The sequence below is a fragment of the Chiloscyllium punctatum genome, chromosome 10 (genome assembly GCF_047496795.1).
Source record: "Chiloscyllium punctatum isolate Juve2018m chromosome 10, sChiPun1.3, whole genome shotgun sequence".
Classification (NCBI taxonomy): Eukaryota; Metazoa; Chordata; class Chondrichthyes; order Orectolobiformes; family Hemiscylliidae; genus Chiloscyllium; species Chiloscyllium punctatum.
In genome coordinates this window covers 89,894,191-91,047,623 of record NC_092748.1, presented here as the reverse complement: position 1 = coordinate 91,047,623, position 1,153,433 = coordinate 89,894,191, and the positions used below count along the sequence as shown (strand labels likewise).

Below are 1,153,433 nucleotides of genomic sequence, written 5' to 3'. Positions count from 1 at the left end.
AAACTATTAGTCCAGCATCACAGACAGCCACCTTCACAATGTTGCTAAAATGGTAAGACTCGGGTGAGGGTGCCAGGTGTTCAGGATGATAGGAGCTAACGGTGCCGAGTAGGGTGCAAGATGGCAAGGAAGCCAGGTCACCGATGAAGTGTTTAGGGTAGATTGATGTGATTGCAAAATATCTGATCCAGCGGGGAGCAAGAGATGATCGGGTCCTCCAGTGGGATTGGAAAGTTGGGACCTGGTGGAGGGTGGGCAGGAAATGCAGGGAAGGAGAAGTCCTAGGTTCAGCAGTAGGGCAAGAGAGTTACTTCCCAAGTATGGAGGGAACATGTCATGGGATGGGGGTTTGGGGGGAGGGAGAGTGCAGGTCCCAGGTGATGAGGACGTGACAGGCAGGGTCTGAGGTGTTAGGTATTTGAGAAAGTGTAGTTAAAGGAATGTAGAGTAAACTGAGGTCAGTTGAAATGTTACCCACCGTCTAGATTAGGTTTCAATATCCTTAACTTTTTCTGAGTAACTGTGTACTTAGCTGCAAATGAACCCTTCAAAATTCTCTGGTTTAAATGGATTCCTTTGGAGGGTTCCAAGCATGGGGGAGCTGTTCAGCAGGATTTTAAATTTCCCAGCAAGTCCGTTGTATACTACAATGGGGATTCCTTAGTGTCCCCAAGCGCAACTTCCATCTATGCTTCAGAAGGGAGTTTCTGGGTATCGGAAAATCCAGACCATTATTGTCCACAATTTAACTTTCAAACTGCTTCTGACTGTAATTTTCAGTGGTTTACTTCAAAAATGTACAATTTGTACTAATGCACAACAATATCTGCAATTTTATGATAAATGTTTTTATTTTGAAATTAATTTGAAATTACTTTAATGCAAACCATGACCACAGTCCCTATTTGAAAGAGCTCCTATTTTCTTGGTTAGGTTTTGTATACCAAGATAGCCACATTATTGCTGAGGAACAATTGGTTTACTACCAATAGCTGACCACTTCCCTGTAAACAAAAAAGAAAAGTGGAGGTTTCTTTTTATATCATGTACCTCAACCCAATCAATATCCAGTTACGGTACAGCTATGTTAGAAACTTTAGAATAGTGTCAATCCAGAGCAGGAAAGTGAAGATAATAATTGTGCCAAGAATTCTGCACTGCAAGATGGTTCCTAGTTGCTGCAATATAGTTAGTCATGCTAATAAGGACTAACTGATCACTTTATATATTGTTGGAATTTTAAGACTTGGTAGCATATAGTATTCCTTGTGATGTGTAATTTTATGAGTATATTTTTGCTGATATCACACCTATTGTAATTCTTCAAATAACTTGTTGAATGCTTTAATTTGTTAGGTTGGAAGCAGTTCACTGTGGGTGCTATCCATTGTGTCCTAAAGCCTTAGTTTATCCAGAGATCTTTCCAGGTAATTTCCTCGTGTGAACAAATATTATTGATGAGCTTGAAAGTCACTATTATTCTGTCAAGGTGGCTGTGTACCTTGATGGCTGGAGCACTATGATCAAACAGTTCTTCATTCCCCTCCTTCCATGCACTCCACTCCTTAACCTCACAGCAATGTAACCTTCTGGGAGAGGCAACAAATCAGAGGATAAACTATGACTGCCTGCAACAAAAACTTGCATTTATATCATACTGTTAGCCCACTAAATTATAATAGAGACAACTCACAGGAACAATTATTCTGTAAATTTGACACCAAGCCATAAGAAGCAGTAAGATTACCATCAAGTTTGTATAAAGAGGCAGGTTTTAATGAATTACATGAAGCAGGAGAGAGCAGTAGAAAAATGACGAGGTGTAGGTTAATTGCAGAGTTAAGTCCTAGACAGCTGAAAACATTGCCACCAGTGAAGTAATGGCTAAAATCAGGGGTGCACAAGAGACCTGGAGCAAAATGTTGAGAACTTTGAGAATTGTAGCCTTAATGAGGTTGGAGGTGGAAAATTGAAATCCAAAGATTTGGAATCAAGGAAAATTTTGGGAGGCAATGTAAGTCAGCAGGTGCATTAACGTGTGACAGGGAAAAGAGCCTTGAAAATCCTCTACTATTCCTTCTAGTAATCAAAACTAGTTTAAGAAATAACATCGATCATGTGTTATCTGTGAAGGCATTTACCTTTTCAATGACGATATCTCTGTCCCAGTCAAATTCTAGGCCCCTTGAGGGTATGCAGAGTCATCACCAAATCCCCCTGCCTCTCAAAAGATTTTAAATAGAAATTGTGACTATAAAGTATGTTTCACAAAACTTAGGCAAATGTATTAAATTTACTTCAGAAAAATATTGTCAGTAACAAATGTGAAAAGAATATGAAGCAAGCATAAAAGTTGAAAAGTTGGAACTTAAAATCCTGGTTCAGTGAAGTTAATACCATTGACTAAATTAAGCTAGCAAAAAAAAAGGCCTTTCAGTGGGAAAACTTTGTTCATTTGGACAACATGTAGAACCCAAAGAATCTTCCAGTTCTTCATTTCACATCTTAAGTTTATGTAATCAGAAAATTGTCAATACCTATCAGTAATTAAATTTTAAAATGTAATATTTTTCAAATTTTCTTATGCATAATTACAATATTAAATGCATCCCTTCTTCAAAGGAAGTGAGCAATAGCAATGTTTGATCTACAAAATTAATGGTATATGAATAAAATAATTTAGAATTGCATTGGATCTATGACATAGAAAAGTCCCTTTCAGCCCAACAGTTTGTGTTGTTGTTTATCCTCCACATAAAATCTAACCATACTTTACCTAAGTCATCTTTGCATGTCCCTTTTTGTGTCATACCTGACTTCCTTTTGTATCAATCTGTGCCATTTTCCTAGACTTCATGGGGTATCAAGTTCCACATTCTAACTACTCTCTGGTTAAGAAGCTTGGCTAGTTTCTTAATTGGATTTATTAAATACTTGATTATATGTTTTGAATTTTTTGCTGAATTTATAGTTTACAAAGAATTTTATTGTGTATTAGACTGTTTGTTATTTGCAATGTAGAGAACACTAAAATTCCCCTCTTCCTTTATACAAGAGGTTTCTCTTAGAAAAATGCACCATTTTATCAGTTGGTTATGGATTACCAGAGTCTTTTACCCAGCTTATACAAGCAAGTTAGTGCCGGGTTTACTGTACTGCTACACTGCCAATTGTGCACTCCAGTCTCCACCACAAAACTTTCATTTCTTTAAGCACCAAGTTTAAAGCCAGCGTGAAATCAGAACCACAAGTGCAAACTATGGTCAAACTCCAGGCCAAGATATACATTTTTCTATCCCCGGGATACTTGTCTGTCTGGCATTTTGAAGTGCCAGTGAGTTGAAGTCTATTTTGAAGATGTCTCTTTAATAAGACCTGCCCAATAAACACACCTATTTTGCTATTTGAAGATACAGGCCACAAAATTTATTACAGCTGTTCCTGCTCCACCAGCATCATGTTATATGAAGTGAAATAATCACGATTGAGCGAGAGTGATTCCAGGGAATTGCTTACCCTTGACTTTAACACAGCATTTGGTGTGATGAGGTTCATTTCTATCCACATTGAAAATGACACAAATAAAAACTAAAATATTTCAATATGAAGTACCAATTAAACCTGTACTATCTGTTGTACAAAGTTTCAATTCTGGCAGGAGTGTAGGTTGTCATCAAAGAGTTAGCATTTGAAGGTCAATTATATCCAATATCAATTTCTCTCCCAGCCACTCACATTCTGACTTTGAACTATATCACTGTTCCATCATTTTTACTGGGAGAGTATCTTTCAATGCCCACCCTCCCCCCTAAAAAAAAAGCATCATGAAATGCATTGGTTTAAGAAGGCAATTCTTCGCCACCACCTCGAGGACAATTAGCAATCATTAGTTGATGCTGGCCTAGCCAGTGGCACCCACTTCCTTCAACAATGAAACAAGCATAACGTATTTCCGAACATCCATTCTACTGGACCTAATACCTTGGCAATGTTCTATCTGTGTTAGATCTCCGTAGAGAACTAAACACAGTTTGAATCAATAAAGTATCTTGATTTTTACATACTTGGATGATTGTTTCACAAAAACTTCTAATTTACTTACAGATGTGTATCTATATTCTACACCGCAACAATTATTTAAGAGGCTTCAGACTTTCTGCAAAAGACCTTATCTTGCAAGAAGGAATGCTATTAAGGTAATTTATTTAATTAATTATCAGGAGGAAAAGATACCTGGGCAACCTTGTGATTTTCTACAAGTTTCATTTACAAGTTCCTGCCTATGACATTACATTATAAAGTACTGAATTGAAGAACATCTGAACTTTTTCTTTTTTCTTGGTTTTGCAATCGCATAATTAGAACACAGCCAAACATTTTCAACACTAGACAAAAATTGCAATTGTTCAAAAAAGTTCACTTTGATTTGCTAACTGAATTCAAAAATTTTGAGAGAAGAGTGTTAGATTCTATGATTTCTCTTTATTTAGATTAGGATGAACAGGAATTGACTGGTTCCACTGTGGTACATTAGTGACAACAAATGTTGAGACAGTGAGTTAATTTGAGATGGTTTGGCCTTCCATGGTATGTGAAATGAAAACTCAATTTGTCTTTTTTGATAGTTCTCAAGTCCATTAAATATTTTCAATTTTTTTAAATGGTTACAAATATGTCCACAGAAATTGCTGGAAAAGCTCAGCAGATCCAGCAGCATCTGTAGAGAGAAATCACAATCAACATTTTGGGTCAAGTGATCCTTAGAACAGACCTGCTGAGCTTTTCCAGCAATTTCTGGTTTTGTTTCTGATTTACAGCATCTGCAGCTTTTTTTCATTGAGAATACATCCTTCTTACTTCAGTTGTTTAGCTAATCTTCATGTTGATTACAAGCAGAAAGCGGTTTTCCAGTGTATTTCATTGTCAGCCATTTTGAAACTTAGGTTCAGTTAAAAACAACTTATCACGGCAAGCCCAATGGTAAATATGAAAAAGTTTGAAGGGTATCCCATTAATTCATTCTCTCTTCATTTTTGTTTGAAATGTCTGGATGATTTGTTCAAGTCATGGTCTCTTTCAGTTTTTAACATGTTAATGCACAGGTAGTATCTTAAAGGGAACGTTTTCTGTAGCACAGCTTACAAGGAACTTTGTGTTTCTGGAAAGTTCAGAAAATGATATTTATGTTCAATAATGATTTGTTTTATCAGATTAGATTCCCTATAGTGTGGAAACAGGCACTTCAGCCCAACCAGTCCACACCGACCCTCCAAAGAGTAACCCACCCAGACCCATTTCCCTCTGACTAATGCATCTAACACTATGGGCAATTTAGCATAGCCAATTCACCTGACCTGCACATCTTTGGACTGTGGGAGGAAACTGGAGCACCCGGAGGAAACCCACACCAACACGGGGAGAATGTGCAAACTCCACACAGACAGTCGTCCGAGGTTGGAATCAAACCTGAGACCCTGGTGCTGTGAGGAAGCAGTGCTAACCACTGAGCCACCGTGCCGCCTAAATTCTTGAAAATAACTGGCTACTACCAATTGAACTGAAGTCATCAACAAAACTACATCTTGTGTACTTTATAATATTCAGAGAAAACTAAGAGACTAAATCTGTGATGTAGATTTTCTGAAAGTAAACTCTTTTCCTCCTAAAGTAATTATATCAACTAGGTAAGCAATGAACAAACAAATTAAAAAGCAAAACTTCATTCAGTTGGCAAGTTTTCATTTGATGATATGGAGAGCCTTTATATTCTGCAATTGTTGACATGCTTTTGGGATTGCAGTTCTATTAGAATTGTTTTGATAAGGAATATGATGACATTGAATACATGTAGTAGAATATTGTTATATGCAGTCAACTAATGTTGGTATTAAACAGATGCCTACAAGCAATAAGACAAACCTTTCAAGGATTACATAACTTATGCCTACAACTTGGGATTCAGCTATCAACTTCAAATAAATGTGAATTTACAGTATTATAGTTGCTCCTGTTAGAGACAGCTGTATTACTGCATACATTGTTGCCATTATTCTTTAGAATCATATGGGATGTTTTGTTATTCTTTCCTGTGATGTGGGCATTTTTTGGCAAGACTAGCAAGGCCAGCTCAATGCAGATTTTCAGCATATATTCATATTGCTTTTCAGGCAGGAATGGATAATAAAAAAAATGATAAAAGCTATATTATTTGGTCAGACTTTTTTCCCAAAATTCCAAAACAATGCAACAGCTTAAAAATCAGTAATTACTGCTCCAAGAAATCAAGGAAATTACTTCCAACACCTTAAAACCCTTAAAAAAGGACCAGCTCTATAGCCATAAATTTCGCCCATCCTTGATCAAAATGACTTGGTGAAAGTCTAGATTAGAGTGGTGCTGGAATGGCACAGCAAGTCAGGCAGTGTCCGAGGAGCAGGAAAATCAACTTTTCGGGCAAAAGTCCTTCATCAGGAATGACTTGGTGGACCACTTCAGAGGGGTATTAAGAGTCATGTGACTGTGCATCTAGAGTCACATCTAGGGCAGATAGGTAAGGATGACAGATTTTCTTTCCTAAAGAATATTAGTAAACCAGATTTATTTTTATGACGATCAATATGCTGGACATGCACATGGACAACAGTGAATTGAGGGGTGCATAGGTTAGGTTATTTTATTTTACATTAGGATTAATCCTTGGCACAACATCATAGGCCAAAGGTAAAAACAATGACTGCAGATGCTGGAAACCAGATTCTGGATTAGTGGTGCTGGAAGAGCACAGCAGTTCAGGCAGCATCCAAGGAGCTTCAAAATCGACGTTTCGGGCAAAAGCCCTTCATCAGGAATAAAGGCAGTGAGCCTGAAGTGTGGAGAGATAAGCTAGAGGAGGATGGAGGTGGGGAGAAAGTAGCATAGAGTACAGAGGGGATGAAGGTGATAGGTCAGGGAGGAGAGGGTGGAGTGGATAGGTGGAAAAGGAGATAGGCAGGTAAGACAAGTCCAGACAAGTCATGGGGACAGTGCTGAGCTGAAGTTTAGAACTAGGGTGAGGTGGGGGAAGGGGAAATGAGGAAACTGTTGAAGTCCACATTGATGCCCTGGGGTTGAAGTGTTCCGGGGCCAAAGGGCCTGTTCTGTGCTGTATTTTTCTATGTTCTATGTTCTAATAGTATAGTCACCATTCAAGTAGATTTCGGGTCCATGGCTTATTGATTCAGTTTAATGATGTGGAAGAACATACTTCTGCAATGCTAGCCCACCGATATTATCACCAAGATTAAATTCTAAAAAGAACCTCTGGCTAAAATCATACTGTAACTTGAAACTTCAAAGAAATTACACACTTAATTGTTTAAACTGCAGTGGTTTCCTGAATTTAGCATTTTATTAGCTGAAACAGCATATTAATTCATTGACAGCCTTTCTTTTACTAAGCTAGCTTACCATCACTCAACTTCAGTAGCTATTTAAATGAAACTTTACCATATGTAAAAAAGTCCCATTAGTTTAACCATGCAAAATGGTAACCCCTGTCAATTACGTTAAAAATGTGCAAAACAAAAACTCAATTTAACACATAATTTCAAAGTAATTATCTCTCAATGTCTATTAACTTGACAATGGTTCAGATGCCAGCTCATAATACTTCAGAATGCTGAGTGCACACTTCTTCTGTTCCTCATCATTCCTGCACACTGCATACTGCACATTCTTCTGGTTAGGCCCAAGCTTTAAAGGGAAACTGTTGCCAACTCTCCAGCTGCATCCAGTATTTGAACTTTTTCTAATTCAATATGTATGCTGTTACATTTTTGCAATTGTTACTTCCCTGACTGAATGATGAGGTCAATTGTCTTTTACAATATTTCCAAGAATAGCTGCCTCTTTCAAAACTCCTTTCAAGAGATCATTTTAGTGTGTCTTAAGTTCTGTTGATGAAATGGTAAAAGTAATTGACAATAATGTTGAACATACAGTATTTATTGTGGCCCAGAAACACTTTTAAGCAGTTAATGACTAGAGGTTAATCACATGGGGATTGGGTGGTGCAGTGGGTTAGCGCATTGTTTCTTCATTTTTGGAACCTTGATTTGAATCAACTCCATATTGATGGAATGGAAGTTCCTTGATATGATTTCTATGTAAATTTAGTACATGCAGTTTTAGTACAAATCTCAGTGAACATTAGCTAATGCAGAAAACTACAATAAGTTTGACATGAACAAAGCAAAAGATCATGCGGCTGGGTCATTACAGAGAGGGTAGGCGGTGTTATGTTCTGTTTGCAATTGATGTCACTACATAACAGTGGTAACTATTTTATATATAGTGGGAAACTCACTGTCTAGATTCATGCTAGAGGAGCAGCCACATGAAGTTTAGGAAAGAAGTGATAGAGAGTGCAGGAGGAAAAGAAAATAAACTGACATGTCGCAAACACCCTTTTAGTAATGGCTGTGGGATGGATATATCTCCGAAAATTCCATCTAGACTTTTAGGTCATTTATTTGTACTGTCAAGTTTCCAATGTATCTCAATCCACCAATAAAAATGAGGAAATACTTAAAACTTTTAACTCTGTAAATCATCGTCTGTTAAATACGGATTTTCACCATATATTTATGTTGTTTTTCAGGCAGGAATAGTGAATTTTTTTTTAAAAATGGAAATATACATGACAAAAGCTATGTTATTTGGTCATACATTTTTTTCTCAAAGTTCCAAAGCAATGCAACAGCTTATAAAACAGTAATTACTGCTCCAAGAAATCGAGAAAATCAGTCCCAACACTTAAAAAATTCTCAAAAATGGAGTAGCTCTTAAAGCCACAATTTTCTCCCATCCTCCATCTTGGATTGCCCAGAATCCTTCTGGTTGCTTAACAAGGTTAGATCACATGCAATACAGGGAGAACTAGCCATTTGGATGCAAAGTTGGCTCATAGGTAGGATAGGTTGGAGGGCTGCTTTTCAGACTGGAGGCCTGTTCTGTGCTGGGTCTACTGCTTTTGTAACTGTTATAAATTATTTGGATGTGAATAAAGGAGGTGTAGTTCATAAGTTTCCAGATGACACCAAAACTGGTGGTGTAGTGAACAGTGAAAAAGGTTACCTCAGAGTACAACGGGAACTTGATCAAATGGGCCAGTGGGCTGAGGAGTGGCAGATGGAGTTTAATCTAGATAAATGAGAGGTGCTACGTTTTAGGCAAATCAGGATAGAACTTACACACTTAATGGTAAGGACCTGGGGAGTGTTGCCAAACAAAGAGACCGAGGAGGGCAGGTTTATAGTTCCTTGAAAGTTGAGTCACAGGACGGCAGAGTAGCGAAGAAGACGTTTGGTACGCTTGCCTTTATTGTTCATTTTATTGAGCATAGGAGTTTTGAAGTCATGTTGCGGCTATACAAGATATTGGTTTGGCCACTTCTGGAATACTGCTTTCAACTTGGTCTCCTTGATATAGGAAAGATGTTGTGAAACTTGAAGCTGGAGCTATTTTCCCTGGAGCTTTAGAGGCTGAGAGGTGATCTTATTGGAGTTTGTAAAATTAAGTGTTGCTGAACAAAGAGACCTTGGAGTGCAGGTTCTTAGCTCCTTGAAAGTATAATTGCAGGTAGATAGGATAGTGAAGAAGGCATTTGGTATGCTTTCCTTTATTGTTCAGAGTACTGAGTATAGGAGTTAGGAGGCCGTGTTGCAGCTGTACAGGACGTTGGTTAAGCTATTTTTGGAATTTTGCATGCTGTTCCGGTCTCCTTCCTTTCGGAGGGATGTTGTGAAACTTGAAAGGGTTCAGAAAAGATTTACAAGGATGTTGCCAGGGTTGGAGGATTTGCGCTATAGGGAGATGCTGATTAGGCTGGAGCTATTTTCCTTGGAGCGTCGAAGGCTGAGGGGTGACCACATAGAGGTTTATAAGATCATGAGAGGCATAGATAGGGTAGCTAGATAAAGCCTTTTTCCTGGGGTGGGAGAGTCCAGAACTAGAGGGCATAGGTTTCGGGTGAGAGGGGAAAGATATAAAAGGGACCTAAGGGGCAATGTTTTCACACAGAGGGTGGTGCATGTATGGAATGAGCTGCTAGCAGAAATGGTGAAGGCTGGTACAATTGCAACATTTAAAAGGCATCTGGATGGGTATATGAATAAGAAGGATTGAGAGGGATATGGGCCAAGTGCTGGTAAATTGGACGAGATTAGGTTGGGATATCTGGTCAGCATGGACAAGTTGGACCAAAAGGTCTGTTTCCATGCTGTACATTTCTATGACTGTATCAGAGGTATGGTTCGGGTAAATAAACAAGGCCTTTTCCATAGGGTAGGGGAGTATCAAACTAGAGGACGTAGGTTTAAAGTGAGAGGGGAAAGATTTAAAAGGGACCTAAAGGGCAACGTTTTCACTCAAGCTGGTGCATGTATGGGATGAACTGCCAGAGGAAGTGGTGGAGGCTGGTACAGTTACAACATTTAAAAGGCATGTGGTGGTTATATAAATCGGAAGGGTTAGAGAGATATGGGCCAAATGCTGGCAAATAGGACTAGATTAATTTAAGATATCTCGTCTGCATGGACAAGTTGGGCTGAAGGGTCTGTTTCCACACTGTATATCTCTATGATTCCATGACTTGTAACCATATGTCTGTCCTCTATGATGGATAATGCAAATGGTTGCTGAAATGCAAAAAATCAATTTGGTCAACATCTAGTATTTTTCAAAAATTCATATTTCTTAGGTTGATATAAATATTATCATTTTGGGAAAACTAAAATCATGTCTAAATCCATGCAATGTAGTATCCTTGAGTGAAAGACGTTTTCCTGACTATCTTAGAACAGAAAGCTTTTGAAACCTGAGTGCTACAATAATTAGGGCAACTTGATCTACTTGTCTCTCCTCTGGATTAATGGGTTTTGGCCTCATTCTGTGGGCAGAATTTTAATTTTTGGACCTGCCTGCAGCAAAGGATACCAGTATCATGTTGGAAACCTGAAATATCATGAAGCAAATTTCATAGTAGCTGTTAATAGCCTAACCATGCTGTTAACATCCAATATCTAGAGGACTGTGGAGGTTTAATTGTTGAGTATATTCAAGACAGATATCTGTAGATTTTTGGAGACAAGTGACATCAGGAGGTACAGGGACAGTGACATTGAGGTATGATCAGCCATGATGTAACTGGCCATCCCCATTCCTATGTTCGTACAAGTTTCCTGACCAATCAGAGCAGGATACAAAGCAGTCTGCACGTGACTGTTCAAGATTTGGGATTTAAAGGGGCCCTGACAAAGAATAGACTGGATAATTTCTGCAATATCCAGTGGAGAGACAACTGCATCATACTCGAGAGTTTCAATCTAGGAAGCTACCCTCACCCCCATCCCTCAGCTCTCAGACACATCCCGAGAGATCACGCTGTGGAGCTGTAACATTCATCATCAAACAGTGTCTTCAGAGAGAGAAGGAATAACAATGGCTCTGAAGTAAAGTGACTGTGGCTGTATGTCACTGAGGAGGTAACAGTAGAAGTTGCTTCCATCTTCATTGGCATTTGATTATTTGAACTAATCAAAGTAATAAATGTGAGTAGAATGTTGTATTCAAGTTCCAAATCCTTCTTTCTGTCATCTATCAGCACCATTCAGATCTTACAACTTCACTTATGCTTTCTTTCAAGGCACTTCCTCACAATCTCATCAGAGCAGGTATCACTGACTCTCACCCTCATTGTCACTAACATCAGATTATCGATACATGATTATTTTAAATCCTTTCACCGTTTCACTTCTAATTTAAATCTTTCATTAATGACACAACTACTTCAAGCACCCCATAGGAATTAGTGTAAAAGGTGGACAAAAGACTCCTCCAAGAAGGTCTGAGCAAATTCACATCTTCCACTAGCTCAAGTACAGACATCTTTGAGGGGATTCCAGGGCAGTTAGTTGGTTTGTCACACATTGTACCTCATATCTCAAATAAACGTGCATAGATTTTGGAAGGTGCAAGATCTGTTCAGCTGAATGCAATGCTGAATTTGGAAATTATTGATGAAGTGGGCTAGACCAGAACAATAGCAGGTTCTATCTGTGGGAGCTGATGTGAACTAGTAGGGAGAGGTTGGAGGAAGCTGTCTCTGGTGTGAGTGCTATGATGTGTCCAGCCTTTGCACTGATGCCCATCTCCGTGCATACTCAGTTTGTCAGATTAAATAAGATGGATGAGAAGCCCTCAAATAAAAGCAAAATAATGTGGATGCTGGAAATCAGAAATAAAAACAGAAAATACTGGAGCAGGGTCATATTGGAATTGAGATGTTAACTCTCTTTCTCTCCACAAATGCTTCCAGACCTATTGAGCTTCTTCACCATTTTATTATATGTGAAGCTCTCACTCTGTTCATTCAGGATTTGTTGAAATGCAACAAATTACTTATCTGTTCTTGTGTTCTTGGACAATGCAGATAGGACGGTGAAGAAAGGGCTCATAGAATGTACTCAGCATTCCCAGTTACTACTTCATGCCCTCCCATCCTCAGTTAAAGCTCCATATACTGGCCCTTGTCCCTATGACCAAGTTTTTTAAAAAGCTCCAAAACCTAGAGAGTGACAGTCACAGTCAACTAAGGAACTAACAGCCACCTCTTGCTCAGCTGGAGCTAGTTGGATAGTAACGTGAAAGAGTGGTGGCAAGAGGAAGAGAAAGATTTTGTTGTTTCTCAAGGGAAATTATTTCAGTGCATCATAAGCTTCATTTCAAATCATCATTCATCTTTATCACAACCTCTTGGCCTTGAGGTAAATGGTATGACAAGAGTGAAAGACAGACGTATATATCAATGAGATGGAAGGATCATTGACTATGAGAATGTTTTGTGTTGTTGGAAAGTTCAGTGGCCAATGGGTACAGCAATGATATTTCAAATAGCTGCAATGCTTCAGGTTAGCTGAATCATGCTTGTATTGTTCCATCCTAGAAATCATTGGTAATTTATCCTCACCCACATCCAGTTCCTTCTCATGTTGTCCTTCCCCTTCTATTCTCAATTCTCCAATGATGAATAGTGGTTGTTACTTCTTTGCTCCTGCAACTCCAGTCATGACTATGTTGTGCAAGGTTTAGCAGACTACTAGATACCTTTGATGCATATTGAACGGGCAGCCCCCATCTATCCAAGTACCTGAATTCAAAAACCTAATAATAACTTACTCAGTGACTACTCTTGTGCTCACGTGGCTTCAGTTGTATCTTTCCTGTCTAACAATAGTAGGAATCCCCACTTGTATGATCAGCTGCATCTTCAAAGAGTAGCCCTTTTTTTCCAAAACAGTGATGACTGCATCTACTTGGAGGTGCAAAGATCTGTTGTAGAGTTTGCAGGTATAACGTAAGCATCTTGGCAGCATCCTGGTTATCTTATATTGATGTATGCGATAATCTCCTCATGGTTATATACCATAGGACATTAATGTCCTTCACTGGTGAACTTTATATGAATGTTCTTCATGGAAGGAAATCTGCCATCCTGACCTTGTCGAGCCTAGAGGTGACTGCAGACCCATAGCAATATGGTTGATTCTCAGTTGCCTTCTGAAATGGCCAGGTAAAAACAATGACTGCAGATGCTGGAAACCAGATTCTGGATTAGTGGTGCTGGAAGAGCACAGCAGTTCAGGCAGCATCCAAGGAGCAGCGTAATCGACATTTCGGGCAAAAGCCCTTCATCAGGAATATAGGCAGAGAGCCTGAAGCGTGGAGAGATAAACTAGACGAGGGTGGGGGTGGGGAGAAAGTAGCATAGAGTACAATAGGTGAGTGGGGCAGGGGATGAAGGTGATAGGTCAGGGAGGAGAGGGTGGAGTGGATAGGTAGAAAAGGAGATAGGCAGGTAGGACAAGTCCGGACAAGTCGTGGGGACAGTGCTGAGCTGGAAGTTTGGAATTAGGGTGAGGTGGGGGAAGGGGAAATGAGGAAACTGTTGAAGTCCACATTGATGCACTGGGGTTCAAGTGTTCCGAGGCGGAAGATGAGGTGTTCTTCCTCCAGGCGTCTGGTGGTGAGGGACCGGCGGTGAAGGAGGCCCAGAACCTCCATGTCCTCGGCAGAGTGGGAGGGGGAGTTGAAATGTTGGGCCACAGGGCGGTTTGGTTGATTGGTGCGGGTGTCCCGGAGATGTTCCCTAAAGCGCTCTGCTAGGAGGCGTCCAGTCTCCCCAATGTAGAGGAGACTGCATCGGGAGCAACGGATACAATAAATGATATTAGTAGATGTGCAGGTAAAACTTTGATGGATGTGGAAGGCTCCTTTAGGGCCTTGGATATAGGTGAGGGAGGAGGTGTGGGCGCAGGTTTTACAGTTCCTGCGGTGGCAGGGGAAGGTGCCAGGTTGGGAGGGTGGGTTGTAGGGGGGCGTGGACCTGACCAGATAGTCACGGAGGGAACAGTCTTTGCGGAAGGCAGAAAGGGGTGGTGGGGTCTTTTTGGAGGTGGCGGAAATGTCGGCAGGCCATTCATATGCACCTATTGCTGCAAAGTTTCAAAGGCACCATGAAAGGCAACAGCTGAAACAGCCCTGTTGCCTCAGCAAAATCCTCCTTCCTAAAATCTGGGGCTAATGCTAAAATTTGGAGAGCTGCTCACAGACTCATCAAGCAACTTTCTGACGTAATCATATTCGTGGAATCATAACTTATACACCATGTCTCAGACACAACTATCACCAACTCTGGATATGTCCTGTCCCACCTGCAGTTCAAACCCAGCAGAGATGTGGCACAGTGGTATACAATTGAGAGGGAGTTGCCCAGGGGGTCCTCAACATTGACACTGGACCCCATGAAGTCTGTGGCATCAGGTTAAATACAGCAAGGCAACTTCTTTCTGATTACCACATACCAGCCTCCCTTGGCTGATGAATCGGTATTCCTCCATGTTGAACAACACTTGGAAAAAGCACTGAGAATGACAAGGGCACAAAATGTTCTCTGGCTGGGGGATTTCAGTGTCATCTGGAGTGGCTCAGTAGCAGTACTACTGATCAAGCTGGTTGAGCCCTAAAGAACATAACTGCTAAACTGGGGTCTGCGGCAGGTGATGAGGGAAAAACAAACTTGACCTCATCCTTACCAATCTGCTAGCTGCAGATGCGTCTGTCAATGACAGTATCAGTAAGAGTGACCATCGCACAGTGCTTGTGCAGATGATATCCTGCCCTCACATTGAAAATAACCTCTATCGTGTTTTATGGCACTATCACTGAGCTGAATGGGACAGAATTCCAACAGATTGAGCAACTCAGGACTGGGCATTCATGAGATACTGTGGGCCTTCAACAGCAGCAGAATTGTACTCCAGCACAATCTATAACCTCATGGCCCACATATTCCCAGTTCAATCATTACTACCAAGCCAGGGGATCAACCCTGATTCAATGGGGAGTGCAAGAGGGCTTGCCAGAAGCAGCCAGGAGCAGCATTAGACATACCTGAAAATGATGAGTCAACTTGCTGAAGGTATCAAACCGGACTAGTTTGCAGGACTACCCCACCCCTGCAACAACAACAAGGATAGAGCCTCCCTCGGTCCTCACCTTCTACCCCATTAATCTTTCAATACAGCGCATTATCCTCTGTCATTTCTGTCACCTACAATCAGACGGTTGATATATTTCCCTCTGCACCCCTATCTTCATTCTGCAGAGACCATTCCCTCTGTGACTCCCTCCTTATGTCCACGCCACCCCCCACCAACCCACCCTTCACACCTGACACCTTGCTTTGCTACTGCAAGTGGAATAACCTACGTCCATACTTCCACACCGCTCGCCTCAATACACAGCCCGAAAGGATGTTTTCACATTTGGCAGAAGTATTCCTGCACATCCACTCACCTCCTTTATTGTGTCCTTTGCTCTCGTTGTGGTCTGCTCTACATCAGGGAGAAAGAACGCCAATGCATGGAGCGTTTCAGGGAACATCTCTGGGACACACGCACCAAACAACCCCACTGTGCTGCAGCTGACCACTTCAACGCTGGGTCACACTCCCCTAAGGACATGCGAGTCCACGGCGGCCTCCGCCACCAAATCCAAGCTACCCGACACCTGGGGGAAGGGTGTCTCATTGGTCACCTTGAAATTCTTCAACTCCATGGCATCATAGAGTCATAGAGATGTACAGCGTGGAAACAGACCCTTCGGTCCAACCTGTCCATGCTGACCAGATATCCCAACCCAGTCTAGTCCCACCTGCCAGCACCCGGCCCATATCCCTCCAAATTCTTCCTATTCATACATCCATCCAAATGCCATTTAAATATTGCAATTGTACCAGCCTCCACCACTTCCTCTGGCAGTTCATTCCATACAAGTACCACCCTCTGTGTGAAAAAGTTGCCCCTTAGGTCTCTTTTATATCTTTCCCCTCTCACCCTAAACCTATGCCCTCCAGGTCTGGACTCCCTGACCCCAGGGAAAAGACTTTGCCTATTTACCCTATCCATGCCCCTCATAATTTTGTAAACCTCTATAAGGTCACCCCTCAGCCTCCGTCGCTCCAGGGAAAACAGCCCCAGCCTGTTCAGCCTCTCCCTATAGCTCAAATCCTCCAGCCCTGGCAACATCCTTGTAAATCTTTTCTGAACCCTTTCAAGTTTCACAACATCTTTCCAATAGGAAGGAGACCCAAATTGCACACAATATTCCAACAGTGGCCTAACCAATCGCCTGTACAGCTGCAACATGACCTCCCAACTCCTGTACTCAATACTCTGACTGATAAAGGAAATCATACCAAATACCTTCATTATCCTATCTACCTGTGACTCCACTTTCAAGGAGCTATGAATCTGCACTCCAAGATCTCTTTGTTCAGCAACACTCCCTAGGTCCTTACCTTTAAGTGTACAAGTCCTGCTAAGATTTTCTTTCCCAAAATGCAGCACCTCGCATTTATCTGAATTAAACTCCATCTACCACTTCCCAGCCCATTGGCCCATCTGGTCCAGATCCTGTTGTAATCTGAGGTAACCCTCTTCGCTTAATGGTTGGGCCCTGAGGAATGTTGCCAAATAAAGAGACCTATGGGGTCAGGTGCATATTTCCTTGAAGGTGGAGTTGCAGGTAGATAGGGTGGTGCCTTTGGTGTTCAGAACATTGAGTGTAGGAGTTTGGACATCACTGTAGCTCTACAAAAAAATTGGTGCGCCCACTGGTCATATTTATATACGATTGAGAGTGAAAAGCACAGCAGGTCAGACAGCATCTGAGGGGCAGGAAAATTGACATTTTGGGCCAGAGCCCTTCTTCATGCTCAGTCCCGAAACGTTGATTTTCCTGCTTCTCGGATGCTGCCTGATCTGCTGTACTTTTCCAGCCACACACTCAACTTTGATCTCCAGCATCTGCAGACCTCACTGTCTCCTAGCATTTCTATAGGAAGGATATTGTTAAACTTGAGAAGGGTGCAGAAAATATTTGAGTTGTAAGGAGAGGGTGTATGGCATTTTTCCTGCAGTGCTGGACGCTAAGGGGTGACCCTATGGAGGTTTATAAAATCACGAGGAACATGGATGGGTGAAAAGCCAAGGTGTTTTTCCAAGGTAGGGAAGCCTGAAGCTAGAGGCATAGGTTTATGGTTAGAGGAGAAAGATTTAAAAAGGAGGGGTAGCTATTTCATGCAGAGGGTGATGGAGCATGTATGGAATGATGTAGAATGATAGTTGAGTATCATTAAATGAAAGTTTCACTTTTTCTTTGGAAGTACATACTCTAAAGGCATTGCCTTTGCTTAAGGGTACCTTAGTAAGCTTGTAACATGTACATATCAAAACGAGGCTGCAAAATATTGGAAGCAGTGGTTGCTGAATTGTAGCCTATTTTCAGAGACCACAAAGTTTGGGATTCCATGTGTGTGGTCACACAGATTATAATGGTGTCTGAGCTGAATCAATTTTGCTTTTGGTCGTCTTGAATGTGTAGATGTCAATGCAAAGGCATTCCCACAACTAATTAGAAAGGAGTAAGGCAGAAGAGGTCATTTCTCCTCCTGTCTACGGATGGCACAGGTAGCATCGCTAGAGAACATCCTGTCGAGAGAATGATAAATATCCAACCATGGATTGCTGCAGCATGGCCTGTCATTTGGAAATATCACGATGTCCTCAATAAATTTTCTGGATGATGTCCCAACAGAGAGCTCATTGGGCTATCAACCTCTCCAGAGGGAAAAAGGCATAAGAAAAGTAAGCTACTTGGACCATCAAATCAACTTCACCATTGAATGAGATCATTGCTGATCTAATAATCATTCCGCTTTCCTGACTTTTCCCTAAAATCTTTGATTCTCTTTCTGATTAACAATATGTCAGCTTAATGATCCAGCCTGGACAACCTCTGTGGTAAAGAATTTCGCAAATTCCGGACCTCAGAGAGAAGAAATTTCTCCTAATTTCTGTCTTAAACAGTAACCCCTTAATCTGAGGTTATGCCCTCTGGTCCTAGATTCTCCCACAAGCCAGAAACAATCTCTCAGTATCTGCTCTGTTAAGGCACTAAAGAATCTTATATTTTTCAACATGGTTGTGTCTCATTCTTCGAAACGATAATGAGTATAGGTCCAAGCTACTCAATGTTTCCTCATAAGAAAATAATTCCATTCCTGGGAGCAACTGAGTGAACTTTCTCTGACTCTTTACAAAGCCAGTATATCTTTCTTTTGATAAAGGGACCAAAAATATTTATAGGATTCGAGATGTGGTCTAACTAGTGCCTTGCAAGACTTAACTGTCGTATTTATTCCATTCCATTTGAAATAAAGGCTATCATACTGTTTGCCTTCCCTATTACCTGCAGAACTTGTATGCTAGTTCTTTTTTTGTGATTTATGCATGAAAGCTCCTAACTCCCCTTGAGATGCTGCTTTCTGCAATCTTTCTCCACTTCATAATAAACTAGAGGTTCTCAATAATGTTTGTGATGATGTTAAAAGTGCTGTAGCCATGACAGGTTGCTGGGATCATAAAAATAAAATAACAAACTGTGAATGCTGGGGTTTTGAAATAAACAAAAACAGAAATTAGTGGAGAAACTCAGCAGGTTGGCAGCATCTGTGAACCAAACAAAAGTTAATTTTTGAGTCCAAAGGTCCTTCTTAGAACTAGAAGAGAAAATGTTTCTTGTTAAAATATCAAATGAGTCAAAGAATGAATTGAAACTGAGGGGCACAACTGCTTTGAGATAACAAGACAAGGTATTGATGCAAAGAGAGATCAAGACACATGGCACTGAGGGTGGCCATACCTACTGTATGAGGAACATTGTACATCATCAAAGTACCTGTGCTGCTGGGTGGATTTGAAACACAAATGATGAAACTTCCATTGGGAATCCATGTATGGTATGTCAGAGCTGGAGACAGTCGCCGAGAAGTGAGATGTGGCTATGAAGTGAGTTTTGGCGAGTACCTTGTCAAAATGAAAATAATGATTGTGAACAACAGGGAAACCTAGAAAATATATGTAGGAGTAGGCCATTCAGCCCTTCAAGCCTGCACCACTATTCAATATGCTCATAACTAATCATGCAATCTCAGTATCCCATCCTGCCATCTCCCCATACCTCTTGATCCCTTTAGCCACAAGGGTCACATCCAACTCCCTCTTGAATATATCTAATGAACTGGTTCCAACAGCTTCCTATGGAAGATTTAAATGGAAATCCTGACAAAGGAAGGAGCAGAAATTCTTCAAGATGGGCATACCTGGAAGAGATGTGACAGGAATTAAACAGTAAAATAAAACAAATAACAATGATTGTTGGAGATCTGAAAAAAAGGAAAACTGAAATTGCTGGTGAAACTCAGCAGGTCTGACAGAGAGAAAACATATTCTGTGTTGCATAATCCAGTGACACTTATAAATGTTTTCTCACCACAGAAGCTGACAGACCTGCTGATGTGATGGTCTCCAGCAATTTCTCTTTTTCTTTGTTCCTGGGGACATGTTCTGACCACTCATCAAGGCAGTATGTCCAAATCGGCGTGCATTTTACATCACACAGTAGAGTCTCTCAGAACTCTTACATTGTCCTTGGTGTGTCTGGAAATATTGGGTGCTTAAAGCTGCGAAGACTTCAACTTATTGGACAAATTTTTCTTCTTATTTTCTTGGTAGTCTTGATAGATTGTCAGCGGTAATCTGGTATTTTCCTTTTGCATTTCATAAGACCCTCACTCTGACACAGCTTCCAACAAAATCTCTATTCTGGGTGTCATCTTTGTAAATCTTTTTTGTGTTCAGTAGTTACCAGCAACTTGTGATCTGTTTCAATCAAGTATGATAGGCCGAGGACATTCACAAACCTATGTACTTCTTTCTCTATAACTGCATGTCATTATTCAGTTACAGTAAAAATCCTTGAAGTGTAATAGACAGGTCATCTAATCCCATAATGCAGAATCTACCCATACTGAGAGAAGACTGCCTCCAATGATATGAGCGCTTTTTGATTGTGTCAAATGATTGCTGTTGATGCTCAACCCACAGGTGACCTAGCTTCAAAAGTTGCCTGAAAGGTTAATTTACCTCAGCTGAGTGGGATAATAATTTTCCCACTTGGTTCATCATACCCACATATCCATAAAACATTTTATTATGTGAAGGACCCTGTATGACTATAATCTCTCAATGAATGAACATGTAAAATGGGCGCAGCCGTTGAAACATAACTCTTAGTAAATAAAATTGACCATTATTTTGTATATTTCATTATTCTCAGTTTTGGTCAGAGAGTGCAAAAAGATAGTGAAGGAAATAGCAGTGCCACAGTGTGATGGTACGATCTCTGCTACTTGGTTTAATTTGGTTGAAATTAACCATGGTGTACCTGCCAAGAGATTCCTGTACTTCTTCATTCTAACACAAAAGTAGAAAAATATTCCACTCTCCAGTATTGACAGAAAAAGATTCACAGTGTTTATTGCCCATCAAAGTATTTACTGAAGTTGAAGTTCTGGTAAGTATTTGAAGCCAAAGGGCAAGAGTAAAAGAGTTATTGACTATAATTCTTTGTATATAAGAGCTAAAGTTCTTTTATACCTTGGCATTGAAGTTAGTGAATTTGATGATGTAATGATACCCTTTGGCTTTGAGCATTATTATTTATAAATCGGTCAATATTTTAACACTGTCACTCTCCAAAATGTTCACATTTGTGTACCGTTAGACTTTGAAACACTGAATAGTATGAAATGTTATTAAAGAACTGATACTTAAACTGTAGCTAAAGGGTAAAATAAATACTGACTGACAATTGCTAGATAGAAATGTTTAAGTGTTGTCCCTTGGAGATTAAGTAACCTGTGCATGCAATAATACATCCTGAATGACCTTTACAGTCCTTCTGGCAATATTTGAAACTCCCATTGAAAGCTGAGCTTTGTCTTTTCCTCACCAACTTGCTTTTGCTCTTCCATATATTTCTTCTCTTCCTTCTCAAGACGTATCCTTCCTGATTCATTCTTGTGAATTAGAATAGGATAATCTTAATTGTCACAGGTACTCCAGTTTAGGAGTAAGTGAAAAGTTTTTACTATGGCTGCCTCTAATGGCATCAAGTACCTAGGTACAAATCTTGGATGCAAAAGAGGATTAAAAAGACAGTTGGTGACATTATCTACAGTGTCTAAAGAAGTAATTAGGAAATAAGATAGTTATAAAAGTGTTAAAAGATTTTCATTACAGTCTAGTAAAGAATTTCAGATAGCAGCTCAGCATGTGGTCTGACCGCCAATGCCAGGCACAAGTCCAACAACTGTCCCACTCAGCTCCAGCCTCCAGTCTGCTCCTCACTGGCACTCAGCTGCAACAAAGTAAGTCGCACTGTACTGGGACTCACTTCTTGCGCTGCACCAGTACTCTGGCTTCCCTTCACGCTGTACCAATATTCAGGCCTCACCTTGCACTGCACCAGTACTTGGCTTCCCTTCGCACTGTACCAGTATTCAGGCTTCCCTTCATGCTGCACCAGTACTCTGACTTCCCTTCGCACTGTACCAGTATTCGTGCCTCACCTCGCACTGCACCAGTACTCGGGCTTCCCTTCGTGCTGTACCAGTACTCAGGCTTCCCTTCGCACTGTACTGGTATTCGGGCTTCCCTTCACGCTGCACCAGTACTCTGGCTTCCCTTCATATGGCACCAGTACTCAAGTATCCTCTGGCACTACACCAGTACTCTGGTTTCCCCTTGCACTGCCCCGGTACTCAGGCTTCCCCTGGCATTGCACCGGTACCCGGGCTTCCCCTGGTGCTGCACCGGTACTCTGGCTTTCCCTGGTGCTGCACCGAGACTCGGGCTTCCCCTGGTACTGCACCGATACTCTGGATTCCCCTGGCGCTGCACTGATACTCAGGCTTCCCCTGATGCTGCACCAGTACTCGGGCTTCCCCTGGCGCTGCACCGGAACTCGGGCTTCCCCTGGCGCTGCACCGGTACTTGGGCATCACCCTGGCGCTGCACTGGTACTCTGACTTCCCCTGGCACTGCACCAGTACTCTGGCTGCCTCTGATGCTGCCCCGGTACTTGGGTTTCCCTTCACGCTGCCCCTGATGCTGCCCTGGTGCTTGGGTTTCCCTTCGTGCTGCACCAGTACTCAGGTTTTCCCTCGCCTTGCCGGTAATCAGGTTTCCTCTCGCTTCGCCTGTACTCTGGTTTCCCCTGGCACTGCACTGGTACCCGGCCTTCCCTTCACACTGCGCCAGTACCCGTGCTTCCCCTGGCGCTGCACCAGTACTCAGGTTTCCCCTCACCTTGCCAATATTCTGGTTTCTCCTCGAGCTGCGCCAGTACTTGGGCTTCCCCTGGTGCTGCCCCGGTACTTGGGCTTCTCTTCACACTGCATGAGTACTCGGGTTTCCCCTCATGCTGTGCCAGTACTCGAGTTTCCCTTTGCGCTGCACGGTACTCTGGTTTCCCCACACAATGCACAGGTACTCTGGTTTCCCCTCGCACTATACTGGTACTCAGGTTTCCACACGCAACGCTCCAGTACACTGGTTTCCCCACGCGCTGCTCCAGGAATGCTGAAAAGAAAGAAACAAAAAAGAAAAGAAACAAAAACAACAGGCAAAGCAGAGGAGCTTCAGCTGGAGCGTCCTATCCTGCCATCATCTTGCCAGAAGGCAAGAGTTACCCAAAGGTTTCTAAAATGGGTCAAATTTTGCCTGCACAGAATCCAATTTGATTTTTTTAAAGTAGCATTTGGCTCAATGAAATTAAATGTAAAAGTGTGTTTTTTTTTTCTTCTGAGATCCCTCTGCATGTTGATGCTACTAAGGATTCTGCTCTTTGCAGTATACTTCCTTCCTGCATTAGATTTTCCCAAATGCATTGCCTTGCATTTGACTGAATTAAACTCCATCTGTGCCACTTCTTCAAACAAGTTTCTAGCCTATCTGCATCCTTCTCTGTCCTCTGCCTATCCTCCTCACTATTTGCTGCTCTCCCAATCTTTGTGCTGTCTGCAAATTTACTAATCAGACAACTTACATTCTCCTTCAAATCATTTATATGTAATACAAGCAACAGGCATCCCAGCATAGTTCCCTGCAGAACACCTCTGATCACAGTCAAAACATACCCTTCCACCGCTACTCTCTGTTTTGGTACATAAGCCACTTCTGTATCCATCTCACTAGCAATATCACAGATCCCATGTGATGTACCTTTTGTATCAATCATCCATGAAGGACCTTGTCAAAGACCTGCTAAAGTCCATTTCGACAACATCTACCTCTCTGTCCTCATCAATCATCATTTTCTGTAATTGTTGAGGGTGTACTGTTCATAACAATTAGAACAGAAATATACCAAACTTTTGGTACCGTTTTTTTATTTGCATGTTTTCTTCTTTATCACATAACTCTAGTAATAATTAAGTTCTGATTTTAACTCTGGTAGGAGGTGATGAGACAGGTTTCAGGCAGGCCAAGGGGTCTTACAAGTTTCAGAGTTTAGAAATTTTAATCGCTGGACCTTGTTAGCTGGTCAGAAGGGAGAATGGCAATTTTAAGGGTTAGGTGACTGAGTACCAAAGAAATTGTCCCTGAAATGCAAAATCAGTCAATTACTGATTCAAAGGTGTCACTGGACCCACAATGTTAACTTTGCTTTCTCTCCACAGATGCTGCCAGACTTACTGTATTATCCGAGCAATTTCTGTTTTGTTTCTGATTTCCATCATCTGCTACTCTTTATTTTCTTTAAATTTAACATTGTCCTTTACTGTATTTAAGGAGACTCTTGTGTTTAAAGCATTGTGAAGTTAGGAACCTTACTTGCAGACTCATTACCCATCAACATGAGTAGTCACTTTGTATTGTAGGCATTAATGAAAGGAATGCATCTGATGAAAGGATTTTGAACATTTACAGAATATAGCGATACCACTTTTAAAATTTTGGTTTTGTTTGAACTTTAATTTGTCCCACATGAAATGCACTGTAAACGACCCTTTGAAAGACTTGTAAGCTTCACTATTCAGTGAAAACTATTTCTTTATTTTAAATTTTAGTAAATTTCCATTACTTGACCAGATTAATAGAAGACAGACTGTACACAGCATGCTTAGACTCTTTCTGAAACATTAGTCTTGCTATCCTTAGTTTGATTCGTTCAGTTGGCTGGATAGCTGTTTTGTAATGCAGTGTGATGCTAACAACATAGGTTCAATTCCAAAACAGGCTGATGTTGCCATGAGGTTATCCTTTACCTCTCCTCTTGACTGAGGCAGGATGACCGTCCGATTAAAGCCCCTCCAATTTTCTCACTCTAATGGTGCTGTAGGACTGTGGTGACTTTACATTTACTTGTGTATAGCTCTAGAAAGACACTCTGTGAAATTTAATTATTAATTTTCAATTCTATTTTGATTTGCCCATATTAGGTTACAGGTTTGATTTTGAACTTAAGAAATGCCAGTTATAAAGGCAATAATGGTTGGTAGAATTTTGAAATGTCATAAAAGTTTGTTGAATTTCATATTTGGGTTCTATGACTGCATTTGCTACAATACGAATTGTTGAAGGGGAGGTGATGGTATTATTGCTAGACTGTTAATCCAGAGACCTAAGTAATGTTTTGGGGAAGTGAAATCATGGCAGATTATAGAATTTGAATTCAATGTAAATCTGGACTTAAGAATTTAATGATGACCATTGACAATGTTGGGAAAAACCAACATCCTGTTCATTGATGCCCTTTCAGGAAGGAAACTGTAATCCTCACCTGGTTGGCCGACATGTAACTCCAGTCCCTCAGGAATGAGGTTGGTTCTTAGATACTCTATGGGCAATTAGAGATGGCAATAAGTGCTGGCCAGCCAGTGATGACCACCACCTGTGAATAATTTTTATAAAGCGTGTTCTATACATTATTGTTTCAAAAAGTATGTCGCAAGAGTGTAATGCTAAAGGGTGATACAAAAAGTGTTTCAACTGAGCATCACATTGACATCAAGATAGATTGCTTGATTAGGGGTTTACATCAGGATTTGAAAATTGGTTTCCTGTCATAAACATGCTCTTGATTGAGAAAATTGATTTTGGTGAATCTGGTGATTTTGCTGATCAGGTCGAAATTTTTGAAGGCATTGATGCATGGTTCCCAGTGAATTGGTTGCATTATACAAAAAAAATCCTTATTATATTGTTTTATATTTAGCCATTTGCATGGCTGTACAAATTGAGGTGAATGCTTAGTAGGTTATGATATAAACAAGAAACGAACTGCTTCAGAAATAATTTAACTGTTTTTGTTTTGCTGAGAAATATGTAGTGAGTAATAGGATTTTAATTAGTGACCTGATCTAAGAACATCGGATTAAAATTTGAGCAGTTTATGAATTCATCCAACTTTTACAATGCATTAAGCTCTTGATGTTTGTGTATGGAATGAGCTGCCACAGGAAATGGTAGAAACTAGTACAGTTGCAATATTTAAGCGGCATTTGGATGGGTATATAATAGGACTAGATTGGGTTGAGATATCTGGTCGCCATGGACGAGTTGGACCGAAGGGTCTGTTTCCATGCTGCACAGCTCTCTGACTGTATGAACAATTTCTGCTTTTTTTAATGCAGTACAGTCCTCCATGTATTTTCTGAATCAAAGCATTTATTTTGGAGCTCATATGTGCCATCACCACAGGCAGTTTTTCTTTCTAAAATTATGGGCATTAGGGCTCAGCATCATGTGACAGGAAGAGCGTAGCTTTACAAGATTATATCACTGACAAGGGAATTCTACTGGGAAATAATATTTGTGGTCCATTTGAAAGACAGGAAGAACGTTTTAGTGAGAAATATTGGACTGCCTTTCATGAGGTTATGTCTTTCCTTTATATGTAGCATATTGGATAATAGATGGCTGGCAGTCCATTACAAGGCAGCAATTCAATCAGGTGAATCTCAAAACATCATAAGCTGTATGATTGAAATACTGTCTTCAACTAATTGCTACTTATTATTTGTTATTTGTGATTTATTGTGTATAGATTAATCCTTGACTGTTCTTTATGCCTATATGGAGTAATGACAGTGCAGACTATGATACAAATGGAAATTTAACAGAAATGTCAAGAAAGTGAGGAAACTAGAGGTTTCATATTGATACGATTCGCACATCATTGTTTTGAGTTGAAAGTTAAGTAAAACTAAGAAGCAGTATCTTATCCTTTATCTTAAAAGAGCAATGCCTGTTTTTACTACATCTAATTTGTTTGCAACTTGAAGAATAAGAATAGCTGTTCTTTTTATACCAGTTCTCCATGTTGGATATGATCTTGATATCATCGACAGAGATTTGAAAAGCAATAATCTTTAAAGATAATTTCTCATATCAGAGCTTTAATGTGACCTTTCATGTACATTAATAATGGTCCCTCTATAGAAATCATCAATAAGTTTGACATGTTTCTGATTTCATCCACATTTGTCAAGAAATTGCAACAGTTGTCTCAATTGCTTTTGTTGCTGAGTTTATCATTAAGATGTCAAAAGCCTGGTATGAAAGTTCAGCTCTGGGTCCTAACAACATAGGCTGAATATTCACGTTGATGGTCATTTCTATGACATTGATCCTTAGCAGACACTGATAGTTAGCAGGGATACTTCTTAAAATTTTATATTTTAAAAAACTTCATGAACAGGATGTGGGCATTCCTGGCTAAAGCAGCATTTATCCAGTCCTACTTGTGCAGAGGACAGTTAAGAGTCAAACATATCGTTTTGAGTCTGGACTCCCATATAGGCCAGACCAGGTAAGAATAGAAACTTCCTTTCCTAAAAGGCATTAATGAACCTTGAATAATGATGTTCAGAACTATGGCCATAGCAGTCTCAATGCGAGCAGATAATCTGTGGGAAATGTCAGGAAGATAACACACGTTTAATTGAAGCATTTCCTCAGCCCTTGCATCCACCCCAGGGAAGTCTTTGCTCTGTCTCAGTGTGATATGGACCCTTCCAAAGAGGAGGCCATTATCATGCCTATATAAGGAGTTCTGTGGTATGTGACATTTTCTAGATATATAATTCAAGTGTTACTGCTACATTAAAAGTAGAATGGTGTTTCAATGGTTAGCTGCCTTCTGGCACCAGAGACCTGGGTTTGAATCCAGCCTTGGGTGACTGTCTGTGTAGAGTTTGCATGTTCTCTCTGTGTTTGCATGGGTTTCCTCCACTTGCTCCAATTTCCTCCCACCACCCAAAGATATGCAGATTAGGTGGATTGGCCATGTTTAATTGTCCATAGTATCCAAGGATATGTAAGTTATGTGAATTAGTCATGGGAAATGCAGGGTTACGGGGATAGAGTGGGGTGCTGTGTCTGGGTGAGATGTTCTTTGGAGGGTCACTGTGGGCTTGATAGGCCGAATGACCTGCTTCCACACTGTAGGGATTCTACGATTCTGTGATATTAATCCTATATTACAGTGTATAAACTGAAAACGTTCATGACGGAATATGTGGAGGAGATTGAACAAATGCCTGTTCTTAAAGTATCGACCATGAAACAATGGATCCAGAGGACATATGAGACAACCGTTTTAGAGACATAACATCTTAACAAACCATTGCCACCTCCACAAATTTCATCACTCTCCTCCCTGCCCTTTATGAACTACTATCCTATGATATTCAGAGTGATTGTGATAAGTAATGGGTTTTATTTATTGTGTGCCACTTCCTTCCTGGCACAAAACCATCTGCTCAAGGTTGTTTTCTGATTATTTGGGATTTAAATTTGCAACTAGAAGCTAAGACTGGCATATATTGTATACAACATTGCTAGATCTAGTGACACAAAATATAAATCATCTTGCTGGTTGAAGATAGGAATGCAATGTGAGTGCTTCTAAATAGTAAGTCATATTTTGTACCCTATGTTAGTGACATCTTTTTCACATTCTTTTTGCTTTTGGGATAATTCAGAAATAATCTTAGTTTTATTCTTCACAGACAGGAAGGTAGTGAAATTCAGGATAACAACATTCTCCTAAACTGTAAATACAGTTGATTATCTACCTCTTGGATTATTATTTCTAAACAAACAAATTAGTGTTTGTACTCATATTTTATAATGTTAAGTAACTGAAAAATCACTCCTAGATATCAGTATGACATTAACCCTCTTGCTTACCTTACCACTTTGCTTTAAATTAGCTATAATTTTCTGGGTATTCTTTTATATGCATTTCAGCTGTACATGAGCAAGAAAGATAATTTACTTCAGGGGATGAAGTTTGGTGCTGAAACCTTTGGTAAGAGGCAAGGTCAACACAGAAGCAGGTCCTGTGATGTACACAGTTCAGGTAGGCGAGGTGGCCTGAACAAGCATGTGGACCACGTGAAACCTGCAAGTGGGTCAGGAGCAAAATGTAGCTAGCCCCTCAGAACATCCAAAAGGCTGAGATGGACATGGCAGTCATTGTAGCCTTGACGCCATTACCACCTGAAGAATAGGATGCATTTCTTCAGAAAATGCTGCAGATGCAAGAGCCAGCTTTGGTCTGGAACACACCGCCCACATCTGAGGCTGAACTGGAGGAATTGGACCAGGTACAAAAATGTCCTGGAGTGAGAAATGCTTTTACTGCTACCACTAGGTCTTGGAGGTGCCACTGTTGTACTGGAGTGGACAAAGTTAAAAATCACACAACACCAGGTTATCGTCCAATAAGTTTATTTGGAAGCACTAGCTTTTGAAGCACTTCTTCTCCCTCAGGTGGTCTACAGGTTCCAAATAAATCTGTTGGACGATAACCTGGTGTTGTGTGATTTTTAACTTTGCTGTAACTAGAGAGGATATTTCTGAAAAATCGTCCAGTGAAAATATATGGGTAGAAGTTACAAATAAGAAAAGAAAGATCACTTTGTTGGGATTGTACTATAGGCCCCCCATAAGTAAGAGAGAAATTGAGAAACAAACATGTGAGGAGATCTCAGATATATGTAAGCAGAATAAGGTTGTAATAATGGGGGATTTTAATTTTCCATATATTGACTAGGGCTACCATAGTATTATAGGTTTGAATGGTGAAGAATTTGTCAAATGTGTTCAAGAAAATTTTCCTTATCAATATGTGGGTGCTGTTTCTAGAGAAGGAACAAAACTAGACCTTTTAGGCAATAAGGCAGGACAGGTGACTCAAGTAAAATTGGTGGAACATTTTGGGTCTAGCAATCATAATTGTAATAGTTTTAAAATGGTTATGGAAAAAGATATATCTTCCATAAAAGTTTTTTAAAAATTAATTGAAGTAAAGCAAAATTTTTTATGGTATGAGACAAGAACTTACAAAAGTTGATTGGAGTAGACTGTTCACAGTTAAAAGGACATCTGATAAATGGGAGGCATTCAAGAATGTGATAATGAGAGTTCAGTGGCATTATGTTCCTGTTAGAGTGAAGGGTAAGGTTGGTAAGATTAAGGACCAATGGAAGAATAAAGATATTGTGGTTCTGGTTGTGAATAAAAGAGAGAGTGAGGACTGCAGATAACAGAGAGTTAAAGTCAAAAAGTGTAGTGCTGGAAAAGCACAGCAGGTTAGGAGCAAGAGAGTTGATATTTCGGGCATAAACCCTTCAGAATGTGAAGGGGGATGGGGGCTGAGACATAAATTGGGGTGGGGCTGGGAGCAAGATGATAGGTGGATGCAGGTGGGATGTGGAAGGAAGATGGATAAGTCAAGAGGGTGGTGCTGAATTGGAGGGTTTTGGGAGGAGGTGGGAGGTGGGGGGTGGGGTGATTTGGAAATTGGTGAAGTCAGTGTTGATGCTGTGTAGTTGGAGGGTCCTGAGGCGGAAGATGAGGCATTCTTCACCCAGTTGACGGGTGGATTTGCTTTGGTGGTGGACGAGGCCCAAGGCTTGCATATCCTTGGAGGAATAGGAGGGGGAGTTGAAGTGATTGGCCACAGGGTGGTGGGGTTCTTTGGTGGGTACAACCCAAAGATTTTCCCTGAACCGTTTCAGGAGTTGGCATCCTGTCCTTCTGATGTCGAGGAGACCACATCGAGAGCAAAGGACACAGTAGATTAGGTGAATACAAGAGAATCTTATTTTAGATATAGCCAGTTTGGTTCAATTGAATCTCCTATTCAATAGAAAGAGTGTATGGACATTCTTCGAAAAGAAATCAGGAAGGCAAAGAGGATATATGAGTTAGCATTGGCGGACAAGGTTAAGGATAATCCAAACAGATTCAACAAATACCTTAAGGACCAGGGGTTAACTAGAAAGAGGGTAGGGCCTCATAAGGATCAAGAGGGTCGTCTCTGTGTTGGACACCAGGAGATGGGAGAGATACTAAATGAATATGACGTGTCAGTTTTTACTGTGGAGAAAGAAATTGAGTCTAGAGAATGCAGAGAAATAAACTTTGACATTTTAGGAACAGTTCACATTACATAAGAGGAAATTCAGGAGGTTTTAGAGAAAATAAAGGTGGATAAATCTCTGGGACCTGATCTGACGTATCCCAGAATGTTGTGGGAAGTAAGGGAGGAAATTGCGAGAGCCCTTGCAGAAATATTTCCATCAGCTATAACTATGAGTGAGGTGCCTGAAGACTGGAGGGTTGCTAATGTACCTTAGTTTAAAAAAGGTTGTTAGGAGAAACTGGGAAACTATAGACCTGTGCGTCTGACTTTGGTTGTGGGTAAATTGTTGGACGTGATTATAAAAGATAAGATTTATGGACACTTAGAGAGGCAAAAGTTGATTAGGGATAGTTAGCATAGTTTTGTGCGAGGAAATTTACATCTCATAGACTTGATTGAGTTTTTTGAGGAGGTTACCAACAAGATTATTGACAAAGCAGTAGACATTGTTTATTTTGATTTTAGTACAACCTTTGACAAGGTTCCATATGGTAGATTAATTAGTAAAGTTAGGTCACATGGGATTCAGGGTGAGCTTGCCAATTGATACATAATTGGCTTAACATGCAGGAGATGTTGGAAGGAGGCCTGTCACTAATGGTGTTCCACAGGGATCAGTCCTGGGTCCTCTTATGTTTGTCATTTATATAAATGATTTGGATGAAAACATATAGAAGGCACAGTTAGTAAGTTTGGGGATGACACCAAAATTGGTGTCATTGTAGACAGTAAAGAAGATTTTCTAAGATTAAAAAGGAATCTTAATCAAATGGTCAATAGGCTGAAAAATGGCAATAGAGTTCAATCTGGATAAATGAGAAGTATTGCATTTTGGTACAACAAACAAGGATACGGCTTATACGACTAATGGCAGAGCCGTGGGTACTGTAGTGGAATAGAGGGACCAGGAGTGCAGGTACAAAATTCTTTGAAGTTTTCATCAATATAGACAGGGTGGTTAAAAAGGCATTTGACACGCTTGCCTTCATTGCTCAGTCCTTTGAGTAGTGGAGTTGCAAAGTCATGTTGAGGTTGTACACGACATTGGTGACGCCTCTTCTGGAATACTGTGCCCAGTTCTGGTTGCCTGTTATATGAAGGATATTATTAAGTTGGAGAGGATTCCAAATAAATTTACCAGGATGTTGCCAGGTTTGGAAGGTTTGAGGTACAAAGAAAGGCTGGGACATTTTTTCACTTGAATATAGAGGTTGAGAGGTGACCTTATAGAAGCTTATAAAATCATGAGGGATATAGTTGGGTTAATGGTAGTTTTTTTTTCCCCTAGAATGGGGGATTTCAAGACCTGGGGCATATTTTTAAGGTTTAGAAGAGAGAGATTTAAAAACTAGAGGCAAATATTTTACGCACAGGATAGTTCGCATGTGGAATGAATTTCTTGAAGACGTGGTGGATGCGGGTACAATTACAACGTTTAAAAGACATTTGGATAGGTACATGAATAGGAAAGGTTTGGACAGATATGGGCTAGGAGCAGGCAAGTGGGACTAGTTTAAGTTGGGAGTGCATTCAGTATGGTCTGGTTGGACCGAAGGGTCTATTTCTATGCTGTATGACTATAGCTCTATAAAAAGAAGAGGTCTACGTCTCTGGAATTGGGGGGATGTAGTGATTGAAACAAGGTCAGCAAGGTGGACCTCATAGAATATGAGTTTCCTGATTGGGGCTGATAATTTGGCCCAAACAGGGAGCCCTGGCGGCAGATATAAACAGGAGTGGCAGAGGTTCTGTTCACCCTGACAGCTGGCTCTGAGGAAACTGGACCAATGTCAAGTACTATGCACATGTAAATTAAGAGTGACTTGGGGATGGTATACTGACCTCTCTGTCCAGCAACTCATTGCTGTATCCAAAAGTGACTTGCATCACTCAAAGAGAACCAACTTAGACAAACATCTCAAAGAATACTAGTAAACTTGGTCAGGCAAGATAGATAAGTCTTTGATCACAAAGGTAGAGGGGGCACACTTGTTGGTAAAGAACCATTGGTTCATACTATGTACAGGAGCAACAAGGTCTTTAGGATTCAGGATGTATGTGCACATTATTTAGCGTTTAGTATATCTCTGTTCCAGCAGCTCCTGTTCTCGTTGATCTTCTGTATTTTAACTACTGTTGAAAAGTTACTGTTACTTGCTTATGATACCTAGATTTAGAATGGCAGGGTAACCATCCTGATCTATGTTACCATTTTTATGTTACCATTGTACAGTACACCAGTCAGTAATGGCTGACACTCTGTGTTATCTTCCAAACAAATAAATATTGTTTAGTACTTCTATTTTTAATTTTTTTCAGTCAAGTGTCTTGTTGACCAGACATATGTGACATTAGATTTTTGTTTTTACCTCATGATATATTCCTGATGTGAATTTATCATTGTAAATCATAAGGGCCAATAATGTGAAACCTACTACTTTGGAAGAGGACTGGACAGTAAATCACTAAATGTAAGAATAACAATTTGCTAACTTGAGCACAGGTGAGAATCCTTTATTGTGTACACTCTACCTTACCTGTGTCATTCAGATTATGAGATAAAGTCACCACATTTTGAGAGGACCATAGGGCTGGTCTCTCATCGGCAGTTTCACCTAAGAGTCACCATACCTTAGAGGGGCAAGGTTGAATGGTCGGACCTTCATGGTGACCTCAGTTGGTCCAAGGATTGAACTGACGCTGTTGATGACCCTCCACATCACAAACCAGCCATCTAGCCAACTGATCTAACTGATGCCCTTAAGATTATTAGCGTGGGAGTCTATCCTACTCCATATATTAGGCATCAGGATTCAATATTTAATGAAAAATGCTTAGGCCAAAGGGATGGTATGAATTTTGTAATACATATAGTATAAAAACAACACCATCGCTTTAAAGTACTGAAACACATGAGAGAATTCCTTTCTCATTTCATTCATAGGTTCGACTTAACTGTTTCTTTTAATTTTCGACTTTGAGAATTTGATAATCTTCCTTGATTATTCATACAACCGAGCCTAGACTTTCTCAGCTTTAAATAACCCCTTCAGGATTCCAACTAAACAGTTTTGGTCTGGTATTTTCAAACTAAATCCTTACTCTAAAGTCACCTACTTCTTAACTGTTGTGACTTATCTCCATTCTTCAGGAATTGCATTTTAACTCCAACCTGTCACTGAAAATGTAACTGAAAACAATAGCTTTCCAAGCTATGAGTTTTTCCCCGAACAAAAGAAGTACATGATCTTCTAGTAGAAAGCAAGCTAATGCTCTTCTGTGTTTACTCTGACTACCCAAAAAATGCCACAAATTCAAAGCAAATTCTCATTCATCACTCCAAGGACTTTCTCATACTAGTCCAAAAGAAATCTAGAAATACTGACAAGTTAATCATTAATTTATAGTTCTTTTTATTGACTGGTTAACCTGACATGGGTAGTATGAAAATGCTGGAGTCCATTGTAAAAGATTTCATAGCAGAGTATTTGGAAAACAGATATAGAATTAGACAGAGTCAGCATAGATTTATAAAAGTGAAATCATGCTCGACAAATCTACTGTAATTCTTTTAAAGATGTAACTTGTAGAGTTAGTAGCAAATGGTTGTGGCTTGCATGGATATCAGAGGCTTTCAATAAGATCCCGGATTAAAGATTAACTTGTAAAATTGAAGTGCATTGAATAGGGTACTATGCTGATCTGGATGACAGACAAAACACAAACAGTAGGAATAAATGGGTCATTTTCCAATTGGCAGACAGTGACTAGTGACTGCGAGCAGAAGTGCTTTGACCCCAGCTATTCATAATGCATATATAATGGTTTAGATGTGGGAGAACTAAATGTAATATCTCCAAATTTGCAGACGATATAAAGCTTAGCTGAAGGGTGAACTGTGAGGAGGATGCAAGGATGCCTCAGTGTGATTTGAACAAGTTAAGTGGGAAATGCATGGCAGATTAAGTATAAGTGAATAAATGAGAGGTTATCCACTTTGGTAGTAAAAATAGGAAGGCAGATTATTATTTGAATGGTGATAGTTTGGGAAAGGGGAACATGGATGTTCTTGTACGCAGATTGCTGAAAGTAAGCATGCAGATGCAGAAGCAGTGAAGAAGGCAACTGGTATGCTGACCTTCATAGCAGGAGGATTCACGACAGAAGCAGAGATGTCCTGTTGCAATTATACAGAGCCCTGGTGAGATAACATCTCTAGTATTGCATGAAGTTTTGGTCTCCTTGTCTGAGGAAAGATGTTCTGGATGTGGTAGGAGTGCAACAAAGGTTTACCAGATTGATCCCTGGGATGGCAGGACTAACATACAAAGAGAGACCTGATTAGTTGGAACTATATTCACTGGAATTTACAAGAGAGGGATCTCATAGAACGTATTAACATTCTAACAAGAATAGACAGGTAAATGCAAGAAAGATGTTCTCGATGACTGGGAGACCAGAACCAGAGGTACAGTCTAAGGATATGCAGGAGGCCATTTTGGGCTGAGATGAGGAGAGATTTATTTTCCCAGAATGGTGAAAGTGTGGAATTCTCTATCGCAGAAAGCATTTAAGGCCAAAACATTGAATGTTTTCAAGAAGAAATTAAGCATGGTTCTTGGGGCTGAAGGTTTCAAAGAGAATGGGGAGAAGGCGGGAACAGGGTACTTTGTTGGATGATCAGCTTTGATCATATTATATGAAGTCAAAAATCACACCGCCAGAATATAGTCCAACAGGTTTATCTGAAACTGCAAGCTTTCAGAGCCCTCACTCCTCCGAAAGCTTTGTCCATCCCAGTCCAATACCGGCACCTCCACATCATATTAAATGACAAATGACAGGCTCCAAGAGCTGAATGGACTACTCCTGCTCCTATTTCCTGTCTTTGTATAGATCACCTTACATACAAGGCCAATGGCAATGGTAATCAATCTTAAGAGACCCTATTTCAAGTGGAATGTTTGTCAATTATCAAATCATATATATTAGGTTTTGCTGTTTTAATTGTCAATGTGGTGAGCTGAACATGATTGCATTTAAGGTGTTCAGTATCTGAAATGAGGAGAGATCTTTAGAGACGACAAATTTAAACCAAGGTAACTAATGTATTTTTTGTCACACTATCCCAAAACCAACATAAGACCCATTGTTGTCAAACTGTGATACTTTCTGTGTTCAAATCTGACTATTAGAAACCATTTTAACTATAAGTCCCGCATTCAAGAAAAAAGTGTAAATTTTTCACTCTATCATTTGGACTAGATTTATATGAAAAAGCCTGCTACCCATGACTCCTCCCCAAACCACAAATATCTGTAGGGTCAGGGGTGGAGGCTGTGAGTGGGCTCATTTGAAAAGAGCAGTGTGTTAACATTACGCACAGGGATCCAAGATGGCGGCATTCTGATAGGATCATGTTTGCAGGGCTCCGCACTGCAACACCGACCTGACAGAGCCAGAACCCATCCAAAACACTTTACTGTGTGTAAAAACACAGTAAAGGAGCTGGATACCTGAAAAATCTTACTTCCCTTTGTCCTTGCAGCTGGAGAATGCCGAAGAAAGGAAGAAGCTCGCCCAAGGCCGGGGCCACAGCCTAGCCCTCTGAGGCAGCGGGCTTGCTTACTCACCAGACCCTGTTTGAGGAGCTGACCAAATCTCACGAGGTCTCAGGGAGGCAGATCCAGGAAAAAACATTGAAGAGAAAAGATGACTCTTGAATCTGCTATGCTGCAAGACCTGGGAAAAGAACCGAAGAGCTTGAGCGCTGGACTGCAGGGGTAGAGGCATAGACTGACTCCTCCAAGAATCGGATTGAAGCCCTGGAAACAGGTCCAGGGTCTGTTGGATCTGGTAGACAATCTCGAAAACGGCAGCAGAAGAAAGAACATGCTCATTGTTGGCACGCTGGAGGGGACAGAAGGTAAACGTCCAGTGGATTTCTTCGAGAAGTGGTTCCCAGAGTCCCTTGGTCTGGAGGAAAGAGCCTACCGGATCGTGGCACGAAAGGCAGGTGCAGATCAGCACCCACGCCCTGTTCTGGTAAGATTCCATCATTATAAAGACAAGCAGAGGGTCATGGAAGCCTCTAAAACCCAGGGGAGAGACCTTATGGCGTTGGTATGTAGCGACTCCAGGGTCATGTTTTTTTCAAGTACTCTCGGCGGCAGTGGTCCAGAAAAGAAAATCCTATGATGACGTCAAGAGGAGATTGAGAGAGCTTGGGATCCAGTATGCCTTAAGATATCCAGCAGTGCTTTGGATCAATCATAATGGATCCATACATTTATTTGACTTGTCAGAGAAAACGAAGAACTTTGTGGCCACGTTGACATCAGTCGAATGGCCGAATAGACATAGAGGACAGAACTGTTCGGGTTTGCTCTTTAAAAAGGACTTGGTGGAGTCTCCTTTCTAGTAATCAGTTGCGTGAAATGATGTCTGTGATGGATAGAGTATTTATTTTTAATTTCTAAGTTATGTTAAGGGATGGGTGACATTTATTTTTAATTTACTTGTCTATAGTATTAGATATTAGATTAGATTACTTACAGTGTGGAAACAGGCCCTTCGGCCCAACAAGTCCACACCGACCCGCCGAAGCGCAACCCACCCAGACCCATTCCTCTACATTTCACCCCTTCACCTAACACCAAGGGCAATTTAGTATGGCCGATTCACCTAACCTTTACATTTTTTGGACTGTGGGAGGAAACCGGAGCACCCGGAGGAAACCCACGAAGACACAGGGAGAATGTGCAAACTCCACACAGTCAGTTGCCTGAGGAGGGAATTGAACCCATGTCTTTGGCACTGTGAGGCAACAGTGCTAACCACTGTGCCACCATGCTGCCCACAAAATAACTTTGCTCTTGGGATTTTTCTTTTCTCTCTACCGGGTGGTCGGTGGATGTGGTACAATCCTTTGCTGGTAGCAGCTGAGAGGGCAATTGGGATGGTTACTAGGGTTGTAGGATGTCTTGGTAACCCTTTGAATGGGGAGGGGGGGGTGTAAATTCCTCCAATCAGTGCCTTTGGTGATTTTTGTTTGTTTTTCTGTTTTTGCTGTATATAGTTTTTATGAGTTTTGTAGATCTGTTAGATGTAGTTTTTTTAGTCTTGTGTGGGTTTTGTAGATTCTTTTGCACTAAATCTCAGTGATCCGTAGTTTGGGTTCCTCCTCTCTGGAGTCTAGGTGGTGCTGTGGAAGGTTATAGCTAAGGATTTGTTTAAGTGGTGCGCTTGGAATATTAAGGGGAGTCATTTGCCTGTCAAGAGGAAGAAGGTACTTTCCAGCCTTAAAAGGGAGAGAGTGGATGTGCTTTATTACAAGAACCACACTTGGATGATGCAGAGCATTTGAAGTTGCAACAAAAAGGGTATGACAGTTTATTTCTCAACTTTCAATAAGAGGAGTAGACGGGTGGCCATTTTGGTTGGAAAGAATCTCCCATTTAAGTTATTAGAGTGCATGAAAGATACTCATGGGAGATTTGTAATCCTCAAAGCTTTGAAACATAGAGAAAAATATGGGATATTAAATGCTTACTGTCCCCTGGCCTACCCCCTTAAATTCTTGACAAATGCACTTTCTAGACTGGTAAACCTTGCATCTCAACATATTATTGTAGGAGGGGATTTCAACTGTCTCATAGATCCTACGGTAGACAGATTGCTCAACGGTCTGCCGATATCTTCTTTGCAATCTAAACAATTATGGGATTTATGTGCTGAATTGGAGTTGGTCGATGTTTGGAAGTTCCTTCACCCTATTAGCAGGGACTTCACGTTCTTCTCAAACCCACATAAATGCCATACCAGGATTGATCTTTCTCTGACCCCCGCAGCACATCTGGGTTCGGTTGCATCATGTACAATTGGCAATATCACTATTTCCGATCACACCCCAGTGTATTTAATGGTTAAGAGTAAGGATACAGTGGTAGGCCCGAGTCACTCGTGACTGGACCCCTTCATCCTTAAGGATAGAATGTTTATTGAATTTTTTTTAACTGACTTCAGGCTTTCTTAGATATTAATTCAGGCTCGGCCACTAGCCCATCCATTCTTTGGGAAACAGCTAAAGCCAATGCTAGGGGTGAATCTCCTATTCACCCAATAAGAAGTGACAGACTGGTGAGCAGCAACGCTTGCTCAGTGTCTGAAAGTAGCTGAAAAGGCATACTTTGACAGGCCCTCACTAGTTAAACTGCAGAGGATCACCGTGCTCTTGTCTACACTGAACTCCAGGCTCACACGGACAGCCAAGAGGGAGCTTACATTTGCATGACAAAGGCTGTTTGAGCATGGGGATAAGCCAGGCAAGTACCTAGCATATCTTGCTAGGAAAAGGAGTGCCCCCCCAAGCCATTACCTCGATCAGAGAAGACACTGGAAATTTGATTTGCGATTCTAAAAGGATTAATGCAGCATTCTGGAAATTTTACGCTGAATAATACCATTCTGAAAGCTGTGAGAGTGGGTGGGCTAGGATGGAGTCCTTTATTAAGAATTTGGTCCTTCCAGCAGTGACGCCTGAACAAGAGTTGTCAGAGCAAGAAGTGCAGGAGGCTGTCAGACAGCTCTAGAATGGGAAGGCTCCTGGTCCTGACAGGCTCCCCAGTGAGATCAATAAAGAATTTGTAGGTATATTGTCAGAGCCGATGCTTAGTATGTTTAACGACTCACATAGTCGTGGCCTCCTCCCACCATCTCTAATAGAGGCAAACATCTCTCTCTCATCTCTCTCATTCTTAAAAAAAAGGGCAGGCCCCAGAGGATTATGCTTCCAATAGACTCATTTCACTTCTGAATGTTGACTTCAAAATTCTATCCAAGACTCTGGCATTAAGACTAGAAACTATACTGCCCTCCATCATTAAGGAGGACCAGATGGGTTCATAAAAGGTCGCAGATCGATTGGTAATGTCAGGAGGTTACTTAACATGATCCAAGTATGTCAAAAGCAATCGATACAGGGATTGGTGATCTCCTTAGATGCGGAAAGGTCATTTGACAGGGTCGGGTGGCCATATCTTTTTCATGCTTTCAAGCGGTTTGACCTGGGAGAGACTTTCATTAAGTAAGTGGAAGTTTTGTATAGTGATCCTCTTGCTGTGGTCCTCGCCAATGGTGTACGGTCAAGCAATTTTAATATTTGTAGGGGCAGTCGACAGGGCTGTCCCTTGTCACCACTGCTTTTCACATTGGTGATCGAACGGCTGGTGAAGGCAATATGCAGGGATCCCAGTATAACCGCTCCAGAAGTGGGGACGAAGTCACACAAGATCACACTGCATGCGGATGATGTTCTTATTGTATTATCAAAACTCAACAGTTTCAGTGCCACGTCTGATACAATGCATCAATCTGTTTGGTGGCTTCTCGGGTTATAAGATCAATTTTGCGAAGTCAGAGACCATGCCCATAGGTTGTCTCCTGAAAGTGCCTGTTCCTGAGGGTAGATCTCAGTTCCCCTTTAGATGGTCGCAGGAGGGCTTTCTCTACTTAGGTATATTTATTACTCCCATTTTTGATCAGCTATTTAAAACCAATTTTGCCCATTTATTTGACAGAATCAAGCAGGACCTTTGTAGATGGGAGGTGCTTCTGATCTCTTGGATGTTGAGATCGCTTCTGAAATATGGGAGGATATCTGGGAAAATACAAGAAAGATCTCGCTATGCAGCAGGACCCACAACGTGCAATTGAAGATTCTCCTCAGGGTCCATCTGGCCCCTGACTGCCTTGCTAAATTTAAAGTGGGAGCATCTTCAATGTGTCCTAAATGTAAAGTGAGCATGGGTACACTTACTCATTCTTTGGTCCTGCCACAGACTGCGGGCATACTGGAGTGTTGTGGTAAGTGAAATAGAGAAGGCCTTGGGGACGGAGGTGGAGATGGACCCAGTATCTCTTCTTCCTGGCTTTATTCATTCTCTTTCATTAGATGCACACAAGAAAAGCCTTTTCAGCATCCTCACTTTTTGTGCCAGAAGGAATTTTCTATTAGGGTGGGACAATCCCCCGGGGTTGGCTGGTTGGCGTAAGCTAGTCATGGAGCACATCCCCTTGGACTTTCTGACGAGTTTGGTGCACCATAAAACTGAGAATTTCTATAAGACATGGAGGCCCTTTTAGAACTATCTGGGTACAGGTTTGTCCGCCGTACTAATAAGAGCCTTTATATAGCCATGGCAATTCTATGTAATGTATTTGGTATCCAGAGGGGAGGAACTACGAACGTATGAATATGTATAAACTTATGCGCTTGATGATCGAGGGCTACTGATTTGCTTTGCTGAGCTGTGTTATGGTTGTTATCATTATTATTATTAAGATTTTCCTTTTTTGCTTAGTTATTAGTACTTATTTATGTAATTAGCAGTTTTTTAAAAAAAATTGGTTTGAATTGTTTGGTTTTGTATTTGTAATATTCAAAAGAAAAAAGTTTCTTCTTTTTAATAAAAATACATTTTTTTAAAATTATGTGCAATCCTATCGATTGAAAAGAGCCTAAATTTTTTGATTTGATGGCATTGTTAACTTGATTTTTCCCAATCTTTTACAGCAGTGATTTAAGACAAATTTTATCTATCTGCAGTTAAGATGTAAGCGGCATAATAAATCAAAACTAATTCTCCATTGGTAGCTATTTGGACTATCTACTTATCAAATTTGGTAGCTCATGTAACCTTTTTATATCCAAAGACTATTCAGTCATGCTGTTCTCCTTGGCAGTACATCTGAGCACTGTAATGAACTCCACATGGTAAACACATGAACTAGTTCAGCTTAAGTTTAATTACTGCAATAGCAGAATTATGCTTCAACTTTTGCTCTGAACCCCATGTCTTCCATATGAGTGAACATGTAGCCAAATGGGCTTCTAAATTTTAGAATGTTATTGTCTTGAGATTACTGTCATAATGAAAATGTTAACAGCTGATAAAGGCCTTTGATGAAGTAAATAAAAAGAAAAAAAGAAAACTCCACGTTTATAGGATTTTTCAGGACCACCAGATGTCTCAAAGCATTATATGCCGAATGAAGTACCTTTCAAGTGTAGTCACTGTTGAAATGTGGGAAAGCAGTTCAATTTGCATACAACAAACTGCATTGTGATAATGACTGGACAGTTTTTTTGTGTGATGTTGATTGAAGGGTAAATGTTGGCTAGCAGAACAGGGATTGCACCGTCCCTTGTTCTTTTTTAATGGGATCTTTAAACTCCACCTGAGCAGGCAAATGCCTTGGTTTAACACCTTATCAATGGAAATTACAACAGTCCCTGGTGCTGCACTGGAGTATCATTATTTTTAAAGGAAAGTACAAATAGTAGTCTTATCTACTGCAATTCTGGGACTCCTGGTTCTGTCCACATTTGCTCCTATCTCCTTATTTAAAAGCCTGACAAACTGTTATCACGTGCCCTTTTGCATCCTCCTTCTTAACCATCTGTTTTTCCCTTTTCTCCAATTCAGTGTTCTTTCTGTTCCAAATGTGAAGTGCTTTGAGGTATCTTGATGTACACAAACAATGTTGGAGGAGTAAAGTTGTTATAATAAATAGGTAATTACATATAGAAGTTGGACCTGTTAAATCACAAGTTATTGCTTATGATAAAATGACTTAAATTGAAACTTTCACATTCCTGGACATTCGAAAATACTTCACGGTGAATAAGGTACTTTTGAAGTACTTTCATTATGTGGAGAAGTACTGCCACCGGAGATGCACCAGTTAAATTGTTGCAATGATGGTTGAGGGATAAACAATAGCCAGAACACCAAAATGACTACCCTATTTCTCTTTGACTGTTGCCATAGTATAGTTTATGTCTCCTTTAGAAAGCCAGATGGGGCCTCATCTAAAACACTATACATTTCACAATGCATTCCTCCTTGAAGTGTCAGCATAGATTATCTGCTTTAGCCTCAGGAGTGGAATCCACACATTTCTGATTAGCATGAATGTTACCACTGAACTAAGTCTGACACTTTCAAACCTTGATTGGTCTATTGTAATTGGGGCTGGCACTCAGAGATGTCTTCACAATCATGGACAGTGTACAAATAAGGCTAACAACCAAAATGGGGGATTACTGATGTGAGCTGAAAATGTGTTGCTGGAAAAGCGCAGCAGGTCAGGCAGCATCCAAGGAACAGGAGAATCGACATTTCGGGCATGAGCCCTTCTTCAGGAATGAGGGCCTTCCTGAAGAAGGGCTTATGCCCGAAACGTCGATTCTCCTGTTCCTTGGATGCTGCCTGACCTCCTGCGCTTTTCCAGCAACACATTTTCAGCTCGAATCTCCAGCATCTGCAGAGCTCACTTTCTCCTTGATTATTGATGTGAGGAAAGGTTAAAAAAAAGTGCTCAACAGTGAGTTCTTCATTTTCTTGGTGCTAATATACATTTTGAAGTATTTTAAAATGAGTTAGAAAAGAATTATGGAAATTGATTTAGAACCAGTGAAGGTTGATAAACAATGGAATGACACCACCTAGCCATTCCTGATGAAGAGACAAATGTTGTATCTCTTGCATTTGCATGAAAGAGGGCTTGGTAAAGAGAGAGTGGACATAGATAGCTCCTCTTCTCATTTAAAATTGGGCCACAGAATCTTTTATATTCATCTTCAAGGCTGTGCAGAGATTCAGCTTATTGTCTCCACAAGATGACACTTCTAGTAGTGCAGTACTCCCTCACTGCTGCATTGGAGTGTCAGCTTTGATATTTATGCTCAAGACCTGGAGTAGGATTCTTTGTTGACTTGAGCACACAAACTTATGGCTCAGAGCAAAGTGCTGCCAACTTAGTCAAGGTTGACAATTGTTCAGAAATTTTAAAAGCAGCAAAGAGAGTCAATGTTCGCTGTCATTATTTGAATAACATGCCTTTTTTAAACAAATCATGTGCCACAAGATCATATTCAGTTTGTTTTTTTTTAATTCAGGAGGTGGCTGTGTTTTCTTCTGTCCCTAAATGTTTAGTGCAACCTCAAATGAGTAAAAGGGTTGCCAGATTATCCCACCCACCACTGAGAAAAGATGACAAATAAAAAGAATCTCTTTATTGTACTCTTCCAGTTTCAGCTGTCCAGATCCAGGTGGAAATGCACAGAGACATCTCCATTGTCACTGCCTCTGCTATTCCAATGCAAACTTGCCATTGAAAAGCAATCTGTTGTAAAATCTTCTTTACCTCTATTTTACCTCATGAATAACCACAAGGCACAAAACATGAACCTAATGTTATAAATGACCCGTGTACAATGAATGGTTTAGCTTCTTGAAGAACCACGGATGAATACGAGCAGAAGTTCTAATCTGAGCTCCTGTCTCTAACTAGAGCAATACTGCAGTATTTTGTGTATTTGTGTAGATATTTCCTTTTCTTTAAAAGTTTATTCCTAAAACACCAGTGTTGTTACCCTGCTGTAGAACTAAGAAAATTTTTACCAAAGGCTTTTATACAACTGTAGTCAGTACCATTATGCTTGCACCAACAGGAATTCATTTTGTAGGGTAGAGTAAATCCATTGTTTTCCTTTCCTAAATTGATGTACAATATTACCAATAGGCAATAAAAAAAACAAACAAACTGCGGATGCTGTAATCAGAAGCAAATTCAAATTGCTGGAAAAGCTCAGCGGGTCTGGCAGCATCTGTGGAGACAAATCAAAGTTAATATTTCGGATCAAGTAGCCCTTCCTCACATGGGAAGGGTTGCTCGACCTGAAACTTTAACTCTGATTTCTCTCCACAGATGCTGCCAGACCTGCTGAGCTTTTCCAGTAACTTTGATTATTTCCAATAAGCTACTGTTTTGAATAGAGTTTAGATTAGAGTGGTTCTGGAAAAGCACAGCAGGTCAGGCAGAATCTGAGGAACAGGAAAATTCATTCCTGAAGAAGAGCTTTTTCCCAAAACGTCGATTTTCCTGCTCCTCGGATGCTGTCTGACCTGCTGTGCTTTTCCAGAACCACTCTAATCTAGGCTCTGATTTCCAGCATCTGCAGTCCTCACTTTTGCCTACTGTTTTGAACAGTTCTGGCAAAATTAGCCAAAACTTGGGTCACATCCTCAGAATCTGTGCACAAAACAGAGCAGTCGTGCTGTTTCTCTACAAGTGCAGCAGAATTCAAGCCAGGTACACTCAGCTAGTTGAGTTAGTCGGAAGAACCGGTGACCATAATAGTTTGAAGTCAACAATTTGTAACCATGCCACTGAGTTCTAGTATTGTGTGCATTTAAGTTTGAGGCTTTTCATTTTCATTAAATTGTCTTTATGTAAAAGAGCAGCATTGATGGAAAGGTGCAATGTAGTAAGTGCAGGTTTATTTTGTCTAAGCACACTGTTGAGTATTTTATTATATGGAGATGTAAAAGGAAATTTCTTTGTCCTTTAAAAAAGTTTCTGTTCTTTCATATAGGTTGACTTGGCCCGCTTTTCCTGGGTAGTTCTTCGTGGCAAAATCAGGTCTCTGCTCGCAGCAGAAGCTGGAGAAGATTTGTGACAGATGGGTTTAAGTCACAAACTTGCAGCCTTAGGCAGAATCTGTGGAAGTTTCCAGAGTGTGCCCATATTTACCTGATCAGAGAGAAAGAAAATCTGCAGAGGAAGCTGAGCCTGGCTGCTTGTCATAGCTGACACAGAGCCATCTGCCACAAACCTGTGGCGGCTTTAGATCTCCGATCCCTGCCACCACCCAACCCAAATTAAATACAGATTCATAGCAAAGTTACGATGGTTACACATGTCCCTGTTTCACATGCAGGAGACTATCTGTTCAAAAATATGTGGCCTGTTGTGTAACCACACTCATGTATCCCATATGTGGTGCCACATTGAATTTCCGGTCGAATCTGTTTTTATCCTTTGTACTGTATGACATGGTGCCTAAATACTTTTTTCTTGTGGACTTGATGGCAGCCAAGCTGCAGCTTCAAAAGCTCACACTTGGCTGTGTTTATACCTAGGTTGCCAGGTTATCGCTCGAGTCCTGTCATGTCCTCAAAGGGCCACAGGGTCTGAAAGGAGGATCAGAGTGCTAGCGGACTAATCGGGCAACCATCCATGAATTGTTTTCAGGCAAAGATTGCTTCTGTCTTTTTTTTATTGTGAATTAATCAGTGTGCTGCAAGGATTCTTTAGCAAAGGTATTAATAAGAAGTCTGGCAGGTATTCCCTTGATTCACAGTGTTGCATTTGCAATTAATTAATTTTAGGGAATGCTAAAAGATAAACAGCTGCAATTCAAACTAGCATTGAGAATATGTTGTGTGGTGCCATCTATTTGATGCACTGTAAACAGGGATGTTTTCTTCCCTCTCCGTGTGCAGACAGCAGGCACTATCAAAATCTACCTCCAACAAACTGTTTCCTAACTGATTATAGCTGTAAGCAGATGCAAATTTGAGTATTTGAATGAAAAGCACAATTAAAGAGTAACATTTGCTGGCATAAATACTAAATAAATGTCCAGAAATATTCAGCATTGGTATTGCAGTATTAATTAACACTTGCCCAAAAGATTGGCAAATTGAGCCCTTTTACTTCTTGAATACCTCACAGCTATGTCACGATGCAAAGGATTTTTTTTTAAATCATGCAGTAGTGCTGTTTGGGGTCATAGCTTTCTTCTCAGCATCTCTTCAGTGATACTGTATCTCTGTCGCTTACAGCAATGTTTTTTTGGCTTTTTAGATCGACTTGGCTTTTTACTCTGGAACGCTGATGGTATGACACCAGGCCAGGAAAATATAAGCAGCAGTAAAAAAAAACTTGGCGAGATAGGACACAATGAATCTCTAGTTTATGTACTTAATTTTAAGAAAAATGTTTCATGAGTAATGTTGTTTGTTAGGAGCAGAATGTGCTTAACTGTGGCATTAATAGACTTTGCAGAGGTTACTCAGGCCCCTGGGTACATCACAAAACTGTCCTCCTACACGATAGAGCGTGCAGCTGCAATTTAGCCCCAGGCACACCTACCCACAGTCACTATCTAATGCATTTTACATTTGTGCAGATGAAAAAGAGGAGGACTTTGCACTCTTTGTTCCTTTGTACCTCACATCAGCTGCCACATGGAAACTGTAGTGTAGGTTTTTCTTTGTCTTTAATCTGTAATTAGGAATTCTGTGTATAGTCTCTTCATTGTGGTTGGTGTCGGAGTTGACAAATATTACTAAGGCATCATGGTAGTCAAGTATAAGGAAAAGAATAATACATTATACCGGTGCTGGGAAGTTTTGGGAGGAGCATTCATTGTTCCCAAATTCGATTCTCACTTGAATGAATCCGCATGTCTGCAAGAATATAAACATGGAAAGGATACACATGTTCAAGACAAGTAAAGAAGAACAAGGAATATAGGAAATAATCTTCAGGAATAATTTATTTCACCTGGTTATGACATCAAAACAAGAAGACATTAATGCAATTTTTTCATCATGACTGAAAGTGTCAGACTGATTCAGATGTGCATGTTTGCAGTGCGAAGAATGCACACCCCAAATCACAGTGGCAAGCTTTGTAAATAAAAAAAAACCTATGGTGGTGACTGCTTCTAAGTCAATAGTGATGAGTTTGATATAATTAACTCTTGATGGGCTGTCAAGTAATTGTGGAGTGAATGTAGAAAATGTTAAATAGCTACTCAAGTTAATAGGATTTGTTCTCTTTAATAAAATGTTCCATGCTAGCCTGAAGTTTAAGACCTGCTGCAAATATTTACATTATATCTGTTGATATAGTTATTGCTCTTTTAACACAATTAGTGCGATTGTTTTAATTTTCAATGTGAAATTAGTTGGCTTGCAAGATTAAATTCTTTGAAATAAAAACCTTTGAAAACCTGTCAATGAATGTTGTATTTTTAAAAGTTCAATACAGTTTACACTGTGTTCAATGTATTACAACACACCACTTTCTGAAACTGTTTACAGAATAATTGTATTTCTGGTTAGAAATACATCTTTGGATTACTATAGCATTTGCAAGAAACTCCACAACTTAAATTCTGTGATTGAAAAGTATTAATCAGATCATATGATTGAGCCAGCACACTACTTCCATCAATCAAATCAGTTTTGTTGCACCCTTTGTTCTCTGTGTAACAGGCCTCAATCTAGGGATCCTTTGTGTTTGGTTTATAAAGTTACATTACAAAAGGGTTTTAAGATTTCCCTGCCGTCTTTTCTTTAACGGGACCTTTTGATCCTAAACCTGCTGTGGCTAGTGAAATCCTCACCCATTCTTTAGTGTCGCACATCATTGGAATTTGAATAGACCTACCTGAAAGTCTTAACTTTCCACACAGCGTTAGTTGTTCTCCAGTTCAGTCTATTGTTCCTGTGGACAGAAGGGGGTCTCGGGGCACTTTTTGTCCATCTTTTGAGTGGCCAAAGGTGCTTTCTATGTGAGTTATATTCCCCTGGAAATAAATAACCAGGAAGAAAGAAATCCATATACCTCATTTCCTGCTTTCCATGTTTAGAGCTGAGGAGCAGGAGGTCATCTTAACACACCAGTATACCTTAATACCTTTAGACATTGGATGCATAGAAACCCGCTGAATGACTCCTAAACTTTCATTGTGTGCACCAACCCCTACTGTGCTGTGTTACAAATCACATTGACAAAGGAGCGTTCACTCCATTCCCTATACCTTGATTGAATTTTTTTAAATTTACAGAAGAATTCCTTTATTTCCATACCAGTAATTCTTTTTGGATCTTACCCATAAAGATCCAATATAAAAGTTCAACAACATTTAGAATTTGCTATACGCAAACTGCAACTTTTTGAATCAATGAGCAAAATTAGAACAATAACAATATATGCAAATTGCCTAGGTTGAGATAAAGCAGAGAGAACAATAAAGTGTTAGTTCATTGGATTATAATCTGTGAATTGGTTTATACTTTAAAATGCCCCTTGCAAAGTTATTTTACAGCTGTGCTCCATAACTCTACAGTATAATAATTATGCCATTTGTTTTTGAGGTTTAGTGTTCTTAGTTTGGCTTTCAGTGCTTGAAATGGCAAGAGACAAGCTTGCTATTAGAGTGAATATTTTTTGATAGCGACTGTGATAGTAGAGGTCCTTGGACAGCAGAGAATTCCACCTGATAAGCAGAAAAAGTTGATAAAGGTCAATCACTGTTCTATAAGAACTGCTTCTATCAACTAGTAACTGAATAATATGCATACCCAGTTTTCATTAAGTATACTGAAAATTATTATGTTCTCATAATTAAAGGATGTGGAAAATGAGTAAAATATAATGAGGAATAGGAAATGATACATGTTTTGGAAAAATACATGATCCCTCACCTTTCCTGTGCTCAAATACCACCAATTCATATTTCAATGGGATCTTGTTGGCTTTCTTAAAACATAGAATAAGACAATTATTAAGACTTTCTTTATCACTGTAAAAGTATACAAACATTAAATGCAAAGACAAAGGAAGAATTACACTTTGACCATCTATAAGTGGAAGTCCAATTTTCACCTTCCATAAATCTGTGGAAGGACTTATTATTCCTGAAATAGGTCTGTTGTTACTATGCTTTTTTTCTCTTTTTTTTGGAATAATTGTGTTTATATGAGGGCTGATGACATTTTCGGTGGAAATATTTAAAAGATTGATATTAAAAATAATCCTTGAAAATTAAGCTACTACAAACTTTACTAACCTTATGTTCTGTCTACCCTATTATTGACTTTTCAACAGAGGGAATAAAAGTGGTCAACAGTAAACCTAACAGTAGATTATCTGGATTTCCAAAAGATACTTAATAAGTTACCCCAGTATCAACTAATGAGTAATGCCAGAGAATGTGGATCTGTGGGACAAGTAACAGCACGGATTGTTAGTTGACTTCAAGATGGAAAGCAGAGTGGGAGTAAACAGTATTTATTCAGAGTGGCAGAATGTGGGGGAGTGATGCTCCAGAAAGATCTGTTCATCAATGACTGATGTTTGCAATTTATATTTACAGTTTAGACCTTAGAATCAAAAACACAATTTACAAATTTACAGGTGATAGCAAATTGGAGGAAATCAGTTCCTTCAAGAACTGCAATAAATGACAGAAAGAATAAACATTCAGAATGGATGAATAATTGGCAAACTGTTCAATACAAAATTGTTGCACACAGGAGCTCATTTGGCCTGTTGAATCTGCACTGATCCTGTAAATGAGTGATTCACTTAGTAGAACTCCCCTGTCTTTTCCATGTAACTCTGCACATTCTTCTTATAGCATGAGTTTGAGCCATACATTGGTAGGAAGAATAAGGAGATCTCATACTACTTACAAAGTTAGGAGTCTAAATGAGTAATGGAACAAAAGGATCTTAAAACATAAATATGTCAATCATTATCAGTTATGCCTAAGCATAAAAGGCCTTTTAAAAAAAAGCAAACCAATCACAAAGCTTTATTTTTTGACTTGTGATGATAAAGGCCTTCTCTATCAGAGCTTCCAACATACTCAGGGTCTCACTACCTTCACACATGGTCCTCAAGATAAGTGCAGTTGGACAGAGGGCATTAAACACATCGTTGTGGCATTTGCAAAGCTGGTTTGGAAAGAAACACAATTTTTTGTTGAGGTTCATCCCAAGCAGCTCCATGATGCAAGAGTCTGAATGCATACAAACAAGAAAAGTATCAGTTCTTGCTGGAGGAACATCAATTTGGCAAAAGATTTTCTTTGGTCTACATGAAACCAGCTAGTCTTCTCTTGAGCAGTTTGCACCAGAGAATGTATAACATGAAATATAAAGGCACATTGTAAATATGACTTGCAATGGAAAATGTAACGAAGCATCCCAAATTATTTTGAAAGAAACTGATATGGATTGCACTTTATGTATTGTAAAATATGAGTTTTGTGTGTACTCTTACAAATTTTATAAATGAAATATATCTTTGAAAAAAAAGTTTCATTTCTAGAGGAGTAGAGTTTAAAAAGAAGTTATGATAATTCTGTTTCAAACTTTTGTTGGACTACACTTAGAGTAGCACATGCAGTTCTGGTTACTGTATTAAGAAAAGGATATAGACAGGATACAGAAAAGATTTACAAAGATGATTCCAAAAATGCTTGGTGAATATACTGATAAAAAGCATTACAGATTGAGTCTTTTTTTTCTAGGGCCAACCTAATAGATGTCTATAAATAATGAAAAGTTTTGCTAGAATGGATACAAGAGAGAATATCTCTGCTTGTGGGGAAGGATGTAATTGGAATGCATTCAACATAATATAAACACCAAGAAATTCAGAAAGTGTGTGTTTACCCAAAGAGTGATTAGATTGTGAAAGTTGAGACCACACGGAGTGGTTGAAATGAATAGTATATGCACATTTAAGTGGAAGCTAGAATGCACAGTCACGATGTTAGATTTTGATAAGGGAAGATGGGAAGAAGCTTGAGTGGTGCATAAATACCTTATTTATTAACATGATAAATATTGCAACTGGGTGGGTCAAAATACTTGTTTCTGTGCATTATATGTGTGTCAGGGTGGCAAATAATGACTTTCAAATTTAATAAAAACCTTGAACAGAAGAGTAGATAGTCTCATAGGGACCATGTGACCACAGTCAGTTGTGAAAATCCCATCTGGTTCACTAATGTCCTCTCAGAAAGGAAATCTGCCATCCTTACCTGCTTGGTCTGTTTGTGAATCCAGACCCACAACAATGTGGACTCAACTGTCCTCTTAAATAAATGCTGGCAATACTTTTTTAAAAAACTCCGACGTAATGAATGCTGGTGACATCATCATTGGACTTATATTGATGTAGCTAAACTACACCTGCCAGTCTCAAATCGGTGTCTGAATAATATGAGTTGCAGACTGTTGATCTGAAGGATACAGTTCTCGGAAAAGTAACTTTTAACGTTTTAAAAGCACTTTTGATGTTTTAGGAACTAGCATTAGAAATATTGAAAACTCATTTTAGTTAGGTTGATAGGTGACAGATAGAATTCGCAGCACAGATTTGGACATTCAGCCCAACTGATTTTTGCTACACAAACTTGCTCTTTGTTCCTGTTCATCTCTTAAGATATATCCTCTTTATGATTGTCGCTAAGGATTCGAAAGGGCCTAGATCTATAATGTCACAGTTCTGCTGGTTTTAGTTTTGTCAATGAAGCACTCAGTGGAGATGAGTTGCTTTCCCACAGGATTAACAGTATGGGCTGGAAATAGATTCACCTCTCCTCATCTCTACATCCCTCCCAGCCTCAGTTTAATGAACTTAGAAAAAGAAGAAAATATTTCCGCAGACAAGAAAAGTAAATTAATTGTGGCATAATCTTTACTGTGGACACAGGTAGAAAGCTGGTGTTTATGGTTGAGTTACCGGTGATAGAACCTGAACCATTTTATTTCCCACTGAAGTTAATGGAACAGCATTTTGGACAGGATGTTTGTTGGATTGCTGGTTTACAATTGTTCATTCTTGTAAAAACCTGAAACTGAAAAGTCTCATCTCCCAAAACTCTTCCTTGTAACTGTTTTAAAAGCAAGTACTGTGCTAAGACCCCACCTTTACAGGAATGTGCATGTTTTAGCTGCCGAGCACTTCAGCTGCTTCCATCATCTGACTGTTTACTACTTGAGGCGTGTGGAGCATTAAATCATTCTGACTCACATCCCACAAAACAGTTGGCCTAATCCAACTAGTTGGTCGTCAGTGTTTGTTAAAAATTAAATTACCCTAAATTACAGATGATTTGATCCCCAAATGACTGAGGTTCAGGTGTACCTTTAAAGATTTGTACCTCTAATATGATTTCAGACTTCCAGTGGCTGATGATTTCTTACTGAATTTTTCTACAAAACATTTGCCTCCATATTGACATCATTAGATTACTTACAAGCATCATTGTTCAGTCATTGCAAGGCTATGGGAAATACTTAGGGAAGTAGACATGAGCAATGTTGGATCAGCCATGATCACATTGAATGGCAAGCAGGCTTGAGTAGCGTAATGGTCTACTCTTGATCTTATTTCTTACGGTCTTATGTTTCAAGTTGTATCTTTTTTCCATTGTGAGATTATTGTTTGTTATGAAAAAAAAACAATGTTTTTTTCTGCTTTTGTACAAATGTGTTTTAGCCTGTTCCTTTGTTAGGCTGGAAACTGTTTTGGATCACAAAATCCTTAAGTGTCCCTTGCTCAGACGTGTGAAGCAAGAAATTCCTGTTGATGAACATTGCTGTGGGTAAGGTACTCTGTGCTTTTAGAGCAATGTTTCTGATATCATGGAACTTAAAATGTTAGTACACTTAAATCTTCCTCTTTCCACTTTGTGATGCTAAGTGTTGTCTTGCATGTCCAGGGGAGACCTTAAGGCACAGGAGCATGCAGCAAGATCTTTGTTGTTTGCAAGCAAAAAAAAGTCATGGCTTTCAGTGCTGTAATGCACAAGCAATAAAATTTGCCACATTTTGTAAATGAAGCACAGATGAAATCTGCATTTCATTTTTTAAACTCACTTAACTAGCACATTAAAATGAACTTTAGGCCCATGTTTGTGAAACTCATGTTTTAGCAGCTTTTCTGTAAAGATAATCTCACAGTTAACGCTTTGCAGTATGACTTTAAATGTTCAAGATATGTATGTTTTAATGTGATTGTTATGAAGGACAATGTTAAACATTATAGAACATGTCACAATTAATAGTTTCAAAACTATTCCTTTGGTTCGACTGGACTTTCAAAGCTCTCTCAAAGTGAAATAGCTCTCAAATTCTAAAATGGGTCAATAGTACCAACAGATACTGTCAAGCCTATATATATTGATAGTGTTAATCTTGTTCTATTTACTGCTCACATCTGAATTGACTCGCCATCAGCCTCAGGGTTACTGTTGCATTTTCCACTTTGAGCAAACAGTTGAAAAATGAAAAAGAAAAACTCATTCAAAATGTTTTTAGAAAAGCATTGTGTGAGTTATACAAAGCAACTGACGACAATTTCATTGCTATTGTGCCCACACCCTCTATAAAGACTCATACACGCACCAAACTTTGTGCTTCTTAACCTCTGTATTGAATCCCTCTTGCTAGTAAAAATGACGAGGTTAAACATTAAACGCTTCTAGTGAAAGGACACCTGTATTTGCTGGTCACATTATGCACAAACTGAAAACGCTTTACAGCTGGCCAAATTAGCATAATTAAATTCACATCAATTAGAAAAGCTCAATCAGCCCATTCTAGCCTTCTCATGCAGATACTGGCATTTGTCTAAGGTGATAAATAACAAAGACTTTCAGAGTTGAAGACTTCATAGCTGAAAGGAAGAGTAATAGGATTTGTATATTGTCCTGATGTTTCACCTTAAAGCTAGTGGAAGTGATTAGCACTAAACATGCCATTGAACGAGGTACTGTTGCATTTTGCATTCCAATTACACTAGAACACAGGAGTCAGCATTGCAGATGTGCATTTTACAACATGCCACTGTTGCAATTACTCTTTTATCCACAAATAATGAGGGTAAACAAAGCCTGGCTTTGTGACTTTGGCCCTGCTTTGCACAGGGAAGCCCTGATGACCCTGCGATCGTAACAAGACTTCACTGTGTGATGCTTGCAAGTAAATTCCTCCAGATGAGAAGTGACATGGGGTTCAAGGGTTAATTTGTGTAACAGGCAAATTTGCATACAAATGAAAAATGATGAAATTTCTGTTCTCCTAAATTTTCAATGTCAGTGACATCAAACAGCAGACTGCACTCCCTTGCTGTTCATGGAATATTCATTACTTGTGAAACAGAAGCATCTTGTTAGGTTTTAATCTAAAACTTCAAATCACTAGCTTAATTTGTTAAACTTTATCACTTGTAACACTTGCCTTCCTGTTTTAGCTGTTCTTTGTCTTAACGTCATGTGTACTTTATGCTTCACTATATACAGCTAATAAATTAGACAAATGGAAGCCTCATTGCTAAGGAATCTTCATTCATTTCACAAAATCATCTATGTCTGTTCTCCACTACCAGAATTAAGGCCTCATTTTATTTTCCCAGGATCTGGAGCCAAAGCTAGAAAAATAGTAACAATGTTAATAAAACTAAATTGTGGATGTCATATTGCTTTTATTGATTTAAATATATCTTAGAATGTCATTGGATGTTATAGAAACAAACAATTCCCCTTTGCCTGTCAATTTATATGAATGTGAAGATGTGGGTTCAAAGAAAAATGTGTAGTAAACATACTCCTTTAGCAAGTTCTGAATTTACACTTTCAATTCATATAAGGCTAATCTGAACATATTTGTTACATTGGCATTCAGATGTAACAGTTGCTACCTTAAATTTGTTTGCTGAACTGGATGATTTTTCTAAAATGTGTGCATTTATTGTTTAGAATCTTCAATGTGCTACTCACATTTAGACATTGGACCTCATTAAGTTCACAGATCAATGTCCACAGACAATGTATAGATATAGTGATACCCGATTAGTGTAGGGTATTGTATAGTCCCCAGCCCAATGTAGGGTATAATATAGTCCCCAGCTCAACTTCAGGATATTGATAGCATGTTATTCAGCAATGATAAGGTAATGCTAAGTGGCAGTGGTTAGATTCTCTCCTGTCAGAGCTAGCCAATTTGTAGCACTAATATTAGTCATCACTTATCTGGCCTCATCTGACTCTATCCAGATCTTACAGCAATGCAGACATTGGTTATTCCAATGTCTGAGGAGCTTCAGATTGTACTAAACATTGTGCAACCATCAGCAAAGATCTTCACTTCTGACATAATGATGGAAGGATGGTTATTATTGAAACAGAAAAAGTTTAGTCCCAGGATATTGCTACACAAATTCCTAAGGGTGATGTCCCAGAGTGAAGATCATTGTGATTTGTTGAAGGTCACCATGGTTGACGACGCCACTGTTGTAGGTTGGATCTCAAACAAGGATGAGATAAAATACAGGACAGATTCAGTGCCTAGTGGCATGGTGTAAGACAACAATCTCTCCATCAATGTCAGCAAAACAAAGGAACTGGTCATTGACTTCAGGAAATGAAATGGAAGGCATGTCCCTGTCTGATTCAGCGGTGCTGAGGTGGAGGTGTTTGAGACAGTCAACCTCCTGGGAGTGACAATCACCAACAATCTGTCCTGATTCACCATGTCAAAACTAGAATCAAGAAAACAACAATGTCTCTACTTCTTCAGGAGGCTAAGGAAATTCAATATGCCCACAAGGACTGTTTCCAGTTTTTATACATGCATCATGGAAACACGCGAGCATTTTATGTGAATTTTATCCCGAACAATGTTCAAAGCTTGCTTGCAAAGTAACAAAACTGAAACTATTGTTATCAAAGTATAAAGGTCCCAAAAAGCAGTGATAACACTTAAAGAAGTATTGTTAAACAGACAAAAGTAAAGCCAACTTAACAAAAATATCTCTGAACATTATATGACATCCCTGATTTGGATGTACCACAGTGTGGTATGAACTACTATTCCCAAAAACCACAAGAAACTATAAAGTGTCATGAACACAGCCTAGTTCATCACGCAAACCAGCCTCCCATCCATTGACTCCATCTACACTTCCCCACTGCCTTGGGAAAGCAGCCAACATAATCAGTGACCCCTCCCACCCCAGTTATACTCTCTTCCACCCCCTTCCATCAGGCAGAAGAGATAAAAGTTTGAATCGATGAACAAACAGATTCAAGAACAGCCTTATGAATGGACCTCTCACGTTAATTCTGACCTTTCTCTCTGCACCTTCTCTACTGGTATAACACTGTATTCTGTACTCTGTTTTGCTACCCTGATGCATTAAGTATGGTATGATCTATCTGTATAGCACACAAAACAACACTTTTCACTGTGTCTTGGTATATGCAACAAAATAAATTAAACTGATAAATCAAGCTCATCATCTTCCTTTGTGTTTGGTGTATCTAATGTGGATAAATCTTTCAAAATTCCCATTGGCATATATTTGCTCAGGCTGCTTGATGTCACATGTTGTCAAATACTGCATAAAGCAATAGGGCAATAAATGGCCAGGTTGGGTCTGTCCTGCTGGTTATGGACAAGTCATAACAGAACCATTCTCCAGTTGACTGAAAGATACTAGTGTTGTGGTTGCACAGCTTAATTTGGGGTATGAATAATCCTGAAGGATAATTCTTCAGCTCCATAGCCACAATATTGAAAGGGCCTATGGCTGTTACTGTTTTCAGGGCATTCAGCGCTTTCATATTGTATGGAGAAAAATGAATTGACGGAGGACTGGTTCAAGGCTGATGGGAACCTTAGGAAGAAGCTGAAATGGAGGATTCACACAGCACTTCTGCTGAAGATGTTTCTCAATGGTTTTTACACTGGCAACCTGAATTTTACCATCACTATATGTTCATGGATCCTCCTCCCCATACTCATTAGTTAATCATCCACTAACATTCACAACTGCATGAGCAGAATAGCAGAACATTCACCTGAACTAACGGCTGTGAAATCCTTCGTTCAGTCCATGTCTATCACAGAAGGCACGTGTGCAGTTTGGAGTATCACAATGCCACAGAAACATGGGTGAAGAGAGTGTACAGGGTTAAAGACAGTCTTGTTTTCTCCTGGATTGCTGTGTAACAGGGGTTCCTGCGAGATACTTGTCAATTCCAGGAAGCTCCCAAACAATCCGGGAAGACAAGCAACTGAAAGTGCCATTTATATTCATATGCGGAATGTCATCAATCAATATATATCTTGAATGTCGAGCACGACCAGTAGCACATTTCCCTTCGTATACAGGTTCCTTACATAATAATATGCTGAGGGAAACTCCTAGCATTTCTACCCATCATCTTTCATATGTGAATACCACTAAGTTCCCAGACTAGAAAAGGAATATCAGTTTTCTTGAGATAAACATTGAATGAGGATTTGACTTTGTTAGTGATTACACCTGTCTAATCTGATCTGAATCAGATTGATGCACAGATGGCTTTAGACTGGCATCAGGCACTGAAATTTTGTAATCCCAGCTTTTGATGGAAGAAGATCAGACAGTGCCATTCAGGTTGAGAGCTACACAGTGTTCATCTGAATGTTAACAACAGATTTCTTTTTACTGCAGTGTTAGCCAAATATGAGACATTGTTATATAATGTTCAGAGATGTTTTTGTTAATTTGGCTTTACTTTTGTCTGTTTAATAATATTTCTTTAAGTGTTATCATTGCTTTTGGGGACTTTTGTACTTTGACAGTAATAGTTTCAGTTTTGTTACTTTGCAAGCAAGGTTTGAACCTTGTTCAGAATAAAATTCACATAAAATGCTCCAGTATTACCAGTTATTCTGTCTATTTCTGCTGTTTGAGATTAGCAAGGCCTCTGTCCACGATACTGTGAAATCAGCTGGTGGCAGGGGGAGAAAGCCTAAATTGCAATCCAGTGATTAATCCTTCCTAATATTCTTGTCTTGTTTCTGTCAGATAGGTCTTACTCCTGCTTGGTACTCTGACTAACTACCCAACTTGAGAGTTGTAATCTGCTGTCTGGAAGAGATTTTTGAGTGTAACTATTCAACTAAGGGATTTCCAAAATTAAGCTTTAAATTTCCCAAAATTGTGCACTTCTGAATAACTCATTGTGCATTGGGGTTCCAATCTTATCACCAAGAAAGGTTCACCTTAGATTACATTTAAATCAGAAATCCTGAGCATCGGGTACAACGACAGGCATTTCAGATACTAATCCATGGTTTTCCATCTCTGTAATATGAATGCACAGCATGATTTCATACTCTATTGTGGAATGCAGAACATGAAAATGGAGAAATTGTTCTGCTCTGAAGCACTGAGGAAACCAGAAAAATTAATCCCTGTTGTCACAGATTCTGGTAATAAGACAGGTGATTGAGTGATTAAGTAATTCAGCTGGCATCTTCATTAGTGTACCCAAATCTTGCAATCAGTTTTATTAAAGAAAGCACGATGCATGCAAAAATCCTGATTTACATAAGTTTATATTGCATAATGTGGAAGAATATTATTTTTAATAGGTTAAACTGCAGGATACTGTACAATGTGCTTAAGTTAGAATTTCTCTCATCAGCTATAGATATGTTGTAAATCTGCAGTAATAAAGTCCTATGTTTTTTTTAAATTCCCTTCTGTGATTGTCGTGCTTCACTATTCTTGGCATTTTTTTACCACAGAAACTTGCAAGGGAATTAAAATAAAACAGTGCCTCATGAAGTCTAGCACAATAAAATATCACCATAGTGTCTGTCATGATCTGCTTTATCATGTTTGCTGACAGCTCAGAAATGTCTGTATCCATCAGTCGCAAAATTGTAGCTCACACTGGAAAGAAAAAGTCAAAATAGAAACAAAGCTGTTGCTGAGATGAAACTTCTCTTTGACTTCATTGCGTCATATAGCTTGCAGAAGCAGCGCCATAGCTGATAATGGTAAAATTCAATGACTTAAGATATAAGATAAAATGTATCTTATAAATATAGTTGTTTCAAAGCAATAGTTCAGTTTGGTATGGGCTGGAGGCTTGTTGATCAGGGAGCTTGCACAACCTGAATTTTCCCTCTCACAAAATCATTTTCTCTTTGTACTTTTTCCTAGATGTTTGACTTAGCCATCTCTAGAAATTAATGTAATAAACATAATTTTATATGTCTATTTCATGGCTAAACTAAATTATACATTATTGCAAAAGAGCAATAAGTGTTAGCCATTAGTTTGCACAGAGTTTCCCAACCTGAGAGTTAGGACACAAGGTAGAGTTTTGAGCTGAAATCCTGAGGTTGCAAGCACCAAATGGGCATTGGCTGACCACTGACACAATCATCCACCATCACCCCTGCGCTCCGTCACTCTCCACAGGGTCGAAACAGTTCTCCAGCCTGAAAACAGGCTCACGGTGAGAAGATGTTTGGAAAGCACTGGTTTAGTTTGATATCACTGTTGTCTGTAATTCAGAACGTTTTGGGTTTTACAGCCACTTCAGGACTTGAGTGCAAAAAGGTCAAGACTTGACATTGCACCGCAGGGCTGAGGAAGCATGCAATGTCAGTGATGCTGTCTTTCAGATGATACAAAGCCTGTCTGCTCTCCCAGGTGGAGAGGGTCTCATTCCACTATTCTGAAGAGGAGCAAGGGGAGTTATCCCCAATGTCTTGGCCAAAATTTATCACCAAATCAGCATAAAAGAAAGAACCACCCCGTCATCATCATCTTGCTCCCTGTGGGAGCTTCCTGTTTATACATTGGCTACCATATCACCAACATTTCAATAGCAACTACACCATAAAAGTACTTGATTAGCTGTAAAGTGCTTTGGGATGTCCTTAGATTATGACAGGTACTATATAAATGAAAATAATTCTTTTAAGGCTGCAATTAGTTTATATAACCAGTAATTAAATACTGCAATTGTAACAAATAAAACAAGTTTGGCAGATTGGCTCACAAATCTCAGAACATTTGATATGGTTTATTAGTTGGTAGATGATTTTGAGTTTTTTACATTTGTAGTTCATATTTGAATGTGGGGATATTTGTTTTTATCTATGTTAGTTTATGAAGATCTAACACCTTTTAGTGTAGAGGAGGCAAGATATATTTTTGACAACATGGCAAGCATTGTTTGCTGCACTTCCTCCTGTCTACAATATTTTAATTTTGATATCTTGAAGGGGTGGGCAACTAAAGTAGTTTTACTATAGTTCAGTAATCTTGTTCATACAGACTCTACCAGAATGAAATACTGAAATACAGAAAGTTACATTTCTGGTTTTGTATGGACATGATTAAGTGATTCTCGTTAAATCACAGATTTTATTTTTAAAATAACAACTCCCTGAAATGTAAATCAGTTTAAGAAATATAATAAATAGAGTGAGATGCTATATAATTTCTCCTTTTCATTTAAAGATTTCCATATGTTATACATCATTTCAATCCAAGGAAATTGACATTTTCCCAGGGCTATCAGTCATCTCTCCTTTGGTTTGACTCCTGGTAGTTACCTAAGAATATACTGGGACTGATTTCCTCTCTGTTTCCTTCTGTAAAGCGTTTATGTTCTTTGCCTCTTCCTTAAAGCCTCAGCATAATGTATGTAACTGTCTGAGGATGGGGTGATGCGTGAGTGGGGATGAAGGCAGAAAAATTGTCACGATAGTGTGCTGCTGTTCAAATTAACAGTGCCAAGTTGAAGTGCCATCCTTCACTGCTATTCCATTCAACTGTTTTGCTTTGTGAAAACCCAAAAACCCATTTGTGCTGTTTGCCTTCATCAGTGTACTCCTTGAAGTGAAATACTTGGAATTCAGTGCTTGTGCGTGAGTACAAGGGGAAAATAAAAAATAACCTGCACTGCTGCTTTATGATTTTCATTTTATCTGACGTAAGAATAGAAGTTGTTATTGAGGATTCTGTGTCTGAAACATTTACCTTTTCTCAATCCGATCCTGTCTGACCTATTGGTCATTCTCAGTATTCAGAATTCGTGGTAACTTGTTTCTCGAGGAAAGAGGAAATATTGATAGTTAAACTCTCCTTTTTAAAACACCAAACTCTGCAAATACTTTGTTAAAGCACAACAGTTTCTGTTGGAGGAGGAGGCACACTCCCATAAGGCACTGTGCCATTGAACAGGTCTCATCTCTGAGTTAAACAGATTTCAATGCAAGCCTTCAACTCAGAGAACACATTTTGATGTACAAATCTAAATAGCTTCTCAGTTACAATGGCTTCTGAAATGACTTTGTGCAACTAGTGTGCACAGATAAACTGATTCATATCTATTTGAACCCGATTTGAACTCCAAAGCATTATATTCCAAATGAATTGTGTGATTTGCACACTTTAAAATTCCATGGTTCTAAACATTTTAGGCAATGTTTTAAACTCTTAGCTTTCTTTTTTTCTAGGATTGCTTGCTACATTGCCTTTGTTTGGAACGTTCTTCTTTTTCCCCCTCGTATTTTGTTTTAAGAGGCTTTCTGTACTAATTGAAATAAATCCCCAATCAGTGTGACCTTTTAGAGGTAACTATAGAGCTATTGCTTTATTCCTAATGCACTTTATTGAGGTCCTTTATGTTTTGTGTAGTTCTACCACCTAAAACGCAATTAATTGACTTCTGCCAGCTGTCAGTTACCATTTATTATCAATTAGTTCATCAAATTGATTAGCTGGCTTGGCCAAAATACGTAAAATGCACTTCTTTTCATTATAACTCTGTTTACATGGGAGGAAGAACCGTGATTAATTGATGTGATGGTAAAAAAAAAGCTTATGTGAACATTTAAAAAGAAGGTTTTCTAAGTAGACATACTGTGCTCTTACAGTGATTGGGGTGGTGCAGGATATGTTGAAAGGCCTCCCCCTGTTGATGTGTGCGATATCTTTAGGTACTGCACATCTGGCTTAACATGTTCAATTTAGGTCCTGAGACCTTAATGATCACTTACTTTATCTTGATGAGGTTTACTGTTAGTTAAGGATTAATTTCTATTTAGATACATTTTGCATTAATTCTCTTGATGCTGTTAATATTACTTGCAGTTTTAATGTTACTTATCATGTGTACTAAATATGTTTACTGTACACAGAGTAAATATGCAACATACTTGGGTTGATTGCCATTTAATCTTATGCCATATTCTTTGAAGCATGCTCAAACAAATACAACCATAACCCGGGATGGTTTAAAAGTTATATTTATGTAAATGCTGTGCGGTACTAATCTCTTTAGTACAATTTATTGCCTATCTCAATCTGTTGAGTGTTTTCAAATATGTTTTCCATGCTGTTAAATTTCTTATAGCACAAATCCTATGTGACACTAATTTTGTTTCCATGTTTTACCTTGTTGTCTTCCACTGGATGTTTCCCGCCATCCACTCCTTGTCCCTGTCATTGTTGGAAACCCATGGGAAAAAGCCAGTAGCGTCAATGCATGAGACAAGTGAATACATGGCCCTGAAAATCTGGAAGTTTAACATCTTCAGCATTTGGCATTCAAGCAATTTATTGGTCCCGGTGAACTGAACATAGACGTACAAGTGGAGGAAGAACAGTTTCGCAAAGAGTTGAGAGACGTCAACACACCTTTGCTCTATTTCCACTACTCCACAGGTTGCAATATGAAATAAAAATACTTTTTTTCTAGTTTCCAAGGAGACCAGTTCAATGCCTCAGTTGACTTTATGGCTGATTTGCAATGCAGTGTGATACCAGAAGTTTCAATTCCCACACTGGCTGAGGTTACCATGATAGACTCTCCTTCACAACCTTTCCCTTTGCCTGAGGTGTGATGACCGTTAGGTTAAATGACCACCAGTTGTCTCTCTCTCTTGAATGAAAGAGCAGCCTTATGATCTGGTAGGTGACTTTACATTTAGGTTCATATTAGTTTTTGAACGAAAGATCTATCAACCAGGTTCATTAATAATTTGTTTTCAAAACAAAGTTTACTCAATATTTGGTTGACATGCACAGTCAATAATATAGAAGTATAAACTCTTATCCCTATATCTCGAAGAATGAAGCAAGCAGAGATTATGTGCAGCTGTACAAAACCCTGGTTAGACCCCACTTGGAATACTGTGAGCAAACCTGGCTTCCAATCCTCCAAACCTTAGGAAAGATACATTGGCCTTGGAGGGTATACAACATAGGTTTACAAGAATGATATCTGGGACTTCAGGGGATACATTATGAGGAGACATTATGCAAATTAGGCTTGTTTTCTCTAGAATTTTGAAGATTAAAGAGTGACTGATTGACGTCTTTGAGATATTAACAGGAAACAACAGGATAGATAAAGATAAACTATTTCCACTCATTGGGAATTCTAGAACTAGGGGGTATAGTTTGAGAATTAGGGCCAGAATGCTCAGGAGAGATCTTAAGAAGCACTTCTATACACAAAGCACCTCTCTTCCTCAAAGGGCAGTTGATGTGAGAACAGTTGTTAGTTTTAAATCTGACATTTTTATTTGCTGTGTAGGGGTATTAAGAGATATGGGTAAAATACAGTTAGACCACAGATCAGCCATGATCTCATTTAATGACAGAACTGGCTCAAGGGACTGAATAGCCTACTCCTGTTTCTACCTTTATAAATGTACTGTATTCTTAAAACACATACACAGAATCACACCTTCTTAAAGAAAAGAGTGTAAAAAAATCATATTTCTTTGGAATATTCTTGAGGGATCAAAGATAAAGTTCAGAATGTTCCTGAGAGTGATGCTGTCATGTTCTTGTATCTGTGTCAAGTCACTAATTACATATTCAATGTTAGTTCGGCACACAGATGATATTGAGTTTCTTTTTATTCATTCACAGGATGTGACCATGCCAGAGCACAGTTGAGAGTCAACCATATTGCAATGGGTCTGGAGTCACATGTAGGTCAGACTGGGTAATGATGGCAAGTTTCCTTCTCTGAAGGACATTAGTAAACCAGTTTTTTTTTCTATGACAATCAGCAATGGTTTCATGCTCTTCATTAGACTCTTAATCCCAGGTTTTTAAATGTCATTCTAGAGTGCTATTCTAGACACTTATGTGTACATACACGTGAGTATATAGTTCATAAATCACATGGAATAAAATAACAATTATCCACACAAAGTGTGAATTATGCCATGAAGCTTCATGTTTGCTTTGTAAAAGAGTTTTATTGCAGTGTTTGATTCTACATGAAGTAATTAGCAAGATTTACTGTCTGATCAGGTTGCAGAAAATCTGGAAAGAATGTTTCAGAACTGTCACCAAGTATGAAAGCTTCAACACTGAATAACACAAGATTGTAATGAGAGTAAAAATATAGTTAAGGATGGTTTTAATTACTTTCTAAACCACATGCTAACCTGCAATCCTTGATGCCCTTGATTCTAGTAATACATTTACTGTAACTCATCCTGATTTATTTTCCCTCGTGCTCCCACCTTCATTCCCTTAAGTTCATGGGATACAGATTTAAATCTTCATGGCACTTCACAGAAGCATTATAAAACAAAATATGATATAAATCTACCTAATGAGAAAAGCACAGCAGATCAGGCATCATCCGAGGAGCAGAAGAGTGGGCGTTTTGGGCATATTCATCATTCCTAATGAAGGGCTTATCCCCAAAATGTCGACTCTCCTGCTCCTCGGATGATGCCTGACCTGCTGTGCTTTTTCCAGCGCCACACTTTTTGACAACAAATATACCTAAGGAAATGTTAGTTCAGATGACTGAAAGCTTGGTCAAAGAGGTAATGTTTAAGGAAGTGAAGAGAAAAGAAAAGCAAAGAAAAGAAGAGAAGAAAGAAGAGGCAGAAAAGTGAAGAGGTGTAATGAAGACATTTCAGAGTTTAAGACTTGGGTATCTGAAGACGCAATCTCCAGTGCTGTAATAATTTAAACCAGGGATGTCAAAGAAGCCAGAATTGGAGAAGTGTATGTTTCCCAAAAGGGTTAGCTGCTGGAGGAGAGAATAGGATTTGGACAGATTTGAAAACAAGGATAAGAATATTAAAATTAAGACATTTTGAAACTAAATCAATTTTAAGACAGCAAGCATAAGGTGATAAGTGAACAGGATTTGCTGCGAGCTAAGATATGGATGACATATGGTTTGACACAATGTGGGAAACCAGCCAAACTATTGGAGTTGTCAAGTATTAGGGGAACAAAGATTAGTATGAGGGTTTCAGCCAAGACAGAATTGATATCAAATGACTTACATGGAGAAAGACTGCAGAAAGCTACTGCGTAGGTGGATTTGGAAGTTCTTGTCCATAAAACATAACAAAGCCAGCATACAATACAGCAGGTAAAAGGGAAGGCAAATGAAATGTTGGCCTTAATTTCAAAGGGAATCAAGTTTTAATGCTACAACATTATTGGTAAGACAGATGAGCTAAGGGTTGACATGTGGACTTGTGATGTCATTGCAGAAATGTGATTGATGGACGGGCCAGAAGAGCAACTCAACATTCTGGGGTAAAGGATCTCCAAACAAGAGTGTGGTGCTGGAAAAGCACAGCAGGTCAGGCAGTATCTGAGGAGCAAGGGAATCAACATTTCGGGCATAGGCCCTTCACCAAGAACGGGCTTATGCCCGAATCGTCGATACTTCTGCTCCTCAGATGCTGCCTGACCTACTGTGCTTTTCCAGCACCACACTCTTGACTCTGATCTCCAGCATCTGCAGTTCTCACTTTCTCCGAGTATAGGATCTCCAGGCAAGACATGAGAGGGTGTAAAAGTGGAGGTGGTGACACATTATTAATTAAACAATCAGTTACTGTTGGACAGAAGGACAAAATCACGGAAGAGTCTTCAAATGAGGCTTTGTGGATAGAGCTTAGGAATAAAAAGAGGAGTCACAGTGCTAGGAGGGTGTTATATTTCTCCAAGTGGTTAGCAGGCAATAAAGGAGCAGATATATGGACAGTTCACTAAGGTGTATAAAAATGCTTCTAGGGCAGTAAAATGAGGGGATTTTAAATTCTCCAACATTAATTGAGTAAAGTATTTCGATGGGGCAGATTTCTTGAAAATGTATTCAGGAGGGGTTTTTAATTCAACAAGTAGAAGCTCCAACAAGAAACACTCCAGTGCCGCATCTAATTCTGGGGAATCAAGCTGGACAGATATTTGAGGTGACAGTGGGAGAGCATTCTGCTGATAGAGACCATAACATTGTACATTTAGAGAATGGTTTTGAGAAACGTATCAACCATGATTAAATGGCGGAGCAGACACGATGGGCCAAATGGCCTAATTCTGCTCCTTATGGTCTTACGTTTTAAGTTTGTTATAGAAAAGGGAAAAGATAGTTTGCAAATAAAAGGTTTTGGATTGGGGAATATCAGGTTTTATTAAAATAAAGCAGTATCTGGCCAAAGTGGACTGGGAACAGATACTTCTGGGTAATTCTATAGCAGAAGAGTGGGAGGAGGTGTTCCAAATGGAATTGGTGGGAATGCAGGCCCAATTTTTTGTGTGAAATATAGCAGCAACAAGCCCAGAGAACCCTGGACATTAAGGAATATTCAGGATTGAATAGAAAGGGGAGGAAAAAAAAGGTACAAATCAACACAGCCCTTCTGGTGTAGAGAAAGTGCAGGGGATAATCTTAAAACAGTTAAGAGTATAAAGAAGGGGCATGAAAAAAAAATTCTGGTTGGTAAGATTAGAGAGAATCCCAAGATACTTTCTAAGTATATCAAGGGGAGTTAAGTAATTAGGAAAAGAGTGGAGACCATTAAGGACCTAAGGGGAAATCTGTACGTAGAGCCAGAGCATATTGATATGGTGTTAAATGAGTGTTTCATCTCTGTCAAGTTTGGAGAAGGAGGGCGTTGATACAGAATTTTGGAAGAGAGACTGTGAGTTTCTTGAGCAGGCTGACATAGGGAATAAGGAGGTATTGGAGAGCTTAACAGTGTACAAATCCCCAGGTCCTGATGAGTTGTATCCCAGGCTACTGTGAGTGACATGGAAGAAAATTGTATGTGCTCTGACCCAAATTTTTAATTCTTCTCAGGCTTCTAGGTACAAGAGGGCTGGAGGATAGCTAATGTGGTTCCCCTTTTCTGGGAGCTAGTAGGTATAAATCGAGGAATTTCAGATCAGTGATTCTCATATTAATGGTAGAGAAACTATTGGAAAAAATTCTGAAACTGAGAACAAATCTCCATTTGGAGAGGAAGATTTGATCAGGGACAGTCAGTATGGCTTTGTTAGAGGAATGTCACACCTAACAAATTTGATTGAATTTTTCAAGGAGATGACCAGGTGTGTAGATAAGGGTGGTAGTGTATTTGGATTTTGACAAAGCCTTTGGCAAGGTTTCCCCACATGGGAGCCTGATAAAGAAGGTAAAGGCACATGGGATCCCATAACTTGGCAAGTTGGATCCAAAGCTGGCTGTGTGGTAGGAGACAGAGGCGGTGGTAGAAGGCTGGAATCTGGTGTTCAGTGATATACCACAGGGATCAGTGCTGGGCCCCTTATTGTTTGTGATATACATAAATGGTACAGAAGAAAATATGGGGGAAGATGGTAGGTAAATTAATGAATAACATGAAGATTGGCCAGATGGTTGACAGTGAGGAAAAAGGTCTTAGGTTTCTGGATATTGATGGATTGGCCAGATGGGCAGATAAAATTTAATCCTGATAAGTGTAATATACACTGTTATGCACTTTGGAAAGGAATAACAAGCCAAGGGATGACTCAATGAATGGCAGGACACTAGCAAGGTCAAAGAAAACAGAGGCATCTTGGGATACTTGTCCCCAGATCCCTGAACATTGCAGGACAGATTAATAGGATAGTTATGAAGGCACTAGGACACTTCCCTTTGTAAGTGGTTACACAGATTATAAGAGCAGTGAGGCTATGTTGGTGTTATTCAGGACTTTGTTGAGAGCACAGCTGGAGTACTGTGTACAGTTCTGGTCACCACACTATAGGAAGGATGTAAATGCATTTGGGTGTGAAGGGGAAGATGTAGGGAGATTCACCAAGATGTTCATTTGTTCATTGACAGCTGAAAGATTCTAAATTCACTTGTTCTTGTTTTACATAACATGTCAGATAGTTAGATTAATGTCCTTGGATGAAATTTCAGATACCAATTGTTTTTATTGACAGGGATTAAACATAATCAAATGTGTATGCAAACAGAAATGATATCAACTTGTTTGACTATTGACTGGAAATACAAATAAAATTTGCCTTTACATACTACCTTCAATGTAGAAAATATCTCAAGGCAATTCACTAAAGCACAACCAGGCAAAAGTGAATAGCTAAAAGGTGATGTTCAAGGGTGACTTAGAGTTTTGTGAAAAGTCTGGCCATGAGAGCAATCAAATGCCAGGGGAGATGCTCTGGTAAGAATTAATAAGTAAAAGTGGAGCCATGCAACACAATCCTATTAAGCCACACAATGCAAATGAAACTTTGGAAGAGAATGGTGGATTTGAAGAAATCACAGTCAAAGTCAAAGAGCATGTCACTTGTTACTTTGAATAAAGTTGCTGCTCTGCTGTGGCTGAGGCAGAACCTGCCAAGAGATTCAAACATAAAGTCATGAGAAAGCTGGACATGGATTAGGGAGGTGCAAACACATTCAGGACTCTGGAGTGGAAGTAGAGGTCGGAGTACAGAATCTTCCATTGGGAGGAAACTAAATTCAGAGTGAGGTTTTTGCAGAGGGGTCATGACACCGGTTCATAAAAAGTAGAAGTATGTTGGGTGGCGAGGGGCACAAGGAAGGTGTCAAAAGTGGACTTATTGGTGATCAAGGCATTGAAAGCAGAACAGAGATAATGGACAAGAGTGTGTCGGTGAGCTTATATGGATGGTGGATAGGAAGGCAGGAACCAGTGTCAGATAAGCTAAGGTAGTGATTGAAATAATGAAGGATTAGGAGTCCCTCAGTGCAGGCATTGGCAGAGGAGAAGAGGAAGGATGTCTCAGGCACAATCTTGGAGCAGCGTTTGGGGGGATTGCAGAGAATAAAGATTTTAAATGAAGTAAACAGAGGATGAGGTTCTGGAAGAAATAGCAGAGGAAATATTGAGGTGAGATTTAATGACAAGCTCACCACTACCACAAAAGTGATTTGAACAGGCAAATGTTACCAAACACAACCAAGCTGAGGGGCTCCAGTATGAGACAAGATGTCACTCCTCCACATTGTGTCTAGTTCCTTTCAAAGATCTGATGTTACTGCATTCACTCACAATAAGGATATGGTGAAACTGGCCTTATTTATGAGTGAAAGCACTCTTTAGGGAAGTGCAGTGATGGATGATTTTTACTCTTTATAAGGCAGAGCTCAGGAAGCAGTGACATGAATGGATCAAAAGGGAGCATCGTGAGATCACATCTCCTCAAGCCAGCCCGTGAGCGTGATAGTCAGTAACTCTTGCAGAAGATAGTCAGGACAATGTGTGTTTACAGCTGATAAGGAGTCAGAGGATTGGAACCTCAATTTGCCTTATGGATCATTCCAAGACTAGCATGGCGGGGAACAGAGGGCTTGTTCGAAGTCAAGCTCTGCGATGCCAGCAGGAGAGCAGAAAGGTAGATGAGTAGTGATATGTTAAGGTAAGAATTTAGAGAGGCAAATTATCCAATGTGGGAGAAATAAAAGAGGTCTAATTGTCAGATAGGAAGGAAAGGAAACGGGACAAAATCTAACAGAGACAAAGAACACACAAAATGAAGATTGAAAATGAATAGACACGGAGATTTGAAAATGAGTTGCCAACTGGTTGGGGTTGTCTTTGCACAACGAATATACAAATGAATACAATAGGAATACAGATTGGATTGATATGGCAGAGGAACAGCTCACAAAAGACAACAATAAGCAGTAAAAATAAGAGTCAGGGTCTTACTGGGATAAAGTGATCTTGTAATGAGTCAGGTTGGAGCATTGATGAACAAGAGTTTAAATTTGGAGGTGACTTTGGAGAGGGAGTGAGTCTATGAGGTGACAGATACAATGTTGCCAGTGGATACAATGTTGGAAAGTATTCATGATGCAAGGAAATCATTGGCTATATTATGTTACATGAACTCTGACCTATTAACTGTCACCCAGTCCAGGTCCCATGTGTTATGTTAGTTTAACAAGATTAACTCACAACGCGCTATTGCCTGACCTGAAATGACATTCCTACACCTCCTTGCTAAAGTTCCTCCAAAACGTATGCCCTTTTATTTGGACAAGCTCGCGTAAAAACTCCTAACCTTTATGAGGTTTCAACTGCTTTAGATTTCTTTGTATTATGTGAACTGAATATCTCACATTATTTTGTCTGTAATCATCAGGTAAATGTTTATTACTCAAACTGAACAAATCGTGATTGGTTAAAGTAATGTTTTAGAGAGTTAAACAGTAAACAACCAACCTCACACATTACATGTCATTGTGGTAAATGGTTCCTTTGCAACACCTGAGAGGAAACTATTTTTTCATTTTATTTACATAGCCAGGAGCATGGCGAGGACAGCCATTTGGGAGCCATGTACTTCCATATCATTTAATCAGCAAGATGCCCTGAACTGACAACTTGGAGTATCAAATCCCCACACCACAGATTTAAGGGGCTGACAAGATATCTTTCACTCTCATGCTCCTGCCTCTCTGCCCTATCTTAGCCTCTGAGGGTGTTCCACGCTGTAGCAGACAATGACAGAAGGTTCCAGAGTAAACTGGATGCAAAAGTGAGCCTACATCCAGACAGAAGGATGATCAGATGATATCTTTACCATTTTTCAATAAGCAATGAGTTTAGGAAATCAGATGTTCATATTTGGCATGCTGCAAACTGTTCACTGACATAGATATATGAAATAAACCACATCTCAAGTGGCACCTCATTCCTGTAGAACATATCTCAATTGACCTTCTAATGAGAGAAGAATGACACATGCTACTTTAGGCAGCTGAAACATGGGGCAATTTTCTTTGCTGCAATTTTCATCATTTAATTACACATCAAGCATTGGAAGGTACAGTGAGAAATATAATGTCTGAAAGGCCAATGTGAAGTGATGAGCTGAATATTGGGCTTCGATCTCCAGGTAATAATTTGACAGAATAAATAGCCACTCATTGTGGAACCCACCCAATTATTATTCCATTGATCACGGGATGTCTTCTGCAAGAGTTAAACAATCTGTTCAACCACCTTGCCACCCAAGTCACGCAGACAAAATTTCACCCTAATATATCTGGTAAAACCTAGAACAGGTAGCAGTGAGTTTAAGCTAACTATGATTTATTTTCTGTCTCTTTAGCAGAGGCCAAACAGGTTCCATTTTGTACATTGTATGAGCTAAGATCTATTCCACCTACACTCCATACATCATTCACCTATGCAGTGTGCAAACTGGTAGAGGAAATATGCCAAATAAAAACTGCCTTCCCAGATAACGCCGTGGAAGTTACAATATGAGGAAAGGGAATTAAGCTCTGTCAACTAAAATGGTAACAATACCAGGCAAAGAGTCTAACAAGCATGAATACAGTCATTCAGCAGGTCACTAAGGTATTAAAACTGATAATAATTGGAAAGATTAACAGAAGAAAATGTATGATTTTGAAGGAAATTATTAAGATAAACAAGAAGGTGCAATGTTGATTACACTGCTATGTGACTGACTGTCAATCGTTTTGCATTACAATCTTGAGTATGAATGCAAATATCTTACATTGGTACAAATATCTATTCAAGGAGGTTGCAGGTGCCAGCTGCCTTTGAATTGATTTGCAGATTATTGTCAACTTGTACTTAGCTAGTAGCCTGCTGTAAATGGATCATAAAAGCGAGGTAATGAGGATATTTTATAACTATTATGATAGGCTATAAAAGGCAATCACTCTTAAGAGCGGTTGAGAAACATTATTTGTACATAGGTGGAAATGAATGCTTTTCTATCTTTATCTCGATATATTCCACATATCGTTGTTACAGACCAAGCAAGATAAGCAGTATTGTGCAGCCTTCACGATATTGCAAAATTATGCTTTCCTCTGATAAAACACAAAGTCTTCACCAGACATGACACACATGACCATTGCCTGGCAGGATAGGTGTTGGTCAATAGTAAGTAAAACTGTTTATCTGTACAAAGATGCCATTATGTATAATGGTCTGTGAAATAATATGGAGTTGGGGTTCCAGTGGGATACTGAGCTGTGGAGCCACACCCAACAGTTTGTATAATAACTGCAATTTTCACTTTGGTAAAAGCAAGAAATATGCACTGAAGAAGAAATAAATGAATTTTCAGTGCGGACAGGTTAATAGAAAACGCAATTCACTATTATGAAGTGTGCTGCTGGTTCACTTTATTAAGAAAATTAGGGAGGTTAAATCCCTTAGAAGGTAACAACCCAAATAGAGTGGAGGAACAAATGGATCTGGCATACATTCAGGTAATAAAGAGTACAAACATAATGCTGGGCTTACTTTCTAAAAGAACAGAATACAAAAGCAACCGATAACAGGGAGATAAGTGCTCACCTTTTCTGAAAGAAGCATCATTGAAATACTGTAACAGCAAAGGAACAAAACCTTGAAAGGAAAATTAATTAATCAAATTCAAATGACCTTCCTGAGGTTGATAACATGCTCCAATGACCCCACAATCCCCAGCGAAGTGGAAGGCCTGAGCTCTCAGGGTTACTCAGGCACGAGCATAGTTGTGGAAGAAAGGAAGGCAGCCAGGACAAATCGACTATGTACTCCCTGGACCTTTAAACAGCCGCCAAGGCTAGTCTCAACAGCAATGCCATGAGGATGCTATAAATGTAGTCAGGTTCACAAAGCTATACAAAGATACTGAATCAGGAAGGAAAAATAAAATCAAATGAAATCTTCAAGACGGTTCACAGAACTGAGAGGATGTAATAATTAGGGAATACTGAGCAGTTTCAGGCAAATTTCCCTGGAAAAGAGAAGACCAAATGGAAAGCTTTAAACTTAACTCAGGATTTAAGGGAAGTGGATGTAAGGAATTTATTTTCTCTTAACTACAAGTGCAGAAAAAAAGGATGATCATAAATATAAAGTAACAACTCCAGAAGTACATGTGGACTTTTGAACTCTCTGTCTCTCTTTCCCCTTCCCTTCTTCCTTTCCATATTGTTTCTCTAGGACAACGAGAGATCCAATGCCTTTGGGAAATAATCATTAACTGAAAATTCAAGAAATGTACAGATTCTGCTATTGCTGCAATATGAAACAATGAATGATCAAATCTCAGTTTAAAATCTAACACTGAAAAAAAACTCTAATGGCTTCTATACTGCGTAGTTTTATCTATTTGCCTATGCCAGTCACTTTCCCTGTTAAAGTGTTAGTGTATATTTTCTTTATATTTTTCCTAGGGTTAGTCAGTAAGAAAATTCCTTTCTTTCACTCATGAGAGCCTTTTTAATTGGCTCCTTTATTTTCTAATGAACCCCACCATCTTCAAGTTCCCCTCCAAGCCACTCACCATCCCGACTTGGAAATATATCCCTCTTCCTTTACTGTTGCTGGGTGAAAAACCTGGACTATCTTCCCTCAAGACACAGTGGGTGAACCCACAGCAGATGGACTGTAATGGTCCAAGAAGACAGCTCACTACCACCTTCTCAAGGGCAACTGAGGATGGGCAATGAATGTTGGCAGTCAGCGATGCCCACATCCCACAAATGAATATATTTTAAAAAAATGAAACTATATTTCAATTGAAGTGTGACAGTGCATGTTAAAAAGAAATAAAAATACTTGTTGCAGCAGTAGTGAGATTCTGGCAAGCACTGCCTTATAGAGTGGTTGAAGCACATAGCTTTGATGCATTTCTTCAGTGACATAGAACATAGAAAAGTACAGCGCAGAACAGGTCCTTAGGCCCACAATGTTGTGCCGAGACTTAATCCTAATGTAAAATATAGTAACTTAACGTACGTACTCCTTAACTCACTGCCATCATGTGCATGTCCAGCAGTTGCTTAAATGTCCCCAATGACTTCGCTTCCACCACCTCAGCTGGCAACGCATTCCATGCTTTCACCGTCTGAAGAGATTAGAGCCTAAGATAAAGGCAAGGATCAACAGGGGTCCAGAAAAGTAAAAGCTGTGGCACATCAGAATCAGTCCTTTGGACATGACTGATAACACTTTCGTAGCCACTGTATTAGTAGGGACAAGAAGTAATCATATCCAATTTGCTGATGTCCAATTGAACACTGTAATCAGTGGTGTATCACTGGAACACTCAAGTTGACACCAATCGTTGATTTTTTTTTCTATTCTTTCTCAGTATGAAGGCATCACTGGCTAGGCCAGCATTTATTGCCTGGGGGATTAAGAGTCAACCACATTGCTGTGGGGCTGGAGTCACGTGTAGGCTAGACCAAGTAAAGATGCCAGTTGTCTTGCCTAAAGAACATTAGTGAACTAGATGGGTTTTTCCAACAGTCGGCCATTGAATTCATATTCCAACAGCTGCCTTGGTGGGATTTGAACCCGGGTCCTCAGAACATTACCAGGGTCTCTGGATTAACAGTCCAGCAATAATATTACTAGGCCATTACCTCCTCATGTAGGGACCCATATAGGCTACGTTATTACCTCTCCATTCATTGTGATACAAATGCCATATTTTGCATTGCCATGGAGATGGGCTTTAGAAACAAAACTGTTTTTTCAAATAACCCCAACACTCACAGCTGCAGGTAGTCTGCCAGCATCCAGGAGAGAGGGCACAATTAGATGTTGAAATTATGTGTAGCTCCCAATGTAGGAGTGTAGGTGAAGCTCATGTTGAAATTTAAAAGTTTTATGAAGGTTTGAAATGAGATTGGAAGACTTGTTTAGCTTTTGCCAGAAGGAAAATAGTCATGAAGAACCCTGATCATAAAAAGTAATTGTTCGGTTAAAAATTATTAGGCTTGGGAAAAGAAATAACAGAATTAAACTGTTGGAAGCTGGGAGTCGCTCTGGTTCCGGGAAAATTTAATTCTTACTTAAGGGACAGTGCAAAGTAATCTGTGATGTGAGTTTTATGGCTGTGCTAAAAGTGAAGGGGTAGGTGCTGTTTGGCAGATGCCTATGAACACAGTATTTAGTCAATTATGCTTTCAGTCTTTGTTATAATAAAAATCTTAAAACATGTATTGTGACATTCTTTAACCTATCAACCGAGATTTTGAATTTTGTTTTGTTTTAAATTGGCAATGTCTGGAGAGAGAAAATCCTGAGCTATGTAGATTTAACCATTTTGTTCTTGCATCACATCATGCAGAAGTCCCAGCGGTGGCTGCAATGTCTGTTAACATCCATCTACATGTACCTGGATACTGACATCTGGAACATTTCACTTCTTATACGTTTTACCTTTAAGAACTGACAATTATTGGCCAAAGAGATTTTCCTCAAAGTAAGCCTCTGTCGAGAAAATTAGTGTCTTTTTCCCATTACCGTGCACACGTGTGTTTTTGTGAGCATGTGTGGTAGACATTTGTGCTTTCATAATTCAAACTGTTTTAATCTGATTTAATCTTGTTTTATGAAGTCAGTAATTTAGTTGTTTGTTAAATAAGTCTGATTGATGTATCCTTTTCTTCAAAATGCAATATGGATAAATTATATACTTGGCCATATCAGTAACTGTATGAAGTATTTACAATTATGTTGTGACCAGTGAGGTGGTGGGATTAGACAATGACAGTGCGCTCCTCCAATTCAGCTTGGAAGATATAAAGAGAGCGCGGGGAAAGTGGATGCACTTATGATGTCACATGAAATAAAGAAATGCATGTGTAGATTGGTAAGGGGTGATTCAAGTGGAAGGAAGTTTATGTAATGTATATCGTGGACTAGTAGAGCAGAATGTCCTGATTCATTGCTGTAGATTAATGATACATGATAGAATGATTTCTACTTTTAGATAATTTAAGTTTTCTATTCCAACACAAAACATACCAATTAATACAAGAAATATCCAATACAGTGCAACGATAATAATCACCTCAGCACATTATATTATTCACATCACTTAAAGCATGAACTAGACTTAACGTAAGAAATTTGGAAAGTTTTACTTAAGTTTAACAGAACAGTGCAGGCTGAATCAATGTTAATGTGAGTAAGAGATAGGAGTGCATAATAGTTGTTTTGTGATTCTGACCTCATGTGCAGCAATGGAACTAGGAATCCTCGTCAAACAGAAACCTTTGAGCATGCCACTTTAGTCAACACAAAGGATGATAAAAGCTAGTTTGAATGGAGCTGCTCTTTATTTCATTCACTGTCCTGCAGATTGACAAGTGGCATTTCTACAGATACCTCATGCAATGTCAGTACAGTAAAATTTATAGTTGGAACTTCTCTCAAGAATGTTGGTATTGATGAAAGTGAGATTTATAATGGAAAATGAAAGCTTATTGGAATGGGGGTAACATAATTGGCATGAATAAATGATTAGCTAGCAAGTTGTCATGCAGAGGTCAGTGCTGGGGTCTCAACTCTTACAGTGGGAATACAAAGTGTATGGGGTTGACAAGAGGGCTATCAGGATAGAAGTGTTTACATTTTGTGGTTCACTAAGCGACAGAAGTAAGGGCTGAGACTCTCAATTTGAGGAGGCTTCTATCTTGCTGTAAGTAACAAGTGCCCCATAGAGATGAAAATGGCAGCAACCACACCAGAGTAAGTGTTTTTTCTGTGAGGGAGGGGAGCTTCAAATTTGAGGAATGTGTGGCCCTTCACAACCGTTACACAGATATGCATACGCTGAAACTCAAAACCACCTGAGAGCATTACATGCTTTTTGAACCATAGGCATTAGTTGATTGTGTGCAGTTCATTTCCTTGTCCCAAGCACTCCTAACTGTATCATTGCAAGATAATGAATGAATACCACCAATGCCAGTAATGCGATAACAATGTTAGTCTCTCTGGAAAGGTGCACAGTTGTGAAGCTAGCAACCTCCAACAATTTAACCATTGTCAACACATGGTACAGGAGTAACTCACTTCATGTCTTTTTTTAATTCACTCATGGGATGTGGGCGCTGCTGGCTTGCCCAGTATTTATTTCCCAACCTAATTGCCCTTGAGAAGGTGGTGATGAGCTGCGTCCCTGAACTGCTGGAGTCTATGTTCCATAGGTACACCCACAAATTAATTGTGAACGGGGGGTGGGGGTCTAGGATTTTGACCCAGCAACAGTGACATGTCCCCTGACCCACCCATTTGGCCTCAGAAGGTCTCTTTCTTTTTTACGTCATAGTACACTCCTGAGTATTGGGGGGGGGGGGGGTGGGGGGGGAAGGCTGCCCTACAGTGGAGCCCATTGGTTTTGGACATTTGACTACCTTTTTGTTCATTTAGCCAATACTGAGTGTATCTTGCCCAGAGGCAAGCGCACTCTCTTTGGCTTGACCTCCCACAGGTTGAGTGTGGCAGGCAAGTTGGAAATGGAATGCCCATGCACCTCTGTAGTTTCCTGACAGGAGACTTTTGGGGGAGCTGGTATGTGGTTCCTCCTCCAGCTGGGTACCCACCCTGAATCTCCTAATGAGGAAGGGACACTTGGAGTGAGGTCAAGATTTCTTGTCCCCTGTTGCCATTAGCCTTAATAGTTAGAGCAATAGAGTGCAGGGTGTGCACATATCCAGCAGACAATAACTGTCTATGGCAGATGCTAGCCTGTTGATGGAGGCAGCCAGATGCTTGCATATGTGAGACAACATAGTCCATAGCCTTCATATTAGATTAGTTGTCCCTCACAGACCTGCCTGTTCCTCCTGTGTCTGTATGGGCATTTTGATGAAGTTTCTAACTGTTCTCACCGGGGGTTCCTCTCCTGCCTGGGGCTGGTCACTGACAGTCCTCTGAGTTCCAGTGATCTGGAGCACTTTGTCCTTAGCCAACTGTGGACACATGGCACTGAGATGCTCACCAGAACTGTGTGGAGTGTTGGTCGCCTTGTTATAGGAAGGATATTATTAAACTGGAGAGGGTCTAGAAAAGATTTACCAAGATATTGCTGGGACTGGAGCATTTGAGCTAAAGAGATAGGCTGGATAGGCTGGGATGTTTTTCACTGGAGCGTAGGAGGCTGAGGGGAAACCTGATAGAGGTTTATAAAGTGATAAGGGGCATGGGTAAGGTGAATAGCAAAGGGCTTTTCCCTCAGGTGGGGGATTTCCAGATGAGAGGGCAAATTTTTTAAGGAGCAGAGAAAGATTTTAAAAGACATGAGGGGCAGCGTTTTTACACAGAGAGTGGTTCAATTGTGGAATCAACTGTCAGAGAAAAGGGTGGATGCAGGTACAGTTACAACATTGAAAAGATATTTGGATAATTCCATGAATAGGAAAGGTTTGGAGGGATATGGCCCAAGCACAGGTATGTGAGATTAGTTTAAATTTGGAACATGGTCTGCGAGAATGAGTTGGACCGACGGCTGTGTTTCCATGCTGTATGACATAGCGACTGTACAACACGAGTTCTCAACTCTAATCTGAAAGAGATACCCAGAAAGGTGTCAGTATCTGAGCTGTTAGCAGGGCTTCAGGAATTAGCTTCCTCTCAGGTATGCGGATGAGCCTCTTGAAGGAAGAGTTTCTGTCCCCTTAGGAAGGAAAGATATAAATGTAAGGTCACCACAGTCCCAGAGGACCTTAGGGCTGCTTTCTCATCTCCAGCATCTGCAGTCCTCACTTTCTCCTTCTCATAGAGAGAGACAACTCATCATGAGTTTAATCTAAGAGATACCACAACTCAAATAAGGGGTGAGATCGGGAAGTTGGGATCTTCATGGACACCTCAGTTGATGTGGATATTGAACCCACACTGTTGGCATTGCAAAGTTATACTGGCATTGGAGGAAGTCCAGAGACAGTTCCCCAGGCTGATCACAGATATGGGTGGGCTGTCTTATGAGGAGAGGTGAAAGGGTGGGCCAATACTTGTTGGAGTTTAAAAGAATGAACGATGACCTTAATGAAATATATCGGATTGTTAGGGGTCGAAGTTGGGAGGTCATATTGTGGCTGTACAGGATATTTGTTAAGCCACTATTGGAATACTGCATGCAGTTCTGATCTCCCTCCTATAGGAACGATATTGTGAAAGTTGAAGGGATTCAGAAAAGATTTACAAAGATGTTGCCAGGGGTGGAGAGTTTGAGCTACAAGGAGAGGCTGATTAGGCTGGGGCTATTTTCCTGGAGTGTCAGAGCTGAGGGGTGACCTTATAGAGGTTTATAAAATTGTTTCATGCAGTGGGTGGTGCGTGTGTGGAATGAGCTGCCAGAGGAAATGGTGGAGGCTGTTACAATTACAACATTTAAATAGCATCTGGATGGGTATATGATAAGGAACAGTTTAGAAGGAGAATGGCCAAGTGCTGGCAATAGGGACTAGATTTGCATAGGATATCTGGTCAGCATGGACATGTTGAACTGGAGAGTCTGTTTCCATGCTGTATGTCTCTACGGCTCTATGACTTGATAGGATAAATGTAGAAAAGTTGATTACCTTTTTTGGGAGAATCGGGGACCACAGGATGTAATCTCAGAGTATGGGATCACCCATTTAAAAACAGAGATGAGGAGGGATTTCTTCTCTCAGAGGGTAACAAATTAGTGCAATTCTTTATTACAGGGAGTCATCGAGTCATACAGCATGTAACTAGACCTTTCAGTCCAACTCATCCATGCAAACTAGGTTTCCTAAACTAAGTTAGTTCAACTTGCCCAAGTGTATTCAAGGTTGAAATAGACAGACTTTTAATCTGTAAAGGAATTTGGTGTTATAGGGAAAAAGCTGGAAATTGGAGTTAAGGATTAGCAGACCAGCTGTGATCTCATTGAATGGCAGAGCATATTGAATATCCTGAATGGCCTATTTCTGCTCTTTCATTTTATGGTTGTATGGGCATCCCACTGCTGCCTGCAGGTGAGAAAATAGAGAATGTCTTCACTAAGCTTTCATTAGTATTCAATGCACACTGGGGTAACTGGAGAGTAGGACATAAAATGAGCAATGCCCGTTCTTTGGCTGCGGAACAGAGAAGTTTCTGCATTTCCACAGGGATGGTCCAAGTCTTCTCTAGCCAGCACCAAGACACTCTCCACACTGAGATGAATATCCAACACCCCATCAGATCGAAAGGTTGAAGTTCTAAATTGGAGAAAGACCAATTTTGATGGTATTAGGCAAGAACTTTTGAAAGCTGATTGGGGGCTGATGTTCGCTGGTAAAGGGATGGCTGGAAAATGGGAATCCTTCAGAAATGAGATAACAAGAATCCAGAGAAAGTATATTCCTGTTAGGGTGAAAGGAAAGGCTGGTAGGTATAGGGATTACTGGATGACTAAAGAAATTGAGGGTTTGGTTAAGAAAAAGAAGGAAGCATATGTAAGGTATAGACAGGATAGATCGAGTGAATCCTTAGAAGAGTATAAAGGAAGTACTTAAGAGGGATATCAGGAGGGCAAAAAAGGGACATGAGATAGCTTTGGCAAATACAATTAAGGAGAATACAAAGGGTTTTTACAAATACATTAAGGACAAACGGGTAACTAGAGAGAGAATAGGGCCCCTCAAAGATCAGCAAGACGGCCTTTGTGTGGAGCCACAGAAAATGGGGGAGATACTAAATGAGTATTTTGCATCAGTATTTACTGTGGAAAAGGATATGGAAGATACAGAATGAAGGAAAATAGATGGTGACTTCTTGCAAAATGCCTCAATTACAGAGGAGGAAGTGCTGGATGTCTTGATATGGGTAAAGGTGGATAAATCCCCAGGACCTGATCAGGTGTACCCTAGAACTCTGTGGGAAGTGAGAGAAGTGATCGCTGGGCGTCTTGCTGAGATATGTGTATCATTGATAGTCAAAGGTGAGGTGCTGGAAGACTGAAGGTTGGCTAACGTGGTGCCACTGTTTAAGAAGGGTGGTAAGGACAAGGCAGGGAACTATAGACCAGTGAGCCTGAACTCAATGGTGGGCAAGTTGTTGGTGGGAAACCTGAGGGACAGGATGTACATGTATTTGGAAAGGCAAGGACTGATTAGGGATAGTCAACATGGCTTTGTGCATGGAAAATCATGTCTCACAAACTTAATTGAGTTTTTTGAGGAAGTAACAAAAAGGATTGATGAGGGCGGAGTGGTTGATGTGATCCATATGGACTTCAGTAAGGCATTCGACAAGGTTCCCCATGGGAGACTGATTAGCAAGGTTAGATCTCACGGTATACAGGAAGAACTAGCCATTTGGACACAGAACTAGCTCAAAGGTAGAAGACAGAGGGTGGTGGTGGAGGGTTGTTTTTCAGACTGGAGTCCTGTGACCAGTGGAGTGCCACAAGGATCGGTGCTGGGTCCTCTACTTTTTTGTCATTTACATAAATGATTTGGATGTGAGTATAAGAGGTACAGTTAGTAAGTTTGTAAATGACACCAAAATTGGAGGTATAGTGGGCAGCGAAGAGGGTTACCTCAGATCACAACAGGATCTTGACCAGATGGGCCATGGGCTGAGAAGTGGCAGATGGAGTTTAATTCAGATAAATGCGAGGTGATGCATTTTGGGCAAGCAAATCTTAGCAGGACTTATACACTTAATGGTAAGGTCCTAGGGAGTGTTGCTGAACAAAGAGACCTTGGAGTGCAGGTTCATAGCTCCTTGAAAGTGGAGTCGCAGGTAGATAGGATAGTGAAGGCGGCGTTTGATATGCATTCTTTTATTGGTCAGAGTATTGAGTACAGGAGTTGAGAGGTCATGTTGCGGCTGTACAGGACATTGGTAAGGCCACTGTTGGAATATTGCATGCAACTCTGGTCTCCTTCCTACTGAAAAGATGTTGTGAAACTTGAAAGGATTCAGAAAAGATTTACAAGGATGTTGCCAGGGTTGGAGGATTAGATACAGGGAGAAGCTGAACAGGCTGGGACTGTTTTCCTTGGAGCGTCGGAGGCTGAGGGGTGACCTTACAGAGTTTACAAAATTATGAGGGGCATGGATAGGGTAAATAGTCAAAGTCTTTTCCCTGGGATTGGGGAGTCCAGAACCAGAGGGCATAGATTTAGAGTGAGAGGGGAAATATATAAAAGACACCTATAGGGCAACGTTTTCACACAGAGTGGTACGTGTATGGAATGAGCTGCCAGAGGAAGTGGTTTAGGCTGGTATAATTGCAACATTTAAGGGACATTTGGATGTGTATATGAATACAAAGTGTTTGGAGGGATATGGGCCGGGTGCTGACAGGTGGAACTAGATTGGGTTGGTATATTTGGTCAGCATGGATGGGTTGGACTGAAGAGTCTGTTTCCATGCTGTACATCTCTATGTCTCTATGACCTGTCCTGGCTCTTCCTGCTCAATTTGGGCCATTTCCTCCTGTAATGTGAGAAAGGGAGGATTGAGTCAGATGAAACTGGGTGGCACAGTTGTTAGTACTGCTGCAGGTTGGAGAAATGTGATGAGATGGTTCGAGTGAGTAAGGAGGTGGTGAGGTGGCTCAAGTGAGTAAGGTGGTGATGCAGAGGGCAAGCAGAATTAATAATTTGGAGTGGATGAGGGGTGGGGCTGGTGGGGGGATGGTTCAGGATGTGCAGGAGTGAATGTGGAAGGATGTTGCATGTAGTGATGAGAGTGGTAGAGCAAGAGACTGGTGGCAAGCGGGTGCAAAAGCAGAGATAGAGTGTCTGAAGCAGCAGGGAGAAATAAGGTGGTGGCTCTTAGTCTGGCCAAGCAGAGAAAGTCATTGACTTTCTTGCTGTGTTGCTGTGCATTTCTCTGGACTTCTGTGGATGATACTGAGTGACCTCAGACCGGGCTGGCAGTGTTGGGTGCCATGGGTCTCCTTTGCTGGTCCTCTGCATCACATCATCCAACAGGGCCTTCATGTCCCTGTTTGCAATGTAAAGAGCCAATTTCCCCTTCTCAGTCACACCCCGGCCAAATGTCTGCAAACATACAGGGCAGCTATGAAATTCCCACACTTGATTTGATTTATTATTTTTGCATGTGCCTAGGCACAGTTGTTTTGCGTGCAGTACAGCCAGACCATATCACACAAAGTGCATAGAGTAATAGAACAGGGCAAAGAATGCAATGTTATTGTTGCAGAGAAGGTGCACAGACAGCAAGATCAATATGAAATTTAAAATTTGAGAGGTCCATTCAGAAGTCTAATAACAGCAGGAAGGAAGCTGTTCATGAACCTGTTTGTACATTCATGCAAACTTTTATATCTCCTGTCTGACAGAGGAGGGTGGATGAGAGTATAATGGGATGGGAGGGTCTTTGATATGATGGTTGCTTTCCTGCGGCAGTGGGTAGTATAGAAGGAGTCAATTGATGGAAGGCTGGTTTGCATCGGGCTGTGTTCACAACTCTTTGTAGTTTCTTGCTGTCTTGGAAGAGCAGTTGCCAAACCACAGTGATATAGTCAGATAGAATGCTTTCAATTATGCATCTATAATAATTGGTAAGAGTCCTTGTGTACATGCTGAATCTCCTTAGCCTTCTGAAGAAGTAGAGATGTTGTTGTTCTTTCTTGACCATTGCGTCAACATGCTTTAAATATGGCACAGGTGCCAGGAATGCAGGTATACCCTGAAATAACCTGGCAGTATCAAGTTCTTCTAGCTACAGTGAGTAGGAGAATCAGACAAGAGGGCGCCATTACTACAGGTGGGTAGTTAATGGGGTACGTTTGGGACAATAATGTGAGAAAGATCATTCGGCTTTATGAAGAGAAGCTCTCCAAAAAACTCGATCAATGTGATTCCTTGTCAAAATATGGTGATAGGGTCTGCACTCAGCTTCCATTTGCAATGTATGTGGAAGCCCACGAAAAGGTGGACAACTCTCAAGTTGCCTTTGGACGTGTAATAGTTGAAGCATTTCAGAGCATGCAGACACCCATATTAGAGTCTCTACAGTGTGGAAAGAAGCCATTTGGCCCACCAAGTCTGTACTGACCCGCCAAAGAGCATCACAACTTATCCTCATGACCCTGATTTACCATGGATAACCCAACTAACCTGCATACAACAGGACAATTTACCATGGCCAATCCATTTTAGACACTGGGAGAAAACAGGAACACCTATGTCGGGACAGGGAGAATGTGTAAGCTCGACACTTCATCCAAGGCAAGAATTGAACCCAGGTCCTGGGAGTTGTGAGGCAGCTTTGCTAACCACTGAGTCATTACACCACGATGACTGCCATTATAGTTAGAAAGGTTGTTCTTGATGAATAGATATGATTATCTGGATGGAGAAACCTATTACATTAATTTTAATACTGGCTGCCTGTTGAAACCATATATTGTCTAGTTTACATCCATCTTTTGGTGCTTTTAAACAGTGCTTTAAGAACTATTGGAACAAATCTCCCCAATTGTTCAACAGTATTATAGAGACCTAAAAAGTTGAAAGGCCCCTTGCCTTTTGAGTTCATTTCAATCTGGACAATTTTAGGGACACAAAAACAAAAATTGCTGGAAAAGCTCACCAGATCTGGCAGCATCTGTGGGGAGAACTCAGAGTTGATGTTTCGGGTTGAGTGACCCTTCCTCAGAACATTTAGGGGAACCCAGTTTTGCCTCATGCACTGCCCTCTTGTGACCACTATTTACTGAGCACCTGGAAAATATCTAAGTGTAGAGGTTGGTCAAAAACAGCTGTGATGCCCACCATTGAACATGGCTCCTGGTCTGAACTGTTCTCAAGAGAAAGGGAGGACTGCAGATGCTGGAGGTCAGAGTCGAAGAGTGTGGTGCTGGAAAAGCACAGCCGGTCAGGCAGCATCCGAGGACATTGACATTTTGAGCATAAGCCCTTCATCAGGAATGAGGCTTGTGGCTCAAGGGAACTGAGAAATAAATGGGAGGGGGGAGATTGGGGCTGGGGGAAAGGTATCTGGGAGTGCGATAGGTAGATGAAGGTGGGGGTGAACATGATAGTTTGGAGAGAAGGCCGGAACAGATAGGTGGGAAGGAAGATGGGCAGTTCAAGATAGTTCAAGACGGCGATGTCGAGGTGGAAGGTTGGATTTGGGATAAGGTGGGGGGGGGGTGGGGGAATGCGGAACTTGGTGAAATCCACATTGAACCCGTGTGGTTGCAGGGTCCCAAGGAAGATGAGACGTTCTTCCTCCAGACATCGGATGGTTACGGTTTGGCGTGGAGGAGGCCCAGGACTTGTATGTCCTTGGCAGTATTGAGGGGGGAGTTAAAGTGATTGGCCACAGGGCGGTGAGGTTGTTTAGTGTCTGCGTCCCAGAGATGTTCTCTGAAATGTTCTGCAAATTGGCATCCTGTCTCTCCAGTGTAGAGGAGACCACATCACGAGCAACAGACACTAGATGATATGTGTGGAGGTACAGGTAAATCTCTGTCAGATGTGGAAGGATCCTTTGGGGCCTTGGTTGGAGGTGAGGGGGGAGGTGTGGGTGTAGGTTTTACACTTCTTGCAGTGGACAAGGAAGGTGCCAGGAGGGGAAGGTGGGTTGTGGTTGGTGTAGACCTAGCCAGAGAGTCGCAGAGGGAACGGTCTCTCTGGAATGGAGATAGGGGTAGAGAGGGAAATACATCCCTGATGATGGGGTCTGTTTGTACATGATGAAAATGGCAGAGGATGATGCAATGTATTCGAAGGTTAATGGGATGGAAGGTAAGTGGGGGGTTCTGTCCTTGTTGTGGTTGGAGGGGTGGAGTTCAAGGGCGGAGGTGTGGGAAGTGGAGGAGATATGCTGGAGGATATCATCGACCATGTGAGAGGGGAAACTGCGGTCTTTGAAGAAGGAGGCTATCTGGGATGTTCTGTGGTGAAATTGGTTCTTCTGGGAACAGATGCAGCAGAGGCAGAAGAATTGGGAATAAGAGATCACATTTTTACAAGAGGCAGGGTGGGAAGAGCTGTCATCCAGACAGCTGTGGGAGTCAGTGAATTTATAGTAGATGTCCCTGTTGAGTCGATCACCAGAAGTGGAGATGAAGAGGTCCAGGAAGGGGAGGAAGGTGTCCGAGATGGTCCAGGTGAACTTGAGGTCGAGGTGGAAGGTATGAGTGAAGTTGATGAACTGTTCAACCTCCTCGTGGGAGCACGAGGTGGCACCGATACAGTCATAGATGTAGCGTAGGAAAAGGTGGGGAATGGTGCCAGTGTAGTTGCAGAAGATGGACTGTTCCACGTACTTGATGAAGATACAGGCATAGCTGGAGCCCATGCGGGTGCCCATGGCTACCACTTTGGTCTGGAGGAAGTGGAAGTATTCAAAAGAGAAATTGTTAAGGGTGAGGACCAGTTCAGCCAATCGAATGAGTATGTCAGTGGAAGGGTACTGGTGTGTTGGTGTGAGAGGAGGAAATGAAGGGCTTGGATCCCTTCGTCATGGCAGATGGATGTGTATAGGGAATGGATGTCCATGGTAAAGATGAGACATTGGGGGCCAGGGAAACGAAAGTCCTGGAGGAGGTGAAAGGTGTGGGTGGTGTCCCGAACGTAGGTGGGGAGTTCCTGGATCAGGGGAGAAAGTACGGTGTCAAGGTATGTAGAGATTAGTTCGGTGGGGCAGGAGCAGGCCGAGATGATGTGTCAACCGGAGCAGTCAGGTTTGTGAATTTTGGGTAGGAAGTAGAACCGGGCAGTGCAGGGTTCCTAGATTATGAGGATGGAGGCTGTGGATGGGAGATCCCCTGAGGTGATGGGGTTGTGGATGGTCTGGGAGATGATGGTTTGGTGATGGGAGGTGAGTCGTGGTCAAGGGGGCAGTAGGAGGAGTTGTCCGCGAGTTGGTGCCTGGCTTAACCTTAAAGCAAGTTTGATGGTGACGTTGGGATTGGAGTGGAGGAGCGGAGGGCTGTACATTGCGAGGATGAGAATTTGGATGAGGGGGGTAGACAGGTTGACGTGGCCAATGTCACGGCAACAATTGAAAATGAAGAGATCAAAGACCAGCGTGAGGTGTTCAGGTGGATGGGGTGTGTTGGAAGTGGGAGAATGGGTCTTCGGAGGGTGGGTGGGAGTTCTGATGGAAATGGGATTAATGTGGATTTCACTAGTTTCCTCATTTCCCCTCCCCCCACCCTATCCCAGATCCAACCTTCCAACTCAGCACTGCCCTCATGACCTGTCCTACCTGCTAATCTTCCTTCCCACCTATCCACTCCACCCTCCTCTCCGATCTATCACCTTCCGCCCAGCCCCATCTTCCTCCCATTTATCTCTCAGCCCCCTTGGGCCACAAACTTCATTCCTGATGAAGTGCTTATGCTCAAAACGTGGATTGAACTGCTATCAGATTAACCTCATCATCTCAAGGGTATTGTTATCAAACATGCTTTCAACTACGCTGATGTAGAGTTATATTGGATTTAAAACATTGACACTGGCTCACTCTCCAGAGATGCTGCCAGACCTGATGAGTCTTTCCAGTGCCTTTTTGTTTTCATTTCAGCTCTCCAGCAACCGCTCCACAGTACTTTACTTTTATCTCATTATCTCAACCACTCACTAGTTACAATTCAATCAAATCACTGGGCCTGCCTCCTGACCAGCCGAGTTTTCTATTTTTAATTTCGCTTCCAGGCTTCAATGTGCTGCAGTGAGTTGACATTCAGATTGTCATCATCAATTACTAATCTCTTCATGGTCACCCCACATTACCTCGGTGACTGTCCACAAATCTGCTTCTTTAATTCTGAATTCCTTTCCTGCTTTTCCTTAACTCCTGGAGGCCAATTATTCCAAATGTACTTCCACCTAGCTACCTCCCTCTTTGTAACTGCAACTTACTTTTGCTGTATCGCGCCCACTGTTTAATCCTCATCAACATAAAGAGCTTACAGAAATGTTCCTGCCTGCAAGCAGTACTTTAGAAATTGAACATCTTGCACATGTGAGAGTGTAACATTCCATAGAAAGCCACTTGATCATTAGACACTTGGATGAGGTTGTGTGTTATGCTGCACAAGAGGGAAGAAAATTAAGAAAATAAATAAATGAAAAACGCAAAAGTGCATCTGGTCATAGGTGAGGTGAACTTCGTGGAAAAAGAATATTGGATGTGTTGGAGGTACACAGTATGAGACAATGTAAGAACAATGGGTTTACTGCAATGCCAGTTTATTTCATAAAAAAGGCAATTAAATACCTTGTACAGTTTAATGAACTATGTGTTATGGGGTACTGTTTACTGGAGTTGGGGGAAACAACAGCTGTTCTCATAAATGCTGGTTAGTTACTTTGACAGTTACAGAGTGTTCTTGTTAATTACAGCCATGCGTTTGATAACCATGTGAATGGTTAACCGCCAGAATGCTGCAGGTGAATGTGATGGTTGTGACATGTTTATAAATTTTTTAGACCTCTAATCGGTTGAAATAAAAGCGGTTTTGGCAGCCATTGTTCATCCAATCAGGGTTTTGTTCTGATGTGGGTTATACTTCAAAAGAAAAGAACCCACGTAGATAAACCGATCAAGCAGGTAACACATCTTAAGGTTACCATTTGGGTCCATGCAAGTAGTTTTCCTGTGATCATCTGCCTGCCCTGTATCTTGTGCTTGCAAAAATAGCAGTGATACAAACGGCAAAACATGGAAGAATAGGTAATTGTGCTGAATAAAATGATAGCATAACTATTCATTTCAGTTAGTTTAAACACCACAGCAAGTGTCAAATAGGCTTTGTACCAAACTGTGATGAAAAGAGAATGACTGAATATATTGGCTGTTTATTTATCATATGATAATGAAAGAAAGATTGCATTTATATAACCCTTTTCATGATCTCAGGAGGTTGCAAACTACTGTAAAACCAATGGTGATTTTTTTTAGGTTTCAGCAGTGAAGCAATGTAGGAAATGTGGCAGCTTATTATCACATTATGTCCCCAAAACAACAGTGAGATAATGACCATGTTATCTGTTTTGTGATGTTTAACACTGTCCTGTACACCAGTGTTCACTCCCATGCTATTTCAAAACATTGTTACAACATCTTTATGCCTACGTGAGAGTAGTAGTAATTATCGTTCAGTAAGGGGAGGTGATAAAATTATGATGTCAGCATCAACATCAGATATTATATACAACAATCCCACAGTTCATTCCAAGATATTTTTAAATAGATGTACCATTGGACATCCTTTGCAGAAACAATTCTTCAGAAATTTCACAACAGACACCAAGAAAGCATGTGCTAATTTTTGCACTTAGCTTTGAAAATGTAGCACAATAAATCTAAAGCTGTCAATGCTGTAATTAATTTACTCATACTAAAATTCTATATTAAATTGGAATTAAAATGTTTTTTTTTAAATCGATTGCTTATGATCCTGTACATTTCTTTACTACCCTATCTGCGCTGGAGATACATTGAAATTGCATGCCGTTGCAATCAGGATAGCCAAGAGTATAAATGATTTCCTGTTCAGTTGGTAATGCCATGGTATTAAATATTTGCTTAAATTCGCTGTCCAAGTTTTCCACAACACATTGTCTGTAGAACATGACAACAGAGAAACCCTTTATTAAAACGCTCATCAGTTTTGTGATGATTCTCCCTCTCCTTCTCATCCCAGCTCTTACCAGCTTACCTCATTGTCAAGTTGTGTTTGTCTCAAGCAGCCCTGCAAACCCTTCTCAATGCAATAACAATTCTGTTTTATGTTTTAATACAATCACGTTTGAAATAATTTTCCTTAATGTCAGTGTGATCGGGCTAATCATTAGACCCCATCTTCGAAGAAAGGTGTTTTACTTAATTCAGAGCTCTTAGACAATGAAATAAAAACAGAAGTTGCTAGCAGACCTCAGCAGATCTGGCAGCATCTGTGGGGAGAAAGCTGATTGAATGTTTTGAGTCTGGTGACTCGTCATCAGAACTCTGAGTTTTTCCAGCAAACTTTCTGTTTGTTTCAGGTTGTCAGCATCCACAGTCCTTTGTTTTATTTCTCTTAGAATATGTATTTAGGGAAATAGTAATGGGCAATTAGGAAACAGGAGAGAATTTGAATAAATACTTTGTGTCAGTTTTCAAAGTAGAAGACACTAATAGCCTGTCAAAATTACTAAAGAGTCAAGGGGTCAAAGGAAAAGAGGAAATGAATACAGTAACAACCACTGGAGAAAAAGCACCAGTGAAACTAATGGGGATAAAGGAAAATTGATAGGTCCCCGGAGCTGATTGGATGCATCCCAGGATACTAAAGGAAGGCGACACAGAGATAGTAGGTGCAGAGTCGTGCTCTTTCAAGAATCCTTGGATTCTGGAAATGTTCAAGAGGAATGGAACTGCCAGTGTAACACCTTTAGTTAAAACAGAAAGCAGACAAAAAAAAACAACTAACTATTGGCCAGTTAGTTCATGTTTGTTATTGTTACAGTCTATTGAATTGAATTCGTAGAATAGGTTGAATTCCTACAGTGTGTAAACAGGCCATTTGGCCCAACAGGTTCACACTGAACAGCATTCTACCCAGACCCATTCCCCTACCCCTGCATTTCTCATGGCTAACCCACCTAGCCTGCTCATCTCTGAACACTATAGGCAACTTAGCATGGCTAATCTGCCTAACTTGCAAATCTTTGGACTGTGGGGGAAAACCAGACCACCCGACAGAAACCCATGCATACACAGGGAGAATGTGCAAACTCCATACAGTCACCTGAGGGTGGAATCAAATCCAGGTCCCTGGCACTGTGAGGCAGCAGTGCTAACCACTGAGCCACCGTGCTGCAGTGACAGTAATTTATTGTCACTTGCATTTTACAGTGAATAATGCAGTAAATTACAGTGAAAAGCTTATACCTTCACCACAATCTGGCACTATTTTGAATAGTTTAAGAATAAAAAGAGTAAAAAGACATGACTGAAAGCAAGTCCACCTTCAGTCTGCTGCCTACGCCATGAGTCCTGAGCCAGCTCACCAATGACACCTGTGCCTCCATCCCTCCTTCACCACTTCGCCTGTTCCAGACACACCAACGGAGGAGTCATCACTCTTCGGGCACCATCTCTTCACTGCTCAGCCCATCTCACTGACGCTGTTACCGGGTCCAATGCTGAACATCAGAAGATGTTTGATAAGGTACCACACATTAGGCTATGAATAAAATAAGAGCTCATGGTGTTGGCAATATTATATCAATGTGGACAGAAGATTGACAATCTAATGACAGGCAAAACGTTGGGATAATGGCATTTTTGAGATGGCAACCTACAACAGAGGTCAATGCTGTGGCCACAATTATTTACAGTATTTTTTAATAACTTAGATGAGGAAAGCGAATGTACTATAGCCAAGTTCCTGAATGGCATAAAAGTAGGCAGGAAGGCAAGAGGGAAAGATGACACAAAGAGTCTGATGATGGACATAAACTGGCTAAGTGAATGGGCAAAGACTTGGCAGATGGAATATTATATGGGAAAATGTGAGATTGTGCACTTTGTCAGGAAGAATAGAGGCATTGAATCATATTCAAATAGAGAAATAGCGACTGAACAGAGAGATTTGGAAGTCCTTGTGAATGAATAAAGAAATCCAGCAACCAAATTGGTTATAGGAAAGATAATGGAATATTGGCCATTATTTCAAAGGGGGTGGAGTATAAAAGTAGGAAAGTTATGCTAAAACTATACAAGATACTCATGAAGGCACTCTGAACGGTTTTGTACCCCTTATTCAAGGAAAGATTAAGTCATAGATCACAGATATTTACAACACAGGAAGAGGTCCTTTGGCCCATTGCATCCATGCTGGTCAAAAACAAACACCTAACTATTTTAATCCCACCTTCTAGCACTTAGCCCATTGCCCTGTATGCCTTCCATCGTAAAGTGCATTTAAATACTTCTTAAATGTTTTGAAGGTTTCTGCCTTTTCCACCCTATAAGTTTCAGATTCCCTCCAAAATCTGTGTGAAAATGTTTTCCCTCACATCTCCGTTAAACCTTTTGCCCCTGTATTAAATCTTCCCCCGGGTCATTGATCCCTCTCTACCCTATCTCTGCCCCTCATAGTTTTATACATCTCAATTATGTCTCCTCTCAATCTCCCATGATCAAAAGAAAATAACCCCAGTCAAATGCAGTGCAACCTTGATTCGCTGAACACCAATTATCCGAGTTTTGGATTATCCGAACAGGATCTCAAGGTCCTGTCGCTTGGGTAAGCTGTGATATCCGAGCATTCAATTACCTGAACAAAATACTCCCTGCCTGTGTCAAAATTATGCTGTATTGCCCAGTTTAGAATGCAGCTCAGACACGATTTACGAGGTGGATACCAGGGATGGTGGGACTGTCTTATGAGGAAAGGTTACATAGGCTGGGTCTGTATTTGTTGGAGTTCAGAAGAATAATAAACATATCCGATTATTAGGGGCTAGACACAGTAGATATGGAAAGGTTGTTCCCACTTGTAAGAGATTCTAAGAACAGAAGACTAATTGAGAATAAGAATTTATACATGTAAGACAGAGATGAGAAGGGATTTCTCTCAGAGAGTAGTGAATCTGTGCAATTCTTTACTATAGAGGGCTGTTGAGTCATTAAGTATATTCAAGGCTGAGACAGATCCTTAATCAAGAAGGGTATCAAGGGTTATAGGGAAAAGATAGGAAACTGGAGTTGAGGATTGGTTCTACTTTGCTAAATTACATTTTTGCCATATGGAGACATTACAATGTCAATTCATGTAAATAAAATCTTAAACATTTTTAAATTATAAAGGTACATTTTTCTCAATTTCTTTTCAAATTTTCTTAAATTTTCAATTATAGATTATCATTAGAATATGAATGAACCAAACATATTCTTTATACCATTTAATAATTGTGTCAATTATAAACTCAACTATTTCCATTGGTGCGAGAAATTCTATTACTGAAGGTATTCATGCTGTATAAATGTTATTCTCTGGGTCCTTCTCACTAATTCACAATCCAGACCCTCCTTCCATTCTAAGCTCCTGTCAAATTTCTACTTTACATTAGTTAGCTTATTCTTTATTCAAAACACTTTATAATAGCAGCAATTGCATTAAGCTAACAGACTAAAAGTCTAGTTTATATGAAGATTTTAAGAAGATGAAAGGTCTGGATTTTAATACTATTTTTACAATGTGTCAACTTCCTTTTAATATAGAATCATGCAGCTCAGAAGGAGGCCATTCAGTCATGATGCCTGTGTCTGCTGTTTGAAAGAGCTGCCAAATTAAACCAATTCCACTGTAGTCCTGCACATTTTTGCTATACCAAATATAATCTAATCCCGATTAATTGCTTCTACTTTTGCAATCTCCTGTCACCAGCCTTTCAAGCAGTACCTTCCAAATTATAGCATTATGTAGAATGTATTCTTAAACAAGAGAAGAAAGGTGCAGTGTATTTAAGAGAAATTTCAGACTTTAAAGGGCAAGGCAACTGAAAACATGATTGGCATGCAGTGCAATGAAAAGTGGGACTGAGTGAACAGAATAACTAATTGCTAGAATCTCATAGGGGCATGAGTGAAATGGGGAATTGTGAGGTGGGTGGCAGTTGAAATGAGAATTGGCTAAGTTGGCTTTTGGGACTGTCGGCTGCAGGGAGTGTCTGGGGAAGGGAAGATTATGATTATGAAGGGGAACAACAGTGTCTGTAAGAAGGGGCAATGGAGCAGATCATAGCTGGGAAAAAGATAATGGTGGGGGGGAGCAATCTGTGGTTAGCAGCATAGAGTCATAGAGTCATACAGCATGGAAACAGACCTATTGGTCCAACTTGTCTGTGCCAACCAAGTTTCCCATACTAAACTAGTCCCATCTGCCTCTGTTTGGCTCCTATTCCTCTCAACCTTTTCTACTATGATGATACTATGGTTTTAAGAGGTATATTTTGTCCTCTGTGTGTTTTTAAAGATGAAAAGTTCAGAGAGAGGTAATGAGCAATCTACCCAGAGCCACTAGAGTTAACAGTTTGTGAGGTATTTTTTTCCCCACAAGTTGGAACAATAGAAGCAGCCTGAATGAGTGGGGCCAAGCTCCCACGGATCTAGGATTCTCACTTTGAGTTTTTCAGTAGCAATGGCCAGAGTCTTGCAGTTCAGTTTGGAAGCTGCAGTGCATTTTTCCCTGCTACTGTCTCTGTCCCAGGGTTTTCTCTTGATGTTTTTCCTTCTGGACTGGAGAATTCCATGTGAGACAATCTATTTTACTGAATTTGCCTTTCCATTAATGTGTTTAAGGGATGTTATTATGTTGGAAGAGTTACTATTTAGTGGTTCAATAATCTTTTATCCTGTTAGGTTTTCCAATAGAGTTCAGTTATTACAATTCCTTCTTTCTTTTGTTGTATTTTAATGACAATGTATGAACAAAGTGTGTTTTGCTCCAAAGTTCGTAGTTTGACCAATCTAATTGCATCTGGAGTGCAATGCATGGCACTTGGCTTTAAAATAAGAAAGAGTTAAGTTCTAGGCTGTCTTCTTAATCTGGTCTCCCTGCTATAGGAAGGATGTTGTTAAACCTGAAAGGGTTCAAAAGTTATTTACAAGGATGTTGCCAGGGTTGGATGATTTGAGCTATAGAGAGAAGCTGAATAGGCAGGGGCTGTGTTCCCTGCAGCGTCAGAGCTGAGGGGTGACCTTATAGAGGTTTTTAAAATCATGAGGGACACAGATAGGGTAAAAGACAAGGTATTTTCCCTTGGTTTGGAGAGTCTAGAACTACAGGGCATAGACTTAGGGTGAGAGGGGAAAGATATAAAAGAGACCCAAGGGGCAACATTTTCAGGCAGGACATGGTGCATGTATGGAATGAGCTACCAGAGGAAGTGGTGAAGGTTGGTACAATTACAACATTTAAAAGACATCTGGATGCAGACATGAGTAGGAAGGGTTTAGAGGGATATGGGCCAAGTGCTGGCAAATGGGATTCAATTAATTTAGGATATCTGGTCGGCATGGACAGATTGGACCAAAAGGTTTGTTTCCATGCTGTACATCTCTGTGACTCTATTTTGAAGGGATTTTGTTCAGTCCATAACATTATTCATGTGCCTGTCCAAATGTCTTTTAAATTTTGTAACATTTATTATCTGTTGTAAATGTTGTAACTGTACCTGTTTATGGTGTGGTGTCAGAAAAGCACAGCAGTTCAGGCAGCATCCAAGGAGCAGAAGAATTGATATTTCTGGCATAAGCCCTTCAACAGGAATGTTGAGGGGGGCACACAAGGGAGCTAAGAGATAAATGGGAGGGAGTGGGACTGGGGCAAAGTAGCTAGGAATGCGATAAGTAGATGTAGGTGGGTGTGATGGTGATAGTTCAGAGTTGACAGTGGAACAGATTGGTGGGAAGGAAGGCAGACAAGTAGGACAGTTCAAGAAGGCGGTGCTGAGTTGGAGGATTGGATCTGGGATAAGGTGGGGGGAGGTGCAATGAGGAAACTAGTGAAATTTTGATGCCATATGGTAGGAGGTGCCCAAGGCAGAAGATGAGGCATTCTTCCTCCAGGCGTCGGATGCTGCCTGCTGTGCTTTTCCAGTGCCATACTTTTTGACTCTGTTCATGGTGTCAGTGAGTTACCACATCTGGCATGGTCACCTCGTATTCTCGAGTCTGTTTGGAATGGTGGGCAGGTGCAGGCACATGTAGATGGTGTGGGTGGGATCCTGGGGGAAGAGAGGAGCCTGTAGATTTACAGGAGGGGCTCTCAGAAAGGCTATTTATATGCATGGATGCTCACAGACAGAGGCGGGAAGCCATCGGCTATGGAACGCTTATCATCCCCTTCCATCGTGCTGGAAATGTCAAGTATCCAATGGGGATAAACATGGCTGAACACACATCTAGAGTAAGTTAACCTCCTATTCAGGAGATGCCTGCAGAACCCATCGATAGTTTAAACATTATTACACAGGTATCTGCACAGGATATAGACCTATGGGGTCCCTATCATTAGTAGAATCCTAAAGTATTGCACTCTTTGTCACACATGGTGTTGGCCAATGTATTGACAGCTCCATTTTCAGGCACAGAGGCAACAAAATAAAAGGGTTGTTACACAAGGAGGGCCAACGTTGTCAGTGTGACTCCCAGATCACGTACACACATTGTTTGTCTTGCTTCCACATGATACAGTAAGCTTTCAGCACATTCTTCAATCCATGAAAAGTGATGTTGGATGCTGTAGCAATGCATTTTTGCCATACACAGAGAGACTGACAACCAGATGTGTGGTCAAAGTACTTAAAATTAAATACAAGAAAAAAGTCAATATTTACAACCATTCTTACCTGATCCACCAAAGTTTCCTCAAAATGTCATCTTCCTACTCTGTGTCCCTTTATATCTAATTGTAGTCCTTGGTTCCAGAGCTGGCTAGAGGAAGATTGCTTGCCAGTGGGGCTTTTTGGCCCTGAAGGTTTGGTCAGACCTGCGAGGATCTTTTTGCCAGAGACAGGTTGACTCCACTCGTGTTGGATTTTGAAAGATGGAGGGAGGACAGGCAGAGTAGAAGTGGAGGAACAGCCCCCTCTGCAGTGTCCCAAGTGGAGACTTGTGTGTGTGCTTTGTCCTGCAGGTGGAGGCCTCACGGCACTGTCCTGACTCCTTGTGAGGATGGAGCATCTGCAGTGTCTGCCAAGCTCACCATCACTAATTGTTGTGTCATCAGTCCTGAGGGCCAATGCCTGGAGCAGTGTAGTCCAGTGTGTGCTCCTCTCCAGATGATGCTGAAGTTGTTGGACCTTATTCACCAATGCCAACTGCCAACCTATCCGTGTAGGCAGATACATAGTCACATGATTTGCTGTACTGATACAGCTTCTGGGCAATTAGGGCCATTAGGACAACACATCTATCCTGGAACAGGCTAAGCAAAGACATGCCAGAGAATTCCTAGAGGCCTGGCACTCCAACCACAATGCCATAAACATACACATAGATCTAGATGCCATCTGTCAACCCCTCAGAAATGAACAGGAAATGATATCATCACAAACCCCAGGAACCCCATCCAGGACAAACATATAAATAGAAAGCAGGAGACAACAGCTTCGCTTCACTTGGACGTTGCCACTGATGATGTTACCGAGTCAGGTAATGAAACGTCTGGATATCAAACCTACAGCTCAGCGAGCAAACCTACACCCTAGGGCCATTGTATCTCACATACTTATCCACTGCTCCTCTTCCTCCTTGTAGATGTGAATGAGGTCTCTGGGAGTGATTGTAACAAGGTCAGCCAGCTGGATATCATAGAATATGAGTTCTCTGGTTGGGGCTGTTAATCTGGTACAGCCAGGAAGCCCTGGCTGACAGATTAAAAAGAAGTGTCAGAGATTCCGTGAATCTGAGAGCTGATTCTGAAGAGGCAGTATTACAGTCAAGTGAAAACCAAGGGTGACTTGGTGATGGGATACATCTATGGAGCTATCTCAGTGGTGACGAGAGTAAAGAATGTTCGTAAAGAAACTTGCTCACAATTGTCATCTTTGAGTCGGAGTGAATATTTCTATGTCATGCCTTTGTTTGGGAGGTTTGACTAATTTAACCCGACCATCACAGACTGTGCCAATTATATGGAAAGAATATTACTTTTTCCGAGCAAATGGCATTGTGGCTAAAGAATAGCAGAGTGATTCTCCTGACAACCTATGGAACCACAGCTTTTTCTATTATTAGGAGTGTAATATTCCCTGAGACATCAGATACTACTACCTTTCAAGAATTGACAGACATGATTAAGGAATGTTACAATCTCAAGCTGCCTCTACTTCTGAAATGCAATCATCTTTACTTAGCAATTTGAGAAGGTGGAGAATTTGTATTAGGATTTTTGACCAAGTTAAGATGGCTGGCAGATGTATGTGACTTTGTTTTAACACTTAATGAGATGCTTAGAGACCATTTGGTATGTGGGATTAATGATGTGATCACGTAAAAGTGCCTACTAGCTGAAATCCAACTGGACTTCAAACAGGCACTACAACTGGCTGTATTATTATAAAATGAGGCAAATGGAACTTATGAGTTGCAAAGTTTTCTGATGGAAGTGGATATCCTTTCCAGTCCAATTGAGCTTGAGGAACACCACTTGAGTGCAGGCGATTGTGTAACTTCACTCAGAACATATCCTGGACAGACGGTCTTTAGGTTGGTCCACAGCAAAACACTAAAACAAAGCCAAGTCTTGGCGAAATGTTTAAAATTGTCTTCAAGATTCTGACTGGCAAGCCGTTGTAGTTGCTGTTGCTATGCGGACTTGAGGCAGCAAAACAGTCCCACTAGGTCAGAACTCAGTAAGATAACTCAAAGGCTGGGACCCAGGTGAGTTCATAACCTGGAAAGTCCTTCAATAGCTGGTGTTACCTCCCAGTCAGACACCACTTCAGTGATCAGGGACATTCTGCCTTGGATCTTCAAGTGACCATTCTCCAAGGCAGACTTCGAGATATGAAGAGTGGCTGAGCATAAGCTGATAGCCAAGTTCAGTACCCATGAGGATGGCTTCCACTGGGACCTTGGGTTCATGTCACACTACAGATGACTCCATTGCACTATACACACACTCTCTCTCTCTCACACACACACACACACACACACACAAATCACACATACGCACTCAGGCAGACTCTCAAATGCACGTTGTCGCTCATATACACACACACAAAATATTCACACTCTCACACACATGCACATACCTTCTCACAGGCTTATACTCCATCAGACCCACACACACACACTTTACCAAGCTTGCACACAGTCAAACACACACTCACAAGCACACACTCCCTCTCTCTCTCTGTCTCTCTCTTGCACGTGCAAACATATGTAAGTCTATGGGGTGAATTTGTATTTGCAGAATTATATTTGTAGATACATTCTATTTTGCTCAAAAAATGCACAATCTGCATGCAGTCAATGCAGGCAGTCAATCTATGTAATATTGTGTAAATTCTACTTTAGAAATAGAACCAGTCTAACTCAAGACTGGGATACAGACAGACTCTAACCTTACACCCTTAATGCATTGTCTGACCTGAGATGTCACCTTTTTTTAAAAAAAGACCTTAACTTATCTCGAGAATGTGACTTAAAATAAATTCTGGGATTTACATATTAATGAACTGAAACCTGCAACCCATTGTAAAAGATGAAAGACTTAACAACAATCTAGGTTTGTTCAATATATCATTTCAGTTGCATGACACTGCAATCTTTTGCTATAAATTCTGTGTCTTGTGGTCCTGCTCCACAACTACCTGATGAAGGAGCAGTGCTCTGAAAACTAGTGCTTCCAAATAAACCTGTTGGATTATAACCTGTGTTGTGTGATTTTTAACTCATAAAGAGTCCTAATAAAGGGTCAACCTTGAAACTGGTCACATAGACAAGCCCTAGCAAAGAAGGAGATATCCTGAAAAGTGTTGGCATACTATCATGGTATTGACATGCGATGTCTATCTATATGGCATTAGGGTGGTATTGGTTCATAGGTGAGGAACCAATGGTGAGGAATGCCCAATGGTGAGGAATGCCCAATTGCATATGCATTGGTTAATGCAGCGTCCAAATATGCCCAGATAGAGAAAGAAGGTGGTCATATTTGGAGTAAGGAAGTTCTTCAATACCTTTATGAATGAAAAGTTGTGATAATAACACACAACAAACCCCTACTTGGTCTGCTTAAAGAGGAAAAAGTAGTGTTGCCCATGGCTTTGGGTTGCATTCAATAGTGGTGTGTAATATTAAGTGCTTACAATTACAGTTAGAACACTGTCCAGGAGGCCGAGTAGTGAATGCAGAAGCATTGAGCTGCCTCCCACTAATGGATACACCACCAGTGGTACCCCTAATTTAAGAGTCTATAATGGTATTACATTTTCTAGACACACTCCCAATCACAGCTGATGATATCAGACTTTGGATGCAGAAAGATTCAGTCCTATCAAAACTGAAACAACAGGTGGTGATGAGTAAATCAAGAGGCCATCTCGATAGACTTGAAACTTTTTTGGACCTGGTGAGATGAGCTCAAAGTAAAAGATGGCATACTGTTATGGGGCAATGAATAATTGTCCCGAGCAAAGGTTACCATCAAATACTGGCTGAACTCCATCAGAGCCATGGGCCTTCAAAATGAAGCTGTTGATGAGATGTTATGTCTAGTGGCCAGGCCTGGATGCAGATGTAGCTCTGTTGGTGGGCAGTGCCCAGAGTGAGAATGACATGGGAATAGTTGGGTAAACCTTGAATTTGGTTGCATGCCAGCACTGCAGGTCCTTTCATGGGCTCAATGTGCTTTGTTATTGTAGATGCTCACTCAAAGTGGCTGGTCATGCACAGAGTCCATTCATCAAAAATGGGGATGACAATAGGAAAACTGTGCATCATTTGCGAAACACAGACTCCTGGTCATAGATAACGAGCCATTTTTGACAGCAGGAAATTTTGGAATTTGTTAAAGTCACATGGCATTTGATATATAAGGGCAGGTCCACACCATGTATTAACTAATGGCCTGGCAGAAAGAATAGTGCAAACTTTGAAGGCTAGCTTGAAGAAAGAGCCTACAGCCTCTCAAGCTGTCACAGTTCTTATTTGCTTATAGCATCATCCCACATGCAACCAAAAGGATAGCTAATGGGTAGAAGACACTTCACCAGGTTAAGTCTGATATTCCCAGATTAGATTACTTACAGTGTGGAAACGGGCCCTTTGGCCCAACAAGTCCACACTGACTCACCGAAATGCAACACACCCAGACCCATTCCCCTACATTTACCCCTTCACCTAACACTACGGGCAATTTAGCATGGCCAATTCACCTAACCTGCACATGTTTGGACTGTGGGAGGAATCTGGAGCACCCGGAGGAAACCCACACAGATCTTCGGGAGAGGGTGAAACGGCATTCAGGAACTCCAATGCCGTACACAAGACTCCGCCAAGTGTGAGAGACAGTTTGATATAGAGGATGATGATTGGTGTAAGAATCATAGAAATAGCCCAGCATAGGTAAGAGCAATGGTCAACATGAGGTCAGGATCAGTGATGTCTCAAGTTCAAGTAGGTGCGACAGTCCTGATCAAGCATGTGGACGATATGCAAACCGTAAGTTCACAAATGTTACAGGAGCAAACTGTAATCTGCCTCTCAGAGGATTCGGAAAGCCACCTGGTATGTATGGGTTCACCCTCTCTGTCAAATGTTAATGTGTCATAGAATCATAAAGATGTACAGCACAGAAACAGACTCTTCAGTTCAACTTGTCCATACGACCAGATATCTACCGGTCCTATTCATATACCCATCCAGATTCCTTTTAAATATCGCAATTGTACCAGCCTCTACCACTTCCTCTGGCAACTCATTCCATACATGTACCACCCTCTGTGTGAAAAGGTAGCCCTTAGGTCTCTTTTATATCTTTCCCCTCTCACCCTAAACCTAGCCCTCTAGTTCTGGACTCCCCCACCCCAGGAAAAAGATTGTCTATTTATCCTATCCATGCCCTTCATGATTTTATAAACCTCTATAAGGTCACCCCTCAGTTTCTAATACTCCAGGGAAAACAAGCAGAGCCTATTCAACCTCTTCCTTACACTCAAATCCTCTATCATCCTTGTAAATTTTTTCTGAACCCTTTCAAGTTTCACAGCATCCTTCCATTAGGAAGGAGACCAGAATTGCATGCAATATTCCTAAAGTGGCCTAATCTATGTCCTGTACGGCCGCAATATGACCTCTCAATTCCTGTATTCAGTACTCTGACCAATTAAGGAAAGCATACCAAATGCCTTCTTCACTATCCTATCCGCCTGCAACTCAACTTTCATGGAGCTATAAACCTGCACTTCAAGGTCTCTTTGTTCAGCAACACACCCCAGGACCTTACCATTAAGTGTATAAGTCCTGCTAAGATTTGCTTTCCCAAAATGCAGCACCTCGCATTTATCTGAATCAAACTCTATCTGCCATTGGCCCATCTGATCAAGATCCCATTGTAATCTGAGGTAACCTTCTTCACTGTCCACTACACCTCCAATTTTGGTGTAATCTGCAAACTTACTAACTATACCTGTTATGCTCACATCCAAATCATTTATGTAAATGACAAAAAGTAGAGGACCCAGCACCGATCCTTGTGGCACTCCACTGGTCATAGGACTCCAGTCTGAAAAACACCCCTCCACTACCATCCTCTGTCTTCTACTTTTGAGCCAGTTCTGTATCCAAATGGCTAGTTCTCCCTGTATTCCATGATGTCTAACCTTGCTTACCAGTCTCCCATGGGGAATCTTGTCAAACGTCTTCCTGAGGTCCGTATAGATCACATCTACCACTCTGCCTTCATCAGCCCTCTTTGTCCTTGATTCAAAGATGGACATGACACATCTGGCCTCCTCAAGGCCTTTGCTGCTGGAAGAAGAGAGTGAACTTCTGCCGAGGCACACCGGCGCAAGAGATGAGCTGCTGTGCATTACCTGCTGACCGTGTCGGGCACCTATTTGGAGGAATCTGATCCTGTGCTAAAACGCCAAAGGGGCTTTGCAGGAAAAAGGACAGATCCATGTCCTCGGGCACAGAGGGGAAGGAATGTAATGATTGTAACATGGCCAGCCAGCTAAACCTTATGGAATATGACTTCCCTTACTGGAGCTGTTAATCTGGTCCAATCAGGGTGCCCTGGCTGACAGATAAAAAGAAGAGTGTCAGGGATTCTGGCACTCTGACAGCTAGCTCTGAAGAGGCGATATGAGAGTCAAGGACTCTTTGTGTGTAAATAAAGGGTGACTTGGTGATGGGATACTGTCCTCTGTAAAATTATTTCTTTCTCATTGTCTTCACCTGAGGTCCCTCTACTATCTTGGGACAGAGCAGATGCTCGGTCTCAACAATTTGACGAGATATGGAGAGAATATTCACTAGGATTCACGGCAATAAACCATTCAGAAAAATAAATGCAACTTGGACTTATCCAAAAAAAAGTAAGATTCAGCCCAGTGACTTTTAAGAGAAGTTGACCAATCTTGTCATGATTCTCAAATCCTTGCCTGCTCTTTGTTTAGAGAGGAAAGAATTCTCAGATCAATATGGAATATTGCATTTTCAGTAGTTATTGCATTCCTTTGTACCGACTCCTACTTCAAAATGAAAATTATTATGGCTGTATGAGTTTGCTCTGGAACAGATGACTGGCAACTAACTATATTTCATAAACAAATTGCTCACATAATTAACATGTCCAGTTTCTTTGTAACTTAATGATTAGCACTGGTAGACCTATTCCTATTTATATATGATTTAGATCCACCATCTGGACCCACTTGGTGAGATAATATAGAATGCTTAGAAATAAACAGACCTCTATCACTCTGTATTCACTATTAAAAGTAAATCTTATCCTTTTACAGTTCAATGAAAAACCACAGTAAGTTAGGTATGTATGCAGAAAATTCTTGATGCAGTTCCACAAAAAAATGTAAAATCAGGAAAATATAATTACGAAGATTAGTGAAAATGGACATTTACTTTCTTTCATAAATGTCTGGACTCAGTTTTAATTTTTAATTGCCATCTTGGCTGCGATCAGCAAAACCAGCAAAGTCCATGAGCTGGAATTTTATGGCACTGTCCATGTTGGGTGAGATACAGAAGGATTTCAAAGTTGCAGGCACATCCAAATTCTGGGATTCCTGCCTTATTCCCAATGTGCCATTTTTATGGGTGTGTGATAAGAGTGTGGGCCCACATGCCTTACTCCATTTATATCTCTCGCTATTCCCATGCAGTTGTGCCCATTCTGGTAGCAAATGTGGTTCACAGTACTTCAGAGGAATTGTGAATTATGGAGGAGCTGTAATTTGGCGTTGGCATACAATTAGCAGATATGTATTGTGAACTTCACAATGAAGGTGAAATCTTCCCAGATCCGGAACGACATGAGCAATGTCAAGTCTACTGGGAAAATATTGCGAGATTAGAAAAATGAAGTTCTCCACATCAAGAAAAAGTCAATTTTTCCATTCGAGGTTTTAACTTTTAAGCAATAAAATAAGAATCTTGATTGAGCTGTGAGGGGCCTATTTGCATGCATTAACATCTAATTGTTTCCTAATCTCACCTCATTTATATGCCATTTGCAATTTAACCAGGCTGTGAAGTGAAACTAGAGGATGACAATTCCCAATATGAAAATCTAAACAGGTACTTGTCTTCAGCTCACTGCTTGGAAATTTGGATTTCCATCATAGCCAGAAATCCCCAATATCTCAGGGTACACTCCATGGGTAGCAACTATCTGCATATCTCTGTCCATTCAGGTTGGCATTGGACAAGGACCAGCATCTTATGGATGTCCTTGTCAGAGTCCTCCACTTCCCACCGAATCAAAGACTATTTGCATGTGATGTGAGAAGAAAACCTCAAAAACTCATTCTAGAGTTATGCAGACAATGGTTGAATCTGCCATATTGCTTCAAGGTAATCAATTAATTACATAGAATCCCCCAATGTGAAAAAGGCCATTTAGCTCAATAAGTTCACACCAACCCTCCAAAGACCATCTCACTCAGACCCATCTCCTTACCCTAACCCTGTAACCCTGCACTTCACATGGCTAATGCACCGAACCTACACATTTCTGAATGCCATGGGTAATTTAGCATGTCCAATCCACCGAATTTGCACATCTTTGGACTGAGAGATAAAACTGGAGCACCTAGAATAAACCCATGTTTAAGGGTAGACAAGGACTAGAAACTAAAGCTAGTTAAAAGTCAGAAAGGACAAATGTCGTGAAAAGTTTCAATCAGTATTTGAAATGGTTGTTAGAATTAGAGTTATTCAAGTTCCAGTTGAAAGATGTGATGGAGAGACCTTTTCTTCTGAATATGTCAAATAGTTTTTGACTTGCTATTTATCTGGTAAGCTTGTGATGAGCAGCCTTCACTTTAAACTGTAAATAATTTATTCAATCACAGATCTCTAATTAGAAAACCTCATTAAATTGTAACCTGTATGGTAGGTTATTACCGTTGTTGGAATTGATTGTCTCAGTAAATCTATAATTCTTTTTGAGAAAGACATTCTGTCCCTCCTCTTCTGACAGCACAAACACTTCCTGTGATATAGTTTCATAGGTGCCAGCATCTCTCCAACATTTTATCCAAAGGAACACAGAGAATAGGAGCAAGAATAGGCCATTTGGAGCTTCAAGCTTGCTCAAGCATTCAAGATGATCATGGTTGATGATCTCATTCAATACAGTTTCTCCCTAAACCCTTCAATCTCTTTCGCCCCAAGAACTTTATCCAACTCCTTTCTGAAAACATTTAATGTTTGGCCTTAAGTACTATCTCTGGCAGGGCAATCCATAGAAACACCACTATCTGATGAACAAATGTTGCCTCATCTCAGACCTAAATGGCCTATCCTACCTTAGACTGTGACCTCTGGCTCAGGACTTTCCAATCATTGGGAATATCTTATCAATGTTTCCCCTGTTTAGCCCTGTTAGAACTTTATAGGTTTCTGGGAGATGTCCCCTCATTCTTATAGAGCCATAGAGTCATAGAGATGTACAGTATGGAAACAGACCCTTCGGTCCAACCCGTCCAAGCCAACCAGACATCCCAACCCAATCTAGTTCCACCTGCCAGCACCCGGCCCATATCCCTCCAAACCCTTCCTATTCATATACCCATCCAAATGCCTCTTAAATGTTGCAATTGTACCAGCCTCCACCACTTCCTCTGGCAGCTCATTCTATACACATATCACCCTCTATGTGAAAAAGCTGCCCCTCAGGTCTCTTTTATATCTTTCCCCTCTCACCCTAAACCTATGCCCTCTAGTTCTGGACTCCCCAACCCCAGGGAAAAGACTTTGTCTATTTACCCTATCCATGCCCCTCATAATTTTCTAAACTCTATAAGGTCGCCCCTCAGCCTCCAACACTCCAGGGAAAACAGCCCCAGCCCGTTCAGCCTCTCCCTATAGCTCAAATCCTCCAACCCTGGCAACATCCTTGTAAACCTTTACTGAACCCTTTCAAGTTTCACATCTTTCCGATAGGAAGGAGACCAGAAATTGCACACAATATTCCAACAGTGGCCTAACTAATCGCCTGTACAGCTGCCGCAACATGACCTCCGAACTCCTGTACTTAATACTCTGACCAATAAAGGAAAGCACACCAAATGCCTTCTTCACTATCCTATCTACCTGCGACTCCACTTTCAAGAATCTATGAACTTGCACTCCAAGGTCTCTTTGTTCAGCAATACTCCCTTGAATGCTCACTTTAACAAGAGACATTTTGTTCTGATATTTCCTGCATAGGTTTAATGGAATCAAGACCAACGACCCATTCACAGCAGAGACTCTTGTTGTTGTGACTGTTGCAGAATAAAGGAACAGAGAAATTGAGGAGGAACAAATGTATCAGCAAGCCCAGGACCAGCCGTCACATCCAGCACTTGATACCATCTCCTCCTGCTGAGAAGACACAGTGTCGAAGTTGATTCAGGATGTCCCATGTTACTATAACAGAACTGTGACGTTCGCTGGAATAGGACTTGTGAACTGAAGAGTTGGGTGGCCATTCTATTCCAGTGCCCACCAAGATGGCAGCTGCACTACACTTATGTGCAATTAATTGTTTCCGTGGATCCTCGGCAGATCTGTCCCAAAAATACGACAAAGCTTTTACTGAAGATGTTTGTAATTTCTGTCCACAAATTAGGTTTCAGCAACCTCACCTCTCCTCCCGGACTGCTGGAACATAAACTAATGAGCTTTCAAAGACTCAGTTGTCTAAAATATTCCACTATCCACACAGCTTGGATCTGTTAACTGCAAGTTGCATTCTGATTGCAGCATGTTCTGTAACGAACTGGGAAAGGTTTTCTGACCAGGTTAATAAATGGATGTGATGAACAGCAGACAGGGAAGTGTTCTAGGTCCTCGGATGAAGCTCCAGATATCTTAGTGCTGGAAGCAGAAAGAAGAATAGAGATAAAGAAGAATAGAGGACCTCAGGCATAAACTCATTAAAGGAGTGAAAGCAAATAAACTTGGAGGTCAGCACCATTATACTAGCCCTTAAAACCTGGATACAGTGCCAGAAAAAATCAGTGGTCTAAAGTGAGTGGTTAAGATCAGGGAATGCATCCTCAAATGTCATTGCCTACTAACTGCACCATCGACCTTACACACAGTTCAATGTGCCCCACTGCCACCACTCAACAGTCTGCAATTTTCAACAATCAAGACTCATCTTTGACATTCACTCACATGACTCTTGCCTACACCTTGCAACTTTATCAAACTTTAAGCTATAAAGATAGTCCGTCATATCGCTGAAGTTTGGGCATATACTTTCTTTCTGCTGTAGGCTCCATCACCACTTGCATAGTGAACTGCAATATCAATGCTATGAAAAATCGAATGCAGTCCTGGAGTTACAAATGTTGATGTTGGACATAGTCCATTGATTTTGTGACACCGTTCCAGTTCAATATTAAAAATACTTAAGATCATATTCAGGATTCAAAAAATTATTTATGCCCAATTGTGTTATTTAACATAAAATAAAACTAAAACATCTTTATACAAATATTATGGCACAAAATGTTCCATGGAGGACATCCCAAGCTTTATGAAGCTTTAATGGAATAATTGCCAGGGAAGCCCGAAGTTGAATGAAAAATTCTAATTATTAACCATTCCACATCATCTAGACAATAAGACTGCTTCATTTTACTTTCAGTCTGAATACTGCTTGGAATTCCAATGATATGCTTAACGCAGCTGGATAACAGAAGGATGCACTGTTCTTATTCACAGGTCATCATGGACTGTATATGTCAAAATAATACCAAATTACATTTCTACAACATGCACGTTACACCAAAAAAGATCTGAATAGGGAAAATAATGTCTTTTGTTCAACTGTAGCATTTTTTTTAACCTTATCATCCATTAGAAAAATCACATATCAAAATATTTTGATATACTAATATCATATACAGTATTAAATTCCCAAAGAGCTTTTGGTAGTATTGTAGAAATATTGCAGCCAACAATTTATATCTTAATATGACTACTGGATTTAAAATGAAAGCATTGCAAAGCAAAAGAAGGACCTGGGAAAAAGGTGTAGGCCATTTAGAGTTCATTCTACCATTCAGTTAGATTATGGCTCTATTCCTCAATTCCTCTAACCTGCATTTTAGGTAAACTCTTAATTTTGAAGAATATTGTTGGGGAAAGGCGATGAGAGGTATCCTTAAGCCTACCAGACAGAATGAGTGTGTTGAGCTGAAATGAAAAGATCGTGACCTAATGTTTCTCATGTAAATTCACAAACCCCCGTTCCCTCCCCTTAATATTCTTCAGTTCTCTTCAATTTTTTTTCTGAGGTGTTAAGAGAATGATACTTTCAGAAAAGTGGAAAACTTGGCAAATGCATTTCAGAATGTAAATGTTTTTGTTTCATTTTTATTTGCAAAGAATGTAATGGTAACATTTTTATTGGATGCCCATTGATTGTGTCCTGACAAATCTAGTGAATCGATGGATTAAAAAGAAACTTACACTGTTAAAATATCATTTTAACATTGCATAAACTCCCTTTACTACCAGTTCTCATTTCCCCGAGAAATGGTCACACTTCTCTCTCATCCCCCAACAGTGTCCACAACTTCTGACCCCCAGCAGTATTCACTGTTCCTCAGCCTCCATAACCCGTGACAATTCCAACTCTTCTGACATTCATCAGGTAGGGGTCAAAAATTTTTTGTAGGTGAGTTGAGTGAGGGGGACAGAGGTTGAGGCAGAAAGTGAGTAACAGGGTCAAAGTTATGGAAAGGGATGGCTGAACTTTGCCAGGAGAGAACGGATCATCATGCTGAACAGTGTCGGGACCAGGGAAAATGTTGACATTGCTCCTTTTATGATTTGATATTCCAGCTGATTTACTTATTGCTTGGCTTGTTTTATGCCTACTATGAAAATCTCTAAGTAAATCTGTGTAAAAGCCAGCAAAAGTCTAGGGAAAACAGCCCATATCTGTGTTGTTCCATCTCACTGATCCCACCATCATAAGTAAGCATACAGCAATCTGGACAGGTTGAAACCAGAAATCAAAATTTCAAACTTCCAATGTACACGGACATATGCCAGAAATTATTCAATGTTCCAAGATGCATCAGTGACTTAAATGGAATCATTTGCCACTCTGCATATGGGAAGAATTGGGCTCATACCTTTTTTATTGATCTCGACTGAAATGATGACAAAAGTATGGTTGATTCAAATTTAGCATTACTTCTTCACTCATCACTTTTAACCTTTCAGTAATAAACCCACAACTTTGTTTACTTTTGTTTTGATGTTTTTTGGGAACCTATTAATTTTAGTAACTTGTGCACTTGAACTCCCAGATTCTTTTGCTGTATAACACAATCTTATTTTTCAAGTAATATGTGACTCATTTATTTTTCTTGCCAAAATGTCTTACTTCACATTTACCTGTTGAAATTTATTTGCCAAATATAAGATGATTCTGCAATTTATTACTGTCTTTGTACATTTTTTGAGAATCCTCTGTTTTGACAATGATTCCAGTTTAGTACCATCTACAAATTCAGAAATACTGGATGGATTTCTTGGGCGTGCAGAGTGTTGGGTACCTCATGTCCACCTCTTCTGGAATGAGAATGGTTGCAGCTGTCCCACTTAAAAGAAGCTTTTCCCACTGGCATAACTGTGCTGCTGGTTGGTTAAATGAGGAGAAGGTGGGATTCCAGCCCCTGAGTGGGAAGATAGCTTTGCCTCAAGATGCTGGATAAGCTGATTGGCTAGCAGCACCAGAACTTGGCAACAAGTACTGCTGTGGCTGCAAAGATATTCAGCTTGAAGAGAAGATGGACGCCAGAGTCAGGTAAATCAAATAGTTTTTGGGATGGTAAAGATTGGGCAGTTTAGCGATGGGTTGATAATGTGGGCAGAGAATGGAGTGCTGCTTTGGCGACCAGGTGTGAGGGTGCAAAGGATGAGGTAAAAATGTGTAAAAATAATTGACTTCCCACTCGTATCCATGTCATCCACATGGTAGTGAAGGCGTATCTTATCCAGGTCATATGGCTCAGTAAAAAACTCAATTTACCCTTAATTATTTACTGAAAATTCAGGGAGAAGTTGGCTGTCCACTCACCGACCATGTTACAGATGACAGCTTGATGCTGTCTGGCAAAAGTCAGAAGTCATATGACAGCAGTTTATAATCCAACAGGTTTTTTTGGAAATCGCAAGCTTTCGTAGCGCTGCTCCTTCGTCAGATCTACTTCACCTAATGACGGAGCAGCGCCTTGAAAGCTTTCAATTTCAAATAAACCTATTGGATTATAACCTGGTGTAGTGTGATTTCTGATTTTGCCACGTCAGTCCAACACCAGCACCTCCGCATCATGGTGCCTGCAAAGCACCTCCCATTTTAATTGCTGATCTGTTGAAAATACATTTGACGTGGATTTGTAAGATCCAGCCCATTTGATTCTAAATTTGAAGTCATTAATATAAATTCTAAACAACACAGTAAGCAGTGAAGATTTTTGTATCCCACTTTTTGTTATTCCAATAAACAATCCTATAATTTGTCCTGAACATAATTAGTTATCCAAACTGCAGCAGCTCCCATAACACCATCATCTCTGACCTTATTCATTAATCTATTGCACTTCATCAAGGAACTTTGAAAATCTAGATAAATTACATTTACTGCATAATCCTTGTTTATCTGCATTTTACCTCTTCAAAGAATTAAATGTGATTGGTCTAGCAAGACTCCCCTTTTGCCTGATTTCCAATCAAGCATAACTAGAGTCTCGAAACCAATTGGGGAAGTTCACAAGGTAGAACTTCTCCTCAGTTATTATCGTTAGGTCATTTAGACTGATTGAATGGTTGAAGAGTAAACTATATCACCAATCTCAGCCAGACTCTTCACCTTTCATCTTGAATCATCTTGGTATCTCTACAGCAAAGTGTTCTACATTATTAGATTAATTAGCATTTAATAAAGGAAATATATCAAAATTATCTGGACATAGTACAAAATACTCTTTTGAAAAGTGTTGTATTTAATTAAAAAGAGTATGATGTGACATTGATGAGAGAAGTGATAAATATTGATTGACCTATTACCACTCATGCAAACTTTGCTCTGAAGTCTCAGCTACAATAGCTCCCCTCTCTGACTCCCAAGCCATAATGTCTTTTTTCCCTGGAGTCCTGAGATAGGTTAGTCCAAAAACTGTATACTAGTTCTTCAATGTAGTTTCAATCATACAGCACATTGGTTCTGCTTTAGGCCTGTTATTTTTGTGAATAAGATTGATAAAGTAAACTTTTGTTTATAAACTTGGATCTCTTTGAATTAGGCTATGCAATCCATGACGTGTCTATGGTTATAACATCAAGTTTGAACTATTCCATTTGCAGAAGGTCATGATAAGGTCACAATCAATAATTTCCACTGACTCATCAATAAGGACGCACACTAAATGGATATATGTGGATGTAATTTATTTCCAACTCAAGCGTACCATATCATATACTTAGACATTAAATGAAATGAGGAAATTGAATTCAACATTTTCTGTTGGGGTCATCTTTGTTGATAACCTGGTAATCACCTGTGTTCTCTATGCAAAAATCTATTCATCAAACACTTTCTATAGCTTCAGGCTATAATGTCCAGCTCTAAGCAATTCACATGTTGTATTTTTTTAGCCACATAAAGGTCATAACTTTTGGCTAAGCAATGAAAGTTCACAAATCATTTTATCGAGTTTACTTTTTTTGGTTGATACATCTACTCTGTGTGATGAAAATGCAAAGTGATCATACCCATTTGCAGTTATAAATAGGTTGATATGTTGACTCCAAAATGATAAAGCTGAAAATGTGTTGCTGGAAAAGCGCAGCAGGTCAGGCAGCATCCAAGGAGCAGGAGAATCGACGTTTCGGGCATGAGCCCTTCTTCGGTTTCAGGCTCTTGCCTGAAACGTCGATTCTCCTGCTCCTTGGATGCTGCCTGACTTGCTGCACTTTTCCAGCAACACATTTTCAGCTCTGATCTCCAGCATCTGCAGTCCTCACTTTCTCCTCCAAAATGATAAATCACAGCAACTCTTATAAAAATTCCAATTTAACTTGTGATTTAAAAAATACACCTACCAAGCAAGGTTTATGACATGCAGAACAGCTACAGATTAGAAAAATGTTCTTTAAAGTAATATTACTAAACACAAAATGTTTGTTTGTCCAAGCCACTGAGTAAATAAACTGCTCTCTAATCTTAAAAATTGACTTTGATTTAGATTTCATTATAATCAGTTTTGATTAAATTGCTACCATCTAGACTGTCAAGGACAGCTGTCTCATGGAACACCAACACTTGCAAATTACCTTTGAAACCATTCACTATCCAGACTTATAAATATTTTAATGTTGCTTCACTGTCCTTGGGTATACCTGCACCAGACTGACTGCAGTGGTTCAAGTTCTCAAAGGCCTGTTAGGGATGGGTAACAAAGCCTGGTCTTGCCAGCGATGCTCATTCACCAAATAGATTGCAGCAGGTGAAAGCAGCAACTCACTGTGACCTTGTCAAGGGCAGTTAAAGATGACAATACATACTGGCCCAGCCAGCAACACTGATATCCCATGAATGAATTAAAAAATAGCAGTAGGTGGAAACGGAAGTTAATAATTTAGTGGCAGACTTTAGACAACTTAAAGTATAAATGCAGAAACCTTTGAAAAGCTTGCACAATTTCATGAAGAGTAATGTTTTTCTGAACAAAAATACATACTCCTTTTTGATGATTGACTTCAGAAACTAACAAGTGAATCTGATAGGAGGAAACAGTGCAAGTTGTAAATTCCTGTTGACTCAGATTTTCAGATTGCCTCCAAGGTTAATTTAAAACAATATCATTCATACAGTCAGAAAGAGCGACTTTGGAGAAATGATCTTATAATGATATATAAATTGAATTTAGTTATTCTAATTATGGATGAATTTTGGATTGATATTTTAAAGCTCTTTTTTACATCGGAAGTAGTCTAAGAAAGAAAGATGTCCATTTATTCAGACTTCCCCTGGTCTTCTTTCAAAAATGCAATGGATTTTTGCATCCATCTGGAGAGGACAAATATGATGATTCAATGACTCATCTTAAAGATGGCACGTCCAAGTTAGAATAGATTTTCACACACAAAACATGTGAAAACCCAAGGTTTATTTAGAAGTGAATTAAATAGAAAACTCACCATTACTAGGCTTTTGGGTGACTGAACAGAAGATTCACAAAATATTGATACCCAGAATGCTCCTGTGTTCTGAAAAGTGAATAAATAAGCCCATCATTGGGCATTTCACTGGTGTTCAATGGATTATTGATGTCAGACATTGCCAGTCAGCAGCAAGGCATTGCTATTTTTCTTTCCTCTAAATCATGTGCGATAATGAACTGAAGTTAAAAAGAGCCGGAAATTAGGGCAGTTTCCCAAATACCAGCGGCAAACCATGAAAAAAAGAGTGGGAAATCAGAGATCTTCAAATAAAGCCAGTGGCAGCCAATAAAATTAGCTGGAAACTGGAGAAGGTTAAAAAAAAGTGGCATCCATTAAAAATAGCTGGAAATCAGAGAGGTTTAAAAAAGACCTGTGGCAGCTGTGAAAAAGAAAAGGTAAAGCCTAAGAGAGACAAGTTGTGTTTAAAGAATCCAGAGAGGATTCTTACAGATGGCAAAAATGAGCAGTAGGAGATCTCAAGGAAATTAAGCAAAATATTCAATTTGTAATGCACACTTCTCTTTAAAATTACATTATGATGATTCAGATTAGTTAATAATTATTGTAAAATCAAACTAAAACCCATCTTTTAAATATAATCTGGACTTCAAGTGTTTCTATTAATGACTATCAAAAGCAAATGTTAAAAAAATTAATAAATGAAAACTCCAACTTCCAACAGGAAGTTTAGACACTGCAAAATTGAACTGGATTGCTAAAACTGCAGGTAATGTCACTAGTTTGAGATTCTCCAGCTTGGAGTCCTCAAGCTGGAATACAAATTAATGATACTCAGACACATGAGGCAGGGGGAAAGGAATACTGGATCAAATTTCTTCTGAGTAAAGTCATAGCTTAGAGGGAAGCATAGGGTTAGAAAGCAGAAAGTGTGGTTGCGAGTCAAAAGGTGGTAGAAATCAATGAGAAACCAAGGAGAAGATTATGAAGACACTAGGTCTGACCATCTGTTACAAAGTAGTTGATAGCTGCAAGGATAAGGAGAAAGATTACAAGAAGGACCGCCAGGATGCAACTCCCTGAAGCAGAAGGCAATCCAAACAGGGAAGGAGCAGAATAGAAGTTACACTGCATTCAATAGAGATTAATGACATATTTTGCAGTCACTACTCTGATTCTGGATGTATTGAGGATATTTCAAAATATCTGGAGAGGAATTTGAAAGGGAGGGGATGAAATAAAAATATAAAATGCTGGAGAAACTCAGCATCTTTGCACCACGAAATAGAGTTAGGGTTTCGAGTAGTCCAATATGACTTCTTTGTAAGGGAGTTGCCACAGTCCATGTTGGAAACAATGACAGGAAAAAAAATAGAGAAATTCCTACTAATTAAAAAAACTACGTCATACGTTATAATCAAAGGTACACAATAATTTCATAGGAAAAGAGATATCACGGATGCTCAAGTAAAAGACTGGTGTGAAAATGAGAGATTCCTTTTCAGGTGGCATTGACACCACTCAATTCAAGAAGGAGTCATATTGGTGGCTTCCTGAATTAGAATAAGCCCAACATTCCAGCCGAAAAGATAATCGTGGTTTTGGTAGAAGTTTAAATTAGCAAGATGCAGATGATGGAGTTAATGTAATGAAAATAGGTCATCTGAAGACAGACATTTTTAAGTTGTGCTTAAAGGCCAAACCAGTTTAAGGAATCAAGCAATGCAATCAATTAAGGAACAAATACAGTAAGCAAACTTACATATGAAATAGTTGTTAAAACAAAAGTGACAGGATTTATTAATCAGAATGAAATAGATTTTTTGCAAAGCAATAAGTACAGCATCGAAAACAGAACTCAGAAACAAAAGTCAATGATCCATAACAAGTAGCCAGATATTTTATGGATAACTGAAATATAAAGGATAAGATTTGGTTGTTAAATATTGTAAGACATAACATGTAAAGAAAGGGTATGGAAGGAAAAAAAGGTTGGGGTAGCTGCATTAATTGATGACAATATAATGGTAATAAAAACAAAGGTAAAGTCACCATATTCTTACCAGTCAATAGAGCTGTTCTCTCATTAGAGAGGGTGAGCCCATTAGCGGTGGTTTAACCTGAGAGCTACCATGTCTCAAGCAAGGGGAGAGGTTAAGAAGGAGAGTCCTTCATGGTAACCTCAGTTGGTGCAGGAATTGAACACATGTCTCACTCTACATCACAAACCAGTCATGCAGCCAACTGATCTAACAATCCCAAAGTAAAACAAAAATAACTAATATTAAGATGGAAACAGATTGAGTCAACAGATAAAAAGGGATTGATCATGTTCATATGCTCTTCTGTAGACTATTATAGTTGAAGGAAGTAATTATCCCAAACTACAGGGTAGGCATTCAATTATTTGAAAAGAAAATTCAATGATCATTTGAGGGAAATAAGTTTGCAGAAGGATGGGGTTAAGTAGAGATCAGACATGGATGATAGATCAAATAGCATCCTTCTGTCCCATAATGATTCAAGGACCTATGGCACTGATGACAAAGTCAGCATTTCAGTGTCAGCCTAGTTACTCTTCAGCCTTACTGCTTCCTAACCCTACTTGTACCTAATAGATCATTGAGAAGCTCTGGGGAGTAAGGAGTTAAGTCACTTTGATCAAAATATATAGCCTTTGACCTACATCAGTAATTTTGCAATTCATATGACTGCTTTTTTTAAGATTCCCTACAGTGTGGAAACAGGCCCTTCGACCCACCAAGTCCACACCGACCCTCCGAAAAGCAACCTACACAGAACCATTCCCCTACCTAATACTACGGGCAATTTAGCATGGCCAATTCACCTAACCTGCACATCTTTGGACTGTGGAAGGAAACCGGAGCACCCGGAGGAAACCCACGCAGACACAGGAAGAATGTGCAAACTCCACACAGATAGTTTGCCCGAGACAGGAATTGAACCCGGGTCACCTGGCGCAGTAAGGCTGCAGTGCTAACCACTGAGCCACCGTGCCACCCTATTTAGTTTCTATTTAGTTTTTGGTTACAGGTGAACCCTAGGATATAGAATCAGCAGGACTTAACTATTATAATAACTCTAAAAACACAGGGGTGAGATTAGGCTCTCACTTCATGGAGGTGGTTGTTGTGTGGCCTGTGTGTAATATGTATGTTATTTTCTCTTTATCAAAAGATGCTTAGTTGTGTCCAGGTCTTGCTCTGGGCATGAACTGTTGGTTTTAAGCTGAGGGATTGCAAACTCAATGGAATACTGTTGAGAGTGTGGTGGTGGAAAAGCATGGCAGGTCAGGCAACATCTGAGAAACAGGAAAATCTTATAGCACCACACTCTCGACTCTGATCTCCAGCATCTGCAATTCTCACTTTCTCCACAGTGGAATACTGTACAATCATGACAGAATATCCCTACTTCTGGCCGTTATGGTGTGCAGTGATGCGGGGAAAGCCTAGGAGATTAGAACTAGGTAATAGAATTGGTGCAGGCATGAAATACCTGCACAGAGGTCGATATCCTTTCACCAAATAATCCTTTATTTACATGTACAAGTACATAGGATCTGACCAACCAGCTCAAAGCCAGTCCCTAGACTGAGGAGACCTTCAGAATCTCCTGCCTTTACTTTTTTTTTAACAAGCAATGCCCTTATCTCCTGATTTTGTTTTTTAAATAAGGAAATCCAAACAAAAAAGAAACAAATATCTTCCCTAAACAAGAGGGGGTAAAAAGACAAAGAAATTCTCCTCCTCTTTAACAGCAGGAACACACTGACTATGGCCCAGCCAGCACAGAGTCAGTTCCCTAAGCTGAGGAAGTTCTAAATCTCCTAGTTATAATACCCCCACCCCCAATAGCGGTAGTGCTATTTCCTGGTTATGTTTTTTTTCCTCCTTCTGTTTCCCCAGCATTTCCTGTCTCTATCTGTCAGCTTGATTGGCCCACGTTAACAAACCCAATCAAAGAATTCTTAGTCAATGTTATCCATCTGGCCGTGGTTCCAATCACTACAGGCTGAATGGTCTCCTTTGGCATTGTAGCAATTCTGTGATTCTGCTATGATGGAGGGAATGTTCTTGAAAGACAGATCGCAAATAGCTGGGCCAAGGATATTGCCTTGAGAAGCTCCTATAAGCAACCATGGTCATCTTCCTTTCTCTCAAGTAGGACTTCAGCCATTGGAGAGTCCTGATCTCCATTGCCTTCAGTTTTATTAGGACTCCTTGGTGCCAAAAATCAGTCCCTTTCTGCAGCAAAGTTGTCATATCCATATTTGAACCACTGAGATCTGGAGTGAAATGTACGAAAGGTATTTGGAGTATGTAATCATTTATAATTCCCAAAAATATGAAAGTGTTACAGTTGGCTTTTGACACTACTTGAAGTATTATGAAGGCAGAAACCATTCTTTAAAACAAAATTAAATTGAATGCACAATTAAATAAAGTTTTGTGCAAATTCAACTTGAGTAACACACCATTAAACCTACCTGCTGTACTTACTTAATTGTTTCTTACATTTAAAAAAACTTTCTGCTCTAATCTGTCTTTGTTAATTAAACAAACAGTTAGTTGGATCAATATTAAGGGAAAGAAATACAGGATCAGAGCTTCTTTGAAAATTGAGCAATTCATTTGATTAGAATTGTATTCTTTACTTAAATTCAAAATCCTCCTGCATGATAGTTAATTGCTGTGGTCACTCTGTTCTTCAGATACCTGTAGCTTTAAAGGGGATGCAGGATTCAAAAATTCTGCAGTAAGCATTGGTTCATTGCAACCTTCCTCACAGCAATTATTCTTTGACAAGCCCTGTTAGCCAATATCGGATTCAAATCCAATTAGCTAGAGTTTCACGCTTCACCAATTACTATGGTTAGTGTTTCTATGCATAATCAATAAGTAATTCATGAAAGGAATATTGATATTCACCTATTTAGTCCTATTTAATATTGGTTATTATAACATAAGTTTTATTTCTCATCTTTTCATTGTCAAAAAGAAACAAATCTTCAAGGTACAGCTCAATGATATGATGTTATGGATCTTTGGAGACCTACACTACTATCAGCTTCATTACCCTTTATTACTCTTCACCTACACAACAACGTCTGTTGCAGTCAATGTGTCTTCCACATAATAGTGACGACTAGAAAATTAGCTTTGTTTAACTCTATATCTCATACATTATATGTTATATTTATGGCAGTATTCCACCTTAGATTTCTGCTGATATTCTGCAAACTGCTTCAGCTTTGCTCTGGCAATTTATGTAGTTACCTTAGCTGATGCAAAGAAAGACTGCTTAGAATCTAGCTGCCAACCATCTATTGGTGCTGTTTGCAATTGACAAGGTGTCCACCAGGGAAACATAATGATTACCCTAGTTAGAATCTTGGATGATGTTCATACAAATTTGTTGCTCACATTATTTAAGTTGAGAATGTCGGTAGTGATGCAATTGTCCCAATTTAAATGTTTCTATTTAAGTCTGGATTTCCTTTTATTCATTCCTGCTTGCCAGACCTTCATTTGTTGCCCAACCTTAATTGCTCGTGAAAAAGGCATTGGTGAGCTGCCTTCCTGAACCAGTGCAGGACAGTCAGAGGTAGTAATGCAGTGTTTGGTAGGGAGTTCCATAAATTTTGGAGGCACAATGGTATAATTGCGGAAGGGAACTTGGAGGTGGTGTAATGGCCATGTGTCTGGTGCTTTTATTCTTCTGTGTGTTGGATGTCCTGAGTTTGGAATTAAAAGAAATCCAAAGACGATTTATTTTTCAAAACTCTTCCAAACTGACAGGGGATATCCAAAAGCATTGCAAAACTGCACAGTACTGAGCACTGAAATTTATTCATCACAATGAGAGACACAAAATATAATCAGAACAAAAACATGGGATTGAGTCTTTTGAAGTGGTGTTAATTATAAATCAAAATAAATTTATGAACAAGAAGCCTGCATTATGAAACATTGATGGAAAATATACCCTCTCTTTCTCAGCGCACCATTTTTTTCTTTTTTTTAGTTACTGCTAGGCTGCAGGCAATGCAATCTGGTCTGTCACTGAGATGCAGCATTTGTGTTCCTATGTGCTATTTCACAGAAGAAAAGAAAGCACAAACTGCCATTAATCTTGCAGAGTCACTTTGAGCAACAAGGCATTGGCTGGTGAGGGAAATAAATTGGTATTGTAGGGATGCAGTAAGGGTTACTCACTGAGGTTGGAGTTGAGGTGCATCATTGTTTGGAGGTAGAGGTAGGTTCAAACATGTCACTGCACTCACCAGCTAACGTTCTTAATGCTGTCATGAGGATTCTAGAATTTTCCTCATCATTACATTAAGACAAATGTGAGTAGCAAAGTCATGGAAAATAATGGTAAGCACCAATCAATCATCAGGTCTGTGGCTGCTCTTAGGATTACTATATCTCAAAGAAAGGGAATTCATAAAAAAGCAAACTGTCATTAACTTCAAACTTGTGCATCTCCTACTGTTGTAGTATCACATCGAAAAATGGATAGTATTACTCTAAATGAGATGCAGAATTATTGAAAGAAGAAGAAGTTAATGACACAGAAGAGTTTTCAATCTTAGAGCATGAATTTTGTGGATGTTGCTAGGAAGGTATAGGTAAAGCAAGAATTGGAAAGGAAACCTGGGAATGCAATGGCACAGAGGCACAGGTGAGTACCACCTTGGCAGTAGATTATTGTAATAGAATTGTAATAGTTTTCCCTGGAGCATCAGAGGCTGAGGGGTGACCTTATAGAGGTTTACAAAATTATGAGGGGCATGGATAGGGTAAACAGGCAAAGTCTTTTCCCTGGGTTTGGGGAGTCCAGACCTAGAGGGTATAGGTTTAGGGTGAGAGGGGAAAGATATAAATGAGACCTATGGAGCAACTTTTTCACACAGAGGGTGGTACGTGTATGGAATGAGCTGCCAGAGGAAGTGGTGGAGGCTGGTACAATTGCAACATTTAAGAGGCATTTGGATGGGTATATGAATAGGAAGGGTTTGGAGGGACATTGGCCGGTTACTGGCAGGTGGTATTATGACTCTATAATTGGTTATTGCACATGACAGAGAAGTAATGGAAGCTTAGAATTACTAGACAAATTACGTGTGTAGTGTGCTAGCTGGCAATGAAGAACGAGTGGAAACATTAACAAGTTATAATGTGCTACCAATTGCATTGGAAGTCACTTCTTCCCTATTTATGCCATAAGAACCTTCTAAGCACCCAAATGTAGGTTTCTAATTTACATATATTAAGGACCCCCCCCCTGCTCTTCCTGTCTCTGGCAGGCTTACTGATTACTTAATCAACTGTGTAGTCAAAATGGTGGGCTGTGAGAACAGCTGTGGCAACAGTGGCTCAGTAGTTAGCACTGCTGCCTCACAGTGCCAGGGACCTGGTTCAATTCCACCCTCAGGTGACTGTATGGAGTTTGCAAGTTCCCACTGTGTCTCAATCGGTTTCCTCCGGTGCTCGATTCCTCCCACAGTCCAAAGGTGTGCAGGTCAGGTGAGTTGATCATGGTAAAGTGCCCCATGGTGTCCAGGGAACGCAAAGTACATGGCGGCCTTTGTGTGGAATCACATAAAATCTAAATGAATATTTTGCATCAGTATTTACAATGGAAAAGGATATGGAAGATATAGACTGTAGGGAAATAGATGGTGACATCTTGCAAAATGTCCAGATTACAGAGGAGGAAGTTCTGGATGTCTTGAAACAGTTAAAAGTGGATAAATCCCCAGGACCTGATCAGGTGTACCTGAGAACTCTGTGATTGCTGGGCCTCTTGCTGAGATATTTGTATCATCGATAGTCACAGGTGAGGTGCCGGAAGACTGGAGGTTGGCAAACGTGGTGCCACTGTTTAAGAAGGGCAGTAAAGACAAGCCAGGGAACTATAGACTGGTGAGCCTGACCTCGGTGGTGGGCAAGTTGTTGGAGGGAATCCTGAGGGACAGGATGTACATGTATTTGGAAAGGCAAGGACTGATTCGGGATAGTCAACATGGCTTTGTGTGTGGGAAATCATGTCTCACAAACTTGATTGAGTTTTTTGAAGAAGTAACAAAGAAGATTGATGAGGGAAGAGCAGTAGATATGATCTATATTGACTTCAGTAAGGCGTTCAACAAGGTTCCCCGTGGGAGACCGATTAGCAAGGGTAGATCTCATGGAATACAGGGAGAACAAGCCATTTGGCCACAGAACTGTCTCAAAGGTAGAAGACAGAGGGTGGTGGTGGAGGGTTGTTTTTCAGACTGGAGTCCAGTGACCAGTGAAGTGCCACAAGGATCAATGCTGGGCCCTCTACTTTTTGTCATTTATATAAATTATCTGGATGCGAGCATAAGAGGTACAGTTAGTAAGTTTGCAGATTACACCAAAATTGGAGGTGTAGCGGACAGCGAAGAAGGTCACCTCAGCTTACAACAGGATCTAGACCAGATGGGCCAATGGGCCAGTGGGCCGAGAAATGGCTGATGGAGTTTAATTCAGATAAATGCGAGGTGCTGCATTTTGGGAAAGCAAATCTTAGCAGGACTTATACACTTAAGGTCCTAGGGAGTGTTGCTGAACAAAGAGACCTTGGAGTGCAGGTTCATAGCTCCTTGAAAGTGGAATCGCTGGTCGATAGGATAGTGAAGAAGGCGTTTGGTATGCTTTCCTTTATTGGTCAGAGTATTGAGTATAGGAGTTGGGAGGTCATGTTGTGGCTGTACAGGACATTGGTTAGGCACTGTTGGAATATTGCGTGCAATGCTGGTCTCCTTCCTATCGGAAAGATGTTGTGAAACTTGAAAGGGTTCAGAAAAGATTTACAAGGATGTTGCCGGGGTTGGAGGATTTGAGCTATAAGGAGAGGCTGAACAGGCTGGGGCAGTTTTCCCTAGAGCATCGGATGCTGAGGGGTGACCTTATATAGGTTTACAAAATTATGAGGGACATGGATAGGATAAATAGACATAGTATTTTCCCTGGGGTCGGGGAGTCCAGAACTAGAGGGCATAGGTTTAATGTGAGAGGGGAAAGATATAAAAGAGACCTAAGGGGCAACTTTTTCACGCAGAGGGTGGTACATGTATGGAATGAGCTGCCACAGGAAGTGGTGGAGGCTGATATAATTGCAACATTTAAGAGGCATTTGGATGGGTATATGAATAGGAAGGGTTTGGAAGGATATGGGCCGGGTGCTGGCAGGTGGGACTAGATTGGGTTGGGATGTCTGGTTGGTGTGGACAGGTTAGACCGAAGGGTCTGTTTCCATGCTGTACATCTCTCTGACTCTATGGCTCTATGATTAGCCATGGGAAATGCAGGGTTTCAGGGATTGGTTGGGTAGGTGTGGATGAGATACTCTTCAGAGGGGTCGGTGTGGACCTGAAACACTGATTGGCCTGCTTCCACACTGTAAGGACTCTATGATTAAGAACCAGGAGCAGGAGAAGGCAATTCAACCCCCAATCTCATCTCAGCCTCAACTCCACATTCCAGCCTGCTCTCCAAAACCCTTCAATCCACTACTACTTAAAAATTAATCTATTTTCTCCTTAAATTTACTCAGGGTCCGGGAATCCATTGCAATCTGGAATCGTGAATTCACAGATTCACAATACTTTGCGTGAAGTAATTACTGTTAATCTCTGTTTTAAATGCGTCATCCCTTATCCAAGCTACAGCCTCTTTCTAAGTTACCCCACGAAGGGAAACATCTACTCCACGTCGACCTCTATACAAGGTGAATTGAGTTATGACTATTCAGCAGCTTAATTGTCTCACCTCTACTTTTCTTACTGAGAGGAATTTTAAACATTCGGATCACAAAATAGAAAACTATAAACTCATCAGTGTTAAGATCTTACCGATGAGTGGGAAGAAGCAATGCAGGTGACATCCCATGATAATAAAAGATAAAAGGTAAGCAGTAGCGAAGTTTGGAAAATCATTTGAAAATGTTTGAACAAAGAAGAATCTAACAGTCCTGATCTGTTCTTCTGGTCCTGTTACAATTAGTAACTATAAATACATCGTGATCTAACCGATAAAAAGATTGAACCATATTGTTTATTCCCTCTTTGGAATTTTTAAACCAGGAGCCAATCAATATATTTTGTTATGATTTGTTCCTCATTGCTTTTCCATCTGTTCTGTTTTTTTAAATTAATGCTAACCCTGGTAAGACACTAAAACCTATTTGTTCAATGTACACACTCAATAGAATTTACATCCCAGTCAGTAAAAATAAGTTACTAAAATCCAGCAAAAGAACATTTCGAAAGTGAAATATTTTCATTCACAAAGATTGTGTCTGTAAGTGTTTGTTCTCTAATGAGCTCCCTGCAGAGCTGAGTTCATGCTACTCTTTAACTATCCTGAAGGTGTTTCTTATGGGAACATGATAAAAGGAAATTATTGAGGGTTTCTGTGGAAATATTGGAAGGTAAAATAATTGAATTGAATTAATTTAAATTGTCAAAAATTTAAATAAAACTATGAGGAAAAGATTAATCTTGTTACTTATTCCTTCACATATAGCTCAGATTGAAAATTTACAAAGAGAATCCACAGAAAAATGAATTTAACACTTTCCAACATGAAGCAGTTTTGAATTAATAAGGTTCCCAGTTATTTTTCCTATTCATATTCAAGTCCTACAAACATGATGGTATATTTTGGGTGGTAATGTTTTATCAAATTAATGTGAGTATACCTCTAGTACAAAAAGGGGATCCAGGAGTGTTAAAGCATACTTTGCTTTAACGATATGCGGGATGATTTTCCAGGGTTTGTGTGGGTGTGAATGGTACTGTGGAAGACCGTCCTTGGTGTTAAGCAGGAGGAAGAGCATTTAACCAGAAGGTGCTGAGACATTGCTGGGATGGGACTTTGCAGCCAACACGGGTGTGAAGAGTATCATGGAAGAACTTGCTTTGAGGAACAGTTAACTTCAAACATTACGTTACTGTAGGGTTTCCATCCATCCTTCCTCCTCTAACCACTAAAAAAATTAGAGCCTAGGTTCAGAGGAGAAGAGGTAGAATGTCGTGAGAGGAAGGTTGGCAGTGAGAGTTTAACAGGAAACAAAGTAAATATTGAGATGTACAGATTGTACTAAGGAAGGGAGAATACCTACCACCCAGTGGCTTTGACATCCATCATTATGAATTGCTTTGAGAGGTTAGAAATGTTGCACATCAAATCCAGCTTCCATCTGCTACAATTGACCTACCGCCTGAATAGGTCCATGACAGATGCAATCTCCCTGGTCCTACACTCATCCCTGGAACATCTGGATAACAAGGACACCTATATCAGACTCATTTATTGAATTTAACTCCATCTTCAACACCATAATTCTAAAAAGATCTCATCTCTAAACTTCGAGATCTAGGACTCTGCTCCACCCTCTGAATTCCTGACCTGGAAACCACAATCAGTAAGGATAGGTGACAACACCTCCTCCACAATAATCCTCAACATTGGTGTGCCGCAAGGCTGCGTACTCAGCCCCTTATTCTACTCCTTATACACTCACTGCAGTGTGGCAAAATTCAACTCTAACTTCAGTTACAAATTTGCAGATGACTGAATGGCTTAATTTCTCCTCCTATGTCTTATGGTCTTATGATACCACAGCAGTGGGTCAGATCTCAAACAATGATAAGACAGAGTTGAGGAAGGAGATAGCTCAGTGACAAGGTGTAAAGATAACAATCTCTCCCTCAATGTCAGCAAAACAAAGGAGCATATCTTCAACTTCAGGAAGTGGAGTGGAGGACATGCCCCTATCTGTATCAATGGTGCTGAAGTGGAGCTTCAAGTTCCTAGGAGTAAATAACAACAATAATCAGTCCTGGTCCATCCGCTTCAATGCTAAAGTCAAGAAAGCACATCAACACCTTTACTTCCTCAGGAAGCTAAGGAAATTCAGCACGTCCACAATGACTCTTCCCATTTTATAGATGCACCTTAGAAAACATCCCAACTGGATGCATCACAGCTTGGAAAAACAACTGCTGTGCCCAAAACCTTAAGAAATTACAGAGAGTTGTGAACCCATCCCAGTCCATCACAAAAACCAGTCTTCCCTCCGTTGACTCCACCTGCACTTCCCACTACCTCGGGAAAGCAACCAACATGATCAAAGACAACTCCCACCCCAAATATACTCCCTTTCACCTTCTTTCATTGGGCAAAAGATACAAAAATTTGAAAACACATTCCCCATGGTTTTAAGAACAGCTTCTTCCCCACTGAACAGATCTTTCCTATACTAGAGTTGATCTTTCTCTGCACCTTCTCTATCGCTGTAACATGGTATTCTGCATTCTGTTGTATTTTACTGCTGTACTCATTTAAGATATGATTGTATGGTTAGGACACAAAATAATACTGTTTATTTCTTTTAGAAATTTGGAGCATTAATTTTGTTATGAGGAAATAAGACTCCACATTTGTCAAAGAAATTTTTCAGGCCCAGAGATGTTGCTCAGCAGTTTTAAAAAATCAATTATTATACACTTCAAAACTCAAACTCGTGATTCATTAGTCTTAAGAAATTCCAGGTGTTTTTAAAGTGATTGTAATACTAATTATCCTAAAGCCACACCATGTCTCTGTCTTCAGTGAGGAGTTCAGTGTGCAGCAAAGGCTGCAGCCATACACCCTATGAAGGGGCATGATATCCCTGCTGGAATGGTTTGAAATTCTACATTCAGCTTAGCATAGAAAAAATAGAATAGTATGTAAGTTAGCTTGCTGAGCTTGAAGATTTGTTTTCAGACATTTTGTCACCACACTAGGTAACATCATCAGCGAGAGTCTCCGGCGAAGTGCGTTGGTATGTCCGCCTTTCTATTGAAAGGTGACAAAAAGTCAGAAAACAAACCTTCAAACTCAGCAAGCTAACTTACATACTTATTATCAACCTGAATTACCAATCTTCTCAAAAATCACTGAAACAGAATAGTTTTTAACCTTAATTTTGTCAACAGTGAGTGCAGGTGGCATTGACTTTCTTATTACTACAAAATCCAGACCAATAAGTCTCCACAAGATTACGATAAAGTTCATTCTGAAAGGACTTCATCTACTAATGTGATATTTACTGAGAATGCTACTTACTTGGCAGGTTGAGAACAACTTACTAAGTGTCACACATAAAGGACTTTTCGATGATGTTTCTCATTTAGTGGCGACTGAAATGCCTAACCACAAAGCTGATTGATGTCATCTCTGTGTAGGGCTCACAACAATTGCCAAAAAAACTCACTTGAAAGAATTTTTCTTACAGAAAACAGCTGTAGAAGTTTGCCATTCCTACAACTTCAGATCATATCATGCCATCTTTGAGGAGACAGGCACACGTCAGGCAGAGAGAAAAGCAGTCCCATTTTAATTAGTTTTATATTTCATTTTAAAAATGTGCTGCTTTTATAACATTGTAAATTATATTAATTGAAAACACTTTCTCCTAGCACTGGTTCCAATAGATCATGAATAGTGTTTCAAATGAACTTAATTTCCAAAATGGTTGGGATTGAAAGCTTCACCCTTTCCCATAGATTCCTCTGTACGTTTGTGGTGATTGTGACACTTTTGTGATTAACACATGATTTAATTTTGTTTTTGCTAGTTCATCGCAAATTGAAATACAGAGAATGGAAAGCTGATTGTAATTACCTGCAGATTTCCTTATCCTCATTTAACTGTGTAAACAGAATATTAAAATAAAAATAGAAAAGCTCTAAAAACATTTTTATTCTGTTCTTAAATAAAAAAAACAGAAAACTCTGGAAATGTTCAGTAGGTCTTGCAGTATTTATAAGGAAAGAATCAAGTTAATGTTTTCGGAAACAATCCAAGAAATGATAAATCTGTTTGTTTGCTTCACAGATGCTGCAAGAACTGTTGAGCATTTGCAGTATTTTCTGTGTAGAAAAAGGTTTAATGAATATGTAATTGGACTTATGAGGTATGCAACGTTATAACTATGGCCTCAGTGGTTATGTAATAGAATTCTGCTGGAAGGTTTGAACGGGAGCAGCTCGGACATGGAACTCTGCTGCCTTGCAATAATGTGCATATTATTAATAAATATTGTTGAAAATAGTCTGGCCCAAGCTTATATGCAGAACAGAGAAACCAATGCTAAAACAGTCTGTTTTTATTTCAGGTGATCAGAAATTGCAGTGTTTTGCTTTCATTCAGTTCTGATTTGATTATTACTCAGTTAGGGATACTAGTGTGAGATAATTTAGATAACCAGTAAGAAATATTAAATATTAAATGACTAAATATGATGCAACCAAAAGTAAACTAAACTCCTCCTGTTCTATTACAGTATCAGCAGAGCATACTGACTAAGTGCTGAATTCTACTTTTTTTGAGTCAGGTTCTGGAGGGTTTGGTCCACAAGGCCCAAGAAATACACTTGCCATACCTTACCAAACTTACCTCATTAATTACCTGTCTCACCCCTATGCCATCTCTCATGTCTGATTTCTGCTCCATTGTATCAGGTGCTGTTCCCGGAACAACCTGACACTCAGCAATTATTCGGGAACTCTTGTGTCCATGCCATCTTTAGAAGCCCATTGTGTACCCAGGCAAGCACAGTCAGTCCAGAGCTACTCTTCCTGTTTGCTGACATTTGCCTTGGATGTGGCTGACTGTGCTCTAATTTGCAGATAGGGTCCTGGAGGTCCTGCTGGAAGGGATGATGATAACACGGGGCTTCCCTGGACTGGCGGTGGACACTGTGGCATCAGACCATTCCATCTTAGTCTGAAGTTGCCTCATGGGGCAGTACTTAGTTGTCTGGAGGAATGCCTTGCTCTGGAAGAAGGGGTCAGTGTCCTTCTCCAATCAATCAAGATGTGTTCTACACTCTTCTTTCTGATACCTCATGCACACTCCATCTCTGCCGCTGTATCCACCTCCCACCAAAGCTCATGCTCCACTACTGCAACATCTTCCCCTCATTCTCAACCATCCCACACTTCAACACCACTAACTCTGCATGCAATTGCACTGCCTATGCACTCATTCAGGATACTTCCCCGTCAGCACTAACATGTAACTCTGCTAACACTTTCATCTCCTGCCACACATGCCTGTCCCTGATTCCATGAGGAAAACAACCCGCAGTAGGGCAGAAAAAGTCAAAGCGGGAGGTTTGCCATCAGTCATTCAGCTTCTTAACACCATTTGAGGAGAGGATTCTGATTCTGATTGCCCCATGCAGTGCCTGGACTAGTATTGAAAGTTAAAACTGTAAGTACAACATCAATTCCATCTCAAACATCAAAAACTGTAAGTACAACAAACTTTTATCCACCCACCTCCATAACCAGCGCTCCTCAAACATTCCAGAAGATTCCCCTGGCCTCGGAAACGCCATTAGCCATGTGGCTGACGCAGCTACCACCCCCACGCTGAGTGATGATGTCACATCCGCCCACATCATGGCCACTCCCACAGCCACTTCCGGCCCTCACATCATCGCTGATGCCACATGCTCAGTGACCTCCACCACCCCTACTGCCATGATCACCACCACTTCCACCCCCACCAGCGCCACTCACCTGCATTCTGCTGACACGGCCCCCCAGACCCCCCTGTCACTATACCCACACCCCAGAACCCCAAGGGCAACATTACCCCTGCTCATGACTCCACCCCCATTCCCCCCACCATCACACCCACTCCAGGTACTGGCTCCGACCCCACTCCCAGCTCCACACCCACACCAGATCCCAGCTCCCGGCCCTGCCGAGTTTTCACCATCCCTCCAGACCTCCCACTCACTGAGGACGAACGATCAGTCCTCAGCAAAGGACTCACCTTCATCCCCCTCCGTCCACACATCAATGAATTTAATACACGACGTGACATCGAACAATTCTTCCGTCGCCTCCGCCTCCGAGCTTACTTTCACAATCAGGACCCCCGCCCACCTTCCGAGGACCCCTTCGCCCACCTCCAACACACTGCATCCACCTGGACACCCCGCGCTGGCCTATTACCTGCCCTCGACCTCTTCATTTCCAACTGCCGCCGGGACATTAACCGCCTCAACCTGTCGTCCCCCCTCCCCCACTCCAACCTCTCACCCTCACAACGCGCAGCCCTCCAATCCCTCTGCTCCAATCCCAACCTCACCATCAAGCCAGCGGATAAAGGGGGCGCAGTGGTAGTCTGGCGCACTGACCTCTACACCGCTGAAGCCAAACGCCAACTCGAGGACACCTCTTCCTATTGCTCCCTCGACCATGACCCCACCCCCCATCACCAAACCATCATCTCCCAGACCATACAGAACCTCATCACCTCAGGAGATCTCCCACCCACAGCTTCCAACCTCATAGTCCGGGAACCCCGCACTGCCCGGTTCTACCTCCTTCCCAAGATCCACAAGCCTGACCACCCTGGCCGACCCATTGTCTCAGCATGCTCCTGCCCCACTGAACTCATCTCTACCTACCTTGACACTGTCCTATCCCCCCCCTAGTCCAGGAACTCCCCACATACGTTCGAGACACCATCCACGCCCTCCACCTCCTCCAAGACTTCCGTTTCCCTGGCCCCCAATGCCTTATCTTCACCATGGATATCCAATCCCTCTACACCTCCATTCGCCATGACCAGGGCCTCCAAGCACTCCGTTTTTTCCTCTCCAGACGTCCCCAACAGTACCCTTCCACTGACACTCTCATTCGTTTGGCCGAACTGGTCCTCACCCTTAACAATTTCTCCTTTGAATCCTCCCACTTCCTCCAGACCAAAGGTGTAGCCATGGGCACACGTATGGGCCCCAGCTATGCCTGTCTCTTTGTTGGCTATGTAGAACAGTTGATCTTCCGTAATTACACCGGCACCAATCCCCACCTCTTCCTCCGCTACATTGATGACTGCATTGGCGCCACCTCGTGCTCCCGTGAGGAGGTTGAGCAATTCATCAACTTCACCAACACATTCCACCCTGACCTTAAATTTACCTGGACTATCTCTGACACCTCGCTCCCCTTCCTGGACCTCTCCATCTCCATTAGTGACGACCGACTTGACACTGACATTTTTTACAAACCCACTGACTCCCATAGCTACCTGGATTACACCTCTTCCCACCCTATCTCTTGCAAAAATGCCATCCCGTATTCCCAATTTCTCCGCCTCCGCCGTATCTGCTCCCAGGAGGACAAGTTCCACCATAGGACACACCAGATGGCCTCCTTCTTTAGAGACCACAATTTCCCTTCCCACGTGGTTAAAGATGCCCTCCAATGCATCTCGTCCACATCCCGCACCTCCGCCCTCAGACCCCACCCCTCCAACCGTAACAAGGACAGAACGCCCCTGGTGCTCACCTTCCACCCTACAAACCTTCGCATCAACCAAATCATCCGCCGACATTTCCGCCACCTCCAAAAAGACCCCACCACCAGGGATATATTTCCCTCCCCACCCCTTTCCGCCTAACGCAAAGACCATTCCCTCCGTGACTACCTGGTCAGGTCCACACCCCCCTACGACCCACCCTCCCATTCTGGCACTTTCCCCTGCCACCGCAGGAACTGTAAAACCTGTGCCCACACCTCCTCCCTCACCTCTATCCAAGGCCCTAAAGGAGCCTTCCACATCCATCAAAGTTTCACCTGCACATCCACCAATATCATTTATTGTATCCGTTGCTCCCGATGTGGTCTTCTCTACATTGGGGAGACTGGGCGCCTCCTAGCAGAGCGCTTCAGGGAACATCTCCGAGACACCCGCACCAATCAACCAAACCGCCCCGTGGCCCAACATTTCAACTCCCCCTCCCACTCTGCCGAGGACATGGAGGTCCTGGGCCTCCTTCACCGCCGCTCCCTCACCACCCGACGCCTGGAGGAAGAACGCCTCATCTTCCGCCTCGGAACACTTCAACCCCAGGGCATCAATGTGGACTTCAACAGCTTCCTCATTTCTCCTTCCCCCACCTCATCCTAGTTTCAAACTTGCAGCTCAGTTACTGTCTCCTTGACTTGTCCGACCTGCCTATCTTCTTTTCCACCTATTCACTCCACCCTCTCCTCCTTGACCTATCACCTTCATCTCCTCCCCCACTCACCCATTGTACTCTATGCTACTCTCTCCCCACCCCCACCCTCCTCTAGCTTATCTCTCCATGCTTCAGGCTCACTGCCTTTATTCCTGATGAAGGGCTTTTGCCCGAAACGTTGATTTCACTGCTCGTTGGATGCTGCCTGAACTGCTGTGCTCTTCCAGCACCACTAATCCAATATTTGATTTTCAGCATCTGCAGTCATTGTTTTTACCTAGTATTGAAAGTTGACCGTTGAATTGCCAGTTGTGCCCCTTGACTTGACTGAGGCCTATTGACAACTTTGACAATATTTCTGCAGTTATATCTGCATTAAATGGCATGGCAAGACAATTGTAAGGGATCAAAGCCTCGTATCTGTGGCTGAGAGGGCAATGTGTAAAAAAGCAAGGCAGGGATACTGTGGGCATCCAGATAAACTCAGAATGTTTGAGCACTCTGAGACCAAGTAAAGAGCCTGGAGATGCAACCTGGGTCAATTCATGAACTGGGCCCACGTCCCTGAGAGCACTGTATCTTTGCTGCAGCATTTCAATGAGAGTTGCTGGTGCAGAACAAGGTGCAGCACTGAAGTGCAGAAGCATCTAGTCAGTGGTTTGGAACTATTCCATAAGATCCATTAGAGGCTGCCAATGTTAGCTACCAATGTTTGTGGATGTGGGGTGCATGTGGCCTGGTAAGACATTGGTGCCTTGTATTCAACATAGAGGTTGCTGTGAACAAGTAGCAAACCAAATCTGCCACATGGTTACTTTGGTTTCCTTGATGAGTTTTCCTGAAATCACGCCAGGTTGGTGAGTTTGGGATAAGTGAGGTGAGCTGGGGCTAATAATATGTTCAACAACCACCATTGCCTCGTGAGAATCTCACTTCATTGCTGTGCAAGCATAAAAGATTGTGTGAATTGCTCCTGACGTGAAGACAGATATTTCATTCTACAATACATTTTGCCATAGCCCACCTTGTTCAGACCCCTGTAATATTCCACCTTATGTGAGAAGGACTTTTGTCCATTCTTCTGTTCTCTTGGAAGTGATGATACCATTCAGGTGATATACCTGTTAACAAATAGAATAGCTTTGTCTCTTATTTTCCATTGGAGAATTACAGTAAAAAAGAACAATATTTCATCGAGGTTGACCAGATTTACGTTCAGGTCAGCGTACCTTACTAGGAAAATTTCACCATGAAGCACTTTCAGTTGAATTCAGCACATCTATTCTTTTATGGGCTGTTGTCAGAAAAATGAGCTGAAGGTTACTGAATTACTTTGAAAATTCAGACAAAGGACCTGCAACCCCCTAACTAGCATTGTTTGACTGGGATTCCAGTCCCACACAGTGTCATTGACTCTAAATGCACTCAGAAGTAGTCTAATAAGCCATTCAGTTGTAAAAGTAATTGATTTCCACTAGATAGCAAATGTAACATTGCAAGTCGTGCCCATATAAAAGAACAAAGATTGCAGTTTCTCAGAAGTGAAAATCAGTGGTCTTAAAATTGCCTTGTTAAATGATTTTAGCCTCAAATAAATAGATTGACACTTAAATTTCGATAGTAGCAAATGAAATGGACAGAAATGCCTTAAGCAATTGTGTGTTCATGGCTTATGTTAGCCTGTTGTCTCATAGTTTCAAGTTAAAAGCAAAATATGTTTCCAGTGAGGTGTACATGAACATTCCCGAGCTGCTGCACCTGTCACAAAATCATTATAGAGTCATAGAGATGTACAGCATGGAAACAGACCCTTCTGTCCAACCCGTCCATACCAACCAGATATCCCAACCCAATCTAGTCCCACCTGCCAGCACCTGGCCCAATTCCCTCCAAACCATTCCTATTCATTTACCCATCCAAATGCCTTTTAAATGTTGCAATTATACCAGCCTCCACCACTTCTGCTGGCAACTAATTCCATACACGTACCTCTGTGTGAAAACGTTGCCCCTTAGGTGTCTTTTATATCTTTCCCCTCTCACCCTAAACCTATGCCCTCTAGTTCTGGACTGCCCAACCCCAAGGAAAAGACTTTGTCTATTTATCCTATCCATGCCCCTCATGATTTTGTAAACCCCTATAAGGTCACCCCTCAGCCTCCGATGCTCCAGGGAAGACAGCTCCTGCCTGTTCACCTCTCCCTATAGCTGAAATCCTCCAACCCTGGCAACATCCTTGTAAATCTTTTCTGAATCCTTTCAAGTTTCACAACGTCTCTCTAATAGGAAGGAGACCAGAATTGCACGCAATATCCCAACAGTGGCTTAACCAATTTCCTGTACAGCTGCAACACGACCTCCCAACTCCTGTACTCAATACTCTGACCAATAAAGGAAAGCATACCAAACGCCTTCTTCACTATCCTATCTACCTGCGACTCTACTTTCAAGGAGCTATGAACCTGCACTCCAAGGTCTCTTTGTTCAGCAACACTTCCTAGGACCTCACCATTAAGTGTATAAGTCCTGTTAAGATTTGCTTTCCCAAAATGCAGCACCTCGCATTTATCTGAATTAAACTCCATCTGCCACTTCTCAGCCCATTGGCCCATCTAGTCAAGATCCTGTTGTAATCCGAGATAGCCTTCTTCGCTGCCCACTACACCTCCAATTTTGGTGCCATCTGCAAACTTACTAACTGTACCTCTTATGCTCACATCCAAATCAGTTATGTAAATGACAATTACTTTTTTAAAATAAATGACTAGAGGCAGACTGAAGTGGAAGGTACCAGAAAACTATTATTTGAGCTACCAGAATTTGGAAGAAGCTAAACTTTCATTAATTTTATTTATATGTTTAATATTGGTTCTGCTTGCATGTACACAACTTTAAGTATATTCCCACAAATTAAGTGGCTGTGAATCCCAAATCTGTACCAGGCTGAACATCAACAATTTTAAATGATATGGTAAGAATAATAAGCTTTGTTCAGATATTGACATTGTAGAAAGCTGAGCACATTAGAATTGTGTTTTACTGTCATATGTACCCAAGTACAGGCATGCAGGAGTACAATGAAAAGTTTATAAGTCACCACTCATGGCATCATCTTAGCTACAAGGTATCAAGGTAAAAGTTCAACATTTTGTGTCTTGCCAGCATGAAGTAGTAAATAAGAAATAAAGTTAAAAGTTCCAAATTTCAACCCTTCTTGAGCTATAGGCCTGTAGTTTCTCCATACTGGGCTTTCTCCATGACGGCTTGATCTCTTTCCTGCATTGGGCTGGATCTCTGTATCCCCATGTCTCCACTCCATTGTCTCATCATCAACCGCCATCCTCTCTCTCCCACGCTGGGCTAAATCTCCCTGTTCCTGTGCCTCCATCTTGCTGACCATCAGCGTCCTGCTTGGTTGCCGATCTAGGCCCCTTACCATTTCTACGATTCCACCAACCACCAGAGTTCTGCCTGAGCACATTAACCTCCTTGTGGCCAATCGGCAAAGACCCCGCTCTGGGTCCCCAGCCCCTGTCTTGCCACTGCTGCCTCTACAACCAAACTCCCACCAGAAGGTGGTAAAGATAAAAAGAACAAAGAGAACTAAAAAAAAGAAGGCATGGAAAGAAGAAAGAAAAGTGGTCAGAGCAGACAAGCTCTGTCTCAGGAACATAACTCTGCTGCCACCTTGGAGCTGTGAGCTTCAAAATCATTTACAGTGCAGGCATGAAGCTAGAAAGGAAATTAGAAAATGAATATTCACATTATTTATAAAATTCCATATGGCAGTCTTGGTATGGAAAATAAAAGGCCATGTAATCCATGGAAAAGTGGCAAGTTTGACTCTAAATTAATTCAGCAGAATCAAGTAAAGGGTAATGGTCGAGGAGTATTTTTGTTTTTGGAAACATGTTTCCAGTGGTGTTCTACAGGGCTCTAAACTGGATCCCTTGTACATTGCAGTATATATCGATGATTTGAACTTTAATGTAGGTGGCACATTTAAAGGATTTTGCAAATGATATAATGATTGGCTGTGTGATTGATCACGAGAAAGAAAGATATAAATTGCAGAATAGAGTGGACAAGCGAGCAGAAAGTGGCAAATGTAATTCAATCTACAAAAGTCTGAGGTTTAATGTATTTCACAAGGGCAGTCAAAGTACTGGAGCAAATGATAAATGGTAGGATACAGAGAGTTTAAAGGAGTGGGGAACCTGAGGGTGGATGTCCATAGACATCTGGCAGTTACATAATAGGTAATAGAAGAACAGGGAGCTTATAAGGAACAACTCAATAAAGTGCTGGTTTGGTATGGCTAAAGTTCTTATTATTAGAGTTCTGGTCATCAGATGACAAATTTGATCATACTTATGAGGATACAAAAGAGGTTTATGAAAATATTGCCAGAATAGATCGTCTTAGCTTTGAGGCAATATTCAATATGCTGAATCCTCTGGATATTCTTTGCAACAATTTAATTGAGTTCTTTAACATTATAAATAGGGTGAATGGAAAGTATCTCTTTGACCAGGCCACATAAACTTAAAGTAATTGGCAGAAATATTAATGCTATTGGTGTGTTTTATTTTCACCAAGAGAGTGGTGTGGTTGAGCACTCAATGCCTGAAAGGTGTGGGGGCAGAAACCATCATTTTTCAAAAATAGTAGGATATGATCAGGCTGTGTGCCCATACGTCCCACTCACCTGACTGGCTGCATTATTCTTTGTTCTTTGCCTTCGTTTTGTTTCTACATTTCTCTTTTCTTCTTTGCTCCGGCTGCGGGTGAGGAAGGTGATTGCGAGGTCTGCTCGGCAGCAATGTTGTGGACCCAGATGTCTGTTCTGCGTGGCCATTGTGGCTGTGATTTTGTCAAAGGCTTCACCATCGGTGGGTCTGGCCTGTTTCTCCTGGTGGCGGTGCGGTGGTTTCAGCGGTAAATGCACAGTGGTTCCGATTCGTTCCTCATGGCTATGGTGGCAACTAAAGTGGTGATGGCTACAGTGGTGGTGATTCCGGGGGTCCAGTCTCTTCCTCCTTGCTATGCCAGTGATTAGGTGGCTTTGGTGCAGCAGCATGGTGGATCCAGTCTGGAAATCCTTCCTTTGGCGGCCTCAGGGGTGGCTTCATCGGTGGCTTCACAGATTGCCACAAAGGGAACAAAAGATGAACTTTGCCCTGACTTTAGGCAAAAGTGAAGACTGCAGATGCTGGAAACCAGAGTTTAGATTAGAGTGGTGCTGGAAAAGCACAGCAGTTCAGGCAGGATCCGAGGAGCAGGAAAATCGACGTTTCGGGCAAAAGCCCTTCATCAGGAATGGAGCCCTGACTTTGTCTCAATTATTCCTTTTTAAAATTTCTGTAATTGAAATGGCAGAAGTGGAATCATGACAACTTATACGCATCTCACTGTATTTTCATAAATACAAATGAAAATAAATTGCTGCCCTATTCTATATGCTTTTGAAGTGTCGTACCCTGCAGGCCCAAGAGTTTATAGGGGTTAGGCTGAATACTCTTTGTTGAGGTCATCATGGCTAGATGGGTTGGATAATTTCATGTCAATGTTAATGTTTTGAAAATGTTTCCTTGTTGATAGAAATGTGAAACACCAAACACCTTCTTCGGAGCTGAAATTCCTCTTTAACTAAAAATGGGAGAAAGCTGTTTTTCTCCATAATTAACAAACTACTAATGATATCTCGTTCTCGGAAATTACACTTTTCAAAGCCATGTAATTTCATTAGGAAGGTGTTAATTATAAAAAAACAAGTCTGATATTCTTGTGTTTTTAGTTAAAGCAGGAATATTGGGCTCTAAATTCAGACCTTTAATATTAACAACAATATACAGCAACATGGATTTATTTACACCTTAGCTAACGTGTGCAATTAATCCATAAATAGTTACAGTTTGACTTAAAATCAATGTTTAATTAACTTTACATATTTTGAAACAGCAAACTCGAATTGCTGCCTTCTTTTTCTTCTCAAAACATTTGTGGCAAAATAAGAGAATGTATTTGAAAGCAATTGGGATTTCCTAGCTAGAAATGTCAGTGTCTTTCATTTAAAACCTTAAAAAATTAATGTGACTGGATGTTGGAAACAATCAAGTTTGAGTTTTACATGATATTGCCCTTCATTTATTTTCCTCTGGCTCGGTGATTACACAGTAAAACTTATGACCTTCTTAAGACATTCTATGCCTGCAGGAGGAAACAGCAGCTCATTAACTGGAGATCGTTTTTAATACTAAATCCAAAAAGAAAAGTTTAGGAGTAATTTGAAGTACAGTGCAATCGCACTTGGATATTTCAGAATTATATGCATAGGTTGAAACATATAATTTAGGTATATGGTAAATGGTTACTTCACATCACCACCAAGGAAAAACGACATGATGTAGCTGTCTTCCATATTGATGAATTTTGAGGATGTGAGAGACCTACAAACATGAAATTTCTGTGGTCTGTCTGAACGTGCTTTTGCTTATAGTATATGGAACTTAACTATTTTAAACCCACTGAAGACTTTGCCACTTTCTAAAAATAATGGGAAATTTCATTTCATCCCAGTATTTCAGTCCATAAAATAACACTAGCTATCCATGAAATGTTGGAACAAATTCTAATGTCTTGCAGTGCTACGTTGTAGAGGCCCTCAATGTACTGTCCACCAAACTTCAAGAGTGCCATTTTATATCATGTGATTTTAGTCAGTTTATAGATCGAAGTATAATTTCCCTAATGAAACACAGAAGTGTTATTTGTGACTCCAGGCAAAGAAGCAATTTTCACTACTAAACATATTTGGCTAATAGAATTGTTTTAATGTATAATTGTTTACAACATTTTGTCAGGAAATTAAAATGCCCTTCGGGCCCAAAGGTCAAGGTCAATTAAAGTGTCCTGAATAGAATGGGACAACTCACTAGGTTTAAGTCGCTGTAGTGATCATTGACCATTGACCCTCATAGGGCATTCTATCACAGGTAGTATCGTGGCTATCAGAACGACAGGTATCATGAATGATCTGACTTCTTTGATGAGAGACAGCTATTTATAATTAGATTGGAAAGAAGCCAATTTCCACATCATTAAAGTGTGCAATCAATACAAAATCAGTGCATTTTGTGTGATTTTTTTTTACATTTGCTTGCTCTTAGTTTCCATAGTGTAGTAGCACAGGGGATCGGTCAAGCAGTTATGGAATTGTCTTGGGTCAGATGTCAGTGATTCCTGTGGATAAGAAAAATGCTTGAATGCAAATGAAATGTTTTATGTGGCACAATAGACCTATGACATGCTTTGGCAGAATGTTGTGCAAAATATTGAATTTTTATTTTCAGGGTTAATGAAAGGTTTTATTTCAAATGGGATCTATATTATTTTCTAGAGGCCTTAATATGGAGTACCATAATAAGGGTTGTAATAGATTTTGGACAAGAAAGCCTGCTTTAAACTTCAGGTGCAAAAAGTTCAGAATTCTTCTGGCATTTTTGACTTTACCACCTAATGTTTGTTTAAATGTGAAGCTTTAACCATTGGTGACCAATCCTTTAGCACAACAAAAATAAACATTAAAAATATGAATATAAAATGAAAATTCTGCAAATGAGGGAAATTGGAATTAAGAGCAGAAAATTCTGGAAATTCTGAGCAGATCAAGCAACATTTGTGGAGAGAGAAACAGAGTTGACATTTGTGACCTTTCATCAGAATCTATATGAGAAGATTTGTTTTTGTAGTGTATGTACAGTCTTAGCAAATACCATTACAAATCTTTGCAACAACAATGATGTGCATTTATATAGTGTCAGTAATGTTATAACACATGTCACCATGCTCCACAGAAGTATATCAAATAAAAATCTGGTACAGAGCCACATAAGACATTATTAGGACAGATGACCAAAGCTTGGTCATACATGTATAGCACTTAAGAAATATGTTTAAATGAGGAGACACATGTAGAGATGCTTACAGTGGGAATTCCAGTGTTTACAGCTCAGACTGCTGAAGCTATAGAGTCATACAGCATAGAACAGACCCTTCAGTCCAACCAGTCCATGCTGAACATAATCCCAAACTAAACTAGTCCCTTCTGCCTGCTCCTGACCCATATCCCTCCAAACCTTTCCTGTCCTGTACTTATCCAAATACCTCATAAACGTTGTAATTGTATCCATATCCACCAACTCCTCAGGACGTTCATGCCACATACAAACCATCCTCTGTGTAAAAAACTGTCCCAATGTCTTTTTAAAAGTTTTCTCCTCTCACTCTAGTCTTGAAATTCCCCCAACCTAGGGTAAAGGCAGCTATCATTAACTCTATCTATACCCCTCATTATTTTACAAACTTCTATAAGGTCACCTCTCAACCTCCTATACTCCAATGAAAAAGGTACCAGTCTATCCAGCCTTTCTTTATAACTCAAACCATCCATATCTGGCAACATCCTGCTAAATCGCTTCTGAACCCTCTCCAGCGTAATAATATGGTTGATAATTGTGGACGATTATGATTAATGAAGCATGATGGGTTGGAATTGTTGCAGCATGGAGCTTTGGAAGGGGTGTATGGCTGGTGGATGTTAAAGAAGTTGGCAAACCTTTCATTGTGGGGAGATTTGAAAACAAAAGTGAGAATTTTAAAAGTGAAGTGTTGCTGGATTAGGAGCCATTATTAGTCAATGAGTGTAGGTGAATGGGACTTGGGTCAAGTCAGGAAATAGGCAGTAGCATTTTTGATTAACTCAAGTTTGGATTCAATGAGGGTTTCAGCTTTGGGTGAGCTAACATGGGGGTTGAATTTGCCTCGAGCAATGGAGCAATTATACATCTGGAGGATAATCTCAGAGTCAGATAAAATGGCAATGTTATGAAAGGTATGATTCAAATCCAGGCAATAACCAAAGAAAGGAATGGTGCTGTTAGCTAGGAGGAGAGCTTGTGCAGAGTTGAACAAAAGAAAATGATTTTTGTCTTCCCAATATTTAATTGAAGGAAATTTCTACTCATCCAGGACAGCAAGCAGTTTGACAAATCAGAGAGAGATTGAGAGAGGTTGTGCTGTGGTCACCCTAGATATTGTCAACATACATGTGAACTTCAACGTTATGCTTTTGGACAATGGTTCCCAGAGGTCGTATGTGAATGAGAAATGGGAAGAGGCCAAACATAAATACGTGGGGTCTCTAGAGTTAATGATGCAGGATTGGGAAGAGAAACAATTCCTAATATGGAATGATTCTCAATGCCAAACTTAATAAGCAGTTGCACCTAACATCCAGCTGCACAGTAACAGGGAGAATGTGAAAACAAAACTGAGAGAGGTTAGAACCCTCAAATGTACTCTCAGTCTTAAAAGATTCTTAATTGTTTTATGACTAACATTCTGACAGATATTCTTATATGACCCAAAGGTAATTGTAAAATGAAATCAATCCATTAAAATCTTTGGGCTATTATGTTGCTCACCAAACAAGATTTTGTGAAGATTGCTGAATAAAGCCACTTTACCAGCCTGGTAGTATAATGGTTAAGTCATTCTGTTGTGTGACAATCCCTGGACCTGGGTCCTAGTCCCCGGGCTGCCTGACAATTGAATCTGTCAGTCACACTTGGGATAAGTTTTGTCAGTTGTCATTTGAGTCACTAGGTAGTCACCATGAGTCACTCATGGTGGCAAACCACTTCCCCTCGGGGAGGTAAAATCTGACACACTGCTTTTTACCCTGCAGCAAGCATATTTCCTGTTGGCTGTAAACAGAATGACATTGGCATCAAAGTGCTGCCAACACCCTCACTAGCTAAAGGGAGCAAGCAAAAGGGAGCAAGCAGTGTAGAGGTCTGAAGGAGAAAAAGGGAAACATTAATAATTATTGGAAGCAGTTTCAGCAAGAATCCTGGGAAAGCAATGATCGGAGTGCAGATGCACAATTTACAAAGGCGGAGACACACCCAATCTACTTTTGGAGAAATTTTCAGCTTCAGTATGACAAATTCTCAAAAAGAAACTCAATCCTGTTTAAAAGATAGCAGATTTGCACAGGTTGTGGAGAGATTTATCGAGCATTTTAAATCTAATCATAATGTTTCATGGAGAAAACCATCTCGTAACTTTTATTTCAACTTTAACTGAAGCATTCCAAGTAATCAAAGGATATATAAAGCAAGGCAAAAGAAAATGGCAATTTTCATAGTATTTGCACTTAATGCTGATTTTTCTCCATCTCTTTAATGTTTTGAATAACGACTTTCTGGAAATAATTAAATGCTTTAGTTGTCATTCTGTGATTCCCTGTCAGGAATTCTTCTTATCTATTTTTAGAGGGATGATTTGCTTCTGAGATGCTAACATAATAGAAGGTGTTTTGGGACTTTCATTATTAAAGAACAAAGAACAAAGAAAATTTACAACCCAGGAACAGGCCCTTCAGCCCTCCAAGCCTGAGTCGATCCAAATATACTGTCTAAACCTGTCAGTCAATTCCTAAGCATCTGTATCCCTCTGCTCCCCACCTACTCATGCATCTGTCCAGACGCATCTTAAATGAATCTACCGTGCCTACCTCTATCATCTCTGCTGGCAACGCGTTCCAGATGCCCACCACCCTCTGTGTGAAGTACTTGCCGCGTGTATCCCCCTTAAGCTTTCCACCTCTCACCTTGAAAGCATGACCTCTCGTTATTGAATCCTTCACCCTGAGAAGAAGCTTGTCTCTATCCACCCTGTCTATACCCTTCATGATTTTGTAAACCTCAATCAGGTCCCCCCTCAATCTCCTTTTTTCTAATGAAAATAAACCTAACCTACTCAACCTCTCTTCATAGACCCTCTCTGCACCCTCTCCAAAGCATCCACATCCTTTTGGTAATGTGGCGACCAGAACTGTACACAATATTCTAAATGCAGCCGAACCAATGTCTTGTACAATTTTAACATGACTTGGCAGCTCTTATACTCAATATCCCCGTCCAATGAAGGCAAGCATGCTATATGCCTTTCATGACCACTCTACCCATGTGTGTAGCAACCTTCAGGGTACATGAACCTGCACTCCCAGATCTCTCTGCTCATCAACTTTTCCCAAGGCTCTTCCATTCATTGTATAATTCGGTCTAGAATTAGACTTGCCTAAATGCATCACCTCACATTTGTCTGGATTGAAAGCCATCTGCCACTTTTCTGCCCAACTCTCCAGTCTATCTATATCCTCCTGTATTCTCTGAGAGTCCCTTATGCTTTCTGCTCCTCCACCAATCTTTGTGTCATCTGCAAACTTACTGATCATACCAACAGTGCCCTCTTCTAGATCATTCATGTATATTACAAACAACAGTGGCCCCAATACTGACCCCTGTGGAACACCATTGGTCACCTTTCTCCATTTTGAGAAACTCCCTTCAACTACTACTCTCTGTCTCCTGTTCCTCAACCAGTTCTTTATCCACCTAGCTAGAACACCCTGCACACCATGTGACTTCATTTTCTCCATTAGTCTACAATGGAGAACCTTATCAAATACCTTACTAAAGTCCATGTATATGACATCAACAGCCCTTCCTTCATCTAACAACTTGGTCACTTCCTCGAAGAACTCTATTAAGTTGGTAAGTCACGATTTCCCCCGCACAAAACCATGTTGCCTATCACTGATAAGCTCATTCTTTTCTAAATATAAATAGACCCTATCTCTCAGTACCCTCTCCAGCAACTTCCCCACCACTGACGTCAGGCTCACTGGTCTGTAGTTACCTGGAATATCCCTACTACCCTTCTTGTACGGGGGGACAACTTGAGCAACCTTCCAGTCCTCCGGCACCTCACCTGTACTTAAGGATGCCACAAAGATATCTGTTAGGGCCCCAGCTATTTCCTCTCTCACCTCCCTCAGCAACCTGGGATAGATCCCATCCGGTCCTGGGGATTTGTCCACTTTAATAACCTCTAGCATACCTAACACATATTCCCTACATATGCCAACGTGATCCAGACTAATCAAGCTTCTATCTCTAATCTCAAGATTCATCATGTTCCTCTCCTCAGTGAACACTGATGCAAAGTAATCATTCAGAATCTCACCCATTCTCTCAGGTTTGACACACAGCCTTCCTTCATTATCTTTTAGTGGTCCAATCCTTTCTCTAGTTTCCTGCTTGCTTCTTATTTAAGAATAAAATGCTTTGGGATTTTCCTTAATTCTGCTAGCTAAAGCTATTTTATGACCCCTTTTAGCCCGCTTGATTCCTTGGTTAAGACTTGTCCTACTCTTCCGATATTCCTCCAGGGCCCGTTCTGTTCTTAGCTGCCTAGACCTTATGTACACTTCCCCTTTCCTCATGGCTAGTTGTACAATTTCTCCTGTCATCCACGGTTCATGAATCTTGCCCTTCCTATCCTTTGTCTTCAATGGGACATGCCTATCCTGCACTATCTTTAACCTATCTTTGAAAGCCTCCCACATATCAAATGTGGACTTCCCTTCAAATATCTGTGTCCAATCCACATTTCCCAGCTCCTGCCTAATTTTGATATAATTGGCCTTGGCCCAGTTTAGCACTCTTCCCTCAGGACCACTCTCTTCTTTATCTACGAGTATTCTAAAACTTACAGAATTGTGGTCACTGTTCCCAAAGGAATCCTCTACCGCAACTTCTACCACTTGTCCTGGCTTGTTCCCCAGTACCAGGTCCAATATGGCCCCTTCCTTGTCAGACTATTGACATACTACTCTAGAAAACTCTCCTGGACGCTTCGTACAAATTCTACTCCATCCAGACCTCTGATGCTAAGTGTATCCCAGTCAATGTTGGGAAAATTAAAATCTCCCATCACCACTATCCTATTGCCTCTGCATCTATTCACAATCTGTTTACCTATTTGTTCTTCTACCTCACGCTCATTGTTGGGAGGCCTGTAATACAGCCCCAACAATGTAACTGCACCCTTCTTATTTCTCAGCTCCACCCATAATGCCTCACTACCCAAGACCTCCATAGTGTCCTCCTTTAGCACAGCCGTGATTTCGTCCCTGACCATCAATGCAACTCCACCCCCTCTTTTACTTCCCTCCCTGTCCAGTCTGAAACATCTATATCCTGGAACATTTAATTGCCAATCATCATGCCCTTCCTTCAACCAAGTCTCTGTGATGGAAATAATGTCATATTCCCAGGCACCAATCCAAGCCCTAAGTTCATCTGCCTTACTCACTATACACCTTGCATTAAAATAGATGCATTTCAGGCCATCAGTTCTTTTGTGCTCACCTGCTCTCTGCCTATTCTTCCCTTTATTAATGCTATCTTCATAATTCTTACAGTCTCCCGTCTCCACCTCACTGCCTACTTGTTTTCTCTTCTGGTTCTCAGTTCCCTGCCACATTAGTTTAAAACCTCCCCAACAGCAGTAGCAAAAATTCCCCCAAGGACATTGGGTCCAGTCTGGTTCAGATGTAGACTGTCCCTTTTGTAATAGTCCCACCTTCCCCAGAACCGGTCCCAATGTCCAACAAATCTGAACCCCTCCCTCCTACACCATCTATCAAGCCACGTGTTCATCCTGCCTTTTTTTTAATTTCTATACTGGCTAGCACGTGGGACTGGTAATAATCCTGAGATCACTACCTTTGAGGTCCTCCCCTTTAATTTTTCTCCTAGCTCCCTGAATTCGTCTTTCAGGACCTCATCTCGCTTTCTACTTAAATCGTTGGTGCCTAAATGCACCAAGACAACTGGCTGTTCAGCCTTCCCTTTTAGAATGCTCTGCAGCTGATCAGTGACATCCCTAACCCGAGCACCTGGGAGGCAACATACCATTCGGGTATGTATTGGGCACTAAATATAAGGAATTCCTATACCCACCAAGTAAGTCTAATTGATAAAGTAATTACTTTAATATATATATTTTTTTAAAAATATCAATTTATCTGAAGGACTGAATGACATTGCCGGTTCTAAAAAGAGATAATGCAAGATAACAGACAATGACACATCCCTCCCAAATCATCTCAACGCCTTCTATGCTCGCCTTGAGCAGAATTTTGGTGGAGAGGTAACACCTATTTCAACAAGTCCGAACGGACCTATCCCAACAGTCACTGCATCAGAGGTCAGATCAGTTTTCCTTTGTGTGAATCCAAGGAAAGCGATGGGACCAGACAGAGTACCAGGCAAAGCACTCAGAGCATGTGCAGATCAACTGGCAGGGTCTTCTCAGACATCTTCAACCTCTCCCTGCAGCAGGCCACTGTCTCTGCCTGTTTCAAGAGGCCCAAATCATCCCTGTGCCTATGAAAACTAATGTAGCATGTCTCAATGAATACCGCCCAATGGCCCTAACGTTGGTGATCATGAAGTGCTTTGAAAGGCTGGTCATGGCATTAATCAACTCCAGCCTCCCCACTACTCTTGACCCACTCCAATTTGTCTGTCAGACCAACAGATCCACATCAGATGCCATATCACTTGCCCTTCAATCCTCCCTAGAACATTTTGACGCCAAGAACACCTATGTAAGAATCCTACTCATTGACTATAGCTCAGCCTTCACCACTATTATCCCCTTGAGACTGATTACTAAACTGAGTGATCTCAAACAAAGCCCCACTCTCTGCAACTGGATCCTCGGTTTGCTGACCCACAGGCCACAATCAGTGAAGATTGCGGACAATGTTTCATCCTCACTAAAACTCAACATTGGAGCCCTCTGGGGTGTGTACTCAGCCCCCTACTGTACTCACTGTATACCCATGACTGCGTCACCAAATACCAGACTAATGCCATTTACAAGTTCGCTGATGACACCACCATAGTCGGTCAAATCTCAGATGGCGACAAAACAGACTACAGACGGGAAGTGGAAGACCTGGAAAAATGGTGCACTGGAAACAACCTAGATCTCAATGCCGGCAAAACCAAGAAACTCATTATTGACTTTCAGTGGGATGTTACTCATTCCCCCTGACACATCAACAACAGAGAGGTGGAATTAGTGGAGAATGTCAAGCTCCTGGGAGTGGTCATCAACAACAAGCTTTCTTGGACTCTTCAGGTAGATGCCCTGGTTACAAAGGCCCAATAATGTCTCTTCTTCCTCAGGCAGCTGAGGAAATTTGGCATGATGGTGAATACCCTTGCCAACTTTTATAAGTACGCCGTCGAGAACATTCTGTCTGGATATATCACTACCTGGTATGGCAACTGTCAGACGGTTACAGAGAGTGGTGAACTCAGCCCAGACAATCACAGAAGCCAACCTCCCATATATAGAATCCATCTACCAAGCCCGCTGTCAAGGAAAGACCACCAGCCTTCTCAAAGATCCAATCCCCCCGGTAATGGTTTTCTACAACCTCTACCATCAGGGAGAAAGTACAGAAGCCTGAATACATGCACCAGCCAGTTTTGAAACAGTTTCTACCCTACTGTTGTTAGAATACTGAATGGACTCACAAATTCTGAATATTTGCCTGTAACTGTGTTTTTTGTTATTGCAGCTGTTTTACCTATTATTTACTTCTCTATGCAACTTAACTCTGTGATCTGCCTGTACTGCTCGCTAGACAAAGCTTTTCACTGTGATTTAGTACACGTGACAATAAACTCAATTCAATTCAATTTATCAGAAATCACAACTATTTTATGGCACTGGTTGTAAGAGAAAATTTAATGGGAAGAAATTCAACATGATTTCAGCCATTCTGTTTTTCCTTTGGAACTATGCTGGCCTTAGTGCAGAATTAAACAACATTTAGGGTGACATAGTAGCTCAGTGGTTAGCATGCTGCCTTATTGTATCAGGGATCCAGGTTTGACTCCAGCCTCAGGTGACTGTCTCTGTGGAGTTTGTGTGTTCTCCCTGTGTCTGCGTGGGTTTCCTTTGGGTGCTTTGGTTTCCTCCCACAGTCCAAAGATGTGCAGGTCTGAATTGGCTGTGCTAAATTGCCCATAGTGTTCAGGGATGTGTAGATTAGGTGCATTAGTCAGGGAAATGTGAAATAAAAGGGTAGGGGAATGGGTCTGGGTGGGATACTTATCGCAGGTTTGGTGTGGACTTGTCGACCTGTTTCCACACTGTAGGAATTCTATGATTTAGGAAGAAATCTGCATTGCACAACTAAAGGAAGTTTAATTAAATAATAAAACAAGATCTTCCATCCATTGATGGTTACTTTCCCGAATTGAACGCTCTCACTATTGCATGCAACAACTTCCCTCACTCACGCGCACACCCCAACTGTCCACACGGCTAACTTTGCATGGCTTCTGTACAGCCTACTCACTTGCCTGGGACACCACAACAGCATTTCACTACCAGCACTAACAGCTGTTCCAACCACTTTGATCTCACTCAATTCCTCACTTTCTGTCATTCCAGGAGAAGAGAGCCCAGAATAGTGCTGTAAGGGCCTGGGGAGGTGGAGGAGGTCCTGACATCAGACTCCATAGGCCCTGTACGAAGAGAATCCTGTCTCTCTCAGGAAAAGACTGGCATTACTGCAGTGCGGATGCTGAAGCACCAATTGAGTAAGTGACTTTTTTCATTCCACTGCAACTCTCACAGTAGCCCTGCTGGCAACGATAGCCCCAACTGAGGACAGCAGAGCCTCTGGACTGATGTTTTCTCATCACTCTGATTGACCTACTTATAATAACCAGTCTATTGTATTTCATCAGCAGAATTGACTAAAACTAATTGCTGGACTATAAATACATGGGTCATTGGACTGTAATAGGACCAAGTGCTTACCAACCATGGCCAAACCCCTGGACTGGAATCAGACAAGCTCAACAAGGCCTTCTTAGAACATAGAACATAGAACATAGAAGAATACAGCGCAGTACAGGCCCTTCGGCCCTCGATGTTGCGCCGATCAAAGCCCACCTAACCTACACTAGCCCACTATCCTCCATATACCTATCCAATGCCCGCTTAAATACCCATAAAGAGGGAGAGTCCACTACTGCTACTGGCAGGGCATTCCATGTGTTTTGACTTACACACGGTCAGTTATTGAAGCAATGCGACGTGTATTCTGTTTAAACAGTTGGCATATGCTGCAGGTGTGACATTGATGAGGCATAGTGCCATGCAGCTATATGTTAAGCCCCTTGTCTATTGAGTGTTCCCCATTGTGACAAGCTGCTTGCCACCCTCTGCATTCAAAAGCAATGAAAGCTGAGGCTGGTAGCCTTAAGTAAGTGCAAAGTCAGCATGTGCTAAGGAAGCTTGCAATGAGTCATATAATGCATCCTGTGCTGCTGTATGAAATGCACATATGTTCTCATGTGAAAGGTCATCTGGCAGAAGTACATAGTCATGGAAGTCTCTGAGCTCCAGTGCTGAAGAGCTGAAATAATGTGTGTTCTGAGAACAGGCATGAACTCGTGCAGAGGATGGTGTTTTGCTCCTAATGATTTCTGTGGGCACAGGGTCACGTAGGATGATGTCCATGAAGCATGTAAGTTCATTGTGATGAAGAAATAAATGGATGTCGACCAGGATAGGTAATCAGAAATCCTCCAGGTACACCTTTAATTTATATCGGGACATTGTGCCATTTAGTTTTTTGGGGAAATAGAGGAGAATTGGAAATCGCATAGAGATAGGCATTTTAGGCTAATAATAAGATGCAAATGTATGGAAAAAGATAATTACCATTCTTAGCAAATTTGTGAAGTCACCATTTAAAGCTCAAAGGGAAATTTGGAAAAATGTTTCTTTGTTTTTATTCTTGCCATATTTTCACAACTTTTCCATCACTGTCCATGGCACATTAGGAAGCAGAAAATTCCACCTAAAGATGCAATTTTTGGTCTGCCATTGGGTCTGGAAGATTCGGCAGAGAAATAGCAAGAAGCAAAAAAGAAGAGAACTGCATCCAACAGCCAATGATGTTCTCAAAATGCAGGATAAATTCAACATGGTCAATTACTGCCTCATTTGTTTACTCTCAATTATTAACAGAGTGATGAAAGCCATTATCCTCTGTGCTTTCAATTGGCACTTGCTTAGTGATAATCTGCGCACCATTGTTAGTGTATGTGCTGCCAGGCCATTCATTTCTTCACCTTATTATAGATATTTTCTAATCAACCTGTTCAGGGACATTATTATCTACATTTGAAGCATGTTGAATTTGAATTCAGGCCTCTTGACCCACTACAAGAACCCTTCACTTGCCTCATTATAGCCTTTGCCAAAGCATGAGCTAAAGAGCTGAACTCAAGAAGTGAGATGAGAGTGAGCGTTCTTAGCAGCAACTCAGCACTTGACTGATTAAGGCATCAAGGAACACTGGCAAAACGAAGTCACTGGGAATCAGGGGACAGCTTGCCACTGGTTGAGTCATAACTTGCACAATAGAAGATGTTTGTTGTTGTCAGAGGTGAATTATCTCAGTCCCACAGGTTCACTGGAGGAGTTCCTCAGGGTAGTGTCTGAGGCCCAACCAATCTTTATTTGCTTCCTCAATGCCCTTCCTTTCTTCATAAGGTTAGATGTGAGGATGTCCACTGAACTATCTTCTACATCATTTGCAATTCCTCAGATATAGCTTGTGTCCACAGGCAGCATGACCTGGACAATATCCAGCCTTGAGCTGTTAAGAGGCAAGTAACATGCATGCAATATAAATGACAGGGAATGCTATCTCCAACAAGAGAGAATCCAACCATTTTGCCTAGTCTTGAGTACAGGAGTTCGGAGGTCATGTTGCAGCTGTACAGGAGATTGATTAGGCCACTATTGAAATATTACATGCAATTCTGGTCTCCTTCCTATTGGAAAGATGTTGTGAAACTTGAAAGGGTTCAGAAAAGATTTACAAGGATGTTGCCAGGGTTGGAGGATTTGAGCTATAGGGAGAAGCTGAACAGGCTGGTGCTGTTTTCCCTGGAGCGTCGAAGGCTGAGGGGAGATCTTATCGGGGTTTACAAAATCATGAGGGGCATGGATAGGATAAATTGACAAAGTCTTTTCCTTGGGGTCGGGGTGTCCAGAATTAGAGGACATAGGTTTAAGGTGAGAGGGGAAAGATATAAAAGAGACTTATGGGGCAACGGTTTCACACAGAGGGTGGTACATGTATGGATTGAGCTGCCAGAGGAAGTGGTGGAGGCTGGTACAATTGCAACATTTAAGAGTCATTTGGATGGGTATATGAATAGGAAGTGTTTGGAGGGATATGGGCCAGGTGCCAGCAAGTGGGACTAGATTGGGTTGGTCAGCATGGACGAGTTGGACCAAAGGGTCTGTTTCCATGCTGTACATCTCTATGACTCTGTTTTATGGCATTCATTGCTGAATCCCTCACTATCAACATCCTGGGAGCTTAGTATTGTCCAAAAACTGAACTGCACCAGCCATATAAATACAATGGCTACAAGAGCAAATCTGAAGCTAGAACTTCTGCCACAAATAATTCACCTCCTGTCTACCTACCATACATAATTTAGAGGTGTGATGGAATAATCTCCCCTTGTCTGGATTAGCATTCAAGAAACGTGACACCAATCAAGGCAAAGCCAACTTATCCATTAGTATCTATTCCAGCACTGATTCACGTTGGCAGCATTTTGTAACCTCTTTCAACACCACCCTCTAAACCTGCAACCACTACCACCTCAAAGGATAAGGACTTCAAATACTGGGATCATCACTACTTGTGGGTTCCTATCCAAGACATGCATCTTTCTGACTTGGAACTATATCACCATTCCTTCATGGTTGCTGGATCAAAATCCTGGAACTTCAATCCTAACAGCACTGTGGATGTATCCAACCTTCATGCACTGCAGCAGTTGCAGAAGGCAGCTCAATACTATCTTTTCAAGAGCAACTAGCAAAGGGCAATAAATGCTGGCCTAGATTGGGATGTCCTAATCTTATGAATGAATGAAAATAAAGGGGAAAAAGAAGAAATAGCCATAGGAGATCTTGCACCTTCTGGATCTTCCTCAATAGAACAACCACCACAACTTATCTGTGAAACATATTGTTTGGTAGCTTCACTAGGGAAGCTGTCGGTGATCTATGTGTTTTCTTGCAGAATCAGACCATGAACATCATTGCCTGTGGCTATAAACATCATTTTGGTATGGAATATTTTAACATTTGAGGTTATATATGAATGATATAATCAATATATGCCAGGTAGTAGCACATTGCTCCATCAACTATTTTGTTAGTGTTCCAATGGATTGAGCTAAGAAAAGAGCTTAGATTAAGAAAGAGCTTTTTTTTTGCCAGAACACTAGGTATCTTTTAGCTTTACAACATCATTGATTGTTATATTTTGCTCTGGGTGCTTCATGTGAAGACTCTGGAATATTCGTCACCTGGAGGAGCTTTCACTCCCTGAATGTGCATTGGGTGCAACCACAAACTTTGGATCACGCACCTCTGTTTCTGGTTTCCTGGTAGTGTTTATGATGCAATTATCCTTTGTCAGTCCTTATTTCCCTTCTTTTTCCCCCAGACAATGGAGTGTGAGGCTGGCTGCATGTAGAATGGGTATCCCTAACCATCATCCTCACAATAGGCTCATAAACCTATAGAACAAATGCTGAGGAGTACTGAAGTGGAGGCCATATCGCAATTAGAACTCATTCAAAAGGGGAGCTTTCATTGCCTATATAGATCTAAAGGGGTTCATCAGTCTATACAGCCCAGTGAGCAAGTTCCAATTTGTCATTGTATCCTCACATCTTGATCAATTTTCTTTTACATTGATTTCAATGTGGAATGAGCATGGGTCATTTTGCACAACTGCCAAAGACGGATTTCCCCTCACTACTCACTATTCTAGATCAGGATATCATGTAACGTGTATTTGAGAGGGCTTTCATATCCTGAAGAGATCCCAAATGCATCATAGTTGGGGCACAATCATTGATAAATCATGAGCAAACAATCTGTTTTCTTGATGCTTGTTGATTAAAACTTAGGTTGGGGAATTCTCATGCTCTTTCTCCTAATGGAAGGACCTCGATGAGGGCACATCGCTTCATATCTCATCCAAAAGATGCACCGCCAATAATGCAATGGACTGTCAATACTAAACTCCATTGTCTGTATCAATTGGGCACTCAAGTTTCTGAAGTGAAGCTTAAATCTTGACCTTCTGACTCAAATGCAAGACTTGATGCTAAGGTTGACACTGAATTAGTAATATTTAATGTTATATTATTTTCAACTTCTATCCAAAACTGATGAACACTTGTCAGAAATCATCCTGCTTATCTCTATAAATAATCATTTTGGTTGCTGGTTCCCAAAAAAAATTGTATGTTTTTGCAAAATTGTGTTAACTACAAATGTGTTATTTAGTCATGTCAGGTATGTTTGGAGTTAATATGTATTATTTCTTCACAGAACGACATTTCTAGAATTAATATTCTAAAAAAAATGCATAGACTGCAGTATAAGATAATACTGCAGAATATATTTTCTTCCAACATGCATTTGGCAAGATTTGGCCTACTCCCCCAATTATTTAGTGACCCTACAGCTTCCACCAGAGAACATTGTTCATTACCCTTTACTGATAGTAATTTATTTTGAAGATCACACTCGGTATGTATATGTATAACCTTTAATCTATTCACTGTTAGCACTTCTGCATACTGAAACATTTTTTGTAAGGTTTTTGAGATCAACAATTGGGGCTGAGTCCTTTGTTATGAGAGCATGACTTGTTTGAGGCTGAAGAGATGGTCAGTTTTGTCATCTGACCATCAACTTGCAACTTGGTCACGTCAGGATTTTTCAAAGGTTCATAAATGAATTCTGATCATTACTCACTTCGTCAGCAAACAAATAATAAGTCCTAAATGTGCCTCTGAGAAAAATGTATGCATCATCTTAATGTTAGTGATAATAATAATTGAATTTCAAATTTTTATCCATATATTATTATCCTCATAATCATTTACTGAATTAATCATTTTTAAGCAAGCTTGGAAAGGAACTTTCTTTCAAATGATCTTATAGTTCTTTTTGGAAACAGGACGAGTGTCAGAAGACTGGAGGGTAGCATATGTTGTCCCCTTGTTCAAGAAGGGGTGTAGAGACGACCCGGGGAATTATAGACCAGTGAGCCTCACATCAGTTGCGGGGAAAGTGTTGGAAAAGGTTATAAGAGATAGGATTTATAATCATCTAGAAAGGAATAAATTGATTAGGGATAGTTTTTTGAAGGGTAGATAGTACCTCACAAACCTTATTGAGTTCTATGAGAAGGTGACCAAACAGGTGGATGAAGGTAAAGCGGTTGATTTGGTTGTGTATGGACTTCAGTAAGGCATTTGATAAGGTTCCCAACAGTGGGCTATTGTGCAAGAAATGGAGGCATCGGATGAAGATGATTTAGTGATTTGGATCACAAATTGGCGAGCTAAAAGAAGACAGAGGATGATGGTTGATGGGTAATGTTCATCCTAGAGTTCACTTACTAGTGGTGTACTGACAGGATCTGTTCGGGACCACTGCTATTTGTAATTATTATAAATGACCTGGATGAAGGCGTAGGATGGGTTAGTAAATTTGCGGATGACACTAAGGTCGGTGGAGTTGTGGATATTGCCGAAGGATGTAGAAGGTTACAGAGGGACATAGATAAGCTGGAGAGCTGGGCTGAAAGATGGCAAATGGAGTTTAATGCAGAGAAGTGTGAGGTGATTCACTTTGGAAGGAGCAACAGGAATAAAGAGTACTGGGCTAACGGTATGATCATTGATAGTGCAGATGGGCAGAGAGATTTCAGTGTCCATGTACATAGATCCCTGAAAGTTTCCACCCAGGTTGGTAGGGTTATAAATAAGGCATTATGTATGTTAGCTTTTGTTGGTAGAGGGATTAAGTTTCAGAGCCATGGGGTCATGTTGCAACTGCACAAAACTCTGGTGCATCTGCACTTGGAGTATTGTGTACAGTTCTGTTCACCGCATTATAGGAAGGATGTAGAAGCTTTGGAAAGGGTTCAAAGGAGATTTACAAGGATGTTGCCTGGTATGGAGGTAAGGTCTTATGAGGAAAGACTGAGGAACTTGAGGCTGTTTTCATTAAAGAGTAGAAGGTTGAGAGGTGACTTAGTTGAAACATATAACATAATCAGAGGGTTAGATAGGGCGGACAGTGAGAGTCTTTTTCCTTGGATGGTGATGGCGAGCACAAGGGGACATAGCTTTAGTTTGAGGAGTGATAGATGTAGGACAGATGTCAGAGATAGTTTCTTTACTTAGAGAGTAGTAGGGATGTGGAATGAACTGCATGTAACAGTAGTGGACCTGCCAGCTTTAAGATCATTTAAATAGTTATTGGATAAACATATGGATGAAAATAGAATAGTGTGGGTTAGATGGGCTTCAGATTGGTTTCACAGGTTGGTGCAACATCAAGGGCAGAAGGGCCTGTACTGTGCTGTAATGGTCTATGTAAATAACTTTACTGGAATTACCTCTCTATCCTGTCAATAGATAAGTCATGTTTTATCTCAACTTAGTTGAACCGTGTAAGTAAGTTTGTTCTCCAGATACTGTATTTTGTTTGAAATCAGTCATGCAAAATCACCCATGTGTATCAACTTCTCAAATCAGGTAGGGACATATGTCAAAAGGCACCAATGCTTAAACATTTCTTCAGCTCCATGATTTTGGTTAAAAGCCTATAAAACCATTGAAGCATTTTACAGCTTGATTGTAATCCTCTAACACAGACAGAGTTCTCCTCAGGCACACAAAGTAACTTGACACAGATACTTACAGCTGACATGGTGTGACATATGGAGTGGAGAAGCACTTGTTTCAACTAATAGTGGGCAGAATTTGAGTTGAACTAAGTCAATTTTTGTGGTTGTCCACTGATTTGTTCCATTTGTCTAAACTCACTGATGCTATTTATTTAAAAACGCTGCACACATTTTGAAGTAACAATGTACTATTAGATTTTCAGTTTATGTCAGTACATATCTGCATGTGCCTATCTTTTAATCATATTTGGACTACTCTTCCATAACACTTTTGGTTAGCAATATTATTGTTGACAGGTAAAAGGGGAGATTAGACCATATGTGAGCATTGCCTTATTTACTCCTGCCATTCTTTGCATGCCGATTAATGATTATCTTGAGCTGAGTTGCCCATTATGCAAAACATTGGGAATAAAATTTATGTCTTTCTTGTATACAAATAAAGGGAACTCAAAATCTTTTTTTGTGTGTGTGATTTTGGTCCTATTACTAAACTGTGAAATTGCTACGCAGCAGAGTATTATCTTATAATGATGTAATTCTGTGGCCACATCAAGCCAGGCTATATATATTTTATGCTTTAAAAAATGGAGGTGTGTCTGGCTGTATGAAAATGTAATGCAAATAAGCCTTCACCCCTGTGGTACTTGAACTGTTTTCTCTTTGATAACCCAATTATTGTCTCAAGAGCTGTGTCAATTGCTCAAGCGATCTCTTCTTGAACAAATCACTCCTGTAACCTCGAGCACTTTATATTTGATTCTGCCATTTTTTGACAGTTCAAAGCAATCAGAGCCATCCTCACAAGGATGGGGATTGATTTTGTGTTCTCGCTTATCATGCTAATTCCTCTAAAATCGGTCTTTTCATCCCCTGCATGATTACTGCTGTTTCCAAAGGCTGTGTGCTGCGCAGAATCAGACCTGCCTCAACTGCCCATTGCATTAATGCTTCAGAGTAGCGTAACTGCATTGTAATGTGTGCCTCTCCCATTACCCCGCTGGTACTATTAAAACTATGAAAAAAGCAACAAAAATGTTATCAGTCACCAATAACAATGTGAGAGGGAGCAAGCTGATCAATATTTTTTGAGGGCCAATTACACACACGTCACCATTGATTACATTAGAATCCCTTTGAGCCAGTGAGAGAAGACATTTTGTTCAATTATTAATTTTTAGGGGAATGTCTTTATATATTTTCATTCTTTTTAAATTTCACCAGCTCAAATCTGCTTCTGAATTGATTAAAATGTTCACTTCTCACACAGGACAATTAAAAAAAACTGTGTTGAAATAACATAATATTAATATCAATGAGAGGTTCAGATAAGATCAAAGGGGTGACGTTTGTATGACATATGAAAATTGTTTAAACACCTCCCTTCTGTTACTGCTTTCACCTTCCATCTACTTACCTACAATTTTTGCACAAGATAACATATATTGATAATATCTACTTCCTATTAATCAATTGCTGATTATTTCTCAATCAATTTGTGTAATAATATCACAATTGTTGGTCTCTGTTGTTGAAGTGTCACCATGCATCAATGACATAGAATACACTGACAGTTGCCATTGGCACTGACAGTTGCTGTCAGCACAAGAACAGTCCCAAATGGAATAAAATTTCCACATAAATTAAAACAGTAATAAAAGATAGTAGAGAAGCAATACGTGGTTATAATATGATTGAAAAGTTCTGCTGACAGTTTATGATGACACCTGAACATCCCAATTAGATTACCACCTTGGAATCGCTCCTCCAAGTTCGAATTTCGAGACAAATATTAGAAATACAGGTATGATATTACAAGGAATAAAGCTTTGACTTGTTTAGCACAATTAAACTGGCATATGTACTAATCTGCTAAACTAGATTGGTAAACATTTATCTATTTTTTAACATTTGTAACAATTCCAATTAGAAGGAATCAGTTGAACGCCTTTGTGCCTTTATTTAATAAAAGCTATAAGGAGAGGACTGAGAACTATAGACCTGTGAGTCTAACCTCAGTGGTGGGTCGGTTGTTGAAGGCAAATCTGAAAGATAGGATTTAAATGCATTTGGAAAGGTAAGGACTGAAAGGATAGTCAGCATGGCTTTGTGCAAGGGAAATCGTGTCTCACAAACTTGATTGAATTTTCTTGAGGAAGTAACCAAAAAAATTGATGAGAGCAGAACAAAAGATATTGTTTACATGAATTTTAGTAAAGCCTTTGACAAGGCTCCTTATGGTAGACTAATTAGTAAAGTTAGATCACATGGGATTCAGGGAGAGGTTGCAATTGGATACAGTAGGAGAAAGAGAGTGGTGGTGGAGGTTTGTTTTATGGACTGGAGGCCTGTGATCACTAGTTTTCCACAGGAATCGGCACCGGGTCCACTTTTGTTAGTCATTTATATAAATGATTTGGAGGGGAATTTAGAAGACATGGTTAGTAAGTTTGTGGATGACACCAAAATTTTTGGTATATAATTCTTTGAAATCTGTATCACGTGTAGATGGGATGATTAAGAAAACATTTAACTTGCCTTCATTGATCAGTTAGACAGATTTTTATGAGCTGCATTGAACTCAGGCCCTGAGTTTATGGATCTCACTGATTCTACCTTCTGGAATCAACCTGAAATTGGTCTTCATTCCCATGTTTACTTCATTCTGCAAATGGCGCCCAGTTATCTTGAGTGAAAGTGCCCAGTTTTTGGACAAATCCAGTTTTTTGGAAAGCCATATTTTGGATAATGAAGCTATATTTCTTTTTGTATTTTAACAAAAATCCAAAGGACATACAGTTTTTCTATTCTGCCTAATGTGCATTTTCCACTGCTAATTAAAAATAAATGGACTGAAAGTGTTTGCAATCTATTGTGAGAAAAAGGCTAGTGCTGTAAGTGGAAAATTGAACCTGCAAAATGCTATGGTTATTGGTTTTTTGTGAAACCATTCACTTTTACAAGACACCAGTGTGTAATATCTCCTTAGACAGCTCAGCAGAGCAATCTCTGAAAATCAAATGGAGCAACAAACTGACAGTTAATTTTAGATTTTAATACTTTGGTTCATACCTTCAGGAAGTCACCTGACTTTCTTTATTGAAATTTCCAAGTCACAGTTTATCTGAGTGGCAAACCAAAACAATTATAGATGCTGGAAATCAGAACCAAAATCATGAATTGCTGGAAAAACTCAGCTAGTATGACAGCTTCTGTGGAGAGAAATCAAACTTCACATTTCAGGTGCCATGGCCCTTCTTCAGGACAGATGGCAACTTGGAAAAGATTGATATTTGTGCGGAAGATGGGTTGGGGGAAGGAGGTACGGCATAAATGATAGGTGGAGATAGAATCCAAAGAGAGAGAAAAACAGTTGGACAGACAAAGAAGTGCATTAAAGTCAGTCTTGGGGAATGAATAGCTGCTAATGAGGTTGTATGTGGTAGCAACCCATTTAATGGTAACACCATTGAATATAAGGGGCAGTGATTAGATCGTCTCTTTTTGGAGGAGGTCATTGCTTGGCATTTGTGTGGTGTGAATGTTATTTGCCCCTTGTCAGCCCAATATCCAGATATTGTTGCATTTGAACATGGACTGCTTCAGTATCTGAGGAATCACTAATGGTGCTGGGCATTGTGCAATCTTCAGCAAACATCACCACTTCTGATCTTATGATGGAGGGAATGTCATTGATAAAGCAGCTGAAGATGGTCAGGCCTAGAACACTACCCTTAAGAGCTCCTGCATAAATGTCCTGAGCTGAATTGACTGATCTCCTACAATCATGACCATCTTCCTATATGTCAGGTATGACTCTAACCACTGGAGAGTTTGCTCCCAGATTCCCATTAATTCCAGTTTTACCAGGGCTTCTTGATCCCACATTTGATCAAATGCAGCCTTGATGTCAAGGGCTATCACTCTCACCTCACCTCTGAAATTCAGTGCTTTTGTCATTATTTGAAACAAGGCTCTGGATGTAGGTTTGCTTGCTGAGCCAGGAGGTTTATTTCCAGACGCTTCATCTGCAGGTAACATCTTCAGTGGGCCTCAGGTGAAGCAGTGTACATGATTCCTGCTTTCTATTTATATGTTTGGGTTTCTTTGGGTTGGTGGTGTCATTTCCTGTGGTGATGTCATTTCCTGTGATGATGTCATTTTCTGTGGTGATGTCATTTCCCGTTCTTTTTCTCAGGGGGTGGTAGATGGGGTCTAACTCAATGTGTTTGTCGATAGAGTTCCGGTTGGAATGCCATGCTTCTAGGAATTCTCATATGTGTCTCTGTTTGGCTTGTCCTAAGACGGATGTGTTGTCCCAGTCGAAGTGGTGTCCTTCCTTATCTGTATGTAAGGATACTGGTGAGAGAGGGTCATGTCGTTTTGTGGCTAGTTGGTGTTCATGTATCCTCATGGCTAGTTTTCTGCCTGTTTGTTCAATATGGTGTTTGTTACAGTTCTTGCATGGTATTTTGTAAATGACATTAGTTTTGCTTGTTGTCTGTATAGGATCTTTCAAGTTCATTAGCTGCTGTTTCAGTGTGTTGATGGGTTTGTGGGCTACCATGATGCCAAGGGGTCTGACTAGTCTGGCAGTTGTTTCCGAGATGTCTTTGATGTAGGGGAGAGTGGCAAGGGTTTCTGCACGTGTTTTGTCTGCTTGTTTGGGTTTGTTGCTGAGAAATCGGTGGACTGTGTTCATTGGGTACCCATTCTTTTTGAATACATGGTATAGGTGAAACAGGGCTGTAATGAGGTCAGGAGCTGAGTGGTCTGGCTGAAATCCAAACTGGGTGTCACTGAGCAGATTATTGCTGAGCAGATACTGCTTAATAGCGTTGTTGATGACCTGTTGCATCACTATACGTATAATTGAAAATAGACTGACGGAACGGTAATTGGTTGGATTGGATTTGCCCACTTTTGTAAGAATGAACCTGGGCAATTTGCTTATTTTCATTAGATGCCAGTCTTGTAATTGTACTGGAAGAGCTTAGTTAGTAGAGTGGCAAGTTCTGGAGCACAAATCTTCAGTACTATTGCTGGAATTTTGTCAGGGCCTATAGCCTTTGCAATATTCAGACTCTCCAACTGTTTCTTGATATCATGTCGAATGAATCAAATTGGCTTAGTCTAGTATCTGTGATGCTGGGGACCACTGGAGAAGATGGTCCAGTGAAATGTATCAACTGCTTGGCACATCTAGCTGAAGATTGCTGCAAATGCTTCGAATGGCAGTCTGGTACAAAATGTGAAGTCACATGGTATTACGGATGAGCTGGCAAGATGGATACAGAACTGGCTTAGCCATAGGAGGCAGTGGGTAGCAATGGAAGGATGTTTGTTTGAATGGAGGGTTGTGACTAGTGTTGTTCCACAAGAATCAGTGCTGGGACCTCTGCTGTATGTGATCTACATCAATGGCTTGGAGGAAAACGTAGCTGGGCTGATTAATAATTTTGCGGGTGATACAAAGATTGTTAAGAGTTGCAGATAGTAAGGAGGATTGTCACAGGATACAGCAAGATATAGAGGCATGGGTTAAAAGATGGCAAATGGAGTATTATCTGGACAGATGTGAGGTGATGTATTTTGGAAGGTCAGGTACAGGTGGAAATTATACAGTGAATGGCAGAACACTTAGCATAATTGATATGCTGGGGGATGTAGGTCCACAGATCACTGAAGGTGGCAGCACAGGTAGTCAAGCTCAAAAAAGGCCTATGGCATGCTTGCCTTCATTGGAAATGGCATTGAGTATAAGGATAGACAAGTTGTGCTGCAGAGGTAAAAACAATGACTGCAGATGCTGGAAACCAGATTCTGGATTAGTGGTGCTGGAAGAGCACAGCAGTTCAGGCAGCATCCAAGGAGCAGTGAAATCGACATTTTGCCCGAAATGTCGATTTCGCTGCTCCTTGGATGCTGCCTGAACTGCTGTGCTCTTCCAGCACCACTAATCCAGAAGTTGTGCTGCAGCTTTATAGAACTTTAGTTTGGACACACTTGGACTATTCATACACTTCTGTTCATCACACTGCCAGAAGGATGTGTATACTTTGGGGATGGTACAGAAAAGGTTTACTGAGATGTTGCCTGATAAGAGGGATTTTAGCTATGAAGACAGGTTGGCTGGACTGGGTTTGTTTTCACTGGAATGCAGGAGATTGAGGGATGTCAGATAAGATTGTGAATGGCATGGATAGAGTGGAAAGTATAAGGTTTTTTTTCCCTGGGTGGAGTGGTCAATTCCCCCCAGGGTGCAAGGGGGGAAGTTTAAAAGAGAAATGCGAGGCATGTTTTTTATACAAAGGGTGGTGGTGCGTGGAATGCGTTGCCAGAGGAGGTGGTGGAAGCAGACTCAATAACAGCATTCAAGAAACACCTAGATGAATACATGAAAAGAAAGGGAATAGAGGGATATGGGTCCTGTAAGTGAAGACAGTTTTAGTTTGGAAGGGCAAAATGTGTCAGCATAGGTTTGGAGGGCTGGAGGGCCTGTTCCTGTGCTGTATTGTTCTTCGTTCTTTGTTCTTTTTTGTTCTTTGTTCTGGGTTATGTCTTGTTGACTTTACTGTCAGTAGAATGGACCCATTATCTCATTTTAATACCTTCATTTACACCAATTTAAAATTGGTATTTTCTACTTTATCATCATCAGGACTGCTTTTATTCTTTGCTCTGGGTACCCGCAATATCAGTTCCACTCACTCCTTTTCCTATTCCATCAACAATATAAAAACTACCAATTTTCAGTGGTTTTCAGTTCTAAAGATGAGTCATGTCAGGCTTGAAATGTTAACTCTCTTTCTCGGCCAGTATGTTCTGTTTTCTTTTCAGATTTCCTGGAATTACATTATTTAATTTGAGTAGCTTTTTCAACTTGCATTTCATTGTAGTTTTCTTTGAGGGAGGGAGAAAAATCTTTCTAAAACTTGCTAATATAGCTGATAAGCTCAGAACATTCTCTGTGAGTTGCCTGGGCTTGTCAGCTGATCATAGCAGCCATTTTAGATCAGTAGTACCCTTTCATTCACAAAAACTATATTGTCCAAGAAGGTCTCATTTATCTAAGTCAAATGATGAAGATTGAATATTGATAGTTCATTTTCACTTTAATGGTAACACTTTGTGTCCTCTGGCATATCCAATATAAGCATTGCTTCTTCCAACAACATTTTTTAACAAGTATCAAAGTGTTACAGGTCTTAGATGGTCAAATTATTAAAACAGATTGCATAAACCTGACTTGTATTCTCTTGTGTATAGAATTATCTATTTGATGTATTTAAAATGTTTTAAAAATTCTGTACAGTTGATATAAAGAATCAATTTCTGAGAGAAAATTGACTTTGAAAATAAATGGCAAGAAATATAAAAACAAATTGCAAGAGCTTCTACATGTATATAAAAAAGTAAGAACAGCTAAAGGAGGATGTGACTGGGAAATTGACAATGAGAATGACAGGAAATGGCAGATAATTTAATTTATTATTTTGCATTGGTTTTCATGGTGTAGGACACTATAAACATCATGAAGAAAACAGAATAGCAAAGTGCTAATGGGAGGGAAGATCTTGTAACAGTTTCTAAGATGAGGGACAAATTATTTGTCAAGCTAATGGGACTAAAGATAGTCAAATCACCAGGCTGCAAAAGCTTGCATCCAAAAATTTTAAAGGAAGTAACTGCAAGGATAATGTAAGTATTGGTTGCAATATTGCAGAGTTCACTGAATTTTAGGAACGTTCCTGCAGTTTGGAAAACTGCTAATACCATTTCCCTATTCAAGACAGAAGGGAGACAGTAAGCAGGAAATTATAGAATCACTTAACATCTATCAGAAACGAAATGCCAGGTTCCATTATTAAGGAATAAATAACAAGTTAATTTAAAAAAAACTTAACGCAATCAAACAGAGTCAACATGATTTTATGAAAGGGAAATCACGTTTACAAATTTATGAGCATTCTTTAAGGAAATAACAAGCAGAGTTAACAAAGAGAAACCAGTAGATGTAATGTATTTGGAATTCCAGAAGACATTTGATAAGGTGCTACGTAAAAGGATATTACATAAGGTAGGAGTTCACAGGATTGGGGACAACATATTAATATGAATGCTGATTTGATAGCACACTATAAGGCCACAAGATAAAGGAGCAAAATCGGGCTATTCAGCCCATCCAAACAAGGACCAGACTTTTATAATTAATGGTAGGCTCTGGGTAGGGCTGTCGAACAGAGACACCGAGGGGTTCAAATGCATAATTCTTTGAAATTTGCATCATAGGTAGACAGGGTGGTTAGGAAAGCATTTAGCACCCTTATCTTCATTGCTCAGATCTTTGAGTATAGGAGTTGAGACGTCATGTTGAGATTGTACAGAATATTGGTGAGGCTGTGTGCTGTAGTTGTCACTCTGGTATTGGAAAAATATTATTAAATTGGAGAGGATTCGGAAAAGAATTACCAGGATGTTGTCAGGAATGTGGGGTTTGATATGTAAAAATAAACTGGAAAGGCTGGGACTTTTTTCACTGGAGTGTAGGAGGTTGAGGGGTTGATTTTATAAACCTTATAGAGGTTTATAAAATCATGAGGCGCATAGACAAGGTGAATGACAAGAGTCTTTTCCATAGGGTTCAAAACTAGGAGGCATATCTTTAAGGTGAGCAACTTTTTTATACAGAGTGGTTAGTGTGTGGATGTAGTTGTGATGTTTAAAGGACATTTGGGTAAGTTCATTAATAGGAAAGGTTTGAAAGGATTTCGGTAAAGTGCAGACAAGTGGGGCGAGATTAGTTTGAGAACATGGTCGGCATGGACTGGTTGGAGCATTGTTTCTAAGCTGTATGACTCTATGACTCCAAGTCTGCTCCACCATTCGATCATGGCCTATATGTTTCTCAACCCCATTCTCCTCCCTCCTCCCCATAACCTTTGATTCACTGATTATTTAAGAAACTATCCAATCCTTAAATGCAATTAAACACTTGACCTTCACAGCCATAGAGTCATAGAATCATAGAGATGTACAGCATAGAAACAGACCCTTCAGTCCAACTCATCTATACTGACCAGATATCCTAAATTAATCTAGTCCAATTTGCATGACCCATATCCCTCTAAATTCTTCCTATTCATAGATCCATCCAGATGCCTTTTAAATATTGTAATTGTAACAGCCTCTACCACTTCGTCTGGCAATTCTGTGGCAATGCGTTCCTTGGATTCACCACTCTCTGGCTGACGAAATTCTTCCTTATGTCACTTCTAAAAGGTCTTCCTTTCACTCTGAGGCCGTGTCCTTGGGTCCTCGTCTCTTTGACTAGTGGAAACATCTTGTCCCCAGCCACTGTATCCAGGCCTCTCAGTTTTCTGTAAGTTTTAATGAGATCCCCCCCCCCCCACCTTAGATTTCTAAACTCTACTGAGCACAGGTCCAGAGTCCTCAACTACTCTTCATATGACAAGCCCTTCATCCCCGTTATCATTCTTGTAAGCCTTCTATGGATCCCCTCCATTGCCAGCACATCTTTCCTTAGACATGGAGTCCAAAGCTGTTCACAATATATCAAATACAGCATGACCATAGCCTTATACAGCTCAGCAGTGCATCCCTGCTCTTGTATTCTTGCTCTCTTGTAATGAGTGCTAACATTGCATTCACCTTCCAATTGCCAACTGAACCTGCATGATACCTTAAGAAAATTGTGAACCAGGATTCCACAGTCCTTTGTGTTTCTGATTTCTGAAGTCTTCCTCCACTTAAAAAAATAGTCTGTGCTTCTACTTTTCCTGTCAAAGTGCACAATGTTGCACATTCCCATATTGTATTCCATCTGCCATATCTGTGCCCACTCTCCTAGGCTGTCCTTCTGTAGCATCTATGCTTCCACCATCCATCTTTATGTCATCTGAAAACTTAGCAACAAAGGTATCAGTTCCTATGTCCAGATTATTAATGTATAAAGTGAATAGTTGTGGTCCTAACACTGACCCATGCGGAACTTCACAATTCATTGGTTGCCATCCGAAAAAGTCCTCTTTATCCCTGCTGTCTGCCTTCTGTCAGTCAGCCAATCCTTAATCCATGCCAATGCCTTGCACCTGACACAATGGGCTCTTATCTTATTGAGTAGCTTCTTTGTGGTACCTTGTCAAAGACCTTCTGCAAATCCAAATCAATCACGTCCAATGGCGCTCCTTTGTCTGACATGCATACCCCCTCAAAGAATTCTAACAGATTTGACTGGCATGACCTTTCCTTGATGAAGCTGTGCCGACTCAGCCTTATTTTACCCTGCACTTCAAGCACTCTGTAATCTTATCCTTAATAATGAACTCTAAGATCTTAATTGGAGGTCAGGCTAATTGGCCTACAGTTTCTTATTTTCTGCCTCCCTCCCTTCTTAAACAGAGGTGTTACATTAGCCAATTTCTAGTCCTCTGGGATCCTCCCTGACTCCAGTAATTTTGGAAAAAGATCACTACCACACCACCAAAGCCTAGACAATCTCCTTAGCTATCTCCTTCAGAACTCTGAGCATAGTCTATCTGGTCTGGGAGATATATCACCTTCAGACCTTTCAGCTTCTCCAGTACCTTCTCGTTAATGATGGCCACTAACTTACCTCTGAGCCTGACTCTCAAAGTTCTGGTATGCTATTGGTTCTCTCACTGTGAATACTGATGCAAAGTACCTATTCAGTTCCTCTGCCATTTCTTTGTTCCTCATACCTATTTCTCCGGCCTGAATTTCCAACTGTCCACCCTTGCCTCTCTCTTATTTTTTATGTATCTAAAAAAATCTTCACTTATATTACTCGCTGGCTTAACCTTGTATTTCATCTTCTCCCCACTTTTTGTTTTTTAAGTTGTCCTTTGCTGGTTTTTAAATGTTTCCCAATCCTCCAGCTTCCCATTAATCTTCACCACCTTGTATGCTTTCTCTTTTGCTTTCATGCTGTCGCTGACTTCCCTTGTCAGCCATAGATGTCTCGTCCTCCTCTTAGTTTGGGTTTTACCAGGCCACTTTTCACTTGACAACATTGTGGTATAGTCTACATGTGGGCTAAAGAGCTCACACCATATGAGGAGTGCAACACTTTACATGTGTGAGCCAGTATAGATCAAGGCGGAACATCCTCATCAGAGACTCTACCTTCAAAATCATCTGTCATCTCAACTCTTCCTCCTTGCCTTGACCCTGGACTAACACAATCCTCTCACCTAACTCATCTCCCTGAGATCACCAACCTGGATTTACCTCAAACAATGCCCATTGCTCCAGACTGGCACTGTTGGGATTATCGAACCATCAACCAATCTCATCTGCACAATGAGATGGGACTTGCTGCTGAGAAAGTGGCGCAAATGCCACCTTAACACCATCAGCATTACTGACTCAAATAGTACATAGCAACATTCAAGGCACAGAAGTTAAGAGTTGCTGACAAGACTGGCATTTGTCCCCATTCCTTAATTTCTCTTTAGAAGGTGGTACTGAGCCACTTTCTTGAACAGCCATATCTAGTGTAGATACACCCATAGCAATTCTGGAAAACAGTTCAAGATTTTTCAAAACAACAACCAAAAGAACTGCAGATGCTGTAATTCAGAAACAAAACAGAAATTGCTGGGAAAGCTCAGCAGGTCTGGCAGCATCTGTGGATGGAGATCGCAGTTAATGCTTAGAGTCGAGTGACCCTTCCTCAGAACTCAACCCGAAACGTTAACTCTGATTTCTCTCCACAGATGTTGCCAGAGTTGCTGAGCTTTTCCAGCAATTTCTGTCTATGTTTTTCATGGTCTGAATCTCTTCCATTTCGCTGGTATCACACAACATGATGGAAGGTGCACTCAGTATGAAGATGAGTGTTGTCTTTATAACTGAGCTGAAAATGTGTTGCTGGAAAAACGCAGCAGGTCAGGCAGCATCCAAGGAGCAGGAGAATTGACGTTTTGGGCATGAGCCCTTCTTCAGGAATCTTCAGCAACACATTTTCAGCTCTGATCTCCAGGATCTGCTGTCCTCACTTTCTCCTGTTGTCTTTATAAGATTATTTTCAACAATATCGTCAGGGATTGATATATCTGCAGGAGGTAAGACTACCAAGGAAGAAATCAAGTAGGTTCTACCACAGCCCCCATCTCCATCTTGTAGCTTTGTTTTAGAAATGCATATTGTTACATTATTCTACCTTCTGTGCAGCTGTTGTGTCAATTCGCTTCAAGATTTTCTGGCAACATGATAGCTGTTAACATAGCATCAGGAGACTAAGAACTTGAATTGAGTGGTATCTTTTCTGTCCTTAGGGTTTTCCAAAGCATGGCATCAGCCACCAATGTAATACTTTGAACAGAAGCTTACCGGTGAGGGTGTGTGGTGTTTGATGAGATGGTTCAATCCTGTTGGAAAGAAAATCAGTTTGGAATCAATGCATTCCATACAAGCTCATCCCCACAGCCTTAACATGAAGTGGGTGGGCCACTTTGGTTAATTGTGGAACAGGTTCCTCTCACTCAAGAGCAATTCCTGCCCTCAGGATCTGTCAGCTGATCTGATTGAGTGGCAGCTCCATTGCTTTTGGCAGTGCCAGGGTTCATTAGTGGCTGCTACCAGTAGTGCAGGGAGAGATCCAAAGGCTGCTTCAAGAAGGTATTAGAGGGACCCTAGGTTCAGGGTGGGTGGAATGGGAATGAGAGGGGGCATGTCCAGCAGGCGGATGGAAGTAAGTGTGACGATATATTGGGGTGGTTGACCCATTACATGCAGGGCACCCCCTGAATGAGATGCACCCTCTCTATCTCACCTTTGTTCATAACAACCATAACTGTCTGACTGCCAACACCAACTGTATTCTGGAATGGGCAGCATGGGCATTCTTATATAATTATTCGTGGTGGGCAGGCTTTCAGCTCTCTCCTGTGCCTTCATATTTTGGGTGTGGGCACATAGATAGTGGAAAGATGATGGGCTAGGCACTAGCAGTGCATGGTGGCTCAGCAGTTAACGCTGCTGCCTCACAGTGCCAGAGATCTGGGTTTGATTCCACCCTCAGGTGACTGTCTGTATGGAGCTTGCACATTCTCCCTGTGTCTGTGTGAGTTTCCTCCAGGTGGTCGGCTTTTCTCCCACAATCCAAAGATATGCAGGTTAGGTGGATTGGCTATGCTAAATTGCCCAGTAGTGTCCAGGAATGTGCAAACTAGGTGGATGAGCCATGAGAAATGTGGAGTTAAAAGGTTAGGGTAGAAAGGGTTGGTCTTTGGGTGGTTGGTGTGACTTGATAGGCTGAATGGCCTGCTTCCACACTTGATTGTATGATTCTAGATTTATTTTACATGACCCCCTCATGGAAACATATCTAGGGAATGCAAGAATTATCCAGCTCTCAAGATTTTTAATGTTCTGTTGTTGTCACTTGATAGGTTAATGCACAAATATTAGTGAGATGAATGATCAAATGATCTGATTTTCATTTATGTTAATTAGGTGCCCACAGAATTCTGTTTTTTTTGATAACAATGAAATTTGTTAGATCCATCAGATAGATAATTCTTGGTTTACCATTCATGCAAGAAACAGCAACACAGAAAGCGTAACTCTCTGAGTACTGCACTAAACTGCCACGATTTTGGTCAAGTCTCTGAAATAGGGCTTGAGCCCACAATTCTCTGACTAAGACATAACTAAGTACTATCACTATGTGTTGGATTCTCATTTCTGTTGTGGATTTATGGGTAACTAAAACAACTTGAATTTACAGTGCACCTTCACAATAGAATAATGTTTCAAGGCACAGATCTTTGGACTTCATGCCAAAGGCCAAACTAAAACCAGATGAAGCAATCATTAAAGGAGGCAGTTAGATTGATGTAAACACACCCTTGGTCACTGCTAACTGAAAAGAAGTATACATTTTCCAACTTTTGGACTGATGCTGATCATTGATTTTTGAACAGAACTTGGGTATGGTAAAATTCTCTGTAGAATGAAAAAAAAATCAATGCCTCAGTTGACTTAACATCTAACTGAATGGACTAACAATCCTATTAAAATCAAATTACTTCTCTGTTATGATGAAAGTATGAATGCTAATCTTTTATTATTTAGCTTGTAAGAAGCAGCAAAATGAACCCTAGTGCTAAATGGAAGTTGCTGTCTCCTTTCACAAATCACTTATACCAATAAATTATGTAATGTATATTTTATTTAAAATATAAATCTTCAGTAACATCTTATATTCCAATTCAGCATATAATTCATACATAGTATTTAGATTCCAAATGGGTAGAGTGGATTTTCCCATGTAAACTCTGTACATTCTGCCTTCCTTTACATTGTTGTTACATGTATCCAAGATCACTTGTATAGTGAAATTGAAGGGATGGCAATGTTAAAATAACTGTAGTGTGTTGCATTTGGAAGCCTGGCAATGAATGGACGAAGGATATTTATTGGTTATACCAGTGATGCTATTCAGCCCCAAGTTGATTGTCAGGATATTCATCTACATTGGCCTCTTGGGTTTTACCAACTTTGAATCCAACCTCCAAAGTGCTATATAACATTGATTATGTTTCTTAAAAGTTTTCATTGTTGGGAGAAAGTTCGAAAGATCCGGAATTGTGCAAATTTTGTTAAATGTGTTCTTGGGTTTTAAGTCAAGGATACAAAATAATGTAACATATATTTGCATTTGAGAACCTTTGAAACAGATAATTCAGTAACTTGAACTGCTTGCTCCATTCTATCAAAACCTAAGCTAGATAATAACATAGTAAATCTTTTCATGTAATGAAAATTTGTCAAGCCAAATGTTACTTAATAATTAAAAACTGGTGCTGTATGTTCATTTGACAAAGTCAGAATTACTGCACACGCAACATGGAACATGTGAAATTCCACATTCATTTTTTAATTGCTATTTTGTGTGAAAGAGTCCTAAACAAAATTAATTGCAGACTAACTCCTTGAGATTAATTTAAGTGTGTTCTGTGTATGTGTGCAGGACCTGCATCCATAGTAACTTTAATTTAAAGTTACCAAAGTATACGCAAATAATCTATCTTGTTCACTGCTGGCAAGTTTGGAATTCCGCATCAACCCACATGAAATTGACACCAAATGTAAGAAACAGCTCCCCAAACATTAGTACAAAAATAGCAATTTTCATACATTTCTAAATTACTGTGTTTTTTAAGGTTTTACTAGTCTTGATGTGTAATCAATCCTTTGGGTTACTGCTTGTCTGTTTATAATTATAACTTATTGCATTCCTCCTTGAACGTGATTGCAGAATTATATCTAAATAAACAAATAAATATAATTCAATGCAAAACCTTGAACTCAAATTAACATGGAATCTAATGAAGTGAGGTTGAGCATGCTTAGCCTGTTCCTATTGGTTACAGACCCAGTGCAAAAGCCTTACTTCGCATTAATGTTGATATCATTGAGAGAAAATATTAGAAATAGCAAGTGTAGTAAATAGTTATATTTATAATGGAACAGAAGGGTTCCGCTTTGGGGATTGAATTCTGTGTTTCAGCTGTGATGTTCCTGATTTGGGAGAGCTTACTGCTGACACAGAATGCACAAAGTAGGAAGTGTTCTATTTGCTAACATTGAAATTGTCATGAAATAACATGGAGGACTGGATTTTCATAAAATTAAGACTACTCTATTTTATATGGTGGGCAGAATCCGATGCAAAAGCTGATTTCCCATTTTTGTCAAACATGGAGAATGGGTCAAAGTGCAAATCACAAAGACAGGATCCCACTCTCAGCAAAGTAACTTCAAAATAGTTGCAAGTAAATGCAAAAGGATGCCACACTGAAGTGTGGGTGTCATAAATTTTTGGAACCAATGTAAATGCTCTTTGAAAGATGGATAATATCTGTTTATGTGTCATGAACTGAAGGTATTTAAATCCTCAGTCCATCAAAATTAGAAAGAAAACAAATCTGAAACTGACAGAGTTAAGCAAAAAGGAACAAATATCCAATATTGAAATGCATTGATGGAAAGGCTGCATGATGCAGCTCAGCTAAATGCATTAACACATGTTCTTGCAATTTCAATCGACTTCATTGGTGACATTTTCAAAGGGCTGTTATTATAGCTTAGTCTATTATGAATGCTTAGTTGTGTTCCAAAAGGTCCAAAGCTACTTATCTGAGCAAGGGGCCTGAGTTTACATTTTGATTGTTAGTTTTGAGAAGGTATTTCAGGATTAATTTTATTTGATGTGGTCAGTAATGAAAGATTTGATATTTTAAATAACCTTTAGTTTGTAGTTTTGTCATTTATAATTTATAATTTTGTTTTTAATTAACTACTAGAGGAAATCCAAAATTGTCATTTTGATTTCCTAAATGAGAGTTTTTTTTTCAATATAAGTGAAAATAGGTGAAAGGTCTCTTTGAGGCTATTCTTTTCCATCAGCACATGACCCCTGATGCCTACCAATAGTCAATACAGGGTGAACAAGTATGAAGATATAATTGGTGTTATAAAGTGCCTATAAGGAGGAGGCATCAGTGTCTGATGTTTCATGGAAGCGGCATAGAAGTGTTATGAACCAGGCTAGACCCCCTCAAAATATTTCAGGAAGGTAGCCTGTACCCTAACTTTCTAGTTGTTTTAAGCAAGTGTAGGGTGGATAGAGAGTGAATCAGCTGGCCCAACTACTTAGTTTTAAACAAAACAGAATCTATTTACAAAATTACTGAATTAAACACAAACAAAAGAGAGCAGAATACCAAATAATCTAACCTATCTGAAAACCCAACAGACTATCCCAACTTAATGATGCTGATCCAAATACTTGCAACAATTCCCATCAACAGCTCTTCACAAAAAGGTAAAATCAAAAAAAGGTTGTACAGGGCGTGATATCAGCAAGGACCTGCTTCTTTAGGTCCAGCAGCTTCAAAACTGACTTTCCGCTTTCAGTGAACAGCTGAAAGCCAAAACAAACCAGAGAAAACCTGAGCTGGAACAACTGGCCAATCCCCTTTCATTGTACAAGTGTTTCTTTTAAAAACTTGAAAATCTTTTGTCTGTGGCAGTATCTGGAATCAAATTGGCTGGAATCAAATTGGCCCTAAAACCCATCCAAGGCAGACTACTCGGAATCCCTGCTTTAACGACCACTCTGAAAAAAAGCCAAGGACAGAATAACCTTATTAAAGGAACAGCATCATCACAGAGGTATGGCAAGAACTGAGAGGGCGATAAATGTCTTCACCCAGACAGTGGTGAGCCTGAAGAATTATTTGCCACAGTTTAGGCCAAAACTTTGAATGTTTTCAATGAAAATTGTTCTGAGAGCTAAAAAGATCAAAAAAATTGGGGAGAAATCATGAACAAGGTACTCAGTTGGAAGTTGGATGATCATTGTATTCAATGACTTGAAGAGCAGAATGGCCTACTCCTACTCTTATTTTCTATGTTTCTAAGTCATGAGCCAGTGTGTGGGGGGGGGGGGTGGGGGAGGGGGATGGTGGGGAAGGGGAGGGGTTAGTGGGACAGGGCTTTACAAACATTTTTAAACCTGGGCGAGGCTGAAGTCTTATAGAAATAAAGTGAGTCTTCTCTTCAGTCCACCTCAACACTCACCCATTTTCCTAACAGACTTCAAAGTGTCTCAGGAGGGAGCAGGCTCAACTGAATCATGGCTCCACCACCTCCCCAAGCAAAATTGTGTGTGTGTCGGAAATGTTACCATGGAGATGATCTGCCACGTTTGTTGCATTCCTAACTCAAGCTTCCCTTCTCAATGGTGAAAATATAATCCAAAGTATCATCCAACTCATCATCGATATATTGTCAATCAGAATTTCCAACAATTTCCATTACTGTTTGACAAATTTTAGAAATTTGAAAAGGACTAGGAAAAGAGATGCTGACTCAACAGTTGTGAAAACTGTGGCCGGTATTAATAATAATGGAACAGTGCAGTGTGTTTGAGACAAATAAACTATTGGAAGAATTGAGTTTTGGCTTCGTGCTTGATATGATTACCACAGGCAAACACAGATGGTTATCCTTTATTACTTAAAACAACAAGAAAAAATCTACGAGAATTACTTCAAATTTAGGGTACACCACCTTCTTCCCTTTTAGCTATAAGTATATTGATGTAGAAAAACATAAAACATCTAAGAGCAAGAATTAATTTTACTGGGGAGCACTGTCTATGTCATTTGTATTGATTCCAAGACAATGAACTTTTCAATCAGATAAACAGGAAGAGAAGATACTGATCATGGCAAACACATGAAAAGTAATTTAAGAATTGCTGTAAAGGGAAAATGAACAAGGTAAACCTCAATTAATAGAACCCATTTCCAGCAATATTTCTAGTCTGTCTTTAAAAACTATTTTTGGTGATTAAAGAAACCCTTTTAAATTGGCTGTACCTGCCACTATTGTAATGAATCATTTTGTTTCTCTAAAGGAATAAGGTTTCACAAGACATGATGCAGTCAATAAGTATAAGAAAGTGGAATATTTTCCTTGCCATTATAAGACAATGGCCTTCTGCCCGGTGTTGACAACTGAGGGCCCTTTAAAACTAAAGTTTTCTAGTATTTCCTCTTTAGCTTGAGATCCCAAGAAATGGCTGCAAGAGTAGCTACTTCCTTTCCCCAAAGGTAAAAGATTTCTAATAAATAAGGACAAAAGGAAAGCGGCACTAAAGAGCAACAGGACTATGTTCCATAAGATGAAAACAAAGAATTATCTGGCATCATATGTACCCTATTATACGTGCAACTTTCAAAATAGATTAGATTCTGTACAGTGTGGAAACAGGCCACTTGGCCCAACAAGTCCACACCGACCCTCCGAAGAGTAACTCACCCATACCCATTTCCCTTTGACTAATGCACCTAACATTATGGGCAATTCACCTAACCTGCACATCTTTGGACTGGGAGGAAACCAGAGCACCTGGAGGAAACCCAGGCAGCCACATGGAAAATGTGCAAATGCCATTCAGACAGTCACCTGAGGCTGGTAGCGAACCCAGGTCCCTGGTGCTGTGAGGCAGCAGTGCTAACCACTCAGCCACCATACAGGAAAATGAATGTTTTATTCCCAAGAAGAATGAAAACTTACCTTCAGATGAACGTGGGAAAGAGGACAATGGTTATTCTTATGTTGTGAATAGTTGTCGTGTGTTCAAGGATTCAGACAAGTGATTGACACATTGTAAATGTTCCACCCCCAAACTAGTATACATCCACAAGACCATGTCAGCGGGTATTCCTCATCGGGTGACAGTATTTGACATCCAACTCCTTCAGCTGGAAGCTTGGTCAGGAGAGGAAGACAAAGACTCAGAGCTAGGTAAAAATAATGACTGCAAATGTTGGAAACCAGAGTCTAGATTAGAGTGGTGCTGAAAAAGCACAGCAGTTCAGGCAGCATCCAAGGAGCAGTATCAGAGCTCTTCAGCTGAAGACAAGGAGGTTTTCTCCTTTGTTTCAATCTGTTATGGTTATATATTTTCCTGCCTAATTAACTGATATATCATGTTTAAACTTAATAAACTATCAGAGAGTTCCTTATGAATGGTTGACTCTGGTATTCAGTAACTGTAGTAATGAATCCCTAAAACCGAACACAAAACAAGTTCAAATTAAATGTAATTTTTCATAACATTTATAACCCTGAAATTCATGGGCATGTTCTTTCAATTTATAAAGCTAGAAGATTTGATAATTAACAACATAAACTGGAATCCTAAGCATGACAGACTCGCAAGTTGTGGCAAAATACTACATGGGTTGCACTAAACTTACACTGTAATTAGTAGCAGCCCAATAGACCCTATTCAGGAAAACAGGGATTTGATTTCACTGGATATTGGGACTCTGGCTGGACTTGTAAAGCATGGAACCTCCGCTCTCCCTATGTGGGAAAATGCTGCCAAGCGGGTGATCAGATTAGCAGAGCTAGGGCAGGCAGCTTTCCAGCTTCATTCATGTTTGTCACGGTGGCTCAGTGGTTAGCACTGCTGCCTTACAGTGCTGGGGACCTGGATTTGATTTCACTCAAAAGTGACTGTTTGGGTGGTGTTTGCACATTTTTCCTGTGTCTGTCTTATTTTCCTCCAGATGCTTGGTTTCCTCCCACAGTTCAAAATGCGCAGGTTTGGTGGATTAGCCATAGGGAATGCAGAGTTACAGGGATAGGATAGGGGGATGGGTCTAGGTGCGAGCTCTTCAGAGGGTTGGTGTGGACTTGATGGACCAAATGGCCTGCTTCCTCACTGTAGGGATTCTATTCTATGATTCTATTACCTGTCGGACTAGAAGGAGGTGTAACAAGTGAGATAAGGCATTTCAGTTTTCAAATGATAAATTTCATCTGTATTGTCCAGGTCAACAAAGGAGTCTTGCAGAATATCCGTTATTCTGTTGAATAAAAAGTAAGATTAAGTCTTTACACTTGGAGTCTAAGGAAGACTTTTTTTTCCTCTACCCAACTTTGATTCCTAGAATAGGACAATACTGAATGTATTTCCCATCCCCGAGAAGCTGATGGTAAGTGAGTTTTAAGAAACCGTGTAGTTTATATGATGAAGAAACTTAGGTAAGGCATGCCAATCTGTTGTCTGAGCAATGCTGAAGGGATAGTGGTTTATCCCCATATCTGCACGGTGTATCTGACAGGGAAGGCAATTTGGCAATGATAACACTCTCATCATGATTGTATCTTCAAGGAATAAGGCGCTAATGAAATAACCTTGGCATTCCACATTAGGCCCTGTGAATTGTATTTATGATGACAAATGCAGTGCTGATAGAGAGGTGGGCATTAAATTCCATGGCATAGGCACATCCAAGCAAACTAGTATAGCTTGAATTATGCTCAATCTCTTGAATGAATTTATAATGGATCATCCAGTTAAACAATGAGCATTCTATTAAACTCCCAGTTCTAGAAGGGCAATGTTGATTGTGGGAGAATTCACAATGGTGGTGGACAAGGAGGATTATCTAACTTTTCTTTTGGAGTAATTATGGGTTCACACTTCAAGTGCTGAAAACATTATTTTCCACTTGTCAGCCCAGGATGTTATCTAGATCCTGTTGTAAATTTACATGGATTAATTGGTGAGTTATGAGTACAATTGAACACTATAGAATTGTCAGAAAATGTTTAAGAAAAGCCCCACTCTTGACCTTGGGATGAAGGAAAAGTCAATCACTTTTTAATGTCATGAATTGGCTACATATTTGCATGGGGATGGGGATCCACTTAGTGACTCAAGTAGGATCATCAACTCGTGTTACATGGACAATATCATCCACTCCCAAGTATGTACTGTTTAAAAGAAAATGAAACTGACTCTACACACATAAAGCACAGCACGTTTAAAGTGAAAATGTTGCTGCTTTTCACAAAGTTTCACAAGATGTGCTGGCATAGTCTATACATCTAATCAAAGTAATCATTGTACCAAGCCAGTGAGACTCTAGCAGAGTGTATTGTGACATAATTCCAGATGGAAAAGCAACTTGTTCCAAACAGAGAAGCAACTTGCACAAAAGCATTGGATAAGCAATAGTTTATCACTGTAACTGAGAGTCTGTTGAGACTTTTCATGTAGCTGCTCTTCATGCAGGATTACCCATGATATGTTGCACTTACATGCAGTCAGATCCATATGTGTGATCCTGATATGCATCCTTCTCCTGTGCCACTACATAAAGAGATCGATGGACCAACAAGAGGGAATTCTACAATTAGGTGATAGATTCTGCAGCATTGGGAATTCACTTGTAAATTAAAAATGATGAATACTGTGTATATTATGTATAGTCTCATCAGTTTTGTGATTTACAATTTGTGACACTACTGATTAGTATTCCTGATTTTATTACTCCCCTTGTGGTCTAAATAGTTGTCAGAATCTCATAATTGTGTTGCAAGCTATTCAGACTACAACAATACTGTTAACGATACAATATTGTAGCATTGCATATGATTAGTCTCAAATTGGGAGCTTGGTTTTGAAGCTTTTGCTGATCTGGAATGTTAAGTCCACTGCTTCCGTACAATACATAATTGTACCTGAGATAATTTAAAGATCAAAGTATTGCTCTTAAGATTCAAATCTCTAGTTGATAGCTGCTTTTCCTCGCAGATTATTATACATTTGTAACAAAATAAAGAACATCTATGCTATCAAATCTTAAAAGCCAATGCTCATGCTAATCATTGGTTCAAGAACAATTAATATATTAGTTGCTAACCTTGCTTGTACCTCTAGGGTCAGCCATTGCTCTAACAATTTCTACTGCCATATTTAGAAATTATACATTTTTAGTCTCAGTTTAGTTAGTCTTTCTTTCTCTTGTCACAGAATCACAGAAGTCCGGTTCTCGTTAGGCCTCATGTCATAGCTGCAAAGGGAACACGTGAATTCGTCACATTGATGCTAATAGCCGTCGCAGAGCTCACAATGCCAACAGCAGGACACGCCCTTCACATTTTCTTATGGTCTCCAGATTTGCACGGCAAGCTGCAGACTGAGGTAGGGAGCTCATGGCTTCCTCATGGCCAGAACATGTCTTCTACCTGTGAAAAGGCAAACAGAAGATCAGCACAGTGTGAGGTCCTTGGACACATTCTACTCAGATGGAGTGATTGAACTAACCATACTGATGTGACCAGATTCACTGTGTTTGACCTAATACTCATACCAGACCCACTTTTAATAGAAGTGATTTGAGAAATCACCTCTTCACATGCTTCTTGTCATCATCCCTGAAATGTAAAACAGTAGAGAGAAAAATGTCAGAAATGTCAAACATTGAACACAGGTCCAACAAGTTGAGATGTACACTTCCAACACATTAGGGCGATATAGTGGCTCAGTGGCTAGCACTGCTACCTCACAGCGCCAGGGACCCAGGTTTGATTCCAGTCTCAGGCAACTGTCTCTGTGGAGTTTGCACATTCTCCCTGTGTCTGTGTGGGTTTCCTCCGGGTGCTCCGGTTCCCTCCCATAGTGCTGGTTAGGTGAATTGACCATGCTGAATTACCCATAGTGTTCAGTGATGTGTAGATTAGGCGCATTAGCCATGGGAAATGTAGGGGAATGGATCTGAGTGGGATACTCTTCGGAGACTTGTTGAGCTGAATGGCCTGTTTCCACACTGTGTGGATTCTATGAAGTCTAATGTCATAGAAGGAAGCCATTTGGCTCATTTTGTCTGTACTAGCGCTTCAGATGAGCATGATTACCTCTGTCAATCTCCTTCCTTTTTCACCTTATTATCTTTATCCAAATAATCACCTAATTCCCTCTTCAATTATTCAATTAAATCTCTCTTCACCATAATTCCAGGTAGAGTATTCCAGTTCCTAACGACTTATTGCGTGAAAGATTTTTCTCACCTTATGTTTTTTGCAAGTAACTTTAAATCTGTGTCCTCTGGTGCTTGATTTTTTTACGAGTGGGAACGGTTTGTCTCCACCCATTCTATTCAGACCTCTCATGATTTTGAAAACTTATATCAGATCTCCTCAAAACCTTCAACTCTCCAACAAGCACAGACCCACTTTCTTCAATCTCTTCTCATAACTGAAATTTCTCATCCCTGATACCATTCTTGTCAATTGCATCTGTGGTCAGCTGACACATGACCTCCAGGATTCTTACAGAAATATTGACATTTTTTTCATGAGCAGGGATAAAAAAACCAAAACATCAAAGACAAGTTTATCCTGAAGTCACATGACACCAGGTTGTAATCCCAACAGGTTTATTTGAAATCACAAGCTTCTGGAGTGCAGCTCAAGTCACTTGACAAAAGATTAGTGCTCTGAAAGGTTGTGATTTCAAATAAACCTGTTGGACTAGAACCTGGTGTTGTGACTTCTGACTTTGTCCACCCTAGTCCAACACCGGCACCTCCACATCAGGTTCAAACCTAAGTGGACTCTGCAATTTGCCAATTGCAGAGACAGACAGTATTCATGCAGTCAGGCCTCAGACAATAAACTTTCCATCAAATCCAGACAGGCCTGGAACTGCCTGGCCAGTTGCTAACAGCTACATTGCTTCAGAATGAACCATTGTTTACATCTCCTTTGTTAGAAAAATGCTATTATCAAGATGGTGGCAGAACAGCAGGGCTGTGTGCAGACTCTTGCCTGGGGCTCATCTGCTCCCATCTGTTTTCTTTCTTTTCTTTCCGTTTTGCTTCTCTTTCTCTTCCATTTTCTCTTTTGTTTTTCTTTTCTTTGGTGAGTTAGTTGACAGCATTGGTGTGGCATGTGCACGGAGTGGCGGCAGTGTCCTGATGATTGGAGGCAATGACTGTGGTAAGGACATCTTCCTGGTGTTTAGGGCCAGCAGTAGTGGTGGCAGAACTCCTCCAGAGATCAGAGGCAGCAGCAGCAGACTCTTCAAGATGGCAACGTCGGCAAGGCAACATCTACGGCCAGAATGGGACTCTTGGCTAGGTGACACCTGGCCTGGCAGCGGAGTTAGGAACTCCTGGTTACAATAGGCCAAGAGTGGGGCCTCCTGGCATCAGTTAGTCAGCAGCAGAGCCAGGGGCACCTGGTCACAGTCACATTAGACCCAGAGCAGGGACACCTGGTTATTGGTGAGATGACAATGGAGCTGGGACTCCTAGGTGTAGGGTGGGTGTAGGTTCAGCATGGTACTCTGTGGCAGTGAGGTGGGCTCAGTGGCAAGAGCTTGCACTTGAAAAGTGGAGACTCCTACATTGGTGAGTCTGGAGCAGGCAGCAGCGAGGCAGTGGAGGACATTCTTTCAGTTAGATCGCTTTACTCTTTTTATTCTTAAACTATTCAAAATAGTGCCAGATTGCAGTGACAGTTGAAGATTTCCACACCATTTTATGGTGTTATTCACTGTAAAATGCAAGTGAGATAATACATCATTCATTGATTGACTGGCTTGATGGGATTTACCTCCGTAAGAGGCCAGAGGCATAGTATGACAAGGACAGAATTTGACAAGTGAAGGTTGAAAATCATGTTCTGCAACCTCAAATATGGATCTCTCTCTCTCTTTCCAGTGTGTCATATTCTTTCTATGTGGTGCCCATAACTGTACACATTACTCCAACAGAAGTCTAACAAATGCCTTATTCAACATCATCTCCTTGCTCTTGAATTTAAATGAATTGGCTTTATTGTCACGTACTCAAATGAGTACAGTGAAAAGTTACACTTCAACATCTTAGGTACAAAAGCACCAAGGTATACCTTCTTTAGTCACAAGATCTTAGAAAATAGAGAAATATAAAGTCCAGCATTGTGGAAATACAAGTCCAGAACAGTGGTGTTCCACCCAGACCACGCTGGCACTTAGACTCCGGTACATACCAGGCTTCACATTGAGAATGATGAGGCTGGGCGATTGTTCTGGAATTGCCTCAAGACCAGGAGACCATGCTGAGGATATGGCAGACCTGAGACCGTCACACCAGCTAAGAGGATGCCATACCATGAGGCTACCACATCACTCTGAGTGGTGCCACGCCAGGCTGTGAAGTTGCTCCTTGTTAAGTCTGTGCTGAGGTCGGGTTGTTGGATGCTGGGAGTTGACCAGAGGCTGGGAGTTGTCAGAGGCCAGGAGTCAAACCCAGAGGATGGGAGTTGACCAGGAGTCGAGCTGGTGGCCAGGAGTCATCAGAAGCCAGGAGAGAAGAAGAAAAGAAAGGGCGGCACGGTGGCACAGTGGTTAGCACTGCTGCCTCACAGCGCCTGAGACCCGGGTTCAATTCCCGCCTCAGGCGACTGACTGTGTGGAGTTTGCACGTTCTCGCCGTGTCTGCGTGGGTTTCCTCCGGGTGCTCCGGTTTCCTCCCACAGTCCAAAGATGTGCAGGCCAAGTGAATTGGACATGCTAAGTTGCCCATAGTGTTAGGTAAGGGGTAAATGTAGATGTAGGGGTATGGGTGGGTTACGCTTCGGCAGGGCGGTGTGGACTTGTTGGGCCGAAGGGCCTGTTTCCACACTGTAAGTAATCTAATCTAATCTAAAAAAAAATACAAAGAGGAAATAAATAGACAAGAGAAAGAAGAAGAGGCCTACTCCACCGCCATCTTGGATTGTTCCACTCTATGCCACTATTAATAAATTCGAGGATACTGTATCCTTTTTTAATCGTTCTCTCTACCTTTCCTGTCACCTTCAGTGATCCATGTGTACGTGTATCCAAGTTCCCATGCTCTTGCACAATCTTTCGAATTTATATTCTCTTCTAATGTTCTTCCACCAAAGTGCATCACTTCATACTTCTTTACATTGACGCCTAATTATTTGCCAACCTGTCCAGATCCTTTTGTAGTTCTACACTGTCCTCTTCACAATTTACAATTCTTCCAAGTTTCAAGGCATCTGAAAACTTTGAAATTATCCCTTGCACACCAAGGTCTAGATCATTAATATGTATGAGGAAAAGCAAGGGGAACTCCATTACAAAACATGCCTCCAGCCCGAAAAATAACCACTGACCACTACACTCTGTTTTCTATCACTCAGCCAATTTTGTATCCACATTATTACTTCCCATTTTATTTCATTACATATGAGTTTCCTCATAAGTTTACTGTGTCAGTGAACGTTCATTTGAACAACTAAGGACCAATTTTCAAATGGGGAGCTTACACCAGCAGAATGGGAAATTCCTATTTCCATTCGTAATTGTAATGTAGATATAAGAGTGAGTCAGGTTGTGGGAAAGGAAGCAGCAGACCAAGTAAACATAAACATCATTGTGTAGAAGTCATGGTCTGAGGAAGTTTAATTACCTCATCAATTGTGGAAAGGTACAGCATCCACTAGAGCTTGATAGAAAATTGGTGCTATTGTCTACGATGGCAAGAATACTTCCATCCCACTTATAGTCATACAATACTTTGAAAGTATTGCAAGACTACCTGCAAATATTACTATTTCAACTGGAAAATCCTTCCTTCTGCTGCACTTGCATTCTTGATAAACATTCTTGTCATAACCCCTTCTTATTAGCGATACTTAGGCACAGGGTTTTCTGTGCAGGTGACACTGCCGAAGTGACTTTGTCTATTTCTTCCATTGCTTTACCTGGTGCTGAAGATGCATCGAACCAGAGAAGAGAAATTGCTTGAGAGAAAACAACTTTCCATCTATGTTTTCTTTGATGAGCAGCGCAGCTGATCTAGGAAATATAGATTATCTAAGATGCGAAAATAAAGTTTCATGGCTGGACTATGCTCAGGGTGAGGAAAAGTAGATGGTGACTGAAGCTCCACAGCCAACTTAAGTTAACATTGTTGCCTGGTATGGAAGGTTTGAATTATAAAAAATGCTGGATAGGCTGGGACTTATTTTACAGGAGCATGGGAGGTTGAGAGGTGACCCGATAGAAACTTACAAAACGGGGGGTAGACAGAGTTGACGTTTGTTATCTTTTCCCTAAAATGGGGATTTTCAAGACAAAGGGCATATTTTTAAGGTGAGAGGAGAGAGGTTTAAAAAACACATGAGAAAATCTTTTTACACAGAGGGTGGTTCGCATATGGAATGAAGTTTCTGAAGAAGTGATGGATGTGGGTACAATTACAACATGTAAAAGACATTTAGATAGATATATGAATAGGAAAGGTTTGGTGGGATATGGGCCAGAAGCAGGCAGATGGGGTTAGTTTAGTTTGGGATTATGTTCGGCAGGGACTGGTTGGACTGAAAGGTCTGTTTCCATGCAGTATGACTCGTTGACTCTATTTACGTTTAGAAATGGAGTATGAATTACAGATGCAACCTTGAAGAGTGCAAAATGACTGAAACTTTCAGCAATAAGTTTAGGTACAGCCAATAATTAGAAAATGCTTTTTTCAGATGAAGTAACTGTCCAACACGTGTAACTGAGGACTAAAGTGACCTTTGGTAGTGCTTTTAATCATATTGAGGACCTTGCAGAAGCACTAAAGAACAAAACAGACCACTGAAAGGATGCAAAAAGTATTTTGACCTTGGAACCTTCCTGAACCAAATAGAACAAAGAAGAGAACACTAGCTGGGTGGGAACTACCAAAATGTCTCATATATGTGGAAGAAAGTGGCCATAACACTGTTATTTCTCTCACCCAATATGTAGAGTACCAGCAACACTTTTATGATCCAACGAGAATAAATGAGACACTACACTGAAAATTTGACCAATTTTTGATTGGGTGTCAAGACTGCCAGCATACTGCACACTGTCTGGAAATATGATATCTGTATGCAACTCTTTACACTGACATATGGTCAAGAAATTTGCTAATTCTTGATGCACTATCCAATCTCCTGAAATTATTTTCACATAAAAACATAAATAGTTTTTGTCCACTTTATCAAGTCATTACGAGTATATCTGTAACATTAGCTACCTAATGGCATTTTGGAGATATCCTTCACTTGCTTACATTCACATATGCATTCAATCTTGTTCCAGGTAAAACCAACGTGCAATGTTGTACAAGATAGAGCAGCGTTGGAGACATTCTGGATATAAAGAGTTCAACCCATACAAGGACCATGCCAGTGAGCTTCTGGCCAGGCTGTTAAGATTAGCTTTCAGGTAGTAGATTTTTGAATGCACATCTAGAATCTCTGTGAAGTAGCACAGAGAAGATACTTTTACACTTGTTCTGTCTTCATAAATCTGTCACAGCAGTGATGAAATATGGACTATGAATTTTCAAACTGATTTTTTCAATTTGCAGCAAACCTATCAAAAGCTTCTTTGTAGTTTGTCAAAAGCAACATGGACAATCAGTGATTGATATCCTTTTCTATTAAGAAATTTTAGACATTGACAGTACCTGTGCTTTGAGAAGCCAAAGAAAAACTACTGGATGGACTGAACATGCTGTCATCTTACTATCATTTAATACTGGATGAATTCCCTAAAATTTTTAAACTCTAATGTTAATGATCTGACAACGATGTTACTTAATAACATACTGAGTGATTTTGTTGTGGCAGAAAGATTGAATACAGTTGTCATTTATTCAGCCACTGTTTAAGAAGGGTGGTAAGGACAAGCCAGGGAACTATAGACCGGTGAGTCTGACCTCAGTGGTGGGCAAGTTGTTGGAGGGAATCCTGAGGGACAGGATGTACGTGTATTTGGAAAGGTAAGGAATAATTAGGGATAGTCAACATGGCTTTGTGCGTGGGAAATCATGTCTCACAAACTTGATTGGATTTTTTGAGGAAATAACAAAGAGGATTGATGAGGGCAGAGCAGTAGGCATGATCTAAATAGATTTCAGTAAGGAATTCGACAAGGTTCCCCATGGAAGATTGACTAGCAAGGTTAGATCTCACAGAATACAGGGAGAACGAGCCATTTGGATACAGAACTGGCTCAAAGGTGGAAGGGTGGTGGTGGAGGGTAGTTTTTCAGACTGGAGGCCTGTGACCAGTGGAGTGCCACAAGGATCAGTGCTGGGTCCTCTACTTTTTGTCATTTATATAAATGATTTGGATGCGAGCATAAGAGGTACAGTTAGTAAGTTTGCAAATGATACCAAAATTGGAGGTGTAGTGGACAGCAAAGAGGGTTACCTCAGATTACAACAGGATCTTGACCAGATGGGCCAATGAGCTGAGAAGTGGCAGATGGAGTTTAATTCAGATAAATGCGAGGTGCTGCATTTTGGGAAAGCAAACCTTAGCAGGACGTATACGCTTAATGGTAAGGTCCTAGGGAGTGTTGCTGAACAAAGAGACCATGGAGTGCAGGTTTATAGCTCCTTGAAAGTGGATTCGCAGGTAGATAGGATAGTGAAGAAGGTGTTTGGTATGCTTTCCTTTATTGGTCAGAGTATTGAGTACAGGAGTTGGGAAGTCATGTTGTGGCTATACAGGACATTGGTTAGGCTACTGTTGGAATATTGTATGCAGTTCTGGTCTCCTTCCTATTGGAAAGATGTTGTGAAACTTGAAAGGATTCAGAAAAGATTTACAAGGATGTTGCCAGGATTTGAGGATTTGAGCTATAGGGAGAGGCTGAACAGGCTGGAGCTGTTTTCCCTGGATCATCGGAGGCTGAGGGGTGACCTTATAGAGTTTACAAAATTATGAGGGGCATGGATAGAATAAATAGATAAAGTCTTTTCCCTGGGTTGGGGGAGTCCAGAACTAGAGGTTTAGTGTGAGAGGGGCAAGTTATAAACAAGATACTAAGGGGCAACGTTTTCATACAGATGGTGTTACGTGTCTGGAATGAGCTGCCAGAGGATGTGGTGGAGGCTGGTACAATTGCAACATTGAAGAGGCATTTGGATGGGTATATGAATAGGAAGGGTTTGGAGGGATATTGGCCGGGTGCTGGCAGGTGGGACTAGATTGGGTTGGGATATCTGGTCGGCATGGACAGGTTGGACCGTAAGATCAGTTTCTGTGCTGTACATCTCTATGACGATGACTCTATGACGAGGTAAAGTTGTCTGAGGAGATCACCTTGGTCACAGGTCTTCACTTAGCAAACAGCATAATTCTCCTGTTACCTCTTTGGTGAAGCACAGTCTTTTGCACAAGACTCCCTCTCTATTTACATTGTGATTCTGTGCTTGAAATCGGGGAAGGGGTTTTACTTTTAGCATTCTCCTCAGACCTTCCTTACCTCATACTGGTACTCCATTTGCAAAACATGCAGCTGCTTGTTCGAAATCTATACATTGTATTCAGAAACTCTTACTGTAGAGAAGAGCATTGCTATCTTGACGGACTCACAGACTTGATGGAAACAAATTGTCTTCTACTCTGTTTTAATGCAGCAAAACAAAAACAATTTGGCAATGTCAAAGATCTGTCAAGCATTGGAGAGTTTGCTCTACCTGTGAGCTCAGTAAGATGGCACTCACAGCTCGTTAGTCCTGAAAGGTATACACAATTGACATGCAGGGATGATGTATTAAGTTTCACTTGGATCCAATGTTATGAGTCTCTTCCAAGTCAAAACCTAAGAGGATTGACCTGGAATAAGAACATCTATATTGCTACTAGAGAAAAACTAAGAACCATTAAAATATTGTCGAATTTTGTAATTTGACTAGATATAATTTTAATGAATGACTTTTTGACAGCTATGTCAAAAATATACACTAAAACAGAATATTGCCACTGAGAGATTTCTATATTTTGATCATGATGTATTTTTGATTAAATTGGGCAGGTCAAAGGTAACCAATGTTGATTGATTTTATATTATAAAAACCAAAATATTGGAGTGAATATCTGGTTTCTTATCTTTAGGGGATCTGTTTTCAGAAGATGGCTACTATACTGAGTAGGTGTAGGAAGCATTCTGAAAGAAGGATGCCTTGTGACCATTTTACAGACTTGCAATTTGCAGCATAACCCACCAGGTAAGAAATAGCAAGACCAATCAGTGAGATTCTCAAAAACACATAGACCACTTTCACAAAAGCAACAACATTTTGGAGGAAACCAGCTAACTCATGAGGATCCATTAAGCTTGAGGTTATAGTGAGACAGAGCAAAAGATCAAAAGGGTGTCATTAACTCTGCTGCCAAAATGATCAGAGACAAAACTGGAATGGACATTGCTAATATTATTTCTCAAGATGACAGCACATCATGATTCTGCTGTTACCTCTTACAATGGCTGGGTGTGTCAGAAAGGCATTCAGAAAAGGTTGTCCACCAACAAACATAAAAGCTGTTTAAAAACTGTTTTTAAAAACTGTTTTCTCACCAATCTTTGATGATCTTTTCATATGATTGGATAAGGAAAACACCAATATCCTAACCACAGCATTAAGAAACGGCATCAAGAACACATTAAAACCTCATGAGAAGCTTGTTTAAATATACAGGCTATCAAACCGCCAGAAGAAAATGCCAAGCGAAATTTGCAAAGAATACTGAATTGTGGAAGTGCCATTGTTGTTCTTTACCCTAAATTTCAACATGTTTTAAAGTAATTTATGCCTATTCTTTTGAACAAAATTGATTCAAACTTTTAGTCTGTAACAGAAGTAAATCAGCCAATTTTGAAATATTCCCAATCACCTAAATACACTTAAACAGCTTTAACCAGTCTTCCTCTAAGTGTAAAATTGGCAATTTCTGACCATTATTATTATTCATCAAACATTTTGCAGTTTTTTTAAGGTTATACATGAATGGTATGTCCAAAATGAGCACTACGTATAAAAGTCGATGATCAATGACAATTAATCTATGTTTTCTGTACAAGGTAAGCAAACCTCAGGCATTTTGAAATGACTTTATGTGTCTTGCCTTTTTAATCTACGTAAAATCAATAAGTTAATAGCATAACCTGTGAAATGTTTCCTGCAATTATAATCTGTTAATAGAACTTTTAACCAAATGCTTTGTAATTGTTTTTCTTCAAGCAAATGTTTACAGTTTTTATTTTATCTGTGCATTATTAATGCATACTGTGGACCTATATTTTTTGACTGTTACCCAGGTTCATGCTTCTATACCAAACTGAAATGAAATTTTATCAGACAATCACAAGCCTACATTTAGATTTTCCGCTGACTATAAGAAGCTACGTCAACATTGCATTAGCTGGCTTTGGAGTATCATTAACCCTAACAGAGCTGAATAAACAGAATTTTTTTTACCATTGCATTGTTTAAAGGATTAATAATCTAGATGTCAATGGAATTCAAGCAATATTATAAGGCAGGCTATCAATTACAAATAATTCAATGCCAAAGAATAAGTTGTTGGGTGAAATTGGTACATGCCAGTAGTTTGAATGGACTAATAGAAAATTGGCAACCATGCATCATGGATGATTTTCTAATAATAAGATTGATTCTGATGTAAAATGGGCTGCCAGTTCTCTATCAGTTAATTGTGTGGTGTTGGCAATGACTAGTGATATCTGCCAAACTACTTATTAAGATCATTGATAACTTTTTAATCCTTATTGCCAACACAACCATGAATATAGATTAATAATGCACGCAAGTATCAGGTAAAGTGTTATGAAGTTGAAGTCAGGTACTGTACCTTTAAGTAGGGTGAATGTTGTTCCGAATAGCGAGTTTGCAAGCACCTATGATATGACTGATAGCAGTCTCAGAGTGGACTGGAAAATTGAAAATATGTAACATTTGGCTGTGAAATGGATACCTGAGTTGGTTGCTGTTTTGACAACACTGTGTATTTAACCAATCAGTTTAAATTGTGCTCCAGGATACTAAAACTGAATCAAGTTTGAATTTATTGTTTTGCTAACATCGAACCAATGAGATGATCCAATGTTGGGGATATAAAAATGCAGACATTTTGAAAATTAGAGAGAGAGCAACTGCCATCGAGGGAGAACCAAGAAACTAGGAAACACTCTGTATCAAAGGTACCTTTTCATATGAAACATATTTGCAGTTAAAAACAAAGACAACTCAGGGAGATCTTCAGCCAGAAGAAGAGATACACAGAATATGACAGCGGCCAAATGGTTTTGAAATTAAGTTGATGTAATTTTAATAAGTGTCTTATTGGTAATAAGCAGTTAAGAGAAATGGGGCCTTAGAGTTGTGAATAGTTGTTGTTTAATGTTCAATTTTAGAGTTAAAAAATAAATTGACGTTATTTTCTGTAAATAGTGGAATTTGGGAGTTCTCTGTCACTCATATTTTAACAAATTACGAGACAAGATGAGCTTTTCTAGGTGTTTGATTTAGTTTACAGAGGGGTTCACCACCGTGTCACAACAGAAAGCTTTCCAAATTGAGAAATTTGCTTTCTTTGTAGTTACTGATTAGATTGTCAAGAGTCCAAAAGAATGAAAGGTAGTCTCATTTAAGAATTCAAAATTCTGACAGTACATGACAGCGTAGATGCAGAAGGGCTATTTCCCTTAAATAAGTTTTGACTAGAACAAGGGGACACAGTTTCAGAATAAGAGGAAGTCCATGTAATAATAAGAGGGAGGAATTTCTTTACTTTGACGGTGGTAAATTTTAATGAATTTCTATCCCAGAGGCCAAGAAGCCTTAGTCATCAATATATTCAAGAAAGAAACTGAGAAATTTCTAGATATTAAAAATATTAAATGATGTAGGATAGTGTGAGAAATTGGCATTGAGTTCGAAGATCAGCCATAATCTAGTTAAATGGTGGGGTAGAATTGATGAGCCAAATAGACTTCACTTCCTTCTATTTTCCATCTCTTATGTTAACATGTCTACTTCATTCTTCGTTTTACAACAAGCTGTACTAAAGGTGTATTTCAATCCATCCATCATAAATCTTTAGCATTAAGTGCCCATTCATTGGCTGTCAAAACCAGGCTTGGAATTTTATCAATTTCACAGAATTAAAATGCTTAGCAATTGAGAATTTATTGTTGAAAACTTAAATTTTTGTAAGACTGTAAGATAAAGTAAAATAATAGGCTGTTTAGACCTTTGTACCTGCTCCACCATTCAATAGGCTCATGGCTGATCCAACATTTGTCACATTCATTTTCTTGTCCTTTCCCCATTGCCCTTCATTCCTTTACTGACCAAGAATCTCTATCTCAGCCTTAAATATACACATGAAAGACTCTTAAGCCTCAGGGGAAAAAAAAATCCTCCTTGTCTCAATCTTAAATTGGTAACCAAAGATGATGACCTCTGGTCCTTGATTTTCCCACAGGGGGAAACATCCTCTCAGCCTTTACCCTGTTAAGCCCTGTAAGAATCTTATATATTTCAATACGATCATCTCTCATTCTCAACATCAGTGACTAGAGGTCACAACCTGTTTAGCCCTTACTCATAAGGCAATCCTCTATATCAGGGATAATCCTCATGAACCTTCTCTTAACTGCCTCCATTGAAATGATATATTTTTTAAAATAAGAGTACCAAACTGCCAAAATGTGGTCTTACCAATACCTTGTACATTTATAATACTACTCTTACACTCCAACTCCTTTAAAATAAGGGCAACATTCCATTAGCCTTCCTGATTACCTGTTGCACCTTTGTGCTAGCTTTCTCTGCTTTGTGCACAAGTAACATCAAGTTAATTTGTGCTGCAGCTTTCTGTAGCTTTTCTACATTTAAATAATAATCTGTTCCTTTGTTCTCCCTTCCAAAATTAACAACTTTACAAAGCACATGGAATGAATACATGAATAGTACAGAAATAGAGGGATATAGAGCCTGTAATTGAAGACAGTTTGAGTATGGAAGGGCAAAATGTGCCAGTGTGAGCTTGGAAGGCTGAGGGGTCTGTTCCTGTGCTGAGGGGTTCTCTTTGTTTAATATTCCATTTCCTGACTTTTTTGCCCATTTATTTGACCAATCAACATCTCCGTAAAGTATTCGTATCCCCCTTGCAACATACCTTTCCACCTATGTACTAAATTCCACATGAAGAAAGTTAACAATTAAACCGAAAGCTCACAAACATCAATGGAAATTCTGAGAAAAACTTCAAGTCTGGATTTTAAAAAATTTGAAAGTTGGGGAATAACAAGTATTGTTTTAAGTTGGAGTGCATTTGGAGGGGTGAGTACTTAAACGGTTGCTACTTGACTGTGCTGTTCCACTATATCCAGTTTACATCAATAATTTGGATTCAGAAACCCATCGGAAATTAATCAAATTTGCGAATATTACCAATTTTGGAATGGCAGGGGAATCAAAGGAGTCAGTCCAGAGGCTCCAAACAAAGGAGGTATTCAAATGCAGTAGGCATCTTAGGAAAAAAAAATCACAAGGTCAACACATGGTGTCAGACATGTGAGTTATGAATTTATTGGAGAGATTTCAATTTTTCAGTCTTGGAAGGAGACATGTGAGATGTGAGCTTATATAGGGGACAGACATTTACTACTTTAACTTGTGACTGTGAAAGTAGTACAAGCTAACAATTGTTTAAACTAAGGTAAATTTCTTCGTAAAACAAGAGATTTGAAAACTTGCCTTAGCAGAATGGTGGAGAAGAAAAACGGGGACTCATTTACAAAATAGTTAAATTCTGAAATAAGGCGGGTGTAAGAATAAGATGAATGGATGAACTAAAATGGATTGAATTGGCTTCCTCGGCAGTAAGTAACTCGTGATCTTGGAAGTGGAAAGAAAAGTTAACTAATGGACAACCTTGTGAGACATCCAACAAAAGTCTTTGCAACATCTTGTCTGGGTACATTTGCTCACGATGCTGTGTGAGCTGCTGTTTATGATGAAGGTTGCTGCCACCATGCGCATTAAATGTAGGAAATGCAGAGCACATTTAATTTTGTGTGCCAGAGGAAGATCATTTCCTGGTCTGACTAGAAGTTTGTCTTGTAACTAATAAGAGATGGTAGCACAGTGGCTCAGTGGTTAGCAACTGCTGCCTCACAGCTCCAGGGTCCCAGGCTCGATTCCAGCCTTGGGCGACTATCTGTGTGCAGTTTGCACATTCTCCCCGTGTCTGCGTGGGTTTCCTCCGGGTGCTCTGGTTTCCTCCCACAATCCAAAGATGTGCAGGTCAGGTGAATTGGCCATGCTAAATTGCCCATAGTGTTAGGTGCATTAGTCAGAGGGAAATGGATCTGGGTGGGTTACTCTTCGGAGGATCGGTGTGGACTGGTTGGGCCAAAGGGCCTGTTTCCACACTGTAGGGAATCTAATATAATGTTGCAAGATGTTTTATCGCATGTTAGTAACTAGTTACGGATTACATTGATATGATAAACACTCTCACAGAGACTTTGAGGACAGCCATATTTGAGAGTCCAAGGTGTTCTCCCCAAAAGTTGAAATGTCATTCCCATCATGGATGGTACTTATGGCAATCTTCAGTATTAACTCTTTCAGAGCTTTTCAGATCTTTGATCAACATCTCCCAACCTCCTCTCACCTCACCCCCTCCCCCCCACCCCCACCCACCACCAAGCTTGGTTCTCATTCTCTACACTATCTGATTATATTTCCCATTAGTGCAACTGTCAGAAATTTGCAAGTTCAGGTCACTTGGAAGTTTGACTATTTTCCTGTCATTCTTTACATTGTCTTCTGACTTGGAAGGCTGATAGTTACTAATAGTTCTGAACAAGGGTACTGGACCCAAAATACAACTCATGTTTTCTCTCCACGATGCTACCAGACCTGCTGAATTTCTCTAGCTCTTTCTATTTTTGTTTAAGACTGATAGTTTGTTGGCTGAATACTATCGGTTTTGATTCTCTTCCTGACAGCCTAGAGTCTATAAATACGCTTATACAGCAGGCTTTTCAAACTCTTGGATTTTATTTGTGGAAGGTGTCTTCCCTGCTGAAACAGGGAATGTACTTCTGAAATTCTGAAATAGGCAACTCTAACTTACAAAATCTCAAATTGTTGGACATTGGTTATTCCTTCTCAGTGGTGGCTTCCATGATGTTGTTTGCCTCATATCTTCGATCTATGTCTGCAGATTTTCATTCTCAATGTGGTTGTAGATTTATACTGAGGTATGTAAACCTTTTACTTCAACATGTCAGTTGGTTTGGGATCTCTTCTTCATCTTCAGCAGCTGCAGTATTGGGTGAAAACACTTTCTCACTTCTGTTATTTAAGGATTGCTTCTTGCTTCACATGATCTCAAGTCACACTTACTGAAGATTATTGAAGACTAATAAAACTGTTTTGTCCCCAAGTCCATATAACATCGTTAGTAGATGGTACTTACAACATTGTTCAATGTTAACCCTTTCAGAGCTATATATAACACAACTGACCTGTGAAAGATATTAGCTCGAAGTAATTATGGTGCACTTTAAAACCCAACCTGGTATCTGGTGGATCTACCCCAGGCTTCACCATTTAAAAATGTAACATAGGAAGTATCATTTTAAGAAAAAGACTTCATCTGTGGGTTGGATGGAAAATCTTTGGGAATGAACAGCTGATTCCAGAAATGTTCTTCTTTGGGTGAGACTCCTCCCTGGGAGCATTCTTTTATCAAATTATTCCAATAGTGCAAAAAATATGCAAAATTAATTTTAAGCCAAATTAATCTTACTTAAACAGAACCAAAAACAAAAACAAATGAAAAAAACAAAGTTAACCTTGTATTCACGAATAAAACAAAATACACTGGAAATACATATCAAATCTGTCAACATCTGAATAAAGAAAAGGTCGACTAGAATTGCAAATGTTGACTTTTGCTCAGATTTTCAAGTATAGATTGTGTTCTCTCCCAAATCATTACAAATAGTCACTGCACTACAACAAATCAAAGTATGTTATTTGCACATAGTTTCTGAAGTCGGCTTATTATGGTTAGATGGAAAATCTTGTATAATTAAAACTAATAGGATGAAATAAAAGAAAGGGACATTTTACTGTTGGAAATTTGTTTCATTCTAAATTCTTGAGTTCTTCCATTTAGTGACATCAATCAATGCTTATACACATATCTATGAACCTCCTCCGACTCCTCTTCATCTAATCAACTCAATATATCCTTCTATTCTTTTCTTCCTCATGTGGGACATGAGAATCACTGGCTAGGCCATTGATTGTCTATCCCTAAATACCCTTGACAAGGTTCTTGACGACCTTCCCTGAAACAAAATCAATGCTGTTCATATCATAGTAATGAATACTACATTCAAAACATTTGCATGTCAAGGTATAACTTATGAAATTCTTATCAGGTTTATTGGTGACTATCTTATATTTATGTCTGCTCATTTACATTGAATAATAATATAACCTATAGAATGTAAAAATACTACTTGCTGTAAGCCAAAAATGGAACATCTTTTTGTTTTGCGAGTTCACATTTTTGAACACCCTGACATTTGACTGTGTGAACACTTAATTCTTGAATGTTTTGTCATCTTTTAAGTCTGTGCCCTTTTTTTCTAACGATACTGTTGCATTCCATTCATAGCATTGACACAAACATAAAGAAAAGAAAATCAGGGACAAGATTTCATGGAGACATTCAGTTTCTGAAGAAGAGTTATGCTTGTCTTGCAACATTAATTCTGTTTCTTCCTTCATGAACAATGCCAGACCTGTTGAGGATTTAATTCTGCTCCCATCCTCATAATATCACTGCAGTTGGTCTTCATACTTTAAATGCCATGATTGCATTTAACAGCAGAACAGGTATGAAGGGATGAAAGGCTTACTTTTTCTCCTATTTTCTATGTTTTTATATTTACCAAATGTTGTCTTTTCAAACTCACAAACATGATGTCTGTCTCCAAGAGAATACTAATGACACTCTGCCTTTCCTCTCCAAAATCTCCTTTGCCCCCTACACTGCTGTTTCTTCAACGTCTAATTTTGCATGAGCCACCCATTCCTTCAGCACTCATGTGGGGAAGACTGAAGAATTACCTGTGTGCCTGCCAGAAACTTCAATTTGCTTTTCTATTGATGTATGATTAAAAGATTTTAAATTGTGACTGGTCAGACTACAAAAATTCAAGAAGTTGTTATAAAGATATATAATCAAGTCCGTCCCTCTCTTTTTGATCATCAGTTAGGAGTAGGCCAGATTCTTTATTGCCTCAGTACCTTCAATGAGCTGAACTGAACTTTAGATACCAAATACTCTTAAGTCTCTGTGACATTGTTTCCCTTGTTTTCTAACTTAGCCTATCTGCCACTGATACCAACATCCATATCTTTGTCTCTGCAGACTGCAATACTCTGATGTCTCTGGCTTGTCTCCCATCCTCTATAAATTCAGTATATCCAAGGCTCTGCTGTCTCCATCTCGTGTCGCCATTTATTCCTGTTTTCCATGAACTATTATGTCTTTTCTGGTAATTCTATAGTTACATACTTATCAGTAGTGCTACCAGCCTTTTATTCATTCTAGATTATTTCATTCACTTCTTAAAAAGTCATTTATGGGATGTGAGCATTGCTAGCCTGCCAGCATATATTGTCCATCCCGATGTGCTCTTAAAAAACTGATGGTAAACTGCCTTCTTGAACTACTGAGTTCCACAATGACCCACAATGCTATCAGGGAAGGAATTCCAGGACTTTCATCCAGCAACAATGAAGGAATGACGATATATTTCCAAGTCAAGATTGTGAATGGTTTGGAGGGAAATATGAAGGTGATAGTGTTCCAATATATCTGCAGCCCTTGTCCTTCAGATGGAAGAGTTTGGAAGTTGCTGTCTGAGGATCTTTGGTGAATTTCTCCAGTGTATCTTGTAGATAGTACATACTGCTGCAACTGAGCTTCAGAAATGGAGGGATAGGATGTTTGTGGATGCAATGCCAATCAAGCAGGCTGCTTTGTCCTGGATGGAGTCCAGATTCTTGAGTGTTGTTGGAGCTGCACCCATCCAGGCAAGAGGGGAGTATTCCATCACATTCCTGACTTGTGCCATGTAGATGATGAACAGGCTCTGGGGCATCAGGAAGTGAATTACTTGCTGCAGCATTTCTAGCCACTGACCTGCCCTCGTAGCTGCTGTGTTTATGTGGCGAATCCAGTTGAGTTTGTGGAATCATTCACAGTCACCTGGTAGGATAGCTGGGGCCTTGGTTTAATGTTGCATTTGAAATACTGAACGCTTCTTACAATGCAGCAGTCCTGGACTGCAGTGTCAGTTTAGGTTGTGTGTTTAGCTCTTTGGAGAGGGGTTCATATCTACAAATTACTATCTTTCAAATGAGGATGCTACTCTAAAGTTACAGCAGATAAGTTATGCCTGATGTCTGCAGCACCTATTACAGTCACAGAGTCATAGAGATCTACAGCACAGAAATAGACCCTTTGATCCAACTTGTCCATGTTGACCAGATATCTTAAATAAATCTAGTCCCATTTGCCAGTATTTGGCTCATATCTCTCAAAACCCTTCCTGTTCACGTACCCATCCAGGTGCTTTTTTAATGTTGCAATTTTACCAGCCTCCACCATTTCCTCTGGCAGCTCATTCCATACATGTACCATCTTCTGTGGGAAAAAAATTGTCCCTTAGGTCCCTTTTAACTCTTTACCCTCTCACCTTAAATCTATGCCCTCTAGTTTTGGACTCCCCCACCTTGGGGAAAAGATCTTGTCCATATACCCTGTCCATGCCCCTCATGATTTTAAAAGGTCAGCCCTCAGCCTCTGATGCTCCAGAGAAAATGGCCCCAGCCTATTCACCCTCTCCCTATAGCTCAAACCCTCCAATCCTGGCAGTGTCCTTGTTAAAGCAGGAAGACCAGAACCGCATGCAGTATTGCAATAGTGGCCTAACCAATGTCCTGTATAGCTGCAACATGACCTCCCACCTCCTATATTCAATGCACTGACCAGTACAAGCAAGCATACCAAGCATCTTTTTCACTATCCTATCTACCTGTGACTCCACTTTCAAGAAACTATGAACCTGCACTCCAAAGTCTCTTTGTTCAGCAATATTCCCCAGTACCTTACCATTAAGTGTATAAGTCCTACCATGGTTAGCCTTTCCAAAATGCAGCACTTCACATTTATCTAAATTAAACTCTATTGTTACTTTTTGTTTCAGATTTCAATTGTGATGTGGTTGATTTTAGATTCAAACCACTTGTCAAACACCAGGCTTTAAGTATCTGCTTCCTCCATTTTAAAAAATCATTGTCCCTGAATCATAAGGTCATTTCTCAAAGTCTGTCTTTTCCTTTCTGAAAGGAGGGAGCTGTCTTTTTGACATTCGGTGGTGAGGTTACATTCCCTTCTGAGATAAATGGAAAATGAGAACATAAGAGAATGTTGAAAAATGGAACATTTCATAAAAGTTAGCTTTTAATTATGATTAAATGTTAGAATTTTCAATACGTTAAATGAGCATTCGAGTCTCTGCTTGAAACACACCAGAAACCCCTGGATTTGCATTTGCAGCTGACAGCAAGGAATAGGGTCAACAACTACACCAGATCATCTCCTGAAAGCAATTAGTGTCTTTTACCAACTAAGTGGAAAATCTGTCCTTTGAAGTTTTATTAAATTAATCAATTACCGTTGTGATCTAGATAACCACTGTCTATATATAGCTAGAAATAATTTGAAGTCTGGAGTTTTCCATTGACCATTGTTTTTGTTGAATCCAAAGTTTTCTGCAGTTTTTTTTAACCCTCTAAACATTTTCTCAATCAATGTCTATGGAATATCCAGTCATAACATAATTTTATACAGGTAATGAATCTTGTCATAGTTTTTTTACCTCAAGCAGGATTGGATGTATTTAATATTCTCAAACAACTCGAGTAAATTTATCAATCATCATATCCTTTTCCTGAAAGTGTATTATTAAAACTTCCTAATGAATAGATTCCTGAATTTTCCTGAATTTTGATGTTAAGCTAAGTGGTCCATTGTTCCCTGTTTTCCCTTAACTTCCTTGAATGGCAATATTACATTTGCTTCATTCCAATCTGCAGGAACCATTCTCGAATCTAAGGAATTTTGGAAAATTTTAACAGCTGTCTTTGCAGCTATTTATTTTAGTACCAGGTATGTATTGCATTCTAGACCCTTAAGTTTCTCCAATACTTGACTTTTTTTAGATTACTCAGTGTGGAAACAGGCTCTTCGGCCCAACAAGTCCACACTAACCCTCCGAAGAGCAACCCACCCAGACCCATCCCCCTACATTTACTCCTTCACCTAATCCAAAGGCAACTTAGCACGTCCAATTCACCTAACCTGCACATTTTTGGACAGTGGGAGGAAACTGGAGCACCCGGAGGAAACCCACACAGACACAGGGCGAATGTGCAAACTCTACACAGACAGTTGCCTGAGGCAAGAATTGAACCCGGGTCTCTGGCGCTGTGAGGCAGCAGTGCTAACCACTGTGCCACCGTGCTGCCCCGTTCTCGGCTGATAATAACTGCCTTAAATTTGGCATTCTTACGAGCCACTTGGTTCCCCTCTGTTAATAGTGTTTAATCTTTGTCATCTATTGTGATAGTGCACAAAGGACCAGATTTTCAATAAGTGGTAAGAAATCTGACAAAGACACAGGGGAATTCTGTGTCCTGACACTGACACCAAGACAAGCCACAATTGTGACCCTTTTTAAGATGTAAATGGCCAATTTGGCTAGGAGGTAACTTTGGCACCCAATTTGAGGTACCAAGTGTCTTAAGAAAAAGGCAGAGGTGGCCTATTTGGCACTAGTGGCAAAGGCAGGTGGCAACCATGTTGGGGAGTGCCACTTCATTGTCAATTAGAGTAGGCAGCACCTCAGAAGGTCAGAAGGTGAAAGCAGTGACGAAAAAGAGGTTTTGGTGTAGCACTCTTCCTACAACTATTTAGCTCCTCAGATTTCAATCAAAATGACAGAGAGGAAATTACCAGGTCCCAGTGTTGAAACTGACATGTACATGACTATTTGGCCTGATCAGAAAAAGCATGCTTAAATCCCCAAAACAAATGGACAGGTCTCTTAATAGGTTTCTTAAAGAGTTTCTGCTTGCTTATTTGGTGATAGGAATGTTCTCTATTCCCTTTGCTCTTCCAACTTGCTTTTAAAATTCAAAATTGACTCCGGACATGTTCGAATTTTGATATGATATTCAAGGCCATGATTGTCAAAGTTTATCCACTCCAAGATTCTGTATGCCTTGAAATGCCTTTGGGGCGGCACGGTGGCTCAGCGGTTAGCCATGCTGCCTCACAGTGCTCGGGACCTGGGTTTGATTCCCGCCTCAGGCGACTGTCTGTGTGGAGTTTGCACATTGTCCCTGTGTCTGTGTGGGTTTTCTCTGGGTGTTCCGGTTCCCTCCCACAATCCATAGATGTGCAGGCTAGGTCAATTGGCCATGCTAAATTGCTCATAGTGATAGGTGCATTAGTCAGGTTAAATGTAGGGAAATGGGTCTCGGTGGGTTGCTCTTCGGAGTGGACTTGTTGGGCCGAAGGGTCTGTTTCCATACTGTAGATAATCTAATCTAATCTAAAAAAAATCCTGGCAAACAAACATTATCTGATCTTGTTGTTATTTCCTCATTTGTCATGGCAATTTCTTCTTTCTCTCCCACCGTGACCAACATTTACTTGAGCAACTTACCTTTTCATGTACTTGTAAAAACTGTTACAGACTGTTTTAAATAAGAGACTCTAGTTTTTTTTCCCTTTTTGTCAACTTTATGGAAGCTCTTTGCTGGTTTCTGAAAAACTCCCAGTGCTTAGGCTTATTCATATTCTTTGAAATATTATTAGCTTCTTTCAAATGAACAAAATCCTTCAGGGACAGATCTTTCTTGATGAGTTTTTGCTTTTTCAAGCCACTTTTGTTGAACATTTTGAAGTGATTCTTGAAATGTTTTCCACTTTTTATTATAATCATCCCTGTTTCTCTATTTACTCAATCAACCTTAGTTAGCTGTTTCTCTCACACTGATGTAAGTGGCTTTATTTAAATTGAAGATTCTTTCTTTAGAACCAGATTGGCAGTGTCACTTTCAAACTTAATGTGGAATTTGATTTAATGATAATCACTATTGCTGTGGATATTTTACTATGGGATTACTTATTAATTTTGCCGCATTGCATAATAGTAAATCTAAAATAGCTTTATCCCTAATTGCTTCCCAAATTATGTTCTAGAAGTGTCACAAATGCAGTTTACAGACTCATATTGCCCCCGAATACCTTTGTGAATTTGATTGGCACAGTTTATACTAAAATTAAAATACTTCAATTATTACATTTTCTGTGTTATAAGCACCAATTATTTCTTGCTTGATGCTCTGGACAATGTTATAATTACTATTATGGAGCATAAAAAAACTACTGCTCACCTGCATTTTCTGATCCTTTCTCACAGATCAGTCATACAACAATCTGACATCGCCATACTTTCAATGATATATATCTTTCAACCAACATCCCAGACTTCTCCATCATTATTGCTATTATGCCATGCTCCACCAGGAGCATAAAACCATCTGAGCTGACAGTACAGCAACGTACAGTCAGATCTCAGTACTCCTGGGAATGCATAAGTTTGATTCAGAAGGTCACTGAGGTGAAAGCAGTGATGAAAAAGAGGTTTTGGTGTAGCACTCTTCTTGTACCTATTTGGCTCCTCAGATTTCAATCAAAGTGACAGAGAGGAGATTACCAGGTCCCAGTGTTGAAACTGACATGTACGTGACTATTCGGCCTGATCAGAAAAAACATGTTTAAATCCCCAAAACAAATGGAAGAGTCTCTTCATGGATGAGGAAGCTGATTTGTGATTTCCACCATTCTTCCTTGCACGAAGAATCAATGCACTTCTATATTGAATAGCTACTGGAAGAAATGCTGGTGGCAGGACAGTGCAGCCATGTACTCTAGAATACTGATTTAGAGCACTCCTACTGACTCAACTGACTGAGATTTGAAGAATCTATCTGCTAGATTGAACCAGCATAGTACTTACATTAGTACTTATTTACATTAGTGGCCCACTTGACCTCAAGCGATGTAGCAGCTCAAGTCTGGGCAAAAAGAGGCTCTGAAGATCATTGAAAGTGGCAGAATTGTTCAATACCACAATATGTAATCTCATAGCCTTGCAAGCTTTTCCACTGTCACCACCATCAATGAGGACCATAAAGGAGTATAGTAGGAGCAGCACCAGGCTGCAAACCTTGTGAAGGGACAATGCAGACTGTCTGCATTTTAAACAGTGAAAGCAGCATGCATAAGGTAAATAGATTCTATGTGTGAGTCTCTACAATTAGCTATGTCTAGGATAAAAGGCTAGGTGATCCCACAACTGATGGATCTAATCAAATTCTTGCACAATTCAGTTGTGAACGTTGATGAGCAACTGGGGAGCTAATGGGGGAGAGGTACCTGAGTATCTCATCACAATGATCAGGGAGTAAAAGCAGATCTACACGGTCTGGAATATTACTCATGTTCAACTAGTTATGGTTGAACATATCTACATACAAGGGATGATTAGAAAGGATATCTCCAGAACCCTTCGGACCCGGTCCCAATCCAATATAATCTGACATCACTAAGACACATTTCCTTATGGTCAGTAGCTATTCCTAGTATCAAAGTATAGTCAACCCTTTACTTCAAGAACCCAGCATGTAAGTGCAATAGATAAGGTTGAAGCTTTTACAATCAACTTTAGCCAAAACTGCTGAATAGATGATTCATCTTGGCTTCCTTTTGGAGGTGCCTACCATAGCAGAAACCAGCCGTTAACCAATCTGATTTCCTCATTGTTTACCAAATGGCTGAGCCCACTTAATGCAGGAAAGGTTCCAGGCTTTGAAAACAATTAAGTTAACAATGTTCACATGCCACGAAAACAAAAATCAATCTATAGGTTGTTTTTTTTAACCTTTTCTCGAAACTGCACCTTTTGAGAAAATATTATGCTGTTACATTTAATTATCATTCCTGGCTTGCTCTACCAAAAGCAAACCATAAATATGCTCAGTATACAATGGCTTTTTTTGAACTAGATAATATCATAATGTCATAATATTGGGCAATGCCATTTATTCATTCCTTTTTAATACAATGGCTAAAAAGATACAATCTGCAGATCCTGCAATATTGTGGCATGGCCAACACTAAACCTGTTTTACAAGGTGATTGGTATAATCTAGAGCAACTTTTCCTGTGTGCATGTGTAAACTCAAAGATGTTTTGACAACAAGATTGAATGATCTTGCATTCCCACCAAGAAGCAGCATTCACAAGGAATGCATCTCGGGCATAGTACAGACAAGTGAATGGGAACTTTTGGCTGCACAATAATGATTTACCAAAATGTGCTCTCAGTCTTCATTATGATCACCAGATTGCAAAATTACACTTAAAGTATATCCAGCAATTTTACAGTGACATTTTGCAATCTACAATCTTTTCATTTTTGCAGCCAGAGTTGTATGCTGATTCTTGTACAGTGTTGGCTTTAGGATTTTTGTCTCGTCTTTGGTGCTAATTTCTGGTCTGCTGATATTCATCTCAAAAATGTCCCTTTTTGCGCAAAGAATTGAACGTATTTCAATGAATTTATCTGAAACTTGGATAGCAGGTTTGAGATAGAAACCGTCTATGTGATGGCAAGTTCCCTGGCACTATCTTTAATAGGGATGGGATCCTATATTCTTTACTTTTGATCAATGCTGAATCTATCCTCTTTCATTTTAAATTATGGTGTCTTTTGCATGTCTAATCCCATAGTTTGACATATAATATGAAAATAAACACTTCAGTATGACTTTAGTTTGCATTTTTTACCTAAAATCAATATCCATAGCGTGTAAATTGCACTAAAGCAGGCATGCCATTGAAAATTGATAAGAAGTATGAAGATTGCTATCAATTAAGTTGGCTGCATTTTTTGACCAACAATTAAAGAAAACATAGTCGAAGTCATTCTCCAAAGTATAGAGATCCACTATATTTGTATTTTAGCAGTAATAATGTGTGGTCTTTGTTGTTGCATCAAGATCTCTAGATTTGTTTTGAACTTCTGGTGCTTTAATTTTGTGACAGCCTATTCCTTAATATCTTTGCTTGGGTCACAGGCAATTAAAGTACAGTCTGGTATTTATAGATTAGTCTTGTGAAATGATTACATTAAAAAGTAATGTGTTATTGTAGCTCATATTTCTGTAGCGACCTCAGTGAACTCACTAATTACTTACTCCTTCCTGCCACCTTTTGATAGTGTGCATGTTTTGATACATTTTAAGAACAGGATTTTTGTTGGCAGTCATTCAATACCAAATTGGCAACTTTAAAAATTAAGGTAAAACAGGGCAAAGAATTCAAAGCAACAGATTAAAAATTATAATACAGTTGATAATGCTGGTTTGCAGCAAAGACAGTCTCTAAATCCTGCTTTGTGGTGATAGATCCAGCAGTCTCTCGACTGGAGGATTGAAAAGGGATGTAAATCTAGATGAGTTCAGAAGATGGATCAGGACCCCTTGAAACAAGAATGCTTCATATTTAAAGTCAAAAAGAAAATATGAACAAGGAGTTTTCTGGAATGAAAACAGCTTCCCTTCACACCTGAGTGCTTCATACAGACTGAGCATTCTTGCCTCCAAATTCTGAAATAAATAGCCAGATCAAAATACTAATCACAGCCTCCCTGAATAATGAATGCACTAAAAGCACAGCCCCTCGATCACCAGAGGAACAGAGAGAGATAGATTAGATCAGATGAAAATAGAGAGATTGTGACATTGCATCCAAAGCTGAGCAGGTTAGGTGAATTGGCCATGCGAAATTGCCCATAATGTTCAGGGATGTGTAGGCTTAGGTACATTGGTCAGAGGTAAATATAGGATAACAGGGTAGGGGAATGGGTCTGGTGAGTTACTCTTCAGCGGGTTTGTATGGACTTGTTGGGTCGCAAGGCCTGTTCTCAGACTAAAGGGATTCTATCACTGTTCTATGATTCTATCATTACTGAACTATCCAGAGGCCCAGGCTGATATGCGTTCATATTCAATTATGGGAGTTGGTTGTATTTAAATTCAATTATTAAAGCTGAAATACAAAGACTGTGTTAGCAATGGTGACCATGTCAGCCGTATTGATTGTTGTAAAAGCTCAACTGATTAACTAATGTCCTTTAGAAAAGGAAATCTCTCATCTTTACTAATCTGACCTACAGATGGCTCCAGAACAATTGCCCTCTGAAATGGTCTAACAAGCTACATAGTTCAGGGGCAAGTAGGAATGGGCAAGAAATGCTGACCTGACCAGTGATATCCACATCTCAGATACCAGTATTCTAAGGGCATTGTAGGTCAACCTATTGTACGTAGATTACAACGGTTCAAGAAGGCAGTTCACAACCATCTTCTCAACCAGATATAAGTGCTGGGCAGCCAGCAATGCCCACATTTCATGAGTGAATTAAAAAAATGCAAAAGTCAACTAATCAGGCTTGTACAGTCACTGTCTTCTATCTGCCTTTGCCTGACCAAATGCTTCAAAGCAGTTCCGTCTCTGTGCCTGAAACATGAAATGTTGCTGACATTCAGTGAAGAAGACTGAAAATTATCTTGGAACACAAACTTTCAACAGTTCTGAAGCTGGAGAGCCAGTGTGTGACTGACACAAATTTGACAGGCAGGGCAGCATTCTGTGTTATCTGGGGAGCAGGCATGAAAATTGGGGGAAGGACTCTGGAGGGAAGTTAAATGCTGTTTGTGGAGGGAGGACAGCAGATTCCTGCTGTACTGAACCACTGCTAATTCCTTGAGGTACTGCACAGCAATCTTAATAAAAAGGCAGATGCTGAAATTCTCTACGCACACCAAGAAGACAGCCATGAAAGCAGCAGCTTGAGGGTTGCACGATAACATTCTGTCCTTACGTGTCAGGATATGAACTTCTGCTGCAGCATGTGGACACTGGGGTAGGGGTGTGGTGCTACTTGTGCTACAATGGAAGCTGAGACCACCAGAATTGGTATTGTGGTTGGATCAACAGTTATGGATCCACTACTTTCACATGACAAAAGGATGGGCTGTAATCTCTGCACTTATCTTCAGCCAAGTTAGTGCCAGACCCCTCCATTTTGGATTCCTCTAGGTTTTGACCCATATTCTGCTGAGTTCAAAGTCATATTTCCAAAATTTGTAATTTATCGATTGAGAGATGTACATGATACCATCATCAAATCAAGAACTGGTGTGAAACTCTTCCAGACCAAATGGTCAAAAAATTGAATCAGTGATAATAACAAAGAGATTCTTAATACAACCATACTTTGAAATCTGTTTTATCATAATTATATAGTAAAATCATTTTAAATGGATTTAATTCCTCTAAAATATTAACAGATGAAGTCTATATTTATTTTAGAGGTTTGTCTTATACTCTGTACCGCCATCAATGTTTCTTTCTTGGCTCCAGATTTTGCAACCTTCGTGAATATTAGGAATTTCCATCTTGTCTTCTTCTTTGTTTTCAATCTGTCCTTGAGAATCTTTCTAAGAGCTGGATAAGAATTTAGGGTAAAATCACAGATTTGTTTCAACAGTGCTGGTATTTCTCAAGATTACTAATTTAACTACTCATTTTGGTTGCTGATTGCTTTCTGTCAAGTATTTTGTCTGAAGAGCATTATCATGCTAATTTAAAATCTTCTCTTGTACAGCAACGAACTCTTTGAAAGAGGATTATCACCTCCACCACTGTAGGTGCTGGTTTTGCCTGATGTGCACTTGTGCAAATGAATACTGTTCCAGCGTTTTGACATTTATGTTAGTGAACTGCATTGCACCCCCACTCCCCCTTATTGAATTAACCTTTTGAGGACTAGACCTTCCCTACGTAACACTCATTTTAAAATGTCTTATTTGCATAGGATTTCTCTGAATGCTGCTCTGTTCAGTTTAAGTCTCCCAGTGTGCTGTAATTCTCTACTCTTGTTCAGCAGTGAGAATTTTTTGGGTTAAAGCAAATAAGGAATATTCAGATGGAAATCCTATTGTTTTCTGTCTTCCTTTGTCAAAAGTGCTAGACAATAAATGAATATCTTAACGGGTAAAGGGATTCCAAAACAAATGGATATGTTTAGGCTCAGAAGCAAACCTTTCGTCTTAAACATGTTTTACTTTACAATGTACTTGATCAGTTTCAAAAATTCACAATCAACCAAGCAGCACTCTTTGACTGATACAGCAATAAAATCATTAATTAAATCGGACAGAATGGAAATAAGTTCTGAAGAGAAAATGATTTGGTGCTTATAATGAATAAAATTCACAGCCCTGTGATGCTGGTTTTCTGATAGAGAGCTGTCAAAGTTCCAACAGAATAAGCATAGCTCTTTAAAAATTGGAACTTTGCAGATTCTGTAGTTACAACTGTGAACACTATTTCTTCTCTGCAAAATCTCACAAAAGATCAGTATTTTTCAGTATAAACTAGATAACGCGAGGTTGAAATTCCACCCTGTTTCATTGATGATACAGAATTACAAGATTATATATTAGATTACTTGTTTGCATGATTGCAAGCAACCACTTGTACCATGAATGTGCACCACTGCTCATCAACTTGTATAAGCTATCTGGAATATTTGCTGCAGCCATTTTCATTGCTGGGAGAAATCTAGAGGGTCTGTTTGATTGACTGTGGAAGAGGAAAACTACCTCATAATTTAATGGCAAAAAGCCCTTATCTGAACTTGATGCAACTATATACAAGTTAGAGTAGCATGATAAAACTTGTTACAGAGACTATGAGGAAGACCCGTTGATATCCTTCGCTATTCTTTCCCATTCCCATGTACAGTCATAGAATTGTACAGCATGGAAACAGTCTCTTCAAGCGACTCATCCATGCTGACCAGATATCCTCAATTAATATAGCCCCATTTGCCAGCATTTTGCCCGAATCCCTCTAAACCCTTCCTATTCATATACCCATCCAGCTGCCTTTTAAATGTTGCAATTGTATCAGCCTCCACCACTTCCTCTGGCAGCTCAGTCCATGCATGTACCATCCACTGTACAAAATAGTTGTCCCTTAGGTCCCTTTTATATCTTTCTTCTCTCACTTTAAACCTATGCCCTCGAGTTTTGGACTCCCCAATGCTGGGAAAAAGACCTTCGCTGTTCACCCTGTCTATGCTCCTCATGATTTTATAAACATCAATAAGGTCACCCCTCAACTTCCGATGCTCCAAGGAAGAAAGCCCAGTCTATTCAGCCTCTCCCTATACCTCAAATCCTCTAATCCTGGTAATATCATTTTAAATATTTTCTGCAAACTTTCAAGTTTAACAAAACATTTCCTATAGCGGGGAGACCAGAATTGAATGCAATGTCCTGTACAGTTGCAACATGATATCCCAACTCCTATACTCAATGCACTAACCAATAAAGGCCAATGTGCCAACAACCTTCTTCAATAACTTATTTACCTGTGACTCCACCTTCAAGGAACTATGAACCTGTGCCCCAAGGCCACTTTGTTCAGCAACTCTCCTCAGGACCCTAATTTTAAGTGTGTTAGTCCTGCACTGATCTGCCTTTCTAAATTGCAGTACCTGGCATTTATCTAAGTTAAACTTCATCTGCCATTCCTCAGCCCATCAGCCCACCTGTACTCTGAGATAACCTTCTTCACTGTCCACTATATCACCAGACTATGACACTCTTCAGCAATAGCCTTTCAGACACTTAGACATTTTTCCTTCACCTCCCCTCAGCTTTTTACACTTGGCTATTTATACATTTGTGTATGTAATTACATTTATCTTGAAGCTTCAGATTTCATAAATTCAGGCATACTGGAAGTTCTACTATTCTCCAGAACTTGTTATCATTGGACTTGTAGATTTGTTGGTCTCTGGGTTTAAGACTCTGGTTCTTTTCATGACAGTATGAGATGAAACAGTGCTTTTGAACTGGAGAGCATTTATCTCTTGGGGTTTCCTTTACTGAGGACATCTTCCTTGCTTAAACAGCCAATTACTCCATAGTAATATCTGGAGGGATTTTAATCTCATGAATTTGAGGGTGCTGGCCACCTTTTGCAACAGGCACTTTCTCTTTTACAAAACCCTGGATCTTTCTGACCAGGCAAGCTTTCTCTTTTTGACATTATCCCTTAACCAAATAATTTATGCCTGATTGTGTCCCAAATCTAAATTCATTAGTTGGTTTGTCTCAGTGATGGCTTTCATCAAGTTGTGTGTATCACATCTTCAATCTCTAGGAGCTGCATTCCATTCTCAATCTGCCATTAAAACTGTGCTGAAGGGTATAAACCCTTCACTGGATTTACTTGGATGTTTTTATTTACTGTCTATGATAGTAGTGCAGGTGAGACCAGGATGTCAACTTCTCAGGTTCTGCCCAAGAAGGTTGCTTCTTGCTTGGTGAAATGTCTGTGCCCGATACCAAGGATTCCTCCTGGGAGGATAAAGAAATGAATTGTTTAAATCTGTGTCCCTTTAGTATTTAATATCAGATTTAAATCATTAATACTATCTGTTCAAGAAGATGTGTTGCATTTTAAGTGACATCAGTCCTCAATTTGTTAGCTCACTCAATCCTCCATTGGGATTGCTTGTCTCACATACTTTGCTGAGTCTTGCAATATGAACACTTTTCAGTGTTGACTGCAGTAGAAAAACGTTTCTACCAAGTTGTTATAGTCACAGTTTCATCTTGCTAACTGTACATTGCAAATTTCTTTGCCAACATAGCTAACTTTGATAAATTCTGTCCTCTGTTTGGTTCCATCATGAACTTAAAGACCCCTATCAAATCTTTTCCTTATTGTCCTTTGGTTGTTCTATGAACAGATAGTCAAATAACCAAATGTTCTTTGGCTTGTTGTTCTATGACTGGCACTTACTTGATCAGTGCTTTCTTGACTAATTTGACTCCTTCTGCCATATGAGGAAGATTCAGGTCAAAAATGCACTCATGCTCAAAAGTCGGCGTTCTTGTTTGTATTCGTATGTTCTCTGTTAACTGACAGCCCATGTTCTAGAATTGCTTGTAACTAACCTTTGATCTCAAGAAACAAATCTTTGGATCATGTTGCATTGCTGTCATTGTAAATAGCATTTCTTGAACCAGGGTAAACGAGCTGATAACCTCATGACATGCCTCCTGTAGTAAGTTTAAAATTAGAAAGACGCCAATTACAACAATGTCCTTTTGCCAAAAATACTAAGTTTCATACTTTCTTCCCTAGATATACCTTTGGCTTTTCTTCTGTTGTAGCCATTTCTACCTCATGAACATCTTTGTCTAACTATTTGATTGCATTTTGCTCTGTGACTGTGCTCCTACTTCAGCACATTTCAGGAAGTAATCTATTATTTTACAGATAAGGAAATATGCTTTAATAGGCTGGGCACTGCTTGTGTCTGAAAAGTTTCCCTACAGCACTGAAATTAATGGTTAATATCTGGTTTCTGTCCTACTTCTTGAATTTACTTCTCATGCACGTTTTTAAGGTTTTTGTGCCTTAAGAACCGACTGGATTCTGTTGATCATCTGTGATAAGATTGTTCTTTGCTTCTTAGGATTGATTTGTGTTGCTTCCAGATCTCTGCTCCATTCACCATCTGGATGACTTTTTTTATCATAAATCTGATAAAGACTCATCAGTAATTCCAACCACAGTTCTATCTCTAATGACTTCCTGATTTGAAAGCTCCAGAGTGGGCAGCATGGTGGCACACTGCTGCCTCACAGTGCCAGCAACCTGGGTTCAATTCCCGCCTCAGGTGACTGACTGTGTGGAGTTTGCACATTCTCCCCGTGTCTGCATGGGTTTCCTCCGGGTGCTCCGGTTTCCTCGCACGGTCCAAAGATGTGCAGGTCATGTGAATTAGCCATGCTAAATTGCCTGTAGTGTTAGGTGAAGGGGTAAATGTATGGGTGGGTTGCGGGTCGGTGTGGACTTGTTGGGCCAAAGGGCCTGTTTCCACACTGTAAGTAATCTAAGTCACATTTTTCCAACCATCTAGAGAGTTATTAACCAAATGCTTAATTGATTCTGTTGCATGCTCCAGTCTTGATATTCAAGAATTTCATTTTTTTTATTCATTCATGGGATAAATGGCTAGGCCAGCATTCATTGTCCATCCCTAAATGCCCAGAAGGCAGTTGAGAGTCAACCACATTGCCACCTGCCTCGAGTCACATGTAGGCCTAAACGGAGAAGGATTACAGTTTCTTTCCCTAAAAGACATTAATTAACCAAATGTATTTTTCCTGACAATGATGATGGTCATTATTAGACTTTTATTGAATTCACATTCCATCATGTGCCATCATCAGATTTGAATCCATGCCTTCAGGACATTACTTATGTCTCCAGCTTAATAGTTCAGCAATAATACCTCTTAATAGGCCATCACTTCCCCTCATTTTTTGTGAGGTTAAAGTCCTTGTTCAAGAATACTAAAACTTCATCAAAAGCATTGGTTGCTTCTTTTATACATTGTTGAGCTGCGCTTATGAGCCATGCTCCCAATTGTTTAAATAGTACATTTATTCATTCAGATTCTGATTAATTTTAGAGGAAACTTTGTAACTTAAGAATTATTTTCTCCAAGATGTCTAGCTCTACATTTTTTTGACTCTATTGAATGTTAAATCTTTGCAGCAATATTATGTATACTGCTGTGTCATCTCTAATGTGATTAATTATTTTCTTTGCTTCAAAGACTTTCATTCTGAACATAACAATGCTGCTACTGTGTACTATTGTGTTTAAAGCTTTTCCCATACTTTAATAACCCAGATTAAGGATTCTGAGGTTTTGCAAATAAAATAGATGATTCTTGCCTTCTGCAAGTCAAAGGAATGAATCCTACATTTTTTATAACTTGCTGAGATAAACCCCACTAATTGTGGCCTGAAGCCCTTTTCCTGTAGCTTTAATAACAAATCTCATTGTCTTCACAGCCTTACAAACATATGAACATCTGTAATAGGAGTGGATCTGGCCACTCAGCCCCTTAAGCCAGCTCTGCTATTCAATGAGTTTATGCTTAATCTACTTATTTTCAATTCTGCATTCCCATCTATCACATAGCTTCAAATTCATTACCTAAAAGGACTTATCCACTTCTGCTCTGCTTCGAATGTATTCAATATCCCCACTTCCACTGCTTTCTGCGGCAGCAAATTTCAAAGTTGCACAACTCTCTGACCAAACAAGATCCTCCTTTTCATTTGAAAAGAGCAACTGCTAATTATAAAACCACACCCTTTAGTTCTGGACTCACCCATAAAAGAAAACATCATTTTCATATTTATCTTATGAAGACCTTTCAGAATTTTATACACTTCAATCAAGTTGCTCCTCACTCTTCTTTTCCTGGGTATATAAGATGAATTCCATTCCTTTAATGATTTTTCCTGGATAATTCCCATTGTCTGCATCTCCAACTGATAATCCCTATTATTTTCCCAGTTTTTCTGTTGAAAAACTGGTTAACTAAACTGGTTAACTAAATACTTCTTACCTGTACTGTGGTTTAAGTGATGGATCTCCTGCCTTGTATGCTTGGGTTTCTAAATTGCCTCTTTGTCACTTTAATTCTGATGCTGTGTGTTTTCGTGTCTGTGACCTTGTTTAAATTGCTTCTGTGGTCCTTGGTTTCCTCTACTGTTAACTGTGTCTAGTTCTGACAGTAATGCTGCATATGATCTTGTAAGTAATCTGTTTACTTTTTGTTTTTCCAGCCTATAAATATGCAACATATTTTTGAAGATTTCCTTTTGCTCATTGATGTTGTTGGCTTCATTCGGACAGCCTCTGACGTCTGTTCGTTTTCTGGCTCAACTTAGAACTGTTCCAACAAATCATCGGCACCCAATCTAATCTATAACTGCCTTGGTCTGTCTAGTACTCCAGCTCAATGGCATTTTGACCTCACTCTTGCCGCTGCTGAAGCGTGTATCTTATTGGGTCCAAAACTTTTGTTCATCATTGGCTATAGATTCAACCCTGTTAAATCTTGCCATGAGGTTGCTTTCTGTAGGATTCTCAAATGTCCAGCTACTGACTGTACATATAAACAACATTCTTAAAATTTTGTATGAAGGGTGGTAAAGGAAAAATACTGGTAGTCTAATGAAAGAAACCTTTTGCTTTAAATATATCCACTGAGTGATAAGCATTGTGTACAGGTTACATCAAGGTGATAGGCATCATTACAGAGCCCCAGGACCTGATCAGGTGTAACTGAGAATTCTGTGGGAAGCTAGGGAAGTGATTGCTGGGCCCCTTGCTGAGATGTTTGTATCATCAATAGTCACAGGTGAGGTGCTGGAAGACTGGAGGTTGGCTCACGTAGCACCACTATTTAAGAAAGGTGGTAAGGAAAAGTCAGGAAACTAGACCGGTGACCCTGATGTCAATGGTGGGCAAATTGTTGGAGGGAATCTTGAGGCACAAACTGTATACATATTTGGAAAGGCAAGGACTGATTAGGGATAGTCAACATGGCTTTATGTGTGGGAAATCATGTCTCAAAAATTTGATTGAGTTTTTTGAAGAAGTAACAAAGAGGATTAATGAGGGCAGGGTGGTTGACGTGATCTATGTGGACTTCAGTAAGGCATTCAACAAGGTTACTCATGGGAGACTGGTTAGCAAGGTTAGATCCCATGGAATACAAGGAGAACTAGCCATTTGGATAGAGAACTGTCTTGAAGGTGGAAGACAGAGGGAGATGAAGGAGGGTTGCTTTTCAGATCGGAGGCCTGTCACCAGCAGTGTGCCACAAGGATCAGTGCTGGATCCACTGCTTTTCATCATTTATATAAATGATTTGGATATGAACATAGGAGGTATAGATGGTAAGTTTTCAGATGACACCAAAATTGGAGGTGTAGTGGACAGCGAAGAAGGTTACCTCAGAGTACATCAGGACCTTGATCAGATGGGCCAATGGGCAGAGGAGTGGCAGATGAAGTTTAATTTCGATAAATGTGAGGTGCTGCATTTTGGAAAGGCAAATCAGAGCAAGACTTATACACTAATGGTAAGGTCCTAGGGAGTTTTGCTGAGCGAAGAGACCTTGGAGTGCAGGTTCATAGTTTCTTGAAAGTGGAGTCGCAGGTAGCTAGGGTGGTGAAGAAGACATTTAGTATGCTTTCCTTTATTAGTCAGAGCATTGAGTACAGGAGTTGAGAGGTCATATTGCGGCTGTACAGGTTAGGTCACTTTTGGAATATTGTGTGCAGTTCTGTTCTCACTCCTATTGGAAGGATGTTGTGAAACTTGAAAGGGTTCTGAAAGGATTTGGAAGGATGTTGCCAAGGTTGGAGGATTTGAGCTGGAGGGAGTGGCTGAATAGGCAAAGGCTGTTTTCCCTAGAACATCAGAGGCTGAGGGGTGACAGTATAGAGGTTTATAAAATCATGAGAGGCATGGATAGGGTAAATTGGCAAGGTCTTTTCCCTTTAGTGGGGAAGCCCAGAACTGGAGGACATAGGTTTAGGGTGAGAATAGGAAGCTTTATAAGGGACATGAAGGGCAATGTTTTCATGCAGAGGATGGTGCGTGACTGGAATGAGCTGCCAGAGGAAGTGGTGGAGGCTGATACAATTACAACATTTAAATGGCATCTGGATGGGTCTACGAATAGGAAGAATTTATAGCGATATGGGCCAAATGCTGGCAAATGGGATTAGATTAGGTTCAGATGTCTGGTCGGCATGGATGAGTTGGACCCAAGGATCTGTTTCCGTGCTGTACATCTCTATCATTCTGTGAGAGTGAACTTTCTATTCAGTACTTATCCTTCAAAGTGTAAAGAGAAAATTATTAGATACCTATAATTTATGTTGTAGTGACTGGGAGAGACAGTTAGCACTAAAACAGAGATTAGTGAGGTAATAGCTTGTGTTGGAAAAAAGGAGAAATTATAATGTATTAAATCAACGTTACCGAGCATATGCGAACACATAGAAGACAGTAAATAATTGTGCAGATTGCCGTGTGCAATTATGATTTTGTGGCTATGACAGATACCTGACTCAAGGAAGTGCAGAACAAGGTTTTAAATATCCTGGATAAAGATGTTCAGTGAAGATGAGAAATAAGAAAATGAAAAGGGAAGGTGGTATTGGTTAACGGGAGCATTGCAGTGCTGGAGAAAGTGAATGTCCTGATGGGTTCGAGGATGGAATGAATTTAATTGGAATGAGAAACAAAATGCAGTTTTTTTTAAAAATCATTCATGGGATGTGGGTATCACTGGCTGGACCAGCATTTTTTGCCCATCTCTAATTGCCCTTGAAAAGTTTGCCTTCTTGAACCAATGCAGTTCATGCACAGGAGGTTGACCCACAATGCCCTTCAAGAGGGAATTCCAGGATTTTAATCCAGCACCAGTGAAGGAACAGGAATATATTTCCAAGTCAAGATGATGAGTGACTTGGAAGGGAAATTGCAGGTGATGATGCTCCCATGTTTATGCTGCTCTTGCCCTTCTAAATGGAAGTGGTTATGTGTTTGGAAAGTTCTGTCTAAGGATATTTGGTGTCTTTCTGAGTGCATATTGTAGCTGCTACTGAGCATGAAGGCAATGGATGCTTGTGGATGTGGTGCTAATCAAATTGACTGTCTTGTCCTGGATGGTGTCAAGCTTCTTGAGTGTCATTGTAGCTGTGCTCATTCAGGCAAGTGGGAATTATTACATCCCATTCCTGACTTGTGCCTTGCAGACAGTGGACAGGCTATGGGCAGTCAGTGTGTTACTCACTATGGTATTAGAACAAAGAACAAAGGAAATTACAGCACAGGAACAGGCCCTTCGGCCCTCAAAGCCTGTACCAATCCACATCCTCTATCTAAACCTGTCCACCTATTTTCTCAGGATCTATATCCCTCTGCTCCATGCCCATTCATGTATCTGTCTAGATACATCTTAAATGACGCTATCGTGCTCGCCTATACCACCTCCGCTTGCAATGCATTCCAGGCACCCACCATCCTCTGTGTAAAGAACTTTCTAAGCAACTCTCCCTTAAACTTTTCCCTTCTCACCTTGAACTCATGATCCTTGGTAATTGAGTCCCCCACTCTAGGAAAAAGCGTCTTGCTATCCACCCTGTCTATATCTCTCATGATTTTGTAGACCTCAATCAGGTCCCTCCTCAACCTTCATCATTTTGATGAAAGTAATCCTAATCTACTTAACTTCTCTTTATAGTTAGTGCCCTCCATACCAGGCAACATCCCGGTGAACCTCCTCTGCACGGTCTCCAAAACATCCACTTCCTTTTGATAATGTGGCAGCCAGAACTGTACGCAGCATTCTAAATGTGACCGAACCAAAGTCTTATACAACTGTAACATTGCCTACCAACTCTTGTACTCAATACCCAATCTGATGAAGGAAAGCATGCTGTATGCCTTCTTGACCACGCTATCTACCTGCATTGCTACCTTCAAGGTACAATGGATCTGAACACCCTGACCTCTCTGTATATCAATTTTCCCCAGGACCTTTCCATTTACCATATAGTTCGCTCCTGAATTGGATCTTATAGAATGCATCACCTCGCATTTGCCCAGATTGAACTCCATCTGCCATTTCTCCACCCAACTCTCAAATCTGTATTCTGCTATATTCTCTGACAGTCCCCTTCACTTTCTGCTACTCCACCAGTCTTCGTCATCTGCAAACTTGCTAATCAGACCACCTATACCTTCCACCAGATCATTTATATAGTGGTTCTAGCACAGATCCCTATGGAACACCAAAGGTCACAGTTCTCCATTTTGAGAAACTCCCTTCCACTACCACTCTCTGTATCCTGTTGCCCAGTCAGTTATCTATCCATCTAGTTCGTACACCCTGGACCCATGCAGCTTCACTTTCTCCATCAGCTTACAATGGGGAACCTTATCAAACGCCTTACTGACGTCAATTTATATGACATCTACAGCCCTTCCCTCATCAATCAACCTTGTCACTTGCTCAAATAATTCTATCAAGTTGGTAAAGCATGACTTTCCCTGTACAAAACCATGTTGCCTATCACTGATAAGCCCATTTTCTTCCAAATGGGAATAGATCCTATCCCTCAGTATCTTCTCCAGCAGCTTCCCTACCACTGACATCAGACTCGCCGGTCTATAATTACCTGGATTATCCCTGCTACTCTTCTTAAACAAGGGAACAACATTAGCAATTCTCAAGTCCTTTGGAACTTCACCCGTGTTCAAGGATGTTGCAAAGATATTTGTTAAGACCCCAGCTATTTCGTCTCTCATTTCCCTCAGTAATCCGGGATAGATCCTATGCAGACCTGGGGACCTGTCTACCTTAATGACTTTTACAGTACCCAACAGCACCTCCCTCCTTATGCCAACTTGACCAAAAGTATTCAAACAGCTGTCCCTAACATCAACATCCATCATGTCCCTCTCCCCAGTGAATACTGACGCAAAGTACTCATCCATTTTCTCTGACGCCACCATAACTTTCCTCCTTTGTCCTGGAGTAGGCCAACCCTTTCTCTAGTTACCCTCTTGCTTCTTATATATGAATTAAAGTCTTTGGGACTTTCCTTAACCCTGTTTGCTAAAAATATTTCATGACCCCTTTGAACACTCTTAATTCCTCGTTTCAGATTGGTCCCATTTTCCCGATATTCTTCCAGTGCTTCATCTACCGAGACCTTATGAATGTTTCCTTTTTCCTCTTAGCTAGTTTGACAATTTCACCTGTTATCCATGGTTCCCTAATGTTGCCATTTTTATCCCTCATTTTCACAGGGACATGACTGTCCTGCACTCTAATCAACCCCTCTTTAAAAGTCTCCCACATACCAAATGTGGATTTACCTTCAAACAGCTGCTTGCTGAATTTTGCTACAGTTGGTCTTTCCCCAGTTTAGCACACTTCCTTTCAGAGCACTTTCGTCTTTGTCCATGAGTATTCTCAAGCTTACAGAATTGTGATCACTATTCACAAAGCAATCTATTACTGAAACTTCAACTACCTTGCTAGGCTCATTCCCCAACATTAGGTCCAGTATAGTCCCAAGTTGGACTATTTACATACTGCTCTAGAAAACCCACCTGGATGCTCCTTACGAATTCTGCTCCATCAAGACGCCGAACATGAAGTGAATCCCCGGCAATGTTGGGAAAATTGAAATCTTCTATCATCACCACCCTGTTGCTCTTACAGTTTTCCATTATCTGTTCACATATTTGTACCTCTACCTCACTAAACTATAGGAACGTATACACATTGTATCTCTACCTCCATTCCTAATCTCTGACCTGCTCTTGTAGCTACTGTGTTTATGTGGCAAATCCAGTTGAGTTTCTGGTCAATGGTAACTCCCATGAATTTGTTATTTGGGGATTCAATGATGGTAACACCACTGAATACCAAGTGGCAAGGATTAGGTTGTCTCTGATTGATGATGACCATTGCCTGGCATTTGAATGGCGCAAATATTACTTGCCACTTGTCAGCCCTGATGAAGAGATATCTGGACTTGAAATGTTAGCTTGCTTTCTCTCCATGGATCCTCCCTGACCTACTGTGATCTCCATCATTTGTTGTTTTCAGTATAGATTCCAGAACCTGCAGTAATTTACTCCTACATTGTCCTGATCTTGTTGCAATTGAACATGGACTCCTTTGTATCTGAGGTGCTGCAAATGGTGTTGAACATTGTTCAATCATTGATGAACATCTCCACTTCTGACCTTTTGATGGTAGGAAGGTAATTGATGAGGCAGCTGAAGCTAGGGCCTAGGACCCCACCTTGACAGCAATTGTGTTGTTCACTGTAATCTATAGATCACCAACTAATTGGAGAGGTGTGAAGGAACAAACTTGGAAGAAAATACAGAGAAGTGCAAACATTATCAAGTAGTTAGATAGGAACAACAAAGTAGGATGAAGAGATTAAGAGGTGGAAATAAACTATGAGAACATATACATATTGTAAAAGCTTTTAGAAGTATGTGAAGAGAAAAATATTAGCAAAGACAAATATAAGTTTCTTTCTGTCAGAAACCAAGGAACAAAGAGATGGAAGAACAATTAAATACATATTTTGGCTGTCTTGACAAAGAGTGACACAAATAACCCCAAAATATTGGGGAACATGGAGCCTAGTAATTGGGAGGAACTGCAAGAAATTAGTATTAGTATGGAAATACTGTTGGAGAAATTGATGTGATTAAAGGCTGACAAATCCCCAGGCCAATAATCTATACCCAGGGTACTTACGGAAGTGGACCTAGAAATAATGGATGCATTGGCGGTCATTTTTCAAGATTCTATTGTCTCTGAGAATACAGGGAATTATAGATCATAGAATCCCTAAAGTGTGAAAGCAGGCCATTCAGCCCATCGAGTCCACACTGACCCTCTGAAGATCATCCCACCCAGACCCATCCCCCTACCCTATCCCTGTAACCCTACATTTCCCAGGGCTAATCCATTTAACCTACACATCGCTGGACACTATGGTCAATTTAGCTTGGCCAATCCACCTAACCTGCACCTCCTTGGACTGTGGGAGTAAACCAGAGCACACAAAGGAAACCCACACAGACACGGAGAGAATGTGCAAACTCCACATAGCCAGTTACCTGAGGTTGAAATCGAGCCCTGGTCCCTGGCACTGTGAGGCACTAGAGTTAGCCATTGAGCCACTGTGCCACTTGATTCATTGAAGTATCTCTGGAATATACCCAGTGACTAAACCTCCACAGCATCTAGGGTACAGAATTCCAAACATTCACTGTTCCTTTCTGACTTGTCCTACAGTGAGTATAGAAAATTATGTGGCATAGGCATAACATCCCTAGCTCCAGGATTGCTTTCACTCTGGTTTGATTGATATGTCTAATTCATGATTTGCAGATTTTGCCAGATGTGTGGTAGTTAGTTCTTGAAGGTTGAGGATCCATGAGATGTTTGATTGGAGGTTTGTGTGCAATCACACACCTCAACCACATTGTCTCTTTAAGAACCAACCTTGTAGTTATGTGATGGGCAACAACTACAGGACATTTTTCTGTGTGAAATCTCTGGGCATGTAGTACTAGGAAATACTACTGAAATGTTCTGAATCCTCACTTTTACTTCTTCCTAATGTTCACTTTGTTCTGGCCAGAGAAATCTGCCATGCAAAGGATTTCACACACATTTTTACCCTGTCCTGAAAAGCAAGAGTTAAATCCAAACTTAAACCAAATGAAGAAGATTCGATACCTTTATGTAGTAGACTGGTTGAAAGCATCAAATCAGACTAAACAGTGTCATGTTAATAAGGTTTATCATATCACTATGAATCTTAAATCATGTTCAGCAGTGCCTATTTTAATTGCATTAAACTAACAATATGCTCTTTCCACTAATTAGGCCCTTTAGGAATGTCTACATTAAAGTATCTTTAATTTTCATATGCACTGATCATGAAACAAATTACAGATTCTCCCTATATGCTCACACGATTCAACCAAAGGCTTTTGAAAATATGCAAAATTGAAAAGATCTCTATTTAGGTGTTATTAATTTATGAGGTTTCGGTTCATAAGAAGAAAGAGAAGATTAGTTTGTACCTAGTGAGATTACAAAGCTGTAATGTGTCAGAATTGATATTCTTTACTGTCATAGTCAGGTGGTGTAACATAGCTTGTGAGAACAATCTGTAGAACCCAAGCTGAAATGAGCAAAGTAAATATCGAGCAACAGATTGGGGAGGGGATTACAAAGCTGCTAAAATGACACTGCAAACTGCATAAAAAAAGCTCAAGTTGTTTATCTGTGCAACCTGAACCTTGAGCTTGTATTACTTCCTGCTGCCTGATGCCACTTTCTGTAATAGATATTGCAATGATTTGTAATCCTTGGATGGTGCAAATTCTCAGAGGTTTAGCAAAATTCAGCTTTAGCTGTGGCATTGATGTCAATGAGAGCTGTAGTTGTTAAGGTGCAAATAAATGTGAGATTTTGGCTACCTGACAGTGAAGTGTTTTACCAATAAACACTTTACAGCCATAAAAGTCAATAGAAATTTTTTTTAACAGTGATGCAGCATGATATTTCCTATTTTCTTATACTGCTTAGTCCCAAAAATCCATTGCAGTTTCACCAGAGTTCAGTTGTTATTTTGGTAGTACTGATCAAAGGGCATGGTTCAAGTGGCTCGGATTACAGAATTGCATAAAAAGCACCCTCAAACATTCACAATTATAAGAGGGTGGATATGAGGTTAAGACAGGGACTACTAACATCATGAATTCCCACATCCAAGACATTGCTGCAAAGTTGACTGCAAAGTGGAGGTGCACTTGCTCAGGCACCCAAAACACTCAGGTGACTGGCAGTACTACTCTGATTGGGGACTCAAGGCAGGATTGTGATCTGCCCCAAATAAAAAATAATAATTGCACATGTACAAGATACCCCAGATGGAATTTAATGACTTTTTTGACTTCTTAAGTTAACTGTACAAAACCTATGAATGTCACTTCAATGACCCGAATTTTCAAGGAGATAGAATCTGAGCGAAAATAGTGCAGATGCATGTGTCTGGATGTTCTGTTGCTGAACCCGGCCCCTTCCATTTTCACAGACATGTTGGATAAAGATGTATTATAATGTGAATGCTCATGTTTCATATAGGCTGCCTCAGACAGATCTGATATTTGCTCATGGAATGTCCAAACATGATGTGCACTTTAGACCTAGCAGGAGAATGTCAAGAGCTGCTTAGGTTCTTGGGGATTTAGGGTACTTTTTTGAAGAGGTAAAGTGTCAATATAAATAAGGTCTTGAATACCCTTGGGACAAATAGTGACGTAGTGATAGTGTCACTGGAATAGACATCTGAAACACCAAGATAATGTTTTGGGGACATGTATTTGAATTGCACGATGGCAGATGGTGAAACTTGGGATTAAAAAGCTTGTCTAATGGTGACTGTGTAACCATTATTGTTTGATGTGAAAAATGTCCTTTGGGTTTACAAATCCCTTAGCAAAAGAAATCAGCCATCTTTACCTGGCCTGGCCTACATGTGACTCCAAATCCATAGCAATGTGCATGAATCTTAATTGACCTCTGGGAAATTAAGAATGGGCAAAAAATGCTGTCCTCGCCAGTAATGCTCATATGCTGTGACTGAATGAGAAAAGTGTAAATTACCCTTTAGCACTGTTAAATATGGACATTAATATGTGTAGAATTCCTTGGAACAATTAAGAAATCTGTCAAGGCATAAATTCCCTTCTTTGTAAATATTTGAAATAAACCCTGTCCTGTTAAGAATAAACCAGTACTTGTGAGTTCACCCTGTCAGTTGACATAAGCCTTCAGGTTGTCACTATATGGATTAGTGCTTTCATGAGCTGAAAATGTGTTGCTGGAAAAGCGCAGCAGGTCAGGCAGCATCCAAGGAGCAGGAGAATCGACGTTTCGGGCATGAGCCCTTCTTCAGGAATGAGTGTGTCAAGCAGGCTAAGATAAAAGGTAGGGAGGAGGGACTTGGGGGAGGGGCATTGGAAATGCAATAGGTGGAAGGAGGTTAAGGTGAGGGTGATAGGCCGGAGTAGGGGTAGGGGCAGAGAGGTCAGGAAGAAGATTGCAGGTTAGGAAGGTGATGCTGAGTTCGAGGGTTGTGACTGAGACAAGGTGGGGCGAGGGGAAATGAGGAAACTGGAGAAATCTGAGTTCATCCCTTGTGGTTGGAGGGTTCCTAGGCGGAAGATGAGGCGCTCTTCCTCCAGCCATCGTGTTGCTATGGTCTGGCGATGGAGGAGTCCAAAGACCTGCATGTCCTTGGTGGAGTGGGAGGGGAAGTTGAAGTGTTGAGCCACGGGGTGGTTGGGTTGGTTGGTCCAGGTGTCCCAGAGGTGTTCTCTGAAACGTTCCGCAAGTAGGCGGCCTGTCTCCCCAATATAGAGGAGGCCACATTGGGTGCTTTCATGATCATAGCAGGGTTTCTGAGTGTTCGGTTTGATTCACAGCTCTAAATGGTCTTTGAAGTGGGATTATGAACACATATTATTGTTTTTTACAAGAAATTAAAGGAAGTTAAACGTAGAGAATGCATTTCTATCGGAGTGTCTTTCTTTAAAATTAGTGAATTCATCAGTAAACAATCAAGAGGTCTTTTAAATCTCATCATAGTTCCTGAGGTCAGCTCATCATGGACACCTGGTGGGTTTGCATTCTAGGTATAAGGGAAAAGTGGTTGACCAGTGGATGATTTACCATATGTACTCATGTAAAAGCCGATCTCATGTAAAAGTCAACTCCTTATTCTTGGCCGAAAAATCCTGCATTTTTCACATACCTCATGCAAAAGTTGACACTACTATGTTGCATTACAAACCTCATACAAAGGAAACTACATGTTTCCATTAACCCACTTAAACAAAGTCGCATTCATTCATTTATACCGGTAACTCTACTCATCACCCTTTGTTTACTATTCATTCACTCATTCATTCATAACTCTACTTAGCCCACTTGGTTTACTACAGCACGTTTTGATTCATTCATTCATTCATTCATTCAGACCAGTACGAAATCTATCGGTACTTATCACACTTTTGTTCACTATACATCCAAAAGTTAATATTGTTAAAAAGTTAATCATTTTTATTGTGCCATTATATCTGAAGAAAAGTGAGATATATTAGCTACATAATGATATATCTTTAATAAATTTGTTAATGTTGCTAAGGCTTATAACATATGAAAGTAAATGGGAGGGAAATGGAAGTATTTTGTGGGAAAGTTCAAGACACTTACACATTTAGAATTTAATAAATGTTTCGTTTTAAGTCTGTCATTATATCAGGCCATGACGATGTTAAACAGTCTGATTTTGCATGATTTCAATGAATCTTTGACATGTTCAATTTTCATACCGGCATGTATAAATTAAATTTTCTACCAGTAATTCATTCTTGTTTCTCTTGCTTTTATCCAGTAATTACCTTTACTGTAATTCATTGTGTTTTTCTTGTTTACCTGGGATTAGTTGTGCGATCAAATTGACTTCTCTAATAATACAGTATTTCGAACTGCAGCATGAATTTCAGCCCCTCAAAACTCGTACCCATGTATTAGTCGACCCTATAAATTGAACCTTTAAAAATAGTCTAAAAAATTCGACTTTTACATGAGTATATATGGTAGTTAGCTTGATTGGTCACTAAATAGGGATAAAGAACCATAGAAAATTAGTAGAGGAGTGTAATTTGGCACGGAGACTATGAGAGGTTTGGATAGGTTATAGATAGGAGGTGGCATGGGTTGCCATATATAGGGCATGGGTATTTTATGTGAGGACTGAGGAATGAAGGCCAAGGACTGATTTTATTCTTCCTTAATGCATTTGACAAAGTGTCTGTGTACTACAGCAGTCTTCAATCCAGCCTGCTTCTGCTCCTGGTAGCCTCTGAAATCTCTGCAGGGTCACAGACTATGACCCCATTTTCAATGGCTCCCTGGAACATAGATCCAAATATTTTCCTGGGCAGGGTGTATGAACGTGCAACTTTCTCTGACTCTGCACTGAAGACTTGGAAAGAAAAATTCAGCCTATCTATTCAATTCCTTGAATATATATATATATATCTTTACTTGGCAACCTATGACCATATCTACATTGTAATTAAAACTTACCTTTAAATGCCTTTATGTTCATTCAAGACTAATTCCCTGGCCCTGCTTTAAATTTTATTGAATGGAAGAAGTGTTTCTCCAAAGCTGGGAAGAGATGGGAATAAGAGGTCATGTCCTCACTTCCTCTTAACTTGTACACTTCCAAATGATCATTTCAAATCCATTCTCTTATTTGAAAGAGGATTGTTCTGTGAAGTGATTGATGTTGTTAGGACTTTAAGGTACTAGATATAGTGGACCATAGATTAGAGAGGATTATTTCCAGTAGTGAGAAACTAAGGAGGACGTGGCCTGTGCTTGAATGTGGTTAAACTCCAAATTAATCTGCTGAACTGGTAGTGAGCAAGGGGCATTCTATGGCACAAACTCTTTCAGGAGACAGTGGGAGAAATTAACATTGATTCATTCAAATGTAAATTGGATAGATTTGCAGAAAACAATATTTCTGTTTACAAGATATGAGTAATTTAAATCATGACTAATGCTCAGTGTAATCAGCTTTAGCAGGAAAATGGTGAAGAAGGATATATAGTTCCCAAAGTTTCCTACCTTTGGGGTTTTCCTTGAATCTTGGTGTCTGGTGCAGTCAGGTTAATTGCCATTATTAGTCAATTACTCCATTATTAATCTATTAAATGAGTCTGGTGTAAAGTAAACTAGATGGACCCTTTATAAAACAAATCTTGATTCTTTTATCATTTAGCAATTTCAATGATCCTATGTAACATTTGTAGAAACTAAGTGACAGGTGTTGGGCTAAATATTTTATTGGGTTAAAAATAATACCTGGAGTGAGAGAGCAAGAGATTAGGAATAAGATATCTTAATTTACAAAACATAAACAAAATATCAGACTGTATTAATGGCTTAAGCAGCTAAGCTTTTATTTTTGCTATCAAAACAAAGATAACATGGTGAAAAACATGGCAAAGCTTGGACTGTAATGTTTTTTACTGGACAGCAAAACGGGTTTGAGAATTAAAGAACTTATTTCTGCAATTGAAACAATAAACATGGGTTGCATGCAAGATAACAAATTTCGATGAAGACTGAATCTTTTTTTTGATAAAGTCCACATTATGTTGAGTTTTTTTGGAATGTCTGTCACCATGAGGCTTTGCGAGTTATTTTGCTTTTTCTTATCAAATCTGCCTCATTATCTACCATATTCCTGTGGTGTCTCTCCTGTCTGATTCACAACACATCTTACTACAGGCCATTCCCACAACAGGTTGACACTTATCTGATATCCCAGAATTCACCAGCATTCCTTGCAGCTGCACCATATTTAAAAGCCCAATGTGTGCCCAGACAAGCACTGTCAGTCTGAAGCTGTCCTGTAAAGTTGCTGACTTTTACCTGGACCCAACAGGTGGGGAAAATTGATGACCCATTTTGTGGGCAAAGTCCTGGAGGCTCTGTTGGATGGGGTGCAAATGTAAAACTCCCTCCTTCTCCAAGAGTAGCAATGAAGGCCATGACACCAGAACATGCCAACTTGATCTGAGGTTTCCACCCGGTTGGTGCACTCTCAGCCATCAGGTGGAATGCCTAGCAATGTAAGAAGAATGTCAATGTTGTTCTCCACTGCACAGGATTGGTTCCACCATCTTTTCTCTGATTCCTCATACTCAATCTGTCTCAATGTGTCTGCGCTACTCTACCCCCTTTCCATGAAGTCACATGCTCTATGACTCTCATTATTACCTGCAACATTTTCTGCACTTGTTCTCACACAAGCCAACCCCTGATAGCACGAACCATGCATGTCCTCTGCGCTGACTGTTCAATCGTTTTGCATAAATAGTAATGTCTTTGCCACCCACTTTCACCGCCTGCAATACTTGGCCCTCTCTCATTACAAGAGGAAGACAGCCTACAATAGGCAGCAAGAGTCAAGATCCTGTCATTCAGCTCCTTGCCTTTAATGAAGTAAAGATCCAACACTGATTGCCCTGAGCAGGGCCTGAACTGGTACGGAGACTGCCCTTGACTTACTGTGTCAAGATCCCCTGACTGAAGACTATCCCCCTTGACTTGATTGAGACCTGCTGTCGACTATGGCAAGCTTCCTGGCTTTGTGGTTATGCTAAATGGCAAGGCAAGTCTGCAGTATTATGAGACTAGTATGACTGATTGGCAAAGTGCAAAACAACACATCAAGGCAGTACAAAGAATGGATGCAGTGAGCATGCTCTCTAATATCATGTGAAGAGCCCATAGTTGCAGCCTAGTCCATTCCAAGATCTGGCTGTGTGTCTCTGAGCACAGTGTCCTTGCAACAACATTACAATGATAGCTGCAGGTGCAGCTTGAGGTGCAGCATTGAAATGCAGGACCATTTTATAAGTACATTAATGAGAGTACTTACAGATTGACACATGTTGAATGTCAATGTCCATGGATGTGGTGTGTGTATATGTGTTCATGTGCATGTATATGTTTTACTGGTGGCCGTGGAGATGCTTTGGGATGTTGGTGCTTGGTGTCATCCAAATCAGAGCAAGCGGTGAGCCAAATCTACCAGGTGCCAACTCTGGTTTCCTTGTCAAGTTTTTCCAACATCTGGCCTATTTGGTGAGTTTGCCAAGGTGGGAGTGTGCATATTAATGAGGTGTTTCAGGTCTTTAATAAAGGTGTTTAACAAGCAATAATGACCATCATTTGGAATCTAGTGGGAATCTCAGCTGGCCGCTTGTGAAAAGCCTAATAGATGGTGCTAGATGATCTTTATATCGGGCCTCATCGCATTCATTGTTTGATTCTGCTATAAATCTCTGCATAGCCCATGTTGCTTAGACCCCTAAAAGATTGCACCCATTTATAATCATTACATAAAATCAAAAATCAGCTAAAATAAGTCAGGCACAATTCTAGAGCATATATTTTCAGTAAAAAAGCCTTTGTCTCCATTTTTCATTGAATTTTAAAATTGAACTGGATCTCAGAAGTCTCAATTTAGTATTAAAAACCAAACCAATAATTCTGCATCCATTCTCCTTCTCGTAACTATCCTTTGCAGAATCAAGTTTGATTATAATCAATAACAAAATTGTCAGTTTGACTGAACAGTGTACTATCAGTGCTGAAAGACCATGGGAAGTATACCTGGAATCTTATAAACAGTTTCCCTCACTGTGTTTACATTTCTATGTAACCGAACAAATGAATACAAGGCTGAAAAATACATTCATATGTACAACTGGTTCATAAAGGAACAACATGCAACAACATTTCTTTCTCATCCTGAGGTTTGATTATTCCAGGAAAAAGGCAAATACTGAACGCAAACAATGTATCTTTTCTTCTGTGACCAATCATGATCCAACCAGTTTTGCTCAATCAAACTGATGATTTGAAAGCTCAAAAAGGTGTGAGGAATGAGAGATGACCGTACTTTTATTTTAAAATGGAATGAGATTTTATGTGTTGAATTCTAATTATATTCTAATTCAGTTGTAATTCAGGTATATTAATTAATGTATCAACAACATTATTGATTTTACAATACTTCACAGATATTGTTGACTTGCTGATGCAATCAGGCCTGGTCTGAGCTATGCAAATTGGTGTTTGTAAGGTTTGTAAGGTATAATTTTACTTAGTAATTTTAGTACTTTGAAAATAACTTAGCCTCAGTATTCTCTTATTAGGAGATAGGGCAGGAAAGTTGTCCATTGTTGAAGCTTGGAGACTAAAACAAAAGCCAGTGGGTTCCAATTTCCCATCACCTATCAGGTAGGTACCTGCCTCTTAAGTCACCTCTCCACAGCAAACATTTGAAAGTCAAATAACTTTATTGCTGTTCTAAAGATCCGTACTTCTGTGCTACCACGAGCATTTTAGACTTGCCATCCATTAATTATAGCTGACAGTGGAAAGTTATTGAACTGTATCAAGCATAACAATGAACTGGAAATGCTTCATTGATACTAAATGTTACTAGTAACTGCAACACTTAATTCACACCCTATCACGAGTGGTTTATTGACAAGAACATCAGCGCTGGCTGAGAATTAGACCTGTTTGCCTCACACCTTTAATTCCACAACCTATGCAGAGTAAGTGTTAGCAGTTCAAAGCCAGATTAGTAGGTAGGAATCAACTTCTAACAGTAGTGAGGAGAAACAGCCAGAATTTGGTCTGACACAAAGCAAACTGTCTGGCACGAGCTGAATGCCTCCCACCAGCTGCATGTGACAGTTTGTGAAAGTGAAAAGTCAACCTGACAAGGGCGAGAAGCAAAGTAGGAAATTAAACATCCAAATTCCAAAATTTATGCATAGTACCTTTTCTGTTTGTGAAATTACTCCCATTACTCAAATAGCAAAACTCTATCCATAAAGGTATCGACCCAAGAATATTTCAATATACTTGGATGTTTGGGGTTGGAGAAAAGAAATACATTAAATATACTGAATTAACTTAAGTCATAGAAATAAGTTAATTTAGCAAATACTGGGCTATTATCAATTTCACGCTGAACATCATGTGATATTTATAAAGTGACTAATTCAGTATGTCTAATCACAGGTAGTGAGTGTTAAGGGGCTACTTACCCTTGTGGGATATACTAGACAGTTTGATCCAATCATTGTCTTCAGTCAATACAATCTTAGATATAAAAATATACATATATTCATGCAGCACCCTTGATTTTGGTCCTTGAACCTCATTTCCAGGAAGTAGATGATCTCTGGAGGGAAGAAACAGTGTGTTGTGCATTCGGCCACAGTTACGATAGGTGTGTAAATGAAGAAGTGGCCAGCGAGATTGCAGTGGCTAGATTTGGGATAATATGAGATCAACAACTAAAGCAAGGTGTTCTGTAGCCATGGGGAGTCGGAGTCTTAAGAATAGAATTAAGGTTATTCAGTCCCTCAAGTTTGTTCCATCTTTCATGGTTGCTATAGATTCTAGTCTGCCCTAAACTCCATATGAGTTTACACATTGGTAGCTAAATTCTATTGACCTTTGATTTAAAATTATAGCTCATGGGAGAGTGTTCCACACTCCTACAATCATTGCTTGAAGTACTGTTCCCAACCTTTCTGCTGAACAGACTGGGAGAGAGATGGATGGAAGGATGAGAAAATTGCTTGTCTGAATGGTGGCTCACTCGTTCTTTTAAAATGGGAGTTTGGCAAGTTGCATTCTGGTCTTACATTCAATAAAGTACATTTGAAATAGATTGAGATTTTATACTACAGGTTTTGTTGATACCAGGAGCCAATACAGACCAGTGAGGACAGGGGTGATGAGTGAGTGGGTCGTGGTGCATGCTTGCATAAAAGCTGCAGAGTTTTGGATATGTTGTAACCATTTAGAACCAAATGCCAATTCAATGGGCAGCTCTTTTATGTTTTAGATGTCCTGAACAATCAAAAACAAGAACTTGCTGATAGACCAATGTGTTTCTAAAAAGGAATAATGCCAATTTTAGCAAATGCCTCAGTCGGTATTAACAGTGAACAGCTTGGAAATGAAAACCTAAAATGACTTTATAATTTAAGTTTGATTCTTCTAAAAAACCATAATTTTGCTAATATAATTAATGTGAGTTTTTCACCTGACTTTTGCTAAAATGGCTTATAACTTTTTTTTGATTATTAGGATGCAGAGTTTTGTTGTATTTTCATCTTGTTTTGTTAATTAACCATGCAGCTATGATTCTGACTACATTCTGGCTGACCAATAGATACAATAAAAATCAGAAGATTTCAGTAACTCCATGAAAATGGAGGCTGTTTTGTCCCAGTTGGAGTTTGATTGAGGAAAGCAATTTCAAATTCAGTTGTCAGTTGTCCGTTGATTTGAGAATGACTTAAGTAGTGATCAATCAGTGATTGTATAGTGGACTAAAAAAAAACCTAGCCTCAGGTATATGTCAACTATATAGGTTAATACAAATGAAAACACATTGAGGGAGGATACAAAAAATAAACAAGCAGCAGAACCACACACTGTCTTATCCAAAAATTCACCAAACACAAGTCCTTGGAGTACACTATTATCCCGCTGAACAAGAGGCATCTTCATTTTCCCTATGGGTCGAAGATCTCAGTATGCTCTGTGAGGATCAGATCAATTATCTGGTTCTGGTATGTCATGAACACTGCCATGTTCGAGCTTTCATTTTCAGGCCACATAAGAGTTGGTCCAAATACGATGCCTAAACTTTGCGATGACATGAGATTCACCAGTGCTTTCGCTATAATCCTGGAATTTTAAAAAAAAGGGATAGAGAAGTTAACATGATTAAGACAGTAGCTTGCTTTAGTCAACAAAGAGAATGAAATGTATTTCAGAGTTTAGTTGAAACTTGAGCTCATAAAAATGAAGCATTGCAATGATTAGGAATAATACAATTTTAACCATTCATTAGTATCAGCTTAGTTTAAATTCTGAATAATCTAACACAGTTACATACTTCCATATGTAATTTAACAATGTTGTTCAAGAAAAGCTGGAAACTCACTTAATGTGGGTGAATACATGTTGAAAAATGCATGTTAGAGACAGAGATGAGATTTATGTTAATAAATTTGATTATGTTCATATTTAAAACTCAGAACTTGAAGATCAGTGTGAAAATCTGGCACTGTTTGTTCCAGTTAACCTTATCCAGGCCCAGTACAGTCTTTGGAAACTTGACTTTAATGAACATGTATAAAATAAAGCTTTACATCAAATGCAGAAATAGTTCAAAGTGTTACTTTTCAAAGATGTGAACAGTGTTTTGTAGGAAAATATATCACCCATTTTATACATAGCAAGCTCATATAGCAGCACCAAATTCAATTATAACAATAATCTATTTTTGGATTGTTGGAAGAGGATGGTTGATTAGGTTGTGAAGCAAGCTTTAATTTTCTCTAAGATTGTCAAAATATCTTTCATATTTGAAAATGGCAGATAGACTTAATGCTTAATCTGAGGAAAAACATTCTAATGCCATGCCATCTTAGGGCTATGTTGGAGTTACGTCTTGGATGATACAGTTAAAGCAATGAACTGGGTTTAGACCCATATTATTTTGACCTAGAAATAAGAATGCTACCAACTAAGCCAAGGTGACACACTGGGAAAAAAACCCCCACCAAACAATATATCTCTAAAATACAGATTTATTCCTCTAGACTTAGAGTCATAGAGATGTACAGCATGGAAACAGACCCTTCGGTCCAACCCGTCCATGCCGACTAGATATCCCAACCCAATCTAGTCCCACCTGCCAGCACCCGGCCCATATCCCTCCAAACCCTTATCAATTCATATCTGGCAGCAATCAAATAATAATGTTATAAACTCTCTTATAGTCAAATTTAGCTTAAGAAAATGCCTTTCTTCCTCTAGCAAACTGAAGTGAAAGGTGATTTAAGACTTCAAGCATTGTGGCAATTGTAGGATTGTTCCTGCAACATATTACTTAGGATATATATGCTTCAGTACATCTGCTAGATTGTAACACTGCAAAAAGCGATTAACTTTATGAACACCTGCTTTTGTGATGCATCTTGAGTTGGGTATAAGTATTTATAATTACAAGTTGCTGTTGTTTTCTAAGAGACGTTGTGTAACATTAGCTTCTGTAAATCCCAAACCAGTCAAAGCATGATTAATTTAAGCTAATTTTATTCAAAGAACATGATAATAGCATTCCGGTTATCATGCTAGAATGGCATTTTATTATTTTTGTTTATTTTTAATTGTGAACTGAAAAGGAAAAGAATTGTTTTAAAAAGACAAGGATCATTTAAAGATTGCTGCACTTTTTAAAAGCAAGTCACCCGGCACTCATTGCAAGTACTGTTTACACAGCTGCTTGTTGAAGCAAAAGTGGAAGCCTAGTTTGCGGATGAGCTGAAGCCAAGGGGTGTGCATAAATGGAGCTTTTGCTGGTCGCTGATTGGCCTCTGGACTAGTGATCAAAGGCTTTTTACCTGCCAACAACTATGTTTTTGGCTCCCTGGTAGCTGAACAACTTGGGGTGTGAATGTTTTAGGAGAAACCATTGGACCTTTGAAGGAAAAAGAGCTGTGCTTTTACCCTGCAGTAAAAAGCAACTCAAGCCTGAAGATTGCTAGATATTTCACCTTTCCATTTGCTGTATGTTGTGATTTTTAATTGATAACTCAAAAATTGTTACAAGTAGGAACCTGTTACTCGTTGTCACTTGTGAACACTTGGATGTATCTGGAGAAGGAGTTTCAAGTACATCCCTGCAAGTCTATGAATCTAAGCAGCAGCATTTTGGCACAAGAAACATCTCAATAAACCCTGTCGACAAGGAGTACTGAACAATCTTCCCAGTATTTCCTGCCCGCCATGACATTTTCTTCCTGTCCATGTTTTGTGTGTATAGATGAGTTGAGTTTATAAAGAGGTCAGAATTTCAACTAATAGAATTCATACTGTAGTTAGAATCTATTTATTTTAAATGATTACTCATTCTTGTTAACTACAGAAGCCAGATTTCTGCTTTCTATCAATCTGGGTCAAAAAGACAGATGAATTAGGGAATCCTGAATACTTTTAAAAATCTGTAACTTCTGTGATGACTTCAGGTTTAGTGGGACTTGATTTCCAGCATGAGGTGTAACAATAATCAGACAACATTTACACTCCTATATGTCTTTTTTAAATCAATAGTACCAGAGGATGGTGCACAATTTCTCTTGGAATATTCAAAAAACATTTTTAGATTAGCTTATAACAATGTGACAGAATTGGGAAAATTAAGAAAACCAACCTCTCATATAATGCATGCAAATATGACAATAAAACAGGCCAAGTTTATTAGTCACTAATATGCTTTTTAAGAATGACCATTAATTACAATACCAGGGAAATAATTAAAACACGGGGAATGCTTTTTTAAAAAGACTGATACTTGGAATTTTAAGATATGGCTTAATCTAGCATTGTGTGAACCAGCCTGAGAAGTTGAAAGATCAGTTAAATTATTTAGATTCCCCTTTATATTTAAATAATTGCTTATTCTGTAGTGCTCCACCCCACAAGTTCACTCTTTTGTATGCAGGAAATATTTTGTTTGCAAAGCTGGACGTTCTTACTCTTCACTTGGATTTATGCTCTGGGGCAAGACAACGGGTGAAGTAACATGAATTAAGCAATGTACAATCTCAATCTGGTTCCTGGTGGGTTTGAATCTATGGCAGCAACTGCCTGTAATTCAATGTTAATTGGTACTAAATTGGCAGTCTTAATCAAAGAGACCTCAAGGATGGTGAGTGCAAATGCCACATTAAAGCACAAAAATACTGTTACTCTTCTGAAATCATTTATATGTTGGTGGGAAATTCTGACTATAAGTGCAAAAAATGAGAAAATTATTATGTCTTCTGGCTTGCAGAAGTTTGAAAGTATCAAATGGGATGGCACAGTGGCTCGGTGGTTCACATTGCTACCTCATGGTGTCAGAGACCTGGGTTCAATTCCACCCTAGGGCGACTGTGTGAAGTTTACACATTCTCCCCATGCCTGTGTGGGTTTCCTCTATGTACTCCAGTTTCCTCCCTCAGTCCAAGGATGTGCAGGTTAGGTGGATGGGCATTCTAAATTGCTCATAGCGTCCATGGATGTGCAGGCTAGGAGGATTATCCATTGTCAATGTATGATTACAGCAGTAGGGTACGGGGTTGGATCTCGGTGGGATGCTCTTCAGTGGGTTGATGTGGACTCAATGGGCCATATAGCCTGCTTCCATACTGTAAAGATTCTATGAGAGGAAAAAAGATTTAAGAAGAACCTGAGGGGCCACATTTTTACACAGAGTGTGTTTACTGCATGGAATGAACTGCCAAAGGGATTGGTGGATGCAGGTGCAGTTATAACGATTAAAATACATTTGGATAAGTACATGAATAGGAAAGGTTTAGAGGGACATGGGTCAGTAATAAGATAGGGAGGTGGGTCTGGTGAGTTGCCGTTTTGAGATTCTGGGTGAAACATAGAAACATAGAAAAAAGATGCAGGAGTAGGTCATTTGACTCTTTGAGACTGCACCGTCATTCAATACGATCATGGCTGAACATGCAATTTCAGTCTCTCATTCCCACCCTCTCCCCATGATCCCTTTAGCTGCAAGTGCCATGTCCAGCTTCCTCTAATGAACTGGCCCCAAAGCGTCTTGTGGGAGAGAATTCCACGGGTTCACAACTCTCTGAGTGAACAAACTTCTTCTTCATCTCACACCTGAATGGCTTATCCCTTATTCTTAGACTGTGACCTCTTGTTCCGGACTTCCCCAACATTTGGAACATTTTTCTCATGTCTAGCCTGTCCACTCCCATCAGGATTTTATATGTTTCTATGAGATCTCCCCTCATTCTTCTAAATTCCAGCAAATACTAGCCCAGTCAACTCAGTCTTTCCTCATATGTCAGTCCTGTCATCCTGAGAATCAGTCAGGTGAACCTTTGCTGGATTCCCTCAATAGCAAGAATGTCCTTCCTCAGACTAGGAGATCAAAACTGCACACAATACTCAAGGTCTGGCTTCACCAAGGCTCTGTATAACTGCAACCACACATCCTTACTTCGATACTCAAATTCTTTTGTTATGTGGGAGAGCAGGACATTAGGTTTCCTCACTGCCTTCTGCACCTGCATGCCAACCTTCAACGACTGTTCCACCATGACACCCACGTCTCATCGCATCTCACATTTTCCGAAACTGCCACCACCATTCAAATATTAATCTGCCTTCCTGTTTTTGTGACCTAAGTGGATAATCTCACATTTATCCAAATTAGATTGCATTTTCCAAGTGTTTGCCCACTCAGCCAGTCTTTCCAAGTCACCCTGCAGCTTATTAGCATTCTCCTCACAGCACACACTGCCACTCAGTTATTGTCATCTGCAAACCTGGAGATATGGCATTCAATTCCTTCATCCAAATCATTAATGTGTATCCTGAGCAGCTGAGGTCCCAGCACTGAAATCTGCAGCATCACATTACACCACCATTTATTTCAAATCTCTGCTTCCTGTCTGCCAACCAGTTGTCCATCCATGTCAATACATTCCCTCTGATACCATGAGCTTTAATTTTCCTTACTAATCTTTTGTGTGAAATCTTGTAAAAAGCCTTTTGGAAGCCCTGATTCACCATTGCCTACCTTACTGATCACATCCTCAAAAAAATTCCATAAGATCTATAAAGCATGGAGTTGGGATATCTGGTTGGCATGGACAAGTTGGACCCAAAGGTCTGTTTCCGTGCTGTACATCTCTATGACTTTCCTTTAGTGAATCCACGCTGAGTTCTGTCACCACTTTCCAAATGCTCAGTTATTACATCCTTAATGATTATCCCCAGTACTGATGTCAGGCTAACCGGCCTATAATTCCCCATTTTCTCTTTCCCTCCTTTCCTAAACAGGAGGTTGATATTGGTTATCCTCCAGTCCATTGGAACTCTTCCAGAGTCTACAGAATGCAGAAAAATGATCACCAATACATCCTCTATTTTCAGGGCCCCTTCCTTAAGTACTCTTGGAAGCAGAGCATCAGGGTCTGAAGAAGTATTGGGTTTTAATCCCATCAATTTCCCAATACCATTTCCTTCAGTTCCTCCTTCATGCTTGACTCTCTGTCCCCTTGCATTTCCTGGAGATTATTTGTGTCCTCCTTAGTGAAGACAGATCCAAAGTGTTTGTTCAACTGGTCTGCCATCTCTTTGATGTCCATTATGTGGATTCAATGGGCAGAACAGCCTGTAAGGATTCTATGCTTCTATGATCAGACTTGAAAGCTGAATCTTATTTTTGGCGAAGTGCACTTCTGTTGAGCTTTATTGTGTTTTTTTTTGCTACAAGTCCTAGTGAGCATCTTATCAAAATGCCTCATTAACTATCCATCCTGCTCCTGTAGCATCCCTCACCTCCAATTCCATCTCCGATTTTCCATATCTTCCTGGAACAAGTCCCACTGCTAGGATATTCTAGAATTGACTGTCACCATGGTATTGGCATCACTTTTAACAGACTGTTGTGTACTTGGACAAGCTCTGATGGTCTCATGTACTTCCAGGCATTTGCACTGGACATGACAAAGGAAATTTTACACCCTGTGGGCAAGGCCCTGCAGGTCTTGCTGTATAGGTTGGTACACAGGCAGAACACCCTCTTCCCCCAGGACAACCAGAGGTGCCCTTACTCTAACAGCCTGACATTGACATCTGGCTCACTGCAGTCTCAGGTGCCTGGAAGGGGATAATGGCCTAGTGGTATTATCATTTTACTGTTAATCCAGAGACCCAAGTAATGTTCAAGGAACCCAGGTTTGAATCCTGCCATGGCAGATTGTAGAATTTGAGTTCAATAAAACAGTCTAGAATCCATTCTTGAGTGTCGGTGAAAAACCCATCTGGTTTACTAATATCCTTGAGGGAAGGAAACTGCCATCTTTCCCTACATGTGGCTCCAAACCCACAGCAATATGGTCGATTCTTAACTGCCCTCTTGGCAATTAGAGCTGGGCAATAAATGTTGAGTTAGCCAGTGACGCCCATATCCCATGAATGAAAAAAAAGGAATACACTGCATTTTGGGAAGAAAGCCAGCATAAGTACCACCATCATCTCTGAAAACTCAAATTTATCTTCTGACAATGGTTTCAAACTAAATTCTCAGAATATTAGCCTGGGGCTCTGGGTTACTAATCCAATGACCTTGCTAACACACAACCATATTTTGAGTTTGTCTTTTACAATGATAAAGTTTGCACTCAGAGTGCAAAGCCCCCCCAAAAGACCCTAAACTATCAACTTTTAATCTGGTTTCCTGAATTTTTTGATTATGTTTTTCAATCTTGTTGAAAAAGTTCCAACAGGTTCACCTAATTCTTGCCTTAAGCTTTGAAATTCATGTTGGTGGGTCCAATAAAGTGCCTTTGGCTAGAGATGCAGATTATGTTTACAAAATTGTGGCTGGGTCATGCCCCCTCACCCCTCAGCAATTAAACAGATTTCTCTCCTGTTCACAATAGGATACAATTAATTCAGTATGAAGTGCATTTAAAATGTTATAGCCTTATTCACAAACACTTATTGTGACCACATTATGCCTCCTAATCCTCAGAAATTTGAAATAAGCATGTTTTTAGATACAAAATGCTGGAACTTCATTCACTGTATCTTTTTATGGGTGTGCATGTTGACAGATGCATTACTGTTTAGCATCTGAATGTAGTGCAGATGTAAATGTGTTTTTTTGGGTGTATATTCTGATTGCAATTAGTTTCTGGTTCTTGATGAGTAAAATATAAAGATAACAAAAAAAACTTTTGATTCTCATTCATTCTGTTGAACCTAAGAATCTCCTTGCTTTTCATTTTTCCCAGGTTTAATGATCAATTAGTCTTTATAGTCAACATGTTTATTGGGGCAGAATCCACTGCCATCAAGAATATATTCAATTTCCATTTATTTGATATTTTTAAGGATATTTGACATATTAAAATTGCATGCATTGTATGCTCGAGCTTTATTTTAAACGTAAAGATAATTAACTGTACAAAGTAAAAGTCAAATTAGTTTTAGCAGTGGCAATAGTGGTTTGGCTAAATTGTAAATATTATTAAATTACTCCATCTTGAATTGAAGGAATATGTCATGATGGTCTGTTGACAGTGCTGATAGAGACACATCCAACCAGTATCATCCTGGTTATAAAGGAGGATAGTAAAAGTTTTTTAGGTATGTGAAAGGCAAAAAAATGGTTAAGACTAAAATTGGGCCCTTGAAGACAGAAACAGGGGAATATATTACAGGGAACAAAGAAATGGCAGAAGATTTGTGTTCACTGGGGAAGACACAAGCAATTTCCCTGAAGTAACAGTGGCTGAAGGACCTGAACTGAAGGGAATTTATATTTGCCAGGAATTGGTGTTGGAGAGCCTGTTAGGTCTGAAAGTTGATAAGTCCCTGGGGCCTGATGATCTACATCCCAGGGTACTGAAGGAGGTGGTTCGAGAAATCATGGATGCATTGGCGATTATTTTCTAGAGTTCGATAGATTCGGGATCAGTTCCTGCGGATTGGAGGGTTGCTAATGTTATACCACTTTTTAAGAAAGGTGGAAGAGAGAAAGCAGGAAATTATAGACCAGTTAGTCCGACCTCAGTGGCGGGAAAGATGCTGGAGTCTATTATAAAGGATGAAATTATGACACATCTGGATAGTAGTAACAGGATAGGTCAGAGTCAGCATGGATTTATGAAGGGGAAATCATGCTTGACTAATCTTCTGAAATTTTTTGAGGATGTAACTTTAAAGATGGACGAGGGAGATCCAGTTGATGTAGTGTACCTGGACTTTCAGAAAGCCTTTGATAAAGTCCCACATAGGAGGCTAGTGAGCAAAATTAGGGCGCATGGTACTGGGGGCAAAGTACTAACTTGGATTGAAAGTTGGTTGGCTGATAGGAAACAAAGAGTAGTGATAAACGGCTCCATTTCGGAATGGCAGGCAGTGACCAGTGGGGTACCGCATGGATCAGTGCTTGGACCGCAGCTTTTTACAATATATGTTAAGGATATAGAAGATGGTATTAGTAATAACATTAGCAAATTTGCTGATGATACAAAGCTGGGTGGCAGGGTGAAATGTGATGAGGATGTTAGGAGATTACCGGGTGACCTGGACAAGTTAGGTGAGTGGTCAGATGCATGGCAGATGCAGTTTAATGTGGATAAATGTATGGTTATCCACTTTGGTGGCAAGATCAGGAAGGAAGAGTACTACCCCAATGGAATCCATTTAGGTAAAGGGGCAGTACAGAGAGATCTGGGTGTTCTTGTACACCAGTCAATGAAGGTGAGCTTGCAGGTACAGCAGGTAGTGGAGAAGGCTAATAGCATGCTGGCCTTCATAACAAGAGGGGTTGAGTACAGAAGCAAAGAGGTTCTTCTGCAGCTGTACAGGGCTCTGGTGAGACCACACCTGGAGTACTGTGTGCAGTTCTGGTCTCCAAATTTGAGGAAAGACATTCTGGCTATTGAAGGAGTGCAGCGTAGGTTCACGAGGTCAATTCCTGGAATGGCAGGATTACCTTACACTGAAAGACTGGAGTGACTGGGCTTGTATACCCTTGAGTTTAGAAGACTGAGAGGGGATATCTTATATGAGACATATAAGATTATTAAAGGATTGGACACTCTGGAGGCAGGAAATATGTTTCCACTGATGGGTGAGTGCCGAACCAGAGGACACAGCTTAAAAATATGGGGTAGACCATTTAGGACAGAGATGAGGAGAAATGTCTTCACCCAGAGAGTGGTGGCTGTGTGGAATGCTCTGCCCCAGAGGGCGGTGGAGGCCCAGTCTCTGGATTCATTTAAGAAAGAGTTGGATAGAGCTCTCAAGGATAGTGGAATCGAGGGTTATGGAGATAAGGCAGGAACAGGATACTGATTAAGGATAATCAGCCATGATCATATTGAATGGTGGTGCAGGCTCGAAGGTCATAATGGCTTACTCCTGCACCTATTGTCTATTGTCTATCCTTACCTCAAACGGAAGAACATACAGCAATACAGGAAGAAAATGAGATGTAAATAAAACATTGTGACATCCGTATCCTCTTTATTATAAAGAATATAAAAGAATGCATTAGTTGAGGACATTATAATAAACATTTATAAAAGAAAACAAAACATTAATAAAGAAAACACGTTATATATTTTGAGTTATAAACAAGTTTGAAAGGGACCAGATGTGCTTTTCAAACAATAGAATAATAAGCTATTCGCTGCACAAAATGTTCCATGTGGCATTTATTGGCAAATGATAATGAAAACAAGGCTTCAGAACTCTGAAAATAATGAAACAATACTTGAGTAAACATGAAAGAGGAAAATCTAAACTCGACTAATCCAGAAAGTGTATCAATGTCAAACATGGAGTATGAGAATAAAGTTAGTTAAAATCTTGTTGCGTTTGGTAACTGCACTGAATAGTGCAGTGTTACAGATTGTAATACCTTTATACTTATAGATGACCAAACTCATTGAAAGGCAAACTTCTTAGTTATACTATTATAAGTCTGCATGCCACTATTATAAGATCCAGTAGATGTAGTGTACCTGGACTTTCAGAAAGCTTTTGATAAAGTTCCACACAGGAGGTTAATGAGTAAAATTAGGGCGCATAGTATTGGGGACAAAGTACTAGATTGAATTGAAAATTGGTTGGCTGATAGGAAACAAAGGGTAGTGATAAATGGCTCCATTTCGGAATGGCAGGCAGTGACCAGTGGAGTACCGTAGGGATCAGTGCTGGGACCGCAGCTTTTTACAATATATGTTAATGATATAGAAGATGGTATCAGCACTAACATTAGCAAATTTGCTGATGATACAAAGCTGGGTGGCAGGGTGAAATGCGATGAGGATGTTAGGAGATTACAGGGTGACCTGGACAAGTTAGGTGAGTGGGCAGATGCATGGCAGATGCAGTTTAATGTGGATAAATGTATGGTTATCCACTTTGGTGGCAAGAATAGGAAGGCAGATTACTACCTCAATGGAATCCATTTAGGTAAAGGGGCAGTGCAGAGAGATCTGGGTGTTCTTGTACACCAGTCAATGAAGGTGAGCATGCAGGTCCAGCAGGTAGTGAAGAAGGCTAATAGCATGCTGGCCTTCATAACAAGAGGAATTGAGTATAGAAGCAAAGAGTTGCTTCTGCAGCTGTACGGGGCCCTGGTGAGACCACACCTGGAGTACTATGTGCAGTTCTGGTCTCCAAATTTGAGGAAAGACATCCTGGCTATTGAGGGAGTGCAGCGTAGGTTCACGAGGTTAATTCCTGGAATGGCGGGATTACCTTACACTGAAAGACTGGAGTGACTGGGCTTGTATACCCTTGAGTTTAGAAAACTGAGAGGGGATCTGATTGAGACATAGAAGATTATGAAAAGATTGGACACTCTGGCAGCAGGAAACATGTTTCCGCTGATGGGTGAGTGCCGAACCAGAGGACACAGCTTAAAAATATGGGGTAGACCATTTAGGACAGAGTTGAGGAGAAACGTCTTAACCCAGAGAGTGGTGGCTGTGTGGAATGCTCTGCCCCAGAGGGCAGTGGCAGCCCAGTCTCTGGATTCATTTAAGAAAGAGTTGGATAGAGCTCTTAAAGATAGTGGAATCAAGGGTTATGGAGATAAGGTAGGAAGAGGATACTGATTAGGAATGATCATCCATGATCATATTGAATGGCGGTGCAGGCTCGAAGGGCTGAATGGCAACTATTGTTTATTGTCTATTGTCTATAAGTCTTTTAAACAATCAAATGAGTCGTTCCCACATTGTAGATCATATCCTTTTCCATTCGGGGCAGCGAGGGCAGCTGATTTTTTTAACCTAGATTACAGATAATGGGGTTTATTACAGTGTTCAGTGCTATTGGTAAGTATTTGTTCAGGAAACAGGATTAATTGGAAATTGGTGACTCTACCAATATCTCATATCTATTTGTCTGCTACTTAGTAAAGCAGAATTTTACTTCCATTTATAATGCTTCTAAAGTTATAAGTAAGGTGAAGGTGGAAGTGTATTAAGCTCTGTAAGGACAACTATTTTAAAATATCTATCAGTATGCTTGGCAATGAACAGCAGTTGTTCATTTTAGTGATTCTAGCATCTTAGACACACAATAGCAAAGAAATTTTTTTTAAAAGGAATTAATGTTGTTGGCCTCAACTAATATTTGGGAGACATGCATTGTAAATCTGTCCTACATGTAAAAGAAAGAACAACATGCATTTATCTGACACCTTTTATGACCTCAGGATGTTCCAGAGTACTTTACAGCGAATTAAATATTTTTGAATGTAGTCAACCAGGAGTCAAATTATGCACAAGAAACATTCACAAATACCAACGTGAGACTGATCAGATGATTTATGTTTTTATAGTAATGCCCCTTGGTCAGGTGACTACAAATAACTCCCCTGTCTTTCTTTGAAATACTGCCACAAGACTTTTAATCAGCTTGATGGGGTAAACAGGGCGTTGTTTTAACAGTTCATTTACAGACAAGCGGACTCTGAACTCTGTGCATGGTAACAGCTTCTGGAATGGAAAGCCAATATGTTAACACACTGATTGGTGTGCATGGACCCTCTGAACAACTATTCATCTGCACAGCTTAGAAGGAACATTGCATGTGATAGATGACACCTCTGACATACAACACACTGTCTGTACTGGACCACTTGGATTTTTGTACTTATGTCTCTGAAATGGGACCTGAAGCATCTGAATCAAAAGTGAGAGTGCTTCCAAATGAGCCCAGAGATGCACATTGTAAAGTGAAAAACTGCAATTTTAGATCATCATCATTGCAATCAAGAATTATAATTTTATCAGAAATTACCCATCTTTAGCTTACAGTAAAAGCTATTTGTTATAAAGAAGAAATCCAAATCAGTGTTGAAAACATCAGTCTTAGTCCCTTTACCCTCGACAGAAGCCTTGCTGATCTTTCAATTTTGTTGGCACTGACTATCCTCTGGTATATCAGTGAATTATTATTCATATAATAAGTTATTTGATACAAGTTAATGATAACTTAGCTTGATTACATTCTTATTAACTGAAAGAATGGCTAATTTTCAACTACTGAACCCCCGCCCATTACATTCACAGAGCTCATCTGATTTTGCAACAAAAAGCAGTCAGATAAGCAAACCTTGCTGGTTCATATGGTTTGGTTACTTGCGGCCTTTCACCAGGTGAACCATTACAGGAGCTAAAATTCATTTGAAGTTTGATTTGTTTACCTTCTGTTTAAATTAAATAAATAAACATAATTTTCTTTTGTTCTTACTTTGAAAGTTAAGTTTGTTCCTACGAATCCTCCTCCACTGTAAAACATGATTGCTATCTGACACTTTACTCTCTTGGTATTGTCTGAATCTAAACATTGATTCTTGCAGAACATTTGACATTAAGAGACGTTAAAGCTGAGCCCTCACCAATCAGCTTTTGTTATTCATTCATGGGATGTGGGCTTTGCTAACTCAGCCTGCATTTATTGTCCATGCCTTCTTGTGCTTGAGAAAGTGGTGGTGAGCTGCCATTGTTAGTCATCTTCCAAGAATCCTTACACTCTGGAAAGTCTTAGACAACTGGAAAACTGCCAATGTAACAGCTTTATTTAAAAAGGGAATGGGACAAAAAAAAACAGGTAACTGAAGGTCAATTTCAGATTATCCGAACAAGATCACAAGGTCATGATGCTTGGCAAACTGTTATCTGGCATTCAATTATCTGGCATTTGGTTATCCAAACAAAACTTTCCCTGCCCATGTTGTTCAGATAATCGCGGTTCCTCTGTACGGGAATTGGAGGCAATCCAGGGTAGGTTGACTAGGTTGAACCTGGGTATGGAGCGATTGTCTTATGAGGAAAGATTTGTAGGTTGGGGTTCCATTCATTGGAGTTCAGAAGAATGAGAGGTACCTTTATTGAAATGTACTAAGTCCTTCATAAGGTAGATACACAAAGGTTATATTTCTCTCGAGGAAGAGTCTCAGATCAGAGGCTGTAATTTCAAAGTAAGGGGTCACCCATTTAAGACAGATGAGGAGGAATTTCTTCTCTCACAGGGTAGTGAACCTGTGGAACCCTTCACTGCCCAGTGCAATAGATGCCATTAAGTATATTCAAGGCTAAGATAGACAGATTTGTAATCTGTAAGAAAATTAAGGGTTATTGGAGCAAGACAGAAAAATGGATTTGAAGATGATCACATCAGCCCTGATCTCATTGAATGGCAGAGCAGATTCAATGGATTGAATAGTCTACTTTTGCTCCTACATCTTATAATCTGGCACATATATGAATGAATTAGAAAAGAATATAGACAAGCACAGTCTTGCAGGAATCTTTGAAACTTGAAACTAAATTCCAGCAACATTAATGATAAAATATGACAAATGCCTTGGTGCAGGAAGTGGGCAGGAGGAGTGGATGAATGGATGGATGGATGGATGGATGGATAGGTTCTCTATCCACAGTGGACCAGGAGATGCTCCAGATGGAAGCCTGCAAAGGCAGTTAAGTTTCCTGGTCAACATTAGCAAGGCAAACTTAAAAAGTTGGATGTAATTTTGCAAGAATTTCAGTGACCTCACTAGAGTTGTCAAAGTCAGTGATGCATTTTTAGATACTATGCCCTACCGTGTGCCTCTCACACTGCTCAGTTCAACAACCTTTCATCACTCAACTACAAACAATCTTATTAACCGTAACTCATAAACTCCATTCATAGCTTCATCTCACCTATGTACACCTGGCACTACTGGAAACCTCAAATTGAAATCCCACACATCATCAGATATTCAGTTATGACAGGGACAACATGTAAATATATTGCATCACACTCACTGACACATTCCCCTCTCTGCTCCAGGACCAGTTAGTGCACAACTGCTGGTAGCTGCAAGTATACAGGAGAATCACACTTATAGTCACATACCACCTCCTATTTTAATAGAATAGCCATAACAGGCAACATGATCAGAGGCAGGGCTAAAACTATCAAAGATAACAGTACAATCACACCCAATCTTCCTTTCCACTTCCCCTCACTCTACACTGCCTTTGAATTTATAAGCTACAGATGATTGAAATATGCATCTCTTATTTTTGCCCCAACTCCCATTCACAACTTGTCTCCCAATCATTAGATGCTCGGTTGCAGGCAAGACTAGCATTTGTTGCCGGTCCTTTGATGGCCTTAGAAATGTGACAGCTTGTCAACCTCTTGTACTGTCTGTTGTCAGATAGTAAGGAAGGGCTTTAACAGAGGTGATAGCTGATCAGAAGGCAAAATTTCACACAAGCTCTGCTGCACAGGATTAAGGTGGGGATATTGATGGGGAAAAAGACAATTCTGGTTGTCCCGCAATAGGAAGGATGTTTTCAAACTGGAAAGGATGCAACAAAAGGATTCACAAGGATGTTACCCAAGACTGGAAGTTTTGAGTTATAAGGAGAGGTTGGATCGGCTAGCACTTTTTTCCCTGGAGCGTATGAGGCTGAGGGGTGACTTTATAGAAGTTTATAATCATGAGGGGCATGGATAAGGTGAATAGCCAAATTCTTTACCCCAGGGTAGGGGAGTCCAAAACTAGAGGTTTAAGACGAGAGGGGAAAGATTTAAAAGGGACCTGAGGGGCAACTTTTTCAGACAGAGGGTGGTGTGCATATGGATAGAGCTGCCAGAGGAAGTGGTAGACGTGGGTACAATTGCAACATTTAAAAAACATTTGGACAGGTACATGGATAGGAAAGGTTTAGAAATATATGGGCCAAACACAGGCAAATGGGACCAGCTCAGTTTAGGAAACCTGGTTGGCATGGAAGTGTTGGGCCGAAGGGTCTGTTTCCATGTTGTATGACTCTATGACTATCTGACAGCTGATGTCTCTGCTTTTACAAAAGGACAAGCAGAACCATCCAGTGTCTGAGAGCTGCAGTCAAAGCTCAGAAATCGGTGTATATTCAGCAGTGTGAGTTTGGGACTGAGTGATAACTGGAGACTGCAAATACCATCACTTGAGTCAAATCAGTGTTGGAAGTGAACTGATGTCTTGATCTGCATACTTTGTACACATGCGGCAAATGCTCACAATGTCCCACACAAGTGACCTACCCCAAAGAGCATTCAATGTGACACCCTTCTGACATGCTGTATGTGGCACACATGCCATTTTGTGCCTGAAGCAGCATCCAAAGAACCAGAAAATACACAAACAAATTTTGCAGCCACAGAATCTAATTGAACATTTGGTAAGCATTAGCTCCATATTTTATTGACAACAGTAATTAAAGAGTTAAAAAAAACAAGAAATAAACTAACTGGAGCTTCAGTATGCTTTCAAATAAAAGGTAAGTGAAAAAAGCTTGCACAAATCAATTGGATTACATTACTGGCATCCTTGCAGGGAGATAAATATACAAAGCAGAAACAAAATAATTTGTCAAAGATAAAATATGTGGGGTGTTCTGTTATGAACTGTATATGAATCCCAAAAATACATGCCAAATTAAACACAAACAGGATACTACTTCTTAAAAATTATAGCCTAATAGCACTAAGCAAGAATTCATCTTTACAGAGAAAGGCTTTGTACACCCATTAGTCTTTTGGCAACAGACAGAAAAGTAATATAAATTTAATAACATAAAAGAGGGGAAAGGAAATGCCAAAGCTATTCCTTGTCAAGCACAACTGGAAAAAGCAGTGATCCATCAATTTAAGATTATTATAGAGACAATCTATAATCCTAGGCTAACGATGCTGGAACATAGAATCATGGACCATGGTTTCTTGCTATGTGTAATATTTTCCAAAGGCTAGCTGAAAAACTGTTGCTAATTCAGCAAAGCCATTGCAAGCATAAGCTATGCACTCACCTTGCAGTGAATTGGAAACCCTGCTGCCTAATTAAAGGCTGTTGCTTTTAGATGTACATCACTAATTGGTGGGATGGGTATTTTTTTTAAAAGCTGATCCACAGGTTAAACAAAAATGGTTTCCTGTTGAGCCGCAGCAACCCCACATAATCCTGTGATGTAAAACTTTGAACATTGTGCTATGCACATCCAGCATGCATTGTAATTTGTATCAAGTGTTCCAATTAAACTTTGCTGAAAGCATCAACAACAACATACTTACATAATAGTTTTTGGCTAAGAGAGCATCTCAACAACAAAACACTATGGACATAAAATCATCAATTGAAACTTACATATTACTCCAAATTACTTTATAACCAGAAAGGCATTTTGAACTACCATCACTATTGTATGGGTATAGCTTGTAGATAATATATGCACAAGGCATCATAAAAAAACAAATTACTGAATAACCAATTGGTCTGATCTTGGTGATATTGTTTGAGGAACTTTGGGAGAGTTTCATGTGTTTTGAGTGTGGGGCTTTACAGGAAATTTACCAGTAAAATGTTTATTTTAAATTAGGGTGAAACAGGTGCAGCACGATGGCTCAGTGGTTAGCGCTGCTGCCTCACAGCACCAGGAACCCAGGTTTGCTTCCAACTTTAGGCGACTGTCTGTGGAGTTTGCATGTTCCCCTCATGTCTGCAAGGGTTTCCTCCTACAATCCAAAAATGTGCAGGTTAGGTGAATTGGCCGTGTTAAATTGTCTTTAGTGTTCAGGGATGTGTAGGTTAGGTGTATTTGTAGGGGTAAAATGTAGAGTAATAGGGAGATGGGTCTGGATGGGATACTCTCTGGAGGTCAGTGTGGACTTGCTGGGCTGAAGGTACTATTCCCACACTATAGGGATTCTGTGATGATATTGAAAATTAACTGGATCATAGGGAATCTTGCCTTGAGACAGGACAATGTTATCCATTTGTCATGACGATAAGGAACGCAAACTGAAACCTATTGAAATTCAAGTGACATTTTTCACATCTTGGCAAAGATAATGTGTGCTGCTGTTTTATAAAACACAGACCCTGGAAGACATTGCTGCATGGAAGCAAGATGTTGGTAGGAATCTTTTATTTGTGTTCATGAAGAGGAACAGAGCAGATGGGGATTTTGGAGATTTAAGGAACAAACAGGTACTGAATGGGCCTTTGTAACGGAAGTCAAATCTGCAAGGCACGGGTTGAATGAACTGACTTCCAAAGGACACTGAAAATTAGAGCGTGGTGTAACATTGAGAAGTGGAAACTGATTCCTGTATATCTATATATCTGCCAGAAATGCGGTGTGCAGAGAAAAGAATTGAAAGTCACTTCACCATTGCTTAAACCTGTTAAAAAAAATACCATTTCTTTTGCTTGATTTATTTGATGCCTAATAAATAGTGCTTGATGTGTGTCAATTTTAGCTTGTTTGCTTAATAAGAGTCTTAAAATGTCCTTTTGTTAATTTTCAGTGGTCCAGCTAGTCCTCCATTACGGGAGGCATGAGGAGAGGTTGTGCTGCTATCGAAGCCAAATGAAACAACATCATTTGTTTAATTTCAGTTAAAGTTTAAAAAAAAGTTAGTGGAAATTAATTAGGGTCTATAGACGTTCAGATCTGCAATGGGTAAGTGCCACTCTTGCTGAAAGTGCCCAACTGTGGAATTGTCCCCATTTTGTACTGACCTCTTGGGCCCAGATTTTGTGGTCAGTGGCAAGCCAGCATTCTCTGTAAAAAGGCTGTTCAAAACAATGTATGCTGTTAAAAATCCAGGGGCACCTCATTACAAAGGCACACTTTGTCCAGGGATTTTAACAGCACTCAAGGGGAAGCTTATTTAGTTGGGTGACTTTAAAATGCTTGCAGTATTCAGCAACTTCAACAGTGCATCTTACTGAAGAGAACAAGCTCACCGCAAGAAACATATGGATTTCAGAGTTATTTTGAATTTGAATGTGTGTGGACTCCTGAACTTGCCGTCATCTTCAGAGAAATAATTGTGCCATCATTTAATACTGCAAAATTTGGGCCAGAGCTCAGCAACCTGAAAAACTGGTGCAGCTAAATTCGTATTCAACCTTTAAAGCCAAAAATTATCTCTGCAATGTGGAAATGATAGGTTGATTGGAAAGTTTGGGTTTGGCATACATATTTCTGATGTGTCTTTCTCGGTCTCACAATAACTTTGTCAGCACTGAGATTATATCTAGTTAGATAATCATAACATTTAAATGAATTTTACCAGAAAGGTTAGACAAACACATCTTGTTTTTTAATCTCTATTTATCTATGAAACACAATAATTGCTTTGGTCTATGAACCCTTCACCCTCTCAGGCCAACTTTTAAGCTTTTCTCATAATTATACAGATTGAGGAGTGCCTGCACATTTGAGTGAAGTAACTATTCACGGATAATTTTTGAAAATACTTTATGTCCAGTTTTAAAAGCAGCATGACACATAAGAGGCTCTCCAAAAAGTTATGAAGTAAATATCATTTCCCACATTGAAATATTCCTCTATGATCTGAACTTTTGATATAATATCCAAAGGACAGCAGGAACCATGAAATGTTATGGCAGAAAACACCGGACTATACTTATGACTGTAATAAGGATCACTACATTTACATTAATTTTGAAATCATGCAGTTGAAATGCTCCACTGCTGTGCAGTGCTGCTTGACACTAGCCCACCACAGTATCCATGTGAGTAACTCATGCTTCTATGCAGAAGGTCATCCAGTTTGAACTAGATATCTGCAGCTCCATGGAAAATTTACAGTGTCATTGTTTAGTCAACTTCCTACTGTTAATAGTTAATAGTGAGCTCAGATGCATGTAATTTACTGTCCAGAAGCATACTGCCTCACAAACAAATAACAGATAGGGTCAGAAGGAGAAAGAACTCAGGATCTGATGTTGCTAGTGAACTGAATCTAGAATATAAAGTTTTGCACAAAGTTTTCAAATACTCATAGGAACATAAGAACAAAAGCTGACCATTTAGTCTATCAAACCTGTTGCTTCACTAAATAAGATCATGGCTGATCTGAAACCTTATTTCATAAAACCATCTTTCTCCCCAGATCCTCTTATTCTGTTGGATTACAAAAATTTATCAACCTTGGATTAAAAATTAACATTGATCTCTCCTCAGTTGCCATCTACTGAAGGCTGTTCTCCTTTATAACTTCAACCATCTTTATAACTTTAACCATCGTCCTTGGGTGGCACAGTCACTCAGCGGTTAGCACTACTATCTCACAGCACCAGGAACCTGGGTTCGATTCCAACCTCGGGCAACTGTCTATTTGTAATTTGCATATTCTCCCCATGTCTGCGTGGGTTTCCTCCCACAATCCAAAGATGTGCAGGTTAGGTGAATTGGCTATGTTAAATTGCCCATAGTTTTCAGGGTGGTATAGGTTAGGTGCATTAGTCAGGGGAAAATGTAGATAATAGGGTAGAGAATGGGTCTGGGTGAGTTATTGTTTGGAGGGTCAATGTGGACTTGTTGGGCTGAAGGGTCTGTTTCCACACTGTTGGGATTCTATGATGATTCAAAAACATAGTGCCTAGAACTGCCTGCAGGACACCAGGGATGGTTCAATCAGGACTTTTCTTTCAAATAGTTAAAGCATAACTCTGACTCCTTTGCCTTCTAATTCACTTAATTTAAATGTCATACCAAAAGGAAAAAAAAGTTAAGTTAAACATATTTGTGTAATGTGGAAAATGTTAAGTTGTTCCACCAGATTTGTGAACAGAGAAAGTCTTGAAATACAATTTCTGGAAATGTGAATTTAGATCATATGAATTACATGCACAAATAAAGAGAGATCTGAATGTCTTATGCTTTACTTGCTTGGTATATGCAATACAAGCTATATATGTAAACCAATGTGATTTTCCGAATAGATTTCAATGGTTTACAGTAAATTTATGAAATATTGCAAAAAGGCATTGTGGAGAGACTATAGACTCAGTCAAAGTTGTAAAGTGACAATTGTTAGAGAAAGAGATTTCAAGCTGACTTGGTTAAAGACATCCATGTTGGGATAAACAGCTTTTCCAGTTGCTAATATTGAGGTTGGTTTTCTTGCACTGACAAGAGTCATATAGTTAAACTCACATTTTCAAACAACAGTACAGAATAACTGTTTAAATATTTGATTTGACAATTTTAATTCAATTTAATTTATGTTTAGTGATCCCGAGGTAAAATGTAAGCTTATTTCTATGCATTCTTAAATAATTAATGCACTTTGCCATCCTAACTGGCTGCTTTGAATACAGACCCTGCAAGAGTCATTGACTATAATAGTACAGAAGGAGGCTATTTGTCCCAAACACAAATAGAAAGCACTGGAGAAATTCAGCAGGTCTGGCAGAGAGAAACAGAGTTAATATTTCACGTCCAGCGTCCATTTGTCAGAATGCATTTGGGCCAATCTGCTTGTCTCAACACTTTGAAAGAATTTTACAATTCAGTCTCATGCTCCCAGCTTTTTCACCTGAAACCTGTAAATTAGTTCTCTTCAAATAAATGTCTAATAGCCAAGTGGACTTCCTATAGATTCTGCTTTCACCACCTTTCCAAATCTTTCAGGTGGTGTGTTCCAAATTTTAATAGCTTTCTGTGAAAGAGTGTCTCTTCATTTCCTCTCCAGTTCAATTGCCATTTATATTAAATCTTGGTTCAGTAACCATTTTGCAGAAGAGACAGTTTCTCCTTACTTAAAGTCCCAGCTTAAAGTTATCGGAATCCCACAGCACTGAAACAGATCATTCATTCCAATGAGCCGTCATCAGCTCTTTCAAACAGCAATCTGATTAATCTCATTACCCTCATTTTTTCCATTACCCTGCAATATTTTTCCTATTAGGTGAGTATTTAGAATTCGAATTGCACTACTTGAGGAAATTATGGAGCTATGTACAATCATGGCCTTCAAAGGAGAATCTGATAAGCACCGAAAAGAAAAGGTTTTCAGAGAAAAGATAAGGGTTTTGAGTAGGACTAGCTTAACTATCTTTGCTGAGTACTGGCACAGACTTGACCTGGGTCTCATTCTATGCTGTGACTATTCTAGAACTTTATGTAGGTGCAAATTCATCTATTGCATGTTGTGGGCTATAGAGGCTCCCCAGTCAGCTACTTTTTTATTTCCATTATTAGAAAAGGTTACTCATAAAATCTCAACATTTCAGTTCTAATAAATCACTCGTTTTGATAATTAAAACTGATGGCCACCAAAAGGAAGAGCAGTACCTGTGGTTCAAGTTATTCCTGAGGTCATCTTGCTTAGCTAAGTAACAGCTTCTTTGAGAAACCGATGCAGCACAGGCAAGTCTTTTGATGACATGTGATTGTGGTGAGTTCTGGGTAATGACAGGTGTGGACATTATACCTCAAATTCTTAAAGTCATTAGTGGAGAAATGATGTTTCAGAAACCATCCAGACCTACATAGAATGTTTCGACAAACTTGTATTTGCAATGTTTTCTATGATATTGCAAAACTTTTGCTAGTTTGATAAGCATAGCCATTCTATTGATTGATTTCTACTGAGACCATATTCTTACAAAAGCTTAAGCACTTTCTGATAAACTGAAGTTGACCTTGAGAATCTCTTGCTGTTATTTAATCACTGCCAACTATCCTCTGTTCAATGAACGAAAGATCTACATTCCCTGAAATCCGACCAATTGAGGAACAATGATAATAATGATGATTTGATGCTGTTAAAGCAGCTAATAAGCCACCATTATAAATATTGAAAGTTATTTTCCCAACTCTTGGAGTTAGCAAATTTTTTCATCATGGTTTTAATAAAAATTGATGCAATCTTATTTTAGCCCAAATTCCATGCATATGCTAAGGCACATGCTTACTCTTATGACTTTCCTGTGGAAGATTTGTTTTGAAGAAATATTAGTCATTGTTATTTGTCTTTATTAGTCAAATCCTAGATATAATAAAATAGGCTTATTGGTCAAAAATTTATCTTCTAAGTTTTAACCAATAGTGTGCTATTATTTCCTCCATCATGTTTAATAAATGCATCTTGGCTCCACACTGGCATTTTTGTTCGAGCTTTGAATGTTTTTTTTTAATTCGTGCTTGCCTTTTACAATGTAGTGTATACTTCTTGATGTTTATGTGATAGGTTATATCCTAAATCAGGGATTTAATTAACCTCACATCTGAAAGAAAGATCAAGTTAATATATTTCTTATAAAATTATGATGTCGACTTTTAGTTTAAGTGAAACAAAATAAACATGTCGTTTTAGCTGGTAATTCCTTCCAAATGTTGCCACATGATGTCAACTTAAAATGATTATTTTGCAAAACTTGTTAATTAAAAAAACCTAAAGGATACTTTTGATTCCAACTCATAAAATTAGATTCAAAAGGAATATGGAATTGTTATACAGTATTACAATACCAAAGGCAGACAGTGATGTCTCTGAGCAGGAAAGAAAAAAAAATAGTTTCATGGTGGCAATGTAACCACTGTCATTTTTTGTAAACACCCATCTAGTTCACTAATGTCCCTTTTGGAAGGAAATCTGCTATCCACATTTGATCTGACCTGCATGTGATTCCAGACCCACAATAATGTAATTGACTTTTCACCTCTCTGTGGCAAGATAACTTAAGGTTTTATAAAACCTTTTTTTTTTGTAAAACCTTAAATTACCTCAAGAATGTGACTTAAAACAAGTTCTAGGATTTACATATTAATGAACTGAATCCTGCAACCCATTCTAAAAGTTGAAAGACTTAATAGCAATTTAGGTTTGTTCAATATATCATTTTAATTGCATGACACTGTGATCTTTTGCTATACATGCTGTGTCTTATGATCCTGCCCTACTATTTATCTGATGAAGGAGCAGCACTCTGAAAACTAGTGCTTCAAGTAAACCTGTTGAACTATAACCTGGTGTTAAATGATTTTTAAGTTTGTCCACCCAGTCCAACACTGGCACCTCCACATTATGCTTATCTGAACTGGCCTACATATAAGTCTAAACCCTCTAAAATATGGTTGACTCTTAACCATTCTCAAGGGCAATTAAGGATGGGCAACAAATGTTGTCTTTACCAGTAGTGTCCACATCCAACTGAAGACTAACATAACAATCGTACAGAACATGTCTCTTTCCAACATGTTCGTGTTTGCTTCTACTCAAAAGAAATTACCTGCCACTGGACTAGCTGAAATTATTTGACCCAAGATATCTTATCATTATTGGGAGCTATTTGTGTCCTGATGTGGGGAAGTTGGTTCTTTTTTTGAGCAGTTGAGCATAAAATAATTAGTTAGTAATTAGTCAAAGTAAATTTGTTCTGCATCTTTCAGAGTTGTTGCTGTGCTGCTGATGCTTTGAATCATTGGTTAGACACAGTAATGCCACAACTAACTGGAAACAAAACATTCACATTATAATTTGACTCATCAGTTCAGAAGTTGCACAAGTACTGCTTCAATAAGTTTTACAATCATGAATCATTATATTTTTCTCATTTTCTAATTTTCATAAAAGCTATTAGAGATAAGTGCTAAATACTAAGGAATAATATAAAGATATTATCCTCTTTACAAAGATCAGAGGTAACGCTAAGGATTGTTATGAGGTCAGCTAGATGGATGTTATAGAATATGAGTTCCCTCATTGGGGCTATTAATCTGGTCCAAATAGGGAGCCCTGGCTGACAGATAAGAACAGGGGTCAGATGTCCTGTTCACTCTGACAGCAGGCACTGAGGGAGCTGGATAAGTGTTAAGGATTCTCCACATTTAAATAAAGGGTGATTTAGTGACAGGGTATTGGTCTCTGTGGAGTTATTTCAGTAACAATAATCGCAAGTTTAGAACCTAATTAAAAGTTTTGCAACTTTCAGGCACAAATTTATATAAGAAACGAACAATCATACTAGCTGCATGTATCCCACCTACAATTTATCTGAAGAGCCACTAGGGCCAGGCAATAAATGCTAGCCAGCTAGTGATGTTAATGTCCCATGAATGAATAAAATAAATTCAGAAATTTGAACATTTCAATAGCATTTTGAATATAAATCATCTGACCATGAGTTATGGCTTACACTCCTGCATTCATTTTAAGAGAAAAAAATTATTGGCTGACAATTGCAAAGTCAGAAAATTTTAACCACATACCCTATTCTAATGCACATATTGTTCTAATTTTTTTCTCTTTCAGCTCCCTTTGCATGTTTGCTTGTCCAAAAATGAGAGAGAATCTACTGAAAATGCAATGAAACAGTTCTGTTTCCTTTTGTCATTCTGCTGTTGAATTAGTTCCCTCCTTCTGTTCATCTAGTTTTCGTTCAGTCTTTGCTTCCTCGTCTTCTACTGTCTCTCTTTTCATTTGTTCTTACAAAATGGCTGCCATTATTATTTCCAATTTCTGAGACTTTTTTTTGAGTTACTGGGCAGGTTAACTGCAGGTAGCCTTGTAGAACAATGACTTAGCTGTGCACCTGGCCTTCTGCTAACCCCAAAACTGTAATGGCAGTACCCCTTGAAGTAGGTGCCAATGCTTACAGATCTGCTGAGTTGCATTGTGTGATCTTGGCCAATCAATTTATGCTGCCAGTTGATTGCCCTGACATATCTGCACATTGATTGGTATTATTTAGCATGTGGCATACTGTGTTTGAGATTCTTTCAGTAACTTGATTGTGTCATTTGCCATCAAAGCCTTCTTCGAGTATTCAATTCTCTGTCTGTACCAATTTGCTGCCAAAATGAAACATGCATACAAACGCACAGTGGTTATGTTACTGGATTAGTAACTGAGAGGCTTGCACTAATGATTCAGAGGCTGGGGTTCCAATCTCAACATAGGAAATTCCAGCTGGGAAGTTCAACTTTAGTGAATTAAATAAATCTGGAATAAGAAGCCATGATGACCACGAAGCTGTAGACTCACCTGACTCCGGCAGTGATGTCCTTTCCCTCCCTGGGACTGTTGCAATCTCAGTAATGTACACACCACTGAGTTCTGATGCTGCTGGGAGCTAGACCTGGCAGACAGTCAGGCTATCTTGCCCATCTACATAGAAGGACATGTTTTTTAATCATTCACAGGGTGAGGGCATTGTTGGCTGGGTCAGCACTTATTGCCCATCCCTAATTGTCCAGGGAGCACTTAAGAGTCAACCACATTGTTGTAGGTATGGAGCAATAGGTAAGCCAGACAAGGTAAGGATGATGGCCTCCCTCCCAAAAGGGGTCTGCCTGACAATGGTTTTGTGGTCATCATTAAAGTCTTAATTCCCAATTTTTATTGAATTCAAATTTCACCATGTGTCGTGATAGGATTCGAATCAAGGTCCCCAGGACATTACCTGGGTCTCTGGATTAACTGTCAAATGATGACAACACGAGGCCATCACCTCCCCCTCCCAAATGATGTGATAGTCCAATCCTAATCTTGTTAAAGCTGGAGTGGAGCGGACTGGAGGCATGGAGAGTGTGGAGCAGCTGAGAGCCAGAATGGGCTGGGGACATGGAGCAGAGTTGGTTGTAGGATTGGGGTCTGACCCAGACAGTCAGCGGCTTGCAAGGCTGGTCAGACCATGTTTGGAAGCCCCCGCGCTAATCTTCTGCAATCTGTTTATCTGTAATCTGTTTATCTGACTGTAATGTTTATCCTTTTGACTATGTCTTATTTCTAACTTATACAATGAATCACTGTAAGGTAATGCAACTATTTTCTTTATTCCTCTTTTTGAATCTAAGGCTGTACTGAGGTACTTTGTACTCAAGTTGATGCAATATCAGGTGACATTGTAAACTTTTCACTGTACTCCTCTGCCTCTGTACTTGAGTACGTGCCACAATAAAACCTAATTCTGATTCTAAAGTTGACCAAAGCACGCGATGAGTGGCCATGTTTGGAATTGATTTTGAATGACTTTTCTTTTCTTTTGGGTTTTTTTGTGGGAGTTAGGTGGAGGAGTAGTGGGTTGTAGGGTCAGTGTTGGTTAAAGTGGTGCTGGAAAAGCACAGTAGGTCAGGCAGCATCTGACAAGCAGGAAAATCGACGTTTTGGGCAAAAGCCCTTCATCAGGCACTTCCTGATGAAGGGCCTTTGCCCGAAACGTTGACCTTCCTGCTCCTTGGATGTTGCCTGACCAACTGTACTTTTCCAGCACCACTCTAACCTCGACTCTAATCTCCAGCATCTGCAGTACCCACATCCGCCCTGTGGGATCAGTGGGGCATGGGGAGGAATATACCCTCCCTCCCCACCTTGAAAAATTCAGTCTGTAAAGCTAGAATAACCACGTGTTACCCCAACCTGCTTTACAGCTCATGAAGTACTTTGCAATGTAGTTTCTGCTGTAATGAAGGAAACTTAGCAGCAAATTTGCATAAAGCCAACTCTCACAACAGCAATGTAAAAATGACCAGATAGAGTCATATAGTCATAGAGATGTACAGCAGGGAAACAGACCCTTCGATCCAACTTGTCCATGCCGACCAGATATCCCACCCCAATCTAGTCCCACCTGCCAGCACCTAGCCCATAGTCCTCCAAACCTGTCCTATTCATACACCCATCAAGATGCCTTTTAAATGTTGCAATTGTACTAGCCTCCATCACTTCCTCTGGCAGCACATTCCACACATGCACCACCTCTGCATGAAAGAAATTGCCCCTTGGGTCACTTTTATATCTTGCTCCTCTCATCCTAAGCCTATGCCCTCCAGTTCTGGACTCCCTCACCTCAGGGAAAAGACCTTGTCAATTTACCCTATCGATGCCCCTCATGATTTTATAAACCTCTAAAAGGTCACCCCTCAGCCTCCAATGCTCCAGGGAAAACAGCCCCAATCTATTCAAACTCTCCCTGTAGCTCTAATCCTCCAACCCTGGCAACATTGTTGTAAATCTTTTCTGAACCCTTTCAAGTTTCACAACATCATTCCAATAGGAAGGAGACCAGAATTGCATGCAATATTCCAAAACTGGCATAACCAACGTCCTGTACAGCCATAACATGACCTCCCAACTCATGTACTCAATACTCTGACCAATAAAGGAAAGCATATCAAACACCTTCTTCACTATCATATCCACCTGCGATTCTACTTTCAAGGAGCTATGACACTGCATTCCAAGGTCTCTTTGTTTAGCAACACACCCCAAGACCTACCATTCATGGTACAAGTCCTGCCTTGATTTGCCTTTCCAAAATGTAGCACCTCACATTTATCTAAATTAAACTCCATCTGCCATCTCTCAGCCCATTGGCTCATCTGATCAAGATCCCGTTGTAATCTGAGATAACCTTCTTCGCTGTCCACTACACCTCCAGTTTTGGTGTCATCTGCAAACTTACTAACTATACCTCTTATGCTCACATCCAAATCATTTATGTTAATGAGGAAAAGTAGTGGACCCAGCACTGATCCTTGTGGCACTCCACTGGTCATGTGCCTCCAGTCCGAAAAACAACCCTCCAACACCCCCCTCTGTCTTCTACCTTTTAGCCTGTTCTGTATCCAAATGGCTAGTTCTCCCTGTATTCCGTGAGATCTAACCTTATTAACCAGTCTCCCACGGGGAACCTTGTCAAACACGTTACTGAAGTCCATATGTTGATTGAGGAATAAGAATTGGCCAAAACACCAGATAGTTCTTCTGCGGTTTTCAAATAAATACCACGGCGTATTTTAAAACCATCAGATAGGGTGGATTGTGCTTTTTTTTATCTCATCCAAAACACAGCAAAACACAGCGCCTAGTGGGTGGCACGGTGGCACAGTGGTTAGCACTGCTGCCTCACAGCGTCAGAGACCCGGGTTCAGTTCCCGCCTCAGGCGACTGACTGTGTGGAGTTTGCACGTTCTCCCCGTGTCTGCGTGGGTTTCCTCCGGGTGCTCCGGTTTCCTCCCACAGTCCAAAGATGTGCAGGGTCAGGTGAATTGGCCATGCTAAATTGCCCGTAATGTTAGTTAAGGGGTAAATGTAAGGGTATGGGTGGGCTGCGCTTCGGTGGGTCGGTGTGGACTTGTTGGGCCGAAGGGCCTGTTTCCACACTGTAAGTAATCTAATCTAATCTAATCTACATCAGTAAAATGATGGAAAGTGTCATCAACAATGCTATTAAGCAGGTCAGTGACATCCAGTTTGGGTTCCGCCAGAGCCACGCAACTCCTGTCCTCACTAGAGCCTTGGTTCAAACATGGACATAAGAACTGAATTCCAGAGGTGAGATGAGAGTGACAGCCCTTGGCATCAAGGCTGCATTCAACCAAGTGTAGCATCAAGGAGCTCTGGCAAAACTGGAATCAATGGTGTTGGGGCAAACTCTCCAGTGGTTGGAGTCATTCCCACCACATCGGAAGATGTTAATGATTGTTAGAGGTCAGTCTTCTCAGCTCCAAGGACATCTCTGCAGGATTTCCTCAGGCTTAACCATCTTCAGCTGCTTCATCAATGACTTTCCCTTCATCATAAGGTCAGAAGTGGGAATGTTCACTGATAATTGCAGTGTTCAGCACCATTCATGACTCAGATACTGAAGCAATCCATGTTCAAATTCAAAAAGATCTGAACAATATCCAGGCTTGGGCTAACAAGTGGCAAGTAACATTTGTGCCACACAGATGCCAGGCTATGACCACCATCAGTAAGAGACAATCTTACCATTGCTTCTTGATATTCAATAATGTTAGCATCACTGAATTTCCCATGAATTTACAAGATGATTAGGGGGTTAGATAGGGTTGACAGTGAGAACCTTTTTCCACGTATGGAGTCAGCTATTACAAGGGGGCATAGCTTTAAATTAAGGGGGGGTAGATATAGGACTGATGTTAGGGGTAGGTTCTTCACTCAGCGAGTCGTAAGTTCATGGAATGCCCTGCCAGTAGCAGTGGTGGACTCTCCCTCTTTATGGGTATTTGAGCGGGCATTGGATAGGTATATGGAGGATAGTGGGTTAGTGTAGGTTAGGTGGGCTTTGATCGGCGCAACATCGAGGGCCGAAGGGCCTGTACTGCGCTGTATTCTTCTATGTTCTATCAACAACTATTATTGACCAGAAACAGAATTGGAATCACCACATAAATACAGAGGATACAACAGCAGGTCATAGGCTAATTATACTGCGACGACTAACTCATCTCCTGACTCCCCAAAGCTTGTCCACCATCGACAAGGCACAAGTCAGGAGTGTGATGGAATACTCTCTACTTGCTTGGTTGGGTGAAGCTCCAACAACATTCACAAATCTTGACACCATCCAGGACAAAGCAGCCTGCTTGATTGACCCCACATCCACAAACATCCACTCCCTCCACCACTGATGCTCCGGAGCAGCAGCTTATACGATCCTCAAGATGCACTGCAGAAATTCACCAAAGGTCCTCAGAAAGCACCTTTCAAACCCATGACCACGTCCATCTAGAAGGACAAGGTCAGCAGATATATGGGAACACTACCACGTTCAAGTTCCCCTCCAAGGCACTCATCACCCTGGCTTGGAAATATATAGCCATTCCTTCACTGTTATTGGGTCAAAATCCTGGAATTCCTGGCCAATGGCATTATGGGTCAACCCACAACAGGTGGACTGCAGCGGTTGAAGCAGTCAGCTCACCACTACCTTCTCAAGGGCAACGAGGGACAGTCAATAAATGCCTGGCAGCCAGCGATGCCCACATTCCACAAAAGAATAATAAAAACAGAACTCTTGCCATGTAGTACACTGTCATTACTGCACTGAAGTATTATCCTTCATGTTTGTGCTTAAATCCCAAAGTGGGATTTTGGAATTTAACTTGGAGTACTGTGACTTGGAGGTGAGAGCACGACTCATTGAGCGATAGCTGACATTGATTAATAATTTCACACAGGGGTTCCAAACTGAAGTAATTCCTGTGCAGCCATTTTAATGAAGACTGATGTGTCTGGTAATGCTGGCCCTACTTTGATGGCTGTAATGTCTCTGCCTCTGCCACTCTATATGCCACCATGGCATGACAACTGTTCTTTCTGATATTGCCCACACTGCACAGAAGATAACTTCATGGCTGAGTTGGATTGCAGCCACTGGCATTAATTCGTTGGTAATCGCAAGGTGCCCACCCTATGTCCTGTCATTTGCTCTTCTCAGCTCCTGGCCTGGAACTCATCCGGACAGCTTGACCAGTACACTATGTTTGAAGATGACTGGGCTCACAAAAATAATAACTCAAAAACTCTGGTCAAATAGTTCTTATAATGAGCAATATATAAAAAGTAAGCATTTTTATGGTGGCAGGGGACCAGGACAGTATGTTTTAAAAGCTTTTTGAGTACATTACTATTATTTTGCTAAATTCAAATTTTCTGCATGGATCTTTGTTGTAAAAATCACTTTCTTTGGTTAAATAATTCCTGGTGATAAACTATTACTACTTGTGTAAACTGAACAGCAGTATTTCACCTCTCTTAAATATGTCAAGGAATATATGCTATTGAAGAAATATCTAAACACTGACAACTGTTCTTGTCTGTGGCAGCATTTATGGTCAGTGATAAGCAAATGAGTCTGAACAAAAACTTTTCATAAGACTGGACCACTCTCCAACTCAAATAGTTGGCAATTAAATGGCCTAACCTTTATGGACAGTATTTGGTCAGATGCTTTTACCCAATTTTTAGACAAGCTGGTGGCTGGAAGAACACAGCAAGCCAGGCAGAATCAGGAGGTGAAGTCAACATTTTGGGGTGACACCGAGAGCTGCCTGGCTTGCTGTGTCCTTCAAACTTCCTGCTTGTCTACCTTGGATTGTAGCATCTTCAATTTTCTTTTGTCTCTTTTCTCCATTTCTAGCAGCTAGCTGGCTCACATGCAGATGAACTACCTTAATGAATCACTGCAATGGATTCATGGTGCTGTTCGGATGGGATTTCTATGATTTTAACCCAGTCATAGCGAAGGAACATTGATTTAGTTCCACATAATATGGTTTGTACCTTGGAGGGGAATTTTCAGGCAGTGCCGATTCCATTCATCTGCTGCTCTTTTCCTTCTAGTTGATTGTGCTATCAAAGGAGGATAACAAGTTGTTATGGTGCATATTACATATGGAGTACTGGACACTGCTGCTAATGTGCATTTGTGATGGAGGGTATGAGCTGCTTTATCCTGGATAGTGCTGATGATTCAAATTGCTATTGGAGCTGCAGTCATCCAAGTAAGTCGAAAAATATCCTATCACACTCCTGATCTATGGCCTGTCGATGGAATGGAAGCTTTACAGTCATCAAGGTGACCTGGGACCTCTCAAAGATAACAAACCAGAAAGGAAAGAAACACTGAATATCCTCTGTTTTAATCATTTTACCGTCGGTGAGCTAAAGGGTGGGATAGTTTAAGCTACAAGATAAAATATCATAAAATTTGACAAAAAAATTGTTTTCAAAAATTTGTGTAGTTTCAAAAGGTTGACATTGGAGACATCTGGCATTCTGAAATTATTCATTTCTTTGACAGCCCCAAAAGTTGTTCAACAGTAGTTATGAATTTAGTATGTTATTGACACCCAGTCACACATAATTCAACTGGTCCTACACTTTTTCAAAGTTCTTGTAGGGAGACTAATATCATAAAATGTTAATGACAATTCAAGTAGTTTCACAAGATTTACAACTGAGTGGACATCAATGAAACTGCCATTGGAGGGCAGAATTATTGACAGCAAAGTCCACATTCCCAAAGTAACTGCACAGGTGCTAACCAGAAGTTGTCAATTTTATCATTGCAACAGTGACCAACCATGATTGTTTCTTCACCATGACAACTGTACAATCAGGTCTGCTTGATGGAGCCAAGCAGTTTTCACCTGCTTTCTCCTTGTCAGCAACAAACTCCTAATTCATTTGGTGCAACAGATCAGAAGATTCCTGTGCATTCCTCCAGTATACAACGAGCAATGCAGGTCAGAATGTGCAAACCTAAATTGTGACTATGACATCTCTTTTGTGCAAGGTAATACCACAAAAAGCCAGTGTATCTCAGAAAACATTTTTTACTGAAATCACATGGAACAAATTAGTGATTTTTGAAACATACATATTCACTAAGTGACCAATTTGAGCCGAGTCATGTGGATCGGTAAATTTGCAATTTCAGGTGACATTACAAAGTTGACGCAATAATGAATGTGACTCTTTGTGTAATGTCCTCTTAGTCCAGGAAAGTAATTCTCTTAACATTTGCATGACAGACCTGATTCAGAGGAGTATTAAGAGCTACACAAGTGCCAAACCTAACTAGTCATTACTGAATTAGTACATATGATATCACTTCCAGTGGTCTAAAGTCAAATACCAGCCTTTGATGCTCTTCTGTGCTACATCTGTGCACATTAGGTCTTCATGTTTAGTCAGCTTTGGTTCAACTACATCAGCCAAAATTGATGAAATTTAGTGTCCAACCCAGTTATTTTCACATACCTCATTCTAAACCACAGTCAAGAAGTGAACTTGTATCAGCACAAAATATAATCACCATCCCAGATGTTAGCTACGTAAAGCCACACATGAGTTTGTGTTATCGGCAGGTTAAAATGTCAGGGTGCAGTTCAATTTTAATCAATATAGATAGCCCATTTTCTGTAAATTAAGTCTACATTGATCTTTAATCTTTAATTGATTTACATTTCAATGGGCTGCCTTCTTCAGAAGAACAAGGTATTCTGCAGAATTTGAGCCTGCATATTCTGTCACATTTCTACAGACAGCAGGAAAGTCCATGGTCTCTCGTGGGCCTCTGTTGACTTTTCTGTTATGAAAGCTACTTAAAAATGAGATTCTCCTGTACACAGAAAATAGGGCCTTTCTTGAAATGTTCAACCTTAGTGGAGAAATCAGGCAGGTTGTTTAATGGCAAACAATTCACAATTGACAGTTTCCTGACATGAAGTTGAAAACGACCTCTCTTGTCTATTTTTCAGATCATTGTTTCAAAGTTTCCATGCATGTGATCTTACTCACAATTAAGCTCCTAATCTGTGCGTCATTCTACAGAGATGCTAAATATCTAAACTAATGATGCTCTACAGCATATAGGATAAAGACATTAAAGCTGTATAGTCATCCTGGACAATATATCCAGGTTTTACCATCTCAGTCCCACTGTAAAAGTTATATTTATGAACACTAAAGAGTAGCAATAAATTCTGAGTTTTACCATCCATTTTTGATGTTACCTGAGCAATAATCTGTTTGATCACCTCTGCCATGATCTACCTGTTTACAACTTTTCCATTTGAGGCCAAAATATGGCTTAACTAGTTTAATGATCCATATGGTTTTCCTCCTTCTTGATATTTCAAAGACTCAGCATTTCATGGTAAAAATGAAGTTTACTCATGGCATCTCTCTTTAATTGCACTGTCGCATGACAGAGTACCTTGCTGTTGAAAGTACAATATGTGTCACAAGTTATTATATTGCAGTTTGCTACATGTGCTGTATTAAGCCTGGTTTGCAAGTCCAGTGGTTAGTTGAATCAAGCCTTTTGATGAGTCTGAGTTGAGTCATTTTGATTCCTGGTTAGGATTAAGACCAGTAGTGCAACATTGTTACTTTATGAAAAAAGCTGCATAATCACATTTAGTCTATTTACATGATGCCATTTGGTACGAACCAGCAATAAACATCTGCACAAAGCTAACTACATAGTTGTGATGCTGACAGAATCACCAATATCAATCCTGAGTGATGTCTGCATCATACTGGCCAAGCCACAAAGCAGTGCTATTTTAATTGGTACCTTTCATGTTCAGTTTTAGTGACCAACTCACCTGGCTGTTCAATAATATGGAAAAGGAATTGAAATTAGTAGAAATGGACAATAAAACATAAATGACAAAGTATTTGCTTTTTGTAATTCCTACCATCGATTAGTGTTTGCATGATTAGAATTCAGTGGTCTTCTTGGATGCCTGGAATTTGTTGCATCTAATGCATAAGTTGTTTCAAAGGGATGTTAAACTATTAACTGGGAGAGAATCATTACTGTTTGCTTCTCCAGCATTTCAGATGACAGTTGCAACTTCCTAGATATATTTTATTTTGTTATAAATTTTGGGCTTGCCTTAAAAACCCTACTTGATTCAGTGGGACTTTATCCCTGTCATATGTGATGCCTGTGCCTTATTTTAAGGAGTGTGCTCATAATGTCCAATATCTAATCATCCGCAATACAGTGTCCCAAGGGAATAACGATAGTACCCCCTTGTGGTTTGAATTGGGCATTGTGACTTTCACATGTGCCATTTCGTGTACCACACCAACCTGTCAGTAGCTGGACTGAAACTGCTTAAGTGAGAATAGGCCACATACAAATTGTTAAACTGACATATAGTAAGCATTTGTACAGAGGAATAGTGACAATAAAGAGGCACTTCTCTTAACATCAAGCCCTGCTCATGAATAAGTAAAATAAAAAACTATGTCACATTGTCTGAAAATGTAACTTTTCCTGGTCAGCCATTTGTATTGGCAGACACAAAAATGCCAAACTTGAAAGCAAAAGTCATACTATAAGAGAAAAGGGTACAAACTTATTGGTAAGTTGACTCTGATTGGTTGTAAAAACAATGACTGCAGATGCTGGTTGCTGCCTGGACTGCTGTGCTCTTCCAGTACCACTAATCCAGAATCTGATTGGTTGTGGTGTTTCCATGGAGAATGCATCAAGGAACTATTGACCCTCTTGTGCGTGTTTAATTCAAGCTTTTAGTTAGCCTTTTGGTTTGGTCTTGCTTAGTGATTAAGAGATGAGTGAGCTTTTCATCACAGTGCTGGACTTCCTTCTTAAAGATAACCAGATGGACTAACCATCAGTGTGAATATTTCTCTTCTGTCTGTATTTCTGACCACAGAATGTGGGTGGGATATCCTTCTGACCTTATTGTATTCAGTGATTCACCACTAAACTTAATGGCAACTTCCGACCAAAGGAGTTTCTTAACAAAATTCCTATTATGGGGATGAATGAGTAAGTCTTCCCAATGATAATGAGAGTGGAAGCTTGGAGAATAAATTAACTTTTGCCCTTGATCACTGTGAAAATGCATCATCATCTTATTGCTATCTTAGTTAAGAAAGCACACAAATGTCAGAAGCAGTTCAGAGAAGGTTTACCAGGCTAATACCTGGAATAAGTGGTTGTCATTGGAGGAAAGATTGGATGGGCCAGACTTGTATCTGCTGGATTTTAGAGGACTGCCTGAAAGTTTATGGGAGAATCCAGAACTAACTGACACTGTTAACTATTCGTTTTGGAATGAAAAGATAATGGAGGTAGAGTCCTCGAACAGTAACCAGGTTCCTATTAATCAGGGAGATGAAAGTTAGCGGGGTGCAGGTTGCGGCTTTGAGGTTACAGTCAGATCATCCTTAAACTTACTGAACAGTATATCTTTGCTTGTATGTCCAATCAGTGTCTGGCACATTTTTTGCTGGCAAAACTGGCATTTATTGTCTTTCCATGGTTAGGCTATGTGAGGTACATAACACAGCCTTAGTACACTGGTGGTGGATGTTTAAACTGGTAGATAAAGTGGTCACTGCTTTGATCTGGAAGGTGTAGACCTACTTGAGTGTTCTTCAACCCAGGCAAATGGAAAATATCCATCACTCTCTTGTCTTTACCTTTATGTAGAGAAAATCTCTGAGACACTGGAGGTGATTCCATTGCCAGAGGATATCCAGACTCTGGCCTGTTTTATTGTCCATGGTATGTGGCTGGGCAGCAGAGTATTTTCTGGCAATGGCAATGCAATTCAATATCAATGGAAATGATAAGCTCTCTTTGTTGGCAGTGACAATTCCTGCCACTAATGTGGTGTTAATGTTTATGTTAATGCAAGGACTCTGATTTTTGTGTTGTAATGAAACTCCCACTTGAATGTAATGAAAGGTTCTGTAGATATGGTGGTTTAGTGCTAATGGAGCGGTAACTGGTACATAGGGATTTTCGTATTACTACTGTCCCATTAGCTGAGTTAAAATGGAGTCTGATTTCTTCATAGTGATTTAAAATCAGGGAGTTCTAGGATCGCAAATATTCAGATCTTTGAAAATTGGAACTGGATTGGAAAAGCCATTAATAGCATACAAGAGAGTTCTGATTTTAGATGTAGAGTTAAAAATACAAAAGGAACAAGATGATGATGAATCTGTACAGCATGATAATTGGCTTTAGTTGGAGAATCTTATGTGATCCAGGGAACTGCCAATATCATTCTTCATTAGGTGCCAAGAAGGGAAGTATTAATGGGCTGTATTGCAGCTTCATTTATTTTCAGTAGTTGTTAATTGTACATTAGGGGTAGATGTACAAGTACATGCAGCTGACACACACCCTCACCTGCTGGCAGCACAAGTCAGAACGTAAAGATTTCACAGACCATGATTTTCCAACCAATGATTAGTAGGTTGTCTTGGGTAATTAATTTGCACTGATGGTAGCTAAAGTTCCCCACTGGTAACTTTGAATTGTAGAATTCCCATCCGTTTTTGGTGAATGAGGTTCCACATTCTTTAGCGGAGTGAAACAGACAGAACTGCCAATACCCAACATTTTGAAAATATGTATAATTCTGATCACAAATGCATTGTGGGACAGTCACTCTATTGTTATTTAGAGGTTGCAATTACATTTGTGGGCAGCACAGTGGCACAGTAGTTAGCACTGCTGCCTCCCAGTGCCAGAAACCCAGGTTCAATTTCCGCCTCAGGCGACTGACTGTGTGGAGTTTGCACGTTCTCCCAGTGTCTGCATGGGTTTCCTTCGGGTGCTCCGGTTTCCTCCCACAGTCCAAAAATGTGCAGGTTAGGTGAATTGGCCATGTTAAATTGCCCGTAGTGTTAGGTGCAGGGGTAAAATTAGGGGAATGGGTCTGGGTAGTTGCGCTTCGGCGGGTCGGTGTGGACTTGTTGGGCCGAAGGGCCTGTTTCCACACTGTAAGTATCTAATCCAACTAGAAAGTAATCAAACAGGCCTTGGCTCAATGGAGCATTTTTACATCTGAGTCAGATGATTGTTTTGAAGCACCATCCTAGTGATATACGCATATAATATAAACTGCAACCTTAGTGCAGTTAATGATGGATTTCTTTCAAATGAAATTTTAAATCCTGAAAACCTGACTTCTTCAGATGGATGCAAGATATTCCATATCACTATTCAAAACAGAGCAAGTGTGTTGTCCAGGTCAACATTTATCACTCAAGCCAAATACGTTAAAAGGAACACACATATTTCATTCATTCTGGATTAGTGGTGCTGGAAGAGCACAGCGGTTCAGGCAGCATCCAAGGTTTTACCTTATATTTCATTTGTTGTCTTTTGTAGACCTTTTGTACAATTTTGGTAACTGTATCTTTTCTATGTTGCAATAGTGACTCCACTTCAAATATTGGCTGTGAAGTGTTTTGGGATACCCTGAGATTTTGAAAGGTGATACATAAATTCTCTCATTTTCTTTCATATTAAATTACATTCCAAAATGGTGTTGGTACAGTTCTTATCAGAAAATGGGTGTTTTCACTTATTGGGGAATAATTATTGCTGACTTTTCAAAACTGAAATTGTTTCAATATATCAAATGACTTTTGATTTCAATACATTTCATGGTAGGATGACAGCTTTTAGAATATTCAAAAATGTCTTTTTCTAAACTTAAAAGAGAAAGCATTGCTTCTAGTAAAAAAAAAATCACAATTGCTAAAATTAGCATCAATGAACTTTGACCTTGCTTCCAAGATCTTAGCAGAATAAATCACTTTGCACAGACTAATTGATTCCATGCACCACCATGGAGCAATTGTAGGTGGAGACCAAAAAGCAGGATGTTTATTAATGAAGGTTCATTAATCAAGATTGACAATCATTAGAAAAGACAAACATGGAACCCATAATGTGAAACAAGATAGATATTGAGAGCGAGGAAGCTTTATGCAGGGAACAAGCAAAATTAGTAGCCCAGCAAAGAGCACTGACACAGTATAGAAACCAAGTGAAATGGGCAATAATCCAATATATGTGAACAGGCACCACTGAAGATTCTGTGAGTAATTAATTACTATCTAATCTGAACCATTGTACAACAGGATACTGATGCTTTTTTCCCCTTAGGCACATCTCATTAGGGTCAGACGTATAGCATCTACCGGTATGTTAAAGGTCAGTAGATAAATTTGAGATCATTTTGACACACTTTTTTTCATGGAGGATCTCGCTTCCTCTTTTCAGTGCCTCTAGTACTGTTGATGATAGGATACTATCGCTGCTGCATTGTAGACAATGTAGCCTTTTCTGCATCGACTTAGTGCCCCACCAGCCTTTGATTAAAATAGGCACATTTACAAAGTGAAAGCAATATTCAGTTTTGAACACATTCTACAAGTTACCTTCTGCCCAAATCAATTAAACTTCAGGATTGATCAAGTACTTTCAATGCTTTGTTAACATTATCCACATCACATAAAATAAGTTGGCACTCATATATTTATGTTAAAGATGAATTACATCACTTATAATTGCACAACCCTTCAAATGGCTTTGATTACATCAAAGTAAAGAGATTCCTCATTAATCATAATGTTAATATTGTTTCTTGAGAGTTTGGTACTTTGAGATTTGAAACAAGGATGAAGTTTAAACTAATTAAATGATGCTGATAAGTACAGGATAAGACTTTCCTGTACATAAAGCCAATTTCCTAGAGGTCTCCGTAAGTGTGGTCACATGAACATGTGCCTGTCAGAGTTGGTTCTATTTCTACTAGACATAGGAAACAAACATTTCACATTTATACAGATGCTTTTAATTTTGCGTGGTTTTCAATGCAATTTAGATCAAACATATCCAGTCAGAGTTGCTTAATTTCATGCCTCTCCAGGGTAAAATTGAACCACATCAGTAGTTGTGGGTGTGACGCCCACAATACTGGAGACACTCCCAATAAAGTATCCCAGAGTCATTTGGGGCAGACACACATCTGTCCTTATAAAGTCAAAGAGTGGTTATGAAGAATGTGCAGTCTCAGATGGTCTATTTTTATTTTAAAGGTACACAGCATAATGTAAATGCATTAGTTTGAAAGCCAAACAGACCTCTAAGACTCTTGTGTTGTTTCTGTGTCTGCCTGATAAAGTTGGTGGATAAGATAGAGAAGGTACAGTGCTTATCAGCTGTCTTGTGGCATATGTCTGTGCATCTCAAAGTATTTTCTGTTAAGTCCAGGCTTTCAATGACGTGACCATATTCACAAATGTCAGTGCAATTCATGCTTAGTTTTACCAAGGTGGAATCTTCCTAGCTCCTGAACAACCTAGCCAATGCTGAGTCATTTGGGAAAAAATGGCATGATTAGCAAAATGAGATTGTTAAAGTTGAGGTAACAAAGTTTTAGATGGGGAGATGGGAATCTTGCTAGTGAATGGGGCATGCCTGGCAAAGCCAGCATGACACAGGCAGCGTTGGTGGACTTCTCCGATTTTGATCCAGTTTCCAGAGTGTCTCCTACAAATCTATCTGCTGCTCTTTTGTCTGTTTGTGGACTTGAATGACATTACAAATTCCCAATGCCACACGATTGAGGGTTTTAATGAGGAAGTCTCGCTAGCAAATTAAAAAATGGGTTGATCCTCAGGTCTTTTGCTTTGGCTATGTACTTCTCATGATATTAAAAGATGACACGTGAAAGCAAGACTAAGCAAGTCTACAAAAAAAAACTATGTGCACTAGCTACAGTAAATAATGAGTTGCTATTTTGCTCATGTAAATGTTTAGGCAAGGTCAGACGTTTTGTTGTCTGTTTTGCATAATAGATCGAAGAACCGATTTGAATCATCACTGAACTGACTGGATTAGTGAAAGAAATGGATATCGAAATGAGTATGATGTTATCTTGAAACCTCTGTCCTCTAAGACCATTTAACCTGTATTCTCCCCACCTACATGCTGGGTAGGATAACTATGACACACTACATTATCAGAGAAGGAAATGAAACAAAGTCCAGAAATTGCTCGGTATATGGCTTTGATAATGTCAGTTTGATGGTTTTCCCAGATTATCAAGAAATACTATCGAATGTATCAGCAGTAAGTCTGTACTATGCTTTATTGTAATGCTAGGTTAGAAAAATGACCTTCATATTTGAATACATTGCTTAGGTTTAGTTACATTTCATTGCACATTCTGTAACATTCTACATAGTCCTTTGATAATAGAATTCAATTTATTTTGCATTTTCTTACAAATATAAATACATGATTGTATTGTATTGGGCTGCATCTTTACTTGAGGGTAAATGGAGGAATCAAGGTGACTCATTTTGAATGTTGCCCAACAAGCTTGGTGCCTCAATGTGGAAATAGGCTATTTAGCCCCACAAGTGTATACTGACTCTCCAAAGAGTTTGGCGCACCCGCACCGATCTTTACATTGCTGAGGCTAAACGCCAGCTCGCGGACACCTCCTCCTACTGCCCCCTTGACCATGACTCCACCTCCCACCACCAAACCATCATCTCCCAGACCATCCATAACCTCATCACCTCAGGGGATCTCCCATTCACCGCCTCCAACCTCAGTTCCACAACCCCGCACTGCCTGCTTCTACCTCCTGCACAAAATCCACAAACCTGACTGTCCCGGCCAACCCATTGTCTCAGCCTGGTCCTGCCCCACCGAACTCATCTCTCATACCTCAACACGGTCCTGTCCCCTTTAGTCAAGAACTCCCCACCTACATTCGGGACACCATCCACGCCCTCCATCTCCTCCATGATTTTCGCTTCCCCGGCCCCCAACGTGTTATCTTCACCATGGACATCCAGTCCCTGTACACCTCCATCCCCCATCACGAAGGCCTCAAAGCCCTCCGCTTCTTCCTTTCCCGCCGACTCAACCAGTACCCTTCCACTGACACCCCTCCTTCGACTGACTGAACTGGTCCTCATTCTGAACATCTTCTCTTTCCAATCCTCCCACTTCCTCCAAACCAAAGGAGTAGCCATGGGCACCCGCATGGGCCCCAGCTATGCCTGCCTCTTCATCGGATATGTGGAACAGTCCATCTTCTGCAGCTACATTGGCACCACCCCTCACCTTTTCCTCCGCTACATCGATGACTGTATCGGCGCTACCTCGTGCTCCCATGAGGCGGTTGAACAGTTCATCCACTTTACTAACACCTTCCACCCTGAACTCAAATTTACCTGGACTGTCTCAGACTCCTCCGTCCCCTTCCTAGACCTCTCCATTTCTATCTCGGCGACTGACTCAACACGGACATTTACTATAAACCGACCAACTCCCACAGCTACCTAGCTTACACCTCCTCCCACCCTGCCCCCTGTAAAAACGCCATCTCATATTCCCAATTCCTTCGTCTCCACTGCATCTGCTCCCAGGAGGACCAATTCCAGTACTGAACAACCCAGATGGCCTCCTTCTTCAAAGACCACAATTTCCCCTCAGACGTGGTCAACGATGCCCTCCACCGCATTTCCTCCACTTCCCGCTCCTCCGCCCTTGAACCCCGCCCCTCCAATCGCCACCAGGACAGAACCCCACTGGTCCTCACCTACCACCCCACCAACCTTCAGATACATTGTATCATCCTTCGTCATTTCTGCCATCTCCAAACAGACCCCACCACCAAGGATATATTTCCCTCCCCTCCCCTATCATCATTCCGGAAAGACCACTCCCTCCGCGACTCCCTTGTCAGGTCCACACCCCCCACCAACCCAACTTCCACTCGCGGCACCTTCCCCTGCAACCGCAAGAAATGCAAAACTTGCGCCCATGCCTTCCCCCTCACTTCCTTCCAAGGCCCCAAGGGATCCTTCAATATCCATCAGAAATTCACCTGCACCTCCACACACATCATTTACTGCATCCGCTGCACCCGATGTGGCCTCCTCTATATTGGGGAGACAGGCCGCCTACTTGCAGAATGTTTCAGAGAACACCTCTGGGACACCCGCACCAACCAACCCAACCAGCCCGTGGCTGAACACTTTATCTCCCCCTCCCACTCCGCCAAGGACATGCAGGTCCTTGGCCTCCTCCATAACCAGACCATGGCAACAGACGCCTGGAGGATGAGTGCCTCATCTTCTGCCTTGGTACCCTCTAACCACAAGGGATGAATGCAGATTTCTCCAGCTTCCTCATTTCCCCTCCCCCCACCTTATCTCAGTCCCAACCCTCGGACTCAGCACCGCCTTCTTGACCTGCAATCTTCTTCCCGACCTCTCTGCCCCCACCCCCTCCGGCCTATCACCCTCACCTTAACCTCCTTCCACCTATTGCATTTCAAACGCCCCTCCCCCAAGTCCCTCCTCCCTACCTTTTATCTTAGCCTGCTTGGCACACCTTCCTCATTCCTGAAGAAGGGCTTATGCCCGAAACATCGATTCTCCTGCTCCTTGGATGCTGCCAGACCTGCTGCGCTTTTCCAACCACACATTTTTCAGCTCTGATCTCCAGCATCTGCAGTCCTCACTTTCTCCAAAGAGTAACCCAACTAGACCCATTCCCCTACCCTATTACTCCACCTTTACCCCTAACTAATACACCTAACCTACACATTGTTGAACACCATGGACAATTCATTTAATTTGCACATTTTTTGGATTTGGGAGGAAACCAGAGCAACTGGAAGAAACCCATGCAGTCATAGGGAGAATGTACAAACTCCACACAGACAGACAGTCACTCAAGGAATGCCCTGCCAGTAGCAGTGGTGGACTCACCCTCTTAATGGGCATTTAAACGGGCATTGGATAGGCATATGGAGGATCGTGGGCTAATGTAGTTTAGGTGGGCTTGGATCGGCGCAACATCGAGGGCCAAAGGGCCTGTACTGCGCTGTATTTTTCTATGTTCTATGTTCTAAGGCTGGAATTGAACCCGGGTCCCTGATGCTGTGAGGCAGCAGTGCTAACCAGTTAGCCATGGTGCTGCAATATCCAGGGCAATTGTGTTGATGTTTGATATGCTGTGAGTCTTCAACTCACAGGGTGTAGTCAGGAATATCAGGTCATGTAAATGTTTTTAAAACTGTCATTTAACCCCAAAATAGAATGGAATTGGAGTTCTCAAAAATACCTAATCAACATTTCTACCTGGATATCAAGTCCATGTTATCCATATTATTGTGAAATAGAATTGGCTTTGACAGGAAAAAAGTGCACATCTGTCAGTTCCGCTGAGGCTTAGCAGGGAGATTTAAAGTTATCTACACACTTTATTCTCGGACACGGCCACACATTTTGAGATAGGGTCTTCTGGGATGGTCAATAGTCAGGGACAGGAGGATGTGAAGCAAGTAAAGCAGGAAAGGGTACTCAGAGGGCAGGAAATCAGGGGTCTTAACTTTGCAGTTGTCCAACATGTTTGAGTTTTTCTCCAGTTGTTTAGATGACAGTGAGGGCTGCAAGATGGTTTAGCTAAATGACTAAGGTACAAAGGTACAGGAAGCCATTAAAGTCAGGTGAGTAAGAATGACTACAATGCTATTAGGGAATAGTATAGTGAAGGGAATCAACATTCTTCTCTGCAACAAAAAGTTTGGGATGTCTGTACTAAACTGGAGAAGAATTTGAGAAGGGACTGAGGTAAAACTACAAAAGAGCTTCTGCTGAGGGTGTAAAAGTAGTTATGTGCTAAATCTTTGAGATGATAATCTTTGGATTACAAGCTAAGCCATGTATGAACTTGCATTGGATGGATAAGATTGGAGAAGTAAATGCATGCCTTAAAAACTGATATGGGGGGATGTGGGTTACAGTTCAAGATATAACACCAATAGTGGGGAAAGAAGGGGTGGCACAGTGGTTAGCACTGCTATGTCACAGTGCTAGGGACCTGGGTTCGATCCCAGCCTTGGGCGACTGTCTGTGTGGAGTTTGCATGTTTTTCCTGTGTCTGTATGGGTTTCTGCCGGGTGCTTCGGTTTCCTCCCTTAGTCCAAACATCCGCAGGTTAGGTGGAATGGCCATGCTAAATTACCCATAGTGTCCAGGGATGTGTAGGTTAGGTTAGAAGTGTTAGCCATAGAAAATGCAGGGTTACAGGAAAAAGAAAGGGTGATGTGTCTGGATGGATTGGTGTGGACTTGTTGGGTCAAATGGCCTGTTTCCACATTGTGGGGATTCTATTTAAAAATCTGTACCTGTAGGATTGTCTGCAGTTGAACTGTGGTAGGACTGGTGTTCTTGCAATCATGTAACAAGAGATGTAGAGGGCTTTGAATTAAATAAGTAGAGGGGTGAACTTGGGTAAATGTAACAAGTCAAGGGATGCAGGAGAGCAAAACACTAATATAGAAACTAAGGATCAGAAAATAGCAGGAAGGGACAGAGGGGGAAAAACCCTAAAAACATAATAGCGCATAAAGGCTTTGTCCCTGAATGCATGTAGCATTGCAACAAATTAACTGAACAGATAGTGTACATTGAAGTGAATAAATATGATCTGAAAGCCAACACTGAGATGTGGCTCCTGATTGACAAGGGCTGGGCTCTGAAAACTGATGCATATGTGGCACTCAAGATGAACAGGAAACTAGGTAAAACCAGAGTAGCAACATTTGTGATCAAAAATGGCACTGGTGCAATTGTTAGAGAAGACAGATGGGACTGTGAAACCTTTAACATAAACAGATCATCATGATCTTATTGGATTGCTGAGTAGTCTTGAAGTGCCAGCGGGTCACTTAGCTCAGTTGGCTGGATGGCTGACATGTGATGCCGAGACACACCAACAACAGCATGGGTTCAATTTAGGGCTGCGTGGTGTTTCAGTGGTTAGCACTGCTGTCTCACAGTACCAGGGACACAGATTTGATTCCAGCCTTGGGACGACTGTATGTGTGGAGCTTGCATATTCGCACTGTATCTGCTTGGGTTTCTTCCAGGTGCTCTGGTTTCCTCCCACAATACAAAGATGTGCAGGTTAGGTGAACTGGCCATGCTAAATTGCCCATAGTGTTCAGGGATATGTAGGTTAGGGGCATTAGTCAGGAGTAAATGCAGAGTTATAGGGTAGGGGAATGGATCTGGGTGGGATAATCATCGGAGGGTGAGTGTGGACATGTTGGGCCAAATGACCTGTTTCCACACTGTCGGGATTCTATGATTCTATGAGTTCTCACACCAGCTGAGGTTATCATTAAGGACCCTCCTTCTCAACCTGCCCACTTCTCTATGAATGGTGATCCTCAGACTAAACCACCACCAGTTTTCTCTCTTTAATGAGAGAGTAGCCCTATGTTCTGATAAGTTTATGGTGACCTTGACCCTGAACTGCCAAATGACCTACACTGCTTCTAATTTGTGTAACTCCATATTCTCACTGTGAAATCTGGCATTTGTTCCTGGAGAATGAAGTTCCCCATAAAGGATAAAGTATAACACAAAGGGAAATTATCTGTCACATTAAAAGTTAAGTGGGGGAATCTTTTCTGAGGCTTAGAAAATAATTTGCCCACTGAACACTACTTCCACAATGTTGTTTTGAGTTTGCTTATTACTGGAAATTCTTAAAATATGAAATATTGTCATGTGATCCTTCCAGTTAGCCACTGAAAATTCAAATATCAATCTAAAGATTATTAGTCACCACAGTGAACACAAGTTACTAATATATCCAAACTTCATTGATGACTATTTGCAGTTTGTTTTAAAATTTTAAATTGTTTATGTATAGGTTGAAAATTACGGGTATAAAGGTGTAATAAACATCACTTTGAGTCCTCAGAGGATGCTACAGCACCACCAGTGGCAGAAGAGGAGAATAAAAATGTTTTTTTTTCTACAGAGGAACCTTCCAATATAAACATTGACTTATGAATTGATAGTAATATAAAAGTGTAAACAAGACTGCAGCACAAAGATGGAAACTAATTATGTCTGCATGGCCTGGCCAAAATATTCCTACTCTCTAACCCTGCTTCCCCTAAAGGTTGTACTTGATCCTGACTATCTGCCAACTCTATAGGAGACTGATTACTACATTAGGAAGTATCCAAATGCATACTCTTTGAGTCAATTTCTTTCTTTATAAATGTGTCCATTCAGATCTATAATGGAAATGGCCTTTGTAAGTTTTTAATGGAGTGCCAGCACAAATAAAAGTTGCCACAGTCCTCCAGGACTGTATTTAGATAGCTTATTAATGAGACACAACTGGTGGTGATTTAACTTCAAGGTCACCACAACTCAGGCAAAGGGAGAGGTTGTAGTTGAGAGTGTGGTGCTGGAAAAGCACAGCAGGTCAGGCAACATCTGAGGACAAGGAGAATAGACATTTTGGACATAAGTCCTTCATCAGGAATCCTCGACTCTGATCTCCAGCATCTGCAGTTCCCACTTTCTCCAAAGGGAGAGGTTGAAAAGGAGACTCCTTATGATAATCTCAGCTGATGCAGGAATTGAACGTGCTGGATGGCTGGATGGTATCACTGTATTGCAGCTGGTATCACTTAGTTGCAAACCAGCCATCCAGCCAACTGCTGGATAGTGACACCTGATCTCAACTACTCTCTTTTAATGGAGTAGGTGGGTGGCACAGTGGCACAGTGGTTAGCACTGCTGCCTCACAGTGCCAGAGACCCGGGTTCAATTCCCACCTCCAGCGACTCTCTGTGTGGAGTTTGCACATTCTCCCCGTGTCTGCGTGGGTTTCTTCCGGGTGCTCCGGTTTCCTCCCACAGTTCAAAAATGTGCAGGTTAGGTGAATTGGCCAAGTCAAATTGCCCGTAGTGTTAGGTGAAGGGGGGAATGTAGGGGTGGGTTGTGCTTCGGCGGCTCGATGTGGACTTGTTGGGCCGAAGGGCCTGTTTCCACACTGTAAAGTAATCTAATCTAATCTAATCAGAGTCGAAGAGTGTGGTGCTGGAAAAGCACAGCAGGTCAGGCTGCATCTGAAGAGCAGGAGGATCAACGTTTCGGGCATAAGTCCTTCATCAGGCTTATGACCAAAATGTCGATTCTCTTGTTCCTTGGACGCTGCCTAATCGGTTGTGCTTTTCCAGCGCCATACTTTTCAACTCTTCTCTGATAATGTTGACTTGGTATGATAGCGTTAAATATGCAAAGGTGAATTAAAAGGAGAAATTAAAATTGTCTCTGCCATTTGCAATGCCTTTTGCAATCCATTAGTATTTCTGATTTTTCATCCATTTTTCTTTTTTCTCTGTGTACAGAATAAAGCATCAATGATGTTAAAGTTAAACTTGTGTGAACAAGGAGATTAGTAACTGATATTAAACCCTATATTCCTGACTCCTATCCAATTTTGGGATATATCCACAGTAACAACAATGGATCTTACATACTTCGTCCAAATGGTTTTTTCTCCACATGTGAGTTGAGAGAACAGGCACCATCAAGTGGTTTGACTAATTTGCCCTTTACTGTTTTCATTTGTCATCTACACATATTTCCTGCTCACTGCTGCTTCTGTTTCTTAGCCCAGAAACACTTAAGCCAATTGGCGCAATCCTGCAGCTACCATCATGATGATCAAAATCAATACAGACCAGTGATCTAATCTAGGGACTTTTGGCCTGTGTGTCTCATCACAACACATTTGCCAACACTGCTATCGTATGTGCCACTAGTTCTGCACAACCATAGTGATTTTCTGCATGTGCAGGTCCATCACATGAGGCTGCCAGTCACTACACAATCAGATACAGCTAATTCTGGTTATCTGCTGTTTCTATTTTGGTTCACACATTAGTTTTATTTTAATTTTCATGCCACTCTAGTCAGATTAAAAAGTAAATCCCTGCACACCTCAAAAACATGCAGTAATATACAAACAATGAAAATTTAGCAATCATCAACTTACAGAATTCATCAAATAAGTAGACCTATTGATACAAATTTACTGATTATTATAGCCTAGATATTTAATGAAACAATTAGCATTAAGTGAAAAATTCTATAAAATATTCTGTTGAAAGGTTGTTGATCTTGAATATTTCTCCAAATAAGACTACATCGTATTAATATAAAATGTAGTTTTGTCACTTCCTGATTATTTGTTTGGTTAACTAAATCCATTCTAAATCTTAACTGCCTTATGTAATATATGCCAGTGGAGCAAAATCCTGAGAAAAAGAAAAAGAGCTGAAACTTAATGCCTATCCTGAGAAAATGCTTGACATCTGCTCCAGCTAATGGTATCCTTATTAGTTTCAGTATTTGGAATTTGTTCCTTAAATGTTATTGTTTCAGTAATGATGCATTCCTTTTTCTGTATGCACTGTTCCATTGGACAATGCCATGTGTTGAACAGATAATGCTAACAGCACAGCTGAATCCAGATCTTGTCTGAAACAATCCATTGAGAGTGGGAGGGGCAATATAAATTTGCCAATTTGAAAATATGCCTGTATTCCACTCATGGAATTTTTATAAGTTATTATTTTTAATAAGGAATCAGAATAGCAATATGTAATAGTGTTATCATTCTTTTTAGTGGTTGATTAAGTGTGGCTCAACTTTTAACAAAATAATCCAATATTTTTGGATGGGTAAAACAATAAACTAAGTCTTATCAGATCATGAGGCAATATTTGACAAAGAGCTGGGAAATTGTCGCAATGTCCTGGCCATCATTTATCCTTCAAACAAAACCAGCAAACAACAATCTGATAATTTCTCCCATTTGTGGGAATGTGCTATATCTGACTTGATTGCTGTATTGACCTCCATTACAAAATGGTTGCATTACAAATGTTCTTCATTGGTTGTGAGTTATTTTGGAAAATCCTGAGCATGTGAAAAATTGCCATCGGCTGGCAAGGTCTGTCTTTTTTGAAAGCGACTGAAGAATATTTCTTTTCGGATTTTAATGTTAGTTTCTCAGTCTTCGATAATTAATAAACTTAGTTTCAGAGACAGAATTTCTGAATTTCTGAAAGTTACATTCATGACTTTATCTACTCCAGACTTGATTACTCTCATTCTCGATGGCTTCGGCCTCTGTCCATCATACAATGTAGCTCTGTCTGCATCCTATTCCATACTTGCTCACCCATCAACCCCACGATTTCCATAATTTTCTAAAGCCTTACTTTACAATCCTCACCTTTGCATTTAAATGCAGCTATCACCTCACTCTTCCTTATCTGTTTAATCCCTCATACCCTAAAACGAAATCCTAAACTATCTGTTATGTTGGTTTATTGTTCATTTCCTCATCACTTGCATCATCAACTGTATTCAAGCATTCATCAAGTGTGTTCATGCTCTGAAATTCCTTTCCTCAGTCTCTCTGCCTGTCTCCACTTTGTTATCCTTCTTCTAGCATCTCCTGAATGCATCCATTTGACCATTCCTCCTAAAAACTATTTTTTTGCCTTGGCATTCATTTGTTCTTCCTATTCACCAACATATTAGAACAGTTGTTTTGTACTAACTGGGTTGTGTAAACTCAAGTTGTTATTTGTTGTCATCACTGTTGTTCAGTCACTATCACCTAAGTATCTTTCCATGCCAATTTGTAATTGATTACAGTAATTGGAATGAAGACTTCCCCTTGTTACTCAGTATTAACTAATCATAACAATAACAGGGACATTTTCTGTGTTCGCTACTTAGTCATAGAGTCATACAGCACAGAAACCGAGACTTTGGTCCACCCAGTCCATGCCAAACGTAATCCCAAACAAAAATTATCCCACTTGCCTGCTCCTGGCCCCTATCGCTCCAAACCTTTCCTTTTCATCTACTTATCTTTTAAGTGTTGTAACTGTGCCCACATCCACCACTTCCTCAGGAAGTTCATTCTATACATGAAACACATGCTGCATTAAAAATATTTTCCCTCTTGTCTTTTTAAAATTTCTCTCCTCTCACCTTAGAAATATGCTCCCTCATCTTGAACACCCCCATCTGAGAGAAAAGATACCTACCATTATCCCTATCTATACCCCTTATGATTTTATAAATCTCTATGAGGTCACCTCTCAACCTCTTTTGCTCCGGTGAAAAAAAGTGTGACTAGAATATTGGTGATAGATAATGAGACAATGAAATCTTCTTCTGTTGTTCAAAGAGACTCAAAATACATGAATTTTACAATTAATGTAATATAATTTAAGTTTGTTGAAAGCATCTTGCATGTTAGGATACATAGACATGAAAGAAATATTTAATTGCTTACTTTTGTAAGTGTTTAACGAGAACTCTCAAGGTATCATGGTTAGGTTTAGGAAGCTTTTTCACCAATTCCTTCACACACTGAACACGTTGACTGTAATTGTGATATTCTGTTGGAGAAAAATGACCACAGTTAGATACTGGATGAATACTGTTATCTCTCTTCAGCTGGTCCCCTGCGACACATTTATTGCATTCTGAGACATATGCAGCAGTGACAGCTGAGTAAAGATACTACCGTAACAGAGAAACGGAATGCACTCCTAGTTCTTTTAACTAAACAATTGTTCACTTAATATCAGACATTCATGACAGTGATAGAAGGCATGCATGACCCAGATTACCATCTGAGTTTTCCACAGTTATGTTTCTGAATCTTTAAAATCAAAACACTGAGTCTATTGTAACACTTCAAAATAAAAGAAAAATCTAAAACACAGACTTTTGGAGAACATGGTCAACAGGAATCATTCATTTTAATTTGTTTATTGGATGCAAGATTTGATAAGACTTTAACCTGTTAGTCACAGTCTGAGTCTTAAAAAGAACTGAATGGGAGAAGTGACTGCCAACTACATTACTGTAAATAGACTTAACACATAAAAACTTGAGTGCATCTGTCTATTACCTTAAAGAAGAGTTTAACTGCTTAGTACAGGTTGATACTAAAAATAACAAAATTGGGTCCCCATGTGCTCAGCATTTTTGTGATGTGCCTGGCATTTCCTGGTACTATCTGGCATAGTTACACTGTAAGACTATTCTAACACCTTTTCTGTTAGGAAATTTGTGTATAACTGATTTTGATAGATTTGTCTACATGTGTGTGAAATATTTCAGACCCATGCCTTTCCTGTCCCCCTCCCTGGTCTCGTTGTGTGCACCCTACCCCCACCCCAACGTATCCAAAGGGCTAAGGAAGTAAAATTACCTTCTTAAAGGAAATATCCCCTTTTGCAAAAATAAGAGGAACAAAGGAAAGAGACGATGAGAGTGAAACATCATAGTGAAGAGAAATAATAGCATATTAACTATTAACCCATAGCTCGTGCTGAATTCAAGATGGTTTTTATATTGCAATGTCGCAACATGGGCTGCACAGGATATGTGGACAGAAACTACAATCAGTACAGAAGCTGATATAAATTTAATTGTAATGTCAGCCTCATTATGATAAAAAAAATTAAGATTAGCATAAATCAGACAAACCAGAATAAGTACTAATTCTGATTCAGTTAGCTGATGGAAAAATATGCGTCACACCCCACAAAACCCTTCTCCCCCAAATTCAAAGTATTGTGTTACAGGAGAATAAAAGCAATGCTGTTATCTTAGAAATTCTGCCAAATTACGTGGAGTATTACACATTACTGAAGCAATACTTGTAGGAATAAAAGAAAAGTTATCTTCATATTCTGACAGACTAGGAAGTGGTTATGTTCACTGGCTTTTAAAGTCCACAAATTTTGAGACGAACAACTCTCACTGAAGCAACTTGAAAAACCTTTTTCTCAGCAATGTAGTTAAGAAAGGAATTTGCAAGCTATCTTTCAGCTATGTCAAACAGAAAAGTCGTTTTCTTCTTTATAGTGAAGCTTTTACCAAGAGTTCACAATGCTCATATGTCCATATAATTGAGGTAGCAATAGTGCAAGAAGATGATGAAATGATAGCAGTAAACAGGACAATGCCAAACCAAAGGAGAAGACAAATGATGCAGAGGTACTCTTCTCCAGAGTATACAGGCTGCAGGGCTTTCTCGATAATATCTCAGTTGTGTTTATGGAAGTGATTATTCAATAGAAATGTTATCCATTCATTCTTGTGTACAGTAGGTGCAAGAAACATATTGATTTGTTTTTCATTTAGATGGGACCCAGCCTTTTATCTTTCTTTGCTGTTTCCTCTCTTCCCCTTGCCAGTAGCCAAATATCCACCCTAGTCTAAAACTCCAATTGCTCCAATTACTCCACCAAACCTCCATTTTCCACCTTGAGCTCATTTGTTGTTTATATGCAATCCTATTGCTTCAGCTCATTCCAATTAAAACTTAACCTTCCAACTTCATCTCCAGCTGCCATGCCCTCAGGAATTGTAAATCATTTATTTTCATCAGGCCCATTCAAAACTAGTATCAGCACATCCTCCTCAAACAATCCTTGACCTGTCTGTTTGTCTGATGAGACTTCTCTCCCATCTCCAACCAAAGTTTTATCTCCAAAGTCATTTAAATAAAAAAAATGATATCTACGATAAATAAAAGTGAATAATGGGCCATACCTCAGAAAATGGGACATTAAAGGTCTTCAGTACCTTTTCGACCCCTTAATTAGGATGTTCATTTTTAATTCACTCCTTTATCCCATTAAATTGTTATTTTATTATCTTTCACATTTCAATCAGAGTGAAAAGAACCATATTACATGTATTCTCAGTAGCTGTTTGATGCTAACATTACTGGCAACTTAGTAGCTTCAATAGGAAGGGTTATATATTACTCACTCCACTCCCACAAAACTAACGTAGAAATTTCAATACTAGCCTGGGATTTCTCTTAATTGGTTTCCAGCTGAATTGTCAGCCAACTTAATGCATTTACACTAAAATTACTCTGGGAATCTGATGGAATGACCTTCAAGACCTTTTAAGTCACTTTTACATTTGGCCTCTTCCTGATATAGAGGCTTGGTGGGGATAAAACTGGTGTTAATAACTTTGACAAAATTGAAAGTTTCCATGCTTATGACCATCATAATGACCGTCACAAACATACAAAATGCTGTTAATGTGTGAATGGGTGGTGATGTCATAATGGTATTATTGCTGGAGTGTTAATCCAGAGACCTAGACAATGCTCCAGGGACGTGGGTTTGAATCCTGCCATGGCAGAGAGTGGAATTTGAATCCAATAAAAATCTGGAATTGAGCATCTAATGATAACAATGAATTCATTGCTGATTGTTGGAAAAACCCATCTGGATCACTGGTATCCTTCAGGGAAGGGAGCTGCTATTCTAACCTCGTCTGGCCTACATGTGACTCCAGACCCACAGCAACCTTGTTGACTCTTAACCACCCTGTGGGCAATTAGGAATGGGGCAATAAATTCTGCCTAGCCAGTGTTGCCCTCATTCCGTACATGAATAAAAAAATTTGGAAGATTTAGTTGCTGAAAGCCTGTTTCTCTCTGCAAGCAGCAGTCGTATTTTGAGTGTAAATAACCAAGGATTCTCTCCTAACAGCTCCACCTGAGGTCAGCAGTCTATACATTGACAAGGAGGTTGTAGAGCTTAAATGTAGTCATGGAAAGTGATTTACCATTCATCCCCCAGTAAGCCTAGTTGATCTCAGTTGTTTGTAAAGCAGTTACCTGTTATGTACAGGCATTCATCAAAATCATTTAACCACACAGGTCATTCACGGAAAAGGTACTTTATCTTGATAAGAGATCAGTATGAATTATGGTTTGCAGCTAGGTAGAAAATTCCACTTACTATATACCTTTCTTTGTTATAAATCACCCAGTCACATCATTTTGTTCTTTTACACAAACTTGCTGAGGCTAGTTTTTTAGATAGCATTTTCATGCTTCCTGTAGAACTTCCAACTACTGCATCTAATGGTAAGTACACAATTATTTCTAAAGATGTTACCTCAGCGGGTCACCACTGAGTATTATGAAGTGTTAGTATTACCAAAAGAGAGCATTTTCAGCTTCCTTTTCAGAATGAGAAGAAAGAAGTTTTCACTGTTTAAAGCAACATCATTTCCTTCAAGCAGATTATTCTTTTCTCAGTTTTTAACGGCATCTTTTGAAGTATAAGAAATGAAAGAACAGTATACTACAGTATTCTAATTTCTTGAATTTTCAATCTTTGTTTTCTTTCCAGCGCAGTTAACTGGCAACTCTATTGGCTACCTGACTGGCTGTGCTTTTCCAGCACCACATGTTTTGAATCTGATCTCCAGCATCTGCAGTCCTCACTTTCTCCTGGCAATTATATGTCAACATTAGTAGAAAGAAATAGTTACTTGAGTGATTGTAATGATGTTAACATTGGACTGAAATTGACAGGCTGGTTGGAATTGTAAGCTTCTTTTTTACTGTGAGGCTTTCAAAGAACAATTGTCCTGCTTCCCTCTTTTTGTTTAATTGCTTCATGTGACACTGTTACAACTGAGAGATTAGCACATGATTTACACCAAGATGAATGACCCAGGGATAACCTATCAAAGGATGCAAAGGGTTTACCACTTGTGATTCTGTGCTCTCCTTATCCTTCTAAATGAGAGACTTTGGAACCTCCACTTCCAGTTCTGCATGGTTTGGATAAGGTACCTGAGCTGAGTATGCATTACTGAGTCAAACAGCATGGAAACAGACCCTTTGGTCCAATCTGATCCATGCCAACCAAATTTCCCGCATTAAACACAGCCCACTTGCCTGCGGTTGGCTCATATCCCTCTAAACTTTTTCTAAATATGCATGTATCCAAATGTCTTTTAAATGTTGTATCTGTACTTGCATCTACCACTTTCTCTGGCAGTTCATTCCACATATGAATTACCTTCTGTGTGAAAATGTTGCCCCTTAGTTGCCCTTTAAATTTTTCTCCTCTCATCTTAAAAATATGCCCCCCTGGTTTGAAATTGCTATTCACCTCTCAATGCCCCTCATGATTTTATAAAACTCTGTAAGGTCACTTCTCAACTTCCTATGATCTCGTGAAAAAGGTCCCAGCCTATCCAGCCTCTCCTTATAACTCAAACCCTCCATTCCTGACATCATTCTGGTAAATCTTTTTGAATCATCTCCAATTTAATAATATCTTGCTTAAAGTGGGGTGACCAGAACTGCACACAATACTCCCCCAAACTACTGCACAACCTCATCACAACATCTCAACTTCTGTACTCAATAGTCTGAGCAATGAGGGCAAGCATGCTAAATGCCTTTTTACCCATTATGTCTACCTGTGATACAACTGCCAGAGAACTAGGTACCTGAACTCCTCAGTCTCTCTGTTCAACAACACTCCCCAAGGCCCTACTATTAACTGTATAAATCCTGCTCTTCTTTGTTTTACAAAATGCAAGGAATTGCATTTATCCAAATTAAACTCCAACTGCCACTTCTCAGCCCATTGACCCAATTGATCAAGATACCTTTGTAATCTTAGATAACCTTATTCACTATTAATTATACCACCAATTTTGGTGTCACTCATTAACTTACTAACCATGCCTCCTAAATTCTCATCCAAATCATTGATATAAATGACAAATGCAAGTGGACCCAGCACCAATCCCTGCTAAACACAGCTTGTCAAAGGCCTCCAGTCCAAATATCAACCCTCTACCACCACCCTCTGTCTCCTACTTTCAAGCCAATTTTGTATCCAGTTGGCAAGCTTACCCAGATCCCATGTGATCTAACTTTACTAATTATTCTAGTGTGCAGAACGTTGTCAAAGGCTTTATTAAAGTCCATATAGACAATGCCTATCCCTGTGCTCTCATCAATCTTTTTGGTCACAACCTAAAAAATCTCAATCAAGTTTGTGAGACATAATTCCTCATTCACAAAGCCATGTTGACGATCCCTATTCAATCTTTGCCTTTCTATATGCTTGTAATCTTATCTCTTAGAATCCCCTCCAACAATTCACCCACCACTGATGTCAGACTCACCGGTTTATAGTTCCCAGATGTCTCCTTACAGCCTCTCTTAAATAAAGGCACAACATTAGCCACCCTTCAGTCCTCTGGCACCTATGATCCTATGAACTAATCCTGTTTAATCCAGCAGTTCTGGTTTAAAGAGCTCACACTCTATTGCAGAAAGCTGTACAAATATCAATGTTTTGAAATGTCACACTTTGTCACCTCATGAAAAATCTGTCATATTTTGATGAATTTCTTAATCAACCATTTGTCTCTAACTAACCTTAAAATGTGCCTACTTATAACCATTGCACCCTATGACCTTAAGGGGACAATCCAAGTTATATTTGGTTCCAACTCTGCTGAAGAATATTAGATTATCTGTTTTATCATGGACTATTGACTTCTTTTGAAACAAATGCTGAGACTTACTATGAACAATGTTTATGGGATATCTGCTGTAAACTTTATAAATGGTCTTGTGGATGTAACTGTATTGGGAAGTGGACTAATACCATCAATCCTTGAACACATTGACAGCTTTTAGAAAGATTAATTTTTTGACCTCTTGTAAGACCTGAGCTGAACTAGAACCCAAAAGGTCTGAAGTATTAAGTCTCAGGCTTATAAAGTTATGTGTGTGACATCCAGTAGCACTGAGGTCATATTTGTAAGAAATTTCATAATGATAGGCTTGTTATAGCAGTAACATATTATTCAAAGTTTGGGAGAAGATTTGTAGCTCGGGTGCTCGTTGTTGTGGTTCTGTTCGCCTCCCCTGTCTAGGTGACATCCTCAGTGCTTGGGAGCCTCCTGTGAAGCACTTCTGTGATGTTTCCTCCGACATTTATAGTGATTTGTACCTGCCACTCCGGTTGTCAGTTCCAGCTGTCCGCTGCATGGGCGGTATATTGTGACCAACTAGCCACGAAACGACATGACCACCTATCCTTAGTAGCCACACATGCAGATGACAAGCAACATGAATTCGACTGGGACAACACTACTATTATAGGACAAGCCAAACAAAGAACAGCCACGGAATTCCTAGAGGCATGGCACTCATCCACAGATTCAATCAATAAGCACATCGACCTGGACCCAATATACCGGCCACTGCAGCGGACAGCTGGAACTGACAACCAAAAGCGGCAGAGACAAATCACTATAAATACCAGAGGAAACGTCACAGAAGCGCTTCACAGGAGGCTCCCAAGCACTGAGGATGTCACCTAGACAGGGGACGAAACGTCTGCAACACAAATTTCCAGCTTGGCGAACAGAACCACAACAAGTAACATATTATGTTACTGTGATAAAGATTCATAACAGGTATAATTTTTTGACAATTTGGATTCTAATGTGGAGGAAAGATGAGCTTTGAGTTTTACTTTGAGTTGACTTTTTAGCTTTGAGTTCTATGAATTTCTGACAGCCTCTTATCAATATGTTCAGTGATTGACCACTATAATAAACAAAAAGAAAAATAAACAATATTGTCTATAAAGTCAGATTTCACTCTGGAATCTAACTTGTAGCTTTACAATCAGCTGGGATCATAACAGTACTATATTTGTTGTGTAGTAAAGAGCTTGTATTATGTAAAGCCTTCCATAACCCAGGACATCCCAAAATACTTCACAGACAGTGGAGTAACTTTGAATTGTAGTCACTGTCATATAACACAGGAAACAGTAGCCAACTTACACAATAGGTTCTCACAAGCAGAATTGTAATTATAGTGAGATCATATTCTCTTCATGGTGTTGGTGGAAGGATAAACATTGACTAGAATGCCAGGGAGCACTCCCTTGCTCCACTTCAAAGTGATAGTGTTGTGGAATCTTTTAGATTTACCTGAGAAAACAGATGTTGTCTTGACCTAACACATCTTCCAAAAGATGAGACTGCAGCAATGTCAGCCTGAGTTTTGTGCTTGAGTATCTGAAGTGAAACTTAAACCTACAAACTTATGACTCTTGAGACTAGGACGCTACCACATGGACCAAGTCTAAAACCTTGCATTATACACAATTTACTATGTATTTTTAACAGAACTGACTCTTTATTTTTAACGCAGAATATTTAATTTTATCAGTTAAATGACCCAAGTGAATATAATTGCCCATGGGCAGAATGTAATGATCATGGGTGGCTCAGTGGTTAGCACTACTGCCTCACAGCGCCTGGGATCTGGCTTCGATTCCAGCCTCCGGCGACTGTCTACGTGGAGTTTGCACTTTCTCCCCGTGTCTGCGTGGGTTTCCTCCGGGTGCTCCGGTTTCCTCCCACAGTCCAAAGATGTGCGGGTCAGGTGAATTGGCCATGCTAAATTGCCCGTAGTGTTAGGTGCATTAGAAGGGAGTAGGTGAATGGATTAGTGTGGACGTATTGGGCCGAAGGGCCTGTTTCCGCACTGTAGGTAATCTAACCTAATCATGTGCTCACAATTAAGAATTTGTATTTGACAGTCCTTACAAGAAGGCAACAAAGGAGCTTGTGATGCAGTGGTTAGCATTTCTCCATCTGAGCCAGAAGCTTTGGGTTCAAGTCCTATCCTAGAACTTGATGGCATGGAGAAAGTGCATTCATAATGTGGCCAAACAAGTTGACTCATTCCAACAGATATCAATGGCAGACAGTATGAGTGGGAGAGATTTCTGGACCACTAAAGAATGTTGAAAAGTCTCCATAAACACCTATAGTTCAGACTATAACGTGGCAAACTGCATATTGCCGTAATACTTCAGATTGTCTTTATGGCTTAGTAGATCAACAAAAACAACTGCGATACTTTCATCCATGGTGCTGAACTAACAATTCCACAACGAAAAGATGGTGGCAAAATTCAGCAGATCTAGCAACATATGTGGGAAGAAAGCAGAATTAATGTATCAAGTCCAGTGACTCTTCATCAGAACTATCAGCAGCATGGAAAAAGTGATATTTATGTTGAAGATGAGGTTGGGGGAAGGGTGAGAAAGGGAACAGCTAAGTGGATAGGTGGAGCCAGAACCCAGAGAGAAAGATATGAAAAGGGTGGGTAAACAAGGCTAGGAGAGAAAAGCTGAATACATGATAATGAGAGCTAAGGAGAGAATGGATGAGCTGCATTAAAAGCAACCCACATAATCTGATAATCGGCCTAGGAGTTGGTGAGAATCGATGTCTATGCTAAAAGTAACCTATGTCATAACAGGACTGGGTGTGGGGTGGTTGAAAAATATGAAAGACAGAATTAGGCTCCAAAGCCATTGAACTCAACATTGACTCCTTGTGGTGACACGGTCCCCAAGTGGAAAATGAAATGCTGTTCTTTGAGTTTATGATGAGGCTTGCTGGAACACTGCAGCAGTTCTGCGACAGGAATGTTGGCATGGGAACCTGGTAGTATGTGCTACTGGACGCTTGGGGTCATTTTTGTGGGCAGAATACAGTGGTTCTGCAAAGCAGTCTCACAGTCTACAAGCAGCTAAGATTGATTGAAGTACAGATAAATCACTGCTTCACCAGGAAGGTATGTCTGGGGCCTTGGATAGTGAGAAGGGAGCAGATAAACGGGTTGCTATTCTACCTTCTGTGATTGCGTGGGAAAGTGGTGTGGGAGTGTGAGGTGGTGTTTGGAATGGAGGAGGCGTGTACTAGAATGTTCCGGAGGGAACAGTCTCTGCAGAATAAGAGAGAGTAAGGAAATGTATGTCTGGTTGTGGCATCCTACTGGAGGTGACAAAAATGGTGGCTTATAATCCTTTGTATGCAGACCCTGATGGAATGGAAATTGAGGGGCACATTATCATTGTGGTGAGATGGAAGGGAAGTGGTGAGGGCAAATTATAGAAGATGGGTCAAACATGGCTAAGGGCTCTGTCAACCAAGCAGTGGTTAATCCTCAGTTGAGGAAAAAGATGGACATTTCTGAGCCCCTGCAGAAGGTGGCATCATACAGTGGCAGAAATTCATCTTGTGCTGTAACAGAAAACATGCAGTATTCGATTGGCTGCATGTTGCATGTAGCACCCAATATTTGGTTCGAATATAGTCAAGAGAAGCAAATATCAGGTGATGGGTATAACGGCAAACCTGTCTGATGATTCTCAGTTTGAACCAAATCAATACATATTTTAACGTTTCATCCTCTTCATTGGACCTGGGTTTAAATTCCTTTACTGCAGTCTCATGACTTAATTACTATTTTTAGTTTCTCACTTGCTAGTCAATCAGTTCACAATGAGTGCATGGCATCTTTGTCCACATGTAGTGGAAATAATTATATTGGGATTTTCTAGGAATTAGAAAAGTACGCATTGACATCTTGATGTCTGAAGTACATGCTCTAAATACACAATAAAAAAACACAAACTGAGATGCCAACATCCAAACAAATGAGGAGTAAGATATTGGTTAGAACACAGACAGGAAGTCGGAGGGATAGACACATGGAATTAGAAATTACAAAACTCAGATAAGCTAAGGCTCAGATAAGCTGCTTTTGATTAAAAAAAATTGTGAAATGCATTATCATGTTGAAACACTACAAAGCACCTTACACAATTATTTTTGAGCTATTGCAATGGTTATATTGGCAGACACAGGGTCATTAACTGCTCACAAGATCTAACAAACAACAGTGAGATAAATGATCAGTTATTTATGTTTTATTTTTGGTGGTATATGTTTATGGAGCAATGTTGAAGAACACCAAAGGACAGCTCCCTGATCATCTTTAACTGTGGCTTCCATCACCATAACATCTCCTCTCTCTCCACTGGTTGAGCTCATCTGCTACTAAAAACCTCATTGTTCATATTATAACCATTAGACATAACTTCTCCAATGCTCTACTGGCTGGGCATTCGCATGCACTTCAAAAACCTGAACTCAGTTAAACTTCTGCCACCTTTATCTCTATTTCCAAAATTTCCCAAGTATATCCTGTACATAAAAAGCAGGACAAATCCAACCTGGCCAATTACCGCCCCATCAGTCTTCTCCTGATCATCAATAAAGTGATGGAAGGTGTCATCAACAGTGCTATCAAGCAACATCTGCTTAGGAATAATCTACTCAATGATGTCCAGTCTGGGTTCCACCAGGACCACTCGGCTCCTAACCTCATCACAGCCTTGGCTCAAACATAGACAAAACAGCTGAAATTCGGAGGTGAGGTGAGAGTGATAACCCTTGACATCAAGGCTGCATTCGATCAAGCCTGGGATCCAGAAACCCTGGCAAAACTGGAATCAATGGGAATCTGGGGGCAGACTCTCCGGTGGTTAGAGTCATACCTGACATACAGGATAATGTTAGTGATTGTAGGAGATCAGTCATCTCAGCTTCAGGACATCTCTGCAGGAGTTCCTCAGGGTAATGTCCTAGGCCTGACCATCTTCAGCTGCTTCAGCAATGATCTTCCCTCCATCATAAGGTCAGAAGTAGAAATATTCACTGATGATTGTACAATGTTCAGCACTCTTTGTGACTCCTCAGATACTGAAGCAGTCCATGTCCAAATGCAACAAGATCTGGACAATATCCAGGCATGGGCAGACAAGTGACAAGTAACATTCGCGTTACACTAATATTAATAAGAGACAATTTAACCATCATCCCTTGACATTCAATAGTGTTACCATCACTGAATCCCTCACTATCAACATCCGAGGAGTTATCATTGACCAGAAACTCAACTGACTCAGCACACATACACAGTGGCTACAACAGCAGGTCAGAGGCTAGGAATACTGCAGCAAATAACATACCTCCTGACACCCTGAAGCCTGTTCACCATTTATTACGCACAAGTCAGGAGTAGTGCTGGAATGCTCCCCACTTACCTGGATGAGTGCAGCCCCATCAACACTCAGGAAGCTTCACACCATTCAGGACAAAGCAGCCTGCTTGATTAGCACTACATCAAGAGGAATCTACTTCCTCCACCACCAATGCTCAATAGCAGCCGTGTGTACTATCTACTAAATGCAGTGCAGAAATTCACCAAAGATCCTCACACTGGATATTCCAAACCCATTGTGACTTCCATCTAGAAGGACAAGGGCAGCAGATATATGAGAACATCACCACCTTTGAGTTCCTCTCCAAGCCACTCAGCTTCCTGACTTGGAAATATATCACCGTTACGTCACTGTTGTTTGGTCAAAATCCTGGAATTCTCTCCCTTGGTCAACCCACAGAAGGTGGACTGCAGCGCTTCAGGGAGCAGCTCACTATCACCTTCTCAAGGGCAACTGGGAATGGGCAATAAATGCTGGCCAGCAAGTGATGCCCACATTCCACAAATGAATACCTTTTTAAAAATGTCAATAACCTTGTATACTTGTTACCTATGTTCTCCCTGACCCACTTTTAGCCAACTGTACATCCAGTATTTTCACTGCTCCAGCATTGATAGCCTAAGCCCTAAACTCTGAACTTTCCTCTATAAGCATTGCGAACTCTTTCGCCTCCTTTAAGACATTGCATGAACCGTACCTGCTGAATTGAGTTTCTGATCACCTGAACTAATAACTGCTCATTCAACATGTCTAACTTTGTTTGATAATGCACCTTCAAAAAATTTACTATTCCAAGGATTATGAAATGCAAATTTTTAGTAGTACTTCTACAACACCTACAAGGATAGCCTTTCCCAGCCTATCACTGAAGAATGGGCAGCCATTGAATAAATTGAGGAAAGATATTGTTTGTTGGGTCTCGATCCCACTATACTAATCTGAGATGCACCTGAAACAGGCAGAGCCCCAACATAGCTATTTGAAGTGACATGACCTGCGGGGGTGCTCATTAATTGCTGGTATGATCTCTGGACTTCTGCCAATGAAATAATTGCTAGGCTCATAGGGCAGCCAGAATACGTAAAGTCAAGTCAGATTTTTTTGTGATGGGACTGGTCTAATTAAGATTAGATCCATAACTCATCACTAGAAGTTGACATATAAGCTAAAACATAAGAAACTATGAGATCAGGATACAAACGCTGCCACTTTAGTATCATAAGCCAGGCTGATAGTGGCAGAAGGTCACCTTGTAGGACAGTATTGAATCCATTGCCTGTTATATTTCTGTTTCATTGTAGTCAAGTCTTTTATATTTGTTCTACCACTGTCACAGTTGACTAGAACATAGAACATAGAGAACATAGAACAATACAGCACAGAACAGGCCCTTCGGCCCACGATGTTGTGCCGAACTTCTATCCTAGATTAAGCACCCATCCATGTACCTATCCAAATGCTGCTTAAAGGTCGCCAATGATTCTGACTCTACCACTCCCACGGGCAGCGCATTCCATGCCCCCATCACTCTCTGGGTAAAGAACCCACCCCTGACATCTCCCCTGTACCTTCCACCCTTCACCTTAAATTTATGTCCCCTTGTAACACTCTGTTGTACCCGGGGAAAAAGTTTCTGACTGTCTACTCTATCTATTCCCCTGATTATCTTATAAACCTCTATCAAGTCACCCCCCATCCTTCACCGTTCTAACGAGAAAAGGCCGAGAACTCTCAACCTATCCTCGTACGACCTATTCTCCATTCCAGGCAACATCCTGGTAAATCTTCTCTGCACCCTCTCCAAAGCTTCCACATCTTTCCTAAAGTGAGGCGACCAGAACTGCACACAGTACTCCAAATGTGGCCTAACCAAAGTCCTGTACTGCTGCAACATCACTTCACGACTCTTGAATTCAATCCCTCTGCTAATGAACGATAATACACCATAGGCCTTCTTACAAACTCTATCCACCTGAGTGGCAACTTTCAAAGATCTATGTACATAGACCCCAAGATCCCTCTGTTCCTCCACCTGACTAAGAACCCTACCATTAACCTGTATTCTGCATTCTTATTTGTTCTTCCAAAATGGACAACCTCACACTTAGCAGTGTTGAACTCCATCTGCCACTCCTCAGCCCAGCTCTGCATCATATCTAAGTCCCTTTGCAAACGACAAATGCCCTCCTCACTGTCCACAACTCCACCTATCTTCGTATCATCTGCAAATTTACTGACCCACCCTTCGACTCCCTCATCCAAGTCATTAATAAAAATTACAAACAGCAGAGGACCCAGAACTGATCCCTGCGGAACTCCACTTGTAACTGGGCTCCAGGCTGAATATTTACCATCTACCACCACTCTCTGACTTCGACCGGTTAGCCAGTTTTCTATCCAATTGGCCAAATTTCCCTCTATCCCATGCCTCCTGACTTTCCGCATAAGCCTACCATGGGGAACCTTATCAAATGCCTTACTAAAATCCATGTACACTACATCCACTGCTCTACCCTCATCCACATGCTTGGTCACCTCCTCGAAGAATTCAATAAGACTTGTAAGGCAAGACCTACCCTTCACAAATCCGTGCTGGCTGTCCCTAATCAAGCGGTGTCTTTCCAGATACTCATAAATCCTATCCCTCAGTACCCTTTCCATTACTTTGCCTACCACAGAAGTAGGACTAACTGGCCTGTAATTCCCGGGGTTATCCCTATTTCCTTTTTTGAACAGGGGCACAACATTCGCTACTCTCCAGTCCCCTGGTACCACCCCCGTTGACAGTGAAGACGAGAAGATCATTGCCAACGGTACTGCAATTTCCTCTCTTGCTTCCTGCATAATCCTAGGATATATCCCGTCAGGCCCGGGGGACTTGTCTATCCTCAAGTTGTTCAAAATGTCCAACACATCTTCCTTCCTAACAAGTATCTCTTCTAGCTTACCAGTCCATTTCACACTCTCCTCTTCAACAATACGGTCCCTCTCGTTCGTAAATACTGAAGAGAAGTACTTGTTCAAGACTTCTCCTATCTCTTCCGACTCAATACACAATCTCCCACTACTGTCCTTGATCGGACCTACCCTCGTTCTCGTCATTCTCAGGTTTCTCACATACGCATAAAATGCCTTGGGGTTATCCTTGATCCTATCCGCCAAGGATTTTTCATGCCCTCTCTTAGCTCTCCTAATTCCTTTCTTCAGGTCCCTTCTGGCTATCCTGTATCCCTCCACTGCTCTGTCTGAACCCTGTTTCCTCAACCTTATGTAAGCCTCCTTCTTCCTCTTTACTAGACATTCAACCTCCCTCGTCAACCAAGGCTCCCTCACACGACCATTTCTTTCCTGCCTGATAGGTACATACATATCAAGGACACGTCGTATCTGCTCCTTGAAAAAGTTCCACATTTCCACCACATCCTTCCCTGACAGCCTATGCTCCCAACTTATGCTCCTCAAATCCTGTCTTACAGCATCGTAATTTCCCTTCCCCCAATTGTAAAATCTATCTTGTTGTGCGCACCTATCTCTCTCCATAACCAAGGTGAAAGTCACAGAATTGTGGTCACCATCACCAAAATGTTCACCCACTAACAAGCCCACCACTTGTCCCGGTTCGTTACCGAGTACCAAATCCAATATGGCCTCCCCTCTGGTTGGACAATCTACATACTGAGTTAGAAAAGCTTCCTGGACACACTGCACAAACACCGCCCCATCCAATCTACTTGATCTAAAGAGCTTTCAATCAATATTTGGGAAGTTGAAGTCGCCAATGACTACGACCCTGTGGCTTCTGCACCTTTCCAAAATCTGTTTCCCAATCTGTTTCTCCACATCTCTGCTGCTATTGGGGGGGCTATAGTAAACACCCAACAAGGTGACTGCACCTTCCCTATTTCTGACTTCAGCCCATACTACCTCCACAGGCAGATCCCCCTCAAACTTCCTTTCTGCAGCCATTCTACCATTTCTAATTAGCAATGCCACCCCCCCTCCTTTTTTACCACCCTCCCTAATCTTACTGAAACATCTGTAACCAGGAACCTCCAACAGCCATTCCTGTCCCTCATCTATCCACGTTTCCGTGATGGCCACAACATCGTAGTCCCAGGTACCGATCCACGCCTTAAGTTCACCCACCTTATTTCTGATACTCCTTGTGTTGAAGTATACACACTTGAGCCCATCTCTGTGTCTGCAAGTATTCCCTGTCAGTGCTACCTTCTCCACAGCCTCCCTACAGTCTTGGACATCCTGACACACAGCTAGCTTACTTGCTGGACTATAAGTCCAGATCCCATCCCCCTGCCAAATTAGTTTAAACCCCCCCGAAGAGTGCTAGTAAACCTACCCCCCAGGATATTAGTGCCCTTCTGGTTCAGGTATAACCTGTCCTGTTTGTACAGGTCCCACCTTCCCCAGAATGCAGTCCAATTGTCCAAATACCTGAAGCCCTCCCTCCTACACCATCCTTGCAGCCACTTGTTCAACTGCACTCTCTCCCTATTCCTTGCCTCACTGTCACGTGGCACCGGCAACAACCCAGAGATGATGACTCTGTCTGTCCTAGCTTTTAGCTTCCAGCCTAACTCCCTGAGCTCTTGAATGACCTCCCCACCCCTCTTCCTACCTATGTCGTTGGTGCCAATGTGTACCACGACTTCTGGCTGCACACCCTCCCCCTTAAGGATTCTGAAGACACGGTCCGAGACGTCTCAGACCCTGGCACCCGGGAGGCAACAAACCATCCGAGAGTCTCGCCCATGTCCACAGAACCGCCTGTCCGTTCCTCTAACTAGAGAGTCTCCTATAACTAGCGCTCTCCTCCTCTCCCCCTTTCCCTTCTGAGTCTCAGAGCCAGACCTCACGCCACAGACCCCTTCACTGCAGCTTACACCTGCAAGGCTGTCCCCCCCAACAGTTTCCAAAGCTATATACTTATTATTTAGGGGAACGACCACAGGGGAACACTGCACTGCCTGCTTCTTCCCCTTCCTATCTCTAACTGTTACCCAGCTACCTCTGTTCTCCGGCGTAACTATGTCCCTGTAGCTTCTATCAATCACCCCCTCAGCCTCTCGAATAATCCTCAGTTCGTCCAACTCCAGTTCCAGTTCCCTAACTCGTTCGGTGAGGAGCAGGATCTGACTGCATTTCCTGCAGACGAAGTCGGCAGGAGTATCGGTGGTCACCCCTACCTCAAACATACTGCAGGAGGAACATTCCACCGCCTGCGCTGCCATGACTATTGTTCAAAAGAGACGTTCTGAGATCTTGGTAAGCATTACATAAATATAGGTCTTTATTTCTTCTTTCCAACATTGTAATGAGTATTAGGTAGGACACATTGAAGGAGAATTTCAATTTTTATATTGCTTTTGGCTGTTGATAAGGGTGAATTGCTTGCCCATGTTTCATTAGTTGATCACCAGTGATCAGTTACATATGCTCCATCAAGGAATTACCAGAGATTGGGAACAGTATCTCTCAATAAACAGAATTCAGCACAAACTACATCACTAGACTGAACACCTATTTCGTTATTAGATTGTCAACTTACATCATTGCACATCCCGAGATTGGACACAAGCTTTACCATAAGAATTCCACCAACAAAACAAAGTGCTGGGGAACAAATACATTCAGTACCAGCACAGCGTCAGAGATTAGAGCCCTGATTTTAACTCAGGATGAGTACCAAACTTTAAAAATGCTCCAGTTCACTGTGACCTGCAGTATCATAATTAATGGAATCTATTTAACAGTCCAGGCCTGACACTCATTTGATGATCTTGATGTCAGTGACACTGGGCTAACAGCTTGGAGTGAGGTGAGCACAGCAGGAGTTTCAGCCCTAGACTGAATTGGGAATAGGAAATGAGCAAGGGAAGGACAAACTAGAAATCCAAGGAATATCCTTTATAATTAAGTTACACTATTGGCCTCCTGCAGCTCAGCAGCTCAATGGCAGTGGGTTTCCCAGTGAGACCGTAAGAAACAGGAGCAGAATTAGGCCATTCAGACCATCAAGTCTCCCTGTTTTTCAATCATGGCTGGTATGTTTCTCAACACAATCTCTCTTCTTCCTCTCTGTAACCCTTGATTCCCTTATCAGTCAAGAACCTACCTATCTCTGTCCTAAAGACATTCAATGACTTGGTCTCCACAGATTAACCATCCTCTGGCTGATGAAATTCCTCATCTCAATTCTAAAGCGTTGACCCTTCACCCTAAGACTGTGTCCTAGGAACATAGTCTTTGCTATGAGTGGAAACATCTACTCCACATTCATCTATTGAGGCCTCTCAGTATTCTGTAAGTTTCATCAGAACTCCCTTCATCCTTCTAAATTCCATCGAGTGCTTTAGATTTTCAAAGCCTCTCCCCATTTAAATAATAGTCTGCGGCTCTATTCTTTCCACGAAAGTGCATAACCTCACACTTTCCCACATCGTATTCCATCTGCCACTTCTTTGCCTATTCTCCAAGCCCGTGCAAGTCCTTCTGCAGCCTCCCAGTTTTCTTAACACTACCTGCCCCTTCTCCTATCTCTTTGTCTTCTACAAACTTAGCATCAATGTCCTCTGTTTCTTTGTCCAGATCGTTAAGTTATAACATGAATAGTTGTGGTCCCACTGATCTCTGTGGAACTCTGCTAGTCACAGACTGACATCGGTGAAAAAGGCCCCTTTATCCCTACTCTCTGCCTTTTTCCAGTCAAAAATCACACAAAACTAGGTTATAGTCCAACAGGTTTAATTGAAAGCACACTAACTTTCAGAGTGTCGTGCCTTCATCAGGTGATTGTCACCCCCTGATGAAGAAGCAGTGCTCTGAAGGTAGTGTGCTTCCAATTAAACCTGTTGGACTATAACCTGACGTTGTGTGATTTTTAACTTTGTACACCCCAGTCCAACACCGGCATCTCCAAATCACGACTACTATTTTTCCAGTCAGCCAGTCCTTTATCCATGCCAGTACCTTGCCCTGAAAACCATGGTCTTTTATATTATTTAGCAGTCTCCCGTGTGGCATTCTGGAAATCCAAATAGATCACATCCACTGGATTGTCTTTGTCTAAGTTGCTCATTACCTCCTCAAAGAATTCTAACAGATTTGTCAAGTATGACCTGCTAGTTCAGCTTGGAAGCAGGCACGAATCATACTGGTTAGTGACACATACATGTTATGGATTAAAAACTGGTTGGGTTTGGGGACTAATAACCCTATTAAACTACTTTTTTTAACTTTTAGTGAGACATCTGCTTCGAGTGGGGTTGAGGGGAGGTGGTGGGTGTGCATGTGGGAAAAAGGGTTGAGTGGTGAGGACCTCACAGGCTGCCTAAATCATGCTAGTTAAAAAGCATAGGCAGTTTCAGTGAGTGCCACACAGCCAATATTTCAACACTGCTTGTGCTCCATTCCAAGTGGACATGGGGAATTCAAACTAAGGCATATATCCTGCAACATCAGAATATTCAGGAGAATCTCAATTTTAAGAACAGTAAAAATCAGATCAGACTGCCAAGCATCAGACTTCCTGAGCATTTTATAACAATACAGACAACTCCTGATTGAATAGATTTAAAGTGATTTTCTTTTCTTCAAAGAAAAGCAATGTAAAATGATGGCTTCACTTATGATTTTGAAAGTTAACAACGTACAACATCCTTTGTGAAGGCAATATCCTCCAGGAGGTATGTGAGAAACATCAGTACAAATGCACGGAAGTCCATTATGGCCTTTCTTTGGCCTTTTTTAATAAAGGCGAACTTATCTAATTTGAATCAAATACAGATATGATTAAGCAGTTCAGGTTATTTTCGATTACAAATTCAGGTCAGTGCTTATCGACTGGAAATTTTTTAGTTTAATTTTTCTGATCAGTTATACCTGTTTGGAGTATGATGTGAGCGTAACTGAAACAGGAAAAGCAGTGGAAACATGTAATGTTAGATAGTGGTTTATTTAAAACATTCCATGAATTTCCAATGAAGTATTTGATAAGTACAGGCAAGAACTACAAGTGATATTCTGCTATTAGGTGTACATGCAATTTCCTAACATACATTTATTCCTGACATGATTCAACTATATTTCAATATAAAATGGAGTCCCAGGTTCACTCAGACTGAGCTATGTAAGGAGGTTCATTGAAAATGCATATATCAGGATTGCACAATTTTCAGTTTTATTTTTCATCTACCATGTTTTTTAAACAACTGATATTTTTCAGATATTTAGAGACGACTGTGGCCTTCATTGTGCTGCTGCCATTTTCCGTCCATGACCACAATAAGACTGCATAAGGTTTGATTATGGGAATTTCCCCAGGACCTGTGCTTTTGAAAAATGTTGAAGATACAAGGCAGGTCAGGTTGTACAAGACCTGCAGTACACCTTCTGCTATTATTCTTATATTTTTGTTAACAGAATGAGATGCATAAAAAGATAACCATGGGAAGAATGACACTTGTGAAGACTCTCATTCATAAGGGAGTGTGTGGTTTAGTTGTGTTACACACTGCAAAGTGATTTTCAGGCAAACTCCATCCACAACTCACCACCATCTTCTCAAGGGCATGTGGGGATGGTGATGAAGTAAAAATATCACTGGACTAGCAATGTAGAAACTCAGGCAGCTGGCAGCATCGAGGGTAAATTAATCGAGATTTGGAATTGAGAGTTTGTTTCAGTAATAGCAACCATGAAGCCACCATTAATTGTCGTAAGAATGCATCTCGTTCACTAATGTACTAATGTCCTTTAGGGAAGGAAATAGGCTATCTCTACCTGGTCTGGCTTAATGGGACTCCACAGCAATGTGGTGTCTGAAATGACCTTGTTCAAGACCAATTAGAGATGCACAACAAATGCAGGCCTTGTCAGAGATGCCCACATCCAATGTAAAAATAAACAGGAAAAGCATTCAAGGATGGGTAATAAATGCTTTCCTAGTATCACATCACATCCTATCACTGGTCAAAAAACATAAAGAACTGGCAATGATTATGAAGATCACATTGGCTCTTAGCTGAAATGTCGATTGATGATTTCAATGCACCAATGGCACCAATGCATAAATCAGACAAACTGTTGTCTGAAGGCATATTAAAAAAAATGAAATTGATACAACTTTAGCAAACGTCAGTAATTCTGAAGGCCAGCAGTTAGAGGCTCCAGCTAGATAATCTAGGTGCAGTAGTGCACAAGGAAGAAATTTATAGAAATGAAAGGTGATTATGGTTGACAATATTTAGCTCATTGGCAATGACTAACAATAGATTATGCATGACAATGCTTGGTGTCCAGGAAGTTGTCACATGTCTTTACCATCCATTGACGCACCAATATCTGACTCATGGAAACAAATGTTAGCTTCATTTCTGGGTGATCAAGGCTATCATCTGAAGCTGTGACTCATGTCATTTGGTGAATTTCACCTGCAACAGTTTATATAGTTGCTGCTTTTGTACCATCCCACTTCCAAATTGCCTTATAACTGATTGGAATGTCTATATTTATATGTTTTGGCAATATTCTTTGAATAAACACCCAGTATAACTCCCACCATTAGTTAATTTTTTTATAACTAAAATAAGAATACTAAAAGTAAGGCTATGATCCATAAACAAATCTGATTTATAATCTGGATTTCATGGTATTTCCTTTGATACATTTTTAATTCCAAACATTGACTGCTAACAACTGGAAATAATAATAACTTGGTTACCACCACTGAACATAACTGTTGCCAAGCTATTTTCCCAGTTGTAAGAAATGATTTTTTTATGTGATTGCTGCATTCCAACTCCAGAGGAGAGATATTGAACAATGTCAGCATTTACAACAATGTAAAATGGCATCTGCTATTAAGGTGAGGCAGGTATTATTTGCTTTATTCTTGTTGAATGTGAAATTAACTTGTCCACAAGAAGCACATTGACCAGGTAATCTCAAGTTAAATACTCTAAACAGGAAATGATCTCTTTTTCACTAAATGCCAAGGGCTACATGTGGTAAACTGTTTCTTCCACAGATTTAACATCCAGCAGATCATGCTGAAGGTTATTTATGCAACAAAGATCCTTTATGACATGAGGAATTGAATAGACAAGTACCAGCATCTTGCCAGGAGAAATGGTTAACTGTGATGGGAAGGGGATAGCGGGAGTAATGTAGCTCTTACTTTAATCATTTTAAGGATGACACTGAATATCAACACAGTATTTTGTGGGTGGGAATTCACGTCTCTATTCTGAAGTTGGCCTTGAACAGACAACCTGCTAACTCAGAAATGAGATTGCAGGCAGTATGCCAAGGTTCACTCTACCCTGAGCAACAATATCATGTTATTGCCAGGATATCAGGGCACAGAAAGAGTTACACTGACTTTAGCACATTAGTGATTACTAATCTGAAAGTCAATTGTGAAAGACAGGATTGACTGGATTCACAAGGCTGCTTGATGAAAACAGAAAATGACACGAATATTGTGCAAAATTTTGTTGGGTGACAAAATGACTGGCCAAGGTCATGGCAGCAAGTTACCATTGCTCATTAATATTTTCTCAAGGAAGCAGCTTGTTAACCTTTCAGCTGATGCACTGGAAAAGAATAACAAAGTTCATTAATAGATCTATATTTACATATTGTAAAATAACTTTTCTGAAATTTACGTGTGAGGTGACCCCATGTAATCATTTATATCAGTAGCACATTAATAGATAATTGTTATAGGACTGCGAAAATCCCCGCAGTATATTGTTGCAAATAATAATGAATTGATAGTAATGATTATATGGTGGAAACCTATTGAAGGGCTTAGAGATGCAGTGCAATGCAAGAGGCAAAACTAACATTAATCCTATGTATGTGACAAGGAGAGTATGGGATGATAAAGTGATATGAAACATTATATTGAAAAGTATTTTACCAGGTCCTGGATTATGCAAATTTTGGCCAGAATGCTAACATTTGCTGAATGGCAGAAATAGAGGTGAAATGTCAGTAAAGTGGCAGGAAGTTGCATCAGGAAAGCTCCTCAATGAAGTTGCATCCCGAGTTTTCCAGGAGTGAGCAGCTGGTGGACCAGGGTGCAAATGGGCTGCCTACTACACAGAGTTGGGCAGTCGATCTTCATTAGCAAGGTCCCCATTAGATTATTGGCTTTTCAGAAGAATTCCTCTATCAGCTGATGAATATCAGCAGAGCCTATAGCTGAGGGGGCAGATGGGAGGAATTCCAATGATCTCCCAGGAAGGTCTACTCCTCCAATCAGCAGAACTATCTGTTCTTCACCACCTAGCATTTTAAAATAATATTTATCTCTCTAAGGTCTCCTGGCTAACTTAGCAGTGCTCACCTTTCCTGGTTGGTTGACGGCATCAGAAGCCCATTTATCCTAATCGGACAGCAGGCCCAGAAACAGCCTGCTTCTAGCAAAATTGCTGAGCTAATCCTATTTCTAGTCAAGTGTGGTCAGGACCCATTTTGTCATTCATTAAGGTTCTGAAGGCCACAGTGAAATTCAATCCATTTTTATCCATACTTTGTGGACTTCTGCATTTTTGTGCGTGAGAGGAGAGAAACAGGAAATGATGGTCTGACTGAACACATCTCTTCAAAATAATGAACTTGTCATTATCTCATCATTCACCATTTTCCTTAATGAGTTATAACCTGGCTTGGGCAGATAGATACAGCAATACTTGTCGGCTAGTCTGTTTAACTATATTTTCCACCACTACATCCCTTTATCAAACAAATTTTCAAAAAAATGACAACCTTTTAGGCTGACATGATTAGTTAACTGCTCATCATATTCAGTTAAAGGATAAATGATTGTTCCAGTTGAAAACCAATGTTCAAGTAGGTAATTTTTGAGTTTGAATCTAAAGTATATGCAATTGCAATCTAATTAATTCATCTTTTCATCGCAGTTACCTATTCTCTGAAAATGGTTAACCAAAAAATTGTGGGAATAAAAATCTCCATTATTTTATTGGAGGGTATGGCCTCAATATGTCAAATCTGTGAGAAATATAACTCCAACTCTGACCAAACAATCTGGATTCAAACATCTTAGAATTGATTTCAGAGTCTGAAATCAGCGGGCTAACATTGTATTGATAGCCCTACAAGTGCTTAATTTGGCAAAGTTTACCTGGACAGCCAATTTTCCACATTGCAGAACAACTGCAGGTGCATGTCATGGCAGTATGCTCACAAGAAGTATGAAACTGTACATACTACTGAAAATCTTCAAAGCTACCAAACTCTTTAAGAGACACTGAAATGTATTTTGCCAAAGTAAATTACAAGTTTATAATCTAATTGTCGTTTGTACAGGTTAGTATGTGAGGAACAGGGTTTTATAGATGGACCATGTGGCAAATACATTTTGGTCCATATTTTAGAATAAAAGCAGGAAAGGAGGGAAATATTCACAGATGCTATACTTAATAAGTAGAAATAGTCACCAGGAGATTGAAAACCATGTCAATACCAGTACTATTATACTAATGGCATATCTATGGTGCAGGGAAACTTTCCATTTTGTGTATCAGGGATAATGATACATGTCTTTTCCCTAAGATGGGGGATTTCAAGACTGGGGGGCACATTTTTTTAAAAGAAGAGAAATTTTTAAAAAGACACGAGCGACAAACTTTGTACTCAGAGGCTGGTTCACATGTGGAATGAACTCCCTGAGGAAGTGATGGATGTGGTCACAGTTACAAAGTTTAAAAGGTTCTTTGATAGGTACATGAATAAGAAAGGTTTTGAGGGATATGAGCCAGGAGGAGGCAGATGGGACTAGTTTAGTTTGGGATTATGTTCAACATGGAGTGGTTGGATTGAAGGGTCTGTTTCCGTGTTCAATAACTCTATGGCTTAATTGCATTCCTATTTTGTATTCATGCTTCCTTTTCTGATATCATGAACTGTTGTTCCTCCTGAAAGCCTGTTATATCTACATAACAGCCTGATTGTGCTATTGTGCCTGAGTTCCCTATTGCCAAGAGCCATTTTTAACCCTTTTTCACTTCACTCAAAAGAGATTACCTATTGCCAAGAGGGAATAAAGCAGGAAAAGAGGAGGACAAGACAAGTTCCATCCTCTAACACATGTTAAGGAGTTGTGTGATACAATTGTATGTCATTTTGTGTTATACAAGCTTGCTATTGGAGGTAGTTACCTGCTTTATTTTTGTTTTCTTTCTTAACAAAAATATAAATAGAATTGGGGTTCAGTGATAACTTGAAGGACAGCACCAAATAAGAATTTCTTTTCTTGCCCACAATGCACCCATTCTCTCCCGGTTTATTGATATTCATCCTGAAGAATATATACAGTTGACTTTGTGGGGAGTACATTAAAAAATACAAAATAGGTAAATGAGCAGGAAAGGTGATGGGGATATAAATATTAAAGGAATAAAATGGCTTCTTCTGTCTGCAGGGGAGACTATGCAATCAGCATTCAGGCTTCATTAGTTTTGGAAGAAGGACGCTTTATATGCAAAAAATGCTGAAATCATTCAAATGTTCGTTGAAGAGGTTTTTTTTACACACAGTAGTTAATATGGAGAATGTTATAACTCACATATGCATGGTTCTGATGCAAAGGGATCAAAACATTTGTTAATCACAATGGAGTGGCACCAACTCTAGAGCAATCTTTAGTTAAAGCACTTGCAGTAAAGCCTATGCCAGAATTACAGGGAAACATATATTATACCTTGCATGTCTCCAGCTCTACTGTCTCCTCCTTCTTAAAAATGATGATAATGATGATGAGTTATTGTCATTTGTACTCCACAATGAACAACACAGTAAAATACAATGAAAAGCTTCAACTGTTGCCATAGTCCTGCGCCGTTTGAATATTTTAAGAATAAAAAGAATAGAAAGATAAAGCTGAAAGAGAGTCCATCTTTGTTCCACCACGAGTCCTGAGCTTTGAGCCGGCCACCCCTCCACTGGACCCACCAAAGTCGGTGTCACCACTCTTCATCACTGGACCCAACTCACCGACAGACCGCCAATGCCAGTTCCCGTGCTGGACCCACACTGGCCCCACAACCTGGACCTGCCAGCTCTGTCACCACCTCACCAATAATTAGGAAACACTGGCTGCGGAGATTAACAGGATATTGAATTGAGAGTGGTTAGCACTGCTGCCTCACAGCGCCAGAGACCCAGGTTCAATTCCCGCCTCAGGTGACTGTGTGGAGTTTGCACATTCTCTCTGTGTCTGCGTGGGTTTCCTTCGGGTGCTCCGGTTTCCTCCCACAATCCAAAAATGTGCAGGTCAGGTGAATTGGCCATGCTAAATTGCCCATAGTGTTAGGTGAAGGGGTAAGTGTACGGGAATAGGTTTGGGTGGGTTGCGCTTTGACGGGTTGGTGTGGACTTGTTGGGCCAAAGGGCCTGTTTCCACACTGTGAGTAATCTAATCTAATCTAAAAGGGGCTTCATGAGTTTCAGTGCTTTTGTTGGGTCTGCTCTTATGCAGGTCAGTGTACGTTGAGTTATAGAGCAGTCTGTGGACAGTGAAGGATTGTATTCCTGTTTCTCCAGATGACAACAGATTGGAACCTTTTGCCTCATTCAGTAAGTGCATACATACCACAGGACATCTGAGTTCCTGTAGCCCTGTAGCAACAAATGTGGTGCATTATCAAGTCATATCACATCAGGACCCTGAAGTTGATAGCCACCACTGTTTCAACAGCCCTTGGCTGAAACAAATGAGTAAACCATCCCTTAAATGCAGGCCAATAGAGGAACACATTGAAGAATGACTAAATTAGGAAGTAAATTCAAAATATGAAAGATTGGCACCATTCCATAGGGTGATAATTTAATACTCCATTGCAATTTATTTTCAGGGTTCAGGCGTAATAGAGGTTATGATCGTCCTCACACAGTTAATCAGACTCACTTAACCTAGTATACAATATTACTGTGAAATTTTCAATGACTTGGTTCTTTGGATATTTGCCCACTACATAGTAATTTAACACTGAATCTTGTACACCATCTGACCCATACTCCTGGAGCAGTGTTCCAATGGGCATTGAAAATGATTGAGTATCAGTTTGGATTCATTTGAAGAAATAAGCTCCAAGGAGTGTCATTGCTGGGCTCTGGCAGGGGTCCTCTGCCACCACGTATGAGCATCTGGGCACATGCTGTTATATGCCACAAAAGTAACGGCATCTATCCATTAAGTTGCTTGTTGCTGTCTTCCATGTTACCAAGATAATAGTCACTTGTCTGCATGGAATCCAGCCGTCTCACATGAACCTGAACTTGACCCTGAATGCAGTTTCAGCATGATGTAGCAAAACTCTGTCATCTTGTGAATGACAACAGCTACTCAGGAGGGTTTTTGTTTGCCTTCCATTTAGTCACCCTGGGCTGGTTTCAATCCAGATCTTAGTCAACTGCGCCACCTAGCTAACTATTTCCACTTATTGTGATTCGTCACAATAATAGAAAAAATAAGAGGAGGAATAATTATCGAATAATGAATTATTTAAACTGAATGTTAAGGTACTTTTTGTTGTAGTGCATTATTAATTAAATATTTTAATATTCTGCCTATAAATGAGACAGTAGTCACATTTTGTAAAATTACAGTTGTCAATTTGTGTTTTTGCCAGCAGTTACTGAAGCTCTCTGTCAGTGGTTTAATACAGAATTTATTCAGAATCATTAGCAGAAGCACTACTGAGGCCAGCATCAGCACATCAAACTCTAGATGCCAGCATTACAACAGAATGACCGATAAAATACATTTTTTTTTCGTATTTGGTGTGACCAATCATGTGATGCATAAAGTCTAAATAGCTTACTGAATGTTGTAGCACGGTTCCATTCCATTGGCTGCAGTAGGGGTGCATGCAGATGGATGACAGTGACAAGGGGGAAGAAGTGCTTTTGCTTATCCGTGCGTTAAGATGCCATCCAGAGGCTCTATGCTACAGACACTTCATTAGAATGCCAAGATAATGGCAAACTACCACCAGGAGTGACACCCCATTTCCTGCTTACTGATCTCTCCCACCTCAGCAGATGTCAACAATCTCACACAGCCCTTGCACAGCCCTGACTTTCAAACACTTTGACTTCATGTTCTACTGTCCCTCTGACTTGAAAAATGCTACAAAATTGCAGGCAGAGAGGAAATTGTTCCACATTTCCTGACAAATTGAGTTAAACGGACATTAAGTGAGTTTAAGAAAACAAATGGCTTCCTTTATCACAGGTGGACACTGAGGCTCTGAATGGGTCTGTGCTGATTGTATCATTGCTAATGGTTTGACGGGAAGCATTAGAATTTTTCATGAAAAAAAACTGGCAGAGCACATCTTGCTAACACAGACCTGTCAAGCGCACTCTGTCCCTTTTGTGCAGGGAAGCAGATGTTTCTAAGTATACTATAGACTGGCATTAGATCGAGTGGCAGATGCCTGTGAGGATGCCAGGTTTTTAGATTTTATGAAATGAGCATGTGGCGTTCTGGGCAGAGACTTCTCTGCTCAAACTTTGCTGCTTCTCAAAAGGCATTTCTCCTGTTTGAATGAGAACACAGTTTTTCATTATAAGTGCTTTAATACACCTAGGCATATACCTAAGGCAATTACTGAAAGCTTGATTATATGTCACCCCACTCCGTTCACTTTATGCTTTAATCCACTACTCCCTCCTGCCTTTGTTCTCATCCTGCATTGGACCATTGCATTTTTACAAGGTTTGACAAGTTCTAGATAAATTCAAACACAGTTCAATTTGATTTGTTTTATATCTGACAAGTTTTTTTTGTTAAATTAGATTAAACTGTTGCCAGAACATGCTGAAAATGCTGCAAGGTTTACTCTGTAAACTTTTTAATATCACTGAGGAACTTACTGTAAACAACAACAAATTGCCTGTGTTCAAGGTAAAACAATTCCACTAAACGCTGCAGAGTATGAAAAATTAACATTGTATCACATTGCATCCAACACTTAGCCAAAAGATTTCAGAATCAGTAAAGATCTATTGTAACATCAAATAACAATGTAATTTTGAAGCATTTGCTGCTTAAATAAAGCTAGAATAACGAATGCAACAAGGAAAACATACATGTGCTTTCCAGAATTTGCTGAAGTCATGTATACACTAGCAGGAGCAGTCAATCTGTTGACAAATTAAATGACTTATCTATTGACTAGTTTTTAAAAACCTACTGACAATTTCCCACTATCTTGATGACTAAGGCAATGATTAAATCTGCCTCTGCCATCATGCAACACCATCCAGTGAACTAGTTATTTAAACAAAATATTTAAACAAAAATTTCCTTTTTTTTATAGCCTCTAAGAATGTAGAATCATCAGTAAATGCAGCTAGTAATTCAAGTAAGTCCAAAAGATTGTATAAGTTTTATAAATGCTTAACTCTTATGTTGTCAGAAGATCCAGGGTAACAACAGTCTCTCTATGACAGGAAAAGTCACAACTCTTATAGCAGCACAGTGAAATACATTGGTGTAGATATTCTGATGGCCAGATAATTCTTTGAGCAGCACAGACTGGACTTGCACTTTGGGACCATATGGAATCCCTGCCACATCAAATGTAGTGGGAACTGATCAAAAAATTGAATATTTCAATGGGTAGTTTCCCTGTAGCCAGAACCCTCTGAAATGCTTCTGAACATTGGAAACTTTGAGGGTTCCACTTGCCTTAAGCTAATAGTTACTGAGGAAAGCTTGAATAACTAAAACCTAGTCTAACTGCTGTGAGCTATTAAGCTGACCCTAACTTCATGTCGCCCAACCTCTTACACTCCTGAACAACACAACTTCTGACCAGATTCCTCAACCCAACATGACTTTTGACCGACCAACCAGGTCCTGATATACCCCTCCATCACCTTGGCTGGGTCCATCGAACCATACCTGCTAGCTCTGATTTTCCACCCTTTGACATCCTACCTCTTGTGCTGGCCATGACATCCTTTCCCTCTAGCCACGATTTCTTTTTCTTCATTCATTGGGTGAGTATGTCGCTGACTAGGCCATCCCAGAAGGCAGTTATGTACTGTGGTCTAGAGTCACATGTACGCCAAACCAGGTAAGGATGGCAGTTTCCTTCACCACATGACATTAGTGAACCAGATGACTTTTTCCCAACAATTGGCAATGGGTTCAAGAGGCATCATTAGAAACTCAATTCCAGATTTTTTTTCTTGAATTCAAATTCTACCATCTGCCATGGTGGGATTTGAACACAAGTCCCCAGAACATAACCTGGATGTCTAGATTAATGATCCAGTGGTCATACCACCAGGCTATCGCCTCCCCAGCTGGTAGCCCTGACACACCCACCTACTCTCAGTCCCCATCACACAAGCTAAGCACGCTATCATCTTCCAAGAACTCTAGCAATATAGCAACATCTTATCCACCTACCTAAAACCTAGGTGACATGGTGCCTCAGTGGTTAGCACTGCTGCCTCACAGCACCAGGGACCTGGGTTCAATTCCAGCCCCAGGCAACTGTCTGTGTGGAGTTTGCATATTCTTCCCGTGTCTACGTGGGCTTTCTCCGGATGCTCCGGTTCCTGAAGAAGGGCTTATGCCCGAAACGTCGATTCTCCTTCTCCTTGGATGCTGCCTGACCTGCTGCGCTTTTCCAGCAACACATTTTTAAGCTCTGATCTCCAGCATCTGTAGTCCTCACTTTTTCCTCCCACAGTCCAAAGATGTGCAGGTTAAGTGAATTGGCCATACTAAATTGCCTACAGTGTTTAGGGATGTGTTAGCTGGGTGCATTAGTCAGGGGAAATGTAAAATAATAGAGCAGGGGATTGGGTCTGGGTGGGATACTCTTCAGAGGATGGGTGTGCACTTGTTGGACCAAATGGCCTGTTCCCACACAGTAGGGATTCTATGATACCCACTTCGCACCCTATTTAACTTACATAGAAATCCTACCCACCTAGCAGACCAGCCTTATATTTACCTTACAAGCTTACCCTTTCACAGCAGGTCTCAAAGTGTCTGGCTGTACTGCTGCACATTTAAATCTCAGACATCAATTGCTGAAAAAAGGAGACATGGTTTGACTCTCCCAATGATCTTGCACTACTGGGGACTAAATTTTGATTTCAGCTATGCTCTACATTTTTGGAGGAACTGGGATCAGAATTCCTAGGTAGAAATGCAGAGCTTAGTACTGACATTAAAAAAAAGGTAAAAACAATGACTGCAGATGCTGAAAATCAAATACTGGATTAGTGGTGCTGGAAGAGCACAGCAGTTCAGGCAGCATCCAACGAGCAGTGAAATTGACGTTTTGGGCAAAAGCCCTTCGGAATTGAAATACTGTTTGTTGAGAGTATGAATTCTCCTGAGGATGTAGTACAGAGTGGGCTTTTGCCCGAAACGTCGATTTCACTGCTCGTTGGATGCTGCCTGAACTGCTGTGCTCTTCCAGCACCACTAATCCAGTATTAAAAAAAAAAGAGCAGAGTGGCAATCCAATTGCCACCCCTTGGGATATCTTTGGGCCATAATGTTTTCAAAAAAGTTAATCAACTTTTAAAAGTGGCTTTATACCTTAATATTTTCCCTAAGAGCTGTGTGGAAGAAATTGATTTATGGGGTAGATAGATTTTTGCTTATAAATGCACTAACACCACAATGACAGTCTACATAAACGGAAAAATAAACTTTCAAAGCTCCTCACTTTTAGGGTGGCATGGTGGCTCAGTGGTTAGCACTGCTGCCTCACAGTGTCAGGGACCCGGGTTCCATTCCCGCCTCGGGCGACTGTCTGTTTGCACATGCTCCCAATGTCTGTGTGGATTTTCTCTGGCCGCTCCGGTTTCCTCCCACAATCCAAAGATGTGCAGGTCAAGTGAACTGGCCATGCTAAATTGCCCACTAAATCCGGTGCATTAGTCAGGGGTAAATGTAGGGTAGGGTAGGGGAATGGGTCTGGGTGGGTAACTCTTCGGAGAGTCGTTGTGGACTTGTTGGGCCAAAGTGCCTGTTTCCATATTGTAGGGAATCTAAAGGATATCAACATATATAGTACTTGAAACAGGAAGTGACCCAGGAGAAGTTCCTGAGAACATCTTGAAGGCAGGACAGATAATTAGATAAAAGCAAATTACTGCGGATGCTGGAATCTGAAACCAAAAGAGAAAATGCTGGAAAATCTCAGTAGGTCTGGCACATCTGTAAGGAGAGAAAAGAGCTGATATTTCAATTCTAACTGACCCTTTGTCAAAGCTCCTGATGAAGGAGCGTCGCTCCGAAAGCTAATGTGCTTCCAATTAAACCTGTTGGACTATAACCTGGTGTTGTGTGATTTTTAACTTTTTACACCCCAGTCGAACACTGGCATCTCCAAATCATGACTACTTTTGGTCCAAGTGTTGCTTTGGATATGTTCTTTCGCCTGGGCATTTGTATGTTGACCTATTTTACCATTGTGTGTATTTGGCACTTTGAGACAAAATATGTGTGTTCACAAAATTCTGTGCTAGAGTTTTTGCATTATGCTTTATCCGCAACATCAGACTTTACCTTTACTTTTCTGCAATTAATGAAAGATGGAATACAGTATAAAATGGCTGTTAATTACATTGTTATTGTAGATTTCAAATAATTGAGTTATTTTATGTGCACATACTAGAATTCAGTAAAGTAGTACACCCTTTGATGTTTAGGGATGTGCCACTGATTCACTATAATGATGGGACAGACTTATGATTATTAAACAAAACTCTGACCTCTGAAGACATTAAAATAGATTAGGAATGTCAGACTCACATCAGATTTACTGTCAGTGCCAGTGAAGGCGTCTACTGCATTTACCTTCTGTGCCACTGGCACCTTTCAGACCCCTGCCATAGCAACCATCGGCATCACTCAGTCAGAAATGTCTGAAACAATTTCTCAATGCACTGTTGCTACACTGAGGATGAAAAATTGTTAACTTAGCTTCCAAATGAGCCTGAAGAACTAACAAAAAAAAGAATTGTTTGCTATTATCGACTTCCCTAATGACTTTGTAGTGATGAGAATGTGCAAGTATACATTGACAGCAGAGATTTCTAGCCTATGAATTTACAGGTGGAACTTGATGCCAAGTGGGTCATTATGGACGAGTTTACCAGTTAACCTGATGGCACTCATGACTCATTTATCTGTGTTAATTTAGCACAATAGGACCATTTCCTAACTTAACTGAATGGTCACCGACCTGAAGTGTTAGCTCTGTTTCTTTCTCTGCAAATACTGGCTGATTTGCTAAGCAATTCCAGTTTGACTGGCTGGAAGAAATTCTATTCTTCTTCCTGATGGGAATTTCCCTTGCCTCACGTACCTGTTCATGTCACTTGCTTAAAGAATGCATATCTCTACCATCTTTCAGTTCTGAACAAAGATCCTTGACCCGAAAAGTAAATTCTGTTTTCACCATTACAATAGTGGCTGTAATGTTAGAAAAGCACTTGGGACTTCCAGAAGCTGGACGAAGTGCTATATAAATATGTGACTCTTACTTTCTTTTTTTTCCAAATATGCTTCTGCTTTGTTGATATTTCCAGAATATTCTGTTTTTATTTCAGTACTCCAGCATTGCAGTGATAGCGTCACAGAGGAACACTTCAGTAAATTTGTGGAAGATAGTGCAAACAAGGGCAGAAACAAAATAGAAACTCAGTTATGGCTTTTGTAGGAAATGAACAAATCTTTAATTCAACAGGGACTAGAGGGGTGAAGTTTTACACTGAGTGGAGAGGGAAATAAAAACAGTTCATATGAGATCATAGCATGGACTTAAATGATAAAGATGCTGGAATAGATGAGAGAACCTATCTTATTCTTGCATTCGGTTATTTTGACATTGTTACTTTGAAAAATGCTAGCTATTTTTTGCATACAATTGTACCTAGTTATGCTGCCACTTCCAGGCACCATCTCAAACAATGTACAATTAAAATTGACAAAAATAGCAAAAAAGGCAGCTTAATGTAGAATAATAACAGCTGATGATAGCAGCTGTTCAGATTGTCAATGAATTTGTTCAGCTTGCTGGCAGAATGTGCAGATCAGGGATGCAGTTTATAATAATGCATGTTGATGTGGCAAACATTTGTTATTAAACGGAACTTCTGGAAAATGATGTGAAACACAGTACACCTTAAAATGACATGAAACTTCAAAGGACATTAATGGCATACCTACCAGCTTTGGTTTCCTATTTTCTCTAGCAGTGACAGCAGGACTCATGACTGTCTGCTGCCAGCTTTGGGTGCAGCTGTTGTGCCTACTGACTCAATCCCACATGGGCATAAAGAGCCACTGCACTGGCAACACCTCCCATACAGCACTGCTGTTATGGTCTTTTCAAGTGAAATTTCATGTCAAAACCTGCAGCTCCCTACAGCATAATTTCCTAGTTAACAAATTGTAAACAAGACCTATTCTCAAAGCTTTAAAAGGCATTTGATTCGCAACAATTTCTTTTGTACACCAAGAGCAGTGAGTTTAGTTAATCTGTAATTGATCCCATGGTTAATCAATTATGGGGAGTTTCACTGAGAGCTTCTCTTTGTGAGCTCCAATGAGTTTTCTCATGCATTTGTCCGCTCTTCTCCTCATCACCTGTGGACCATTCCCCCATAGTGCTGCTCTTATGTAGTCACCCATAATGGAAGTGCTTGTTGCTGCCTGCACCTTATGGATTTCTAGTCATTGGTGCTCTATTTAAAGTCCAGGGATGCATCAGGTTAAATGCTACAATCCAGGAAATGCCTTTCTCAGTTCCAATGTAAGAAAGTTTGCCCTTGAGATGACCAACAGAAGCAAGCTTACACTCTGATTTGTGGACAGGAACCCTGGGGGAGTTGGTGATGGGCAGCACCCATCTATTTCCTCAGGACTGACAGAGGAAACAACTCCAAGACCCTTCTAGCCTGGTCTGCAATTGCCATCAAAGTTAATGTGGAGTCTATGGTCCAGAGGAATGCACAGCAATGTTGCACGAATGCTTCTGTACTCCGCAACGGTAAGTGCCAATTTATTCTCTGCCCAGTAATAGTTATAATGACGAAGTGGGACAGGAAGGGACAGGAAGTACACAGATACAAGTACAGTAGCAAGTAGGGTCAAAGAGGATAAAAATGAACAAAAGGAAATATGAATGGCTCTGAAATGCATGGAATAAGAATGGAAGATGTAGAAAGTATATGGAGGTCAGATATTAACAACAGGAAGAAAATAACAGTGTGAATATTTTAGAGAACCCCTAGCAGTAGCCATTACTGGGCAGAGAATAAATGAATCGATTATAAGATATAAAATAGTCAGTGCTTTAATTATGGGTGACTTCGAACTTCATGTAGATCGGAAACATCTAAACTAGCAAAGATAACCACAAGGAGGTGTTCATAGTTATTTGGGATAGTTTCACAGAAAAAGTTACTTTGGATATAGTACTGTGTAATGAAATAGGGTTTAACAAATTATCTCAGAGTAAAAGATCCCCTAGGAAACAGTGACCATAATATGGAAGAATTTAACATTCAGTTTGAATGAGAAACTTGTGTCAGGAACAACAATGCCAATGTTAAATAAGGTTAATTCCAAAGGAATGAGGTTAGCGTTAACTTGGAATGTTCATGGACTTGCAAAGGAGTTTAGCAGAAATGTTGGTTGAGGATTAATGACAGATGTTTAATAAAGTAGTTAATGGATCCCAGCAAAAATATATCTCAATGAGGAAGAGGATTCTAGAAAGGGGATAAACCAACCATGGTTTACTGAGGAGTTTAACGATAGCACTGGATGGAAAGAAAAAAAAAACTTAAAATGTGGCGCAGATCAATGGATAGTCAAAGGATTGGCAAAGTTTTAAAAACCTGCAAAGGATGAGATTTACAAAAAGAGGGAGGAAACAGACTATGAGGGTAAACTAGAAAGTGAAATTAAAATAGAAAACAAAAGCTCCTTTCAATATATATAAACCAAGAGAGAGGCTCAAGTGAACTCAGCTACCTGCGAGAATAAGACTTTGCGAATAATAAGTGGATCAAAGAATTGCCAGAGGAGTTGAATGAATGTTTTACATCACAATTCATTGTGGAATACACTAATTGTCTTACGTCACTCTTCACTACGGAAGACACTAATCTGAAGATACAAAATTATCAAGGGACAAAAGAGGGCAGGGGCACATCATTCCAATAATTATCACCAGAGAAAAAGTAGGGAAACTCTTGGGGCTAAGGTGAAGAAGTCCACCAGACCTTATAGGTTGCATCCTAGGAGATGAAAGGAAGTAGCTACAGAGATAGAGAATGCATTGGTAGTAATCTTCCATAAGTCTTTCAATTCTGTAAAAGTCCCAGAGGATTGGAAATCTGTCAATATAATAACACCTTTATTCAAAAAGGAAAACAGCCAAAAAATAAGTAATTGTAGAAAATTTAGCTGAATGGCTATCATTGGGAAAACGTTACAGTGGATTATAAAAGGATGTAATAACAGTTGTACAGAGGAACGCAATTATCCGAATTTCGGATTATCCGAACTAGATCGCAAGGTCCCGATGCTTGGCTAAACTGTGATATCCGGCATTCAATTATCCGAACATTCTATTATCCGAACAAAATACTCTCCACCTGTGTCGTTCGGATAATTGAGGTTCCTCTGTATTTACAAATACATAATATAATCAGGCAGAGCTAATATGACTTCGTAAAGGGGAAATTATGCCTGACAAATTTATTAGAATTTTTTGTGGAGGTAAAAGATAGATAGATAAAGGGGAACTAGTAGATAAATTTCTAAAGGCATTTTAAAGGTACCACATCTAATGTTACTTAAAAAGACAACAGCTCATGGTGTTGGAGAAAATATTTCAGCATGGACAGAAGATCAGCTAACAAAGAAAAGGTAATGAGTTGGGTTAAGTGGGGACAGTGGTATTTTTGGGGCGGGGTAGGTAGGTTGCATGGAAGTGCACTTTCATGCAGCATTGCTGGTATATCAATACTAAACAGACTGCAGCAGTTCAAAAGGTGGTTTGCCTTTCAAGAGCAACTCGGAATGGGCAATGAACATCCCCACATCCTGTGAATGCATTAAAAAAAATCACCGCTTCAAGACTACACTGCTGTCATGCTGCTGCTAGGTGACAATGCCCGCAATTCAGGCACCCATCTCCTGCATCAGAACAGGGAGGTGAAGTGTTAGATGGGGAGAACAGACCCAATGGAACTGAATATTGTACAGGTATTTTTGCATTTGGATATGGACTGCTTTGTTATCTGACGAATCATAAATGTTGCTGAATATTGCAAACATCAGCGTACATTTCTATTTGACTTTATGATGAAGGGAAGGCCACTGATGAAGCAGCTGCAGATGGTTCAGCCAATGACACTACCTTGAGAAACTCCGATACAGATGTTCTGGAGCTGGGAAGGCTGACCTCCAACAACCACAACCAGCTTTTGGCCAGCTATGATTCCAAGCAATGGAGACTTGTCTCTGATTTCCACAGACTCTAATTTTGTCAGAGTTCCTTATGCCACTCTCACTCAAGTGCTATTTTGATGTCAAGGGCAGGAGTTGTCATCTCACCTTTGAAATTCAGTTCTGTTGTCCCTGTTTGAACCAAGGCTGTAATGAAGTCAGGAGCCGAGTGGTCTGGTGGAACCCAAACTGGATATCAGAGAACAATTTACTGCTAAGCAAGTGCTGCTTGTTAGCATTTTTGATGACAACTTCCATCACTTTAGGTGATTGAAAGTAGACTAATTGGACAGTGATCGGTCAAGTTGGATTTGTCCTGATTTTTGAGTACAGGATATGCCTGGTCACTTTTTCCCATTGTCGAGTAGATACTTGGAACTATTATAAATGAGTCAAAGGTATGACATGGTTCTATAGTTAGGCTATAGCTTGGCTGATGTCAACAGTACGGATGAAAGAATAAATGGAGTGTGCCCTGAAGCACAGGGGTCACTGGCCAAGTTGGATATCTGAAGAAGATGCTAGAGACTTGTAGCTGCCAAAAAAACACTCTGAGTTTCATGTTGGTAATAGTCACTATCTAAGTTCTTTCCTATTCCTGGGAAATTACAAACACAGCTAAATGAGGTAAGACCAGGTACTGAAGAAATGAAAGTGCATGCAAATAGGCTCCACAACACTCACTAATGAGATTATTATTTAGCCATTAAAACTTCATGCACAAAGCTGGGCATTTTTTTTTCTGATGTTGAGAATCTTATTTCTTTTTCATTCTTGCCATTTTCCCCCTAACAGATCTGATTTGTCCACTTCTTTCAGACCCTGGGAGATTTCCACCTAAAGTAATATATACGCTACACTTTCATGTCATGAGTTCAAGTTACGAAGGTTCTTTATCTTTGGAATTCACTTAAGAACAAATGAATTTATTAATGAGGAGCAGAAGGTAGTCACTTGATCCCTTATGTCTGCAGTGCCATTCAATAAGCTTATGATTGACCTCCACAGTCCCACCCAGCCCCAATATCCTGTCATCCCATTGCTTGTCAACAGTCCTTTGTTTTGCCTTAAAAATATTAAGGACTCCGCCTGTTGATGAAGAGTTCAAAGACTACCTTAAATTTTCTTTCTCAAAGCTACATAAAACATCACCAATAAGCTATCATTGTTCAATGTATTGTATTTGCAATAAATATTGGCTGATGATCATTGACAACAGATGTGTATCTGAGGCATAGTTCCTTCAGAGTAAATGGGATTATATGGGACAGGCTGTGCAAACTGAAGGCTCAAATGTAGGAACCAATTCATAATTTAATTTTTAAAAGATCTCAAAAGCATGTTGTAGCTTTAAACATCGAGTACAGATTGGAATTAATTTAGTGACATATTTACAAATAAAGCAAAGTCGTGGAATATACTATTTTAATCTCTAATACAAGAAAGCAGAAGCAGATAGGTTTATTGCATAGATTTATTTTAAAGTATGATTTGCCTGTAAACCATGTAAAACAGCGCTTTTCATTGTACCTCGGTACATGTGATAATAATAAACAAAATCAAATGAAATCATCCATGGCTTACTTTTCTTCATGATATTTTTCATCACATCCTTAAGATTGGTTCCTACAAATATACCTATAATGTTGAATTGTATGTAGGATATTAGGGAAATATAAATACAATATGAGATGGGGGACCTTGCTGTCAAACATCTGATTTTTATTTTATTTTAAGTTTTGCTTCCTGTGGCTTGTAATCTTGATATAAATGGAATCAAACCTGAGAATCAGTCTTGCCAGATAACATGCAGGTCTTGAGAGTAGTGGAAAACATTACTATTCCAAATGAATTTACAAAAAAAAAATTAATGCACATTCTCTTTTTGCCATTGAGAGTCAAACAAAGAGCTTATTCTTCTCTTCCTCAGATCTATAAGGGCTGCCAACAAGCTTCAGAAACATCCTTTCCCAGTTTGTCATTTCCATGTTAAATAAGCAGGTACTAAAACAAAATATTTTTTAGCTCTGCCTATTTTTGATATTCTGCCTTGAATAATAAATATAAATCTGTCTATCAACTCACATAATGGTAAAGATATGTTTGATAAAATCTATATAATTAATAATAAGCTATGTGCAGAAGTGTCTTGTGATATACATGCAATATATTGTGATATGTGCACAACTCCACTTTGTAACAGTGCAGCATAAAGAACATCTGAAATGATCAAAATCTGTGTCCATTTGATATTTGAATCAAATGCCATAATCACTTTTTTGCCTGTTTATCATTTCAACATAATTATTAAAACAATCTGGAAGAGCAAAGACTGGTCAATTGGCAAAGGGGTCTGTGTGATTTTTCATTCAGTACCAGGAAGTTATTTGCACAATTTCTCCTCTCAGAGTTGGCCAAATGCAAAATGACAGGATGACATCAACCATCAGCAATGACATCACCAAAAGTTATTGCTACAGGATCTTTAAATGACATCTTGGCAAAGGTGCAATTTAAAATTGAGCAGAAACCATGTTTTCCTCTAATATGGTGCAGCCTTCAAACAAGTCCAGTAATAAAAGAAACTGACTAAATACAGTTCAGACACTAATTCCAGCCCATTTTTCAACACGTGGCTCATTCCAGCTCAGACTGACATAAAACAACCCTACCCGTCTGCCCAAGAGGTTAGTATGCTCTCTAGGCGCACAGCCACACTATGGCCTCATAAACCTGGGTGCATTGGGACTTGCTGAACATGCTCAAGGGCTGGATGACATCTCCCTTCAGTGTGCCAACTATTGGTCCCTCAGCACAGTGTAGACTACAGTGTGCTGACTACGGACTGCAAGCTGCAGATGATTTAATATACACAAACATCAAAGTACTTTCTTTCATAATTACATTTTTTCTGACAAATTTAATGCCAACCATTTCATGAATAATCAGACTCACAAAAATTACTGATATTGTTAAAAAGAAAGGTAGGTCAGAGTGTATTAAACAGATACAGTACTTCGAACTTTTACTTGTCATTTTATTTGGCGTTGAAAAATGACCGGTAGTTGGATTATAACATAATTTGTCTTGTCTTTATTACTAGTACAAAGGACACCATTCATTAATTATTCTGCCGTTGTAGCTTAACACTGCCTGGAAAGGTCCCTCTTTGGACAGATGGCTGCAAAGATGTTATTTATATCAATCAGTTCAAAATGCTCAGCAAGGATTACTGTTTCTGTGACTACAATGATTTATTTCTTGTTACCTCACACACGGTACACCTCATGGCTATTGTAGGAACTGCGCAAAGAATGCTGCATGTACAATATTCTACCAACATAACAAAAATTATGAAGAAAAGCAGATTAAATTGTTTATTGTTCCAATTTTAAAAATCGCAATTTGTGAAAGCTTAAGGCAAACAATATGTTGTAACCTCGATGTTAATTTTTATCCTAAATACGAATATTTTTCACAGAATATCAAGATATTTCTTAGCACCCTGGTCATTCTATGCATTTTGCTGTTATGAGGTTTTGTAAAGATACAGAAACATAATATTTTCTAGAGTAACTCCCCCTTTCAAAGAGTTTGATTTAATCTGTGGTGGCACATTGTAGATAAATAGATTAAACAATTTGCACCAAGACAATTGTGTATCAGTCCTGTCGGTGTCCTGAAAAGAAACAAGCAGATCTCTAGCTTTTTGAAAGATATCTTGAGTGCTGATTGTTTTTTGTAGCCTAATCTACTCTTGTTGATACACAATACTTGTCACATTTTATGGAAATATGTTTTGTTCATGCAGAAATATTTTCAGAAATACAATTGGGATAGTACCTCATTCTTTGCTCTTTAACCAATACTGTTGGCAATTTGAAAACCTGTTAACATGCTGAGTATTACACTTAAAGTTATTATACTGTGTTTCCAACCAAGAGTAAATCAGAATATTTTGTCCAAATAGGAGCATAAGTGCAAATGTACAATAAAGTTACTCTTTTTTTCAGGCAATTTAAATTATATCCTTGCTATGAGAATCAGCTTGCTGGAATTAAGCCTCATGTAGCAAAGTATCAGCAACATGCAAATAACCTTGCAGGTTCTGATTTAGATTTTAACCATATCCTTTTGCTTTTAGTTAGGGAAAAACAAAGTCTTTGTGGATCTAAGTTGTAATTTATTAAACATGAAAGACCCCTTGATGAAATATAGAAATGAGATACATTTTGCATTTCAAAGATTTAAGCTGACAACTTACTTGCATGCAAATGAGGGAGAGATTTGTAAAAATATTTGAAAAGAAATTATTCTTGAATGTACTTATTACAATAATGCGGCATGTAGATAAGTGTAACACGCTGCACAAAAAGGCATTCATTTCTCCAAAGTGTTGAAATTAGCTTCATTCTGCCATTATGAATTAATGTTCATCTGCCAGAAAGCTGAATACGTAAGGAAGTGCAAAGAATTTGTAATAAATTTGTTAATTACATATTTAAGTAATACAACTCTGTTGTTTTCTCAGTATATTTTCAAACGTAGTCTTAGTAATACAACTTTTGATCATTTACATTTAGCGCAATGCAGTCTATCTTAAAATTCCTTCAGCTTAAGAGTCAAGAGCTCCTTATTTGCTAGCAAAATCAGATATGCTATATTACATATATTTTATCATTTTGCTCATCACATTCCCATTTGTCGAATGCAAATAAGACCAATTTAAGTGCTTTTAAACTGCAATTTAAATGAAGTATGTGACTGGCTCTATCAAAATCTGTTTAAGGTTGCCATGGTTGACATATCAGTCGGGTCAGAAACATGAGCAACAAAGGTCACCTATCTAAATTGATTTACAACCTTTCAACCTTTTGTTACTTGATTACACCAATGTTTATAATAAAACAAGAAATTCAATGGTGCTGGATAGTTCAAATCCATTTTAAATGGCTCCACTTTAGGTTTTGTGTTTTCTGAATCGTTTATGTCTTTTTTAAAATCAGACACTATCCTCTTCACTGCTGATATTTAAAGAAATTACAAATTATATAAAACGTTGTTTTAAGTGAGCATTGTATGAGATATAAGTCCTAAGTACAACTGCTGTTGTATTTGTATATCAATAACATAAATCCAGATCCTTGCCTATCTTATTATAAGCACTTAAAAATATATTGCCCTTTAGGATTTTCAGAGTACTTTAAATTCTAAAGGCTTGAATCAAATGTACTGGTTAAATAGTTAACTTTAAAATTATTGGAAAAACATCCCATAAATAGTGTAATTTCACCAAATATTATAATTTTTTTTACATATTAAACCCTATTTCATATGTTTCAAGTATCTTATTACAGTTTTGATAATTGAGAAAAATATAACAATGCAACAAACATTTTTACATCCATCTCCAAAAGAGTTCAACATAGTTCCCACAGTTTCAAATTAACTTTTCTTTATTTTGTTCTCAGAAAAACACCTGGTTGGTGTTTTTCAAATCCACAACTCTATCTTCAATTAAAATGCTTCATGATCTTTATGCTTACAATTTGAAGTGAGTCTCATTAAGATTAGACTTTAGTTTGAATTTTCATGCTGATCATTGCATGTTCTAAAGATGAATAACATTTATTCACTCATTAGTTTTATGCAAACTAAGATGAACATGAAAGAAAAATTGTAATAAATTATGGATGGATTGTTAAAACCTATCTCTATGCACATTATAGTATTCCTGTTTAAAATGGCACACTCACTCACTTTCGACAATTGGGCATATTTAGTATTCTTTTGGTAACCAACACCAAAAAAAATCAAAAGTCCAGTTGTATTGATGCAAAAAGTATATTTTGGGTAATATTCTTGTAAGGTTAGGTATAAAGATGTAAAAGTAAATGACCGTCACAAGAATTGAATGTAGGAAACAACTTATTAAAGTTGGAAATGTACAAAGCCATGTTGCAAATTGTATATTTTTAAATGCCTATAATTTTGCTTTTCAAAACATTTTCTTATTGGAAAATAATGCTAAGATTAGTTTATATGCTAAATGTGCATCAGTATAATTAAGCATAATTGTTATTAGGTTCAAGGAATGGTATTGTTGTATTAATGTAAACAGATACACTCAACAGATCCAAAGTCAAAAAACTCAATTTATCTGTGATCCTGAATCATTCATTAAAACAACCTTATGAAGATTAGTGTTCACATGTGCCTTTAATATAGCAGACCTTTATTGCTGAGATATAATCGACTTTTTAGATTCATGATATTTTTTAACATTTGGAACTATGTAATAACTATGAAGAGAAGCTGATCAAAAGTTTCTATGCAACCAGTTTCATTGAAAATTCTGGAGGTACAAGAAATGTGTTGGAGGTCCAATGTTTGAATTCAATCTTATATCTGTTTCTTCTGATTTAGGATTATGTGGTACAGAACAGCATGAAATGCCAATTTATAATACATTTCTGTCAAGAATCCACAGAACACATGAAAGGCCAAGACATGAGTAAGTTATCGGGAGTTTCCCTCAGCATTTGGAATGAATTGTTGTTATTTGTTATCGCCACGCTACACTATCCTCATATTAAACACTTTTTCTTTATTTAGAATGTCACGCAGGACTCACCATGGTCAATCATGTAGACCACATTGGACTGGGGAGAAAAGGATATAATAATTATTTGAAACATCACTATTCCTAAAGGAATAGATATATGTTTGTAAAGAGCTTTCAAATTGAATGAATTTCTAGTATCACTATAATCAAACCACAATAACAGTGTGGGGAAGATGAGTAAATTATCCTTTATAGATCATGTGACAGAATGGGAGCACTGAGTTACGTAAGGATCCAAAGTTTGATGTTTGAAATATTATTTCCTCACAATTCTTCTCTCTTCCTTGTGGAAAACACTCTGTTGAGGAAGCAATTCTACAGCAGACTTATGGTTAAGTGTTCTCTGTTCTATGTTTGATTATGCGACTTTCATGTTACATTAATACATTTTATATACATTTTACTATATCTCTATACGTAGCATAACCAAGGATAATAAAAAAGATATGGTTCCCATATAAATGGATGTTTCATGTTGTGATTGTTTTAAGACATAGCTAATACAACCTTCAAAAAAAATTGTCTTGTTGTTGGAAAACAAATTTTTACAGATGAACAATGTGTAAGTAATAGCAAACTGTACCAGATTAGGATACCTGTCATTAGTTAGGGAACAGCTGTTTCTCAATTTAAATGCCAAATTTGTATAAATGTATCCCTCTGGGAGCATTGAAGAGTCACTTTTTCAGCAAATAAAGTAAATATGAATATACAGAATTAAGACACATGAACTACATTATTATCAGAATCAGGTCGATGGCATCCTGGTGTTGTACACTTCCTCCTTTAATAAGCCTTACACATTATTTCCTACATTTTATTCTTGTGATGGTCATTTGCTTTTATATCCCAGAATAGTTTATATTTTTTGTGGAAACATAAATGGTATCAATATATTTGCATAAGATACATTGTAATTTAGAAAATGTTTGAGAATTGTAAAAATAATCTGAAGCTCTGAGAAAACTCAGAAGTGGTTCATGGTATCTATAGATTTTGGGAAAGTTTATAACAACTACAATTTTTGATCATTTCTGTCGATTCTTACAAAACATTTGCACTATTATCACTATACCTAAAAATGACCAAAGCATTTCAAAAAAGTGGTATGAAACATGAATTTTTTTATCATAGCAAAGTTCAAACCTATGAGGTAGAAATAAATTCACAAGAGAATCACCTCAGCTATTTCCATCTTCCCTTGCCTTCTTTATTTTGTCCACATAAACATGTCTATCTAATTTTCCCCGATACGTACAGATGGTCAACCCTTACACATTACCATCTCTCATAGCCTTTGTAGAGCTATGGGGGTGGTAAAGCGAAGGCACAGTGGCTCAGTGGTTAGCACTGGTGCCTCACAGCTCCAGGGACCCAGGTTCAATTCCTACCTTGGGTGAGTGTCTGTGTGGAGTTTGCACATTCTCCCCATGTCTGTGTGGGTTACCTCCCCACCTATGTTCAGGACACCACTCACGCCCTCCACCTCCTCCATGATTTTTGCTTCCCCGGCCCCTAATGCCTTATCTTCACCATGGACATCTAGTTCCTATACACCTCGATCCCCCATCACGAAGGCCTCAAAGCCCTCCACTTCTTCCTTTCTCGCCGACCCAACCAGTACCCTTCCACTGACACCTTCCTTCGACTGACTGAACTGGTCCTCACTCTGAACAACTTATTTTTCCAATCCTCCCGCTTCCTCCAAACCAAAGGAGCAGCCATGGGCACCTGCATGGGCCCCAGCTATGCCTGCCTCTTCGTCGGACATGTGGAACAGTCCATCTTCCGCAGCTACACTGGCACCACCCCCCACCTTTTCCTCCGCTACATCGATGACTGTATCGGCACTACCTCGTGCTCCCATGAGGAGGTTGAACAGTTCATCCACTTTACTAACACCTTCCACCCCGACCTCAAATTTACCTGGACCATCTCAGACTCCTCCCTCCCCTTCCTAGACCTCTCCATTTCTATCTTGGGCGACCGATTCAACGCAGACATTTACTATAAACCGACCAACTCCCACAGCTACCTAGATTACACCTCCTCCCACCCTGCCCGCTGTAAAAATGCCATCCCTTATTCCCAATTCCTTCGCCTCCACTGCATCTGCTCCCAGGAGGACCAATTCCAATACTGAACAACCCAGATGGTCTCCTTTTTCAAAGACTGCAATTTCCCCTCAGACATGGTTGACGATGCTCTCCACCGCATCTCCTCCACTTTCTGCTCCTCTGCCCTTGAACCCCGCCCCTCCAACCGCCACCAGGACAGAACCCCACTAGTCCTCACCTTCCACCCCACCAACCTCCAGATACATTGTATCATCCTTCGTAGCATTTCCGCCACCTCCAAACAGACCCCACTACCAGGGATATATTTCCCTCCCCTCCCTTATCAGCATTCCGGAAAGACCACTCCCTCCGCGACTCACTCGTCAGGTCCACAACCCCCACCAACCCAACCTCCACTCCTGGCACCTTCCCCTGCAACCGCAAGAAATGCAAAACTTGCGCCCACACCTCCCCCCTCACTTCCCTTCAAGGCCCCAAGGGATCCTTCCATAGCTATCACAAAAATTCACCTGCATCTTCACACACATCATTTACTGCATCCGCTGCACCCGATGTGGCCTCCTCTATATTGGGGAGACAGGCTGCCTACTTGTGGAACGTTTCAGAGAACACCTCTGGGATACCCGGACCAACCAACTCAACCTCCCTGTGGCTGAACACTTTAACTCCCCCTGCCACTCCTCCAAGGAAATGCAGGTCCTTGGCCTCCTCCATTGCCAGACCATGGCAACACGACGCCTGGAGGAAGAGCGCCTCATCTTCCGCCTAGGAACCCTCCGACCACAAGGGATGAATGCAGATTTCTCCAGCTTCCTCATTTCCCCTCCCTCCACCTTATCTCAGTCCCAACCCTCAGACTCAGCACTGCCTTCTTGACCTGCTATCTTCTTCCCAACCTCTCCGGCCCCAACCCCACTCCGGCCTATCACCCTCACCTTAACCTCCTTCCACCTATCGCATTCCCAACGCCCCTCCCCCAAATCCCTCCTCCCTACATTTTACCTTAGCCTGCTTGGCACACCTTTCTCATTCCTGAAGAAGGGCTTATGCCCGAAATGTCGATTCTCCTGCTCCTTGGATGCTGCCTGACCTGCTGTGCTTTTCCAGCAACACATTTTTCAGCTCTGATCTCCAGCATCTGCAGTCCTCACTTTCTCCTAACTCCTCAAGCATCAGGTTGGTTGTGGGTAAGGAAGATTGTGTGCAGGATGAGTAGCTATGGCATATATCAGACCATGTATTGACTTTCCAGTGCTAATCTTTCACCTCCAAAATAATCCATGGCTCTGGCATCATCCAGGAATGACAGTCCCAAGTATCTTTTCACTGCAAACAATAGCTTCATGAAATCTTCCTCCTCTTGCCTCTAATCTGAAGATTCTTAGGTTTGTCATTAAGAAAAGGACTGTCTGGTCAATTTCCTCCTTTTCTCTCTACTTCCACCAAGCATAGCTTTCCACATGGTCCTTTATCTTCTTCTTTTCACACTATCAATTCAAAACTAAAGTCTCATCTTCCATTTCCCCCTCCAGTATATCTCATTCATATAAATACTTTGCAGTCTTCACAGTAGAAGAAACTAAAAGCATTCCAAAATTATTAAATAATCAAGGGGCGAAGGAAGAAGAGCAAATAAAGTCACAACTATCACTCGAGAAAATGCTAGAGAAACAAATAGGGCTAAAGACTGATAGGTCTGAGATTCTTAGAATCCCTGGATTCTGGAAAAATTCCAGAGAATTGCAAAACTGGCAAAGTAACACCTATATTTAAAAAGGAATGGGGTAATAAATAGATAACTCTTGGCCAGTTAGCTTAATGTTAATTACTGAGAAAACATTCGACTGTTTTATCAAAGAATGTAATGCAGAACATTTAAAACTACATAACATGATCAAGGGTCAGCATAACTTCATGAAGGGGAAATTATGCCTAACAAATCTACTAGGAATCCTTGAGGAGGTAACAAGAAGGATAAATGGGAAAGACTGAATGTAATAAACTTGAATTTTCAGAAGGCATTTGGTATGGTACCACATATGAAGTTACTTAATAATATAAGAGTCCATGGTGTTGGAGGTTATATATTCGCATGGCTAACAAAGTGAAGACAGAGTTGGGATGAAGGAGGCATTTTCAGGATGACAACCTGTAACCCATGGCCTGCCACAGAGGTCAATGTTGGACCCACAATTACTGACAATATATATTAATGACTTGCATGAGAAAAGTGAAAGCCAAGTTTGGAGATGACTCAAACAATAGGTGTAAAGGCAAGTGATGAGTATGCAAAGGAATATAGACTGGTTAAGTGAGAGGGGAAAAAAACGTAAGATGGAATATAATGTGGGAAAATTTGACGTTAAGCAGATTGGCAGGAAGAACAGAGGAGCTGAATATTATTTAAATGAAGGAATACTGCAGCAAAACAACACAGCAGGATTTAGGAATCCTTGTGCATGAATCACAAAAAGTTAACATCCAAGTTCAGTGAGTACACAGACAAGGCAAGTGGAATTGGCAACAAAAACAGAAATTGCAAGAAAAGCTCAGCAGGTCTGGCAGCATCTGTTAATGTTGCAGGTCCAGGAACCCTTCCTGAGAAATGGAATATTGGTCTTTATTTCAAAAGGAATGGAATATAGAAGAAGGAAGGTTTTGTCAAAACTATACAAGGCATGAGTAAAAACACAGCTGAAATACTGTGAGCAATTTTTGACCTCTTATGTATGGAAACATACATAGCATTGGAAGCAGTTCAGAAAAGGTTCACAAGGCTGATACTGTTATGGAGGGATGTCTTATGAGGTGAGGTAGAGTAGAATATCTGTGTTCATTGGAGTTTAGAAGAATGAGAAGTGATCTTATTGAAAAATACAAGATTCTGATGAATGACTTGAAATGTTAACTGTTTTTTATCCTGAACTGATACTGCCAGATCTGTGATGTTTCTCCAGCACAGTCTGTTTTTGTTTCAGATTTCCAGTATCTGCAGTTCTTTATATTTGTTTAAGAACATTAGAGGGCTTGACAGGGTGAATGCAGAAAGATTGTTTCCGTTGTGGGAGAGTTGAGGACCAGAGGGTATAATCTCAGAATAAGACGACATCCATTTTAAAAAGAGATGAGGTGGAATATCTTTTCTTAGAGGGTACTGAATCCATATGATTCTTTACTGCAGACAGCTATACAGGCTAGATCATACCAACTGCATCATATTCAAAGCTGAGATAGACAGATTTTAAGTTAGTAAGGTAATCAGGAAAAGACAGGAAAATGGAATTGATGATTATTAGATTAGCCATGATTTCTTGAATGATGGAGCAGACCTGGGGGCTGAATGGTCTACTTCTGTTTTTACATCTTATGGTCTTATGCAATTCACTTTCTGCTTCCTTTACACTATTTCAATCTGTCTATCACTTCAGACCTGTGTCTGAAATTTTAAGTAAGACAAACAGTAATTTCCTTTGTCTGAGCATAGATTTGACGAGAAAAAATATCTTTCCCCTGTCACAATCTCAGTCTCATAGTCAGTCAATGCTGGCCTTTCTATCAGACTGAAGAAATTGTTTAAACCCTCAGGATCCTATTTATCTGTCTTTTTCCACCTCCATATTATTTGCCACCTAGACCTCAGATGGGATGTCACAGAACCCTTCATCCAAACTTTCCTCTTTTCCAATCTTGACCATTACTATGCTGTTTAGATTAGGTTCCCATGGTCCACTCTCTGTGAACTTATTGCTCATATTCTGTACTGTGCAAAGTCCTGTTCAATCACTATTCACATCGTTGCTTCTAGTTCTCAAGCAAATAAATTCTAATTTCATGTCATTGTGTCTAAATTATTTTATGGTTTAATAATCTCTATATCTGTAACCTTCTGTAGTACTAAAACCTATTTTCAAACCTTCTGTACTTCTGGTTCTGATCACTTTTAAAAATCCTCCCTCGTTTCATCCCACCATTGGTAACGCTGTCTTCAGTCTCCTAGACCTCATCCTCAAGAGTTATTTGAGCTGCCCAACATCTCTAACATTCTCTCCTCTTTTAATATCCTCTTTAACATAGTTCCTTTTCTGGCTAAATTTTTGATTTTCTTCGCTATGTTGATATTAAGCATCTTGGGAAAGCTTTTCAACATAAAGGTGCTATGTAAATGCATGTTTTTGTTATTCCCACCGACACCTGGGGAATGTAATGAAAAACAATTATATGTTATTTAATACTTAACAACAGAAATAAATCCCTTTGGCTGAAGAGTTTATGAGGTTGAATATGCTTAAGAAAATCATGATCAAAGTATATGGGGAAATTCAGCCAGATATTCCGTAGGGCCATAATAGCTTGTGATTTGACTTAAAAACATTTCTGAATGATAAAGCAATGTGGAGCTGCAACACACGAATCTTGAAGCAGTGATTACATGGTATGCTGAACCTTCTTTCCTAGCAAACTGAAGATAGACTGAAAAATTGAAAATTTGTTTTTATCTTTTAAATTTCTGGCCAATCTTCAATTTTACAATGTGGTTCAAATGCCTTTTGACAATTGCTTCTGTATCATATACTACAAAGTGGGTGAGTAGAGAGAACAATCTAGCAAAACACCTATTCCTCTTTCCTCTCTGGCAGTCAGATCTGTACCAGGAGCAACAAGAAATGATGGGAATGAACCAGACTAGTTAGTAAAATGGACAGATCTGTATGCACCAGTTTTCCAAGAATATGTTATGCCATTCCTAAGTAGTTTCACCTGGCAAGGGTTAATAAAAATAAAGCTTGTGCTCCACTTGATATATTTCCAAGGGTGACGGTCAGAATACACATATTCTACTTTTGAAAAACTGATTCATTGGTGAAAGCACTGCATCATGATAGTTCCTTTATGGGTATATCTTTTAGCAAAGCTCATAAAACCTTAATTCATCAACATGAATTGTTGACTTTATTGCATGATGTCATTAACAACGAGCTCACAATAGGGTGAATTTGTCACATAGGCAGGTGGTTTGAGATCTCTCAGTGATACCGAATGATATAAATTCTAGTTTTTTTGTAAATTTATGCCAAGTTCCAGGCAGTAAACACAGCTGCCTTGATTCTCTTCCAGAATAACAGCTTGGAAAGACATGGAGGAGTTCTCTAAATCCACCTGAGGACCCGGCCTATAAACAAAATAATGGCAGCTTGTTGACGGCTAGATAATTTGGTGGACTAAGACTTTGGTCAAAGACCCAGTTCTTCACTTAGAAAAAAACATGTTTTCAATCCAACTGTGGGATGAATAGCATTTTCTTTTTGCTGACAGTCATCAGCGACTGTAAATAAAATGAATTTTGGCAATCAAAAATAGTCTTTCAGAAATGTGAATCTTTAGAATAATATCCTGTGAGTTTGGCAACACTAGATTAGTGATAAACATCTGGAAAATGAAAAAGATTGCTTGATGCGATGGGACATGCTCCACTTAAAGTGTGGCTTTGAAAATATTCCTGCACTAAATACTCCAGTGCTGCCATCCAAAATGAACAGAACTACTATTCAATAAATGTGTTGTCCCACTACAATACAATGCAACAATCCTACATAAGGGATTGAAGCTGTGCAAGCAAAATTTAAATTGATCAAATAATATTCTTTATGGGTTTTTCCTGGTTTGAACGGGCGACAGTAAAGACGCAAAAGGCATCTGAAGGTTGAACCTTTGAATTGGTTCAAAGTATGTTTGCTACTTTGTGTATTGTTTTTGTCTTAAAGGATCTAAATGTACTGGCCATCAACCTGGTGCTTTGATTCTTTGGTTCCGTATCCTGACATCATCGAAAGGAGATCAACAGCATAGATCGGTGAGGTATTTTCAATACTGATTGCTAGCAATGCTATACCTGCAGCAAGAAATTAGCATGTAACAAAGAGGATTTTTTAACTTCCACTGTGCAGTAAATTGTTATGTGCATGAAGAATATAGGAAATGATTAAAATGCACAGTTAACATTTGTTAAGCAACTACATAAGGAAAACCAATTAAAATGTGGTATCCACAAACTGTGATACATCCATAAACTGTGAATTCAAAAGATAATTTTCACCTGAGTTGAAATACATCTACTGAATTAAAGAACACAAGTCAATAAAATATCTGTTTAAAATTACTTACGTTAATTAGATATCCTTTTAAAGAGAGTTTTTAACTGAAACCAGAGTTATATTTTGCCATAGATATTTAACCCTTCAAAACCCATTTTACCAGATAACTCCAATGGCTTTGTTTTTTTTCTAGCACATCGCTTAACACATTTTTGTAAAGCTCCTTTGTGAACCATTTTAATAGATTTGCCAGTCTATTTATTTCAAGTTGGCAAACAACTACATTACAATGGCATACAGAGCAATGTTATACAACAAAAGACAACTAAGCATATGAAGCAGTCAACAAAAGAGGAAATTAAACCTTAAACTCTTCTGATTTTTGACATTATACAAATTAATCACTGCAGTCTACAGAATAATTTGAGATGAAACGGCTTCCGAATGTCAGAATCATTTGTTGTTGCTGCTTTACAGATGAAATGTTCTTATTTTAAATTCAAACCTAAACTATTTGAAAAAAAGATAGCATTTGAAAGAAGTGTTATATTGGATTTGGAAAATTTGATATTGTTGTCTTCACAAAAGCTGCCAGACCTACTGAGTTTCTCTAGTACTTCCTGTTTTCATTTCAGACCAACAGATTTTTCAGATATTACCACCACCTTGGATCCTGCTATGTAACAGTTGCTAAACTCCCTCAGGTGGGATGTTATGTAATGCAATCTTTACTAAATGGTTGACATTAATGAATACTTTTCTGTCTAATGATCACACTGTTTCACCACTATGCTTAAAAGTCAAACGTACTCTTTAATGGAGAAAGATAAATTATGTAAGGTCATTATTTGGAATGGGATGTAGAAATTGTTTTTTTACATTTATATTAATTGTGGAGGACACCTATTCTTATTTCCAAATAGTTTCAGTTAATGTTGTAGTTACGGTTCTTGTTATGACATTTTGTGACTTCAATGACCCAAGTTCAGTTCTTTAACATATTATAAAATATTGTGATCTGAAATTTGTTGGTTGGGTGGTCAGACTATAAAAGACATGTTGTGGCATCACAGATGGCTGGCAGCACAGCAGCACCAGGACAGGCGGTGAATTTTCAGACAGCCAGGGGTCCTACAGCCTTCAGCAAATACTTAAAAAAAGTTTTAAAAACATTTCAGCTGAGTACTGAAGGAGAAACCCCTCTCGGGAGGTCATTGGCTTCCCCAACCATCCTACACTCCTCCGTCCACCCCATGGCTGAATATATTCTTTCTCTTAGTTTGCATCAAATTGTGCTAAGGTATGTATCATATGTCTGAAGTAGAGGAAACGTATCCATATTTTGGACTTGGAAAATTTGGCACTTCTCTCTTCACGAAAGCTACCCAGCTTAATGAAGTTCTCCAGCTTCTTGCCATGAGAAACTGCCTCCACTTAGCTAGCAACTTCTTCGCATGGCAGTGGTCAATCAGCCATTACAAAATGCTGATGGCCTGTTAAAGTAGTCCTTAATAGTACCTCTGCAATATTGTCTCAATTCCAATACCATTGTCCATAAAATCCTCCAGTGATGGAACATGGTCCGAGAGTCGATCCACCATCTTTTTCCCCCTTTATCTCCATTATCACCTTCAGGAGTTGGTAAAATTACATCCTAATAGCTTGGGATGATTTCTTAGAATAGTTTGTAAATTATTCTGCAGTTCTATCTGATAAGGAGTATTATAATTTCTAAGTAAGCATGTCTTTTGGCATTGTTTATCAGGTAAGAATGATTCTTTTTTCAAAGCATTAGTTAAAATGGCACCATGATAATCATTCCTGAAGAAGGGCGTATGCCCAGAATGTTGATTCACCTGCTCCTTTGATGCTGCCTGACCTGCTGCGCTTTTCCAGCAACACATTTTTCAACCATGATAATTGAGACAAAGTGTAATGTAAAGTATACCCAGAGGAAATAACATTGAAAAAGCAATTTTTGCTTTCTTTTTGCTCAATATTGGATTTGAAATCATAAATGTTTTCCTACAGATTCATTTACAAATGTTCCAAATAAAATGCAAAGGAAACTGCTCCGATTGTGTCCAATGTTCATTGGATTCTCAGAAAAAAACATTTCTTTCCTAAACAGTGGACTGGTCAATTAAAACAAAATGCAATAATTCTCAGAATTACAATCAGAATGTTACAACCATTTGAACTTTTGGTACAAAACTGCTTACCAGACATTGGCATAGAGTGGTGTAAGAAACAATAATTCAACATACCAGGAGCAACAGATGGTCTAGTGGACAAAATTAAAGATAGACAATTAAGTGACCAATGCTCATTTCCTTTCTGCCAGAAGCACATTGTACATTAAATATGGGAATAGGCAATACCATGCAGGCAAAACTGGTCAGCAATTGCATTCCTGGACCTAGTCACTTCACATACTAAGCTGTCAGAATTATAGTCAATTAAAACCAGAAGCTCAATAGGTTCTCAATCCAGTCTAGCATCCAGTCACCATTTGCAATACTTGCACCAAATTGTACTAAGGTTTGTCTTATATATCTGAAGTAAAGGAAATGTATCCATATTTTAATAATGTTAAACCAAGTTAGAAGCAGATAAAATAAATGTCTCACACTTAACTTGAACTTTGTGCTTATTGTTTATCTGTTTGTGTTATCTGGTAGGAAGGTCTCAACATCAGATGCCAATTGGTAAGAACTGAGTTCAACAGGGACAACAGGGTTAGTTTAGCTAGGTACACTTGACAGATTGTGATTGTTCAGGTAAAATATTTTGTACATGTTGCATATGGAAATGTTGACTGGCACACCAGTCTTCCTCCCTATACTGCTGATTTGCTATTGACATTATCTCCTCCCTATTTTTTTCATGTCTTGGCTATCCCAGTCATGAGAACATGCAGGCTGACCCTCTTTACAAAGTGAAAGTTGTGGAGCATACTGCAGATAACAATTATTTTGAAAACCTTAGATGTGGAGAGAAATTTAAACCATAAACTTTTCTCTGATAGACACTGCCACAAAACGTCAAATGCATTATTGATAATTCAGCATTATCACAACAGTTGATCCTTCGCCTTGACTGGTGAATGAGAGTCCCAAGTACATGGGTGGCACGATGGCTCAGTGCTTAACACTTCTGCCTCACAGTGCCAGGGACCTGGTTCAATTCCTGCCTTGGGGTGACAGTTTGTGTGGAGTTTGCACATTCTCCCTGTATCTAATGGGGGTTTCCTCCAGGTGCTCTGGTTTCCTCCCACAGTCCAAAGATGTACAGGTAAGGTGAGTTAGCCATGCTAAATTGCCTATAGTGTTTGGTGCATTAGTCAGGGGTAAATGCTGGAAAACGGGTCTGGGTGGGTTACTCTTCGGACTTGTTGGGCCAAATGGCCTGTTTCCACAGTGTTGGGAATCTACAGGCAGTTCTGTTATAATGGGGATTTCTTCAACGCGAATTGGCGATAACATGGTTGATGACTTTCGATCTGTATTTGTAAAACATGAACTTACCTTACCTATATTGGCTGTAATGTAATTCTGGTCTCATTGGTTTAAATGGTGCTGCTATTATGTGATTTTCTTATGACGTAAGATTGCACAGGAACTGAACTATCATGCTATATCAGAATAGACTGTAATGATTGAATTGAGTAGGTTATGTTTCCTTGTTATCACCTCAAATTTTTGCATTTCAATATCTGACAAATAGGTCTATTACGTCAAAGGCTTGATGTAGACCTCATTATTCTGCATGATTTAAATTGGCAGTTTTATACCATCTCCATCCTGACATTTAAAATTTCTTTTAAGTCAAAAAGGACCACAATGACAACAGAAGTGCTGACCAACAGCATCTCAAGTGCCATGTTTGCAAAAGGAAGTAGCCAAATTACATTTGGTTAAAAATTTATGAAGGAGTAGAAATGTTCCACTTGATTCCAGCCTGCTGTTGGACACCGCCTTCTTGTGCCTTACACCTACAGAACATAGAACATAGAACATTACAGCGCAGTATCAGCCCTTTCAGCCCTCGATGTTGCGCCGACCTGTGAAACCAATCTGAAGCCCATCAAACCTACATTATTCCATTTTTGTCCATATGTCTATCCAACGACCATTTAAATGTCCTTAAAGTTGGCGAGTCTACTACTGTTGCAGGCAGTGTGTTCCATGCCCCTACTCCTCTCTGAAACTCACTGCCTGCAACAGTAGTAGACCTGTGCCTAGGTTTCTGTGAACTGACCTTTGTCTTTTAATATGATTATCATAGTATCTGTATGGTATCCTGATCAATTTTATGTTTCTTAACATGTTTTGTGCAAAAATGCCCGATCAATTTTACGTTTCTTAACATATCTGTTTGGTATGCCTCATGTCTCCAACAAACCCATCACAGTTGTGTCCTGATGAGGGCAGAGGACATATCCACGCATGGGATGTACGTGTTGCTGGCTGGACCATCTGAAATCACTTTTGAATATAACTAGCCATTTCAGAGATCAGTTCAGAGTCAACCACATTTCTGTGTGTCTAGAGTCACTTGTAGCCAACCTAGGTGACAACATTATATTCTAATGAAGAGTCACTGGACTCAAAGCATTAACTCTTCTTTCTTTCCATAGATGCTGCCAGATCTGCTGAGTTCCAACAGCAATTTCTATTTTTGTTTCAGGTCTCCAGTATCCGCAGTTCTTTGTTTTATTTTAAGGACAGCAGTTTCCTGCCCTAAAGGACATTAGTGAACCAGATGGGCTTTTACAACAATTCACTTTCAATTTCAAATTAAAAAAATTGAACTTCCAGCATCTGCCATGGTGGATTTGAAACTGAGTCCCTGGGATCTCTTGAATTCGGGTCTCGCAAAAATACCACTTGGCTTTTTTCTCCCCTATTTTTGCACAATTGTCTTGCTCAGTGTAGTGGTTTGCAGTTGTAGCTTCATAAAGTCACTGACATCTACAGCATAGAGAAAGGCCCTTTGGTCCATTCTGTCCATGTGTATCAAAATAAGCACCTAACTATTTTGAGGACTAAGAACCAGTTCTGAGGAATGGTCACCAGACCCGAAACATTAACTATGGTTTCTCTTCACAGATGCTGCCAGACTTGCTCAGCTTTTCCAGCACCTTCTGCTTTTGTTTCTGTTTTAGGGCATCTGGTTCATACCGAACTATTCTGAAAGGATTTTCCAGCACTTGATTTATTTGGGTGCCATGGCATCTCAAGTGTACATCTAAATAATCTGGAGTTGCTGATTGGTCTCAGAATGCTTAATTGATTGTGTTTAAAGACATGAAGACGGATTTAAGAAGCAGAATAGCCAAGATAAGTAAGCAGACGTTATGAATGATGATGCAGAGAATATAGTCCTCGATTTACACAAGAGCTCAGGACAACCACACCCACTCACTCTTGTGCCTTGTGAAATATATATCTAACATGTGAATGATTTTGCTTGGAAGTTTTGTCTTTTCAGAAAGTGTTCCAGTTGGCAGTGCATTCTGCTAACTGCATTTGAGTATTTGAGGAGTAGGGGTGTAAAGGTTGGCCAGTTAGAAGGCCCACATCAAATATCCAATACAGTAGCCAATTTTCTAACTGTTTAAAATTCTTCTAAACTTCAACGCTTAACTCTCTCACTCATCCCAATGCGACCTCCATGCTCCTCACCTTCTACTCACTCCATATTACCCTATAACCCCTCAAGTGACTCAAGCCACATGATCTCTCCTCAGATCCTACGTACACCTCATGCCACATCCATGTGCCCCTGCATCCTACGTGATTGTTCACCCAGTATCCACTATGTCCAGCCTTCAGCAGCCAGGCAACAGCATTGGCATTAGATTAAAATCATTGAAAACATAATCATTTCATGACCTATTAAATCCCTGAATTTAAATAGTGATCACAGATACCAGAAAGGAGAAAAATAAAAACTCTAATTTATAAAAAATGTAATTATTTGAATGCTTAATAGATTTATAAACAAACAAGACCCCATCATCAAAGGCATAATCTGTTAGTTTTAGCCTCTTAGAACTGTCAAACAATCTTGGATCAATTGTCCACCTGCTGAGCTGAATTCACTGTTAATTATTCATTATTTTTGAAGCACATAAATCACTCATAATAGCCAATACTGCCATACCAAAAGCATCCAATGACATTGTCTGAAATTCACAGGACTAAAGGTGTCTAATTTCCATTTTGAAAGAGGGTATCTGTGAATCAATTGCGATGAGTAGGTGTTGGAATTTTCTTTTCCAATGAACCAGTTGAAAACATAAGTATTGACCAACATGATACATAAAGGAGAGGTGCTAAAAGGCTGGCAGCACTCCAGGTCAAGAAGTCACCAGACCCAGATGGGATACATATTAGATTGCTCAGAGTGGTAAGGGAGCAAATTTTGAAAGCATTGACAGAAATTTTCTAGGGCTCTCTGAATACAAAATTAGTGCAGGGAGACTGGAGGATTGCAAGTATGATGCCATTGTTTAAGAAAGGGGCAAAGGATAACTCAGAAAACTACAGACCTGTCAGCTTGACAAAAAAAAGTGGGAAAACCGATGGAGGCCATAATATAGATAAGATAAATATACACTTAGAGTAAAAAAGTTAATACTAGACAGTCAAAACGACTGTCAAGGGCAGGTTATGTATGACAAATTTAATTGAGTTCTTTGACGAGTTGACTCAGGCAATGCATGAGGATAGTGCTATATGTAGATGTACATTTGGACTTGCAGAAAGTATTTGATATGGTGCGACATGACAGGTTAGTTATCAAATTCAAAATGTTTTGGATTGATGGGTTCTTGGCAGCATTGATGAGACGTTGGCTAAAAGGTAGGAAACAGAGGGCATAGAGATAGACACTACTCAGACAAGACAAGAGATAAAAGTGGTGGTCCCCAGGGATTGGTGTTGTGACCCTTGCTTTTTCTGATTTATAAAAATAATTTGGAGATGGATTTTAAGGGTAAAATCTCTATATTTGCAGATGATATTAAACTAGGTCAATATTGAATCAGGAGGATGATGTTGAGTGGTTTCAGAGAGACATTGAGTAATTGGCCAAATAGGCAGACACCTGCCAGATGAATTCAACTGCTGAGAAATGTGGAGAATGCATTTTGGTAGAAGAGACATGGAGAGACAACAGAGGCTCAATAGAACAACTTTGAGGAGAGTATGAAAGCAGAGGGACCTTGAGGTTCAAGTGTATAATTCTCTGAAGGTCGCCAGACAAGTTGAAACAATTGTTAAGAAGGCTTACAGCATCTTTGGGTTTATGCATAAAGGCACAGAGAATAAAAGCAAGCAAATCATTAGTCAGACCACATTTGGAGTATTGTGTTCAGTTCTGGGCATCTTATTTAAGGAAGGATGTTAAAATCTTGGACAGAGTGCAGAGGAGATTTATTAGAATAGTACCAGAAATAAATGATTTTAAATGCAAGGAAGCATTAGAGAAATTGAACTTATTCTCCTTGGGGCAGAAAAGTTTCAAAGGTTATCTTACTCAATTTTTACAGAGAAGAGAAGGATATTCTGTTTCCAATAGTTGGTCTGCCAATACTGATGAGTCACAATTTTAAAATTGTCAACAAGACAGCTAGAAGTCTGGGGTGGCACAGTGGCACAGTAGTTAGCACTGCTGCCTCACAGTGCCAGAGACCCAGGTTCTAATTCCCGCCTCAGGCAACTGACTGTGTGGAGTTTGCACAATCTCTCCGTGTCTGCGTGGGTTTCCTCTGAGTGCTCCGGTTTCCTCCCACAGTCCAAAAAAAAAGTGTTAGGTGTAGGGGAATGTGTCTGGGTGGGTTGCACTTCAGAGGGTCGGTGTGGACTTGTTAGGTCGAAGGGCCTGTTTCCACACTGTAAGTAATCTAATCTAAAGTGAGATCAGGAGAAACTTCTTTGCTCAGAGTTGTTTGGACTTGCTGCCTAAGAGAGTGGTGGGTGGATTCCATAGGACATCATAAAAGGGAGCTTGATATGTTTCAAAGTGATGAATTTAGAAGGCTGTGGAGATCTAGCTGAAGAATGAGCTAGCTGGGTAGCTAGTATAGATATGATGGGCTGAATGGCCTTCTTCTGTAATATAGAACTCAATGTTTCTACAATTACTAATTGCCTCTGCCCTGAAAAACAAAACAAAGTGTCATGTTTGCACCCTCATTCCCATCTCCGTTTGAAGATACAAATCTAGCCCATAGTGCCACAAACCCATCTCAGGGTCAAGCAGGGCTTAAATATTATAACAACATTAATTTACTAATATTTAACATGAAAAAAAATCTGGCTTATCCAAATGTGGACATTTCAGTTGATAGTACTGAGTCATTTGAAGTACGCATAGAGTTGATGGAACATTGTTGCTAATTATGGTGAAGGCTATGAATGACAGAAAATGTTCAGTGCAGGGAAACACAGATTCCAGATCTTAGCACCTGTAGCTATCAAGATCAACTAAAATTGGTAGCGTATTATTGTTCATATTCTAATAGGAGATACAATTGAGGTTTTAAAGCTAAAGTGATTGGAGATAATATAGTTATATTACTTACTTGAAATATTAGCAATGGAAGGACTAATGTTCATGTCTTTAAAATCCATAGACAAAATTAGATGTCAGGAAGTATTTACTTTCACTCAGAGCCATTGCCATCTGGAACAGATGGCTGTGACATGTGTCGAGTATGGAGTCACTATAACCCTTAATAGGAGAGCTTGACAAGTTCTCGATAGAAAAAGGTATTTTCAGTCATAGAAGATGTGCTGTTAGTTAGTAATGATTGTGATGAGTCATTTTTTTTACAGTTTCTTTGGTCATGTTAGATTGCCTGAGGAAGTCAGTGAACCATTTTCTCAAGTGTTTTCTGAATAAGCCACAAAGCATTTGTTTTTCCTCTTTTCAAGAGATGGCATAGTGAATATTGTCACAAGGTTGCATCATTAAATGGTTGGGAAGTGCAGTTGGTTCTGATTGTCTTTTCTCTCATGCAAACACTATACTTTGTTTATTTTTCATTTGCTTTCTTTTGTAAGTTAGCAGAAGTGTGTATTCTATTTTTGGTTCAGATACATCATTAGGAAAATATACAACACAATACACAACATTGGCAATCTATCTGACAATGTGGAAAATTGTCCAGGTGTGTCCTGTCCACAAAAAGTATAGGATCAATCCAGAACTTGGTCAATTACTGCCCCGTCAGTATTCACCTGATCATCCATAAAATGGTGGAAGGTGTCACTCACAGTGCTGTCAAGCAGAACTCGATCAGCAATATCCTACTGGCTGATGCTGAAACTGGGTTCTGCCATAACCACTCAGCTACTGACATCATTGCAGCTTTGGTTTAAGAATGGACAAGAGAGCTGGATTACAGGGGTGCGGTGATGTCATGTTTGCATTTTACCAAGTATGGCATTAAGGAACCTAGCAAATCTACAGTCAACTGGAATCAGGAAAAATAACCCTCCACTAGTTGGAATCAATGATAACACAAGGGAATCGGTTGCAATTTTTGGAGGCCACCTAAGCTCCATGACTTGTTTGAATGATTTCTCAGGTTAGTGTTCAAGGCTCAAACATCTAATGCTGTTCCCTTCATCATACCTTGGGGATGTTTACTAATTAATGCATAATGTTCAGCACCATTCACAACTGCTTAGAGACTGAAGCAGCCCTTGTTCAAATACAGCAAAACCTGATCAATATCCAGGTTTGGGCTGAAAAGTATGTGACAATGGACAATCCCAAGTATGGATGGTCTTTTGTTTTTACTTTTTATTCCAAAATACCTTATTTTTAAAGGAAGAGCTGCATCAGAAAAACTATCAATTTAAATTTAGTAACTGTGCAAGTCCTAAATGGAAGCTTTGGAACGTCAGACATGCAAATTGTTACAGAATCTTCAAACAAGGAAACACTTAACACAAGACAATGAGCGAGCAGACGATTTCTACTGTCATGTGAAAATGATATCTTGTAGCCTTTGTGGTGCAGTGGGAGAGTCTCTATGTCAGTGAGGCAAGGGTTCAAGTCCTACCTGCTCCATGGCTGTGTGATAATACCTCTGATGAGAGTGATTAGAAAATGGCCGGACACTTCTGTTTTTCCCTCTTGCAATATCCAAAAAAAGATTTCAAAAAGCCAGTTGCAATTCTACTGTGCTGAGACTAATGGAACTAAACATTCACATGTGAACTTACTTGGATTCGAGCATTAGCAGGTTGTGAAGGTCACAGTTGAAGAACATTTCACTAGTTAGCCCTGTATTGTAAGCAAAGACCTTCTTTAACTGTGAGTGCTGCAAAGTAAAAGAATCAGCCTACAAAACCAAGAGTTTCGAAAGAATGACTTATTTCATTTTCTCAAGTCAATGCTACCAATCACCTTCACTTCAATGGCCACAATGTTCAATTATCGACTCTTCATGAACATTTCAGAGACTGATCCATATGCATATTATTCTTCAACTTTTAACTTTTTGGACTCATCTAATTTGTAATCTGTGTGTAAGTGCACTTAATTATTTTTGTATTTAGTAATTAATAAATTATTTCTTTATATTGATTAAAGACAGCCTAGTTAAATTGACTTCTTTTAAAATTTAAGTTAATTTGGGCCTGGGAGAAAGGTAATCCCAAGTAATCTTTTCTAAATTAACCTTGTTACAACCAATTGAGGATGCAGGTGAATAAAAAGGGGCACCAATTCATCCATTCTCATCGAGGAAATTAACAGTTAGGTTATCCTGACCGGAATCTTCACAAAATGAGGACCATAAGTCACAAATAACATCTGTACCATACAAGTGCCAGGCAATGATCATCTCCAACAAGAGATAATCTAATTATCATCCCTTGACATTCAATGGCATTACCATCATTGAAACTCCATTATCTATATTCTGGGGTCTTTACTATTGATGGGAAACTGAACTATGCTAGCAATATAAGTATTGTGGATACAAGAGCAGATCAGAGCTTAGAAAAACACACTTCCTGATGTTACAAGGTTTATCCACCATCTACACAGAAAAGTCAAGAGTAGCACATATTATCTGCTTCCCTAACTGAATGCAGTTTCAGCAAAATTCAACAATCTTGACATCATCCATGATAAACCAGCCGGTTTGATGGCTATGATCTATAAAGTCACTCCCTCAAACTACCAATGCTCAGTAGCAGCAGCATGTATCATCTTCAAGATATATTGCAGAAATTCACCAAGACTCCTGAGGACCTTCTGAACCCATGACCAATACCATTCAGAAGATCAAAGGTAACAGAAATATGGGAACACCACCACTTGCAAGTTCTTCTTTAAGGCACTCATCATCCTGATTTGGAACTATACTGGTTTTCCTTGTGTGTCATTGGATCAGAATCCTTGAGTTTCCTCCCTAACAACATTGTGGGTGTATACACTCCAAATAGACTACAGCCATTCAAGAAGGCTGTTCACCATCACTTTCTCAAGGGCAGTTAGGCATGGGCAATCATGCTGTTCGGCCAGTGACCCCTACACTCTGACTGAATGAAAAAAGATCCTGATCAATATGCAAACCAATGGTGAATACTCCAGTTAGTTTGAAAGAGGTTGATTTTGCATGCAGCACAGGAATAAAAAAAAATCATTTTTGTGTTGCGTTATTCAGTTGGTTGTAGGACTGCGTTGTGCCATAGGAAGAAGGATTTAGTTGCATGCATTAGAGCAAATCAGCAAAAAATTTCATTAATAATTTTATGCTATATGTACTTCAGTTATTTCAATGATATTCAGGCAGTCCCTGGGCTGTAAACAGGCTCTGTTCTTGAGCCTGTTTGCAAGTCAATTTGTAAACGAGTCAGAAACCATTGCTGGACAATATATAGGAGCCATTCATGAGTACAAACAATGTTCTGTGTCAGGTTTTTAAAATTACACCTCTTTATGAGATTGTGCTTGTAAGTACAAGCATTTGTAAGTTGAACATTCATAAATCAGGGACCCTTGCAATTGAACTATTTTTATATAATCTACTGTTGCTATGAAGCAGATGCATTGCAGAACAATCTAAAATGTTCCTGAAGTGATGGAATTAAAAGATGAGGTCTTCCAAAAAAATACTGGTTTGAAAAGGATCAAGGTCCATGTGGTAAAGGTTAACCCACAATGTTGTTAGGTAGGAAGATCAAGGATTGTGATCCAGTGACACACAAGGAAAGCCAGTAGAGGTTTGAGTCAGGACAATGAGTGCCTTGAAGAAGAGCATACAGGTGTTGGGTGACACAGTGGCTCAGAAGTTAGCACTACTGCTTCACAGCATCAGGGACCGAGGTTCAATTCCAGCCTTGTGTGACAGTCTGTGTGGAGTTTGCATATTGTCCCTGTGTGGGATTCCTTCAGGTGTTCCAGTTGCCTCACACCATCCAAATATGTGCTGAATAGATGGATTGGCCATACTAAATTGTCATGTTGTTGGCTAGCTATGGTAAACAAAGGGTTACATGTAGAGGGTAGCAGTCCAGATCTGGGTAGGATGCTGTTCAGAGGGTCAGTACAGACCAATGGTCCAAATGGCCTCTTTCAGCATTGTAGGGATTCTGGCTATAATTATCGTACTCTTTGCAGAGCACACTTGGAATGTAATGCAATAGAACTCAGATGAACTCTGTCTCCATTTTTACTTTTTTCTTCTTATCTATGATTTTTGTCATTAATATAGACCCCATGATATGGTTTAAGAGTTTGATGCTGGAAAAGCACAGCAGGTCAGGCAGTATCCGAGGAGCAGGAGAACCATTGATTTGGGCATAAGCCCTTAATATGGTTATAGTATAAATGGGTGTTCTGTTTTGACCAGATCTAGTGCAGTGGGATGAGCATGACACAAGGACATAAACAGGTTAGGTATACGGACAAAAACTTAGTAAATAAAATGTGTGGTTGTGAGGTTGTACATTTTGCCAGGAAGAACATAAGAGCTGAATATTAAATAAATAGAAAAGGACTACAGAAATCTGTGGAACAGAGTGAGAGACAATAGACAATAGGTGCAGGAGTAGGCCGTTCTGCCCTTCGAGTCAGCACCATCATTCATTATGATCATGGCTGATCATCCTCAATCAGTATCCTGTGCCTGCCTTATCCCCATAACCCTTGATTCCACTATCCTTAAGAGCTCTATCCAACTCTTTCTTGAAAGTATCCAGAGACTTGGCCTCCACAGCCTTCTGGGGCAGAGCATTACATACACCCACCACTCTCTGGGTGAAGAAGTTTCTCCTCAGCTCTGTTCTAAGTGGCCTACCCCTTATTTTTAAACTGTGTCCTCTGGTTCGGGACTCACCCATCAGCGGAAACATGCTTCCTGCCTCCAGAATGTCCAATCCTTTAATAATCTTATACGTCTCAATCAGATCCCCTCTCAGCCTTCTGAACTCAAGCGTATACAATCCCAGTCGCTCCAATCTTTCAGCATAAGATAGTCCCACCATTCCGGGAATTGACCTTGTGAACCTACGCTGCACTCCCTCAATAGCCAGAATGTCTTTCCTCAAATTTGGAGACCAAAACTGCACACAGTACTCCAGGGCCCTGTACAGCTGCAGAAGGACCTCTTTGCTTCTATACTCAACTCTTCTTGTTATGAAGATCAGCATGCCATTAGCATCCTTCACTGCCTGCTGTACCTGCATGCTTGCTTTCATTGACTGATGTACAAGAACACCTAGATCTCGTTGTACTACCCCTTTATCTAACTTGACTCCATTTAGGTAGTAATCTGCCTTCCTGTTCTTGCCACCAAAGTAGATAACCACACATTTATCCACATTAAACTGTATCTACAATACATCCTGTCCAGGTCACACTGTGTTTTCCTAACATCCTCCTCACATTTCACCCTGCCACCCAGCTTTGTGTCATCAGCAAATTTGCTAATATTATTTTTAATACCTTTATCTATATCATTAATGTACATTGTAAAAAGCTGCGGTCCCAGCACTGATCCCTGTGGCACACCACTGGTCACCGCCTGCCATTCCGAAAGGGAGCCGTTTATCACTACTCTTTGTTTCCTGTCAGCCAACCAATTTTCAGTCCATGTCAGTATTTTGCCCCTAATACCATGTGCCCTAATTTTGCTCACTAACCTCCTATGTGGGACTTTATCAAAAGCTTTCTGTAAGTCCAGGTATACTACATCCACTGGATCTCCCTTGTCCATCTTTTGAGTTACATCCTCAAATAATTCCAGAAGATTAGTCAAGCATGATTTCCCCTTCATAAATCCACGCTGACTCTGACCTATCCTGTTACTGTTATCCAGATGTGTTGTAATTTCGTCCTTTATAATTGACTCCAGCATTTTTCCCCACCACTGAGGTCAGACTAACTGGTCTATCCCTCCTTTCTTAAAAAGTGGGACAACATTAGTCACCCTCCAATCTGCAGGAACTGATCCTGAATCTATAGAAAATTGGAAAATGATCACCAATGCATCCACGATTTCTAGAGCCACCTCCTTCAGTACCCTGGGATGCAGACCATCAGGTCCCGGGGACTGATCAGCCTTTAGACCTAACAATCTCTCCAACACCATTTCCTGCCTAATATCAATTCCCTTCAGTTCAGGTCCTTCAGCAACTATTACATCTGGGAGATTGCTCGTGTCTTCCCCAGTGAAGACAGATCTAAAGTACCAATTCAACTCTTTGCCATTTCTTTGTTCCCCGTAATAAATCCACCCATTTCTGTCTTCAAGGGCCCAATTTTAGTCTTAACAATTTTTTTTCTTTTCACATACCTAAAAAAGCCTTTATTATTCTCCTTTATATTTTTGGCCAGTTTACCTTCGTACCTTTTTTTCTTTGCATATTTCATTTTTAGTTATCCTCTGTTGTTATTTAAAAGCTTCCCAATCCTCCGATTTCCCACTCATCTTTGCTATGTTATCCTTTTTCTCTTTGGTCTTTATATGGTCCTTAACTTCCCTTATACGCCACGGCCACCCCTGCCTCCCCTTAGGATCTTTCTTCCTTTTTGGAATGAACTGATCCTGCATCTTCTGCATTATACCCAGAAATACCTGCCATTGTTGTTCCACTGCCATCCCTGCTAGGGTATTGCACCATTGAACTTTGGCCAGCTCCTCCTTCATAGCTCCATAGCTCCCCTTATACAACTGAAATATTGTCACTTCTGATTCTACCCTCTCCCTTTCAAACTGCAGATTAAAGCTTATTGTACTGTGGTCACTACCTCCTAATGGCTCCTTTACTTCGAGGTCCCTGATCAAATCCTGAACAACACCAGATCCAGAATTGCCTTCTTCCTGGTAGGCTCCAGCACAGGCTGTTCTAAAAATCCATCTTGGAGGCACTCCACAAACTCCCTTTCTTGGTGTACAGTACCATCCTGATTCTCCCAGTCTACCTGCATGTTGAAATCCCCCATAACAACTATAGTAATATCTTTGCGACAGGCCAATTTCAGCTCCTCATTCAACACTACATCCAGGCTACTGTTTGGGGCCTGTAGATAACTCCCATTAGGGTCTTTCTACCCTTAGAATTTCTTAGCTCTATCCATACTGACTCTACATCCCCTGATTCTAGGTCCCCCCGCGCAAGGAATTGAACATCATTCCTTACCACCGCACCCCCTCTGCCAGTCAGTCTGTCCTTACGATAGCACGTATAGCCTTGAATATTCATTTCCCAGGCCCTGTCCACTTGAAGCCATGTCTCAGTTATACCCACAACATCGTAACTGCCAATTTCCAAATGAGCCTCAAGCTCATCTACCTTATTTCTAACTTCGTGCATTCATATATAATATTTTTAATTTGTTACGCCGCTCACCCTTCCTATCAAACCCTACTTCACTTGACCTTACGGCATGATCCTATTTTGATTTGGAAGTACTTATCCATGAATAGTGAAAAGCTGGCATCCAAGTTCACTGGATAATAGGAAAGGAAATTGAAATGATGGCCTTTATTTTGAAAGAAATGGAATATAAAAGAAAGGTAGTTAAGCTAAAAATGTACAAGTCACCAGTCACACCACAGTTGGAATGCTGTGAACAGTTTTGTCTCAGAAGGTTCACTGGGCTGATACTAGGTATGGAGAGATTATGTTGCAGGAGAGGTTTCATATATTAGAGCTGTACTTCTTGGGAATTTTAAAGAGTGAGAGGGGTCCTTGTTGAAACATATAAGATCCTGAGGGGGCTTGACAAGGTAGATGCAGAGATGTTGTTTCTCTTCATGGAGAATCAGACCAAAGGCCATAAACTCAGAATAAGGCGTCACACATTTAAGAGAGAGATGGGGAGGAATTTCTTCTGTTAGAGGATAGAGATTCTGTGGAATTCTTTTCTGCAGAGAACAGTCAAGGCTGGGTATTTGCATATATTCAAGGCTGAGGGAGGCAGATTTTTAATCAGTAAGGAAATCAAGAGGTATGGGGAAATGCAGGAAAGTGGAGTAGAAGATTATCAGACTAGCCATGATCTCACTGAATGTCAGAGCAAACTCAATGGGTTAAATGCCCTATTTCTGCTCCTACTCCTTGTGGTCACTGTGAGGTGTGGCTACAGGTTGATGGACATTTTTGAAATTCCAGTGGTGCTTTCTTTTTGACACATAAGAGGAAGTGAGCCACAAACAAGGACTACTGAATGTCAAATGCATTAGGAAATTCGGAAGAGCTGCAATATCTGAACAATGAAAAAAAAAATCGCATTGTAGAAGATCACTGTAGGAAACTGCTATAACCATTCAGGAGAAATTCCTCATTATCCAAACAGCACCCACAATTTGCCATTGTGTAATAGTCAATTCGCGTTGATGAGACAAGTTATATTCGAACAAAATGTATTGACAAATATTCTCACCGCTGACAATATGATGGAAGAAAGGTCATTGAAGAAGGAGCTAAATTGGCTGGGTCTGGAACACTACCCTGAAGAACTAACGACCCTGTGGCTTTGTGGTGGTGTCTCTACTTCTGAGTCAGGAGGTCTGGCTTCAAGTCTCAACTATTCCAGAGGTGTGCATTTACATCTCTGAACAGGTTGATTAGAAAACATAAATACCCTCAAGAACTCCGTTAAAAATCACACAACACCAGGTTATAGTCCAACAGGTTTAAATGGAAGCACACTGGCATTCGGAGCGACGCTCCTTCATCAGATAGTTGTGGCATCTCCAAATCATGACGAAAGAACTCGTGCAGTCATGACCTGTGGTTGAGATGATTGATCTTCCAACAACCAGAAACATCTTTCTTTTGTGATAGGTATGACTCCAATTAATGGGATATTTTCCTCCAGATTCCTATGACTCAAGTTTTGTGAACTCAACTGAACACAACACTTGGTCAAAAGGTGCCTTGATTTAAAGGACAGTCACCCTCACTTCCCCATATTAGTTCAGCTCTTTTGTGAAAGTTTGGACTAAGGCTTCAATGAGGTGAGGAGCCGAAGGACCTTGCAGAACACAAACTGAGCATCAGTGAGAAGATTATTGTTCAATAGGTTTTGCTGGAGACACCCTAACTCACTTTGCTGATGACTGAGAATAGACCGGTAGGGCAGTTATTGCCTGATTTGGATTTGTTTTGCTTTTTGAGGATAGGACAAAGGTGGACAATTTTCCACATTTCCAGAGATATAGAAAACAGGAACAGGAGTAGGCCATTCAGTGCTTTGAATCTGCTCCTCCATTCATTATGATCATGGTGGATCATCCAACTCTATGGCTCATTTCTGCTTCTTCCCCCATATCATTTGATCCCTTTAGCACAAAATTCCATAAATATCCAGCACCTTCTTGAAATTGTACAAAGTTTTGGTCTCAAATGCTTTCCATCGTGATGAATTCTACAGGCTCACCACTGTCAGAGTAAAGACATTTCTCCTCATCTCATTCTAAATGGTCTACCTGCATTCCTACACTGTGATCCCTGCTTCTGTACTCTGCGATCACCAGGAATATCCTTTTTGCAATCGCCTTGTCTGTGCTGTTAGAATTTTCTAGGTTTTTATGAGATCTCCCCTTATTCTTCTGAAATGCAGTGAATATAATCCGAATTGATTTAACCACTTCTCATACATCAACCCTGCCATCTCAGGAGTTAGTTTGGTGAACTTTTACTGTACTCCCTCGATAGCAAGAGCGTCTTCAGATAAGGAGACCAAAACTATGTACAATATTCCAGGTATGGAGGTCTCACGAAAGCCCTGTACAATTACAGCAAGTCATCTCTGCTCCTGGAATCAATTCTTCTTGCAATGATGGTAATATACCATTTGCCTACTTGATCGCATGTTGTACTTGCACGCTGTTGTAGCTGTATTGGAACAGCATGGCTAGGGGGCACAATTAGTTCTGATCTGCATTCAACATAAACACTGGAAAGAAACTAGGCAAAAGTGAGGACTGCAGATGCTGGAGATTAGAGTCGAGAGTGTAGTGCTGGAAAAGCACAATAGGTCAGGCAGCATCGGAGGAGCAGGAAAATCAATGTTTCGGGTGTCATTCGTGATGAAGGGCTTTTGCCTGAAACGTCGATTTTCCTGCTCCTCGGATGCTGCCTGATCTTCTATGCTTTTCCAGCACCACATTCTCAACTGGAAAGAAGCTACCTGCTCCTGTGGTAGCAGCCCTTGAGTTCGGGATGAGGATGTGGAAATTTGAACTGAGATGTATTGAATGCAGGACATTGATATGTTCCTGCACTCTGAAGATTTTTCTGGTAGCAAGTTTCACGTGGTATTTGAAAGGGTAGATAGCATTTAATTATGCATGGTAAGAATGTGTGCAGGTCTTACTTTGTGACAGGAATGCAGAAAGTCACACAGAGATGGCCTCAGCTCAGTACACCAGAGGAGCATTGGAGCTTGTTGACCATGGTACTGTGAAGAAGCTACAATGCCAAAACAGGCAATTGCCCATCTATGCTGATAGTCCCAATAGCTCTGGACCTTACTTTTATCTTAATTCTCTGAAGTCTAGTGACACTTCCTCAATTTTATGGCATTTTCACACTTTATATCTAACTATACAGCACCTCACAGTGGGTTTGCTAACAGATTATTCCTGTGCGTCTTGCAAATGGGCTTTTCATTCATCTCCCTCTTGCTGACCTTAATTGAATGGTTCTCTATGATTATGCCACAAGGAACACCTATGTCACAAATGCAATTGGGCCTGCAAATCGTCCCCATGCCTGAAAGATATAAAGTGAAGAAAATCCCACACATTGTAGGTAGGCCTCAGTTCATTTATTTCTTTTACTTCTTCTACTATCCTACACGAAACAGCTTAAATGTGCAGCTGTTGATTTTTGTAACTATATCACACTGAAAAATCAAAGAGAAATAGGTGAGTTTTTTTTAATAACTGGCAATCCCTGTTTTTCTAGTTCGGCCTCTTTATGATGATGAATTCTGAACAGCATCAAGGGAGGCATTTTCCCTCCCCACCCCTTTCCGCCTTCCGCAAAGACTGTTCCCTCCGTGACTACCTGGTCAGGTCCACACCCCCCTACGACCCACCCTCTCATTCTGGCACTTTCCCTGCCACCGCAGGAACTGTAAAACCTGTGCCCACACCTCCTCCCTCACCTCCATCCAAGGCCCTAAAGGAGCCTTCCACATCCATTAAAGTTTTACCTACACATCCACTAATATCATTTATTGTATCCGTTGCTCCCGATGTGGTCTCCTCTACATTGGGGAGACTGGGCGCCTCCTAGCAGAGCGCTTTAGGGAACATCTCCGAGACACCCGCACCAATCAACCAAACCGCCCCGTGGCCCAACATTTCAACTCCCCCTCCCACTCTGCCGAGGACATGGAGGTCCTGGGCCTCCTTCACTGCCGCTCCCTCACCACCAGACGCCTGGAGGAAGAATGCCTCATCTTCCGCCTCGGAACACTTCAACCCCAGGGCATCAATGTGGACTTCAACAGCTTCCTCATTTTCCCTTCCCCCACCTCATCCTAGTTTCAAACTTCCAGCTCAGCACTGTCTCCTTGACTTGTCCGGACTTGTCCGACCTGCCGATCTCCTTTTCCACCTATCCACTCCACCCTCTCCTCCCTGACCTATCACCTTCATCTCCTCCCCCATTCACCCATTGTACTCTGTGCTGCTCTCTCCCCACCCCCACCCTCCTCTAGTTTGTCTCTCCACGCTTCAGGCTCACTGCCTTTGTTCCTGATGAAGGGCTTTTGCCCGAAACGTCGATTTTGCTGCTCGTTGGATGCTGCCTGAACTGCTGTGCTCTTCCAGCACCACTAATCCAGTATAGCAGACATTTGCCAGAGTAACAACAGCGATGAGATACTGCACTTTCACAAAGGGACTAAAGACACTATATTGTTAATGTTAAGAATACAAAGGATTAAGAGGAAAATTGACAGAGTTGGATTTATGAGTGTGTTAAATAAATTATAAGGAGAAACTGTTTCACTGTCTGGTAGAGATGACGTGGGAAGTAATACAATAAGGATAGACCTTTAAAAAGTTGATGCAGGCTTTTTGACATTCAGATTGTAAGATAATGCATCTCTCATATTATGCAAGAAATTGGACCAATGTGAAAATTGCACTGCAATATATAATGAAGATTGTTGTAACATAGTGAGAGGAAACACGGGATGATATTTTTTCTTGCAGTTTGTGACATAACAGGTGGATATTATTGGAATATAAATTCAATAAACTGTGATTCACAGAATCCTAAAAATGGTCAATACTGCAAAAGTATAAACAAAATAGAGAGAATACTCGATGCAATAAATAATGTCCTTGCATATTGTAAAATTAATTAAGTAAAACAGCAAAGAATTATGTTATTCCAATTGAGTGCTCAAGATTACTTTCAGATTCTTGGAATCAATATCATTGTATATAATAAATTTAGTTTTTATACCAAATAGTTTGTTATAAAGTTTTTATCAGCAGGATTTAAAAATAATTTCATGAATAAACACAAATCAGACTGATCTCAACTTCATCAGAAGTTTTAGAAACTGCTCCTAGGTTTTCAATTCAGCATTTTATATCCTTCCAAACTTGACATGTAGTTAACAATTTCAGATCACAATTACAGATCCCATTTTCAGTTGGACACCAGGTCTATGTAATAATTCTGTCATTGCTTATTGCGTACAGTTCTGGTCACTGCATTATAGGAAGGATGTGAAAGCTTTGGAGAGGGTTCAGAGGAGATTTACTAGGATGTTGCCTGGTATGGAAAGAAGGTCCTATGAGGAAAGGCTGAGGGACTTGAGGCTGTTTTCGTTAGAGAGAAGAAGGTTGAGAAGTGACTTAATTGAGACATATAAGATAATCAGAGGGTTAGATAGGGTGGACAGGGAGAGCCTTTTTCCTCGGATTGTGATGGCCAGCACAAGAGGACATAGCTTTAAATTGAGGGGTGATAGATATAGGACAGATGTCAGCGGTAGTTTCTTTACTCAGAGAATAGGAGGGATGTGGAACGGCCTGCCTGCAACAGTAGTAGACTCGCCAACTTTAAGGCATGTGAATGGTCATTGGATAGACATATGGATGAAAATGGAATAGTATAGGTTAGATGGGCTTCAGATTGGTTTCACAGGTTGGCGCGACATTGAAGGCCGAAGGGCTTCTGCTGCGCTGTAATAGTCTATGTTCTCTGTTTACATTTCTCCTAACCCCATCATTCTTTTTCTACACTTGTCCTTTTACCATCTGCTTTGCTTTAGATAACTATCCTTTTTGTCATTTGATCATTCCTTATGTCCACTCTATCATCGGCCTTCCCATTAATTCTTTATTCCCTTCCCATATTTCCCTGCCATTATTTTGGCATCAACTGACTGGCTTGCTGACAATGTCAGGGGGCGGGGCACAGCCAAACATATTGCTGTGCATCTGGAGACACATGTAGTCAAATCTGTGTAAGGATGGCAGATTTCCTTCTCTAAGGGACATTAAGTGAACCAGAAGGGTTCTTTTAATAATCAATGATTGTGGTTGTCTGTATCTATATGAATATCTATATTAGCTTTTAATTTCAGGTTTTTATTATTTGAAACTAAATTTCACTAGCTGCATGGTGTTATTTGATCCCACATCCCTACAGCATTAGCCTAGGCTTCTGGATTACCAGTCCAATGATACCGCTTCTGCACTTGCTTAAAAGCTGTTACATGTTTAAAGATTCTCATTTCTGATGAATAGTCATGAACTTGAAACTCCACAGATGCTACCTAAACCTACAAGCCTCCCCAGCATCTCTGCTTTTACTAGTGAAGCTATATCATTTCACACTAAAGATCATACTACACAAAGTAGGATTAATTTGTCCTATTGCTTGAGTTTAATGTATTAATAACAAGGAAGGCTTTCTCTCTCTCTCTCTCTCTTTCTCTCTCTCTCTCTCTCTTTGCTATTATTCATTCCAAGTGTTTACTTTCAAAGAATTGAAAACAACATGCTTCAATAACAAACAAAACATGTTAGAACAGCGTCAGATCTGTGCCAGTGAGACTTTTTAAGTAATAAAGTCCAACATGCAATTGAAGAATGAAGCTTGGGAATGTGTAGTAATTAAACCAATAGTTTATAATTCATCGAAACCTTCTGCTTGGAAATCTGCTTACAGACGTTGTGACAAACACTCAGGTTGAACTAAATATTGGTTGTAAATTAAAGTGGGACAGCTTGTATTTTTCAATGTTACAACCTTGCATGAAGTAAGTATAAAAGTGTACTATCAAAAATAAATTGCTGTCATGAATATTAAGAAACTGGAATTGAATAAATACAACTACATTCAAGGCACTGATTTATGAATGCCTTTCAGCTAGCTAATAAAAAAAAATTAACCTCATCTTACTAAATGGTTGAATGCAGAATAGAGAATTGCTCCTTTAGTGCTTTGAGGGTTAAATTAACATTGTATTGTACTTACTTATGGCATCTACAAATTGATCAAAAAAACTGTATGGAAAAAGTGGCTCAGGCAGCTCTCTGAAAAACATCTTTAGTGCTCCGGTGACGACGTGGATGTCCTCCCACTGGCTGTCATCCAAATTCAGCTTCTCTTCTGGGAAAACATGAGGAGAAATGGAACAACTGGTTTTAATGAAACAATTACAAGACACTAATTATTATGTTAATGTTTGCCTACTATCATCAGCAACTGTTAACAGCCTCCTGCACCTAGAGGTTTAGAACTGTGCAATTTTCCACAGAAGGACATATTCAGTAGAACACCATCTGCAGGAATGTAACATGTGCTTGTGCATACACACACACAAACACACACACAAAGACTTGTGCTCATTGACTGGAGGTGTCAGGTACACTTATACCCATAATGCTTTTGCTGGAAAATTAACATCACCATTGAACATGATTCAAAGCTATTAGCATTCAAGGCTAAGGGGGTGGGTGGGGGGGGGGGGGGGATTGCTGTGTAGTGGCAGCAACTGCTGGCTGAGCTGAACTCATGGGACCGGCCTGCAGGCCTTGCAGAGCCAACATGAGACATATGCTAAACATGGCAATTGAAAATGAGCTATTACTTTACATGTGTCAACTCTGCCACGTACAAGGGAATTAAAGCTAACTCCCTTTTTTTGCTTGAAATTGGTGCCAGTGAAGAATGTATGGGAGGAAGACAAGCTATTTCAACACTCATGTGTTCCTAACAAAATGTTGTTTCCTTGTAATTATTCTTTCCTGACTTTTAAAAAAAGGTAAGTACTGTACTTCAACTCAAATAACATTAGTACTAATGTCAAGACACATAACTAAATTACTCTAAATTCCAGATCATTCATGGCCTAATGTTTGTGCACGTAATTATTTCTATTAAAAGTAAATGTAGTTATGCCCAGCACTATGAGAAAAAATATTGCTGACTGATTTACTTAGAACAGAATTTCACTGCTACGGTTGGTGTAAAAGTGCATTAAATGGCAACGATTGGCACAGAATATCAGTATCTAGACTGTCAACTGAATGATCCAAAAAAAAACTACTGAAAATGGAAGATGGCTTTTCAACAGTAGTTGATAGGTTGAGAGAATACTGCATACATGAAGAAACATATGTTAAAACAAAAATACAAAACATGCATAAGATTATTAAGCTAATGATATGAAAATCATTAACAGGGATTGGTCCTCTGGCTTTGAAAATTTCAGATCAACAGTCACCCTCTGGAAGCCATCCATTCAATAATAAAAACCTGAATGAGAAATGCAGCTACATAGTGTATAGGCAGCAGAATAATAATGCCCTTCTTCACTATCAAGACTGTATTGTCTGATCTACCAAATTATCACTACCAGCAGTTCTGAAGTAAGAGGTTATTTGTGTTAGCATCCAAATTGAGGTGTTTGTCACTATATTGATATAATTATGTTTGCACAATATTTTAAATTCAATTATTACATAAATAACCTGACCATCACTCTTAAATATTCCAATGTACAATATACACACTTAATTAATTTGACGTGCAGGGATGGTTATTACATACTCAAACATGGCAGCTATTTTACCCAACAGGATTAATGACCCGTTAAATCTCTTTGTTGCTTTTGGTTGAGAAAAGAATGCCACAAGAGTGCCAAGAGAACTATCTACACTGTTTTTAAAAGTATACAGGATCTGTGATGTCTCATCAGAAGTACTACATCTCCAGCAATGCAATACTCCAAAGGTATTGTACCAGAGTATCAGTCCAGATGTGAGATCTACAACATGGACAAAGGTCAACTCAGTCAAGCTGAGAAATAACCAGAGATATCCTGGATTTACTCAATGGCATAGAGTCTTTCTTTCATTATGAAAAGAGGAGGAATAGGTGAAGTCCCCATATATAGTACTTAGAACTTTTCTGGGGACAGGTTGCATTCCTTGCATGTGTTATGCAGTGGCAGCTGCCTATATCACTTTTCTCTGAATTTGATGTCTAAAATGTAATGTGCACCAGACTAGACCTGGCAGGAGCAAGTATGAACTCTATTGATTTATTTGAGTAACCAGAGTACTCTTTTGGACAGGTAAAGCACCCCTTTTTGATATGATCTTGGAACACCTTTGGGGAAGAGCTAGTGACTTCTTGAAGAAACAAGGTGCACTTTGGGATGATTAAAATTAGGCATGAATGTGTGCAAAAACATATCATCCCATTGTAACTGTTATGTTCATTCGAACAATCAAAAGGAACTGTCAAAAACACCTGTCAAAATTTTCAACAAGAATCATCAGAATAAATTTAACAAAAACAAGAGGAATTGTCAAAAAACATCTTTTGTAGGTGCCTAGAAGATCTGTCAAAACACTATCAAGCTATCTAGATATTTAACATTCCTTCTACTTATATGTAAAAAACATTATTTGGCATGTTGAAATATCATCACTTGATATTTCACTCTGTTGACATAAGACTGAGGGTTTTCATTACTAGATTAGTGCTCCATGTCTGATTTCACTGTATGTCACAATCTCTATGTGGTCCATAGCACTTCACAATTTGATTGATGGCTACTTGACATAAGACTATGACTTCAAAAGCTTGTTTTATAAAGTGTTATAAAATTAATGAAGTGCATATTCTTGTACTTAAAGGAAGTTTAACATTGTAAATTACCTTTCATGACAGAGTGATTCCTTTAAATAAAGATTGCAGTAGACTTTTAAAACTGTATCACATTTCATCTCAACATTGATCCTGACATCTGCCCAGATTGTTTATTAGGTTAGTTGGACCAATAAGTATAAGGGAAAAGGATGTTGTGTGAGGATCATGGGTTGAAACTAGTTGTCACCTTACAGCCACTTTGCAAACTGAGTGACATGAGAGTGTGAAGAGGTTAGCATGAGATATACGAGAGATTTTGACGGAAGGTGGAGGGGCTTAGATTGACACAGAGGCTATAAGAGGAAATGGACATGGGGAGGAGTAGAGATTGGCATGGACATTATGATGAGTTATAGGGGCATTAGTGAGGAGCATAAGTTGGTATGGCTGAGGTATGGAGGAATAGGTGAGTGGTAAGGGTTATAAGGCTGTCTTATGCTTCATTGGTTAAGATTAAAATAGTGCTGGGACACCAAAATAAGCCTTCCACCCAGCCTGTCTCTGCATTCATTTAGGGTCACCTGGCCTAACTCACACAAGAACTTGTCACCATAGGCTGACAACTCCACATTCTGGGGTATTTTCTCCCGGGTTGTGTTTGTGCAGGAGGGAGATGGCCTGACTCTGCGTTCCCAAACAGGAAGCAAAAATTCAGGCCTCAGTTTTTCATCCAGATGCTCACTACCATCTAGGTGTTCCAATATAGAAGTGGGATTTATGCCCTACTTCTGTGTAGAGTGAGGCAAAAGGGGAATAGCACTGGAAAGACTTGAGTTGCTTTGGAGCTGTTTTGTTTATTCATTCATGAGATGTGGGCATCACTGCTTAGGCCAGCATTTATTGCCCATCCTTAGTTGTCAAGTTAAAAATCAACTACATTTCTATGGGTCTGGAGTCACATGTTGGCCTGACCATGGAAGAATAGCAGATTTCCTTCCCTAAAGGGCATCAGTGTACTAGGTGAGTTTTTTCCGACAATCTGCAATGGTTTCATGATCATCACAAGACCCTTCTTTATTGCAGTCTAATTCCGCCATTTGCCACGGTGGGATTATGAACCTGGATGCCAGTGACATTAGCTGAGTTTCTGAATTAATAATCTAGCCATAATACCATTAGGCTATTCCCTCTGCGATATGTTACTTTTGTGTTACTTTATTTGTGCAGTCAAAAGTATCTCTGTTTATTACTGTGCAAATTGCCATTATTCAATAAAATCATTAGATTTCAAACAACTTCACCAGATTATGTAGTTTGAGGTAAAAAGGATTGTAATATTGTGTCAAATTATTCCTGTGATCTTTTAAGCGATCAAAAACACAAAGCTTTTAAATTCTTTTAATATGTTTTAAATTATATGAGGATTTTTGAGTCAATTTGAAAAATAAACATATTTATATAAACATATAACAGGACAAAAAGGTTGCAGAGTTTCAGTACAATTTATATTTGGTGGAGTGCTCGGATTGAAACATGGAGGCATCATGCTGCCTGCTCGTTTAAGTGATTGTACTATGTTGCCCATCGTTGATTATGCCACTGACAGGCTGCAAGTTCAGCCTAGACCAAGGACTCTCTGTTTGACCATTATGATATGCAGACTGATATGCAGACTGCAAGTGTTAAAGGTAACTTAGCTCTCTTAAAGGGGAGGCAAATTCTGCTTCAGCATGCAACAATTGGTGGAAACGTTTTGTGTGTATGATTAAAGTCTCTTTAGATACAGTGTCTTTTTACTTCTAGATTTTGGTAAACAGTACATTGTGATGGTCCACAAAATAGGAATGAAATGCAGCAACCTACGAGGGATTACAACTATAGGCTATTAACGATATTAGGTTTCCTCCTGAGATGCCTTCAGACTGCCCTTGTTAAGATGCAGCGTCACTCCCTTTTGGTTCCTTACAACTTTTCGGAATCCTCCCCCATTGATTAGTTTTTTTTAGATTTCCTATGGTGTGGAAACAGGCCCTTCGGCCCAACCAGTCCACACTGATCCTCTGAAGAGTAGCCCACCCAGACCCATTTCCCTCTGACTAATGCACCTAACATTATGGGCAATTTAACATGGCCAATTCATTTGACCTGCACTTCGTTTGGACTGTGGGAGGAAACTAGAGCACCCGGATGAAACTCACGCAGACACGAGGAGAATGTGCAAACTCCACACAGACAGACATCTGAGGCTGGAATCTAACATGGGACCCTGGTACTGTGAGGCAGCAGTGCTTACCACTGTGCCATCGTACTGCCCTAACACAATGTAATACAATGTGATGTAATGCACAACACTGCCACTCAGTCTACAACAGCAAAAGAAAGCACAAAGCATCTTGTTTAAAAACCCCACACTTATGTCTTTAAGCAGTAATTGTGGAAGAAAGCGCAAAGCATCTTGCTTAAAAGTCACATGCTTATGTCTTTAAATAGTAATTGTGGCTGGAGCGTGTGTAGGGTGGAGGTTTGGGGGGACGGTAGTGGGTTTATAGTAGATGAGGTGGATTCCATTTTGCTGATCAACACATTCATCTGACTAACGTTTAAGAGAAAGTTGTTTTGATGCATAGCTTCCCCAGAAGCTAGTGTGCTTTGTCTCAAATTAATGTATTCATGGATCTTCTAGTCCACCTCTTGAAGATATGGAAAAATAGAACATTGTTGAAATTAAGAATATTGAATACGCTTTAAGTAACTAAACTTCACTTAGTTAAATCATATGATCAAATCGTTGCACAAATGCAAACCATGTGTCTTGATCTTATGTTTCATCGAACCCAATTTTTTTTTCCCAGGGACGAAAATATTATTTAATTTCTTCACTTAATCTTAAACCATTAAAACAGAACTGTTTTATTTCTTTTGATCTATTCTAAAGTCTCAACTGATTATGAATAAATAAAACAGTTTTCTCTCTTCAGGTTATTGCAGATCCAAGTGCTGGATTTTGCCATGGGCTTCAGGATCCTGAGATGAGACCAAATGAGGTCCCTGAGCCCACACTTTCTGTGACTGAGACATGTTGCACAAGGATGTTTCTGGAGGCAGCCTCTTAATTGGCCATCTTCTTGCTTACCATTCAGTTAAGGCCGATGGGCAGACTCTTGATGTTGCCAGGCCAATCAGAGGATTGGCAGCTTTGGACTGTCAGCAGATTCATCAAGAGAGTGGGTATTGCTTGTGGAGTAAAGGGTTGGTTATATTTTTACTCTAAAAATAGCCCATTTCAAATACACTCAGCAGCTATGTCATTGTCATGCTAGATTGTATTAAATTGGAATCTGAGTTTGACAGATTCCATATGAAGTCTTCTCTTATCAGCCCTTTTACCATCACATTCAGTCACTAGATATTAGACATTGGTTTGCTGTGGGTCGGTCAGACGTCCAAAGGGGACTCAACATGGAGGAACTTTCGCTGACCTGCATGAGCCGTTAAATTCATTCAATCCAGCCTGATGTGCAGATGGAAAAAGGAATTGGATTAGTATGGGCCCCAATTGTGGCCCCTTGCTCCTTCAGACCCGTCCCTGGGGTGTCTTAACAATGCAAATTGGCTCTGATAGAAACAGTACTGCAAATTAGCTGTGCCAACTGAGTGTCAAAAGACGATGGCTTGTTGAAGATTGTCATTGTCTGACATTTGCATGCTGCAAATGTTACTTACCACTTGTCAGCCCAAGCCTGAATATTGTCCAGGTTTTGCTCCCTTTGGACACAGACTGCTTCTGTATCTAAGGAGTCCTAAATGGTACTGGACATGATGCAATCATTCGCAAACATCTTCATTTCTGACCCTATGATAGAGGGAAGCCCATTGGTAAAGCAGCCAAAACTGGTTGAGCCTAGAGCACTCCCCTGAGGAACATCTGCAGAGATGTCCTGGAGCTGAGGTGAATGACTTCACATAGCCTCCATATTCAGACCTATGATTGTGAGTTTGTGCTTATAATATTATTACCTAATTATCTTCAATAATCGGTTTATTTCCTTTATTGATGGGATTATAAAATCAAAAGTAATGTTGAATCATCAAACATTGGAATGATTTTAACTTTCTAACCAACTACCTTTACAAAACCAATTGTCTTTATCTTATAAATTAAATGATGTGCATTATAGTTTATGAGTATAACATTACAGGCGAAAGTGTAAATCACTTTACAAAATTGTTCCACAGGTTGGAGTTTTTAACATTATGCAGAAGTTGGAACGAATAGTAACTTTGGAAACTGCAGGACCTTAACATATCCTTTTTTGAATTTAGCTTTTAATCATCAAACCAGCCCATTCACATCTTGGCCTTCTCCAGATCCCCATCTGTTTGATTGAAAACACTTCAGGAGTATCCTTTTATTACATTACATGGTTTTAATTTAAATTGACTATAGCCTAGTGGGTCTGTTCAGAACAGTCAGTGCTGAACAATGACATCAAGAGCCTAAGGCCTAATGTGGCGTACAGTCACTTTAAAGAACAGAGGTTTTCAGTTTGTTGAAGTCTGTCAACTACTTTGAGTGTTAATTCTCACCAGGGTGTCACACCCCCTACATGTCTCTTTTGATACAATCTGTTTCATTTGTCTTCAGTTAATTCAAATCTTACCACCTTCACCCCACTACCCCAACTCACTTTCCATATTGTCTAGGCTTATTCAAATTAATTGATTCCTTCCCATAACTCCTGCCAACCTTTCACATTATAATCCAGTACTTTAACTTCATTTTTTAAAGAAAAATTATTAAATAAGATGTATGAGATCATTTATAGCATTCTCTCTAAATGAGCTGCAAATTACTTCATCTGATAATAAAGAGTGTTATTATTTTTGTGATTAATTATTTTCTTTACCATTAGTTTAGCATCACTGAATAGTTGCTGCATAAGATTTTTTTTTTAACCAGGGTCAATGGAAGGATTATTGCTCATTTAGAACATTTCATTTAATAGTTTCATAGTCCACACAGTGATACAAGATTTTTGAACTCTATACAAGCAGTGACAATCTCAAAACTGAGTTACCTCATAACTGACTAAAAAGACAAACATGACATTGTTACCTAACATAACTTCAAAATCTTCTGACCATTACAAGTTCATGTCGGCTACTTCAATGTAAACTAAGGGCCTGCTTTTTTAAAGATTTCTTTTATACCAAAGGAAACAATTTATTAGCTGGATGCCTAGAGAAATGTCAATGAATTCTTATCTGCGAGGCATTTTTAGAAGTTTGAAAGTTTAGTTTGCAGTATTTTACGTTTGATACAGATATTGTAGTTTGTGGAGTTAAGTTACTGCTACTGCAGATGTATAACCAGCTAAAATACTTTTGGATGTTGTTGCTATTATCATCAGAAGATAGATCTTTAATTAATTACATATGAACAAAATACTGATTTAATTACTGAAATGCATTATTTAGCTGCTGGTGTTTGTTTATACAATAAAATAAATCAGAAAGGTCAGCAAGTTAACATTTTCTGAATAATAAAGGGATGAGAATTTCAGACAACTAGATTTGGTTACAACAATCAGCATAGGCACGATAATTGCTTCCTACTTTTTGTAATGTGGCACATCTATTGCAGAGTATTTTCCAGAAGCACTCAGCAAAGTCACAGAAAAGTAGTGGTTCAATAACCACATGTCTATCAGTAGTTCAATAAGATCCTGCATTGAATACTGTTAGAAATTATGTTCTGATTGCCTATGTAAATGTAACAGTAACATTAATTTGCTTTACATCGGATTCACTTTTAAACAATAGCTAGGGATTTTCATGACCTCATCCAGCCATGTTATGTATCTCAGGTGACAGATATTCTTGTCAGGTGAGTATCTTTTGATATCTGGTTTCTTGGGTCAATGCAACAGCATTAGAAAGTCAAATACCTTTCCATCAAATAACAGGCTTTTCAAATATCCTCAGTCCAATTACACACATACAGTTCCCTGTCCAACTGCTCAAAATGAGGACATCTTTTGGAAGGTTGTGCTTTGCCAGCAATACATATGGTCTATGATTCTCTTGTACAAAGTCAGTCTTCAAACTTTATAGATGAAGGAGTAAGCCCCATAACCACAGATCTTCTCTTGGGGAAATGATCCACAGAAGATGTTTCTCCTTTTGGCATGTGTGTAGTGCTTCAGATCATTTCAAATTTACTTGACCTTTAGGCAGATCATTTTTTAAATTTTGGAGTTTGTACTTCAGCAAGTGGAAGGTGCAGTGACTTTAACAAAGTTTGTCAGCATCGTACATCATTTTATTTTTTCTTAAAAAAAAGAAAAATCTTCAAGTCATTTTAACCAATGTTTAAAACTACATAACTAATATTAATGATGCTTTTGGAATAAAAGATAGGGCTCATTGTTTGCTATTTTCAGATTACTTTATAATGTTGGGTCTTATTAATATTTTTGATTGATGATCTAGTTTGCTTTGTTGTAGGTACTGTTGCCTCTAACTTCTAATTCATTTCTTTCACTGGTTTTCAGGGTCTCCCCACTTATGTACCATCTAAGCTTCAAGCGAAGATATTGGAGGTAGGTGGATAGAAATCAGTCATCTGCCCAGAAACCATTATCATTATGTCGAAACAAGTCCCTAGAGAAACTAAAGGGTTTTGGTATTGGGTTTGCCAACAAAATTGCAACTTCCTTTGGATAACCTCAGGGTCTTTTCAATTTCCTTTCACAAATGTAACAGCTAAGATGGGTAAATTAACATGTGGAATGTTTGTGAAAAAAATTTAATATACTTTTATTGAAAAAATAGATCTTTTAAAATATTACAACAAACACAAAACAATACAAATATATATGAAAACACCCAATAACTATTTAACTAAATAAATAATAACCAACAACAAACTAGTAGATATTAATAACTCAACTCAACTCAACAATACGCTCATACGTTCACAGTTTCTCCTCCCTGGATATTGGACTCGTAAAACACAATTGTTACAGCTATATAAAAGTGTGGCAGATAGATCTGTGTACAGGTACTCCAAAAAGGGCTGCCATGTCTTATAGAAATTCTCAGCTTTGTGATGTACCATACTTGTGAGAAATTCCAAGGGGATATGCTGCATAACAAATCTTCCGCCAACCTGACAGGCCCAGGGCTTTTTTTTCGGATATCCAGCCTAGCTAGATATTCTTGCTTGCGCAGAAAGTGAGGAGGTTGAAAAGTTTTTTCTTATGCGCTTCTGCAGGGAACACACTGGACAGGCCAAGAAGAGAGATTGAGTACTTCTCCACCCTTACACCCAAAATCCTCTCCATTGCACTTGCCACAGTGCTCCAGCATGTTTGAAACCTACCATAGGACCAGAGACAATGGATAAGAGTGCCTGTAGAAATCTTGCACTTGGGACATGTTGAAGATACCCCTGGTTTAACCTTTGACAAATGGTGAAAATAATGGTGAGTGAATGTTTAAGACTGGTGTGAGGCCAAACAATTTTGGAGATAGAATTTTGTATGTGTTTTACTAACAAAAAATTATTATTGATTCAAACAGCTCAAAATGTGGCCATTCAGCCAATCAAACTTGCATTGCTGCTTTAGCAAAGATATCTAATTAATTTCAGATTGCTGTTCATTCCCTATAGCCTTGCAATTTTTTTCATTTATTCATCAAATTCATTTTTTAAGATTGCCATTGGATATGTTCCCACCACTCTTTTAAGCAACATGTTCCTTATCATGCTAACTTGCTTTACTGGAGGCCTCATAGCCCCATTGTACCTCATTAGAGGGATTTCTAAATTCCTCTGGGATTTGTGGGTATTGGAAGCTGTTCTAACAGTGATGCTAAACAGGTTGATGGTCAACACACAATTCCTTCCAATAGGCCTATAACAAGCTTTCGGAGCAGGAGGGTCACTGGTCAGCTAGAGCCCTGCATGTGACAACCAGAGCACTATCGCCTCTCCACATTCAAAGTTTCTTATCATGGGCTGTACTCTGTAGCATACTGTGAGAGTTGCTGTGAGAGACTGCCAGAAGAAGGAAAGAACTCAGTACATAAAGAAAATGTTTCATCATCCTGTACTGATTAGATTAGATTAGATTACTTACAGTGTGGAAACAGGCCCTTCGGCCCAACAAGTGCACACTGTCCCTCCGAAGAGCAACCCACCCAGACCCATTCCCCTAACACTATGGGCAATTTGGCATGGCCAATTCACCTGACCTGCACATCTTTGGACTGTGGGAGGAAACTGGAGCACCCGGAGGAAACCCATGCAGACACGGGGAGAATGTGCAAACTCCACACTGTTGCCTGAGGCGGGGGTTGAACCCGGGTCTCCGGCGCTGTGAGGCAGCAGTACTAACCACTGTGCCACCGTGCTGGCCCTTAATTTTTGTTGCCAATCACCTTGAATCACCCTGCTGCCATTAGTTTCTCCTTAGTTAGTCAGCCAAAACAATTCATTATCTTTAGAGAAACCTTATTCTGAGTGCAACCCCCCATTTCAACATATACTCTTGTCCTCATGATGACCAACTTTGGTCGAGAAACAGGAAGGGTCATTTTGGTGTGGTTGGTTATGATGGACTCTTGAGACAGGGCCCAGTGGATCAAGTGGTGTACTTAAGATAGAGGGGTCAGAGGATGTGCAGGCTTAAGGACCTTGTGGCCAAAGGGTGGGTGGTGTGGTGTCACTGGTGACTGATTTTGAGCCAGGACGGATCTGGGGAAACATGCACAACTGCACTAAGAATGGTGCTGCTGTCTTCTGGAATGGATTTCAAATGCATGAGAACACCGACAGTCAACTTTGTAGCAAGCAACAGCTGCACCTGGTCTATGCACATACAAAAAGCCAATCAATACTGTGAAAAAGGAAGGAAGACCTGACCCAGGACATGGGACAAAACAATGGAACTGCCCTGGAAAATCAGGGATGACTGTTATCCTTTCCACAGCTGGAACCATTCCAGTAAATTGATCTTGTTGTGTCCAAATCCTTGTCATCATTTCTAAAATGTGGCCAGGATGTGCTCAGAACTGAACTTATCCACTGGGGTTTTCACCATGGCTTTATCAAGGATTTGCATAACTTCATTGCTTTGTACTCTATTACACTAATCAGCCAAGGATACAAACATTAGATGAAGAGCCTTCTGAACTTGTATTTCTAATCATTTATGGGATGTAGGCTTTGTTGGCTAGGCCAGTATCTATTACTAATTTCTAACTGACATTGCAAAGGAACTTGAACCACAGCAGTCCATGTGGTGTAAGTGCATCATGGTGCTGGGGAGAGTTCCAGAATTTTAACCTAACAATCACCAAGGAACAATTGTAATGTTTCCAATTTAGAGTAGTGCGTGGCTTGAAGGGGCACATACTGACATTCGGTGTTGCCATGTATCCATTGTCCTTGTCTTTTTAGGTGATAGAGGTCACTGGTTTGGAAGGTAGTGCCCACAGAGCCTGGGTGAACTTCTGAAGCACATTTCTGAAGTTCTAAAGATGGTACACACTGTTGATGGTGGAGGGAGTGGATGCAGTGACAGTCAAGTGAGCTACTTTGTCCTTGATGGTGTCAAGCTTCTTGAGTATTGTTGGAGCTGCACTCATCCAGACAAGTGGTGAGTATTCCATCACAGCCCTGCCTTGTGCCTTGCAGATTTTGCACAGACTTCAGGGAGTTAGGGGGCGAATTACTGGTCACAGAATTTCCAACATGTTGATCTGCTTTTGTAACCAAAGTATTTATATGCCAGGTACAATTCAGATTATATACAATAACAATCTCCAGGATGTTGATAGTAGGTTTTGTGATGGTTAATGCCATTAAATGTCAAGGGTGCTGGTTATATTCTCTCTTGTTTGAGATGATTATTGCCTAGCATTTGCGTGGCATGAATCTTACGTATCACATGGTAGTCCAAGCTTGATTTTGATTAATTCCTGTTACATTTGAATATGGATTGCATCAGTATCTACAATATTATTGGGTCAAAAACATGGATCTGCCTCCCTAACAGCATTATGGGTTACCTACACCAAATGGACAACAGCGGTTCAAGTAAGAAGCTCACCATAACTTGGTCAAGGGAATCAAAGGTTGGGCAATAAATGCTGGCCCAGCCAGCAATGCTTACATCATCAAATGAATTTTTAAAAATCAGCAAAAATTCTCACCACTGATGTAACAATGAAAGGAAAGTCATTGATGAATCAGTTGAAGATGGTGGGGCCTTGAACACTGCCTTCAGGAACTTTTGCTGTCATTCCTGCATCCTCAAAGATTGCTATACCTATATCCCAAGGGTCCTCTGCTCCTGCACCTCTTTAACATTGTCCCATATTTTTCAATTTGCCTATTCTTATCCTTCCTAACAAAATCCATCACTTTACAGTTCTCAATTTTAAATTGGCTTTGCTTATTTCACCAGTTAGAACATGTCTTCCTGAATCTTGTTGCTATTCTTGTCTTTAGTTCGTGCATTTCTGAGTTTAGTGAAATCATGCTAAATTGTGAAATAAAGCAAAATTAAAGCACTGAAGTGCATCTTATCAAATGTTTATTCTCAGCTATAGATGGTTATATGCAATTTTTGAAATTACAATGTGTATCGGTAATATAAGGTTCTGAAGCAGTTAGTGTTCTTGTCACATTAAGCTACTCCCCTTTGATGATCTCACACAGAGCATTAGTTGGACACAAAGAATTCTACACTAACCTCCATAAGGTACAGACATGTCAGGTACATCTTTAGTAACCAGGGTAATTGTGACTGACTTGTAACTACAATAAACCATATTGGTAACTAAGGACAGTAACCCTTCTGTAAAAACTCAGTGATGATTGATCCTCCACCATGGACCATTAGGTAGGTCCTCGGTGAATTATAGACAATGGAGCAATACTGGTAGCGAACAAACAAAGCTAACCTTTTAATCAACCACATAATGGCAGAGGTGGCAGCTGCCACAAGTTACCAGTGTGGCCATCAGGGTAATACCATATGGTGTGCAACAGCATGATTTGAGTTTCTTACAGACAGGCAAACCACTGGAAGATGATCATTCAGAAGAAAATAACATCTTGAAGACAGGTGAGTTGATCACTTTAAGAACATTATCACTTTAAGAATTTAGTCAGTCAGTTCAGATGAAACACAAGTAATGACAGAGAGAGAAGTTGCAGCAGTTGGAGAAGCTGCACAGGTAAGCTTGAATCCAACGCCAAATCTTTACCAAGAAGCTAGTAAGAGGTGCAGATGGATTCAGAAAAGAGAGAAAATCCAGCCACACTTAGAAAAAAGACATATCGCTGAGTGAAGGATGATCTGTAGGAATTAAGAGAGGCTCTGGGGGTAGGATTGGATGTACCTCAAAGAAAATGGCACAAAAGTGAGAACAGAAAGGCAAGAGAGTGAAAAAAGAAAGTTCTTATCTCTTTAAGTTATAAAGATATTGGTTTATAGAAATCCAGGGTACTGCAAGGAAGAAAGTTTCAGCAAAACAGCTGTCTTCCTTGGTGAACATGAATAAAAATACCCTGGATGCCATGATGGAGTAAATAATTGAATAAGCAAAGAAAGAAGATTCTGGAGATTGATGGTGCTCTGACCAACAACAACACCTACAAGGAATTATATCCTCCATGAAAGGTAATCAAGAGATAAAATATTATCTACTAATTATGCAGAAAGCAAATCAATGTCACCAGTCCTCAAGTGAAGAGCTATAATTCCTTCAAGTCTGAAGAGAATGTATTCTGCAAAAATTGGAAACATGCAGGCTTCCTGCATTTGTGAAGGCAGAGACTCAGAAGTGAACATATGGTAGGGAAAAAAAAGTAACATAGTTCTATACATATTGTATAATGGTTTACGATGGGAAAATAGCTTGGGAACATGTTGGATATGGTAATATTTCTGAAAGAGTTAATATTCTTGGTGCATTGAGCTCCATCCCTTCTGATGATGATACACCCACAGCATTCTATGTGACCCTGTGTAGGGAGCAGTGCATTCTGTAAAGCTCTTGCGAGTCCAAGTAATTGTGCCCAACTTGTACCCTGGTTGTACTTAATGCTATTACCCAATAAGTCATCTTGTTAAATAAGAAGAGTGCCTCTTCTGTAAAGAACCTGCAGTGGTGTATCCTTTACCATAATCATTTGATAAACCTTGGAAAAGTACAAACAAAGGAAGATTGGTGTCAGCAAACTACCTCAAAAATTCTTTCTCGAACCACAAACCCGCAGAGGTAGTGGATACCATGAAGAGCCAGCAATGGTCAATCATAGTAATAGGACTGATGTATGTTCATGTACCATTGATTGATATAGTCTACCAATCCATGAGGTGAGAATAGACAGCTCCTGTCATCAATAGACAAGGACTTTTCTGATTTTTGATTTTAAACTCTTGAAATACAATGGATTTGTTTAAGATCAGATTTTTAGATTTTCTTTCTGGTACGTTTGCTCTAATATATTCAAAAAATTGCTTATTTGATAATATATTCAAAAGATTGCTTATTTGATGGGCTGGGTATGTGATAAATGAAACCATTTATAATGCACTCGTAAAACTGAGTTTTCAATAAATTTCTGCAAATATGTGTCAAACCATAAGATTAAGGGAAACGTACAGACTCTACAAACAGGCCCGATGGTCTGGGCCTCAAACTTCTCTGCTTTGGTTTAGATTAGTATTGATGCATAATATTACAGTAAAGAAAATCAGCTTCATTTCTGGCTTAAATTTTGGTTTTGAAATACTACTGGCCTTCTTGGAGGGTCACACAGTTCTCCAAATAGACATTTATGTGTTACTGTTCTGTTTTACAACATAAGAGGTACTTGTTTTTCACAGCCTTTTGAAAATACAGAGGTCTTAGCTTTCTTTCACGGTCCTTTAAATTCTTCATTATTTCCTGCTACACAATTGACAACAGAAAGCACAGGGTAATCAAGGGATAAAATAATCATTCTATTCAATATAAGAGGGAACCAGCAAATCAATTAGTAAGCGATTATAATCCTGGCTATTTGAATACAGATTACAATAATGCTGGCACCTTGAGTTACTGTCGCTTTGTATAATTCATCATTTTTCATGAACAACAAAAAAAGATGTCAGGCGCAGGGCAAATTGCCCAATTCAGAATGTTCCAAACAGCTACAGGTTTTTTTTGAAAGGGAGATGTTACCATACACATCACTATAAAAAAAAGTTATCATTCAGTGACTAAATAGAAATCCAGCGCATGACCTACTGTATCACAGCTTTCCAGTGCATTACCTCGAGCAGTAAATGAAATGAACAGGGTTTAGTACTATCGGATAGCAAAACAGGATTCTATTTTACTGCATGCATAATGGAAATAGCACGTATTGGGCCTTTCATGTTAATTTAGCATTGCATGAAATTCAGCGCCACGGGTCTGAGGTCAAGCATCATTCATCATTAGCTAAAGTGGCATTTTCTCCACTTCATAAAGCAGCTGCTTGGAAGAAAAAAGGTATTATTTAACAGTACAAGGCAAGGAATACAATTCGCTCTCTATGAGGAATGAACCACAAAAAAACAAGGTGCCCCGATGTCAGAATTCGAGTGCGTGCAAAGTTGGTGATGTCAGCTGCCATAACCCAAAGAATCACAAGACCACTGCATTCCTAAGCTCATAAAATGAGTGGATAAGTCATATCCATCTGGTTGTAAATGAATTACTGCTTGACTGAAAGCAGGTTTTTGTGCTCCTTAATCATGATTTATGTTGCCCTGTTATCTTGTTTGCTGCAACTTTCCAGTGCTACTATTGTCAACAAGAGCACCACTCATTCACATGGTAACCTCAAGGCAACAGAGGGACCATATCAGATAATTTGTCTGGAATAAATGGAAAGAAGTGTATTCCAAGTTTCCTGAAAAACATATTACTGAACTCACATGTGGATGCTTAAATGTAATTTCTTTCTCAATGGCAATTCTGACATTATATTAAAGGAACAGCATAAAAGGATAATATATTTTTGGAAGTCATGATAACTTAATGCTTGGTAAAGACCAGTCATAATCAGGGTATTTTCAAAGTGAAATATTGATAGGTTAATTATAAATTTGAAATGAATTCTAATAATTGAATAGAACTGGTGCATGTTTAACACTGAAATGTTCAGAATGTACTGCCACATTTCAGAAATAATATGTTGAAGCAAGAAGGAAAGAGTCAAATGTATTGTGTCAAAATAACAGTATCTTTTTATGTAATATTGAACTGACACAAAAAGCAATGTACAGCAGTTTTTAAAAATTAAAGACAGAATGAATCATTATACATGTGTCACCATCACATCAAGAAATTATACTTTCACATTGTTATTTTATCTGCTGCAGCTTTTGTAGTGAATCACCTGGTTTGATTTAATAATTTGCTCAACTAATTGTAAGTTATTGATGTTCAACATAACAAAAATGAGACAGAAACTCACAGAAAACATTTGGCTCAAACTCAGTCCTTGAAATTATGCTTTGTGATATTAGCATCTCAAAGTTTAATGCCTTGTATTAAAATTCTTTTGCAAGTTCTTGAAAGGGGACATTATTAAATATCCAATTCTGAGATGATCATACTCAAAGCTGTGTGGTGTTCTGATTGGGCTATACTTTGAATACTGTTTTGTTTGTCAATGCAGACAGAAAACTGATTCAGGAAGAAGTACAGAAATGGTCATGAGTCTGATTAATGCCTTGGTTATTGCAAAGGACAAATTAGCTATTGTTTATATGTTAAACATTGTATCATATAATTTCAAGATTATGAATATTACACAAAAATGCATAGACTTCTAAATTGCACTGCAGTCTCAAGCCAACACTTAGCAGGGAATTGACAACATTTAGTGGGCTCAGCAATTAAAAAAATTCACGGGATTGTGAGAAAATTTCATGCTTGGAGGGAAGGGCATCCAGTTCATTCTGCTGGGATTATTTGCTTTAGGTCAGGCATCAACTTAGAATTGACTGTCACCTAACTGTGGCAATAAAACTGATACTGCACATGAATGCAGGAAGGTATTACTTTGCTGTTGTTACACGAAAGAACAGTTGGAGTGTTGATTTCTACCAGTGACACAGACAATTAGAATATATTGAATGAACAGAGGGGCAGAATTGATACTACTGGCCAAAATCATCCTGCATCTGCTGCCATGTAAACTCACATACAAGCCACACAAATTGAATCTAGCAACTTGGAAGAAATAATGAGAGGTATGTTTAAATTCTACCTGAACCATGCCAAGTGAATGTTTAGCAGCAATCAATGGAACAAATAGAACATGAAGCAATATCACTGAATCAGAAAAGCTCTAACTCTGACATTAATATACTGAAGCTTTGCTGAGCCTATACTCAGAATATGATCTAGTCTGACAAAGCAGAAGGAAAATATATTCAGGTAGAAGTGCAGAAATAATCATGAGTCTGATTGTATAGGCTGAATTTTCCTGTAGATTTTGGAACCTGAATATGGCTGGGTTGAGACCAGCACAGAGATATTCCTGGAAATGTCTTTCAAATTGACAATCTCCTTCCTTGACATCCAGCAAAGCCTTTTGGGAAGATTTTCAATGCTGCTAACCGGATTAGAAGGCCGACAGCTTAGAAGCCTCGGTAGCTTCAAAAGGAGAGATGAAAACTGCTGAGGTGTGTAGGAGATGGAGACGGTGCCTCAAATTGGAGGTGCCCTGAGGTGCACACAAATGTTTAAAGATTTTAGATGGACCAAACCAATGTTCCCCTCCAAGCAAAGATGAAGTGCCTCTTGCGACAGGGTTTGGGCTGTGGGTGCAATGATTCCTTTCTTTTAAGGGATGAAGAGATGGATCTGATGTTTTGCTGAAGTGGTCCAAGGTAAACACCATTAATTTGACAAACTCACTCTTAAGTAAGGCCTTGTCCTCCTGTGGGAAACATCCCTGGTAGTGGAAGTGCATTAGGGTGGCACCCTGGCCCGCTCCCTATTATTACCCTGGTTAGAGCCAAAAAACTGCAAATTCTAGAATCCAAAATAGACAAGCAGGAGACTGGGAGGACACAGCAAGCCAGGCAGCATCAGGAGGTGGAGATGTATAAAGTCTGAAGAAAGTTTACACACAAAATGTTGACTTCTCCACCTCCTGATGCTGCCTGGCTTGCTGTATTCTTCTAGCCTCCTGCTTGTCCCCATTATTACCCTGTCTCCCATGTCCTAGCCATCATGCTGGAGCTAGAAATATCCAACCCCTAGTATCAGCATATTGAGCTATTAAAATAAAAAGAGTAATGTAATAGAAAAAGTTAAGAACAGTACATTTATTTTAAACAAGACTGTAGTACTCAGGGGATACTGTTACAAACAGCCAAATACAAGTTCAGAAATGATGCTGCAAAACAAAACGATTAAAAACTGAAATAACCTTCCAGGATGGCCGGTCACAACTCTTCCTTTCAATTCTGATGAGCTGTCGTCAACCAGAAACTCCTCTTACTCTCACTATTGATGCTATTATATCTGTTCAATATTTCCAGCATTTTCAGGTTGTGTTTTTTTTTTAACTATGGAATTATTCAAGGGAACAGGTCCTGCGATGGTCAATCGGCTTCTATTCAGTGATGGACCAGAAGGACTGAATGGCTTTCTTCAACTCTAAATCTCTCAATAAGTCATTACTGAAAGCAAGGACTGACAATAAGGTGGTATATTTCAAAACCTATGGGAATTCCTCTGGGTCTTACAGCCAATGACATACCTTTGAAGAGTAGTCGCTGTTGGAAGACTGATAGCCGTTTTCTGTGTAGCTAGGTCCTAAAAACATAAATGTGATAATGCCAAGCTCATTTTAATGACATTGATTAAAGGAAAAATATTGACCAGGACATGATTTAAAACTCCCTTGTTCTTCTTTGAAAATGTCCATCTCTAGTGGTTTAACATCTCATGTGAAAGATGGTACCTTTGATAAAGCAGTAATCTCTATCAGTTGAGATTGTGTGCTGATGGTCTCTGAGATGGAACTTGCAACCAATTCATGCTACCTCTAAGTCACAGTTGAAAAGGATCACTTGTGTTCCAAACTTAATTTCAAATTGAAATGTGAAAATTATGATTAAACATTAATACATTCACATTTGTGCAAAAGATATTCATAACAGAGCTTCTCATTCCCCTAAAAGGACTCAAAGCATCATAAATAATATGTGAGAACTATTAGAACAGATTTCTGGAAAGAATTAAATCCTTTCTTATAATGATGGCATTTAGCTTCTTTCAGGCCGAAAAGGAAGAACTACTTTATGAATGATGCTGCTTCACTTAAACCAAAGACTAGACTTTCCTTTCAAATTAGCAAACCCACACATAAGCCTAGATATTTTTTTTGCCTAATTTTATTATTAACCCCAGTGGAGCATCAGATAAAACAATATCTACTGTACAGCAGACAGAAAACCTCGGATTTGCTTTCTTTGCTGATTTCTTGAATGTGTTCAGCTTCAAACATGGAGAGGTGTGAGTGGCTGTAAAAATCTATCAACCTGAGCATTCTTTTGGCTTTCTTACACGTAGCGAAATCAGGCAGAGTAATGCACCCTCAAACTCCCCTGCAGCCAACAAAGATACAAAGAGGAAGGGGAAAAAAGTCAAAGAACAATGCAAAATGAATTAGTGCCAGAACAGCAGGACTTCTCTCTAATTTGACTTTCCCTACAGGTGGCATGCAGCTGCATCAGAGCAGGTTATTTCACTGATGGTCACTTGTGCTATAACAAAGTGTTGCCTGTTTTCAACAGAATATATTTAGTGATGCGCAACGAGTTAGGTCTATAATAAGAAAAGCATTTTTTGGCATTGCCCAAGGAGACTCCCTATGCTGGCCATGGACAGTAATGCTCTTGTTTCAGTGTCTGCGTACAGAGATAAAGGTTGTCAGGAAATGCTGGTGCACATGACCCAATGAAAATTTTTTTTTGTGTGACTAGCCTATGACTGGTTGGCAAGCAACTCTTATCTAATTGAAAATGAATAAAGTGACTGAGGAACTGAGAGTGAAGCAGCACTGCCTCAGAGGCGGCCATGGAAATTAAAAAGAAAACCTCCCTTTTTAATCATTCTACCATAGAGAGGTGTCTCAGTCGGCGCCGTGAACTCATTGCTAGGGACAAGAAATAAGCCAACTGCGTTTTCCTAAACATCACGAGGCTCCTCTGAATTACATTAAGCATCAGAGTTTAAATTAGATTTGATGTGGTCACATATAATAAGTGCACCTTCATTGAATTTTGGACAATTATGGTATAAGAATCCTTCACTGTGTGCTTTGGGGGAGCTTGCCTTATTCAAGATTTAGGTTACTACTGTGAAACAAATGTGTAAAAATCTACTTAAATAATCATGTCATTGAACATTTTAAACACTTACATAAGTCTGTTTACTAGAGAACTGAAGTCCCATTCCAAAGTCCTGTTAATTTGGTATGGTTATTTCTGTTCTCCTCATACATTTTCTTCTGTATGTAATGGGAGCTATGGCTGCGAGAGGATGGGGAATAGAACTGTGATAGGGGCTGTTACTGTCTGACATTTTTGTTCACTACCCTGCCTGATTAGTACAGATGGAATCTTATTCACATGGAATGTATTATTGGAAATGGTGAGTTAGCAAAGCTGCCATTCAATAGGAAGCTGGAAAGCTACCTCAAAGAGCTAATATGCAAAAACACAATGAGATTGCCCAGGGAGCCAATGCTTTGACCTCCCACTAGAGGTTACGGGAACAGCTGAGAAAGAAATGTTCTGCGCTCAAAAAAAGAGCATCCGGTTGAAGTTGTCTGTAGTTTAACAACTTAAATTAATATTCATAACAAGCAAGCAATAAGAAGAGCCTCTCATATAATTAGGCATTTGTACATCAGTTTGGAGGGTATGAAACATCAAATCTTTAATTCCCAAATAACCAGCTTGAACACTATGGCTAGAAAAGTGAAAGATTCTAATGACATACCTCAGTATTGCTTGGTTAGTTACCAAATCTAAGTACATCCCCAAACAATTTGAATGCACCATACTGGAGTTCTCCCTTCTCAAAGGGTGGAATACAAGCTGAATGCGTCTCAGTCGCAGCCAAATGTAGGCACTGCAATTAGATATTGTGCTTAATAAAAGTTTTTTATCATGTCAATGTGCTGTATCAAAGAATTCTTCTGTTATTTGCTTGATGAATTGGTTCATGAAAGTATGACTCATCTGGCAAATGTTTCTAGTTTCCAAAAATTACTTGCAGTGATAAGGTTCAAAGAAACAATCAGCTTTGCCTCTGTTTTCTTTCAGTAATTCATGTAATGTGAGCATGGGCCTCAAGGTGAATTGTTGAGTCCATCCCTAATTGCCCATAGTAATGGTGAGCTGTTTATTGTAGTCCATGAGTTGCAGTTACACCCATAATGCCATTAAGGAGGTTCCCAGGGTTTTGACTCAGAAATATTAATGGAATAATTTGTGACTTGGAGCGTAACTTGCCGGTGATGAGGCTTCCATGCAACTGTCACCCTTATTCTTCCAGGCATTAGAGGTGCAGACTTGGAATAAGCTATCAAATGCACATTGGTGAGTTGCTGTAGTGCATTTTGCAGATGATATATTCTGCTGTTACTGCGTGTTGATCATTGAGGTTTAAGTTGCAAGATGGAATGCTAATCAGAACGGCTGCTTTGTCTAAATGGTTTGTAGGTGCCGGTGTTGGACATGGGTGTACAAAGTTCCAGTTAACTTTTAGCAAAGTTAAATTTTTAACTTTGTCCAAATGATGTAGACTATGGATTGTTTAGTGTTGAAGTTGCATGCATTCAGGGAAGTGATGAACATTCCAGTACATTCTTGACTTGTGACTTGTAGATGCTGGCTAGTCTTTAGATGTTAGGAAGTGAGTTAATGCAGAATTCCAAATCTTTGATCTGCTTTAGTAGCCACATAATTATTTGGCTGATTCAGTTCAGTTTTTGGTCAATGACAAGTCCCAGGATGTTGATGAAGGGAATGCATTGAAAGCCATTGAATGTCAAAGAAAGATGATTAGATTTTCTCTATTATTGAAAATGGTAATTGTCTAGGAGTAGGTGAGGACTGCAGATGCTGGAGATCAGAGTCAAGAATGTGGTGCTGGAAGAGTAGAGCAGGTCAGGCAGCATCCAAGGAGTAAGAGAATTAATGTTTCGGGCATAAGGCATTCATCAGGAATGACCATACATGGTCATTGTCTGGCACTTGTGTAACACTTGCCACTTATCAGTTTCCCCTGAATGTTATACAGATCTTGTGGGTTGTCGACAAGGTCCACTTCAATATTTGAGGAATTGCCAGTGGTACTGAACATTGTTATCATCAGTGAAGACCCCTTTTTTCTTAATGATGGAGGGATGGTTATTGATAAAACAGCTGAAGGTTGTTTGGCCTTGGCCACTACCCAAGGAACTTCTGCAGAGATGCCCGAGAGCTAAATAATGGGCTACCAACAATTGAAACTATCTTCCTTTGTGTTAGCTATGACTCTGACCAGTGCCTTTTTCCCCTGAATAACACTGACTTCAACCTTAATCCCACACTCGCCAAATATTGCTTTGATGTCAAGTGCAGTCAGATTAGATTACTTTAGGTTAGATTACATTTCAGTGTGGAAACAGGCCCTTCGGCCCAACAAGTCCACACTGCCCCGCCGAAGCACAACCCACCCATACCCCTACATTTACCCCTTACCTAACACTACGGGCAATTTAGCATGGCCAATTCACCTGACCTGCACATCTTTGGACTGTGGGAGGAAACCGGAGCACCTGGAGGAAACCCACGCAGATACGGGGAGAATGTGCAAACTCCACACAGTCAGTCACCTGAGGCGGGAATTGAACCCGGGTCTCAGGCGCAGTGACCTCACTCTCACCTCACTTTCAGAATTCATTTATTATTCCATGTCTACACCAAAGCTGCTACCAAAGTCAAGAGCTGAATGTCCCGGTGAAATACATGCATTTGTATCAGAATTGAACCCTGAGTCTGCTTTAGACACTTAGTTCCCTGTTCACTCTCCTGTGCTTCCTTTTAAATTCTCTAGCTCAGTTGGCTAGATGATTAGCATATGGATTAAATTAATGCCCTCCCTATAATTTAGACGAAGTGGATCTGGGAATACCTGCTTCATCCTTCCTGTGATTAAAACAAAATCGCAGCGTTTAGCAGCGATTCAACAAATATTCACTCAGGCAATACTTTCAAATAGACAACTCAAGAAAGGTAAAAGAAATGCTAACTTTGCCAGTCATGGCAAAATCAATGAACTTTTGTTTACAAAATGATGTGGTGGTGAATTTATTGACGTTTTGATTCTTAATCTTCTCAACATGGACCTTCTTCTTACAGGCAGGCTTCATCGTTACTTCTAAACTGATTTGAAGAAAGTGATGCTTTGCATTTTTACCAGTAACGTGTGGCCACATTAAAAGTTTTTCTGCCCTCTCCAGTCTTTGGTTTCAGCATAAGCTAGGCTTTAGCAGGACAGGCACCTTTCATTGACATTTTCTCTGAGTTTGTACATAACCTTAATGATTATTACAACCTTTGTTTTTACAAAATTTCACAAAGATGCAGGTCTAAAATTGGGACCAGTGCAGTAGGAAGAATTTGTTGTATAGAATCTACCCTACCGCACTGACTGCATATAGACAATATATGTGGATAATGTACACACAACCTGAGAGCTTTGTCTTCTAGAACACTTCTAATCGAGCTGTTCAGAGATGTTACCACACACTTAGCAGGTGGGACTTGAACCTGAGCCTCCTACCTTGCAGGTAGGGACACTCCACTGCACCACAAGAGCTCTTAGCATGTTGTTGATGCCATTCCTGCATTTAAGGTCCTAGTTACTGAAATTGGAGCTTGTTAAATAATACTATTAAATCTGGTAGAGTAAATACTCTAATTTTTGAATCCTGAGTTTCCGAACATTAATACAGATATTGAGATTCCTGCATCAGATTGCCTTTCTCAACGAGCTGACTAATTGAATTCAATGAAAGAAAAGCTTTACAAAAATAAAGCATGCTTCACAGCCCATAAATTATTCCTGAAGGATGTTTGATGTTGTAATTTAGGACAACACAGTAGAGAGTTTGCTCTTAGCACAACAGCACAATAAACGGCAATAATACAAGCAATAACTAGCTTTTATGTAGCATTTTTAACACAATCTTTCTCATAACCACATAGTCATGGAGTTGTACAGCATGAAAACAGACCATTCAATCCAACTCGTCCATGCTGACTAGATATCCTAAATTAATGTATTCCCATTTGCCAGCACTTGGCCCATATCCCTCTAAACCCTTCCCATTCATGTACCCCAGCAGATGCCGTTCAAATATTGTAATTGTACCAACCTCCGCCACTTCTTCTAGCAGCTCATTTCATGCACTCATCACCCTCTGCATGAAAGATTTGCCCCTTAGGTCCCTTTTATATCTTTTCCCTCTCACCTTAAACCTGTGGCCTCTAGTTTTGGACTCCCGTAACCTGGGGAAAAGACCTAGGCTATTAACCCTATCCATACCCCTCATAATTTTATAAACCTGTATAAGGTCATCCCTCAACCTCTGACTTTCCAGGGAAAGTAGCCCTAGTCTATTCAGTCTCTCCCTATAGCTCAAACCCTCCAATCCTGGCAACATCCTTGTTAAGTTTTTCTGGACTTTTTTTTTTAGTTTAACACCACCTTTCCTATGGGAAGCAGACCAAAATTGCACGCAGTATTCCAAATGTGGCCTAACAAATGTCCTCTACAGCCGCAATGTGACATCCCAACTCCAATACTCAATGCACTGACCAATAAAGGCAAGTGTACCAAGCACCTTTTTTCACTACCCTGTCCACCTGAGACTCTCCAACTTCAAAGAACTATGAACCTGCAGCACAAGGTCTTTTTGTTTAGCAGTTCTCCCCATGACCCTACAATTAAGGGCATAAGTCCTGCTTAATTTGCATTATGAAATGCAACACCTCATGTTTATCTAAGTTAAACTCCATCTGCCAATTCTCAGCTCATCGGCTCATCACGTCAAGGTCCCCTTGAACTCTAAAGTAACCTTCTTCACTGTCCACTACACCATCAATTTTGGTTCATCTGCAAACTTACTAACCATTCCTCCTATATTCACACCCAAATCATTTAAACAAATGACAAAAAGCAGTGGATCCATCAACAATTCTTGCTGCACACCATTGGTCACAGGCCGCCATCCAATAAAACAACCCTCCACTATCACTGTCTGTCTCCTATCTTCAAACCAATTTTGTTCCAAATGGCTAGCTCTCCCTGGATTCCAATATGTCCAGTATGTGGAATCTTGTTGAATGCCTTATTGAAGTTCAGGTAAACAATGTCCACTACTCTGCCTTCATCAATCTGCTTTGTCACTATTTCAAAAAACTCAGTCAAGTTAGTGAGACATGATTTCCCACTCATTAAGACATGTTGACTATCCCTATTCAGTCCTTGCCTTTCCAAATGCCTTGCCTTTCCAAATACTGTCCCTCAGAATCCTCCCCAACAACTTACCCACCACTGGCTTACCAGCCTGCAGTTCCTTGGCTTTTACTCACCACCTTTCTTAAATAATGGTACTATATTAGCCACCTTCCAGTCTTCCAGCACCTCACCCAGAGCTATCAATGATACAAATATCTCAGCAAGGTGCCCAACAGTTAAAGTTGTGGTATACACATAATTAGGTCCCATTTAATAAAGGATTGGACACTCTGGAGGCAGGAAGCATGTTTCTGCTGATGGGTGAGTCCCGAACCTGAGGACACAGTTTAATAATAAGTGGTAGGCCACTTAGAACAGAGTTGAGGAGAAACTTCTTCACCCAGAGAATGGTGGGTGTATGGAATGCTCTGCCCCAGAAGGCTGTGGAGACTAAATCTCTGGATACTTTCAAGAAAGAGTTGGATAGAGCTCTTAAGGATAGTGGAATCAAGGGTTATGGGGATAAGGCAGGAACAGGATACTGATTGAGGATAATCAGCCATGATCATAATGAATGGTGGTGCTGACTCAAAGGGCAGAATGGCCTACTCCTGCACTATTGTCTATTGTTTATTTATCCACCTTTATTCGCTTTAAGACGTTCAGCATATCCTCTTCTGTGATGTGGAGGTGCCAATGTTGGACTGGTGTGGACAAAGTCAGAAGTCACGTGACAGTAGGTTGTAGTCCAACAGGTTCATTTGAAATCATAAGCTTTTAGGCTTGCTGCTCCTTCATCAGGTGAAGTCAACCTGACAAAATCTCCAGCAGCACTCCAAAATCTTGTGATTTCAAATAAATATGTTAGACTATAACCTGGTGTCATTCTTTTCTGTAATATGGACCCTCTTACAGATATTACTATTTATCACATGGAATGATTTTTAGATCAGATGATCAAAAACTTGCTGAAAAGATAGGTTTTAAGGAACGTCTTAAAGGGAGATTGTGAGCTACACAGAGACAGAGGGATTTAGGAAAAGAAGTCCAGAGGTTAAGGCAGCTGAAGATAAAGTGAAGTGTGGAGTAGAGACCAGAATTAAAGGACCATAGAGATGTTGCAGGCTTTTAGAACTAAAGAGGGTTATTGAGATAGGGAGGATAAGGCAATGAGAGAATTAAACACAAGTACAACAATTTAGAAATTTATGTGTTGTTGAACTAAAAACAACTGGAAGATGATGAGCAACAAGTGAATGAGACTCTGTGAAAGTCAGGAACTGGGCACAGTTTTTCTGGCTTCAAGACAGTCTTGTTAAAATACTGTCCCTATGTCTTCTCTAATTCCATTCTATTTCGAGCTTCTAAAAGTTTGACGGTTCTCTGGTTTCTGATCAATCAATTCTTGAAATTGTGAATCCATTTTTGGAAAAAAAAGATACTGGCTTATGTATTCTAGTGGATTATAGAGTCATAGAGATGTACAGCAAGGAAACAGACCTTTCGGTCTGACCTGTCCGTGCCGACCAGATATCCCAAGCCAACCTAGTCCCACCTGCCAGCACCCAGCCCATATCTCTCCAAACCTTTCCTATTCATATACCTATCCAAATGCCACTTAAATGTCACAATTGTATCAGCCTCTACCACTTCCTCTGGCAGCTCATTCCATACATGTATCACCCTCTGCGTGAAAAAGTTACCCCTTAGATCACTTTAATCTTTCCACTCTCACCCTAAACCTATGCCCTCTAGTTCTGGACTCACCGAAATAGACTTTGTCTATTTATCCTAACCATGCCCCTCATAATTTTGTAAACCTCTATAAGGTCACCCCTCAGCCCCTGACAGTCCAGGGAAAAAAGCCCCAGCCTGTTCAGCATCTCCCTATAGCTCAAATCCTCCAACCCTGGCAACATCCTTGTAGATCTTTTCTGAACAGTTTCAAGTTTCACAACATCTTTCCGACAGGAAGGAGACCAGAATTGCATGAAATATTCCAACAGTGGCCTAACCAATGTCCTGTACAGCCACAACATGACCTCCCAACTCCTGTACTCAATACCCTGACCAATAAAAGATTGCATTTCAAATGTCTTCTTCACTATCCTATCAACCTGCGCCTCCACTTTCAAGGAGCTATGAACCTGCACTCCATGGTCTCTTTGTTCAGCAACACTCCCTAGGACCTTACTATTAAGTGTACAAGTCTTGCTAAGATTTGCTTTCCCAAAATGCAGCATCTCACATTTATCTGAATTAAACTCCATCTGCTACTTCTCAGCCCATTGGCCCATCTGGTCAAGATCCTGTTGCAATATGAGATAACCTTCTTCGCTGTCCACTACACCTCCAATTTGGTGTCATCTGCAAACTTACTAACTGTACCTCTTATGCTCACATCCAAATCATTTATGTAAATGACAATTAGTAGAGGACCCAGCACCAATCCTTGTGGCACTCCACTGGTCACAGGCCTCCAGTCTGAAAAACAACCCTTCACCACCATCCTCTGTCTTCCACCTTGAAATGTTAGTTCTTAGAGAAACATCATGGTTGAGAAGTTTTTGGCGACGGCATGATTTGTTTTTTTAACAATGAATTAAGTGGTTCTTTTAAGGTGAACACGATAAAACGGATGGCAGACCATCATCACATAAGTTGAGTGATTGGCAAATACATGGCAGATACAATAAAATGTGGATAAACATGAGGTTATCTACTTTGGGAACAAAAACAGGAAGGTGGATTATTTTCTGATTGGCTATAACTGAAGACAGGGAAATATGTAATACAATCTGGATGTCCTCACCGACTAGTTACTGGAGATAAGTGTGCAGATGCAGCAGGTGGTCAAGAAGGTAAATGGTTTGTTGGCCTTTATAGTGAGAGGAATTGAGTGCAGGCACAGGGATGTCTTGCTGCAATTGTACAGGGCCTTGATGAGACCACACCAATTAGAATATTGTGTGTAGTTTTTATCCCCTTATCCGAGGAAAGATGTTCTTGCTATTGAGGGTGTGCAGCTAAGATTTCCAAAATGATTCCTGCAATGGTAATATTGATGTGTAAGGAGTGGTTGAATCAGTTAGGACTTTTGCTGGAGTTCTGAAGAATGAGGGAAGATTATGCAGAAGCCTATAAATTTCTCACAGGACCAGACAGAGTAGATGCAGGAAGAACATTCCTGATGACAGAGGAGTCCAGAACCAGGAGTCACTGTACGGATACAGGGTAGACAGTTTAGGACTCAGATAACTAGAAATCTCTTCCCTCAGAGAGTGGTGAGCTTGTAAAATTCACGACCATGGAAAGCAGTCAAAACCAGATTACTGTGTGATTTTAAGAACAAGTTGATATTTATATCACTTAGTTCTAAATGGATCAATGGATATGGGGGAAAAATGGGAATAGGTTATTAAGTTGAATGATCTGAAATGATCCTCATGAATGGCAAAGCAAGCTGGGGACCTAATGGTTTACTCCTACTCTGATTTTCTATACTTCTACATTCGATGACTGGCAGTTCAACAGTCTCAGCTGTATCATGACTATGACAGTTACTGGTGAAGCTAGGTCTGGAGGAAGAGAACACGTCATTGTCCTTATCCTGACAGAGAGGTATATGTGGCTTGGATGCATCAGGGCCAGTCAGTAAGACTAAGGTAGCAATGGTGAAGAGCAATGAGTGCAGGTGTCATCAATACCACAAGGATAGCCATTGGTCTGGAGTGCCTATTAAAGGTATTCCTCTCTCTCAAAGGTGCTGACCATCTCACCCCACCATTCCTTTCTCTCTTAATGCCATTACACTGCAATTGGTAAAATGCAACAGAGATGGAAAAAGGTCCTTAGTTATTTAAGTGGCTCTGTTAGGTTTCAGCCTGGCAGGCTGTCTGCCACTCTTCCTGCTACTAACAACATGGCTTGTGGAAAATGGAATGAATTTGTCTCTAATGGCCTAGCAAAATTCAAGCCTGAGATTTAGTAACCCTGAAGTGGACAATTTGTATATGAATCAAATAATACAACAGGAAGCTATGTAGTCCGATGTGTCATGTTGGATCTTTGAATGAACAATCCAAGTTGTCCCACTTCCATATGATTTCCCCATTATCTTCCAGGTTTCTCCTTTCCAAGTAATTACCTAACTCCCTTTTGAATGTTATTGCTGAATACATTTCCACCAGCCTCACGGGCAGAGAATTCCAGATGATAAGAACTCTTAAATTAGCAATAAATTCCCCTCATCTGAAATGAAAACATGTAATGCTAGAAGCACTCATTAGGTCAGGCAACATCTGTCCAGAAAAACAAAGTTAACATTTCAGGTCAACAATCCTTCATCAGGATCCTTCTGACAATCATCTTCAATTTGTGAAAGTGAGGACTGCAGATGCTGGAGACCAGAGTTGAAAAATGTGGTACTGGAAAAACACAGCAGGCCAGGCAGCATCTGAAGAGCAGGAGAATTGACGTTTCAGGCATAAGCCCTTCTTCAGGAATCCTGAAGAAGGACATATGCCCGAAACCTCGATTCTCCTGCTCCTCGGATGCTGCCTGGCCTGCTGTGCTTTTCCAGCATCACATTTTTCAACATCTTCAATTTGTGTCCCATTTACCTTCTTGCAGCGGAACCAGTTTCTACCAAAGACCTTTGTGAGTTTGATTGCCTGTGTTAAAATGCGACTTTAATCTATCTCCATTGGTCAATCGAGAGCAACACAAGTTTCTTCATTCTCTTATGATTTGCTCCATAAGAATAAGAAGTTGTCCATTCCCTAAACTAGTTCCTGGGAATAAATATTATTTGCATTCAACAAGTGAAGTGAGCACCTATAGCAAACTCTCATTTCACCAGACTGAATTATTGTAATCTGATGGTGTGTGACACTCTCACTGCCACCTTCTATCAATGAGATTATTTAGTAGTCATGTTTAACATCTCTGCTGATACACCTCGGGTCTTATGAAAGATTCTTGTGTCAACCACCTGCAGGACTTTGTGTACATACAACTAAATATGTTTTTAACCAATTTTATTTCCCCACTTTAAGTGATCCAAATTCCATCAAAGGTGAAAGTGAGGACTGCAGATGTTGGAGGTTAGAGTCAAGATTAGAGTGGTGCTGGAAATGTACAGCAGATCAGGCAGCATCCAAGGAGCAGGAAGGGTTCCTGCCCACAATGTCGATTTTCCTGCTTCTCGGATGCTGCCTGACCTGCTGTGCATTTAAAGCACACTCTAATCCAAATTCTAACAAAGTCCAGTTTCATTCATTCTTTGATGCAATTTTCAAAACTATCCTGTCAGGAAGGATATGGAAGGAAATAATTACAATAAAATTTAGGAAAATATTGGCAGCCTTAGGTTGTTCTGGATGATGACATTCCACTAAATGTGTGGAATTCTTCAGCAGTTCAGACACTTTCTAAACTAGTGAAGCTCTAAATTTTTGCAATAATATCACAAAAGGAACTGTGTTGACAGCACAGAAACCATTCTCATTTTGAAAAAAATTGATCGGTGCATTTGAACACAATGAATTTGTATGAAATTCTTTGTCTGTTTACCTTAAAGGTTAACATCTCTGTCTTAGAGTACAATGCAATGTTATAAACATGTTAAGCATTCACACACTAATATTGCACAAACTGATTTCATCATTTTAAGGGTTTAGTGGGATTGTGCAGTATACTCAGTCTAAATATTGACCTTTCAAGTCAGCTGCACGAGATTCCCACAGTGATGGGATGAAAATTTTCTAATTCTGCGGGATTGTATTCTCTGCTGGCTATTTGTGGTGAAGCTTCAAAAGCATTTTATCAAAGGTTTTCCATTTTTGCTGCAAATGGGGAGCTGGGGCAGTATTACCAATGGGTTTATGATTTTCCCACATGTGATTAATAAGAGAAATTGGCACTCCTTTCATTCTCATTCCCAGACAATTGTTGATATCACTAAATAGAACCCAGAGTGACATGTGTAATAGAGGACTTTGTTAACAATATTGTTCAAAGAGGCAACGAAGATGGTAGGTATTGGAGATAGGGATATAGACATATAGAATGGTTCCATTATTGAAGCTTAGAAAAATGTCCAATCAAGGGACCACTAAATTTCCAGGAAATATGGTACTTAGCATATGACATTGAGTAGGAAACATTTTCACTCAACAAAGTGATTCATGAAAAAGTTCTCTTTGAGCTGAAAAGAGGAGGTTGATCTTAAAATATTAATAAATACAAAGACAAAGAAAATAATAAAGTATTGTCTAATAGGGCTTTGGATCTCTTTGCATGTGCACATTCTCCGATCTCTGGACTGCTAATCCACTCCAGAAACTTACACACTCCTTTTGCAAAAACGAAACAGTGAGTTACTTGTTTAGATCTGACATATCCTGTCAAAGGGGAGGTCCCACTTCATGCATTTTTTGATAATTTTCACTGATTTGTCACCCTGTTGTTTAACCTGCTCAAATTTTCCTATAATTATTCATTTCTTCACATGAAGGGGAGTCTACCCTCTGTGAAGAAGGAAACAAATCTGATGAAAATCAAGGTCCTGAAAATCAAGGGCATTTAGTCACAAGTTTCGGTTGTGTAAAGCTGCATATTTTTGGTGCTACAGGTGATGTTTAGGGTCCAAAATAGCATCTCTGACACAGGTGCATGTGTCTGAATCTGGTTGCATGTTTGCCATTATGGTACAAGCATTTACATGGGTGCAGGCAGTGTTCATTGGACGTATGCAGCATAAGCAGGTAAGCAATGTTCATGTGTAATGCTGACATGATGCCACAAGTTTCTGGATTAGTGGTGCTGGAAAAGCACAGCAGTTCAGGCAGCATCCGAGGAGCAGTAAAATCGATGTTTCGGGCAAAAGCCCTTCATCAGGAATACACCACAAGTGCCAATTATAATCTGAAAACTGCAGTTAATATACTTTCTTAACTGTGCATGGCTAAATATGAATTCAGCAGCAGGAAGGATACTGCACAAGTGATATTTGAAGGGATTATTTTTCATTTGTTTGTTGATTGATTTCTAGTGGATTTTTCTGAGTGATGAGGTATTTGTAAGTTTGCTGAAAGCAGTGAAGCGCTTCAGGATTATGCTTAGATCATTTGTTGCCTATGTATACACTTGTAATAGTTTCCATCCACTTTGTTCTGCTCCATGACAGGAAGAATGGGCAAAGGCATCACAAGGAGAAAATGTTCCTTGAGGAGGAAGGAAAAGGTGGATGAGGAGAGCTCTCCACAGGTCACTATGTCTGCCCTGAATAATCTTCAGGAATCAGTTCTACTATTTGAACATTTATTGCCAGAGGAAGCATGCTGAGTAAGAATGCACTGTTTTCAAAATTGCAGATTTTCCTATGGTACATTACCATTGACTGAATGCATATCACTTTGTCAGCACTATGTCTGAAACTGGACAGATCCCACAACTAGTAGAGATTCAACTCTCTCAATGCCCATACACAGCCCATCATACAGGCTAGTGCTCAGTATCCTGGCAATGCCTAACAATTCTGTGATAGTCCATTGAACAACAGCATTTGAGACACAAAAAGAAATCAAAAGCTGCTTCCTGGGCATTTGCTGACTGGCTTATAATGTACATATTAATAGAATGAATAAATCAAGAGCCTTACTAACACATGAAATATCCTTGAGGAGACCATTGGGTGCCTATGTAAGCAAGCCTAATCCTAGGAAAAGCTGTGGGAACTGTGGATGTTCCCAGGAAGCTATACGCCATTAACAGTTCAGTGCAGCTGAGGATGAAAGTGAAGGAAGCTCACAGACAGTATTTGCTTTCTGTAGCTGAGAAATCATAGCTCCAGAGAAATACATGGGCAATACTAGCTTGGTCAAGCAGGCTGTCTGCATAAAAGCTGAACTTATGACTGCAGCTTGGTGTTATGGTGTGGATTCAAAAATCCAGGAAGGTGTAATGCCATGAAAAGAGGGTGAAGTAATAGAATGTGCGCACTTGCTGAGGAAGTCAGTAAATACTTTTGGTACAATTCTGAAGCTAGGTCTTTGAAAGAAAAGAAATGAGATTTTTGTAGAATTGAGCAAAGGTTGATTGACAGTGTCATGGGTTGAAGGGAATGCTGAGAAATATGTGGCATATGTCTTAACCACATTTGTGATGTGATGTTCTCTTAGGACTATTTGATTATAATTTGTTTGTTACCCTTATTTACCTCATAATTGGACCAATTGCAGATAAATAGGACTAGTTTAATTGTGAAAACTGGGCAGCATGAGTGAGTTGGGCCAAAAGGCAAATTTCCATGATGTAGACCTATACAATTCTATGACTCCATAGTTTCCCATGGCTAGTAGGGCAGGCACTGACCGGCAGGAGAAAGGGATCTATTAAGGAAACCAGCTATGGGTACCAGATGCTCGATTAAGTGGGCTGTCCTCCCACAAACTAGCAGGGATGTCTCCCTGTTTTACTGAGCTGCCTTACCATGTAGCTTTTTGCCAGTAATGATGGAATGCGAACTTTGGTGGCACTTTAAGGCTTCAAGTAGTTATGGGAAGAAGGCCATCCTTGATTTTTCCCAACCCCTGACTGAATTAGAGGAAGTTCAGCTTTACCTTTGTCGAGTTTACAGATTCACCTTTGTTTCCAATTGTGAAATTCTAACCTTCCCCAGCCTGCTTCTGATGACAGGTTGTTGAGAGGTAAGTGATGCAGATTTGGTGATCTGAGCAGGTTTGAGTCACATGGTGCAATTGGTGATGTATGGCATTTTGAGATGCCTTCAGAGATGTTGACTATTCATATGATGTTATTGAACTTCTTATGCCATCCTCATGAAGTACTCAGGACTGAATGCCTGGCATTAGCCACACAGCTATCTACTCCCATTCTCTTCTGACAATTTGTCTGTGAGGCCTGCTGGTGGATAACATCTCACTTTGTCTAGATCACCAAGGCCTCCAGTGCAGCACCAGTAGATCTTGGAGTCTGCTGTCTATTTTACTGTATCATGATTCCTGATGAATGGCTCCTGCCCGAAATATCGATTCTCCTGCTCCTTGGATGCTGAAAAACCTGCTGTGCTTTCCAGTACCACACACTCTTGATTCTGTATCATAATTCAGTTTTCTTCTTTCTCACATTCCACTCTGCAACCAGTTTTGTATCTGCACATCCTAGAATATACTTCACTTTTAGAGATGCAGACTTACCTAAAGTAGTGAAAGCTTGTTTTTGTGGTGATAGTAAATGGTAATGGTTTTGAAGGATCCCTTAAGCCTGTATTGTAGCTGCTTTTATCTTGGCTTCAACTCCACTTGCCTGCCCTTGTAACATTTTAACCTATTACTAATGAAAAATCCGTCCATCTCCGCAAATTTATTCACTATTCTCACACCACCACATGCTGAGGTAGGAAATTCCACAGATTCATGACCTTTTATGAGAATTCCTTCCCATCTCTGTTTTAAATCTTAGTTTAAAACTATGACCTCTCATTTTAGATTGCCCACGAGGGGAAATATCCACTCTATGTCTACTTTGTCAATCCTCATTAGCACCTTATATACCTCAATTAGAACTTCTCTTATTCTTTGAAACTCTGACGAGTATAGGCCTAAACTGCTTAATCTTGCATTATAACTCAAGCCTTGCATTTCTGGAATTAATCCAGTGAACCTTCTCTGAACTGCCTTCAATGCAATTCCATCTTTCCTCAGGTACGAGAACCAAAACTGTACACAGATGCAACACTACAGCATTCTACGTTAGTGTATCTTCAATTACTGATCATTTGATAGACCCGCGATAAAATATTGGCAAAGGAGGATGGTTGGCAGCGAAGAATCCTTACTCTGAACCAGGGATAACAGATACCATGAGGCAATCGGCATCTTAAAACATTAATCTGTCATAATTTTATGCCCTTGATTAGCTGTACAGCCACTCAATTGCTGCTGAGTACTGGTGGCATTGCTACAATCAATTCAATGTTCTGGCAGCACCAAATGTTAGCCCTGACTTCCGAAATGAGCTTGGGATACAATTGTGAATTGAGAACTGCACCCTTGAGTGGGACATTCCTGTTCAGGTTGCATCAGCAATGCTTCAGTGCTACTTCCATAGAGCAATGTCAGAGAGGTCAGATCCAATTTTATTAAGTCATCAGTTTTTAAAGGTCTGAAGGATTTTAGTAGAGTTAGGGAGTGTATGGGTAAATGAGTGACTGGTGGTTCAGTATTCAGAGTGAGAGGTTAGGCAGTCAGATCAGGAGGTTGGTAGCTTGGTGGGAGAATGGTTGTCTGGTGAGTGGTGTGGTTAGTCGGATCAGGAATGGAGGTTGTGGCTATTGGTGGTCAGATCTGGATATGGAGAATCAGGTTGGGAGGTGGTTGCAGGTGTGCTGTGTCAGGTTTAGAGTTGGGTAGCTGGGTTGGGTGTGTAGATTGAGTGGATTAGTAGTCAACTTAAAACAGGGGAAGTTGGATTGAAGTTAATCACTGAGCTGCATAAGAACTGAAACAGTGTGACAGTACTGGGACATGTAATGGGTAGCTACACCAAGTTTGGTCCAAAATCCTGATGCTGAACTCATTGTCAGAGACATGTTCTGGGCAGAGGAGAACAAACCATCAATACTTCCCATGCAAGCACTGTGCACATGTGCTGGTCAGTATTTCCAAACCTCAAGTTATATAGCAGTGGACAGCTCAACATTTGTCATGGTTGTCATTGGAAGACCTGACCCAATGGGTGCAGGTTAATTGATTCCAACCATTTTCTGGCCTCATCAAATTTTGTGACCAATGAATGAAAACAGCTGAGAGTGAAAGAGAGCATATTGAAAGCTTATATCAAATTCACTTGCTTTTATGGTTCAGGTTTTTTAACACCAAGTAAAATTATTATGCCTCAGTAGTAACTGAATTAATGTCTATTTTATTAATATTGTAATGATACTTCTTCATCCTGAAACTGAATAGAGGTCCCATGAGTAAGAGATGCCATAGCTTTAATGATAGTAGATATTCTGAGCATTGTGGTTATGCATTTGTTGCCAATCAGACTGTAAAAGCAAATGAGCCTGACATCTGCTTCTGAAATATTATTGAAGAGCTGAGTCAAAATGTTTTGGAGCAGGTTTGATTATTTTAGACGCCCATTCCAGTGATTACCCTTAAACTGAAAAAAAAAAGATTGTCAATCATTTTACAATGCATTTAGGCTGGAATTCTGGTGCTAATCGTGTCAAACAAGAATGTGAAGCAACACCCTGCACTGTGTGTAACATACTTCATTCTTGAATCAGCTATAGCTGCAACTATGGATTGAAACAATAACTTTAACAGCAATGCCAAATGGATTGTTAAAGTTGTATTGGTATCATATGTGGGATATTACATACCTCTGTTAGGTCAGGTGACAAGACCATCATCTTCACACCCATATCCAAACTCATTCTCATAAAACAAAGTGTGCATTGATGGCAAAATTGGCATTCCACTCATCTTATGTAAAAAAAAAAGATTAAGGCTGTAATCAACTCCAATAGTTGGCCGGTGAGGGGAGTTGGATAGGAGTCGATGAGCAATTTTTAAAGAATTCCATCAAGGCCGGAAGAAAGGAGTGGCGGGGGTATCCAATCTGTGTCAAAAATGTGTTGGGTCACCCCTCGAAGATATATCTCACCATTCCTTTCCCATAGCCAGTCCAATGGAATGTGGTCCCCAAGACCCCTCCCCTGTCCTTCACCTTTAAAATCCCTCTCCACCCCAAAACTCCTTGGATGTACCTCTTGGGGCAATTATGGTCCTCAAAAGGCTTCCTCCTGAAGTCCCAACAGTGCCCCATGCTGGACTTTGGCCTGACTGACCAGCAGTTTCTGAGTGTTGGACTTCCAAGTAAGTGAGGTGTAAAGATTCCACAATGAGGAACTGCAGCCATCTTATGGTGTGGGCCAGGCTTTATTCTGGTCTATCAGCTTGCCACCCACTTTCCATCTAGGGGTAGGTTGGTGGACGGAGTGGCAAGTGGTCGGCTTTACCTATAATTTTCCACTCTGTGTAGTGGTAGAACTTCTTATGAACACAGTCATATATTCAGTAGGATGACAGATCTAATTTCCCTAATACCTAGCTCTGATTTTATAAATTCCATCTTAAGCTTTTGAGAGAATCTAAATGCTCAGGTACAAGTAAAATCAATTGGCTTTTTCACATTACGTACTTTCCATCCATCAGTGTCTAATCCACTGACACCAATAGATGCTAAAGGGTTTGTTTCAAATCTGAAGTTGATGTTAACATGGACAGCAAATTTGTGCAGTGTGGAGGAGCCCAGAACGCTGGAGTTGAGTTTTGTACCTAGGTACCTTGCACCTAGGATAGCACCGTAAGTGGCAACTTGTAAACTTTTCACTGCACTCATTTGAGTACATGACAATAAACCTTATTCTAATTCTGGTTTCTCTCTGCAGATGCTGCCAGACTTGCTGAGTTTCTCCAATAATTTCTGTTTTTGTTTCAGATTTTCAGCATCCACAGTTCTTTGTTTTATGTAATGTCATATTTTTCTCATACTTTGGCAGCTTAAGCCTTGGACAGTATTCAAGACGGGATCTGACCGATATAATTTAAAACCACTCATGCTAGCTATTGTACAGAAGGCAGATTTTTCTAGTCTTTCTGTACTTCAATCCTATTTTCCTGCAACTTCAGCAGGTAGGATAAGCTGGCTTGACTGATCATCAAGAGATGTACAATCATAGAAGCATCAATAGTGTCACAAGCCTTTCTTATATCTGCTCATCTCAGTTCAGAATATCAGAGTAAAAATTGCCTTTTCTCGGTTAACGAAGAGTTGGCAAATCTTGCTTATTGTATTCTGTAACTTAATGTTTGAACAACAAAGACTGCAGCGACTGCATTTTCATGATTCTACCATCTTTCATGCCTCACTGCAATTGGCATCTTGTTGGATACACTGTCAATAATGTTTAAAAGGATATTGTGGTAACAGGTCACTATGGGAATTTTAATTGACGTTAAGTAGTTTTGACAAACAATCTGAAAAGCAAGTCACAAACAAGAAGGAAAACTATTCAATGAAAGGACTGATGGTTGTGTGAGGCTGTTGGACTTTAAAAATTGTTCTATCTTATACTCTCACATATTTCCAATATTTCACTTCACTTTTTATAACATCAAAAATAATCTGCTGCCTTGATATATCATGTTGCTTCCCGCCATTGCAATACATAACAAATAGCAAAAATTACATTTTTTTGACAAACCTAATGTCAAGTTTTGGTGGAGAGATTCTTGGCTTGAGGCTCAATGAGTTTTCTCACCATATCTTACCAAGTGTGTCATATTAATTGGTGTTGCAGCCTACTGTTGAGTATGTTGCTTGATTACAATGTTATCACTTAGTGTTCCGAGAGATAAGAAGGAATTTCTTCAGCCAGAGGGTGTTTAATCTGTGGAATTCATTGCCACAGCAGGCTGTGGAGGCCAAGGCATTGCATGTATTTTATACAAAAATAAATAGATTCTTGATTGTTAAGAGATTCAAGGGTTTTGAGCAAAAGGCAAGAGAATGAGGTTGACAAACTTATCAGCCATGATTGCATGGCAGAGCAGACTTGACAGGCCAAATGATCTAATTTTGCTCCTGTGTCTTATGATTTTACTGATCCCATGAACAAAGTTTCACCTCTTGGTTGGTTCAAGTCCTGCTGACAATCATGGCAAGCTCACTGATTTTGTGTCCGTGTTTTTTGGCATGGCAAAGCAGTAGCAACATAAGCCTGGTATTTCTGGCTGAGGGAGCAATGCTCAATAAGGCAAGACTCAGTGACTGTTCAGGTAGTCTCAGAGAGAGTGAACATTATGACTATATGCTTAGATTCCGGAGATGCAGCTTGAGCCCATCCATGAAGTATGTGTGTAGTCCTGAGTGAAAAGTGTCGCTACGACAGCATTACAGTGATAATTGATGGTGCAGCCAAGGTACACCACTGAAGTCTAGAAGTGTTTTGTAAATGGATTGGAATTGTGCCATAAAAGTTGTTAAAGACTGGCAAATGTCACACGTCAGTGAACTTGGACATGAAGTATATGTGGCTAGTACCCAAAAATGTTGTTGCCCGGTGTTCAACATGGAGATCTTTTGAAGTGAGTGGTGAGTCGAACTTGCTGAGAACCTGCTCTGTTCCAAGCTGAATTTTTACAATGGTGAGTTTGGCAGTTCCCTCCCAAAATACGTTTTCCTGAAGTAGTAACATCTTATTGATGAAGTAATTTCTTGTCCAAATCAGTAAACAATGTAATTTATCTTGTGTTCCTTTGTTTCTCAGAAAATTGAGATTCCATAGTGCCCTTATTTCATTGGATGGGGTTATTGCTGGCAAGGCCAACATTTGTTGCTCATCACTAATTTACCTTGAATGGAGTAGCTTGCTAGGCCATTTCAGAGTCAGCACATTGCTTTGAGTCTGGAGTCATGTGTAGTCTATAGACCATTAATCAATGGGACAGATATAGAGGAACAAACCCACAATGACATGCAAGGATCATAGAATAGTTATAATGGGGGGGGGGGGGGCTTTGATTGTTTGAATATATGTTAAAATATAAAGGGAGAGGGGTGAAGAGTTTATTGAGTATTTGTAGGAGTATGCTTTCAGTATAATGAGAAAGGGAAGACTGCTAGACCTTGTTCTTGGAAATAGTCTGGCACAATCTATTAAATGCCAGAATGGAACATTTAGTCAACATTGAATACTATATGAGCGGTACAGAGGCTCAGTAGGTAGCACTGATGGCTTATAGCACCAGATTCTCTCTGTGTCTGCGCAGGTTTCCTCTGGGTGCTCTGGTTTCCTCCCACTGTACAAAGATGTGCAGATTAGGTTGATTGGCCATACTAAATTGCTGACTGTGTCCAGGGATGTGCAAAGTAGTTGGGTTAGCCATGGAAAATGTAGGGTTACAGCGATAGGGTTGGGGTGTGGGTGGCATGCTCTTTGGAGGGTTGCTGTGGACTTGATGGACTGAATGGCCTGCTTCCATTCTGTAGGGATTCTATGTATGATGAGATTTAGGTTGATTATGGACAAGAAATAAGAATAATTAATTGGGAGACAGTCAAGTTCAGTAAATGAATAAATCTGACTCAGATAAATTAAAATCAAAGTTTTATATGCCAGACTGCAGCTGAACAATGGACTGCATTTAAGGAAAATATAGTCTGGACAGTCAAAGTATATTCCTGTGAAGGGGAAAGGTCACACAATCACATCTGGAATTCTTGCGTTGACAAATTAGATAAGTAACAAGATGAAAAGAAAAGTGTTCTTAAGATAAATGTCAGATAGACAATATGCTGGGCAACCTAGCTGAAGATGGAAAGTTAGAGGGAAAGTGAAGATACATTTAAGGAATTCAGACAGTGCATGACATCAGATAAGCAGATATCACCATGAGGAATCCAACAGTTTTCTATAAGCACATAAATTGTGAAATAAAAGGTTTTGTGGTACCGTGGCAGTGTCTCTATCTCCAGACCAGGAAGCCTGGGTTCAAGTCCCACCAGGAGAAACTGAGGACTGCAGATGCTGGAGATCCGAGATGAAAATGTGTTGCTGGAAAAGCGGAGCAGGTCAGGCAGCATCCAAGGAGAAGAATCTATGTTTCGGGCACGAGCCCTTCTTCAGGAATGACCCACCAACTCCACCAGAGATGTAATAACTTCTTTGAACAGATTGATTCAAAAATGTTAAATATTTAAAAATATTAAAAGGGTAGTTAAGAAAGGAGTAAAACGTTAAGGCTCAAAAAGATGATTTGCACATGGATGTAAGGGGTAAAGCTAAATTATTTAGTGAGTACTTGTATTTGGCTGTATCAAAGAAGAAAGTGCAATACAGGTCATGGTGATGAGGAGGTATGTCAGATATTTCAAAAGTTTCAAGTTGTTAAGGTGGAGGTATTAGATAGTTTATCTGAAGATAATCTTCGTAGGGCACTAGGATCAGCGAGATGTGTCCGAGGAGACTGAGGCAATTAAGTGTGGAAATTGCAGACATACTAGTACTAATTTCCTAGTTCTCCTTATTCCCAGGAAGGTACCAAGAGACTGAAGAATTACAAATGTAGTAAATTTGTTCAAGTCCAGCAATGACATGCCAGTGGATTTTCTGCAAATTATAATGTGGAACAAGATCAATAGTCACTTCGGTAAATGCAGAGTAGACCTTACGACCATAAGAAATATGAACAGGAGTAAGCTGTTTGGGCCCTTGAGCCTGCTCTGCCATTGGATTGTGGCTGATCCGACATTCCTCATGTCAATTTTCCCTCATTTTCCCTATAGCCCTTGATTTCTTTACTGATCAAGAATTTATTACCTCAGCCATAAATGTACACACGGACTTTGCCTCACATCTCTCTATGGCATGGAGTTGCAAAGATTCTCAAGAAGTAAGTTTATTTTATTATTTTCTTTAAAGCCATGGATTAGCAAATCTTGGATTTACATGAGTAAAACACCAAGTGGTAAATTTCATATAGAAAAGTAAAATCTGTAAACAATTGTTCGTAAACACTCAGATACTGGACTCATGGTGGGAAATGCTCCTTCCGAGCCAAAGTCTAATCAAATTAAAATATCCATCTGCTCCAAGCCATTACCAGATTTGGGTGATTGGTCAGTTGAAGATTGCTTGCAAGTGCTTATATTTTAAGATGAGAGGAGAATGATTCAAAAAATGACATGAGGAGCAATTTCTTTCACACAAAGAGTGGTTCATGTGTGGAATGAATTTCCAGAGGAAATGGTGGATGTGGGTAGTTACAGTGGACCAAAGGGTCTATTTCCGTGCCAATAGACTCTATGACATGTGAAAAAGTTATTGTTGCCACTTGGAACTACATCTAACTGGAGAAGTACCGTCATGACATGCTAAGCTCTTCTATCTGGTGCATTCCTCAAACATCCACTGCAGCTAATCTGCAGCCAATCTATGACATCTGTCATCCAACAAGGCCTAAGTCAACCCCTCTTTATGCTTCCATCCACTTTGATTTCAAGATGAGACTTCTGTATCTAGTTAGCTCTGATCAAATGGCCAAAATACTGCCATTTTGTTTTCCATTATAATTTCAAGCACTTCATCTGATTTATGGTTTGTACATGGAATTTTTAGAATGCATCTGGCATTCATGTTTCAAATGCTTTCTTTTTGCAGAACTGTAATGGTTGATCAAGTTTCTGAGACTCATGGAATGTGGACAGAATGTAACATTATGAGTGTTTATTTCCTGGTTATAAGCTTGAAACGTCTTGTTAGCACATGCCTCATCTTCCCAAAATTACTTCTAACTATCTAGAATCTGCTTCTAAATTTGGCATTACTTCTGCCATCTACTGTTATTATTGGTTCCTCTCTTTATGGTGTTCATACTCAATCCAATTTATAAACTACTGCATTCAGGGGTGGCACGGTGGCTCAGTGGTTAGCACTGCTGCCTCACAGCACCAGGGTCCCAGGTTAAATTCCAGCTTTGGGCAACTGTCTGTGTGGAGTTTGCACATTCTCCCCGTGTTTGTGCGGATTTCCTCCCGCAGTCCAAAGATGTGCAGGTCAGTTGAATTGACCATGCTAAATTGCCCGTAGTGTTAGGTGCATCAGAGGGAAATGGGTCTGGGTGGAGGGTCGACTCTTCAGAGGGTCGGTGTGGACTGGTTGGGCAGTAGGGCCTGTTTCTACACTGTAGGTAATCTAATCTAATCTACTTGATTTATGATATTTTGTAAGGACTCTTATGATTCTGCAAGTAGCACTATATCACCATTGTTTGTTATGTTCTTGCCTGCAATTGTTACTCCTGGAAGTATGTCTAATTCTCTGAAAACTTTTCTGTGTGCAATCAATTATTTTGTTGCTTTTTATTTATTCCTCTATGCACTGAAATATGTCTGGTTGTACCTCTTCTAGCCTGTTCACTATTTTCTCCACTTGTTAAGCCTCACATCTTTACCGTCATATTTCAGTCACTCATTCATTATCTTTTGATACTAAAGATGACTTTATTATCAATGAAGAAAATGTAAATGTTCTTATTTACTTTTAGATACTTATCAAAGCTTCTCTTAAATTGATTGTTCTATCTTGTTCCTACGAAACGTCAAAATCTAGACTATTTGTACCAATTTTTACTTCACATGTGCTAATATTTCTTTCTGTTATGATTCTCAAGATTACTTTAATGAGATGATTCATTAAGCTTATAGCTCTAAAATGATTAGATTCCATTTCTTTCAGCTTCTCAGTTATAACAAATGATGAATGTCTCCAGTCACTTGGAATATACCCTTTGGTATATATTTATTCACAAAGTTTGGATATCACTTCTAATTTTGATCCTTCAAGGGACTTCTAAATGTTCTGTTACTATTTCATTTAAGCTTGGAGCATCAATTTCAAAGCATGTAATATTGTGAAAGTTTTTAAACATGTTTTATTAGACTGGTTAAGTACAATAATTACTATCTCTTTACAAAAGCTTACAAGGAAAGCTGTCTGTGTGTATCTTTTATAGTTAAAATGTGCAAACCGTTAAATACTTTTTTTAAACTCTATTCACTGTTCACAATGCGATCTACTCCACACGGAGGAGACAGAACACAGATTAGGTGACCACTTTGCAGAACACCTACTTTCTGTCCACAAAATTGGACCTGAGCTTCCTATTGGCTGCCACATCAACACATGACTGTGTTCCCAGGCCAATAAACGAGCACAAGCTGGAAAAAAAGACCTTATTTTCTGCATATTTTTATTCACTTACAGTATGTAGGGATCTCTGACTAAGACAGCATTTATTGCCTATCTTTAATTGGCTAGAGGGTAGTTAACTGTCAACCACATTGCTGTGGGTCTGGAGTTGTATGTAGCCAGACCAGGGAGAATATTGGGCTTGCGATGACAGGGGAATGGTGTTCGTTGAGTTTGCTTCTTCAGAGAGCTAGCACTATCACATTGGGCAGAATGGCCTCCTTCTATAGTGTTACCTTTCTGTGATTTTGTGAATCAAAGTAGGGCTCCCAATTCTTAGAAATAGAAAGGCTTAAAAAGCAAATGCTGAACCACGAATTTCGGATGCAGCTTATTACATCTATTGTCATTGCACTGTTGACTTTTAAATGCTGGTATACAGGAAATAATGGGTTAATTTTCTCCCTATTGCCTCCATGCCTTGATATTTGTGGAATATAAATTGAATGATTTGATGTTTTATTTGCTTCAATGGCAGCAGAGGTACCAATAGATATTTGGAATCGGTTTAAACACAGAAGATCTGTGAATAGAGGAATTTATTGTGATTCTATTTGTATGGACATCAACCTGAAACGTTAACTCCATTTCTCTCTATCTAGATACTGGCTGACTGCTGAGTTTTTTCAACATCTTCTGTTTTAATTCAGATTTCCAATGACCACCGTATTTTGCTTTTGTGTTTGGGATGTAGTTTTCGCCTTTAACCTAAGGCAGACCAAATGCTTAAGGGTTGTAGGATCCAGACATGAAGGATTAAACTAGAGAACAAAAAGTTCCTGCATTTATGGGGAATGTCCCAAAACACTTTACAGTTAATTAAATAACTTTTCAAAGTATAGTCACTATTCTATGTTGAGAAACATAGCAACTAATTTATACACAGCAAGTTTCCACAAACAACGAGTTCATTTAATTTCTGCAGCCAGAATCCTGTGCTGTTGTATACAAACATTGACTGCAGTTGAAAACCATAGAGGTAAGCTAATGATCCAAGAGTTACAGAAGTGATTAAGGATGCGCAAAGAAATTATTGATCTGCAATAAAATTTATTGTACATTAAAGACCATTTCTCGCAACCCAAAGGACAATAATTTATTCAGTATGTAATGATAAATATCTGTTTTATAGCATTCCTGGAATTAAAACCCAGTAATGCTCTTCCTTACTTGGCACAAGCAATCTGTTTTTTCTGATGTCAGACATCATTTACTGAGACATGCAGTGATACCAATTAGGAAACTCATGGTAGAAATAATTTTCCATTTTGAGTTTTGCTTTGTAAATCTATTTTTCCACCTGTAAACTTTCATGTTATGCTACTCACCCATTGTGAGCTGAACGGTTGCTTGGCAACCTGCTATGAAACCTTTCTGAATGCCATTTTTGAACAATGATATTTGTGACACTGGCCTAACCTGTTTAATATAATCCTTCCTTACACTCAAGTGGGAGGAAATCAGTTGTAGCTCATTTACAGTTCATAATAAATATCGTGGGGTAAAACCACAAACCTGTGGGTTATCCCAAAATTGATCCCATGGCCTTCCTATCATTATTTGTGTGTACTGAATATATATCTGTCACTCATCCATAGGCAGCTAATACCTTGTTACGTGATGACTGTTGGATAGCTTTTCTTTTGGCATCAACCGAGAAACCCAGAGACATATCCTGGGAAGGAAATTGATACATAGGTGGGAGGAGCAGGAGGGCGGAGCTGTTTTGGGATGGAATTGTGGTGACTGGACAATATTTGTCACTGTTGGGCATGGGGACTGCTGATGAATCCTGAGGCTGACCAACCTCAGCATCTACTCCATCCATCAATAACCAGTGCCAGAAGAGGGACCTAAAACACAAGTTGGATCCCTTATTTAAATGTGTAATGCAGTTGCCAAAACTGCTTGTTAAATGGGCCTGAGGAATCCTGGTACCCTGAACGCATATGAAGATTAAGTGTGGATCATCACTCTGCTTTTTAGTCATTTGTTTCACATGCTATACTTTCTGAAAAAAAGAGAGACAACACATATCCGTTCTGACCTCAGTGCCTTCACAATGATAATGACTGAGATTGGAAACTTCAACCTTGTAGACAAAAGACAAATATCATTAGATGATTGATTGTCTTTCATTATCGACATTTCAGTTCAAGATTGCAAAAAATATCTTACAGCAATTACAGAGAATAATTTGTTGTTCTAGTAATTTCTCCAGGACATAATTGCAAAATATCCAATATTATTCCCATTTTTAAATAAAAAAAAACATTATATATGCCTATTAATAAAGTAGGATTAAAAGTATTCATTTGTTTGATTGCAACATCTGACTGATAAACTTTGCAATGTTAATTGCTATCTGGTTGAACAAATAGATGTGATACCTGCTGTGTTTAATGATGTTTTTTGCAAATATATGTTTAATATAATCCTTCCTTACATACCATAAAATTTATATCAACTTTGAAAATACGCTTAGGTAGCATTAAATCTCTCAGAATCTCTCAGGCTGAAAGACGACATTGTGAAATAAATTGGTGTGAAGGAAATGACATAAGAACTTAAAAGCTTGAAGCTGGCATCTCTTTCAACTTCAAATTCAAATGTCAGTATATAATATATAATAGGCTGGATAAAAATGTTTGAACAAGTGCAGCTACTCTATTGTGTAAATTCACTTTCTATGTCAGAAGAAATAAAAAGGATGGGAAGGCCTATGATTAAAGTGATGAATGATACAGCTCTTTACAATCTATGGTACTTGTAGCAATTTGGAATATCATATTTCTGAAGCTGAAATATGGCTAAAAGGTGTCACATGTATGTTTAAACCAACTTTACATATTAACATTTGAAGTTTTTTTTTGTTAAACAAATTCATTGGCATACACTATGTCTATAGACTTTAAACAAAACCTCAATACTCCTCATGTAAAGATATTACTCACAAAAGTGGGGTTCTCACAACTGAGCTGTGTGGCTCAAGTTGTCCACATCCATTTAAAGAGCCCTGTTATTTAAATGTTGACTTTGGGGAGAAGGCAACTGGATTGAACTGGGCTTGCTAGTGCAGGAAGTAGATTCTGGGTGGCCAAGGGGTAGACAGTTGCTAAGCCAGGCTAGTTAAAAATCTGGTTAGATTTTGTGTCAGTTGTAATTACAATCCTTCTACTCCTTGCCCTCATATATCTTACCCTCATGTCATGTCTCTTGGTCCCTCCATGTAAACTCATACCCACAACAGATCACTCATGTACCCATGTCCCCTCATGCCAACAGATGTACTCAGCCAGCTCTGTACTTCCTCTAAGAGTACTCCATGTCAACTACAACCATAACAATGCCCCCATGTCTTAATTCCACATCCACTATTAGCAGAACTCATAGCTTATTTGGAGACAAAGAAAAAGCTTTTAATGATCTGAAACAGATGCCACCCATACACAGCCAAGCATGAAAAAAGGACTCTTATTCATGATAATGATTCAGTTGTTTTAAAACTCAAGTGGTTAGTCTCTTATAAGATCAAATTGAATTCTATTCAGACCACACAAGCACAACATCTGATCTTTCACTGGTATCTTTAAATTGTAGATCAAAATTGTGTGCTCAGAATTTCTCATGAGCTTATTATGGTTTTTGAAACTCAGCCAAGCATTCACAACAGCACAATATTAATCCTTTATAAATGTCAACAACAACCACAGATGATTTGTAAATTAAAGCTGAGGTTGAGCTGACAATATTAGCTTGTTTTTCTTTCTTGTTTAATGAGTAAACAAAAACTTCAGATCATGATATTTAAACAGAACATATCCATCCTTTGAAATTGATTATGGTTACTCCACTAACGTCTGATTCCCACACTTTAAATTATGGCCTTTGGAACTGCCATAATCAGATCTGTTTAAGCTCAGCATTAAATTTGGGAGATTGGGTTTCACTCCTGTTTGATTTGCAACTTGGTCTCTTCCCCCAGCCAACAAAAATGGGATCTGTTTGAAATGGACCTGGGACGTGCATCCAGTTCCCGTCCATGATTTTTAAATGTTTACTGAGTCCTACTGGCTCTAGGAAGATATGTCACCAGAATCTGAAACCACGGTAGCATCATACAGTCAGGTCCATGTTCACTGTAGATCAGGTCACTGTCAATATTAACCAATGGGATAGCTATTCCAGAGATGTTCAAAGCAATGAAAAAAAAAACAGATTCAGTATTATAAGAGTTAAAAGTGCACACGGGAATAAGTCTTTTTTAAAAAAATGTCTGAGAAGTTTTCGGTAAATGTTTCTATCTGTCAAAAAAATGACTGCAAATCCTTTCAACTCAGCTCCGAACATTAAATCCATCAGCAGACGTGCAGTAAAATAAATTTCTCAGATACATTCATAAACAAAAATCTTATTTCCATAATTCATACAGCTGGCTGACATTTATTGTCACATCAGGTGCAATGGGGACATTTCAAGAACATTAACATGTACAGCATCATTTGTCAACAAAGCAACAATGTAAGCAAATCGTTCTGCACTCATACAGATTTACAGTGCACACTGCCAATTGCTAATTATGGTGTGTTGCTTATTTGCAGGAGACCATTCTACTGAATTATGATAAAGATAGGATCTCATCCTCCAGTATAGGAGCAATGCTAAATTCGCAAGCTAAACTGAGGCGAAGTCTAACAAACACACTTTCTTGGAAACAAATAAAGGAGATGGTCTTAAGGGAGAGTTGAATAGGCAGAAATGCACAGGCAACTCTTTTCCTCCTCTCTTCATCTTGGCACCTTCCTTTTGGAAACAAATAGTGTCCGTCAGTTGTCACAGCTTTTTTTTGTAATAGTAACTGAAAAACTATTAAAACTACCAGTGGGAACAGGCAGAATAAACAAATGCCAGAGTGATGGTCTCAATTGCAGCTGTGCTTTTATAGTAAAAAATGGGAATTAGTTCTACAGCAAAATTAATATATCTTGCTCATAAGATTCATTTTGACAGTTAGCATATGAATTCAGTTTTACCAATGTGATTAGATTACAAAAAACAATTATATTTATATGATAATAAATGCCTATTTTTAAGGTGACAGTTCGGCAGTTACAGCTTGATTTTATATAGTACCAGCTAAGCTTTACACTGTAAAGTATCTTTCATTGACATTTTTTATTGCCTTTATGAATGGCTATTCTTTTCTCATTTGCCTTGAGAGGCAATGAGCTTAGAAACAGCAGAAAGAATAGGTCACCAAAAAGGCAGTGAGAGTGATTCCTGGATATTTTAAGGAAATGATTGACACGAGAAAGGATTTGTTTTTTTTTTCACTCTTGCACTTGATTTCATTTTGTTCGACATTGATTTTTAAAACTTTTGTTGGAAGCACTCCACTTGAAAAAGATATTCCATTTGTAACAATTCCCATCTTACAACTTCCATGACCTTTCTTGAAGAATACATTCTGGAACACGTTAATGAAGTTAAGTGAGTACAAATATTGAAAAGCATATTTTTCAGTAAAACACATAAAGCCATACCAATGAATGTCCTAAAAGGTCCAGGTACAGAAATCATTAAAATGTCATGAACAGGTACAGAAAATAATCAAAAAGACTAATGGAATGCTGGCCTTTATATCTAGAGAAGAAAAATAGAATGGGATAAAAGTCATACTGCAGTTATACAAAGCCTTGATTAAACTATGATTTGGAGATGCCAGTGATGGACTGGGGTGTACAAAGTTAAAAATCACACAACACCAGATTATAGCCCAACAGGTTTAATTGGAAGCATACTAGCTTTTGGAATGGCATTCAATTCATTAGATGGTTGTGGACACAACCACCTGAGGAAGGAGCAGCGCTCCGAAAACTAGTGTGTTTCCAATTAAAGCTGTTGGACTATAACCTGGTGTTGTGTGATTTTTAACTTTGATTAAACTGTGCCTGGAGTATCAGGAGCAGTTCTGGATAAGACACTTTTTAAACGAAGTCTTACCAGAAGGGTGGTGTCCATTTGCTGATTGATATCTGAATTCGAAGAACAAAATGATGAGGCAAGACTACAAAGGTACATTAACTCCTTCTATTTCCACTGTTGCTGTCAAACCTGAGTTCCTTCAGCACTTGCTCATTTTATTGCACAAAGTAAGATTCCATTTCTTGGATATCATAAGCTTAAGCGGTGATTTGACTAAAGTCTTCAAGATACTAAATGGAATAGATGGGTTGACAGATACTAATTCCATTAGTTGGGAAGACTAGTTTGAGTGAACATGTCTAGGCATTGAAGCCAGGCATTTCAGGATTGAAATTAGGCAATAATTTTACACAAAAAGGGCATAGATGCTTGGAAATCTGCCAATGACAATTGATAACCAAACAAATTGTTTATTTTAAATCTGATATTAATAGATTTCACTAACCAAATAAATTAGTGATATTGAGAAATAGTAGGTGCATGAAGTTTGATCACAGGTCTGTCTAAATCACATTGAACAGACTAAAGGAGCCAACTTCCATTCCAAGTTCCTTTGTTGGCTTTCATCCTGGATAGCCACGATAATGCTCCACAACATGTAAACAGCTTCATCTTATTGATAAAGCATGAACGGTGGAAGCCATAGCTGTGTCTTGAATATCTACACAGTATCATGTAAAGTTACCAATTATACCTGGTAGAGATGACAGTGGGATTTCTCTGTGCATGTGCTTGGATACGTGTATAGTACTTTCCTCCTTCAGTATCTAATTGTTAAAGTTATGAGAGTACGCATAAATCCATTTTCTCTTTGCATTATAATCATGATATGAAGGTGCCAGTGTTGGACTGGGTTGGACAAAGATAAAAATCACACAGCACCAGGTTATAGAAGAACAAGGTCATTTGGAAATACAAGCTTTCGGAGCACTGCTCCTTTGTCAGCGGCTTCTAGTCATGTTTGTCAAGTTCACAGGGTGTTCAACACGCTTCAGGTTGGAGAAATATTGCATTTGGCCTGAGCACCAAATTGCGTGAGACTATGTTGCAAATTTTGCCATAATGTGCTCGAGCATTTGTTTCCGATTCCTAATTGTCCTAAATGGAGTAGTTTGCTGAATTCTGAAGGCAGTTAAGAGTCAACAACAGTATTGTGAGACTGCAGTTGACCAAGGAAGAATGGTAGACTTCCTCCTGTAAGGACATTAGTGAATCTAAACATATTTTTACAATTATCGATGCCAGTTGTCATGGTCACCATTACTGAGAACAATTTTAATCCCAGATGTATTTATTGAATCCAAATTCCACCAGCTACTGTAGTCCTCAGGGTATTATGAATTACTAGTCCAGCATCATACATCACCATCACTCATTTTTGTCTCAACATAAAACTGGTAATGTATCCATAGTCAAACTAGATTTTCAGTTGGATTTTGTGACAGACTAATTCTCCCAGTAGAACAGCTAGCTTGTTAAAAAGGAATAAGTGTTGAAAATAAAGTAATATAAAGGAAGACTGTAAGAGTTTCTTTAGAGATATAAGGGGCAAAAGGGAGCATAAATGAACATTGGACCACTGGAAATAATGCTGGAAAGATAGTAGTTGACAACAAAGAAATGGCTGAGGAACTGAATAATTACTTGGTGTCAATCTTCACAGTGGAAGATACAAGTAATTTTCCAAAAAATTCAACAGAGTTAGGGGGCAGAGCTGAGCACGGTGGCCAGCACGAAGGAGAAGGTGCTAGAAAAACTGAGTGGTCTGAAGGTGGATAAATCACTGGACCAGATGGACTACACAGCAGAGTTCTAAGGGAGCTAATTGAAAAGACAGTGGAGGCATTAGTAGTAACCTTGCAGGAATCACTAGAATCAGACAGGGTCCCTGAGGACTGGAAAATCACTAACGTAACACCCCTGTTTAAGTCAGGAGTAAGGCAGAAGATGGAAAATTACAGACCAATTAGTCTAACCTCAGTCATGGATAAGATCTTGGAATCCATCATAAGGATGAGATTTTTGAATACTTGGAAGTGTATGGTAAAATAGGACAGAGTCAGCATGGTTTCATCAAGGGGAGGTCATGCTTGACAAATCCACTAGAACTTTTTGAGGAAGTGACAAGCAGATTAAACCAAGGAGAACCAATGGATGTTACCTACCTGGACTTCAAGAAGGCCTTTGACAAGGTGCCACACTGGAGGCTACTGAGCAAGATAAGGACCCATGGTCTCAGAGGCAAAGTGCTGCCATTGATAAAAGCTTGGCTGTCTGGCAGAAAGCAGAGAATGGGGATAAAAGGGTTTTTCTCAGGGTGGCAGCCAGTGACAAATGGTGTTCTGCAAGACTCAGTGTTGGGACCACAACTTTTCATTTAATACATTTAGGATCTGGATGAAGGAACTGAGGGCATTCTGGCTACGTTTGCAGATGATACAAAGATAGGTAGAGGGACAGGTAGTGTTGAGGAGACAGAGAGATTGCAGCAGGATTTGGACAGGTTGGGAGAGTGGACAAAGATGTGGCAGATAGAGTACAATGTGAAAAAATGTGAGATCATACACCGCTGATCATCCCTGCAGAGGGATGGACTATTTTCTAAATGGGCAGAAAATTCAAAAGTCTGAAGTGCAAAGAGACTTGGGGGTTCTAGTCCAGGATTCGCTCAAGGTAAACTTGGAGGTTGAGTCAGTAGTTAGGAAGGCAAATGCAATGTTGTCATGTATTTCAAGAGGATTTGAATACAAAAGCAGGAATGTACTCCTGAGGGTCTCAAAGGTTATGGTCAGGCCACATTTGGAGTATTGCGTGCAGTTTTGGACTCCATATCTTAGGAAGGAAGTATGGCCCTGGAGCATGTTCAGAGGAGATTCATGAGAATGGTCCCAGGAATGAACAGCTTAACATATGAGGAACATTTGAGGACTCTGGGTTTAAACTTGATGGAAGTTAGAAGGATGAGGGGAGATTCTAATTGAAGTGTACAAAATACTGAATAGCCTGTACTGAGTGGATGTTGGGAAGATGTTTCCATTGGTAGGAGAGACTAGGACTTGAGGACACATCCTTTGAGTAAAGGGAAGACCTTTTAGAACAGAGAGAAGGAGAAACTTCTTCAGTCTGTGGAATCCATGACTACAGAATACTGTGGAGGCTAGGACATTGAGTATATTTAGGGTGGAGATACATAGGTTCTTGATTGTAAAGGGGATCAAGGGTTACAGGGAGAAAATGGGTGAATGGGATTGAGAAACTTATCAGCCATGATTGAATGGCAGAGCAGACTTGGTGGGCTGAATGGCCTAATTTATGCTCTTATGTTGGCCCTGTAAGTATGTCATAAGATCATAATAAATGCTGCAGAGCAGGACAGCATTCGATTCTTCACCTTTCTGTTGGTATGAGGTTTAGATTAGACCTATGGTTAATTTTCATTGCTCACTCTCTGCAATCTTCAATATTTCTCTTCAAGTTTTTAACTAGTCCACATTAATTGGCCCAATTGACTCATTTTGGGGAATATATTCCATATCAGAATAATATTTACACAAAAAAGTCAAATTATTTCCTTTCTCTGCTTCCAGTACTAATCCTGAATTGACCCTCCTTTATTCACAATTCACTGATTAATGGAATTCATCTTTTATTTTGTTTTATGCTGTTGAATACTTGCTTAGTTTTTGATTTTCAACCTTTCTATCCCAAGGAATATGGTTTAGTTTTTGAGCAGTTTATTATGACATCAGACTACTTTAGGCAGGAAAATGAAAAGATCTAATTGAAAAATTGTATAAACAAACCTTACTCTATGACAGTTTTGTGTCTCATGACCTGTAATGCAATTTTGCTTGAGCTCTGTTGTGAGACCATGTTGTGTAGCATTGCAAAGTGTTGAATGTGTTTGCACAAAATACCTTTCTCCTATTATTTTAATTAAAATAGTAACCCATTAAAAGGTGAGTGCATTCATTAAGATAATGGCTGGAGGAATTTCACATGATGAGTTTTTCTGCAAATATAACTTAATGCAATTTCATCTGTTGATTATTACAGAAACTGTAGCTGGTCACAAAGTCTGCAAATAGTGTGATGACACCTATTCTCCTTTTCTGTAATGTTTGGAGAAATTATTTCAAATCAGTGGTTGGATGATTTAGCAATTTTCAATCACTGCTGCAAATTATGAATTTGAATTCATAATAATCTGCTACTTTATTATTATACCAATCAAAATACAAACATCATTTACAGATCATATCTTATGGATGCATTCAAGCCTTTGAGTCAATGCACAGTCATAATTTTGACATGAGGTGATATCAGTACAATGCCCATGGCTCAGTGACATTTCAAAGCCTCTACTGCTGTTTACTTTAGCAAGATTTGAGATGATTCACATCTCAATCTGCAATTATAAGCAGGCTTCTAAAATTGCTGACAGCAGAATCTAGAAAGTTAATGAATAAGTAACTATAGGAAAAGGTTTCTTTCATGACCATTCACTTCCATCCGACTCTCTTCACTTGTGAAATTGGACAAGTATACCATGGACTCCAATGATTCTGGCACAAATGCTTGATGGGTGAGCTACACATCTGAATAGGATAAAAATAACACTAGATAGAATGTTCTGGAAAAAAAATCCTAAAACGTAGACTTTGAAAAATACTTGAAAAAGCAAAGGACAAGGTAAAGTAATACATCAAAACTGATTTTTGATCATGAGAATAATTTTCTCATATTTTCAGGGAAAGGCATGTTGAACATACAGGAATTCACATCTCTACTTGAATCATTTGTGAAATTGCAAAAGTATCCAGGCATGTCACTAATGATAAGGAAACAGAAAACATGAACTGACGGATTCAGGAGAAGTTCTGCGATTACATACGAAACTCAGCACAGGTACCAAAAATAAATTGGGCAGAAAGTAGTGACACCAGGGGCTAAAGATGAGAAGATGTAGGCTCCATAGAGAATTGAAAAAAAGAAACTGATAGATGGAGATGCAGCATGAAAGAATTCAGGAAAGATGTCGTGGAATTTAGATGGCAAGGCAAAGAAAATTGTTGTTTAGATATGCGGAGAAATATAGCTATTCACACACTGATATTAAGAAGAGGGAACATTGAAGAGATGGTCCAAATTCACAAATCTTCCAACAAAATAATTAAGAAATTACAGAGCTACTATTCTTTGATTACTAGTTTTACTATTATGAACTGACCAGAATAATCCTTTTTAAAAAGGCAATGGGCCACAAATATGGGAATAAAGGAGATTATGTGGATTTCATCAAAATCATAGCTATGAATGTAGCACCAATTTTAACCGATGCTGTAAATCAAAACTTGCGACAAAAGTATGCCAATGAATGTATATCACAAGTAAAACAGATGGCAGAAGTCTGAAAAAAGGTCTGAATACCACCAATTTAATTTGGATATAGCTTTCTGCATTTATGCTTTGCATGGCAGGCATTTCATGATAGTTACTTTCAGCTTCTTGTAGTTTAACAAGGCATGGCTTTGGAAGGATCAATTCGATGAAGAAATCATCTTTTGTTAGAATTCTGTCTCTTTTTAAATCAAAAAGTGTATGTTTGCACCCCAGTGGAATATTTTTTTGCATTTAATATCATGATGTTTTCTCTCCAGATCTGTAAAACTGCAAGACATGAATTGAGCAACTTCAAATATGCAAGGAGGAGCTGAGTTAAGGTACTGTTCAAATGTAAGATGTTCCTAAGAGTGGTAAGAGATTGTTGTAAAATACTTAAATGGATATGAATAAGTATAATCTTTCATTTGTGTAAAATGCATTTCAAGACAACAAATGATAATAATATCTTCCACGATCTTAGTTCCCAAGCCTTCTTTTATAAAATCACAAATCATTTCTATTCTTGCTGATTGCCATTGAATCACAGTCTGACTATGCATCTATATTAAACTTCTTATTCCTGTTTTTAAATCACACCATGGCTTTAAAGTTTTCCATCTCTGTAAACTTCTGAAAGTTCACCCTTCAAGGTCTCTATGTTCCTCTTACTTATGGTGGCATCATGGCTCAGTGGTTAACACAGTGCCAGGGATCTGGGTTCGATTCTAGCCTTGCGTGATTGTTTTTGTGGAGTTTGTATGTTCTCCCTGTGTCTGTGTGGGTTTCTGTTGGGTGCCTCAGTTTCCTCCCACAATCCAAAGATGCTCAATTGCCCCTTGGTGTCCAGGGACATGCACACTAGGTGGATTAGTCATGGTCAGTGTGGGGTTGCAGGGAAAGGATGGGAGGCTAGGTCTGGGTAGGATACACTTTGGAGGGTCAGGGCTAGTTGGCGTCTTTCCACACTTAAGGGATTCTATGTCATATTTGACTCTGAAATGAGCTTCCAACAACATGTCCACACAATTATTAAGACAACCAATTTTCAACTCTCCAATTTTGCCTGGCTGTACCATGATCGCAGACGTTCTACGACTGACATCCTCATTTAAGCATTTGTTATCTCCAGACTTGGCTATTGTAACAAGTATTTGGCTGGCCTCCTATATTCTGACCTTGGTAAACTTGAGGTGATCCAAAGATCTCGAGCCATGACCTATCTCACAACAAACTATATTCAAGTTCTGGATTAGTGGTGCTGGAAGAGCACAGCAATTCAGGCAGCATCCAAGTAGCTTCGATGCTGCCTGAACTGCTGTGCTCTTCCAGCACCACTAATCCAGAATTTGGTTTCCAGCATCTGCAGTCATTGTTTTTACTGCCTAAACTATATTCAAGCTCTGTTCTCACTGATCCACTTTTGCTCATGGTTAAACTGCACTGGGATTTTAAATTCTCATCAAGTTTTAAAATTTCTCCATCACCCACATCTCCTTAGTTTCCTACAATCCCACAGTTATTTTGTGATGTCTGTCTTCAGCATCCTTGATTTTGATCTTTCCAATGGTCGCGGCAATGTTTAGCTGCCTAAACTATAGTTCCCTCCATAAACTTTTCTTTCCTGCTTTAAGACACTCATCAGTGTAATATTGGAAAACCTGTTTATATTTAGAACATCCTGAGCTAAATTGCCAATTCTAGCCTGACGGGAGCATTTGCGGCTCCCACCATTGTTGTATTGACTCAGACACCTTTCTCAACTTTAAAAAGGCATTCAGTTGTGACGATATTTTATGTTTTTGCTGTCCAATTAAGGAAGATAAAAGGGTCTTGAAGTCAGAGGGCAAAGAAGGGATCCTCAAAAATCACAGAATTGCTACAGCATGGAAAAGGCCAATTGGCCCATCATGTCTGCAGTGTTTCTTCAAATGAGCATCATTGCTGACTGAAAATCTCCTGCTTTGTCCCCAAAACCTTGCACATTATTTCTATCCAAGTAATAATCAATTACCCTCTTGAATGCTTCATTTAAACCTGCCCTCACTTTACTTCCAGACAGCACATTTCATACTGTAACTACACTGTGTGAAAAGTATTTTTTCTCACTTGGCATTTGCTACTTTTGCAAATCATTTTAAATCTGTGCTCTCTACTTGACTAGGAGGGAGAGGGAATGCTTCTTAACATGGAAGTGACCCCTGAGGAGCTTTTTAAACTTAAAAAAGGCTACAATGGTCGTGACAAATCTGCGCTGGGGTGTCTTGTAGTTGAATGGAACAAATGTCTGCACAGGAATGGCTAGTGCTGCAAGTCTGGCAGCAAATAGTGAGCAGGGTCAACGGTGTCAGCAAACACAAATAGAACTTAATCCAAACTGCATCATTATGAACAAGATGCCAGGCAATGAACAACATCATGAATAATGCAAACACAACAATCTAGCATCTTGCTATGCTGTGCTAAATGCATTTCAGAATATGCTTTCTTAGGCCCTGCTCAAGGTTGTACCTCCCTAACCTGGCACACTCTGGTCTGCGAACACGTGTGGCCTGACATGTTCTGTCAGCATGAGCCCACACTACTTCTGGTTTGCAGAAGAACCTGTAGTGCTTTTGCTTTGCTGGAATAGTATTGACTACCTTCTAAAGAGATTGTTTACCTTCTCTAACCAAATGTCTTTTATGTAGCACCATGTTACCTCTTGTGGTTTGGCAAGTTCTATGGCTCGGCAAAGTCTGGTCTCTCCAGATTATGGAGTTACAACCATTATTTTTCAACTGCTTCTCCACAGAAAATATGAATTACAGGAGTTTGAGTGCTTACTCTGTAAGGCTATAAATCTTTACTCTGTAAAAAGATTCAAATATGAGCTGCATCCTGTTTCTGATATTGATGTTGCATTGGAACCTTATCAAAATTCACAGACAAGTTGAAAGACCATTCATAATAACTGTAATCTCTTAGTTCTGTGACTATCTTTTTACACTTCTGTGTGTTAATGATCTTTTTATAGCAATGGAGACCAGAGTTTTGCTCAGTATTCTAAGAGCTGCTAGACCATGCTGTAATAAAAGATTAAGCATAAGTTCACCACCTTTGAATTCTAAACCACAAGAAATAAATCCTAGTACTGTATTAGTATATTTAATTGTTAATATGTGATACTGCTGTTGATGATTTGTTCAACAGTATCTGCGCATTGCTTTGCTCTTAGATAGTTTCTTCCTTTCTAAGGTGTCAGTAATATTCTATTCTCCCTGCCAAAGAACATTGCCATATATTTTTCTATGTTAAAATTCATTTGACACTTGACTGCCCACTGTGTGTTCTGTTTTCTTGTATTATGCTGTTTCCTTCCTCAGTATTTGCTACAACCCCTGGTTTGGTCTCATTTGTTATTGAGCTATTCTTCCTAACTCCAAACCATTCATGCAAATCATGAATAACAGAGAGGATGAATGAAGACAGAGCACTGGATGCAGGGAAAAGAAATGAATGAATGTTTATGGACTGAAGAACAGTTGAATAACTAAACAAAGAATCAAAATAGATGACAGATACTTCTTCTCTGAAAAGATTCACGCTGTGCTATTTCCCCAATAATTCTATTACTCACTTTGCAAATTAAGCAATAGCAGGGCAAACTTTAAAGGTAATCAATCCCTTCCGTTATCAATCATTGTTCAATTAGATAGTTTCTGGAACCAGTGTGATTCTGATTTGGCATGAGTTTCTACTGGAGTTTATGAAAATATATTGGGCAGAAGTCCCAAAACTAGCCCAGACATAGCTGCACAGAAAAGAGATAGGAATTGGTGGGGAGAAAACTGATGACTTTTCACTTACATGGGCAGTATACTGTTGACAGCGACCGGTCCCAAACTGTGGCTGTTCTATATTGTTGGTAGCCTAAACAGTTTAATGCTTTCTTAGGACTTGACAGGCTTGGATCCAGGACTTTTTCTCAGTTGTATTCAGAAAAAAAAAAAAATTGGAAGCTTATAAACAGTGGTGGATATCATGATCCTCATACTCATGAAATAGACATTGCAACTCAATCATGATTCAGAATTATGTTCTGTGCATGTAATCTGCACAGTAGATTTAAATGTGTGCATGTGATTTCACACCAATGAGAAAGATGTCATTGATGGCGAAGTAGCACTTTCGCAGCATTAACCTGCTCAGTGATGCTCTGTTTAGATTTTCCTAGCATTACTCAACTCAGGGCCAAACTATAGCCTTGATGCAGCTGAATTTGAGAGGTCAGATAGGATTGCCTGTCATTTACAAACATATAGATCTAAACTGAGTGTGGCATCAAGGAGCCTAACAAATTTGTAAGGCAATGGAACTAGCGGGAGTATGTTCCACTATTTGGAGTCATAACCAAAAAAAAAAGTAATAATGTTGTTGGCTATTGGAGGTCAATTATCTCTGCCCCAGTGTACTGCTGTAGGAGTTCCTCAGTATAGTGTCCTAGGCCCAAACATTATCAGTTGCTACATCCATGATTTTGTTACATTGGTCAGAACTAATGATCCTCACTGATAATTCTACGGTGTTCAGTATCATTCAAATCTCCTCAGGTACTGAACCTGTCAATACCAACATACAGCGAAAGCTAGACAGCATTCACGAGTTGTCTAATAAGTAGCATGTAACATTTGTACCATACTGACAGTCACCATGTCCAATAAGAGAGAATCTAACCATCTTTGTTTAAATCTGAAGAGCATTGAATCGTTGAATCCCCATCAACATCCCAGAGGTTACCAATGATGAAATTTAGACTAGATCAGCCATTTAAATAAGGTCATTTAAATATGAATGCAGGTAGAGACTGTGAATTCTGCAGCATCTCCTGATATCACAAAGCCCATCTATTGTCTAGAAAGCAGAAGTCAGGAGTGAGCTGAAATACTGTCTGTCTGTCTGCCTGGATGAGTGCAGTTCCAACAAAAAGAAGCTCAATGCCATCCAAGTCAAAGTAACACTTTTATTGGCACCCCATCCACGACCTTAGACATTCATTCCTTTCATTACAGGTGTAAAGTGGCAGCAGTGGGCACCATATGTGTGATAAAAACAATAACTGCAGATGCTGGAAACCAAATTCTGGATTAGTGGTGCTGGAAGAGCACAGCAGTCAGGCAGCATCCAACGAGCAGTGAAATCGACATTTCGGGCAAAAGCCCTTCATCAGGAATCATTCCTGATGAAGGGCTTTTGCCCGAAACGTCGATTTCGCTGCTCGTTGGATGCTGCCTGAACTGCTGTGCTCTTCCAGCACCACTAATTCACCATATGTGAGATGCACAGCAGTACCTTGTCAAGCTTCCTTTGACAGCACCTTCCAACCCAATAATCTTTACCATTTACAAGGACAAATGCAGCAGATGCATTGGAACACCTCCACCTCACAATTCCCTCTAGGTTAGACACTATTCTTACTCAGAAATGTACTGCCACCCCTTCACTGTCATTGGAATTCCTTTTCTAACAGAACAGTGAGTGTATCTACATTACATGGATTTAAGTAATTCAAGAAGACTGCTCATGAACACCTTTGAAGGACAATTGGACTATAAACACTGACCTTGTCAGTGAAACTCACAAATTACAAATGAATAAAAAAATCTCTACGGCGTGTACCAGTGCTGCATTGAAAGATCCCCAAACATTCCTTGTCACATTTTCTCAGCGATATTCTACTCAGGTTTGCAGATGTGGAGTGACTCTACAATTAATTATGACTTCATGTATTATATAAACATGGATTTATTCTCTGGACACTGGATGCAAAATGTCACCCTGAGGCAACAATGTTGTTACTTTTTGTATCAGCCATGGCGACACATTCATTCCTGCAATAAGCACAAAAAGGAGATGCACTGTATTGCAGCCCAAGATAATATTTGTGTTTCTCCATTTTGAGCAATGTTAGGCAGATAGGACAAGACAGCAATGCTGTATCTACGAGGATATGGGCAATAGTATGCTGTCCCCTTGATATTTTGAACAGTCGATTTTTTTTTACAACAGCAAAGACCAAAGGTTTTTTTTCAGTCTAATACCAACTGTGCGCTGGCACAATGTAATGGTCTGAGATCTTTTGTGCTTGTCTTTAAAGAAGCTTGGCGTTTGGCAGTCACCAGGATAATAGATCACAATGAGAATTTTTTTCACATAAAAATGCATTTTGCTCTATGTAAAGTTTCATTTTTCACAAAGTTTAGCATGCTGGGAGATCAGAACAAAGGCTACTTTCATATGTCCACTGCATTATTCAATTAAAAATGTCAGCTGCCATGGTGGGATATTATCTATGAGCTTCACTGAAACTGCAGTTTGTTTGTGCCAATTTTACTTCTCATGTCACTGAAGTGGAAGAATTTTCCCTGAATCCAACGGTGTGTAAATACAAGTATTTATTGATTATGAACCTCAAAGTTATTTGCAATTTTTATGGAATTAGTGTTATCTAGTTCAGCACTTGTGGTTGAACCTGGTTCTGTCAAGTTTCTTATTTCTCTAGCCTTGTTGATTCCAATTACAATCAAGGACATGGGCACTTCTTCCATTGGTGATCCAATCATTTTATCATATGCAAAGACAAATGTAATAGGATATTAAATGCTGTGACTACTGCTGCTTTTCTCTTGCAGTTTGTGACAGGTGGGGTTTATTCAGCTCCTTGGTTCAGCTGGTTGAGATCTTGAGAGTCAGGTAAAGTTAACAAAAAGATGATGTGATATTACTGTACTATAAACAGGTTACACAATAACTTCCATATCTCCCCCTTGAATGTCTCAATCTTTCTGTAAGACTGCCCGTGACATTTATTGGTGCTTATCTCACACTTCCAGATGTTAACCCTTTCACATCCATGTAGAACAATTAGCCCCTTTGAAATTGTAGCAGAATTACACTCTAAAGAACAATGGGAAGCTAGCCGTCTAAGTACCATAATTTAATTATAGTTATTGCAAGATACAAAGGGCAATGTAAATGGATGGTTTTGCAAATGGAAAGCACTCCACCCAGTAACATTCCACAAAGATCAGTTTTAGGTCTGTTGCTGTTTGTGGCATATATTAATGTACAATTTATATTAATTAATATATAATTACTATTCTGAGGAGGGGTCACTAGACTAATGGCTTAACTGGGATTTTTCTCCACAGATGTTGCCAGACCTGCTGAATTTTCCCAACAATTTCTGTTTTTGTGCACAAAATAGTGATGGACTTGGACAGAATGGGAAGGGAGATCCTTGTTTCCCCGAGCAGGCAGATCAATTTTCAGGGAGTGCAGCATTAACATGATTGGTCATGTAGAAAAATGTTTTCATCCGAAGAATGTTGAGTGTCAGAAATCCACTGCCTGGGTTGGTGTTTGAGGGGCAAACCATGAATTCATTTAAGAAGGAATGAGGATTAACACATGAAGTGCCATAATCTACAATGCTATGTACAAGGTGCTTTTAGGTCGGATTAGAATGGATGGCTAGTTTATTTTATCAGTGTAGCACGATGCGATGAATAGCCTTTTTCTGTGCTGTACATTTTACCTGGTTAGTAATTCTGTAAAAGTAGCAACATCGAAGTAAATTCCACAAAGGAAGAATTTACTATGCCCTAATAATGATTGGCCATGGGACTGTGAAATTAATAAGTAGTTTGTTTACCTGATTTTTTTTTCTTTTTATTAATTCTTCTGACCGGGGATAACTGACAGGTCCACACCTTGTTGCCCATCCCTGGTTGCACTGAGAAGTTGTGATGAACTGCCTTCTTGAACTGCTGTAGATTTTTGAGTGAAATCGCTGCAACAATGTTATTAAGCAGGGAATTCCAGGACTTCTCCATCATGACAATGAAGTAACAGTGAGCGCTGTTCATGGAAAGATATTGCTTAACTTAGAGGCAAATCGGGAACTTGTTTCATTTGTATGCACTTGCTATCTTGTCCTTCCAGGTTTTGTTTTTGTGAGGGACAGTTGATAAGGCTTTCATAAATGCTGGCAATACTTGCCTATATCGTAAATGTTATTGTAATATGTATTGGTTTAACAGTTTCTTCATGCAGCCCAACTATTTTGCACAAACTTTGTTTTTTTTGATACATTAGATATAAATAATACAATAAAATGGCAGTGATCAGATGACTGATGTGGATACTATTTACAATACGAGATAATAATTTACTCATTAAGAATTTCTTGTCTTCCTTCTTGAATTAAGACATTTTTACTTTGAACAATGCTCAAGTGTTAACATATCCAAGTGGGCAGGGGAAGAAAAACTCCAAGTTAATTAAAAGTAGGCAAAAGATTAACAAAATTATTAACTTCAATTGAAGCTAATATGTGGGATTTTAGCCCCAACAACTCTGAACACCAGAATCCATAAATTCTCATTCATTCTTGTTTAATTAATTCATTACTTCTCACTTCTTCACAGTAATATAAATGTGAAATATGGCACCAAAGAAAAATGGAAGAAATGGATTTTAGCTGACTACTGTCTTTAGTTTGAAAGATGGCATCATTATGAGTTAAATTAACAATACTTTTGCATTTGTATTCACTTATCTATGTAATTAAATCCTTGTTAAACATACCACATGGGTTGTAATAGTACTTAGGAGACTTGTTGACTTTCTGTTATTTTATCGTCCCCCCCACAAAAAAAACAATTAATTGAGTTTAAACATTTTATTCAGTAAATTATTTAATCAACTTTAAATCGTTATTTAAATGAATAATTAAACATTGTTTAATTAAAGTTTTCAAATGCAATTGGTTCCTGCTTAATTAATCTACAATTTTCACAATAAATGAGAACGTTTGATCGACTAATTTACAACTTCTTCATGTTGGCATCTCTTATGCTTTAGTATCATCATTTGTTTATATTTTTGAGATTTTGTTTCAGAAGTAACATTGTGATTTCTGATTCGCAATAGAGCAATTCTTTCAAAATAAAAGTTGACATTTCTTTTCAGGTAGTTTATTGTTTAAAATGGTTGCCAAGCTATGAATAATTTATATTTTGTACCCAATGCCAGGTTAGAAGTTCCTCAAAAGGATTACATATATCAACCTTTACTATTGGGTCATGTCTACAGTTAGAGAGTGAATATCAATATGGATTTTCTTTCTATTTTTCATTGGATTAAGTGTTTGCCCATTTAATCTCCAAGAGAGGTTTTAATTTGGTTATCACAGTACTGTAGGAAATGTGTTCAGGTTACTTAATGATTTTTTGAGCCAAAAGATGATGTTCTTAGGCACTATGTTTGGACCTATATCTATTAACAAATTAACACATTATTTCAACAATGGTTTCCCTAATGATTTGAAATAAAGCTTTCTAATTAAACGACTTGCATTTCTTAACCGTAATACTAATCAGTTTGTTGGCTATTTAGAACTTGATTGGTATTTAGTTGGTCAACTTATCTATTTTAATAGAGTCTAGATTAGAGTAATGCTGGAAAAGCACAGCAGGTCAGGCAGCATCCGAGGAGCAGGAAAATTGACCTTTCGGGCAAAAGCCCTTCATCAGCTCTTCATCGCCTATTTTCCTGCTTCTTGGATGCTGCCTGACCTGCTGTGCTTTTCCAGCACCACTCTAATCTAGGCTCTGATTTCCAGCATCAGCAGTCCTCATTTTTGCCTTATCTATTTTTACAGTCATTATGTAATAACGTTTGACCTTCTGATCCACTTTCTATCAATATGGCCAAAAGAACATTCTTATCGTCTTAACAAAGCATTTTATATTTCTGGTTATCACTAAAACTATTTAGGTTTGTTTGCAATACAGCTAATATAGCCATCTTGTCACTTTAATTTGAATACTGATTAGTCATGTTCTTCTCAGCCTGAAACACATTATCGATGAGGATGTGTGTCTCACCAAGACCTTCCCTACACTTCCACTTCTCGCCTTTAAACAACTGCCAAACCTTAAACAGACCATTGTTCACAGCAAACTGCCTAGTCTTCAGGACATTAATCACAACACTGTACAACCCTGTCATGGCAACCACTGCAAGATATTTCAGAGTGTCAACATGGATACCACCATTACACGTGGGGCCACCATCCACCATATGTATGGCAGGTACTCAGCCAATGCTGTCTCTCTCAAACGCTGCAGGCAAGCACGCCCAAGTCATGGTACATTGATGAGACCAAGCAGACACTATGACAATGGATGAATGGACACTGTGTAACAATCACCAGACAGGGGTGTTCCCTCCCAGTCAGGGAACACTTCAGTGGTCAGGAACATTCGGCCTCGGATCTTCGGGTGACCATCCTCCAAGGTGAACTTCAGGATATGCAACAATGCAGAGTGGCCGAGCAGAGGCTGATAGCCAAGTTTGGAACTCATGAGGATGGCTTCAACCTGGATCTTGAAATCATGTCACACTACAGGTGACCCCATTATACTATACACACACACACAAATGCACACAAATGCTCTTACATACTCGCATAGACCCTTTTTCATACACACGCTGTCTCTCTCTCACACACACACACACATACACCCCCACATTCACACCCTCTCACAGGCTTATATTCCATCACACTCACACATACACTTTACCAAGCATACACACACGCAAACACACACTCTCCCATGTGCACTCACACTCAAACTCATACGCTTAAATGCACACACTCACACTCTCTCTCTCATGGATGCACACATACACACACAAAAGTCTATGGGGTGAATTTGCATTTGCAGAATTATATTTGCAGATACATTCTATTTTTCTCAAAAAGTGCACAATCTGCAGGTAGTCAATGCAGTCAGTCCATGTAATATTTTGTAAATTCCTACTTTGGAAATAGAACCAGCCTAACTCAAGATTGAGGTACAGACAGACTCTAGCCTTACACCTTTAGTGCATTTGTTTGAGCTGAGATGTCACTTTTTTAAAAAAGATTTTAAGTTATCTCTAGAATGTGGCTTAAAAGAAGTTCTGGGATTAAGATATGAATGAACAGAAACCTGCAATCCATTTTAAAAGATGAAAGGCTTACCAGCAATCTAGGTTTGTTCAATATATCTGAACATGTGTTGCTGGAAAAGCACAGCAGGTCAGGCAGCATCCAAGGAGCAGGAGAATCGATGTTTCGGGCGAAACGTCGATTCTCCTGCTCCTTGGATGCTGCATGACCTGCTGCGCTTTTCCAGCAACACATTTTCAGCTATAATCTCCAGCATCTGCAGTCCTCACTTTCTCCTTGTTCAATATATCATTTCAGTTGCATGAATCTGTAACATTTTGCTATAAATTCTGGGTCTTATGATCCTCTTCCAAAGTTCCTGATGAAGAAATAGTGCTCTGAAAGCTAATGTCTCCAAATAAACCTGATGAATTATAACCTGGTGTATGATGTTTAATTTTGTTCACCCTAGTCAAACACCAGCACCTCCACATCTAGTCATTTGATGAAGTAAATCTAAATGAAAGCAATGTGTGACCTGAAGCAGTTTTGAAATAACGTCTTTACATTTTCAGTTCTTTGATAATTTTTCAACGTTAGATTTTTGACTACAGATACAATCTAATATGTATAGCCTACATAAATATTAGTAATTATTTTGTGTAAAATAGTTGCTTTGCTATTTCTTTCAGCATATATACTATTTAAATATAATTTTTATGTAAAATTACACGGAAACAAATGAGAAGTAATAATTACAGGTCATGTTGGGCTGATATTTAAATAAACTCACAATTCAGAGTGATTTGAATTGATCCTTCTAACTTCATTTATGAATTACGCTATCCTATTATATTATACTTGCATCAAAAAGTCCATTTATCACATTAAAATGTCTAAAAACATTTCACATAATTAACTTGTTATGCAATGACTTGTTATGTAGATCAATGCAACAGCCATTATGCAGCAACAACTTGGTTAAAAATATAAGGTGAGGCAACATCAGCTAGTGTGTTTTATTTTGGGGTAATAGGTTAATAAATTTTGGTCAGAACCATGGAAGACCTCCGTGGCATTTGAATGGTGATGTGGGACATTTACAGGTCCATCAAAACAATCAGACAAAGCTTTAAAATTGAACCCAGAGGAAAATACCTTGGAATATATGACACCACTTCACTCACAGACTCATATATGAACTGGACTTTAAGCTTTGACTTTAGTATAGATCTGAAACCTGCAGTCTTATAATGGTGGTCCAATTGAGCTAACAATTGAGACAGTGTCACATCAGAAAACACAATCATTAATATAATGGGTGTATTAGACTTTGTCTCTTTGCAAAAATGGTCGTAGAAATGCATAGAGGCACAAAAAAGATACTGGCTTATGTATTCTAGTGGATTATAGAGTCATAGAGTCATAGAGATGTACAGCATGGAAAAAGACCCTTCGGTCCAACCTGTCATGCCAACCAGATATCCCAACCCAATCTAGTCCCACCTGCCAGCACCCAGCCCATATCCCTCCAAACCCTTCCTATTCATATACCCATCCAAATTCCATTTAAATATTGCAATTTTACCAGCCTGCACTACTTCCTCTGGCAGCTCATTCCATACACGCACCACCTTTTATGTGAAAAAGGTGCCCCTTATGTCCCTTTTAATTCTTTCTCCTCTCACCCTAAAAATATGCCCTCTTATTTTGGACTTCCCCAACCCCAGGAAAAAGACCTTGTATACTTATCCTATCCATGCCCCTCATGATTTTATAAACCTCTATAAGGTCACCCCTCAGCCTCCAACACTTCAGGGAAAACATCCCCAGCCTATTCAGCCTCCCCCTCTCACACAAATTCTCCAACCCCAGCAATACAAGAAAAAAAGTAAAAGGTTCTGTATTTGAATGTGTGGGCCATTCATACCAAAGTAAATGGATTGATAGCACACATAGAAATGAATAAATATGAGCTGATAGCTGTTTGTGAGATGAGAAGGATAGGGTTCTGAATATTGAGGTGATAACATTCAAAAAGTGAAAGGCATATGGGTAGCTGTCTGAATCAAAGATTGTATTGGTATAATTTTTGGGTGATCTTGGTTAAAATCAGACTGTAAAATTGGTTTGAGTGGAGAAAACGAAAAGAGGGGAAAATGCCAACAATAGAAAAGACATCCTGAACAATAACCTCAAAACTGGAAGTGTGCACGGAGAGACAGGAGGTGCGTGTGATAAAGGCAGTAATTATGAGTGATTTGATTTACGTATAAACTGGAAAAATTAGCTTGGTAATAGTTGCCTTGATTAGGAGATTATAGAATGCTTTTAAAACAGTTTCTCATAGCAGCACAATCTGGAATTGACCAGACAGTAGGCTATACTTGTATTGAGTAATGTGACAGCGTTACTCATGGCCTCAGAGTAAAGGAACCTTCAGGTGGCAGCAATCATTATACGTTTGAATTCGACATCCAGTTTGCAAGGGAGCTGAGTGGATCTAAGGCTAACACTTTTATCTCCAAGAAGTGGAAGAGGTGGAAAACAGGAAATTATAAGCTAGTTGGCTTGACATCTGATGTGCGGAAGGTGTCAGAACTGGGCTTTTGGAAAATCTCAAGGTAATCAGCAGAGTTCACCTAGGTTTGAGAAACATAAATCATGTTTAACTCATTTATTAGAAAACATTGTTAGAGTAATATGATTTGTGGATAAAGGGAACCCATTTGATTTACTGTACTTGGATTTCCAGAAGATGTTTGACAAGGTTCCACATAACAGGTTATTGCACACATTAGAATCTCATGCTGTAGTGGGTAGCATACTAATATCCAGAAAAGATTCACTGGCTGGCTTGCCAAAAACAGAATTTTTACCAACATGTCTTTTCCAGACTGGCAGGACCTCTTATCTCATTCTGCCAAACATTTCACCAAAGCCACATTGCTCACACCACCATAAAAGTCTGACCTACATTTTCTTGTTAAAAGCTTAGGTATCCCTGAGAATGTTTCACCTTTTAATGGTCTCACCATTTCTTTCTCACCATTGTGTATTTTCATTATGTGCACTCTGATTTTTACCCCTCCAATCTGTTCATTTACACAGATTAAGGTTCTCTAGTTTGGATGTTGAAGCTTATGTAGCCCAGGGAGTCATTACGATATTAGTGTAAGAGAGTAAAATACATAGATTAACATTATTAATAACCCTTCTTTATGTTAGCCAGCTGTCTGATTACCAATACATCAGATTAAGTAGATTTTTTTTCTCTCTGTGTCATACACCCTTGATCTCTGCAATTATCAGGTAGTTCAGATCCACATGTAAAGTGTTTATGTCCATGGACTTTGGAAACAGATGATAAAATAATTGATATACCATGTTGCACATCAGAAAATAAATTAGCATTCCTAGTAAACATTTAAAAAGTACATAATTTATATATTTTTAAAACATGACTTGCCTGTCACAGGTTAATTAGGTAGTCTGGTTGGAAACAGTCACATTTACAGACAATTTAAGACCACTTCCTTTTCTGATGAAATATTACCTACTGATTGGTTTAGCAAACAATGAGATTTGTAGTGTGGCCTGGAGACTGTCATGCCAAGCTTTACATAAACACAGTTTGAAAGTGAGACCATTAAAAGGTGAAACATTCTCAGAGGTACCTAAGCTTTTAACATGGGCCTGTCAGAAAGGAAATATGTAGAGCCATTTAGGTAGATAGCAGTGTCCTTTGGTTGCCTGTGGGTGTGGAGCAGGATATCTGGCAAATATTATTTAGCAATTAAAAAAAAGTCTTTAAAGAGATTAACTCTTTTGTATGTAGTAACACTAGGGAGGTCATAAGCTCCCGGTCCTCCCAAATAGGTAGACGGAATCCATTTAGACGTATATCTATAATTACTCATCATTGTGCAGCTATGCTTGACACTGCAAAGTAACCAGAACAGATATTTACTGCAGAAAACAGCTGGGACAAAACAGTCTAGGACTGTAGGATTTCCTGATCCCTGACACATATATACTTAAAAGGTATACTTCATTATAATTGAAATATTACCAGATATTCTCCCATACATCATATTGCCACATTGATTTCTGTTATTTTGTATTGGATATTTGGATTTATTCATTCAAATCGGACATGAATTAAAATACAAAGCAAAGAAAATTGGAGGGGGGCTGGACTTTCTGGGTGGCACGGTGGCACAGTGGTTAGCACTGCTGCCTCACAGTGCCAGAGACCCGGGTTCAATTCCCATCTCGGGCAACTTTCTGTGTGGAGTTTGCATGTTCTCCCCGTGCCTGTGTGGGTTTCCTCCAGGTGCTCTGGTTTCCTCCCACAATCCAAAAATGTGTAGGCTAGGTGAATTGGCCATGCTAAATTGCACGTAGTGTTAGGTGAAAGAGTAAATGTAGGGGAATGGGTCTGGGTGGGTTGCTCTTCGGAGGGTTGCTGTGAACTTGTTGGGACGAAGGGCCTGTTTCCACACTGTAGGTAATCTAATCTAATCTTCCTCTGTGGTCAAGTTCTTCACAGCTTATCATCTATGCATGCATGGGCTAATTGAAATTTTACAGGCAGGCATGCAGGAAGTGAAAAAGCAACTAGACAGCATTTCATTCTCAGCAACCTAGTAACATCACTCAGTTTCTGCCCATCACCTTCAGCTACCCCTGAGGATGTCAGATACAAGGTAAAAAGTAAAGTTTTCCTCCACTTGGATGGCTACAAGAGGCATTTCCAACTGATGAATGCAGGCTTCACAGAGGTGGCTACACAGCTTAGTGCTTATGGACTGTTCAAGAGAACCCGCATCCAGGGGGCTGCAAGAGGGTGAATTATCGATTGCACTCTAACAGTATATGGAGTACTTTTTAATCAATGCATTACGTTCCTGTGAATGTGAGCTAGCATTGCCATTGAGGAAGACTGTCGCTCAGGCGGTTGAGTGTCAAGCATCTCCATCAAGTGCTCCAAATGCAATTAATATCTGTTACTTCATTTCAGCGACAAGGGTAGCAGTGTTGGCTACACTGCTGTGTTCCTGGTGGTCACACATCTGCCAGAGTTCATATATAAACCACAAAGAGCCTCCTCACTCTATATCTCATGCACCATCACCATTGACTTTACATCACAACCAGGAGAACATACTTAGATGATAGCTTTTAATCAAAGACTTAAACGGATACAACAACACAACCACAAAGGTCTTTGGAGTTGATCCACTTTTCTAGCTAAGCCTGACCTGTCTATCCCTGTTACCTTTACAGTCAGTGTGGCCAACTTCTTGGTAGGCTTGTTTGTCTAATGAGGCTTCATTACACTTCATGTAGTCATGTCCAATATGCATCAAATGACAAAAATGCATATTGCACATGACTGCAATTTCTCTTGAGCTGGCGGATAGGGTGAGGTCTCAGCCCTTGCACTGTAAGTGTTCATACAATGAGATGGTTTGATTCTCTTCGTGCCACATTAGTGAAGAAGTTCACCTGAGCTTGGAGGAAGAAGGTTACCCTGGCAGGTGCATGCCCTGTGAATATACAGTTTGTGAGCAGATGAATTTGTCATTTTGGTTGAGAGGACAGTGCTAGGAAACATAATTCTAGGAGGCTAATGTGTTCATGAAACTTGAAAACTCACTGATCAATGCAACATCAGTTATGGCTGGGAAGGTCATCCCACCTGAAACATTCTGAGAATTTATTGAAAGATTTAAGCCACCATTAAAAGACATGGGTTACAGTCATGTCAGATAAAATATAGTGAAATATAGAAAAAAAATTCAGAATCAGGACCATTTCTAGTTTTAATACAGATGAACAGAGGGACATTCACCAATTAATTTATAGAAAGTGGACTTGTCATTTAAACATATAGCTTCATACCTCCATTTAATAGCGTTAGCCCCAGGAAACTGTGTGTCATAGTTTCACAAAGCCCAGTAATTTAAACAAAGTGAGAAGAGCTTCATGGGTAAATGTTGTTATAGCATGGTTGTAGTTCAGGAAGAATGGTCAAGTTGTTACAAGCTTTACCCGATGCTTACCCTACAATTGGGTCACCAGAACTCATGTGATTCATGACTATAATCTAGAACCCTGGACTACTATTGGATCATAGCACCTATGATCTGTGGTGCTACCTCTTAATGCAGCCTTACTGCCTGCCCCAATACACATACTTGTTCTCCTGCTTTGTCCCTGTGAAACATACTTCTAGGCTGAAGGTTCCTAAAGTTGTCTGGCCATCAGGGGACCAGAAACTCACAGGGGAAAAAAAAGATAAAGCAGCCTTGCATTTAAATTCTGCAAGACAGTCAGTTCATCTGTTTCCATGCATAGCTTGCCTTGGGGCTAAGAAGCAGGCCCTTGAGTTGTGAGGCCAGTGTAATCTAGGCTGAATCTTCATTCAGTATTAAGAGATTGTTGAGTGTTGTCTCTTCCATTGGACATTAAATGCAGATAAAAACCATCTATTGAGATGGATGTAACATATTTTCTAGTTTCCTAACAGTATTTATCCCAGGGTACCAACATATGTTAGCTCACAACCTGACTGATACGTTGTTTGTAACAACTTGTTCTTTGCAAATTGTTTTGTAGGTTCTCCCAACATTGTTATTACTTTCTGATGACTTGTACTGAATGGACTGCAAACATTTCAAAGACTGAGGAACATTGGGTTTGTCTTCTTTTAACAGGTAATTAAAAGAACACTATGGTCTTTTGAGGACACTTAATAGAAGCCACCTGTCTTATGCCAGCTGCTTGAATTTGTTCATTGCAAGTCATGTGTGGATTTAAGGCTGTCAGGAGTTATGGACATTTGATATTGATGGGGTTCAGTTGCTGTGTTGCCTGCCGAAAGAAGTCACACAGCTCATCCTCTTTCACCTGCTTTGAAATATCTTCTGGGAATTCAGAATCAGAGCTGGAAACAAAGACATCTCTCCTGAGTAATGATTTGGAGATGCCGGTGTTGGACTGGGGTGTATAAAGTTAAAAATCACACAACACCAGGTTATAGTACAACAGGTTTATTTGGAAGCACACTAGCTTTCGGAGTGTGCTTCCAATTAAACCTGTTGGACTGTAATCTGGTGTTGTGTGATTTTTAACTCCTGAGTAAAGTGTTTCTGAGGAAATCCCAAAGACAATTGCACATGTCTAACGACACCATCTGTGTCTAATGATAACTGTTTACATGAACCAAGATGCCAGACCATAAGCCATCTGGAACATTTCATATCTTATCCCATTTTTCCTCAAGAACTAAGAATTATTTGCTGCAAGATTTTCTTAAGGTTTATCTCTGTAGACAATTTTAAAATAAAGTTAATTCGGATTTTATCGTGTATGTATTTTGTTTAGAAATTCCAAATTGTGTTAATTAACTTTGTATCATTTTGAAGACGACTTGTCCAGGGACTTCTCACAAGCAGTCGGGACACCACCCATGCCCTCCACCTCCTCCATGATTTTCGCTTCCCCCGCCTCTAATGCCTCATCTTCACCATGGACGTCCAGTCCCTATACATGTCCACCTGCCATGGTGAAGGGCTTCAAGCCTTCTGTTTTTCCCTCTCCCACCAACTGAACTAGTACCCCTCCACCGACACACTTATTTGACTGGTAGAACTGGTCCTCACTCTCAATAACTTATCCTTTGAATCCTCCCACTTCCTTCAAACCAAAGGGATAGCTGCATGGACCCTAGCTATGCCTGCCTCTTCATCAGGTACGTGGATTGGTCCATGTTCCGTAGTTCCCCTGGCAATATCCCCACCTTTTCCTCTACTACATTGATGACTGTAGCAGTGCCACCTCATGCTCCCACAAGGAGGTTGAACAGTTCATCAACTTCACAAGCACCTTCCATCCTGGCCTAAGTTCACCTGGACCATCTTGGCACTTCTCTCCCCTTCCTGGACATCTCCGTTTCATCTCCAGCGACCCACTCAACACGGACATCTACAATAAACCCACCAACACCCACAGCTACCTGGACTACACCTCATCTTGTAAAATGCTATCCCTTACTTTCAATTTCTCGGGCATATCTGCTTCCATGGAGCAATTCTATTATAGGACATTAGATGGCCTCCTATTTCAAGGACTGCAATTTGCCCTCCCATGTGGTCAACAATGCCCATCAATGCATCTCCTTCACTTTCCACACCTCTGCCTTTGAATTCCACCCTTCCAACTGCAACAAGGATAGAACCCCTATGGTCTTCACCTTCCACCCTACTAATCTCCAGATACAGCTCATTATCTTCCACCATTTCTGCCACCTACAATCAGACTCACCACCAGAAATATATTTCCCTCCCCAACCCTATCTGCATTCTGCAGAGACCATTCCCTCTGTGACTCCCTTGTTAGGTCCACGCTGCCCATTAACCTACCCTTCACACCTGGCACTTCCCCCTGCTGTTGCACTTCCCCTTTTACTTCCGTCCAAGCCCCCAAAGGATCCTTCCAAATCTGGCTTACATTTTCCTGTACATCCAAACACCTCATCTATTGTGTCCGTTGCTCTCGATGTGATCTCCTCTACATTGTGGAACTCGTGGAACGTTTCAGGGAACATCTCTGGGACATATGCACCAAACAAACCCACTGCCCTGCAGCGACCACTTCAACTCCCAATCCCACTCCGCCAAGGATATGCAAGTGCTGGACCGCCCCACCATCAAATCCAAGCAACTCAACGACTGGAGGAAGAACGCCTCAACTTCCACCTTGGGACCCCACCCAATCACATGGCATCTACATCAACTTCACCAGTTTCCTTATCTCTCCTCCCCCACATCATCCCAGATCCAACCCTCCATGTGGTCAACAATGGCACCGCTGAACTGTCCCTTCTGTCCATCTTCCTTCCCACTTATCTGTTCTATCCTCCCCTCCGACACCCCCCACCTGCATCTACCTATCACCTTCCTGACTACCTCACCCCCAGCCCCACCCTCCTATTGATCTCTCATCCCATGTTCCTGATAAAGGGCTTATGCCTGAAACATCAACTATCCTGACCTGCTGTATTTTTCCAGCACCACACTTTTCAACACTGATCTCCAGCATCTGCAGTCCTCACTTTCTCTCAGTTGTTTTATAATATGTCAATAGCTTTGTTGTTTATCTCAGAAACCTGTTTGGTAGATTTGTGTTCTAGGTCACATAGACTGGTATATGTAATTGGCCATATTAATAGCTGGGGTAAAACATTTTTAAATAAATGTATGTTGCAATAAGAGGAGTAGTAGACCTAGAGAAAGACAGTGCAAAGCTCATGATTTCAATCATAACAAAATTGTCTAATGCATTTCCCTGCAGAACAACTGTGCCTATAGATCAAAGGAGATGAATTGGCAATGAAGTGAGGCATTCTAAAGATGTGAAAGACTCTTCATGAATACAAGGTCTTTCTCTATACCCTATTCAAATTTAATCTGAATTAAAGGCCCATATCATGTCATTTCTGCACAGTGGGAAAGTTGGGTCCTATAAAACCCTCAGAAGCAAAGGCTTTTAAATACACAATGTAAGAATTATATTGAGCATCAACTGGAAAACTAAGAGATAAACAGTGAAATACAGAGAAGAAATGAAATATGTGTACGTAGTAGAATATGTTAGAGCAGTAAGGGCATAATGCATACACCATATTAATTAAGATCAATGCCCTGAAAAGAAATGGATAAATGCCAACTAAAAAAAATTAAGAGATTCAGACAATGGGCTGAATTTTTCTCTTGACCACTGGGTGAAAGAACTTCTGGGGCCCAACTCATTGTTTTTTTGGCATCAGATTTTAATGATAGCCAATTAGTGTCCAGGGAGCATGGTCTCCATCCAACTGAAGATAATGCGTGGGTTTCCGAAACTGGAAGGCCAGCATTAGCACATTGGTAGCCATGGCAGGCGAATTTGACTGGGCTTCTACTTGGGATGGAACAATGCCCGAGCCCACCCTCTCCAGCCTGTTGCCATGGGACAGTCTTCATCCTTTGAGTGTTCCTTGGCTGGAGGGAATGCGCAAGTTCCTTGAATTTTTTTTGAGTATATTTCATATGCCAGTTAGTTAACCTAGAACTTTATCTGCTGTTGAAGGATGAGTAGATGTTATCCCCTTCCATCATCCTTTGCTCCTGCCAAAAGGAAATGACTTGACAACCCAAGACACTATAATTTAATTTTCTTCACACAGCTCGTTCTGCCTCTGAGGGGAACAGAAAATTATGATCAAATTTTGTGTTAGGCAACTCGGAAAGTCACTAAATGTATGGCTCATGAATATTGTTACACCAGATCAAATACATGCTCCACTTCCTTCTTTTCCACGGCAAATTTGTGGTAGTAAATCTAGAAACAACTTGATACATATAATTTGTTAGACAACTATGAATTAATTCTGTGATCCAACATCTTTAATAACATCTAGATAGTACTGTCGGGATTGCTTGCATCAAGTAGTAATGACTTGTAAGAAACATACAAGGAAGTACCATTTGAACCATCACATCTACCCCATTCAACCACTGTTCAGCCAGGTATATCATCTATCCACCTATTTAAAGTAATAACAGCTCCTGGCAGAAACAAAAGCTTCAGAAAAGCCCTGGCCAATATTTGAAAAAAAAGGAAATTTTCTCTCAGCGTTCTGTTAGCGTGCCAGCTTTGCAAGAGACTGTTGATTCTTCAACAGTTACCTTGTAAGGCATCTTCTAACTGGACACAGCGTCCATCAGAAATTTTAATTGCAGTGAATTATTAAAATGTGGAATCCATTGCTTGAAATGTGAAAGATTCAGTCGTCCAATACAATAGTCACCGTGTCTCATAGCAAATTATTCATGTGTGGAAATAAATGCACAAAATTGATGGAAAAATGTTGAACTGCACCTCCTTCAATCCAAAACCAATGTCACGCTGACCTCAATCATTGAGCTTCAGTACGCAAATAATGCTTGTGCATGCACTCACTCAGAAACTAAGCTGTAGGTCATTGTTGACTCCTTCTCCAAAGTAAATGAGAAAATAGACCTTTCATTAATAATCCTTTAAACTAAAATTCTCTTCCAGTTCCCAAAAAACAATGCCTGTTTCCATTGATTAGGTTCAATAGCAAGATCTGGGAAATATTTATCATTTTCAGTGTCTTGATAGCTTCATGGCAGAGGCAGACAAAGACAACAACATCTTGAATTTCATCCAATTGCCAGCATTCTTTGGACAACTGAGGAAAAGTGTATGTGAGGGACAGGATGTCAAACCTGAGAAACAGATCATTGTTTATCAGCAGTAATGATCCCTGTGCTGTTATATGCTTTGGACACTTGGACCTACAAAGCCCTAGAGAGGCACCATAAGACCAAAAGATGTTGGAGCCAAAGTAGGCCATTTGGCCCATTGATTCTGCTCCACCATTCAATGAGACCATAGTTGATCTGATAATCCTCAACTCTACTGTCCTGCCTTTTCCTCATAACCCTTGATTTTCCTACTGATTAATCATTTGTCTATATTAGCCTTGAAAATACTCCCTTGGAAGCCATCTGTCAGAATGAACTCTGCAGATTCACTGCTCTCAGACTAGAAATGCCTCTGTTTTAAATGGGTATCATTGGTGTGTTCACCATATCTTCCCAGCTTGATGGCACGAGCAGTAGTCTAATCGCAATGTTTCCTCTCAAATCATACATTCAGAATCAAGGTAGTCTTCTGTAAAAACCAGGTCTGCTGAGTGTGCCATGTTATTCATATGCCTGAGATCATTCTGCTAAAGCAACTGTTCTACTTGCTGAACTCAGTGCTGGAAGGAGACTCGCAGGATGACATTGGAAATGCTTTAGGGGTGCTTTGAAAGTGCTCCTGATCTTTGCCAACTCATGGGAGATTTGGCACCAAATGCATCAAGGAACTTCATTTAGAGTGTGCAACAATACAGTCTAGTCATCAAACAAAGATTGCACAAACCTCTAGCCACCTCATCTGCCTGACTACTTCAGCACCACCTTCTTCACATGTAACAGAGTCTGCAGATTATACATTGGATGTATTAACTATTTTCGAGCTCACTGAGGGATCACCTAAGAAGGAAGGGGAATTGAAAACACCATCCAATTTGTCTAAAGAACTGCCACAGGCATGCTGTGTCAATTGGCCTTCTCTGTGCTTTTTGATTTAATGGCATAAATCTAGTTGCACTATTGAAGGACTACAGGGAAGTCATATTGACAACAAGGTTGGTGAGTTATTTCAAAGTATCATTACTCTGAAAAGACATACTTTTCAACATCTAATTTCATTTTTCATCAATGTACATTGTATTCAAATCCCCTAGTTCTTTCATGATTATTCATCTCAAATAACCTATACGACTGTGCAGAATCGAATCTGTTCACTTTTTAAAAGTTGTAGTTACATAGTCTTTTAGGTAAAGAATTTGGTGTGCTCAGTTGGTTCAATGGGTGGTTTGTAAAATATAGTGATCCAACAGTGTAGGTTCAGTTCCTGCATTGGTTAAGTTTACCACAAAGGACTCTCCTCACCAATGTCTTCCCTTGCCTGAGGTGTAGTGACCCGTAGGTTAAACTACCACCCATCATCTCTCTCACAAGAGACCATCCCTGTGGTCTTATAATACTATGGCAATTTTAGCTTTACAAATGAAAAAAACCTAATTCCTTGAAATTGAACTAATGACTCACACGGTATATCCTAACATGATATCATTTTAGTTATTTTCTTTGTACTTTCTCCAAATCTTCGAAGATAAAATTCAATATATATTTGAAGAAGTTGAAAATACAGGAATTTAAAGAGAACTCAGGGCAGTTTAGTTCTGTATTAATTCAACAGTGCTCTTGACACTTTGAGCTGCAAGAATCTGTGATTCTACAATATGATCGGTGGTGATCATTATGGCAGAAATGTTGAATTGCTGTAATCTCCTCATCTAATAAAGTCAAATTAGGCATCTTGGTTGAGCACGATGCCACCTTACATAGTGGCAAATAAGTCAATAAGTCACTTCATTGTGAAAGTAAGTATCACATTCAATCACTGTATAATGTAGCAAAATATCAATGTGCTGGATTGTGTCTTATTGAATAGATTGTAATTCCTGTAGGATCAGCACTGGCATGGACCAGATGGGCTGAGTGGCATGTTTCTGTATTGTAAATATTGTATAATACCATGTAACTAAACTTCTATGCACAGTACTCTGGATTGAAAATCCATGATTGACATAAACAATTTCAAATTGGATGAAGTGCTCAAACAATTTATCCAAATCTTGAACATTTAAGATGAATTATCTGATGAATTATGCAATCGTATTATCTTTTTTTATTTTCTTAAATATAGCTTTCAATTCCATCTGTTGGGAAAGATACAAAGAACCAGGCAATTCAATGCTGCAGTGGAATCTGATGCATGTTCTGCTTATACACCTTTTTTGTGACAAATATTGCACTGTATACTCCTCAGAAATTGACGTACAATTTTTTAAATCCATTTCAAAATGGACCTTACTGGTCATAGAGAAGTGACATGTGGAGCTCCATGTTTAGGAAATTACAGCACCTCACTAATTTTAATGAAAATGGAATGGCATTTTTGCTGCTTTATACATTTTCACCCAAATTTCTGGTAAAATGTAACAGGTGACAGTTGTAAATTATTTATGCAGCAGGTTCTTTTGATCTGGAATGCATTTGAGAAAAGAGCAGTAGAAGTGGATTGAAGAGTTACTTTCAAAAGGGTCTTGGACAAATGTTTGAACCGAAAAGATTTTCAGGGTGAGGAAAGAGCGGTGAATTGGGAAAATTGGATGGTTTTAAAGACCAATGTTGTCCTACATTGTATCATTCTATGATACCCTATGATGTAATTGCATTAGGTCTAGACAATTTTGATTTGTTCTAAATAATGTCAAGCAAAGTGCTACATGAAGCTCAATGTCTGCATTAAGTAATCAAGTCAGAGTAAGTGATGAGTTCTAGAAGATCGGTGCTTTACACTAAATACTTTAAATTGACTTTTCCTGACGTAACAAACAATTTGACTTATTTTGTTTTCCATACTCTCTTGTTTACTGGAATTAAAATGTCAGTTATCTTTCACAAGAAATAACTGTAGAAATGGCAGAAGGACAAATCCACATGGTACATTCAAGTTTCCAAATATGGACTCATGCAGGTATGGGAATAAATTTTTAAAAATCAGTATTGTACTGATCCAACTACACTCCACTTGGGAAAGGCCAACTGTTCAAAATCTGGCTATTTGGTTATTTGTTGTGCAACCCAAGTTTCAAGTTTTAAGCATTTTTCAAACATTCAAAAATAATGTGGATGCATGCGGATGACAATTTGAATGAGAGCAACAGCAAGATTTGAAAAACAAACATTGTGTATTCAGGAGATGACTCTGTTCAAACAAGAATTGAATACACAATCGTGTGGAATCCACATTAAGAAATGGACAGCTATAAAGATTCAATTAGCACACAGCACTTTGTCTCAATGTTAGAATGGATATATAATCTCAGACGGAAATAAAATATCATTTTGAAGTTTGAAAGAGTTTTGAAACCATTTATAATGATTAAATTCAACACACTCTCTGCAGCTGGAGAAATGTCAAAGAAGCAAGTCTTCCCATTTCCATTTAGACAAGATGATGAAAATAAAGTTGCACGTATGCATTAGGCAGTACTCACCATGGTCCACTACAAATCGTAATTTCTGTATTGTAGCCAGATTGCCGCTCACTCTGTAAATGCCATCAGCATCCAAACCTGACAAAACAAGCATTAATCTATGATTAAATTAAAATTTTACAATATTTTCTCCTATACAGTCCTTGAACTTTAGGCCTTATTAGAGCAATTATGTCTGCGCAACCTTGCTGGCTGACACTACATATACAATTTGAGTAGTTCACTCGTCTGTAAACGCATATCTCATCATCTGTTTACACCAGATCAGTCTCAAAATATTAATTTTACCTGACCAAAATCTTTGGGCTGCTAAAGCATTATTTTCCATTATTTGGGAGCATAAACATAAACTCAAAATATATTTGAAACTGAACCCTTTAAAATTCAAGAGATAATTTATTATTTTAACCTAATCCATGATACTAGTGAGGCATTATAAAATTACCTTTGGTTACTTGTTCCTGGTTGCGTCATGAATGTATGCGGTAAAGCTATTTTGTGAACCACTGGTATGCTCATGATGTACATTTGCCATTATTAAAAATAAAGGATTTATATTTTCAGTTTATAATTGCGAAGCATCAACCAACTAACATTTAAGGCACAGAAATTCCCTGGACTCATGTGGTCTGTGACTTGCATGGTAAATCATTCTGTTCCCATTGCAAACCTACTCCAACATTTGCTGGAACATAACTTGAATATATTGGAGAATCAGTGAAATTATAAGGAGGGTAGCCAATGGTTTATACCGTCTGCATCAAGAAACTAATTAAGCAGCTCAATATTGGCATGACCTGAATTATAGAATTCAGAATTTTAAACTCTCTCACTGCTGAATTTGGGCACATAGAGAATTTTGTTTGAGTTATGGACATGTTCAATTGGTGTATTTCCTTTTCAAGAACATCTTAAGATGAGTTTTGGGAGAAAAGATGTTTTCCTCACTGTTTACAGTTTTCTAAATAAATGTTATGGATTTGGTGATTTGGAGATGTCTTACATCATTGATACCTGAGTCAGACTGTTAGGTGCTGTCATGTGCTGGAAGTGTTCAGACAGTGAGAATCAAAACTGGCTCTCAGAGTCTCTAGCTGGGCAAAAGATCACGAATGTACAATCACTGAATTTATTGCAAGCATTTGGAGACAGGCTTTGTTGGAAAACATTTTACAAAAAAATGCTTGAATGTTATCCTGAAAATTGGTGACATAACGTTACCAGTATACCAATGGCATCAGGTTTTCAGACTTACTTGACGACAATATCAATCCCATCATGATGCATAGTGAAGAAGTTAATGCTTTCAGATTAGAAATAAAAATATAAATTGCTGGAAAAGCTCAGCAGGTTTTGCAGCAGCTGTGGAGCGAAATCAGAGATAACGTTTCAGGTCTAATGATCCTTCTTCAGTACTGAGCATTCAGTTCTAAAGAAGGGCCACTGGACCCAAAACGTTAACTCTGCTTTCTCTCCACAGATGCTGCCACATCTGCTGAGTTTTTTTCTGGTTTTGTTTCTGATTTCCACTATGCACAGTTTTGTTTTTGTTTATTTTCAATTTAGATTGGGGAGGGGGGGGGGGGGGGGTGGGTGATACAAAAGTGACCTTGTTTTGATTATTGATAGTTTCTCAAAATGGCGCCCTTGTTTTAATCCATGATTTTGATTGGAAACAGGAGAAGTAACTAAGAAGACAAAGGGCTTTTTGGTAGATATCAACACACTGAATGAAGTGTTTCAAAGTGTCATTGTGTACAGGGACTCAAGAACTCTCCCAAGTACATATTTTAATCCAAGGAATAAGGATACATTCCAAGGACATCTGTCACACCTGACTGTTGGGAGTACTAGGACTGTGAAAAGAACACAAGTCGAAGTGTCAAACCGTGTCAGCCAGCATTACGACTAAGAAACTGTTGCAAGCATCTGTATTAGATCTGAGAATTGAGCAGTTTTGTGACTAAATATTTTCATCGCCAACTGTGAAAATAGGAAGTAATTAAGCAGTTGAATTAAGATCAAAGTATAATTTAATGAAGATTAATTGAAGGAACAAAAACCTCAATCAGATTTTATGTTAGAAAATAGGTGCATTTTTACTTTGTTTTGATTTCTGGTGTTCATGTCTTCAGTTTCTCATTTTACTACATGCAGTGTTTTTTTTTTGAGTTCAGAGGTCATTGAGTTAATATATTCCTTTCACTGATGTGTACAATCTTTTGAAATATAATTACACAGGAAAACATTAATTATTTAACAGCTCAACTTTAGAATGTAGGTCTGTGTTGATTAGTGAGTTAAATGAAGATCTTAAGTGACATAAATTTTTAATGTTAGTGCCTAAATCTGGAAGTTGTGTGCAGCATATGTTGTGAATTCTTGAAAGTTAAAATGTTGACTTCCCATCACTTTCGTTAAATATGCTTTGTGTACCATAATAAATTGAATGCGTACTTTTTTAAAAATGCTGCAAGTAACAACTAACGTCCTCGTGCTGTACACAGACAAACAGATGATTAAATACTCACATTATAGTTCATAGTATTAGGATGTTGCTTGATCTCAATACCCATTCACAATCATGCTGTTATTTGGAAGGTTTGGAAAACAGAATGTATGCCTCTCCAAATAGGGAGGGAAAATCAGTGAGAAATTGGCAGAAAAGTCATCCCTGGGCTCCTCTAGCATGTCTCTTTATTGTTGATACAGGGCTGGTAATTCTGGTGATTTGGGAGTAGTCAGTATGCTTGCCCACTCAATCACATAAGCATGGGAGAATCAAGGGAACTCTGGAGAAACAGTGAGATTTGATGCTTTACACAAAAACATCATGCTTGAAAGTGTTTTACAAGCTGTAACATGGCAATGATTTCACAAATCCCAGAAACATAGATTTTTCAGAAGTATTTGAAATCATCAGTTTTATAAAGACCTGTGTTATCTATAAGTTTCTTCTGGGTATATCTCTAGCTGTAAAAATGCTTTCAGCAGAAAGCTATTTCCTTTTCTTAACTGCACTTATAAATTTTTTTCTGTGCTCTTGTTCTGCTCTGACTCTTTTTATTTGGTGGGCCTCTTTACAGGACTTCCAAAAATTACCACTGAACTTTATATTATTTGATTTGATTTAATATTGTCACATGTACTGAGATACAATAAAAAGTATTATTTTGCATGCTAACCAGACCATTCATACCTTACGTAAGTACATCATGTGAATGCAGAATATAGCGTTATAGCTACAGAAGAAGTGCAGAGAAAGATTAACTCCAATAAATGAGAGGTCCATTCATAATTCTGATAACAGGAGGGAAGAAGCTGTTCTTAAGTCTACTGATATGTGTTTTCAAGCTTTTGTATCTTCTGCTAGATGGAAGAGGTTGAAAGAGAGTATAGCTGGGGTGGGAGGAGTCATTGATTCTGTTGGCTGCTGTCCTGAGGCAGCAGGAAATATTGATGGAGTCAATGGATGAAAGGTTGGTTTTCATGATGCATTGGGCTGCATTCAGAACCCTCTAATTCCTTGTGGTTTTGCCAGAGCAGTTGCAATACCAGGCTGTGATGTATATGAATAGGAAGCCATCTATAAAAATTGGTAAGATTCATTGTGGACATGCTGAATTTCCTTAGCCTTCTGGGGAAGCAGAGGCATTGGTATGCTTCCTTGGCTGTCGAGGTGGCCAGACCAGGATAGATCGTTGGTAATATTTATTCCTCGGAACTTGAAGCTCATGACCACCTCCACCTCAGGGCCATTGATATAGACAGGGGTGTGGTATCTAACCGATATAGTAATAGTACCTAACTGATATATCCAAAGTCAAGAGGGGAGGTGATGGCCTAGTGGTATTATTTTTGGATTACTATTCCAGAGACTCAGGAATATAGCAGGGACCTAGGTTCAAATCCTGCCATAGCAGCTAATGGAATTTGAGTTCAATAACAAATCTGTAATTTAGGTTTTTTTTGATGTCCATGAAACCAAAACAATACAATATCATTTTATTGTCATGTGTACTCCGTTATAGGAGTACAGTAAAAAACCTTTACAATGTCTGCCTTCTTATGGTGACAGCTTAGGCACAAGTACCAATGTAGAATTCTTGGATACAGCAGAGGAATAAAAATAGTTGCATTACTTACAGAGTTGAAAAATAGTTTAAAATAGGATAACATTAAAGGGTTGACATTGCAGTAAGGTACGGAATTTCAAATAGACATAAACCATTGCCAATTGTCAGGAAAAACCCACCTGGTTCACTAACATTCTTTAGGGAAGAAAACTGATGCCCTTACTTGGTCTGGCCTACATGTGACTTCAGACCCAAAGCAATATGGTTGACTCTTAAATACCCTCTGGGCAATTAGGGATGGGCAATAAATACTGGTCTAGCCAGTGACACCTTTACTCCATGAATGGAAGAAAAGAAATTGGAGTAAGTTTGAAGGTGCTCCAGAGAAGTGTATTCAAATATAAAATCAATGCCAAATCAAAGGCTGCTAAAGGCGCTATTAGTTAATAGCCTGTGTGATTGGTTGCGCAGTAATGGAGGAGAGACACACTTTGCATGAAGCCTATGTCTCCGAGCTGGCTTTAGTACTGACATGTAAACTGAAGCTGCATGGAGGCAGAATCACTATTCTGAGTGACGTAGCAGCTAGTCACCATGGCAAGAATTGCATAGAAGCAGAATGAGAGCACTGCATCCCTTGTCTGTGATTGAAAAGGCTGACTATGGGAAATGGTGTATCGTGTTGAGAGTGAATGGCAACTCAAAGAAATGAGGATTCCCCTGCTTTGCACAGGGTCAGCAACTCCATAGCAGGTTACCTGGGTGTATCTGGGAATACACTGTTAGGAAAATTTACCTGTCCTGTCATTGTTTGCCTGCATGGGCACAAATATCTGCCATCCTGTGACCTAAGGTCTGACAGTCCCACCTAACAAGGCTAATTGGGAAGACGGTGCTGCTGGATGCAGTTGACAAACTGACAGCATGAAGAAATGGATATAGAGTCGTGGGGTCAAAGAGTTGTACAGCATGGAAACAGACTCTTCGGTCCAACTCGACCATGCCGACCAGATATCCTAAGTTAATCTAGTCCCATTTGCCAGCATTTGGTCTATACCCCTCCACATGGGTAGCACTGCTGCCTCACAGCGCCAGAGACCTGGGTTCAATTCCCGCCTTGGGCCAGTGTCTGTGTGGAGTTTGCACATTCTCCCAGTGTCTGCGTGGGTTTCCTCCGGGTGCTCTGGTTTCCTCCCACAGTCCAAAGACGTGCAGGTGAATTGGCCATGCTAAATTGCCCGTAGTGTTAGGTGTAGGGGAATGGGTCTGGGTGGATTGCTCTTCAGAGGGTTGGTGCCGACTTGTTGGGCTGAAGGGCCTGTTTTCACACTGTAAGTAATCTAATCAAATGTACACTCTTCCTATTCATATACCCATCCAGATGCCTTTTTAATTGTAATAATTGTTATAATTTATAACTTCCTCTGGCAGGTCATTCCATACAGGTACCACCCTCTGTGTGAAAAAGTTGCCCCTTAGGGTCCTTTTAAGCTTTTCCCTCTCATCATAACTCTATGCCCTCTAGTTTTGAACTCCCCCCGCCCCCCCCCAACTCCAGGGAAAAGATCTTGGATATTTACCCTAATCATGCCCCTCATGATTTTATAAACATTTATTAAGGTGACTCTTCAGCCTCCAATGCTCCAGCCCCAGCCTATTCAGCCTCTCCCTATAGCTCAAACTTTCCAATCCTGGCAACCTCCTTGTAAATTTTTTCTGAACTCTTTTAGGTTTCTTTCCTACAGCACAGAGTTCAGAATTTCACGCAATATTCCAAAAGTGACCTAACCAATGTCCTGTACAACTGCAACATGACCTCCCACATCCACTTTATCAATGCACTGACCAATAAAAGCAAGCATACCAATGCCTTCTTCACTATCCTCTCTATTTGTGACTCAATTTTCAAGGAAAAATGAACCTGCACTCTAAGTTCTCTTTGTCAGCAACACTTCCCAGCAGATTTCCATGAAGCATATAAGTCCTGCCTTGATTTGCTTTTCCAAAATGTAGCACCTCATATTTGTCTAAATTAAACTTCATTTGCCACTCCTTGGCCCACTGGCCCTTCTATACTCTGAGGTAATCTTCTTCACTGTCCATTACACCTCTAATTTTGTTGTCAACTGCAAATTTACTAACCATATCTTCTATGTTCACATCCAAATCATTGTGGCACATAACTGCTCACAGGCCTCCAGTCTGAAAAGCAACCCTCCACCACCACCTTCTGTCTTCTGCCTTTGAGCCAGTTCTGTATCCTAATGGCTAATTTACCCTGTATTCCATATGATCTAACCTTGCTAACCAGTCTACCATGAGGAACTTTGTCAAATGCCTTACTGAAGTCCATGTAATCACATCCACCACTGTGACCTCATCAATTTTCTTTATTACTTCTTCAAAAGAGTAAATCAAATTTGTTGCTGCTGTTCTAGACTTTAAATAGTTTATTGGAAAGAATCAACCATATGGTGCACAAGATCCTTATTGCTGGTTTATGGGAAGATGATTCTAGTGGGTCCACATGACCAAAGTTGATAGGAACAGACCTGCAAATGTCCTGGTGAAATGCACTATTTTGTTGAACATCAATCCTGGGTTGAGTGTGAGCTGCTGGTGGATAAGGATCAGTGGCTAAATCCTTGAAGAAGGAAAGTATAGTTCTATCTCAAGAAGATTAATCTCGAAGGACTTTGGAGCTGAACTTGGTGCTAAATAGTCTGAGTGGTTCCTCGATAAATCTATAGTTTTATTTTGTGTGTATCAGCTGTTTTATGTGTAAGTTGTGACATGTGTTGATCATGATTTGCCTGTTAATTAATGTCAGTTCTGTATTTGATTGTCAAAGTAAACCTGTAAAAGGTTTTTGAAATCTTGTCCATTTGTCTTTCATTGGAGTCATTAAGTAACATTCAGTAACAACACCAAATTCACTGTAATGTATCTCATCATGTTTTTCATTAAAATTGCAAACATCAATAATTTAAATTGCTATTAGTTAATGTTTATGTTAATGGCCGAATGGTGAAGCTTGAGATCCCACATTTCTATTGGGTTTCAGGCCCCATTAAGAATCAGCTCTGGCACCAACAGTAGATGATGAGGCTATGTTGGGTTATGATTTCAAAGACATGTTGGGTAGAAAGGCAGTGATCAAAGGAGTGAAAGAGAGGGAAAGCAGGGCCCATGTTCTTTAAATATCAGGTTAGGAGCAACACTGCTAACCTCTCTACATTCATGCAATGAAATTTCAAATTCCTGTCCTTCTAGTAGTAGGCAGCCCTAAGGCATTGATTTGCTGAGTAATAAACAGATATCAGTACAAACCGAACTTGCAGTGGAGGCATAAAAATGATACTAAGTAGCAGATTTGCAACTGACAGGTAACCTGGATTGGGGAATTCTCTGACCTGGAATTTAAAGGGTCTAGAATTATGCCATTTTCACTCTGGGAAGGTGGGTAGCAAGACAGACTACCATTCAATGACGACAGAAGCAATTCCTAGTTGTTTAAGGATGTTGGTGAGTACTGAGATAGGCTAGTTAAAGGCCGACCTTGGATCTCTGGGTCCTTGTCCCAGTTATAACAAAAGTGTTTAGGACCTCTAGCCTTTATCCCTCACACCACTCACTCTACCCCGCCAAAATCCTCTTTGCAACTCAATGTCAACTCACATCCTCCACCCTTAGCCTCTCATAACCTTCTTTCTATCTCAGTGTGAACTTACTCCCCATGTTCTATGCTCTCCAAGCAATGCAATGTAATCTTCCATGTCATTCGTAAACCTTTCAACCTCTGATTTGAAATATTCAATTAACCTACTCTTAACAGCTTTTGGAGAAAATATTTTTCAATTTTCCATGCAAAGTTCAGAGAGGAACTGAAAAAATGCAATAATCTCAACAGACTGTAAAAGAAGGTACTGGCAGACAACATAAGAGGAAGTCCAGAAATCCTCTATAGAGGTAAATAGTAAAAAGGGAGGCAGAGGGCATGGCATAGTTACAGTGATCAGATAAGCCATGATCGCATTGAATGGCAAAACAGACTTGAGGGCTGAATAGCCTACTCTTGTTCTTCTGTTCCTAAATACTAAATTACTACACCAATCTTTATTGAAGTAAACAAATCACATGCAAACAGAAGAACCAACAGTGTATGTAGAAATGAATAGGTATGATCTGATAGCCACTATAGAGACATGGCTGTTTGCAGCAATTACTCAGTCTTGAATTTCGAAGGGGACAAGATACGTAGCAATGAGAGGAAAATAGAAGAAGGTGGAAGGGAGGCCCGGCTAGTTAGTGATAATATTAGGACAATAGAGAGGATGGCTGAAATTCAGGAAATCAAGATGTGGAAACAATTTCGGAAGAAATGAGAAATAGTGAAATCAAGAAGTCACTTGTGGGTATGCTATAAAGGCAATAACCACGTGGGTGGGACATATAGGAAGAAAAAGAGAGCTTGTTTGGCAGGCATGATGATAATCTTAAGAGATTTTTATCTATTTATAGACTGAAAGAGGGAGCCTAGGAGTTCATAGTATATTTCTGGGACTGTTTCCGAGAACAGCATGTTCTGGAGCTGACCGTAGAATAGACTATAACAGACCTGTTATTGTGCAGTGAGATATGATTAACTAGTAATGGCCGACCTGACAGAGTAACATACATAATATTATTGAATTTCACATTCAAAATAAAGTGAAAGCGGAGATAGCTAAAGTAAATGGGCAAATTAAGATAAGGATTGGCCAATAGAGAGGGAGTGGTAGACATATTAGGGAATACTTTGGAATACTCAAACTGGTACATTCTAACAAGTAAGAAAAATTCCAGGGAATGGGCTCACAGTCATCAAAGATATAATATGGAGTAAAGCTCTCGGGTCTGATGGACTTCATCCTAGGTTCTTACAAAAGTGACTAGTGAGATAGTTGATGCAATCGTTCTAATTTTCCAGAACTCCTTTGATTTAGAAATTGTCCCATTAGATTGAAGATAGTTAATGTCAATCCTTTATTTAGAGAAGTACTGAGAAGGAAAGCTGTAAAGTACAACTGAGTTATCTTAACACCTGCTATTGGGAATAGGTTAGAAGCTGCTATTAAAGAAATTATAGCAGGACACTTGGATAAGTTCAAGAAATCAACTTGAGTCAAAATCGTTTTGAGAAGGGGGTGATTACATTTGATCACTGTATTGGAAATCTTTGACGAGGCAACATGTGGTAGATAAAGGTGAACCAGTGAATGTGCTGTACTTGGATTTCCAGTAGACATTTGATAAGATGCCACATTAAATGCTATTGCAGAAAATAATAAACTCATGGTGCAGTGCACAGCATATTGGCATGGTTAGAAGCTTAGACGGTTAATAGAATTCAATAACATTTGTAAATGGGTCTTTTCAAGATGTAATGAATCATATTCCACAGGGATCACTGCTTACAAAATGCATACGTGATTTTGATGAAAGTATATAAGATACTGTTGCCAATTTTGCAGATGACACAAATTTGGTCAGATAATAAGTTCTGAAGAGACACAAGGGGGCTACAAAAATATGTAATGAATACAAACAATGCTGGAAAAAAACTCAATGGGTCTGGCAGCATCTGTGGAGAGTGAAAACAGTCAAGGTTTTGAGTCTGATAAAACATCTCTTCAATCTCTGAAGCAAAATAAAGTCATGGTGAACATTTGTGAAATCCATTCTTGGCACCATACCTTCGGAAGAAATGTAAAAGTATGACAGAGGATGCAGAAAATCAAATAAGAGATTTCAGATATACAGATAGACTGAAGAAACCTGGGCAATTCTCCTTGGAGAAGAGAAAGTTGAGAGAAGACATGTTTAAAATAATGAGGATTTTAAACACAGTAAGTAAAGAGAAATTGTCACCATTAGTGTTGAGAACCAGAGGTCACCAGTTTAAAGTAACTGGCAAAAAAAAGAGACAAAAGAATCAGCAATGGGGCTCAGCGATTAGCACTGATGCTGCATAGTGCCAGGGACCTGGGTTTGGTTCCAGCCTTGGGTGACTGCCTGTGTGGGGTTTCCTCTGTGTACTCTGGTTTCCTCCCACAGTCCAAAAATGTGCAGGCTAGGTGGATTGGTCATGCTAAATTGCCCTGTAATGTCGAGGGATGTGCAGGTTAAATAGATTAGCCATGGTAAATGTGGGATGATGGGACTAGGTCTGAGTGGGAGGGTTGGTGCAGACTCAGTGGGCCGAATAGCCTCTTTCCACACTGAAAGAGTTCTTAAATTCTACAACAAAAAGAAAAACACTTTTACATTGAAAAGGTCTGAGTTCTTGAATGCATTGAATGGGATTGTGTTGGGAGCTGATTTGGTCATGGTTTTAAAAGGGAATTAGATTATTACCTGAAGATAAAACTTTTGCAGTGTAGTAGGGATAAGGTGGAACTAGCTTGGCAGATATAATTGGCTGAATATATTTCTCTGTGTTGTTGTGATTGTGAGGTTCTATGACAAATAGCGCTTGCATCTTTCTGGTACAGTTCTTAACATTGTTTGTTGCCCTTGATTAAAAAAAATTCTAAAGAAGTGCCATTCTTAACTGCATTTAGTTTTATATGCAGTATCAATTTGGTTCTTTAGATTTCTTACATCTTACAGACAAGTCCTTAACAAAACTATATAGTTGTTGCTGAAATTCCACAGAAATACTGAGTACATTACGAATATAATGAAATGATATTTTAAAAGTCATGCAGGCAGTGTAAAATAAGTTATGTCAGTCTGTACTTATTATCAAATTCTATTAAAGAGGGGAAAGTATAACGTCATTTTAATGTAAACATCCACAAGAAGATCTGGGAGCTACAGATCTTCATTTTTCACATGTTTCAATACAGTTGAACAAGCTATAACTTAGTCTCGGCACTGTAGTTGTTACAGTGAATTACTCAAGGCATGAAAACAATAGAGTCAGCACAAATGAAGAGCAAAAGGAGGTGCCTCTGCAAACAGGCAATGGATTTAAGACTGGAGCTGATTATTTGGAGATAAGACAAGATCATTTGTTTAACTCCTTATTGGTGGAATTAGACAGATTCATAAATCTGAGTTCCTGTATACCTAATGGCTGGGTTTCCACAGAGGCTGTGAAGTATGCCTCATTTCCATTGTAAATATAGAATGATGTGCAAGTCCTATTTGTTATGAAAGCTGTGTTAAATAGGTGAAATAGTGATTTTTTTTCAACCTGTTAGCTATTTTCAAACACACTCTACTTAGCACTCATATGATCAAACTTCATGTTGCTAACAATTAATGAGTGAATCAATGTTACTTCACATTTGGAATTGCAATCTTTTTTACTGCATGTAGAGAGAATAGTACTGATGCTTTGTAAATAAGTAATGCAGAAAACAGAAATTAGATCTTGTGTAGCTCATGATGTTAAATGTCAGGATCTCAATCTGGTTGCATTAGAATAAACCTATCTCATACCCAAAATTAAGCTGATGTTCTGAACAGTTGAGAATTCATTCGGTGGTTTGGATTCGATCATGCTTTCTGTATTCACTCTCATCTTTTATTTTGAGAAGCTTCCACAGGGGATTGTTTTAATATCATGTGCAACACTGGCATTTCACATCTGGAACCAGTCTTCAATTGCAACCATACAATAAAAACAAAGAACTGCGGATGCTGGAAGTTTGAAACAAGACTGAAAGTGCTGGAGAAACTGGCTGCATCTGTAGCGAGAGAAGCACAGTTAACATTTTAAATCCAGTCAGAACTGATGAAGTGCCGCTGGGCTCAAAACGTTCGCTCTGCTTCTCTCTCTACAGATGCTGTCAGACCTGCTGAGTTTCTCCAGCACTTGTATTTCAATTACAGAAAGTCTGATACTCTAAAGAGCTCCTTTGTTCCTTAACAGTATGAGGTCTGTGTGAAATGAACTTGGTCAACATCAAGTCATAAAGTCCTGGAGTCATACAGCAGTAAAACAGACCCTTCTGTCCAACTTGACCCTGCTGAACAGTTTTCCCAAATTAAACTAGATTAGTTTACCTATGTTTGGCTCATATCCCTCTAAACTTTTCCGAATCATGTGGCTGTCCAAATGTTGGAATTGAATCTGCATCTACGACTTATTCTGGCAGTTCATTCCATATATACTATACCCTCTGTGTGAAAATGATGCCCCTCAGGTCATTTTTAATCTTTCCCTTCTCACCTTGCAATTCAGTTTATCAATGCTTCACATGATTCAATGACCTTCCTTCAAATATTCAGATTAACAGGGGAAGAAAAGCCTTTTATTCATGTTTAGTTGTTTGCCTCACATAAAAATTAAAATATTTCAGAACTGCCTAATGGGAAAATGTCATGCCAGTTCTTAGTGGTGTTGAAAAGAGGAATTTATTAATTAGCTCCATTTGACATGATAGTGAAGATCAAAAGTAACTTGCAGAATACACACAAGAGTGTGCTAGCCACTTCATACAATTGTCCTCTCTATTAAGTTTGATGCACAGGAAATCAGAGCAAGCTATATGTTAAATGAGTGACCCACTACTGCAAATTTCACATCAATGTTAAAGTTGAATTTCATCCTCAAATTTCAAAAATTGAACTACTAATTTTCAATGGATTTATATGACACTTCAAGATAATCCCATGCAATTTAAAAAATATTGTTTGTAATACTGGCAAAACATTTTTGCACACATCAATAACATACTGTTTAAAAAGGTATTTCTGCATAGTAGACAAATGTATGTTATAAATGTGCAAACATTTTCAAAAAATCAGTTAATAGTTCAAAGTAAAATGAGTCTTAGGTTGGAGAAACCTAAGTTCACCTAATTCCTAAAGCCTGATATTAGCCTTCTGTATACTGTGAAATTGTTCTTTAATATTTCAAAATTAATATTATGCTCATCAAACAGATGATTAATTAATCCCCAATGATTACTGTTATAATGGTTGTCCTCCAAGATGGAAAGCGTTTTGGTCAGCTTTCTTAGACTGTTCCTATTACTCTAGCCTACAAATAATTTGGCTGCATTAAGATGGAGTGCTCTTTCCAAATTCCATTTAGAAATCAAAATTATTGTAACTGACTATGAAGTAGAAATTATGACAAATGACTGAAAACTTTTAACATAAGCAATTGCAGAAAAAGTGTAAGATTCAGTTTTCAATCTTATGTAAGGTTCATGTCTTTGTTCTATGTACACAGTTTATGTGCTATTTTAAAAACCCCAAACATATTTGAAAGGTTTAAGAAATGAAGTTTCTATCAACCATTCAAAAACAAAATACAACACAATTCAGTTTTATATATTTTTACTTGTAGTGTGGATTAAATCTGATTAATTATCCATCAAATTTAGGAATTTTTAAGAATCCCCCATTGATACTTCCCATTTGCAAGTGTTCATCGTCTTTTAAAATGCTTTATTGGGTATGCATACCATATGATAGAAGGAATTTGCAGTGCATGCTTATCTCTTGAGAGCAGTTTTTGTATTATGGGGAATACATCTGGATCAGGAACACAACTGTGAATTCAATTTTGTGCGTGTTGATGGATTATTCCGTCATACTCTTCTCTTTGGTTTTTGCCAAACTTGGCACCAGAATTCAATAATAATTTTCAAAAGGGAATCGGATAAATAATTTAAGAATAAGAAGATTACAGTTTTCTGGGGAGGATCATGGGAATGGCACTATTTAGATAGCTGTGAAAGGTTGTTCAAACAGGGAAGTTGAGTCAATGTTGCATCGTTCTACCTTCTTGAGGATACAGGTTGTACATATTTAGATTTGTTGTTTTGATACAATTCTGATCCAAAAATGCAGTAAAAGTACAGAAAATTCACTAATAGTATTCACATTTTCATTGCAATAATTGTTCCAGTTATTCATGTTCAAGGCTCAAGACACAGAAAATGGTCAACCACTTCCACATATTCAACTGTCGTCATGTTTCTTAATTAACTTGCTCAGGAATTTGAAATGCTTAGTGCTTTTCCAAATGAAAGATTTAACTTTTTGTATAATAAATGCCGTTGTCAGCATGAAAACACCAGTGAATTAATAACTTAATTATGCACTGAACTAATCAATGGTAGGAATGTTTGTGATTACGTAATCAATAAAATACTTATGAACAAATTACTGTAATTTGAGAAATATTGGGCCCATTCAGTTTAATTTTTTGATCTCTTTTTTGATGTCAGGACACTTAGATCCAAACTGATCAAAGCATTGCATTCATTGCTTCGGACAGTGGCTGTTTATAGGAAATAATAGGGAAATTCCCTCTTTTCTAATTTATGCAGTGGGGAATGCTATTCTGTATTTTCCTGATGTTACGCCATTGGTCACTGTGGTTAGTGCAAACAATTCTCACCACTTTTCCAGTACATTTTGACATAACTTTACTTCAATGTGGGGAAGCACACCAATCTAACTTTTGCTTTCACCATAAAACTGTTGTACTAAAACCTGGCAATAACAATTTGTATCTAAATAATAACTAAAAAATGGAGAACATTCTGACATGCTTCACAGTTGTTGACGAGAAAATAGGAGCAGATAGAGAGTGAACAAAAGCCAACAAGTTACTTTATATTTTTTTTCACCATAGTGTTCAGATATTGAAATTGGCAATGGCCATCAACACATCAACATCTATTTCGAAATCTGTTTTTATCCATTCAATTGCTATTCATTTTAAATTTATATGTCTACTTTTTCAGTAAGTGTTGACCGCCATATTCATCCCTGAAATTAAACTATCATTTAGTTGTTTTGCTCAGGCAGCCTAAAGATTTTTTCAACTCTTGTCTAATCATCTTCTAAAAGAGTCAGCAGATCCACAATTAATTTTAATATTGATACCATTAAAACAATTGAAACAAGAAATATTCAAGACCCTTACTGACCCTTCCATTTAGCACCTCCTCTCAGTGATATATTTCATTTTACAAAAATTTTTTAAAATCTTAGAAACCAACTCATAACCTAGTCTTTTGTTAGACTTTCTAAAGTGTTTGATTTAATGTTGTATTTGATTAAATGTTTAATAGAATCACTGTAAGATTTATACACAAATGGATGCTGAAACAAATTAAAGGTCGCTACCCAAGTGCCTGCTTAAAATGAACTGAAGTTATGAAGCAATTTGAAAAGTTTAATAGATGTAATGCTATACAAAGGATGCAAAACACTGGGGAGTGCTACGAGAGTGGAAATGTCTGGTTAAGATCACTTTGAACTCTTTTCATTCTAAACTATTAGTCACTGTTAAATGCCTGAAAGGACCCAGATAAATGTTTTGATTGAAAGTACTGTTAGTTATTCTCCACTTAGAGGATCATATCTATCAACCTATTCCTGTCTAAAAACAATAATTCAAGATGGCTTCATTAACTTTTATTGCATTCCCAGATTAGTTTGTTTCCTCCCATGCATTGTCCCTCCCCAATGCTGCCTTTGAAAATGCACGCTTGCAAACACAGTTTTCTATTCCTGTGCCAAGTGTAGTTTAAAGATTACTGTTCACTATAACATATAAATATATTACATAGTTGTATGATATTTGATTGTTAGTTTAATGAAAGTACTATCTTGCATATGGGTTATGTATTTTACCTAGGACAGCAAATAAGAAATTCTTACCAATGTAATTTTTTTATAAGTCTCTGTTGATTGATACATAGAATGTATTCATAAACTCCATTTTTACGATGTTGTGCATTTTGTATAACATGACGGAATATTATTTTGTACAAAGAATCCTGGAAATATGAGGACTATCAATTCACCTGCTGGGATTCAAGCTTCAAACTGGATTTATAGTCTGAATGCCGCTAACATCAGCTGAAGTGCGGAAAATTGAGTTGAATTCTGAAATAAGAGGATACATTTCTTGCAGGGAGGCAGGCTTTTATGACTTATGTGCCGTTATAGAGCCATTTATCCAGTGAAAGTCAAATTTTAGAGCATTGGGCACTCCCCCCACATATCCGAAATACTGAGCCTGAAATGAGGAAACCTCATGCAACTCTTGGAATCAAGAAAAATTTGCTCTACCAGAATTGTAGATCACAACAATGAATGTATTGAAGGTGATTGATAGTGTATCAATTAGGATCTTGCAAATGTATTGGATAAAAAGTGCAGTTGGGACAGGATTGAGAAATACAAGTCCAGCACTAATCTTTGAAGCCTGCACTGTCAGAGGTATTTTGCTATTTGCATTTATAAAGAGTTAAATTAAGAAGCTAATAATATCAGCTGCACCTTACCTGTCATAATGCATATCAGATATTCACCTATCTCTGCCAATAATTTTCTCACTAGTCTGAAACTCATGGACAACACAGCTTAAATTTCCAATTAGGGTATAGCAAAATACTCAACCACTGTGTGGAATCAAAAAAGTGATTTATTCTAAGGGTCAATGCAGGTAATCTGGTGATTCATTAAATTCTGGAGCCAAAGTGGTGCACCAAGAAAGTCAACCAATTTGTCAGCTATTAAATAAGGATGCAGGTTTGCAGAAGTCATAGAGTCATAGAGTCCGATAGCACAGTCTCAGGCTCTTTGGCCCAAACCTGCTCATGCCAACCAAAATGTCCATCAATGCTAACCCCATTTCCCTGCACTCGGCCCATATCCTTCTGAACCTTTCCTATCCATGTATTTATCCGAATGCCTTTTAAATGTTGTTCGTGTATCCGCCTCAAACTTGATCAACTAGGTGACCTGGAGCTTCTTGATTTGCTTAACCAGACATTCAGTTAGCCATGCCATTACCCTAGGCCCAATTCTTCCTCCACCTCCAACAAACTGACAATCAGCTAGTACTGCATTGTTTCATAGTTGGGCCATCTCCTCGGAATTGCATCCCACAAGAATGAATATTTTGGTAAATGAATATTTTGCATCAGTATTTACTGTGGAAAAGGATATGGAAGATATAGACTGTAGGGAAATAGATGGTGACAAAATGTCCAGATTACAGAGGAGGAAGTACTGGATGTCTTGAAACAGTTAAATCCGCAGGACCTGATCAGGTTTACCCAAGAATTCTGTGGGAAGCGAGAGAAGTGATTGCTGGGCTTCTTGCTGAGATATTTGTATCATCGATAGTCACAGGTGAGGTGCCAGAAGACTGGAGGTTGGCAAACGTGGTGCTATTGTTTAAGAAGGGCGGTAAAGACAAGCCAGGGAACTATAGACCGGTGAGCCTGACCTCAATGGTGGGCAAGTTGTTGGAGGGAATCCTGAGGGACAGGATGGACATGTATTTGGAAAGGCAAGGACTGATTAGGGATACTCAACATGGCTTTATGCGTGGGAAATCATGTCTCACAAACTTGATTGAATTATTTGAAGAAGTAACAAAGAAGATTGATGAGGGCAGAGCAGTAGATGTGATCTATATGGACTTCAGTAAGGTGTTCGACAAGATTCCCCATGGGAGACTGATTAGCAAGGTTAGATCTCATGGAATACAGGGAGAACTAGCCATTTGGATACAGAACTGGCTCAAAGGTAGAAGACAGAGGGTGGTGATGGAGGGTTGTTTTTCAGACTGGAGGCCTGTGGCCAGTGGAGTGCCACAAGGATCGGTGCTGGCTACTCTACATTTTGTCATTTACATAAATGATTTGGTTGCGAGCATAAGAGGTACAGTTAGTAAGTTTGCAGATAACACCAAAATTGGAGGTGTGGTGGACAGCGAAGAGGGTTACCTCAGATTACAACAGGATCTGGACCAGATGGGCCAATGGGCTGAGAAGTGGCAGATGGAGTTTAATTCAGCTAAATGCGAGGTGCTGCATTTTGGGCAAGCAAATCTTAGCAGGACTTATATACTTAATGGTAAGGTCCTAGGGAGTGTTGCTAAAGAAAGACATCTTGGAATGCAGGTTCATAGTTCCTTGAAAGTGGAGTCGCAGGTTGATGGGATAGTGAAGAAGGCGTTTAGTATGCTTTCCTTTATTGGTCAGAGTATTGAGTACAGGAGTTGGGAGGTCATGTTGCGGCTGTACAGGGCATTGGTTAGGCCACTGTTGGAATATTGTGTGCTATTCTGGTCTCCTTCCTATCAGAAAGATGTTGTGAAACTTGAAAGGGTTCAGAAAAGATTTACAAGGATGTTGCCAGGGTTGGAGGATTTGAACTATAGGGAGAGGCTGAACAGGCTGGGCTGTTTTCCCTGGAGTGTCGGAGGCTGAGGGGTGACCTTATAGAGGTTTACAAAATTATGAGGGGCATGGATAGGATAAATAGACAAAGTATTTTCCCTGGGATTGGGGAGTCTAGAACTAGAGGGCATAGGTTTAGAGTAAGAGGGGAAAGATATAAAAGACACCTAAGGGCAACTTTTTCATGTAGAGGGTGGTACATGTATGGAATGAGCTGCCAGAGGAAGTGGTGGAGGCTGGTACAATTGCAACATTTAAGAGGCATTTGGATGGGTATATGAATAGGAAGGGTTTGGAGGGATATAGGCCGGGTGGTGGCAGGTGGGACTAGATTGGGATGGGATATCTGGTCGGCGTGGACAGGTCTGTTTCCATGCTGTGCATCTCTATGACTCTATGACATCTGAAGGTGCCCTCAAGGTCTCATTTTGCAATTGGTCAAGTAGCTTATATTTAATTTAGCTAGAGGAAAGAAGGCAGTTGGGTTCTGGAATGCCATCTTCCCACCTAATTACTTTGCCTCTCTGCTTCCAAGCCCAACAATTCTGGGACCTGCAGATTCTGTCTGTTGTATGAAAATACTAAGTGACTGAGAAGTCTTGAAAGTAACCATCGAACATAGCAGAATAGTAGAACAACTGGTCTTGAACAAACAAAGGAAAAAAGTTTGAACAGGTATCAAATGGAATTTACTCACACAAAGCAAGATGGATATGCAGAGTCATCTGAGGCATAGTCAACAGAGATTCAGACATTGGAAGCACTCAAAAGACAGCCTGATAAAGGGCTGATCAACAGAGAGAAATCTTTTGGTTTACCAAATAGCTTCTCCTTTGTAAGGCACACTATTTTGGTAAGCGCCATGTTTACAAAAGCTTTAGTATATTTTATATCATTAAAAATGAAATTGGCAAATAACAATAAATCACAGCAATTATCATAAAATTGCTTACAGGTGTAATAGGTAAGTCATTACTCTTCCTGTGTTGGCATATCAAAATATGTCCTCCTGAACAACTGTCTTCTGCAATCATATTGAAGCTGGAATTTTCAAATATCAAGTATGCAAAAACACTATGTCGAATCAATTAGCAAAAAGTGGGGATTTTGACCATTAAGCCTATGTAAAGGCTACTAATCAATTATTTGTACACTCCACAATACAATGCACTCAGTTTGCTGGAAGAGGAAGAAAGGTGAGATAAGTGAAGAGTGATTTATTATAGAACTGCATCTTAAATTATAACTGTCTTATAGTTGAGTGGAGTTGGCCACTTTGAAATATTCACGTTATTAAAATATTTCATAATCACAATAATGGCACTGTGGAGAAAAACAATATCACTTTTACAATATTTCATTAAACCATATTGTGGGTTCACATCTATCAATCTGAAAAGCTCAATCTTGTTTACATTTGTGATATTATTGTGATAAAGCCAACCAGCTGTAAAATTAATTGTCAAGTACACTTCATAGTGTTTCTATTTCACCATGACTTATGCTGGGCCATTTCTCAAATTGGGATTCCTAAAATGAACAAAGGTGAAACTGGATAGCACATCCTCCTGATCTGAGCTGAGTACAGGGATTAATCCCTGGGTCAGAGCAGTTGATCTAAGGTGCACTCAATCTTGTGCCTCAGGCTTCAGTTAAATTTGATGGGCCAACTGTAGATGATTTGTGCAATTTTCTTGGCCATAGACCAGTGAACCTGATGTAAATTTCAGGCCACAGTGTATCCAGGAACAACTCTGAGGAAAGCTTTGGGAAAAGGTATGTGGTAATGAATAAGAATGGAGGCAATCAAAATACCAGAAAACATCAGGAAGGGCAGATGATGGGAAGATTTGAGTGTTCTGGATTAGATTGGCAAAGGTCCTCAGGATTAATTTTCACATAGTTCCACCATGTTCCACATTCAGGTGTCTCTTGGTGTCATCTTTCAGAATACACTTTACTGAGGCCACAAATAGACCATGAAAAAGAGATTTCTGCACTGGCTGTGTTTAGTACAGCCGAATCTTGGGAACAGTTCTTAAAAATAGCTGTTACGTGAAATGCAAAGTGGCAACAATATGAAAAAATGGGTAGCAAACTGGCATCAATAAAAGATTGGCTGGCTAACCGGAGGCAGAGAGTAGGCATAAATGGCTATTTTTCAGGTTGGCAAGATGTAACAAGATGGCGTCAGGATTGGTGATGGAACATCAACTGTTTATAACTTAAGGAAATTATTTGGATGAATGGGTGACATGGGTACAGTTGCCAAATTTGCAGGCAGTACAAAGATAGGTAGGAAAGTAAGCTCTGAAAGTGGCATGATGAATCAACAAAAAGTTTAGCTAATATAGGTGATTCTATATATGTAAAATGCCAGATGTTATTTACATCCTTGCTATCATGTACTTCTTTTATTTTAAAGTAAATAACAATATACTTATAAATTTGATTTACTGTTGTTATGGACTAGGCCAGACGATTCAAACATTCTGAAGCAGACAGCCCAGACCATAACTTTGCAATTTGTTTCAGTAAGTGTACAGTGAAAATTACTTGAATTATGTTAGTGAGGTTGACTACCAGGTTTAAAACAGACAAAACATTTGTTCACAAAATTATACAATGAAACATGAAGAATAGAACAAAGAACCCTTACAGAGCTCAGTTTATCTAAACTAGACTTAAGTATGTTGTTCTGAACGTACACAATATTCCCAATAAGCAACCCCCCTTTAAAACACAGTCCAAAAAGGGGGTCAGATGCTTACAGGTTGAAGTTAGAAGGGCAGAAGAGAGAGTTTCCACACAGCTCACTATTGAACTGGCTATGGACTGAGTTAAACTGCTCAGCTAGAGAGTTAACCACGCTCCCCCTGAAGCTTTTCAACCATGTCCTGAAACAGACTCGCTACTACAGCCACATTTGCTTTCTCAGTACCTGCCTCCGTAACCAACTCATCCTACACGGACTTCGGACCACCTTTAAACCAGCAGAGTTTGGATCTGAACAGGACAAACAGTACAGACTATAGATTCAAAAACACCAGCAATGGTTCTCCTTCAAGATCCTTCGCTCCACACTCGCAGCAATGCGCCGGCACCTAACCTCTCTACAGTCTGCCCTGACTCAGCTGAGGGCCACACTCTCTCAGAATTGCAAAGGACCCCTCCTTCACTATATTCTCAGGAGAATTCATACTCTCAACAAACAGTATTTCAACACCATCTCAAACATCAAAAACTGCAAGTACAACAAACTTTTATCTACCCACCTCCATAACCAGCACTCCTCAAACATTCCAGGAGATTCCCCCGGCCTCAAACTGCTCAGACCCCCTTAGCAATGCGGCTGCTGCAGCCACCATCCCCACGCTGATTGATGACATCTCTTCCGTCCCCATCAAAGCCGCTTCCACAGCTACTTCCGCCCCTCACAATTCCTCATGCACCACACGTGACATCACTTCCGTCCCTCACATCATCGCTGATGTCACATGCTCAGTGACTTCTGCCCCCCACTGCCATGTTTGCCACCACTTCCACCCCTACCAACACCACTCACCTGCATTCTGCTGACACGCCTCCCCCCTCAGATCCCATTGTCACCATCCCCGCCCCCCCAGAACCCTGAAGGGAACACCACCCCTGCTCATGACTCAACCCCCATTCCACCCACCACCACACCTACTCCAGTTACAGGCTCAGCCCCCGCTCCCAGCTCCACACCCACACCAGATCCCAGATCCCAGATCCCAGCTCCCAGCCCTGCTGAGTTTTCACCATCCCTCCAGACCTCCCCCTCACTCAGGACGCATGATCAGTCCTCAGCAAAGGACACACCTTCATCCCCCTCTGCCTACGCATCATTGAATTTAATACACGCCGTGACATCGAACACTTCTTCTGCCACTTCTGCCTCCTGGCTTACTTTTACAATTAGGACTCCCGCCCACTTTCCGATGACCCCTTCATTCGCTTCCAACACACTCCATTCACTTGGACACCCCGTGCTGGCCTATTACCCGCCCTCGACGTCTTCATTTCCAACTGCCACCAAGACATTAACTGCCTCAACATGTCTACCTCCCATCCCCCACTCCAACCTCTCACCCTCACAACGCGCAGCCCTCCAATCCCTCTGCTCCAATCCCAACCTCAATCAAGCCAGCAGATAAAGGGGGTGCAGTGGTAGCCTGGCGCACTGACCTCTACACCGCTGAAGCCAGACACCAACTCGAGGACAGCTCCTCCTACTGCCCCCTCGACCATGACCCCACCCCCATCACCAAATCATCATCTCCCAGACCATATAGAACCTCATCACCTCAGGAGATCTTCCACCCACAGCTTCCAGCCTCATAGTCCGGGAACCCCGCACTGTCCGGTTCTACCTCCTTCCCAAGATCCACAAGCCTCACCACCCTGGCCGACCCATTGTCTCAGCATGCTCCTGCCCCCCTTAACTCATCTCTACCTACCTCGACACTGTCCTATCCCCCCCAGTCCAGGAACTCCCCACATATGTTTGAGACACCACCCATGCCCTCCACCTCCTCCAAGACTTCTGTTTCCCCGGCCCCCAACGCCTCATCTTCACCATGGGTATCCAATCACTCCACACCGCCATCTGCCTTGACCAGGGCCTCCAAGCCCTCCGTTTCTTCCTCTCCCTACGTTCCCAGCAGTATCCTTCCACTGACACTCTCAATCATTTGGCCGAACTGGTCCTCACCATTAACAATTTCTCCTTTAAATCCTCCCACTTCCTACAGACCAAAGGGGTAGCCATGGGCACACAAATGGGCCCCAGCTATCCCTGTCTCTTTGTTGGCTACATAGAGCAGTTGATCTTCCGTAATTACACTGGCACCACTCCGCACCTCTTTCTCCGCTACATTGATGACTGCATTGGCGCCACCTCGTGCTCCTGCCAAGAGGTTGAGCAATTCATCAACTTCACCAACACATTCCACCCTGATCTTAAATTCACCTGGACCATCTCTGACACCTCCTTCCCCTTCCTGGACCTCTCCATCTCCATTAATGATGACCGACTTAACACCGACATTTTTTACAAACCCACCGACTCCCACAGCTACCTGGATTACACCTCTTCCCACCCTACCTCCTGCAAAAATGCCATCCCGTATTCCCAATTTCTCCGCCTCCACTGTATCTGCTCCCAGGAGGACCAGTTCCACCACAGAACACACCAGTTGGTCTCCTTCTTTAGAGACTGCAATTTCCCTTCCCACATGATTAAAGATGCCCTCCAACGCATCTCGTCTACATCCCGCACCTCCGCCCTCAGACCCCACCCCTCCAACTGTAACAAGGACAGAACCCCCCGGTGCTCACCTTCCACCCTACCAACCTTCGCATAAATCAAATCATCCGCCGACATTTCTGCCACCTCCAAACGGACCCCACCACCAGGGACATATTTCCCTCCCCAACCCTTTCTGCCTTCCGCAAAGACCGTTCCCTCTGTGACTACCTGGTCAGGTCCACGCCCCCCCAACAACCCACCCTCCCATCTTGGCACCTTCCCCTGCCACTGCAGGAATTGCTAAGCATGTGCCCACACCTCCTCCCTCACCTCCATCCAAGGCCCGAAAGGAGCCTTTCACATCCATCAAAGCTTTACCTGCACATCCACCAATATCATTTATTGTATCAGTTGCTCCCGATGCAGTCTCCTCTATATTGCAGGGACTGGATGCCTCCTAGCAGAGTGTTTTAGGGAATATCTCTGGCACACCCACAGTAATCAACCACGCCACCCTGTGGCCCAATATTTCAACTCCCCCTCCCATACAGCCGAGGACATGAAGGTCCTGGACCTCCTTCACCGCAGCTCCCTCACCACCTGATGCCTGGACAGAACGCCTCATCTTCCGCCTCAGAACACTTCAACCCAAGGGCATCAATGTGGACTTCACCAGTTTCCTCATTTCCCTTTCCCCCACTTCACCCGAGTTCCAAACTTCTATCTCAGCACCGTCCCCATGACCTGTCCTACCTGCCTATCTTCTTTTCCACCTATCCACTCCATCCTCCTCTCTGACCTATCACATTCATCCCATCCCCATCCACCCATTGTACTCTTTGCTACCTTCCCCTACCCTTCTTCCTGACCTATCACCTTCATCCCCACCCCCGTTCACCTATCGTACTCTGGGCTACTTTCTCCCCACCCCCAACCTCCTTTCATTTATCTCTCCACCCTTCAGGCACTTGCCTGTATTCCTGATGAAGGGCTTTTGCCCGAAATGTCGATTTTACTGCTGCTTGGATGCTGCCTGAACTGCTGTGCTTTTCCAGCACCACTCTACTCCAGAATCTGGTTTCCAGCATCTACAGTCATTGTTTTTACCCTGCTCATTCTATAAGTCATGTCTAAAGCATGACCACTTTGGCCTGAAGTCTCATCTGTTTACATATAAACAAAAGGCCACTCAAAATCCTTTTTATCTCTGTACCAAACCAGTCTAATCAGAGCCCAGCCTGGTTTATTACACCTCTGAGAAACATCAAGAGGCAGAGTTTCCTTGAGCCAAGAACAGGTTTTAGGAAGAAAAGGACTCAATTTGTGACCCTGTTTTAGTTTTTAACTAAACCATATAAACCATCAAAAGGAATGCACTCTCTTGCATACAAACTGTCATACCTTCATTACATGACAAAACCATCTATCCAAGCCTTCAAGCATCACTTGCCCTGCATGGAGCAGAGTGCAGATCCTGCAATGGACTTATTAGCCATCTCAGAATCTATCCAACTGGTATCCTTTTTCCCACAGGAATACCTAGGAGAGAGAGTACTCCCTGAAAGCAGTGTTATGTCAAAGGCAAAATGACCACAAACACTGTCTCCAACGTCAGGATGACACACACACAGGATTTGTAACCTAACATGATATGTAGAGAGGTAAAAACACGTTATAATTTCAATATGACAAATTAGCACAGTAATTCTTACATAAGAACACCTACCTCAAAATTTGATTTAATTTTCATGCAAACTTTGTGTAGTTCTAAGAGCAATTGTGTCAACGGAAACAATTTATAAGATAGAAATGTTGATTCATCATTTAGCATTCACTTAGATTTGATGAATATGACAACTTTTGTACCATGGCATCGTGATTCATTCAAATGCAAATGTGATAGATTTCTTTCAAAGTCTAACACAGTACATGAGTAATTTGATGCATGATGTGTGGTAAATATCACTTGCTTGGCAACTTTGGGTGTATGGTTCACAAACATTTCACCACTGGGGTTTCCCTCATGTCATTTCTTAGCCTGTTGATGATTAATTGATAGAGATTAATGGCTGTGTTTAGACAACTCCTCCATTATCATTACTTCATATGACTACTGGTCCATAGAAGGTGGAAAGGTAGTCCTTCATACTTTTTTTAATTGAGCAATTTCTATGTACTTTGCAAATAATTTTAAAACTGCCCAAACCTGTGCGCTAATGTAATGTGACCAAGTAAACATAGACACTGTGACCCATATAATATTTTGACCTTAACAGCGCAAGCATGAAAATCCAGTATTCAGTTCAAGAAAAGGTTAAATTTAAAGGCAGTTCCTTTGCTATTAAGTTTCACACCCACAGGATATATTACTACAGGTTAGAGTGTCGCAGGTTATGGAATATATCAGATAAATTATTGCTGCCACTTTACAACATATTAACCACTCATGGTTGGAAAATTCCAAATAATTAGCTGATGAACAATGGATAGCAGCTGTGCACTCACATCATTCTGGGATTATTTGCAGGACAGGTTGATGTCATATTGTAAAGTAACAGTTGATTTTACTGTATTTTGTTTCTCAGAACTGAATGGAGTATTTTTATATCAGAAATATACATATGACAGTATTTTGGTTTTGCAGCACCAGTTATTCATAATGTAAAATGTATAATTCCAGTTTGTTAATTTATGTTATGAGACACATTGTTACTTATGGTGACCTCACTATTTTATCATGCCTTTTATTTTGAGAATTCAGGAAAGGCAGCAAACTTAGTTGTTGGAATGTGGGAAACTCTATTCTGAAACTATGTCCAACCCAATTAATCGGGGCTGCAATTTCTTGGCAAGACATGAATCCTGAACTTCACATTCAGTTCAAGCTCTCTGTAAAATAATAATTCTTAAATGCTTTCCAGCTATCACTGGATCATCGGTAAATCGCACAGGACCTGAATAGGAAGTCTTTCAGAAACACACATACAAATGTTTTCCAAATCACAAGAGATAGATTTCCTATGAAAAAAATAACAATTCTATCCAGAAATGAGGGATGTTTTCCCACATGATGGCACATCCGGTCATCTGTGCTCCATGAATTACTTTCTATTTTTGGCATTTATGGTTCTGCTTCCAGTTACACAGTAAGCATTTTAAAGTCAAAGTCAATCCAAATACAACAATAGTGAGTGTTTATTTTGAGGAAGATCTGTTGAATTTGATGAGAAAAGCATGCATAGGATCTAAGAAGGTCTGAAAATAGGTTAAACTTGACTTTATACCCATGGTTAAAAACCCATCTCTTTGACCAAGGTTTTGATTATTCATCTTAACATCTCTTTATGTGGTCCAATGTCAAACGCTGCCTGTTAATATTTAAGTGAACCATCTTGGGAATAGTATACCATGTTAAAGGTGCCATACAAATGCACATTGTTGTTAAGGTAATAGTTGGCCACAGCTTGTCATTTTAAGAAACTCCAGTCCAATCAGCACAAGGAAAACCATGGCTCAGGGAGGCAGCTAACCATCTCTAGAGAGCAATGAGCAGTAGGGAAGAAATGCTGACCTCACCAGAGATCTCCAAATACAATGAAAGATGAACAAATGTTATGCTGATGTATTGAAACTTTAACATACAGGACATGAAGCATTTTCTCAAGGTCTGGTTTCCCAAAGAAGAGCCACATGCTTTCATTTCATCAAATGGAAATTCATGTCTATGAGGAGGGAAAACTAATCTTTTTTAAGTACTTGCAAATGAATGTACTGCTCATAGTGGACCTTTTCACATAATCCCTACAGCGTGAAAACAGGCCCTTTTTCTCTACAAGCCCACACCAACACTCTGAAGAGTATACCACCCAAACCCATTCCCCATTACTCTACATTTAACTCTAACCTACACATCCCTGAACACTATGGGCAATTTAGCATGGCCAATTCACCTAACCCTCACATCTTTGGATTATGGGAGGAAACCAGACCATCTGGAGGAAAACCATACAGATACAGGAAGCATGTCTGTGTGGAGTTTTCACGGTTGTCTGAGGCTGGAATCGGACCCAGGTCCCTGGTGCTGTGAGGCCAGAGTGCTAACCACTGAGCCACCATACTGCCCTCTACTTGATGTATACAAAACAGATAAATTATTATGTTTCATGTGCGTGTTTTATTGTTGTTTCAACCGTCAAGCTTATTTTTTTCTTAACAGAGTGCTGTTTCTACGAATAAATGTGATATGTTTGCACATTGACTCTGAACTCAGATGTTCACTCCACCTTGCCTTTGTGATACCAGAAATGACTGAGCTAGTTGGTGCCTTAGCTGGAAAGTTTGATCTGACAAATAAAGAGAGATGAGAATTTAGAATAATACAGTTTTAACTATTGGAGCCTTAATGTGACAGTGGAGGTTCTCCTGGAGTTTGAATTTGGTTAAAAATCATGCTGTACCTGTATATTTTCATTTGGTAAATTGTTGATGGCAATGAGCAATGCTTCACTAATGTCAAAATAATATCAAGTGCTTCTAAAGAGGATCTCAACATATAGAATAGTTGTGTTGAAAGATGGCCTAATGGCAACATTTGTAAGCAACATTAGTAAAACATTATTAAAATTTCCAGGTGACTAAGCTGATGAGCTCACACTTTCTTCCTGTGGCCTTTCATCTTAAAGGTTCTGCTGAACACATGGCAAGGCATCCGCCAGAAATGGAAAGAAAACCTCTCTACAAATGTAGATTGATCTTCAGTGACAATATCAGGATTCATATCTTAGCTTAACCAGAAACCTGAGAGGGGAAAATGGCTTTGCTGAAGCTAGCATAAAGAACACTCAGGGCCACAAGAGTTCCAAAGAAGTAAATGTGCCTCCAGAGAAGTTTGTCTTTGATTCACTAACTTGAAAGTGAAGAAGCTTGAAATAAAAGTCCTCCCTAAACCCAAGTTCCAGGGACTATTCACTTGGTTTCCTGCTTGTTAACCTTCATCTCCCTCCTACTGTTCCATATCCAGTTGTGAATGGCAAGCTAACTGAAGGAATGCATATGAGGTCTTTAAAACCTGATTTGATTTAAGATGCAATGTAAGAATTAGTCTAAGTTACATAATACTGTTAGTTGTCCTCATATGCTAATGGGCCTTTTTGAAAGAGTGTAATTTTTTTTCATTGTCAGCTTATCGTAGCATAAAATAAAAATTACTAAGCTACTGCATTTCATTTGCAACATAAATTTGTGCAAAAACCCATGAATTTAGTATGACTATCAACGTACAGCAGTCAACGGACATAACATTATGTTGTGGTATATTCAGAATTGCTTCCATAAATGGTCTGAATGTATTTTGGCACAATAACATTTTTGTAGAATTTTTAACGTAGAAAACATTCAAGGAACTGTTCTATGGACAGTTTGACGGGGCTGAGTTAATTAGTAATGTAACATTCAGATTGCTAATCTAGAAAGCAATCTATAGTAAATGGTATATCAGAAATGGAAATTACATCACATATGTAGGATGTCTATTCATTTCCAGGAAACAATTTGTTTTCTATTCCCGTTTGCATTGAATCAAAGTGTTCAAGGAAATCAATTCGTACCCTAGTTCAACTTAGGTCTTTTCCAAAGAATCATATTTTCTGAACATCATACAATTAACTTGTGCCAATATTCTAACTATTCACTCCACATAATACACATAAAATTCAAAATGAAACAAAGACCAATATATGAAGAATCATCTGGCTAATAAGCAATTATGGGACTCAATTCATCAATGATAGAAATGTAATTGCTATAACAAATAAACATTTCCAAAGCCACAGGAAAAGAAGTCAGGACCCAAAAGTATAATTAATAATCATCTTAGTGGTTTCTTAACTGTTTGGAACATGAATCAGCAGGAGACGAATCAAAGTGAAAGTTATATGATGAAAAGTGTTTGTTACAAAGGGCAGTTCTTTGCCTGATAAAGTCTGTGAAAAAGCCTGGGAAAATACTGATCGTACATACAGCCAACATATTTAAAGCCAATAACCTCCCCATTTCTTTAAACACATATCTAAACCACCACTGGAACCTGTCAAACAAAGACAGCAAAAGCACAACAGCTGCTGCATAAATGGAGTTGAGAGATATTACTTGCTGATGACTGGATAATCATTGCAGAGGTGCAGTTCCCCGCCAAGGGCCAAAATAGAGAAACCCGAATGTGGCTTTTTGGCATTGTACAAAAATGTGAACTCTTTTGTATATCCTTACTGTCAAAGTACCTTATGTTCTTCAAAAAGAGCCATTTTTGAGTATGATTAGCTAAACATTTACAGTTCACTAGAATGTTGTATTAATTTTTCATAATGTCAAGAAACTGTTTACTGATGTGCAAGCTGTCACTGCAGTTATAATCGGTAACCCGTTTTGTCTGAGAATTGTATTCTCTAAGGCCAGTTAGCATCCTTGCATTAGCATTGCAAGATTTTAGTTCGAGAACAGTTAACAGCTTAATATTTTTAATCTGCCCTTCAATATCAATGTAGTAATAAAAAAATGGAATTCTTGAAGCAACATTTAAAATCAGATACTGATAAAAAAAAATTGTTGCTGATTATTTTTGAATTTAATACATTGTTGATTAAATTTTGTTCTCAGTTCTCAACTGACTCACAGTTGAAATTTAGCCTACCCTATTTGGTAGTACAATACATATTATCTGAGGTTGAATTGATAAGAGTCTGTCACAAATTGTTACCATGCAGGGAAGTGGGAAATGCCTTATGAATAATCTGAATGTATCTTGCTGTATGTCTTTGCTTTAAATTTCAATGTGTTTGTATTTTACATGAGGCAGAATAATGCATTAGTTTGGTATTGTGTTAGAAATATAATTTTAATCAATGAGTTCATACATGTTGAAGCATGCACCTCTGATGCAAGTTAGATTTGCACATAGGGTCTTTAGCACAGAGGTAGGGATATTAGAAGAGCACCACAAGACATAACGGTATTTTGTCAGACAGTAGTTGAATTGAAAATGAGTACTGAAGTTGTACGTTGGCTGAGGACAGAATACCTGGAAGTATGGGTTTCCTGACCTTATCACAACTGGAGAAAGAGTGTAGCAAGTTGTAGCTAGTTCACAGTCATCATTAGACTCTTAATTCCAGATTTTTAAAAAATTGAACTGAATTCCAATCTCTGTCATGACACGATTTGAACCTCAATCCTCAGAATGTTATCTGGGTCTACAGTCCAATGTTAATTCCAGTAGGCCATTGCCTCCCCCATATCATGTTGAATAGATGAGTGCAATTCGAAGCATATTCCGGAATATGGTCGACATATTCCGGAAGTCAACAACCCAGGAAAGACATTGAACCTTAAAATCAAATGTCTTGCTCAAATCAAGCAAACTGTACAATGAGACATAACTCTCCAAGTGCTACAGGATGCAGTTCTGAAAAGTTGACAGAGGAAGCTAGGTACTAACTCATAAAAGAATTTTTATCATAAGGAGATGAAGTGATAGCCCAAGTTGGTATCTTTTACGAAAGAAATAAAGTCATTATCCCAAAGGAAATGAGAAAAGGGATGGTGAAGCAAGTCCATGCAAGCCAGTAAGGTACTGAATCTAGGGTGAGAAACGCAAAAGCAGTATTCCGTTGAGCAAATCTGCGCAATGAGTTTAAGGACCACATCGGCAAGTGGAATGTTTATATAACACGTACCGAGCTAAGCAAGTGAAAGAACCACTCATGACATGACATACCAGGGATGTAGCCAGGAATAGACCTTCTCACTCTTATCTTGTCATCATTGATCATTTTCTTTAAAACCATATATATTGAGTAAGTTGATTAACTGTAACTGGAATTATTAGTGCATAATTTTTTTTATGAAAAGGAGGATATTTGGAGAAATGCCTTTGTACAATTAATATGCAACTAGCCAGATCGAGATGGTGATAGGCTAGGGATGGCCTGCCAAAGAGAATAGAGAAGGAAAGAAAGATCAGGGAGATTGGTTGGGAACAAATATTGGAATGTGGAACTGGGATGATCAGGCAAGCTGAGGTGGGGTTTGTGGGAGTGGAGATAAATCAGTGTTTGGAGCTGGGGAAGAATTGGGAGACTGGAGTGATGGGGAGGATGCTTTGAATCTGGGACCAGGAAAGCTCAAACATGTTGTTGTGGGGAACAGAGATTGAAGTCTGAATGAAGGATGGTTGCAGAGGCAAAATTAAGCAGGAGATCAGGTTCTGGAATCAGTATAACAGAACAGTGAAGGTATAAGAAAATTGGGATCTAGATTCAGAGATTCTCTAAAAAAATTCTTCCAGGGGATGTGGTATTGCTGGCAAAACCAGCATTTGTTTCCCATCCCAGTTGCACTTGAGAAGGTGATAGTGAGTATAACATTTTTGAAGTGCTATAGCCTATCTAGTGCAGGCACATCCAAGCACAGCAAGACAGGCAGCAGCCAAGGAGCAGGAGGATCGTCATTTTGAACATAAACCCTTCATTGGGAATCAGGAATTCCAGATGAAGGACTTATTCCCAAAACATTGATTCGCCTGCTCCTCGGATGCTGCCTGGCCAGCTGTGGTTTTCCAGCACCACACTCTTGACTTTGATTTTCAGCATCTGCAGTCCTCAGTTTCTTCACATCCAAAATGTTGCAGGGATCGAAATTCAGGATTGTTGATCCCCCAACAATGAGGACACTATAACTTCAAGTCAGGTTCGGAGGGGAATGCACAGGATTGGCATTTTCATGAATTTCCTGCCCCTTGTCAATCTAAGGCTAACATGTTTTGGAAGTGCTCTGTTACACAGTGTATTCAAAAACTTGGGAGATCACAGTTATGGTCAATATAATCCTTCAGTGATAGATTCTATGAAAAAGGAATTTGAAAAATATGGTAAATCATACAAATATATTTTTTCAAACCAAACTGCTGTTGCATTCTCCATTTAAGTCTATTTTAATTAATGAGTAGCTTTGTAAAAGGCTGATAACTTCTTTTGATGTGAATATAGCTACTTTTTATAAGAATTCTGTAAAGAATTTTTATTTGTACATTATTGATGTACCTTAATTTGGCACTGATCTTTTGCTCTGACAATTATATTCAACAGACCAACTGCAACAATAGCCATTAATGGACTAAAAAATATTTTTAAAATAAATGTAAAATCTGCAAATGCTGGCCCTCTGAAATTATAACTGAAAATGGAGAGAATACAAAGCAGTTCTGTCAGGTAATAAAAAATAAAAAAATAAATTACTCTTTTAAGTGCAGGTCCTTTTATCAGAACAAAAAACTCAAGCTGGAAAATTCAGTTCACAGACAAACTGTTGGAGAGGGAGTACAGGGAATAACAGGTAAAAGCCATAACTGGTGTGTGCTGACTACTGTCTCAGAAAATCAGGTTGTGAGATCAAATAAATTCATGACTTTTACCTGATATTCTCCATACCTGCTCTTCCTATTTCAGTTTGTTTCATTTTATAAAGAAGCTTGTTTATCTCTGAATTTTGGTAAAGGCTTTATATGCGTAGTTTTAAATTTTCCTCTTTTCACATTTGATGGGCTGTGTCATGTATACGTCCTGCTTACTATTATTGTATCAATGGTCAAGGTGGACAGGATGATAAAGTAAGATGAGCAACTTGTTTGTTCCTCCATTCTACTTGTAAACCTCATGAAATGCAAACATTGGTCATGCTTCAAATAGGCTTCTATTTGAAAAAAAATCATTCAAATTTATTGCATTTATGATTTAACAGCAATTAATTAGAAATGTGTACTCTTACTCAAATAAAAGCAAATTAGTGTACAAATGATACTATTGGCCACTTCAATGGGGCAGAGCCACCTTTGTTTGTGCTAAAATATGCAATTACCAGTAATTGTTCCTGCTCACATATAAAGTCCATTTTCAAGAGGCAAACTAAGCTAATTAACTGAATTAATTTTTCAAAAATGTAGTTTTATTTATTAATGCACAGTTAATTAAAATTAGATTTAGAAAGACCTAGCAAGTCTAACAGACATTATGCACAGATTGATCATTAATTGTAATATTGCTACTATATTAGTATAATGATGGCAGCTACCATTCTCCCCTGCATTATAAGCATCTTCCCCATTCCTTTCATTTTTCAGTATCTTACTCCCAGGCATTCCAGGTCCTTAATGTTCTCAGTGTTCATGACTCTGCTACTTATCCTCCTCATGGCCCCACACAAAATATTGCCATACCCTGCAACCTTATACCAATATTGTCACAACCTGTGGCTGTTTTGCACTTTCCAATCGTAGAGCTGACTCAGCATGATTTGTCAAACCTCCTTGTAAAACATTGCGGCACACCATCCATGAGTTTATATAATGTTTAAAGTACTTTAGTAACATTTTAGGAGATTTGTTTGTATGTATAGGAGCTGAATGAAAGAAAATAATAATTTAGCTGGCATCATGATTACAGGCAGTTCTCGGGTTGCAAACTGGTTCCTTTCTGGAGTCTGTTCACAAGTCAATCTGTACACAAGTCAGAACGCAATGCAGAACAACAAAAATACAAGAAATGTCCATATGTCAGCTCTTTAAAATTACATCACTGTATGAGATCATGTTCATAAGTTAGACATTCATAAACTGGATGTTCATAAATTGGCGACCCCCTGCTTAATCATTTCTTGTTCAAGTTGTAGCATTATGAAAAGTAAACTATTTGGTTCACAGCTTCTAGGGAGAGGCATTGTGGCATAGTGGTAGTATGTGTTCCTATCTCTGGAACAGAAGCTCCAGGTTTAAGTCCCTACCAGGAGTTAAAGGCCTCAGAAGGAGTGTTCATGATCTGGCTAAATGGTCTGGTGGCTTGAGAACTAGGAGTTTTTCCACTATTCCTCACTATAAAATAAAGGGAAAAGAAAAAAAGGTGTGAGAAAATGTGCTAAAATAAACAACTCTAATAGTTTCGTGCTGATGTTTGACTAATGTGATAATTGTATATGTCACAAAGATGGTGGTCCATGCTTAGTATTAAACAAAACATGTAAAGTACAACTACCTTTTAAAACAGGATGGAAGAACAGCAAGACATTAAATAGTGTGTAACTGCTTCATTTTCTGGCCTCTTTGCTTTCTATTAATGATACTTAGTCTGGATTTATCAATGGGAATTACACACATGCTCTATTTCCCCCCATTATGGAGAGAAAATATGGTCAGTAGGAATGCGGTGCATGGCATCACAGAACAGGACACATGACTCCTGAACTGATTTACTCACTGTCTTTGTTTAGAAGAAAAGCTGTAGTTTGAGGTACCGGATGAATTTGTTGTGACCAAAGGTTTGCAGAGCTCATAAATTTTAGTTCAGTGACCCCTTCAGTAAACCATTAAGAAGTTCACTAAAGGTCAGATATAATTCAGAGGTTTCTACGAAGAACTGCTCACTGTATCAGTTCCAGAAAGAATAGGATCAGTTACGGTAAAATAAATGTGACATTAGATGAGTCAGTACCACCAGCATTCACATTTGTGACGTGAATTTGCCAAAGTCTGTATAAACAAAATTAACAATAACTTTCAGTCTCTCAAAGGAACTAATTCTTTTAGAATAGTCATTTATAAAATGTGGACACTGCTGGTTAGGTCAGTATTTATTGCTCATTCCTTCCAAGCTCTGGTGAAGGTAGTGAGCTACTTTCATGTACTACTGCAGTTCTTGTGGTATAGTGTCACTGTGCAGCTAAGAAGGGAATTCCAGGTTCTTGACAAATCAACAGGAAAAGAATGATGTTATGGGCTCATGACAGGACGGTTAGAGGGGAACGTGCAGGTGGTGACATTTTCATGAATTTGCTACTTACTACTTTCTACTTCCAGGTGTAGAGGTTGAGAGTGTGGAAGGAAACTTGGTCAGTTACTGCAGTGCACCTTCTAGATGGTGCATGGTGTTACTACTGCACATTGTTGCTGCAGGGAGAAAATACTGAACGTGATGGTGGGGTTCAAATCAAGCAGACTACTTTGTCTTTACAGTTTTTGAATGTTATTAGAACTGTATTTATTTAGGTGAGTGGAGAATATCCCATCACATGCAAGACTTGCGCCTTGCAGATGGTGGATAGGAACTTGGAGTGGTAGTTAATTGTTGCAGAGTTCCTAACCTCTGACCAGTCTTGTCGTACTTCTATGGCTCATTCAGTCAATTTTCTGCTAAAGTATAACCTGTGGGATATTGGTAGTGTGGGATTCAGTGATGATAATATCATTGAACTTCAAAGGTGATTGTTAGGTACTATTGAAAATAGTAATTGCCTTGCATTTCTGTGGTTGGAATATTCCTTGCTACAAATCTGAATTTTGAGCAGTTCTGCTTGCCAATGGAAATCAAATGCTTCAGTACCTGATGAGTCATGAATAGTGCTGAACATTATGTGAGAAATATCATTGAAGATGGTTGGGCTGAGGACACTAGTCTGAGGAACTCCTGCAAAGGTATCCTGGGGCTGAGATGTTGATCACCGTTTTCCTATGTAATAGGTATAATTCTAACCAGCAGAGAATTATCCCCACTGATTTTCCATTGACTCCAGTTTTGCTTGGGTTCCTTGATGCTGTGCTTGCTCAAATGTGGCCTTGATGTCAAGGGGTGCCTCTTTTGCACATGTTCCAACTAGGACAATAGTGAGATCAAGAATCGAATGACCATGGTGTATTGTAAACTGAGCAGCATTGTGTAGTTTATTCCTTTTCAAACGCTGCTTGATGGCACTATCAATGACCTTTTCCATCATTTTACTGATGATCGAGCACAGACTAATAGGACTACATTTGGATGGATTGGGCTTTCCATATTATTAAATAGTTATAACGTTGTAACTGTGCTGAAACAGATGGACCAAGGACATGGCTTGTTCTTGAGTACAGGTCTTCAGTACTATTGCTGGAATTTTGTCAAGACCCACAACTTTTGCAATATCCAAAGCCTTCAGCTATTTCTTGATATTGTGTGGATTGAATTGGTTGAAAACTGGCATTTATGATGTTGTGGACCTCAGGAGGAGGCTAACATGGATCACACACTTCAAGCTGAAAATTGATACAAATACTTCACCTTGTCTTTTGCAATGATATGCTGGTCTCTCCCATCATTGGCAATGCTGTTAGTTTTGAAAATCTCCACCTGGCACAAATGTTTAATTGTCCACCACGATTCACAACTGGATGTAGCAGGACTGCAGAGTTTAATTTTGATCTTGGTTTTGGGATCTCTTGGCCCTGTCTATTGCACTGTCACTTACATTATTTGGTATGCAAGTTGCCTTGTGTTATAACTTCACCAATTTAAAACCTCATTTTTAGGTTTGCGTTATGCTACTTAAGGCATGCAATGTTGCACTCTTCATTGAACCAGCATTGATGTCCTGGCATAATGGTTATGGCAGAGTGGGGAAATATACTGGGCCATGAGGTTACAGATTATGGTTGAACATAATTGTGCTGCTGCTGATGGTCCACAACAGCTCATGTTAACTCAGTTTTGTGCACCACATATGCTGTATTCTCTAATTTTGATTTAATTATATTTGGGATTAGCCAAGGATCAATGCATTCAAATTAGTATCCATTTTAACTAGCTTTATGCACCAGAGCTAAAATGTATAAACCCCAATGCAATTTAACATACTGATGGTCCACATTTCCATGACAAACCTATCATTGGGATAGAGTTAAATAACAATGATTTGTAATTATATGATGCCTTTGACAGAATAAACCATCGCAAGGCATTTTATTGAGCATTATGAGGTAAAATCTGGGTCTGAAGTTCATGAGTCAAAAAGTGTAGTGCTGGAAAAGCACAGCCGGTCAGGCAGCATTCAAGGGGGCAGGAGAGTTGACGTTTCGAGCATAAACTCTTCATCAGAAATGTAGGGGAGGCCCAATGGGGCTGAGAGATAAATCGGAGGCTGGGGCGGGGGGGGGTGGCGGGAGTGGTGAGATTAGGGGCAAGGTAGCTGGGATTGCAATAGATAGATGAAAGTGGGGGCTAATGATGATATGTTGGAGTGGAGGGTGGAGCAGATAGGTGGGAAAGGGGATGGGCAGGTAGGACAGTTCAAGCAGGCAGTGCTGAGTTTAGATTAGGTTACATTACCTGCAGTATGGAAATAGGCCCTTCAGCCCAACATGTCCACACCGACCCTCCGAAGAGTAACCCACCCAGCCCCATTCCCCTACATTTACCTCTGACTAATATAACTAACACTATGGGCAATTTAACATAGCCGATTCATCTGACCTGCACATCTTTCGATTGTGGGAGGAAACCAGAGCACCTGGAGGAAACCCATGCACATGGGGAGAATGTGCAAGCTCCACACAGACACCTGAGGCTGGAATCAAACCAGGGTATCTGGTGCTGTGAGGCAGCAGTGCTAACCACTGAGCCACCGTGCCACCCATGAAGGGATTGGATCTGGGATTAGGTGGAGGGAGGGGGGAGATGAGAAAACTGGTGAATTCAACATTGATCCTGTGTGGTTAGAGGGCCCCAAGGCAGAAGATGAGGCGCTCTTCCCCAGGCATCGAGTGGCTAGAATCTGGTGGTGGAGGGGGCCCAGGACTTGCATGTCCTTGGAGGATTGGGAGAGGTAGTCCTGGGCTTCCTCTACCGCCAGATTCTAGCCAACCATCACCAGGAGGAAGAATCCCTCATCTTCTGTCTTGTGACCATCTTTGCTTGTGGTGCAGGTGTACAGCAGTGTTTATAGACATAACAGCATATTGAAAAATGCAGCAACTTTCGTGATTGAGATTTTCAAAATATTGATTATGGGGTAAGACGCTCTTCTAGAGAAGACAAGTTAGAAGACAAGCTACACCTTTGGGACTGGACAGGTTCATTTAACAAAGATTAGTTACTTATTTGGAGATGTCCAGATATTTCTTTTGGAGAGGTACCCAGGTGGAGAGGTTAATGTACCCTTTGGAATTGTTAAGAACCAACATATAATTTGCTTAAAAAGTTAATAAGGTCTATGGAACTATTAAACTTACCAATCATTTAAATCACCTGCCCCTTAATTTTTGAAAAAAATGACCAATTTAGACATGTGAGAAATTTCCCTTCATTTCCTTCATTCAAAATATAATGGCACAGATGATTGGGAAAATAATTGAGAAAATAGATTTTGAAGCAACATGTACACTCTCAAGGGCATTGACAAGTAATAACCAGATGACTAGTAGCAAGCTAATATTTTTGTTAACCATCAGACTGTGTAAAAAACTGAAAAAAAAAACCAACATGATTCAATTGATGGAAAAGTTAAGAAGAGCCAATCATTTTCTCAACATTATAAAATGTACAAACATTTTGATGGGCACTTTTCTTTTAAAATATGATTCAGAAGGTATGAGGCAATGTAAGTTCTTTTGATATGTTTTGTTTTTCAAGTTGTTGAAATTTCATGAATCTAGAATGTGTTCTTAATTTTGGAGGTGTTTGTAACAATAAACAAGCATTGCTCATTAGTAAAGAACTTGAATGTTATGTAAATGGGATACATCTACAAGAGTATATGCTGAATACAAGACAGAAAGCAATAGTCAATAACTAAAAGGATTAAACTGAACTCATTTCTGTAACTGTTAACTGTCAGAGCTATGCCTATGCTTATTGGGGTACTTGCAAACTGCTTCTAAAAATGGCACTGTCCAAAGTACAGATCTGTTCTTGTTAAAAGTAGTTAGGAAAATTAATCTCTTGAGTTTAGCTGTGCAGTGGGCAGTTTTCAGTCACAGGATGATGATGATGATGAATGCCTATATTTTTCAGATGGATCAAGACGCTGCATTTATAACTTGTGAATCATTTTCAAGTTTCTCAGTGTTGGTGGGAATAGAAGGCTCCTGTAAAATTCTCATTATAATTCCATGAAACTAATGCAAGGGAACTGAAAATAAAACTTTCGCAAGCCCACACAGAGATGAGCCTTTCAATTCTGACCCAAAAGTGTTATGGTAAATTCCCCACTGAGTTTTTGAAAGTTGGAAATACAGATAGTTCCCAGTTGTCAGATTTGTGAAAAGATCCCACAGATGATGGCGACCTTAAAACTAATTTTAAAAAAATGCATTGAAATGGCCTCGTCTCTATTAATGTAATATTTATTTACTTGAATGTGACACACAAGTTGTTGATCACAAAGAACTCATTGTCTCACAGAGGGTATTGCTAACAAAAGTTGGTAAATATATTAGAAACTACATTACAGAGTAAGCTCAGAGAAGCTATGCCCTTAGCACAGTGGCTCACTGAACAGTTCCACTGCCTAGTGAAAAAAGTACTGAGGTCAATACTCCTGATTCATGATATTCCCTGACTCCAGTGATTAAAATCTATCATCCAAAAATGAGGAATGCCACGGACTGATCTCATTAACCTTTGTGTTTGATTTTACAGACTGAACTCCTGTTAGCTGGAACTGCATTCGAGGAGCATAGCCTCGGTGAACATACACTATAATGTTCAATAATGTTTCAGTCTAAGAGGTATTTAGACCCTATTAGTTCTGCTTCTCAAAATCATTCACCCAATCTACTTGTAGACTCTTAGTTGCCTCAGTGCTGTGAAAGCCATATCTTCTGTCTTTAAAATCTTTCAAAAATCTATCTTTTTGACCATGTTTTCAATCATCTTTCTTAACTCTTGCATGTTGTCTTCTTGTCTTCTCTTAATCTTGTTTACCTATCTTATTAATTTCTTTTGCTTCCCCTTCCCAGTTTTCTAGAGCTCTTTGGGACATTTTCTATGATATGTTGCATTATAAATGCAATTTACTATTGTCTATCTTAGGTTTAATTCTGTAGGATGGAACTTTATATTGAGAAAAACACACAGCTATCATAATTTCACTTATGCCTACAGTCTATGTGTTCCACCAATTAAACAAAGAAATAGTCCATGCTTTTATAAGTCTTCGACTGCTTAGGACATTTTAAAGTACTTGAAGGCTAATTGTTTATATTGAACGGTAGGCACTCCTGTTATAGGCATATGCAGCAGTTAAAGCCCCAAACCTAGCAAGAAAGATAAACTTGCTTTTAGTCAGGGATATTGGAAATGAAGAAACTTTGTTGCATCTTCTATAATGAGTTTTATCTGGGGCCAAGGAACATGTTGCCACCATGTTGTTAGTACATCGAGAATTGCATATAGTCTGTCATCAAGCTTGCAGTGAAAATGGCATCTATGTCCTAGTGAGAGCATCAAAATGCAAGTTTCCCATTTCATGTACCCTGCTTGCCTCTTTTCAGGAGCACGATCTATGAAGCTTCGTTATAGCTGTTCATCCCGACTATTTTTCAAGTCTTCACAATTCCTTCTGAGTCGTGAGAAGGAGCTGGTGCATTTCAAGCCTCTCTTTGTGTTAGTTTGGAATGTGTACCCAAATGCAAGAGTGGGATGTGCATTAATAAGTGTCAGATTTAAAATTTGGGAATGCTACCAAATTAGCTGAACTGAAATTGACACTGTGAAAGTTTGTGCTCACTGAATAATTCCTGAATACAACATCCAATGCTGCAAGTATATATATATTTTTCCCCTGTGTACAGGAATATTCTGGGGATGGCAGGACTGATGTATGAGGAGAGATTGACTAAGGTAGGACTGTTTTCACTGGTGTTCAGATGAATGAGAGTGAATCTCATAGAGACTTACAAAATTCTAACAGGACTAGACAGAGTAGATGCAGGGAGGATGTTCGCAATTGTATGTCTGTCCACAACAGGGGTCACAGTCTGAGGACTCGGGATAGGCCATTTAGGATGAAGACAATATAAAGATAGGTAGAGGGGAGATGGGGGCAGGGACACTGCAGAAGGATTTGGATAGGTTAGGAGAGTAGGCAATGAAGTGGCAAATGGAGCACAACATGAAAGAGTGTGAGGTCATGCACCAATTTCTAAATTGGGAGAAAATTCAGAAGGCTGAAGTGCAAAGAGACTTGGGAGTTCTAGTCGAGGACTCTCTCAAAGCAAACTTGCAGGTTGAGTCAGGAGTTGGGAAGACAAGTGCAATTATGGTATTTATTTTGAGAGGACTTGAATAAAAAAAAACAGGGATGTACTTCTGAGGCTCTGTAAGCCTCTGGTCAGACCACATTTGGAATATTATGTGCAGTTTTGGGCCCCATATCTCAGGAAGGATGTATTGGCCCTGGACCATGTTCAGAGGAGGCTGATGAGAATGGTGCCAGAAATGAAAGTATAAGCATATGAGGAATGTTTGAGGACTCTGGGTTTATACTCAATGGAGTTTAGAAGGATGAGGGGGATCTAATTGAAATATACAGAATACTGAATGGCCTGGACAGAGTAGATGTTGGGAAGATGTTTCCATTGGTAGGAGAGATTAGGACCTGAGGACATAGACTTTGAGTAAAGGGAAGAACCTTTAGAAAGCAGGAGAATAGGACTGAAAAACTTACCAGCTATGATTGAATGGTGGAGCAGACTTGATGGGCTGAATAACCTAATTTTTGCTCCTATGTCTTATGGTCTCATGAGGAGATATTTATTCAACCAAAGAGTTGTGAATCTGTCAAATTCATTTGGACAGGAAATAGTTGATACAAAAACATTAAATGTATTCAAGAGGCAGCTAGATATAGTACTTGGGGTGAGGGGATCAAAGTTTATGGGGAGGGAGCAGGATTAGGCTACTGAGTTGGCCAATTAGCTATGATCGTGATGAATGGCGGAGCAGGCTTCAAGGACGGAATGGCCTCCCCCAGCTCCTATCTTCAATGCTTCTATGTTTCTATATGGGAATTAGAGTTGGCCATTTAGCCCCTCCAGTCTGTCCCACCATTCAATGAGATCATGATGGGTCTGTGGCCTAACTCCATATACCTGCCTTTGCACAAGAGCCAGAATCCATTGCCATTTATGGAAGAGAGTTCCAAACATTTATCACTCTTTGTGTTTCTTAACATCTTTCCTGAATGGTCTGGCCCTGACTCTCAGACTATGCTCTCCCCACCCCCCAATTTTAGAATCCCTCAACTGTGGGAATAGTTTATCTTTATCTATCCAGTCTTCTCTGCAAACTTACTAACCCATCCTTCTACTCCCTCATCCGGTCATTTTTAGAAATGACAAACAGCAGTGGCCCCAAAACAGATCCTTGCGGTCCACCACTAGTAATTGAACTCGAGGATGATCATTTTCCATCAACCACCACACTCTGTCTTCTTACAACTAGCAATTTCTAATCCAAACTGCTGAATCATCCTCAATCCCATGCCTCCGTATTTTGTGCAATAGCCTACCTTGGGGAACCTTATCAAATGCCTTACTGAAATCCATATACACCACATCAACTGCTTTACCCTCATCCACCTGTTTGGTCACCTTCTCAAAGAACTCAATAAGGTTTGTAGGCCACAACCTACCCTTCACGAAACCATGTTGATTATGCATAATCAACTTATTCCTTTCTAGATGATTAAAACTCCTATCTCTCATAATCCTTTCGAACACTTTATGCACAACTGAAGTAAGGCTGACTGATCTATAATTATCAGGGTTGTCTCTAGTCCCCTTCTTGAACAAGGGACATTTGCTATCCTCCAGTCTTCTGGCATTATTCCTGCAGAATGTTGTAACAACATTATATCTGTAAACGGATAGAGTAATAACTGTTCTGAAAGGTAAAGAGGCATGATTATCACGGAATACTTAACTCAAAAGTGCTGCTTAGCCTTAGAGAGAACAACAACTTCATAGAATGCATTGACTGAGGGCTCATTTGGTTCCATATAAAATTGCAAAGTACTGTAATAGTTTTGAGTAACTTATAATCATAGATTATAAGATATTGGAGTTTCTGGAAAAAATGTAAAGTATTTAAGTGAGTGAGAAAATCTATAATTGAGAGACTGTCTCTACAAGAACTGTGTTCTGTCTTCATATGTGTGGTCTCTTCGGACCAAAAGCAGTCTCCGCCTTTAGTACCACTTGAACATGATAACACCACCTTTTATCATCTACAGCCGTAACTTTAGTCAAATCGTATGAATTGCTTACAGACTATAATGTTTTGTAAACCAAGCAAATAACACTATCACTCCTAAAGGATGTGATGTAGTATAATATCAACAGGCAGGACAGTCAATGTTTCGGGCATAAGCCATTCATCAGACATTCCTGATGAAGGGCTTGTGCTCAAAACTTTGACTCTCCTGTTCCTTGGATGCTTTCTGGTCTGCTGTGCTTTTCCAGTGCCACACGTTTTGACTCTGACTCTCCAGCATCTGCAGTCCTCACTTTCTCCTAGTATAATACTAACAACATGGATTCAGCTCCCACACTGGCTAAGCTTACCCTGAATGTCACACTTCCTCAAGTTCGCTTCACGCCAGAGGTCTGGTGATCCTCAGGGTGCACCATCACTAATTGTTCCTTTGTAATGGGAAAACAACCTTATGGTCCAGTAGGATGAGGGCTTCTTCACTTGCAGTATTGATATTTTCCTCAAAGTACACAGGGCACAGTTTCCCTTCCATTCATGGTGATTCATACTAAAAGAAATCTAATGCCAGGTGTTCACTATAAATACAACTATTTACTTGAATTGTGAAAGAGAGTAAATCTCCCACTTCTGACTCTTGCTGTGTATGTAGCACATTGTGAATCTGTGATTCACTTTAGAAAACTACAAGCACACATGCTAAGTAAACAACCCATTATTTCTCCACATGAATGAACGCAAAGGCAAGTTACTGCATTTACAGTGCCCCATATTGACATAAACTGATAGTGATAACTTATAGTTGTCAAGTGGAACTTCAGATGAGACACTAAAGAGTGTCAGTTAAACTTTAATGAAACATTTTAATGTTATTGCTATTGACAACTTTATAGTTTGCAGGCAGATCAGCAGACAGACATAGCCAGAAAACAAATCCTCACTTCTACCCACCCTGTACCTACACCAAGCCACCCTCCCCTCTACTACCACCCCACCCCCCATATCCCCACCATAACTCACCACCTTTTCCAAATCATCACATCTTAGACGCAGTGGGACTCATGAGCTAAAGTACTTGTCTTACATTTAGATGGTCAGGAAAATCAACGTTTCGGGCAAAAGCTCTTCATCAGGAATTCCCGAAACATCGATTTTCCTGCTCCTCAGATGCTGCCTGAGCTGCTATGCTTTTCCAGCACCACTCTAATCTTGACTCTAATCTCCAGCACCTGCAGTACCCACTTCTGCCTTACATTTAGATGATGCCTGTTCTGCGTTTACATTGGACAAACATACTTAATACTGTATAAACTGTGGTTGTATTATTACCAGAAACATTGCATTTCTTTTTCAGAACTTTGAATCCTGATGCAGTAAAATTGCATTTGAGTGACAGCAGAATGGATTATGAAGAAACTAAATAAAACTTTGTATTTGTATTCCCATGAATTACTGAGTCATCTCTAGTTAGGTTCAGTTATCTGATAGTGTCATTGGTGAGTAATTGTACAAAAAGATGCAAAGGAGTTTATATTACTGAATTGCCACCTACCTCTTTTTTCCACAGCTTCAATGCAAAGCTTCACAAATTTTGGAACTGTGGTTCCTTCGCGCTTGCACAGAGTAGCCAAGTGGCAGCCGAATACTTGATCTACAATATAAACACACAACTAGTGTTAATGAAAAGACTCTTGCATCAGTAACCATGATGATTCCATTTTTTCAAGGTAATTCCTGCTTCTATTTTGATTCTGAACATTTCTAATATCTCTTTATTTCCTCACTTACTAAATTGCACTAAGAGATTTCAGCAACTCAGAATCATAGAGGCTGTAATACCTGACAAAGAAGGAAAATCATAGAATTATAGAATCACCATACAGGTTAAAAGTGTTTGCATCTTGTCTAGAAATCATAATGTTTTCCTGAGTCAGCTATTTTTCAACACCATTGTTCAGTATTCCAGCTGTGATTATTTTACCGATTCAAAAATGTTATGAAGATAAAACACTCAATACCACAGTCTTTAGGTGATTCTGACCCCAGCAATGCTACAAGCCAACAGAATTATCAACATGGAGAAGGCAATATATGATAAGTAAGGTGTTTTGAGCTCATTGGTCAATTAGGCAGAGTGTGAGCATTCCTTAGGATCAGAGATATCTTTCAGCACACTTCATAGTTGGGGAAAGGTAGGCAGGGGGAAAAGCCATGGTCCACAGAGTACCTGATCAGGAGAACCACAACCTGACCCTGCAAACAAGTCACTAGGTTATAACTGTTGGTGTCCAAATGTGGTGAAGTTCCCTTTTGCCCTGGTAAAGTATGAACGATAGAGATTAGAAGTCCTCGAATAACTGTTTAGGTCCTCAATTGGCCCAAGTGTGGGAAGGCTTCCTATCTTGCCTGCTGCAGGGAAAATATCAGTGGGATTGAAAAGACTGTAGATATACCTCCTGCCATCCAACCCAATTTTGTTCCCTACCCCACAAACAATTTGCCGGCATGCTCATTCGAATTTCTAAAATTCTGGCTGTTAATTGAGTGGGCATCAAGGTGGCAAATAAAGGACAAAGTAGGAAAGAGTGAGATTGTTCACTTAGTAATAAGAGTAGAAAAGCAGAACATTTGAAAAAGCATGAACGAATGCTGACAGATTTGGTGTACTTGTGCAAGGATTGCAGAAAGTATTTTTGCAAATGGATTGGAGTGCAAGAATACTGAAAGGTTTAAGTTATAGGGAGAGGCTGAATAGGCTGTGGCTTTTATTCCCTGAAGTTTTGGAAGCTGAGGAGTAGCCTTAAGGAGGTTTATGAAATTATGAGGGGCATGAATAGCTAGGGTAGGGGAGTTCAAAACCAGAGGGCATAGTTTTAGGTTGAGACGGGAAATATTTAAGAGGGATCTGAGGGGTAACCTTTTCACAAAGAGGGTGGTGAGTATATGGAATAGGTGGCTAGAGGAAGTGGTGGAGGCTGGTATAATTACAACATTTAAAAGGCGTCTGGATGGGTATATGAATAGGAAGGGTTGAGAGGGATGTAGGCCAAACCCTGGAAAATGGGACTAGATCAGGTTGGGATGTCTAGTCAGCGCAGTCGAGTTGGACTAAAGGGTCTGTTCCCTTGCCGTGTAACTCTATGACTCTATGACAATCATATGGGTGCCATGGTATGGTGACTTATACAACTTTTAACTTCTTTTTGTAAAAATATATGTGATAATAAATTGCTCTTCTATTCTAATAATGAAGCTTTATTATAGTTGTGTGGGGCTTTTGGGGGACTACTTTCGGGGTTCTGTGCACAGTTTTGTTCTCCATTTCTAATAAATACTATTTCCAAAGAATAACTTCATGTAAATGTTGAAGAACAAATGCTGACTAGATTGGTTCCTGGGTTGGTCAGCATGACTTTTGATGAGGGGTTTAAAAAAGTGGGCTTATACTCTATGGACCTTAAAAGAACAAGAAATCATCTCATTGAAAAATATATGTTTGGAAAGCGTTTGACAGAGGATAAATTGATTTACTTGGCATGGTCTCAGGGTAACAGCTCAAAAATAAGGGACTGATGTGAAATAATTCTGAGAGTTGAGAATTTCTGGAATTTTGTATTTGATATGATTTCTGGAGACTCTATCTTTGCATTTTTTAAGACTGAGATAGATTTTTGAACTCTGAGGGATTCTGTGATGATGGAAAATAGGAGGAAAAGTGGATCTGAGACAGAGATCAGTTATGGTCATATTAAATGTCAAGCAGCTTGAGGGATCATATGGTTTACTCTTGCTCCTATTTCTTATGTTATTGTAAAGGAAAGACTAGATAAAGAGAGAATTTAAAAATTGTAAAGCAAAAATAATCTCTACTGCACTGAATTAATCACACAACTTTAGTTGCGACTGGCTTGTATCAACACACAAATACAACATCACACCATTCAAATTATTTTCAAATCTGTAGAAAAAAAAAGCCACTCCACAAGGTTGATGGCAGAGCAGCTCAACCATGACAGCAATTTTTCAATATTCACATTTAACCTCAAATTCTCCCCCACTGGACAATCTGCACATAAATAATGATGAGCACCATTAGCTTCACCATTATTTTGACAGATACTTCTGGTCCATTGTCACCACTTCTTGGAATTCTCTTAGAAAACATCAATCGGATTACATTTGGCACCAAAGTCACTGAGAGTGCATTAGTGACATTATCCAGTGCGACTGAATAAACTGGATATCCCAGCAATACAAAACCACAAATTCATGTCAGCAAAGGAAAAATGCATGAAAGCAGGGCATAAATAGAATTAGAAAGCATTGTTTATTGCGTGGAGTAATTGTTTGAAATTTGATTATGGCTACTGAGTACTCTATTACAAGCATTTACAATCAATAGGTATAATGGACATCTAAGAGATCCCAATTAAAATAGACAATAGAATAAAACACAAAGCAACTTTTATTCAATCTCCCTGGATGTAAGCAGAATATAAGAATGCAAGCTGTTTTAATGAGTTTGGGGATAATTTTCACAGAAACTCACTTCTCGGTACTTTAGCCCATTATATTTTTGTCCTTCACTTTTAGATTAGATTTCCTATAGTGTGGTCACAGGCCTTTTGGCCCAACAATTCCACACCGACCCCTCCGAAGAGTAACCCAACCAGACCCACTTCCCTCTGATTAATGCACCTAACACTATTTAGCATGGCCAATACACCTGGACTGTGGGAGGAAACTCACACAGACATAGCAGAATGTGCAAACGCCACACAGACAGTCACCTGAGACTGGAATTGAATGTGGGACCCTGGTGCTGTGAGACAACAGTGCTAACCACTGAGCTACCATGCTGCCTAAACTTACTTTAGTTCAGTAACCACACATACACACAAACCTGCTAATTTCCTATCCCAGTGATCTACCTGTTAGTGCTCACTAAAACCTCAGCAATATGTTTGAATTAAGTTGATAACCGCGAACTTGAAAATGTTCACATGTTCAGGATTTGGAGATGCCGGTGTTGGACTGGGGTGTACAAAGTTGAAAATCACACAACACCAGGTTATAGTCCAACAGGTTTAATTGGAAGCACACTAGCTTTCGGAGCGCTGCTCCTTCATCAGGTGGTAGTAGAGGGATCAATCCTAACACACAGAATTTATAGCAAAAATTTACGTGTGTTGTAACTGAACTTATACATTGAAGAATTGATTGTATGTTCAGCCTTTCATCTGTTAGAATACCACGATTGTTTCACTTCTTTCACGTGTAAATCACAAAACCTTTCTTTAAAACACGTTGCATTCTCAGGTTAGCTGTTAACAATGGTGATAGCTAAACACGATGTTGAAGGTGTTAGCCCCCTGTGTTCTCTGTCTATGCCATGATGTTTAGATTAATTCTAATCTAAAAAGTGAGATAATGGAGTTTTACATGAATTCATGCAGTTTTTGAGCAAAGTACAATGTAACCCTGCAAGTACAAATTCACCCCACAAAATATATGTGTGCATGTGGGTCTTTGTCTGTCTGTGTGTGTGTCTGTTTGGGGTGGGGGTTGTGAGTATGAGAAAGTGTATGTGTATGTGTAGTGAGTGAAGAGTGTCTTAAGTCTGTGAGGGGGTGCATGCGTGAGTGTGGGAGTGTGTGTGTGTCTGCAAGGGTGTGTGTGGGTGTCTGTGTGCGTGTCTGTGTATATGGGGTCCGTGTGCATGTGTGTAAAGGAGTGCCTGTGTGTGTGTGAGAGTGTGTGTGTGTAGCAGTATCTGTGTGTGTGTATAGTGCAATGGTGGTCACCTGTAATGTGGCATGAACCCAAGGTCCAGGTTGAGGCCCTCCCTATGGGTACCGAACTTAGCTATCAGCCTCTGCTCGGCCACTTTTCGCTGCTGCCTGTCCCAAAGTCCGCCTTGGAGGATGGTCACCCGAAGGTCCGAGGTCGAATGTCCTGGACCACTGAAGTGTTCCCCAACTGGGTGGGAACACTCCTGTCTGTTGATTGTTGTGCGGTGCCCATTCATCTGTTGTCGTAGCCTTTGCTTGGTTCCCCTAATGTACCATGCCTCCTGACATCCTTGCCTGCAACGTATAAGATAGACAATGTTGGCTGAGTCACATGACAGCTCAAAAATGTGTTGCTGAAAAAGTGCAGCAGGTCAGGCAGCATCCAAGGAGCAGGAGAATCAATGTTTCGGGAATAAGCCCTTCTTCAGGAGAAGGGCTTATGCCTGAAACATCGATTCTCCTGCTCCTTGGATGCTGCCCGATCTGCTGTGCTTTTCCACCAACACATTTTTGAGCTCTGATTCTCCAGCATCTGCAGTCCTCACTTTCTCCTGAGTCACATGAGTACCTGCCATGTACAAGGTGGGAGGTGTCCCCACGCGTAATGGTGGTATCCATGTCCACACTCTGACACGTCTTGCAGCGCCTACCGTGACAAGGTTGTATGGAGTTGTCCTGAGAGCTGGGCAGCTTGCTACGAACAACGATCTGTTTGAGGTTTGGCAATTGTTTAAAGGCAAGTAGTGGAGGTGTGGGGAAGGTCTTGGTGAGGTGCTCATCCTCATTGATAATGTGTTGCAGGTCACAAAGAACATGGTGTAGTTTTTCAGCTCCTGGTAAATACTGAACAACAAAGGGGACCCTGTCGGTTGCAGCACATGTCTGTCGCCTGAGGAGGTCATTATGGTTCCTTGCTGTGGCATGTCGGAACTGGCGGTCAATGACTTGGGCATTGTACCTCGTTCTTGTGAGGCATCCCTGAGTACCTCCAGGTGTCTGCCACGTACCTCCTCATCTGAGCAGATCTGGTGTACGCGGAGGGCTTGTCCATAGGGGATGGCTGTTTTAATATGTTTTGGGTGGAAGCTGGAGAGGTATAGCATTGTAAGGTTATCTGTGGGTTTGCGGTAAAGTGTGGTGCTGAGGTGTCCATCCTTGATGAGGTGCATGTGTCCAAGAATGAGACAGATAGTCAAGAGTAGTCCATGGTAAGTTTGATGGTGGGATGAAAGTTGTTGATGTCACTGTGTAGTTTTATCAGTGACTCCTCGCCATGGGTCCAGAGGAAGAAAATGTCATCAATTTCCCTGGTGTATAATGTTGGTTGGAGATCCTGCGTGGAGAAGAAGTCTTGTTCAAACCTATGCATAAAAATGTTGGCATATTGGGGTGCAAATTTGGTCCCCATGGCTGTCCCATGTGTCTGAAGAACTGGTTGTCAAAGGTGAAGATGTTGTGATCAAGGAAAAAGCGGATGAGTTGTAGGATGGTGTTTGGAGATTGGCAGTTGTTGGTGTTGAGTACTGAGGGTGTTGCCACGATGCCATCATTGTGGAGGATACTGGTGTAGAGTGCAGAAACTTCCATTGTGACGACGAATGTTCCCAGTTCAACTGGTCCGTGGGTGCTGAATTTCTGTAAGAAATCTGTAGTCTCACGACAGAAGTTGGAGATCTCCTGTACAATAGGTTTCAAGATGCCTTCCACATAGCCAGAGAGATTCTCTCATAGGGTCCCATTGCCCGACACAATGGGACGTCTGGTGTGTTGGCTTTGTGTACCTTTGGAAGGCAGTAGAAGTCACCTACACAAGAAGTATGTGGGATGAGGGCGCGTAGGGAACTCTGAAGGACTGGATCCAAAGTTCTGATCAGTGTGTTTAATTCACAGGTGTGTTCTTTGGTCGGATCAGCTGGTAGTTGCCTGTAGTGTTCCTGGTTGTTCAGTTGTCGGTACACTTCCTTGCAGTAATCTGTTCTATTCTGAATGACAATGGCTCCTGCTTTACCTGCTGGTTTGATGACAATGTTGTGGTTAGTTTTGAGAGCCTGGATGGCATTGCATTGTGAATGGGTGATGTTTTGCTCTACCTTGTGGGTACGGCTGATGAATCTGGCATTTATATATTTCCTGACAGTTTGAGCATACAGGGCAGCGGCCCTCCGGTGGGGTCCATGTTGACACCTTCTTTGGTCGCTCCTCTACAGATCCCTGTGATGACTGTTCTAGTTCATCAGTGGGCTCATTGGGATCACTGCTGGCACCTTGAAAGAATTCCCCGAACTCTGAGCTCAAAAACTGCATGAATTCATGTAAAACTCCGTTATCTCACTTTTTAGATTAGAATTAATCTAAACATCATGGCATAGACAGAGAACACAGGGAGCTAACACCTTCAACATATTGTCTAGCTATCACCATTGTTAACAGCTAACCTGAGAATGCAATGTGTTTTAAAGAAAGGTTTTGTGATTTACACGTGAAAGAAGTGAAACAATCGTGGTATTCTAACAGTTGAAAGGTTAACAGACAATCAATTTTTCAATGTATAACTTCAGTTACATCACACTGTAAAATTTTTGCCATATATTCTGTTTGTTAGGATTGATCCCTCCACTACCACCTGATGAAGGAGCGACGCTCTGAAAGCTAGTATGCTTCCAATTAAACCTGTTAGAGTATAACCTGGTGTTGTGTGATTTTTAACTTTGTACACATGTTCAGAATAAGCTTTAGCCAAACTGTGCACCCGTTCAATGTATTATTTCAGATAGAAGTTAAAAATCTCTGTCACCTTTGAAGCTACATCTGTGTGTGTCTCAATTGATGACATAAAATTGCAAGTTGCTTAGAACACAGAAATAAGACATTCAATATGAAGGGGGACATGAGGATACAAAGACAGGCAGTCAGTAGCCCCCAGAGGATCAGGCAAGATGAAAACTCCAGGAAAGATTTACAGCAGCACTTAGAGGAATGGGTGAGAGAAGGACCTTGTGACAGGCAGTCAGTAATAAAACTATATTATTGTTGATCAGCTATAGTAATTTCCCTGTTTATGTACAATATTGATAGAATCATCAAATAACAGAATCCCTACAGTGTGGAAACAAGTCATTCAACCTAACAAATGCACACCGATCTTTCGAAGATGAACCCACCCAAACCCATTCCCCTACCCTATATTTACTTCTGACTAATGCACCTGACCTGTACATCTTTGGACTGTGGGAGGAGACCGGAGCACCCAGAGGAAATCCATGCAGACATGTGGAGAATATGCAAACTTCATACAGACAGTTGCCTGAGGCTGGATGAACTTTCAATAAGGATATATCTGATTGTACAATACAAATATCATTGACTTCAGTTTCTACAGAACACCTTAGTGCTCATGGAAAATCAAAAAAAATTACATAAAATGCTATGACTAAATTTTGAAGCACTGTACTCGCCAATTCCAAAAGTAGGTCTTCTCTTTGTAAAGATGCCACATATTACACTTATCTGTAATCTGCAGCCACATATACTGAATTCACATGGTTTAGAAGTTATTATTTATAAGATATGATTCTGAAAAGTTAAGGCAAAGATATTCAAAATTATAATTACCTGATTTAAAATAAAAAAGTATATTTTGTTGAATTGACTGTGGTACCAAACAATCTATATTTACTTAAATTTACTTCAAAGAGTTAATTTTTAAGTTTCTGCTGAAGACCTAGCATTTATTTATAGTTAACTATGGCCTGAAATTTGTCATCTTAATTTAGTTTGGGAGTACTTCATTCAAGAAATCAATTTAAGTATTAGCTTTTCTTATTCTTCTTTATTTAATTTGCATAAATTATCACTAATTGGAAAGTTGGGCAAAAAAGCCCCTATAGATCGCAGTGTTTCAACAGCTTTAAGTTGTAGAAGCAGAAGTAGGCCATTCTGCCCAATGAGCTTGTTTCACCATGCAATAAGATCACGGAAGATCTGATAATCCCCAACCTAAGTTTTTATGCTCAATTTCCTTTAAAATAAAAGCCAACGTTCCATTTTCCTTTCCCCCATAAACCATGCTTCCTTTTTTGATTAAAAATCTGTCAATGTCAGCCTTAAATATAATCAATATCAGACATCTACAGCTCTCTGTTGCAAAAACGTCCACAGATTCACGATGTTCTGAGAGAAATTCCTCCTCAATTCTGTTTTAAATAGATGACCCCTTATTCTGAGATAATGCCCTCAGGTCCTCAACTCTCTCGCAATGGAAAACAACTTTTCTGCATCTCTCCTGTCAAGTCCCCTCAGAGTCTTATATATTTCAACAATGTTATCTCTCAGCCTTCTAAACTCCAATGGGTTTAGGCCCAACCTACTCAATCTCTCCTCATAAAAAAAGTGGTTCAACTTGCTTCCATATTTCCTTAGATGAGGAGACACATATTAACAATATTTCAGGTTTGGTCGAATTAGTGCCTGACAGTTTCAATAGGACTTTCCTACTTTTATAATCTATACCCTTTGAAATAAAGGCCATCATTCTAATTGCCTTCCCTATTATCTGCTTAACTTAGAACATAGAACATTACAGCGCAGTACAGGCCCTTCGTCCCTCGATGTTGGGCTGACCTATGAAATTAATCTGATGCCCACCTAACCTACACCATTCCATTATTATCCATATGTATGTCTGATGCCCATTTAAATGCCCTTAACATTGGCGAGTCTACCACTGTTGCAGGCAAGCCGTTCTATGCCCCTACTACTCTCTGAGTAAAGAAACTACTCCTGAAATCTGTCCTAAATCTACCAATCCTCAATTTAAAGCTTTGTCCCCTAGTCTTTGTCTTCACTATCTGAAGGAAAAGCCTCTCACTGTCCACCCTATCTAACCCTCTGATTACCTTAATCGTCTCGATTAAGTCACCTCTCAACTTTCTCCTCTCCAATGAAAACAGCTTCAGTTCCCTCAGCATTTCCTTGTAAGACCTTCCTTTCATAACAAGCAACATCCTGGTAAATCTCCTCTGAACCCTTTCCAAAGCTTCCACATCCTTCCTCTAATGTGGTGACGAGAACTGCATGCAATACTCCAGGTGTGACCTTATCAGTGTCTTAAACAGCTGAAGCATGCCCTTGTGGCTCTGAAACCCAATCCCCCTACCAATAAATGCCAACCCACCACATGCCTTCTTAACAGCCCTATCAACCTGATTGGCAACTTTCAGGGATTTATGCACATGGACACCGAAATCTCTGTGTTCATCTATACTGCCAAGAATTTTATCATTAGCCCAGTTCTCTGCATTCCTGCTACTTCTTCCAAAGTGAACTACCTCACACTTTTCTGCAGTAAACTCCATTTGCAACTTCTCAGCTCTGTATTTTATCTATGTCCCTCTTATCCAGCATTCCCTACACCTTCCAGCCTTTCCTTTCACCATAAAAGGACTCTCGTTAAATCATTTTTTGAAGGCTTCCCATTTTATCTGCAAACAATTGCCCCAAATCAGCTTTTGAAAGTTCTTGCCTCAACTTTAGATCTGGTCTTGCCCTTTCCATCACGATTTTAAAACCAATAGATTTATGGTCACTGGCCCCAATGACACCTCCGTCACCTGTGCTGCCTTATTTCACAAGAGTAGATCAAATTTTGCATTTTCTCTCATAGGTACATTCACATACTGAATCCCGGTAGTGTCAGAGGCTGAGGAGTGACCTTATGGAGATCTATAAAATCATGAGGGGCATGAATAGGATAAATAGACAAGGTCTTTTCCCATGGGTGGGGGAGTCCAGAACTAGAGGGCATAGGTTTAGGGTGAGAAGTGAAAAATTTAAAAGGGATCTAAGGGGCACCTTTTTCACAGAGAGGGTGGTGCGTGTATGGAATGAGCTGCCAATGGAAGTGGTGGAGGCTGGTATAATTACAACATTTAAAAGGCACCTGAATTGGTATATGAATAGGAAGAGTTTAGAGGGATATGGGCCAAGTGCTGGCAAATGGGAGTAGATCAGGTTAGGATATCTGGTCAACGTGGATGAGTTGGACCAAAGGGTTTATTTCTGTGCTGTACATTTCTATGACTCTTTCACTGAATTTACCTCTGAGCAAAGTAAATGGTCAATGATTTTAAAGGACAGTTTCAGTTGTTAGTATTTCGAATTTGAAAAATGATCTTTGAGGAAGCTTTCATTTTTTTTCTTAAATCTAAAACAAAATTTGAAGTAACCTCAAAAGTTATCAGTTCTGCAAACACTTTCTAACAAAAGGGTAATTAATTCACAACTCTTCCAGTACGCCTCTGCTGTGCCTTTGCGACATGTTACAACTTAAATTGAAAGTTCCTCATGGCCACTGTTGAAAGCATTAGCTCAACCTGAAACAAGATCATGGTCATTGGATAAGAGACTGGGTTAGGGCACCAGTTTCTATTCAAACTGAGCTTTTGAAAAGGGGCCACCGGGCTCTTCTTTCCAGATTGGACCCTTACACTGACTCTCAAATCTCAAAACCCCTCAGTGAACCCTAGCCCAGTGAGCCTGACCTCGATGGTGGGCAAGTTGTTGGAGGGAGTCCTGAGGGACAGGATGTACATGTATTTGGAAAGGCAAGGACTGATTAGGGATAGTCAACATGGCTTTGTACGTGGGAAATCATGTCTCACAAACTTGATTGAGTTTTTTGAAGAAGTAGCAATGAAGATTGATGAGGGCAGAGCAGTAGATGTGATCTATATGGACTTCACTAAGGAGTTCGACAAGGTTTCCCATGGGAGACTGATTAGCAGGGTTAGATCTCATGGAATACAGGGAGAACTAGCCATTTGGATACAGAACTGGTTCAAAGGTAGAAGACAGAGGGTGGTGGTGGAGGGTTGTTTTTCAGACTGGAGGCCTGTGACCAGTGGAGTGCCACAAGGATCGATGCTGGGCCCTCTACTTTTTGTCATTTACATAAATGATTTAGATGCGAGCATAAGAGGTACAGTTAGGAAGTTTGCAGATGACACCAAAATTGGAGGTGTAGTGGACAGCGAAGAGGGTTACCTCAGATTACAACAGGATCTGGACCAGATGGGCCAATGGGCTGAGAAGTGGCAGATGGAGTTTAATTCAGCTAAATGCGAGGTGCTGCATTTTGGGCAAGCAAATCTTAGCAGGACTTATACACTTAGTGGTAAGGTCCTAGAGAGTGTCGCTGAACAAAGAGACCTTGGAGTGCAGGTTCATAGCTCCTTGAAAGTGGAGTTGCAGGTAGATAGGATAGTGAAGAAGGCGTTTGGTATGCTTTCTTTTATTGGTCAGAGTATTGAGTACAGGAGCTGGGAGGTCATGTTTCGGCTGTACAGGACATTGGCTAGGCCACTGTTGGAATATTGCGTGCGGTTCTGGTCTCCTTCCTATCGGATAGATGTTATGAAACTTGAAAGGGTTCAGAAAAGATTTACAAGGATGTTGACAAGGCTGGAGGATATGAGCTACAGGGAGAGGCTGAACAGGCTGGGGCTGGTTTCTCTGGAGCGTTGGAGGCTGAGGGGTGACCTTATAGAGGTTTACAAAATTATGAGGGGCATGGATAGGATAAATAGACAAAGTCCTTTTCCTGGGGTCAGGGAGTCCAGAACTAGAGGGCATAGGTTTAGGGTGAGAGGGGAAAGATATAAAAGTGACCTAAGGGGCAACTCTTTTACGCAGAGGGTGGTACGTGTGTGGAATGTGCTGCCAGAGGATGTGGTGGAGGCTGGTACAATTGCAACAATTAAGAGGCATTTGGATGGCTATATGAATGGGAAGGGTTTGGAGGAATACGGGCCGGGTGCTGGCAGGTGGGACTAGATTGGGTTAGGATATCTGTTGGCATGGACGGGTTGGACCGAAGGGTCTGTTTTCATGCTGTACATCTCTAGGAGTCTATGACTCTCATTCAGCAACTCTTATCGTAGTCTCCTTGGTGAATGGGTTGTTGACTTGCACTTCCAATTATTTGCAAGCACTTGTTGTTAGAAAGTAAAATAAGTAACCACTGCATATCATCAAATCCTGTTGTGGTATGCTGTGGATGTTCCCAGAGGGCACATCCTAATACTTTTACTCAGATGTGCATGTTATAAGTTAACACAGCCCAGTTAAAACAAGTTCTAGTGGCAATCATTCCCACCCTTATAACATAGTTAACTCTCCCTTGACCAATTCCTAAACTGCTTCAAATTATAAGAATGAGGTTGATAGTGAAGACAAATTACTTTGTGATAATCTTGTTGTTAACACGGACACCATAAGCTAAGGTATTTGTTTAGTTGCTCTCTCCAAGGTTCTCGTAAACATGACATTTCAAGGAATTTACTGACATTTTACCAGTTCATAGTAATTTCCAAGAATATGTGAATTGGATCTATTCCATGAGCAGGATAAAGAAATGTCAGTAAGTAAAGTGAGGAGTATTAAAAATGCCTTGTTTATGCATGCTTTAATAATGAATAGCAGAAAGTATCATGTATAAGCCACATTGAAGAAACATAGCATTTGTGCAGAAAAGACATGGAAGATGTGAAATCCATCAAGATCTGAAATACAAGCTGGCAAATAAATGCTGCTGCTTCAGCCACTCATGTTCATTTTTGGTTCTTTCTCCTAAATTAATTGATAAATTGTTGATTTTTGTGCTGCAGATTGTTTCTTTAGGTTAATGCTAACTGTTAAAGTCTGCTTAAATGTTTCCCATTTCACCAATATCTAGGTTGATTAATATAGTGCACCTTGAATAATGAATAGTGAACCAATGTTTGTACCTTCAATTACTGATTCTGTTTTGCACCTCCAAAGAAATTTCCTCTTTTTTTTAACTCTACAATGTAACACACACACGCAAACACACACAAACATACCCACCCACGCACACACACACTCACTCACTCTTATTTTAGGGTTTAATTGCCAAAGAAGCATATTAAACTGTAACAGAACGGGAACATGAGTGACAATAAATCATATTTTTACAGTGCTATTAAACTATACTAACTGCATGAGTATGTTGTGTACACTCAGTTATAGCTACAAATGTCTGAAAAATGAACAATGGACAACATACATTGTAACATGATGAATTCACAGGGATCGGGTGACCTCCTTCCTTGCTTGCAAGTTTATCTGAACCTTCCCAACGCTGGATATTAGCCTGCTTGTTGGCCATGACATTAAATTGTAAACAGCCTTTTGGAACATTCCTTTGTGAGGACATTAAAAACAGAGCAGATCTATCCCATGGATTTAGCAGCTACTTTTGTCATAATGCAGTATCATATGGAGAATTATGCAAAATCACCAGACAGATTTAATGGTCATAGAATGAGTGTGACAAAAAAGCATTCTATCACGATGGGATGAAAATGGCCAAGATTCAAGCCCCAACATATGCCAATGCTAACAGTGAAGGAATCATTTGTCTAGAAAAGGGAACATCAATACCATGGTCACCTGATAGAAACTACTTTCTGTAAGGAAATATTGATCTTGACAGTAGTTTCAGGCCAGCCATTTTTAGGGAGAAAGACAGCACAAAAGGATGAGATCATACCCAGCAAAGAAAGAACTTTGCTTGGAATCCAAAAACAGTAGAAAAGTGGGTCCAGCCTTTTTATGCATAATTTGTCAAGAATGAAACTTAGTCTTCACTAAAGAGAGTCAATTACAACATTGTCTGCAGTAAAGTCAGACAGCACTTGTTGCAATGAGTAGGCCATTTCAAAGTCGCTATCAAAAACTTCTTCTTTATTTCCTTGGTGAAGCAAATCAATCTCAAAAGTTTCAAGAGTAACAGTAACATTTCAGATGATACTAAAACTTCAGTGCATCACATTTTTGTAATCACCTTTTTTACGTCTATGCAAGTGTGATTGGGTGCCTTTGTGATTAAGTCTGGGTGTTGAGGAATAAACATTCATTCTCATTCTTTTGAAACTCATGAGAAATTCTTGTTTCTGTTCTTGAGAAGAACATCACTCAGTTGGGTAAGAACACTTCTTTCTTGAAAACACAAGTTTGTGCAGTTAGTTGAGAAATGAATGAAAAGGAGCAATCCTGTTAACTCTCTCCTGGCCACAAGAAGTAAACAAAATAAAGTTTGCAATTCTTGCGTTAAAAACTGTAATAGCTGTACCATATAATGTTTTTTAATGTTTTCCTGATCATATATCCTGATTTGTAAAGTACAGATTAATAGATACCTTAGAATAATAATGGAGCATTTTAAATTTAAATAACTGCCAATTTCAAAAGAAGCTGTGCATCAAATGTACATTTGAATAAGTCGTGTTAATGTTTATATTCCAATTGAATGATTTGGCTCCCTCCTTTGGACAACTTTATACAGATAGATTATTGTAGTAAAATGTAATAAACTCATCTGGCACATACCTTGAATATTATTTTTGACTTTTATATGCATCATGACAAAACTCTACACTGAGCTAATATTAAACTAAATTGCTTGATTTAAAGCAATGCGATGTGCTCTGGTTAAAGTAACTACTCTTGCATGTGAGGTATAAAGCTCACCCAACTTGCAGCATATACAGAGAGCTGAGAGTTCCACATGTCAAATTTCTGCCAGTAAATTGTGTCTCTTAACATTTAAAATCCTAAATCTTAAGAATTCATCTGCTAAAGTAATGGTTAGAAAACTAAAATGAAAATTTTAAAATTATCCTTAAAATTAAAGGATAGATAAATAAAATTAATATTATCCATTCATTCATGTGCAGGGATAATAATCATGTATATACTAGCTGTAAGTTATTTTCCTTGAAATACTTAGGAGTAGCTCCTATGTCCTCTGTCTTCTTGTACAGCACTTACAGCTACAACTATACTGACAAGTTTCCCTATTTCCCCGTTTTATACTGTATTGTTTCATGACTGCTGTGATATGCACTCATCTATTCAACTTAATAACGGAGTTAGCACACGATCGTTACTTTTCAGTTCTGCTGAACAACTGCAGAAAGCTGTACAAGTTCATTAGTGTTGAAGTCCTGAACATAATTTGACTATTTCTTACATTTTTGCTGCAGCCATTTATCCATTGCTGGAGGATAGGAATCAGAGTAATGCTTGCAAACTGATGAATATTCAGAATTTCTCCTTCCACTTTGTCAATTTTTATTCACATCCATATTTTAGCTAAAATTATTAAAAGCAGAAACTTTAGATTCCTAATCATTTGCCTTTAAAGAAATCGAACCTCTCAAGATAATGTGAAAGATGTTTTTTAATCAATCTGTTCAGAAATGTTATTACACTCCTCTGGAGCAAATAGGTTGGGTCAGATGGTAATGTAAAATAAAACACTCTCTGATTTTATTCTGCTATTTTGTCAGAATGATTTAGTCTTAATATTCGAATTTCCATATAATTCCATTAATATAATTTTGAAAATTTGTATAATATTGTTTTGAAAGAAATTCGAGTGCCTTGAATCTCCAAATTAAGTAAAATTCTGTCGAATATTCTTCCTGTTATGCTTGTATGCAATAACAGGGCCAGTTCCATATCACTTCTGCAACACAATAGGTTCAGTCAAATCATTAGGTTGCCAGTATTTCAGGGGCCATGGGCCATTGCTTCTTCTTTTCAGGCTTGAAATACTGGTCAAAAATATCATGTAACAGTGTCAATGTCACAATAAATTCCACTAATGCCAAGCAATGTACCTTTAAAAGGAAAATGATTTTGTCAGCAATAATCTTGAATCTATCAATCCCAATACCATGGCAGCTCTTTTCCCATTCACTGCATTTACTTTATACTCATAGAAAATTAGAAATTACATTAAGACATAATATAATATTTGGTTACTGATGCTCAGAACATTCTGTTTTAATGAAAATTTCCCATTCTATGAAGGAAATTAAAGAGAAACTCCATTAAGCAGTATTTGAGTTGAATCAGGATTAGAATGAGTGGGAGATGAAAATGATGCACTGTTGAATGTGAATCAGGATCATAATAAATATGTTAAGTAAGGAAGTTCTATCTTTTATGGAATTTTAAGGACCACTCTAATTGAGCAATAATAAATGTGATAATGGCATAGCGTACTATAATGGTTATGGTACATTTTAGCAAGCCATGGTTATTTTGGCAGGATGTGAAGCTGATACCTTAAAATGACCTTGATTAGCTAAAATTAATCAACGCTGCACATTTCATCTACTGATTTAATGATCTGAAAATGAAAGGAAAGTTCTGCGAAAATGATATGTCTATTTTTTCTGATGTCCCTTGACTTACCAATTTGAACTATGTTTATGATAGCTTTCAAGTAAATAGGTTTTAAATAAAATCTGCTGCCTTTAAAAAAAAATCAATAGCATATTCATAAACACAGTCCTTTAGTAAAAAGCATTTTGAACAATGTGTATCTACATTATGGAGAAATCAAAATCATTTCATCTTCACTGCATTGTTGGCAAACTTTACCACTTTTCTTTCTCTGAAACACTGTGGACTGTTTCATTCTACAGCTAACTACCTTTATTGCTGAGTTCTTGCTCATATGCTTTCCAGGCTAGGAAATATTGACTAAAGAAATGTGGGAACTTAAGAGCAAAATGCCAAATATCTCATCATTTTGTTATGAAATGAAGATGAATGTTAATGAAGATCATGAGGGGCATGGATTGGATAAATAGACAAAGTCTTTTCCCTGGGGTGGGGGAGTCCAGAACTAAAGGGCATAGGTTTAGGGTGAGAGGGGAAAGATATAAAAGGGACCTAACGGGCAATTTTTTCACACAGATGGTGGTGCGTGTATGGAATGATTTGCCAGAGGAAGTGGTGGAGCCTTTTATCTTCTCAGTGCACTATTTTTAATGTAGAGACACACATGCATCATAACTTTGAGCCTCTAATGTTTTAAAGCATAGGGTCATCGATGTACAGCACAGAAACTGCACGAAATTTGGTCCAACTCATCCCATGCTGATCCAATATCCCAATCTAATCTCATCCCATTTGCCAGCACTTGGCCCATATCCCTTTAAACCCTCCCTATTCAAATACTATTCAGATGCCTTTTAAATGTTGCAATTGTACCAGCCTCCACCACTTCCTCTGGCAGATCATTCCATACACGCACCACCATCTGTGTGAAGAAGTTGCCCTTTTATATCTTTCCCCTCTCACCCTAAACCTATGCCCTCTAGTTCTGGACTCCCCCACCACAGGGAAAAGACTTTGTCTGTTTATCCTATCCATGTCCCTCCTGATTTTATAAACTTCTATCAGGTCACCCCCTGATGCTTCAATGCTTCAGGGAAAACAGCCCTAGCCTCTTCAGCCTCTTCCTATAGCTCAAATCCTCCAACCCTGGCAACATCCTTGTAAATCTTTTCTGAACCCTTTCAAGTTTCACAACATCTTTACAATAGGAAGGAGACCAGAATTGCACGCAATATTTCAACAGTAGCCTAACCAATGTCCTGTACAGCTGCAACATGACCTCCCAACTCCAGTACTCAATATTCTGACCAATAAAGGAAAGCATGCCAAATGCCTTCTTTACTATTCTATATACCTGCGAATCCACTTTCAAGGAGCTATGAACCTCCACTCCAAGGTCTCTTTGTTCAGCAACACCCCCTAGGACCTTACCATTAAGTGTATAAGTCCTGCTAAGATTTGCATTCCCAAAATGCAGCAGCTCGCATTTATCTAAATTAAACTCTATCTGCCACTCCGCAGCCCATTGGCCCATCTGATCAAGATTCCATTGTAATCTGAGGTAACCTTTTTCTCTGTCCACTACACCTCCAAATTTGGTGTCACCTGCAAACTTACTAACTATATATCCTATGTTCATATCCAAATCACTTACATAAACAATGAAGTTTAAAATTAATATTTTTGCTAAAATAATAGAATTTACATTTATTTAACATCTTACTACAAAGAAGGATACCTCAAAGAACTTAAAAATAAACGTTTTTTAATAAACCTAGTCATTGTAGTTGATGTACTTTTACACACAAATTTTACACATGGTCCTTGCCTTTCTGGCTAAAAAGTTCTGACTTAGACTGCCCATGCTTAATTGGTCTTTCTGTCAGCTTTTAAGGTTGTTGGATAGTTAATGGACAAGAACAGGATCTCTAACCCTCCCTTCTGGAAGGAAGAGTGCCCTCCAGAGTTGCCACAGGTAAATAATTTCTGCAGCACCACCAGGAGTGCTGATTACTGCTAAAACAACAGATAGATTTGAATGTAAGCTTAAAGCTATGTTCAGGGTTATGTCTAAGCTGATAGGCTCTGGTGAGAGTATTGGAGAACTGTGTTCATCAGCAAATGAGATTTCTGTGTGTACATGTGCGTCTGTGTATGTGTGTGTGTTCACCAGTGTGCATGGGTGTGTGTGTGTGTGTGTGTGCGCATGTGTGTATGTTTGGGAAATCTATCTTGATTGGATGGGGGGATTCTCAATTGGATGGACTCCTTAATTTGCTAAAATGGTTACCACATTGCATGGACCCTCACATGATAAGTAAAATCCCAAAGCTGGAAAGAGGAGACCTTTAACTGTTCAATAACTAGTCATTTAATTCGTCCAATTTGTTGCATGGGTGAGTGGGCTACTCATCACCTTCTCTTCTATAGTGAAATCCATGGGTAAAAGGTGAGTAAATAATGGGCATGTGACTACTGCCATGGCACCTAATTTTATGCCAACCCTGCTTGCCAGCTGCTGCCAGGGAGCATAAAACTCTGGTCAAGGTTTTATCCAGCAGGTAAAATAAATGATCATATAATTTGTTTTTGATGATGATAAGGGAGGAATTTCAGTTGGGTTGTCAGATGAACTCTTGGTTCACTTTCAAAACAGAATACTCTTTTTGCATCTATTTCAACAGGCAGAAATGGTTCCACGATAATAACTCATTCAAAAGACAATACTTCCAGCACTTGTTCAGTAATGACCCAGAGGTTTCAATCAATCTTGTCTGCTTAAGTGCTGAGTGAAGATTGATGATACATTCTTCTCAAATGCTCTAGGACACTGGAGTTCGGTTCCAGACAGTCCAGGAGCATGGAGTTGAATCCTGCCACTGTCAGTTATGTGGGAGGAGGTGCCATAGCGGTAATGTCACTGAGTTAGTAATCCAAACTCCCAAATGTTCTATAATTAATATTCTCAAGAAATGGGTTTGAATCCTTCCATGATAGGTGGTGAAATTTTAATTCAACAAAAGAAAACTAGAGTGAAGACTCTGGACCAATAGTAATTCAGTTGACTTTAACTATGCTCTAGGTAAAAATAATGACTGCAGATGCTGGAAACCAGATTCTGGATTAGTGGTGCTGGAAGAGCACAGCAGTTCAGGCAGCATCCAAGGAGCTTCGAAATCGATGTTTTGCACAAAAGCCTTTCATCAGGAATAAAGCTGAAGAGCTTCATGGCAGAGGAAATGACCTGGGAGTTGCAGTGGGAGAGGGACTCCCTGAGATTCTTGTAGAGAGAGGAGGAAAACTTCTTCAAGGCTTCCTGATGAAGAGCTTTTGCCCGAAACGTCAATTGTGAAGCTCCTTGGATGCTGCTTGAACTGCTGTGCTCTTCCAGCACCACTAATCCAGAATTTAACTACGCTCTAGGCAACTAGGGCTCAGCAATAAATGCTGGCCTAATTAAAAAAAAGGATTGGTGAACACTAAGGCTCCCCCACCCTGTTTACTTTCTGTGCACCTCAGCTGAGTTTGGAGGGAATGTATACAATATCACTGGACCAGTAATTATGCAATATCTGGTTGTCAGAAGGATTGCTGATGTTTGGCCTGATGCCATGACACTTCATACAGTCTGGGTCAATGTTGGGACCTCCCAGGTCAATTCCTTCCCAAATGTATTTGATTATTTTCCAACCTCTGCTGCATCTGTCCTACAGTGGGACAGCACACAGCCGGGAATGGTGATAGCGTTATCTGGACATGGTGCATAAGGTATGATTCTGTGAGTATAATTACATTCAGGCCTTTGCAAGACAAGCATGAGAGACAACTTCACCTCCAGACGTTGGGTCTTTGCTGGGTAGATATTGTGTCTCCTGTACCTTTCCAATTGTCAGTTGTCTCTTTGCTTTCATTGCTTGTTTGAAACCTTCTACTGACAACTGAATGGCTTGCTAGGCCTTTTCAGAAGGCAGTTAAGAGTCAATCACATTGCCATGGGTCTAGAGTCACATGTAGGCCAGACTATGTAGGGATGATAGATCCTAGAGCACAGCAATGAACCAATTTGTAAAATATATGAATGGTTTCATGCTTATAAATAAAATTTTAATTCTAAAGTTTTTCTTAATTGAATTCAAATTTCACCTTTTGCTGAGATGGGCATTGAGCTTCCAGAACATCACTTGAGTCTCTAGATTAATTGTTCAATACCCCTATATTCAGTGTCCATCACCACTAATGGCTCAGCAGCATCAACACTGAATCAGCTGTTGGAGTCCAAAAGGGCACTACTGCTAGACCAGTCTGCGGTATGTGGTGAGGAAACCAACAAGAGAGAAAACATACTTAGCCTCATCCTAGTGAATTTGCCTGCTGCAGAGTCCCCAGAATCACAGATGCCAGTTGTCAGCTAATTGGATTCACTCCATATGATATCATAGTGGAGGTACTGCGTAGTGTGAAGACTGGGATTGTGACAACATTGCAGCAATAATACTAAAGACGTGTGCTCCAGAGAAATATGGCAGCTAGTGACTAGTAGAGTTCTGCAGGGGCTGTGTTGAGACTACAACTATTCATTTTATACAGTAATGATCTGTATTCAGGAACTATGGGCATTGTTGTTAAGTTTGCAGATGATAGAATGATAGGCAGAGAAACAAGTAGTGTTGAGGAGGCAGGGAAGGATTGGACAGGCTTGGAAAGTGGGCAAAGAAGTAGCAGATGAGATACAATGTGGGTAAGTGTGAGGTTATGCACTTTGGTAGGAAGAATAGACGTGTTGACTATTTTCTAAATGGGTAGAGGCTTCAGAAATCTGAAGCACCAAGGGATTTAGGACTTCTTGTGCAGGGTTCTCTTAAGGTTAACATGAGATGACAATTAGGAAGGCTTCTACAACATTGGCATTAATTTCAAAAGGGCTAGAATACAGAAAGAAACAGCTGAAGTTTATTAAGGTTCTGGTCTGATCGTACGTTGAATGTTGTGAGCATGTTTTGAGTTCTGCTTCTAAAGAATTATGTGTTGGCTTACAATGATTCCAGAGGAGGTTTACAAGAAAGATCCTCAAGTGAAGGGCTTGTCATATGCAGATTGGCTTAGTATACTGGCTGTGTACTTAATGGAGTTTAAAAAGGTGAGGAGGATTCTCTTTCAAACTCATAGAATACTGAGAAACCTGGATACAGTCGATGTGGAAAAGATGTTGCTACTAGTCGAAGAGGCTAAGACCTGGAGGCACAAACTGAGAATAAAGGAACAAAACTGTAGAACTGAGATAAGGAGGAATTTCTTCAGCCATAGGGTGGTTAATCTGCATGGAACTCATTGCCACAAAAGGCTGTACAGGCCAAGTCTTTAAGTGTATTTAAGACCGATAGGTTCTTGATTGCTAAGTGGATCAAGAGTTATGGGGAGAAGGCAGGGGAATGACGTTGAGAAAAATATTAGCCACAATGAAAAGGCATAAAGAACTTGATGGGCCAAATGGCCCAATTCTGCATGCTTATGTTATGGTCTTATCATCACCTCTTAACACTTAATGGCAGTACCATCACTGAATCCCGCACAATCAACTTCCTGGGGTTACCAATGACCAGAACTGAACTGGACTAGTCAAATAAATATCATGGTTACAAGAGCAGGTCAAAGACTAGGAATCCTCCATTGACTAACTCACCTCCTGACTCCCCACAATCTGTCCAATATCTACAAGCACAAGTCAGGGGCTTGATGGATTACTCTCCATTTGGCTGGATAAGTGCTACTCCACTCCAGAATATATCATCCAGGACAAATCAACCTGATTGATTGGCACTGAATCTACAATGATTCAGTCAGTTCAACATCACCAACATTCAATAGCAGTAGTATATATCATCTATAAGATGCACTGCAGAAATTCACCAAGTCACCTTAGACAGCACTTTCTAAATACATGACCACTACCATCTAGAAAGACAAGGACAGCAGGTAAATGGAGTTCCATAATTTGCAAATTCCTCTCCTGACCACTCATCATTCTGACTTGGAATTTGCCTTGAATTCATTACTATTTCTATATTGGATTTATGGTCTGTGAATGGTTAGACTTTGTAATAAACCTGTTACACCAAATAACACAAAGCTAACACACATAATAAGCATTTCTGTCATTCCTGACACAATGATCCAAGAAGTGGAGGTTTCTCCTCCACTCGGAGGGATTGACTATATTTATCCACATTGAAGTAGTTTATTTTTATGCCTCAGTGTTAAAGTATTCTTGAGGTCACCCATATGCCTAATTCTGAATGGACCAGCAACAGTGAGAGCCTCCATGCTCTCCTTCCTTAGGTGGTGGGTGTGGAAATGGTCAATTAGGAGGTTGCCCCCTATGACATTGTGCGTGAGGGCACACTTACAAAAAATGCAGGCTCATGGTCCCTATTAAATCACAACGTAGGAGTTCTAAAGCCCTGGTAAAATCCTTCTCAATTATTCTAGTCATCTCATGATATAAAATCTCAGTGAGCTTGTCAAAAACTGCTTAAAAATCCAATTGTGCCCCCTAACCCCACTTCAATCTAGTCTCAAATTTTCTTGTTTTTCCCCCATCACTTGAATGCCAATGGTTCACTAGGATATAGGTACCAACTAGAACAAGGAGAGGCAATGTCCTGTTGGTATTATTGTTCGACTATTAATCCAGAAAGGAGAAAGTGAGGACTGCAGATGCTGGAGATCAGAGCTGAAAATGTGTTGCTGGAAAAACGCAGCAGGCCAGGCAGCATCCAAGGAGCAGAAGAATCGACATTTCGAGCATGAGCCCTTCTTCAGGAATGAGGAAAGTGTGTCCAGCAGGCTAAGATAAAAGGTAGGGAGGAGGGACTTGGTGGAGGGGCGTTGGAAATGCGATAGGTGGAAGGAGGTCAAGGTTGAGGGCAATAGGCCGGAGTGGGGGTGAGGGAGGAGAGGTCAGGAAGAAGATTGCAGGTTAGGAAGGCGGTGGTGAGTTCGAGGGATTTGACTGAGACAAGGTGGGGGGAGGGGAAATGAGGAAACTGGAGAAATCTGAGTTCATCCCTTGTGGTTGGAGGGTTCCTAGGCGGAAGATGAGGCGTTCTTCCTCCAACCGTCATGTTGCTATGGTCTGGCGATGGAGGAGTCCAAGGACCTGCATATCCTTGGTGGAGTGGGAGGGGGAGTTGAAGTGTTGAGCCATAGGGTGGATGGGTTGGTTGGTCCGGATGTCCCAGAGGTGTTCTCTGAAACGTTCTGCAAGTAGGCGGCCTGTCTCCCCAAAATAGAGGAGGCCACATTGGGTACAGCAGATGCAATAAATGATGTGTGTGGAGGTGCAGATGAACTTGTGGCGGATATGGAAGGATCCCTTGGGGCCTTGGAGGGAAGTAAGGGGGGAGGTGTGGGCGCAAGTTTTGCATTTCTTGCGGTTGCAGGGGAAGGTGCCGGGAGTGGAGGCTGGGTTGGTGGGGGTGTGGACCTGACGAGGGAGTCATGGAGCGAGTGGTCTTTTCGGAACGCTGATATGGCAAGGGAGGGAAATATATCTCTGGTGATGGGGTCCGTTTGGAGGTGGCAGAAATGTGGGTGGATGATACGCTGTATATGGAGGTTGGTGGGGTGGTAGGTGAGGACCAGTGGGGTTCTGTCCTGGTGGCGGTTGGAGGGGTAGGGCTCAAGGGCGGAGGATCGGGAAGTGGAGGAGATGCAGTGGAGGGCATCGACAATCACGTCTGGAGTGAAATTGCGGTCTTTGAAGAAGGAGGCCATCTGGGTTGTAAGGTATTGGAACTGGTCCTCCTGGGAGCAGATACGGCGGAGACGAAGGAATTGGGAATATAGGATGGCGTTTTTTACAGGGGGCAGGGTGGGAGGAGGTGTAGTCTAAGTAGCTGTGGGAGTCGGTCAGTTTATAGTAAATGTCCATGGTGATTCGGTCGCCCGAGATAGAAATGGAAAGGTCTAGGAAGGGGAGGGAGGAGTCTGAGACGGTCCAGGCGAATTTGAGGTCGGGGTGGAAGGTGTTGGTAAAGTGGATGAACTGTCTACCTCCTCATGGGAGCATGAGGCAGCGCCGATACAGTCATCAATGTAGCGGAGGAAAAGGTGGGGGGGGGGTGGTGCCAATGTAGCTGCGGAAGATGGACTGTTCCACATATCCTATGAAGAGGCAGGCATAGCTGGGGCCCATGCGGGTGCCCATGGCTACTCCTTTGGTTTGGAGGAAGTAGGAGGATAGGAAAGAGAAGTTGTTCAGGGTGAGGACGAGTTCAGTCAGTTGAAGGAGGGTGTCAGTGGAAGGGTACTGGTTGGTACGGCGGGAAAGAAAGAAGCGGAGGGCATTGAGTCCTTCGTGATGGGCGATGGAGGTGTACAGGGACTGGATGTCCATGGTGAAGATAAGGCGTTGGGGACCGGGGAAGCGAAAATCATGGAGGAGGTGGAGGCCGTGGGTGGTGTCCCGAACGTAGGTGGGGAGTTCTTGGACTAAGGGGGACAGGACCGTGCCGAGGTATGCAGAGATGAGTTCAGTGGGGCAGGAGCAGGCTGAGACAATGGGTCAGCCGGGGCAGTCAGGTTTGTGGATTTTGGGCAGGAGGTAGAAACGGGCGGTGCGAGGTTGTGGGACTATGAGGTTGGAGGCGGTGGATGGGAGATCCCCTGAGGTGATGAGGTTATGGATGGTCTGGGAGATGATGGTTTGGTGGTGGGAGGTGGGGTCATGGTCAAGGGGGCAGTAGGAGGAGATGTCCGCGAGCTGGCGTTTACCCTCAGCGGTGTAAAGGTCGGTATCCCAAACTACTACCGTGCCTCCCTTGTCTGCCGGTTTGATAGTGAGGTTGGGGTTGGAACGGAGGGAGTGGAGGGCTGCACGTTCCGAGGGTGAGAGGTTGGAGTGGGTGAGAGGAGTGGAGAAGTTGAGGCGGTTAATGTCGCCGCGGCAGTTGGCTATGAAAAGATCGAGGGCAGGTAAGAGGCCAGCACAGGACCTTTACACTGCTGAGGCTAAACGCCAGCTACACTGACCTTTACCTGATCTCGGGTGACCGAATCAACATGGACATTTACTATAAACTGACCGACTCCCACAGCTACATAGACTACACCTCCTCCCACCCTGCCCCCTGTAAAAACGCCATCCCATATTCCCAATTCCTTTGTCTCTGCCATATCTGCTCCCAGGAGGACCAGTTCTATTATCGTACATCCCAGATGGCCTCCTTCTTCGAAGACCGCAATTTTCCCTCAGACGTGGTTGACGATGCCCTCCACTTCCTGCTCCTCCGCCCTTGAACCCCGCCCCTCCAACCGCCACCAGGACAAAACCCCACTGGTCCTCACCTACCACCCCACCAACCTCCATATACAGCATATCACCCGCCCTAATTTCCGCCACCTCCAAACGGACCGCACCACCAGGGATATATTTCCCTCCCCTGCCCTATCAGCGTTCTGAAAAGACCACTCCCTACGAGACTCCCTCGTCAGATCCACACCCCCCACCAACCCAACCTCCACTCCCGGCACCTTCCCCTGCAACCGCAAGAAATGCAAAACTTGTGCCCACACCTCCCCCCTTACTTCCCTCCAAGGCCCCAAGGGATCCTTCCATATCCGCCACAAATTCACCTGCACCTCCACACACATCATTTATTGTATCCGCTGCGCCAGATGTGGCCTCTTCTATATTGGGGAGACAGGCCGCCTACTTGCAGAACGTTTCAGAGAACACCTTTGGGACACCTGGACCAACCAACCCAACCATCCCGTGGCTCAATACTTCAACTCCCCCTCCCATTCCACCAAGGACATGCAGGTCCTTGGACCCCTCCATCGTCAGACCATAGCAACACGACGGTTGGAGGAAGAACGCCTCATCTTCCGTCTAGGAACCCTCCAACCACAAGGGATGAACTCAGATTTCTCCAGTTTCCTCATTTCCCCTCCCCCCACCTTGTCTCAGTCAAATCCCTCGAACTCAGCACCGCCTTCCTAACCTGCAATCTTCTTCCTGACCTCTTCTCCCCCACCCCCACTCCGGCCTATTGCCCTCACCTTGACCTCCTTCCACCTATCGCATTTCCAACGCCCCTCCCCCAAGTCCCTCCTCCCTACCTTTTATCTTAGCCTGCTGGACACACTTTCCTCATTCCTGAAGAAGGGCTCATGCTCGAAATATCGATTCTCCTGCTCCTTGGATGCTGCCTGACCTTCTGCGCTTTTCCAGCAACACATTTTTAGCTCTGATCTCCAGCATCTGCAGTCCTCACTTTCTCCTTTCTGGATTAATAGTCGAACAATAATACCAACAGGACATTGCGTCTCCTTGTTCTAGTTGGTACCCATATCCTAAATGATAACTGCCTTTCATTTGCCATACCAGCAAATATTTTTGGATGAGGCACAAACTTCACTGTTCATTTTTGTCACTTATAGATAGTTGTATCCTTTTATCATACTCCACTTACATTTAGGTTTAACAGTTCAGGACAAACGTTTCTGTAAAATACTCCAATGAAAGTTGTCCCTTTGAAAACAGGTTCTCAAACTCAACTAAACGATGATTTTTCCTATGCCAGCTGTGAGTCTTATTAAAAAAATATATTCATTTTGTATGAAGTAGGCATCGCTGGCTGGCCAACATTTATTGCCCATACCTAGTTGCCCTTGAGAAAGTGGTGGTGTTCTGCCTTCTTGAATTGCCTCAATCCACCTGCTGTGGATTTACACACAATGTCATTAGGGAGGGAATTCCAGGATTTTGACTCAAAGACAGTGAAAGTTTTGCGATATATTTCCAAGTCAGGATGTTGAGTAGCTTGGAGGGGAACTTGAAGGTGTTCCCATGTACCTGCTGTCCTTGTCCTTCTAAGTGGAAGTGATTATAGATTTGGAAGGTGTTGTCTCCGGATCTTTGGTGAATTTCTGCAGTACGTCTTGTACTACTGCTGCTACGGTGGTGGAGGGAATGGATGCGTGTGGATGTGGGGCCAATCAAGCTGACTGCTTTGTCCTGAATGGTGTCAAGCTTCTTTAGTGTTATTGGAGCTGCACTCATCCAGAGAAGTGGGGAGTATTCCATCACACTCCTGACTTGTGCCTTGTAGATAGAGAACAGGATTTGGGGAGTCAGAGGTCACTTGCTGATGTATTCCTAGTCTCTGACCTTGTAACCGCTGTGTTAATGTGGTGAGTCCAGTTGTGTTCCTGGTCAATGATAATCCTTAGGATGTTGATAGTGTGCTTATAACTAGGAGAGATATCACAACTGGACTGTCTTTATTAAGTATCTATTTTAAGCAGATGTTATCAGAAGAGTTAAACCTCAATATTAAAATAGTTCAATTTCAAATAAATGCTTCCCTCTCAAACTTGGAGACATTGAGGTCATTGTAGTCTTCCTGCTGCTGCCAAGCCCTAGCTGAGATAATCTAAATAAGCAAAGTTAAACTGGTGCTGTTCCTGTTTCTGAAGGTTGATGTATTAAAACATGTACTCAGTTAACCAAGAGAGTGAGACACCAGTTGTACAATAAGGCAGTGTTTATGCATGTGTGTTGGCATGGTATGGACAGGAGGGTTGTACAAGTCCAATGAGTTAATCTTTATTCCGTAAAGACTATAATCAATATCTTTTGTTGATTTGAGAGTGTTATACTGCCAGATTTGCATACTATAGTCCCATGAATAAATCTTCATATTTACATTCATAATAGGATTGTGATTACAAAGATACTAAAAAGTCATTTTTAAAACAAAAAAAACAATCTAATACATTAACATTTGTTTCAAAATTCTTGTTGTCAGTTTAGCTGCTCTTCACACATGAAATTAGTTTATGGTTCTTTTGAGTAGGAAAAAAATATTTAGTTCTTGAAGATACAGCTAGGAAGAAGAGGAGAACTACATGCATTGATATTTAAACCATTACAAACATTAATTGTTGAGCTATTTACAGCTATTTAGTTTCAGTTGACTATGTGCAGAGGCAGTGCCATCACAAAGTGGTTGATCTAAAAGCATGCTTCCAATTCACATGCAGACATTTACAGTGACAGCGATTATATATGTCATACAGTCACAGGTTCAAAAAGACTGGAAGTACTGATCAAACTATTGTGGGGATTATGCATTCTACAATAGTGTGGAAGACTGTCTCTTCACTGAAGCTCATAGCTGTCTTAATCTTATTACTAAAATCAAATGAGAATGTTATGGCTTTTAAATACAAGGTTGCTATTTTCACCACCTTATCATTTGAAAGAAATATGGAATCAGGAGAAATGGAATGCAAAGTTAAATGTGGATCATCATACTTTTGCTTGCTTTTGGCTTTTATTCGTTTTCTTTTCCTGTGGTGCCTTACTCCACACAAACTTTACAGCACGACAAGCATAAACGATAAACATTATTGATAAAATGTATTTTTTTGGAGAAGTTTTCTTGCACACAACAAACATTATTTTTCTCAGTCACCCAAATCACCTATGGTATTTTTACACCTATTAGCCACCATGAGTAGGTCAATTTTATTTTTCCCTTTGTGGGCAATACAAATCACATGATCACAGGACCTAGCTTTTGGAGGGTGATGAATAACATTTTTAACTGTTTGAGAAATTAATTTGCTGCACAAAATTCTAGGATGCGTTCAGGATATGAAATGCACCTTAGAAATATGAGATTTTTTTTCTTCCCAATTAAACATTTCTTCAGTAGAAGTATGGGATGCCTTTGGTCAAAAGCTTATTAGTATCCACTGTTAATAGCATCAACCAGTTCTGCCACCCTATTTTTAAGTCTATCCTTTTTGTGTCAGACAGTACAAGACATTAACAAGATTATGACTTCTTAGCTGTAGTCAGGCAGCCCACAGTCTTGAAAGCAAGCACATTTCTGTTAAGTTTTTTTAACAACTGAAATTGCATGTAAATTAATGTGACTTCAGTGTTGCACAATCCACTTCTATCATTATATCCTTGGTGTGTTTCCAAATTGTTATTTACTTTAAATCCATGGTGTAAATTTACAGTGAATCATGGTACCATTCATTCTGCTTTGAATATATGTTCCACGGAATGGCACGTTTTGTACTCATAATTATTGCTTGGAGCACCCACTGCATTTCTGAGGTATTTTCATCTGGGAAAAGCCCCCTGAGGAGTGTCATATGATGGTCAAGGTCACTGAAATGCACACACGTAAGGCAGCCCATTGAAATCACATTTGGTAAGCATGAACATTTTCCAGCCAATTATGAAAGATAATTATCACCGTTGACTTGGTAACACAGATGTTGACTAAACTGAAGAATTTTCCTTCAAAGAAAAATATCTTAGCTTTAATATGTGAAATATTTATTTCAGTATTTAAACATGGAGCAATGCTTTTACTCAAATAAAACTTAACTAAATATTAAGCATAATCAATCTTGAAGCAAATTTACCATTATATAATGTTGCATTTTTAGGAGAAAGGCATATAAATAATAGAATAATAGAACAATATCAATGGAAATCATTTATTGTTCAAATGGATTCATAAACAATTAATGTTAATCATCACAATGACCTCCAAAACCTGTATAGCATATTAACTGCAAACTTTATTTTCATGGTTGGCATATTAGATTCTGAGCAGAATTCATTATGTTTTATCAATTCATTAGCAATTATCAAAAAGTGTTCCTAAAGTAAGATGGGAACAGGGCCAGAGGCGTAAATGTGGGTTTTTTTTTTAATTAACCCCTTTGCAATCAGAAATAAGTAGCATCTGAATTTAATTGCTGAGCCCTAAGGAAGTGTTTAGTTTTCAAATGTATTAGTTCTAGTACTTATATGATGCATCTATACTTTGTTACATTCTTTAGAGAACTGGAACAAGCTGAAGATTCACATTTGGATCAGTATAAAATCTTCAATTGCCCTTCATTAACTGAGTAGAAAAAGCATACCATAAACTATATTCTTGTCAGCTTGGCTTTTAACCAAGGTAGAGATTATAACCTCTTTCTAAAATACAAACTATTAATGTAGGTTGATATTATAATGTAAACTGCTTTATTGAAGAACCCAAGATCCTCTCAATTTATGGCAATCTTCAAAATGAGAAGGAAATTCTCCACTTACATTGGCCAACATTTACTTCTTCATCAAACTAAATTGATTGCTTTTTATCTTGTTTGCTGTCTGTGAGAACTTAGTTATTTTTTCCCAATTATCTATAAATAAGAGCAACTACACTTCAAAAGATAATTGGCTGAGAAGCATATTGGGGTATCCAAAGGGCATGAAATGCACTCTAACAATGCAAGGTCTTTCTTGATCATTTATGAAACAATCTCATGCTTGCCAAAATTCAAATCACATTAGTATTGCACATTGTGCACTGATGCGATACTAAAACCATATTGTATCAATGCAGAAACAATTGTTTAACAAGCATCTCTATGCACAAGCCACTGTTTGATCACATTGATTTGGGTGTTTAATTATTTTGCATTATCATTGACATCATTAAGTCTCAATTAAGTGTAGTAAAGTTTTCATGCAAAAATCAAGCTGCCCTATAAGATTGGAAGGAGGGGGAAAATTGTGGGTTTCAATGTCTTTGAATAATGACAGCTCTGCATGCATCTCACTTTACAAAAAAAATTCTGTATTTTCTGTCTAGTTTGGTGTTAACATTGCTATTTTGGCCCTTCTACTCAAAGATAAACTCCAACAAAGCAACAACAGCATCAAGCTACAGCCTGATTAAACAAGTAACTCTTGAACCAAATGCCAATTGTGAGTGGGCAAGAATGGCACAGGAAAACAAGCAGAAGGCTGCCAGTTAATGAAGAAATGATTCATGAATTAAAAGATGGTAAGGGCATCAACGGTGTTTAGAATAGAATTTAGAAATAAATAAAGATATTTTAATTAAGATTTACCATCAGCTCGATGGAACACCTCAGAAATCTTTGTGGCCAGGAACATAACGAATAAATCACAAGAGGATTACTGATTAGCTTGCAACTGAAGGCAAGCATGGTATAACTGACATCACAAACTACTACCAGATCCTTTGAATTTGAACCCAATTTGAAGATGCAAAAGTGAACTCAGAGTCAGGAGAAGACTGGATCACCCTGGAAACTTGGGAATTCATTGGCAGTATGGATTGATGCTGCTTTATTGCTTCTATTTCTTAATGAAGCAGATGTGTTAAAACACTTAATTGCTTTTTTCCCTGAAATGGACCCACAATGCCAACAATTATGTGGAACGTGTAAGCTAACTTTTATGAACAAACAAATGCTGCATTTTCCCCAGTGGAAGAACTGCTCAATCCGACTCACTAAATACCCCTAAGTAATACAAACAAAAAATAACTTTAAAGTATCCTGACATCCCAAGCTGGTGTAAAATTATTCGGAAGATAATTTTCAATTCAAAATGTTCAAAAACTGACATAATTAAAGCTATAGGTATTTAGCTCTCAGAGAAGTTCTAAGGCAATTGCATAATTTGGATAGAGCTTAAAATCTAAAGCTGACTCGAACCCAATGTCACCTTTTATTCTCATACAAATAGTTTTAGACCATCATTTATGTTCACAGTTATATTGATATTTTATTTAGAACAAATGCTCTATTTCAGCTAGTCTAGAGTTGTAGGAAGCAAATTAAAATGAACAGAATCTGTTTTAAAAATGGCTAATGCTGCGAACAGGAAATAATATTAAGCTCTGAGCTAGTTTGAACTCTGCAAAAACGGTTTATGCCTTTCACTCCATTGTTCCTGCATCTTTTTTTCCAGCATGTTGAAGTTATATTGGTGATTATGACAATATTTTGAGAAACTCAAAAATTGTGATTATATTGTCTGTACCGTGTGTTGCACTAGCTGTGATCTGTTGGATAGAATGTGCATTAAAGTCTGACAGGGAAACTACCAGACCTCTGGCAAAAGCTACACAAATTAAACGCAACAATTTAAGATACTTGTGTAGCTCATGGGATGCATCAGTGAAAAGCTCATCTGTTAAGTCAAAAATGCCAGTCTGTTCCTGCAGATCCGAATCAATACTGTGTACACTTTTAGTGGTAAAGTCTTCTCCCTATTGTCTCTTTGCTTCTATTGCATCTGCCAATGTGTGGCTTATTTAGATGTGTTCTTAGACTTCCTTTCCTAAAGTTTTTAATGTTATGAAGCCCAGGTGAATGATGAAGCAGAGATTGCTCAGGGACTTCTCAAATTGTTATATTAATGCTGTTATATTCCTCTGATTAAAGTCAAATTGTACAGATTGCATTAAAGAGACCAAAAATGTTTGCCAAACCATGAGTTCACAAAAAATTCATGCAATCATACAAACTGTTTTCAAGGACGTTTAGCCATTGGTTCTGTGCAATACCATTGTCTTGTCGGGAACTTTGACTCTTCCTCTTTTTCAAACAGAAAAGAATCTCTGAAACACTTTTTCTGAGACATTAATGGGGCTATAAATCCTGGCAGACAAAACACATTACTTTGGATCATACGGGAACATTTAACCTGCTATTAAATCTTAGATCCACAATACTAATGCTGAAAACAGTGTGAAGAATACAAAAATACCATAATGTCACTCAGCTATTGATAACAAGTGGTCAATCTTGCTCAAACAGCTTCACCAGAAAATCCAGCTGCTATCTCAGTTTTAAGTCAGTAACAAGCCACTGATTTATTAACATAACCAGGTGATCAACACCGCCAAACCTATTTTTCAGTTCAACTTCACCTAATATTAGTAAGTCATGAGTAACCGTAATCACCATGGCTACCATTACTTCTAATTACGTGCAACAGTGAATACACTTCCATTTGAATTATGACTAAGTGCTGTACCACAAAAAAATTGTCAAATGGTTTGTGACCTTTCAGCCAATCGGGAATTTTTGACTCCTCCCTTTTTTCAAACAGAAAAAAATCTCTGAAACACTTTTTCTGAGACATTAATGGGGCTATAAATCCTGGCAGACAAAACACATTACTTTGGATCATATGGGAACATTTAACCTGTGATTAAATCTTAGATCCACAATACTAATGCTGAAAACAGTATGAAGAATACAAAAATACCAGTTCAAATGTTACTCAGCTATTGATAACAAGTGGACAATCTTGCTCAAACAGCTTCACCAGGAAATCTAGCTGCTCGCTCAGTTTTAGCTCAATACAAAGCCACTGATTTATTAACACAACCTGGTGATCAACACCACCAGTTTTTTTCAGTTCAACGTCACCTAATATTAGTAAGTCAAGAGTAACCATAATGCATTGCTCAATCACCATGGCTACCATTACTTCTAATTACGTGCAACAGTGAATACACTTCCATTTGAATTATGACTGTGTGCTATACCACAAAAAATTTGTCAAATGGTTTGTGACCTTTCAGCCAATCACAATTAAGAATCAATTATTAATATAATAATGATATTCAGTCATAGCTATGATCAATTTAATATCCATTAAAACATTATTCTCTATTTAAACACTGCACTGCAAGCTCCCAAAGCAGAAGAAACTTGATTGAAAAGTTTTAGGGTAGAGTTGTGCTGATGAATCATTTAAACAACCATAGCTGTTTAATATTTTTATGGTATATTAATCCTGAAACATATATAAGGGACCAGCTCAGACTCTTAAAAAAATCTGCAAACTCATGCCATTTTCCTGCTGACACAAAATTTTCCCCAACTTATGTTATAAGACCAGCTGACATTTTGCAACATAAATGTTATAATCTTGTTAATTTACTTAACTAAGAAAATGGCAAAAGTGAACAAGAAATAGGATGAGTACAGCAGAGCTTTCAGATAGTAAAAGGCAATAATGAAATAGCTAATTAACAAATAATCAGTTTTAAATGATAAATGTTTGCTTGCCCAAAAGTTATAGTTTTGTTTCTTCATCTCATTATTTCAGTACTTAATCTTGAGTTGTTGGTTAGAATTTAATACAGGGTGCTTCAAATAATTTAGGCACACTTAAAAAGTAGACTAATATGCATACATCTATATTTGAAGATGTCAAAGGACAGATTTTTAAAAAGATACTTTAAACAACAAATCTTTTAGAGAAATTAAATATTATGAAAAGGCATTTGGACAAGTACATGAATAGCAATGGTTTAAAGGGACATGGGCCAAGGGACTAAATTAGTTTGGGAAATCTGGTCAGTATGGATGAGCTGGCCTGAAGGGTCTGTTTCCATGCCGTATGATTCAATGATATTTCCTTCACAGATTTAACTTGAATGCCACAAAATGATGGTTATTTTGGATGGAAAACAGACATTAAATGTGTGTAGTGTCAGTTTCAATCAGCCTGTTTGGAAAGTCTAGATTTATCACATTGTTTTGGCCTTAATTACTGGTTGTCACAGTTTGAACTTGCCAAGTGTTGTTAAAAAATACTTACAGGTCGAGAACACAGATGCAGATTGAGTGCAATTCTTGTGTGTCCCTTTGACTGAATGAGTGGACTACTCTGGCCAGCAAACATTGACACATTGCTGGGTGACATAGTGGTAGAAGAAGATACCCAGGGTCTCACATATGGTGCTGAAGATTCTCATGGGGAACTTCAATGGAAGAGGAATGGGAAGGATGAACACACCATGTTACTTTAGCTAGTGCTGCTCTGCCTGGTCCATTAACTCCATATATTTCTTGTCCAGACCAAGTGAGAATCATTAACAAGATGCTCACAGCTAAGCACTAACCTTTTTGGAGATCCTAATAAGTTGTTCAGTGAGATCGAGTAGAAAGATATTAAATTCTTTTAGCTGAAGTCTTCAGAGAATTTTTGAAAAAGTTGTTACTGTGCTGTTGATGAAATCTTGACAGACTGTCTGAGGAAATTTCCTAACAAACGTCAGAGCGCCTACACAGCCCCAGTGCAATGATCATGAAATAACAAATATTCCTTTAACAGATGCTTGAAATTGACCACAGTGCCATGATTATTCACAAACAATGAATCATTGTTAATAGAGAGCATTAAATGAAGTGCTGGATCTTAAATGTTGTAAATTCTTTAACAACCAAACTTGGGCTGGATTTAATATGATTTAACTTCTCCTAGCCCCCTCCCAGTAAAAATAAAGTTAGGTTTAGCTGATTCAAATTCTGGCCAGTCATCGCCCAAGCATTTAGTAGCTGTTCGGTCATTGACTGTTTGGCAGGAGCTCCACTAACATCTGGATAGGTTGTCCCACATCTCAGGTTTGCTGGACAATCAAATGGTCAGCATTTTGCTGGTCCCAGCAGTACACCAGGAGCAGTGACAACTGCTGGGAAACAACAATCACCAATGGCAAAGAGCCGAAGAGTCTGACTTAGAGGTAATGATGGGTGTTATACAAAGGTCAGGCTGGAAGGCTCTGGTGAGAATGCTAAGAGGACTTAGAGTCTTGATAGACAGGCTAGAGAGAGGGGGAAATGGAGGAGAGTATGGCCCACGGTTCCTTTCAACTATCTCAGGAGCCCTATTAAGTAAAATATTGCTCTTTCCACTGTAAGCTGCCTCAGTAAAAGGTACTCAGGCTGAAAGTTTCATGTGGCCTTGTCTCAATGCTGATGAAATCACAGCAGTGCCAGGATGAGGCCTGTATGTGGTCATTACTTGAGCTGGCTAACGTTGTGACACCTCTCTGCCACTACTGGACAGACGGGCAAAATTGGCGCAGTAAGTAGGGATTGTATGTTACAGGGCTGCCCACCTGCAAGCTGAATAGCAGGTGAACCATTAAATCCAACTCCTTATGTGACATTCAGTTGTTTAACAAGATTCTGATGGCTGCTCCCAGCTCTTCTTTCAGCTTTAATGATGTGTTGGCATTTCGATCTAGGTTTAACAGTTTTGGACCCCATCTGGCCTCTCTAAGGCAGCACCTGGCAGCATCTAAATTATTCAATGAAAATCATCCTTCAATATCTTTTTTGTTTTTTTTAGAAAAGAGCATCTTTCTGATGTGTTTTGATTATAATCCCATATAAATGCCTAATTCTGGTGTTGCAGAGTTAATTAATTGTAACAATTACATTCCTACTTGTTCATAAACGTGGTTTTCCACTGGTTGAGATAGTTTTGGGCCTCAGACATTTGGCTTCATGATTGAATGACTGAGAGTGTATAAAATGAAGCAAATCTTGACTTTTTTCCCTCTCTCCATTTGGTAAAGGAGGAGTTTTCTCCGAACTCTGACCCATTAAGCCACATGGTCCATAACTTATGATATGTGCCTTGTGAGCACAAGGCAATGACTTTAGCTGGGGTAATTTAGGGTCTAGATTTAAAGCACAGTAAATCTATTGGCAAATCCTGACACATCAGATCATTAAGTTTAATTCTGCTCAAAGTTTTCTTTGTTGAAAGGTTCTGGTTTCAGCAGCAGAAGACTAGCATCTGATGTATTCATTATGCATTATTGTTTCGGTGTACTGCTGGACTCCAAGACAAATATGTTATAGCATTATTGAGGATAGTTTTCAAGATTCCCCGTGTAAGTTCATTTCTAATATATGTTGGTCAATGATTTACATGAATGTGGTTATGGCATGAATGATTGTCCTATCAACCTTATAAATTAACCTATGAACCCACCACAGCTTCCACCCAGAAAGAAAAGACAATTGGCACTGTTTTCAAGTATCCTTCCAAGTCACAAATCATTCTGACTTGAAAATATATCACCATTCCTTCATCATTGCTATTAAATCCATGAATTCCCTCCCTGACAGCACTGTGAGAGTATCTTCACCATACAACAAATTTCTGGAGTTCTCAAAGATGTTTCACCATTATCTTCTTCAAGTTAATTAGGAATAGCCAATAAGTATAGACAAAAGTGAGTACTGCAGATGCTGGAGATCAGAGTCAAGAATAGAGTGGTGCTGGAAAAGCACAGCAGGTCAGGCAACATCTGAGGAGCAGGAAAATCAATGTTTTGGGCAAAAGTCCTTCATCAGGAATTTGGCCAGTGATAACTACATCTAGTGAATGAAAAAAAAATTCTGATACAACCATAGCATTATGGTCGCAAAGGTACCTACAGAAGTCCATCTACAGTGAGCAAATAATTGATTTTTAATCAGTAATACAATACATAAACTATCGCAAAAGCATTTCATGAAATAGAAAACATTATGGGAATCAATGAGGTATGTACATCAGTCAATCTTTACATGTCAGAATATCTATTATGATGACCACTTTGGAGCCCCAAACTGTAAGCTCAGAGAAGAAACTGCTTTGAGAATGGCTGTGTTTGTTTATATTCTCTTTGTCTTTCTGTAGGGAACTACACTATCTTTGCTTAGCATGTTGCCCTAGGAGGATGATTTAAAACAGGAATTTACAGTGTAGGTAGTATGAGAGCAAATCCATTGCATTTAAGTTTCCGTGTGTTATAACATTGTAACTTGTCTAGAATAGCTTCAGATTGCCATTTGTCTTGAGCTCAAAAACTGACTGAAGGTACTTTGTTTAAATACTTTGTCAAATATTGGACTGCATTCACAATTAATGCTTTGAATAGTGAATCTTATGTTTTAATGAGTAAAAAGAAAAGATTAAGTTAAAATAAAGATACAAGCAGCTCCATTATTCATTTTTCCTCAGACAATCTTCCCAGTAAAGCAACAGGAAGCAAGAATTTCAATGGTAAATCAGCTTATGGGGTGTTATATTGCTTCTTATTAGACCTAATCTCCTTAGATGAAATGATTGTAAAGGAGAAATATGCAACACTATAATACTGACCCTGAGCATGGTTAGAGAATATCACCTTCAAATAACATATATGCCAGACTGTAGAAATATTCACAATTTTTCTGCCAAGTGTTTTTTCAATATTCTAAGTTGATATATCTTCATACATTCTTATTGCTTCACTAAATCATAACGTGGCAAGTTTCAACTAAGAGTTCGCAAGTAAGATTTGGGGTCATTAAGGTAACAATGCAGATCCCTTGATTTTACTACTGCTAATGAACTGCAAAAATATGCTTTGTTTCAAATCATATGTTCTTTCAATCAGGTTAGTGAGAAATATTAAACAAGTCACTTCTCTGCAGTTTCCACTAATGTTGTTATCTAATTTAATTACACATAATTTAATGCAGACTGCTATAAAATGAGTTTTATTCCTACCTCCATCACCACCTAGCCCTTCCTCCCTCAGATAAAGCAGTAAAAACACTTTTGTGATAATTCTTAGTCATACTCAAACTAAAGCAGTTTGGGTGGGTGGTCAATACTGTTCCTTTTGAGACATGTTTCATTTTCCACTATTTCCAAAAGAATGGCATTATTGCACAAATGTACAGTAAATCCTTAAACAATTACTGTAAGTCAAGATAATTGTTAATCCTTGAGTTGTGTACTTTTTTGAAAGACAGATGGTCAATAAAGCTGTACTTTCTAGATTATTGGGAGAAGAACTGCTGATGGAAAGATGGAAGTGGATTTGCTGAGATAAACCACAATGCTTTAAAATATACTGTATATTAAGGGGCCAGGTCTATTGTGGTTTTGTCAATCTGGAGAACTTGTAACATGGCCTTTGCTACGTCATGACATTAACTTTTCCTTATTTTACAATGTAATGCTTTTTTTTCATGACTCCACTCTATTCAACATTCTATTTTGAAATAAATGATGCAAACAGTAGTCTTATTGGTTAAAATATAAAATTTAAAAACTTCCAACATAAACTTCATCTATAAATGTTAATTGTAAAATTGTAACATTCTAGAAGACATACCTTTAATTTAACATTTTGTAAAAAGATTGATGGAGACTTCATCCCTTCAAAAGTTATTTGGAAGATCTGAAATGTTCTGACTGGAAGATACCTCCAATTGATTCATGCAGAGAGTTAGTCTCTGATTAGAAACCATAAGTGAATCAACATTTCGTTGTTCTTCTAATCTAATTATTCAGATCATAATATGAACTTTCAAGCACTTCTGGGTATCTGAGTCAATGCCAGATGTCACACTTGTGACAATCATTATCTAGGATGCAACAAACTAGTTCTGTTGGAGATAGCTTTACAAGAAATAATGTATTTCTCCTCTCAGAAAGGATTACTGGGATAAACTTCCATCTTCATGGTGTATAGAGTATTCTGACATAGAAAATGCATTTTAACAGGAAGATGATGTCATAATGCATGACATCCCACTGCTATATGAGCTGCTACTTAAAGGTTGCTGCCAACTCTCTCTTTAAATATAGGAAGTGACCAGGCCCATATTGTCATAAGCTTGGCTGCTCAGGAACAAGGTTTGCATACTGACTGAGTAGTGCCTGGAGACAGATAAAGTACTTACCTTTTATTGTTATAGTCTGCTAGCAACAGAGAGCAGGAATAAGATCTGAGTTTGGTGACTACAGTTGTATGATTAGTTGCTGAATTGTTGTGTAGTTGATATGTTTTGAAATGGCAGGAGAACTTGGCCCTATGAAGTGCTCCTCCTGCAATACGGGGGATATCAAGGACATATCCGTGTCCCTGGTGACTGTGTGCGCAGAAAGTGTATTCAGTTCCAGATTCTGATTTGCTGTATGGAGCAGCTGGAGCTGCAGATGTGCTCACGATGGAACATCCATTGAGAATGTCGTGGATGGCACATTTAACAAGCTTGTCACACGACCAGTAAGGGTTTCATAGACAGAGAAGAATTGGGTGAGCACCAGGAAGATGATAAGAGTGGCAGTGCAGGAAGCCCCTGATTCCATCCCCTCTCAGACGGGTACACTGTGTGGATACTTTTGTGGTGTAGGAGGAGGTGGGGGGAATGGAGATAGTCTTTCAGGGGAAAGCAGCACCCCCAGCAGCAAGATCAGTGGCATCATAATAGGCTCTGTTTTACAGTAGGGAGGGTTGAAGTGTCAGTGAGCAGTAGCTTTAGGGAACAGATATGTTTTTCTGTGGCTGTCGGCAAGATTCCAGGATGGTTTGTGTCCAGGGTAAAGGATTTTCTGGGTGGGCACAAGGTATCCTGAAGGGGAAGGGTGAGCAATCAGAGGTTGTAGTTTATATTGGTACTAATGACAAAATCAGAAAGAGAGATAAGCTCCAGCAAAGAGAGTTAGGTAGGAAGTTGAACAGTAGGACTTCTAAGGTTTCAGTCACCAAAATACTTTCTGTGCCATTTAGATTAGATTACTTACAGTGTGGAAACAGGCCCTTCGGCCCAACAAGTCCACACCGCCCCGTCGAAGCGCAACCCACCCATACCCCTACATTTACCCCTTACCAAACACTACAGGCAATTTAGCATGGCCAATTCACCTGACCTGCACACCTTTGGACTGTGGGAGGAAACCGGAGCACCCGGAGGAAACCCACGCAGACACGGGGAGGACGTGCAAACTCCACACAGTTAGTCGCCTGAGGCGAGAATTGAACCCGGGTCTCTGGCGCTGTGAGGCAGCAGTGCTAACCACTGTGCCGCCATGTTCCAGTGAGGCTAGGAATAGGAAGATAGTACACTTGAATACATGGCTAAAGAGCTAGTGTAGGAGGGAGGGCTTCAGATATATGGATCATTGGGAAATCTTTCAGGCCAGGTGGGACTTGTAGAAGAAGGACAAGTTACACTTAAATTGATATCCTGGCAGGGAGGTTTGCCAGTACCACTTGGAGATGTTTAAACTAGTGCGTTGGGTACTTTTAACTTCCCCAATATTGACTGGGACTTGCTTAATGACAGGGGCTTGGATAGTGGCGGGATTTGTTCAGTGTCTCCAGTACCTTTTTTTGGAACTATATATAAATAGTCCAAATAAGGAAGGGGCCAAACTATACCAGGTATTGGGGATTGAGCCTGGCCAGATGATCAAAGTTTTAGTGAGGGAGCATTTCAGGAACAGTGATCATAATTCTTTAAGTTTTAAGTTACTTATGAATAAGGATAAGAGTAGTTGCTGCATTAAAGTCTAAACTGGGGGAAGGCTAACCATCACAAGGCAGAAACTGGAGAATGTAGATTGGGGGCAGTTATTTGGAGATAAATCCATATCTGTTGTATGGGAATCTTTTAAAGGCCAGTTGATTAGAGTTCAAGACCCATATGCTTGTGTGAAAATGAAGTATAAGGATGGCAAGATTCATGAACCTCGAATGTCAAGAGAAATTGAGAGCTTAGAGAAAAAGCAAAAGGAGGCATATGTTGTTGTTTTGTTAAAGAAGAACAGCATGGATAATCCAGGAAATTACAGGGTGGTGAGCCTTACATCAGTGGTAGGGAAGTTATTGGAGAAGATTCTGAGGAATCGGATTTACTCACATTTGGAAAAATATGGACTTATTAGTGATAGGCAGCATGGCTTTCCAGGAAATCCTTGTCTCACAAACTTAATTGAGGAAGTGACAAGAATGATTGATGAGGACAGGGTGGTAGTTGTTATTCAAATGTGACTTCAGCAAGAACTTTGACAAGATTCTGAATAGTGGGCAGAAAGAAAAGGTGGAATCTTGTGAGACCCATTAGCAAGATGGTCAGGTGGATGCAGGACTGGCTTAGTCAGAGAAGATTGACTTAGTCATGGAAATATTGAGTGTCTTTCAGACTGAAGATCTGTAACCAATGATGTTTTGCAGGGATCAGTGCTGGGACCCCTACATGATTTGGAGGAGAGTGCAGATGGCCTGATTTATAAATTTATATACAACAAAAATTTTGGGAGAGCTGCAAATAATGAGGATGATTGCCATGGGTACAACAAGATATTGATAGGTTGGAAACTTGGGCAGAGAAATGGTAGATGGAGTTTAATCTGGACAAATATGAGGTGATGTATATTAGGAGAGCTGATGAGGAGGGAAGTATGTAGTAAATGACAGGACACTTACTAGCATCAACACAGAGATGCATGTTCGTGTACAGGTCCACAGTTCCCTGAAAGTGGCAATACAGGTGGTCAAGAAGGCATCTGGCATGCGTGCCTTCATCAGTCAGGGCATAGAGTATAACAGTCGCCAAGCCATGTTGCTGTATAGAACTTTAGTTATGCCATATTGGAATATTACATACAGTTTGGTCACAACACTACCAGAAGGATATGGAGGCCTTGGAGAGGGTACAGAATTGGTTTACCAGGATGTGTCTGGTTTGAGGCATACTAGCTGTGAAGACAGTTTGGACAAACTTGGCTTGTTTTCACTTGAATGTCACAGGATAAGGGGTGACCTGATAGAAGTTAACAAAATTATGAGAGGCATGGATAGAATAGATAGTTGGAGTGTTATAAATGTTAATTACCAGGGAACATAAGTTTCAGGTATGATTAAAGATATGAGAGGCAAGTTTTTACAGCTAAGTGTCTGGAATGCACTGCCTGTAGAAGTGGAGAAGGTAAGAGTCAAAACATAGGCATCTTGACAGATATATGAATAGGCAGTGAATTAGAGGGATACAGACCACATAGAAGCAAAAGGGTTTTAATTTAGAAAAGCATCCTGTGTTGACACAGTCTTGGTGGGCTGAAGGGCCTGTTCCTGTGCTGTACTGTTCTTTATTGAGTGTGGTAGAGGAAACTCACTCCAAAGTTTAACTAGAAATGTCTTTTATAAATAATAAGATATAGATTATTCTATTTAGCACCATGTGACAGTTTGCATTATTATGATAGACATTGTTACCAAAGCCATCTTGAATTGTTGCAGTCAGTGTGCTGTAAGTAGACCCACAATGCCATTAGGGGTGTTTTCCAGGATTGTGACCCAACAATATTGAAGGAACCACAATTCTAAGTCAGGATTGTGAGTGAATTGCACCCACAACCTTCTAATGCATAGGCCAAAATGATACCACTGTACTGAAAGAAAATGAAAATTAAGTTATGATTTCTACAATGAACAATTTATCCACTCTGTTAGATTATAATCCAGATGATGAAGGTGCAGATTTACCTCTTTCACAGTCTTTTGGCATAATGGCAACCGTTTCAAATGTTGAAAGGTAGCCAGAATAGAGTTCCACCATAATTTGTTCTCTCAATGGCAACAGAGTATCCTATTAATGATATCAGCAGCTGAAACTCAGCCAGGCCCCTCACATTATTTTTTTAACTTATTATATCAATTAGTGATACAGTTCATTTTATGAGAGTGCAGCAATGTAATTTAGGCTATAAAGCTCAAGATGAACATTAAAGATTTTAAAGTTTTAGTAGAATTACTTGTCATTTAAGTATATTGTTAGCTGATGGCTTCACTTTCAAAATCTGCTCTGCGTAGGGTGAATTACAGGTCTTCCATAAATTTACCAGTGATCTCATAATGTGCGCAGAAAACAAAAAGTGCATTGCAATACTTTATTTGAATAACTATATGGTCAGGTTGCTGGGACTTCACATTAGAAACTGAAATATATCTATGCATATATAAATGTTATACTGGTCGAAACACTAGCCAAACATTAAAGGTGATTGCTTTACAACTGAGAAACTGATGGGAACTATCCATCATATCTTACTCCACCAAAGCTGAAAAAGGTAGGAAAAATCTAATGGCAAAAGAATCACAGCCAAGATGAAAAGGATCTCACATTTTACAGAGCTGTTCATACAGATTGCTAAAGTAATGATGAAAGATTCAAACAAACTGCAGATGCTGGAATCCAAAGTAGACAGACAGGAGACTGGAAGAAAACAGCAAGCCAAGCAGCATCAGGAGGTGGAGAAGTCGATGTTTTGGGTATAACCCTTATTCAGAACTGGGTGTGAGTGTAGGGAGAGCTGCAGATAAAAGGGGTGGCGGGGGAAGAGTGGTGAAGTGGGAATAGGTGAGGACAGCTGGAGGGTACGACTTGGTTGGTCAATGGGAGGAATGAATCCAGTTGGTGGCAGGGAGGAATAGAAGGAAGGGAAGGGAGTCGGAGGATGTGAAATTAGAGAACTCAATTTTGAGTCCTCTGGACTGGAGGCTGCCCAGGTGGAAGATAAGGTGTTCTTCCTCCAAATTACAGTTTGGTTCTTTGTGGCAATGGAGGAGGCCAAGGATGGTCATGTCAGAAAGGGAATGGGAAGGGCAATTAAAATGAGCAGTGACTGGAAGGTCTGGTCAGCCCCTGCGGTCCCGGCTGAGATGCTCAGCGAACCCGTTCCTTAAGTTTACAGTTGGTCTCCCTGATGTAGAGAAGACGATATTGGGAGCACCTGATGCAGTAAACTAGGTTGGAAGAGAGGCAGGTGAACCTCTGCCTCACCTGAAAGGACTTTTTGGGACCCTGGATAGAGGTGAGAGGGGTTGTGCAGGTTTTTCACCTTTTCCAGTTGCAGGGGAAGGTGTAATAAAGTAAAGGAATCTAAAAGTAAAAAAAGTCTACTATACTGGCTTATCATGTTTTTGAGTTTTGTTAACTCAACAGTAAAGATCCCCTCTTATAGTGACTTAACTATGTGTTTGATTGTGTACCTGTCCTTTGACAGGCTGAGACCGGAAATCTGGCTACGTTTGAACTGCTGGAATCATCTGGAGCAATGTATGTATTTTGCTACCAGTCCCTGAATAAGACTGTTGGCCCTGGTTAGAGATCAACTCCTTCAATTTCCTCCAAATCCAGGCTGAACTGAAGTAGTTTATCAACTTCTTCCACAACTTCCACCTCGCCCCCAAATTCACTTGGTCCATATCGGGTACCTCCCTCCCCTTCCTTGACCTCTCCATTTCCATTTCCAGCAGCAGTCTCCAGACAGACATTTACACAAATCCACAGACTCCCATAACTACCTGGACTACACCTCCTCCCACCCAGTGTCCTGCAAGAACTCTAACCCATTCATCCAATTCCTCTGCCTCCGCCGCATCTGCTTGGATGACGACACATTCCACTCCCAAGCATCTCAGATGTCCACCTATTTCACACAACGTGCTTTTCCTCCCTCTGTCATACAGACAGCCCTCCACTGCACCATCTCCATTCCCCGTTCTACTGTTCTAAAACCCTCCTTCCAGAGTCCCCCTTGTCCTCACCTACCACCCCACCACTCTCAGCATCCAAAGCATCATCCTTAAACACTTCTGCCAACTCCAACTAGAACCAACCACGAAGAACATCTTCCCCTTCCCACACCTCTCTGCCATCCACAAGAACCGTTCCCTTCAGCAGTCTTGGTTTGTGTCACTCTCCCCAAATCCCCAACCCCACCCCAAACCCCCAGGTATCTTCCCCTGCAACCGGAAAAGATGCAAGATCTGCCAGTACACTACCCCCTTCATCCAGGGCTCCAAACAGTCCTTCCAGGTGAGACAGAAGTTCACCAACCTCTTTTCCAAACTAGTTAACGGCATTAGGTGCTCTCGATGTGGTCTTCTCGACATGGCAGAGACCAAATGTAAACTAAGGTAATGGTTTGCCGAGCATCTCAGCCGGGCCCACAGGGGCTGACCAGACCTTCCAGTCACTGCCCATTTTAATTCCTCTTCCCACTCCCTTTCCGACATAACCATCCTTGGCCTCCCCCATTGTCACAATGAACCAAACCATAACTTGGAGGAACAACACTTCATCATCCGCCTGGGTAGCCTACAGTTCAGTGGACTCAACATTATATTCTCAAATTTCAAATAACTACCCTTACCATCCCCCGACACACTTCCCAGCCCCTCCCACTCCCTTCGATTCCTCTCTGCCAGTAACCAGATTCATTCTTCCCATTCACCAACCAGATCATACCCTTTACCTGTCTTCACCTATGCCCACTTCACCACCCTGCTCCGTCATCCCCTTTATCTACAGCTCCTCCTACACCCACCTCCAAACCTGAAGAAGGGTTACAATGGAAACATTAACTTCTCTATCTCCTGATGCTGCCTGACTTGCTGTGTTCTTCCTGCCTCCTGTATGTCAACTAAACTAATGGTGAAAGCAGACTTGAAAGCATAACTTGTCCAGGCTGAAATACCTTGCAAGAACAATAGCAAACACTACATTGGAAAAACAGGCAGAAAACTTGCCACAAAAAGACATGACCCACTCTCACTAGTATCTTTATATACAGATGAGGCAGGACACCACTTCGACTGGGACAACACATCCATCCACAGACAAGCCAAACAGAGACACACACGAGAACTCCTAGAAGCATGGCATTCCAACCAGAACTCTATCAACAAACACATTTTCTTGGATCCCATTTATCACCCCCGAAGAAAAAGAACAGGAAATGACATCACCAACCCAAGGAAACCTAGACATGTAAATAAAAAATGGGCCATACCACCAGTGATTCATCCAGAGGCTCACTGATCATGTTACCTACTACGGTGATGAAACATCTGAAACTGAACCTTCCAGCTCAGTGAGCAAACCTACATACAGAATTCAGTAAATATTTGAAAGGGAGAATAATAATGGAACTTAGCTTTTAAATGTCTGTCGATTGTTTGAGAAAAGAAACACAAGTGGGAGAAATAAAGGTTTATATGATTTTTAAAACTGTGGTAATTTACATAGAACTGGTGTCTTTCAGCACAATCCTTATCCTTTCCTACATGGCGTGCTTGGGTTTTCCCAGGCTGCAGAAACGAGTCTGTTTGAGGGCTCATTATAATAGGCCTAAGAGGAAACCTCACACATAATGTGCTTAAAGGTATTGTTCACGGAAGAGTTATTGATACTAGTGAACTGGCCTGTTTTGGGATAAATTTTCTTCATGACTTCTTGCACAAAGTTCAGTAACTCTCAACAACCTAGATTATGAAACAATTGGGTATAGATTCATTCAACACAGGAAAGGTATTAGGAAGGAAAAAAGTATTTGTGGGATAATCAATCAAGAAAACACAACAATATGAAAGGCTAACATGGAGAAAAGATAGAGATTCTAGATTGCGGTGAATAGTAGAGGCCTTGCAAAACCCTTACCTGCTCAGGAAAATCTGTCACAGAATTATTTCTTTAACATATTTGCATGCAACATCAGCATTTTATAACCTAATTAATCAATTAGTGTTCCTAATTAGTAAAAACTCTCCATCCCAGTTTTATTCAGTAGCTTCTCTTCATTGTTTTGTGGCACAGAATGCTGTTTGCAGAGAGAACAGGTTTTATTCTTAGTTCATACATGCTTAATCTGTTTGGCTGCCCAGCTGTTATCAATTTAAACCCAATGAAACTCCCACACTGAGTCCATTTAAGCAGTCAATTTTAATATATCGTGAAATGTGCAGTTATTCTGAATTGGCTGAAAAAGTAAAATTCATATTTAAGGACTAACAGTAGGCTGCAAAGACCCAGTAAATCATACATCAAGCGCAGACAGTTAGTCAATATTTGAGTATGGAAAATCAACAGGCATTTTAAGAGAAATAATCCTGCAGCAGTTTATTTTGTGGCTGTTATTCATTAGGGGAGGATGAGATGATTGATATGGTTATAGCATTAATACAAAACCATGGACAAACTAAACTAAATCATCTCAGATTTTACGCTAATGTATCTTACCGTGCAGAGATGCTATCTGACCTGTCACTAATAGCTGTACATAAATGTCACCTGACATCATTCACAAGCTACTGAGGACCAGATTGGCAACAGATTACTTTTACTATAATAGTATTTATAACCAGATTTCTAAAGACAGAGTTTTCACATTGGTGGACCTTTATAGGCTTATATTTAAATCTATAAAAATAAAAGTATATTGCTTTCATTTGTATTTCTTTAATAAAACATTCATATAACTCCAGTTTCAGAAGTTCAGGAAATTTTATTGCCATAACCTATTCACTGTCAGTTTTACATTTAAATTATATTCAGAGAATGAAGAGGTTATGATTTTGAACTCATAAAACTGATCTCAATGTATCAGGTATACCACTGAACAAAAAGTAATTTTGAAGCTATTTGTGAAATAAGATTAAAATATTCACACCTGTGTTGATCGTCAAAGATTGAGTCACAGTTTATCTGTTAACATGTCTCAATTTACTTAACATTGCCTGAATATTCTTTAATGTGTTGCACTTTGAGAAAGTGCTTGAAAAGGATAAAATATTAACTAATCAATCATGGGAAAAAAACACAGCTGCTACTTATTTCAGGCTGTGAACGGTCTGAACATTGTGTTTAGCAACTTCAGAGTGTATTTCAACAGTCATTTTCCTTGAGCATTTTCCCTGCAATCCTTCCACTTATTTCCCCTCCTGAATGGAGTTGGTTTTTAATTTATACTTGAGTTTTTCATGCCTTCAGCTGCCTTAACTGCTTCACTGTCACACATCGTTTGCTCTTCACTGTCTGAGGTGACCTTTATGTACTTAATGACTAACATCTCTTTCAATTCACCTGTTTGAAAGTTAAAAATCATGCAACACCAGGTTATAGTCCAACAGGTTTAATTGGAAGCACACTAGCTTTCAGAGCATCAGTCCTTCATCCGGTGATAGTGGAGGGCCCAATCCTAACACACAGAATTAAAGGAGCGATGCTTCGAAAGCTAGTGAGCTTCCAATTAAACCTGTTGGACTATAACCTGGTGTTGTGTGATTTTTAACTTTGTACACCCCAGTCCAACACCGGCATCTCCAAATCATGTTTGAAAGTTCTGTGTATCAGCCACGGTTCTCAATCTCAAGGTTCAAGTTTTGAGGCCCACACCAGGATCTTGAGCAGAAAAATCAAGGGTGACATTCTGATGCAGCACTGATGTAGCACTGCACTGTTGGAAGGACTGATATTTGGATGAGATGTTAAATCAAAGTTCTTGTTGAGAGGATGTAAACATTCCTGAGATACTAATTTGAGGAACAGTGATTGTTCTGGCATTCTGGCTAATACTTCTCCATCAATCAACATGACAAAACGGTGGCAGCACGGTGGCACAGTGGTTAGCACTGCTGCCTCACAGCGCCAGAGACCTGGGTTCAATTCCCGCCTCAGGCGACTGACTGTGTGGAGTTTGCACATTCTCCCCGTGTCTGCGTGGGTTTCCTCCGGGTGCTCTGGTTTCCTCCCACAGTCCAAAGATGTGCAGATCAGGTGAATTGGCCATGCTAAATTGCCCGTAGTGTAGGTAGGTGGTAGATGTAGGGGTATGGGTTGCGCTTTGGCGGGGCGGTGTGGACTTGTTGGGCCGAAGGGCCTGTTTCCACTCTGTAAGTAATCTAATCTAAAAAAAAATTTCGCCTTTCTTGCTGTCTGTCAGAGATTGCTAAATGTAAGTTAATTTCTGTGATTTCTATATTCCAATAGTGACTTCACTTTAAGCAGTTCCTCACTGACTGTAAAGGTCTTTGAAATATCTGACAGTCATGAAAAGTGCCATATCAATACAAGTCTTTTTTGCTTGTGAGTTACTGAAACTATTTTGCAAGCTGAACGTGGACTTGTTTTCAATGTCTCTCACCTTCTTTTGGTTTTGTTCAGCACTCTAAAATAGTTTGCTATCTTTCAGTTTCCTGATTCTGGCAAAGAGTTTGCACCCAAAATGTGGTTAGATCTTTTTTTCTTCTCAGATCTGCACTTCAGATGCATTCAGGTTTCAAAACAAATGCGACCAAATGTGAAATTTGTCACTTTTCCCACAGCGCTGCATCTAAATATGAAGTGGGAAAGTTCTATGTAAATGTTTTACACAATTAATGTAGAGACAAAGATTCAAAGATCTATTCTCATATATGTTTATGAAACTAAATGTAATAGATAGATAATATCGTATTGTGCACATGGCTACCAACCACTGAGGGTTTGTGGTTGGGCTACAATGTAGCCATCAATCCTCTTTCCTTGATACTTCTAATTAACCTGTTCAGAGATGTTATTACACAACTCTGGAACAGAATGGACTTGAACTCAGGATAATACCAGTACAGGTACATGGAAGAGTCTCTTGTGACTCTTGCATCCTGGCAAATTTAGCAGTCCATCAACATTACAAAGATAGATAATCTTGAGTTTTAGATCTTTTCAAATTATCTGTTCAGAGATGTAATGGCATTCTGGCAGGACCTGAATCTTGGTTTTCTCACTCAGAGGCAGGGAATGTACCACGGCACCTCAAGAACCCTTAGCTATTAACTATTCAGTTTTCTAATCAACCTGCTCTGGGATGTTATTGCACACTTCCTGAGTGGGTTGTACTTAAACTGAGGCCTCCTGGCCCCAAGGTAGGGACACTACATTTGTTCCACAGGAGCACCTGATCCTTCTTTCAATGTTGAGTCTAAGCTTGTTGAAGTAGAGGGTAGACCACCAGTGCGTGTTAACAAGAGGCAGTTGTCTTATATAACAAGAGGCAGTTTATTGCATGAGAGCAATAACTACAAGTTACATTGATTAGCTAAGCATTAGTACTTAAGACCATCAGGAGACAAAGATGACTCGTCCATCTCCTCTGGGGCTTCATGCTAGACTGCCAAATTCTCTACCCAAAGACCATGTAATGTAATCAGATTTGGTGGAGCTTAATGAAACTTAAACATGAACCTTTTTCAGAACCAATATGTGACAGATGAGAATGAGTTTTCCTGAAAATCCATGTTAATGCATGTACTGGGACCTGGCTACAAATGCAGCCAAATCAATTCGGATCAGGAATGGTCATACAAGCTATATGCTTCCAATAGGCTAGGGATGCGCCTGATAATACCCTCTCCCCTGCTTCAAAAAGAATCAGAAGTTCAGACAATGTATTCTGGTTTGGAGGGAATAGAATTTTGAATTCTACTTTGTCAGAACAAAAAATGTTCCATTAAAAAGGAATAGCTCCAAACCTCAACCAAAAATGTTGACAAATTTTTATCATTCAGAGCAATCATGCCACCAAATTAAGGGAAGTATCTACTTCCAATAGATCAATTATGTTTTTAGTTCATACACATACTAGTAATGAAGCTACACAAATATCAGGAATCACTTTCTTAATGTTATTACCCTAAACTATTAAAATGAAAACTGAAATTATAACTTTAATAGATTGTAAGCAGCAAATTTCATAAATTACTTGCTGCATTGTTCTTCTTTTCTGATGTTAGCTTTGAGCATAATAGATCAGAATTTAATATCCATCCAACTTTCCCCTCCCCCATCTACATGGGTGCTTTTGGAGTTGAAATCCGATATGATAAGACCATTAATAACTAAGAGCATGACTTTAAGAGAATTTTTCTGATGAAGAGTCATCAGACTTGAAATATTAACTCTGTTTTCTCTCCACAGATGCGCCCAGACCGAATGAGTTTCTTCAGTAATTTCTGTTTTTGTTCCACCTCATTCATCTATTTTGTGGGGCTTCGTAATCCAGGGATGAAAGGCTTGCTTTATGAGGAAGGACTGAGCAGTTGAGGCCTGCACTCATTAGAGTTTAGAAGGATGAAAAAGAGGGTCAAATTGAGGTATATAAGAGGTAAAAAAAGATTGGTAAAGTAGACATGGAGTGGATGCTTCCCTTTGTGGGGCAATCTAGAATGAGAAAGCATACTTTTGGGCAAAGGGATGACAGATTTAAAACAAAGTTAAGGAGGAATTCCATCTCTTAGATGATCATGAATCTGTGGAATTCATTACCCTAGAGTGTGGTGGACATAGGGACAGTGAAGTAATTTAAGGAGGAGTTAAGAAGATTTTTAACTAGGAATTTTTAGACTATATTCCCTACAGTGTGGAAACTGGCTTTTAGGCCCAACATGTGCACACCAACCCTCTGAAGCATAACCCATCCAGGCCCATTTCCCTCTGACTAATGCACCTATCACTGTGGGCAATTTAGCATGGCCAATTCACTTAACCTGCACATCTTTGGACTGTGGGAGGAAACTGGAGGAAACCCACGCAGACACAGGGAGAATGTGCAAACTCCACACAGTGACCCAAGGCTGGAATTGCACCCAGATCCCTGGTGCTGTGAGGCTGCAGTGCTAACCACTGAGCCACCGTGCCACCCCTAAAGGATTATGGGGAACAAGCAGGAAAGTGGAATGGAAGTTGAGATGTGATACGCCATGATCGTATTAAATGGCAGAGCAATATCAAGAGGCTGAATTGCCCACTCCTTATTATAATCATTCTGTTCTTATTTCAGAACCCCCTTGCACTGCTGGCCAAAACTTTAACATTGTGTTTGTGTTCCTTGTACGTTCAATTAATAGAAACTGTTTTTCTTAATTTCCCTTGTCTAACATATGCACCTTCATCAAACATCTCCTCAATACTCTTTACTTCAAGCAGAAGAACCCTAGCTAAGACCCTTCAACAGTGGAACCATTTTACCTTTTTTCCAAATGATACGAACTATTCTCCTCATTCTAACTGATTACTTCATTTTCGTTAACATCTAATTTAGTGAGGACATATATTTAGAAACAACTGGTATTTGATTGTATAAATCTGGTGCAATTTTAGACCCTATTATTTTAGTCAATCAAACAATGAGTTGCATCATAAACTTAATCAGAGGACAAGATCAAAGATAGGAGCAGGAGCAGGGCTTTTGACTCCTTAAACCTGCTCTGCCATTTAGTATGATCATGGCTGAATTTTTAGTGCAATACCCCAACCCTGCTCGGGTGATAGTTTTTGTAATCCATATCCAAAAATTTGTAGGTAGTTTCAAGAAGAAAACTATGGCTGGATGAGTAGCTCCATGCACTGGCAAAGGATTAACAGGACTAATGGTATCAATGTTGAGAACATTTAAATGGATTTTATAACCAGTCAGTGACAAAATACTGTATTTTACAGAGAAAACAGGCTTATCAAAATAAGTTTGGAGGTGATTGTAGCTTTGGCCTGTATGATTGCAAATTTATTGGTTATCAACCTTTCCCATATAATAACAACTTGCCTTCAAATGGCACCTTTAACGTAACAAAACATTCTATATTACTTTGCATAAGTCTTTTGAAAGAAAATTTGTCAATTAGTTGCATGAGGGAATTTCAGGGCAGGTAACTAAAGGCGTATCTTAATGAGAAATAAAACTTGAAGGTAAAGCATTTTATAAGAGATTTTCAAGTTTAGTGTCTTAGCAGCTGAATGCATGCAAACAATAGTAGAACAATTACCTACAGAATGCTCAAGAAGCCAAAATGAGACAACAAAGCTAGCTTACAGGATTGTGAATTTGGACAAGATGACAGAGATCTAGGTATGAGTGCGTGAGAGATTGTATGCAAAAATGGGAATATAGCACCATGTTATTTCTGAAAGAGAAATCAATGAGTACAGTGGTGATGGATGAATTAGACTTGGTGCCAATTTGGTGATGGAAAGTAATATATTGGCTGACCACAAATTTATAAAGGATAGAATGTGGGAGGCTGGCCAGGAGAGCATTGGAATAGTCAGACAGGGGGATAACAATGGTGTAGAAAACAAACAGCAAACAAACTGATGAAGGGTTGGGTTAGATATTGGGCTGATATAACAGAAGTGAACATAGACAGTGGGTTGTGATTAAGCTATGTAGTGGAAAGCTTATCTTGGAGTTAAATAGTTAAATTTTCAACTGATCTCGTCCCACCTCAGATTGTCATCAAAAAGAGGAGTGGAATAATTGGCTCAGAGTGGAGTTTATGGATGAAGTCAATATTTTCGGTCTTTTCAATATTTAGTTGGGAGAAATTTCTGATCATTTAGCATTGAATATGTGTCTGGAATGTCAATACAGTAGAGGTGTTGACAAGCTACAAAGGACTATAATCAGTAAAGATGGACTTTGGCATAGGTTTTAGATATTGTCACCAAGGGGCAGCATATAAATGAGAAATAAGAAGGGACCAAAGATAGATGCAAAGAGGATACCAGAGATTCAGGAACCAGAGCTAAGGCATTGGAGAGAAAAGGATGGAGTCAGTGATTGTAGTTCCACCCAGCTGTACAACGGTGTAGTGGCACGGAAGCAGTATGAACTTGGGATCTGTTTCAGAGGTCAGGCAATGGTCCAAATCAAATTGAAAAATGCAAGCATTGATGATTGAACAAAAGAAAACTAATTTGTGATTCAACAATACTTTCAAGGATGTTGGAGGGGAAAGAGAGGTATGAACATGAGGAAATAGTTCGTAAAAGCAATGATGTCGCACAATTATATTTTAATGAGAAGGTTGATAATGGCTCATTCGAAAAAGTGGGAGACCTTTAAAGAGAGAATCAGATAAAACAAGGAGCTAAAAATGAAAATTGGATCTTCAGCAATACAATGTGACTGAATCAGAAGAAAAATGTGAATGGGAGAGAAAGTAGGGAAAGTTGTAAATTCAGGGACAGGGCACATTTGAGGTTTCACGTTCAATTCCAAACCTCTCCCAAGCAATTGTCTGAGACTAAACCACACTGTGGCAACCTTGCTGTCATTTGTTTTAGCTCAAGATGAGCTCTCAATCACATATTTATGGCACTACTGAGGCCAATTATTTCCCCAGGTAGAACACTCTGTGCAGTTCGGATCCTGACTGAGTACTCCTCCAATTGAAAGCTTAGTTCATGCCTGTTACCTTCAGACCTGATGATTCTAATGCACTCTTGGCTGGATTCCCACATTCTACCCACTGTAAAATTTACGTCATTCAAATCTCAGTTATGCATATCCTAACTTGTATAAAATCAGATTTGTTCATCACCACTGTGTTTAGAGAATTATATAAGGTCAGAGGCTAGGACATCTGTGGCAAGTTAACTCACCTCCTTTCTCCTCAGTACCTACTAACCATCTACAAGACCATAACTGATAGAATACGCTGTTTCTGCTTAGATGAGAGTAGCTCCAACAACACTTAAGAAGCTTGAGACCATCCAGGACAAAGCAAATGGCTTGACTAGCACCCTAACCACCACTTTTAAAATTCATTCCCTTTGCCACCAACACACTTTAGCAGGAAAATGTACCATCAACAAACTGAACTGAATAACTCACCAAAGCTGGTCTGAAAGCACTTTCCAAACCCTACCATCTCGAAGGACAAGGGAAGCAGAGGCTTGAGAACACTGCTACCTTCAAGTTCTCCACCTAGATGTTCAATCCCAAATTATTTTATTAAATATATAGGGCTGCTTCTTACCATAATTTGGAAAAGTGTCACTTCTGTCAGGTTTCATGGCGGGCTTTTCTCCAAAAAGCTGAACAAGTTTTCTTGCACGGTTGTCCCAAACATGCCTCATTAACTTACCTACCACACCTTTTATGAGGCCCCTCTCATCTGATGCTAGCCTGGTTCTTCCACTCAACGTAGTTAGAAGTACTCGCTACATCTAGCATATCAGGGTCCCTGGTGCCAGCACCAATTTTAAAGGCCGTTGTGTGCCAAATCAACTACTGGCAGTCTGAAGCTGTCCTGCAGAGTTTGTGACAGTTGCTCCCTGACATGGCAGATAAAGAAATTGGTGCCCCTCTTTGAGCACAAGGACTTCAAGTTCCTGATGGATGAGATGGCGTTGAGGAAGGCTGCCCTCTTCTTGGACCATTAGAACTTGCCAACCTCATCTGAAGTCACCACATGGATCAATATAGTCTCTGTGGATTGGAGAAACACCCAGCATTGTAAGAAAAATGTCAATGATCTTCTCTGCGCCACCAGAGTAAGCACCACCATTCTCTCTCCACTATCTCACATTCACTCCATTACACCTCCACATATTGAGGCACATGCTCTATCGCTCTCATTATGGCATGCAACATCTTCCCACATTCACTGACATCCACCCAATGCTCCTTTCTACAAACTCTGTCTGTCATCTGCACTACCTACTCACTCACCCAGGACACCTCACCACCTCAGCCCACCTACACCAGCACTAACAACTATGTCACCAATCTTTATATCACTCAATCCCTCCCTTTCTTTCATTCCAAGGGAAAATGGTCCTTAACAGGACTGAAAGGGCCAGGATGGGTGGTCACATTCTGGACATTCAGCTCCTCATCCCCAACAGGAGGGGATCTTGACCTTTGCTGGTGAAGACCAGGATTGTTCCTGTGGGGATGTGGAAACCTCCATGTTCTAACAACCAACTACAATGCATTGTACATTGCTGTGGCAGTCCCCTCTTATATTCAATGTGCATTTAATATTAATGTGCCACATTGTGTAATCTTGATCCATTATTCTCCCATCTGTCTCCTGCAGGCACCAAAGGGGTGTCCATAGTGTCCAAGGTTGAGGGCCACTCAGTAAAATATACCTTTCTCTACTTCTTAGAAAGACGGTGTGGAAGCCTCAGAGGAAACACCAATAATTCTGCCTCCTGCATCTTCCATCAGCCCAGAAGCTGATTCCTCGGTGGATATTTGTCCAGATTAGATTTGGAAGCACTTGCTGGTGATGTCAGTGCCATGTCTCTGCACCTGGCTGAGGGAGAAACTCTGCAGATTGCTTACAATTGGAGGACTGCAGGAGACCGGGCACTTGCTTAGGCCCAGAAAGGAGAGGATCGCAAACCGAGATTTCTATACAAATGTACAAGCAGTGACAGTAGCTACAGGCTAGTTAGTCCAGTGCTCCAGACTAGCTAATGCAAATACTGCAGGACTGCACAAATGCTATTTGCACCATGCTTCTTCGGGCATGCAAGAGACCATGAACAGCTGCCAAAGAGAGGCAAGTCCAGCAGACTCAGAGTCTGCAGGCTCTGTGCACAGACCAGCACTCCATCACTCCAGCAGTGGTGCTTAGCACTAACGGCAAGATAATGGGCAGATGAGGGATATTGACCTCACATGGACACAGGCAGTGCCATAAGGCAGCTAGCCAGAGGTGGCACCATATACAAATCCCCCAGAAATCTCCTCTCATTTACACTGCCTGCCACCCTCAGGTCTGTAGGAGTTCATACTAAAGAGGGTGCACTTTTTTCTGACCAAATCTCCAAAGTCAATACATTCTGGTGTAGAGCATGCAGTCTCTATCCTCGCTGCAGACTATGCTGTTTTTGGATGCACATTCGATGGCGTTATGTCACTGAGTTCCCTACATCAACAGCCTAAAAGGCACTATTGATGAAAAAAGTAGTATTATGGGAAATTAATGTGTAAATAATTTTAATGTAAATGATGATGATCTACATAATAATAACTTACTGACATCAGCATGACATGATTGAGATTTGAAGAAGAGAAGATTGGAAACTCTGGACTCAGAGAGCTGTGAACAGTACAATTAATGTTCAAGTGATAACAATGTGAGTATAAGATTCACTTTAGCATGTGGGACAGTTATTCTTAGATAAGGACAGAGTAGAACAGCCTCAAACAGTGCAGGACAGGAACCCAAAGATCAAGTGAACCCATGATAGACAACAATGTAAGCTTAAGTCTATAGGAGTAGCATGATCTATAGATAGAGCCACAGCAGCACAAAGCATGGCAGCAATGGTATCTATTCAAATTAATAAATACTGTGGCTACCATAATAATTTAGATTTTAGTCATTCTGTAGACAGTGAATCAGGTCTGTGTTCCCCAAAGCCTTTCTATCAGGTACATTTGGAATGCTGTAATACACCTTCCACTTTACTGAACGTGTGGAGCTGCAAAATCTCTCAAAACAAAACAATGTGCATTATTGACACTGTCATCTACCAGTTTAAACATTTGTTCATGTAGTCAATTTTGTGGCAACTAATACAATATCAGGAGGCATTTTATACTTTGGAATCATGGCCATACAGGTTAACTGTCTTAGAAACTAGATGTTCCTAGGTCATATGCAATTTCAACACGAGTCCCAAAGTTGAAAGGATAAAAGTCTAGCACACTGCGGCACTCATTTTCAACCATCCCCCAAAAGTGAAGTATGGTGTGATGGTCACAACAGACATGCTGTCTTCAAAAGAATAAAATCAATGTGGCAATGTCTGGATATTGCATTAAGATAGTCTCCTTCCCTTACTTTAGTGGTAGTGACACACTGCCACAAATTGAAAGAGCACCAGAAGCACAAAGGCAATTGCGTTGTGTCCATAAGACAAAATCATAAAAGTTTGTGTTTTTACATAACCATTAGGGAAGCACTCATGATGCATAAACAATGCATGTAATATTAAAGGTTAGAGTGCATCAGTGTATTCTAATGAGGAGCTATTGCACTTATGAATCAAACACATTACCTTTAATCAGTCCTTTTTCTTGTAAAGTTTTCAGTGAAGGTCGCCTTGATATGAATTTTTTAAGTCTGCTCTTAACTCTTTTCTTCTCAGAAGTATCTGATGAACTATGGTTCAGTCGCAGTACTGGGGATTAAGGAAACAAACAGATGTCACATTGTTGAAGAAACTGCCAGGAAAAGTTTGCTTTACAAATTAATGTTTCATAAAGAGCAAAAAACAAATTTTTTCAAGTTATCTGGAATTTCTAACATAATATAAAAAAACTTCACATTTCCAAAGATTGGTTTCTACTAATAAACATATCCAAAATGGTAGTGAACACTGAGAACACATGATGCTCATGATTCGCCTTCGACAAATATATATACTATAGCTCATTTCTCATCCTCAATGTTTTCCTTCTTCTGGAAGAAATGACTCTTCCAGTTTAACTCACTGCAGAAACCTGACAGAAACCCATTCTTGGGTTTCTTTACGTGTCACCATAGATGTTGGGCATCAGCAGGTTATTTGACCACAGTCAAGGCTCACACACATCTATTTTCCAGCAGTCAAAAGCAGAAACGTTGATTGAATTACATTTCCTCCCTAAGTCAGGGGTGTTATGATCAATTGTAAACTTAACTTTAATGGGAAATTCAGACTGAACTCAGCCTTGCCTGTGACACCCCTAAATTAGTAGAGTTGTTCATGGTGTCATCAGCAATTTCATAAAATGGCTTCTAAAGTAAAATGTCTGGTTTTAAATCAGATCCTATTGTAAATATAAATGTCTTGACATTATTAGTGATAATTACATAGCCTGATAAGTCCATCTTTAAGCACAAAGGTACTGCAATAAGCTGTTCTGTATCCATTTACTAATATTACGCAATGCAAATTCATTTTAAAACAGATGATATCCTATTTCTCTTGGCTTGCTTGAACTACAATTAATGCCTTAGTCATTAAAAAAAATGAGAAAAATTCCAATGCAACTTGGGTATTGCATCAGAATCCAGCATCTTTAAAACTGAAGATAAAACTTATGATAAACAATGACTTGACCTCAGCTGAATGAAAGCCACAATGTGTTATTGCAACAGGAAGGTTACCTGTAAACTAACAGCTTCAAAGAGTTCAGAAAGAGAAGACAACGCAAACTAGTCCTTGCCATATTTGTCACTCATGGAATTAAAAGTAATGTGGTCAAGAGAACAAATGTCTGTTTTAAATCACAAATAGAAAATTGTTTCCATCCTACATTATCTACTTACAGTATGGTAGCTGTGAAGTAGTGACATCTAGTGATATAAAATAGCTATCACATTGATTGGTAATGGAAACAGGAATAGGTCATTCAGTCCCTCCAGCTCATTTCTCCATTTAATTATATCAAGGTTGATCTGTACCTCAAACCCATTTACCCACTATTGCTCCACATCCCTTGCTACACATTCAAACATTGATTTCTCCTTTGAATACTTCATGTAGACCAGTCTGTTCTGCTTTTAAGTGGCAACTTTCCATGACTGTTTATGTGAAGGAGTGCATTTTGATTTCACTCCTAAATGGCCTGGGTTTAATTTTAAGTGTATGCCTCTTGTTCTGGATTCACCAGATGAAATAATTTCTCTTAATCTACGTTATTAAATCTGATTAGCCTTTTTAGCACATTATTTAAATTACCCTCAAATATCTATATTCAGGAAAATAAAACCAATGTTTATACCAATGGAATCATAATGTATTTCTTTTACATCACTATCCATTTGGTGAATCTATTCTGCACTTTCTACGTAGATTCTTCGAGAGAAGCAATAATCAGAACTGAATACATTATTCAAGGTGAGCTTCTGACCAAGGCTGTATGTGACTGAAAGTATGATGTCCTTACCTTCATTTTCTAGTTCCCTTAGATAAAAGGTAATTTTCCAACCTTTTGTATTGCTTGGTCTTTGTCTATTTCCACTAACTCATTGTGATATACATACACGGGCAATTTATTTGCTTTTCCATGTTTCCTAGTTTCTCATCATTTTGCTTATTATGCCTCCCAACTGCATATTTTGAAATGCAACTCTTTATTTGTTGTTTAATCGTTACCTTCAAATCTATTTAAACTATATCTGGTTAATCAGGTATTCCCTAAGAGTTTTAATGCAAAATTTAATGTGACATCAGATAGCTAAGATAGACAAAGATAACCAACATTCTCACATACTGCGCCCTTATTTAATTACAATTGTCCAAAAGATTTTTTTTCACTCAAAATAAGAGTTTTAATACTCAATTGAACGTGACATCAAACAGCTAAGAAAGACAAGGGATAACCAACATTTTCACATACTGTGCCCTTATTCAATGACAATCATTCAGAATATATTTTGACTGGTTCAAAACTGTATCAAATTGCATGATTTCACAGCTTGACTTGCCCTCAGAACCTATTGATATTTAAGCATAGCTATGAGGAATTCTGAAGAATCACAGGCAACCAGAATAGTTGATTGCAAAGGTGTGAACTTCTCAGTAAATTATAGCAACAAACGCAAATAACCTATGTTACAACCAGTTCCTGGGTGAGCTTCCCTAATTTTGCACAGTTTCAGATGGGATGTAGTAGGCAGTGAAGAAGCAAATGGCATATTGGCCTTCCTAGTGAGAGGATTCAAGTACAGGCCCAGGGATGTCTTGCTGCAATTATACAGGGCCTTGATGAGACCACCTTGGGAGTGTTGTGTGCAGTTTTCATCTCCTTATCTGATGAAGGATGTCTTGGATATGAAAGGAGAGCAACAGACTGATTCCTGGGATGGAAAGACAAATGTATTAGCAGAGTTTGGATTGGCTAAGATTATATGCATAGGAGTTTTGAAGAATGAGGGGATGATCTCATAGAACCCTATTAAATTCTCAGAGGACTTGGCAGCGTAAATGCAGAAATGATGCTACTGATGACAGTGGAGACTAGAACCAGAGGTCACAGCTGAAGTAGTTCATTTAGGACTGAGATGGGGAGAAATGTCCTCATCCAGAGAATGGTGCACATGTGGAATTCTTTGCCACAGAAAATGGTGAAGGCCAAAATATGTAATGTTTTCAAGAATGGGTTAAATGTTGTTTTTGGGGCTAAGGGATCAAAGAGTATGAGGATAACGGGGGAACAGATTGCTACAATCCAACTGAATGATGGAACAGGCTTAAAGGGCTGAATGGGCTACTCCTTTTCCTATTTTCTTTGTTTCCATGTTCCTATACCTAAATTGTCAAGCTCACAGGTGAGGACATTTAAACCAGTTCCTCTTCTTTATTCAGTGAACCCCTCAGTTGATCGCAACAAAGTTCATTTAAAAAGGCTCCCCTTCCCTTGGTGTTCTCAAGCAACGATCACCCCCTACTATATCAGACCACCAAGATGTTCAAACCCAGGTGGCAGTAATTTTTTTTATTGCCATGGGAGGGAAGGGAAGGGTTGATGGCGGAAGTGCAGGAGATGGATTGAACATGGCTGAGGGCCCTGTTCACCACGGTAACATGGAACTGTGGTTGAGGAGAAAGGTGGATCTTTCTCAGGCTCCTTTACAGAAGGTGGAACAGATGTGATGGAGACGGAAAATGGGATGGGAGAATTGCATGGAATCCTTCCAGGAAGCCGGGTGGGAGGGTGTAAAATCTCTCTCTCTCTGTCCAGACTTTGGGAGTCGCTGAGTTTACAGTGTGCCAGCCTGTCCCCAGAAAAGGAAATACAGAAATGAAAATACAACACTTCCATGGGCAATATACAATAATCTTATCTTGCAGCATTGTCAATGATCAGAAAAGCTGGGAGGTCTTCATATAGATTTTTTGCAGGTATTTTCAGACCAGACTGTTCAGAGATTTTATGACACCACTCTGGAGCAGGTGGGAGTAATCCTAGATCTCCAGGCTTAGACGTCAGGACACTACCACTGTTTCACAAGAGCCCTCAGGATTGGAATCATGGTGTACAAATGTCACCTTGCACCGATAGTGCTTCCAGGAGTCCAATATCCATTTTTCCCTCTCTTTTGCCCTTTATATATCTGAAGAAACTCTTACAGTCTTCCTTTCTATTACTGGCTAGCTTACCCTCATATTTGATCTTCTCCCTCCTTATTTCTTTTCTTGTTGCCCTCTGTTGGTCTTTGTAAGCTTCCCAATCATCTGGTTTCCCACCGCCCTTCCCCATATTATGTGCTTTCTCTTTTGTTTTCATGCTATCCCTGACTTCCCTAGTCAGCCATGGTTGCCTCATCCTTCCTATACCATGCTTCCTTTTCCTTGGAATGATTCTTTGCTGTAACTCCTGAATTACTCCAAGAAACCCCTGCCATTGCTATTCTACTGTCTTTTGTGCTAGACTCTCTCCCAGTTAGTTCTCTCCAGCTCCTCCCCGATACCTCTGTAGTTGCAGTTATTCAGCTGTAATACTATTACCTCTGATGCTATTTTCTCCCTCTCAAATTGCAGAGTAAATTCTATGATATTATGATCACTGCCTCCTAAGGGTTCCTTCACCTTAAGCTCCTTCATCAAGTCTGCCTCATTGCACAACACTAAAAAGGATCCCTTCCCCTTGAGTTCTTAAGCAATGACCACCCCCTACTACATCAGACCACCAAGATGTTCAAACCCAGGTGGGCAGTAATTTTTTAACTCCTGGTTTTGTATATCACTGGAAGGGTATATAAAAAACAAAGTTGTCTGCAGGAGATGGTTTACTGCTGCAGCCTCTCATGACCTCTCTTTCTTTTTAGTCTTTCTGTTTGAGGTTTACCTGACCCTGTACAGATGGAACACTCCATGGGACAAAAAAAGGAATCTGCCCCGTAGTCACTGAATTTATATCCACTGCCAAATTTTAACTGTGGCAGTCTTCTTCTTAAAAGTGCAATTTGGAATTAGAAGTTTTATATGTCCATAAGTAGCTTTGAAATCTGATTTGTTATCATTGCATTGCAGCTTTTTGTAAGCCTCAGCTCAGGGAGAAGATTCAAAAACAATGCACACCATAGACTGTTATGTTTTGGTATTAAATATGGAAAATGCTCATTTGAAATCTATGCTTGACAATGAATAATGTAACATGATCTTCCTTTAAAAATGGGCGCAATACAGTTTTTAATTATGAATTGATTTTTTAAGGCCAAATGCCAATGACAAAAATTATGTGGTAATTTTTTTTTACTGCTTTATTTTAATACCAAACTTAACTCTCATTCAATTGTCTTTTGATTCATTTACAAGTATCGCATATTACAACTTATTTCAGGAAGCAAGGTTTTACGGTCAAGGTGTGGATCACTATCAATATTTTGTGGTTTTGTCAAAATTTGTGTAGCCAGCAATTTTGTCTGAATTACTCCACACAGAAAAACAATTCTGAAGAATACAAACTGCCCACATCTTGTGAAATGGTTGAAATGCTGCATGGCTTTGTAAATATTCCTGTCAAAATTGGAATCTTGCTACTTTTGCTGCACTAATTTAATTTATTTTTTCATAAAGATGAAAGTGACAGCCAGTTCATGGACTCCAGCTGATCACATGTAGTAAGACCATATAATAATAGCAAAAACATTTTTCAGAAATATGGTACCATGCATGTGGTCTGGTATGCCCTATGTATATTTTTTTTGGTTAAAACTTCTGTAATTCCTAAGGCAATAGAGGCCTCCTGCTCATCTTCCTCCATTTGGAATCCCTCCTCCTGTGTAGATAAACCTCCTCCTTTAGCATAAAGATAAGTGAAGTATGTCTAGAAAGATGCTGCATAAAGCATTTCTGGTCATCCCAACTTTGTTTTGATGCATATACTGGACTCTTCTTCAGACACTGCAGTGACATTTTGACAGATGTTTCTCACGAGGTGGGCCAATAATAGGGAAAGGCAGATTTTGCCCAGTTAAATATCATTTTTCGTACCTGACTGTACTCTAAGACCTGCATTATTTAGGTCTGATTTGACACCAAATATAGGACAATTGTGCAAGAACTTAAACATGAGATCAGTGGGACAAAGTATAACTTTATTATCCTACCATTATAAAAGTGCATGAAGTGAAATAAAAATCTCTTGGAAAGAACAGCTGTGGGCAGACCAACTAGAACCTTTCTAATTAAATGCATACTGGAATTCAAGTGACCATTGAGGTATTGACAATCAGTCTTAACTTTTAACGGTAGAAGAATTACACTTCTAACAGCACAAAAATGGTCAACTACAAATACCAAAAATTGATTAAAAGCCAACATGTTATTTAGACACAACCAAATATCATGTAACATGCCAATAGTCCAGGTCAAACAAATAATCTCATGATGCTACATTTTGGCAGTGTACTAGTGGGATTTTCTAATAAACAGAATGCTGCTGTAGGTCTAAATGGACACTGTGACCACTGTACAATTGAACAATGTTGTGTGTGAATTGCATTGTTAAATGCAATGTCAGATATGTTGGATGTATGTTGCAATGATTGGCTGATTGAGTAAAACATCAGACCTCACTTTCCTCCAGACCTCAATCACCCAGCACTTGCAAAACCCAAAACAAAATGTCTATTGTTAGATGTTATTAAGCATCTGAAGACCCACAAATATACACCCTTTTGGATGACAATCATATATGATCTGAGAGGTCACTAATTATTATTACTAATAAATAATACTTGTTGAATAATCACAAGTGTGTTGATAGCCACACTAACAACTAATTCAAGATAATCAGTTAGGCTCATACAATGGCTCACTTTGGAGACATGATGGTGTAATGTTGTATTATTACTGAATGACTCATGCAGAAATACTGGAATACTCTAAGGCCCCAGGTTCCAATCCCGACACAGCAGTTGGTTGAACTAGATCCATGTTCAAGGAGAACCAGGACAATATCCAGGCTTGGGCTGACATGTGGCAATTAACATTCATGTCGCACAAGTGCTAGGCAATGACCATCTCCAACAAGAGAGAATCTCATCTTTGGCCCCATATTCAGGGCATTACCACTACTGAATCTCTCACTATCAACACCATGGGGCTAACTATTGACCAGAAACTGAACTGGACCAACTATAAAATTATTATGGTTGCCAGACTAAGTCAGACACTCTGAATTCTTCAGTGACTAACTTACCTCCTAACTCCCCAGTGTCAGCCCACCATCTAAAAAGCACAAGCCAGGAATGAAATGAAATACTCCCTGCACTCCTGGATAAGTGCAGCTCCATCTCTGGTAAAGAGGCTTGGCATCATGGGGACACTGGATGCGACAGATCAAATGTGGAAAGAGCAGAGGAAGGTAAGGCAGAAACACAGTAACATGGAAAATGAGGATCAAAGAATGATAGTACAGGAAAAGGGGAGGACAGAGAAAAAAAGGTAGGAATATACCGGCAATTAACTAAATATTACAGACATGAAAACACAAAATTCAAAGTTCTGCATCTGAATTGTGTAGTAATCTTAACAAAGTAAACAAATTGCTAGTATTTATTTAGTTAAATGTATATTATCTGATTGACATTTCAGAGCCATACGTTCAGGATGTCAAGGGATTAAGTCCTGAATACATTTACAATGACATGTCACAAATCTGAATTACTATGGGTGTTTTTAACTCCAAAATGTGTCTTTAAAAGGGGACTGCTAAAGCTACAAAATAACTGTGGGTGGAATTTCAGTGGCTAGCTATTGAAATTTTGTGTAAAACTGATGGAATGTAACACATAAAATGGCAAAGAACTTCTGTGACAGACAGACTGAGAGAGAGTGTCATCATTTGCAGACTTTGTTTAAATGGTTCCCCTTTCCAGGAATGTGTTTAAAAGAGAGATTCATCACTCATCTGTGTGCTTTATTAGGCGATGGACTAGGGTGTATCTAGTATGCTGTGGAAACCATAATTTGAGAACAGCTAGTAAGTAGCCCTGCACCACAGGTAAAGAAAGAAATTCTTTCCCATTCTGAATACACCACATCATTTAAAATCAGGACAAAAGAAATTCAATTAAGCTACAAAATCAAAACATTTCAAAACATTCTTATTCAACTCTCAACCTAAAAATGGCTGCAACAACTTACTTGTTCTTCATGAACAATTCTGAGATTTTTGCATTTTAAAAACAACTTTTATCTTTTGGGACACACCTCTTATTTATAATTTGTAAAGTTGTGTTTTATTATTATTTCTTTACATGAGTTGATAAACTTTTCACTAATTCAATGAAGTCCGACTAATTTGGCTCCATTTTCAAGGATGTGTTCAATTGGTCTATGAAAATAAGTATCCAGAGAAGGGATCTTATTAAAATTAACCTCATTGCAATCAATGAGAGGGTGAGTGAATAAAAAAAGGGGAGGTGATTCATTTTTCTTCACCTGGGATCTTAGTAGTTAGGGATATTCCCTCTGGAAATGTAATGATTTATTAAGGAAGATGGTATTTGTAAGTTTGGTCTGATAAGTACAATATGAAATTTTCATATCATATTGCTTTTTGTAATAATATTCAAGTTATAATCTTGCATTTGTTAGTTTATTTTTTGAGCCATACAACATTGGATGAATACAACAAACTAGGTATGCGCACAAATAATTGTTTCTGTTCAGAACCAATGAAAGCTGATTAAATAATTGAATTTCAATTAGTTCATGATGCAGTTAAAACGACTATCATGTTATCACAATATAAAGAGTAGGGCAACCAAAATGATCCAACATATCATCAGCTAAAGGAAAAAATATTTATGATTGTTCATTTACACAATTTCTTAAGCAATTACTTCCAATGTATTATGAGTAACAAAAGGGAGTTTGAAGAAATGTCTATTAACCATCCTCAGTAATGGGTACAAGGTCTATTGACAGTGGATGTCAGAGTAAAGTGCTATTGATTGCCACTCTTCATGAGTATGACAAAATCTATTAATCTGAAGAGTAGAAATAATGTCTGCACTTTTCTGAAGTATCGTGTCATTGTCTGCCTTGACATGGCAAACTGACTAAATGTTGTAATGACTGATCTTGAGAAAGGTAAGAACACTTACCAGAGTTAAAGAGAACAAAATTCTCCACACATAATGCAGGCACTGTGGTGAATGCTACTGCCTGCCTGTTTGAGCAGAGTCCAGTGTATTTTCATAGACTGTACAATAATTTATGACAAAGGCAATGCTGAGCTTTCTACCGCAGCATAGCAAAGATAATATACTTTCCATCATTTAACATTTCTGAAAATAATATTCTGCCGCTTCTCAAGACTATACTTTTCAAAGAATTAAAACCAGATGAGAAAAAAAGTAATGTATCATTTTATTTGTACAAGAAAAAAGAACTTACTGTCATCTAAACAAGGTGGAGATAAATGTTTCCCAAAGAATGAATTATTAAAAGGCTTAGTTGCATTCACGGTTTTCCCAGAAAAAAAAAACTAACAGCAACTTATAGGATAAACTGATGGGGTGGTTAAACTCCTGGTTCATAACCTGGCTTTGTTCATGTTCCTACTGTATAGATAACAGATACGAGAAAGTCCACCCTTTCCCAGCTAAATCACATTATTTAAAGTTAGGAGGTCAGAGGAAAAGGATATCTGAATTTTGTAATGTGGAACCAAGTGATAATAGCTTCTGATGAAAACATCTGTGCTTGCTAAATTTCAAGATGAGCACTTGAAATAAACTACCAAATGCCAATCATACTACCTTTCTGTACACTAGACTGAAAGGAGATTAATCAAACTGAAAGCAACATTATCTCTGTTTATTTGTGTAATCTGTCTAGACTAATCCACGATTATACAAAAATGTCACTGAACAAGAGGATATCCCTTGAATATCTGTCTCTTTTCAGAGCACATTCTTTGTAACCAGTGAAAAAGTTCAGCTTTAGTAAAATGCTACAAATATCGCAGTGGCTAAAATTCATCCTGCGTGTGAACTAAAATGACAATATTTATTATCCATGCAAATTTTAAATTATTTATGAACACCGATAAGCAAATAGAAAGTTTATTCCTGTGACTATAACTTGTGTAATTCATAAAACTTTGCTTATGTTGTCATTTAATGATTTTGCTCCTATGAGCAGGATCCAATGGCACAGTTATGAATTTCGTTTGAGCAATTGGTCTGAATGCAAATACCAATTGCAGAACAGCAAAGACCTGTTATTTTATAAATCAACACATTTTGATAGTATTGAGCATTTCAAGTTCACAAAAATCTACAGTTATTTGAAGTACAGTTATCATATATTCTATTACATATCCCCATAATGAAAGAAGTAGAAGTTTCAATTACTTTATCATCTTTGCTAAAAATGTGGTGCTGGAAAAGCGCAGCAGGTCAGGCAGCATCCAAGGAACAGGAGAATCAACGTTTCAGGCATAAGCCCTTCTTCAGGAATGAGCATTCCTGAAGAAGGGCTTATGCCCGAAACGTCGATTCTCCTGCTCCTTGGATGCTGCCTGACCTGCTGCGTTTTTCCAGCAACACATTTTCAGCTCTGATCTCCAGCATCTGCAGTCCTCACTTTCTCCTCCTACTTTATCATCTTTCCTAACTTCAGGATATTCTAAATGCTTTGCAGCCTAAAGGTGCTTTTTAAAGTACAGTTGCCATTGTAAATGTGATAAAATGTGGCAAACAGGTTGTGCATAACACAGTACTGAATTGAATGATATATTGTCACTTGTATTTTACAGTGAACAATACAATAAAATACAATGAAAAGCCACAATCCGGCATCATTTTCAATATTAAAAGAATAAAAAGAATGAAAAGATAAAATTGAAAGAGAATCTGTGTTTGTTCCACCACTTTGCCATGATTCTTGTGCCCTTAGCCAGCTCACCAATGACACCTGTACCTCCACCCCTCCTCCACTGTCTCACTGCCACCACTCTTCAGGGACCATCTCTTCACCCCTTGGCCCACCTTGCTGACATGGCTGCCAATGCCAGCTCTCGAATGAATCCACACTAGCCCTGCAACCAGGAGTCTCCAGTTCCGCTGCCATCTCTGCCATGCCGATAACCTGGAGTCCCTGCTCCAGGCCTATCACAACTGCAACCAGGAATCCCTGGTTCTGCTGCTGCCTTGATGACGCCAGGAGTCCCCAGTCCGGGTACATCATTCAGCCAATGCTGCCTCTCTCACACTGGAGTCCACCCTCGGGGCCTACTGCAACCAGGATTCCCTGGCTCTGCTGCCAGGCCAGGCCAGGCCATTGCCTTGCCAAGAGTCTGGCTCTGGCTGTCCTCCTCTATGATGTCACCTTCTCCAAGAGGAAGAGAATGAGGAAAAAAAAGACAAAAGAAAAGGAAAGAAGACCAAGGGTAAGGAAGAAGGAAGGAACTAGCTGGTCTGGAGCAGTCAGGCTCAGGAGACTGACACTGCCGACCTTGTCAGTGCCACCATCTTATTCACGATCACAGCAGCAATGAAATTGATGTCTAGATAATTATGCTGTTTGTAGATAAATGTTAGGGCATGAAGGAAAACCTCATTAGTTGCCTTAAAAATGTACTTTAGTATGTTTATGCCCAACTTTGATTGCAGATGAGGCCTCAGTTCAATATCACATTTAAAAGACAGAACCTCCATAAGTGCAACAATTCTACAGTTCTTTGCTAATGTGTCCATTCTGGATTTCTGGGGCTTGAACCTACAACTTTCTAACACTGAGATGTGTTTGCAATTAAATAAGCACAAATGAATCATCCTCAGATTGGGAAACTGATGAGTTTGGGCACAATATTCTGCCGATTGAGGTTAAAATTACTCTAAGTTTACCATTGACATTTAAACAGACCAAATAGAACTGGGATATTAGACATAATACCATAAAATAAAAGATTAAAATTAGGCCCTTCAGCTAAGTCTTCTCCACCATTCGATCATGGTCGAAATGTTTCTCAACCCCATTCTCTTGCCTTCTCTTCATAACCCATGATCTCCCCATCGAGCCCATCTATGTCTGTCTTAAGTACACTTATTAACTTGACCTTCACAGCGTTATGTGGATATATAACATTGTCAAACATGCTTACCTTCATAATATTCTACAAGTTCAGCTGTTGCCTTGTGACTTCAGAAAGACTGATGACTTTGTTTTCTTTTTGGTGGGAGCCACCACCAGGACCTCAAGTGAGAGCTAACTTCAGTCCTGTCAGCAGCTCAGCCCAGGGGCAGCATCTAGGAATGGCCAATTCACAGGTCATCATTATCCAATTAAGAGCACAGCATGCCCTGAAGGATTATCAACCCAATTGGTGGGCCAGCATTTCCACAGTCTCAACATCATAACCATAGTATTGGCCAGGATGAGGCTGCATTACCAAAGAGAAGATGCTGGAGAAGTACTTTCCAGCATATGGAAGCTCCTTGATGATGTCTTGACTAAACAGGCAGGTGTGAGGGGTATGTTAGATAGTGGGCTGAAATGGAGCAGCATTTGGAATTTTGGAGTGCTGGTACAGCCATTGTCCTCTCCATGGGACACAGAAGGAGTACTCTATAATCCCTCATCTCAAGTCCTCTGAAAGGCTGGCAGAGTTTCTCTGGCGATCTCCTAAAGCAGCATTTTGTCCACTCAATATGGGTAAGTGCGCACAAGGTAATTGAGTGGAAAATAATTGGGTCATTAAGTGATTCAGTTGTCCATCTGAAGGGTGGGTATGCAAATAGGATTCCAGCCACAGACATTTTGCCAAGGCAGTGGCAAGTGGTTGAGATTCTTCGCAATACCTTTCTATTTTTTTCATCCCTTCCATTTCCTATCCTATCTCCAATGGGCTGTTACAATTCAGCCCAAAGTGTCAATCCATTTGGGAGAATGCAGGAGAAACAACAAAAAAATGAACACTAGGCAGTTTTCTGAAAAATAAACTTCATCAAATTGTATTGCTCATTACACAATTTTTCCCAAACATGCTCTTGCATTTTGTCTTTATACAGTAATCTTTCATAATGAATTAAATTGCCAAATATGTACATCTATCATAAAATCTGGATGGAGGTCCAAGTGAAGTCCAGCATAAAGCATGTTATAGAATAATTTGTTTCCATTGCAAAAACAATAAAAGCTTTGAGAGCATATCAATGACGGCCATTTTTGTTTCATTTATGAAGATGTTGCTCCTCTTTTGGTTTTGAAATAAAGCTAAAACAGGGACAAATAAATTATTGACGCTGGGTATTCGCAACTTTATTATTAATGATAATATTTCATTAAGGGAGCTTTGACTGCAGCATTGGGACTTACATAATTGTGGCATCTGTACTGATCTGATATTTATATCAATAGTAACAATTGTAACTCCCACTCTTTTTCACTTTGAGTGAAAACTTTTACCACAGAACTAAAGACTTGGCTGAGAAACAGTATATGAACATATTTACTCGACTTAAAATAATATTTGTACAATCTTAAGATGGCATAATTATTTTTATAAATCTTACCAATACAGACTATGAAATTTCTGACAAAAGTTCACTGGACTTGAAAGGTTAATTCTGTTTTCGTCTCCATGGATGTTGCCAGATCTGCTAAGTTTCTCCAGCACTTTCTGTTTTTACTATGAGATTCATAATCTGGTTGTTCAATAATCGTAACTGACTGCTTGACTTCACTTGCTCATATATATCCATTATTTAACTGAAGTAAAATAGACATAAATCTGACATGGAAACAACAAAGTGCCATTTTCGTGCTGTAGACTAAAAAAAAGTTGACAGTATTATTACATGTGTGTGCGCTGTGAAGATCTTTAACTTTGAAGTACTGCAGTAAGGAAAGAACTATGTGTTTTCAGAAAGGTCAAACTGTGAACCAAAGTGTTATTGCTTTGTCAATTTTAAATGAACTCTGGAAAGCTACATCATCAGGACTGTCACGATCTGATGAAGAGGGGGTTTATAGAAGAATGCCTTGCTGATGGTGATCCTGATTTACCCTGTGTGGTTAAAGAAAATAATATTCTGGAATGATACAGCTATTTAGTGTCACATCTGTAATGGGAAGAGATGCAAGTGCTTGTGATCATGATACTTGTGTCTTTGTTATATCAACCATTTAAAGAGAATAATTTGGAGGAGCTGGTGTTGCACTAGGGTGGACAGAGTTAAAAATCATACAATACCAGTTTATAGTCCAACAGGTTTATTTGGAGGCACTAGCTTTCGAATCGCTACTTCTTCATGAGGTGGCTTCTTCTGGTGTTATGTGTTTTTTAAATTTAAAGGGAAAACACCTTTTTGTTTGAACCATCAATTGCTTGCTATGTAATTTGCATTTATTCTATTCCATGTTGAAGTAAAAGCTACAAGATATGGAAACTTGTTGGCATTTTCTTCATTTGTGTTTCCTTCTGTAAACTTGGCAATTTTGGTTTAAAATTTTTCCTGGAGATCATTACAATGCATTAAGTGGATCTGAAGTTAAGTCTTGTTCACTGTATGTTCTTAAATATTTGACTAATTATTGCTAAACTTTCAGATTATTTCCACACAGCATTGCTATATAATTTTGCAATTATATCCTGGAAGGATCTAAACAATTTTAGTACTCTCTGTAGAGTATTTGTCAGTCTGCTGCATTTATAAACAATGTTATTAACATTTATCAGGCATGAGCCCTGAAAGACACACAAAAACAAGGCACTGAAGTTTTGTTTTCATACAGCTGCTTTAGTCAGTCAACTTCTGTGATTGTTCAGTGATTGTACCTACTGAATAGCTTGAAAGCCCCAGGTTTGATCCACATTTTGTTGACCTAGCATTTCAATGGGCAAGGAAAGTGTCACATTTGTTGTTTCATTTGGAGATGAGGAAAATCAGTCAACATTTTAGCCTTGAACAGAGCACTTGAATATGTTGAATAAGGACAGAAAATGTCTTTTTTTTCATGGATTGATGTCACACTATGAGTTTGGGTTCAAGACAGACTGGTTCAGGACAAGGCAAATTTAGGGGCGCAGGTTCAATTCTACACTTGGGTGACTGTTGGTATGGAGTTTGAACATTCTTCCTGTGTCTTGCTCTGATTTCTTCCCACAATCCAAAGGTGTTCAGTTGAGTGGATTGGCAATGCTAAATTGCTCAAAGAGTTAGCAACTTTTGAAATTCTCTACACCGTGGGGCTGAGGTTATTCAGTGATAAAGTATGTTCAAGGTACAGTGTTTTGGATAATAAGGGAGTCAGGGATGTGAAATGGTGTGGGAAGCTAGAGAAGAGAGGGAGATCAGTCATGAATAGACTAAATGGTGGAACTGACTTGAAAGGCCAAATGGTTTTTTTCTGCTCTAATTCTTGTCCTTGGGAATTCAGATTCTACTATGAAATGCCTGAAATGCAATAGTTCACTGATTCTGTCAAGAAGTACAGCTCAATAATGGTCACTGGTATGGCACACTATGGGTATGGTTGCATATGAGTTTGCATTATGCATCTCTTAAATTATATGTCATTAACTCCTGCATGCAAACATAGGAAGAATGAAATTGGTAAGAACGAAATGTAATAAAAATCTTCTAATGTTTAAATACTGAGCTGAGATTCTGCAAACACAACAAATCTTGATTACTTGTTACAGGGACAAATAAGTTGAAGAAAGTAAAATATGCTTGTTCTGATGGAACTGTATATTCACCCAGTTAGAAAATGAACAGTGCCTAAGATTTCAATAGCCAAAGAAATTTTCAATTTTCAGAATGCAATATTGCATGCGAGTTAATTGAAGTAATAATTATTTCCCTTGCATTATAAAGGTGAATGCTGCAAAAGACAATACATACAAAATAATAAAGTGTTTCCTAATTCAATATCCTTCAAAGGTTGTTGATAAGAATGCTCCACCAATTTATGATGCAGTAATAAAGGAGTTTAGTATCATGTACTGAACAAGTTAAGAAATTACAATCATTGAATGTCATTGCAAACTGAATAGATGTTATCTTCAAGGAGACAATATCTTTGGCTTAAATATAGATGACCTTTCACAATGGAAGGTATAATTGCTTTTGTACCTGTTCAGATCACTTGTAAATTAGCCTATTTTGCTCTCAATCCACAATAACACACTCAAACCTTCTACTTATTCTTTGCATTTGTCAGATCAGCACCCTGGGCTTTTTAGACAAACCACACCATTCACTAAAATTGCTCTTTCATTAGCTGACAGGAAGCATGGATCAAATTAAGGGAAATGGACAATGCATAATACTTGTACTAGCATTCTTTATGAGCTGGACTTCATGTTCATTCACTGGAGGGGCAATTACTTGCAATTTTGGCATTTGTCATCCATTTCCAGATGCCCTTGAGGCAGTGATAGTAGGTCTTCTGGTTGAATCTCTGCAATTTGAGCTATAGGCAGAAGCTGAATAGGCCTGAGCTATTTTCCCTGGAATGTCGCAGGTTGAGGGGTGATCTTACACAGAAGTTTATAAAATCATGAGGGGTGTGGACAGGGTGAATTGTCTTTTCCCAGGGTAGGGGAATCCATAGCTAGAAGGCATAGGTTTAAGGTGAGAGGGGCAACGTTTTCATGCAGAGGGTGCTGTGTGTATGAAATGAAGTGCAAGAGGAAATGATGGAGGTAGGTAGGATTTATGAATAGGGAGGTTTTAGAGGGTTGTGGGCTAAATTCTGGTGAATAGGATTAAATTAATTTTGGATATCTGGTCTACATGGACTGTTAGACTGAAAGTTCTGTATCCATGCTGTACATCTCTATGATTATATATATGCGTTGAGGTTGTTCCCAAATCTGCTGTTAGCTTGGGAGTTCTAGGAGTCTGAGCTAAAGATGTTTAGTTTTCATGCAGTACTTAATTTGGCGGCACATCAATCAGTAATAGGAAAGTGTCTAGCTGAAGAAAAGTGAGTTCCAATAATAAGCTATATTGGGACTTGAATAGGCAATCTTCTTGTTGAGAATAAAGCATTAAATTGCCTCAGCCATCTTACTCTTGTATGAAGTTAATTAGAAACAAAATTACTATTTTAAGCTCATATCATCACAAATCAGGAAATATTTCCCAAGGGTTCTCTGACAAAATGTTTGCTTTAGTTATTAGTTAAGAATTCCCATAATTTAGGTGGATATTTCTTTTGTTTGTTCTCAGTATGTGCAAACAGCCATGGTATGGTTCCCACAATCTTGCCAGGCTTCTCAGCTCCTTAAATTAATTCCAGAAATATAAAGTACTTTCAACTTCTAAGCCTTTCTAAACGTCCAGGCCAATGAGGAATAAATCTTTTTTCAAATGTTTTAGATGTAAAGAAAGAAACAAAACAAAAAGCTATTTTTCCCAGAATCACTAAATCAATGTGGTAACTAAAAATGAATTATAGTTCACCCAAAAATGCTTATGGCTCTTGAAGAACTGAGCTTTGCACCATCTCCTGAACCAAATATGGCAAGTTTCCTGAGTGGCTTTTGTTGTTTATGTAATGCTTTTTGGCATCAAGTGATTGAACATTACAAATATGAGAATGCTTGAAGATAGATTGGAATGGACTATTTTTCATGTTTAAAAGATAATAGCCCTCCTTCCATTTCTGTCTTCACAGTAATTTTTAAGGCAATAAGATGATTTCTCGTGGTGTTGAAATTGAGTATCTCAATAATTAAAACCTTTCTTAGTTAGCAAAGTCCTGATGATACGGCAAAAATCAAATAGCCAATGTGCAGGAAGTACTGGTCAACATTTAGCACAAATGTGAAGAAAGCAAAAAAAGTTTCTGATGCTTTCAATTCAACTCTGGTTCCAAGAAGAAGTAGCTTTTAGCACAGTATAGGCCAGCAAGCAAAAGAAAAAGCAATCCATTCTACCTCTAAAGGAGAAAAAGGTGTGAGAGATAACTGGAGGCCACTAATGCTGGAATTTCCAAAACAAGAGGAGGAAATTTATTATGCAAATGAAGCTGTAGCAAAGAGAGAAGAACAATGAACTGACAAAGAGAACCCAGGAAAGGGTAAAGGGAGAAACAGTAAGCTACTGGAATGAACTGGGGTGGAAGAGAGAACAATTGAAGATGAGGAAGAAAATTATGACACAAACGCAATGAGAAAAATGACAGCAAGATTCTTTAGGTTACAAGGTTGGAATTCCAGACATGGGCTGTAGCCACCTGAAAATACAGTGACCAGAGACAGGGCAAAATAAGAGATCCAGAAGCCTGTCTGACTGTTCATGTGGAAATCAAAGATCCCATAACTTATTAATACTTCCTCAATCAATGCCATCAATTTTTTTTTTATTACTTAATTGTCTGTGCAGGGATTTGGTTGCATGAAGTTAGTTGCCACAACAAAAAAAAACTAATTGCCAGTAATATATTTTAGAATTTCCTGAGGATGTGAAAGGTGCTCTGTAAATATAAGCATAACTTTCTGACCCTGTTTTAAATCTCACTAGAATGAAAATTGAATTGCATAATTCTGAATTTCCAGGTTCTCTTTTTGATGGGGGGACACTCAGTTGCAGAGTATTCTGAAAGTGAACATTTTTGCACAATCTTCAGCTTGTGGTTTTCATCCATGAGTATTCTGAAGGTGTGACGTGTAGGGATTCCATAATGGTCATGGTTCTGATCTTAGTCTGGTGTAGAATACACCATCAGTGCAATATAAGTAAGTGATAATCTCACAACAGGAAACAGGAAACCCCCTCACTGACCCTCACACAACTTGAACATACTGCTGGGAACTGCAGTGTGAAAATGTCAGATGCAAGCCAGCTTCTGACTCACATCTATCATTAGCGTTTGCTGAATGACGAATTCTATCATTTTATAGTAAATACATCAGCACCCACATTAAACCAAAGGCAAATAGGTGAAAATTCTAATAATACTATCTATACAAGGGGAGCATCTATATGATGCATAGTTGTTCTTGTATGTTGTGTGAGGCAACAAATTAATCATATTCACTTTTCAAACAACTTTGAACTCATTTAGCTAACTCCATCTTTTTTCTTTTTCCACCTCTTTGGAAGATACCAGTTGCTTCTGGGCAATGGTTGCAATCACACCCTCAAAACTTTTACCCTGGAGCTCCACTACATGTATGAGACTAAGACTGGTAATCTATTTGACCATGGGGATTTTACAGCTCTCACTTATCATTCCAGCATCAAATGGTCAGTGGAAATTCACTGGATAATGATCAAACATAGGAATCTCTTGTGCATTTTAGTCTTCCTTGTCTCAACATGATGAGGCCAATATTCATATCCAAATCTAGAGTAAAACTTGTTGCCTATGTGGTTCAATTATATTCATGTCTTCCAATGAGCAAGTGAGAGGTAGTGTGGATTTCATTCACATATTATCCAGATCCAGATTATTGACCCATTAAAAATTAAAAATGTTGTGTAGTAATGTTCCACTTCTTATGAAAAGTACTTTGTCCATCGCCACATTATTAGAATATCTGCTTCAGTTTCAAACACCATTCCTCAAGATAACAGAAATGAACATACAGAACCCTAATCAAATGATTTTTTTTTGCCTTTATGAATTACTCAGATGACCCCTCAAAGAAAGCTTTATCTTAAAAACAGAGTTTTACTTTTCTTCACAGAAGTTTGTATTTAGACTCCTTGAACTTAAAGGAAGCTAATAGTCTAAGAATTCAAATGTAGCAATAAACTACAGAAACATTTTTAAAGTCAAAATATATTTAAAAGAGAAACTACATTAAATAAAATCTCTCGTTCTGGTCATTCCCGCTGGTATTGCTTCCCATTTTGTTCAATGTTTTGGGTGCAAAACAGGCAAAACTTTCCTATCCCACCTCCTCTTGACACCCTATAATATTTCTATATGACATAGGAACAACACATAATTCTATTGTTCTCTTCACATCAAAAAAAGGAAATCCCAAAGAACATTCATAGAGATGAACACTGAACAGGAAAAGCAGGAATTTGAGGCCAGAGGAAGAGACCAACAGGTGCAATTAGACAAAGTTCTTCAGAATCCTTTGAAAGGAAATTGCACATTGGAGTACAATATTTTTTCCAGTATAAACTAAGCATTCTCACATCAGGTATAATGTTAATTACAGCAAAGGAAATTCTGTCTTTACTCTTTTAACAATGTACCTTAACCACTCTTGAAGAGCACCCCCTAGTGCAGAAGTCTGACATTTTCATTTCTTAACCCAACTAATTGGTACTTGTTGAGTTACACTTCTACTCTGTGCTGATAGCATATACAAATAGAAATTGGGTCAGAAATTAACTCAGTTTTGAATCTGTTTTGCAGCCTTATATTCGTAACACAGTGAGAGTGGATGCCACGTCTTCAGCCAAATTTGGAGGTCAGGTACGCTTTGCCTATAAATGGCAGATATACAAATACAGCTTGTTAGTAGGCAAGAGGATAAGGTAGCTCTGGCAGATTTCCTGACAAAGTCCCTCAAATCATTTTTTATGTGAGGGGATATTAGCAATTATGAGGGAGGAATTAATGATGGGGATTAGTAAAATTTTTGGGACTGTCATGGAACCAGCAAGAATGAATCATTTTTGGTGCAAATAATTTCAATTTGGCTGCCTTCAGTGAAGCTGAATTTCAGGAAGGATACTTCTAATGTATTCCCACCACTGGAGAAGTTTCCCAGTGAGGGGCTAGGATCTGGAACTGCTGTGTGCCTCACAGAAACTGGCAAGGAATTTCGGACAGACTCATTACTTGGGAGCAAAAGTGGGCCATTCCCCCATTCTCGAGCCTGCTGTTCTTAATGAAATACCACCTTGGGAGGTTGAGTGTCAGTGAGAAAGAAGAGAGAGAGAGATAGTGTGTGCATTTTTCTGAGGGACAGATTGTGAGAATGTGTGAGAGCATGTGAATAAGTCTGTGACTGAGTGTGTGTGAGCATGCGGAAGTATGTGAGAGAATGTATGAGTGAAAGTCAGTGAATGAGTGAGTAAGCAACTGAGAGTGAGGGAGCATGAGTGTAAGAGAGAGAGAGTGTATGTGCGTGTGTTTGGTGGAGCGGCAGTTGTAGACATTTTGCTGCAGCTAAGATCCTGGAAGCAGCCTCCCTGTGATCATCCAGGACTGTTTGGGGCTGGAGGGAGGAAACAAATCATACTCCAACCACAATCCTCCATCAGGAAGTGTCTTGCCTCCTTTCTCTTGGATCAGTTCCCTCAGCTATCCAGAATAACATATTAGCATAGTCCACTTGTCCAGCATACTTCCACATTGGGGTAGCTTCACATTATCTGAATTGCCTCAATGACATTCACCATTTGATAGGGTTGCTGAGGCTTCAGAGTTTCTGGTCTTCTGATTGGATTAGTGGTATTGACATCCTGTCCACTGTCATTTATTGGTTGACAAGCCTGGAGACAGTTAATTGGAGGCTGGCTGTGGGAATATTGTTGAGCGAGTGCCATTATGGCCAGTTGAGTCAATAAAAGTCAATGTTTGCAGGAGAGGAATAGGGAAAACAATTAAGGAAAAATTTCAGTTTGAAAATTAGAATTGCCACCACACAAAAAAATAGCTTGAAATACAAACACTGTTAGGGCTGTAAAGAGAGAGGCAGGAGACTTTAGAGTGCATGACTTCACAGAAGACTAATATATTTTCAAATTATCTTGTTGCTCTTCAATGAGTCAGCCAATTTATGTCTCATTGTTTATACAACACTTGTGAATATAGTATTTCTAATACTTGTGCTCAGGAGTCAATTTTTATTAATGTAGGGAAGAATTTATTTTACAAAGCCTGAATGAGCCAACTTACATTCAATTAAACTGCTTTCCCAATACCACAATATGGACACAATGAAGTGTTTTTTATTTCTGCACTCCAAATTGCTTCATTGAGAAGGTCATTTTAGGCAATATATATCCAGTGTCGGCATCAATAAACATGTCCCACATGTTGTATAAACAATGGGGTCTGGGCCAAACCATTTGTGAATCTATGGAAGATAGAAGTGAAGTCAACAATGATGATTTATGTAACTTCTATACTGTATAGCTTTAGCTGTGTCTCAGTGATATATGTTAAAAATATTGACGAGTGAATGATGGGGACATTGCAAAATAAGACAACATTTCTTGAGGTTACACGGCAATGGAGAGGGACTGGGTTCCCCCTGGGATAAACTAAGTTGTGGAGGGAATGTGAGTCAGTAACAGTACAACTGGCCATCATAATATCCTTTCAACCCTACAGCCTAGATTCAGGCAAGGTCTGAAGTAGTCAGATTAATACTCTTGTCTGTGGAGAAGCTGTAACTAGTGGATTTCCTCAGGGATCAGCGCTAGGACCTCAACACTTATAATATACATCAATGACTTGAATATGGTGATTTAATGTGTGTCAGCTAAATTTACCGATAACACTGAATTAGGTAAGATTGTAAGTTATCAAGAGGAGGCAGAGCTGAATTATGGGTATATGATTGGGTTCATTAAGTAGGCAAAACAATTAGCAGATTGAGTGTAATATGGGAAAACCTTAAATTGTCTACTTTGCCAGATAGAACAGAAAAGTGGTATGCTCCTGAAATAGAGAGTTTTTTTTATTCGCACATGGGATGAGTGTGTTATCGGCTAGGCCAGCATTTATTACCTATCCCTAATTCCCAAAGGACAGTTGAGAGTCATCCACATTGTTGTCAGCCTGGAGTCACATGTAGGCCAGACCAGGTAAGGACAAAAAGAGATTAGTGAACCAGATAGGTTTTTCTGACAATCGGGAATCATTGCATGGTAAATATTAGATCCTTAATTCCACATTTCTCTTGAATTCAAATTCGACCATCTGCTGTGGCAGGAATTCAAACCTGAGCCCCTAGAACATTACTCAGGTCTTGGGATGAACAGTCGAGTGATAATACCACTAGGCCAACACCACCTCAATTGCAGAACTCTGAGGTACAGAGGGAACTAGGTGTCCTGGTACATGCTTCACAAGAAGTTACATTTCAAGTAAAATAGACTACTTGGATGGCAAATGGAGTGGTGATGTTTACTATAAGTGGAATATATAAAATATATAAAAATAGGGAACTTTACTACAGCTGACCAAGAGCAGTGTGCAGAGTTTTGGTCCCCTTATTTGAAAAAAATAACATAACTGTGTGAGAAACAGCTCAAAAAATATTAACTTAGCTTATTCCTTGGATGAAGGAACTACCTTATTAACAGTGAAGATTTAACAGTTAAGGCATATACCAAACCGAGAGTATATTATTAAACATAGGAGATGGGGAAGGAACTTAACAGCTCTTCTGCACAATCTCACAAGGCCTTGTACACCTTTGGCAGGATGTTATGGAGCTCATAAGAGTGGAGAATGTGGTTTGCAGGATAAGGTGGGATGTGAAGTTTCAATTTCCTCATGGTTACCGTGATAAAATTAGGAGCATGTTTGTGGAGTGACCTAATAATATTCATTAACTGTGGTCAATTTTCAAATAAGTCCTACTTTCAAGATTAAGTCAATGGCACAAGAGAATCTTGTAGCACGTAATTCACAATTGTTTTACAAGGTTTGCCAACAGTTTGCTAACTGTTAAATCAGATATGTTTTGCACGTATGCAGGTGAAATATAGCATATCAATTGTAATACTGTGGAGAAAAGACAAAGGGTGAAGACAGAAGTGACACACACCTCCAATTAGGGCTTCTGTAATAATAAGCTGCTGACAAAATCAAACCCCTTACTTAGGGGATCATGACCACAATCCCTTCCATTGTGAAGACTGCGGTGTGCGAATGTCCTGTTCGGAGAGATGGAAGAGACCTCACCTCTATTATCTCAAGTTTAGAGGAATATGAGGTGGTTCTTGCAGGAAATTCTAGAGTCATTGATCATAAACATTAACTTTGTTTCTCTCTTTGCAGATCCTGCCAAAACTGTTGAGTTATTCCAGCGCTTTGCTACTTTGCATGTTTTTTTCTGGGTAGGATCAGAGGGGAAATAAAATTTGAATCAGGGCACACTATCTCTCAATAGAAAGTATGCCATAACAATTGCGATGAGGAGAAAGTTTTCCATCAAGGTTGATGAATCTTTAGAATTCTCTACCACACGGTGCTACAGAGGTTTAGTCAATTAGTGTTTTCAAGAAAGAGATCAATTAAGTTTTAGATAATAAAGAAAACAAGAAATATGATGACTGTGCAGGCAAGTGGCATTGAGGTAGAAGATCAACATAATCTGGCTGAATGACAATGCAAGCTCGAAGGATAAAATAACTTACTCCTGTTCCTATATTTCCAAATTCGTACATTCAAAACACATTGACAAAGAGTCACAGGATTCAAAATGGAAACTGTTTTCTCTCCATAGATATTGAGTTTCTCCAGCAATTTCTGCTTTTATTTGTTTGGGAAGTACAACCATGTGGAAACTCTCTAATCCTGGTATGCTTGTACCATCTTCAGAAGTGCTACGAAATGTGTCTTTAAGAAGGATTTACATAGAACATAGAACAGTACAGCACAGTACAGGCCCTTCGGCCCTCAATGTTGTGCAGACCTTTTATCTAACCTAACATCAAACTAACCTTCATACCCTTCATTTTACTATCATCCATGTGCCTATCCAAGAGTCGCTTAAATGTCCCTAATGTATCTGACTCTATTACCACCGCTGGCAGTATATTCCATGTACCCACCATTCTCTGTGTAAAGAACCTACCTCTGACACCTCCCCTAAACCTTCCTCCACTCACCTTAAAATTATACCTCCTTGTGATATCCATTTCTGTCTTGGGAAAAAGTTTCTGATGATTCACTCTATCTATGCCTCTCATCACCTTGGACCCCTCTATCAAGTCACCTCTCATCCTTCTTAGCTCCAATGAGAAAAGCCCTAGCTCCCTCAACCTTTCTTCATAAGACACGCCTTCCAGTTCCTGGCAGCATCCAGGTAAATCTCCTCTGCACCCTCTCTAAAGCTTCCACATCCTCTCCATAATGATGTGATTGGAACTGACTGATTCAGAACACAATATTCCAAGTGTAGTCTAATCAGGGCTCTATAGAGCTGCAGCATGACCTTGTGGCTCTTAAATTGAAACTCTCTGCTCATGAAAACCAATACACCAAATGCCTTCTTAACAACCCTATCAACTTGGGTAGCAACTTTGAGGGAATCATGAAAATGGACCCCAAGATCCCTTTTTTTTTAGATTAGATTAGATTCCCTACAGTGTGGAAACAGGCCCTTTGGCCCAACAAGTCCACACTGACCCTCCAAAGACCAACTCATTCAGACCCATTCCCCTACTTTTACCCCTGACTAATTTACCTAACACTATGGGCAATTTAGCATAGCCAATTCACCTAACCTGCACATCTTTGGACTGTGGGAGGAAACCCATGCAGACACAGGGAGAATGTGCAAACTCCACACTGACAGTTGCCCGAGGTGGGAATTGAACCTGGGGCCCTGGCACTGTGAGGCAGCAGTGCTAACCACTTACCCACCGTGCCACCCTTTTCCTCCAGAATGCCAAGAATCCTGCCTTTAACCCTGTGTTCTATATTCAAATGTGATTTTCCAAAATTAATCACTTCACTCTTTTTCAGGTTGAACTTCATTTGCCACTTCTCATTCCAGCTCTGCATCCTGTTAATCTCCTGTTGCAACCTACAACAGCCCCCCACATTAAGCACCACTCCACCAACCTTTGTGTCTTTGGCAAATTTACTAACTCACCCTTCCACTTAAGTCGTTTATCTGAGTCACAAAGATCAGAGGTCCAGAACAGATCCCTGCAGAACACCACTGGTCACCGAGCTCCAGGCTGAGTACTTTCCATCTACTATCACTCTCTGTCTTCTATGAACCAGCCAATTCTGTAACCAGACAGACAGGTTTCCCTGTATCCCATGCTTTCTTATTTTCTGAATTATCCTACCATGGAAAACCTTATCAAATGTGTTACTAAAATCCATGTACACCACATCCACTGCTCTACCTTCATCAATGTGTTTTGTCACATCCTCAAACAATTCAATAAGGCTTGTGAAACATGACCTGCCACTCACAAGGCCATTGTTCTGTCATTTTTCTTTGGAAAGCAAGTGTAAACTTGGAGCAGAACCCAGCTAGATTTTTTTTTTAAAAAGCTTTAACATTAGAAGCTGCATAAAGGGATGGGTCAAGCTTCCACAGAACCAGGATTTTAATTGTAGCTTTCAGCAGTTGCTAGGGTTTTGATGCTAGATGTGGAATCTGTTATTCTTCTCTCTGTTACAGCTAAAACCTGGGATTCTCTTCTTGCTGTTAGAATTCCACATGAGACCATATATTTTATTGAATCTACTATTCTGTTAAGTTTTCCAATAGAGTTAACTTATTCCAATTCTTCTTTGTTTTGTTTATATTTTAACTATAGTCCAAGGATAAAGTGTGTTTTGCTTCAAGCCTGGTAGTTTGACCAAATGAATTGCATCCAGATCAGAAGACTTTACACTTGCCTTTAAAAATAAGAAAAATGTTGGGGTCGAGGCCATCTTACTATATTTCGAGGGGGCTTGGTCTGGTCCATAACAAGTGTCTATGTGTTGCATTCTCTGTTCAACAATTATGCTTTATCAAATAAAAGCAAACAACTGCAAACGCTGGAAATCTGAAATAAAGAAAAAATACTGGAGCAAACCAACAGGTCTGGCACCATTTGTAGAGAAGGAAACAAAGTTAATATTTTGTATGCAAAGACTTCTTCAGGACTTTAAGGTCATAACTTTATTAAATATTCATTTCAAGTATAGATTGTTTCCTTCGTAGAGAAAAAAAAAATCAGGCTCTAAAGTACCCATTGTGGTACTCTAAGCAAATCTGAAATACAATCCAGTGGAAAATCACATTTCCCGAATGTAATAAAACATATTTAAAAGTGGACCGTGTTCAATAATTATAAAAGTTTTGGTTTTGTGATTGTGATAAGCTTGATTTTGTTCTTCATCTACAAATTTTGCTTCATATCATGCCCAGAATCTATCCCTTACTTTTGAAGAAAGCCATGCACTCTCGAAAGGTTGAGGAGAAAAGAAAAATCTGTCACCTAATAGCTGAATAAAAGGTATTACATTCATCATGGCAAAACTTCTGTATATTACTTCGGCTGCCACTGCAGTGCTGATTAAAATCAATAATAATTTCAGTGACCTGAAGAAGTAAGTTCAGTGACTTAAAGAAGTAAATTATGAGCCAACCATGTTTTTTTATTAGGTTATAATAGATTCCTGATGGGCTTCAAGGCCACAGTGCCATGCAACAAACAGCACAGCAGCAACACATCTTTATCAAGGCAAAATTAACTTTTTTTGAAAAAAGAAAAAGATGTACAGTTAAGAATCCATGACTGTTGCTTGACAGAACACATTCACTAACCATCAATTCAAATCATGAAGCCTTTACTTTGGCTTAAAAACAAGGCAACAGCTTTTCCTCAAAAAATGTCATTATTCAGGCTAGATACTAGACATTGTGAAATATAGGATTAAGCATCAATATCATACACAAATTCATTATTACAGGATTATTGACCCAATTTTCCTCTATCAGTATTTTTTATCAAAATATATCTACATATGCTGACTTTTCAAATTCTCTAACGTAATGGTTAATGTGATGGACCAGATTATACCAAGCATAAAAATTTCCGGCCGGATTTTAGTTGTGATACTGATAAAACAAAATGAGGTCCTTTTCTTTGTCAACAGACATTGGCATCCAGTAAACTGAACTGAAATAATCCTTTAGTCAATATATATATATTGAATTATGAAGCCAATCTACTTCTAACTTCTGTGAGTGGTTACAAGACTTAATCACCACAATATCTTTTGAAAGAGTGGCAGGAACTCAGAAGTAAATTAACCCAGCTTAACAATATTTGGGGGCCACTGTGCAAATATCAAGTCTTTCCTATGCCTCTTGGGAATCAGTGCTTTACTGATTCCTGCCAGACAAATCCACAAAATCTGGATTTATTGGAACCTGCTGAAGTCTGTGTGTAATGCTGCGTTACTTATGCACAGATGCATGTATGCATGTCTAATGGCCCTTGTTATAAATGTTATAAGGATTTTGTTTTCAAATTTAAGGTTCAAAACAAGTTCAGAATTAATGATGATGAAAAATATCTAAATATAAGGTGTTAATTATATTATTGCATATATTGCCTGCTGACAAATTCTAATGCCATAATCGAAGACAAGTACAATGCCAAGTCATTGCCCAGTATGATGACAGCACCCTGTTCTAAACTTATCCTTAATTTTGACTATCATTTCTGCCACCAGGGACAACAGTAGAGGAAGTTCAATTATCGAATGTAGCTTCTGCTGATGGTATTAGCAGAACACTCTTGCACAGAAAAACAGAAATAACTTTGTTCAGAATTTAGAACTTGCTGAGAGTTCACTTCTGTCTCTTGGTCATTAAATACAAAATGGATTCTGGTGCATGTGCAGTGCTCCTACCAACAGAGAAACTAATTCGTAACAAAGCTTTTGTCTGGACTGGTGCTTTAATATTCATCAGAAGTTACTAAGACCACACTGGTGATCTGCAGAGGTTTATTAATCTTAAATGGCCAACTTAATGGAGAGATACAAGCCAACAAAGTCAAGGTTTCTGGTTGCTCTTGCGCTGAGACTAAAAGATTTAGGCAGCATAACACAGTTAGATTTTCACTAATTTCAGCATATATCTTGTACTAGAAATTGAATAAATCAAACACATTTAACTGTTCAAGAATGACAAGTCAACTAAGTCACAGTTTCAGACTTATCACCTAGATACTTTCCCCAGTAGGTCATCATTTTTAAAGTAGATTCAACCTGTATCTTCACACTGAGCCTTCTTGTACATTCATGCTCAAATTGAAAGCTTACCTTCCTCAGACAAACCTTACTTTCATCTACCTCTTTGCTTTGGAATATAAACTAAACACCTATACATCTAAGCCACAGTATCTATGTGAACTTGACAAAATATGTTAATACCAAAGCAAAATACTACAGCTGTTGGATCGTTTTGTTACAATTAAATTGGTTTAGTCATATAATCTCTCCTGCTCATCACCATATTTGAAGTCACAGAATTGTTATGGTGCAGAAGGAGCCTATTTTGACCTGTCATGTCTGCACCAAATGAGCATTACGACTTAGTCCTATTGTCCTACCCTTTTCCCATAACTTTGCATATGTTTTCTTATTTAAATCATTTTCTAATAATCTTGTGAATAGTTGAATTGAACCTGTCTCCATCACACTTCCCAGAAGTATGTGCCAAACCCTAACTACTCTCATGAATTTGAAAACTTCTACTAGATCTAATGTAAGCCTTTTGCATGCCAAGGAAAACAATCCCAACTTCTCCAATTCTCCAAATCTCTTCTGTGCTCTCTCTCTCATATGTTCATATCCTTCCAGAAGTGTGGGACTCAGAAATGTTCATGTATTCCTCCTAGCACAGACTTTCCCTCTTATTCTTTACGCCTTCCCATCTTTTTGTTCTTGCCTTTTTTTTAATATCTGTAACATCTCCAACTTCTCTCAGGTCTGATGAAAAGTCAGTGACCATAAACATTAACTTGTTTCCTTCCTTTCCACTTACTGCCTGCTGTGACTAGTATTTCCAGCAGTTTTCATCACATCAGTGTGTATTACATGATAATGTGTACAACTAGAAGCATGGACAACAGCTGATAATGTGCTTGCACATAGTACATTTTTTACACAACCCACTTCCCAGTACTGTGCAATGGTACATGTTGACAATGGAGAGGGAACAGTGGAGAGCAACTGTCATCATGGACTTTGGCATCTGAACTTTAAGAAGAGACTGAAGACTGAACATTTACATTGAATAAGAAGTAGTACAGTCGAGATTTCAAAAAGAGAAAGACTTGCAAATATACAGTGCCTTTCATGTCCTCAGGACAGAATGAAGAACTTCACAGCCAACAATTTATTTCTGAAGTGTAGTCACTGTTGTTTGATGATGAAATACAGCTGCCAATTTACATGCAGCAAATTCTTACAAACAAATCTTTAGTGTTGGTTGAAGAATAAATAACATCCATGACACCAGGTGGACTTCCTGAACATTTTCAAATAGTGCTGTTCAGACTTTTTCACAGCAGAAATAACTGATATTGTAGGGGATATTCAAGATTCTAAAGATGAGATATAAATTGAAGTGTAATCATATGTTTGGCAAAAGATCAAGGCATTAATTTGTGTTCATAAAAAGGAAGATGATCAAATGTCAGAGACAAAATAGTTTTATATAAAGAATGGTGAACATCAAAAAAGTATGACGTAAGATTGGGTAAATTAATAGTTTTAGTAAATTGTACAAGGCACAAAATAGATAATTGACACAGCACATAATTAACATGATTTTTTTTTCTTAAGAGTGTTGAGATACACTGTATTCATCTCTTTCAGTTATATACACTCTTAAAATCTATCAGCCAATGGCATAGGCAGGACAAGGCAGAAATTCTGCAGAATCATTATGAAGAGCTAAGCACTAAATTAGAAAGCATGTTCTCATAAATTTGAGTTAGGGGCAAATTAGCAAAGGGCAAGGAAGATTAGATAAATTAATGTATAGCTCAAAGATTGGTATGGGTGATGTAGATTTCGATTCATGAGACACTTCAACCAGTTCCATTGAAGTAGTTCCATTGGGGTGGTCTGCATCTGAACACCGCTGGGATTACTGTTCAAGAAAGTCACATAACTAGAGATTTAAAGAAGGTTTTGAACTTTTTAATGGGGGAAATGGATCAAACTTGGGAAGATGTGGTCAGCCTAAGAGTACAGACAAGGCAAGAGAGAAACACATTAAAAAGGGAAATGTTTAACAGACATTAAAAGAAAGGGATAGATGATGTATACTTGTGAGTGGTTAATGATTACAATGATAATAAATGAACAAAACTAAATTCAGGTTGCATTTGGGAAAAAACAAATAAACTATGCATTGAGATAGCATTAATTAATGACCTCATATTAAAGGTGCCCCTAGTAACCATGATAATAATATGCTTGAAATTTACTTTCAATTTGAGGAATGAGGAGTGTGCCCTCTCATATTTTCAATTTCATTAAGGACAATTTTGAGGGTATGGAAGGAGAACTTGCCACAGTTAATTGGTAGATTCATGCCAACAAGAAAGAAAAATTCCGATAGGAGGACCCACCATCCATGAATAACTTAAAAAAAGTTAAAAGCAGTACCAAACTGAAAGAAAAAGCTTATAATTGTATAAAGATTGGTGGCAGGTTAGAAGATTGTAAAGAATATGAAAAAAAAGTGAGTAAAAGGTTAATAAGGAGAAAACAATTAGAGTACAAGAGAAAATTAGCCAGAAATATAAAACCCATATAATAGTAGTTTCCATAGATATTGAAAATGAAAAATGTTATCAAAGTGAACATTGGTCCTAAAGAATGTAAGTCTGGTGAATTTGAAATGGAATATATGGAGATGGCAGAGGAACTGACCAGGCATTTTGCAATGGTCTTCATTGCAGAAGTTACATATCAGAAATAACTATAATAAAGGAATGTTGTGGTTCTGTTCTGTCCTGGACTCAATATACCGGCCACTGCAGCGGACAGCTGAAACTGACAACCGGAAGCGGCAAAGACAAGCCACTATAAATTCCGGAGGAAACATCACAGAAGCACTTCACAGGAGGCTCCCAAGCACTGAAGATGTCACCTAGACTGGGGACGAAACGTCTGCAACACAAATTCCTAGCTCGGCGAACAGAACCACAACAACGAGCACCAGAGCTACAAATCTTCTCACAAACTTTGAATAATAAGGAATGGAAGAAATAGAGGAACAAAAGAAATTAACAAACACTGGGGAAGTGGTACTGTTGGAACTGCATGCTGACAAGTCATAGAATACTGACAATGTGGTCGCAAGTCATTTAGTCAATCAAATCCACACAGACCCTCCAACCACATCTCTGTAATCCTGCATTTCCCATGGCTAATCCACCAAGCCTGCACATCCATGCATACTACAGACACGTTAGCATGGCCAAGCCACCCAATATGCACCATCTTTGGACTCTGGAAGGAAATTAGAGCACCTGGGGGGAATCCATGCAGACATGGGGAGAATATGCAAACTCCATACAGAGAGTAGCCTGAGGCTGGAATTTAACCTAGGTCCCTGGTGCTGTGAGGCAGCAGTGCTAACCACTGTGCCACTCAAGTTTTCAGGTCTTTTGGACTTCAACCTAGGGTCTTACTAGTTTCTAGTAAGATAGTTGATTTCTTAGTTCTAATTTTCACAAATTGTCTGAATTCAGTGATGGTCCCCTTAGATGGAAGATAGCAAATTTTATTCAGAATTGGAAGGAGACAGAAAGCAAGAAACTACAAAGTCAGTTAGATTAGGTGAAATTTCCCTACAGTATGGAAACAGGCCCTTTGGCCCAGTAAGTCCACACCGACCCACTCAGGCTGATTCCCCTATCCTATATTTATCCCTGACTAGCACACCTAACACTATGGGCATAGCTGATTCACCTAACCTACACATCTTTGATTTGTGGGAGGAAACCAGAGCACCCGGAGGAAACCTGCACAGTGAGGAGAATGTGCAAACTCCACACAGACAGTCGCCCGAACCCAGGTCCTTGGCACTGTGAGACAGCAGTGCTAGCCACTGAGCTACCGTGCCACCCCGAATTAGCTTAATATTTGTCATAAGGAAGATGTTCAAAGATATCATTAAGATTTCATAGCAGGCAGTCAGACACGCTCAAGATAATCAGGTAGAGTCAGCATGTTTGTGAAAGTGAAATCATATTTAAGCAATTTATTGACGTTCTTTGAAGAAGTATTATGTGTCATGGATATAGGGGAATCAGTGGTTATACCATACTTAGATTTCTACAAGTTCTTTGATAAGTATCAAAGCATATTGCATAAAGTAAATGCTCAAGATCAAAGTGATAATATATTGGCATAGAATATCAGGAAGCCAATGGGAAACAAACTATGGATAAATGGGTCACTTTCCAGGAGGCAATGAGTGGGGTCCCACAGGGATCAATACAGGGCTTCAACTTACAATTTATAGAAATGACTTGTATGAATGGACCGATAGTCTGGCTGCTCACTTTGCTTATGAAACAAAGAATAGGCGGAAAAGTAATTTGTGAAACGAACTCAACAAAATTGTCCACTTTGGAAGGAAGAATTGTCCAAATGCTGAGAGATCGCAGAGCTTTGAGGTGCAAAGGCTATTGATGTTTTACTATAAGAATTGAGAAAGGCTTAGATGCAGGTTCAGCAAATAATTAATAAAGCAAATTGAATATTTATTTATTGATTGTTTATAATGAGGGAAATTGACGATAATAAGGGGTTATGCTACATTTATATGGGGCACTGAGTGCGACCAAATCTGGAGTACAGTGTACATTATTGAATTCAAATCATAAATGTAACAAAAGACGTCCTAAGCCTCTTCAGGACCTGATATGTGTACCTTTAACTGTTTTCTTTCGACAATGTCTAGAACACACTCATTTGCAGATGAATCTTGTTTCATTTAATTGCATTGATGTCCTATCTCTATCCCACACCAATATTCATTTTTATTGTTGCCTTCTTGCAATTATATTTCAATATTATAGTTTAGACACAGTGACTAAAATGTGCTGTAAAATGTCCAGAGATCTGGTCACTTATTTTTGATTGCGATAATAGAATGTCTTGGCATATGTTTCATGTAGTGCTTTAAGAAAGTTTGGCAAACTAAACTTTAGTATGATCCTTTCTCATTTTGAAATAACACAGTTATCTGGAACTTCTGACTCATAATTCCTGCGTATTTGTATCTTGATAGAAGCTGATTTGGGAAAAGGAAAAAAAATACCAGCAACGATGAGTCAATTATACTTTGCAAAAATGGTTATGTTTAAAAAGCTATGTTCTTTGTGATAATAAACAAATTTTATATCATTTCATAGAAAATAATGTAAGGCTGTTACATTAAGAATGTTGCAAAAAAAAAACTGAAGGATGATAGGATTGAAATTCCTTACACTTCCTGTTGTTTGTGACAGAAGTTGTTCTGACAAAATGAAGTTTACCCTGAAGTAAATGCTTCAACTAAAAATTAATATAACTTTCCAAAATAAAGAATAATCTAAAGAAAGCATTACTTTACATGAAATGCCATTGGCTTAGATGCATGCCTGAAACATTCCATAAAATTTAATAGTGGTCTTAAGTATCCCTTTCTAATATTATTCCTCTGTCTAAGTCACAAGATTCAATTGTTTAATTGAAAGCTGCAAATATTTACCATTGCTGTGTGTAAATATGTGCAAAGTAAATGAGAAAAATATCATTGGTCTATAATAAATGTTTTAATTAAACTTTCCAAATACTATTTTTTCACTGACGTTTGTTAGAACATCAAGAGTCTTCAAAGTCAGAGTGACATTTTTGGGAGCATGCTGCTTTCACTCCATTAAATTCTTTGTGCAAACAATCTCCCTGGCAGACTACAGGATTTGCTAATATGGTGGTCTCCAATGATTTGAGATCCCATGTCAAAGTCAGTGATCTAGAAAATAAAAAGTTTTAATCTATGGTTTAAAGGGCTTAGTGTTTGGTAAACAAGATCAAAAGAAATGTTAGAAAAATAATATTTGAAGTTTGACTGAATAGCAATACTTGCAAAAATATTGTCTTTCTGAATTGAAGATCATCAAAACGATTGAAAAGCTTTTGTCTCATCCTTCAATCATTCAGCCTATCCTCAATGGGTCTCTCTCAATAGTCAACTGAGCATGCTTAATTGGAATGTGTTATGAGAATATGCTTCTTTTATAGCAAAAGCAGCATGGGGGATAATTCTATAATGCATTGAGGTCCTTCCCCAATGAAAAGCTACTGCTCACTCTCATTTCTTAAGCCAATACATGGTCAAGCTCATTGCTGTTTAACTGTTGAAAATGCTTCAAGTTGACAAATAATGGTTAATTGCTACAAACTGTTGTGTGTTGAGGTGAATAACATTTACACATGATCAAATAGTGCCTCTAAAATGCTTGAATCCCACAGTCAGTTAACCAAAACAAAAGTGACTAAGACGAAAGAAGTTTACAGAAGTTAGGTAACTCATATGCATAAAAGTAGCTGGTTTGATTCTAGATGTCACCATTTAAAAAAAAAGTCACTGTTAATACTAACAATTACAGATTTCTGAACAGATTTCCTTTGAATAATTCTGATGAACCAAAGACAACAGAAATGTTTGCTGACTTGTTTTCAACAGAGCAAAAACAAACAGTGTAAATCTACAGGGGAACAGAAGAAAGAATAAAAAGACCAAGGTAAGTGTTTCAAAGCAAACATTCATTAAATGATGCACAAATTATTCCAGCATTTAAACATGGTTTTCTCAGCATGATGAAAAGAGGATTAATCATCAAATATCAGTCGGATTTCAAATGCCAGGTTTCAACATAAGCTGATGGGAGAAAAAGGCAACAACAAAGTGGGCAGGAATAGTACAGAGCACCACAGGGAGTACTTCTGATTTGAGCTGCAAAAGGATTTCTTTGTTGAAACCTTTCTCAAAGCAAACATCAGTACCACATAACTGCAATCAGCAGCATTTACCAAATAGCCTACCTGTCTATAAAGTCTAATTCCCCGTGCATCACAGGAAGCCTTTAAAATTCCATGTATAGAAAAAAATGACACAAGCCTAAGGATTAACTATGAGGATGACAATTACAAGTTTTTCTTCTTTTTATGAGTATCTTGAGCTAAAGTTATTGAACAAAATCCTCAATCTTGCTATAACCATGTGGGGACTCATTTGAAAGCTTGATTATTCCTTTTTGTTTGCCATATAAGGCAAATTTACACTACATCAAAATTGTATAATAAAACATCTGAACAAAACTGCAAATGACAATAAGGCATAACAGTACCTCTACAGTGATAGCTATTTTAGCATTCTTAGCAACTGAAAACCTGTGACATAAATAATTTAGAGGCATAAGCTGAATCCAAAACACATGTTTTGGTTATTTTGAAATATTGTCAAGGTGACCTTGAGAAAAATAATCATGGATCATGTGCTTAACAATGTTTGTAATCAGTTTACGAAGGCACATCAGCATCATTGACATATCAAACCATTAATTAATACAAAAGTCTAAAAGTAATTAATTACTGTTCATAGAAATCCAGCACCCAGCCCAACAAGCTTCTACATATGACATGCTGTGTCACTGTACTGTAAGATCCCACTCCACTGCAGGCTGCTTAGCTGAGAAATCCTATTCCTTTTCTGATAGCCAAAAGGCCTTATGAAGTTTCAAAGTTGGAATCTTCACAGACTCACCTCAGGTTTGTTATTTTGGGAGTGAAGTTGAATTTTCTGACTTGCTCAAATCAGAATTAAAATGTAAGAAAGCCAACTTTAACGGTTGTTGGTTCTGACGAGTGCAGGATAAAATCCTTCAACTTCATGGCCCTTTTTAGCAAAGTTTATGTTCTGTCATATCAAACAAGCATTTACTTCTGAGTCTGACTTAGCACCAATGATAACAAGATATGTCACCATACGAGAAACAAAATAAAACTTGCTTTATATGAATCAATTGTTCGATTGGAAAATGCATGGAGTAGCATCATGCAATCTAATAAGCTGTTTACATGATTTTTCTATGTATCAATATGCTCCCCATCAAGTATTAGGCAAAATATTAATGACATCTGCCAAAGGAACACTGAAATTTTGAAATCATGAATTGAGGGTCAATAATTCACAAGCACTTCAGCCTAATCTAAACAAAAATTGCTATTGCGTAAGTGACGGAAAGAAAAAACTGGTCAGGTTTGCATGATGCCTGTGCCTTTTGAAACATTCCAAAGAGGGCACTATTTTAGCTTTAACAGTGTCAGCAGTGCATTTTTCACCATACTTTGGCAACGCTATAGCTGTGTTTTAAACATTGGCATATTTGCCATCCCTCATGTGAGCAACCTTATGTCACAGTATTTTTCAAAGAATCTGAAAATGTCAACATTTGATTAAAAAATGTAGACACATGAAAGTGGCAGAAAAAGGTAGGTAATCCTCAAAGAACACATTTTCAAATAGAGCAGGATCTAGACATGGCTAGCAATGCCACCAATTATCATGCCTTATATTTTATGTATGTTTGCGATTGTAAGAAAATCATTCGATGGGAATGACAGAACACAGGACTTAGCTATAGGAGAAGGACATTCAGCACTTATTTAATTTGATCATGGTTAATCAGATTGTCATCACAGCTCCACTTTCCTATCTGCTCCCATAGTCCTTATCTTCCTTGTTTAAAAATCACTTATCTAATGATTCCTTGAATATATTCAATGGCCAAGCCTCCACTGCTTTCTGGAGAAGAAAATTCCACTTACTAGTGACCCCTGAAAAATATTTCTCTTTATCATCATCTTAATAGGACGCTTCATTTTCTTAAAGTTTTTCCCTTAGTTTATTCATCAACAAAAGAGGAAACATCCTCTCAGTATTCAACCATACAAGTCATAGAGATGTACAGCATGGAATCTTACATAAGTCACCATGATCACCTCTCACCTTTCTAAACTCCAATGGTTATTGACCTAAACTGCAAGATCAACACTTCGTCCTAGATAAGGATTGAGTAAACCTTCTCTGAACTGTTTTGAATGCAATTCTATCTTTTTCTTCAAATGAGACCAAAATCTTATACAATACTCCAAATGTGATCTCACTTAAGACCTGCACAACTTCAGAAAAATTTCCTGACTATTGTTCTTAGATGCCATTGGAATGTTCCCTTTGCCTTCCTATTTATTCACTGTACATGCTACTTTAGCTTCTGGTGATTCATCTGTCAGGACACCCAGATCTCGATGTACTACCTAGATAAGCAGTCTACATTTACACAGTAGACTTTACACAATAGCATGCTTTTCTATCCTTCTTGTTAAAGTGGACAAGTGTACATTCTCTCATGTTGTATTCCAACCATTTTTTTGTCCAATCACATAACCCGTCCATATCACTTTGCAGACTCTTTACCTCATCTTGGCAACTTACAATTCCAACCTATCTTGGAATCATCACCAAATTTAGTTACCATGTATTCAGTACCTCCATCTAAGTCATTGATATAAATTACAAATGGTTGATCCTACTGGGTCCACTACTCTTTGCTAGCCACCTTAAAAAACATTTATACCTGTAGTGTGCAAACTGTTTGTGAACCAATGCTTTATCCACATTGATACGTGATCTCTGGCACTGTACGCCTTTACCTTACTTTGTAACATTTCATGTGATACCTTATCAAGTCTTTCTGAAATATAGCACTGTATTGAATTTTAATCATAGAATCCCTACCATGTGGAAACAGGCCATTCAGCCCATTAAGTCCATAGTGACCCACAAAAGAGCATTATACCCCAACTCACTCTCTACCCTATCCTTGTAACCCTGCAATTCCCATGGCTAATTCAGCAAGCCTGCACATCCCTGTAGAATATGGCAATTTAGCTATGCCATTCCAACTAGCTTGCATATCTTTGGGCTGTGGGAGGAAACCGGAGCACCCAGAGGAAACCCAAGCAGACATGGGGAGAATAAGCAAACTCCACACAGTTGGTTGCCCGAAGCTGGAATAAAATCTGGGTCCCTGGTGCTGTGAAGCAGTAGTGCTAACCACTGAGTCACCGTGCCACCCAACTGCTCATATCTGTAATCTTAAACCATAATGTGCGATGACAGCCTTGCAATCACAGAAACATATCCATTTGTTGCAGTGATAAAAATATTTTTTAAAGTTGTAATTGGGTTGCTATTACTTTGGCCTGCATGGTGTTAATGATTTTAGTATAATCACTTCCATTTGATTCAAAACCTATTTAAAGCCAGAACAAATATATAGAATGGCCACCATACTTATCAGTGCAATAAAAATGCAAAAACATTAATCCATCATCATAAATTCTGTTAGTTTACATTCAAAGAACATAGTTGCTGTTATAACAAAGCACAGAAGTATTATTTCAGCATATAGTTCCTCTATTATTTTAGTTTAGAACTCGGAGTAATTTTTACCATAAACTATTAGCAGCATTGTCTGAAAGACCAAATAAATCAAAAAATTGTCATCAATACAGAAGCCACCAAGAAAAGGACAAGAAGTGATGGAACAATACTCAAATAATACTTGTCCACAATACTCAAAAAACACTTTAAATATTCTATAAAAGCAAAAGCAGTTTGATATCAGAAATAACTCAAAAATGAGCGATCGAAAATGATTTAAAAAGCCTCCTAGATTATTCCTAATTCCAATTGAAAAGGAATCCTCCTCTAAGGTGATTGATGACAGTGCCAGGGAATACACCAATGTTTATTGCTTTGTTTATTCTCTATACTAGACTAAAATATATTTTACAACATATACCTTTGTTAAAATACATTGCAATAAGAATTGTTACAACAAAGCTATTTTATCTAATTTTATTAGATCACATATTGCTCTCCTTCAAATATCTCCTAGGTGGTTCTACTTTCAAGTACATTTTGAAAGTCAGTTACCGTATCAACTTAACAGCTAAGATTTAGACAATGGTAGAAGCTGTGACAGAACCTCAAAGTCTGATATAATTTATTTGTAATGGTTTCACTTAACCAATAAATTGTCTGTCTAGTGATCTGGATTTATACAAACGCCCTTGCAGAATCTGCTAAATAATAGCAACAAACTTTGACCTTGGGTGCAGATGTCTGCAATATCTTAGGTAAACTAAATGAGAATGAACACTGACAGTTTAGAAGTGCTTATTTGCTTATCCACAGTCCCAGCAGACACTATAGGGGATTAGGAATACTTTCAACTTCCAGCAGTAAGGAATCATAATGTTGAACATTTCTATGCAGCACAACAGAACATAAAAGAGCCAGAGAATTCTTTTGCTGAGCAAAGCATTGCACATTTTTTCAGATGATTAGTTTGTGTGTTTTTGTTGTCTTCACTGTGATTTTCCAACATAAACGTGAACGGTTATCATTGCCATAGCTGTTTTAAGTAATTCAGGAAGGACTGGTGGTTACCATTAGCTCCTGTTGATTTTCTTTTTGTTTAGAATAGTAAAGAGTGGGTGGTTGAGGGGGTAAAGGGAAAAGCTGGGAGTGTTGATGGAAGGGGAGGGTGTGGTATGGGGGGGACGCGGTGTAGAGGGTTTGTTGCTTGGTCTTGGTGGACACTTTCAAAAGGAAGGAGAAATATATAACTATTCATTAAATAATGAATTTGACACAAATTTTACCAAAGATGAATGTGAACATCAAAACCTTTTCCTTCCAAGCAACACACCATCTTGACTTGGAACTGTATTGCTGTTGCTTCATGTCATTCAGTCATAATCCTGGAATTTCCTGCCTAACAGCCCAATGGACAGTAACAGTTCAAGAGTATGGCTCATCATCACCTTCTTGAGGGCATTTAGGGGTGTGTAATCAATGCTTGCTTTTGCCAACGATTCTCTCATGAACAAATAGAAAAGAATTAATACATTTGCAGAATATGATTCCATGTGACTTTTCAAAGAGAAGCTTACATATGAGATATGACAATGCTAAATTACTTACTTATTGATTTTCTGTGTTCAGGCTTTGCTTCTTTTGTGTTTGATTTGTTATTGCTGTCACCCTCATTTCTACACAGCTCTTCACTGCTTGAGCTTTTCCAGATACTGATTGCTGTTGTGGAGGTTCCCTTCTTTGACCGTAATGTCATTAATAGATAGATAAAAAAAAGGAGACATACTCATTACCACATTTGTAAAACTATAATTATAGTATATGTGTCAATGGTCAATTTTAAATAAAATTGTGGTAGATAAGAGTAGGTGTAATAATGCACAGTGTCTTAACTTTGTTGCCTCTGATTTATTCCAAAGCAAATTCCCATACAATGTTAGATCACAAAGGGATTACTCTATAGCAAAAGAGGGAAACTGAACATTCACATGTAACCTAGCATGCCTGGCATGCCATCTATCAGCTCTTCCATTAATCCCTTTGAGTGGATGTGTGATCAAATATCTTGATTGTGAGTTGGTGTGTGGTGGTTGGGAAAGAGGAAATAGAGAAACATTTTGCAGAATGTAAGTTGGTGGACTGCACCATGAACAACTAAGAAGCTCACAATGATACAGTTTGTATTATTTCACCTGACTAGGCACATGAACTGAAATAAAACTCCACCTTAGAGGTTTCCAAATTGGACATCAACCCACAGTTTCCTATCACACCCACTATTCCCACCACATCATTACATTAAAAAGTTACAACATCCTTTACATGACAATTTATTTCATTAATAGTTTCCTCTATAATCTCTACAGTGTGGAAGCAGGCCATTCAGCCCCTACTAACCCTTCAAACAGGGACCCACCCCATCCCTGCAACCCTGTGTTTCCCATGGCTAATACACCTTACATACACACCATGGGCAATTTAGCATGACTGATCCACCTAACTGCACATCTTCAGACTGTTGGAGGAAATCAGAAATCAAAATTGCAATTAATAAAAAAGGATGGTCAGTAGGATTCTGAAAAATGTCAGTGATAAAGCACATTCATGACTTTGAGTCCGAAAGTTGTAGTTTCATGTCTTGGTCTTAAGCACAAAATCTAGGCAGATATTTGGTGTCCTAGAATACTTACCCCTCAAGAAACAGATTACCCTGTTATTATCTTATTTTGGGGAATTTGTTAGAGGTAAATTGAGAATTATTTTTTCAAATAAATATAAAAGTAATTCATTATCTCTAAATCATTTTAGGATGTCTAGCATTTGTGAAAATATGATATAAATGCAATTAAAATGAGGAGGTGCTGAAAAAACTTAGCAGTTTGGGTAAAATCTAAAGAGAGAAGCGACCTGATTTGGGAGAATTTGCAGCATTTTCTGTTTCTATTTGAGGATTTCCACAGCATTTTGCCTGTATGTATGAAAGTCCTCTTATTTTTCTAACTTTAACTCTTGTAAGAAGGAACTTACTTCTATTTAATGCCCAATTTAATTAATTTAGTTATTTCTTAAATTCTATTGTTTGTGAGCGTGTCATGAGAGAGAAAAAAACAGAATAAGTAACATGGAACTGATTGTGGTGCTTCTAATGCAGAAACACTTCAGTTGAAAGTATTTCTGTCAGCGTTAAAGGTGCTAAATACTATCAGTTAAAAATGATATATGATCTCATTGAATCAAAATGCAAAAGATGGGGCACACAAATAAGAATGAATATGTCTGTTCATGTCAACTATGAAGAACTCATGCTTATTTACAAATAACTATCTATGAATGAATTTCAAATAGTATTAGTTCGCTGATGGTAGTGTAAAGTCAGAGTACAAATTTATGGGTTACATGTTAATATGCTGAACTTGATGCACACGATAAATGCACATTATGTCCTATTTGAGTAATTTCAGGTCTGTTTTAAATTTAAAAACATCATGCCAAACCATTTTATAGAAAATATGCAAAGAGGGATTAACAATGCCACAGGGAGCTATAAACAAAAGAAACATGGTCTAAAGGGGCCGATCAGAGCTTGAGAAACTCAGGAAATATATGGGAAAGTATTTTTTTGGCAAAAAATCTAAAAATGTTTATTGTGCAACTTCTAAGACAGATTGAACAAATACACATCTCCTTTCATTTGATTCCAAGAGAAACTATTTTAGTTAATGTTAAGAGTTAAAAGCATTATACGTACCAATTTATCAATCACGTGTCTGATAGCCTGGTACCAGTCATGTATACTATCATCATCTGAATGTAGAAGAAATTCATTCCCTGAGAAGGTGGTGAGCTGTGTCAAGAAAAAAAGGAAAAACAGTATGTAATTTTGTTTAATGCCGTAAGAAATATAAGAATAGCACTGCAATGTAATGGGTCACCATGTTATGATCCCAAATCCACATTAGTGAAAAATAACATAGTAATTGCTCCCAAAAATGACTAAAGTTCATCTAATTCTTCTTGTTCTTGTCATCACATGATACAATGAAAATTGGAGACCAATCAATGCCTCTTTGGCAATCCACTTTAAACTACTTATTACGTACACATCTGTCCAACATAGTGAAGGGAATATTACATTTAACCAGCTGTTTCAGTTCACTTTCTTAACTTTAATTATAAAAGAAAAAGTTCATATGAAAGTAAAACAACAAGTACACATTCTGTGACCATTTTAAATTAAAATATTAACACATTTTTTCTTACTTGCTAAGTAGTTGATGGCTGCCTTTACATTGAGCATTTAATGTTTATATAAATGAAAAAGAATGGATTGTTCAATAATGAAACACACAATATGTGCCAGAACAATTGAAAGGGCAGGTTAATTACAACTCATCTATGAAAGTAAAATCCATATTACTTCTTTGAAGTAACTTCATAAACATTATATAAAACTTTAATTTGCAATATAGGTGAAGGAGAACATAAAAAAATTATATATGTTTTTCTTTCTCCTCTACAATGCAGGTATTTGGAACTTTTCTTTATTCATACATAGGATAAAGACATTGCCAACTCACTCAGCATTTATTGCACATTCCTAGATGCCCTTGAAAAGGTACTTATGAGCTGCTTTACTGAATCATTGCAATACGTTTGTTTTAAAGAGTGTTCATGTGGTGTAGTGGTAATGTCCCTACCTCTGAGATAGGAGACCCAAGTTCAAGTGCCACCTGCTCTAGAAATGTGTCATAATATCTCTGAAAAGTTGATTAGAAAACAAGTACAAAATAAAAAATGGCTTAGGTACACCCACGTTGTCATTAGGGAGCGAGTTATGTATCTGTTGCCTTTGTCCCTGTAGATGATAATGGTTGTGGTTTTGGAAGGAGCTCTTGCAGAGCCTTTGTGAATTTCTACAGTGCATCATGTAGATGATGCACACTGCTGCTACTGAGAGACAGTGCTGGTTGTAGTGAATATTGGTTAATGTTTTGCCAATCAAGAGAGTTGCTTAGTCTGGATGGTGTCAATCTTTTGGAGTGACGTTAAGAGCTGCACTCATCCAGGCACGTGTAGAGCATTCTATTACTCTCTTAACTTGTGCTCTGTAGGTCGTGGACAGGCTTTGGGAAGTCAGGAGGTGAGTTACTTACCACAGTTTTCCTAGCTTCTGGTCTGCTCTTGGAGCCATTTTGTTTATGTGGCTAATCCGGTTCAGTTTCTGGTCAATGGTCACAAACAGATAGTTGATCATTGAGGGTTCAGTGATAGTAATGCCACTGAATGTCAAGGGGTAGTGGTTAGGTTCTGTCTTGTTAGAGATAGCCTTTGCTTGATATGTGTGGTATGAATGTTACTTGCCATTTGTCAGCCCACACCTGTCAAGATCTTGCTATATTTGAATGTTAAGTATTTCAGTATCTGAGGATTCATAAATGGTGCTGAAGATTGTCCAATCATTGGCCTTACTTCTGACCTTATGATGTTGGGAAGGCCATTGTCGTAGTGGCTGAAGATGGCATAGGATACCATCCTGAGGAACTCCTGAACAGATGTCCTGAAACTAAGATGATAGACTTTCAACAACCACACTATATTTCTTTGAGCTAGGTGTGATTCAAATCAGTGGAGAATTTTCCCTGATACACATTGATGCCAGTTTTGCTAGAGCTCTTTAATGCTATATTTAGTTAATTGTAGCCTTGATGTCAAAAGTAGTTACCTCACCTTGAGAATTTAGTTGTCCTTGTTTGAACCAACCTTATAATGATGTCATGAGCTAAATGGCCCTGGTGGAACCCAAACTGAGTGAAGGTGAACAGATTATTTCTAAGTAAGCCCTGGTTGATAACACTCATCATTTTACTGATGATTGAGAGTAGATTGATAGGGCAATATTATGGTCAGGTTGGGTTTGTCCTGGTTCTTGTGTACAGGATATACTTGAGAAATCTTCCACATTGTCAGGTAGGTGCCACTGTTGTAGCTGTACCACAACAATTTGGGTAGGAGTGCAATAATTGCAGGAACACAGCTCTATTGCTGAAATGTTGTCAGGGCCCACAGCATTTGCAGTATTGAGTACCTCCATTTTGATATCATGTGCAATGAATGAAATTTCATGAAGATTAGCATCTGTGATCCGAGGGACCACTGGAGGAAGCTGATGGATCATAAGACCATCAGACCATAAGACATAGGAGTAGAAGTAAGGCCATTCAGCCCATCGAGTCCACTCCACCATTTAATCGTGGCTGATGGGCATTTCAACTCCACTTACCCGCATTCTCCCTGTAGCCCTTAATTCCTTGTGACATCAAGAATTTATCAATCTCTGCCTTGAAGACACTTAGCGTCCTGGCCTCCACTGCACTCTGCGGCAATGAATTCCACAGACCCACCACTCTCTGGCTGAAGAAATGTCTCTGCATTTCTGTTCTGAATTGACCTCCTCTTATTCTAAGGCTGTGCCCACTGGTCCTAGTCTTCCCGCCTAACAGAAATAATTTCTTAGCGTCCACCCTTACCAAGCCATGTATTATCTTGTAAGTTTCTATTAGATCTCCCCTTAACCTTCTAAACTCCAGTGAGTGCAATCCCAGGATCCTCAGCCGTTCCTCAAATGTTAGATTTACCATTCCATGGATTATCTGTGTGAATCTCCGCTTGACACGCTCCAGTGCCAGTATGTCCTTCCTGAGGTGTAGGGCCCAAAACTGAACACAGTACTCCAAATGGGGCCTAACCAGAGCTTTATAAAGTCTTATCCTCTCAGCACTTCTGGTTGAAGTCTTTTGCAAATGCTTCAGCCCTATCTTTTGCACTCCTGTGCTGAGTTCCCACATTGTTAAGGATGGGGATACTTGTGGAGCCTCCCCCTCCAGTAAGTTGTCTAATTGTCCATCACCATTCACAACTTTATATGGCAGGACTGCCGAGCTTAGATCTGATCCATTGGTTGTTAAATCACTTACGCCTTATACAGTTTGGCACACAAATAAATCACTTCTGTACATCATTTGCGCCTTATACAGTTTGGCACACAAATAGTCCTGTTTCATAGATTCACCAGATTGACAGTTCATTTTTGGGTATGCCTGGTGCTACTTCTTGCATGCACACCTGCACTCTATATTGATGTAGGCTGGATGAGAGAAAGATAGTAGTTCCTTTCCTAAAATTTGGACATCAGTGAACCAAATATTTATGTTATGAAAATAGATTCTTATTTTGTGATTTACTCATTGAATTTATCACATGCCTGGTGGGATACAAACCCTGGTCCCCAGTATGTTCAGACAGGTTGGGGTGGGTACACAGAGGTACAGGCACATCTTGATCATCCAACAGCCACATAATGAGATGGTCAGGCAGATTTTGATATGGGCACGCTTCATGTGCACCTAAATCAGACTAGAGACTGATTTCTATTTGAAAATCGTATCCTTTGCTGGTTGTAGAACTCACTTGCAGTTTTGGTTACACACAGCAGTTTGTGCATTTTTGCCAAATCAGCAGTCCTTTGAAGTGGGAAGTTCAGATATGGCCTGATATTTTGTTTCTGGTGCAAAGCATTTCCTGACCTCAAAGGAAAACTGCATTCCTTTGCTTTTTGCTCCCAGACTTCTCTGTCTTTGACCACTGCCTTCCATGCAACATCTAACTTTCGGCATTTATCATAAATAGCTTCCACTAGCCCTTCTTGAGCTTTTAGCAATTAACCTGAATAATACTGCATACCTGAAAATTTGGACCTTATCACTTTATGCTATTTTGGGAAGAGATTAACATATGAACATAAAACTCAGCAGCAGGAGTAGGCCATTCAGCCTCTTGAGTCTGTTCCACCAATGAATAAGATTATGACTGATCTGATTGTCACCTAAAGTCCATATTCTTACCTACCTTTTTCATTCACTAGACTAAAAAATATTCAAGACTTGCTTCCACTAAGTTTTCAGAAAGAGAGTTTCAAAGTCAGAGACATTTGAAATGAATTTGTATCTCATCCAGAACTGGAGGGCATGTCAGACAGGCAGTTCACATTGCAGAGGCAGTGGATGGTTAGAGAGTGGTAATGGAAAACCAGACTTAGCTGTCATCAGTATACTTATAATACTGATGCTATGCCTTTAAATCAGATCATCAAGGGCAAAATATAGGTGGGCAATTGTAGGAAACAAGGCAAATTCCTTGAGGTAAAGGTGCAGGGTAGGGAAAAAAAAATCATCCCAGGGTATTCACTGGTTATGATCAAGTACATAAAAGTGGAACAAACTGAGAGAAGTCTCATTCCAGTGTATGTGGAAATGAGACATCTAAGGATGACCAAATATAAAATTGATGAAAGCCTACAGAATTCTTAACAGGATCATTGAGGGAGATGCAGGAAGGATGCTTCTCCTGGCTGTGAGGTCACTTAAGATTGAGATGAAGTAGAACTTCTTCACCAAGAACATGGTGAATCTTGGGAATTCTTTTTCCCTAAGAGTGTGGACACTCAAGCATTGACTGCATTCAAAACGAGACTGATAGATATCTGGATATTGACAGGTATCAGGATATTGCTAGAAATTGGCATTAAGGTGAAATAATCTTGTTGAATAATGGAGCAGGCTTGAGAGGCTGAATACTGCTCCTATTTCCCATGTTCCTATAGTTATTTGGCATACATAACATTCGAAAGATTAATTGTCTTTATCTGTTTCAAGCATTATTGAACAAACATGTTTATTTTGGAGTACAACCTTGTAAGATACAACCCCATGGTTAAATTGTTCTGCAAACAATGCAGTATTTGTATTATTATAGTGTAATGAAACTTTATAACCTCTGCAGCTTCTATGATGATGGTGGAACCTTTGAGTGACCTTTAAATTAACCACTGCTTGTGAAATTACTTTTACAAATTCAAGCTAATATTTGTGTACAAAAAATGTCAAACGTGGTGTAATTCTGAACAATGTTTTTACATATTGTGGAATATGCTGATCACATGGAATACAATATTAATTAGTTAATTTATTAACCCAATTTGAGTGTGCTCGATTGTTTCTTCCTGATACCTGAAGTATTACCTCCAGACAGGAGTGGATAACAGACCCACCCATAGACTTTGTGAGGAACAATCACTCCCTCTCCTTAGTGACCTGCAAGATATTTATTTCTAAGATGAAAGAAGGCATCCAACTTTCCCACTGACCAGTATTTCTTACCTGTAATATATAATAACTTTGAGACTATTGAAAATCATGATGTTGAATAAGGAAAAATGGGAGTATCAACATAAATTGGGATACACAAACTTTAGGACTCAGAGTAATCCAAACTTTAACGAGCAATTAATGGATGCAAGATGTGTGATTTATAAAGATATATTTATACATATTTTAATATCATTTATTTTAGAGTATGGATTTTGAACGAGTGACATGTGGGTTTTCAGATTTATGTACGAGGAGGTTTAATGGTTAACTTGCAAGTAATGACTATTCTTAACCAATAGGAGAGGGAGAGTTCTTGAGGTGATAACAGGGATAATGGGAATTTGCTTGCATTGAGAGAATGGACAGAGTAAATGTTGAAGAGCATTAGCTTGCCTTTGGTTTAAAGGATCAGGATAATTTTGTTTAGGAGAAAAATCTGTAGCTTGGAAATATTTTGTTTTCTGTTCACAAAAGTCCTGGCTGAAGTTAAATGTATGAAACAGTTTCTTCTGAAGAAAAAGCTAGTTCAGAAAAATTAGGAAATAGGTTGATAAGAGTTTTAGTTTGCAAGTTCAAAATCAAAAATGTTTGGTTAGAATACTGAAGGAGAAAGTGAGGACTGCAGATACTGGAGACCAGGTTTGAAAAATGTGATGCTGGAAAAACACAGCAGGCCAGGCAGCATCCGAGGAGCAAGAGAATTGACGTTTCAGGCATAAGCCCTTCTTCAGGAATGAGGCTGGTGTGCCAGGGAGGCTGAGATAAAAGGTAGGGGAGAGGGAATTTGGGGGAGGAGCGCTGGGAATACGATAGTTAGAAAAAGGTGAGGGTGAGGGTGATAGGCCGGAGAGAGAGTGGGCGCGGAGAGGTTGGGAAAATGATTGCAGGTCAAGAGGACAATGCTGAATCCGGGGATTGGGACTGAGATAAGGTGGGGGGAGGGGAAATGAGGAAGCTGGAGAAATCTATGTTCATCCCGTGTGGTTGGAGGGTTCCTAGGAGGAGGAGGAGGCGCTCATCCTCCAGGCGTTGTGTGGTCAGGGTCTGGCGATGGAGGAGGCCAAGGACCTGCAAGTCCTTGACAGAGTGGGAGGGGAAGTTAAAGTGTTCAGCCATGGGACGGTTGGGTTGGTTGGTGCGGGTGTCCCAGAGGTGTTCCCTGAAACGTTCCACAAGTAGGCGGCCTGTCCCAATGTAGAGGAGACAGGCCGCCTACTTGCGGCACATTTCAGGGAACACCTCTGGGACACCCGCACCAACCAACCCAACCGCCCCGTGGCTGAACACTTTAACTTCCCCTCCCATTCTGCCAAGGACATGCAGATCCTTGGCCTCCTTCATCGCCAGACCCTGACCACATGACGCCTGGAGGAAGAGCGCCTCATCTTCTGCCTAGGAACCCTCCAACCACATGGGATGAATGTAGATTTCTCCAGCTTCCTCATTTCCCCCTCCCCCCACCTTATCACAGTCCCAACTCCTGGATTCAGCACTGCCCTCTTGACCTGCAATCTTCTTCCCAACCTCTCCGCCCCCACCCCCTCTCCGGCCTATCACCCTCACCCTCACCTCCTTCCACCTATCGTATTCCCAGTGCCCCTCCCTAAAATCCTCTCCCCCCAACCTTTTATCTCAGCCTGCCTGGCACACCAGCCTCATTCCTGAAGAAGGGCTTCTGCCCGAAACGTTGATTCTCCTGCTCCTCGGATTCGGTCTGGCCTGCTGTGTTTTTCCAGCATCACATTTTTCAACTCTAGAATACTGAAGGGGTTATTTGAAGCAGAAAAATATGTAAACTGAGTTTTGTGACTACTCAACAAAGAGGCGATCAAACTCTCAAGCTAACAAATTGAACAAAATAGTTAAGTTAAACCTATACGCATGACAGGAAAGTAAATTCTCTCTGAAGATTGAGAACTGCATCATCGATTGCAGGAAACCAAGGAAAGTTCCTTGGGGGAGTTACTGTCCATTTTGAAATCTTTCAGATTGTGATTCTTGTAAATAGCCTGGTTGATTCTGTTTTATTTTCATTTCTTTTGCATAATAAACTTCTATTCTATCATTAAATCCAAATCTGCAGCATTATATGCCTGTGCTTGAATGAACGACCACTTTGTTAAATAAAAACAAAAATAAAATGATCCATCAAGCCAAATTTCAACCTGGGATCTGACTTTTCCAAGGAATAACATCAGCTGGGATCATAACAATATATTTTACCAAAACAACAGTAATCGAGTTGAAAAGGGTTGAAGCATTTTGAAGAAGAATATGGTAATGTGTATATTTTCAATCATTTTATCAAGTTCATCTGTGTTTTCATTGCAGTTTTTTTTTAAAAGGTGTCTTTTTCTGTAACATACCACATAATATTTATGATACTATGATAAAATAACATTTACTTGTAAAACTGTGCTTAAAAAAAAGCAGTGGCTCTAAATTCATATCCAAAGGAATCACCAATGGATTTATGGATCAAAGGTATTTATGTAATGGTTAGTGATGAATTTGCTCATGTCTATAATGGTCTATTTCATATATTAACAATCTAAGTCATGCTTTAAGGGGAAAGATCTCAGTGAAAGTCAAAAACTTGCCAATTATAAAATCAAAATTATTAAATTGCATATTATGAAAAAGGACAAAGAGTTAAAACCATAAAAATAGCTAAAAGCACTAATTGAACACTATCTCAATTTAATAAATGCATTTTGCTGCATGTTGGTTCTCTATTGCTCAAGAAAGTAAAACCTCATAGCTGACGAGATCTTTGAAGGAACATATTGCTGCAAGTTATACCCACTAGTCAAAAAATGCAGGCAAGCATAATAATTAAAAGGAAACACAGCATTTTCAGCCAAAATGTAAAAATAAGTGTTGGAGATATGCTTCTGTATAGTTCCCTTGTAAACTATAATACTGCACAGATTGTGAAGATTGACACTGAATCTGGTGCTATCATTCATTATTGCCATGTCACTCAGCTTCTTGGCTCACTCAAGCTCAATCTGTGACATGTTTGTGATTATCATACTCATTTAGTAACTATATGGCATATGGAACACAAATACTATTTAGCTGCTTAGGGTTGGGTCATTCGCTTCTAAAATGCCACCAAACTGGAATAATTTAATGTCCGCATTACACTTACATGAGGCTCCAAAACCAAACAAAAATCAATAATCTCAGTCTTTTAACTACTTGATGTTCCCAGAGCACTTAAAATACAGCATTTAACTGAAAAAAAAAACCCACAACTGAATATGAGTCACAGATTGTGTTTAAAGACTTGGTTCATAATCTGCACCTAAGCAACGGGTAGTAGGTTTAATAAGCAATAAAAACCAAAACAAAATCAGAACTGTTTTTTGGCCCCAGAACATTTATGGGCCACAACTATCATTGCTAAATTATGAAGGCATTAATGACTGCAATTTAAATGTTCATTTTTGCATCAGAGGTATGATGAAGACCAAGATGCCTTAACCAATAGGAAAAAAAACAGAAGTCTTCTATCTCCTTAAAATATTTCTGCCATCACTTTAAAAAGGATTTGATGGTGCAAGTATAAAATATCAAAAATTTCAACTTGTACAAGTTCAACTTATACAGTGTCATTCAAAACATACTTTGCTTTTAATTCTGCATAACATTGATATACTTCAATCAGAATATCTAAGGGGCCTAATTTCTGCTGTGTACTGGAGCTAATATTCACAGATAAAGTAACTCTTGAACAGTAGTGGAACTCAATAGCATTTTTGCCATGCCCTTCATTGTAAATATTCTAATGCAAATTAACATGTAACATGGGGCAGCACAGTAGCTCAGTGGTTAGCACTGCTGCCTCACAGTGCCAGGGACCTTGGTTTGATTCCCGCCTTGAGCGATTGTCTGTGAAGTTTGCACATTTTCATTGTGTCTGTGTGGGTTTCCTCTTGATGCTCAGGTTTCTTCCCACATCCAAAGATGTACAGGTTAGGTGAATTGGCATGCTAAATTGCCCATTGTGTTAGATGTGTTTTTCAGGGGTAAATGTGGGGTCGGGGAATGGGTGTGGGTGAGTTACTCTTCAGAGGGTCAGTGTGGACTTGTTGGGCCAAATGGCCTGTTTCCATACTGTAGGGGATCTAATCTAAATCTAGAATTAGTATGCTCATTGATTGTTAACTGTTTTATTAGTAATCTATATGAAACACACAAGATTAATACAGCACCGAATACATTCCTTTGAATTACTTGTTCCTAATTCATTCATGGGATGCAGGATCATTGGCTGGCCCAGTGTTTATTGCTAATCCCTATTTGCTCACAAGCAGTTAAAAGTCAATTGCATTGCTGTGAATCTGGAGTCACATGTAGGCCAGACCAGTTAAGGACAGCATTTTCCTTCCCTAAAGGACGTTAGCCAACAAGATAGGTTTTTCCAACAATCAACAATTGTTTCATGGTCATCATTATATCCATAATTCAATGATTTAGAGATGCCAGTGTTGGACTGGGGTGTACAAAGTTAAAAATCACACAACACCAGGTTGTAGTCCAACAGGTGACCTGGTATTGTGTGATTTTTAACTCCGTAATTCCAGAATTTTATTGAGTTAGAGTCCTGGTGACCCAGATCCCCAGAACTTTCCCTGGATTAACAGTCTAGCAACAATACCATGAGGCCACCACCTCCTCTTTGGCTCTTAATACAAGAAAATTTAAGTTCAGAAATAGAGATATCTTATTGCAGTTATACAGGGTCTTGGTGAGGCCACATATGGAGTATTGTATGCAGGTTTGATCTGCCTACCTCAGAGAGAATATATTTGCCATAGGGGGAATAAGGATCACTAGGCTGACACCAGGAATGGCAGGACTATCTTCTGAAGAGATTGAAACACAAAACTCTAACAGGGCTAGACCAGGCTAGATGTAGGGAGGAAGTTTCCTCAGTTGGAGCCCCTAGAATCAGGGGTCACAGTCTCGGAATACAGAGTAGGCCATTTGGGACTAAGATAAGGAATCATTTCGTCATTCAGAGTGATCAGCCTGTGAAATTCGCTATCATAGAAGTTTGTGGTGACCAGGCCTCTGGTTATATTTGATAAAGAGCTTTAACTTTTTTGATATTAAAGGTATCAAGCGATATGGAGAGAAAGCAGGAATATGGCATTGAAATAGATGATAATCCATGATCAAATTGAATGGCAAAGCAGGCTCGATGGGCCAAATGGCTCATTCCTGTATTTTTCCCTAATAAAGACTCCTCACATATCATTATTTGCTTGAAGCAGTGTATTTGACTTATAGGCTTCTGAGATGGGCTGTAGCATTAATATTGATGTAGCACAGTACAATACAGTGATATGTCCACTTTCAGTGTAACTGAAACATTTATTTCTTCCCACTGTCACAAACTGCCTGTTTCTTCCATTGTACAAAAAAGCAAGCTAAAGCAGAGAGGGTGGCAGCCTGTAACTGAACACTTAATACCTTGTGTGTTAAGAAAGCAATGTGACTCACACAGAGCCTGGCAGCCTGTAATTCAGTGAAAACATAAGTGTGCACTAAGAAAGCATGCAAAGAGAATAAGATGCTTATGGCCATGGCAGCTGAAATGCTTCTTCATGTGTAGCTGTGTGGCTGACCTATACAAAGTGACCTGACAGAAGCTTGCAAATCATCAGTGTCTGTCAACTCCAAAGAAAAAGCTTGAAAGCCAGCAGTGGTGGCCGATTTGGTCCAACAGTAGGTATGATGATCCGAGGAGGCTGCGGGTTCTCTGATGCTGAGTTGCATACATGAAGCGTTAAGAAGGATGGTGACAATTGAGCATGCAGTGACACAGTTCTGAAGAAGCAGTGGCATGATGGCTGAGGCAAGCATTTAGTGTCCAGGTACCACTTTGTTTTACCTGTTGGCAAATCGTGTTGTCTATCTTCTCAGAAGAGGAGAAGAGAATGCAAATTTGGTGTGTTGGGATTTTAATAAAATGAAAATGCTTGGAATTAAGGTAGTCACCACTCAAGGACAAGATTCTGAAATCATCCTTTCACACTTGAGGGAAAAATCAGGAGAAAGAAATAGAAATCTTACTTTTAAAACTTTTGCCCTATTTTGTTGCCATAATCACCATTACACTTGTCCCATCAGGCATGGCAGAATTCCACCCTTTTTTTCTTTGATAGCTATTTATTTTCCATTTCTTCACTGTACCAAAATAAGATCTATTTATCCATGGCTTATCCCACTTGCACCCCAAACTTACCTAAGTGTAGCTGTAGCATCTGTTCCTTGAGTTTTGGTCTAGAATTTCATTAGTGCCCTTGACATGGATCAAAATACTGTTGTTTAGCAGCAGAATAATTTAATGCCAGGATTTTAAAGACAATTTACTTTAACAAGCACAAATACTGCTGTAGAAATCATTTACAATCAATAAATTTTTTTCTTTCATTCTGTCTAATCACCCTTCTGGGATCAACAGAATGTTTATTTGGTGGGATTACTGAACTGTGTTGTGTTAGTATCCAAATTGTTCCCTCTGTTATTGTACTGTTGCCATCCTGAACTTCTGCTACTTTTAGAAAGGGATCTATGCAAACTCTCTAGCACCCCCTAGTAATGGGCACTGGACATTTTAATTTACTGGCAGTTTCATTGTTCCTCAAGAAGTTTCTTCAGTTTGCAGGCCTATGAAACTATCTTGCACACGATCTGTAATGGTATACTTACTTGCAGAGTTGAGAAAGAAAAAACGTGTATTAAGAATTTTCATAACCCCTGAAGTTTCAGCGTGGCTTGCAGTCAGTTCAAGACTTTTAACCCACCTAATTTGCATTGAAGGTTCCACGGTAAGACTGATTTGCTCACATGGTTAGAGTGTGATGCTTAGTAACATTGACAGTGTGAATTAAATCTCCATACCATTTGAAGTAATTTGTGGACCTTGATTCATCTACTTGTCTCATTGTGATATCATAGGATCATAGGCAGGCTTTGTGAAATAGAGGTGTGTGGAGAGCCATAATTAGCAAACTTCAGATCATCTAGGACACTTCATTAAGTGAGAGGAAATTTAATAAATAGTTATGAGATGAATGGATAGGTAAACTATATTTGGTGGTGTTGTTTGAGGAATCAGTGTTGGCTAGAGCAACAGAAATATTCCCTATGCTTCTTCAATATCGTGGGATCTTTTACACTCACTTGACAGAACAGACATGCCTTCAGTTTAATGCCTCAACATAAAGACTGCATTCCTAGCAATGTTGCAGTCTCTCAGCTTAAATAGTATAGAGTGGTGCTTGAAACCTAATTGTAATTCAAGTATTTTGGATTGTGAAGAGGACGTAGGAAGTAACAAATCCATGAATTAGGAATTGCTCATCTTATCTAATTGAGGTGGGACAATTTGTCAGCACTTATTCTGGGAAATTTACAAATAACTTTCTGTTTGGGAACTGAACCTCTGATGTCTTTGTATCAGATATTGTTATGGCCAATAAAGTTGTAATTTTTAAAATACAAAGTATTTTTGTTGATTGTCATGCTATTTTCACATTTGTCAAAACCAAAGATTCCATTTTCATTTTGACAAAACCAAAAGTTCCTCTCATGTTCTTCTCATTAACAATGTTAGCATGAATATTTCTGTGAGGCAACCAAAGGAAATAAATGGGTATAGCATCTCATCATCCATAGAGGGTGTTATAATGTTACTACATTCACTGAAACATGAGATTGTCTTCATATTTTATGTATTATCCTGTGAGTGTTTTATGTGATTATTGATTTGGCAAACATTAACATTTCCAAAAGAACCTTTCTTTTTCTGTTTGAGTACTTATTTATTGCTTGACATGTATCACCTAACAAATCCACAGTTCATATCTGTACTGCTAATAACTGAAAGCAAATAAAATTACCATTTTGGTTACAGTAATAAAAGTAAAAATACCATGTACCCTCCTTCCATGTAAGATAATAAAAACCACCTATTTTCTTCAATCCTAGCTTGGAGAGTCTTTGATGATGGAATTGGTGAAAACAATTATGAAATAGGGCTAAAATGACAGTTCTTTTCAGTTTGGATTTGTAGAGCCAGAGACTGGGAGAATATAATGAAGTGCATAGGCATCTTATATTTCCACTAATCTACATCTGCCTGATAGCAGAATGGAGCTGAATTAACCCGAGCATAAGTGCAATTATTAACATAGAGCACTTCAGGGATTGTGCCATTTCAATTGTGCCTGACATTCTGCTCCTTTGCACTGTTGCATCTTAGCAATTCTTACTAGCCAGTTCCCCAAAGAGAATTAAAAGAAAAGTACTGGAAAATGAACAGAAATTAATAAAAGTAAAGCAAGATGTTAAACATATTCTTAATTTGTTGCAACTACTTTTTTTAAGGAGTGTGAACAGGAAGACTTTGTTTTTCAAATAATGTCATAATCATGGCCTTTTTAAGAAATCAAAGTTATCATTCATCTAACTTTTCTAGTAAGCAGTGAGAACTAATTACATTATTGTGGGATGAGGGAAGTGACTCAGAGTTACTGTCCCTTGATACTGTGAAATAACTGAACTGACATATCAAACTGTTTTAACTTTAATTGTACACATTACTTCAACTTCCTCACACTGTCAAACTCAGTAACTCCTCTGGGGCACTTGAGTTGGGATCACTAACACTATTTAAACAAAAACATTCTTAAAGAAATCAACTGGGAAAACATGCTTAATGTTGACTCTTTATGACTGTCTGCTGTCCATAAATACACTGATGATAAGACTCATTCATATATCTTAAATGGGAAATCTATATTTCAGACGTAGTCATGGGGAAAAGGTGTGTCAACTCTCAGAAAGGAACCCAATATTAGTGTGCAGTTGACAGACTGAGTCACACAAATATATGAGAGCTCAGTATAAGCAAATAAGAAACTGGATTCTCGTGGGATTGATAATGCTGGAATAAACAAGAGTTAATGATATCATCTACCATGCTGATACTGCATGGACTGAAAGCTCAGAAGCCCTGTTAAAAAGGCCAGGTTTTGGCCAGAGTTGAGATTCAACATTAGCATGCCTGTCCCCAGCTGTTGCACATTGGAGAGTTTACAACTTCTGATTCATTGTAATAATATGTATTTACACTGTATATAACCCCTTAAGTGCTGATTGCACAGATCAAGTTCATACATAAAAGGTCTTCTGGCATCATGATCATTGGATAGCCATAAAATAATAATTCAATCTTCAGGCTAAAACAGAGTGTTTTAAGAAATATTGCACATGGACTGCCAATTACATTCTGTTGTTCATTTTTTTTCTCTTTTAAGTTCTCTTTGACATGATGTTGCCTTTGTGGTTTTTCATTGTGATATTCATTTAATCTCTTATGAAAATTTATTTTTAAGTTGCTGTTAAAATGAATAAATGAATAAACTAATCAAAACAGAGATATCTTGTGTTACACTATTTGGGTTATATGCAAGTCTTAAGGTTAATTCTAATGCACTCTGCTCTATTTGAAATTATGTGTAATAAATGCAAAAGATGAATTGCCATTTTGGGGAGATGGTGGCAAAGTGGTGATTTCATTGGTTTAGTAATCTAAATGTTGAAGTTAAAGTTGTGGTGATATGGATTTAAGCCTCAAATGGAAGATGATGAAATTTGAATAAAATTTGCAATTTAAAAGTTAATGTCCTTTAGAAAAGAAATCTGGTGTACTCATCCAGTCTGATCTACACATGATTCCAGAACCACAGTGATGTGGTTGACTCTCAACTTTCTTGTGAAAAAGATGAGCAAGCTATTCAGTTCAAGGGAAACTATGGATAGGTAACAAATTTGTTGATTTTGCCAGAAATGCCCAAATCTCATGCAGAGATAAATCTGAAGTCAACATTTATTTTCCTTATAAATTAAAAACCTGAAGTTATAGCCGGATAGTTGGGTAAAGTGCATCAATAATGAATGGAAATGTTCATAAAAACATTATGCTAATTTCCTGAACCACTATGCAGATTTGAAATAAATTCTTAATGACTATTATTTGGTCTAATATAAAGTGGTAGTGTTTCACTTCTGTTGAATGTTTTGTTGACAATTGTTGGCAGTTACAGATATTGGATGCCACAGCACTCCATTCAGCCATATAGGAAGTCAATCATGAATGGGCAGGTCAGTGTTTTGAGTATAGGAGTTGGGATGCCTTGTTGCTGCTGTGTGGGACATTGGCAAGGCCATGTTTGGAATATTACTTTCAATTCTGGACTCCCTGTAAAAGGAAGGATGTTAAACTTGGAAGGGTTCAGAATAAATTTACAAGGAGTGGAATGAGATGCCAGAGGAAGTAGTGGAGATCAGTACATTTACAACATTTAAAAGGCATCTGGATGGGTATATGATTAGGAAGCCTTTGAAATATAGATATGGGACAAATGCTGGCAAATGAGATTAGAATAATTTAGGATATCAGGTCAGTATGGACAAGTTGGACTGAATGGTCTGTTTCTGTGCTGTACCACTCTATGATTCTAAGTTAGATCATTGTAGTCTTACTGGCAAAGAACATATCAAATGCCATAGATTTGTTTGTTAGCTGTTATCATGATTAAATTTGTTTACAGGTAGACGAAGAACACAAAATAAGCAATATATATATATTTTTAAAATGCTAAATTAACAAGAAGCAGAAAGCAATAGGATAATTAATTGAAAATGGGAATCCAAAAGAGTTTAGACATATACGAAATGGAAAAAAAAAAGTATTTAAAAAAAAAAATGTTTTACTCTAAAAGGAAGAAGTGATATCGAGAAGCAAGTCAAAATTGGTTAAAACCCTTGATGCATTTCTTTTGGAGGACAAAACCATGCATTGTACCTCTCTGGGATGACTCTGAGTTCATGAAATCTCTGTTGTAATGAACATCTGAAAACATGTGGCACAGTGGCTCAGTGGTTAGCACTGCTACTGCATAGTGCCAGGGACCTAGGTTTGATTCCAGTTGAGTATGACTGTCTGTGTGGGTTTTCTCCCATGGTTCAAAGATGTGCAGGTTAGGTGGATTAGCCATGCTAAATCTCCCATTGTGTCTAGGGATATGCAGGCTATGTAGATTAGCCATGGTGAATGCAGGGTTATAGAGGGGTGTCTCTGGGTGAGATGCTCCTTGGAGGGTCACTATGGACATGATGGGCTGACTGGCTTGCTTCCATTCTGTAGAAATTCCATAAAATGAAAGTTGGATGTAGATGTTTTAGGAATGCTGATATGGAAATGTTAATCTTTTATGCAGTATGACTAAGAGAACACAAACAATTGCCATAAGTTGTTGGACATAGTTCAAAACTTTCACCAGTGATCTTACAGGCAAAATACATTTACTGATGATAATTTATCAGTAATATAACTTCCAAGCCTTGACAAATGCAACATTATACATAGAAGTCGGTATGCAAGATAACAAACAACTTGCAGTTGTAATATAAAGAGCATGAAGGCTGGCTGAGTTACGTATGCAGAAAGCTATTGTCACTGTTTTATAAGGAGCTCGAAAAAAATAACAACTAGAAGGATGTGAATAAATGTAATGGCTTGTCACGCCTTTCTGTTGTACAGACATTGCACTGCATGTGCTAGCAAATGGTACTTCAACATAAAAGTCTTCAAAACACACTCGGTACAATGAATATCAGTAATTATATTAACTGGAATGGCAAATCTATTCTGAAGTTTGACTCCCGTCTGCAGTGGCAGACATAGCATCATAAGGGATTAGAATAAAATGAATTGTCACAGCACAGTGTGAGACCATTCAAATCATTATATTGGTGCTGACTTTCTGCAAGAGAAATTCAGCTAGTCCCATTGTCTGATCTTTTCCATAGCCCAGAAATTTTTTTTTCCTCCCTTTTCAATTAACTATTTTATTCCCATTTTGGACACCTTGACTAAATTTGCCTCCACCACACTCTCAGCCAAATCCCACCCACCCTTTTTTTGTCGAAAAGCATATTTGCTCATATTGCCTTTGCTTCATTCATTCCTTCACCCTGTTTCTCAATGCTTCCAACAAAAGGAATAGTCTTCCTTATTTATTCTGAACAGACCTCCCAGGATATAGAGAAGTCCACTCAAATCTCCAGTTAAACTTCTCATCTTTAAGAATATTATCTCCTGCTTCTCTATTCCATTCATCCAACTGGTTCCTTGGAACTATTCATGTAAATCTTTTCTGCATCCACTCATTTCCTAATGTTTGGTCTCCTGATGATGTGTCAACCTTGAAATGTCTGCTCTCTTGCTTCTCAGATGCTGCCTGACCTGCTGTGCATTTTCCAGTGCCACACTTTATCAACTCCAGAATCAAACACAATGCTTCAGTTGAGACCAAACTAGTGCTTCAGAAAGGATCATCATAACTAGTGTGCTGTTCTATTGTTTGCCTTCATTTATAAGGCACAAGATCCATAACCTTTCTTAACCATGTTCTTGATCTGCTGTGACACTTCTTTTGATTTAAGCGCATGTTCTCTGAGATCCTTCTGCTCTGGTTGCCCTTTTAGAATTGCAATCTTTATGTCACATAATTATTGTTGTTTTACAGTTAACTTTATTGAATAGCATGGAAAATTCTGTAATTACGACTGTCACACAGTTCCATTTAAGCTAAAACCTTAATTGAAAACTAAATTGGCAAACAATTGGAAAGAATTACTTGCTCAGATTATCAGATGTTTAACAAGTTGGGCATTTGCACACAATAGAGCTTTTTGTGTGCAAATAATAGACAGTATGTGTTAACAACATAGCAAATTCTTTTTTAATTCTGAAGTGAATATTTCAGTAATTTGCTGATATTTTCAAAAGTACATCAACAACAATGGCAATTCTATTGGGTAGCAACTGCGGCAGTGAATGTTGGCTCCATGTTTATGACCATTGCATTGCTGCTCATGCCAATGAAGTTTAACTTTTCTCATACTAATAAAACTATTTAAAAATCCTGCTTTGAAATATCTGTATGATATGAAACTATTTAGCAAATGCAATGTGTGTATTCAATAGATCAAATAACAAAATCTAAAAACAACAAATGTTCAAAGTGTAACACGGTTTTCCAACAAATGCAGGAAAACCACCTTAATGGCTCCTGGATGGTTTACAATCACACAGGGTATCACATTACATGAGACAATTTCATTTCTTGGTGAGGAAACATGGGTTGAACACGAGGAATTAACTTAACCAGCCTATGTTCTTCTTTCAAAGAACTATGATACAATATCAATAGGAGCCACTAAACCATCACCATTGCTTATAATCTATTTATGAGGACAACTGCCATGTGTGTAAAATGCGCAAAAAAGTCAGGACTCTAAGACTTCATACAAATAATGTAGAGATGCATAACTGCATTATATTTGAATTGGAACTGGTCTATGAAGTACCTCTCATTCTTTAGATTATTTTTTCAGCTCTTGAGACACTTCAGTCTGTATTCATGAAAATACTTCAACATATTAAATATCCATCCTTCCATATTTCAGAGAACCTGACCATAAAGATGTCCCTGAAACCCTGTGATGAAAATCTGATGTTACTTACATTATGAAAGATAGATTTATGTAATACAGGTCAGGTGTAAGAACGGAAGAAATAGGAGCAGTAGTAGATAATTCAGCCCCTCAAGCCTGCTCCACCATTTGACATGACTTTGGCTGATCTCACCTTGGCCTCAACTCCGTTTTCCTGCCTGCTCTCCATAACCATCGCACCTATACTAATCACAAATCTCTCTACATCTTCCTTAAATTTACTTAATTGTTTATCCATACACCCACAAAGACGTTTCCACTGCAGAAAAGCAGGTCTTTTCAAAATAGACCTAAACAGACCCAACTAAACCCATTAACATGCTGAGTTTGAGCCTTTTAAAAAAAACCTTTGCTTGGCTTGTCAAAAAGCCCGAACTCAATGTGGTTACAGGTCTGTTCAGTTCTGTTCAGGCCCTTTGCAAAGAATAACACTTTGCTTCGATGTCCATTCTCACCAAAAGCAGATGTTCTATTCCAAAGGATCTGAATGGACCCAAACGGACCCAAGTGAGTAAGGGTAGTAACAAATGGAAACAAAGAATTATAATTACAGAGACAATCAAATAAAGAAATTATAGATACCATCACGTTTTTGGACAGGATAACATTAGCCCATGCCCCAACAGATTAGGGTACAATGAGTGAAAAGTGAATGAAAATATTGTTTTTGGTTGCGAGATAGTCAGTAAAAGATCTCAGAGGGGAAGTCAGTGTATTTACAAGCAAGAAAGTCCTTCATCCGGTAAACAGTTGGTCACGAGATTTTCGGAAAATGATTTCCCAACATGTCATAAAAATTATACATTAAGAGACAGTAACATTGTGTTAAAAGTTACTGGGAATCAGTTTTATTTCTGAGAGACAAAAACTAAATCAAAAGGAAAATTGTGTTATTTTCATTCAGATGAAGTTTCCTTGTAATGTCATTACAATGTAAATAGATGCAGTTAGGTGATCTCATTTTTGTGCTAATACTCTTTTACAAAAGGATGGCATCTTTTTAAAACAGGGAAACACAAGGCCATCAAGCAATTGTGAAAAAAACATAATATTCTCCCAAGTGTGAAGAAAGATCCAGTAACACTAAAAAATGCGGCAATACATTTGACAAATACTTCTATATGCCAAGGCAAAAAAGGAATACAGAAACCTTGACTGGAAAGGCCATTACACAGTATTGCAAGCATTTTCGTCATGCATGTGAAAAATATTCCACATCCCCAAAAAATGTAGAAACAGCTGCTGCTCCCATATCAATCAGCCAAATTATCCATTTATTTACCTGTAATACTATACGGCCAGCACCTGTAGTCCTTTAGTGTCAGGTGGCAGCTTAACAATAAGAAATGAAAGGGGAAAATGGTTCAGGACCTTATCTGTGTTTTCAATTTTTCAACACCTGTCATACTGAGGGCTTTGTCAGTCACATTTGAATCCTCTCAGGAGAATTTTGCTTGCCAACCTGAGTGATGCCAGCCTGAGAAACTGAAGACTGTGCCAGAAGGTTGTTCTGCTTTTTATACCACATGCTTGGATTCAGAACAAGTGGAGTAAAAATTTGTTTTTGTAATGTACCAATCTACTTGGCATGCACTGCTTTGACTCAAAATTGCAGCCGAGCTCCCTGCAGAGCCTCACATTATGTTTCAAAAACTTTTTTCTGAAACTTCAGGATAAAAGTTGCTTTGGGTGTGGGGTTTGGGGGAGGGAGGAGTTTCCTACTTAATTGATTAAATAAATTATATGATATAATAGCACCAATTAAAATTTGTAACAATAGCTACATCGACACGTGAGTGTTTATGTTTATATAACTTCAGTTTTTCTAAACAAATAAATAATCCAATATATAAATCATCCAAATATTTGAAGTTCTCCCATTTCGAATCAGCAAGATGGGCAGCGTTTTTCCACACACTCAACTCCATCCAATGTACTTACATAAATCATACGTTTTGAAAGTTGATTTTAGAAACAACAGTCTTGGTGAGATGTCAGGGGTTGCGCCTGCCTTCTGAGAACCAGCAAGAGAGCCACAGTCCTTCATGGGTAAGCCTGCTGAACCACATACCAACTGACAATGCCAAGGCCACTGGCAAACCTCTCCCAGGAAACAAGGTCCTAGGGGAACTGCCGAGCAAGAACGGAAGGCCAATCATCGTCCAGCAAGCTCCTGCACTCAGCAGCGTCATAGAGGGGCCATTTGTTGTTGGTAGAAACCTACACTTGAAGTCTCAGGATCACAGAAGATGCAAGATGAGGGGACAAAGAACACAGAACAGAGAGCATTAAAGCACAGAAACAGGCCCTTCACCCCCCCCCCCCCCAAGCCTGAGCCAATCTAGATCCTCTATCTAAACCTGTTGCCTATTTTCTGGGGATCTCAGGCTTGGAGGGCCAAAGGGCCTGTTCCTGGGCTGTAAATTTTCTTTGTTCTCTGTTCTTTGATCTGTATCCCTCTGCTCCCTGTCTATTCATGTATCTTCTAGATACATCTTAAATGACATTATCGTGCTCACCTCCACCATCTCCACTGGCAACATGTTCCAGACACCCACCACTTTCTGCAGAAAGAATTTTCCATACATATCTCCCTTAAACTTGTCCCCTCTTACCTTGAACTCATGAACCCTAGGAAAAAGCTTCTTGCTATCCACCCTGTCTATATTTTTCATGATTGTGTAGGCCTCAATCAGGTCTCTCCTCGATCTCCATCTTTCTAATAAAAATAATCCCCATCTACTCAACCTCTCTTCATAGCTAGCACACTCCATATCAGGCAACATCCTGGACAACCTCTTCTGCACCCTCTCCAAAGCATCCAGTTCTTTTTGGTAATGTGGTGACCAGAACTGAATGCAGTATTCCAAATGAGTTTGAACCAAAGTCCAATACAACTGTAACATGATCTGCCAACTCTTATACTCAATAACCCCATCCGATGAAGGAAAGCATGCTGTATGCCTTCTTGACCACTCTATCGACCCGTGATGCCTCCTTAAGGATACAATGGCCCTGAACACTCAGATCTCTCTAGACATCAATTTTCCCCACAGCTTTTCCATTTACTGTAGAGTACGCTTTTGAATTGGATTTTTCAAAATGCATCACCTCGTATTTGCCTGGATTGAATTCCACCTGCCGTTTCTCCACCCAACTCTCCACTCTATCTATATTCTGCTACATTCTCTGACAGTCCCTTTCACTATCTGCGACTCCTTCAATCTTAGTGTCATCTGCAAACTTGCTAATCATACCACCTATACCTTCTTCCAGGTCATTTATGTATATTACAGATGACCGTGGTCCCAGTACAGGTCCCTGTGGGACACACTGATCACAGTTCTCCATTTTGAGAAACTCCCTTCCACTACTACCCTGTCTCCTGTTGCCCAGCCAGTTCTCTATCTATCCAGTGAGTATACCCTGGACCCCATGTGACTTCACCTTCTCCATCAGCCTTACTGAAGTCTATGTATATGATATCTACAGCCCTTCCCTCATCAATCAACGTTTTCACTTCCTCAAAGAATTCTATTAAGTAGATAAGACATGATCTTATCTGCACAAAACCATGCTGTGTATCACTGATAAGCCCATTTTCTTCCAAATGTAAATAGATCCTATCTCTCAGTGTCTTCTCCAGCAGCTTCCCTATCACTGACATCAGGCTCACTGGTCTGTGATTACCTGGATTATCCCTGCTCCCCTTCTTAAACAAGGGGACAACATGAGCAATTCAGATGATATGGGTGGTGGGACTCCTCAATGGGGAGTGGAGGTCACAGGAAGAATGGGACGGGGGTATCAAAAGCAAGGGCAGGCACTAAGTTTTCACCTATGTGTGTATTATTTCATTGTATTCCAGAGCCTCTCCCCCCAAACCCAAGGTGGCAAATTGTCTGTAATGTAACAGTTACTGTGCATGCCATATGGCAATATGCCCATGTGTAGCCAGTTGTGGTAAACTGAAGCCCTTGCGTGATTTTTCATCAACCAGCTCTTGTCTCCCACCCTTAATTATCCATGAGCGGGATCAAAGTGATTAGGACCAAGGCAAGAACAAGGTACTGGGTTCATTGATCAGCCATGACCAAACTTCTGTTCCTCTTTCCTAATCATTTCAGAGGGCAGTTAAGAGTCAACCACATTGGTGTAAATTCAGTCACATTATGGCCAGACGAATAAAGGATGACAGATTTCCCTCTTTCAAAAGGCATTAGTGAATCATATGTGTTTCTACAATTTAAACTATAATTGTCATAGTCACTATTATGGATACCAGTGTTACATTCCAGAATTATAAACCAAATTTATATTTAACCAGCTACTATGTTGGGATTTGAATCCAGGTTCCCAGATCATCAGCCTGGAACTCCATATCGATGGTTCAGTGACAGTATGACTAGCTCACCATCCCCTCCCTCTTTTCAACAACTTAAAATGCATTTCACTTTTAAACCCATGTGCAAAATATCCAAACCTATTTAATAATATTTATATACATTGAATAAAATACTGGAACAGAGATGTGCTTCTGTGTATCTATAGTTGTATTAAAAGCATAATTTCTAAGAAAATTATTTATTTTATACCTAAATAAACACATTTTTTCTACTGTATGTCATCTTAACCATAATAAAGCCATTCCTATATTCTTTTTCAAGTACATCTAATTTTGCTGCAAATTGCTTTTGAAACCCATGTATGTGTTGAACATAACTTACTTAATTAGGGCCATAGGAATGGTATAAATGATTTGAAACAGGTTTTCAACTATTTGTTACTATTCAAACCTAGTTCTAATTGTTCAGTATTGCTATCCTTTTTGAATAGTCTTGCCAACATTTGACTCAAAACACCCTTAAAGGAACACATGTTTGACAAATTGCTGCTTACCCTAGATGAAGGTTGAAATTGGAATCAGGGTAGAGTGTGTACAAATAGTAGGTCAATAATTCTTGTGGCATTGCACTTTTCCAAAATAATCTATAGTATGGAAAACGCTTTCAGTGCAACATTAGTACTAACTGGACACATATCGTTGGCCTAGAACATGAGACAGTTGCAGAATGAAAGGATGAAATCTAGATCTGTGATGAGGAAGAACTTCTTTACTCCGAGAAGAATGAGACTTTGAGTTTCGCTGTGCCACTGGGCTGTGTAAGCTCAGACATTAAATGAGTTTAAGGGAGAGATTTATTGATTTCTACCTATTAATGATAACAAAGAATACAGGGATAGCATGGACATAAGGCATTGAGGTAGATGGTCTGCTATGAGCTAGAATATTGGAGAAAGATTGCATAGCTTAATGGCATATTCCTGCTCCTGTGTTCCTAAGTTAGTAATCATCTTAAAATTCCATATATATTCATTGCATGTATATATAAATTTAAAATTACGAACTAAAAAGCTAGATAGATTTATTTAATGCACAATAATAAAACATAACAACATTGTAAATAAAAGTAGTTACAACCTTCATCCATTTCTTTTGCTAGCTGTATATGTTTAACTGCTATCTAGATCAGGCATTTAATCATCTCTAAGTTGTAATCTTACGCAAATTCCTCCCCTACATATGTTCGTAATGTTTACTTTGATTAGTTTGCACAAAAAGCTAAACATTTCAAAAGATTCTTGTTCCTTTCAGTGCAAGTTAACAACATCATTGTGAAACGTAAAATCTCACAAGTCAATGCAATTTAAATCTTACATGAAATATCCTAATAAATTATAGTGAAACATTTCCTTGTACAATTCCTTCCCCTATCATTTTGCAGAGCTCTTTTTCAATGAATCCATTTTCTTTTTCCGATATCATGTGACATGTGTCTTCATTATGGAGAAGCGATAGCCAAAACATGTGCAGGTAAAATAGTTTCAATGAAAATTTTAACAAGTGGTATAGCTATCCAGCAAAAAAAACCCATGGCATTGCTCACAGTAAGGTCAAGGATTTGCTGTCATCAACAAAACAGTTATGCCATTTAACATACAATCTATTATTTACTCACACAAATAAATTGGAATTTAATCAGCCTATTCTGTTTAACACCACAAGGTTTAATTCTTGTAAATCATGAGGGTAAATGGAGTCCAGTTACCATTAGACACATTATGAATCAGTCAGAGCTAAATATTGGCTTTTGGTCTGCTTTTGGGACCTTTCTTAAAAATGAACACTTCTGATTTATTGTTCAGCACAGTGTGACATCTGAAATCTGATGTATTAACAAAATCTTTATTTGATAGATAAAATAAGAGGAAGTCAATATAATGCAGCTCAGGGTTTGATGTTCTTCGATTCTTTTTCGATAGACACTCAGTTTTTGAAGTCATCCAAACACATTAAATGTTGATGACTCCTACTTCATATCTCATATTTAAATATCATTCCATGCAGAATTTGTGAAAAGTGCATAGTTTTTAACATCACAGTAGCTATTACATTTGGAGGATCAGTTACAGTATAGGAAAGTTTGGGCAGGCTGAGTTCCTGGAATGCCAGGAACAGGCTTGGTCCAAAAATTCAGTTGCTGTGCGACCATGTTGGCTGTCAGGGTAACATTTGTACTGCAGCAAGATGTTATACTTATGCAAAACAGATTTTGTGTTGATATCATGGACTCCATTTCTAAACATGGCTAAAGGTCTTGCAAGACACTTTACTATGGCAACGTTGCCCCTTTCAAGGCAGTTCAAAGCTAGAGGAATATCGTCAATCTCAGACACATGGTTTATTCCCAATCAGTTCTGCGCTTCGGTGTGGATATGATTGCACCTTGAGAACAAACAACATCATAGTGCCACAAAATGCAGGACAGTCATCAGACTAAAACATATGTTCAAGCATGCAGAGTGTAAATTCCACATCTTTGCACAATGGTACATGCTTAGTCAGTCACATAAAATCTTTTTCTGATTGCAATGGTTTCCTTTCCAGACAAATTTAATTTGGCATATCCTACTCCTTTGACCCACTTGTTCTTCAATAGTGTTATGGGTCCAACTCTCAGCACATGAGAATTACTTCGCAGAAATCCAGATAATTATATACTGGAGATAAGTCAGGGATATAAAACTGATTCTCCTCTACAACATTCCAGTGAAGGGCACGTTTTAAGGATTATTTTAGTTTATTGTTTGCTCAGTCACTTAGCAGAGGCCAATTCACAACAGGACTGACTTCTGATATGTATAAATGGGGAATTATGGATCACTGTCTCAAAATAGAAGCAAAAATGTACCAAAGGTAAATTTTAATCAAAAGCAACTTTCAGGTATATCTTTATAAAAGGTAAATTTACACACTTCCTTGCATGAATGTCGCGTGGCTTAAATGATGCAGTTAACCACAGTGAAACTATACTGAAAAGCCATATCTTCTAGATAATAAACCCATATGTAACTAATGGTATGCCTATTTGGGAATACTTAATTGAGTGAGCAATTTTTGAAAAGTAATGTGGTTTAAGATCAGAACGCAAAGTAAAATACCTTTGTTTAGGATAACATGACTCCAGGTGCAAACCATCACTGCAAAAGCTGTCATGGGCTATCTTGACTCAGCAGAGAAGGGAAGCACTGCACTTGATCACTCTGCCTTTCATATTAAAGAGTTCCAGCTCCCACACCCCCGCTCCCTCCACCATTCTAGGCTCTAACCCAACACAGTTTAAATACAGAGCTAATGGTAAATCAAAGATATGTTTCTCTTCAGACTTTGACACAAAGGGGAAATCCAAAAAGCCATTTGTCAAGTTTTTCTTGTCATTGTTAAACTGGGATCAACATTGTTCCTGCTAACCTACAAGTTTAATGAAGGTGTTGTGTCAAATGAAGTCCTTCCTCCCATTATTTCTCCACAAGGCCTAAGGTTGAGATCCTCTGATCTTGAGCCACATGCTGCCGGTGACTGATCTGCTTCCTGTTTTTGTCAGAGGCAGTTTGAAGACAAAACTGAATAATTACTTCCACAGTTACAACATCTGCACTGCTTCTTGAAATCTACCTCAGAATTAGGAAAATAATTAAACAGGCAGGTATTATCATGTTGAGGACAGGATGATAGACCAGTCATTGAACTTATGAAAATTGGGGCACTATCTGAAATAAAACACATCACATGATTTACAGAAGTAAAACCAACACTGAATTAAAGATGGGAAATCTGCTTCTTAAGTAGTATGCTGTTGTCGAACATGACATCAAGGTTCACATAGGTCAAAGATTCTGATTTCCAAACTGTTTGGTTTACAAAACTTAAGGTAAAGATTGCCTCTCCATGCTGGAAGTTAGTCAATAGAAGCAAGCTTGTTATTGTGCAATCATTAATCCAGAAGAGTGTAAATTAAATCCGACCAAAAGATAGCAAAAGGATCATTGCTGACAATTGCTTAAAGGACTAATTGTGGTTCTGCTGCAAATCAGCTGCAATTCATGCTGGTAAAATGATTTATAAGTGATGTTATCAGATTGCTAAAAACCGAATTGTACAAAGAGCACACAAGTAAAACTAGAATAATCAAAAAATCAAGATTTGCTATAGCTGTAGCAGATTCTGGAACACAGCTCTAAAGGCATGCTTACATAATTAAACTGAGATTTCAGAACAGACTGCTTCTGCTTTTCCAGGAAGTGGGGTCTCAATGCTATGACCAATTGCCTTTCAAACTAAAAGTTCAATGTGAACGTTCAACAAAAATAATAAAGTGAGATAGGAGCAGTACACAGAATGAATGTCTAGCATAAATAATAGCCATAAATGATGCATATTTCTGAGATGATCAGGGACTTGATTCTTAATGAATTTTAGGCGCACTATTGGAGTGTATGACTTCTGTTCCTGAGTGAATTATTTTATTCAGATCAGATCTTCACCCTTTGAGTTAAAAAACAAAGAACAAGTTTTGTTTTTACAGAAATCAGATACCATTCTGAAGCATGTTTTACTCCCTTTAATCCCAAGAAATGTCTGAATGTTAATTGTGTGCCAGTGCCTTCATCACAGTACAAAACACTGATTTGTTGTGTGTATATATTTTTCCAGTCCATAAAAGAAATCTTGATTTTTGGGTTGAACTATCAGCTCTCTAAATTATTGTTCGAATCAGTATATTAACCTACACAAAACAAAAGTGCTGAAGAAACCCAACAATTCTGGCAGCATCTGTGGAGAGAAAATAGAGTTAACGTTTTGAGTCAGATAAAGAGTCACCTGACTCAAAACATTAATTCTGTTTTTCTCACAGATGCTGCCAGAATTGTTGGGTTTCGTCAGCATTTTTGTTTTTTTATAAGTATTCCAACAATCCTTAGAAAGTAGAGCTAATGTTTTGAGTCAGATGAAGAGTCACCTGACTCTGTTTTCTGTCACAGATGCTACCAGACCTGTTGAGTTCCTCCAGCAATTTCTGTTTTTATTTCAGATCCCCATCATCTGCGATTCTTTGTTTTATATTTTAACTTACATTGCCATCATGAGCAGCAGTGGGTACTGGAAACTCATGCCCAGTAACAAAAGTGTTAAGTTTTCTTGCCTTGTTCGCAAAATGCTGAGAAACTTGAAGGCTCGTCAGTGTATGGCAATGGAAAGAGAAGGCAATTTGTAAATAATATTTTTCATGAATTAAAATGCAATATGTCCTAAACTGAAAATGCACTAAACAATACAATGCCCATGAGTAAATATCCTTTATGAATGCAGAAGTGTTTTTAAAAGTAACATATTTGTTTGAATATGAATCAAATTATTATCACATCTTCAAATGATTTAACCTCCTTTTTATTTGTTCATTTGACACACTTATAGACACCATCTAATCTATTGCATGTATTGCAACTTTTATTTTGGAATACCTTGTTGACTACACTGTTCTCAAATGTTTATGAACCCCTGTCAATTCCACCAGAGTCAAAGCATTCAATATGGCATCTATCATGGAGACATGTTCTAAGCTGGTAGCATTTCATATGCCGTATTGGTATTTCCAAATCAAAGACACTTTTTCAGTATGAATTTGCACTGACTGTAGCAGTTACTCGGTTGACATTGTTCAGAAAAATCAAACCTAAGATGTATAAGGAACCAGTGTTAAAATGGAGTATTGTAAGGGCCACAAAAGAAGTAAACTTTTTAAAAATACTGATCATAATATGGAGACAATGAGGTGCCAAGCCTTGATAGAGAATCATATTTTTCACAACTTTGGCATCATACTTAATATCACGCTGACCATATAAGACTGTATTCACTTAATAAACTTGTTGCAACCATTGCACTAATCGACTGTGTATGCCCCATCTTAACTCATTTTCTCCTGAATCTTTCATCCATATTTCTTTTGCAGTCTTGACTCTTTCAACACCATACTTACTGACCTTCCATGTTCTATTCTCTTAAGTTACAATAGAAATTCTCAGATAGTTTGATCAAATGACTGAGTTGGTATGTTGTAACCCACACTAATTACAGCTCAACAGTCACCTACTTGCTTGCTTGCTGATCTCCATTAGTTTTTTTTTAACCCCAAATTCTCAGCTTCATATTAAGACCTCTTCATAACCCTACTCTTTTCTATCTCTGAAACTTCTTCAAACCCGACAACTCTTTAACAACTCTGTGCTCCAGGACCTCTGAGCTGTAATGCATCTCCACTTGCTTCAGCAAATGTTTAGAGCAATATTATTAACTGTGTGGGTCAAACTTGGGGAATTCTATCCTTGAACCACTTTATATGTCTCCTCCTTTAAGATCCTCCTTAAAACTGTTTCTTTGTACAAAATTTTATTACATGTCCAGCTTTGGCTTAGTATCAATTTTTTGTCTGATGACATTTCTGTGAAATGTCTTGCGACATTTTTTGTTCCAAACACTACAAATCATGGAATCACAGAATGGTGATAGCACAGAAAAAGACCATTTAGCTGATCATGTTGATGCCAGCTCGCTGAAATACTCAGTTAGTCCCAGCATTGCCTGTGCCATTGGATCCTTACCATACATTTTTATCTCTCTTGAGATAAGTTGTTGTTATAGAGCTCTAGTAATATTGGCTGTTGCTAAAATCTCAATGCAAGTAGCTATTGTGTGGATCACAAATTCAATCTGTAGAGGACAAAGATTTTCTCAACAAGAAAAAAAATGCAGGATTGAGATAAGTGAAGAATTGTTTTCGAATGGTTCTGTCTCTTAAAATAAAACAGCTGCAGAATAAATTAAATGTTACATCAGTAGCACAGCATTATTGACTTATTTCACCTGTGAAAACAGCCTGAATACATTTGCACCTATGTCACTGTCTTGATTTATGACATTCTGTGACTCCACATTTTGACATAAATTTTGACAAGTCTCAGAGAGACGTTGGGTCTTTTATGTTTCAATGTAGGAGAGGGGTGCAATGAAAGTATTTCAAACCAAATGTTTATCCATGGAGTTTATAATTTTCTTTACTCTAAAGAGATGAAAATATAGTGTAATCTATTCTACAGTTGTATTTCAGTAGATGTTTCTTCTGAAAACAAAATGCACACTGTATGCAACAGCTTGACCTTGGCAAGTACGCCAACAATGTCTGAAGTTTTAAAACCAATTTGTTATGCCTGGCTTTTCTGCACCTGTGGCATTAAATCAGCAGAACTAATTCTCTCTATATTGCTTCTTTAGCTCTTAAACACTGGAACTCTGTAGGCAATATATTTGATTGTTTGCAAGGCCTGCATTTACAAGATAGTAACTATGAGTGCATTAGTTTCCAGTTCTCATCCAGCTACATGTTCTAGTTACATGATATTCAGGTTGAATGCAGAAATAGAATAGAGAATGCTCTGTCCAAAATAGAGTTTTACCTTTAGCAAGTGCCTATGTGGCAAGAAGGTTATCAAAATGGCCTGGGAAAGTGTTTAATAGTGCCATCCCATCACCATGCTATTTGCCAATGCAGGGAAGGGTAGAGGTTGGCTGACAGTCTGGAGACAAATTGAGCTACTTAGGTGGCCATTTGCCACCTCACTGGCATTTTCTTCCCGGTATAGGCAATAGACAATAGGTGCAGGAGTAGGGCATTCAGCCCTTCGAGCCAGCACCACCATTCATTATAATCATGGCTGATCACCCACAATCAGTATCCTGTTCCTGCCTTATCCTCATAACCCTTGATTCCACTATCTCTAAGAGCTCTATCCATCTCTTTCTTGAAAGTATCCAGAGACCTGGTCTCCACAGCCTTCTGGGACAAAGCACTCCATATACCCACCACTCTCTAGGTGAAGACGTTTCTTCTCAACTCTGTTCTAAATGGCCCACCCTTTATTTTTAAACTGTGTCCTCTGGTTCTGGACTCACCCATCAGCAGAAACATGCTTCCTGCCTCCAGAGTGTCCAATGCTTGATTAATTTTATATGTCTCAGATCCCCTCTCATCCTTCTAAACTCAAGTGTATACAAGCCCAGTCACTCCAATCTTTCAACATATGATACCCCCTCCATTCCGGGAATTGACTTTGTGAACCTACGCTGCAGTCCTTCAATAGCCAGAATGTCCTTCCTCAAATTCGGAGACCGAAACTGCACACAATACTCCAGGTGCGGTCTCGCTAGGGCCATGTACAGCCGCAGAATGACCTCTTTTCTCCTATACTCAATTCCTCTTGTTATGAAGGCCAGCATGCAATTAGCTTTCTTCACTGCCTGCTGTACCTGCATGCTTGCTTTCATTGTGAGGTAAAAGGAAGCAAAACATATCAGTTGTCTTGCTGTTTTGGAATGAGCTCATTTATGGATTGTCCATGATCCAGGAAGGAGCCTCTGGCAGTAATGGCTGTCCCTGTTGTCATGACATGTCTGTGCTTCATGAACACCCTGCCTGATTGCTGGGATCAGCCTGTCAAACCCTTATTTCATGAAACTCTACTTGCCCCTCTTTGTAGAGTCATAGAGTCATGCAGGACCCTTCAGTCTAATTCGTCTGTGCTGACCAGACAGCCCAAACTGACCTTATCCTATCTGCCAGCATTTGATCCATATCCCTTTAATCCCTTCCTATTCATATACCCATTCAGATTCCTTTTAAATGCTGTAATGGTACCAGTCTCAGGCAGCTCTTTCCATATACACAACCGCCTGCATGAAAAAAATATCGCTTAGGTCCCTTTTGCATCTTTTCCCTCTCACCTGAAACCTATGCCCTCCAGTTTTGGACTCCCCGCCCAAGGAAAAAGGCCTTGGTTATTCACCCTATCCATGCCCTTCATGATTTTATAAACCTCTATAAGGTCACTTCACAGCCTCAGAAGCTCCATGGAAAAATGCCCCAGCCTATTCAGCTTCTCCCTGTAACTCAAACCCTCCAGTCCCAACAACATCCTTTGTTGTGCTCTTTCCAGTTTAACAACATAGCTCCTGTGATGGGCAATCAGTGTTGCATGCGCTATTCCAAATGTGACCTCACCAGTGTCCTGTACAACTGCAACATAATGTTCCCACTTCTATACTCAATGTTTAAAGAAAGCATGCTCATTGATGTGACCTCTCTTCGCAGCTGCAGGTCGAGTTTTATTGGACCAGCGGGTCTTAGAGTTGCAGCCCCATAATTGACCATAACAGGAATACCACCCACCCTAAACACCCCCTACACCTTAGGCCCACCTGCTGAAGCGGATCTTCTTTAACTTCCAGCCCCTGTAGTGAGAGTTCAGCTATTTTGAGGAAATTCGGGTTGATATGTCTGTCATTTATTGGCGTTCAATGGAGTTGTATAGCTTCTTATAAGCGATATTGCTGGTCAAAGAACCTATGAAGTATCTCTCAAGAGATTTTCCACGGGACAGGTAATTTGACTAGCTGTAGTAACTGTGTAACAGAAGGAGCAACAAGCTCATAATTCCCACACAAATTATCCTCATGATTGTGTTTGGGAAAGGTAATTGATGCAAAGTACAAGAGCCAATTGATATGTAAAGATAAATTGTTTCTTCCAACAATATGAAATGAAGTTTTATCAAACAAATATTGGCTCAATGCAGAATAAATGGCCAAAAAGGATATACAGGTATTACCATCATTACTTTTCTCATTACATATTTTAACGAGTGACTCTTGTTGCACAGTGATAATGTCCCTTCCCCTGAGCCAGAAGGACTTGGATCAAATTCCACCTGCTCCAATGGTGTGAAATAGCATCTCTGAACAGTTGATTGGAAAATATCTTAAAATTATACCTCCACTGTATCCTAACTTTTCTTCACTGGCCTGCTTTCTTATGGGTTTAGATCAGAGTGGTGCTGGAAAAGCACAGCAGGTCAGGTAGCATCTGAGGAGCAGGAAAATCGACATTTTGGGCAAAAACCCTTCATCAAGATTCCTGATGAAGGGCTTTTGCCCAAAACATCAATTTTCCTGCTCCTCAGATGCTGCCTGACCTGCTGTGCTTTTCCAGCACCATTCTAATTAAATTCTGGTTTCCAGCATCTGCAGTCATCACTTTTGCCTACCTGCTTTCTTATGGGTATTGAAGAAAAAAAAAGGATAAAATATCCAGGGAATACAGGAATAATCTTATCATGATCTAGAAACATTAACATAGTGATTGATCATCATTGATTGCAATTTATTTATATCATTTGATGATGTTATTCTCAAGTTCATTGAAATATTGTATGCATTATTGTATGCAGAATGCTTTATAATACTATTCTGCACCAGGTCGTCCATGTTCAAAGTATGTTCCCTGAACTCTTTCATCTGCTGTAAAACATCAAGTATGTGCCTTGCTTGCTGAGAAACCCTCCCTCTACCCAATGCCATAAAGTTATTAGGGAAAAATGCCCTTATTGCCAACATGATTACATGTTTTATTAAGTGTGCAACAATTACATGTTTTGCGATCAGTCAATTGTAACTAATAATCAGTTAATGGATGAATAATAACATTTTGTACTTTTACCATCCTGTTATTGGCCCCTTTTCAAATACCACACAATGTAATAGTCATAAATTGTTTTCAATATGGCTTGTGGGCAGTGAAGAACTGAGTGTTATCATTTTAAGGATATGTGATATATCTGATGCAAATTGAAGGGTTTTGCATTGTTCAGTAAAAACAGGAGCCAAATGTTTATCTGTACAACAGATGCTGCTTTTCAATGGCTTACAGGTGGATCACAGATTACAAATAAACCACAGACTAAATCAGTTCACCTAATCACCGAGTAATCATATTGGTCAGGTTTACGTACATTTGCTGGATTTAAGAAAGGTTAACTATCCTGATTTAGCCTGAGAAACTAGTTTTTAGATTGCAATCAGCATAGAAATCTGCTGTTGTTTGCCTAAATCCTTCCTTCAGACTGGCGATTAACAACTTAAATTTTGATTTGATTAATGATGCATACGGTGTAAGCAGCTTTAAAAAGGAAAACAAAAATCAGTACATTTTTCTACGCTGTGCTTTATGTCAGGTTCTATTTCCCATTCAGCTGCTAATAAGCAAGTCGGCAAAATTGAGTCACAGTGTGGGTTAACAACGTTTTCCAGACTGTGTTGAACATCTTCATCTACTCAGTGATAATTAAATCTGAGAATCACAGGTGATGTCCTCGCACAGACTCTTCCAGGGGCTCCCAGTAGGCCTATAATGCAGGCCTCCCTCTGAGGCCTGTTAGCACAGATCAGGTGGTTATGTGGAAGGACAGATGAGCTTTATCTGACAGATGGCAGAATGACCTGGAAAACCTGCCCCCTTTTCTGGGATCAGACAACAGCTGACAGGTATTATTTAATAAAACAAAGTCTAAAAGGAATCACTGGAGTCCTCACATTAATCTGAGGCTGCAACCAGGCATATAACTTTCGTGTCAAGACCAATCTGCCTGTGCTTTATAAAAAGAAAATGGATTGCAGTTAATTTCTTTCCAAAGTTAATGGACTGAATTTTAACTTCATGACATGCTGGATGTTTGATAGAGTCCATGGGGAATGGACAGGGCATTTGGTCTGAGGTATATTTAGCCTGTACTGTATTCAGGCACTATTTTGTGTTTTTGCCCAACTAGTGTAACTAGACATGATGACAATTTGCCTGGGGAGATTTCAACTCCAGAATCTGATGCCACACTCCAACCATGTATTCTGATAACGCTAGGTGGACAATAGAGTGAACAAGCAGAGTGCAGCCCAGATGTTTAAACACTGTGCCTCTTTTTAGTGAAGCCTCCTTGGATTGGCTGCAAGGGCTTCTAAAGGCCTTCTGGGAAAGACTCCTCCTTACTACTGCAAAAAAGAAGCCTACTGATAAGATTAAAAAAAATTGAATCTTATCTATGAAGTTAATGGAAGGACAGTGTTGCCATGCTTATGATTTTGCTGCCAAAGTGATTTAATTGATGAATCATGACTAAAAAATAAACTCCGTCAATTAAATCCAAATGCATCTCCCTCAACTTCAGCAGGTCTAGATTTTACATATTTTATTGGATAGGCAGTGTATGGCTTTGTTTATGGTCACAGGCCCTCGTCAGGGGAGATCAGCCTATCTCTGGGAAGGATCAGGTAAAGTGATGTGATCTTTACAGGTGGTGGGTGCCCATTGGAGTGGTTAAAGGAAGCCATGAGTGGGCAAAAAAGTGCACAGGTTTATCAACTGTCAAGCTCATTTATATTGTCAACAGATTCATCAAAATCAAATTCCAAAAGCATCAAAAGCCATGATGCAGAGAACTTGTCAAGAAAATCTGTCAAAACGATCAAGAGGAACTGTGAATGGCAATTGTCAAAGGAGTGTATTAGTCTGTCAAGATACTTAAAACTCCTTCCTTTTATATCTTTGATATCCACTAAAAAATGCTTGCTGCTTCACTGTTGATATAGTCTTAAGATTTTCATTGCTGAGTTATTGCTGCATGACTATTTTCATATTCATCCATTATCACAGCAGTGCCTACCATTGCATCATTTGACTGACAGCTCAAACAGTTGTAGACTATTTGAAGCAGGAGCATAAAATAATTCCAATGCTTGTTGTTATGAGAGAATGTGCAACTAAATGAAAAGTTTATTTTTATAAGTCACTATGTAGTTGAAAGAGTGTAAATATAGAAAATTAGATTAGATTACTTACTTACAGTGTGGAAACAGGCCCTTCGGCCCAACAAGTCCACACTGCCCCGCCGAAACGCAACCCACCCATACCCCTGCATTTACCCCTTACCTAACACTACAGGCAATTTAGCATGGCAAATTTACCTGACCTGCACATCTTTGGACTGTGGGAGGAAACCGGAGCACCCAGAGGAAACCCACGCAGACACGGGGAGAACGTGCAAACTCCACACAGTTAGTCGCCTGAGGCGGGAATTGAACCCAGGTCTCTGGCGCTGTGAGGCAGCAGTGCTAACCACTGTGCCACCGTGCTGCCCACAATGGGGTTTTATGAATGGTAATTCTTTTCTCAATATAGCGAACCGAAAAATACACATTTGAAACAACATTATATTATTTCTCATCTCTTCATGGGTCCTAAGGACTGTCCATTTTGGATCCAATAGGAGTTGGCATGGTAGATGTCGGCAAAAGCTGATTGATGAAAAGTATTGGCTGGAAATTTTCATTAAGTTACATTTGCACTAAATTGACATCTTGATTTTACACAGCCATGGAGGTTTACGTGACATAAGTTAGCATAGAAGTTATGAGGGGCCATGGGCACATATACAGTGGCATAAGCTAGTATGGAGCATATGAGGCAGTATGGGCTGGATAGAGGTTGTGTTTTGACCAGGAAAGGAGAGGAGAGTCAACTTTCCTCCTTTCAATCTCCACAGTTTGCCACAAAGAATTAATGTTCATTTTTAGCAAACAGCTATACCTCACTCCAGTTTAAATGTAGTTAACAACTTCACAAGAAAAAAGATGAAAAATACTTTCTTGTTCTGCTGCTCCAAATCCACCTTCAACGCTCTGCCAAATCAATTGCTTGATATATAATTCATTTGTGTATTCCCTTGTCTGTGGTTATTGTTTCCATACTGGTGAGTCTTTCATCTCCACTGTATGAAATTTGTCATGCAGGTCTAACTCCTAGATAGGTACGTTTCTTCACACCTGTCTGATTTCAGTCTATTTTGATAAAAGGGTCAATTTCAGTTCAGACATTTCACTTATTCTACGTTGATTTTCTCAACCTGTGGTTTGGTGACCACTGCAGCTATTTTTAAGACAGTATCTTGCCTTTTTAACATCAGCTGAATTCACAAAAAAACAATGTATTAAAATGAGATGATGGAAGTCAAAATTTAATGGTCCATATTTTATGACTATTATGACACATCCCCACCATAAGAAAAGACGACAAAAATATTTCTCCCTTTTTTTTAGGTAAGCATTCCATTATAACTTTAGTATGAAATAACAGTAAAATAGTTGGGACAATGGTAGATACACACACATTATGAATTCACTATTTTCATCTTAACCCAGATTCAGAACTCTCTTTGGTGTTCGCAGTTGAACTTGCTTCCTCAGCTGTGTTGCCTGTCTGGGTTTTAACCCTTCACAGGTCTCTTCTTATCCATGTAATGGATTCAAAGACTTCTCCAAATCTGATGAAAGGAGGATAGTAGGTGATGAGCCTTGTAAGGAGTCTGGACTTGAATCTTGGAGCTCATTTTCATTTAACTCTACATAAACCTTATTCACCGAATTGAGGTTTAAATCTCAGTTCTGTTCCTTTCACCATAATTGGTAACCGAGCATTTATCTCACTAATCATCTCAGTTCTGAAGAAGGGTCACTGGACCCAAAACATTGACTCTGCTTTCTCTCAACAGATGTTGCCAAGCCTGCTGAGTTTTCTCATCAATTTCCATTTTTGTATCTCACTAATATGTCACTGGTGGTCTCCACTAATTGCGTATACTTTGGGGAATTTTACTTTTCCTTTCTTTTTTTTCTTCATCCTCTAATTTATTCTTCTTATTCTACTGCTATCAAGTTGATGATCAACCTCTGTTTTACTCCTCTGTGACTCTTCCCCTCAATGCCTCCGGATCTTCTTGAGGCCATCATAATATTCAAGGATATTATTATAACATTCCAAGATATGGGATAACTGCAGGAAATTGGGATTAGCGCACCTTTGATGGTAGTTATGTTGGTGCAGACTTGAAGGATGGGAGAGTATTTTCTGCACTGTATGACTCCATGACTCTATCTGCTAATGAGGTCAATGACTCTGTCCTGTCATCTTTTATGTGGTGGTGGTAATATAATCATAATGTCACTGGACTAGTAATCCAGTGCCCAGGCTAATGCTCCAAACGCATACGTTGAATTCCACCACGGTAGATGGTGAAAATTGAATTGACTAAAAATTAGGAATTTAAAGTTGGGCTAATGGTGATTGTAAAGACTTACTTGATTTATTCATGCCTTCTCCTCTACATGCTGTCCTTCCCCATCTGACCCTATACTGACAAAAATGTAATTGACTCTGAATTACACTCCGGGCAATTAGGGATGGCCCAGCCAGACACCCACATCCTGTGAATGATTAAAATAATAAATTTCCCCAGATTTTCTTTTATGTCTATGGTTGAGCTCTGGCTCTTTAACTCTTTGAGGCTTTTCCCGAACGTTTCTGAACCTGCGGACCTGTCTTTAGCCTTGTAAGTCTTCCTTAGCCACCCTAATTTTGCAGGTTTTACTATTCCCTGTATGGCTGCTAGATATTTCTCAGTGTTTCTGCCTCTTGACTTCCTCAAACCTTCATTGGTTTTACTGTCACTGTAGGGTTTCCACGGCTCTCTGTTGCTGCTGTCTTTGCTGTTTTCTTTCTCCTGCCTTTCCAACTTCTCATGACTGTCATATTCTGTTTGGGGGAGATATCTAATAACCAATTAAACTGCTCCCAATAAGTATCTATCCTTAGCATTGGCAAGTGCAGGACTACAACCATGTTTACTGTCCACAAACTCTCTGAAAGTAATCAAGGTTTGTGTAGAGATTTGTAGCTCGGATGTTGGTTGTCATGGTTGTGGGTATGTTTGCCGAACTGGGAAGTTGATTTGCAGATGTTTCATCCCCTGCCGAGGTGACATCTTCAGTGTGTTGGAGCCTACTGTGAAGCGTTGCTGTACTATGCCTTCTGGAGTTTATTTGGTTCTGTTCCTGCTGCTTCTGGTTGCTGGTTCCAGATGTTTGCTGCAGTGGCCGGTATATTGGTCAATGTACTTGTTGATGGAGTCTGTGGCTGAGTGCCATGCTTCTAGAAGGGCCCTGCTATTTTCTCTTCCCCTTTATCAATGCTGGTTAGAAAGCATATTGATTTTTTTTATTTCCTGAGATTTCCCTAATGAAAAGCTTGTATGTGGACTCAATTTTAAGTGCACTTGCCCACTAGTCATAGGAGAGCAGCTTAAGTCATTCAAATTACACATTTTCTGATCCCAAATTTTCCTGACTATGTGGATTTTTTACTGATACATCTCTCACACTATCTGGTCCTCACTTCCAATCGCCCCCTTTGCTTCCTCTTAGTTACTCTTCTCATGCAAGATGGAGTGATCTTGTGAGCTTTCTCTGTCAGTCTGTTCTGTAACAACCATGTTTCTTGGTCACCGGCCATTTCAACTGCTGTTCTAACTGCTCAAAAGAGCTAAAAATAGTATTGACCACTTCTTACCAAAAAAAAGGGAACTTGAATATTTCTGCCATTAAATCAATAAAAGGTGATTCGTCAGCAGAGGTTTCATTGTTGTGGGATTCCCTCCCTCAACTCAAGCTATTTCAATTTTCACTCACTTTTCCCTTCCTTTTCTTAGAATCATTTCTTTTATCTCTGTTTATCTTCATACTCCCTTTACCGTTAACTTTCTGATTCCTGCTTCTCTCTTTTACTCATTGTTATTCCTGCAAATCTCTCTCTGCTTTTTTTACATTGGAATTACAGTTCTAATCTTAGCTGCCCCAATTTTAGTTTATTTGTATTGGTATCCACAATTTCTAATTCAAGATAATTTTGCCACCAGTCTTGCAATTTCTGTTTCCCTGGCTTTCAGTTAGAAATCTACCTCTGAATGTCTGGCTATCCTTTCTAACTCATCGATGGGCAGTACTGTGAATTTCAAATATGTTATCTTGTCCTACAAAACTATTAACAGCAATTGCAAACGTCTGAGTGCTTTCTTGAGTACAGATCCAAGAAAGTGTTATTGCAGTTATTTTTTTTCAAAACAAATATCCCTCAATTCAACTCTTTAATAGAACTATGGAACCAGAGGAATGTTACAGCACAGAAAGAAGTTAGCCAACCATCTCTGCACTGGTTCAATAACATTTCTGCCCATTCTAATCTGACTGTAACCTTGCGGGTTGTATCCCTTCATATGCAAATTCAAATTTTTAAAAAAATATTTGATTTTATTTTATTTATTATTGTCACATCAAATCGAGTTGAGAGTTTCCACCTCAATTAGCAAACTGGGAGGCAAAGTCCAGAAGCCCACCAACATCTGGGTTTTTTTTACATTATAAAATATGTTTATATTTTCCTTAGTTTTACCAGCCAAAGGTTTCTAGTATCCTCTCTTTGCATTTGTAATTTCCTTACTGATTTTCACCCCTGCATTTTCCATACTCATCCAAGGTTTGTCCATTTGTTATTCTTTTGGAACATTTTGAGTTGAGCCTCAATTTTGTATTTAGCAGGTGGGGAGGTGTGAATATTGCAGTATTTAGCATTCCACTATAGTTCACTGCAATTAAAATGCAGTTAATGAGTTCACCAGAAAAAAAATAAAGCCAATTACAAAGTCTTCTTCATTAAAAGGAAGGACCATCTTATTACTTGCTAACCTCAAGAAAACTAATTGATGCAACATCAAGCACACACACATATGAACGCAAGTGCATAGTGTCCAGTTTGAAAAAGAAGATAAAAGAATATGCAATTTAAAGACCTTAAGGTGTCCTTGAGGTGCTAGGTTTTAACTTGAGTCCATAGTTCATTAAAGTTGTCCTACATTAGCAATAGCTTCAAATAATACAGGGATCTTTGTGTTCTCAGTGTTCAGATGGTCCCCTAATTTGTGTTGTTAATGATTACTTTGCTGTTCTATTCTGCTACTACAAATACATCTCAAATATTCTACCAAAGCAATTGTTTGAAATGCGCTCATTCTCATGTTCCTCTGTCTGGGGTTATTTCTTGTGAATTGGATATTTGCAGGCAAGGGTTTCATCTCAAAGATGTGCAACTTATCATGTAGGTGTAAATTAAAAATAGGAGATGTAAGTTTCTTTGCACATGACTGGCTTCAGTCCCTCTTGATAAAAGTGTTAATTTCAGTTCAGACAATTTAGTTTGTTCCACATTGATTTCTTGGAGCTTGGCTAAAACTGTGGTCAGGTGATCCCTGAAGCCATTTTAAAATCCATGACTTTCCTTTTTAAAGCATTTCAACCAATCACCTAGGTATTAAAATCAAATAATGTTTGTCATAAAATAGAGGGGACATAGATTGTCACAGTTGGCATGGAAAATATGAAGTGGAATGTAGGGTGAAAACAGGGCATCAGGTAGCATGGATTATCATTGATGGAATAAGGGGAGTATGTGGTGATTAGGTATTTTAGTGCTGAGGATTTGAGGGAGAGTTTTTTTTGGTACTGTAATACAGTGCTTAGAGGCAGACATTCTGCCTAGCTTACCTCTTCATCCAAAGCCCATGCTCTCCTTTCAACATCCAATTTGGACTCTTCACCTAAAAGCAGCATTAGAACAGCCATTTTAAAACCAGGGCTAATGGCACTGGGAATTCTCCTGAAATTGTGCACCCAACCTGCCGATGAAAATCTAGATTCTAAGTGTTTGTGCACATGTACCCTGTGGGTGATTTGAACCCTTAATTTTCTGACTCAGAGTCAAGAGTGCTAACAGTTGAGTCATGAATGAATAAAATATCAACTCCTAACATGGGTTTAATGTTGCTGTTTATTGATAGCCCTTTTCTGTAGTTGAATTTGCTAAAGCAACTAAAGTACAATGCAAATGTGTATACCATCTTTCTTACTCTGATCTGGAGACTCAATAACATTGTTTAGGTGGCATGGCTCCTTTTCAGCTATTGTTGCATGATGTAGTGTTTTAAACCTGATATTAATCCTCTATGTCTGATAACAGAATTGAAATAGGAATCTCATGTGCATACATGAGAACAGTAGATAGCATCTTAAACAACATCGCCAAAGCTTACATAGGTTACAGATATAGCTGATTTTCATCATCTTTACTTCATCGGTCCTTCTGTAAAGTGATTCCATGGAGCATGGAGTATTTTGCTCAGGTATGCAATTATTCAAAAAATACTGCTGGCTGAATGTTTAATTCTATATTTAAATTTGCTTTCTTTCCTTACTTGCCCCACCACTGTTCCATCCCATCAAACTTCCCCCATTTTTCATCTATTGGAGATTATGAAATAGCAGCAGAAATTTAATGCAAAGTTATCATTTGTTCAGTTCTGATTTATATTCTGTACTTAAATCTATAACTAGTGTGACAATATGTGTACATGCTTACAATATAGATCTTTATTATATCTCTAAATTAGATACTCAATATCACTGTTTTGCGGGAATGGCTTCCTTCACATCACACAGACTTTGAAATGCCAATTTTTTTTCTATATAACTCAAAAACATAAGGTATTAAATACAGACTGACTGGGAGAGAATCAAGACCATAACACTGAGTTAGAGGATGAAGACAGAAACTACCTGGAAGATTGCAAATACACAACTGAAATATTTATATACTCTGTGGCATCTCAACTTGCTTGTTGAATGCTTATACGTAACATTTAATTATAATTAACCTGTTCCATAAACAACAGTATGTTGAATTCACTCACTAATAATTGGTAATTTCTCAAACAATCTCTAACATTTTCTGTCCTGAATGTTGTATAAAAGGTGCAAGGTTCTGAGGAGTGCTGGAGAGTGTATCAAATATCAGCCAATATATGATTTGAATTTGGGCTAGGTAATAGATCTTGCAGGACATAAACTCACCATGTATTTCTAGTTTATAGCCTTAGTAACAATCTCTATCATAATAATCATGCCAGCATGTAACAAACAATGTTTTATTGAAGACAACAGCCTCTTCTCATGAGACTGTTGAGTAACTTTTCTCCAACCTTGCTAGAACAGTAAAACCACTTAGAACTCAATGCAAAAGGAGATTAGTGGCAACAACACTGCCTGATGTATCTTTCACCAGGGTGACTGTAGTGATGATCCATGATTGTTGCTGTTATATGGTTCCACAGCTAATGACAATCCTTTGTACTCCACCTAAGAAATCGCTCTTTATGTGTGAACAAGATGAGTGGAGGGCTTTTCTGCTGTAACATTTTCATAGAAGAGCACAAGTGAATACATGTGCATCCCTTACTACTAGAGACTAGGCCACACTTACTTTTATCCACATCTAGGAAAATTGAGGACAATTTAAACACCTCTGCTTCAGCCAATATTACTATTGTGTGAGCATATTCATGCAAAAGAACATTGAAACAAGGTTTTAAAGTTCTTTTGGACACAAGTGTCACACAATTAGGATCTCAGCAGAAGTATCAGTCAGACCATTTGTGTTGCCCAGTAAGGAAGGTTGTTACATAATTTATGACATGTTTTGTAGTCTGATCTTATTAAATTGTTTACCAAACTAATATGATTCTGTATTCAGCATCTGCTACCATTTGCCTGGCTCTGCCCTTTCTCAGAATGCTGATGAGTCAAGGAAGACATAAATACCTAATTTTCAAATATTTAAACAGCATCAGTGCTGCATTTATGTCCCTGTAGCTAGTCAACTCCACCGTGCATCAGTACTAACCTAACTATCTTGCTGCTTATAGTTTACACTAATGTTAAAATTCTTACAATCTTACATTTTCATACTATATATTTTCAAATATCAGAATATTTAAAATTTTCATCTCTTTTTTTAAATTTTCATCAGAATGATCTTCCTATTGTCCAAACATATGCATCAAACACAACCATTGTGAAAAATAGGTGTCATGGTATGGCAACTTCAACACATCTCACTTTTTTTTGTAAAAAATATAAGTGACAATACACGATTATTCTATTCCCTATTTGGAAAGGTAAAGCATTCCTCCAAATGTACTTAAATGGATGCCTAATAACATGCTTTAGGAAATAACTAGGAACTCTCAAAACTTCTATTTACACTAAGACTTTGCAAAGAGGCGGAGGTGGTGCAGGAATCTCTAGCATTTTCTAACATTAGAAATCACTTGTCCTCGCAGTCCCCAGCAGCAAAGGTAAACAGATTTCAAACCATGTTCAAACCTCGTTAACAATGATCAGCAAGAGGCACAATCAAGTTTTATAATCAGTGCTCTGAATGCATGTACCAAGCAACTATGAATGTGTTGACACCTAATGATAGGTTCTGCCACTTGTTCAGGCAGATAACCGCTCTTCGAAAATTATTTATGTAGAAAATTAATCAAATGCCGTCAAGGACAATCTACTGCATGCCCCAAATAGTAGTGGCAGTACCAAACCCTGCATTATCATGCTTAGGACAAATAACTGCATATCATGTAACTAAACATCTTTCTCCTCTTTCATTCATCTTTCCTGAAGGTGTCAATTGATTGTATTTTTCCCTAAAGTGACTATATTAATTTGTGAGTTGGATGATCGCAATAGCAAGCTGTGTCACTAAAGAAAGGTGGTTGAGGTCAAACCTGTCCTTATCTAATTTACATACACATGAAACTTCCCATTTTGTGTCTTTGGACAGTCACCAGGGGGAGTAATTCTGGTTGGTTTCCTCCTCCTGAAAACGGGCTTGAGCCAAACAAAGTATATACTAAGAGTTTTTATTCAGTTGTTGGACATGGGTGCTATTAGCTGGCCAGCATTTATTGTTTCCCTTGAGAAGATGGTGATAATCTGCTTTCTTGAACTGTTGCAGTCCATGTGCTATAGGTAGACCCACAATGCAGGTAGAGAAGGAACTGCAATTTTATTTCAAGTCAGAATGGTGAGTGGCTTAGAGGGAAACTGGCAGGTGGTAGTGTTCCCATGTATTTGCTACCCTTGTCCTTCAAGATGGAAGTGGTCATGATTTTAGCAGGTTCATTGGTGAATTTCTGCAGTGTAGATTGTACTCACTGCTGCTACTGAGCGTCAGTGGTGGAGGGAATGGATCCTTCTGAATGTGGTGCTAATCAAGTGGGCTACTTTGTTCTGGATGGTGTCAAGCTTCTTGACTGTTTTTGGAGCTCATCCAGGCATGTGTGGAGTATTCAATCACACTCCTGATTTGAGCCTTGTAGATGGTGGATAGGCTTTGAGGAGTTGGGAGGTGACTTACTCATTGCATTATTCATGACCTGTACCTTGATGTCAAGGGCTGTCACTCTCACCTAATCTCTAAAATTCAGCACTTCTGTCCATATTTTAAGCAAGGCTGGAGTGAGGTCAGAAGCTGGGTGGCCCTAATAGAACCCAAAAATGGCATCATTTGCTGAGCAGTTGCTGCTTGATAGTACTGTTGATAACACTTTCCATCACATTACTTATGATCAAGAGTAGACTGATGGGACGGTAATTTAACAGGTTTGATTTGTCCTGCTTTTTGAGTACAGGACATTACTGAGTAATTTTCCACATTGGCCGATAGATGCTGATGTTGTAATTGTACTAGGAGACCTTGGCAAGAGGTACAGCAAGTTCTGGAGTACAAGTCATCAGTACCATTGCAAGAATGTTGTTGGGCTCATAGCCTGTATGGTATCCAGTGCATCCACCTGTTTCTTGTTATCACATGGAGTTAATTGGATTGGCTAAAAACTAATATGTGGATGCTTAATCCCCTGGAAGAGGCTGAATTGAATCATCTACTTGGTAGTTCTTGCTGAAGATTGCTGTGAATTCTTCAGTCTTGTCTTTTGCACTGATATGCTGGCATCTTCTATCATTGAGGATAGGGATATTTATGGAGCCTCCTCCTGCAGTGAGTTGTTTAATTGGAAGATGGAAATCAGGAATACAGAAATCCTCAGAATTGGAAGAACACAGAATTCTCAAGTTTGTAGGCTTAGGTTACATTGTTGGGGTGCAATGAGGCAATGGAGGGATTTAAACTTAAAGTTGAGACTTTTACGTTTGAGGCTTATCTGGACTTGAGTTTCTCAAAATAACCATGCTGGTTGATAAGATAAGAGAAAGTACAAATACTGGGAATCATTTCTAGTGCTGTAAAATACAAATAGAATTTTATATAGACCCTTGGTTGCAGCATACTTAGAATACTGTGCATTGTTCAGGTCCTGAAACAAGTGCTTTCCCTTGGAAACTTTTCTGCATTGTGTCTTGAATCAAGTCAAGGTAAATCATAGTTCTCAATAATTCACGAATTCTGCTATTCTCTAAAATGTGAAATTTCTTGGCATCCTTTCTTTCACAAGGTGAGACAGCCCAACCTCATCTCATGATTGTGAACATCCCAGTTTAAGTATGTCCATCACCGCTTTCTTTCTTAGTGACTCCAAAGTCAGAAAACACCCATGGTTTCTGATAACCCTTTGCTACTATCTACAGGTCTTGGTAGATTCTCTCTCCAGTTCTCAAAGCTGTTTTGAAGCTGACACATACTGCAAGAGAAACCACAGAGAAACCTAAAATCAATCTTTTTGCAATCTGTCTTCATGGCAATGTGGCACAACTGGGATGTCCCACTGAGATATTCCCAAATCATCTCTCTGTTCTGAGAAATCAGGTAAGTGATTTAAACTCCTCTGAAGGCAACTGTAGATATCTTATCTCCATAAGAAACTCAGAAAGAGGCCACCTATTGTTTAGCATTTTACCACTTCTAACTCTGAACTTGTTAAATAAACACAAACAATTCAGTGCAACCATTTGCAAACACTCTGGATCGGTTTACTAGCCTTTCACCAAGGTTTTCATTTAACTTACATTTAAAGATTTCAATCCCAAAAACATGTCCAAAACATATGAATATTTTAAATTGAAATTTTCACAACGTGAATATAAAAGCGGCCAGAATTAATTCAAATTCAAAATTTAGGAGAAATTTCTTAATAAAAGAGGATGGTGAGAATGTAATTTCTTTCTTACATGGCATAGTTGAAACATAAAACATGAGCCTATTTATGAGGAAGTTTGGTGCATACACAATGGAGATCTGAAAATAGAAAATTTTGAGCAGGATAGAAATAATCTTAGTTAGAGGAGGCATACCTGGAGGGAAGATTGGGTACAATGGTCTCTTACTATGCTGTTTATTACATTAACCAGACTGTTACCTCTGTAGGATTACAGAAATTTCCCAAGTTTGTGAAGAAGCAAGTGTGAGTGGGATATATCCATCCAATATATCTTCGTTCTTACTTATTCAAATGTCATAATAATAATTGATGAGAATGCTTAACTCTTTGAACCTAATTTCATTTCTGTCCTCTAGGAGTAGTAAATAATTGCCCACCAAATTTTGATTACCAAGATATTCACTGCTGTTTTATTTGTGCTCCTAAACACTGTGAAAAACTATGTGGTATACAAGGATGTAATTATACGAAGAATCAAAAATACACAATCCTGTTACATATAAGTAGAAAAGCAGAATTTCACCTTAATAAGTATGCCTTAGTTATGAAGTCAGCATTCTGAGGGAAATTGACATTAGAAACATGTACAAAAGGAAACATTGCAATGCTATCATGGTTGTGCAGCTCACACATTGTGTAATTTTGAGACTCCATTCATAGAAAGTGACAAAAAAACAGAACAACACAATGATTAATGAGTATGGGATTTATAGTCTATTAATATTGTAAAATATAATCACTTCTGATGTAAACATTACAAATATCTATGACTACTTGTGTGTTTCTCCTCTCTCTCAAACTTGGCTGGAAAACATATGACAGTGACATATTCTTCAGGCTTTGTCTCCTGGGATGAATCTGCTACTGTCAAGCTGCAAAGCACCACCAGGTACGGCTGCTGCCACTAATTACACTGCATCAATTTATATTCAAATTTTTATACGAACCAAGAGGTGCGCTTTAGGGCATCAGCGTTATGCTTTTTAACAGTGCCATCACCACTTGATAGGAATCATTCATAGCTTCCAGGATTCTATACATTTAAAAATATAGAAATATATTTCAAATTCTTGACAAGCAAGTTTGTAAAATTTTACACCTCGTCCGACAAGTTTATTTTGCATTTACACCTTCCAAGTGCTCTTTATGTGCTGGCGATAGTGTAAAAGCCCAGATTGTGGCCTTTTTTTTGTCTGTATGCGTGTGTGTGTGTTTCCCCTGCCGCCCCTGTGCCCCCTCTCTCTCCCCCCCCCCCAAAAAAAAATTGTCTTGGCTGAGCAGCCACTGAGGGATTCAGGATTTAGTGAATAAGGTAAGTGTGACTACGAGCTTTGGCTCACCATCTGCTCCCCAGCAGAGCCTGGGCCAACCTGCATAGCCTGCAGCAAGGACCAGGGCGCCATTCTCCCCAGAACCCTTTCCAACCTGGCTCAGGCATCAAATCACAAACAACCCTGCCATCAATTCTCCTGTATAGCCTGTGTGTTTGGGTGAAGGAACAATGAACAACTGGGAAAATACAAAATACAATGCTGCTGATTAAATTGCAACAGTGGTTAATGTTAAGATCATCTTCCTGGACATCAATTATTCATAAAGCCATTTTTGTAATCCATGTTCAGGTGGGACTGAATACGATAGAATGTGTTACAATTTAATACTGACATAGAATTTAACTGTTGGGAGACAAAAATCAAGGTGAAAGATTAAAAGTAATAACCAAATATGGAAAACAGATTGCACTAAGAAAAATTTGAATGTCATGTTACTGTTGTGCTTTCCTGTTTGACACTGGTTTTCAGCCAGTTTAAATAAACAGCACGGAATTGATACGTGGGAGAGATTAGAATGTTATTATCTGTGTAAAGGGTTTAGATGACATCATATAACTTGAGTGCAAAACTTGAATTGTTCATGAAAGTGACTTGAAGCACTTATGTATAATTTTTACCCCTCACATGTCAGAGTTTCTTTAGCTTTTTATCAGTTTGGGTGTTGGCACTAACTCATAGCGTCGATATTTCCTTCATTCTCAATTCACAAAAAACGTCAACTGTAAAATCATGCCACCATTATCAATCTGTGATTTCCCGAAAATGAATTCACAGTTGATCATACCAAATCAATTAAATAATAGTTTGAATGTATCAAGTATTTTATAGAAAGAGGTCACTTATAAACATATTTTCATCAAACTGTATATGTTTATCCAGTACTGCTCTACTCAGCCCCACTCTGAGTTGCCACTATTTTTGTAAACATAGCAGCAGAAGATAGCACTTCAAAATTATATGGTCTTTTGAATTAATGAAAATATCTAATAAAGAATATTTTGAAGTACACACCATTTACTTCAAATGCAAAATGAACAGACAGAAAAATAAAACAAAGGGGTCCTCAGTGACTTCAGTGAAAATATTAACAGTATGTCTACAAATGTTTCTATGGAAACACTGGCAAAATGTCAACTGGTACTTCTGTAGGTTAAAGAGTTAAACTCATAACTGAGATTTATGACTTGTGCTCTGGTAGCACAATGCATGAAAAAGAAAAGGTAGCATTATCACTTCAGTGATTGTCTGTTAATATTCCTGTTCACATGATTCCTCTAGGTCTTTGGATTAGCTCAAAATCAAAATACTGAGTTATCCTACACAAAGATTGTGCTAAAAACAGGTAAAATTAGATGAGTATTCTCATAATGAGGTGTCAGAAAAGTAATTCTAGTATACCATCTGGTATTACTTTGTAAATCTAACACACCTTAATTTCCTAATGATACTCATGATGTTGTGCCACATGGCACAATTTTCATCTTTATTTGACAACTAAGAGATTTATATTGACTTGAAATAAGAAAGCAATATTTAAAAAGGGAATGTTTTAAAGGAAATTAGATATGGAAAAGAGAAAACTTCTGATTCCAGCCAAAAACACTAATAATTTAACATTTTCAAAGGTCTGCACAGTTACAATAAGTAAAATGAACTCTTTCCTTCATTTACAATTCTGCTCTTAATTCATTCATGCCTGCTTATGGATTTCTTTTCTTTTATTCACGTAAAGGACCATAGAAATGTTTCAATCTTTGGTTCATGTTATTTGTGGGAACACTCATAAATTGGTTGCAACATTTGCCAAAAACGATCACCTCCACTGCATAGGCAAAGAATTTGATAATCTTCATTGATTAGTATCACACGTAAAGAATACCAATTGAGCAAAGTACTGGAACCCTGAAGGGTCTTTGTCTTCTAAGAATCTGCACCCCACCATGAATTACTGCCTTCAGGATAGGAGAAATGTAGAAGAAAACAAAAGAAAATTCAAAGTATTATATATCACTAAGTGAATTACAAGGCAATAATCCCGACATAAAATCAACTATATACTTTATATATTAAAAAAGAAAGATGTCCCGAAGTGATTTATAATGCAATCTGCAGCTCTTGATTGGATTAGTGCCTTGTAATTTACTGAGATGTATCCATTATTCTCTCTATAACATGCATGGGAGTGTTAAATCTCTATGGTACAGATTGTATTAGTTTGCAGTAAAAAGACTTTTCTTCTGTCAGCTGCCATTATTTTACCCGAGGTCATGTACTGTAATGTTATGATCCCACCTAGCTGTGTAACATGGAAATATGGGGAAGGGAGGTGACAATTATTCTACCCCTCCCCTCCATGTGTTAAGTCAGAACAGTGTTGCCCAAGTTTGCCTTTCTGAAACACACCTAAATCTGCCTACATAATCAGGATTCAGTAATTTGCATTTAGTTGGTGTACGCAAGCAGCATATATCATTTGGGCTTGGGCATATGGCCAAGAAGGAGGACTTTAAAGATATTGCAATTCTTTTTATACTGTGCTGAACACGTATGTAGCAATAGTGAAGGAAACAGCTGAGACTAACTGCACCCATGCCTGTACCACTGATCCAGGTTTGATGTCCTGTTACAAAAAGTTCAGTTCAGCATGTTCTAGTACTTAAACAAGAGATTATTAGGTCAGTAAGATTATGGAGAAGTAACGTAGGCAGAAATGGCAACTGCATCAACACCAGCAGTTATGCAAAGAATAGGCTACAATGCCAGCATTTGCATCTCACACAATAACACTTAATGCTGCAATGCTAGCCTTGAATGGATGTGAATGGATAAGGTTTCAGTCCCATCTGACTACAGCAGTCACAAACACAGTAGTCTGCCTTCACATCTAATAACATGACAGGACTGCAAAATGGGCAGAGGTAGATTCTGCTTTCCCATGTGTCTGTTCCTGCAGAACTCAGTTACATGCTGCTACTTGCAGTTGTCATAGGGTAGAGTTATGGTGGATATTGGTTCAGTGGGTGGTGAGACAGCAGAAATGCTCATGCCCTGAGAGAGGGCTAAATTTGTCACTCCTGATTTCTAATAAGAATCCCATAAGCTGTTATTGAAATAAGACCCAAAGGAGACATGAGAAAAATTTTTTGGGTGTTATGATCCGGTATGCACTAACTCAAAGGGCACTGAAGGCAGTTTCAATAGTAAAAGTCAAAAGGGAACTGGATAAATATTGCAAAAAAGGGAAAGCACTGTTGACCAAAGAGGCAACTACAAGAGAGAAGGTATAAAGCCCAACTCTTTTAAATACACTGCAGTCACAATAGATAAAACTATCTCTTAGTTCGCAATTCTGATCCTAATTCATTCATGCTTGGTTGTGCCTTTCTTTATTTGTCATGCAAGGAATCATAGACATGTTTCAACCTCTGGAATATCCCATTGCTTAGTTATGGGAATATTCACAAGCTTGTTGCCACATTTGCCAAATACCAACCATTCTAATTAACTGCTTATGAAATAACTTGAGAATATGACAATGTCTTATATGTACGAAAAGTATATTCTCTTTTAATCGGCATGAATAATGGAAAGTTCCATTAAAACAATAGCAATAACAGTGCCTGTAATTAACTTGTAAAGTCTTTAGTATTGAAATCCTGATTAATTATTTCACAGAGAGAAAGAATTATGTTTTATGGAATAAAAACTACCATAGCCTGTCAGATGGGTGTATGACTAGATGGTAGAATGCAGTAAGTAATGACTTTGGCAATGTATCAAATCTGTTGTAAGCTCTCAAAAATGTACATGAGTTCAATTTAGTGAATTGTGGTGATGGCTCTGTTGGATCACTTAAGTCTCTAAATCAGAAAGTTGCAGATTCCACTTCAGGACTTGAGTGAAACATTTTAAGCTAACACTTCAATGCAATACTAGGAAGTGCTGCATTGTCAGAGATGTTATCTTTTGGATAAGCATAAATCTATAGCCCCCACTATATTCCCTTTCAGGTGAATATTAAAGAACTTATGATACTATTTTAAGTAAGAGCAATAGTGGTATTGAGTCCAATTATTTATCCCGCAATCAACATTGCAAAAATAAATTATTTGCTTATTTTCCTTGCTGGTTATGGCAACCTGTTGTGTACAAATTAGCTTCTATGTTTCCTACATTGCAGCTGTGCGCAGAAACTTTTAATGGTTACAGTGTGCTTTGGGAGATTGGTGGCTAAGAATGATGCTATTTGCAAATCTTTCTTTTATTTTTCTTTCTAAGGAAGACCATGAAAGGTACAAGTGTATATATGGAAGTTGTTAACACAATACGGAGAGAAAATTTAATTTGATCCTGTGGGCTGTTGATAATTTGTGGCTTAGCATTTTAGATTAAAATGTGCCACCTTTTGACAGAGAACATTTTAATACAAGCTTGGAAATGCCAAATCACTTGGTTTCAGCTTATGTAGATGTTCTAGGTAGTAAGGCAGATGATTTCTAACCCATAACTACTGCTCCTTACAATAGCAATATATATTTGAGTGTTTTAACTTTCCTTAATTAATTCTGTAATGGAAAGAAAGAATCATATTTTTGGAGCAACAAGTATCTTAACCTGGGAGAAAGTGAGGACTGCAGATGCTGGGATCTCTTAACCTGTCAACAAAGTATGAGGAAAAAATGGTGGCAATTGTTAAATGGACTGTGATTTAAATTACAGAGAACAAAAATATTTTCAACTACCACCATTCCAAAACCACAATACCTTTGACCCTTCTTACAAATGTAACAATTCCTAACTTATTTTGTCAAGCACTGAACATTTGAAGTTAAGAAAACATTGAGATGTTCCGAACACTTATCCTAAGATAATTTATTGTCGGCTCAGAATGCAGTTTTGACTCCATTCTCACTGCACCATCAAGATTCTGTTTTGTTTTATTCTCAGAATTGTTTTTCCTTCTACCAGATCTCATATGAGACATTTTTTTAACCAAGCGATGGCACTTCCAAGCAAGACTGTCAATAGTAATTAGTCAAATACTTCTGTAATCAGGCTACTTCTGAATTTGAATTGACACTTCATGTACCCAATTTACATGGGACTGTTACAGCAGGCATGCCCTCAACAGGAAATAAGGGACCACCAAACAAGACTTGAGTCCAGAGGTGAAATGGAAGATAAAAGCCTGGTCTCACATTAATGATGTTTGCTAAATCATTATACAATTGATACTAGAAGTGCCCCATCAGTTTATAAACAGAAGATAACATGTGAATCTTTACAATTGAATGCAGTAGTTACTTACCAAAATCCAATGTTTAGGGAGAACTGTAATGAGCAAAATGCTTTAGACTGTAGTTCTATGTGGCTGTTTATTGTGAGAAAGTCATAAACATGTCATGGCAGAGGTTAGAGACTATAATGGATCACAAAACATTATAATGAGAGGCTAATATATTTGTCCTTTTCTCTCAGCCACTCACACATAATAAAACAGGCATGCAGCAAGCACCTGCTATAGTCATGACAAATACAGTCTTTCACAAAAGTCTGTATTTTAGTATTTACTACTGCTAGGTGTTTATTATACTTTATTCAATCATGTGTCCTGAGGAATAGTTAATATATTTCTTGGATTGGCTTGAATTTACCACCCCATTTTTACTTGCCATGTATTTGAAGTTATTGAGAACACAAATACATGTATGGTTTCTTCTATTCGCTAATTATAACAAAACTGTAATTTAGAGCTTAAACCCAGAAGAAATAGAATCAGGAGTAGGCCATTATTTCCAAAATGAGCAAAGTTTTTATTATAATCTTGATGCACTATTAGGATCAATGTCATGATAAAGGATAGGATTTTGATCACGTATGAGTGCAAAACCAAAAATATTGGCAGGAGCAGAAACAATCTACAATTTCTGCCTCTATGGAACTTTTGAGTGTATGTGTTTCTCCCAATAAAAGGGAAGTACTATTAATAGAGCTTGTTAATCTGCCTGAGTTACATCTTAAATTGATTCAATTATACAATCAACCTTTCTCGCCTTTTAATTCAACAATTCAAGTGGAATTTAAAGCCTTAGCATTTTAACCATTTTTGAACAATGTTTTCAATGTAACGGATACAGAATTCATCTGTGTTTCCAAATAAAAAACAAATTTCTCGAATATCATGGTTATATTGTTTTATCCTTACAAAATCACATGATAAACCCAAACCCCTCTCAATCTCTAACTATTGTAGTGTAGATGATGATAACAACAATTAGTTATTTTGGTCATAGGAGATTTTCTTTGAGCAGCTGGAACTCAATTGTGAAATATTCAAACACACTTTAAACATGGATTTAACTCTCAAATGCGAAAGTATACCCATGCGAAATCAAAGAAAAGTTGGCAATGCTGCTAACAGCAATGTATTTTTGTGACCAGGTGAGGAGAGTGAAATTGATTTCTTGCTCTTTAACCCCCTTGGTCTGGGGGTTACCAAGTATTTTTATTATTTATTTTCAGCGTGCAGCTATCATGACTCAATTAAAATAATGGATTGTTAGAAAATGAATGAGCAAACCACTACAGTGTTCTGAAGTGTAAAAGGAATTTCATTATTTACAAACCTCAGGAAAAAAAAATGAAAACATGACTACAATCATACTCGCAAACACAAATAGTTAGTTTAAAATAGAGGCAGGTAGGATAAAGGCTTCACAGCTAAACAGTAGCTGTAGGCATAGAGTCATAAAATCATAGAGATGTACAGCATGAAAACAGACCCTTCGATCCAACCTGTCCATGCCGACCAGATATCCCAACCCAATCTATTCCCACCTGCCAGCACACGGCCCTTAATCCTCCAAACCCTTCCTATTCATATACTCATCCAGATGCCTTTTAAATGTTGCAATTGTCCTAGCCTCCACTACTTCCTCCGGCAGCTCATTCCATACATGTACCACCCTCTGCATGGAAATGTTGTCCCTTCGGTCTCTTTTATATAGTTCCCCTCTCCCCCTAAACCTATGCCCTCTAGTTCTGGACTCCTCCACCCCAGGGAAGAGACATTGTCGATTTATCCTATCAATGCCCCTAATGATTTTGTAAACCATGTCACCATTCAGCCTCTGACGTTCCAAGGAAAATAGCACCTCCCTCTATAGCTCAAATCCTCCAACCCTGGCAACATCCTTATGATTCTTTTCTTCAGGTTTCACAACATCCTTCCAATAGGAAGGAGACCAGAATTGCATGCAATATTCCAAAAATGGCTTAACCAGTGGCCTGTACAGCCGCAACATGACCTCCCAGCTCCTGTACTCAATAATCTGACCAATAAAGGAATACCTACCAAATGCCTTCTTCACTATCCTGTCTACCTGCGACTCCACTTTCAAGGAGCTATGAACCTGCACTCCAAGGTCTCTTTGTTCCGCAACACTCCCTAGGACCTTACCATTAAGTGTATAAGCCCTGCTAAGATTTGCTTTCCCAAAGTGCAGCATCATGCATTTATCTGAATTAAACTCCATCTGCCACTTCTCAGCCCATTGGCCCATCTGATCAAGATCCCATCGTAATCTGAGGTAACTTTCTTCGCTGTCCACTACATCTCCAATTTTGGTGTCATCTGCAAACATACTAACTATAACTGTTATGCTCACATCCACATCAATTATATAAATGAAGAAAAGTAGTGGCCCCAGCACTCCACTGGTCACAGGCCTCCAGTTTGAAAAACAACCCTCCACCACCACCCTCTGTCTTCTACCTTTCAGCCAGTTCTACATCCAAATGACTAGTTCTCCATGTATTTCACTAGCTTTAACCTTGCTAACCAGTCTCCCATGAGGAACCTTGTCAAACGTTTCACTGCAGTCCATATAGATCACGTCCACCGCTCTGTTCTCATCAATCACCTTTGTTACTTGCTCAAAAAACTCAATCAAGTTTGTGAGACATGATTTCCCACGCATAAAGCCATGTTGACTATCCCTAATCAGTCCTTGCCTTTCCAAATACATGTACATCCTGTCCTTCAGGATTCCCTCCAACAACTTGCCCACCACTGAGGTTAGGCTCACTGGTCTATAGTTCCCTGGTTTATCCTTACCGCCCTTCTTAAACAGTGGCACCATGTTAGCCAACCTCCAGTTTTCCATCACCTCACCTGTGACTATCAAATATCTTAGCAAGGGGCCCAGCAATTACTTCCTTAGCTTCCCCCAAAGTACTCGGGTGCACCTGATCAAGTCCTGGGGATTTATCCACTTTTGCGTGTTTCAAGACATGCAGCACTTCGTCCTCTGTAATTTGAACATTTTTCAAGATGTCACCATTTATTTTCCTACATTCTATATCTTGCATGTAAATACTGCTGCAAAATATTTATTTAGTTTCTCCCCCACCTCCTGCGGTTCCACACAAAGGCCGCCTTGCTGATCTTTGAGGGGCCTTATTCTCTCCCTGGTTACCCTTTTGTCCTTAATGTATTTGTAATCCAAAAGCCCTTTGGATTCTCCTTAACTTTATTTGCCAAAGCTATCTCATGTCCCCTTTTTTGCCCTCGCGATTTCCCTCTTAAGTATACTCTTATTGACTTTATACTCTTCCAAGGATTCATTTGATCTATCTTATCTATACCTGACATTTGCTTCCTTCTTTTTCTTAACCAATACCTCAATTTCTTTAGTCATCCAGCATTCCCTACATCTACCAGCCTTTCCTTTCACCCTAACAGGAATATACTGTCTCTGGACTCATGTTACCTCATTTCTGAAGACTTCCCATTTTCTAGCTATCCCTTTACCTACAAACATCTACCCCCAATCAGCTTTTGAAAGTTCTTGCCTTATACCATCAAAATTAGCCTTTCTCAATTTAGAACTTCAACTTTTAGATCTGGTCTATCCTTTTCCATCAATATTTTAAAACTAATAGAATTCTGGTCGCTGGCCCCAAAGTGTTCCCCCACTGACACCTCAGTTACCCACCCTGCTTTATTTCCCAAGCGTTGGTCAAGTTTTGCACCATCTCTGGTAGTTATACATATTGAATCAGACATTTTTCTTGAATACACTTAGCAAATTCATCTCCATTTAAACTTTTAACACTATGGCAGTTCCAGTCTATATTTGGAAAACTAAAATCCCGACCATAACCACCCTATTATTCTTACAGATAACTAAGATCTCCTTACAAATCTGTTTCTCAATTTCCCTCTGATTATTAGAGATCTTTGAGGTGTTAGCTTGTAAACCAGTAACAGTTGTTGATTAATTATTTATTCATAACTGCAGTGGTAGCAGGATCGATAAATATATTGGTATTTGGTCAATAGTTGTTTTCTCGAGTTGCTTTAGTAGCAGGCACTGTTTTTCCTGGACGGTGAGTGAGCCAAGCAAGGAGAGGGAGAAGGAGAGTGAAAAACCCTTCTATGTTCTGCTTTGAAAAATGCAAGTACTTTCTATCAGTTGTTAAGCAAACACAAAAACTATTCTGTAGTCTTCAAAATATCCAGGATTAGCATATGAGTAGTTATTTTGTTGTTGATCGAGTTGTTTGAGGGATTTACATTAGCTCGGTTTTTTTCATTTCAGTCACAAGATGAGGGCATTGCCTGTTAGGCCAGCATTTATTGCCCATTCCTAACTGCCCAGAGGGCAGTTAAGAGTCAACCACAATGCAGTGGGTCTAGAGTCACATGTTGGCCAGACCAGGTAAGGACAGTAGTTTCCTTCCTTAAAGTACATTAGCGAACCAGATGGGTTTTTCGAACAATCTGCAATGGATTCTTGGTTGTCATTAGACAAATTCCAGATTTTTATTGAATTCAAATTCCATCATCTGCTATGGGACTGTTTGAACCTGTGCCCCTGGAACATTATCTGGGTCTCTTGATTAACAGTCCAGCAACATTACAATAGGCCATCACCTTCTCTAAGGAAAACTCTCAATCTTCTTCAAAATCTCCAACAAGATCCTTGACATCGCATCGTGGAATTTTATTGTCTTTTCTGAAGGCTAGAGTATGACCTAAGTAACATGAGATACCCAATTCTTACAATGAGGCTCGAATCCACGGTCTTCTGACTCAGCAATGAGAGAAATATATCTCAGCCAAGCATATATTAAATTAAATAGCATTTCCAGCACCTCACCTGTGACTATCAAATATCTCAGCAAGGGGCCCAGCAATTACTTCCTTAGCTTGCCCCAGAGTACTCGGGTGCACCTGATCACGTCCTGGGGAAAAGTAAATTTACATGCAGAGATTGTTTGAAGAGCAGACTGGGCTAAATCAAGTAAGTCTAATGGAAAGAGCAGGCAGAACCAAGTTAACGGACAAGGTAGGACTAGCAGTCTGAAGTGTATTCATTTTATTGTAATAAGTATAATAGGTAAAGCAGATGAGCTTAGTGCCTGGATTAGTACATGGAATTACAATGATGTAGCCATTTTGGAAAATTGGTTGAGAGAATTGCAGGACTGGCAGCTCGATGTTCCAGGGTTCAGATGCTTCAAGCATGATAGAGAGGGACGTAAAAGGGTGGAGGAATCACATTGCCGATTAAAGAGAACTTCACAGCTTTACCAAGACCGTATGATAAAACGCAGGAAGACGAAAGTGACAGTTACTGTGATGGATTATACTATAGCTGAAAATGTGTTGCTGGAAAAGCGCAGCAGGTCAGGCAGCATCCAAGGAACAGGAGAATCGATGTTTCGGGCATCAGCCCTTCGCCACCCAATAGCCAGGGGGAATTAAAGGAACAGATATGTGAGCAGATCGTGTAAAGATGTAAAAACAACAGGGCTATGGTCGTGGGTGATTTTAATTTTCCCTAAGAGCCGGGGCTGAGTTGGGGCAGAATTTGTTTGGTGTATCTAGGAGGGATTCTTGAAACAATATGTAGGTATTAGAAAATTCCTGCAGTCGGCAAACAGGCCCTTTGGCCCAACAAGTCCACACTGACCCTCTGAAGAGTAACCCACCCAGACCCCTACCCTATATTTACCCCTGACTAATGCACCTAACCTACATATCCCTATAGGCAATTTAGCATGGCCAATTCACCTAATTTGCACATGTTTGGACTGTGGGAGGAAATCCATGCAGACACGGGGAGAACGTGCCAACTCCACACAGATAGTCGCCCCCTGAGGCTAGAATCGAACCCTGGTTCCTGACACCATGAGGCAGCAGTGCTAACCACTGAGCCACTGTGCTACCCTGAAAGCAACTGGAAAGGAACTATATCAGACCTTGTATTGGACAGATGATTGACATTTCAGTGGGGGAGCACCTTTGGAACAATGGCCATAATTCAATCAGTTTTAGGATAGTATTGGAAAGAATAGCACACATCTTCACATGAAAGTACTAAATTGTGGAGAACTAATTACAACAATAGTGGGCAAGAAATGAAAAAATCCATTCAGGACAGCTGTTTGAAGGTAAATTCACAACTGACATGTGAGAGTATTTCAAAAATAACATGATTCTGTGAGGATGAAAGATTAGGGTAGCAAGATTCAGGACTCTTGGTTGATGAGAAATGTTGTTCATTTAATTAAAAATAAGGAAACATACATAAAGTTTAGGAAACAGAAATTAAACAAGATCCTCAAGAAGTAACTAGAAAGCAGAAATAACTTAAAAAAACAAATTTGGAGGTCTAGAAGGGGCCATTTAATGGTCTTGGCACATAGGATTAAGGAGAATCCTGAGACATTTTATATGTATATTTGGAGCAAAAGGATAACTCGGGAAAGCATATTTCTATTCAAGGACAGAGGACCTGAGTGAGGTCCTTAATAAGCACTTTGCATTGGTATTCACCAAGGAAAAAGGCATGGATGATGGTAACTTTACAGAGGGGTTTGTTGATACTCCAAGGCATGTGGATTTGAAGAAGGAGGAGGAGTTAGATCTCTTTAAAAACATGTAAGAAGGTAAGTCCCAGGGCAGGTGGGGATGGAATCTATCCCAGGATACAGAAGAAGGTAAGGGAGGAGATTGCTGGGGCATTTACAGAACTCTTTGTATTCTCTTTAGCCATAAGTGAGTTCCCAGTTAACTGGAAAATAGCTATACACACACACACACACAAACACACACACGGCCAATAGGGATAATCCAGGAAATTATAGGTCGGTAAACCTTGCACTAGCAGTAGGGAAATAATTGGAGGAGATTCTTAGGGAGAGGATTTACTTTCATTTGGAGAAGAATGGATTTATTTGGGATCATCAATAATGATTTATGCAGGAGCAGTCTTGTCTCACAAATGTGATTGAGTTTTGAGGAAGTGACAAAGATGAGATTAAGGCAGGGAATGTTGCCGACATGGTCTTTACAAAAGCATTTGACAAGATTGCTCATGGTAGGCTGGTCCAGAAGATGAAATCACTTTGAATCCATGATGATTTAGCAAGTTAGATACAAAATTGGCTTGACTGTAGAAGCCAGAGGATATATGTGGTGGGGTGTTATTCTGACTGGAGGTCTGTGACCAGTGGTGTTCCAACATCAGTGTTGGAACATCTGCTGTTTGTAATATACGTGGATAATTCAAGTGAAAATATTAGTGGTCTGATTAGTAAATTGGGTGTAGAAATAGCAGATCGAATTTATTCTGAAAATGTGTGAGGTGATGCATTTTGGGAGGTCAAATGCAAGAGGAAATTATACCGTAAATTGTTGACCCTGAGGAGCATTGATACACAGAGGGCTTTTGGGGTCCAATACCACAGCTCCCTGAAAGTGGCAACACAAGTGGATTAGGTGGTAAAGAAGGCATATATCTTTTTTACTTCCACTGGTCAGTGCAAAAGTGTAAAAATTGGCAAGTCATGTTGCAACTTCATAAAACTTTGGTCAGACCACATTTGGAATACAGTTGCAGTTCTGATTGGTGTACTACAGGAGGGATGTGGAGGCTTTGGATAGGGTGAAAAAGAGGTTTATCAGCATGTTCTTGAAATGAAGTGTATTAGCTACAAGGAGAGGTTGGACAAATTTGGATTGGTTTCTCTGGTGTGTCAGAGGCTGAGGCGTGACCTGATGGAAGTATATCAAATTATGAGAGGCATGGATAGGTTGGATGGGTATCATCTCTTTCCCAGCGTGGAAATGTCATATTCTAGGGCACTCAGGTTTAAGGTGAAAGGGGACTGTTTAAAGGTGATGTGCGAGGAATTTTTTTTTCACATAGAGGCTGGGAGGTGCCTGGAATGCATGCCATGAGAGGTGGGAGATGGAGATTAAATAGAGCATTTCAACAGACATATGATCAGACAGAAAATAGAAAGATATGGACCATGTGCAGGCAGATGGGATGAGATTAGAACAGCATCATGGTCAGCATGGTGGGGGTGGTGGGGGGCACGGAGGGGGGATGTTGAAGGGCCAGTTTCTTTGCTGCACTGTTCTATGTTCTATGTTAATGCTGTAAGTAGGCTGCAGCGGTTCAAGAAGGCAGGTCACCACAACCTTCTGAAGTGCAGCTCGGAATGGGTACAAAATGCTGGACAGCCAGCGATGCCCACATCTCACAAATGAATAAAAAAACACTAAAAATGCACAGCATATTCCAGATACAGTCATTTTCTTATTTGCAATATTGATAGGGTTGAGTACTGTATTTAATGCATTGTTCAAGGAGTTCAGATTAGTCCAAATATCTTTTTCCAATGCATTCTGTTTCTGGTAATGTGTTTTTCTTCTTTTACACACAGTTTTTTCAACAATTACTCACTGTTTGCCACCCTGCGTATGTGTCACACATGTATTGTGTGTCTGTCAGATTTATGAAAGGATCATTCCCATGTGCATTATGTGAGTCACTTCATTTAAGGTCATAATTCAATTCATTATGACCAGCTTGGAACCAACTTGCAATGAACCACTATATGAGATTATTTTGTAGAAAATGTCATACTTAATTTAACAGTCACTATTTACATGGCGCCTCTTTTATTTTGAACAAAATTTTGGATATTACCTCATTCTCAAGACCAACCACCTCAAGTACAAGAGATATGCAAAAAGCCAGGAGTATCAGATTATGAGGCAGCTTCACACCCCACTTTCCATGGACAGGAACCTACTGAGAGCTCTGTTTTAGCCACAATGTCAACTCTGATTTGTCTGCTCACATGGTCCAGGCATAGATTGTCATGGGCAGCCTCTAATGCCAGTCCAAAGGCTTGGACATAGTCAATCTACCACTCAGTGTGGTCAGAGACAAGATCCTGTCCATGTAAGAGGCAAGGAGCCACATTTCAGACAACCCACCACCTTTTGGATTCTTTCAGCCCCCGAACATACATGAACACCAACTAGCCACAAAAAGACATGACCGAGTCTCTCTAGTATCCTTACTAGAGAAGGACACTAGTTTAACCGGGACAACACACATCCATCCTAGGGCAAGTCAAACGTGCAGGAGAATTCCTAGAAGCATGGCATTCCAATCAGAACTCTATCAACAAACACGTTAACTTGGATCTCACTTACCACCCTCTGAGAGAAAGAACAGGAAATGACATCACCAGGGGAAATAATGACACCACAGGAAATGGCATCACCAACCCAAGGAATCAGAAATACATAAAGAGAAAGCAGGCCGTCCCACAAATGCTTCATCTGGTGGCAGTTGGGTACAGTAGGAAAGACAAAATGTGTATTAGGTATTGGATGGAAGATGGTGACACATATCAGTGGAGTGGGGAAGGTCGTTGACCTACTTAGAACCATAAAGTCAGACACTATGGAAACAGACCCTCCAGTCCAACTCGTCTGTGCTGACTAGACATCCCAATCTGACCTAGTCCTATTTTCCAGGATTTGGTCAGTTCCTTTAAACCCTTCTTGTTTATAGACCCATCCAGATGCCATCACTTCCTCTGGTAGCTTGTTCCATGCACTCACCACCTTCTGTGTGAAAAGGTAACTCTTCAGGTCCTTTTTAAATCTTTCCCCTCTTATCTTAAATCTATCCCCTCCAGATTAGGATGCATCCCCCCCCCCCACCACCCCCAAATCTAGGAAAAAGTCCTTGGCACTTCACCCTATTCATGTTCCTCATGATCTTATTAAGCTCTATAAAGTCACCCCTCAGCCTCTGATGCTTTGGGGAAAAAAGTCCCAGTCTAATCAACCTCTCCCAATAACTCAAACACTCTAGTCCCAGCAACATTCTTGTCAATCTTTTCTGCACTCTCACAAGTTTAACAACATTGTTCCTATAGAAGTGTATCCAGAATTATACAGAATTGTAAAAGTGGCCTCACCAATATCCTGTACAACCGCAACAAGATATCCCAACTCCAAAGCTCAATGTTCAGACCAATGAAGGCAAGTATGCCAAACACTTTCTTCATCACTTAGTCTACCTACAACTCTGCTTTCAAGGATCTATGCACTAGCGCCTCTAGGTCTCTTTGTTTGGTAACACTCCCCAGGGCCCTATCATCAACTGCATATGTCCTACTTTGGTTTCTCGAATCAAAATGCAATACCTCACATTCATCTAAATTAAACTCCATCTGCTACTCCTCAGCTCATTGGTCCATCTGATCAAGGTCCCATTGTACTCTAAAATAACCTTCTTCACTGTCCACTATGCTACCGATTCATCTGCAAACTTACAAACCATACCTCCTATATTCACATCCTAATCATTTAAATATTTGATGAAAAACAGTGAACCCAACACCAATCCTTACGGCACATCGTTGGTCACAGGATTCCAGTCCAAAAAGCAACACTCTACCACCACCATCTGTCTTGTACTTGCAAGCCAATTTTGTCTTCAATTGGCTAGCTCCTCTGGATTCCATTTGATCTAATCTCACTAACCAGTCTACCATGTGAAATGCTTTTATTTTTACAATGCTGGGCCTTCCTCCAGATAGCTGAGACTGGTTAGTCTCTGGCTAACCTAGGAGGCAACCACAGACCAGGCTGATATGATCTAGTGCTGTGGCCTCCACAGCTGGTTATGGGGGAAGAGAAAGTCCCATGTTTGCACCACCCCATCTAGCAGGACCACCATGTTCCTGCCTGAAAAGTGGGATGACAATTTCCCACTGACTGCAATGTTAGGTGTGAATGTGAGGAACAAGACATTGAAGTTTTAGACTGGCAGTGCTTGTCTGGGTACATAGTAGACTTTTGAAGATGCTGCAAGCTCAAATGTAATGATAAAGTGGATATGGAAAAGAAGTTTCCATTGGTAGGAAAGACTAGAACCTGAGGGCACAGATGCAGAGTGAAGGGATGATCCTTTGGAACTGTGTTGAGGAGGAATTTCTTCAGCCATAAGATGGTAAATCTATGGAATGCCTTGCTGCAGAGGGTTGTACAGGCCAAGTCATTGAGTGTCTTTAAGACAGAGATAGATATGTTCTTGATTAGTAAAGGGATCAAGGGTTGTGGGGATAAGGCAGGAGAATTGAGTTGAGAAGGATAACCACAATGGAATAGTGGATCAGACTTGATGAGCCAAATCGCCTAATTCTGAACCTAATCTTATGCTGCTCTTTCAGTGGATATCCCACAAAAGGTGGGATGTTCTGGAAATGGCATGTGGCAAGATGGGACAGAATTGGATGTGAATGTTACCATAGGGACAAAATAGCCAATTAATGAGGTATGACTGGTACAATACAGTGAGTAAACTCACCTTGTTGAGAATCACTCCAAAAAACTTGACATAACTCTAACTTAGCCAAGAAACATAAGATTCAGCTCACTGTATTAGTTAAATTTCAGTATCGCACTTAGAAAACTAAAATAGACAACCATTTAGAATGCACAGAAAATTATCCAGCGATGCATAATATTATTGTCAGATTGCGAATTAAACTAATATTCCTGTGTGCCTTCAACGAAACGCAGCTTCAGTGAGGCAACAGAATGCACTGTGGGTGAAAATTTCCATTTTTTGCTGAAGTGTGGGGGCAAGTGTGTTAAATAGTGACTAATGTGTCATTCCTGCCACCAACAAACTCTGTCCAATTGCCTGCCAACAAGCTCATTAAGAGCAGACATGCGAACATGGACAAATCTCGGGTCTTGACACTGGCGTCTGGGTCACCAGACGTTGCCGGAAAATCAGACGCTGGCAGCTTCCGGATCCTAAGATCCATGACTCCAGGCCTACCTCTTGGGTGATCCATTGGCAAGGAAGTAAGTACAGGGTATCATGTTCCAGTGATGTGGGGATCATGGGGATGGGCGGGTAGACGTGTATGTTGGAGGCAAGGTCGGAAGGTATATAAGATTTTGGTTCAGCCACATTTGGAATACAGTTCTGGTCACCACATTACAAAAGGATGTGGATGCTTTGGGAAGGGTGAAGAGGAGGTTCACCAGAATGTTGTCTGATATAGAGGTTACTAGCTATGAAGAGAAGTTGAGTAGATTAGGATTATTTTCATTAGAAAGATGGAGGTTGAGGGCGAACCTGACTGAGGTCTAAAAAATCATGAGAGATGTAGACAGGGTGGACTTAATTAATAGGGATCATGAGTTCAAAGTGAGATGGGATAAATTTAGGGGAGATATGCATGGAAAGTTCTTTACACAGAAGGTGGTGGGTTCTGGAACACGTTGCCAGTGGGGGTGGTAGAGGCGGGCATGATAACATCATTTAAGATGTATCTAGACAGATACATGAATGGGCAGGGGACAGAGGGTAGAAGGTCCTGTTCCTGTGCTATAATTTTCTTTGTTGTTTGTTCTTGTTCATGCTCACCATCTGAGTCCAAGATTACCACCAGCTTTGGATAAATGGAGGCATTCCTTGCTAACCCAGTTAGGAAACTAGACACATTTTGCCCAACAGGGAGGGAGATGATCGGGGAAGTCGTGTGTTGAGGCCTTTAAGTAACTATCAATTGATCATTTGAACATTGGGTCAAAAAGGTCACATATGGATCAACTTGCCCAGGAGTTAATTAGTGACATGGTGAGAAGGGGTGAGTTCCTTATCAGGGACAACTCATTCATTTATTTATTTTTCTCAAAAACTCACTTCTTTCTTGCCACCTTACAATGTTAGAAAGAATCAGTTGTAATAAGTTCTGGTAATAATAATAACAATACAGAGGTAATATTTGTCACAGATGTGAAACAATCCCATCATATAAACTGTGAGGCTAAATGCCACTGTTGTTTCACCAGCCTCCAGCCGTATCTCCAATGGGCAACAAGTGGAATCTCTCGGGGAAAATGACAGAAACAATCAGTTCCACTGTTTCCTGGGAAGTTCACTGATCTGCTATCAGAGTAATAGCAGGATACCAATGGACGCATAGGGAATTTCTGATGGCTGCTTTTGAGTTGAAGTTTGAAACTGGTAAATATATTTCATTGATCCATAATTTTAAATGAGATCTGAATAACCAAAGGCTGCGTTAACCTGTCGTTTAGACTTGTGACCTTGAAAGGTATTCATTTACCTGAGGACTGTGATAGTGCATTGCAAATTTCTTGATTTAATGCTCACGTTCTAGCAAGATATTCTTTGATGCATCTTTACTGTGTGCAGTAACACTGAAGATTTACGAGCAGTGTGGTAAAAATGATACATCCATACGACAGTGGGTAAAGGACTAAGAGTGTATTCTTTTTGAAATGAAGTAGTAAAGGATCACAAATTCTACAATATTTTGAAAGCATAGATAATGTTTAACATACACATAATCATCTAAAACTAAAACACAATTGAGGCAAAGTATTTTGGGTATGCATATTTCAGAAAAATCTTTCAATATTGCTAAAATGACTTCATCTGCTATACTTCCCAACTATTCTGAGCGTCAAAAACTGATAAAGTAACATTTACAAATTTTTGAGAAATTCTATCTTTATTTAAGTTTGAAGAGAGGTTCCAACTAGAATTCTTGAAATCTAATGCAATTGCTTCAGTTGACAATTTTAGCAAACACCAGGTACTGCTGATATAATCATTAATAAAGAAGAAAAGGTATGCTTTTTTTTCTCAAGTCTGACCTTTTGGTGTGTTTTGCTTTATGATTCTTGCCACAGTATGTGCATAGATTTGCACCCATATTACTTGCAAATACTTAGTAATGTTGGTGAGATACAGTAGAACAACAAATTTAATTATTTAGCTTTGTGTTATAGTTGAAGAAAATTTGACTTGTTTTCCAAAACCAGACAAAAAGCATTTTTTCATTGCTTCTAATGTATTTGCTTATAAACCTCAAACTTCAGTGCAGATGTGTACCACTGCACTGCTCTCATGTCCAAGCAATAACTTACAACAGTGAAGCATTTAGTTGAATGTAACTAACACCCTCCAAGATCTGGTTGGAGAAAATCAGCTTTGCAGCATCTGAATTTTAGGCATTCACCAGCCGTTTTTTTTCTAGTTATTTCAAAATAATTCAAATGCACCTCTTTATTAATCATCATCACCATCCTTAGGAGACTGTGCCTTTAATGGGTACTGATGATAAGATTCCCGATAAGTAAACATATGGTTGCTGTTTAAAGTGCCTCAGGATAGTTTCTCAACAGGAGCTGTGATTAGTATTGCTGAACCACTTCAGGAAGCAGCTCTGTCATATAAATGTAGTATTAACTGGGAACATTGTACCACATTCAATCGGTTAGAAGTAACAGTGCACATGGGGTGAAATCTTCTGCACTCAGCCCCTGCTGGAAGAGCAGTTTCAGTTGAGGCAAACAATTCACCATATAGCTTCAATGAAGCTCTTTCTGAGAGTTGTAGTTTCTCATCCTGCCTCTGGCTCACTTGACAAATCAGGATAGACAGAGTAAACACGGCATTCATTCTGTAAAAGGAAGGGCAGCACTTGCATTTTTGAGGCTGTGGGCATGGGCATTAGGTGGAAGGGTTGTCGGGGAAGATGGTGGTTGCTGATGGCTATCCTCCAGTGACAGGCAACTGATTGGCCATAGCTAATTTGTTCCTACTTGCTGCAATGGGAAGGTGGTCTGAGGCTGTAGAAATCAGCAAGTGTTGAGTGTCTCTGTTGCCTGATGAAAGTGATGATCCTCTTTCTATACATCTTATGTGGGAATGTTGCTTCTTTCTAACTGATCACAGTGTTCATACTCTCTATCCTGTGGAAGGGTGTGCTTTTGAGGAGAAAGCAAATGCAGAAAGTGCTGCTAGTGCAAAAGGCATGGTTTTGCTCTGCTCGTCCCTTCATCAGGGCAAAAGCATGCAGTTACATTATTCCTTCCCAAGCCATGGCAGCAGGAAGTGCAGCTGAAAGTGTATTAAGTACGAGACAGTTGAAGAACCTTCCAAAGAGTCGGCAAACACTTGGCCAGCAATGAAAACACTGTTTCAGAGAAGAAACTGTTTTAACAACAGCTTCTCACCTGGCTACTACTGGAGCTCTTCAGAGTACCTGATCAAATCTATCCCAGTTTATCAGTATACTGAAGGAACACTTACTGTAGTGCGCTTATCTTGTTGTGCCAGGTGTGTTTGTAGCAAAACAGAATACAGGTTCTGGTTAGGAAACCTAAAGTTGACAATTAGTGCTGGTCTGAATGAGTGTCACCTCAGCAAGTAATAGTGAAACAGCATGTCATTCAGGTTGGTAGAAAAAAGCCCCAAATAAATTAGAGAAGAATGAGGGAATTCTTTCTTTGCTCTGATGATATTTAGCCAGTAATCACATTGCTAAAAGAGATTATGTGGTAATGCCACCTGTCAGCAAAAATGTAGTTGATGTAAAGCACCATCAGACTTCCTGAAGACATGGAGCCAAGGGGTATGTATGAATGGAGCTTAAGCTGGAAACAAGTAGCTGATTGGTGGTGATCAGTTATCAATGACTTCTGTCTGACAACAACTGTATGACTGATTCGCAGATAACTGACCAAATTGAGAGAACAAACTGAATGCTTTGGTAGAAAGCATTGGACTTTCAAAAGGGTGCTGGCTGTTCCTTTTCTTTGGGGTAAATAAAACACCTTAAGCCAGAAGAAAGGCAATACATTTTGCCTCAGCATTTGCCATGAGCTGTGATTTTTCTTTAACCCAGTAAGTCAGAGATTTTATACATGTGAACTATCAGTTCTGTGCCTCCTGCAAGCAAGTGGGAGTAACTAGAGAAAGAAGATCAAGATGTACCATCCTGACAAACAAATAGTATAATCTCAATGAATCCTATTAAACTGTCTGCCCAGTCTATCTCTCAACCCATCACATCCACTTCTTTTTCCTGTCAGTACATGTCTATATGAAGGTATTGGGGCGGTTTATGGGAGAGGTCAAAGTTTAACTTACAGAGCTATATGCCAATGGCTCGTAGTTGTTTACTTGGAAGAAGAGTCTACTTATTCACCATAGATAGTAATTCAAGGAAAGCACAGAAACGTGTTCCATGCTTTCTGTCAACCTTGGTCTAAAAGACAGGTAAACTGGAGAATTCTGCTTACATTTTAAAATACGTAACGTTTGTGATAACTCCAGGGACAGTAGAGTTTGATTTCCAGCATGCCACTTTATTGAGGCATTACACTACTTATAGACCTTGGGCAGACATTGCAAGGAAGCTTTGCTCCATAATAGAGGACAAGTGAAGCCCCACTGTATATAACCGATTTTGTGTTGGAAAACATTTGTGGGCCACAATTGTTGCTGGAAGCAGCCAATTCAGTGGTGAGCTCACTCAAATGCCCAGTTGCTCAACAGCCTCTGCTTGTGGTGGCCATTGAAAAAGGTGTGGATGATGGGCATTAGAGCCCAACCAGCAAGTTTCATGTGGGAACAGGTTGCCACCAGAATATCCTTTTATATGCAAAAACAGGGGTCCCCTTCTCCCACCCCATAATACATGGTGCCTGCGAGAAGATTACCAAGAACAACATGGTACTCTCCCCATGGTGTAGCATTTCCCTTAACAAATTGCAACAGTGAGAGGGAAAAAGTGTTTTATTGATCAATAAGTGGCTCAGTTGTGCTCCTGGTGACAGCTCAGTGGCCATTTTTCCCTACTGTTGACACACATGGTCATTTTGTCAGTCTTCCTACCTTTGAGCTTATTACTGATGGCCTTGGATAATTCCTGCCCTTAAGACAATTAAATTCAATCAACTTTATTTAAATAATTAAATTAAATATACTTACATTCACAACAATTGTGTAAGTTGTGATGTAATCTGGATATATATTTTAACATCATTTCATTTTGACTTTGGATTTTTGAATTTGAACTAGTGATATATGTGTTTCCTGTGTGTCTGAAGCTGTCTAACATCAACTTTTTGAGCATTTCTGTTGCCATGGTGATTTCTTTTGGAACAGTTTGAGAGAGCTAGCCTCCATGAAGTAATAGATTAACACTGGCAGAGTATGTCAGTAAGCAGAGTTCACAGTGCAGTATATTAGATTTTCTGATTAAAGATCCCAAACCTTTTTTGAAGTTTAGGGAGAAACATGTAGCTGAAAGGGGACTTGTCAGTTTTTGTTTCAGTGTAGGTTCTGAATTGAAGGTGAACGTGTAAATTGATTGCTTTCAAGAAAGGAAGGAAATAGTTTAGATTTGCTAAAAATTGATCAGACTTGTGACAGTAAGGAGTTTAGATCCAGGCTAGAAATATTTGGTATAGAACCTGAATGGTTTATTTGAATTTGACAAACGTGACAGCTCATGTGAGCGAAAGCTCCTGAAGAAATCAGATTGTCCAGACTGGGAGATGAAGTAACAGTTAAGTTAAGCTTGGAGAGTTGATAGAGAAGGAGATTCTGTCTGCTGTGGGTACTGAAAAAATGTGCTTTTGTGATCTACAAAGGAATGTTTTGGTATCTGTAAAAGATTACTTTGGGGATTAACAGGAATATATTTTTACTTTGTTTCAAAATCTTTAAATGCACTGTAGATATACATAATTTGCTTTATTCCATTATATCTAAATTTCTTTTGTAAAATAAACTTCTGTTTTACTATTAAAGCCAAACCTGCAACTTTTTTTTAATCATGTTACTACGTGGCACCACATTGTTAAAACTAAATGGAAAATAATCTATTAAGCTAATTTTCAGTCTGAAATTTGAATTATCCAATGATAACTTCTGTTGAAATCATACCAAAATATCAATTTATTTTTATATTTATCTTATTTTGAGGTTGCATTTTCTTGCTTATTTTTCTGAAGTTGTTGGCTCATGCTATGGCTCATGTTCTGGGATGGACGACTGACATTCTTTCTATTTTACCTTGATTTATTGATTAATTTGCTAAGGTGAGGGATGCAAGTTTATTAAATCTAAATCCAATATTTATGTCATCTGATCCTTTCAGTGTACCTTTTCTAATAGAGATCATTGGATACAAGAAGCTCTGTCTGAATTTCCTTAGCCCTATCCCAGGGTGCTAAAGTTTTGTTATTCATTTTGCCACCCCTGTTGAGGTGTAAGAGTTAAATAGATGGATAATGAATTATGATTTTCAAATGTAAACAAAGGCAAGAAATAAAATTTAGTTTTTTACATTGTGCCAAGAGCATCAAAGTTAGTCAAGAGTTAAGAATGAAATAAATGAATGATAAAAAAAGTCTCCTGGGTGTTATTTCAAGGAATGAACAATGTATTAATTTTAATTTTAACTTTAATTAAAAGTTGTCTGTTGAATTGTTTGAAACATTGCTCTATTATGTTTTGAAATATGTCTTAGTGAAGTCAGAAATTGCCTGAAACTGGAAATGAAAATACTAAAATCATCCTCATACAATATGTGCAATGCATGAATGTACATGAATTATAAAAATGTTAATTGGTAAATAATAATTTTGTGGGCTATTAATGAGCAAAAATTCATGAGCAATTTCTAGAAGCTAAGGCACAGTCATAAAATGATCTTGGCATTCCGATACATTACGTTCCAATTCCAGTTGGATATGGCTACTCCCTGAAATTCCTCAGTGAGAAGCAGCTAATCAAAGCAAAGAGATTTTGATCATCAAATTGACTAGTTAATTGACAAAGTTAATTGAGTAAAAAGGATGTTTTAAAGTAATTCCTGGAAAATGTTTAAAAATATTTACATTGTTATTTTATGCATTATTATAATAATGTCAGCTCTAAATGACCTGGGGCTGTATTCTGGTAAAATGAGAAGATAATTATGCAAAATGTGCAGATCTCTTACAACGTAGGGGTTTACTCGGTATGGTGTTGGTATTTGCGTATTCCTACAAGTTCACTCTTTTAATCAATTTATTAGTCCTACAAAGCCTTCTCCCATACCAAAATGCACAGCTAAGTTACAAAATGAAGAGTTAACCAAAAAAACGAAGTGTTCTGAAGAAGGATCAGTGGACTTGCAACATGAACTCTGCTTTCACTCTACAGATGCAGCCAGACTTGCTGAGTGTTCCCAGTAGTTTTTTTTTGTTAAAGGCATAACTAGACTTGTGACAGCAGCATTTATACAGGCAAGAAACAGGTCACACTAATTAAATGCTATATGATCACAATGTTGCAATCTTTTTAAAATTTGTTTCCTGTATCATACACCATGGAGTCAGTCAGGATGGTATGAAATTGCCTTCTAAGTCTCTAGCAGGATTTAGTTGTGAAACAATGGCCAGGTCTCTGTTCACCAGTTTCTTTAATATCTTATTGAAGTGCCCAAATCATGTAAAATTAAAAATATTGGGTTGAATCTTGTGTCATACCCTGTGGACAAGTTTGGTGCTGGGAGGGGCATTTAATAATTTGGGATGGTGATGGGTGAGAATCTTGCTTCCAGCAATGACAGAAGGCCTCTGGAGTGTCTTCCCCTAATACCACCAAACTTGTGCATGTTGATGTATGTGATCTTTGTTGGGGATGTGTGTGAAGGCATTTAGTGCTTGACCTGGAGATCTAACATTGAGAAATGAAGGCAGGCCACTCCATTTCCCATGTTAAACCTCCCTATCCAATCCCAGGTCCTGCCAATAATCAATACCATGCAACCTCCTTCCCTCCATTGCTCATCACCCGTCTGTGATCTAGTGATTAGACTAAGCCTTAGGTAAAAATGGTACCGGCAGCAGTCACCATCTCTTTGTTGGTGCTGCCATTCAAGAACGCAGCAGGCCTCTGTTTGGTAGAACATTTGATCCCCAATATTTTTGAGCCCGAGTGAAGCACCAATGATGCCCTGTCAAAAGCAAGATGCAGCAAGCTTTTCTGAAAAATTGTGAGGCAGGACTGTCACTGACTCTCTGGGTTAGGGTTGACACATCCATTTACCCATGTATAGTGATTGTAATGAGGTCGGTTAGATGGACTTCATAGATTATGATTTCCTTGATTGGGTCTGTTGGTCTGGTCCAATCAAGGAGCCCTTGCTGACAGTTATAAACAGGAGTGTCAAACATCCTGTTCACTCAGAGCTGGATCTGAAGGATCTCGATCAGTGCCAAGGACTCTCCAGGTATAAGTAAAGGGTGACTTGGCGACAGGATATAGACCTCTGTGGAGTTGTTTCATAGCCATTCCCTGAATTTCAGTATAACTATTTCAATATAATTTTTCATTTATCTAAATGTTACTGGATCAGAACAAATCTGCAAGTCTGGAAATGCATTGTGGATTCAAAGGGTTAAGTTTTGTTGCAGAAAGTATTCTTTTGACTAATTAATCAGCAAATAATAGTTTGTCTATAACATCATAGACTGTCACATATTTTACATGAAGATATACTTGTAATTAAGATAACTAATGAACAACATTCTTTAGAGGCATTATAGAAATTTAATATCTAAATTTCCATTTCTCCAAGTCCCCTGCACCACAGCATAAAACAATTTGCAACAGAGTCACCAACCTATAAAAAAATTGGAGCTAATTATTTAGCAGCCATTGGATTCCAAAAATATTTTAAATTTAGTTTACAGCTGTTCCTTCATGAATATCCTGTTTATGTCTACAGGGCACATAAAGCATCTCTGCTCTGTCAAAACTATTTCTCTCAAGCAAGTCCTCCATATTCTAGTCTTGCAATGCATTACTGTTGAAGCACTAAGTGCAGTATCAATTAACAGAGAAATAACATTAACAATGCTCCCCTGCACACCACTTGGTGCCAACTGTTCTCTCAGAAACCATTAAAGGTCAGGTCTGGACAAATGTGTGGTGGAAAAACACCTTATTTCTCTGGGGAAGGATTTCCCAGGTGCAAGCTAAAGGTTGTTAAATTACCTATCACGGCTGCACTTTCTCTCTGATGATCATAATTATATGCTTTTAGAGAATGCATCCCTGATGCCTTGGTACCTAATGGCCATATCTCTGTATGAGTCATTCTGCCTGTCTGCAGGGTCTGCACCATCAGGACAGGTCAGCAGAATGGCACAGCTTGAAGGGACTAAATTCATTGCATGCAAGTCACTGAATCAAATGTTCTTAAACTTCAGACACAATTTGACATCTTGTCCCTCCCATTTTACTAAGGTTTTAAACTATAGCTTTAATAATTGGTAAGTGCCCCATCTTAAAACTATGATAGATGTCTATAGATAGTTATGTTCCGCTACATGTCATTAAGAGCTACAAACATTTGCCATGAGCGATGAGTCATACATCCCTCTCACACAATTGCTAGGAATGCTGACCAAAGATTGAGTTCAAACCTAAGGAATGTTGGTTAATTCAAATGGAACTTGTATTTTAACACCTTTTCATTATTTATAAATACTCAAGATAAGAAGTGGGTCTACAGAAATATATGCAAGGTGAGTGAATGGTGCAATACTAAGTATATAAAATCTGAAATCAAGCAAACTAGTGGGCAGGCTACAAAACGTGAATTAAATAATTAAGGATACGTGATATCTTTCTACACCGGAATGCTTCACAACCAAAGAAAGATTTTTGAAATATTATCATGATTGTAATGTAGGAATCATAGCAGTGAGTTTGCATACAGCTGGCTCTCACAAATGGCAATAAACAAATGCTCAGGTCATTTATTTTTGATCATGGTTGATGGAGACACATTGACCACGCTATTGGTTCAACTTCCCTGCTGATCTTCACATAGTGCAATGGATATTTTGTGTCACCTGAGACTGCAGATGGAGCCTCACTTTTATATCTCAGCCAAAAATGACAACTCACACAGTATAGCAGTTCCCTAGCACTGCACTGAAGTATCAGCTGAGACTGCTTAAATCTCTGAAATGAACGTTTAACCCAAAACTTGCTAACTCAAATGCCAGATTGCTAATGCCCAGGCAGAGCTAAGATATAATGGATTCATCGATCTTATTGAGGACAGTACATCCTGGAACCAGCCAGGAAATGTCTAATGAAATAGGATTAGTATTAGATCTCACAGTAAAGAATTTTCTTGGTGAGAGTGTCCATAAAACAATACTAATTTACATTCAGTCTGAGGACAAAAAATCTGAGTCTGAAACAGGTGTCATAAACCTGAATAAAGGCAATTACAGGAATACAAATGCAGAGATTTCATTAAAGTGAATAGGGAAACGTTAAAGGGTAAGATCATCAAGAAGCAGTGGCAGACAATTAAGGAGGTCTTCACAATTCCCAAATATAAATTCAATTAAGAAAGAAAAATAATCTTTCTTAAGATGCAAGGTGCTAGCTCACAAAAGAAGTTGCTTCTTATTTATTCATGGAATTGCTAGCCAGGCTGGCATTTTGCTCAAAACAACTCACCTGGAGCTAATGTGTTAGTTGACTGCCTACTTAAACTGCTGCAATCCCAGAGGTGTAGGGACACCCATAGTACTGTTAGGAGGGAAGTTTCAGGATTTTGACCCAGCAAAAGTGAAGGAACTGTAAATTAATTCCAAGTCAGGATGGTGTGTCCCACTTGAGGGAACTTCAAGACAGTGGAGTTCCCATGCATCTTACTTCAAAGTGGTAGATGTTGTGGATTTGGAAAGTACTATTGGAGAACCCCTAGTTACTGCAGTGCACCATGCAAATGGTGTAGACTGCTGCCATTGTGAAGGGAGTGAATGTTAAAGGTGGTGGATGGTGTGCAATCAATTAAGTTGCTTTGTCATGGATATTGTCAAGTGTTGTTTCAGCTATACTCATCTAGGTAAGTGGAAAGTATTTAATCAAATTCCTGACTTGTGCCTTATAGATGCTGAACAGGCATTAGGCAGATAATAGGTGAGTTACTCACAGCAGAATTCCTACCCTCTAACTTGCTTTTGTTGCTACAGTATTTATGTGGTAGGTGTAGCTTAGTTTTTGACCAGTAACTGCACAAAATGTTGATAACAGGGAATTTCAGCTACAAAGATTTCATTCAATGTCAAGAGGTGATAAATAGATTCTCTCTTAATGTAGATGGTCATTGCTTGGCACTGTGTGGTGTGAATGTTCCTTGCCACGTCTTAAACCAAGCTTGGATGTTTTTCAGGCATTGCTGCATACGTATGTGGATTGTTTCAGCATCTGAGGTGTTGTGAGTGGTGCTGAACATTGTACATTGATCAGTAAACATTCTCACTTCTGACTATATAATGGAGTGAAGTTCATTGATGAACCAGCTGGAATTGTTGGGCCTAGATCACTTCCCTAAGGAACTTGGGCAGTGATATCCAGAGGCTTAAATGATTGACTTCTGTCAACCACAGCCATCTTCATTTGTGCTGGGCATGACTTCAACCCATGGAATAGTACTCCTCAATTCACTGACTGCAGTTTTGCGAGGCGTCCTTGATGCCACACTCAGTCAAATGTTAGGTAACATCAAGGACAGTCACACTGATCTTACCACTCTTGGTCAGTTCTTTTGCTGATGTTTGGGTCAAAGCTGTATCGAAGTTAGAGCTGAGCAGCCCAAGCAGAATCAAACTGAGCATCAGTGGGCAGGTTATTCCTTTACAAGTGCTGTTTTATAGCATCTTTGATGCTGCTTCCATCACTTTGCTGATAATCAAGAGTAGGCTGTTTATGTGAGCGGACTAGGTTGGATTTGTTCTTCTTTGTTTGCACTGGACAGACCTGAACAATTTTCCAAGGACCTTAAATGAAGTAGCTGAAGTGATAATTGATATATTTGTTCAAATCTTTCAACATTCTCTTTACTGTAGAAATACCCCATCTGATTGAAAAGATGTTACTGCGTAAAACCACTTTTCTGGAATAGAGCAAGACAGATAACAAGAAACTCTAGGTTAGTTAGTTTAACATCTGTCATTAGGAAAGTGTGTGAAAATACTTTGGTTTTAGGAGGCATATTTTGTCCTGACTTATTTTTATGAAGAGAGGTTGAGACAGAGGTGCTGAGTGGTCTTTAGCAGGTCAGTAAAGTAAACAGTTTGTGAGGCCATGGTTTTTTTCTTAAAGTTGGAAGAATAGAAGCAGCCTAAATGGTTGGGGCCAAGCTCCCACAAAACCAGGATCTTAGTTTTTGCTTTCAGTAGCTGTTGGGGTTGTGAAAGCTGCTACATCTCTCTCTCTCTCCTTCTCTGTTACAGCTAAAAGCTTGTATTCTCTTCCTGCTGCTGGAATGACGTGAGAAAATCTATGTTACTGAATTTGTCTTTGTCAAAATGGGATGTTACTATGATGGAACAGTCAATGAATAGTTTATTACCTTGTTAAGTATTTCAATAGAGTTACAGTTAAGCATTTCTTTACTTTTATTTTTATTTTGTCTGTATTTTAACTATAATACATGAATAAAGTATGTTTTGCTTCAAGTCTGACAGTTTGAACAATCGAATTGCATTCGGAACACAATGCCTTTAAAATAAGAAATAGTTAGGGTCTAGACTATCTACTTGACATGTTTGAGAGGGTTTGGTCTGATACATATAAAGTGCTGAAATCCATTATTACAGAGGAAATGGTGGGATAATTAGCAAAGCAACACAATCAGGCAGCTAACATAATGTTTTGACAGAAATCATGTTTGACAAATCATTCAGAGTATTTTGAGAATGTGAAAAGATAAAAAAAAAACAGTAGGTGTTGTGACAAGTACATAATAATACAGGTGATTGAAAATCTTAAATAAAAATAAAGAGCTGGAGGAACTCAGCAGGTCTGGTGATACGCATGGAGAAACAAGCAGAATTAATATTTTGAATCCAAATTAATCTTGAGAACTAAAGAGAGAGGTGGAAAAGTGATGACTTATATATTGGACAAAAATATGGGAAATAGCAAGGGGTTCCACTTGTTCTTCTGCACCTTTACTACAGTATAAATTTTAGTTTTATTACGGTAGATATTTTGTATGTGGTTTATCATAAGGTATTCCATACAAAATCACATAAAATATTATTGTACAAGATAACAGCTTATGGTGTTATTTATGACATTATGGTAATATTTTAGCATGAATAGAAGTTTGGCTAATTAACAGAAACAGAAAGTCAGGATAAATTTTAAGGCTGACAAACTGCAAAAAGTTGGATGCCGCAGTGAGCAGTGTACTGGGACTTCAATTAGACACAATCTTTATTCATGATGTGGAAGAAGGGACTGATTGTATTTTAACCAAATTTGCTGATGATACAAAGATGGGAGGAGAATATAAACATGGACACATGGAGTGACAGAAATGGGTTTCATGATTTGACACAAAATTAGACAGTATAATGTGGGAAAATATGAGTTTATGTATTTTGGCTGGTAGAATAGCAGGTCAGGCAGCATCCAAAGAGCAGGAGAATCGACGTTTCAGGCATGAGCCCTTCTTCAGGAATCATGCCCGAACATCGATTCTCCTGCTCCTTGGATGCTGCCTGACCTGCTGCGCTTTTCCAGCAACACATTTTCAGCTCTGATCTCCAGCATCTGCAGTCCTCACTTTCTCCTGGCTGGTAGAATAGTAAAGTAGAATATTATTTAAATGGAGAGAGACTGAAATTTGCTGCAGTGCAGAGAGATCTGGCTGTTCTTGTCCATGAATCATTTAAGAAGTTTGCATGTCATCCCAACAAGTAATCAGAAAGGCAAATGGATTGTTTCCATTTATTGCAAAATGGTTTGAATATGAAAGTCGGGAAATCTACTGTCAAGGGCAGAGGTGAGTCCACATCTGGAATAATCTGTCCAATGTTAATCTTGTTGCTTAATAGAGATATACTTGAGCAATTCAGTGAAGGTTCCTCCTTGGGATGAAGGGGTTTACTTTACAGGACAGAATGCACTGACTCAGACGATGTCCTTTTGAGTTCAGAAGTGATCTAATTGAAACATAGAGGATTGCAAAAAGGCCTGACAAGTTATATGATGAGAGAGTATTTTCGCTTTTGACAGTATGTAAAAATAAAGGGCACAGTTTGAAAATAAGTGATCTCTCCCAAAACCTTATTGAATGGACAAATATAAATCAAGTGGGTCAAATAATCGCGTCATTATTTGTTGTGATTCTTATTACAAAAATATTCATACAAATTTTCGATTATGCCAAATTAGAATATGATTTTTGGTTGCATCCAGTCCTGAAGAAGGGTTCCACCCAAAATGTTGACTTCACTTCCTTATGCAGCCTGGCTTGCTGTATTCTTTCAGCCTCCTGCTTGTCTACCTTTCATTTCTTAAGACAATTATTCAACACTATCAATATGCAAAAAATGCATGGTGTTATGATTTATTGTTGCTTGTTGGTGCAACCTTTGTAGCTAACAATCATAGGACAATGGGGCCAAAAAAATCAACATTGATAGAAAATGACTGCTTAGGGAGAAGAATTACATTGAGCTGGGGGTGTTTCAAAGTTATATTGTTTACCTTCAGAATGTTAATTACTTTAATGTATGGACGTTCTATGCTGGAAAAGGCTGTACAGATGAAAGTAAAACCATATTCACTCTTCCGTGTGGCTTTATCATTGCATAAATTTATTCAATCTATTATGTCTTTATTTTGAATGAAATACTACATTACACAGTAATATTGACAAAAGATTTAGAACCTTAGGCCACTTAATTAGTAGCAACATTTCACAAATGAGTTACAAATTTGTAAGGTTGATTTATGTTTCCTAGTTAGATGCAAAAATATTATGGGCAGTCTGAGAAATTTCAGCATTACTCTACGTTTTCCAATGTCATCATTTTGTTTCTGTGAGAGCAGATATCAGCACAACCTCAAGAAGGGTAATCTCACAGTGGCACATGTGAGTGAGAGTGAGAACAGGGGTACTGGTTTATTGATCATGTGGCTGGAGAACTGGTATAGGAGAGAAGGTATCAGATTTCTGGAGCAGACAAACTGGTCGGGTTACATTTTGACAGAACAGGGACTGATATCCTCTCAGGCAGACTTGCTAGTTTGGGATAGGTTTATGTTAGCTTGGTATTGGAATGGGGACCTGAGGGATAATCAAAATTTGAAGGAATTAAGTTTAATTACAGCAAGTGGAAAAGCTGGAGAGGAAACTAGAAGGCAGGAGCAACAAAGTTGAACATTGAGCGTGCTTCGAATGCAGAATGATGTCAACAAGACCAAGTTAAGTGCACGCTCCATAAATGCATGCACGTTTGCAAAAGGGTAAACAATCTAAAAGCGTACATTGAGGTAGATGAGTGTGAGCTATTAGCTATTACAGAGACATAGCTGCATGGTTATCAGGAATGGGAACTGAATATTCAAGGATGTTCAACATTTTGGACGCATGGATAGTAAGGATAAAGAAGCAGAGTTGAACTAAAAATAAGGGATGCAACCAATACACTAATAAGGCAGGATCTCAGATCAGAAAGGCAATGGTTAGACTCTACTTGTGTGGAGCTCAAAAACTGAAACAGTAAACATTGGTTGAAGTAATTTAAAGTCAACAAATAATACTGGTAGTGGGAGCATGGTATTAATCGGGAGATGAGATAAGCATTTAACATGCACAGACAGTTATTATGAGTGACTTCAATCTGCATTGAGTACATTAAACAGTAAAACTGTGGAGGGCAAGTTAGGGGTAGCACTGTTAGCACTGCTACCTCACAGAACCAGGAACCCAGGTTCGATTCCAGTCTCGGACGACTGTCTGTGTAGAGTTTGCACATTCTCCCTGTGTCTGCGTGGGTTTCCTCCAGGTGTTCTGGTTTCTTCCCACAATCCTGTGCAGGTTAGATGAATTGATCATGCTAAATTGCCTTGAGTATTCAGGAATGTATAGGTTAGGTGCATTAGGTTGTGGTAAATGTAGAGCAATAGGTTCACTGGGTCTGGTTGGGTTATGCTTCAGAGGATTGGTGTGGACACTGTATGGATTTTAATTCCAAGTTTCCAGAGTATGTTTGAGATGGTTTTTGTAAACTTTGCAATTGATATTGATAATGAAAAGGAATAAATTGACAAAATTGTTGCAGAAGAACTTTTGGGTCGAGTGAGCAAAATATGTGGAATTTTACATTATGTTTGAAAATGTGATAGTTCAATCTGAAGCAAAGATTTCAAAATCGAATAACGGAAGTAATGATGGCATAAGGTAGAAATTAGCTGAGGTGAACTGGGAAAATACAGTAAAAGGCACATTGGTTGTGGGATAGTCTTTAAAGAACTAGTGCATGGTTTGCAGCAACGATAAGTTCCTTCAAAGTATGAAAAGGGTCAGTGAACCGTGGTTGACAAAGGAAGTTAAGAATTGTATTAGATGAATAGAAAAGGCTTATAAAGTTGCTACAAATAGCAATAAATTGGAGGAATAATTTTTGAAATACAGCAAAGGAGCATCAAGAAAACAATAGAGATTACTGAATGTATAAATGTCTGAGTTAGATACATTTTTGAACTCAGCAGGAGTCGAGTATTATTGGAAGCAGCCAGTAAAAGTGTGTTCATGCCAAGATCAGGTCAGCCATGATCTATTGAATGGTGGAGGAGGTTTGAGGAGCTGAATAGTCTACTCTGACTTCTCCTTTTCAGATTTTAAATCTGATTACTGCTATTTAACAACCTGTTTGTCAGATGAGCAATGCCTAATTCTGAACCAGAGGCTTTGTTTTTGAATAACGTCCCAATCTCTATCATCAACATGCAATTTCTGTTAATCCTCTGCTGAACCACTGGATGAAATAGTTTGCAAAATTGGGAATATTTGCCTGCTGAACCCCATCTCACACAGGCAACTCACAGAAACATGTCATTTGTTAAGCAAGCACAGTGTGCCATTGACAGCAGCTGTGAAGTGTGCAGTCTAGATCATGCCATTTTGACAGTAGGACAGCAGTGGGGATGTAATAAGGGAAGGGGCTGGTAAATCTAAATAATTACTGCTCTTTCTAAGTCCCATGGTATCATTTTTGTTTTGACAGTACCAACTGCTACTGCGCAAGGCTGCCAGAAAACTCAGGTGCACACCTCACGACACTAGGCTACTTGGATATAAACCCCATAACACTAGTCAAGAACTCAGATGTTTGTAAGTCAGTACATTATAAGGGAATTGAAATTCCATTGGACGAGCAGGAACATTAATGTTATTGTTTATATTTTTGCTGTTAAATTCTTGTTTTATATTTCAGAATATTTCAGCTCAATTCCATAGGTTAATAATATTGCACAATGTGTTGGTTCAATGCATCAGATTCACTAGATCACTAAGTCAAAGTATCCTCCAACCTACTAGACAATATGAATCAGCTATCAGGGGCAACCAGAAAAGAGCAAAGCATAGCCACTGTGCAACATAATGCTGACAAAGAAGCTACGTATTAATCATAAGACCACCATGAAACAATACAACTGAACTATCAGGAGAATGGGAGAGAATGGGCTACATAACTTTGAAATTTTCACGAATAGCAGGCACTTAGCCACAAGACCACCATGAAACAATTACTGAACAGAAGGCAGAAATGTAAAATTGTTGGATACTGTGGCATAAGCTGAAAAGAGCACACAGACCTGGAAGAGAAGCTTTACCTGAAGAGCTGATATGCAGAGAGCATGGTGAAACTTATTTTCTGAGCTATTCATAGTTAGTATGACATTGAAACTAATAGAATGGACAAATCCTGCAAACAAGTCTAACATTTGTTTTAAAGGGACAGGCAAATCTGGTTTTAAATGGTCCAATGTGCACCCCAAGTTCTTGCCTTCACAGATATCAGGATTTTGTCTCCATCAAATTAATTCTTCTTAAGATTTAATCTTGCATCCTAATCTTCCAGTGAAGTTTCTGCTCCGATAGGCCGGGTTAATAGCAAACGATTTCACAGCATTCAGTAATTTGTCTCCAGGACCACCTTTCAATACCAAATAGCAACAGGAGAAAGATAAAACCCCTTTAACAGGAATTTCAATTTATAACAAGTATTTATGGATGAATATTCTTCCTTGTTCCTAAGAGGATTGGTCTGTGTCTTTGTGGTATCTTATTCTGTATAAGACAGAAGAGCCACATCTGTTCACTGTTTGAAATCCAATTGAAACAGATGCAGAGAAAGGTTTTTTCTAAATATGAGTGATTAAAAAAAGTTAAGTCTTTAAGCTGACTCCTCTGGGCATGTCTTTCTGTTTATTATCTATTATAGGTTCTGCTTGCTGTGTTTGCAATGGATTGACTCATATAATTACTTGCATGTCACAAGTTCTATTTTAACATTTTTATATTCCACATTAGTTATTGTCAAAATATACTATTAGTTTGTTTGAATGAAATCCCTCAACCACAAATTAAAATAATAATTTGATATCCAAAATGATAACAGTACCAAAAAAAATCAACTTATAATGTTACAACCATTGAGCACTGTTCATTGCAAAATATTTTCTTGACTGTTTTAAAGTTGGGATTTTTAAAGATATATTCTTAAGGGAGTGTTATTTTAAAATATTGCTTCTCGTTCCATAACGAGAAATTATAGCTCACGAGTCAGTAAGACTTCAGAATTTCTGCTAGTTCAAATTGAAGGAACACAGAATCTACAAAAATTCTGTAAAAAGTTTTAAGCATACCTCAAACTCACAAAATAAAATTTTAATAACATAACTATGAATTTTCTTATGGTTAGCAGAGGCCAAACTATTTCAATCTCTTTATTGCTGAAATTAAAACTAAAATATATTTGAAAATAATATTATACTTTCTTGTAATGAAGCATTCACACATCTCTATTACTACAGGGCAGGAAGTAATGAAACTTTATAAGCACAATAACTTGGTGTAACTAGCTCATATTATGTTAAATAAGTACCAGATCCATATCTGTGGTCATACAAATATGACACATTCAGTGATAATGGATAATGCATTATAAATGCAATTCAGAGAAACAGTTGAATTAACCTTTGTATATGTAGGAACAGAGTCATTGATTTCCTGCTTATGTGTGAATTGTTCATGACAAAATAATGCACTGAAGAGAAAAACATTTTTTTAACAAAGTTAACAGAACCTTGCAGAGAAATTAAGAGAGTTTAGGAAACAATGTACTTAAACCTAAATGAAGTTGACCATCCTCACACAGTTAATTAAAAACTGAACTGCAGAATTAAGGGAGAAAAAGTAAAACAGCTCGTCTCAGCTGGGTGGCTCAGGAACAGTTGCATAAAACTCAGAACATACCTGCAACAATTTACTGGGGCTACTTATCTGTTCAATCACATAAAAAAGGCTATACTTGATTAAAAAAAACTCCCCATAATAAAATAATAACAAAATAATCTGTTGTGAGTCTGTTCAGGAGGAGGACATATTTCAAAAGCTAAGGCCTTTTGATTTTGTGATGTATCTGCACATATGAAAACTGATTAGTTGAGAACAAGTATGGTAAGGTCTCATAAATGTGATACTGCAATAACATGTGACATTAATATTTAATTGCAGTTTCACTGCTGCAAAATCTTGGAAATTAATGTTTTGCAAAATTAACATTCAGTGCACAGAAGCTAAGTCATTCTGGGTGTGACTGTGATTAACAATGCCATTCACTCCAGATAATATATGAATATATTATACAAGATATAGTCTAATGCCTCCAAATTGGAAAGGTATCATCATTTTATTAAAAAGATAAAATACTATTCTCTAATTTTTTTTCCGCTTTGAGTTTGAGATACTATGTACTTCATCTATCAATGTTTTAGTGCTGCTTTAACATTTTTCTTACACTTCTCATAACTCCCTTGTACTTCTTTTAATAGCCACAGTTTGAGTGCAGTTCAGACAAATTTATCAAACTTATGGTGTTGTCACTGTTACAAGCTGAAGTAATTAACATAGAACAAAGGCTAAATGACACACTTGTTTGAAATAGCAGAATGCTCATCATTTGTGGGAATTTATTTTCCAACCCTAAAATGAGTGAAGTAAAACCTTATTTTCCATTACCAGTCTTAGTTTCATACAACTGAACTGTTTCCAAAATGTGAAACTTATTATTGTGACATTAAGCTGTATTCTTAAAGTTGAAATGCATTAGAATCATAATGTATAGCTGGTTTATCTGTTTGTTTTTGGAAATATGTACTTTCACAGAAAATGTAGATCAGCCATCTGCTGAGAGTCTGGGCACGGACTGCATGTAGGAAGTGGACTTATCAGTATTCAAATAGTTTTGCTTCTCTCCATCCAAATTTGTGCAGAAATGGCAGGAATAAAATATATATAATCTCCACAGATAAATACAATTACTCCAATTTGGTTAGAATTCTTTTAAAAGCATAATTTCCTTTTTAGATGCACTTAAATGATGATTTTGGGGAAAAAAAACATCAAACGTAATAAACTCATGAAGACATAATTGAACTGACTCACTTTGGTAAATTGTAATATATGTACACACATGTATAGATAAGTTAGCATGATAATAATATAAAATTATAATAGATAGTTTCTAAGCACCTAAATGATATGAACTTGAGGTACCCAGAGACTTGTATAAGTGGAAGAGGTGGATTTTTCATTAATTAAAACAAGTAATGGTTGAAAGACCAACTATTAGCAGGATGTATTGATAACTGATACATGCTGCTTCAATTTTATTGGGGATATGAGAAAAGCAATATGAAATTGTAGCACTTACCACAATTTTTAAAAAGCCAATATAACATAGCCTTCTTCATTTACAGTAAATGATTCTCCAAGGATATAATGGCAGCGTATTAATTGAAAACGACAATTTTTGACCACTTGGCACCAAACTGAATTCCCAACTGCACTCTTAAGCAGTCGGTGTCATATTAATTGCCTTGCTCAAGATTGTTTAACACTTTTTCAATACTGAAATCACAATTGCCTTAAAATACAATTTACCATGCTTTATCACAATTGCTTTAAAATACATTTTACCACGCTTTATTCATTAATATTGTCATTCTGTAAAAGTTACTAGTAAGCTCTTCTTTTAAGACTATGCAAGTTAATTATGATTTAAAGCAATTACAAGTTTTTAAGTTACATGGCAGGTGACATCTTGCATTTGTTAAATTACGTTTTGCATTGCTAACATTTCATGAGAAAATTTGGAATTTCCTGGGCAGCAAGCTTTGGAGAAGTACCTTTTCTATCTTTGTACAATCATGATCGACTTCTTATTACTTATGTTAATCATGTTTGTCGAGTGGCTGGTGAATAGACATCCACAATATGATGTGGAAATAGAACAGTACACAAAGATCTTAAAGATGTTTATGATACTCATTTTCTGGTTATGTGCACTGTGGGTTAACCATACCAACTGCACACATTGAAGTAAGCCTACCAGAATAATTTAAACCCATAACATGAAATATCATCATCTCTCAATCTCCCTTACTCTGCCTGCACTGTATTGAGCTATCTAGGAAATGAGCTACAGCATTGATATTGACATATTCCTGTAGCAATGTCATCAAGTAGATCATGATGTCTTCAAGTACGAACATATATATTTGTCTTGATATCATGCTGGTATTGCTGAATATTCTGGACCACCTTCAGTGAGATCTAGCAGTTTCAGTTTTATCTTACAATTCAAGAACATAGTGACATTTGGGTATAGCACATTTTTGAATGCAATTTGAGACCAGCATTCAAATCTTCTTCTAGAATCCAACTTCACAGGTTAATAACAAAACATAAGCTGTAACCATTAACAATGCCTCCACTGGCACATTAAAAGAAATGTTGAAGTTGAAGTACTACTTCTGCTCTTCAGGTAAAGTTCAAAGCAAACTTTCTTAATGGTGAACACAGCGAATTAGCTATTCTCATTTTTAATAAATCTCCAAATATAGAGACAATAAGTTTTAAAAATATGTAGGTTTCTCTTGCATCTAGCATCCAATCTAGTTGACATTTGAAAGTGAAAGGTATCAGGAATAAATTTCTTTAATGAAATTAAATGGTGCACTATCTTTTCCTCAATGGTCAAGCTTTAAAGTATTTGCAGGTTTTCCTCAAAGTGGAACTACTTTTAGTGGAGTTCCAAATAGCTTATTACTATAGACACCCTAATACCACAGTTTGATTTTTTATAGTGTTCAAACATTACAGAGAGAAATTTTTCAAAGTAATTTATGAGGTAGCTGATAGAGAGTAGAAACTGAATTCAGGTAATTGGGGTGAAAATGGAAGAAAGAAAATGGAAGAAAGAAAAAGGACAGTTTAAGAGGGGCCATTGGAGAAGTACATGAGAATGCCTTACACAAAAGCCAAATTACATTTTAGATATTAATGTTCCATTAAAATAATGGTACAGTATGGATCTAATCTGTCTGGAAATTCAAGTAAAAACTATCTAGACGACTGGCCAGGGACATGATATTGTATGAGTTAAAATTTCAGGACATGCTTATTTGCATGGGATACATTTATCAGCCTCAAATATTCCTGATGCCTTTTTAGTTATACACAGAAGCCTTACAAGTCTGCAATACTTTGTTGTGCTGAAAATGTGTTGCTGGAAGAGCGCAGCAGGTCAGGCAGCATCCAAGGAACAGGAGAATAAACATTTCGGGCATCAGCCTGAAGAAGGGCTGATGCCCGAAACGTCGATCCTCCTGTTCCTTGGATGCTGCCTGACTTGCTGCGCTCTTCTAGCAACACATTTTCAGCTCTGATCTCCAGCATCTGCAGTCCTCACTTTCTCCTTGAATACTTTGTTGTGACCAAGCTGTTTCTGGATTTCAGAAATTCTGGATTATGGACCTTTGTTAGAATACCTAACCAACAGAACAATGTAGATATAAATATTTACTTAAAACTGTGATAAAATGATAAAAAAACCAAGAGCTTTACATATCCAAATGCTATATCTTCCTTGTTTGCACTCTCAGCTGGTATGTAAGTTAGTTGAGAGCTGATTCCATAGGTTGCTTGAATCTACTTAAAAGCTTTCTTTTGGAATGCCTGGGATTCATGAACTGGAGCGATTACAATGAATAAAGTCAAAAAAGAAATAACTTACCAATTAGTCATTTCCAAAAAGTAAATCAAAGCACAACTGACAAGTAAAACTCAGTAAGGCCATTTAATTGACATGGTCTCAGTCAGATACTTGGGTCAAGGTTGGATTTATCTCCAACTGCATTATATTTGAAATGATGAGAGAGAAATCTCAGTGCAATAATGATATTAAAGATACAGAGTAACCACTTTATTCAACCTAGAGGAGTGCTTCTGCATATAAAAGAAGGTTACTATATCAAGAGTGTTCTATTTCACTGTAAAGCTGCTGATTCAAAATCAGTTGGGTTTGGCTTACCAAGGATTCAAAATTATTGGTTTGTATTATTTATGGAATGAACACCAGTAAACCAGTAGAGTTACATATTGGTGCTAACTGTCAGAAGATAGATGTAAGAACACTGAGCATAGGAAAGTTATTCCTTTCCAAATTCCCTAAATATAAGCATTAAGAAACCTGTGATATAAGCATTAAGAAACCTGTGATAAAAATGTGATGGCAAGGAATAATAAATAGAATAAGTCTCATTGGGTGAGTCTTTCACCTCTGAACCAGATGGCCCTGAGTTCACATCCCATTCCAGGATGTGCTTGTCAGTGAAGAACAACCAAGTGTGTATGAGTATCAGTCTACAGCTTGGGTAAATGGAAGTGTTAGCAGCAGGAAGGGCACCCAGCTATAAAACCATTTGTCAATTCCAAAAAAAAAATGATGGTTGGAATGAAGGGTGATCAACCTACATGCCACATGGGAAAAGCTGAAATAAAATATAAAGAACAGCAAATCAAAGCAATTCATGTAAAAATTGGAGTGAAAAATGTTAATGTATTTCTTTCCCCACAATTTGAACAACTGGCAATTTTTTTCAGAATAAAAGCAAACTGTTAATAGTCCCAAAAGTTAACTTCAAATCCTGACATCATTTAAAGGCTTATTCTAATTAGTTAGTTGTTAATTTGTCTCCTAATGGCACAGTAAACTTCACCAACAGGAATAAAGATGTTCCTGTTCCCATTGACTGCATTTATATTCCTACCACAACATCACAACAGCTAATAGCAGGGTTATTAACATAACAAACGTAAATGTTCTATATAAATAATACTGTTTCAGGCAGACATCAGCTCAGCTGACAGCATTTAAGCACCATCTCAACATCTGTTTATGAACACTTTGCCTAATGATATCATCAGATATCATTAAGTGCTGTGTAGCTGCGCAGAGGCAGGTGCAGCTGCCTTCCGATGCTTTAACTACCCATCACACAGAAAGCTGCATCTTGATCCCAGACCCATCATTAGAAAAATTTTCTTCTACAAGCCATCCCTATGATTTAAATCTGTATATCACCTGTAATTTTGTGGTTAAGTGAAGTCTGATTCTATACATTAAGCAGAGGCTACACATTTAACGTCTGAATACAAAAAAAGTGTGCATCCAGCTGTAGGCATTATTCAGATTATTAACAAATTACTCAACAAAGTAATACTTTTATGTGTTGCTTTGTTTTATTTTATCCTTACGATATTGTTAAGCAGAGCTCCAATGATGAACATTGAAGCTCTATTAATCATGGCCAATAATCTTATTGTTTATTAATTAACTCTTCTATCTCTGTGTCAGCAATTTTACAATTGCAATTTTGATGTTTTTTTTGTTTTTGATTAATACCCAAATGCTAATCAAAGTATTACTTATAACTGCTGCCCTTTCATTGGGAAAAAAACCAAAGGAAATGAACCTAAGTTTTTTTTCAAATTTAAGCAAACAACAAGAATAGCTTAAATATAATGTGAATCAGGCCTGAGACAAGGTATTTAATGGAAGAATGCCCTACTAGTGATGTATATTCAATTGCACCTAATGTGCAGCAATAAAACATGGTCCGAAGAATTGATATTCACCTGCAAAATGACAGTGTAACATAGAATTTTCTTATTACAATGGCAGTAAATTATGTGTCAAGAGATTGCAACACCGTCACCTTAACCTCCTTCCACCTATCGTATTCCCAATGCCCCTCCCCCAAGTTCCTCCTCCCTACCTTTTATCTTAACCTGCTTGGCACACCCTCCTCATTCCTGAAGAAGGGCTTATGCCCGAAATGTCGATTCTCCTGTTCCTTTGATGCTGCCTGACCTGCTGCGCTTTTCCAGCAACACATTTTTAAGCAAGAGATTGCAACAGGCAGACCTGGCATGTTTTCAGCAAAAATTAGATGAAACTCCCTTGGTATTTACCTATTTCTGTGACCCCAATCTCTGCCTGTATGTGAAGGCTTATATTAGTCAAAGATGACAGTCACATGACTGCGGATCATTGAATGAGCCCATAGCTCAGATGGAAAATATGTGCTCAAATCAAAGAGGGATATAAACAAACAAACCAGAAGTGGCTGCACTTGGAGTCAGAGTGCTTGCTTACATCAGAAGAAAAAAATTAGTCTGGTGGTGAATGACAAAACAATAAAGTAGTTGTGGAATGGGAACAGGGAATCTTAAATGAAGTCTTAAACGGGTACAGCCAGGAGTTAACAAATGGGAAGCACAAGGTTTTGATGTGCTTTGCGGATCGAAAACAAAAACTGTGCATGTTTGAAATTGTAGAATGGTTACAACAAAGAAGGAGGTCATTTTGGTCCATCTAACTTGTACAAGCCCCTGAAAGTGCAATTCAGCCATTCTAACTCCTGCTCCAGTTACCCAGAGCTCTGTATCTTTCTCCAGATAAATATCCAATTTCTGATTAAATCTATTTCGACCATACCTACAGGCAATGCATTCTGGATCTTAGACACTCACTGTATTAAAAAGATTTTCTTCATGTCACCTTTCATTCATTTGTCATTGATTTTAAATTGCTTCTCGTTGATTCTTGATCCTTGGATTTCTCTATAATAACCCTTAATGATTTGGAGCACCTTTACAAAATACCCCCACAATTTTCTTTATTCCAATGAAAGCAGGGGCACTTTCTCCACTCTTTTCATGTAATTGAAGCTCTTTTCCTTGGAAACAAGCTCCTAAATATTTCCCACAAACTCTTTTATGCCTTCACATCCTTCCTAAATTACAATGCCCAGAACTGGACATAATACTCCATTTGAGTCTGAAAGTGTTTAAAAAAGATTCATCACAATTTCCTTGCTCTTTGCCTCTATTTTTAAGTCAAAGATCCTCAATCTGACAAATAGAAGAGAAAGGTTTGGAAACAGTTGGCAAGTCAGGCTATATTTCAGTGAACCAGTGAAGGAGGTAATGGTCTAGTGGTATTATCTCAAGACTACTAATCCAGAGACCTTGGTATTAGAATCCCAAGTGTGGAAACAAGCCCTTTAGCCCAACAAGTCTACACCAGCCCTCCAAAGAGTAACCTACTCAGACCATTCCCCGACCCTATATTTACCCCTGACTAATAACCTATACTTGGGCAATTCAGCATGGCCAATTGACTTAACCTACACATCTTTGGGCTGTGGGAGGAAACTGGAGCACTTGGAGGAAAACCACGCAGGCACGAGGAGAATGTGCAAACTCCACACAGATGGTCGCCCGAGACTGGAATCGTACTCGGGTCCCTGGCACTGTGAGGCAGCAGTGCTAATCACTGAGCCACCGTGCCACCCCCTAATGTTCTGGGGACCCAGGTTTGAATTCTGTCATGGCAGATGGTGGAATTTGAAGTTAATAATAAAAAAAATCTGGAATTAGGAGTCTAATAGTGACCATAAAAATAACATTGTCGGCTGTCGAAAAAACCCATCTGGTTCATTAATGTCTCTGAGGAAGGAAACTGCCATCCTCACCTAGTTTACATGCAACTCTCCATAACGTAGTTGTCACTTAACTGCTCCCTGGGCACTTAGGGCTGGGCAGCAAATACTTACCTGGCCACTGATGCTCACATGCCGTAAATTAATTTTAAAAATTAACAGTTGGGGTTCTGATGACAGGTCATTGAATTGAAATGTTAAGACTGCTTCTCTTTCCACCATGCTGCCTGAGCTCTTAAACATATCCAACATTTTCTGTTTGTAAACATTAGTGGGAGATGTTGGCAATGCAGATTTAATGATACTTCAATGCTCACCTCAACTTATGATGTGGAGGAACCGATGTTGGACCTGGGTGAGCAAAGTTAAAATTCACACAGCTACCTGATGAAGGAGCAGTGCTACGAAAGCTAGTGCTTCCAAATAAACCTGTTGGACTATAACTTGGTGTTGTGTGAATTTTAACTTTGTAGATTTCCAACTCTACACCTTTTAAAACAGAATAGGTAGCATAGTGGCTCAGTGGTTAGCACTGCCATCTTGTTGGGCCAGGAACCCAGGTTCAATTCCACCTCAGGGAGCTGTGTGGAGTTTGCACATTTGCCCTGTATTTATGTGTTTTTTTTTCTGGGTGCTCTGGTTTCCTCACCCAGTCCAAAGATGTGCAGTTTAGTGAACTGGCCTTGCTAAATTGTCCATGGTGCTCAGGCATGTGCAGGTTAGGTGCATCATTCATGAAAATGTAGACTAATAGAATGGGGGAATGGGTCTGGTTAGGTTACACTTTGGAGGGTCGGTATGCACTTGTTGGGCCAAATGGCCTGTTTCCATACTTGTAGGGATTAAATGAGAACAGAAGTAAGCCATTCAGACCTCAATTGTTTCATCCATAATTAATATCTGAACACCATCTCCCCTTTTTGGTTTCATTTTTCATAAACCTGATTTGATAAAAATCTCATCAGTCCACAATTTTTAGAATATCTATAATTGACTTTGCCTTGTTTGGAAGAAAAAGAGTTTTGAAACTCCTCTATCTTTGGTGTAAAGAAATGCTTTCAGCCATCACCTTGAATGGTCTATTTTTAAGATTTTTCCCCTTTTTTCTGGGCTTCCCTACAAAATATAATAGGCTGTCCATTGCATAACTTAATCTTTCATTTTAAACACTTCAGATAAAGTACCCTTAAGTACACACAAGAAATACAAGCTTAGTTGATGCATCTCGTGCTCTGAATTTAACCTTTTGAACTTGGTATCATCTTGGTGATCTGCACAGCATCCTTCAAAGGTCAACATATCCTTCCTGCGGAGCAATGTCCAGATGTGAAAGCAGAATACAATATGTCATTTATTCAGGTCTTTTTAGAATGGCGGCACAGCTCCCACCCTTTTATATCCTGGCATCCTTGAGATAAAGGCCAACATTCAATTAACCTTTTGATTTATTCCTTTTGCTTTTGTAGACATGCATTTCTAGTGATTTCTGTATATAGATACCAAAAGCTCTTGAATCCTTCTGATTCTCAGCCATTTAGGAAATGCTCTGACCTAACTATCTTCGGTAAACTTGGGAATCAGCTGTAAGTAATTCTGGCTTGAAACAATGTCTAATAATTATCACTTGAGATGTGATTCATTGGTTAAAAGAAGAGTTGAGGCCCTTCTAATATGCCTCTCTGCACAGTACATGTTTCTTTTTGGAAATGCCCTGGGGCTCCACCGCAATATGTAAATAACCAAACAGTAATTTGGTGCTGACTGACTTTGCTTTAAGAATTGGTAAAAGGTTTCATGCCCCTAATCCTGCAACAATTTCTTTTGTTGTTGCTTCAAGGTTTTCAGGATCTCATCACCTTGTCAGCCCAAACCTCAATATTGTCCAGATCTTGCTGCATTTGGACATGGACTACAATCCATAAGGGGAGGATACAGTCTCCCTGGAGAGATGCAATCTGTGAAGATGCTAACTCTCTACAAGCTGAGCGTAATTAATTATTTGCCTGTAGCCTCAGTATACAGAGTAGTATCTTCTCCTACCACAGGTTTGATGCTGTAGTCATCTTTCTTATTCGACTCCTTGCACAACAGCTTAACCCTCACCTTCCTGGAATACAGGCAGCACCACTCGCTCTTAATCTGGCCTCCTCCATCTCCTTCCTCTCATTTTCTCCTCACTAGCAGAATCTTCTTCAGAATGCATAGGGTCCATGAGAACGCTGATTGTTTTCTTTTTGCCATTGTTCTCTCTCTCCAGGATAATTCTGTAGCCAGGCCCTTTTCCTTCTCACTTTCATCTTATTTATAATGTCAACATATAAAACTGAAAAAGTAAATATCTATTAACAGCAAAACCTTGTCATCTTCAATAGAAGGTCTGGCTGCCATGGCCCCATTTGCAGGTCTTTACATCAGCCCTTGTGCCATCTCCTCACGTCTGGCATTACTTACTCCAATGGATTTTTATAGCTACCAAACAATGGAGTGTGTGGTGTAAAACTGCAGTCAATTGCCTCCTTAATAAACTGAATACTGTAGATCATTATTTTTTTTTCCAAAATGACAATGGATTTCAACTTATGGCAGCCGCCTACCTACCATTATTTTAGAAACGAGTACTCTGACACTGGATTTATGTCATTGCATCGCATTTTACATAAACATGGGGGAGGAGCTGCCCATCAATTTGTGTTCTTAAAATTCAGCCTAATGGTTCATGAGCAACATGCTGGAAATCTGTAACAAAAGCAGAAACCATTGCAAATGATGATTCACAAACTCTCAATTCTGTCTCCAGATACATCAATGATCTGTTCTAGTTCTGCTTGAAGTGGAATGTCCATCCTGCATTGCAACATCAATTTGAAACAACTGGAATGCAAGCTCCCTTTCGATGCAGCTGTATGCTCTGTCATAATGCCCCAGATATTCTCTCAGAACTTCACCAGCAAGTAGTGGAACCTTATTTATACATGTAACTGTATAAATTATGCCCACAAGGTGAACCTGACACATTTTCCAGGTACTATGGTAGGATAGGCATTTTTTTTAAAAAGAATCATCTGTAGAATGTGGGTGTCACTGGCTGGCCAGCACTTATTGCCCATCCTAATTGTCCTTGAGAAGTTGGTGGTGAGCTGTCTTCTCAAATTGTTGCAGTCTACCAATTGTTGAAGTCTAATAGTACAACAAGACTTCATAGTAAAACCCAAAATATCAAAGAATCAGAATCAAAACAGCTGAGTGATCAAATTGCCAAATTAGATTACTAGTCAATTATGCAGACATTTCGTAGAATAAGCTAAAAACATACACGTCATGAGCCTCAGAAGAGACACTAGAAGAAAATGTTTGAAACTCTATAAGTCAGAAATACAAATAATTGTAGCTCCTCTGTTCATATCAAATTAGATCTTACATATTGCTGTGTGAATCAGAAAGAATTTTTGTTGCAATTGATATACATCTGATTTTGAGATACGAGTTGCCTGACAGGATAGCAACATTCTGATGGACTGATGAATTGTCCCTTTCACTTCAAGTGTCAAATATAGAAGTAAGATGAGAAATGGAGGCTCAACATGTAAGTAACAGCAAAAGGAGATTAAATATGATGCACAAATGCTGAATGCATGAAATCAACCCACCTACACATCTACTGGTACAGAACTAAAGAAGAAGGAAAGATAAGTGCGAGAACTATCTGATAAATATTGTTTTATAAGCATGGTGAAGTTGAGATAATCAGCAAAAGAAGGTAGAATTCATAGATTCCAAAGTGCAGCCTTTAAATGTACAACACTATAGTCTGTCATTTCTCCAACATTATACGAGTTTACTTGGTACAATTTGCTCAAAATCATTTTTTTTTAATGGAAAATTAAAGCTGCATATTAATTACCAATTACTTTCAGCACAAACTGAATTTCCATAGCCATTTACTTTTGTTTTAAAAGTGTAGTGATTGGAATGAAGGCCCGGTGGATCCCATTGAGTATGAAATCCCTGATTTATGTTAACCTGAGCCAAGCAGGGAGTCCTAGCTGACAGACATAAACAGGAGTCTCAGATTCTCACAACTTTAGGGACTAGCTCTGAGCTAGCTGGTCAGAGTCCACGTACTGTGCATGTGTAAATAAAAGGTGACTTGGTGATGGGACATTGGTCTCTGTGGAGTTATTTCAAAAACGTTTTGCTAGAATTAGGTCAATTCACACAACTGGCTGTGCAACCCAGGATGAATCCATCTCTATTGTTTCTAATAACTGTACTCGTTTGAAGGCATAGAGTCATGGAGATATACAGCATAGAAATAGACCCTTTGGTGCAACTCATCCATGCCAACCATATCCTAAATTAATCTAATCCCATTTGCCAACATTTGGCCCATATTCGTCTAATCTCTTCCTATTCATATACTTAACCAGAGGTTTTAAATGTTGTAATTGTAACAGCCTCCACCACTTCTACTTTTAGCTCATTCCATAGACCCTTTGAAAAGGCTCTTTAAAATGGTTTCTTTAAGAGCAATGCTATTAATGGTAAAGTTACAAAAATAGTTTGATCCTTTTTAATTTACGAACAAACTGACCAGCATACCCCAAACACACCTGCTTCTGCATTTTTAAGAAGTCATTTTTAGCCATTTGAAATCATGGATAAGTCAAATTCCAGCTACGTTAATCCATAATCATTTATGAAAGAATATTTTTAAAGCAATTTGTATTTTTAAGGATAAATTTTAGAAAGTTGTCTCATTATGCTGGTTCATGTCAAATTTTCTGTTTGGCTTCATGTAAGTGAATTGAAGTTGAGAAAAATAAATTGGTAAATCTGCACTCATTTTATCAATTGTACACAAAATGGAATAAAGTAAAAACAATGACTGCAGATGCGGGAAACCAGATTCTGGATTAGAGTGGTGCTGGAAAAGCACAGCAGTTCAGGCAGCACCACTCTAATCCACAAAATGGAATCTCTATCTATATGTATACATTTTGGACAGGGATGGGGATTTCAAGTTTTTAATCATAATAGCGGTGGATGTCACTCCAAGATTGTTTTCATATCTATCACCCAGAACCACAATCAAGCGATGGTTAACCACCTTGGGCCTCTTTGCTTTTGGATAAACTGGAGAAATATCCATTCCATCTCATAATTTATAACTGATGTATTCAACTTCCTAATTTGGTGATGATAGAAAACAGTTTCACCATTTCTAATAAAGAAAAACTGGCGAAATATAAACTCATCAAAAATTCTGGGTTGGATTTTCCAAAGAGTGGCAATCACATACAGATTGCCATTTTTCACTTATAGAAAAGCTTCACATTCCTGACAAAAAAAAATTGATCAAGACTCATTCAGAAAAGAATGACCACAAAGTTATTGAGGACATAATATTAGAGTACCAGACAAAGCTGGTTAGAAATATAAAAATAGGCGGTAAGAGTTTCTATAAATATTTCAAGTGATGAGTTAACGAAGTGAGTATAGTCCAATTGGAGGAGACACTGGAGAATTTGTAATAAAATAAGGAAGTGGCAGATGAATTGAACGGGAATTTTGCAGCAGTCTTCATAATAGGACACACATATAAAGTAATATCTCAGAAGCAACAATAAATTAGGAAATGGAAGAGAGGGAAATAATGTTCAGAGAAGGGGTACAGAATAAATTATTGGAGTTATGGCCTTACAGGTCCTATGGTCACAATGAACTTGTTGCATTGGTTTTGATGTTCTGAAACTCCCCTGATCTGGGGACAATCCATGAGATGGAAAGAGACCAAATGTAACTCTTACATTTAAGAAAGGAGAGAAAAAGAAAGCAGAAAATACTCCCTTGATTTGGGGACAATCCATGAGATGGAAAGAGACCAAATGTAACTCCTATATTTAAGAAAGGAGAGAAAAGGAAAGCAGAAAAAGTTATGTTTGGAAGAAAAAGAGACATTTTGATTGAAGTATGTAAAACCCTGATAGTATGTCTGGTCAGACCGCACTTGAAGTATTGTGCACAGTTTTGGGTCCCATATCTCAGGAAGGATGTACGAGCCCTGAATGTGTTCAGGGGAGGTTCATGAGAAAGGTCCTAGGAATGAAAAGCTTAACATATGAGAAACGTTTGAGGACTCTGGGTCTATACTCGATGGAGTCTAGTCGTTGAACGAGGGAGCTATGATTTACTAAGGAAGTTGAATCTCTTGTCAAGGGGAAGGAGAAGGCTTATTTTAAGATGAGACGTGAAGGCTCAGTTAGGGCATTTGACAGTTACATGTTAGCCAGGAAAGATATAAAGAGAGAGCTAAGATGAGCCAAGAGTGGATATGATAAGTTGTTGGCAAATAGGATCAAAGAAAACCGTAAAGCTGTCTACAGGAATATCAAGATTAAAAGATTGGCTAAAATAAGATTAGGGCCAATCAAGGACTGTATTGGGACATTGTGCATGGAGTCCAAAGAGATGGGGAAGCGCTAAATGAATATTTTTCATCAATATTCACCTTGGAAAAATACAATATTGTCGAGGATAATACTGAGATAAAGGGTACAAGACTAGATGGGATTGAGGTTCACAAGGAGGAAGAGTTAGCAATTCTGGAAAGTGTGAAAATAGATGAGTCTCCTGGGCTGGATTGCATTTATCCTCAGATTCTCTGGGAAGCCAAGGAGGAGATTGTAGACCCTTTGGCTTTGATCTTTATGTCATCATTGTCTACAGGAATTGTGCCAGAAGACTGAAGGATTGCATATGTTGTCCCCTTGTTCAAGAAGGGAAGTAGAGACAATCTAGTAATTATAGACCAGTGAGCCTTATTTAGGTTATGGGTGAAGTGTTGGAAAAAGTTATAAGAGATAGGATTTACAATCATCTAGACAGGAATAAATTGATTAGGGATAATCAGTACAGTTTTGTGAAGGGTAGATCATGCCTCACCAATCTTATTGAGTTCTTTGAGATGGTGACCAAATAGGTGGCTGAGGGTAAAGTGGTTGATGTGGAATATATGGATTTCAGTAAGGTGTTTGATAAGATTCCCCACAGTATGCTATTGCACAAAATATGGAGACATGGAATTGAGGGTGATTTAGCAGTTTGGATCAGAAATTGGCTGGCTGAGAGAAGACAGAGGGTGGTTGTTGATGGGAAATGCTTATCGTGGAGTTCAGTTACAAGTGGTGTACTGCAAGGATCTGCTTTGGAGCCAATGTTGTTTGTTTTTTTATAAATGATCTGGATGAGGGTGTAGAAGGATGGGTTAGTAAATTTGCTGATGACACTAAGGTCATTGGAGTTGTGGGTAGTGCTGAAGGAAGTTGCAGGTTACAGAGGGACATAGATACACTATAGAGCTCAGCTGAGAAGTGGCAAATAGAGTTTAATTGGAAAAGTGTGAGATGATTCACTTTGGAAGCAGCAACAGGATCACAGAAAACTGGGCTAATGGTAAGGTTCTTGGCAGTGTGGATGAGCAGAGAGATCTTGGTCTCCATGTACATAGATCTCTGAAAGTTGCCACCTAGATTGATAGGATTGATAAGAAGGCATACAGTGTGTTAACTTTTATTGGTAGAGGGATTGGGTTTCGAAGCGATGAGGTCATTTTGCAGCTGTACAAAAGTCTGGTGTGGCCACACTTGGAGTATTGCATACAGGTCTGGTCACAATATTGTAGAAAGGATGTGGAAGCATTGGAATGGGTTGAGAGGAGATTTACTAGGATGTTGCCTGGTATGGAGGGAAGGTTTTACGAGGAAAGGTTGAGGGATTTGAGTTTGTTTTCGTTAGACAGAAGAAGGTTGAGAGGTGACTTATTTGAGACATATGTGGAGGTGCAGGTGAATTTGTGGTGGATATGGAAGGATCCCTTGGGGCCTTGGAGGGAAGTAAGGGGGGGAGGTGTGGGCGCAAGTTTTGCATTTCTTGCGGTTGCAGGGGAAGGTGCCGGGAGTGGAGGTTGGGTTGGTGGGGGGTGTGGACCTGACTAGGGAGTGCACCTCCACACACATCATTTACTGCAACCACTGAACCCAATGTGCCCTCCTCTATATTGGGGAGACAGGCCGCCTACTTGCGGAACGTTTCAGAGAACACCTCTGGGATACCCGGAGCAACCAACCAAACCAACCCGTGGCTCAACACTTCAACTCCCCCTCCCACTCCACCAAGGACATGGAGGTCCTTGGACTCCTCCATCGCCAGACCATAGCAACACGACGATTGGAGGAAGAGCGCCTCATCTTCCGCCTAGGAACTCTCCAACCACAAGGAGAACTCAGATTTCTCCAGTTTCCTCATTTCCCCTCCCCCCACCTTGTCTCAGTCCCAACCCGCGAACTCAGCACCACCTTCCTAACCTGCAATCTTCTTCCTGACCTCTCCGCCCCCGCCCCCACCCCCACTCTGGCCTATCACCCTCACCTTAACCTCCTTCCACCTATTGCATTTCCAACACCCCTCCCCTAAGTCCCTCCTCCCTACCTTTTATCTTAGCCTGCTTGGCACACTTTCCTCATTTCTGAAGAAGGGCTCATGCCCAAAATGTCGATTCTCCTGCTCTTTGGATGCTGCCTGACCTGCTGCGCTTTTCCAACAACACATTTTCAGCTCTGATCTCTGCAGTCCTCACTTTCTCCTGAGAGTCTTATCAGCCATGATTAAATGGTAGAGTGGACACCATGGCCTAATTTCTGATGCTATGTCTTATGGTCGATATGGAGATGATGTTCCCTCTTATCTAAAACTAGGACTCATTGTTTAAAAATCAGTGGTTGCTGAGTTAAAACAGAGATGAGGTTTCTCTTTTCACTGTGGGCCTTGAGTCTTTGGAGCTTTCTCTCTGAGAATTTTTAGGGTTGTGGTTGATAGATTTGTGTTAAGTGAGGGGATGAAACTTTATCAGGGCTCAGTAGGAATACAGATTTGAGACCTCAATCAGATCAGCTACTATCTTTGTGAATGGTGATTTAGACTTGGAGGGCTGAATAGCCTACTTCTGTTCTTGATACATATCTTGATGTGCTCATATGTCTGTTGTATAATCCTCTCCACAGCTCTGAATTCAAATAGTACCTTTCTTGTTCCCTCTACTCTATCAGTGATTGATTATCCTTTGTACTCCACTGTAAAGGTTACTCACTCCAAGATTACTGTGACCACAATATCATAGAATTCAACATACAGTTTGAGGGGGAGAAGCTTGGGTCAGGTGTAACAGTATTACCATTCTTTAAACGTCACTACAAAGACATGAAGGAGGAGCTGGCCAGTCATAGAGTCATAGAGATATACAGCATGGAAACAGACCCTTCGGTCCAACCTATCCATGCCGACCAGATATCCCAACCCAATCTAGTCCCACCTGCCAGAACCTGGTCCATATCCCTCCAAACCCTTCCTATTCATATACCCATCCAAATGCCTCTTAAATGTTGCAATTGTACCAGCCTCCACCACATCCTCTGGCAGTTCATTCCATACACGTACCACCCTCTGCATGAAAAAGTTGCCCCTTAGGTCTCTTTTATGGTTGCTTGAAAGGGAAGCCTAGCAGGTAAGATGGTAGAGCAGCAAAGGCGGGTGTTCCTGACAATATTTTGGGAGGCACAGCAGAAATTCATTCCAATGAAGAAGAAACATGCAAAGGGGAGGATGACGAAAACATGACTGACCAAGGAAGTCAGGGACAGCAAAAAAGCAAAAGATCAAGCACACAATGTAGTCAAGACTAATGGGAAGCCAGAGGATTGGGAAGGTTTTAAAAACCAGCAGAGGACAAATAAAAAACATTAATAAGTGTAGTGAATGTAAGATATGAGGGTAAGCTAGCTAATGATATAAAAGAAGATTGCAAGAGTTTTTTTAAATATTTAAAAAGGTAAGACAGTGGCAAGAGTGGACATTGGACAATTAGAAAATGAGGCTAGAGAGGTAGTAATGGGGGAAAAAACGGCAAAGGAACTGAATAGGTACTTTGCGTAAGTTTTCACAATGGAAGATACTAGCAGCATATGAAAACTTCAAGAGAGTCCTGGGGGCAGAAGTGAGTAGAATGGCCATTGCTAAGGAGAAGGTGCTGGTGATGCTGAAAGGCCTGAAGGGGGATCAATCACACATACCGGATGGACTATCCCCAGAGTTCTGAAAGAGAAAGCTGAAGAGATTGTCAAGGCATTGGTGGTGATCTTTCAGAAATCACTGGAGTCAGGAAGGGTCCCAGAATACTGGAAAATGGCAAATGTAACAGCTTCAACAAGGGGAGGTTATTCCCAACAAATCTGTTGAAAATTTTTGAGGAGGTAATGAGCAAGTTAGACAAAGGAGAGCCAGAGGATGTGATTTATTTGGATTTCCAGAAGACCATTGACAAGGTGCCACAAAAAGGCTGCTAAATGAGGTAAGAGCTCACAGTTAGGGATTGATAGAGGCTTGGCTGACTGACAGAAAGCAAAGATTAGGGATAAAAAAGGTGTTTTCCAGGATCTCAGCTGGTGACTAGTGGAGTTCCGCAGCAGTCACTGTTTAAACCACTAGTTATGCAGAACATTATACCTTAACAAACTGAATGAAGGAACTGAGGCTATTGTTGCCAAGTTTGCAGAAGACACAAAGGTAGATGGAGGGACAGGTAGTATTGAGGAAATGGGGAGGCTGCAGAAGAATTTGGACAGGATAAAAGAGAGGATGAAGAAGTGGCAGATGGAATACAATATGGGAAAGTGTGAGGTTATGCATTTTGGAATAAATAGTTGAGATGTAAACTTCTACATGGGGAAAAACTTTGGAAATATGAAGCACAAAGGGATTGAGGAGTCAGACTATCAACTGGCTGAAGGGAAAGAATTTAACAAGCAGTGATGGTTGGAATGGTGAAGTGGCTGCTACAAAATCCAAAAGATGCTGGAGCATGGCTCTCAACCAGAGAAATATCTCAAAAACTAAACTCGCTGTTCACTTCCTAGAGCCAAAAGGATTCACTACAGAAATCTAGTTCATATTTTAGTTGTACTTTTGTCTTAATTTTATATTGCTGAGTGATACAGAATTTTGCATTTGTTTTGATTTGTTACTTCACTACTCACTGCATTGGGAAATAAATTTGAAATACAGTTTAAAAAGCCATTTTTTAAATTAAATAGGCATTGTACCAAAAGATTGCACCGATCAGACTTAATGCATGAATGTTTGTCATTTCCTGTCTCTGTTTAAAATTAGGAAGGAGTTTGTTTCACTGCTTTATTAAATAACCAATATTGGATTAGATTGAATTATTGCAATGTATCACTGTACTTGATCAATTTTGAGTAAATTTCCAAATAAAAAAAAGATTTTATTTCTAGTAACATATTTTAGTGGAGTTGAAAGTGTCACCTTTGTGAAAATATTAAAAGTCAAGCTTTGTTGTGGCGTCTTTTAGAAACTCAACTAATTAATGTGTTTCCATTTATTGTATTAAAACAACTGAAGCGAGATTAGGTCAGAGATGGCTACTGTATTGTGACAGCTGAATTGTCTGAATATTCAATTTATGATTTTTTTTAAAAATCTGGTAATTTGCCTTTTACCAGCCTATTTATGAAATAAATATAATTACATAATAGTTGTTGTTCATCAATAAATCATTAGAGACTTGAAGAAACAATACACTATTAAGCTTAATCGCAATCAGTAGTACAATAAAATATTGACAACACATGGCTGTATTTGCAACATCAATTCGGCATGTTTATAGTCATAACTCCCAGGATTTAAAACTTGCTTCTATCTTGCATTGGCTTCAGTAGGATAATCACAGTTTAGCTGACTCGGTTTTTAATGGACGAAAAAAATTCAAGAGTTAAGTTCACTTAATATAGATCTAGTTTTCACCACTCAAAACAGAAAATGTTATTCTAAAGAAACTTGATTATTGTACTAGAATTTCTTGAATTTTTCAAACATATATTTTAAATAAAAGTGGCAATATTTAAAATAATGTTGCTGTAAAATATTCTGGGTAGTGTGAGGCATTCAATACCAGTTTAAGAAATTATTCATATTATGAGTGCTGAGAGAACACTGAACTGAAATATAAGTCAACAGGTCAAACATATCCTACCAATTAACAAGAGTCCAAAATAGATGTTTTTATCCATAAAAAAAGAAAATTGGACATGGAACTTAGTAATAAGACAGCTGAAGTTATTGCAAACTTACTGCATAATTTGGATATGTCTTCATGACCTGTAGCTAAATTCTCTGCGTAAATCTGCATTTTGAGTTTCTAATTAAAGTGACATGATAAACCTTTTAGGTACAGAGACTTCCAGTCTGACCTTGAGGGGTTGGATTAACTCTCCACTGGCATTATGACATTACTACTCCTTGGGCAGGGAGCCCATAAATCTCAGATTCAGAAATAAACTGGCCTCACAGTAGCAGTTCTATGTAATGAGACAATTTTCAGAAATTGATTGAACACATCTGCTTATACTAGGCTTTTTAAAAAACCTCTCTCTACCTATACTCCAGCAGAGGTAAAAAGAATACCAGTTTCCGCAAGGTTAACAACAACACTATGAATTTATTTAGTGCCTAATCATATCCTTCAAATAATACTAATTTCTATGCTGAGCAGCAGTATTTGGTTTACCAAAGACAGGGAATGACTTAGATTCATTGATTCAAACAACGCAGAAAATGCCCCTTGGCCCATCAAGTCTGCGCTAACGTAACTACCACAAAAAGTGCACTAATCGTAATTTCTTGCACTTGTGCCATATCCTTGAATGTTATGATATTTCAAGTGCTCATCGAAATATTTTTTAAAGGTTATAACGTTTCCAACCTCCACTACTTTCCCAGGTAGTGCATTCGAGATTCCCAGCAGTCTTTGAGTGAAACAACATTTTCCCCAAATCACGTCTGAATCTCCTGCCCCTTACCCTAAAACTATGCCCTCTTGTGATTGATCCTTCAACCAAAGGGTACAGTTGCTTTCTATTCACCCTGTCCATAAGTCTCATAAACTTATATACCTCAATCATGCTGCCCCCTCAGTCTTTGCTGCTCAAAAGAAAACAATCCAAGCCTGTCTCGTCTCTCCTTTTAGCTCAATTTCTCCATCCCAGGCAACATCCTGGTGATTCTCCTCTGTACCCCATCTTGTGGTACCAGATCCATCCTGTAGTGAGATGACCAGAACTGCACACAGTTGTGGCGTAACTAATGCTCTGTACAAATTCAACGTTACCACCTTGGTCTTATACTCTCTGCCACAACTGATAAAAGCAAGTGTCACATAAGCTTCCGTAACTATCTTATTCACACGTTCTGTCGACTTCAGGGATCTGTGAATAATTACCCCAAGATTCCTCTGTTCGTCTGAACTACCCAGTGTTGTGCCATTCATTAAATACTTCCTTATCCTATAGTTTCTTCCAAAGTGCATCATCTTGTACTTATCAGGGTTAGTGCCCATAACTTACTATTTCTTTATCCCATTCGTTTGCAGATAAAAGATTTTGAGCATTTCTGATTAGCTCCTGATTGTGTGGTGAAATCTAACTTTTATTTTATTCATTCATGGGATGAGAGTGGCGCTGGCATTCATTGTCCATCCCTAATTGACAAAGGCAACCATTTTGTTGTCGGTATGGGGTCACAATAGACCAAGCAGGTCAGGCAGCATCCAAGGAGCAGGAGAATCGATGTTTCGGGCAGGCGCCTCATGCCCGAAACATCGATTCTCCTGCTCCTTGGATGCTGCCTGACCTGCTGCGCTTTTCCAGCAACACATTTTCAGCTCTGATCTCCAGCATCTGCAGTCCTCACTTTCTCCTCACAATAGACCAAGCCAGGTAAGGATGGAAGTTTCCTTCCGTAAAGGATATTGACAATTGATATGGTTCATGGTCATCATTAGATTCTTAATTTCAGACTTTTTATTGAATTCCATCTGCTGTGGCAGAATTTGAACCCAGGTTCCCAGTACATTACTTGGGTCTCTGGATGAATAGACCAGCAATAGTATAATTATATCATCACCTCTTCTCCCTGTATAACTCTAAATGCTTCGTCTACTTATAAAGCTCTTATCTCCTACAAAGTGTAATCTCTATGCCAACATATTGACACACGATAAAAACAGCCTATTATAATATCAAATACGATAATAAAGTTGCACGTAAGTTCTTTGCCCAAGATTACCCAAGATTAAAATAGAAAATGGAAAGCTTACTGATGATTACATCTTGTAATCAGCCCTACCTTCAGATAAACAACCCAATCCCTGATAAATAATCAGTCACAAGATCGCAAACACTTGAAAAACAGTTTATTTTCACTGTTGGATCAACTGAATTGTTTCAAAATAATTGAAACAGAATAATAACAGTTCTGCTCAAGCAATGTACATATTTATTTGATATTTCTGATATAAATTATTATTCAGCCAGCTGCTGTCTATCTGAACTCTATGGCAATGAGGTTTTATGTTTATATGGTGCAAACCAAGAAGCCCTATGTATCTCAAAGCCAAATCAGAAGGAATGTCAATTTTTACAGTCCATTTATGGTAATGTGATAGTGTAATAAAATCTCAGTTGAGGTTTTCACATTATAATGACCTCTAACCCTGAAATAATACTGGTTGAAAAAGTTGCAATTTATTTCAAGTGTTCGTGAAATCTGTGACTGTTAATAACGCTTGAAAAAGACCTTTTAGATTATACATCAGTTGCAAAGAGAAATACTAGTCCATTCGATCTATTGATTCTTGACATGGAAGCAGTACTAACAGGAAGGGAGATTCAACCAGAAGCTGAGCCTCACAGATCAGAAGGCATTTGGAGGCAGAAGGTGATCATTACACAGCTACAGGTAGAAATAGGGGCTGCAGGACAACACATTATCAAAACCTAGAATATTTAGGAACATATTGAGCTCTCAATGAAGTTATTGTTTTCTTTCTGGCAGTAAGTAGAAAAGTAGAATTCCAGCAGTTTCGAAAGTGATGTATGACCAAGCTAATGGATCAGATCCTGTAGGTACGATGGCTAGCTTGGGCATGAAAAGACTGGAGAGGTTTGATCAGAGGACCAGATCATAAATCAGGTATTGTCAAGTGGTCTGTTAGAAAGGAGATCTGGAAGGCGATGCCAAAAGAATTGATGTGAACCGAGTGAGAGTTTGTAGGAGAAAGCTTTGTTGGTGTTAACCAACCCTGGGGACCTCATTAAAGTACAGCTGTTGGTGAATGCGAATTGAAGGCCGAATCTATTCTGTGGCAGAATGGGACTTCCAACATACCAGAGCTTCAGTTAGAAAGACTATGAGGTTGCATATGGTGCTACACTTGTGCAGGAAGTGATACGGGTGCTTGTGATGATATAAGACATATCTTTGGTGTATCAACTTATTCAATTTACCTTTTTGAAATTCACCTTTCTATTTGAGGCATCATTTGTCCGATAATTCATGTGTAATTAGCATTTATCCAGAAACATTAAATTAAAAGCTACCAAAAATAGAATCCAATTGATAATGTCTTAATTTGATCATTCAGTAAAATTGTTATTTTGGTTCACAGTATTCCGACAGGGATCATAACATCCTGAACATGCATCCAATACAATATATCAATTGTACAATTTTCCCACAACTTAAGTATCAAACATTGTATTAGTCATATATACAAATAATCAAGAGAATGATTTAGTCTACATTGATGAATCCATACATATTAATGACAAATTCATTGTAACATTTCATATATACCTTTACTTGCGTGTAGGGAGTAGCATTAGAAAGTTTGCAGGTGAAGTAAAATTTGAAAATGTTTAATATAATAACGAGGATTCTTTTATTAAGGATGACATGCATTAGATGGTCAAATGGGTAGAAATGTTAGATATTAAAGTGTGAACTCCAGTACTGTGTCAGGACTACCATATAACCACAATACAGTATAAATGTCAAGATTCTGCAGATTAGATTAGATTAGATTACTTACTGTGTGGAAACAACAAGTCCACATTGACCCACCGAAGTGCAACCCACCCAGACCCATTCCCTTACATTTACCCCTTCGCCTAACACTACAGGCAATTTAGCATGGCTAATTCACCTAACCTGCACATCTTTGGATTGTGGGAGGAAACCGGACCACCCGGAGGAAACCCACACAGACACGGGGAGAATGTGCAAACTCCACACAGTCAATCGCCTGAGGTGGGAATTGAACCCGGATCTCTGGCTCTGTGAGGCAGATCCTAAAAATGGAAGGGCAATTTTATAAGCATGTAAGTTATTTGGATTCACGGATAGACAAATGAAATATAACAGCAAAGGGAACAGACTGGAACTTTACACATTATAGGTTAGGCTGCAACTGGGAGATTGGAGATAAATTTGGGTACCACACTTCAGGAAACATGTAAAGAACTGAGAAAGGCTGAAGAAGACATGAACTGGACTGTTCCCAGAGATAAAGAAGGCTCCAAAAAGATCTACTAGGATGTTGCTGGGACTGGAGGGTTTGAGTTGTAAGGAGAGGCTGGATAGACTGGACTTTTTATACTGGAGGTGTAGGGGCAATCTCATAGAGGTTTATAATATCATGAGAGGCATAGATAATGTAAATAGCAATGGTCTTTTCCCTAGGCTGTGGGAGTTAAAAACTAGAAGGCATACTTTTAAGGTGATAGGAGAAAGTGGTTATAGACAATAGACAATAGGTGCAGGAGTAGGCCATTCTGCCCTTCGAGCCAGCACCATCATTCATTATGATCATGGCTGATCATCCTCAATCAGTATCCTGTTCCTGCCTTATCCCCATAACCCTTGATTCCACTATTCTTAAGAACTCTATCCAACTCTTTCTTGAAAGTACCCAGAGACTTGGCCTCCACAGCCTTCTGGGGCAGACCATTCCATACACAATGTTGATGTAGATACAGTTAAAAAGTTTAAAGAAATTTGGACACATATATAAATAGGAAAAGTTTAGAAGAATATAGGCCAAATGCAGGCGCGTGGGACCAATTTAGTTTGAAAACTTGGTCAGCTTGGATGAGTTGGACTGAAGGGTCTATTTCTGTGCCGTATGACTCCATGACTCTATGAGGGAGCTGTTACCAGAAGAGGTTGGAAAGGTTGGGAATATTGTTCTTGGAAATGAGCAATTAAAGCTCAAGAGATATTCCAGATGATGAGGTTTGATGATGTAAATAAAAATTCCACAAGTTTCTCATGAATGTTACAAGTCTAACCATATAAATACTGCACCTACAACAGTAGGTCAGAGTTTGGGAGTCTTGCAGCCAGTAATTCACCTTCTGAATTTCCAAAGTCTGTCCACCTACAAAATCAGGAGTGTGATGGAATATCCTCCATTTGCCTGGATGAGTGCAGCTCGAATATCACTCATGAGATGTCACCATTCAGGTCAAGGCAGTCTGTTTACGGCACCACATCCACAAATGTTCACTGCACACACCAGCAACATTAAGCAACAGCAGTGTATACTATCTTTAAGATGCTCTACAGAAATTCACCAAGGCTGCTTAGATACCACCTTTCAAACTCATGGCCACTATCATCAAGAACAACAAGGGCAGCAAATACATGCAGATACCATTATATGCAAGTTTCCTTTCAAGCCAATCACCATCCTGACTTGTAATTATATCCATGACGTGGAGGAGTGGTGTTGAACTAGGGTGGAAACCTGTTGGATGACAACCTCGTGTTGTATAATTTTTAAGTTTGTAATGATATCGCCATTCTTTGGTGTCACCACATCAAATTCCTGGAATTGCCACTTGAAACAACTTTGAAGATGTACTTATATGGTCTATAATAGTTGAAAAGGCAACTCTCTACCTTTTCAAGGGCAATAAAAGATGGGCAATAAACGCTGAATTCACACAACTGAAGAAATAATACAAAAAGGAAGTCTATTCCCAAGTGCAAGTGGATCAAAAACTGTTATGTCCTAGAAATATCATCAGTAAAAGATTTAAAGACAAATGAGGTCAAATCTTTACACTCAGAAAGTTATTGATGTTTAGGAAACCCAGCCTGCAAACATGCTGAATGCCATTCAATATCACAATAATTTTAAAAGCCCATTCCACAGGTAATTGATGATGTATGACTAATAAAGTTAAAGAAAAATATGTGGGTGTGTAATTAAGAAATGTTGGTTTTTCAATGAGATAGAACAGACATAAAAAGTCAAATGGCCACCTTTGTCTGTTTCTACAATTCTATGAGCAGTTAGTGAGAAGAGATGGTTTGGCAACACTTGATACCTAATCAAATGCCAGCTTGATTGAATTGGTTGATTCAGCCTCACATCAGGAGCACATAATCTAACTAGCCTCTTCAGTGAAGCACTGAAGTACATTAAATTATCACAAATGCCATCATCATTTAGATGAGTCATTATATTGAAGCCTATGATATATTCTAGACTTCAAACCTAGAAATGAAAATGTCATTAAAGCTTGGTAGGACACATAATCAGTAGCTTAATGCAATATTTGGAAAATGTAGTCTTTTGAAATTCTGAAATTTTTTAATGCATATTTCTTCAACAGCATCTCTCAAATTTACAATCTGTATCAAATAAGAGCACAAGCATAGGAGGTGAGTAAGAACTCCAAGATTCCCTCGTATTAACTGGACTTAGATATATATTGGTGTTCCTTCATTATTTTTACTTTAACTTGGACCTCCTGACCTAACAGCTTCATGGGAGCACCTTCACCATATGGACTGCAGCAATTCAAGAAACGCAACAGCTACTTCCCAAGGGTACTAAGTATTTGCAATAAATTCTGCTCTTGTTTATAATGTAAACATGCACAGAAAAGAAAGGTAGACAAAGGAAATATGCATGAGCAGGTAAGTCCATGATACTGATATTCTAATTATGAGGGATAGATTGCCTTCATCACATCTTAAATCATGCCTCAGCATGATACACTGCTCTGTGTTACAGTATATTTTTGTATTTTCGACTTGCTACGAAAGTTGGAATGTTGGGAATACTAAAGTAAACAAGCTAAAGCCACTAAATTATGAATACAGATCAGCAGTGACTTTCTTGATATTGCCTAGCTACAATGAATTCAACAATTATAGTATTTAGGTTACTTGAAGCTGAGTAAGAAGAATTGGTAGCCCCATTTGATGATCTATTGCTATTTGATGATATATCTAACAGCATTTGTTACATGACTGATCAGTAACATCCTGAAGTTCCACCAACTTGATAGCCATGTCATTTTGAATCAAATTCAATTCCAAATGGCCCTTTAAAATGCTTGAAACCAACCCTGAAAGGATCATTTTCTCTCATTGTCAACAATGAGAGAGTTTTTCTCTCTTTGTCAACAATGAGAGTTGCTTTTCTCTCTACAACAGGCTGTTATAAATTAGTAAACAAAAATGTATGTTTGTGATATTGCTAAACCTATGACCAGAAAAATTTTCAACCAATGTTTGCCTTATGATCCTAATGTTTTAGTGACCTAAAAGTTAAACCAGAAATTTGCTGTAGTATCAGAATAAAGTGAGAAAAATAATGTTAGAGAGTGACAGTTTGCACTTTTGACTTAAATGATTGAAGGATTTCACAATTTGCTCTTTCACAGGAAACAAGTTTTAGAAATCAGAAGTTTTTAAAAAATTCTTTCATGGGATACGGGCATGATTGTAGGTTTTTTATATTTTCTGCCCATCGTTAATTGTTCTGGAGAAGGTGGTGGTGAGGAGCCTTCATGAACAACTGCACTTCATTTGATGCAGGTACAGGTACCTGTTTGGAAGGGGACTCCCAGATTTTGTTCAGTCACAAGTCAAATGGTTTTTGACTCGGAAAGCAATTGGTAAGTGGTGGTGTTCCCTACAGCTGTGCTCTTCTGCTTTTCAGTGGTAAAGATTGCTGATTTGAAATATGCTGTTGAAGGAATGTGGATGAGTTGCTGTAGTGCAACCTTTAAAGGGTACACTCTGCTGTCACTGTTGAAGGGAATGAATCTTTATGTTAGTGAATGAGCTGCTAATCAAGAAAGCTGCTTTCCACAGAATGATATCAAGCTTCTTGAACATTGGCGAGCCACACTCATCGGATAATTAAAGAATATTGCATCACATTCCTTATTCGTGCCACGGAGATAGTGGACAGGTTTTGGGCAGTCAGGAAGTGAGCTTCTTGCCTCAGAATTCCCAATCTCTAACCTGTTCAGATTGAACGGAAAATTGGGTGAGCTATGCTTCTTTATTGTATTAATCATTCTTAACTTTGTGAAAAAGCTGCCGCCTTTTTCAGATTTAGAAAGAAGATTTGATGTTAACAAATAAAAATGGGTAAACAGTACAACAAAATATATTGTCTCCCAACTGACAGAGGATATTGTACAGAAGAAAAATTCACTGAGATATCATCAAAGACATCAATAGCAATTACAGGCTGGTTTTAATAACTTGCTCGTGTAAATCTATACAACCGTTACAAAAACAAATAAAGGAAATAATTTTTGCTATACTTTCTGAACAAAATATCAAATAAATAGTCAAACCCGTTATCAAAAGACACTGAATAAGCATGTTTTTGTTCTATTTTGGGAAGTATTACACTAATAGTAAATTATTAACACAAGAAACATTTATTAAAGTTGAATTGTGTTTTCTTGCTCAGGCTTTAGATTCAGTAATTTCTCTTTTCATCTGCCTTCTTTTGTTCAAATAACAGGTCAAAATTCTCTGTGGAAAAATGCTCATTACTTTATAGCTTCAGGCAGTATTTACTGCTCTAACATATCCATCTTCTTGTTTTTTTTGTATCTATATTTCCAGAATCTTGTTCTTGTAAACGTGCCTAATGCTATAATGTAGCAGCAGTTTGTTCAAAGCACCACACTGATTTTTGCTAACAGCAGGTGATACACAAACTCTGATAAATTATTGAACTAGGAGCCCTGCAGTAAGAGAGACATTTCTGCACCCTGCTGCTGAAATAGTGATATGGTCAGCTCAAGTTTCTTTTCTTTCCAGAAGCCAAAGAAGATAAGCTCAGTTTGTTTACTTCTTTAATATATAATGTCTATAACCTGTTTAAATTAATGATGGAAATTAACCTCTGAATGTATAATTACATTGACCTATGTATGATAACTGCTGCAAAATGCACAGCAACTTTTCAACTTTAAATGGAATTTTCACTTTTGATCATTATTTTGTGTTCATTACATTTTGCAATCATTTAGTGTGTTAATTTAAGAAAAAATACAAACATATCAACTAGTAGCCTATATCAACTAGGCCCCTTAAGCCAGCTTCACCATTTTGTAAGATTATGGTTGATCTGATTGTTATCTGAACTTTACTTTCCTGTCTATCTCCTATATCTTTTGACTTATTTGTCAATCAAGAATTTATCTAATTCAACCTGAAAAAAACAATCATGATACAATCTCCAAAGCTCTCTGAGGAAAGAATTCTCTTTATCTTTGATTTAAATGAGATAGTCATTTTCAAACTCTGTATGCCTCATAATAGTGTTTATGTGAAACATTATCTCAGTGTCTAATTTGTCAAATCTTCTAGGCTATGATAGGATTCAATAAGATCACTTCTCATAGTTCTAAACTCATATGCACATGTCTAACTTTTCCAAAAAAAGGTCATCCTTCCATCCCAGACACAAGATAAGTGTACGTTCTCTGAATTGCTTTAAATGCCATTGTATCCTAATTTAACTAATAGGACCAAAACTGTACCTCATACGCCAGATATGATCTCACCTTGTGCCTTGTAAATGGTGATCAGGCTTTGGGGAGTCAGGAGGTGAATAATTTGCTGCAGGATTCCCAAACTCTGCACTGATCTTTTGACGCAGTACTCATATGGCTAGTTCAGTTCAGCTTCTGATCAATGTTGATAGTGGGAGAATCAGTGATGGTAATCTCATTTAATGTCACAGAGAGATGGTTAGATTCTCTCTTGTTGAAGCCTGGCATCTGTGTTGTGGGACTGTCACTTGTCATTTATCAACCTCGATATTGACCAGGTTTTCCTGCATTAGGATATAGCTTCTGTGTCTGATGACTTCTGAGTGGCACTGAACATTGCTCAATTATTAGCAAGCAACATCACTTTTGGCCTCAAGATCGAGGGAAAGTCATTGATGAAGCAGCTGAAAATAGTTGGAACGAGCACATCCCACTCACAGAGCAAAAAAGAGAAAATGCTGGAAAATCTCAGCAAGTCTGGCAGCATCCTTAAGGAGAGAAAAGAGCTGACATTTCGAGTCTAACTGACCCTTTGTCATTAGGGTCAGTTAGACTCGAAACATCAGCTCTTTTCTCTCCTTACAAATGCTGCTAGTGCTGCTGAGATTTTCCAGCATTTTCTCTTTTTTGCTCTGTGAGTGGGATGTGCTCGTTTCAACTATTTTCAGCTGCTTCATCAATGACTTTCCCTCGATCTTTAGGCCAAAAGTGATGTTGCTTGCTAATAATTGAGCAATGTTCAGTGCCACTCAGAAGTCATCAGACACAGAAGCTATATCCTAATGCAGGAAAACCTGGTCAATATCGAGGTTGATAAATGACAAGTGACAGTCCCACAACACAGATGCCAGGCTTCAACAAGAGAGAATCTAACCATCACTCTGTGACATTAAATGAGATTACCATCACTGATTCTCCCACTATCAACATTGACCAGAAGCTGAAGTGGACTAGCCAAATAAGCACTGTGCCAAAAGATCAGTGCAGATTTTGGGAATTCTGCAGCAAATTATTCACCTCCTGACTCCCCAAAGCCTGATCACCATTTACAAGGCATAAGGTGAGATCATATCTGGAGTACAGATGTTGCCAGACTTGCTGAGATTTTCCAGCATTTTTTCTTTTTTGGTTTCAGATTCCAGCATCCGCAGTAATTTGCTTTTATCCACTCACTGAGAGTCCTGAGGAAATTACATCCTTAATTGGCAGTGAGAACTCTGCAATCCATGCTCCAACCCCATGGTGTTCATTTATTTCCCCAAGAAATCTTGCCCCCTCATGAGTTGCCAGCCAACTGGTCCATCACTGTGCATGATAGCTAGTGCCAATAAAATACAGTGATGACTGTGATAAACTTGATAAAGGTGAAATTAGGGTGGGGCTGTTAGTGAGGAATTGTAAGGAAGGGGAGAGAACTGGCTTGCTACACCCCCCACTTCCTGATATGGGGGTCCCTTGATCAGGTACTGAGTGCATTTGAATAAGCTGTCCCCCTAGAATCCTGCAAGCTTTCATTCGCCAATCTTCCTATATTAAGTATATACAGGTATCACCCCAGTGGCAAGATGAGGCACTTAAATTTATTAAAGGAGAAGAAGTAAGGGCCTCAATTGGAAATCTAGCAGGAAGGAAAGCTGCAAGTCATTCTGCCCACATTGAACACAGGGCAAAGGCAGGGAGACAGCAGGATGTGCATCCTCTGCCTGATCACATAGCAGTGGGAGAGGGGACATTAACTTCTGCTCTCATTCAATGAATTACGATTCAAATCATGTTGACAAGATAAAGGAGAGATAGAAGCAGCCAATTGATAGATTCTAATGTAATATTGCTGGAGTGTGAAGGGGAGTCATTGATTCTCTAGTGACAACTGAGCATATAGGATGGAATCAGCTGAAAGCAGTCCCACCCATTTAGGTGTTGGAGGATTGTTTGGGAGGAGGGCAGCATGAACAACTATATCAAGGCAGACTTGGAAATAACAGCTTTTCTGCACATTATGTGCACAGGTTTATCCATGTTTAGATCAAGTTTAGATTTTCAAACCTTGACCAAAGAATGAGTCAATAAGATGATTCACCATTGCCTCTCAAGGGCAGTTATGGATGGACAATAAATGCTGTTCCTTTCCAGTGATATTCAAATTCCATGAATGAATAAAAATAATATAACCATTCAATTTTTCACAACAGATATGGTTATGCTCTTTAGGGGTGCAAATGCCAACTTAATTCAATGTCTGCCAAGTTATTGTATTGATTTCTGACAAAATGCCACTCCTGATTAGACAATTTCAGGAATCTGGGAACTGCACTTGATGGTAATTTGGTTAAACCTAAAATCTGCCAATTCCAAACAAAATGTTTGAATCAATTTTCTCTGAAATGAGTTAAAATGTAAGAATTAAAATGATCTAAGTATACTTTATCAGCAGGGAACCCTGCGAAACCAGCTTGTATCTTGGGAAAATGTGACCAAATAGGTTTAAATTATAGACATATGGGGCCAATTGCTTATGTCTCAACAAATGTTTCTTCATTTTTTTTTCAAAAAGCACTAATTTGTTTTCAAATGAGGATGTAAGGCAGAAGGTTACAAGCTTAGTCTCTGCAGAAACAGTAGAATCATATTATGGGAATTATCATATCATCTTTGATTTGCCTGCCTTGTGCTTGGTTTTTCCCACAGCAAACCAATTAGCAGCCCTCCTCTGGAGTCCCTGAACAATCATGAGGCAATATAGAATCTTTATTTAAAGGGACCCCAGCCAGGGCAATAGTGTTTGGAATTAAAAATCTGCTGTGGCTGAGCTGCAGAAATGGATAGCACAATGGATAGAAAGCGAGCCCTCTGATTTACAGATTCATCCATGGATTCAAGCAAGGTTGAAATGAAGAGAAGCCGTCTTCCATGAGGATGGCAAGGTGAGGCCAATCACCCCGACAATGCTGGCAAGCATTCAAGTTGCTGAGGCAATGAGTAGAAGGAGTGCAATGCTGAGGATTAGGATGCAGTGCTGGATAAGGCGCAGTGACCTCATGAGCAACTAAGTGTCCAACAAATCTCGTTAGAGACAGAAAAAAACCGCAGATGCAAACTCCAAGGGAGACAAGCAGGAGGCTGGAAGAACACAGCAAGCCAGACAACATCAGGAGATGGAGAAGTCAACGTTCTGGGTATAATCTGAAGAAAGGTTACACCCAAAATGTTGACTTCTCTACCTCCTGATGCTGCCTGGCTTGCTGTGTTCTTCCAGCGTCCTGCTTATCTATCATGCAAATCTCAGCTCTCAGCTCAATCACCTCCTTTGCATTTTCCTGCCCAGTCCCTATTGACTTACACAACCCACGGACCCAGAAACTCCTTTCTCTCCAGCTTCCACCTCACAATCGCCAACTTAACAAATGACATACAGTTCATTCTTCACATCCAGTGGCCTCAAATATTTACACATAGTCCTCAGAAATCAGGGAACTGCTGGCAATTCTAACTCTGTGCCTTTCCTTATTGCAGAGGAGAGCTGACCAATCCAGGTAGAGACAGACTTCTTGGAGTGGACATCGAGCTATCAATGGAGGAGGAAGACATGGAGAATGGTAGAATGGTAGAAATACAAGTGTTTACCAATGAAGAGAAAGAGACTGCTAGTGACTTGAGGCTGAATTTTAGCAGCAGATAAGAAGTCCTGTTGCGAGAAAAAGGTAGGACTAGATTTTGCATTGCCGAGGGGACAGGAGGAGTGGTGGTGGTGTGGCAGTGTCTTTGGGGAAGCATTTTACTAGTGGGAGCCAATTAGAAAGCCACCTCAAGTTCAGTGGTCTAATTGAAGCCAGTTGAACACCCATTCATTCCCAATATTTTCAGATAATGGCATTCTGCTAAAGCAATAGAGATTCTATATTGAAATTACAAAGGGAAAGGTGCAAACTGGCAGGGTCACTTCAGAATCCTTTTCTGGAAACCTCCAAGTGTGCTTGCTCCTCATATTCACCTACTATGGTCTGGGAAAATACTGTTAAAATTTTAATTAAATTTTGCTGAAAAAGACACATTTTGCTGAAACATTTTGCTTTGCAAACATCAGGACAATTTGCAAGAATACTAATGTAAAGGACCTATTGGTGAATAAGCTAGCAAATTCTGGATTAGTGGTGCTGAAAGAGCACAGCAGTTCAGGCAGCATCCAAGGAGCTTCGAAATCGACGTTTCGGGCAAAAGCCCTTCATCAGGAATAAAGGCAGTGAGCCTGAAGCGTGGAGAGATAAGCTAGAGGAGGATGGGGGTGGGGAGAAAGTAGCATAGAGTACAATAGGTGAGTGGCGGAGGGGATGAAGGTGATAGGTCAAGGAGGAGAGGGTGGAGTGGATAGGTGGAAAAGGAGATAGGCAGGTAGGACAAGTCCGGACAAGTGATGGGGACAGTGCTGAGCTGGAAGTTTAGAACTAGGGTGAGGTGGGGGAAGGGGAAATGAGGAAACTGTTGAAGTCCACATTGATGCCCTGGGGTTGAAGTGTTCCGAGGCGGAAGATGAGGCGTTCTTCCTCCAGGCGTCTGGTGGTGAGGGAGCGGCGGTGAACGAGGCCCAGGATCTCCATGTCCTCGGCAGAGTGGGAGGGGGAGTTGAAATGTTGGGCCACGGGGCGGTGTGGTTGATTGGTGCGTGTGTCCCGGAGATGTTCCCTAAAGCGCTCTGCTAGGAGGCGCCCAGTCTCCCCAATGTAGAGGAGACCGCATTGGGAGCAACTGATACAATAAATGATATTAATGGGTGTGCAAGTAAAACTTTGATGGATGTGGAAGGATGTACTCTATGCTACTTTCTCCCCACCCTCACCCTCCTCTAGCTTATCTCTCCACGCTTCAGGCTCACTGCCTTTATTCCTGATGAAGGGCTTTTGCCTGAAACGTCGATTTTGAAGCTCCTTGGATGCTGCCTGAACTGCTGTGCTCTTCCAGCACCACTAATCCAGAATCTGGTTTCCAGCATCTGCAGTCATTGTTTTTACCCCATAAGCTAGCAAAGTCAAGTTAGCGGTTGGACACTGCATTACTATGGTATGCAATTCCATGTATCGCCTTCACAAATATGAAGGAAAAACCTCATTGTGTATGTGGAAAACCTGCTCACATCTGGCACGCCTTGAATGTCCTTATAGAAGGTATATGGCTTTGAGAAGAAGCAACAAGTCACTTTGTTCCCATGTATTAGATGCTCTTGCCCTTATAGATGGTGTAAGTTACTTATATGCAAGTTACTGTCCAGAGGAGCCTAAGTGATCAAATTCTCCATATTCTTACAGACCGGGTGGGGATATTTCACAAAGCTGTCACCCTGCCTGCTTTTGTTCTCCCCACTGAGCATATAGTAGACTAGATTGCAGATAGCTTAAAATTGATTACACTTCCACCACCCCCATCCTTGCTTTGTTTCCAAAGAAGAGCCACATTGGGCTCTAAATGTTAACTTTGTTTCCCACTGCACAGATTGGTTAGCTTGCAACATAGAGAGATGCCAACAGAGTAGATTAATTCCCCACACTAGCTGACATTGCCATGAAAGAGTCTCCTTCTCTCTCTTTGCCTGAGGTGTAAATGGGTCTAACTTGGTTTGTTGGTAGAGTTCCGGTTGGAATGCCATGCTTTTAGGAATTCTCATGTGTGTCTTTGTTTTTTTGGATAAGTCAAACAAAGTCTGACCCCATCTACCAACCCCTGAGAAAAGGAACCAGAAGTGACTTCGCCCACAGGAAGTGACATCATCACAGGAAATGACATCACCAATCCAAAGAAACCCAAACATATAAATAGAAAGCAGGACTTATCAGCATTGCTTCATTTGAGGCCCACTGAAGATATTACCTAGTAGGGTGATGAAATGACTGGAAATGAACCTACCAGCTCAACAAGCAAACCTACATCCAAAAATGCTTTCTCCAGCACATTCCATCAGCTAAATATAATTTCTTTTTCTGCTCGTCATGGACTTATTGGACCAAAGAGTCTGATTTCATGCTGTATGACTCTATGACTCTATCACATGGCTTTTCTTTACATTTAACAGCTGAGCTTCCCTTGGTGCTCCTTTCAAACTACTTTTGTTCTTGAATTTTTGTTAACTACCAGCTGGGTTGCCAGGGAATTCCTGTTTAAAGATATTTTTCATATGCTGGTGGTGAAGCAGCGACCTATATTTCCTCTGAGGGTTGGAGCATGCTGATACATTGACTTCTAGTTCCTGAGGTCTCTGTTATGCACAGATTTCAGAGATTCACACAGAAGAAACAATATTCCAGGAAATGTCACCAGACTAGTCATCCTGAAATGTAGGCAAATGTTCAAGACAACCTGGGTTTGAATCCCACCATTGGCAGATGGTGAAACTTAAATGTAATAAAAATCTGAAAGAGAAAGATGGTCAAGTAACCACCATGTAACCACTATTTATTGTCATTTTTTAAAAAAGAAGTGTCTGATTCACTAATATTCTTTATGGACTGAAATCTGTAGTCCTTACATGGCCTCTTCTACACATGATTCTAGAGCAAAGTATTGTGTTTGACTCTTAACTCTCCTCTGGGAATTAGGGATCAGCAATAAAGACTAGCCTTTTTAGCAACCTCCAATCCTCCGGATCAAATTTTTAAAAGTCCTTTGCTTTTTGACTGGCTTCTTCTCTTCTTGTCTACATTGTTTATGGTATAATAGTAGACATTTTTACGAAGGATTCATAGGGTGGGTGTCCAGGTGGCATGCTTTTTGAAGAGTCGGTGCAGACTCAATGGGCCAAGTGGCTTCTTTCTGCACTGTAGGGAATCTATGATTCTATGATTTGTAATTAGTAATAAAACATCAAAACTGTTATTATACATGAACAAAAAGTGCAATATTGCTCTGGAAGGCTTGCACAAATCAGACAAAAAATTTGAGTAAATGCTGATGTTGCAGTTGTGCAATAAGTTCATTGTGGTAATTTCTTAGAATTGTGTTCCTGTTAAGAAACATTTAAATTGTGTTATTTATAACCTATTTACAGGTATTCTACTTGTAAATCAAGTTGAATGTGTAGCGATCACTGCTTGGTTAACCTTGACTTTATAAAATTGGGTTGAAATTGACTAGCTCATAGTGATAAGGAAAACTACACGATTAATCACACATCAGTTTTATTTATTCATTGCATTTCTTATTTACTGAAAGAAGTATTAGAGAAAGGAATGTGCTGCTTTTTGCCACACCTTGTTAAGTTTAAGAATATTTCATATTCAACTGTAATCAGTGTTGCCAGGTTCTGATTGTGTGCAGTGACTTTAGCGAAGCAATCTCACTTGATCTTGAAAGTACATTTGACAATACTGATGCATTTTGGCAAAATTATTTTGGGTGTGTCACAGAAACTACTGTTGTGAATTATAACTGAACAATAACAGAAAAAAAAAATAATAGTGAGTTTCAAAAGTTTTATTTTCTTATTTTCCCACCTTTGTTTCCTTCCTGCTCCTACCTCTGCTCACCTCTGGGCAATTTCTTGCAATTGGTATGGTTGCCAAATCTTTTAAGGTCTTTGGCAAATAAAGCGATTCAATGCCACTGAATGTCAAGTGATGAGATTGAACTTTCTCTTCTTGGAATTTATCATTACCTGGCAGTTGTGTGACCCAAATGTCACTTGCCAAGTATCAGACCAAGTCTGGACGTTGTCCAGGTCATGGACGTGCAATGCCTCAGGCTCTGAGTAGTAGCAAGTGATGCGGCACATTGTGCAAGCATCAGTGTTCAGCCCCACCTCTGACTTTATGATGCAGCAGTACTACTGATTGAGCTGGTCGGGTTCTAAACAACATAGCTGCTAGACCCAATCTGCAGTAGATGGTGAGGGAACCAACAAGAGGGAAAAAACATACTTTACCTTATCCTTACCAATCTGCTAGTTGCAGATGCAACAGTCCATAACAAAAGTGGTAAGAGTGACCACCGGACTGTCCTTGTGGAGAAGAATTCCCACCTTCACATTGAGAATAACCTCCATCATGTTTTGTAGCACTATCACTGTGTTAAATGGGACATGCTTTGAACAGATTGAGCAACTCAAGACTGGGCATCTGAGAGGCACTGTGGGCCATCAACTGCAGCAAAATTGTACTCTAGCACAATCTACAACCTTATAGCCTGGCAAATACTCCACTCAAGCATCACAATCAAGGCAGAGGATCAACTCTGGTTCAGTGGAGAGTGCAGAAGGGCATGCAAGAAGCAGTACCAGGCACACCTGAAGATGAGGTGCCAACCTGGTGAAGCTATCAAACAGTACTACTTGCATGCCAAACAGCACAAGCAGTAAGTGATAGACATAGTTAAGTGATCCCACAACCAATGGATCAGATCTAAGCCCTGCAGTCCTGCCACACCAGCTTGAGAATGCTGGTCGACAATTAAACAACAGCTCCACAAATATCTCCATATTCAATGATAGAAGATCCCAGCATATCAATGCAAAAGATAAAGCTGAAGCACTCGCTGCAACCTTCAGCCATAAGTGCCGAGTGGATGATTCATCTCAGCCTCCTCTGGTGGCCTTCAGCATTACAGATACAGGATTTCAGCCATTTTGATTCACTCTCCATGGTATCAAGAAAGGGTTTGAGACGCTGGATACTGCAAAAATTATTGGCCCTGTGCTCCAGTACTTGCTGCTCCCTGAGCCAAGCTGATCCAGTATGATTGCATTCCTGGCATTCACCCAACAATGTGGAAAATTATGCAGGTATGCCCTGTCGACAAAAAGCAGGACAAAAGCAACCAGCCTATTACTGCCCCATCAGTTTACTCTTGATCATCAGTAAAGTGATGGAAGGTACCGTCATCAGTGCTTTCAAGCAGCACCTGCTCACGGTGATGCCCAATTTGGGTTCTGCCAGGACCACTCTGCTCCGGACCTCATTACAGCCTTGGTTCAAACTTGGACAAAAGAGATGAATTCCAGAGGTGAGGTGGAAGTGATAATCCTTGACATCAAGGCTGCATTCAACCAAGTGTGGCATCAAGGAGTCCTAGCAACACTGGAATCAGTGGGTGGTTGGAGTCATATCTGGCACATAGGAAAATGGTCATGGTTGTTGGAGGTCAGTCATTTCAGCTCCAGGACATCTCTGTAGGAATTCCTCAGGGCAGTGTCTTAGGCCAAACCATCTTCAACTGCTTCATCAATAACCTTTGCTCCATCATAAGGTCAGAAGGGGGGATGTTCACCAATGATTGCACAAAGTTCAGCATCATTGCTTCTCCACAGATACTGAAGTACTTCACGTCCAAACATAGAAAGATCTGCCAGGTATGGGCAAGTACCATTCAGTCCACACTAAATGCCAGGCAATGACCATCACCAATAAGAGACAATCTAACTACTGCCCCTTGGCATTCAATGGTGTTACCATTGCTGAATCCCCCACTATCAACATCTTGGGGGTTATCATTGACCAGAAACTCAACTGGACTCACCACATAAACACAGTGGCTATGAGAGCAGCCCTGAGGGTACGAATACTGCAGCAAGTAACTTGTCTCCTGACTCCCCAAAGTCTTTCCACCATGGACAAGGCACAAGCCAGGAGTGTGATGGAGTACCCCTCACTTGCCAGGATAAGTGTCCCCAACAACTCTCAAGAAGCTTGACACCATCCAGGACAAAGCAGCCTGCTTTATTGGCATTTGATCCACAAGCATCCACTTCCTTCATCACAAATGCTTAGTAGCAGCAGTGTGTACTATCTACAAGATGCACTGCAGAAATTCAACAAAGATCCTCAGACACCATCCAAACGCACAACTACTTTCATCTAAAAGGATAAGGGAACATTATCACCTTCAAGTTCCCCTACAAGCTACTCACCACCTTGACTTAGAAATTTATTACTGTTCTTTCACCGTCACTGGGTCACAATCCTGGTATTCCCTCCCTAATGGCATTGTGGGTCAACCCACAGCAGGTGGACTCCAATGGTTCAAGAAGGCGGTTCACCATCACCTTCTCAAGGGCAACTCGGGACAGATAATAAATGCTGGCTAGTCAGTGATGCCCACATCCCTCAAAAGTGATTTAAGAAAAAAAAATGCAGGATAGGTCATTAGTGAAGCAGCTGAGAATAGTTGAACTTGGACCATTGCCCTGAGGAAGTCCGACAGAGAAGTCCTGGAGCTGAGATGATTGACCTCAAACATTTTCTTTATTGCCAGGTATGACTTCAACAACAGAGATTTTACTCCTATTTCCCATTGATTCCACTTTTATTTAGGGCTTCTTCAAACAGTACTGAGTAGAATACTGCCTCCTCATCAGAAGTATTCTTATCTTAACTTTGGAGTACAGCGCTTTTTTCCATGATTAATCCAAGGCTGCATTGAGGTCAGGTGTTGAATAACCCTGGTGGAACCCAGACTGGGTGTTCGTATGCAGGTTATTCCATTGCAATTGCATTTTTATTGTACTGTCAATGACTCTTCATTCACTTTGCTGATATTTGAGAGAAGGTTGTTAGATGGTAACTGCTGGATTGGATTTGTCATTCTTTTTGCCCACCAGACATACTTGCCAATTTTCTATATTGTCGATAGATCCTAGTGTCGTAAGTGTATTGGAACAGCTTGTCTGTGGATACAGCTAGTTCTGCAGTACAGGTCTTCAGCACTCATTCTGGAATATTCTAAGATCCTTTGCCAGTATCTTCAGCCAATTCTATATCTCACATGAAGTGAATCAAATTTGATGTATGCTGAACAACAAAATTCAGCACTGTAAGCCATAATCTATCAGTTGCAAGGAATTGTATACGTACTTCCATCTTGAGCTGTACCTGCTGAATTTGTACCTGCTGAATTTGTTGTGCTACTGCTATCACTTTGAAAAGGACAATACAAAACAGAAACAAACAAACCTCAGCACGTTTCAAATCATTTGTCTCTTCCTAGGTAACAATAATACGATGAGCTTTAGTACCACTCTGAGCCAAATGGAATCTTATAGCATTTAGCAATGCTGTATAGCCTGAAGGATTCTTTGAGGCAAAAATATCTATAATCAAGTTAACAATTCACTGACTGATGGTACAAGAAAACTATTTCATACTGGTCTTCCTTCACTGATAATGTTGAACAAATACATGAAATATTACAAATGCTCAACTCACATCTAATTTTATAAAACTATAGAGATGGTCTTTCTAATAAAATTTCTTGGATTTTTTTTTTGCATATTAAATCTGCCCTGGGCATTGAGTATCTATTATTCTTCTCTCTTATTGGTTTAAAGTTTAATTTATTTTGTCTTCTTTTTAGTTACTTATATCTACTTTGATTATATGGACCAATTATGTTATCGCACTTTTTTTTACTCATAATTACACAGTACCAAATAAAATACTCAAAATAATCTAACAAAAAAAAACATCTCAACATTCTACATGAAGTTGTGTGAAGCTGGATTCAATGTCACTGGTAGTTTTTTAGTTAAAATTACACAGTGTGAAATCTTACAGGGACATGAATAATGTGGGTCATGGCAAGAAATGAGACAGAATTGCATGGGAAATCTAGCAAGGTGTATCTCAACATTGGGAGCAACCCACTGCAGCTTTTAACTGAATTCCGGTTGTTGATGTGAAATTCTCACCAGACAGCAATGAATTGCCTATTAAGGGAGATCATTGCCTCTTAATGATCTTATTAATTGTGCATCTTGTCTCAATAATATGCAGCTTCTTATCATTCGCCTCAAGCATGCAACAAGTCAAGAGTTCTAGAAATAGAACTCAGAGCAGCAACCCAGCAAGTTCAGCTTGTCACTTGCTCCCTAGAACATCCATGTTGGACATCGAATCAAAGAACTTACGGCATACTACCAGCAAGGCAGGGTAGCTTCCAGATTGACAGTGCTTCTCCAGATGCATGGTGGCATTTTCAAGATAGCATTGGCCCCAAGGATTCTGGTCCATCTGAAATATTCCGGTAGTGGCGAGTTCTTTCAGTACATTGACTGAAGAACAGGACTAGAATTGTGCAAGAGTAACACCATTGGGATGTTGGTAGGTGGTTAATGGGGGCATACTTGGTAGGATACAGAGGAAGATCTCACTAGGCCTCATGAAGAAATTGACACTTAGACAGAAATCATTAGATTACACCTGTTGAATTGACAACACAAATTACATTATTCTGTCTAACTTTTCATGCTCACATTTATGCTCTACATTAGCCTCCTTCCATGCTTAATCGTCTAATATCATAAACATAATCTTCTGTCCCTTTCCCCTCATTTGCTTATCTAGCTTCCAATTAAAACATCTTGATCATTCACCTTAACCATTCCCACTGGTGGCGTGTTCCACATTCTCACTACTGTCTAGATAAGGAAATTGCTTCTGAATTCTGCATCTGATTTCTTGGTGACCACTATGTTTTGAAGATCTCTACTTTTGCTTTTCATCACAAGTAGAACTCTCTCTGTGTGTTTATTTTAATCCTAATTCTTTATAATTTAAAAAGTTTTATAAGACTGTCCCTCTTTCTTCTTTCAGCTTGTTCATTCTTTCCTGATAGATATACACTCTTAGCCTGGTATATATACTGTCGATTCATTTTGTAGTCTCACTAGTCTAACTACATGCCTTTTATAATGTGAGCTACAATGCTTCAGTGTGACCCAGCCAAGCTTAACATAACTAATTTTCAATTCTACACCTCTTGGGGGCAAAAAAAGCCCAAGTGCTATGTCACTACTTTCAGCAATTGGTTTATTTGTACTCCCAGATTTCTTTGCTTTTCTAACCCATTTAGATTCTTTTTTTTGAATAATATATGGCCTCCTTAGTTTTTTTCCTAAATACAGTACCTCATGCTTATCTACATTTAAGTTAATTTGATCCTAAATACATTCATTTCTTCTATTTAAATAATACACATTGCATATCCTCCAATTTATGAATTATGCCTGTATTACTGTTGGTTTAAATGTTTTATATTTAACAAGAAAAACTGAGTCAAAAGTCTATCACAGCGTTTTAAGTAATCTGTTACATGAATAGTTAATTAATATTTAACCATGTGAGACACATTGTAAGTCAAAGGAAAAGCTTAAACATATTTAATTAAATTCCTTTACAACCACATAATGCTTTATACTAGTTTATTACAGCGCTTCTTGTTTCAATATTTGTTATTTCTATAGCTTTTATCAAATAATGTGTTTCAGTACCATTGACATTCTATCTCCAAAAACTGATGTCATGTATTGAAGGTTCTGCAATTGCCACACTTTGAAATCTGTACATATTTATGGTTACAAAATCCTTGAAAAATGCCCTATCTTTCATTTTGCTTTAGACTGCATCCATTTCTCAGTTGATCTCATTAGTTTTGAGGGATTCAGACCATTTATAAAGATGTAGATGACACAAACTTTAATGATCTTAATTAATAAAGCAACATGGTCTTACATTCAAGCTATACACACACCAAAAGAAAATCAAAGGAGTTCAGTAATAAATTGTTCTGGAATGGAACAGAAATGGATAGAATTGTTAATCAATAATAAAACATGTTTTACTGTTTCCTTTGTTTTACAGTTTGTGATCCAATCTAAAATAAATGGAGCTCTGGTCATGTAGAAATTGGAGATGATAACATTTCAAATTGCCTGCAAAAGTCGTACATTAGAACTAAAGCTGAACACTGAGATATTCAAAGACTGATTTTTTTAAAAAAAACACTTCTCACAAAGAAGAAAAAATTCCCACAAGATTTTTTTGAAAGTGAATTTCCCATGTCATAATTAGCCATCCTAGTAATGGAATGTTAATCCAAGCAGGTGGCTGCAGTGGTTCGAAGTGTGAACAGGTGCTGATCCAGCAATACAACTGTAGAAAGTGTTCTGCTCACCCGATAACGGGATGCAATTGAGTTCCTTTCTCAAAAATACAAAAAATTGTGAACTTCTTGTTTCACTGACTAACTGCATTTGCCAGGGAACAGTGAAATGCAATTGCCCTTTATCAACATTATTTCTTTCCACAGCTGGAATTGTCGGCAAACATAGGGAACTATGCTGACCCATTGTGCCATTGCTGAGTGATGTGTGCTACAGCCTATGAACTGTACGTCTGAAGCTAACTTTGTTTTTCACAGCTGAATGGGGGGAGAGAGAGAAAGGTACTGATTAAGATTCTAACACAGCTGAAACTGTCAATCGTGGTTCTGCCCTTTCTAAACATTTCTGGAACAACTGCAGCTGCTAGCGAGAGGGAGGATTAACTCTGCCCACCCCCACCACCTCCCCACCAACCCCCTCCCCTCAGTCCAAGAGCAGTGCAAAGCACACAATGATCAGCCTGGACAGAGCAACCATTCAGTCAGATCCAGAGCTCCTAGAAAAGCAGCTGCCATGGCCAATCCTCCTGGGGTCTCCTGTTGAATCACTTGAACAAATATTAAAATATTCAGACAAGTACAGCCTTGTCGACAACATGTAGTACCCCTGCCTGAATGCCTCACATGTGCAAGCCGGACCAGCTTGCCAAGGAGAACAATGGAGCAAAAACAGGTGCTTACGAAAAATGTCTCCTGCTCTCAAGACCAGCTGCTGGAGATGAAATTTGATCAAGGTAACCCCACAAAAAGCTCTTCATCCCCATGTGCCTAGTATACGAATAAGGCACTTAATGCTGATTTAAACTGAGTATTATGCATTAGGGCAACTGCTGTAAAATGACTGACATAATCACAGTACTTAGTGTTGCTGATATTTTTAAAATTGCACTTAACTTGTTTACTGTGAATACAAATGCCCCATTCACTGAGCAGAGGGAAGCTGTTTCCTGAGGCTTTAGCCACCACTGTTTCTCTTGCATTGCTATTTTACTTTTGGACTTCTCGAGCTCCAAAAGCACCAGGGCAGACCATAGTAATGAATGGAATGTGAAGTGGCATCCATTGGTCAGTTACATTTCCTAATTTCTGAATTATTTTGAATTGAGCATGTGTCACAGGAGATTAGGATTTATGGGCCATATTGACTTGATGGTGGTGAGTGATCAAATCCACGAATTGTGGAAGGACAACCCAATGCATTAGCTGAATAAGTAAAACTAACCTATATCTGTAAGGCATGGAGGTGTGCATGTGTGTATCTTTGTTTTAAGTGTCCAGAGATCTTAAAGGCAAGAGGTCCTCTTTACACTTACACAAAAAGATATTCTGAGTATAAAATGATAAAACTATTTGGTTTTAAATGTATAGTGATTAACCCTCTTCTGTGTTCAATTTCACCCTGGTACTGCTTATATAATAATTGTTTAAATATCTGCTAGCGACTAAAAAGTTAATATTTTAATTACTGGGCCATTAAAACAGTTTGAAGTAGGCATATTGCTATAAATATGTAAAACGGTGTTGACTATGTTTTCCTGTCAATGGATGGCACTAATGAAGAGATCATCCTGTTAGCATGGGAAGTTTTGAACAAATTATATATTTTTTTCTTTGATAATGATACTGTTCCATTTTGATATGAAACAGATGCCAACAGAAGAACATCAAGAAACATATCTGGCCCAGTAGAAACATCCAGACAGGAAGTATAAATGCAATGTATTAAAATGTTTTCAGACAAGGTTTACTTCTGTCAAGTTATGTCTCAGACTCGTTTGAGTTTCCCTGTGCTCTGCACTATTTCTGGCCAACAGTATGAGCTGTCAATGCCATTCTGAAATCTGATGTGATTCTCATTTCCTTTCTCTGTCTGGGCTTTATTTCCATATTTTTGTCTTGCAGCTGCTTCTTAAAGCTGTTTCTTTTAAAAGGGCGTAAGTCTAACTTGAAGTCTACTCTAAAGTAAGAGAAATGGGTAGTATTTCAACTTAATGACCAAAGGTAAAACTGGTGATGCCAACTGGATGTATGCCATAGAAACTAGCCAATTTTATGGCTATTAAAATGAATGATGTGATTATTGGTTGAGCATGATAACAACTGGGTGTCCCGTTCAATTAATTTACTGTTGCATAGTTTTGGTGAAAATTGAACACTAAATGATGTACACCATGGAACTTCTTAAATTAAGACAACATTACTTGCTATAACTTTAAGCTAAACTAATCTATTAGAAGTAACTATCTTTTCATGCCTAGATATAAGCTTTGGAATTCCCTCACCATTGAAAAATCTTGTGCCCTCCACTATGTAGTGTTTGATGGCAGAAGCCAATGAATCAGATGGAAGGGTAGCAGGTATGGACATTGTTTTCTTCATGTCCCCATCACAGTAAGTCTGTGGCAGGGAGGCCTGTAGACAACCTTCCTATCCTACTGCCAACTCTGGTCATTGTGGCCAATTAATGCCCACTTAAGGGCCTCATCTACTGCTTGTGTTAATCTATTGGTGGGCAGGGGAATCTTCGAGTGGTTGTGTTCCTACCTTAAGGTCAGAAAGTCCATTTTCAAGTCTGACTCTCAGCAATGATGGAAAGATTAAAATTGGGCATGTCCAAGACTTTCTGTGATACATATATATTGGAGGGTTGCAGAGCCACAAGAGATTATGGGTTGTGGGAAGGCCATTGTGGAATATGAAAAGAACGATAAGCAATTTATAATGTTTGCTATCCAGAGGTCAATTTAGGTCAGCAGGCACAGAGGTAATGAGAGAAAGTGACCTGGCAACAGAGTTTTGGTTGGGTTAGGGCTGGGGCCGTTCTGAAGAAAGGTTACTGTGAGGAAGTTTAAAAAACCACAAGGGATCAGTTCCATCTTTTACTTCTCCTTCAAGGCACATTGGGGACTCAAGGGTTAAACATTCCACTGCCAAAAAGACTCACTGCAGTATCAATCAGAAGCCTGTCCTCTTACAATATAGACAGAATATCTCAGTAGGGGGAAGGCTGACTGTATCCAAGAAGAGGAGCCTAGTAGAACCACACATGTGGATTCCCCGTAGCCCTCAGACAGAGGTATTTGCCCTTTCCAGACAAGACTGATAAGCTTTGGCTATAACCCTGTTAAACTGCTTCCCACTCCCATTGTCTTACTTCCCCTTCATATTAGCATAGGTATGTGAATCCCCCATTTACAGCAAGCAAAACCCTTCTGCCTTAATCTCTTCCCATCAACATATAATCATGAAGAATATGGTAATCAGTTCCTGTAATCCATTTACATTATCACAGGACATCAACATTCATCAGGCTTTGTAAATTCATAATTACCTACTTTAAATTATGTAATGACAATCGACCATGTAACTGATCAACCTTTTGTTTAATCCCTATTAAAAAAATACTGTCTTTGTGAGTAGAGCAGAGATTCCTGGAAAAGTGTCACCACAAGTAGACAAATGGCTACTTTTGGGGACATTGAGAATCTCTTGCCGGCTGTCCAATAATAAAGCATTTGCTGTTGTACTGAAACTTGTGTCGTCTGGATTTGTGGAACAAAGCAGACATTGAAACAGAAGCATATTGGAAAAGTCAGGTATAGAGGAGGAAGCAATAGAGTTTCAGCAACAGATGGGTTAAGCAATAGATATTTTCTAATCAACCATTTTGGAGATGTTATTATATACCTCTGGAGCAAGTGGGACTTGAACCAGGGACTATTAGGCCAGTGGCAGGGACACTACCACTGCACCACCAGCACCTAATGCAGACAGAATTGAGTAGTGCTACAGAAGTGGAAATAGATTATTTTGTGATTTTAACCTGTGGCTAGTCACCGTAGTTTCTTCTTTTAAGTCTGTAGGTTGTAGAAATTAGGTGCACCTAAAGATTTTGCATTAATTTTCCTTTCTGTAGGTGTCCTTGCTGCAGAAGTGATAGTATGAACAGGGAATAAATTTAATATTCTCATCATTGGTATGGTCTGGTTGGGTTGGGAAGATTAACCATGTCCGGTCCATTGCAATTAATACTAGGTCTGATTTAATCACAATGATCATTGACAATAAACTTATTTCCTTCAAAATCATATGACAATATTTGCTACTTTTTTTCTATAATAAGGGTATTTATATTGCAGAAATTCATTCATTTTTAGTTTTACAAGGTCCAGAAGAATATAAGTAATTTGGCATCGATAAGAAAGGAATATTTGCCTTTGTACAGCATGTTTTACACCAAAATACTGGTAAAGATTTCACATTACTAATTAATTAATGATGTTATAGTTAATGTTGGTATGTAACAATGAATCATAATAAAGTTAATCATGATATTAAACTTTTGTGACCAGAATTATCATAATGCAAATTTATCTTCAGCATCATGTTGCTGAGAATGACATTATATGTAGATTGAACAATAATTATTTAAAAATCTATCTTATTTGGTTACAATATGTAGACGCAACAGGGAGAGATTACATTTTGAGTCACTGAATAATGACAATTTTGGAATTTCAAAGCTTTAAGAAGTAGTTAGACATCCCTGTACTATTTGGATCAGGCTGGCAAATGAGGAACATGAAGAGTGCGGATTCAGGTGGAATAACAAGGAGTGGCATACCTGCCACTTTTCCACCTTTGTAGTTATTTCCCAGCAGCTAGCAGGGTGAGGGGAATACCATGTGGCAAGGTTACGAGATGTGGTGTGATGGCTTTACTTTGGGCTTTGGACTGTAGGTAAACTGACTCTGCAGAGGGCCTACCAATGACAAGAACTGCCTGTGCTGGATGACAGTGCTGATTGGCTGACAGCTTTTAGAGGTTGATGCACCCTTCCTCAAAAGGGAGGAAGCCACAACTTCAGGCAACTAATTGTTTGCTGCAAATTCAATAAAGTCAGGGTCTTCAGTGCTGCAAGAATAGCCTGAATTTCCAGCTTTTGTATGGGGACCAGTACTTCCATGTTAAATCCCACTCAGGCATTATTGTAGATCTGAGCATTCCACAGTGTGGAGAACAGGGCAGGTGGAACTCATAACATAGAACATAGAAAAATACAGCGCAGTACAGGCCCTTTGGCCCTTGATGTTGCGCCGATCCAAGCCCACCTAATCTACACTAGCCCACTATCCTCCATATGCCTATCCAATGCCCGTTTAAATGCCCATAAAGAGGGAGAGTCCACTACTGCTACTGGCAGGGCATTCCATGAACTCACGACTCGTTGAGTAAAGAATCTACCCCTAACATCTGTCCTATACCTACCACCCTTTAATTTAAAGCTATGCCCCCTCGTAATAGCTGACTCCATACGTGGAAAAAGGTTCTCATGGTCAACCCTATCTAAACCCCTAATCATCTTGTACACCTCTATCAAGTCACCCCTAAACCTTCTTTTCTCCAATGAAAACAGCCCCAAGTGCCTCAGCCTTTCCTCATACGATCTTCCTACCATGCCAGGCAACATCCTGATAAACCTCTTCTGCACCCGTTCCAGTGCCTCCACATCCTTCCTATAGTATGGTGACCAAAACTGCACACAATACTCCAGATGCGGCCGCACTAGAGTCTTATACAACTGCAACATGACCTCAGGACTCCGGAACTCAATACCTCTACCAATAAAAGCCAGTATGCCATATGCCTTCTTCACCATACTATTTACCTGGGTGGCAACTTTCAGAGATCTGTGCACATGGACACCAAGATCCCTCTGCTCATCCACACTACCAAGTATCCGACCATTAGCCAAGTACCCCATCTTTTTGTTACTCTTACCAAAGAATATCACCTCACACTTACCCACATTGAACTCCATTTGCCACCTTTCTGCTCAGCTCTGCAGCTTATCTATATCCCGCTGTAACCTGACACATCCTTCCTCACTGTCAACAACTCCACCGACTTTCGTATCATCCGCAAACTTGCTCACCCAACCTTCTAGCCCTTCCTCCAGGTCATTTATAAAAATGACAAACAGCAATGGTCCCAAAACAGATCCTTGCGGAACACCGCTAGTAACTGCACTCCAAGATGAACCTTTACCATCAACTACTACCCTCTGTCTTCTTCCAGCCAGCCAATTCCTAATCCAAACCTCCAACTCACCCTCAATGCCATACCTCCGTATTTTTTGCAGTAGCCTACCATGGCGAACCTTATCAAACACCTTACTAAAATCCATATATACCACATCTACCGCTTTACCCTCGTCCACCTCCTTAGTCACCTTCTCAAAGAATTCAATAAAGTTTGTGAGGCACGATCTGCCCTTCACAAAACCATGCTGACTGTCCTTGATCACATTATTCCGATCCAGATGTTCATAAATCCTATCCCTTACAATTCTCTCTAAGACGTTGCCCACAACAGAAGTGAGGTTCACTGGCCTATAGTTACTAGGGTTATCCCTACTCCCCTTCTTGAACAAAGGAACCACATTTGCTGTCCTCCAGTCTTCTGGCACTATTCCTGTGGACAACGAGGACATAAAAATCACGGCCATTTTAGAAATTAACAAATGATCCTTGAAGCAATTCCCAAATTCTGCTGCAATGGACTGCTAATGTTATGATCCCTTTAAGCTTGCTGAAACAAAATTGGTCAGTAGTAATTCCCTTATTTATTATAAGTTTAAGGAAATAAAGAAATGAAGAATGAGCATGTTTTTTGCATGCTCCTTTGAGCAATTTCTTTTACAGTTCTCATTCCGCAACTAAGTCCAGTGTCCATACTTTGGAATATGTCACAGAAATAGAGAATTTTAATCAATAGGAACTTCAAGTGCCATATCAGCCACTTTGGAAAAGAGATAAGTTGCAACTTTAAAAGGGCTGTCTCTAGAAATACAAACAGAATTATATTTCATTCATTCACAGGATGTGGGAGTCGCTGGCAAGGATTATCCATCCCTTAATTGCCCAGAGGGCAGTTAAAAGTCAATCAGATTACTGTGGGTCTGGAGTCACATGCAGTCCAGATCAGATCAGGATGGCAGTATCCTTCTCTAAAGGGCATTCATGAACATGATGGGTTTTCCCAACAATTGACAATGGTTTCGTGGTCATCATTAAATTCTTAGTTCTAGATTTTTGATGAATTCACATTCAAATTCTACTATCTGCCATAGTGACATTCAAACCCAAGTCCCTGGAAGATTACCTGGAACTCTGGATTATCAGTCTAGTAATATCATTCGATCAACGTATCCCCTTGCAATTGACTTATATTGGCTTCAATACCATTGGAACTTCTAGCGCATCCAAGAATACTGAAACATATAATTCCTTTCAGTTGTGGGCTTTCTCAACTTCAATTTCACCACCCTGCAACCTGTTTTGTTTGTGGGCTACCGTGTGTGTGTGTATGCCTCAGAATTCATGCTATGTTTCACCTTTTTATAGGTTTTCTACACTTCTTGAATAAATTTTACAATAAATAATTTCTATTTATTAGAGAGGCTCTTTTTGGTTTACTTCTTCATGTGATTTTACGCATGGTCACGTACATATTTAAATGATAAAGCAGATCTTAAAAATTCAGACTGTGTTACAATGGACCTCAGGAGCGAAAAGAGAGGAGCTTATTCATCTTCTTGGACTTGGTTGTAACATTCTCTATAGATGCTGCCTGACCAAATGAGGTTTTCTAACTTCCTCTTTTCTTATTTTAGTTATCAGACTTCCTAGTATTTTGCTTTTAGTTCAGTCCAGCTGGCTTAGCTATCCCTTGTGTGTTGTTAAAATCCATCAACATCCATCACCAAGAGTGGGCCAGTAATATCCACTAATGATTACTTTGGTGAAGTGCTGAAGAACATGTCTGCCAGTTGATCAGAGGACCAAAATGAAATGGAAACATATTCAACTTCATCATCACCAATGTATCTGAAGTGGATGGATATGTCCATGAGCGTATTCGTAAGAGTGACAACGACAAAGTCTTTATGGTAATGCCCTTACTGTTCTCCTTCTAAAGCCACCCTCCATTGAGTTGTATTGTAACTACTTAAAAACTGGGAATGATTCAGAAGACATCTAATGGCTCAGAACTAGATATCTATGATTTCTGTGGGTCATAATCGACTTCAGAAATGATGCTGAAAAATGTCTTGAAGAAGAGTCCTATCGACTTTTAAATGTCATCTGACTAAACAGCTGATGGGAAGGGAAAGAACATTGCCATCCCCAAAATAGTGGAATCCAGCAGGTCTGTGTAAAAGACAAAGTTAAAATGTTGTTATCATTTTCACTGGAAGTATCACATAGATAATCCATCTTGGTGTCTTTCTGAGACCCCCAGTATCACAGAAAACAGCCTAGAGCCAGTTCAATTTGTTTCTCATGATACCAAGAAATGCTAAACACACTGAATAGAGAAAAGATGATGGATCATGACAACTTTCAGTCTATTATGCTGAAGACTTGTGATGCAAAACTAATCACCCATAGCCGAGCTGTTCCAGTATAACATTTGCATCTGCTCAACACTATGGAAAGTTGCCCCTAGTATTTCCTTTCCATCAAAAGAATGACAAATCCAATCAAACCATTATTGTATATTCCCAATCATCAATAAAAGCAATGAAAAGTGCTGTTGACAGTGTTATCAAAAGGTACTTTCTTTACTGTTAACAAGTTACAAAAGCTCATTTTGGGTTTTGCTGAGGCCATTCAACTTGAAACATCATAACAATCTTTGACCAAGCATGGATAAAGCTGCTGAAATCCAAAAGCAAGGTGAGAGAGACTGACCTTAGATTCAGGATAAATTTGACTGAATATGGTATTAAGGAGGCTTCAGAAAATTGAAGTCAATAGCAATCAAAAGAAAACTCTCCTCTAGCTGGAGGCATGCCTAGCACAGAAGAAACAATTATTGTTTTTGAAAGTTAGTCCTCTCAGGCACAGAACATTTGTGTCCCATTCATTTCAGCTCCTTCCATCTTAAGGTCAGATATGGAGATTTTTGCTGATGGTTGCACAGCATTCAATTCCATTGACTCAAAGATATATTGATGCCAATGATTAATTTTAATTTCATCAGTTAGATTCATGCCTTGAATTTTCAAAAGGGATACTTACATTGAAATAAATAAAGAGCTTGACATTAAGATGACCAAATCTAATTATATCTCCAGATATTTTTGTAGCATCCTTATAGAAATAGGCTTTCCTGGAGATGTGTGAACAGCTTTCATCCTGTCTGATCAAATGATACCTAGGTAAGCCCTTACCATATGCACTCAGTTAGAAACAGGACATTAAAATCTAATCACCTGGGGCCATAACACCATGGCTAACATAAACAATGCAAGATATGAGCTATTCATGTCACTGCGAAAAAAAAAGTTGCCAAACTTTTTTGTCTTGCACTAACCAGAACATTTATAAGAACACTGGTGTAAAGGAGAACAAGATTTTTTTTCATTGCATGAACAGGGAATGCTGATTGGTTGACAAGTGGACTCATTTTAAAAATTTCTATGCAACCACATCTCAATAAGCATCCTAAGTTCATGACAATTAATATCAAACTGAATAGAAAATCTAAGAATTCAATGATGCATTTCAGGAATGGAAACAGGTGGAATGCTTTTCATGGTCCTGCATCCAGATGTACATGAAACAACAAACCAAGTAAAATCAAGGAAGTGCTGAATACGCAATATCAAGAATGATGTGTCACAGAAAGGGGTACAAATAACTAAAGTGGCCAGACAAGTTCAAAACTGACAACAGTGGAATAAATGATTATAATCTCATCCTTGTTGCAAAGTTGACAAATAGGAATTTAATACTAGCGGTATTAGAATTGAGCTAACTGCCCCAAACAAACATGTCGGTACATATAGTAAAGACATTCAATGAACCCTAACAATTTTTATTAGAGTAGATTTTTATAACCTTAACAAGCTGAATTGATGATATGGACTGAGTTTACCTGGAACAATGCATGTGGGAATATAAAACATCTTTTGATATGTCTAACTCTGAAAGATTTTCTATCTTTCATTTACTAGCAACATGCCTTTTCGCTTGTACAGTTTCAATAATAATTCTGAAAAGTAGTGCATTGATACTAAAAAGCACTCTTGCACGGTAAGAAATCAAGAAATATACAGTATACGGCTGGTAGCTAGACCCAAGGGAAGCTCTTCCAATTCTGTTTGTCATAGCTGAGATCCATCATGTCATGCAAGCCTAACTTACTAGCACTGTGTTTTTGCATGCTCCAACTATTTTCTATTGAACTCGGCTGTCACAAGAAAACTGATAAAAATGTTCTTTTGCAAATACAACATTGGCACATGTTCACTTCCCATTGAAATTCTTGAGAGTTAGTGTTCTTTTTCCTTTGTCTCGACCAAGGTGAAAGGTGACTGCCGAACATTCCTATCATCTGTGACAGGGTAAAAACTATTTAGTGCAATGTTCAGAATACCAAAGGAATGTTTCATATTTGGCCACAATTGAATTGAATTATATAATGATGCAGAATAGTGATAGAAGATAATATTGAGATAAGGCAAATAGCTGCAGCCAAATGAATTAGCACTATGAATTGGCAATAAATTATTAATTGATATGTATCATATTTTCTTCAGTCTTCACCCAATATAGTTAATTGTAAAGATATATGTAAATGTGTTATGAATTGAGGTTTACAGTGTCTGTTTTAAATGATTTAGGCATTTTTACTTGGTAACTTTTGATGCAACCTCCACCTCTATTGGTGTTAGATCTTCAGAATCAGCATACTGATTACTGTGCATCTATCATCGCATTCCTATGGATCAAAATATTGGTGATTGATATTCATTATGAAATTCATTCACCAAAACACCAATCACCAGTATAAGCCTTCTGTTTCTTTTCAGTGATCCTCATTTCCCCTATGAGCTAGCCCAACAGATAGGTAAATGTAGCAAGACCCTAGAGACAAACAGAGAAACCTCCTCACTGTTATTCAATTTACTGGAATCCCTCATGTGCAGCAGCAGCCATTCTCATCTTTGATAGGCTGGAAAGTACACACATTTTTAGCAGATGGTTACAAAACTGTGAGCCAAATGTTTTTAACACCAAAAGCAGGTAAATGAACAATTGCTAAGACAAAGGTATTTTGAAATTAAGTTAGTTATTTATTAGTTACCTGATACAGACCATAGCACATAGGCTATCCTTTGTTAATATTATTTCAGAGGATAAAAATAGTACTTTTTGTACAGAATTCGGTGTCCTATGATCCTGACTCTAGCTACCTGATGAAGGAGCAGCGTTCTGAAAGCTTGTGCTTCCAAATCCACCTGTTGGACCATAACCTGACTATAACCTGGTGTTGTGTGTTTTTTTTAACTTTTTTACAGTAAGTGTTACCACTCTGCCACCAACTGAGACCTAAAGCAGATAAGTAGTGGAGCCACATCCTGAAGTCACTGGTATTAATGCAGCAATGGTTCAGGAGGATTCACCTTATGGGGTGTACAACAAACAAACCCCTGCAGAATTGCTTGCTGCTGTATCTAATTCTATAGCTCTCAGTGAGTTGTCAATCTCCCAGCATCAGGACCGGGTATGGTATAGGACTGAGTGGCATCCCCATGCTCTTGTTGTTAACTCCTTTTGGCCAATGTCCATATCTCTACTCATAACACTAACCTATCATCCCTTACCTCTGACCTGACTTTGAATGATGATATCGGGTGATGAGTGAGTCAGCATGGTACTGGCAGAAACCACAATGTTGGTGGGGGAAAGGCCTGCAACTGGCACATCAAGCTTCTGAGTTGAACAAGATGCACCAGGCCTTTCCAGAAATAAGTAATGTGAGGTTCTGGTCAGTTCTCTATCCAACGGCCAGGACCCCTGTTAGCTCCAAATGACTTCTCTCATTGAGTCTTTAAGACAGTCCAGTTTACAGATTTTCAGTTCACTATAAATCAATTCAGCTAGTCCCATTTCCACTGCATCAAACTATATGTTAAGAAATTAAGGTTGCAATGCAGTTTAGTAATAAGATACTTTTTATCTGATTGAGTTTTCATCATGCATTCATTCAAACTCTTAAGTTGTCCAAACGTATTGCATTTAACATGAAAACTCCACCATTAGTATTGTTTTATTTTGAGGTTTGGGCTTTCAGGTGCCTAGGGTCAAAGCTCTGGAATTCCCTCCCTATCCTTCTCAACCTGTATCTGCTTCATTTCTTAAAACACTCCCTAAAAGCTTTTAGTCGCTGTTCTAATATATCTTTATATAGTTTGATATACTAGTTTTTACAGTGACTTTATACATACAAGTTGTTGATTTATTTTCAAACCTGTCTCACAGTTGCAAGATATTAGAAAGTTACTAAATGGTACATATTTTAATTGTCTAAATGTTGAAGTTCTGGAAAGTAGCAGAAGCTTGTATGTAAATAAACTCTAAGCATCTAGCTAAGTATCTCTAAGCATCTAGCTAAGGAGTAGCAGTAGCATGCGACCCTACTCATTTGAAACATGATATCTTAAGGACTATTTTTACCACCCAGGCTGGAATTGCACCATAAGTTCTACATAATTAATCTATCAGCCTTGAGACTGGATCTCTGCTGGACCAGAGAATGTACTGGACCACAGAAAGTCACTTGTCAGGATCAAAACAATCATCAATCAAATGCAAGTTATTCACTTTAGTACCAAGATCAACAACTGAAGCCCTAATGAAACCTTTTGAGCTATCAAAAATATCAAGTCAAAATATCATTTATCAAAATATCCAAATATATTTTCAACACGCCCACACCTTTTTCCACTATTGAGTAAAGACTTCACCTTGACTTGTTTTAATCACATATGTAATGGATGAGTAATTTTCTAATTGGACATGAAAACCAGGATTTAGAGTATCCAAGCTACACAAAATATAACAAAGAGTATTACAAATAAAGATTGATGCCAGTAATTGCTATTGCAGAAAAAAAAGCAGAAATATTGTGAGTGATGGACAGCAGACCAGAGAATTCCAGATTATGGAGTTGCATCCTGTAACTCCCAATATATTTTTATCGGAAAGCTATGAACAGTTTTAATTAATAAGCTGTACTGACACAATTTGAATCAACTCTATTATATATCAACAGAAAATGTATATGTAAGCTGATATATTGAACTAAGTGCTCATCCATTTCACTCACATAAAAGACAATATAATAGAGTACTAATACTTGAATTCAGCAGAACTGAATCTCTTTCATATTGTACTTGTACTAATATAGTTCCTGCAGTTAAAAGCCAAGAGCTATATTTGGAAAACAAATTATCAAAAAAAATCCATGTAGTTTGCTTTTAAAAATTAGCCTTTGATACTTCTTTAACAAGTTTCAGTGGGGCTAGGTAGAATATTGCTTTTGTTTGTTCACATTCGTTAACAATTTCACTGCTAAAGCTCTAGAGACACTGCTAATTGGATCCACATGTTAATACTATTTATGGTCAGATAGGTAAAACTTTGCACATGGGGTTGGCAAAACAAAGAATGCAAGTTCTTTATCTGAAATAATTGACTTCTTTAAAACTAAGAGTTAGAATAGATTTATTTTTAGAAATCATAACTGGTAACTTAATATTTATGCCTGCACACTCTTCAATTTGATATCAACTTGCTCAGGTAAGCTAAAAGATTAATTACAATGGTCAGTGCAAAATATCCCTGCAAGATTTTTATAATTTTTCCAGAGTACAGTATCTTGTTAATAAAAAGTTACATATTAGTACAACAGTGACAGTTAAGTTTTCTTTCCATTTATTTTGACTCTGGGTCACTGTGCAATCCAACTGGCACTCGAGGATAATTCATTATATTTATAGGTAGATTGTAGATTGCTGAAGAGAGGTATTTGTTTTAAATAATCTCAAACACGCCAGAGAGAAACAGACATAGGACATGACAAGAGAAGACCACTGAGTTCATAGACTAGTTCTGAACTTCCTTATCATTTTTTTTTGTCTCTGGGAAAGGCTGTATTTGTGCAGCTGGCTTTAACTTCTGTTGAACAGATCTTTGCATTGATTGTTCCCACAGATATTCTTTTTAAATAATATTCACCTCAAAGAACTCTAGTGCTTAAAGCTGTACTCCCCTTTGACAGCTCTCATATTGCATTCAAAACTACTCAAGTTTTTCTGCATTTATAAATGATGAAATAGAATAACCCCAATTCACTGTCAGATAGTTATAAGCAGCAGTTTCAGTATATTATGTAAAACATGAAAAAACTGTGTTAATGTGACTAGATTTATTTCAGCTACTCGAGGTCAGTTTGGACTGTTCTATTAATAATGTAGTTTTTTTTAGCAGTTTACCATTAATTTTGGCAACAAAAATTATACGAATGATGTTGCAATCTCTAACCAGTATGCTTTTAAGGTGTAACTTCCTCCTGTCATCTGACTGCAATAACAAAATTAACAGCAACCAAAATAAATTACTTCAGACAGAACAACAATGTTCTCAGCTTGGGTTGGGCTGAATTATTGCTCTTGAGTTATGTATGTCGAGTCAGGGACATTCCTAGTGTTCTTAAACTGACATGGACCCTATATGCTCTGACTTTCATTCTGGGGTGGGGTTGGAGATAGTAATTGCTAATAGAATTCAGTCCGACTGTCTCAGGAAACTGCCTTAGCAGAGGCATACACAGGGTTTACCATGTACAGGAATGAGCTCTCTAGCAGGTTCACCACTATGATACAGAGCTGTACAAAAGAGCTAACCCTTCAGACTGCACCTTCTGCGTACTCTGCATATCCGATCTACGACAACTCATGGCACCTCAGGCCTCCTACCAACACCAACGCTAATGATAGCTTTTGCCCTTATATTAGCCATTACAACTCACCCTATTATTTCCCATCAACAAGCCTTTGCTGATATGAAAAGAAATACATTTGTTAGTGTGTATTAATGCATTCGATATTTTTTTAAAAAAAGCTCTCATTGAGAACCAAATCTATTCAATGCATTTCCAAACCTATAATTAGTTCATCACATATGAGAACAAACATTTGTATTCAAACCCCCACTTCAAAGGTAGCTCTCAAACAAATTGTGTTTACAAGTTTACAAAATATTGCCCCAACTCTCCACCAAATCTCACTGTGATAATCACAGCTACTTGGACTAAACCCACTGACTCTCACTGCTACCTGGACTAACCCATCACCTCTCACAGCTAACTGGACTAACTCATCGACTCCCACAGCTACCTGGACTAAATGTACTGACTCCCACAGCTACCTGGACTAACCCACTGCCTCCCACAGTTATGTGGACGAACCCACCACCTCCCATAGCTACCTGGACTAACCCACTAACTCCCACAGCTACCTGGACTAAACCCACCGACTCCCATAGCTACCTGAACTAACCTACCACCTCCCACAGCTATCTGGACTATACCTTCTCCCACCCTGCCTCCTGTAAAAATGCAATCCCTTATTCCCAATTCCTCTTCCTCCATTGCATCGGCTCCCATGAGGATCAATTCCACCATAGAATATCCCAGATGGCCTCCTTGTTCAAAGACCGCAATTACCCTTTCCACGTGGTAGATGATGTCCTCCAGCGTATCTCCTCTTCTCGCACCTCTGCCCTTGAACCCCACCCCTCCCAATGCTACAAGGACAGAACCATCCTGGTCCTCACCTTCCACCCTACCAATCTCCAGATATATTGCATTATCCTCCGCCAATTCTGCCACCTACAAACAGACCCCACTACTAGGGATATATTTCCTTCCCCACGTCTATCTGCATTTTGGAGAGACTATTCCCTCTGTGACTCCCTTGTTAGATTCACACTCCCCACTAGCCCACACCTCACTCCGGGCACCTTTCCCTGACATCGTAAGAAGTACAAACTCTGCGCCCAAACCTCCCCCCTCATCTCCGTCCAAGGCCCCACAGGATCCTTCCACATCTAGCAGAAATTTACTTGCACTTCCATACATGTTATCTAATGTATCTGTTGCACCCAATGTGGTCTCCTCTACATTGGGGACACAGGACGCCAACTTACGAAACATTTCAGAAAACACCTCTGGGACACCCATATCAACCAACCCTACCACCCCATGGCCAAACACTTTAACTCCCCGTCCCATTCCATCAAGGACATGCAGGTCCTGGGTCTCTTCCATTGCCAAACCCTAAATCACTTGATGCCTAGAGGAAGAATGCCTCATCTTCTGCCTTGGGACTCTACAACCACGTGGGATCAATGTGGATTTCACCAGTTTCTTCATTTCCCCAACCCTCACCTTATCCCAGTCCTAAGCCTCCAGCTCAGTGCCACCCTCTTGACCTGTCCATCTTCCTTCCAACCTATCTGCTCCACCTCCTGTCTGACCTCTAACCTTCCCCCCACCTTCATCTACCTTCCCAGCTACCTTCCCCTCAGCCCCACTCCCCTCCCAATTATCTCTCACATGCACCCCCACCTCCCCACCACCCCCCCCCCCCCCCCCCCCGATCCACATATCTCATTCCTAATGAAGGGCTTATGCTCGAAACATCGATTCTCCTGATCCTTGGATGCTGCCTGACCTGCTGTGCTTTTCCAGCACCACACTTTCGACTCTGATCTCAGCATCTGTACTCTTCACCTTCTCCTTGGAGGTGGAATTAGTTATAATATGCTTAAGCTTTCATGATAAACTTCAGGCTTATGTCAACAGATAGCCAATGAAATTGTCAACTGTCATAGCATGATTTATTTCAAGTTAAAAGAGCTTGGATATTTAAATGCTTTACAACTTAACAGTTCCTATTAGAATATCCACTTATTATGCACATCCATGACCACTTTTAATAATCCCAAATGGCACCACTAAGAACATCTTCTAACAGGAATCTTACTTCTCCCAAAGGAATTTCTGGACCTATCCCTATGGTCCCTTTCCTCTCCAAGGCTCCTGCAGCATTAGGCCCTTTGCTCAAATGACTAAAATCCATGATTTACATTTTGCACATTCCACTGATAGAAAGTGCAAGTGTTTGAAGGCCAACCATGAACATTGGATGTGCAATGTGACCCCGTTCTTCAAATAATGAAATCTAAAGTGCTGGGTTGAAGGGCAGGTCCTCCAGAATAGGGTTCCAGTACCATTTTAGCCAAGTATCATAACAGACAATTTTTATATACACACCAAAGTGACCAGCTGGTCAACAGAATGCCAGGGTGTGAATCTACGCTTACTAATTCAGCACATAGTGAGTTCCCTCTCCCAATGTGGAGATAAAGCAACAGAGAAGAGGAGAGATTAAGGTGATAGAATGCAAATTCATAGCTTGAATTCTCCACATGTTGAGAAACATCTCCTGCAGGTGGAGAGAAAAACCTTATTTTGTGCATCCTGAAGAAGCTGGATAGGCTGTGGCAGTGCCATTTCTGGTTACTTCAAAAATAGCAACTTGTGTTTTTACGGTATTGCTAAGTACCTGGATAAGTTTCCATTATCTCCCTGCACATAAGTTCTGTGCCAGCACGTTTCCCTCCACTGCTATGTTTTATAGCAGCCCATAGCTGAGCTCCATGATCAACTGTCACATAGTTGGGAGCTTCAGTCCCACCTCAGGAATTAAGTTCATCATCCAAACTGAAACTGCAATACAGTACAGAGGGACTACTTCATTTTCAGACAATGTCAGCCATATCCTTTAAATCTTCCACTGGGACATCCCAGATTTAGAGCTTTCATTGGCGTTTCTGAATACATGCAGCCACATTTACTTCATAATACTTGGAAAAGAAAATTGCTTTATTGAACTTTCAACCCAGTCCTTTCTATCTTTACAGCATCCTCCTATCTCCTCACCTATTCCCTCTCCAATATGAGTGACATTTTATTTCCCAAAATTAAGCCACAAAATATCAGACTTTTACTATAATAGTGCAACCTATTTATAGCTTAAAGATGACCAGCGAAAAGGAGAGTATGGACTGGAAATGAAGATGAAGGAAAGAAAGCAGGTGAGCATTGTCAGTGGGTGGACAAACATTTTAACAAGTCCAAAGCACAACTTAGTTCCAAGGCTACAGTAGGAGATACGCGTACTGAAAAGGAAAATTAGGGCAAGATGTTAAATTTAAACTGTTTACATTCAGTTGTTTAATTCAAGATAAAGAAAGTGACAAATATATCGAAGAGACTTCTCCAATCCAGCATTTGACAAAGGGTCAGTTAGACTTGAAACGTAAGCTCTTTTCTCTCCTTACAGATGCTGCCAGACCTGCTGAGATTTTCCAGCATTTTCTCTTTTGGTTTCAGATTCCAGCATTCGCAGTAATTTGCTTTTATTTGATCTATCTTAGTGCTCTTTTCAAGTGATCTCTGGTGTAGGTGAGCAGAGCAAGAATCAGCAAGGCTCAATATCTATTTAGAAGGAAAAATCCTTACTGAATCATGCAGAGTATAGATTAGGTTACTTACAGTGTGGAAACAGGTCCTTTGGCCCAACAAGTCCACACCGACCCGCCTAAGCACAACCCACCCAAACCCATTCCCCTACACCTAACACAACGGGCAATTTAGCATGGCCAATTCACCTAACCTGCACATTTTTGGATTGTGGGAGGAAACCGGAGCACCTGGAGGAAACCCATGCAGACACGGGCAGAATGTGCAAACTCCACACAGGGAGTCTCCTGAGGCAGGAATTGAACCCAGGTCTCTGGTGCTGTGAGGCAGCAGTGCTAACCACTCTGCCACAGTGCCGCCCTATTTTTTTTTCAAACTGGAAAAACAAGAAAGCATACATTAGATTTAAATCACGTTAAGAAAAATAATGATTGGGCAAGAAAGAATCAGTTAAGAAGGCAAGATATTTGCAGAGAAGAGTAATAGTGAGCCCTTGCTTCAGAAACACTGAGGGCTTTTGATTTGCAGTGATACTGTCTATTCCTCTGGGATTGGAGATTTGGGTTCAAGTCCCGCCTGTTCCAGAGGTGTGCAATACCTTCCTGAACAGATGGATTACAATGCCTGTAGTAATACTCAAGTGTTAATCCAGGTAAAATAAATCTGAAAAGACAGTAGAAAAGACATGTCACAAATTGCAAATTGTTTTTTTAGAGAAAGCACAATAGGCACAAGACCTTTAGTATTTGACAGAGTGATAGATGACCACCCACACATTAAATGAAATTTCTCTGGCAAAAGCTGAGAAGGATTCAAATACTTCTTACTCTTCCTTTCACTTGAGCTACTGATATACACAGGCTCAGTGGTATCATCTCACCCCTACCCAGAAATGACCTCTGTAATGTGTGCTGCCTGTTCATCACTCTCTGAAAGTCAGCTCTCTTTCAAGTTTTGTTATAATGTACCTCCCTTTCACATGTACCTTAGTAGATGAAATTTAAACCACATGCATGGAAAATAAAAACAGAATTCTGATTTTATCCTCTGATATCACTGTTAAAACTGATACATGTTAAAAGTGTACAGCTTGATGTATATTAGTTCCTAAAAGGACAATTAATCAGCAAAATTATACCTATAGCTGTCTGTTACATGCCTCAGCAAGATGTTTGAAATATATGGTTATTACCAATAACTGCTGACCAGTCCCATTGGCTTTTTTGCTGAGCTATACTGAAACCACTACAGATACAATATTTCCAGCTGCTTTAGTGTTGCTTTTCAAAAATCAATGTGAGTGAACAAAGTCTCCTTGCAAGACTTACCGATTCATTATACGTAGAGGGTTTGTGTTTCTTGGCACTTGTTAGTGCTCATGGGAAAAAAGCATATTTAGAGTTCTCTGATCAATAATAAAATACTGGCAAGTGCAGCATTTTTGGAATGTTTTCACAATCTACAAAAATAAGTAATATGCAGCAGATCTTGTTGTACACAGTAGTCTTTGACTGACACCAGATATCTATTAGAATTATATTGAGCATCGTGTAACTAATACTGTTTGATAGAGGAAAACAAAAGAAACTTCATAACAGACAAGTTTCAATTAGAAATATCCCCATATTTTGATTTAAATTCAGCAAATACACAGTAATGTTTATCAAATTAATATTGATATTGTAAATTTAATAACTTAGCAAATTATTTCAAAACAAAGGACATTATCTATCTGTACTAACCATAACAAGGCCTCTAGTGACATTTCTTTTCATAAAAGTGATTGTAATTTTGTTCTGTGTAAAGTTGGCATAGTCCCAGAAGACCACAGAGCTGCTCTCTTATTAAAGAGAGATAACTAGTGCAAAGTGGTATGGACCAGACTAAACTCCTTTAAAATATATTAAGAAGGTAGCCTAGCCGCCAACTTTCTCTTATTTTTTAAAAGCAAACTTTGTTCTGGATCCAATTCAATTGGTTAAACTATCAGGCTTGAAGCAAAACACATTTTATTCTTACACTATAGTTAAAATACAGACAAAATCAGAATGTTAAAAAAAATTACCTTAGCTGTTACTCGATCAAAATACTTAGCAAGATAATATCTATGGTTACTGCTACTGATTAGCTGTTCCAAGGGAGTAACCTCTCATAAACGCACCCTTGGCAAAGACAAATTCAGTAAAATAGATTGTCTCATATGTAATTCTCCAGTCCAGGAGGAAAGAACATCAAGAGAAAGCTCTGAGAGAACAACAGAACGCAGGCATTTTTCTGTAGCAGGAGAGATGTTTTAGCAGCTTCCACAACCCAATAGCTACTGAAAGTTGGAATAAAATCCTGGTTCTGTTGGAGCTTAACCCCATCCACTCATGATTCTTTTGTCCACTAAAAAACAAAAGCTAGCTACATTGCTGCCTTTATCAGACAGCTCTGCTCCAAGTTTATAACACTTGCTTTCAAAAGAAACATGAGAGGACAAATCTGTCTTAAAGGCACATCTAATAACATAACTTTAACCGGAAGGTCACCATGCCACAGATGAGGGGTAAGGTTTAGAGAGTGGTACCTTCAGGGTAACACAGCCAAAGAAGGAACTGCACCTACACATTTGGTGTCACTCTGCATTGCAAATGAGCTGTCCAAACACCTGATAATGCACCCTCTTGCCCTGTGTATCCCATTGCAAAATCATGTTTTCCTGGATTTTACTTAGGTAACAATGGTAAGGCTAACAATACTAAATGTTAGAATTGTTAGAAAATAAAATGGACAGCACCTTTCGCATTTGCACATACATAGATTTACATAGAAATTTGGAAGCTGTGGTCTGAGCTAAATCATAGAATCATCGATGTTTATTGCATGGAAATAGGTCCTCCAGCCCAACTTCTCCATGTTGCCCAGTTTTCACAGTTAATCTAGTCCCATTTGCCTCAGTTTGGTCCATATCCCTCTATACTTATCCCATCTATGTACCTGGACAAATATCTCTTAAATAACTAAATCGTATTCACCTCCATCACTGCCTCTGGTGGCCCATTCGAGACACTCATCACCCTCTGTGTGAACAAAATTGCCCCTCTGGACCCTTCTGTACTTCTCACCTCTCACCTTAAACCTATTCCCTCTAGTTTTAGACTCCCCTACCATGGCTATCTACCTTATTGTGCCTCTATAAGGTCATCCCTCAGTTTCCTACGTCCAGGGAAAAAGGTCCAGGCCAATCCAGTCTCACCTTATAACTCAACCTTCCAGTCCAGTTAGCATCCTAGTAAATCTTTTCTGCACTCTTTCTAGTTTGATAATATCTTTTCTATAGTAGGATGACCAGAACTGCCTACAGTACTCTAAACTTGGCCTTGGCCTTCAGCTGCAACAAGATGTCCTAACTCCTCTACTCAATGCTCTGACTGTTCCAAGCATGCGGAAAGCCTTCTTGACCACCCTGTCTACTTGTGACTCCACTTTCAAGAAACTATTAACTTGCACCCTGAGATCCTACCATTGACTATGCTGAGCAGATGAACTGCTCTCTTCGGGCTTGACTGTAGCAGTGCTCACTGACAGTCTAGGCACTGAAATCAACACAAGAGCATAAAATGTGGTTCTTTGCCTCCCAGTTCCTCTCTGAAGTTGCCTGAAAACTTGCAGCGAATACATTCAGGAGTAAGTGAATGTTTAATGATGTATGTGATAAATACTGCAAATACTGCACTAGCTTTGAAAATTTAATTTTACTTTCACATATTTGTTTTTTTTTCCTTTATGTCCTTACTGTCTGTATTTTTGAATTCTTCATAGTGGGGACTGCTCACATCTCTGCCCCAGAAAGAGAGTCAGCAAGAAGTTGGTTCACTCCTTGTGAGCCCACTCCATAACCATAACAAACTTCAGGACATCATCCTCACACATGGGAGATTGTTCCATCTCAGGGAACTGTGAGCTGGAGAGAGAGAGAAGGGTTGGGTGGGGAGAGGATGGATTCTATTAGATTGACATGGAAGGAAGTGATATATGACATCTTAGCGCAGATGGCCTGACACACACAGAACATAACTTCCCTGACTGAACTGCTGCCCCCTTCCTACTTGCCTTTCCTCACAATGGCCATAAAAAAAAACTGTCAATTTCTGTCCAAATACCCAACGTATTAAATGTTGGCCAACAAATTATCCAAAACATTGTCTGTGGGCTGCCTGGTGGTACAGTGGTTAGCACTGCTGCCTCACAGTGCTAGAGACCTGGGTTCAATTCCCGCCTCAGGTAATTGTCTGTGTGGAGTTTGCACATTCTCCCTGTGTCTGCGTGGGTTTCCTCCCAGTGCTCCGGTTTCCTCCCACAGTCCAAAAATGTGTAGGTTAGGTGAATTGGCCATGCTAAATTGCCCATAGTGTTAAGTGAAGGGGTAAATGTAGGGGGGTGGGTTGGTGTGGTCTTGTTGTCCGAAGGGCCTGTTTCCACACTGTAAGTAATCTAATCTAAAAAAAAAAGGTCTAATTGATTTGTTTATGTAAATATAGGAGTGCCAGTCATTTTTTTAGCACCCACCTTCCTAGTGTATTATGGGAATGAGATCTTGGATAGATAGAAATGTAGTAAACCTACTCCCCTATTTACCTGAGGATTGGTTAACCAACAGAAAATAGAGAGTAAGCAAAATATGGTCCTTTACTGTTCGGCAAGCTGTGACTACTGGGGTGCCAGAAGATTTTTGTCACGGGCCTCAACTATTTACAATCTATATTCATTACCTGAATGCAGGGAAAGAAAGCGCTACAGCCGAATTTGCAGAAGGCACAAAAATAAGTGGGAAAGTAAGTTACATTAAAGTAATAAGAAATTTACAAATGGATATGGATAGATTAGGTGAATGTGCCAAAATTTATACAGGCGGAGTTTAATGTGGCTAAGTGTGAGGTTATCCATTTTGGTCAGAAGAACCAAAAGGTAACTTACAATCTCAATGGAGAGAAACTTCAAAATGCTTTGATGCTGATGAATCTGAGTCTCCTCGTGCATGAGTCACAGAAAACTGTCAGGTACAGCAGGTAATAAAAAGGCCAAAAGCAATTATTATTAAAAGCAGGAAAATATTGTTACAATTGCACAAGACATTGGTGAGACCACATTTCGAGTACTGTGTCGAGGTTTTGACCTTTTGCTGGAGGAAGGATGTAATTGTTTTCGAAGCAGTTTAGAGAAGGTTTACTAGATTAATTCTAGAGAGGACAGGTTTGGCAGCAATGGGCAAGATGATGACAGAGTACAACCCTCCAACCAGAGCTCCACCACTCCTTCTGTTTAGTTTCAGTTTCCTTCTCTTTGTTTCACTCTTTTTCCCCTGTTTGATGTTTTTCCGTAATGTAGAGGGGGTTGGAGGCATGAAGCAGAATGGGCTGGAGGCCTGAGCATCGTGGGGACAGCCAGCATACTGGAGGATCGAGTGGAGAAGGGGGCTGGAGGATTGGGCAGAGTGGGGATATCCAGCGGGCTGGAGGTTCGAGCAGAGTGGGGACAGCCAGCGGGCTGAAGGATCGAGCAGAGCAGGGATGGTTCTTGGAGCAAGAGTCAGTGCAGGCAGTTAGCGGCTTGTGAGCCTGGTCAGACCATGTGTGGAAGCCACTAAGCTGATCTACTGCAGGTGCTTTGTAGAAAGATTGTAAACTTTATCTTTTTAACTTTATTGCTCATTTAAACTTATACTATCAATAACTGTAAGTAACATAATCTTTCTCCACTCTTTTCCCCTTATTTTTCTATTTTGTCTCGAAGATCTGTACCGAGGTGCCTGTAACTAAAATGGTGCCAAATGAGCAACATTTTAAATTTGCACTATATTCCTGTACTTCTGTACTTGAGTACACATGACAATAATGGATATTCTATTCTATTCTATTGTCTTATGAGGAGAAAATGAACAGTTTAACCTATACTAGTTAGAGTTTAGAAGGATGCAAGGAGATCTAATTGAAGTAAATAAGATGGTAAAGGTAATTGACAAAGTAGATGCAGCGATGTAGAGTAGATGTTTCCCTTGTGGGGCAATCTTGAACAAAGGTCATAGTTTTAAACTAAGGGGTGGCAGACTGAAACTAGAAATGAGGAGAAGTTGTTTCTCTTAAAGGATTGTGAATCTGTGGAATTCATAACAAGAGTGCAGTGGACGTTGGGATACTGAATAAATTTAAGGAGGAGATAGACAGGTTCTTAATTAGTGATTGATTGTGTGGTTATAGGGAGCAGGCAGTAAAGTCAAGATAGGATGAACCATGATCATATTCAGTGGCGGAGCAGGCTCAAGGGGTTTGAGGGCTCTTAGTTCTTATGTTCTCATGTGCTAACCCCAGTTGGAAACATATATGATGATATATATGATTCAGCTCTTTTGTTCTTTTATTTTAACTGGTTTAAATCTAATTCCTACTTCCTAGTTTAGACTCTGTGTGTCTCAGTGAAGGTTTTCCATTTTAATTAGTTAAAGATCCTTGTTGTTGCTTGCCACATCACAGATGCCTTAGATCTCCTATAGAGAGCACTCTGCTAGATCATTCACTGGACCAAACATTGTTTGGTTCAAAAGTTTGCAAGATTTGTGAAGCAACTGTCGATGTGGTGAACAGTGAACACTGTCCCTTTGGCATGAAATAAAAATCAAAACCTTTCTGTCTTGAAAGCAGAATAGATGCGGCTGTTGATTTTTCACATTTAAATGTCGCATTTAATCTCACCTTTGCTAACCCAAATAAGCATTCCTGGAAAATGTTGGCTTTCTTTTGTCAACTATTTCAGTGTTAACTTTATTTTACAAAATAGAAATCAGACATAATTACTCCCTTTGAAATGGACACTCAAATTAATTACTTTTGACATTTTGTTAAAGCTATTAATAAACTGTTACTGCACTAAATATGGGTTTTGTGGTATTCATAAGCAACCCAGAAATTTTATCTTATTCATGCATGGTGATACCTACACTGAGGTGTTAAGAATGGAACATTATCATTCTAAGTCAACAATATAGTGACATAAAACTGTTTTATAAGAAATAACACATCAGAGAAATATTAGTATGGATCATTTGTACTTTAATATTTATTGTTGTTCTCTTGTTCATTTTCAGTAAAATATGGAATCCAGTGGGAGGATTGGTAAGTAAAACACATTGACATGAAGTGATTAGTGAAAAAGCAGTGATGATGTGTGGAAACATCTTTTACACAGATCTGGCATGGATTGTCTGAAAAGATGGTGGAAGCACACTAATTTAATTACATTTAAAAGAAAATTGGATAAATACTTGCTGATAAAAAGGAACAGCCCTGTGGTGAAAGAGCAGGAGACTGGGAATAATTGGATAGCTCTACCAACAAAATATCACTAGCATAATTAACTGGCCTCCTTCTGTGTAATGTTCTACGTTTCATATAATGCTTCAGTTTTTATAAAACAGGTAAGTTGGTTATTAGCTATAGTTCACAAAGAACGACAGGCATATCTCTCCAACTGAGAGAGAGAGAGAGAGAGAAACAAAATCTAATAGCTTGAGGGGCACCACTCTGTCGAGTATAGGGCAGGAAAAGAGGTAGCTTCCAAGTCAATCTCAGCCAGAACTAGAATTGAATCCATTCTGTTGGCATTATTCTGAAGCACATGTCTGCCATCTAGCCAAATGAGTTAACTGGCTCTGTGTTTTCAAGCTACTGTGGAGTAAATAATGCCAGTTGACACATATACTATTTATTGATAAAACTAGTGTGTGCTGAATAAGATACTGTGATTCCAACAAGCGCAAGAATGGTGGGTCCTTGATTTTTGTTCATTTTACAGAAAGTATTCACCCTTCTGTTATTCAAGTAGTTACTGCAATAAACAGCTATTTCATGGAATCAAGCCACAAATACAATTCAAAAGGGTGTACAAATCAAAGAATCAGTGTAATAATATAACCTTTCTGCCCAGCTCTCCTCTTTCTTAAACTTTGCAGACCATATTTTTATTGTTATGGAAAAGAAATTTTGAAGCAATGTCTCTTGCTATTACAGAGTATTTTTATCCAAGTACAGTAAGCAAGGCTCCTTTTACAACCCCATACCCATTTCCTTAAATTTCACTTCCTATCATTTGGACAGAAAAGATTTCTCTCCCCTTCTTTCTAGTGCCAGATTAAACAATTGACGAGCATTCAAAAATTTACATCAGATGACCCTTTCCATCCAAACTCCCTCCTACAACTTGGCTGAGCCATCAAAGCTATGTGCTGCGAAAGGTTTTGGTCTGTTGACTGCAACAACGAACAACCCAGCAGTGCACAAGCTTTTGATATTTTCTCACAAAATCTGCACAATGACCCTTTCAAGCTCCTATTTTGCTCCGACTCATGACCTTGCTGCAGCAGCTAAGTGGAAACTGCTATGGCTTTTTCGAATATTGTTTCTCTACTTTAGTTAGGAGTCACAAAAATTAAATTGTCTTTTCTTGCATCTTTTCTTTGGAGATTCTCAATTCTTACACTATGTTGCACAGCATTTATACACATCTCTGTCAGCTTTCGTGTGGTCGTGAATTTAATATTCTAAAAGTTTTCCTGACTCCGACTCTTACATTTCTAATTATGTTATATTTAAGGCCCCCAGTTGTGATCGCTCCCACGATTGGAAACATATTCCTTTCATCAGTGCAAAGAAAGCCTTTCGTAATCTCAACCCTCTTAATTGGCCAATGCCAATTCCTATCTTATTTCTTGCTATTGAAATAAATTTTAATCTGTTTACTCTTTCCTGAAAGGTTTAGATTCTCATCTCTGATACAATTCTAGTAAATAGTTATTGCTTGTATTTTGGCACAATTGTCCAAAATTACCAAGTGAATTGCTGAAACAATATTTTCATTTGACTTTTTCTGACCACTTTCAAACACAAATTGAATACAATCTCCTTCAGATCACAGAAGATTCAGCACCAAACATGTCTCTATTTGTCTTTGGAAAGACCAACAGTAAAATCAGATTACATTGCAGAAATCTGTTTTTAGCAATATTAATGTTATTTATGGAAATCTTCCAGCCTAAAACACAACTCTCAGATTTTAATATTAAACCTGGGGAATTAAATTCTGTCAGTGACAGAGATGAGCGCCCTCTGTGTGCATTGCCAGTTCTCTTCTGAATGTGTATGAAGTTTCCATTTATCCAGCTGTAAAAACACGTGGGTGTGGATACTCTGCGAAGATAGGATTGGACTTAATTTTGATATCCGTGCAATGATTCAGAACTTTATGAGAATAGTTGATTGTCATGGCAAAGATGGAGGAAATTTAAGGATGAGTGACTTAGGTTGTTTTTACACCACACTAAAGTTTCCTTTATCTCTTGCACTGATTCAGTGAAATTACATTAAACCTCCCTATTCCTCATGATTACTATCCACACCCTATTGAAAGAACTAACAAATATGTTTTAACTATGAAAAGGGTCTCATAAAGTTCCTGCGCTGATGCCAATATGAACATGTATAATTTTCTACCTAAAGTTTAGGTGCTGTGGGACTCTAAGTCAGAAATATTGAATCTCATTAAAAAAAATAAAAGGTTACAGACTGATTTTGTTTCTTTGAATACATTTTTAAGAAATCAGGATGAGTTACATTAACAATGGGTAAACATCCAAATGGTATTTGTTCAGAATGATGGCTTCAAATTTCTTTCATACATTAAAAAGAATATAGAATAGGTTTCGTCATTTTCTTAGACCCTGCTAATTTTTTATGGAATTTTACCAGTTTTGTGCTGGCTTTTGATATTTCAGCAGATGTTGACAAAATCCTTAGGTTATTTCAGCATCAGTTATTCAAAAAAAAGTGCTGCAAATTTCATGTAGACCAATGGCTACCCCATCGTGAGGAATTCTTAGGTTACTGTACCAGGCATAGAGAAAACTAGATGAAGTTTAATTCCTGATGGTCTTGATTTATTGAATTCAAGTGCCCATTTTTCTGATATCATAGAACTATAGAATATGCTGAAAGAAATACACATTTTGTCAAACCTTTTCATCTATTGTCTTTTTGCAATATTCATTTGTGATTAGTATGATAGGCAGAACACCTTTTTGGATTGACAGAAGAATCTTATTAAGAGGGAACCACACTCATGTTATTATTGCATAATGTGGAGCTGTCGGTGCTGGATGGGGGTGGACAAAGTCAAAAATCACATGACACCAGGTTATAGACCAACAGGTTTATTTGAAACTGCAAGCTTTCAGTCCCCCCGCTCCTTCCTCGGCAGCTAGTTTAGAACATAGAACAATACAGCACAGAATAGGCCCTTTGGCCCACGGTGTTGTGCCGAACATTTGTCCTAGCTTAAGCACCTATCCATGTACCTATCCAATTGCTGCTTAAAGGTCACCAATGATTCTGACTCTGCCACTCCCACAGGCAGTGTATTCCATGCCCCCACCACTCTCTAGGTAAAGAACCTACCCCTGACATCCCCCCTATACCTTCCACCCTTCACCTTAAATTTATGTCCCCTTGTAACACTCTGTTGTACCTGGGGAAAAAGTCTCTGACTGTCTACTCTGTCTATTCCCCTGATCATCTTATAAACCTCTATCAAGTCACACCTCATCCTTTGCTGTTCCAATTAGAAAAGGTTTAACACTCTCAGCCTATCCTCGTACGACCTATTCTCTATTCCAGGCAACATCCTGGTAAATCTCCTCTGCACCCTCTCCAAAGCTTCCACATCTTCCCTAAAATGAGGTGACCAGAACTGCACACAGTACTCCAAATGTGGCCTTACCAAGGTCCTGTACAGCTGCAACATCACCTCACGACTCTTGAATTCAATCCCTCTGTTAATGAACGCTAATACACCATAGGCCTTCTTACAAGCTCTATCCACCTGAGTGGCAACTTTCAAAGAGCTATGAACATAGACCCCAAGATCTCTCTGATCCTCCACCTGACTAAGAACCCTACCATTAACCCTGTATTCCGCATTCTTATTTGTCCTTCCAAAATGGACGACCTCACACTTGACAGGGTTGAACTCAATCTGCCACTCCTCAGCCCATCTCTGCATCATATCTAAGTCCCTTTGCAGCCGACAACAGCCCTCTTCACTATCCACAACTCCAACAATCTCCAGATCATCTGCAAATTTACTGACCCAGCCTTCGACTCCCTCTTCCAAGTCATTAATAAATATTACAAACAGCAGAGGACCCAGAACTGATCCCTGCGGAACTCCACTTGTAACTGGGCTCCAGGCTGAATATTTACCATCTACCACCACTCTCTGACTTCGAATGGTTAACCAGTTCTCTATCCAACTGGCCAAATTTCCCACTATCTCATGCCTCCTGACTTTCCGCATAAGCCTACCATGGGGAACCTTATCAAATGCCTTACTAAAATCCATGCACACTACATCCACTGCTCTACCCTCATCCACATGCTTGGTCACCTCCTCGAAGAATTCAATAAGACTTGTAAGGCAAGACCTACCCCTCACAAATCTGTGCTGGCTGTCCCTAATCAAGCAGTGTCTTTCCAGATACTCATAAATCCTATCCCTCAGTACCCTTTTCATTACTTTGCCTACCACCGAAGTAAGACTAACTGGCCTGTAATTCCCGGGGTTATCCCTATTCCCTTTTTCGAACAGGGGCACAACATTCGCCACTCTCCAGTCCCCTGGTACAACCCCGTGGTTTCAAATAAACCTGTTGGACTATAACCCAGTGTTGTGTGATTTTTGATTTTTTGCAATAGTGACAACAGGAAACAGCTTCACATGATGCCGAAACATTTGAGATATCTCCCAGGGTAATCTAAGGTACACTGTTCAGATTGTGTGTGTGTGTGTGTGTGTGTGTGTGTGTGTGTGTGTGTGTGTGTGTGTGTGTGTGTGTGTGTGTGCGTGTGAGATTTATCAGGATATCCTTTATCCCACAGAATGGCTTTGATACATCCGATTTCAGTCTCATGCATGCATGGTAAGCAAATTACCCAGATCTTATTTACAAGGTTTCTGACAAGGCCAATCTTATAGCATGTGAAATTGTAAGAATACCATTGCATTCAGTGAAAGTCAGCTGTGGCTGGACAGCAGTAGAGAATTCCATGACAGGTTTTTCAACTTGAACATAAAGGAAGGGAACTCCATTGACTGCTTCATTTCAAAGGTGAGTTTAAGTGCAAGATATGTAAGGAAATTCTTCCAAGCAACTGTGAAAACAAATGTGACAAATATATAATCTACATATCTGAACTGTGCAAGGGATAGGAAGTCAGCTATCATTTCATCAAAGGATTATTTATCATGGAAACCCAATAAAAATGTTTGAAAGTGTGAGCCTAGCCTAGGACCCCATGGCAACATTTGAGCTTGCATGGTGTCACTGATATTGAACTCAACCACATCAATTTTTAGGTTCATAAATTCAATGAATACTGATTCAATAATTTCAGCAGTACTCTAGTTTTTTTGTTTAGCTACCAAAGAATTAATCGTAGAACAGCACAACGCTGAAAGAAATATTTGGTCCATTGAGTCTACATTAACTCATTCAAAGAATCTTCCAGTCATTCCCATGACCATCCACACTAAGTCTTTCCTCTTTTTCTTTAAATATTCATCTCTTTCCCTGCTATTTGTATTTCTCAGTTGTTTCTACCCCACTATGGGGAATGGTTGGAGTGAGGATAGAAGAGAATCCCATTTACCACAAATTTCCGGGTCTGGAAACTTCCACTTTTCCCAAGCGTGCACAGTGTCTAATGTTGACAATCTGTGCAACCATAGTAGGAAGCCAATTTAAATAGTTAAGGAATCAATTTTCTTCAATTTTCCCAGCAAAAAGGAAATGTTGCCAGAGTGGTATGGGCCCCCAGCTGTGTGGGCAAACCAACAACACAGGGGAGGCAGCTGAACAGCGTGAGGTTAGAGCTGTGTGAGATTTCAATGCTTTTTCAAAAGACGGCAAGGCTGCTGCATTCCTGTTTTAAAGGATTGCCAGAGTATTAGGATCCCCCAGAAATCAATATCTAACATTGACACTGAGACATTGTTTCCAATGGTCAAGGAATCTAAAACGTCAGGGTATAGTCTTCGAGTAAGGGCCTGATCATTTACGACTGAGGTGAAAAGAAAATACTTCATTCAAAGTTTTGTGAATCAATGGAATTTTGTCTCCTAGAGGCCTGTGGATGCTCCTTGGGTGAACATATTTAAGGCTGGATATCTCAGGGAATCAAGGAATATGGGGACTGGGCAAAAAGGTGGAGTTGAAGCCCAAGTTCAACTACGATCGTATTCAATTGAGGAACAGATGCAATTGGCCAAATGGACTATGCCTGCTCCTATTTCTTGTTCATGTGTTCTTCCGAGGACTGATCGAGCACTAACCACTTCACTTAAAATACTGCCCCTACCCCTCCTGCGGCCTGCAGCTCACCAACAACATTCGCAGGTGACATTACAAAAGTTCCTGACCATCCTCTTATTGGCTGCAGTGTATCCACCTTTTGCCTTTGGAACCTGTCTGCCAGTGCAAATAGGACAGTGGCCCTGGAGGCAGAGTCTTAATTGAACAACTCATGCAGTTGAAATCTTTCTGTTTTCTGAATGTAGTCAGGATCTGAAAATGGTTCCAATGCTTCTATTTCTTTCCAAAGAATCCAACAAAATCAGCCGCACTTACTCTGAAAATGCAATTCATAATTTGCCAGCACTTCATATACATTTTAGACTGATCCTTCTCCTGAGCATAATGAAGGAATTGCTGATGCATGTGTGCAATAGTGTAAATGTCAGTAGTGTGTACAGTGTAGATGTATGCATTAGTACAAAGTTCACATCAAAACAGAATAGTGCTCTGCTCTAGATTCATGCACTGATAATAATTGCTTAGACAAAGTGTTGGGAAGAAATTGGCACTTGTGAAAATGTACTCAAGGGAAGAATCAATGCTTTCACAAAAGGAAGAAGTGCAAAGAATTGGCAAGCAGCAAAAGAGCAGAATGAAACCACATTGACTCTGAAATTCTGGAGACACTTTTAGCTAAATGTTTGTGTGCAGCCAAAATATGTGGCAAGGGTCCACAGATGAAACACGTACCATTCTTACAATGCATGAGAAAGTCACCTTTCACCCATTCAAAGCACACAAACTACACCACAAACTGGGTCATGACTCATGCACTTTTCCCACCCATCACATCCTAATGTGGAACTTATATTTTCCTAGAATTCTTGTGTTATATTTTCCAATCCAGGGACTGCACATTGGTAAAACCCTTGACATTTTTTTCTCAGCTTTTTTTTCAACAACACTAGGAACATTTCATAAGAGCTCCTCCCAACAACCATTGTCCAGCTCAATTTCTGTAACACTTCACACAAACAAAAGTCATTCCACATATTCCATTGTAAGTATGTCAAACTCAATATGAATTCCTGGCAAACTTACCTCAGGGCTGCCTTGATAGAAAAGCATTTTTCTTTTTCAGAATCATAACAGTGTATTAACTTTCCTTTGCAACGCAAAATGACAGCCAGCATTCTTACACAATGCCACCATGTTGTTTCCAAAACATTTCAGAGGAATAACATGGTTTATATTTGCAAAAGACATGCCTTACCCTGAATTAATTTCAGCTATGCAAAGTGTTTGAAGTGTTGGTAGCCCTCCAGAACCTCTGTCTTTGATGCAAAATAGTCTAGTGAATTGCAGAAGCATCAGCTGTATAACCAATGTCATGCTCGCCTAATATCCAAACATAGCTACACAATGGTGGTTAATAGATATGGATTAAAAACTGGAATTTCTACTTGATATTTCCTTCTTTTCCACTCTCAAAGTCGCTTACCTTCAATACCTTTGTTGATCAGTTTACTCAGCATTGCACATATAGTTCAGTATCATGTTACTCCATGTAGAGGGGAACAAAATAATTCTTAGACTGAAATTTCTTTATCTATGATATTGTAATATTGATGTTGGGTTTTGGCAAACCAACTGGAAGAATGTAGTGGTCAATCACACATACCCATAGTGAAGATTACAGATCAAGAAGAGCAGAAGGTTTAGTTCCTCCATTAATAATTGCTTATCTAACCACAACAGTGTTACTAGTATATTTTTCCAGTAGTTATGAGTTTTTGCCATGTAAATAGTCCAGGTACACCCTCAGATTAAGTCAGTACCCAATGTAGCACTGAAAATGGAGGCAGAAATTCAACTTCTTATTGCAGTAGTAGCAATAACGTGTTTTGAAGCCTTCTGCTTATGAACAATAAACAACAACCATGTGGGTTCTAGTCAATCTCTTACCCGATGTTCTGTTAACAAGGAAAAACATTCCCATGTAAGTCCACTCATTGAACACAGAGACTTGAGGTTACTAGCTCCGAGTAAGGAGGTAAGGAGATTGCAGCATCTTGCATGTTCTCACATAAGGAGAGTCATTGGAATTGTGCCTATTGTAGGCATGGACATATCCTGCCCCTCATTCTCTCATCCCCAAGGAAGCTCCAGAAATCCAAAAGTGAGAAGGTGAGAGGAGTAAGGGCATGTTACTACCACCAAATTTCCCTTGAAGCAAACAATGCTGGTAGGACTGGTGAAATATGGGTACATGTCTCTGGCACAGAGTCTGTCCCTGTTGCTCAAGGGGGAAGAGGAGAGAAGAGTAGAGCATTAGTCACTGGGGACTCTCGATTTAGGGGGACAGATAGGAGGTTTTGTGGAAACGAGAGAGACTTACGATTGGCGTGTTGCCTCCCAGGTGCAAGGGCTTCTGATGTCTCCGGTCATATTTTCGGGATCCTTGAGGGAGAGGGAGAGCATCCCCAAGTCATGGTTCACATAGACACTAATGACATAGATAGGAAGAAAGGTGGGGATCTAAGGCAGAAATTCAGGGAGCTAGGGTAATAACTTAGAGCAAGGAAAAACAGAGTTATTATCTCTGGTTTGTTACACGTCCCACGTGCTAGCAAAGCGAGGAATAGGAAGAGACAGAAGTTGAACATGTGGCTACAGGATCGATGCAGGAGGGAAGGTTTCAGATACTTGGATAATTGGGACTCATTCTGGGTTAGGTTGGACCTCTACAAACAGGATGGTCTATGCCTGAAGCATAGGGGTATCAATATCCTGGGGGAGGAAATTTGCTAATGCTCTGCAGGAGGGTTTAAACTAATTCAGCAGAGGGATGGGAACCTAAATTGTAGTTCCGGTGTCTAGGAGGTTGAGAGTAGCTCGGTCAGAAATAATGTTTCAAAGTTGCAAGAGTGCACTGACAAGCAGGAAGGTGGTTCGAAGTGTGTCTACTTCAACACCAGGAGCACCCGGAATAAGGTGTGTGAACGTGCAGCATGAGTTGGTACCTGGGACTTGGATGTTGTGGTCATTTCAGAGACAGGGATAGAGAAGGGACAGGAATGGTTGCAGTGGGTTTCGGGATTTAGATATTTCAGTAAGAACAGAGAAGATGGTAAAAAATGAGGAGGTGTGGCATTGTTAGCCAAGGACAGTATTACGGTGGCAGAAAGGATGTTTGAGGACTCATCTACTGAGGAAGTATGGGCTGAGGTTAGAAACAGAAAAAGAGAGGTAACCTTGTTAGGATTTTTCTATATACCTTTGCATAGTTCCAGAGACATAGAGGAAAGGATAACAAAGATGGCTCTAGATAGCAGCGAGAGTAACAGGGTGGTTGTTATGGGGGACTTTAACTTTCCAAATATTGACTGGAAATGCTATCGTTTGAATATTTTAGATGGGTCAGTTTTTGTCCAATGAGTACAGGAGGGTTTCCTGATACAGTATGTAAACAGGCCAATAAGAGGTGAGGCCACATTATATTTGGTACTGGTAATGAACCTGGCCAGGTGTTGGATTTGGAGGTAGGTGAGCACTTTGGTGATAGTGATGACAATTCAGTTATGTTTATTTTAGTAATGAAAAAGGATAGGTACATACCGCAGGGTAAGAGTTATAGCAGGGGAAAGACAATTATGATGTGATGAGGCAAGATTTAGGATGCATATGATAAGGAAGGAAACTGCAAGAGATTGGCACAATTGAAATGTGGAGCTTATTCAATGAACAGCTACTGTGTGTCTTTGATAAGTATGTACCTGTCAGGCAGGGAGGAAGTGGTCGAATGAGGGAGCTGCGGTTTACTGAGGAAGTTGAATCTTTTTGTCAAGAAGAAGAAGAAGGCTTATGTTAGATAGAGATGTGAAGGCTCAGTTAGAGCTCTTGAGAGTTACAAGTTAGCCAGGAAATAACTAAAAAGAGAGAGCTACTAAGCTCAGGGAGGGGACATGAGAAGTCGTTGACAGATAGGATCAAGGACAACCCTAAAGCTTTCTATCGGTACATCAGGAATAAAATAATGACTAGAGTAAGATAGGGGCCAATCAAGGACAGTAGTGGGAAGTTGTGTGTAGAGTCCGAGGAGGTAGGGGAAGCACTAAATGAATATTTTTTGTCAGTGTTCACATTGGAGAAAAACAATGTTGTCGAGGAGAATACTGAGATACAGGTGACTAGACTAGGCAAGATTGAAGTTCGTTCGGAGGAGGTTTTAGCAATTCTGGCAAGTGAAAAAATAGAGAAGTCTTCTGGGCCGGACGGGATTTATCTTCGGATTCGCTGGAAAGCCAGGAAGGAGATTGCAGAGCTTTTGGCTTGAATCTTTATGTTGTCATTGTTTAGAGGAATAGTACCAGAAAACTGGAGGATGGCAAATGTTGTCGCCTTGATCAAGAAGGGGAGTAGAGACAACCCTGGTAATTGCAGATCAGTAAGCCTTACTTTGGTTGTGGGTGAAGTGTTGGAAAAGGTTATAAGAGGTAGGATTTATAATCATGTAGAAAGGAATAAGTTGATTAGGAATAGTGAACATGGTTTTGTGAAGGGTAAGTAGTGCCTCACAAACCTTATTGAGTTCTTTAAGAAGATGACCAAACACGTGGATGAGGGTAAAGCCATTGATGTGGTGTATATGGATTTCAGTGAGGTATTTGATGAGGTTCCCCATGGTAGGCTACTGCACAAAATATGGAGGCATAGGATTGAGTGTGTTTTTGCGGTTTGGATCACAAATTGGCTAGAGAAATTGGCTTCTTTTCCACCTATCCACTCCACCCTCTCCTCCTTGACCTATCACCTTCATCCCCTCCCCCACTCACCCATTGTACTCTATGCTACTTTCTCCCCACCCCCATCTCCACTAGCTTATCTCTCCACGCTTCAGGCTCACTGCCTTTATTCCTGATGAAGGGCTTTTGCCCGAAACGTCGATTTCGAAACTACTTGGATGCTGCCTGAACTGTTGTGCTCTTCCAGCACCACTAATCCAGAATCTGGTTTCCAGCATCTGCAGTCATTGTTTTTACCTTGTTGATTTTAACCCTACTGCGAATCCTCTTGCAAGGATGCCTGCCTTGAAAAAGTTTTCCTCCTCTCTCTACAAGAATCTCAGGGAGTCTCCCTCTCCCACTGCAACTCCCAGGTCATTTCCTCTGCCCTGAAGCTCTTCAACCATGTCATGAAACAAACTCGCTACCACAGCCACATTTGCTTCCTCAGTGCCTGCCTTCGTAACCAACTCATCCCACACGGACTCCGGACCACCTTTAAACCAGCAGAGTTCGGACCCAAACAGGACAAACAGGACAGACTACAGATTCAAAAACACCAGCAACAGTTCTCCTTCAAGATCCTCCGCTCCACGCTTGCAGCAATGCGCCGGCATCGAGCCTCTCTCCAGTAAGCTCTGCCTTAGCTGAGGGCCACACTCTCTCAGAATTGCAAAGGACCCACTCTGTACTACATCCTCAGGAGAACTCATACTCTCAACAAACAGTATTTCAATTCCATCTCAAACATCAAAAACTGTAAGTACAACAAACTTTTATCCACCCACCTCCATAACCAGCGCTCCTGAAACATTCCAAAAGATTCCCCTGGCCTTGGAACCTATTCCACCATTAGCCATGCTGCTGATGCAGCTGGCACCCCCACACTGATTGATGATGTCACTTCCGCCCCCATCATGGCCGCTCCTACAACCACTTCCACCCCTCACAATCCCTCATGCATCACACCTGACATCACTTCTGCCCTTCACATCATTGCTGATGCCACATGCTCAGTGACTTCCGCCACCCCTACTGCCGTGGTCACCACCACTTCCGCCCCCACCAGCGCCACTCACCTGCATTCTGCTGACATGCCCCCCACAGACCCCACTGTCACTATCCCCACCCCCCAGAACCCCAGGGGGAACACTACCCCTGCTCATGACTCCACCCCCATTCCCCCCACCATCACACCCACTCCAGTTACAGGTTCTGCCCCCACTCCCAGCTCTACACCCACACCAGATCCCAGCTCCCAGCCCTGCCGAGTTTTCACCATCCCCCCAGACCTCCCCTTCACTGAGGACGAATGATCAGTCCTCAGCAAAGGACTCACCTTCATCCCCCTCCGTCCACGCATCAATGAATTTAATACACGCCGTGATGTCGAACAATTCTTCCGTAGCCTCTGCCTCCGAGCTTACTTTCACAATCAGGACTCCTGCCCACCTTCCGAGGACCCCTTCGCCCACCTCCAACACACTGCATCCACCTGGACACCCCACGCTGGCCTATTACCTGCCCTCGACCTCTTCATTTCCAACTGCCGCCAGGACATTAACCGCCTCAACCTGTCTACCTCCCTCCCCCACTTCAACCTCTCACCCTCACAATGCGCAGCCCTCCAATCCCTCTGCTCCAATCCCAACCTCACCATCAAACCAGTGGATAAAGGGGGCGCAGTGGTAGTCTGGCGCACTGACCCCTACACTGCTGAAGCCAAACGTCAACTCGAGGACACCTCTTCCTACTGCCCCCTCGATCATGACCCCACCCCCCCATCACCAAACCATCATCTCCCAGACCATACAGAACCTCATCACCTCAGGAGATCTCCCATCCACAGCTTCCAACCTCATAGTCCGGGAACCCTGCACTGTCCGGTTCTACCTCCTTCCCAAGATCCACAAGCCTGACCACCCTGGCCAACCCATTGTCTCAGCATGCTCCTGCCCCACTGAACTCATCCCTACCTACCTCGACACTGTCCTATCCCCCCTAGTCCAGGAACTCCCCACATATGTTCGAGACACCACCCTCGCCCTCCACCTCCTCCAAGACTTCCGTTTCCCTGGCCCCCAAAGCCTCATCTTCACCATGGATATCCAATCCCTCTACACCTCCAGCCGCCATGACCAGGGCCTCCAAGCCCTCCGTTTTTTCCTCTCCAGACGTCCCAACAGTATCCTTCTACCGACACTCTCATTCGTTTGGCCGAACTGGTCCTCACCCTTAACAATTTCTCCTTTGAATCCTCCCACTTCCTCCAGAACAAAGGGGTAGCCATGGGCCCCAGTTATGCCTGTCTCTTTGTTGGCTACGTAGAGCAGTTGATCTTCCGTAATTACATCGGCACCACTCCCCACCTCTTCCTCCACTACATTGATGACTGCATTGGCGCCACCTTGTGCTCCCGCAAGGAGGTTGAGCAATTCATCAACTTCACCAACAAATTCCACCCTGACCTTAAATTTACCTGGACCATCTCTGACACCTCCCTCCCCTTCCTGGACCTCTCCATCTCCATTAATGACGACCGACTTGACACTGACATTTTTTACAAACCCACCGACTCCCATAGCTACCTGGATTACACCTCTTCCCACCCTACCTCTTGCAAAGATGCCACCCCCGTATTCCCAATTCCTCCGCCTCCGCCGGATCTGCTCCCAGGAGGGCCAGTTCCACCACAGAACACACGAGATGGCCTCCTTCTTTAGAGACCGCAATTTCCCTTCCCAGGTGGTTAAAGATGCCCTCCAACGCATCTCGTCTACATCCCGCACCTCCACTCTCAGACCCCACCCCTCCAACCGTAACAAGGACAGAACACCCCTGGTGCTCACCTTCCACCCTACCAACCTTCGCATAAACCAAATCATCCGCCGACATTTCCGCCACCTCCAAACAGACCCCACTACCAGGGATATATTTCCCTCCCCACCCCTTTCCGCCTTCCGCAAAGACTGTTCCCTCCGCGACTACCTGGTCAGGTCCACGCCCCTAAACAACCCACCCTCCAATCCTGGCACTTTCCGCTGCCACCGCAGGAACTGTAAAACCTGCGCCCACACCTCCTCTCTCACCTCTATCCAAGGCCCTAAAGGAGCCTTCCACATCCATCAAAGTTTTACTTGCACATCCACTAATATCATTTATTGTATCTGTTGCTCCCAATGCGGTCTCCTCTACATTGCGGAGACTGGGCGCCTCCTAGCAGAGCGCTTTAAGGAACATCTCCGGGACACCCGCACCAATCAACCACACCGCCCCGTGGCCCAACATTTCAACTCCCCCTCCCACTCTGCCGAGGACATGGAGGTCCTGGGCCTCCTTCACCGCCGCTCCCTCACCACCAGACGCCTGGAGGAAGAACGCCTGATCTTCCGCCTCGGAACACTTCAACCCCAGGGCATCAATGTGGACTTCAACAGTTTCCTCATTTCCCCTTCCCCCACCTCACCCTAGTTCTAAACTTCCAGCTCAGCACTGTCCCCTTGACTTGTCCGGACTTGTCCTACCTGCCTATCTTCTTTTCCACCTATCCTCTCCACCCTCTCCTCCTTGACCTATCACCTTCATCCCCTCCGCCACTCACCCATTGTACTCTATGCTACTTTCTCCCCACCCCCACCCTCCTCTAGCTTATCTCTCCACGGTTCAGGCTCACTGCCTTTATTCCTGATGAAGGGCTTTTGCCCGAAACGTCGTTTTCGAAGCTACTTGGATGCTGCCTAAACTGCTGTGCTCTTCCAGCACCACTAATCCAGATTCTGGTTTCCAGCATCTGCAGTCATTGTTTTTACCTCAGAAATTGGCTAGCTGAAAGAAGACAGAGGGTGATGGTTGATGGGAAATGTTCATCCTAGAGTTCAGTTACAAGTGGTGTAGTGCAAGGATCTGTTTTGGAGCCACTGCTGTTTGTCATTTTTATAAATGACCTGGATGAGGGCATATGAAGGATGTGTTAGTAAATTTGCGGATGACACTAAGGTCGGTGAATATTGCAGGTTACAGTGGGACATAGATAAGTTGCAGAGCTGGGCCGAGAGGTGGCAAATGGAGTTTAATGTGCAAAAGTGTTAGGTGATTCACTTTGGAAGGAGCACCAGGAATACAGAGTACTGGGCTAATGATAAGATTCTTGGTAGTGTAGGTGAGCAGAGAGATCTCGGTCTCCATGTACATCGATCCCTGAAAATTGCCACCCAGGTTGACAGGGTTGATAAAGAAGGCATACAGTGTGTTAGCTTTTATTGGTAGAGGGATTGAGTTTCAAAGCAATGAGGTCATTTTGCAGCTGTACAAAACTCTGGTGTGGCCCTGCTTGGAGTATTGAATATAGCTCTGGTCACCACATTATAGGAAGGATGTAGAAGCGTTGGAATGGGTTCAGAGGAGATTTACTAGGATGTTGCCTGGTAAGGAGGGAAGATCTTATGAGGAAAGGCTGAGGGATTTGAGGCTGTTTTCGTTAGAGAGAAGAAAGTTGAGAGGTGACTTAACAGAGACATACAAGATGATCAAAGGATTAGATAGGGTGGACAGTGAGAGCGTTTTCCTTGAATGGCGATGGCTAGCACTAGGAGACATAGCTTTAAATTGAGGATGATAGATGTCAGAGAGAAGTTCTTTACTCAGAGAGTAGAAAGGGCATGGAACACCCTGCCTGCAACAATAGTAGACTCGTAAATGGTCATTGAATAAAGATATGGATGAAAATGGAATAGTGCAGGTTCGATGGGTTTCAGATTGGTTTCACAGCTCGCTACAACACCGAGCACTGAAGGGCCTGTACTGTGCTGTAATGTTCTATGCTTGATATGCTTCAAGATTAGATCCTTGAGTATTTGCCAAAACTGTAAAATGTTGACTGGAACTAAAACTTCATATTAACACAATGCATCGAACCATCAGGTATCTGACACCTTGGTCCAGTCTCATTGGCTGCATTGGAGAATGTGAGAAATCAAATTGTTTTTGTTATACAAGCCAGATCTTGATTTGTCAATTTTGACTGTTCTTGCAAATGCAATTGAAGGGATAGGACAGGATGGGATTGTTGCCCTTTGAGCAGAAAAGAATAAGCTAAGATTTGATAAAGATGTTCAAAATTATGGAGAATTTTGATGAAGCATATGAGGAGAAACTGTTTTTACTGGCTTAAGGGTCAGTAATCGAAAGGCACAGATTTAAAATAATTGCAAAAGCACCAAGATGAAATTGAGAAGGCTTTCTTTTAGTCAACAAGTTGTTATAGAATATATTGTTTGAAAGGGTGGCAAGACAGGTTCAATAGTCAGGGAATTAGATACATATTTGAATAGGAAAATAATATTGCAGGGTTTTGGGTAAAGCACAGGAAAATGGAACCAATTAGATTGTTTAAAGAGCTGACACAGCATGAATGTACTCTTTCTGTACTCTATAATTCTGCAATTTAATATTGAAATAAAAACGTTGAGCGAATATAGTTATGTCAGCTTTAATTTATCAGTCTGTACTTCTTGTGCTATGTCATTTTCAATTGCACTTGCAGTCAAAGCACTATAAGTTGAATTCATAAGGTACAAATTTGATATTTACCCAGTTTAACAAGAATAATTTTAAGCACTAGATGGCAGCAGATTTGGTTCTATTTGTTCATGAAGTGTTTCCTGTTCCAGACTCTCTGTGCACAGATATAGTACAGGGACTGAATTCACATTTCAAGCATCAAAACCTGGAGCATATGAAACATGAAGCATGAGCTTACAACAGCAAAACTTGAACAGAATCATTTCTGGCAGACTGGTAAAATCCGAGGTATATTCAAAGGAACAAGCACAATTGAAGCATTCAGATAGTTCATCCTTCAGGTTAACATAGGAGATCTGGCCTTGATGATTAAATCTAAGCCTGATACATTTATTTAAAGAGAATCGTGTTGGTTTAGAATACATTGGCTTCAGTGCCTGTAGCTTTAGTTTACAATTGGGCAGATAAGGTCATGGAAAGAGTGGGTAGGTATTTTAATCTATTTAACTCCTGCTACCTCCCTTTCCTAACTAAGGAACGGGCAATAAATGCTGGCCAGCCAGTGATGCCCACATCCCAAAAGCTTGTTCATATTTTTCTGACTTGAGTTTAGAAAGTAGGAAATCTCCTCAGCTTTCTCTAAAGAATAGTGCGAACAATTTCAAAATGTATTCCCTTCTTGGAAATATGTGAAAAAAAGTCCTACAATAGCTTTGGAATTTCTGGGCAAGACTTCATTATTGTTTATTTATTTTGGCAGTGTTTGAACAAGACATTTTACCCATCTATTTCTACTGCACCCAATCAAACCCCAGATGGTAGAGTTTTGATATAATATATGACAGAATTGGAGATCAAATTAATTGAATAACCATTATTATTAAGTGTATTATGTGGCTAATCTTCATAAGAGTTAGTAACAAATTTGAAAATCAATATGACGAACTTTTAGTAAAATGCTTAATGTATTGGCCTCCATGATTTAGCATTAATAAGGTTTTATCTCAACACATTTCCACTGCATGCAGTCTACAATTTGCAGATGAGAATAACCGCCCTTTGCTTCGATCTACCTCGACTCTTTATTGGCCCTAAGAACACAGGATACATGTTTGTTATTTCAAATGCTGAATTCGAAAATTCATTCAACAACGTAACAAGATGGTTGCAACTTTCCAATGATAGAAAATCGAGAATTAATTAACTACAGCATTAATCTCTTATTATTAGTTTCTTTGTTTTCTTTGGTAATCTAAAATTTTAATTTGTCAAGTTTTAAACACATCCTATTTCTGAATGTTTGGCAGTGTTGTTAAAAATGAGGAACATTAAGCAAGGTGTATTTGTCACAATTTGGGAAGGATTAAAAATATCACAGATTTTCTTAGCTAAACTATCAACAAAATCAAAACACTGGGAATCTGTAATAAAGACAGAAAAATGCTGGAAATATTCAGCAGGTCAAGCAGCATCTGTGGAAACAAAACAGAGTTAATGCTTAAGATCATTGCTCATATATCAAAAATGAGAAAGTATCTTTCCATTCTGATGAAAGGTTATTGACCCAAAACATTTTACAACCCATAAGCAATAGCAATGTCTTAACTCAGTGACCTGAAATAATAAAATGACTAAAAAGCTTGGAATTCAAGTGATATTGAAGTAATTTAATTTAATAGAGGTGAAAAAGTTTAGGGTTGGATAAGCTTTGCATTTGGAACCATGGAGCTGAAACCTGAGCACAATGACTCAGAATTAAAATATGTTTAAAAACAATGAAGTACGGACGCTGGAACTCTGAATCCAAAACAGAAGTTGCTTGAGAAACACAGCAAATCTGGCAGTATCTGTGGAGAGAAAGCAGAGTCAATGTTTCAGGTCCACTGATCCTTCTTTGAAATACTGACTCGGCTTTCTCCAGCAATTTCTGTTTTTGCTTTAAATACATTCAATTTTGTATTGAAATTACCTCATAAATGTCAAATCTTATCCCTGGAAGTAAATTTTTAAGATGGTTATAACTAGCCATGGAAAAGAAATGAAGAATGTTGATCCTGTTGTAACAGAAACAATGAAACATCTTTCATATTTGTAAATGTCATAAGGAAAATTAGTTAAATGAAAAAAAAATGACTTGCATAAATATGAGTTTCAAAGAAACACCATAGACTAGGGACAAAAAAATTCTAGATAATTTATTTATGACTTTGGCACTCATAAGTTATTAAGGTCTGCCTCACTCATGAAATAAATTCCATATTCTACAGTTTTCCATGGAGACTACCCCATTCAGGCCACTCCTTAAAGTGGCTTGAGAACAAACGTATTATAAGTGAATATAAGTTGTGGCAACATCACAGAAATCACTTTGTGATGGAAATATTTATGTTTTATTCATTTCTTTTGAATTGTTAACAATGCAACAACTTGACAATTGTGCCTTTTGAAAAAAGCAAAACTCCTTCAAACTGAAATGAAATATAGACACAAAATCACAATTTAAATTAGCTGTATTTACTGTAATATGAAATACTTTTATGAAATCTTGTTTATTCTAAATTTAAGGTATGTGTTCAAGACACTGATAAAATCGCAATTGTTTTCAAGTAATTCTTAATGTTAGTTCATGTAAAAGGTCTGAAAGGAAATGATGAGTGTTAGCCCATCTGTTTCAGACTATACTGCTCTGAACTGTCCATCATATTCAATGTTTCTGGTGTGGCCAAATCAGCGATAAGTACTCTGTAAGTTAATCTTTAGAAATGGAAAATGGAAATTAGAAGTCGAGAATAGGAGCCTTCAATCCAAAACCTGTCCAACCTGTCCAAGATTATAACTGCAAATTGAGACAAATTTGTTTTTGTGAACACAAAACAAAAATTCCATGAATTAATACCAGAAAGGATCCTGTAACAGGTGGGCCAATTATTCTGCCAGATTAGCCCACGGGGATGAAGGCAGGAATTTATTTCATGTAGGCATCAAAATGAAAACATTTGCAAACATAATATACATAAAAGTGAATTAATTTTATTTTCTTTATACTTTCTTGGGGTGGGAATATTGCTTACGATTCCAGTGTTTGTTATCTATCCATAATGGTTTACAAGGCCATTGCAGAGTACAGTAAAGAGTGGGGCAAATGGCAGTGGGTCCAGAGTCACATGTAGACCAGACCAATCAATGATAGCAGACTTCCTTCCCAAATGACACCAGTGATCTAGGTGGGTTGTCAAGACAACCAAGAAGCTTCATGATCACCATCACTAAGACTGACTTTTTATATTCCGGGTATATTAACCATCCCTTAAACATTAGCCTGAGCATCTGGATTCTTGTCCAATGATATTACCACTAAGTCAGCCAAATAGGTACAGAGAATAATACTTAATATTAAAAGTCACTAAATCTCACCCTCCTAATTTGAATATTTTTACAGATAAAAATATAAATAATTAAGGCATACATATAGAAATAAAGTAGAAAATAAAATATTGTATGAACAAACTTCAAAATGTATTTAAAATATTGTGGAATATATTTTACTTTCAGGATGAATAAGATGTTTCCTTTATTAATTCATGGGATGTGGACATCACTGGCTGGCCAGCATTTATTACCCGTCCCTAATTGTCCTTATGAAGGTGGTGGGGAATTGACTTCTTAAAAACACTGCAGTCCACATGCTGTAGGTTGACCCAGAATGCCCTTAGAGAGGGAATTTCTAGATTTTGACTCAAAGATAATGAAGAAATGGTGATATATTTCCAAATCAGGACAGTGAGTGGCTTGGAGGGAAACTTGCAGGTGGTGGTGTTCCTGCATCTGCCGCCTTTGTCCTTCTAGATGGAAGTGATCATGGGTTTGGAAGGTGCTGTCTATGGATCTTTGGTGAATTTCTGCAGTACATCTTATAGATAGTACACACTGCAGCTACAGACCATCAGTGGTGGACGGAGTGGACGTTTGTGGATGTGATGCCAATTAAGTGGATTGCTTTGACCTGGATGGTGTCAGGCTTCTTGCGTGTTGTTGGAGCTTCAGGCAGGTGGGGAGTATTCAGGTTTTGGGGAGTCAGGGGATTGAGTTACCCAATGCAGTAACCATGTGACTTGTCCAGTTCAATTTCTGGTCAATGGTAGCCCCAAAGATGTTGATAGTGGAGTATTCAGTGATGGTAACACCATTAAATGTCAAAGGATAGTGGTTAAATAGTCTCTTATTGGTAATGGTCATTGGCTAACATTTATGTATTATGAATGTTACATGCCACTCATTAGCCCAAGCCTGGATATTGTCCAGATCATGTTACATTTGAACATGGACTGCTTCAATATCTGAGGAGTCATGAATAGTGCTGAACATTACACAATCATCTGAACATCCCCACTTCTGACCTTAAAATAGAGAGAAGGTCATTGATAAAGTAGCTGAAGATGATTGGGCTGAGGAGACTATGCTGAGTAACTTCTGCAGAAAGTCCTGGAGATGAGAAGACTGACCTCTAACATCCACAACCATTTGTGCCAGGTATGACTCCAACGAGTGGAGAGTTTGCCCCCTATTATCCATTGATTCTAGTTTTACTAGGGCTCCTTGATGTCATGGGCTGTCACTCTCACCTCACAAATGATGTTGAACATCATGCAATCATTGACAAACATCCCCACTTCTGATCTTACGATAAAGGGTTTGTCATTGATCATGGTTGACAGTAATGATGCATTTAGGTCATGGTTAAGAAACTAGTAATGGCATTTTCAATGAGGCACAACTGAAGATTAAGTGCACAAGTGTAGAATTTCTCATCAGTTCAGACTTAGAATCATAGAGTCATAGAAATGTGTAGCACGGAAACAGACCCTTCAGTCCAACTTATCCATGTCGACCAAATATCCTAAATAAATCTCGTCCCATTTGCTAGCATTTGGCACATATCCCTCTGAACATTTTCTATTCATATACTCATCCAGATGCCTTTTAAATGTTGCAATTGTACCAGCCTCCACCACTTCCTCTGGCAGTTTGTTCCATACACGTACTACCGTCTGCATGAAAAAGTTGCTCCGAGGTCCCTTTTAAATCTTTCCCCTGTCACTTTCAACCGACACCCTCTAGTTTTGGTCTTCCCCACACTGGTGAAAATACCTGGGCTCTTCACCCTATTCATGCCCCTCATGATTTTATAACTTTCTATACAGTCACCCCTCAGCCTCTGACACTCCAGGGAAGAAGCTCCAGTGTATTCAGACTCTGCTTACAGCTCAAACACTCCAACCCTAGCAACATCCTTGTATACTTTTCTGAGCCCTTTCAAGTTTCCTAACATCCTTCCTATAGCAGGGAGACCAGAATTGTACACAGTATTCCAATAGTGGCCTAACCAATGTCCTGTACAGCTGCAACATAACGTTCCAACGCTTATACTTAATGCACTGACCAATTAAGGCAAGCATACCTAACATCCCACACACTATTCTACCTGTGAATCCACTTTCAAGGAGCTATGAACCTGCACTACAAGGTCTCTTTGTTCAACAACACTCCCCAGAACCTTACCTTTAAGTGTATAGGTCCTTCCTGATTTGCCTTTCCAAAATGCAGCACCTCATATTTATCTAACTTAAACTCCATTTGACATTCCTCAGCCCATTTGCCTAGCTTATCAAGATCTCTTTGTACTCTGAGGTAACTTTCTTCACTATCCACTGCACATCCAATTTTGATGATATCTGCAAACTTACTAACAAGACCTCCTATGTTCACATCCAAATCATTTATATAAATGACAAAATGAAGGAGACCCAGCACTGATCCTTGTGTCACACCACTGGTCACAAGCCTTCAGTCTGAAAAGCAACCCTCCACCACACCCCTTCTGTCTTCTAAAATTGAGCCAGTTCTATAACCAAGTAGCTAGTTCTCCCTGTATTCCATGTGATCTAACCTTGATAACCAGTCTACCATGAGGAATCTTGTCAAATGCCTGACTGAAGTCCATATAGATCATGTCCACTGATCTGCCCTCATCAATCCTCTTTGCTACTTCTTCAAAAAACTCAATCAAGTTAATGAGACATGTTTCCCATTCACAGCCCTTGTCATTACAAATACACATAAATCCTGTCCCTCAGAATTCCTTTCAACAACTTGTCCACCATGATGTCAGGCTCACCAGTCTATAGTTCCATGACTTTTTAAAATCACCTTCTTTAAATGGTGGCACTATGTTATCCAACCTCCAGTCTTCCAGCACCTCACCTGTGGCTATTGATGACACAAGTATCTCAGCAAGGGGTCCAGCATTCACTTCCATAGCTTCCCACAGAGTTCTAGGGTACACCCTATCAGGTCCCAGGGATTTATCCACCTTTATGCATTTTAAGGCATCCAACACCTCCCCCCTTGTAATATGGACATATTTCAGGATGTCGCTATTTATTTCCCCACATTCTCTATCTTCCATATCCTTTTCAACAGTAAACACTGATGCAAGATACTCATTCCGTATCTCCCCTATCTCCTGCAATTCCACACCTTGCGGACTTGTGAGCTGTATGAGGCCCAATTCTCTCTCTAGTTATCCTTATGTCTTAAATGTATTTGAAGATCCCTTTGGATTCTCCTTAACCCTATTCGCATCAGTCGTATGATACTTTGATCTTTTACTATAAATTTTGTGTCCTATGGTCCTGCCTCACTAGTTACCTGACAAAGGAGCAGCACTCAGAAGACTTATAATCCAAATAAACCTGTTCAACTATAATCTGGTGTTGTGTGATTTTTAATTTTGTTCACCCCAGTCCAACATTGGCACCTCCATATCATGGCTATTTGGCAAAGCTATCGCATGTCCCCTTTTTGTCCTCCAGATTTCCCTCTTAAGTATACTCCTACTGCCTTTATACTTTTCTAAGGATTCATTCCATCTCCACTGTCTATACCTGACTTTTAATTGAGGAATGAAAATCAGAGTATTACTTCAACGGTGAACCGGAGAATCACAAGATGCAAGTGATTTAGGTGTGCTTGTGCATGAGTCACAAACTTGTAGCATGCAGATACAAGAAAGCTGATGGGATGCTATCCTTTACGAAGGAATTCAACATAAAAGTAAGGATGTTATGGTTCAGTTATACAGGAAACTCACAAGATTGCATGTTGAATACCGAGTAAAGTTTTTGCCTCCTTAATTGAAGAAGAAACTGGTTAAGAGAAGATTTACTATGCAAAGACAGAAATTACTGGAAAAACCCAGTAGGTCTGCTAGCTTCTATGGGATGAAAACAGTGTTAATGTTTCTAGTCCAGTGACTCTTTATCATAACAGTCACCTGACATAAAACATTAACTCTGTTTTATCTACACTGTTGGTTTACAGACCTGTTGAGTTTTTTTAGAAATTTCTGCGTTTGCTCCAGATCTCCAGCATCTGCAGTTCTTTGTTATATTTTAGTTAGCTTATTCCTGGAATGAGTGGGTTATCTTATGAGGATAAGTTGGACAGGCTGGGCTTGTTTCTATTAGATCTCAGAAAAGTGAGAAGTGACTTGATTGAAATTTATATGATCCTGAATGGCATCGACAAAGTTAGTGCAGAAAGGAGGTTTCCCTCTGTGTCAACCCAGAAGTAGTGTATGCTGTTAGTGGTTGGCCCTTTTAGAACAGATGTCAATGTGCCAGTGTCAGACTGAAATGGACAAAGTCAGAAGTCACATGACACCTGACGAAGGGGCAGCGCTCTGAAAGCTTATGATTTCACTTAAACCTGTTGGACCATAACCTGGTGGCGTGTGACTTCTGACTTTTAGAACAGAGGTGAAGAGAGGGTTTGAAACTCTTTGCCTCAGAATACAGTAGAGGCAGGATCATTAAATATTTTTTAAATGAAAGTAGATAGATTTTCATTAATCAAGATGGTCAAAGATTATTTGTGTGGATGTGAATATGGAATTGGAAACACAAGCTGATCACCATCATCTTATTGAATGAAAAGCAGGATTAAGGGCCCAAAAAGGCTACTTCTGCAACTATTTTGTGTGTTCATAGGAATATCATCTGTGTGGACTTTAACAGCACACCCTCCACAAAACCACAGAATGACTGAAGGCAACTTCTGCATCTGAGCATGTAACTAGAAACATGCAAATATCAGAAGTTCCAACAGTTTCAGAAGAATGATTATGGTAAAGGCTGGTCATTTTCTTCATTATTACTACTGGAAAATTGAGGCCTTATATGATAGTTTTATTATTGGACTGGATAAATTCTATAATATCACTTTTTGTCACATCAGAGATGCATTTCTAAAGAGTATTGCAAATAGGCAGAGATGTTTAGTTTATCCACTTGTGTTATTATTCAAACAATTCAAAAGGATGTTACCTCCAACCACTTGGCATCAGTAAAAAAAATCCTAGCGCAGGCATAGAATTATCATCTACATATTAAGTTTCCATGTATTCTGACCCAATAAATTTTCTTAACTCCTAGGTAAGAAGAGCAACTTCACTGTATCAGAAGGCCTTCTGTTTCTCAAATCTGCCATACCTGCTAATTCCTGGGCCTATTATAATGAAAATGCAGTCATTTTGATCTGAAGATATGCCATTAAGCATTACTAATGCTCAAACTATTTGATATAGAAGAAAGTATTTAACAAAGAAAAATAGGAATTATTGTCCAATAATTCTGAGTTGAATTCAAATCTAATGCTTAGATGTACAGTGCTTAGGGAATGCACCATCAGCAGCATTGCAGTGTTGAAGATACAGAAATAACTCCTTCTTTCTTTCATCAGATGATCAAAAGAACCTAATCGGGAGAAATTACTGACGTTGGGGCTTTGACATCATGACATACAGTACTTTCCTAAATGTCAGTATTTGCTGAAGTTAAGAAAGAAAATCTAACTTTGGAAGCTTTCTTTGCATTTTCAAACAAAATCTAGTATTCCTCAGACAAATGTAGCCTATTAAAATTCAAGTTTTTATTTCAATCTATGCAGTTCAAAAGGAATTTATTATTTGTCTATATAATTTTAAACTTCAATTTTAATACCATTAGTTCTGCACTCCATGTGTGAATTCTATTTGACAGGAGAATATAGTGAAAGAGGTTATTAAAACCTAACAACAGGAAACAGATGATTCAAAAAGATTTATGTAGATTAAAGCTTAACTTAGGTTTGAATGATTCAATATCAAAGTTTGATTCAGGTTTGGATTTGTTTGCTGCTTAGAGTGAGAAACCTCTAAATCTTTTTGTTAAAAATCTGGTGGCAAGTTAATTAAAACATTGAACTGTGCTTCAGTGTAAGCATTGAAAAATAGAAAATTTCAAAGCAATGTCATTTGAAATACAACAGTGCAGAATATCTGATATGGATACAACTTATACCAGTATGAGTGGTGAGGTGTACTAATCTCATCTGTACTGCGGTGTAGTGATTGCATACAATTTCCATGGTTATCTTATTATGATGATCATGTATTATTTACAGATTTGAACATTAACAGAGAATACATTAGAGGGAAAATTACATGTAGGTAAAATTAGAAAGGGCATAGAAAATTGAAGAAGAACAATAGAATTAAAAAAAAAATATTTTGTGAAGCTTGGCATTTAAATCCACAGGCAATCTGAGGCAACTACAAATGAAGGCATTGGATCTATAAGATGTTGAATACAATGTGCAGGCTTTGTTTGTGGATGTGATGCAGCTCTACACATGGCCAATGGGGTTGTGAAATATACCACAGAATTTAATAATTGAAGATGATGACCATTGTTTGACACTCTGCATTATCATTTTCTTAGACCAGGACTGTAGTATGCCATGAAGATTATAGTGTCATGTCTTCTTTCACAATATACCACTAAATGATTCCCAACAATGACTTATATTTCTTTACAGGATGGTGCTAACATCAGAACATATTGCAATATACCTCACAGGAGTGTCGTAAAACATATTTTGAACTCTTGGGTCAAATTGTCATTTTAATTATCTACTTCAAGGATGAAAAATGGTGTAAGTATCCAGAGAGATGAAGGAAGGGCATTGCAGAGTGAAGCATCTGAAGGCATGGCCACCAGTGGGGGAGCAAATAAAATCAGGGAAGCACCAAGGTAAGAATTAGATGAGAATGGATATTGCAGCAGATTGTGGAACTAGCTGAGGTAGAATGGGAAAATAAAACAGAGAAACTTGAAAACACGGATGCAAATTTTAAATTTTTCAGCAATTTGTTTATTGTTTCTATTTTAAAGTTTTGCGAGTCATTGTAGGTTGATGAGTGTGGGAATGTTGAGTAAATGGAACTTGGTGTGTGGTTAGCAGATGTTTGGATGATCTTAAGTTTATGGTGGGTGAATGTATACTAACCAGGAGAATGGTCAGGCCTAGAGGTAATAAAGGCATGAGTAAATGTTTGGGCAACCTATCAACTGAGGCAGCGATAGAGTCTGCTAAAATTACAGAGTTGGAAAAACAGTCTTAATGATGGTTTAGGTATATGCTCAGAAGCTCATCTCAGGATCAAGTATGACACCAAGTTTGCAATCAATCTGTTTTAGCTTCCAACAATTGTGAATAAGGTGGTATGATTGAATTGGGTGTCATCCATATGAAAACTAATATTTTATTTCTAGATATTGAAGGCAGCATGTAAATTAGTAAAAGGAGATTACAGAAAATAGGAGATTAATATGTAAGTACTTCTGATCAAAAACAACACTCTTATAGTTTGCTTGGATTTACAAACACGTTTTCTCCTTTGGGGAACAGTAGGGAAAGTTTTGAAAAGATTGGTTATCAACCTGTTTGAACCACATCCCAGATAATCCTTCTGGTGCCAACCAATTCTTGAAGCAGGCTCAAGGTGCCAAATGGCCTACTCCTGCTCCTATTTTCTGTGTGAGACTTGAACTCAGAGGTTCTGACTCAGAAGCAGACATGCTACCTGCAGTGCCACAATACGCTGATATTTACCTATTGTATTTATGCTGTTCAATCTGTGGTGCTGAGTTCCTTTGGACATTGGAGAATCTGTATTGCAAAGCACTGAGATATACGCCTTTGTCCATTGTTGATATGCAAATATCAATGAGGAAGCATGTAATTCACATGGTACTGTCTTATCTGTTTAAGGCATCATCCATTGCTCCTACTTCATCAATTATTATTGGTACAGAAAGGATGGTAATAGGAAACTTATTGTGCCAACAATGATACAGTCAGAGAAAGAATGTAATTGTACAGCAAATATCACAAGACTGGATATAAAGTGTAAAGATATAGAAAAGGAAATAGAGAAATGATGGCGAAATGACATTTTTGTCATTTCTTTGCTGCATTCTGCTCATTGTCTCGGAATCTTGAAAACAAAGTATTATGAGATCATACAATAAAGGAGAAATAACAAACAAAAGCATGCATGATATCATTAATGCCCTTTTTACCTAATGTGGACATGTACACAAAAATAGGCAGGTGCTTCCTACCTGCATATGATGGTAGGAAGAGTGAAGTTGCAGTAGTGAGCAGAAATCCAGCATAGCCTTCACTCACTTTGCAACTTGGTAAATTTAATATCTATTTTCAAATTTGATGAATTCAATCCAAAAATGCACACTTAACATTTATTCACTTAATACTATCTCTTGATGACAGTACTATTCTTAGGCAAAGGCAGTAAGGGAACTCTTTAAAATTGCCAGGATATGTGAAATCGCAGCTTTCTTCAGTTAAGCAATTGTTTTATCATTGTATTATGCAAATTACTGCATTTGCAATAATGTTAAATGTATAAGTTGACAGTGAAGACTACCAAATACATTAGGTACCTTCCATTTAAAGTATATAGGTATTTCGTTTTTCTGTTTTCTCTGCAAAACGTTTTCACTTTTCATGTTAGAACATGCTCTTGTTGCCTGCCATTTATCTCCATGTCAGATCTCCCTCACAGCTAAGGGTGCTTTTTGGTAGCAACAATTGGAAGCAGTTTATCTTTTAAATTACTCTTGTGTAGCCTGCTGAATGGAGGGGGAATGTGCAGAATTAGTGCATGTTAGGATGTTACAGGATTAGGACACTAGTGATTCCATGATCAAAAGCTCCTTTCCCCAGGTCTATAGTTTTCTCCATAATTGACACCACTATAATATTTTTTGTGGGAGATTTATCCTGTACTCAAGAGTCTCAAAAATAGCAATACATTTGACACATTAAAAGTGAATGCTTCACAAAGTTGTGGAAAAAAATAGTATTTACTTCTGAACAATACAGGTTTGTTTTCTATTTCCTTCCTCTGTAAGCTCTATAATTACCTTTCTAAATTGTGCATCATGGTACTACTTTCATTGTGTTTTGACCAAGGGGTATTATATTTAAAGCATGGGAATCATTGCTAATATTGCTGTCAGAGATTTCTGAAAATGATTTTGCATTTCTTCCTATATCTTCCCACTATGAAATTTTACCCTTGTTTTTCTTATTTTCATTAGTTTATTCCAAGATTTTTGTGTCAATTGTTAAGGATGAAATTGTAGCAAAAGAACTTGGTAAAATAGGGCTGTGTCAGCATAACTTCATCAAGGAAAGCTCATGCCTGACAAATCTGTTAGAATTCTTTGAGGAGGTAACAAGCCAGTTAGACCAAGGAGAGCCAGTGGATGTGATCTATTTGGATTTCCAAAGGCCTTTGACAAACTGTCACATAGGAGGCTGCTTAACAAGATAAGAACCCGTGGAGTGAGGAACAAGAAACTGGCATGGTTAGAGAGTGCGCCAACTGGCAGAAAGCAGAGAATAGGGAAAAAAATGTCTTTTTCAGGATGGCAGCAGCTGTCTCGTAGAGTTCAGCAGGGTTCCGTGTTGGGACCACAACTATTCACTTTATACATGAATGGTCTACATTATTGCAGATGACACATTGATAGTTAGAGAAACAGATAATATTGAGGAAGTGGGCAGGTTATAGGAGGACTTAGACTGGCTAGGAGTGTGGGCAAAGAAAAGCGGATGGAGCACAATGTGGAAAATTGCGAGATGTGCACTTTGGTAGGAAGAATAGAGGTGTAGATTATTTCCTAACTGGAGAAAGAATTCAGAAATATGAAGCACAAAAGATCTTGAAAGTCCTAGTTCAGGATTATCTTAGGGTTAACATGCAGGTTCAGTTGGCAGTTAGGAAGGCAAGTGCAATATTACCATACATTTCAAGAGAGCTAGAATACAAGAGCAGAGACGTACTACAGAAGCTGTACAAGGGTCTGGTCAGACTGCATTTGGAATATTCTGAACAGTTTTGTGCCCCATATCTAAGGTAGGGTGTGCTGGCACTGGCAGGGTTCCAGAAAACATTTACAAGAATGAAGATCTTGTCATACACAGTCAAGGGCTCTACATCTGTATTCTGTGGAGTTTAGAATGATGTGGGTAGGGGTTGGGGCAGGGATATCTCATTAAAACTCACAGACTACTGAGAGACCTGGAGAGGGTAGAAACTGTGAAGATATGTGTCCTAGTAGGAGAGACTAGGACCCAATGGCACAGCCTCAGAATGAAGAGACAAAACTTTAGAACTGAGATGAGGAGGAATTTCTTCAGCCAGTGGGTGGTTAAAGTGTGGAATCCATTGTTGCAGCAAGCTGTGGAGATCAAATAATTGCATGTATTTAAGACAGAGATAGATTTCTTGATTGGTAAGTGGATTCAGGGTCATGGTCGAGAAACATATCAACCATGATTGAATGGCATAGCAGGTTTGATGAGCCGAATGGATCATTCTGCTCTGATCTCTTATGGTCTGATGGATACCAAGAAATGTGGAGATTCATTCGTAAAGCTAACAAGTTCTTTATTTCTTAAATAACTCAGTTAATGAGAAATCATTTTTAGTGCTGACTGTAAGGTTAAAATAAGTTTTAGAGGGAAAATCTCAGTAGGCACATGCCCGTAATCATATTCTCCAAATCATTCCAACAAATCACCAATATGGAGCCAGGGGACAGGTAGCAACCTGTTCATTATTGCAAAGTGGTGGGGGAGGGGTGGTTTCCAAGGATAGGAAGGAGTTGTGAGCCTCAGTGGAGGGAGGTAACTGGGGGAATAATTACAAATCTAGGTCAAAGATTAGAGGCCTATGATGTAGGTGGGACCCTGCAGCTTTGGCAATTTGTGAGCTGGGGATTGGAAGCTTTGGAAAAGGGAACTTGTTGGCTTGGGCAGTGAAACCAGAAGTTGTTGGAGAAATAAATCCACAGAATTAGAAGGTTTGGGATGGGGTCAGCCAATTATAGACTTGCCTATGTAGGAACATTAGATTCAGCAGATAGCTGCAAAGGCACTTGACTCCTAAACTTGGCAGCTTATTTGCAATATTTCAAAATGCCCACTTTTGATTTCCAGAATTGGCTAGGCTAGAGATGGGTTGGTGTTGGGATTTTGATTTTAAGGCTTTAATCCCACCAAACAACCCAAACCTGTTTATTTTTATTATTAAAGTATCCCCATTGGGTAAAAAGCTTGATCAGTTAGGCTGGGGAAGCACACACCAGTTGCTAAATGACTAGTTTCTGCACTCTAAATTCTATATCATTCCCAGTCTGGAACAATGAGTTCAAGAAAGCAGTACTTTAGTGAGGACCTCTTTAACAGGCTTGAATTTTAGGAAAATATTTTAGATCATTTCAACAAAATCAGTTGCTTCCTTCCCTTGGCACATCTTCCATTCACACTGACAAACTGTGCATGGAACATACCTGCACAGCATATATACAATGCAGCAGGATGAAAATAGGATATGTATATATATCATCAGTATTTAATTGCATCAGAATATATCAATGGATTGGGTGAAGTTTAAGTGCATATTACAGTTGACAAGATATGCATTTTAATTGCTGGGAGCTGGGATCATTCTTACTCAAAGCTATTGCCCCCTTTAAAATGTTGTAGTCAAGCATGAGGCAAATCTAATTTTGTCTGCCAGCCAGTCGCAATGTTTCAGCAATAATTGTATTCATCAGAATCTTAGCCTTACTTATTGATTAATCTTGGATTAAGCCACTTTTCATGTTGAGACTTAATGAGATTTCTGTAATTACATCCAACTAAACTACTTAGTGTTTCTAATTGCTCTTTCTCTAACAACAAAGTGCCATACTGCACTATTTTATCCTGGAGCAATCTAGAATTATATCCAAGGTATGAACCTACGTGTATATGAACTAAGAGCAGAAGTAGGTAATTCAACTCCTAAGCCTGCTCCACCATTGAATAAGATCATCACTGACCTGATTGTCATCTCAACTCCATCTTCTGACCTATCTTAGACAACCTTTGACACACTTGTTAATCAGGAATCTTTATACCTCTTACATCTCCCCATACCATCTCTGGAAAGGAACACCTCCACACCCTTTAACTTTTCACTGATGTTTTATTTTTCATAGTAACATTTAATATGGTATCTTGCTGAATGTTTTCTAGAAATCTAAGTACAGTATAACTACAACATATCTGTATTTCTTGTAGATGTGCTGATTATTTCTGAAAGAACTTCAATAAACTAGTCAACTATAAAGCTAAAAATCACACAACACCAGGTTATAGTCCAACAGGTTTAATTGGAAGCACACTAGCTTTCAGAGCGACGCTCCTTCATCTGATGAAGGAGCGTCACTCCAAAAGCTAGTGTGCTTCCAATTAAACCTGTTGGACTATAACCTGGTATTGTGTGATTTTTAACTTTGTACACCCCCGTCCAACACCGGCATCTCCAAATCTAGTCAACTATGATTGACTTCTCACAAAACAATGCTGTCTGAGAATATTGAGGTGATCCATTTGCAAACCTTCTTATTAAGAGTCCAGTGTTTTCCCTATGACAGATTTTAAGCTCACTGGTCTCTCGGTGATTGTTTTCTGTCTTTTTTGAAAACAGGACTTTTTTCTACTCTCAAATTTGATTGGACCTTATTTGAATCACAGAAATTTTGGAAAAATAAAAAAAAACTCCATTGTCTAAGTAGTAACTTCTTTTAAAACCTTAGGATGAAGTCCATTGGGACCATGAACTTGTTGGCTTTTAGTTCAACTAATTTTACAAGCACCCTTTACCTCCTTCCTTCTTTCTACCAACTTACACAGAATTATTTCTGGGAAGCTACTTGTATCCTCCACACTGAAGACAGATGCAAAATATCTGTTCAATTCATCTGCCATTTCCTTGTTTGCCGTTACTAACCTCATGGTCTTGGTTTCTAGAAAAATCAATGCTCAATTGACTTTTTTCAGTTTTGAATGCCTGGATACTCTCTTATTATTTGTGTTGATATTTCTAGCTAGTCTTCTCTCATAATGTCATTTCTTTCCCTCTTATTAACCTTTAAGTCACTCATTGCTGTTCTTTATCATTTGTTCAATCTTCTGACTTGCCACTCATTTTTACAAAATTAAATGTTTGTTCTTTCAATGCAATACAATCCTTAACTACCTTCAAATACCATAGATGGGGCATTCTTCCTTTAAAATCTCTCTTTCTCACTGAAATGTATCTTTTCTGAGTATCTCTGATCCTAGCTGATGTAAGCAATGGACAAATCTGATTTGAATAGTTTATTTTTATTTCATTTAGCAAGATGGTCTTTCACTGAAAAAGCAAGCATGCAATGTTCTAGTTATGGCTTTAATACTAATAGAGACAGTTTTATGCAAAAGAAAATAAATTAGAATAAAACAAGTTAGTTACACATGTGATAATTTGAGAGATTTCACAAGACATCGTAAAGATATAATTTCATCAATTACAACACCATCACTTTAAAGAACTCCAACACCAGAGAGATTTCCCTTCACTATCACATCTATAGGTTTGAGTTAATTGTCTCTTTCAAATCTCAGTCTTTAAAGTTTGACAGCCTTTTCCTTCAACTGAGCTGAAACCCATCCAGGGCTTTATTCAACCATTTTTGGTTTGGCACTTTCAAACTAAAAACCTTTCATTAAGGTGACCTATTTTCTTAACTGACTCCTTTCTCGACGAGAAACTGTATCATACAGGAAATTTCAACCAGGTTGGAGTGATGGATAGGAGTACAGTCCTTCTTCCAGTGGACCACCAGGAGGCACAATATCAGACCATGCTAACCTGGAACTAAATAGTAGGCTAAGACAGTGCTGTGTCCTGAAAAAGGAGGGCTGTCCAATAGTGCAGATAAAAGGCCAATAATCTACTCTTCTGTACAAAGGCAATGTCACCATCTTCTCACACAGCCACCATTCATTCCAACTCTCTCACTGAACACATGTCTAATTAAGGCACATGGACTGCAACTCTCACTACTGCATGCATCCCATCCACTCTACTGTACTCACCCACATCAGACTCTCAAGCTATTCACTATTCCTGCTTTCTGTGCCTCCGAGTGACTCAAAGGGGAAATCTCACCATTTCTCCTCGGGGTGCAGATATATGGTTCCTTGAAAGTGGAGTCGCAGGGAGACAGGGTGGTGAAGAAGGCATTTGTTGTCATTGGACAATACATTGAGCATAGGAGTTGGGACATCATGTTCTGACTGTACAGGAGCTGCAACATGATAGAAGGTGAGGCCACTTCTAGAATAATGCGTACAATTCTAATCTCCCTGCTAAAGGAAAGATGTTGTTAAACATGAAAGGGCTCAGAAAGGATTTACAAGGATGTTGGCAAGATGGTGGGGGGGGCGGTGTTGAGCCATAGGGAGAGGATGAATAGGCTGGGGCTGTTTTCCCTGAAGTGTCAGGACGCTGAATGCTAACCCGATAGATGTTTATAAGGTCATGTGGGTCATGGATAGGATAAATAGCCAAGGTATATTTTTCCCAAAGTTAAAGAGTCCAAAACTGGAGGGTATAAATGAGACAGCAAGATTTAAAAGGGACCTAATGGTCAAATTTTTCATGCAGAGGGTGATGCATGTATGGAACGAGCTACCAAAGGAAGTGGTGGCAGATGGGTACAATTACAACATTTATAAGGCATTCTGCTGGGTACAAAAATAAGAAGGGTTTAGAGGGAGTATGATCCAAATGCTGGCCAGTGGGACTAGATCAGTTTAGGATATCTGGTTGGCATGAACAAGTCAGACTAAAGGGCCTATTTCCATGCTTTATAACTCCAGGTCTACTTTCTGGACCTTGATACCTATCTCATTTGCAGTCATATCCCCCTTTTCCTGACCATTAACTAAATCAGAAAACGTTATCCTAAAATGTTTGCACAGCTCTAGAAGCAAGGTGTCTCATTGCATACTGTCCCTGATATGGTATAGTGTTTGCAGTTTAACCACCAGCTCAATAATTCTGAACTAAACTCCCTCAAGCTGCAGATATGTTTGCCTGGATCACCACCAGTGTCCAGAAGCTCTCACATCTTGCAGCTGTAGCACATCAGTTGTTGTACTGTTATTATTGTATTCAGTAATTATTTTATCTTAATTAATAAACAGTACTATCTCAATAAACAGATGAAGTTACTAATAGCAAAGTGTAACAATTACAAATGAATGACATGAATTTCGACAAGATTACAGTTTAGTTTTTCAAAAGATAATTGCCTAAGCATGCTACACAAGAACCACGTAAGCCCTTCAACATTCATTTCAGCACACAATTTAAAATAAAGAACTTACGGAAAAAAAATCAACAATCAACTTGAGAGATGATAATTATTATTATTTGGCTTAGAATTGTTTAGCCCTTTCTAAATATTCACTGCAATAGTTTGCATTTTCATGTAAATATTTAGGTTTGATTGTTATGAAATGTCTAGCTGACTTTTGCACAAAAGTCAGTAAGGAGAAGAGTGTAAGAAAATAAATATTACTTTGGGAAAGAGCATTTTAGACTATTTCCCACAATTTATCAAAAATGCAAACACTTCAAAAGGCAAATGTAAACATTTTAACTGTGTCACCATTATGGACAAAGATCAAAAAGTACTTTGTCCTCCTTCACTGACCTAATATAGTGTGTATGGAAACAAATCCGAGTTAACAAAGAGGTTGTTAAAAAACAACATCTGTAAATTGTAAAGATCTGTATTTTATTTACCGTTCTGTCTAAGTTTAAATGATCTTTCCCATCTCCATTATATAATTTACAGAAAGCATTTTCTCCCGCACACATTCAACAAACTATGTCACATTTCTAGATGTTTTCTGATACACTACAACTAAATATGTGACATTTTTGAAAAATCTAAAGGCTTTTTTTTGTTTCATCACTGAAAATATAAGCTCAGTGTTGCAATATTCTTCTCTCAGTTCTGAATTCTCCATACTCAGCATAAAGCTTATCTGGCAAGCACAAACATAATTAATTGACCCCAAAATAAAATATGATTCGAGATTAATGGCCTCACTTTAGGAAAATAAGAGGACACCTTTGTCTAAATTGTTTCTCATCAAGCATGACTCCTGTCAAACAAGCAGGAAAGATTTGAAGAAGACTGTGACCCAATTTTAGAGCTTCCCTTTAGAAGGAAAATGTGGGAAGGTACAATAAGGATTAAATTAAAGTCCAGATAAATAGTCTAAACTGAAGCAGGAAAACAAAAACACTCATTTTTAAGTTATTTGTGGACACTGAGCTTATTGATTTGCTAATTGAATTTTATGTGAGTGTAAGAATTTTTTACTGAACAGTGCATTAACCATGTTCAAGGATATCCCCAGAAGAAGGCTGCTTTAGATGCTGCTGATATGTTTTTGTGATTCATTCTATAATTCCACCAAACTGTGCAATTTAAATCTGATGTTCCTTTTGCCCTTTTCCATGCAGAAGCTGAATTCACTTGCAATAGATGGAATGAAGAAAAGCGACATCCTTCAGCAAAGCAGTGCATGATTTTCAAGTGAAACCTAGCTCGGCAACATCATTTGAAACATTTTGCAAATGATAGCTTTGCACAACCTTTTGTTTTGGTGCCAGCAGCACAGCTAGGATGTGCTGCATCAGCTTGAAATGGAAAAATAATATGTTTCAACATCAGAAAATGCAGCACAAATTTAAATTTTAAATCTACCGCCAGCCCCCTCAAGAAGACTTCGCAGCTCCATTTAAAATTTTAAAAGGTGCCGGGATTTCAGAACATTACAAGCAAACGTCTGCACACCACACACATGCACGCATACAAAATTATTCTTGACAAATGAATGTCAAGCCATGGCACATTTTCTGAAGCACTTAACCCCCTGCTGTTGATTGACAGTATTGTCCACCTTTAAGATGGTTTTATTTAGTCAACTACATACACTGTTATGTTGATGACACTTTGGATTATTTGGGTTTATGGAGTAATCCTTTCCAATCCTCATCACCTCAAATTTCAAACCAAAAACGAACATTAAACTAACACCTGATATTGAAAATATTTTAAACATCTCAATTCGCAAGAAAACCTCGTTTATTCAAGTGACAAAAATAAAGCTTGCCTTTAGCAAAGCTGATGCAACCTGTTTTAATCTAAATCAAACTTCTCACAGCCAGCCTTATCAGATAATCATTGGCTGCAATCTTGGAACGTCTGTTTTTAGCCACAGGCAGCAGTACAAATAAACTGTGCGGTCACCAGCACTAGGACTATGATCTTGTGTAAGCGTTTTAGAAAAGTAGCTTTTTATTAAACTCTTCAGACTTGAGATGGTAGGAGAGACTTTCATACTCTGTATGTCTACAAAATGAAGTGCTGAGTGGCTTTATAAAAAGCCTGCATGTAAATGTGATTGAAGTTGGATGGAGAAGAAAAGCTCTTTCACACTGAGCTCCAAAGATCTCTCAAGATTTCTGAAGGATGTAGTTAATGGATAACTATGAAACAGATTTCTTGGAAAGAGATTCAAACACAACGTAATTTAACCCAATTGAAAAGGGTAATGTGTATGTGATAAAAGATAGTAACAACTGAAGAGAATTATAAACTGTGAAATAATAGTACCACTACAGAAGTTTCCTGGTGGCTTCTTTTTGAGCTGTACCATTTCTTTCTCAATATTTGACATTTTTGTACAATCCTGCATGGCCCGTTTCAGCTAACTTATCACTTTTATGTATTTCCTGCTCAACATCAATGGAAAGGACAGGAAGCCTTTGTCAGACTGTCATAATGAAGTCAGACTGTCATAATGAAATGGTATTTCGAATAAAAACATTACTGAGCACCTTACTAATATCACAACCGGTGATTTGAATTGTAATGCATTACACAATGGTTACTCAGATGCACAATATTAATTTGGCAATGATGACATTAAATTAAATGGATGGCTGTTTAATCAATTAGAAAACAACTCCCTATCCAATGGTCACAATGAAAAGAAAAGGCACATGGAGGATAGGGGAGAATTTTAACATTTGGGTAACTAACTGTGAGGAATGCTTGGGCTGGCTACCCAATACTTTCAATGAGAGGCCTAGTTCATTTCGAGGGACAAGATTCATGAACATACATCCTACAAGCCGCAGAGCTTTCATGGATACGCCATAGCTGCTACAGCAGAATCAATCATAAGAGGCTTTGAGATTCATCTTATATATCTGGATGGGAGGCATGATCATGGAGAGTTGGGGGGGGGGGGGGGGGAAGAGTGAGAGCATTGAATGACAGATGTCTATGTCGACCCTAGAGAAACAACTGGGCCCCTTCAAAGCAATTTGAAAACTTGTCTTTTCCTGTTGCCTGTATCTTTTGCATACCAAATCTTATTGAGAGTACAGGCCATGGAATACAATCTGATTAATATGTCACTCAATTCTTTTGCACATATGAATGTCGATCAAAGGATGTCTGTCTGCATGGTTTCATAAAGGTTGCCATCAGGTGTATAGAGTTGAATGTCCATGAAAACTTGAGAGCGAATAAAGCAGTGAATATAAACTAAGTAGGAAATCTGGTGGTAAATGCACATTTATGATTTTAGTTCGAACTGCTCCCTTTCCAACAGAGGCAGTTAATGTAGGTGTCCCTGTTTTGGTAAATTGAATAGATTGTGCTAGTTAAGTACTGCATAAGATAGCAACATGGTCTAATGTTGTTAAAAAAGGCTTTTCCAAGTGAGATTCTTTTCAGTAAGCTGTCATCTGTACAGTACATGGGGATTCTTCTACTTCAACATGCTGTTTTCCCTCAGTCAGTTCTATTTACTGTCTTTTCTGCATCAATTTCAAAAAAATGACAGCTCATCTACGAAAGCTCAAGTACTGAAATATTTCCAGCCAGACAATTGAGTACAAGATTGATCATGTTGTTATCGAAACTATCCTACCTGAAGCACATTTTTTCTGCTGGATTTGTCTTTTGCCCAGTCAATCTGAGCACCGCACAGGTCCACGTTCTCCGGTTTACAGCCTGTTTTCTGCACAGAGGGAGTGAGAAACAATGTCACATCCAAATCTCAAAAATTGTGTACAAATACTGAAAATGTGAGGATTAATCAAGAAGGAATAAAACTGTTTTGACAACTTCAGATGAAATTGGAAACAATATTTAATAACTCACTCCAGTGCTCATCATTGTATGAGATAGGACATTTCACATCAAACATCAAAAACCTAGACAGTGAAAAGAATAATTTATATGTCTGTATTATAGTGGAATAGAAGTTTTTAAAAAATATTTCGAAAACATAATTTGAATACCATTATTTTAAAAGATCAGATCCATAAACATAAAAGTGTTCTGGTGAGTTTTTCATGATTATGGATTTTAGTGCCGGAGTTTGATTTGAATTTCTTTCTACCTTTACCCAATATCGACATCAAATATTTTCAAGTAGGTACGTGCAAATAAAACACTCTCTTCTTTTCCATAGCAGTGTGTCAACACAAAACAAGAAAGAGCACCACCTACTGCCTCTCTCAGTTGTTTCACTTTCATAATTCCTCAGCATGACCTATCCAAGTGAGACTGTCATTTAGTGGTCATTAGTTGGCCTACTGCCCAGTAAACCTGTCACTGCTGCCGAGAGTAAACCAACTGCTTCCATGACCAACCCTGATAACCTACAAATAATACTATCACACTGGGTTGCTATTGAATTTCAATCCTATTATGCCACTCCACCCCCTTTCCTACTTCTTAGATAGTCTCTTGAGACCAAGGATGACTGGTTACAACTCCAGAGTTGTTGAGGCAACAAAACAGTTCAATTCTGGATCCCTGTCAACGCTGCTGGTTGATGAGGTAGGTGGGTGGGTGGGATTCTTAGGTCTCCATAGGCTCCTTCCACTGTCTGGGCTTGGCCTCCACCTGTGCCTGTCAGCAATACTCAAAATAGTTGGAACCCACAAAGATGCCTCTTCTCTAGTTTGGGTGGTCTTGACAAGAGATACCCATGTGGTCTTGGCAAGAGATTTCTATAACTTCATTTCTATAGCTTGCAATTTTTTCAGGAAGGCTTTGAAGATGTCTTTTGCATTTCTGGTAACCATTTTCCATGACAAAACTTAGTGTAGTGAGCTTGTTCGGAATCATAGAATCCCCATAGTGTGGAAGCAGGCTATTCATCCCACCAAGTCCACACCGACCCTCCAATGAGCATTCCACTCAGATCCACATCCCTTACCCTATCCCTGTAATCCTGGACATCCTATGGCTAACCCACTTAGTCTGCGCATTCCTGGACACCAAGGGTGATTTAGCATGGCCAACCCATTTAACCTGCATATCTTTGACTTATGTTCTGGGGAGTCTTGTGTCAGCCATGTGGCTCGCCCAGCACAGCTAATTAATCACAACCAATGTCTTGATACCAGACTGGCTTATTGGTTGCACTCATTCCCCATTTTGAAGTTCCTATTCTAACCTAAAGCTTTCTTTCAACATAAAATAAAATAAAATACAGAACGGTCGGTTTCCTGCCATATGATGCATGCAAAGTAACAAGAACATTAACGCCATTACCATTTCAGTTTAAGTGTGATACGTAAAGGGTTAAAGTAAATTATGAAGCCACTTCATAATTAGAGTGCCTTATAAATATGTTTTCTTTGTTCACAGCCCAAAAGCAAGCTGGTGGCAGCCAGCCATGGTGCCTGAGGTCTTTGCCAAATGTATCCTGTGTGCTACGTCCCCAACTGATTTCAGTGGAGACTGGACTCCGGAGTTTCAGCAAATCTCACACTGAACATGGAAAGCATGAGTTGATTATCATCTACCACAGCCTGGAAGCACACCATATGAGGACTCAGCATTTTACTTAGTTTCATGCGTTTAAAGTCCTCTAGCACCATCATCTGACCTCCACATCATGTACAAGTCAACGAAAGAGCAAAGCATCCCGAAGTCGGCACCATTCCTTCAGTTAAACAAAAAAAAGAACTGCAGATGCTGGAAATCAAAAACAAATGCAGAAATTGCTGGAAAAAATCAGTATGACTGGCAGCATTTATGGAGAGAAGTCAGAGTTAATGATTCAGGGGTCCAGTGACCCTTCAATAGAACCATTTTTGTTTTTGCTTCCATTTTATCATATAGCTACTTTCAACAATTAGTGTAAGCTTTAGTCATTGCATCTCACCAATAATCTAGCATTAGTCTTCCTGAAGTAATAAGGTGGTTAAGGTAATAACACATTCAAATAAGGCTATATTTTTTCCTTCAAGATCAAAAGCAAAATCCACCTCTAGAGAATTTGATAAAATGTATTCATTGCTGAACTCTAGTTATTTTCCAATGTTATTTTCTAGTTACTCAGCTTGATGGAAATGAACATCTAACTACTTCTGATTAGTTGCTGAGTTGTTAAATAGTGAACATCTGATGATAATCCAGCCATGCTTACCTTGTTCAATGAGAGATTGAGTGGCTTCAAACAATTTACCTATTATGCAAATGGCTTGAATTGATACTTACAGAAGAATCCAATAAATCTGGAGACTAAAATTCATGAAAAGTTAATTTGCTTATTAAGGTCTGTTTAGAGAGCAGTAGACCAGGGGCACACTTAAATCATAATAAAACCAGAAGGCAGCCCGGGTGTCCTTGGAGGAGGAGCACGCGGTGTCCACCGACACCCTGGAGTCGTTCAGGGAGAGGTGGGCGCTGCAGGGAGTGGAGTGCATCATTTCTCCCTCCAACTCTATTTTGATTTAGTCCCTGCCCTCCCCTTCACTGTTTTACTCACACAGCATTGCCCTGTGGTTTGAAGGGCAGTGCTTGTCACTGGCCACTCGGGTGTTTTTTTTCTATCTTCCTGGTGGTGGCAATTGAATAAAGATTTGTGCACTTTGTGTCTCAAAAAAAAATAAAAAAAAAAGAAAAAAGAAGAAAAGAAAAAAAAATAAAACCAGAAGGCGTAAGTGCAGAAGTAGGCCATCGAATCTGATCTGCCATTCAGTGAGATCTCTTGATCCAAAACAAAATCATAACTGCAACACACTGAATAAAACTGGTGAACCAACAACCTTTTTTTAAAGGTTTGATAATCAAATTTTCTGAGACATGGGAGATTGTGAAAGGCACTACATAAATGGAAATCTTTCTTTCTTTTCCTACATTACTGACAGGATTACATTCGAGTTGAACGGTATGGTGCTGGAAAAGTACAGCAGGTCAGGCAGCATCCAAGGAGCAGGACAATCGAAGTTTCGGGCATAAGCCTTCTTTTCCAGCACCACACTTTTCACACTGATCTCCAGCATCTGCAGTCCTCACTCTCTCCTTGACAAGATTACACCTCAAAGGAACTTTATAAGCCACAAAATACTTTAAAGCATCTTGTGGTTGCCTTACGACTAGGTGATAAGGAGGGGATGCGGGAAATTACCTTGTCTTCTTATATGACCCTCTCTGTCAGTTGCAACAACTAGTTTTATTTTATTTTTAGCAGCCAGCCATTACATTTCCAAGAGCATATAATTAAATAAATTAAAATTTAGCCGCCAAATTACAAGGTGAAACAAAGAGGAATGTATTACCCATGACCTTCAAAAAATTAAAAAGACATCATCAAACACATAGACTAACATAGGTCATGAGTTTTAAAATGAATGAATGATTTTATTGTCACATATGTTTTATAGTGAATAGTCCAATAAAATACTGTGGAAAGCTTCCACTGCAACCATGACCTGGTGCCATTTTGAAAAGTTTAAAAATAACAATTTTTAAAAATATATAGCTTAAAGAGAGTCCATACCCTTGCGCCTGACGCAATGTTGAAGCCGCCAATCCTCAGGCGCCATCTCTTGCCACTGGGCCTACCTCGCACGACAACACCTCTGTCATGGCTGATGCCAGGTCCCATGCTTGCCACTCTGCCAGCTGCCTCTGCAAAGCTGCTGCCAGAGCCCTGCTCTGGCCTCACAACCAGCCTGGGCCACCCATCCACCAGAATCCCACTCCGGGCTCATTAGTCACCACCACCCTCAGATCAGACTTATCCTTGTATACTCATGGTTTCCTAAGCTTGTCTCAACCTGGTCAGGTAATCACAGCAGCTGTCGTGGTTCTGTTTTTAAATATGAAGTACTGCGGATGCTGGAAATCTTAATTAAAAATAGAAAATGTTGGAGAAACTCAGCAGGTCTGGTGGCATTTATGAAGAGAGAAAACAAAATCCATACTTTGAGTCCAATATGATTCCTATTCATAAACAACTCAAAATGTTCATTGTACATCTTTCTCTAGTGACGTTGATAGACCACTGAGTTCCACCAGCACTTTATCTTTCTAATTTAGGTTAGTATTTGCCCTCTTTTAAAAAATAACTTTTGTCCATGAACATCTCAGGTATTAAAATCAGAGATGAAAATTGAATATTGATAATTTATGTAACCATCTATGTAACAGTTGTGAAAGGACCTGTATAATTCTAACTATTTATATTCTCTCTCTATTAAATTTCTGAGTCAGAACCAAAAGCCTTTGGATTCAAAGAATGTCAGATCTCATCAGTGATTCATTCTTCTGATATGTATAATACCAAGAACCAAGTTACAGGGAGGAAAGGAAATATTGACCATCAAGCAACAATTCTTGCATGTTTACAATATTTTGCAAGTATTCAGCAAAATGTGCCTTCCAAACCACACCTGGAAGCATCTTATGCCCACAAGAAATTGACCTCTGAGGTTAATGAAATTCAAGAATAATCATAGATAGTTAATTCAAAATGTATTAAGATGAATAAACACAATGTATTCTAAAACAAAGGAAAATCAATGCTTAATTCCACTTTGTTGATGCCATGACCATAGTGACCACAATTTAAAAGTGAAAACATTCTTCCTTTGTCCAAGCTGCAGCAATGTGTATAATGTTAACAACTCCCTAATGAAAATGGGAATGGCATGTGCATTTCCTTCAATCTTTATATCAAATATCCAGTTATGCAAAATGATTTTAAGTGCCAGATTTGAACTCATATACCAGAAATACCAAACGCCGAACCAAATATGTGGATGAAAAGTCAGCTTTCAGGATGTGGGCTCTTAACCGAGTTAGCTGTCAATTATAGATATTGAAAAAAATATTGGAAGAAGGATAGCAAATCAAGAACTCGGCTGACCCGTAATATCATACACATATCCACATGTAAATACACATCCTAGAAAATGCAAAACTTAGTGGTTAATTAACTTTGCATTTGTTGATGATATTCATTCCAGTTTCTATTAGGCATTTTTTTCTTTTATTCTTTTATGCGATATGGAAGTCACTGGCCAGTGCATTATTTACTGTCCAACCCTACTTCTAAGTAATGCTATTATCTGTGGGGACTTAAGTTCATATCTGCTTTGCACAAAGCTCTTCAGATCCATAAACCATTGTCCCTTAAGTTGATCATTTCTTTGAGTTTATAGGAAAACAAAACTGTCAGCAAATGCTATTTTTGAATGCAGAAAAGAATGTAATTAAAGTTTTATTAATGTAGAGATCCAGCTAACATGCATTAGAAGTGACATGCGACAATCAAAGAATCAAAAAGGCTCTGTCTCTGTTTCTCTTGCATTTTGAATCCAATGGAAGGACCTGCTAGCAGAAATGGAGTGACCTTGAGTAAGCCACTTCCGAGCCTTGATAATGAAAGTCCTTTTCCCACCTTCATTGGCATCTTGATAACTACTCTGGTGATCCTGCCCATCTCTTTAACTCTCGGGTTTCAATGACAATCCTTTCCTCAGCCTACTGCAGTACAACAGTGGCCACCAATCTCAATAGGAACTGCTGACTTCTTTGTCACACTGGCATCTCTTAGAGGATTAGATTACTATTAGATTAGATTACATTACATTACAGTGTGGAAACAGGCCCTTCGGCCCAACAAGTCCACACCGCCCCGCCGAAGCGCAACCCACCCATACCCCTACATTTACCTCTTACCTAACACTACGGGCAATTTTTTGCATGGCCAATTCACCTGACCTGCACATCTTTGGACTGTGGGAGGAAACCGGAGCACCCGGAGGAAACCCACGCAGACATGGGGAGAACGTGCAAACTCCACACAATTAGTTGCCTGATGCGGGAATTGAACCTGGATCTCTGGCGCTGTGAGGCAGCAGTGCTAACCACTGTGCCACCGTGCTGCCCACTGCCACCATGCTGCCCACGATAGGATAGGACATCTGCTCAGTATCAGGAGGTCCAGCAGGGAAACTTCCCTGGAGGAACTCTGATGGCAGCCAGTGGGCTGACTGGTTGGGATTTAATCCTTATGGACTCACAATGAAGGTTCCTGTTGTTTGTCCAGTCCCGAGACAGGGCCACTTATATGACGATTAAATTCTGACCCCAGTGTAAAATGTATGAATTCCAAATTTCATCTATCTTCACAAGTTGAACAATCTTAAAGAAAAGTATACGCTTAAGTTGAGGCTTAGTGTGGAGGAAATCTGAAACAGGGGTGATATGTCTTATGATGTAATATTAAAGTTGACCCGTCATCACCGGCAATACCACAATACCGTCTACACTGGTTTCCTTTGTCACTGCTTATGCTGCCATTGGTTCATTGTATTTTGAAACTAGTAACTAACTGGACAGTTGAATGACAAAAGAATTAGATCAGTAACAATATAACATTTGAGATGCAATGGCTTGCACATTTTCATTGAGTAACTGCAAGTCACTTTTTGCAAGGTTTCATATTGAACATTGGGAAAATAAAGAAAAACTGTCATGTAAGTAGTGTTTTTCATAACATCAAGATGTCTCAAAGTGCTCAATAGTCAAGTAAGCAAATTGAAATGAAATTGCTGCTTTATTGGATGGAACATGGTCAATATCCACACAGTAAGCTTCGACAAATAGTAAACAGATTACCACCAGATAATCTGTTTTATAATCTTGATTGAAGTTATCAAGTCTCCCAGGTTCTTCCTCAGAGTCGGGCATTAGGACTTTTTACGTCTACTGGCACTTGTGTGGGTAAACGGACTTTGGTTTAATGTCTCAACTAGGAGTTGGCATTCTTTTAATACTGCACTCCCTAGATAATTACACTGTATATTTCCAATTCCCTAGTGTGAATTTGGCTGGGTTCAGACCACCTTCCCATTAATTTTGTTTCTGTTTTCATTGATTTCACAAGGTTTGATAACACTTTAAATATTTTCTTTATTGTATATAAACATATCTCCCCTTCTTATGTGGTCAATGTAAAGTGAATGCACAATGCACATTCATTATGCAAAATGCTGATAATCTGATCCAAATAAACACCAGGTTGGAGCTGGGTCACTAATTTTAAACATAATACCTGAACAATTGTGCCACTGTTACGCTAGAAAATCATTAGACAAAAAGAGAAAAAAAATAAATTGGTGCAGTTTGAAGTAAATGACAATGCATAATCATTATCATAATCAAGCTGATCTTAAAAGAGAGTTAAAACACCTATCTAAATGTATGAAGGTGTAATCACTCAATGTTGAATAGTAGATACAGTTGTAAACAAGTTCTAGATAATTACCAGCAGATATCACACATTCCGTTCATGGATTCACTAATTTACTGATTGGTTAAATTTGTTTATCAGTCCATGTTTTATGGCTTGTGGTATTTGACTATAACTCCTTCAATGTATGTAAACTAAAGCATCTATAATGGGGTTAGATCCATTAAATGTAGTACTTAGGCTCTTTTTACTATGTTTTAGTAAACACTAGAACAGCCTAAGTGATTGAGTAAATTCCACTTATCACATAAATTAAAGTTTACTGTCTAATTTGTTTATATGTCTCTGTTATAGCTTTCTCTTTGCTGTCACTGAAGCTTGGACTGATTAGTTAAATTATACACAATGTAAGGTAAACTTCATTTGAATACATATTCAAATTCTGTGTCCTGACATTACTAACTGGAAATAATGCTCCACATCACAGTACTAGCCCAGAATTGCAGTTAATGTTAATGCACACCATTTGTTTTTGACAACGTTTTAGTGACAATGATTTTTTGTTGACTCTGACAGTTCCTGCTAACTTGTTCAAAATTCAGTACGCTTTTGTTACACCTTATCTGGATTTTCTTATGTTTAAAAGAAGTATTTGACCTGAGGCATGATGGCAGTGTAGCAGTAAGAGCACATGTTTCATAATCTCATGTCTCAGGTTTGGGTTCGGTGACTGCTTAATAACTGAATCTGCCAGCTTTTCCACCCACCAGCTACAAAGTCTGATAAGTCCAATTGCTCTGATTCTGCAGTAACTCTGAAGTGATCTGCGCCTGTGATCACTGTCATGCAGACTCTTTCACAATAGATACAGCAGAATTTATCCATCTTGTACTTGTCAGTTTTATTGGTTACAGACTTGGAACATGTCAGGTTTATTATTTTCTTTCAACAAAAAAAAAGTTTGCGATAAACTACCCTGCTCTAAATTCCAATTTGCTGGAATTGAATTGGGTTCAGTGGTTTAAGCTGTCCTTTACTATTGCTGGAATTTCAGCAAGGTATTATTTCAAACAAGTCAGCCAGACCCATTCATGATCAAATTTGTCATCAGATTCTAAAAAGAAAGACTGTCTATGAGCATGTTCCCAGTATACATGAAGAAGAAAGAAAATGTTGACAATGCTTGAGAGGTGCCATCAAAAGTACATTTCTGCTGGTCAATCATTAAACAATCTGATATTTTGCATCCACTAACCAGACATAAATTGATTTGCACAAAAATATAGCTCATCTCCATATTTCCTTTATCAATTCAGAGAGTCAGGTAATACCCAGTTAGCAAGTAAATAACAGCATTTTCACCGACAGAGCTACGACCTGAATCTTGAGCCCACCCTCAGGTGAATTTGGTAGTAGGGGCATTTAATTAGACAATTAAATGCCCCATTTTCCTTCATTTCATTTAACCTATTTATCAAATCAATCTGTAGATGTTATTGCACACCTCTAGAACAGGTGGCACTTTTACAGCCTTGGTTCAAACATGACAAAAGACCTGAATTCCAGAGGTGAGATGAGAGTGACAGCCCTTGACAACAACGCTACATTCGACTGGGTGTGGCATCGACAAGGCCAAGCAAAACTGGAATCAATGGGTATCGGGGGTAAACTCTCCGATAATTGGACACAGGAAGATGGTTACATGTCAGTCATCTCAGCTCCAGGACATCTCTGCATGAGTTTCTCAGCAATGTGTCCAAGCTCCAATCATCCTCAGCTGCTTCATCAATGATCTTCCCTCTTTCATAAGGTCAGAAGTGGGGAGGTCCACCAACGATTGCACAATGTTTAGTACCATTCACAACTTCTCAGATACTGAAGCAACCATGTTCAAATGCAACAAGATCAGGACAATACCCAGGCTTGGGTTGATAAGTGGGAAGTAACATTTGAACCACACAAATGCCAGACTATGACCATCATGAATAAGAGACAATCAAACCACTGCCCCTTGGCATTCAACAATGTTGACATCACTAAATCCCGCAGAATCAATATCCTGGGGGTTATCACTGACCAGAAACTCAACTAGACTCACAACACAAATAAAATGACTACAAAAGCAGGCCAGAAGTTGGGAAAATTGCAGCGAGTAATGCACCTCTTAACTCCTCAAAGCCCATCCACCATCTGCAAGACACAAGTCAGGAGTGCGATGAAATACACCCCACTTGTCTGGATGAGTGCAGCCCCAACAACACTCAAGAAGCTTGACACCATCCAAGACAAAGCAGCTCCCTTGATTGGCACCACATCCACAAGCATCCACTCCTTCCACTACTGATGTTCAGTAGCAGCAGTGAGTACTATCTACAAGATGCACAGCAGAAATTCACCAAAGATCCTCAGACAGTACCTTCCAAATCCACAACCATGTCCATCAAGAAGGACAAGTGAGCAGATATATGGGAACCATCACCTTCAAGTTCGCCTCCAACTCACTCACCACCCTGACTTAGAAATATATCACTGTTCCTTCACTGCTGCTGGGTTAAAATCCTGAATTCCCTCCCTAATGGCATTGTGGGTCAACCCACAGCAAGTGGACTGCAGCAGTTCAAGAAAGCAGCTCACCACCACCTTCTCAAGGGCAACTAGGGACGGGCAATAAATGCTGGACAGCCAGCGATGTCCACATCCCACAAATGAATTTTTAAGAAGTCCTTCCCAAAGTGCAGCGATGCAGGAAATCTTGCTGGTTTTCTGCTCAGCAAGTGAGACACCCATGACTGCCATAGGATTCCAAGTGATATCACATCTGTTCTCTCACCCCAGTTGACATGTAATCCTGTTATAACGTGAAAAATTCATTAAATTATTGAGTACTTTCAATGACTAGTGATGTAGTGGGGACTCGAGCACTTGTGACAATGTGTGTTTGTGGCTTGTTCACAATAGACGGTGCCTCAGGATTTCCCTGGGGCAAAAGTAAGGATGGTTAGCAAAGTCTTGAAAGGCTGATAATCTATTTCATCCTCTTGACCAAATCATCTTGTATCATGTGGGCTTTCTCAATTCGGAAACTCGATTTGGAATTTCTAAAATATTTAACTTAAAGCCAGAATTCTTTGTCCGAGTTTTTTCAATTTTTGTCAAAATATTTACTGATGCCAAAGCATTGTTTGATGAAAACAAAATGCTCTCAAATGTTACATTTCCTTGAGCAGATACTATCTTTCATTTTAACATGCCAGATTTAATTTCATTGATGGAAATGCATTAAATTATATCTGAACGTGTACATTATTTTGTTTTTCTTGTGTCATTTGCATAATACAGTTTATTAAATATTCTATTGTGTTCTGGCTTCAATTTTTTTCATTTTGTATGAAGCATTCTAAAAATTAATAAAATGGAAATGTGACTTTTGATTTTAAAAAATGCCTGACAGAAGCCCAGTAGTACAGTAGCAAAACATACATTTAATATATATAATTTTGATCTTGTCTTGATGCCGATTCTGAGGACTTTCATATTTTAAGTTGATAGCTTTTCCCTTGGTCTGTAAATCTCCAGTAGTAGCTGTTGCAGTATTCATACCTTCACACCCTTCTCTTGGAGAATGGTGTGAAGTAGTGACAGGAGTCATACATTAATTAACAGTCTGACTGCCTGCAAAGTGAATGCACCTTCCTTTGCTGCAGCCAACTATATAGTAGCTGAAGAAGCGGCCTGCCCGAAATGGCAGAAAGGTTTTGTAGAGCCCGTCATCCATACTGTGAAGAATGGTCACCCATCAGATGTCAGTATTCCTCTGCGCTTCAACCTGAATTCACCCATTACTGCCTGACCTAATCTTGGAGAGTAATACAATATAGAAACTGGCCCTACAGCCCACCATGTCAAAGAAGAATAACACCAAACTACACTTATCCCACTTACCTGCATTTGGTGTGAAGTCTATTATGACCTGGCATTTTAAGTGCTGATCCTGATGCTCCTTAAATATTGTGAGAATACCTGCCTCCACCACCATCTCAGGCAGTGCATTCCATATTTCTACTATCCTCTGGGTCAAAAATTTATTTGTCAGATCTTCTTTAGCCACTTCTTTCTCACCTTAAAATTGTGCCCTCTGGTCTTAGACATATCTGCTATGGACAAAAGATTCTCACAATCTATCCTGTCTATGCCTTTCATAATTTTGTATCCCTCATTCGGATCCCCTCTCCACCGAAAACAAACCCACCCTATCCTGTGTCTCTTCACAAGTGACACTTCTCATCCCATGCAACATCCTGGTGAAGCTCCTCTGCACCCTCTCCAGCATGATCACATCTTTCCAATAGTGTGGTGATGAGAACTGTACATAGTATTCCATCTGTGGTCAAACCAATGTTTTATAAAGTTTAATAAGACATCTTTGCTCCGATATTCTATGGAGGAGAAAGTGAGGACTGCAGATGCTGGAGTATCAGAGCTGAAAGTGTGTTGCTGGAAAAGCGCAGCAGGTCAGGCAGCATCCAAGGAACAGGAGAATCGATGTTTCGGGCATCAGCCTGAAGAAGGGCTGATGCCCGAAATGTCGATTCTCCTGTTCCTTGGATGCTGCCTGACCTCCTGCACTTTTCCAGCAACACATTTTCAGCTCCAATATTCTATGACCTGGATAATGAAGGCAAGTATGCCTTCCTCACTACTGTGTCTCCCTTTACTGACACCTTCAGGTATTCATGGACTACTACATCAAGGTCTCTTTATTCCTCAGTTTTGCCTAAGGACCTATCATTCATTACGTATATCCTTCCCTGATGAGACCTCCAAAAATGTACTTATCAGCTGATTGATATCAATGTCTACTCAGAGAGCATCCTCCTCATTATCAACCACACCACCACTTTTCCTGTCAGCTGCAAATTTAATGACTATACCTTCTACATTCGCATCTAAGTCATTAATATACAGAACAGAGAGCAAGGATCCCAGCACCAGTCTCAATGGTACACCACTGGCTACGCGCTTCCAATCATAGACACAACCCTCCATCATTGCATTTTACCTTGTATTTGTTCGCCAATTTTGGATCCAGTTTGCCAACTTGCCTTGGATCCCGTGGGCTCTTACCTTTTGGACCAGCCTTCAATGTAGAACCTTGTCAACAGCCTTACTGAAGTTAATGCAAACCATGTTAACTGCACTGCCCTCATCAATATACTTAATCACCTTTTATTATATATTATATGTATGTATAATATATTATGGGGAACAAAGAAATGGTAGAAGAGTTGAATTGGTACTTCAGATCTGTGTTCACTGGGGAAGACTCAAGTAATCTCCCAGAGGTAACAGTGGCTGAAGGACCTGAACTTAAGGGAATTTATATTTGCCAGGTATTGGTGTTGGAGAGACTGCTAGGTCTGAAGGCTGATAAGTCCCTGGGGCCTGATGGTCTACATCCCGGGGTACTGAAGGAGGTGGCTCTAGAAATCGTGGATGCGTTGGTGATTATTTTCTAGAGTTCGATAGATTCAGGATCAGTTCCTGTGGATTAGAGGGTGGCTAATGTTGTACCACTTTTTAAGAAAGGAGCGAGAGAGAAAGCAGGAAATTATAGACCAATTAGTCTGACCTCAGTGGTGGGAAAGATGCTGAAGTCTGTTATAAAGGATGAAATTATGACACATCTGGGTAGTAGTAACAGGATAGGTCAGAATCAGCATGGATTTATGAAGGGGAAATCATGCTTGACGAATCTTCTGGAATTTTTTGAGGATGCAACTCTGAAGATGGACGAGGGAGATCCAGTGGATGTAGTGTACCTGGACTTTCAGAAAGCCTTTGATAAAATCCCACATAGGAGGTTAGTGAGCAGAATTAGGGCACATGGTATTGGGGGCAAAGTACTGACTTGGACTGAAAATGGGTTGGCTGACAGGAAACAAAGAGTAGTGATAAATGGCTCCCTTTCAGAATGGCAGGCGGTGCCCAGTGGGGTACCTCAGGGATCAGTTCTAGGACCACAGCTTTTTACAATATATATTAATGATATAGAAGATGGTATTAATAGAAACATTAGCAAATTTGCTAATGATAGAAAGCTGGGTGGCAGGGTGAAATGTGATGAGGATGTTAGGAGATTACAGGGTGACGTGGACAAGTTAGGTGAGTGGACAGATGCATGGCAGATGCAGTTTAATGTGGATAAATGTATGGTTCTCCACTTTGGTGGCAAGAACAGGAAGGCAGATCACTACCTAAATGGAGTCAAGTTAAGTAAAGGAGCAGTACAAAGAGATCTGGGTGTTCTTGTACACCAGTCAATGAAGGCAAGCATGCAGGTACAGCAGGTAGCAAAGAAAGCTAATAGCATGCTGGCCTTCATAACAAGAGGGATTGAGTATAGAAGCAAAGAGATTCTTCTGCAGCTGTAGAGGGCCCTGGTGAGACCGCACCTGGAATATTGTGTGCAGTTCTGGTCTCCAAATTTGAGGAAAAATATTCTGGCTATTGAGGGAGTGCAGCGTAGGTTCACGAGGTCAATTCCTGAAATGGCGGAACTATCTTATGTTGAAAGATTGGAGTGACTGGGCTTGTATACCCTTGAGTTTAGAAGACTGAGAGGGGATCTGATTGAGACGTATAAGATTATTAAAGGATTGGACACTCTGGAGGCAGGAAACATGTTTCCGCTGATGGGTGAGTCCCGAACCAGTGGATACAGCTTAAAAATAAGGGGTAGGCCATTTAGGACAGAGATGAGGAGAAACTTCTTCACCCAGAGAGTGGTGGATGTGTGGAATGCTCTGCCCCAGAAGGCAGTGGAGGCCCAGTCTCTGGATTCATTTAAGAAAGAGTTGGATAGAGCTCTCAAGGATATTGGAATCAAGGGTTATGGAGATAAGGCAGGAGGAACAGGATACTGATTGAGGATGATCAGCCAAGATCATAATGAATGGTGGTGCAGGCTCGAAGGGCAGAATGGCCTACTCCTGCACCTACTGTCTATTGTCTTTTCAAACTACTCAACAAAATTAGTAATTCTAACATTCGACTCACTCTAACAAATCCATGCTGACTATGCCTGATCAATCCTGGCTTTCCCAGTGTTGATTAAGCCTGTCCCTCAGAATTATTTCCAATAATTTCCCTAACACTGATGTCAGAATAACTGGTCAGTAATTACTTGGCCTATTCCTGCTGCCCTCCTTGACCAAGGAACCACATTAGCTATTCTCCAGTCATCTGATACTTCATCTGTGACCAGCAAAGTATTAAATATCTCTGCCAGGGCTCCGGCAATTTCCTCCTTTGCCTCCCAATGCAGCCTGGAATAAAGCTCATCAGGACCTTGGGGGCTTTATGCACCTTTATGCCCATTAAAACATGTAATACTCATCCTTATTATCCTTAACATGCTCTAAAACCTCAACATCCCAACTAAAACCCCAGCAATAATGCCATTGTACTCTGAGGCTCTCTTCCCTGGGACTTCCAAGATCTGAAACCTCTGACAAAAAAAATACAAATGCTATGACTAAGGCTCACCCTTTCCCATTCTAATGGTAGCAACATTACAGAAACACATACATATAATTATTTCCTCAAAAAGTTCCCTCATGTCAGAAAAGGTTGATATTCTTCTCTCACTGCAATTACATTTTAAATTGAAAAATGACCAAGTGGATCTAAGTATTGAAATGTCTTGATAAGTTATATTAAATGCCTCTACCAAATTCATCTCTCCACAACTGGAAGAAAGACAAGAAGATGTCAATGTTCTGAACATTGTCGAGAGTGTGGTGCTGAAAAAGCACAGCAGGTCAGGCAGCATCCGAGGAGCAGGAGAATCAAGGTTTCGAGCATAAGCCCTTCACCAGGAATGACATTTTGTTTCAGTTTTTGTTTCAGTGTAAAGACACTAATAGACATTTTTTTCAAGCTTTTATGTTTCAAAGTCATTTTCAACTATTTAAAATCAGAGTGGTCTGGACATTTCCAAAAGTATTAATATTTGCAGAGATACTTGCAGTTGCATTCATAAAACTTCATCAACTAGGAGAAAGTGAGGATTGCAGATGCTGGAGAGTCAGAATTGCAACATGTGGCATTGGAAAAGCACAGCAGGTCAGCTAACTTCCGAGGTGCAGGAGAGTTGACCTTTCCAGCATAAACCTTTCATCAGCTTACCCATTGCAAAACCATAAGATCAATTTTTCATGCAAAGAAGGTATGTCCCATTGCACTGCCCAGTTGCACTTCCTTATGGAAGACTTTATGTTGTGATTATGTAAATTATTTGAGTGAAAACTTGGACCATAGCTTCACTTCAGGAAATGATTACAATTGAGGTCCAGATTGGCAATTATTCTGAAAGTAGAAATTCTTCTTATCGTCATTTCATAACAGATTCTCCAAAGGGATTTACTGATGCAAAGCACAAGTCTCAGCAGAATAAATAATAGCAAATTATAAGCATAATTTCTAAAGGAAAGGCATCATCAACACATGCATAAAGTGTACTAACTCGTTTTCCCTACATCTAATAATGTCATTTGGCTCTTTTAAAGTGATCAGATTAACAGATCAAACGGTTATGTTGTTATGGATTACTTTAAGGGGTATGTATAATTTAAAAAAGAGTGACACATAACCCAGATAGTTAAATGTTTCTTAAAAAATCTTTTGTGCTTGTTAAATTTGAACAAAAAGTTGCAAGCTTGTACTCATTTGGATGCATTCTTCCTTTGTTTATAATGGTCAACCACTTTTGGAAGGATTGAACTTTTGGCTATTAAGTTCAAGTGTAAGGCTATGAAATACAGATTGCCTTTCCTGTGGCGCTTAACATTTCAATTTTTTCAATAGCTTATCTTGGTCATTTTGTCAGAATTAATATGGGAATCGGATATTACAAACTGCCAAAATGCTTGCATGACAATCGGAGTAATGGATTTTTGTTAACTGCAACATCAAAAGAGTTTATTCATTTTGACTCCTGCACAGAGAACACCTTCCCAGCCGCACATCATTTCAATAAGGTCTGGCAGGTCCTACCCACCCTTGAGAGCACTTAGCAGTGGGCTATCATCAAAAGCAGCTATCTTCTACAGACACTGTGTCACTGTCTGCTCCCTGGCCTTGATCCCACACAGAGGTGCGCATCTTGCTTTTCCCTGAGCATCTTTCAGCTGCAAGGTAACAACTGCTGTCATACAGTCAAAATCTTTGATATTTTTACCCACGTCTGTCACAGTTAGTTATTAATGCCGAGTGCTTGGGAAAGAAAATCAGTGGTCTTGTGTCTTCCTTAAGGCTTGCTTTTATTCCCAACTGCAGCTATTCCTATCCCACCTTCAAACTGACTAGCAGACAGCACGAGACATTTAGCTGCAGATCAAAGGCTGCACGTCAAGTGCAGGTCTCACTTTAACAAGATGTCACAACAGATATCTTTAGAAGATCTTACCAAACTGGCTAAAGTTTGTTGCTTGCGCTCTTTGTAGAATTCAATTTTGTTTCCCTCGAGACAAACCCAAGAAGTAGTCCAGTTTTTCCTGAAAAAGAAAGAAGAGATTGATGCCCTCAGACCAAATGTTGTCACAGTGTGAAATATTCATGACGATCAATCTTAGTGCAATACTCGATCAATCGATCTGTTAATAATTAGTCTGACAAAAGGTTTGTTCTTAAATTAAGAACCAGATAGGTTTATTCCTGCATCAAATTTCATTTCATTCTCCTGTTACCCTTGGAACACAAAACAGATTGCAACAACTTAGGTGCTGAAATCTCTTCCCCTGAAGTTGACGGTTAGGGTTTAGAATGGATATCGGCAGAATATCAAAACTAACATGGCATCATACGGAAGAAAAATGTGTGCTTTCATCTCATTTTTATGATCCTCATCATTCCCTACTGATTTCCAAGAAGGATTTTATTGCTACAACAAAAACTTGCCATAGAACATTATGCAGTGAAATTCTACTACTTTTGAATGAAAGCAGCTTCATTAATTTTATTCTAGTGCATCAAACTTCTTCATTTCTCTTTAACTAGATAGCATGTTTTCAACATTGTCAATTTAGTTACCAAAGGATTCATTAGTTATACACTATCCTTATGTTAGTACATTTTGAAAGGTATTGAAATAAAGTTCAATTAATTCTTCCCCCTCATCACTGGAAAGTATGGTTTAGGCTGTACTGTGGTTATATGGACCTGACTACACATCAATGCTTTGGTCAAATTGTTATTCTCCATTTCTGATCTGAGCCAGGCTATTTGAGAGTGACAGCATCAGAGGCATAACCAATTCTCTCTTGTCATCATCTTTTTTTTAAATGGCTGGTAGAAGGAATGTCAGTTATTTTGTTCTCTCTCCTGCATTACCCAGGGAGAATGAATGAGGCACGAGGGATTGCCCTGACTGAGATCAAAAAACTCAGCACGGACTAAGTATCAAGTCTGAGACCTTACTTGTTGGAATTATTCAATTCCAAACTTTTGATTCAGTTCTCAATCAAGTCACTGAAGATATTTCAGATGAAATTTTATATTTCTGTTTCTCATGAAATAATGACTTGTTTTAATGTAGAAAAATTGGAAAATTAGTGCAGCCATAGGGTAGTGCCAATGCTATCTTATTAAAACTACCACCACATTTATCACCTTAGGACCTAATAATGAAAGAAAAAGAAAAAAACAAGGCTATTCTGTCCCTGTAAGTTAAGCATAGGATAGTTATACATTGCAAATCAGAAGCCCTTCTAATGAAATATAGTGAATTTGAGAACATCTACGAAAAGGCACATCTTTCTAAAAATATCTGATTAAGGTGTCGATGAACCCTGGTCAATTCATGCCCCTACCTCTGGACCAGGAGGCCCAGGTTTAAGTCCCACCTGCTCCAGAGGTATGTAACAACATTTCTGAACAGGTTGCCCTGGAAAACATCTAAGATACAGCACCAATGCTAGAAATACATCTTGTGCAACAAATGATTAGAAAATAAGTAAATGCTTTGAAACTCCTGAATAATTGTTATGATTAACTCTAAAAAACCTCCTTACTGCTTCCTTAGCAAATACATTGCCTTGGACTTCACCAGTTTCCTCATTTCTCCTCCCCCCACCTTACCTCAGTTCCAACCTTACAGCTCAGCACTGTCTTCATGACCTGTCCTACCTGCTAATCTCCCTTCCCACATATCCACTCCACCTTCCTCTCTGACCTATCAAAGAACAAAGAAAGAACAAAGAAAATTTACAGCCCAGGAACAGGCCCTTCGGCCCTTCAAGTCTGAGCCGATCCAAATCAACTGTCTAAACTTGTCACCCAATTCCTAAGCATCTGTATCCCTCTGCTCCCCACCGACTCATGCATCTGTCCAGACACATCTTAAATGAATCTACCACGCCTGCCTCTACCACATCTGCTGGCAACTCGTTCCAAATGCTCACCACCTTCTGTGTGAAGTACTTGCCGCGTGTATCCCCCTTAAATTTTCTACCTCTCACCTTGAAAGGGTGACCTCTTATTATTGAATCCTTCACCCTGGGAAAAAACTTGTCTCTATCCACTCTGTCTAAACCCTTCATGATTTTATAAACCTCAATCAGGTCCCCCCTCAATCTCCTTTTTTCTAATGAAAATAAACCTAACCTACTCAACCTCTCTTCATGGCTAGCACCTTCCATACCAGGCAACATCCTCGTAAACCTTCTCTGCACCCTCTCCAAAGCGTCCACATTCTTTCGGTAATGTGACAACCAGAACTGTACACAGTATTCCAAGTGCTGCTGAACCAATGTCTTGTACAATTTTAACATGACTTGCCAGCTCTTATACTCAATACCCCGTCCAATGAAGGCAAGCATACTATATGCCTTCTTGACCACTCTATCTACCTGTGCAGCAAACATTCCCATCCCCATTCCTCCATCCCCACCCCCATTCACCTATTGTACTCTTTGCTACCTTCTCCCCAGCCGCACCTTCCCGCGTTCCCCCCCCACCCCTCACTTTTCTCTCCACCCTGGAGGCTCCCTGCCTCCATTCCTGATGAAGGACTTTTTGCTTGAAACATCAATATTCCTGTTCCTCAGATGCTTTTCCTGCTGTGCTTTTCCAGCACCACTCTAATCTAAACTCTATATATTAGAACTGTTTCTTTGACAAATATTTCAACAGATTTCTGATTAAAAACTAGGTGTGAATATATAGGATCCCCATTATCATTTTAAGACTAAATTAGATGGAGGGTGCCAATGCATGATCTGCTCTCCTCCATTCTAAATAAAGAGATGTCACTGAAGGTGGGGCAGATTTTAACTTGCCCCAGTCAGCCTTTACAAGAAAGGAAATTGCACAAAATGTGGTCAAGAAACTTACCATCCTCTGAACTCATCCTCTTGTCACCATTATTAAAGAGACTGACAATTGGGCAGGTAAGACAACTGCCTGCTTTATGTAATATGCATTTTCTAAATTTGAATATTGGAGTCCCATTGCATAGGGCCTTGACTAATATGCATGGAGACAACTTGGCAGTACATGCATTGGATACTCTCTGACTAATTTTACTGGTCATCCAGAAGGACAGCAGTCAAAAGGTAAATATTGTTTTTCGTGTGTGGAGGCTGAAAGAGCAAGAATGCTCTGTTGAATGTTTATCTTGATTAAAACAGATTCTCTCTGCACTTGCCAAGTAATTTAATCATTCTTTGATTTAAATTCAGATTTCCAATAATCACACAACTTTGCTTTCGTATCAGCGATACAAAAATGGATGCCACAAATCACTGCAATTTCTTGTAACTACATGACAGAATACATTTATTAGACACATATTGTTATCAGTCCCTATTAATACCAATTCCTATAGATAAAGTGTTTCAGTGGCATCATTAACCATTTTAACATGTATGTCTAAAGGGGGTGAGAAAAAGCTTTTCTGTGTGACATGTCCTTATATAGCCACCAGATGGTAGCAAAATCAGCAACACACCAATGGAGATGAAAGGAAAATACCAAATGGCAACTTTTATTATTTTTTAAAAGCCCATTTTATTGTGCAGTTAGTAACGTCTGTATAATTAGGATGCTCAGAATGTGAACTCCTCCAGGATTTCACAGTCTACTGAATTGTACAGGAGAGATTTATGAACGGGACTGCACAGAATCAAATGGAAGTTAAGATCTCCCCGAGGTGTGAGCCAGGGGTGAATTTATTACATTTGTCTTACTTTTCCTGCCTGTTCCTGTTAACACATGAATCTATTCTGAAACAGTTAGATCAAAGAAATCATCATGGAAACTGAAAACTATACAATAGGTGAGATGCAAGACAGGTGATTTTTAAAACAAAAACACAACTGCTAATGCTTTTATGTGTAACAAATGTTGCTCCTGACAGAATTCATTAATATTGAGAGCTCTTTTAGCATAATTACATTTTGGTAAATCAGGAGAAACTGAAGTTAACTGAGAAATACAATGTTTTGCTAGTGCCAATGAGTTATATTGTTATACATGACGGAAATGGACAATTTTATGTTTAGTACCATCATTCAACTGAAGGGAAAGGAAATATATAACTTCTTAAAAAAATACTTTTTTCAAAGAATGCAAACTATTGTTCTACTCATGCTTGTTTAATTTTTGGTTAATATCTTCAAATGGTTGTTAAATGTTCCTTCTTTTGTTCAGATTTCAATATTTTAACTGACTTGATTTTAAAATACAAACACTTAAAGAACAAAGTGGTCACTTTTAGCTCTAAATGCACATTCATTGAATGGGGTGCTAACTTTTTGAGTCAGGTTGTTTTTATTCATATGAAAATTTGACAATGACTACACAGTTGGAAATAAATATTAGAATTTTTACTTCTTTTTGGAGTTTTGCACATTATTAGTAAATCTACTGCACATTTAAAAATGAACTGGATCTACTCTGGATTACTAAATTCAACCAATAAATGAAACAAATTATAAAGAATCACAGTATCAAGAATGGATTGTCAACCATGGTATGATGTCACGGAGGAAGAAGGTGTAAATATCAATAAGAAAAGCTAATGTATGAATTATTATCCATGGGACACAAGTTTAAATCAAACTATCAAACAATACATTGCGAGTATGCAAAAGAACATTTGATTTGCAAAATTGCATAAGTGCATCTAACAATGGATAACCTCTCAGGCTTTGAATTAAACTTGAGTTATGTTTTATTTGATACTATGGTGCATTCAGATACTGTAACTTCCTATTATAAATTTTCAAATCAAAATACACCTGCTGATAACGTTGACCTGTTTTTTAACATCAGACAACACAAGTAAAATTAAAATGAGAGATTTAGAAATAATGTACTCTCTCAAACTGTGCATTAAAAGGTAAACAATTAGTTTGAGTTCAAAACTCAACCACTGGTAACAAAACAATGAACAAAATCGGAGAGTCATAAAATTTTGTAGCACAAAGAAAGGCATTTTTGCCCATCATTTCTACGCTGGTTATCAAGCACCTGTCTGCTCTAGCCTCATTTTCCAGCTCTTGGCTAGTATCCCTGCATTTTATGGCATTGCAAGTGATCCTCTAAGCACTTCTTACAGTTTGTGATGGTTCTTGCATCTATCATCCTTTGAGGCAGTGAGTTCTAGATATCCACAACCCTGCAGTTGAAAATTGCTTCAATCCTTTTAAACCTTTTGCTCCTTACCTTAAAGCTATGTCCCTTTGTTAATAATCTTTCTATTTATGGGAAAAAGTCCTTATCTACTTTATCTATGCCCCTCAATTTTACACATCAGAATCAGTTACCCTCTTAGACTTCTCTGCTTTGAGGAAACAGCCTAGCATATCTAGACTCTCTTCACAGCTAAAATGCTCTAGCCCAAGTAAAATTATAGTAAATGTCCTCTGCACCCTTTCAACTGCAATGACATTCTTCCTACAGTTTGGCAACTAAAACTGTCCACACTACTCAAATTGTGGTCTAAGCAATACTTTACGCAACTTCATCATAACCATTGTATCTCAACTATTAAAGACTGCTTTCCTAACCAATGTATCCACTTGTCCTAAATAAAAACAGAAATAACTGCTGATGCTGGTATCAGGAAACAAAATCAAAATTTTCTGGAAAACCCAGCAGGTCTGGCAGTATTTGTGGAGAGAAGTCAGAGCTAATGTTTCAGGTGCAGTGATCTTTCCTCAGAACACTTGCCCTGTTGCCTTCAAGGATCAGTGAACATAAAATGAAATGCTGCTCTGATCCTCCCTACTTCATAAGGTCCTACCATTCATCATGTACTTTATTGTCTTGTTCAACTTCCCAAAATCCATCAGCTCACAATTCTCAGTATTAAATTTCATTTACCATTGTTCTGTCCATCTGACCAGCCATCCGTAATGTCCTGTAGACTTAAGCTTTCCTACTTGCAATTGACCACACTACCAATTTTTATGTCACCTGTGCACTTTCTGATGAAACCTCCTACATTCATGTCTAGACCATTAATGCTACAAACAGCAAAGGACCCAGCAACAAATGCTATGGTATGCACTGAAAACAGGCTTTCAGTCACACAAAAAAAATCTGAGCATCACCTCCTGCCTCCTGTTGCTGAGCTATTTTTGGATCCAATTTGCCAAATTGCCCTGAACCCCATTGGCTCTTACTTTCTTGAACAGTGTCCCATGAGACATCTCAGCAAAAGCCTTACTGAAGTCTATATGGACTACGTCAGCTGCATTATCCTCGTCAACACACCTAGTCGCCAGCTTGTAAAACTCAACAAACCTTTCAGACATGATCTTTGCTTGACAAAGCCATGCTGACAATGCTTGATTAATCCTTGCCTCTATAAATGCAGATTAATTCCATCCTTAGAATGTTTTCCAATAGTTTCCCTGTCATTGATGCTAGATTCAATAGCCTACAGTTCCCTGGTTTATCCCTACCATCCTTCTTTAATAATGATACCATATTAGCTGTCCTTTAGTTCTAGGACACTTCACTTCAGAAAAGTTAATTTTGTACCAACATTAAAAAGAAATTAGGGCATGACATGAAGTAATGGTTAAATGATGACAAATATGACTTTCAATAGCTTGCTTCTTGAATTAGGCAGAGGGAAGAGGAAAAGATTGAGAGAAGCAATAAGTTCCACAGTTCTAAGGTCCTAGAGAAGAATGAGTTAGAGTAGGAGACTGTGAAATGAATGTTGATTTTAATGCAGAGAGAGGATAAGTATGTGGCACCTGCTGGTTCATGAATTAACTGGAAAACAGATATTGGATTTGTATGCAAATCCAAATGAGTCCACATCATGAAAGTAGAATCAATATTCATTGGAACAGACTGCAGCATTTAAAAGCAGTTCCGTGATACTGTTTACAAATGTTGCAGTCTGTTCCTTAGGCACACAAATTTACTTCTACAGAATATATTTTACAGACCTAAAAAAAGGTGATAGGTATTTAATTTTGTACGTGGTATCTTGAACAAAATAAATCATTCATGAAAACAATAATGATTTCTGGTAGTTGGAACAAACTTGTTTATAGCTATCCAGCTGTCAGTGAGCTCTGTGATATCCACAGAATAGAATTATTAATTCTCTTTCATGAGATCCCAAACAAGAACATGATTGTGAACGCAGCTTTTAAAATTTAGGCAGCAGTATACTTTGAGATAACATAGGGCACAACATTTTTGACCAAATTTTGTCTTGAAATAATGGTGAAACAGAACAGCATTTGCTGCTATAAAGAAGTGTATCAGACGGTAACTTCCAGTATCCCCACCTGCACAGATAAACATAGACATTCATAAAGTGCCACCAATGCCACCCTGCTCCACCATAACCTGTAAGAGACTTTGCTGATTGGTTTAGGACTAATATCAACATAATAGGAAGACTAAAGAAATATTACTGAGCATACATTTAGGAGTCAGAGAATTTTTAACTATATATTAATAGTAAGTACTATCAGTGATCTCTTTGGCCTAGAAAATTCAGTTTCACCAATATGGAGTCATATTTCTGCCAAATCATTTTCCTGTTGAAAATCATGTTTTTTTTTTATTGATTCTTTTACCTTTGTGGTCTCATTCAATCTTTATTTCACTTTCTGCCAACGATTTAAATCTAATTGGTACGTTCTAGTTTAGACTATTTCTGGGAAGTTTGCCCAGACAGTCGAAGGCAGGTTTGGATGTTCATTGAGAATGAATTCTCCTAAAACTTTACATCAGATTCGGAACCTGGTGTCATCTTGTCCTCTTCCCACAAGTGTGGGTTTGAGGGAAAGAAGGGAAACTACGTGCAGTTGTGGGGAGAATACTAAAATGAAAAATTAAGCTCTCTTGTTAACTAAGACTTCTACATTTAACAGGCAGTGCACCTATTTCTCAGGTTGTATTGAACCTGTTGTAAGTACACAACGTGACTGCTACTCCAGTGAAATTCAAAGGCTGGGAAACCTTTGATCACTGAAAATCAAGAGCACGGTCCCTGGTAAGGTTAGAAATTGCAGCTAACAGGAATTTTCTTCAAAGTGTTTTTTTTTCATGTCTTGACACCTGATTGTCAACTTCACTTATCTTATCCTCTCAATACTTGGCTCTACCCCACGTGGATACTGTAGGCAGGAATTCAGGGGTTAAGTTATGAGCAGAGATTACAAATATTAGACCTGTTTTCTCTATAAGTTAGAAGGTTAAGAAGTGATCTGATTAAAGTCTTTAAGAATTTAACAGGAAAAACAGGCCAGATAGAGATAGAAATAGAAATTGCTGGAAAAGTTCAGCAGGTCTGGCAGCATCTGTGGAGAGAAATTAGAGCTAACATTTCAGGTTGAGTGACCCTTCCTCAGAATCTAGATAGAGATAAGCTATTTCTATTGGTTGAAGATTCTAGAACAATGGGGTGCAGTTTAAAAATTAGGACAAGACCATCCAGGAGAGATGTTAGGAAGCACTTCTACATAAAAACAATGGCAGATGTTTGGAATTCTCTTTGACAAATGGCAGTTAATGCTAAATCAGATGTTAATTTTAAATCAAAACTGATTGAGTGAAAGTATTAAGGAATATGGGCCAAAGACAGGTATATTGAGTTAGACTGGAGATCAGCCATGATCCCACGGAATGGTGGAACAAACTCAAGGGGCTGATTAAGCTCCTCCTGTTCCTATGTTCCTATACAGCTTCAGCTGCACATCCCTGTTGTTAGGCAATGCCATGGAATGGGAGTGGATTATACACTATCATTGCACCTCCGATGAAGAAAAGACCAGCAACACCAATGGCAGGAGAAGCTATACATGCCACAGCCCTCATCTCAAACAAATTCCATACCACAGGGCAGGGGGAACAGATACAGAAATTAAGCTCCAAGAACCTAGAAACATCAACATAGGTGCACTGTCTATTTAATGCAGAAGCTTTAGTTAAAAAGAGAGTTTAATTTTTCATTTTAATATTCACCCCACAACTGCACTTGGTTTCCCTTCTTGCCCTCAAACCTGCACTTGTGAGAAAAGCACAGGATGAAGTCAGCTTACATCCAGAAGCTCTCAGTATGTGGGTATGTGCCTCAGCAGGGTTAGATATTCACTGAAGGTCATTGCTGATGTCCACAATCTCCTTGTATAAGACCTTCTTCCCATTTGGTCACAGGGACACACATTGTCAGTGGCCATCAATAGAGGACCATCCCCAGACCCTGGGAATGATATTCTTCTTTGTATCCCTATTGCACTTCTATCTCAAAACATTAAACCGGTATCCCCTAATTCTTGCACTATTAGCTAATAGCTCTTTGTCCATTTAATTTAAACCTGTCATAATGACGTACTCCTCTATCTGTTCCCCCCTCCCCTTGCTTTTCTCCAAAGAAACAATATCAGCTTCTCCAAACTAAACCTGTCATTGAATTCCCTCATTCCTGAAACCATTCTTGTAAATTTCCTTTGCACCCTTTAGAAGATTTTCTCAACTTCTTACCCTGGGCTGGCCAGAACTGCCCCTTACAGGAAAATGTGGTGTTATTCTGTGCTCACCAGCATTTAATCACTCTCATTTACTACAAATCTGTATTCAAAAGTATTTAATCAGCATTCTAAACTGTTCATTCAGTCATTGCTTGACATCTAGTGGTGGCCTATTGAAATCAACAACTATGAACGAGATCACGCATCAAGCATAGCAATTGCAAGCAATTATGTTCCTTTAAAGTACTCAACATTGTTCAACTAAAATCATTGGAAATCAACTCAAAAGAAAGCAAGCTGAAACAAAAGCTTGATTAGCTTTGAAGTGATCAAGAGGAGGAAAGACTCAGAGATCAGAATATTTTAAGGCCCAGCTGAACATTCTGATTATTTAACAAGGTAAAGAAGAACACGGACAAATTTCAGATTTTTTCCAAGTCCCAGTTGCAAGTGCAATTTAGAACTAAGCCAATTACAGACAAGTTATAAAGAAAGTGAAAAAGTAAATAAGAGAAACAAAGAGGGATTATGAGAAAAGTCTAGTAGCTAACATAAAGGGAAATCCCAAAGTCTTCTCTCGATGCAACACTGGTACAAGAATGGTAAGGGAAGAGTAGGGCTGATTAGGGATTAAAAGGTGATGACTAGGAGGCAAGAATCATGGGTGTGGTGTTAAATGAATACTTTGTATCTGTCTTTACTTACCTGCAGATGTTGTCAAAGCTATGGCGACAGAGATCGAAATTCTGTCACTCAAAAAATACAATATTGGTAAGAATTAAAATTGAATAAGCTGTCAGTACATAAATTTGATAACGCATTGGGGCCAGATGAGATGTATCGAAGGATATTGAAGGATATTGAAGGAAATGGCAGTAGAAATCGCAGAAGCAATAATCTTTCAATCTGCCATGGATTTGAGGGTGGTGCCAGAGGACTGGAGTTTTGTAAACATTATGCCCTTATTCAAAAATGTTGTAAAGATCAGTCCAGCAATTACACACCAGTCAGTTTAACTTAAATGGTGAGGAAAACTTTAGAAACAATAGATTAAATAGTCACATTGAAAATCATAGGTTAGTTCAGAAGTGTCAGCTTGTCTAATTCACTTGCTGGAATTTTTAAGAGGTAAATAGGAGGGTTGATGAGGGCATGGCTATTGATGTGTGGTGAATGTGCTTCCAAAGGCATTCAATACAATGCTATATAATAGTCTTGTGAGGAAAGTGAGAGGTCGTAGAATAATAGGGACAGTAGCAAAATGGATATGCTGAGTGATAGGAAACAGAGAGTAATAGTTAATGCATATCTTTCAGGCTGGCAATGGTTGGTCGAGGAGTTCTCCAAGTATTGGTATTGATACCCTTACTTTTCCAGATATATACAAATGATCGAGAACATGATGTGCTGGCAAAAATTTTGAAGTTTGCGGAAGACCAAAAACGTGGGAGGATCGTCGACTGTGAAGAAGACTGAGTAAAATGTCAAAAATGTCATTGACAAGTTGGTGGAGTGGGCAGATATGTGGCTGATGAGGTTCAATGCAGAGAATAGTGAGGTGATACACTTTGGTACAAAGAGTGCGGAGAAGCAATTTACAATAAAGGGTACGACTGTAAAGAGTGCACAGGAACCGAGAAACCTGGGTATGTGTGTACATGTCATTAATAATGGCAGAACAGGTAAAGCTAGCTGTTAATAAAGCTGTTAAATACAAGATTCCATACTTCATTAACAAGTGTAGAAAGTACAACAGTAAGGAGGTTATGCTGAATGCATGTAGGTCTTTAGTTACATCTCAGCTTGGAGTATTACATACAAATTTGGGTGCAACCGTTTAAGAAAAATATAAATGCATGGGGAGAGTGCAGAAGAAGTCTACAAATATTACTTCCAAGATTAAATCCTTCAGTAATGAGGATAAATTGGAGAGGTTTGCACTGTTTTTCATGAAGAGGTGAGATCTGACGGGAGATTTCAGCCTCTGATGACTGTTTGTGTGGAGTTTGCACATTCTCCCCATGTCTGCGTGGGTTTCCTCCGGGTGCTCCGGTTTCCTCCCACAGTCCAAAAATGTGCAGGTTAGGTGAATTGGTAGTGATAAATTGCGAATAGTGTTCAGGGATGTGTAGGCTAGGTACATTAGTCAAGGAGAACGTAAAGTAATAGGGTTGAGGAGTGGGTCTGGGTGGGATACTCTTTGGAGGGTCTGTGTGAACTTGTTCGGCCAAATGGTCAGTTTCTACATTGTAGGGACTCTATAATTCCATGATTTGAAAGAAGCTTTTCTTATTGTTTGGGTCTGGACAGAGTAGATAGGGTGAAACTGTTTCTGCTTATAAAGGGATCTAGAACTAAAGGGTAAAGTTTTCAGAAATGTTTTAGAGTCATAGAGATATACAGCATGGAAAACAGACCCTTCAGTCCAACCCGTCCATGTTGACCAGATATCCCAACAAACACACATAAATTGACAAAAAAAACTTGTTCACAACAGTGAGTCATCTGGATTTGGAACACACACCCTAGAAGTATGATGGAGGTAAGTCCACTTGAGGCATTCAAGAGGGCATTGAATGATTATTCAAATTGAAACACCACGTAGGGCTATGGGGAAAGTTAGGAGTTTGAGCCAAGATACTCGTACTGCTGGTGCAGCCATGATGGATCAAATGGCCTCCCTTCTGCAACAAAACAGCTCTTAGATACTTTGATTCTGTTATTCCTAAGTCTCGAGCCATTGTTTTTCTAAGCTGTCTAACTGACAGGTGAACTTTTTATCTCCCAATATCTAAAATTATCACTTGAATAGTATGATTATAATAAAAATGGACAATCGATATTCAACTTCAATAATTTGATTCCTAAGACCTTGCATGGATGAAAATATGTATTTTTTAAAGGACTAATACTGGCAAAATATAGCAAAATATAAATATAAAAAATAGCTGCTGTGATCACCTCACTAGCTTGAGCCAAACGGATGAAACTATCAGCAAGTCAGTACCTGTCGGAGCTGAAATTAATGTCATTATAAAAGAACACTAAAACTCAAATCTGTATCTCCCAGTTGATTCAAATTTGTTGAGCATTACACATTAAAATATTGCCCACAAGCTATTCATCTTCGACAAATGTTCTGAGCAGAAAGAGGCATGTACAAATGGACGTTTACTAACAACGGTTTCTGAGTAACAGTTCAGAGAGCAGGAAAAGTTGAATTCATACACAAATGGAAGAGGCATTCTGACTGTTTCCCTTGCTCAACCTCAAAGATCAGTGCCCAGTGAAAAGGCAATGATAATAACAGTTCACTGATTGCTCAAGGTGTATAAACTTCTCGACTGGTGAAGTTACAGAAAACTAAATAGTTGAGCTTCAGATGATTATCAAAACTAAAGGACTTTTAGAATTTTGGAGTACAATTGCCTATACCTCCCATCAGCAAAGACACTCCTCTACTGCTCAGTTATTTGTAAGCTAATTTCCTTTGTTTGTGTCTTTGTTTGATATGGTTTTATCAGGGTCGTAGCTAATAAAATTCCTCTTTCTTTCACCCAAGAAAGCCTCATAACTATTTGGCTCCCTCAGTTTAACCTAGTTAACTATGCTTTTGTTGAAGTGTGATAGTTGCATGCTAGAATGAATAAAAATAGTTGTTGAGACTGACCAAGAGGGGAATAAAATTAAAGGATCCATTTGCTTCTCCTCACCTGGTTATAATACAAGCATGAATGAGGGCAGGAGGTACAAGACCATAAGACCAGAAGATACAGGAGAAGAGTTAGGCAATTTTGCCTATCGAGTTTCTCAACTCCATTCTCCTGTCTTCTCCCAGCAACTTTGATCCCCATTCTAATCAAGATATTATTTATTTGTTTTAAATACACTCAATAACTTGGTTTCCACAGCCTTCTGTGGTAATGAGTTCCACAGAGTGACCTCCATTTGGCTGAAGAAATTTTTCTTCATCTCAGTTTTCAGTTGCTCCGAGTGGGAAAAAAAATTTTCTCCACATCCACTCTATCCAGGCCTCTCAGTATTCTGTAAATTTCAATTAGATCCCCCCTCATTCTTCTAATCTCCACTGAGTAGAGACCCAGAGTCCTCAACCATTCCTCATATAATAAGGCTTTCATATCCAGGATTATTCTTGTAAACCTCATCTGGACCCCCTCCAGTGACAGCATATCCTTCCTTAGACATGGGGCCCAAACCTGCTCACAATATTCCAAATGCAGTTGGACGAGTGCCTTAAACAGAACATCAGACCAGATATGTTAACTCGGCTTTCTTTCCACAGATGCTGCCAGACCGGCTGAGTATTTATAGTAATTTCTGTTTTTGTTTTGTTTCTGATTTCCATCATCCGCAGTTGTCTAGTTTTTATGCCCAATTCCTGATTGGCTTTTTTAAATAGACAACCACTTACAATTGATTAATTCTTTGTCATGCAAAATAACTTTGAAAAATCATCCCTTTTATAATAGCTGTCCCTCTTGACATTCACCTGCACAGATCTTTAACAAGAAAAGGCGGTACTCATGAACAATATGCATCTGCTGAGAGTATGTTGTGTCACCTCCCAGAGATTAACTGTCATCCAAAATGTCCCAAATGATGCATCTGAATGAGCCACCAAACCAAACAATTATTTCTAACTAAGAAGAACCGTGAATGACTCCAAAACAACTATTGACACCTAAAGCAACTTCAGTGAAGTTATTTTCAAAAGCCCAAACAGGCTTCTTTTGTTCTCAAAGAGATCTGTCTTATATGTTATGTACTGGATTAGTGGTGCTGGAAGAGCACAGCAGTTCAGGCAGCATCCAACGAGCAGTGAAATCGACGTTTCGGGCAAAAGCCCTTCATCAGCAATGAAATAATAAACTCATGACCTTACTTCAAAACTGAGCCATATGACTTGATTGCTACAGAAACTGTTTTATTAACTAACCATAATTAAATAAAGTATAATTCAAATCCTCACTTGATTAATTAGGATGAAATAATTAATTATTGAAAAACAACTCAGTCTCAGACGTTACTAAGTTAAATCTCATGACGTGATAATATCTCTTCTTCAAATGTTCTTTCAAAGACACTTGGCTCACTTGTCGAGAGTGTGATGCTGGAAAAGCACAGCAGGTCAGGCAGCATCCAAGGAGCAGGAGAATTAACGTTATGGGCATAAGCCCTTCATTCAAAAATCTTGGCTCACCTCATTGCTACAGGGTCAAACCCAACAAAGTCTTCTTTCTTTGGACTAAATACCAAGGCTAAATTTGTTTGTAAGAATACTAGTGATGACATCAGTGCTGACCTACTTTAATGTGACTGGTTAGCAATGACATGCAACCTTACCTGTGCATTCAGTGCAGAACTCTAGAGCTTGCTGTTAGGAATACCTTCCTTCTGCAGTTGCAGTCCTTAGCTCTTAAATAATTAATGACATCAATTGTCTGTACACGCACATCTGTTTTCCATGTTGATACTGCTGAGCAACTGCTGGAAACTTAAGATGCAGTTAAGACCCTGGGGCCAAATGCTCCAAGCTCTTGTGGGGAAGTTCTAAGTGCACAGGGTAACTTTATTGGCACTGAATGATGAAGAAGCCACCATAGAGGCTACTGTCCAAGTATGCTCACCTGCTTCTCAGCATGACCATAATGGTCAAATCGTGCATCATTAGATTTTCTGCCTGGAGAATCTTGTGAGCTACTACAGTTATTTCTGTCCACACAAACTACACCTCTTGGTTAAAAGGAAGGGAAAATAAGTGGCAGAGTAAAAAAAATTAACTCAATTCAAAACACAAGAATAGACAGCAATGCAAAAGGGGCAAATTCCTGGAACTAACGCAAAGCTTAAAATTGTTTTAAGGTGTCAAATCTGAGTTTTCTTCCATCCAATGCTAAAATGACATAATCTGAGCTTTTCAAACTGCAATACATATTAACATTAGGGTAGGGCAATGTCTGATCACAGTGCCATTCAGTTTGCCTCTTGCCAAAAGGATTAATCAGTTAAAACAAAACTTATCAATCGATCATCAAAAACACTTACCACTTGGATGTCTACACTATTTATGGCACAAACCAAGCAATAGAGTAGATGTATTTCTACAAGAGCCAAAACAAAAGACAAACAGCTTTCTAGAGTCTCAGGCACTTTCTTGCTGAGTACTCACCGTGTCCAACCCTGCACAGCAGAAGAAACAAGATGCCCGTTGATGCAGTGTCACTGCCCTCCTACTGTGACACATGCTAATTTGCATATAATTAAAATTTTGTGTGAGCACTGGCAGGATAAATAGTTTGCACTACAGTGAGAGAAAAGAAGACATGTAAAGTTTTAGAAAAATCTTTATTTGGGAATTGGAATTAGGTTAACAGCACTTAACATGGAAAAAGCATTAGCAGTTCTTATTTGTGAGACAAAAACTGGCTCTGCACAAGTTTAAAAGACAAGTTTATGTAACTCCTGATAGTTGTGAAACACCAGAAGTTAGGAGAGAAATGGAAACAGTGAAATAGATAAGTTGTTAAGACTAACTTCAAATTAAATTTCTCCTATGATGTCAGGTTTGTATATTAATATGATGATACAGAACTCTGCTCAATTTACATTTTTTTCTGAGCTGTTACATTACTGGGATCTCCATGTAGGAGGACATAGTTGTATCAGTTTACATATTAATACTTGGTGTTGTTGTAATGAATATTATCTGGCCAATCTTCTTCCTGCACCAATGCCTCTTTGGTAACACTACCAATATCACTACCTAAACCAACAAGATGCTGCACAAGTTACTCAGTGTGTCATGTGGTGGACCGGAAGGAAATTCTCATCTTGGGAGGGTTAGAGGTTCAGATGCCATATTTAAAGATCAGTTAGATGCTATCTCAATGCAAACAAGGAGCTTTCCATGAGAGAAAGCAGTTAGATACTATTTCATTGCAAAGGAGCTTTCTATGAGCATCCCAGGAGGTTATACAAAGAACAAAGAAAATTACAGCACAGGAACAGGCCTGTCAGCCCTCTAAGCCTGAGCCAATCCAGATCCTTTATCTAAACCGGTCACCTATTTTTTTAAGGATCTGTACCCCTCTGTTCTGTGACCATTCATGTATCTGTCTAGATACATCTTAACTGATGCTATTGTGCCCACTTCTACATGTCCGCTGGCAACACGTTCCAGGCACCCACCACCCTCTGCGTAAAGGAATTTCCACGTTATCTCCCCTAAATTATTCTCTTCTCACTTTGGACTCGTGACCCATAGTAATTGAATCTCCTACTCTGGGAAAAAAAAGCTTCTCTTTATCCACCCTGTCTATACCTCTCATGATTTTGCAGAGCTCGGTCAGGTCCCCCCTGAAAATAATCCTAATCTACTCAAATGCTCCTCATAGCTAGCCCCCTCCATACTAGGCAACACGCTGGTGAACCTCCTCTGCACCCTCTCCAAAGCGTCCACATCCTTTTGGTAATGAGGCAACCAGAATTGTATGTAGTATTCCAAATGTGGCCAAACCAAAGTCATATACAACTGTAACATGACCTGCCAACTCTTGTACTCAATACTCTGATGAAGGAAAGCATGCTGTATGCCTTCTTAACCATTCCATTGACCTGTGTTGCCACCTCCAGGGTACAATGGACCTGAACACCCAGATCTCTCTGTACCTCAACTTTCCCCAGTGCTTTTCCATTTACTGTATAGTTCGCTCTTGAATTCGATCTTCTAAAATACATCACTTCGCATTTGCCTGGATTGAACTCCATCTGCCATTTCTCCAAACAACTCTCTAATCTATCTATATTCAACTGTATTCTCTGACAGTACCCTTCACTATCTGCTACTCCACCAATCTTAGTGTCATCTGCAAACTTGCAATAAGACCATCTATACACTCCTCCATATCATTTATGTATATCACAAACAACAGTGGTTCCAACACTGATCCCTGTGGAACACCACTGGTCACATTTCTCTATTTTGAGAAACTCGCTTCCACTACTGCTTTCTGTCTCCTGTTGCCCAGCCAGTTCTTTATCCATTTAGCTAGTACACCCTGGACCCCATGCGACTTCACTTTCTCCATCACCATGGGGATACTTATCAAATGCCTTACTGAAGTCCATGTAAATTTCATCTACAGCCCTCCCCTCATCAATCAGCTTTGTCACTTCCTCAAAGAATTCTACTAAGTTAATAAGACATGACCTTCCCTGCACAAAACAATGTTGTCTACCACTGATAAGCCCCATTTCTTCCAAATGGGATTAGATCCTATCCCTCAGTATCTTCTCCAGCAGCCTCCTACCACTGACATCAGGCTCACTTGTCTGTGATTACCTGGATTATCTCTGCTACCCTTCTTAAACAAGGGGACAACATTAGCAATTCTCCAGTCCTCCAGTACCTCACCTGTGTTCAAGGATGCTGCAAAGATATCTGTTAAAGCCACAGCTATTTCCTCTCTCACTTCCCTCAGTAACTTAGGAGAGATCCCATCTGGACCTGGGTACTTGTCCACCTTAATGCCTTTTAGAAGACCCAACACTTCTTTCCTTCTTATGCCAACTTGGCCTAGACCAATCAAACATCCATTCCTAATCTCAACGTCAGTCATGTCCCTCTCCTTGGTGAGTACCAATGCAAAATACTCATTAAGAATTCTCTGATTCCACGTATAACTTTCCTCCCCTGTCCTTGAGTGGCCCCACCCTTTCTCCAGGCACTCTCTTGCTCCTTATGTAGGAATAAAAGGCTTGAAATTTTCCTTAACCCTGTTTGCTAAAGATATTTCATGACCCCTTTTAGCTCTCTTAACTCTTCATTTCAGATTGGTCCTACTTTCGCGATATTCTTCCAAAGGTTCATTTGTCTTCAGTTGCATAGGCCTTATGTATGCTTGCTATTTGCTCTTAGCTAGTCTCACAATTTCACCTGTCATCCATGGTTCCCTAGTCTTGCCATTTCTATCCCTCATTTTCATAGGAACATTTCTCTCCTGCAACTCTCCTAGCACCACCACCCTGTTGCTCCTACATCTTCCTGTGATCTCTCTACATATTTGTACCTCTATCTCATACTAGCTGTTGGAAGGCCTTAGGTACAGCCTCAACATTGTTTCCGCACCCTTCCTATTTCTAAGCTCTGCCCATATTGCCTCACTGCTCAAGTCCTCCATAGTGCCCTCCTTCAGCACAGCTGTGATATCTTCTCTGACCAGTAATGCAACTCCTCCATCCCTTTTATCTCTCTTTCTATCCTGTCTAAAGCATCTATATCCTGAGATATTTAGTTGCCAATCTTGCTCTTCCCTCAACCAAGTCTCAGTAATAACAATAATATCATACTCCCAGGTACTAATCCAAGCCCTAAGTTCATCTGCCTTACCTACTACACTTCTTGCATTAAAACAAATGCACCTCAGACCACCAGTCCCTTTGCATTCTTCATCTGCTCCATGCCTATTCTTCCCCTTACTCATGCTGACTTCATTATCTAGTCTTAACATGCTTTAGTTACTACCTCCTTCTTATCCATTAACCTCCTTATTTTGGTTCTCATCCCCCTGCCACATCAGTTTCAACCCTCCCCAACAGCATTAGCAAAAGCACCCCCTAGGACATTGGTTCCAGTCTGGCTCAGGGGTAGACCATTCAATTTGTAGTGGCTCCACCTCCCCCAGAACCAGTCCAAATTTCCCAAAGATCTGAACCCCTCCCTCCTGTACCATCTCTCAAGCCATGCATTCGTCCTGCCTATTCCTTCATTTCTACTCTGACTAGCATGTGGCCCTGGTAACAATCCTGAGATTATTACCTCTGAGGTCCCGCTTTTTAACTTGGTTTCTAACTCCCTAAATTCTGCTTATGGTGGTTGTCACCAACTATGAATATAATGCCTCCTAAGTAGCAGAAGCTGCTCCCTGTATTTAGTGACAATTTATTACAACTACTTCTGGATGGGGTCACTGACAGCAGGAACATTCTGATGCCAAGGGATGGTACCCAGAGACCATGCTATTTAAACTATTTGATCTGAGACCAGACAGCTGCATAGATCTTTGCCAGTGGCCTTCACTAACAGGACTTCAAGCAGCGCAGAAAGAAAATGAGTGACGTCCTACACTCCAGAAGGAAAGGTGGCATCATATTCTCTTTTCTACTTAAGTTTGCAGCGCACCATTCATTCTAAACCTGACACTATACGAATAACTCACAAAGACATGTAGCATTTAACCCTCAGCACTACATGCAAGAGATGCATTCAAGGGTTCACAATGACTTTATGCTCTCAAATGGCTAACCTTTCCTGGGTGCTGCATTCCCTACTTGTTTACTAGGATGGTTCACTGCCTGACATAGTTCTACATGTTCAAAATTACGCCTGCACCCATTTCCATCACACCTAATCCTTTGCTTTATCTCTTTCAGGATAAACTGGCACACAAATGTGTGGTGAGGGCTTAGACCAGTGAATGGTTACTGGACATCAAGGTCATCACCTCTTGGCTGGGAACAACTGGAAGTGTCTTTTCGTGACAGGAGAGACAGGAATGGGCAGGAAGGCAGGAAGCCAGGAAGCAAATTGTAATCTGCTCTTCTCAGATGTGTGCAAAGGCAAGGTTGTTGATTGGCTTGAGCTAAACTGCATCTCCACCAACTAATTCTTTCTCTTCTCTTCTGCAAGCACAAGTGACATACAGCACCAGGATCAGCACAAGAGAGCACAGCCTGAGCTTCTCAATGCCTGTACCACCCCTAATGGAGAAGTTATAATTCCTCAGAGGACTGACCAATTATATATTCATCTGCACTATCCACCATTACCTTCGTGGATAGATTAGACTTGAAAACACAATTTGGTAGGAACATCTTTGATAGCTCTCTGCGGACAGTGGAAGGAAAAAATATCTAAGGTCTCTTATATTCAGACTGATGGAGATCATGCACTTGTTGAGGCACATGTTGTTGACATACCTCAGTGCTCAGCCATAATAGAAATGGTCAACTTGCACAGAGAGGCATAGAACATCAGGTAAATGTGCCAGAAGCTTTCCATAAGCTGGAACGAAGGATGGAATATGCAGTACAGGGTCTTGCAGCAGACATACAATGTATCTTTAAGGGACGTGCTTTCAATATGATCACCTTATCATTGCATGTGACCTAATAGTATAAGGTTTTCAGCCTCCATTTTATTGAACTTCATTGTCTTTGCAGCAAGATATGATGAAGAAGCATGCTGCATTATATCCCATCTGCTTAGATTCAGTCAGAGACACACACAAATGCCTTTGATTGTCATGTACTTAAATACCAGGAACTGTAATAAAAGTTAATTTAATTCTTCAGTACACATGATCCACATCTCATATTTATGCTTTGGGAGCTGGTATGTTTATCACAATGCCACATTGAGGAGCTGAAGATCATCAGCTATCATGCCATATAATCACGTCATGGAGGCAGAGCAATACTAAACATCAATAACTGCTTATGAAGGAATCCTCACTGAAGATTAGGTAGCTCTGCATTGTAAGGCATTTAGACAAGCAACCACAATAAATTTACTTGAGTAGAGATCTTCAACTTAAATAGCTAGGAGGCAAGCTCACATTTTTCTTCTTAAAGTTCAAGACCTATTAAGCTATAAGTCTGCACCTCTCTTACAAAACCAAAATGAAGTTTCAGGTTGCTTCCTGACATAAAAGTTTAAATAGAATGAACAAGTGTTTTCTTATGGATTTAAAGATAAAATTAGCAGCCAAAAGGCTTCTTCCAGGCTTACAACTAACAGTGGCAGTCAAAGGAATCTACTGGTTTAGGTACACATCCTGCTGAAAAGAATGGTGTTTTAAGCACTAAAATGTAACATAGTGTCCTTAGGTTAATACGCATTATTTGACATGAATTGCCTCTTGTGGATGAAACCTGATAAAACTTACTTTTTTTCTCTAAAAGACACAAAGCCACATTCAACAGCTCTCTCAAAAAGGCCAAGAAATGTGAAAAATAAAGTAAAATAAAAAAACAACAGAAGGAAAACAAAAAGACAGGAAAGCAAACAATTAAAAGACAGGAAGAAACAAAGCCTTACATTCTACTTCAATAAAACAAAATGCTACAAACCTTCAACAAGAATTGAAGGCAAGCATTTGACTATGAATTGGGTAGCAAGTGACATCTTCACTGAACTACAGTGACCTGTGAACCTTTACTTCACAGATTAAGACAGAAATCATCCTGAGAGGAGATCTCTTAAAACATTAATTTATATAAAGAAATGTAAAATGCAGGTATGACACTGACTTAACAAATTATCATAGTGCAAGCTGTATGCTCCCTTGCCTGAGATTTGCTCACCAACAAAGTGAGATGCCTGGTTGCATTACTGCGTTAATTAGCACAGTAAAACCAGGCAAATGCTAATGCTCATCGAAATCATAGAAGCCCTATAATGTGGAAGCCCATCAAGTCCACACTGACCCTCTGAAGATTGCCCCACCCAGACCCACCTTCTCTACCTTATCAGTGTTATCCTGCATTTTCCTATGGCCAACACATGTAGCCTGCACATCCTTCGACATTTTGGGCAATTTGGCATGGCCAAACCACCTTACTTGCACATCTTTGGAATGCGTGAGGAAACTGGAGCATCCGGAGAAAACCTATGCAGACACAGGGAGAATCTGCAAACTCCACACTGACAGTCACTCAGGGTGGAATCAAATCCCGGTCCCCGGTGCTGCGAGGCAACAGTGTTAACCACTGAGCTACCAGGCCACCCATGTTGTGAGATTGCAGGTAGCTGTTAAATGAATGAGTGGTGAGAGAGTAAGTGAGCAGCCCAGAGATGCAAGCTTGTCTGATTTGTGAGCCGGGTGCCCATGTGCACAAAGAGTCTCAGAGCAGCCTTCCAAAGCTAATTGTGATGCTCATCATGCAGTGCACTGCTAGTGTTTTGTAGAGGTGCAAGGTTAACAAATGCTGGGTGCCTGAAGATCATGCCTTGAGATACAGCTTGGCTCATCACACAAAGATGCCTTTTGGAGCAAGCAGTGAGCTGAATTCATCAGGTACTGTTCTGACTTGCCTGTTGAGATCCCCTGATGTCTAGTTTGTTTGTCACATTTGGTTGGATGGAAAGTTAAATATTACTGAATGAAAAATAGGCATTGCTACATGAACTCAGCATGTCTGGCAGCATCTTTGGAGAGAAAGCAGAATCAATGTCTCAGTCCAGTGACTCTTATTCAGAACTGACTGTAGCTGAGAAACGGTTGTGTGAATCCTGAAGGCTGTGGTTTCCCCTGCACTGGGGAGATGAAAGGCAGACTGGGTGACTGCGTTGCAGTTACCAGAGAGCACATATTTAAGATGACTAATGAAAAATGAGAAGTGAGATGAAGAAATAGTTTTTTTAAAAAATCAAACAGGTTGTTGTGAGTTCAAACATATTTCCTAAAGAGGTGTTGGATACAAGTTCACAAAGTAATGGGAATTGGATGAATACCTGAAAGGTTAAAAAAGATTATGAGGGAAGTGCAAGTCTACCAATGGCCCAACAGCCTCCTTCTGTGCTGTATCATTCTATCATTCCATCATTTTATTCTTCATTGATACTATCACTGCTGACTTTCTTTGATCTTAATTAGATTTTCTGCAGTGTATTCATCAATTTCCCCACTTTCCCAAACAGCACAGGAATATCATATGAAATAGTGACACAAAAACTTGGTACCCAATAAGCGAAGATATTCATAGATTGTGAAGATCATCAAATTAAAAGCAGATATAATGGCCACAGCATTGTGGAGCAAAGACTATTTTATTTAGCAAAACTCTTAATTTTACTACTTATTTCTTCCTGGTAAAGTTTCTGAGAAACTTTGTGCGTTACAATATTTTAACACATATTGGTTTACTTTAATTGGGTATAATTAATGCCCATACATCTTCCAATATTATTAAGACAATTTGCTAAATTATGAATCCAATTCACCTCAGATGAGAAACCTGTCTCTTCAGTTCAGTTTAGTTGCAACAATCATATGTAATCATTTAACTTTTGTACAATTCCTAAGTAACAAATTGTTCTATATTCGCTTGGGATAATAACTCGTAGATTTACAGTAAGGCTCATATCCATTTGTATTCTGCATGAATCAGAGGTTACATTGTTGATCTGCTTTATGCGTACCAAAGTGTATTAGAGATTGATGGTAATTGAAAAACAATTAGTAAATATTAAAAATAACTCAGCACAAAGTAGCCCGATAAAACGATGAAAATAAAAGTTGCAGATGTAGTTTGCTTAAAATGGTGATGCTTATTTCAGATTATTAACACATAACATCAAATGTCATTATGTATTACTGATTTATAATTATCATCACCAGAAATACAACTTTCACTACAGCCCATTATAGAGCATTTGTGTTCCTTTGTAAGTAATTCAAACATAGTCAATCTTTTAAAGGGATAGGGAAAAATCAATCACGCAGAATGTGTTAATAATTTCTAAGCAGTCCCACAAATTTTTTGACAGAGAATACACATAATGCAAGTTCTCACATTTGGTAATTATGAAAATAAAATGGGAGATGAGATCTGCCATCAACAGTAGCTCAAAACAGACTCATAGACAAGTTGCAGTTATTTTTACATCATACTCAATTGTGTTTTCCATTGAAATCAACAGATTTTCACTTCCACACTCACTTTGCAATACTGTTGTGGGTGATAGCCAGTTCAATAGTCTCCATATTTGAATAACCTGAAGGGTGTATAGCAAAACATTCAATTCTCAGCAAAGAACACTGTATTGGCCCAAAGATTGCTGGACAGTTAATAGCAATCATCAATACTCATTTGTAAAGTAAATGCAGCAGTTTTTGTTATAGGAGAGATAGGTCAGTTCTGATATCCTGCGAATTGCTAGATCATTTATGTTTTCCACATTTTGCCTCAAAACCTCAGGAATATTGCAACCTTGGCATATTCCCCTCCACTGTGTTGCACATCACAAATCTATTAGATTTATGTTGTTAATGTGAATTAATCTTCCTGTAGTGACTCAAGGCAGATAATTCATATCATAAGGACCTTGTAATTGAGATGATTTATAAGGCTGACAAGCATGAATGTCCAGATATGGAACAATGAAAAGGGGAGCTACAATCTCACAAATAGTTCTTTAATTCTTCTTATTTTCTTCAGATCATAGGTGTGGTTATGGGTAGCCATATGGGCCGCAGTTATGCCTGTGTCTTTCTGGGTATGTGAAACATTCCTTTTCTATTCCTACTAAGGTCCCTCCTCACAATGCTTTCTCTAGTACATCAATGCTTCCCTCTCTCATTCTAATTTCCACCCTGCCTTCACCTTTACCGGTCTATCTCCGACTCTTCTCTTCTCCTCACTTCTTTGACATCTCTGTTTCCATTTCTGGTGATAGGCTGGCCACCAATATTCATTACAAACCCACTTTGGCACTGCTGCGTCACAGCACCAGGCACACAGGCTTGATTCCCGCCTTGGGTGAATATGTGTGCACATTCTGCCCGTACCTGTGTGAGTTTCCTCCAGGTGCTCTGATTTCCCTCCACAGTCCAAAGACGTGCAGGTTAGATGGATTGGACATGCTAAATTGCCCATAATGTCCAGGGATGAGCAAGCGAGGTGGTTTAGCCATGGGAAATGCAAGGATATAAGGGTGGGTCTGGATGGGATGCTTTTCGGAAGGTTGGTGTGGATTTGATGGGCTAAATGTCCTACTTCCACACTGTAGGGAATCTATGATAGACCTTCTCTGATGATTCTCCCACAGTTACATCGACTGTACATTCTTATCGACCCCTTCTTATTCTCCCAGTTTCTCTGTCTTCATGGTATCTTTTCTGAGGAAGCCATCTTCTGCAGGGGAGCCTCAGAAATGTCCACCTTTTTCCTTAACTGAGGATTCCCACACAATTGTGTTCAACAGGCCCTTAGTTTTGTTCAACCCATCTCCTGCACTCTGGCCTCACTCCTTCCCTTCCCACCTGAAACAACAGTAGCAACACTGTAAGTAATCTAATCTAATCACCCGGCCCTCAGATACCAGCTCCCTAGCCTTCCCATCCTAAGGTTGTAAGCCGCCATTTCTGTCACCTCTAATGGGATGACACAACTAGACACATAATCCCCTTCCCTCTCTCATCAGCATTCCGCAGGATCTGTTCTCTCCAGGACACCCTGTTTCACTCCTGCTCCATTCTGAACACCTCCCCACATTCCTATGGCATCTTACCATGTAATCACAGAAAGTGTAATACCTGCCTGTTTATCTCCTTTCTCCTCACCATCCAAGGCCCCTAATGTACCTTCCTGGTGAAGCAGTGATTTGTGTGAACTTCATCCTATCTAGTCTGCTGCATTCACTGTTCACAGTGTTGTCTCCCCGACATTATAGACAATAGACAATAGATGCAGGAGTAGGCCATTCTGCCCTTCGAGCCTGCACCGCCATTCAATATGATCATGGCTGATCATTCCTAATTAGCATCCTGTTCCAGCCTTATCTCCATACCCCTTGACTCCACTATCTTTAAGAGCTCTATCCAATTCTTTCTTAAAAGAATCCAGAGACTGGGCCTCCACTGCCCTCTGGGGCAGAGCATTCCACACAGCCACACAGCCACCACTCTCTGGGTGAAGTAGTGGCCAGCCTATCACCAGAAATGGAAACAGAGATGTCAAAGAAGTGAGGAGAAGAGAAGAGTCGGAGATAGACCGGTAAAGGTGAAGGCAGGGTGGAAATTAGAATGAGAGAGGGAAGCATTGATGTACTAGAGAAAGCATTGTGAGGAGGGACCTTAGTAGGAATAGAAAAGGAATGTTTCACATACCCAGTGGGAAAACAAAACATAGACTGGGTGATTGCTTTGCCTGCAAAAATGATCTGAGCTTGCAGTTACCTGCCACTTCAATACAACATTGTGGTCCCTGGGCAACATTTGTGTCACAGGCCTGCTGCAGTGTTCCAGTGAGTGTCAGCCCAATCTCAAAGAGCAACATCTCATTTCCCACTTAGGGACCCTGCAGCCTCTAGCTCTTAACATCAAGTTCAATAACTTTGGACCCTGATTACATTCTTCCATTTTTTTTCCCCCAACCCCACACACAGTCCTATATGACATGGTTGCGTTTAGCACAGTCACTCATTCTGAGGTCTATTACCTCATTATATGGATTGCTTTCAGTACAGCACACCCATTGTTATCATTGATTCAGTTTCTCTTTTCTCCTGACCTGCTATCCATAATCTCCTTTCTAACCCACCACTTTCATCTCTCTCTCTTCTGGGCTCCAACTCCACCAATCTGCTCACTTCTCCTCTTTGCACCCCACCTTCCCATCCTCCTTTTCAGCAAAAATAATATTTTCCTAGCTGCTGGCTTCTGATGAAGTGCCACTGGACTTGAAATGTTAACTCTGAACTCCCCTCCCTTCTCCTTTTCTCTCCTCCCCTCCCCTCTCCTCTTTCTTCCCACAGATACTGCCAGACCTGCTGTGTTTTGCCAGCAATTTTTATTCTCGCAGATAGAGGTTTATTTTGAAAACTTCTTATGCATCTTGGCTGCATCTTTGTGCCAACCTTGGCATTCACATGTCTGTTGGCTTTGGAAGGCCATCAAGATTCAAAGCTGTTTCGACACTCAGCCTGAATGGGAAAATGAAAAGTCCAACTTACATTGCTCACCGCAAGGTAATAGCAATTTCTGAGCCAATATATATTGTTTTCTTCCCAGACATGACTGGCTGTTTTGGCATGAAAAGGGAAAAATAAAATCACAGGCATGAAAATGAGAAGCAGTGAAGAAACAACTAAGAATGAATAAAATCCATCAGTTTATTCAATCATATCCCCCGAAGGAATTATATGGCAAATAAAAATTCTGCTGGAAATTCCCAAATACCTCAGACCTCCTGATAAGTATCCATCTAAATTATGGAATTTGGAGGGTTTATACTGTCGATAATTACGGGATGTGTATTAGGTCTTTTCCCTCAGGTAGGTGATTTCAAGACTAGGAGGCATATTTTTAAAGTGAGGGGAGAACGATTTATAATTGCCATGAGAGGCATTTTGTTTAAACACAGGGTGTGGCTTGTGTGTGGAATGGACTTCCAGAGGAAGTGATGGATGCAGGTACAATATTTAAAAGACATGAATAAGAAATGTTTGGAGTGATATGGGTCATTGCAGGCAGGTGGGACTAGTTTAGTTTGGGATTATGGTCAGCATGGACTGGTTGGATGGAAGGGACTGTCTTTGTGCTGTATGACTCAATTACTCTTTTAGTAAATAGTTGCACAAGTAAATTAGATCATTAAGTATGTGACATCCCTCCCTCTACCCACCTCTGACATAGATCTGACATCCTCCGTAGCTCCTGATTCCGGTCCCCCTTTCTCTGCAACAGGGTCTGACATTGCCACCAGATCCAACACTCCTTCTTCATGCTCCTGGTCTTCTTCATGCCTTCACATACCCTTTCTGGAATCTGACACCCTTCCTGTCCCAGGACACATAACCTCCTGCCCTGCTGCTAGACCTGACCTATGCTGCCCTACTCTGGACCAGACATCCACTGAAGCTGACCTCCCCAGCTTGCTGCTGGACCGTAACCCTTTTCTCATTGTTTTTGTAATCACAACACCTGCCCCTTGCCCCCTCTGAAACCTGACAACAAGGAGCAAACCCAAGCCCCATATTCTGAGCTCTGGAGCCGACACCATTCTCTGCTACTGCACCATTGCCAGACCTGAACCCTGTCCCATTCCCCATGGGACCTGAAATTACTCACCATCCCCAAAGTGGTATCTCCCATCCACACTAAGCTCCCCAAAATGCCATCTTGTACTCCCCACTGCCTTCTGGCAGCCTACCCTCTATCTTATTGATACCCTTTTTTTCTAGCACTCTATTTCCTGGCACTTTACCCACCAAGTCCATTACACATCTGGCATGCAAAACTACCAGCACCCTAATTTCACAATTACCTGATTACAGAAGCTGTTAGGTAGTTGTCTATACACTGGACCTGTAAACCACAGAATACGGCAACTACAACAACAAAAACAGAAGGGAAAGCTCAGCAGGTCTAGCAGCATCTGTGAAGAGAAGTCAGAGTTAACATCTTGGGTCCGGTGACGCTTCCTCAGAAGGGTTCTGAGGATGGGTTACTGGACCTGAAATGTTGACTTTTCCAGCAACTTCTGTTTTTGTTTCTAATGTACAGGATCCACAGTTCTTTCTGTTTTTAATTTGAATACGGCAAGTGACTGCTGTGGATAAGAGGACATGCGTGCCTTCTCCCAACTGTTCTACTGTGTATACTCTGTCAGATATGAAGTATGGCTTCCCATTTCTGAAAGAGCCTGGATCAAATTTCCTGTCCAAAAATGTAGGGCTTTCACATTTCATTTAAAAAAAGGAACGTAATGCTAATCTGCTTAAGATTCCATGCTTCTGTAAATTCAGTCAATTGTACAAGGTTCTTCTCAATTTCTTCCTTTCACCATTCAAAACATTGACTGTAATACATTAAAACTCCAATGTTCTTTCAGCACAACGCGCGGAGCCATTTACCATTTTATATATTGGAAACCCTTATCAACTATAATAACAGATGTTCTTCAGAATAAAGTGAATGGCCTTTCTTATAAATCTGCTTAATTTCCCTAGCAGCATCTCCAGAGGCTGTGAAAGAATAATACCAAGATTCCCTCGTTAACTGCTCCCAGGTCCAGGTTGTTGGCTATAATATTCCCACAAGCACTCCTGCACAGCGGATTGCACCTTTCCTTCACAAACTTCAGCATTTTGATTCTGGAAATATTAATTAAATTGTACTATTAAAATACTCTCTGTAATCCTTAAAGGCTGGAATATGTCTAAGGTTAGTTTTGGACAATGTTATGCAGGTTCCAGTTATGGATTGAGTCCAACACTTAATGTCAACAGACATATTTCACTCTCTTTAGACAAGCATTGCTCTTCCTACTCCGAGACAGAGCTGGAGAGGGTGATACTGGAATATTTAAGTATTCTCTTATCACTGACCAAATTTTTAGCAAAGACTGTCTGGATACTTGGACCGCTGCCAAATGGTCTCTGCTGTATCCTGAAGGATCTGAATTATCTCGTTGAGAATGTCAGTTCAGACATCTGGGCATTGTATCATTAAGTTAACATTTCCAAAGAACGTTTCCTCATCACCTAGGGCCTAAGTGTCAATTTATGTTTCCTTTAATGAAAATGTCTTGCTCTTTGAGATGCAAAAATATTTTAAGAATGTCATTTCTTTGCATTGGCTGTTTTTCATGGAACACATCATGAATGCATGCAGCTAAGATCAAACAGCTCTTAACACACCAACAGCCTACTCATTCATGCTCAGTTTGGATACTTCAAGGTCACTTGGTTACAGCCTTTATTAGCACTTTGTTCCAAATGGGGACTAAAGAACTGACCTCCAATGGTGATGTGAGATTGAACACACCCGACATCAGTACGACATTTGACCGACAATGGCATTAGGAACCTGAACAAAATTGAAGCCAATGGGAACAAAGGTGAAAGCTGGCTAGTATTATACTGAACATAAAGAAAATGGCTGTGTTTGTTGGAGGCAATGTTGGAGGAGTTTCCTCAGGATAACTATTTTACATCAACCTTTTTCGCCATGTTATGTCACATCTCTGGACAAGATGGGACTTGAATAGAAGCCTTTTGGTCCAGAGGCAGGAACACTACGTCAGAAAAGCCCTTTTTCAGGGCACCATACATGTTTGTAATCAATCTACTCAAGAGATGTGATGACACACCTCAGGAGCAGGTCTGACCTTAACCCTTTCTTAGGGCAGACATTTTCTGATGAACCTATTCAGAAAAGCTATTATACACTTCTGAATTGCTGTGACTTGAACCTGGGACTTCTGTCACAGAGGGAGGGATGCTACTAATATGCCAAGAGCCCTCCTTTGTCAGGGCAGATATTTTCTAATCAACCTATTCAGAGATGTTATTACATACCTCTGGTGCACGTGAATCTTGAAACTGGGCCTCTGGCTCAGATATAGCATCATTACGACTTTGCCACAAGAACCCACTTTTCTCAAGGCATGGTCCTTGGACAAATTACCTAGAGGTGTTTCATCAATGGCTTTCCTTCCAATTTATGATAGAAGTGAGGATATTCACTGAGAATTCAGTGTTCAGTACCATTTGCAATCTTTTAGATAATAAATCAATCTCTGCCTGAAAGCACAATATTGAGGTTTGGGCTGGTGAGAGGCAAATAATAATCACATAAGGCAATGACCATCTCTAACAAGAGTGAACCTCACCATCTCCCCTTGGCATTCAATGGTATCTTCATTGATGAAATTTCTTTTCATCACTATCCTAAGGCTCACCATTGACCATAAATTGACTACACAGGCTAGATAAATACTGTGACTCGAGCAGGTCAGAATTTAGAACTTCCAAGGTATATATCTCATCTCCAGACTTCTCAAAGCCTGTCTGCCATCTACAAAGTATAAGCCAGAATTATGGCAGTATGTTCTCTACTTGCGTAGATGGAAGTTTTAGGGAGGAAATTGAGGTAGAAAAACACAGATGCACACAGGGAAGGAAATTCCAGGGTTTGGAGCCTTGACCATTGAAGATAAAACCACTAACGGGGGTGCAATTAGGATTGGGAATGAGCAAGGAGACAGGATCAGAGAAGCACAGATATCTCAAGGTGATAAAGTTGGAGGAAATTGCAGAAATATTGAAGTGTGAGGAATTTGAAGTCAAGACAAGAATTTGAAAATCAAAGTGCTGCCTGACAGGGAGACAGTAGATTAGTAAGCAGTGATTTGGCAATTGGACATGCTGCAAATTTAGATAGGTGGCAGAGTTTTGGATGTCTTCAAGCTTATATAAATTAGAATTTGAATGACTCACATCATTACCAGAATCTGGATGAGGTTTTCTAATCTGTTCCAGTTCCAGACAGGATACCCCAAACCGTTAGAGCCAGGCAAAATGAACTGGCATCCCTTCTTTACTCACACAACCCCTTGATTAGTTGCAACAAGATTAATGTAAAAATGATCCCTTTCCTTGTGGATACCTTTCATCCAGATCTAAATAAACTTATGCTTCCAAAGGAGTCAGTTTAAAAAGGCTTTCTTAAATTGACACAAAAAGTGAGTTTTCTTAATCACTAAAGATGAGATAAGCTAAAAATATCACACATGTGCACAGATTAGAAATAAGAAGTGAGTCTGAAAAGATAGAAGTTAGAAAATGATATGCATGTCAGTCACTGTAGTGTTCACGAAAAGGTGATAAATTGAACATTGCAATGGATGTCACTGGTAGAGTTGATTTTGCTAGTTGATCAGTTGTTTTTTTGAGATTCTTTGTTTTGCAGGTAGATTAATGTTCCTTCATTCTGGGCTAATGGTGCTGGAAGAGCACAGCAGTTCAGGCAGCATCCGAGGAGCAGTAAAATCGATGTTTTGGGCAAAAGCCCTTCATCAGGAATACAGGTAGACAGCCTGAAGCGTGGAGAGATAAGTGAGAGGAGGGTGGGGGTGGGGAGAAAGTAGCATAGAGTACAATAGGTGAGTGGGGGAGGGAATGAAGGTGATAGGTCGGGGGGGGGGGGGGGGAGAGAGTGGAGTGGATAGGTGGAAAAGAAAATAGGCAGGTAGGACAAGTCATGGGGACAGTGCTGACCTGGAAGTTGGGAACTGCGGTGAGGTGGGGGAAGGGGAAATGAGGAAACTGTTGAAGTCCACATTGATGCCCTGGGGTTGAAGTATTCCGAGGCAGAAGATGAGGCGTTCTTCCTCCAGGCGTCTGGTGGTGAGGGAGCGGCGGTGAAGGAGGCCCAGGACCTCCATGTCCTTGGCCAGAATCTGGTTTCCAGCATCTGCAGTCATTGTTTTTACCTAATGTTCCTTCATGCTGATTTTTTAACTGGCTTCAAGCACTCAGATAAGGATAGGGTGTTTAGTTGCGATTCATGGATACTTAGGGAATTGATCTTCAAGAGTGACCTTCTCAGCTCTCCAATGTTTGAATCCAGGCAGCTGCTCACAAGGGCATTCAGTGCCATTAATGCAACTCTGGTAGAGTTGAAACTGCCTTTTTAATCTCTGTCCTTGTGTATTCTTTAAAGGAGAGCAATAAGATATGTTTGCAGTTTGGGATATTATTTACAGTGGTGGATTGTTATTGGACAGGGAGTTATCAGTCCCTTGTTACATTTGCAGTCGCAAGAGCTCAGTCCAGTCTGTTCAAAGTTTCTTTTGGCTCATTTAGGTATTACATCCCATTAGTCCCATACAGAATTAACAACTGCCATTGAATTTACACATGAAGTCATTTTATCTCTGTAATAGTCATCTTTTAGAAACACACACTTTGGAATTAAAGGCTAAAATGTCCACAGTACTTGGAGGTTTTGACTCATTGTTGTTACACTAGTCAGTCATGCAATGGAATAGCCGAGTCTAGAGATAACAAATGGATGGATGTGGGTTTCAGTGGTAAATGAGCTGAGACAGGGGCGAAGTCAGACAGGTGAATGGGACCACCACAATTTTCAAGCTCCTGTTCGAATTACACATCATTCTGATTTATAAATATCTCATAGTTTCTTGACTGCTGCTGGGTAAAAATCTTGGAACTCCCTCTCTAACAGCACTGTGAGTGTAACCCAACCCCATAGACTCCAAGCACTTCAAAAAGATGGCTCACAAATACCTTCTCAAGGGCAACTGGGGATGGGCAGCACTTGTTGACCTTGCCAGTAACTGTCATATCATATTTGATACATAATGTGTCAGTAAGGCAGTTGGAAAAGACATAACAGTGTGTGATAAACATAAAAGAGTCAATTCTATTGCCATGGTTAAAGGTTTCAGGGGCTGCTTTGATGAAATAGAAACAAAATACTTCAACTAACATTCATTTTTTTTTTATTTGTTTGAGGGAATGTGGGTATTGCTGGTCAGCCCATCTCTAATTACCCAGAAGAATGTAGTGATGAACTGCCTTCTCGAACTGCTGAAGTCCTTGGGGTGTTGGAGCACCCCCATTACTATTAGAAAAGGAATACCAGGATTTGACCCAGCAACAATAAAGGAACAGCAATATAGTTCCAAGTCAGGATGGTGTGTGATTTGGAGGGGAATTAAAGAATCTCATCTCTGCATGAAAGACAGTAAACATTAATGGGCACGTAATGAACCAGCCAAAACAGCGATTGAAAAGATATTTTGATAGGAACAAGGTGTTCCAGAAAGCATCATTCAATATATAGGGTGATCATTTTACACATTCAAACACATGCGCTGCTATTCATGTGCACCCAACTGAGGTAGTCATTTCTTCCTTTTTTATAATGCATTTTGAGACTTCTAATCTTACAGTTAGATCACTGAAGACCACTTCAAAAGACATCAAGCTATTAACAATCCCTCTGATCCGAACATCAGCTGGAACAGGAATTCTAACACTGAATAATGCTATCCCTGCTGCCATCACATAACAGATGCCAGTCCTAGGAAACAGCGGGAGAAATTGCCATCCTCCCTCCTAATGACAGGAACAATATCAATTATTTATTCTGCAATAACGTTGTGACACAGAATTTCATCAGAAGCTGGAAATATTTTAAAACTGTTAAACTAAATTCTTTCCTTGCATTTCTTACAACTTTACAATATTGGGAAAGTAATAAAATGCACATTTCCTTGTCTTTCATTTTCCAGAGAAATTTTGACTTGATGGTAATGTGGTAGCAGGGGGCAATTAAAATTAAGAAATGCAGTTGGAACTGTTGTAATCTTTTTTGGTAAATACCTGAAAACAGAAAATGCATGAAATATATCCAAACTACTGTCTTCTTGTGGTTGTGAGAATAATACATGCAGTGAGAGAAAATGTTATGAAAATGAATCTCTGAAACTGGAAAATTGTTGACTTCAAAGTTTCTTGTCAGCTAAAAGTGAAGTGAGAACAGTGTCATCGACTACCAAGATGTCAAAAAGTCATTAATAGTACAGAAGCATTGCACCACAGGCTCTGCTTACTGCTTATTTTACAATTTCTTATTCATGAGTGACTGAAAGAAAAAAAACATATTACATTACATTTTGGAAAATAAAGTAACTTGAGTATTAACCCTGTCTCAGTTCTTGACTCTGACTCTTAAGGTTCAATTACATAAGAATCAAAGCTGAAACTCAGTCCAATACTGAGTGAAGCATCTTTGGAGGTGCCAGCTTTTGAATGAGTCATTAATCTGTGTGCTCTTGAGTGGACATAATAGATTCCAGAACATTATTTCAAAAAAGAGCAAGAGAGCTTTCCTTGGTGTCTTGGCCAATATTTATTTTTCAATCGACATGACAAAATAGGAAAAGTAAAACAGCTTATACAGTCATTATCACATCACTGCTTGCTGTGTGCAAATTTGCTGTCATGTTTCCTATATTACAGCAATGGCTACAATTCAAAACATATTTAATTAACTCAAAAATGCTTTGAAGTGGCCTGAAATCATGAGAGATGCTATTTAAATGAAACACTTTTTGTACCCTACCACAATTTATTTAGTGTACAAAGAAAGCATAGCAATCTTTGGATTTTGCTTTAAAATGTTCTATGTGAAGGACGTACACCTTCAGTAACACCCATCTGTGTACTCTTCACAGATGCTTACAGATTCTATAATCTCTTACTCCTGGAACCTTTCTTCACTAATCCTCCTGAGTACTGTTTCCATATGGCTATGATATCTTTCCTACAACCAGGTGCCAAGATTCAAAAACAATGCTTTCACTATGATCTAACCAATGTTCTGTTCAAATTCAACATGACTTCCTTGCTTTTGTATATTGGCATACAAAACTTATGCACTTTTTATAACTGTTCCCAGCTAACTTCTACCTTTTAAAATCTATTAATTCTTATATTCTTGTTCCCACAGTTAAACTAAACAAGGCCCCATGGTTCTGCCACTTACATAATGAGTTGCAGTAGTAAGTTAGCAGTCCAGTCTATTAGATTCCACACTACCAGATAACTAACATGATTTAAATAATCCCAATGATGCATTTTCTCATGTATAGTGCTGCATGAATTTGTAAATTACAATGCACTTACACCTTTGCATGCCTGGGAATTAACCCATTCTGCAGCCTTTTTAAGTGCATCCACTCCCTTCTGTGAGTGGCAAAGCAGCAGAGTGTACGATGGGCACATAATCTTTGATATTTTCTTGAAGAATATAGTTTAGGTGACAGAGGATTGCCACAAAATACTGGCTCTATGTTCAACAGGAGTTTGGGTAAAGACATGAGTCTCACTGTACATTCATTCATTTCCAGTCTGGGGGATCAAAAGCCAGGACAGGAGGCTCTTCAGCAGCCAATCTTCCACTTCCTTCTGACAATTGGGCCCTTACTAATGCATACTTTACTGCAATTGGTACTGAGGTATCCTACAACTTTAAGCTGTTAGAAAATAGCTAGAGGTTCTATTGGAGACCATTAATCAAAATGAATTCTTTTCATATGGGACTGTTATTTTGTGGTTTGATAGTTGAAATCAATAGGGCTCTGCACATTTAGGAACCTCGTTACTTAGCAGAAATCCACGTTCTCTTCACTTGCTCCTTCCTTTCCATTGGGAAAATAACAAATGTGTTTTTCCTGGAACAGGGAACGTTTTGATGCAGGCAGCTGACTAATCTGGTACCTAGTAGCTTAAAACAAACTAACAGCATAAAAATTGAAGTGGTGCTGACTTTTCACACAACACAAAGGGCTTCTCTTTATGCTGGATATGGTGAGTGTATCCGGCTCCATTGAACCACATGACTTTCCGAATGTCTCCCTGAAGTTTCATAGACTGTAAAGGGCAAAGTATATGGGCTTGACGCTTATGACTTAAATCTTGGGTCACTCACAGATGGATACTGGATGCCTGCCATGCCAACAGACCTGCTTGTCCTTTTCAGGAATTTCTGTTCTTTTCCAAATCCAACACTGCCATCAACTGGCCAGATTGAATGCCTATGGTCAATACTGCTTGCAGCTACAGGAGCCAACTATTAGGAAAAGGAATGTTACTGTGGGAGGTGTGTTCAAATGAAGAAGACCGGCAGCAAGCAAAATAAATCAGAAAGACAGCATCACAGATATGACAAGTTGCTTTACGTTTGGCTTTATTCAGCAAACAGTTTATAAGCCTACCAGTAGCAGATTGCAGCAAAAATCAATAAACCAAGAAAATGAAAGCACTGCTTTCAAAAATTTTCAGACTGTTCTGTAGTTACAATGGGTGCAATAATTACCAGAGAAAGAGCCTCAGAAATTCTGAGGAGCTGTAATAGAGATTCTGTATCACAGGTTTTGCTCTTTATTCCTCTCCTTCGTGCTGCAATTGCATTTTTTATCACGTGCAAAGGGGTGGACGATGGGTGGCTTGGTGCTTAGGTACACTCCCTATTACTGTCCTTTTCCCCAAACTAAATACGCATATCCTGTTCAATGCCATTTATCTATCAGTGCGGTTTCCAATCTATTTCCTCATAGTTTGCCTGCATCCTAATGAAACAACGGTTTGTTTTGATAGCATTCATTTTACAGCTTTGTCCAATCACAAACATAATGAAAAACAAAGAAAAAATGAGAACATAGTCCTCGAGTGAGCCAGAATCCTGTAAATTTAGAAAAATATCTGTTTGCCATTCCACAAATTTCTGCCTTCTAACTAGATGGTGATGTTTCCTAAATATCTAACAGCAATCTTGGAGAGTGGATCAATTGCCCCATATAGAACTTGTCTAATATTAATAGCACCGATTTCAGGTAATGACTATCTATAAAGAGTTTATTTTAAATTCATTTTGCTTAATTACCACCCAGAATAAAAGGCCCCATCTATCCCCATGTACCTTAATTTGTGCAACATTTATTTTATGTAGAGCTTTCAGTATATTTCAAAATCCACATTTGCAATATTCAATCATTTCCTTTATTCATGCACTTTACATATCCTTAGTTTCTTTGCAAATGTTAAGTAGGCAACTTTCGCTTTCAGAACAGACTCGCAGTAATGGACCAGCTGCTTCTTAATCAAGTCACCAAGTTTCTTATGCATTGACTTTAATGGAAAGATTCATTTTCAGGGTGGACAAAGGATAGCTGAGCCATGCTGGCAAGTTTTCATCTGTGCTCAAAGTGAACATTCCTCCCTGGAGTTTTACGTACTACTAGACTCAAAAAGTTCTGAGGAAGCATTACTAGACCTGAAACATTAACTGTGATTACTCCCCATAGATGCTGCCAGATGAGCTGATCTTTTCCAGCAAATTCTGTTTTGTTTCTGACTTCCAGCATCTGCATTATTTTGGCTTTTAGACTTAAACTGGATGAGTTGTAATTTGTGGTTTGGACAAGCAACAACTTACTGCCTCTGGGAATTTGGTACAATCCCCATTTCCAAAGAATGGGGGAACATTGCGATTGATAGGCATGATCATTTTTGTGTTAAGATGTTCTGCTCAAGAAACAAGGAACAAATGTACACATTTGGAAAGTACAAAGTAAACAAAGAAATTCTTCAAAACTTGTAACAAATGCATCCAACTCATCCCAAGCAAGACCAGACGTAAAATAAAAATAAATGAGGGAAATGTGTAAGCATTAATTCATAGGATATAGCCAATCAATATATATTTTTAGGGTGGGACCTTAATGTATTGTAAAACTAAATTATACTGCAAACCTTTCACTGAAGTAGAAAAAGGAGAAGACAGCTGTCATCTTTCTAGTATTCATTGAACTCTTGATCTTGGCTGCCTTTTTTTTGACCTGAATCTTCCATCATACCACTTGTTGTGCACTTCAAACCACTCTCAACCTGCTTGAGATAGCTATGTTCAATTTCTGAATGATGCTTTGCCAAGTTACTTTTGGCAACATTAATGAATCTCCTGCTGCATGAAGTCTGAACTCTTAAAGACAATAAAGAAGGACAAAGCATCATTCAGAACTGAAAGATTCATATGTGTATTTCTACTTCCCCTGAAGTGACCTGTGATTCCCAATCTGAATTTATTACCCTCATCTTTGAAGAGGAAAGAAAAGTGGATACCATTACTACACTTTTGAACATCTTCCTCAATTTAAGTCCATCTTCTAAATTAGAAATCATAGTGATTTTAATGTCATTTTTATTCACGCCAAAAGCGTGCCTTACATCCTAAAAGGCAGGAAGTTGCTGATTAATGAACATAGCTTGCTTGAACAGAAGAAAATTAATTGTTTTTGTCAGTTCAGATATCCCATTTTAAAAATTTTATTATGTGTGTGTAAGGACTGAGATGATTGAATGATAGAATTTTGTAATATTACATTTTCAGCTCTCAGACATAATAGAGCAGGCACTTGAGTGATTGACTACAGTTTTTTAATTGGCATCAATGCTCTTGGACAGTGTGGGTTATCTTGAAAGAAACTACAATTTAATTGGCAACATAGAGTATGACTTGTGACTAAAATTGGGTGATAGCAATAGCACTGATAAGCGTATTGTCAGCTTTCCCAAAACATTTTGGACTTGAGTTGAAGAATAATGCATTAATTTAAGGAGAAAGTTTGTATATAGCAGAATGTGAAGATTAATATTACCCTAATGTGAGTAAAGTTTACTCTGGAGCAAATGCATCATTGTAGAAAAGTAATAAGGATTGACTTAATAATTGATTCCAATTATTAAAACTTGCTTTGAACAGGCTGTAAAAGTGTGGGGAGAATATCATAATATTCATGAATAAAGTTCTAATAACAGTAGAGATTAAATAGGATGCCTGCATCTTTTGATAGCCTGTACTATGCATCTCTTCCAAACTATTAGAAGTTCCAAATTATGTTAATTCCACCTACATCAACCAGCTCAACAGTGAATTTGACCAGGAATATGTGCAGACATTTTAAGAATATTTACTTTGAAAATAAATAGAAGGAACTATTTTACAATGAGATAACTGTTTTCCATCCATAAACATAACTGTTGCTTTGTATTCATATCTTGTACAATATTACTTTGGTAAGATCAGAATTTGGAAGTGTAGTAAAAATGGCATTTCTAGATTTCATTCTTTTCTCTTGTTGAGCTGCAATATTAGATTAGATTAGATTCCCTACAGTGTGGAAACAGGCCCTTTGGCCCAACAAGTCCACACCGACCCTCCGAAGAGTAACCCACCCAGACCCACTTCCCTCTGACTAATTTACCTAACACAATGGGCAATTTAGCATGGCCAATTCACCTGACCTGCACATCTTTGGACTGTGGGAGGAAACCGGAGTACCCAGAGGAAACCCACGCAGACACGAGGAGAATGTACAAACTCCACCCAGACAGTTGCCCAAGGCTGGAATCGAACCTGGGACCCTGGTGCTGTGAGGCAGCAGTGCTAACCACTGAGCCACCGTATATAAAGATCTAAATAACAATCCCTAGGAAATCATGAGTGATATTAGTTATTTATCTTTCTGATTTGCTATTTCACAGAATCTCCATGTGTCTTGACTGTAAAAAATGAACTTATTATAAGCTTATTCGGACAGTTAAATACTCACTAACATTACTTAAACTTACAAAAGCTTGGAGATGGTTTCACATCACTTAGGTATACATACAACATATCTATGACATTGCACTGCTTTCTAAGTTAAAATGTATTATTGCCAGATTTATTGGCAATGAGAAATATTTAACATGGGGATAACACAAATGCAGCCTCATATATTAAGTGACTTAAAGAGTTGAGGCCTCCCTAAGAGCTTTTGTTAAGATTGTTGAGGTACTTTGATACCTGAAGCTGCCTAAAAATTGGGCATCAGAATTCACTAAATCACATGGGTAAGTGACAAAGTGTTGATGCCACAGAAAACTCTACATGAGAATCAGTTGAAAACATTATTGGTGGACCACTTGCTTTGTGAACAAAGTCATTAGTGGTGAGGAATGCAATTTCAGGGAACTGCAGCTCTTAGAAATGACATTTTTCCTTGCCTAATATACGATCACCATTTTGAACGCAGTGACTTCCTGAACCACATCCACCTGGAAAACTAAAGGACCAGATGCACGTCTATTTTATTCATGGGAGACAATGCTGCTCTATTCAAAATGCTATATGTCTGTTTAAAGACCAAGCAAATAATGGAATGGGCATCTTTAGAGGCAGTTGTGTTGAATGACAAGTTCATAAAACAGGTGCAAAAAGATCCAATTTTTACTCTAAAGCTGTTTTATAGTAAAGTGTTCATCTATGTATCCATCAAAGGCATGGTTATTCCACTGAAATATCGTCATTACAAGTACCATACAGCTATAAAATATGTAGTGTATTACACCAGAGAACTTAGCTAACAGAATAGTACAACTCTTTGGATTCAAACTCATATTTCTAACTATATTTGTGATATCTTCAATGAAAATTCATACAAAGCAGAACAAGTCATTCAACATAAAAATAAGCAATGCCTTAACATGGCCAATTTTAGATTCCTGTCACTGCAGAACAAAGTATGTCAATCATACCTCAGTTTTTTGCCACCCTCTGTAATCTTTGCCTTATTGAGGAATCCATTTTTCTCCATTGGTTGTAAACACTGAAATCAACAGGATAGAATACAAATGAAAATAAACCAACTAAGCGGTGTACATGATCAAATAGAACAAAAGCTCAGACTGATCAGCTAAAGGACAATTAATTTGCCATGGAATAACAAATCATGACTTTTTTTTGTATTTCCACATTTAATGCGGGCAATACAATAAATGACCCAAGTGAAAATGCTTGCTCCTCAGTACATCTGAATAATGATTTTAAAATATCACTTGTTCTGGTAATATGCTGAAGGAGTGCTGTTGACAGTGTTGGAATAATTGATTTTCATATGAGAAATTAAGCCAAGGTTCTGATTCCCACTTGGTAAGACATAAGCAGCAGAAAATTGTCCCCTAATAAAAATAGAAAGTAATGGAATAAACCTAACAGGACAGGGAGTACTGATGGACTCAGAAAAAGAGAAAAAGAGTCCAAAATGACTTATCTTCTGATTCATCTCATGTTCTGAAGTCTGTCTGAATGTTTCTCTCTCCACTGATGCCAGACCATTTGAATTTCTCAAACCCTTTCTGTTTTTATTTCAGATTTCAGAATCTACAGTATTTTGCTTTCATCAGAATGTTCTCCCCATGTTCTGGCTAATAATTATCTCTCAACCAACATCATTAAAATAGATTGTCGTGTTTATTGTGATATTGCTGTTTGCACGAACTTGGTTTCTGCTGCCATATTTTCTACATTTTAACAGTGACATAACTCCAAATATATTTTGTTGCATATGAAGTACTTTTGCACAGCCTAAGGTTTTGAAAGGCACAAAGTAAATGAGTATTCTTTCTCCTACTATGTTGAACCCTATAATTAGAAAGTAGACTTGCAACTGAAGCTGCTTTTACACAGTACGGTAATTTAATATTTTCACATAAGATTTTACTCTTGAGCAGCATACAGGTTAGAAATTGATTTGAGGAATACTTTGTGCAAGACCACAGAGCTAAATTGAATTATGTGAATCACTTCAGGCAGAACTAAGATGGAATCAGAAGTATTCTGCAAGCATCTGTATCCAAAGGTATAGCACAAACATAACAGGCAGAGTATTGCGCTCCACCTGGACCTCCTCTGCTCCAACTGTGTTTTTTCAGAGAGTCACTGAGACGTTCAGCACAGAAACAGACCCTTCAGTCCAACTCTTCCATGCCAACCAGATATCATAACCTAATCTAGTCCCATTTGCCAGCACTTGGCCCATAACCCTCTAAGCCCTTCTTATTCATATACTCATCCAGATGCCTTTTAAATGCTACAATTGTATCAGTCTCCACCACTTTCTCTGGAAGCTCATTCCACACATGCACCACCCTCTGTGTGAAAATGTTGCCCCTTGGATCATTTTTTTATATCTTTCCGCTCTCACCCTAAACCTATGCCCTCTAATTCTGGACTTGCCTACTCCAGAGAAAAGATCTTGTCTATTTATCCTATCCATGTCCATCATGACTTTATAAGCTTCTATAAGGTCACCCCTCAGCCTCAGATGCTCCAGGGAAAACAGCCCCAGCCTGTTCAGCCTCTTCCTATAACTCAAATTCTCCAACCCTGCAGCATCCTTGTAAATCCTTTCTGAATGCTTTCAAGTTTCACAAAATCCTTCCAATAGGAAGGAGATTGGAATTGCATGCAATATTCCAAAAGTGGCCTAACCAATGTCTTTAAAAGCAGAAACATGATCTCCCAACTTCTATACTCATCTTTTCTTTCTTTCTCTCTCTTTTTAGCAGTGGCTGAGTAGAGTGAGGGGAAACGAGTCCCAGAACAGCTTGAGAGGAAGTGGATCCTGAGCAGCACGAGGAGAAACTAGTCCTGGGGCAATGAGGGCAATGAGACCTGGAGCAGCATGAGGGTAACTAGACTTGGAGCAGCATGAGGGTAACTAGACCTGGAGCAGCATGAGGGCAACAAGACCTGGAGCAGCGTGAGGGCAATGAGACCTGGAGCAGTGTGAGGGCAATGAGACCTGAAACAGCGTGACGGTAATGAGACCTGGAGCAAGTGAGGGCAACAAGACCTGGAGCAGCGTGAGGGCAATGAGACCTGGAGCAGTGTGAGGGTAATGAGACCTGGAGCCGCTTGAGGGTAACTAGACCTGAAGCAGCATGAGGGTAACTAGACCTGAAGCAGTGTGAGGGTAACTAGACCTGGAGCAGCATGAGGGTAACTAGACCTGAAGCAGTGTGAGGGTAACTAGACCTGGAGCAGCGTGAGGGCAACAAGAGCTGGAGCAGCGTGAGGGCAACGAGACCTGGAGCAGCGTGAGGGCAACAAGACCTGGAGCAGCATGAGGGTAACTAGACCTGGAGCAGCGTGAGGGTAACTAGACCTGAAGCAGTGTGAGGGTAACTAGACCTGGAGCAGCGTGAGGGCAACAAGACCTGGAGCAGCGTGAGGGCAACAAGACCTGGAGCAGCGTGAGGGCAACAAGACCTGGAGCAGCGTGAGGGCAATGAGACCTGGAGCAGTGTGAGGGCAATGAGACCTGAAGCAGCGTGAGGGTAATGAGACCTGGAGCAGCGTGAGGGTAACTAGACCTGGAGCAGCGTGAGGGTAACTAGACCTGGAGCAGTGTGAGGGTAACTAGACCTGGAGCAGCGTGAGGGTAACTAGACCTGGAGCAGCGTGAGGGCAATGAGACCTGGAGCAGCATGAGGGCAACGAGACCTGGAGCAGCGTGAGGGCAATGAGACCTGGAGTAGCATGAGGGTAACTAGACCTGGAGCAGCATGAGGGCAACGAGACCTGGAGCAGCATGAGGGTAACTAGACCTGGAGCAGCGTGAGGGCAATGAGACCTGGAGCAGCATGAGGGCAACGAGACCTGGAGCAGCGTGAGGGCAATGAGACCTGGAGTAGCATGAGGGTAACTAGACCTGGAGCAGCGTGAGGGCAATGAGACCTGGGGCAGCATGAGGGCAACGAGACCTGGAGCAGCGTGAGGGCAATGAGACCTGGAGTAGCATGAGGGTAACTAGACCTGGAGCAGCGTGAGGGCAACGAGACCTGGAGCAGCGTGAGGGCAATGGGACCTGGAGCAGTATGAGGGTAACTAGACCTGGAGCAGCGTGAGGGCAATGAGACCTGGAGTAGCATGAGGGTAACTAGACCTGGAGCAGCGTGAGGGCAATGGGACCTGAAGCAGTGTGAGGGTAACTAGACCTGGAGCAGCGTGAGGGCAACAAGACCTGGAGCAGTATGAGGGTAACGAGACCTGGAGCAGCGTGAGGGTAACTAGACCTGGAGCAGTGTGAGGGCAATGAGACCTGGAGCAGCGTGAGGGTAATTAGACCTGGAGCAGCATGAGGGCAATGAGACCTGGAACAGCGCAAGGGTAACTAGACCTGCAGTAGCGTGAGGGCAACGAGACCAGGTGCAGTGTGAGGGCAGTGAGATCTGGAGCAGTATGAGGGCAATGAGACCTGGAGCAGTGTGAAAGCAGGTCCAGTGCAGAATGAGAGGTAGCAGGTCCCAGTGCAGAGGGGAAGCAGGTTCCAGTGCAGAGTGAGGGAAAGCAGGTCCCAGTGCAGAGCAAGGGGAAGCAGGTCCCAGTGCAGAGCAAGGGGAAGCAGGTCCCAGTGCAGAGTGAGGGGAAGCAGGTCCCAGTGCAGAGTGAGGGAATGCAGGCCCCAGAGCAGAGAGATGGGAAGCAGGTCCCAGTGTAGAGTGAGGGGAAACAGGTCCAGTGCAGAGTGAGGGAAAGCAGGTTTCAGTGCAGAGGGGGAGCAGGTCCCAGTACAGAGGGGAAGCAGGTCCCAGTGCAGAGCAAGGTGAAGCAAGTCTCAGTGCAGAGTGAGGGAAAGCAGGTTCCAGTGCAGAGTGGATACAGGTCCCTGTGCGGAGTGAGAGGATGCAGGTCCCAGTGCAGAGCAAGGGGAAGCAGGTCCCAGTGCAGAGAGGATGCAGGTCCCAGTGCAGAGAGACGGGAAGCAGGTCCCAGTGCAGAGCGAGGGAAAGTAGTCCCAGTGCAGAGTGAGGGGAAGCAGGTCCCAGTGCAGAGTGGATGCAGGTCCCAGTGCAGAGCAAGGGGAATCAGGTCCCAGTGCAGAGAGACGGGAGGTGAATCCTCATGCAGTGCAACATACTTTGGGCTGGAGCAGACTGGAGGCTTGGAACCGAGTGGGACAGTTGTGGGACTGTTGTCTGGTTTGGATGGTCAGACCTTGTGCTGAGCTGCTACTATTTGAAACTCTTTACCAGACTGAAATGTCAATTCTTTAACTATGTTATAGCTACCTTATTTCTAACTTATGTTTTACACACTGTAGGTAATGCTACCACTTTTTCTTTTATTTTCCTTTTATATCCAAGATTTGTACGTGGGTACTTGTACCTAAGATGGTGCCATTTGAGGCAGCCATTTAAAAAAACTTTTCACTGTACTCCTATACTTGTACTGGAGTACATGTGACAATAAAAGGATATTCATATTCATGTTCATAATATTGGCAATCCAGAGCTGATGATGTGTGTCATTTTGATGTTGATTACTGCTTTTAGATAGAATAATAGTCTAGCAAATGGAAACAATGAGATTGCTGCAGAAAGACAGGATAGGATATGTCAGTTACAGGAAAGAGGATCCATTTATTGGTGATATGAAAGGACAAAGTCCAGTCTGGTCATCTTGGGTTAACTCCTGTTTTTAGTTCACCATGTCCACACACCAAAGTTTTATGCCACAGCATGTATCCTTTATGGAACCTACATGTCATAACAAAACCCTGAAGAACACAAATAAGCTTATCTTTGCAAAAACATTTCCTATTGTATTCAAAGTGACATGGGACCTTGTCACTTGCAATGCGTTGGCTGTGTATTGAGGTCAACGGTTTCCTTCAACTCAGTTCCAGGTAGAAAAAAATTGATGTTGGAACAATCTTGACAACATGATTAGTGTTTGTTGTACTTTCCTTTCTTCCAGACATGAACAGTGGCCTGGAAATATATCTCCATTGAACAGACCATATGTCAGCACAAATTATAGTCATTCAATCTTTTTCTTTAACAAATATAAGCTGTGATGTATGATAAGAAAGACACATAACTAGAATGCATGTGAGTAAGAATACTTACAGACTGATCCACCATCCCAGTAATTTCTGTAAGATTGTGCTGAGAGTGGTTTCGCCTATGGCGAGATCCCTGGAAGACAAAATCATAAGGGCATTTTAAACTTAAATACTTGTTCTCAGTGTGTATTTTGCAGTTACTCGGTGAAATATATGATAGAATCTGCTTTTGGGTAAAGAACTTCTTTGTGTCAGTTTCTTGTGAGTTAAGATGCACCCAAACTCTGCTGCTCAATCAGCAACATAACTGTGGTGTGCTGCTCAATGAAAATTGTGCTGCTGACTGAAGGAACTCAACAGGGACCCAAGAGCTTGAATAACTACATTCCCTGTGCAGCTAAGAGATACCCCGACCCTATTGAAGATGGGATGCACTCTGTTTCCTCAGAAACAGTCTCAAGAAGTCTCTGGTTGAAGGTAGAATGCTGATAATGGAGCATCAAATCAGAGAAAAGGACTCCCGTCAGCAGCAATATGGTACTGAACACATTAATGATGGAGGTGGAAATGGAAAGATTAGGTTAGACTAGATTACCTACAGTGTGGAAACCGGCCCTTCGGCCCCAACAGGCCCACACTGACCCTCTGAAGAGCAACCCACCCCCAACATTCACCCCTGACTAATGCACCTAACACTATGGGCAATTTAGCATGACCAATTCACCTGACCTGCACATCTTTGGACTGTGGGAGGAAACCGGAGCACCCAGAGGAAACCTACGCAGACACAGGGAGAATGTGCAAACTCCACTCAGACAGTTGTCCAAATTTTAAATTTCAAATTTCCACAGGGGCTTAGTGGCTTTCAAGATGTGCTCTCCTCAAGAAAAATGAGGAAGTGCTTGGAAAGTCAATTACTGGAGTTTGGCCTTAAGGATCCAGCTGATGTGCCACACAAAAGTTCAAAGATTTCATGTGTGAAGTTAAGATAAGTGAATGCAGCTTCACACATTGTCTACTCCCGATCTACCAGACACATGTCCTGTTCAATGTAGTATATTCCATAATTTGCCTGTGAACAATCATGCTCAATATCCACCCTGCCCCCCCCCCCCCCCATACATTTACCAGTGCTGTCAGCATCACATGCACCTCTCATGGATTCCACTCCAGGTATTTGACTGTTGCAGTACTTTACCCAAAAATGTTGCAGCACACTAACATGCTACTCTCTCTCTTGCAAGAGGTTCATGGACAATACAATCTGCAACACAGAACCAGCAGGGAACCAAAACATCTTTCATCTTTGATGGAGTAGATGGTCCTCCACATAATATGGTTGGCAGATACTAAGCCCCTTGCATCCTGCATCATTGCGAACATTTAGAATGATGTTATGTTCCTATGTTAGGCTTCTTCTGTAATCCAACTTCACCTTCATTCTACTATCTGACATGAAGTACATACTGTGATCAAGGGCCATCTTGTTCATCCTCCTTCCTCGGGTCCTCTCCTACATACCAACACCTCCTCATCCATTTTTTTCTTTTCCAGATTTGTTTACTAGTCAGCCAATGCAACTTCACCCTAAAGGGCATAAGCAACTGCAACTTCACCCTAAAGGGCATAAGCAACTGCATACCTCTGATGAAAATGCACCTGCCTGTAATTCATCCTGGTGGCTCAAAGATATCGGGTTTGACAGGGTGGCTTCGGTGAATGCGTCATGGCTACTGTCAGGATAGCACTCATCTTCTAATAGGATGTTCTGCGTATGCAGCTGCATGTTTACTGAGTGGTAGCCTTTAATCTCCCATTTATATGTGAAACCTGCAGTTGTGCTTTACTTCCCCTTGTGCTTGTTTAGTAGCTAATACCAGGCATGAATCATGCATAAGCGACTTGGTAAAACAAAGGTAAAGGAGAGGTTAGTAACAGTACTATACAGTTAGAGAAGTTAAGCAAATATCTGAATTGGTAGCTTTCTTAGAACAAGCTATGAGGAGATCTGAATCACACCGTATATTACATCATTCCCCCTTAATGGTATGGATAGAAAACCATCACACCCACTTAAAGGTTTATCACAGAACCCACAGGGCTAGATGTAGGGAATTAATAGGCCTAAACTGTTGTGAAACCGATCACCATGACAAACCCATGTGTTTATTCTTCCTGCTTTTCTTGGTGATGAGACTATGAGCTACTCTTTCCTAGCACACTGTCACTTCCTTGACACAATGTAAACTGTGACATTAGAAATGTGATCTGCTCCCACCTCAGAAGGGATGTGTCATTAAAAATTGAAGTCCACAGTATTCTTCATGATCACTGTTAGCACACTGCATGGTCTGCTGTGAAGTTAGGTCTGGTGGCAGGAGCTAGCACAGTTCTGTCACCTCCTTGGAAAAATACAGACACCACAGGAACTGTTCCTAGCTGAAGTTGAGGTTGGGTGAGGCTATTGTCTGAAAACTCTCAGCGACAATGACTTTCTAATGAGAGCTCTCCTCTCTGCTCCATTTACGTGCATAGCCACAGTCCAGAAGAACTGCAGAGTTTGCAATCCAAACTCCCATTAGTGAGAATAGGCTTTCTCCTGAGAGGCCTTCAAGCTCTTCAGACCTCTATGTCAAATTAACTTCCTATACTCCTCCAAAATCACTCAATTGAATACCTCCAATTATTTTACACTTACAGCTGGAGCTTCATAAGGGATACAGTCATAAAGATGCAGTTGGAATGATCTGGACACTTAAGTTTAACCAGAATGAAGTCATCGTCAAATTTTCCAGTAACTTTATTAACATAAATCTGAACATTATATCACTCTTGAATCCACACAATTAATAATGCAATCAGGCTTGATCACTTACTGTCGGATATATGGCCAAAGGGCCTTGAACTTGCTGAATTATACCAAATTAGAAGGATCATGTGTTCAGGTAGGTGCAGCAGTATAGGAAGGATATTATTAAACTGGAGAGGTTTCAGAAAAGATATGCCAAGATGTTGCCGCGATTAGAGGGTTGGAGATATAAAAATAGACTGGAAAGGTTAGGGCTTTTTTTTCACTGGAGCATAGGAGGTTGAGGAAAGGTTTGGAGGGATATGGGCCAAGCACAGGCAGCTGGTACTAGTTTAGTTTGGGAGCATGGTTGGTATGGACTGGTTGGACCGAATGGTCTGTTTCCATGCTGTTAAGACTCTATGATTCTTTGACTCTAATAAGGGTATCAACAATTTCAATTGACTGGTAGTCACTGGAATGCACCTTTGGATGGTCAATTGTCTGAATTTGTACTAATTTAAATTATAATTTAAAATAATTTTACCATCAGCATGGGAATCAGACCAGAGTGAGATTTCCAATGGTTGTTGGTCACTGGCTGCTAGTCATTAACAATGGATTAATATGAAAGGGTCCTTGTGGTGCTGTGGTAGTGTCTCTCCCTCTGAGCCAGGAGGTTTAGGGTCAAGTCCCATCAGAGGTGTGTAATACTGATTAGAGGCTGATTACAGGCTGATTAGAATACAAAAGATCATGTTTGCTTATGCATCTGAAGTTTAGAGTGTAATGAAATAGACATCCACAAATGGAAGCCATCATTGGAAATTGAGGGCAAGGATTCCAATCAGATTACATTTGTATCTGGTCATAAAGCATGTGAAAATGTAAGGGTGCTATTGTAATTAATTATTGCACAAGCAACATCTCTTGATTAAGTAAATTATTATTTCACAGATTGTAGTTCATGTATTGTATTTTATGAGGTAAAATCAGTAGGGTCTGGGACACCGGTCGTGTCATGTTTTCTAATGTCCTATGGTACTGCAGATTTAATGCGATGCAAAAGTTGGTTCTCCCCATCATTAAATTCATGATAGTGAGTTTTTGATCTTAGACATGTTATATCACTAACAGAGCTCCAGTACTGGACTTTCCCTTTTCCTAACAGATGATCTTATTTTCATTTATACACATTTTCACTCTTGATGTTGATCATTGACTTTAGATAAAATTTCACATCCTTCGGACAATTTATTGGAAGTTTAGTGTCTTTCATAAATGGTAATTTAACAATATCCAGGGATATATTTTACAAAATGTACCTAACATCTTCAGTTACATGGTCAATTGCCATAGTAAAAGCAAAGCAATTGCTTTTATGTTAGATAAGTTATACTGTTATTTTATTCAGTATATTACAGTTCTAATTGTTGAACCAATGACTGCTATGACTCTATGAGAAAGCATTACCATTTAAATTTTATGTAAAGCTTATTTCTTCTTAAACACTTAAGAGTGAAAAAAATTTTCCCTAACATCCTATTTTGCTGAATATTATTCATGCATAGTATCTCAGTTATAGTTTGTTATGTGACATAGCTTTGTCCCCCAAGTGTTTTCTTACTCCTATTATTGTCCTGTATCTTCAGCAAGACAGCTTCCAAAAGAAATAGTGTAGTTTCTGGCAGCTGCTCCTTCAGGGAATTGCAAAAGTGTCAGTTTAAATTTTATACATACTAAACCTTTTTACTGAAGTGTCACTTCACTGTCTTAGTACCATATTCGCAATGTAATTTGCACAGATAAATATGAAATTTGTTATCCATTGTGCTTTGATGCATGTTACTCTGTATTACATATTTGTTCTTCCATTACTCCTACCAGTGTACATCTTGTACTGGATCCCTACTTTTCACAAAGTATTTTTTAAAATTATTTGTCCAGTTTTAAAGTCATCTTTACTTGTCATCTTTTGCTTTCTCCTTCCTTTAGTCAAGAAATTAAATACATTTTGAATTGAAAGTTGTCTGCTTGCTTCTTTGTTTCCCTGATCCAATACAACATTGTCACGCAAAAATCTATTAACAAGCCCAATTCAGCAGTTGCAAGTATCTTCGGATGTATATTTACATTTGGTTCTGCAGTTTTGTGAACAAACATTTAATGCCCCACTACAAAGTTTTCAAATATATAGTTCTGCTGTTGGTTTTACCAGTTTAATATCTTCTCTATGCGTCAGATCACACATAGAATTCCAGATAGGAGAATGGATCTTTTATCCACACCATTCACAGACGTAACCAGCATCAAGGACTCTTGAGCTCATATACAATGGAGGCTCATGATATAGATACCATAGAAACATTGAAGGCTGTATGGCCTGTCATGTACATGCTCGTTCTTTGAAATCGTCATTATTTATAGTCCTGCATTTCCCAGGCATTTTGATAATAAGGTAAATAAGTTCTCTTTCCTCAAATTGCACTCCATTAAAATTATACATGGAATCAGCTGCCATCACCTTTGCAGGTAAGGCATTTGAGATCCTGGAAATAGTGAGATAAGAATAGAATTCACCTTCAAGTTTCTTCTAGATCATTTGACATGAGTTAATCCATGAAATGTGGTTATTGATATTTTCAGCAGAGGAAACATTTATTCTCTATTTACTTTATCAAAGCTTCTCATCACCTGGAAAATCTCACACATTTTTTGTTCCAAGGAACAAATAGAATTTTAGCAAACTCTCCTCATAAATGAGGTTATCTTGGTAAAACTCTTTTGTGCCTTATATCTATTCCAAATACCTGGCGGACATTCTTTATGGGGTTCTAGCATAATCCTTTATTGTTTTATGCATCATACAAATGTTTAATAACCCAAATAACCCATGTACTGTTGGCCATTTTAACAATACTGTGCCATTCTTGAACTTCTTTTTATTCACAATTTTCCTCAGTAATCTTCTCTGATTTCCTTTAATTCCATGTCTTAGGTTTAAAATGTTTGAAAAATGTAAATATTTTGTTCTCCAGAATTATCATTTTTGAGTGTAATGAAAGAGGAGATAGTTGTAACAGGGCTCCTTCCCAAATTTGTTGAGAAGATCAACCCTTTGTTCCTCTGTTACTTATGAGGAAACTGTGTCAACACTTCTATGTCTAGAATATGTGCAACGCTCAGCATCTGATTAATCTGTATTGTTTCACCATTTTATTGGAAGTAATCTGCAAATTAACATAAAATAAATCACAATAACTTGACTTTCTGGCTCCTATTCAGAGAGATTGTGGCTGAATATCACAGATGCTGAGATCTGAAATTAAAACAGAAAATGCTGGAGAAAGTGAACAAATCTGGCAGCATTTGTGGAGAATAGTACTGGACATGAAATGTTAACTCTGTTTCTCAATTGCCAGGTTGCCAAACCTGCTGAGTTTCTTCAGCAGTTCTTGTTTTTAATCCTGTGACCTAACTTCTTTCATGAAAATGGCTAATTAAACCAGCAACCGCAGATTTAAAAGAAATAATGAGATCATTCAGCAGAGTGCAAAGCTCCACCCTTCTGTATTAATTGTAACACTATTACAATTAAATAACTCTTTGTTGAGTCTTTTTCCTGCCCAGTTGATGTTCTGTAACCAACAAAGCTCAAATTAAAATGTTTTTTTGTTAAGAGCTTCATCTCACCGATGAGGTTTCAGTCTAATCCACATCCACCAATCTGCTCTGAAAGGTCCGTTCACATTTTGGCAGCAATGCAGATTGTAGCACAGTACAGATTCTGAGACAATGTGCATTTTCAAAAAACAATCAGCAGTATTCTAAATTAGACAAAGCATGACATTTCAAAAGGATTAATCAGTTTGCCCTGTCTCCAAATGTTAATGGTTCCTTTAAAACCATCCAGAGTCCAGATTCAAAACTTCACTAAAATTTCAACAGTTCTTTGTTAGGTTATCCCCTTTTCTGGGTACCAAATTTAGTTGAAAACTGTCATTTGTACATCAGTTTTTTAGAACTGTTTACAGACAGATAAATGGGGAGAAAAAATGACCACTCCACAGCAGTGGTGAAGGTAATTAGCAATTAATTAATATCCATTTCCAGCTGTGAAATGAATTCCAAGCATCTTTCTCACCTCAATTGTTCTTTGTTGGAAAGTCTGATTACTCAAAACTGTATTAATTGTGCTGCTAGAAATAATATTATTTTTGTGTACATTTTGTAGAACTTGTCATTTAGTGTATGTGGACCTTGCTGTGTACAGAACACTGGCAACACTTTAAGCATAATTTGTTGTTTTAAGAGTTTTGGGGCAATTAGTAACCACTATAAAATGCAAGTTTTTTTTCTTCCAAACTGTCATTTGGTTTCTAAATTGATTTAAAAAAATTAAAGTCTAGTTAATTTACAACTATGCTGAACTTAGGTAGGATTACAATAGATAATTTTAGGTGCAGCATAAATCATGTTAAAAAGGAAGGGCTACGAAATATAACCTACCTATTGTCTAGATTAACTGAACCATATTTGATTGTGAAATGTGACAAACCTACATTGCAAACACTTCCTTTAAATTCCACACTCATTAATATGCTGTAATTACTGAAACTGTTTGGTTAAATTTACTATTGAGTGGTGCCCACAAGAAATTCAAAGCAGTATGAAGAAATACAATTCTGTACAGATAAGTTTTATTGTGTTATCTACAAATAAGAGCAAAAGGACTTACATATGATCAGGGGAGGACACAATTTTTTAAAAAGTAAAGATTGTACAATTTAGCATCTCATGGTGACTGAGCACTCCTGAGTCAGATGAATGCAGGCCTGCTCATTCACTTGCACATCGTTTTAATTGCAAAAGTCTTACCCATGTGACAAAACTAACAGTAATCCAATTTCTGTTGTCTCCATCCTTAATCAGTTCCTCCAAAAAACATCCAGCATTTCAAAATTTCTCATATCTTTCCAAATAATACCTCAGGACACATTGCATGCATTTACATTGTCATCGCAATTTTTTTATATTAATATATGCTGAATTCTAGCCTTTCAGCTCAATCTGATGTACAGTATAAAAGTCATCAATTGATTTTACAATAACATCTTACACTTAAAATTGTTAGGAGATAATGTGTGATGTTGCTTCTCCACCAGGTGCATTTTTACTATGGTCTGAATAGCCAATGTTTCCACATATGCGCAAAAGACTTAAATAAAAGTGAAGTGACAAGGGTTTATTACTGCAATGACAATTTATTTCTGTAATAGTGACATGGAGAGGTTTTAGTACATAAAGCACAAATCGCTAGCGCTTTTTCACTGCCTTGGCAGGTTCAAGGTCAGAACCCAGCTATTCAGCTCATCTTCCCCAATCCATGAAATAAAATGACAAGGTAATGCTAGCTGGGGTCAGCTATGTTATAGGAACTGTTACATAAAGCAAGAAAGTGGAAATCAATCCCAGTTGACAAGTTCTTCAGGATAATCAGAACTCGCTCCATGCCACTGTCAAGTCCCCAATATCAAACACCAGATCAGCGATGTCATCTCTATTTATTAACAAACAACTCTTGAGTGTAACAGAATGATTCAGGATTTAATTACTCCTCTGCTTCTGTGGCAAAACAATGCATGAATTGGCAGACATTCTAAACTCTCACAGGTCATTGAGCATTCTAGTTAATTACTCCACGAATAACCTACTTTTCCACCCTCTGGAAACAGTTTTATAATGGCAGTCTAGGTCTGACAAATGTGTCATCTACATAATTAGCTAGGAAGCAACACATAAAACATTAAGCGCGCTTTGTGTCGTTAACTATCAAAACATTTCATTTGTTGTCAATAATTCATCACTTGTAGGCTCTGAAGGGGTTTTTAATATGTAAATAAGTCCAGATGCTAACAAGGTCACACTTATCATTTGAAATAGCAAACAGAGAACCAGATTGAATAGCTCAGAGTCTGACAATACTGCACTAATCTCTTCATCAAATGAAAAAAACGATGGCTGATGATCAATGCTTCTCTCATATTGATCCTCAAATGAGGTTTGACAGCATTCATTGGCAGTATATTTAGGAAACATCACTACTTGCAAGTAGAAAAAGTGCTGACTAGAATGGCAAGCAATTATCTGCCTGTTAGATGCCAAATCTTATCAATCTGTGCTGACTCAATGTCATTTAAGTGGAACACCATTATCTAGAGCAGGCACATCTGAAAAAAAAGCTCCAAATTATCCTCTAAACCTGATGCTTCAAAAATAGAGCCCTACCCCTGCCCGCCAAATTGCAGCATAAATCCTTAAAAAAAATGTTCTGAGTTACTTTGCAGATGGTGCAGACACAATGGGCCAAATGGCTCTGTTCTACACTGTAAATATTCTATGATTCTGTAATGCTATTTACAGGATTTTACAGCAAATATAATGTGTCCCATAATTTGGAATTATATGCCTAATTTATTACCCTCAACAATACAAATCATATCAGGTTCAGAAACCCATTGAGATACATTATAAAGGCTCTGGTATTTATATTCAAAATGAATAACTTGATCATACAGGCCTCCAAAATCTGTCAAATCCTTACAGTTACAACGTTCAGGCTTTGAAACCAGTCAACATTCAGCCATTGAGGTCACTTAGTTCCCCTTTGTTACTATTTGATTAAATAGGGCCAAAGGAAATGAGAAAATTATCCCTGGACAAGGAATAAAATCATATATTCTCATTCATCCAGTAATTAATTTATAAAGAAAAAACATAGTAATTTTTTGGCACTAAACTGCCATTAATAATGCACAGCCTCAGCAAAGCCAGCCAGATTTGTTTTAATGAGGTAAATTTCTATGGAGATCATCAGGAACATCTTTATCCTGGAAATATTTACTGATTTTATTTTGACTGCAATAGATTTTGGCATTTGGACTCCCATGCAGCTTGAAAAATGTCCAATGTAAAGAAAATGTGAATTATTCCAGGACAATGAGGCTGATTCTAAGTTTTCAACTCTGATTAATGAGGCAATATTGCAAAGCTTTGGCTTTTCAGTCTTGAAATAAGGTTTAGAAATGATCCTGCTAAGTATATAAAGATATTAATGGCCTCTATGTTGCAGTAGAAGTAACAGTGAGGCTATCAGTACTCACTGTTATTAAGGAATAAATTAAAGAGCATCTTCAACATATGCACAGTTAAATGCAGAAATCAGGAAGATGTCTCAGTCATCATGCTGATCTACAAATATTGCTACAGAGTATCGATATCTCACAAAAGGCCCAGCATTCAAAGTCTTGAAAATGAAAATACAATTCTTACAATGTTATATACAACCAAACATGCCTAAAACAGTAAGATTTCTCCATTCGAGTGTAAGGGAATTTCTAATGGTGTGATAAGTCTTAATTTCCATGGCACTGAAATATGGTGTCCATCCTTTCAGTTATTCTCAGAGATTTCTAAAGAGAAAAAAAGGAATAGTCTTTGATTTATCTATCTCTTTTTTTCTCATTTTCATTTCTCTTTCAGCTTTTTTTGCTTTCTGTACATGATTTGGCATTGAATTAAATACTCAAAGATATTTCCTGGTTCAGACACTGTGATGTGCAACTTGATGATTTAATGACAAGATGTCCCAGATTTTTTGAGAGGACACTACACTGTTTTCAATCCATAATCACCACAGATTCTGATGCAAAACTATGGAAAGCCTATAACAAACAGCAAAAGCCCTTTGTTGTGAATGCAAAATCTAAGCTAATAAATATTACAAGACACTGCTAATTAAATCTTGAAAGTCAGATAAGTTAGTTAAAAATGAAATTAAGACTGCAATCGGGATGTTCTTTCGCGCAGCAATGTATGAATGGACTTCTAAATAGAATATTGCAGTAAAAATATTGAAATTATTTAAGTAATAATTGAATGATGCAAAAATTCCAACTTATTGAATGAATTAAGTAGTTTGAAATCTCTTCTTTGGGCATTTAATTGATTAGGCCTGATGCTTGGGTCTGGAACCACAATTTGCAACTACCTGGTTGCCACTGTTTAGATTTAGGTGGCAAAGTACAGATTTTGTGCAGTTGTCACATCTGCACAGTTGTCAGTGCAATTGTGGCACTGACCCAAAATGCCCCTATGCTACTGTTGGCTCTTGAACAGTATTGTCTCTGAATCAAGCAAGACAGCTATGCAGCAAACCATGTAGTGTAGCCAGATTGCATTTATAAATGACAGGCTACATTTTAAACAGAAACACTACAAAATTATTATTGCAATGTAAATTTGTGCAGCAAAGGGCGGGAGGAATTCATCATGATGAACGTGGTGATAGAGACATGAATAATGCAGGTCAGCAGTGGGGGGGGGGGGGGGGATGGTGGGGGGAAGATGCATTGAGTTCTGCAGAAGCCAGGAGGTAGCCCTCAGAATGGCGTGGGACCAGATATCTCAACTCCTACAGTCTGGATGACATTACCTCAAAAGGTCTAATGGCTTCACACAATTGGTCAATGTGATTTCAAGACATCTTGTCTCAATTTTAACATCAGTTCCTTGCTTAATACACCCCACACATATTACTCACTCAGCAGCATTCACTAGCAGTAAGGGCTTATGCTTAACATCTTTATACTCAAATTCTTTATACACTGACTTCATTTCCACTTCTCACTGCCTACACAAAACTTCTGCTATTCATATAAGGCACATCTTCCAAACACTTTTCTACACAGCCACTGGTACTCTGCTCTCTTCTTTGCTGGAAGTGGTGGTACACAGTTGAAGGGAATAGATCAGAATTGGTGTGGCATCTCTGCATCCTACATCCTCTAAAGAGGGATCTGCACTCTGTGTCATTGTACCATCTGCAAAGAGGCTAATGCATTGAACAATGCTGAGAACATTGAGGATGATGGTATGTGTCCATCTTTAACTCATTTCTCAACTCTCAAAACAACCTTATGTGGCTATTTGGCATGTCAAGCAAGCTGCTAATAGTGTGACCATGGAGCTGTTACTTTTAACTTTACCCACCTTCACTCACACAAGCCCTCCACTTTCATGGACCCAAGAATTACTCACAATCAGAGGAGTCCCAGGAAGAGGAAAGACAGTAACAGATCAGCACTGATAAAAATGCCTTGTCACTTGATCTGACACTTGCAGGCATCATGGACATAACAGAGAGGACAGTGTACAGTTGAGATCAACACAAGGTAAGCTATCCACCCAGTTGTCTTCAGCCAGAGCAAGGGTTAATAATGATTCAGACATCAAGTTTAAGGCAAGTGCTACTGTATAGGATTCATTTGAGGGCTTCGGTAGGATGACACGCAGTTGTGTGCTGATGAGGATATACTGTGTACTGAGATGTTGGGTCAATTGGCTGGACAGTTGGCCAGGTACCTGTTATGAGGTGGAAGTAGGTACTGCAGATGCTGGAGATTAGAGTCAAGATTAGAGTGGTGCTGGAAAAGCACAGCAGGTCAGGCAGCATCCAAGGAGCAGGAAAATCAAGATTTTGGGTTTTCCTGAGGAAAGGCTTTTGCCCGAAATGTCGATTGTTCTGCTCTTCGAATGCTGCCTGACCTGCTGTGCTTTTCCAGCACCACTCTAATCTTGACAGGTACCTGTTACTGTCAAGGACCATGGATAAGCTGGGAGAGGACAACAAACAGAGCTATCCTCTCCTCTGATGAGCACAAAGATCTCAGAGAATTGAAGGGCAAGAGGATTGCTGTATTGTCATGCTAGCTCACAAGATTGTGATGAGCTCATGATGAAGTTTGCTGCTATCATTCCTTATAAGTGTAGGAATCTACAAAGCCTGCCTAGCCTAATGGGGGAGAGGAAAACAGCCTATTGGTCTAGTGTACGTGTTTGTTGTTGGTCTAGGGCTAGATGAAGTATGCATCATTGGCCGTATTTTGGGTGCATTTAACATGGAAAAGTGGCTCACCACTGCTCTTTCACTCACCCCTGGGTTTACACCCCCAAATCTAAGTACATGATTAAGGGTCAATTAAGTTGTAAATATCTATTCTGAATTCACGTCTCTGTCACTTTGTAGACACAAATGCACTGGCACAGCTCCACACCTGTCAAAACCATTGTGCAACCAAGTTACGTTCTGTACTGTCCTCCCATGGCAAGGTTTGAGCAATAGTCTGGCAAATCCAGGAACTCACCTCAACAATAACAATCCAGAGAAGTTCCAGATACTTTGAAATAGAGAAATTCCAAATACTTACATTACTCAAAGTGTCTATTTTTTAAAAATGTGCAAATCAATCTTGCATATTCATGTCTTCTTTGGACTGAACAAATAATGCAGATCTTTCTTGGACACTCATTAAACAAATTTGGAATTCTGGTGTCGTATCAGCCATTTGCGCTGTTCATTCATCTATCAGCTTTTTGGAAGTGATATCAGTTTGGTCACTGTTCCCCTCCTTTTCCCGAAAGTCTGGCTTTTATTTCATCTTTCAAGCAGATTTTCAATTGCTTTTTAAGGTTGTTACTGCATTTTGTTGAGGCATTCCATACCTGATGATAAAGGCTTGTTGCATGACAAAGGCTCCTGACTTTGCCTCCTGTTCCTTCTTTATCTCTAATGATCTTGTAATTTTGCAATCTGCAATTTAATTCTCAGACTGTGTCTATTTCAAACACACAATCTCAACAATGCTTACGTTATGCTTATCATACTGTATTCTAGGAAAAATGGCCAAGGTATTTCTGGGCTATTGGAATTACCACAAGCTAGTTTGCATTTTCAGTATTGTTGACATGAATGAGGCAACTTGGGAAGCAGTGATGGATTATGGCCTCCTATGTGTGTGTGCCTTTCAATTTGCCTGGAGATCACTGTATCACATGATGAGACATGATATTAGCTTATTGACTGATATATGGGCAGTTATAACTTCCAGGTACAAGAAAACATTTGCACTTCCTAAGGGGTTATGGATTTATCAAAAAATAAACCACTTAAAAAATGGATCTTACAGATGCCCTTCGTCTTGCATGGCTTGATATGATCAATGGTTTATTTCTTGGTATACCACTGAAGCTCAGCCATATTTCCTCTGATCAAGATATTTTAATTTTCTACATGAATGAAAGATCTTACACTTTGACAGTATTTATAAAATGCATTGATGCTGATCCTATGAAGTTAGCTTCAGGGCTCCTGGTTGCACACATGAAGTCAGTATCATTAAAATTCACTATATAGTTACATTGATTGTGCATACAAAGTGAGGAAAATATCTTCAAGACATGCTGTATTGCCAGTGACACTTTTGCAAAACTATTTGAAATATTTTGACTGAATTTACATGTGGTTGTTGGATCGAAGGTTATCCCTTTAAACCTAATATATCGAATCTAACTGGACTGTTATATTTAGTTATGCTTATAGGATAAAGGGTCAGTCCAAATTATACTAAAACTCAAGAACCATGGATACTGCAAATCAGAAACAAAATCAAAAATTGCTGGAAAAAACTGAGCAGATTTGGCAGCATCTGTGGAGAGAAATCAGAGTTAACATTTTGGGTCCAGTGACCCTTCTTCAGAATGGCAGCTTCCTCTCTGCAGATCTATGGAATTTTTCCCAACAATTTCTGTTTCTGAGTCCAGGTTATGCATTATTTCCAAGTCAAATTTGTTCTCTATTATCTCTGAACTCACAAAATGCACATGGAGATGAATAACATACTACCAGGATTTCATCAAGACCTTTCTTAAAAAATGGTCCATAAAAAAATAAATGCAATCAACCCTGTAACAAAAATTGCCTGGGATTTGTTGAAATTGTGAGATTGGTAAGAAATATCTCAGTTAGATCATGAGCACTACAGTTGTCCACTGGAAAGTTTTTCTTATAGTTTGCTAGAAAAATAATCCAGCGTGTATAATACATCAAAAAGACATAAATAGGAAGAGGGAAGAGTTCCTGCAAAGACAATTCAGGGAGTTAAAGTAGGGAGCAAACAAACAGGACTACCGGCACAGTAAACTCAGGATTACTATCCGTGCCATGGGTGAATGAGGCTAGGAACAGAGAGGGAGCATAGTTGAACATGTAGCTATGGAGCTGGTGTAGCAACGAGGGCTTTAGATATATAGATCATTGGGATGTCCTCTGGGGAAGGTGGGACTTGTACAAGAAGGACAAGATAAACCTAAGTGGGAAGGGCACCAACATCCTGGATGGGAGGTTTGATAGAGCTCATCGGGAAGGTTTAAACTAGTGTGTGGGGAAGGCAGGAACTGGAACAACAAGCCAGTAAGTGCAGGGACTGGGGAAAAAAGTGAGATATACATAGTGCAGAGTAAAAGAAAGTATGGGAAAGTCACGGGGCTCAGAGGGACTGGAGGTCTGGACTACATTTACTTCAATGCAAGAAGAATAACAAGTAAGACAGATGAACTAAGAGCACGAATTACTGCATGGACTTACGATATTATTTCCATGACGGAGACATGATTAAAGGAGGAACAGGACTGGCAGCTTAACATTCCAGTATATCACTGATTTATGTGGAACAAGAAGGAAAACAAAAGGGGTGGGGGAGTTGCATTGTTAATTAGGGGTCACATCATAGCTGTGTTGAAGGAGGACATGTTGGAGGGATCGTGCAGTGAAGCATTATGAGTGGAGCTCAGGAAGAGGAAGGGTGAAACAATGTTGGGATTTTTCGATATACCTCCCAACAGCCTACAGGAGACAGAGGAGCAGATATGTAGTCAGACACTGTAAAGGTGTGAAATAAGCAGGGCAGTTGTGATGGGTGACTTCAACTTTCTTCTTATTGACTGGGAGTCCCTTAGAGCCAGGAGTTCGGATGGAAAGCAATTTGTTAGATGTGTCCAGGAGGGCTTTTGAGACAGTATGCTGACAATCCAACCAGAGAGGAGGCCATACTATACTTGATATTAGGGAATGAGCCAGGACAGGTGATCAATGTTTCAGTAGGAGAGCATTTTGGGCTTAGCAACCATAACTCCATATGAGTTAAGGACAAGAGTGATCCTCTAGTGAGGGTGCTTAATTGGGCAAGGGTCAAGTATGTACAAATTCAACAGGAACTAGGGAATATGGATTGGGGGCATTTATTTGAGGGCAAATGTCCACTTGACATGTGGGAGGCTTTTAAAGACCAGTTGATTAAAGTACAGGACATGCAAGTCCCTGCAAAACTGAAGGGTAGGAATAGCAGGGTTCAGGAACCATGCATGAGATGGGAAATTGTAAGCTTAGTCAAAAGTAAAAAGGAAATATATGATGGGTCTAGGCAGCTACAAACTGATAAAGCCCCTCAGAGCATAGAGAAGTTAGAAAGGAACTTAAACATGGAATTAGGAAGGCTGAAAGTGGCCATGAAATGTCTTTAGCAAACAAGGTCAAGGAGAATCACAAAGTTTTATACGCATATATTAGAAGAAAGGAGGGAAGTTATGCATGGAGCCATAGGAAGTTGGAGAGATCCTTAATGAATACTTTTGGATCAGTATTCACCAAAGGACATGACTGATGATGAGGTCAGGGATGAGTGTGTGAATACTTTAGAGAATGTCAATATATTGAAGGAGGAAGTTTTGGGTATCCTAAATTGCATTAAGGTAGACCAGTCCCCAGGGCCAGATGGGATCTATTCTAGGTTACTGCAAGAGACATGGGAAGAAATAGCTTGTGCATTAGCAGTTGTCTTCACATCCTCTTTGACCACAGGCAAAGTTCCAGGAGACTGGAGATTAGCCAATGTTGTTCCCTTGTTTAAGAAAAGTAGCAATAATCCAGGAAATTATAGGCCTGTGAGTCTGTGGTGTGAAAGCTTTTGGAGAAGATACTAAGGGACAAGATATATACACATGTGGAAGAAAATGGTCTAAGTAGTGACAAGCAGCATGGTTTTGTATGGGGAAGGTCATGTCTTATCAACCTGACTGAATGTTTTGAAGAGTTGACAAAGATAACTGATGAGGGAAAGGCTGTGGATGTACTTTTCATTTACTTTAGTAAGGCATTTGATAAAGTCTCACATGGCATATTGGTACAAAAACTCCTACTCAAAGGAGTTGCCCAGGTGGTAAAAAGGCATATGGCATGGTTGCCTTCATCAGCTGGGGCATGGAGTACGAGAATTGGCAAACAATGTTGCAGTTATATAAAACCCTTGTTAGACCACATTTGGAGTATTATGTGCAGTTTACGTCACCACATTGCCCAAAAGACTTGGAGGTTTTGGAGAGAATGCAGAGAAGGTTCACCAAAACGCTGCCTGATCTTGAGGGCATTGGTTATGAGGAATAGTTAAAAAAGACAGAAATAGAAAGTCAGAGGCTTTTTCCCAGGGTTGAAGTTTCAATTACAAGGGGCTACAAGTTCAAGGTGAGAGGGGGAAAGTTTAAGGGAGGTGTGCAAAGGACGTTTTTCACACAGAGACTGATAGGAGCCTGGAATGTACTCCCAAAAACTGATGGTGGAGGCAGGCACATTGACAACATTTAAGAGGCATTTGGATGGATACATGAATAGGGAAGGAATAGAGGGATATGGATCAAATAAGGGCAGAACGTTTGTATTTTAGTTTAGTTAGGGCATGGTGATTGTCACAGGCTGTGAGGGCCGAAGGGCCTGTTCCTGTGCTGTACTTCTGTTTTGTTCTCTTTGTTCTAATACTCTAGACCATAGATAGTTGAGTACCAACTGATTTCTGCCAGAATGTCAACTAAGTTATTTAGTTAATTATTTATATGGGCAGCAAGTTATTAAATGATATATTAAAGAATAAATATTAACATATGAACAAATAATTCTTGATAAGTTGCATAGTGGGCGGCACGGTGGCACAGTGGTTAGCACTGCTGCCTCACAGCGCCTGAGACCCGGGTTCAATTCCCGCCTCAGGCGACTGACTGTGTGGAGTTTGCACGTTCTCCCCGTGTCTGCGTGGGTTTCTTCCGGGTGCTCCGGTTTCCTCCCACAGTCCAAAGATGTGCAGGCCAGGTGAATTGGCCATGCTAAATTGGCCATAGTGTTAGGTAAGGGGTAAATGTAGATGTAGGGGTATGGGTGGGTTACGCTTCGGCGGGGCGGTGTGGACTTGTTGGGCCGAAGGGCCTGTTTCCACACTGTAAAGTAATCTAATCTAATCTAATAATGTATCACAAGTCTATGATTAGGATCTGCGTATTTTAAGAAAACATCTGCACTTTGCACCCTGAATAACATCAGAAAGTGGTTTCAACAGCTGAGGAGAAAACAGTTAAACCAAAGAAACAATTTCAAAGTGCTTCAAGGATTATCCCTGCTTTTCCATTTATAATATCAGTGCGTAAATGAATATCATTCATATTGACATTTAACTTTCAAAATATGTGACCTCTACTTAAATCATGCTGATGATTATATGGGTAGGCAATGGCATAATAGTAATTTCACAACACTATTAATCCAGAGAACCAGGTAATGTTCTTTCATTGCATTCTTCAGTACTTAGTTCTTTCCTGTCAGTTTTAAACACTCACGAGGACAACTCTTTGCACGTGAAGACCAGCAGGTTATGCAAGTGTTTAAGAAATCAAAATTCTATACGAATTTTTGGGAAAAATGAGATAAAACCATTCCAGATGCCTCACCCACCTTCTTGACTTGGAAATGCATTGTGGCCCCTCTACTGTCACCTGGAGCCCCTTATCAAACAGCACTGTGGGAGTACATACAGAAAATGGACATATGGCTCCGGAAAACAGCTCACCATTGCCTTCTTAAGAGCAGTCCCAGATGGACAATAAATGCTGGGCTAGCCATAAGTATCCACATTCCATAAATTATTATATTTTTAAAATTGTACTTCAAAATGCAATGTCTTCTGGTTCAAATAAATCTGGAAAGTTGAACAGCCATATGGTGCAGACGAATGACAAATCAGGTATTTTCAAAATGTCTAGAACGAAAGAATTTAAACAGTGTGTGGAAGCCTCTGTCTGATAACTACAGTATTCAACTCTTCAAAGCTGGTATCCTTGTACTTACATTGTTACATCCAGTACTTCTGAAACCTTCTAGGAAGATTTGCAGTTCACTGGCAGCATAGATGTGATTGCTGTTCTCCAAATGAAAAGTCCTGTCTTCTCCTTAACAGGACTCCTAATGACAGTGGACCTTTAACAAGGTGAATACATGGCACTTATAGAACACATGCTGGCCTCTACTTATAATCCTGACTCTCATAACCACAAGCAATAGTTATGCAGCTGGTTTACTCATTAAATACATTTCTTGTATCACAGGAGACTGGCAAGTAGCCTTTCTCTGCAGAATAACCCTCTAAGCTTCTTCAAAACCTTCATTATGAAATTCATTTTAGGGATAAAGGCTATCTGCCAAATCATAGTTTGTTGAAGTCTAACACAGTGACATCTGTGCAGCAGAGAACTATTCTACCATAATGCACTGCCAGGTTTCCAGAAAATAAATGCTGCAGGCAGACCTGACCAGGCAGATCAACAGCCCTCTTAGGGGTTGGATTGAATGGACATTTTTTTTCAAAAATCGGCAGCTTCTTCACAAAAATTTTCAATCAATGAGACATTCATCTATGTCGACAGTTTAAAATCAGCAAATTTTCCACTAAAAATTTCAAATCATAAGTCACTCGCCCATGTCCACATCTGTGTGACTGCAGAACTCATGTCTGTAAAGGAGGACACGTAGTGGCGAGTTTTTACTTACATCAGTGACAAATTGATAGAAAATGGGCATAATTAAGTATATTTAAGTTTTCTTTGAAGTATAATTTTTTTTGTAAGAATGAAGAATGGGTACAGTATTGAAAATGAATTATTGCCAATAGTCTTGGTTCAGAATAATATAAAGGATTAAGCATAATTACCTTTACTTCAAGATCTTTAAAACAACAATAGCTTCATCCTATCAAGTAGAAGTTAATTCTATCACTACTGAGGTATCAATTACTAACTGCTTTTGTACTTTTTAAAATTTAATTTGAGCATAAATTCTACTGAGAACTTGCTGGACCAGCTGATTTGTTTCTGTACCGTGATTCCCTGCAATTAAAGGCTGGCCACAAATCAGCAATGGAAGTAATGAATCAGATATTTAAGGAGTGGGAATTCCAAATGATGGGGTGGATCCTTGATATTTCGCAGTAAGCATGTTTGTTTCCACAGGTCCCTGCCAAACAGGAATGCAAAATTGTTGACAGGCTCCCTAATGAATGAGAAAACACTTCAGAAGAGGCCAGAGCCCACAACACTCTCCTGGTGTGTGGATGAAGATTGCAGAATTGTGGAGGGACAGAACAATATGCCCTTTCACCATTTTCTAGTGTGTGTCACTGATTCAATTAAGTATGTGATTGGGGGAGGGGGGGGGGAGTGGAATTCTGGTCTCTAGGATGCAGGCACATTGGCAACATTTAAGAGACATCTGGATGGTTACATGAATCGGGAGGGAATAGAGGCATACGGACCTAAAAAGGGCAGTAGGTTTGTATTTTAGTTTAGTTAGGGAATGATGATTGCTACAGGCTTGGAGAGCTGAAGGGTCTTATGGGGAATTGCCCCATAATAGAACCATACAAAATAGGAGCCAGAAGTCAGTTATTCAACCCCTCAAGCCTAGTCTATCATTCAATATGGCTGATCATTCAACTCAGTACCCTGCTTCTGCTTTCTCTCTTTCAATGCTATTCCTTCAGACCGAAGAACTATATCAAGCTCCTTCTTGAAAATATTCAATGTGTTGGCCTTAACTGTTTTCTGTGGCAGAGAATTCCACAGGCTCACCATTCTCTAAAGAAATTTCACCTCACCTCAGTTCTAAATGGCGTACACTGTATGCTTAGAGTGTGACTTCTGTTTCTGGACTCTCCTGTCATGGGAAACACCCTTCCAAATGTGCAGTGGCAAACAGGTTTGCTAAGTGGGCTGGGGGTACATCACCACTGTTCATCTTAGTCCATAAGAAATGCTGGAAAAGCACTATCTCTTCCTTGCAGCATCCTTGCCTCCTTTTAGATTCTGTTTGTCTGACAATTATCTCACCTCCATTAAAATCAGAAGTGCAAGAATTCAAGGTGAATTGATTTAGGATTGAAGAAGTAATGCATTTCATTCCCCTACCTGATCCAAATCCACCCTTTATTTGAGATTAAATGAATTGGAAATGTGTTTCACCATTATTCACTCAAGGGGCTGGAACTTTGATGTTTATCTTGTATAAGTCATAGGGTAGCACGGTGGTTAGCACTGCTGCCTCACAGTGCCAGAGACCCAGGTTCAATTCCTGCCTCAGGCGACTCTCTGTGTGGAGTTTGCACATTCTCCCCGTGTCTGCATGGGTTTCCTCCGGGTGCTCCGGTTTTATCCCACAGTCCAAAAATGTGCAGATTAGGTGAATTGGCCATGCTAAATTGCCCGTAGATTTAGGTGAAGGGGTAAATGTAGGGGAATGCGTTGGTGTGGACTTGTTGGGCTGAAGGGCCTGTTTCCATACTGGAAGCAATCTAATCTATACTCTGTTTCCTTGTACTTGCATTAGTACATTCAGCATAATTTTAGACTAGTGGGAAAAATATGTCTAAGGTTAGTAGAGCCAGATCAAATAGTGTAAATGGATCAGACATTTGGTCTCTGTGATTTGAATTCAATAACAGTCAACATAAAAGTAGTTCAAAATCCCAGAAATAAATTAATTCCAAGTTAATTTTCATTGCCTCCCTTTAGGCCAGGTCTACTGAATTAAATGCAAATTCCCCTTTAAAGGGAGAGCAGTAGATCTTCTCTAGAATCAAGGACCCTCCAGCAGAAATCCCATCCAATGAGAGTGAAGGCCCACTTGAGGCCAAATGTTTTACTGAATGATAGCACAATTGGGGAAGTAGTAGCCGGTACGTGATATCCACCTGAAACTTTATATCATCACTGGATTCTACAGCACTGTTGTGGAGCTGTGGGTGAAGGCTTGGCAGCAAGTTAGATGGTTCTCAGGGCTCCTCAAACCCCTTACTATTTCTGGATCAGGGATCCTCCCTAAGGAGTCGGCAAGTCAACCAACATGAGTTTGTTTCTCTTTCACGGCAGCTAGCTCCACTCCCCTCCACCATCACTGTTGGATTAATATCATCAAGAGCGTGATGAGGTCCTTAAGTAGGTATTAGTTTCCTACTTAAGGGCCTAACTGGGCAGTATGGTGGGAGGCTGTCCACAGGTTTCAGCAAGTTATTGCCCACATAGAATACATTTAATTTTACCTTAGCAATTTTCAAAAACTACAAGAATGGCCAAAATATTTGCTGTCAAAAAGATGAAATCAAATGTAAATGCTCCCTGCTAAGTCTGTTATATTGCTGTAATAGATTTCTGGGAATGCACTCAAAAGGTTTTTGAGCATATTAACTGCTATGCTAATTTTCGTGAGGTTTGTGAAGGTTTGTTTCTCAGGTTGAGGTTTAGGGTGTAGGTTTGTTCGCTGAGCTGTAGGTTTGATATCCAGATGTTTCATTACCTGGCTAGGTAACATCATCAGTGGCGACCTCCAAGTGAAGCGAAGCTGTTGTCTCCTGCTTTCTATTTATATGTTTGTCCTGGATGGGGTTCCTGGGTTTGTGGTGATGTCATTTCCTGTTCGTTTTCTGAGGGGTTGATAGATGGTATCTAGATCTATGTGTTTGTTTATGGCATTGTGGTTGGAGTGCCAGGCCTCTAGGAATTCTCTGGCGTCTACAAAATTCCATGCAAGGACTGCCACAAACACTACATAGGACAAACAGGAAGAAAGTTAGCCACCAGGATACATGAACACCAGCTAGCCACAAAAAGACACGACCCTCTCTCCCTTATAGCCCAACACACGGAGGAAAAAAACCCACCATTTCGACTGGGACAACGTATCAATCCTGGGTCAGGCTAAGCAAAGACATGTCAGAGAATTCCTAGAGGCCTGGCACTCCAACCACAATGCCATAAACAAACACATAGACCTATATACCATCTATCAACCCCTCAGAAAATGAACAGGAAATGACATCACCACAAACCCCAGGAACCCCATTCAGAACAAACATATAAATAGAAAGCAGGAGACAACAGCTTTGCTACATTTGGAGGTCACCAATGGTGATGTTACCTAGCCAAGTAATGAAACGTCTGGATATCAAACCTACAGCTCAGCGAGCAAACCTACACCCTGCTATGCTATGTAAAAAGAAAAGTTGGTCCAGATTTTCCAGCAATGGTAAGGTTGGTGATGCAGAGCATAAATTTTGCAAAGTCCTATACTGATTTTATCATTGATAAATAGCTCCACACTTTCATGCATTTCTCATTAGAATGAACCTCGTTGAACATGGTGATGACTAAGAAGCAACACAAGAAGCAAGGGCTAACTATTACAAAGAGAGACAGGGAGTTTCCAGCGAATTTTCATTTTCACCATGAATGATTGTTTGGGACAAAAAAAAACCTTTGGACTGTGTGAAACAATTTGAACTCCAATTAGATCCTGAATTTTTCCAAGTGTGAAAGTAAGTAAAGTTGATTTTATTAGATTTTTTGAACAAAATTCACCCACAGAATGAAAGCTTCAGTAGCTGGACTAGCATTTAATGCCCATACAGAACTGCCCTTAAGAAGGTGGTGTTCTTGAACTGCTGCAGTCCATTTGGTGGAGCTACAATTGCACTGCTATTAGTAAGGGACTTCCAGGATTTTGAGTCAGTCTTCTTGAAGGGATGGTGATGCACTTCCACGTCAGGATGTTGAGTAACTTGGAGGGTAACCTTCAAATGGTGATATTTATATGTACCTTATATTCTCAACCTGTGAGGTGACAGTGCCATGGATTTAGAAAGTTCTTAGATTATTAGATTAACAGACCTATAGCATTTTTTCATCCAGGTAGGAGATGTTAATTCTAAATATGATGGGGATCTGGGCCAATATTATCCAAGAGTAATTTAACTTTGAGTAGAGTTTCCACTTTGGTACAATCAAAAAATTGTACTCAAAATATATACAAAATTCAACAAATTAATTAATTTGCATAATTTCAAATATAACCTCTTTGAATCAGCACAAATGAGCAGCACAGTGGAATCTAATTGCTTCTTCCATTCTTCCTGTTACATTTTCTTTGATGTATTTAACAGCTTTAACCTGCTACAATTTCATTAATACAGTTGAAAGTAGATTTATCATCAAGGTAATAATATTAATAAAGGTGTCCAGCTTGTGTGTAAACGTTTTGTGCAAATTTTCCTTTAACTAAATGATTGAACACAAAAAGTTGTACTGAATGCTTGATTTGAACTAATCGCATAGGACCGGCGTTAGGACAAAAGCTTTACTTAATCAACGTTAATAAGACAGACTTGGGGACAATGGGAATAATATTAAAGTTTTCAGATGGAACAAAACTTGTAAATGTACTAAAGTGAGGAAGACAGCAGCATATTTCAGGAGAATGTAGATTGATTAGGCAGATAGAGTCAGAGGGTCATACTGCACAGAAACCAATCCTTCGGTCTAACTTGTCCATGCTGACTGAGTTTCCCAAACTTAACTAATCCCACTTATCTGCATTTGGCCCATATCCCTCTAAATGTTTCCTATTCATGTATTTATCAAATGTCTTTTAAATGTTGTAACTGAAGCTACCACTTCCTCAAGTAGTTCATTCCAAATGCAAGCCACTCTCTTGTGACAAAGTTGCCATTAGGCCCTTTTTAAATATTTCTCCGCTCATCTTAAAAATATGCACGCTAATTTTGAACTGCCCCACTCTAGGGAAAAAGACCTTTGGTATTCACCTTATCTATGCTCCTCATGATTTTATAAACCTCCATAAGGTCAGCCTTCAACCTCTTATACTCCAGTAGAAAACGTTCCAACCTATCGAGCTGATCTTATAGTTCAAACACTCCAGTCCCAGCAACATCCTGGTAAATCTTCTCTGAACACTCTCCAATTTAATAATATCCTTTCTATAACAGAATGATCAGAACTGCACACAGTTCTCCAGAAGTGGCCTCATCAATGTCCTGTACAATCTCAAAATGGTGTGTCAATGGAATGAGCTGCCAGAGGAAGTAGTGGAGGCTGCTACAATTACAACACTTTTAAAAGGCATCTGGATGGGTACATGATTAGGAAAGGCCAAATGTTGGTAAATGGGATCAGATTAATTTAGGATATCTAGTCAGCATGGACGAGTTGGACCAAAAGGTTAGTTTCCATGCTGTATAGTTCTATGACATCCCAACTTCCATACTCAATGAGCTGAGCATCAAAGGCAAGGATGCTGAACACCTTCTTAACCACCATGTCGACCTGTGCTGTAACTTTCAAAGAATTATGTGCCTGAAGGATGAGGCTAGTTGAAATGATCAAAAATGGTATAATTTTAAAGTGGCTGCAAGTACAGAGAGAATCAGTACTCACAGTGCCAGGGACCCGAGTTCGATTCCTGGCTCGGGCAACTGTCTGTGTGGAGTTTGCACATTCTCCCTGTGTCTGCGTGGGTTTCCTCTGGGTACTCCAGTTTCCTTCCACAGTCCAAAGATATGCAGGTCAGGTGAATTAGCCATATTAAATTGCCCATAGTGTTAGGTTCATTAGTTAACAGAGTGGGTCTGGGTGGGTTACTCTTCAGAGGGTCAGTGTGGACTTGGGCCGAAGGGTCTGTTTCCATACTGTAGGGATGTTCTCATAATCAAACCTTTAAGGTGGCCAGACAATGTCATTTTTTAAAAAAATGTAGTTTCCATGGTGTACAAATAGAATTTTATATTTATAATTTATAAATGAATGTAAAACACTTGGAAAAAAACATTATTAATGATATGGTTTTATTGATGAGATGCTGCAATGGTTTAAAAGCTGCCTTTCAAAAAGTCCCAATCAGTGAACACATTAGCATATGAATTCAGTGTAACCAAAGAATGTAGTTAAACTCAACAATTCTGCTGCCAGACAACCAGTACAGACAGCTGCAGTGGCAACAAAAGTGGTTTAAAAGGCATAACATTTGTGAATGCTATTGATTTGAATGAGGGGTAGAACTACGATAATTACCTTCTAACTGTTTTTGGCAAGGATAATGAAGGAATAACATAAACTTCCAAGAAGATATGGCATGGAATATTTTATTCATTTACGGCTTGTGGGTGTTGCTGGCAGGGTCAGTATTTACTGTCCAATCCTAATTTTTCTTCAGAAGGTGTTGGTGAGCTGCCTTCTTATATCACTCAGTCCATATGGTGTATGCACACACACACTGCGGTTAGGGAAGGAGTTCCAGGACATTTTCCCCAGTGACAGTGAAGAAATGGCAACTTACTTCCAAGTCAGGATGATGAAGGGGAACTTGAAGGTTTTGACATTTCTACCCACCTGCTGCCCTTTTCTTACCAGGCAGAAATGGGTTTGGAAGATAATGTTGAAGGAGTCTTGGTGAGTTGTTGCAGCATATTTCAAACATGGTACACACTTCTTCCATTGTCCATCAGAGGTGGAGAGGGTGAATGGTGAGGTGCCAATCAAGTGTGTTGTTTTAGTCCTGGATGGTGTTGATCTGCTCAAGTGAATTTGCACTGCAGTTTCTCAAGTGACTTGGAGTTGACCACATTCACACAAACCGAAAGCATTCCACCACACTCCTGACATGTGCCTTGTAGATAGTGAACCAGTTTTGAGTTACTAACCACAGAATTCCTAGCTTCTGACCTCCCTTTGTATAACGTGACGTCTAAAGCTGATCCAATTCAGTTTCTAGTCAATGGTAACCTGCAGGATGTTGATAGTGGGGTATTCAGTATTGGCAATGCTATTGAATGGCACATCTTGTTAGCTGCATTCTTTCTTGTTGAAGATGGTAATTGCCTGGTACTTTTGCAGAAGAAATGTTACTTGCCAATTGTCAGCCTCATTCCCGATGAAGGGCTTTTGCTCGAAATGTCTATTCTCCTGCTCCTCGGATGCTGCCTGACCTGCTGTGCTTTTCCAGCACCACACTCTCGACACTTATCAGCCCAAGTCTGAATGTTGTCTAGGTTTTGCTGCATTTGGATATGGACTGCTTCAATAACTGAGGAATCATGAAAGGTGACAAACATTGTGTAATCATCAGTCACCATCCCCACATCTGACCTTATGATGGAGGAAGGGCAATTGATGAAGCAGCTGGACATATTTAGGCCTGTGAGAATGATGGCTGGTGATCTTCATTTGTACAAGGTATGACCACAACTAACAGAGAGCTTTCGTCCTGAAATGTGAGGTGCTACATTTTAGAAAGGCAAATTGAGGCAGGACTTATATACTTAATGGTAAGGTCCTGGGGAGTGTTGCCGAACAACGATACCTTGAACTACAGGCTCAAAATTCTTTGAAAGTGGAGTTGCAGACAGATAGGATAGTGAAGAAGGTGTTTTGTCCGCTTTCCTTCATTGGTTACAGCAATGAGAGTAAGAGTTGGGAGCATCAGAGTTGCGGCTGTACTGGACATTGGTTAGGTCACTTTTGAAATATTGTGTGCAATTCTGATCTCCTTCCTGTCGGAAGGATGTTGTGAAACTTGAAAGGATTCAGAAAAAATTTACAAGGATGTTGCCAGAGTTGGGATTTGAGCTAAAAGGTAAGGCTGAATAGTCTGGGGCTGTTTTCTCTGGAGCATTGACGCTGAGGTGGGGGGGGGGGGGCGACCTTATAGAGGTTTATAAAATCATGAGGGGTATGGATAGGGTAAATAGACAAGGTCTTTTTCCTGGGGTGGGGGAGTCCAGAACAAGAGGGCATAGGTTTAGGGAGAGAGGGGAAAGAGTTACAAGGGTCCTAGTTTTCATGCAGGGAATGGTGCGAGTATTGAAGGAGCTGCCAAAGGAAGTGGTGGAAGTTGTTACAATTGAAACATTTAAAAGGCGTCTGGGTGGGTATATGAATAGGAAGGATTTAGAGGGAAATGGGCTAAGTACTGGCAAATGGGATGAGAATTATTTAGGATATGTGGTTGGCAGTTTTGCTGTGGCTGCTTCATTCCACATGTTTGGACCAGGGTATAATAAAGTCAGTAGACAACGGAACGAGGACATGCCGCAACCCAAAGGACTAGCCACACTACCATACATCAGGAGCATTTCTGAACTGACAGCCAGACTACTGCGACCACTAGGACTCATAACAGCACACAAACCAACAGCCACGCTCAGACAACAACTCACCAGAACAAAGGACCAGATACCCAACATGAGCAAAACTAATGTAGTGTACAAAATCCCATGCAAGGACTGCAGAAAACACTACATCGGGCAAACAGGAAGACAGTTAACGATCCGTATACACGAACACCAACTAGCCACAAAACGACACGACCAGCTATCCTTAGTAGCCACACACACAGACGACAAACAACATGAATTCGACTGGGACAACACTACCATTATAGGGCAAGCCAAACAGAGAACAGCCAGGGAATTCCTAGAGGCATGGCACTCATCCACAGACTCTATCAACAAACACATCGACCTGGACCCAATATACCGGCCACTACAGCGGACAGCTCGAACTGACAACCGGAAGCGGCAGAGACAGGCCACTATAAATACCGGAGAAAACAGCACAGAAGCGCTTCACAGGAGGCTCCCAAGCACTGAGGATGTCACCTAGACAGGGGACGAAACGTTTGCAAGACAAATTCCCAGCTCGGCGAACAGAACCACAACAAAGTCAGGAGCTGAGTAGGTCAGGCTGAACATAAACTGAACATCAATGAGCAGCCTTTTGCTGAATAAGTGCTGCTTGACAGGATAGTTGAACACACCATACAGCACTTTTGCTGACAGCAACTGTTGCCAGGATAGCAGGCATTCACCAACACAATGTATTCTGTGCAGCCAAACACCAACTACACATCAAATGAGTGGTTCCTTGACAAGTTCTGGACATCACACTGTTGAGCTGACTGCCACAAGCTATTTATGCAGTCAGTGGTTCACTGAACCACTCGAAGTCTGTTATGCTGACAAAGTCAAATATCTGCTTTTTTTTGCTTCTTTACATATTGAGCGAGGACAATGTCATCCCCTTCCTGAATTAAATACATTCTGTCACCTCTGGACAAAGTGGCAGAGGGCAATATGCAAGTTGTTTCCCATGCTACCCTGTTCCAGTCTGGAACCATTGGCTGATGAAAAATTCAAGGCACAGTCACATTACTGACCACTGACAATACCATTCTCACCGTTTTCTGAGACTGTGGCTATGGTTCCAGGAGGCTACACAATTTCTTCTAGTTTTTTGGTGAAATTCTGCCATCAAAGATACTGTCCCTATCTTAAGTGCAGGCGGGACATTGACTCCCTGAAGAGCTTGATCTTCTGGTTAGTTGGAGCTTTCATCTTCCCTCTGCAAACAACTTATATTCTTGTTGCCTCTACTCCATCTCTCTTTGAAACTGCTGTCCACGGGAGACAGGTAATAGCCACATGATTTAGAGCAAGTAATTGAAAGACCTTGCAGTAGAAACCAATATTTCCTATTGTCCATCTCCACTCTGTTCAGACTTTACTAACTTTTATAAACTAATCCAAATACCAGTACTTGCATGACCTATGACCTTGGTAAAAGCCAGCAGTAAGCAATCAATAACTGATCTACAAGTTTGTTGAAGATTTGTGTGCGTGCCTGTGTGTATGTGCACATATCTGTTGAGGCCTCCCTTCTGCTGAACATATTTCCAGCTGTGTACATTTAAAGATGGCATTAACTACAATGGTAAAGTTGAAAATGGCATGGCAAAAATCAAATCAGCATTGAATGCTAAATGACCCTCACAATCTTCCGATTTTGCAAACTTGCAATGCAAGTATGTAACACTGGTGATAATGCCCTCAACAAAATGGCACTCACCTTGTGCTATGTTTAAAGTAGGTGGGTGCAGCCTGGACTAAGTTTAATGTCAAAACAGTACCCATTGCAGCAAAACTACAGATGCTAGAGATGCCAAATTTACTGATCCTTCCTCCCCATTTGAAACAGAATATGTATTCTCTGAATGTTTTAACACTTAGAATATCACAATACTTTAATAACAAACATAATCTCTAAGTAAAACATATTACAGAATGACAATTTTAGTACAACTCAATGGAAATCATCACAATAGCATGTCTATTCTAAAAATACTTCATGAAATTCTGAATATTAGTCTGTAATCTTATATTAATCTGAAGTTTGTACATTTGTTTGACAGAATTTCAAACAAAAATACAACTGTTATAAAAATGAAGTACCCAATAATCAGAAGAAAAGGTTTAATGAATGATTTCCTATCAAAAATGAAAGATGCTTACCTTGTCATATTTAGCAGCTGGATGCAGAAATGCTCATTAGTTTTAAGAGGATTAATATATTTAGCTGTTGCATATTGATATCCCAATTATGTCTAATTGTATAAAAGCCATCACTCAAGGTAATAGTGCATAAACATATGAAAGTTATTAAGTATATCCCAACATGTAATAAAGTAGGTGTTAATTGGTAGCTGAGTTCTTCAGGGTATTGAGGTGGATAATCTGGCGGGAGATGGATCACTAGAAATTTTTTGCACATAATTCCATTTGCAGGCACATGCTGTGCAGCTTTCATGCTTGTCAAAACCATCTACAGTCTAATACCTTTTGCCATATGCATTGCATAAAGGCATAAAAACATCATTAGAAAACAAAGTTAAATTTTATTCTACTCTATTCCCAATTAAAAGTTACAAAGAGACATGAATCTGTTAGAAATCAGCATACTATAATATGACAACTGATGAAAATTGCTGTAAGAAGGTAACTGGTTTTGCCTTTCATTTTTTGATACTCAAGGTCAAATTAAGCAAAATGGATACCAATATATTGCTAACTTTAATTTGCTGGCACCTCAGATGAGATATGCCAATGCTGTAGACATCAATTTCATCTAAAATTTCATTTTGTTCTTACATCTTATATAATAAGTGACAAAGTCTATTAAATTAGCTTTATTCAAGGAAGCAAACACTATGTTGTTGAATCCATCACAATTTGTTTCAACTGAAGCTTGTCTGGTATTGGTTTCACTTTAACCCAAATATGGCTGGAAGCTTGTTGAGATGGTGGGGGGTCCGGTTTGTCACTCGGCTGGAAAGCTACAGGGAGATCTGCACTGCCTCGAGCAGGGAAGGTCCATCCAGTCAGTCCAGTAGTGGTGAGTACATTGGCGGACGTTTCACCTTCATTTAAGTCCACTCCTACCCAGTGGAGTAAATCAGAGGCCAGCAGCTCTTGCACTCAGCAGTTTCACAGAGGAGGTAGTAGCTGCTGTTGGAAGAGAACCCCAGGAGTCCCAGTCTAACAGACCATGGATCAAGGTGTAAGTAATGACTTGTGTAAGTTACGGGACTTTGGGGACTGCAGGGAGATGGTGGCAAGCAGATCATGGCCAAGGGAAGGTTGATAGCTTTCAGCAGATACCCCCTCACTTTATGTACAGTTCCATGATCACTGATTCCCTTTTATCAAAGGAGCTGACCAGATGGAGCATGTTGGACATGCTCTTCGGTTCATCCCTGCAGCGGGGGCAGCTGAGGTGCTTAAGTGGCTCTTAATTGGGCACTTAGAGCTTTGAATGGCAGCAGGGAGGAAGGCAATTCATAGATCCTACAGGCCCTCTCTTATTTCCAGTGATGCGTTTCAGTCATACCTAATGAAATTCCCTTCCTGTATTCAAGCTCACCACCTCCAGGAGAAGAAGATTGCACCTAAAGTCCCCAACATGAATCATAGCTGCATGAAGTTTCATTTTAAATACATCTGGAATAATCTCAGAATAAAACTCCTCACCTTGGAAACTGGACTGAATATAGAATACCTCAGGAAGAGGTCCTTCAGCCCACCAGGGGAGCAATTATAATGCCATTGTAAATGCTATCTGTCTGCCCTTGGTTGGAATCCCTCTATTTCCTGCCTGCTTCTAATATTTGTCTAAATGCCTCTTAAATAGTGTTGTTCTGGCTCTAACAAAAACAATTCAAGTTTTTTCCCACCTTTTCTTACAGCTAATACATTCCAATCCAGGCGACATCCTGGTAAACCATTTTTGTATCCTCTCCAAAGTTTCTATCCCCTTCTTATAGTGTGGTGAACAGAACTGCACATAATACTCCAAACCTGACCTAACTAAAGTCTTAAGTAGCTGCAACATAACTTGCCAGCTTTTATGCTCAATACCTCTGTTCATTAAGAGACATATCTTTGCTATCTTATCCACTTGTGTTGCTACTTTCAGGCAGCTATAGACTTGCAGCCCAAGATCTCTCTGTATATCAATGCTCCTGCTATTTACTGTATACTTTGCTCTTACACTTGACCTCCAAAATGCATCACCTCACAGTTGGCTGGATTAAACCACATCTGCCATTTCTTTGCCCAAATTTCCAACTGGTTCATATTTTGTTGTAGTTTTTGGTAACCTTCCCCACTAATCCACAACACTAGCAATTTTCATGTCATTTGAAAACTTACTAATCAGACTACTTACATTTACATCTGCATTATGTGTTACAAACAACAGAGGCCACAGCACTGATTCTTGAAGAACACAACTGGTCACAGAATTCTAGTTAGAATAATACCTATCCACAATTACCCTCTGTCATCTATTACCAAGCCAATTTTGTAACCAACTTACCAACTCTCTATGGATCCCATGTGACTTAATCTCCTGGACCAGTCTACCATTAGGGACCTTGTCAAATGCTTTAGTAAAGTTCATGTAAACAACATCCACTGCCCTAACGTGATCAATCATCTTTGTTCCTTCCTCTAAAAATGCAATCATGTTTGTGAGACAAATCATGCTGCCAATCCCTAATAAGTCAATTATTTTCCAAATGTGAGTAAATCCTGTCTTCAGAAATCTTCTTGAATAATTTCCCTATCGCTGATGGGAGGCTCACCAGCCTATAATTTCCTGGGTTGAAGACCTAAGTGAGTGTTGGAGGTCTCGGGGGAGAATACTTGGAATCCTGAGAGTGTGTCAGATATCTTAGTTGTTTAAGTGAGGTATCGCTGGTGTGGATTGAGGGTCTGTGGCTTTGTTGGGTAACTAAGAGATTGGATGCCTCCTGGGTAAGATTAGTGATTTCAGATGGTGAAAGGATCAAAGTTAACAATCTCTTTAAAGATCATATGTTCAGCTGAGTGAGGTTAGGAGAGAGCATTGATGGGAAAATTGAATTTTGAAGAGTCACTACTGGCATCCAATTAACAAACTGATGATTTGGCTGCTCTGCTGGACATTCACTTCATGCAGTAACAGTTGCACCATATGCGTTCCAAGAAAATGCATCTCATAAGCATGCACATCTGCTAGAGAATGCTAGATGTGATTCTGGGATTGGGTAGCAATTGCTGAACAGTCTTGAGGGTGCTAATAGCTACACTAACAACCAGCTTAAGATAATGTTGAATTGTTGTGATCATTTTAAATTTTAAATTTTTGCATTTGTGCTTCTGAGTGCAAAATTAATATCTTTAGCAACATGTCTGTGTTTTCAGAGATATTCGGGTTGTGCACTATCAAGTGACAGTTTTTAAATCTTGCACTAATATGAAGCAAACTCTAATACATTTTGATTGATTTGCTTTGGAAACGTGAATGATGCTGACAAGGTCACTTCTACTTCCTCTGTGAAGGTGGTCTTGGATTTTTTTCAGAACCAATTCAATCCCTATGGTCCATGGAGCTCCAGACATAATAATGTAAAGGGCCACTGTCAGCATATACCCTTCATACCAGCAAATAGCTCTCATCATGTTCATGCCACCATACTTCCCTACTGCTTTAACCTCAGCTTCATCATTCACAGATAAAATTTAATCTTAAATGCTGGCATAGGTTCTATGTCAAACAAGAACTCTCAAAGTAAATCTTACTGCCTCATCGTACACTTTGTTAAATAAATTCATTTGCCCTCTGTTCTAAAACATTTACATTTAATCTTGTACTTCCAGCCCTGTGCTCAGGAAATCTCAACTATCATCAGACTGCTCTTTTCACTCAGTCCCAGCCTTCATACAGTTAAATAATTCAATCGTGTTACCATATAATTTGTGATGTTCTGAAAGGAAAAGTTTTAACCTTTTGGATCTTTTGTGGGGATGATGCTTAAATGAACTAACTATATATGTAAGCACTGTAAAGAGATGCATATTGTTTGCCAGTGTACTTCTTTCAAGGTTTTCTTTCACTGAAGAAAATTGTGTATTTAGCATATCCTCATACAGGTTGATCAGTGAACAGCTAATCATGTAAGTTGGATGTGGTTGAGTTAAGATTGTGCATACTTTGAATTTTCACTTCTGATTCGAAACTTAAAACAGATCAAAATTTTTTTCAATATGTTTCCAAATGTAGTTCTAAGTAACTGCTGCTTTTAATTCAACCAGACATTGAAAAATGCCTGCAACTTATCTTTTTAAGTGCCTGCATTACTGTGCATCAGATTGGAAGAAATAAATCTGTTTCTGGAAACAACACTATAGATTGACTAATCCACATGTGGCATGCCCATCACATTTAATGTCAGGATTGAATCTTAAATATAAGCTTTGCCAAATCTGTTGTTACACAAAAGACTAATCCTGTAATCTTTCCAACTAACCTTAATGCAATGCAATGGGCCTGATTTACATGAAGTCAACTCCTTTATCGAGAGATTTTCCTGTTTCAATAACCCATAATAGGAATGGGAATAGGAATCTGAAAACTACTTACTAAAATGTTCATTCAAAACGTTAAATTAATCAAAATTTGTCTTTACGCATCTATTTACTTGTATCTGCAAAAATGTAATTGTATGATATTTTTTCTATGCCACCGGCATGTAACATAGGTCTGTCTATAGAAACAATCTACAATTTTGAGATTTACTCCAGTTGCAGAAATTTAGTCAACTTTCCCAAGTAAGCATGAGCCACAGTTTCCATTAGCAAGCTTTTACATCCCTAAAGTCATGAAATATCCTGTTCAAAATCGTACCCAAAGACAAATATATAAAATATCTAAATCATAATGTCTCATCATTAAATTTTATGGGTCTTTTCTACAACTTAAATAATTTATTTCATCACCAACTTTCAGAAATATTCTGCTGAAAATTCAACATTTTAATTAGATTAAATTCAGAAAAAAAAGCCTGACTAATGCAGAATGGGGCAACAGTAGTAACCAGGAGAAGAGATTTGTAGAAAAGAAACAGAAAAGTTGGAGCAAAAACATTAAATAAAATTCATTTCATTTTACATCAAATTAAGTTGAGACAATAAAGAAAACAAAACGCATTTTTCAGGAACATTAGACATGTCATGACCAAATTCTTGTCGTGGTCCCCAATGGTCCCAAAGAGAATACCCCAAACTGTTGAGATATTTCCAGAGAAGAGATAAATGGGTTATTGTCTCTGTAGCAGTCCTCTTTCAAAAATAAAACACATTTTTGACTTTAGGGCTAAAAATATCTGTAGTATTTCAGGGTCCTGACCCATAACATCTGAGTAACAAATACTGCACTTTAATCTACATCTGAGTTATAACTTTTCTATGGAGGAGATTTTATGGATTTTGCAAAATCAGGAAACAGGATGTACAAGGTGACTAAATTAGGTTGGAGTGAAACTTTTAATTTCCAAACAATGAATTCAAATGTGAAAGCATCTTGCAATTGGGACGCGCAACTGTAGATTTTATGCAGTTGTTTCTCAGGTCAATGTTTTTCCTGTTGATGTCTACTGTACAAGGGAGTGGAGCATGAGAATGGCATCTTGCATGGAAGCTCAGGAGCTGCAAGGTTGAGTTAATGGTGAGAAGAAGGTTTTGGAGTGGGGCTCTGATGAAGTGAACTGGGAAGGGCTTGGTGTCCTGAATGTGATGGATTTTGTGGGAATAGTTAGCCAATGAAAAGGGAATAGTATCAGGATTTATTTTACATTTGCATCTACTGCTGAGAGTATGTCTTTTAAAATGCTCAGCAAAGAAGTGATATCTGAGGCTGCAAATTCAGCTCTCTCCTCCAGACTGACAAGTAGAATACCAGCTACTAAAATTAACATTCAATAAAGAGTCACAGCAAAAACATCTCATTGTTTCTTCTGCCATGTAGAAATATCCCCAACTCCACTGTAACAATCAACATGTGCCAGCCATGAGGTGTGCCAATGTATCTAACTCTTTGTACTAATCTAAGAGCATAATGATCATGCCCATAAGGATTACGTTAAATCAATATAATATTAAATATTTACAAGGGAACTTCAAATTTGAAAAACATCTATGCTACCTTTATGTCTTTAAAGAGCCCAATGTTAAGGTGAATAGATTTGACTGTAAAAGTTGTGGCTATAATCTAGAGCCTCATAGTTTATCAAAGAATCTCTTTCATTGTCCATCCATAATTGACAGTGGGCTACAAAAGAACCTCCTGGGCAAATAGGGAGACACTTTGAAAAGCTTCCCCCATCATGTTCTTGATTCCTGATTACGAAGGTGAAGAAAGATTATCACAGGTATGTAAGAATGTAGAGTTGTGGTCATAATAAAATCAGCCATGATCTTATTGACAGATGGAGAAAGCTCAAAGAGGCAATTAGCCTACTCTTGTTCCTGGTTCATTCACTCATACATGATCACACAAGTCTCCCGTGAATGTTGATGTCTTTTAAACTTCAATTGTTATCGCAAGGCAACCAGCAAAAAGCACAAGAGCTGAAATGAGATTATTTCCTGTTCTGCCATCAGAACAACCATGGAACAGTTAAAATTCTGCCCTTAACTGAGTAAGTTTTATATGATAGCATTTATTGTTAACACTATTGCAACATATTAAGGAAACAAATCTACACAAAACTCTAACAGTAAACTTTTTCTAACAATTCAAACTCCAATTTACTTTGGATTAGAATCCAAGACATAGGGTGCAGCATTTCTTCCCATCTATGGCCTAATCACATCCCCCACTGTTACTCAATATGTTGTAAGCTACCTAACTAATGATGCTTCTCAACGAAAGATGTTATATTCCATGACTGAAAAGTTATTCCTACTCAAAATTCTAAAGATTTTGCATTTAATCTGTTTAAATCTCCACAACATTAGCAAAGGACTGTTAAGATCAGTTGCACAAGGCTCCTACAAAGCTTTTGAATGTAAGAGTAGATTTTAAGCCAGTCATATCTTAAATTTTTATGTATTTCTAATGACCACAAATAGTAATTTTTAAAAAAATCATTCACATGATGTCTGGGGTAGTTGGCTAGGCCAGCATTTATTGCCTGTTCCTAACTGCCCAGAGAGTAGTTCAGCGTCAACTATATTACGATGGATCTGGAGTTACATGAAGAGCAAACAAGGCAAGGATGGAAGTTTGCTCCCTGAAAAGACCTCAATGAACCAAATGGGATTTTCCTGACAATCAGCAACAGTTTAATGGTCACCATTAGCCTCCTAATTGTAGATTTTATTAAATTCAAATTCCACCATCTGCATGGTGGTATTTGAAACGAGGTCCCTAGTACCTATTAAGTAAACTAGTAATACCGCAACACATTTGACACTATCATAATTACAGCACTTCTTAAAAATATACTTTCCAAATCAACATACAAAATATAAAATATATCTGAGATAGCACACTTGATAACCATACTGTAGGCAGACTTAAACCTTACTACACAAACTATGGATTATAGACATTTCTAATCAAGCTGTTCAGACATGTTATGATACACTTCTGGAGTAGGTGGGACTTGAACCCAGGTCTTCTGAACAACCCCCATAAGTGTTTCTACAAGAACCATCCTTAAGTATTATAGAGTTATAATTGATGGAGATCAAATAATGTTATTTTTAATCATTTTAAACTCACTATAATATATCCTATTGTTGGAGACACTGACTATAATGTTTCAGTTATTTGCACTTTATACTACCAACTTTACATTAAAATGATTGTAGATTTTGCAATAAATTTTGTACTGTAATATTGTGAAAAGGTATGAGCTATGTATAATATTAACTTGTTTGGATGTAAACAGTACTGCTTTCACAGTTAATGCAAACTAATTAATGTCAAGCTTGACACTTTGAGATCATTAATATTTAAGCAGGATTTAGGCACGACCAAATGGAACTCAAAACAATGCTGGTTCCTGTCTAAAGAACAGCACAGAGAGCTTTTAGATATTGTTATTATGTCATTGCACTACATTGACTGCATCGTTTTAGCAAGGGACTGTTTCCAGGCAGTACTGTCATTGTGGTCATGAGTATCACCTTAAATCAGCATTTTTTCGAAGATTTTACAGGTATTCTTATATGAAACATCTGTATTTCAGGCATATGTAACCTGTTTGCTGTTTGTACGCAGATAATATTTTCCAATTCCAATACCAATCAAAGATTTTTTTTAACATTAGCTTTCAAGCACAATTTTAGTATGCTCCTAATATTAATTAGGACAGCTTGTATGTTTTTACATTTCTTTGCAGTAATCTGGGAGGATTGGCAGAAGGCTCAACAATGTGACAACTGAAGAAGAAAAATTATGGCATTCTGAAAACTACAAGACTTCCATCTCACTCATTGTTTCTTTGCTTTGGCTGAACAATATTCATAGAGGATTAGTAAGACATTTAACTTTCATAAAGTTGATCAAAATAAGTTTCAATTCTCTTCGCCTTCATAAAATGGGAGTTTCTTCCATGTAAACTAATATTTCCTGTAAAGAGTACGAGTGCTCAAGAGTTTATATGGTGGGCCTCAAATCTGTTTGTCATGACACTGAGCTTCATTATGACAGTGAGACTGAAATATATTAATTGCACACTTTATATCATACTGAGCTGCATCTGGGGCTCTGAATTTTAAATTATAAATGGTAGAAATGTATTATAGCAGAGTTATTTTCAGAGCTACAATTATGTGACTCTGCCGTAAACCTCCACTGTTTATGCTGGAATGATCCAATTGAGATAGTGGACCAGATTGTCATGGTCACTGTGGGAAACAAATGTATGCAGGATCTAAAAAAAATCATACATCAAGTCATCCCCATTCACTCACTCAACTATTTTCCCCAAGGGTAGCGGCTGGAATAGGCACATTGTGATCCCTCCTGAGGTAGGGTTATTGTCAATTTTCACAGAAGTGTTTGAGCTTTAGCAGCTTTCTCATTTTACACTAGCTGTATGGGGTTGTGAAGCATGAATTGGAAGTGGGAAGAGTTTACACGTCAAGTGAGATATTTTTCTCACTTTCACCATTCATCATTAAATACTGTATCATGAATTATATCTGTGTTCTGTAAGAGGAATTATGATAGTGCTGTGAGTGGAAGGTATAACTATCACCTAAAAACGCATTTGCCAGATTGTAACTTCTACCAAATTTTATAGAATCCCTACAGAGTGGAAGCAGGCCATGCAGCCCATTGAGTCCACACTGACCCTCCAAAGAGCATCCCACCCAGACCTACACTCCCTCCGTTATTCCTGTATCTAACAAAAATAACCTACATGTCCCTGGACAGTATGGGCAATTTAGCATGGCCAATCCACCGAACCTGTACATCTTTGGACTGTGTTAGGAAACTGGAGCACCTGATGTAAATCAATCCAGACACAGGGAGAATGTGCAAACTCCACACATACAATCACCTTGGGCTGGAAGTGAACCAAAGTCTCTGATGCTGTACTAACCATTAAGCCATCATGTCATCCCCTTGACTAGCACTGTCAAGTAAAAGAGCCACATCATAAATGTGGAAAAGTCTTCAGGTTAAATTTTTTTTAAATTTCATGTTATGACTATGATATTTCATACTATTAAAATGATAGCTAAATATTACAATCATGTGTAAATATTTAAGCATTTATCATTTAACTCCAAAAATTTATCTTTGAACATAGAACATAGAACATAGAACAATACAGCACAGAACAGGCCCTTCGGCCCACGATGTTGTGCCGCACTTCTATCCTAGATTAAGCACCCATCCATGTACCTATCCAAATGCCACTTAAAGGTCGCCAATGAATCTGACTCTACCACTCCCTCGGGCAGCGCATTCCATGCCCCCACCACTCTCTGGGTAAAGAACCCACCCCTGACATCTCCCCTATACCTTCCACCCTTCACCTTAAATTTATGTCCCCTTGTAACACTCTGTTGTACCCGGGGAAAAAGTTTCTGACTGTCTACTCTATCTATTCCTCTGATCATCTTATAAACCTCTATCAAGTCACCCCTCATCCTTCGCCGTTCCAACGAGAAAAGGCCGAGAACTCTCAACCTATCCTCGTACGACCTACTCTCCATTCCAGGCAACATCCTGGTAAATCTTCTCTGCACCCTCTCCAAAGCTTCCACATCTTTCCTAAAGTGAGGCGACCAGAACTGCACACAGTACTCCAAATGTGGCCTAACCAAAGTCCTGTACAGCTGCAACATCACCTCACGACTCTTGAATTCAATCCCTCTGCTAATGAACGATAATACTCCATAGGCCTTCTTACAAACTCTATCCACCTGAGTGGCAACCTTCAAAGATCTATGTACATAGACCCCAAGATCCCTCTGTTCCTCCACCTGACCAAGAACCCTACCATTAACCCTGTATTCCGCATTCTTATTTGTTCTTCCAAAATGGACAACCTCACACTTGGCAGGGTTGAACTCCATCTGCCACTCCTCAGCCCAGCTCTGCATCATATCTAAGTCCCTCTGCAGCCGACAACAGCCCTCCTCACTGTCCACAACTCCACCTATCTTTGTATCATCTGCAAATTTACTGACCCACCCTTCGACTCCCTCCTCTAAGTCATTAATAAAAATTACAAACAGCAGAGGACCCAGAACTGATCCCTGCGGAACTCCACTTGTAACTGGACTCCATGCTGAATATTTACCATCTACCACCACTCTCTGACTTCGACCGGTTAGCCAGTTTTCTATCCAATTGGCCAAATTTCCCTCTATCCCATGCCTCCTGACTTTCCGCATAAGCCTACCATAGGGAACCTTATCAAATGCCTTACTAAAATCCATGTACACTACATCCACTGCTCTACCCTCATCCACATGCTTGGTCACCTCCTCGAAGAATTCAATAAGACTTGTAAGGCAAGACCTACCCTTCACAAATCCGTGCTGGCTGTCCCTAATCAAGCAGTGTCTTTCCAGATACTCATAAATCCTATCCCTCAGTACCCTTTCCATTACTTTGCCTACCACAGAAGTAAGACTAACTGGCCTGTAATTCCCGGGGTTATCCCTATTCCCTTTTTTGAACAGGGACACAACATTCGCTACTCTCCAGTCCCCTGGTACCACCCCAGTTGCCAGTGAAGACGAGAAGATCATTGCCAACGGTACTGCAATTTCCTCTCTTGCTTCCCACATAATCCTAGGATATATCCCGTCAGGCCCGGGGGACTTGTCTATCCTCAAGTTGTTCAAAATGTCCAACACATCTTCCTTCCTAACAGGTATCTCTTCTAGCTTATCAGTCCGTTTCACACTCTCCTCTTCAACAATACGGTCCCTCTCGTTCTTAAATACTGAAGAGAAGTACTTGTTCAAGACCTCTCCTATCTCTTCCGACTCAATACACAGTCTCCCACCACTGTCCTTGATCGGACCTACCCTCGTTCTCGTCATTCTCAGGTTTCTCACATACGCATAGAATGCCTTGGGGTTATCCTTGATCCTATCCGCCAGGGATTTTTCATGCCCTCTCTTAGCTCTCCTAGTCCCTTTCTTCAGGTCCCTTCTGGCTATCCTGTATCCCTCCACTGCTCTGTCTGAACCTTGTTTCCTCAACCTTATGTAAGCCTCCTTCTTCCTCTTTACTAGACATTCAACCTCCCTCGTCAACCAAGGCTCCCTCACACGACCATTTCTTTCCTGCCTGATCGGTACATACATATCAAGGACACGTCGTATCTGCTCCTTGAAAAAGTCCCACATTTCCACCACATCCTTCCCTGACAGCCTATGCTCCCAACATATGCTCCTCAAATCCTGTCTTACAGCATCGTAATTTCCCTTCCCCCAATTGTAAAAACTTCCTTGTTGTGCGCACCTATCTCTCTCCATAACCAAGGTGAAAGTCACAGAATTGTGGTCTTTGGTGTTCTCCTAAAAGAATGATGCAAGTTCGAAACACTTATTGTAGGCCTTTAGCATCTGCAAGGGCTTAACTCTGGAAAACTATTGCAGCCATCAGCAGCTCCATTGGAATACCACAAGTTTGTATAACTCGTGACTTGACTCACCCACCAAGACAGTGTCGAGCATTTTGTGGCATATACAAACTATGTTCTGCAAAAGGAGATTGGGCTAAACTATTCACAAATCCCATTGTCTGGAAAAATTCAAAGTATGACACAATACTAAACAGTGTATGTGAAGAAGAACTAACTGAGAAACAATGCCTACAAACTTTCCAGAGTTTAATTGAGGTCTATATGTCTGTCATAGAGTCATAGAGGTGTACAGTCCAAAAACAGACCCTTCGATCCAACATGTCCATACCGACCAGATATCCCAACCCAATCTAGTCCCACCTGCCAGCACTGGTTTATAGTACCCTGGCTTGTCCTTACCACCTTTCTTAAACAGTAGCACCACATTAGCCAACCACACCTGTGATTATCGATGTAACAAGTATCTCAGCAAGAGGCCCAGCAATCACTTCTCTAGCTTCCCACAGAGTTCTAGGGTACACCTGATCAGGTCCTGGGGATTTGTCCACTTTATGCATTTTAAGACATCCAGCACTTCCTCCTCTGTAATATGGACATTTTTAAGATGTCACCATCTATTTCCCTAGATTCTATTAGTTCCATGTCCTTTTCCACAGTAAATACTGATGCAAAATACTCAAGCAAAGGAGGTAACTGTAATGTTACAACTTAGAGACTACAGATTGTCAGGACATATGGTAAAGTTGATGCCCCATATGGATAGGATCAGAAAAGTTGAGCCTTTAGTTCAGTTGAAGCCCTCAGTTCCAGTTGATATAACTCAAAAGGAATGGACAACATGAATTATATGCCAACACTGAATATGCCAACACTGATCTTTGTGCAAATGAAAATATAATCCCTATTTGCATCTTATACAAGGTGTACTCAGGAAACTGAAACAGCAAGGTGCAATCCACACAAGCTACGCTAACTGCTTACAATAGGTCTGGAATTACATGCACCAGCATTATCTGCCTTAAACGCTAATAAGGATCATTGGGTTGGACACCCAAAGCACTCTACATTGTTGAAATAGGTGGAACATAGAACATAGAACATAGAAAAATACAGCGCAGTACAGGCCCTTCAGCCCTCGATGTTGCGCCGACCGAAGCCTACCTAACTTACACTAGCCCAATAACCTCCATATGCTTGTCCAATGCCCGCTTAAATGACCATAAAGAGGGAGAGTCCACCACTGCTACTGGCAGGGCATTCCATGAACTCACAACCCGCTGGGTAAAAAATCTACCCCTAACATCTATCCTATACCTACCACCCCTTAATTTAAAGCTGTGTCCCCTAGTAACAGCTGACTCCATACGCGGAAAAAGGTTCTCACTGTCAACCCTATCTAAATCCCTAATCATCTTGGACACCTCTATCAAATCTCCCTTAAACCTTCTTTTCTCCAATGAGAAAAGTCCCAAGTGCCTCAGCCTTTCCTCATATGATCTTTCTACCATGCCAGGCAACATCCTGGTAAACCTCCTCTGCACTCGTTCCAATGCCTCCACATCCTTCCTGTAGTATGGCGACCAAAACTGCACACAATACTCCAGATGAGGCCGCACCAGAGTCTTATACAACTGCAACATGACCTCAGGACTCCGGAACTCAATTCCTCTACCAATAAAGCCCAGTACACCATATGCCTTCTTCACCGCACTATTTACCTGGGTGGCAACTTTCAAAGATCTGTGGACATGGACACCAAGATCCCTTTGCTCATCCACACTACCAAGTAGTCTACCATTAGCCCCAGTAATCCATCTTCTTGTTACTCCTACCAAAGTGAATGACTTCACACTTAGCTACATTGAATTCCATTTGCCACCTTACTGCCCAGCTCTGCAACTTATCTACATCGCGCTGTAACCTGCCACATTCTTCTTCGCTGTCCACAACTCCACCGACTTTCGTGTCATCCGCAAACTTGCTCACCCAGCCTTCAAGCCCCTCCTCCAGGTCATTTATAAAAATGACAAACAGTAATGGTCCCAAAACAGATCCTTGTGGAACACCGCTAGTAACTGCGCTCCAAGATGAACCTATACCATCAACTACTACCCTCTGTCTCCTTCCAGCCAGCCAATTCCTAATCCAAACCTCTAATGCACCCTCAATGCCATACCTCCGTAGTTTTTGCATTAGCCTGCCATGGGGTACCTTATCGAACGCCTTGCTAAAATCCATAAACACCACATCTACTGCTTAACCCTCGTCCACTTCCTTGTTCACCTTCTCAAAGAATTCAATAAGGTTTGTGATGCACGACCTGCCCTTCACAAAACCATGCTGACTATCCTTGATCACATTATTCCTATCCAGATGTTCATAAATCCTATCCCTTACAATTCTCTCTAAGACTTTGCCCACAACAGAAGTGAGACTCACTGGCCTATAGTTACTCGGGCTATCCCTGCTCCCCTTCTTGAACAAGGGGACCACATTCGTTATCCTCCAGTCTTCTGGCACTATTCCCGAAGACAACGACGACCTAAAAATCAAGGCCAATGGCTCCGCTATCTCCTCCCTAGCTTCCCAGAGGATCCTAGGATAAATGCCATCAGGCCCAGGGGACTTATCTATTTTCATCCTTTCCAGTATTCCCCGGACCTCTTCCCTACATACCTCAAGGCCATCCATTCTAATCACTTGTGACTCAATATTCATATCAGCAACAACGTCCTGTTCCTGAGTGAATACTGACGAAAAGTATTGATTTAGTGTCTCACCAATCTCCTCCGCCTCCACACACAACTTCCCACTACTATCCTTGACTGGACTGATACCTACCCTCATCATCCTTTTATTCCTGACATACCTATAGAAAGCCTTTGGGTTTTCCCTAATGCTACCAACTAAGGACTTTTCATGTCCCCTTCTCGCTGCTCTTAGCTCTCTCTTTAGATCCTTCCTGGCTACCTTATAACTCTCAATCGCGCCAACTGAACCTTCACGCCTCATCTTTACATAGGCCACCCTCTTCTCTTTCACAAGGGATTCCAATTCCTTATTAAACCACGGCTCCATCACAAGACCCTTTACTCCCTGCCTGACTGGTACATACTTATCAAGGACACCCATTAGCTGTTCCTTGAACAAGCCCCACATATCATTTGTGTTCTTCCCTTGAAGCCTATTTTTCCAATCCACGCATCCTAAATCATGCCTCACCGCATCATAATTTCCCTGCCCCCGACTATAACTGTTGCCCTGCAGTGCACACTTATCCCTCTCCATCACTAGAGTAAAAGTCACCAAGTTGTGGTCACTGCCCCCGAAGTGCTCACCTACCTCCAAGTCGAACACCTGGCCTGGTTCATTACCTAGAACCAAATCCAGTATGGCCTCACCTCTTGTTGGCCTGTCTACATATTGTGTCAGGAAACCCTCCTGCACACATTGGACAAACACCGACCCATCTAACAAACTCGAGCTATAGCTTTCCCAGTCAATATCTGGGAAGTTAAAGTCCCCCATAACAACTACCCTGCTACTTTCACTCTTCTCCTGAATCATCCTCGCAATACTTTCCTCTACTTCTCTCGGACTATTAGGAGGCCTGTAGAAAACTCCTAACAGGGTGACCTCACCTTTCCTATTTCTAACCTCAGCCCACACTACCTCAGATGGCAAGTCTTCCTCCATCACCCTTTCTACTGCTGTAATACTATCCTTGACAAGCAATGCCACACCTCCCCCTCTTTTACCCCCATCTCTGACCCTCCTAAAACATTTAAACCCTGGAACCTGCAACAGCCATTCCTGTCCCTGTTCTACCCACGTCTCTGTAATGGCCACAACATCGAAGTCCCAGGTACCAACCCATGCTGCAAGCTCACCTACCTTATTTCTTATACTTCTGGCATTGAAGTATACACACTTCAAGCCACCTTCCTGTTTACAGGCACCCTCCTTCGAGATCGATGCCATGTGGACCTTTTATTATCGGTTTACCTGCATGCACAGATCTACATATTCTTATGGTCTACAAGATAATGGACCAGAGCTGAAAATGTGCTGCTGGAAAAGCGCAGCAGGTCAGGCAACATCCAAGGAGCAGGAGAATCGACGTTTCAGGAATGAGCCCTCATTCCTGAAGAAGGGCTCATGCCTGAAACGTCGATTCTTCTGCTCCTTGGATGCTGCCTGACCTGCTGCGCTTTTCCAGTAACACATTTTCAGCTCTGATCTCCAGCATCTACAGTCCTCACTTTCTCCAAGATAATGAACCAGTCAGTTGCAAAGCTAGGTTCGCATGAATCACATATATTCTGATCACAGCTGTGCAGAGCAGAAAGACCTGATGATGATTAGCTCTGAACTCAAAAACAGCAACATTGGAAAGTGACAATGCATCCAACAGGTCCTCAAACTGATAAATTCATTCTGGTTACTCAGAGATGAACAAGGACACTCCAAGAATGTAATATTCAAAGGTAAATACATTGTATTTCTGCAAGCTCTACATCAAGATGTGCTAGATATATACATGTAGGTTACGTGGTGCAGAAAAAAACCAAGAAATTGATAGTATAAATTTATTTAAAGGCCTGGCATTATGAAGGGCATCAATTAATGATTCAAGTCATGTGAATCATGCCAATTTTAAGATTCTGAACTATTGAGAGGACTTTTCTTTCTACACAGGATTCCTTCTAAGCCACGGGGTGGCACGGTGGCTCAGTGGTTAGCACTGCTGCCTCACAGCACCAAGGTCCCAGGTTCAATCCCAGCCTTGAGCGACTGGAGTTTGCATATTCTCCCCGTGTCTGCGGGGGTTTCTTCCAGGTGCTCCGGTTTCCTACCACAGTCCAAAGATGTGCAGGGCAGGTGAATTGGCCACGCTAAATTGTCCATAGTGTTAGGTGCAATAGTCAGAGGAAATGGGACTGGGTTGGTTACTCTTCAGAGGATCAGTGTAGACTTGTTGGGCCAAAGGACCTGCTTCCACACTGTAGGAAATCTAATTTATAATGCAAGACTGCAACTGATACTTATCATGGCTATGGTCACAATTACATTCTAGTGACTGAATATTTCACTAACTTCCCTCTTGAGTGATAAATGAAAGGTATTACTAGTACAACAGTTGTTGATGTTTTCTGCCAGATTTAGTATGTTTGGTGTGCCTCATTAAATGATATCCATCAAAACCCTTTCAAGACATGCAAGAAATGCAGTGCTCAACATATTATCTCCTCTCATCACTATCCTCAATTGAATTGTCTCACAAATTGCATTGTTAGTAGTAGAAAAAACAAGTCTTTTGGATAATTGTGTTAAATCGGTGTGCTACTCCTGTTGGCAAAAGTTTACACTCACCAACAGCTCTCACTTTTGCAAGGCAAATTCATTCAGTCATTTCCTTTCACACCTTCACTACCCAATGAATTGTGCATGTGATACGTTGGAAAGAAGGGACAAAATGGTACAAGAGTTTGACCAACCAGCATGCAGGCAGTTATCCAAACACAAACCAGGACAAAACATAAAACAAAAGTTTAAAATTTTTGCATGAGTTTATGGAAATGTAATATTTTGGCTTTTTCCAGCTTATGTCATATAATGTTTTAATAAGCAATAATCAAGTCTCGCAAAGATAAAGATGAAATATCTGCACAGCATGACATCAACCACCCATCACATAGGACAGTCAATTGAATACTGAAGGTATGATGCCAAGCAACAACTGCACATCTACAACAAATAATACATACGCTTCTGTGATAACATCGCAGAGTGAAGCTACCCCACAAAGCCAAGAAAACTGTATAAGAACTAGATATAGTCATATTATACATCTATTAAGGTGTTATCTGAAAGTATAGAGACAATACATCTCTATGGATAATTGTACATATTTATATGAAAGACACCTCCCATTCTTTAAAGAGAAAAAATTAGAAGTTGCATTGTGGCATTGATTCCAGAACAAGAAGATCTGTACATTTAAGACAATTACATGGTACATGTGGCATTGTGATACAACGGTACTAGCCTGGCCTTCAGTCATTCTCTATGTATCTTTGCATTAATATACTGTGCTCAGTCAGCATGTGTGTCTAATGCAGAGTAACATCAGTAAAACAGAACTCAGATTGTGTATACAAGTCTGTGATATTATAGCTTTATAAGTATTTATTGTTCTAAATATACTTCAACACGAACCTGACTATCTGTGGTATACATCACATGGGCTAACATACAAAAACCACAAATTGCCTCAGAATAGTTACAATAATAACAAATTTGTAGAAATAGGAAAGGCAATAATAACTTCTACAATTTACAATTACAATTTAATATATTTTAAAACTATTATCACATGCAACTATAATATGAGATGCAGAGAGAGGGGGAGGGAAGAAATTCTAAGGACAGGAAGCATAGCGTACTGGGTGACTTAATGAGGTAGGATGTGAAATCTTGATTTTTCTCACGGTGGTTTGAGATGCAACGATATAGTCAGTGGTGTGTTTGTGATGTGTTGCACATTATGCCGAGCTGTGGCAGCTTCATGCATGTAATACACTAGCATGAAATTAATACCTAAGATTGTGAAATAGTTTTCAATAAAGTCCGACCTTCAATAAAAGGTGAGTGATGCACAAGAACCTCATGGCACCCAATTCACAGTCATTAAAATGTAGTGTTCAGCAGTTCACTGTGTGTGGTTTTGTATACTATCAGCAATTTTTCCTGTTTAGCTCTGCATTACCAGGGAAAGAAGTAGGCAAATTAATTCTTGAAGCTTGGGACTGACAAGAATAAGTCAACAATGGATGGCGGTGGGATTGAGGCAGATTCAAACAGGGATATATAGGAATTCAGCAGAGGACAATGTGGGTGCAGAGGAATGGAGAAGGTGGAGGATAGAAATGGGTTGGACCTGGATAATTGGGTGTGTTTGCAGTGACAGTTGTGGGGTGGGGTGGGGAAAGGGTGGTTGGTGCTGAAGGTGTTGTTGAGAACAATCAGTCTGGCTAAATTTGTCTGTGGGCAGTGCTGTCCAAACATGCATGGATCTCAGGGAGTTAGTTGCCAGAGTCCTTGCAGGGCTTTGACATCAACTTCAATATTTCAATTACTAATGCTGAGATTGCTCTGGCATAATGTCCTTTACAGCGCATTGGTTGGAGGATCCGCTAAGTCTGTAAGTTCGGGTATGCCACATGGATGGTTAAGTGCTACAATGGACACCAATATAAACATTCAATAAAGACTGGGCAAAGAAACAAAGCTCAGTAAAATTTGCTGCTTTTTCTTCGACGTACACTGGTAAGTGCAAAAGTGTAGGGGGAACACTTTTTCCCCTCACACAGTGAGCAGTAAAACCCACATCTTCATGAGCCTATCAGATTTTCAAGTGGGTTACTGATGTTTGCTCTTTGGAAGCTACTAGCCAATTAGAAACCAGCAGCCACTGTGATTCAGCTATACATCTCTGGAGTAACAGGCCACTTGATTAACTTCCACTCTCATTCTGTCCTCACCACTTTGCATGAGAGGAAAATATAATAAAGAAAGTGTCTCTAATTCCCATGTAATCATCAATGTTTGCCAATCATGAGACCAATCAGTACACTTAGCTCTGTGACTAAGCTATTTTTAACAATTAATGACAATGCATACTTGAATAAAGTTAAATCAATGTAATGTGAAATATTTACAATTGAAATTTAATTTTGCAAAATGCTCATGTCAATTTAGTGTTTCCAATTTCTATGTTATTTGTTATTGAGCTGTTCAAGAAATTTGTGATCATGATGCCATCTTTTTTGTTTGGCCAATGTCTCTTTAAAAGGTTGTGCATAGATGCAGTATTGTCATCTGATGATAGGTTTCCCCAATACAAAGCATCCCTAGTCACTAATTTGAATGTACCTTTCTGCTGGAAATTAGATTTCATTTTTAGTACATGGGAAAAGGCAACAAGGGAGAGAAAAATAAAGTGGTATACAGTTCCAGTTAAGACACTGAACATGGTACACTGTGAGTCTAGACTAGAGCGGTGCTGGAAAACCACAGCAGGTCAGGCAGCATCCGAGGAGCAGGAAAATAGACGTTTTGGGAAAAGCTCTTTATCAGGAATAGAGATGAAGGGTTTTTGCCCGATTTTCCTGCTCCTCGGATGCTGCCTGACCTGCTGTGCTTTTCCAGCACTGCTCTAGTCTACACTCTGGTTTCCAGCATCTGCAGTCCTTGTTTTAACCATGGTTCACTGTGAACAAATCTCGCCCATGTTTCTGGTCAAGTGCAGGAGCCACCTCTGTTTTATCATTTTATAAAGTGATTTTCCAATTCATGTGCTCAATGTGATCTCCTTTTCTCACCATTCACTAACTTCAACATAGATGCAACAGGGAAATATAAATTATATTGTAATTTATAACAATTTGTAAATCTGAATCTGAATACAGTCTGCCAGGCCCAATAAAAAACGTTCTCCATTTCTCCATTTTAAGCTATCATATATGGAAAATATTAAGAAACTAAAAAAGAAAAGGTGACCAGTTGTCAGAACTCAGTTGTACAGTTTTTCTCGACAGTATTATCACTTATGAAACAGCTTAAAAGTATTCCATTGAAAATGATTTAATCAGCAGACTGTTTCCACCTAACAGACCTCTGCTTTGCCTGCCTTAGGGTCCCTGTCAGATTTGATTGCGAGCCAGTTTGTCTTGTGAATGTTAAATGCATGCCTGGTTGAGATTATTGTTGCTTCATGTTACAAATGGGCTCCGTCATAGATTAACATGTTAAATCTGGCGTTTATTTTTAATAAAGGGAGCTGTATCCTCTAATGTTCTGCCAATGCCTTGACAATTACTGTCATTTTTCATACAAAGGTAGTGGTAGCCCTTTAGCAAGGGCCAGATAATGTGCTCAAAATAACAGTGAGGCTAAAGGTGTCCACCGTTATTAAAGTGTCAATTGAACGGCAGCTTCCAGCAACTTGCAATAAAGTTCCATTTAGGCCATAGTTACAGTATTATATTCAGTTATCTTAATTAGAATCCTTCAGGAAGGATATAAGGGTTCTTGAGAGGATGCAGAGGAGATTATTCCATAAAGGTCTAGAGAACTTGCAGCGTGGGTTGGTACCTGGGACTTCGATGTTGTGGCTATTACGGAGACATGGCTAGATCAGGGACAGGATTGGCTGTTGCAGGTTCCAGGGTTTAAATGTTTTAGTAGGGTCAGAGGTGGGGGTAAAAGAGGGGGGGGTGTGGCTTTGCTTGTCAAAGATAGTATTACAGCGGTGGAAAGGAAGATGGACGAAGATTTGCCATCTGAGGTAGTTTGGGTTGAGGTTAGGAATAGGAGAGGTGAGGTCACCCTGTTAGGAGTCTTTTACAGGCCTCCTAATAGTCCTAGAATCGTTGAAGAAAGGATTGCGAAGATGATTCAGGAGAAGAGTGACATAATAGGGTGATTGTTATGGGAGACTTTAACTTTCCTGATATTGATTGGGAAAGCTATAGCTCAAGTTCGTTAGATGGGTCAGTGTTTGTCCAATGTGTGCAGGAGAGTTTCCTGACACAATATGTAGATAAGCCAACAAGAGGTGAGGCCATACTGGATTTGGTTCTGGGTAACGAACCAGGCCAGGTATTAGAACTAGAGGTAGGTGAGCACTTTGGGGACAGTGACCACAATTCGGTGATTTTTACTCTAGTGATGGAGAGGGATAAGTGTGTACTACAGGGCAAGAGTTATAGCTGGGGGCAGGGAAATTATGATGCGTTGAGGCATGACTTAGGATGTGTGGATTGGAAAAGTACATTCCAAGGCAAGAGCGTAATTGATATGTGGAACTTGTTCAAGGAGCAACTATTGAGTGTCCTTGATAAGTACGTACCTATCAGGCAGGGAGGAAAGGGTCGTGTGAGGGAGCCGTGGTTTAATAAGGAGTTGGAATCCCTTGTTAAATGGAAGAGGGCGGCCTTTGTAAAGATGAGGCGTGAAGGTTCAATAGGAGCGATTGAGAGTTATAAGGTAGCCCGGAAGGACCTGAAGAGAGAGCTAAGAGCAGCAAGGAGGGGACATGAAAGGTCCTTAGTTGGTAGGATTAGGGAAAACCCTAAGGCTTTCTATAGGTATGTTAGGAATAAAAGAATGACTAGGGTAGGAATAGGTCCAATCAAGGATAGTAATGGGAAGTTGCGTGTGGAGGCTGAAGAGATTGGGGAGGCACTGAATGAATACTTTTCGTCAGGATTCACTCAGGAACAGGACATTGTTGTCGATATGAATACTGAGGCACGAATAAGTAGAATGGATGGCTTTGAGATATGTAGAGAAGAGGTGTTGGAAATTCTGGCAAGGGTGAAAATAGATAAGTCCCCTGGGCCTGATGGCATTTATCCTAGGATTCTCTGGGAAGCAAGGGAGGAGATTGCAGAGCCATTGGCCATGATTTTTGTGTCCTCTTTGTCTACAGGAGTAGTGCCAGAGGACTGGAGGCTAGCAAACGTGGTTCCCTTGTTCATGAAAGGGGGGTAGGGATAACCCTAGTAACTATAGGCCAGTGAGTCTCACTTCTGTTGTGGGCAAAGTCTTAGAGAGAATTGTAAGGGATAGGATTTATGCACATCTGGATAAGAATGATGTGATCAAGGATAGTCAGCATGGTTTTGTGAAGGGCAGGTCGTGCATCACAAACCTTATTGAATTCTTTGAGAAGGTGACTAAGGAGGTAGATGAGGGGAAAGCGGTAGATGTGGTATATATGGATTTTAGTAAGGCGTTTGATAAGGTCCCCCATGGTAGGCTACTACAGAAAATACAGAGATATGGCATTGAGGGTGAGTTGGAGGTTTGGATTAGGAATTGGTTGGCTGGAAGAAGACAGAGGGTAGTAGTTGATGGCAAAGGTTCATCTTGGAGTGCCGTCACTAGCGGTGTTCCGCAAGGATCTGTTTTGGGACCATTGCTGTTTGTCATTTTTATAAATGACCTGGAGGAAGGGTTAGAAGGTTGGGTGAGTAAGTTTGCGGATGATACGAAAGTCGGAGGAGTTGTAGACAGTGAGGAAGGATGTGGCAGGTTACAGCGGGATATAGAGAAGCTGCAGAGCTGGGCAGAAAGGTGGCAAATGGAGTTCAATGTAGCTAAGTGTGAGGTGATTCACTTTGGTAAGAGTAATAAAAAGATGGATTACTGGGCTAATGGTCGGATACTTGGTAGTGTGGAAGAGCAGAGGGATCTTGGTGTCCATGTACACAGATCTCTGAAAGTTGCCACCCAGGTAAATAGTGCAGTGAAGAAGGCATACGGCGTACTGGCTTTTATTGGTAGAGGAATTGAGTTCCGGAGTCCTGAGGTCATGCTGCAGTTGTATAAGACTCTGGTGCGGCCGCATCTGGAATATTGTGTGCAGTTTTGGTCGCCATACTATAGGAAGGATGTGGAGGCACTGGAACGGGTGCAGAGGAAGTTTACCAGGATGTTGCCTGGTATGGTAGGAAGATCCTATGAGGAAAGGCTGAGGCACTTGGGGTTGTTTTCATTGGAGAAAAGAAGGTTTAGGGGTGACTTGATAGAGGTGTACAAGATGATTAGGGGGTTAGATAGGGTTGACAGTGAGAACCTTTTTCCACGTATGGAGTCAGCTATTACAAGGGGGCATAGCTTTAAATTAAGGGGGGGTAGATATAGGACTGATGTTAGGGGTAGGTTCTTCACTCAGCGAGTCCTAAGTTCATGGAATGCCCTGCCAGTAGCAGTAGTGGACTCTCACTCTTTATGGGTATTTAAGCGGGCATTGGATAGGTATATGGAGGATAGTGGGTTAGTGTAGGTTAGGTGGGCTTTGATCGGCGCAACATCGAGGGCCGAAGGGCCTGTACTGCGCTGTATTCTTCTATGTTCTATGTTCTATGTTCTAGATGAAGGATTTTAGTGAGAAGGTTTTTTTTGTTCACAGGAGTTTTGACGTCACTGGCTAGGACTGAACCATCACTTCCAGTACTATACGAATAGTGCACTAAAATCACTCACTGCTCTGTCACTTACATTACTGTCGAAAGAGAATTCTAAGATTTTGAGCCAGTGACCAGGAATGGTGCAATAGTTTCAAGTCAGGTTTGTGTGTGGCTAGGGTGGGGAACCTGCACATGATAGTGTTTCATACATAAATTGCATTAGTCCTTCTGGGTGGCAGAGATTGTGTGTTTGGAACATGTTGTTTTGTGCTCACTTCGGCAGCACATATACTAAAAAAGTGGAATGTGTTGTTGAAGAATCCTTGGTAAGTTGCTACAGCATAGTGATACATAATGCTGCCACAGTGCATCAATAGTGGAGAGAGTGAATGTTTAAAAAGTGGATGGGTGCCAATCAAGTGGGGCGCTTTAGTTTGGATGGTGTCAAGCTTGAGCTATACATATTCAAGTGAGTGCAGAACACCATATTCTTCACCTAGGCCTTGTAGATGTTGTTAAGACTTTAGGGAATCAGCAATTACACTACTTGCAACAGGATTTGCCATGCTCTTGTTTCAACAGTTTTTATTGGGTTGGTCCATTTTAGTTTCTGGTCAATGGTCAACCCCAGGATATTAATATGTGGTAACTACGTGCCCCAAATGCCTGGTAAATTTTAGTTATCGCTAAGCAGACCCCCTTGCATTAAGAAGTAACTTTAACAAAAGTGTAGTGTTAATCCTTTATTGCTTAATGGTTGTTGGCAATTTAAAATAACAACTAATAACTTTTCATTATGTAATTTCATTTCTTCTTTTTTCAATTTTTTTGTTTTAATTTCACTCTTTAATGTCTCTCTTTAACAACTGACATTGACTTTACTGAACATTTCGAATTCAGACTTAGTGTTGTTTATTAACATTACTTCAGGAGATATACTTTCTTGTCCTGTCTGAAGGTACCAGATTCTCTCTGGAGGTCATTGGGCATTTTCAATAGTTAGGTAACAGCAAACGCCAGTACAAATCCTTATTGAAGTCTAAGTTCAAGTTTAATGAATGACTGACACAAAAGCATAACCATTAAAGTATTTGTGACAATTCCACAAGGAACCATTTTTGACTTGAAATTCAGTTATGCCAGGTTCCAACATTCTGGAAAGTGCACAAAATAATGTTTTAAGTCTAAAACCTTCTTGGGAATAAGTCCCAAACCACCTCAGAAAATTATTCTTCAGACTTCATACTGTTCTTAGTAATTCCTGTGTTCACCACTTCCACAAGCCTCCACTTTTGTGTATTTAAAAATGTTTCCTCTGCAATAAATTTGATTGAATATTGGCCATTGCAGCCTTTCAGTTTTGGCAATTTTAGATATAACACATTCTCTATCTTTGGTCTGGATGTTCAACTACTTGGCCCATCAGATCAGAATAAGACCATACGAAATAGAAATAGGACCAGGAATTCTATTCTGCTAATCAATAGAAGCATGGATGACCCAACACTCCTCACATCCACTTTCCTACCTTTTCCCCATAATCTTTGATTCCCCCACTGGTCAAAAATCTATCTCAGTCTTAAATTTCTACAAGGACTTTGCCCCCTCAGCTGTTTGTGGCAAGGAGCTCCAAAGATTCAGAACCCTCTGAGAGAACCAGAACCTCCTTCTCTCAGTCTTAAATTGGGAACCCTTTATTCTGAGATTATGCCCTCTGGTCCTAGATGTCTCCATGAGGTGAAACATCCTCTCAGCATTTACTCTGTCAAGCTCATTCAGATTCCTATATGTTTCAATGCCAGTATCTCTCATTCTTCTCAAGTTCAATGAATAGAGCCCCAGCCTTTGCTCATAAATCAAGTCCCTTCATATCACGGATCATTCTAGTGAACCTTCTCTGAACTGCCTCCAATGGAATGATATCTTTCCTCAGATAAGGGAACTAAAACTGCTCACAGTACTCCAGATGTGGTCTCACCAGCACCTTGTATATTTGTATTAAGCAGCAGAGGGGATAAAGTACAGGAAACACTAAAAATCAGGATACCACCCATATCGTGGAGATTTAACCATCCATGACAAAAATTCAAAAAGCTGAATAGCAATATGATTGACAATCCTATTGTCATGGTTAAGGTGTCAACTCACTTAGAGTAGCTCTTTTATCTACCAGACCACTTCATCTCTATGCTTCAGTTAAAATTGTTAGTGACCAGACGCAAATTCTGGATTTATACATCCACTGAACCAGATCTACAAATATCCTAAGATGTACATTCAGGTTGATTCATTAGCCATGTCATATTTTTTTGAAACTGTTCTATTTTGTTAGTCTTTTTCGGCAGGTATGCATGGACACAGTGCAGAAACCAATTATAAACAGCAATTCCTGGATGAATGTGATCAATGTGATCAGTGTATAGTTGAATACAACAGCAGGAGCCAGATTTAACCCTGTGGAGCTCTGCATCTCTAAAAACAATCAATTCATCATAATAATGTATGTGACAAGCATGACTTAAAAAAGCTCGTGAAAACCCAACACAGCTTACTTGATAAGTCCCACATTTCAGTCAGAATGTGAAAAATCATGAAAGCAGCAATATCTGTTGCTATCATATCTACAGGTCATTCGATATTGCCAAACAACATCATCGTTCTGATTCTTATTTGTGAATGCCATTTATTTGGATAAAATTCAGAAAACATATTGAAATATAGTTCACCCACCACTCAACAAAATGAAAACCCGAAATTGCTTGCCAGCTTTTCACCTGCTTACTGCAGGTCAAAATGTGGTATTGTCTACTCACCGGTAATTTGAGTGGGCTGGAGTCAGTGAGAACCATTGACTTTGTCTGGCTGAGACGATCACAGTTAGCGGCTGCACTTTTCACTCTCCGCTGTACTGCGGAAGGACTAGCTTGGGATGAGGAAATATGCTCGGTGGTGGATGTTGGCTGGGCATTTGGTTTTGGTTGTGGTGTTGGTCCAACCTTTGGAAAGAAATAAGGAATTCATGCTTAGAAGCTGAAATTAATTCACACAAAATGTTAATTATCTGAATATCTATATTGCCTCAGTATGCTTACTGCCAATCATACTTTGCAACCTTATTTACTGTCTATTAATAATTTCCTTTTACCTTCATTCAGTATGATCACTGTGTCAGAATTTAATCATTATAATGAGTTTGTTAACTGGGGTGTATTGAATGAAGTGACCTTGGGTCCAGTTTCATAGTGTCTTGAAAGTGGAGTTGCAGGTAGTCAGGTTGTGAAGAAAGCATTTGGTATGTTTGCCTTTGTTAGTCAGTGCCTTAAGAATAGGCATTGGGACGTCATATTGCAGCTGTACGGGACATCAGTTGGGCCACTTTTGGAATATTGCATTCAATTCTGATCTCTCTGCTACAGAAAAACTTGAAAGGATTCAGAAAAGATTTACAAGGTTGCAGGTGGGGTGTGGGGGGGTCGGGGGGGGGGGGTTGGGGGGTGGGCGGCAGGGTGGGGTTGGAGAGTTTGAATTATAGGGAGAGGCTGAATAGGCTGAGCATATTTTCCCTGGAGTGTCAGAGGCTGAAAGGTGACCTTATATAGGTTTATTAAATCATAAGGAGTATGGATAGGGTGACTAGCCAAGATCTTTTATTCCCCAGGGCAGGAGATTCCAAAACCAGAGGGCATAGGTTTACGGTGAGAGGGCAAAGATTTAAGAGGGACCTAGAGGTACCTCTTTCCTGCAGATTGTGGTGTGTGTATGCAATGAGCTACCAGAGGAGGTGATAGAGGTTATACAACTACAACATTTAAAAGGCATCTGAATGAGTATATGAATAGGAAGAGTTGAGAGAAATATGGGCTAAATGATGGCAAATAGGGCTGGATTAATTTTGTACATCTGGTCAATGTGAATGAGTTGGACCGAAGGATCTGTTTCCATGCTGTACATCTCTATGACTCTAATGTGCTGAATATTAGAAGGGGGAACATTTGAATGCTTCAGATCAAAAGCAATCAGAACCTTTCCCTGAACCTGGAGTGATTGCATCACCAGCAAATGCTGAGTGTAGGAATTTCTGAAAAGGCAGTAACACAAACCCCCCAATGATTAGGTAAAACCTGAAAGTGCCGGGAAAACTCAGCATGCCCGGCAGCATCTGTGGATTAAAAAAAAGTTAATGTTTCAACTATAATGTTAGTCTTCTTTACCCAGTAGTGACCAGACACTAAACTGAAACCTCCATATTCTCTCAAGTTCAGTTCCAAATCAAACCAAATGTTGGGACCACAACTGTTGACTTTATACATTAGTGAAGTAACTGAGGGCAGATGACACAAAGATAGAAAATGTTATTTAGACTCAAACCATTTACTCTCTTTCCCTTGACACAGATGCTGCCAGTAGCTGCTGAGTTTTCCCTGCACTTTTTGTTTTAATTTCAGGTTTTCAGCAGCTGCAATTCTTTGCTCCTATTATAACTAATAACTAAATAATTTATTTGCTTTTCATCTGTTAGCCATAAAACTAAAGTTTTGAAAATTTGGCTGATATTAATTTACAGATAAGTGGTTCTCCCAATTTACTGCGCTAGTAACAGCTTACCATCTCAAAGATTTTCCTGCTATTTCTAATCCTGATTTACTGATTCTCAATCCACACCCATATATTGTGCTGTAGATATTTGGCATATATATGCAACTTATACCAGACGAACAAAATAATGGCAGTGCAGTAAGCCCCAACATAAGTTTTCTAATTTAGCCTTCTTCTGCTTTAACATCACTGACATAATAGGACATGTATGCACACTGGTGCAGGGATTTGAGCTTTTTCATTCTTTAATGCCAGGGGCAATGTAGCAACTGAAACAACTTTGGATAAGGGAGAGCTGTTTGATTAAACTTAAAGCAACAATGATTTACCTTCAAATTCTGCAGCACAGTTTTGTGAAATCTATCGCATGAGCAATTTTTTTTCTGTGGTCCCCACTTAACCTTTCACATTCACTGAGCCCCATCCATTAATTTTCTCTCCCCTGTTCACCAATGCTCCAAGTCATCATTTTCCTCGATGACTTTCCCACTTGCTAGTCATTCCCCTCACTTGCCGCTTCTCCTGGTAGCTTCTTTCTTCCCTGACACTCTGTTCACAATTACTCTTACTCCTTCACTTCCTCCCCCTCACTGCTTCTCTGCTAAGTCCTTGCTCACGCGTGTACTTCGGAAACAAGTGGCAAGTGGAAAGGAAAGGGAAGCAGCAAAAAGGAGGTGCTGTGTCTAATGGTCAGAGATTGAAATGCATTGAGAGGCAGTGAATGGGAGGGTCGGCAAATGACAGGGATCGTGAGAGAAGCTTTGAGTGTAAGGGTCAGAGACTGGGAGAACCAGCAAGCGAGAAGGTCGGTAAATAGAAAGGTTAGGGCAGTGGGTGGAAAGTGCGAGAGGTTACGATTGAGAAGGCAGAGGAGCATGAGGCAAGGAAAGGAGACGGGAGGGAGAGACAGGTGGGAGGACAGCATAATTCTTTTATATCTTAAACTTATGTTATTTGGAAAGTTACTTCAGTGGCCAATGCAGAAATATAAGATGTAATTTAGGAACTACAGTGTACTATTTCAACTTATGTGGCATAATGTTTTAATTGGCTTTCTGATGAGACAAGTCCGGCAGATTCAAATGACAACTTTTGTATTAGTTATAGTGTGCAAGTCTCGTTAGCTTAACTTTGTTTTACATAAAGTCACACTTTTCAGCAACGCAATAACGATGTTAAATTAGGAATTATGGTGGACCATCGCATGTGCTCCATTATTCTGTTATGTCATGATTGGTTTGTAACTCAGTACCATTTACCCACCTCTGTTTCATTACTCTTGGTATTAGCTCGCAAGAATCTATTGCTATCTGTCAATATTTATAGTTTGCATTGACAGTATTAATAACATTTTGGCAAAGCTTATTTCTGATTTTGATTTAAAGGATGCTGTGTAAAGTTATGTTATAGTCTGACTCCACACCACTTCCTGGCTAAAAAAGGCAGGGCTCCGGGAATGCATGATGGTTACATTTTGAAAATAACAAGAGTTGGTGGGCGGCATGGTGGCACAGTGGTTAGCACTGCTGCCTCACAGCGCCAGAGACCCGGGTTCAATTTCTGCCTCAGGCGACTGACTGTGTGGAGTTTGCACATTCTCCCCGTGTCTGTGTGGGTTTCCTCCGGGTGCTCCGGTTTCCTCCCACAGTCCAAAGATGTGCAGGTCGGGTGAATTGGCCATGCTAAATTGTCCGTAGTGTTAGGTAAGGGGTTAATGTAGGGGTATGGGTGGGTTGTGCTTAGGCAGGTCGGTGTGGACTTGTTGGGCCGAAGGGCCTGTTTCCACACTGAAAAGTAATCTAATCTAATCTAGAAATTAAGAATGAAGATTAGATGTTACCATTTTAAATCCTGTTTTGCTTTCATTTCTATTGCATGGCAATTATATAATGTCACATTTGGGCAATTTCAGTCAAATTACAGTTCGCACCATTAAGAAACAGAAACTACTTTGCATTCATTCAAAATGAGAGTATGACTCTCAGAGATATTTAAAACTAAATTGCTTGACATTTCTATACCGCATCATCAAGTCTGAAAGGACAGCAGCTTGACATCATGAGCACAAACAGGATCCATCAAGTCAACAAATGTAACATTTTACCTCATCTTTAATTCAAATGAAGATAATAATATAAAAGCTGCATTGAGAAAATTTACATTAATGCTGCTGTAATATCTGCTGCTGTAAAAACCTGCTGCAGCACATCCTGCCAAAACATCATCGTATTTTTTCATCAAGAAAATCAGCTGATAGCAACATCTTTAGATTAGATTACTTACTTACAGTGTGAAAACAGGCCCTTCGGCCCAACAAGTCCACACCAACCCGCCGAAAGCGCAACTCACCCAGACCCATTCCCCTACACCTAACACTACAAGGAATTTTAGCATGGCCAATTCACCTAACCTGCACATTTTTGGATTGTGGGAGGAAACTGGAGCACCTGGAGGAAACCCACGCAGACACGGGGAGAACATGCAAACTCCACACAATGAGAATAAATAATGGACATCCTATCCGACACCAAAAAGCTAATTAATATCATTTTTGTTTTCAGTGAATCAACTTGATTATTGCACAGAAGTGTAGTTATTGACATGCAAATAGTTGGTTAGTACAAATGCAGCAAAGAATAAAATCAATGCATTTCAAACCACAGATTGCATACTGTAGTTCCAATAAGAGGTCAAAAGTTGAATCTTTGTGCTAGTAACAATTGCAAATACCTATGTATTTTGACAGGACTCAAATTTAATAATTTTCAGGAGCAGTGTATTTCGCTACTGGCTTTAAGTGTCACTAAAACAAAATGTTCTTTTTACCACCAACAAAACTGATCAGAATTAAAGACTAACAACCTGGATGACAATAAAGACTTTGTGAGACAAAGGATTTTTGCTCAAAACATTTTGCTAGTGGCTGAATTAATAACTAGCAGAACTGTAAATTCCACCTGCCTATTGCTAGTGAGTTAGCATCATATTTGATCTCCACAATCATTGAGTCAGTTTAGTGAGCCTAATAACCAGTGATCATTCTATATAGGTTTTATGGGAATCTATATTTGGAGGGGAAAGGGTCAAGCTATGTATATTTATACAAATATATTCAGTCAGTATATACAGTTGGTTCTGTTATAATCATGTTTCTTCAATGCAAATTGGCTTTAATGTGAAAGAAGAATTTCATCCGTTATTTATAGAATGTGAACTTTCCTTACCTGTTTTGGCTATAACACAATTCCAGCCACATTAGTTTAACTGATGTAGTCACTGCACGATTTTCTTATAACGCAAGATTACACGAGAATGAAACTATTACATTATATCAGAACCGACTGTAGTTACGTTCTCAAAAACAAGGTTGTAGCATTTATGAAAACATCCAGCAAGAATCGTCTTTCCTCCAATGTCAAAGAAATTAAGATGGAAAAGTGGAAATTGCCATAAACATCTCTGCTAATTATGTATCTCGATTGATCATGTCACAAAGCCCCTGAGAAATGAACATAGCCTTGTACATAAACAAAATAAAAAGCAAATTAATGGCAAGTACCGTTATTATTTCTCAAATCATTCAGCAATTTGGGGTAAAGAGATATGCCATGACTTCCTTATGTACAACTTAATAGATGATTACTGTATTAGCCATGACATATCAACAAAAACTACAATTTAATCATGAGCCTTATTATTTTGCAGAAATCTAGATGGTCAAGAATAAACAAGTTTCTGTCCTGACAACTTTTATAAGTATTTAATGTTCTCCATGTTTTATTTGCCTTTAAAACATTCCCAAATTTTGAGTGCTTCATCAACTGTGAATAAAGCCATACTTTTGGTCTAGTGTGAGTATACAACCTGACCAATGAAGTTCTGGACTTCTTTTCTGGAAATAATATAAATTTGTGAGAGATGGACAGCAAAAATGAATGCTTGAGCCTGTGAATCTACAGATGACCCGGTGATATTAAATAGCTATGATATGACCTCCATTTATAGAATGTGTCTGTGTATGCATGGATGATATTATCAGCCTGGTATCTGAATTCCTCCATGTTATTCCCTCAAGGTAGCTGTGGTGGGGAAGAGATTGCTGTCAACCTTGATGTGGATTGCCCCTTCATAAAGAAGGTCAGGAGGGATAAGCAGTGACTTTTAGTTGAGGTTCATGCCACGCAGCTCCATGCTGCAGTGCTCCACTGGGATGCACAGAGAGACAAACATCAGCTGTGGCCAGAGAACCATCAAGATAGGAAAATGTGCTTTTGCTTATCCAAAATCTGCTGATATTCAAGTGCCAGGAATTGTCTTCAAATGAATGGCGCAGACTGATATATTCCATGTTCTGAGGCATGTATTAAAGATTGAGGCAGCTGCAGCAGAGGTATAATGGGGTAAGTTCACTGCCTAGAAACTTTCAGCAGTGGAAAAGCTGGAAACAGTACTATCACTCATGCTGTGTACCTTATGAATAACTGCACGCTTTGACTCAAATGTTGGGAATGTATTGAGCCACCTCAGATTGGTGTATAGAGGGAAATTGTAAATCTACTGAACATTTTGTAATTTCTGAATTGAAATGTCTTAGCTCATTCTACATACCTGAAATAAAAGGTATTTTTTAAATATAAAGACTATTACAATTGTATACTGTAATTATACGGTAATCATCTACAAATGGTACATGCTGTATTGGGACAAAGAGAATTTTCTTGCAAATTCTGTAATATTCAAGTCAAATATTTTGCAATGTTTTAGGAACCAAATTTTATGAATGAAGTACATTGTTTTGGAAAAAAAAAGACTGTTTAAACGAAGAGTTGCAAAAGTTTTATTGGAGTGAATTGTGATGGGTTACTCTCATTCCAGCCTTCTAACTGGTTTGGAAAAAGTCCTTTTCCTAATTAAAGAGTCTTTGGGAAAACTTTACCAGTTGACAAGAAACAGATATTCCTTCATTCACTTTTTTTTTTCTCTGCATCACCAGCAGGTGAAAATGCTGATGTAGAAATTCGACTTATTTTCAGGCTTCAAAATGCAGGCATGTTTATCTGAATGGGCTTTTGGATCTAAAATCATTTTACTGGAATGGTTGTACCTCCAGAAGTAGATCACACATTGAAGTTGGTGTAAAATACATAGCCAGGAACTAAGCCATAAGGCACATTATTTTGAGTAGGGAGTTATTGGAATATTTTTACTCCACTTGACTGAACAGGAATGTTTGGTGAAAATATATCTATCTTTGAATTCTCTTTTATTGCTGGCCCAATTTTTTCAACTCAACTGAAAGTTTGCCTGAGGAATCTTAAACAAGTATTAAGCCCTAATTAGTATGTTCAAGCAGCCTGATGTCTTTAGGGAACTGTCCATGATGTATAAAAACTGGGCTGAACAATTTTAATTGTGGTCTGTTTCCTAAACAACTTGAAGATGTGTTTATCAGTACTGTGCTGGTTTTATTTCAAAAAAACAATGCAAGTCGATTTCAATCACAAAATATCTCTTCTGCTTGCCATACTAATCATAACCAGGAGGTGGCTCTGTACGACCACAACTGCAACCTAAAGGTTTGACTGAATAGCCAGAAGAGGGAGTGGTAGGCTACAAAAAGAGAGTATTTTCCTCACTTAAAACTCAAAACTTGCATTCACAGCATTTTTAATTAATGCTTTTAATAAAAATCTTGAACAGTAGTTAAATGAATTCATAAACAGTAGAAACAATTCATGTAACCTTTAATCAACACAAATTCTGTTATGCTAGTAGGCTTAAAAATGCCCATATTGAATATTAACTATTAGTAAATCAAAATAATCATACCCTCATCTGGCTGTAAGAGCATGTTCTCACATTGACCAATGTCTCCTTTGACATCATTCACTTCTTCCAAATAAGAAGTGCTACTATGGGAACCGTATTGAGTTGCCTGACACAGTGAAATATTTCTTATTTGATTGCCACTCAGGTTCCCCACTTTATGGCTTTTTCTGGTGCATTTATGACGTTATCAGTGCTGTCACCCATAAGTGGAAAATTTCATCAATTTTATTCGCATTTTCCAAGTTCAACTTTCCTCAAGTTCACATGATCCTTTTCTGAGTCTTTCCTTCCTTCCCTTCACTTGTCTGTCTGAATTTCTGGAGATCGGCTATTGCCTAATGTCCCTTGATAATCACAGATACCCCTGCTGTACGTCCTAAAACTTCACTTCCTGTAACACATTCTCATTGTTTCTGTGGCTGAATCATATCTCTTCTGACCATGCCAACTTGCACACCAAACCATTTGACCAGTTTCTTCAACCAAGCATTCCACATCTCCTTGTGACCATTTCTGTTCCATTTCCTGCAGTTCTCCTCACAATCCATTCCATACCACTCAGAACCACAATATGGTCCTCCTTATTTTTCACATTCAACCTACATTAAACAAACCATCCTCCATCCATTTCTGCCTCTTCCAACATATTGCCACCATCAAACACACCTTTTCCTTCCTTTCAAGCGTTCTCTCCTTGACAGCTGACTGACTGTTCAATCCCTCTTGATAGCTCCTCCAATTCCCACAGCGTATTGCCACACTACAGCTGGAGAGGTAATATGTGTCAATTTACTTCCTCCTGTCCCACTACCTAGGATGACAAATACTTCTTCCAGACTTATCTATACTTCTTCCAATTTAGCAAATTCAGTTTGCTGTTTGTGATGCAGTGCCTGCTACATTGGAGAGACCAAATACAGATTGAGTGGTTGTCTCTATTCAGCTTGCAAGCATTCCCTGAGCTTCCACCTCGTCATTTTAATCCTCCACCTCTTTCTGTCTCTGAGGCTCCCTGCTCTTTGTTGCCGACACTTATCCAACATAATCAAGAAAATGGCACCTCATGTTTCAACTTGATACTTGACAGCCTTCCACATTCTTTCAATAAAGAAAAAGGTCATTGACAGAACATTGTGGTGGGTGGATAGATGGAAGATGAATGCTAATGCAGAGAAGGGTGAGTTCATGAACTTTAATAGAGGAACATTGAAAGACAATACAAAATAGAGGTAAATTCTATAGGGGTGCAGAGCAGAGGGACCTGAATGCACATGTGTGCAGATCATCGAAGATGGCAGAACAGCTGGGGAGAGTAGTTAATAAAGTTTACAATGTCCTCAGCTTTATTGATAGGGACTAAGAATACAAGAGCAAGGAGGTGATGATGAACTTGTATGAGCCATCTGTCAGATGTCAGTTAGAGGATTGTCTAAAATAGTAGTTACCACATTATAGGAATGGTGTGACTGCATTGGAGAGAGTGAGACAGCAGTTTCCAATGGTTCCAGGAATGAGAAACTTCAGTCATGTGAAAAGAAGGAGGAGGGGAGTATTGAAGGAGGTTTTCAACATGAATGGGCTGGATAGAGCAGATGGGAAGAAGCTGTTCCTCCTTGTAGAAGGGACAAGAACAAAAAGGGATCGATATAAAATGATGTGTAAAAGAAGTAAAAGCGAAACTTTTACATACCGTGAGTCACTAGGGTATGCAATGCTTTCCTGGAAATGTGCTAGAGGCTGGTTCAATTGTGAAATTTGAGAGGGCATTGAAGGTTATTGGGAGAAAAATAATTTCCAAGGATCTGGGGGAAAAGCAGGAGATTGGCACACATAATGTAGGCACAATGGACTGAATGCCTTCCTGTACCATAATAATTATGTGATTCTCTGAATTTCTGAACATAACTTCTGATCTCCGTTTTTAAGGATGACAGCATTTGGTGATGATTCTGATTACCCATTTTTATTTCATCATTACCTCCTAATGCAGTGTAGAAATATCGCATTGTCATTGAATCCTTCCTGCATATCACCTTATCACCCCCTTTCCCTATCTCCCTTCCCCTACTTCGGTGCTTTATTAAACAGGGGGTGTTTAGCTCAGTTGGCTGGACAGCTGATTTATAAGGCCAAAGTAATGGTAACAACATAGGTTCAATTCCTGCACTAGTTGAGATTACCATGAAAGTTACACTTTTCAACCTCATCACTTGCCTGAGGCATGGTGCCCCTCAGGTCAAACCACCACCAGGCATCTCACTCTCTCTGTAATGGGAGAGAAAGACTATGGTGACTTTACTATTTCACTTTCTTAACAGATCAGCAGTTCTAACTTTTTCCAGTCTGAGGAAAGACTATTGATCTGTGAAGTATGATATTAATTTGGTTTATGTCTCCGGACTGACCCACTGAGTTTTTCTGGCATTTCCATTATTATTTCAGTTCTAGCAACTACAATATATTGCTTCTGTCTTTGTGTCAGACTTCTCAATAGAAACACAATGTAATTCTTAATTAGAAATGTCTGACACAGCAACAGTGACAAGTGAATCTTCACACAGTTTCCTGATCTCTGCTGGTAGCAATACTCACAAAAAAACTGAGTTGGTGGAATGTGACAGCATATGTCAAAATTGCTCACTCTACAGTATAAGGTAGCCATCAATAAATGCAACTGTGAATTCGGAAGAAATTTCTATACTCAAGGAGTAGTGAGAATGGAGAATTATCTTCCAAAAAGACTACCACAAAGTACAATATTCTGCCCCAGTAATAGCATGTTTGGAGGTAGGGAAAGCATTGAATCAGGCCAAATTATTTTGCATCATCAACTCCCTTCACACTGAAAAGGACCATCATACCACCCATTAAGACCTTTGATACCTACACGTTTCAGCCTGTTGTCACTACCGTTAGCCCAGTAGTGTGGCCCAGTCACCTTGCAGACAGCCCCAGTAAAAGCAAGGCAAGCTACTCCTGGGAGGAAAGTGGGGTGGGTGGGGGGACTGGTGAGGGTTGGGGGGTGTGGGGTTGTGGGAGGGTGGCTTGGGTTGGGGGTAGGTTGTGTTCCTCCTTCAAAGGCACTCAGTGTTTAATTGAGGGCTATGGTATTAGTAAGTGGGGGGTAGGGGAGGGGGGTGTTGTGGGGGTGAGGGCAGAGAGCTGTCAGAGAGCCACTCTTTGCTTTTGCTACCAATACCCCATATACTCCCTTCTACCTCTTGCAGCCACACTGGGAAACCATGACAACAATGATCAGTGTCACCCCTTACTCCTAGCCCTTTAGTTGATGACATTTTGGAGAAGACACTGCCTCCTTGATGACATTGCTGAACAGAAGAGCTACTGACTTTTGATTGGCAACACCTTTTGATAGCTGGGGCCTCCACCTCCTGTTGCCAGGGCAAGGCTAGCCATCAGGTTCTCAAATTCCTGGTTGGCTTATATTAAAATTGGACCTTCTCCAAAGGAGATAATATGTGTCTCGCAATGGCTCCTCAGCCAAATTAGCACCCCACCCTGTTGCCATCATAAGATTTCAAGCCATAGCTTAAATTGAGTTAAAACCTGTGAGCATTAAGAACAAAGGAACTGAGTGTTAAGCAGTATGATTCGATGTAAAAAGTGTAGACAAAGGCTTATGTGGAACATAAAGAGCAGCATTGGATTGAATATCTTGATTCAGTGTTGCAGGCTCAATGTAATTTGTTTATGTAAATACAAAACCTCAAGTGAGGACTAGCTAATTGACAAAACAGATAGCAACTACAACATAATCATAAAGTGACATGTGGATTTCCATAACACAATCTAAACTAATTCAGATTTATTCAGGCTACAGAAAACAATCTAGATTAAATTACTGATCTCCATCCCGTTTTATAATTTGACCTCCTTTCTTTCTGTTCCCTGAGCTGTACTAAGTAAAATGCAATTCAATTATTTTAGCGGCATTCTTTCCATAATGTGCTGAATCAGAGCTCTTAAAGTAATTAATCATGAAACACCACATATTTTTTAAAGAGATGATTATTGTAAGTGGAAGGAATTTGTTCATTGCTGTAGGGACACCATGTCTGATACTTGCTCTGACCAGCATTTAAATGCGAGAAGCTTTGGCATTAGACAGTTTGCTTGATGCATTTTAGATAGATCCCTGCACTTACTAAACTGTAAATGAAAAGCATTTATGAACACTGACAAATCTCAAATGAGCAAATTTTAAAAATACATACACAGAAGAAATAGCTTCTTATTTTGTCTTCAACCTCTGAGATAGTTGAGATTCTCTCAAAAAAGATGTATCAACAAATCTGAAGAAATTACCAATAGTTGTCAGCTTCACAACAACATTAGTGTGGATTTCAAGCGCAGGGAAAGCATGTTATATTTATAACTTCAAACACTGCCTGTGCTCCTGTGGAAGCTTCTGGACTTGTCCTTTTTTATTGAATGGAAACTTATTGGATGACTAAGATGGCTGCCCAAGGAAATATAGAATATAGTAGCAGGAGTAGGTCTCTTTGGCCCTTCAAGTTTGCTCTTCCTTTTAATATGATCAAGGCTGATCATCCAATTCAGTATCCTGCTCCTGCTTTCTCCCCATACCATCTGTCTGGATCTGGAGAACTTTGCAACATTAACACAGACAATCTTAAGCCTCCAAAATACTCCCAACTGAAATTGTCCTGGGTGGGGGACAGCCCCCTTGATTGGACCATGCCAGCCAGAACACATTTGTGGAAATCACACTGTGTGAGAACAATAATGAGACTTATTTCAGTTTAAGAATTGTCGTGAAACCATCCTAATCTGCATTCCAGGCTTGATCATTTTTTCAATATCATGAATAGGTAATGGTCTTAATCCACCTGGGTTTGGGGATTATGGGTAGAATGGCTGAAAGTGATACACCAGGATGTGGCTAATGAAGAAAGACCAACACCATATTTGGAAGGGAACGGCCAAATGGTGAGATAACTGTGGTTTCAGCTGTCCTTTTTATTCAACTTGTGGTTTGCAAAAAAAAAACACCATAAAGACAACAGCTGCAACTTAAGGCTGTTCCATCTTTGCCATTTAAGAACCAGGAAGCTGTAAATTTTTTATCATCCTTTCAAACTGACTCCTAAGTCCAAGTTCACCCCTAAAGGAATTGGAGCTTCTGATACAAAAGCCATTAGTGCCTAGCTTTGCAAACTGCTGAATACTCATCTCATTAGGGCACTTCTGCACTAACCCTGATATTCAAACTGAAAGAATGCTCCAGTTTTGAAGACGTCATATCAGACTCAAAATGTCAACTGTTTTTCTCTTTCCACAGAAGTAGCTAGACCTGCTGAGTCTCTGCAGCACTGCCTGTATTTATTTCATTTTCCGTCATCCTTTAAGATTTCAATACTAAAACTGTTAGTTAGTCCAGTATTATCATCTTCGATGAAGCCAGTGCCCAATCCCAGTCACAGGCAGGGACATCTCTACAATGCTAATAGCAGCAAGGCATTGAGCATGTTCTCAATGCTGTTTGAGTGTGAGAATGAGGCCCCATAATTTCAATAATTTGAACCCTTGTTTCATCAAGACAATAGGTGAAAAAAGCTGAAAAGTGTGTTGCTGGAAAAGCACAGCAGGTCAGGCAGCATCCAAGGAGCAGGAAAATCGACTTTTCGGGCATAAGCCCTTCTTCAGGAATGAGGAAGGTGTGCCAAGCAGGCTAAGATAAAAGGTAGGGAGGAGGGACTTGGGGGAGGGGCATTGTGAATGCAATAGGTGGAAGGAGGTTAAGATGAGGGTGATAGGCCGGGGAGGGAGATCGGGGCGGAGAGGTCGGGAAGAAGATTGCAGGTCAAGAAGGCGGTGCTGAGTCTGAGGGCTGGGACTGAGATCAGGTGGGGGGAGGGGAAATGAGGAAGCTGGAGAAATCTGCATTCATCCCTTGTGGTTGGAGGGTTCCTAGGTGGAAGATGATGTGCTCTTCCTCCAGGCATCGTGTTGCCATGGTCTGGCGATGGAGGAGGCCAAGGACCAGCATGTCCTTAGCGGTGTGGGAGGGGGAGTTAAAGTGTTCAGCCACGGGGCGGTTGGGTTGGTTGGTGCGGGTGTCCCAGAGGTGTTCTCTGAAACGTTCCGCAAGAAGTTGGCCTGTCTCCCCAACGTAGAGGAAGCCACAACGGGTGCAGCGGATGCAGTAAATGATGTGTGTGGAGGTGCAGGTGAATTTGTGATGGATATGGAAGGATCCCTTGGGGCCTTGGAGGGAAGTGACGGGGGAGGTGTGGGCACAGGTTTTGCATTTCTTGTGGTTGCAGGGAAAGGTGCCGGGATTGGAGGTTGGGTTGGTGGGGGGTGTGGACTTGACGAGGGAGTCGCGGAGGGAGTGGTCTTTCCGGAAAGCTGATAGGGGAGGGGAGAGAAATATATCCTTGGTGGTGGGGTCTGTTTGGAGGTGGCGGAAATGACGACGGATGATACGATGTATATGGAGGTTGGTGGGATGGTAGGTGAGGACCAGGGGGGTTCTGTCCTGATGGTGATTGGAGGGGCGGGGTTCAAGCGCGGACGAGCGGGAAGTGGAGGAGATGTGGTGGAGAATATCGTCAACCACGTTTGAGGGGAAATTGCGATCTTTGAAGAAGGAGGCCATCTGGGTTGTTCGGTATTGGAATTGGTCCTCCTGGGAGCAGATGCGGCGGATGTGAAGGAATTGGGAATATGGGATGGCGTTTTTACAGGGGGAAGGGTGGAAGGAGGTGTAATCTAGGTAGCTGTGGGAGTCGGTCGGTTTATAGTAAAGGTCCGTGTTGAGTCGGTCACCCGAGATAGAAATGGAGAGGTCAAGGAAGGGGAGGAAGGAGTCTGAGATGATCCAGGTAAATTTGAGGTCGGAGTGGAAGGTGTTGGTAAAGTGGATGAACTGTTCAACCTCCTCGTGGGAGCACGAGGTAGTGCCAATACAGTCATCGATGTAGCAGAGGAAAAGGTGGGGGGTGGTGCATGTCCTTGGCCTCTTCCATCGCCAGACCATGGCAACACGATACCTGGAGGAAGAGCGCCTCATCTTCCGCCTAGGAACCCTCCAACCACAAGGGATGAATGCAGATTTCTCCAGCTTCCTCATTTTCCCTCCTCCCACCTTATCTCAGTCCCAATCCTCAGACTCAGCACCGCCTTCTTGACCTGCAATCTTCTTCCCGACCTCTCCGCCCCCACCCCCTCTCCGGCATATCACCTTCACCTTAACTTCCTTCCACCTATCGTATTCCCAGCGCCCCTCCCCCAAGAACCTCCTCCCTACCTTTTATCTTAGCCTGCTTGGCACACCCTCCTCATTCCTGAAGAAGGGCTTATGCCCGAAACATCGATTCTCCTGCTCCTTGGATGCTGCCTGAGCTGCTGTGCTTTTCTAGCAACACATTTTTCAGCTCTGATCTCCAGCATCTGCAGTCCTCACTTTCTCCTAATAGGTGAAACAAGGTCTAATTTCACTGTCTGTTCCTTTTATACAGCCACTTTGTTTCAATTATATGAGAGCTTTCTTCAGACACAAAATATCACAAACAGTGAATCATAAAATATTACAAAATTATGCCAAGGTATGAAACCATTCAGCCCATCGTTCTTGTGCCAGTTCTAGTTATTTATTTCAACCCAATTTCCTTGTATTAGTATGCATTTGTTATATTTTCTGTCTTTAAGTATTAATAATCCCGTTTCACATTACGTTACAGATTCTGCACAACAGCTTCAATGGTAAAGAATGTCACATTCAAATGCTCCTCCATGAAAAAAAAAGTATTTTTGAACTTTGTACTTCATATGTCCAGTGACAATTCTTAATTATTGTCCTCTATTACTCAGTTATCAGTCTTTTATGACTCATTCTCTGAATATACATTGTAAGAAGTACTTTGGGGAGTGACGTTTTATAGTTGGCTCAAGCAAAAGCCTTGGTAGAGTATTCCTTTTACATAATCCTCCTAATTTTATTAGTCAAGCTTGATAGGATTCGCTGGAATTGTTAAACTGGTCCTGCTGATCTGGGAATGGAACACCCATGCATGCTCGTTATAGTTTCAAATAAACCTGTGCATTAAGTCAGAAATTAGCTTAAAGACTTGCCTCATTTTACCTAAGACAAAGTGAAATAAAAGCACCGATTTAAGTAATTTAAGTTGCTTCTAAAGCAATTAAGAACAGATTTCAAACTCATGCAATTTGACCGTACTAAGACTGTGAGTCAAAGCAAGGATTGTTGTTTACAGAATTTATCATTTTCATGCACAAGGAAACAGAACAGTGCCTGTTTGCATTATAATTACATCAACAGTATATTTTCTGAAATCATACATTTCTATGCCAGGTTTCCTAACAAATAAGGAGCCAGAAAACAACAAATGTTTTTAGTTGCAAGCAAAGTTCTGGACTTAGTTGTTTACTTATACCCCAATAAATCAACACAACTGGAGATGAAAAAGGATAGGGACAGGAAAACAAAATTAATACAAGTTCTCCCAAGACGTTTCACTGCAGACTAACAGCAATTCAGTTCATTTGTTTTCCTAAATCATGAATAAAAATACAAGATTTCATTATCAAATGGATGTCTCTGATATCAAAAATCTATTGCTAAATTTATATTTAAAGTAACTTCTGATCAACTATCAATAATACTCATGTTGTAAGAAGGAAGACAAAACCACTTTTGATGATTACAGAACATTCCAGAGCACTTTACAATTGATGATGTACATATCAAGTGTTGTTACGTTGGAAATAAAGCAACAAATTTGCACATAGTAAAATTTCACAAACAGCCTGAAAATAACCTGATAAGCTACTTTTAATAATGTCCATTGAAGGATAAATATTAGCCAAAGTAGTGGAAAGATGTCCCTAGGTCTTTTTCAGAATACTGTGATGCATTCTTAGATGTCTACCTGAGAGCCCAGATAGCTCAGCTTTACATTTCATACAAAAGATGGCATCTCTGATACTGCAGTACACATTCAGTGCTGACATGAGATTGCCAACTTATATTGCATGCACAAATCTCTGCAGAGGGAAATGATTTAAATGATTTGATCTGCAGCATATTGGCAATAAATTTGTTTTGATGATATTCTGAATTTTCAGAAGAACTGTTTATATCATAAATCATTGTAAGTTTCGCTCATATTTTTAAAATCCTAAGTGATGCATTGGAAAGCTACCTTTGAAGTAAAATATACGTTTTATCAATTTATATGTTAAAATATTACATATCAGATCCTAAGTAATTTGGTAGTGTAACTGGAATTCAGAGATTGATTTACAGTATTAAACAGAGGACTTAAGTTGATGTTACATAATATTATTCAATGGCTTCTCTTACTTTTGAGCTATCAGATGAGATTTTGATTTTTAAAATTGATATATACAGAGGAATATACCTTACATTATTATGTAGGATTGTAATCAAGAGACAGTATGTTTAGGTAGGGGTGTATTAAAAATTTATTGTGATACTTGATCTGAAGGGATTAAACACCAGGTACTTGAAATAACTGCACAGAAGCTGGTATCCCATCACCAAGTCTCTCTTTATTTACATGTCCACTTTGGCCAGCCAGCTCAGAGTCAATCCCTGATCTGAGCAAATTCTATATCTACTGTGTTTTTTTAAAATGTGTGCACTATGGCCAGTCAGCTTGGAGTCAGTGACCTGAACTGAGGAGATTCTATATCCCCTGTTTATATTTTTTTCTTTTTTTTCTTTTTTTAAATAGAACCTCTGACACTCCTGCTTTTTATTTCTTAACCCCACACTCACGCCTAACTGTGGTAGTGCTTATTATTTTTTTCCCCAGCACCCATGGTGTATGTGTGCAGGTGTGAGACCCAGTGAGAGACACAAGGTGTATGAATCTTTATTCAATTTTCACCAAGAAGAAAGGAAACACCCGAGTGGCCAGTGACAAGCAGTGCCCTTCACAAAAGGCCAATACTGTGTGATCAAATAGTGAAGGGGAGGGTAGGGATTAAATCAAAATAGAGTTGGAGGGGGAAATAACGCACTCCACTCCCTGCGGCACCCACCTCTCCCTGAACAACTCCAGGGTGTTGGTGGACACCGCTTGCTCCTTCTCCAAGGACACCTGGGCTCTAACGTAACCACAGAAGAGGGGCAGGCAGTCAGCCCTAATGACCCCCTCCATGGCCCACTGCCTGAACCTGTTTATGGCCAGTTTGGCCAGGCCCAGGAGCAGACCCACGAGGAGGTCTTTAAACCTGCCATCCCTCCTCCGTACTGGGTGCCCGAAGATCAGGAGCGTGGGACTGAAGTGCAAAAGCAGAGGAGGAGGTTTTTAAGAAAATCAAAAAGGGAGTGCAAACGCCCACACCCAATATAATCCCCTGTTTATTTTTTTTATTTTTTTTTTATTTTTCTTTCTTTTTTTTATTTTTTTTCCCAGCAATCCCCTGTTTATATTGGTCAGCCAGACCTTCCTGATTGGCCCAGGTTAACAACCTGGGCCAATCAGGCCTTCATTCCTGATGAAGGGCTTTTGCTTGAAACATCGATTTTCCTGCTCCTTGGATGCTGCCTGACCTGCTGTGCTTTTCTGGCACCTCTCTAACTTAGACTCTGATTTCAAGCATCTGCAGTACCCACTTTTGCCAGGTTAACAACACCAATCCAGAATCTCATGATCATTGAGATCTGCCTGGTTCCAATCACTACAATGCTATATTGCAACAGTAACACTTCAGCTGTATTTTATATAAATATAAATGTCATGTTTTTTCACATTTTTCTGTTAAAATGGATTATTGATATTGAACTTTCATTGCCTTATTTGGATACCTGAGACCGTAATGGACAAAAGTGATTTTTAGAAGGACAAATATTGACATGAAATGATGTGTGGTGATCATTTGATTACAGACTGAACCAATCTATGTAGAATATCCAAAACCAGTGATGCTGAAATGACCATTGCACCCAAAGGCAGTGACAACAGTTAACTAAGTCAACATTCAGAAATTTGCATTATTTATTTAATTCACTCTTGAAAAATAACACACATAAAGAGAAATGAACAGCTGCCTATGGAATATTTTGCTTGGAAAGACCATGGATCTACTCTTGAGAATATAGAAACAGACCATATTTCAGTGGCTTGCTTTGCAGAGAGGAATGTGAATTTAAAAAAAAGCAAAACCATTCAATGAGAAGACCAGAATTCTGAAAATTTCAATCCTGCTGAGATAGACAACAGCTAAGTAGTTGGGACTCAGGTTTCATTCTCACACTACAAGACATTAAGGACTTTTACTCTGCCTGCCTTTATTCTGTACCACTTTTTTCCCTTCACAATTTATTATCATTAAGTATGTTTATGTGTGTGTGTGTTTGATTTCTTTTTTTTTCTTGAAGGGTAACTAGAGGACTCAAAATTGAAATGGAGGAGATAAGGATAGGCTGTTCTTGAAGTAAGTGAGGCACTGAGGCCAGATAAGAGGCATCCAAGGGTTCTGAAAGAAATAAGAGTGAAAATTATTGGGGGACTCACCACATGTTTTCAGTCCTCTTTATACTCAGGGGTGGTGAACAAAGGCTGGAGCATTGCAAATCTTGTTCAAAATAAGATAAGGAAAAGTCGAAAAGTGTGGCACTGGAAAAGCACAGCAGGTCAGGCTGCATCTGAAGAATAGGAGAGTCAAAGTTTCGGGCATAAGTCCTTCATCAGGAATATGGAGGGGGAAGGGGGCTGAGAGATAAATAGGAATGTGAGAGTGGGGGTTGGGGTTAGGTAGCTGGGAAGATGATAGGTGGATACAGGTAGGGGATGGTGGTGATAGGTATGTGGGGAGGGTGGAGCGGATAAGTGGGAAGGAAGATGGACAGGTGGGACAGGTCAAAAGGGTGGTGCTGAGTTGGAGGATTGGATCTGGGATGAGATGGGAGAAGGGGAAATTTAGAACCTAGTCAAGTCGATATTGATACCATGTGTTTGAAAGGTCCCAAGACAGAAGATGTGGCGTCCTTGCTCCAGTTGAAGGGTGGATTTAATCAAGCGGTGGAGGAGGCCCAGGACTTGCATGTCCTTGGGGGAGTGGGAGGGGGAGAGGTCGGAGGCAGGGCAGTGGGGTTGTTTGGTGCATGCTTATCAGTTTAAATTTAGTAGTGGGGAAATCTCTATCAACAATAAACATAGGATTGAATTAATGGTCACATAAACAAAATGTGGGGTTAATTGAGGAGAGCCCACATGGATTTCCCAAGAAAATATCATATTTACTTAACTTATTACAATTTTCTGAAGAGGCAACAAAGAGATTTTCTGAAAATGATGTTGTTGATGTGAACATATGGATTCCAATGTTTTTTGATATTATGCTGCACAACAAACATGCAAGCAATGTTATAGCTCTTGGAATAAACAGGACAGTAGCAAATGAAAAAAAAAATGCCTGAGTGATAGGGAACAGAAAGCAATAGTTAATGTGTGCTAGAGATAATGCAGGAAGGCTTGCAGCAAGGCATTTCTTGACAAGCGTAAATGATTTAGACCTTAACATATAGGAGACAATTTCAAAACTTGCAGATAATACAAAACTTGAAAGTATTGGAACTTGGAAATCTAAGTACAGTATATCCTCAAGTTTCCCTTTATCCATAATACATGTGACCTCCTCGGTAGATCCAATAGAGTGGTCAAAATGATTTCCCTTTCATAAAACCGCATTGACTCTTCCTTATTAACATCAACTTATCCAAGTGTCTTTCTATTACTTCTTTAATATTCTTTTCCTTGAAGATGGATGTTAAGTTAACTGGCCTTTAGTATCCTACTTTATCTCCCTTTGACTTCGAATGAAAAAGTTACATTCACTATCTTCTCATTTAACAGGACTGTTCTTTCATCAAGGACTTTTAAAGTTTCTGAATAATTGACATTCTATTGTCTTCTGATAAAAAGAGATTCCTCTTAAGAGAGTCAAATATACTGAGTTAATGATGGTGTAAAGAAAGAACTTTTTAACATATCCTAATATCCCTCTATAGTTAATTGCTTCTGTACAGTGTATAGTGGATGAATGGAAATCAGTGTGCCATAACAAGTCATAAAGCACAAAAACAGATATTCAGTCCAATCAGTCCATGCTGAACATAATCCCAAACTAAACCAGTGCCAACTGCCTGCTCCTGGCCCATGTCCCTCTAAACCTTCACTACTCATGTAATTATCCAAATGTCTTTCTCAGGAAGGTCATTCTACACATGAACCACCCTCTGTGTTAAAAAAAATGACCCTCATGTCTTTTTTTAAATCTCTCTCCTCTCAGGTGGAGATATTTTTGAACTTACCTTTCAGAAATTCCCGCATGGAGACTATGGCTCCTGACAACTCTGAGATGCCATGAACCACAAATTCTTTATGTGCTGAGGTCAACATGAAAATTGTGGAGGCATGGGACTTGCCTGACCTCATAATGGAGCCTGTCAGTTCAGGAATGCCAGGTGTGGACTTGCGTTCTTAAACCAACTCCTTTAATGACACTCCTAAACTTTGGAAAACCTGGCACATGGTCAGGATTCCTAGAATAGGGGCACCTTCATCATTTTAAAGAGCTCTTGAAACATCCTAACTTTGCAAAAATCCAGGCCTACCTCTTCTACCATCCACAGAGCACCAGCTTTGTACACCTGGCCATTTCCATTTTGAGATTGTACCTACACGATCCCTTCTTTAACAATGGATCATTGTTTATTCATAGTTTTGACATACATCACTTGATAATCTTTGACTCAAGGGAGAATTATGTTCCCATCACATCAAAATGGGCTCTCCTCTGTTTAAACACTTTAACCTTAGATTTTTCCAGCTATCCCAAAACTTATGATACCATGATTACCATTCCTTAAATATTTCACAATTGGTATTAGATCCATTATTTCAAAAAAATCTAAATTCTTTGCTTGTAATTATACTCTAGATACTAACATTCAACCAATTAAAGTAATTAACTCCCTATAATTCGTATAATTATTCTCAATGTTTTTAACAGAGGCAATTAATTCATTTAAGAAAGCATTAATCTAATATATTTCAGATTAATTTTAGGGCATCTGTTATTAAATAAGAACTATTTGTAACAGGAATTTACATATTGTCTCAAGTCTATATGATCATAATTTATCCTCAAGTTAGTTAATACTGAGTAGGTGTAAGAAACACACAGGAACGCTGTTACCGTGTGAATAATTGCCACAAATATTTTGACACTGCATGGGATGCCATTCCTTCTAGCATCAAACCAAGGTGGCCTGAAAGTGACACAGAATGAGCCTTAGAAATATTTCAAACTGCAACTTCTTGTTGCAAGTCAGGATGTGATGGAATACTCTCCACTAGCCTTAATGAGTGCAACTCCAACATTTAAAAAGTGTGACACCATCCAGCCTGTTTGTTTGGTACCCCATTGACCACTGTAAACATTTAGTGAGTCCTACACCAATGACAATAGTAGCAACATTTACTAGATGCACTGTAACAACTTGCAAAAGATCTCTTGATAGCATCTTCCAAACCCATAATCTCTATTGCTTAGATACTATTCACAAGTTTGTTTCCAAGTCATGCAACATTCTGGCATAGAACGATATTGCGGTTCCTGGATCATCTCTGGATGAAAATCCTGAAACTTTCTCACAAATAGTTACATGGAAACATAGAGAATGGGTAGGCATAGGCTATCCTGCCAATTGAGCCTGCGCTATCATTCAATGTGATGATGAATGACCCCCTACTTCAACTCCATACTCCAGCTCTCTCTCCATACTTCTTGACACCTTTGGTGTTCAGAAATCCATATATTTCTAGAGACATAAGGTGATGGATTCATAGAGTCATACAGCACCGAAATGGACCCTTCAGTCTAACTCATCCATCCTGACTGCATTTCATAAACCGAACTAGTCCCATCTGCGTGTGTTTGGCCCATAGTCCTCTAAACGTTTCTTATTCATGCACCTGTCCAAATGTTTTCAAAAACAGATGCAGGTACATTTTTTTCCTGTAGATATCTACACTATGTGGGTTGCATCAGTTCAAATCAGCAGTGGGATCATGACATCATAAGATCTGGGAGCATAATTAGGTCATTCATCCCATCGAGTCTGCTTCATCATTTGATCATGACTGTTATGTTTCTCAATCCCAATTGCTCGATGCCTTTTTAAAGAAAATTAAGTCATGTTCACAACCAAGAATGAGCAAAAATATGTTAGCTCTAGTTGTAATGCAAATATACCTCAAATGTAACTTTAAATGGACAACTTAGTTTATGTAATTTGCGCACAATGAAAAAGTGCAAGGTCACCTTAGATGATTTGTGTGTACTGTGTTCATATCAAAGCAGTAGTTGTAATTAAAATGGTCTTCCATTAGGAATTTAAATTAAGATACTTCAAACAGACTTATTCCTAGCAGATTTGAACCTAAATAGAGTAGCCTGTACCAATGTAATTGGATTTCAAGAAAAAAATAAAGTTCTTGCATTTCTATAACATCTTATATGACCTCAGGTCATCTGAAAGCATTTGACAACCAATTAAGTATTAAGTTAAAACAGTAGCTAGTCTTGTGATGGGAAAAAAAAGACATGGCTGTCAATATGAACAGTGCAAGGTCCCAAAAAGAGCAATGTTGCTTGGGGGATTTAAACTGGCAATGTCACTATTTCTTGTCTTATCCTTGAGATATTTTGTCTACCTGGGATGGAAGGAAGGCTTTTGGTTTAATGTCTCATCTGAAAGACAACATATGCTATTTGCATAGCTCTGGAATGTCAGTCTTGAATCTCTATAATGAAGTTTTCCAAGCAATTTCAAACTCAGTTGTGAGTGTGCTACCATGCTGCTAGCATTTACTGAGTCTTTGCAGTTTACTACTTATTTTTATCTTCAGCATTGTATTATCCCTTTTTGGTTAAGGGTTCTCATTGTTTAAATTTTTTTCAAATGCAAATAAAACCATATGCTTCAGACAACAACTTAAGTTTGTAGCAATAATGTAGCTAACAATATATACCGGCTAGACTATCTTGTTTTAGCACATATCAACTTATAGGATTCGAGGTGCAGTTTCAGTGGAGCTGTATATCTACATACAAGGCCTCCATTCATTTGTAACATTCAAACCTTCTATTCAAATTTGCCCAAGAATCTCAGCTATCTAGCTAAACCCTGGGCACTGATGAAATGTGTCTGCAAATATCCGGCAAGCATTATGCATGAAATCCAATTTTGAAGAGGCTCTCATACTGCTGTAGTTTCCTGTGCTCAGATGTCAGGTCAAGATCATCAAATGACAGTGTCACTGTAATCTAAAATTTCAACTGCAAATATGAATGTAACTGGTATTTGAAGCATTCATCCCATGAATCATAGAATTATAGTATCACGCGACACAGAAGGATACTACCTGGTCCATTCTTCTTCATCAGCCTTTTGACAGAGCTACCCAATTAGTTGTACTTCCAAAGCTTTTCTTCATTGCCGTACAATTTCTTCCCTCATCCAATTTCCTTTTGAAAGTCACTACAGATTCTGTTACCACTGCCCTTTCAGGAAGTGCATTCCAGATGTAAAAACAAATGCTGCATAAAACTAATTCTCCAGTTTCAACCCTTGATTTTCCTTTTCAATTATTTTAACACTGCTGTGACACTTAGTAACTGGCCCTCGAGCTAGTGGAATCAGGCTTTGCATTACGGAACAGGTCAATCAACCCAGCAAGCCGAGGCTGTTGTTTGTGCTTCATTATACACTATCTCACACTTATCTATCTTGAAGTCAAGTCAATTTGCTCAAATCTATTCTGTACATTTATTATTGTCTTCTAGTATTTTGTCACATCCTCCATCTGGAACAACCACACCGCAATTTCACACAAGTTACTCAAGCAAAATCCACAATAATGCCTTTTTAAAAATCTTAATGTATGCCTTTTCTTCATTCAAAATAGATTAATTTAAATGTTAAACACCAAATTTTAATGGTCCTCTGAATGGAAGTATTTGGATTTAAAATGTTTTAAATTTTGAACTTGAATTTAGGTTCGCTGACAAAAACCTACATTTACTGGTCAATAATGTTATTAATCACATTAATTAAATTGTTGGCATATTTACCCTGAAATTAAAATTGTAAGCATAATATTTAAGTGAAATAGCTGGACAGACATAAAGTGAATTATTTTTGTACAAGAATGAGTGGTAGAGCAGTGTTTGGAGGATACTGGGTGACTACAGAGAGATTTGGATAGATTAAGTGAGTGGGCAAAGGTCTGTCAGGTGGAGTATAATGTTGGTAAATGTGAGGTCATCCATTTTTGCTGGAATAACAGCAAAATGGACTATTATTTAAATGGTGAAAAATTGCAGCATACTGCTGTGCAGAGGGAATTGGGTATCCTTGTGCATGAATCATGAAAAGGTTGGTTTGCAACTGCAGTAGGTAATAAAGAAGGCAAATGGAATTTGTCCTTCATTGTTAAAGGGATAGAGTTTAACAAATAGGGAGGTCATACTATATAGGATGCTGGTAAGGCCGCACTAGAGTATTATGTACAGTTTTGGTCTCCTTATTTGAGAAAGGATTTACTGACACTGGAGGGAGTGCAGAGGAGGTTCACTAGCTTGATTTCAAAATTGAGAGGGTTGGCTTAGGAAGAGAGATTAAGTAGACTGGAATTATACTCAGGAGAAAGTGAGGACTACAGATGCTGGAGATCAGAGCTGAAAATGTGTTGCTGGAAAAGCACAGCAGGTCAGGCAGAAGAAGGGCTCATGCCCGAAACGTCGATTCTCCTGGAATTATACTCATTGTAATTTAGAAGAATGATGGTGGATCTTATTGAAACATATACAATTATGAAGGGAATAGATAAGATAGAAACAGTTAGGTTGTTTCCCCTGGCAGGTGAAACTAGAACAAGGGGGCAAAGCCTCAAGATAAGGGGGAGCAGATTTAGGACTGAGTTGAGGAGGAACTTCTTCACGCAAAGAATTGTGAATCTGTGGAATTCCCTTCTGGTGAAGTAGTGAGGCTATCTTGTTGAACATTTTTAAGGTAGAGATAGATAGTTTTTTGAACAGTAAAGGAATTAAGGGTTGTGGTGAGCTGGTGGGTAAGTGGAGCTGAGTCCATGATCTTACTGAATGGCAGAGCAGGCTAGATGGGAGAGATGGCCTACCCCTGCTCCTATTTCTTATGTTCTTATGAAAGAATATTTTATGGATTCTCAGAAAAATGATTTCAAAAATGTTGTCTTATGTCTTGCATCACTGTACCTTCAAGGGATATATTCATGATTTAGTCCCTGAATTGTAACACATGACCTACGAGTATTAAGCTCAGCATTTCCAGCTGACTTATCTCTGTTCTCTTGGAGCACGACAAGCTGAAAGAAGTATGCCAGAGAACATTTCAATGATTTAGTTCAAGCTAAGGCATGCTTTGTTATGTTTAGCTGCCAAGTACTCTGTTAATGTGTAATGTTTCAACCCTTAAAGACCATTGTTCAATAGTACAGTAATACAGTGGAAATCTGGATTATTGGAGATATTGCATTTTGGATGAGATGTAAACTAAGACTTGATCTTTCTATCCAGGCTGACCCATGGCATTCTAATCATCTTAACTAATCTGAGAAGTTGTGTTATGGGAAGGCAGAGGGCAGACAGCTACTTGGAGAGAGTGAGGACTGCAGATGCTGGAAAGTCAGAGTTGATAAAACATGAAGTTGGAAAAAGCACAGCAGTTCAACTAGCATCAGAAGAGCAAGAGAGTCAATGTTTCGGGCCCAAAACATTGATTCTCTTGCTCCTCTGATACTACTTGACCTGCTGTGTTTTCTCGAGCTCTACATTTTATCGACAGAGGATAGGCAGTTATGCTTGCAGTCCACAGGCAGATCGATGGGGGTAAAGGAACATACATAGTAGAAACAAAGTGTGAGATTTGTGAAGCATACTAACACAGTTTACTGCACGTTAAGTGTATAAATGAAAGTTGCTATTTTTGGTCTATCTGGTAATTTTGCTAAAATGTCTAAAATAAAATCAGCTGGACCTTCAGTTGCTAAAGGCAAAGGTTCCTGATGACAGGCTTTTGCTTGAAACGTCAATTTTCCTGCTCCTCGGATGCTGACTGGCCTGCTATGCTTTTCCAGCACCACTCTAGTCCAGACTCTGGTTTCCTCACTTTTGCCTTCAGTTGCCAAAATTTAGTGCTTAAATGGGACCCTGAAGCTGCTTGTTTGATGCTGCTAAACTGTTTGACTTTGCCTTAACCATACTTGGAATATCCATTTGCTTCTGAATTACTTCAGCTTCTATAAAGCTGTCTGTGACACCATTATGGTGCAGGATGCCAAACTTAACTTGAAAAGCAATCTTGCTCTTGGAATTTGGGCAGGGTCAAAGGCAGTCCAAACTTCCATTCTGCTACATTTCTGTGGCCATGATATCATCACAATGTTTGTTCCCTAAAATCTTCACATTAGGGACCTTTATAGAAATTTGTACACAGGATTACTGTGTGAGAAGCTTCTGTGCAATGCCTTTAAGGGATATTTTAGAAGCTTGCCTAATTTCTTCTAGAATTCACTTTGCACTTAATTTCCAGGCAATGGGGACAGTTCCAAAAGTCTCATAAGTTATCTAATACACTTCTTGTAATTGGTGATATTTGAACTTTTTGAAATATTTCAGATTGACATCAGTGGGGGGCGGGGGGGGGGGGGGGGTGTGCAAGTTGTTGGAGGGTATTCTGAGGGGCAGGATTTACAATTATTTGGAAAGGCAAAGACTGATCAAGGTTAGTTAACATGTCTTTGTGTGTGGGAAATCATGTCTCTCTAGCTTGATTGAGTTTTTTGAGGCAGTAACAAAGAGGATGAGACCAGAGTGGTGGACGTGAGCAATATGGACTTCAGTAAGGTGTTCAGCAAGGTTTCTCAAAGTAGACTGGTTGGGAAGATTAAATCTAATGGAATACAAGGAGAACTAACCATTTGGATGCAGAACTGACTCAAAAGTAGAAGACAGAGGGTGGTGAAGGGTTGTTTTTCAGACTGGAGGCCTGTGACCAGCAGTGTGCCACAAGGATCAGTTTTGTGTCCACTGCCTTTTTGGATGTGAACATAGGAGGTATGGTTAGTACGTTTATAGAAGACACCAAATTTGGAAATGCAGAGGACAACATAGAATGTTACCTCAGATTATAATGGGATCTTGATCAGATAGACCAATGGGCGAAGGCGTGGCAGATGGAGTTTAATTTAGATAAAAGTGACGTGCAGCATTTTTGAAAGACAAATCAGGGCAGGGTGTACACACTTAATGGTGAGGTCCCAAGGAGTGTTGCTGATCAAAGAGACCTTGGAGTGCAGGTTTAAGTTCCTTGTAAGTGGACTCGCAGGTAGACAGATACTAAAGAAGGCATTTGGTATGCTTTCTTTTATTGGTCAGTGCATTGAGTATTAGAATGGGGGGGGGGGGGGGGGGGAGTGGGGTCAGGTTGAGGTTATACAGGATATTGGTTCGGCCATTTTTGGAATACTGTATGCAATTATGGTCTCCCTGCTATAAGAAGGATGTTGTGAAACATGAAAGGGTTAGAAAAAGATTTACAAGGATGTTTCCAGTGTTGGAAGGTTTGAGCTATAGGGAGAGGCTGAATAGGGTTGGGTTATTTTCCCTGGAGCTTTGGAGGCTGAGGGGTGACCTTATAGAGGTTTATAAAATCATGAGGGGTATGGATAGGGTGAAAAGCCAAAGTCATTTCCCAGGGTGGGGGAATCCAAAACTAGAGGGCATAGGTTTAGCGCATGAGGGGAATGATTTAAGAAGTACCTTAAGTGGCAACTTTTTCATACAGAGGGTGGTGCATGTATGGAATGAGCTGCCAGAGGAAGTGGTGAAGGCTAGTACAATTACAACATTTGAAATGCATCTGGATGGGTATATGAATAGGAAGGGTTTAGAGGAATATGGACCAAGTGCTGGCAAATGGGACTGGATTAGTTTACGATATCTTGTCAGCACGGACAAGTTGGACTGAAGGGTCTGTTTCTGTGCTGTACAGTTCTATGACTGTATGACTTTATGAGATCTATAATATCTGAGATGTGACGTGACAACATAATATAAGTAAGATTTTCTCTTCTGCTCCTACTTCAACATTCTGAATGGATCATGGATCCACTGTACCCAGGTCCATTCCTTCATCACCCATAATACTTCCTCCCATTTCCACAGCACTTTCCCATGCAAGTTATAGCAGATACAATGCATGCAGTTTTACTGTCTCCTTTCCTATTGTCCAATGTCCCAAACACTACTTCCAGATGACTCAGCAATTTACTTGTACGTCCTCCTGCCTATTGTAGTTACTGCTCATAATGCAGTCTTCTCCAAAAGTGGGAAACCAAACCACGATCATGTCTGAAAGTGTAATCCTGAGTTTTAGGTCAACTGTGATTTATTTTTCGACACCATTTCCATTCTGATTTGCCTATCCTTGTATTTCCATTTGATACATTGACAAAAGTTAAAGGAACTTCATCTCATGGTTCACTTCGACATCTTACAGTCTTCCAACATTTAAGCTCAAGAATTTCATATGACAGTCTCTGTCCCTATTTTTTGTTTGGAAAGCAGCTTTTGACACTTTTCTCCTTATATTTCCTTGAGATCTTTCCTTTTTATCGTTATCTTACTATTATCTCTTTTTACATTCTGCCATCAATCTTTTTACATTTAATCCTGCCTTTCTTACCCTTGTCAACTGCTTTCCCTTTGCCATTTTCCCTCATCTTTTTCCCTGCTCTGAATTTGCTTAAAAGCTCAGTATTTCTAATGTTTTCAGTTTAGAGAAAGGTCAGCATCCTGAAACATCTTTTGTTTCTCTTTTTTTGAGTATTCCAGAATTTTCAACTTAGTTTAAAATTCCAATATCCAGGATTTTATTTTTGTATTATCACTTCAGTGTAAACCAACAAATATGGCATAATTCAGATGAGTTAACAGCTAATTATTTTTCACTTTAAGGATTGCAGTATTGAGAAAAAAAACATGCTTGTGTAGAAAATAGCTCAGGAACATGCCCGTCAGCTCACCATGTCTGTACCGACTAGGCTGCTATTTTAAACTGATCTCATCTGCCTGCACAGGCAACATCCTGGTAAACGTCTGCACCTCAATGTCCTTCCTGTAGTGTGGTGAGCAGAACTCCATACAGTACTCCAAATGTGGCCTGAGTAAAGTCTTATGCAGTTGCAATATGACTTGCCCCTTTTACTGAATACCCAAACAAATAAAGCAAATGAGCAGTATTCTTCCTTTCCCACCTTATCTACTTGTGTTGTCACTGTTAAGGAACTATAGACTTGGAACCCAAGATGCCTCTGTATATCAATATCCTAAAAATCTGACATTTATAGCATTCATTTCTCTCACATTTAACCTCCCAAAATGCATCACTTCACAATTGTCTTTCTGCCATTTCTCCACACTGCTATCTAGCCAAACTATAATCTGCTGCATCATTTGACATCCTTCCTCACTGTTCATTACTCTCTACCTTCTATGGTCAAACTAATTTTTATCCAACTTGCAAGTCAGCAATGATTCCATAAGATTTGATCTTTAGGATTAGGCTACCATGAGAAACCTTGCGAAATGTTTTAGTAAAATCCATGTGGACAACATCCACTGCCTCACTTTGTCCCTTGCTCAAAATACTTAATCAAGTTTGTGAGAGAAAAATTTCCTGCATAAAGCCATTCTGACTATCCCTATTAAATCCATTTTTCTCCAAATGCAAGTATATCCTGTCTCTGAGAATGTTCTACAATAATTTCCCTACCACTGATATAAGGCTCTCTGGCCTTTACGTTCTTCGATTATCCCTGTTGCCCATCTTGAATAAAGGAACAACATTGACTATTCTCCAGTCTTCTGAGACCTCACCTGTGGCTAAAGAAGATACAAAGACCTCTGTCAAGACCCAGCTATCTCTTCCCTTGCGTCCTTCAATGTCCTAAGAAAGATCCCATCAGGCCATTGGACTTATGAACCTTAATGTTTTTGAAGGTACTCAACACCTCCTCCGTCTTAATGTTGATGTGCCTTAGAGTATCAAAAAAGCTCTTCTGTATAACGTTTCAGCATCTATGTCTTTCTCCTTGGTGAATACTGTTGCAAAGTATTCATTAACAACCTCACCCACTTTCTCTAGCTCCATCCACAAATTTTCCCCTTTGTCCTTGAGCGAACTTACCTTTTCCCGAGTTACTCCCTGCTCCAAATATATGTATAAATTGGATTGGAATTCTCCAGACATTCTAGCCCATCTTTGTTTATTTGTTTCCAAAATTCTGGGTGTGGACTTTTTTTTTCTGAAAATGCTAATTCATTCACAGTATAATTATGTTAGTCTCAATGTAACTTTTGTTCTTCTGCAGAAATCATACACTGAGAGATTAAAGAACTACTTATGTATCCTTTGGAAAATTTTCATTTACCTTTATGTCTCGCATGCCCACAAAGAGCCTTGGCGGTTTCCAGGTCTTCTCTTTTGTGACCGTATTAATGTAGAATTTGCGATCTGTACTTTCATCCAAGTGAACCTCCCAAATGTCCATCAGCTGGATGGGAGGTCGATTGGGATTTGGAGGCTCCAGTCTCACTTATTTTATATCTTCCCTTAGAAATAAAATTTGCCTTTTGGCTTGGCAGTAGGCTTCAGCTGACCTAAAGTAAAACAAATGTGCAATATCTTTTAGTTGAGTTGAATAAATACACACGAGCCAAAATTTATAGTTTCCTTCTGGCTCACCAATGTCAATGAACTCAATCACTTCAAATTATTTGTCAGGCAAAGAATTTGATGTATTTCAGTTGCATAAATGAATTAAATTACTTCAGACTCAAACTTTGACTTAGTACGTTACAAAGCAATTGTTTTTATAAAAATTTCCATAGCACAATATGAATGATATATATTGATTATCTTCAAGATAAAAATGATCAAGCTATTTATTATTAACAGCATTTATTTCCTTTCATAATTTGCCCCAGTTTTTACCCCTTCTCGCCTGATGCTGTTAACAATTTCAGGGCATCCATTTTCTTAATGTGACCTGTTCTCTGTACTTTTTCAACATGCAACACAAATGTCAGCAAATACTCAATTGCCTTGTCTGATATGTCATGGAACAACATAAAGTCACAGAATATTGCCATGACCCTCTGAAATTGCAGATATTAGACACACTTTGCAAACTGTTCAGTAGCATATGTGTTTTATATATATTTTAATATAATTTATATTTAAGGTTGGATTTTTGAATACTGAATTCAGAACATATGGCTTTTGTTGTGTGTCTGAATTGTTAATTGATTAATCTGTAAGCATTTCTGCTGCATTGCTGAGTTATTTTAAAACAGTTAAGAAGAGAAATTATCTCCAGGGCTAATTAACTGTCATTTATATTAGGATACTTTATAATGAACAAAGTCAACAATTGTTAAAAATAAAAAAAAGGTTTTGGTTTGGGAATTCTGCAGAAGCTTGGGGTGGGTGCAGATAGATGCGTAAAAAAGTTGCTCCTCAGAAGGAGAGAAGATATTAAGATTTGTTAACAAACATTACCTCAGAATATTGAGTTTAATAATAATTTCAGACGAGGTGATTTTGCATACAACCACATTGATGTCATTTAAAGTGAAAAATGTTTAAGTTCAGGTGTATGAAAGCTCCAGGAAGGGGCTATCAGATTTTCCACACTGGGAGTGGAAGTCACAGCTATATTAAACCTATAGATGGATTAGAGAAGGCATTTTTTTTCTGATGTGAGTATTGTACCAGACTGCTTTTGGGTACTGTACATGGCTGTTTGGGGGATCTTTAAAGGAGTGCTTTGCAATAACTGAGATAATGTGTTATCATGTGTTTCAAAATCTTTAAGTTTTTGTTGTAATAAATAGTCTGGTTTATTCTATTTTTACTTTCACCTCTTTTGTTTAATAAACTTCTTTTTTATTGATAAAATCAAAAGATATTGTGTAGTTATGATTGAGTGAAGGATCACCTTGTTAAAAACAGAACAATACAAGTATCAATCTTGATTTCAGTCTGGGATCTGACTTATCCAGTAATAATTGGTTGTATAGAATTTCAGTTTTGTTGAAGAACAGGGACATGTAATTGAAGCTTTTAGTCTTGTACTCCTCAGGATGGACACAAGAATGCCACATTTAAAACTGAATAATAACTTATCATTCATAAGAAAGGGTTGCCAATTGGTTAATTGGTCATAACCTTACTACTCAGAATACATAAGAAGCCTTTAACCTGGCACTATTGTTTGATCCTGTTAGGGACCAGGCAAGACTCCCTCAAACTATTTCAAGAAAGTAGCCTGGACCCTAACTTTTTCTTATTTAAATGTAAATGTCAGTGCTGCATGCCAGATGCAATTCGATTGGTCAAAATACGTGATGTTAAGCAAAACACAATTTCTTCAAACACTGGTTAAAACACAACAAAAGACAGAAGGACTTGGAATACCTTAACTCTATTGGAAAACTTAACAGAGTAATAGATACAGTAACTATGATTAATTAACTGTTCCAATATTGTAACACCCCATGAACAGAGCCTTGGCAATAAGCAAATCCAGAAAATAGATTTTGTCTCACATGCAATCCAGCAGCCTAGAAAGAGAACCCCCAGCTTTTGGCTGTAACCAAGATAGAGAAAAATTGCTTCCACTACCTCAAGACCCCAACAGCAATTGCTGAACGCTAAAGCTAAAATCCCTGGTTCAGTGGATGGGAGTTTAACCACACCCATACAGGCTACTTCTGTTGTTCCAGCTTTCAAACAAAAAACACCAAGAGCTTCACAAGTTGTTTATCTTCTCATAGACTGCTAAGCATCTGAACCCCAGTCTCTCTCAAAAAGAAACTATAACAAAACACGCCTCTTAATGCAACTGCTTCATCATAATGCAAACAAGGCACAATGGACAATTACCTTGGAAAGGTAAGGCATCTCAAAGAATTGGAGCAACAGGGGAACTAGCTGTTTTATCCTGCCACTATGCAGTGGAAATGAACTAACAGGTTGTTTCACTCAAGTGAAAAAGATGCTCAGTTTGCCACACAAGTGAGTATAGTATTATATTAAATTTAGTGACAGTGTGATCACTGACAAAGAAACAATGCCCCAACAACTAGTGAAAGCATATGGAACAATACACTCCAGTTGTTCACAATAGGCAAACTATTGATCCCACTCAACCACCCCAAATACATGAAAACTGTGGCTGAGCTTTCCCCATGCATGGCATTCACAGTCGGATTGATTGCCACTCCACTTCTTTTTTTTTACTCTTCAACAGAGCTCTAAATTTCTAGTTGGGAGTGCAGATCATAGTTCCTTCTGAAGTATGGAGCATTTGTGAAATCAGCACAGTTGCCCCATAGTGCAGGATAACCAGTGAAAGTCAAAACATGGTCTTCTTTTGCAATAGAGACAAAAGAACTGCAGATGCTGGAATCCAAAGTAGACAGACAGAAGGCTGGAAGAACACAACAAGCCAGCCAGCATCAAGTCTTCATTTTGGGTGTAACCCTTCTTCAGTCCTGCCTTTCTACTTTGGATTCCAGTATCTGCAGATTTTTTGTCTCTAACCAAGTTTGTTCCCCTGCAAAGTCTCTTCAGAGGATGCCCATTTTGAAGAAGTTCTCTGCCTGTCCTGAAGAAGAGTTACACCCAAAACATTGACTTCTCCACCTCCTGATGCTGTGTTCTTCCACCTCCTGCCTGTCTTCTTTTGCAATAGTCAGCTACTATGTTGTGAGTTTAAAGATTGGGCAGCGCAGCAAGACACTTTCACAGCTGCTGTGAAAAGGTAAAAATGTCATGCAAGTGTGGAGTTCATACAGTAATTGGTTAATGAGTTAGGATGCCAGATGTGTATACAGCATACCTAACTTGTAAAACTTTTCAAGGCACTTAACAATCATGCTTGATATTTTTATGACACTAAATAAGAAACATGTCAAGGAAGGAACGCCAATAACAGGCATAGAGAAAAGAAAGAGAAATGTAGATGTTCTGACCATAGAAAGCAAAGGCATTGTGAAGAATAGCATTCAGATGAGGGAACAGCATATAGGGATTTGCAATGAATTCAAAGGGGCAGCAGCATGGTGACAGAAGGAGTATCTGTTGATGGTGTACTGGAAGGAGTGAATGGTGAAAAGTACAAAATTGGAAGAGCAGAAGGCATGACCTGGGATAGAAAATTGCAGGCACACTAGACAATTGCTGTGTGGCAGCATCACAGTGCCCAGCCACATACATAATTTTGACAGCATAGTTTGTGACTACCTGTGCATTCATTAAGAAGACTGCCTTCCTGTTCAGAAAAACTACTAGCTTATATGCACCATTGCAACTGTTGCAGTCTGAATAACCTTGTGGTGCAAACAATGCAGAGCTGTTGTACCAGTAAATATCTGGTCATCTCTCACTTTGTTCTCCATGTCCAGCAGCAACAGGAGCAAGCTCTCAATGGAAGCAACTAGAAATTGAGAGTTTTTCACTTGCTCAAGCAGACTTTGCTGTTTGTCTTTGAAATGTCTCAGGGATAGGAGAAAAAATTGTTTCAAATTTCCAGCTCGGCAATGACTCTTGCTCATTTAGTACTGAGTTACAGAATGGCATAGCACAGAAAGCAGCTAGTCAGCCTGTACTGGCAGCAAATTCAGGAAGTGCTTTCTTAAATTACCCAGATTTAGTACCAGTGCTACCCAACAAGTGCCTCACTGGGTAGGTGCCCTGAATTTCCCTCTTAAATTACAGCAAGTTCCTACTTGCCTAACTGAATTGCTATTTAAATACTGTTACCGCAACATACAGAAACATACTGCTGACAAGTCAGCAGCCAGACCAAGTTTATGCAACAACAGCATCACTGAGAGCCAGCTTGCACTATTTAAAGTCAAGCTACACCGCTTAAAAGGGAAAGGTATTTTGGCTGCAACAGCCTTAGAAATGGTTACAGAGAAACAAAAAAGCAACAGGAAAAATTAACAATGAATTATGGCACAGCCGGGTAAGGGACCCAAGAAGCCTTCCAGACAAAACCAATGTTTGATGACCTCGCACAAATGCAAGGGGCCAGTGAGTTCATCTTGCAATATCAAATCCCTTCAACTGCTCCAGTAGCCTCACAGACTGCTCAATTCTGACAGCCTTAACCCTTTCCCCCAGCGCTTTTAAAATCATACACAACCCGTCGCAAACAATCAGAGCTTCACCTCATCCTCACAGGTTTAACACAACTGCAAGCTACATGCCAACACCTCACACACTATTCAATTAAGTTAGCTCCATCACCTAACAATTCTCACTGACACAGTTCCCTCTCTCTTACAGGATAAGATAGAAAATAACCAGTGATTGCAACATCTGAACAGTGTGACTGCTATGACTGCAAGTTATTAATCCTTGAAGGAGATAATTGTTCCCATTACTGGAATAACCATGACTGACATAATTATCATTGGTTGAGTTTGAAATGATTTTAGATTATGGCATATGTAAATCTAAGCCTCCTTGTCTCAACCTACGTGTCCCTCATGATACAATCTCTTTGGATTTAGAAACTGCAGATAGTGTAAGAATGCATTTCTTGCTTTCCCCACATCTTCCCTTATTACAGCTTACCTTCGCACGTCTGTCCTTTCAGCTCCACACGAGCTTTTAAAAATATAGGGAGGGGTGAATCAGAAAGTGCTGCTACAAGAAGATAGTGATGAATGAAAAACAATATCAAAACCTCTAACGTATGCAACCCTAATCTCAAATTGTGGTAAGGGAAGATGTAGTAAAGCAAAAAATGCATTCTTACACCATCTCCAGTTTCTGATTATTCCAGCAATGGGAACCAGTATCTCCTCCACAGGATTAATAACTTGTAGTCACGCTAATCTCACTGGTTGGATGCTGCTGTCTACAGAACTTCAGAAGATGGCTTAGAGGTGGATATGCACGTGGTAGTATGCTGAAATATTTGACCTGAGAGGCCTACAAACTGGATAGGGCGAGTGGTGCAACACAAGTGTCAGATCATCAAAGACAGAGTTCTCACATGGGAACTGCTGCCGTGGACTTAGATTCCATGCCCTACTGAAAGAGGCTGTAAGGGCTAGTCAACGTTAGTAGGTCTGACACAAAATCCTCCATAAATATCAAAGAACATGAAGATGTGGGGCATGGGATTTGCACCACACTTTATGTAGAACTTGGAGACTATACTTCTCAGTATGAAAGTTGTGACCACCTCCATGTACAGAGGAACCTCGATTGTCTGGCATTCAATTATCAGAACATCAGATTGTCCGGCAACATCACAAGGTCCCGATACTTGGCTAAACTATGTTATCCGGCATTCGATTACCCGGACGAAATACTCCCTGCCCATACCCTTCGGATAATTGAGGTTCCTCTGGACACACTTGGAAACCCATCCTTAATGCAGGGTCCAATGACCAATGTCGCACATACCATTGCAATTCAAGAAGAACACACTTAACATCTATGTGCTGGAGTAAAAGCTCATACTAAAGTCATCCAAGGTCTGCTGATCTTACTGGACCCTGTCAAAAGAATTTGCAGGGTAGTGAGCAGCCTTTCTAAATATTTCTCAGAAATTCCTTACAAAAGAGACATTTTGTCAAAACCTTTTATCTTGCACTCATCAAGGCATATCACAAGACATCACCAGAATGAAGGGAAAAACAACATCTGGACTATATGGCAGAGGTGTGCTGTTTAATTGACAAGTGGAGTTTGATTGGTGAATGCATTGCCATGAAGAATTCAGCAGTTAATGATGATTGACAATTAAACATTAAAGCTTTATTTAAATGTGAAGCAAGACTGGTTGGGGTGGTAATGTCCAAATAAATGAGCCAGAATTTGGCTGGCACATATTTTGTTGAATTGAAAGGGTTTAACACTGCTGCCTCACTGCACCAGGGACACAGGTTTGACTCCAGTCTTGGGCGACTGTCTGTGTGGAGTTTGCACATTCTCCCCGTGTCTGTGTGGGTTTCCTCCGGATGGTCCAGTTTTCTCCCACATTCTAAAGATGTGCAGTTAAGTTGAATTGTCCATGCTAAATTACCCATGGTGTCCAAGGATTTGTAGGTTAGGTGTATTAGTTAGGGAATGGGTCTCTTTCTTTGGGCAGTCAGTGTGGACTTTTTGGGCCAATTGGCCTGTTTCCACATGTAGGGATTCTATAATTCTATGAAACAAGTTTGTGTACACGTTCTTTCTGTCCGCAAAGAACAAAAACAGAGATTCCAGTGTGCAAGGGTCCAAGACCAACTGAGAAACCTAAATGTGTTGTTCCAGCAGCAGAAATTGTGGGAGCGTTGACAGGAGGCTGTCGGGAAGGTGAAGTAAAATGTTCAAAAATTTACCTCTGGCATCAGGGCCTGCCATTGGTGTTCCAACAGCAGGAAGTGCAGCAGCCTCAAGCAGAAGGCACTCAGAGAGGTCATGAGATGACATATTTGTTTTAACTGAAACACTACTTGGCTAGTGTCTCCCACCCATCCTCCTCCTCTAACAAAAACAAAAGTTCTGTGCATTAGTTGGTAAGGTGGTAAGTGTTTCCTTTCGTGTTTCATTTTCTCAACAGTTTATTTGGGAATTTAAAATAGTGAGAATGAAGGTTAGGGCAGGTAAATGTTCCTCCTGCAGTATGGAAGATAACCATCATCTCTGGTGTCCCTGCTGCCTGCTGACTTCATTTGTGGGAAGTGCACCCAACTCCAGCTCCTTGGGAACCATATTAAGGAATTGGAGCTAAAGCTGGGTGGACTTTGGATCATTCAGGAGGCAGAGGAGGTTATTGAGAGGAATTACAGGGAGGTAGTTATTCCACAGCCACGTGAAGAAAGTAGATGGGTTACCATCAGGGGTAGGAAAGGGAACCTGCAGGCAGTGCAGAATCTCCTGTGGTGGTTCCCCTCAACAACGTACGCCATTTTGGATACTGTTGGGGGGCTGGGGGAAGCGTACTTACCAGGGGTAAGCATTGGGGTACAGGTTTCTGGTGCAGAGTCTGTCCTTGCTGCTCAGAGGGGAAGGGGGAAGAGGAGCAGAGCATTAGTCATTGGGGACTCCGTAGTTAGGGAGACAGGAGGTTTTGCGGGAACAGTGAGACTCATGAATAATTTGTTACTTCCTAGATGCCAGGCTTCGTGATGCCTCTGATTGTGTTTTGGGGATCCTTGAGAGTGAGGGGGAGCAGCCCCAAGTCATGGTTTACATAGGCACCAATAAAGTAGGAAAGAAGAAAGGTGTGGATCTAAGGCACAAATTCAGGGAGCTAGGTTGGAAGTTTAGAGCTAGAACAAACAAAGTTGTCATCTCTGGTTTGCTGCCCATGCCACGTGCTAGTGAAGCGAGGAACAGGGAGTGAGCAGAGCTGAATACGTGATGGCAGGGATGGTGCAGGAGGGAGGGTTTTGGATTCTTGGAGAATTGGAGCTCTTTCTGGGGAAGGTGGGGCCTCTACAAACAGGATGGTCTTCACCTGAACCAAAGGGGAACCAATATCCTGAGGTGGCGGGGGGGGGGGGGGGGTGGGTGGGATTTGCCAATGCAATGCTCTACGGGAGTGGGGGGGGGGGGGGGGGGGGGGTAAATGAGTTAATTAAACTAATGCAGCAGAGGGATGGGAACCTGAATTATAGTTCCAGTGTACATGAGGTTGAGGGTAGTGAGGTCAGGGATAGGTTTACAAGTTTTACAAGAGGGCACCGGCAGCCAGGATATTGGTTTGAAATGTGTGTACTTCAATGCCAGGAGCATCTGGAATGAGGTAGGTGAACATGCAGCATGAGTTGGTACCTTGGATTTCGATGTTGTGGCTATTTGAGAGATGTGGCTAGAGGAGGGACAGGAACAGCTGTTGCAGATTTCAGGATTTAGATATTTCAGCAAGAACAGAGAAGATGGTAGAATAGGTGGGGTGTGTGGCATTGTTAATCAAGAGTTGTATTACAGCAGCTGAGATAACATTTGAGGACTCATCCACTGAGGTAGTTTGGACTGAGGTTAGAAACAGGAGAAGAGAGTTCACCCTGTTGGGAGTTTTCTATCAGCCTCCAAGTTGTTCAAGGGATATAGAGGAAAGGAAAGCAAAGATGATTCTCGATAGGAGCGAGAGTAACAGGATAGTTGTTATGGGGGACTTTAACTTCCCCCAATATTGACTGGGAATATTATATTTCAGTTTTTGTTCAATGTGTTCAGGGGGTTTTCTGACACAGTATGTAGACAGGCCAACAAGGGACAATGCCATATTGGATTTGGTACTGGGGAATGAACCCGGCCAGGTATTAGATTTGGAGGTAGGTGAGCACTTTGGCGATAGTGACCATAATTCGGTTACGTCTACAATAGCAATGAGCAGGGATAGATGTATACTGCAGGAAAGAGGTATAACTGGGGGAAAGGCAATTATGATGAAATTAAGCAAGATTTAAGATGCATAAGATGGGGAAGGAAACTGCAGGGATGGACACACTTTAAATGTGGAGCTTATTCAATGAACAGCTATTGCGGGTCCTTAATAAGTATATACCTATCAGGCAGGGAGGTAGCTGTCAAGAAAGGGAGCCATGGTTTACTAAAGAAGTTGAAGCTCTTGTCAAGATGAAGAAAGCTTATGTGAGGATGAGGCATGAAGGCTCAGTTGGCAGGCTGGGGAGTTATAAGTTAACCAGAAAAGATCGAAAGAATGCGCTAGGAAGAGCAAGAAGGGGACATGAGAGTTGTTTGTGAATGGGATCAATGAAAACCCTAAGGTCTTCTATAGATATATCAGGAATAAAAAAATGATTCAATTAAGATTAGGGTCAATGAAAGATAGTTGTGGAAAGTTGTGTGTGGAATCTGAGGACATGGGGGAATGCTGTCAGTATTCACATTGGAAAAGGGCAATGTTAGTGAGAATATGGAGATACAAACCAATAATATTAGCTGGGAGGTTTTAGCAATTAAAGAGATAAGACTCCTGGGCTGGATGGGATTTATCCGCGATTATCTGAGAAGCCAGGGAGGAGATTGCAGAGCCCTTTGTCTTTGATCCTTATGTCATCATTGTCAACAGGAGTAGTGCCAAAAGACTGGAGGATAGCAAATGCTTAAGAAGGGGAGTTGGGACAACCCTGGTTACTGTAGGCCAGTGAGCCTTCCTTCAGTTGTGGGTAAGGTCATAGAGTCATAGAGATGTACAGCATGGAAACAGACCCTTCGGTGCAACCCGTCTATAGCGACCAGATATCCCAACCCAATCTAGTTCCACCTGCCAGCACAGGGCCCATATGCCTCCAAACCCTTCCTATTCATATACCCATCCAAATGTACCAGCCTCCACTACTTCCTCTGGCAGCTCATTCCATACACGTACCACCCTCTGCTTGAAAAAGTTGCCCCTTAGGTCTCTTTTATATCTTTCCCCTCTCACCCTAAATCTATGCCCTCTAGTTCTGGACTCCCCGACCCCAGGGAAAAGACTTTTTCTATTTGCCCTATCCATGCCCCTCATGATTTTGTAAACCTCTATAAGGTCACCCCTCAGCCTCCGATGCTCCAGGGAAAACAACCCCAGCCTGTTCAGCCTCTCCCTATAGCTCAAATCCTCCAACCTTGGCAACATCATTGTAAATCTTTTCTGAACCCTTTCAAGTTTAACATCTCTCTGATAGGAAAAGACCAGAATTGCATGCAATATTCCAACTGTGGCCTAACCAATGTCCTATACACCCGCAAAATGACTTCCCTACTCCTGTACTCAATACTCTGACCAATAAAAGAAAACATACCAAATGCCTTCTTCACTATCTTATCTACCTGTGACTCCACTTTCAAGGTCTCTTTGTTCAGCAACACTCCCTAGGACCTTACCATCAAGTGTATAAGTCCTGCTAAGATTTGCTTTCCCAAAATGCAGCACCTCGCATTTATCTGAATTAAACTGTATCTGCCACTTCTCAGCCCATTGGCTCATCTGGTCAAGATCCTGTTGTAATTTGAGGTAACCTTCTTCATTGTCCACTACACCTCCAATTTTGGAGTCATCTGTGAACTTACTAATTGTACCTCTTATCTTCGCATCCAAATCATTTATGTAAATGACAAAAAGTAGAGGACCCAGCACTGATAGTTGTGGCACTCAACTGGTCACAGGCCTCCAATCTGAAAAACAACCCTCCACCACCACCCTCTGTCTTCTACCTTTGAGCTAGTTCTGTATTGAAATGGATTGTTCTCCCTGTATTCTGTGAGATCTAACCTTGCTAATCAGTCTCCCATGGGACCTTGTTGAACGCCTTACTGAAGTCCATATATATCAATCTGCTGCTCTGCCCTCATCAATCCTCTTTGTTACTTCTTCAAAAAATGCAATCAAGTTTTTGAGACATGATTTCCCATGCACAAAGTCATGTTGACTATCCTTAATCAGTCCTTGCCTTTCCCAAACTCCATCTGCCACTTCTCAGCCCATTGGCTCATCTGGTCAAGATCCTGTTGTAATTTGAGGTAACCTTCTTCATTGTCCACTACACCTCCAAGTTTGGAGTCATCTGTGAACTTACTAATTGTACCTCTTATCTTTGCATCCAAATCATTTATGTAAATGACAAAAAGTAGAGGACTTTACATGTACATCCTGTCCCTCAGGATCCCCTCCAACAACTTGCCTACCATTGACGTCGGGCTCACTGGTCTGTAGTTCCCTGGTTTTTCCTTACCACCCTTCTTAAACAGTGGCACTAAGTTAGCCAACCTCCAGTCTTCTGGCACCTCACCTGTGACTATCAATGATACATATATCTCAGCAAGAGGCCCAGCAAGCACTTCTCCAGCTTCCCACAGAGTTCTCGGGTACACCTGATCAGGTCCTGGGGATTTATCCACCTTTATGCGTTTCAACACATCCAGCACTTCTTCCTCTGTAATATGGACATTTTGTAAGATGTCACCATCTATTTTCCTACAGTCTATATCTTCCATATCTTTTTCCACAGTAAATACTGATGCAAAATACTCATTTAGTATCTCCCCCATATTCTGTGGCTCCACACAAGGGCTACCTTGCTGATCTTTGAGGGGCTCTATTCTCTCCCTAATTACCCTTTTGTCCTTAATGTATTTGTAAAAACTCTGAAAAAGGATGTATAATCATATGGAAAGGAATAATTTGATTCGGGATATTCAACAGGGTTTTGTGAGGGTAGGTCGTGTCTCACTAACGTTATTTAGTTCTTTAAGAAGGTGACAAAATGAGTGGATGAAAGTGAAGCGGTTGATGTGGTGTAAATGGACTTCAGTAAGGTGTATAATAAGGCTCCACGTGGTAGGCTATTGCATAAAATACTGAGTTTCAAGTTTGAAGGTGATTTAGCAGTTTGGATCAGAAATTGGCTAGCTGAAAGAAGACAGAGGATGGTTGTTGATGGGAAATGTTCATCCTGGAGCTCAGTTACCAGTTGTGTGCTGCAAGGATCTGTTTTGGGGCCTCTACCATTTGTCAAGTTTACAAATGATGTGGATGTGTGCATAGAAGGACGGGTTAGTAAATTTGTGGATGACACTAAGGTAGGCAGAGTTGTGGATTGTGCCGAAGGATGTTGTGGGTAATAAAGAGACATAGATAAGATGCAGAGCTGGGCTGAAAAGTGGCAAATTAAGTTTAATGTGGAAAAGTGTGAGGTAATTCACTTCGGAAGAAGTAACAGGAATGCAGAGTACTGGGCTAAAATTCTTGGCATTGTAGATGAAGAGAGAGAAAGCGATGTCCATGTGCAAAAATCCATGGAAGTTGCCACCCAGGTTGATAGGGTTGTTAAGAAGGCATATGGTGTGTTGGCTTCTATTGTTGGGGGTTTGAATTTTGAAGGCATGAGGCCATGCTTTAGCTGTACTAGACAATGTTAAAGCCGCACATTGCATGCATTTCTGATCACCGCATTATAGGAAGGATGTGGAAGCTTTGGAAAGGGTTCAGAGGAGATTTACTAGGATGTTGCCTGGTATAGAAAGAAGGTCTTACAAAGAAAACCTGAGGGAACTGAGGCGGTCTTTGTTGGAGAGAAGAAGGTTGAGAGGTAACTTAATTGAGATGTATAAGATAATCAGAGGGTTAGATAGGGTGGACATACACAGCCTTTTTCCTCAGACAGTGAAGGCTAACATGAGGGGACATGGCATTAAATTGAGGGGTGATGGATTAGGACAGATATCAGGAGTAGTTTCTTCACTCAGAGAGTAGTAGGGGCGTGGAGCAACCTACCTGCAATAATAGTAGACTTGCCGACATTAACGGTATTTAAGTGGGCCTCGGACATAATATGGATAATAATGGAATGGTGTATAGGTTACATAGGCATCAGATTATTTTCACAGGTTGGCACAACATTGAGGGCCTAAGGGTGTGTACTGCGCTGTAACATTCTATGTTCTATGTTCTAAATTTGTTTTTTGCATAATTCTTTGCACATTCAGGATCGTGTGAGAAATGGTGTCTAATTGTGGAATTGTGTGCTCTATTCTTTAGAACATGAAAGAACCTGTGTACGCTCTGTATCAGTTCCAGTAAAGCAGAATAGGGGACAGCCATTCTCTAGCTCTGGTTACTCTCATTGCCACTGGTGATGCTATCTTCTCTTTCATTGAAAATTGATGGTGGGGCTGCAGAACGTGGCAAAATCCAGTGAGTACCTTTCTCACAAAGCGATATGTCAGATACAATGTTCACCCCAGACATTCTGGCAGAAGAACCATTCTCTCAGCCAACAGACTATACATAGTTTTTCTCTAACTTTTACTTTTTCCTCTTTCAGCAGCTTATCCGACATTGTGTGTTGACCCAAGTCATTTCTCACCCACCACCCGCCCCCCCCCCCATACAAAAACCACCCCAACCCCCACCTCCAGACCGAGGCAAATGCAAATTACAGCCACTATGTCTATGAAAATGTTGCTTACTCAGAGTTCCTGAAGTCAGAACAATATCTGTCAGCAGTTGTCTTAATCACTTCCTGTAGAGTTCAGCAATTGTACATAGCTCTGGAAAACACCAACCAGTTCTATAATTGTCATGGATAGAAATCAACCAACAACTCAACTGAATGGAGTTGAGGATCCTTTTATATAGCATTCTCCATCCATAATCAGGACTGCCCTAGCAGACCCAGTATTTCAGTCATGCTATAGGGCTTTTGTGGCACATTGGTAGATCCCCTACCTCTGAGCCAGAAGGCCCATGTTCAAGTCTCGCTTGTTCCAGAGTGTCATAATATGTCTGAACAGGTTGACAAAAAAGCACTTTTGGGTATAATTACGCTGCAGAACATCTCTCCAGCTGTGCGAAGTTCAGTGCTGAGTTTCAAAACAGCAGTAGTGCTATTAAACCTGGAATACATTCCTGACAGATGTCAGAATCTACCTGTGCGAACACTCTCATCAAAATGGCAACTAGCATCCTTACCACTCTATGCACCAGCGACAACTAATATTGCTTTGGAATATTGTACTGAAACCCAGGTATTTCAGGACTAAGTTTTACTATAATTTTTGCTTCACTGCTTTTTTTTCTAAATGTGAGTAAGTGCAAAGCAAAGCTGATCAACAAATTATCCTTCATTCTGGATATAAATGGGTCATTTTTTGAGCTTGTGAGATTGAGTTCCTAATACCATGTCCAGGTTATAGACCTGTGCCTCAACAAAAATATAACATTGTTGACAGTTCAAGGCTTCAGTCATGTATGTGAAATTGTTAGCTTTGCTTGTGATTTTCATTCTTTTAACCAATTTTAAACAAAATCAGGGGTCACACTTTGTTGGCACAATTTTCTTTGAGTTAATTTGGCTACACTTGATGCAACACAATTGATATAAACCGTGTAAATCATCTGTTTATCACATATTTGCTACTTGAAAATCTTTTGTCCTTTTTTTTGTCTTTATTTTTAAACTTAATTTCTGTCATCAAACTTATAAGCATTGCTTATTTAAACTTTTGGTGCACATAAAATAAATTTCCAAGGAGCCAGTGCTGTTTTTGCAACTGCTTTTCAGATTCAGTGCATAAGCAACTAAGAAATGCAGAAGGATGAGGCCATTTGGACCATCGAGTCCATGCCAGGTCTTTCTGGAGCAAACCAATCCGTTGCACTCCCCTGTTTAATCCTCATATTGCTGCAGGTTACTTTCATTTCTAATTTCATCCAATTTCCTTTTGAAATCTTCAATTATTTTTGCTTCCATCAATTTCATGGATAACAGGAACCCAGTCATTTGATTTGATTTGCTTCAACTTATTGTTGTCACATGTACCTAGGGCTAGTGAAAGTTTTGTTTTGTGTGCAGAACAGGCAGATCATATCATGCAAAGTGCGTTAGGGAAATAGAACAGAATGTTTCAGGAATCCTGCTGAGGGGCTTATGCCCGAAATGTTGATCCTCCTGCTCCTTGGATGCTGCCTGACCTGCTGTGCTTTTCCAGCACCACACTCTCGACTCAATGTTTGAATGACAAGATGAGCATTTCCAATATGTCAGAATCTATATGCATACATTAACATCTCATTATTGATTTTCAATTTATTTGCAGTTTACTATTTCCTCCAAAGAGCAGCGAGAGCAGGTATATGGCAACTATTCCTGACATGAAAGTTAGAGTGGTTCCAATTCACCCCCTCTCCTTCAGCCCTCAATGCCGATACCATTGCAATTTGTGATGGATTACACTGTTTCATCTTGTTTTCCCGTGATTAGTTTGAGGCTTTAGTTACCAATATAGCTGGCATTACCAAGCTGCAGGGCACTACAGAATACACACACATTGCATAATGTTGCTGACTTCATCAACAGCACAGGGTTTCATAAATATATAAGTCACATGCAGTCATTGGTACCTAATTGAAGAAGAATGTGCCAGGTGCCCTGGGAGCTGCCATGATGCATATTTCATTGAGAGTCCTCATATTCCAACTTCAAGTGTTAGGTGACTTTCTAGAATGCTGAATTAGTGGTGCTGGAGGAGCACAGCAGTTCAGGCAGCATCTAAGTAGCTTCGAAATCGATGTTTCAGGCAAAAGCCCTTCATCAGGAATAAAGGCAGTGAGCCTGAAGCGTGGAGAGATAAGCTAGAGGAGGGTGGGGGTGGGGAGAGAGTAGCATAGAGGACAATGGGTGAGTGGGGGAGGAGATGAAGGTGATAGGTCAAAGTCTGGACAAGTCAAGGAGACAGTGCTGAGCTGGAAGTTTGAAACTAGGATGAGGTGGGGGAAGGGGAAATGAGGAAGCTGTTGAAGTCCACATTGATGCCCTGGGGTTCAAGTGTTTCGAGGCAGAAGATGAGGCGTTCTTCCTCCAGGCGTCTGGTGGTGAGGGAGCGGCGGTGAAGGAGTCCCAGGACCTCCATGTCCTCGGCAGAGTGGGAGGGGGAGTTGAAATGTTGGGCCACGGGGCGGTTTGGTTGATTGGTGTGGGTGTCTCGGAGATGTTCCCTAAAGCGCTCTGCTAGGAGGCGCCCAGTCTCCTCAATGTAGAGGAGACCACATCGGGAGCAATGGATACAATAAATGATATTAGTGGATGTGCAGGTAAAACTTTGATGGATGTGGAAGGCTCCTTTAGGGCTTTGGATAGAGGTGAGGGAGGAGGTGTGCGCACAGGTTTTACAGTTCCTGCGGTGGCAGGGGAAAGTGCCAGAATGGGAGGGTGGGTCGTAGGGGTGTGTGGACCTGACCAGGTAGTCATGGAGGGAACGGTCTTTGCGGAAGGCGGAAAGGGGTGGGGAGGGAAATATATCCCTGGTGGTGCGGTCTTTTTGGAGGTGGCGGAAATGTCAGTGGATGATTTGGTTGATGCGAAGGTTTGTAGGGTGGAAGGTGAGCACCAGGGGCGTTCTGTCCTTGTTACGGTTGGAGGGGTGGGGTCTGAGGGCGGAGGTGCGGGATGTGGACGAGATGCGTTGGAGGGCATCTTTAACCACGTGGGAAGGGAAATTCTAGAATGACTACTGGGAGACAAGGACTACTGTCTGCAACCATGCCAAATGACTCCACCCTCACTGAGGTTGAGTGTAGATGCCATGTAGCTCATTCTTCCACTGAGGCCATTATTATAGCAGACAATAGGCGACTTAGAGATAAGGTTCCAATGCCAGAATCAGTCTTGGATTTGGGATAATGTCAAAAGATTATGGAGGTATACAGCATACGAAAAAGGCCATTCAGCCCATTGAGTCTGCACTGGTCTCTCTCTCTCTCTCTCTCTCTCTCTTTCTCTCTCTCACACACACAGATACAGACATACACACACACACAGACACACATGCACACAGGCACATGCACACACACAGACAGAAACACACACACATCTTTTTCTTGCGTCCTTACAGCAGGGAGCAGGCCCTTAGGCCCAGGCTGGTCCATGCCAAACAAAATGTTCACCAATGCTAACTCCATTTCCCTGCACTTGGCCCATGTCCTTCTAAACCTTTCCCATCCATGTGTTTGTTCAAATTCCTTTTAAATATTGTTAATTTACTGGCCTTAACCACTTCTGCTGGCAGCTCATTCCATATGCATAGCACCCTCTGTGTAAAAACGTTGCCCATCAGGTTCCCTTTTATTCCTTCCCTTCTAACTTTAAATGGATCCCCTCGTCCTTGATTCCTGAACCCTGGGAAAAAGACTGAATGCATTCATCCTATCCATGCTCTCATGATCTTATACACTTCTGTAAGATCCCCTCTCAGTTTCCTACGCTCTAAAGAAAACAAACCTAGCTTGTCCAACCTCTCCTCATGACTCAGACCATTGAGTCCTGGCACCTTTCTTGTAAATTTCTTCTGCACTCTCTTCAGTTTAATAACATAGTTCCTAAAGCAAGGTGACCAAAACCGAACACAACACTCCAAATGCGGACCCACCAACATTCTGTACAACTGTAACATAGCTTCCCAACTTATATACTCAGTACCCTGTCTGATAAAGGCCAGTGTACCAAAAGGGTTCTTCACCTGTGATTCCACTTTCTGAGAATCATGCACCTGAACTCCAAGATCCCTCTGTTCCACTATGCTCCTTAAGGCCCTACCATTCACCATCAAACTCCTACCTTGATTTGACTTTGCAAAATGTGAAACCTCACACTTAATGAGATTATACTCCATTTGCCATTTCTTGGCCCATTTCCCCAGCTGATCAAGGTCCTGTTGCAATTTCTGATAACCTTCCTCACTGTTCACAGCACTGCCTGTTTTAGTGTCATCTGCAAACTTACTAATCATTTCTTGCACATTCTCATCCAAATCATTGATATGGATAACAAACAGCAAAGGGTCCAGCACCAACCCCTAAAGCACTCCAAGAACCATTGACCTCCAGTCCATCAAGCACCCTTCCACTATTACCCTCTGTTCATTAAAGGCAGGGTCCTTTATGCTTTCAATATGTTCTGTGACTTCCACATATTGATGCAGTTGCATCCACAGTTCCATCTGTTTTTGCTCACTCTTTAGAACTATACAGGATGGCTTATATGCTTTTGAAAGCATGTAATCATCTTTTTGAGGGATATCCCTTTAAGATAGAAATATTCTATAAGCGAGTTAATTAGTTTCCTGATTGTAAGTTTAGTGTCCAAGCTATGCCCTTGTAACTTTATGCTGCAATACGAATAAATCACTAAGAAGCAAGGGGTAAGTAAAGAGTTAATTGTAGTGGGGTTTGACCAGCTTTTGTTTTCTGTTCGGCAGTTCAAAACATACACAGAACTGAAGAGGAAACAAGCAAGGTTGTCTCTGCAATAAATGGTTTTCTATTTGGCAGTCTTCAAGCAGATCTCAATGTCTTTGGCAGTCTTCAAGCCGGCCTCTGAGAATTAAATGGAGTCTGTGTCACGATGTTATAAATTTGGAAAGAGAATGAGGAGTACAAGATTTTGAGAGTTGGACAAGATCCCATTGTTGCTGTTTCAGTGTTTCCTGAACCCACCAGAACATTTAAAAGAGGGAAACAAGGGAGTCTGTAGTTCGTGAATTTGGAGAAAAGATTGTGTGTAGTGATTGTGTGTCATGAGAACTGCAATAACTGAAGTGCAAGAGGAGATGTATGTTTTGTCAGTGGTAACCATGTCTGAAGACTTTAGATATATTATGACTATTGGTAAATGTTTTTCGAGATTACGATAATTGGGTGGGAAGTGAAAATCCTACAAAATGGATGCCAACTTGGAATAGTGTAGGATTAAATGTGACCCTGCATTTGCATGGATAGCAATATGTGCACTTTTAACTGCATTGCATACATCTTTGTTGATTCATCTATTTAAAATGAAATGTATGATTTTATTAAATATCCTTCACCTGTTAATTCATGTTTGTCTTACATTGATTAAAGTTGATTTGTTAAAGTAAAAGTTACTGTAAAAGGTAAATTCTTCTCCAACGACTGTCAGTCCCTTTATTTTACCTAATTGCCCAATATTATATCCCACTGCAAGAAGGCTTGTCAAACTATGTAATGTTGTATTTTCATTTGAGACAATTAAATGAATTTTATATTTCAATTAACCTAACTAATACAAATGCACGTACCTGACAAAGTTGAGTTGTAATGACAAGTAGCCCTGAACATCAACAGAAGTTTGCAGTGCAATCAAATCTGCAACATGTGAACAAGTTGGACTCCATTTGCAGATTCTTCAATGAACTGCAGAGGCAGTGCTGGAAATATGATTGGCAACCCAGATGCAGGTAGTGCTTAAAACTTTACTGGGTTTCTAAAATGAGGTTTTCATCTTGTGTTCCATTCAAACTTATTTGCATACTTGTAAATATAGAATCCTTCATGAATCAGCACAATCAGGCATGAATTATTTCTTTTCCCTTCCATTAAAATTGTTCACTGATGCATCAAAGAGTTCTAAATTGGGGCAGTTTTATGAATTCAGGTAAAAATTGGTTGTCACAAAGAAAATAAGGATTTTAATCAAAGTGTCTTAGTAAATTGAATGTTTCTTTAATATTTAAAATTTTTTTAGAGGCTTGTTGAAGACATAAAAACATGCACAATTACATGGAAGTCACCATAGTGAAGGATGTGTGACCAATTTTAATGGTGAACTCATCTGCCTGGGGGCTAAGTTCATGCTCGTTTGGCCAGTTTCAGGTGAACTTAGGAGAAACTGCGGACAAGAAGGTACATACTGCATCTGTATAACATGAAGGTGCTTTTAGCTAGAATGTTATCTACTTAAAATGCACAATGTAGACAATGTTGCTCTGTTCTATTAATTTATAATTTTAATTATTTTATAGTCATTGTAATGAAATATATTTTCTGACTAGCGCATTTTAGTTTTCGAAAAGGTCATTTCAGCTTTTAATTAAATTTAATTAAAGAAATTGTAATTTCTAAAACACATACACTGGATGTTGGAGGCCCAGATTTTAGACTCCATAAATAGCCTTATTCCATACATACTGAAACAGTGACAGTCTGATCTTGGCAAACGTCAGTTTTATCTAAAGCCATAATGTATGTTGATTATGTCTTTCAGACTCAAGATAATTTTACCAATCCTTACAGCAGAAATAAGAGCTAACTAATCCTATTAAGAACCTTACTCTTTGATACAGTCAACAACAATAAAAAATTGTGGATGATGGAAATCTGAAACAAAAACAGAATTTGCTGGAAGAACTCAGCAGATAATGCAGAAGGGTCACTGGACCCTAAACATTGACTACCAGCTTTCTCTCCACTGACGCAGTCAGACCTGCTGAGGTTCTTCAACAAAATCTGTTTTTGTTACCTTTCGTTAGATTACTTGATTTTTGGGACACTATACAAGAGATTGGGAATGATGGAGACACAAAACAATCTTGATTACCTCATTGGTTATCACTCTTCATCAATTGTAAGGCTCACAAAGTATTATGGATTTTTGTGGACTCAACTTAGAAGTGATGGATGCAGACTGCTGTTAACCAGGGAAGCTATAACAAAGTCATGTTGCTGGGTTAAAATCCTACTTGTAATTTAACATAATTATGGGAATGTTTTCACCATTGGGAGGGCAGGCAGTTCAAAGTGAGTGCTGGTCATCCTAAAGCCAACTTCAAAGTCAACCTTGCACATGGAAAAAGCAACACCTAAAAAACGTAATCTGACTCAGAATCGAACTTGAAGATTGTGCGATCACTTTCAGTGCTGTAAGTAGGTGTAACAATGGAAAATTCAGAATGAAAGAACAGTGAACCTATAAAGAGGAATAACAGTTAAAAAGGCATCCATGATCATTACACCATGTCCTCTGCATTTAAATACTGTGGTACTGCTTATACATGGAGAAAGGCAAGCTGACATATTGTTGTCGTTAATAACAGCTACGACTCGGTAGCAGCACCCTTACCTCTGAGTCAGCAGCTTTTGATTTTAAGTCCCAATCCTGAGACTTGAACACAAAGGAAAGCCAGAGGTACTGTCGTTTGGATGAGATGCTAAACTGAGGCTAAGTCTGTTTCATGAGGTGAATTTAAAAATACTGCATGATATGATTTCAAAGAAAAGTAATGAAGTATATTTATCCATCAACCAACATAAAATCCCTAAAGCATGGAAGCAGGCCATTTTGTCCATACCAACTCTCCAAAGAAGATCCCATCCCCATCCCTGTAATCCTGCATTTCCCATGGCTAATCTAGTTAGCCTGCACATGCTTTGACACTATGGTCAATTTAGCACAGCCAATCTACCTATCATTGGTCTTGAGAGGAAACCAACACAGACATGAAGAGAAAGTACAAACTCCACACAGATAGTCATCCAAGGGTGGAATTGAACTCAGGTCCCTGCTGCTGTGAGGCAGCAGTACTAACCACTGAGCCACTGTATGATTGTTTTACAGCATTAGCAGTAAATGATCTAATCATTTTCTTATTGTGTTTCTGGCACATTATTATTTGAAAATTGACTGGCACATTTCTTTCATTACAAAAGTAAACTGTTCTGAAATTCAGAAAGGTAACATTAAAATCCATATCTTTATTTGCAATCTCTGGGAATCTCAAGAGTGCCTGATTATTATTTCAGTTGTCAGATGAATCCTCACCAGAGGTCTTCGTCGTGTAAGATCCCGCTGCTAGAGTTTCTACCACCATCCTCCTTCGAGGATGGGAGCTACAGGGCCTGGTGATGGTAGAAGAAAACCACTTGGAAAACAAATGAGAAGACGCTCTTAAACAAGATGTTGTTTCTTGCCTGATAGCAACTAAGTACACATTGTACTGCTGTAATAGTTATTGTTACATGGAATATCAGAGAGGCCATGACATTCTGCCTTGATCATTTGAGATCCAAAGGTGTTTAATGCACTCCTCAACACTAACCCTTTCTGATCCATAAATCCACTGAATATTTTTACTTCATTTCATCTTAATTGATTTTAGCCTCATATAGCCAATTATGGTGCAGCTTTACAGAGGATGCCTGACATGTTGAGGATCTCCAGCATTTTCTTTATTTCAGGATTCCAACATCTGCAGTATTTTTCTTTTGATTACCTCTTCTTTTGTGTCTTGTCAACAGGGTTACATTTCTGGTTTCCCTCGACTCTGATTTAGATTTGAGTGAGGAAGGAGTAAGGGGGACAGCAAGCATCCAGAGGGTAGGAGGAATCGTGTGAATATGAATCTCTTTTTTTAAGCCCTCTCTGAATTCTGAAAATATATTCACACCACTGTGCAATGAGATACAACCGACTCCTGAGGGAATCTGATATCATGCAGCTGAGAGTAATGGTCAAAATAAAATGGGGTTCTTATCCCATAACAGGGAAAAATAATAGGACTAACGTTTATATTTTCATAATGCCCATTCATGGAAATTAATGTAAATTTAAATTTTGATGGATATTAAACTTGAATTACTTCTTGCATGTAGAGGCGCCTGAGGCAAATGAAACATGTCTGTTTCTTGAGCTCATTTTACCTATAATAAATTTCTAGGCTGCAGTTATAGCTTGAGTGGTGTAGTTTCACACCAAGCAAGAAGCCTCTCCTGCTTTATTTATCTGCCAGATATTTTGGAAGAATTTGCAGACTGATAATAAACCTCTTTACTATGTCATGAATTCATCATCCATGATCATTTATGCCGAGAGTGGAATTTGAACCTGGAACGTGTGGCTCAAAGGCAGGGCATGGCGTATTGTGCCTCAAGGCCTCCCTCTGATGGTATTTGCCTGCAGGCACTGTAAAATTTAGCTCAGTTAACAGGTTCTGAGGAACAGGGGAGCATCATATTCCATGGATTACAAGTGAAAGTGAGAGAGGTTGAAAGTGGTATAAGAAGTACCGAACTCCAAAGAAATGGAAAACCAGGAACAGACCATTTCATCTTCTGATCCATTCTTCATTTACCTGATGCTAATATATCTCTCACTGTGACAAAGACAAAAAAACTAAGGCATTTATTGTCACCACAAAATTCTAAATAGTAGACTTTCCTTCAGTAAAATAACTCCTTGCTGTTAAAGGAAAAGTCTGCATAAATTCTTCAATGGTTTGTAAAACATGATAGATCTTTCTGGACTATGAACTGAAACAGATAATGCTAAGGACAGAACTTTACAGTTCTCCACAGATGGGTTTGCAGTTGGCAGAGAGGAATGGTAAGATTTTCTGGGATGCCTTTCTTCTCCCTTCTGTCTATCTCCCACCTGCTCACATGAGGTGTGCAAGGCCAAGTTGCCGTACACTGTCTCACTACAACTGAGACCATTTAAGTGTCACATCTCAGCTGACATTGATCTTAAGGCTGCTGATCCCCTTTGCTCTCTGTGATATCTACTCCATAACTCCTCATCCACCTGTCAGCAGTCACCCATGGCCTGGAACTGAATGATAATAATAGGTATCAGGTGGGTGTAGTGCCACCAGGAGACTTAAAGGTCTTTAATAGCTTTTTAAGGGAGCTTATCTCCCCTGATTGGCTGGTAGCTTTTGATGGGTAAAATTTCTGCCCTAAAGCCATTGGTCCCAGGGACAACTTCCCATTTTCTATTTTAATGCTTGTGTGGACCTTCCCTAAAGTAGACTCTTTTTGCGCTTGCCACCTCTATAGTTATGGTAGGCAAGACAGCCCAGAACGTCCATCAAACACTGTCAATGTATTATCTACTGGTCAGTTCCCTTGGAATCCTTGGTTCAGAACATTGAACTCAAGAACTTCAGAGTTTACCTATAGCCTAATTTCAAACCCATTTTAATTCCACACCCAATATTCATGCTTTATAGTTCTGATACTTTTCTGTATTTTCCAAAGTCTTAAATTTCCTTGATTCAAGGTCATAAGTTTGCATTGATTTGTGTTTGACTTAGTTATATTTTCCCATTCCCTTTCTCCGATTGTATTGTGGACACCTAACTCTCATTTTCCAATATCTGAAATATTAACCTATCTTTTCTCTTCTCAGATGTTGTGTGCTTCTGGCATTTTCTATTTTTTTATATATAGTGCAAGTTAGTTGCAGAGAATTTGCTGCACTCACTGTACCTGAAACATAATTGGTAGTGATCTTTCATTCTGTTCTCCAGGTGCCTATGATACACATGATCAATTTAAGTGTCAGTTTTTGGACAGTTTTGTTCTGTGGACCTGTGCTCTTCAAAAAGGAGGTCAATTGTTCATTCAATTGACTTAGCAATTTGAAGATATCAGAAAGATGAATGTTTAATCCAAACATCCAAATTAGTCCCAGACATAGAAGTAAAAGAAGAGTGTTCACCTGAGCCATGATTTAAAGTGAATAGATAAGTAAATCACACTCAGGAATCAATATTTTATTATTTTTCCCCCCTTTTCCCTCATGAAGGTGTTGACCTCTTGTTTGCTTTGAAATTGTTGTTGTCAGTCACCCTCCAAAGAATAACTGTATTAACATAAGAAACAAAAATAGAAATTGCTGTAAAACTACAATAGGACTGGCAGCATCTGTGGAGAGAAAGTGGAGTTGATGTTTCAGGTCGAGTGACTCTTCTTCAGAACTCTGTTTTGACCTGCTGTGTTTTTCCAGCAATTTATGTTTTTGTTTGTGATTTCCAACATCTGAAGTTCTTTGTTTTTTTTTAATGTCATAAGATTTTGCTATAAATATCAGCAGCATATTAAATCACAGACCAAATGTAATCATGTTCACACCATGTGTCTTGTTTTGTTTCCTTTTGCTAATTCTGGATCGCTGCAAGTTTTAGATACTCTATATTCATTGCTGCTGAAATCACTTTACCAGCAAAGACTGAGGATTGGATATGGAGGTGTTTGGTCTGAGGATTCAGCTATGTATTGATTACATGGGGCTAAAGGTGTTAGGCATGTCCCAAAGAATTGCCTTTTTTCTTGCAGGCAATTCAGAGGCTTGAGCGCTAAATCTAGACTAAAACTTTAATGCCATACTGAGGAAGATTCCATGATTTCAATTAGATGTTAAACCACATAAACCATCACCTACCATTTGAGGTGAACTGAAAATATTGCATGCCACTATTTCAGAGGGGAACAAATATCTTCTGGTTACTCCCTGGTCAATATTTATCTCACAACCAACATTGGTCGACAGGTTATCTTGGTAATTTTCTTATTTTTGCTTGTGTGACATTGTTGAACAAAAATTAGCAGTGATAGTTCCTGCAGCAAAAGAATAGCTAGACCTATAAAGTAATTCACTTCCTAGAAAATGCTGTGTGATCTCCTCAGCATATGGAAGGCACTATATAAATTCAGTTTTATCTTTCCCTTTTTGACTAGAGAAGTCAACATTTGATATTGAATTAGATATTTTCAGTTTAGAACCTGAAATATATATTGCTACAGTCCTGAATTAACATCTTTTTTAAAAAAAAGTTACATCATAATAAATTTCAACCAGTTTTTCTACTCATCTAAATCAGATCCATTTAACTGTTCACTGAGCAGTAAAGAGAATATCTGATTTTTAGCATACAGAGTCATCAAAAACCAAAATAAAATATATTAACCCTAATGCAATTATTCTGTTGCTATTAGCAAACATGTTGGAAAGAAATAATTTGAATGCAGTGGGTAAATTACTTATATCTCTGAAATTTACAATATTACTGGAGTTAAGAGATGATAGAAACATTTCTCTAAAACTAAACTTCAGCACTCAATGAGACAGGTTTAAAAATATAACTGTCATGGAGGCCTGAACAGTGAAAAACAAAGCATGTCTCCAGTTTTTTTTATTAGCTCAAGTGCCTGAATGCACCCACAGTATTCATGGAAGGTCAAATTATTTTAATATTTTGGTTAATTGCCTGTGTTATAAAAACAGCATACAGTCTGGGGAGACCAAAAATGCATTTTACAACAAAGGTTGGAGAAGTGTACCAATTTCCTTTCAGTCTCACGTCTCAACTCATCAGAATACCTGTTAAATTTACTAAGTCTGGTGATTTGGCCAATTAGATAGATATCAGACTGTAGCTGATTCAGTATTAGAAACAGGTCAAATGGGTTCTTTAGTAAAACAAACATTATGCAAAGATTGAATGTATTTGGTAAAAGAGCATTTAGATAAGGGGGGGAGTGTGCTAGATTGGTGAAGGGTAGGAGGAATATAAGTGGGGTGAGGGGTCAATGTACTAAATGGGTGAGGTGTAAAGTAGCAGGTAAATGGGTGTGGGGGATCGGGTGACAGATAGGTGTGGGGTTATAGGTGACAGGCAAGTGGATGAGGGAGTTTGATAGTAATTTAAAAAAATGAGAGGAGAGTGGATGAAGGAGGACAAATGGATGGGTGAGAAGTTAAGGAGGTTTGATGAGGTAAAAACAATGACTGCAAATGCTGGAAACCAGATTCTGGATTAGTGGTGCTGGAAGAGCACAGCAGTTCAGGCAGCATCCAAGGAGCAGCAAAATCATTGCACTAATCCAGAATAAGGAAGTTTGATGTCAAGGGCAATGACAGAGGGGTGGCTGGGCATGGGGAGTTCAAGCATGGTGTGACATCAGGTGTGACTGCCGGGGGTGGGGGGAGGGTTTCAGTGATTGGGGGAGGGATCAGTATGATACATTGGTGGCTACGTTTTATCCTCAGTCAAGAATTGGAGCAAGTTTTAATCCCTCTAAAACTTCCTTGGATAACTATTAACTTGGAACCCTATTAAATTGGAAAACAATTCAGTGTTCAACCCCAAATCAGAGTTGGGGTCTCTTCAAAGAGTTCCAGATGCGAGGCATTACTCATTAGGAGTTTAAACTTTGTGAGCAGTTGCTGTATTGTCAGTGTTTGAAGAATTCTGAGTGGTCCCACAAAACATCTATCATGACCTGTCTGGTCTCTGACCATCTACAGATCAGAAGTTCTGTGCTAAATCTTTCTTCTAGGACCCATTCTGTTACAACACATATCTTTGTTTTTTCATAAGTAACGTAATAAAATAATATGTGGAATTCATTCTTGAGTCCAGGCCTAAAGTTGAGAAAAAGAAGGACTCTGGATATATGTCACACTTATTATGATCTCAATATTCCCCAAAAGAACTTCACAGCCAACTTTTAAAACTATAGCCAGTGTTATCATGAAGGCCGGTCTTATATGCTTACAAGGAGAGAGTGTGGTGCTGGGAAAACACAGCAGGTCAGGCAGCATCCCTGATGAAGGGCTTTTGCCTGAAACGTCGATTCTCCTGCTCCTCGGATGCTGCCTGGCCCGCTGTGCTTTTCCAGCACCACACTCTTGACTCTAATCTCCAGCATCTGCAGTCTTCACTTTCACTTATATGCTCACAAGGCTGTTTCACAAGGTCAAATGTGATAAAATCTTAAAATGGAAAATTCTGATTGCATCCACTTCCATTATGATTCTTTGGAGTTTCCGTGCCAAAACAAGGCCTTAAAAAAACTATCAGTGCAGGTACAGATCATTTCACAACCATTTTCTGAATTGTTTATATCTTGGATACTCTCAAGTTTGTGTTCTACAGACATCTGATAAACAACATATATGAAAGACTACAGAAAAGTGGTGATCAAGTCATCATCAGCTCAGCCATGATCTTGTAGAATGGTGGTGCAGGTTTAATAGGCTGAAAGCCCTTGCTTATGCTTTTATTTCTCAGGATCTTATGCTGCCTGTTTGCTGTACTTACCTTCAGGATACAGAAATATTGCTGCAAAGTGTACAGTTTCAGACTCTGATTCCTCAGATTACAAACTAACACCTTTTCCAATTTGCCTGTGATTATTATGCAAAAGAAAACCTGGTCTTTTGTGTTTTATGAATGATTGATAGAATAGAACTTATTACCCAGGAGGTACATCAACCACAGATGCTGAAATTGTTCTGCTTGGTCCATATTCCTATTCTTAGTCACATGTTCACTCATGGCTATGAATAATAGGTTTGTCAAATCTAAGGAAGTTCAGTATATTTACAAATACCACTGAGAATTAGATTGAAATTGAAAAAAGATCTTGTGACTCTAAGCCATCAAATAGAATCAATCACAATTAACAATTATTTGATTACATTATTATGCTATTGAATCCACGTAGGCCTGTGCTGAAGATATTAGTTAGTTTTGGAACCTTGAATTTGGATTAAAGCTGGCATTGATCTGCACAACCTGAACTCTCTGGGGTTATAAACAATTCAGAAAAGTAACTGACAATGTTCACTTAGAAAATTCAATATGAATCTGTTGAACTATAGTTAAGTAAAAACATGGCAATTTATTATATGCACTGATTTCCCCAGGAGGAGAATTTCTTGGTCAAACAGCAAGACTTTCGCTTAACAAGGAATGAAAGTCAAACTGTTGGCTAAAATATTTGCTCCTCCTTGCCAACTACGAAATTGAGTTTGAGACATGATATTTTAAATTAGTGATCAATACTGAACTTTATTTTTCTTTTTGTTTTGAAATAACCCATAAAGGGAGAGCTGGTATGAGATCTGAAAATGGATGTGTGTTGTTAGCCCATGCTCATACAATTAGTGCTGTAGCGACAGAATTTACTGGCTATTGAAGTTAGGTTTCTGGCCAATGATAATCCCCAAATATTAATAGTCAGCTATATAATGACCATTAATGCTATTAAACATCAAATGAAGATAAGTGATATTTTCTTGTTAGAAATAGAACTTTCGTGGTGGGAAAAATAGAAACCACTTATCAGCCTAAGGCTGAATCTTTCATAGAAACTTAGAACAAACAGGCAGGAGTAGACCATTCAAATCCTCAAGGCTACTCCTCTACTCAAGATGATCATGGTTGATCATCGAGCTCAATTCTCTAATTCCATTCTCCCCCATATCCCTTGAGCTCATTAGCATCAAGGGTTTATTTATCTCCTTCATGAAAACACACAACGTTTTGGCCTCGGCCACTTTCTGAATTTGACAGGCTCACCACTCTCTGGATGAAAAAAATTTCTCCTCATCTTAGTTCCGGAAGCTATTAACTTATCCTTAAACTATGACCCCCTCATTCTGGACTCGTCAACCACTGGAACATCCCTTTTTCATCCAACCTGTCTGGTCCTGTTAAAATTTTACAGGTTTCCATAAGATCCCACTCATCCCCGCAATTCTTTTAACTCCAGTGAATACAATCCTAAGACTTCTGAAAATCCAAATAAACCATATCTACTGGCTCTCCAAATGAACTCTATTACTTATATCCCGAAAGAATTCCAGTAAATATGTCAAGCAGGATTTCTCTCTTGTAGATCCATGCTGATTGTGTCTGATTCAAGTGCTCTGCTATAAAATCCTTCACAATGGACTTAAGCATCTTCCTCATCATCAACATCAGACCGACTGGTGTATAATTCACAATTTTCACTCTGCCTCCTGTTTTTAGCTATCGAGGTTACATTAGCTACTCTCCAATATGTAAGAATTGTTCCATTCTCTGCATAGTATTATTGACAGCTTCAATATTGAGGATTTGTAAATGAACCAACACCTTGCAGTTGTCAACAAACACTTCTAATCTTAAAATGAAGGGAAGGTTATTGATGGAGCAGATGAAGATGGATGCGCCAAGGACTATGATGATCACTTTGATATGGCATCTTTCTGTTGTCCATCCTTCAGCAGTGACCTCTACACAGAAGTGGGTCAAGACATATAAGGGGTTTGGTGAGGAATAGTTGGCACTGTATTAGGTAAGTTTAGATCAGAGTGGTGCTGGAAAAGCACAGTAGGTCAGGCAGCATCTGAAGACCAGGAAAATCAACATTTTGGGCAAAAGCTCATCAGGAACCTGCTTTTGCCCGAAACGTCACTTTTCCTGCTCCTCGAATGCTGCCTGACCTGCGTGCTTTTCCAGCACCACTCTGATCTAAACTCTGGTTTCCAGCATCTGCAGTCCTCACTTTTGCCTAGCTGTATTAAGTAAGCATAGTATCAGTTTAATCATTTAATTCTTGCATAAATGCATACTTAACTGCTTAACCTTCCCTAAATAGCCATTTCACTTAATTATAAAAGGAGGCTTTCAAAGCGTTCCTGGCATGGAAAAAATTCCCAGTAGAAAAGTTATCTTCTTGGGCAATTCCTTTGATGTGTTCTATGAAAGTGGTTCTAAGGGTCCCCGTGTGAAACTCCTACCTGGAATCATAGCATCCCTACAGAACAAATGCAGGCCATTCAACCCATCAAGTGCACACTGACCCTCTGAAGAATGACCCTGCATGAGGACTGTAGATGCTGGAGATCAGAGTCAAAAAGTGTGATGCTGGAAAAGTACAGCCGGTCAGGCAGCATCCGAGGAGCTGGAGAGTTGATGTTTTGAGCATGAGCTCTTTATCTCATGATGAAGACCTTAGCCGAAATGTCGACTCTCCTACTCCTCGGTTGCTGCCTGACTGGCTGTGCTTTTCCAGCACCACACTTCTTGACATTTAACATGGTTAATCCACCCAGACTGTACATCCCAAGACATTACAGGACAATTTAGCATGGTCAATCTACCTAATCTACACCTCTTTGGACAGTGGGAGGAGCCTTGAACACTTGGCAGAAATGAGGAGAACATGCAAACTCCACATAGACATTTATCTAAGGCTGTAATTGAACCCTGATCCCTGTCGCTGTGAGGTAGCTGTGCTAACCACCATGCCACCTATACAGGAATGATGACTGAGTTGCCAGCAGAATCTGAATCTCTTTTGTCATGCAATTTCACTTGAGATTCACAACAATTACAGCTTTGAGACGGCCTGCCAAATCTTGTAAAGGTAGTGAAGCACTTTGGGACCCTTTAATAACATCGTTTACGGGCTACCTAAATGCAAGTCATTCTTTGGCATATGTTTAGAATGGCTACAATAGGCTGAATGAAGCCTAAGAAGTCTCGAGTATTTCATCACAAGTACAATTGCACAAAAACATGATCCACAGTTTCCCGCAATGATGAAATCAGTGACATATGCCATAATTTCATCAAGGTTGATCTCCCAATTAATATCATGCCTTAATTTGCAAGAGTTTGAACACATTGTCACAAGTACATTGCTGAATTAGGAGTGACATAGAAATAGCATTCAATTGTGTTATTTTAGAATATTATATATAATATTTAAATGTCTCAAAATAACTTTACCATAATTAATATAAACTCCAAAACTGGTGGAACATTACAGCTGTTTGTCTTCAGTTCCTCTTTGTTTTATAATGTTTTTGTACATTTCGTGGGCTGAATCTTGAGAATGCATGATATTATTAATGTGTTCTGAAAAGGGTTACACCCGAGGTGTCGACTTCTCCACCTCTCGATGCTGCCTGGCTTGCTGTATACTTTCAGCATCCTGCCTGTCTACTTTGAATTCCAGCATCTGCAGTTTTTTTGTCTCTAAGCATTATGAACGTACCTACCAGTTGTGATTGTCAGGGAAATAAGAGATATGTGTGGGTTGAAAATTTTCAAAATTTTTTGGTTAGTTTGTACATTGTTTGCTGAACACAAACAGCATCTCACTTTATCCTGCTCTTCTTAAAAACTCTTCCTTTAGACCTTGGAATGGAGGTTCATAGCTCCTTGAAAGTGGAGTCGCAGGTAGATAGGATAGTGAAGAAGGCGTTTGGTATGCTTTCCTTTATTGGTCAGAGCATTGAGTACAGGGGTTGGGAGGTCATGTTGCGGCTGTACAGGACATTGGTTAGGCCACTGTTGGAATATTGCGTGTAATTCTGGTCTCCTTCCTATCGGAAAGATGTTCTGAAACTTGAAAGAGTTCATAAAAGGATGTTGCCAGGGTTGGAGGATTTAAGCTATAGGGAGAGGCTGAACAGGCTGGTGCTGTTTTCCCTGGAGCGTCGGAGGCTGAGGGGTGACCTCATAGAGGCTTACAAAATTATGAGGGGCATGGATAGGATAAATAGGCAAAGTCCAGAACTAGAGGGCATAGATTTAGGGTGAGAGGAGAGAGATATAAAAGAGACCTAAGGGGCAACTTTTTCACACAGATGGTGGTACGTGTATGGACTGAGCTGCCAGAGGAAGTGGTGGAGGCTGGTAGAATTGCAACATTTAAGAGGCATTTGGATGGGTATATGAATAGGAAGGGTTTGGAGGGATATGGGCCGGGCGCTGGCAGGTGGGACTAGATTAGATTAGATTATTTTACAGTGTGGAAACAGGCCCTTCAGCCCAGCAAGTCCACACCAACCCGCCAAAGCGCAAACCACCCCCATCCCTGCGTTTACCCCTTACCTCACACTACAGACAATTTAGCATGGCCAATTCACCTGACCTGCACATCTTTGGACTGTGGGAGGAAACCGGACCACCCGGAGGAAACCCACGCAGACATGGGGAGAACGTGCAAACTCCACACAGTCGCCTGAGGCGGGAATTGAACCCGGGTCTCTGGCGCTTTGAGGCAGCAGTGCTAACCACTGTGCCACCGTGCCACCCACCCAGATTGGGTTGGCGTGGACAGTTTGGACTGAAGGGTCTGTTTCCATGCTGTTCATCTCTATGACTCTACGACTTGGAAGCACCGTCACTTTCAAGTTTCCCTCGAACCCACTTAACATCCTGACTCCGAAATATATTGTTATTTCTTCACTGTCGCTGTGTCAATATCCTGGAATTTCCTCCCTAATGACATTGTGGGTCAATCCACAGCACATGGACAGCAGCAGTTCAAGAAGGCAACTCACCACAACCTTCTCAAGTGCAACTAGGGTCAGGCAATACACGCTGGTCAGGCAGCAACGCCTACATCCCAGAAATGTAAAAAAATCTGAACTATGTGTCCAGACTATTCAAATGCTGTGTTGTTACTAAGCTAAAGGAAAGATCTTATGAAAGTATGTAAAATTTTAAATGTTACTGTGAGAGTGCAACAAAGATCATTAATACAAGGGAAGCAAGAGGGCACATTTGATTAATTTAACTTCATCAGAAAACTCCTTAAGTTTCTGTAATATTTATTCTTCTAATGTTTGATTTTTCTTGTTTTTTTTGCCAAGCTTTTGATGCCAGAACGGTTATGCATCGTGTCTTATATTAGTTCAAATATATCTGCAGTAAATAAACCCTTCTGCACAACATATTATTGAAGAGGTGATACATATGTTTTGATTCAGAAACAATCATATAATGAAAGTATAGGTACATGAAAATTTAATTGTAAAACAATTCATAGAATTCCTACAGTATGGAAAAAGGCCATTTGGCCCAACTAGTACACACCGACACTCCGAAGTGTAACCTTCCCAGACCCTTTCCCCTACCTTTTTTTAAGTTTAGCCCTGAGTAATGCACCTAACCTACACACCCCTGAGCACTATGGGTTATTTATCACAGCCAATTTACCTAACTTACACATCTTTGGACTGTGGGAGGAAATCCACGCAGACATGAGGAGAATGTGCAAACTTGACAGTCGCCTGAGGCTGGAATCGAGCCTGGGTCCCTGGCGCTGTAAGGCAACACTGCCAGTCACTGAGTCACCACATGTCACAGTAGATATTATTATACAAACAATTTGTAAGAATTATAACTTGAACATGCTATCAACTTAGAACCTCACTACACACGTTAATTCACATTTCAGCATTGAGTTTGATTCCTTGCTGGGTTTTAAATTTCTGACTCTTTTTTATCTTAATCTATTAACAATGCTCCTCTCCATTTTTTTTTTGCTTCTGCTGAGTCAGCCCGCAACACATAAATTATATTGTCTTCTGATCTTTTAAATTTAACGTTCATTTCAATAGGACTTATTTTAGTTTGGAGTTTGTGGTAAGAATTACGTTGAGGTTATCAGGGAGGAAATTGGAGAGTATTTTTGGCATCCACGTGTGCAATTAATACACAAGTCAGGAAGTTGCTGTCCATGCTACTCTGCTTCTCCATAAGCTGCACTATACTGGTACCTCATCAACAGATTAAATCTTCAAACACAAAGCGATCATGATGATCTGCTACTGCACAGGATCGCAGAAGTGTTATGGCACAGAAGGAGGCTATTCATCATATCCTGTCTGCACTGGCTCTGCAATGAGCATTATGACTTGATGCTATTCATCAACTCTTTTCCCAATACCCTTGCACATATACAGGAGGCGATGGCATAGTCATGTTATCGGCAGAGTTCAATCTAGAGACTGAATGATGTATTGGGGACCCAGGTTTGAATCCTCCAATGCAGATGGTGAAATTTCAATTTCTTAGAAGTCTGGAATTAACAGTCCAATAATGACCACTGTTGATTGTCAGTCGGAGGGAAGCTAAACAAATGTCTGATTCACAAATGTTGCTCGGGAAGGAATCTGATAACCTTACTCAGTCTGGCCTACACTTGGCTCTTGACTGCTTTCTGGGTAATTAAAAACTGTAATGAATGCTGGTCTTGTCAGTGAAGCCGCCATCTTGTGAATTAATAAAAAAAGACTTTGGATGATTATTTGAATAGAAATCTCATTTGCATTGTCAGGACAAACTTCAGCCTCTGTTTGCGATCAGTCTATGTAAATAAAAGTTCATGTTTGCATTTGTCTGATTGCTTAGCAGTATACATTGTTTCCCTGTTAGACATCGACAGTTTGTGAGACAACAGTGGCAATTGAAGACAAGATTCGGAGACGCTGGCGTTGGACTGGGGTGTACAAAGTTAAAATTCACGCAACACCAGGTTATAGTCCAACAGGTTTAATTGGAAGCAGTAGCTTTTGGAGTGTCGCTCCTTCATCAGGTGGTTGTGGAGGACACAATGGTAAGGCACAGAATTTATAGCAAAAGTTTACAGTGTGATGTAACTGAAATTATACATTGAAAAATACCTTGATTATCTGTTGAGTCTTTCATCTGTTCGAATACCATGATACTTTCACTTCTTTCATGCATAAATCACAAAACTTTTTTTTAAAAAGTTGCATCTCAGGTTAATTGTAACAAGGAGAGTGCTGCTCCAAAAACACTCAAGAAGCTCAACACCATTATGGATAAAGCAATCCCCTTTGGCCACCCGATATACCACCTAAGTATTCATTTCCTCTACCATCTGTGCATTACAGATGTATCTATATCAGTACTGAAGAAGGTGACTCACCACTGTTGTGCAAGGTCATTAACACCCTGGAGCAACACTGTGATAATGCCACATAGCCGCATATTATTGAGCAAAACTAATAATGTGGGTGGAGATAGACTGCACTGCACACTCTGGAAAAACTGCATCAGATAAGTAGAATCTAGTTAGAAGACTCACAGGACTATTTGGTCATCATGAAGCATATGAAGAAGGTAGATTACTTCATACCTAATGTAACCATAAATAAGAAGTTACTGTGGCTATGACTACCATATATTACAGTATTTAATATTGTGATGCTGCTGCTCCCTTAACAAGGTTATGTTGTCCTTGTATTTTTTTTTTCCCAGGAGGTCATAAAGGCACAGGTTCTGTAATGTCTGGATGTTGATTTTCTTGAAGAAGCTTTCAAGTTTTAAAAAAACACTTGAACAATGGAAGAGGAGTGGCCAATTCTCCCAGCTCAGCTTTTCACTGGTTTGGGTTTGGTTTTGTTAGCAAGCAGTCAGTTATGAAGTTGCTGGGCCCAAAGAAGCAGGGCGTGGCTGATCTTTCCTCTTTCTAACATCTCTTCAGAAAAAACCTGTGTTAGATTTTTCCTTGTTTTTGCAAAGGGATGTTTTTGGGGATTGTTGCATGTATTTGGAACAGCATCATTAAGTTGGGATAATCTGTTGGTTCAGATAGGTTAAGTTATTGTATATTCTGTCCTCTTTTGTTTGTGGTTTATTCGGCAATCTTGCAAATAAATTCTGTTTTGTTTAAAACTAAGTGGTTGGGCCAACTGCATCACTCCTGGAATATCCACAAACACCTGCTTAAAACAACTGGAAAGTTCGGGTCTGGGCTACTTTCTTGAACTATTTTGAGGGGGTGTGGCCTGGTCCAAACCAATATTAACGTATAATTAGTGTTATTCTGAATTCTAAGGCTTAAGGCAGTTCTTGACAATGCCCTCTCCTTGACTTTTCTGTACAGAACTCAAACTCATAGTGCCTATAAGAAAATATCTACCACTTCTGTTACAATTTATAAAACATTGGTTAGGCCACAGATGATATATTGTGTGCAATTCTGATTGCCACACTCTTGGAAGGAGAGAGAGTGCGGAGCATATTCACCAAGATGTTGCCTAGCATTAAATGTCTTAGTTTTGAGGAGACTGAATACGCTGGGCTTGTTTTCCTTGGAGCAGAGGTGGCTGAAGAGGATTCTGTTTCAAAACTACAAGAGGCACAGATAGAGCTACTCATGGGAATATTTTTCTATGGAAGATGAGTCTAAGACCAGAGGGCATAAGATTAAGGTGAGGAGCAAGTGGTTTAAAGGAGCTCTAAGAAAAAAAAACCTGGAGGTGGTAGATATATGGAACTTGCTGCCTGAGATGGTGGTGGCTGTAGTGCTCTCACAACATTTTAGAAGCGTCTGGATGAATACTTGAAATGCTGGGGTGTAGTAGGCTATGGATCAAGTAAATGGAATTAGCTTAATTGAATGTTTGTTGCATGATATAGACATGGCAGACAGTAGGGCCTGTTTCAATCCTGTAAGACTCTATAACAATCATTTGTTGTTTTCATTTCTAATTTCCAGCATTCAGAGTTTCGTCTTTTCCTGTCAATGCCCTTCAAATCTCCTGTTAGCCTTCCATGTTGTAAAGCAAATATCATTGAGTTCTCTCAACAAAACTACTAGAGTCCATTGGGGTCTCAGTTGGTAGCACTGTTGCCTTTGAGGTACAAGGTTCTTGGCTGAAATCCTACTCCCGTGCAGTATTGAAGGATTGCTATTGAAGATGCTGTGTCTTACTGCATGTACTGGATATATTAAACAATTAAACTTTTGGTTTGATGCACATGCTTTGAAGAAGACCCTGGAATCCTGGCTAATATTTATCCCTCAAACATGATCACAAAAACAGATAATCTGGTAATTATCACTTGGTGGTTTGTGTGAACTGTTGTGTTCAAACTGGTCGCCATGATTGTTGATCTACAAAAGTGATTACTCTTCCCCTTTATTGGCTGCAAAAGCATTTTAAGAGGCTCAATGTTTCTGAAAAGAGCAATATAATTCAAGTCTTTTTTTTTCTTTTCTACATGTAACTTTACTCCCTCATTTCAGAATCAAATCTCCTCTGCACACTGTCCAAAGCCTTGCCATCCTTCAGAAAGGGAATACAAAGAAGGATATTCCAGCTGAGACCTTTCCATTGACCTATACAGATTTATTATACTTCCTTGCTGATTAAATCAATGCTACTATTATAAAGCCAAGGATATATGTTTTATTTACCAGTTTCATATATGGGTCTTACTTGTATCAAAACAAATGAGCCCCCATGTTTCTCTGTTCCTGAGCATCCTTCAACTGTGTAACATTTCATTTAGATTATCTGTCCTCATTCTTCTTCTGAAATGCATCAGATTACATATCGCTGCATTAAATTTTATCTCCCATGTATTGCCCATTTCACCTGCCTGCCTATGTCTTCCAAAAGCCTGCTGCAATCCATTTCATCATTTTATGCATTTTTGAGTTTTGTGGGATCAAAAATCGTTGAAGTTGTCAGCTGTATACCCAAGTCCAGGTCATTATTACATGAAAAAATTACCAGTGTAATGCATTGTGCACATCCCTTCGGGCTGAAAATATCAGTTCATTACGACTCATTGCTTTCTGCACTTATGTAAATTTTGCATTCAAAATGCTGCCACCACCTTTTTTGTCACATGGACATCAATTTTGAAAACAAAAAAGGTAATTTTCACCTCACTGGCCTAGCTGAATGCAAGCTATGAACCTAAAGGACAAATATCATTAGATTACCTACTCTATATTTATACCTGACTAATGCACCTAATACAACGGGCAAATTAGCATGGCTAATTCACCCAACTTGCACATCCTTGGATTGTGGGAGGAAACTGGACTACCCAGAGGAAACCCATGCAGACACAGGGAGAATGTGCAAACTCCACATAGACAAGTTGCCAGAGGCTAGAATTGAACCTAGGTCTCTGGCACTATGAAGTAACAATGGCAACCACTAAGCCACTGTGCCACTCTAAACAATTGTGTTCCGATTCATTTCCTCCACTAGGCCTTTCATATTACAGCCAAATATAAAATACATACAATAAAAAAAAGTGTGGTTGTAGGAACTGCTAATTTTATCCCAACTCGTAGTTACACCATTCTAGAAAGAAAAAAACGTTGGTGGGTCCCAAGTTGCGATGGCATTCACTGAGTTACAATTCCAATTTATTGAGCAATGAAAAGTTATTCTTCTATTATACTTTCAGTTAACATTACATCAAAGGCTGATGGAATTTGGATTATCTCTACAATGCTCCAGACACAATGATTCTCAGTCTATTGGAGATGATGATCAGAAAGAGAAAGATAATCGACAGGGGGGAGCAGTTGAAAGTTTAGTTGACACTTGTGTTAGCATGGTTATTATAAATCATTTAGAGGTGACCCACGTAAAGTGCCAAGCACAGAATTAGGAGGAAATGATGGTCTAGTGATAATATCACAGGACTGGTACTCCCCATGGGCCCAGGTATGTGTTCTTGAGAACACGGGCTCAAATCCCATCACAGAAAATGGGGAGTTTAAAACTCAATGATTAAAGTATGCAGTAATATTGACCATAAAGTTATTATTAATTGTTAAGTGGGCACAAGAACTTGATTCACTAACAGTAAGAAGACATGTTATCCTTACTTGGTCTCTATGTGACTTCAGACCTACTTCCATAAGACATTGGAACAGAAATTAGGCCATTCAGCCCATCAAGTCTGCTCCGCCATTCAGTCATGGCTGATGAGAGATGGCTGACATGGTTGACAATTAACTGCCCTCTGAAATAGCAAGTCCCTCAGTTCAATGGCAATTTTACAGAGTTAGTTATTTTCGTGTTGCTAATGCCACTAACATCACAAATTCATTGTATAAGATTTGTATGCAATGGCGAAAGCAAATAATTAAGAGTTAACAAGCATGAATTTGCATTTCAAAATATTAATGTGCTTAACAATTGAAGAATTACGAGTGCAGAAAGTGACAATGTTATGAGGATTCTCTGATCTGTTGCCATAAAGGTATTTGTGATATTAAGAGAATAGGAAATATAATTGTATTAACCATAGACCACAAGTTTCCTCTTACAATATTGCGCCAGCCTTAGCTCAGTGCAAGAATTCTCTCCAATGAGTCAGAAGGTTATGTGTTCAGGTCCCACTCTTCAGGTCTAAACACAAAGTCTAGGCCAACACTTCAGTGCATTGTTGAAGGAGTGTGATACTATATTAACAGGTGATGTCCATTGTAATGCCCTAAACACTCGCTGGAAATGCATACCAGCCACACCACTTGGAAGGAAGTCTATTTACAGAAAATTGCACATGCCAACAGTGACCGCTGGAATTGTCTTAGGCATGGCTTTTCAAAGATATAGAGTGGCTGGTCCTCTACCTGTAGATCTTACATTGGAAGATTCGTGCCTTTTTGGAATTCAACCTTTGTAATTACCCCTTTTGTCCAGTGGAGCAGTATTTGGCTGAGATAGGAGGCAGCTGGCACTGTCTTTGTTGCTATTTCTGTGATGCTGCTCATAATACGAGTTTTCCTGGTCCTCTTGCTCTTCATAAGGTGCAGCATTGCTGTGATGAGTAGTGACAGCAGTGAAATGAAATTGAAAATGAATCAAAAATGGAACAGTGACTTCCAAGGACTTAGCAAACAACTGTGAAAAATTGCCAGGTAATACTGACAGTATGTGATGCATTCATTGTCAGTAATCCTGCAGGATAACCTCAATTTTGGGATCAAGCTTGAGTAAATGGCTCAGGTATTATTTGTGAGATTGCCTATAAGGCCAAGCTTAAAACACATGGAGCTGTAGAAATACTCTTATACACCAGTAAAGGATAGCTTGCTGTTGACAGAAGTGGAGAATCCATTCATGGATATCAGAACAAACACATTAAAAAAAGATTGCTCACTAGATTTCTCCATTTCAAAGGTGAACTGAAAAGGTGATGAAAGTAGATATTCTTGCATCTACATCGATAAGTGCTACAAGAAAACACTGACAGTATTTCTCTTTTTACAGCAATTCTTAAGTTAGTTTTCCCACAGTAACATACATAACAATAAAAGGAAACATTAGGCTAATACCGGCCATTTGATCTTTCTAATGCACACTTGCCACAGACCACAAGCAGCATTCAAATGATTTAGTCACCTGAGTAAAAGTTTTATGATTCAAAAAAGTAATTCAGTGAACATTGAGCATAACTTCTGAATTTTGTGAAAAGCTCATTCATGAAATAGAATAATATAATGGGATAGAAATGCATTGAATAAATGGTCTGTAAATGTATTAGGGAAAAGTGAATGGCTGGCTAGTACTTGTGCCCTGACAGATCGGTGATTTCTGCATGCATTAGTTACACTTGGAGTGGCATTTACTGCATTGTCTCATGGCAGTTTGGGTAGTGGGGAGCCATTTAAATAGACTGGAGTGTGGTGTGTAAAGAACCTGCTACCTACACAACTCTACCCTAATTAAGTTACAATACTGGCATCTACCTGATGAAGTGAAAAATTGCACAGATATGCTTTGTACAAAACAAACAAGATGAGTCCAACTCAGCCAATTACCACCCCATTAGTCTACTCTTGATCATCAGCAAAATGATGGAAGGGGTCATCAACAATACTGTCAAGCTGCAACTAGTTAGCAATAACCTGCACATTGATGTTCAGTTTGTGTTTCGCCATGGAGACTCAGCTCCTGTTCTTATTTCAGCCTTAGGTCAAACTTGGACAATGGACCTGAATTGCAGAGTTGAAATGAGAGTGACTGCCATTGACTTCAAGGCAGCATTTGACTGAATGCAACATTTAAAGATCTCTTGAGAAACCAGAGTCAATGTGAATCAGGGAAAGCACACTGCTGGTCGAATCGAGAAAGGAAAATGGTTGTGGTTGTTGGAGGTCTGTCATCTCAGCTCCAGGACATCTCTGGTTTCTTGGCTCAACATCTTTAGCTGCTTCATCAATGATCTTCCCACCATCGTAAGATCACAAGTGGGCATGCTAACTGATGATTGCAATATATTCACCACCATAACAACTCCTTAGATACTGATGCAGACTATGAGCAAATGCAGCAAGCTCTGAAGAATATCCATATTTGGACTACCATTTGATAAGTGACACCCTTGCCACATAAGTGCCAGGCAATGACCACCTTCAACAAGAGAAAGTCTAGCCATTGCCTCTTGACATTCAGTGGGATTACCATCATCAAAACCTCCGCTATCAGCATTCTGGGCGATATGATCAGAAACTGAACTGGTCTGGCATATAAGTACCGTGACTACAAGAATAGCTCATAGTCCAGCAATTCCTGCAGTGAGTAACTTACCTACTGATTCCTCCAATTCTGTCTATCATCTATAAGGCACAAATCAGGAGTGTGGTGGAATTCTCCCCGCTTGCCTGGATGATTATAGCTCCAAGCATACTCATAAAGTCAGAGTCCTAGAAATTAACAGCATAGGAGACGGTCTTTTGGCCTGTCAAATCAGCATCTGTTAGAAACAACCATCTAACTATTCCAGTCCCATTTTCTAGGACTTGGCCCATAGTCTTGGCATTATTCTTAAATATTATGAATGTTTCTGTTTCTACCACTCTTACAAGCTCCAGATTCCCACCAACCTCTGGGAACATTTTCCTCGCATCTCCTCTGAACCTTCTGGTGACCTTAAATCTTTGCTTCTGGACATTGATCCCTCCATAAAGGGTAAAAGTTCTTCCTGTTTTTCCAACCTATGCCCTTCATAATTTTATACATTTGAAACATGAACCCTCTCAATCTCCTCTGCTCTGAGGAAAACAACCAGTTTGTCAATCTCTCTGTACAACTGAAATTCTCCAGCTCAGACACTATCTTGGTTAGAATTCTCTGCACCCTCTCCAATGCTGTCATACCTCTGTTATAATGTGGATTTCAGAATTGCACACAACACTCTAGTTATGGCCTAACCAACATTTTGTACAGTTGCAGCATAACCTCCCTGCTCGTAAACTCCTTGCCTGGGCTAATAAAGGCAAACATCCCATAAGTCTTTTTAACGATATTACCCATCTGTTCAGGAACTTTAAGTGACCAGTGTACATGCACATAAAAGTCTCAGGTCCTTGATGCTTCCCAGGTTCCTACCATTCAGCATCATTCTCTTGCCTTGATGGCCCTATCCAGTGCACCACCTCATACTTATCTGGATTTAATTCCATTTTCCACTACCAGCCAATTTAACTGGCCTGTCTTTATCCTCCTGTAACCTAAGGATCATTGACTCATTATTTACCACACAGGCAATTGTTGTATCATCTATGAAGTTATCGATCAATCCTCCTAAATTCATGGCAAGATCATTTATATAACCACAAACAGCAAGGTCTCAACCCTCACCCTGATAAGGCCCCACTGGATATAGACTTCCAGTCAGAAAAAACACCTTTCAATCATTACCCTCTGCTTCCTGCCACTCAGCCAATTGTGGATCTAATTTGTCAAATTTCCTTGGATCCCATAGCCTCTCAGCCTAGCTCTCAGTGTCCTATGCAGGACTTTATCAAAAGCTTTGTTGACGTGCAAGTATACTATGTCAAAAACATTTCTCTTATCTACCTACTTGGTCACCTCTGAAAAATTTGGCTGGTTTGAGGTATAGACAAGATGGATAGCAAGCCACTTTTTCCCTAGGGGTCACAAGTTCAAGGTGAGAGGGGAAAAGTTTAAGAGAAGTATGGGTGGAAAGCTCTTTACACAGAGAGTGGTGGGTGCCTGGAACACATTGACAGGAGAGGTGGAAGAGGTGAGCACGAGAGCATCATTTAAGATGTATCTAGATAGATACATGAATGGGCAGGGAGCAGAGGGGTACAGATCTTTGAAAAATAGGCGACAGGTTTAGATAGAAGATCTGGATCAGTGCAGGCTTAGAGGGCCGAAGGGCCTGTTCCTGTGCTGTTTTTGTTTTGTTCTTTGGTGAGATAAGGCTCCACCCCTTAACATAACCTGTTAAAACTGTTCTTGATTAATCCCCACCTCTCCAAGTCTAGATTAATTCAATCCCTGAGCATTGCTTCCAATGGTTTCCTTAACGCTGAAGTTAGACTGACTCAAGGAACGTTACACTATGCAGAGATAAGCAGCCCACTTGACTGGCACCACATCCTCAGAGACAGAGTACTTACTGGCATGGTGTAAAGACAATAATCTCTCCCTCAGTTTCAGCAATATGATAGAGCTGGTTGTCAACCTCAGGAAGCAGAGTGGAGTTCATGCCCCTGTTTGTATCAATGGTGCTGAGGTGAAAATGGTTGAGAGATTCAACTTCCCAGGAGTAAATACTACCAACAATTTGTCCTGATCCATCCATGTCTTCACTTTATAGTCAAGAAAGCACATCAATACCTCTACTTCCTCCGAAGGCTGAGGAAATTCAACATTTCCACAAAAACTCTTACCAATTTTTATAGATGCACGATAGAAAGCATCCTATTTGGATGCTTTACCAACTACCACAGCAGTTGGTGTGGTAACTGCTCTGCCCAAGACCACAAGAAATTACAGAGAGCTGTGAACACAGCCTTCATACAAACCAGCCTTCCTTCTATTGTTTCCGTCTACACTTTCTGCTGCTTCCAGAAATCAGTCAACATAACCAATGAACACCTCCCCCACCACACCGTCCCACCTCCCCCACCCACCCCCACCCCCACCCCCACCCTGGTTATACTCTCTTCCACCCTTTTTGATGAGGCAGAAGATGCAAATGTTTGAAAACATGTACCAACAGATTCAAAAACAACTTCTTCCCCAGTGTTATCAGACTTACGAACAGACCTTTCATAAATTTGAGCTCATCTTTCTCTGCACTTTCTCTGTAGCTGTAACACAAAATTCTGCATTCTATTCTAGTGCCCTGATGTACTTAGGTATGATTTGTCTGGATAGCTCAGAACAATACTTTTCATTGTTTCTCACGTGTAACAACAATAAATCTAATCAAATCAAATTAAATCAATCAAATCAACTCAAAGGAAATATAACAGCATCATACCTACCTACACCAAATTGACTTCAGTAGTTTGAGAAGGCAGATGTACACCACCTTCTCAAAAGAATGGAGGCCCAGACAGTGACATCCACATATCATGCTGCACCATCAACTAAGGCTTTTAATGGATCAATTGATGCCCACTTAAGACTTAAGACCTCTTCCTGTCATTGCTAGTACTCACCATGTGGTGCACATGACAATCATACAGTCACAGTGTCATAGAGATGTACAGCACGGAAACTCATCCATGCCGATCAGATATCCCAACCCAATCTAGGCCCACCTGCCAGGACCTGGCCTATATCCCTCCAAACCCTTTCTATTCATATACCCATCCAGATGCCTTTTAAATGTTGCAATTGTACCAGCCTCCACCACTTCCTCTGGCAGCTCATTCCATACACAGACCACCCTCTGCGTGAAAACATTGCCCCTTAGATCTCTTTATATCTTTCCCCTCTCACCCTAAACCTGTGCCCTCTAGTTTTGGGTTCCCCACCCCAGGGTAAAGACTTTGTCTATTTATCCTATCCATGCCCCTCATAATTTTGTAAACATTTATAAGGTCACCCTTCAGCCCCCGACGCTCCAGGGAAAACAGCCCCAGCCTGTTCAGCCTCCCCCTATAGCTCAAATCCTCCAAACCTGGCAACATCCTTGTAAATCTTTTCTGAACCCTTTCAAGTTTCACGACATCTTTCCAATAGGAAGGAGACCAGAATTGCATACAATATTCCAACAGTGGTCTAGCCAATGTCCTGTACAGCCGCAACATGATCGCCCAACTCCTGTACTCAATGCTCTGACCAATAAAGGAAAGCATACGAAATGCCTTCTTCACTATCCTATCTACCTGTGACTCCATTTTTAAGGAGCTATGAACCTGCACTCCAAGGTCTCTTTGTTCAGCAACACTCCCTAGGACCTTACCATTAAGTGTATAAGTTCTGCTAAGATTTGCTTTCCCAAAATGCAGCATCTCACATTTATCTAAATTAAACTGATCCAGATCCTGATGTAAACTGAGGCAACCTTCTTTGCTGTCCTCTGCATCTCCAATTTTGGTGTCATCTGCAAACTTACTAACTATACCTCTTATGCCCACATCCAAATCCTTTATATAAATGATGAAAAGTAGTGGACCCAGCACCGATCCTTGTGGCACTCCACTGGTCACAGGCCTCTAGTCTGAAAAACAACCCTTCACCAACTACTGCAGTCTTCAACCTTTGAGCCAGTTCTGTATCCAAATGGCTAGTTCTCCCTGTATTCCATGAGTTCTAACCTTGTTAACCAGTGTCCCATGAGGAACCTTGTCGAACACCTTACTGAAATCCATAAAAAATCACATCTACTGCTCTGCCCTCATCACTCCTCTTTGTTACTTCTTCAAAAAAACTCAATCAAGTTTGTGAGACATGATTTCCCACACATAAAGCCATGTTGACTATTCCTAATCAGTCCTTGCCTTTCCAAATACATTGACATCCTGTCCCTCAGGGTTCCCTCCAACATCTCGCCCACCACCGATGTCAGGCTCACTGGTTCATAGTTTCCTGGCTTGTCCTTACCACTTTTCTGAAACAGTGGCACCACATTAGCCAACCTCCAGTCTTCCGGCACCTCACCTGTGACTATCGATGTTACAAACATCTCAGCAAGAGGCCCAGCAATCACTTTCCTAGCTTCCCACAGAGTTCTTGGGTACACCTGATCAGGCCCTGGGGATTTATCCACCTTTTATACATTTCAAGACATCCAGCACTTCCTCCACTGCAATATGGACATTTTTCTAGATGTCACCATGTATTCTATCTCTTCCACATCCTTTTCCACAGTAAATACTGATGCAAAATACTTGTTTAGTATCTCACCCATCTCCTGTGGCTCCACACAAAGGCTGCCTTGCTGATCTTTGAGGGGCCCTCTTCTCTCCCTAGTTACCCTTTTGTCCTTAATGTATTTGTAAAAACCATATGGATTCTCCTTAACTCTATTTGCCAACGCTATCTCATGTCCCCTTTTTGCCTTCCTGATTTCCCTCTTAAGTATACTCCTACTGCCTTTATACTCTTCTAAGGATTCACTCGACCTATCCTCTCTCTACCTGACATTTGCTTCCTTCTTTTTCTGAAACAAAACCACAAGTAATTACATATACGTTTGCTTGGGGAGTGATGGGATCAATGGGTAGTGAGTGGGGTTCTTTATTCAAAGGCATTCGATACTTGATCACTGGTTCAAGACATGGGAAAGTGCAAAAGTAAACTTAGAGTCACCCATCCCTGCCTTTTCTACCAACCCTGCACCTCTTCCTCAGGACATCTTATTTGTCATCCCTCACCACTGTCCTGGGATCCAGTGATAATACTAGGATGAGTGTTGTACTGGCAACAGCCTTTCAGTATATCTCCTGGCCTGTGATTTGCTGACAGGTTGTCATGATTAAAACTTTCATCCCTTGACTTTTGATCTGAGGGAAGGCTGTCAAGTGCCTGAATAATGAAATTGGCCTTCCCGAAAGCATGTGACATAGGACTCAGTGGCTATTTGGGTAATAGATGAGACCTTCATCTCCTTCCTTAAACACTGCCCATAGCTTCTAAAAGTAGAAAACCTTGGCTTAACTTTGACTCAGTTCTGGGTCAAGGACATAACCAAGATATTTAATGTATTCTTTGTATCTGTCTTCAGCAAGGATGAAGGTACTGCCCAGGTCATGGCATAAAAGGAGGTAGTTCGAACATGTGAAGCATTTAAAACTGATAAACAGGCAGTTTAGATATTGTATATAAACTGTCAGGAATAGATGAGATACAAATAAATGTACTAAGGGAAGAAATTGCAATGGCACTGGTTACAATTTTCAAGTCTTCCTTAAACATGGGGGATGACTTGGTCATCAGAGAATGGAAAATTGCAAATATTATACCCTTGTTTGAAGAAATGTGCAAATTTGCTCAGCAATTGTATGCTAGTCAAGTTGGATTTCATGGTGGGAAAGTTCCCAGAAATAGTAATTTGGGACAAAATTAGTAGTCACTTAGGCAAATGTGTCCTCATTAAGGAAAACCAACACAATGTTGTTAAGTAATATCTTGTTTAATAAACTTGCTGGAGATTTTTATTTGAAGAGTTTACAGATAGGGCTGATGAGAGCAATATTATTGATGTCATGTCAATGGCGTATGATACAGTGCAGCACTGCAGACTTGTGAGCAAAGTTATAGCTTAAGTTAGAGAACAGTAACATTGATACAGAAATTGAGTGATAGCAAAGAGATCTGTGTTATTGGGAATTTTCATACCAGGGGAATGTTTGTGGTGAGTTCTCCAAAGGATGGTGTTCTTAGGATGCTCTTTCTAAAATATTACTGATCCAAATCTTGGAGTACAAAAATTGCAGATGATAAATATTGAAGACATTGTAAACTGTAAGGGAAGTGTAAAACATCAAACATACATGTACAAGTTAGTGGAGTTCAATACCGAGTAGTGTAAAATAATTCAATTTGGTGGGAAGAACTATATAGACAATGTGGAATAAAGAGTGCAATTCTAAAAAGGGTGCAGGGCTCTGGGTGCATATCTGCATAAGTCTTTATAGGTAGTAGGACAGTTTGTACGTGTGTTTAAGGATTACAGTATTCTATGCTGAAATGGGACATGGAATACAAAATCAAAAAGGACATATTAAACTTAACATCAACTGTAGTGTTGTATTCAATGTTGGATGCAGACATTAGAGAAAGTACAGAGGAGATTCACAGGAATGACTTCAGGTCTGAGTAAGTTCACTTACATAGAAAGATTGGAGAAGATGGGACTGTTTTCCTTGGATAAGAGAAAGGTGAAAGGAGATAATCAAAATCATGAAGTTTTTAAGATTACATTACAGTGTGGAAACAGGCCCTTCGGCCTAACAAGTTCACACCGACCCGCCGAAGCTCAATCCACCCATACCCCTAACCTAACACTACAGGCAATTTAGTATGGCCAAATCACCTGACCCTGCACATCTTTGGACTGTGGGAGGAAACCGGAGCACCTGGAGGAAATCCACGCCGACACAGGGAGAACGTGCAAACTCCACACAGTCAGTCGCCTGAGGCGGGAATTGAACCCAGGTCTCTGGCACTGAGAGGCAGCAGTGCTAACCACTATGCCACCGTGGTATCTGGGGACAGGAAATAAGGAAAATATCTTCCACTGGTGAACGGTCTTAGATTGAAAATAATTGGCAAAAAAAGAGGGTAGTGCACAAGGGCAAAATTTCTTGATCAGGCAGCAGTTAAGCTCTTTGATGCTCAAGAGTGTGATGAAGGTGGTTTTAACTAAGACAGTCAATAGGAAATTGGATTAATTACTGAAAAGAAATTGCAGGGTTACAGGGAAAAGTTTGAGAAATGGCATAAGTTGTATTGCTCATTCGGTGAGCTGGTACAGACACGATAGGCTGAATGGTCGCCTTCTGTGCTTTAACAATTCTGAGATCTAAGCATAAAGCCATCTTTGATTTACCTACAGAGAAAAATAATCTTATCGCAGTCAGCAGGGCATGTCAAAAGATCTGGATGAAACTAGTTTTTATCTATGAAGGCAGGCAAATGTTAGAAAGAAGTTAATCAAGGACACACATGAGGTAGGTGATATACCTAAAATGGATGCAACTCTGGGCCTATGCACATTTGGGTCATAGCTACGTCCCTACAATAAGATGAGAGGGAAGCAAATTGAACGCAAGCTGCAGAGCAGAACATTTTTAGGTTTGCAAGTAACGTCAAAAGTGAAGACACAGTGTGAAAGTAACACATGTATTTAGTTTAAAAATAGAAATTCCTCCAGTGGTCATCATATATACATATTTAAACATGAACCATATATTGAAATGTCGATTCAATTTAAATTAATTTGTCTAAGAATATCTGCTTCTGCTTTTGGATTTCACACTCCTTAAATGTAGAAATGCAGATCATCTACTGCAAGTGTAACTTTGCACAGAATATTGAAATGCACAATAACTTCATCAAATGTGACTACATGTGAAATATCTTTTTCTCTACAAGTATATATTGTCCACAGTAACCTTGAAGAAAAAACACACTTGGCTTTACATCTGTGCCAAAGGCATTGAGCAACATGTGCAACTGAATAAGTCAGCAAATCAGAGAAGAAATAAAATACCCATTCCACAATGATGGCCAGATCCAATGCCATCCACAACATCTGTTAAGTGAAAGAAGCCAATAACTGCTGGTTAACGTTAGATTAAAATCGCATGTTCTTACCTAGTCCTCAGCTTACTTTTGTCTGTTCAAACTGCCATTAGGACACAACGGTTTTGAGAACGTTTTACCAAATAAAGGAACCTACCAGTGGTCACATGTATATAACGCAATAATTGTTGCAAAAAATCTTGCAGGGCGTACGTTGTGGATGAAAGATACAGTGCCTACACACAATCTGCAAAGTTAAACCACATCCTGTTCGTTCAATGTTAATTTTTCTAAAACTGTAGAACAAATAACTGCAAAACCCATTAACACTTTTGCTGTACTGTTTTGAAATACTGTGTCACATATAGAATTGAAAAAAAAAACCCTTTGTCAGCTAACAAGAGAAAAATTTTCTGATGTCATACATATTTATCAATTAAGGTGGAAACTAGGGATTTAGCCTGAATGTGAATGTAAACCTTCTATTGCCACCTGTGGCAACTTCTTCTTTTTCTGATCATATTTAGCAACTGCTGACTAAAATATATTTTGAACATTTAGATGTTCCAGTTTAATAAGCAGGTTTCATTTTAAAAATGTAGAGTTATATTTGCATGGATAATAATGTTACTTGCCCTTGCGAGAACAGGTTGTATCTTTGAACAGAACTTAATCCAGGCAAGGATCATAGGAAATACAATTAGGAGTAGGCCATTCAGCCCTTTGAATCTGCCCTACAGTTCCATAAGCTTGTGACTGAACTGACTGTGGTCTTCACTTTTGTGCCCATCACCCTTATTATAAAGTCATATAATCATCGAGCTATACAACATGGAAGCAGACCCTTCAATCCAACTCATCCATGCCGGCCAAATATCCTAAATTAATGTTGTCCCATTTGCCAGCATTTGGCCCATATCCCTCTAAACCCTTACTACCCACCCAAATGTCTTTTAACTGATGTTATTGTACCAGCTTCCACCACTTCCTCTGGCCACTCATTCCATACATGCATCACCATCAGCGGGAAAGTCACTCCTTAGATCTCTTTAAATAGTTTTCCTCTCACCTTAAACTTATGCCCTCTTGTTTTGGACTCCCCTACCCAGGGGAAAAGAGCTGTCTATTCACCTTAACCCTCATGATTTTGTAAACTTCAATAAGGTTATTCCTCAGTCTCCAACACTCCAGGTAAAACAGTCTCAACCTATTCAGCCTATCTCCATAGCTCAAATCCTCCAAACCTGGCAACATCTTTGTAAATTTTTTCTGAACCTTTTCAAGTTTCTCACGTTAATCAAAAAATGGCACTGAATTGATTATATTCACTGACCCAGTCTGAAAAGGAGAATTCCAAATTTTAAAACTCCTCTGAGAGAGAAAAGGAAATCTCCTAATCTTCAAAGTACTTTATTTTTAAATTGTATTCCTGACCCGATTGTAATTTAATATTGAGGGGCTGTCAAAAACGTGACCAAATTGTCTTTGGTATGATACTAAGAAACGCTAGTTTTGAAAAACAGTTAGAGGTTTAACAGAAGCGAATTGTGTTAAGCTGCCAAATGAGCAGAAATCATTTAGAAACACATCAAAATCCTCAAAACAGTCATCAGGTTAAACAATACCAAGGGAAGAAAAGAGAAGTCAAAAGTTCAGTTCTGATAAATTAACAGCTTTTCTAAACAACTTTCATGGAATCTCAGGAATGGAATTGCAAAGTGTAAAATGATAGTAACCTGGAACAATAAGGGCGTAATGAAAGAAATTGACATTAGTTATAGCAAAGTGTGCTTCCCCTGTGGGTGTATGTCTTTTCCAATCCCCTCCCTTTTTGTTCTTGTCATAGTATATGCTAATCATTAGTAACAGCTTTCAGTCCTGCAGAGGATGCACAACTGAAACTTTAACTGATCTGTACACATGCTGACAGTATTTCTATTCTGTTTGTTTTTACACTAAATTTCCAACTTCTGCCATTTTTTGACTTTATAAATACTATATAATGGCCCGTTTACTTTCAGATTTAAATGTAGAGCAGCGTAGGAATGGGTCCTTCGGCCCACAAATATGATGCTGAACTAAACTGATCCCTTCTGTCTGCCTTTGGCCCATATCCTTCCATTCCTTGCATATTCATGTACTTATCTAAAAGTCCCTTCAACACCCTTATTTTATCTGCCTCCACCACCACCCCTGGTAGTGCATTCCAGACTCCTGCTACCCTCTGTGTAAAAAGCTTGCCCCTCACATCTCCTTTGACCTCTTCCCCCTCTCACCTTAAATGCATACCCCCTAAAATTAGACGTTTCAACTCTGGGGAAAAGACTCTGAATGTCAATCCTACCTATGTATCTCATAATTTTATAGACTTCTGTCAAATCTCCCCACAGCCTATGCTGTTCCTGAGAAAACAACTGGAGTTTAACTAGCCTCTCCTTATAACTCATTAAAGTTGGTATTATGATCAAACACCTAATGAGTCAAATGATTTTACGTAGAGAAATGAAAGCAAAGCCCAAATCTCCATAGTTGTATCCTCTCAGTATATGGTTTCAGACTTAGTCTTTCCACACCAATGCTCAGTCCCTCCCACCTCTCATCCCCACCCAGTATAAATTCAACTATGTTTTCCCACAGTAATTAGTCTTCTGAGGAACGGCCTTTCTATTATTGCTAAGGATAAATCGCTCAACTACACATATATTTATCAGGGCAATGTTTAAAACAGTGGTCTGGAATTTAAGAGAAATATGTAATTTTAGAAAAAGTTAAAGGATTTTCATTTATATAGATCCTTTTATAATCTCGGGGTTACAAATTTATACTCCAATAATTATACACGCATTGAGGGCCATACTGTCGGACAAATAAAATTATGGTAGCAGGAGGAGTGAAACAGGAAGACTCGTTGTCACCTGTTTTATTCAATACTCTTATCCAACAGTATTTGACCTCCAATTATCTATGCATTTTAGTTCTTCAATTTCATTACTCTTGGGAATTAAGGTACTCCTACTTATCTTTAGACAGTCGGGTATTACCCCTGTTTTAATCCACAAGGAATAAACTATCAAGAGTTCGGTAATATGCTCATTATGAAGTGACTTTAAGGTTTAATAATCCATGCCATCTGGCTCTGGTACAGTCTTGAGGTCTATCCTCCCCAGTGCTTGTTCTACCTCCATAAGGCTTATTGGCTGATTCAACAATTGTCCTCGAACTATACCTTCATAATTAGCAAATTCACAATGTTAGCTTTATTATTTGGCAGTGATAATTTACTTGAAAACACTTCCTCAAGTCCATCCTTCTTAAGGCGATGCACATTATTTGAGGGGGCTCCCATAAGCTCCCTTGTCAGTTGCTGTCGTTTCCATCAAAACATCATCTGTATTTCCTGAAATCTACCTTTCTTCTTTGTATAATGCTGTTTGGCATTATTTCTAGAGGTTTCTTTTCCATCTAATTTATTATCTACTTTATTATGAACTATTTTACCCTTATTCTTGCAGCCCTTCCTTATCTTTCTGAAGATTTGTTCAGTAATGGTTTCAGTTTATATTAAATTTTCTGCCGTACTACTGTGATGTTTTCTTTTACTAATATCATTCTCCAGCTGTTCTAATAATTTATTAATAGGTCATAAAGCATTTTGAAGCATTTTAACTATTTGAAAGTGTGCCTCTGTTGGAATACAGGAAGCTGGAGACAATTAGCAACAGCAATAGCTGACAAACAACAGTGAGGTCCCTGAATAGACAGCCTTTTGCTTATTGAGATATTAGAAATGATCAGGACACCTCTTTGACTCTTTTTCGAATTGCAGCAAGGGACTTTCTACATTCATCTGAGAGGACAGAAGGGGCCTCCTGCTTATCATCTCATTTAAAACTTGCACCATAGACAATGGAGGGTTTTCTCAGAATTACAATGAAATTCCAGATTCGCTAGAGTCATAGAACAGTACAGTATGGAAACAGACCCTTCAGTCTAAGTTGTCCAAGCCAACCAGATATCCAAAAGTAATCTAGTCCCATTTGCCAGCATTTGGGCTCATTTCCCTCTGAACCCTTCCTATTCATATACTCATCCAGATGCTTTTTAAATGTTGTAATTGTATCATACACACACCACCCTTTGTGCAAAAAAGCTGCCCTTTGCGTTCCTTTTAAATCTTACCCCTCTCACCTTAAATCCTTCAATATCCTTTTCCCACACTATAAGTAATCTAATCTAAACTCATCCTGAACTAGTGATCATCTCCCCATTGGAGAGTTATGAGTTGCTATCAATTGTTCTTTAGAACATAGAACATAGAACATTACAGCGCAGTACAGGCCCTTCGGCCCTCGATGTTGCGCCGATCAAAGCCCACCTAACCTACACTAACCCACTATCCTCCATATACCTATCCAATGCCCGCTTAAATACCCATAAAGAGGGAGAGTCCACTACTGCTACTGGCAGGGCATTCCATGAACTTACGACTCGCTGAGTGAAGAACCTACCCCTAACATCAGTCCTATATCTACCCCCCCTTAATTTAAAGCTATGCCCCCTTGTAATAGCTGACTCCATACGTGGAAAAAGGTTCTCACTGTCAACCCTATCTAACCCCCTAATCATCTTGTACACCTCTATCAAGTCACCCCTAAACCTTCTTTTCTCCAATGAAAACAACCCCAAGTGCCTCAGCCTTTCCTCATAGGATCTTCCTACCATACCAGGCAACATCCTGGTAAACTTCCTCTGCACCCGTTCCAGTGCCTCCACATCCTTCCTATAGTATGGCGACCAAAACTGCACACAATATTCCAGATGCGGCCACACCAGAGTCTTATACAACTGCAGCATGACCTCAGGACTCCGGAACTCAATTCCTCTACCAATAAAAGCCAGTACGCCATATGCCTTCTTCATTGCACTATTTACCTGGGTGGCAACTTTCAGAGATCTGTGTACATGGACACCAAGATCCCTCTGCTCTTCCACACTACCAAGTTGACAACTTAGTTGTCTTGCTACTGGTTGCTGTGTAATAATGTTGTGTTATAATCATTGGTGTTTTCTTAAATAAAGCAGAAAATCCTGGAGAAACTCAGCAAGTCTGATAGCAACTGTGGAGAGATAAATAGAGTTAATGTTTGAATCCGATATGATTCCTCTTTAGAATTGAAAAGGGTTAAAGAATGGTGGGTTTTAGGCTGTTGTTGGGGGTGGGAGTAGGAGCGAGTGGAAGCAATGGTGACAATGCCAAGAGCAAATGCTGACTGGCTGAATTTCAGCAAAGCTTAAATGTGTAATGGTACTGAGAACTTACATTCTGTTATAAGTGGCCACTGTTGTTTACCACATTGCCATCGTCATTTGCCATTGTGTTGAGTCTTTGCTATCAGAATGGTATTTGTTCCTGATGCAGCAATACTTAATTCCCAAAACATAAGAAATAGATATGGATAAAGTAACACTGAAACGTTTAACAGATATTTAGTACAGCTATATGCTTCTGTATTTGGGTAAATAGAAAGCTGTTTTGATACAGACAGTAACTAATTGCCATTGGCATGTCATGATTCAGTTAGCTCCAGTTAACATAGAAATTGAAACTGTTATGCCCTCAGGTTTCCTATGATGTTAATGCTGGTGATATTATGAGCATGTTGCGTGATCCTGCATACTAACTGTGAGAAGTAACACAACAGTGCAAAAAACTCCACTGCTAGCTTAGCCTCACTCCACATCTGTCCCTTGTTGTGGACCCAGGCTATTGCTTCCCCTGATGAGTCTTCGCCCTCTTGGAGAGCTACAGCCCCCAGGTGACAGCTGCAGCCTCCGCAATTACACTGTTGAGGTAACTGGGCTACTGATTGGCTGCTGGGTTTAAAGGTTATCCGTGCCAGTGGTGACCACTTTAATTGACCGCTGCTGGGAAAATGCAGCACTAGGTCCTGCTGACTAGGTACAGGATGAATGGGAAATATGAGAAGAATAGAGAGATCTGAGCTAGAGAGACCCAAAAGCTCTGAAAAGCACTGATGGGCCAGTGAATGAAAGTGAGTCTTTCATAGAAACATAATGAATGCCCGATAGTAAAACTATTTGCCCACCGTCTTTCCATCTGTTCATAGATTTGCATCAATTTTCAAACAGATCAATTTTACTGTGACAAATTGATCCTCTATACAGTTGACTGAATAATTTGACGTTTTGGTAAGTATATTGACGACACTAACATCTACCAAATCTTGTCCTTGCATTTCAATGAAATATTTTGTGCTACAATATGTTTTCCCAAGTATAATTATGGAAAACTCAAATATTGCAGGCAATTCACCAAAGGTCTTCTCATAGCACCTTCCAAACCCATGACCACTTCTATCTAGAAGGACAAGGGCAATTGACTCATGGGGACACCAGTACCTACAGGTTCCCCACCAAGCCACTTATCATCCTGACTGTTCCTTCACTGGCATTGGATCAGCAAGCTGGAATTCCCTTGCTAATGGCATAATGGGTCTGTTTAAAGCACATGCTCAAGAAGGCAGCTCACTACTACTTTGTCAAGTTCAACCAATGCTAACCAGCCGGGATGCCCATGAGAGGATTTTAAAAATTCACACCATCAAACCACCTACCTCTACCTCTGTAACATCTTCCCATTCTAGTTTAGCCTTTCGGATATTCTCACCAATTGTGAAGAAGCAAAAGAGAGGTTTTTGCAAGGTTTTTTAATGGAAGGGTCCTGCCTGAAACATTGACTCTCTTGGTCCTCAGATGCTGCCTGATCTACTGTGCTTTTTCCAGTGCCACCCTTTATCAATTCTGACTCTCCACCATTTGCAGTCCTTACTATTTCCTAACCGTAAAGGCTAATAATGAATGGGCTGCTGTTTAACAATGTGAATTACTCCCTTATGAGTAAACAGCATCATCCTTACTGAACATAACTTTAAAAAATAGCAAGAGTAGGCATCTTGTCTGATGCCCTACAGACCTTGGTTCCAAGTCCATGTGATCTCATGTCACCATGACTTAGCTATTAAGCATGTGTGAAAGGAGATATTATGAGCAAAGATAACATCAATTCTTTTACAGCCTCTCCAGCCCCAAAATCTTTTATAGTATTCCACTTGCATCATTAACATTGAACAATGACCTTTTTTCAAACCTTTTTCTAAACCTTCTTATTCCATTTTCTGCACTCCCTTCACCTCAAGAAGCTTGAGGAACTAATGTCCAACAGCATATTCTGTTCTTTTCTATGTCCCACATGTCCTCTATGCTTTCTTGCTGTAGAATGGCAGCTTCTGGTAACAGTTAGACTTTAGGCTGTATCACACACAAGGACTTGGCAGTAGCAGCAGTGAAGGGTGAGAACATTGACTTTCTGAGTGTGAGACTTTTGTAAACCTTCTGCAAATTTTCACCCTGCAAAATTTGCTTGCACTGGTTAATTGCTAAAAATTGAACATTTAGATTAGATTACTTACAGTGTGGAAACAGGCCCTTCGGCCTAACAAGTCCACACCGCCCCGCCGAAGCGTAACCCACCCATACCCCTACATCTACATTTACCCCTTACCTAACACTATGGGCAATTTAGCATGGCCAATTCACCTGGCGTGCACATCTTTGGAGTGTGGGAGGAAACCGGAGCACCCGGAGGAAACCCACGCAGACACGGGGAGAACGTGCAAACTCCACACAGTCAGTCGCCTGAGGCGGGAATTGAACCCGGGTCTCAGGCGCTGTGAGGCAGCAGTGCTAACCACTGGATTAGTGGTGCTGGAAGAGCACAGCAGTTCAGGCAGCATCCAACGAGCAGCGAAATCAACGTTTCGGGCAAAAGCCCTTCATCAGGAATAAAGGCAGTGAGCCTGAAGCATGGAGAGATAAGCTAGAGGAGGGTGGGGGTGGGGAGAGAGTAGCATAGAGTACAATGGGTGAGTGGGGGAGGAGATGAAGGTGATAGGTCAAGGAGGAGAGGGTCGAGTGAATAGGTGGAAAAGAAGATAGGCAGGTCGGACAAGTCAAGGAGACAGTAACTGAGCTGCAAGTTTGAAACTAGGATGAGGTGGGGGAAGGGGAAATGAGGAAGCTGTTGAAGTCCACATTGATGCCCTGGGGTTGAAGTGTTCCGAGGCGGAAGATGAGGCGTTCTTCCTCCAGGCGTCGGGTGGTGAGGGAGCGGCGGTGAAGGAGGCCCAGGACCTCCATGTCCTCGGCAGAGTGGGAGGGGGAGTTGAAATGTTGGGCCACGGGGCAGTTTGGTTGATTGGTGCGGGTGTCTCGGAGATGTTCCCTAAAGCGCTCTGCTAGGAGGCGCCCAGTCTCCCCAGTGTAGAGGAGACCACATCGGGAGCAACGGATACAATAAATGATATTGGTGGATGTGCAGGTGAAACTTTGATGGATGTGGAAGGCTCCTTTAGGGCCTTGGATAGAGGTGAGGGAGGAGGTGTGGGCACAGGTTTTACTGTTCCTGCGGTGGCAGGGGAAAGTGCCAGAATGGGAGGGTGGGTCGTAGGGGGGTGTGGACCTGACCAGGTAGTCACGGAGGGAACGGTCTTTGCGGAAGGCGGAAAGGGGTGGGGAGGGAAATATATCCCTGGTGATGGGGTCTTTTTGGAGGTGGCGGAAATGTCGGCGGATGCTAGCAGAGTGCTTTAGGGAACATCTCCGAGACACCCGCACCAATCAACCAAACAGCCCCGTGGCCCAACATTTCAACTCCCCCTCCCACTCTGCCGAGGACATGGAGGTCCTGGGCCTCCTTCACCGCCGCTCCCTCACCACCCGACGCCTGGAGGAAGAACGCCTCATCTTCCGCCTCGGAACACTTCAACCCCAGGGCATCAATGTGGACTTCAACAGCTTCCTCATTTCCCCTTCCCCCACCTCATCCTAGTTTCAAACTTGCAGCTCAGTTACTGTCTCCTTGACTTGTCCGACCTGCCTATCTTCTTTTCCACCTATTCACTCGACCCTCTCCTCCTTGACCTATCACCTTCATCTCCTCCCCCACTCACCCATTGTACTCTATGCTACTCTCTCCCCACCCCCACCCTCCTCTAGCTTATCTCTCCATGCTTCAGGCTCACTGCCTTTATTCCTGATGAAGGGCTTTTGCCCGAAACGTTGATTTCGCTGCTCGTTGGATGCTGCCTGAACTGCTGTGCTCTTCGAGCACCACTAATCCAGTATTTGATTTTCAGCATCTGCAGTCATTGTTTTTACCAGTGCTAACCACTGTGCCACCGTGCCGCCCACGGCCTCACTGAGCCTCACTGAGGTAATTAGATTGTTTCAGTTCTTACTGAGTTCTTTCCTTTTCATGTTCACTCCAATTCTCACTAAAAAGGGAGGGCCTCAACTGGGACCTTCGGTTCATGTCACATTACAGGTGACCACCATTGCACTATACACACACACAGATACTCCTACACATGCGCACTCTCTCACACACACACACAGGCACTCCTATACATACATACACACGGACACACATATACACAGACTAGCACACAGACACCCACATACACCCTTCCAGACACACATACTCCCACACTCACACATGCACCCCCTCACAGACTTAAGACACTCTGCACTCACTACACACACACACATACACTTTCTTACACTCACAACCCCAAACCCAGACAGAGACACACACACAGACAGACAAAGACATATATTTTGTGGGGTGAATTTTTACTTGCAGGGTTACATTGTGTTTTGCTCAACAACTGCATTCATGTAGAACTCTGGGCTCAAAAACTGCATGAATTCATGTAAAACTCGGTTATCTCACTTTTTAGATTAGGATCAATCTGAACATCATGGCATAGGCAGAGAACACAGGGGGCTAACACCTTTAACATATTGTCTAGCTATCATCATTGTTAACAGCTAACCTGAGAATGCAACTTTTTAAAAAAGGTTTTGTGATTTATACATGAAAGAAGTGAAACTATCATGGTATTCTAACAGATGAAAGGCTTGACAGACAATCAATTTTTTAATGTATAATTTCAGTTACATCACACTGTAAATTTTCTGTGTGTTAGGATTGAGCCCTCCACTACCACCTGATGAAGGAGTGACGCTCCGAAAGCTAGTGTGCTTCCAATTAAACCTGTTGGACTATAACCTGGTGTTGTGTGATTTTTAACTTTGTACACCCCAGTCCAACACCGGCATCTCCAAATCATTCTTTCTTTGTAACTGTGTGCTGAAAGAGTAACTGTCTGAAACACCCTCTGGTAGCTATTGTTTTCTTTTGTTGGTGTTTTCTGTTCCTGCAATTTTCAGCTTCTGTATTTAAACGAAGAAGAGGGTCTTCTCCACTTTCTTGCAAAACTGGGGCTGGTGTTTCTGTAGCGTCTGCCAACCAGGGAATGTTTAAGACAATATAAGCAGGTCCATTCAATAAAGAATCATAATGAAAAGGAATCAGGTACGAGATTTCTGAAATCTCACTTCCATTATAGTAAATGCATCTGACCACTTATATTTTAGTATCTCAGTTTCATAACGGGATAGAAGGCATTGTAAAGATCCCTAGCCTCAATCCAGAATGATAGATAATTTCATTTCTGTATCTACTTTGAAAATGACTTTACTTTTACTGCCATTTACCCTTATCACTGCATCATAGAGTTCAGTAAAAACCAAAAGATTTGCAGATGCTGTAAATCAGAAACAAAAACAGAAATTGCTGGGAAAGCTCAGCAGGTCTGGCAGCATCTGTGGAGAGAAATCAGAGTTAATGTTTCAGGTCCAGCAACCCTTCCTCAGAACTGTAGAGTTCAACCTTTGTGTCTGTACCATCCAAAGGTTCAACGTTTGCTCTCAGCCTGCTACATCTCCTGATTGCTTTCCATATATATTGTTGTGGACCTTCTCCTAGCTTTCTAAATGTTCAATTTTGGCTGTTCCAGTCTATGATGCAGTCCATAAATCAGAATTGAAATCTGTCATTCACTAGCTCCTACTAATGCTCAGCTTTACGTCCGGTATTTATGACTGCTAGCTGCAGGTTGTATGGCTCTTGTCATCATTACCACTATATAGTAATATGTGATCTACACTCTTGCCAGTGAACAGTAACAGGCTTTAATGAATAAAATGGCATAGAGAAGATACCATTGAATATAATGCCAAAGAAGAGAAGACATCTTATCAAGACCCCAATAGAGTAAGTTCTGTGGGATGTGGTCCCACTATGTTCAGTAACTGTACTTAGAATAATAACATATTTCCCTTACTTTTCATTTCATCATTCATGTGATGCAGGCATTGTTGACTGGGCCAGCATTTATTGTTCATCCTTAGTAGTTTCTGAGAGTGTGGTGGCGAACTGTCTTCGTGAATTGCTGCTGTCCACTTGGTGGGTTGTTACATCCATAATGTATTTTTAATGGGCGATCTAGACTATACTCTACATTTCATTCTTCCATTATGTTGAAAGCAAAAGTTTGTCTTTTGCCAAAGCCACCTTAGCTGCTTACTTTATCTGAACATGATGAGGGAGGAATGGTGATGATTCAAAACTTTCAGAACCATAGAATTTCATTCCAGATTATTTGTGACCAGTTGTAACCCAGTAATAAAAAGATAAGAGCTGGTGGCATGAGGTATGCATCTACATTGGCACATTATTTGGATATAGGTGTGAACTGGTCTTTTGCATAAATTGGAATTGCATAATTTAACAGCAGAAGGTGTTGGCAGGCATTTCTTAAACAACAAAACCAATTGAGGGAATTTGTGTGTTGTAATGTGACAGCTTAAAATACACGCAAGTGAGTTTTTTTTTGTCCAAATCGTCTCACTGAAACATTGCTGGAAATCCCAAGACAGCTTGCAAGAAACCAAAAGCAATTTTACGGATAAATTTCAAATCAGGTTTATAGTACACGAATTACATTTTAAGAAACTCAAAAAATGCAGTTTGGCTAACTAAATTGACTCCTGTCATGTACAGTTAACATCAAGGAAACTTTAGTCAATGGCAGAGGCCTTTTCATGCCAAGTGGCAGTATTCAGCACGTTGCACAATTTGCAGCCTAAGTGCATAAATTCACAAATTGTGACAGGATATTGTGACATTAAATCTCATGTCCAATGGCTTAAGTGGTGTTTTTCCGTTTCTGAGCCACAATCAATAACTGCTGCTCTGAAACTTGTTTTGACAATGACACATTCAAAATATCCTGAGTGTCAAAGTTATCAGTTTACATTTTGTTGTCTAAATGGGCAGCAATATTACTGTATAGCTTTGTTTCAATTTGAGCTTTCAGCATATACGGCTCTTCAATGGGACACAGCTCCTCCCTTAGAATGTATAATGTTCAATGTATCTTTTATAAGGACTGTAAATGTGGAAACAAATTCAGCAGAGGAGATAGAAACGTAAGCTTTAAATTTAACAAAATTTTGGTGTGTACCACTGAGAAGCGTGGAAGATGGATGGGAACACAACCACCTGAAAGTTCCTGTCCAAGCCACTCACCTGCCTGACTTGGAAATATGTTGCCATTCCTTCAGTGGTATTGAGTCAAAATCGTGGTACTCCCTCCTTAATGGCATTGTGGTCTATCTATTATGCAAGGACTGCAGCAGTTCTAGAAGACAGCTGATCATCACCCTCTCGAGGGCAACTAGGCAAGGGCAATAAATGCTGGGTCAGCCACTGATGCCCATGTCACTCAACCATGACAACCAAGTGAATAATTTAAAGAAAAACAACTCGATCATTGATTAAGTTAATTTGAAGTTTATTTTTAGAAAAGGTAACACTTAAAGAGAGCGAAGAGTGTGATGCTGGAAAAGCACAGCCAGTCAGGCAGCATCTGAGGAGCAGGAGAATTGACGTTTCGGACATAAGCCCTTTATCGGGCTTTTGCTCAAAACATCAATTCTCCTGCTCCTCGGATGCTGCCTGACTGGCTGTGAGTTTGCAGTACCACAATCTTTGACTCTGATCTCCAGTAGTCTTCACTTTTGCCTAACACTTAAAGAAAGGCAGATATTGTACTTTCAGCTGATCATAACTCCAACTTGAATGAAGTGAGGTCAGCGTGACAGTAACTTCATTTCTCATGCTAGCGTGCCTTGAATTCTTCATTTAATTAGATTCATTTGGATAGATGACACATCTTACATGTTAAGCAAAACCGTTTGAAATTAAGTTTTAAAAGAATCTCATTATTACTGAATTTGTCGTGCACAACCCAGGAGGGATTGTTTTAATGAAAGTTTGCACATTTACGCTTATTGGCATAAAAGAAATAAAAACAACAAAAGATCCAGAAACATGGAGGAGGGCAGTCAGTTTCTCCAGAGAGAAAGAGTAAAATGATATGTTTGATGTAATTCCTCGGTAGGACTGACAAAGAATCGACAGTAAACAGCGTTTAAATATCAGAACAAAGAGTAATAAATAAACACAGATGAATGCAGTTAACTGTAATGTCTTTAAAGGAAACAAATAATTTGAGGGGCAATTTGTGTTCTATTGACAATGTAACTGACACAAGAATCCTGAAGCTTGGGTTGCTGCTCAATTGATAAAAGTTAGAAAATTACAAAAATCTTAGTGTCAGCATTGTGACCATGACACTGTAGTCAAATGTCACCAAAAATTCATCTGGTTCACTAATTTAGGGAAGAAATGTTGACCTTATTACCTGATCTGGCCCACATGTGACTTCAGACTCTTGATGATGTGGTTGATTCTGAACTGCCCTCTGAAATGGCCAAGCAAAAACTTCAAGGGTAATTAGGAATAAGCAAATGTTGACCCAGCAAGCGACAGCCACATTCCATAAGAATATTCTATAACAGTTGGCAGTTTTCCCTGAGAAGGTACAAGATTGAACATGTCACCATACTTCCACTTATTCCATAGGCACAGGTCTGCCATGCAAAGCTGTAATTTGCATATATTTTTCCAATTTCCTGCTGCTGATAGTGCTGTTTCCTGGGGAAACCAAATATAGGTTAGATTACTCCAATGCAGTATGTATCCATTCTGGCCACAAATGCATAGGTTCATACATCATGGAAACAGACCTTTCTATTTCAGTCCAGTCCACACCAATCATGTTTCCAAACTAAACTCGTCTTGCCTGCACTTGACCAATATCCCTCCAAACCATTCCTCATCGTGAACTTATCTAAATGTCTTTTAAACATTTTAACTGTACTTGCATCCACCACTTTCTCTGACAGTTCATTCCACATACAAATCACTCTCTATGTCAAAAAAGATACACTGTGTATCCATTTTAAGACTTTCTCCTCTCACCTTAAAAATAGTCCCCTGGTTTTGACCTGGCCTACACTAGAGAAAGGACCCTCATCATTCTTCCTGTCATGTACCACTTCAATTGCCTTCCCCATTTTCACAGATATTTCCAAATAAGCACTTTACCTTGCTATTAGGTGCTCTGGTGCCTTCTGACATTAACATCAAATTTCCTAAATCTTCACTCCATCCTCCACTTTCTTCATGGTAAGATTTGCTGATGTTGCAGGTTGACACTACTTGCCTGGGGGCAGGGGAAGCGACTTGACAGTTTGGAGGTGGAGATTTCTGCCACACCACATTGTTAGCTGGTGCATATTTGCTTTTGCTGTCAGCTTACTTTTCTTTCAAGGCTACTGAATCCTGCAACAGGTCCAAATTTCTCAAATTCACATAGTGTAAAGCCTTGCCTTCTTCCTTTTACCCTGATCTTTTCAATACCTGCTGTGTTAAGTTTCCCTTCTTTTATCTCCCTGTCTTTCAGAAAACTTATATTATATGTTTCCTTTATCATTTCACCCTTTCAAAAGTCTCCTGCTTTTCTTAACAGCACATTGAAGGTCATCCTGTCTCATTCTGTTCTGATGCTGTTTCAATGCTGGTCCTTTCCTGAAGTCTGATACTGTGCACTTTCAACACCACAAGAAAACATTTTGTTTGTTCTTTTCGCAAGTACTGACTGAATGTTACTTTCCTTTTCAATTTCCATCTTTCTTTTTACTGGTTTTGATTTTATAATAAGAACTCCAAACAAGGTTTCTGGAAACTGGGGTGAAGTAGCTAAATTATGACATAGTGTTAGTCATTAAGTGGAAAACATTGAAAAAGCAAGCAATAAATTATCAGGACCTTGATCAGCAGACATATAAAAATGTGAACACTTTTTTTTCAAATTATTGCAGTTTGTTTGCAAAAATCTATGCATCGTGACTGCAAATGAATGTTGGAAACTTCATTGAATTGTACCTTCTTCTCTCCAGGGTGAACAGTCACAACATCTTCAGTCTATCCTCTTAGCTGAATTTTTCCATATCGGAAACCATTCAAGTAAATTGCTTCTGCACTACCTCCATTTTTATCATTGCTTTTGTCAGTTAATAACTATTCATTACTTAACATTCATTTCCCATTGCATTGCTTCTTTCCTATAATGTGGCGCCCACAATTGTACACAATACTGCAGCTGAGGTCGAACAAGTGTCATGTAAAAATTCAACATTACCTCCTTGCTGTTGTAGTCCAAGGTCTATTAAAGTAGTTAAGAACACTGTATGCTTTACTTACTGCCTTCTGCACATGTCCTGCTACCTTTTATGAAATGTGTACATATACACCTAATTCTGTCTGCACCTGCAACACCTTCAGAATTGTATCCCTTTTTATATCATCCTTCAGCAGTTTTCCATTCAAACTGCATCCCCTCATGCTTCTCTGCATTGACCTTCATCAGCCATCTATCCACCCACCCTGCCAACTTACAATGTCCTTTTATCCTCTCCTTCTCAGTTTATAGTTCTAACAGCTTTAGTACCACCTCCAAATTTGGAAGTTATTCCCACACACCAAGAACAGGTCATTAATATATATCAGGAACAGCAAGGGTTACGATACTGACCACTAAGAAACTCCACTATAAACCATCTTCTAGTCTAAAAAATATTTATTGATCAGTATTGTTATCTATCAAGCATTCAATTTTGTATCCATACTTTTCTACCATCACCTGCAACTTCCCACAAGTCTACTATGAGGCTTATTCCAAATGCTGTCTGGAAATCTGTGCATACCACGTAATAGTAGTCACCCTTGTTCACCCATTCCATTACCTCTTCAAACATTCTGACATGTCACTTAAACATGAATTTCCATTTAGAAATCCATGCTGACCTTTCCTAATTAATCCACCTTTTACCATGTGAGTGCAGGGGAGTCAGCGCATAGACAGTGAGGTGGTTTCAACGGCCAACCCTTTTATTACATACATGATCTTGATGAGGCACTGGGTGCATTTGATGGTGTCCTAATGCCATTTTCCCCAAACGAGTGACGTGCTAGGTTTTTGCCAGGGTCCAAGTTTGTGGTGTTCTGACTACTGAACTGTCATTAATTGACCACTGAAGGACCCCAGTTAGTGGCAGGCTGGAAAGATGACCCTTTCTGCTGAGAATTTAATTCAGCTGAAGATGATAAAGCAGGGGAGATCAGATATCCCTCCTCCTGAATAAAATATACTTGTCGTCTCCTCCCAGACCTCTTTTGGGGTCAGAAGATTCTGCCTGTAGTGTATCCAGTGCAATGTGCTCTTCTAGAAAGAGCATAGATGTTCAGCATTGAGGATTGAAATTATGATGCTATTCATATGGATTTCTCAGGAGATGCATTGAGGTGCTGCATTTGTGTAGGTGACAGTTGACTCTAACTAAGTAGGACACCATCTGTCACCAATGTGAGAAATAAATGGAGGTGGGAGCGAGGAAAGAAATTCTTGCTTCGACTTTAAAAATGAAGAACGAGAATTTACTCTCAGCCGTGATCAAATTAAGTCTCTTCATCTGGTCAGATATTATATAACATGCTGCAAAGACGAGCTGGATATCAAACGATATGTGGCTGCATCTTCCACTCTTTAGAATGTTAAAAATCACACAACACCAGGTTATAGTCCAACAGGTTTAATTGGAAGTACTTGCTTTTGGAGCGCCGCTCCTTCATCAGGTAGCTGTGAAATAGGATCATAAGACACAGAATTTAGAGCAAAAAATTACAGTGTCATGCAACTAAAACAATATATTGAACAATCCTAGATCGCTGTTAAGTCTTTCATATTTTAGAATGGATTACAGGTTTCGCTTTATTAATATGTAAATCCCAGAACTTCTTTTAAGCCATATTCTTGAGATAACTTAAGATTTTATAAAATAAAGGTGACATCTCAACTCAGGCACTGCATTAAAGGTGTAAGGTTAGAGTCTGTCTGGATTCCAGTTTTGAGTCAGACTGGTTCTATTTCCAAAGTATGAATTTCTAAAATGTCATATGCATTCACTGCCTGCAGGTTGTGTGCTTTTTGAGCAAAATAGAATGTATCTGCAAATACGGTTTTTTTTAGATTAGATTACTTACAGTGTGGAAACTGGCCCTTCGGCCCAGCAAGTCCACACTGACCCTCCGAAGAGCAACCCACCCAGACCCATTCCCCTACATTTACCCCTTCACCTCACACTATGGGCAATTTAGCATGGCCAGTTCACCTAACCTGCACATTTTTTTTGGACTGTGGGAGGAAACTGGAATACCCGGAGGAAACCCACACAGGCACGAAGAGAATGTGCAAAGTCCACACAGACAGTTGACTGAGGCAGGAATTGAACCAGGGTCTCTGGCGCTGTGAGGCAGCAGTGCTCATATGACACCTTGCTGCCCATTGCCACCGTGCCGCCCATTCTGCAAATGCAAATTCACTCCATAGACTTATATATGTGTATGTGCATGAGAGAGTGAGTGTGTGCTTGTGAGTGCGAATATGCATGAGAGAGTGTGTGTTTGCATGTGTGCATGCTTGGTGGAGTATGCGCATGAGTGTGACAGAGCATAAGCCTGTAGGAGGGTGTTTGTGTGGGTGTGTGTGGGGGATGTATATGCACGCATGTGTGTGTGTGTATGAGAGAACGTGTGCATGAGTGAGGGTCTGCCTGAGTGCATGAGTATGTAAGAGTGTGTGTGTGTGTTTGTGTGTGTGTGTGTGAGAGAGAGAGAGGTTGTATAGTATAGTGAAATCACCTGTAGTATGACATGAACGCAAGGTCCCTGTTGAGATCATCATCATGTGCAGTGAACTTGGCTTTTAGCCTCTGTTTGGCCACTCTGCGTTGTTGCATATTCCGAAGTCTGCTTTGGAGGATAGTCACCTGAGGTTGATTTGAGGCCGAGTGTCCCTGACCGCTGAAGTGCTCCCCGATTGGGAGAGAACATCCCTGTCTGGCAATTGTTGCGCGGTGTCCATTCATCCATTGCCGTAGTCTCTGCTTGGTCTCGCCAATGTACCATGCCTCAGGGAATTCTTACCTGCAGCGTATGAGATAGATAACTTTGGCTGAGTCATATTAGTACCTGCTGCATACATGGTGGGTGGTGTCCTCATGTCTAATGGTGGTATCCATGTTGACGCTCTGACACATCTTGCAGTGGTTGCCATGATAGGGTTGTACAGTGTTGTGGTCGATGTTGTCCTGATGGCTGGGCAGTTTGCTGCGAACACTGATCTGTTTAAAGTTTGGTGGCTGTTTAAAGGTGACAAGTGGAGTTATTGTGAAGGTCTTGGCAAGGTGCTTATCCTAATTGATAATGTGTTGCAGGCTGTGAAGGACATGACACAGTTTCTCCACTCCCAGGAAGTACTGGACAACAAAGGGTTCCCTATCGGTTGCATTCCATGTCTGTCTCCTGAGGAGGTCATTACAATTTCTTGCTGTGACACACCAGAACTGGCGAGCGATGAGTTGAGCATCATACCCTGTTCTTATGAGGGCGTCCTTCAGCACCTTCAGGTGTCTGTCACATTCCTCATCTGAACAGATCTGAATACTATGTACCAGATATATTGACGACATTTTCTTCCTCTGGACCCATGGCGAGGAGTCACTGAAACAAACACATGGTGATATCAACAAGTTTCATCCCACCATCAGATTTACCATGGACTACTATTTAATATCTATCTCATTTTTGGACGCACGCGTCTCCATCAAGGGCAGGCTCCTCAGTACCTCACTCTACCGCAAAACCATGGATAACCTCACGAAACTGCATTTTTCTAGCTTCCACCATAAACATATTAAAACAGACAAGCCCTTATCCATACACAGGAATCTGTTCAGATGAGGAGGAATGTGACAGATACCTGAAGATGCTGAAGGACACCCTCATAAGAACAGGGTATGACGCTCAACTCATCAAACATCAAAATCTGACGTGCCACAGCAAAAAACTGTAATGACGTCCTCAGGAGACAGACATGGGATCCAACCAATAGGGTATCCTTCATTGTCCAGTAATTCCCAGGAGTGGAGAAACTATGTCATGATCTTCGCAGCCTGCAACACATTATCGATGAAGATAAGCACCTCACCAAGACCTTCCCAACACCTCCACTTCTCGTGTTTAAACAACCACCAAACCCTAAACAGACCATTGTTTGCAGCAAACTGCCCAGCCTTCAGGACAACTTCGACCACAACATTGTACAACCCTGTCATGGCAACCACTGCAAGACGTGTCAGTGTCGTCATGGACACCGCCATTACACGTGAGGACACCACCCACCATGTACGCGGCAGGTACACATGCGACTCAGCCAAAGTTGTCTATCTCATACAATGCAGGCAAGATGGCCTGAGGCATGGTAAATTGGCGAGACCAAGCAAGTGCTATGACAATGGATAAATGAACACCACACAACAATCGCCAGACAGGGGTGCTCCTTCTCAGTCGGGAAACACTTCAGCGGTCAGGGACATTCAGCCTCAGACCTTCAGGTGACAATCCTCTAAGGCGGACTTCGGTATATGCAACAACGCAGAGTGGCCGAACAGAGGCTGATCGCCAAGTTTGTTACCCATGAGGATAGCCTCAACTGGGACCTTGGGTTCATGTCCCATTTCAGGTGGCCGCACTATACTATAGACACACACACACACACACACACACTCTCTCTCTCTCTTACATACTCACACTCACGCAGACCCTCTATCATACACGCTCTCTCTCATATATACACACACATACACCCTCCCACACTCACACCCATTTACAGGCTTATATTCCATTACTCTCATGAACACACTCTATTAAGCATACACGTATGCAATAATACACTCTCTCACATGCACACACACTCACACGCACACATTTACATGCACACACTCACTCCTCTCATGTATACAGCACACAAGTCGATAGGGTTAATTTGCATTTCCATAATTGTATTTGCAGATATATTTTATTTTGCTCAAAAAGCACACAATCTGCGAGCAGTCGATGTAGGCAATCAACCCACATGGCATTTTAGAAATTTGTATGTTGGAAATAGAATCAGTCTGACCCAAGGGTGGGATACAGACAGACTCTAACCTTACACCTTTAATGCATTGTCTGAGCTGAGATGTCTTTTTTTTAATGCAACTTTAAGTTATCTCGAGAATGTGACTTAAAAGAATTTCTAGGATTTACATATTAATGAAGTGAAAACTGCAACCCATTCTAAAAGATGAAAGATTTAACAGCAATCTTGGATTGTTCAATATATCATTTGCTATAATCTTTTGCTATAAATTTTGTGTCTTATGATCCTGTTCCACAGCTACCTGATGTAGGATTGGTGCTCCAAAAGCTAATACTTCCAACTAAACCTATTGGACTATAATCTGCTGTTGTGTGATTTTTAACTTTGTCCACTCCAGTCCAACACTGGCAGCTCCACATCATGACTTTACAAAGTGACAGAATTCTGGTAGAATGTGCTAATGGATCACAAATCCACCTTTAGCACAGCGCTAGGAATGTTTCCTGTTCCTTCATGAACATTAAAACACTCAAAAGGAGCAATAGGCATCATTTTAATTAGAGCTTGATGTTTAAACAGAATTATATAACCATGGTAAATAACAAAGACATGTATTTTACTAAAAGGTACATGTGACACTGGTGAGCGAATGAAAGACAGAACATCTGAAGTATTTAACTCTTAACTTTGTTCTTCCATTCTACTTTATTCTTAAGATTCTGTAACTGGGTACTTGTACCTAAGATGGCACCTTGTGTGGCAATATTATATCTTTTCACTGTACTCCTGTACTTTTGTACTTGACTACATGTGACATTAAAAAAAAAATCTTGTCGCTGTGAAGTAACATTCTTATGCATAGATGCATGTGTCCAAAAAGAGTTTGGGTCTGGCAGAGTCAGCAAGAGTTTGGAGGTCAGGGGTCAGAGTTCAGGAGTCTGGTCCAACATCAACAACAGGTGGGCAACACTCGGGGCCTGGGAACAACAGTGGGTCTAATGCAGAGCCAGGTTATCAGGTCTTCGATTGGGGGGAAAAGTGTATCAGGTCCCCGGGACATATCAGATCAGGGTCTTGGAAAGGTGTATGTGGGCATGCGTGAGGCACATTTAATAGTTATTTGAATAGTTACTCGAAAGTTAGAATGTGTATTTAATAGTATAACCATTCCTGAACACTTTTGACTTAATTTTGTTGGAACTTCTCAAATTCCCAGTTTAATTTTCAGAGGAATCTTTCAGCAGAAAATTCAATTCTTTGAATTCCTTCTGAGAGCCCTGCAGAGTCCTCAGGTGCACTATTGATTCATACTGGCATAATGACTGGTCTGCAGAAAATCAAGGCTAGTGTTTTACACTCTTGGGCTTGTAAAAAAAGGTCTGATGCTCAAGCAACATTAATGAAAAATCATTGGTAGGTGATGCATAGTAGGCATAGAGACCATGAGAACTTGGGCGGTGAACATCTGCCATCCATGTAGAATTTGAGTACTTATGATGGACAATTGAAACCTGACAAAACACTTAAGATACATATGGAGTAAGATATCTCATTGCCTACTCAATTCAGTAAACCTCCATTTGGGTACTATAATTTCTGCAGAATTGTGTATGGTTCATGTAACTTTTAATGGTTTTGTGTACATGGGGCAAGCAATGTGTTTCATTCTTTAAAAAAAGGAATTGACACCATACTGAAAGCGTATTGCATGCTGCATGTATTTTTGCTCATGTGTGTTGTGAACTTAAGTGTGCTTACTTATGTATGCTATTGTCAACCTAATACCAAGGGAGTAACACTGGTGAATGGGTAATCATAACAACTGAATGTACAGTTTACTTAAATCTGCAATATTGAAGCGGTTTCCATTACTTACAAGGCATGTGTTGGTGTTATGTTGAATAGTTTTCTTTAAGGATTACATGGTATATCATCTTTTTGACAGAACAAGAGAGAACTACAACAATGATTAAAATGAAGATTTGTTTGGATTTCACTTCTACCTCTAGCTATTAAAAGTCCGAAGTTCAGGAATTTGTTCCTCATGCAAGAACCAGAGGGGTACCAATATCCTGGGGGAGAAATTTCTAATCTACTGGTTTAACCAAGCCTAAGAACGCCTGGCCTTATATTTCCTTATGTGAGTTGGTTTAAAACATTGCTCTGTAACATCCCTCTTGACCAATCTAAAGTACTATATCTATAATATTTCCAGTCAATATTTGGAAAGTTAAAGGCCTCCATAACAACTGCCCTGTTTCTTGCACTCCTATGCAGTATCATCTTTGCTATCCTTTCCTCTACATGTCTGGAACTACTCAGAAGCTTATAGAAAACTTTCAACAGGGTGACCTCTCCTTTTCTGCTTCTAATCTCAGAATGTTTTAGACAATTAAATGGTAGAAACATAGAAAATAAGAACAGGAGTAGGCCTTTTGGCCTTTTGGGCTTGCTCCTTCATTCAATATAATCTTGCCAGAGCGGCGAGGAGAGAAGGAGAGGTGAAACAAGGGCTGCCAGGAGGGATGAGTTTTCCTGCATTAAAAGGGAGAGGTGTGAGGGAGGAGCAAAGGACTTCCAAGAAGTCATATATTTGTGTGGTTGTGTTACCCGAAACACTACTCAGGTAGTGTCTCCCACTTATCCTCCTCCTCTAACAAAAAAAAAGGTTGCGTGCGCCAGATTGGTAAGGTAACGAGTTCATTTTTTATTCCTTATTTTTCAACAGTCTCTTTGGGAATTTAGAATAGTGGGAATGGAGGTTCGGGCAGTTGAAAGTTCCTCCTGCAGAATGTAGGAGGTAAGGGTCACCACTAGTGTCCCTGCTAACTACAGTTGGACAGTGCACCCAACTCCAGCTCCTCAAAAACCGCATTAGGGAACTGGAGCTGGAGCTGGATGAACTTTGGATCATTCGGGAGGCAGAGGGGGTTATGGAGAGGAGTTACAGAGAGGTAGTCACTTCTCAGGTACAAGAAAAAGGCAGATGGGTTACAGTCAGGGGATGGAAAGGGAACCGGCAGGCAGTGCAGGGATCGCCTGTGGCTATTCACCTCAACAATAAGTATACCGTTTTGGATACTGTTGCGGGGGACGACTTACCAGGAGAAAGCAGTGGGGCACAGGGGTCTGGCACAGAGCCTGTCCCTGCTGCTCAGAAGGGAAGGGGGAAGAGGAGCAGAGCAGTAGTCATTGGGGACTACATAATTATGGGGACAGATAGGAGGTTCTGTGGGGACGAGAGAGACTCATGGTTGGTGTGTTGCCTCCCAGGTGCCAGGGTTCATGATGTCTCTGATTGTGTTTTTGGGATCCTTAAGGGGGAGGGGGAGCAGCCCCAAGTCGTGGTCCACATAGACACCAACGACATAGGTAGGAAGAGAGATGGGGATTTAAGGCAGAAATACAGGGAGCTAGGATGGAAGCTTAGAGCTAGGACAAACAGAGTTGTTGTCTCTGGTTTGTTGCCCGTGCCACGTGCTAGTGAGGTGAGGAATAGGGAGAGAGAGGAGTTGGACACATGGCTACAGGAATGGTGCAGGAGGGAGGGTTTTGGATACTTGGATAATTGGGGCTCTTTCTGGGGTAGGTGGGACCTCTAGAAGCAGGATGGTCTTCATCTGAACCAGAGGGGTACCAATATCCTGGGGGAGAAATTCGCTAAGGCTATTGGGGTGGGTTAAACTAATCCAGCAGGGCAATGGGAACTAAAATTATAGTTTGAGTATAGAAAAGGTTGAGAGTAGGGAGGTCCGAAATCAAGTTTCAGGTACGTAAGATGGCACCGGCAAGCAAGAAGATGGTTTGAAGTTTGTCTACTTCAATGCCAGGAGCATCCGGAATTAGGTGGGTGAACTTGCAGCATGGGTTGGTACCTGGGACTTCGATGTTGTGGCCAGTTTGGAGAGATGGATAGAGCAGGGACAGGAATGGTTGTTGCAGGTCCCAGGATTTAGATGTTTCAGTAAGAACAAAGAAGATGGTAAAAGAGGGGGAGGTGTGGCATTGTTGGTCAAGGACAGTATTACAGTGGCAGAAAGGATGTTTTGGGACTCGTCAACTGAGGTAGTATGGGCTGAGGTTAGAAACAGGAAAGGAGAGGTCACTCTGTTGGGAGTTTTCTATAGGCCTCCAAATAGTTCTAGAGATGTAGAGGAAACGATAGCAAAGATGATTCTCGATAGGAGTGAGACAGACAGGGTAGTTGTCATGGGGGAATTCAACTTTCCAAATATTGACTGGGAACATCATAGTACGAGTACTATAGATTGGTCAGTTTTTGTCCAGTGTGTGCAGGAGGGCTTTCTGACACAATATGTAGACAGGCTAACAAGGGGCGAAGCCACATTAGATTTGCTGCTGGGTACTGAGCCCGGCCAGGTGTTAGACTTAGAAGTAGGTGAACACTTTGGTGATAGTGATTACAATTCTGTTATGTTTACTTTAGTGATAGAAAGGGATAGGTGTATACCACTGGGCAAGAGTTACAGCTAGGGGAAAGGCAATTACGATGCGATTAGGCAAGATTTAGGAAGCATAGGATGGGGAAGGAAACTACAGGGGATGGGCACATTAGAAATGCGGAGCTTATTCAAGGAAACGCTCCTGAGTGTCCTAGATAAGTATATACCTGTCAGGCAGGGAGGAAGCTGTAGAGCATGGGAGCCGTGGTTTACAAAGGAAGTGGAATCTCTGGTCAAGAGGAAGAAGAAGGCTTATGTTAGGATGAGATGTGAAGACTCAGATAGGGCACTTGAGGGTTACAAGGTAGCCAGGAAAGACCTAAAGAGAGAGCTCAGAAGAGCCAGGAGGAGACATGAGAAGTTGTTGGCAGATAGGATCAGGGTAAACCCTAAGGCTTTCTATACGCATTTAAAGAATAAAAGAATGATGAGAGTAAGATTAGGGCCAATCAAGTAGTGGGAAGTTGTGTGCAGAGTCAGAGGAGACAGGGGAAGCACTAAATGAATATTTTTTGACAGTATTCACTCTAGAAAACGACAATGTTGTCGAGGAGAATGCTGAGATACAGGCTACTAGACTAGGTGGGATTGAGGTTCACAAGGAAGAGGTATTAGAAATCCTGCAGAGTGTGAAAATAGATAAGTCCCCTGGGCTGGATGGGATTTATCCTTGGATCCTCTGGGAAGCTAAGGAGGAGATTGCCGAACCTTTGGCATTGATCTTTAAATCATCATTGTCTACAGGAATAGTGCCAGAAGACTGGAGGATAGCAAATGTGGTTCCCCTGTTCAAGAAGGGGAGTAGAGACAACCCTGGTAATTATAGACCAGTGAGCCTTACTTCAGTTGTTGGTAAAGTGTTGGAAAAGGTTATAAGAGATAGGATTTATAATCATCTAGAAAAGAATAATTTGATTATGAATTCTTAGCATTGTTTTGTGAAGGGTAGGTCGTGCCTCACAAACCTTATTGAGTTCTTTGAGAAGGTGACCAAACAGGTAGATGAGAGTAAACTGTTTGATGTGGTGTATATGGATTTCAGCAAGGCATTCGATAAGATTCCCCACAGTAGGCTATTGTACAAAATGCGGAGGAATGGGATTGTGGGAGATGTAGCAGTATGGATCTGCAATTGGCTTGCTGAAAGAAGACAGAGAGTGGTGGTTGATGGGAAATGTTCATCCTGGAGTCCAGTTACTAGTGGTGTACCGCAAGGGTCGGTGTTGGGTCCACTGCTGTTCATCATTTTTATAAAAGACCTGGATGAGGGCGTAGAAGGGTGGGTTAGCAAATTTGCAGATGACACTAAGGTCGGTCGAGTTGTGGATAGTGATGAAGGATGTCGTAGATTACAGAGAGACATAGGAAAGTTGCAGAGCTGGGCTGAGAGGTGGTAAATGGAGTTTAATGCGAACAAGTGTGAGGTGATTCACTTTGGTTGGAGTAATGGAATGCTGGAGTAACTGGAGTACTGGGCTAATGGTAAGATTCTTGGTAGTGTAAATGAGCAGAGAGATCTTGGTGTCCAGGTACACAGATCCTTGAAAGTTGCCACCGAGGTTGACAGGGTTGTTAAGAAGGCATACAGTGTTTTAGCTTTTATTAATAGAGGGATTGAGTTTCTGAACCATGAGGTTATGATACAGCTGTACAAAACTCTGGTGCGGCTACACTTGGAGTATTGTGTACACTTCTGGTCACCGCATTACAAGATAGATGTGGAAGCTTTGGAAAGGGTGCAGAGGAGATTTACTAGGATGTTACCTGGTATGGAGGGAAGGTCTTACGAGGAAAGGCTGAGGGACTTGAGCTGTTTTCGTTGGAGAGAAGAAGGTTGAGAGGTGACTTAATAGAGACATATAAGATAATCAGAGGGTTAGATAGGGTGGACAGGGAGAGCCTTTTTTCAAGTATGGTGACGGCGAGCATGAGGGGGCATAGCTTTAAATTGAGGGGTGATAGATATAGGGCAGATGTCAGAGGTAGTTTCTTTACTCAGAGAGTAGTAAGGGTATGGAATGCTTTGCCTGCAACGGTAGTAGATTCGCCAAGTTTAAGTACATTTAAGTCGTCATTGGACAAGCACATGGAAGTACATGGAAAAGTGTAGGTTAGATGGGCTTCAGATTGTTCAGTGCAACATCGAGGGCTGAAGAGCCTGTACTGCGCTGTAATGTTCTAAAAAAAATCTTCGTTGCTCATCCTACTCTACCATGGATGGCAATGGATTAGGACTTCTGAGCCCAAGACTCCTCCACTCTGTCTGCTTTTCTTTTCATTTATGTTCTTTTTCTTTATCCCTTTTCTCAGTTGTTTTTTCAACTAAGGGAACCTAAATTGAAGCTCCAGTATCCAGGAGGTTGAGAGCAGTGAGGTCAGAAATTAGGTGTTTAGGTCGCAAGAGTGCACTGGCAAGCAGGAAGGTGGTTTGAAGTGTATCTACTTCAATGCCAGGAGCATTGGAATAAGGTGGCTGAACTTGCAGTATGGTTTGGCCATTTTAGAGACATGGATAGAGCAGGGACAGGAATAGTCATTGCAGGTTCTGTGTGTACTTGATATGCATGTACATGCCAGGCAGGGAGGAAGTGGTTGAGTGAGGGAGCCATGGTTTACTAAAGAAGTTGAATCTCTTGTCAAGAGGAAGAAGAAGGCTTATGTTATGATGAGACTTGAAGGCTCAGTTGGTGTGCTTAAGAGTTACAGGTTAGCCAGGAAATACATAAAGAGAGAGCTTAGAAGAGACAGCAGGGGAAATGAGAAGTCACTGGCAGATAGGATCAGGAGAAAGCCTGAAGCATTCTATAGGTATATAAACTAGAGAAAGATTAGGGCCAATCAAGAATAGTAGTGGGAAGTGAGTGGAGTCCAAGGAGATAGGGGAAGCACTAAATTAATATTTTTTGTCAGTATTCACACTGGAGAAGACAATGTTGTTGAGGAGAATACTGAGACACAGGCTATTAGACTAGTTGAAATTGAGGTTCACAAGGAGGAAGTGTTAGTAATTCTGGAAAATGTGAAAATAGATTAATCCCCTGGGCTGGATGGGATTTATCCTCGGATTCTTTGTGGGAAATCAGGGAGGAGATTGTAGAGCCTTTGGCTTTAATCTTTAAGTCATCATTGTCTACAGCAATAGTGCCAGAAGACTGGAGGATAGCAAATCTAGTTCCCTTGTTCAAGAAGAAGAGTAGAGACATCCCTGGTAATTACAGACCAGTGACCCTCATTTCGGTTATGGATAAAATGTTAGAAAAGGTTATAAGAGATTGGAGTTATAATCATCTAGAGAGGAAAAAGGTGATTAGGGATGCTTTTGTGAAGGGTAGGTCATGCCTCATAAACCTTATTGATGTCTTTGAGAAAGTGACAAAGCAGGTGCATGAGGGTAAAGCTGTTAATGTGGTGTATATGGATTCCAGGAAGGCATTTGATAAGGTTCCTCATGGTAGGCTATTGCACAAAATACAGAGGCATGGGATTGAAGATGATTTAGCAGTTTGGATCAGAAATTGGCGAACTGAAAGAAGACAGAGGGTAGTGGTTGATGGGAAATGTTCATCCTGGAGTTCTGTTACGAGTAGTGTGCCACAAGGATCTGTTTTGGGGCCACCGCTGTTTGTCATTTAAAAAAATTACCTAGCTGAGCGCATAGCAGGATGGGTTAGTAAATTTGGGGATGACACTAAAGTTAATAGAGTTGTGGATATTGCCAAAGGATATTGCAGGTTACAGAGGGACAAAGATAAGCTGCAAGGTTGGGCAGAGAGGTGGCAAATGGAGGTTAATACGGAAAAGTGTGAGATGATTCACTTTGGAAGGAGCAACAGGAATACAGAATACTGTGCTAATGGTAAGACTGTTGGTAGTGTAGATGAGCAGAGAGATCTTGTCCATAGCATATGGAGTATTGGGTGCAGTTCTGGTCACAGCAATATAGAAAGGATGTGGATGCTTTGGAAAGGGTTCAGAGGCAATTCACTCAGATGTTGCCTGATATGGAGGGAATGTCTTATGAGGAAAGGCTGAGAAACTTGAGGTTGTTTCTGTTAGAGAAAAGAAGGTTGAGAGGTGACTTAATTGAGACATATGGGATAATCAGAGGGTTGCCTAGGGTGGACAGTGAGAGTCTTTTTCCTTGGATGGTGATGGATGGCGTGAGGGGACATAGCTCTAAAATGAGAGGTCATAGATATAGGACAGACGTCAGAGACTTGCCAACTTTAAGGACATTTAAATGGTAATTGGATAAACATATGGATGAAAATAGAATAGTGTAGGTTGGATGGGCTTCAGATTGGTTCCACAGGTCGGCACAATATCGAGGGCTGAATGGCCTGTACTGTGCTGTAATGTTCTGTGATCTTGAAGAGCTTGGTTGCAGAGATGGCTCAGTGGCAGCGGGTAGGCAGAGCAGGGTGGACCGGTGGCAACAGCGGCAGAGGTGGATTTTGGTTCCCAGAGGTATCTGTGTTTGCTGCAGACTCTTGGAAGCAGCAGCAGAGGTGAGTTTGGACCCAGAACGAGACCCAGTGAGTTGGTAGCTGCTGCATTGGTGAGATGGGCGGAGTTTGAGCTGGTGCAGTATCCAATGACATTGATGGTTTCTGCATTGGTGAAGTCCATCAAGGACTCATTTGATAATGCTGCTCCTTTGACAAAGTTAAGTTGTCCATGGTTTTTGTTTCAAAACTGTTGTATAAGGCAGAATTGCCAAGAGATCTGACTTGGATGGGTTTTAGGGCCATTTGATTATAGCTAACAGATACTGCCTCAGGAAAAGGCTTTCAAGTTAAAAAGAGACACTTGTACAATGAAATGGGAGTGGCTAGTTCTCCCAGCTCAGCTCTTCTCTGATTGGGTTTTTACAGTCTGGTTGTTCAGTTTAAGCTGGTCAAAGAAACAGCTCCATGGAAGAAGGTGTTCCATGCTGAATCTCTCTGCCATCTCTCTCTCCTGTAAGACCCTGGCTTTTATATTTCCTTTTTTGCCAAGGGGTGTTTATAGGGATTGTGCCAAAAGTTTGGTTCCATTATGAGTAATGTGCCACAAGGATTTGTTTTGGGGCCACCATTGTTTGTCATTTTTAAAAATTACCTAGCTGAGTGCGTAGAAGGATGGGTTAGTAAATCTCTCTCTCCTGTAAGACCCTGTGTTTTATATTGCCTTTTTTGTCAAGTGGTGTTTATGGGGACTGTGCAAAAAGTTTGGAACAGTACCATTAAGTTGGGATAATCTGTTGGGTTTTCGGACCAGTTACATTATTCTATATTGTATTCTCTTTTTGTGATTTATTCGGCAATCTTGCAAATAAGTTCAGTTTTGTTTAAAAATAAGTGGTTGGGCCAACTGCATCACTCCCATAATATCCACTTAACATCTGCTTAAAACAACTAGCAAAGATAGGGTTCGGGTTACTTTCTTGAAATGTTTTGAGGGGGCCTGGCCTGGTCTATAACCCTCATAGAGGTGAGGGAGTCGGTGATGGTGAGACAGCACTGAAGACTGGCAATGTTCATTCCAGTGGCAACAAAGGGGACTCATGCCTGGCCAACAGGCCCATGGACCATGACAGAGCACTTAACAAGGACTGCAAAGTCGAACACTTCTTTTTTTTTTCTGCATTTTTATGCCTTTATTTTGATGTTTTGGTTTATTTTTCTGTGTTTTGAGATGGCACAGGAGGGTGGCGACATTATGCAATACTTTTCACTTTATTTTGTAAAATACACATGATAATAATGAAATTAAATCAAATCAAATCAAATTTCTGCAATCTTACCTAGTCATCAGCAGCATTCTCTTACATTTACCCTCTCTCGGCTTGTTCGAATTTTCTCGGTCTCGATGAGACTCCCCACCTCCCCACCCTGTCCTAACCGATCCAGGCTCTCTTCATGTTTCAGTCATGGAAGAACATCCTTCCTCTAATAAAGGAGACCAATACCACACACTGTACTCTAGGTGTGGTCTCACCAATGTCCTGTACAATTGCAGCAAAACATCCCTGTTCCGACTCAAATCCTCTTACGATGGAGGCCAACATACCATTTGCCTTCTTTACAGCCTGTTGGACCTCCATGTTTACTTCCTGTAACCAACGTACAAGGACAAACTGGTAACATTGTAATTCCCCCATTACTAATAGTTCACTTTTCAGTAAATAATCTGCCTTCCTGTATTTTCTACCCAAAATGGATGATCTCATACTTATCCTTATCATACTTAATGCTTTCTGGGGATAAGCTGGCCATCAATATCCATTACAAACCAACCTACTCCCACAGTTACCTCGACTATATATCCTCATCTGATTCCAACTATGACAAGGGAGCCTCTGAAATGTTCACCGTCTTCCTCAATTGAGGATTAGATTAGATTAGATTACTTTCAGTGTGGAAACAGGCCCTTTGGCCCAACTTTTTATGTCCACACTGACCCGCCGAAGCGCAACCCACCCAGACCAATTCCCCTATATTTATCCTTCACCTTACACTACGGGCAATTTAGCATGACCAATTCACCTAACCTGCACATTTTTGGATTGTGGGAGGAAACCGGAGCACCTGGAGGAAACCCATGCAGACACGGGACAATATGCAAGCTCTACACAGTCAGTCACCTGAGGTGGGAATTGAACCTGGGTCTCTGGCCCTGTGAGGCAGCAGTGCTAACCACTGTGCCATCGTGCGCCCAGCACCGTTGTTGACAGACCCCTCACAGCCAGGTCTGACCAACCTTCCACACTTCAGCCCTCACCACCTCTCTTATCCTCACCTACTATCCCACCAACATCCACATCCAGAGGATCATTAGCACTATTTCTCCAACAGGTTACCACCATCAAACATACTTCCTCCCCTCCCTCATCAGCCTTCCACAAGGACTGGAACACCCTGTCTACTCCTCCTTCACTCCCAAGACCCACCCACCCCCTAGCCCCATGTCACTTGCCCCTGCAACCACAGAAGGTCGTAAAACCTGCCTGTTTGTTGCACTATTGTTTTCTGCCTTTTGTTCTGCCTGTCCATACAGATTCCACTTCACCCAAGCTAATATCCGTCTTCACGAATGAGTTAACGTCCTCTTTAACTATACACCCTCACCTGATTCCAACTTTTTGTCTGTCCTTTCTAAAAGCTGAATATCCTGGATATTCAATTCTCATTCCTGGTTACCCTGTGTTTAGTAATGAGTAAACCCAATCCTTTGTTCATTCAAGAAAGCCTGCTGAAATTTGTTCTTTTCAAAGGTCTAAGTTCACTTGATTTCAAAAGGGAGGTATCCACAAGGAAAGGGATCATTTTTTAAATTAACCACCTTGCAACCGATTGAGGAGCTGGACGAATAAAGAATGGGAGTAAGTTTTTTCCTCCTCACCAGGGAGCTTAACAAGTTTGCAGTAAACCGTCTAGAATTATAACAAATTATGAAAATTACTTGGGGTCTAGTCATAATATTGTGACCTCAAATCAAATTCAGCCAGATACATGGGCGGGGAATGTAACGGCAAGGATCTGTGCAGAACAAGATGCCAAAGAGAAGCTGTTGTGTTATGTCAAAATGAGAAAACATACTCAAGTTGCTTACTGTGTAAGGAGGGTAAGTTAAACCCTGATGGAGCTTTCACAAGCTCTCCTCAATGTTCTCTGTAAGCATTCTCTGAGGTTGAAGTCATCCATCTTAAAGAAGGATTTTATCATATTATCATCATCACTTTTATCCAAAATGGCCTCATACAATTGTTTGCCAATTATTCCTTTCTCATTACATAATACCCATTCAAGGAGGCCTGTCATTTTGGTTGGTTCCTCAACATTTTGATCCAACAAATCACCTCATACACACTGCAGGAATTCCTCCGTGGTGATATTGGTACTAATTTGGCTTGCTCAATCAATATACAGATTAAAGTTGCCTATAAATATAGCTCTACTTGTTAAGATGCCAACATCACTGCAGCCACTAAGCCATCCTGCAGAAATGATGTGGAGGTGCCGATGTTGGATGGAAGTGAGAAAAGTTTAAAAATCACACAACACCAGGTTATAGTCCAACAGGTTTATTTGGAAGTACAAGCTTCCAGACCACTGCTCATTCGTCAGGTGGCTAGTGACCTAAGGAAGGAGCAGTGCTCCAAATGCTTATGCTGGACTATAATCTGGTGTTAAGTGATTTTTAGAACATAGGACATAGAACAATACAGCGCAGAACAGGCCCTTCAACCCTTGATGTTGTGCCGACCTATGAACTATTCTCAGCTCGGTCCCCTACACGATCCCATCATCATCCATGCGCTTATCCAAGGAACTTTTAACTTTATCTTGTAGAAAGAAAGACCTGATAATGGTTAAGATCTTAATTGAAGATGGGACTAGTGTTGCTTTGTTTTTAACAACACATACAGTCGATATTCCAAAGACACTACTCATCTGGAATTTCATGTATTTGGTTATTGGGCTGTCCTAAATTACTCAGCCAGATTTACACTGTCACGGCAGAGCAGATGAGTGTCTGTCTAGTATAAAATGTTCTTCAACTTTTATTTCCTAGTAAGTTCTGTATCCCTGCAATACTGAAGGAGAAGGGCACACTGCATGCTGGGCTTGTGCTGTACATGTTTTGCTTTTCCTGCAAAGTGTATGCCATTCAATTTCTTGTATGTGGCACATAAGTATTCTTTCAGAACCAAATTTGAGGTTTATTTGTTGAAAATGGTCTCAATTTTCATGCTGAGAAATGTTTCTTCAGTGCAATTGCTCAGAAAGTGAATTACAGACATTGATAATTTACAACATCACACAGATTGCTGTTTCTGCATAGATGGGTTGCATTTCATCATGACTGATTCTTGTGTTGTCCATCTCTGATCGACAACAATATGTACATAGAAGAAGGTACAGTGGAGACAATTACAACTCGATAAATAGCACATGCTTTTAACTATAGAGATATCTTAATGTCTTTCACTGCCCTGGATTCTGTAACTTAGCCCAAACCTTATTCTCCAGGAGTGTTGGTGGTTGGTCAGGCTGGAAGCCTTCTTGACATCTTCACCATGCCTCCAGATGTAGGGTACCTCCTGCAGAGCTATTCTTCAAAATCCAGTTGAAAATCAATGATTTTTCTTTTGGGCCGCTTTGTACACAGGTCTTGTGCCAAATGTGTGCCTTATTTGGAATTAACCCTGCATGTGACCAGTCCTGAATGTTTTGCCTTCATTTGGTAGATACAGCCATTACTGATTTCCTGCAATCTTAGTTCTTAGCAGACTTGAATGACATCATAATTCCACTCACATAACAGCCCGCTGTAAAGCCTCTTGTGGGTTCCTATCATCTTGAGCCTTATCCAACACTTGTATTTGCATGTTGAAGTAAAAAGTAGGAACTTCGTTTTAACAGCATAGCTTCTGCAAGATGACAGGATATGCTGACAAATCACAGGAACCAGTTTTAACTTTTGAGAGCACAGTAGCTCAGTCTTTTGCTAAGGATGTCAAAAAGTGCAATTGGACTGACCACCACACAGTGTCGTCTGTGAGGACTGCCAATCATTTTAGTGGATTAGTGGTGCTGGAAGAGCACAGCAGTTCAGGCAGCATCCAACGAGCAGCGAAATCGACGTTTCGGACAAAAGCCCTTCATCAGGAATAAAGGCAGTGAGCCTGAAGCATGGAGAGATAAGCTAGAGGAGGGTGGGGGTGGGGAGAGAGTAGCATAGAGTACAATGGGTGAGTGGGGGAGGAGATGAAGGTGATAGGTCAAGGAGGAGAGGGTGGAGTGGATAGGTGGAAAAGAAAATAGGCAGGTCGGACAAGTCCAGACAAGTCAAGGAGACAGTGCTGAGCTGGAAGTTTGAAACTAGGATGAGGTGGGGGAAGGGGAAATGAGGAAGCTGTTGAAGTCCACATTGATGCCCTGGGGTTGAAGTGTTCCGAGGCGGAAGATGAGGCGTTCTTCCTCCAGGCGTCTGGTGGTGAGGGAGCGGCGGTGAAGGAGGCCCAGGACCTCCATGTCCTCGGCAGAGTGGAAGGGGGAGTTGAAATGTTGGGCCACGGGGCGGTTTGGTTGATTGGTGCGGGTGTCTCGGAGATGTTCCCTAAAGCGCTCTGCTAGGAGGCGCCCAGTCTCCCCAATATAGAGGAGACCACATCGGGAGCAACGGATACAATAAATGATATTAGTGGATGTGCAGGTAAAACTTTGATGGATGTGGAAGGGCCTTTAGGGCCCTTGGATAGAGGTGAGGGAGGAGGTGTGGGCACAGGTTTTACAGTTCCTGCGGTGGCAGGGGAAAGTGCCAGAATGGGAGGGTGGGTCGTAGGGGGGTGTGGACCTGACCCCCAGATAGTCACGGAGGGAACAGTCTTTGCGGAAGGCGGAAAGGGGTGGGGAGGGAAATATATCCCTGGTGGTGGGGTCTGTTTGGAGGTGGCAGAAATGTCGGCGGATGATTTGGTTTATGCGAAGGTTGGTAGGGTGGAAGGTGAGCACCAGGGGCGTTCTGTCCTTGTTACGGTTGGAGGGGTGGGGTCTGAGGGCGGAGGTGCAGGATGTGGACGAGATGCGTTGGAGGGCATCTTTAACCACGTGGGAAGGGAAATTGTGGTCTCTAAAGAAGGAGGCCATCTGGTGTGTTCTATGGTGTAACTGGTCCTCCTGGGAGCAGATACGGTGGAGGCGAAGAAATTGGGAATACGGGATGGCATTTTTGCAAGAGATAGGGTGGGAAGAGGTGTAATCCAGGTAGCTGTGGGAGTTGGTGGGTTTGTAAAAAATGTCAGTGTCAAGTCGGTCGTCACTAATGGAGATGGAGAGGTCCAGGAAGGGGAGGGAGATGTCAGAGATGGTCCAGGTAAATTTAAGGTCAGGGTGGAATGTGTTGGTGAAGTTGATGAATTGCTCAACCTCCTCGCGGGAGCACGAGGTGGCGCCAATGCAGTCATCAATGTAGCGGAGGAAGAGGTGGGGAGTGGTGCCGGTGTAATTACGGAAGATCAACTGTTCTACATAGCCAACAAAGAGACAGGCATAGCTCGGGCCCATACGTGTGCCCATGGCTACCCCTTTGGTCTGGAGGAAGTGGGAGGATTCAAAGGAGAAATTGTTAAGGGTGAGGACCAGTTCGGCCAAACGAATGAGAGTGTCAGTGGAAGGGTACTGTTGGGGACGTCTGGAGAGGAAAAATTGGAGGGCTTGGAAGCCCTGGTCATGGCGGATGGAGGTGTAGAGGGATTGGATATCCATGGTGAAGTGGCTGAGTCTCAGAAAGACAAGAACCAAAGCAACCCACTGGCAGCTTGTAGATGGAGAGAGTGGGGTAAGTGCAGTAATCCAGTCGCTCTTCCCTGGAGCCACGACTGAAGCTTGCAAATTACTTGAGAAGAAAATTTCAGTGGGAGCGTGGCTCAACAAGACAAGCAATGGCCAATGCTAATTGTTGTGCAACCAAGAGCAGTATTCCTGTATACAGTGGATGTCCCTTCAAAACTCATTGATGTCAGCAAGCAGTTAAATGTGCCCTTTGAAGATCTGGTGGTGTTTCACCCATTGATAACTAGGAAATCATCTTAGGACCCTAATTTATATCCATGAAAGGAGATGACTCCCTGAATAAGGAAGTCATTTTAGGTTTGAAGCCTCAACAAAATGGCAATTGAATCTGGATGAGAATGAGGCAGTAAGTTAACTGATTTTCAGAATGTCCATATTCTCCTTGTAAACAGTGAAAATAAAAGGACCAGATGGAGGAAAACAGAACTGCATAATTTGAACTACATCAGAACTGTAGCTTGTAATTAAGTGTTACTGGCAGAATGTTTATTGAAGCCAAGGAGGGAACAAATTGTGTTCCTGAAACTGGTCAAAGAACAACACCAATGAAAATGTTACCTTGGAACTGCTTCCTTAAGCTTTAATTGATCTCAGCATACCCACATTTTCTGATACTTCATATAGTGAGTTTGATCAAACAATATATCTGCACTGAACACAAAATATGCAAATGTCCAAGATTGTATTCTCTTGAAATTATGTGGAATTAATGTGTTCAAAAATGTAATGAAGAAATTGTCAGTACACAGAAAGATGAATCATTTTACCAGTCCAAATTTACTTTCAGCTTTGAATAAATTCAATTCTACTTAGCATTAATATTGATGTTTGCATTGCTATTTCTATTTCTTAACTTAGCTGTATTAGATTATGAAGGATTAATTTAAATGTCTCATGATGTAGAGTTTAATTTCCTTCTTGGGTTCAGGTTACTGGGAGGAGGTCTTTGCCAATGGGACCTGGTAGTCAGAGATGCAGAAGAATACTCTTAATTTGCAGATCCACTGATTTTCCATTTTCTCTCAGTGAAACAACTTACTTTGTATCTTTGAACTGCAACATTATTAAAATCAGAAATTCATTATGTGGAATACTGAAATATATATAGGAAGAGAAAATTGACCACAGTTAGTGGGTACAGATTTGATATCCTTACATAAAGAAGGATATGCTTCTTTTAGAGGGATGCAATGAAATTGCGTATTGTATGCAGTTTTGTTTTCCAAATTTGAGGAAGGACATTTTGGCTATTGAGGGAGTTCAGCGTAGGTTCACAAGATCAATTTCTGGAAGGGTGGGACTATCATATGTTGAAAGATTGGAGTGACTGGGCTTGTATACATTTGAGGCAAAAGTGAGGACTGCAGATGCTGGAAACCAGAGTTTAGATCAGAGTGGTGCTGGAAAAGCACAGCAGGTCAGGCAGCATCCGAGGGGCAGGAAAATCGACATTTCAGGCAAAAGCCCTTCAGCAGGAATAGAAGCAGGAAGCCTCCAGGGTGGAGAGATATATGGGGTGGGGGAAACACGGGGCTGGGAGAAGGTAGCAAAGAGTACAATAGGTGAATGGGGGTGGGGATGGAAGTGGTAGGTCAGAGGGGAGGGTGGGGGAAGGTAGCAAAGAGTACAATAGATGAATGGGGGTGGGGATGGAGATGATAGGTCAGAGGGGAGGGTGGAGCGGATAGGTGGGAAGGGAGATTGGCAGGTAGGACAGGTCATGGGGATTGTGCTGAGCTGGAAGGTTGGAACTGGGGTAAGTTGAGGGGAAGGGAAATGAGGAAATTGGTGAAGTCCACATTGATGCCCTGGGGTTGAAGTGTTCCAAGGAGGAAGATGAGGCGTTCTTCCTCCAGCTGTCAGGTGGTGAGGGAGCGGCGGTGGAGTCGTCTCAGGACCTGCATGTCCTCGGCAGAGTGGGAGGGGGGAATTGAAATGGTGGGCCACGGGGCAGTGGGGTTGATTGATGCAGGTGTCCCAGAGATGTTCCCAGAAGTGTTCTGCGAGGAAGCGCCCAGTCTCCCCAATGTAGAGGAGACCACATCAGGAGCAACGGATACAATAAATGACATTGGTGGATGTGCAGATGAAACTTTGATGGATGTGGAATGCTCCTTTGGGGCCTTGGATGGAGGTAAGGGAGGAGGTGTGGGCTCAAGTTTTGCAATTCCTGCGGTGGCAGGCGAGGGTGCCAGGATGGGAGGTCTGTTGGGGAGCGTGGACCTGACCAGGTAGTCATGGAGGGAACGGTCTTTATGGAAAGCGATAAGAGGTGGAGAGGGAAATATATCTCTGGTGATGGGTTCTGTTTGGAGATGGCAGATATGTTGGCGGATGATGCAGTTCTGTATTTGTTACGGTTGGAGGGGTTGGGCTTGAGGGCGGATATGCGAGATGTGGATGAGATGCATTGGAGGGCATCTTCAACCATGTGAGAAGGGAAATTGCGATCACTAAATAAGGAGGCTATCTGGTGTGTTCTGTGGTGGAACTGGTCCTCCTGGGAGCAGATATGGCGGAGGCGGAAGAATTGGGAATACGGGATGGCATTTTTGCAGGAGGTAGGGTGGGAAGAGGTGTAATCCAGGTAGCTGCGGGAGTCGGTGGGTTTGTAAAAAATGTCAGTGTCAAGTCGTTCATCATTAATGGAGATGGAGAGGTCCAGGAAGGGGAGGGAAGTGTCAGATGGTCCAGGTGAATTTAAGGTCGAGGTGGAATGTGTTGGTGAAGTTGATGACTTGCTCAACCTCCTCGCGGGAGCTCGAGGTGGCGCAATGCTGTCATTAATGTAGCGAAGGAAGAAGTGGGAAGTGGTGCCAGTGTAACTACGGAAGATCAACTGTTCTACATAGCCAACAAAGAGACAGGCATAACCTGGGCCCATATAGGTGCCCATGGCTAGCCTTTTGGTCTGGAGGAAGTTGGAGGATTCGAAGGAGAAATTGTTAAGGGTGAGAACCAGTTCAGTCAAATGAATGAGAGTGTCAGTGGAAGGGTACTGTTGGGGACGTCAGGAGAGGAAGAAACGGAGGTCTTGGAGGCCCTGGTCATGGTGGATGGAGGTGTAGAGGCTGTCCATGGTAAAGATGAGGCACTGGGGGTAAAAGGATGAGAGGGGATCTGATTGAGACATATAAAATTATTAAAGCATTGGATATTCTGGTGGCAAGAAGCATGTTTCCGCTGATGAGTCCAGAACCAGAGGAGACTGTTTAAAAATAAGGGATAGGCCATTTAGAACAGAGTTGAGGAGAAACTTTGTCATCCAGTGAGTGGTGGGTGTATGGAATGCTGTACCCCAGAAGGCAGTGGAGGCCAAGTCTCTGGATACTTTCAAAAAGAGATGGATAGAGCCTCTTCGAGATAGTGGAATCAAGGGTTATGGGGATAAGGCAGGAACAGGATACTGATTGTGGATGATCAGCCATGATCATAATCAATGGTGGTGCTGGCTCGAAGGGCCGAATGGCCTTCCCACTGCACCTATTGTCAATTGTCGATTGAAATTTTATTGTGGTTTTTGGGATAAGTGGGATGGCCCAAAAGGAAAGATTGAGGAGAATGATATCTAGAGTTTACAAAATTGAAAGGTGATCCCATTGGAACAATTTTGTTTTCAGAGAGTTTGACATATTAGATGCTGAGACTGTGTTAAAGAGCAAAGGTTAAAGTTTAAAGTCTCAGCTATTTAGGACTGAAATAATGAGAACAGTCAACACAGAGTAGCAAATCTTTTGAGTATTTTACACAAAGATTGATATAGATGCTTGGTGGGCGGCACGGTGGCTAACACTGCTGCCTCGCAGCGCTAGAAACCTGGGTTCAATTCCCGCCTCAGGCGACTGACTGTGTGGAATTTGCACATTCTTCCTGTGTCTGCGTGGGTTTCCTCCGGGTGCTCCGGTTTCCTCCCACAGTCCAAAGATGTGCAGGCCAGGTGAATTGGCCATGCTAAATTGCCCGTAGTGTTAGGTAAGGGGCAAATGTAGGGGTATGGGTGGGTTGCGCTTCGACGGGTCGGTGTGGACTTGTTGGGCTGAAGGGCCTGTTTCCACACTGTAATGTAATGTAATGAAATGCACATATTCAAGTTTGGTATAATATTTGGGGTATTAAAGGAAATTAATGTTAATGCGGCACAGTGGCATTGATGCAGAAGTTTAACTAGGATCTTATTAGGATCCCCAAAGGAGACTTCCACATCCATCAAAGTTTCACCTGCACTTCCATACATGTCATTTAATGTATCCATTGCTCCCATTGCAGCCTCCTCTACTTTGGGAAGACAAAACACCTGCTCGAAGAGCGCTTCAGAGAACATCTATGGGACACCCACAACAAACAAGCCCATTGTCCTGTGGCCGAACACTTCAAGTCCTTCTCCCACTCCACCAAGGACATTCAGGTCCTGGGTCTCTTCCATCGCCAAACCTTAACCACCCGACACCTGGAGAAAGAATGCCTCATCTTCCGCCTCAGGACCCGCTAAGCCCATGGCATCAATGTGGATTTCACCAGTTTCCTCATTTCCCCTCCCCCTACATTATCCCAGATTCAATCTTCCAACTTGGCACCGTCCTCATGAGCTGTCCTATCTGTCCATCTTCCTTCCCACCTATCTGCTCCACCCTCCTCTCTGACCTATCACCATTACCCCACCCCCCACCTCCATCTACCTATTGCACTCCCAGCTACCTTCCCTCCAGCTCCACCACCTCCCATTTATCTCACCACCCCCTCGGCTCACAGCCTCACTCCTGATGAAGAGCTTTTGCCCAAAATGTCAATTCTCCTGCTTCTCAGATGCTGCCTGACCTGCTGTGTTTTTCCAGCACCACACTCTTGACTCTAATCTCCAGCATCTCATGGAGTCATGGAGTCATAGAGATGTACAGCATGGAAATAGACCCTTCGGTCCAACTCGTCAAGGCCAACCAGATATCCCAACCCAATCTAGTCCCATCTGCCAGGACCTGGCCCACATCCCTCCAAATCCTTCCTATTCATACACCCATCCAGAAGCCTGTTAAATGTTGCAATTGTACTAGCCTCCACCACTTCCTCTGGCAGCACATTCCATACACATACCACCCTCTGCATGAAAAAGTTGCCCCTTAGGTCTCTTTTATATCTGTCCCTTTTCATCCTAAACCTGTGCCCTCTAGTTCTGCACTCCCCCACCCCAGAGAAAGGACCTTGTCTATTTATCCTATCCATGCCCCTCATGATTTTATAAACCTCTATGAGGTCACCCCTCAGCCTCCGATGCTCCAGGGAAAACAGCCCTAGCCTATTCAACCTCTCCATTTTGCTCAAACCCTCAAACCCAGGCAACATCGTTGTAAATCTTTTCTGAATCTCACTTTCACCTGGGATCTTATTAAATACAGACACATGTATGGTGTAATCTACTTAGAGTCATACAGCATGAAAACAGAGCCCTTGGGCCAATTAATCAATGCCAACCATGTTCCCAAATTTAACTCGTACAACCTGCTTGCATTTGGCCCATATCCCTCCAAACCTTTACTACTCATGTAGTTATTTAAGTGTCTTTTAAATATTGTAACTGTATCTCTATCCATCACTTCCTCTGGCAAATCATTCCACCCACATTCCATTCACTGTGTAAAAAAGTTGCCCCCTTTTAAATCTTTCTTCTCTCAACTTAAAAATATGCCCCCTAGTTTCTTAAGCATGACGCAATATGTTAATTGTTTGTTAAGACTCTGATGAAGTCATCAGCAGTGTAAAATAATTAGCTGATCATAAGATCATCCCACCACTCAGATAAATAAATTGAATCCTAGTGTGTTACCCATGAACTTGAAAAACATTGTTATGGCTCGTCTACAGAATAAGAACTCATCAATGGTCCACAAGTATGTAAGATTAATTGTTGCATTCCATAATCATATGGGACTTCTGCACTGATCTACCATCACCCTGGCCAAAATACTTAGAATTTGATTATTATAGCTGCATTCTCTGTTCAAATCAGTGGTGATCATAGTTGATGCCAGATATTATCATCACTTGGACTCAAAGTTAGTAGTGGTGTGATTTATTGCTCCAAGTTAGGTTTTATTAGGCATATTTCCAAAACCCAAAAGAAAATTTCAGCAACCTTGCAACAGCAGTTCATTCTAAAGCAGCATGTCACTAATTAGAAGAGTGCTCATTGAGCACAGGAGACACTGTTGCAGACCATTTTCATACATCCAAGGTGCCTATGAAGTCTGCTATCTCAACTTCTCTTGGCTCCAAGATTAATTAGTATGAAGTTCAGGACATCACAATGACATCTGCTCTGTTAAAAGTGATGAAGTTGGAAGAAATATATATGGTTCCAGGAAAGAGCAGAGACAGAATTTGAACAAGTTTAATGAAAATAGAGAGGATTAGGAACTTATACAATCAAATTAAACAGCGAAATTTCAATCGGAACAATGATTAAAAAGAAAACATCCAATTGGTCTGTCAGCTAGTTATAATGATCTTGCTCTATTTATCAGAAATAGCAATCTCCCAGTCTCCTTGACAGAGGCAGGATCTCTGTCTCAGTCTACCTATCGTTCACTTAGAGCCTTTACAATCATTAACAGAGCACTTACAAAATGCATTAGCTGGAGTTGGAGTGTTGTACAAAGCTATGGATATTTCATAAAAAAATGATTAACGCCAGGGAAAATTGCAACGCAAATTCATTATGATGACAGGCCTAAAAGGATGCATTAATGATGTGAGCCTCAACCAAGGCTACGTTCATTATTCTGATGATTAAAAGGAGAGGTTTTGTGAGAGGGAAGAACAGGAATTAATAGGGCTGAGGTTAAGAGGAAGAAAAGTTGTGAAATGATTGAAGAGGGTAAATTCTGAAAAAGCTACTTCCACTAATCAACGAATCAATAAAGGACGGACATAAGTTCAGAATTAGTATTAAAGCAGGAGATTAGATTGTTTTTAGTGCAGGACTGTTGGGTAGATCTTCCACTTAGGCTGTTGATGCCTCAATACAAATGCTGTACAAGTTAATTTCATCATTTTTCAGCTAAGTTTCCAAATGGAAGTTTTATCTCATAATTTATTTAATCAAAAATGGCTATTAAAACACAGACTATCACAATAAGTAGACATCCTGCCATTTGTGATATTCCCATCCACGAAATTGCTGATCCATACAAAATATTATGTAACTTATTTCACTTATTGGAGTCCAATCTTAGTCAGGAGTTTCAGATAAAATGAAACTTGTGGAAATGCCAAAAAATGAAAATGTCCCTTAGTAAATGAAAACAAACTTACGATACAGAAGGTATCCATAACATACTGTACTAAATGGACTAGAATACACACAGTTCTCATCCATTGTCTGCCATGTTGCCTACTGGAGTGTTTGCATGTGGGTATTCATAGTTGTTATCATCATCATGTTTAACTAAAGAGCCTTATAATTAAGGACAAGCGTGGTCTAATATTTCAAATGATTTTACAGATTGCTGTAAAGATGTCCTCCTGGAATTTGTGTAAAATAACTGCTTTAGTCTTTTATCTTCCACAATACATTACATTGGTCAAATTTTGGCATGACTGGAACGTAAGAGAAAGTGAGGACTGCAGGTACTGCACAGCTAAAATGTGTGGTGCTGGAAAAGTACAGCAGGTCAGGCAGCATCCGAGAAGCAGGAGAGTCAACATTTCAGGCATATGCCCTTCATCAGGAATATGGCTAAGAAATTTGGCTAGTGTGAGTTTTAAAATAGAAACCTTGTTAAAATCGAAACACAGAACAGTTGTGAAAGATTTTAAAATCCAGCTCCTGAGAGTGGACAATTTGGTGCCAATTGTTCTTTCTCTGTTAAGACTGGAATATGTGGGCTCAGAATTCTTTTTGAAGTTTCAGGGGAATCACTCTTGCAGCTCCAAACTTCATATAACCCTAGACCTGCTTTATTCAAAATAGCTTCATGAAGATGGCATCCCTTTCAAAAAAACTGCTGAATGGTCTGAGTATAGGCCATATTTTACTGAAGTCAGCCCATTTTGGTCCTTTCGTGAAGTCAAAGAATTGACACTTGTTTCTAGAACTGATCCTAACTGTCCTTTTTCTGCTTTTAGAAGTGGTATACCTTTAGTGCATGACTAAAATCTGTTTTCTCCCTGTCATATTGAATGCATGTGCCAGTTTGGAAGTACACTATAAAATGTTCTGGGATTGTCTAAAAACTCTCTGGTCCTTTTCAGTAAGCTTCTAAAATTCCTCTTTATTGAGTTGCCTATTTTTCTGTTATAGACAGTAAAATACTGCTATTCCAAATGTTTACATTCCTGGTAAACCTCATGCACAAATATTATAATGAGAGTCAATTGAGTAAGTTCTAATCACAGTCGAAAAGTGTGGCACTGGAAAAGCACAGCAGATCAGGCAGTATTCGAGAAGCGGAAGAATTGACGTTTCAGGCGTAAGCCCATCATCAGGGAAATGGAGTGGGGGAGGGGTCTGAGAGATAAATAGGAGGGTGGGGGTGGGGCTGAGAAAGCTGGGAAGACAATAGATAGATGCAGGAGCAGGGGTGATGGTGATAGGTCAGAGCGAAACATGGAGTGGATCATTGGGAATAGCAGTAATTTACTGTCTCCAACAGAAAAATAGACAATTCGTTAAAGAGGAATTTTAGAAGCTTACTGAAAAGGACCAGGGAGTTTTTAGACAATCCCAAAACATTTATAGTGTACTTCCAAACAGGCACAAGCATTCAATATGGCAGGGAGAAAACATATTTTAGTTATGTACTGAAGGTATACCACTTCCAAAAGCAGAAAAAAGGACATTTAAGATCAGTTCTAGAAACAAATGTCAATTCTTTGGCTTCATGAGAGTACCAAAGTGCCTTCAGTAAAATATGGCCTATACTCAGGCCATCCAGCAGTTTTTTGAAAGGGATGCCATCTTCATGAAACTATTTTGCATAAAGCAGGTCTAGGGTTATATGAAGTTTAGAGCTGCAAGAGTGATTCTCATAAAATTTCAAAAAGAATTCAACCCAGTTTGTGCCCACATATTTCAATCTTAACAGAGAAAGAACAATTGGCACCAAATTATCCATTCTTAGGAGCTGGGTTTCAAAATCTTTCATGGATGCTCTGCATCTCCATTTTAACAAGGTTTCTATTTTAAAACTCACACTAGCTAAATTTCTTGGTCCTCAGGTAACCTATCAGATAAAGAAAACCTCTAGCTCCTTATGTGCCTCTATAGGGCTGCTTGTGGGCCAAGAGAAGTGGGAATATTTCCTCCATGGCCCACAATCACCTCAATGATGCTCCACCCACAATTTTCTCCCATGCCAATTTGTAATCTCTCCTCCTTCCTACTATGATCTCTCAATCCAAATGTCCCACCTACAGCTCCTTGCCTACCTGATCCTTGGCATCATCCTGATGCTTCATCTTTTTTGTTCGACAGACAGATAAGCATCTCAATCAGGTTGGCATCGGATTGGATGCAGAAACTATAGGGGAAGTAAAGAAAAGAATCTCTCAGACTGGAATTAAAGCTCCCAATAATGTGCAAATTGTTTAACATGTTTTGTTCCCTCAAACATCTGATGTGCATGATATCAACAATTCATCCTTTCTCTAGGCTACCAAGAACATCAAATCACAAAAATGTATGAGTGAGTGACTTGCAATTGGTAAGATAGAAGGCCGATAATACTTGATCATTTTCACAATTTTCTTCTTTAAAGAAAAAAACTGTGACAGTTGTGACTTTTTTATGCCATTGATATAAAGGATTTAGATGAGAAGAGAGAAGGCATAGTTAGTAAGCTTTCAGACAACACCAAAATTGGTGGTATAGTGGACAGTAAAGAAGTTAATCTAAGATTACAAAGACATCATGATCAATTGGTTCAATGGGCTGAAGAGTGGCAGTTGGAGTTTAATTTGGATAAGTACGAGGTATGGGATTTTGGTAAAACAAATGAGGGCAGGACTTATGCAAATAAGAGTAGGGTCTAGGCTAGTATTGTAAAACAGAGACTGAGGTGCTCAGGTAGATAATTCTTTGAATTTTGCATGACATACAGACTGGGTGGTTAAGAAAGCATTTAGCATTCTTGCCTTCATTGGTCAGACATTTGAGGAGAGCAGTTGGAATGTCATGTTGAAGTTGTACAGGACATTGCTGAGGACTTTTCTGGAGAAATGAGTCCAGTTCTGGTTGTCCTGTTACAGTAAGGATATTATTAAACTGGAGAAGGTTCGGAAGAGATTTACAAGGATATTGCCAAGAATTGAGGATTTGAGTTATAAGGAGAGGTTGTATAGGCTAGGTTTCACTGCAGCATAGGAGGCTGAGGAGCTCATAAGATGTAGGGCAGAATTAGGCCATTTGGCCCAATGAGTATGCTCCATCATTCGATCATGGCTGATATGCTCCTCACCCCCAATTTCCTACATTCTCTCCATAACCCTTCAACACATTACCAACTAAAAGTCTGTCTAACTCCTCCTTAAATTTACTCATTGTCCCAGCATCCACTGCTTAAATTTACTCACTGTCCCAGCATCCACTGCATTTTGGGAAGCAAATTCCACAGAATATCAAAGAGGGGTGACCTCTAGATGTTTAAAAAAAATCATGAGGAGTATAGATAAGGTTCATGGTAGTGTTTTTCCCTAGGCTAGGAGATTTCAAGACTGGGGGCATATTTTTAATGTGAGAGGAGAAACATTTAAAAAGACATGAGGGGCAATATTTTTACAAAGAGATTGTTCATGTGTGGAATGACCTTCCAGAGAAAGTGGTGCAAGTTGGTACAGTTACAATGTTTAAAAGCCATTTGGAAAAGTACATGAATAAGAGGTATTTGGAGGGATATGGGCGAAACATAGGCAGGTGCAACTAGTTTAATATAAGATTGTGCTCAGTATGGACTGATTGGACCTAAGTCTGTTTCTGTGCTGTATGACTCGATGACTATGTAGTCTTCTTCTCTTGGATAATTGTCATGCTTATGACTATAAAGGTTGAAATGTAAAAAAAAAACACTCTTTCACAGGTTTTAAAGCTGATGTGGCAATGAATAAACACATCATTCCAAAATAGTAATTTTGAACATCCAAAACTTTCTGATATGCTACGACAGTAAATCTTATCAACAAGCAAAAATTAGGCTCGACAATACCCAGAAGGTGGCGCTCTAAATCAAATTATCATTTGATACAGCTTTGCACAAGTAAATGATTTTAAAAATAATCACTTAACAATAATGTTGAAAAATTTGAAGTTTTTACCTTGTTTCACACAATTAAGTCATTAAAAAAATCCTAGACACATCATAGAACATAGACATAGAACACAGGAAAGTACAGCACAGAACAGGCCCTTTGGCCCATTATGTGCTGAGGATTAATCCTAATGTAAAATAAAATAACCTAACCTATGCACCCCTCAATTCACTGCTATCCATGTGCATGTCCAGCAGTCACTTATATGTCCCTAATAATGACTCTGCTTCCACCACTACCGCTGGCAACGCATTCCATTCATTCACAGCTCTCTGAGTAAAGAGCATACCTCGAATGTCTCCTCTATACCTTTCTCCTAATATCTTAGAACTATGACCCCTCGTGCCAGCGAATCCTGCCCTGGGGAAAAGTCTCTGGCTATTGACTCTATCCATGCCTCTCATTACCTTGTATATCTCAATCAGGTCACTTCTCTTCCTCCTTCTCTCCAGAGAGAAAAGTCTGAGCTTAGTCACCTCTCTTTGTAAGGCAAGCCCTCCAGTCCAGGCTGCATCTTGGCAAACCTTCTTAGCACCCTTTCCAAAGCCTCCACATCCTTCCTATAATAGGGTGATCAGAACTGGACAGAATATTCCAAGTGTGGTCTCACCAGGGTCTTGTAGATCTGTAGCAAAACCTCGCAGCTTTTAAATTCAATCCCTGGTTAATGAAAGCCAAAACACCATATGCTTTCTTAACAACTCTATCCACTTGGGTGGCAAGTTTGAGGGATTTATGCACTTGAACACCAAGATCCCTTTATTCCTCCACACTGCCAAGAATCCAGTCTTTAATCCTATAATCAGCATTTACGTTTGACCTTTCAAAAATGCATCACTTTGCACATATCCAGTTTGAACTCCATATGTCATTTCTCAGCCCAGCTCTGCATCCTGCCTGTGTCGCACTGCAGCCTGCAATAGCCCTCGATACTGTCAACGGCACCTCCAACCTTTGTGTCATCAGCAAATTTACTAACCCACCCCTCAACTTCCTCATCCAAGTTATTTGTAAAAACTACAAAAAGCGGAGGCCCGAAAACAGATCCCTGCAGGACACCACTCACCACTGACCTCCAGGCAGAAAATTTTCCATCAACAACCACTCTCTGTCAGCCAACCAATTCTGAACCCAGGTAGCCAAATCTTCCTGTATCCCATACCTCCTGACTTTATGAATGAGCTTACCATGGGGAATCTTATCAAACACCTTGCTGAAGTCCATATACACCAAATCCACTACTCGACCTTCGTCAACCTGTCTCGTCACCTCCTCAAAGGACTCAATAAGATTTGAGAGCATGACCTGCCCCTCAAAATGCCATGCTGATAGCCGTTAATCATGCTATGATTAGATTAGATTACCTACAGTGTGGAAACAGGCCCTTCAGCCCAACCAGTCCACTCCGACGAGTAACCCACCCAGACCCATTTCCCTCTGACTAATACACCTATCACTATGGGCAATTTAGCATGGCCAATACAGTTGACCTGCAGATCTTTGGACTGTGGGAGGAAACCCACGCAGACACAGGGAGAATGTGCAAACTCCACACAGACTGTCGCCCGAGGCTGGAATCGAACCTGGTATTCAGGTGCTGTGAGGCAGCAGTGCTAACCTCTGAGCTCCTGTGCCGCACCTGCTTTTCCAAATGGTCATAAATCCTATCCCTCAGAACTCTTTCCAAAACCTTGCTGATCACAGACATAAGACTGACAGGTCTGTAAGTGCCAGGGATTTCCCTATTCCCCTTCTTGAAAAGAGAACAACATTCGCCTCCTTCCAATCCTCCTGTACTACTCCTGTGGAGAGGGAGGAGGCAAATATCCTCGCCAGTGGCTTAGCAACCTCCTTTCTCGCTTCACAGAGCAGCCTAGGATAAATCTGGTCTGACCCTGGGGACGTATCAATCTTAGTGTTTTCCAAAATTTCCAGCACATCAACTTCATCAATCTTGATCTGGTCAAGCCTGTTTCCCAGCTTCTCAAAGTTCTCATTCACAACAAGGTCCCTTTCCTTAGTGAAAACCAAAGTAAAAAAATAAACTCATTTAGGACTTCCCCTATCTGCTCAGACTCCACGCAGAAGTTCTCTACACTATCTCTGACTGGCCCTACCTTCTCCCTGATCATTCCCTTATTCCTCATGTATGAGTAGAATGCCTTTGAGTTCTCCCTAATCCTTCCTGCCAAACCTTTTTTGTGCCCCCTCCTGTCACTCCTCAGTCCATTTCTGAGCTCCTTTCTAGTAAGCCTGTAAATCCTCTAAAGCTGTGCTAGATCCTTGCTTCCTCCACCTTACTTAAGCTGCATTCTTCCTTTTGACAAGAAGCTCCTCTGTTCTTGTCATTCAAGGTTCCTTAACCTTACCTCTTCTTACCTGATCAGAGGAACAAATTTGTGCATCACTAGCAACAACTGCTCCTTAAACAGTCTCTGTATGTCTGTTGTGCCCTTTCTGTGGAACAATTGCTCCCAATCTATACTTCCCACTCCTGTCTGATAATGTCATAATTTCATTTTCCCCAATTAAATATCTTCCCTCGGTAACTGCTCCTTTCCCTCTCCAAGGCTATGGTAAATGTGAGGCAGTTGTGGTCACTGTCACCAAAGTGTTCTCCCATCACGGGATCTGACACCTGTCCTGGCTCATTGCTGAACACCAAATCCAAAATGGCCTCTGCCCTCATTGGCCTGTCTACATACTGAGTAAGGAAACTCTCCTGAACACACCTGACAAAAACGGCTCCATCCAAACCATCTGCACTAAGGAGGTTCTAGTCAATATTGGGAAACTTGAAGTCACCCATAACAACAACACTGTGACATCTGCATTTTTCTAAAATCTGCCGGCCTATGAGCTCTTCAATCTCCCTACTATTATAATTTAAAAGATTCTGTGGCTTATCCAAATTTTCAACACTACATTTGCACTTTTGGGTGAGTTTCAAATTTGCAAAATGATAATTTGTCCTGTAAAGACATATCCTTATGTTGTCTGATTACATGCAGTATCTTATCAAAATGAATTTTGAGGTGGGAACCTGTTAGCAGCTTTGAAAAAGTGAACCTAAAGTAACAGTATTGAACTGTTTGTGCACATTTTTAAACTCTTCTAAAAAATGAATTTTCAAACTGAAAAATGTTAATGTTGTGCCGAGAAAAAGAATGGCAAAATCATTCACATATTCTTGAAGCTGGTTCATACATGTAAAAAGTTATTTATCTGACAATTTTATTTTTACAAGATTTCTTGTTTTTAATGTTGGTCAGTCATACAAGGTAACCTTTTTAGTGTCCAAAAAAGAAAATGTTATGGTACATTAGATTAGAAATACCACCATAAAAGTTATTTTCATATTTTAAAATTTTTGATTTACTGTGATATCTCACAGGGTGATTTTTATTATAATTTTCAAATGTGAGCAAGGCTGTGTGAGGAGAATTCTTTGGTTGTTTACATGCAGTATTTCAGTGATAACAATAATTGCAGCAATGGGGAGGCAATAGCCTAGTGGTATGATCAATAGACTGTTAATACAGAGACTCAGATAAAGTTCTGGAGACCTGTGTTCAAATCCTGCCATGGCAGATAGTGGAATTTGTATTCAATGAAAGAAAATCAGGAATTGAAAGTCTAATGATGACCATGAATCCATTGGTGATTGTTCGGAAAAAAACCATCTGGTTCGCTAATGTCCTTTAGGGAAAGAAATCAGTGTTTCAGGCATAAGCCCTTCATCAGGAATCCAGAGGGTCCTGATGAACCCTGCCTGAAACTTTGATTCTCCTGCTCCTTGAATGCTGCCTGACCTGCTGTGCTCTTCCAGCATCACATTCTCTACTCTGATCTCCAGCATCTGCAGTCCTCACTTCCTCATAATTAGGGATGGGTATTAAATAGTGCCGGGTCAGTGACGCCCTCTTCCCATGTATAAATTTTTTAAAAATTATTGACATAACCATGACGGTCAGGAAAAGGTCAGAATACATCATTAATAAATGGTTGTTACAGTTCCAATTATTGTACGCTATTATTGAAGAAATTATTTCAGGTCAAGCAAACTATCACAATCACTTCTCTAATGCATTTAAAATTGCTTGTTAATTTATCATTTGTTTTCATTTGTAGGACTGAACATAAAATGCTAAGCAGGTCACAATTAAAATGGTTGCAGGATATTCTAAGTATATGTACACCCATACATCCAGTTGAAAGGTTATCTGAAGAGTTGTCTATTGATCATATTATGACATCGCCTACTCATAGAGCCAATATATATTTAAAAAGAACTCTAGACATGGAAACCAGGTGAGTGAAAAAGTGAGAAATTCATCCAAGATACTAATACAAAACAAATCATCAGCGGTTTGATATTGATTTCCTTTGAACACTGTGGTTTGGATATGATCTGGTAGCTTTCCAATTCTGCCTGCCTCATGATAACCTTTCACCCACACACCCCTCTCCCCTCCCCTACCCTGTGTATCAGAATATATCTACCTTAGTGTTAAAATGTTCAAATAATCTGCTTCCACTATATTTTGAGGAAGAGAGAGTTCCAACAATTCGCCATTTTTTGTGAGAAAAATATCCCTCCTCCCCTGCACCTGATATGGTTGACCCCTGATTTTTAAACTGTTTTTCCCAGTCCCAGCTTCATTCACAATCCACATCCAGCTTGTCAAGAGGAATTGAATTGAGTTGAATCGAATTGAATTTATTGTCATGTGTACTGAAGCACAGTGAAAAGCTTTGTTTTGTGAGCAATACAGGAAGATCACATAGTTAAGTAGCATAGATAAGTAAATAATAGGTAAACAGCAGCAAAAATAAAAACACAGATACAGACGAATATTAAGAGTTTGTGAGTCTATTCAGTATTCTAACAGAAGGGTCGAAGCTGTTTTGAAACCGGCTGGTGCATGTGTTCAGGCTTCTGTACCTTCTCCCTGATGATATAGGTTATAGAAAAACATTGCCAGTGTAGGATGGATCTTTGAGAATGCTGGCAGTCTTTCCTGGTAGATGGATTCTATAGGTGGGAGGTTGGCCTTTGTGTTTGTCCAGGCCAAGTTCACAACTCTCTGTAACCGTCTCCAATCTTGAATGGTACAGTTGCCATACCAGGTCGTGATACATCCAGACAGAATGCTCTCGATGGCGCACCTATAAAAGTTGGCAAGGGTATTTACCATCATACCAAATTTCTTCAACTGCCTTAGGAAGAAGAGACGTTGTTGGACCTTTATAACCAGTGCGTCCACATCAAGAAAGCTTGTTGTTGATGTCCACTCCCAGGAGCTTGACATTCTCCATTCGTTCCACCTCTGTGCTGTTAATGTGTGTGGGAGGGGGGGGTGCGTGAGTAACATCCCGCCGAAAGTCAATAATGAGTTACTTGGTTTTGCCGGCATTGAGAGCTAGGTTGTTCTCAGTGCACCATTTTTCCCAGGTCTTCCACCTCCCAACTGTAGTCTGTTTTGTTGCCATCTGAGATTTGATCGATTATGGTAGTGCCATCAGCGAACTTGTAAATGGCATTAGTTGGTATTTGGTGATGCAGTCATGGGTATACAGTGAGGACAGCAAATGAATTTTATTGTCCTCCTCTCCCATCTATAACAGAGAGGAGTTTCAATTTTTCTTTTCTTAATTTCTTCTTTCTTTAAAATAAAGCATAGGCAACAAATGTTTCCATTCATACTTGGGATATCCAATGTTAACTTGCCCAAAATATTTTTTTTGTGTCAATTAAATCATAAACAGGAAGGCGATGGGGTAGTGGTATTATCACTAGAATATTAATACAAAAATTCAGCTAATGTTCTGGGGATCTGAGTTCAAATCCTGCCATGGCAAATGATGGAATTTGAATTTAACTAAGAATCTTCTGGAAATCATTGTCGATTGTTGGTAAAAAAAACAATCTAATTCATTAACGTCCTTCAGGGAAGGAGATCTGCCATCCTCACTTGATTTGTCACATATTTTACTCCAGAACTACAGTAATGTGGTTGGTTCTCAACTGGTCTCTTAAATAGCCTAGCAAGCCACTCAGTTGTGCCAACTGCTACAAAATTGCAGCAAAGAAATGAAACTAGATGAACATCTGTCATTGAACTAGGGACCAAAAAGACAATGGCAGAAACAATCCTGCAAAGTCCTCCTCTCCAACATTTGAGAGATAACATCAAAATTGGGAGACCTGTCCCACAGTCTAGTCAAATAACAGCCAGACAGATTCATAATTACAGAATCATACCTTAGAGATAATACCCCAAATGCAATCATTACCATCCCTCAATATGTTCCGTCCCACCAGCCAGACAGACTGAGCAGAGGTGGTGGCAGAGTGGAATAAAGTTTGGAGGAAGTTTCCCTGGGAATGCTCACAGTTGACTCTAGATCCCTGAAGTTTCATGGATTCAGGTTAAAGATGGAAAATCCTGCTGATTAGCACATACCATTCTCCCATGGCTGATAAATCAGTACTACTCTATTTTGAACAACACTTGGAAGGAAGCACTGAAGATGGCAATGGCATAAAATGTACTTTGGGTGGTGAATTTCAATGCCTACCACAAAGAGTGGCTCAGCAGCAGTACTACAGATCGAGTTGGTTGTGTCCTAAAGGACATAGCTGCTAGATTTGGTCTGTGGCAGGTGGTGAAGGAACCAAGAGGGAAAAGCATACTTGACCTCATCCTTACTAATCTGCCAGATGCAGATGCATCTGTCCACGACAGAATTAGTAAGAGTGATCACCATACAGTTCTTGTGGAGATGAAGCCCTGCCTTCACATTAAGAATAATCTCCATTGTGTTGTATAGCACTATCACTGTGCTAAATGAGACAGACTTCGAACATATCTAACAGTTGAAGACTGAGCATCCATGAGGCACTGTGGGCCATCAACAGAAGCAGAACTGTACTCTAGCACAATCTGTAACTTCAGGGGCCAGCATATTCCCCACTCAACCATTACCATCAAGCCAGAGGATCAGCAGTGGTTCAATAGAGACTGCAGGAGGGCATGCTGGGAGCAGCTCTCGGCATACCTAAAAGTGAGGTGTTAAGCGAGCCCACAATTAACAGATCAGATTTAAGCTCTACAATCCTGCCACATCCAGTTTTGAACGGTGGGGGACAATTAAGCAACTCACTGGAGGAGAAGGCAACAAAAATATCCCCATCCTCAATGAAGGACGATCTCAGCACATCAGTGCAAAAGATAACCCTGAAACATTTGCAGCAAACTTCAGCCAAAAGGGCCAAGCAGGTGATCCATCTTGGCCTCCTCCAGTGGTCTCCAGTGTTGCAGATGCTAGTCTTCAGCCAATTCGATTCACTCCATGGGATATCAAGAAACACAGAATTGCAAATTCTGATAATATTCCAGCAATAGTACTGAAGACTGGTGCTCCAGAACTTGCTGCTCTCCTAGCCAAGTTGTTGCATTATTGACTTTCTTCAGGATGTTACTCATGCCACCCTACACATAAACAGCACAGAGATGGAACGAGTGGAGAGTATCAATCTCCTGGGAGTGGTCATCAACAACAAGCTTTCTTGGACTCTTCATGTGGATGCGCTGGTTACAAAGGCCATATAAGACTGACAAGACATATTACAAAGGGGCAATATAACACTGGCATCTAATCAATAATGTGGAAAATCACCCAGGTATGTCCTGTGGACAAAAAGCAGGACAAATCCAACCTGGTGATTTACCACCCCATCAGTCTACTCTTGATCATCAGTAAAGTGATGGAAGGTGTCAATAATAGTGCAAATAGGTCACACTTACTGAGCAATAACCTGTCCAGTTTGGGTTCTGCCAGGGCCACTCAACCCCTTACCTCATTATAGCCTTGCTTCAAACATGGACAAAAGTGCTGATTTTCAGAGGTGAGGTGAGAGTGACAGCCCTTCATATCGAGGCTGCATTTGACCAAGGGTGCCATCAGGGACCCCTAACCAAATTAGATTCAATGGATATCAACAGGCAAACTGTCTGTTAAAATTACATGAACTTCATCTCAAAGCTACTCTGTGTTGGTCTTCCCTGATGTTCTCAGTTTTCCTGCTGTTGATCTCAGAGTTATCTTCTTTCTTTTCACTGCGAATAGGCTTTGCATGAAAAGGTATTTTGATAGAGAGGGTTTTTTTCTGATTTCATGGTTGGAGTCATGCCTGGCACTTCGGAAGATGGTCATGGTTGTTGAAGTCAGTCATCTCAACTCCAGGACATCTCTGCAAAAGTTCCTCAGGATAGTGTCCAAGGCCCAAATATCTTCAGTTGTGTCATCAATGTCCTTCCCTGTATCAAAAGCTCAGAAGTGCAGATGTTCACTTATGATTGCATAATGTTCTGTACCACCAGCAACTCCTCAGATACTAGAATAGTCCATGTTCAAATACAACAATATCGGGACAATATCCAGGCCCTTACAATTTGCAAGTAACATTGGCACCACATATTTGTCAGACAATAGCCATTTCCAATAAGAGATAATCTAACCACCTCCTTGACATTTAATAGCATTACCACCACTGAATCTCTCACTATCAACACCCTGGGGTTCACAATTGATCAAAAACTCAACTGGACTCAACATATAAACAAAGTCACGACAAGAACAGGTCAGAGGCTAGGAATACTGTGGTAAGTAATTCATTGACTGACTCCCCAAAGACTGTCCATCATCTGCATGCCACAAATCCGAGTGTGATGGAATACTTCCCACCTGGATGTGCCTACTTGATTGGCACAATATCTACAATCATCCACTCCTCCACCTCCAGGCTCAGTACCAATAAGAAGTATTGCAGAAATTCACCAAAGATCCTGAGACAGCATCTTCCAAACTCATGCTCATTTCTATCTAGAAAGAGAAGGACAGCAGATACATAAGAGCACCATCCCCTGAATATTCTCCCTAAACCACTCGTCATACTGACTTGGAAATATGTTCACAGTCACTGGGTCAAAACCCTGAATTCCTTCCCTAAGGGCATTGTGTGTCAAACTATAGTACATAGACTGCAGCAGTTCAAGAAGGCAGTTCAGTACCACCTTCTCAAGTGCAATTAGGGATGTGAAATAAAAGCCAGTGACACTCACATTCCATGAATGTTTTTTTTAAAATAAGCAAGGTTCATTAATGCATTCCATACTCAGAAGAATAGCTTGCAACACACATCCTCACGCACATGCATTCAAGGAAAGGGAACAGAAAGGAGAGGAGCTACCAATTACTTCAATTCAAAGATAAGGATACCTGAAATAGTTCCCATTAATAAGGAAATCCAGTGAGTCAATGTCCAGTTGAACGTCTTTCAGTTGGCTGTGCAAAAAACTCTTTTATGGGAGCTCAGATGCAATAGGATTTCTGGTGAAAGTGTAGCAGTCAGTAGTATTTCATATCAGATTGAAGTGAGGATAAATATCTTCGGAGAGTAGTGAAGCTATAGAATTTTGTAGCACAAATGACTGTAAAGGCCAAATCACCTAATATTTTTAAGAAATATTGAGATTTCTAGAAGTTTGAGGTGTCAAAGGTTTTGGAGAGAGAATACAAGAGTAGCATTGAGATAAAGGACTAGCCACGTTCATTTTGAATGGTAGAATGCGCTCAATTGGCTGAATGGTCAATTCCTGCTCTTATTTTATGTATTATTATTTTCCTATGAAGCAGGTTTATTTCTGCAAATCAGACTTTTAAAGCAGTATTGTGATCTCATACATGGGTTTACGTAAGCCTAGATTTGCTTAATCTTCTAGTGTTGCATGCAGACTGACAAAAAGGTGTCAAGGATGTATAATTAAAATATGTGCCAAACTACAGGCCGTTATGCTGTAATGCATGTTTCATTAATGCAAATTCACTATAAGAATTGAAAATTTATGCCATCATGAATTATATCCACCTCCTTAACCACTGACATGCAATACTACAGAACACTTTATTTTATCCTTTAGTATATCATTGTTTGTTTTCCTTCAAATCAAAGACTATCTTTCCACATAGAATTCATCATTTATCTGTATTTATACAATTAAAAGCAGTGATTGTCTTGACAATATATTTATCCAATATATTTGAATTTAATTTAAATTATATTTACTATCTTAGCTGAGTTATTATTTCACATATCCTTTCTTTAGAAATTGCTTGGACTTTGTTGATTGTAGCTTAGAAACTTCAGCATGGTGTGAATTTCACATGTCCATGTGATTTTGGACTGAATATATTTAGATAACCATAGAGTCATAGAGATGTACAGCACGGAAACAGACCCTTCGGTCCAACCTGTCCACGTCGACCAGTTATCCCAACCCAATCTAGTCCCACCTGCCAGCACCCGGCCTATTTCCCTCCAAATCATTCCTATTCATATACCCATCCAAATGCCTTTTAAATGTGGCAATTGTACCAGTCTCCACCACATCCTCTGGCAGCTCATTCCATACACGTACCACCCTCTGTGTGAAAAAGTTGCCACTTAGATCTCTTTTATATCTTTCCCCTCTCACCGCAAACCTATGCCCTCTAGTTCTGGACTCCTCGATCCCAGGGAAAAGACTTTGTCTATTAATCCTATCCATGTGCCTCATAATTTTGTAAACCTCTATAAGGTCACCCCTCAGCCTCCGACACTCCAGGAAAAACAGCCCCAGCCTGTTCAGCCTCTCCTTATAACTCAAATCCTCCAACCCTGGCAACATCCTTGTAAATATTTTCTGAACTTGAAATATTTTCATGTTTCACAACATCTTTCCGATAGGAAGGAGACCAGAATTACACGCAATACTCCAACAGTGGCCTAACCAATGTCCTGTCTGCCAGCCTCCTTACTTCTTGCAGTTACTAACTTACTTCTCAGAAGTGTTCCATTAATGACGTGTTTTTGAGAGATGGCGGTGTGAAAAATCTCCACTGGGATCTCTGTGACCTTAAATAACTCTTAACTCACTGAAGCTGCTGGTCCTGAGGGACTTGCTTCTTCAGGTCACTCAGAACCAGCAACTGTCAATGAATTCCAAAGTTTCCTTGCATGCTTCTAAAGCCATTAGGTGAGACAGCAATTTCCGCGAAAACTCCTTACAGCTTAGTGCACGGTGGCTCAGTGGTTAGCACTGCTGCCTCACAGCACCAGGGATCCAGGTTGAATTCCTGCCTTGGGTGAATGTCGGGGTGGAGTTTGCACATTCTCCCCGTGTCTGCGTGGGTTTCCTCCCACTGTCCAAAGATGTGCAGGTCAGGTGAACTGGCCCTACCAAATTGCCCATCGTGTTACGTGCATTAGTCAGAGGGAAATGGGTCTAGGTGGGTTACTGTTCAGAGGATCGGTGTGGACTTGCTGGGCCGAAGGGCCTGTTTCTACACTGTAAGGAATCTAATCTAGTCACACAGAGCACAGGCTTAGATCTGTATTAGTCAGCATGACTAGAGGAAAATTAGTCCCCAAGTGCTGGAAGCACTACAAAGATGTTTCCTTCCAAAACCTTAAACTCTGATTTTCAATTGAGTACAACCAATTTTCTGTATCAGTACCAAGTTTTGAGAATTGCAGATGCTGGTTTAAATTAAATATCTGTTTCCCACATGGACAATATAGGAGTCCACACATTTGTGGACCAAAACGGTGTATTAAGTTTTTAACATAGTCGCTTTTGCAAAATCAATTTTATTTGATTTTCTTCCCAGGAATTAGACGGATAGGGCATGGGAAATAAGAAAGCACATCATGCCAATATCAATCATTTCATATTTGCATGGGATACAGTGCCTTCATATAGAATCACAGTCATACAACATAGTCACAAACCCTTCAGTCCAACTCGTCCATGCCAACCAAACTAAACCTGTGTTTGGCCCATATCTTTCTAAACCTTTATCATTAATGTACCTGCCCAAATGTCTTTTAAACGTTGTCAATGTACCTGCCAGTTCTTCTGGCTGTTCATTGCACATATGAACCACCCTGTGTGTGAAAAAAGTTGTCCCTCCTGTCCTTCCTAAATCTTTCTCATCTCACCTTAAACCTTTGCTGCCTAGTTTTGAACTTCCCAACCCAGAGAAAAGACCTTTATGAGGGGCATGGATAAGGTGAAGAGAAAAGACCTTTTTTCTCTTCACCTTATCCATGCCGCTCATAATTTTATAAACCTCTACAAGGTCACCATTCAAACTTCTATGCTCCAGTGAAAAACTTCTCCAGCCTCTCTTTATAACTCAAATTTACCTGATGTTTGTTCAATAAAGTCCTTTATTTTGTCTGCCTCCATTTGAACAAAAGTGGTTTACAGTTTCAGAGTGCTTTCTATCCTCAGTTGTCCAGAAAATTCAGCTGCAGACTATTTTTGCAAATTAAGATATCCATTGAAACATCAGCAAGTCTGAAACATTTCACCATTCCTTTACTTTGAAAAATTTTCCTTTCCCATGCTTTGTAGTTTTGAACTGCTGTCCCCGGTCACAGGAGCTTGCTCCCCTCCTATTACAAAGGAGCAGTAAACCAATAGCCAGTGGTTTTACCATTACAAATACATCCTTCATAACTAGTGAGCCTCATGGTAGGTTCATGGGCTAAGTGGTGCAACACTTCACAGAGCAGCTCAGAGCAAAAAGGAGAAAGCCCTGGATGTGGTTGATGTTAGGCTTTTGGGTGACTCTCATATTGCAATAGATGATGACAAGAAAATATATGAACTATATAAAACAGGCCGAGTTACTGATGTAAATATGAAAATCTCAGTGTCTGAGGCACACTTGCATTAATCCAAGCTCCACAATATTGGGGATTAAATAATAGAGGGTTACTTTAATACACTTTAACAGACTGTAATTCATAAAAATGCCCAGAATTGGAGCTCTAGTGCAACGTGGTAAGGCTTTGCAAACATTGAGATAGATTTAACACAACCTCCTCCTAATTAGTAGCAAAGACAAGAAAAAAGATCTCATATATGAGAAGTGGAGCAGGAAAGAAGGTTAAGCACCAAAAATGACATTAAATTATTATTAGAGCTTGGTTTAGCAGAATAGTCATGTGGTTATAGCAGCTTTATTCTTGATCCAAGGGGACAATATTATGGATTCTGTCTGCAGGGTTTCAAACAGCATCCACATGGTTCTAAGAATACTTTGTAATTACATTGCATTGAGCAAAGCCTCTAATGATTACCAGGGTGTGTGACAATTCGGCACTGAAAAAGACTAATGACATGTAAATTTTCATTTTAGCTCCCACAGTCTTGGATTAAATGGGGCTAATGTTATTCCTGAAAATTTAGAAAATTATTGTGTTGCTTATATATACACAGTTGTTGAAGAAATTGGTCTTGAACAACTGCTGCTCAGTTGGATTCACTCACTTGATGGTTTTTTTATTGTCACACCTGTGCTATACATATAGGATTATTGCCTGCACTTTCCACTCATCCATGTCAATCTTTCACAAAGATGATAGGGTCATAAATCTAAAGCAATGAGCGCACGAGTGAGTAATGTAGTTCTTACAAAATAGTGATTGAGCAATCGATTCATTGCTCCCTGATGAAAGTTAACACATGTTTTAATAAATTGTTGTTCAAAAAAGATGTTTTTGCTTGAGATCACACACAAACAACCAACATAATTTGTAACAGTTTGTACGTTTGTCGTCTCAGGGCTGTGCTCCATGTATAAAAACCTTTGCCTCTTCATGATGATTTAAAGATATCTGCCATACAAAGATTTTACATTTCCAAATGTACAGTCAATAAGTGATTTAGAATTTCCAGAAACAACCCGAACAAATGGTTTCTTTACTAAATAGTGGCTCTCTTTTGTAGTTATTATGCAATAATGTGTGAAGTACCATTTCTCTGAAGTTAAAATCTCTGCATATTTCTGAGCTGTACAAGGTGATTTTTCCAGGTAAAATGTGGTCACAATAGCAGTGGCACAGTTACCTGGTCACCTAAAGTGTCTTTAACATAACAAGAAGTCATTTTGGCATTTCATTGAGAAATAAAACTGTAAATTTATCACTTCTTAAATGTCTTGTACTGTAACTGTTGTATCTTGTTTGTATTTCAGTGCTCATTGCTAAGAAGAAAGGATGCAAATACCATAAGCCAATAAAACCATAAGACATAAGAGCCGAAATTAGACCAGGTAGGTAAAAACAATGACTGCAGATGCTGAAAACCAAATACTGGATTAGTGGTGCTGGAAGAGCACAGCAGTTCAGGCAGCATCCAACGAGCAGCGAAATCGACGTTTCGGGCAAAACCCCTTCATCAGGAATAAAGGCAGTGAGCCGAAATTAGACCATTCAGCCCACCGAGTCTGCTCCATCATTCAGTCATGGCTGATAAGTTTCTTAACTGCATTCTCCAGCTTTCTCCCCATAACCCTTGATCCCCTTCACATCAAGAACCTATCTATCTCCGTTTTAAATATATTCAATGACCTGACTTCCACTGCCTTCTGTCGTAGCAAATTCCATAGATTCACCACACTCTGGCTGAAGAAATTTCTCCTTATCTCCATTCTAAAAGGTCTTCCCTTTACTCTAAGGCTGTTCCCTTGGGCCGTAATCTCTCCTATTAATGGAAACATCTTCCTAACATCTACTCTGTCCAAGCCATTCAGTATTCTGCACGTTTCAATTAGGTTCCATCGCGTTTAGACCAAGAGTCCTCAGACCTCCCTCATATGTTAAGCTTTTCATTCCTGGGACTATTCTCGTGAATTTCATCAGAACACGCTCCAGGGCCAGTACATCCTTCCTGAGATATGGGGCCCAAAACTACGCACAATACTCCAAATGTGGTCTGACCAGAGGCTTACAGAGCCTCAGAAGTACACCCCTGCTTTTATATTCAAGTTGCCTCAAAATAAATGCCAACATTGCATTTGCCTTCCTAACCATTGACTCAACCTGCAAGTTTACCTTGAGAAAATCTAGAACTCTCAAGTCTCTTTGCACTTCAGGCTTCTGAATTTTTTTCCCCATTTAGAAAATAGTTCATGCTTCTATTCTTCTTCCCAAAGTGCATAACCTCACATTTTTCTACATTGTACTCTATCTGCCACTTCTTTGCTGACTCTCCTAACCTGTCCAAGTCTTTCTGTAGCCTCCCCCACCTCATTAATGCGACCTGTCCCTCTACCTATCTTTGTACCATCTGGAAACTTAACTAGAATGCCCTCAGCTCCTTCATCCAGATTGTTAATGTATAAAGTGAAAAGTTGTGGTCCCAACACTAGCCATTGCAGAACACCACTTGTCACCAGCTGCATTGTAAGAAAAACCCTTTTATCCCACTCTGTTTTCTGTCAGACAGCCAATCTTTTATCCATGCTAGTACCTTGTCTCTAACACCAAGGGCCCTTATCTTACTCAGCAGCCTCCTGTGCAGCACCTTGTCAAAGGCCTTCATGAAAGCAAATGACCAGAGGGGGTGGGTTTGCTTTACTCTTAAGGAATAAAATAAAATTAATACTAAGAAATGAAGTGGGGTCAGATGATGCGGAATCTGTGTGGGCCAAGTTGAGGAACCACAAAGGTAAAAATCGCCATAGTTGGAATTATGTACAGGCCTCCAAATTGTTGTGAGGAGCTGGGATGGAAGATACAACAGGAAATAGAAAGGGTGCGTAAGTAAGGCAAAGTTACAGTGATCATCGAGGATTTCAATCTGCAGGTGGACTAGGAAAATCTAGTCGTTAGTGGATTACAAGAAAAGGAAGTTGCCTACAAGATGGCTTTTTGGAGCAGCTTGAGGTGGACCCCTCTAGGGAACACGCAGTTCCAACCTCATAGTCCGGGAACCCTGCACTGCCCAGTCCTACCTCCTTCCCAAGATCCACAAGCCTGACCACTCTGGCCGACCCCATTGTCTCAGCATGCTCCTGCCCCACTGAACTTATTTCTACCTACCTCGACACTGTCCTATCCCCCCTAGTCCAGGAACTCCCCACATACGTTCGAGACACCACCCACACCCGCCACTCTTCCAAGACTTCCGTTTCCCCGGCCCTCAATGCCTCATCTTCACCATGGATATCCAATCCCTCTACACCTCAATCCGCCATGACCAGGGCCTCCAAGCCCTCAGTTTCTTCCTCTCCCGATGTCCCCAAAAGTACCCTCCAACAACACTCTCATTTGTTTGGCTGAACTGGTCCTCACCCTTAACAATTTCTCCTTCGAATCCTCCCACTTCCTCCAGACGAAAGGGGTAGCCGTGGGCACATGTATGGGCCCCAGCTATGCCTGTCTCTTTGTTGGCTACATAGAACAGTCAATCTTCCGTAATTACACCAGCCCCACTCCCCACCTCTTCCTCCGCTACACTGAGGACTGCATTGGTGCAACCTCATGCTCCCGCAAGGAAGTTGAGCAATTCATCAACTTCACCAACACATTCCACCCTGACCTTAAATTTACCTGGACCATCTCTGACACCTCCCTCCCCTTTCTGGACCTCTCCATCTCCATTAATGATGACTGACATTTTTAACAAACCCACTAACTTCCACAGCTACCTGGATTACACCTCTTCCCACCCTACCTCCTGCAAAAATGCCATCCCGTATTCCCAATTTCTCCGCTTCCTCCGTATCGGCTCCCAGGAGGACCAGTTCCACCACAGAACATACCAGATGGCCTCCTTCTTTAGAGACCGCAATTTCCCTTCCCACCTGGTTAAAGATGCCCTCCAATGCATCTCGTCCACATCCCGCACCTCCACCCTCAGACCCCACCCCTCCAACTGTAACAAGGACAGAACGCCCCTGGTACTTACCTTCCACCCTACCACCCTTTGCATAAACCAAATCATCCGCCAACATTTCCGCCTCCTCCAAACAGACCCCACCACCAGGGATATATTTCCCTCCCCACCTCTTTCCGTCTTCCGCAAAGACTGTTCCCTCCATGGCTACCTGGTCAGGTCCACGCCCCCCTACAAACCACCCTCCCATCCTGGTACCTTCCCCTGCCACCGCAGGAATTGCAAAACCTGCGCCCACATATCCTCCCTCACCTCTATCCAAGGCCCTAAAGGAACCTTTCACATCCATCAAGGTTTTACTTGCACATCGACCAATATCATTTATTGTATCAGTTGCTCCTGATGCGGTCTCCTCTACATTGGGAAGACTGGACGCCTCCTCGCAGAACGCTTTATAGAACATCTCCGGGACACCCAGACCAATCAACCACACCGCCCTCTGGCCCAACATTTCAACTCCCCCTCCCACTCTGCCGAGGACATGGAGGTCCTGGGCCTCCTTCACCGCCGCTCCCTCACCACCAGATGCCTGGAGGAAAAACGCCTCATCTTCCGCCTCGGAATACTTCAAACCCAGGGCATCAACGTGGACTTCAACAGTTTCCTCATTTCCCCTTCCCCCACCTCACCCCAGTTCCAAACTTCCAGCTCAGCACTGTCCCCATGACTTGTCCTACCTGCTTATCTTCTTTTCCACCTATCCACTCCACCCTCCCCCCAACCTATCACCTTCATCCCCTCCCCCACTCACTTATTGTACTGTATGCTACTTTCTCCCCAACCCCCACTCTGCTTTCACTTATCTCTCCACCCTTCAGGCTCTCTGCCTTTATTCCTGATGAAGGGCTTTTGCCCGAAATGTCAATTTTACTGCTCCTGGGATGCTGCCTGAACTGCTGTGCTCTTCCAGCACCACTAATCCACAAATCTGGTTACCAGCATCTGCAGTCATTGTTTTTACCTAGTACTGGATTTGGTGTTGTGCAATAAGGCAGACTTGATAAGGGAGCTCATGGTGAATGCAGTGATCATAATATGATTGAATTTACTCTGCAATTTGAGAGAGAAAAGACAGAATCATAGAGAACGATATCATAGCTGAATAAAGCAACTACAGAGGCAGGCAGGAGAAGCTAGGCAGTATTGACTAGGAGAGGAACCTAGCAGGAAAGAAACTGGAACAATAATGGCAGGATTTTCTGGGAGTAATTGTGGAGTCACAGCAAAAATTTATCTCTAGGAAAAAGATGCATGGTACAGGGAGGATGAGGCAGCCATGGCTAACTAAAAAAGTCAGGGATAGCATAACAGCAAAAGACAAAACATATAAGGATAAGGAAACTTACAAAGACTAACAGAGGACAACAAATAGAGAAATAATGAGGGAGAAGATTAAATAGGAGGGTAAGCTAGCTAATCATATAAAGGAAGACTGTAAAAGGTTTCTTTTGATGTATAACAGGCAAAAGAGAGGACTGCAGGAAAATGATACGAGAGAGAAGGTTGTGGGGAATAATGTAATGGCTGAAGAACTGAATAATTATTCATGTCAGTCTTCACGGTGAAAGACTGTGTATTATCCCAAAAATTCAAGAGACTCAAGGCAGAGCTGAGTATGATGGCCATCACCAAGGAGAAGGTGCTAGAAAAACTGAATGGCCTGAAGGTGGATGCATCACTTGGACCAGATGGACTACTCCCCAGAATTCTCAAGGAGATAGCTGAAGAGGTAGTGGAGGCATTAGTGGTGACCTTTCAGGAATCATTAGAGTCAGGGAGGATCCCAGAGGACTGAAAAATTGCTAACTTGACACCCCAGTTTAAAAACAGAGTAAGGCAAAAGATCAAAAATTACAGGCTGATTAGCCCAACCTTGGTCATGGGTAGGATTTTGGAGTCCATTGTGAAGGATGAGATTTCTGACTCCTTGGAAATATATGGTAAAATAGGGCAAAGTCGGCTTGGTTTCAACAAGGGTTGGTCATGCCTGACAAATCTGTTAGAATACTTTGAGGAAGTAACAAGCAGGTTAGACCAAGGAGAGCCAATGAATGTTAGCTAGCTAGACTTCTAGACCATCATTTCTGGATAGTTTAAAATCATAGCAAACAATGAGAACTAGAAATGTTAAAAAATAAACTGATCTCAAGTTTGACTGTGCACTCAGACAGCAAAGTGGTGAACAAATCACCCTGGTTCTTACCCATGGACTGAAGTGACAAATCAAATTGAGACAGGCCCACAAAAAAAAAATTACTTTCTAAAGTATGAATAAAATGCTAGTTTAATAATACTGATGTGTAAACTTATTCTTTTAAAATGGATTTTTGTTCCTCTTGAACATTGCCCAAAAGGACAGGCACTTTCAAGTGCTTTTGTAATCAAAGGTCCAGATTATCTCGTTTCTGGATCATTAGAGACTGAATGCACAACTCAATGTGTGTCAGGTCCCTGCAGAGATGATAATGCATTAAACCTCTGCAGGAAGGAATGTTCAGGGATATCGACAAAATTCCAAGGATACATCTCTTGCTTCTTTTCATGCTATAATGATCTTTTAATTACAGCAATATAAGCAGATGGGGTATTTATTATAGCTCGGATTTGTTTGTGTCAGTAACTTTCTTCTGAGAAAATATTTCCATCAGAATTCAAATTGTGATAGCAATGCTAGTTGCAGACATTTGTTTTGGCCTCTGCTTTTGAACCATTATTTCCTTCCAATTTTCATAACTTTTCTGATACATACTCATTTTCATTCTATAGCCTTTCATCAATTCGTTCATTCTATTATAAAGCACCTGGTCAACTGCAAATTCACTATCCTCATCTATTTAGCTTCTTTGATCATTTCCTGCACAACACCCAATGATTCATTTTATCATTACTTCACATTAGAAGTAAAAAAAAAAGGTGTGCTGGACAAAAATCACTAAACAATAGATCAGAGGTAAATTAGCAATGGCAAAGAATACATTCTCAAAACAGAGTTGCTCTGCATGAGAAACAATAAACAAGGACAAAGAAATGACGATTGATAATTTGGAGTGTTCTGCTAAATAAGGCTGAAGCATGGGCCTTGAGAGATATAGACACTAAAGATTAGGAAGTTGCGAAATGCTGTGGAAAAGTTCTAGACTGGATCAGTCAAAGAACAAGAATAATGAAGAGGATGTGAAAAATGTGTTGCTGGAAAAGCGCAGCAGGTCAGGCAGCATCAAAGGAGCAGGAGAATCGACGTTTCATGCATAAGCCCTTCTCCAGAAATGAGCAGGGTGTGTCCAGCAGGCTAAGATAAAAGGTAAGGAGGAGGGACTTGGGGGAGGGGCGTTGCGAATGCGATAGGTGGAAGGAGGTTAAGGTGAGGGTAATAGGCTGGAGAGGGGGTAGGAGCAGAGAGGTTGGGAAGAAGAATACAGGTCAAGAAGGCGTTGCTGAGTCCGAGGGTTGGGATTGAGATAAGGTGGGGGGAGGGGAAATGAGGAAGCTGGAGAAAGCTGCATTCAACCCTTGTGGTTGGAGGATTCCTAGGCGGAAGATGAGACGCTCTTCCTCCAGGCATTGTGTTGCCATGGTCTGGCGATGGAGGAGTCCAAGGACCTGCATGTCCTTGGTGGAGTGGGAGGGGGTGTTAAAGTATTCAGCCACAGGGTGGTTAGGTTGGTTGGTGCGGGTGTCCCAGAGGTGTTCTCTGAAACGTTCTGGAAGTAGGCGGCCTGTCTCCCCAATGTAGAGGAGGCCACATCGGGTGCAGCGGATGCAGTAAATGATGTGTGTGGAGGTGCAGGTGAATTTGTGACAAATATGGAAGCGTCTCTTGGGTCCTTGGAGGGAAGTGAGGGGGTAGGTGTGGGCGCAAGTTTTCCATTTCTTGCAGTTGCAGGGGAAGGTGCCGGGAGTGGAAGTTGGGTTGGTGGGGGTTGTGGACATGACGAGGGAGTCGCAGAGGGAGTGGTCTTTCCGGAAAGCTGATAGGGGAGGGGAGAGAAGTATATCCTTGGTGGTGGGGTCTGTTTGGAGGTGGCAGAAATGACGAAAGATGATACAATGTATCTGGAGGTTGGTGGGGTGGTAGGTGAGGACCAGCGGGGTTCTGTCCTAATGGTGATTGGAGGGGCGGGGTTCAAGGGCGGAGGATCAGGAAGTGGAGGAGATGCGGTGGAGGGCATTGTCAAACACGTCTGAGGGGAAATTGTGGTCTTTGAAGAAGGAGGCCATCTGGGTTGTTCAGTATTGGAATTGGTCCTCCTGGGAGTAGATGCGGCGGAGGTGAAGGAATTGGGAATATGGGATGGCGTTTTTACAGGGGCAGGTTGGGAGGAGGTGTAATCTAGGTAGCTGTGGGAGTCAGTCAGTTTATAGTAAACGTCCGTGTTGAGTCGGTCGTCCGAGATAGAAACGGAGAGGTCTAGGAAGGGGAGGGAGGAGTCTGAGATGGTCCAGGTAAATTTGAGGTCGGGGTGGAAGAAGAAGAAAACATAAGAGATGTGAAAAAGTAAGGACATACCCTTAGGTAGGTCATCACAATCTTATCTTTATTCAGATTTGGTTAATCATCTGGTTAGTCATTTCAGATTGAGGGTTATAGTTAGACTGATTTTTGTTTTAGTGGCAAGATTTGTTAAGGCTACAACCCTCAAACCTGGTCATATTGATATTTTATAGACTTATTAACCAGTGCTTCCCATATATTGATTACAAAACTTTCATATGGTTTTGACTCACATTTCATCCCTCTCTCAATCAATTTGTACATTATGTTCTTCTTTCTAGCCTTCCAATAATCTTCACCAGGTTCTAATGAGTTATCGTTTTTTGATTCACATATATGTTTTAGCTCCTCCATTCTCAGGCATAAATGGATCAGATTTTTCAACATAATTGATGTCAGGTGTTTAGCAATTGCCAGACCAAATTAACAAGTACCTCATCATTTAGAGTCTATGGGGAAATTAAAGCAAAATTATCTCATTAGTGTGTTAACTACCTATCAGCTCAATGTTTATAGACTTGGATAAAGTGAGTACACCTTGAAATACAACATTTAGAAAGCAATTATGGTAGTAGCCAGACCTTTGGGCCAGATAGTTCAAGTTTATGTCACATTTGCCCCAAAAGTGTTTTTATAGTATGCCTGTGTTATGATGATGATGATGATGATGATGATGAAGATGAAGGACCAGAACACCAAAATATTTATCACTGTTTTTGTATGTTCAGTTCTAAAATGTTTTGTTTATTTTAAAAAGGAGGACTGTGACAGAAAAAAATGCAGACTGAAATTCAGTGGCTGTGTAGCAAAGTCTTGTCTGGAAACCATAAAATATCCCCCCTGTAAAGTATCAGGGAAATTCCAGCAGTGAGATCCTTCATTTTTAATAAAAAAGATAACTAGCAGGGCCAAGCTTTTTTGTCCTCTGCCCCATGCAATTAAAAAAAAAGTCAGTTTTACTTTCTAGGGATATACAAGAAATGAGGAGAAGCATAAGCCTGTTTCAAATCTACTGGAGGGAACGAGTAGGAATGAACATTCAAATGTTTACCAGGTTGGGTTTGAGTATTGGACTATAACTTTCTCTAATTTTAAAAGATAAGTATAAGGTGTTGCAGTTCAGATGCAAATTCATTGGTCAAACTACTCTACTTTATTTTTACACTATTGTTAAAATATAGACAAATAAAAAAGTCTTAACTGTGACTCCACTGAAATGATTAAATCTAATTTAACTGTTCCAATATAGTAACATCCCATAAATGCACCCTTGACAAAGGCAAATTCAGTAAAATAGATTGTCTCACAAGCAATTCTAGCAACAGGAATAGAATCCCAGCTTTTAGTTGTAACAGAGAGAGTTAAAGCATCCACTTCCAACTTCAAACCCAAGCAACTGCAGAAAGCTAAAATGGAAAAAAATCTGGTTCTAAGGGAGCTTGACCACACTCATTCAGACTGTATCTATTGTTCCAAAAAAAAACTCAAGGCCTCACGAGCTGTTTCCTCCATTCGCTTTACACAGACTGTATTTCACCTCTACCTCCATCTTGCTTAATTTAAAGAAAAGGGAAAACCAATAAACCTCTTAAAGCCATAATATCATCACACCTGCTGTTAGATTCAAGAACTATCCCTAATTACTCCTGTGTCCCAGGTAAAGAACCCCTCTCTAGCTCCAAGTGTTGAAAACCAGTTTAAAAATTAATCAGGACAAAGGAATTTCAATCAGTAGGAAGATCAAAAGTTGGCTACTCAACTGCTGACATCATCATTACTGGTAAATTTAATAGCAATGGCTACAATATTCAACTGTCTGATTTTCAAGGACATTTCAGAGACTGATCCCTATTTCTTAAGCATTCATATTTATGGACTCAACTTGTTATTAATTTGTATGTATGTGTATTATATTACTAACTCTTCTTGCATATAATAACTTACAATCTCACTCTTTTCCTTAGTCAGGATAGCCTGGATAAATCAGCTCCCTTTGAAGCAGGTCCATTTGAATTGTGAAGAAAATAAGAAGGGGGATTGTGTAACCTTGCCGGGGATCTGGTCATGACAGTAGGCATATTTCAATTAATGTTTGTAGTTGTAGAATGGTTACAGTACAGTTGGGGGCCATTTGGCTCATTATGTCCATGCCTGTTCCTTGCCCAGGCCAACTCAGCTAAACCCACAGCTCCACTCTTTGCAAATTACCCTCCATGTAATTGTCCATCAGAGATCCATAGGAGGGGCAGGAGCTTTGCAAGTGCAGAGAGATATGATGCTAAAGGTGAACATGGAAAGTAATGGGTTTGGAGGGAAAGTGGGATGTGGCTGCAGACAGAAACAAAGAAATGCTTAGAGATCACCATATCAGTGGTTCATGCAATGGGAGTAGAGAGATCATGTATCACATGGCAAGCTCAAAGCAGTCTTTGTGAATATGTGAAAGAGAGTTTATATGAAGGGAAGCATTTTAACAAAAAATAGGACAATTAACTCAGAGGACAGCAAAATGTTGAGTTGAGTTACCTAGATTACACCTCCTCCCACCCTGCCCCCTGTAAAAACGCCATCCCATATTCCCAATTCCTTCGCCTCTGCCACATCTGCTTCCAGGAGGACCAATTCCAATACCAAACAACCCAGATGGCCTCCTTCTTCAAAGACCACAATTTCCCCTCAGACGTGGTTGACGGTGCTTTCCGCCGCATCTCCTCCACTTCCTGATCCTCCGCCCTTGAACCCTGCCCCTCCAATTGCCACCAGGACAGAACCCCACTGGTCCTCACCTACCACTCCGCCAACCACCAGATACATTGTATCAGCCTTCGTCATTTCCGCCACCTCCAAACAGACCCCACCACCAGGGATATATTTCCCTCCCCTCCCCAATCAGCGTTCCGGAAAGACCACTCCCTCCATGACTCCCTCGTCAGGTCCACACCCCCCACCAACCCAACCTCCACTCCCGGCACCTTCCCTTGCAACCACAAGAAATGCAAAACTTGCGCCCACACCTCCCCCTTCACTTCCCTCCAAGGCCCCAAGGGATCCTTCCATATCCATCACAAATTCACCTGCACCTTTACACACATCATTTACTGCACCCGATGTGGCCTCCTCTACATTGGGGAGACAGGCCGCCTACTTGCGGAACGTTTCAGAGAACACCTCTGGGACACCCGCACCAACCAACCCAACCGCCCCGTGGCTGAACACTTTAACTCCCCCTCCCACTCCGCCAAGGACATGCAGGTCCTTGGCCTCCTCTATCGCCAGACCATGGTAACACAATGCCTGGAGGAAGAGCGCCTCATCTTCTGCCTAGGAACCCTCCAACCATAAGGGATGAATGCAGATTTCTCCAGTTTCCTCATTTCCCCTCCCCCCACCTTATTTCAGTCCCAACCCTCGGACTCAGCACTGCCTTCTTGACCTGCAATCTTCTTCCTGACCTCTCTGCCCCCACCCCCTCTCCGGTCTATCACCCTCACCTTAACCTCCTTCCACCTATCACATTCCCAATGCCCGTCCCCCAAGTCCCTCCTCCCTACCTTTTATCTTAGCCTGCTTGGCACACCTTCCTCATTTCTGAAGAAGAGCTTCTGCCCAAAACGTTGATTCTCCTGCTCCTTGGATGCTGCCTGACCTGCTGCGCTTTTCCAGCAACACATGTTTCAGTTGAGATGAAGTCATCAAGGATGAGAATTCGCCTGGTGGAGAAGCTAAGCGAAAAGTTGCAAAGTCAGCTTGGTGAAGAGCTTGGCATGCTATTTGAGTGATGATAAAGAACAAAGCTATTAAAGGTGAGCGTTGAAAGTGCTGGAACAAAACAGAAACCTCAAAGGAAGAGGGGTAAGGTGTTAGAGTAGAAGAGTGACAAACCAAATTGGGAGCAAATAGTCAGGATTACATCACCATTTCAGTAGTTTTGGTGGATCAAGTGTTGGAGGGTATAGGCTAAGAGGATTTTTTGAGGACATTGTCGGGGAAGGGATTTGTGTCAAGCTTATAGATTCATACAATAAACTCCCATTGATGGCAAAAGTCACGTTCAGAAGTGAATAGGCATTCTGGAGCAAGATGCAGACAGGCATTACTGGCAAAGTCCACTGAGTCAATGCCAGGAATCATGAGTGGCATGAAAAGGAACATGGCATGATTATTTCCTAAGAGGTGCACTGGGCATGAAGGTTGACAGCACAGCTGTATGGAGCAGTTGGCAATGGCTGCTTGTGAGGATGCAGCAAGAATTGATGTGAGTCATCTTTTGGAAAATATCCATTGAGGTATAGAATGAAGCTTCAGTTTTCAAGAAGGAGTCAAATTTGGGACAGTAGCTGGGGAATAGGAAGGTCAATAATTAATAGAGTTGGAATAGGGATTTCGATGGGCAGAGTACTCGAGAGTAGAGATGAAAAGAAGAATGACAACAGGAGAATGGGGCCTCGCTGGGGTTTATAATGAAAAGGACAAAGGAGAGAATAAAAAGGAAATCAAAATGTTAGACTTAAGCTCAAAATGATAGCAGGTGCATAGATAAATGAGTGCAGAGAATTCAAATTACATAGGCTTGGTTACATCCAAATTAAAACACCTATGTCCTGGTCTTAAGGGGTGATTGTAGAGGAAATAATGAGTGATAATCTTGAGTTAAAATCAGCCTTTTCATGGTGGGAATACATTTGAAGTAGGTAACATGGAGTCAGCTTGCTGGATCAATTTACAAATGCCTGGATGCATGAAATTGAATAATAGAATGGTTATTACATAGCCATAGGCCATTCAGCCAGTCATGTGCAAGCCAGCTATCTGTAAAAGCAGTTTGACTAGTTCCAGCACCCATATATGTATTTCCTTAAGATGATTATCCAAACATTTTCAAAGTCTAATCATCAGATGCAAAAAAAATCAAGACCAAAGTATAGTCACCCAAATGACTCTTGCATTACAAAGGGAGACTAAACAAATGAAAAGTAAAAAACAAACAAACTGTGATTTTGTTGACAAATTGCATTCATAATCCAATGCAGTAGATGTACTTACAAGGGCAAATGGAGGACTGTAAAGATTTCTCCCTTCTTTGTTGTGGTGTTTGCTCGAGTTGCATGACTTAAACATCTAAACCATCAGTGCCAATCCAAAAGGCAGGAGGATAAAAAGTTTGTCGCAGTGTTTACATTTTAAAAACATTCCAGTTTCAGTCTGTCAGTCATTTATTTTTCAGTCTGATGACTCCTTGAGTAATTTTAGGATGCAATCCCTTTCTAAAACATTCAAATCATCATGTCGTGCACCATGACCAACACAAAGTGTTGCATGACAGTAAATGGGTCTCTGATACAAGATATTTGACAGAGTTTTGGTGTATCAACAGAATATTGTTTTCCAGTTGTCATGCTGATAAAATAGTAGCCTGCAGGTATCAGTGTGGATGCATCTAAAGCATGTTAAATAAAAACTGGCTTACAGCTTTCATCAGATTCCTGCCAGAAACTGCCAAGTCCCCAGCAGGTAAAAACATGAAATTGTCTTGCAGGAGGTGAACGGATGGGGCTGCGATAATGATTTTGCATTCGGATAAATTCTTGAAAAACATTTTCATGAAGGTGTCACCTCATGATCAGGAGTCGGGCAAGGCCCTGGGAAGTGAAAGTGTAAACTTTGTTGTGGATATTGGTTAACTATTGTTGTTTCTCTTAAATTGACAAGAAAAGTCATAAAGAGGGAAAATAAACCTTTTTTGGGATTCTTCTGGCTTGAGTCCCATTGTTACTTGAGTTGACTTTGTTGGAAAGTCACCGTCGTTTCTGTTGTTACATTATCTGTGTATTTATTTTTTAAGAAACTACATTTACTGGTAGGCATGTCTCAGGTCTTCTTACTTGAGTTGCCCAGCAAAATTGAATAATGGAACATGTCACCACACCATTTCATCTCTAAGGTGATCGGATTGAAAATATTTTCTTCCCGTTGTCTCTGACTCCTTATAGGTAATAGATTTTGAACAACCTCAACTCAAGTCCTAATGGATAATTGATCCACTTCATAAAATTAGTAAATTCACTTGTTATCATTGAGACAGTAGGAGATTCCCTTTATAAGATTTGAGCCTGGACTTATTAATGGGATTGAGAAGATTCAGCATTATTTTATATTTGATGACACCAATTATTGCACTCTTTATACAGATACTAGGCTGCAAAGTGGAAGTGTTCATTCCCAATATTGATTTTCCTCAATTAGTGAACAATAATTCATCACACCAACTTGTGAAATGAACTCAATGGAAAAGCAAGACATTTAAAACATAACATGTGCAATTATGTGATAAAATATATAGCATAAGAACTTCCAAACTGCAAAAGGCCAAAATTAAGTGTAGCCCAAATTAAAAGAAAAATGTGCATTTCTATAATAACTTATCATCGCCTCAATGTCCTAAAGTACTACACATTCGATCAATTATCTTGAAGTGCAGTAAATGCTGTTATTCAGCCATTATCCCATTAACCTTTGAAAATTAGCAGACTCAGTCTCTCTAAGTGCACAGATTAAAAAGATATGTAGAACAGTCAGCAAGCAATTGTTGAAGTATTACTAGGAACACTTTTAAACTCTGCATGTAGGATTTAATATTAACCCCAACATGATAGACAGGAGAAGTAAAACATAACCCTAACCTGCCATGCACTTTCACCCTGGTTAAGAAAAGGTTAGGGTTTTGAATATCCCACTTTGGTCAGGCAAGAGTAATATTTTTAAAATCAAACTCTTACATTGGCATTGGGAACCCAGCTTGAAATTAATTTCTTTTGCACATGTTTCCCATGAAACTCAGCAGAGCAAATCAGACTGAGAATGGGTGGCATTTTAATGGGATTGTGAACTGTGTGGAGGTTTAAATTACATACTCACATTTGCTTTTTCAGGTTTTTTTTCTGCGAGTGATTTAACGAAAGCATTTAGTTTGAAAGATTCATTTGCAAAATTTTGAGGTGGCTCTGCAGAGACAATCAAGTTGACTACTTTTGATTGGATTGAAGACAAGAAGGAAAATGAACATCATCAGCAGTGTGCTACAGACACGCTATTGCAAATGGATCAGAACTGGCACATCCAGTTACAAATAGTGATCAACAATAATAAAAAACACTAGAATGAGGCTCCATATGTCTTCCTCAGTGCCTGCAAAGCCCAGCACATGAGTACATAGGACAAGGCTGAAGCATTTGCAACTACCTTTGGCCAGAAATGCCAATTAGATGATCCATTTTGGCCTCCTTCTGAGGTCCACAGTTATCAATCTTCATCGAACCGAGACAGCAAATGCTAGAGAAACTCAGCATCTGGAGAGGTAAAAACAGAGTTTTGAGTCTGGTATGACTCTTCTACAGAATGGTTTGTTGCCTCTGTTTCTCTCCACAGATGCGGCCAGACTTGCTGAGTTTATTCAGCATTCTTCAAGTTTTGTTTTCAGATTTACAGCAGCCACAGTACTTTTATTCTAGTCTTCAGCCAATTCAATTAATTCCACCTAACATCAAGAAACAGCTGAATGTACTGAACACAGAAAAGATTATGTGCTCTTGCAGGAGAATCTTTCTCCAGAATTAACTGCACCATTAGCTAAGTTGCTCAGCACTATTAAAACACTGGGATTTGCCCAACAATATAATAATTGCTGAGGCTTGATCTGCCACAAAGGTGGGACAACTCCAACCCAGCCAATCAACACCTCATCATAGAATATAGAACATTACAGTACAGTACAGGGCCTTCAGCCCTTGGTGTTGCACCGACCTGTGGAACCAATCTGTAGCCCATCTAACCTTCATTATTACATCCTCATCCATATGTTTATCCAATGACCATTTAAATGCCCTAAATGTTGGCTAGTCTGCTACTGTTGCAGACAGGGTGTTCCATGCCACTCCTGCTCTCTGACATCTACCTCTGACATCTGTCCTACATCTATCACTCTTGAATTTAAAGCTATGTCCCCTCGTGCTAGCCATTACCATCCAAGGAAAAATGCTCTTGCTCTCCATCCGATCTAACCCTCTGATGATCTTAACCTCTCAACCTTCTTCTCTCCAACTGAAACAGCCTCAAGTCCCTCAGCCTTTCCTCATCAGGCCTTCTCTCCATACCAGGCAACATCCTAGTAAATCACCTCTGAACCCTTTCCAAAGCTTCCACATCCTTCCGATAATGTGGTGACCAGAACTGTATGCAATACTCCAAGTGTAGCTGCACCAGAGTTTTGTACAGCTGCAACATGACCTTGTGAATCTGAAACTCAATCCCTCTACCAATAAAAGTGAACACACCGTATGCCTTCTTAACAACCCTATCAACCTGGGTGGCAACTTTCAGGGATTTATGTACATGTACACTGAGATCTCCCTGCTCATCTACACTGCCAAGAATCTTACCATTAGCCCAGTAATCTTTATTCCTGTTGCTCTTGCTGAAGTGAATCATCTCACACTTTTCCACATTAAACTCCATTTGCCACCTCTCAGCCCAGCTCTCCAGTTTATCTATGTCCCTCTGTAACCTACAACATCCTTCAGCATTGTCCACAGCTCCACCAACCATAGTGCCATCAGCAAATTTACTAACCCTACTTCTACACACTCACCCAGGCCATTTAAAAAAAAACAAACAGCAGTGGACCCAAAACAGATCCTTGCTCTAAAACACGAGTAACTGAACTCCAGGATGAACATTTCCCATCTACCACCACCCTCTGTTTTCTTTCAGCGAGCCAATTTCTGATCCAAACTGCTAAATCATCTTCAATCCCATGCCTCTGTATTTTGTGCAATAGCCTACCATGAGGAATGTTATCAAACGCCTTACTGAAATCCATATACACCATATCAACAGCTTTACCATCATCCACCTGTTTAGTCACCATCCCAAAGATATTAATAAGATTTGTGAGGCACGACCTACCCTTTACAAAACCATGTTGACTGTCCCTAACAACTTATTCCTGTCTAGATGATTATAAATCCGATCTCTTATAGCCTTTTCCAACACTTTACCCACAACCAAAGTAAGGCTCACTGTCTACAATTACCAGGGTTGTCTCTAATCCCCTTCTTGAACAAGGGGACAACATTTGCTGTCCTTCAGTCTTCTGGCACTATTCTTGTAGACAATGATGACATAAGGATCAAAGCCAAAGGCTCAGTAATCTCCTCCCTGGCTTCCCAGAGAATCATGGGATAAATGTCATTCAACCCAGGGGACTAATCTATTGTCACACTTTCCAGAATTGCTAACACCTCTTCCTTGTGAATTTCAATCCCATCTAGTCTAGTAGTCTGTATCTCAGTATTCTCCTCAACAATATTGTCTTTTCCAGTATAAGTACTGACGAAAAATATTCATTTAGCTCTTTTCCCATCTCCTCGGACTCCACTCACAACTTCCCACTACTGTCCTTGATTGGCCCTAATTGCACTCTAGTCATTGTTTTATTCCTGATATTCCGATAGAAAACTTTAGGCTTTTCCTTTATCCTACCCGCAAACAACTTCTCATATCACCTCCTGGTTCTTAGTAGCTCTCTCTTTAGTATTTCCTGGCTAGCTTGTAACTCTCAAATGTCCAAATTAAGCCTTCACGTCTCATCCTAACATAAGCTTTCTTCTTCCTCTCGACAAGAGATTCGACTTCTTGCTTAATTGCATCATAATTGCCTTTCCCCCAGCTATAATTCTTGCTCTGCAGTATATACCTATGCCTTTCCATCGCTAAAGTAAACATAACTGATTTGTGGTCACATCACCAAAGTGCTTATCTGTCTCCAAAGCTAATATCTGGCTGGGTTCATTACTCAGTACCAAATCCAATGTGGCCTAGTCCCTGTTGGCCTGTATACATAATGTGTCAGGAAACCATCCTGCACACATTGGACAAAAACTGACCTATCTAAAGTACTTGAACTATAGTATTGCCAGTCAATATTTGGAAAGTTAAAATCCCCCATAACAACCAAGCTATTACTCTCGCTTTGATCCTGAATCATCTTTGCTACCCTTTCCTTTACATCTCTGGAACTATTTGGAGGCCTGTAGAAAACTCCCAACAGGGTGACCTCTCCTTTCCTGTTTCTAACCTCAGCCCATACTACCTCAGTAGACGAGTCATCAAATATCTTTTCTGCCACCTGTCCTTGACTAACAATACAATTGGTTGAGATCTTTCAAGAGTCACTGGAGTCAGGAAAGGTCCCGGACGATTGGAAGATGGCTGTCGTAACCCCCTTGTTCAAGAAAGGATCAAGGCAAAAGATGGAAAATTATAGGCCAATCAGCTTAACCTCGGTTGTTGGTAAAATTCTAGAATCCATCATTAAGGATGAGGTTTCTAAATTCTTGGAAGAGCAGAGTCTGATTAGAACAAGTCGACATGGATTTAGTAAAGGGAGGTCATGCCTGACAAACCTGTTGGAATTTTTTGAAGAGGTAACAAGTAGGTTAGACCAGGGGAACCCAGTGGATGTGGTCTATCTGGACTTTCAAAAGGCCTTTGATAAGGTGCCACACGGGAGACTGCTGAGCAAGGTGAGGGCCCATGGTGTTCGAGGTGAGCTGCTGGGATGGATTGAGGATTGGCTATCTAACAGAAGGCAGAGAGTTGGGATAAAAGGTTCTTTTTCAGAATGGCAGCCGGTGACGAGCGGTGTCCCGCAGGGTTCGGTGCTGGGGCCACAGCTGTTCGCATTATATATTAATGATTTGGATGAGGGAACCGGGGGCATTCTAGCGAAGTTTGCCGATGATACAAAGTTAGGTAGACAGGCAGGTAGTACTGAGGAAGTGGGGAGGCTACAGAAGGATCTAGACAGGTTGGGAGAGTGGTCCAGGAAATGGCTGATGGAATTTAACGTGAGCAAGTGCGAGGTCTTGCACTTTGGCAAAAAGAATATAGGAATGGACTACTTTCTAAATGGTGAGAAACTTAATAAAGCCAAAGCACAAAGGGATCTGGGAGTGCTAGTCGAGGATTCTCTAAAGGTAAACATGCAGGTTGAGTCTGTGATTAAGAAAGCGAATGCAATGTTGTCTCTTATCTCAAGAGGGTTGGAATATAAAAGCAGAGATGTACTACTAAGACTTTATAAAGCTCTGGTTAGGCCCCATTTGGAGTACTGTGTCCAGTTTTGGTCCCCACACCTCAGGAAGGACATACTGGCACTGGAACGTGTCCAGCGGAGATTCACACGGATGATCCCTGGAATGACAGGTCTAGCATATGAGGAACGGCTGAGGATACTGGGATTGTATTCGTTGGAGTTTAGAAGATTAAGGGGAGATCTAATAGAGACGTACAAAATAATACATGGCTTTGAAAAGGTGGATGCTAGAAAATTGTTTCTATTAGGTGAGGAGACTAGGACCCGTGGACACAGCCTTAGAATTAGAGGGGGTCATTTCAGAACGGAAATGCGGAGACATTTCTTCAGCCAGAGAGTGGTGGGCCTGTGGAATTCATTGCCACGGAGTGCAGTGGAAGCCGGGACGCTAAATGTCTTCAAGGCCGAGATTGATAGGTTCTTGTTGTCTAGAGGAATTAAGGGCTACGGGGAGAACGCTGGCAAGTGGAGCTGAAATGCGCATCAGCCATGATTGAATGGCGGAGTGGACTCAATGGGCCGAATGGCCTTACTTCCACTCCTATGTCTTATGGTCTTATGGTCTTATAATACCACATCTCCCCCTCTTTTACCACCTTTTCTGTTCTTATTGAAACATCTAAATCCCGGAACCTGCAACAACCATTCCTGTCCCTGCTCGATCCATGTCTCCAAAATGGCCACAACATCGAAGTCCCAGGTACCAAACCATGATGCAAGTTCACTCACCTTATTCTGGATTCTCCTGGCATTGAAGCAGACACACTTCAAATCACTTTTCTGCTTGCCGGTGAACTCTTGTGACTAAGAAACCTTATTTCTGACCTCACTACTCTCAATCTCCTGGACACTAGAATGACAACTTAGGTTCCCATCCCCCTGCTGAATTAATTTCAACCCTCCTGAAGGGCATTAGCAAATCTCATCACCCCCCCCCCCCCCCCCAGGATGTTGGTACCCCTCTGGTTCAGGTGTAGACCGTCCTGTTTGTAGAAGTCACACCTACCCCAGAATGAGCCCCAATTATCCAGTTATCTGAAACCCTCTCTCCTGCTCCATCCCTGTGCCCATATGTTCAACTCCTCTTTCTCCCTATTCCTCACCCTGCTAACAAGTGGCATGTGTAACAAACCAGAGACAACAACACTGTTTGTTCTAGCTCCAAGCTTCCATCCTCACTCCCTGAATTTCTGCCTTAAATTCCCATTCCTTTTCCTACCTATGTCGTTGGTGTCTATGTGGACCACAACCTGTGGTTTCTCCCCCTCCCCCTCAATGATCATGAAAATACGATCCGAAACATTACAAACTCTGGCACCTGGGAGGCAACAAATGAAGCGTGAGTCTCATGCTCCCACAGAAGTGTCAGAGACCTGTAAACCATAACTTAACCCTTGTAAACTCCACCTCCCCCCAACAGTATCCAAAACAGTATACTTGTGACTGAGAGGAAAGGTCACAGTTCTGTTTCTATCATCTGACTATAACCCATCTGCCTTTTTCTTGTACTGTGGTGTGACTACCTTCCTGTAACACATCTTAATAACTCCATCCACCTCCCGAATGGTCTGAAGTTCATCCAGCTTCAGCTCTAGTTCCCTATCAATTTATTTTCAGTCATCAGGAAAATGACACAAAGGCTTGTCAACAGTGCTATCACATGATATTTACACAGCAATGATTTGCTGACTGATGCTCAGTTTGGTTTTCATTAGCACTACCCTGTTCTAGACCTCATTGCATCCTTGATCCTGATATTACAACGGAGTTGAAATCTAGAGGTAAGTAAGACCAGAAAACCTCAAGAAATAGAAACAGGAGAAGACTGTTCAGTGCCTTGGGGCTGTTCCACCATTCAATAGGTGACCCAACATTCCTCATGTCCACTTTCCTGCCCTTTCCCTGTAGTCCTTGATTCCCTGTTGACCAAGAATCTATCTCTCTTATCCTTGAATATACAAAAAGGATTCTATTCCCACAGCTATCAATGGCAAGGATTCCCAAAGACTCAGAACTCAGTAAAAGAAAAAAATCCCTTTTACATTAATCTTAAATTGGTGCCCCTTTATTTTGCAACTATGTTTTCTGGTCCTATGTATTCCCATAAGGAGAAACATCTTCTCAACATTTACATTGTCAAGACCCTTAAGAATCTTAAATATTTCAAGGCCACTTTTGGAATATTTTGTGAAAATCTAGTCTCCCTTCTATTGGAAGGATATTGTGAAATTGAAAGGGTTCAGAAAGGATTTACAAGGATGTTGCCAGGGTTGGAGGGTTTGAGCTATAGGGAGAGGCTGATTAGGCTGGGGCTGTTTTCCCTGGAGCATCAAAGGCTGCAGGGTGACCTTATAGAGGTTTATAAAATCATAAGAGGCATGGATAGGAAAAATAGACAAGGCCTTTTACCAGGGATGGGGGAGTCCAGAACTGGAGGGCATAGGTTTGGTGTGAGAGGGGAAAAATTTAAAAGGGACCTCAGAGGCAAATTATTATTGCAGAATGGTGCATGTATGGAGTGAGCTGCCAAGAGAAGTGGTGGAGGCTGGTACAATTACAGCATTTAGAAGGCATCTGGATGGGTATATGAATAGGAAGGATTTAGAGGGTTATGGGCCAATTGCCGGCAAATGGGACGAGATGAAATAAGGATATCTGGTCGGCATGGGCTAGTTGGACCGAAGGGTCTGTTTCCATGCTGTACATTTCTATGACTCTGTGAAATCACCTCTCATTTTTGTAAACTCCAGTGAGTGAACTCCCAATCTGTTTGGTCTGTGCTCATAAGACGATCCCTCCATACCAGGGATCACTGTAGTGAGCCTTCTTTGAACTGCTCAAATGAAATGATTTGTTTCCTTAAATAAGGGAACCCAAACAGCTCACAGTACTCCAGATGTGGTCTCACCAGCACATTGCTCAATTGCTGTAAGACTATCATACTCTTTCACTTCAACCCTTTGAAACAAGGGTCAACATTCCATTGGGCTTCCTGATCACCTGCTGGCCCTGTGTGTTAGCTTTCTGTGTTTCATTCACAAGAACCCCCAGCCCCTTTGTGTTGCAACTTGCTGCAGTTTTTCTCCATTTAAATAATGTTCCGTTCTTTTGATCTCCCTTTCAAAATGAACAGCTTTGCATCTTCCGACACAATATTCCATTTGCCAATATTTTGCCCAAATACTGAACCTATCAATATCTGTCTGCAAACTGTTTATATCCATTTCATTATTTGCCTTTCCACCTATTTTTGTGACATCTGCTAATTTGGCTACAATACATTCACTTTCTTCCTCCAAGACAATGATATACATTATAAACTTTTGTCATCCCAGCACTGATCCCTGTGGAACCCCAAATAGGTTAAAGAGGGTTTAAGAAAATAGAAGGAAGAATGAAATCCAGATGGTCAAGAATGTGCAGGATCACACTTGGAAGAAGACAAGGGCACAAAAATGACCCTTGGTGTCTTCAGTCAGCAGAACACCATGGAATAACATCTGCTACTGTTAATTGGGAAAGAACAACCAATGTCTGAATGACATGATGGATACCATCACTTTGAAGAGTGGATGCTTTCATTTGCTTTTGCAGCAATAATAACCATATTTTAAGGTAACATGAGATGTATATGAAGCATTTTGATCAGATACTATGGCCCAGATATTAGCTAAGAGGGGTGCAAATGAAAGGGGAACAAACCAAAACAGGACCAATACAGGCAGTCAGCTGGGGAGCATGAGGTAGTGATCAGCAACTGGAGGGGATTTGAGTAGCAAATGATAATTATTTTATTCATTCATGGGATGTGGACTTTACTGTCTAACCAGCATTTATTGCCCATCCATCATTGCGGTGAAGAAGTTAATAGTGAGCTGCCTTCTTGAATCATTGAAGTTCACCTGCTGTAGATAAAAACACAATGCCACTTAGGAGGGAATTCCAGGATTTGGAACCAGCGACAGGAAAGGAACGGTGATATGTTTCCAAGTCAGGATGTGAATAGAGGGGAACTTGAAGTTCGTGTTGTTCCCATGTATATGCTTGTCCTTCTAGGTGAAGGTGATTGTGGGTTTGAAAAGTGCTGTTTGAAGATCTTTGTTGAATGTCTGTAGTGCATTTTGCAGGTACAGACTGCTGCTGAGTATCAGTGATGGTGTAAGAAGTGTTTTTAATAAGACGGCAGAGAAACTATTATTTTTTAAACAGCTTGCAGTTTACAAGTAGCAACCTGTAGCAGTCTCCTTAATTAGGATGCAGAAATGAATGTTCTGATTGCAACTGTCCTACATTACAGGATGTCTGGCATGATTGTAAACTATTGATTATGTGGCCCGGCCAGGCTGAAATTCATAATGTTACTTGCAAAATGTCCATATTACAGAGTGCTGGGTGCCTTGAAATGGTTAAAAGTGGATAAGTCCCCAGGACCTGATCAGGTGTATCCGAGAACTCTGTGGGAAGCTAGAGAAGTGATTGCTGGGCTTCTTGCTGAGGTATTTGTATCATCGATAGTCACAGATGAGATGCCGGAGGACTTGAGGTTGGCAAACGTGGTGCCACTGTTTAAAAAAGACAAGTCAGGGAACTGTAGACCGGTGAGCCTGACCTCACTGGTAGGCAAGTTGTTGGAGGTAATCCTGAGGGACAGGATGTACATGTATTTGGAAAGGCAAGGACTGATTCGGGATAGTCAACATGGCTTTGTGCATGGGAAATCATGTCTCACAAACTTGATTGAGTTTTTTGAAGAAGTAACAAAGAAGATTGATGAGGGCAGAGCAGTAGATGTGATCTATATGGACTTCAGTAAGGCGTTCGACAAGGTTCCCCCTGGGAGACTGATTAGCAAGGTTAGATCTCATGGAATACTGGGAGAACTAGCCATTTGGATACAGAACTGGCTCAAAGGTAGAATTGTTTTTCAGACTGGAGGCCTGTGACCAGTGGAGTGCCACAAGGATCGATGCTGGGCCCATTACTTTTTGTCATTTACATAAACGATTTGGATGCAAGCATAAGAGGTACACTTAGTAAGTTTGCAGATGACACAAAAATTGGAGGTGTAGTGGACAGGGTTACCTCAGATTACAACAGGATCTTGACCAGATGGGCCAATGGGCTGAGAAGTGGCAGATGGAGTTTAATTCAGATAAATGCGAGGTGATGTATTTTGGGAAAGCAAATCTTAGCAGGATGCATACACTTAATGGTAAGGTCCTAGGGAGTGTTGCTGAACAAAGACACCTTGGAGTGCAGGTCCATAGACCCTTGAAAGTGGAGTCGCAGGTAGATAGGATAGTGAAGAAGGTGTTTGGTATGCTTTCCTTTATCAGTCCGAGTATTGAGTACAGGAGTTGGGAGGTCATGTTGCGGCTGTACAGGACATTGGTTAGGCCACTGTTGGAATATTGCGTGCAATTCTGGTCTCCTTCCTATTGGAAAGATGTTGTGAAACTTGAAAGGGTTCAGAAAAAATTTACAAGGATTGTTGCCAGGGTTGGAGGATCCGAGCTACAGGGAGAGGCTGAACAGGCTGGGACTGTTTTCCCTGGAGCATCGGAGGCTGAGGGGTGACCTTACGGAGGTTTACAAAATTATAAGGGGCATGGATAGGATAAATAGACAAGGTCTTTTCCCTGGGATTGGCGAGTCCAGAACTAGAGGGCATAGGTTTAGGGTGAGAGGGCAAAGATATAAAAGAGACCTAAGGGGCAACTTTTTCATGCAGAGGGTGGTACGTGTATGGAATGAGCTGCCAGAGGATGTGGTGGAGACTGGTACAATTGTAACATTTAAAAGGCATTTGGATGGGTATATGAATAGGAAGAGTTTGGAGGGATATGGGCTGGGTGCTGGTAGGTGGGACTAGATTGGGTTGGGATATCTGGTCGGCATGGACGGGTTGGACCGAAGGGTCTGTTTCCATGCTGTACATCTCTATGACTCTATGACTCTTGATGTGAATTCATGTTCAGAATGCAAAGAATTAATTCTCTAAAGGTCCATATCCTTTCAATTACGCTGGAAAGTAGACAACCATTGAACCTAATAAGAGATAATCCTATTGACAAAAATTATTGAGTTAGCCATTTAAACTGTTATTCATAACAGTCTGAGACAATAGGGATATTTTGCTCTCACTTCAGGTGATCTCTGGCTATTCAACTTGAGACTTGGTGAGAAAAGCTGTATTCTTGTGTACACAGCATGGGTTACTTGGAAGGAATATACTTTTATAAGAACAGTAGTTTAATTGGAAGTACTGCTAAAGATCCCCATGGACAAAGAATAAGCCAGAGGTCAAAATAGCAATGTTTGCAAATTACACAAAACTTGGAAATATCATAACACAATAAAGATTTCACAAGAACCTAGATGAAAATTTGAAATGGGCTGACATATGAGACAGAAAATTTGTGAAATGTGAAGTAGGTGAGACTGCCAGGAAAAATTGAGGAGAAAAGTAAGAACAAATGGGACAATCTTAAAGGTGGTGCGATAACTTTGGGATATGTGTGCCCGGATCTTTGAATATGACAAGACTCATTGAGAAGGTTGTTAAAAGACACATATGATTGGATTTAATACTAGAGTAGAAAACAAGGAAGCTGGGCTCTATAGAAATATAAAAATTCCAGCTATTGTGTTCAGTTTAATTCTGGAAGTATACTAGTGGAGGAGGTTATGACCCAAGAAAAGAAAAGAAATACATTTACAAAAATAGAATATGGCACTTCTGGTTATCTGAAGAGAAAGGATAAGCTTACAGTGAAGAAGTAAAAAAAGGAGATGTCATCGAGGTGTTCATTAATGGTTTAGCTTAAGTGAATATCCCGGACTGTTTCCAATGCCAGAAATAAATATAAAAAAGGACTCTGATTTAAGGTGATGGGAAATGAAAATAGAGATGACGTGAAAATTCCTGTTATACTGTGAGTTATTATGATTTATAATAACTGCATGATTGGGTATTAAATGCCAAATTTCAGCACAGTGGCTCAGTGGTTAGCATTGCTGCCTCACAGCACCTGGATTACATTTGATTGCACCCTTGGGCCACTGTCTGTGTGGAGTTTGCATGTTTTCCCTGTGTCTGCAGGCGTTTCCTCCAGGTGCACCAGTTTCCTCCCGCACTCCCACATGCAGGTTAGATAGATCAGCTGTGCTAGATTCCCCATAATGTTCAGGTATGTGTAGGCTCAGTGGGTTAGTGGTGGGGAATACAGGGTTACAGGGATGGGGTGGGTCTGGGTGGGATGTTGTTTAGGAAGTCAGTATGGACTTAATGTGCTAAATTCGAGAGTGTGGTGCTGGAAAAGCACAACAGGTCAGGCAGCGTTCGAAGAGCAGGAGAATCAATGTTTCGGGCAAAAGCCATTCATCAGGAATGAGGCTTGTGAGCCAAGGGAGTGAAGAGATAAATGGGAAGGGGGTGGGGGGGGTGGTGGGGGGTGCTGGGGGGAAGGTAGCTGGGAGTGCGATAGGTAGACGGAGGTGTGGGGGGTAATGATGATTGGTTGGAGAGGAGGGTGGAGCAGATAGGTGGGAAGGAAGATGGACAGGTAGAACAGCTCATGAGGGTTGTGCCGAGTTGGAAGATTGGAAGTGGGATAAGGTGGGGGGAGGGGAAATGAGGAAACTGGTGAAATCCACATAGATGTCATGTATTTGGAGGGTCCCAAGGCAGAAGATGAGGTGTTCTTCCTTCAGGCATCGGGTGGTTAGAGTGTGATGATGGAAGAGGCCCAGGACCTGCATGTCCTTGGTGGAGTGGGAGGGAGAGTTTTTGAAGTGTTTGGCCACGGGATGGTGGGGTTGGTTGTTGCGGGTGTCCTAGAGATGTTCTCTGAAATGATCTGGAAGTAGGCGCCCTGTCTCGCCGATGTACAGGAGACCATATCAGGTGCAATGTATACAGTAGGTGACATTGGTGAAGGTATAAGTACATTTCTGTTGGATGTGGAAGGATCCTTTGGGGCCTTACTCTATGTCGGGAAGACAGGACACCTACTTGCAGATCGTTTCAGAGAACAGCTCTGGGACAACCACACCAATCAACCTCACTGCCCCATGGCTGAACACTTCAATTCCTCGTCCCATTCCATCAAGGACATGTAGGTCCTGGGCCGCCTCCATCGCCAAACCCATACTACCTGATACCTAGAGGAAAAACACCTTGTATTATGTCTTGGGACCCTGCAACCACACGGGATCATTGCGGATTTCAACAGTTTCCTCATTTCCCCTCCTCACACATTATCCCAGTCCCAAGCCTCCAACTTGGCACCACCCTCCTGACCTGTCCATCAGCTTTCCCATCTATCTGCTCCACTCTCCTCTCCGACCTATGACCTTCTCCCTCATCTTCACCCACCTATTGCATTCTCAGCTACCTCACCCCAACCCCACCCCCCATTATGATTGAAATGTCGATTATCTGCTCCTCGGATGCTGCCTGACCTGCTGTGCTTTTCTAGCACCACAATCTCAACTCAAAACATTAACTCTGTTTCTCTTTCCACAAATGCTACAAGGCCTGTTGAATTTCTCTGGCATTCCTGATGAAGGGCTTATGCCCGAAATGTCGATTCTCCTGCTCCTCGGATACTGCCTTACCTGCTGTGCTTTTCCAGCATCACATCTCAACTCTGACCTCCAGCATCTGCAGTCCTCACTTTCTTTTCATTGGGTCAAATGGGCGGCTTCCACACTCTAGGCATTCTATGATTCTAAATATTAGAACAAAGGTACTCGGTAAGTACTTGAAGGGAAAAGCGTACAGGATTGGGAATAAAACTCAAGGATTGGAGTTATTTTGATGGCATTACTAAGGAGCCAGCACAGACATGTTGACCTGATTATCCTCCTTCTGAGCTGTACTGTACTGCACGACTATACAATGTTCAACACCAGTTCAAACAGCTTCTGTGAGAAACAAGTCTGACCTGGGCTAGAAATTAAGATTTCTGTATTGGCTGACCTGAATAAAATAATACTACTTCCCACATAAATTGGGCAGTGACAATTAGATATACTTGTTGATCTCTATCATCTAAGACTTTATCTGAGTAAAAATATCCTGGCATTGGTGACAATCCAGAGAAGCTTCACTGAACTGATGCCAGGTATGGAGGGACTGTCTTATGGTTGAGTTAGGTTGAGCCTGTACTTGTAGTAGTTTAGAAATAGGAGATGTGACCTTTTTGAGCTTGTGAGATTCATACAGGATAGATGTGGAGCAGTTATTTCCCCTTGTGGGAGAATTTAACGCCAGAAGGCATAATCTCAGACTAAGGGGAACCCAGTTTAGACAGAGATGAGGAGGAATTTCTTCTCTTGGAGGGCAGTGATTCTGTGGAATTGTTTACCGCACAGGGCTGTCAAAGCTGGTCATTAAGTATTTTCAAGGTTGAGATCGATAGATTTTTAATCAGTAAGGGAACCACAGGTTGTGGAAAAGGCAGATATGTGGAGTTAAAGATTATCAGATTGGTCATGATCTCATTGAATGGCAGAACAGACTCAATGGGCTGAATAGACCACTTCTGCCCCTATGTCTCATGGCCTTAAATATATTTGAAAAAGTTTAAAAACAAACATTTAAAAATAAAAATTGAAGTGCACACTATTCTGTTAAGTTATGTAAAACCAGTTTTACATTAATATTGACTCATCATTTTGGCTTTTAGAAGATTAAAACTAACAAATATGAAGGCAGATAGGAGGATTTCCTGTTTGACTAACTAAATTCATCTAATTCCTACATTCTTCAGATTAACTTATCATACACCTCGGTGTTGTCCTACATTAGTAATCCTTTGAATCTGTTCCATTGTGGACCTAAAGATACAATCAGAATCACTAAACCTAAGATTCCAAGATCTACCTGAAATTCATTACAACTACTTTTTCTTCTCTGTGTTGAATTCATTATGCTTGCTCACACGAAGCAGAATCTCAAAGAGCTTTCCAAAGTTAATTGAAAGTGGCCAGAATGTGTTACCCTACTCAAAAAACCACAACAAAAAGACTGTAATCTATTTAGGGACACAAAACCTACTGGCATTGCTAGATTGGCAAATGCATTTTCATAAGCATGGCGTGTTTTACTTTCCCAGTGTAAATTGACACCAGATTCCTTATAATATACCATAACTAACTCAAGGTGAATCTACACAGGCTAAATATTGATTTGCAATTTAGTTATATTTTATTATGGCACGGGCTTGCATCAATATAAGCAGAAGTTTGATAGCAAGTTTGTACTAAAGAATGCTTGGTTTATACCAATTGCAAGTCTGATTTCAGACTAAGCTTGTTTCCTCACAAATGCTGTGGATCTTAAGTGATAAATAAAATGCAATAATCCCTAAATTACACTTTGACGTCATTCCAACCTTTTTTTATTGATGTGTAGTTAACCCAATCTGACAAGAAAATGTCAAATTCTATAATTAATTCCTCTTAATGTTCGTTTTAATTTGGCAGTCAAACATTGACAGCTGGTGTGAGGTTACATGAAGAGGCTTTCAGCAGGTAAACTCTGTGACTGTAAGCAGAATCAGTATGTGTGGATATACATTATTCAACATCTGAACTGGCCTGGCTAAGGAGAGCCGATGGGATTTCAGATTATTGAAAAGAAACAGACAATCAAAGTAATGGCTAAAAATGGAAAACAATGATGAAAGGGACACCTCAGTTTTCTCGATTACAAATTAATAGACATAAACTGCCCAGATAACTCAATTCTGACCAATATTGAACACCTCATGTATTGCTAAGAGGGGACAAGTATAAATATTGAAAACTAGACAATCCAGTTATATATATTTCTGTCAGCTAGGAACCTGATTAGTTTATTTTATACAATTTGGATATTAGTAGCAAAACCAATGTTAGCAATACTCAAGATTAAAAATTCATTTGCAATGTTTTTAGGCATGTGGTGGTAGGAGAGTGGTCACAAATTGCTATTGGTGATCACTTATTGCTGTTGAGGCATTCTGCATGCAAGCTTGAATGATTACACGGAGCTCCACAGAGCCTGTGCTGCCAGTATCTGCATGTTTAACAGGGGACCAGACAGCTTGTGAGACCAGTACACGCTTCAGCTAGTTTCCTGGCAGCAGTTTTAGAGGACCTTTAACGATACAAATCAGAAATTGCTGGAAAAACTCGGCTGGTCTGACAGCAGCTGTTGAGAGAAAGGCAGAGTTAACGTTCCGGGTCCAATGACCCACTTCAGAATTCAGATCTCTAATGCTCAAGTGTGAATGGGCAATCATTGAACACAAGTCCAAAGGACATCTTATACGTCCCAAAAAGTTTTCATTACCATCCATAAACTATCCCTAGCACTCAAACTCCACTCCTCATATTCAGAAAGTCTCTCTCATCCTCGTAGATGATGCTAGTGCTGCTGACCTCATACCAACCTCTCACTGCATCCATATATAATCAGGTGTGGCAAGCATACCAACAAAGGTGATAGAAATATAACAACATATCAATGGCTTTCTGCCTTTTGTCTTGCACGAAAAGATTGCACATAATGGAAGGGACCAAAATCAGACTGACAGGAAACAGGCAGTTTGTTCCACTGAGCTTGGTGGAAGAAATTATGCTGTGTATCATGGGACAGTTGTGAGCCAGCACTGAGCATCCCTTGTCTCTGACAACATTTAAGACAAAGTTATGCTACTGAGGTATTATGTTCAAAACATCACAATGTTCTCCTAGTAATGTTCTTGTCCTAGTCTTTTGCAGTGTTCCAGCAAAGATCTATGCAAGCTCTCCAAAGAAAGAATAACTTTTCAATTTCCAATTTTCTTAGAGCCTACAGGATTCAAAATTGAGATCAAAAATTTCAGAGCAAGATCTCTGTCTACAATTTTTGTTAGAGACCTCTACCCCCCATCCCTCCCAACCTAACCCTAACAATGCTGTCTTACCCACTTTGATCTTCAGCATTTGTTGTTTTCAATACAGATTTCAGCATCTGGAGAAATTTAGACTAACCCTAACCCCAACATCTTGATGGCATGGCTTTGGTCTCAGTATTCTCTATGATTCACAGCAAACTTATAACCTATTTTGCAAACACATCTCTCCTTTACGACTTTTAACACTTTCTTTTCTCTTTTACTCTCAGTACATGGATGCTCATGGCACCTCTGCTTTATGTTTTTGCACATCGCTGCCTCAGTTACAACCTAAAGGTTCACAGAAATAAAAATAAAATAATGCAGATGCTGGAAATCTGAAAAAACAACTTTGAAATGCTGGACAACCTCAGCAGGTTTGTCAGTCCTTATGAAGAGAGAAACAAAGTTAATGTTTCAAATCCAATTGTTTGACAAGGTTCCTCAATGTGCACTGGTTAGCAAGATGAGATCTCGTGGAATACAGGGAGAACTAACGATTTGCTTTTCAGACTGGAGACCTGTGACCAGTGGTGTGCTGCTTAGTCCACTGCTATTCATCATTAATATAAATGATTTGTATGTGAACATAGGAGGTATACTTAATAGGTTTGCAAATGACACCAAAATTGGAGGAGTAGTGGACAGCAAAGAAGGTTATCTCAAATTACAATAGGATCTTGATCAGAGGGGCCAATGGGTGAAGGAGTGGCAGATAGAGTTTAGTTTAGATAAATGCGAGGTGTTGCATTTTGGAAAAACAAATCAGAGCAGGACTTATGCATTTAATAGTAAGGTCCTGGGGAGTGTTGTTGAACGAAGAGACCTTGGAGTGTTCCGTGTTTGTAGTTTCTTGAAAGTAGAGTTGTAGGTAAATAGGATGGTGAAGAAGGCATTTCGCATGCTTTTCTTTATTGGTCAGAGCATTGAGCAGAGGCGTTGGGAGATCATATTGAGGCTGTACAGGACATTGGTTAGGCCACTTTTGGAATATTGCATGCAATTCTGGTCTCGTTCCTTTTAGAAGGATGTAGTGAAATTTGAAAGGGTTCAGAAAAGTTTTACAAGGATGTTGCCAGGGTTGAAGGATTTGAGCTCTAGAGAGTGGTTGAATAGGCTAGGGCTGTCTTCCCTGGAGCATTGGAATCTGAGGGGTGACATTATAGAGGTTTATAAACCATGAGGGGCATGGACACAATAAATAGACAAGGTCTTGTCCCTGGGGTGCGAGATTCCAGAACAAAAGGGCATAGGTTTAGGCTGAGAGGGGAAAGATATAAAAGACAATAGACAGTAGACAATAGGTGCAGGAGTAGGCCATTCTGCTCTTCGAGCCTGCACCACCATTCAATATGATCATGGCTGATCATCCTCAATCAATATCCTGTTCCTGCCTTATCTCCATAACCCTTGACTCCACTATCCTTGAGAGCTCTATCCAACTCTTTCTAAAATGAATCCAGAGACTGGGCCTCCACTGCTCTCTGGAGCAGAGCATTCCATACAACCATCACTCTCTGGGTGAAGAATTTTCTCCTCATTTCTGTCCTGAGTGGTCTACCCTGTATTTTGAAGCTGTGTCCTCTGATTCGGCACTCACCTATCAGTGGAAACATTTTTCCTGCCGCCAGAATGTCCAATACTTTAATAATCTTATATGTCTCAATCAGATCCCCTCTCAGTCTTCTAAACTCAAGGGTATACAAGCCCAGTCGCTCTAGTCTTTCAGCGTAAGGTAGTCCCGCCATTCCAGGAATTGACCTTGTGAACCTACGCTGCACTCCCTCAATAGCCAGAATGTCTTTCCTCAAATTTGGAGACCAGGACTGCACACAATACTCCAGGTGTGGTCTCACCAGGGCCCTGTACAGCTGCAGAAGAACCTCTTTGCTTCTATACTCAATCCTTCTTGTTATGAAGGCCAGCATACTATTAGCCTTCTTCACTACCTGCCGTACCTACATGCTTACCTTCATTGACTGGTGTACAAGAACACCCAGATCTCTTTGTACTGCCCTTTACATAAATTGATCCCATTTAGGTAGTAATCTGCCTTCCTGTTCTTGCCACCAAAGTGGATAACCATACATTTATCCACATTAAATTGCATCTGCCATGCATCTGACCACTCACCAAACCTGTCCAGGTCACCCTGTAATCTCCTAACATCCTCCTCACATTTCACCCTGCCACCCAGCTTAGTATCATCAGCAAATTTGCTAAGGTTATTACTAATACCATCTCCTATATTATTAATATATATTGTAAAAAGCTGTGGTCCCAGCACTGATCCCTGCAGTACCCCACTGGTCACTGTCTACCATTCTGAAATGGAGCCATTTATCACTACTCTTTGTTTCCTGTCAGCCAATCAACTTTCAATCCAAGTTAGTACTTTGCCCCCAATACCATGCGCCCTAATTTTGCTCACTAACCTCCTATGTGGGACTTTATCAAAAGCTTTCTGAAAGTCCAGGTACACTACATCTACTGGATCTCCCTCGTCCATCTTCAGAGTTACATCCTCAAAGAATTCCAGAAGATTAGTCAAGCATGATTTCCCCTTGATAAATCCATGCTGACTCTGACCTATCCCGTTACTCCTATCCAGATGTGTCGTAATTTCATCCTTTATAATAGACTCCAGCATCTTTCCCACCACTGAGGTCAGACTAACTGGTCTATAATTTCCTGCTTTCTCTCTCCTACCTTTCTTAAAAAGTGGTACAACATTAGCCACCCTCCAATCTGCAGGAACTGATCCCGAATCTATCGAACTCTGGAAAATAATCACTAACGCATCCACGATTTCTTGAGCCACCTCCTTCAGTACCCTGGGATGTAGACCATCAGGCCCCGGGGACTTATCAGCCTTCAGACCTAACAGTCTCTCCAACACCAATTCCTGTCAAATATAAATTCCCTTAAGTTCAGGTCCTTCAGCCACTGTTACCTCAGGGAGTTTGCTTGTGTCTTCCCCAGTGAACACAGATCTGAAGTACTAATTCAATTCTTCTGCCATTTCATTGTTCCCCGTAATATAAAAGGGACCTAAGGGGCAACTTTTTCATGCAGAGGGTAGTGCATGCATGGAAATTGCAGCCAGAGAATGTTGTGGAGTCTGGTACAATTACAGCATTTAAAAGGCAGCATGGGGTATATGAATAGGAAGGGTTTAGAGGAAGATGGGCCAAGTCCTGGCAAATGTGACTAGATTAGGTTGTGATATCTGGTTGGCATGAACAAGTTGGACTGAAGGGTCTGTTTCCATGCTGTACATCTCTGTGACTCTACTGTAATTGCTGCTCGTATGTCGTTTCCATTACATTGGCAAGACCAAAGGCAGATTAGTTGACCACTGTGCGGAACACCTCCTCTGTGTTTATAGGAATGACCTCAATTTTCCAGTTGCTTGACATTTCAATAAACTACTTTGTTCTCCTGCTAAGATTTCTGCCCTGAGCCAGCTACAATATTACAACAAAGTACAATGCAAGCTGAAGGAACAACATCTCATTTTCCACAGAAGCACTTTACAGCCTCAAGGACTCAATATTGAATTCCAAAACTTCTGAGGCTGACTGCATGATGTCTGTTCGCCACTTATCTTACACTCTTCCCCACATACCCAAACCCCAGCCCCACAGCCGTATTTTGTTTGTGTGTTGACTACTTTGTGTTTAAAAGCAATAACCCATTTTCTTCCCTTCACTTCTTAATTTACAAAATTTTACATCTCTGTTTCTCTTTCATTACAGTGAACAACCTCTTCGTCTTTTGCACTAGGCCTCTGCACCATCTGTGTTCCTCACCCTTCCTCTACTTCTGTCAATGCGTACTCTTTGGAGGGTCAGTGCGCTGTAGGGGTTCTATGATTCTAAGAACCATTGATCTCTGGAAAAGTGAATGGTCACAGCTTCATTCATTTATGTCTTCTTGAGGCACAGTGGTAGTACCCTTACCCTTGGACTGGGAAGCTCAGGTTTAAATCCCATCTGCACTAGAGCTGTGTAATAACATCTCTGAACAGGTTGATTGGAAAAATAGGTTAAATTTATAATAACAATTTTCAGTTCTGAAGCAGAATTGTACTGGATTTAAAACGTCCCCCTCCCCACCAGGCCACACCCCACTCCCATCATCTCTCCTTGCCACCGTAGGAAGTGCAAAGCCTATGCCCACCCCTCCCCACTCACCTCCGTCCAAGGCCCAAAAGGATCCTTCCACATCCAACAGAAATTTACATGTACCTCCACCAATGGCATCCATTGTATCTGTTATACCTGATGTAGTCTCTTCTACATTGGGGAGACAGGACACCAACTTGCTGATCATTACAGAAAACATCTCTGGGACACACGCACCAACCAACCCTACCACCTGTGAACATTTCAATTCCCCCTCCAACATGCAGGTCCTGGGCCTCCTCCATTGCCAAACCCTTAACACCCAACGTCTGGAGGAAGAACGCCTCATATGCAGCCTTGGGACCCTGCAACCACACGGGATCGATGTGGATTTCACCAGTTTTCTAATTTCCCTTTCCCCCACCTTATCCCACATCCAACCTTCCAACTCAGTATTGCTCTCTTGAACTGTGCTAACTATCCATCTTCCTTCCCATCTATCTGCTCCACCCTCCTCTCTGGCCTATTTCTTTCTCCTCCATGTTCATCTACCTATCATATTCTCAGTTACCTTCCTCCCAACCCCATCCCCTTCCACTTATCTCTCAGCCCCCCACCCACAAGCCTCATTCCTGGTGAAGGGCTTATGCCCGAAAAGTAGATTTCCCTGTTCTCAGATGCTGCCTGACCTGCTGTGCTTTTCCAGTACCACACTCTCAACTCAAAACATTGCCCATGTTTGTCTCTCCACAGATGCTTCCAGACCTGTTGAATTTCTCTGGCATTTTCAGTGCTTGACAAAGGCTTTCAGTACTTCCATTTGGACTTGCCTTTCAGGCAGACACAATGCCAACCAGATTGTCACTGCCATCATCCTTGTCAACTGTCAAAGGGGTTGACATGTTGCTGAACATCACTGGGCTACGTCAGTCTCATTCCTTGTACTGTGCACCAGCAGCTTATGTGGCAAACACAATGAATGTTTCAATGAAATGGGCATGTCTCAAAGTATAAGAGTAGGTAAACCTCAATCTGGCCAATGGAGACTGTCTTCAGTCAGGGGACCCTGGGACAGTAAGTCAAGGACAATGTCTAATATCAGCCCATTGGCTTTAGTACTATGTCAGTTAGTTATTTGTACATCTATGGCCACAGAATCAGTATTATTAGAGTCCAGAGAGTCGGCCATCATCAGTCTTGCCGGACCAGTGCAAACATTGTGAGGAGTTATAGTAAGTCAGTTGAGGATCTGCACATAGACAAGAGTCTAATTACACATTAGTTGTGGTTGTCTAGCCAATTCAGTCAGTAGTGTAGGCCGGGGCTCTACTAAGTGTCTATTTGATGAAAGTCAAGGGGTCTATCAGGTGCTACTGCCATGGTAGAGATATTTGGGGAAGTTAATTATCGGACTGGAAGCGTGTGCTGGGATGCAGAGGGTCAATACTTATGAAGGTTGTGCTGAGTATACAAAGGGGAGAAGATTTACATCTGAGGACCTAAATTACTGTGAAGGGGGGAATGGAGGGACCGATCGATGTTAACAACAACATTGTCTTCAGAATGTGGGGAGAAGATGGAGTAGCCTGATAATTGACATGATGATGCCGAAAGGCCAGGGCTCAGAGCATAATGTTGGGAAACAAAGTCACAATTCAAAGATGTGTGCAGCAATGTTTGGAACCTTGGTCTTGATGGGCTGAATCAGAGATTCATCCCGAGGAAAAAGAAGCATTGTACAGGGAGGATGAGGCAACCGTGGTTGACTAGGGAAGTCAGACATGCATAAAAGAAAAAATGAAAAGCATACAATGTCGTGATGGACAGTGGGAAACCAGAGGTTTGGGAAGCTTACAAAAAAAGAAATAAGGAGGGAGAAAATTAAATAGCCAGTAATATAAAGGAAGACTATAAGAGATTTTTGGATATAGAAAGGGCAAAAGAGAGGCAAAAGTGAACATTGGGCTGCCAGAAACTGATGCAGGAGAGCTAGTAGTGGGGAACAAAGAAATGGCTGAGGAACTAATTAATTACTTCTCGTCAGTCTTCACAGTGGACACAAGTAGTTTCCCAAAGTTTCAAGAGAGTGAGGAGGTGCAGCTGATTATGATGGCCATCACCAAGGAGAAGGTGTTAGAAAAACTGAATGACCTAAAGGTGGATAAATCATCGGGACCAGATGGGCGACACCCCAGAGTTCTAAGGGAGATGGCTGAAGAGATCCTGGAGGCATTGCTGGTGATCTTTCAGGAATAATAGAATCGGGGGGGGTCACAGAGGACTGGGAATTCGCTAACTTGACACCCCTATTTAAAAAGGGAGTAAAGCAGAAGATGGAAACTTACAGACCAATTAACCTAACCTCAGTCGTGGATAAGATCCTGGAATCCATCATGAAGGAAGGATTCCTTAATACTTAGAAGTGTATGGTAAAATAGGGGAAAGTCAGCATGGTTTCATCAAGGGGAGGCCATGCCTGACAAATCTGCTAGAACTTTTTGAGGAAGTAACGAGCAGGTTAGACCAAAGATGTTATCTATCTGGGTTTCAAGAAGGCCTTTGACAATGTGCCACATAGGAGGCTACTGAGTAAGATAAGGGCCCATGGTGTCAGAGGCAAGGTGCTAGCATGGATAGAAACTTGGCTGTCTGAGAGAAAACAGAGAGTGGGGATAAAAGGGTTTTTGTCAGGATGGCAGCTGGTGACAAGTGGTGTTGTGCAATGCTCAGAGTTTGGAAAACTACTTTTCACTTTATATGTTAAAGATCTAGATAAAGGAACTGAGCATTTTGGCTAAGTTTGCAGATAGGTAGAGGGACAGGTAGCATTGAGGAGATGAGGCTGCAGAGGAATTTAGACAGGTTAAGAGAGTGGGCAAAGAAGTGACAGATGGAGTACAACTGGGAAAGTGTGAGGTCATGGACCTTGATAGGAAGAATAGAAGCTAAATGGGAAGAAAATTCAGAAGTCTGAAGTGCAAAGAGACTTGGAAGTTCTAGACCAGGATTCTCTCAAGGTAAATGTACAGTTTTAGTCAGTAGTTAGGAAGGCAAATGAAATGTTGGCATTTATTTCGAGAGGACTTGAATATAAAAACAGGGATGTACTTCTGAGGCTGTATAAGGCTTTGTTCAGGCCACATTTGTGCAGTTTTGGGTTCCATATTTCAGGAAGGATGTTCTCACCCTGGACCGTGTTCTGAGGCGATTCAGAAGAATGGTCCCAAGAATGAAAAGCTTAACAACTGAGTAACGTTTGAGGACTCTGGGTGTATATTCAATAGATGTTAGAAGGATGAAGGGGGTATCTAATTGAAACTTAAAGAATACTGAATGGCAGAATGGATATTGAGAAGATGTTTCCATTGGTAGGAGAAACTAGGACCTGAGGGCACAGCATTAGAGCAAAGGGAAGATCTTTTAGAACAGAGATAAGGAGAAATTTCTTCAGCCAGAGAGTGGTGAATCTATGGAATTCACTGCCGCAAAAGGCTGTGGAGTCTAGTTCATTGAGTATATTTAAGAGGGAGATTGATAAGTTCTTGATTGTCAAGGGGATCAAGAAGTATGCGGAGAGAGAGCGGGAGAGTGGGGTTGAGTAACATATCAACCATGATTGAATGGCGGAGCAGACCCGATGGGCTGAATGACCTAATTTCTGTGCCTATCTCTTTGGGGCTTAACAAGGAGTTCAAGGAAGAAAGCTTCAAGAGATTTCAGGTCAAGGCTTGAATTGCCAAGCAGAGCCTCTGTCTCACTATGACACCTGTGATCTGTGTTGCCTTCCATACACATGCGACACGTACATTTGCATTGGAAATGGAAAATGGCAATGACCACACCTGGACTAAGTGTTGCCTTTCTGTCTGAGCAGACAACCTCTGCTTCTGAGCAATGTCAGGCTCTCCAAATGACAATTGCACAAATAATTGTACTTTCAGAGAACAGTTTGAAGTCATCTGTCATCATAGCACCATGCATGTGAAATATATGTGATGTCCAGTTGTGTGGGATTCAAATCCTTGACACAATCAATGTTGACCACATAATTGGTCATTGCAGATTGATCATTGTCTTCTTGGTAATGAAAAAGTAATCACAGACAACGTTAGAAGGGGCAACCAAGGGCCACAATTTACGAAGCCAGCTTTCGATCTCATTGCTGCACTAGGGCATGCATCTGATTCTCTCACACTTTGAACTCTTAAGTATTCACCAACATGTTCTTATGTGCAATGTTGCCTGTCTTGGGTGATTTGGCGATAGGAGAACAAAGTACCAGTAATCATTACAGCACTTACAATCTCCTGTATTAACATGACATGACTTATGCTGTGTTCATCATACGGTCATCAAGATGTACAGCACAGAGGCAGACCCTTTGGTCCAACACATTCATGCTGACCAGATATCCCAAATTAATCTAGTCTTATTTGACAGCATTTGGCCCATATCCCTTTCAACTCTTCCTCTTCTTATACCCACCCAGATGCTTTGTACATATTGCAAATGTACCATCCTCCACCACTTCCTCTGGCAGCTCATTCCAGACATGCACCACACTCTGCATGAAAAAGTTGCCCCTTCGGTCCCTTTTAAATTTTTCCCCTCTCACCTTAAATTTATGCTTCTAGTTTCAGACTCCTCTATGCTGGGAAAAATGCTTTGGCTGTTTACCCTATACATGCCCCTCATGTTTTCATAAACCTCTAGTAAGTCACCCCTCAACTTTCAATGTTCCAGGGAAAATAATCCCAGATTTTCTAACCTCTCCCTATAGCTCATGCCTTCAAGCCCAGACAAAGTCCTTATAAATCTTTTCTGCAACCTTTCAAGTTTAACAACGTCTCTCCTATACCAGGGAGATCACATTTAAACACAGTGTTCCAAAAGTGGCCAAAACAATGTCATGTACAGCTGCAACATGACTTCCTAACTCTTATACTCAATGCACTGAAAAAGAGATAGGACTAATCATGACTAAGAGAAACCAAAGACCTTTGGATGCTGGAATTTCTGCATGTGGGTGGGTCTACTAACCTGGTGGCTGTCAAGGTAACAGATGTGCTAAATATCTATGCAACTGGCTGCAAAAGATCCATTAGTAGTGCCCTGTATTAGAGGTTAGTAAACAAAATTATATCACATAGAATCTGGGGTAATAACCTCATATGGACTGACAAATTATTAATTAACAGAAATGAATCATAGGCATAAATGGACCGTTCTCAGTTTGGTAGACTATGACCATTGTGTATCCCAAGAGTTTGAGCCTCAGGTATTCACAAGCTTTTTAAATGATTTGGATGAGAGGACCAAATGTTATATTTCCAAGTTTGCTGATGACACAAAATAATTTGGGATGTATTGTTAAAGAGCATGCAATGATGCTTCAAGGAGTTATAAAAAGGCTAAATAAATGGGCAAGAACATAGCAGATGGTAACGAATGAGGAAAAAGGTAAGTTATTAAATTTGGTAGAATAAACAGAAATGGAAAATGTTTTATAAAAGGTATGAATTTGTGAAGTGTTGATATTCAAAAAACCTGGGTGCCTTTGTTCAAGTGTCATTGAAAGCTAACATGCAGATTCAGGAAACAGGAAGGTAAATGATATGTTGGTCTCCATCATTAGAATATTTGCGTACAAGTGTAAGAGGTCTTGCTGATGTTATATAAAGCTTTGGTGAGATTTCACCTGCAGTATTGTGTCAGAATGAAATTCTTAATTCAGGAAGGATATATTTGTGTGATAAAGATATACAAGATAATATTATCAATGTCAAAATTTGTGTTTTAAAAAAACAATTGAAGCAGATGGATTTTGTTTTCAATTCTGTAAAGGTGCTTTTTTTTAAAGAGGTCAGAAGTCATTTGGAACAATGCTTGAATACATTATTTTTAAGAATGCAATTCAGTTAAGTGCCTTCCTGTGACATTAATTGCATTGCTAAATTGGTGTATATAGATAGTTTTGACTTTAGTTCATTCCATAAATAATTTCCTTCAATTAGAAAAATCAAGTTCTCAAAAATATTCATTCAGAAGAAAGATTTCAATTTGCAAATCTCCAAACTATGAGATTTGGTACAGAAGTTTCAACTTGTCACAACCAAAAATATGTTCAGGTCAACAGAACTGTTAATAGGTCATTACCTTGTCATTGTAGTCCAAGAAGGAGAACTGGAAAAGAATCCGTCAATCAAGAAATTACAGAGTTGAGTTAGAAGTAATATTTATCTCAGATTGAGTAACTGTAAAGGATATTGCAGGGTAACAGATTGAAACTGTTCATGTTCAGATTTGCTGTTTGTGTGTCTAACCACAATGCTAAACAACAGCAAAAATTAAAATTACTATCTATTTCAATCAGGTTTCATTCCAAGATTTGATTTGTCCATTATTACCATCAACTGAGATCATAAAACATGCCACAAAAGGAATGCAACAGAGTTTCATCAGGCTAATTCCTAGCCTGGCAGGATTGTCCTCGGATGGTCAACAAGTATCATCTTGGTTTCTACAGTTGGTCTATATTCTCTAGAATTCTCAAGCATACAAAATCCTTACAGGACTTGACAGGGGTACAGAGTCACAGAATAAAGGGTAGCCCATTTGGGACTGAGATGAGGAGGGATTGTTTTACTCCGAATGTGCTGAATCTTTTGAATTCTTTACTTTAGAGGGTTGTGTTTTCAAGTCGCAGGTAAGAAAGCATTAAGGGATATTAGGGTACAGCAGGAAATTGGCATTCTGATGGGAGAAGCTTGCCTATTTCTTAATTGTATGGTGGAGCAGATTTGATGGGCTGTATGGCTTATTTCTACTCCCATTTCTTATTTCCTATGTCCCTATAAATGGATGCAACAATACTGTCATGTAGGTAAACCTGGAATCTAAATCAATTCTGATTTACCAAACCAAGTTAATGTGTCTCAATATGTTTTAAAAAGGTTAAATTTTAGAATAGATTAGTAAATTTAGTGATATAGTGTTTGTTTGTATTTGAAACTCTGACTTGTGCATGATTTTAATCATCATTTTTTGAAAATGACTTAGAAAAGGTACTACATATCACTAGAGCATGGAAATAGTTTTCTGAAAATAGATTAGAAAATCATTTCTGAAAATAGATTAGAACATAGATTTATATATTCACTGACAAAAGCAATAAGTTAAGAATTCAAATCAACCAGTGTCTGTACTGAGAAACAGTATATAACAAATAGCACCAGGTACTTTCAAGAAATTAAGGAAAGCAATTCGATTTGTTTCATAACTGAAACAATCAAAAAGGATTGGCACCTTTTTATTTACAGCTATGATAAGACTATCCAGAGAAGCTCGTTATCACTAAATTATATCATCTCTCAGGTGGTGAGATGATTATCAACATTTCATTAACTCTCCAAATCACCAGACTTAATGTTCTTTTCCCAATTAATCTCTACCTACTTTAGATACTTGACGTTTTAAAATCTCAACTGTAGAAATCAAGAGAATACTTGTTGAGTTGAGTGTTCTACCACCGTCCTGGCTGAGTACAACTATTGTGGCCATATTCCACCTTCTCATCTTACATAGAACTACTACAACTCTGGGAGGTGCATCCATGTTGATTGAGGCACAATGCATCCCTGGATCATCCCTCCACCCAACTGGCAAAGACAATGCACATAGTCAAATTCTCAGCTGGCACTACAGTGCAAAAGTTCAACAATCAGCATCAGCTGATTAGGTGATACATTTGTGGGCAGGTTCAAGCAGTATGTTTGGTCTCTTGGCTTACACTTTAGCACTGAAGGGATGGCAGGGAAGCTTGTAATTGTAGGAAAGAATGAGGAATAAATGTGGAAAGGAGGATCGGGGAGGGAAATCACAGGGCATGACAAAGAGATGTATCAATGTCAGAAGTGATATGTATGCCAGCAGCTAATGTCGCAAATACACTGCACATACTTGAAAAACATGACTTTGTGCAAAAGGTAAAAGGGAGCCACATTGTTTATTGGGATAGGTTGCTCCCCATTCAGTCAGTGGGTACTGTCACACCCAGTCCAAAGGACGGCCATTGGTTCTGGAGCTGGTGATGGTGGCCTATCAGGTGGTTGGTTCAATACAAGACAGGAGATCTGCAACATTGCATCCTGAGAATTGACCACTGTCTGTCTTGGCAGTCAAACAAAATCACTCCAGGCCTTGCCTGGTCAGTTGGAGTAATTCAACAAAGTTAGCCCAGAGGCTGCCCTGTGAATTCTGTCCAAGAGATGGGTTACAGTAAGTCAAGGAAAATGTGTCATACGGATTCCTGAGAGGAATTTCAATTAGTTCAAATTATTCTCAAGCTGTGGACAGCTCAAGTCTAGTGACTAGCTGACTGGATTCAATGGCTGAGGAATAGTCACAGATATTGCGCAATTATAGATAATAGATGGGACCCTGGTATCTTGTTAGAGGAGACTGCACAGTCTTGATATGCAGTGTAGTTGGAGTGGTTGAAGGCATATTCTGGTCAATCTAGGCTCAATATGGGAAGAGTACAGAACAGCAAGAGCAACAGAACTTCAATTACTAGGGATTCTAAGAGCAAAACTGAGACATTAAGGAATATGGAAAGGATCTTAGTTGAAGTAGTGGAGAAGTTATAGGGTTACAGAGTTATACAGCATGGAAACAGACCTTTCCATCCAGTTCATTTGTGCCAACCAGAGGTTGTAAGCTGACAGAGACCCATATGCCAGCATTTGGCACATATCCCTCTAAACTCTTCCTATTCATGTACCCATCAAGATGCCTTTTAAATGTTGTAATTTTAACAGCCTCCACCACTTCCTCTGGCAGCTTGTTGAAAGGTCATTGGGGCATAGGCTCACACCACACTGGTGGATATGATGAATAGCAGATGGCAATAGTCTTGCAATATGAGCTCAGAAACTCATCTTGGGGGCAAACATGGCCACGTACACTCTGATGCAACCTCAGACAATTACCAGAGAAAGGGACAGTGCTGGGGGAACAGGATTTCTGGGAGGGTCCAAATAGCTTCAGGCTATTTTTATTTCGTTAATTTATGAGATGTGGGTGTTATTGGTAGACCAGCAATTTTTATCCATTCTAGTTAGAATTAAAATCCCTATAGTGTGGAAACAGGCCCTTCAGCCCAACAAGTCCACACCAACCCTCCGAAGAGTATCCCACCCAAACCCATTCTCCATTACTCTACATTTACCGCTGACTAATGCACCTAACCTACACATCCCTGAACACTATGGGCAATTTAGAGTCTTAGAGATATACAGCATGGAAACAAACCCTTCGGTCCAACCTGTCCACGTCGACCAGTTATCCCACCCCAATCAAGTCCCACCTGCCAGCACCGGCCCATATCCCTCCAAACCCTTCCTATTCATATACCCATCCAAATGCCTTTGAAATGTTGCAATTGTACCAGCCGCCACCACTTCCTCTGGCAGCTCATTCCATACACGTACCACCCTCTGCATGAAAAAGTTACCCCTTAGGTCCCTTTTATATCTTTCCCCTCTCTCTAGTTCTGGACTCCCCAATTCCAGGGAAAAGACCTTGTCTATTTATCCTATCCATGCCCCTCATAATTTTGTAAACCTCTATAAGGTCACCCCTCAGCCTCCGACGGTCCAGGGATACAGCACTAGCCTGTTCAGCCTCTCCTTATAGTTCAAATCCTCCAACCCTGGCAACATCCTTGTAAATCTTTTCTGAACCCTTTCAAGTTTCACAACATCTTTCCGATAGGAAGGAGACCAGAATTGCACACAATATTCTAACAGTGGCCTAACCAATGTCCTGTACAGCCACAACATGACCTTCCAACTCCTGTACTCAATACTCTGACCAATAAAGGAAAGCATATCAAATGCCTTCTTCACTAATATCTACCTGCGACTCCACTTTCAAGGAGCTATGAAACTGCACTCCAAGGTCTGTTTGTTCAGCAACACTCCCTAGGACCTTACCATTAAGTGTATAAGTCCTGCTAAGATTTGCTTTCCTAAAATGCAGCACCTCGCACTTATCTGAATTAAACTCCATCTGCCAATTCTCGGCCCATTGGCCAATCTGATCAAGATCCTATTGTAATCTGAGGTAACCTTCTTCTCAGTACACTACATCTCCAATTATGGTGTTATCTGCAAACATACTAACTGTACCTCTTATGCTCACATCCAAATCATTTATGTAAATGACAAAAAGTAGTGGACTCAGCACTGATCCTTGTGGCACTCCATTGGTCACAGGCCTCCAGTCTGAAAAACAACCCTCCACCACCGCCCTCTGTCTTCTACCTTTGAGCCAGTTCTGTGTCCACACAGCTAGTTCTCCCTGTATTCTGTGAGATCTAACCTCGCTAATCAGTCTCCCATGGGTAACCTTGTCAAATGCCTTACTGAAGTCCATATAAATCACATCTACTGCTCTACCCTCATCAATCTTCTTTGTTACTTCTTCAAAAAACTCAAACAAGTTTGTGAGGCACAATTTCCCATGCACAAAGTCATGTTGACTATCCCTAATCAGCCGTTGCCTTTCCAAATACATGTATATCCTGCCCCTCAGGATTCCCTCCAACAACTTGCCCACCAGCAACGTCTGGCTCACTGGTCTATAGTTCCCTGGCTTGTCTTTACCGCCCTTCTTAAACAGTGGCACCACGTTTGCCAACCTCCAGTCTTCCGGCACCTCACCTGTGACTATCGATGATACAACTATCTCAGCAAAAAGTCCAGCAATCACTTCTCTAGCTTCCCACAGAGTTCTTGGGTACACCTGATCAGGTCCTGGGGATTTATTCCCCTTTAACTCTTTCAAGACATCCAGCACTTCCTCCTCTGTAATATTAACATTTTGCAAGGTGTCACCATCTATTTCATTATTTTCTATATCTTCCATATCCTTTTCCACAGTAAATACTGATGCAAAATGCGCGTTTAGTATCTCCCCAATTTTCTGCAGCTCCACACAAAGGCCGCCTTGCTGATCTTTGAGGGTCCTATTCTCTCCCTAGTTATCCTTTTGTCTTTGTAAAAACCCTTTGGATTCTACTTAATTCTATTTGCCAAAGCTATTTCATATCTCCTTTTTGCCCTCCTGATTTCCCTCTTAAGTATACTCCTACTGCCTTTATACTCTCAACCTATCCCGTCTATACCTTCCATATGCTTCCTTCTTTTTCTAAACCAAACCCTCAATTTCTTCAGTCATCCAGTATTCCCTATACCTACCAGCCTTTCCTCTCACCCTAACAGGAATATACTTTCTCTGGATTCTCATTATCTCATTTCTGAAGACTTCCCATTTTTCAGCAGTCCCTTTACCTGCAAACATCTGCCCCAATCAGCCTTCGAAAGCTCTTGCCTAATACTGTCAAAATTGTCCTTTCTCCAATTTAGAACTTCAACTTTTAGATCTGGTCTATTCTTTTCCATCACTATTTTAAATCTAATAGAACTGTGGTCGCTAGCCCCAAAGTGCTCCCCCACTGACACCTCAGTCACCTGCCCTGCCTTATTTCCCAAGAGTGGGTCAAGTTTTACAGCTTCTCTAGTAGGTACATCCACATACTGAATCAGACCATTTTCTAGTACACACTTAACAAATTCCTCTCCATCTAAACCCTTAACCCTATGGCAGTCCCAGTGTATGTTTGGAAAGTTAAAATCCCCTACCATAACCACCCTATTATTCTTACAGATAGCTGAGATCTCCTTACAAGTTTGTTTCTCAGTTTCCCTCTGACTATTAGGTGGTCTCTAATACAATCCAAATAAGGTGATCATCCCTTTCTTATTTCTCAGTTCCACCCAAATAACCTCACTGGATGTATTTCCAGGAATATCCTCCCTCAGCACAGCTGTAATGCTATCCCTTATCAAAAACACCACTCCCCCTCCTCTCTTGTCTCCCTTTCTTTCCTTCCTGTAGCATTTGTACCCTGGAACATTAAGCAGCCAGTCCTGCCCATCCCAGAGCCATGTTTCTGTATTTGCTAAGATATTCTATTCCCATGTTCCTAACCATGCCCTGAGTTCATCTGCCTTCACTGTTCGGCCCCCTGCATTGAAATAAGTGCAGTTTAATTTATTAGTCCTACCTTGTCCCTGCCTACCCTGACTGTTTGACTCACTTCTGTTCTCAACTGTACCAGTCTCAGATTGATCTCTTTCCTCACTATCTCCCTGGGTCCCATTCCCCCCCCAACCTTACTAGTTTAAATCCTCCTGAGCAGCTCTAGCAAATTTCCCTGCCAGTATATTAGCCCCCTTTCAATTTAGGTGCAAACCATACTTCTTGTACAGGTCACTTCTACCCCAAAAGAGATTCCAATGGTCCAAAAATGTGAATCCTTTGCCCATACATCAGCTCCTCAGCCATGCATTAATGTGCTCTATCCTTCTATTCCTGCCCTCACTAGCTCGTAGCACCGGGAGTAATCCAGATATTCCTACTCTCGAGGACTTCCTTTTTAAATTCCTGCCTAACTCTATGTAATCTTCCTTCAGAATCTCAACCTTTCCCCTTCCTATGTTGTTGGTTCTTATGTGAACAAAGACCTCTTGCTGGCCTCTCTCCCTTCTCCCCCTTGAGAACCTTCTGCACCCTTTCTGAGACATCCTTGATCCTGGCACCAAGGAAGCAACACACCACTCTGATTTTCGCTGCTGGTCACAGAAAAGACTGTCTGTACCTCGGACTAGAGAGTCCCCTAACACAATTGATCTCTTGGAACCCGACTAGCCCTCATTGCATTAGAGCCAGTCTCAATACCAGAAACTTGCCTGTTCCTGCTACGTTCCCCTGAGAATCCATCACGCCCTACATTTTCCAAAACAGCATATTTGTTTGAAATGGGTATAGCCACAGAAGGAACCTACACTAGCTGCCTACCTCTTTTACCTTTCTATCTATGTGACTATATCTGTGTGTTAACCCATCTGTGTGACTGTATCTGAGACTTCCCCCCTTCCTATAACTGCCATCCATCACATAGTGTTGCTGTTGCAAATTCCTCATTGCTTCTAACAGTTACAATCTTATCAGATCCATTCGATCTGATAAGATTAGCAACCAATAGCATCTATTGCAGATAAAATCCGCAGTAACCCTTAAACTGTCTTTAAACTCCCACATCTGACAAGAAGTACATATCACTCTACCAAAGGCCATTTTTGCTACTTCACAATCCACAGACCCAGAAAACAACACCATCTTATTCCTCTCCAAAACACTGTCCTAGGTTCAATTAATAGTTATGGCTTATATTTAAAGTTTAATCAAGAGACATATCTCAAAAAAAACATATAATCAAGAAAGAACTCACTCTACTACTTTCTGTAGGTCACACTTAAAAACAAAAGGATACACTTATCTGGTTCTGTGCTGTGAACTTGGCCCAAACAGGTTCCTCCAAGATCAGTTGTGAATTTCACTGTTTGCTAATTTTCCCAGACGCACTCCAATGTCCATCGATACATGAATTCAAACAGCAAAGGCAGTAACTGTGCAGGTTCACTGCTCTGTCAGTTTCTTTCTCTCTCTCCTGCACTGACCTCACGATGTGCTTCCTTTGTCTGTTCTTCTCCCTTTTAAAACTGCTGTTGTTTTGATTTTTTTTTTCCCCAAAGTTCCAAAACAATGCAAAGCATATAAATCAGTAATGGTGCTCCTGGAATTTGAGGAAATCACCTCCAGCACCTAAAATACCTCAAAAAAGGAGCAGCTGTTACAGCCAGAAATTTTTCCCATCCTCCATCTTGGATTATCCAGAATCCTCTTTAGCATGGCCAATTCACCTAAATTGCCCATCTTTGGATTGTGGGAGGAAACCAGAGCACTCAGAGGAAACTCATGCAGGAATGAGGAGAATGTGCAAACTCCACACAGAGAGTCTCCTGGGGCTGGAAACGAACCCAAGTCCTTGGTGCTTTGAGGCAGCAGTGCTAACTACTGAGCCACCATGCCACTCCAATAGTTGTCTGTGAGAATGTATCAGTGAGCTGTCTCCTTGTCCTACTGCAGTCCATTTGATATGAATTGACCCACAATGCCATCAGAGAAAGAGTTTTAGTGAGTTCCTGCAGTGTGTCTTGTTTTTGGAACATGCTGCTGTTCCTCCTGAACATCTGAGTGGACAGTGCGAATGTTTGTGAATGTTCTGTTAATGAGATAGGCTTCTTTACCCTGAATGTGGTCAAATTTCTTGTGTGCTCTTGGAGCTGCAATCCTCCAGGTGAATGGGAAGTATCAGTTACACTCCTGACATACCTTTTAGATGGTGGGCAGGTTTTGGGCGACAGGAGGTGCACTGCACCTGCACTGTTCACTGCAGGATTCCCAACTTCTGACCTGATTTTGTTGCCATAGCATTTTTTATGGCCAGATGTTTAGTTTCTTGTCAGTGTAAACTACCAGAATTACTATAGTGGAGGAGTCTGTAATGGTAATGCTGTTCAATGTCAAACAGCAGTGGTTATATCCTCACTGGTTAGAGATGGCCATTACACAGCACTTGGTGACAAGAAAGCTACTTGCCACTTGTCAGCCCAAATGTGGATATTATTCAAGTCTTGCAATGTTTGGATAACACCTGCTTCAATATCTGATGAATCAGGAATGGTGCTGAGCAGCATGCAAACCTTTTCATTTCTGACCTTATGATGGAGGGAAGGTCATTAATGAAGCAGCTCAAGATAATCTTTGGACTCGGGCACTGCCCGGAGGGAACTCCTGCAGTGGTGTTCTGGAAAAGAGCTAACTGACCTACAACAAGCACAAACACCTTCCTTCATTCCAGGTATGAATCCACCCAAAGAACAGTTCTTCCTGATTCTAATTAGCTTCAGTTCACTCAATGTCAAAGGCTGTCATTTACCTCACCTCTGGAATTCAACTTGTTTGTCCATGTTTGAACCAAGACTGAGATAAGGTAAGAGTTATATGGCTCAGGCAGAATTTTAGGGTGGCATGGTGGCACAGTGGTTAGCACTGCTGCCTCACAGGGCCAGAAACCCGGGTTTAATTCCCACCTCAGGCAACTGTGTGGAGTTTGCACGTTCTCCCTGTGTCTGCATGGGTTTCCTCCAGGTGCTCCGGTTTCCTCCCACAGTCCAAACATGTGCAGGCTAGGTGAATTGGCCATGCTAAATTGCCCGTAGTGTTAGGTGAAGGGGTAAATGTAGGGGAATGGGTCTGGGTGGGTTGCTCTTCGGAGGGTCGGTGTGGACTTGTTGGGCCAAAGGGCTAGATTCCACACTGTAACTAAGTAATCTAATCTAATCTCAACTGTACGTCAGTGAGCAAGTTTACTGGTAAGGAAGTGCTGCTTGATAACACACTGTAGATGTCCTCTTCCTGCTTTGACCATGGGCTTAAAAGTTGCTACACAAGATTAGGGCTCATGGCATTAGTGGGTTTGTATTAGTATGGATTGAGGATTAACAGACAGAAAACGAGAGTGGGAATAATTGGATCATTTTAAAGAAAGCAACGTATAACTTGTAGAATATCACAACGATTGATAGTTGACTTCAGCTATTAACACTGGCTTTGATGAGAGAACCAGTTGTAACATATCTAGATTTCTAGTTGATACAAAGCTAGGGAGGAGCAAGTAAAGAGGCTGCAAGTTGAGAGACTGGGAAAGGAAGTAGCAAATAGAGTCCAATAACAACAACAAAATCATATTATATAGTTTCTTGCAGGCACTGAAACATTCCAAGATGCTTCACACAAACATTACAAAACAAGATCGGACAGCGTATCACAAGGAAACACAAGATCAGATCATTTAAAACCTTGGTCAATGAGCTCAATAGTTTCAGAGTGTTTTAAAGGAAGAAAGCAAAGTGGACAGGTGAGTGTACATGGGTGTTCTACAACTTGAGGCCTAGTTAACTGAAGACATGGCAACCAATTAAAATTGGGAATGCACAAGAGGCCAGACTTAGAGGAGTGCAGCTATCTCCAAGTTACTGGAGGAGATTACAGATAGAACCAAGATTACAGAGGGGGGGATTTGAAAATACAAACTGGCATTTAAAATCAAGACAGCTGGTTGTCCAGGAGCTAATCCAAGTCAAAGAGTGCAGATGTGATTGTTGAATAGTAAAAACTGCAAGCTAAGACAGAGACAACAGAGTTTTGGATGATCTTATTATACAGGATACAATGTGGGACACTAGTCAAGGGTGGACTGTAACAGTTATACTTAGAGACAACAATGGCATGAATTTCAGCAGCAGATGAGCTATGTCAGGGGCAAAGTTGGGCAAAATTACATAGGTTGAAATAGGTGATCATTGTGATGATGTGAAATGTAGTCAGAAGCTCTCCAGGGGAAAGGTATGACTCCAAGTTATGAATAAAATAACTTAGTATCCAATTTTTGCCAGGGAGGAATATTTAATTAGAAGAAATTTCTGTGCACTTAATGTGAGAAAGTATGAAATTACTTGTTTTGGTAGGAAGAAATGGAGCAATCTGGAATATTATACTCAAAAGTATGAGTGCATGTGGTATTCAGAATAATTTGGAGATAATGGTACACAAATCACAAAATGTTAACATGTAAATACATCAAGCAATTAGTATGACAAATGAGACATAAGCCTTTACTGTAAGGGGGTTAAAACAAGGAACTCTTGCTGCAACTATAACCTTAGATGAGACCATGAGACCACAAGGGAACACGTAGAGTACAATTTACAGTTTATGTCTCACCTAATTTTCATTGGATTGATTCCTTGCTCGAGTATAATTTTTTTGTGAGGAGTCTTTGAGTATCATGAACCTATATTGCCTGGAGGGAATAATTGTTGATAAACTGCTTCCCCAGCTAAAAAATCAGTAACTAGCAACTTAGACTCAAAAAGGAGAAGAAATTTCTTCAGTCAAAATGTTGTGAATCGTGTACTTCTGCACTACAGAGATCTGTGGATATTTAGTTCTTAAGCAAGATTGACAGTGATAGGAATTTTGGGCACTACAGGAGTGAAAGAGAAGTTATCGCCTATTATCATATTGAATGTTAGAGCAAGATTAATGCAATGTAAGAACTACTTCTGTTTTAGTGTCTCATATTATTTTGTTCTACTCACATTTTATTGTCCTTTTTTTGTTCTAATGATGAAATTTCAAGCTAAAGTAATACAGAATATGGAACTAGATCAAATGAAGAATGTTTGGCAAGGTTTAAATAAACAGGGCTTAACACAAAACATAGACATATTTCAGCCAGAAGGAAGAAAGTAAGATTTACGTGGAGAAAATAATAACTGAGTAAAATGTTGCAATATTATTAAAATGAGATTAGAAAGATATGCCAAGCAAAAAGACAAGATGAACTTTTGAAAGGACATTCTCATGGAAACACTGAGTAAATATAACTTATTGTATGAATTAAATTTTAATCAAACTAAAACTATTTAATTTTTCCTGAATAAATTGGACTGGTTGAAAAAAATGTAGAAATCAGGCAAAAGTGTAAAATACAACATTGTGCAGGAATTCATAAAATAATTGAATTCATTGTTGTGATTAGATAGATGTCTCTCAATCAGAATATTCATGATGCTGAAGCAAAATGGGCATTAATCCATCAGCTTCAAATATAATTTCAATTTGACTTTACTTCCCAACTTCATGAGGCCCTAAAACACTTCTCAGCCAAGAAAGCCTGTTTGAAAGTTAGGAGAAAGTGAGGACTGCAGATGCTGGAGATCAGAGTTGATAGTGTGGTGCTGGAAAAGCACAGTAGGTCAGGCAGCATCAGTGGAGCAGGAGAATACTTAATTTGCATGGGTAAACATTTCCTCTCCTATGGTTAATACTTCAGGCTCTCCAGTGTTCTCCATTTTTCCTCCAATGTTCTGCCATTTCCCAACATTGAAACATCAAAGGGACAGGGATGTGAAGTTTCCAAATTCATTTCTCAAAGCTTTGATCTATTTCCATGCACAATTACTGATTATGTACGGTGCTCAAATTAATTTTCAAAAAAAGCTATGGCAAAATTATCCTTCAGTGGAAGAAAGTAGTTGGAAGGCATGAATTATTCCATGTCTTAGAAACAATTGTTGCTTAGATCCTTGCCCCTAGGCACTACTTGTCTGTGTCAGCTGGAACTAGGTGAAATAATTTAATGTCTGCCGGTCATGCTGTAGTGACTGTTAGTGGAAGTGAAAGCATGTTTAGCTACCTGAAGAAGAAGTTGATGCATTTATCTTTCTACTGCCATTCAACTGATGTTGGGTAAAGTAACTTGAAGGAGGAGGGGTTGCATGAGCAATTTCCATAGCTTATGAAGAAAAAGAGCTGACATTTATACATCATCCTTCCCAACTTCATGAGGCCCGAAAACACTTCTCACCCAGAAAGCCCATTTGAAAGTTGGGAGAAAGTGAGGACTGCAGATGCTGGAGATCAGAGGTGAGAGTGTGGTGCTCGAAAAGCACAGCAGGTCAGGCAGCATTTGAGGAGCAAGAGAATTGATGTTTCAGGCATAAGCCCTTCATCAGGAATGATGCTTGTGGGCCAGGGGGCTGAGGGACAAATGGAAAGGGGTCGGGCTGAGAAGGGAGCTGGGAATATGATAGGTTGATAAGGGTGGGGTGAAATGAATTGATCGGAGAGGAGGGTGGAGCAGATAGGTGGGAAGGAAGATGGACAGGTCAAGAGGGCAGAGCTGAGTTGGAGGATTGGGACAGGGATAAGGTGGGGGGAGGGGAAATGAGGAAACTGGTGAAATCCACATCGATCCCTTGTGGTTGCAGGGTCCCAAGGCAGAAGTTGAGGTGTCCTTCCTCCAGGCGTCAGGTGGTTAGGGTTTGGTGATGAAGGAGGCCCAGGACCTGTATGTCCTTGGTGGAGTAGGAGGGGGAGTTGAAGTATTTATCCATGGGCAAGTGGGTTTGGTTCGTATAGGTGTCCCAAAGATGTTCTCGGAAACGATCCACACGTTGACGTCCTGTCTCTCCAATGTAGAGGAGAACACATCAGGTGCAACGGATACAGTAGATGTATCTGTCGGATGTGGAAGGATCCTTTGGGGCCTTGGATGGAGATGAGGGGGGAGGTGCAAGTGCAACATTTCCAAGTTTGCTGATGACACAACACTGTTGAGATGGAGTTTTGAAGAAAATGTGAGGAACCTTCACTGTGATTGAAGTGATTTGAGCAAATGGGCAAACATAAGGCAGGTGCAGCGCAAAGTGGCTAAGCGTGAAGTGATCTGAGTGATCTGGGTGTCCTTGTAACCAGTCAAAGTAGATAGGTGGCAGCAGCAAGAAATGATGAAGCCAAATGATATATTGGTCTTCACTGCATGTAGGTTTGCCTTAATAAATAGGAATATCTTACTACAGTTGTAAAGGGGCTTGATGAGACCACAACTAGAGTATTGTGAGAAGGCTTGGTTCCCTATTGAAGTAAGGTTATACTTGCCATAGAGTGAGTTCAGTGCAAGTTCATTTGGCTGATACTCAGGGTGGCAGGGCTGCCCTAAGAGGAGAGATTGGTTTGACTGATTCTTTATTCACTAGAGTTTAGATGGATGAGAAGGGATCTGATTGAAATATGTAAAACTCTTACAGGGCTGAACAGACGAGGTGCAGTGAGGATGTTTTCACTATTTGGGGAGCCTTAAGCCGGGGACGCAGTCTCAGAATACAGGAGAGATCTTTTCAAAATTATATGAGGAAACATTTCTTCACTCAACAGGTAGTGAACCATGAAGTTTTCTTCAAACAATGAGTGCTCCCCTGAACCTAAAATAAAGCACAACCCAAATCTGCCAAACTGAAGCCAAATGGACAAACTATTTACTCTGTTTGAAAACAAAGCCACATTACTCTTAATGAAATCTCTGCCTTTCATACAGTGCTTCAAAAGAAATCACCATGGCAACATAAATGCTTAGAAGTTAATCATTAAATGCTTTCATGGACACAAAGCAAACTTGCATACCTAACGTCACAAAACCTTTACCTCCATCCAAATATTGGATCCCAAAAGGGATAATTAACATGCACTATATGTTAAAATTGGCACTGGTGTCAGTGCAAAAATCATCCCTTTACAAACCTAACATGAGATTTCCTCAATAAAATGGCATAGTTGCAGTACACACAAGAAAAGCCAACTGCTTATATTGTGTCAGACATCCCATTCACAGGCACTATCCATCATAAATCTGAATACAGATCCTTTGCATGGACATTCCATGAAACCCTTTTCATCATTGAACCAGATGGAGTTTCTATCATTGGTCTACCTGTAGGTACAGATCATATGGTCCATGAGATAACAAATTCATCAGTTGCAACAAGAACGATTCTTGATTACAATGTCAATCTTACATATTTTGGCTATCGTGAACCAGAATACACTTAGATGATGACTAGCTGCAATAGCTCAAGAAGATTATCACCTGTGGGAGGCCTGGAAGCTTTTGACAGTTCCCTGAGCTAGAACCTTCACAAATGAAATTTGGCTCTCTCCGAATGCAACTTTTGCATGTAAACAACTCATAATTCTGTAAGGTCAACAATAATACATGCTTGAACTTATGTTTATATGTCACATGGGGTGCAGATGAAAATGTGAGATCAATATGTGTATTCATATATTCGCCTGGCATAAATAAGAACATCAATCATGCAATTAGGTAGTATGTTTCATGTCAATTTATTAACACGAACAATCAAGGAACTTCTCCTTCCACATGCTGTTCTTTTTGAGCAATATAAAAAATTGTGACTCCAACAATAGTTTGTAAATCATAAGTACGCTATTCCAAGGATTGTGTAGGAAATGGGGTATTCAACATATGACTTCCTCTCCTCTCTACCCTCATTTAAATAGTCACATGATCATTTTATTCATGAACATAAAATCCATAATCATTAAATGTAAATGCTTGTGGATTGTTATGTTAAATCTATGTACTGCTCCCCAGGCAACTGTTTATTCTCTCTAGCACCTCTGAAGTTTGGAAGACAGGTTCACACAGTCCTTCCATCCCATACTCTTGCCACCACATGTGCACACCATATGGTTGAAAATAAAAGAGGAAATGATAGAAAAGCAGGAACAATGAGCATGCTGACAGTAATTCCAAATGGAATCAGAACAATCTTCACAAGTTTAATTTTATCACAATAACATATGGGTTCATGGAAAGATATTACATTGTTTTGTTCAGACTGTCCATATATTGGACAGTCACCAAACTCCCAAGTCACCCAAAACCCAAGTGCACCCAACTCCAGCTCCTCAAGAACCATGTTAGGGAACTGGAGCTGGAGCTGGATGAATTTTGGATCATTCGGGAGGTGGAAGGTGTTATTGACAGGAGTTACAGGGAGATAGTTACTCCACAGCCACATAAAGAAGGTAGATGGGTTACCGTCAAGAGTAAGAAAGGGAACCAGTGGACAGTGCAGGGATCTCCTTTAGTGGTTTCCCCTCAACAACAAGTATACTGTGAATACTTTTGGTGGGAGGGGTGGGTGGGTGACTTACCAGGGGTAAGCAATGGGGCGTAGGTCTCTGGCACAGAGCCTGTCCCTGTTGCTCAGAGGGGAAGGGGGAAGAGGAGCAGAGCTTTAGTCATTGGGGACTCCATAGTCAGGGGGACAGATAGGAGGTTTTGTGGGAACAAGAGTTGGTGTGTTTCCTCCCAGGTGCCAGGGTTCGTGGTGTCTCTGATTGTGTTTTTGGGATCGTTGAGGGGGAGGGGGAGGAGGATGATCTTCACCTGAGCCAGAGAGGTACCGATATCCTGGTGGAGAAATTTGCTAATGCTCTTCGGGGTGTGGTTTAAACTAATGTAGCAGGGTGGTGGGAACTTGAATTCTAGTTCCAGTGTACGGGAGGTTGAGGGTAGTGAGGTCAGGGATAGGTTTACAAGGTCATGAGAGAGGACCGGGTTCTGGATTAGTGGTGCTGGAAGAGCACAGCAGTTCAAGCAGCATCCAAGAAGCTTCAAAATCGACGTTTCAGGCAAAAGCCCTTCATCAGGAATAAAGGCAGTGAGCCTGAAGCGTGGAGAGATAAGCTAGAGGAGGGTGGGGCTGGGGAGAAAGTAGCATAGAGTACAATGGGTGAATGGGGGAGGAGATGAAGGTGATAGATCAGGGAGGAGAGGGTGGAGTGGATAGGTGGAAAAGGAGATAGGCAGGTAGGACAAGTCCGGACAAGTCATGGGGACAGTGCTCAGCTGGAAGTTTAGAACTAGGGTGAGGTGGGGGAAGGGGAAATGAGGAAACTGTTGAAGTCCACATTGATGCCCTGGGGTTGAAGTGTTCCGAGGCGGAAGATGAGGCGTTCTTTCTCCAGGCATCTGGTGGTGAGGGAGCAGCGGTGAAGGAGGCCCTGTCCTTGGCAGAGTGGGAGGGGGAGTTGAAATGTTGGGCCACAGAGTGGTGTGGTTGATTGATGCGGGTGTCCTGGAGATGTTCCCTAAAGCGCTCTGCTAGGAGGCGCCCAGTCTCCCCAATGTAGAAGAGACCGCATCGGGAGCAACGGATACAATAAATGATATTAGTGGATGTGCAGGTAAAACGTTGATGGATATGGAAGGCTCCTTTAGGGCCTTGGATAGAGGTGAGGGAGGAGGTGTGGGCACAGGTTTTACAGTTCCTGCGGTGGCAGGGGAAAGTGCCAGGATTGGAGGGTGGGTTGTAGGGGACGTGGTCATGACCAGGTAGTCGCGGAGGGAACGGTCTTTGCGGAAGGCGGAAAGTGGTAGGGAGGGAAATATATCCCTGGTGGTGGGGTCTGTTTGGAGGTGGCGGAAATGTCGGCGGATGATTTGGTTTATGCGAAGGTTGGTAGGGTGGAAGGTGAGCACCAGGGGCATTCTGTCCTTGTTATGGTTGGAGGGTGGGGTCTGAGGGCAGAGGTGCGGGATGTAGACGAGATGCGTTGGAGGGCATCTTTAACCACTTGGGAAGGGAAATTGTGGTCTCTAAAGAAGGAGGCCATCTGGTGTGTTCTGTGGTGGAACTGGTCTTCCTGGGAGCAGATCCGGCAGAGGCGGAGGAATTGGGAATACGGGATGGCATTTTTGCAAGAGGAAGAGGTGTAATCCAGGTAGCTGCGGGAGTCGGTGGGTTTGTAAAAAATGTCAGTGTCAAGTCGGTCATCATTAATGGAGATGGAGAAGTCCAGGAAGGGGAGGGAGGTGTCAGAGATGGTCCAGGTAAATTTAAGGTCAAGGTGGAATGTGTTGGTGAAGTCGATGAATTGCTCAACCTCCTCGCGGGAGCACGAGGTGGTGCCAATGCAGTCATCAATGTAGCGGAGGAAGAGGTGGGGAGTGGTGCCAGTGTAATTACGGAAGATCAACTGCTCTACGTAGTTTTTACCTCATGAGAGAGGACCGGCAATCAGGATATTGATTTGAAATGTACGGACTTCAATGCCAGGAGCATCCGGAATAAAGTGAGTGAATTTGCAGCATAAGTTGGTACCTGGGATTTTGATGTTGTGGCCATTTCAGAAACATGGCTAGAGGAGGGACAGGAATGGTTGTTGCATATTCCAGGATTTAGATGTTTCAGTAAATACAGAGAGGATGGTATAAGAGGCAAGAGGATGTGGCATTGTTAATCAAAGTAATTGTTAATTACAGCAGCTGAGAGAATGTTTGAGGACTCGCCCATTGAGGTATATTGGGCTGAGGTTAGAAACAGGAAAGGAGAGGTCACCCTGTTGGGAGTTTTCCATAACAATTCTCTCTGAATTGTTCTGGGGATATAGAGAAAAGGATAGCAAAGACGATTCTTAATAGGAGCGAGAGTAACAGGGTAGTTATTATGGGGGACTTTAACTTCCACATTATTGACTGGGAATACCATAGTTCAAGTAGTTTAGATGGTTCAATTTTTGTTCAATGTGTGCAGGAGGGTTTTCTGATACAGTACGTAGGCATGCCAACAAAGGATGATGCCATATTGGATTTGGTACTAGGGAATGAACCCAGCCAGGTGTTAGATTTGGAGGTAGGTGAGCACTTTGGTGATAGTGACTGCAATTTGATTATGTATACAATAGTAATGTGCAGGGAGATGAATATACCACAGGGAAAGAGGTATAACTGCAGGAAAGGCGTAATGATGCAATTAGGCAAGATTTAGGTTGCACAGGATGGGGAAGGAAACTTCAGGGGATGGACACACTTGAAATGTGGAGCTTATACAAGGAAAAGCTACTGCAGGTCCTTGATAAGTATATACCTATCAGGCAGGGAGGTAGTTGTCAAGAGAGAGAGCCATGGTTTACTAAAGAAGTTGAAGCTCTTGTCAAGAGGAAGATGAAAGCTTATGTGAGGAAGAGGCATGAAGGCTCAGTTAGGGGGCCTGAAAGTTATAAGTGAGCCAGAAAATATCTAAAGAGAGAACTAAGAAGAACCAGGAGGGGATATGAGATGTTGTTGGCAGAGAGGATCAAGGAAAAGCCTTTTATTGGTATATCAGGAATAAAGAATGATGAGAGTAATATTATAGCCAATCAAAGACAGTAGTGGGAAGTTGTGTGAGGAATCTGAGGACATAGGGGAAGTGCTTAATGAATACTTTTCACCAGTATTCACATTGGAAATGGGCAGTATTAGTGAGAATACGGAGGTACAAGCTACTAGATTAGATGGGATTGAGGTCGAAAAAGAGGAGATTTTAGAAATTTTGGAAGATCTGAAAATAGATAAGACTCCTGGTCTGTTTGGGATTTATCCTCTGATTCTCTGGAAAGCCAGGGAGGAGATTGCGGACTCTTTGGCTTTGGTCTTTATGTCATCATTGTTGACAGGAGTAGTGCCTGAAGACTGGAGGATAGCAAATATTCCCTTGTTCAAGAAAGGGAGTCGGACAGCTCTCATAATTATAGGTCAGCGAGCCTTACTTTGATTGTGGATAAGGTACTGGAAAAGGTCATAAGATATAGGATTTATAGTAATCTGGAAAGGAATAATTTGATTAGAGACAGTCAACATGGTTTTGTGAAGGGTAGGTCATGTCTAACTAACTTTATTGAGTTCTTCGAGAAGGTGACAAAACAGATGGATGAAGGTCAAGCGATTAATCTGGTGTATGTGGACTTCAATAAGGTGTTTAATAAGTTTCCATATGATGGGCTATTGCACAAAATATGGAGTTTCGGGATTGAAGCTGATTTAGTGGTTTGGATCAGAAAGTGGCTAGCTGAAAGAAGACAGAGGGTAGTTGGTTGATGGGAAACATTCAACCTGGAGTTCAGCTATGAGTGGTGTGCCGCAAGGATCTGTTTGGGGCCACTGCTGTTTGTCATTTTCATAAATGATCTGGATGTGGGCACAGACGGATGGGTCAGTGAGATTTGGGGTCAAAGGGCCAGTCAGACAGTACTTACTGAGGAGAGCAGGAAGATGGGTCACTGACTGTACGGATGATACCAGGCAGACATGCCATTAGGGGACGCCATTGTGTGGCAAAGGATACCCAGATTGCAACTCGCTGCAAATTCACCCTGGAACCTGCTGGGAGACCACCAGGATTTAATGCCTGCTATGTTGTTATTGATAAGAAACAGGCATTGCATGGGTAAGGCATGGGATATACTACCATGCCTTCCTATGCCATTTTCCTACAATTCTTGCCTTCCACTCATTTTCCAAAGGCCTGTAGAATTTCTGTGATGAATTCTGTATTCAAAACTGATTGGTGGATCATATGCATTACATGGTGTAATTAAAAGTACAGCCAAACAATGGAAGAATGTCAGCTTACTGTTATCTTTTGGGGAGCCATGCAGTGTAGGCATGCAGCCCTTGTATACACAAGAATACTGTGGGATTTTGTCACTCCAGCTTCCTCACTGTGATCATCAGTTCCTCCTGCACCATCCACATTTCTTTGGCCTAGATAGATTTTGGGTCTCCTGGTATTCTGCCAGTCCTAAAGTCAGCAGGAGAGAGAATGTCAGAATACTGCAGGTATTGGAAATCTGAAATAAAAACTGGAAGTGCTGGATAACTTCAGCAGATCTGGCACCTTCTATGGAGAGAGAGAAACAGAGTAAATGTTTTGGGTCCAATATAATTCACTTTCTAAACTGAAGGGAATGCTGAAAAAGTAATGTATACTCTCAGGTTGAAAAGATGGAGAGAAAGACCAAAGGAAACACAAGGGAAGGTTGTGGAAGTGTTTCGAGGGGAAGGGAGTTTCCAGATAATAAGTATCATAGAACAAAAGACAAACAAAGTGGTGAAACTACTGAAAAGATGAGAACTTTGTAAGACATTAATTCTGTTTCTCTCTCAACAGATGTTGCCAGACTTGCTGAGTTTCTCAAGTATTCTCTGTTTTTGTTTCAGACTTCCAGCACCTACAGCATTTTGCTTTTATATGGTGATGTGAGACAATTGCTTGTTGCTCTCTGTTTGTTGGTGATGTGATACAAAGCTTCAACCCAGAAAATGCTATCCAGTAGTTCAAAATCTGCTTCACAATGTCCATAATAAGAAACTAAATGAGATAGCCAAAGTTCCACTTACTGAAACTATCTAAAAACGGCTTTAACGTGATATAAAAACAAAATGACATACAAAACTCTCACTGTGAATGTCACCATGTTCAACGTTTGTTTTTAAGGTCACAATCCAGTCAACCTTCAACATTGTGACATTTCAGACAGCTGAACATTCAGCCTGAGTTTCTTTTTCTAGAGTAGCAAGCTGCAGCAATTCCAATTTCCCCTGAGGGAAAACCATGGATTGATGAACAGCAGATCTTCAGGGTCCACAATGACAGCATCCACTGAATTCCAAGTGTCTCCTTTGAGTAAATGGTTAGAGCTGATAGATTGCCCATAAATTCAGATTGCAATCTTAACTCCAGTGAGTAAATGCAGGACTGAATATGTTACAGCTGTAATATTTTAGTTTCAGTTGACAAGAGGTATGGAGTATTGCCTTAAAGAACAAGAATTAATCCTTTAAAGATCGAGAATATTAGATGCATTGGAAGAGGCTTAAACATAAGAAGACTGTGTATGACATTGTGGTTTTGCAAACTGGAGCTCTGTTAGACTGTCCTATCCAGAGCAATGATACAAGTTTGCTCTCACAGAGCTGTACAGAATTTCCAATTTGAGTTGTTCTGTTGAGGAAGGCATTTAGACAAAGAAAGTTATGTAACTAGCTGAATGGAAACAGAAAATAAAGAGACAAAGTTATTGAAGAAGTATTTTTTAAACATGTTTTATTCATCTTTTTGTTCACACTTGGTGCATTGCTCAGGGAAAAAGATGGCAGAAGAGTAGAAAATCTGAGCCCAAGGCTTGTCCTCTCTGAGCACTTTTCATTTGTTTTCTTTGTTTTTAGTCTATTCTCTCATTTTCATTTTGTTCCTCTTCCATTTTGTTTCACTTACCTCTTGGTGATGAGCTTGGTTGCAGTGACAGACATGACGGTGGATGGACCCAGCAGTGTGGGTTTATGGTAGCAGGTGGGTTTGGGCAGAGAGTGAGACCTAATGGCATCAGCAGTGACTTCATCAGTGAGGTGGGCCCGACATAGCGTGGTAGAATCGAGTTTGGGCCAGATTGGTACCCGGCAGCATCGGTGGCATCTGCATTGGCGAGATCCATTGAGGACTCATCATGGCAAGGGAGTTGATGGAGGCAAGATGATGTCAAAGAATGGTGCTCCCATGGAGCATGGTGAAGGGGACTTGTGCCTGGCCACCAGGCCCATAACCCATGATGGAGCACTTAACAAGAAGGACTATAAAGTTGGACACTTCCCTTATTTCTTCATTTTGCTGTCTTTATGTTCTATGATTTGGTTTATTTTTCTATGTTTTAAGATGGCGCTGGAGAGTGGTGATGCTATACCACACTTTTCACTACATTTTGTAACAAGATACATATGACAGCAAATAAATCAAATTAAATTAAATCAGAAAGGAGGAAACATTATTTTGATTTAAAATCTGTAAAACATGACAATACCATTGCTGGTATTATAATAGTGTTACTGCCTTAAAGCAGAATGAACATTAATGAACTAAAGACTAGCTTTCAAGTTTGTCAGCTGCTTAATAGCACAATTATCTGTGACAACTAATCCTTAACTGTGACAGCCTAACTGTGAAGCATCCTTGTGGAGACTGCCTTTTGCAGGTTATCACTGGGGAATTTGCAGTGACACCCAAATCTAACACTTTATGGAATTAACAAATATGTAACTTGTGCACTACAACAACAGAATGCCTAAATATTCAAGGGTGTTTTGACTTCAAATGTTACGCATGTGTTTCTGAAAATCTATCCAACCATAGATTGCTCAGGAGAGTATTAACCTGTTTCACAGCCTGTCATGTTCATAATGGATATACTGGGAAAGTTCACTTCTGTATGACAAAACCTATACAGGGAACTCAAAATTAAACTTGGTAGTATAAAGATATTTAGAAACAAGCTTAAAGACTTCAGTATGAAAGTTTTTGTTCAGCATGAACAGTTACTTTAGAATTCCTTCCATTAGGTAGATGGAGCTGCTCTTTCGTTTTTTATACTGCTTGCATTTTTGGCAATACTGCCATCCCACTCCCCTGGTTTACCTATTGATTTAAGTCTCTCTAATTTCCACGACTCATAGTAAGTTTATTGAATCAATAAATTTAGATGTTTAATCTGATTAAGGAGTTCAGGCAACCACTGCCAGTTTCATGACCAGACCCAGAATGAGGTTCCTCATTCAGACAGAATTATCTCAAATTGATGAGGGATGAACTGACTCCCTTTCTTTATTCACCTGCCTCTTCAGTTTGTTGTCACAATGTTAGATTGCAAGGATGACTTCTCCTGTGGATACCTGTCTGCCAGGCCCAAATGAACCTATGTGTTTTAAGGGAATCAGTTTAGCCAGGCTTACTTGAAATAAATTAACATAAGTGTGAGTTTATTCATCACTACATGCAAGAAGGTGTAAACATACTGAAATGTGAAGAAGTAGTAAATAGATGCACATAGATTAGAAATAAGAAATTAGACCAAAGGATTAAAGTTAAAAATAAATACATAATGGATCAGCCTCTGAATTATTTGGACAGGGCAGATGGTTGAACAATGTAAGCCACTGCAGTAAAGGTTATGGTTATTAATAACATTAACATTAGCAGCTGAACAGTTGGTATCACAGACCTAGTTTTGCAGATTGGTTGAGATTTTGTAGTTTTGATTTTTTCTACTGAGATTGAATTTTGGCATTCAAGGTGAGAGAGAGTTAATTTGTTGCCATGTCTTCTTTTGTCTGGTTTGCAGTAGTCCGAATGAGAGAGCATCTCCCTTAACTTGCAACATGGGGCTGACTCGGGGATAGGTATTTGACAATGAACATCACAGCACAGTAATGCTCAAACCCAGGCCAATGCACACGAGAACATGCAAACCCAATACTATACCCTAATAGTGTTGAAACTAACTATTGAAACATTGTCTTTGTCTATTCTTCAAAGGGAAAAACACAGCTTGGTACAAAATCTGCAAGGGGTTGACTCATTCTTGAGGATGGGGTCTGACTTACCTCTTCTATCATTCTCCACCCCAATTTTGAAGGCCAAATGTTTGAAGTTCCCTTTGTATCTTTACATGTGGAATTCCATGAATCTCTCTCTCTTCAGACAGCCATCTCATTTATATCTGCAGCCAACTTGAGTCCTCTTTAAAGAAAAACACATTTTCAGAATTATAATTTTTAAAAAGCCCACAGCTCTTTCTGGTTCTGACCATTAATCATCACATGAATGGGTTTAACTGAATTTGAGGCAACTAACCACTTTTCCCATCTGACATCTATGTTTTAAGAATCTTGCTGTATGTCTATGAAACTTTATACCTCAACTGTCAAGCATAGAAAGGCAATGATTTCTAGTTTCCATGTCTTTGGTTCTCAGGTAAATGCAAGGATTAGTGATGGTTGCATCTCAGAAGACCTTCACTGAAGCCAGATGACAACCAGGAAGGCCAAAGCGCAACCAAAATCTAATGCAGGAGGGAAATTTACAGTGAATGGCAGAATACTTTGAAGCATTAATATACAGAGATAGCTGGATGTATAAGTCCACATTTCCTTGAAAGTGGCAACACAGATGGATAAGGTAATCAAGAAGGTATGTGACATGCTTGCATTCATCGTTCAGGGCATAAAGTATAAAAACACGTTGTAGCTGTATAGAACTTTTGTTAGGCCACATTTGGAATTTGGCACAGAATTCTGGTCACCACACTACCAGAAGGATATAGAGACTTTGGACAGGGTATAAAGAAAATTTCCAGGATGTTGCCTAGTTTGGAGAATATTAACTATGATGCAAAATTGGACAAATTTGATTTGTTTTCACTTGAATTTCAGAGGCTGAGGGCTAACCTGACTGAAGTTTACAAAATTATGAGAGGCATGGATAGAGTCAGAGTCTTTCTCCCAGGGTAGAGATGTCAAGTACAAGCGAATGTAAGTTTAAGGCAAAAGGGGGAATGTTTAATGGAAGTGTGAGAGGCAATTCCTTTTGCAAAGAGGGTGGTAAGTGCCTGGAACATGCTGCCAGAGGATATGGTAGAAGCAGATGCAATGCAAAAAAGAAAAGATCTGTGGATACTGGAAGTCAGAAACGAAATCCGAATTTGCTGGAAACACTTAGCAGGTTTAGCAACATCGGTGAAGAGAAATCAGAGTTAATGTTTTGGGTCCAATAAACCTTCTTCAGAACTAATAACCATAGTAATTTTTCAAAGGTATCTTGACAGATATATGAATATGCTAGTAATAGAGAGATACAGACGGGTCAAATTAAAAGGTTTTTAGTTTAGCAAGGTGTCACATGTCAGCACAGGCTTGGGGCCAAAGGACATGTTTCTCTGCTGTCCTGTTCTTTGGGTGACATGAGGTCCTAAAGTGTGGTATAATAAAATTCATTTCAACTTATTACCAGAGTGAAGGGTTTTAGACACAAGCAAAGGTTACAGAAATTGGGCCTATATTCTCCTTGAAACAGAGAAGATTAAGATGCAACATCATTCAGATCTTCAAAATTATGAACAATTTTGACTGGTTAAAGAAGGATATTCTGTTTCCACTTGTTAGTTTACCCTAAATAGGGGCCACAATTTCCAAGATTGTCAGTAAGAGAGCAAGGACTGAGGTGAAGAGAAACTTCTTCACTCAGAGTGTTGTTAGGATTTGGAATGCTCTGCTGCGAGACTGGTGGAGGAGGATTCATTAGGAGGCTTCAAAAGAGAGCTGGATATATATTTGAAAGTGATGAATTCAGAGGGCTATGGGATAGTGCTGGGGAATGGGATGAGCTGGATAGTGCGTTCAGGGCAGACACAATGGGTTGATTGGCCTCCATGTACTGTAAAATTCTATGAATCTATGATTCTATAACTAATCACATAAATGTATTATCAGGAAGAGAGATGACGCAAGGACTAAATTTTGCAGGGGTCCGAGTGATTTCGGTAATGTGAGATTTGTGGTAGAATTGGATGAGGTGACCAATGAAGCCTATCTTGACATTGGGATCATTTCATGTTTCATGTCTTTGACAAGAAACGTGGTAAGCTTTTCACTAGGCAGTGGCAAGTTGGGAATTAAGGGAATTATTGCTTGTAAATATCTTGTCAATGATGCAACTCACCTCATTAATATTTAGCTTCTGAAGTTACTAACTGCACTAAGTGTACCATACGAGCTTATATTAAGAAAACTTGACATGGAAATCATAGCAGGAACCTGGTGACTTCAGCTCACCATGTACTCCACAAGACATCCATGTTGGAAACTGGACACCAACATCTCAAAGCGTGTACCTTGGGTATTGACCCACCATGTCCATGGAAATTAGCATCCAGTGTGTGCAGCTTCTAAGAACCCTCATGACACATCTCTATTTCACTTACAGGACACTTGTGCAACTTTAGATTGCACCGACAACTATCGGTGGAATGCTGCAACAAGGACACTGTACACTCATGTACCCAGCACAAGACAGAACCTGACTGGGTTTATTCACTGTCCCATGCTCACTCATTCTGAGCCTATAGCATCATAGAATCCATACGGTGGGAAAAGTGGCCATTCAGCCCATCAAGTCTGCATCAGCATCAGTCCGAAGAGTATCCCACTTGGACCTGGCCCACCACCCTGTAACCCCGCATTTCCCATGGCTAACCCACCTAGCCTGCACAACACTGGACGCTGTGAGGCAATTTAGCATGGCAAATCCACCGAACCTACACACTTTTGGATTCTCAAAGTATCCCTGTGTTGCATTGACTTGCCTTGCCTTAGTATGAGCCATAAGGCTCATATGACTTCGATCTTGCCTTACAGTTTTTCATAGGCACAGAGGCAGGTAGGCTGCTGTGGTTTTCAGCAGGTCTCAATCATGTCAAAGGTAATACTCTTTGGTGAGAAGTGCCAGCACAGTAAGTCAAGAGAAGCCTCTGCTAACTTTCCAAACACTTGATTATATTCAGTCTGATACTCTAGGTAGTCAATCAGGATGTTCTTCATATAAGGGGTAAAGACCCCTTATACGGAGAAAGAATGTGCATAATATGTATAGGTGACCCCAGTGCCCCATGACATCCAACAGTATTATGTTCACTGAATCCCCCATTGTCAACATCCTTGAGGTTACCATTGACCAGAAACCGAACTGGACTCACCACATAAACACAGTGGCTAAAAGAGCAGATCAGAGGCTAGGAATACTGCGGCAACTTGCACACCTCCTGACACCCCAAAGTCTATCCAACATAAACAAAATAGAAGTCAGGAGTGTGATGGAATACTCCCCACTTGCCTGGATGGGTGTAGCCCCAACAACACTCAAGAAGCTTGACACCATGCAGGACAAAGCAACCAACTTCATTGGCACCATATCTACTAACATTCAGTCCTACCACCACTGCTGCTCAGTAACAGAAGTGTGTGCTATCTACAAGATGCACTGCAGAAATTCACCAAAGATCCTTAGACAGCAACTTCCAAAATCTATGACCACTTCCATCCATTCCTTCACAGTCGTTGAGTCAAAATTCTGGAATTCCCTCCCTACTGGCATTATGGGTCAACCCACAGCAGGTGGATTGCAGCAATCCTCAAGGACAAATAGAGCTATCAATGCTGCCCAACCAGTGATACCCAAGTCCCACAAATAACTTTTAAAGCAAGAGCCAAATGTTGGGTAGCTGACCACCTGTCTTGACTCTTTCTTCCTTTTTTTGGTAGAACAAGAGTGCAAATGAGGCAGATTCTAAAGGAGGTGGCACAGCTGCTAATTTTGGTGCAGTTGGGCTAAGTAACGAGCCAATATGAAAGCAACAAAGCGACAGTAGAATTGGAGGTTGAAGTGGTTGAGAGTGAGTAAGGTAAGATATTGCAGTCAATAGTGAGGGTCTTAGAGCATGAAAATTTGTGGGAGGTGTAGCAGCAGAGATAGAGGTAGTGTGAGGTAATGGAGAGAAGATGGTGGGACTTATGCTGGTGAGGTAGAGAATCCGAAACTAATTGGTAATTCTCTAGAAGTTCAGATTGTTTTAAATCAGGGAGCAAACTCAGACCAGGCTAACATGGTCTGGTATCTTGGCTTCTTCTGATGACCCTGGATGGAAGAGATATCCTGCCTCTACACCATCCTTGGTGGCAGAATCTCCAAATGACTACCCAAAAAAACGGTTTCCCCAATCTCTGCATCTGGGAACAAATTTCAGCAACAGTGCAGAGCAGTTGTGGATTGTGTTATCCCAACAAATCTCCTAGTTTGTTATGGATCAGTCCAAAACATGTTAAGGAGGTAGACCAGGCCCTAACTTTTTCTTATTTTAGAAGTAACTGTATGTGTTACATTCCAGATACAATTTGATTGGTCAAACTACTCGACTGTAAGCAGAGCACACATTATTTTTGCAATACGTTTAAAATACAGACACAATAAAATAAAGGAATTGGATTAACTATAATCCTCTTGAAATGCTTAACAAAATAATATAACATATATAAACCACTATTAATTAACTGTTCCAATATAGTAACAGCTCAGAAACACACCCTTGGCAAAGGCAAATTCAGTAAAATAGATTCTTTCATGTGCAATTCTAGCAGCAGAAAATTAAATGAAAAGTTGAGGATCCTTACTTAGAGATGGAGAGAAACCTGACTCAAATGCAGCATTTGTTTAGAAACCTACACATTGAAATTCTCCACACCTACATTTAGGGCTGCTCAGTAGCTCAGTGGTTAGCACTGCTACCTCACAGCACCAGGGACCCAGGTTTGATTCCAGTCTCGGGTGACTGTCTGTGTGAAGTTTGCATATTCTCCCCGTGTCTGTGTGAGTTTCCTCCCACAACCTGATGATGTGCAGGTTAGGTGAATTGGCCATGCTAAATTACCCATCATGTTCAGGGAGGGGTAGGTTAGGTGCATTAGTCAGGGGTAAGTGTGGCAGAATGGATCTGGGTGGGCTTGTTTGGCTGAATGGCCTGTTTTCACACTGGAGGGATTCTAAGTGTAGATAGTAGTAGAAAAGGACAAGATAGAAGAAAACATCAATTATCACGTGCAGGTCAGGTGAATTGGCCATGCTAAATTGCCCGTAGTGTTAGGTAAGGGGTAGATGTACATGTAGGGGTATGGGTGGGTTACGCTTCAGCGGGGCGGTGTGGACTTGTTGGGCTGAAGGGCCTGTTTCCACACTGTAAGTAATCTAATCTAATCTAATAACAATACCTCCTATCCGTTGTCACCTCCTCAATGACCAGTGTCTATAGCAAGGCCGAAAGTAACAACTCATGATGACAATTCAGTTAGTGTGCAGAGCCTGCCACTCAGGTGTTGGCGTCATCAGTAATATGCTGTGTATGAAAGCCACCCATGAAGACCACCCCATTTGAAGTGGCAGTCAGTTTGCTGCTAATTCGTTATCTTTGTAGTTGGCGTAATTCAATTTTAATTTTGGTCAAGCAGCCATTTACATTTTAAATAGCTACCATGGCTTGAAGCAGACTAAAAACTATCTGTAATTTATATTGAACACTCTGCTCTCAATTAATTGCAGTTACCATAAGACATCTTGATTTTAAAGCAGCAATGTATCACTTAGTGAAAAGCATTTTAATGCCTGTGCCAAATGGATTAATATGATACTGAATTCCAGAACAAATTAATTATGATTGCTGCAGAGAATATTTGTGGTTGATACTACTCTTCTGAATACCACTGCTACCATTGGAGTCCCGATGAGCAGTCCATCATGATCCAAATCTCACCAAACCTTGTAAGTCCTCTCTAAGTTTCTCTCCTTCAGAGAAGTAATACCTCACCTCCATACACCACTGCTCAAAACCTGAATACTGAACTCTTGAGTGATCCTGTATGTTGTTGGTGCTTAATTGTGTTGTACACTTTTTTGAATGAAGCGATGGAAAGAGCCCCATTGTGTCTCAGTGGTCATGTCCTTTCCAATGGATCCAAGTTCAAGTCCCACCTGAGTTCCTGAGGTGTATAATAACAATGCTGAACAGGTTGATTAGGAAAGAAAAGTCGGGAATGGTGAACCAATAGAAAAGAAATAAAATGTTAACTACAAATAGTTATACGGTCCATCAGAATGCTTATCCCAGAACAATCCTCTAGATGTTTAGGAAACACATATTTCCATCCATCATTTTGCTTGGGAGTACAATCCTGGTGCTTTTCAGATTTTGATGTTCTCATTTCATTCTAAAGACACTTTTTGATGATTTTAAACATGGCCACTGTGTGCTTTTCTCACCTTTAATAAAATTTATTTAATTTAAAGAAGTATTGTAGTTACTTTTTCTGATAGAATTTGCTTTTTAATGTAGTCATATACGTGAGAGGAATTATCTGCAAATTGAACATTCTAAATCTTTCTCATCTTTCCTCAGAACAGAGATCCCCTACATTGCAGAATCTCCATGGGTGCTGACAGTAAATAGGCAATGTGGCAATTAATTTAAAATGACTTATTGATTTTAAAATTCTACCATTCATTTCAATATTTCAAACACACATAGACTGAAATTAGTTTGCAAAGGAATCAAAAAGCATTGACTTACAATGGCCATAGACATGAACTGAATAAACATATTTGGTGGGTTACATTACCCAAAACATGACTTAGGTAGTGTCTCCCACCCATCCTTCTCTTTTAACCAAAACTAAAGGTTCTGTGAGCTGGATTAGTAAGGTAACGAGTTTTAGTTTTTTTTCTTATTGTTCAATAGTCTGGAAATTTAGAATAGTGGGAATGGAGGTTAGGGCAGTTGAATGTTCCTTCTGCAGAATATGGGAGGTAAGGGTCACCACTAGTGTCCCCACTGACTTCATCTGCAGGAAGTGCACCCACCTCCAGGTCCTTGAAAACCACATTAGGGAACTGGAGCTGGAGGTGGATGAACTTCAGATCATTCAGGAGGTGGAGGGAGTTATTGAGATGAGTTACAGGGAGGTAGTCACACCTCAAATACAAGAAAAAGGTGGATGGGTCGCAGTCAGGGGACGGAAAGGGAACTGGCAGACAGTGCAGGGATTCCCTGTGGCCGTTCCCCTCAATAACAAGTAGATGTTTTGGATATTGTTATGAGGGATGACTTACCAGGAGTAAGGCATGGGGAGCAGGTCTCTGCGCAGAGTCTATCCATGTAGCTGAGAAGGGAAGTGGGGGGAGGGGGGAGATGAGCAGAGCATTAGTCACTGGCGATTCCACAGTTAGGGGGACAGGGAAGAGATTCTGTGGAAATGACAGAGACTCTTGGCTAGTGTGTTGCCTGTCAGATGCCAGGGTCCATGAAGTCTTGATCATGTTTTCGGGACCCTTGAGGGGAAGGGGGAACAGCCTGAAGTTATGGCCCACAGGGGCACTAACAAGGTAAGAAAAGGACTGGGGATTTAAGGAAGAAATTCAAGGAGCTAGGATGGAAGCCTATTGGTAGAACAAACAGAGTTCTTATCTCTGGTTTATTGTCCATGCCACATGCTAGCAAGGCAAGGAATAGGGAGAGAGAGGAGTTGAACATATGGTAATAGGGATGGTGCAGGAGGGCATGAGGGCTTTGGGCACCTGGATAATTGGGGCTCATTCTGAGGTAGGTGGGACCTCTCCAAACAGGATGGTCTACACCTGAACCAGAGTGATGCCAACATCCTGGGCCGGGGTGGGCAGAATTATACTAATGCTTTTAGGAAGGGTTTAAACTAATTCAGCAGAGGGATGGGATCCTAAATTATAGTTCCAATGTCCAGAAGTTTGACAGTAGTGAGGTCAGAAGTATGGTTTCAAGATTGCAAGATTTCACTGGCAAGCAGGAAGGTAGTTTGAAATGTGTCTACTTCAACGCCAGGAGCATTGGAATAATTTGGGTGAACTTGCAGCATGGGTTGGTTCCTGGGATTGTGATGTTGTTGCCATCTCAGAGACATGGGTAGAGCAGGGACAGGAATGGCTGTTGCAGGTTCTGGGATGTAGATGTTTCGGCAAGACCAGTGAAGATGGTAAAAGAGAGGGAGGTGTGGCATTGTTAGTCAAGGACAGTATTATGGTGGCAGAAAGAACATTTGAGGACTCGTCTACTGAGGTAGTATGGGCTGAGGTTAGAAACAGGAAAACAGAGATCACCCTATTGGGAATTTTCTATAGACCTCCGAATAGTTCCAGAGATGAAGAGGAAAGGAAAGGAAAGATATTTCTGGATAGGGGTGAGAGAAACAGGGCAATTGTAATGGGGGATGTTAACTTTCCAAATACTGACTGGAAATACTATAGTTCAAGTACTTTAGATAGGTCAGGTTTTGTCCAATGTTTGCAGGAGGGTTTCCTGACATAGTAGGTAGACTGGTCAACAAGGGGAGGGACAACATTGAATTTGGTACTGGGTAATAAACTCGGCCAGGTGTTAGATTTGGAAATAGGTGAGCACTTTCATGATAGTGACCACAATTCAGTTATATTTATAGAACATAGAATGTAGATCATAGAACATTACAGAGCAGTACAGGCCCTTCGGCCCTCGATGTTGAGTTGCCATGTCATACTAATCTGAAGCCCATCCCACCTACACAATTCCATGGACGTCCATATGCTTGTCCAATGACGACTTAAATGCACTTAAACTTGGCGAATCTACTCCCGTTGCAAGCAAGGTATTCCATACCCTTACTACTCTCTGAGTAAAGAAACTACCTCCGACATCTGTCTTATACCTATCTCCCCTCACTTTAAAGTTGTGTCCCCTCGTGTTTGCCATCCCCATACTTGGAAAAAGGCTCTCTCTGTCCACCTTATCTACCCTCTGATTATTTTGTATGTCTCTATTAAGTCACCTCTCAACCTTCTTCTCTTTAACGAGAACAGCCTCAAGGCCCTCAGCCTTTCCTCATAAGACATTCCTTCCATACCAGGCAACATCCTAGTAAATCTCCTCTGCACCCATTCCAAAGCTTCCACATCCTTCTTGTAATGATGCAAAGGGATCGGTATATACCGCAGGACAAAAGTTATAGTTGGGAGAAAGGCAATTATGATGCAATTAGGCAAGCATAGGATGGGGAAGGAAACTGCAGGGGATGAGCACAATTGAAATGTGCAGCTTATTCAAGGAGCAGCTGCTATGTGTCCCTGGTAAGTATCTACCTGTCAGGCAGGGAGGAGGTGGTCTAGATGGGGAGCTGTGGTTTACCAAAGAAGTTGAATCTCTTGTCAAGAGGAAGAAGAAGGCTTAGGTTATGAGGAAACGTGAAAGCTCAGTTAAGGCGCTTGATAGTTACAAGTTAGCCTGGAAAGACCTAAAGAGAGAGTTAAGATGAGCCAGGAGGGGACATGAGAAACCATTTACAGATAGGATCAAGAAAAACCGCAAAGCTTTCTATAGGTATATCAGGAATAAAACAATGACTGGAATAAGATTAGGGCCAATCAAGGACAGTCATGGGAAGTTGTGCGTGGAGTCTGAGGAGACAGGAGAAATGCTAAATGAATGTTTTTTGTCAGTATTCACACAGGAAAAAGACAATGTTGGCGAGGAGAATCCTGAGATATTGGCTACTTAGATTAGTCAGGATTGAGGTTCACAAGGATGAGGTGTTAGCAATTCTGGAAAGTGTGAAAATAGACAAGTCCCCTGGTCCAAATGGGATTTATCCTCGGGTTCTCTGGGAAGCCAGGAAGGAGATTGCAAAGCCTTTGGATTTGATCTTTATGCCATCTTTGTCTATAGGAATAGTACCAGAAGACTGGTGGGTAGCAAATGTTGTCCCCTTTGTTCAAGATGGGGAGTAGAGATAACCCTTGTAATTATAGACCAGTGATCCTTACTTCAGTTGTGAATAAAGTATTGGAAAGGATTTTAGGAGATAGAATTTATAATCATCTAGAAAGGAATAATTTGATTAGGTGGTTTGGATCAGAAATTGGCTAGCTGAAAGAAGACAGAGGCTGGTGGTTGATGGAAAATGTTCATCCTGGAATTCAGTTACTAGTGGTGTACTGCAAGGATCTGTTTTGGAGCCACTGTTGTTTGTCATTTTTATAAATGACCTGGATGGGGACATAGAAGGATGGGTTAGTAAATTTGTGGATGACACGAAGGTGGGTGGAGTTGTGGATCATGCTGAAGGATGTTGTAGGTTACAGAAGGACATAGATAAGCTGCAGAGCTGAGCTGCAGGGTGGCAAATGGAGCTTAATGTGGAAAAGTGTGAGGTGATTCACTTGGGAAGGAGCAACAGGAATAAAGAGACTGGGCTAATGGTAAGATTCTTGGCAGTTTAGATGAGCAGAAAGATCTCAGTGTCCATGAACATAGATCCCTGAAAACAGCTAACTACATTTTAATTGGGAAAAGACAGAGCTGCATACCAAAAAGTTTACATTTTTATTACACCAGTGCAAATTGGAGGACCAGGATTCAAATGAGGGCAACCTGCTTATAAAACTGAGGCTAATAACCGAATCAGGAATATATATGTTGTCAGGTCTGTCACTGCCAAGTTGATGGCAAAATGGACAGCTTGACCAATGGACAGAAGGGAACACTACCTTTAGAATTGTAGCAAAGAGTTTTTGGGGATAGGCACCAACAATTGGATCTAGGTGGGAGTAAGACTGGTGATTGGGAAGCTAAAGGTGCAAGCACTCATTGGGATTGCTCATCCATGAGGAGTGTAAAAGAGATCTATTTACCTTATGGATCCAGTAGCTTCTTCATCCCTTCATTGCAAGTTGCATGGTCTCCTGTGAAATCATTATAGAGTGCTAAATTTCAAACCCTTCTCCCAAATTTAGCATTATATGATGAAATCCTGAGATCTCTTGACATCCACTGTCATAAAAAAGTAACATGCAGTGGTAGGGAAGCTGCTGGAGAAGATAATGAGGGATAGGACCTATTCCCATTTGGGAGAAAATGTGCTTATCAGTGATAGGCAACATGGTTTTGTGTAGGGCAGGTCATGTCTTACCAACTTAATAGAATTCTTTGAGAAAGTGACCAAGTTGATTGATGAGCGAAGGGCTGTAGGTGTCATATACATGGACTCTAGTAAAGCATTTGATAGGATTCCCCATGGTAGGCTGATGGATAAGATGAAGTTGAATGCGATCCAGTGTGTACTAGCTAGATGGATAGAGAACTGACTGTGCAACAGGAGACAGAGAGAGTAGTCAAGAGAGTTTCTTAAAATGGAGACCTGTGACAAGTGATGTTGCACAGGAATCCATGCTGGGACCACTGTTGGTTGTGATATATATAAAGGAAGGTCTGATTAGCAAGTTTGCAGATGACACTAAGATTAGTGGAGTAGCAGCTAGTGAAGGGGACTATCAGAGAGTACTTCAGAATATCGATAGATTGGAGAATTGGGCAGAGAAATGGCTGATGGAGTTCAATCTGGACAAATGTGAGGTGATGCATTTTGGAAGATCCAGTTCAAGGATAAGCTATACAGTAAATGGAAAAGTCCTGGGGAAAATTGTGGTACAGAGAGATCTGGGTGTTCAGGTCCATTGTACCCTGAAGATGGCAACGCAGGTTAATGGAGTGGTCAAGAAGGCTTATGGCATGCTTTCCTTCATCAGACTGGGTATTGAGTACAAGAGTTGGCAAGTTTTGTTACAGTTGTATAAAACTTTGGTTCAGCCATATTTGGAATACCTGTGGACAGTTCTAGTTGCCATATTATCAAAATGATGTGGATGTTTTAGAAAGAGGAGGTTCACTAGGATATTGTCTGGCATAGAACGTAGAACATTACAGTGCAGTACAGGCCTTTCTGCCCTCAATGTTGCGCTGACCTGTGGAACCAATCTGAAGCCCAACTAACTTTCACTATTCCATTCTCGACCATATGCGTATCCAATGATCATTTAAATGCCCTTAAAGTTGGCGAGTTGACTACTGTGTTCCATGCCCCTCTGAGTAAAGAAACTACCTCTGACCTCTCTCTTCTATCTATCACCCCTCAATTTCAATCAAATCCCCTCTTAAACTGTAGTCTTGGGTAGCAGCTGAATGATGACTTTTCTCTGCAACACCTAAAACTGTCAAATCTTACTCATTCTTCAACAACAAGAAATGGATGTACTACATTGTCATTGATCAAGCACTGCACTGTTTGATCACACTGATCCACTGACGTATTCTCTACTGATTTGATGATGTAATTTGACCTTCATTTAGCTTTGTTGATTTCTACTCTACATTGATGGATGTATTGATTTTGACAAGATTCCAAGGTCTCTTTCAATCTCATTTTAACCAATTCAGTACCATTTCAGGGGTACATATGTTTGCAGATCTTCCTTTCTATGTTCAAAATCTTACACTGCTCAGCATGAAATTAAAACTGCTATGTCTTGGCATCCTCACATATTTTGTTCAGTCTATCATGTAGCTTCTCACTTAGCTGTTTCCTTTGCATGTTTCTTGGTATCATTTGAAATTTCAATCTCTAAGCTTTGCAGTCCTGAATCAAGTTTTGATGTGATTTAAAGGCTGTAGTGATTTCAACAATGCATCTGAGGCACCTCGCTCAGCACTGTTGCTCACTAAGGCATTACTTGTATTGATTTTGCTTCTAACCTTCAGATAATATCTTATTTATAGTCAGGTTTTGGCCTGGATTCCACATAGCTTTCAATTAACTTTGTAATTGCTCACGTGGAATCCTGTTACATTTCTTTTGGAAGTCACATTACAGTTAACTTATATTTGGACTTCCTCAAAGAAACTAAGATGGTTTATCTTTCAGGATTTTCAATATCTGAAGTAGTGTTGACTGTTGTTTATTGGATGTTGATGTGCAAATAATCTTCAAGTTTTCTCCTGATAATTGATTCTATTATTTTACACATATTTGAAATAAGATTGAAGTGTCTGAATTTGTATCTCTCCAGTGCCCATTTCTCCTCTCATAATAATTATAATATGGTCCTGAATCCTCTGGAATGAATATTATTTAAATCTGGAGATTTATTATTTAGGGCTTTTCACCTTTGTTTACATTGAGGTCTTGAGTTATGCCTTCATACCTGTTTTTGAGGAACTCATGTCTTGATTAATCTCCTTCCACCTATCGCATTCCCAACGCCCCTCCCCCAAATCCCTCCTCCCTATCTTTTATCTTAGCCTGCTTGGTAAAACCTTCCTCATTCCTGAAGAAGGGCTTATGCCCGAATGTCGATTCTCCTGCTCCTTTGATGCTGCCTGACCTGCTGCGCTTTTCCAGCAACACATTTTTCAGGATTCTTGCAAGGCAAACTTACAGGTTGAGTTAGTAGTTAGGAAGGCAAATGCAATCATGGCATTTATTTTGAGAAAACTTGAATATTCAAGTGGGGATGTAAATGGAGTTTAGAAGAATGGGGGGTGGGGGGGGGGGAGAATCTAATGAAACTTACAGAATACTGAATATCCTGGGTAGAATGTTTTAGAACAGAGATAAGGACAAACTTCTTCAGCTAGAAAGTGGTGAATCTATGAAATTCATCACTACAGAGGGCTGTGGAGGCCAGCTCATTAAGTATGTTTAAGACCGAGGTAGACAGGTTCTTGAATATCAAATGGATCAAGGGTTACTGGGAGAAAGCAGGACAATGGGGTTGAGAAACATATCAGCCGTAATTGAATGGCAAAGCAGGCTTGATGGGCTGAATGGCCTAATTTCTGCTCCTATGTCTTATGGTCTTGTGATATATAGCATTCCATTGTCAGAAACATGCACAGAAATGACGATTTGAACTTTGAACAGTTAAAATGTCAATTAGAGAGTTATCGTGGAAGTAGATTCAGTATTTGTCCACTACTATTGCCAATAGAACTTCTTAAATCATTGAACATAGTGAAATATTTGGCAGTCATCTGATCTATCAGTGCCAAAATCTTAATAACCCTTAGTCAAATATATACCAAATTTTCCATGAAACTCTTCCACTTTCTGTTTCCTTGGTAAATGTTTTTGATTGATAGCCCTGAAGTTTACAGCAACACAAGTTAATATTTAACCCTGCTTAAATGCGATGACATCTTTGACTCAACCACTTTTTAGGTAACTCAACTAATGTTCCATGAACCTGAGTTCAATCCCACCAAAGTTGATGGAAGAATTTGAATTCAGTTTAAAAAAATCTGGAATTATCAATCTACTGATGAATCATAGTTAATGTTCGGAAAAACTTGTCTGGGTCACCACTGTCCGTTATGAAAGGAAATCTGCCAGTTTATCTGGTATTCTGAGAATTGTGGAGAATCGAGAATAATGCCTTCACAATCTCTGAGCCAGTCTTGTTTTAATCTCTAGGATGTAGGACATTAGCCCAAATCAATTTGTCAGCTTCTCAGTCCAGTAATTTCTCCAGTGTTGTGTTTTTTTTTGCTGCTACTGATTGCTATGAGTTATCATTCTTTTCATATTTGATTCCTACTGTTTATAATTCGGGCTAAAATTCACTTTGTCTGGACAACGGCAAATTGCATTGAGAATTTTGTAGGAATTTCAATCGGAATGCTCAGTGAGATTTCCTGCTGTATTTTACCCTTTTCCTACTTTGGCTATCCTTGAGGATTGAAAATGACTTGCTTCCACTCTGGCTGAATATAGTTCTGCGGTGGTTGAACAATCCTATGCTGGAGCCGTGGACTCTGCTACAGCTTGGGCGGGTGGTATTTGAGGACGTGAGTGGGTGTGATGTTTAGGATTCTGCATGCTGTGTCCACTGTTTACATTTGGTATCCACAACTCCACTTGGTGATGCTTGAAACCTTTGGCACCTTGTGTGGATACTTCCTCCTCAGACTGTGCTATCCAGAGCAAGTGACTCCTATGAGTCAGTGGGTGTGCTGCATTTCTTTAGGAACACTTTTAAGGTGTCCTTTACTCTCCTCATGAATCACTTTCTATTGTTGAGTTCAAAGGAGAGCACTTGCTTGGGAGTCTTAGGTCAAACATGAAGACAATATGGCTTGTCCATCTGATGCTGCACTATTCAGTCAAGGACACTTTGTGAAGACATTTGAGATGGGAAAATTGGCACCATGACTCTCTAACAGGGATTTGGAGATCTGGCTGAGGGGTGGTACAAAGGGGAGGAATTTTTTTTCTCATAAGACCAGCAGAGGAGGCCTTGCAACTTGACCCTATAATATGGTCCGAGGTTGCTACAATGCCATATTGATGGTGTGGAGAAATGGCCAACAGTGCCATGGAAAAATTACTGACATGCCCGGGTAAGTACTACACTTTTTATCTGTCACTTCACACTCACTTTATCTCTATTACTGCTTCCACTTCTCAGCACAGCTCATGCTCAACCACTCTCACTCTTATCGGTATTGTCTGCAACACCTTCTCTTTCACTCTTACATAACCAATGCTGCCTCATCACTAACCTTGAATGATGTCTGTACTGCTTCTTCACTCCTTTAGAACAATTCAACAACTTTTGCCAAACAGTACAAGCGCTAGCAGAGCTGCCACCAACTCTTATCTCACTCAGTCAATCCCTTTCTATCATTATTGTAGAAAACTACTCATAATGATGCAGAAAGACTCTTAATGGGTGGAGGAGTGCGCAAAGTTAGATTCCTCAGCCCCTATGAGGAGAGAACCCTGGCCCTCGCAGGAGGAGACCAGGACAGCTCCTGTGAAAATGCCAAGACAACCATGTCCCACTAATCGAGTAAATACCACTCTTCCTTCCACTACAACCTTATAGTGAACCCACTGTTTTATGTTTTGGACATCACCTCCTACCATTGGTTGTGACACCTTTTCCCTCTTTTGAGTTGTAGGCATAGCCAGCATATCAATCACTTCTGCAGAGAAGTGGACTCACCTCCCCCAATACGTCTCCTCCTTGACATCTAAGAGCTAGAGTACTGAGGACTCGAAAAGGCAACCACTGCATTCCCCCACAAGATCAGATACTGAAACCTCGATAATAACATTAGACATAGAGTCTGAGGGAGTATAATATCATGAACACCTCAACCTGGCAGCTCTGCAACTGACCAAGTAAGAAACTCCCAAGAAACTAAATATCAGAGGACAACGGAGCTTAGATAATTAGCAATTTTTGGTGATTTGTAGGCCAGGTTGATGGTAAGTATGTAAGTTAATTTGCTGAGCTTAAAGGTCTGTTTTCAGAAGTTTCATCACCATACCAGGTAACATCATCAGTGAGAGTCTCCAGTGAAGCACTGGTGATATGTCTCGCCTTCCTATTTATAGTTCTTGCTTTCTTAAGGTGGGTGATGTCAGTTCCATTTTTTTTCAAGGGAAGGTAGATAAGATCTAAATTGATGTGATGGAGTTCTGGTTAGAATGCCATGTCTCTAAGAATTCTTGTGCATGTCTTTGTTTCGCCTGTCCCAGGATGTGTGTGTTGTCCCAGTCAAAGAACAAAGTCAAAGATTAGATACTTGCTTAGCCCCAGACAAACAAGGATCTGAAAATTCTGTTTGCTGTGTGCCCTGCAATGCAGGTCTATGCTTCCAGAGTATACTGCATGTGTATCAGACAGATGCATGATGGTCATGAGGGATTGGTAAATGCAAGATGGCAATGTCGGTGGATGAGGGATACATTTAGCTTGTGCCTGTAATTACATCCTGAGATGTTGTTCCATCTTCATCAACAAAACAAGCAGCAAAATGAAGTCACCCGGTACCAGCTTTGATTTCCATGTCAAGTGTTCTTGACATTTTGCCTGTCCACCAAATTTGGTGAGCCAGGTAGTTGAACATTAATGAGTTAAGTTGGACTGTTAACAAGGTACTTAACAACATATTTAACAAACAGTAATCTCTGTTAATTGTCCCACCATTCCCCAGTGGGACACTCATGCATCAAAACATATAAGTTGGAGTGAGATGCTCCCGATGTCACAACAGACACCATTGGACTTCTTATCAAAATCTGCGACAGATATGCTATTGCCTATATCCCTAAGGTTATGATAAGATTCCACCCAATGTGTTTAACATCTTCTTCCTTGACAACAGATACAAAAATACAAGCTTTGAATGGAGACTGGGTTCTTAGATGATTTTAGGGTTGTGGAACATTGCAAGATTGTGGAAAAGCAATGCCATGGAGGGATTTAATTATGACGATGACAATTTACAATTTGCTGTATCCAGTTATTAAATAATGATTCAAAGTAGGGAGAAAACAAAAATCCATGAGCACTGACGTGATGTTGAAACAAAGCTTGACGTGCAGTAGATACCTGAATTTTAAATAAACTCAGGTTTATGGAGATCAAGAATTGGCCAGGAAAGCCCGCTGAACACTGGATGATGAAGTTACAGAGATGGATCGGAATCGTGCATGTACATTCTTCCTTTTCTCTCCTTTCACAATTATGATAGAAATTTTAGCCAGTGATAGATTTTTGTTATTTGCTTTGATCTGCATGTCTGATTGTTGAACCTGCTACAAATATTTCATATCCATGAAGAATGTTCTTCTGAAATCTGCACTTACCTCAGATTCCACTTTGAAGTCAGAGTAATGAAGCTTGAAAATCTGACTGTGCTCAAAAATGGATGTGAATAAGTCAGCAGATGCACTAAAGATGTTGTTTCAAGCTGCACTTAATTTTGTCTGCCTCCTATAGTCATTTAGGTTTCCTGCTAGATCTAGCAGTGTAACAAGCCAGTTTCTTTTTTTTTAGCGCTCTAAAAACAACTGTTCACAGAAAATTAAACAACAGATGTTTCTGAAAGCACCAAATTAATTACTCATCTGACATGTGAAATATCCATGCCTAGAACAAATTATTAAAGCCATATATCCGTTTGTTTCGCTACAAAGACTAATTTCACAAATGACTAAACACATAAGCTGAGGTATTCTGTTCATTCTCTTTCTAAATTGTTTTTTGCTTCTCAATTTTCCCATTGCTCCCTGAAGATGATTATTCCCATTGGATATTGTTCAATTGATGCTGGTAGATTCCTGGAATCATGCTTGTGCCCATTCATTACATGTGAGATAGTGAATAGATCTTTCACTTCCCACCCTGTAATCATACTGACAATGCCAATTAGGCATCCAATATTTTCACATCCACATAAATCCAGGAGACAAGTTTCCAAGAAGTTGTGTTAAAATCAGAGTTTTAGAATGCTTACCTCATAAAAATGTGCCATTCACCCCATCAGGTATATGGTTGCTGCCTTCAGGAATAACACAGTCATGGAGCAGTAGATTAATAGAGTTGTACAGAACAGAAAGAGACTCTTTGGTACAACTCATCCATTCCAACCAGATATCCCAAATTAATCTAATCTCATTTGCCAGCATTTGGCCCACGTCCCTCTAAACCTGTCCTATTCATATGACAATCCAGATAATCTTTTAAATGTTATAATTGTATGCAGTTTTTAAAAATCTTTTCCCTCTCACCTTAAGCCTATGCCCTCTAGTTTGGACTCCCCTACCCTGGGAAAAAAACCTTGGTGATGGAAACTCCTTGCCATTGATTTAGTTCCCTCAGAGCCAGCTCTCAGAGAGAACAGGGTGCTTACCATACCTGATCTTAACTGTCAGCCATGGCTCCCTGATTGGACCAGATTAACCAATCAGCCTCAATCAGCAAACTCATATTCTATGAGAAACAAAGACAGAAGTTGCTGGAAAAGCTCAACAGTTTTGGCAGCATCCGTGAAGAGAAATCAGAGTTAATGTTTCGAGTCTGGTGACCTTTCCTCAGACCTGCTGAGCTTTTCAGCAACTTTTGTTTTTGTTTCTGATTTACAGCATCCACAGTTCTTTCAGTATTTATTCATATAAGGTCCTCCAGGCTAACCTCATTCCAATCACTACAGTGAATCTTTGGAGCTCCCTGCTACAGAGGGCTGTGTGGCCAGAGTTCTTGTGCACACTTAAGGCTGAGATTGGTGCATTCTTGGTCAGCAGAGGAAATCAAAGGTTACATGGAAAGGGCAGGAAAACAGATATGAAGAATGTTGGATTAGTCATGATCCAAATGGCCTTCTCCTATTTCTATGATCTTATGGTCTTCTAGAACATTCTCAAGACTATTCATGATGTACAATGATTTTATTGATCCATGTCACATCTTGAAGCACATCTATTGTGATGATGCCAAAACCATATAGATCACAATGTTTGTGCCTAGATTATTGTAAATTCAATACAGTAACATGTGTGGGTTCATATCCAATTCCATTAATAGAAGAATGTTTTGAAAGGATTGGACAATCGTGTATCATTACAAAAATTGACTTAATAAAGAAACATTGGCTTGATCCATTAGATTATTGAACATAAAACTGTACAGCACAGAAACAGGCCCTTTGGCCCACCATATCTCTGCCGGCTATGGTGCCATTCTAAATTAATCCCATCTGCCTACGCATCAAGTCACAGAATGATAGAATTATGGCATCCCCACAGTGCAGAAAGAGACCACGTTATCTCCCTTTATTTCCTGCCTGTCTAAATGATTCTTTAACTGATACAGTAACGTTTGTAACCCTCAATAAATTTTATCAAAGTGATGTCATGAAATTCGTAATAAAAATAAGCACCCCAACTCCAAAGTGATTGAGGGTTTCGGCATCATTTGATAATTTTATAATATTCAGTCAAACCAGGAGAGATAACACCTCACATTTCTCTACAATGAATTTCATGTTTCTTATTTGCTCACTTCATCAGCTTGCCTTTTGAAATTCTATTCTTTCATCCTCACAGCTTATAATGATTCCAAGTTTCCTATCATTTAGAAATTTTGAAATTGCCTCCTATACATAAAGATCTAACTCATTGATAAATATGAGGAGATGCAAGAGTCCCAGAACAGTTGGACATTCCTGTGCTTGGAAGTGTGATAGAGGTAGGCTAAATTGAGACATTCAAAAGAGTATTAGATAATTATTTAATTGAAAGCAATGTATAAGGTTGCCACTAAGTAACAATTATAAACCTCCAATAATGCTCACTTGGAGGCTTGGTGCAGACATGATGTGCTGAAAATCTTCCTTCTGCACTGTAATACTTCTGTGGTGCTCAGATTGCTTTATGACAACGTAAAAATACAAATCAAGCTCAAAACTATGGATTGTTTCATCCATTTTGGATCCCACATTTAAAAATACATATTATACCGTATCATGAACCTTTATCACACTCTCTTATCATTTTTATCAAATGGTCCTCACATTCCTGGGAAGCCTGTTATTGGCACTTTTATTAGATGTGTTACTGTTCTTCACACAGAAGACAATATCTTCAATGCATCCATTTACCCTGGGATGGTTGTCTTGATTTTAAAGTTCTCATCTTGATTTCATATCTATCCCCCAACTCCCATGACATATTCCAGCTTTTGACCCTATATCATTTCTGTAGTCATCCAATTGTGGTCTCTTGCTCATGACTGACTTTTATTGATCCACCTTTGCTGGCCATGCATTCAGCTATCTGGGCTGTAAACATTGGAATTCATTCCCGAATCCTCTCTGTTTCGCTTCATCTCTTTTCCTACTTAAGACTTTTTAAAAAACCTATGTCTTTGATCAAGTTGTCATCAGTCTTAATGTTTCTTTATGTGGGTTAATGTCAAATTTGGTCTGATAATACTCCTGTGAGTAAAACATTAAAATATTTAATGATGCTAAGTTATCTGTATAAATGTAAGATGTTGTTATTCACAGTTCTCTGGTACCTTAAAATTGATATAGTATCATGATCCCATAAAAGAAATTACAAAACAATGAAGCTTTCTTTTGTTTTCAGGATCCATTTTTCCAATATCCTCATTCAAAATCTCAGAAGAATTGGGTTGTAAACGTTATCGAATCTGACAGGAGCAAACAACTGAATTCACATCAGGCTAGACAGGCTCATTAAGCTTTAGCTTCTATGCATTTTCACGTCATGTCAATGCTTGCAAATTCATGAAAAATATATTCACAATAACAAAGAGTTCGAACTGAATGAAAGAACATTAATACATTTTTTAAAAATGTAATGATTTAGCTTTAATCCATTAAATAATTTCCAAATCTCATTCTCAACTCATTGTATGATATCCAGTCATGTGTAAAATGATCTAATGGTCAGATAATCTCAGTTCAACCTTCACTAATGACAAAAATGAGAGCAAGGTAATGAGTTATGCATTGAACGGTCGTCAGTCACATAAATGAAAATTATGGAAAATCAATTCAAATCTCTTGGCTAATCCTTAAAAAAAAACATTTGGAGAGTATGGCAAAGTAGCTGTAATAAATTAGTAATGATGAAAAATAATAAACTACCTTGATCTTTGAAATGTTCTAGCAGTCATGCAGAAGATAATAGCACTCTGCCTTACTATGATGAAATGGCCAAACTGATCCAGGATAGAATGTGAATGCTTTACCATATTAGTCCAATGCACAGACCAGAAATAGACATTTAGGTGATGATAACTCTCAGATTAAATAAAATACCTGACAGAATGTCTCTTTGTTTCATTCAGTTGTGGATCGTTAGCTGAGATGTAACATATGGCAGCAAATGAGATTCTTCAATGGTGTATTGCCTCTCTGGTGTCACGATCTGAGATGTCTAGAGCAGTGCATTCCAGAGGTGAACAGCCAACTTTTGTGGTGCACGTCGGTACCAATGACATGTGTAACGGTAAAAAAAAGGTCATGCAGCATAGTATATAGAGAGCTAGGTAATAGATTAAAGAGGAAACCCACGAAGGTTTTATTCTCTAAATATTTCCAATGCCATGCATTACTGAGTATAGAACAGAAACATAGGTCAGATGAATGTGTGGCTAAAGGAATGGCATAGAAAGGAGGGTTTTAGGTTTTTAGATCATTGGGGCAGCCTGAGATAGGTGGGATCTAGGTGAGATAGGCTGAACCTGAACTGGAATATGTCTAAAATTCTTGCTGTGAAATTAGGTTGTGCTGTTGGGGTGGTTTTAACCTGATTTGATACTGGGACAGGACATAGAGTGAATGTAAAGTTGGGAGCAAGGCTCAATTAGGTGTAGAAGAAATTCCAGCATAGACAGTAGGTGGTGAAGATATAGGCAGGATAAGGCACATGGGAGATCTGGAAATCTAAAAGATATCTATTTTATTGCAAGAAAATTGCCTGGTAAGACAAATGAATTGAAAGCATTGATCAGCACTTGGGAATATGATACCGTTGCAATCGCTGAGACATAGTTGAAGGTAGAACAGGACTGGCAGCTTAACATTCCAGGGAATAAAAGTTTCAGGGTGGATGGTGGGGAAAGTAAGATAGGTAGGGGCATTACATTCTTGATAAAGGAAATCATCACTGCATAGAAGGACGTTATAGAAGGATCTCCAAATGGGGCCATCTGGATAGAGTTTAGAAATTTTAAAAAAGGATGATTACTTTGCTGGGATTATACTACAGGCCCTTGAACCATCAGAAGAAGACAGAGGAACTGTTACTGAGCAAATTACAGAAAAAGCATGAGAGAAATAGATAGACAAGCAGGGAGGTTGGAAGAACACAGTGAGCCAGGCAGCATCAGAAGGTGGAGAAGTAATTGTTTCTGGAGTAACCCTTCATCAGGACTCGGGGTGAGCATAAGGGGAGCTTCAGATAAAGTGGGGAAGGGGTTGGGGGCTGGGGGCTGGATGGTGAGGAAGGGATAGGTGAACACAGGTAGAGGGTTCGACCTGGTCATTTAGTGGGAGGAATGAAAACAGGTAGAGGAGCTATAGGTGCAGACAACCTCAACTTTGTGAACATTAACTGGATCATCTTGGTGTGAAATTCTCAGATGGGAGAAGTGCTTTTGCCCGAAACGTCGATATCGAAGCTCCTTGGATGCTGCCTGAACTGATGTACTCTTCCAGCACCACTAATCCAGAATCTGGTTTCCAGCATCTGCAGTCATTGTTTTTACCTCATGGAATTTTTAAAGTACATCCAGGAGATCTTTCTGCCCCAGGATGTTACTAGACTGATTTGAGATGGAGCAGCGCCAGAATTGGTCTTAAGGAATGAAACCAGTCAAGTCATTGAAGCTTCAGTGGATGAGCATTTTGGGGATAGTGACTATAACACTGTCAGTTTCAAGGTCATTATGGAAGGGGATAAGGATAGAACATAAATTAAGTGTTTAAACTATGGCAAGGCCAATTCTGAATGACAGGATTAATTAATATTTGGAAAGGTAGGGAGTGATCAGGGATAGTTCAGCATGGCTTTGTCACGGGGCCATCCTGTCTGAATAACTTAATTGAGTTTTTTGAAAACTTGACTGATGAGGCTGGTGCAGTTAATGTGGCTTATGTGGAATTCAGTAAGGCCCTTGACACGATTCCACAAAGAAGGCTGGTTCAAAGGGAAAGAGCCCATGGGATCTAAGGCAGGTTGGCAAATTGGATCCAAAGTTGCTTTACAAATAGGAGGAAAAGGGTGATAGTGGAGAGTTGTTTTTGTAATTGGAAGCCTGTGACCAGCATTGTACCACAAGAATTGGTGCTGCGATACTTGATGTTTGTTATTTATTTTAATGTTTTGGGTGTGAAAGTAGAAAGTATGTTTAGTCAGTTCGTAGATGACACAAATATTGGGGATGTGGTTTATAATGAGGAGGGTGATGTCAGGCTACAATCTGATGGTGACCAGCAGATAAATGGCAGATGGAATTTAATCCTGATAAATGCGAGCTGATGCATTTTGAGATGTCAAATAAGAGAAGAACATACATATTGAACAGTTAGTCCCTAGGGAGTACTGTGGACCAAAGGGACCTTTGTTTATAGGCCCATAGATCCTTGAAAGTGTCAACACAAGTAGGCAGGGTGGTGAAAAAGGCATACCGGTTGCTGCCTTCGTTGTTTGGGATGTACAATAGAGGAGCAAGGAAGTCTTGTTATATCTTTATAAAATATCAGTTAGGCCATAGATGAGAAACTGTGTGCAGTTCCAGTCACCATGCTATCAGAAGAAGGTGATTGCACTGGAGAGGGTGTGGAGGAGATTCACCGGAATGTTGCCTGGGATGAAACACCTCAGTTATGTGGAAAAACTGATTAAGCTGGATTTGTTTTCCTTGGAGCAGAAGAGGCTGAGGGGGTATCTGACTGAGAAATACAAAATTATGAGAGGTATAAGCAGAATAGATCATGAATATCTCTTCCCTATGGCAAATGTGACTAAGGCCATAAGTTTAAGGAGAGAGAAGCAAAATGGTTGAGACAATGAGAAAGACATTTTTCACTGAGACAGTGGTAGAAGTACAAATGTGCTGCTTGCAAGGGTGGTGGAGTCAGATGCTCTTGCAACATTTAAGAAGCATCTGGATTAACACTTAAAATACCAGGGCTACGGATCAGGCGAAGGTAAATGGGATCACTGTAGTTTGTGTTTGCTGGCCAGCATAGATATGGTGGACCGAAGAGTCTGCCTCTAAACTGGAAAACTTTATGACTTGAAATATTGACGTTATTGCAACCAGGTGAGGAGGGATGAATGAACACTTTTTTTCTTTTTAATCCATTTGATTGGTGACAAATATATTTTAATTCTTTTAATCATGCAGCTATAACAGACTTTAACTGAAATGTAGCACTAGTCAAAATGAAGAAGCCAATTAATTGTTTTCTTCAAAGAAAGATTGACTTTATTCCTTAATAACCCTGAGAAAAGTAATAAAATGCAACATCCAATGTAAATACAAATGGCTGTTTAAAGTTTCGGAGAAGGTCTGGTTCAATAGGAAAACAATGAAATACAGTGATGTCAATTTCATAAAATCCTTGAGTTGTTAGAGTTGAAGCTGTATAGTTATGTCTTGTATGTACAGCGATAGTAACAGAATTCTCAGTGAATGCAAGCTTCTCCAATTTGCTTTTGTCATTGGCGCTGACTGAGAGGACAAACAGTGAAAGAGAGTGTACCAGCTCTTTCTGTTACAAATCCATTTTCTCTCTCTCCCTGCTGCTCTGCCAATCAATTACGAAATTGGTTCATTTGCACATTCCTGAGTCTTGCTCTCCATTGTCTTTCCAAGCTGGAGAGTTACAGACAGCCCTTTCATGTCCAACATGTGCAACTTCTTGTATGAATGTAAGTTAATACTAGAGATCTGAGCTAGTAACTGGTTTCAATGTCATTGGATTAATTTCAGTTCAGGCAGTTTTGTTTATTCCACATTGGTTTTGAAAACTTGCTTCAATCTGAAATCCGTCATTTTCATTCCACATTCCTTCTTTTTTAAAAAAAATATTGTCAAACATAAAGTCTCAAATACGATCATTCTGCTATAATGCGCCTTTTATCAGCATGAATTGGTGATAACATGATTGATGAATTGTGGATATCGTTTGGTTAATGTGAACTTTCTATGGAACAGGTGTAACGATTTTAAATATTACTTTTCCATAGCGTGATTTTCTATAGCATAAGGTTACAGAGGAACATATCTGTCGCGTTATAGCAGAATGACTTGTATTAAAATCAGGTGATGGAAACTGATAATTGTTTATAATCTATTATCATGACAACATCATATGATATTCCTTACCTGATAATATAGACTGCTAGCATTTAGAAACACATGTCCTCAACATTGAATTCACCAGTTTCCAAATCTCCCCTCCCCTCCACCCCATCCCAGATCCAACCCTCCGATTCAGCTCTGCCCTCTTGACCTGAACTACCTGTTCATCTCCCTTCCCACCTATTCACTCCGCACTTCCCACCGACCTATCACTATCACCTCCTACCTTCGCCTACCTGTCACCATCCAACCTATCACCATCCCACCTATCTTTCCCAATTTACTTCTCAGCGGTCTTCCCCTTCCCCGGTCCTGATGAAAGGTCAAGCCTGAAATGTCAACTCTTTTACTCTTCAGATGCTGTCTGACCTACTGCGCTTTTTCCAGAAACACACTTTATCGACTATGACTTCTCCAGCATCTGCAGTCCTCACTATCTCCTGGAATTTAAAACCATTCATCATCTTTCTGCTGTAAATTAATTCAAACTGACCTGTCTGTGGTACTGAGACAGGTGGACTGAGCCATGTTGCCCCAGAAGTCAGTGTTATAGAATCCCTGCAGTATGGAAGCAGGTCATTTAGCTCATCAGGTGCACACCAACCCTTTGAAGAGCATCCCATCCAGACCCAACCCCCTATCTTATCCCTGTAGACTCCATAACCAATCCATGTAACCTGCACATCTTTGGATTATGGGAGGAACCCGGAGTACCCAGAAGAAACCCCACACAGAAAGAGGAAGAGTTTGCACAGTCACCCCAGGGTAGAATTGAATCTAAGTCCCTAGCACTGTGAGGCAGCAGGGTGAACCACTGAGCCACCATGACACCATGCTGCAAGCATTTGGTCTTTGTTTTTTTCTTTCTGGCATTTCCTTTGTTCACCTTTGTTATAAATTCTGGACTGCTGTTTGCAGTTTCTAAGATGACTTTGGGAATTCAATGTTCAGGCATTTAAATAACATGTCCAGAAGCTCATAACTGAACCTTATTAACAATAGCTTCAATTCCAGTCTTATTGCAGTACTTGGGGATATCAAAGTCAGGCATGGTGACACTTGATCTCAAAATTTAAGTATAAGAAGAGCAAGAGAAAGTTGTCCAGTTGCTGGGTATGATGGTGATAAAGTAAGAATCTTCCAGAGCAAAGCAGAAGCAAATTTGTTCAATCAACAAATGGGATATTCTGGTGCTTAATAAAAAAGAACACTTTTCCTGGGATTTGGCTGGCTGAAAAACATGATGCATGATATGCATTCTGCAAGAAATTCACAATCGTTTACTGGGATTTTTAAAAAAATCCACTAATGGACTGAACAGAAGAAGTTAAAGCCAAGCTAGCTGATTTTACTTCTGGACCTAACTTCATGGGCAATGTATCAGTGCTAGTACACAAAAACCTGAGAATGCTAGAGATCTGAAAAAAAAAAACAGGAATCGCTGGAAAAACTCCACAGGTCTGACAGCATCTGTGGAAAGAAAGCAGAGTCAACATTTTGGTCCAGTGTCCCTTCTTCAGAACTGACTATAGCTACGGCAATGTGGCATATATGCCGCAGGTTGGGAGGGGCAGGGTGGGGGGGTGGGGGGATGTAAAGGAGTAAAAGAAAGGTGGAGCTGGAATCCAGTGAGACAGAACAGCTGTTAGGCAGACAAACAGATGGATATTAGTGAGCCAGCGAGAAAGAAAAGCTAATAATAGGTTGATTGATTGATTTATTTATTGTCACGTTCTGAAGTACAGCGAAAAGCTTTGTTTATGAGCAGTACAGGCAGTTTAAAATAAGCAAGGATGTACAGAATAAATGTTTTAGAAAGAGGCATGCAGGTAACATTGCACAGAACATACAAGAGAGATCAAGGTTAGCAAGATCAGCATTGTTTGAGGCTGAAGAGTCAATTCAATAATCTCATAATGAACAGGAAGAAGCTGCCCTTGAACGTACTGGTGCACATGTTCAGGCATCTGTACCTTCTGCCTGATGGAAAAGGTTGTAGGATATCATTACTGGGGTCTTTGATGATGCTGGCAGCCTTTCTGCAACAGTGAACAGTGTAAATGGAATGCATGGATGGAACGCTGGCTTCCGTGATGGTCTGGGCTGTACACACCACTCTCTGTAATTTCCTTTTACTAACTTTTCTTTCTCCCAGGCGCACCATTATCTGCCTAATTACTGTTATTTCTCTCTTTCTGGGCTCCATTTCCACCTAGATTTTACTCCTTTACCCAAACACCCCCACCTCATATCATCACCTCCTGCCCCACTGAACTCATCTCTACCAAACTCGACACTGTTCTATTCCCCCAGTCCAGGAACTCCCCACATACGTTCGAGACACCACACATGCCCTCCACCTCCTCCAAGACTTCAGTTTCCCTGACCCCCAATGCCTCATCTTCACCATGGACATCCAATCCCACGACACCTCCATCCGCCATGACCATGGCCTCCAAGCGCTCCGTTTCTTCCTCTCCCGATGTCCCCAACAGTACCCTTCCACCGACACTCTCATTCGTTTGGCTGAACTAGTCCTCACCCTAAACAATTTCTCCTTCGAATCCTCCTACTTCCTCCAGACCAAAGGGGTAGCCATGGGCACCTGTATGGGCCCCAGCTATGCCTGTCTCTTCGTTGGCTATGTAGAACAGTCCATCTTCTGTAATTACACTGGCACCACTCCCCACCTCTTCCTCTGCTACATTGATGACCGCACAGAGGTTGAGCAATTCATCAACTTCACCAACACATTCCACCCTGACCTTAAATTTACCTGGACCATCTCTGACACCTCCCTCCCCTTCCTGGACCTCTCCATCTCCATTAGTGACGACCGACTTGACACTGACATTTTTTACAAACCCACCAACTCCCACAGCTACCTGGATTACACCTCTTCCTACCCTACCTCCTGCAAAAATGCCATCCTGTATTCCCAATTCCTCCGCCTCCGCCGCATCTGCTCCCAGGAGGTCCAGTGCCACCACAGAACACACCAGATGACCTCCTTCTTTAGAGACCGCAATTTCCCTTCCCACGTGGTTAAAGATGCCCTCCAACGCATCTCGTCCACATCCCACACCTCCGCCCTCAGACACCACCCCTCCAACCGTAACAAGGACAGAACGCCCCGGTACTCACCTTCCACCCTACCAACCGTCACATAAACCAAATCATCCGCCGACATTTCTGCCACCTCCAAATGGACCCCACCACCAGGGATATAGTTCCCTCCCCACCCCTTTCTGCCTTCCGCAAAGACCATTCCCTCCGTGACTATCTGGTCAGGTCCATGCCCCCTAACAACCCACCCTCCAATCCTGGCACATTCCCCTGCCACCGCAGGAATTGCAAAACCTGCGCCCACACCTCCTCCCTCACCTCCATCCAAGGCCCTAAAGGAGCCTTCCACATCCAAAGTTTTACCTGCACATCCACAATATCATTTATTGTATCTGTTGCTCCCGATGCGGTCTCCTCTACATTGGGGAGACTGGATGCCTCCTAGAAGAGATCTTTAGGGAACACCTCTGGGACACCCGCACCAATCAACCACACCGCCCTGTCGCCCAACATTTCATCTCCCCCTCCCACTCTGCTGAGGACATGGAGGTCCTGGGCCTTCTTCACCGCCGCTCCCTCACCACCAGATGCCTGGAGGAAGAACACCTCATCTTTCACCTTGGAACACGTCAACCCCAGAGCATCAATGTGGACTTCACCAGTTTCCTAATTTCCCCTCCCCCCACCCCTCCCCAGCGCCAAACTTCCAGCTCAGCACTGTCCCCTTGACTTGTCCTACCTGCCCATATTCTTTCCAACTATCCACTCCACCCTCCTCTCTGACCTATCACCTTCATCCACCCATTGCACTCTTTGCTACCTTCCCCCACCCTCCTCCCTGACCTATCACCTTCATCCCCACCTCCATTCACCTATAGTACTCTATGCTACTTTCTCCCCACCCCCACCCTCCTCTCATTTATCTCTCCACCCTTCAAGCACTCTGCCTGTATTCCTGATGAAGGGCTTTTGGCCGAAACGTCGATTTTCCTGCTCCTTCGGTGCTGTCTGAACTGCTGTGCTTTTCCAGCACCATTCTAATCCACCTCATATCATCAGCCTATATGTCACCTTTTTCTAACTGCAATCAGCTCTGATGAAGGGTCACTGGACCAGAAATGTTGACCCTACTTTCTCTCCACAGATGCTGCCAAATCTGTTGAGCTTCTCCAGCAATTTCTATTTTCTTTTAAATAATTGAAAGTTCTTTCCTTTGTTCTTTCTTTAATTAATCCATTCAAAGTTTAGCTTGAAATATTTTGTTTGTCAGTTTACTATTGCCATGCTGATCAGAGGGAGAATCGATGATTGATACGCTATGTCACACTTTCTTTTATATTTAAAAAAATAATGTAAAACAATTCAATTAAGTTCTTTATCAAAAATAAAAAAACAAGATTCTTAAAGCATTTTCTCCTAGTATTCAAACTTTCCTAATTAATCCAAATAAGTTTGTGTTCAAGACATTTTCCTGACTCAAACTGGTATACCCTTTCAGTATTTTGTTTTACTAATATCTGTTTTAAATTTTCTTTTTAGAAGATAAATTTATGTCCTCTGATCTTGTTAAATGTCTTACTTTGAAGTGATGTTCCACAAACATTTGCAGCAGTGATGGAGTGGTTTGCCCTTAACATTCATGTTGATTCAATTTCTTTCCTGTCCTCTCCTGGCGCAGATCAATCTATACAGGTAGTAGATATGATGTACCGAAGAGATTTTAGTTTCTCCTTTGTGTTATGGAATTTGTTTTCTTTTCTTGTCCAAGGTTGGAGGTCAGATAGATGCTCATTCAATTGTACCTTCAAAAAATAATCTTTGGAGTATCTTTATATCTGACTTCAAATGAAACTTCAAAGAAGCCTCAAGATGTTCTCTCCACTCCTGTCTTCTAAGCCTGCACTCAAGATGTTCTTTAAAACCTGGTTCTTGTCATACAGTCATAGGCTGAGAGATTTACAGCATGGAATCAGGCCATTCGGTCCAATTTGTCCTTGCCAACCAGAGGTGCTAAATTAATCTAGTCCCATTTGTCAGCATTTGACCCATATTCCTCTAAATTCTTCCTATACGTGTACCCATCCAGAAACCTTTTAAATGCTGCAATTGAATCAGTCTCCACCTCTTCCTTTGGCAGCTCATTCCATACAAGCACCACCCTCTGCGTGAAATGTTACCCCTTCAGTCCTTTTAATTTTTTTGCCCTCTCAACTTCAACCCATGCCCTCTAATTTTGGACTCCCATATCCTAGGGAAAAGACCCTATTCATCCTGTCCATGCCACTCACTATTTTTAAAAATTCCATAGGTCACCCCTCAGCCTCTGACGATCCAGGGATAAAGCTTCAGCCTATTCAGCCTCTCCCTCTACTTCAAACACTCCTACCCAGGCAACCTCCTTGTAGATCTTTTCAGAACTCTTTCAAGTTTCATAACATCTTTCGTATAGGTGGGAGACTACAATTAAATGTAATATTTCAAAAGTGGCCTAACCAATGTCCTGGAGACATGACCTCCCAACTCCAATACCCAATAATATTGTGATATCATTGTAAACTAGAATGGATTTTGAAAATAAGTAACGGCTTTTGCTTTCTGATGTTCTTAACTATGGTAATCCTAACTATGGTAATGAGTGCTACATTTAAAATTTTGTTTTTCATTCCCAATGTCTTACTCTGGGATGGATTTCATGGCCATGAAAAGGGGACAGAAAAGATGTTTCATGATTATACTGATGCTTAGGCACTTGACACAGTCGACACAGTCTTACTGTTTTTCACTAGAATGGAGTAGGTTAAGAGCAAATTTCATAGAGGGACTCACACTATGAATGATTTTGTTAAAGATAAACTGGGAACATTATATCAAAAGGTGCATGAGATAGTAGGAGGCAACTATTCAAATCATCACCAAACAAATAAGTCAATGTCTAGGACTATTTTAATTTACACACAACATTTGTAAAATACAGAATCCATTATCAGAAAGAATAATGGGGCAACAATCCAAACTTGCTCTTATATTAAAGGAATAAAAGGTATCAAAATGACAGTTGGAAAAAAAGTGACTTCAGACAATAGAAAAGGCAAGGGGCTCAGCAGATAGCTTCTTCATGGAGTTAGCAAAGGTGTAATAAGGCGATTCATTTGTTCTATACATTGAAATTTTCTAATGCTATGAACCCCAACTAAGAAATCATTTAGCTATGCTGGAAAGGTCAGGTCTGTAGCAAAGCTACCTTAGCACACAGAAGCTCGGATGCTGTAACTGAGTAGAAAAACTGGCATCTGCTTAGTTTTCTGATGAGCACTTTGATTATTCAATTTTTTTTTAATATGTGGGTGACTCACATGCATCTTACGTGTTATGTGCTATGGCTTTTGCCCGAAATGTCGATTTTACAGCTCCTCGGATGCTGCCTGAACTGCTGTGCTTTTCCAGCACCACTCTAATCTAGACTATGGATCTATTTGCCTTATGCTAATCCTTTGTGCCATACAAATGCCAGTCAATGACCATCTCTGATAAAAGACTATCTAACTACTGCTCCTTGACATAGTGTTACTATCACTGAATCCCTCATTGGGTTTACTATTGACCAGAAACTCTAGTGGACTCACCATATGAATACAATGGCTACAAGGGCAGGTCAGAGGCGAAGAATACTGTGATGAGTAATTTCTGACTCCCCATAGTCTGTCCATCATTTACAAGGCACAAGTCAGGAGTGTGATGGAATTCTTCCCACTCGCAAGGTTGGGTTCAGTTACAAAAATATTTGTTACAGATGAGGCCAGAATACTCAAAACATTCTTAAGCAGGCAGCCCTCGATCTAACTTTGCAAATTGTTTTGCTAAGTGTACAGTGAAAATTACGCGGAGTAAGATAGTTACGTTGAGTACTAGATTTTAAAACAGACAAAGAAATTATCCACAAAATTACACAATGAAACAGAAAGAACAGAATAAAAATCCGCTACAGAAATCAACCCATCCAACGAGACTTAATTATGCTGTTCCAAATACACACAACAGTCCCAATAGGCAAACTCCCTTTAAACAGAGGAACCTTGATTATTTGAATATCAATTATCCGAATTTTGGATTATCCAAAGGAGATCTCAAGGTCCCGATAGAAACATTACATCAAAGAGGTGTTCCCAACACTGATTGCGTCTTTTGTTTACAAGATTAAAAATGAACTCGGCTTACTGAAATGCTGCCAAGATCAGTCCTGGACATCGATGGGAGCCCAGACACTGTCTCCAAATGACCGACCTCCCGCCATCTCTCTCTCCCTGGAGCTCTACACAGGGGTGTACCTTAGACCCCCCTTCCCCAGACAACATTGCCAACATTGTCTTGTACAGGGCAAAGATAGAACTTGTCAAAACGTTGCAGTAAAAAGTTGTGTGTGTGGCTTTGTTTTTGTTTGTGTGCGCGCTATTTGGAGACTCACTCCCCAAAGGCAGCAGCAGTCCTGCTGTTGGTGTCCAGTCCGGCTGCCCTGGAGGTGGGGGAGAATGGGGGGGTGGTGGGGAACCATCGACGTGGGGCGGAATGTGGATTCCGGGTGGGTTTGGACAGGGTTGGGGTGGAGACGGGCAGCGGCCAGTGGATGGGAGCATACGGGTGCCGGTGGACAGGGGGTAGATGGTGAGGACAGGGGGCGAATGGTGGGTGGCGGCAAATGGGGGCGAGGGTGGAGGCAGATGGGGTGAAGTTGGACAGGTTTGGGGGCACGGACAGGGGACGGGGGTCGGGGCAGATGCAGGTGGCAGAGGCAGACAGGTCGGCGCAGTTGAATGGAATTGGAGGCAGACAGGCAGTGGAGGGTGGGGGTGGGGTGGACTGGTTGGCGGTTGCGGGATGGGGGCTGATGGGGCAAGGTTGGAGGTGCAGACCGGGAGGGCGGTGTTGGACAGGGAGTGGGCGGGGGTTTGCATTCAGTGTGCTGTTGCCTAGTCTCCTGAATAGGGAGCGGACTTAGCATGCACTCACTGTGTTAACCCCATTGAATTGATGGGGCGGGAGGGGCGGGAGGCTTCAGCAATGCTGCAGGTCCCTTACACACAAGTGTGTGTCTGCTCAGAAACAAGCCCTGAGACAGAGAGAGGGAGCAAGGCAGACAGAGCGAGGAAAAAGGAAACTTCAAAAAACTCCAAGTCCCAGACGAGAGGCGTTGATTCAATTAACTAAATAATCAAGTATCCAAACGAAATAGTGCCTGCCCATCTCGTTCGGACATTTGAGGTTCCTCTGTAAATGGAACACCTGCTTACAGGTTGAAGTTGAAAGGCATAAAAGAGAGAGAGTGTCCACACAACTCCCTATTGAACTTCCCAGTTCAGGACTGAAGTAAAACCTGCTCAGTTCAGCTAGAGAACTGAACACTCACCTCTCTTTATGCATGTCACTTCTAAAGCATGACCACTTTAGTCTGAAGTCTCATCTGTTCACAAATAAACAAAAGGCCTCTCAAAATCCTTTTCTTCTCTCTACCAAACCAGACTGATCGGAGTCTGGCCCAGTTTATTGCCTGTCTGAAAAAAAATTCAAGACAGAGTCTCCTTGAGCCACGGAACAGCTTTTAGCAAATAAAGGGACTAGCTTTGTGACACCACACCCCCTCCCTTAAAAAAATTGAACTATCAATACCAAATGATGGCTTCATTTTTAACCCTTCAAAGACCCGGTTTGTAATCTCAATGCACATATATATTAGGTTAAAAACAATTCGAGGATGCTGGAAACCAGATTCTGGATTAGTGGTGCTGGAAGAGCACAGCAGTTCAGGCAGCATCCAAGGAGCTTCGAAATCGACATTTCGGGCAAAAGCCCTTCATCAGGAATAAAGGCAGTGAGCCTGAAGCGTGGAGAGATAAGCTAGAGGAGGGTGGGGGTGGGGAGAAAGTAGCATAGAGTACAATGGGTGAGTGGGGGAGGGGATGAAGGTGATAGGTCAAGGAGGAGAGGGTGGAGTGGATAAGTGGAAAAGGAGATAGGCAGGTAGGACAAGTCCAGACAAGTCATGGGGACAGTGCTGAGCTGGAAGTTTAGAACTAGGGTGAGGTTGGGGAAGGGGAAATGAGGCTCCGGGACACCCGCACCAATCAACCACACGGCCCCATGGCCCAATTTCAACTCCCCCTCCCACTCTGCCAAGGACATGGAGGTCCTGGACCTCCTTCACCGCCGCTCCCTCACCACCAGACGCCTGGAGGAAGAACGCCTCATCTTCTGCCTCGGAACACTTCAACCCCAGGGCATCAATGTGGACTTCAACAGTTTCCTCATTTCCCCTTCCCCCACCTCACCCTAGTCCCAAACTTCCAGCTCAGCACTGTCCCCATGACTTGTCAGGACTTGTCCTACCTGCCTATCTCCTTTTCCACCTATCCACTCCACCCTCTCCTCCCTGACCTATCACCTCCATCCCTCCCCCACTCACCCATTTGTACTCTATGCTACTTTCTCCCCGCCCCCACCCTCCTCTAGCTTCTCTCTCCACACTTCAGGCTCACTGCCTTTATTTCTGATGAAGGGCTTTTGCCCAAAACGTCGATTTCGAAGGTCCTTGGATGCTGCCTGAACTGCTGTGCTCCTCCAACACCACTAATCCAGCACATATATATTATACTAACTATAAACATGCAAACGTGCACAACCACATGCGAATTCGGGCCACTGCACCCCAACCACCAAACACCTCATTTGAGTTTCGATAATGCATGGGCAATCACATTTTCGCAACCTGCCACTTGCACAATTGTCAAATTGAATGGTTGCAACAACAAGCTCCATCTAAACAATTTGGCATTTTTGTCTTTATATTTTTCCACAAATGTCAGTGGGTTGTGATTGGTGTATACAATTATCTAAGATGCCTTGCTGGTAATGTAAACACTGAAATGTTATAATGCCAACACCAAGCTTCAAGTTTCATTCTCCACTGTTGAATATTTCTGTTGATGAACATTCAAATTCCTGGAAAAATACCCGATGGGTCTTCCTATTCCCTCGTCATCCTCCTGCAGGACCACCGCAATGACATCCACATCACTGGCATCAATAGCCACCTTGAAAGGCTTTGTGTAATCTGGTGTGGCTAATACTGGGGCAGTAGTTAACACAGTCTTTAGACTGTCAAATGCCTTTTGACAGTCCTCAGTAAATTGAAACTTCTTGCCCTTTTTCAACAATTCAGTGAGTGGAGCAGCCACACTGCTAAGTTCGACAGAAACTTTTGACAAAATCCACTCAACCCCAGGAACCGTAGTACTGCTTTTTTTTTCCGATGGTGTGTGAAATTCCCCAATTATTTTCGCTTTCACATCTCGTGGGGCCATTTGTCCATGCCCAATAACATGGCCCAAAAGGTGACTTGGGCTTTGATAAATTCACTTTTAGCTATGTTTACCACCAAGCCTGCCTTTCGAAGTTGATCAAACAAATCTGATAAATGCTGTAAATGTTCCTTCCATGAATGACTAAAAATCACCAGGTCATCAATATACACCACATAGTTGGGTAATCCAGCATTGACCTTATTAGTCAGTCTCGAAAATGTGGCTGGAGCGTTTTTCATACCAAATGGCATGACTTTGAACTGATATAGTCCATTTGGCATTACAAAAGCTGAAATCGCCTTTGCTCTCTCTGACAGAGGTACTTGCCAATAGCCTCTGAGCAAGTCCAACTTAGAAATATAAGTTGCTTGCCCCACCTTTTTAACACAGTCCTCCAACCATGGAATTGGAAATGCATCAGTCTTTGTAACAGCGTTGACTTCGCGATAGTCCACACATAACCATTGGGTACCAGCTGGCATTGGCACCATGAGTATAGGTGAGCTCCAGTCACTGTAACTCACTTCGATTATGCCATTTTGGGGCATTCACTCTATCTCCTTCTGAACCATTGTTAACTTTAGAGGGTTATGCCTATAAGGATGCGGCTTAATTGGAACAGCAACTCCTATATCTCCATCATGTACAATTAGGTTAGTACTTCCAAATTTATTTCCGCTTATCTCCCCATGTGATATTAGTAACTCTTTCAGGTCATTTTGATTTTCTTGTGGAAGGTAACACAATAATTCATCCCAATTTTTGACAACTTCCTCATTGCCCAATTTGATTTGAGGAACTTCCAATTCAGAATCCTCTGAATTTGTTCTTCCTTCTGTGCTGTAATCATTGACATCTTCTCCTCTTGCTTTCCTTCCCTATCAAAATAATTTTTAAGTATATTGACATGACACACTCTGTGAGATTTCTTCGTGTCTAGAGTCCTTATCAAGTAGTTCACTTCACTCAATTTCTTCTCAATTTGATAAGGACCACTAAACCTTGCTTTTAAAGGCTCACCTGTTACTGGAAGCAACACCAATACCTTATCCCCAATTGCAAAATTGTGAATTTGTGTTTTCTTATCCGCTTTCTGTTTCATTGTATGTTGCGATACTTTAAAATGCTGTCTTGACAACTCTCCAGATCTATTTAATTGATCTCTAAAATTTGGCACATAGTCCAAACAGGTGGTTTCTGAATTCTGACTTATTAATTTCTCCTTAATCAATTTTAAAGGTCCTCTCACATATGCCCCAAAATTAAATCAAATGGACTAAATTTGGTCGATCCATTCGGTGCATCCCTGATTGTAAAAGTACAAATGGAATTCCCTTAGCCAAACCATCTGGCTAATCCTGACCATAAGCCACTGACATGGTCTTCAGTGTTTGATGCCATCTCTCTAGGGCTCCCTGCAACTCAAGATGATACACAGTAGATTTGAATAGTTTTATTCCCAGGTTATCCATAACCTCCCTGAAGAGTTTGGATGTGAAGCTTGATCCTTGATATGACAGGATCTCGACTGGTAGCCCGTATCTAGTAAAAAAGTTAAGTAATTCTTCTATAACCCTTTTAAGCTGTGATGTTGTGGAATGGGATTGTATGTGGAAACCTAGTTGACGCATCCATTATTTTTAATAAATACTTATTCCCACTTTTTTGTTTGAGGTAGGGGACCGATATAATCAATTAAGACTCTTGTGAAAGGTTCCTCAAATGCTGGAATAGGTATTACAGGTACAGGTTTTATTACTGCCTGTGGTTTTCTGATTAGCTGACATGTATGACACAACTGGCAAAATTCAACTACATCTTTGTGTAGTCTAGGCCAATAAAAATGTCTTTATATTTTAAGCCTATGTTTTCTTCACCTCTAAATGACCTCCAAGTGGTAGCTCATGCACCACTTGCAGCACCTCCTTTCTATACCCTACTGCCAAAACAATTTGATGAATCTCTACCCATTTTTCATCTGCTCGAATGTGTGATGGTCTCCATTTTCTCATTAAGACATCATTTGTTCTGAAATAACACACAGAAATGCATTCGCTTTCTTTCTTAGTAAATGCCTTTTGATATAACTGTTTTAACTCCTCATCTTTCTGCTGTAATTCAATCAGCTTAACAGAGCTAAATATATCGGCTTGTTTACCTATTTGCTCCTTCTCTGTTCCACTTACCTTATCAAAGAAAGTTTTGGATAACTCTACATCAGCTTCCTTATCTGTTGCTTTTGATCATTCCTGCTTCAGCTTATGCCTCTGTGATCTTGTGATCACACAATTAGTGAAAATTCCTGGATAAACATTCTCCAGGTCTTCAGTTGCCTGCATTTCCACTGGTTTTTCAACTAGAGTAGGCAGCATGCCTACCGGTGAATCAGCTATATCATTTACAAGGACAAATTGTATTCCTGGAGCTGACAGTTTGTCTAGTGCTCCTATCACAAATTCTCCACTCTTCTCAGGAATCTCTAGCCTCATTTTACATAACTGAGCACTTTTTGTCTCACCGTGAATTCCTGTTACCAGTACCTTCTCTGGCAACAGTCTCTCAGGAGTACATATCTCCTCCTCCTTCAGCATTACAGACTGAGAGGATCCCTTAATATTGTAACTTCCTTATCGACTACTCCTGACCTATGTGAATAAACTTGATCCTTGTATGTGTATTCTTTAAGCAGATCTGGCATTTCCTCCTTAACCAACCTCTCATCATTTTGTAGTCTCTGAGGCAGTTGTCTAACCTCCCTGTGCTTCTTGTGACAAGTCCAACAAAACTTCCAGGCTTGTCTAGTTTTCCTACGTCTGGCTTTCTCCTCACCCACCAACACTGCGATTTTGTGTGGCTCACTTTATTTCAATGAAAACACCAGAGCTTTTTAATTTCTTTGTCCCCGTCCAGGGTTTTTTTTAACCTGTGGTAAATTATCCTTATGGTCTTTACTGAGATCTAAGTTTATCTTTCCAGGTGAGAATTTCTCTTTGCCCCAGTTTCTATCTCTCATGGACTGAAATTGATTCTGGAAGCCAAACCGAGTTTTATGGTCCAGCTCATTATCATCAGCCACTTCAGCTGCTAACCTCGCTGTTTTAACTCTCCGCTCTTCCACGTGAGTTCGTGTTGCTTCAGGCAGTGAATATTTGAATTCCTCCAAAATAATTACCTCACGAAGGGCATCATGGGTTTGCTTAATTTTTAAAGCTCTTATCCATCCATCAAAATTACTCTGTTTGATCCTTTCACACTCAATATAGGTTTGACCTGGGTCCCTCCTTAGATTTCTGAAACATTGTCTATTGGCTTCTGGTACAAACATAAATGCACCTGAAATGGCTTTTATCACCTCCTCATACTCCCCAGAAAGCTCGTCTGGTAGTGATGCGAATACCTCACTAGCCCTACTTACAAGTTTTGTTTGGATCAATAAACCCAAATTGCCACTGGCCACTGCATTTGTTGAGCCACCTTTTCAAATGAAATTTAAAAAGGTTTCCACATCCTTCTGATCAAATTTAATCAATGCTTTAATATAGTTAAACATTTTCTCTCTTGGCTTCTGACCACCAGCTCATCTTCACTCTCTTGCTCACTAAGCCCACCCTTAGCCTTTATCTCCAGCTTTTTGTGCTGACTTTCCTTTTTAAGTGTCAATTTTTGAAGTTCAAAAGCTCTTTCGTTTTCATTCTCTGCTCTCTCTTTTTCCCTCTCTTCTGCTTTTAATCGTAAATCAAAATGTTTCATTTCTGCTGCTTTTTCTTTACCTCTGCCCTCTAACTCAAGTTGCTTCTTTTGCAATTGAAAACTTGCTTCTCTGTGGATTCTGATGGTTTCTCCTGCCAGTTTAAATGCTTACCTACTGCTGTAATTATCTCTGCTTTCCTCACAGGAGCAGACAGCTCCAATTCCAGCTTCTCTGCTAATTCTTGCAACTTGGTCTTAACCACTCTTTGCAAAACATCCAAAATCACCACATCCACATCCAGAAAAACTTTGGTGACTGACAGAGCCATTATCATCCCAAGCTTTGTCTACCCAACCAAACCAACACTGGACAGAAAGACACTAGCACCTACCACTCACTGCTTAAAATCCCAGACGACTCCCCAATCTGTTATGGACTATGCCAGACCACTCAAAACATTCTTAAGCAGGCAGCCCTCAAACCAACTTTGCAATTTGTTTCAGTAAGTGTACAGTGAAAATTACCTGGAATAAGGTAGCGAGGTTGACTACTAGGTTTTAAAACAGACAAAAAAAAACTATTCATAAAACTGCACAATGAAACATAGAGAACAGAATAAAGAACCCCTACAGAACTCAACCTATCCAGATAGACTTAATTATGCTGTTCCAAATACACACAATAGTCCCAATAAGCAAACTCCCTTTACAGACCAGTATAAATGTGGAACACATGCTTACAGGTTGAAGTTGAAGGGCAAAAAAGAGAGCAAGTTTCCACATGCCACCCCCCGCCTCCCCCCCCCCCCCCCCCCCCCCACCGTTGAACTTTCCAGTTCAGGACTAAACTAAAACTGTTAAGCTCAGCTAGCTAAAGAGCTGACCACGCCCCTCACCTTATACAGGTCACTTCTAAAACATGACCACTTTGGCCTGAAGTCTCATCTGTATAAACAAAAGGCCTCTCAAAATCCTTTTCATCTCTTTATCAAACCAGACTGATTGTAGCCCGGCCCTAGTTATTGCCCCTCTGAAAATAAATCAATGACAGAGTCTCCTTGAGCCAAGGAACAGCTTTCAGAAAAAAAGGACTAGGTTTGTGACATACTCAAAAAGCTTGACATTATCCAAAACAAAGCAACCTGCTTCATTGGCATCACATTATCTCCCTAAAGCATCCATTCCCTCCACTGCCAACACTCAGTGGCAGCCATATGAACTATCCACAAGATGCACTGCAGAAATTCACCAAAGATCCCGGAGGCAGCGTGGATCTTGCAGCTGCTTCTGGGATTGCATGCTTAGTTAAAGATTCATTATAGTTCTATTACAGTTATTATAGTTATTATATGTACAAGTTTTGAAGGGATATGGGGCAGAAACAGAGAGGTGGGACTAGTTTAGTTTGGGATTATGTTCAGCATAGACTGGTTGGATAGAAGGGTCTATTTCTGTGCTCCATGACTCCGTGACTCCATGTAAGGATGATCTGCATTTGATTAAAAAAAAGCCCATGTCTGCTCACACAAAATGGCCAACGAAAAGGCTAGCTCAGAATAACATTAAAGCACAAGATGGCTGAAAAGTTATGAATGAGAATAAAAGGTCTGTCCCAGCCTTTAAGTAAAGAAAACAATGGTACCTTTGAACGAACCTACTCCAAAGCCAGGAAAAGGGGCTTTGAGTGGCAACCATCCTAGACAGTTATGATAAGAACATGCCTATAAATAAGCAAATAAATCAGCTCATTGATGAAAGAATTATTATGCCACTAAGCAATAAACACCAGATGCAAGATAGTAGCATACTAAACTCCCTAAATAGCTACCAGAACAACACGGAGCTATTTCAGAGTAAACAGTTATTTCTTAACTGCTCTGGAATGTTAAGTGATAGTTTCTAGTTAGAGATTCTCCAACATAAATATAAATACATATAACCAAAACATTTATGCCTATGTGCGAAAGTTAATTACTTTCGGAAATACCCTCATTAGCCCCCAATAGTTCACAACCATTAACCACAGAGTACTAAGAGTAGATATAGTTATACCTGACTTTAATGAACTTTAGAACTGAAATCAGTATTACAAATCTTATAGCAGCTAGTTAAAACTAAATGTCTTTTGTATTTTTGCATGTATGATGAGAGCAGTGGGAAATATAAGGGGAATAATTTGATGGGATACAGTGAATAATAGAATTCAAGCTGTCCTTAAGAGATAAGCCAGTGAGAGTGACTTTGGAATGTGAATGAATAAGATGCATAGAAAGATCCCAAGGACTAGTGATTGTCATGGCTGGTAATCAACATGAGATCATGGAAAGCTGAGGCTGGTTAGATGGGTGTCTATCACTGATCAGGTATTTTACCGGAGTGGGTGTATGGATTAGGAGAGAAGGACTGTAGTTACGTTGGATGTAATCATTGGAAGACAGAAATGTATATAAAATACTTCTTTTTCCTCCATGAGTTAGAGTATGTCATTGATCTATCTTCGATCTGAGCTAAAGATTAAGTGAATAATTGAGTTCATAGATCAAGGCCAGATTCAGGGATGATCCTTTGGCCCTTTCCCTGTTTTAACTGATTTCTGCATGAATAAGCTTCCACCTGCTAGCATCCTGCCTGCCTTCTGAATCTTCATTCCCTTTCAGGGAAAAATGCTCTGACATTCTATCTGACACAGGTCCTTCCAAACCCATCACCTCCATCCAGAAGGACAAGGGCTCCCCTCCAAATAACTCACCATCCTGACTTGGAAATATATTGCCATTTCTTCAATGCCATTAGCTCAAAATCCTGAAAGTCCTTCCCTTTGGGCAATGTGGGTCAATGTATAGCAAATTAACTGTAGTGGTTCAAGACGACAGTCACTAGAGCCTTCTCAAGGGCAACAATAGACTGGTAAGACATGCTGGCATGCTCCCATGAATGAATTAAAACAAAAATCCTATCCATCATCAGGATGTCAACTCCTTTGGCACAAAAATCATAACATCCCAACTTTGGAAGACTTTACCCTCAATAACGGCATGACGTTTACTCTGTGTGTTTTCTTAATAAAATTAGTTAGAGCCTCTATCCATTAGAAACTGAGTTGCTGTTGGCAAATTCGCATTCAAACAAACAAAACTCACATTGGTTCCTAAAGTTTTGCAAACATTTTCCCTTCTGATCTTCATTCATTATCCTTAATTACCAAGCATGAACCAAGCACTTCCCTTCCAAAACTAGTTGCATATATAACTGAATAATGACATGAGTATTAATTTATTTAACAGTAAGGCCTCTTCTCATTGATTATTTATCTTAGAGTGAAATTGCATTTTAATTCATCAGTAATTGCATCCAGTTATGTCATAGGGAAACAGCCTTTAAAAACCAAATTCTTATCTCCACTTTTTCATGAATTATTATAAGAAATATATCTAAACCTTATTGTTATGTCATTTTTCAGAGCTATTCAAGATATTAACACATTGTCTACTATTAAATGCAAATGACTCAATCATAGCAAGATTCATTTGTTTATTTAAATTTGCATATTGATCATTATGTATTGATAGTTAGAGAGGGATATGTTTTTACAGTGGGGGTGTGAAGCAGGGTGTTGTTTTTTTTTACTGGGGGATGGTGAGGGAGGAGGATGTTTTTACTGGGAGGTGGTGAGGGAGGGGAATGTTCTTACTGGTGGTGGTGGTGAGAGGGGAATCTTTTTACTGGGGGTTGTGGTGAGGGAGGGAGATATTTTTACATGGAGGATGTGGTGAGGGTGGGGAATGTTTTTACTGGAGGGGAGTGGTAAGGGAGGGAGATGTTTTTACTGGGGGGGGTTGGTGAGGGAGGGGGATGTATTTACTGGGAGGGAAATAGAACATAGAACATGGAACAGTACAGCACAGAAGAGGCCCTTCAGCCCACGATGTTGTGCTGACCATTGATCCTCATGTAAGGTAAACCTAATGTATTAACCTTCAAATTTCTGTGACCATATGCATGTCCAGCAGTCGCTTAAATATCCCCGATGACCTCGCTTCCACAACTGCTACTGGCAACGCATTCCATGCTCCCACAACTCTCTGCGTAAAGAACCCACCTTTGGCATCCCCTCTATACTTTCCGCCAAACAGCTTAAAACTATGACCCCTCGTGTTAACAATTTCTGCCCTGGGAAAAAGTCTCTGGCTTTCAACTCTATCTATGCCTTTCATTATCTTGTACACCTCAATTAGGTCCCCTCTCTTCCTTCTTTATTCCAAAGATAAAAGTCTGAGCTCAATCAACCTCTCTTCATAAGATAAGCCTTCCATTCCAGGCAGGTCCTGGTAAACCTCCTCTGAACCCTCTCCAAAGCATCCACATCTTTCCTATAATAGGGCGAACAGAACTAGACACAGTATTCCAAGTGCAGTCTAACCAAAGTTTTATAGAGCTGCAACAAGATCTCACGGCTCTTAAACTCAATCCCTCTGTTTTTACTTGGGGGATGATGAGGGAGGGATGTGTTTTTTTGGGGGTGTGTGTGGTGGTGAGGAACTCTGATTTTAAATCTCCACTGCCTTGTAGCCATACCCACTCATGGGAAAAGCTTTGGGAGTAAACACTGAGGACAAATCTAGAGTTGGAGTCCCTAAGGCAGTCTGACGTTGTCTTCAACCTCATTCTGGCAACTCTTGCAATGACACTCGTGCCAAGCTGTGTCAGCCCTTGACCTTCTCTTGGACAACATCAGTGGCATGGAGAGGGGAGACCTGCTACATGGGTAATTGCCAGTCTTCTATGCAACCTTGCCCAGGTCTGCACCCAGGAGAGGACACTCCAGCGTCATCTCACCACAATGGCACAACACGAAAAGCAACAGTGTACTGTTTGTAAGCCTGCGCTCGGTTGGCATAAAGCAAGGCACCAGACTTGCTTATGACAGAGGGAAAGGCCATTGCACTTCACTGGACAGCTAGCACACGCCTTAGGCTGGGCAGCCCTCAGCTAATTAGGTGCTGTCCTGCCACAGTCTGCCCGCTCCACTGGGTGCATGGGGTTAGGGATACAAGTAGCTGGAAATGTGGCTTATAAACACTGCACCAAGCACAACAAGAAGACAAAGGAAGAAGTCAGCATTCAGACTAGAATGCTGGATTTTACGGGCCATGACCACTGGTATAGCAGATGACTTTCAGGAGATCAGCAACACACACGACAGCAGTGATTAACAATAAATTGCTGAGACTCCAAGTGGACTTTGCAATGCTCCAAGAGACACCCCTTGCAGAATCGGGAACACTACATGAGAAAAACTATACCCTCTTCTGGTGGGGGAAGGGCTCAGACGAGACCAGTGACCATGGAGTCAGCTTTGCCGTGAAGAACTCGCAGCTGAAGATGGTAGAGCTGAGTGAGAACAGGATGGAGCAACTTTTCTAACTTCAACTTCACACATCTGATAGGCCTGTCAACCTTGTCAGCGTCTATGCCCCAACCCTCTACTCTACACAAGATGCAAAGGACGAGATCTATGTTCAATGATAATACAGGGGTCCCAAGTCAGGAACAGTTGCTACTCCTTGACAACTTCAATGATAGAGTGGATGCTGACCACGGGTCCTGGCCAAGCTGCTTGGGGCAGAATGGGATTGGCAAGATGAATGACAATGGGCAATGACTGCTCAAGTTTTGCATTCTCCATGAATTGCTTGCCACTAACACCTACTTTCAGACCAAAGCTCAGCACAAAGTGTCATGGTGACATCTCTGCTCCAAACACTGGCACTAGATAGATCTGATAATCACCAGACACTGTGACCTGAGAAACATGCTCATGACTCGTTCCTTTCAGAGTGCCAACTGCAACATGGATCACTCTCTGGTTTGCTGCAAGATCAGACTTTGGCCAAAGAAGATGCATGAGGCCAAGCCTCCAGGCAAGCAGAGCATTGGTGCCAGTAAGACCCAACATTCAGACAAAGTGGCAGAGTTCATCAAGTCACTGGAAGATGCATTCTTTTCGGACCCACCAGAAGGAGATGCTCAGCAGAGATGGGACTCTACAGCACTACACTCAAGGCCTTCGGGAAGAAACAGGGCAAGACACAGGACTGGTTTGAAGAGAGCTCAAGTAAGTTCACCACTGTCATCGAGGCAAAGCATGTTGTACTACTCGAGCACAAAGGCCACCTCACCCAGGCAACACTGCAAGCACTAAGGATAGCAAGAGGCAAGGCCCAGAAAACAGCCAGATGCTGCACAAATGATTACTGGCTACAACTACGCAACCACATTCAGTCATCATTTGACACAGGCAACAGCCGTGGAGTATATGAGGGGATAAAGAAAACCATTGGTCCAACCCAAAGCAAGACAGCACCACTGAAAACCATAACAGGCAAGACCATCAAAGACAAAGGCAAGCAGGTGGAGAGATGGGTGGAGCATTACTCTGAACTGTACTCCAGAAACAAAAAGTTTCTCAGACAGCACGCCAGACACCATGGAATGTCTGCCTGTCATGGAGGAACTGGATGCATTGCCGACTGCCGAAGGGATGAGTAAAGCAATCGACAGCCTGTCTACTGGGAAGACATCAGGATTGGATGGCATTCCACCAGAGGCCAGCAAGTGCGCAAAGGGCATTCTGCTTACCCACCTGCATGAACTACTGCACCAGTGCTGGAAAGAAGGAGCAATGCCACAAGACATGAGAGACTGCAACATTATCACCCTAAATAACAAAGGGGACAGAAGCGCCTGTAACAACTACAGGGGAATCTCTTTGCTGAGCATCGTTGGGAAGGTCTTCGCTTGCATGTTCCTGAACAGACTGCAGGAAATCGTCAAAAGGGTATATCCCGAGTCTAAGTGTGGTTTCAGGTCAGAATGCTCCAAAATCGACATGATCTTCTCCCTTCAACAGCTACAAGAGAAATGCAGAGAGCAAAGACGATCACTCTATGTCACCTTCATTGACCTCACGAAGGGCTTCAAAATTGTGAGCAGAGACAACCTGATCAAAATCCTCGCCAGGATTGGCTGTTCACAAGACTCCTCGAGGACATTTCAATCCATTTCACATAGACATGAAGGGGGTCATTCAGTTTCATGCCTCTTCTTCGGAGGTCTTCAGCATTTGCACTGGTGTGAAGCAGGGTTGTGTGCTTACCCCCACCTTGTTCGACATCTTCTTCACAGTCAGGCTGAAACACACCTTTTGAATATCAACCGATGGTGTCTACATGCACACCAGATCGGACGGGAAGCTGTTCAGTCTGTCCTGGCTGAGGGAAAAAGCCAAGGTTCATGAAGTACTCATCAGGGACATTTTGTTTGCAGATGACGCGGCACTGGCAACACACTCAGAAGAGTAACTGCAACACCTCATGGACAGATTCTCAACAGCCTATCAGGACTTCAGCTTGACCATCAGCCTGAAGAAGACCAACATATTGGGTCAAGGCATTGACCAGCAACCCCCGCCATTACCATCAACAACTACAAGCTAGAATTAGCCCACGAGTTTACATACCTTGGCTCCACCATCACGGGCAGTCTCGCCCTAGACTCTGAGATCAACACACAGATCAGCCAAGCAGCTTCAACATTCATCAGGCCGACAGAGAGTCTGGGAGAATAGAAAAGTGCTGATGCATGCCAAGGTTGCAGTCTACAGAGCTTGCGTCCTCAACACACTGCTTTACAGCAGCGAGATCTGGAGCCTCTACTCCAGACAAAAACGGCATCACAATGCCTTCCACCTTCACAGCCTGAGACAAATCCAGGACATCAAGTGGACTCACCAAGCCACCAACAATGAAGTCCTGGCTCGTGCCCAGGTACCCAGCCTCTTCACCCTGCTCCAACAAAGCCGTCTCTGCTGGTTGGGCCACATACACTGCATGGCAGATGGGATGATCCCAAAAGACCTGCTGTATGGGGAACTGGCCTCCGGCAAGAGAGTACTAGGGTGGCCCCATCTTCATTTCAAAGCTGTCTGCAAGAAAGACGTGAAGTCACTGAACATGAATGTTGAGATGTAGGAGCAATCGCTCTTGCTGGAGGCTGGAATTACACAGAGGTCTAAAAAGAGGAGAAGAGAAATTGAGGTTTGATGCTGAAGAAAAGTGCACCCGCCGAGAAAACAGCACCAAGACAGCGCCTTCAAGTGTAATTGTTGCAGCCGAGACTGCCACACTACAGCCACAACAGACACTGCTCTACCAACAAAGGTTGAAGCAAGACTTCCTAATTGCAGATCCATGGTCTCGCGAGACTAACAGATGCCACCGAAGATTGATCATATGTATCTGTTCAGAAAAACCATGCTGAATTTAATGGCTCTTGTTCTGACCTGTACACCAATCAGAAGCCATAAGCAGCTCATCATGAATTTTGGAATCCCCACAAGAAAATCTGTAACAGTCAGACTGTTCCTTGCTTATCCTGCCTGTTCAGGAACTACCATCCAATTATAGTACCAGCAGCTCTTTAACAGGGTGGGCAATCATAAAAGGTACCGCCCATCAAAAATGTAGGCTATCAGTTTTTACTGGATGGCCTCCCAACATTGAGCCATAGAGATGTTCAACTTCAGTCCAACCCGTCCATGTCAACCAGATATCCTAGCCTAATTTAGTCCCATTTGCCAGCACTTGGCCCATTTCCCTCTAAACCCTTCCTATTCATATACCCAGAAAGATGCCTTTTAAAAGTTGTAATTGTACCAGCCTCTACCACCTCCTCTGGTGGCTCATTGCAAACACACACCACCCTCTGCATGAAAAAGTTGGCCCTTAGGTCCCTTTTAAATTTTTCCAATCTCACCTTAAACCATGGTGTACTATCTCTGGCAGAAAGGTACCAGCCATGGATGGATCAGGCCACCAACTGACCACTAGTAGACTGAAAATTAACCTCAAAGCTTTCTTGCTCCTATCTTAATTGGCAATAGGGGGATGGGAATTGGATAGACAACAGATAATCCAACCTCCCATTACCAAGCTTTAAATTGAGGTTGCAAAGCTATCATCATTCTTACTTGGACTTAATACTAACTGAAGAAAATAGACGTGGACTTACTAGAAAATATATAATCTTTCATGAAATAACATTGACTGAATACATATTATACAATTACTTTCATGTTTTAAGCTAATGTACCATTAACAACGGCAAAGTCTCAATGATCTAATCACTACTGTTTTCTTCAATTCATTAAAGACAAGTTTAACAGCATTCTGCCTTTTTTTTTAAACAGTATGGTTATAATTACTTTTACTGGCTGTGGATTTATGTATCAGGTTTGAATATGACAGTAACTCTGTTGTACAAATAGACAACAAGTGAACCAGATGTCATTCTCAGCAATGTATGATTTTCTATTACATACAACAGAACAACAAAAAGAAAGAACTTGCATTTATATGCCAAATATCATAACCTCTGGGCATTCTAGATCACTGTAAAACCACTTAAAGAATTTTGAAGTGTTTGCCACTGTTACAATGTCAGAAATGCATCAGCTAATTTCACATATCCTAGACCCACAAACAATGATTAAATATTGACAATATAATTAATTTTAGTTTATGATGCTTGAGGAATAAATATTGAACAGACATAAGGAGAAAAATTCATCTGCTTTTTTAAAAGTTCATTCACAAGATGTGGGCATCACTGACTAGAGACCAGCATTAATTATTTATTCCTAATTCCCCAGAGGGTGATCAAGAGTCAACCACATTGCTGTGGGTCTGGACTCACGTGTAGGCCAAACTGGGTAAAGAGGGCAATTTCCTTTCTTAAAGGACATTGGCGAAGCTGATGAACTTTTTCTGATAATCAAAAATAGTTTCATGGTCAACCTTAAACTCTTAATTCCACATTTTGCTTAATGAATTCAAATACCACCATCTGCCGTGGTGGGGTTCAAATCTGTGTCCTTAGAACATTAGCTGGTTTGCTGGAGTAATAGTCTAGTGTTATGGACCAGGCCAGACCCCCTCAAAACATTTCAAGAAGGTAGCCCAGACCCTAACTTTCCTCGTTATTTTAAACTGGTATATAGTGGATAGTCCAGGAGTAATGCACTGGCCAACCACTCAGTTTTAAATAAAACAGAATTTATTTACACACAGACAAAAGAGAACCAAATTTAGAATAGCATAACTATTTGAACACCCAATCGACTCTATCACAGCTTAATGATGCAGTTTCAAATACTTGTAATGTCCCCATAAACAGCTCCTTGGCAGAAAAAAAGCAAAAATCAAGCACAGATTCTTACAGGAGTGATGTCAGAGAGAGAGAGAGAATCAACATGAAACTGTTTCTTTGGATCCCCAGCAGCTTCTCTGGGTTCCCAGCT

At 39.9% G+C, this 1,153,433-nt stretch overlaps 2 protein-coding genes and 1 long non-coding RNA gene across 15 annotated transcripts in view; 2 read left to right on the top strand and 1 right to left on the bottom strand.

Annotated features, from left to right (window-relative positions):
* The window catches only part of gtdc1 (glycosyltransferase-like domain containing 1), a 369,150-nt gene extending 306,049 nt beyond the window's left edge, over nucleotides 1-63,101 (top strand). For 8 of the 12 annotated variants that reach the window (XM_072579739.1, XM_072579733.1, XM_072579738.1 and 5 more), the window contains 3 exons: nucleotides 1,357-1,427; nucleotides 4,105-4,196; nucleotides 45,383-47,806. In XM_072579739.1, coding sequence (XP_072435840.1) covers nucleotides 1,357-1,427; nucleotides 4,105-4,196; nucleotides 45,383-45,466 — 247 coding nt within the window. In that variant the 3' untranslated portion in view covers nucleotides 45,467-47,806. Of the gene's footprint in view, nucleotides 1-1,356; nucleotides 1,428-4,104; nucleotides 4,197-40,520; nucleotides 41,225-42,428; nucleotides 42,487-45,382; nucleotides 47,807-53,116; nucleotides 56,248-62,931 lie in introns of those variants that run through there. The other 4 variants (XR_011961711.1, XM_072579734.1, XM_072579735.1 and 1 more) reach the window with 4 other exon arrangements.
* A 161,526-nt stretch (nucleotides 63,102-224,627) lies between these two features.
* On the bottom strand, nucleotides 224,628-978,054 carry arhgap15 (Rho GTPase activating protein 15). Of its 2 annotated transcripts, none has more exons than XM_072579728.1 (15): nucleotides 977,960-978,054; nucleotides 928,348-928,576; nucleotides 897,160-897,342; nucleotides 840,314-840,382; nucleotides 835,157-835,227; nucleotides 793,923-794,010; nucleotides 776,882-776,971; nucleotides 584,089-584,184; nucleotides 581,949-582,078; nucleotides 541,244-541,366; nucleotides 482,698-482,796; nucleotides 437,525-437,602; nucleotides 355,364-355,498; nucleotides 280,565-280,670; nucleotides 224,628-230,055 (listed from the first exon to the last, which is right to left on the bottom strand). In XM_072579728.1, the coding sequence occupies exons 2-15, from the start codon at nucleotides 928,465-928,467 to the stop codon at nucleotides 229,881-229,883; spliced, it is 1,563 nt and encodes a 520-aa protein (XP_072435829.1). In that variant the 5' UTR covers nucleotides 928,468-928,576; nucleotides 977,960-978,054; the 3' UTR covers nucleotides 224,628-229,880. The 2 variants fall into 2 exon arrangements, with proteins under 2 accessions (XP_072435829.1, XP_072435830.1); XM_072579729.1 differs by having other exon boundaries at nucleotides 581,949-582,075.
* LOC140482366 (uncharacterized) lies at nucleotides 696,935-705,312 on the top strand. The gene is made up of 3 exons (XR_011961710.1): nucleotides 696,935-697,041; nucleotides 702,083-702,270; nucleotides 704,251-705,312. It is a non-coding gene; the product is annotated as an uncharacterized lncRNA (long non-coding RNA).
* Nucleotides 978,055-1,153,433: the final 175,379 nt, after the last annotated feature.

Bases quoted from the DNA above. Each gene is read 5' to 3' on its own strand.
- arhgap15 (XM_072579728.1), bottom strand. From the start codon at position 928,467: ATGGACATTTGGGAGGTTCACTTGGATGAAAGTACAGATCGCAAATTC. The intron at 835,228-840,313 runs GTAAGTATTCTT...TGTTGATTTCAG, and splicing joins CTGGGATGGTGGATCAGTCT to TGTTTACAACCAATGGAGAA. The intron at 584,185-776,881 runs GTAGGATAGTTT...TTCTTGACACAG, and splicing joins GCAGAAAAAATGTGCTTCAG to CTCACCACCTTCTCAGGGAA.